We start from the raw sequence: 1,058,855 nt of genomic DNA, 5'->3' as shown, positions 1-1,058,855 counted from the left end.
TTACCTGCTTCCTAATCCCTCCCTGAAATTCTCCTCGAACGGGAACCTCGGGAACCTAGTGTCCAGTGCCAGTGCCAGTCACCAGTCGAACAACAACAACCACAACAACAACAACAACCCCATTTTGGGCGGAGACACTCCTCTAACTTCCAGTATCGCCTCGGAGAGCCACAAAACTCTGGAATTATGAGCAATAACAACCAATTTTACTTAACCTTACCCAGTGACAGTTCCATGGAGGTGTTTCCCAACAACACGTTGTGCTGTTACACGGTCAAATTACCTCAGGCCATCCAGTTAGATCACGAAGCCCATTGGGAAGTGGCTTTAGTGGAAATCATTCACCCAACACAAATCAAAAACATCACCGAAAAGCAAAACACTTTCGAGGTGGAAATCCTGAATGCCCAATTGGAGGAAGAAATCAACAAAATCGGGTTTTTAGGGGACACAAGACCAGCCAGCAATCCAGCCTTCATTATCTACACCTTGAAAATTCCTTCAGGTTATTATTTTAGTGGTGAACATTTGGTGGACACTATTGCGGACAGGTTCAACTTAGCCTTTGGCAAAGCACTGAACAGAGCCAAAAAAAGTGTGAAGATTGAGTACCATAAAGTGGCTCATCGTCTCGTGATCAAATTTCAAGATACGGACACATTGTCCCTCAGGTTCAATGGTAGTTTGTTTGAAATTTTGGGTGGACATGCAGAAATGGTCGCAAACAATATGAGCCCCAAGATCAAAAGTAACATGGATTTTTACAGAGCTTTTGGAAACCCGGTAGAACTGAACCAAGGACTTAATTTGATCTTTGTGTATTCCGATGTGGTGGAGTACAACGTGGTGGGACACACCTCTGTTCCGTTACTGCGTGTCATTCCTTTCAAAGTGGATAGTACCACAAACAATGACCAGGAAGGTGCAAACACCTATCACGTACACCGTGAATTTGTACATCCTCACTATATGCCCGTCAGTAAGTCGTATTTAGACACTGTCAACATTGCTATAAAAGGAGATCTGGGACAAAATATTCCATTCTCCAAAGGGAAAGTTACAGTGAAACTCCATTTTCGAAAACGGTTCTCTAACGAATTGTAAGTCAAGACAGCGAGGAGGGACATTTTCACCCTATAAAATCCGGCCAGATGCGTGTGGAATTTCAGTTTGCAGAAAATCTACGCGCAGATAATACGGTGAACGTCATCCTGTATGCTGAATTGGACAATACGATATAAACCAACAGTTTGAGAGAAGTCATTCTAGACTATTAGAAGTCATGGAAGACTTTTATCAATGTTTGTATAGTAGGGATTCTTTGGACATGGAATGTGAAGATCCTGAGGAAGGAGAACCCCAAGACAAAGACGAAGAAGTCATCATGATGAAGTCTAGATGGCCAGAACAAGAATCACGTTTAGTTTCCTGTTATGCTATAGTCTTGACAGAAAAAACATAAGGAATTGATCAAGAAAGATTGCTATGGATGTCATAACGATCATCCCAGTGAAATTCAACACGATAAATGCCTGATGCTGAGTCAAGAAGAAAAAATTGGACGAATATCTGGACGAAGCTTGGAGTCTCATCTCGGAAGCAGACGTGTTACAACAGTGGTGTAAAGGCTTGCGTGAACATTATTGTCCTCCATTAACAACTCAAGAGATCCATCGCATCGAAGCTCTGTTGGATCAGAGTTGGGAGACAAGGCGAAGAAACGGTTACTTGTCAGACATTTTCAAGCAAAAAAGTCAGGATCGAATTGATCACTTATCATTACCTGTGAAGAAGAAAAAAAAAAAAAAAATGGATACCTGAGAACTTTATTACCTTTTGAACCACAGTTTGTACACTGCTTCTTGGAATCCTGTCGTCTGTGCTAAAGATGAACTCCCTCATCGCAAACCTAAAGACCATCAAGCTTACGTGATCAACACGGACGACAGTCATCTCCCAGGAACCCACTGGGTAGCCGTCTACTTTCTTCAAGAAGGATGTGTGGAATATTTTGATTCCTATGGACTGCCCCCTTTGGAAGACGATATCATTGACTTTATGGGAAGAAATGCTCAGACCACACGATTCAATAATGTGAAATAACAAGGCACATATTCCTTGGTGTGTGGACAATATTGTGTGTATTTTCTGCATCATCGCAGCCAGGGTTATTCCTTAGAACATTTAGTGACTCATTTTGATCCTCGTTCTTCTTCGAGAAACGATGTGAAAGTAGATCGATGGTTTTGTGACTATTATGCTTATCTTTTGTCTCAAGCTAGGAAACGTAGTGTCCATCAATGGCCTAATGATTTCCAACAGTGGAAATCACAATTTCATTCACAACGTTGTCAGCCCTGTTTAAAGTAGAGTGTGAATTGAAAAAAATGTTTGGCATTTGAAAAAAATGTTTGATGTTATAGTGTTGGATTATTGTTAAAAAAAATGTTAGAGTTGTTTGTTAGTATGAATAAAAAAATGTTGTGTTTTGAAGAAAAAAATGCCTTTGTGGTTTGTTTGGCTATAGGAATGTTGATTCATGCTCTTTGACTTCTCTCTATCCCTCCCATAACACTATTTGAACGTTCCGGCTAGAAAACCGTGTAGTAATGTTTTCCTTCACGTCCGCGCTTTGACTTTAAGAATCGGGGGAAGTTTCCAGTCTGCCCATCCATTGTTAACTCATCCTCCTACGAAGATGTGCTCCAAACTAGCTAAGCTCAACGAAGCCTACGTGAATTTGCATAGGGTCAGACACAGTCTGATACCGAAGCCAGAAGAGATAGAAAATGTGAGAATGCTAAAAGTCACTGAAGACCTGAAGGAAGAGCTCTTCAAGGAGGAATTCAAGAAGGAGAAAGAAGAATGGATGGAGAAGTACCGACTTCATAAACAGCAGAGAGAGCAGCAACAGCAGCAGCATGAACCTGACAGAGGCTTTGTCAACAGTTGTATCGACACCAAAGAGTTCTTCTTCTCTTTTCCGAAGAAGCATACCTTATCCTGTGAGAAAGCCTGTCGTCAGAGTAGGTCGCCATCTTATAACCTAAGCGACCGCCATAGCTTCAAGTTCCAAAAAAAAAAATTCAGGGCTACCCCATACTCTCGAAAAGAAATAACATTCCATTGCCTATGATATGTTAGTCAGTTAGAAGAAAAAATACAGAAGAGTCTATCAGCACATGATTTCTTTATCTTGGTTAGAAAGTGTGACTCTAAGTCCTTCGTTTCCGTCGCTTACCAAAATTTTAAAAATAGTAATGTTCTGTAAAAAAGTGAGTGAGTGTTTCTTTTAGGTTTGTGCGGGGTTTTTTTGTTGGTGATAATATGGATAATGTAAGTTCGGGTACAACGAAATTAAAAGAATTAGGCCCAGAACTCGGTGTGGAGGGAAGAAATATACGCAACAGTAGCGGGAGCAAGAAATGCAGACCTAGCTAGTTAGCACTCCACCCACCTCGAGAACACAAATAACATCTAGTCAACATCCGACTATACCTAACAAACAACATGCCCCGGAAAGAGTGGTGGCAAAAACAAAGGGCCAATTATGTTAGACAAACGGTAAGGCAAACTCAAATGTAATTATCGGAGGCACTACGTTCTTTTCTGGGGCCCCGAGTGGCCAAGTGGTCTAAAGCGCTCTCCGTTACGGATCACTGTCATCTCACCTTTGTCTGAGTGGGTTTGAGTCTCGGATTCGGCTAACGTGGGTATGTGAGAAAGCTTGCCAGTAGCTTCTCGTGGGTCGGTGGTTCTTTCCGGGTTTTTCCCGGGTTCTTCCTCCACCATTAATACTGGCCGCCATGTATATCGCGTGCTGAAAAATGGCGTTAAACCCTACAACAACAACAACTTTCTTTTCTCACTCCGATACTACAGGCAATCTCAGCTGAAAGAACAACCACAGCAACAATAACAGCGACAGACACCATAACAGCGGATTTGAAACTATCTACCTCAACTAAAGAATTAGTATCAGAACCGGAAGAGGAATGTGCTGTTACCGTTGGAACAGCCACAGTAGTTCTTTAGATTTGTCTCCCTTTTTTAACTCTTCATAAATATCAGTTTCCTATTTTTCGTTTGTAATACGTCCAGGCAGGAATGTGAACGTGCCTTCACAGCTCTTTTCGTTGAATCTGAAGCCCACCACAGTGTGAGTAAATTTATGAATTATTGTTAATGCCTCGTATATTTAATTTCGGATATGGATGTTAATTGAAAATGACAATAAGTTACGACATAGGGATAGTTAACTATACGCAATGCCACGTGGTTTGCGAGTACATACGATACTCTTTATTTGTGTGAGATTCATCTCATAAACATTCCTTTTGTGTCATCATTTAAACCCTCTTAGTAACAATCTTTGTTAAGCTACGGTAGAAATATTAACGGAAATGTACCTTATTGAATTTCAAAGTATGGAAGCACATACTGGACATTATTTCGATTAGTAAATTTAAAAGGATGGAAAGACATAAGAAAGCTTTTACTTTCAATATATGTTGATGTAGTAATTTCATGTTTTGTAATGGTTGTGTTTCCATTTATTACAGCTTTTTACCTCACCTAATTTCAAGAGAGTTCTCGCCTACGAATAAAAACAGTATTTAAACACATTGTGTTGTCTTGTGTCTTGGATGCTGGAGAACTCGGGGTTATGCTAACTGTAATTCCTCCAGGGGAAAGGCAGTATAGTAAAAAGACTGTGATCAGCAACTTCATGGAAAATTCTTCGTAGGGATAGAGATACAGCTGCCTGGTTCATCAAGACCGCTGGATAGCTACGCCTTCTATTTACACACATGTGGAGAATTACTACAGGCACAGGACAATCGTCAACAGTCACGTGACACTGACATTTGGTCGCCGCCTATACAGTATATTCTTATGTGTTGAGAAAGCTAAATGAGCACACCTTCCTTTTAATTCAAGGATTAAAATTCACTTACACTACAGAACTAGGATCTGATCAGTACAACCGTTTACCTATGGTCACCAAGAATTTGAATTATGAGAAGAACTAATTCAAATTTGCTAGTCTATTAGTCTGTTTAATGTGAAAGAAACAGTGATTCAATCAAAGCTACATAACACGTTTACAACATATTCTACAGAACTCAACCCGTTTGGAAACAATTGTCATTTGTTTCATCAACTTCTTGTCACATAGCCTTCTGACATCTAACAGATTCCATTTTTTCCATTTAGTGAAGTTCTGTCATCTGTGCAAATGGATCCAATTGATTCAAAATCTGTGGACCTTGAAGCAATTTCATCGCAGCCTACTGAACGGCGAATCAGAACATTAACTGTCAAAGGCATGGAAATGTACGAGACGGCCCGAGGAGAGTATAATGTCAAACTAGAGAAAGCTTGGAAAAACGCTGAAGATGTTTTGTCAATATTCGCTGATCGTCCCAGTGATATAAATTCTTTACGCAAAATAGAAAATGATCTAGTCAAGTGCTATGACAAATATTGTACTCTGTCCGCAGAATACCTCGATTTTCTGACAAAAACAAGCATACAGGAGAGCCTTAAAGAGTTGGAAACACATGTTACGTCAGTGCAAGCATATAAATTAACAGTCGAAAATACCTTAAGACGACTTCACACCTTCAAACAACATGCGTTGGAATCTGGGCCACCTCATTCTAACTCCTCTATACACACAGCAAAATCTAAATCTAATGGTTCGACTGTATCCAACATCAGTTCCGTGCTTGCTAGAAAACGTGCAAAAGCTGACGCCGCACGTGCACGAGTGGAATTCGCCGAGAAAGAAGCAGGGATACGTAAACAACAAGCACTTCTTGACGAACAAGAAAAGTTGTCTAAAGCGATAGCTGTACGTAAGAAAGCAGAACTGGAGGCTGACCTGGAGCTTCTAGCACATCAGAAGGAAGCTGCAGCAGCTGAAGCTGAAGTAGAAGCTTTACAGTCGGTTGGTGAGGACCGTGGTGACTCCAATCTAAGTGAATTTGATATATCTCGTTCTCTGGACCCCATGGAACGTGTTAAACACTATGTTAATCAACAAACAGAACTGCCAGAAAATAATAATGTCGCGCCTGACTTCGATAAGGACAATACGAACATCAAGTGTGATGTTAAACAAGGCGTACACCACAGTGTCGGTTTCATACCTGCACCACTTGTGTACCCGAATTTCGTACCGACACCGCAGCCTGTGATTCAGACCTGTCGCCGTGTCAACCGTTATGATCATGGATGTGTATCTAGTGTAAGCTTAGACTTGGACCAACTACACGAATCAGGGATGCATAAGAACGCTTATTTACCTACATTTCGACCCACTATGTTGAATGCTGATGCACCTACCTACCACCCCAATATTGGACAAGTCGATTATGCTCCAGCAGCATTTCAACCACAGGAATGTAGTAGTCACTCTATCAGTATGGAACTGACTCGTTTTCTTCTGAAGAAAGATTTGCTCCTTTCACGTCTTTCAAACTACAATGATCGACCAGAATTTTATGCCGTTTGGAAAGCTTGTTTTCTCAGTGTTATGAGAGAATTACAGGTTACCACTAATGAAGAAATAGACTTATTAGTAAAATGGTTAGGTGCTGAATCCTCAAAACATGCACTTAGCATTAGAGCATCAAACGTGAACAACCCTTCTAGAGGACTACAAAGAATCTGGGAGCGTCTGGATGAGAGGTATGGTTGTCCAGAAATGGTTGAGGCGGCCTTAAAAACTAAATTAGCTAACTTTCCGAAGCTGACTAATAAGGACAATAAGAAACTCTATGAGCTATCAGATATTCTTTCTGAAATAGAGTCTGCCAAGGAAGATAAAAAATATCAGTCACTTTTGAGCTATTATGACTCGTCTTCTGGTGTACTTCCCATAGTGAACAAACTTCCTTATGGTATACAAGAAAAGTGGACTACACAAGCAGTGAATTATAAGAAACACCATGACGTTTCTTTCCCACCGTTTTCCTTCTTTGCTGAATTTATCCGTGAGATTAGCAAAGTGAAGAATGACCCTGGATTCACATATGAGGCCAACACCAACACACCTACTAAGAAGGAGACTACCCCTCTTAGGAACACCAGTAATAGACCTATTATCTTGACAAAGAAAACACAGGTATCGCGACATTCAGATGTGAATGATGTTGAACCAGACAAACGATGTCCATTACACAAAACAAACCACTCTCTGAACAAGTGCAGAGGTTTCAAAGTCAAACCTTTAGAAGAACGTAAGAAACTTCTAAAAGAGTACGGCATATGTTTTAGATGTTGTGAATCAACAAGGCATATGATACGTGCATGCAAAGAAGTAATACAGTGCACGGATTGTGGCAGTGATCGTCATCCCACAGCTTTGCATGTCACCGCTGCTGTAGCAGAGAAGCTTATATCTCAACCACCCGCAATAGGTCATGGCGGGGAGAAGAAGGATATTTCAGATTCCTCACCCTTACGAGTAACATCTAAGTGTACACAAATTTGTGGCGAAAGGTTTATTGGTAAATCTTGTGCTAAAACTGTCCTTGTGAGAGTATATTCAGATGGCCATCCATCAAAAGCCACAAAGATGTATGCTATCCTAGATGATCAAAGCAACAGGTCATTAGCCAAGTCAGACTTTTTTAATCTTTTTGACATACAAGATGAACAGGTGGAATACACGCTTTCTTCGTGCACCGGTTGTGTAGTGACTTATGGTAGAAGAGCAAGTGGATACATTGTAGAGGCACTAGATGGAAGTGCAAGGTTGGAACTTCCGACGTTAATTGAATGTAACCAGATACCAGACATTAGAGAAGAAATTCCCACTCCAGAAGTAGCGGAACACCACCCTCATCTCAATGATATTGCGAGACACATCCAACCATTAGATGGTGACTCGTCCATACTACTACTGATTGGTAGAGACTTGACTGAAGCACATCACGTTCATGAACAGCGCATCGGTCCACGGAACTCTCCATATGCCCAGAGACTTAGCCTCGGATGGGTAATAATAGGAGAAGCTTGTCTTGGTAAAGTACATAAACCCGATTTCGTTAATGTCAATAAAACTTACCTGTTAGGAAAAGGACGTACGTCTATCTTCAGACCATGCCCTAATGGTTTCAAGGTAAAGGAAAACCACACCAGGAGTGTATGCACAGACGACAATATAAAATCGTATTTTTCATCATGCGCGGATGCAGAAGGTGACCTTGGTGCCTCTGTTTTCGAGAGAACAAGAAATGATGATAAAGTTGGGATGTCAATAGAGGACAAAGAATTTCTTAGGATAATGGACGACGGGTTCTACAAAGACCCACAGGGAAACTGGGTTGCACCCCTTCCTTTCCGTACACCAAGACAAAGACTACCGAACAATAGACCGCAAGCCATTAAACGGGCTAAGACATTAGACATTAGTCTTCGTAAAGATCCGGTCAAAAAACAACATTTTGTGACCTTCATGCAAAGAATCTTTGATAGTGGACATGCGGAGTATGCCCCACCTTTAAAAGACAACGAGGAGTGCTGGTACTTACCTATCTTCGGTGTCTATCATCCGAAGAAACCGGATCAGATAAGAGGCGTATTTGACTCCTCTGCCAAATACGACGGTGTTTCATTGAACAATGTTTTACTGTCAGGGCCGGATATGACTAACAACCTTTTGGGTATTCTTCTTCGTTTTCGGAAGGAATCAATTGCTATCACAGCTGATATTCAACAGATGTTTCATTGTTTCTTAGTCAGAGAGGATCATAGAAATTTTCTAAGATTCTTTTGGTATCATAACAATAATCTGGACGAAGATCTGGTTGAGTACAGAATGTGTGTACACGTCTTTGGTAATAGTCCATCTCCTGCAGTTGCGACTTATGGACTGAGGAGAACGGCGCAAAACAGTGAAAAGGTCTTTGGAGTTGACGTTAAAGAGTTTGTTCAACGGAATTTCTATGTGGATGATGGACTTACATCACTCCCTACAGGTACACAAGCTATTGACCTAATGAAAAGAACACAGCGAGCTCTTAACGTTGAAGGCAACCTACGTTTGCACAAGATTGCTTCAAACAGTGATGAGGTGATGAATGCCTTTCCTTCCAATGATCTGGCTAAGGACCTGAAGGATCTCGACTTAAGTGAAGAAACACTACCCTTACAGCGCAGTCTAGGCCTGACCTGGGATCTTAAATCAGATTCATTCACATTTCAAGTGTCATCTGAAGAGAAACCTTATACACGGCGAGGAATTCTGTCGACTGTTAACAGCCTGTTTGATCCTATAGGCTTTGTTGCCCCTGTTACTATTCAAGGGAAGATTTTTCTCAGAAATTTTGTGTCAGGAACTACGGATTGGGATGAAGCTCTACCTGTTGAACATCAATCAGAATGGAAGGATTGGAGAGATTCGTTACAACTCCTTGAACATGTGAGAATTCCACGCACATATTTATCTATGTCTCTCGGTACTGCTGTAAAAAACGAGTTACACATATTTTCAGATGCCTCTGAAAAAGCTATCGCCGCAGTAGCTTACCTCAAGACTACAGCCGCCAATGGTAGTCAACAAATTGGTTTCGTTCTAGGCAAAGCTAAAGTCGCTCCTATGCATGGACACACTATTCCTCGTCTTGAGCTCTGTGCAGCAGTACTGGCTGTGGAAATTTCTGAGACTATATTGGATCACTTAGACATTATAATGGATCCAGTCCGGTTTTACACCGATAGCAAGGTCGTTCTAGGATACATACACAACCAAACGAGAAGATTCTACGTATATGTCAGCAATAGAGTGGAGCGCACGATCGGAATCACCCGTCGAATTCTAGACTCTATGATGACTGAAGTGGAATCCAAAAACCTTACAAATGAAGTACTAATCACCTTTATGGCTGAAGTTTGTGCTATTGTTAACGCCCGTCCTATCGTGCCTGTTTCATCCGACCCAGAGTCTCCAGTGTTACTAAGTCCTTCAGCGCTTCTTACTCAGAAAATAGACACCATTACAGAACCCTTTGGACCGTTCGAAATGAAGGATTTATACAAGGCGCAATGGAAACGTGTACAAACTCTGGCTGATATATTCTGGAACCGTTGGAGGCGTGAATATCTCCAAACATTGCAAAAAAGACGGAAGTGGCAGATCGATCGGATTAACATTAAACAAGGAGACATTGTACTCTTAAAGGACAAGACCGTTTGTAGGAATGAATGGCCTATAGGCGTGATTGTGAATACGATTCCAGGTGGAGATGACAGAGTTTGTAAAGCTGAGGTTCGTGTTATAAGAGAAGGCAAGCCGACAACCTACACGAGACCAATTACCGAGATGATTCTGTTGTTAACGGAGGAGTCTACCGTGAAATGATTTACGCCTTCCTGTTATATGTGATTTGAAATGACCTTAAGCCATCACATAGATTTGTTTCCTCTAACACTGATGTTGAGACTAAAGAGGAACTTTACACTTACAGTGCACATTTGTATATTTCTTTATAGTGATATCTGGTAGATATCAGGCGGGGAGTGTGCTGTTACCGTTGGAACAGCCACAGTAGTTCTTTAGATTTGTCTCCCTTTTTTAACTCTTCATAAATATCAGTTTCCTATTTTTCGTTTGTAATACGTCCAGGCAGGAATGTGAACGTGCCTTCACAGCTCTTTTCGTTGAATCTGAAGCCCACCACAGTGTGAGTAAATTTATGAATTATTGTTAATGCCTCGTATATTTAATTTCGGATATGGATGTTAATTGAAAATGACAATAAGTTACGACATAGGGATAGTTAACTATACGCAATGCCACGTGGTTTGCGAGTGCATACGATACTCTTTATTTGTGTGAGATTCATCTCATAAACATTCCTTTTGTGTCATCATTTAAACCCTCTTAGTAACAATCTTTGTTAAGCTACGGTAGAAATATTAACGGAAATGTACCTTATTGAATTTCAAAGTATGGAAGCACATACTGGACATTATTTCGATTAGTAAATTTAAAAGGATGGAAAGACATAAGAAAGCTTTTACTTTCAATATATGTTGATGTAGTAATTTCATGTTTTGTAATGGTTGTGTTTCCATTTATTACAGCTTTTTACCTCACCTAATTTCAAGAGAGTTCTCGCCTACGAATAAAAACAGTATTTAAACACATTGTGTTGTCTTGTGTCTTGGATGCTGGAGAACTCGGGGTTATGCTAACTGTAATTCCTCCAGGGGAAAGGCAGTATAAGGAAATTGAGGCGGTTGAGGAGGAGGAGGGGGACGCTGACCCCGGTTGAGAAGTACACCGAAATGGGACTAGATCAAGCAGGGTAGTTTATTAGAGCCATACAATACGTTGCCTACAAATCTCTAGACACATTTAAACCAAGACCTTCTCAATGGGGATTAGGGTCAGAGTTCTTCCCCAATTCTACAGACAAACCTACACTGGATACCCCCTCAGTCAACTGGTAGAAGCCGCTGCTTACATTGCCGCCCATCATGGCTACGCATTTCCTGATATCAAGACTCATGAGACTAGGAGTGCGGGAAAGAACGTGAAAGCAAAAGAGAGACGTGTTACCTTCTAACAGAAAAAAAACAGCCTTTTTTAGGGCTCCAAAAGATTGCTTTTTATTAACTAGGGAACCATGTTTGGCTTGGTATCCCTCCTTCACTAAACTATTCTCGAAACAAACTTGACCCATTGGAACACCGCAACAAACTTAACTTTTTAAACCTAACAGTGACCAAACTGGTATATGTCTCTTAGACATAATGATTTAAATAAGATAATATTAGATAGATATGTTAGGAAGTAGGAAATTTAACAGACTCGTTAGATTTGAACTAATTGCACAAGTGGTTAACACATTATTGGTACTTTTTACTGTCCATTAGCAAAAACGGGACTTGATTTGAAATAAGTACGGGCTAGCGTTTTGTTGAGTACTTAACACCCATGGCTGTCTTTTTGAGCACCTTTTTCCTCCTTTACCACGCTCGGACAGAAAAATGAGTGTGTGGTGAGACTATTCCCACTCATGTTTAAAGCCTTTCAGTCAGGTTGTTAAGGACTAGTTAGTCCTACACCTGAGTGGCTAAATTTAAAAGTAGTCTGTGAGTACATAAAAGCCTGGGGGATGAGACTCTCTTTCCTTCCCCAGGAGTAATTAAAAATCACGCGGTGCGTTATTAAACCAGTGATATATGCTCCATTCGAGCGAAAATCACTTTAATTCAAGTAAGCAAGCAAGCAAGTTCGGGTACCGTCTCTAGCACTCTTGATGACACCAACTGTCTGGGTTTTTTTCTTTCTTGCAAGCCCCTATGTTCCACTTCTGTTTGTGATAATAACTTGTGATACTTCACATTTTCTAAAGTGGAAATCTTTACAAGCCGTACAAAATACAAAACTTATATGACTTTGGCTTTTGACACTTGCACAGACTCTGCACTTTATGTGTCACGAGAAAATTGTATATCCAATTTTTACCATTTTCAAAAACACGCACACACTTGCAGCTGGACCAGAAATATGTACATCTTGTTTTGTGGATAAGTCACAGAAAAGTCCAAGTCCATAGGTGGTTATGAACGTTAGGAATATCCCCTCATTTTTTCAGAAATATCAAAGCTTGTATGTGCATTTTCCCTTTTCCACTCTATATTAGTGCTTAGATTTGTTCCAAAAAAAAAAAGAAAAAAGAAACGAAATAATTTTGAAAAAAAAAAACAACTGAATTTTGAATTCAGGTTTCTCTCTGTTTATAATATTTTTTCAAGTTGATGGTGCATGACAGAGTACATTCGCCTACCTTTCCAAAGTGAGAGCCATTTCTTCACATGTCATTGCCTTTGTTAAATTCGGTTTCATTGGTTAGTTATCGTTAATCTTTAATTTTTTCATGCATTTCTTTTTGATAGAAGATTTAAGGCTTTCTAGTGTTGTAACGGTATTTATGTTGTTAGTCTGTTGATGAAATTATCTATAGCAAAGTGCTTAAGATTTTTTCAGGTTTTTTTATTATTTCAAGCCCTACAAAAGGAGACCAAGTTTGTCTTCAAAGAGGATTGAAGCTCTAAATTACACGGGCGTGAAGGAAAACATCGTTGTGTTCATTCTAATCATGCTTGCCGTATCTCTTTGTGTTTTAGAGGTCATATTTCTTCTTAAGTAAATACACGCATCAATAGACAGACAGATTGGGTCATCATCCTTGAGTTCTTTACTTCATACAAACCCCAAATTTATTAGTTTAAAAAAAAACAAACAAACAAACAAAAAAAAAAAGATAACATGCCCCTCAGTACTGTAACACGTCTGTTCTGACTCTACCGATGTGAGTGTGAGTGTTTATGTTAAAATGTTTAAGTGAGATATAAAAAAATGGTCAGCTTGAAAACGCGAACCAATACTGTGACGCTCAGTATTTTGATGTGGTAAGAAGAAATGGTACAACACACACAAAGAGGGCTTGTAAGTTCACATTTCAGTCTGTCTGCACTGTAATGGTAACAACGCAAGAACATAGGGATTATTATGCCACAGTCCTAGAACAAAACAATGCATCACCCGTTGTAAGCCATTTCATTGGCTATACTTATTTTCTTACCGCGTTCACTTCGAATTGACTTGAGTAGCTATTCAGACAGTGACGAGAATGGCCATGCTTTACTGGGTCTATCCTATAGGCGATTTATATTAAAAAAATATTTTAAAAAATTAAACTAATGCACGAACAATTGTTCCATGGGCGATCCCATGGAAATTGTGTCCGTCTTATTACAAAATACATCAATATTTAATTTAACCGTGCAGATCGCTAGAACAAACCTCTGATCATATACATTTTGAAAAGTGTTGTGTGACACAGATCGCCATTGTCGCTTGGTGTCTGCTTTCTTCTTCGAAAAGAGATCGTTTCGTCTTGACTATAAAAATTTAATTTGACTAAGTTTTACGCACTACTTGAACTCATACATTTCACATTGTAGGTGAAAGCCGTCGTTCTCAGTTTTCTGGAAGTTCGTTTTTGCGTTTCTCAGATGTGATACTATTTTTTATGGACCGAACGAAATTTCTTTTGGCGTGAATCAGGACTCGTGGTTTTGTTGCATAAATGGAGAGCATTGATGAAAGCTCAGTTATGTCGTCTTCGAAATCGCTGACACGGATCTGAGCTAACACTTCAGGTTTTGTGTGAGGCGATACGGTACATCATTGCCTTTTACTTCCTCAATGAAATCGTTTCATCTTATTGCAAAATTACATTTGACTAGGTTTCATACGCAGCAGGTCCCTGTATATAAGGAGAGTGTCTTAGCGTCAGAGTATTCATCCCACTCTCAAACGATCAAGAAGATGGAAGAGTCAGCACAGATCGACCTGCTGGTCAAATATTTGCTAAAAGTCATACGAAAGCATAATTCACAGGCGAAAGTGGCAACAAAACTTACTCTTTTGGTCGTTGATTTGATGAGAGTCATACGAAAGTGTGTGCTAATGAAGTTTGCTATATCTGCAAAGGTAAATGGGTATTTGTCTCCAAAATACCTGCTTCGTCTAAGAAAGAGAGACAAAAGTCAAGATACCTAATATCGTTGTCAGGAGAAAGGACACTGGAATTCAGAGTGCCCTACGAGAAAAGAGAAGAAACAGAAACAAGTGGGATTTTCCAAACGAAAAACCCACAAGTTGGAGCTATAAATAGATAGTGGGATTTCATAGGAATTTCAGCTGATTATAGATACATAGGTATTTATCCACGATCGTCACAGAAGTTGATATTGTAAGTAGTTACTAATTTGATCCATTTTATAGTGTGTGTGTGTTTATGTGTGTGTGTGAGTATGTCTGCGCGCGTACGTTGTGTGTTTCTGTGTGTGTGTGTGTGTGTGTGTGTGTGAGTATGTCGGCGCGCGTACGTTGTGTGTGTGTGTGTGTGTTTGTGTGTTTGTGTGTGTATGTGTGTGTGTCTGCGCGCGTACGTTGTGTGTGTGTGTGTGTGTTTGTGTGTGTGTCTATTGGTCTCTGTTTGTCCGTATAAAACTCACTTTATCCCTATCAGATACACTCTACCTTCCTACCTACAGTAGCGCGTATTCAGGTCAGCCACTTGCAACACTGTTGCCATTTATCCCCTAGTGTTCAGTACAGTGACGTCACTGACGCTGGAAATTTTGAGACTATAAATATCGACTTGGGGATTTCCACATTTTGTAGCTATACATATATACTAGAATTCATAAACAGGAACGTCACTGAAGCTGAGGCTATAAAAAGATAGTGGGATTTTCCAAAGGAAAAACCCACAAGTTGGAGCTATAAATAGATAGTGGAATTTCATAGGAATTTCAGCTGATTATAGATACATAGGTATTTATCCACGATCGTCACAGAAGTTGATTTTGTAAGTAGTTACTAATTTTATCTATTTTATAGTGTGTGTGTGTTTATGTGTGTGTGTGTGAGTATGTCTGCGCGCGTAAGTTGTGTGTTTCTGTGTGTGTGTGTGTGTGTGTGAGTATGTCGGCGCGCGTACGTTGTGTGTGTGTGTGTGTTTGTGTGTATGTGTGTGTGTGTGTCTGCGCGCGTACGTTGTGTGCGTGTGTGTGTGTTTGTGTGTGTGTCTATTGGTCTCTGTTTGTCCGTATAAAACTCACTTTATCCCTATCAGATACACTCTACCTTCCTACCTACAGTAGCGCGTATTCAGGTCAGCCACTTGCAACACTGTTGCCATCTATCCCCTAGTGTTCAGTACAGTGACGTCACTGACGCTGGAAATTTTGAGACTATAAATATCGACTTGGGGATTTCCACATTTTGTAGCTATACATATATCCTAGAATTCATAAACAGGAACGTCACTGAAGCTGAGGCTATAAAAAGATAGTGGGATTTTCCAAAGGAAAAACCCACAAGTTGGAGCTATAAATAGATAGTGGGATTTCATAGGAATTTCAGCTGATTATAGATACATGGGTATTTATCCACGATCGTCACAGAAGTTGATTTTGTAAGTAGTTACTAATTTTATCCATTTTAGTCTAAACCATTGTAACTTAATTTTCGGGGATATGTTTATTTTCCTTTAAATTCTGGGACAATTTCGTCATTTTAACGTTACTTTTAGTCACATCCATTTTGTCGTTGAGCATTTCCTTGATTATAGCTATTTATAGCATCATTACAATTATGCAAATTTTTGAACACCCCAGCAAGATTTCAGGTCTTGGTAATGCTTTATATATAAATCCCACGCTTGTAGTAGTGTATGCATGTTTCTTTCTCTGTTGTGTTTGACCCTCTACCATCATTGTCCCTAGACAATCCCACCATGTTCAATTCCCCTTGACGCTATACAGACCCACCATGTTCAATTTCCATATGTTAAATTCTCTTGAGGCTATATCCCCCAGGGGTTTCCGTAATGTTAAATTCCCCTTGTACGTATATAGACCCACGATTTATTCCCATGTTAAATTCCCCTTGTCCATAGAGTGCCCCACGATTTATCGCCATGTTAATTCCCCTTGTCCGTAATCTGACCCACGATTTTTCGCCATGTTAAATTTCCATTGTCCGTAAACTGACCCAGGGGTGTTTTTAATGCTAATTCCCATTGTCCGTAAAGTGCCCCCCTTCACTACTCACCTGTTAGCAGCAGGGAAGTTCTACAGACCAGACCCCCAGACCAAAATAAACCTTTCTACGAGAACTTTCTCCGTAGAAGCCTTAGATTTCAAAAATAAGCCTTCCTGCGAGAATTAATTTGCGTAAATTCGTTCCCGATTGCAATTTTTGTGTGCAAAAATCATTGATTTTGGACAGCGATTTTGGGGGGGGGGGGGGTAGGAGAAATTTATTCCATCGATGAAGTTTGCAAAGTTTGGCTGCCTTTTCATGAATAAATTTGATCGAGACCGATTCGATATCTACTACGCGGATCATGAAGATTAATCGTGATAAAACCGTGCGGTGTTGCCTGGGCGCGGCTGAAGAAATTTTTAAATTTGTTTATGTCCATATCGCCGTTGCACCAAGTCTGATGAATATTTCTCAGCGTGTGAGTATCGACGCCATTGAACACCGACAAAATGTTACAATTGTCCCTAATTACCTTTGGAATTTGCGTATATCGCTGCGTCACGTAAATCACATCGGTGTTCTTGTGTCGGCCACGCGAGAATATCCTAGCCGGATTAGTTTGCTTATCCAGCATAACATCATCGAATACGACAAGATTATTAACATCGCCATCTAAATTTTCCACGGATGGGGTTTCATTGATGTCTGTGATGAATTCGATTGTGCCTTCGTCGGTATTGTCGCTAAATTCCTTTAGTACTTGATAACATCGCTGATCATCAACGGACGGTGCAACCAAATACAATTTATCCCATTTTAGCCATCGCATTATCAAATTTAGCAACAATTGAGTTTTTCCAGAACCGGACGGGCCAATAATTATCATCCTTATCGAATTCGGTAACACCGCGTTGTGTTTCGCTTGTTCGCGTTTCTTCGTGGCGGAAAAATCAATTACATTCATGTTACTAGAATATTATGGATTTATATTGTGTTAAGTGTCGCACTCGCACAGCTACGATAAATCCAACCGAAATCGTCACACGCAATAACAGAAACGCAATCAAAGGTGAATGCGCAATTTGTAAGACGAGTAAGTTTAAATTTGTAAAAAAAAAAATAGAAGAACCGGAGGAGACATTGCCACCTCCTTGAAAAATCTACCTGGGTTGCCCTGGGCGAAATATCCCGGAGAAAAACATCTGCCAGGATACAATTACTGCGGACCCGGAACAAGGCTCGATATAAGACTCAACGATAATAATCAACCAAATCCCGGCGAAGATCCAGTAAACGCCATCGATAACGCGTGTTACTATCACGATCTTGCGTATCGTAGCGGGGATTTACAACAAAGACATCTCGCTGATATTAGGCTAATTCATGCAATAGACGCGATTCCTGACAAAAGTTTCAAAGAAAAATTGGCAACTTGGTTGATAAAAGGCGCGATGAAAGGTAAATTAGTATTCGGTGCTGGTAAATAATAATGGAGCAGATATATTATTCTCCGCGAGGATTCTGGCGAGGAAAATCAGCAATAGCCAAACTTGCCAAAGCCGCTAAAGTAAAACAGTCCGTTGCTGAATCGTGGCTATCGAAACAGGCGGTCTGGCAAATTTATCTTCCTCCACCTAAGAAAATACCGTACGCGAGTTTCACCGTCAGTGTCCCTAATGAAGTCCATCAGGCTGATTTAATGTTTCTTCCTTACGATACCGTCGACGGAGTCACATATAAATATGTCTTGACAGTCGTTGATATCGCCAGCAGGTATAAAGAAGCCGAGCCGTTATCGAATAAAACAGCAACGGAGATCACTAAGGCGTTTAGCGAAATTTATTCACGATCTCCATTAACATGGCCGAAGCTTCTCCAGGTTGATCCAGGTCGAGAATTTCTTGGCGCGGTTACTTCACTGATGAAAAAGAATAATGTTAAAATCCGTCGCGGTATTGTAGGTGTTCATCACAATCAAGCTATCGTTGAGAGATTCAACAAAACTCTTGCAGAACGATTATTCGGATACCAATACGCGCGTGAATTTATTCAAGATAATCGATCTCATGATTGGGTATCGAGGTTGCCTCATGTGATTAACGCGCTAAATAACGAGACAATGAGAACAATAGCAATGAAACCCGCAATTGCAATTACAAAATCGAATATACCCCTAAAGCGAGATTCTACTATTCCACCTGTGCTAGGTAGCGTCACGGTCAGGTATTTATATAAAGAAGGCGAGGCCGAGGGAGGCAGAAAAAGAGCAACCGATCCAAATTGGAGCGTTACGACACATAAAATATCAGCCGTAACAAGATCATCAGGAAGACCAGCAATTTATTTCCTAGATTCGCTAGCGCCACAACGCGGATTTACCAAGGAGGAATTACAAATAATACCGAAAGATACTCAACTACCGCCAGCGTCATTAATGTGATTTACTCGAATTCTACCTAACTGAGATAATTTTCTTACTCTCGACACGGCTAAATATACCAAATTTGACCAGGAAATTCTATCATCGACGATCCAAACTTTACCATCCACGGTTAATCCCTGCGATGAATGTATCGTTGTTGCATATCCTAGTTTCCACGGTGATTTTTCTGCATTTATCGCGTCATTAACAAGATTAATATCAACAAGAATAATATCGTTCAAGACCAAGATCTTTTCCTCTCCGCAGGGTAAAGTAACACTGATATTTTGTTTCCTGGTATCAGCGGGCCTGTAACATAACGGCACCTGCAATGTTGGAAATTTCTCGCAATGAAGCTTGAATAACATATCCTGAATAATATCGCGAACAATTTTTCTGCTAGCAACAATCAAATGATCGGGACGCCACAAATTTAGAAAAATATCCATCGGAGTCTCGTCGATTATTCTTCTCATCACATCGCATTGAATTTTATTCGGTTGTAATCGAATTATTTTCTTAAATTCAGTCAGTAAAATATCATCGGATCTATAATCGGCGTCGATTTCCTCATAATAGTCAACGAAGTTCCTGAGCCACTCATGAGGAGATTCACCATCAATCGGATCAGGCTGGCCATGATCTCCGCACATTATCACGGCGGTATTTTTCTCCTCCAGCCAGATCAGGAACGATTTTAATACAACTAAATTTACTGTGCAAATTTCATCAAATATTATAATTCTGTTGATATATTTATTTCCCATGCGAGCCGAATCCCACAATCCACCGCTGTATTTGAAATAACTATGATATGTGCAAGAACCAACGCCGCGCTGCCTTATTTCTCGCGCTAATCTGTGAGTTGGAGTCAACACTATCATATCGGATTTCGCAAATAAATTTATCGCTCGCGTTGTTTTACCGCTACCACCAGGACCATTTAGGTAAACGAATTTGTTACGTGAAATCGGGTCAAATGCAGATGCAGCCGTCGATATTTCCTCACATTTATCTCGATGAAATTTATCGCAATCTTCGACATCGGCGTCCTCACAGTAATCTAGGATATCCTCGTTTTTTATCCTCCAAGTTCCCCAAGAACCATCGGCGATTAAATTATCCAGCCTATACTGGTATTTCTTATCGATATAAAACGAGTCCGTTGCGACCCTTACCGCGATATCAGAAAATTTATTTATCATCGACAGTAAATTTATACTCACATAAGCGAGCATCGATGATCTCAAATGCGTATACTGCGCTGATTCTCCATCGAGATAAGTGATTACGGTACCTAATTTTTCTCCGTCAATAATAATATTTTCTCTGTTGCAGAATATTCCTCGCGATACCGTATCGGCAATAATAAAGTCCATTTCGGCATCGTTGATAAACAACCTAGCGTGTCGGTGTTTATGATCAACGGATCCCCCTTGAGTAAATTTGCCAATTATTTTTCTTCCGATATCTTTCGCGTTTTCACAATCCGTCGGCAACCACACTTCAGTTTGTTTCCTGTATGATATAATCGCCTCACTCACCGTCAACGATACTAACATTGACGAATCCATCATATATCTCAACAACACCGTGGGAACCCAACGACGCTGCGATAAATGCCGACCAAACCAAATATAACAAATTTTATGTAAATTTTCAGCAAACTCGAATGAAGTAACATAAGCGAATCCGGTCATGACAAAATCAGGCAACGGCCCGTTAATTGCAACTCTCGTCATTTCGTTGGTGGGATGGCCAAATTTAGCAAAATAATCCGCACAATCACCATATCCAAGGAAACTTCCAGGATAGCACGCGTTCATATCAACGGAGATCATATCTTCGAAATAATATTTGGTATTCCACAATCCGCCATGGCCGTACTCGATACAACTAAGTTGAATATCAGCGAGGTATTCGTTCCTTGTAGGTTTCCACGAATTTCTCTCTCTGGCAGCGTGAGCAGCAACAGACGGAACAGTAAAGCAGTTCGTTAATAACTGATCGGGATTTGACGAATATTTCACCGCGATATTTTTCATAGATTCATGCAATTTTTCATCACGGTAAATATCTCCGCGCGTCAATATAAATTGATCGTATCTTTCTTCGCTCGAGAATAACCAAACCGATATCGGATCAGATGCGGCTAATATTTTGATATATCTGAACATAGCATCGGAATTGTCTTTTGCGCCTTCCACGGGATAAAATTTAACAGCGCGATCTCGCGGGAATATCATTACCGACTGCGACCACGCATGTGAATTATGATCAATAATCTCGATTGGTACTCCTCGAGATCTATACGGAGACGAATATAATATTTCTCCCGATAGCGTTTTCACGGTAATAGGAAATTTAAGTTTCTTGCTCAACACAGCAACATCGTCAATCGATGCGCCATCAACAACTGTCTTCGCCCATGAGTTAATTTTATCCAACCTCAACTGGGTCAGACCAGATCCACGACGAGCGTTTTTCATGTGCTCGATAACACGCTCAGCCACGCAATTTATCATCGGTGATTCTTTCATCGCAGGTAGATTTTTCATGTCGGGATTATTATTTAGCCGATAAATTCCATAAACAACAGCGCTAGAAGGATATGCCCTGGCATAATAAGGACCGTCAATTCCCAATAATAATCCTGGCTTCGAATTTTTATCAAGAACGACGTTTTTCTTACCGCCACGCACGGGATCTCGTTTATCGCGAATAATCCAAGTGTCGTCAGGCATTTGTGCAATAAATTTTATTCCAAAGATAAATCGTTCTTCTTTGTGTTCGTTTTTTATGTGCTCGATTATCTTCTTGGCCCGTTCCAGATTCATCGTAGCATCAACAGAGTTAGTTTTCCATGTCGACCAAGTGTGAACCGCTCCATCATCGAAAAATTCTTTTTTGGCGCGATCAACCTCAGGAATGATATATTCTGCCTCATCAAGATCAAATGCATCCATTATTATATTTTAGACAAATGTTTAAATTATATAATGCAATGCAAATGGATACCAATCGGATCAACAAAATCATGCGACAAATCCTGCAGAGGCGATTATTGTGGCGCTCACATATATGCGATTCGACGAGGCAGTAAAGGACCACAGCGGTGCTTAGTTTGTCAAGTTGGCACGCGAGGAAAAACTCGATTGTGTTTGTCCTGTGGAGGGAAAAATTATCGGGAATTACGGCGATATTATGAAAAAAGATCCTCGTCGGTGATAACATGCGAAGAAGATTATATTAATCGATTCAAGGCAAATTACGATTTAGACAAATGGAATATTGTATATGGAAATGAAATCGACGATTCCTGCAATGAAAATCACACACGAGTTCAAATCTCATCCAACCATTGAGGGTTACGAAGCATCATCTGATGGTGTTGTCAGAAATGCAAAAACAAAGAAAAATGTTGGTAAGGTTAATAATTCGGGTTATCTTAATTTCACCATCAACAAAAATAATAAAAGAAGAGGCGCAAAATACTTCAACCATCGGTTTGTATACGAGTGCTATCACGGACCAATAGAAATCGGACTTGTTATCGATCACATCGACGGAGATAAACTCAACAACAAAATATATAATCTCCGAGCAGTAACTCCGAGTGAAAATTCCAAATCTGGTAATACCGGTAAATTTCCGAAATATGCCAAGGCGGTCAAATCGATAAATAAAGAGACAAATGAAGAAATTGTATTCACGTCGATAAACGCCGCTGCAAGATACTTCGGTATTCATCCGAATTCCGTGCGACTTGTAGCAGAAAAAATAACTAGCGCAGCATTTTCCTACAAATTTGGCGAGTGGATCGAATTTTACTATATTCCGATAATATCCGAAGAAAAATAATTGAATATTAACAGAATTAATATAACATGGATGAGCAAACCATAAGCAATATCATCGAAGCCATCGATGACCTGAGAAAGAAAAAAATAAATCTTCCCTCGGAGTTGGACACAAATAAAATTCGATCCGAATTCGAGACGATTATTCAAGGGAAACTCGAATACAAATACACGCTACCATCCGAATACAAATTAATAAAGAAAATCCAGATTGCGATGTACCAATCACTTGCGACAGTCAGTGATGATCAAATTGAGGATTTTGTTAAATTATCGACGGTAGTGGAGAAAGCTAGATTGATTTTATCGGACGCATACGAGTCCAAAAAAATTACAAGCTCGCGCGTCAGGCAGTTGAAAAAGCTGGTCGATGAAAAAGCGAAAATCGCAGACTCTTGAAGATTTTATCACAAAAAAAAACAAAAATTAAAAAAATATATTAATTTTGAAAATTTCCCTGGATTTTATTTATTTTTTTTGGCTTGTTTTTCCCTGGCAGACAGACTCGAAGATTCTCACGATCTTACCAGTAAATTGATACTTATCGTTTCCCCGCGTATATCAAGCAAATTTCCTTTCTGATCCGTTAGTTTGAAATTTATCCTTGACAACAATCGATTATGACATCTTAGGTAAAACGGATTCACTGGCTCCTTTATTATCAAATAACCAGGAGAAGCGCTAGGTGAAAACGAATACAATATAAATCCCTGCTGCGCCTGATTTGACTCTGACGAATCAACATTGTAGCTGCCCTCGACAACATCCGCGTGAAGATAAATCGCGATAACTTCCGTTATGTTAACGATACCTGGCGAGATATGCCGCCCCTGCCCGGCGGGATCGTTATTGTGTTTGAGAATCGATTCTGATTGTATTTTTTTAGTCCACGCGGCATGTAACTTCGGAAATAAATCATCGATGGTATCAGTAACAGATTTTCTCATTTTATCAACATCATAATCGGGAAATTTGAAATTTGGTAGCGTTTCCTCGGTTAAACCAAATACTCTCATGAATTTTTGTTTTTCTCCTGAATTTCTGATCAACTCGAATTTGCTAATAGGAAGAACATAATCGGCAATTGATATATCGTCGACTATCGCCTGAATAAACATGTCGTGATAATATTCAACATCATTCGCGAGTTGATTTAAAATCTTCACGCGTTTGATAATTTCGCTACATGAGCCTGATTTATTTAAGATGCATTCATGAAAGGATTCCCGCAATAAATTTAAATGTAATTTATGTTCTTGATTAAATTCGTTGATGGTTCTTCTTATCGAGATGCCTTCTATGGGGAATATTTTCCTGTTAATGTGGGTAGCGTCGAAGATTTCCACGCCGGGGAGAATTTTGGGAAGAACCAACCACGAGAGAATTTTTTCGTCCCTAAAAGTAAAAGCGAACATTAACATGTTAAATTTGTGGATGTTCACGAAGCTGATGGCAGTGTGGATTAGAGACTTGTGTTTGATATCTCCGTACCATCCTTCGTCGGTGGTAAAATCTTCTATTTTTGGTTCCGGTTGCTCTGGAGGAGCTTCCTCGTGAAAACCTGGAATAAAAACATCTGGTTTTTCTGGTTTTGCCAGAGGTGCGATTTCAGGCCAACCTAATATGGTCCTAATCGATGATTGGTAAATATCTACCATGTAAGGTGATTTCACTTCTATCATCGATGACAGTGTTGGATCGTGCGCAGATATCTTTATTCCCGGAGTAGCATCGCCGGTTATATTTGATATTCTACTGGTAAATTCCTTACCTAGTTGCTCAATTTCATAACTGCCTGTTGGTATGCCAACGACGATCCAATCAGGTGTTCCATCGGGTTTGCTTTTGTTGGCAAAAACAAGTGAATTATTTGACAATAATTTTCCGAATGATGTCGATCTAACATTAGGCCAGCTGTTGTAGACACGCAATTGTGTTAACGCAATTTCTTTGACGCTGATTGGTGTTGGAAAATTGATGCTAAATTCAGGTTTGGTGGAGCTTAACGATATTAGTGTTGTTGTCGGTGGTGTCGTGTTTGTCACGATCTGAGCTAGTTCGGACATTATTAATATTCATTTGTTCAATCTCCGAGTAAATACTGATCATTGCCAAAAATTCTGGATCGGAGATAACGCCATCATTGAGACTCTCCGAAAGCAGCGATGATAATTTCGAATACGCGTCGTTGACCTGGGATAATTTATTCTTGTACAATGATAATTTCTCACTCGTGCACGAGGATATCTTTTTCGCTACGATATTGAGAACACCAGCGATTGTCGTTGTTGACGAGATTATTATTGTTGCTACGATCGGCGCTATTGTTGTTACCGCGGATAAAATTATTCCAGCGCCGGCAACTACCGCGGATACCGCGTACACGGCGACGTCAATGGCAACTAATCTACGCTGGTATTTTTTTATTTTTATCTGATACTCGTCGAGGAGTTTTTTTAGCGAATCCTGCCATGACCTCGCCTGATTGTAGCGATAATCCGATGCGGTCATTTATTAGTTAGTTTATCCAATCAATTGCGGGTATTTGGTAAACATATTCGAAAATTGTAAAATAATTGATCGGTCCCATGGTGGTTCTATCTGGTGGTTCTAACGTAAATGTTTCGTTGATATTTTTAGTTAGTAAAATATTTAAACATCCGGAAGATTCATCGAAGGTATGGTACCATTTATGTATTTTTATTGTTATCTTAAATTTTATCCTTGAGAGAATATATATTCGATATAACCCAGTAATTGGCGCAGAGAAGCCGAATAAATTTTCCTCGGGTTTCCATATGTTCATCCCCAGACCGAACACCACAAACGGTATTGAACAAATAAGATTATTTGTTCTTACCTCCGGTGGAAAAGTAATATTTTTTAATAATCCAATATGTTCCCTAACTATTGTTTCTTTTAAATCATCAATTTTTGTGGCTGCGTCGAGAAGTTTATTGTTCAAACTTCGCATCGTTGAAACATCCGCGTGTATTTCTCTCACAATTTCTCTGAGATCGTCGTGTGATGTTATATCGACCTTTTTGTCAATTTTTGTAGTTGCGATGAGAAGTTTCGCGTTAATTTCTTGAATTTTTCCGTCGTTCACTGATACATCTAACTTTTGACGCGCTAATTCACGTACCACGTTAATTTCATCGTTGATTTTTTTTCGTTTTCTCATCTATCGATTCACGTATCGCGTTAACCCCCTTGGTAAATTCGGGAACAACAACATCGCTGAGTTTATTAATTTCCTCGCTGATTTTTTTGTTGAGATCGTCGATTGTTGTTCTCTGACCCAACGAGATATTTACTTCGTTAATTTCGGCAAGAATATTAGTAATTTCCTCGTTGATTTTTTTTATTTTCTCACTGAGATTGCTGTGTGTAGTTGAGGAGGTTTCGATGAATTTTTTTATATCCTCGTCGAGTTTTTTACTGAGATTTTTTGATACATCCTCGAGTTTTTTAAGATCATTATTTAGCTTGTTAAATCTTTTTGTTATTTTTTCCTGGAAATCATCCTGTGATGCCTTATCGGACTTTAGAAGCATCGCCGCTGATAACTCGCTATTTTTTTGTTTTATATCCACGAGATCGGCCTTTGGTGGGAACTCCGCGATAATATCGGCGATATCAGCGATAGATTTTAATACCATCTCAGATTGGCGAGTAAATTGACTGATATGATCGTTATATTCTTCTCGCTTGATTATATCAGTTATTTTGACATTGCTGGTGTGTAATCTTCCCTCGGTATTTTGAAAAACAGCAACTTCACCAGGATCTTTTTCTGACAGCGATAGGAGATTATTAATATCACTCTTGGTTGCAAATTTTGATGTATCGATGTCGCCTGTTTCTGCTTTTTCCTTCCTGAAGAGGGATCTACCGTAAATGTCAACCATGATATTTATCTACGGCGTATTCAAATACAATTTTGTTATAAGGGCCGGATGATTTTGAAATTGCGTCAAGAACATTAATTGACTCTGGACCGCATATTGGTGGATCCGCTAATGTTTGTGTTGGAAGAGTCGAATACCAAACCGGAAGTCTCAGCGAAGACACGTAGTTGATAAATTCTTTCGGTGGTGCTAATCCATATGAGTCAAAATAAACGACTTCGCGAGGATTAATCGCGTAGGCAACCCAATGCGTGCCAGGGCCGGTATTTAAGTCTAGATTTATTATTCCTGTCTCGGTAGGGTTTGGTTTTTCTGGTAGTTGATCCCGCATAAATACGCCTCTGAAAAATTTTATTTTTTTTTTCTTTACTTCGCTGATCAAATCTAAATTTGAGGCTGGTAGACTCGACTTAGGCCGGATCCGTATGGGGGTCGTCTTAGATAAAGGCCGTTCCCCTTTTTTTTACCGTATCTCCCTCCGGTAACTTTTCGCATTACTGTGGAGCCTAATTCAGAACCTAAACCTCCGAGCGCGCCTAATCCGAATGCCTTTCCAATCGCCGGAAGAGCCATTTTCGCTAGCCCCAATAGAGCAGCAGGGAAAATACCGCCCGTTTTGACCATGTCTCTGATGGCGCCTATGGAGAGACTCACATGAACGCCGGAATTTGCTGATTTGGCCTTGGAAAATCGTTCACGTTGACCTCTAGTTAGCGATAGTTTGTTAGGCCCACCGTGAATCTGATCGTTTTTCAGTGTTAATTTCATACCGCATCGCTTTGATATCGCTGTTTGGAGTTTTTTCATCTGACCTGGGGTCAGAGTTACACTGACGTGTTCGTATGGCATATTAATAACCGCTTAATCTAAATTTGGAATTTGTCACATGTTCTCGACTGGAGCGTCGATGACTCTCATTCTGCCGCTGATGCCTTCCAAGATCATTGTTCTATCGCTGAGGATTACCGCAACTGCTCTATATAAATTATTTCCTGTGCGAATTCTAGCTTTGAAATGAATATCAACAACGGATTGCTTTATCAGGTCGAGATGCTCCAGGGAAAAGTAGTATATAGGATAGCGAGTATTAAAATCTAGCTGTGATATTTGCAATCCGGTATCGATATTTTGATCGCGACCCATAAAACTTAGCAATCGATAATACGCGCGAGCTGTCGAATAATTTTCAAAATTAATTGATATTTCCTCTGATGGTTCTTGTTGGCCATTTACTCTCAGTGACACGTTTGTTGCGTTGATACTATCGAATATCATATGGCTGTATAATTGATGATATCTTCGCGTGTGCAAAAAAGCGATAAAGATATGCCTAGGTGCAGAGGTACCTTGCTGCGATGCAATACGCCAAGTAAAATCACCATCAATATCGGTAGTTATGGAATCTGTTGTTGTTGTTAGCCATGACATGATAGATTTACCGCCTTGGTTCATAAATGACAATAATTTTTCTTCTTCGATTATTGATGGAGTTATCGCTGGCATCCACAAGGTAAATTTAAGTAATTTTACCTGGCCGGCATTTCCCGCATCAAGAGCATTTATCACGTTAGTAGCGTAATCGATATTACCTTCTCGCCAGATAGCATCATCGCTATTTCCTTTTCTGATAAGTGTTATGGTATGTTTCGCTCCGTAGATAATTTTTCTGAAATGCCTGCAAAATCCGAATATATGAGATAACGGAATAGCACAAGAGAATCTTCTGCGAGCTCCTTGCAGCATAGATTTTCGCGTGGCAAATCCGAGATTATAATCATTATTAGTGCCAACAGGAAGATCTTGGACATTTATAGGGGCGGCTGGAGGACCGGCGCGATCGGTGGGTTGTCTGATGTCAAGCGGCCTACTATCGGGACGGTCAGAATTATCTTTGGCAAACATCATACTAGGACCAGCTGATCTAGTAAAATCATCCGAGTATCTAGCTAGGCCTATTATCGTCGTTGCTAAGTCAACATAGTAATTGACTCAATCTCTCTTCCATCAATCATGTAAGTTGCGCTCTTGAATAACGCCATAATACCGTTGTTAACAAATCCGACTCTAAAATCTGCTGCATAGGCGGTATTATCCGCTTTAACAACTTCCCCGATAACTTCGATATATGCCTCAGATGGAAGAAAATATCTTGTTGTATCGTGAACTTGAATTTCCAAGCGATTAGATGTATTTGGTTCAACTGCATCGTACGAGAAATACTGGAAATCTCGCACGGATGTGTCTCTTCCTACGGGCTCGTCCATGTCGAACACTTCATTTGACACTTGTGCGAACATTTATTATTAAGAATATCATCTAAAACGAAGACCGCTGCCTGAAATGAAGCTTGTATTAGCAACTTCATTTGCGAGATTTGTCTTAGCAACTTCCTGCGCTAGATTTGTCTTAGCAACTTCCTTTGCGAGATCATTTATTTTTTTATTTGCCGCGTCGTTTATGACTTTGCTGATTTCGGGTGGCATTTCTCTGGTGCTAGGTAATTTGACGGGTTGTTTTTTGCGCATTAAATTTAATATTTTACTTTTGACAGTATTGAAGCCTTTACTGGCCAAATTACCGATACCAGAAATGGCAGTTTCGCCGATCTTTCCTATTGCTTTTAACCCGAACTGTTTGATCGTGGGTCCGATTTTAGGTATTACTCGCGTAACGAGACTTCCAATGATATCGCCGAATCCATTACCGTGAATATATTTGTACACGGGCAATCTAGAGTTTACTATGCGGACCTGTTTGGGTCTGCGTTGATGTTTGTGAACAATCATGTTATTTCAATTGTGTTGTTTTAATCGATGAGCTCATCGACAAGTTCCTTGTAGATGTGAGAATTAATGATGCCACCGCGGAATAACCGCTGACAAATATCTGAGGCTTCGTTGATTACTTCGCGAGAGTTATTTCCGGCTCGTTTTCCTCCGATTAATACTTCGAGGCGAGACACGTCGTTGACAACGCTGTCAGGGCAAACGGTATATCCGCTTCCTGTTTTTGGTTCTGAAAATGACGATGGCGATAACGCTTCCTCGAATACTTCTCCTGACGATGTCCCTGACGACGTTAGTGGCGAATATATTTCTGGTGGAGTATCGCGTCTACCAAGTGGCCAAGCCTCATCTTTCGGAATACTCCGTTTTCCTGGGGGGGAAAGTTCCTGTGGTTTCCAGTTTGTCGATGTTGGTTCTGGAGGTGGGGGGCGCCAGAAGGGGCGCTCTGCAGGACTCCCCCTTGGATATATTGTAGGAGAAAGGGAGGGATGGTGAAGATCAAAAGAGGGGGAAGAAGGACTATCACTCTTAGATGACGAAATTGTCTTTTTCATACTCGTAAATCTGTATTTAATAACATCTGATGAAAATTTTCCAAAATTTTCATCATCATATTTTACTGGTTTTCCTAAACCACCAAAATAAATTATCGCTAGCCAATCAATTTCTTCAATTTTATCGGCAATATCCTTATTATTCAAAAAAAATCTTTTATTTTCCGGAGAATTATCCGCAGCCATCTGAATTCTTGAACCATCGTTACTGAGTAAATGCAACAAATTCTTGTTCAAATAATTATCAGCTGATATTTTAGGATCAATTGTAAACGAACCATTATCCGCAGATGGTTTATATTCGCTTGGTTGAGTTACTTGTTCTTGATCACTCTGATCTTTTTTCTTTTTTGATTTTCTCTCCCTTTTCTGAGGTGGAATTTTTTCTTTTGGTCTAGCTCCTAATTCCTGTGGTTGAATATCTTCTTCCTGTAGTTGAATTATTGGTTCCTGTGGTATTACTTTTCTTTTTCGTGTTTTAGCTTTTTCTTCCTTCTCCTGTTGTTTTCTTTCTTTCGCTTGCTGCCTTTCTTCCTTCTCCAGTTGTTTTCTTTCTTCTGCTACTTGCTTATTATATCTTTGTGTGTCTCTTGCTGCTTCTAAAAATCTCCTGTAACGCGGATCCGTTACCATACTCACATGTGTTTTTCCCGAGTAAACTTTATATACCATGTTGTACCAATTATCACGAGTTCCGTATCTTTTTTTTCCTATTGCAGTCAAATATTCATTTCGATCGCTAAAATAATTTTCTGCAAAATCGCCAATTTGATCTATGGTATACAGTGCCGAGAGCGGTCGTGATATCATATCCCATCCCTCATCGGTGAAATTTTCTCTTAAATTCTCGATATTAAACTTCCCTTTTATCATTACAGGTTTTCCTCTTACAGGTTTTCCCTTATCTGCTCCAGAATCAATTGCAAGTTGTTGCCCCTGTTGTGCTGCTGCTATTGCTAATCGCTCGGGTAATGTTCGTGATTGTTCCTCGATACCTTTCAACATAGGAAAAATTCCCTTTTTCCTGGTATCTGGATCTTTTTCGTCGCCAAATACAACTTGCTCGATTGTTCCGGTAACTGGCTTCAACCATTTCGATGATACCTCGGAAATTCCATGTTGCACATCTTCGTAACCACGAACATTTCTCTTGAATAATTGTTTTGTCGGGATAAGCTTCTTTAGTGCCGCTAATTGCTCTCGCGCTAATCTAGCAGAATGAGGCTCTCCAACTGTACTAGCTTTCGGACTCATATTATTTTCAACTATATTGTTTTAATGCGAGGTAAAATTAGGATCAGCAGCCAAACTTTGCAAACTTCATCGACACCAGAATAAATTCCCCCCCCCCCCAAAATCTTTGTCTAGAATCATTGATTTTGTTCACAAAAAATTGCAATCGGGAGTGAATTTACGCAAATTAATTTTCGTAGGAAGGCTTATTTTTGAAATCTGAGGCTTCTACGGAGAAAGTTCTCGTAGGAAGGTTTATTTTGGTCTGGGGGTCTGGTCTGTAGAACTTCCCTGCTGCTCCTGTTAGTGATGGCACCTTCCAGGTCTTGCTCCACAAACACATCTTCTGCTCCAGTAATTATTCCAGTTGACTGTAGTAGATGGGAGTGCAGAGGCTAGATGATTAGCCTCAGCACCCCAATCTTCTGTCTCTGGGATAATATAAACATCCCTCTCTCTTCTTCTATGTCGCAGTATAGGATGTTGTGGCCTCCTTATTTCTGCTTCCCAGCTTTCATTTGCGCGAACCACAGGTAATTGTACTACTGGTGGAAGATGAACATCAAAATGATGGGTATTGTACTGAAAAGGTGAACACAACACGTAGCGCTGGAAAACGCAAAAGGTAACCTGAAGTTACTATTAAAGACCATCAAGAGGACTCTAAACTAAGGTCGAAAATAGGTGGCCAGAAAAATCCAGACAATAAAACTTTCCTACCTCCAAAGAAAAGGAAAAGATCTAGAGGTGATTGCAATGAATATGAGGCAAATGATGTTAGAATTCTTCACGTTGAGGCTCAAACAAGCATTGTTTTTGACCCACCCAGTAAAAATTGGCAAAAGGAAATGTCAAGATTTTTTGGTCTTAACGTTAAGAACTATCACAAGCCAGTTCCTACCAGACATGTGAGCATCAATGCAAGTGCAGTAAAACATGCGTAGATGACAGGTGACGGTAATTGCTTGTTCCGCACTTTTAGCTACATCATTTTTGGAGTTCAGACCTATTATGCTGAGATCAGACAGAAGGTTATAGAATACATGACAAAGAACAGCAGAACATTTGAACAATACACTAATAAAACTTTAACACAATATTTAAATCAAACACAGATGTGGGAAGACGGAAAATGGGGTACGGATGTGGAAATAAGAGCTGTTGCAAGTGTGTTAAACACGAACTTTTACGTGTATTGCACGTACAGTACAGAGCATAATTGTTCTTGGAACAAGTATACTCCAATAAATTCTACCTCAGAGAGTAGCATGTACATATTAAACCGGAATGACCATTATGAGCCAGTATTAGATGTTGAAGACTGCGAATTCCAAAACCTCTTCAGCAGACCACGTTACGTTCCTATACGCAAATATGTTGCGGAGAAATACTGGAAATATGTCTCTGCCGAAACACTCGACGCTGCTCTTTTCAACAACTATAATGATGTAAAAATACTTCAAGAAATGAGAGAATGCCCGGATACTGTCTATGTACAGAAATATAAGGATGCGCACTACAAAATTCCAGGAACCGAAGATGCCGTGAATGAATTTGACCCTAACGATTTTAATCTGCTATGTGACCATGAGAACTTTCTTGACTTACTGTTTTGATTGTCAGCTTTTCAACAGATGTGAAAGGCAGGACACCAAATGCTGAAGTTTTGTCAGAAGTGACCAATAAAATAAAACAATTGCATACAGAATCACATTTATAAATCCTGAGCAATTTGCAACTGTTCAGGCCATTGCCTTGTAATGACAATAATACTGTTTATTGAAGAAATATTACAGTTGAAGTTATCATTTAAATTTCGAACTTAACGTCCATTTAGGTGAATTTGTTCAAAACGCTTGCTTTTGAATTGAATTATTTACAGTTTATTTCTTAGTTTTCAGATTCCAACTTGTCTGCCAGTTTTAATACTACTATGGTGTTTTCTGTAAATGAAGCGTTTATCGAACATGTTATTTTTTTTTTGCCTGCTTCCTATGTTGTTTTTTTCATTTGTCACCCAGTCCAACTAACTAGCGTACACGGTGTTTTAAAGCAATATTTCTTAACATGGGGAAAAAGATGACTTTTCTATAGCTGTATTCAAGCATTTATAATATTTTTGTCAAATTATATCTCCCCCAAAGAATGGGAGACGTAGTGCTTTTGGTTTAAAATGTTCATCATACCGAGACGATTTGCAGAGCACAAGTTTCAGCCACGTAGGTTTAAGGTCAATATAATATTTTGATGTTAAATTGAATATAGTTCATGACCGGTCCATATATTCCTTACGTCTCGAGGGATTTGATATTACTTGGCACAAATTTGCACAATATTGAGATTATGCTCAGAGAGCCGATTCCAGTCTTGTCGGTTCATGCTAAATGTGATATTTTGTGATCAAAGGGCTAATAGACTATATATTTGGTTTCCGCTCCATATCACCCTTACATGTTGAGGGATTTTGAACAAATAACACATAATACTAGTTTAAATGTAGCAAAAACTTAAGAGATTTTGCTTGCTTTTTGGAAACTTGATTACTCCCAACTATTCAATTGTATTCATCGGAATTTAAAAGATTAATGGAATGTTCGCTACCCAAGCGCAATATAATTTAATTCCAAGTGAAGGAAGCCATTTTTGGAAATCTTTTAATACAGGTAAATCGTGCTAAATTAGCGATATATTACGGCCGTTTGTTTTACGTTTTTCTTGTAATAAAATTAAGAAATGCATTTGGTCTAAACGTAAACATTGTCAATTGATCTCTGCTTCTCTGTATTGTCGGCCAATAGTTACATGATAACCGTTATAAACATTGGTGTATTTATAGGGAGATAAGTTATACCCATGTATATTGATAACAGTTGAAATGATTCGCATTAAAATGCATGCCAATGTAAGCTTTTTAAAATCTTGTCTATCAAGAAAGGGTCATTAGTTCTATTCCCAATCGATATGATTTTAAAAAATATATATATATATAATGCATAATACATGCCGATGCATATCTGAGATTTTTATTTGATGTAATATCATGACAAAACAGTTAGCATTATCGATTTTAAGAGTACCGGTGTGCAATTTTAAGATCGTATCAAAATGTCTTAAATGCACGTGTATATAAACCGCAAGTGAAGGCGCGGTCACTTCAGAAACATGCACAGCATATTAGGTCTAACAAGACTTACATCGCCACGCCTTTTTTGTCGTATCGCTTGAATATTATTTTGTAATTTAAAATGCAGAATGTTTATGAAAATAAAATAATATGCATTTCCCAAAAATAATTTCAAAAATACATTATAAACTAGAAAACGTTAGAACAAATTGCTTACCAATACTTCAAAATTCTATTTGAAATAAATTAATAAAAGAGTGCCCTCACTGGGATTCGAACGCTTATACACATACTAAACATATATATCAGTATATATATATATATATAGCTGAACCGCCTAGGCAATTGATCCATCACAAACTTTAAACTGAACGTTAATTCTTTTATATATATATATATATATATATATATATATATATATATATATATATATATATATATATACATACATACATACATACATACATATATATATATATATATATATATATATATATATATATATATATATATATATATATATATATATATATATATATATATATATATATATATATCCTGCATTTTCATTTAATACAATCCTAATTTTACCCGATTTACCTACAGTAACAAATAGACAAAGTCGTTCATTAGTATGTATCTTTAAACCGTCTGTAGATGGTTTATTCATTATTCACGGGTTCTTATTTACTGTTATAATTATCCTCAGGGACGTAGCTAGTATATGATCGATGATTAGGTATGTTGGACGGCGAAGCCTCGAACTGCTAGAGGAGTGGGGTGTGTGTGGGTACGGGGCAACATTGTTACAATCTAGAGGCTCTGAGATAGCATTTCATGCATCTTGTTGAGACTTTCTGAACCTTGGTACTGTTTTAATACTGTAAAAAAAAGAAAACATCACATTCTTATGAACAGACTCAATAAAATCGAGTTTGCTACTATCTTGTTCGTCTTTTTGCTTCTAATGAATCCTCTTTTCCGTATGTATTGTATTATATAAATATAGATTTCATATCGGTGTCGTGAGTGAAACTTAAACCATTGAAAAAAATCGTCAAAATTCTGTGAAGGCAGCTGCCTTGTAGGCAGCTACGCTCCTGATCATCGCTAATATACTGTTCAGTTGTTTACCTGCCCTGTTGAACCTTGCGACTTTACCGAAGTGAAACATAGTCATTCATTTATCAGTTTGTTCAATTTGTCCAAAGCAAAGTTTAGCTATTTTGAAAATGTTCCGCATTTTTGGGACATTTAAAAAAAAAAGTATAACAGAGTGAATTACGATAGTGACAGATTAACAACATTCTATTGCACACAATTGTTTCCTTAAAAGAAAAAAAAAATTAAGAAAGACACAGCTCAGTGAGTAATAAGTTGATTTCATTTTAGAAGTGGTTCAAAAATCAACGTTGAGTTTTGATAACAGAACATTTTACCCTAAGGTCATAATTTCCCCTGAACGGGTCGTTATTTAACAGGACATTAAAAAAGGGTCAGTTTTTAACGTGAAATTTTGATCACGTTGAAAAATTACCGACCGGGTCAGAATTCAACGAGGGTCAAAATGTGATACTACATCTGGGTCGTTATTTAACAGGACATTTAAAAAAGGGTCAGATTTTAACGTGAAATTTTGATCACGGTCGTTGAAAAATGACCCGGCGGGTCAGAATTCAACGAGGGTCACAATTTGGTCAAGGGGGGGGACGTGTCCAAAATTTCAAAAGGGCCCTGGCTTTCCTCGAAAGGGCACCAAAGCAAAAGTCTGTGTCTATTTGCTCAAAGTGTGCATATTACCCAATAAACGTGCGCAAGAATAAAACTATTGTCAAATTTAAAGAGTCAAGTGACTACGTTGGTGTGCGTATGCGAATTTTTTTTTTGTATTAATTTTTTATTTTTTTTATTTTATTTTACGGTGGAGGTCCGGGTAACCCGGAAAAACTGGCCCCCACCCCTCCACCCCCGAATCTGGCCCTGAGTAGGCATTAAGTAATAACTGGATCTTGAAATGTCTGGGATTCTACTATTGGTTTTAATTTTCAGATTTTGGACAGAAGAAAGTACTTACTCACCAAATGTATTACATAGTTTTGTTCTTAACACTGACAGAAGTATTTAGGGCTTGTATATGTGTTTCTTTATCTGTGAATCTGAGACCTACTGTATTTTTTGTTGTTGTTTTTATGTTTAATCAAAAGGCATTTCAGTTTAGTTAAGATCTTTTGAATTCATGTCTTCTTATCGTAAAATGAAATCTTATTTCATTTGAATCAGTTACGAACAAAACATAAAAGGACTGAAAGGACGAAAAGAAAAATTAACATATATTTATCAACATACTTGCAAACAAGGTACATTTAGCACCGACCCAACTCATATGTCGGAGCTATTCCACATTATCGGATTTTTGCCAGATGATAGAGTGTACTTATATCTTCAAAAACTAAAGGATACGCATAAATAGAAGAATAATCATCTTAGAACAGTCGACAATTCTTGTTGTTTGATTTTTTCTTTCTAGTGTCTTCTTTGATCTGTTCCTTCTACTAGCTTCGTATATGAGAATACTCTGGCTTTGTTCATTTTTCTAAGAGATTCATGTTAAGACAGCATTTACTGAATATAGAAAGAAGCAGAAGTCACAACCATGCCGATAAACACTGCATCACGTTCTCAGAGTGCATCTGTCCAATAACTACAAAAAAAAAAAAAAAAAAAAAACACAGCCACTGTGGGTGTGTTGAGGAGAATGTGTTCCCAAAGATCGATTCGTCTTTATCTGCCAAATTTTGGTTCATTTAAGCAGGAGTTGGAAATTTTCAGTCTGCGACAAGGAGATCAACAATTGCAGATTGCTTTACTCAGCAGATGTGTTTGTTACCCTTTCAATCCTTCGTTGAAAAACTATGTAAGACAGTAACAACAACAACAGTAGCCTCACGAATGCCAGTCACAGCATCATTCTTCTGTAATCATCGGAGACAATATACCTCAGACTACGAATAATCAATTCTATTCAACATTAGCAAGTGACAATTATTTGTGCTTCAGGAAAAACAATTATGTTGTTTACCGGCAAAATTTACCTCAGTTCATACAGCCGTATCACGAAACACTTTGGGAAGTGGTTTTAGAAGAAATCATTCATCCCACTAAATTCTGGAATATTGTCGAGGATCAAACTATTTTCGTGGTAGAAATAATCAGCAAACAATTCAAAGAACAGTTGTTGGACAGAAATAATCTACGCTTTTATGAAACCAAAAGGGGAAAAATAAAGTGCGCGAACTTATCATCAACCGAATGTCTATACCGTGAGAATTCCTTCAGGATATTTTTGGAACGCTCGTCATCTCGTCTAAATGATTTCAACACTTTTCAACGATCAGTTTGGTTGTTGATATTGTTGTTATAGTGTTTAACGCCACTTTTCAACACGAGATAGGCTACACATGGCGTCCAGTATAACTGGTGGAGGAAGAACCAGGGAAAACCACAGAAAGAACCACCTACCCACGAGAAGCTACTGACCAGCTTTTTGTAACTCGAACCCATGCAGACAGAGGTGAGATGGCAGTGATCCATAACGGTGAACGCTCATAACGGTGAACGCTTTAGACCACTCGGCCACTTGGGGCCCCATATAAGTTAGGAAAAGTACTAGATAAAATTACCGGTCTACTGATCGAGCACCAGCCACCTTCTCAAATAGTTTTTTTTTTCCGACTGCAAAACGATGTTCGTCACCTTTTATCTCAAATTAACTGATGTATCATTGTACCGTGTATTAACTACACAGTGGAGACATTGTTTGGGAAATGCGAAAAATCGGCTTTTCGGAGGATCCCATCACATTAAAACCAAAAGTTACGTGAGGATTGCTGTCAACACCACTGATTCATTCTCCACGCCACAGCAAGGACATAATAGAAAGAGGCATCGAAAATCACTTAGGACCTCACAGACACAACCAGGAGAAGAATAAGAAGAGAAGAACTATCCGATTTTTTTTAACGTTTTTGAATGCTAAAAACAACGATGCAACATGCCACTGACAATAACGACGATGCAAAGATCCCAGTGTGCATAATCTAATAATTGTTTTTCTTTAATATCCTCAGCTCCTGTCGACTTTGAAAACAAAGGAAAAACCGAAGATAAGACCAAATTTAGTAACAGTTACTTGTATCTGAAAGTCAAAGTTCTCAAATTGGAAAGCAGCAATCCAGCTATTGATGCCACCATATCTCCCATCAACTATTTGATGCACTGGTTGTTCAACGAATTGGATTTGTACTTACAACAACAAACTAGTCAGCAGCAGGATGGACACTAACCTGTACCAAGTTTACCTCGAAAATCTCATAACGTACGAAAAAGAAGCAAAACATACACATCTGGATACATTGGTGGTGTAGAAACTAACACGATGGATACCTTCGATGACAGTTGCTTTTGTTTAGTCCATTTTGTGGGATTTGTCTCCGCAATATGAGCTATGTTATGTAACACCATTGTTCTCTTTTGTAAACAGTGACCATTTGGACATAGAACACAATTAATTTTACTATATGTTCTCTACATTTGTTTCGCAGTACTGACCTTTCCACTGTGTGACAATCAATACAAATCATATGTTAATCTAAACTACCTTCAAAGATGACTTCACGGTGAAGTTCGTCAAAGGTTGACCTTCTCTTTTTTGAGATGCTGGACTGTCAACATAGCAGCATGTAAACAGAACACAGATTTCACTTCCGGATCATCACCAAGGCCTTATTACTCACTGTGCACTGTCGCCGAAATACACACAGACAACAACACCCTGAGCTCATATTCTCAAGAATAAATAATTACCTTTAAATCCCTACCAAAAAAAGCATAAATAAAACTCTTCTATCACCACTAGAATGAAAGAGGTAAAAATGTTCTAAAAATAAACTAGCACTACATTCGTAGGTACTGAACTGGAAGTATTAATTGTGACCCGATTCCATTTAATCTGAACTCATAACAAATCCCAAGCCTGTAAGCCTCCCACTGGTTGTATGTAATGAAATATGGAAATGTGATGTAAAGTTAATTCAAACAGGCATTTATGGTTAATCTCGAAAAATGTTGAGGTTTTTGTGTTGGCTTGTTCAAGCGTATGAACATTTTGTTCTCTCTTCTAGACAGTTATACAATTCAACCTTAAATTGCAACGTCGATACGAGGTTGATACAGGACAGAAACTTAACTACTTTTAGAAATAAGGAGAGTTAAAATATTGGAAATATCATTTTATAAATTACTTACAGCCAATGGACGTCATACTAAATTAAATCAGTATTATATATAATTAAAAAGCCGCACATGGACTAGCAGTTCTTCGGTGTTTGATATTAAGATCATGACTTCGGTGTTTGATATTAAGATCATGACTTCTGTGTTTGATATTAAGATCATGACTTCTGTGTTTGATATTAAGATCATGACTTCTGTGTTTGATATTAAGATCATGACTTCGGTGTTTGATATTAAGATCATGACTTCTGTGTTTGATATTAAGATCATGACTTCGGTGTTTGATATTAAGATCATGACTTCGGTGTTTGATATTAAGATCATGACTTCTGTGTTTGATATTAAGATCATGACTTCGGTGTTTGATATTAAGATCATGACTTCGGTGTTTGATATTAAGATCATGACTTCTGTGTTTGATATTAAGATCATGACTTCGGTGTTTGATATTAAGATCATGACTTCGGTGTTTGATATTAAGATCATGACTTCGGTGTTTGATATTAAGATCATGACTTCGGTGTTTGATATTAAGATCATGACTTCGGTGTTTGATATTAAGATCATGACTTCGGTGTTTGATATTAAGATCATGACTTCTGTGTTTGATATTAAGATCATGACTTCGGTGTTTCCAGCATCTGTTACTTTGATCTACCTGTTTCTTCGTGAGCTAGCTTCATCACATAGCCGCATATATAAATATTCTAATCGCAGCAGATATTTAATTCAAAAGTTATTAAAGAGAAAAGTTACGCGCTTGTCTGATGGAACTATGACACACTTGAGACGGAATTAATTAAAAAACAATATGTTGTTTTATGACGCTTAAATTAAACAATCCCCCAAGCTTCTATTCTGACCCTCCTCGTATGCCGAGATAATACAAATAGTTAATTGCAGCCTTCTAATATTTCCTCTGTTTATTACAAAAAGAAAATCTTGTGCCCCTAAAGTCATTGATATGTTGTCTATGTTTTTATTTCAACCAGGATATTTCCCAGAATTAGTGGTCAATAAATAATATGTTGCGTAAGTTACACAACATGTAGGCAGGTTTTTATTTAGAAATGCTTTGAAAGTCGGCATGTTTAATTTACGAATTAATTCTGTTCTGATGATTTCTATTCTAATGGTTTTCGTAGTTGTATGTATGTGTGACACAAACGGCACCTTGCGTTAATGTTAAGCTATTGTAATGTCGTGGTTTCTGATGTATCGTTTACTTTTGCGTTCATACCCTCCATCACTGTTTCATAGTTCCACTATTTACTGAAGAACTTTAGCCTTTATTTTGCAAAAACTGTCCGAACTGCAAAATTTGGGAAGTTGTACAGTTTTATTGCTTTAAATAACATCAAATAAACTTAAAACTGAAAGTTTTATTAAATTAATCCGTTCCATGTTACCAAACTCAACGGTAATATTCATTATAGTGTAGTAAATTTAGTGAGACCATGCCATATTTTGGTCTCATAAACTAACGTATTATGTTGCATGTTTGCAATCACTCACGCTAGACGAAAACCGTCAGCTCCACTATTTGCCATAGACAGAAAGAAGGCTCTAAATCAAGGTAGACTGACATGGTGGAAGTTCCTCAAAATAGAGACCCGACATTGACTGGGCCACTCCCAACATCTGACCACCCCACCCCCCACAAAAAAAACAAAAAAGAAGATAATAAACAGCAAAATACCCCAACCCCCAAAATCAAAACAAAGCAAAAGTAAACAAAAAGCACACACACACACATACACACAAAACAAGTTCAGGCTGACAATCTAGCACAGATCTAACGTTTCCTTAAACGTTGACAGTTTTCAGCTGTAAATTACACGATATACTGTCAAAAACGTAAAAGCCATCTGTGAAGTACCGTCTATACTCGCTTGTACCCGGATCTACCATCGCATAGCAGCAGGGAGGTTCTACAGACCAGACCGTTCCAGCAAAATAAACCTTCCTATGAGAACTTTCTCCGTAGAAGCCTCAGATTACAAAAATAAAGCCTTCTACGAAAAACAATTTGCGTAAATTCAACCCCGAGTGCAATTTTTGTGTGCAAATTATATGATTCTGGACAAGGAAAAAATATAATTTTTTTGGGGGGGGTGGGAAAATGATTGGGTGTCGATGAAGTTTGGCAAAGAAAAAGCTGCAAATGCTAATTTTACTTCACAATAAAACAATATCATTGAAAATAAGATGAGTCGAAAAACTAGCACAGTTGGAGAGCCTCATTCTGCAAGATTAACACGAGAAGAATTAGTGGCAGTAAGGAAACTCATTCCGACAAAAAAATTATTTAAGAAAAAAGTTCGTGAGTATGATGATTCACAATATCATATTGGTGAGGTATCGTCAAAATGGTTGAGTCCAGTCACTGGAGTTATCGAACAAGTCGCATATGGCAAACAACAAAAGGATAAGGAACTTAAAGATCTTGGGCTTATTCCCATGACGAGAGATATTGAGCAACATACCCAAGTGGTTCCGGGTCAACTTGAGCAAATTCGACAAGCACAAGAGCAAGCACAAGCGCAAGCACAAGCACAAGCGCAAGCGCAAGTACAAGCGCAAGCACAAGCGCAAGCACAAGCACAAGCACAATTGCCGCAAAAACAACCTCAAAGTGGAAAAATAAAAATTTTGGGCTCCGATAAATTTACCGATGAGACTATCGCAAGAATAAAATCAATGAATCAGAAAGATGTTATAAAATTTATTGTGGAAAATTTTGAGAAAAACAAACGAAAAAAACTGATGAAACCGGGTCAATCCGAGAAAGTAACATTCGTAAATTGGACAAAGTGGGTATATTATATATACAAGGATGTCAAAATAGTTAAATATAAAGATCCAGAATATAATAAATTTACTCTTTTGGTAAATAATTATGAAAAGATATACAAATCTAAACCATTATCGCTATTTTTGTCTTCATCTCACGAAGTTGAAACTGAACCAGAAGAAGTTGAACTCGAATTTCCAAAAATTAGACAAAAAAGAATCATGTCATCAAGATATTTTACCAGTGATACTCTTGAAAAATTTAGTGACCAAGATGAATTAATTCGAATCGCAAGGTTTGGTTTTGCAGAACCAGAAAAATATTTGAAAACAAAATATCATTATTTAAATATTACAAAAGGACAATGGATACCTTTGGTATATTTTGCTTCTGTGAAAAAACCTATTGATATCGAAGATCCTGATTACAAAATTTTTACAAGAGAAATAAGACAATTAGATCAGGAAGAAATATCAAAACAGCCCGAAGAACTTGAAGATGAACCTGAACATGAAGATGAACCTGAAGATGAACCTGAAGATGAACCCAAAACAGGAAGTGGATATACCATCTGTCCTGACAGTGTTGTCAACGATGTATCTCGCCTCGAAGTATTAATCGGAGGAAAACGAGCCGGAAATAACTCCCGTGAGATAGTCAACGAAGCATCAGATATTTGTCAGCGATTATTCCGTGGTGGTATCATCGATTCTCACATTTATAAAGAGTTTGTCGATGAACTCATCGATTAAATCAACACAATTGAAATAATATGATTGTTCATAAACATCAACGCAGACCTAATCAGGTCCGCATAGTAAACTCTCGATTGCCAGTATACAAATATATTCACGGTAATGGATTTGGCGATATCATTGGAAGTCTTGTCACGCGAGTAATACCTAAAATTGGACCAATGGTAAAACAACTAGGATTAAAAGCAATAGGAAAGATAGGTGAGACTGCTGTTTCTGGTATCGGTAATTTGGCCAGTAAAGGCTTCAACGCTATCAAAGATAAAATATTAAGTTTAGTACGTAAAAAGCAACCCGTCAAATTACCCATTACCAGCGAAATGCCACCTGAAGTCAGTAAGGCTATAAATGATGCGGCAAATAAAAAAATAAATGATCTAGCACAGGAAGCTGCTATAACAAATCTAGCACAGGAAGTTGCTAAGACAAATCTAGCGCAGGATGTTGCTAGGACAAATCTAGCAAATACAAGTTTTGTTTCAGGCGATGGTCTTCGTTTTAGACGATATTATTAATAATAAATGTTCTCACAAGTGTCAAATGAAGTATTTGACATGGATGAACCAGTAGGTAGGGATACATCAGTGCGAGATTTCCAGTATTTCTCGTACGACACAGTTACACCAAATACTGATAATCGCCTGGAAATTCAAGTTCACGATACAACAAGATATTTTCTTCCATCTGAGGCATATATCGAAGTTACCGGTGAAATTACTAGAGACGACGGTGTTACTCTCTATGGAGCAGATTTTAGAGTCGGATTTGTTAATAACGGTATTATGGCATTATTCAAGAGCGCCACTTACATGATTGATGGAAAAGAGATTGAGTCAATTACCAATGATGTTGATTTAGCAACAACGATAATAGGTCTAGCGAGATACTCGGATGATTTTACCAGATCAGCTGGTCCGGGTATGATGTTTGCCAAAGATAATTCTGATCGTCCCGATAATAGACCGCTTGATATCGGACAACCTAGAGATCGCGCCGCCCCCCCAGCCCTTATTAATAATGTCCAAGATCTTCCCCTCGGCACTAATCCTGATTATAATCTTGGATTTGCCACGAGAAAATCCATGTTGTGGGATCTACGTAGAAAATTCTCTTGTGCTATTCCGTTATCTCATATATTTGGATTTTGCAGGCATTTTAGAAAAGTTATTTACGGAGCAAAGCATACCGTAACATTTATTAGAAAAGCAGATAGTAATGATGCTATTTGGCGAGAAGGTGATATCAATTACCAAACGAACGTGGTAGGTGCAAATGATCACACGAATCATGGAGGTAGGGTAAGATTACTAAAATTTACCTTGTGGATGCCAGCGATGACTCCATCATTAATCGTGGAAGAAAAATTATTATCATTTATGAATCAAGGTGGTAAATCTATCATGTCATGGCTAACAACAACAACAGATTCCACAACTACTGATATTGATGGTGATTTTACTTGGCGCATTGCATCGCAGCAAGGTACCTCTGCGCCACGTCATATCTTTGTCGCTTTTTTGCATACACGAAGATATCATCAATTATATAGCCACATGATATTCGATAATATTCACGCAACAAACGTGTCACTGAGAGTAAATGGCCAACAGGAGCCATCCGAGGAAATATCCATCAATTTTGAAAATTATTCGACAGCTCGCGCATATCATCGATTGTTAAGTTTCATGGGTCGCGATCAAAATATCGATACTGGATTGCAAATATCACAACTAGATTTTAATAAACTTTATCCTATTTATTACTTTTCCTTGGAACATCTCGATTTGATAAAGCAATCCGTCGTCGATATTCATTTCAAAGCTAGAATTCGAACAGGAAATAATTTATATAAGGTATTCGCAGTAATTCTCAGTGATAGAACAATGTTCCTGGAAGGCATCAGCGGTAGAATGAGAGTTATCGATGCACCCGTAGAGAACATGTAATAAATTCTAAATTTAGATTAAGTGATTATTAATATGCCATACGATCACGTCAGCGTAACTCTGACCCCCGGTCAGGTGAAAAAACTTCATGCAGCAACAACAGCGCGACGAGGTTTAAGTTTAACCTTAAAAAGTAATCAACTTCACGGTGGACCTAACAAACTATCGTTAACTAAAAATCAACACGGACATTTCACCAGAGCCAGATCAGCAAATACTGGTATTCGCTTGAATCTCTCGATAGGCGCAATCAGAGATATGATCAAAGTAGGTGGTATTTTTCCATTGGCTGCGCTTATACCCGCGTTAATAGCAGGCGCAAAGGCAGTAGGATTAGGTGCACTTGGTGGGATAGGTTCCGCAATAGCAGGAAAAGTTGTTGGAAGAGGATATCGTAAAAAAAAGGGAGGGTTTATCTCCCCCTTCTCTCTTCTAGCAAAAGTGCTGCAGACGCAACAAGGATCCGGCCTTTACCTAAGACGACCCCCGTACGGATCCGGTCTAAGTCGAGCCTACCAGCCTCAAATTTAGATTTAATAAGTGAAGCAAAAAAAAAGAAAATAAAATTTTTCAGAGGCGTATTTATGCGAGATCAACTACCGGATAAACCAAATCCTACCGAGACAGGAATAATAAATCTCGATAAAAATTCCGGCCCTGGCACTCACTGGGTTGCTTACGCGATTAATCCTCGCGAAGTTATTTACTTCGACTCATACGGATTAGCACCGCCAAATGAATTTATCAAATACGTGTCAAAACTAAAACTTCCGGTTTGGTATTCAACACTTCCAACACAAACACTAGTAGATCCACCAATATGCGGCCGGGAGACAATTAACGTCCTTGATGCAATTTCAAAATCATCTCGTCCTTTTCGCAAAATTTTATTTGAATATACCGTAGATAAATATCATGGTTGACATTTACGGTAGGTCTCTCTTTAGGAAAGAAAAAAAAGATGCAGTCGACATCGATACATCAAAGTTTGCAACCAAGAGCGATATTAACAATCTTTTATCGCTGTCAGAAGTTGATCCTGGCGAAGTTGCTGTATTTCAAAATGCAGAAGGGCGATTACAAACTAGCAACGTTAAAATAACTGATATAATCAAGCGAGACGAATACCGCGATCACATTAGTCAGTTTACTCGCCAATCGGAGATGGTATTAAAATCTATTGCTGATATCGCCGATATTATAGCAAAGTTACCCCTGAAGGCCGATAAAGCATTACACGACGATCTTCAGGATAGAATGACAAAAAGACTTAACAAACTAAATAACGATCTTAAAAAACTTGACGATATTTTAGCTAAATTTAGCAAAAAATTTGACGAGAATATAAAAACATCAACTGATACTTCCTCCGCATCAGATAAAAAAGCCGATGACGATCTCAGCGAGAAAATAAAAAAAATCAACGAGGAAATTACTAATATTCTTGCCGAAATTAACGAAGTAAATATCTCGATGAGTCAGAAAATCGATAAAACATCAATCGACGATCTCAACAAAAAAATAAAAAAAATCAACGAGGAAATTACTAATATTCTTGCCAAAATTAACGAAGTAAATATCTTGATGAGCCAGAAACCATCGATCGACGATCTCAACAAAAAAATCAACGAGGAAATTATTAAACTCGGTAATGTTGTTGTTCCTGAATTTACCAGGGGGATTAACGCGATGCAAGTACAAATAAAATCCATCAACGATGAAATTAACGTGGTACGTGAATTAGCGCGTCAAAAGTTAGATACATCAACGTACGACGAAAAAATTCGAGATTTAAACACGAAACTTCTTACTGCAATAACAAAAATTGATCAATCCTCCGATAAAACTGATCACGCCACTGACGTAAAGCAATTAGGTAAAGAAATTGACGATATCAACACAAAAATATCGTCAATGAAACTTGGAAAATTATCGCGAATTTCGATACCAACGGAGGTAGAAACAAAAAATATTGTCTGCAATGTGCCATTTGTGTTTAAGACATACAATTATAATTGGGACCCTGAAAACGGTAGTCTCGGATTTTATTTCACTGTGCCAATTACCGGCATATATCGAGTATATGTTATTTCCAAGATAAAATTCAGCGTGATAATGGAACATGGCAATAGAATTCATGAATTCCATCCTGGATTTTTTATTATTTCGCTAGAAAAAGATGTCGGTATATCATGCCGTCTGGAACCGCCAGATAGAACCACCACAAGACCGGTGGATTATTTTGTAATTTTCGAATATTTATCGGGATTGGAAACAGTTGGTATTCCAGGATAAACATGATAATCCCGTAATTGTTATCGTAGATTAATAAATGACAGCATCGGATTACCGTTACAATCAGGCGCGATCATGGCAGGATTCGTTGCGAAAACAACTTGACGATTATCAAACAAAAATAAATAAATACCAGCGCAAATTAGTTATCATTGATGTTGCAGTGTACGCGGTATCGGCCGTGGTCGCTGGTGCAGGAATAATTCTATCCGCGGTAACAATGATAGTGCCAATCGTTGCAACAATAATAATCTCGTCAACAACAGCAATCGCGGGTGTTCTTAATATCATCGCGAAAAAAATATCATCGTGCGTAAATGAAAAGTTATCTTTGTACAAAAACAAACTAACTAAGGTAAGTGACGCGTACTCGAAATTATCATTGCTACTTTCTGAGAGCCTCAACGATGGTATTATATCCGATTTAGAATTTTCTGCAATGATCAGTATTTACTCGGAGATTGAACAAATGAATATTAATAATGTCCGAGTTAGCCCAGATCGTGACAAACACGACACCGCCAACAACAACGTTAATATCGCTAAGTTCAACGAAACCCGAGTTTAGTATTAATTTCTCAACACCAATTAACGTTAACGAAATTGCATTAACACAATTGCGCGTCTACAACAGCTGGCCTAATGTTAGATCGAAATCATTCGGTAATTTGATGCCAAATAATTCACTTGTTTTTGCAAATAAAAATAAACCCGATGGAACACCCGATTGGATCGTCGTTGGTATACCAACCGGTAGTTATGAAATTGATCAGCTGAATAATGAGTTTACCACTAGAATATCAAATTTAACCGGCGATGCTACTCCGGGAATAAAGATATCTTCACATGATCCAACACTATCGTCAATGATAGAAGTGAAATCACCGTACGTGGTAGATATTTACCAATCATCGATTAGAAATATATTAGGTTGGCCCGAGGTTGCACCTCTGATAAAACCAAAGAAATCGGATGTTATTATTCCAGGTTGGTATGATGAAACTCTTCCAGAACTACCGGAACCAAAAAAGGAAGATTTTACAACCGACGAAGGATGGTATGGAGATATCAAACACAAACCTTTGATCCACAGCGCCATCAATCTCATGAATAACCACAAATTTAACCTAGTAATGTTCGCTTTCACTTTTATTAACGAAAGAATTCTCTCATGGTTGCCTCTTCCTAAAATCCCCCCAGACGTGAAAATCTTCGACGCTACCCACATTAACAGGATAATAGCCCCCATAGACGGTATCTTGGTAAGAAGAACTCTAGACGAGTTTATTCAAGAACACGAATTACAATTAAATTTATTGCGAGGATCATTTCATGAATGCATCCTAAATAAATCTGGTTCATGTAGCGAAATTATAAAGCACGTGAAAATTTTAAATCAACTTGCAAATGATATTGAATATTATCATGATATGTTTATTCGGGCGATAATCGACGATATATCAATTGCCGAATATGTTCTTCCTATCAGCAAATTCGAGTTGATCAAGAACTCGGGTGAGAAACAAAAATTCATGAGAGTATTTGAATTAACCGAGGAAACACTGCCAAATTTTAAATTTCCCAATTCTGATTTTGATGCGATGAGAAAATCCGTCACTGATACCATCGATGATTTATTTCCGAAATTACATGCCTCATGGACCAAAAAAATACATTCAGAATTGATTCTTAAACACAATAACGATCCTGACAAAGGTGGACGACATATATCGCCGGATATCGTTAATATAACGGAAGTTATCGCGATTTATCTTCACGCGGATGTTGTCGAGGGTAGCTATAATGTTGATTCGTCAGTGTCGAATCAAGCGAATCAGGGTTTTATATTGTATTCATTTTCACCTAGCGCATCTCCTGGTTATTTGATAATCAAGGAACCAATGAATCCGTTTTACCTGCGATGTCATAATCGATTATTGACAAGAATAAATTTCAAACTAACGGATCAGAAAGGAAATTTACTTGATATACGAGGAGAAACTGTAAGTATCAATTTGCTAGTGAAATCGTGAGAATCTTTGATTCTTGAATCTGTATCCGTGGGAAAAATAAGCGAAAAAAATAAATAAAATCCAGGGAAATTTTCAAAATTAATATATTTTTTTAATTTTTGTTTTTTTTTTGTTTTGTGGAATTAGGAATCGGAAGATTCTCTAATTTTGTTTTCATCGACAAGTTTTTTCAACTGTCTGACACGCGAACTTGTAATTTTTCGTGATTCATACGCGTCTGATAAAATCAATCTAGCGTTTTCTACCAACATCGATAATTTAACAAAATCCTCGATGCGATCATCGCTGACTGTAGCAAGTGATTGATACATCGCAATTTGGATTTTCTTTATTAATTTATATTCTGACGGCAGCGTGTATTTATATTCGAGTTTTCCTTGAACAATCGTCTCGAATTCTGATCTGATTTTATTCGTGTCAAGATCCGATGGAAGATTTATTTTTTTCTTCAGATCATCGATGGCTCCAATGATATCGTTTATAGTTTCCTCATTCATTATATTAATTTTGTAAATCTTCAATTATTCCTCATCGATTTCCGAATCCGGTATTATTCGGATATAAGAAAATTTGAGCCAAACACCGAGATTGTAGGAAAACGTTGCGTTGGTTTTTCCTTCTGCCACAAATTGTATCGAGTGTGAACTAATATTATAATATTTAGCAGCGGCGCTTGTCGACTCAAATACAAGTTCTTCATCTGTTGCTTGATTTATCGATTTGACAGCCCTGGCATACTTCGGATATTTACCAGAATTACCGAAAATGCAATTTTCGCTCTGAGTGATTGCGCGCAGATTGGAAGATTCATTATTAAGTTTATTACCGTCAATGTGGTCGATGACAAGTCCGATTTCTATTGGTCCATGAAAACATTCGAATACGAACCGATGAATTGTGTAATTTATTGTTTTTTTATTTTTGGTGATGGTAAATCTGAGATAACCGTATTTATTGACTTTACCAACACACCTCTTTGTTTTGATGTGTCTGACAGTACCATCCGATGATGCCTCGTATCCACTGATTGTTGGATGAGATCTATACTCGCTCGTGATTTTCATTGCAGGAATCGTTGATTTTGTTTCCATATACAATATTCCATTTGTTTAAATCGAAATTTGCCTTGAATCGATTAATATAATCTTCTTCACATTTTATCACCGAGGAAGATTTTTTTTTGTAATATCGACATAATTCACGATATTTTTTCCCTCCACAGGAGAAACATAATCGTGTCTTTCCTCGAATGCCAACTTGGCAAACTAAACATCGTTGTGGTCCTTTGTTACCTCGTCGAATTTCGTATATATGAGCGCCACAATATTCACCTCTGCAGGATTTGTCACATGTTTTTGTTGATCCGACTATTATCCACGCGCATTGCTTCATTATAATTTAAACATTTGTCTAAAATATAATAATGGATATATTTGATCTTGATGAGGCAGAATTTATCATTCCTGAAGTTGATCGTGCTAAGAAAGAATTTTTCGATGATGGAGCGATTCATACCTGGTCGACGTGGAAAACTAACTTCGTTAATGCTACGATGAATCTAGAGCGAGCGAAAAAGATAATTGAGCATATACAATCTGAACACAAGGAAGAGCGATTTATCTTTGGAATAAAATTTATTACACAAATGCCCGATGACACTTGGATTATTCGCGATAAACGAGATCCAGTACGTGGCGGTAAGAAAAATGTCGTTTTTGATAAAAATTCGAAGCCGGGATTATTATTGGGAATTGATGGTCCTTATTATGCTAGAGCTTATCCTTCTAGTGCTGTTGTTTATGGAATTTATCGGCTGAATAATAATCCTGATGTAAAAAATCTACCTGCGATGAAAGAATCACCGATGATAAACTGCGTGGCTGAGCGAGTTATCGAGCATATGAGGAATGCCCGTCGAGGATCTGGCTTGACTCAATTGAGATTGGATAAAATTAACACGTGGGCAAAGACGGTTGTTGATGGCGCATCGATTGACGATGTTGCTGCGTTAAGCAAGAAACTTAAATTTCCTATCACGGTAAAAACATTATCGGGAGAAATATTATATTCATCACCGTATAGTTCTCGAGGAACACCAATCGAAATTGTTGATCATAATTCGCACGCGTGGTCGCAGTCGGTAATGATATTTCCTCGAGATCGTGTTGTTAAGTTTTATCCCGTGGAATCTGGGAAAGACAATTCCGATGCCATGTTCAGGTATATCAAACTATTAGCCAAGTCCGATCCAATATCAGTCTGGTTATTTTCTAGCGAAGAAAGATACGATCAGTTTATTTTACCACGCGGAGATATTTACCGTGATGAACTATTACATGAATCGATGAAAAATATCGCGGAGAAATATTCGTCAAATCCAGATCAGTTGCTGACAAATTGTTTTACTGTTCCGTCTGTTGCCGCTCACGCTGCCAGAGAGAGAAATTCGTGGAAACCTACAAAGAATGAATTTCTCAATGATATTCAACTTAGTTGTATCGAATACGGCCATGGAGGATTATGGAATACCAAGTATTATTTCGAAGATATGATTTCTGTTGATATGAGCGCATGCTATCCTGGAAGTTTTCTCGGATATGGCGATTGTGCGGATTACTTTGCTAAATTCGGCCATCCCACCAACGAAATGACGAGAGTGGCAATTAACGGACCGTTACCTGATTTTGTCATGACAGGATTCGCTCATGTTACTTCATTCGAACTTGCTGAGAATTTACATAAAATTTGTTATATTTGGTTTGGTAGGCATTTATCTCAACGCAGATGGGTCCCTATAGTACTGTTGAGGTATATGCTGGATTCGTCGATGTTGATATCATTGACGGTAAGTGAAGCGATTATATCCTATAGGAAACAAACTGAAGTGTGGTTACCCACGGACTGCGAGAACGCGAAAGATATTGGAAGAAAAATCATTGGTAAATTCACTCAAGGAGGATCAGTTGATCATAAGCATAGACACGCTAGATTATTCATCAATGATACTGAGATGGATTTTATTATTGCCGATACAGTATCGCGTGGAATATTTTGCAACAGAGAAAATATTATTATTGATGGAACGAAGTTAGGTACCGTGATCACTTATCTCGATGGAGAATCCGCGCAGTATACTCATTTGAGATCATCAATGCTCGCCTATGTAAGTATCAATCTGCTATCAATGATAAATAAATTTGCCGATATCGCGGTAAGGGTTGCAACGGATTCGTTTTATATCGATAAAAAATATCAATGTAGGCTAGAAAATTTAATCACCGATGGTTCCTGGGGAACTTGGAGAATAAAAAACGAGGATATTCTAGATTATTGCGAAGACGCCGATGTCGAAGATTGCGATAAGTTTCATCGAGATAAATACGATGAAGTATCAACGGCCGCATCTGCGTTTGATCCGATTTCACGAAGTAAATTTGTCTACATGAACGGTCCTGGCGGTAGCGGTAAAACAACAAGAGCGATAAATTTATTTTCAAAATCTGATATGATCGTGTTGACTCCGACTCACAGATTAGCGCGAGAAATAAAGCAACGCGGGGTTGATTCTTGCACGTATCATAGTTATTTCAAGTACAGCGGTGGATTATGGGATTCGGCTCGCATGGGAAACAAATATATCAACAAAATCATAATATTTGATGAAATTTGTACAGTAAATTTAGTTGTGTTAAAATCATTCCTGGGTTGGTTGGAGGAAAAAAACACCGCTGTGATAATGTGCGGAGATCATGGTCAGCCAGATCCTATTGATGGCGAATCTCCACATGAATGGCTCAGGAACTTCGTTGATTATTATGAAGAAATCGATGCTGATTATAGATCCGATGATATTTTACTGACCGAGTTTAAAAAAATAATTCGGTTGCAACCTAATAAGTTTCAATGTGATGTGATGAGAAAAATAATCAACGAGACTTCGATGGATAATTTTCTAACCTTGTGGCGTCCAGATCATCTGATTGTTGCTAGTAGAAAAATTATTCGCGATGCTATTCAGGAAATGTTATTCAAGCTTCATTGTGAGAAATTTCCAACATTGCAGGTACCGTTGTGTTATAGACCCGCTGATACCAGGAAACAAAATATTAATGTTACTTTGCCATGCGGAGAAGAAAAAATATTAGTTTTGAATGATATTATTTTCGTTGATATTAATCTTGTCAATGATGCGATAAACGCGGAAAGATCACCATGGAAACTCGGATACGCAACAACGATACATTCATCGCAGGGATTGACTGTACATGGCCAAGTTTGGATCGTCGATGATAGAATTTCCTGGTCAAATTTAGTTTATCTAGCCGTGTCTCGAGTAAGAAAATTATCTCAGTTAGGTAGAATTAAATTTCACATTAACGACGATGGCGGTAATTGAGTATCCTTCGGTATTATTTGTAATTCCTCCTTGGTAAATCCTCGTTGTGGTGCTAGTGAATCTAAGAAATAAATTGCTGGTCTTCCTGACGATCTTGTTACAGCTGATATTTTATGTGTTGTAACGCTCCAGGTTGGATCAGTTGCTCTTTTTCTTCCTCCCTCGGCTTCTCCTTCCTTATATAAATATCTGACTATGACGCTACCTAGCACAGGCGGAATTGTGGAATCTCGCTTTAGGGGTATATTTGGTTTTGTAATTGCAGTTGCGGGTTTCATTGATATTGTTCGTGTTACCTCGTTATTTAGTGCGTTAATCACGTGAGGTAATCTTGTTACCCAATCGTGAGATCGTTTATCTTGGATAAATTCTCTCGCGTACTGATATCCGAATAATCTTTCTGCTAGTGTTTTGTTGAATCTCTCAACGATAGCTTGATTGTGATGAACACCTACAATACCGCGACGGATTTTAACATTATTCTTTTTCATTAACGCAGTAACCGCGCCAAGAAATTCTCGACCTGGATCAACCTGGAGAAGCTTCGGCCATGTTAATGGAGATCGTGAATAAATTTCGCTAAACGCCTTAGCTATCTCCGTTGCTGTTTTATTCGATAATGGTTCCGCTTCCTTGTATCTGCTAGCAATATCAACGACTGTCAGAACATATTTGTATGTGACGCCGTCAACGGTATCGTAAGGAAGAAACATTAAATCAGCCTGATGAACTTCATTAGGTACGTTCACAGAGAAACTCGCATATGATATTTTCTTAGGCGGAGGAAGATAAATTTGCCAAACTGCTTGTCTCGATAGCCACGATGCAGCGGTGGATTGCTTTATTTTTGCTGCCTTAGCAAGTTTGGCAATTGCTGATTTTCCTCGCCAAAATCCTCGCGGAGAATAATATATTTGCTCCATTATAATTTACCAGCACCTAGTACTAATTTACCTTTCATCGCGCCTTTTATTAACCAAGTTGCCAATTTCTCTTTGAAATTTTTATCAGGAATAGCATCTATTGCGTGAATTAATTTAATATCAGCGAGATGTCTTTGTTCTAAATCCCCGCTACGATACGCAAGATCGTGATAGTAGCATGCGTTATCGATGGCGTTTATCGGATCTTCACCCGGGTTTGGTTGATTATTATTGTTGAGTCTCATATCTAGCCTTGTACCAGGTCCGCAGTAATTATATCCTGGTAAATGTTTCTCTCCGGGATATTTCGCCCAAGGAGCTCCAGGCAGATTTGTTAAGGAGGTTGCGATGTCTCCTCCGGTTCTATTTTTTTTTTTATAAATCTAAACTTAATTGTCTTGCAAACTTCACATTCTCCCTTGATTGCATTTCTGTTGTTGCGTGTAACGACTTCGATTGGATTTATCGTAGCAGTTCGAGTGCGACACTTAACACAATATGAATCCATAATATTCTAATAACATGAATGTAATTGATTTTTCAGCCACAAAGAAACGCGAGCAAGTAAAACACACCGAGGCATTACCAAATTCGATCAGAATGATAATCATTGGACCGTCAGGATCTGGAAAAACGCAGCTGTTGCTGAATTTGATAATGAGATGGCTAAAATGGGATAAATTGTATTTGGTTGCGCCATCTGTTGATGATCAGAGATGTTATCAAGTACTGAAGGAATTTAGTGATAATACTGAAGAAGGAACAATAGAATTCATCACAGATATCAATGAAGCTCCATCAGTGGAAAGTTTAAACGGCGATGCTAATAATCTTGTTGTTTTCGATGATGTAATGCTGGATAAACAAACTAACCCAGCTAGGATATTCTCGCGTGGCCGACACAAGAACACCGATGTGATTTACGTGACGCAGCGATATACGCAAATTCCAAAGGTGATTAGAGATAATTGTAATATTTTATCAGTTTTCAATGGTGTTGATACTCACACGCTGAGGAATATTCATCAAACTTGGTGCAACGGCGACATGGACATAAATAAATTCAAAAATTTCTTCAGTCACGCTCAGGCAACACCACACGGTTTTGTCACGATTAATATTCATGATCCGCGTAGTAGGTATCGAGTCGGTCTTGATCAGATTTACTCATAAAATTACAGCTTTTTCTTTGCCAAACTTCATCGACACCCAATCATTTTCCCACCCCCCCCAAAAAAATTATATTTTTTCCTTGTCCAGAATCATATAATTTGCACACAAAAATTGCACTCGGGGTTGAATTTACGCAAATTGTTTTTCGTAGAAGGCTTTATTTTTGTAATCTGAGGCTTCTACGGAGAAAGTTCTCATAGGAAGGTTTATTTTGCTGGAACGGTCTGGTCTGTAGAACCTCCCTGCTGCTATCGCATAAAACAAAAAGAAGTTTAAATATTGGATTTGTTGTTTGTGCCAATAACAGCTAATTTCAGCCAATCTTATTTGTTAAGATAAATCAAGCAGATAAATAAGTCAATTATAATTAAAAAGACAACGATATTATTCTTGAAACAAAATCTTCAAATTTCTTCCATTTCACCTTGATACCTTCACAGCTGTTATAGTGGCCAGGTATTTTTGTCACAGTCTTATTCAAGATGTGTGCAAAATAAGGAAGCCAGAAGCAAAAACTTAATTTGAAATTATGTGGCGGTTATCCCGGTTCAGACTTAGCACATCAGCCGCGACCTTTGTAACCCCAAAGTGTTTGGCGGCCGTTAAGATACCAAAGAGAACATGTCCAATACGATGCTCAGTATTAAATTGATTGATTGAAGTGCATCGACAGAGATATATTGAGCAAAGTGTAAGAGTTTTGTTAAAGGATACATGGACGGCTATAGCATGCAATGTAGTATTTAAATTAATTTGACTCTGGAGTTTTATTGTTTATGATGATGGCATTACCTCTGTAATTTTCTTTCTAATGATCTCATTTAGGCAGAAAACAGTTGGGTCATGTTCTTTAATTAAAAGTCTTATTTGCCTTTAAAGTACGAAAATTTGTGTTATGGCGTCAGACGTATTTTATAGAACCGGTGGCAGTACGGGCCTTCCGGGATGATCTCCATTGTCAAGTGTATGAATGGGGCAAGATCCTTTGAAGCAACTGAACAACTTGATGGATCCTTAATTGAACTACATTCATTCCACTCTACCTTCAAAGGCGGTTCTCTTTATGCCAGATGTGTTTTTGTTATGCACTTGTTACTGATCATCCTGCTTGTGACTAGCTTTAATCACTCACAAGGAAGACAATATATGTCGGTAGTACGTCGGTTTTGGCATATAATGAAAAATGATAATGAAAAATAAAAAACTCTTAATGAAAAATCTTACCCTTGCATGTGTTAATCATCTTTAACATTTACAGAAAACTATAAAGTTATTAAAGATATAAATCTTTATAGGAATACATAAGTATTTTACTGAGTGTCTTACTAGTATTGTTTCACTGAGTGAGTGATATACTATTAATGTGTAACTGGCCCATTTACATCTTTAAGACGCTTGACCTTTGTCCTCGTTAATGTGTTGCTAAGTTTCCTATATATGCAGTGGCAGGCAGTTCCTGGTGTATTAAAAAGTAACGAGATCTCGTATCAGTTTCCTATTTCTTAATGTCTGCATGGATAACGGATCACCCACATTCTGTCTCCTAAACGAGAACTGTCTCAAAGGTCAGATACCTAACCAGATTCTATTAACTCAGATACTATAGTTACTGAATTTCCGGTCTTTTGGGTGTCATATTCTTATAGCCTTTATCCTTTAATTAACCAGTTTGAGTACTATCTCGTTGGATAACCTTTCTGATTAGAATAACTAACAAGGCGACTTTGTTATTAAGCGCAGCTGTTACTTAATGGATAATAACAAATCCCTTAAGGGAGTTGAAAAAGAAACGTTAAACTGAAAGAGATCGATTTGTTTAAGAATCACAATACACGTGCTGTTGAGAAACTCTGCTATGCAAGAAGAAATAAGCCAGTTATAACCGTTTCCTAAAATTTGATTCGTAACATACCTGTGCAATTGGTCAGAGGTCATTCATTCAGGATTAAAACAATACATTAGCGATAACGGAGTGTCAATTAAAGTATTTTTTTTAATAAGAGTACATGCTACAATTACTTAAAAGCATAATATCTCATGGGCCTTTTCTAACCACTATAAGAAAGTAATTTATCTAGAACGTAAAAGATAAAAGACGTTCACATGATAAATAACATTCATGATAAAACAACAGTGTAGCTACACATATATACACTACGGATCATACGGAGACAGCGGGATAATGTATGTATGTATGTATGTATGTATGTATGCGGATATAAAGATATACGATGCTCGCACATACGCACATTTCCTATCATCCACATTATTCGTTTAGCACAGATGTAAACCTAGAACACTATTCAGACTAAGTACACGTAAGCACACAAAGATTAAGAATTAAGCGAAGTATTATATCACACACACACGCACACAAACACACATGCATCATACACATATAGTCAGTTCTATTAAAAGTAATTTCTTAAATGATGTGAAACCTCAAAAGCAGGAAGCTAACCAAACGAGCAGCAAAATCAACGCAATCATTTCAGATCAGCAAACTAAATTAAAGGTAGTCAGCTGCCGCGAGCTTGCAAACAAGATGAATAGATAAAAAATCATAATCAAAATAAGCAAAGCAGACACGTTCGTGGTATTGCCTTAAATATTTTGTCAAGCACTGCATTTGCATCATTCACATCTCCAAATCTTGTGATTGTCTGTCTTAAAGCTTCTGGCATGTCTGGCTTCTCTGATAACGAATTCAACAACGTTGCCTCTGCATAGCAAAAGCTGTTATAAACATACATAGCTGGACGAACGCCTCGAGTGTTGAACATAATTTTGTATATGAACGAGTATTCAGAGAGCATTACATTTACTAATCTTTAATATGATGTGGAACTAAACCATAGACGATTTTGTACGTTTATAAAGACATCAACTCAATATACGCGAGTGTAAAAGTGATTTTTTTCAGTTTAAGAAATTAAGTATAAGAACCGTAGAATTAATTTGCATGCAAATCTTTTATCTCTCGTCAGGAGCTTTTCTAATTTATCTGTATTTATTTTACCACAGCATGTCTTAAATCGGACAGAAAATGAAGTTTGCCATAACAAATTCATGATTGTTTTTGGCTTCCTTCCTTCAAAAGTGAGGCATGTTTATGAACACATATATTTGTCTAGAGGCCATTTTACAAATATTGCTGACCAGAATGCCAAATTGTAGTAGGTAATCCATACTGACACAAAGTAGTCTAACAGATTCCTATGTTTATTGATGTGCTTCCGAATGAAAACCGGATATATGTTGTATGCCTTCTGCCCAGTCGCCATTGCCTTGAATTTGTTTGGGTTTGTATGCATTTTGTTACATAAAAACCATTTGATAATTATAAGACAGTCTTTTTTACATGGTTGATCTTAATATTTCATAGCTTTCATAGACATAGCAAAGTGTAATTAAAAAACTTCATATTTTATAATAAGTAAAATAAATCATTAATAAAAATGTTGAAAAATATCAGGCCAAAAAACCGACACTTGAGGAACCATTTTGAAAATGGTTATAAATACACTTTTTGATTCCAGTTAGAAGAACATGTTTTGTCACTTGTAAATAACCTTTAGGTTAACAGTTCCCTTCCAAGAAGCCAATATATATATATATATATATATATATATATATATATATATATATATATATATATATATATATATATATATATATATATATTAATTAAAGGTGAGAGTGCTTCCTTCCCGTGTCCCTTCTATGTTACTCATCTGTAACTCCTTTCTTGTATTCCTTTCGGTACTTCTGGTACCCTTGTCCCGTCTCCTGGCTGTCCTTGTCGGTACTTCCTGTACCCTTGTTTCCGTTCTCTCGTGCCTCCTTCCTAGCACAACTGCCTATATCTACGTGCTCTCCACGTCTTCCCCTCTCAAATCTTCGGTTGGCGTCGGATGCGGGTTCGATCCCCGGCCGAGTTATACCAAAGACTTACAAAAATGGTACTAACAGCTGCCTCGCTTGGCGCTCAGCATTAAGAGGTTAATGTTAGGACTGGTTGGCCTGCTGTCAGGATGATGTGACTGGGTGGAACATCATACTACATGTCTGCGGCATGATGCCCCAGTGCTAGACATCACTATAAACTGCCACACTGCAGATATCGTATCGATATGACCGAAAAATTGTTCAAGCTATGTTAAAATCCAAATCACACACACACACACACACACACACCAATCTCGTCCTTAGTTCCTAGAACTCTCTTTCCCGCCCTTTTAATTTTTGGAGGGTCCTATCCCCGTTTGATCTTTTCAGACCATTTGGGAAGGCCCTCCTGTCCTACTTGTGATTGTGTATATGCTATATATCATTTTAAGAATTTAAAGATGAAACGATAATCTATTCCAGACTTTTGTCATCGTACAGTAGGAACGTTTCGATAATTTTTGCATCTTTTTCTCGTTTCTGTCTCTTTAATGCTCTTCTTCGTTTTTCTATGTCTGCTTTTCTGTGGAAGTTGATGGGTTTGGTCCGGTTGTTATTGTCTCTGGTATTGTCACTGTAATTGCCGTCATGTATTCTTGGTATTATTGGTATTCTTGGTATTCGTCATATTCTTCTAGGTACTTATTTATCGGGTCGTCTGACCATTGGGCTGGTTGTGGTTGTGGATTTGGTGTTCAAGTTGTTTTTGTTTCTGTTGTAGTTTTAGATTTCTCTTTGTTTCGCTGGTTTTCTTCTTTTCGTTTTTTCCCTAATTTTTGTTTCACCTGTTTCTGTTTCAATTGTTGTGTTTCCCTTTTTTGTAATTGGCTGTATTTGTTTCTTTGTTATTCCTTCAATCCTTTGTTTCCTTTGGGGTTAGTATGCTTTCTGTGTTTCTGTTACTTGTTTCTGCAAATTCTTTTGTTGTTGTTTTTGTTTGACTTTGTTTTGTTCTAGTTTTTGTTCTCCTTGTTGATGTTTTGCGTTTTGATTTCCTTTATTTTTTTCTTGTAGTTTTTGTCGATCCATCTCATGTTTCTCTTTTTCTGGCTGGTGTTTTTGTCCAATTTGTTGCTTTTGATGTTTTTCGTTGTTTTGTTCCAGATTATGTTTACCCTCATGCTGTTGCTCTTTCTGTCTTTCTATCTTCCGATTCCTTTGTTTAACTTATTGTTGTTATTGTTGTATTTGTACTGGTAGTTGTTGTTGTTGTTCCTGTTGGGTTTTTTTGGCCTTTGTGCAGAGTGTGCCCGGTCTCTCCGCATCAGTTACATATTCTATGGTATATGCAGCCCTTGTACCATATTTTTTTCTTCTTCAGAAAACCGTGTAGATAAAAAAAACCTTTGGTTCCCCTCAGCTTTGTCTTTTCTATTTCAAGTATCCTGATTCCATTATGTATAGAAAATCCTGGGACTTGCGCCAGTTTTGAGTTTTCCACTTTGATTCCAAGTTTCTTTTCGAAACATTCGACAGTGTCCTCCAGGGGTATCTCCGTTGGGATATCATACAAGTGGAGTTCTCCTGTCTGTTACTTGATCTTTTTTAGTATTGGTATTGGCTTTCTCACTGCTACCATTTCTCCCATGATGTTTATTTCTCTATCCGGTAAGACCGGTGAGTTCTCTCGTGGTGTTACTATGTAACCCTCGTAACCCTTTTTATGTACCGAATGGATTTGTTGTACTATTTCAAGGTTCAAGACCCTCAGAGCTATTATTACCGATGAAGTACTTGGTACCCTTTATCTCGGAAAACTACTCATATCTAAGTATTGAGTTCCCTCTTGATAATTAAATTATAGGAATGATCCTTCTTCTGTGTCGATTCGCTTTGTCATTTTGTTTATTTCTCTAGATTTCGTATGGCATTATGAGCCGCCGCCGTGTTTTCTTACTTTTCCCTCGTCTCATGAGTATAGTTCACTGCTTGTGTTTTTTTAGCAATTTTGTATATTCTATTAATTTTATAGTTCAATGTTCACGATTCTGCATCCAAATTAAAGGAAAGTCTACACTTATGCGCTCTTCCTGTGGACTTTCTGGCTGTCTTTTGTTCGTACCATGGCAAGGGTCTGAGTAAAATCGTACGACTTTCCTTCTCAGTAATTAGTGTCAGAATTCCTTTTTAACGAGCACGCAACTTCGACACTCGGAACGCAAATTAGGGTAGACGAGACCTATAGCAAATAGTGAAACTATTAATTACCTATCACTCGCTGATTTGTCCGGGTTTTCGCTGTCTGCTTTCTGACAACTAGGCAGTTTCTCCTTCACAATATGTAAAAATTCCTTTCCCTTTCTATAAATTGTCAACATTTTTGACAAAATAGGACAGAGAATTTGGCAGATACCCAGAAACGTTACTGAATGTACTATTATCTTTCATTATACTTATAGGTATATTTTAAGTATTTTATTTATGCTACCTTTATCTACATACATACATATTTCTATATCTTTCTCAGTTATTGTTCTCTTATACATGTTTCTCCATATTTAGGTTAGGACGGCTTCATGTTTCTTTGTACACCACAATCTGCATTGTGTACATGTACAATTACTGACATAAGTCAAAATTTAGTAAATATATCAGTGTAAGTATACCACATAGGACAAACTGGATTTCTTTTATTAACGGATTTATGTATTTCTAATTTTAAATATACTTGAATAATGCAGTATAATGAATGGTGAATCGAAGATTATTTCCGTGAATTTTCATGGATTATGGTATTGAAACAAGAGGAGATTCTTCTTCAATTATTTTAAAAGAAGGAAGAAAAAAAAACACTATATTTAATGCATGACACTCACTTAACAAAGATTATTAATTTATTGATAGATGTTAATATAGATATATCACAATTACACAGCAATAAATATCCAAGGGAAAGAGAGACCATTCTAAATCCATTAGCAGAATATAACTCAGTTGTTACTTGGAGGGAATTTGATTTTGCTCCTCGAACATATCTATACGAAGACTTTAAACATATGAATAAAAAATGGAAAATATATTTGTAGTCTCCTCCCATTAAATAACAAAAATTGATTACTTCATTTTGGTATAGATACTTACTTTTAATGTCGAATGGGTCTTGAATTTGATAAGATACAAGAGGTTAGGTGGTTCACCTTTGTCAATTTGCAATTTAGGGCCACAAAATGTATATAGTTATGATGGTTCCAGTTTAAACTTTTGCATTGACGCTTGGTTATAAACCGTTCTTATTTTAAACAAAGAGACACGTTTCGAGTACTTTATACTGACTTTTAAGAAATACAGTGGATACTGCTAACCGTATATTGATGGGGGATAGTCATAAAACAAATACTTTCTATTTGATATTTTAAATTTGATTTCATCATTGCTAATTACGTTTTTATTCTTTAAAAAAACCCATAGATTTGTTAAAAAACAATCAGATGATATGATCAATTTATGTATTTTGCTACAGAGGTAATACATTTGTATTTGTAGAATTTTAAATTATTACTTAACGTGTCACATTTTGAGAAGGATGCAAGTTATATTTTCGATGAGAAAAATAATATGCGTATGTCTAAAACAACTAGGAAGATTTTGATGATTATGTATTTGCAGAAAAAGAGTTTTGTACTGAGCATAATGCATGTCTTTGTTCCATAAGGAAATATTTATGGAAAGATGATCTATCGATCGATCTATCAACTGAGAGAGAAATAGAGAGGAATCATGAAAATAGGTATATACGTAGGTATTTATGTATGATACAAAGACAACTATAATTTGATTATATATATATATATATATATATATATATATATATATATATATATATATATATATATATATATATATATATATATATATATATATATATATATATATATATATGTGTGTGTGTGTGTGTGTGTGTGTGTGTGTGTGTGTGTGCGTGTGTGTTTATTTATTTATTGAAAGACTGGTAGCCCAAAAGCATTTGGAATCTACTGACTATATTTTCAAGATGACAGCGCCATAAAAGGTGATTATACAAACGGAACACGAACTAATACAGAAAAGTAACTAAGAAAACCAGGAGATTAGGGAAGCTTTAACCCCACCCACCCGGCCCACATCAGAAGTTTCATCCTAAGAACTCTTTGCCTACATGCTTACGCTCCAACCATAACTAGTATACTGGATCTGTCACTGAGTCACGTGTGCATATTGTTTGCGCTCCATACATTGCTGCTTGAAATGGATTTGCAAGAATGAGGTATTCGCATCGATTAGTACATTATATTTTATGCAGTTTTTGTTTTAGTCGGAAATAGGTAGACATAATATGACTCTTGTAAGCTCGATATGTACCTAAATCGAAAACAAAAATGACACTTCTATGTGAACTTTGATCACTATACTTACAATTGTGTATCTTTGGAGCATTTTTATTTATTTTAGTAATCATGAGGACATACCCAGATAATTAATATATAATAGAAACGGGCGATTAATTTTCGGTCAGGTATAATATTGTTCTCTGAAGAATTCCCCGAGCATATTCAGATGGAAGTATACATATTCGCTCAAATTTGATCAGTTGACAAAGAATAGATTATCTGATAATACGTTTTTCTTTCGTGGATCATATTTGAAAGTGCGTATCACCTTTTTTGTTGCTGTATATCAAGGGTTCAGCTGACATAAAGAATGAGGTTACGGTCATATATATTAAAACTGCATGTTGTGAAGGATGTAGCCAATATAAGTATCCAACTTTTAAGCGTCATTCTAAATTTTTTAAGGTTAAAGTACACTCACTTAAATGATGAGTACAATGAAAATTTAAGTCATTCTAAACTTTTAATCTTGAAATAGTTTTGAAGGATGAAGGAACCAAAGCCACAATTGCCAAAGCAGGTGTGGCATTCGGGAGATTATGCGCAATGTATGGGAGCGCACAGGAATCGGTCTGCAAAGAAAACTGGAACGCAACGACACCTTCAGCCTTATTAAATCGTTCAAACCGTCTAGATACAAAAATGTATCGTCTCTGTATAAGGTTCTGATTTCACTGAATTTATTTTGGAAAGCGAGTGGATTATTAAGGATGTTTTGAGTTCGCATAGATCAAATATTATTTTAGAAGGATTTAAAGACCCCGATTGCGACTGGAGAATACAGAATTATGTAATATTTTCAACAATGATTTTTTTTGTTTCTGGGTAGGACGACTTTGTTTGCCAAAATGTTGAGTCAAATTTGGATTCCGAGTGTGCATGCTTTGGTATTGTACAATGTTATATACGAAATTGTTGGGATTAGAGGACAATGTTTTAATTTTATTGAAGAACTAAGTTCCTATAAGATAAAGTAATTGTTCATTCGTGTCAGCATAAAACATTCCGAGGGGAAAGTCAAGTCCCTGATTGTGTACAGGGTCAAGCACATGAAAGTTACAAGCCATAATTAAGTTAAGATGTTACTTAAGACCTGTGTAGTAAAACATGCAAGAATTTCGTATCTGCTTTCCAGTCTGTATTTGTCACAACTCGTATTGACATTAGTTCTTTTTTATGAAGGTTCTAATGAATGCTTAACGGCTGACAGGATTGTCAATTGTGCTTTCTTGTTTCTCAATCCAGAATGTACGTCGAATGGTAGTTTGATGGACTCAGTACCTGAGGAGTCTACTATTTTTTATCATCCCCTTCATGGTCTTGTAAATACATTATACAGCTTGTTAGTGACATGGGACGATAACTGGAAGGGCTGGTTTGGTCCTTGGCAGCTTTAGGTACAGGCATCTCTGCTAGGTCTCTCCAAGACAGCGATAAGTCCGCAGGATCCCAGATTTTATTGAAAATGTTTAACATTGTATGGAGAGATGTATCAGGTAAGCTGGATATCATTTTGCCTTTCGGAACTGCCGTGGGTTCGATCGATAGAGAGAGAAAAAGAGACAGACATACAGACAGACAGAAAGAGAGAAGAGAGAGAGAGAGAGTCTTGCAGTTCTATGAAAATAAATGGTTCATTGTAATCGTCAGCATTAGCAGATTTGAAATTTAAAGGAACTTTTTCTTTCAGGTATTTTGCAAGGTGCTTCAGGTGTTTGATACTGTGGAAGTTTTCAAAATAATTCTCTTTTGGGTAGTTTCTTGAGAATGCTTTGGTGAATGTATTTGAGACCTCTCTTACTGTCTTTAGGGACAAATACATTTGATCAGAAGTTTTGATACAGTCACTTTATTTACTGGCGGCCTTTATTCCGATTTTCAGTTGATGGATTAGCATTGAATGGTTTTAGGACATTTTTTTATGACAACCTTCCATGCATCATCAAACCATGGTTTGTTCACAAGTTTATGAATCTCCGGCGTGTTAGTAATTCAACCCCAACAATATCAGGGAGGTTCTTTATAAATAGTGGATCCACTACGTTGTCGAAACGAATAACATTCGAATTTGATTCGCAGAGGATTGAGACGTTACCAATCTGCTTTGTTCAGTTTCCGTCACTGTCCAAGGTCCTGTTCTTTGAAAGTATTGCTTCTTAAGTATATTAGAAAATCGTCACAGTCACATAGGTTGTCACAAACGTCTCAAGAAAAGTCAGAGAATAGAGATGGAATGCAGATGGTCATATCTTAGGACGAATAGAGTCATGCGGTAAGATGTAGGTAAGTATGCATGTTATTTGCTTTTGCTGCTTCTCTCTGCGTGGAGGCTAGTGCCAGTTTTGGATGTTAGTGCCAGTTTTGGTAACGTCAAAACTGTGATTTAGTTTAACCTTCTGGCCATATATTTTCTGTCTGGGTACAGGTATCATTTTTAGAAGGCTTCTTGTCTGATTTGGCTGTGTTGATGTAGATTTTACCGGCTGTGTTAAGCGGGTCTCTGGTTTTCACAAATTTATTTGCCTCAGGAAAGCTCGTGTTGTGTCTTGTTTCACGAGTTAGATCTCGTTTACGAACTTACATTTACGGCTAAAGTACGAGAAATGTACTCTCTGATTACTGCCCGTACAGCAGGATCCATCTTGGCCTATTTTACTTAGATCTCCACCTGACTGGTGTCCTCTTCCAGCCACCATTGTTGTGGTCATATTTTTTCAGGCAGTTAAGACAACGCGAAGAATTAGGGATGAAGGGGTCGACTGGAATATTCATGAAACCGGATTTAATTGATTTAGGTAATGTAGAATTGTTGTTATTGTTGTTATAGGGTTTAACGCCATTTTTCAGCACACGATAGGCTATACATGGCGGCCAGTATTAATGGTGGAGGAAGAACCGGGAAAACCCCAGAAAGAACCACCGACCCACGAGAAGCTACCGGCAAGCTTTCTCACATATCCACATTTGCCGAGCCCGAGACTCGAACCCACGCAGACAGAGGTGAGATTGCAGTGATCCGTGACGGAGAGCGCTTTAGACCACTCGGCCACTCGGGGCCCCAAGGTAGAATTGTCTTTTCGAAACTACTGTCGAGCGTGCGACAAAGTTCAAAGGTCGCTGGGAGGTGCTATGTGCGCATTTAGTGTATTTTTTTATAATTAAGCCTTCGGTAGAATAGAAAATTAGTATACAGTAAAAAGGTTAGTACATTATATGTGAAAATATTACTTCGTTTTCTCGGATGAATACTGTACCCCAACGGTCGTGCAATATTAATCAGAAGAAAAAAACTTGTTCATATTTTCCCATACCAATGCACGCCTCCGTCTATGACCCATTACTCAACGTATAATCTTAAATTCCTAATCAGAACAGGTCCACGTCTTCGTCTGTCATGCCGCTCATTTTATTATGGTGCAATAAAGCTTTATGCACATGGCGAAGGTTTCATCAGAGCTTTCACAATAGCCAATACGTCAACATCACCATCAACTGTAGAAATAATTTTGAAATTATCAGCCTTGTCCACCGATGGCATCCATGCAGATCAATTTCTTCTCGATTCCGAAGAATACAGAATTTGAATTGCAACTTCCCAAGATATGCGTCACTGAGAGAAGCTGATACACCACAGGTGATAATGACTGACACATTCCATGAACTGGTATGTATTGTCGGAGGTTCTTGGTACTTGTCTTTGTTCCTGCACGTATCCATATTTTTTTAACTAAACTTTAATTATCGCAAATTAGAATTTGTAATACACTGCGCAGCAACCTCACGCTGTGATCATTTGGTTTGCAAACGTATATATAATGCTTACAGTAACATGTCCCAGTACTTAAGAGCACGTGCTTTTGAGCAATCCCATCATTAAAACATTATAAAGAGTGGTGTAATGTATTGTGTATTGCCCAGTGGAGTTCTCTAATCATCTCCGTTCGTTTTCACAGTTTATGAATCAGCAGGACTTTTTCAACCAGTTAAGTTGTCCGGTAACGTCATAAATTCACCGATAGACAGCTCCCATAAAGTCCTTAAAGCTAGCGTTAGCCCCACAAACAAATAAATTGAATTTCTTACAAAAAATACTGTAGCACCTATATATACACCCTAATCCCAAAAAATGTCCCTTAAACCTTCTCATTTACTCTATAAACGACCTTGAATTGTATCAGTGAGATCCAAAAAAGCAACATTAGGTGGTACCCGTCAGTTCATATGTCCAACAATAATCATGTATACAACTCCGGCCCACATTTTCTACCATTGTGAAGATGAAAGGTTTTAAAAGATAAACCACTGCAATAATTTGAAATTGTAAAAAAAAATGAAGATCACAAAATAAAAAATTGAAAGTTTTATTTACTGAAAATAATCATAAGACGTAAGAAGTGCCGCACGTACATAAGACGTCTGGTAATATATTTTTTGCTTCAGTGTCCTTATTTTCTTGACAAGCTGTTTGCATAAATTGTACATCATTTGTGTTGACAATTATGTTGTCTGCGTGAGTGAAAGAAAGAAAGAGAGAGAGAGAGAGAGAGAGAGAAAGAAAGAAAATACAATTAACAGAGAGGCAAAAGGTTAGAATGTGGATTTGATTTAATACATAAAGATTATTTGAAGAACAGAAACTTCGAACGTGGACAACATTTTCAATACCATCTAAAAATGACTGCATTTTGAGGGATGGTGGTAAGGGTGATGGATTAATGTGTAGCTGGTGTAGAAGTGAAAAGAAAGAACATTTATATGATTGTTGGGCATAGTTATTTTTAGTGCCTTTTTTCACACATAGACATTTTGGTTCACACATTTTTGTAATAATGAAATGAGTAATGAGAAATTTCCAGTTCACTTTGGCAGGCGAGACAAACAAATACTTTCATGTCTGGAGTCAATGTATTTTATTTTGTTTCGCCTGCCAAAGTTAGCTACTGACACTTTTCAATGTACGTTTAATTATTACACTTTGCATGATAAGATCACAGTGCTTATTCAATACTGAAACGAAAGTAGTACTATAAGGTTAAAACATAGTCCATATTAACGCCGCGGTGCCCATCTGAAGACAAATTGTACATGATCTACATGGCATGAAGTATACGAGTATATTATAGTATTTCTGCATATCCAGTTCTCTAAATACAAGGAAATCATTACTGATAATTGAAAATACGGTTTGAAAGTAGAAAAGAACCACTTTTCGAATCGAGATGAACAAAAATCGACGAAATATAAGTATTCTTGCTCTAAATTTTGAAATTATCTCGTTTTGAAGAAAAGCAAATTGATTATAAACAAATATGGAATCATTCAAGAAGTCAAGCAAAGCTGTAAAAATCACCACACTTTCCATTTCTTGTTGTTTTGAATTTATACCTCAATTTTAAACGTTCATTTGAACAAAAAGACGACCACGACTAGATTGTTAGTATATCTTTAAAGGGAGTTAGTACTGGTTGTGACAAAATGGCATTGAAGCACCATAATTTGCCGACAATTACATATACATTATAATATGGATGGGTAAGCTTTGCTTAAGTCCTTTAGACATCATAAAGTGCAATAACTCGTGTAATTCACTCATCTAAGTCTCGTTTAGTCCCAAGGGACATTCCTTTATTTTCCCTTTAATGAGTTTCTGATCCGTCTAATATCCTAAGTAACAAAGCCACGTATTAAAAAAGAATTTACGAGCTAAGTTCAAATTAGTCGATTTCATATGAAAAGTAAACTATACCACTGCATAACAAAATTCACCAGGTAAAACCCACATAAAACCACAGAAAACAACAAGAAACAAAATAAAAACAACAATAAAAAATACAACGCCCCCCCCCCCAGAACAAAAACACAAGCTCGTGTCACATTCCCCATAATATAAACAAAACGTCAACCTGTTAAGAAATCGTACACTCGACAAACTCCTGAGTCATAGGCCGTTGATCTCTGCTAAAGTTGTTCTTTGACAGTCAAACACTCGTATTGATACACTGAATGTAGGGTAATCGAAACATATTCAAATGCGAAGAAACGAATTAATATGTATTATGATCAATAATTTGCTGTGAAATGAACTCATTTTATTCCGATAATGCGTATTTGTTCAACGGCTAGGAAAAACTCGAACAACGCCCACAATGGAAACCAAGTCATGCAGTCATGATGGGAAGGGAGTAATTTTACAGTTGAAGAGAGTAAGCCGGATACACATTTTACAGAAAGATTAGAAAGTGGCCGAATATGCGAAGTGACTCTTGATCAAAGCTGTCTTGATATTGGAGATCGAATAATAAATGCTATTTGTACGTCGCGGATGTCTCAAGTACATGACTTCTCCTTGACATTAGATTCATTTTGGTTTTGTTTAAGCAACAAATAATTTTGTGCTCTTAAAAAAAAATGGCATGATGGCTCAGAAAGTCTCGGCTTCCTCCATGTAAGTGAAAGCTATTGACAAGCAACTTCCAATTTAAAAACTATGATACTTAAAAGGTATTTCCGTTTCTTTCTGAAAAGAGTTTTAAAAAAGATGAAAGGATTTGTTGTTAATATTATTGTTATTATGCATTGAGCCAATCTTTCACCGGCGTTGAGAACCTCATCCCCACCCCACCGATTCTTGTTGTTTTTTGTTTTGCTTTTTGTTCCAAAATTGGCAGTATGGTAAAAAAAAAATCCTTGTGGAAATAAAGGAAAACTTTCAGTTTTAGATTTATTTTCCTGCAGGGGAATTAAATAATAATGAAGCTTTTTTCCAGAGAGATGTTGATACATTTTAGTTTCCCAAAAAATCATCCGCTTCGGCTTTAGTTTAAAAAAAAATTAGTTTGAGATACTGAAATGAACCTAGGATATGGCTATTTGCGTCTCCGTTTACAAGACCGTAACAACATGTTTGAAGTGATCTGAGAACTTTGTCCAGCATCACATTCACACTGAGCTTTTTGCACTACCCCATTTTCATCCAGTGGCAGGTCTGCCTTATAGGTTACTGACTTCTTATTTCAGCCCATACAATGGATAATATAAATGTCAAACCTCCCTCTGGATATGAACACACTTTGTAGCATCGCAGTACCACTCTTCATACGTGTCTCTGCACTTGTCATCAAAGTCCTTGCAATACTGAGACAAGTATTTTGTCAACCTTTCCATGGTGAATTGGGGAAAATTGCTGGTCGTTCCGACATGGCCATCCTTGTACTTATCTAGACCTGGAATATCCATCTTGAACTCTGGCTCACTAGTATCAGACACTGAATTTTTGTCATAAAACTCCAGTCTGTAAAGAAATACAATAAAGATTAATTTACAGCACTTATTATATTTTGCCTTGCAAACATAGTATATATACTTGGAGAATATGAAAAGAGAGAGAGAGAGAGAGATGTGATATGTTCTTTCCTTAAACATGGTTACTAACAAGCATAATTGGATATTGAGCTTCTGAAGCAAACATCAAAAAGTAATGCACACCTATGTACTAAAACTCTTTTGTAAGCAGTTAAATATCCAAGATTTGTGTCAATACTTCTAATTTTCTATAGTCATCTATGATCTATGCCCATCTATTGCGTACTAAACAAAACTCAGCTCGACATTTTCCAAACAATTAAAAATTTAAAAAATTATGGAACTTAGATGATTAGATACATCCAGATCAAGTACTAATACAATATATCATTTAATCTAATATTTCATACTGTAATCAAAAATAATAATAGGACTTGTGCTCGAGTAAATGCTTGCTCATATTCGACTATAACCTATTTTCGAGGTTGGCGTCTTTAAATAACTTCAACTTGGTGAAACTCCTCCGTTGATACATTCATTCATTCAGGAGATTTTAAAAGATGGCCACTGTGTGGATAAGGCAATAATGGTTGTCAGATTGGCACCATTTTCACTGACATCATCCTAAGTATTGTGGTGAAAACCCTACGTCAAGATAACTTTCTGCTGTTTAAGCCAAAGTTGTAATAACAAGACTTTTGAGATGGATATTATGGTGGTCGTATTGGATGCCGGATTATCACAGTTTTATTTACAACCAGCTAAGAAGTCTTTAGCTGAGAATTACACGTAGGATAGGTCCCATTATTCTTATGACAAACAATTATCTGAATTCTTCTAGTGAAAATACCATGATGATATGATTATTAATTTTCAACATGGCTCACATCGGCATCATTATTTAGGAACATCATAGCACATCGTTTAATATGACCATCCACGCATAAGGAGTAACAATAACAAGCGCTTCGATATGGGGGACATATTGAACGTTAGATCAAATTGAATTTGATTCAGTAGCCACTAGACATTACAAGACGTTTCTCAGTCAGAATCACTAGTCGATATCAGAATCCATTCATTTTCATAATGACCAACAAGACCATGGGATGAATGTGTGTATATAGTTTCATGGCAATGCTCCGAGTACTGTATGAGGAGTAGCCATAAGAAACATTAAAATAATAGATTAAAATAGAGACAAACAGTCATACATATAATTACATTGTTATAAAGAATATACAATATATCAATTTTAAAAAAAAATAAAATTTTATATATTGCATAGGCATTAAGGCCGTTAGGAACAAAGTATTTAATTTATGAATCCAGTAAGTTTCTTTTATGAGTCTATTCATGTCACCATGCACAATGTCTATTGGCATGAAAGAAAAATTGAGTAGAGAGTGATTATTGGTGTTAAAGTGTTTTGAAATATTAAAAGGAAAACTGAGGATCTCTATAATTTTTATATGAAAACGATGATTATTCATTCTCTTGGAAACCTGTTGAAGTGTTTGTCCAGCATATTGCATGCTACATTTTTTTTTTACGGGTTATCAAATAAATCACATCAGTTGATATGCAGTTAGTGTTATTACGTACAGAAAATACCTCTTTTGTATTAGCGCTACTGAAAGAAGTACTTTCTCTTATGTTTAAACATTGACAGCACCAGTGTATGTTATATTTAGATGACTAAAATTGTCTTTTTTATTTTCTGTCTGTTTAGTTCTAATTAGAAATCTCGCAAATTCTTGGGCCTTCTATAATCGAGAATTGTTTTATTTTTGTAAAGCGATTTTACGCTGGTTTTATTTGATAAATTAGCAGACAATAATATTTATTAATTATACGACCTATATTAGGTAAAGAAGGATTATATTGTATTGTGAAAGGAATTATATTTTTCTCTATTTTATATTCTGCTGTGTTTAAAGCTCCATGTTTCGTAAGATTAGATCTTTGTTCAGCGCATAATCAATTATATAAGTGCAGGATAATTTCTCTTTTGGAAATATGTTTGTAATTTATTCAACGAATTTTGTAATTGACAATCATCTGAAATACAGTGTAATGCGTTGGTATTTTTTGGCCTAGCTATATGGTATACCGTTTTTACATGACATGGGATGACATGAAGAATATTCCACATATTGGTGAATATTAGTTTCCTTGATATGAATATTTGTAGAGATAGGGTTATCAATATTTTTTATTACATTTACATCTAAAAATGAAACATGTGTACTAGATGCAGTATAAGTAAATTTAATCATCGGGTGAACATGATTTAGGTGATCAATACATTTTTTTCAGTTCTTCTGTTGAATGGTTCTAGATCATAAATATGGCATCTAAAAATCTGAACCAAACAGATGGATTAAACGTTTCGTTTATAAGAAAATCTTTTTCTAATTTACCCATAAAAAGGGAAGCGTATGAAGTAGCCATATGACTACCCATTGCTGTACCCATTATTTTGATGTAATTCGTATTATTAAATTGAAAATAATTATTTTCCCAGATTAATTTATTATTTTACAAATATCTTCGCTGCATAGTGTTTTTATTATTAGGACTGTTATCAAGAAAATATGTATACGCTTCAAATACCATCTGCATGCGGAATGTTGGTATATAGTGTTATCAGAAAGCTGTGGAATAGACTTCTACTTTTTAATGAAATCAGTAGTATCTTTATGTATGAAGGAAGTGATTTCATTAAAAGTTGTAAAACACTTCAAAAAATTTGGATAGGTTTTTAGTATATGAATTACAAGCTGATATAATAGGTCTTCCTAGATAATTTAAAGAAGAACTGAGGTGTACATATGTTAAGCGGGAAAGTATCAAATTCCTCATATACGGAATTATTATTTTTAGCGATCTCACTGATGCATGTTGAAATTTTTTATTTAATTTCTATTGACGGGTCTTCGTTAATATGTTTGTAGTATTTTTCATCATTTAATTGACGTTCAACTTCTTTAAGATAATCTTCTTGATTCATAATAATAATAGTGTTTGATTTATCAGCCTTTTTAATCACTATACTGTCGTCATTCATTAGATTATATCAAGACTTAATTTCATCCTTATAAATATTACTATGATATTGCTTTTGATGATTACCAGTTAATATCTCTTTTGTGCTCGCGTCAATAAGAAACATGTAATTATGGCTGGATGGATGGATGACCAATGACGGAAAAAAGACCATCCCATAAGCTCTTCTGATCTTTTTCTATTAATTTAGTAGTAAGTTTCCATACCTTACATATATTTACAGAAATTCGAAAAAAAATACATAGACAGTTACAGTAATAGAGACTTAAAACATCTTAAATTATTTAAGGAATTAAAAGTTAAAGAAAAACATTGACAGAATATGTAATAAGCAATACGTGATGGAGAATAATTGTGAATAAAATTTAAATAGTATAGAATCTAATTTACTAGGTAGTAATTAGTTTTCCAATTCGTGCATATTTCACACCTACCCATTAGTTCCACCATCATTCGAAACTTGATCGGATATGGATTCTTCAAGACCATGTCTTTCGGTTGAATTGAATACCTGCTTAAGCACATGATGCTGAATATTTTTCTTCCGCACAATTACTTTTCCGCATAATGGACAATGAGAGTGACCTGGCTTTGCATCTCTGTGTGGAATGTGACAAAACCAAAACCTCAGTATACCGGAATGTCCTCGAGGCCGAAAAATATTCTAATCTAATATTCTAATGCAAGCCCCATCACATCTGAATACCAAAACAAATTTTGATACCAAATTGAAATTTTATATTTTAAAATACCCCTGATACCGAAACTAAACATATTTAACTGGTAACACACGCTAAATATTTAGCACGAACTGTAATAGTCTAATCTGAGATACAGGCACAGGGTAAGAAAGTTGAGAAAGACCATCTTTATCTGCTGATTATCTAATTAGAATTCGTTTATATATATGTTGAATGAAGCATTGTTTATTTGGGTTTTCTTTAAATTAAATGTAAGGGCTTAAGTAACCAGGATCTTGGACTCCCTTTGGATTTTTGCCGACGGAGACAGGCAATACAGTGTTCTAAGAGTCGAAATTCATGCAAATAATGTTCAATAGAGAATATATATATATATATATATATATATATATATATATATATATATATATATATATATATATATATATATATATATATATATATATATATATAATGTCCGTTGGCATCTGTCCGTCTATGGGATACGATGGTGTAGCTTCAGAGTAAGCTTTTGTTTCTCCTTCTTTCTAGCTCTCTTTTCAGCTTGCTTTATGTTTCTGTCTACCGCGGCTATTTGAACGCCCTGTCCGACAGCTAGGCGCCAGGTGGAACGGTCGTTAGCACAGCTCTTCCAGTCGTTGTCATTGATGTTGGCCGTCTTCATGTCCTTCTTGTAAACATATTTTGCAGCGCAGACGTGGTCGTCCAATCCGTCGTGCACCTTCTGCTAACACCCCATATAACAGGTCCTTGAGAATGCGGCCTGGGTCCATTCTCTTGACATGGCCGAGCCAGCGAAGGCGCCTCTCGCTGAGAATGGAGAACATGCTGTTTATGTTGGCACATTCTAGAACCTCTGTGTTGGGTACTTTATCCTGCCACTGGATGTGCAGAATGCTCCACAGGCATCTCAGGTGGAAGCTGTTGAGTTTCTTCTCGTGTCTCGCATAGGTGGTCCATGTTTCGCTGATGTAGAGGAGTGAGCTGAGCACGCATGCCTGGTAGACACGCAGTTTGGTCTTCTCGGTGAGCTTGGATTTGTTCCAGACCATCTGGTTAAGTCTAGCCATCACTGCTGCTGCCTTGGCAATCCTGCCGTTCGCCTCAGAATCAGTGGAGAGTGAGCTGGAGATGTTGGACCCGAGATATGTGAAGTTCTCAACAACTTCCACGTTGTACCCATCGATGGTGACGGAGGGAGGGGAGTCTGCGTCCTGCGCCATGACGTTCGTTTTCTTCAAACTGATGGTCAGTCCAAATTCTTTACAGGCGTGGGAGAGGCGGCATACTAACTGCTGAAGTCCGTGTGTGATGTCAAGGCTGCATTGTCGGCGAAGAGCAATTCACGGATGAGTACCTCTGTGACTTTAGTCTTAGCACGGAGACGGGCGATGTTGAACAGAGGCAGAGGAGTATGTGTAGGGGCTGGAGCAGTGCTGATTTTCCGCTCTTGAGGACTTCAGGCGGAATGCCGTCGCTTCCATGAGCCTTCCCACAGGCAAGGCAATCGATGGCTTTTCCGAGCTCTTCCATGGTGGGCGGTGTGTCTAGCTCCTCCATGACAGGCAGGTCTGGTATAGCATCCAAGGCCGTGTCAGTGACGATGTTTTTGGTTGCATACAACTCGTGATAGTGCTCAACCAATCTCTGCAGTTGTTTCCCCTGGTCTGTGATGACTTAGCCCATCTTGGACTTGAGGGGTCGGTCTTGGAAGGGGGAGGCCTGTCGCCTTCTTGATACTCTCATACATTCCTCTTGCATCCCCGGTGTCGGCAGCTGTCTTTATACTGGTGCAAAGGTTCAGCCAGTAGGTGTTGGCACAGCGGCGGACGGCCTTCTTGGCGGTGTTCCTGGCAGTCCTGAGGGCTTGTAGTATTCTGGGGCTGTGTGCAGCTTTGTATTCCAGGAGGATTTTCCTCTTTGCCTCAGTCACGGGCTACATCTCCTCCCAGTTGATCTCATACCAGTAGACATTTTTTGCTCCCTCTTCTCGTAAGCAGCAGTAATGGCTGAATGTACACAGAGTCACGGAGGTGGGACCACTTGGAGTCGATGGTTTCATCAGGTGTCACTTTGGTGAGAGCTTCCTGCAGTTTGCTGATGAACTGCTGTGCTGTGTTTTCTCTGGGTTGCTAGCAAAGCAGGTGTTGATGCGTGGGTGACCCTTCTTCTTGGCGTGGTTCAGCTTCTTGGGTAATATTCGCACCTTGCTGGCCACGAGGGAATGGTCCGTATCGCAGTCGGCACTGTGGTAGTTGCTGGTGGGGAGGACACTGGCCAATTCCGTACGCCTGGTGATGACGAGGTCTAGCTGGTGCCAATGGCGTGAACGTGGGTGTCTGCATGACACCTGGTGGATCTCCTTGCATTTGAAGAAAGTGTTGGTCACACATAGGTTGTGGGAGCAGCACACCTCCGGCAGTCGCTTACCATTCTTGTTGATATTGCCTCTTCGGTAAAAGCCGAGACAGGTGGACCAGACCTCATGGTCAGCTCCCACTCTAGCATTGAAATCTCCTAGTAAGTAGAAGCCTTCATTGTTGGGGATACTGGATATTGCCTGATCCAGAGCCTCATAGAACTTGTCTTTCTCCTCGTGGGTGGAGCAGAGGGTTGGGGCGTATACGTTGAAAATGGTGACCGGGCCTAAGGATGTTGACAGCCGGATGGCAAGGATTCTCTCAGTACCTGATGACGGAGGTTCAATGAAGGCGACTAGCGTGTTCTTTACGGCAATGCCTACACCGTTCTGCCTAGATTCATCCGAGGGTTTCCCTTGCCAAAAGAACGTGTAAATGGTTCCCTGATGGTGCCGCTGTCAACCAGCCGGGTCTCCTGGAGGCAGGCAATGTCGATATATTCGATATATGTCAATATATTCACTTGGTTTGACACCATATTTGTTTCAAAACTTTCGAGGTAATTTTTTACATATGCAATCTGGTGACTCTTTATATATGATACTCTCTAAATGATGCAGCTTCTTTACAAAGAGATACGTTACATCGACAGAAAGCATATTTGCAAAACTAATAATCCAAACTAACCATCCACTGTCCTTCTGTATGAAACAAAATAATGACTTTGACTGCAAAATCATCTAGATATATTATAAAAATGCATGAAATAAATTTGTTATGAGAGAGTATTAGTATATTGATATCTCAGAGAAGTCAACGTAAGATATCATATTTCGAAATCGTCTTATTAATATTATCTTTTTGCAAGGAGAACTTGCTTCATAGGTTCACCTTTAGATGTATACTTATTTGTAATGAACCTCGTCTAAATGGACATTCGTTATAAAGGAATTATCATACAATGGCGGCTCTTTGAAGAACCAATGCCAAATTAGTAGTACTAAATGCTAAGCTGGCGAAAGATGTTTATTATGATAAAAACCAAAGGAAGAAAACCTACTGAGATTGCGGAAATTGTTAAATGAACCAGAGGTCGCCCCTTGGAAAATAGGTAAATCCATAAAGGTGGGAAAATGACAGGATGGGAGTCATTTATACACTTAAGTCGTAAAATGGGCTTGTTTAAATTAGGTTCATACAGTGTTTACTTGATCATAATAAATGGAAACTTGCAGTAACCGTGTTGTGATTTATGATGAGAAATATTGGAAATATACTTCACTACAAATGTGATGCTTTAGGAGTCACATTATCCTGACACCAGGTCGACCAGTCCTAACACTAACCTCTTAACGCTGAGTGCCAAGCGAGGCAGCTGTTAGTACAGTTTTGTACTTACGGTTGTGCATTCTTGGTTGGATCGTGCTAAGAAAAGTGTACGCTCACATGCTTCTTAATGAGCTCCTTTTTCAGACCAGAAACCTTGGCATTTCTCTTCTTTAACCATTCTCTTATTTCTGGAAGAGTGTATGATTCATAAGCTGAACTTCTAGACATGTTACTATTGTAACTTCGTCAATATGAACGGAGTTGATTAGCAGCGCCACCTAGTAGAAATAGCACTGTGAAAACCCCATTGCAATCTGCAACGATGCAGAATAAAAAACACAGATATAATTAACACGGAACAGAGTATGATTCAAAGCAACACATGGTGACTCCGAATATGAAATTTGTGCAGCAGGGTCAAATATAAAAATGGCAAAATTTGCCTTCAATAATGAATATGGATTTTTTTTTTTTTTTTTTTTTTTTTTTTTTTTTAAATTAAGAAACTTGGAAACTGCCGAAAAGTAAAGCATCTGTTACAGATCGTCGTCTTGATGGCTTGTTGACAACAACATAGAATGAAGTAGTTGTTGATAAAGGAAAAACCGCAGGATGTTCTTACACATTACTCCATAAATTTTTGTAAAGTAGTAGGTTTAAATGTTTCATACAAGAGGCATCTATTTAGATCTATATTAGAGGGGCCCCGAGTGGCCGAGTGGTCTAAAGCGCTCACCGTTCCGGATCACTGCCATCTCACCTCTGTCTGCGTGGGTTCGAGTCCAAGGCTCGGCTAGCGTGGGTACGTGGGAAAGCCTGCCAGTAGCTTCTCGTGGGTCGGTGGTTCTTCCCTGGGTTTTCCAGGGTTTTCCTCCACCAGTTATACTGGCCGCCATGTATAGCCTATCTTGTGCTGAAAAATGGCGTTAAACCCTACTACAACAACAACAGATCTATATTACGCTCTCGAAACGCTTGTTTGACTCGACAAATATTATCCGGATTTTTAAATAATTTTTTTTTTACTTTTACAAAGTTCAGAGAAATGAACGAGAAACCCATTATAATGGGCAATTTCGATAGTTATGTAGAAGAGTTCATTAACTATCTAATAACCCATACATAATATCCAAAATATCTTTAGTCCATCATGATTGAATGTGTACGTGCGTGAGTGTGTATTTAAGTCACATTATAAAAAGTAAAGACAAAGAGAAACATGTGTATTCTGCAGTATTTTTCTTTTTGAATCAGAATGAATATTTCAAAACTAAAATCCGCGAAGAAAGAAATTCGTACAGTACCTCATGAAGATTATTTTTACAATCTTGCGGCAGGAAAATGGCACGTTGCACATACACGGTGAAACTTTCGCTTATTTGTGGCAAATTTGTGAACATTACAAAAAAAGACATAACAACCATTGTGACTTAAACTGTTTAATTTCTCACACAGCATGGCGTCCAACATTTAAAGGAATCTTCGCGTCTTCTGGAATTAACGCTTTTAAAGGTACTTGGTAATTCAGTAATTCTTGGACAGGGTCACCGACTTTCTTCCTTGGAATTTGGCCTAACACCGAAGACCGAAGTCATAGCACGGTGAGTCTTATAATGTCTTCGCAATTGATAAATCTCTGACCATTATGGACATTTTCAAAGTAATTAATCCTCTTAAGACATTCAAATACGGATGATGATGAAGTCTACACCGTTTAGGAGCATGCCTTCTTTGCGTTTCATTTGATTCCGTGCAAAGTAGTTGTAAATGCATTCTCGCAACTCAGGAGGTATGCATCAATGTTTTTCTTCAAACTGTCCATTTACAAGATTATAAAATCTGCCTATTTGAACATTTTCAAACAATTCAGCTTTTCGATAGCATTTACATACCAAATGTTCAAAGATCTATGTCGGAGAGAATGTAGTTAATGTTAATGAAACAGGAGATTTTCAAACTTCACACATTTAAAAAAGTGTCGTTATTGGTACGAACATAGTAGCCACAAGTTCTAGCGTAGGTATAGACTTCTTAATAATAAAATAAAGCTTTTCGTCCACTTCTTTAACACGAAAACCTTTTGGTCTGATGTAGGTGTGTATGGTGTGTTGGATGGTATAGTCGGTTTGCTGGATAATATGTTTGTGCCATTTAATCTCCTTTCTTTAAACCCTACCCATTTCTTCTGATAGTAAGTTTGGGGTCTCTTCATTTATACACAAACCATTTCTGTTGATAATAGATCTGAGAGTTAAGAGAGTACACAAGGCGTTTTCGGATTGTGTGTATGTGGTGTTGGATTGTATAGGTTTGTTTGGATGTATATTTGTGATATTAGACCCTTTGTATACACACTACCCCTTTCTTCTGAGATTTAAGAGAGTACACAAGGCGTTTTCGGATTGTGTGCATGGTGTATTGGATGGCATAGGTATGATTAAATATAATATTTCTGCGTTTTCATCTTTTTACGAATTACCACTTTCTTCTGATAGTTGATGTTGGATTTCAGATACTAAACAAGGCATTTAGGATTGTCTGTATGTGGTGTTGGATGGTATATGTGTAGTTCTGGGTAGTCTGTTTCTTCGATTTCATCTCTTTTGTTTAAACCCTGCCCATTTCTGATGTGTGGGGGTATTGGATGGTATTGATGATGTGATGGCTAGTATTCTTGTGCGATTTCATCTACTTCTCTTACACACTACCCTTTTCTTCTGATAATTGGTTTGGTATTTTAGGCACTTAACAATGCGCTTTGGGGAGCGTGTACATTAGCTGGTATATGTGTATTTGGACAATATATTTGTGCGATTTCATCCCCTCATTTTATACACTACTCTTTCTTCTGATGGTGGGCGTGAGGTTTAAGAGACTGCACAAGGCGTTTTTGGATTGTGAGTACGTGGTGTTGGATGGTATAGGTATGTTTGGATAACGTATTTGTACAATTTCATCTCCTTCTTGTACACAATACAATTATCGTAATTTAGTTGGTGTGGGATTTTAGGTACTACACAGGGCATTTTGGACTGTATGGTATATGTGATGCGATGGATAGGGTTTGTGCGATTCAATCTACTTTCTTTAAACCCTACCCCTTACTTCTGAAAGCATGTGTGGGAACACTATACAAGGCGTTTTGAATAGTGTGTATAAGGCATTGGATGGTTGATAGCTATTCCCAGGTTCAATTCACGTAGACTCCTATAAGTATCTAGATGGTAATCAAAAGTTGGTGCTGTATTGTATATGTGATGTGCTGGATGAGAAATGTAGTTTTACTTTTTGTCTCCACCTTAGTTACGTTCAATATTTTTTTGCAACCACTAAAGCCTGTTTTTGTTAGGAATTTTAGTAAATCTTTTAGTTTAGGTCAGTTTTTCCAAACGTTTTTCTGAAATAGTTTAGTGTCCGTTTAAGTCCGTATTAGTTTCGGAACTTTAGAACAATCTATAGTCTGATCATAATTTTATATTTTTTCTGGATTATTTTGCAGTATCGGTTTAAGTCCGATGCAATTTCGGATTTTAGTGCTATACTTTGTCTTGGCCGTGTAAGGCCGTGTAGTCGACAACATTTAAAAATGGCTTTAAAATAATTTTTGAAAGTGGCAAATCTTAGTGTAATACAGGGTGCTTGTGAAGGCATTATTCATTTGAGTGTTAACGGCATCTATCGCCTAGTTCTAACGCACTCAGCCACGCGCTGATCCCTTAAAAAAATCCTATGGAGCCAAACTGAAACAAATGGCTCGACGGGCATGGATATGAGAACTCACTAAATATACAAAGACAGAGATTCCTCAGGTGCGGATCCAGAAATATCGTTTTTATCTAGGGGTGGGGTGGGGACCAGAGCGGCTAAAAGTAGGCAAGGAGTCTGTGAGATGCAACCCTTAAGATCCTGCAATTTAAGCGTCTCCATGGCATAATTTTAACCGTCTAAATGTTAAGAAAACTTACTGTAGGAAGTGTTTCGGCTGTTTCACTCAACCGCTAACAACTCCTCCTCCTATCCCCTGCCAGTCCGCACTAACACTCAGTTTTATCCCCCCTTCCACCTGCCTGTTCACCCGTACTTGTAGTATGTCAGCAGAATCGTAATATGTTGTCTCCGCTGGCGAGGTTCAGACCTGACTGAAGAGCAGTAGTACCACAGCGAGTATAACTGTCGCTGTCATTGGACAGAATATATTATTGGTAGATACCTTTACATTGATTGCATACATTATCGTCTTGTATTGGTTTAGTTAAATGATAACCCAACCAACAAAAGGCGTTGTAGAATTACAAAAGAATTTTTTTTAGTTATTTACTATTGGCTATCGGCTGTAAATAATAAAGGTTACATTATCTGTAAAAGTCATATCGTTTGAATATTGCTACTGATGACTATTTTAGAACTCTGAGAGTGTTCGTGAGAAATAGGCACCTTTAGACTTTGCGAAAACAGTTTCTAGAAGGGAAATTATCAATACTTATTCATAAATTTTGAAAATATTTCGTACCTATATATGAAAGAGAAAGCATTATCAATTATGGACAATGAAGTTTCAAAGTGAGAGCGATTTGTTTGCATTTTTTACGTTGGTTGGTTTATTTTTGACACATATTTCTGCTGCGATTAATTACAAAGCCGGTGTACTTCTGATGACCAACGCAACAGAGCCTTTCGACATCAGACGTGTTGGTCCAGCATTGACGATAGCCTTCGAGGTTGCGAGGCGTGACTATGGGGTTAATTTTGACGTGATGTACCATACTTATACTGGCCACTGTCCGAAGCAAGCGACAATTGGTCACATGACCGAATTGTACTATTATCAGCAAGTGAAGGCTTTCATAGGCCCTGCTTGTTCCCAGACACTGGTTAATACCGGACAATTGGCCCAGTATCTGCGCCTACCGATGATCACGGGAGTAGGAGATCTGCTTGTTCGATCCATGGAGTCAGACGACATATACGAAACAACAACCATCCTGTCATACAATCTGGCCAAGCTATCAAGTAAGAGAGAGAGAGAGAGAGAGAGAGAGAGAGAGAGAGAGAGATCATCACATAATTACACACGAAACTGTTAATGAACAATTTCAAGCAATGTAAAAAAAATATTTTACGTTAAGAGTTACACTTAGAATATGATATGAAAACGATATATGTTACAGTACCAGCAATGAATTTTTCGTGTGGAAAACAATCCATTGAAAAATTGTCGTCTGTTACTTAAAACATAAAGTATGGATTTTATGGGGCTGGTCATTAGCTTTGAAATATGATTTCAGATGAAACTGAATGAAATTATGTCTACAAGTTGACGTATTCTATCATTCAAATAGTGTTCAACATTTTCATATCTGATAGACAGGATTTTCGGATATTTCATCATTTTATGTCCAAAGGTCATGGGTTTTTGAGGTCCAGAAACTTCATGTTTAGTGAAATGAACACAGGATTAAAAAGTTGATATCACCATGATTTTGCTATATTTAATTACGTTGCCGTGTGATGTTTCTGAATTATTTGTCACAGTACATCAAATACAAAAGAATAAAATTTATTGTTCAGCTACTGCAATAATGGACCGAAATCATGAAGTTGTATTAGACTTAAGATGTGAAAGAAAATTAAGAGTCTGTTTACCGTCTGGTCTGTTGACAAGTTAATTTTGACACTAAAATAGTTTTGTTTTCAAACCACACTATATATGGATCATAACTATTCTTTACCATATTTACTCCAAAGTCTGTCTTTTCCATACTTTATTTACGTGAACTAGTTCTAAATGACGGCGAAACCTTTCTCAGGACTTGTTTCTAACATCTATAAATAAAGTCTCTACGCTAAAATAACTTTCAAATTAGGCTTATTTCCAAAGATCATTTGTAAAATTTAAAAGAACGATCATTTTGGCGTGAATTTTTGATCTTGAGCAAATTTAAATGCATCGAAACATTTCCTAAGTTTCAATTAACATCACTATTAATGTTACTGACTGTTCAAAAATACTAACTAGTCAATGGATCACTCATATTTATAATTAAAAAACGAGGGGGAAACAGATAAAATAGAAAATATTCCATTGAGCATATTCTAATTAGTGACAGCGAAAACCGGCTAAGATATATGGCCCAACATGAAAACAACAAGCATCTCCAAAGTTTGGCATGCAATCTCCAGTAGAAAAGCAAACAGTACGTGATGTATCATCAGTAAAACATTTATGTATGTTTCTTGCTGACTCAGCACATTCCTCCACCCCCAATCTGAAGCATAGTCTACAATTATACCGAACATTTAGAACATGTAACCAACATTGATTCATGTCTTAGTGTGCATATTTGGCAATGTTCCACACAAGAAAAATTATAATGATTACGTAGATTTTATTTTTCAGCACACGATACATTCCCTACAGCCTTACTAGATGATATTAAAATCGACCTGGTATAATTTAATTTTTTTTTTTAAAGCACATGATATTACGGTACAAACAGACGGACACAAAAACAATAATGGAAAAGTCATTGCAGCGAAAGCCAAATATTACCGCTTTGAATGCTAATAGAGAGTAAATATTACAGATTTAGTGAGCAGCGCAAATGGTTATGGATGCTTTTCAAAGGCAGAAGTTGCAATTTGAATCTTGTTAATGGATAAATATTTTTTAAAATAAATTTAACACCACCTTAGTGTCTAAATTAGGCCACACACAGTACAAACTGAAACGATACTCAGCGTTCGAAATATAGGTATAACATGGCTTAAAACCAGACAAACAAACGCGTGAATAAATAAAAAACTTAATCCTTAATCGTACGAGAAACGTTACACATTCTTAAGAGTACGTGAAACATAGGAAAACGATTAACAAAGATATCTTAGCATTTAAAGCAAAAGAAAATATATCGTATTGCTAACATGCAAAAATTATCCAACAAATCCAATTGTTGAGCGAAGAGAATGCCCTCTCATATGAAAATAGAGCCTATCCTGAAGTTCCGATATACCTTACCCCCGGGACAGAAGCTTTAGATACTCAGATTGGCATTTTGTCTTTAAAAAGTGTTGTTCAAAGTACGATACAGTAAAGAAATATTCTTCAAATATCCAAAGAAGTAGCAGTGAAATGTATATAGAAATATTGCTAGCTAAGTAAAAGAGAATGCAAATATCTACCACTTCCAAAGCAATTCAGTGTAATTATTGCTAGTGGTTTTGCAGAGCAAAGTCTATGACGCTTTAAAGATGTTGTTCCAACCGAAGATATTAGTATTTTAATGATACATTGTGGATCTGTACAAAGAGGGCATACAAGAAGGGTCTGAAGGAATTACAGTATATTCTGGACAGAAGCAACTCTAGAACAAACGAAAGCCATTCTATTATTAAAATTCCTATTGAAAGTTAGTTCAAATTTGGAAAAAGAAAACATCGCAGCATCCAGCACTATAGCAGATACAAAAATGTCAGCTGTAGCAACAGCCATAGCGTTGACTAAATTATTAACGACTCTATAGATAACATTTTTTTTAAAGGTGTGGCGGGTGGTGGACAGTGAACAAGTGGTGTTAGTGGTGTATCAGGATATAAAGATTCGTTCATTGATCAAATTAATGGACCGCTCCGGTGGCCTAAGTGGTTCAATCGTCCGCCTCGAATGCGGGAGGTCGTGGGTTCGAACTCTGACTGAATCATACCAAAGATTTATAAAAATGATGCCCCCGTGCTAGACATCATTATAAACTGACACACTGCAGACATCGTAGCGATATGACTAAAACTGTTAAAGCTACGTTAACAATCCAAATAAATAATGCTTAATAACGGCTTTAAAATGTTCATTATCTGTTTTGTGTTAGCTCGTGAAACATCAACATTGACTAGAGTTACAGTTATCGTGATGCGTTGTCTGTTGAAACGAGCTAAACGAATTGCTCTTTTCTTGGATATATGTATTAATTTACTATTTCATAGTTTAGGTGTGTTTGTTAAGTGTTGTTTTGGCCGGAGATGAAAACAAACCACCCAGAAGAGTTACAGATTAGTAAGCCATAAGTCTAAAAAAAAATGATTATTTATTTTGTTCTTGTAATATATTCTCTCCTTTCCATGAATAATATTTATTTTTATTTTATTACTGTGTGTATATTAACGTCAGAGAATCGGAGAGAAATGTCATACACAATAATTGATACATCGTCATCCTTCTTCTTTTCTGCATAATTTTACCCACTTTGTAATCGTTCTCTGTTTTTAAATTTATTGTTTTACGTCATGGGCTGTTTATCAACCTTGGAATACGTCTATTATCTACATTGATTTCGATTGTAGGGTTTCATCCCAGTTTAAACGAGTGACTGGATTTATGTAAACTGTTGTTGCGTCCAAACAACATCCAAACGAAACTACCTATTTTGTCACCGTATCACTCGGTAATAAAAAGAAATCGTCACTATTAAAAGCACGGTATAATTACACTTCTGAATCGGTCATTTTTTATCATGATGTTTTATCTCTGTTGTAATCTTGCCTTTCTAAGAATCAATAACTCATTTGGCTTTTTAACAGCGTCTGACACTGTTGAAGCAGACGTTGTAATATATGAATTGAACAAGTGCACCTAAACACCTATTATAATTGATCGAATGCTCTGATTTAACCTTAAAATACCTTCATCCGCTACCATCTTACACAAAGAAGTCCAACCAGTCTGTTCATATTGTCCGCCGTTAAATTTATATCATCAACTGAACATGTTCTGCAGTACTCAATAGTAACTCCTCCAAATTTAAAATGACGTTTGCAAGAATCTTTTGCGAAACCTTGGTGTATAGTTTCATGTTTTGCTAGCTCGTTAAGAATCAGATATCTTCTTGTTCCTCTGGAGTTGTCTCCAGCCATCCATTGGTGTAATCTCCAGTGTTCCATTGGTTGAATCTCCAGTCATCCATTGGTAGAATCGCCAGCCATCAATTGGTGTAATCTCCAGTGTTCCATTGGTTGAATCTCCAGTCATCCATTGGTAGAATCGCCAGCCATCAATTGGTGTAATATCCAGTGTTCCACTGGTTGAATCTCCAGCCATCCATTGGTAGAATCGCCAGCCATCAATTGGTGTAATATCCAGTGTTCCATTGGTTGAATCTCCAGTCATCCATTGGTAGAATCGCCAGCCATCAATTGGTGTAATATCCAGTGTTCCACTGGTTGAATCTCCAGCCATCCATTGGTGTAATATCCAGTGTTCCACTGGTTGAATCTCCAGTCATCCATTGGTAGAATCGCCAGCCATCAATTGGTGTAATATCCAGTGTTCCACTGGTTGAATCTCCAGCATCCATTGGTGTAATATCCAGTGTTCCATTGGTTGAATCTCCAGTCATCCATTGGTAGAATCGCCAGCCATCAATTGGTGTAATATCCAGTGTTCCACTGGTTGAATCTCCAGCCATCCATTGGTGTAATCTCCAGTGTTCCATTGGTTGAATCTCCAGCCATCCATTGGTGTAATCGCCAGCCATCAATTGGTGTAATATCCAGTGTTCCACTGGTTGAATCTCCAGCCATCCATTGGTGTAATCTCCAGTGTTCCATTGGTTGAATCTCCAGCCATCCATTGGTGTAATCTCCAGTGTTCCATTGGTTGAATCTCCAGTCATCCATTGGTAGAATCGCCAGCCATCCATTGGTGTAATCTCCAGTGTTCCACTGGTTGAATCTCCAGTCATCCTTTGGTAGAATCGCCAGCCATTCATTGGTGGAATTTTAAAATTGTGACAGACCACAGCATAGTGACTCAAGCCAATCTTATTGCAATTTTATCTGAATGCAACTTTCAATTACAATATTAAATATGGCTTTCTTTAAATTTTAGTTGGTAGATCAGATTATACTCTTGCAATTTTCATTTTTATCAGTTTATTTTAGATGCAGTTGGAATCAACTTTATATTTTTGAATGTCATCGATTTTAATTTTTTATGTTGTGTCGTTATGTATCACCATGGTAGTCACCCTAACGCGTTGTACATGTGTACCATTTTGTTATTTAATTTGCTGTTTTGTATTTTCTTATTTTTCTTCTGTTTTTTATGATAAATATAAATGAACATTACGTGCATGTTTTAGCTACTTCATTTTGTAATGCGCTGTTTTGTTTTTAGTTATAGTTTTTAGACATGTGTCACATTCTGTTGATGATATTTTCCTTTTCTGCGTAAATACCAGATATATTTCATTGTGAAGTACAACGAAACGTGACACCGTAACGAGTGGCGAAGCCACCAGTTAAAATCAGTCGCGATTATGGGGATCACGTGCCCCGGGTCCCATAGTCATGAAGAACCCCCAAGCCCGTTACCGTGTATAAAATGAAATGTGTTTAAATAAACCATATATACCATCTAATACTTAGCCTAATATAAATATGATAATTATAGACCTATAATGGGCAGTACAAGGGCTGCTTTCAGGGTGTATTTGTAGAAATGTGACAGCCCCCTATATTAAGTGCATCTGACTCACCAGAGCCTTACTTCGGCCTTTCTGAAAATATATCCTTTGTGGTACTACAACACGAAATATATCCAGTATTAGCGTATGAAAAGAAAATTTATTTTTTATTATACATCGGTACCAGAATTGTTCCAAAATCGAAGTATTATAGATTAAAATTACTCTTCTGCACATCATCTTACCCCATCCCACTCCCTCTTTCGTAGAATCACGTCACTTTAATTGGCTGATAATACAAATACCAGTGACTTAAAGAGAGCGATATGATTTGGTTGGCATAATCTGTCGCAGTAAAGTATAAATTTGACATTTTGTAAACTATTTTACCCTATCTGAAAGCAATGCAAACATGATTCATCAACTCATCACAGAGAGATTTTCGCTGTGGTAAAGGAAGTAAAGGAAATTGAATTCAGTCTAACGGCGTCGAGTCAGATTTCTTCCGCAGCAACTAATTTCCATGTTTGGAATGTAATGCAGTCTCCATTTATTTCGTCTAGCTCGCAAAATGCTGTTTTTTGTTGCTTCATGTGTAACGTATATAGGCACACACTAGCGTCGCATGGCAGACGGGAAATCTTATATTTTTATATGTGAAAAATACAATGATATATTTTTCATGTGTGAGAATATAGGAATGAAAAAAGAATATAAAAAATGATGTTGCCAATAAGTTATGAAATTCACATTTAAGTATATAATAAAAAGCGCATTATACGTCAAAATTTCAGGGTTCCATGCTTCAAATTGACATTATCATTATTTCGTTTTACCATCGTGGCCAGGGGAGAAATGTTCTTTTGCACATTTATTTTAACGCAGTAATGTTTAATAATTTTTGCTGGTTCGCAACTGTTAAACAATTCAGACTTTCCATTTCACAACGACCTATATTTTATTTATCATTCATTCCTATGGTCTTTAACATCATTTAAACTTTGTATATGTCATCTCTTTTGTCGTATAGATATGCCACATTGAGTGATGCAATGTTTATAAGGTTATGCTATATACGAAACTCCTACTTTTTCCTTTAAATATTGTAACACTCATTAATTAATGAAATATGGCAGTATCTGCTAGCATCTGTTGATTACATTGTTAAACTAGTTACATATTTTTTTTATAAAAAGGAACACGCGATTGATATTCTGTTTTATTAGATTAACTGTAGTAGCTGGCAAAAAAGTAAAACTTACATAGCTTTTGTTTTCATTGTAACATTTAAAACTGTGTCGGAAATACCCGAGACAATGAACCTGACAAAAGATACCTTTTTTAGTGGCAGAAGTAGACGGATAAATAAAGAAAGTCTGTAAATACAGGTGGTAACACGCGTGATTGTTATCAAGAAAGAGTCACAAATACCAGAGGACCTATTATTAAAGAAAGACCAATGACTTTAACATGCCATAAAAATACGCGAGATAATCAAATTTAAGACATAACAGAAATTTAGAAATGCAATAGTGAAAGCAGCACGAATGAGCACAGGTTTCGTACGCATACTATGGGTGTGGATGTTGAAAAAAGTTATTTAAATATTAGTCATGGCGAAAATAAAGAGTGTACAATTCTAAATCTAATGTTAGCTTTTTCTTAGTAAACACGCATGAGAAAATTTTGCCTTTAAATGTATTTGATCTTTGGAGTTATAATCGCCCCGGTAAAAGTAATTACCAATTACATCTTTGAGACTTTCCTTAGTATTCAGAAATAAAAATACTGATTAATACAAAGAACTTAACAAGTATAATCACGTTTCCTTACCAACCATATATATATGTGTGTGTGTGTGTGTGTGTATGTGTGTGTGTGTGTGTGTGTTGTTTGCTTTGCTATTATTGATGACACATCATCGAGTAGTTGTGAGATTAATTACGTTATTATGACGTAAACAAACAAACAACGAGCTTGTTTTTCCAGCATGCAAATAAAAGGCATAGTACGTCCCGATCGCATATTAGGTTATTACATAATGGCTTTTGTATTTCTCTCTCTCTCTCTCTCTCTCTCTCTCTCTCTCTCTCTCCATGAATTTAATTTTGTATACATTTTCTTAAATTGTCCGATACAGTGTATACATGTTATGACTATGCTATCAATAGGCCAGTTTCTGCCAGGTTGCTAGGAAATAGTTTGTCGTTTTCTGATTGGCTGTATTGAAATTTCAGAGAATGATTGCAATATTTTAATGAACAAAAATAAAAACGGTCCGAATGAATATACCTCATACAGTGTGTGTGTGTGTGTGTGTGTGTGTGTGTGGGGTGATAAAACTGTGAGCCTAAGAAACAGAAAAGTTATGTGGAATTCGTCTGCCTATCCCGCACAATGAAAACATTGAAGGTTCCTCGTGCACTATCGAAATAACATAGTTCTTTTGGTTGGATTCTCTTCTTCACTATGTTCATTCCTATCTTTTTATATGCTTTTTGCAAACATTTCGGTGCATATTAAAAAAGAAGAAAATAGGAGTAATTCCAGTGAATGCTCGAGCCGTAAACCTACTTTATAACTTCCTTTAGAAACAAAACAAAACAGCTGATGGCGTTAAGTTCGTTAAGAAAGGAACCGCAAACATCGTGAAGTTAAACTTTTTCTCATTATCCTTCTTCACTAATGATACAAACCTAATGACACAAACTTTAAATCACGAATTAAGAAACACCTTCAAACTGTGATAAGATATATGCCGCATTATCAGTTAAAATTACAGTTTAGATATATAACTAGAATCTTCCATCTGAAAGAGTGTCAACCCTAACGATTTGGCTTCCAAACTTTAATAGACGATCAATTATTTTCTGACAATTTAAGGATGTCAGCTTTTGTAAAATCCATGGTTAATACACATCTTCAATGCCATGATCGTTATGGTTTCATCGATTAGATGACATTATTGCAAAAGCGTATTGTTGCGCTATGAACTCACATGAAATAACATAAATAGCGTGTTGCGGCTTGTCTCTCGCGTAATAACGCAAAACTATGGATGCTTGTACTATTTTAATAACGCAAAACTATGGATGCTTGTACTATTTTAATAATCACAATAACAGCCATTTGAGAGAAAATGATACAGTTAAAAAAGGGCATAAATCTTTGGGAAATCTTTAGTGATTGACATTCTCTCCTAGATCGACGGCGCAGGCTTTCTGTCGTGCAGAACTATTGTAATATCAGTATCTAGTGTATACTGAAAAATGCACACATCAACGTTATATATATATATATATATATATATATATATATATATATATATATATATATATATATATATATATATATATATATATATATATATATATATGTGTGTGTGTGTGTGTGTGTGTGTGTGTGTGTGTACGTGTTTGTGGGTGGATGGGTGTGAGTGTGCGTGTGATTTGTATTTTTAACTTAGCTTTAACAAGTTTTCAGTCATCTCGCTACGATGTCTGAAGTGTGGCAGTTTACAGTGATATCCAGCACAGGGGCATCATGTCCCATCCAGTCACATTATCCTGACGACAGACTGACCAGTCCTAACACTAAGCTTTTAATACTGAGCGCTAAGCGCGGCAGCTGCTAGTGCCATTTCTTTTTATATATAAGTGGTTGGTATGTCTTGATCGGGGTTCGAACCCTCGACCTCCTGCATCCGAGGAAAGCACTCCAAAAACTTAGGCCACCGTAGCGGTACTCATCAACATGTACTTATATTTTTGTATTCAGTAACAAGTGTTTATTACTTAGCAATTTTTTTAAAACATTCTAATTGAGTGCTTATGTTATGAACAATTAGTGGTAGGTGTTTTTTCCAATAGTTTTTCGACAGAATGCATTTTACAGCAAAATGTCAAAGTGAAACCTTCCCAATGTAATTATCCAGGTACTGAGAATGCCAGTGAATCATGCAGTCATGGAGGATATGGCAGCTATTTCGACATGGAGTGTTGAAATCCACTCCCTCGTAGCTGAGCCATCTGTCTAACCTCCTGGCATCAACCTTCCACGTCATCTGTGGACCACACTGAACCGCTTTTGGACAGGATATTGTCGTTGTGCAGTCAACCTTGTCCGATGGGGGGCAAGGCACTAACTCTTCTTGTTGCTGTGGAACTCTTCAGACCATGTCACACATTGTGAACAACTGTCCACTGACAAAGTTCCCCGGTGGACTGCAGGCTCTGCACCTTGCTGTTGATGATGTTAAATGGCTGAGCACGCACTGCACACGATAATATTAATAATGCAGTCATAGTGTACCCAAGCATCCAGGAGAGCACATATAGACTATTTTTCATCCTAGAGCCCACAAGATGATATGTGCGTAAGAAACAGCACATTGCAAGAACAGAATTTGAAGATGGACAGTTTTCACAGCTGCAACTGAAATCTTGGAACGAACAAAGGATTTGCTTTCGAATCTTGATGAGTATTGTCTCTACAACCTATCATCATACCTGGCAAAAATGATATAAGCAAAAAATCGTGCCAAAAATTAGTGAAGTTAACATCGTTCACGTTGTTTTAATATGAATATTAAAAATAAACTTCATTTTCTGTTTATTTGTTAAACTGTTAGGTCAAGAAAATGAATAGAATGTTGAAGACTGAAATGATAGCAGAGCCCAATTGTGTTTTTTTTTTTCCCGATGGTTTTAGGTTGTTCTGAGTTTTCAGGGTCGAAGGCAGGATAACTCATTTGCACCAGAATGAACAAATCATATCAGTGGTGCGTTTTTCAGTGAGTGTTGTGTGATTCGTTATAGTTTTACTGTCTCTACTACTCTATGGGAAAGGGGCAAAAACTGCAGGTGAAAGATGTCACTGGAAGCCGCAGTACCAATCCTGCATGCAGGCGACTCAGGCCTTAGGCCGTCTGGTGTTGATCCGGAGACGACACCATCACCCGGCAGCAGCCTGAGTGATCAAGCAGCCTTTTCTAGGGACAGCACTGCTTGCTACGCATGGAGAGGGGCCTAGAAAAGGTGGCCTAACCAAAGCTCGTCTTCTTACCCCCCAGCTGGCCTTCCTCAGCTAACGGGCATCTTCCAACACGGTCAAAACTTAACAGAAAAAACAAGGCATGCCCCACCTGATTCACATCGTGGCAAGAGACTAAAACTGGCTTGTTGGAACATGCTAGACTCAACCGACAGCAACAGACCAGAACGACGCACTGCCTTAATCGCACACAAAATCTCTCGCCTTGCTGTTGATATTGCTGCACTTAGCGAAGTCCGCCTTTCAGAGGAGGGCAGTTTGAGAGAACTCGGAGCTGGATACACCTTGTCCTGGTCAGAAAAACCAAAAACTGAAAAACGACTTTCAGGAGTTGGTTTCATGGTCAAGGACACAATCGCCACCAAGTTAACAAACCTTCCCTCTGGTCACAACGACGGCATCGTGTCCATGCGTCTCCCGTTAGGGAACCAAAAACACGCCACACTCTTCAGTGCATATGCTCCAACATTCCAAGCAGATCCTTCTGAAAATGGTAAATTCTACGCTGCCCTGAGCAGACTTATCAAGAAGGTCCCAGAGAGCGACAAAATAATCATCCTCGGAGATTTCAATGCCATAGTGGGCCGAGACTCAGAAGCCTGGAAAGCCGTCATTGGGAAACATGGCGTGGGTGGCTGGAAAGACAATGAGCGCTTGCTTTTTGAATTTTGCGCATAATTACAGCTCACTATCACAAACACCGTATTTCAGCAGAAAGACAGCCAGAAAACTACCTGGATGCATCCTAGATCAAAACACTGGCAAATAATCGATTATATCATAGTACGCCAGAGGGACTTAAAAGATGTCCTTCATATTAGAGTGATATCCAGTGCAGAGTGCCACACAGACCATCGTCTTGTCCGATGGAAACTCGACTTCCACTTCAAGCCAAGGCCCAAACAACAACGAGGTACCCCGAAAAGGAAGCTCCAGATCAAAAACCTGTAGTCTGAAGACGTCGAGGCAGATTTTCAAGAGAGCCTGCAGTCTAGACTTGAAGAACGTAATTGTTCGGCAGATCTACCTCGGGAAGAGATGTTGAATCACATCAAGGCTGCCATTCCGCAAACCTCAGAAGAAATCCTTGGATTCACCACTAAGAAAAACAAAGACTGGTTTGACGAAAACAACCAAGAAATCCAAGAACTGCTTGCAAAAAAGAGATCAGCGTACCAAGCCCATCTCGCACAACCATCCTGTCCACAGAAGAAAGCAGTCTTCCGCCTTATCTGCAGCTCCCTCTAGTGCAGTCTCCGAGACATACAAAATGAATGGTAAACAAAGCTTGCAGAAAGTACCCAGCTGTACGCTGACACTGGTGAGTATAAGGGGTTCTATGAAGCGCTGAAATTAGTGTATGGTCCTTCCTTCCAAATACAGAGTCCCCTACGGAGTGCAGATGGCCAGCTACTCACTGACAGGGAATCTATCCTGAATCGCTGGTCAGAGCACTTCCACACCGTCTTCAGCACTAGCCGTACAGTCCAGGAGGCAGCTATTGATCGCATCCCACAACAGCCACCTAGAACTTGATGAGGCATCCGCACTGAAAGATATTGTAAAACCCATAGAACAATTGAAGACAGGAAAGGCTGCAGGAAAAGATGGTATCCCACCAGAGATATGGAAAAGAGGAGGCCTAGCATTGCACACCAAACTCCACGAGTTCTTCGTTTGCTGCTGAGAGCGAGGGAAACTTCCACAAGACCTCCGAGAAGCAGCCAAGTCTGACTGCTCAAACTACCGTGAGATAACTCTGCTCTCCATTGCAGGCAAAATCCTTGCTATAGTGTTGATAAACAGACTGGTGTCAACCATTGCAGAAGAACATGTTCCAGAGAGACAATGTGGCTTCAGAGCCAATAGGGGCACAATTGACATTGTGTTCGTCCTGAGACAGATCCAGGAAACATTCCGAGAACAAAACAAAGGACTGTACATCACATTTGTGGACCTGACGAAGGCATTTGATACGGTGAGCAGAACTAGACTGGAAAATCCTTGAAAATCTCGGCTGTCATCCTAAATTCCTTCCCATGGACATCCAACTACATGAAGACTAGCTTGGTCAGGTTAGAAACAATAACGACCTGTCACAGACCTTCCCCATTGCAAATGGCGTAAAACAGGACTGCGTTTTAGGCCCCACACTGTTCTCAATCTTTTTCAGCATGATCTCCAAAAAGCAACAGAAGAACTTGATGACGAAGATGGCATCTATATCCGATTCCGGTCTGATGGCAACCTCTTCAACTTAAGGCGACTTCATGCCCACACCAAGACCTTGGAAAAACTGATTAATGCCTTAGCGCGTAACATCCTGCTTTGCAGAAGCTTGCCAACTCTTTGGTCTTGAGGTTAACCTAAAGAAAACTGAGGTACTTCACCAACCTGCTCCCAAGGAAGAGTACAGACCACCAAGCATCTTCATTGACCAGAGCTGAACGTAGACCACCAGTTTACCTACCTGGGCTGTGTGATATCCTCTGATTCCAAGATTGACACAGAAATAGACAACAGACTGGTCAAGACAAACAGCGCCTTCGGCAGACTCTATACACGAGCCTGTCACAAGGACAGTCTCAAGAGATAAACAAAGATCAGCGTCAAAAGAGATGTCGTACTGACCACCCTGCTATTTGGCGCCGAATCCTGGGTCACCTACAGCTACCACCTCCGCCTCCTTGAACACTTCCTTCAGTGCTGCCTCCGCACCATCATCAACATCCACTGGAATGACTTCGTCACCAACACTGAAGTCCTCAAACAAGCAGAGATCACCAGCGTTGAGGCCACGCTCATGAAGATACAGCTTCGCTGGGCAGGGCACGTGAGCAGGATGGAGGATCATCGCCTGCCAAAGGTCGCACTCTGTGGTGAACTGTCAACTGGCCACCGTGATAGAGATATAAAGACACCTTGAAAAAGACCCTCACCACCTGTGGCATCGATCACCGCCAATGGACATCACAAGCTGCTGACCGTGAGCTGGCGACGTACAGTTTACCAGGCCGCTAACACTTTGGAACAAAACAGACGGGTCATCTTTGACGAAAAACGACGGCGAAGAAAAAACCGGTAATCATCGGCAGCACCCACCACAACCCAGACATTCCCCTGCAGCCTCTGTGGACGGACGTGCCTGTCACGTATAGGGCTCATCAGCCACCAGCGCGCGTGCAATAGACATGGACATACCCCTTTCTAATCTTCGCAAGCGAAGTCAAGCCGACAAACAAGAACTGTCTTATTGGGAGAAACAAAATAGCAATACAAAAAAATACCATAAGAAAATAAAGCAACACAATAAATAAAAGCTAAAGTGTATTCATTCGTGTGTGTGTGTGTGTGTGTGTGTGTGTGTGTGTGCGTTTGGATATTTGGATATTTAACGTAGCTTTAACAATTTTTAATTCATATCGCTACAATGTCTGCAGTTTGACAGTTTATAGTGATGTCTGGGACATCATGCCGCAGACATGTAGCATCATGTCCAACCCAGTCACATTATCCTGCCACCAGGCCGACCAGCTCTAACAGTAGCCTCTTATCCGAGCGTCTACCGAGGCAGCTGCTAGTAATATTTTTATAAGTCTTTGGTATGACAGGAACGGGTTTCGAACCCTCGACATCCCGCATCCGAGGCTGATGCTCTAACCACTAGGCCACCGGAGCACACTGTATTCAGTCGTGAAACTGATAAGCTTTATATGGAAACATTATAAACAGTCACACTGAACTCAGTGTGTACGTTCCATCAAACCTTAAGAACCTAACTGCATGAAAATTCCATCACCGCTGATCGAGCGTTGAAAATTGATGACGCCTGTGTCAAATGTTCTACTGATTAGGAAGGACGTTTGCTCTTTTAATTATAAATTCTAAAACGCAATCTACTTTTGAATATTGCTGGTTACAGAATTACGCATATTAATTCAAATAACGTATTGAACTAAGAAATAAAAGGTGCTTCGTTCGAAGCAGAATTAACGAAATTATTTCTTCTTCGTTCTCTCTAAACAGTTTCCATTAAAATAAAATCTATATGATAAACAGAGTCCAAATCTCTGAAAGGCTAGTATAAGTGGACATTTTTTAGACTAGTTTAATAAATTTAGTATTAAATCATTACCCATCTGAGATCCTCTGTATGTCCAAGTAATCATCATTGTTTGCCAAAATACGGCAGACACTCTTTATGCTTGTAACTCAAATCCTTGACACATCAAGGTGACCATGCAATTACACGTGTTCATTCACATTTATCACTTATATTAACACCCATAAAAATTGTGGGTAGCAATGCAAGGCTGCGGACAGCATTTGTGAGCCCTAGAAAAAATTCTTCAGTAGACCCCTATGATTACAAAAACATTTCTTCTGCGGAGGGGAGGGATTCCTGACCGTTGTAGACCCCCGGAACTTTTAGTCCTAGCTTGTGCTCGGCCCTGTTGTGATAACCTATTTTTCTTGCTAAACTGGCAAAGCTGGCGAGATATCATTCATCAGAATTTTCCAGTCTTTCCTTCTAAGCACAGACCCACAGACTTGTGTCAAATTTACAGCGTGACGAAGAGAAAACTTTCATTTTGGATTTTTGAGAAAAACGGTTAAAACTGTTTTGTTCAACATTTCACTCACGTAGTCTTTGGGATTCCTGTTAGAATTTGTTTTACGCGTGCGGATAATTATATGGAAATATAATTTTTGTTTTCATTCGGGTATTATTTGAGTTAGCATACTTCATCGTGTGACTGAGTTCACGGCTTCTTTCGTACGATTTCTTACAATTTTACTCTCAATTATTCAATCAAAATATTTCCAAAGAAGATTGTAATAGAAAGGCCTTGAAGTCTTTCAATTGTGTTCTTTCTTTGACTTTATAACGTCTCCTATACTAAACCCTACATATTTAAAAATTATATGAAAAAAAATGCAGAGCATTCTGCATATGGAATAAAGGGAACGTTTTTAGAACTTCCCACTTTCCAGAAACGAACGCTTTGTGGGTTGGATGGATCGTCTACAGGTTCAACAAGAGCAATGAATCATAATGAGATTTTGGCCGCAACATCAAATGCGCGCAATATGCAATTAGTACAAATATTCAGACAAACGCTCGAACAACGTTGGCGGATATCCTGTGTCCCTCCACTTTTAAATGTTTGTGCCATTACCTGGATTGTGTTACATGACATACTACGATTAACTTAGAGCTATTATGCATGATCTTTAGGGTAAATTTAAGACAATATTTAACGGGTTTTGATACAATTTTGATGGTTAGAATTTCCGATATTAATTGATTTTATATATTGCAAGAAACGATATTTTAGTGATTCCAAGAAAAATATACTATCTTTGTCGAAAACTGGCACCTTACTGCTTTCATATTTATGAATATATGTACCGACAAAAAAAAATCATATTTATTGTCCAGCACAAAAAAACATAAAGGTAAACGAGTTCATAGCACGACAAGACCCAATCAATCATTTTTCAATAACGTGACAAAAAATAGAAGATGAATCTTCTCTCGAGGCTTTCATCTTAGCTAGACTTTATAAAACGCCTAACGTGAATAAATTATTTCAAACTGGGATATTATACTCATTTCAGACATTTTTTTCTTAGTTTTAGACTAATGCCTTCTGGTTATACATTTTCATGATTATAATGGAAACATCAGATCGCGCAAAATATTGCATGAAAACTGTTTGAATTAGTTTTAAAGATTACAAAGCATGATCTTTAGGGTAAATTTAAGACAGTATTTAATGGGTTTTGAAACAATGCTGAGCGATAAGCGAGGCAGCTGTTAGTACCATTTTTATAAGTCTTTGATATGACTCGGCCGGGGATCGAACCCACCACCTCCCGCATCTGAGGCGGACGTTCTAACCATTAGGCCACCGGAGCGGTATGTATGTATGTATGTATGTATGTATGTATGTATGTATGTATGTATGTATAAAGTTGATCTGTTAAAAAGAATGATCATCCTTTAGTGTCATTACAAAATCGATTTAATTATGTTAACAATGAACTAAATACAGCCTTATACAAGTTTGCATAGCATGGGTTAAAGGACAAAACCTAAACGAATATTGCCATGAAGAGCCATCGCGCGGTCGGATTAAATATGAATAATAAATTTAGTTTTGTAAATTATTTGAAACTTAAATGGCTTAAAAGAATTTGATCTGATGCGTCTAAATGGAAAGTTTATTACAATGTATAGTATCAAATATTACGTTCTTTTTCTTTGTGATAGATTTTCTTAACTCACTAAAAAACAAAACGAATCACAGCCCTTTTTGGATTTAGTTCTTTTTGAAGCACATTTATAATTAACAACATCTTTCAACATGCATACAGAAGAATATTTTGAGAAACACAATTATGATTTCATCCTTATATTGCAACACCTGTTAAAGAGTGTATTACAATTCATTGTTTCTGGAAGGCATTATATTTTTGACGACCTTGGTAATGACGATGTTTCCGTAATAACTACGGATAGTTTTCAAGGGAGTTTTTCTGTTAAAATTTGGTTTCATGGTTTTTCAATGCATTCCCGCAGATATAAAGCCATAACAAAATATTTTTAGCATCAATACGACAACCATTTATAAATATAGTTGTGTATCCCAATTATGAGAAATTAAAAAGGCTGTAGAGAAGAGATGATGGGAGAAAATGAAATGTCATCTCTTTAAAGGAAATGGAATTTTGAGTTCAGCAATTTATTAAAAAAAACAGAAACGAATGGCAGCAATGATTTTAGACGTGTAAATCTAAGATGGCTGCTGCTTAAGTTGTTACAGAGAATCTCAGCTACGACTGCATTTCTCATAAGAATTATAAGAGGAGACAATGACTACAAATTTTAGGGATTTTTACATAACTTATATTTTTTTAAAAGTTAAATTTAAATTGAATAACAAGAAAGTGTAATCACACAAAATCTTTCCGTGCCTATGAAAATATTCTTTTTTGGTGGGAATTACAGACAAAACTTGGCTGATGATGCACTAATTTAATAATTTTATATGAGATATGTATGTATGTATGTATGTATGTATGTATGTATGCGAAGTGTCGAATTTTGAATTACAGAAAATTTTAAAGTTTAATTCATTGAGCAATTAAAGTCTTATCGCATTTAAGCCAGAAAAGTCTGTAAATGGGTCACTTCGACCTTTCTTCGTTCACCTCCCCCACATGTCAGTTTAAACTTCAAAGGAACAGCATTCCGGCCCAGCGAAAATGACCGGGGTATCTTAACGCGGTCCTTAGAAGGTAAACATTTGAGCTACCAGCCCTAACCGCTTGGTAGGAACCTATGTCCAATTATCATATTTTCAAAAGGAAATTGTCACGCACTGTCGTACACAGATTCTGAGCTGTCTAAATCTGATGAAAGGAATTCTTTGGGAAAGATTAAGGACCACTGCCTACGATTGGGTAGAATAAATTAGGGCGTACACTTTAGAGCAATCTGACTTTAAAGTGACAACCCTAGGCGAAATTCTTTAGTCTGAACATTTCCTAGAAGAGGGAACTTAGTCTCGACTCCGTAGAAAGCATAAAAGTGATTAGTGTTTTCCTCGTGAAACAAGGGCTCGTATTGTTTATTTCTTCCCAGTATTCTCGCTCAGTACTCTGTTGAAATTCCATTCTTCTTTCACTCGCGCCGGGCTATAATATTGAGGGAGGTCATCCTCTGGATAACGCCAGCCAAACCCTATTAACCAGCCCTCTTACTAAGAGGACGACGTTACAATGTATGTATGTATGTATGTATGTATGTATGTATGTATGTATGTATGTATGTATGTATGTATGTATTTATGTATGAACGTATGTACACCAACGTCAGCAAGTTTTCAGAGTACTATCGCTGTTAAATAATCGTACCAAGGTGCAAATAACTTCGAACACCTCAACCGATGATCGGTCGAGTTGTTTGAAGAAATTGCAAGTCACAATACCCAAACAAATTTAACTGATTAGCTATAATCTGTTGTCTTTGGTGCACAATATTAATCTGAAAGGTTTGATTAATACAGAATTTTAAGCAAAACGAACCTTCAATCGAAACGAAAATCCACCCTGCTTGATTAAATTTCCCGGAATGAACCACATCCGATTACGTAGGTTGCCGATGATGTTTTAGAAGAGATAGACCGGTGTTTTCTCAGTTCGAAAAGTTCGTTGCCTTTAATTTTAATACAGAAAAATATAGTGCTTGTATAAATCTGTAAATGGTAAAGTTAGACACCACAAGGTTATTGTACAAACAATTTAATATTATCATACTGTTCTATGTTTACTTTATATTCAGACCTCGGAATCTGCTAATGTTTGGTGCCTTAGTTTTTACATCGGCAAGAAAAGACGTTTTCTAATTGTAGACAGGCAGTCAAAAACGATGCAGTCTGATACATTTTATTTGGCAACTTCCTATCTGTCACACTGTACATATAAATTTGATACATTTTGTAAGGCAACTTCTTCCTATCTGTCACATTGTACATATAAAGTTGATACATTTTGTAAAGCGAGTTCCTGTCCGCCACATAGTAAATATAAATTTGATACATTTTTACGCATCTTCCTATCTGTCACATTGTGCATAAAGTTGATACATTTTGTAAGGCGAGTTCCTTTCCGTCACATAGTAAATACAAATTTTATACATTTTTACGCATCTTCCTATCTGTCACACATTATTCATATAAATTTGATACACTTTGTTAGGCAACTTCCTATCTGTCGCATGATTAAAAAAAAATTCATATAAAGTTCATTCATTTAGTCATGTACAATCCGGTTATCTAGTGGTTAGAGCGTCCGCCTCGTCCGCCTCAGATGTATTAGCAGCTGCCTCGCTTGGCGCTCAGCGCTAAGTTAGTGTTAGGACTGGTCAGCCTGGTGTCAGGATAATGTGACTGGGAGGGACTACATGTCTGCGGCATGATGTTCTAGTGTTAGACATTATTATAAACTGTCAAACTGCGGACATTGTAGCGATATGACTGAATTGTTTTTTAAAGCTACGACAAAAATCCAACACACACACACTTAGTCAGGTAACTTCCTATCTGTCACATTGTACGTATAACTTTGAGTCACTTTGTTAGGAATCTTCCTGTCACAATTTACAAACAAATGTGATACATTTTGTTTGGTAACTTCCTTTCTGTGACATTGTACATATAAATTTGACACACTTGTTACACAACGTACTGTCACATTTTACATACAAATATGACACATTTTGTTAGGCAACTTCCTATCTGTCACAATACACGTTAATAAGATGCCTAAAAAGTAAATGCCTAAAAAGTAAGTGCAGTTTAATCTCTTTTTGTTTGATATATATATATATATATATATATATATATATATATATATATATATATATATATATATATATATATACACACATATATACATATACATATATATACACACACACACACACACACACACGAGTGTGTGTGTGTGTGTGTGTATATGTAACGAGCATACTAATGCGTACTCAGCTATTTATTTTATAGGAAAAACAAAAATTTGCATAAATATTAATCTGCTTTCTTGCTTTCGTAAACGGCATATACAAACAATATTTTGTTTTCTTTCCTGCCCACTCTTTCTTGTTATAGATTTGTTGGTTTTTTTTCATTTAACAAATGAGGTAAATTGTCTTGAACTGTGTACGTTGTTTGTCTTTTGGGAAAGTATTTGAAATGTGGTTCCAATATTTAATGTATTACATGTATGCGTCATCAATCATTATATCAGTCAAAAGTTTTCAAAATATAATTGAACATAAATGTATACATAAATGTCTGTTTGTATGTGTAAAATTGACCAGTGAGTTAATCAGTGTATCTCTTGAAATGGAAAAGTTTACAAAGCGTTTCAGATGTTTGGGAAAAACATGCCCGTGTCAACACGGGATGATGGGTCACAGACATCAACTAAAATTAAACGTAACAAGAAACTTTAAAATATTTTAAGCATTTGTATAAATACGGCAAAGTAAACTGAATCCATTTAAATTAACTTTTCAATATTATCACTGTTGATATTCCGAAATTAGACCACTCATGGGAACCATATTTGAGTTAGCATTAAAAATTTGCAAAATATTCCAGATAATAAAAGTCATGAGTCAGATAGTTTTACCACTAAGGTTTTATTAAATAAAAAATTTTGTTAGAAAAGATATCTCATTTTCTTGTCAGATTCATTAATTCCGTTTATAGCACATGAAATCATTTTTGACCAGATAATCAGTCGCTTCGTCCTATATTAAAGACGTATTATCAATTTCTTACTAATTATTCTACTCGTATTGTTATTTATTACTAACTATTGTACTCGTATACAATATTGCCTCAACTTTCCTTATTCGTTTATAAGTTTGCACCTCAAAACTTGATTGGATCATGTTAGTTGTCACACTCGGAGAAGTGTCACTTCAGCTTTCTTTATAAGTTTGAACTGATGCATGAGGAGGTATTACGTATTTTGTATTTGTTACGGGAAAAGCTATTGCACTTGATCCTAACACTTTCACTTTTCTAATATATGTAATAAAATATGTTTAAAATCATTACGATAACAGACTTCAAAAATAACACGTGATATCTATATCATGTAAAACGTATGGACATACAATCAACTAAGAGTGGAGTACTGGCGACTAAAATTCAGCAATTGCTGTCGATAAGACTTTTATTAACCCATATGAAACTTTTACTCTGTACAACAAGTTATATGTCGTGTTTGTTGTGATTTACAGTAATCCTTCTTCACTTTCGTTCTGTAAGTGCAGTTCAGTATTCATACCATTGTAGCTTGAAAACAATATATATATATATATATATATATATATATATATATATATATATATATATATATATATATATATATATATATATATATATATATATATATATATACAATTATTAGTGACGTATGAAAATAACGATAAAAGTATTAATAATCCCCGTTTTCTAAAAGAATGGTACATAATTTCATCGCAATCCTTTCTGCTTTCCGCCCCCCTCAGTAGTAAAGTGGGGCACCCTACGTACAATGGGAATTAGCATTACAGGGACCCCTGGGACACTCTACGTACAATGGAAATTTAACATGGCAAAAAATCGTGGGACACTCTACGTACAATGGAAATTTAACATGGCGAAAAATCGTGGGTCACTCTACGTACAAGAGGAATTTAACATGGGGAATAGAGTTTGGCCTTGTTTAGAGACAAGGGGAATTGAACATGGGATTTTTTTTAAAAAATTTTTTTAAATTTAAATTTAAATTTAAAAAAGGGGTAGGCAATTGAAAGGCTATCTCTTTTCGAGAAATATGGCTGGCCCTGAAAAGGGCCTTTGGGTTTATGTTAATGTATTCATTAACATAAAGGGCACCGCATTGGTCTTCTTCTTGTCCTTAGGCTACGTCTCACTGTTGGTCCGTAAAATAGCACTCTTTTCAGGCATCCTTGTCTTTCAACCTAGATCCTACGTATCCACAAACTGGTGTTTGTCCTGTGGACAACGGTCCACTTGGATCGGACATACATGAGCATGTCTGTCCTGAACATCATGGAAGACACAAGCGTAGAAGATTGCACATCGGTCCACATCTTGAAGCGACGAGAACAGGTGAATCAATGCAGTGAACTGCGCTTATTTATAGGTACAGGTAGGATTGAAACGGATTGAGTTCATTCACCAATCCGAACACGCGTTACAAAATTCAGTCAGCTCGCAAGTAGTTAATGGGGATCTTATAGGGTCTATGGGACTTATCATTAAAAATACCCTTGGGACAATATAGGGTCTATGTAAATTTAACATGGAGAAAAATCGTGGGACAATATAGGGTCTATGGGAATTAACATGGCCAAAAACCCCTGGGACAATATAGGGTCTATGTAAATTTAACATGGTCAAAAACCCCTGGGACTGTATAGGGTCTATGTAAAATTGAAACAGGGAGGGACTCTATTTTTTTTAAAAAAAAAATAAAAAATGAAATAAAAAAGGGTAGGCAATTGAAAGGCTATCTCTTTTCGAGATATATGGCTGGCCCTGAAAAGGGCCTTTGGGTTTTCTTCTTCTTCTAATTTCTTCTTTTCCTCCACCAAGTTCTTATTTTATCTCCTACACTCTTCTTCTCTTTCTTTTTTTTCTTCTCCTCCTCTTCTTTCTTCTTCTCTTCCTCCTCTTCTTTCTTCCTCTTTTCATTTTCTTCTTCTTTTTCAATTTTTTCGTTCCATTTGCGTATTCTTATTCTTTCCTCTTCATCCTCCTTCTCCTCCTTTATCTCTTTCATTACACCACTAATCTTGTCCTTTGCTTTTCTTAAGTTATTAATTTCCATCTTTACACGATGGGGACTATAGGAATAATGGTCTTCAACCAGTCTTATTAGCATCTGTTCCATTATTCCTAAATTGTCTAAAACCTCTTGCAAGGTTTGCATCTTGTCCATTTGGTTACAAGCCATCTTCTTTGTAGAATGATTCCAACGAAGAACGTGATGGGGTCTTATACTGAAAGCGCGGACGTGAAGGAAAACATCCCCCTAAAACATAAAATTGATCTTACCTAGATCATGACCCAACAACGCGCGGACGTGAAGGAAAACATCCCCACTTTTCTCATTTCATATAATGAAACCCTAACTATACTCTTCACATATGCTAAGAAACAATAAAGTAACCCATAATCTACCATTCACACCAACTTACTTGAACAGTTACTAACACCACTAACACACAAACACCTACACTCTCACTATAAATAAAGAGTTAGTGTTTATTTTCACACTACTCTACCTACGCACATTGGCAAATCGATCGTTATTTCTTTTCTAGAGTATTGGGTAGCCCTGAAAAGGGCTGTTGGTTTTATTTCAACTCCAGATGCACCTATCTAATGGTTGCACCTTCCTGGCCTGGCACCACACACACATCTTCGACTCCAGTCTCCTTGCCAATTCACCCTTGTTGCTGTAAGCGCAGAGGCGGGTTGAGTGGCTTCACTATTCCAATCTTCTGTCTCTGGAATAGTGAAGACTTCCCTTTCTCTTCTTCTATTTCTTATTCTAGGATGAATAGGCATCATTGACTCCTGTTGTAAATGTGGTGCAGCTACAGGTTGGCGAGATGTTCTTGCCTTAGGTGTCACCTTGCACACAGGGTTCATCATAGGGTGGCACCTGATCTCTCTCTTTCTTTCCTCCTCTTCTTTCATTTTCTCTCTTCCTCCTCCTGTTTTATCCTGGCTTCTTCCACAAGAGCCTCCGCAGCCAGCTCGTTCAGGAGGCATCTGGCATATTCCAGGTGCATCTGGAGTTCAAAAAGTTTTTCAAGTCTGCTACTCATTTTTATTGTTGATCAGTTAACAAGGGTAGCTAGACTGTCCAGCGAGTTTCAATTTATAGTGAAAGCGCGGACGTGATGGAAAACATCCCCCTAAAACATAAAATTGATCTTACCTAGATCATGACCAAAAAAACAACAACAGCGCGGACCTAAAAGAAACACTCACTCACTTTTTATGCTACTCATTCCTATTCTAAAAATTTTTTATAAATCACTTCAATAGACTATTTACATACTCTAAGCAATCCAATCTAACCCCAAATATACACCTCAAACACCAAAAAATACATTATTTTAACACATACCCACACATTTTTTAAAAAAGAGTTAGTGTTTATTTTCACACTACTCTACCTACACACACACATTGGCAAATCTATCGTTATTTCTTTTCTAGAGTATTGGGTAGCCCTGAAAAGGGCTGTTTTTTTTGTTTGCTATGGCATTCTTTTTTTAGTTTCTAAGAATGCGATGTCCTCTGATTATAGACTTTCTGGCAATAGGTCTGCTTCTTCGGAAAGAGAAGAAGAACTCTTTGGTGTCGATACGGCAATCGACAAAGCCTCTGTCAGGTTCAGGTTGCTGCTGCTGCTGTTGTTGTTGTTGTTGTTGCTGTTGCTGCTGTCTCTGAAGTCTGTACTTCTCCGTCCATTCTTCTTTTTCCCTGTTCACTTCTTCTCTGAAGAGCTCTTCTATTAGGTCTTCAGTGATTTTTAACATTCTCACATTCTCTATTTCTTCTGGCTTCGGTATCAGACTGTGTCTGACCCTATGCAAATTCACGTAGGCTTCGTTGAGTTTAGCTAGTTTGGAGCACATCTTCTTAGGAGGATGAGTCGACAATGGATGGTTAGACTAGAAACAACCCCGGTTCTTAAAGTCAAAGCGCGGACGTGAAGGAAAACATCCCCCACACGGTTTTCGAGGCGCAACGTTCAGTGAGTGTCATGAGAGGGATAGTAAGAAATCAAAGAGCATCAATCCAACATTCTTATAGCTAAACAAACCACAAAGGCATTTTTTTCAAAACACAACATTTTTTATTCAAAAATCACTTAACACTTAACAACAACTCTAACATTTTTAACAATAATAACATCAAACAATTTTTTTTCAAAACACAAACATTTTTTTCTTCAAATACAAACTACTTTAAACAGGGCTGACAACGTTGTGAATGAAATTGTGATTTCCACTGTTGGAAATCATTAGGCCATTGATGGACACTACGTTTCCTAGCTTGAGACAAAAGATAAGCATAATGGTCACAAAACCATTGATCTACTTTCACATCGTTTCTAGCAGAAGGACGAGGATCCAAATGAGTCACTAAATGTTCTAAGGAATAGCCCAGGCTGCGATGATGCAGAAAATACACACAATACTTTCCGCACACCAAGGAATCTGTGCCTTGTAATTTCACATTATTGAATCGGGTGATCTGAGCATTTCTTCTCATAAAGTCGATGATATCGTCTTCCAAAGGGGGTAATCCATACGAATCGAAATATTCCACACATCCTTCTTGAGGAAAGTAGACGGCTACCCAGTGGGTTCCTGGGAGATGACTGTCGTCCGTGTTGATCACGTAAGCTTGATGGTCTTGAGGTTTGCGATGAGGGAGTTCATCTTTAGCACAGACGACAGGATTCCAAGAAGCCGTATACGAACTGTGGTTCAAAAGGTAATGAAGTTCCCAGGTATCCATGTTGTTTTCTTCTTCACAGGTAATAATAAGTCGTCAATTCGATCCTGACTTTTTGCTTGAAAATGTCTGACGAATAAACGGTTATTCGTTCTGTTTCCTCACTCTGATTCAGGAGAGCTTCGATACAGTGGATCTCTTGAGTGGTTAATGGTGGACAAGAATGTTCACGCAAGTCTTTATACCACTGGTGCAACACGTCTTTGTCCGAGATGAGACTCCAAGCTTCGTCCAGATACTCGTCCAATTTTTCTTCTTGACTCAACATCAGGCATTTATCGTGTTGAATTTGACTGGGATGATCGTTTTGACATCCATAGCAATTTTTCTTGATCAATTCCGTCATTTTTTCGACCAAGTGTTTGGCAAAACAGGAGACTAAATGGGCTTCTTGTTCTGGCCATCTTGACTTCATCATGATCACGTCTTCTTCCACAGTCTCCTTACATTCCATGTCCAAAGTTTCTCCACTAGGTAAAGAGGGATAACAGTCTTCCATGGCTTCTAATAGTCTAGAATGACTTCTCTCAAACTGTTGATTTCTATCGTATTGTCAAATTCTGCATACAGGATGACGTTCAACGTTGGATCAGCAGGGTCTCGGTTTGCAAACTGAATTTCCACACGAATCTGGCCAGATTTTATAGGGTGGAAATGTCCCTCGTCGCTGCCTTGGTCTGGAGTGAAATCGAAAGCCCACAAAGCATAGCCTCCTGCATAATCGTCGTACGTAATCCCGTGACTGGTGTTGGTCCCTAACTGTCCCGTGGCTTCGTACAGGGACAAGTACGATCTCAAGTAATTGTTCTGGGCAAAGTTAGGCTCAAAGGGTCGGGTACACAAGGTCTTGCCGTCGCGACTGACTTCGATTTTGGACACGCTAGAGTGTCGAAACTCAAAAGGAACCGTTTTCGAAAATGGAGTTTCACCGTGACTTTTCCTTTGGTGAATGGAATATTTTGTCCCAGATCTCCTTTTATAGTAATGTTGACCGTGTCCAAATACGACTTGCTGACTGGCAAATAGTGAGGATGGACAAATTCGCGGTGGACGTGGTAAGTGTTTCCACCTTTCTCGTCAGCGTTCGCGGCAGAATCCACTTTGAAAGGAATGACACGCAGTAACGGCACGGAGGTGTGTCCCACCACGTTATACTCCACCACATCGGAATACACGAACATCAAATTCAGTCCTTGGTTCAGTTCTACTGGGGTACGAAATAACTTGCTAAAAGACTCGTTGTCGTAAACGATGGGTAATTCGTTGTTCTTCAGTATGGTCATTCTCAGGTTCATGTCTCCGCCCAACATGTCAAACAATTCAGGACAAAATAAAATGGACATGATTTTAGTCCGCTCAAATTTCATCGAGAAGCGACGAGCTACTTTGTGGTACTCCATGGTGACATTTTTGTTGACATGCTCCAAAGATTTCCCAAACACGCCATTAAACTTGGCAGCTATGGTGTTAACCAAATGTTGACCACTAAAATAATAACCTGGGGGAATGAAAAAGTGGTAGGTCCACTTTTGAGTTTTCTCATTATAGGTTTTATTGTCATATATGACTTTCTTATTCAACTCCTGTTGCAACGGCTCGTCATTAACTTCCACATGAAAAAAATTTTGATTGGGAAGGACATTGAGGACTTGAGTTGGGTGAATGATTTCCACTAAAGCCACTTCCCAATGGGCTTCGTGATCTAAGGGGATGGCTTGAGGTAATTTGGCCGTGTAACAGCACAACGTGTTGTGGGGAAACACCTCCATGGAACTGTCACTGGGTAAGGTTAAGTAAAATTGGTTTTGGTGACTCATAATTCCAGAGTTCTGTGGCTCTCCGAGGGGATATTACTGGACGTCAGAGACGTGTCTCCGCCCAAAATGGGGTTCTGGTTGTGGTTGGACTGGTGACTGGCACTGGCACTGGACACGAGGTTCCCGTGGTTCCCGTTGGAAGAGAATTTCAGGGAGGGATTAGGAAGCAGGTAACCGATGCAACTGCTCAATAAAATGGTCCACAATTGTTTGTCTCCTTGTTGCAGACTCAAATTGGCAATGGCTGCCCCGATGACACAATACACCACGAAGATTTGGCAGAAAAAGACGATTTGCGTTTTAGGCACACGTTCTCCACACCACACCCACAAGGGTTGTTTTTGTAAATCTTGCACAGAAGAACTGGGTGAAGGAGGAGTGGTCGATGTAGCTGCGTCTGCTGTGTGAAAGGGCATGATGGTCACTTCTTTTTATAGTCGATGACTTGCGAAGCGTCGATCCAAGAATCGAAACTGGGTGGATATCCTTTCCAACGTACTTTGACTTCTTTGACACGTCGTTTGCCCACTTTACGGGTTCTGCGTTCGAGAATGCTTTCGATGTCGTACACGTCGTCTTCTTTTTTGGTGACACGTTGTAACTCGGGTAAATAAAACGTTCCTTTGAGTACTTCTCCGTTCATGTCTTCCAATTTATAGACGACAGGATGACGGCCATGCACTCGTCCAGTGACGCGAAACAATTCGGTCGTCCAGTTAGGTAAGTAACCTTTGTCAAAAGTGCGTTTGGTTTTGCCAATGCGCACCCAATCTCCTACGGTCAACTCTCCACTTTTCTTGGGGACAGCCCTCGTCGGGGACGTACCGAACAGGCGCTCAAACACCAGCACTTCGTTGTCGGGAGTCACGTCTTGCGGGGCACGTCCGATGCTTCGATGGTAAGATTGGTTGTACGCTTGCACCAGGTGCGGTAAGATGTCGATGTACTTCAGAGTGTGGTGATGCGTAAAATATTTCCACATGCGTTCTTTCAAAGTGCGTTGAAAACGTTCCACGATGCTGGCTTTGGCTTCGGGATTCTCGGTGGTAAAAAAATGAATGTCACGTTTCTTTAATTCTTTTTGAAAAGCTTGGTTCAGAAATTCGGTGCCTTTGTCCGTTTGCCATCGAAGAGGGTGACGACCGCTTTGTTTCAACACCCGTTGTAGGGCTCGCACTAACTCGCTGCTGGATTTGGAAGTCAAGGGCACGACCCAGGCAAATTTGGAAAAGACGTTGATGACACAAAACAAATATTTGTAGCCACGATTGTAGCTGGTCAAATGAGAGACATCGGCTAGATCGGCTTGCCATTGATGATCGATGCCTTCCACTCGGGTACGACTTCTGGCAAACTTGCGTCGAATGGGTTTGTGTAAAGTGTAGGTAGCTTGTTCTTGTAACCATCGTTGCACTTGAGGTAAACGGAGACTTTTCAGTCGAGTTTTGGCAGCACGATACAATTTTTGAACTCCTGCGTAACCTGCAGGATGGGAGGGATCGTAGTAAATGCTGGCTAAGACTTTTTCCATTTTTTTGTTGATTGGTGTCTTAATAAGGCACCCACTCTTGGAAGAGGCTACTCTTTTTCTCTTGGGGTATTTTCTTGGATTGCAATGCTTTGCGTGTGCGACCGGCAATAGGTGTTGAAGAGGAGGAGGATGTCTGAGCGGGGGATATCGGTTCTTGTTTCACTTCTGTCTTCACTTTCTTTTTCTCTTGTGATGAAGAAGGGGTGACCATCATCTTTTTAATCCATCCAATTCTGGAGGTAGGTGGTGTTGTTAACTTCTGTACTTTTTCTGGTGGAGTTTGAAACCCTTCTTCTTCTTCTTCTTTTCCTTTTTCTGTCTTGACCACTGGTACTGGTACTGGTACTGGTGATGGTGCTGGACTTTTCATCAAGGTCTTAAAATCTTTCAAAGTGGGTAGAGCTGTTTCGTCTAAAGCTTTCTGGTGAAAGAGTTGCAATCGTTGCAAGAGTTGACCGTACTTTTGCGATTTTTCTGTTTCGGACAAATCTTGGCGATCCATCAAGGACTGCAATTCGTGTTGTAACTGGGACATCTCGCTCAAATGGGGATTGGGAGGTAAATGCGGGGTGCGTTGTTCTTGCCACCGATGGTATTCCATCCATCGTTTGTAAGGCACTAAAGCTAGTTTTCGTCCTTCCATGGGGTTGTCAGGGGTCAATTCTGAGATCTTGTGACTTCAGAGGGCCTTTTTATCTTGCTCCCACCAGTCCTCCCAACATGGTTCCCAAGACTCCTTTCAGTATGGGACCTAACAAGAGAGGCAAAATGCCTCCACGTTGCACTAACATCTTCTTTTTTTGACGAATGGGAATTTTTTTTCGAACCATTTGGCGAAGAACGTGACGATGTTTGCCTAAGCATTGTTTCTGGTGTTTGGACAAAGGGATCGTGCCTTTCAAAACGTTCAAACAACATTCGCACACGGTATCGATGACCTCTTTGGAGGCCGTTTGAATGAGTTTTTTTCGTAGGGGTGGAGAAGCTTTGGACAGGACAGATAACAGGTCCCCATGTTTGGCTAAACGTGGTGGCAGTCCTTTCCTTTTCTTTCCTTGGGGTTTTCTGGAGGGTGACATCTTTGAGTCTTTAGGAGCACCAAAAGAACACTGATACCCTACTTGGTCACAGGCCTTTTTTATACTGGAACGCGTCGCCACTGATTGTCTTTACGGCGTATCAACTTCATGACAGGCATGACACGTCGTGCAGGAGTACGTAACGGACTAAATCGAGTCAGTTCTTGCTTGGACAAATCCAGTAAACTTTGTAACATGCCCGATCTTTCATGGACTTTGATTTTGGGAGAAGGTACTTTGTGAGCAGCAGCCACTGCCACTAAATTGGAGGGTCCTGCCACTGGGGAAGTTCTTTTGGGGGTCATCAACGGAGAAGTTCTTGGTGTGATCAACGTCTCCAAGTACTCTTCAGTTCCTGGTGACATCAACGGAGAAGTGGATCAACGTGAGGCTGTCGGAGACACAGTCACCGCTGTGGCAGGTCGTGGTTTGCGAGTGTAAGGCTGCGTCCTCGCCGAAGTGCCTCTCTTGCGACTAGTTTTCTTTTGTGGACTTTTCTTTTTCTGGGGACTTTTTCTCTGTTTCTTTTTCTTGGGGCTTCTTTTCTTTTTCCGGGGTGGTGTCTGGTAAGAGGAGGGTCCCGCCACTGGAGAAGTTCTTCTCTTTGGGGACCTGGTCTTTTTCTTTTTCTTCTTGGGGCTTCGTTGGACTTTTGTCTTAGGGATAACTTTGGGGGCATTAGGATCCCATCTTAAGAGTGAGCGAATGATGACCCCTCCTAGAGTACCGCTCCCTCCAGGTTTCAAAATGATTTGTTTTTTGGTTTGAGTGTCGATGCGGGGATCGGCCAGTTGGACCAAAGCGACTTTGTTTCGATCGAAAAAGCGTTTGGTTTGATGAGGAATCTGAATGATTCCTTGGAGTAATTGACGTGCCGTCACCGTGAACCATCGTAAGACTTCTTTGAGACTAGCTTCTAAGACACGAGCTCGTGTTTGTGGATCTTTTTCTCGACTGATGCCATACAAGGCACGAATCAATTTGACGGGAAGATGCGACTGAAGGGACGTCATGTTCGCACTGAAAGTGAGACAGACGAAAAAGGGTCTGAGGTTTTTATAGATTTTTTTATGGGGAGTGAAATGAAGTCGAGGACGGAGACGTGTACAGGACAGGCCCTCCGTCTTGGCACCAGTGGTGAAACAAGTGGGTACGAAATCGCAAATCCTCGGGGGTGGTAGGTTTCAAATCGACGAGTAAATAGGCGTGTGGCGTTTGAGTGGCATCGTCGTACGCCTGAGTCAGCCAAGGTGTTCCTAACTGTTTGGCTAAGACTTGCACTTGCGATTTATCTCGAGGGCTTTTAAACAAGACCACGTAATGCGCATTGAGACTGATGGTGCGATGGGCTTTACTTTGTTGAAACAAATTTTGGGTGATGTAAACGACACTGGCATTACGGTGATGCCCTTTGCGCGTGAACCACAGTTTAATTTCTTCTTCGTCTTCTCCTAACATGTCGTCGAAAATGACCAAATGGGTTAGACGGGAGTCAGAGACGATGCCGTCGTCTTCTTTAGGAATGCCTTCCACAAACACGATGGAATCGCCTTGACTTTCTCGCAAGAGGCTGTACGCCGATTGCCACTCTTTGTAACACCACACGATTCGTTGAGGGGGCCGATCGATCAAATGATGTTTATGTTCGATCAAACGTTTGACGAATTCGGTTTTGCCTGAACCGCTAGGTCCAGCAATGAGCATGTTAAAGGGATGGCGAAGATACAAAGCCTCCCAACTGGCACGATCTAAGTGTTCGTCGATGACTTTGACAGTAGAGGAAGAGGGAGCAGAGACAGCAGAGGTAGCCATGGTGTGAGAAATGTCACTTGTGACACGAAAAACAAACAAGACAAGAGTATATATACTTTTTCAGAACACGTTTATTGAATGTTTCAAACATGAATACGAAAGACAAAAATACATAAAAGCCAAAGGCTTAAGTACAAGGATAAAAGGCACATGATAACTATGAACGTGGAATAAACACAAGTGTCTGTACAACAACATGTTTTGGGTAATGTTCTAACCAGTTCTATAGTAGGGGGTAAGGTCACACAAGTGTCCTCCCGAAAGGGTCTTTCAGGCCTGTCCACGACAGTCCCGTCCTGGGTGACGGGTTCTTCTGGCACCGTCACTAACACGGGTTGAAAAGTAACTTTCTTCCTTGAACAACTCTCGTGCATACTGGGCCACTTCTTGGGTCCAAGCCTCAAAACCCCATTCTTTCCAGGCACGGACATCTGTCCAATGGGGATGTAAGTCACAAGCTACACACACATCGTCATACACGTCTCGGGTAGCTAAAAGTTGACGAATCTTTTTTTCCTGTTGAGGTCGAGAAGTATCCAGATGAAACCGCAAGGCTTTGAGCAAAAGAAGTTTTTCGTGACCATTTAAGGCCATGGAGGTGGTAAGTACTGATCGTAAAGAGTCCACAAAGAATCGGCTGGTAAACGAAATCCTAGAAAACAAGTCACTAAGACACACACCACTTGTCGTCCCAAATTGAATGGATACAGTTCTTGTAATAATCGATGGTAATGATCCACAGTTTGAATATGGTCATTGAGTTCCTTCCACGGAATCTGTTGGATGACATGTGACATAAACCGTGGCATGGCAGCCTGTTTTTATATTCTCTTTTTTTCGGATGCAATACACGTACTTTCTAGCCAGAGATCTTCGTTCTCCAGTAGCGAATCTAAATCTTGCATACTGTAACCGAAACGTCAGAGTTCGTTTAGGTGTTTCATCTTCCGCTAAGTAGATTCCACGTAACAAATATTGGTAATCCTTTAACTTGTCTTCCTCAATGCGTTGCACTAGGTGAATCTCGAAGTAACCATAATCATGAACATGTCGATCATTAGCGACCTCAAAGTATTGAACAAGGTCTGACCATTGAAACAATTTCTGACGAATCAGTTCTCTTATACCATTCAGGTACCAGTGGTTAAAGATCTGGTGACGTAACGGATGCAATTGTTCTTTACGTTTCACTTGTATTTTCACCAGCTCTCGGTAAATCCTTTCTCTCAATTCCACAGGCAAAGCACGAATGTTCTCTTGTAAAGTACTCATGAATAGGTCAGTCAGTACAATTCACAAAAGTAATCCACATAGTGAGTAATTTCTGACCACTGCCATTCAGGGTAACGTCCAAGAATGTCACTGAACTCTTTTGATGTAAACGGTCTAAAGCGATATAATAGGAGGAATGCAACCTTGACCCAAAGAAATCTAACACACTGGTTGACTTTTTTCACTTTCCTCTTATGAATTTCTCGACACAAAAGTTCTACAGTGACCCATTGAGATTTCACTCTGGCAAACCCCTGCCAAACTTCGTTGTAAATCTTCTCTTGTAGTTCTTTAGGTAATGATTCAATATCGTTTTTGAAATGAAGTTTAAATACTGGTCTCCTAGCCAATCTGGTTTCTTCTTCGTCAACGACATGGTAAGAAGTTACCTCATTGTCTCGGTCCCACTAAGGGTAAGTAATGACAATTCGGTGACCATCGAGCATGTTCTACGTAGGCCGAATCTTGCGGTTCCCAGTGGTGAAGTGACACACCGCAACTGAAGCACTTGACTTTATCTCCTTCGCCCAAGTAGAAAAATCCGGCTCTGGCTAATTCTTCGGGAGTCGGTCCTCCCAGATACTTAGGCCATTTTCCTTTGAACGATTGAAGACGATTTTCAAAGTCACAGTATTCCGACAAACGCACAGGAAACGAACATTCGTCTTTCACAGGTTCGTTTCGATGAGGGTTGGGTGACAGGAACAGGAGTTTGCTCAGGGCTGGATGACATCCGTAGGGGGGTAGACGTGAAGGTGAACATTCCCCTTTAAAACGAAACCCAGTAAAATGTCCAAGAGGACGAGCGGCATCACTTTCGCATCCCTCAGGTTTGACACGCACAGCATCCCTTTCCATGACAGGGGTAGTGAGAACAAAGTTCCCATGATGCTTTACGGCATCGCTCAGGTCACAACGTACAGCATCGTACCCATCGCAAGGCTCACAATCGCACTCGTCTGCAAACTCCGTTAAGCAATGACAATGGTAACCACATGGACAATCGCAGTTTCCTTCCGGACATTTTCCGTCGCAATGCCTGGGTCTTATCCATCCAATATTAGTCACACTAGAGGAAGATACAACTTTTTTACAATCCCCAAACTGGAACGATGTCTCTTTCAAAGTATTCATCTTGTTCGCTCGATCTTGGTAGTCACAATGAACTATCGATCTTGACCATAGCCCCCTTTTATACTAGTCGCAATGCAGTCTCCAGCTTGTACATCTTTCCTTTTTTACGTTTTTTATGTCTTGTTTCGGAAGGTACCGTCTCTAAGGTATCGTCAACATTGTACCGTAGTGTGATGGGTGGAAAGGCCATAGAAAGGTAAGGGCAGTGCGGAGACCATCGAGTATGTTCCAGAATAGCTGAATCTTTATAGATACATAGATCCATTCGTAACTTCAGTCCGCAAGCGAAACACTGTACCTCGTATCCCAATCCTGACTCAGGTCCCAAGTAGACAAATCCTGTTCTAGCTAAAACATGCGAAGAAGGTAATCCTTCCCTATCCGTAGGCCATTTCTGAAACGTGTCCAATCGATGGGCACAATCACAATAGTCAGGTAAGAAGACTGGAAAATGGTAGGGTTTGAACTTGGAGTTCTCATCGGGTTTCTCACTCGATTCTTGCTGTGGCGAAGTCATCTTTCTGGTGGGTGACTATCCTCTTACAACCAATGTTTTATACCAACGTGTCCATACGGTAAGGTGAAATGATTGGGAAGTCGCACTCGCTTCTGGTACACGATTTGATAAACTTTTTCCAAAGGTCGACTGACGATGTGGTGAGTGGGTAAACGTACAATCTTGTTCGGTTGGTAAGTGGTCACTTTAAAGTTTCCATCCTCTCCCGATTGCAAGGCTTCTTTCAATACCCCAAAGTTGACCACTCGACTGGTACGATGATTCAGAGTCAGTCCTTTCACTTTGCACGTCGTGTGCACTTCTCCTTGTTTGTCCCGGTATTCGTAGCCGTAATTTTTGGGACCGCCACTGACGAAACTTAGAATCTTGTCGTCGGGATGCTCGTCTGTCCAGGCTCCTAAACGGTCTCCTTCGATGTCAGGGTGATGTTGAATCGGGTGATGGATGTAAATGCAACTGTCCGTGTCAAAGTACAGGACGCGTTCCCCTAACAGTTCTAAAGCTTCGTACAATTTTAAGCGAGCATGGGCTGTCACGTAAGCCGCAATGATGACATTTCCAAAAGGGTCGTCTTGTACAAAGTCCAGATCTTCTTCGTAATTGACCAAGATCAAACTCTCTCGAACGACGTCCACGTGTTTCATGTATTTTTTTTTGTCGTGAATCATCTGGAAGTAGCGGGAAGGTTCTGTCAAATATTCCGTCTTGGGTAAACACGGTCGTTGTGCCATTTTACCCCACAAGCAATTTAACATCACTTTGGCAAACGATCGCCTGCCTTCGTTTTTCTCGATGTGGTCTAAAGTGATGCCTTCTTGTTCGTAGTATTTCTCTTTGAATTGTATTTGGTCTTCGGGAGTGTGACACCAGGAAGGATAGCCACTGGCTTCTTGCTTCAGTTTCAAAAAGGCATCCACGTAGTCTGCGAAAATGCCTTTCTGCGTGGGGTCACCCTTGTGGTATTGTTGTGTCTTGGGAAAGTGTCAAATTTCGTACACTTCTAACAGTTGGTATCCCATGTCCAGAGCTTTGAACAATTCTACGCTGACCCAGGTTCCCGTCAAGGCCCGTTCTTCCTGGCTGTGATGGCAAGGTTGGTCTTGGTTGTACGTTTCGGCACAAGTACGGCACAAGGGAAACATCAGTTTGCCTTGACAATGGTGAGGTAAGACGGGATGGTATAGGTTCGTGGGAGGCAAAACTTTACACTTGATCAAGCCTTCGTATTGTCGAATGTTGACCAGGTCGATGTGTTCCGTCAGCAATTGCGGGTGCCCTACAGGAAAGCGACAATATTTGCACACGTAGGGATACAGCGAACACACATCCAAGTATTTGATTTCTTCTCCTTTCTCTTCGTCGGCTTGGTACAGCAAACAGGTGGCATTGGTCCTTCCTCCGTACAAACTATCCCTCGGGTTCAGCTGGTCCATGAACTGGTAACTTTCCACGACACGTTTAAACTCGGGATCGGTTTTCATACGGTGATCGTACTCGTGTTCCCACATTTCCACCACTTGGTATCCTTGCTGTTCTAACTTTAGGCGCCGCTGACAAGTGTCCTGGTACAAGTCTTCCATGGTTCGTTGCAAAAACTGATTTTTAGTGCCACGGTCAGGGTAACAGACGGGACATCCATGAAATAAGCAACCGTTAAACTCGTACACGATCTTGGGGTTTTCTAAGTCCCAGCCATCGACCGAATACGTTCCGATGGTCTTTTCGCCCCCTCCGTTGCGGGCATGCTGAATCCATTTGTTTTCCTTGTCGCACAAGTAATGTAACCAACGTAGGGCTTTGACCGAGTATTGACGTTTGACAAAGTGGGTCGTTTGAGGACTGATGACAGCCACGGTGTTTTGAGGCATGAATCGTTGTCGATACACTAAGGAACACGCTTTGGCAATGGTGCAAGCTTCTTTCAAAGGATCGACCCCTCCGTGTTCCATGAACAGTTCTCGAAATTTTCCACAGCAACGCCGTAAAATGTCCACGTCGGAACGACAATACTTTAACATTTCTTCCTGAAAGTCGAAAGGGTCCGAGGCGTGAGCCTGGTACCAAGCGTAGAAAGCTTCTCGTTGTTCGGTACGCATGTTGTCGGGGTCGTAATAGTGAGCCTCGGGCAAATGGGGTAGAACGGCGTGTTGATTGGCTTCCGTATTGAAAAAGTGTGGAAAGTACCCTTTAGCCATTTCTGTCATTCCAAACGTTTTAGGCATTCGACTCAAAGGCATTGCCAAATAGCTCATCGAATCTTTAAACTGTACTTGTCCCACTTGCATGAAAATGATTTTGGCTCCGTTCAAAGTCACTTTACGACGTTCGGTGCCTTGTTCCGTATAGTACCTCAAAAGAAACTGTCCATCGTATCCGGAGAAATTGTGAGCCATCACCGTGGCATGACGATGACAATCTCCGTAAAGTTCGATGTCCTCTTGGCTCCACGTCTTGTCGATGGGGTCTAAGACCCATTGGGCAAAATCGGCTAACGTGTTCGGTCCCCGAAAGATTTTTTCACGCCCTCCAGGAATCTTGCTACAGTGAGGGCAATGACTGAAGATAGGTTCTTGAATGCACTTCTCGCACGCTCGATGAGCCACGCAGAAATTAGGAATGTGAATGCCAGTCTCTTGCATGCATTCAAAATCGAAAAAGATGAAATTGCCTTTCTTCTTGTGACCATCCTCTTTCTCTGGTGGGGGTTGGTATTTTTGCACGTAACATTGGTGTTCCAAGTCCACGATGTGGTGACAAATGTGACATTTTTTCTTTCCTCGACATACGTGTGCCTTGGTACTATTGGTACGTATGACTTGTTCACACGTAGGGCACAATCTCAGGAGTTGACAAGCACATTTCTTCTGTGAACCTTGCGTTTTCAGATGTTGTTGGTAACAGGTAGGGCTGACAAACGTGCGCAGACAAGTTGAACAAGGCACTGGTTGTTCGCTCAGACAGGGTGAAGAGGCCAAACATCCTGAGCATTTCGATCCACAATGCTTGTGTTGCTCTCGATTATTATAACCATGGTCACATTTCTCACAGTAATAACCGTATCCCAGGAATCCGGTGATACTGGTAATGGTATCGAAATGGTCATTGTGATGATAAACATGAATGTATTTTCCGTCCTTAAAATCTTGCCCTCGAAACAACAGAGACCCGCGCACTTCTTGAGGGTGCACTTTCAAAGTGTATCGTGGAGCTAGGGCATCTTGCAATTTTTGCATCTCAGGAATGCCACAGGGTGTGTCTTTGGACATGCCAGCTTGTCGTAACAGGAGTTCTGCTTCACTTCGTTGTTTGGCTCGGTCCGATTGTCGAATGTTCTCCCAGTCTCTTTTCCATTCTGCCGTGTCGTTCTTGTTGGCATAGGTTCGTCCCACCACGATGGCACGGGCTAAACACATCTGGTCATGAGGATTGTGAATTTGGACAAGGCTACGCTTAATGCTGCGAAGGTCGTTCACCAATAACATCTTTTTGTGTCCGGTCCCTTGAGGAGGAGAGACGTGGGTCATGTCCAATGTGGCTTTTCCATCGGTCAAACTGGTCATTAGATTGTTGCACGTGTTGAATCTTGTCCATGACTTTGGAAGCGGTCAATTCTGCAGGGGTGCTAAACTCGATCCAAACAGGGGATTTCAAACCGTCGTGTTGTATGGAAAGTCTCAAGCGATCGTCTTCTTTGGGTTGACATTGTCGCTTGAGTGAAGTGAGCAGAGAATCCCACACTCCGGTGATGAACCCTTCTGCTTTCTCTAACGGTACTTCGGACTTGAAATCTTTAAACTTCACCGTGTATTTGTAAGCCGTGGTTCTAAATTTTCTAGAGGAGCGCTTTTCCGTCTCTCGAATGGAATAGTAATTTTCAGGGTTGACTAAGGGTGGTGAAATTGGTTTAGAGGTTTCAAATTCTGGTTCACTCATGTCCTCTTCAAAATCACTGGCATGAATTTGTGCCAAGATTTCAGCCCTGGTTCGAGGCGATAGATCACGTTTCTGCCTCTTACTTTCTTCTTTCTTCTCGAATGAATTAGATCGTTTCATCTTGAAAGCAAAAAGTCAAATGACTCAAGTTCAAACACCATGAGCTTCTTTATAGTCATGGCAGACCAGCGTATATAAAAGGGTGAGTGTGTCTTGTCCTTTCACTATTCATTTCACTCTCAAGTCGAGCACAACGATGGAAGAGACTAACCAGATGGAACGTTTCGTCAGAGCTTTGCGAGGGGTCATTAGAAAATTCTCTTCAGACCAGCCTACGGACTACTCTCCTTCCTTTAGAGATAAAAGTCAAGATACTTGCTATATCTGTCAGAAGAAAGGGCATTGGTCTTCAGAGTGTCCAGACCGTCAAAAAAGAACAAAAACAGGGACTGAAAAAGACAAAAGTCAAGATACCTGTTATTATTGTAAAGAAAAAGGACATTGGTCTCCAGATTGCCCAAAAAAGAAACAAGAGGAGTCAGAAGAAAAGAGGGATTCTTCAGAAGAAGAGAGGGATTCTTCGGAAAAAGAGAGGGATTTTTTAGAGGAAGAAGAGGAAGAAAAAAGACAATTCTATTTACAAGAGGCAAAGAAACAGGAGAAGAAGAAAAGAAAAAGGGAAGAAAATGAGGAAAAGACGGTGAAGAAATTAAAAAAACAGAGAGACTAAACAAGGAGAAAGAAGAAGTCAATGAACTTTTAATTAAAGTGTTGTGTTGTGAATTGTGAATTGGATTGTAAAAAATGGATAAAAGAATAAATTAATGATATAAGGTAAGAGTCTTTTAGTTATGATTTTAAAATAAGAACCTACACTCACGCACTCATACACAGACACGTACTATGAGGTAAAATGGGTGGGTTTTTTTGAGTTATTGGCAAATTGAAATTGTATTTCTTTTCGAGAAATGTGGGTGGCCCTGAAAAGGGCCTTTTTTTCTTCATGGTGAAGGGGTGAGTTTAAGCAATCAACTTTAACTGCCTTATGCCTTTGCCACGGCCAAGGCCTACTTCTGGACTGCATAATGTTGATGATGATGATAATGATTGGGTTGAAATCACTAAGGGTGGTACGGTAGGCTTAGTCACAGGGTTGACGTGTTTAGCTCGGGAAGGTCGTATTCTCTTCGGTCGTGATAAAGAAGTCTGCTACTTCTTCTTGCTGTTGCTGCTGTTGTTTTTTTCTTACCTCTTCTTCTTGTTGCTGTTGCTGTAGGAGAAAAGCCTGTTCCGCTTCCTTTGCTGGTGCACCCCATTGGATCGTTTTCTGAGTTTCCGTCATGTTGAATCACTGTCGCATAGATTGACTGCACACAAGCGCTAGCAAATCTATATTGACTACGTGACGTCACAGACTGCTCTCTTCGGATTGGATGCGGCTGGCTGAATTTTGTAACGCGTGTTCGGATTGGTGAATGAACTCAATCCGTTTCAATCCTACCTCTGCCTATAAATAAGCGCAGTTCACTGCATTGATTCACCTGTTTCTCGGAGCCGCAAGATGTGGACGGACGTTCAATCTTCAACCCTTGTGTCAACAATGATGTTCAGGACGGACATGCTCATGTATGTCCGGTCCAAGTGGACTGTTGTTGATAGGAACAGATACAAGTCTATGGATGAGGAGAGTTTATATAGAAAGACAAGGATGTCTCAAGAGGGTACTTGTGTATGGACCGGCAGTTAGAAGGAGTTTAAGAAGAAGAAGAAGATGTGACAGATGCCATCTATGTTAATATTAATATTAACATAAACCCAAAGGCCCTTTTCAGGGCCAGCCATATATCTCGAAAAGAGATAGCCTTTCAATTGCCTACCCTTTTTTATTTCATTTTTTATTTTTTTTTTTTTAAAAATAGAGTCCCTCCCTGTTTCAATTTTACATAGACCCTATACAGTCCCAGGGGTTTTTGACCATGTTAAATTTACATAGACCCTATATTGTCCCAGGGGTTTTTGGCCATGTTAATTCCCATAGACCCTATATTGTCAGACGATTTTTCTCCATGTTAAATTTACATAGACCCTATATTGTCCCAAGGGTATTTTTAATGATAAGTCCCATAGACCCTATAAGATCCCCATTAACTACTCTCGCATCCAATCCGAAGAGAGCAGTCTGTGACGTCACGTGGTCTATATAGATTTGCTAGTGCTTGTGTACAGTCAATCTATGCGACAGTGATTCAACATGACGGAAATTCAGAAAACGATCCATTGGGGTGCACCAACAGGGGAGACTGCCCAAGGGAACCCGGACTTACTTTCAGAAGAGGTGAATTGGGATTTTGTGGATTTTCTCTCCTCGCAAGAATTTGTTCCGGAACCTGGGTTACCTTCTTCATTACCGCAAGTGGAGAATTTTAGACAGAGACAGAAAGAAGAATTGGAGAAATTTATACAACGACAAAAGGAAGCGGAACAAGCTTTTCTCCTACAGCAACAGCAGCAAGAAGAAGAGGTAAGAAAAAAACAACAGCAAAAACAGCAAGAAGAAGTAGCAGCAAAGAAACAAGAGGGTGAAAATCAAACGGTCACGGTACTGTTGGACATTTTAGCGGAGTTAAGAAGTCTGAAACAAATGTATCAGACTTCTTTATTACGACCGAAGAGAATACGTCCTTCCCGAGCTAAACACGTCAACCCTGTGACTAAGCCTACCGTACCACCCTTAGTGATTTCAACCCAATCATCAACATTACGCAGTCCAGAAGTAGGCCTTGGCCGTGGCAAAGGCTTAAGGCAGTTAAAGTTGATTGCTTAAACTCACCCCTACACCATAAAAAAGGCCCTTTTCAGGACCACCCACATTTCTCGAAAAGAAATACAATTTCAATTTGCCAATAACTCAAAAATAACCCACCCATTTTACCCTTATAGTACATGTCTGTGTATGAGTGCGTGAGTGTAGCTTCTTATTTTAAAATCAAAACTCAAAGACACTTACCTTATATCATTCATTTATTCTTTTATCCACTTTTTTACAATCCAATTCACAATTCACCACAGAACACTTTAATTAAAAGTTCATTGACTTCTTCTTTCTCCTTGTTTAGTCTCTCTGTTTTTTGAATTTCTTCACCGTTTTTTCCTCATTTTCTTCCCTTCTTCTTTTCTTCTCCTGTTTCTTTGCTTCTTTTAAATTCAATTGTCTTCTTTCTTCCTCTTCTTCCTCTGAAGAATCCCTCTCTTCTTCCGAAGAATCCCTCTCTTCTTCTGAAGAATCCTTCTTTTCTTCTGACTCCTTTGTTTCTTTTTTGGGCAATCTGGAGACCAATGTCCTTTTTCTTTACAATAATAACAGGTATCTTGACTTTTGTCTTTTTTAGCCCCTGTTTTTTTTCTTTTTTGACGGTCTGGACACTCTGAAGACCAATGCCCTTTCTTCTAACAGATATAGCAAGTATCTTGACTTTTATCTCTAAAGGAAGGAGAGTAGTCCGTCGGCTGGTCTAAAGAGAATTTTCTAATGACCCCTCGCAAAGCTCTGACGAAACGTTCCATCTGGGTAGTCTCTTCCATCGTTGTGCTCGGCTTGAGAGTGAAATGAATAGTGAAAGAACAAGACTCACACCCTTTTATATACGCTGGTTTGCCATGACTATAAATTAGTCTATGGTGTTTACACTTGAGTCATTTGACGTTTTTCACTCAAGATGAAACGATCCCATTTATTCGAGAAGAAAGAAGAAGAAGAAGAAGAAAGTAAGAGGCAGAAACGTGATCTATCGCCTCGTACCAGAGCTGAAATCTTGGCACAAATTCATGCCAGTGATTTTGAAGAGGACATGAGTGAACCAGAATTTGAAACCTCTAAACCAAGTTCGTCACCCTTAGTCAACCCTGAAAAATACTATTCCATTCTAGAGACGGAAAAGCGCTCCTCTAGAAAATTTAGAACCACGGCTTACACCTACACGGTGAAGTTTAAAGATTTCAAATCCGACGTACCCTTAGAGAAAGCAGAAGGATTTATCACCGAGATGTGGGATTCTTTGCTCACCTCACTCAAGCGACAATGTCAAGCCAAAGAAGACGATCGCTTGACACTATCCATAGATCACGACGGTTTGAAATCCCCTGTTTGGATCGAGTTTAGCAGACCCGCAGAACTAACCCCTTCCAAAGTCATGGACAAGATTCAACACGTACAACAATCTAATGACCAGTTTGACATCACCGATGGTAAAGCCACACTGAAAATGGCCCACGTCTCTCTTCCTCAAGGGACTGGACGCAAAAAGATGTTATTGGTGGACGACCTTCGCAACACCAAAACAAGTCTCGTCCGAATTAACAACCCTCATGACCAGATGTGTTTAGCTCGAGCCATCGTGGTGGGACGAACCTATGCCAACAAGAACGACACGGTAGAATGGAAAAGAACCTGGAACACTATTCAACGTTCCGATAGAGCCAAACAACGAAACGAAGCAGAACTCCTGTTACAACAAGCCGGACTGTCCAAAGACACACCCTGTGGCATTCCTGAGATGCAAATATTGCAAGATGCCCTAGCTCCACGCTACACCTTGAAAGTGCACCCTCAAGAAATGCGTGGGTCTCTGTTGTTTCGAGGCCAAGATTTTAAGGACGGAAAATACATTCATGTTTATTATCACGATGAACATTTCGATACCATTACCAGTATCACTGGATTCCTGGGATATGCTTATTATTGTGAGAAATGTGATTATGGTTATAACAATCGAGAGCAACACAAGCATTGTGGATTGAAATGCCCAGGATGTTTGGCCTCTCCACCCTGTCTGAGCGAAGAACCAGTGCCTTGTTCGACTTGTCAGCGCACGTTTGTCAGTCCTACCTGTTACCAACAACATCTGAAAACACAAGGTTCACAGAAGAAATGCGCTTGTCAACTCCTGAGATTGTGCCCTACGTGTGGACAAGGCATACTTACCAATAATGCCAAGGCACACGTATGTCGAGGAAAGAAAAAATGTCACATTTGTCACCACATCGTGGACTTGGAACACCAATGTTACGTGCAAAAATACCAACCCCCACCAGAGAAAGAGGATGGTCACAAGAAGAAAGGCAATTTCATCTTTTTCGATTTCGAATGCATGCAAGAGACCGGCATTCACATTCCTAATTTTTGCGTGGCTCATCGAGCGTGCGAGAAGTGCATTCAAGAACCTATCTTCAGTCATTGCCCTCACTGCAGCAAGATTCCTGGAGGGCGTGAAAAAATCTTTCGGGGACCGAACACGTTAGCCGATTTTGCCCAATGGGTCTTAGACCCCATCGACAAGACGTGGAGCCAAGAGGACATCGAACGTTACGGAGATTGTCATCGTCATGCCACGGTGATGGCTCACAATTTCTCCGGATACGATGGACAGTTTCTTTTGAGGTACTATACGGAACAAGGCACCGAACGTCGTAAAGTGACTTTGAACGGAGCCAAAATCATTTTCATGCAAGTGGGACAAGTACAGTTTAAAGATTCGATGAGCTATTTGGCCATGCCTTTGAGTCGAATGCCTAAAACGTTTGGAATGACAGAAATGGCTAAAGGGTACTTTCCACACTTTTTCAATACGGAAGCCAATCAACACGCCGTTCTACCCCATTTACCTGAGGCTCACTATTACGACCCCGACAACATGCGTACCGAACAACGGGAAGCTTTCTACGCTTGGTACCAGGCTCATGCCTCGGACCCTTTCGACTTTCAGGAAGAAATGTTAAAGTATTGTTGTTCCGACGTGGACATTTTACGGCATTGCTGTGGAAAATTTCGAGAACTGTTCATGGAACACGGAGGGGTCGATCCTTTGAAAGAAGCTTGCACCATTGCCAAAGCGTGTTCCTTAGTGTACCGCCAACGATTCATGCCTGAAAACACCGTGGCTGTCATCAGTCCTCAAACGACCCACTATGTCAAGCGTCAATACTCGGTCAAAGCCCTACGTTGGTTACATTACTTGTGCGACAAGGAAGACAAATGGATTCAGCATGCCCGCAACGGAGGGGGTGAAAAGACCATCGGAACGTATTCGGTCGATGGCTGGGACTTAGAAAACCCCAAGATCGTGTACGAGTTTAACGGTTGCTTATTTCATGGATGTCCCGTCTGTTACCCTGACCGTGACACTAAAAATCAGTTTTTACAACGAACCATGGAAGACTTGTACCAGGACACTTGTCAGCGGCGCCTAAAGTTGGAACAGCAAGGATACCAAGTGGTGGAAATGTGGGAACACGAGTACGATCACCGTATGAAAACCGATCCCGAGTTTAAACGTGTCGTGGAAAGTTACCAGTTCATGGACCCGCTGAACCCGAGGGATAGTTTGTACGGAGGAAGGACCAATGCCACCTGTTTGCTGTACCAAGCAAGAGAAAGGAGAAGAAATCAAATACTTGGACGTGTGTTCGCTGTATCCCTACGTGTGCAAATATTGTCGCTTTCCCGTAGGGCACCCGCAATTGTTAACGGAACGCATCGACCTGGTCAACATTCGACAATACGAAGGCTTGATCAAGTGTAAAGTTTTGCCTCCCACGAACCTATACCATCCCGTCTTACCTCACCATTGTCAAGGCAAACTGATGTTTCCCTTGTGCCGTACTTGTGCCGAAACGTGCAACCAAGACCAACCTTGTCAGCACAGCCAGGAAGAACGTGCCTTGACGGGAACCTGGGTCAGCGTAGAATTGTTCAAAGCTCTGGACATGGGATACCAACTGTTAGAAGTGTACGAAATTTGCCACTTTCCCAAGACACAACAATACCACAAGGGTGACCTACTCAGAAAGGCATTTTCGCTGACTACGTGGATGCTTTTTGAAACTGAAGCAAGAAGCCAGCGGATATCCTTCCTGGTGTCACACTCCCGAAGACCAAATAAAATTCAAAGAGAAATACTACGAACAAGAAGGCATCACTTTAGACCACATCGAGAAAAACGAAGGCAGGCGATCGTTTGCCAAAGTGATGTTAAATTGCTTGTGGGGTAAAATGGCACAACGACCGTGTTTACCCAAGACGGAATATTTGACAGAACCTTCCCGCTACTTCCAGATGATTCACGACAAAACCAAATACATGAAACACGTGGACGTCGTTCGAGAGGATTTGATCTTGGTCAATTACGAAGAAGATCTGGACTTTGTACAAGACGACCCTTTTGGAAATGTCATCATTGCGGCTTACGTGACAGCTCATGCTCGCTTAAAATTGTACGAAGCTTTAGAACTGTTAGAAGAACGCGTCCTGTACTTTGACACGGACAGTTGCATTTACATCCATCACCCGATTCAACATCACCCTGACATCGAAGGAGACCGTTTAGGGGCCTGGACAGACGAGCATCCCGACGACAAGATTCTAAGTTTCGTCAGTGGCGGTCCCAAAAATTACGGCTACGAATACCGGGACAAACAAGGAGAAGTGCACACGACGTGCAAAGTGAAAGGACTGACTCTGAATCATCGTACCAGTCGAGTGGTCAACTTTGGGGTATTGAAAGAAGCCTTGCAATCGGGAGAGGATGGAAACTTTAAAGTGACCACTTACCAACCGAACAAGATTGTACGTTTACCCACTCACCACATCGTCAGTCGACCTTTGGAAAAAGTTTATCAAATCGTGTACCAGAAGCGAGTTCGACTTCCCAATCATTTTACCTTACCGTATGGACACGTTGGTATAAAACATTGGTTGTAAGAGGATAGTCACCCACCAGAAGGATGACTTCGCCACAGCAAGAATCGAGCGAGAAACCCAATGAGAACTCCAAGTTCAAACCCTACCATTTTTCAGTCTTCTTACCTGACTATTGTGATTGTGCCCATCGATTGGACACGTTTCAGAAATGGCCTACGGATAGGGAAGGATTACCTTCTTCGCATGTTTTAGCTAGAACAGGATTTGTCTACTTGGGACCTGAGTCAGGATTGGGATACGAGGTACAGTGTTTCGCTTGCGGACTGAAGTTACGAATGGATCTATGTATCTATAAAGATTCAGCTATTCTGGAACGTACTCGATGGTCTCCGCACTGTCCTTACCTTTCTATGGCCTTTCCACCCATCACACTACGGTACAATGTTGACGGTACCTTAGAGACGGTGCCTTCCAGAACAGGACATAAAAAACGTAAAAAAGGAAAGATGTACAAGCTGGAGACTGCATTGCGACTAGTATAAAAAGGGGGCTATGGTCAAGATCGATAGTTCATTGTGACTACCAAGACCGAGCGAACAAGATGAATACTTTCAGAGAAACACAGAACAAGTTGTTTAGAAAGGCACAATTCAAGTGTGAGGCTTCGGAAGTGGAATGCGATTGTGAGCCTTGCGATGGGTACGATGCTGTACCTTGTGACCTGAGCGATGCCGTAAAGCATCATGGGAACTTTAGTGTCCCTACCCCTATCATGGAAAGTGATGCTGTGCGTGTCAAACCTGAGGGATGCGAAAGCGATGCCGCTCGTCCTCTTGGACATTTTACTGGGTTTCGTTTTAAAGGGGAATGTTCACCTTCACGTCTACCCCCCTACGGATGTCATCCAGCCCTGAGCAAACTCCTGTTCTTGTCACGCAACCCTCATCGAAACGAACCTGTGAAAGACGAATATTCGTTTCCTGTGCGTTTGTCGGAATACTGCGACTTTGAAAATCGTCTTCAATCGTTCAAAGGAAAATGGCCTAAGTATCTGGGAGGACCGACCCCCGAAGAATTAGCCAGAGCCGGATTTTTCTACTTGGGCGAAGGAGATAAAGTCAAGTGCTTCAGTTGCGGTGTGTCACTTCACCACTGGGAACCGCAAGATTCGGCCTACGTAGAACATGCTCGATGGTCACCGAATTGTCATTACTTACCCTTAGTGGGACCGAGACATTGAAGTAACTTCTTATCATAATAATCTGTTCATGGATACTTTACAAGAGAACATTCATGCTTTGCCTGTGGAGTTGAGAGAACGCATTTATCGAGAACTGGTTAAAATACAAGTGAAACGTAAAGAACAATTGCATCCGTTACGTCACCGGTGTTTGAACCACTGGTACCTGAAGGCTATACAAGGATTGATTCAATTGAAAGTGTTCCATCGGACAGACATTGATCAACGATCCTCTAGTTTTATAAAGGATTGGTTTGGTATGGACGATTCTAGATGCATCATTGTAAACGTACTGCATCGAATTCCAGAGGAAGAGTTACCGAATTACCAACATCTTGAACACAATGTCAACTTAGTGAAAGAGGAAACTTCTGAACGAATTGTAATGTGTAGATCAGTGACTCAACGATTTAAATTCGACACTGAAGTAAAACCATGTTTGTGCAAAGAGTACATTTCTTGTGTCAGACCAAAGAGGATTTAGTATGACCTATTCATGGATACTTTGCTAGAGAACATTCGTGCTTTGCCTGTGGAGTTGAGAGAACGCATTTACCGAGAACTGATCAAAATACAAGTGAAACGCAAACTCAAAGTTATTCGTCCGTTTTTAAATTATGCTATGTTCCAAAGTACAAGAAGACTGATTATGAGTGGATATTACATTAGGCACAAAGGTAAACGAGGCTATTGGCCACCACCCAACGATTCCAAAAACAGTGTATATACTTATGGATACTTTACAAGAGAACATTTTGGGCTTGCCTGAGGAGTTGCGAGAAAGGATTTACCGAGAGCTGGTGAAAATACAAGTCAAACGTAAAGAACAATTGCATCCGTTACGTCACCAGATCTTTAACCACTGGTACCTGAATGGAATAAGAGGATTGATTCGTCAGAAATTTTTTCAGTGGTCAGACCTTGTTGAACACTTTCAGTTTATGAATGAGGATGGACCAGACGTTCGTAATTTTGGTTACTTCGAGATTCACTTACTGCAACGTATTGAGGAAGACGAGTTAAAGGATTACCAATATTTGTTACATGGAATCTGCTTAGAAAAAGACGAAACCTCTAGACAAACTCTGACGTTTCAGTTACACTATGTAACATTTAAATTCCCTACTGGAGAACGAACGTGTTTGGTTAAAAATTACCTTTATTGCTTCCGAAACAAAGACACTATAAAATCAAGTTGCCATGTCACGGATTATGTCACATATCATTCAACAGATTCCGTGGAAGGAACTCAATGACCATATTCAAACCGTGGATCATTACCATCGATTATTACAAGAACTGTATCCATTCAATTTGGGACGACAAGTGGTGTGTGTCTTAGTGACTTGTTTTCTGGGATTTCGTTTACCAGCCGATTCTTTGTGGACTCTTTACGATCAGTACTTACCACCTCCATGGCCTTAAATGGTCACGAAAAACTCCTTTTGCTCAAAGCCTTGCGTTTTCATCTGGATACTTCTCGACCTCAACAGGAAGAAAAGATTCGTCAACTTTTAGCTACCCGAGACGTGTATGACGATGTGTGTGTAGCTTGTGACTTACATCCCCATTGGACAGATGTCCGTGCCTGGAAAGAATGGGGTTTTGAGGCTTGGACCCAAGAAGTGGCCCAGTATGCACGAGAGTTGTTCAAGGAAGAAAGTTACTTTTCAACCCGTGTTAGTGACGGTGCCAGAAGAACCCGTCACCCAGGACGGGACTGTCGTGGACAGGCCTGAAAGACCCTTTCGGGAGGACACTTGTGTGACCTTACCCCCTACTATAGAACTGGTTAGAACATTACCCAAAACATGTTGTTGTACAGACACTTGTGTTTATTCCACGTTCATAGTTATCATGTGCCTTTTATCCTTGTACTTAAGCCTTTGGCTTTTATGTATTTTTGTCTTTCGTATTCATGTTTGAAACATTCAATAAACGTGTTCTGAAAAAGTATATATACTCTTGTCTTGTTTGTTTTTCGTGTCACAAGTGACATTTCTCACACCATGGCTACCTCTGCTGTCTCTGCTCCCTCTTCCTCTACTGTCAAAGTCATCGACGAACACTTAGATCGTGCCAGTTGGGAGGCTTTGTATCTTCGCCATCCCTTTAACATGCTCATTGCTGGACCTAGCGGTTCAGGCAAAACCGAATTCGTCAAACGTTTGATCGAACATAAACATCATTTGATCGATCGGCCCCCTCAACGAATCGTGTGGTGTTACAAAGAGTGGCAATCGGCGTACAGCCTCTTGCGAGAAAGTCAAGGCGATTCCATCGTGTTTGTGGAAGGCATTCCTAAAGAAGACGACGGCATCGTCTCTGACTCCCGTCTAACCCATTTGGTCATTTTCGACGACATGTTAGGAGAAGACGAAGAAGAAATTAAACTGTGGTTCACGCGCAAAGGGCATCACCGTAATGCCAGTGTCGTTTACATCACCCAAAATTTGTTTCAACAAAGTAAAGCCCATCGCACCATCAGTCTCAATGCGCATTACGTGGTCTTGTTTAAAAGCCCTCGAGATAAATCGCAAGTGCAAGTCTTAGCCAAACAGTTAGGAACACCTTGGCTGACTCAGGCGTACGACGATGCCACTCAAACGCCACACGCCTATTTACTCGTCGATTTGAAACCTACCACCCCCGAGGATTTGCGATTTCGTACCCACTTGTTTCACCACTGGTGCCAAGACGGAGGGCCTGTCCTGTACACGTCTCCGTCCTCGACTTCATTTCACTCCCCATAAAAAAATCTATAAAAACCTCAGACCCTTTTTCGTCTGTCTCACTCTCAGTGCGAACATGACGTCCCTTCAGTCGCATCTTCCCGTCAAATTGATTCGTGCCTTGTATGGCATCAGTCGAGAAAAAGATCCACAAACACGAGCTCGTGTCTTAGAAGCTAGTCTCAAAGAAGTCTTACGATGGTTCACGGTGACGGCACGTCAATTACTCCAATGAATCATTCAGATTCCTCATCAAACCAAACGCTTTTTCGATCGAAACAAAGTCGCTTTGGTCCAACTGGCCGATCCCCGCATCGACACTCAAACCAAAAAACAAATCATTTTGAAACCTGGAGGGAGCGGTACTCTAGGAGGGGTCATCATTCGCTCACTCTTAAGATGGGATCCTAATGCCCCCAAAGTTATCCCTAAGACAAAAGTCCAACGAAGCCCCAAGAAGAAAAAGAAAAAGACCAGGTCCCCAAAGAGAAGAACTTCTCCAGTGGCGGGACCCTCCTCTTACAAGACACCACCCCGGAAAAAGAAAAGAAGCCCCAAGAAAAAGAAACAGAGAAAAAGTCCCCAGAAAAAGAAAAGTCCACAAAAGAAAACTAGTCGCAAGAGAGGCGCTTCGGCCAGGACGCAACCTTACACTCGCAAACCACGACCTGCCACAGCGATGACTGCGTCTCCGGCAGCCTCACCTTTATCCACTTCTCCGTTGATGTCACCAGGAACTGAAGAGTACTTGGAGACGTTGATCACACCAAGAACTTCTCCGTTGATGACCCCCAAAAGAACTTCCCCAGTGGCAGGACCTTCCAATTTAGTGGCAGTGGCTGCTGCTCACAAAGTACCTTCTCCCAAAATCAAAGTCCATGAAAGATCGGGCATGTTACAAAGTTTACTGGATTTGTCCAAGCAATAACTGGCTCGATTTAGTCCTTTACGTACCCCTGCACGACGTGTCATGCCTGTCCTCAAACTGATACGCCGTAAAGACAATCAGTGGCGACGCGTTCCAGTATAAAAAAGGCCTGTGACCGAGTAGGGTATCAGTGTTTTTTGGTGCTCCTAAAGACTCAAAGATGTCACCCTCCAGAAAACCCCAAGGAAAGAAAAGGAAAGGACTGCCACCACGTTTAGCCAAACATGGGGACCTGTTATCTGTCCTGTCCAAAGCTTCTCGACCCCTACGAAAAAAACTCATTCAAACGGCCTCCAAAGATATCATTGATACCGTGTGCGAATGTTGTTTGAACGTTTTGAAAGGCACGATCCCTTTGTCCAAACACCAGAAACAATGCTTAAGCAAGCATCGTCACGTTCTTCGCCAAATGGTTCGAAAGAAAATTCCCATTCGTCAAAAAAAGAAGATGTTAGTGCAACGTGGAGGCATTTTGCCTCTCTTGTTAGGCCCCATACTGAAAGGAGTCTTGGGAACCATGTTGGGAGGTCTGGTGGGAGCAAGATAAAAATGCCTTCGGAAGTCCCAAGATCTTAGAATCGACCCCTGACAACCCCATGGAAGGACGAAAACTAGCTTTAGTGCCTTACAAACGATGGATGGAATGCCATCGGTGGCAAGAACAACGCACCCCGCATTTACCTCCCAATCCCAATTTGAGCGAGATGTCAAGGTTACAACACGAATTGCAATCCTTGATGGATCGCCAAGATTTGTCCGAAACAGAAAAATCGCAGAAGTACGGTCAACTTTTGCAACGACTGCAACTCTTTCACCAGAAAGCTTTAGACGAAACAGCTATATCCACTTTGAAAGATTTTAAGACCTTGATGAAAAGTCCAGCACCATCACCAGTACCAGTACCAGTGGTCAAGACAGAAAAAGGAAAAGAAGAAGAAGAAGAAGGGTTTCAAACTCCACCAGAAAAAGTACGCAAGTTAACAACACCACCTACCTCCAGAATTGGATGGATTAAAAAGATGATGGCCACCGCTTCTTCATCACAAGAGAAAAAGAAAGTGAAGACAGAAGTGAAACAAGAACCGATATCCCCCGCTCAGACATCCTCCTCCTCCTCTTCAACACCTATTGCCGGTCGCACACGCAAAGCATTGCAATCCAAGAAAATACCTCAAGAGAAAAAGAGTAGCCTCTTCCAAGAGTGGGTGCCTTATTAACACACCAATCAACACAATAAATGGAAAAAGTCTTAGCCAGCATTTACTACGATCCCTCGCATCCTGCAGGTTACGCAGGAGTTCAAAAATTGTATCGTGCTGCCAAAACGCGACTGAAAAGTCTCCGTTTACCTCAAGTGCAACGATGGTTACAAGAACAAGCTACCTACACTTTACTCAAACCCATTCGACGCAAGTTTGCCAGAAGTCGCACCCGAGTGGAAGGCATCGATCATCAATGGCAAGCCGATTTAGCCGATGTCTCTCATTTGACCAGCTACAATCGTGGCTACAAATATTTGTTTTGTGTCATCGACGTCTTTTCCAAATTTGCCTGGGTGGTACGATTGACTTCGAAATAAAGCAGCGAGTTAGTGCGAGCCCTGCAACGAGTGTTGAAACAAAGCGGTCGTCACCCTCTTCGATGGCAAACGGACAAAGGCACCGAATTTCTGAACCAAGCTTTCCAAAAAGAATTAAAGAAACGTGACATTCATTTTTTTACCACCGAGAATCCCGAAACCAAAGCCAGCATCGTGGAACGTTTTCAACGCACTTTGAAAGAACGCATGTGGAAATATTTTATGCATCACCACACTCTGAAGTACATCGACATCTTACCGCACCTGGTGCAAGCGTACAACCAATCTTACCATCGAAGCATCGGACGTGCCCCGCAAGACGTGCCTCCCGAGAACGAAGTGCTGGTGTTCGAGCGTCTGTTTGGTACGTCCCCGACGAGGGCTGTCCCCAAGAAAAGTGGAGAGTTGGCCGTAGGAGATTGGGTGCGCATTGGCAAAACCAAACGCACTTTCGACAAAGGTTACTTACCTAACTGGACGACCGAATTGTTTCGCGTCACTGGACGAGTGCATGGCCGTCATCCTGTCGTCTATAAATTGGAAGACATGAACGGAGAAGTGCTCAAAGGAACGTTTTATTTACCCGAGTTACAACGTGTCACCAAAAAAGAAGACGACGTGTACGACATCGAAAGCATTCTCGAACGCAGAACCCGTAAAGTGGGCAAACGACGTGTCAAAGAAGTCAAAGTACGTTGGAAAGGATATCCACCCAGTTTTGATCCTTGGATCGACGCTTCGCAAGTCATCGACTATAAAAAGAAGTGACCATCATGCCCTTTCACACAGCAGACGCAGCTACGTCGACCACTCCTTCTTCACCTAGTTCTTCTGTGCAAGATTTACAAAAACAACCCTTGTGGGTGTGGTGTGGAGAACGTGTGCCTAAAACGCAAATCGTCTTTTTCTGCCAAATCTTCGTGGTGTATTGTGTCATCGGGGCAGCCATCGCCAATTTGAGTCTGCAACAAGGAGACAAACAATTGTGGACCATTTTATTGAGCAGTTGCATCGGTTACCTGCTTCCTAATCCCTCCCTGAAATTCTCTTCCAACGGGAACCACGGGAACCTTGTGTCCAGTGCCAGTGTCAGTCACCACTTCAACCACAATCAGAACCCCATTTTAGACGGAGACACGCCTCTGACGTCCAGTAACCCCTCGGAGAGCCACAGAACTCTGGAATTATGAGTCACCAAAACCAATTTTACTTAACCTTACCCAGTGACAGTTCCATGGAGGTGTTTCCCCACAACACGTTGTGCTGTTACACGGCCAAATTACCTCAGGCCATCCCCTTAGATCACGAAGCCCATTGGGAAGTGGCTTTAGTGGAAATGATTCACCCAACCCAAGTCCTCAATGTCCTTCCCAATCAAATTTTTTTTCATGTGGAAGTTCATGACGAGCCATTGCAACAGGAGTTGAATAAGAAAGTCATATATGACAATAAAACCTATAATGAGAAAACTCAAAAGTGGACCTACCACTTGTTCATTCCCCCAGGTTATTATTTTAGTGGTCAACATTTGGTCAACACCATAGCTGCCAAGTTTAATGGCGTGTTTGGGAAAGCTTTGGAGAATGTCAACAAAAGTGTCACCATGGAGTACCACAAAGTAGCTCGCCGCTTCTCGATGAAATTTGAGCGGAGTAAAATCATGTCCATTTTATTTTGTCCTGAATTGTTTGACATGTTGGGCGGAGACATGAACCTGAGAATGACCATACTCAAGAACAACGAATTACCCATCGTTTACGACAACGAGTCTTTTAGCAAGTTATTTCGTACCCCAGTAGAACTGAACCAAGGACTGAATTTGATGTTTGTGTACTCCGATGTGGTGGAGTATAACGTGGTGGGACACACCTCCGTACCGTTACTGCGTGTCATTCCTTTCAAAGTGGATTCTGCCGCGAACGCTGACGAGGAAGGTGGAAACACTTACCACGTCCACCGCGAATTTGTCCATCCTCACTATTTGCCAGTCAGCAAGTCGTATTTGGACACGGTCAACATTACTATAAAAGGAGATCTGGGACAAAATATTCCATTTACCAAAGGAAAAGTCACGGTGAAACTCCATTTTCGAAAACGGTTCTCTCACGATTCGTAAGTAAGTCATGTATCCAGTGTACCGAGGGGTTGCACGACAGCGAGGACAGGGTTTAGGAGACATGTTAAAATCGGCCTTTCGTTCGGTGGCCCCGGTGTTGAAACCGATGGTGACACGCGGATTGCACGCCTTGAAAGATGCGGCACTGACGCAAGGCAAAGAATTTCTCCAAAATGTCATCATCGACAAACAAAACCCTAAAGAAGCCTTCATGAGGGCAAGCAAAAATGTCTTGCTGCAAACGGGTAAAGACATTTTATGCCGACGAGACACACCTATAAATGCCCTGCACCCTACCGAGTCAGGCATTCAGCAAGGACAAGGCAGAAAGAGACGACGAAGAAAACACCCTTTCACCAGACTTCAAGCGAGAAAAGCCAAGAAAAGAAGAACCGTTCGAGACTTAGACGTTTTCGATTATTGAGACACAGAAAAAAAAATGATGCACTGAGAGCCATGTGCTTGTTCCAAGACGAAACTGGATATGTTTGCCATGCCCCCCACCATGATGACGATGCAAGAATCCCAGTGGGTGGAATTTCATCCAGTCTCCTCTTTGACGGATTCCGCTCCCATCGAGTTCGAAATCAAAGGACAACCCGAAGATTACATCGATCTGAATAGCAGTTACCTATATTTGAAAGTGAAAATGATCAAAACGGACAACAACAATCCCGGAGCCAATGATAGGGTAGCTCCTGTTAACAATTTCATGCATTCCTTGTTCAGCGAAGTGGACTTGTACTTGAATAACAAACTGGTCAGCAGCAGCATGGATACTTACCCATATCGTGCCTACTTGGAAAATCTCTTGACGTACGGAAAAGAAGCCAAGAATACTCATCTGGATGCTTGCGTGGTATGGAAACCTGACACGGCAGGTGTAGGCACGTTTAGCGACACAGCCCTGACAGAAGATGACAATCCTCACAATGTGGGGTTTAACACACGTAGAACTAAAATTCTGCAAGGGCGAAGTTTAGAACTGATGGATCGTTTTGCATTTGGACATGTGGTTACAAGAAAAGTATTTGCTGAACGGCGTGGATATCCGCCTGAGACTGAATCGTAGCACTGCCGCTTTCCATTTGATGGCCCATGCCAACGAATACAAAACTGTTATCCAAGAAGCCAGACTTTACGTACGCCGTGTGGAAGTGTTACCTAAAGTGGGAAACGACATCAGTCAGACGTTGAGCAGAACGACCGCCAAGTATCCCATACGACGTGTGGAAGTGAAAACGTTCACCATTCATGTTGGACAGCGATCCATGATCGAAGATCATCTGTTCCAAGGACAGTTACCCAAGCGTTTGATCGTTGGTATCGTCAGGAATTCAGCTTTCAATGGACTTCACAACGAAAATCCTTTTGAGTTTCGACACTCTAGCGTGTCCAAAATCGAAGTCAGTCGCGACGGCAAGACCTTGTGTACCCGACCCTTTGAGCCTAACTTTGCCCAGAACAATTACTTGAGATCGTACTTGTCCCTGTACGAAGCCACGGGACAGTTAGGGACCAACACCAGTCACGGGATTACGTACGACGATTATGCAGGAGGCTATGCTTTGTGGGCTTTCGATTTCACTCCAGACCAAGGCAGCGACGAGGGACATTTCCACCCTATAAAATCCGGCCAGATTCATGTGGAAATTCAGTTTGCAAACCGAGACCCTGCTGATCCAACGTTGAACGTCATCCTGTATGCAGAATTTGACAATACGATAGAAATCAACAGTTTGAGAGAAGTCATTCTAGACTATTAGAAGCCATGGAAGACTGTTATCCCTCTTTACCTAGTGGAGAAACTTTGGACATGGAATGTAAGGAGACTGTGGAAGAAGAAGTGATCATGATGAAGTCAAGATGGCCAGAACAAGAAGCCCATTTAGTCTCCTGTTTTGCCAAACACTTGGTCGAAAAAATGACGGAATTGTTCAAGAAAAATTGCTATGGATGTCAAAACGATCATCCCAGTCAAATTCAACACGATAAATGCCTAATGTTGAGTCAAGAAGAAAAATTGGACGAGTATCTGGACGAAGCTTGGAGTCTCATCTCGGACAAAGACGTGTTGCACCAGTGGTATAAAGACTTGCGTGAACATTCTTGTCCACCATTAACCACTCAAGAGATCCACTGTATCGAAGCTCTCCTGAATCAGAGTGAGGAAACAGAACGAATAACCGTTTATTCGTCAGACATTTTCAAGCAAAAAGTCAGGATCGAATTGACGACTTATTATTACCTGTGAAGAAAAAAACACACAAATGGATACCTGGGAACTTTATTACCTTTTGAACCACAGTTCGTATACGGCTTCTTGGAATCCTGTCGTCTGTGCTAAAGATGAACTTCCTCATCGCAAACCTAAAGACCATCAAGCTTACGTGATCAACACGGACGACAGTCATCTCCCAGGAACCCACTGGGTAGCCGTCTACTTTCCTCAAGAAGGATGTGTGGAATATTTCGATTCGTACGGATTGCCCCCTTTGGAAGACGATATCATTGACTTTATGAGAAGAAATGCTCAGACTACCCGATTCAATAATGTGAAATTACAAGGCACAGATTCCTTGGTGTGTGGACAGTACTGTGTGTATTTTCTGCATCATCGCAGCCTGGGCTATTCCTTAGAACGTTTAGTGACTCATTTTGATCCTCGTTCTTCTACTAGAAACGATGTGAAAGTAGATCGATGGTTTTGTGACCATTATGCTTATCTTTTGTCTCAAGCTAGGAAACGTAGCGTCCATCAATGGCCTAATGATTTCCAACAGTGGAAATCACAATTTCATTCACAACGTTGTCAGCCCTGTTTAAAGTAGACTGTATCTGAAGAAAAATGTTTGATGTTATAATGTTGGATTATTGTTAAAAATATGTTAGAAATGTTGTTGTTTAGTGTTAAGTGATTTTTGAATAAAAAATGTTGTGTTTTGAAAAAAATGCCTTTGTCTTTTGTTTAGCTATAAGAATGTTGGATTGATGCTCTTTGATTTCTTACTATCCCTCTCATGACACTCACTGAACGTTGCGGCTCGAAAACCGTGTGGGGGATGTTTTCCTTCACGTCCGCGCTTTGACTTTAAGAACCGGGGTTGTTTCCAGTCTAACCATCCATTGTCGACTCATCCTCCTAAGAAGATGTGCTCCAAACTAGCTAAGCTCAACGAAGCCTACGTGAATTTGCATAGGGTCAGACACAGTCTGATACCGAGGCCAGAAGAAATAGAGAATGTGAGAATGTTAGAAATCACTGAAGACCTGATAGAAGAACTCTTCAGAGAAGAAATGAACAGGGAAAAAGAAGAATGGACAGAGAAGTACAGACTTCAGAGACAGCAGCAGCAGCAACAACAACAACAGCAGCAGCAACCTGAACCTGACAGAGGCTTTGTCGATTGCCGTATCGACACCAAAGAGTTCTTCTTCTCTTTCCGAAGAAGCAGACCTATTGCCAGAAAGTCTATAATCAGAGGACATCGCATTCTTAGAAACTAAAAAAGAATGCCATAGCAAGCAAAAAAAAAAAAAACAGCCCTTTTCAGGGCTACCCAATACTCTAGAAAAGAAATAACGATCGATTTGCCAATGTGTGTAGGTAGAGTAGTGTGAAAATAAACACTAACTCTTTATTGATAGTGAGAGTGTATGTGTTTGTGTGTTTGTGTTATTAACAGTTCACGTAAGTTTAGGTCAATAGTAGATTAAAATAATGTATTTTTTGGTGTTTGAGGTGTATATTTGGGGTTAGATTGGATTGCTTTGCGTATGTAAATAGTCTATTGAAGTGATTTATAACAAATTTTTAGAATAGGAATGGGTAGCATAAAAAGTGAGTGAGTGTTTCTTTTAGGTCCGCGCGTTGTTGTTTTTTTGGTCATGATCTAGGTAAGATGAATTTTATGTTTTTAGGGGGATGTTTTCCTTCACGTCCGTGTTTTCATTATAAATTGAAACTCATTCGTCAGTCTAGCTACCCTTGTTGATTGATCAACACCACCACCAGAAGAATGAACACCAGAATTGTGAAACTGTTAGAACTCCAGATGCACCTGGAATATGCCAGGCGCATAGTAAATGAACTATCAGCGGAGGCTATCGTAGAAGAAGCAAGAATAAAGAAGGAAGTGGAGGAGAGAAGAGAGAGGGAAGAAGAGGAAAAGAAAATAGAAGAGAGGATGTCGTACAATATTCCCGAGACAGAGGACTGGGGTGCTGAAGCGAATCATCCCGCCTCTGCACTCTCAAGACAAAAAGTAAAAAGAGACTGGAGTCAAAGATGTGTGTGTGGCGCCAGGCCTGGAAGGTGCAACCATTAGATAGGTGCATCTGGAGTTGAAAAAAAACAGCCCTTTTAAGGGCTACCCAATACTCTAGAAAAGAAATAACTATTAATTTGCCAATGTGTGTAGGTAGAGTAGTGTGAATATAAACACTAACTCTTTTTAAAAAAATGTGAGGGTATGTGTTTGTGTGTTTGTGTTTGTAAGAGCTCAGGTATGTTTGTGTGAATAGTAGATTATGGGTTTCTTAGCGTATGTGAAGAGTATAGTTAGGGTTGTATTATATGAAATGAGAAAGTAGGGGGATGTTTTCCTTCACGTCCGCACGTTGTTCGGTCATGATCTAGGTAAGATCAATTTTTATGTCTTGGGGATGTTTTACTTCACGTCCGCGCTTTTTGTATAAGAACCCACAGTATTCGTCGTTCAAACCATTCTGCAAAGAATAAAAAAGAAGATGGCTTCGAACCACCTTAACAAAATGGAAAAATTGCAAAACGTCATGGACAATTTAGGAATGTTTGAGCAAATGTTGGTTAACCTAAACGAGGATCACTACTCATATAGTCCCCATCGAGTGAAGATGGAGATAAACAATTTACGAAAAATGAAGGTAATCATCAGTGATCTGTTGAAAGAAATAAAGGAGGAGAAGGAGGATGAAGAGGAAAGGATAAGGATGAGAGGATGGAATGAAAAAATTGAAAAAGAAGAAGAAAATGAAAAGAGGAAGAAAGAAGAGGAGGAAGAGAAGAAGAAAGAAGAGGAGGAGAAGAAAAAAAAGAAAGAGAAGAAGAGTGTAGGAGATAAAATAAGAACTTGGTGGAGGAAAAGAAGAAATTAGAAGAAGAAGAAAACCCAAAGGCCCTTTTCAGGGCCAGCCATATTTCTCGAAAAGAGATAGCCTTTCAATTGCCTACCCCTTTTTTAAATTTAAATTTAAATTTAAATTTAAAAAAAATTTAAAAAAAAAAAAATCCCATGTTCAATTCCCCTTGTCCCTAAACAAGCCCAAACTCTATTCCCCATGTTAAATTCCCCTTGTACGTAGAGTGACCCACGATTTTTCGCCATGTTAAATTTCCATTGTACGTAGAGTGTCCCACGATTTTTTGCCATGTTAAATTTCCATTGTACGTAGAGTGTCCCACGATTTTTTGCCATGTTAAATTTCCATTGTACGTAGAGTGTCCCAGGGGTCCCTGTAATGCTAATTCCCATTGTACGTAGGGTGCCCCACTTTACTACTCCCCTCCCCCAGCTCAGCATTCGTGCTTAATGGAAAAAATGCGCAGAAATCTGGAGTGAGAGAGAAAAAGAATTTGGGCTGGATGTAGACATTGAAACTGAACTTACTACAAAATAACCTACGAGAATATGGTTCGTTGTAATAGTATGTGAACACTTTCCTTGGGATTTATCTACAATGTTTAAATAATCAATGATTTTTGTCATTAAAACTATCTTTCATGTTTAAATCTTAAGTGTGACTTATATTGATTTAATCAAAGTGAATACAAACAAATAGAGACTAAAAAAAGAAAACAATGAACTTATCATTATGCAAAGGCGACTGTAAATAGCAACAAAAGGTATAGAACTACATTTTGTAGCGGACACACTCGGAAGGATGTGAGGAATTCATTCACACAGTTGCCTGTAGTCTATCTTGAACTCCGCTGAAAGGGCAAATATATCTATTTGTACGTGATATAAATAAAATATATGTACAGAATGTACACTGTATCAATGATATACCACGAGATGTATACATTTTTCATTAAAAAGAAACTCGGCAAGCCTCGTTCGTTTCCTTTTAATTAAAAATGTATACATCTCGTCGTATATCATAGATACAGCGTATATATATATATATATATATATATATATATATATATATATATATATATATATATATATATATATATATATATATATATATATATATATATATATATATATATATATATAATTGTTATTGGCCACAAGGTATTACTAGTAGGTATCATCGCATTGATTATATACCGTGTACAGTGTTTAAATGTATTAATTTTGCCGTAGGATAACCCTACCCACAAAGTCAATTATAGAGTCAGCGATAAATAATTTACTATTAGATATATAAATTAGAAATGTAAAATTATAAGTCATATAGTCCGTGCCAATCATATTACTTCCCAGCTCAATGTGCGCTGCCATGTGCGTTCAAGAACAACAAGTGTTTGACAGTGTCTGTGACAAGGAGTTATATCTGGGCTTTTCGGCCATAGTTCCTATAAGGGAATCATCAATAGACAGCTGTTAACGTTTAGAAACTATTGGTTAAGAGGTTCCCTTCAGAAGATTAGACTTATACAATTATTGAATAATGCCGTGTCGATGTTGCAGAGGTTCTGTTTTCTTATTTACGTGTGCTATTTTGTTTGCGATACATGCTTCTGCCGAGGTGAAATACAAGGTTGGTGTGCTTCTAATGGTTAACGCAACAGAGCCTTTCGACATCAGACGTGTTGGTCCAGCACTAACATTAGCCTTCGAGGTTGCGAAGCGAGACTATGGGGTTCATTTTGAAGCGATTTACAACGGTTACACTGACAACTGTCCGAAGCGAACCACTATTGGTCACATGGCCGAATTGTACTATTATGATCACGTGAAGGCTTTCATAGGCCCCGCTTGTTCCCAGACTCTGCTTTATGCCGGCCAGCTTGCACACTATTTGCACGTGCCGATGGTCACAGGGGCCGGAGAACTGCCTGTTCGATCCATGGAGACAGGTGACGCGTACGAAACAACAACCACACTATCGTACAACCGGGCCCAAATATCAAGTAAGAGAGAGAGAGAGAGAGAGAGTGGGGGGGGGGGTATGTTAATACACAGTGTATTCGAACGTTATTGAAAGTAATTTTGCGCTAGGAACTGGAAAAGAAAAGCTGATGTACGCTGAGATACCAACCAGTATTTCAGTATGTTAATTCTCGATTGTTTAAGGGTCGTCTATGACGTAGTCTAAAGCATCAACAGTAGACGTGAAATTTATGATTCCAATAAAATACAATTATAGTCATGAACTGCTTTTAGCATGATGTAAATTAGATTAATTTATTAGTTTGAGCAATTTTCATGTTGTGTTGGAGTGCTCCGTGATTTTACATTTAATGTGGGATGGGGTTGGGAGCGTCATATACTTTATTACTTTATTTCGAAGAAAAAATGCAGAAAATGTTTTCATTACATCACCATAATGTCTTTTTGTTACATAATGAAGATGCTGTGTGGCGTTGCCATATTTAATGAAATATAATTTAAATTATTGCTCAGTTACGACCATTATAGACCGTAGGGAAAACAAATTCATTCAGGCAATAAAAGAAAAGGACATACAAAGACGAATTGTTAAAATACATATATCTGTGGGCGACAACCAGGAATAGGAATGTGAAAGTCACAATTAAATTTACGTCTATTTCATTGCATTCCGATATTTATTTCGCGCGACCTTTATGAACCGATACATCTTTTGTACGAACGGTCATGTGTCAGCAAACTGAAACATCCAATGGGTAAGCAATAGTACTTTTTAACTTTTAAATTCTTGATATACAGTATTATCCTGGTTTGAAATCGGTTTAATTTCAGATTAAAACTGTCTTATTTCAAACTACATTATATTACACAAGGATGATAAACTTTCATTGTCACATTTACTTTAAAAATCTACCTTTTCTGTTTCTAATCTATGTAAACCAGTTTTAACGACGTTAAACCTTTCTCATTGACTTGTCCCTGATATCTAGCATGTAATTATCTGAAATATCAGCTTTAAATCCTTTTTTGAAGCATGTGATGTAATTTTTCTCTTGAAATCTTCTTCCTTTTCTATTCCAGTACGAAATATATTTTGAATCTTTGTACCTAGCTACTCTTCAGTTTGGAAAAGAGTTTAAACCTACTCTGGTACGAAATGCTAGAATTAGGCCCACTGTATTTCATAACTTTTTAGTTTCGACTTTTCCATGGAAAAGAATAGTAACTTGGTTCGTGTATTTTTTAGGCTAGTCAGTCTTCTTTTTCATGATAGACCGGCAAACACGTTTATCGGTAACACAGACCATGCAGGGATATTGTTCTGAATACATGTGAAAATAGAATCACACCCACGCATTTTATGTAAACGTATACTGCTATTTTATTGTTTGTATCAATTAGAATGTTTCGGTGATAAAATCTAATCTGGTTTCGCGCTTAATGAGTTATGCAAAGCATAGTATACATTTTTATTGTTATATAACTCCATTAACTTGACTATATTTCAGGTGGTTGGAGCGTCCGCCTCGGATGCGAGAGGTCGTGGGTTCTAACCCCGGTCGAGTCATACCAAAGACTTATAAAAATGGTACTATCAGCTGTCTTGCTTGGCGCTCAGCATTAAGAGGTTAGTGTTAGGACTGGTCGGCCTGGTGTCAGGATAATGTGACTGGGTGGGACATCATGCTACATGTCTGTGGCATGATGCCCCAGTGCTAGACATCACGATAAACTGCCACATCATAGCGATATCAATGTAAAATTGTTAAAGCTACGTTAAAAATCCAAATCACACACACACACACACACACACAATATTTCAGGCACGGGACATACATTTTCAATTTTATCCAATAGCATATTAAATATAGTCTACGTAGGTGACTATTGTTGCTTCTCAAAACATTATGTGACAGTAGCACTTTCTTTCCTCCATGAAAGACAGTACTTTTTCATTTTTATAGCATTTATCATTCTGCAAAAATATTCATAAAGAATTTAAGAAGAAATACGATGGAGTAGCGAGTTATCTTAGCAACTTTATAAATCGTCTGCTTCTAGCAGGATTCCTATAAATAGTATATAGTAATAAATAAAACATTCCATTCTGTCTTTAACATGCCTTTATTATTATTATTATTATTATTATTATACCTGTTGCTATTGCCATAGCTGTTGCTGTTACTACTAATATATCCGCAACAACAACAACAATACTAATAATAATAATAATATTGCTACTATTACTAATTCTAACCCTTGGCAGAGTCATAAAGGTTCAATTACATTAATCTGTCATATCCCGAAGTTATATTTATATAATTGTTCATCGATTTCGTGCAGCATTCATTTGCGTTACTTAAGTAAGTATAGGGACATTAAACATACATAAGTGTAAGGATATTAGCTCAACAACAACGTCCAGATTTATATAATATTTCAAATTCTTTCGAAGTTGATGTTAGGTTATCAATTCTCTCCTTTCTTTCTATTCAAAATGCCACCCTGAGGTCACAGGACACTTTTACGTTTCAGAACGATATAGTCTTGTGAAGAAAAAAAATGGTAGTAAAAGTTAAACAATTAAAAAATAAGAAAAAAAAATTTCATGAAGAAGAATTTAAATTTGTGAATATATTTGACTTAAATGTTTCGCTATATTCATCCTTTCTTGGTACTCGAAACATCAAATCAACACGATACTTACCACTTACCACGTGTGGATTGTCCATTGGGACGCGGTATGGTGTGATACTACAAATGGAATTAGTAAAAGATCTTCAAGACATGTCATACCATTGGTGATGCGCATCCTGATGATCTGCATCGACGGTACCTGTCGTTTTTTGTGGCATAGGGACATGCGTTGAAGCACGTGACAACTGAGCCATTGAGGTTCAAATTTTCATATTATTGTTACAGAAAAAGAGGACTAGCGAAAGTTAAAAACAGAAGAATAAGTACATGTGCAATGTATATCACGAAATGGCAAACAGCTATTCAGCTAATCTGAGTGCCAATGAAAGAGTGTTAGCTTCTGAGTCACTTTTTCAAATATAATTGCGTATTCATTTCTTCTCAGAATTATATTGTCGCTATTATCACGATTTGATTTTTAATTCTCTTTTCTTATCAAGTTATACCTGCTAATTTATGATCTGGATTAAGTTATATAGAGGTTCAGTACTGTTAAAGATAGTTGCTCCATGTTACTTAAGTAAGCAATATATTTTTAAAACTATATTTCATCACGATCTTGGTTTGCCCGCCATTGTTAAACGGCAGGTTTTAAAGGCTGTTATAAAAATCTGTCTTAAATTTGGTGGTATACATATATATTTTTTTGTATTTGATACAGTCTAGTTAATGAAAGGAGGTTATTTCCGCCTTTTTTTCTAATTAGAGTTAGGTGCTATTATCTTATTTTGGCCCTTTGTATTACTTTACACCTATTCTCCGCCTACTTCTTGCCAATACAGTGTGTTTTCCCCTTAGTTTTAAACCATGTTCGTTAAATAGATATTGTCTCTCATTTTTGTTTAAAACGCATCAATTTTTTTGCATATATCTGCCAAGCTCCATATATAGGAATTCAAAATCCATATTAGAATTTAATAATTAGAATCTTTTCCAGTTATTAGTTATCCTCAATTATTGCACCCATAATTTGGTATCGTAACCACTGTCATCGTAAACAGGAGATTTCAAACGTATAATTATCACACTCGTTTCAAGCATTCTGCCATTGTCACAGAAATAAAAACAACTTATGAATTTTCGCAGAAGATTTAGGTGGTAGTAATTTTATTTACCCTAAAGTTTAAAATAATATACATCAAGTAAAAACGGGTGAATTGAACCCATTAAGAGATTCCTATTACAACTTTAGCTGCCAAGGAGTTTCAATAAAATGGACGAAAAGCAAATCTAGGAAACCTATTAGATCTGTGATAATAAAAAGTGAGCTGCAGTATCAAAGCCATCGTCTAATGACATCATCCTATGAGTAACATCTCAGACACATCAATTAAAAAAACAGTAGAAAACAAAACACATAAAATGATGTCAAATGTTTTCTGGTTGCTTAGAAACCGATGCATTTATACCTTTGAGAAGAATTGTAACAACTGTTATATTTTATGGGAGAGTTTGTTTATTACATATTTATCTCTTTCCAAGAAGCATAAAGAATTATATAACAAACTAAGAAATGCTATTAAAATCTAAATCTCGTTATTAGTAACGATTACAGTTTTGAAACCACCCACATTTTATTATGTTTCGGTATATTTCTTATTTGACGGCATTTTAACACCTTTAGAGCAATTAATAATGTTCGACAAATGTTCTGAGTCAGATAACAAATAGAAACACGATAATTAAATCTAATATTCAAGACCATTATCATGCACGCCTTCAGGCTGTGGCTGGCCTGGCTTTATACGGTAGACGTCATCATATGGAATGCACATCATTAGCAACACGTCTCTGATCAACGTTTTCTTTCAAGGCTATACAGATTCGATTTATACGATTGTTGCATCATCGTTTCTTGTAATTTCTAAAGTATTCATTATAGTGTTCTCAATTTACTTCTTTCCAACTGTTATTTTTGTGCTCTTTGCTTCTTTCCACTGTTTGTACTCTCTCAGTTATGCCATTCATTTCCGCACATTTTGGACACGTTTTAACTAAATATTTGCTACTGTTCCTTTCAAGATAATTATAAGATGGATTTAAGCGCACATAAAATATGCTTGTTATAATGTATAGATCATTTAGCAAGTAGTCTTAAACTCATGTTTACACTAACAGTTTAATTATATTTAAAAACGGAACACGGAGAAATCAAAAGTGAAGAAATTTCAACGTTTGACTAATTACTAGGAAAGGTAACTTCACACAAGATCCACACGTTGGGTTGAAACTGGTAGACGACTTGGAACTTCTCATAAGAAGCAATCTTTTTAAATAACAGCACGTTTAAGGAAAAAGCTAAAGAAATAAAGAAAGAAAGGAAAATAAAAAGAAATAATTTCACAAGATGAAATATATGAAGCCAATTCGCGTAGCTCAGACAAATCGCATTGCATGCTAGGAGGTAATATTTTTTTTCTTATGTCTTTTGTTTAAGAATACAACGCTTGTTGTACTTTCAAACCTATCATATCCAATCATCTCTACACCAAGAAGTTATATTACTGTCCTACATAACAGCTAAATCTACTTCAGGTAATGATGTAGAAGTTTATAGCAATTATTGGCACAATCTTTAAAACTATATACCATGGAACGATTAACGCAGCTTTTACGCAGCCGGTTACAGCAGGATTTTAACAAATATATTTGAAATAGCAACATGGAATTCGATGAAGTCATTCAGCTAAATTCAGTTTCATATAGCTAGTTTACAACTAACTACACACGAGATTTTACCAGACAAAAACTTAAGTAATTAAATATCGACATGCAAAAAATGAATACTAGTGATTCTAACGATACCTAAAATTCATTGTTAAAAGACAAATAAAAAAACTGTTAAAATAAAACACACTGCTTATCTATAAAAAGATATGATAAAACGGTTACATAACGTACGCCCTACTTATCAATGCAAGAGAAATTTTATATTGTACCATCTTTGTATCCTACACTGATATTAATTGGAGGATGCGAAAGGTCATTTAAATCAAGAACAATCTGACTAAAGAGATTGAAATATATAAAGGTGTCGGATAGATATAAAAAGCAATTGGCACGTATTAAATTTTGAACTGGTCAGACGTTAGCACAGCTACATTTTAAGATGGCATGTGTTTTGCGACTGACTACAGTATTTATCGTCCCTCTAGGTTTTAGTGAATTTGGGGCAACTTTATTTTGGTTTTGTTGCAAGCATGTTTTTTTAATTTATTTATTTATTTATTTTTTAAATTTTTTATTATTATAAAGGTAAGGTTGATATACACAACATCTTTAAAAACACGAAGAGATAGTAAATTCTACTATACATAAATTAAACAAGTGTGACATGATAAGCAATGTCGTATGAGATAACGGGAATAATTATTGTGAGTTTAATTGACAGTGTTGGAATATTATTTATACAGGGAGATATTAAAAAAATGCAATCGGAAGAAAATACACAGAAAACCAAGATAATGAACCCAAAAAAAATTGTGTAAGAAGGGAAAAAGAGATTTTGCAGACGTTTGCTACAAACAGAATATATATGTTAAAAATGATAAATATATAAAGTGAACAACATTTACACTCGGTTCTAGACATTTCTGTTACACAAATGTCACGCTGCAATACCACGGAAGAATCATGAGAACAAAGTAGTTTACTAATCTTACAGAAAGCGTTAATTGTAAATTAAATTAGTTTACTTAAATAGTCCATTTCAGTGCAAAGTTATTAAATAAAAAGCAAACTAAATTCACGAGTTGCATAAACAGACTAACTACAATAGAATGTATTTTATGCTCACGGGATATATTCAAAAAGAGGTTTAATACCCTGTCTAGTGCGAACAACATTGCAAAATCAAAGAGAGAGCTGGAAAACTAAGAAAATTCAACAGGTATTTAAAAAACACTAAACAGATTACATACATACATACATACATACATACATACATACATACATACATGCATGCATATATATATACATATATATATATATATATATATATATATATATATATATATATATATATATATATATATATATATATATATATATATATATATATATATATATATATATATATATAGACACATACATGCATAGAAAATAGAGAGACACACAGAGGTAGAGAGAGACACAGAGTGCGACAGAGAAACAGAGAATTGCATATACACCATACAGAGTGTAACGTGTTATCCTTGGATCCCACTGGATAATACTTTATAACGGTAACATAATTTATAAATGCAAAGAAATGCTATTATCTTACAGGTTAGATAACTTTTCAGATATGGAGAAATCAATAAATCTCTGGAAGACAATGACAAAATGCAATCTCAACCTGAAAAACAGTACAGAAAGCTTATATGAACGAAATTCAATGCAACAGTTACGAAATTACAATCGTAATGAAAGATTTCAACACCAGTTTTTCTTGAATGACAAAGCAATTTCTAACACCATTATCAAAGTTACTTAAAGGATGATTTGACAGAAATAGCCAAACATGACAGTATATTTACAACTATGAAAACGATTTACAATTTACCTAGCACGGATTTAAAAAGACAAAATAAAAATGTTAGCGATCTGAAAGATTACCATCACTCAAACGTGATATCCAGGTTGAACTAGGCAATCAAAAAAAAGGTTTAAAAGAATATGTTATTTTGGTACTTATGCATAATATTACTATCTAGAATTGAAGAACTAGACGAGAAGATAAAACTTGCGAGAACATGTTTAATTGATTTGTACGGCAAGTTCACAGCGGAGACAGATGCATTAGAGACTGAAATGGATTAAATGTCTCTCCCTTTACGTGATAGCAATAATTGAATTGATATAACAAGTCTTGCATTAGGTGCTGGAATGGATGAGTTGAAACAGGAAATCGACAAATACACAAACCGCACTATAAACTGGATGTATATATATATTATATATTAACTGTATGTATATTATCAATCAAGTTAATAACATTTACATAGCATTAAATCGTTTGTTCAACAACAGAGAAAGCTTTCATTTGCAAACGAATATAGGTGCCAGATATTATTTGTGTTGCAAATGTAATTTTTTCTAGTTACTTATATATATTTGGAGCTAAAAGCATAACTGAAGGACAATACTTCACTTCGTTAAATTTCACCAAATAGTAGTTAGGAATATTTTATTTTACTCAACATACTGCTAAAATAAATGAAACAGGTATGTGCGTGATTTGTATCGATTTGTATATTGAGCTGCTTCTAGAAACAGACCACGTTGTGGTTATTCCCTTGGTGTACAAAGATAATTTAGTTCTTACAGTTTTAAGAATGACGGAATAGGACCTTAAAGTGAACAATATTTTAGTTATTGGGGTAGGATTAGATCTGAAGCCCATACTGATGAAGATAAAATCAAACCTTGAAGCATCATTAAAATGTTTGATCATCAAATAGAACAATGGCAATATCAGCAGTTATTACTGGTGGTGAAATAAGTCACAGCTACCATTCACTTAAAGTAATAATCTGCTTCAATTCTTTGATTCCAATGATGGAAATTAAACGAAAATTAAAAGTGTCAGGACAAATTGCAGAGGTAAACTGCATAGTTTAACTAGAACAGCACAAACTGCATAGTTTAACTAGAACAGCACAAACTACATAGTTTAACTAGAACAGTACAAACTGCATAGTTTAACTAGAACAGCACAAACTGCATAGTTTAACTAGAACAGCACAAAGACACTCGGCTACTTTAGTTAAATTTTGTGGGAACATGGCTTGGTTACACAGTTATTGAGTAATTTGGATGATGCTTTTGCTCTCTATTCTTCTACATATCCTGATTCTATCTTAGATAGCTCTAGACAACATAAATGTGGCCATCTTTCGTTTTTGTGACTATGAAATAATAAAGATGGTAACTTTATCAAATAGATAGATCTCACAACCAAGGGAAAGAACTCACATACACGGGAAAGCACCAAAGAATATTGAACACCTTAATCTGACACATCATTGTATTTCTGACACACTCGATAGTTAAAATATGCATATTAAACCTGAACAAAATTTAAAAGCGGCAATATGTATGTTGGGGCCTAATGCTTTGATTGAACCTGTGTCATTTTCCATATCCTGTAGATGTGAAACAGAAAGAAAATGATAACAACTCAGTGGTAAATAATTTAAGGCGAATGTTTCTTGCCGATGTGACCGCTCCGGTGGCCTAGTGGTTAGAGCGTCCGCCTCGGATGCGGGAGGTCGTGGGTTCGATCCCCGGCCGAGTCATACCAAAGACTTACAAAAATGGTACTAACAGCTGCCTCGCTTGGCGCTCAGCATTAAGAGGTTAGTGTTAGGACTGGTCGGCCCGGTGTCAGGATAATGTGACTGGGTGGGACATCATGCTACATGTCTGCGGCATGATGCCCCAGTGCTAGATATCACTATAAACTGCCATATTGCAGACATCGTAGCGATATGACTGGAAAATTGTTAAAGCTACGTTAAAAATCCAAATCACAACACATCTTGCCGATGTGATCATAAGGTACGCCAATGGTTATGTTTTTAAGCGGAATAACTGAAGCATTGTCATGACATACAAAGATGTGTGGTTACCACCGACTGTGAAAAAGAGGTACATATTTTTTAATATTTCGATACAAGTTTCAAATGTTTTAGAATGGAGATTTTTAAAAAAATCCTGTATTGTAGGACTTGATGATATGCATAGCGGTTTGTTGTGGCAGATATCTGTTTTACCAGCTCAGCTGAAGCGTCACTAGTAAACCTCAGTTTGCGACAATATACGCATCATTAAAGTCCGTACAAACTCAAATATAAGGGTCTTATTAGGCTATGGCAATTTATTCTGCAAGGTCAGACATTATGGTAAAGTTCATCACGGTCGTCCCGTGCAGTAACAATGGTTGCCATAATATGACAGATAAAATGTCCTGAAGCCAAACATACATTATTATCTAATAAATTGTGCTTTATATTTGTAACCAATCAGATATTCTTGATTCGGAAAATGTTTAGTTTTGAAAAAGTGTGAATTCCTGCTGAGAGACTAAAATTCACAATGAATCATGCAACGAACAAAATGGTTAAATTGAGTGAATTCAGTTTATTTGAATTAATATTATGAGTTTGATTATAAGTCTGAGAATATTGTAAGTAAGCATTTATATAACTTATTTCTATCTCGCAATAATTTGGAATTTGCCGACGTTAATTTTCATACGCAAACCTACTCGTGTTTTGTATGTACTGTTATTAACAGTACATACGATTTACCGTACTTTTAAGCAAATCCATTGGATTTCCGCCCCAATGTGTTTATTCATTCTTGCTGATGCGTGGTTTTCATTTATTATAAGAAACATAACTGGTAAGCCACTCGATAATTACCCCATAATTAGATCTTCAAGTTTGCTTCTGCTTACATACACATAACAAATTATATATATATATATATATGTGTGTGTGTGTGTGTGTGTGTGTGTGTGTGTGTGTGTACCGCTACTAAAAAGCAAAATTGGTAACCTGGCGGACAAAAATAACTACAGACCTATAGCTCTTACAACTATTATTTCAAAAATATTTGAATGCATCATACTGCAAAAATGTGAAGTCACAATCTCCGATAATCAGTTTGGATTTTAAAAGCAGCATTCAACAGATTTATGCCGATATGCCTTTAAGGAAACTGTCAGCTATTATGTAGGACATGGCAGCCCAGTAGTAAGGCATTTGATTGGATACTCTTCCAGCGCTTTCCATGTAACCAATAGGATGAGACGGGGTGGGGTGGGGGTATTCTTTCCCCTTTGTTATTTAATATGGGATTAAGTCTGCCACCAAATGTGTTGTTTCTTAACAGTTTTAGTTTTGCTGATGATATGTCATTGATAAGTCCTTCTATCGCAGGTTTAGGGAAATTATTAAAGCTATGTGAACAATACGCATTTGAGAATGATATCATCTGTAATACACACAAAAAAATCAGTATGCATGGTCCTTCAGCCAACATCTTTCAAATTACCATCTCCTCCCCCTTTACATATTAATGGCCATGCTCTTACATATGTCAACAGTTATACCTATCTGGGTCATATTTTGAAATCCAATCGGTCAGATAATGAAGATATGATGAGACATTACCGATTTTTGTGTACTCGAACAAACATGGTTCTACTAAAATTCAAGAATTGTTCATTGAATATCAAAATTATATTATTCAAATCTCATTGCTGCACTATGTATTGTGTGGACAAACTTTAGTGAATGTATGAAAAGAAAACTAGTTATTGCTTATAATAATAGTCTTCATTTTCTATTAGGCCTTTCAAGACGGAACAGTGCTTCCAACATGTTTGTAAATTATAATATATTCAGTTTTGATGAAGTAATGAGAAAGTATGTTTTCTCAATGATGACAAGAATATCTAGAAGTAAGAACTGTATACTGAAATCTCTTTGGAACTATGATATTCATTTAAATTCTCATATTATTAGTAGATGGAACAAATTACTCTTTAAAAGTGCCACTTAATTTCATTCGTAACAATGCAGGGCATACTTAATTATGTAGATGTATCTGTATACTTGTACGTATGATATATGTGTTCTGTCATGTTTACAGTGCTTTTACTTTATATCTGTATTTTAATTTAGATGTATGGACTATGTAGTCTGAAATAAAGAATTCTTATCTTTTCTTCTTATCTTATATATATATATATATATATATATATATATATATATATATATATATATATATATATATATATATATATATATATATATATATATATATATACGATTTTTCCTATTTTTAGTATTATATACATTTTTTAAAGGGTCAGTGAAGGCTATAATGTTATCCTACCACTGGAAACATACGGTCATTATATATGATAGCTCGTACATATTCTTTGACTACGCTGGGAAAAACCTCGTACAGGACTTTCGATTGGACGGTGAAATGGCACGACCGTACGACATTCCGTTTGACCCTAGTAAAGTGAGGGACTACTACAATTTGCTGGATGAAGCAAAGGCCAATGCTAGAGGTAATTTTCGATTTTCCTTATACTCATCTGCTGGCAAATTGTTCAAAGGCACTACCGTTCCTTTTTGGGTAGTTTTTGTTGTTGTCCTTATTGACTATATATTCTTTGTATGTGTGATGATTTTAGTTGACATATCGCCGACCAACCTGCATATTAGTCATATTCAGACAGCTATCAGACTTCATTGAGGCGTTAATTAAGATTGACATATACTATCGATTACTAGGAATAAATAATTACGCAAAGTCGACTGCACTGAGCGCTGAGGAACAGGCAGGGCCGATAATTTGACTAAATCTCTACCAATGTATACAAAATCAAATAACAGCATTCATAACAACTACATTTCTCATCAATTTTCATGAAGTGTTTTGTGCATGCCTAAAATTTACATTACTTTCTCTTATAGCTGTCGTCAAGAGATAATCATCGATGTACATGTACTTCTTTGCTAATGAGTAAGCTCAGTCTTCTCGGCTGGAGCAGTTGTTAATTGGCTGAGGGAGCGTTACGTTTTGAGTAACTCATAATTCTTTGAACGTTGAGTCACATTTCCTACTGAGACAGATAACGGTGGCTACGGAATTACATTTTTATATCGCATGGTCACATCGTTGGTTTTAACGAATGTCACGATTGTTGCCATATGCTGTGGCTACGAAGCACTGATACCTAGCGAAACAGAGTGAATTATCATGATTGTCATGAATACTATTTCAGCCAAATACGTTTCGCCTTCAAAATATAAAAAGCTAAGACATATTGGGTTATATGTCGGTAAAACGAGCGTTTTATGTTGTTTTTATTTCTGTTTAAAGTAAAACCCTAAATACAATATGGGTCAAATTGATCCTTTTCATAAATGATTTACAAAGCGCATGATATGCTGTACCCAATTTCTAAAAAGGCAACGAAAGATATTTGGGTGGAGTTTTTTTCAAAACAAGGCAAATAGTTTACTTTAAAAATGCATATTCTATATTTACAGTATTATTTTCATTTTGAAGTTAAGTGTACAGTTCTTAGTAAGGCATTCGAATCCAAATGGTCTCTGATCAGAGGTGCAAGCAGAATTTTTTATTTTTTTTGGGGGGGGGGGGCAAACATGTATTTATCAGCTAGCACATTTTACAGATGAAGGCTAAACGTATTTAGAAGTGAAATAAGGAGGGCAGAGTCAAGTGCTCACCTCCCCTTCCCCATATGTGCGGGCGTCCATGTCTCTAATTACGCCTTTATTTCTAAAACAAAATATGAACCTTGTCTGTAACGGAGCAATCTCGGTGAGTAAAATACAGGTTTGGCCTAAGTTTTAGAAATCAAATGTCATATGTTTAAACTTAAATTTTTAAGACACGATGGCTGTTGGGCCAAGTGCCTTAATCTTGTAATTATCAATGCATAGCATTCAAACTCATATTATTGTTTCTGCAGTTGCTTAGATGGTTTACTATTAAGCTATATGTCTGGGAAGCTAGCTCTGTACACTCACAGGACAGCCTGATTCGGTTACTTTTGACTTTTCATCGGCATGATATCACCAATACTGTGTTAAACAGTGTTGTTGAAACGAACAAAAACAACAACAAAAAACATTAGAATCTAGTCAGTTCATACGAATGGTTTCGACATGAATACGTCTTGCCTACATAGTATCGCAAAGTAAGAACATGTCATTATTACAAAATCCCTAATAATTGTGAAAATTGTGGCGTCTGTCACAATACAGTTTCGATGTTAGAGTATGGTTGACCTCATAAAAACGTTTATTCGATAAGTAGTATTGATTTGTGCAACCAATGTTGACTTCTCAAGGATATGTCCTTAACTGCTTTTTTATTTGTCTTCATGATATAGTTGATGAATGCGCACTCAGCCAGGAGTCACGTGTATATCAATTTAATGTAAATCATGAATAATGATTTTTTTTGTCTTTGGACAAAGTATATGGACTCTAAGGATTGTTTTCATATCTGTACAATGTATCCAGATGTGCCTAAATCTCAAATGAATTAAAAATATAGAAAAGACCCTATTACAGTGCCAAACAATTGTGATGCTGTGCTAAATATTATAAATTAAGAATTTATTAAGCACATTTAAGCATGTTTTCAGCTATCCTGATGAGTTTTATTGTATTTTCTCCTTTCTTGGTACGAAGTATTTGTGATATTTTGCAACGCTGAAGTTCTTCGAGACATTCTATGGCGGGCATACGAGACGGGCTTCACTGATGGTGACTTTGTTTTCATTACGATGGAACTTTTTCCAAGTGACTGGCTGGGACACTATAAAGACTTCTTAAGAGGTGAGAAAGTATATATATATATATATATATATATATATATATATATATATATATATATATATATATATAGATCTAGTCAGGGAGAAAGTGATGAATTAACATTCATGTATCTTGTTCGATAGTTTTGCATTACATTATTACAATCTTGGAAACGCCACGCCTAGACTAGATACTAGAAGTCTAACAAGGTGGCCCAATTTTGCTTTCCTGGTACAAATGTCCTATCATTTAAATCAAATTCTAGAAAGCTTCTTTGTATTTTCTTTTATTTTGCTTAGTAATAAAACTACACTAACCTACGGTAATGTATGATACTGCGAACTCCGCGGTATAAAACAATATGATGTACACCGTTGCGCCAAGTAATTCTTAATGAACAATAATTGCACCCTTTCAACAGAGCTAGCTTTCTTAATTCCCCATTCTTCGGCTCAGTAAATTATTACAAAAGTTACAAATTTGTGAATCCCAAAATGTTGTTTACAGAAACATCAGTGATTCTATTCTTTGAACGGGATTTAATATCTTATAACATTTATAAAAGAACAGTACCCATATAAGAAATGTTCTACCTATCACAGAAAAATTCAAAATTCTGAGGTGTTCGTCCACATTTTCTAAATATTATTTCTATTGTTTTGAGCTATTTACCGATAATTTCCATATCACAAAACAATTAGAAAATGTCAACTTCTTTTTGAACCCAATGAGCAAGTCAGAACAAATTACTGTATCATAGGCTCGATTAATAAAAGCAATTTTTTTCAAGTATATTTCTATCCCGTCAACGTAACTGATGCATAATTCATCTTCTATGTCGTTCATATTCATTGCAAATTAAAGCGGTTACAGACATTCACCTTGACATATACCTATAAACCTTGAAAATTCTTCATTAAGTACATCCTGAGACTTTACCATTCTTGAAGAGCATCTAATATTTTGCATGAAATAATTTGCACTTTCGATTATTTACAGCAACATAATCAAATGACCTTGAGTTGTCAATGAATCTACAATAACAATCTTGACCACTGTTATATGGGTAATTAAGCCATGCCAAATGAATATATTATCTCTTGTCCCAATTTGCTTCCTAAATTTTATACAGTGTGTCTATAATACTCTTCCGCCCAATTAAACCTAATATCAATTACACGTGTGAAAAGGGGCCCCGAGTGGCCGAGTGGTCTAAAGCGCTCACTTTTCCGGATCACTGCCATCTCACCTCTGTCTGCGTTGGTTCGAGTCTCAGGCCCGGCTAACGTGGGTATGTGACAAAGCCTGCCAGTAGCTTTTCGCGTAGTCGGTGGTTCTTTCCAGGGTTCTTCCTCCACCAGTTTTTTTCATCGCCGCCATGTATAGCCTATTTTGTGCTGAAAATGGCGTTCAACACAACAACAACAACAAAACGTGTGAAAAGTTTTCTGGCAAAATTTAGGAGGGTAATAGCACTTTTTTTAATCATTAATATGTTCTTTCTTGTGTAGGGAAATACTATATCCGTCTCGCTGTATTGGTGGAAAATTTACCAAATTAATTAGATTACATAAAAAGGAACCAGTGTTTCGGCACCATGAAAACAAAATTTATTAAAAATAATATATAGTAAATTGTGTATTTCTTTAATGTTTTCATCATGATTAATCCCAGTGTTTAATTCATCAAAGATGATCTGGAACTCGTCCTTTACAAATACATCATCATCCGGATTATGAAAGATATGAATGGTTATTAATCACAAGGAAAGTTTGTGGAACGAGTGGCAGTAAAATGTTTTATTCTCGGGGGTTTTAATAGTAAGACGCATTCTTTAATAACTTCGAATGTTCTATAGAATTACTGAATTTTGCTTGGCATAATTTATTGATCAATTGTTTCTATAAATAAACGGTGTATTGTTTTTACTTATATATTTTAAATGCAAACCCGGTCTATTGCAAGGATGTTTTCGCCTTCAGTAAAAAGAAGTTCCAAGATTTTACAATTATTTTAGGACAGCGACCTTTGTACAAATTTAGTTCGTATATGTAACGCTTCAAGTTTTGTATTTTGATACATTAATTACCATTTTCACACGAAAATAACGCAATTCTTATCTCCGTTAACACATTTCGTGCGCGGATTGATACAGTGAACAGTTGTTGGGATGGAAGAATTGTAGAAACGTCTAAACTTGTCCTACACAACAGACGTCAGAGCGTAAGATATTTAAACGCAAGATTTTAGTGGTTGTGAATTCACCTATGAGATCGTTGGTTCTTTATTTTGTTTATTGATGAATTCAAACGTAGATGTGTGGCTTGGTAAGCTTGCATTCTTGATCAGGTAGAGGTTATATATCGCCGATTTTTTTGTTGTTTGAGATTCGTTTTGGGCATTTGTTTCTGGCACCCTCCCATCGACTATATAAATGTATACTAGAGGGTCTACAATACTGACACATTTTAAGATCTTTTCATCCCGAAGGAGCGAGAGGGAGAAAGGATGAGCTGAAGAAAGAGAATACGAAACACATACAAGAAATATGCCTAAATATGGAAAGTGGTTCCTAGAGTGATATCTCCACACTGGCGGTAAACGTGGTATATCCACTGTGACGATATAAATTTTTCTCCCAATGATACATTATCATTATGAAATATATAGCCATTACGTTCTGATGGAATAATCGTTTTAGTCAAACGGTTGGTACAAGCCCAATTTGTACAAATTAATGTTCATGTTATCTGACGTCATTTCAAACCCACAATACGTAGTGTCTTTTTTATTTAAGTCAATTTATGGCAGTCGTGAATTAATTTATTTGTATATTCTTTTCTGCGATCTATTCAAGGTGACGGAAAAGATGCCGGGGTAACAAAGGCATACGAGTCCGTTCTTATTCTGACCCTGCGCCAACTGGATAATCCAGAATATCTTGTTTTTGCGGACGAAGTTAAGAGAATAGCTGCACAAGATTTTAATTATGTATTTGGAGATGAAGAGGTAGGCTTAATGAATTTTATGTATATGTGTATAATTCGTATATTAATGAAAGAACTATCAATCACTCTAGGGGTTAAGTGCATTTGGAACGATATATATATATATATATATATATATATATATATATATATATATATATATATATATATATATATATATATATATATATATATATATATATATATATATATTCCTTATTGAGTTTCAAATAATAAAGTATTTCTAAGATTCCTTATGTTCCGGATAATTTTTCTTCATCAGTGGTTTCTGAATGCAAACAACTGGAAGGTTTCATGCACAACTCAACATCCAAATACAAACGTTCGCTACATTTCGCGCTTGCTGGACATGTCAATACAATCCACATAGAGAATTTGTGTATCCATTGTTCAAACACTCATGTAGGTCATCCAAATGTCTTTCATTGCGTATCTTTTAAACTTCGATTCTTTTCGATCCTTTAATTAAATAGTCATGTTGTTGCGCCATCCTTTCTTTGTTCACATTCATTATTTAAGTTTAAACACATTCTCGATCGGGCTTAAAATAATAAAGTCTTTATCAGAGAGAGAGAGAGGGGGGGGGGGTGAGAGAGAGGTTTTTGCTTAAGTTATTACTTTACATTTACCTGGGGTGGGTGAGAAGAGGGTTTATGAGCCGGGAAAACTATTTAGCAGAATGTTGGATTGGAAGTTGAGATTGAAATAGGCATAGCCTCCAGCTGTGACAGCAAGTATGTTTGTTGTTTTGTGCATACAACTTACAAACTAAGAATGAGACTTAAGCTCATCTCCATGAACCACGCATCGATGTTTAGAATATTAACTGTTTTTCAAAGACGACAATACGAGATAGTTTTATATCTAAAATAGCATTTGAATTGTAATATTTTCAAAATATTAATGTGACAAACACACCCTCATAAGGATTATTTACAAGCTTGTTGGTGGCGACTCCAGTAAAACGCAGATAGTGTTTAAAAACCGTTCAGCAAACTTGATTTTGCTTTCATTAGGTCTGGGATTTTTCGCAGATGAAGCAAATTGGCCATACGAGAATTCTTTGCACAATGAAGTTGATTACTTCATTCATAAATTTAAAGAAGAAGAAAACCTGTCAAACGTGTATTGTCGTCACGAAGTGTTGCTAAAAATTATACTTTCTGACATTTATCTAAAACAGCCAAAATTTTCAAACCAAAACCTTAATATCATTTAATTATATGTTACTGTGGAAACAGACAAGTGTCATTGCCTCTTGCAATGAGAAATAATTAATCACATCTCAGTGTAACAGCGAAGTCAGCGGTAGTGATAGTCGTACAGTTAAAATCCAGCGATTACTTCAGTTCAGCGCTTGAAGTGTACGAGCGGGTAGCAAGGTGTAGTCATAGGAACTTACATTACAGACCTGTTTTTAGAGCTAAGAATATCAACGTTTCATCCGAACGACTGGAAATGGATTGAACCGACGAAACTTCAAGTACCATATTAATCTTTAAAAATACTTAATATGACATTTGGTCATCACTGACCATGTTTTAATGGCTATAGAAAATAGCATTTAAACATTCAAAGATATAGATCTAGAGCTTGCAAAATGTTAAAGCATTTCCTTTTTATGTCCTATACTTAAAAATAAGAGAATATTTATTTTTCAGTAACCCTTGTATGGGCCTGGAGTTTTCTTAAAATGAGCATACGTCTTGACAACTGCGTTTTTTATGCGGAGAGATTATATGCTATGATGTCAGTCAATAAACACTTGTGAGGGTCACGAGTGGATGCTACATCAACGCCTTCAGAAATCCTCATGATAGCCAAAATCTACTGATCAGTTCTTTTGAGGCACTGACATCTTCGCTAGGCAATGTTCCGATATGATAACCCTATCTAAACCTTGGTGGATTGAAGAGATATATTGTTGCTTTGTCCTAGCGACATCTATCGGATTTCATGAGTTGCCTCCCTTAGTATATAATGCCAACAAACCAATGGAGTGTTGCATTGTACATTGGCCGAAAATAGTGGAGGCAATTGGTCTAAAAAGGATACCTTGGAAGTTTAATATCGAAAGAATGACTATATACGAGAAGAAAGCCATTACAGGTCTATTTGAGTGAAAGGTATTTGTGCAAACACGGACCCACACTGGAAAATTGCTTATTTATCAGTCCATTCAAGTTGCATGCACGCCTTGTCTCGATCATGTAGGAATAGTGTTAAAGTTTGTACAACTCAATCTTGATTGGATTTGGTGGTTTGCCGCCGCATCCAATGAAATTCACAGACCTGAAGCACAGAAAAATCTGCTCGATAACCCAAGGCTTATATAGAGTTGTCACATCGGAACCGCCTTGGCTTGCGAAGATGGGTCAGTGACCGCAAAATGAACTATCTACATCTATCTGTCGATTAGCTAAACTATTGAAGATATATTGACTGTGACTCTGAATCGCACTGAGACCTATTATAAAAAAGGCATTGCTTCAACCGACTCAAAAATAACTACAAAACTTCTTACCGCCATACTTGAATTACTTTAATCATTTTATTCGTCTGCTGACGCCAACATTACGCATCCGATTAATTAACGAATCGGAGGTCCCATGCGCAAGAAAACTTAAAATAAATCTTTCAAGTTTGCAGCTGATAAAACTTGAGCGGCAAAATTGTAGATCTGCATTATAAAACTTTATAAAAAAATATATCAGACGCTTTTATCTAACGACTACAGTTCACACCAACAACGATTCAATGCTTATTGTCCCCTTCCCCTCCAACTAAAGATAAATGTAATGCTTATATTCAGTCAAAATTTGTTGGTACAACATTACAAATAAGCTTTTAAATCTACTCTGTAAAAATCTGTGTAAAAATCTCATTTTAAGTTGGTTTCTGAAAATATTCTTGTTCCTCTTACGTTTTTTCTTCTGACAAAAGGGGAAATATTGAAAGTTTCAAAACATTAGGTTTTTAAGTTGTATATATAAGTTTTCGATTTAAATTTTGGCGATTGTCCTCTTATTTCATTTACATCTTAAAGAAGTCTAATTCAAGTTATCTCGGTCCGAGTTCCTCTTACTTTCCCCATCCCATGGGGTCAATTACTCAACGTAACTGTCCATTTGCTGTGTGTAACACGGGATGCAAAAGGTCAGACTAAACTTAAACTAAATGCCACATAGTTAATTAAAAGTTAACACGGACTTAGCTCAGTTGTGTACAGATCAGCTTGTAAATCGTACGTACAAATGCTTGATCCGATACACAATCTGTTTTGAGGAGAATAAGACTCCGATTTATCTCAGATGAATGAGAATGGCTCTCAAGTATACCACCAAACTGTCGTCTAATTTATATAATCCCGCATAAAATGCAGTCTTTGGGTACAAATACCAAATGTTTGTTCAATCGGAAACTAAATTTCATTTTACCTTTTGGCATATGAATTCGTCCCCATCTTGAAGCTGCAACTATCAATCTTGCCTATGCCGCAAAATTCTCCATTCAGAAATTACACTCTTAGTTACTAACCCCACCCCTACCCAACCTACTGATAACAAAAATTACGTATCGATCTATGTACTGTATTGAAGTCAAATTTAAACATATACATTAAAACAATAAATAAAGAAACATATTTAATCCTTTCTTATGGCTACGATACTGACATATTTTTTTAAATTACACCTGCAAAAAAAAAATGAAATTGGTTTTGCAAAATCACGAAGGTCTACGACTCAAACGCTATAAGTATCATTTTTTTCACAGCTATTGCACTGAGTTGAAATCCAAGCATCGTGTTCAGAACCCTGCAGGCCCTTAATATTCTCAAACGTTGTTTGAGCACAGGACTCATGTAAAAACTGGAAGTCCAGCAAAGTTGACTGTACTTTGGAATTCACTGAGAATTATAGACCTTTCATAATTTTTACTTGGGTTCTCCTACTGGTCCGCCAAATTTTTTTTTTCTATGATGTTGAGTATGACGAAATTATTTTGGGGTGAATATCTGTGGGTCAGGTGTAGATTTTGTTTTTAGGCCAAAAAGTCTCGTGAATACCATTTACAACTTTGCAGAATATAAAAGCCTAATTGTATTACATACCCATTGAATCTTAAAAGCCTAATTGTATTACATACCCATTGAATCTTAAAAGCCTAATTGTATTACATACCCACTGAATCTTAAAAGCCTAACTGTATTACATACCCACTGAATCTTAAAAGCCTAATTGTATTACATACCAATTGAATCTTAAAAGCCTAACTGTATTACATACCCACTGAATCTTAAAAGCCTAATTGTATTACATACCCACTGAATCTTAAAAGCCTAATTGTATTACATACCCATTGAATCTTACGCTTGGCGTTTGATACAGATGTTCAGTCCATTTTCCGTATAGCACATACATACTTGGAAAGCTAGAGGTGTTTTGACTGACAACAGTAAGTCGGTATTAATAAAGGCAACAAATGGAAACCGTATGCCCCCGCCCCCACCGAGTGTGTGATGGATTAATTTTTAATTCGGTACAGCTAAATATTTTGTAAAGCTTTACAAGGTGGGTATGTAAGAAAGACAATGTATAATCTTGAGTTATTCTTGTTTAATATGACGTCCCGATAACCCCAGAAGAATCCATACGCTTATTAAACTCGTATCTTTTGGCCAACTATAAATAAAATATATAACTTTGTGAACTTGCGTACCAGGTCAACTACTTCATCACAGCTTTCTACGACAGTGTTATATACCTCACCATTGCCATCAACAAGACGTTGGAAGAGGGTGGTAACCTATCCGATGGGTACACGCTGGCCAGAAAGTTATGGAACAACTCTTTTCCAGGTTTTTTCTCTCTCTGTCCATTTTTCTGTCCTTAGTATTTATCTACGTCTCCGCTAGGTTAAACAATATCTTTGAAGTCAATACATTATCTTAGAAATCAACTGATTTGGATTCACAATTGTCATTTATTCGAATCATTGCAGACAATAAAATGAGATCCTATTCGTTAGAACCCCATATGAGTTTCAGCCGCTATTTCGAGGCTGTATAGTGTCTTATCCTATTCTCACTTTATATAACGGTGTTTCTAATAAAATGTACTTCTTTTAATTTTGCACGTCTTCCTCCTAGGATGTTCGCGTCAAAATATCATATGCAAACCGCTGCCTACATCCATCTCCAATGCATACACATATACAGCAATCGGACAACACTTTAAGCGGAATTAGCTTTCAACGTACTGAGATGATGTTTTTACAGTTCAGACATAAACGAAGATTTAAAAAATCTTTCGAGATCACAAAAGAAAACAAAAACGCACATTGAAAAGAGAGTGTTTCAATCTACTTTAAATAACAATCACTTTCATCTATATTTTTTTTAAGTCCAAGAGAGAGAAAGAGACACGCACGCACGCACGCACGCACGCACACACACACACACACACACACACACACACATATATATGTATAAACGAAGATTTAAAAAATCTTTCGAGATCACAAAAGAAAACAAAAACGCACATTGAAAAGAGAGTGTTTCAATCTACTTTAAATAACAATCACTTTCATCTATATTTTTTTAAGTCCAAGAGAGAGAGAGAGACACACACACACACACACACACACACACACACACACACACACACACACACACACACACATATATATATATATATATATATATATATATATATATATATATATATATATATATATATATATATATATATATATATATATATATATATATATATATATATATATATATATATATATATATATATGATTCACTAAATGTATGATAATGTACTTGGGGTCAAGTAAGCAAGATACAGAAACGACTACAGATGGAGACAATTTCATATTGTTTCTGTTTCTATCATATGAATACAGGAATCACTGGAATTGTAGCGGTTGATGCCCTTGGTAACAGAATTGCTGACTTTGATCTGATTGACATGATGTCGCCGAAAACAAGAGAATTTCAGGTAAGATTTCAAAATATTTATTTTTACTAATAATTTTTCTAATTCTTTGAATATGTTATTAATCCTATTTCGATCAAAAAAGCATCAAAGGGAAAATTTGACAATTTTATATAAAGCTTTTAATAAACCAACCATTTACACAATTCAATTCTTTCTTCGTAATAAATAAAAATAATATTTACGAATCAGAACACGAGACATTATTGTTCTTGGTAAGAAAGAGTCATATATATATATGGTCACGTGATCTCCATTTTCCGCCAGTCATTTTAGATATGACCTATGCCATTCATTAATTAATTTTTTCCTCCAGTGATAACAGAGAACACAAAGATACCGGCAATGATGTTTTTGGTGTCCACAATGGATTGCAAAATATCAAGCAGGGTTTCTTAATGTCGTCTGCTTCAAAGTATACTTCTGACCAAACTTATAATTTTTCTAAAATGTATAATGTCTCCAATTGCTACGGTCGGTAATTAATAATTGCTTTTTTCCTTTAATTAAATGACTTTTTTTCTTAAGGTAAGTGTGATTGTCCATACACGGCATTATGAACCTCTTGACATGAATGTGTCCTAAACATAGGCCGCCTCCTATAGTCGATTTTAGAAAAAGCCTTTATTACTATAAACTGCTTTTCACCCACTGTGACGTAATATTTCCCAAAAACAGCGAGTCGGAAGGTACTTGGGAGCAACTTTGACATATAAACCTCTCCCTGGGAAAGAAATCGTCTGGCCGAAAGGACTTCCAATAGACATACCTCAGTGTGGCTTCAAAGGCGAATTGTGCATATCTAATACAGGTAAGAGCGTTCTTAATGCAAGTAAATTACTTTCGCTGATTATTAATAATCAAATCCAGTATCTCTGATTTCTTAATATTATGCAAATATAATATTATAAAATATCAATGTACTAGTATAGGTATATACATATATATTCTTCTTAAAATAATCATAATGATATTAATAATTAAGAATGTTTCATTTTCATTGTTTACTAATTGCATTTTGAAAAATGTCACATATTTTTTCAATGTCTGCTATGGATATTTTGTTAAAATGTACATATCGTTGTGGCTTTCAATTTGTTAGACCCTCTGGAAAACTTAAAGATTATTGCGGGGACCAGTGTTGCCTTACTAGTACTGCTTGCGCTGGCAGGCGTCGTTGGAGCGTTTCTTTACCGGTAAGATCCCATCAAACAGGCAAGTACACTAAATTTAGAGTATTCCATAAGCTCGAAGAATCTGGACTAATTATCCGGCCCTTTCCACACACACACACACCAAAATGAGAACCGTGGCGAATACTAATAGAATTTTTCATGCCTGGCAGCACTTGAGACGTAAGGTGAGTGGTCGTGGTCTATTGGATCGGATCAGGTTAGAAATATGGGATATTTTGGTACGTCTGCATTGACAGAAAAAAAGAAAGAAAATAGTAATAGAAAGAAAACCTATCAGTATGTACACCCATGCGTATTCTGAGTGATAATTTTATCTTTAAACAAATCCGTGTACCTTTTAAAGCAAAAGAGGTCAGAATTTAAGTTTACTCAATTGAATCTCCACCCAAATATGTAAGTTTATTTTGGACTGAAGGAAATATCTATGAATTGCTCAAAACTTTCCAATAAACTAATATAAAAAATAAAAATGCGAAACGCAAGGAAAATAGCCTGAAAAATCAAAATAAACAATTTATCGAGGTTAGATGGACTGAAACGAAATGCGACAGATGAACAATGGTCATTGATGAACCAGTAACAACAAATTTACAAATTGGTTGTACTTGCACTTGTAAATCGCTCAACCGACTGAAAACTGCATAGAAATGGACTGCTGTTACACAAAGCGCCGACAGATCAAAGTCAAGATTGCTCAGTCTACTTATAATTTCAAGCGAATTACATAGACTATGGTCTGCTAAAGCATTATGAGTCGACAGATCATAGTCTACGCTGTAGAGGGCAACAGTAGTATTACAGTTTGATAACGGTTTCGAATTTTACGACACGGCAACTCATTTAAGTTTATACCTGTAGAAGCAAGTTGAGTAAAATCCATTGACCAAGGACTTACTACGGTGGCCGATACTAGATGATTTGATACAGTGATGGTGGGAATCTGCACCCGTAAGCACTGAAATACCGAGGCTGCAGTAATAGATACACAAGATAAGCTGTTTCACGGTTGTTATCCCCCTTAGCAATTTCGAGAATGGCGCTGCTGTTCAGTACACGTTAAATAGCATTTATTCTGTCGCAGAACTTAAATTGCTCATTCTCAAATATGAACAGGGTATTTCAGTGGCAAATATATGCTACTGATTTTGGCCTTACGAATTATTTCAAGCTGGTAGTCAACACAACAACAAATCAGGGTGTACAGCACCAAGCTGTAAATTTGGCTCCTGATCGTTACTTTAGATTAGAAAAAGCTTGACCGCTCCGAGGCCAAGTAGTTAGAGCGTCCGCCTCGGATGCGGGAGGTCGTGGGTTCAATCCCCAGTCGAGTCATACCAAAGACTTACAAAAATGGTACTAACAGCTGCCTCGCTTGGCGCTCAGCATTAAGAGGTTAGTGTTAGGACTGGTCGGCCTGGTGTCAGTATAATGTGTCTGGGTGGGACATTATGATAGATGTCTGCGACATGATGCCCCAGTGCTAGGCATCACTATAAACTGTCACACTGCAGACATCGTAGCGATGTGACTGAAAAATTGTTAAAGCTATGTTAAAAATCTAAATAACACACACAGAAAAAGCTTGTATATGTTGATTTATTATATTTTGATGTCGATATTTTATGTCTTTGTTATGCTTTGTTTATCTTTGTTTGGGTTTATTACATAGATAATTTTCAAGCTGAGACATCAAATAAATTTTTCGTACAAGACTCAAGTTTTAAACAAAAGCTCCTACGTATGCCGACTGTAGTGAAACAGTATATCAGAACAGTACATTTTATTTTGTTGATTATCTATTTTTTATTTATGATAGGCCGTGTAATACTAGATTTTCCGAGGGAAATAATCTTTATAACTTAATGGAGTGAAATACAGTCAATATTTTTTCACAGGCCGTCAATAGACTGATAATATTATAACCCAAAAGTTTGAAGTTATTCTCAGATGCGTGCGTTGTCAAGCACAAGTTTGATCCTTTTCCTATAAAAAGGAATCGTGGTAACATCAACAAGGTGCAAATTCTTTTTTTCTGAATAAGCTGTTTTATTTTGAATTTGGTAGGAGAATTCTGTTGCTGTTTTCGAAAGTTATCACTTGGACTACATTCGATTTAATAAATGTGTGAAAGTTAGATGATCGATAATTACCGAATAAATCACGTTTTTTGAATGAAAAATGCGATCCTCCTAAGTGGCCTATAGACTTGATAATGTTAACTATGGTTTTGGATGAAATTCTTTTCAGATATGACTAGTCTTAATGTAAATTGCCAGCTTTGATATGTGAACATTATTCATTTGAAAATGATATCATATACACACCAAAGTCGGTATGCGTGGTCTTCCAGTAAGCTTCTTTCAAATTATTGTCTCCTGTCTCTAAATTAGAATAATCAAATGTTATTGCTGAACGTTGTTCTGCACTCCTCTGTGGGCAGACTTTAGTGAATGCATTCAAAGAGCGCCAGTTGTTGGTTATAATAATAGACTTCGTTTAATATGAACAGTGCCCCTACAATGATTGTAAAATAGAATGTGTTCAGTTTGGAAGAAGGAATGAGAAAGTACGTGTTTTCAGTGATGAAAAGAATATCTAATGGTAAAAATTGTTTCTTGAAATCTTTTTGGAACTATGATAGTCATTTAAATTATCAAATAATAGATAGATGAAGCAAATTACTCTATAAATTTCTTACAAAGAGTTTATTCGTAACAAGGCCGGACACATTTTGTAGTTGTATATGTGTCTGTATATTTATATATGAGATACCTATGATCTTTTATGTTTAACATGCTTTTATGGTTATATTCTAATTTAGATGTATGGATTATGCAGTCTGAAATAAAGAATTCATATATTATCTTCTAATCCCATGGAGAAATTCTATTGAAACAAAGAACTTAAATAGCAACGACTTTACCAAGCGACAAGTTGAAGCACTTTTAGAATTACAAAGATTGCATCCCGCAAAAAGCTTTTAAACCTCAAATTATGAACTCTAGGCCTGAAACAGTAGTAACAAGAAATACTATTAAAACCACAATTAACAATATGTAAGGAAAATTGATTCTCATCTAGATCTGAGAGGGGAAAGATCCTGACTGATTTCGTATCCTGCAATCACGTTGTAAGTCAGATTACATTTACAATTCACCATTTTAGTAAGTACAATTACTGTTTATATGTGCGCTTGTTTTGGTGTGTGTGTGTGTGTGTGTATATATATATATATATATATATATATATATATATATATATATATATATATATATATATATATATATATAGAGAGAGAGAGAGAGAGAGAGAGAGAGAGAGAGAGAGAGAGAATGTATATAAGTAACGAAAACTTGCATCTGGCATATACAAGTGAAAATGCTTGATATATGTGTATTTGTTTGTTGAGAGATGGGGGGGGGGGGCGGAGATCGGGAGGGAAGGAGGGAGATAAGGTAGACTTTTATGCAGTATAGTTATATTGTATTGGATTTTTTTCCTCATAATTACTGCTTTACTACTCCCTAAATATTCTTGATAAGTGTGCTACAAATTTGCCCTGTGCTTTAATGGGGAGAATAAAACCTTTGCAGATCTTTTCAATTATAGGGTAAATTTATTGAAAACTTTTGCGTGAAAACAACAATAATATTCAACAAATTGCATTTGTGTTGATCGAGGATGTAATGTGAGGGACTGAGTACATGCTGTTTTGCAATTTTCTCCGTTTAATTATTTTGATGCAATGTAAGGCTAGCGATAGAAGTCATAAAGGTCATAGTTTGGGTCCCTTCAACAGCAAGCATGCAAGTGACAGGGCATAAACACGTGTCTTCTTTTGCTGGTAATAAGAATGGCAATACATATTTTTGCATTTATGCATCTTGAATTTCTTTAAATAGTACTTTCTTAGTTAGTTCTGCAAATTCGAATGACATGACCCATTTCATTAGTCCCAAAACACCGCGAAATTGTTCTGTAATTTCGACCATATTTCCAGCTGAAATCACATTCTATTTACTGCACTCAAAACAAAATCAATGTGATATTCCATAGCGTCTTTTTGGTAATTTCAGTGAAAAGAATTAATATGTTTCGCACATTATGATTTCAAACAATCAATGACACAACAGAAACAGAGGTGGGGCTGATTCAATGCCATTCCACTGCTCGAATCACATGTACATCGTATGGAACTTATTCAGCTTTTTTAAAAATAGTATCCTGCCCATCACAAGCAGAAAAGCAAAAGCTGATTTTGATCAACAAAAAAACAAAATCCATCCATTCTAGACCAACTGGAATAATTGTTTCAATGTCCATTCATTCACAATATGACCCTAAATTTCTTTTAATTCGACCTAAAACAAGAAATTTTCGCGCGACGAAGTTCAAAGGTTGCCGGGCGGTGTTATGTGTTCATTAATATCGTTATCGTGTATTGATGAATTTATTTTGGAATACAGTATAAATTCAATTACTTTGTTTCTTGTAATGTATTCTTTTTATTATTAAGACTTGGGTATAGAAAGAAAAAAAATGAGTATATAAAAATGGCTTGCTGTATTTATATAGGAAAATATTAACTCTTTTTTTTTCTCGGACTAATACGGCACTTCCAAGGTTGTGCAGTTTTACTCAGAAACACTCTCATATTTTCCTATACAGATACAGTAACCTATAAATATTGGACTCAGAGATTGTGTTTGATCTACGGAAGTTACAAGTTACAAAACATCTACTGGCAGAGCATAGCTGCACACCGCGTGACAAAGTATGATGCATTAAGGACCAATAACGTGGAGATTTATTTCTCAATTACACATGCTGGTAACCTTTTACCTGGAACATATCGCAGATGCAGCTCATCTTCTGCGTTATAAAACGTAACATATAGGCCCAGTGGAGAGTTACAGTCAGGACATCCCAGAAAGAGTTTCTGAAGTTCAACATATAAGGACATATAAGGACATGCATCACAAACATTTCCACATCACATTACTAAGCTGTGCTTGAGGAGCAAGCAATCCGTAATCTAGCTATACAGGTAAATACATTACTTCTCTTGTCTTGTTTTAGTCGACTGTCCTACTGAGGCAGGTCGCAAGGATTTATGTATCGTAGAGAATCTGTCTAGAGGCTATTTTTAAAACCAAAAATTTCCGACACTACAATTTCTATCCAATTTTGTTGATCTGAAATTTCGAAATGTTGCAAATAATCAGTGAAATTCTGAAACAAACCAATCTTCTTTAACGTATAACAGATTTAAATTAATCCGTATCTTGATTTGCATCCGCTCAAAATGAAGTGAATAACGCAACGTTAAACACTCTTTTGTGTATACATCGAAAGGTATCAGCCATAATCTGTTTAAAAGCATTTATTTTCTCCTATCTATTTCGGACTGCGCTGATGTCTAATCTAGCATTCCAAGGGTGGTGTCTGGTCTTGTACGCGTTTTTGAAGCCTTGTGAATGTTTAGCAAAATATCTCAGTGTTTTACCCAATGTTACTGACTGATATTGGAAATAATGGGACAGAGATTATGGGGCGATGGACACCCGACATTTGTATTATATTCTAAGATAGTTTTTTTTTATTATCCGATCTATAAAATTTTAAAGATTCAAAATTACAATAACAACTGCAAAAAATAAAGGTCACAGAAATCCTGTTTGTTTTCCCGAAAATCAGGTAAGAAAAACGGGTCCAGTCTGTATACGTATTTTCCGTAGCAACTCGATAACGTCAGAGCCAGGAGTACGCGTGACATTTAGTAGTGCATTTTGTAATTGCCCAGGGTTAACAAACTTTTATTGGCAAAATAAATCTCTCTTAATCAACACTAGCTGTATTTGTTTCTTTGAAATTTTCTTTATTATAGACTCTCATCTTCATTTCTCTTTGTGTCCATTTGACAGAGTCGGTTGTTGATTCTTTGGGGAAATTAACTAAACTATGATCATATTTCTTTTCTCAGCAAAATGAGTTTCATTAATATGTCACGAGTCTTGATGGAAGAGGGATTTATAAAAAACATTAATTACTCTTTGATTACTTTGAACATATGTGGCTATAAACCCATATAAAACAATAAATACCACGGCTATATCAAAGGATAATGTTTGTGATATATAATAAATATGTACTTTAATGTGGGACAGTAATAGTTTTCGCTTCTCTTTTAACCTTTAAACCGATTTGGGTCAATATCATCAGTATAATAATATGGTATATACGGGTAAGAAATCCGGTACCTAATTGCCGTCATTCAAGCTTATGTACAAGCAAGCTCAATTAGAAACCCGTAGACATGCGATGTCTGTTGTCATTTATGCCAATACATCGGCAGATCAGGATATACACTTTCCCTTTTTTATGATTTCAAGAAAAAGAAAACGTGGACCCTGATTGTCAGTCCATTATGGAACGATACACTGTAGTTATTTTTTCTCTTTTTTGCAGTTTAGTTTAAACCATATTTATCTAAGAAACTTTGTCAAATCCATACAAACATGATTTGGGGGATTCAGTAAAACGCATAAGTTTATTAGCACTGTTTTCCTAACAAGAAAGAAAATATAACATCAAAGATCTCGATTTCAGTACCAATGGTTTTAAATAAAATGTGCATACACTTACATACAAAGGCGTAACAAGAATAAAAACTAATTAAGTGCAATTCAAATGGTTGTGAGTTCAGTCAATTAATTCAAGCTCTTAGTTATCCTCATGTAATTTTATACAGCTAGAAATATTTGTGTGTTGTTTTCTGCAGTTAACATGGGATTGCCAAATAATATTGTTTAAATCGTAACAGCGAATGGGAGTGTGTAAAGGATTTGATCTCAAAGAACTGAAAATTTAGAACAGTCTAGAAAAAAAAGTGTTTTGCATTTTCACTTTCACCTTAGGAGCAATACTTATTATTAGATACATGATTCGTATATAAATCACAATTTAAATTTAACTGCAATTCGTTCTTAGCCTAGCATACATGATCTGAGACATTCTCATCATCACTGGCGACTCAGTCTCGAAAGACCATGCGAATAGCGCCCTTGGGGTGTTGTCTGTCTCTGTTGGCATCGTCTGCTGTGGCTGTGCGGGCCTATACATGAGTGACAGTCCCTATTGCAGTTGGTACAGACATACTGGGAAGTCTGCGTTACTGTGGTTGCTGCCGCGTTCTTCTTTATCTTACGTTTCTCTGCCACCAACTGGCCTCTCTTCACATCAGCGACTGATATGCCATTGTTTACCGTCAGTATCCAGGTGCCTCGGTCCTCGGCCAGCTCTTCCTAGCCATCGGGTGAAATGTTGCATGCCTTCATGTCCCTCTTGCACACATCTTTGAAACGGAGTGAGGGGCGTCCGACTCTTCTCATGCCAGTGGCCAGCTGTCCATATAGGATGTCCTTTGGCAGCCTTCCATCCTCCATGCGTCGGATGTGTGCCAACCATCGAAGGCGGCGTTTAATCAGCAGGGAGTACATGCTGGGGGTACTAAAATGCTACAGGATCTCGCTGTGTGGAACACGGTCTTGCCAGCTGATTTTCAGGATGCGTTTTAGGCACCGTATATGGAAGGAGTTGAGCCGGCGTTCTTGCCTCATGTAGGTACTCCAGGTCTCACTTCCATATAGAAGGGTGCTGATAACGCAGGCCTGGTAGACTCGGACCTTGGTGTGCTCTGTCAGCGCGTTGTTTTCCCACACCCTCTTCGTTAATCGAGCCATGATGGTGTTTGCCTTTCCAAGCCTTCTGTCCAGCTCCATATCAAGCGAGAGAGTATTGCTGATGGTTGACCCTAAGTAGGTAAAGTTGTTAACTGCTTCCAGGGTGACACCGTTGATTTTGATGGAAGGGGCAATGGTGGTATCTTGCACGCTGACATTCGTTTTTTCCAAGCTGATGGTGAGACCAAGCTACATGCAGGCATCAGCAAAACGGTCTCCCAGTCTCTGGAGGGCTTCCTCGGTGTGGGCCACAAGAGCTGCGTCATCTGCAAAAAGCATCTCCCTGATGAGCACAGCTCTCACTTTGGTCTTTGATCGCAGTCGTGCCAGGTTGAACAGCCTCCCGTCGGACCTGGTGTGTAGATATATGCCATCCGTGGACGTGTCGAAGGCGTAGGACAGGAGCAGGGAGAAGAAGATCCCAAAAAGTGTTGGTGCCAGCACGCAGCCCTGCTTCACGCCGCTGTTAATTGGGAAGGAGGTTGAGGAGGATCCATCATACAGGACTGTTTCCTTCATATCTGCATGGAAGGAGATTATCATGCTGAGGAGTTGGGGGGGGGGGGCAACCGATCTTACTCAGAAGTTCAAAAAGGTCCTTCCTGATGACCAAGTCAAAGGCCTTGGTGAGGTCGATGAACATTATGTAGAGTGGTTGACCTTGCTCTCTGCTCTTCTCTTGGAGTTGTCGTAGGGAGAAGATCATGTCTGTCGTCGACCTGCCTGCTCTGAAGCCGCACTGTGATTCCGGGTACACACGGTCCGTCAGCAACTGCAGCCTGTTGAGTATGATGCGGGCGTACACTTTACCAACGATACTCAAGAGCCAGATCCCTCTGTAATTATTACAGTCACTGCGGTCGCCCTTGTTTTTGTAAAGGGTCACAATTGTGGCATCGCGCATGTCTTGGGGGACTACTCCTCCTCCCAGCAGAGGCAAAGTAGCTCGTGCAGTGGTTTAATCAATGTTGGTTTTCCACGTTTGATAAACTTTGATAGCTTCGGGCGGGATGCTGTCACTACCTGGTGCTTTGTCGTTTGGAAGGGAGTCGATTGCTTTGCTGAGCTCCTCTAAGGTTGGCAGTTTGTCGAGCTCTTCCATGGTGAGCAGATTCTTTATGCTGCTGAGGGCTGCATTGGTGACTGACGTTTCTCGGGAGTATAGCTCTGAGTAGTGCTCCACCCATCTGGCCATCTGTTGCCCACGGTCTGTGATCTTCTCTCCCGTCAGAGATTTCAGGAGAGCGACCCCTTTCACTGTATGGCCTAGAGCCTTTTTGATGCCACTGTACATACTTTGGATGTGTCCGCACTCGGCACTGCGCTGGATCCCTTCACACAGTTGTTGCCAGTACTCATTCGCACACTGTCTAGCGATGCGTTGGGTGTTACTTCTGGCACTTCTGAGAGCAGCAAGCGTTCGTTCATTAGGGCATTTTTTGTAAACTATGAAGGCTTTTCGTTTCTCCTCGATTTGTGGTTCCATCCTTGATAGGTGTGCATTGAACCAGTCCTGGCTGGGTCGTTCCTTCTTGCCAAACGTTGACATAGCTATACTGTAGATGGCACCCTTCATGGCGTTCCACTTGGCTGTAGCGTCGTACTCAGGCAGGTCCTGGAGAGCCTTGTCCAGGGCGGACACATACTCCTCCACCTTGGCAGGGACTGACATCTGCGCAGTGTTTATGCGAGGACGTCCTTTTGGTTTTGAGCGGTGTAGCGTGTGTGACTGTAGTCGCACTCTGCTGCTCACGAGGGCATGGTCGGAGTCGCAGTCTGCACTGTGGTAGGTTCTGGTAGAGAGGACGCTGTTAAGGGCAGAGCGCCTGGTGATGACCAAGTCGAGTTGGTGCCAGTGATGAGATCTGGGGTGTTTCCATGACACTTTGTGTTGTGGCTTACACTTGAAGAAGGTGTTTGTGACGCACAGCCCGTGGTAGGTGCATAGCTCCAGCGGTCTCTGACCGTTTTCGTTGGTCTTTCCAGTGCCATGATATCCGCGGCAGGTAGGCCATGACTTTTGATCCGCACCTACTCTGGCATTAAAGTCGCCAAGGAGGAATAGTGATTCGTTTTTGGGGCATCCTTTGATCTGTTCGTCTAGCTGCCCATAGAACTGATCCTTCGCGTCTTCTGACGACGTGAGGTTTGGGGCGTAGACACTGATGATGTTGACAGGACCTGAAGCAGTGGTGAGGCGGATGGACAAGAGACGCTCAGTGCCCCCTGTGGGAGGTTCAACCGAGGCCAGGAGATTGTTTTTGATGGCAAAGCCCACTCCGTGCTGCGGGGCTCCTCATGTTCTCGACTCTTCCAGAAGAAGGTGTAGTTTTCCCCTCTGAGGGAGCCACTAGAGGCGAGCCTGGTTTCCTGGAGGGCAGTTATGCTGACATTTAGTCTGGTGAGTTCTCTATCGATGATGGCCGTCTTTCTGGTGTCGTCCACTTCTCTGAGGTAGTCGGAGATGCCTGTACACATGGTGCACACATTCCAGCTTGCAAATCGAAGAGCTGGAGTCTTCTTTATTGGTTATTTTATCACTATTGTATTAGTAACATGGAGTGGTTTCTTTATCGCGATTCAAGTAAGCTTTAAAATTATGTATTGAAGGGTTTTTCCCACTTGAACTAGTAATAAGTTCCCTATTCGAATTGTAGAAGGTAGAAATGAATTGTAGAACAAGGTCGTTCTTCATACTGGGGGTCGAAGATCATTCGAAGATCTTTTTTTTTTTTTTTTTTGGCAGTATTGTATGCACTTTACACGGATGATTGTAATACATAATACTGATATAATCTTTTTGACATGAATCTATAATGATTTAGATAGACTTTGCATATCTCTGTCTATGCATATATTGTATAGTATGAACACAGAAAATGAATGCAAAATGGAATGATACTATCTTTTTCAGAAAAATGAAGCTTGAGAGTGAGATATGGAAGATGTCGTGGTTATTGACACGTGACCAAATTCAGATGCGAAAGGGTCGAGCAAATGATTCCTTTTTATCCAAGTCAATGTTAACAGTACAGACCGGAGAAGAAAATGCAAGTTACACATCAAAAAAGAAAGATTAAAGAAAATAACAAAACTCTGTTTCCGCATTCTTCTTGTTACATATATGCCTTACAAAGTATGTCCTTTTTGTCAATGATTTATTATCTTATGATATGATAATGGCATAACAATCATAGCCGAAAAAATATTCGAATTTTTTTCTTCCTCAAAGGCGTGGCTTGTGATCTCTCCTGTGATGGCCAATGATGTTACAGTGTTAGGATTCTGTATTAATGGTCTGTTTTAAAGATATGTCAAATCAGTTATAGTGAGCTTACATCATTGTTTTTACTTTAATCCTTGTCATTTTTCTTTGTTGTATTATTATAGTCTGTGCAAGCATGTACAACAATGCATTATATGTATACTACACGTGAAATATAGTTATTTGCGACAAGTTATTATGTCAAAGAAATATTAAAATATAACTCGGTAAATATATTTAATACATCCAAGTTAGAGATTTAAATTGTTAAATGTGAAAAGATAAACGATCATAACATTGGAATTTTTTTGGCCTTATTTTGAATCATAAAATATTTGCAGAAACTATGAGTCATCTATTTACGATAAAGAATTTTTTCTAGGCGGTTCCTTGAAGAAATTTGAAGAGAGTCCTTCTGTTTTAAAAGAAATTCACTTAAGCTGTTAACTTTTCAAATAAATCAAAATACTTTGTTCATTGTTTCATAACAAGACGGGATATTTTCCTTTCTCAGGACAAAACTGAAAACATTTCAAACTGTGGTACAGATGGGATAAAATATCATTTTTTAAAACGATTTTCGTCTATCTATTCACACAACACAAAGCACTGACACAAAAGCGAAAAATTAAAAACTAGTTAAATAAAATAAAAACGTAAATAAAATGTAAAAAAAAATATTTTAAACTTGCATTACATGTTAATTCTGTTCATTATTCAGCTGTAAAATATAAACTTTTACTTACAAGAACAATTTACTCGTCAATGAACATCAGAGTACTTAAAAAAAGAAGGACAAGAATTAGCATATTTTAACGTAATATAAAGAATGTAAATGTAATGAACTGAAATTTTTAGTCATGTCAGGCGAGAAAATAATGTTATTTTGAAAATTCATGAGTTAATGCTATTTTTTTCCGGTTCAATGTACTACGTTTCTGCGAGAACTAGATTTTCGTATATTGGTTCCTGCTTTCTTTTCTTATTCATTGACAATATTGAACTCGTTTTCTTACTTTTAGCTGATTTTTGTCAATTAACCTTGGCGCAATGGTGCATGATGGATAATTTATATAGCAGACGTAATAATAATAATAATAATAAGAAGAAGAAGAAGAAGAAGAAGAAGTAAGGAGAAGAAGAATCTTCAAGAGGATATTTACTGTAGTACGCCTTTCGGTGAAATGAAAAAGTGTCCAAATATAGTATCTAATAAAATGCCTTGTTTTAATCTTCGAACCTAGATATTTTCAATACTTGATTACGACATAATGTAAGCTCATTAAAAGCTGATTTTTGTCGTGTTAAACTTGTTGACACCCCTTTTTGTTCCCGCGGTGAAATTGAAGCCACCATGCATTTCTTCGTGTTCTGTCTCAAGTAGAGTAGACATCGATCTAAGCTGACGAGAATATTGTGTCAGTGCCATGCCAACTATTAGCTTAGATTTACTTCTTCGGGGAAAAGGCGAAGAAAATGAAAAATTATGAATTCTTCAAAATGTGTGCAAATATTTAACCGATACTGCATTCTCTCTCTCTCTCTCTCTCTCTCTCTCCAACCATTTTTCATTATTAGTCACTGTTGCCATGTTGAAATATGTTGCAATATTTGTATTCTGTAGGGAGTGGGCTAATTTAAGTTGTTAGAACTTGTGCCCAATCCCATAATCCCATTGTATCATATTGTGACAATGAAATATGTTTAAACTGAACTAATATAATAACTAAACATAAATAATTTATTTAAAAAGTTGCATATTTGAAACAGCAATGTTCAAACTTTAATGGTAAATATGATACTGTGTTCATCATTAATAAAAATAATGTTCAGTTTGTTATGATATTAGCACAATTTTGAAGTAAAATAAATATTTTTTTAAGAATTTCAAAACTGTTGTTGGTGTTCGTTACTTACTTCCGTGCGTGGATAATGAGCAAAATACTCAGAGGTATGTCAGCCAAGTTGTGTCACGTGTCCATATGTATGTACTGTAACATTACTTACTTGATAATTGTATCATTTAGTTTCAATAAATGAATATTAAGTTTTACTAATATGCACTAGAGTCACTAAATCTTGAAATCTGTCCAGTACAGCCTAATGCATTCACAAGAAAACAAAGTTTCGTTTCTTGTCATAGAAGTAAAATACATACAAAATGAAATAACATATATTAACTATTATATTTATCAGTCATCTCTGTGTGAGCGACATGCATTTACCACGACTGCCGTCTGCAAAGGACTGACGGTCGCTGTCAGGTACTTGCACATGAAGACAATGGACCTCAACAGGGAACTCATGGTGGAGTTCACAGAGGTAAATGGCAGATTATTCTTAAAGGACAACATATAAATCAACACCACATAAATTATTATTGGCGTTATATCAGCTCTTTCAAAAGTTTTTATTAATATTTCAGAAGTAAACATAATCTTTTTGTATGGTGTCTCTCTCAGTCAGGTGCATAGCTCAACCATTTTTCGTCATACCAAATATAGAATGACGAAGACATTCTCCTAGTCGCGTAGCGAACAACTGAGAAAGCGATTGCGTATATTCAACGTAAACACTGGTCACGAAATCACAGAGTGATTTTTCTCATATCAAGGTTCATTGCAATACTAAGAAATTATTAAATTGATTGGTTTGAAATAGGGACGCCAGTAGAATTATTTTCAGGGGTGGGGCAAACATGCAGTGGTCTGCTTTGTTTTTCTTGTCAACATTTTCGTAGGCAGCTTCGTTGATCGCTAGGTATAAAAAAGTAACGTCTGCAGACAAATTATAGATCTGAATTGCAATTTTAAAACGAGACGAATTAAAATGGCAAACATTTATAAATATAGTTTGGGCTTGTTACAGCTCGTCTGTGTTACTAGTGAAATAAGAAAAGTCAACCAGGAGCCAGTTTTGTGTATCATCCGCCATTTTGATACATTTTGCAATTTTATATTTCCGTTGCAGAGAATTAGGCTGCCTGCAACTCCTATACTATAATACAATTATGACCGCCCAGCGGTTGTGAAAAAGAAATTATAATAAAATCATATATTTTTATTATTCAAATCCATCAAAAATATTTTGAAAAACTGTTATGAATCTATTGTTTAGGAATATGACATGCTTTTTAAAAGAGGTCTTTTCTTCTGTTGTCTTCATCTTGTGTACGGTATAAACGTTACATTTTACTGTGCTTCGAAGTTTATGTGTTCGATTGCTTTTACAGTAATCGAACGTATAGACTACATTCGAACCTTCTCTATTCTTTTTGTAGGAGATGGATTGGAAACACTATTTGGCTTAGTGTAGTGATTACGTCGCGAACAGTGATTAAAGGGGCAGTATAGGTCGATTATGCGAAATGATGGCTATTATTTACTTTTTAAAATTGCGTCCATGAACGGAGGATAAACATTTGTTAGTTTCTGAGGGCAATGACATGAGTTAAACTTTCATTCATTGATTCATTCATATTGTTTTTCTTTAAATACGTAATTTTCCTGGACTTCGAACACGCAGCCAATTTCTTTTTAGATGAAACATCTAATTTTCTTAAATAACTTATGATACGTTATATTCTATTTGCTCGATTTAGTATTATTTTTCAGCCATTTTCTGCTTTGCCAGTTTTATTTTACTTCTTTATAATTTTCAAGAAGATTTAATTAGAACTGATTACTTCTTTGTTCTAGTGACGGTTCAGTGGTCAGGGTATGTAATTTATAGATAAATTGATAACTAAAGGAATACGTGATTAAAACAATTGCATATTTAAATATTGTCGGTTCCCCTGTCAGCCCTCTCCCCCCCCCCCCCCCGTTTATCTTACTGTTTAAAGATCAAACTCCAATTAAATAAATGGTCGTTTAAACACAGTTCATGTACATCGTTGTAATGTAACATTAATCAGACAGTTCACTTAAATTTGAAGCAATCAAAGTAACTTTGTGGCTAACAGTCTCTTGGGAATCATTTGAACCAGGGTCGGCAACCTATTTTACATAGCGTGCCACTTTTTTCCGGATTAATTACAATATAAACGCGTGCCACCAGTAACAGAGTAACTCTTTAAAATCGAGATTTTTGGATTTCCTTTACTTGCCACGCAAAACCTCTCGTCGTGCTATCTTGTGGCACGCGTGTCGTAGGTTGCCGACCCCTGATACGAACCATTGTTTCCATCATAGTGCATGGTTAGTACCATGGACTGCCTAGGTGTCAGACCATACGCGAACTACGCAGTTATATAGTCAGTCAAGCTGAGCAAATCAGGGCTGATTATGTCATGATTCACCCGGAGGCTACATTGACGTTTGTCACTGGTGTAATGAGATTTTGAATAAATAATGATTAACAGATGAGATGTAGATGGTGCTTGGGATTCTTGAAAAGAGGAGAAAACGGACTAGGAATCGACTGTTTAAACATTTTTATTTTATTTTTATTTTCTGTAAAAGTGGATTTTATCTATATACACAAATTTTATCTTTTAATTTAAGATTTAACATTGTCTTTTATGACTGTTTCAGATGCAGAGACTGCACCACAAGAATCTGTCTATGTTTGTAGGAGTCTGTCAGGACCCAGAATTTAGGGTATTAGTCATGGAGTATTGTCCACGAGGTAGTCTGCAGGTAACACAACATTAACTCAACATTCTCTCATTGGCTTACTTGCTCTCTTATTTAGTCATTTACTTACATACTTACACACTCACTCAGTTACTTGCTTGCTTACCTACTTACACATTCACCCATTTTCTAATTACTGACCATTTGTCCTCTTTGCTTCCTTTCCTCCTTATTTAATCCTCTTTCTGAGCAATGTCCCACACAAGACACTGACGAACTCCACCAATATCATCATATTTCGTTTGTCTAAATCCCGCCTCGGCGCAAAGCTTGGGATATAATCCGCTATGCTACTTTATCATCCGTTGATGACTGTGCTAAGATTTTCTTGTTTTTCATGAGAACGCATGAATAACATTACTAAACTAGCAACACAATGTAACAATCTCATATACATCAAGGAAAGTGCTTGATCTATCGATAGACGAGAGACAACCTGGACGAGAAGCCTTGATTGAATGAATCAGAAAGCTTGACAGGTCTTACTGGGTGACAATGGCAAGAATATTTCCATGCAGAGGTTTTCGATTATTCACGAGAAAACGAAGAAATCACACGGGCAGAAACGAGGGATAAAGAAGCGTAGCGGATTATCGTCTGTGGCATGCGATGATTAGAATCCCGCGGTCTTTCTTCTTCACTTTGCCATTATAATCTATTTCACTCCCTTCTTTCAATTCATGGTGTTTGTTATTTTTTGCAGAACGTGTGCAATACTTCGCGATCTAAATTTTCTAACTGCTGCAGTATGGATAGAACATTATGTACTGCATCGTATTCCAGCACACTTCATTTCATAAAAATGTTATGTATTTCTGGCAATATTTTACCTTCCACTGCTTATTATGCAATATGTGCTCCTATGTAATCTAACCAGCATCAAAATAATTGAATAGAAATGGATTTTTTCTATTCAATTATTCCAAAAAAAACCATTGCTATAGGTTGTGATTTTTACAAGGACTTCATCTGCAAAACATTTTGCCGCATGATCCATCAGAAAGGTCATCTTACGTTGTTTTGTTTGTTCTTTTGTTTCTCAAGATGAACGTTTCTGAAGCTTTAGCGACAGGAATTCCAACAAAACAACTGGAGGCATCTTTCTTTTAGATTTCAGTGAAATGAGTCTAGATGTGAACATACAGTTTTTCAGCAGAATTCTTAAGCATTTTTAATTTCTGTTGCAGGATATTCTTGAGAATAGCAGCATAGATTTAGACTATTCATTTCGGTACTCTTTGATCTGGGACATAGTTCAGGTAAGCCTGAAAATGCAGTGTATTTGTCAAAGTATTCATAATTTAAAACAACAACAACAATAATAATAATAATAATAATAATAATAATAATAACAATAATAATAATAAAATAATAACTATAATAATATAAGCTCTGTGCAGTAACTTCGGCCACGTAAACAGTACAAAAATCATACATTAGTGGATAAGAGGGTTGGGCGATACAGATTACCTCTGAAGCCAGCGTTAGATAATGTCCAATTTTAAAGAATCGGAGTATTAAAAAACAAACAAACACAATCTAAATATAACAGACATCGGTAATCTCAAAGTGCAAGAGAAAGTACTTATTTTAGTAGCACCAATACAAAAGAAGTAACAAGAGGCATACGTGTTTTACAAACACCAATACAAATATTCAAAATGATACATACATATTTATAAAGTTTAGTTTGTTTTTCATGCATCTGTCATTAATTGAATACAAGAAATGTTGAATCACGATTTTTATTTTCTGTATGGTTTCCAGGGTATGTTGTATCTCCAAGGAAGTAGCGTTGGGTATCATGGTCGCCTGAGCAGCACCAACTGTGTAATTGACAGCCATTTTCAACTAAAACTTACTGACTATGGGCTTCACACATTGTACAGGATGGATCGAAAGGAAGAAATGAAAGGGACAAATGCGACACGCTTCAATACGTACAGTGTGTAATGATGTAACAATTTGTAAATCGAAATTCATTGTATTACCTTAAAAAGTACCGCTCCGGTGGCCTAGTGGTTAGAGCGTCCGCCTCGGATGCGGGAGGTTGTGGGTTCGATCCCCGGCCGAGTCATACCAAAGACTTACAAAAATGGTACTCGCAGCTGCCTCGCTTGGCGCTCAGCATTAAGAGGTTAGTGTTAGGACTGCTCGGCCTGGTGTCAGTGTAATGTGACTGGGTGGGACATCATGCTACATATCTGCAGCATGATGCCCCAGTGCTAGACATCACTATAAAACTGTCACAATGCAGACACCGTAGCGATATGACTAAACAATTATTAAAGCTACGTTAAAAATCCAAATCACACACACACACACACACACACACACACCTTAAAAAGTCCGAATATAATCTTACGCATTCAAATATACCCGCTCCCGCTATTACTTCATGATTCATACGTTCTCTTTGTATTGATGTAATATTATATCAAACAAAAGGGTGGTTTTTTATTTACCAAGCTCAAGGTCCTTACGATGAAAAATTCATATTAAAAACACCCAGCCTTTCACAGGAATTTCATGTCTGGCCATAAATGTTAAACGAGAATACGCGTTGCACGTTTTCCTACCGTCCTTTAGTCTACGTTTCTAACATACAACTGGTATAGTCTGAGTTCGAAATTTTAACAATCGTTGTTTGCGAACTCGTGCTATTTTTATTTTTACGAATGCGTCTTGCAAAGAACAACACCGACCCATAAAAACTAGGTTGTTGTGACATATCTTTCACACACACCGCAGCGATATTTGATAATTTCTGTGTTCAGTTCAGTTTCTTAGGACTGTTGGCAACAGAGTCATTCAACTTGTGCCTGGATGCGTATTGGTGATCATATCACTATGATCACCATTCTACCAACGTAATACTGTCTGGGACATTCGAATTATACAAACACATTTATAGTTATCCTGCGCTGAGGGGATGTTGCGATATCCTCCGTATGTTAGTTAAACTATCCGGCCGGCTGGTCGTCTATCTGTCTAGAACAATTTTTCTCTTAAACAGCTAGATGGCAATTCTCCAAACTTAGTATGTAGTTTGCCTATCTAGCGATAATTTACGATAGGTATATTTGGTACCCCTGTTGTGGGATTCCCTGGAGGGAGTTAAATGTTAAATATACACAAATTGCAATTACCCGATCATCTACAATGAGTAAATGTTTGGTACCCCTGTTGTGGGATCCCTGGAGGGATTTAAATGCCAAATATACACAAATTACGATTACAGTGAGATTAATTATTATTAACCAAACTTTGCAAATTGGTTTGTTGATGGAGGACATAAATATAATAGACAAATACTGTATTACGACCTTGGATCAGGATCAGAAAGTCAGAAGTGGGAACGGAACTGGGTAAGGTCATATCAGAAACAACGTCGGGATTTGCCATGGAAATATCTATATTATTCTGTAATGTTAGAACTTAAGAACTATATTCTGATTTTTTTCATGCAACACATTTGTGTTTTTAGTGTCATGCGTCTGTCAGGAGTCGATGTAATACATGTAGCAAATGTAAGACTTTGTGTGTGTAGTGTCATGCGTCTGTTGGTTCGGAGTGAACGTAGCAAACGTAGCAAAGGTAAGACTTTGTGTCCAGTGTCATGCTTCTGTCTGTTAGAGTGTCCTTTGTCGGTTAGGAGTTAATGTGGCAAATGCAAGACTTTGTGTATTTTGTTTCATGCGTCTGTCTGTTAGAAGTCAATGTAATAAATGTAGCAAATGCAAGACTTTGCGTATGAAGTGTCGTGCGTTTGTTGTTTCGGAGTGAACGTAGCAAATGTAGCAAAGGCAAGACTTGATGTGTATAGTGTCATGCTTCTGTCTGGTAGGAGTCAATATAGCAAATGTAGCTAAGGCAAGACTTTGTGTGTTCCTAGTGTCATGCTCTTGTCTCGTACGAGTCAATGTAGCAAATGCAAGACCTTGCGTGTGTAGTGTCATGCGTCTGTTGGTTAGGAGTGAATGTAACAAATGTAGCAAAGGAAGGACTTTATGTCTAGCGTCGTGCTTCTATCTGTTAGGAGTCAATGCAGCAAATGTAGCCAAGACGAGATTTTGTGTCTACTGTCATGCTTCTGTCTGGTAGGAATCAATAAATAAATGTAGCAAATACAAGACCTTACGTGTGTAGTGTAATGCGTCTGTTGGTTAGGAGTGAACGTAAAAAACGTAGCAAAGGCAGGACTTTATGTCTAGCGTCGTGCTTCAATCTGTTAGGAGTCAATGCAGCAAATGTAGCCAAGACAAAATTTTGTGTCTAGTGTCATGCTTCTGTCTGGAAGGAATCAATAAATAAATGTAGCAAATACAAGACCTTGTGTGTGTAGTGTAATGCGTCTGTTGGTTAGGAGTGAACGTAACAAATGTGGGAAAGGCAAGCTTGATGTCAAGCGTCATGATTCTGTCTGTTAGGAATCAATATAGCAAATGTAGCAAAGGCAAGATTTTGTGTCTAGTGTCATGCTTCTATCTGTTAGGAGTCAGTGTAGCAAATGTAGCAAAGGATGATTTTGTGTCTAGTGTCATACTTTTATCTGTTAAGAGTCAGTGTAGCAAATGTAGCAAAGGCAAGGCTTTGTGTGTATCTAGTGTTATGCTTCTGTCACTTAGGAGTCAAATGCATATTCAGGGTGGTATATTGCTTTTAAATATCGCAAATGGATTTACCCAGGGACAATAAAAAAACATCAAAGAAATCGTGAAAATCCTAAACACCACAACTCAGCCCAACCTACCTTACCAAATTCGTATCTGCGTTTTATGCTCAGCATGTAAGCCGTCGCACATAAAGCATTAAGATTTATTCACAACTGTTTGCAGAACTGTTGTGGGTAGCCCCAGAACATCTTCGTGAAAGCCACGAGCACATGAAGGGATCGAAGAAGGGGGATGTATACAGCTTTGCGATAATACTTCAGGAAATTACGCTAAGATCGCCGCCATTTGACGATTGTCCCCTGACAGTTAATGGTACGTGCTCGAAGTTCATGGAAAATACGTGCTTGAAGAAGCAAAAATGAATGAATGAATGAATACATCAACGAATACATGAATGAATACACGAATAAATGAATCCATCCATTATCGATCGGTATAACAATTGATAAGTTCACAGATTAATCGATACAAATTGATGAAACCTTTAATTAGCGATCAACTAGCATATGCACTGACAGTATAAATAACTGAAATTAGAATGTTTCTTTCTATTCTTGTTCTTGTAAAAGGTAATTGTTGCCATCTACATATTGATCTATCAAAGAAAGAGAAGATTAAATTAGTTTTGTCTGGCACTTTGCTTGTTTTCTTGGGTAGTGGTTTGCGAATTAAAACATAATATTATAATTTTTTGCAAATGTGTTTTAAGTGGGGGTAGGCGCCTCCCTCCGCTATGCTCCTCCCTAATTCCACCAAATATTATTATTATTATTAGTGGTAGTAGCAGTAGTACAAGTAGTAGTAGTACAAATAGTAGTAGTAGTAATTTGAAGTAATATTTGTAGTAGTATAGTCACTTCGCCATCACGACTATGTCAAAACTGGCATCCTGAGAGAGAGAGAGAGAGAGAGAGAGAGAGAGAGGCATTAGCAGCAGTGGAAGATACTAATATAAATATACTGGTTACTAATATTTACTCCAGAACTCATAGAGAAGTTGAAAAACCCGAATCCTGAGATATTTCGTCCGAAGATTCCCGTAGATATCTTTGACAAAGGGTTAGGGTATCTGATGAAGGAATGTTGGTGCGAAAGTCCAAACGAGCGGCTAACATTTCCAGAAATACAGGAAAAGGTTCGAACCTTACGAGTGTAAGTCATAGTAATTCTAACGTTAAATATGATTAAGTTTAGTAAAACTGACAATGATCTCGAACCACCGCTTAAGTCGAAGATTTCCACATTTTATTCTATCATAACTGAATTTCTTCCTATCAGATTAGGTGACTCTAGTCTGGCCTGGATAACCTAGAAAGAATATTATTTGTGCGGATGGAGTTTAAAATATTCCATGCAATTATCGTTAAAGTTTGTTGTTAATTTATCGTCTTGTTTTGCTTCAGGCTGCTTAGAACTCATTTAGTGTGGGCAAATCTGATTTAAACCTGTGCCTTTTCTGAGATAATCCTTTCAAAATCTAGTCTGACCCTGATCCAGTTTGAACTTGAGTACCTACAATATTAATGGATCCAAACAACGTGAAATTTTGGTTTTTTTGGTTGGGGGGGGGGGGGGCAAATGCTTGATGGTTACCTGTAGAACGTTTAGCTCAGATTTTAAAATTAGTCTGATTTCTAAATTCTGATTAAATTAAATTTTAATCTTTCACATATTTTACTTTTCAGTTGTGCTATGTTCAGACATATAGATTAGGTAGTGAAATCGACCAAGAAGCTTTAGAGGTTTAGTGTGGACGTGACAATTTAATATAAACCGATTGCAAGTGTCTTTCCTCTTTTCATAAAGTCTCATTTAATTGCAAGGAAATGCGAAACCCATGATCATTTGGTCTGGTCCAAAATTAAAGTTGGAACGACATCGAACTTGGTTCCAGTCTATGGGATTTTATGACTAAAATGCTCCGTGTAGCTTTTGAATTTGATCGAGGAATTTAAACTTTTAGCATTCATGAATGTACAATTTCTAAAGCAGTATATTTTATTAAATTGCCCGTGTAATAAACGCATTTTTCAATTTTATATGTGCAAAAACAGTCCTATCTTTATTAAATCGACCAGACAGATTTTACAAAAATTGCAAGATGATGGAATAAACATTACGAAAAAGATTACTATTTATATGATGCTTATATAGACATAAATTATTCGAAGGGGAAATATTTGATAGAGTACATTATATACTTACAGAGGACGCTCCACGAACATCATGGACAACCTTTTACAGCGCATGTCTCAATATGCAGACAACCTTGAGACGCTTGTGACGGAGAGAACTGAGGCCTACTTGGATGAAAAGAAGAGGGCAGAGGAGCTTCTTTACCGCCTTATACCACCGTTAGGACTCCTAAATCTCCACAACTTTTCCATTCCTTCAATTCTTCATATTTTATTATAACATTCATTAAATAAATAAATCACATTTACGAAGCCACCGGGGTTAAGGGAAAGGTTACAAGGCATGCAGGGTAGTGCCCATGAACATTGCTATAGTCATTGTAATAAACGGTGTAAAGTACTTTATAGCATTAAAAGGAGGTATTTAAAATTGAATCATGGGGTTATAATGCAGCATTATGATACATATTTTTTATTTACATCTAAAACGGAACAACGGAGTAAAGACTGGCCTGTGTGACTTTATTAAATTTAAAGGACACAATGGACTTGGTTCCTTTTTGATGAACAAAGCTATCATTTGAACATAATGTAAAAAGTGTGTGTGTGTGTGTGTGTGTGTGTGTGTGTGTATGACGAGCCCATCTTCCCTTTTCATGCGAAACCCTTAAACATGAAAGCAAATCAACTGGAAGGTCATCCAGTGTAAGATTTTTATTTTACAGCGAGATGGTTAAATCATGCCCAGGGTACCCTTAAAATACAAGAGTTCTGGGATTTAACCTGTGGGCCCCCACATTCCCTCATAATCTGTGAGGCGGAGAGGAAAAGTAAACAGAAGTATATTCTATTTTCAGTCACTGATGGAACGTCTAGTAATCCTTCATTTTTCATTTTGAGTATAATTTAGCAGCTGCAAGACAAGGAGTAAGTTGAACGGTTTTCATAAAAGCAGGGTAAATATATACCTTTTCTTTACGAGAAGGGTCCTTAAATTTTATTGTCCTATGTACTCATTTGAGCACTTTAAAAGAATCACTTTTATATCGGGATCATTTGCTAATTTATATCCGAACAAAAATACGCGTATTTGCGGTAAAAACAAAGCCAAGAAACTTGATTGTTTTTCTTCTTATTTTTTGGGCAGGTTCAGAAATGCAGCAGCAAACCTTAAACGCAGTAAAACTTTCATACTTAAGATCTTCTGTTTAGCAAAGTCCATATATCGATAATAAAAAAATGAACCATGATGATCACAGCAAAATGAGAGTGTAGTGTTTTGTCATTTGTATGTCAACATCGCATAGTTTGACCATATGAGATAGGGTATATGTGGTACATGTACCTTAAAACACCATCTTGTTTTGCAATCTAATGACGTCACTGACGACTGAAAAATTTGAAAGTGCTTCTGGAACCAATAAAACAACTAGAATCGCAATTAAATAATATTTCTAGCATGTGGGCAAAACTAATAGGTTCTGTCTCTTCATGTCAATATCAGGGGCCCCGAGTGGCCGAGTGGTCTAAAGCGCTCTCCGTTACAGATCACTGCCATCTCACCTCTGTCTGCGTGGGTTCGAGTCTCGGATTCAGCCTATGTGGGTATGTGAGAAAGCTTGCCAGTAGCTTCTCGTGGGTCGGTGGTTCTTTCCGGGGTTTTCCCGGGTTCTTCCTCCACCATTAATACTGGCCGCCATGTATAGCCTATCGTGTGCTGAAAAATGGCGTTAAGCCCTAAAACAACAACAAAAAAGACACAACCATACAAAAGACATCAGCTATCTAGTTTATTACCATTGCTTTATGCTAAAAAAAAGTGAGATAGAAACTGAAAGTGAAACCTGTAGATCTGATTTTAGAAAACTGTAAGTTGGAATTCATGGACATGACCATGAACCTCGGAAGGCAGAGTTTTGGTCCTGCTAACACCGCCTATCCCATATATTGATATTGTTATGTATATTTGATTTAATTTATATTTAATTTAATTTAATTGTTTGTTTGTTAGTTTTAATTTTCTTATATTCCATTACCTGCTATTGTAATTTTATTTACTGGAGTTGGCATTCTCCAGAAATTCTTTTTCCAGAAATTCAGTTCAGTTTGACCCGACTATTTTTCGTAAACACCAATAATAGAAACTTTGTATCTAATGCTGACCTAGTTCCTGACCTTGATTCAGAATAAGTAAGAGCTGAAGTAAACAACTTTTAAAAAAAATTTGCTAAATTCTTTCTCAGAATAAAATCATTGGTTTTAATCGAGGCTATACTTGGAGTACGTGACAAATAACACGTATCAATTGTTTCAAACTCTGGTTTTTCCAGTGGACTGACCCACATCCGGGCATCTGTTTTGCGCCGCAGCTAGATTTATTATTGATGTATTGAGAAAGAATAGTCATTACTTATCTTAACACTTGAGAAGTCAAAGTGTTTTATGTTGTGACCAGTTGTTGTTTTTTTTGTGATAATTATTTTGTTTTCTTCAAATTATTTGGATTTCAAGAGATTATTTTTCCCTGGAAATACTTGTGCTCTAAATTAATTCTTGGACAAGGACAATAATAAAAATTTACAAAGAATTCAAACACTGGAATATTATTTTATGTGATTCAACAAAGAACTGTTGACACATCAGTACGACCCTGACCCCAGCATATGTCATCGCCTTCCATTTTGGATTTCATCGGGATTCGAACTCAGTTACATTAGGACTTTTTATTACTAGGATTCTTGGATTATTCATTTTTACCTTGTTTTTCTAGGGAAATAAATTATTTGTTAAATTTTACAAGGCTTGTTGTCTTCACTCTTTTCTTGTTACATGTTTTAAAGATCCTAAAACGTAACAATATCTGATTAATTCTATTAGTATCACCTTTTACTGCAGGTCGGTGGCCAAGCAGCTGGAGCTGGGTAATTCCGTGGCTCCAGAGTCTTATTCTTCTGTTACCATCTACTTCAGTGACATAGTGGAGTTTACCAATCTCTCAGCAACCAGCACACCAATACAGGTATCTTACCTAGTTACCTAGTGTATTACAGAGGATGTCATATTAAGAGAGAGAGAGAGAGAGAGAGAGAGAGGAATGAGTATGCATATATTAACTCTAAATACTTCATCTCTATAATGTTTTATAAATTTTTGCATTCAAATCTTACGCTCGCCGGTAAAGAGCCTAAAACATGTGTATGTTCCAAAAATGCATTTGGTCTGCATTTCTGTTGCGTTTGTTTTTGAAGATAAAATCTCATTCGTTTTGCCTACCATCTCAGTATTTACCATTTATATTTCTTTGGCGTTTCCTTTTGAGCTATAACCTCATCGTTTATTGTTGTACTTTTAAAAATCTCAGAGCTAACTTTTCATGACTTTCTTCATGGTTCAAGTTTGAACTCCGGTCTCTTCGAGTAATCTTCTTCCGCGCATTTTTTTTATATTAATGTCAAGCGTTTTATTATCTCGATCGTCTTTAAATGCATAGAATAGAGAATTTACGAGAGAACGTGACATGTAGTTATTACTGCTATCGCTATTAAAACTAACAGACGGGTTTTTAAATTTCTAATTCTTTGCAGTTATTGTCTTCTGTATTTTGGGTGGACTGGGGAGTGTGGAAGAGAACGCATAGAAGGCTGACAGGGTTACAATTTATTTATTTATTTAAATGAGATAAAACTTATCTTGTTTAAGTTCATTGAGGCGATTTAATTTATTTTGCAAGAGATAAAGATAACAAAACACCTGGCATGTTTAGATGTCGCAAAAGACACATTAAGAATTTTTAGAGTGAAGAAAATGGTGAAAAAATGGATCGTGCAGATGAAGTCACACAAAAAGCTGCGACAATTACGTCTTCAGGGGAATGCGATCTCACCTGAATATATGTACTGATGTAACCACCATGACAAAACGTTGGTGCAAATGTTTAGCGTAAGGTTTTAATATCGTTTTTGGTGCCGTGGCTGTCGGAGTCAGAAAAATTACCCCTATTTTTCACCATGACAACGATAGTGACAAAAGCATGCGCTTTACTCTAGTGACGATGTATACAAAATTATAAAACCATTTGATTATTCGTCGAACAAACAGGATACAGAGCAAACAAGTGACGTGGGCTAGAAAACAAATTAAAACAGAAAACGTTATAAGACGTTCTTATTGCTCCGACTTTTATAGCCTCGTGTACTCGAGTCTTGTATACATTTCACCAACCCAACCCCCCCGCCCCCATTAAATTCACTATTTGTTCACGTATGTATCTATGTCACATGTGTCGGGGTGGGGGGACTGAAAGGACGCAATTTATGTATTCTTTTAATTCATAAAGGTAATCAGTTTTAGATTGTCACGTATGGAGGTATATTAATATCCTGAACTGATTTAAAGTTGTTCTCTGATGTTAAACTTTATAGGTACATCCCTAATGTATTTTATGCAGCATGATTTGCACGTTATCCCTCGTGACCACAATGGAGCAAGTTTAGCTCTATATGTACACCCCTAATGTCTTTTAGACAGCACGATTTGCATGTTATCCCTCACCACCACAAAATTCAGACATAGTTAATACATAAGTATTATCAGAATTACGTGTTTTACCTTTGTAAAGTGTCGAATTTTGAATAGTATGGAACCTTAAAGTTGAATGCAGTGAGCTTTAAAATTTGATCACATTTAAGCCAGAAACGTCTTTGTGAAGAGTCACTTCGACATTTCTTCTTCCTCACCTCCATGTCAGTGTTAAACTTGAAGGGCCAACGTCTACGACTCACCGGGGCATCGCAGCCCTGTCATGAGAAAGTAAACATTTGAGCTATCAACCATAACCGCTTGATAGGAACCCATGCCAAATAGTCATTTTCAAAGGGAAGTTGATTGCAACGTAGTTCAGAGATTCTAGGCTGTCCAATATCTGACGAAAGAAATGATTATCTTGGGAAAATTTAGGAATCGCTGCGTACGATTGGTCAGAGTAAATTAGGGCGTACACGTTGAAAATAATGTGAATTTAAAGTGACGACCTTGGTAGAAATTCTTTAGTCCGAAATTTCCTAAGACAGGAGACGTTTCGCACCGAGGAGTCCGAAATTTCATGAGAAAGGAGACGTTTAGCTCCGAGGAGTCCGAAATTTCACGAGAGAGGAGACGTTTGGCTCCGGAGAGTCCGAAATTTCATGAGAGAGGAAAAGTTTGTCTCCGTTTTTGATTCTTCTGGTTTATTACTAGTGAATTGTATTCACAAGGACCTATAAAAGATATAATATCTGCTTTCATATTTACATTGTGTAAATGTTCCATTGTTTATACTGAGTAAACTTTCAGTTTCTTTTGTGTTTTGAAAAGTTTTGGTAAATATCTATCTGAAGGTATTTTATACCTAATACTTATAACAACTCATTGTGGGCAGTTTTCAAAGCTCTACTACGACTAACTTGACCTTACCACTTTTACGGATGCTGAGAGACCACGCCCAGCTAAAGACCTCCAGTACCTTGTGGTGATTAAACCAAGACAGGTGACATCAGATGACTGTAAAATGGAGACAGAGGCCTCTACTTCCTTTTTGCGAAGGGAGAAACGCTTCTGTATGGAAATGATCAGACGATAGAGTTTAAAGGCAAAGCAATAAAGATCTATGCCCCTTTAACCCTAAACAACACTCTGGGAGAGGAAGTTGTAGAGGCGCACTTCTCTGGACTGCCCTAGATATCCCAAATAGTGAACTCACGATCAATGGGATTCATGCTAAAGTCATGGTACAAGAGATGCCAGAAGCACTGCCAATGTTACAAATGTGGAGCGATCAGCCACCTACCTAGGGAATGTAACTACCAGGTACAACCAAACATTTCTACAAACACGTCCCCGAAGACATATGCCGCAGCAGTAAACAAAGCTGTAACAGGCACAACAGTGAATACTGAGATGGAAAAGACGCTACGAACAGTGCCGGAACCGACAGAAGACAAAGTTGAGGAGACATTTACATCTTCACAGCTAGACAGTACAGAAACTCAAACGCAAAAAGTCGGATAAATGGGAGTCAGCAGACCAAACAAGCCCTGCTGAGAACAGGAAAGCAAAAGCGAGATCGAGGAAGCTTCAAAACAAAAAAGAAAAAGTGTCAAAACATGTGAGGCTGATGGAGAAAAACACAGCTCCCTTCCTCGTTATAGAAGAGCCGCAATTTGGAGAGGCCATTAAAACCCCAGATGTTATAGCCTGTGATAGCATACAAGCTAGTCCTGAAAAAGGAAAAGACGAAAACTAGCTGGAACAATCAGTTTAGAAGAACAATCCCCAATTCATCTACAAGAGAAGGGGAAAGAGGAAAACCAGGGCCAGAAAATAGACACGTCTACTCCGATAATACCATTTAAAAGAAAAAGAACGGCATTTACCCCCAGAACTCCTTCTGAATCGGACATAATATAATTTATAAGGAGCCACAAGTCACCGGAAAAGAAGGAAACAAGAGAGTCTCACCGGGAATCTAAGGAAAAGGAACACATTGGACGTACTGTCTCCTTGACAAGGGATGACAAAAGAAGGATCATCAGTTTAGATGAATATAGAGAAAAGAGAACTGCCCACTAGAAATAACCGATTATTAACTTTTCAAATGCTTGCAAATTTACACAATGTCTAATTACTTTATATTGTAAACACTTAAACAAACTTTAATACCAATACATAGCAAAGATGGACGAATTCAACCTGCAAATCTTGACTTTGAACATTAATGGTATTACAAACAATGTCGATAAATATTATAGTACACTTTAAACAGTATCACATAATTTTAATACAAAAAACACACGGAATGCCAGAGCATGTGGTAAGGAAACGAGAAGCAGGTCTTGACGCTTTAGTCTTCACCAGTAACCACCCAACAGAAAGTAAATTTGGGGTAGCTACAATTGTTCGGCGGACCGCCAAGGGCTTAAACCTCGAAGTACCGAAGCCATGATTAGTAACGTAGAAAGGAAAATACTGAGCTTTATTTGGAACAACAACTTTCACTATGTAAAGACAAAATATATATGCAGATCGAAAGAGAAAGAAAGGCTAGCCTTACCTAACTTAAGTTAAAAAGAAAAATGCAATATTTTAAATAGATTTCAACAGCTGAATAACTCTCTCAAATTACCATGGGAAGCATTTTACATTTACATCATGTAAATGTAAATTACATCTAAGGTTATCTGTGTCGTTTTAACATTGTCAATCTGCAAGAATAATAAATTAACTAAACTATTAGAACCTCCTGGATATTGTAGGAGAATCAGTGAACTAATATATAAATACAGGGATAATTTAAGAATATGGGACAGAGGGAAAAACACTTATGCTATATTAAATGATATGGCCGCCCAGGAGAAGCAAGAGATAGAATTTAGCTATCCAAATCTAAACTGGTCGGTCATATGGAAAAACTGGGAAGGTATAGGATCGGTCTCCATACAAAGTAGGCTCTTTATATACCTGCACGATAAGTGGCTGACAGGCGAGGATGTCTTTAAGAAGCACATTATAAGTGTTATACCGCATTGTAGATTATGCGGCAATCATGTGGATTCAAAGAATCACTTAATACTCAGATGTCCTAAAATATATATAGAAAGACAGGAGTTAAATAATAAAATTTTAAATAAATACGGTATGCTAGAAGATAAGCAATATCTATATACAAATAATATTAATGACAGGAAGATTTATAATGAATGAATAAATTATATTAACTCCATAATGAAGATAGTAAGGAAAGACTTTAAAATCAAATAATATCCACCTTCAAAGCAATTTAAATAATAGTATACCTTAAAGAGGTCCTTGTACTTAACTAACAAAATAATCTATAACAAACACCTCGGATAATTAACACATATAAACTGAATAGAATTACTATACTAATTTCTATTTATGACGGGCGGTATTTTTCTTTGCACATTTATGACTGTCGCATTATAAATATGCGTACACATTACCCCAGCCTTGAGGGTGCTCACGTAATCCACATATACGTCATCAATTCTGGTGGTCTTACTCATGCTGCAATGATCCTGGACATGGGTAAACTATTTACCCAACATATCTCTCCTGTGTAAAATAACTTTAAAAAATAGGTCACAGGAAAGTCTGAACATCGTTTGCAATTTATCTCTCCTGTGTAAAATAATTAAAAAAATATGACACAGGAAAGTCTGATCATCGTTTGCAATTATTGTAAGATATTTGCTCTATTTGCCGAGCTGTCTTTGGTCAGCCGTCGACAAATCGGGACCCATCTTGCACAAACCTTTCTGAACTTCAAACGATTCTTTAATATATAAAAAGCAGCTGACAGATCAAACGGGACAGTAATAATAGAACTATCTTCCACTGTGTATCAAGCATCTTCATCAACTGCTCCCTTCACATCCGCCATTTACAGTTCACCAAACGCAGAGAGCGGTCTTCCCGATCGAGAGTCATTCGCGACAATCTTTAAAACTACAAAGCCACATCAACATCAGTCGGAGAGTACACTAAAAGCGCTCGGAGTTTACATTATGCTCCTTACCAGTAGCTTCTCATAGGCCGGTGGTTCTTTCCGGGGATTTCCCGGGTTCTTCCTCCACCATTAATAATGGCCGCAATGTATAGCCTATCGTGTGCTGAGAAACCTTACAACAACAACAACAACCTGCACGTGTCCGGCATAATGCACGTGCAATTGCAGATCATTTTTATATTCTATAATACATGTTATTTTGTCTATCAATCGGCATTAAGTTTAGTCACACTTTCAAAGACAGAAAAAAAGTTATAACAAACTAATAAAAAATATTTTGATACGAAAGAAATGATCAAATTTTACTGGTGTTGTCATTAGTTGTATTTATCGTCTATGGTTGATCGTTCATCATTTATGATTTATCCTTATGGCTGACCATTTAGCGTATAGGTTCAGTTTTTAAAAATTATTTATCATGTATCGTTTAATATTCTGTCTTCATTGTTGAGGCATAGCGCTTGTTGCTCGTTTTGCACTTGTTCTGCGTTCGTTTACTGTTCATTCATCATACATAGCATTTGAAATGGAGGACATACAAGTTTCAGCGACTGTAAGACACTGTTTGGAACTAAATACTCTGATCAAAGCGTAATTCCTTTTGCCTTCATACAGGTATTTTTGTGCATTGATTAACTTGGAATAATGCCAATATTGGACAAGAATTCATCCTTGCTCTGAGAGTTGACGTCACTGCCCGGCGTTATTTGCAACTGTGCTATCTATTGTGAGGTGGTCGTTTCAGCAAAGTGTGAAAAGTTGGCAATAACTCTTATATCCAATTCCCGTTTATTGCACTCGATAAAAGCGGTCCTGGTGTCCGACTGGTCTTAGATGATCGTCTTTACAGATCACTGACTGGTCACCTCTGTACGTGTGGGTTCGAATCTCGGGCTTGACCAGCGTGGGTATGTGAGATAGCCTGCCAGTAGCTTCCCATGGGTAACTGGTTTTTCCTGGGGGTTTTCTGGGTTCTTCCTCCACCAAATTAACCGGCCGCCATGTATTATATGCTGGAAAAAAGTATTAAGCCTCAAAAACACTCGGTAAAAAAGGATACATCGGTGGAGAAATATAAAGAAAGACAGCTTTTGAATTCTCATGCGATTCGGTATTTTTGTGAAATATTAGTCACTCAGTTTACACACACACACACACACACACACACACACACACACACATCCTTTATAACCCTTAAGAGCCATTCCAGAAAAGAAGAATAACATCTTGTCTTTCAAAAGGAGTTAGATCGTATTTCTAATGAAAATGTGAAGCAAATAGTGGTATAACATCCAATTTGGTCCACTACCGCCACCACCCTGCCTGGCAAATACTTTTGGGCCCCCTTCTTGGATGTCCCTCCCCACGCCCTACACTGCAGGGAACGGTAATTCGCCAATGAATGTAAATTTTTATGTTTAAAATTATAACAAAATGTCAGTAGACTGCCTTATCATACTCTTCAAAACATTTACAAAACAAAATGAAAACAAAAATATGTTACTCAGTTGTTGTTATATCCACTCGTGTGTTGATGTTGTTGTTGTTGATGTTGTAGGGTTTAACGCCATTTTTCAGCACACGATAGGCTATACATGGCAGTCAGTATTAATGATGGGGGAAGAACCCGGGAAAACCCCGGAAAGAACCACCGACCCACGAGAAGCTACTGGCAAGCTTTCTCACATACCCACATTGGCTGAATCTGAGACTCGAACCGGCGCAGACAGAGGTGAGATGGCAGTGATCCGTAACGGAGAGCGCTTTAGACCACTTGGCCATTCGGGGCCCCCCACTCGTGAAGCAGATACTCGAATCTCCGTAGAGTACGAATTAAAATTCTCTAACTTGTATGATAGTACTATTTGTATTAAAACATTAATTCTGCCTACTGTTATCAAGTATTCTTCTATATAATCCAGGGATAGCACTTTCCGTTGTGTCTGGTGTATATTTATAATTCTCTATAATTAATTATATGCACCTTGATTTCTTTCATAGGAATCCGGAATGACTGTGTAGATACATGAAAATTAATTACTAGATCGTCATGCGAGTGTGCCTGCTACACACGAATGCATATAACACCGACTGAGTAACATCATTTTTTGGCGATGTGTTCTTAGTTGTGAGGGAATATGGGCTTGTGTGTGCAGGCAAGGCGATGGGGGCCGTTTACCCGCGGACCTGGGTTCGAATCTCCGTAGAGTGCGATTTAAAAATTATATATACATAATACGTATGCTGTGTCAACGATATACCACGCGATGTATACATTTGTCATTAAAACGGAAATGAGGCTTATATAATATATAATATATATATTATTCGTACTGTCTTCACTTAATATGAATCTAGGAATATTCCTTTACGCAAAAGATACTTCAGCTATTTGACTATTTGAATATTTTTCATGGATTTCAGTTTATATATTTTGCTGGAGTCACTGATTTTAAATCATTGCCTTCTAGTACTAGTATTTTCTTTTCCATAGGTGGTGGAATTTCTAAACCAACTCTATACAGCATTTGATACCACGATCAGTAACTTCGATGTATATAAGGTAAAAGAAATAGTTTTATCTGCAAAGTGCCTGGTACACAATTATTAAAATTAGATTTCGCTGTTAATTTTTATTTTTATTTCTCACTATTTACGATTAATTGTATTCCCTAGGTACTAGAGAACATTCCAGGTATAGTAGGGGTATATTATTTGTTTACCATCACGTTTGTTTGTACCCCCTTACCGATTTTAAAGGCCAAATGCATAAAGAATAAAACAAAATGCACAAATCGTAGTCATTTCACTCATCAATTTATGATTTCTAACCTAACCGTCGTTTTGTCTACGAGATAGATGAGTAAACGTTTACCGTTATTATTAGAAGGAATGTTTCTTTACTTGTGAAATTCACTTTTTGGTTCGTTTTTTTTCAACCATGTATAGTCTATATTTCTCATGGACAAACATTGCCATAAATCTCAACCCTAAATTTAACTATTCCTCCCCACCCCACCCCACGAAAAAAAAAAATACGTGTAACCTTTGAGTCAAAATGATGCGAACAATTCATGTCCTACTGAATCAAAATATCAAAGTGCAGGCAGGCAACCACTTATCGAGTACTCACACGTCGATAGTCCGTAACCATTTTCAGTATATTTTGTCTGAGTATTTGGTTACCGGTGTCAATTGCCTGCCTAAGCTTAGATATTACGACCGAATTATATCGATTGTTCGCACCATTTCGACAAGGGCAGTATCGGAGTAACGAGGATTAAACCGATTGTACTCGGAGAATGTTGGAGGGAGAGCGGACTAACTGATTGTAATATCTTCAGGTGGAGACGATCGGGGATGCATACATGGTAGTGTCTGGACTGCCAATACGAAATGAAGATCAACATGGCAGAGAAATAGCTAACATGTCTCTGCAAATTCGTAGTGTTGCATCTAACTTCAGGATTGCACACAGGCCTGAGGAGAAGCTGAGGATACGAATCGGCATCCATTCAGGTGGTATAATAATAATGATAATAATAATAATAATAATAATAATAACACATCTTTTATATATCTAGGTGGTTACTGTTCTCGCGGAATAAGATAAGACTACGAATATGACAACTGGAGTGAATAATTTAATGTAAATAATCACGTGGTATAGAACCACTTCGTAAATGTCCGGTATGAATTTTGGAAATGAAAAGTAATTGTTATGTTTTCTTCCACGATCCGTTAGTGATTTGAAGAACGTATCGTTCTAATTGTTTTATCGGAATTTATTGTACAAATTCATACTGTACACGCATTAGTGCATTTGTAACTTGTCAACAGGAAAGACAGGCCTATTGCATATGTATATTTAAACTATACACGTGATATGCATTCGTGTACAGTGGCCTAGTAGTTAGAGCGTCCACCTCGGTTGCGCGAGGTCGCGGGTTCGAACCCCGGCCGAGTCTTACCAAAGACTTATAAAAATGGTACTAACAGCTGTTCGCTAGGCACGCAGCATTAAGAAGTTAGTGTTAGGACTGGTCGGCCTGGTGTCAGGACAATGTGATTGGGTGGGACATGATGCTACATGTCTGCAGCATGATGCATCAGTGTTAGACATCACTATAAACTGTCACACTGTTGTCGACACGATATGACTGAAAAATTGCTAAGGCTACATTAAGAATCACAAACACACACAGACATCCACACCCACATCCACACACACACACCCACACACACACACACACATTCGCGTATATGCAACTTGTTGCCAATTTATATTCATACTGTACACGTGATATGGATTCGTGTACATCTAACTTGCAGTTATCCGGAAAGACATTCGTGTATAAGTAGCTTGGCAGTTATCCGGAAAGACATTCGTGTGTAAGTAGCTTGGCAGTTATCAGGAAAGACATTCGTGTGTAAGTAGCTTGGCAGTTATCAGGAAAGACATTCGTGTAGAAGTAGCTTGGCAGTCATCAGGAAAGACATTCGTGTAGAAGTAGCTTGGCAGTTATCAGGAAAGACATTCGTGTGTAAGTAGCTTGGCAGTTATCAGGAAAGACATTCGTGTAGAAGTAGCTTGGCAGTTATCAGGAAAGACATTCGTGTAGAAGTAGCTTGGCAGTTATCAGGAAAGACATTCGTGTATAAGTAGCTTGGCAGTTATCAGGAAAGACATTCGTGTGTAAGTAGCTTGGCAGTTATCAGGAAAGACATTCGTGTATATGTAAATTTTCAACAGGAAAGACATGCCTATTGCATATGTGTATTTACACTGTACACGTGATATGCATTCTTGCACATGTAGCTTGGAGTCAACAGGAAAGACATGCCTACTGCATATGTGTATTTAAACTGTACATGTGATATACATTCTTGCACATGTAACATGGAGTCAACAAGAAAGACATGCTTATTGTCAATACATATGTTATGTACATTATTTTTAATAAAGAAATAAACAAATGCCGCTGTGTATTTCATCTTCATTAAAATATGTATTTTTATTTCGATTTCCCGACACCAACCTTTTTCATATACTGCCAACATTAATTTAGGTCCTGTTTGTGCCGGTGTAGTTGGTGTGAAAATGCCAAGGTACTGTCTTTTTGGCGACACTGTCAATACAGCATCTAGAATGGAATCAAACTCAATGCGTAAGTACTTTGCCTTTTTCATATACTGCCAACATTAATTTAGGTCCTGTTTGTGCCGGTGTAGTTGGTGTGAAAATGCCAAGGTACTGTCTTTTTGGCTACACTGTCAATACAGCATCTAGAATGGAATCAAACTCAATGCGTAAGTACTTTGCCTTTTTCATATACTGCCAACATTAATTTAGGTCCTGTTTGTGCCGGTGTAGTTGGTGTGAAAATGCCAAGGTACTGTCTTTATGGCGACACTGTCAATACAGCATCTAGAATGGAATCAAACTCAATGCGTAAGTACTTTGCCTTTTTCATATACTGCCAACATTAATTTAGGTCCTGTTTGTGCCGGTGTAGTTGGTGTGAAAATGCCAAGGTACTGTCTTTTTGGCGACACTGTCAATACAACATCTAGAATGGAATCAAACTCAATGCGTAAGTACTTTGCCTTTTTCATATACTGCCAACATTAATTTAGGTCCTGTTTGTGCCGGTGTAGTTGGTGTGAAAATGCCAAGGTTCTGTCTTTTTGGCTACACTGTCAATACAGCATCTAGAATGGAATCAAACTCAATGCGTAAGTACTTTGCCTTTTTCATATACTGCCAACATTAATTTAGGTCCTGTTTGTGCCGGTGTAGTTGGTGTGAAAATGCCAAGGTACTGTCTTTTTGGCGACACTGTCAATACATCATCTAGAATGGAATCAAACTCAATGCGTAAGTAATTTGCCTTTTTCATATACTGCCGACATTAATTTAGGTCCTGTTTGTGCCGGTGTAGTTGGTGTGAAAATGCCAAGGTACTGTCTTTTTGGCTACACTGTCAATACAGCATCTAGAATGGAATCAAACTCAATGCGTAAGTACTTTGCCTTTCGAAAAAATAGAAATCAATCACTATGCTAAACTTCGAACTTCATAACAATTTCAGTTTCGTTATATTTTTTTTACAAACACACTGAAGCAATGATGATGATAACTATTATTATTATTAATATTTTTCAAAGTGCTTTCTAAGTATCAACCGTTTTACTATACCTTTTTCCATTCCTTTGTTATTGATATTACAAGAAACATTTCCATTTTACACAAGCATGTCACAAAGTATATATAGGGTTCATCATTGTTATATGACCCATTTTGACATGTTTTTTGACATATCTCCTAAAGTGTGCTGAGTCTAATGGAGGTTTTAAATTGTAATTCATTTTTTCAAACTGCAGCTCTGCGAATACACATGTCCTCGTCAACCAAATCCATTCTGGAGCGATTTGAAGGATATGAGTTCGAGGAAAGAGGAGAAATTGAGATAAAGGCAAGGATTACATTTACATACTGTACATATATGAAGATACATTTATGTGTACATATTTTATTCTACTCCGTCTATTTATCCACTTTTTATACTGGAGAGTGACATCCCTTGTATAGAACAAATCGCAGAGATGTGGCGGTACTGCGCCAATGGCGTGTGTCGTACATGTAGCTAACTCTTGAAATCTCCTTAGTGGTAAACCTCGACCAAAGCATACTCGGCCAGTGCACAACAACAGTAGAACGTATTCTCGTTTAGTGTGTCGACCTCCATTCTGTGAGACAGGTGTGTGGTTTTTTTTTTAATGTGAAATCAGTGAAGATACTTTATGTTGATGTAGCGTCCCTGAGAAAATCTTGGACTTTTAGAGTATATGTCATTTATATAACAAGTCTTAACCACATTTTAACGGATTTTTAATGTTGTATTTTACAAACCGTTCCAGAAATTACTGTTGTTATTTTTTGTTTATCTTACTTTTAATTAAAAACATGTAGCCATCATATACCTGCATGAAATCGATAGGAATATGATTTATTTTCTCAAAAAAATCGTGAGCATAGCATTCGTCATGTCTTTAATCCGCTGACAGAAGAGACCAAAGTACGTCGTTGCTGAAATTTGACCTGGATCTGGCCGTTTGCATTCCGAGTCACATGACTATACAACTCTCGCAACCTACATGTCATTGACATCAGAGGTCATATAGTCACGTGATATCAACAATAAACAATTTTCCAAAGTTGTTGTACATAGAACTCTGACATATTATATAGGTCACTTAATGTTTGTAAATAAATATAATGCACTCTTAATTCTCAACAACTGACAGAAACTTGTCGGTATCGCAGCAGGGCGGAGAAAACCGTTTTATAGAAGAACTGAGTACATGTCAGCGATGTTTTTGTTGGTATCACGTGACTACCACATTGACATGTGCTCTCCGCGTAGTGAATCTGGTTTTCTTCAAATTGCTGCAACATTTATAGATTTTCGGTTGTTGTTTTCACAATAAATATTTTGAGAAGTTTATGTTTTTTCATTTTTCTATATAAAAAAAATATACGTGACTTTCATTTATATGTTCGATTTGTTTTCCTACAGCAACACTAGAAATGGTTTATTGTTGACATGTTCGTAATTTCTGAGAAAATAAATCATATTCCTATCGATTTCATGCAGGTATATATCGATAAAAGGTCGTTCAAGTTTGGTGGGCCGGTGTAGTGTTAAATTGTGACCCTCGTTGAATTCTGACCCGCCGGGTCATTTTTCAACGACCGTGATCAAAATTTCACGTTAAAATCTGACCCTTTTTTAAATGTCCTGTTATATAACGACCCAGATGTAGTATCACATTTTGACCCTCGTTGAATTCTGACCCGGTCGGTAATTTTTCAACGTGATCAAAATTTCACGTTAAAAACTGACCCTTTTTTAATGTCCTGTTAAATAACGACCCATTCAGGGGAAATTATGACCTTAGGGTAAAATGTTCTGTTATCAAAACTCAACGTTGATTTTTGAACCACTTCTAAAATGAAATCAACTTACTACTCACTGAGCTGTGTCTTTCTTAATTTTTTTTTTCTTTTAAGGAAACAATTGTGTGCAATAGAATGTTGTTAATCTGTCACTATCGTAATTCACTCCGTTATACTTTTTTTTTTAATGTCCCAAAAATGCGGAACATTTTCAAAATAGCTAAACTTTGCTTTGGACAAATTGGACAAACTGATAAATGAATGACTTCGGTAAAGTCGCAAGTTTCAACAGGGCAGGTAAACAACTGAACAGTATATTAGCGATGATCAGGAGCGTAGCTGCCTACAAGGCAGCTGCCTTCACAGAATTTTGACGATTTTTTTCAATGGTTTAAGTTTCACTCACGACACCGATATGAAATCTATATTTATATAATACAATACATACAGAAAAGAGGCTTCATTAGAAGCAAAAAGACGAACAAGATAGTAGCAAACTCGATTTTATTGAGTCTGTTCATAAGAATGTGATTTTTTTTTTTTTTTTTTTTTTTTTTTTTTTACAGTATTAAAACAGTACCAAGGTTCAGAAAGTCTCAACAAGATGCATGAAATGCTATCTCAGAGCCTCTAGATTGTAACAATGTTGCCCCGTACCCACACACACCCCACTCCTCTAGCAGTTCGAGGCTTCGCCGTCCAACATACCTAATCATCGATCATATACTAGCTACGTCCCTGAGGATAATTATAACAGTAAATAAGAACCCGTGAATAATGAATAAACCATCTACAGACGGTTTAAAGATACATACTAATGAACGACTTTGTCTATTTGTTACTGTAGGTAAATCGGGTAAAATTAGGATTTTATTAAATGAAAATGCAGGTTATATATATATATATATATATATATATATATATATATATATATATATATATATATATATATATATATATATATATATATATATATATATATATATGTTTAGCATGTGTATAAGCGTTCGAATCCCAGTGAGGGCACTCTTTTATTAATTTATTTCAAATAGAATTTTGAAGTATTGGTAAGCAATTTGTTCTAACGTTTTCTAGTTTATAATGTATTTTTGAAATTATTTTTGGGAAATGCATATTATTTTATTTTCATAAACATTCTGCATTTTAAATTACAAAATAATATTCAAGCGATACGACAAAAAAGGCGTGGCGATGTAACTCTTGTTAGACCTAATATGCCGTGTATGTTTCTGAAGTGACCGCGCCTTCGCTTGCGGTTTATATATACGTGCATTTAAGACATTTTGATACGATCTTAAAATTGCACACCGGTACTCTTAAAATCGATAATGCTAACTGTTTTGTCATGATATTACATCAAATAAAAATCTCAGATATGCATCGGCATGTATTATGCATTATATATATATATATTTTTAAATCATATCGATTGGGAATAGAACCAATGACCCTTTCTTGATAGACAAGATTTTAAAAAGCTTACATTGGCATGCATTTTAATGCGAATCATTTCAACTGTTATCAATATACATGGGTATAACTTATCTCCCAATAAATACACCAATGTTTATAACGGTTATCATGTAACTATCGGCCGACAATACAGAGAAGCAGAGATCAATTGACAATGTTTACGTTTAGACCAAATGTAAATAATATATATATTTAAATTTTAAAAATACATTTCTTAATTTTATTACAAGAAAAACGTAAAACCCGCGGCCGTAAAATATCGCTAATTTAGCACGATTTACCTGATTAAAAGATTTCCAAAAATGGCTTCCTTCACTTGGAATTAAATTATATTGCGCTTGGGTAGCGAACATTCCATTAATCTTTTAAATTCTGATGAATACAATTGAATAGTTGGGAGCAATCAAGTTTCCAAAAAGCAAGCAAAATCTCTTAAGTTTTTGCTACATTTAAACTAGTATTATGTGTTATTTCTTCAAAATCCCTCAACATGTAAGGGTGATATGGAGCGGAAACCAAATATATAGTCTATTAGTCCTTTGATCACAAAATATCACATTTAGCATGAACCGACAAGACTGGAATCGGCTCTCTGAGCATAATCTCAATATTGTGCAAATTTGTGCCAAGTAATATCAAATCCCTCGAGACGTAAGGAATATATGGACCAGTCATGAACTATATTCAATTTAACATCAAAATATTATATTGACCTTAAACCTACGTGGCTGAAACTTGTGCTCTGCAAATCGTCTCGGCATGATGAACATTTTAAACCAAAAGCACTACGTCTCCCCATTCTTTGGGGGAGATATAATTTGACAAAAATATTATAAATGCTTGAATACAGCTATAGAAAAGTCATCTTTTCCCCCATGTTAAGAAATATTGCTTTAAAACACCGTGTACGCTAGTTAGTTGGACTGGGTGACAAATGAAAAAAACAACATAGGAAGCAGGCAAACAAAAAATAACATGTTCGATAAACGCTTCATTTACAGAAAACACCATAGTAGTATTAAAACTGGCAGACAAGTTGGAATCTGAAAACTAAGAAATAAACTGTAAATAATTCAATTCAAAAGCAAGCGTTTTGAACAAATCGACCTAAATGGACGTTAAGTTCGAAATTTAAATGATAACTTCAACTGTAATATTTCTTCAATAAACAGTATTATTGTCATTACAAAGAGCAAGGCAATGGCCTGAACAGTTGCAAATTGCTCAGGATTTATAAATGTGATTCTGTATGCAATTGTTTTATTTTATTGGTCACTTCTGACAAAACTTCAGCATTTGGTGTCCTGCCTTTCACATCTGTTGAAAAGCTGACAATCAAAACAGTAAGTCAAGAAAGTTCTCATGGTCACATAGCAGATTAAAAACGTTAGGGTCAAATTCATTCACGGCATCTTCGGTTCCTGGAATTTTGTAGTGCGCATCCTTATATTTCTGTACATAGACAGTATCCGGGCATTCTCTCATTTCTTGAAGTATTTTTTCATCATTATAGTTGTTGAAAAGAGCAGCTTCGAGTGTTTCGGCAGAGACATATTTCCAGTATTTCTCCGGAACATATTTGCGTATAGGAACGTAAGGTGGTCTGCTGAAGAGGTTTTGGAATTCGCAGTCTTCAACATCTAATACTGGCTCATAATGGTCATTCCGGTTTAACATGTACATGCTACTCTCTGAGGTAGAATTTATTGGAGTATACTTGTTCCAAGAACAATTATGCTCTGTACTGTACGTGCAATACACGTAAAAGTTCGTGTTTAACATACTTGCAACAGCTCTTATTTCCACATCCGTACCCCATTTTCCGTCTTCCCACATCTGTGTTTCATTTAAATATTGAGTTAAAGTTTTATTAGTGTATTGTTCAAATGTTCTGCTGTTCTTTGTCATGTATTCTATAACCTTCTGTCTGATCTCAGCATAATAGGTCTGAACTCCAAAAATGATGTAGCTAAAAGTGCGGAACAAGCAATTACCGTCACCTGTCATCTACGCATGTTTTACTGCACTTGCATTGATGCTCACATGTCTGGTAGGAACTGGCTTGTGATAGTTCTTAACGTTAAGACCAAACAATCTTGACTTTTCCTTCTGCCAATTTTTACTGGGTGGGTCAAAAACAATGCTTGTTTGAGCCTCAACGTGAAGAATTCTAACATCATTTGCCTCATATTCATTGCAATCACCTCTAGATCTTTTCCTTTTCTTTGGAGGTAGAAAAGTTTTATTGTCTGGATTTTTCTGGCCACCTATTTTCGATCTTAGTTTAGAGTCCTCTTGATGGTCTTTAATAGTAACTTCAGGTTCCCTTTTGCGTTTTCCAGCGCTACGTGTTGTGTTCACCTTTTCACTACAATACCCATCATTTTGATGTTCATCTTCCACCAGTAGTACAATTACCTGTGGTTCGCGCAAATGAAAGCTGGGAAGCAGAAATAAGGAGGCCACAACATCCTATACTGCGACATAGAAGAAGAGATAGGGAAGTTTATATTATCCCAGAGACAGAAGATTGGGGCGCTGAGGCTAATCATCTAGCCTCTGCACTCCCATCTACTACTGTCAACTGGGATAATTACTGGAGCAGAAGATGTGTTTGTGGAGCAAGACCAAGAAGGTGCCATCACTAACAGGTGTATGTGGAGTTCCAAAAAATCCCTTTTCAGGGCTAACCAAAAACTCTAGAAAAGAAACACTATTCAATTTGCCAATGTGAGAATGTGGAGTAGTGTTTATATAAACACTCCCTCCTTTTCTGGTGTAATTGTGTGTGTGTGTGTGTGTGTGTGTGTGTGTGTGTGTGTGTGTGTTTGTAAGCGCTCACGTACGCTTGTGTGGATGATAGATTATTGGGTTTTGTAAGCGCTGAAGTACGTTTGTGTAGATAATAGAGAGTATGGTTTTTAAAACCTTCACGTGTGTGGATAGTAGATTGTGGTTATGTTTTTAGCTTCTCCCGTGTGTGGATGGTAGATTTTGGCGTTTGATTTGGCATCTCTGCGTGTGTGGGTAGTAAATGGTGGGTTTGTTTCTGCTTCTTGACGTGTGTGAATGGTAAATTTTGGGTTTGATTTGCCTTCTTCTCGTATGTGGATAGTATATTGTGGTTATGTTTTGGCTTCTCAGCGTGTGTGGATAGTATATTATGGTCATGTTTCTGCTTCTCCGTGTGTGGATAGTAGATTATTGGGGTTTGTAAGCGCTCACGTAGGTTTGTGTGGATAGTAGAGTGTGTGGTTGTTTAACTTTCCTTTTGTGTTCATAGTATATTTGGGTTTTGTCTTTGCTTCCCGGTGTGTGTGAATAGTATAGTTAGGGCTTAATTTGGCTTCTCTCCGTGTGTGGATAGTATAGTTTGGGTTTGATTTGACTTCTCCGCGTGTGTGGATAGTAGATTTTGTGTTTAATTTGGCATCTCTGTGTGTGTGGATAGTAAATGGTGTGTTTGTTTCTGCTTCTTTACGTGTGCGAATGGTAAATTTTGGGTTTGATTTGGCTTCTCAGCGTGTGTGGACAGTATATTATGGTTATGTTTCTGCTTCTCAGCGTGTGTAGATAGTAGATTGTGGTTATGTTGTTAGCTTCTCCCGTGTGTGGATGGTAAATTTTGGGGTTTGATTTGGCATCTCTGCGTGTGTGGATAGTAAATGGTGGGTTTGTTTCTGCTTCTTGGCGTGTGTGGATGGTAGATTTTGGGGTTTGATTTGGCATCTCTGCGTGTGTGGATAGTATATAATGTGGATAGTTTTTTGTCTCATTACCTTTGTGTGAATAGTAGATAATATGAGAAGACAAAAGTATGAGACGTTTTCCTTCACGTCCGTGCTTTAAATGTAAAAAGGGCCCGTCATTCGCGCCATTCTACAGAATAAGCGAAAAGAAGATGGTAGCAGTATCTGACTTGTTTAACCAGTTGAAGGAGAGTTGGCATTGGATGATAGATCCGGAGTATGTAGTGGAAAGACTTTAAAGAGAATGGAAGTTCCCAGGCAGCTTGGACTTTGCAAACAATCTGAAAATAGCCAGGGAGAACATTGAAGGGATGATAGAAGAAGAGGTAAAGAAGTTGAGAGGTTTCATCTCGCCTGAATATGTAAGAGTCGGAACATTGAAGCAGTCTCTTGAAATTGTTATCAAAGTCAGGTGTTTTTTTGGATGATATCTTCAATTTGACAGAGTGGGCTTTTGTCAAAAGGGGACGGGACCAAGTCCATAAAGCAGAATAAATTATGAAAAGGGTATTGGAAGAAGAAGTCAAGAACGTTAAAGACACATGGGCAAAAGATAGGAAAGAACAAGAGAACAGAAAGAAAAAAGAAGCATTTGAGAGAATAAACAAAAACTGGATGAATGTCCAGGAGAAATGTAGAGCGATAGGTCATCCAGACTGGATTCGTGAGTCGGAACACAAAAAGAAAGGAATATTGGGAAAATTTAGGAGATGGATAAAGAAATGGAGAAAGTAGAAGAAGAAAAAGCAGAAGAACCAAATGACTTTCATGCCTAACCCTCCCAAAAAAATTATTTTTTAAGCGTGGTATCAGTGTTTATAATCCACGATATATTCCCATGTTTATTTCCCCTTGACGCTAGGCAGGCCCATGATATATTCCTATGTTAATTTTCCCTTGACGCTATACAGGCCCAGGTTGTACTTCAAAGTACTTGTCGCTATATCGTCCCAAGGGACCTTGTAAATGGTAATTCCCATTGTCGCTATAACTCTTGTCGCCATATCGTCCCAGGGTGGTTTGTAATGCTAATTCCCATTATCGCCCTATCGTCCCACTATACTACTCTAATGTCTTTCTTTAAATGTTGGTCTACATCTGAAAGTGCTCTACAGGCGTAGGCAATAATCTTTCCATTATTAGTTAATAATGTGCCTAGACCGACAGGAATTGCATGTACAGTTGCGTTTCCTTATTAGGATCGAATTACGCTATTATTGCGTTATTTTATTAAATTCTGTTTGAGTTTTTCAAACGCTTTATCGTTTTTCACTCCATTTCCATGGTTGATTTTGTTTGGTTAAGGCTCGAAGAGGGTCATTGATTGTTTGATGGAACGCAGCAGGCGAAGTAGAAACAAAATTACATTATATCCATTTCAAATATGGAAGATAACTATATTCATAATTTCATTACTACATGTACTGCATTACATTGCTTTTGTTGATTTTATACATACTAAGCATTTCCTTATTGACGAGTCATAAACCCATGTATGCATAACTTAAAACAATATCCGTTAAAAAATGACCCGGAAATCTGATCAAAATTCAACGCTGCGATCAGTTTTCAACGACTGTGAAAATCAAAATACAACGTTAAGAACTGACCCTGGGTCAACTTTCAACGTTAAAAGCAGACCCGGAGGGTCAGAATTCAACAAGGGTCAAAATTTAACACTACACCGGCTAATAAGCGGCTACCCCATGCCGACTCCAAATGGTGTCAGCGAACTCCAACTTTTCGATAGGGAATGGATTCTGACCCTACACCCCAACATAAATATCCAAATATCGAAAATGGGGTGGCAAGGGTCAGAGGAAACTCGGACTAAGGGCGACCCTATCTTTCTAAAGTCAATAATGCTGACAGAATAGCAAACTTTCAGGGGTAAGAGGAGGGGGGGCTTGAAAGTTATATTTTCATGTACTTTACAAAGAGGAAGTTACCAAATATCTTTTTCATTGACACATGCTATCTTTTTGTAGGGAAAAGGAAAGATGACAACTTACTGGTTGAATGGTCGGAGTACATAGCAAGACGGCAAGATTAACGGTGCAAAGGACCTAGAACCCATTCAAATGTCATTTATGACAATCGGACAAGTGTTCGGATACATTGACAGACTAACAGTCGGAATATGCTCGGGCGTTACTGGAACAATGACTTGGAAATACTGCAGTAGCAGTCATTGCATATTCATGTATCATGTTTACCATTTTATGAATTTAGCATCACATGCAATCATAGCGTTCCTTTATGGGGGACTCGTCGTATTTATGGTTGAAACATTCGCAGTTTTTTTTTTCTTCGAGCATGAACTAACTTTAAAACTTTCCTTTTACCGAACCTGTCTGAATAATTCTATACTGGGGATCATATGCTTTTGATAATGGTCAATTTGCCTTGCCAACTTAAACGTCAATCAGAATACCGCACGGTCTTTTCCGTCATTTCGAGAAATAACTTGGGATATATATGTTGGAATACACACGAATGTGATGGGTTTGGCGATTCGCTTCCAACGCAGTGTACCACATATGTCGCGATAGAAAAGGCAGACACTGTCTTGACTGCAGTTTTGTCTCCTTCCGTTGCCATTTTATGCAATGTGAACAATAGTAGTTCATAATATAGTTCTCAAAGGCGGCGAATTACATTCGATTTGACGGAAAAGGCTGAGGATGTACCGATTGCTTTAGCGAGTAACTGTTCTATGCCTTTTTCTCAGCGACTTCCCCCTTTTTCTACACTATATCACTCGATAAATGTATTTCGAGACATACATTCGTGGAAATACTACGAGGTGTTTTGATTGGTCATTGATGACTCACTTTCAAAATTGTAATATTTGAGTCCAAACTTAGCGGTGATAAATAAGAAAAAAGAATTATTTTTTACTTATTACAACTTTAGAATGTTAACATAATTGTGGTATGTTCTTCTTACAACAGCCACGTAACATTTAATTGCAGGTTTACTCGGGTTGTGTTAGAAGAACCATTGTCTTCTTAAACACTGCTTCGCTTACAAACCGCAATAATGCATCGTCGCTGTATGCACTCTTGAAAAACTGTAGACAGAATCTTAATTCAAATTATGGCGTAGGCTAAAGTGGGCTAGGCCAGGACCAACCGGAAACCGATACCAATTTTTCCTTTTCTGCAGGAAATGTAAAATTATTTCGTGTAAAACTTGTAAATATGCACGGAAAAACGTGAAAATATTTCTTCAGGCAGGGAAACATGAACGTGAGCACCCATGTCAATAAGATTCCCAGCAAAATGACCCATATACTCACACGTGGCATCTGTCAATCATTTATTGCACTAAAAATTGTAAGGAAATGCTGGCCAAGAAAATCCCATATGGGTATGAATCATTACATAATTGAACTTTGCCTTGCAATGTTTGAGTAGCAGGAAAAGAGCGAGTGGGTTACTTATGTTGTTTTCTCTGTGTAATGCATACATATTAGAATCTTCGACAACAATGATGCAGCGTGCAGTCAGTGATGTCATTCAATATAATTTAACCATTTAATGTTGAAACAATACATGCTAGAACTAGTCATTATTAACGTGTATGCCGTTCTTTGATCATAGATGACTGAAACGTACCCAACGACTAAATTAACTCTGAAGAATTCATTACTCTATGATCCACTGGCATCTGTCGAAGTCTCGGTGGTGTACAATAATAAGATAACACTTAAACTTCAAGATCGACAGTTGTAGTCAATGTTCTCGCAGATTAGTTCTATCCTTATAATTTTAAACAGTTCAAATATATTTTTGACTAAATAATCAATGAAATTTTGCAGAGGTGTTGTAGGCAATTTTTATATCCGCGTATTGCTTAGACGGCAACAAGTCTCAGGTCAGGGGTCGAAAACCACATAGTCCATTGACGTTAATAGAAGCACGTGGAACAGAAAGCAGCTAACCCTTGGGATTTTACTGTATGGAGGCATTCGATAATTGCAATGTATATTGTCAATGAGAGAGATGAAACGTTTTTGGACAAAGTGTAGTTAACTTATCATCACCAATTCTTCGAACGTTTAATTCACTCATCCTTATGTAGATGTTGTTTCGTACAGAAATGTGGAACGCTTGTGTTCATTCTGAGGAAGAAAGATCAGTAACAAATTTCTAACATGTTTCAAACTACGATGCTCTTACTGGAAAATCACTCGGAACTGTCTTTGGCCACACTTTATTATTGTTGACATAGTGCATATGTTTATGGAGAAAAGAAAGACTTTAGTAAAAAAAAAAATCGAGCATGTATGCCATCATTGCGACTATAGTTCCGGGGACGGATCATACAAAAACAGTATTCCTATATACAAATAGGTGGCCATTGTTTTCACGCCGATTTACTTCTCGAATAAATAATGTCTTTGATGTACAGTGAAATTTATTTTCAAAGATTGCTTTTGAGAATCCTAACAAAAGTGCTCTTTCAAGACAAATGGTCCTTAAAGACAGCTTTTGTGAACATCTAGGTTATTGACCCAGATTTAAATTTGATGGTTTCTTGCAACTGGCGATCTGTTATATGAAATGGTCTTTAGCCCACGCACTATCGCATATCTTTACCATTTTATCTCTCTGGTATAGTCCTGTAATTGCCATAGTCTTTTTTCTACTGTGTCCTTTTATCTTTCATTTGACACCTAATATTCTTTCTGTCTGTCTTCAATTTTGCTGGCGATTGTCTATTTATTTAGGTAAATGTAGTTAATTGTTATTTGTAAAATTTGATGACTGTAAGACTGACCCTACTATCATTATAAAAGTCTCTTTTTATGATACCATTTAATCCGCAATTGTCTTAAAAATTATTTGTGTGTTTGTTGTTATTCCTAATCGTTTGTTCAATTTGCATAAAAGAAAGAATTTTGTAAGAATCAGTCTCCAAATGACAGGACGTTCATCTCCTTCCTAAAACTATAACATAGAGCACGTTAAGGATTTCGTACAAAGGTACGAAGTAACATTACACTTTTTCTTAAATAAAATTTTAGAACAAAAGCAATAATAATATTTATTTGAATTATTATTTACTGTAAAATCAGAAATATCTGTAGAGGATTTAATTTCGTTGTTATCGTGGTTATCAGACATCTACAAAATTCAGTCCACCATTACAAGAGCTTCCTCTTTTTGACTGTTAAAGTTAAAAGTGCGCCCTATGAAACTGGTCCAATCGCCGGTCAGTTCACCTGTGTGCTGCCATATCTAAGAACTGAACAACACATATCAGCATTGATTGCTGTAAAGTCCTATTTAACTGCACACACCTTAGACAGCTGGCCGAATATTAGTTGAATAATATAATAACTTTTAACAACAGTATCTAAACGAAATAACTTTTAAAACCAGTATTTAAACGAAATAACCTCTAACATCAACATCTAAAAGAAGTAAGGGCCAAATTTTACGCTGTGCACCTAAATTCGTTGTCATAAACTCATATTTGAATATTTCATCAACAAATGCTAACAAATATAAAAACGAGTATAATAATGTAGGACATAAATTTCTTCTTCGAAATTATATCCTGTAATATTTCTGATTGTACAGTAGTAATTAAAAACTATGAATAAAATAATGTAAGCATTAGTTTGAAGTATACGACTGTGGAAAAACGTATCCTGATACCACATCTAAATCAATGAAAATATTATTATTGTATTAAGATATTATGCCTGAATTGGTGCATAGACAATTCATATTCTTCAAAAAGGACATGTTTTACTGCATACAATTATTATGTGTATCTCTATTAAAAGAATGAACAGAATGATGTGGATGCAACCGATCAACAGATTTAACAATCAGTTTATTGCATTTTTCATCAAGTCATTTTGTTTCCAATGGCACTCTTCAAGTTCCAGAAACTCTTTGCAAAATATTGAGAGAGCGTGAGAGTGAGGGAATGGAAGGAGATGGACAGCCGGATAAGTCAGCGCATATTTGTTTGCTTTGCACCTGGGTAGGGACCCCAAAAGACTGCTCCCCAGCTTTCGCTTCCTACAAAGGTACGTGGTCGCCCATCCTAGTCGTTGGTTACCATTGTTTTATAAGAAATCGTGCACTTGAAAGACCACAACATATGAAATCGCACACTAAAATTTTATATTGCTATGCACTTTTTCAACCAAATTTAGTGACATTGCAGTTTATGAATAATGTAATAAAATAAGAGGGACATCTTAAAATAAACGACAGGGACACAGTTCCATCAAATTCGCTGAGAACAATCTCGAGATATATAGATCTACAAAATGTCAGAATAGATCAGTTCTAACAAGTTCATGAATATTCATCCATTCTGATGATATCATTCAAAGATTATTTTAAAAGTTAAATCACCCATTATGGAAACAATTTATAATAAATTTGTTAAAATTGGAAACTAGAAACATCTGGAGTATTTATGTAGATAATTGTTGCAACATTGAAAATTTAAATTTAAAGATGAATGCCACTTTTATAGATATTTTCCTGGAAATAAAAGAAACACGTTCCAAGTAAAATATTAAAGATAAATTTCACTTCTTTAAACCATTTTTCCTCATTACTGATGTCACTAGAATAAATAATAAGTTTGTGATGGGTCACCCCCTTTGAACAAATATTTAATGTTTGAATTACTTTAAAATGACCAGAGAGATTGTGATCAAATTTTAACAATTGTTTATATTACCTGTAAGATGCCTTCTTAAGCTTTAACATATTTAGTTATAGACGTCAGTATAGCTTTAAGCCATTAAGAAATCTGAACATGACAACTGAGATTAAAGCAGACAATTACAAGATGGACTCAAGGAGAAATATTCAGTGGAACTAATGCTTTCAATCTTTCGAAAATGTCGGTTATTTATATAATGATATGTCATGTACTGAACCGATCATCAATGAAATATGTCTATTTTATTTGTTTCTTATCGTATTTGTTTTTTGTGATGTAATTTCGAATAAAAGTTTCGTAAAAATACTTTAAATCAAGGAGTAATAGATATTAGCAAATCGATAAATAATAAAGCATCATGTCTTTAAATAACGTTTGAAAGTAAGAGCAATATATATATATATATATATATATATATATATATATATATATATATATATATATATATATATATATATATATATATGCGCTTGACACAAGGTATGCGTCAGTCGGGCATGTGTCCGATACGCGATTGGCACTGTACCACTATATGTATGTATGTATATATGTATGTATATATACAGACCAATTTTTTAAAAAATTAATGGAATCCTTTTTTTACATAACTTTCGAAGACATATTTTAGGATGCAGATATAGCAGTACTTTATATAAATACTTCTTTCATTGACACATATGGCAATAGTGTCATCTCTGCAGTCTTCCGTGACATAAACGTTCGTATTCCCTGACAGATGCTGTTTGTTTATGGTCATATAATCTATTTTACGGCCAACTAAAACATTACATTTCCAAATTTGGTTTACAGTTAGACGCCTTTTAAGACAACTGGGTTATAGTCAGCCTGGATGGTTATAATTACAAATTAATGTTTTGTTTATTTGCCACAATTGCTTTACGTTGTTTTGTTTACATTGTAGATCGTGTTTTTCATGTCTTAAAATGATGAAACATAAATTTAAACAAAAACTAAAGTTGTATGAAATCTGAAAGTAACAAATAGTTTTAACGTATTATTACAAATTTATGCTTTAGACACATTTATACACGTTTCAAACTTTGCTCTCATGTTGAGACATTATTACCTAATGTATATGCGTGTGATGTGTTGTCAACATTCACTGTTGGTGCATGTTGGATAATAAACAACGGTTCCTTTTGCTTCCCATAATGCAGCAGCACCAGTAGTAGGGTTTAACGGCAATAATGTATATACGTGGCCCACTAAAAGTTAAAATCTAGAAATCAAGATATAAAGATTAGCAAAGATAAACATCAGGATCATAAAGATTTTGAAATAACATAAACATGAATACTACGCGTTATTAATTCAATGGAAAATATTCTGGTAAAGGTAAATGATATAAAAGGTGATGTAAATTTTTTAAAATCCATACAACAAGGTCAAAATTGGCTTTAAAAATCACAATCCTTCAAACGGTTCATTGACATGAGATGCACCCTTGTCGAAATTCACCATTCATGAGGTATGTATGAGACGGGTATGTGTCCGATACGCGATTGACATAATGTATGCATGAGTTAGGTATGTGTCCGGTATGCGCTTGACACAAGGTATACGTCAGTCGGGCATGTGTCCGATACGCGATTGGCACTATACCACATCAAGTCAGTACTGGGGATGTCACTCTCCAATAATGGACTAAATGTTCTAAAGTTTCTTTCTAGATTTTTAATTCCAAATTTTTGCCAAACACGAAGAACTTCCTCATTTATGCAATATTTGAAGTCAGAAACGGGTTACTGAAAGACAGATATGGCCGATTTCGCCGCCCTTTCATTTCCCCTTAATACTAATTTGACGAGGCAGATAACATTTATTTAAAAAAAAAACACTTTGTCCGGATTTTAACTGGAAATCGCGTTTCCGTAAAATTAGGGACATGATCGGGTTGTCAAACTGAAGATTTTGCAAGGCTTTTGGTGTGGAAAGGGAATCCGAAAATACTCGCCATTTATATTTGGAAAAGTTAAAAGTTAAAGGTTTTCAGCATGGTGATAATTTCACCCATAAAAATGGAGGATTTATCCAGTAACTGCTTCGAGCTGGTACCAGTGGGTGTTATAATAGTATGGGCCAGCTTTGTTTCCATCTTTTGAACCGTTTATATACAGGGACGTATAGCCACGATGCTTTGATTTCAATGAATTTACTATACCAAAGAGAGGATGTTACAGACATTTTAAATTCACAAACAACAAGTAGTCTTTGCGACGTCTTAATAACCATGGCGATGATTTGGGAATACAAAATTTGCAAGATTAACTATTGCTGATACTAGGTGAGGATGAATAAAATATGGATTTCTTTTTGTGTGCAAAGGTTGGCATTTTCCCTAAGGGACTACATTGTATGTGCTTTTAATGGATTAGAGACAAGTTTGGTAGTATACTAATTAACCAGTTTCGTTCGAAATAAAGTGATGGTTCATTTTCTCAACATAGAAACTTACTGAAGTCGAAGTTCTAACTACTCCAGATGTCCTTATGTATGTATATATGTATGTATGTATGTATGTATGTATGTATGTATGTATGTATGTATGTAGTCACGGAGTTGTACAAATCCTTTTATTTATTAAATACATGTACTCGGGTTTCGTTTCTTGTGTACAACGATACCCGAGGCTGATTTATGTATATTGTACAATATTTCGAAATAGTGAGTTCGGTTCATCCTATGCCGCACGTGCGAAGTACTTTCAATATGGAAAAACCGAATGCTTCCAGCGCACAGAAAATGTATTATGCCTTCGTCTGTATATAAATGCCTCACCGAAAGATTAAATCTTCACATTACGGAACGTCTTGTCAGTGAGCGGTCTACTGATTCTGTTTACTTGAAGACAACAAGGAATACAAATTGGATCGTGTGAAGGACAACAAAAGGTATTATCATGTCTATAAGTATTCACGCATGCAAAAAATCTAAATTACAAATAATCATCAACATAAAACATAAATTGCTGCAGATAAGGTTTTTATTCTTTGATTCATTTTTTTTTTAAAGTTCATTTAAGTGCTACCCTGCGCTTATCTGCGCCAAGCCGAAAAGGCTACTGAATATGCAAAAAAATAAATAATGGAGAAGCCTTCTTGAAACAATACTTCAAGACGGAAGAAGACGTAGAGCAAGAAGGCTATTTAAGGCCTATAGGAATCCTTGGGCCCAGGCCATCGACATGTCAGAAATCCCGGCCCAAGACAGGCCAAACACCATCACAATACTTGCCGCTCAAGTAGCAAGAGGCATAAACACAAACTTAGACACCTTCTATCACCTAGGAAGGGGAATCTATCTACTCTATCCTAAGAAAAATGAGTTTTTTACTCAAAACAGGGAATATCGTGCTTTGCGACAAGGTGGTTAGGATGACCGCCCCACTCCACCCCAATAACAAAGCTTATAGTTAAGAAATATGCGGAGATATGTCTCCAAATTCACCTGGGAAATCCCCCTGGACATTTTCCAGGAGGGTTTCCAAAATAGGACGGTGCTTAAAGTACGTAGTGTCCGCCGGGACACTTACAAAGCAATGCTGGGTTTATGCACTGTTAAAATAATCGTCAATATTGACATTAATGACGCAACAAAGGTACCAGAAATTTGCATAATCTATGGCATGCGGTGCAAACATGCTACTATAATGGCTACATGACGAGACCATGTGGCGGTTGTGGTACAATAGGCCATGAGAGATGGAAATGCAAAAACCCATCCAAAAACGAACATGAACAACATGAAATAGATTTAGACACAGAACCAGGCCCATCAACAGAATTTCAAACATATGCTCAAGCTTCTGTTGCAGCCCATCACTAACACCAACACTAACAACACAAATACCCACACGAGAATCACAAGCACCACAAACATCACAAGAATTAACACCTCCACCCATTTCGAAACTCACAACACAAAGAACAGACACACCACTACAAGAACAAACCTCACCCACTAGTGACATGGACACAGACACAACTTTGGACGCAACTCCAGAAAAAAATGGAAAAAAGTCAAAAATAAAAAAGAAAAGAAAAGCAAACTCTCCCAAACAAAATGACAATTTTAAAAAAAGGTCTACAACATAAAAAACAACAAAAACAGGCACACTAAACACAACACCAATTTAAAAAATGCTTAAAGAAATGAAAAGCAAACCCCAACTTATGTTGTTGCTGTTGTTGTGGGGTTTAATGCCATTTTTCAGCACACGATAGGCTATACATGGCGGCCAGTATTAATGGTGGAGGAAGAACCCTGGAAAACCCCCGAAAAGAACCCCCGACCCACGAGAAGCTACTGGCAGGCTTTTTCACACACCCACATTGGCCGAATCTGAGACTCGAAGCCACGCAAACAGAGGTGAGATGGCAGTTATCCGAATGAAGAAACCAGAAAAAATCTGAACTCAGAACAATCCAAAATATCCGAAAACACACTCCCCAACAACGACAAAGACACAGATATAAACACAATGTAAAAATAAACTTTACTTTAAATAGTACAAACCAGAAAAAAACAAACATAAATATTAAAAACAACCATTTTCACTTTGAAAAGGAAAAAGATGACAGAATTAAATTACTGTCAATTGATGTCAATGGACTAGATATCAAAAAGCCAAACACCTAATTAAGTTAGCTAAAACATACGATATCATTTGTATACAAGAAATACACAATATCCAACAGAAAGTAATACATTTTGTGGAAGACCAATTAAACGCGATTTTCATAACACAAAAAGATTATCAACCCTAAATCAGGAGTGGGAATTATAACTAATAACAGAACTATACAAATGGATTGGAAAAATCTTCCTACACCACCCGAATTAAAGGGATGAATGGTACACATATATACAAATAAAACACATATCATTAACTCTTATGCCCCAGCGAGAAGGAACAAAAGAATACCCTATCTTTACAGACTCAGACTACGTACAACCGTATAATCTACACAATTTAATTATAACAGGAGATTTAAATTCGTGAACTAATGAAATATATAAAAGAAATTGAATTGCCAAATGGGAAAAAGACAACGCTCTATTATTAGAAGGTTTCATAAAAATAAATTTAAAAAATAATAGATAACTTTACACAACATTACCCAACTAAAAAAGCATATACGTATAAACTAGAACACACTGCCTCAAGAACTGACCAATCCTATACCAGTAATAAACTCAAAAATAATATCATTAATAGTGCACTTTTACAGGAACAAATAGCTGACCACAAAGCCATAAATTAAGACAATATAATCAATAAGATGGGGTAAAACACACTGGAAACTTAATTTCTCAATTTTAAATCTCTCTGAATATCAAAAAGAAATAGAAGAACTTCTGATTCCATTACAAAACTCTAACATATATATTTTATCGGATCCAGTTAAAAAACGAAATAACCCGAAGAAGTCAAAAATATTCTAGAATACAAGCCAACACCAATAAACTTATAGAAAATGATGTCAATAAATAAGCAATCCCACAAATAACACAGAACGTAACAAAAAAGCACAATATACACTAGACGAAATATATGAGATAAAAAATAAATGAGAGCAAATTAAGTCAGGATTATTTCAAGATATATACAACATAGGGAAAAAATTTATAAAAGAGAAGAAATTAGAAGAGGGCTAGAAAAAAGCATAACCAAACTAAAAATCAATAACTGCATAGTAGAAGAAAAAAAGGCAATAATAGACCACATACAAGATTTTTACGAAAACTATACACCTCACAAAACATCTCCGAGGAGACTTATCTCTAATTAAACAAAAGACCTACCTTTCCTAACATTCAAGGAAACGGAAAAAAATATGTGATGAAATGGTCTCTTACAAATACCTACAGCAATCCAACAACTAACCCAAAACAAATCACCAGGCCATTACGTCTTAACAGCGGAATTTTATCAAACATTTAAAGGACCTTTAACACCTTGCTAAAATCATTATATAACAATATATTTCAAATAAAAGAAATGACGGCTAGCATAAAACTGGTTTAATTACACTAATCTATAAAAATAAAGGTGATAAAAATAAAGGTGATGTAACCGAATTAAAAAATTTCGTTACGAAACTAAGACTAAAAAAATCTGAGTAACATCCTTGCCAACAGATTAAAATTAACTTTTGGAAATATCATCAGTAAAAGCCAAACATATGGGGAAGAAGGAAGAAATATAAGAAACAACATTTTATCAATAGAGACAATAATAGAATATATGAAATCCAACAATTTACATAGTGCTTTAGTTCTATTCGATCAGGAGAAAGCTTTTGATCGAATAGAAAAAAAATTTATTTTAAACATGCTCAACAAATTTGGTCTTGGACCCAACTTTCAAAAATGGGTTAAGACACTTTATAAAAACATCCAATCAGCAGCCCAAACAAATGGAGCCAAGACCCAGCCCTCAACAGATCAGTTAGACAGGTTTATCCCCTGTCAATGCTCCTGTATGTACTGAGAATACAAACCCTAAATACAGCAATACAAAATGACCCAAACATGCATGGAATCAAAGTATCGAATTTCAAAGAAGAATGTAAAACTTTTCAGCACGCCGATGATTGTTCAAACTTTATCACAACACACCAATCTTATTATCACCTAATAAAACAATATAACTATTTCGGCCTTGCATCCGGCTCGCAAATAAACCAAGATAAAACAGAAATACTTTTGATAGGAAATTGGAGAGGCAACCACCCTGGGTTTCCCCCGCAAAAATAAAAATATAAGTCAAAGTCCTAGGAATTTCTCTAGGAGAAAACACTAGAAGCTTAAACTTCAAACAGATCAGATACAATTTAAAATCACACAGCAACGTGGAATACCAGAGACCTAAACCTATTAGAAAAAACGCAAATTGCCAAAACTTACCTTTATAATTCAATATGGTATGAATTTGACATAATTGATTTTGAACTTTATGTCATTAAGAAAATTAAATCATTAATTTTAAATGTCATTTGGAATGGAAAGTATGTAAAATATCTAAATTTACACTAAAATAAGATAAAGAACAGGGAGGAATGAATATTCCGAATCTAAAACATAAATAAACCTCTAACTATATTGATAGATTTAAAAGCTCACCCCAGAACCAGAATATTCCTGACAGAGTATCTACTTATATTGGTTTGGATTCATGATGTCAAATAAACAAGAAATTCACAAAAATAATAAACTGATCAAAATAATTAAACCACTAGTAGTAGCCTAGACAAACTGAAGCACTAAAAGAATATAGAGATAACAAAAAAATCTGAATCACCAAGAATAAAGACGAGATATATGATACAATAAGAGACCAAAAATTGCCACCTAATCAAATTGAAACTCTAAAGCCACTTCACAATTGCAAAAACATCTGGAAAAACTGGACAAAAATCAAAGGATAAAAAACAAGCCAAAATATTTGAATACCTACATGATGCATGGTGGACAGGGGAAAGAGCATACCAAAGGAAAACAATAAGAAACAATCCGTCATGTCCAATATGCAAAGAAATCATTTGACAAAAAATGGCGCATAATTCTACACTGTGAAACACTTAAGCACCAAAGGGAAGAAATTATTATTTAAAAATCATAAATAAATTAGGATATTTCGACGAGTCAAACTTATTGTACACCAACTTAATAAATGATAACTTGCACAAAGATGTCATTGAATTTATAATGATAGCAATAGAAACCAGACGTCAAAATATATGGATAGTAGACATTTAATCAACTGGGAAAGCCATCTATCGATGCGCAAGCTAGACGAGCTAAAGAAACCTCCTATCCCTTGACAGTTAATCCAGTAATCCATGTTTTCAATCACGTCTGCGTGATTAACAATCTCAATCCCCCCATGGGAAAGCCAACATGTGAGCTATCCAAAAGAAACCCATGCAGTGAGAATTATTTATTAAAATACTCATCACCCTAGCCACTCTTGTGTTAACAAAACCTTAGAGATACAGAAATAATTATTTTATATACAAAAACAGAAACCTGGCCTTCCGGATGACCAAGCCATCTAAGGATGGGCACTCTAAAGAGAGGCCATTCAGGAGAGCTTTGTGACTGGCAAATTGGAAATCTTACATCCGTTCGAATAATATAAAGATTTTGCAATACTTATCGCGTACACTCGGGTTAACACAAACACATTTCTCTTTAGTCAACGGTAATAACCATAACTCTACAAAGAACATTTGATAAAATCCTGATTGCAAAAGAAACTGAATCAGAACTCAACAAATCTCTCCCAAGTTCTCGATTGACTTGTATTGTTTAAAGGGCGTAATGGCTAGCCCAATACAACGAGGATGAAACTGAGAAAAATAGATCCAATACAAATAAACTCACTCATTATGGATCATCTTATTCACAAGTTGATAAGGGGTCTCAAATTTGACACCTGACTTTAAAAAAATATCAATCACTGATCCACGCCTACCATCAATGGAAGCATCTGTAAACTCGCAATTAAGTTATGACAAATGATAAGAAAATACATCTTGAAGAAAACAATGACAAACCTGACATAATTTTTAGCGTGTAAACTGATCTATGCATTTTTCCATCACGTCTGTGTGATGGAAAATTTCAGTCCTTCCGGAAGTGCTGAGGGACTTCAAGCTATAACTTGACATGACTACCAATTTCAATCCTCTTTCTGGCACCAAGGCGCAACAACATAATAAATGAGTACAAATGAATAATATGATATCGCATACAGTTTAGCCATCACCATGTTCTCAATAGTGGATTGAAAATCTCAATGCCCTATACTATATACTAAGATAGAATTATATATATATATATATATATATATATATATATATATATATATATATATATATATATATATATATATATATATATATATATATATATATATATATATATTTAAAAAAACCTAATCAACAAAGAATCAAATCACTAGACAATGATATTACAATACATTTTTTTAAAAAATGCTATCATGATTTCTATCACGTTCGCGTGATTATCAATTTCAATCTCTTTATTGCGCTAAGGTGTAACAAAATAACAAAGAAGATAACAAATGAACATTATGTTACAGCATCAAGAATAAATACTACCATGTTTTCAATCCTCTTACTACGCCTAGGTGCAATAATTTAAAAATTACAATTAACTGGACGACAATATGCTAAGTCATATAGAATAACCTCATCAATATTTAAACACAAAACATGCACTCACCATGCAGAACACAATGCACTTAGACACTTTATTTTCCACATCAAATGCTTTTTGGCTTAATTTCTTTTCAAATTCCTAAATTCACACTAGGTTTAGATAAGGGAAAACAACCAATATATATTTGATCTTGACAGAGCCGTCCTTTCAAAACATGGGGTTTCAATACAACAAAGCACTCACTATTAGCACAACATAAGAACAAAATGACTGGCAAAGTCACTCAACTATTTAAACAAAGAGAACCAAAGGGAAGGAACACCACCCTGGAACTTTATTAGTTCCAGGGGAGGGTAGTACTAACGTAAGTTCAAAGAGAAGATGGATAGAAACCAGGCCCACAGCCAGCCCAGGCTTAGGGAAGATAGTACATCCTTTCTAAGCTTATTTGGGTAAGACGACTATATGATTTGGTGAACAAAACAAAAAATAACCCAAACTAAATTACTTATTTATTAGTATTATTTTAAACAGCAACACTCGTAAGAATAAAAGGGTGGACAGGGAAGCTCTCATCTCATAACACATTTTGTAAACCAGGGTGTCACCTCTAAGTCCTAACCAGTTATACATGCTGGGACGGAGCTAAGAAGTGTCAGCAAATCCTTTAAGGACTTGCACGTCTTCAGCTGTAGAGGTATGTGTTATAAATTTATTGTGTATACGTTATAACTATTGTACTACCATATTTATTTTTGTACGTTTGGTATGTAGCTTTGGTTTACGTAGTCTAATGCAAATATTTCATATTCTGGTTTGTAACTTAGCAAGGGATTTATATTAGCAATATAAAGCTGCATTTTTAAGAAACGTTTAGTACCGTAGGATTCTTGTCGGGCATGGTTATGTTTACTTCTGAACATGTTTGTTGTTTTGTAAGTATTGTGCCGATAATGTAATCTGTATAACTTACCGTACATAACATCATTACGTTTTATCGTATATGCCCGTGTCACGCACAGTACACGGTGCTAGATGTATTTTCAGCTGACCCGAGTGATCACAGAATGACCAGAGTGATCGGAGTGGTCGGACTGACCCGAGCGACAAGAGTGACCCGAGTGACCGGAGTGATCCGCTGTGGAGCTGACCCGAGTGTTCACAGAATTATCGGAGTGATCACAGTCGAAGTGGTGCCAGCTGCAGAGCTAACCATAGAAGTCGGCCATAGCAGCTGTGAAGCTGACCATAGCAGCCGTAGAACTGAATAAACGGTGTTGCTGGTCAAGTAGCAGGTGATCGGGCGTTGCTGACCGAGATTGGTGGGCGCTGATTGCTTGATTGACCAACATGGAGTGCTGACGGCTTGATTGGCTAGTGTCACTGTTAACAGAGTGTGCTGGTGGCGGAGTGTAACTCCATACATGTAATCTTTTAGCCGTGGGCTAATTTTCGGGGTTTGTAAAACCCAGTGTGAGTTTGGGACTGTAAAAATAATTTGTATATCTGTCCCTTTTTGTTTACATAATTTCACTACTTGAGTGAATAGATTTTTCTATATGAGTAAAATACTACATTTCTTTACTATTTGAGTAAAACACGTCATTCGTTCGTTGTGAAATCATTGTGAAATTTTCACCCTTTGTGCTTCCACTGTGTAAAGCCAATTATTCGTATTTTCATTATTAAGTCCGTGCGTTTTATGTTGATTGTTAATTGATCCAATATTTGGATCATATACACGCACATATTCATCATAGTTAATTGCTCATTCAAGTCGTTCGTTATTAAACATTGCATTTGTATCACCATCAAAAGTGTCCTGTTATAAATCCGAAATCCCACCTGGTTGGTTAGTTATTTAGTTAGGTAGGTTATGTAGGTAGGTAAAATAAGATAAAAGTAACAGTGCATACTACTTTGAGCATGATTAAAATGTTCAAACTGCATTCCCTTAAACATTCATCAAGCAGTTCAAGAGAAAATACGCTTTTCGCATAGAGTCGAAGTAGACACACTCGACAGTCATGTGCCCCACTGGCAGTCGATACTGGCACAGTACACACTCCGGCTTAGGTTCACCTTGCAATAGGTTTATACAGCATTTACCCAAAAACAAAAGAACTTGCAGAATTTATCCTTGCATTCATGTATGTATAGCGTTTAACGTCACGTCGGCACAATTCTGGACGATTAAAAGTAAATTTCTAAACATAAACCGAAACATTGCGAAAACGTTCTGGAAGATAAACCCTTTCTTATGTTACGTGTTTAGGCTCTAATAAACAGTAACCAAAGAAAGGGTGAAAACAACAAGCTTTGAAAAATTTAACAAATAATTTATTTCGCTGGAAAAAAAACACGTAAAAGTGAGAAAATAAGAACATACGGTTTTAGAATCAAATCCAAAAATAATCCAAGAATAATCCACGAATTAAATTTTAGAAGTCCTAGTAATTAAATATTCTAATGAAATTTAAGTTTGAGTCCCGACGAAAAATCCAAAATGGAAGGCGATGACGTATACTGTAGTCAGTATTGTGCTATTGTCAACAGTTCTTTGTTGATTCACAAACAATAATATTCCGGTATTTGAATTTCCGAATAAAATTTAGAGAAATGTCTTTGTCCAAGAATTCTGTCTGAACACTCATATATTTCCTAGAAAAAGAATTAATCTTTTAGAATCCAAATAATTTGAATAAAAGCCCAACTGAGAAATATCTCTATAGACATTGGTATCAAACCTGACTAATGCGCAATTTCGGAAAACACAGAATTGCGAAATTGAGTCTGTTTACATATAAAATGACGTATGAGTATGATCTTGATAAAAACCAATAATTTTACTCCAAGAATAAAATTAAAATAAAAAGTTGTTTACTTGTCTCAATTTCTGAATCAAGTCAGAAACAGAAACAGTGTTTATGAAAAGAGTCGGGTCAAACTGAATTTTCTGGAAAATGTCAAATTCCTAGTAAACAAAATTACATGACTTTGGCATGTAATTAAAATAAAAAGATTTTAAAACTTACAAACAATTAAATTAAATCAAATATAAATTAAATCAAATATATGTAACACTTTTAATATAAAATAGTTTTGATGGTGGTGGTGGTTTTAGCTCACTTTAACAACTATTGGCTACATCATGTTGAGGAAATGGGAGCCAAGTTTCTTTCACGTCAACAGTGCTTTGAGTCATTATGAATTCGATGTAAGTGGTATAAATTTAAGTTTCCTAAATATTAAAACAATTTTATTCTGCATATTTCGGAACCTTATTTAAACATATATGTAGTTGACGTTCAATAGTTTGCATAACTTTTGCTCTGTAGCAGACGAAATGTCGTCAACATATAATGATCAGCAGGTTCCTGGAGTAAGGCATTTCATTACGCCTTTAATTTTGGCACTCACCCCAGACAATATTTTGCCACAAGGTACGCAAATCTCCATACGATTGCTTTCCGAAAGGATGTACCTACCTTGATTAGGAAATTTCTTTCAAAAAATTGGAGATAATGTAGCCTCTTAGACATTTTGTTATGCCGTACATCCTTGAGGTGTCATTGGTTTTCTCCCGAGTCGAAAACGGTGGCAACTATGTGTTCTCTCTGTATAAAATATTCTCTAATACGGTCGTTAGAACGGTCGGTATGGCCCTTTGCAGGTCTAGGTACCGATATCAAAGTTGCGTATCTCCAAGATTCTGGTTGGTCGCCAGATTCACAGAGTTTATTGAAAACGTTGGCAGCTTATCGAGAGCCATATCATGTTTTCAAAAGTTGATGGCGGACATCATCTGCTATTTGGATCAATAATTCTCTGAGGGAAAGGTTTACTATAATCATCAGCACAGAGGAACCTTTTCTTTCGTGTTTTGGACACGACTTAAGTTTTCAGAATGATTCTTCTGTGATAATTTTTTCTTTCCTTTTAGAAACTGTTTTGGTCAAAGTATTTGAGATTTCTGGCACGGATTTTTATCGTTTCGTCAGATTTCTTTTACGTTTTTGACAATGCTGCAATTTCACAACGTTTCTTTTTTTGTTTTTGCACCAGATTCCGTAACGATTGAATAGAGTAGCAAGAGTTCAGTCTAGAAATGTAGGATCTTCGTGTTTGTCTTGCTGTCTCTAATGATACGACGAGTTCAATATTTATCCAAATTTTCAGTTGCTGAACTGGTATCAAAATGTTTCAGGACATTTTTCGTTCCATCACGTTCAGGAATCACAGAAGTTTTTTTTAGTAATGTATTCCCAATAATATCATGAGGTATCTGTGTAAACAGGAGTATTGGATCCAGTAACCACAAAGATCGACACCAACATTGTCCCAAGACAAGTCAACAAAAGTAGATTTATTGCAGTTGGTAAGAACTAAGGACATGTATGATCTTGTGGCGTATCTTTATAGGCATAACACTTGTCATTAAAAATGCAAACAAAATGTGTTTGGGAAAATTATTTCGTCTCCTTTTCTCGTTCGTTGATATATTTACATCACTTACATGTTAAGTGTTTATTAAAATGGTCAATATCAAATTCATTGATAGGAATATTTGAAGGCAGATTTATTTAATTTTATGTATAGACAAACAACCGGCTATCAATAGTTGTATTTAAACATTGGGTATTCCATTTTATCATCATGTCAGACATATCTGTGAAAGTAGTAGAAGTACGGGACTTCCGGGAGCTCCCCACCCCCACCCCGTGTGGTATCAAAAGGCTCTTCAGTGTCTATTCTCTCTACACTCAGAACTTGTCTATTGTTTTCCTGTGATAAAATTATCTGAAACGACCATGTTTCTCCCGACTAAGTATTTTTGTCTGACTGCTGCAAATAACGGTGGTGATATAATGTTTATGCTGACTGACTGCGGTAAATAATGAATATATTGATATGATGATGGTGTTGATTGACTGCGGTAAATAATGAATATATTGATATGATGATGGTGTTGACTGTTGTCTTGCCCAGCATTTATGCTGTCAGCCAGAATCAATGTAATATTATCCATGCCGACATTTACGCCAGTCTGACATAATAAATCCTGGACTTTAACCATGTAGTTTGCATTAAAAAAAATTGTATGATCTACGTAACATCTATTGGTAACACGAATACAGCTTAACAGTGTGTGTGTGTGTATTATAGTCAAATATCACGTATAATACGTAATAAATAGAAAGTTATCAATTATTAACTTAAGAAACGGCCATCTAAATGTTCAGGGGAAAATCTGTTTTGCGGAAAATGAATTTTAATGAGCTAAAATAGTTAATTTGATAATGCATTTTACGCACAATAGATCACGGCATAGAGATAATATTGAACCATTGCATAGTAATTATCTTGTTGGTATTGCATTGTAATTATCTTGTTGGTATTGCATTGTAATTACCTTGTTGCATGAAGGCTAACCAAGATGTAACGAACGTTGTTGTTGTTGCAGGGCTTAACGCCATTTTTCCGCACACGATAGGCTATAAATGGCCGCCAGTATTAATGGTGGAGGAAGAACCCGGGAAAAAACCCGGAGAGAACCACCGACCCACGATAAGCTACTGGCAAGACTCGAACCCACGCAGACAGAGGTGAGATGGCAGTGCTCCGTAATGGAGAGCGCTTTAGACCACTCGGGCACTCGGGGCCCCCTTGTAACGAATGTTACATTTGTCATACATTGGGTCTTGCATATAATGCATGTGGAAAACATCACGATGTCAGCTAATGGGGGCTGCCGGTCAACCCGGTTCCTTGACTGACAGTCATATTACACGCATACCTGTAACCAGATAGCATCTAACTTCTCTTATTGAATTTGCAGTTTTGTGGTCAGTACTTGTAAAACGAAGAACGTCCGAAACATTCCTGAAATACATACTATTAAATGACTTATTTTGCTTGTTTACATTTTACGTATTTTCATCTCTTCTTTAACCGCAAATAGTTCTCTAAATATAAATCCACAAAAGTTTATATCTTCCATTATCATCATTCTTGCGTTCCTAATACCCGTCTAAACACAATGAAAAGTACTTGTCATTAGTTACTTTTATCCTAAATAAACCTGATATACATGCACTCATGGTTCTGCTAGTGAGTGAGAAGGCACTTTCCGGAAGTAAGAGTGCGATTCAAATTAACACAAATATAAATTTTAACAAAATTGCAAACTGATCAGGTAAGATATTTGAGCAGTTAAGTATTTCGAAGAAGGTAACTCTTTCATTTCCGTTGGATGTTACGATTGTCCCAAATCATGGAAATTACACTTTGTATAGCGCAACATCCTTAGGGATGATGACCTTGACATGACGAAAAGACCACATATAGGGGAATAGATAACACCTATTTGTACCGTGTTATATATATATATATATATATATATATATATATATATATATATATATATATATATATATATATATATATATATATATATATATATATATATATATATATATATATATATATCGTGATTTAGTGACATTTTTCTGTATTTGTGATAAATAGTTATTTATGTTGTTTTGTGTATGATATTTGAACATTGGGTAAATTAGTTTCTATTGTTGTATAGTGCAGTTATTTACGAAGACATGGAGTGCTTTAAAAGGCAGCTTAATGGGGTTGGTGGTTTACATAAAGGAGAAATATTAGACCAAAGTCTTAGATTTGGTACATTTTGCCTTGGAGTCATTGCCAGGATACCAAGAAAGTGGTTAGAGATTTAACTCAAGATTCATTAATTAATTAAGTTCATAAAACTAAATTACGAATTGTGTAAAAATAGAAGGATGTACAACATGTACATAAAGACTTGTGAGCAGAGAATATTAAAACATTCCAGGTTGTTCATTTTGGGGATCACCGTATTACTTTGGACTATAGTCCGAATTTCCTCTGACCCTTGCCACCCCATTTTGATATTTGGACATTTATGTTGGGGTGTAGGGCCAGAGCGCATTCCCTATCGAAAAGTTGGAATTCGCCGACACCATTTGGTGTCGGCATGGGGTAGCCGCTTACTAACCGGCCAAGCAAACTTGAACGACCTTTTCTCGAGATATACATGCATGAAATCGATAGGAATATGATTTATTTTCTCAGAAATTGCGATCATAGCATTCGTTATGTCTTTAATCCGCTGACAGACGAGACGAAAGTACATCGTTGCTAAAATTTGATCTGGATCTGGCCATTTGCATTCCTAGCCACGTAACTACACAACTATCGCAACCTACATCTCAATGACATCAGAGGTCATACAGTCACATGATGTCAACAAAAAACCATTTCTAGTGTAGCTGTAGGAAAACAAATCGAAAATATAAATAAAAGTCATGTATTTTTTATATAGAAAATTGATAAACAAACTTCTCAAAATATTTATTGTGAAAACAACAACGAAAATCTGTAAATGTTGCAGCAATTTGAAGAAAACCAGATTCACTACAAAGAGCACGTGTCAATGTGGTAGTCAGATGACACCAACAACAAAAAAACACAGCGTTGACACGTGCTCGGTACTTCTTGAAAATGATTTTCTCCACCCTTCTGCGATACCGATAGGTTTCTGTTCGTTGTTCTCAGAATAAAAATGTTGAAAATTAAGTGTGCATTATATTTTTTTACAAACATTAAGTGATTTATATATAATATGTCCAAATTCTATGTACAACAACTTGGGAAATTTGTTGATTGTCGACATCACGTGACTATATGACCTCTGATGTCATTGACATGTAGGTTCCGAGATTAGTATAGTCACGTGTCTCAGAATGCAAATGGTCAGATCAAGGTCAAATTTCAGGAACGACGTACTTTCGTCTCGTCTGTCAGCCGATTAAAGACATGACGAATGCTATGCTCACGATTTTTGAGAAAATAAATAATATTCCAATCGATTTCATGCAGGTATATATCTCATTCTCTTTTCTTTACGGGGTGGGGGTGGGGGTATCGCTCTGTACATCTTTACGTCTGTTTCCTTGTGAACTTTTCTCTACGGATTAAAACTGTCAAATCGGTCAAGGGATCAAAAATTTGGTACACGTATTGGACTAGTGACCTAAATGCGACGTTTGCCAGTCACATTTTCCACGGTATGTAATACTGGCGGAGGGGCAATATAGCTAATCCGTCTAGTTTTCTCTCTGTCACTAAACGTGTTCGTTCAAGGCATCTCTATGAAATATGTTGCACATATTATACTCGTCATTCAGAGATGCATTTTGCTATTCATATTTCTTCAATATCAATATTTCTAATATATTGTCCGTTCGTCTGTCCACCCATCCATCCATTATCTACATTTTCCTTTCCTGGATAAACCCACACCCCCACCCCACACACATTGCGTATCTGATTGCCTCTGTCAACTAAAATCCAGCTCGCGAGTGGCTAAGATTTGAAGTCCGGCGGACCACGTTTTCCACTAACAGAAGGGGTGAAGGCGGGCCACTGGCGCCTTAAAACCAGTTGCTTCGGGTAGATGGGACTCGTAAACCTTGGATGGTAGCTCATCTAGGTGAAGGAAAACTCCGATTCCAAACCGCTGCTGCCTTGCGGCTATACCCACTCATGTGAAAGGCTAAGGGAGTAAACCCCCGACAGAAAATCCGGAGACGGAGTCCCTAAGGCGGTCTGACATTGACTTCAACGTCATTCCGGCAACTCCTGCGACGCCTTTGGTGCCAAGCTGTATCGGCATTCGTCGTTCCCTTGGGCCCACCAGCTGCGTTGAGGGGGGGGGGTCTGTTGCATTGACAACAGCTGATTCTCCATACCACCCTGCCCAGGCTTCGTATCTCCACTGGAGAGAACACTCCAGCGTCGTCGTACGGCGTCGGCACAAAACGAGAAGTAGCAGTTTACCGGTTCTTAGTCAAAGCTCGATTGGCGTAGAGCTTGGAGCCAGGGGTTACTTCTGACGATGGGAGACATCACCAGGTCTCACTGGACAGCCGCCTCAAGCTGGGTAGTCCCCAGTCAGTAAGGTACTGTCCACCATGGCCTGCCTGCTTCACTGGTTGCGTGGAACTTAGAGAACCATCTCGACAATTGAGCCACAAAACTCCGCACCAGGAAGACTCAAAGAAGAAATACGAAGACTCCAGCTCTTCGTTTTGCAACCTGGAACATCAGGACCATGTGTCCTGGATTGACCTCTGACCAAAAGCAGATCCACGAAGCACGGAAGACTACCGTCATTGACAGAGAACTCTCTCGACTGAACATCAACATTGCCTGCCTCCAGGAGACCCGACTGGGAAGCCAATTACATGTTCTTTTGACAGGGAAGCCCTCGGATGAACCTAGGCAGCACGGTGTAGGCTTTGCCGTAAAGAACACGCTAGTCTCCTTCATTGAACCTCCGTCATCAGGTACTGAGAGAATCCTTGCCCTCCGGCTGTCAACATCCTTAGGCCCAGTCAACATCTTCAGCGTGTACGTCCAAACCCTCTGCTCCACCCACGAGGAGAAAGGCAAGTTTTATGAGGCTCTGGATCAGGCAATATCCAGTATCCTCAATAATGAAGGATTTTACTTACTAGGAGACTTCAATGCTAGAGTGGGAGCTGACCATGAGGCCTGGTCCACCTGTCTCGGCTTTTACGGAAGGGGAAAGATCAACGAGAACGGTCAGCGATTGCCGGATATATGCTGCTCCCACAGCCTATGTGTGACCAACACTTTCTTCAAATCCAAGGAGATCCACCAGGTGTCATGGAGACATCCATGTTCACGCAACTGGCACCAGCTAGACCTCGTCATCACCTGGTGTGCGGAACTGGCCAGTGTCCTCCTCACCCGCAGCTACCACAGTGCCAACTGCGACACGGACCATTCCCTCGTGGCCAACAAGGTGGGAATATTACCCAAGAAGCTGCACCACGCCAAGAAGAAGGGTCACCCACGCATCAACACCTGCTGTGCAAGCAACCCAGAGAAAACACAGCAGTTCATCAGCAAACTGCAGGAAGCTGTCACCAAAGTGATACAGCAGTTCATCAGCAAACTGCAGGAAGCTCTCACCAAAGTGACACCTGATGACACCATTGACTCCAAGTGGTCCCATCTCCGTGACTCTGTGTACAATTCAGTCATCATAGCTTACGGGAGAGGGAGTGAAAAAATGTCGACTGGTATGAGGCAAACTGGTAGGTGATGGAGCCCGTGACTCAGGCAAAGAGGAAAGCCCTCCTGGCATACAAGGCTGCACCTAGCCCCAGAACACTACAAGCCCTCAGAACTGCAAGGAACAACTCCCAGAAGACCGTCCGCCGCTGTGCCAATACCTACTGGCTGAACAAGATGAATGTATGAGGGTATCAAGAAGGCGACAGCCCCCCCCCCTCCAAGACCGCCCCCCTCCAAGTCCAAGATCGCGAAGTCATCACAGACCAGGGGAAACAACTTCAGCGATGGGTTCAGCACTATCTCGAGCTATATGCAACCCAAAACAACGTCACTGACACTGTCCTGGACGCCATTCCAGACCTGCCTGTCATGGAGGAGCTAGACACACAGCCCACCCTGGAAGAGCTCAGAAAAGCCATCGATTGCTTTGCCTGTGGGAAGGCTCGTGGAAGCGACGGCATTCCGCCGGAAGTCCTCAAGAGCGGGAAACCAGCACTGCTTCAGCCCCTACACATACTCCTCTGCCTCTGCTGGGAACAGAGATACATCCCACAGGACAAGCGTTACGCCAATATCGTCACTTTGTACAAGAACAAGACCGTAACTACCGGGGCATCTCCCTCCTCAGCATCGTCAGTAGTTAAGGGGGTCGGATTAGCCTCAATGGGAATTAGCATTAAAAACACCCTTGGGTAGGATTAGCCTCAATGGAAATTTAACATGGAGAAAAATCGTGGGTAGGATTAGCCTCAAGGGAAATTAACATGGAGAAAATTGTGGGTCAGATTAGCCTCAAGGGAAATTTAACATGAAGAAAAATCGTGGGTCAGATTAGCCTCAAGGGAAATTTAACATGAAGAAAAATCGTGGGTCAGATTAGCCTCAAGGGAAATTTAACATGGGAATAAATTGTGGGTTAATATACGTACAAGGGGAATTGAACATGGGATTTTTTTTTTTAAAAAAGGGGTAGGCAATTGAAAGGCTATCTCTTTTCGAGATATATGGCTGGCCCTGAAAAGGGCCTTTGGGTTTTCTTCTTCTTCTTCTAATTTCTTCTTTTCCTCCACCAAGTTCTTATTTTATCTCCTACACTCTTCTTCTCTTTCTTTTTTTTCTTCTCCTCCTCTTCTTTCTTCTTCTCTTCCTCCTCTTCTTTCTTCCTCTTTTCATTTTCTTCTTCTTTTTCAATTTTTTCATTCCATTCTCTCATCCTTATCCTTTCCTCTTCATCCTCCTTCTCCTCCTTTATTTCTTTCAACAGATCACTGATGATTACCTTCATTTTTCGTAAATTGTTTATCTCCATCTTCACTCTATGGGGACTATATGAGTAGTGATCCTCGTTTAGGTTAACCAACATTTGCTCAAACATTCCTAAATTGTCCATGACGTTTTGCAATTTTTCCATTTTGTTAAGGTGGTTTGAAGCCATCTTCTTTTTTATTCTTTGCAGAATGGTTTGAACCACGAATACTGTGGGTTCTTATACAAAAAGCGCGGACGTGATTGAAAACATCCCCCAGACATAAAAATTGATCTTACCTAGATCATGACCAAACAACGTGCGGACGTGAAGGAAAACATCCCCACTTTTCTCATTTCATATAATCAAACCCAAACTATACTCTCCACATACTCTAAGAAACACTAAAGAAACCCATGATCTACTATTGACACAAACATACCTGAGCTCTTACAAACACAAACACAAACACACAATCACACAATCACATACCCTCACATTTTTTCAAAAAGAGTTAGTGTTTATAATCACACTACTCTACCTACACACATTGGCAAATGGATTGTTATTTCTTTTCTAGAGTATTGGGTAGCCCTGAAAAGGACTGTTTATGGAACTTCAGAGGCACCTGGCTAATGGTGGCACCTTCCGGGTCTGGCACCACAGACACAACGCCTACTCCAGTCATTGGTCCAATTGACTGAAGTTGTTGGAAGAGCTGACGGGGGGTGAGTGGCTTCACTATCCCACTCCTCCGTTTGCGGAATAGTGAACACTTCTTCTTCTTCCCTTTGTCTTCTTTCTCTTCTATTCCTCATTCGAGGATGAACAATTACCTCTTGTTGTGGTTGTAACTGTGGTGCAGTCATTGCCTGTGGAGGTTCCATCACCCAGGGCTTCACCTCACATTTCTTTATCATCAACACGTGAGACCTTATCCCTCTCTTTTTTTCTTCCTCTTCTTTCAGTTTTCTTTCTTCTTCCTCTTGTTTTATCCTGGCTTCTTCCACAAGGGCCTCTGCAGCCAGCTCATTCAGGAGGCATCTGGCATACTCCAGATGCATCTGAAGTTCCATCAATTTACTCAGTCTGCTGCTCATTTTTCTAGTGTTGAACAATCAACAAGGGTAGCTAGACTGTCCAGCGAGTTTCAATTTATACTGAAAGTGCGGACGTGATGGAAAACATCCCCCCTAGAAAACATAAAATTGATCTTACCTAGATCATAAACATAAACAACAACAACGCGCGGACCTAAAAGAAATACTCACTCACTTTTTTATGCTACCCATCACTATTTTAAATTTTTTTATAAATCACTTCAATTGACTATCCACATACGCAAAGCAATTCAATCTAACCCCAAATATACACCTCAAACACCAAAAAATACATTATTTTAATCTACTATTGACCTAAACTTACGTGAACTGTTACTAACACTAACACACAAACACTTACACTCTCACTATCAATAAAGACTTAGTGTTTATTTTCACACTACTCTACCTACACACACATTGGCAAATCGATCGTTATTTCTTTTCTAGAGTATTGGGTAGCCCTGAAAAGGGCTGGGTTTTTTTGTTTGCTATGACATTCTTTTTTAGTTTCTAAGAATGCGATGTCCTCTGATTATAGACTTTCTGGCAATAGGTCTGCTTCTTCGGAAAGAGAAGAAGAACTCTTTGGTGTCGATACGGCAATCGACAAAGCCTCTGTCAGGTTCAGGTTGCTGCTGCTGTTGTTGTTGTTGTTGTTGCTGCTGTTGCTGCTGTCTCTGAAGTCTGTACTTTTCTGTCCATTCTTCTTTTTCCCTGTTCACTTCTTCTCTGAAGAGCTCTTCTATTAGGTCTTCAGTGATTTTTAACATTCTCACATTCTCTATTTCTTCTGGCTTCGGTATCAGACTGTGTCTGACCCTATGCAAATTCACGTAGGCTTCGTTGAGCTTAGCTAGTTTGGAGCATATCTTCTTAGGAGGATGAGTCGACAATGGATGGTTAGACTAGAAACAACCCCCGGTTCTTAAAGTCAAAGCGCGGACGTGAAGGAAAACATCCCCCACACGGTTTTTGAGTCGCAACGTTTAGTGAGTGTCATGAGAGGGATAGTAAGAAATCAAAGAGCATCAATCCAACATTCTTATAGCTAAACAAAAGACAAAGGCATTTTTTCAAAACACAACATTTTTTATTCAAAAATCACTTAACACTAAACAACAACTCTAACATTTTTTAACAACAATAATAATAATAACATCAAACAATTTTTTCAAATCACAAACATTTTTTTCTCAATGGACAATCTACTTTAAACAGGGCTGACAACGTTGTGAATGAAATTGTGATTTCCACTGTTGGAAATCATTAGGCCATTGATGGACACTACGTTTCCTAGCTTGAGACAAAAGATAAGCATAATGGTCACAAAACCATCGATCTACTTTCACATCGTTTCTAGCAGAAGAACGAGGATCGAAATGAGTCACTAAATGTTCTAAGGAATAGCCCAGGCTGCGATGATGCAGAAAATACACACAGTACTTTCCACAAACCAAGGAATCTGTGCCTTGTAATTTCACATTATTGAATCGGGTGATCTGAGCATTTCTTCTCATAAAGTCAATGATATCGTCTTCCAAAGGGGGTAATCCATACGAATCGAAATATTCCACACATCCTTCTTGAGGAAAGTAGACGGCTACCCAGTGGGTTCCTGGGAGATGACTGTCGTCCGTGTTGATCACGTAAGCTTGATGGTCTTTAGGTTTGCGATGAGGGAGTTCATCTTTAGCACAGACGACAGGATTCCAAGAAGCCGTATACGAACTGTGGTTCAAAAGGTAATAAAGTTCCCAGGTATCCATTGATCTGTGTGTTTTTTTCTTCTTCACAGGTAATAATAAGTTGTCAATTCGATCCTGACCTTTTGCTTGAAAATGCCTGACGAATAAACGGTTATTCGTTCTGTTTCCTCACTCTGATTCAGGAGAGCTTCGATACGATGGATCTCTTGAGTGGTTAATGGTGGACAAGAATGTTCACGCAAGTCTTTATACCACTGGTGCAACACGTCTTCGTTCGAGATGAGACTCCAAGTTTCGTCCAGATACTCGTCCAATTTTTCTTCTTGACTCAACATCATGCATTTATCGTGTTGAATTTGACTGGGATGATCGTTTTGACATCCATAGCAATTTTTCTTGATCAATTCTGTTATTTTGTCGACCAAGTGTTTGGCAAAACAGGAGACTAAATGGGCTTCTTGTTCTGGCCATCTTGACTTCATCATGATCACTTCTTCTTCTTTTTCCAGGGTCTCCTCACATTCCATCTCCAAAGTTTCTCCACTAGGTAAAGAGGGATAACAGTCTTCCATGGTTTCTAGTAATCTAGAATGACTTCTCTCAAACTGTTGATTTCTATGGTATTATCGAATTAGGCATACAGGATGACGTTCACTGTCTCTGGCACTTTATCTGCAAACTGAAGTTCCACACGAATCTGGCCCGATTTTATAGGGTGGAAATGTCCCTCGTCGCTGCCTTGGTCTGGAGTGAAATCGAAAGCCCACAAAGCATAACCTCCTGCATAATCTTCGTACGTAATACCGTGACTGGTGTTGGTCCCTAACTGACCCGTGGCTTCGTACAGGGACAAGTACGATCTCAAGTAATTCTTCTGGGCAAAGTCAGGTTCGAAAGGTCGGGTACACAAGGTTTTGCCATCGCGACTGACTTCGATTTTCTTCACCTTGAAGTGTTGAAAGTTGAAAGGATTTTTACCCAAAGCTCCGTTGAAGGCTGCATTCTCGACGATACCAATGATTAAACGCTTGGGTAGCTGTCCTTGGAACAGATGATCTTGATCATGGAATGATGTCCAACGGGAATGGTGAACGTTTTCACTTCCACGCGTCGTATGGGATACTTGGCGGTCGTTCTGCTCAATGTTTGACTGATGTCGTTACCCACTTTAGGTAACACTTCCACGCGTCGTACGTAGAGCCTGGCTACCTCGATGTCAGTTTTGCAAGTGGTACTACCTATCAAATGGAAAGCGGCACTGCTACGATTCAGTCTCAGGCGAACATTCACCCCGTTTAGCAAATATGTCTCTTGCAACCACATGTCCAAATGCAAACGATCCATCAGTTCTAAACTCTGTCCATCTTTGATTCTGTTTCTTCGTTCTATAAATCCATCATTGTTTTTTTTGGCTGTTGCATCAGTTTCGAATGTTTCAAACTCGCCTGCTTCGTCAGCTTCCCATAGCACACAGGCATTGAGATGAGTGTTCTTGGCGTCTATTCCGTACGTCAAGAGATTTTCCAGGTACACTCGATAAGGGTAAGTATCCATGCTGCTACTGACTAGTTTGTTATTCAAGTACAAGTCCACTCCACTGAACAAGGAATGCACGAAATTGTTGACGGGAGCTATTACCTCATCGCCATCTAGGGTCGTATTATCCTCATCGACAACTTTGACTTTCAGGTACAAGTAACTGCTATTCAGATCGATGTAATCTTCGGGCTGTCCCTTGATTTCAAACTCGATGGGAGCTGAGGCTATCAATGAGGAGACGGGGTGAAATTCCACCCATTGGGATTCTTGCATCGTCATCATGGTGGGGGGCATGGCAAACAGATCCAGTTCCGTCTTGGAACAAGCGCAAGACTCTCGGTGCATCATTTTTTGTTGCTGTGTCTCAATAATCGAAAACGTCTAAGTCTCGAACGGTTCTTCTTTTCTTGGCCTTTCTTGCCTGAAGTCTGGTGAAAGGGTGTTTTCGTCGTCGTCTCCTTCTGCCTTGTCCTTGCTGAATGCCTGATTCGGTAGCGTGCAGGGCATTTATAGGTGTGTCTCGTCGACCCAAAATGTCTTTGCTCGTTTGCAACAAGACATTTTTGCCAGCCCTCATGAAGGCTTCTTTAGGGTTTTGTTTGTCGATGATGACATTTTGGAGAAATTCTTTGCCTTGCGTCAGTGCCGCATCTTTCAAGGCGTGCAATCCGCGTGTCACCATCGGTTTCAAGACTGGGGCCACCGAACGAAAGGCCGATTTTAACATGTCTCCTAAACCGTGTCCTCGCTGTCGTGCAACCCCTCGGTACACTGGATACATGACTTACTTACGAGTCGTGAGAGAACCGTTTTCGAAAATGGAGTTTCACCGTGACTTTTCCTTTGGTGAATGGAATATTTTGCCCCAAATCTCCTTTTATAGTAATGTTGACCGTGTCCAAATACGACTTGCTGACAGGTAAATAGTGAGGATGGACAAATTCGCGGTGGACGTGGTAAGTGTTTCCACCTTCCTCGTCAGCGTTTGCGGCAGAATCCACTTTGAAAGGAATGACACGCAGTAACGGCACGGAGGTGTGTCCCACCACGTTATACTCCACCACATCGGAATACACAAACATCAAATTCAGTCCTTGGTTCAGTTCTACCGGGGTACGAAAATACTTGGCAAAAGTCTCGTTGTCAGAAATGACTGGTAATTCGGGTTTTTGTTCTACTTTCTTCCTCAGCTCCATGTCACCGCCCAACATGTCAAACAATTCAGGACAAAATAAGAAAGACATGATTTTGGGCCCCTCAGGAAATTTTATCAGGAAGCGACGAGCTGTTTTGTGGTACTCCAGGGTGACACTTTTTTGACACTTTCCAAAGCTTTCAGAAACACACCATTAAACCTGGTGGCTATGGTGCTGACCAAATGTTGACCACTAAAATAATAGCCTGGGGGAATGAACAAGTGATAGGTGGTCCACTTTGGATTTGGTGTACGGGTTTTCTTGTCATATTTGCTATGGATATCCATCCACTGTTGCACTTGCTCGTCATTAACTTCCACATCAAATTTATTTTGATTGGGAAGGACATTGAGGACTTGGGTCGGGTGAATCATTTCTACTAAAGCCACTTCCCAATGGGCTTCGTGATCTAAGGGGATGGCTTGAGGTAATTTGGCCGTGTAACAGCACAACGTGTTGTGGGGAAACACCTCCATGGAACTGTCACTGGGTAAGGTTAAGTAATATTGGTTTTGGTGACTCATAATTCCAGAGTTCTGTGGCTGTCCGAGGGGATATTACTGGACGTCAGAGGCGTGTCTCCCCCCAAAATGGGGTTCTGATTGTGGTTGGACTGGTGACTGACACTGGCACTGGACACAAGGTTCCCGGGGTTCCCGTTCGAGGAGAATTTCAGGGAGGGATTAGGAAGTAGGTAACCGATGCAACTGCTCAATAAAATGGTCCACAATTGTTTGTCTCCTTGTTGCAAACTCAGATTGGCAATGGCTGCCCCGATGACACAATACACCACGAAGATTTGACAGAAGAAGACGATTTGCGTTTTAGGCACACGTTCTCCACACCACACCCACAAGGGTTGTTTTTGTAAATCTTGCACAGAAGAACTGGGTGAAGAAGGAGTGGTCGACGTAGCTGCGTCTGCTGTGTGAAACGGCATGATGGTCACTTCTTTTTATAGTCGATGACTTGCGAAGCGTCGATCCAAGAATCGAAACTGGGTGGATATCCTTTCCAACGTACTTTGACTTCTTTGACACGTCGTTTGCCCACTTTACGGGCTCTGCGTTCGAGAATGCTTTCGATGTCGTACACGTCGTCTTCTTTTTTGGTGACACGTTGTAACTCGGGTAAATAAAACGTTCCTTTAAGCACTTCTCCGTTCATGTCTTCCAATTTATAGACGGCAGGATGACGGCCATGCACTCGTCCAGTGACGCGAAACAATTCGGTCGTCCAGTTAGGTAAGTAACCTTTGTCGAAAGTGCGTTTGGTTTTGCCAATGCGCACCCAATCTCCTACGGCCAACTCTCCACTTTTCTTGGGGACAGCCCTCGTCGGGGACGTACCAAACAGGCGCTCAAACACCAACACTTCGTTGTCGGGAGTCACGTCTTGCGGGGCACGTCCAATGCTTCGATGGTAAGATTGGTTGTACGCTTGCACCAGGTGCGGTAAGATGTCGATGTACTTCAGAGTGTGGTGATGCGTAAAATATTTCCACATGCGTTCTTTCAAAGTGCGTTGAAAACGTTCCACGATGCTGGCTTTGGTTTCGGGATTCTCGGTGGTAAAAAAATGAATGTCACGTTTCTTTAATTCTTTTTGAAAAGCTTGGTTCAGAAATTCGGTGCCTTTGTCCGTTTGCCATCGAAGAGGGTGACGACCGCTTTGTTTCAACACCCGTTGTAGGGCTCGCACTAACTCGCTGCTGGATTTGGAAGTCAAGGGCACGACCCAGGCAAATTTGGAAAAGACGTCGATGACACAAAACAAATATTTGTAGCCACGATTGTAGCTGGCCAAATGAGAGACATCGGCTAAATCGGCTTGCCATTGATGATCGATGCCTTCCACTCGGGTACGACTTCTGGCAAACTTGCGTCGAATGGGTTTGTGTAAAGTGTAGGTAGCTTGTTCTTGTAACCATCGTTGCACTTGAGGTAAACGGAGACTTTTCAGTCGCGTTTTGGCAGCACGATACAATTTTTGAACTCCTGCGTAACCTGCAGGATGGGAGGGATCGTAGTAAATGCTGGCTAAGACTTTTTCCATTTTTTTGTGTTGATTGGTGTCTTAATAAGGCACCCACTCTTGGAAGAGGCTACTCTTTTTCTCTTGGGGTATTTTCTTGGATTGCAATGCTTTGCGTGTGCGACCGGCAATAGGTGTTGAAGAGGAGGAGGATGTCTGAGCGGGGGATATCGGTTCTTGTTTCACTTCTGTCTTCACTTTCTTTTTCTCTTGTGATGAAGAAGGGGTGACCATCATCTTTTTAATCCATCCAATTCTGGAGGTAGGTGGTGTTGTTAACTTGCATACTTTTTCTGGTGGAGTTTGAAACCCTTCTTCTTCTTCTTTTCCTTTTTCTGTCTTGACCACTGGTACTGGTACTGGTACTGGTGATGGTGCTGGACTTTTCATCAAGGTCTTAAAATCTTTCAGAGTGGGTAGAGCTGTTTCGTCTAAAGCTTTCTGGTGAAAGAGTTGCAGTCGTTGCAAGAGTTGACCGTACTTTTGCGATTTTTCTCTTTCGGACAAATCTTGGCGATCCATCAAGGACTGCAATTCGTGTTGTAACTGGGACATTTCGCTCAAATTGGGATTGGGAGGTAAATGCGGGGTGCGTTGTTCTTGCCACCGATGGTATTCCATCCATCGTTTGTAAGGCACTAAAGCTAGTTTTCGTCCTTCCATGGGGTTGTCAGCGGTCGATTCTGAGATCTTGGGACTTCCGAGGGCCTTTTTATCTTGCTCCCACTAGTCCTCCCAACATGGTTCCCAAGACTCCTTTCAGTATGGGACCTAACAAGAGAGGCAAAATGCCTCCACGTTGCACTAACATCTTCTTTTTTTGACGAATGGGAATTTTTTTTTGAACCATTTGGCGAAGAACGTGACGATGTTTGCCTAAGCATTGTTTCTGGTGTTTGGACAAAGGGATCGTGCCTTTCAAAACGTTCAAACAACATTCGCACACGGTATCGATGACCTCTTTGGAGGCCGTTTGAATGAGTTTTTTTCGTAGGGATGGAGAAGCTTTGGACAGGACAGATAACAGGTCCCCATGTTTGGCTAGACGTGGTGGTAGTCCTTTCCTTTTCTTTCCTTGGGGTTGTCTGGAGGGTGACATCTTTGAGTCTTTAGGAGCACCAAAAAAACACTGATACCCTACTTGGTCACAGGCCTTTTTTATACTGGAACGCGTCGCCACTGATTGTCTTTACGGCGTATCAACTTCATGACAGGCATGACACGTCGTGCAAGGGTACGTAACGGACTAAATCGAGTCAGTTCTTGCTTGGACAAATCCAGTAAACTTTGTAACATGCCCGATCTTTCATGGACTTTGATTTTGGGAGAAGGTACTTTGTGAGCAGCAGCCACTGCCACTAAATTGGAGGGTCCTGCCACTGGGGAAGTTCTTTTGGGGGTCATCAACGGAGAAGTTCTTGGTGTGATCAACGTCTCCAAGTACTCTTCAGTTCCTGGTGACATCAACGGAGAAGTGGATAAACGTGAGGCTGCCGGAGACGCAGTCACCGCTGTGGCAGGTCGTGGTTTGCGAGTGTAAGGTTGCGTCCTCGCCGAAGTGCCTCTCTTGCGACTAGTTTTCTTTTGTGGACTTTTCTTTCTCTGAGGACTTTTTCTCTATTTCTTTTTCTGGGGGCTTCTTTTCTTTTTTCGGGGTGGTGTCTGGTAAGAGGAGGGTCCTGCCACTGGAGAAGTTATTCTTCTTGGGGACCTGGTCTTTTTCTTTTTCTTCTTGGGGCTTCGTTGAACTTTTGTCTTGGGGATAACTTTGGGGGCATTAGGATCCCATCTTAAGAGTGAACGAATGATGACCCCTCCTAAAGTACCGCTCCCTCCAGGTTTCAAAATGATTTGTTTTTTGGTTTGAGTGTCGATGCGGGGATCGGCCAGTTGGACCAAAGCGACTTTGTTTCGATCGAAAAAGCGTTTGGTTTGATGAGGAATCTGAATGATTCCTTGGAGTAATTGACGTGCCGTCACCGTGAACCATCGTAAGACTTCTTTGAGACTAGCTTCTAAGACACGAGCTCGTGTTTGTGGATCTTTTTCTCGACTGATGCCATACAAGGCACGAATCAATTTGACGGGAAGATGCGACTGAAGGGACGTCATGTTCGCACTGAGAGTGAGACAGACGAAAAAGGGTCTGAGGTTTTTATAGATTTTTTTATGGGGAGTGAAATGAAGTCGAGGACGGAGACGTGTACAGGACAGGCCCTCCGTCTTGGCACCAGTGGTGAAACAAGTGGGTACGAAATCGCAAATCCTCGGGAGTGGTAGGTTTCAAATCGACGAGTAAATAGGCGTGTGGCGTTTGAGTGGCATCGTCGTACGCCTGAGTCAGCCAAGGCGTTCCTAACTGTTTGGCTAAGACTTGCACTTGCGATTTATCTCGAGGGCTTTTAAACAAGACCACGTAATGTGCATTGAGACTGATGGTGCGATGGGCTTTACTTTGTTGAAACAAATTTTGGGTGATGTAAACGACACTGGCATTACGGTGATGCCCTTTGCGCGTGAACCACAATTTAATTTCTTCTTCGTCTTCTCCTAATATGTCGTCGAAAATGACCAAATGGGTTTGACGGGAGTCAGAGACGATGCCGTCGTCTTCTTTAGGAATGCCTTCCACAAACACGATGGAATCGCCTTGACTTTCTCGCAAGAGGCTGTACGCCGATTGCCACTCTTTGTAACACCACACGATCCGTTGAGGGGGCCGATCGATCAAATGATGTTTATGTTCGATCAAACGTTTGACGAATTCGGTTTTGCCTGAACCGCTAGGTCCAGCAATGAGCATGTTAAAGGGATGGCGAAGATACAAAGCCTCCCAACTGGCACGATCTAAGTGTTCGTCGATGACTTTGACAGTAGAGGAAGAGGGAGCAGATACTGCAGAGGTAGTCATGGTGTGAGAAATGTCACTTGTGACACGAAAAAAACAAACAAGACAAGAGTTTATATACTTTTTCAGAACACGTTTATTGAATGTTTCAAACATGAATACGAAAGACAAAAATACATAAAAGCCAAAGGTTTAAGTACAACAATAAAAGGCACATGATAACTATGAACGTGGAATAAACACAAGTGTCTGTACAACATGTTTTGGGTAATGTTCTAACCAGTTCTATAGTAGGGGGTAAGGTCACACAAGTGTCCTCCCGAAAGGGTCTTTCAGGTCTGTCCACGACAGTCCTGTCCTGGGTGACGGGTTCTTCTGGCACCGTCACTAACACGGGTTGAAAAGTAACTTTTTTCCTTGAACAACTCTCGTGCATACTGGGCCACTTCTTGGGTCCAAGCCTCAAAACCCCATTCTTTCCAGGCACGGACATCTGTCCAATGGGGATGTAAGTCACAAGCTACACACACATCGTCATACACGTCTCGGGTAGCTAAAAGTTGACGAATCTTTTTTTCCTGTTGAGAAGTATCGAGAAGTATCCAGATGAAACCGCAAGGCTTTGAGCAAAAGGAGTTTTTCGTGACCATTTAAGGCCATGGAGGTGGTAAGTACTGATCGTAAAGAGTCCACAAAGAATCGGCTGGTAAACGAAATCCCAGAAAACAAGTCACTAAGACACACACCACTTGTCGTCCCAAATTGAATGGATATAGTTCTTGTAATAATCGATGGTAATGATCCACAGTTTGAATATGGTCAATGAGTTCCTTCCACGGAATCTGTTGGATTACATACGACATAAGTCGTGGCATAGCAGCCTGTTTTTATAGTCTCTTTGTTTCGAAAAGAATACACGTACTTTCTAGCCAGTGATCTTCGTTCTCCAGTTGGGAATGTAAATCTTGCATACTGTAACCGAAACGTCAGAGTTCGATTAGAAGTTTCCTCTTCCGCTAAGTAGATTCCACGTAACAAATGTTGGTAATCCTTTACCTCGTCTTCCTCAAGGGGTTGCTCTAGGTGAATCTCGAAGTAACCAAAATGATCAACACGTGAATCATCGGGGGCCTGGAAGTATTGAACAAGGTCTGACCATTGAAACAATTTCTGATGAATCAGTTCTCTTATACCATTCAGGTACCAGTGGTTAAAGATCTGGTGACGTAACGGATGCAATTGTTCTTTACGTTTCACTTTATTTTCACCAGCTCTCGGTAAATCCTTTCTCTCAATTCCACAGGCAAAGCACCAATGTTCTCTTGTAAAGTACTCATGAATAGGTCAGTCTGTACAATTCACAAAAGTAATCCACATAGTGAGTAATTTCTGACCACTGCCATTCAGGGTAACGTCCAAGAATGTCACTGAACTCTTTTGATGTAAACGGTCTAAAGCGATATAATAGGATGAATGCAACCTTGACCCAAAGAAATCTAACACACTGGTTGACTTTTTTCACTTTCCTCTTATGAATTTCTCGACACAAAAGTTCTACAGTGACCCATTGAGATTTCACTCTGGCAAACCCCTGCCAAACTTCCTTGTAAATCTTCTCTTGTAGTTCTTTAGGTAATGATTCAATATCGTTTTTGAAATGAAGTTTAAATACTGGTCTCGGTGATGTCCAACATTTGACTCCTAGCCAATCTGGTTTCTTCTTCGTCAACGACATGGTAAGAAGTTACTTCAATGTCTCGGTCCCACTAAGGGTAAGTAATGACAATTCGGTGACCATCGAGCATGTTCTACGTAGGCCGAATCTTGCGGTTCCCAGTGGTGAAGTGACACACCGCAACTGAAGCACTTGACTTTATCTCCTTCGCCCAAGTAGAAAAATCCGGCTCTGGCTAATTCTTCGGGAGTCGGTCCTCCCAGATACTTAGGCCATTTTCCTTTGAACGATTGAAGACGATTTTCAAAGTCGCAGTATTCCGACAAACGCACAGGAAACGAATATTCGTCTTTCACAGGTTCGTTTCGATGAGGGTTGGGTGACAGGAACAGGAGTTTGCTCAGGGCTGGATGACATCCGTAGGGGGGTAGACGTGAAGGTGAACATTCCTCTTTAAAACGAAACCCGGTAAAATGTCTAAGAGGACGAGCGGCATCGCTTTCGCATCCCTCAGGTTTGACACGCACAGCATCCCTTTCCATGACAGGGGCAGTGAGAACAAAGTTCCCATGATGCTTTACGGCATCGCTCAGGTCACAACGTACAGCATCGTACCCATCGCAAGGCTCACAATCGCACTCGTCTGCAAACTCCGTTACGCAATTACAATGGTAAACACATGGACAATCGCAGTTTCCTTCCGGACATTTTCCGTCGCAATGCCTGGGTCTTATCCATCCAGTATTAGTCACACTAGAGGAAGATACAACTTTTTTACAATCCCCAAACTGGAACGATGTCTCTTTCAAAGTATTCATCTTGTTCGCTCGGTCTTGGTAGTCCCAATGAACTATCGATCTTGCCTAGGGTTCCTTTTTTATATGCAGACCAATACCGACGTGACCGTACGGCAACGTAAAGTGATTGGGAAGTCGCACTCGCTTCTGGTATACAATTTGATAGACTTTTTCCAAGGGTCGACTGACGATGTGGTGAGTGGGTGAACGTACAATCTTGTTCGGTTGATAGGTGGTCACTTTAAAGTTTCCATCCTCTCCCGATTGCAAGGCTTCTTTCAATACCCCAAAGTTGACCACTCGACTGGTACGATGATTCAGAGTCAGTCCTTTCACTTTGCACGTCGTGTGCACTTCTCCTTGTTTGTCCCGGTATTCGTAGCCGTAATTTTTGGGACCGCCACTGACGAAACTTAGAATCTTGTCGTCGGGAAGCTCGTCTGTCCAGGCTCCTAAACGGTCTCCTTCGATGTTAGGGTGATGTTGAATCGGGTGATGGATGTAAATGCAACTGTCCGTGTCAAAGTACAGGACGCGTTCCCCTAACAGTTCTAAAGCTTCGTACAATTTTAAGCGAGCATGAGCTGTCACGTAAGCCGCAATGATGACATTTCCAAAAGGGTCGTCTTGTACAAAGTCCAGATCTTCTTCGTAATTGACCAAGATCAAATCCTCTCGAACGACGTCCACGTGTTTCATGTATTTGGTTTTGTCGTGAATCATCTGGAAGTAGCGGGAAGGTTCTGTCAAATATTCTGTCTTGGGTAAACACGGTCGTTGTGCCATTTTACCCCACAAGCAATTTAACATCACTTTGGCAAACGATCGCCTGCCTTCGTTTTTCTCGATGTGGTCTAAAGAGATGCCTTCTTGTTCGTAGTATTTCTCTTTGAATTGTATTTGGTCTTCGGGAGTGTGACACCAGGAAGGATAGCCGCTGGCTTCTTGCTTCAGTTTCAAAAAGGCATCCACGTAGTCTGCGAAAAAGCCTTTCTGAGTAGGGTCACCCTTGTGGTATTGTTGTGTCTTGGGAAAGTGGCAAATTTCGTACACTTCTAACAGTTGGTATCCCATGTCCAGAGCTTTGAACAATTCTACGCTGACCCAGGTTCCCGTCAAGGCCCGTTCTTCCTGGCTGTGCTGACAAGCTTGGTCTTGGTTGCACGTTTCGGCACAAGTACGGCACAAAGGAAACATCAGTTTGCCTTGACAATGGTGAGGTAAGACGGGATGGTATAGGTTCGTGGGAGGCAAAACTTTGCACTTGATCAAGCCTTCGTATTGTCGAATGTTGACCAGGTCGATGTGTTCCGTCAGCAATCGCGGGTGCCCTGTAGGAAAGTGACAATATTTGCACACGTAGGGATACAGCGAACACACGTCCAAGTATTTGATTTCTTCTCCTTTCTCTTCGTCGGCTTGGTACAGCAAACAGGTGGCATTGGTCCTTCCTCCGTACAAACTATCCCTCGGGTTCAGCGGGTCCATGAACTGGTAACTTTCCACGAGGCGTTTAAACTCGGGATCGGTTTTCATACGGTGATCGTACTCGTGTTCCCACATTTCCACCACTTGGTATCCTTGCTGTTCTAACTTTAGGCGACGCTGACAAGTGTCCTGGTACAAGTCTTCCATGGTTCGTTGCAAAAACTGATTTTTAGTGCCACGGCCAGGGTAGCAGACGGGACATCCGTGAAATAAGCAACCGTTAAACTCGTACACGATCTTGGGGTTTTCTAAGTCCCAGCCATCGACCGAATACGTTCCGATGGTCTTTTCGCCTCCTCCGTTGCGGGCATGCTGAATCCACTTGTCTTCCTTGTCGCACAAGTAATGTAACCAACGTAGGGCTTTGACCGAGTATTGACGCTTGACATAGTTGGTCGTTTGAGGACTGATGACAGCCACGGTCTTTTCAGGCATGAATCGTTGTCGATACACTAAGGAACACGCTTTGGCAATGGTGCAAGCTTCTTTCAAAGGATCGACCCCTCCGTGTTCCATGAACAGTTCTCTAAATTTTCCACAGCAACGACGTAAAATGTCCACGTCGGAACGACAATACTTTAACATTTCTTCCTGAAAGTCGAAAGGGTCCGAAGCATGAGCCTGGTACCAAGCGTAGAAAGCTTCTCGTTGTTCGGTACGCATGTTGTCGGGGTCGTAATAGTGAGCCTCAGGTAAATGGGGTGGAACGGCGTGTTGATTGGCTTCCGTATTGAAAAAGTGTGGAAAGTACCCTTTAGCCATTTCTGTCATTCCAAACGTTTTAGGCATTCGACTCAAAGGCATGGCCAAGTAACTCATCGAATCTTTAAACTGTACTTGTCCCACTTGCATGAAAATGATTTTGGCTCCGTTCAAAGTCACTTTAGGACGCTCGGTGCCTTGTTCCGTATAGTACCTCAAAAGAAACTGTCCATCGTATCCGGAGAAATTGTGAGCCATCACCGTGGCATGACGATGACAATCTCCGTAACGTTCGATGTCCTCTTGGCTCCACGTCTTGTCGACGGGGTCTAAGACCCATTGGGCAAAATCGGCTAACGTGTTCGGTCCTCGAAAGATTTTTTCACGCCCTCCGGGAATCTTGCTGCAGTGAGGACAATGACTGAAGATAGGTTCTTGAATGCACTTCTCGCACGCTCGATGAGCCACGCAGAAATTAGGAATGTGAATGGCAGTCTCTTGCATGCATTCGAAATCGAAAAAGATGAAATTGCCTTTCTTCTTGTGGCCGTCCTCTTTCTCTGGTGGGGATTGGTATTTTTGCACGTAACATTGGTGTTCCAAGTCCACGATGTGGTGACAAATGTGACATTTTTTCTTTCCTGAACATACGTGTGCCTTGGTATTATTGGTACGTATGACTTGTTCACACGTAGGGCACAATCTCAGCAGTTGACAAGCGCATTTCTTCTGTGAACCTTGCGTTTTCAGATGTTGTTGGTAACAGGTAGGGCTGACAAACGTGCGCAGACAAGTTGAACAAGGCACTGGTTCTTCGCTCAGACAGGGTGAAGAGGCCAAACATCCTGAGCATTTCAATCCACAATGCTTGTGTTGCTCTCGATTGTTATAACCATGGTCACATTTCTCACAATAATAAACATATCCCAGGAATCCAGTGATACTGGTAATGGTATCAAAATGTTCATCGTGATGATAAAGGTGAATGTATTTTCCGTCCTTAAAATCTTGCCCTCGAAACAACAGAGGTCCGCGCACTTCTTGAGGGTGCACTTTCAAGGTGTATCGTGGAGCTAGGACATCTTGCAATTTTTTCATTTCAGGAATGCCACAGGGTGTGTCTTTGGACAGGCCAGCTTGTTGCAACAGAAGTTCTGCTTCGTTTCGTTGTTTGGCTCGGTCCGATTGTCGAATAGTTTTCCAGGCTCTTTTCCATTCTACCGTGTCGTTCTTGTTGGCATAGGTTCGTCCCACCACGATGGCACGGGCTAAACACATCTGGTCTTGAGGGTTGTGAATTTTGACGAGGCTCTTTTTGGTACTGCGAAGTTCGTTCACCAATAACACCTTATTGCGTTGTCCGGTCCCTTGAGGAGGAGAGACGTGGGTCATGTCCAATGTGGCTTTTCCATCGGTGATGTCAAACTGGTCATTAGATTGTTGCACGTGTTGAATCTTGTCCATGACTTTGGAAGCGGTCAATTCTGCAGGGGTGCTAAACTCGATCCAAACAGGGGATTTCAAACCGTCGTGTTGTATGGAAAGTCTCAAGCGATCGTCTTCTTTGGGTTGACATTGCTGCTTGAGTGAAGTGAGCAAAGAATCCCACACCTCAGTGATGAACCCTTCTGCTTTCTCTAACGGCACTTCAGCCTTGAAATCTTTAAACTTCACCGTGTATTTGTAAGCCGTGGTTCTAAATTTTCTAGAGGAGCGCTTTTCCGTCTCTCGAATGGAATAGTACTTTTCAGGGTTGACTAAGGGTGGTGAACTTGGTTTAGAGGGTTCTGATTCTGGTTCACTCATGTCCTCTTCAAAATCACTGGCATGAATTTGTGCCAAGATTTCAGCCCTGGTACGAGGCGATAGATCACGTTTCTGCCTCTTACTTTCTTCTTCTTTCTTCTCGAATGAATAGGATCGTTTCATCTTGAGTGAAAAAAGTCAAATGACTCAAGTTCAAACACCATGAGCTACTTTATAGTCATAGCAGACCAGCGTATATAAAAGGGTGTGTGTCTTGTCCTTTCACTATTCATTTCACTCTCAAGCCGAGCACAACGATGGAAGAGACTAACCAGATGGAACGTTTCGTCAGAGCTTTGCGAGGGGTCATTAGAAAATTCTCTTCAGACCAGCCTACGGACTATTCTCCTTCCTTTAGAGATAAAAGTCAAGATACTTGCTATATCTGTCAGAAGAAAGGGCATTGGTCTTCAGAGTGTCCAGACCGTCAAAAAAGAACAAAAACAGGGGCTAAAAAAGACAAAAGTCAAGATACCTGTTATTATTGTAAAGAAAAAGGACATTGGTCTCCAGATTGCCCAAAAAGAAACAAGAGGAATCAGAAGAAAAGAGGAATTCTTCAGAAGAAGAGAGGGATTCTTCAGAGGAAGAGAGGGATTCTTCTGAGGAAGAAAGAAGACAGGTGAAGAAAAAGAAACAGGAGAAAAAAAGAAAAAGGGAAGAAAGCGAGGAGGAAGAAGAAGAGGAAAAGAGTGTGACGGTGAAAAAATTCAAAAAACAGAGAGACTAAACAAGGAGAAAAAAGAAGTCAATGAACTTTTAATTAAAGTGTTGTGTTGTGAATTGTGAATTGGATTGTAAAAAAATGGAGAAAAGAATAAATTAATGATATAAGGTAAGTGTCTTTGAGTTTTGATTTTAAAATAAGAAGCTACACTCACGCACTCATACACAGACACGTACTATAAGGTAAAATGGGTGGGTTATTTTTTTTGGAGTTATTGGCAAATTGAAATTGTATTTCTTTTCGAGAAATGTGGGTGGCCCTGAAAAGGGCCTTTTTTGGTGTAGGGGTGAGTTTAAGCAATCAACTTTAACTGCCTTAAGCCTTTGCCACGGCCAAGGCCTACTTCTGGACTACGTAATGTTGATGATGATTGAGTTGAAATCACTAAGGGTGGTACGGTAGGCTTAGTCACAGGGTTGACGTGTTTAGCTCGGGAAGGTCGTGTTCTCTTCGGTCGTGATAAAGAAGTCTGATACATTTGTTTCAGACTTCTTAACTCCGCTAAAATGTCCAACAGTACCGTGACCGTTTGATTTTCACCCTCTTGTTTCTTTGCTGCTACTTCTTCTTGCTGTTGCTGCTGTTGTTTTTTTCTTACCTCTTCTTCTTCTTGCTGTTGCTGTAGGAGAAAAGCTTGTTCCGCTTCCTTTTGTCGTTGTATAAATTTCTCCAATTCTTCTTTCTGTCTCTGTCTAAAATTCTCCACTTGCGGTAATGAAGAAGGTAACGCAGGTTCCGGAACAAATTCTTGCGAAGAGAGAAAATCCACAAAATCCCAATTCACCTCTTCTGAAAGTAAGTCCGGGTTCCCTTGGGCGGTCTCCGCTGCTGGTGCACCCCATTGGATCGTTTTCTGAGTTTCCGTCATGTTGAATCACTGTCGCATAGATTGACTGCACACAAGCGCTAGCAAATCTATATTGACTACGTGACGTCACAGACTGCTCTCTTCGGATTGGATGCGGGCTAACTGAATTTCGTAACGCGTGTTCGGATTGGTGAATGAACTCAATCGGTTTCAATCCTACCTCTGCCTATAAATAAGCGCCGTTGACTGCATTGATTCACCTGTTCTCGTCGCTTCAAGATGTGGACCACAGTTGAGTCATCCACCCTTGTGTCTTCCATGATGTTTCGGACAGACTTGCTCATGTATGTCCGATCGAAGTGGACCGTTGTCCACAGGACAAACACTAGCCTGTGGATACGTAGGATCTACGTTGAAATACAAGGATGCCTGAAAAGAGTGCTGATTTACGGACCAACAGTGAGACGTAGCCTAAGGACAAGAAGAAGACCAATGCGGTGCCATTTATGTTAATGAATACATTAACATAAACCCAAAGGCCCTTTTCAGGGCTAGCCATATATCTCGAAAAGAGATAGCCTTTCAATTGCCTACCCCTTTTTTAAAAAAAAAATAAAAAATCCCATGTTCAATTCCCCTTGTACGTATATTAACCCACAATTTATTCCCATGTTAAATTTCCCTTGAGGCTAATCTGACCCACGATTTTTCTTCATGTTAAATTTCCCTTGAGGCTAATCTGACCCACGATTTTTCTTCATGTTAAATTTCCCTTGAGGCTAATCTGACCCACAATTTTCTCCATGTTAATTTCCCTTGAGGCTAATCCTACCCACGATTTTTCTCCATGTTAAATTTCCATTGAGGCTAATCCTACCCAAGGGTGTTTTTAATGCTAATTCCCATTGAGGCTAATCCGACCCCCTTAACTACTATCGTCGGAAAGGCTTTCGCCCGTGTTGCCTTGGCGCGCTTACAGATCCTAGCCTCCCGCGTCTACCCAGAGTCCCAGTGTGGATTTCTAGCCGGCAGGTCAATTGTAGACATGATCTTCTCACTACGCCAGCTGCAGGAGAAGTGTCGCGAGCAGCAGATGCCCCTCTACATTGCCTTGATAGACCTGACGAAGGCGTTTGACCTGGTCAGTCGGAGTGGACTCTTCAGACTCCTGTAGAAGATTGGCTGCCCCCCCCCCCCGTCTACTTGCTGTCCTCATGTCGTTCCACGAGAACATGCACAGCACAGTGACGCAACATCGGAGGCCTTCCCAGTCATCAGTGGAGTCAAACAAGGCTGTGTGCTTGCGCCGACGCTCTTCGCCATATTCTTCTCCATGCTTCTCCAGTACGCCTTCAAGGACTTCAGCGAGGGAGTGTACATCCATACCAGGGCTGACGGAAAGCTGTTCAACATCGCCCGTCTCCGTGCTAATACTAAAGTCACAGAGGTACTCATCCGTGAATTGCTCTTTGCCGACGATGCAGCCTTGACATTACACACGGAAGATGGACTTTAGCAGCTGGTATGCCACCTCTCCCACACTTGCAAGGAATTTGGACTGACCGTCAGTTTGAAGAAAACGAACGTCATGACGCAGGACGCAGACCCCCCTCCCTCTGTCACCATCGATAGGTACAACTCGGAAGTTGTCGAGAACTTCACATACCTCGGGTCCAACATCTCCAGCTCACTCTCCATCGATTCTGAGGTGACGGCAGGATTGCTAAGGCAGCTGCAGTGATGGCCAGACTTAACCAGAGGGTCTGGAACAACCCCAATCTCACCAAACTGCGTGTCTACCAAGCCAGCGTGCTCAGCTCACTCCTCTACAGCAGCGAAACATGGACCACCTATGCAAGACACGAGAGGAAACTCAACAGCTTCCACCTGAGATGTCTGTGGCGAATTCTGCACATCCAGTGGCAGGACAAAGTACCCAACACAGAGGTTCTAGAACGCACCAACATCAACAGCATGTTCTCCATTCTCAGCGATAGGCGATTTCGCTGGCTCGACCATGTCAAGAGAATGGACCCAGGCCGCATTCCCAAGCATCTGTTATATGGGCAGTTACCAGAAGGTGCACGACCGAGTCTGCGTTACACAGATGTTTGCAAGAAGGACATGAAGACGACCTACATCAATGTTAACAACTGGGAGAGCTGTGCTAACGACCGTTCCACCTGGCGTCTAGCTGTCAGGCAGGGAGTTCAAAAAGCAGAGGCAGACAGGAAAAGAAAACAAGCTGAAAAGAGAGCTAGAAAGAAGGATAAACAAAAGCTTACTCTGGAGCTACACCATCGTCTCCCGTAGACGGACGGATACCAAGATATCTCGATGAAAGGTCGTTCAGGTGCGCTGGGTCGACTAGTACCGCAAAATAAGTGTCAAATATGCCCACGTTATAATTATCAATACATTGATCAGATTCAGTATATTGCACCTGTATGTCCATGTCCACTGCCATTTAGGGATAACGTTATGTCGTTTATTATACAGAATTTCCCATTCGTTTTCTATATTGGTTGTAACGGTGTTTGTTACTCAGTTTTACTATATCATGCCGAGGAGGGAATGGGAGCCAAGTGCCTTTCCCAATGAAACAATGAGGCACCCGATCCGGGCTGGACGGGATCTAACTCGTGTTATGTATATCTATATTTTTGTAATTCCTGGTACATGATTTGTCTAACTTTTGTAATTGTTATTCATGACTGTAAATTGTAGTGATTATCTAAAGCTGAAATTATGTACGTTCATAGGGTCTGTTTTATGACGTTAAAGAGCATAAATTTGCATAGGGTCTATAAATAGATGTGTACGTACTGGTTGACAATTACAATATAATATAATATAACTATGTCTACAGTGTGACAGTTTATAGTGATGTCTAGCACTGGGGCATCATGCCGCAGACATGTAGCATTATGTCCCACCCAGTCACATTAACCTGTCACCATGCCGACCAGTCCTAACACTAACCTCTTAATGCTGAGCGTCAAGCGAGGCAGCTGTTGGTACCATTTTTGTATGTCTTTGGTATGACTCGGCCAGGGATCGAACCCACGACCTCCCGCTTCCGAGGCGGACGCTCTAACCACTAGGCCACCTGAGCGGTTTGTTCCTGTTGTAACATCAAGTGTGGAGACCTGTTTTATGTATTTATATATTATTTGAGATGGAAAACATTTGTTTGGACTGTTCAATGGAAATAGAAGGTGCTCATTTTGTTCTACATTATGCAAAAACTATCAAAAATTATTCAAAGGAGTTTTGGACCAATCATTTTGACAACGTCACGATTCTTGGCGGACCAGTACATTTCCGGTTCTGGAATTCATACCGAAGTTTTCATTTTTTTCTACTTTTATTTTGGATTCACTTCATGACACTAAGTTCCTCTCAAATTTTAATTATAACTTTGATAATTAAATTATTTAAGTTTCACAAAACTTGTTGTTTTGTTACTTAGTTTATGACCATAGAGTCTAACACTCGCAACTCGTCGATAACACTGGTCTACAGCCAAAATGCTTCCGAAATGGAATGTAGTCAAACTTTACTAATTCTGGGTCAATGAAAACGACAATGATGCTTAAAATTGTTGATTGGCTCTAGGTTTAAAGATATGATACCGGGTCAGTATATACGAGCCCTGACTTGGGAATGGCGGAGGATAAGTAAGTTATAAAGGGAAGCGATCTCAATTTAAACTATAAACGACTAAAATACATCTTTGACTGGAATTTAGGAATAAATCTATGACTGGATTTGGACAGTACTTGCTTTATAGGATAAACAATGAATGATGCAATCCGAAGCTGGTATTGCGTCATACATGATATAAATTGCATCACGTTATTCTTAGAAGTCATGGACGATGCAGTCATAACTAAGCTTACATCACTCTGCTGAACGAATTGCCCCATATCAGCTCTAGAAATCATACAGTGTCGTGCTCTCTTATTTGTCAGTGTTTGATTTTGCAAAAGGACACATTTCTGTTTAGCCAAGGTGAGCACATTCTTGTGTGAACAATGCAGAAACGTTCTGCTATGTTTGTAGTGAAGTGACTTTTGCATCACTATGGTTAAGAAATCCTGTCACCTTTATTTTGTCTGCAAAATTGGCGATCAGAACAAGAGATGGGCCCCACACATATGCTGCAACACTTATGCAACAAATCGTCGCCAGGAGGAACTGGAAAAGGAAATATATGCCTTTCGCAGTGCTAATGATTTGGAGAGAGCCAACAGATAACATCAGCAATTGTTACTTCTGCATGGTGCATCCAGTTGGGAAAGGTGTGTCAAAGAAAAAGTGGACTGTGCATTATCCAAACATTCCATCAGCTATACGCCCAGTACCCCACGAAGAAGGACTGCCGGTTTCTGATGCATCAGAATCACTCCCACGAGTCAGACAAAGAAGAGAATGGAACTTCTAGTCGTTGACCCATCAATGTCACATGACCCATATATGTCCAATTATAGAAAAATGGGGTGGCAAGGGTCAGAGGAAACTTCAGATATGCACCTATCGAAAAACTGCTAGCTCCGCTTGGTCGTTGTCAATTCCTGGGTAAATTATGAAAAAATAGCCGATAACTTTAAAATTGTATGCATTTGGTAATTCTTTCATTTCACATTCAAAAGCTGTGATCCTCTATTTTAATAGCTGCTAACGACAGTGTACTTTATATAATTCAGGCAGACTTTTAGAGCACACGAGAGCAGTCGTTTTGGTTAGCATGTGCTTAGATCATGTACACAATGTCCATAAAAAAATTAATAAATATGTGCATGTTGCAAATACAAACATTACCTTACACCTGTCACTCTCAGAATTTCATTAACAGTTTCATGCCTCCCCTATAAAAACAAAATATTCATAGAAAAAGATTAAAAGTTTTCCATTCATATTTAAATCATAAGACAGGCAACTATGACTCGAATGCGGTGTGTAATTTTGCAACAAATATGACTTCACTGAATGGGACTTTGGCATGCTGGTCGAAAATGGGGGGCGGGGGGTCTTCAAGTTGCATTTGTTTACTGTCCCGCTTTGCTATAACTGTACCAAGCTAAATCAAGTCACGTGTTCAATACCAACCATGGCTTTGAACGTGTATTGGTGAGTTTTATTTCAGTGTGTCACAAGTGCACGATCAGGGGCCATCCGTTTAGTATATACGCATGGGGGGATGTGTTATTAGGATTTTTAACGTAACTTTAACAATTTTTCAGTTATATCGCTACGATGTCTGCAGTGTGGCAGTTTATAGTGATGTCTAGCACTGAGGCATCATGCCGCAGACATGTAGCATGATGCCCCACCCAGTCACATTATCCTGACACCTGGCCGACCAGTCCTAACACTAACCTCTTCATGCTGAGCGCCTAGCGAGGCAGCTGTTAGTACCACTTTTGTAAGTCTTTAGTATGACTCGGCCGTTGTTCGAACCCACGACCTCCCGCTTCCGAGGCGGACGCTGTATCCACTAGGCCACCGGAGCGGTCATATTGGAAGGGGTAACCAAAATGCATATGCTTGCGTATGGGGGGTGTGGTGGGGGGTGGGGGGTGGGGTGGGTGGCGTCTACTGATAATGTACGTGCGCATAGAAAACGGGGTGGGGGTGAAACCTCGATAATAATTTGCCTAATACGTAACCTGTTCGACTGGGTTCCGTCAGCGTTTGAAATTTAGCGGCCACTAGACAAACATTTTAAAGTTACGCAGCTTATTTCTTTGATGCAGCCAGACATTCAATGTCGGTGGACTTATGTTTTATTAAACACGTTATTATTAATAATCCTTCAACGTTTCTGCGTGGATTAAATATAGGCCGTTCTATAGAATGGGGGGGGGGCGTCAAGCGTACGTAAGCAGGTGGGGGTGTAAAAATGTACGCATGTGTACAGGGATGGGGGAAGGGTCAAGCTTTGCCAGATTTTTGTGTACGTACTAAATGGATGGCCACAAAGCTTGTGTGTGTGTGTGTGTTTCTTTTGTATCGATAAGGTGACTGGTAGAGTGAAAATATTCTTCTCTTTTGTGAGTCTAGATGTTTAATTGAACACTGCTTGTCATCTAATGTATGCATTGTAAGCAATCCGTCCTCTAAGACATACCGTACAAAAATGGGTTAGACCAGCTATCTCTCGTGTACAGTCTTTGTCGCAGTGGGGAAAAGGGGATAATCATTTTTTTATTTCATGAAAAATAAGAACGACATTGAAAGCAATTTTATTATGTTAAGCCACGTTTGTACTCTCATTTAACAATAAACAGTACGTAAACAGCGCTATTATCCATCAGTATATCTGTCTATCATTACAATCATCAATCTATCTGTCTATCATTCCAAGCATCCATTCATACATACGTAAATTACCTTTAACCAACAAAACCGAAATTAATAACAATATTTACATCACATAGAAAACGACTAACGTGGTCAATACAGACTTTTGCACATCCCTTGATATTTCTTATAAGAATGATCCTCGTACAATGACATGATGCAACAGCCATTCAGTCAACATCCTTATGTCGAACTTTATTTCTTGCGTACATTTCAAAGGATCTGACCTCAATGCAAATTCATTCACAGTACCACTTCTCTGCCATTACCATGGGTCTAAAATGACAAGCTATCAACTATTCTTCCCTTTGAAGGAAGTGTTAATATCTACGGGGGGGGGGGAAGGCGACTGTAAAAAAAAAATTTGGGGGAGGGTAGGTCATGATTCGTATGTCCTCAGGCAAAATGGAGGTAAACATATTTTGTGCTAAACTAGAGGTAGCATAGAATATTCTATTATGCGGCTTTGGTGGAGTGTTCGTGCTCGTATAAAGTATAAGAACCATGCCTTCTGGAATTAGGTTTCTAAATTTTATTTTCTTTATATGGTACAAAAGAATGTATTTTAGCATATGCAGTACGTATTGACAGAATTATTATGGGAATTTCCTTTATAAAGGATTTTCTACTACTGTTTCCAGTAGCAAATCGGTGAAATGATATCCAAGGGAAGTAACTAGTCCTCAGTCAGATCATTTACATAAATATGAGTAGCATCCCTTGAGTATCAAATTGCCTGAAAGTCCAGTGGATGTATACTTTGTCACTAATTTTATTAAGACCATAACTTGTATTACTGTAATAAGTAATACAAACTTTGTTTGGTAAAACAAAATGGACCATATGCCATAGGAATTGAGCTTTTTAAATCCCGCCAAACCAAATAGCGAATGTAGCACAAAATCAATAACAGCCTTATACTTGGCAATATACTACAAGTCAACAAGCTATTATCGGAGTTTCCTGAATAAAATATTGGAAATAAACGTCTGCAGTACTTCAGTGATCAATAATTATGTAAAAGAGATGGGATACAGTATGATAAGAACGGGATAATAAACTTTTAATTTCATTACAAGCATCAGGAGACTCAAGGAAAGGGTCGCTTTTTTAAGTTTATATTATGATGGAGCACCTAGAGCAAAGTGGCTTTCCGAGGAGCAGATCACGATAGCAAATCCTTGCTGATCCGATGGTGAGATTCGAACCTGGACTTTTCATGTCGCGAGTCCAATGCCTTAATCACCGAGAGTTCCTTCACATTTGAAGAAAACAAAACCAATTACTGAATTGTCCACACACAAAATGAATTTTTTAAAATTTATATTCTGCATACAGAATAACTTTTAAAAATCTGGTCTTCCAACAAGTATCAGTGCAAATCTTACCATTTATTTAATACCCTCCTCTTTGATCAGAACTTTAATGTGTCCGTACGACACACATACCTTCAACAAAATGGAGCTTTCGAAGCAAGTTTCGTTAAGCTCGAATACATGAATACCTTAGTGAATTTGGCAATGCAACGAGTATCAATCTATATTTTATGATTTGACTTCTTTAAGTCGTTCCATGTAGAATAATAATGTGTCCATAGAACATGGATGCCACCGCCGATTTAGTGCTACTGAACAAGCCTAGCACAATATGCAAGAGTAATGTTCCGAGTCAAACAAGAGCCGTGAAGTTTTCATTTCTTTCTGAAAAATGGTGAAAATTGAACTTGAAGTCCTTCGAATATTACTGCAACTGAAACTAAATTTGAGACGGACGGACGCACGAGGCAAGACCATATGCCATGTTATATAGTTGGCAGTAGGCAGCGCAGGTAGAGCTAGTTACATTCATGCTCGGAAAAATGCTACATAACTAGAGATCACCCTTTCCTGTATATGTATTTCTGAATAATTGTGTAGCTATCTTATCATTACAAGAAACCCTCAGACAGCATTAAACAATTACATAGACAAAATCGAACATAGGGATTTCACATGCTGCTTTCTTATCAGAAGAAAAAAGGTGCAACGGTAACACGGTTGCTTTGCATCTCTACGGTCCTAAGTATGATTGTCTTTTCTTGGAAGTGAAATGTACATTTGTGTGGTTGCCTATGCAAGATGGTTTCCTGTCTCAAGTTTCTTCTACCTTACAGACCACTTTATATCGATATCTGAGCGTTGATAGTGCCTTGTGTAAGTTGGAGAGAAATGTTGTGCAATCGACTTAAAATGCTTCATGTTTCCAAAGAGAATACTTTCCGTCAATTGCACACTAACTGTCCATGACAGTATTTGTGACTTTTCCACGATACGTATTCATCACCTGTCTGCCAAATTTCCAGACAATATGAAGGGTGCTGCCTAAATCCCCAATGTCACAGAAGAAAAGTTACATATGCCACGTTATGGAGACCCTTGTCCTGTATAGTAAAGGTGTACGTATATTACGGTACCTTGCTATGCGGGGGGCCCCGAGTGGCCGAGTGGTCTAAAGCGCTCTTCGTTACGGATCACTGCCATCTCACCTCTGTCTGCGGCGGTTCGAGTCTAAGATTCAGCCAATGTGGGCATGTGAGAAAGCTTACCAGTAGCTTCTCGTGGGTCGGTGGTTCTTTCCGGGGTTTTCCGGGTTCTTCCTCCACCATTAATACTGGCCGCCATGTATAGCCTATCGTGCTGAAAAATGGCGTTAAACCCCACAACAACAACAACAACCTTGCTATGCATATAACATACATGTGTCCTAACTAATCAAATAGTGTAACTTTTAGAAACCAATTCATTTGATAAATCCGTATTGTCACACGTGCATCTTGCTAACCTGGTACAGTGTGAGGACGAATTATTAATAAATTTGTGTAATTTATATAAACAACTTTTCAAGTGATGACTATTTATACGAGGTCAGACCCGAGATCAGTTTGGTCGTGTTAAGCAGCTGAAATATTCATTACACATTTCAGATTCTTTTTTGTAAATTTCTTCTTAGTTACCAATATTCCAAATATATGCTTTACGTGTTGTTTAGTTTCTTGTTTCGATGTATTATCATTTACAAACTGGTTTGAACCAAAATTTTCAACTACTTGTAACGCACGCATTCTTTGTGAAACCGGATATTATTAGTTTATCATTCAGCGATGATAATCGTTAATGGTTAGAGGCAGTCCGAGTTACATTATGAACAAGAAACTGCCCAATAGGCATCTAACAAGCTTGTTCAATAGCTGTCTTTTTCAGACCATGACATATACGTCACCAATTTCACCGTCTTCCACAATCAGATTATACCTGCCATCCACGTTTGTTTTCATTATGTAATTATGACGCTATAACCAGATATCAATATTTTAGAATATCTGGGAATTCAGTTATTACTCAGTCAGGGGTACAAGATAATTATACAAAATACACATAATAACATTTTGCTGTATCATAGTTAATAAAGGCCGTACCTGTAACCAAATAAAAGACACGTGTCTGATATAACATTTCTGAAAATAGTTAAATCTGACAGAATGAACGTATAGTTTGTTCATGTCAACCAATCTGTATCCCCTATCCATGCTGATAGGTGTGTGTGTGTGTGTGTGTGTGTGTGTGTGTGTGTGTGTGAATTTTTTAAAAATTTCAGTCATATCGCTGCGATGTCTGCAGTGTGACAGTTTTATAGTGATGTCTTGCACTGGGGCATCATGCCGCAGACATGTAGCATGATGTCCCACCCAGTCACATTATCTTAACACTAACCTCATAATGCTGAGTGCCAAGCGAGGCAGCTATTAGTACCATTTTTATAAGTCTTTTTTATGACTCGGCCGTGGATCGAACCCACGACCTCCCGCATTCGAGGCGCACGCTCTAACCACTAGGCCACCGGAGCGGTCCAAGCTGACAGGAACTAATCTGAATTGATACACGTAATTCGTTTTGTCCATCTGTGTACTTACCATTTTGCTACGATGGTAACAGACAAGAGACTTAATTATACAGCGAATGGCATACACTGCATGTCCGTGACGAACGTTGGTGAAGAATCGCCCAATTATCGTTTAACAAATCGCCCAATTATCGTTATAACCCTGTCTCAAATTATCCCACAAAAAACTAAAAGGACTGCTGTTTCTATAAACCGCTTACATGCATCATTTACCATTGCATGGACTATTTTGGCACATAAGAGATTAAAAAATAAATCATTCCATTTGGCATAAGAGTTTTAAAGTCTGTAAAGAACAAAATATTAGCCATCTTTACACACCAAACTAAAGAGACAAGTAGCCCGTAAAAAGTAATATCCAACACCTGTCATATATTTTTGGAGAGAAAACAATTCCAAACTGTTGGTAGATTTCAAACTTGTAAGTGTGAGATATATGGTTTACCAGACAGCAATAACAATGACAAAAGCTAAGTAAAACATTAGATTTGCTTGAAAGCCGGAAAGTGTGTTGTGGGTCACGGTTCCTGATGCACGGGGTTGTACATGGCTTGCAAAGTGACCTTTAGGTGCTTCTTCATAGATCCAGTTTCCACACCTGGGAAAGTTAGCTGGCGGCTGGGGCATTTCGTGCACCTCGCCCACCTGAATGACCAGTGCAAGACCCATTACCATGTGGAACTCAACGTGGCAGTGGAACAGCCAAAAACCTGCAAATTGGTCATCTTTAGTTTTAAATGTTACATGATTTGGTTTATAATAAAATGCAGTAGAATATCCAGTCCTCGTTCGCATTAAAAAAAAATGGAATGGCTTGGGAAGTATACAATAGACATAAAAGTACCAGAGACGATCAGATGCACACAGACTTATCAGTTACATATACCATTTGCAAAGGAAAGTTATAATAGTACCCAGCAAAATGAACCCTCAAGATTTTTTGCACAATTTATTGCTGCCTTCCTACTGAATTGATTATTAAAGCAGATCGTTTAATATTTCAATTTATCACATAATATAATTATTCAATAAAATGAGTTATTCGCCAAAAATACAAGGGGAGCTGAAGTAGCTTAGTTGGTAGAGCGTCTAATTCGTAATTCAACGCTCATGGGTTCGATACCCAGCCAGAAGAACGCTGGTACAGGGCCGTAGAGAGCGATCACAGGCCCTGGGGTAAGAAACACCTGGGCCTCTCCTAGTTATTGTTTAAACAAAAAAATTATTTTATAAAATTAAAAAGTGTTGTTCGGCCCGGGCCCCCTTACAGGACCGAGGCCTAAAGGATATGTCCCTGGTCCCCCACCCCACCCCCTTGTCGGCCCTGCCTTGGTAATGGCACTTGGCTCCCATTTACGAGCCATGATACTGCCAATAATGTGTTAAATGTGCGTTAAAACCAATATACCGTATATGCTTGCTTAAAAATTGATTACAGCTGCAAACTGCATAGAAAATCTGCCAGAGCATAATACCCCACCAGATCTTGGTCATTGCAGTTTGTTAGGAGTAATTACTATAATAAACAACATACATCCTGCTATGTGGGTGCATTATGCGACAGCAGATTAGTGTATATGTTGTTTAGATGTGTGTTTTACTTATATGCGAGTACTATGATATTCTACTTGTTTATTACATTTAATCATAAATGATGTAAAATCCCTAATTTCCTGAAAAATACCTGGATTTTCCGCATGAAATCTAATGATCGTGTATCCCCCATCGGGCACCAGTACTGTGTCTTTCTTGATGGCCGTCTCATAATTCCTAGGAAGAAGGTCCTTGGCGTCCATCTCTTCAATGTCATGTCTTCTGATCGACGTATTCAGCTGCAACATATTAGGATAAAGGTAATCTAAGCATGAAATAGTGAATTAGTCAAACATTTCTGCAAGGATTCCTGTTAGTCTGATCTTTCCATCTCGTAGAACGCTCTCTCTCTCTCACACACACACACACACACACACACGCGCGCACGCACGCACACGGTGTTGACTGGTTGGGTGGGTGAAGAAATACAATTTTTCAAACAATTCTGGCAATATATAAAATATATTAAAACTACATACTTAGAAAGGACTGAACATTGGTCGATAGTTCTTTCCTCCACCAGTTATAATGGCCGCTATGTATAGCCTATCATGCGCTGAAAAATGACCTTAATACCCAAAACAACAACAACGGTACCTGCTTTCGATAAATCACTATAAACAGCTGCGATAGGTATTCTGTTTAACATAAATTGTCTAGAAGGCTGATATATCATACGTACATAAAAGAACACACGGGGAAGAGGATATGCTTTATTACATACACAATAACGAAATATTTGTCCAGCTTTCATTTAAAACTGTCTACCACATAATGTGAATCAGACTAGCAAATATTAAACTACGCCATTGATTTAATGAAAACATTATTTATATGATAGCTAGAATTCCAAAATTATTTTTTATTTAACATGATGTTGGGGGGGGGGGCCTAGGTAGCCGAGTGTTCTAGGGCGTTTGACCTTACAGATCACTCACACAATTCACCTCTGTCCTCGTGAGTTCGATATCGGCTCGACAAACGTGGGTGTGTGAAAAATCTTGTCAGTAGCTTCCTGTGGGGCGATGCCTCTTCTCGGGGTATTCCAGGGTTCCTCCTCCAACAAAGATACAGATAGTGACGGATGGCCTATCTTGTACTGAAAAATGGCGATAAACATGAAGAACACAAACCTTGATGAATATGACATGCCACGGGCTCCCGTCAACTTGTTTCATCATTTTCATACATGGCGATTATTGACGTAAACTCACACGAAGCCTATATATCGTCAGCATTACAAGATTTTGCTGAGTGTCCTTTCCCAAAATAGAACAGCACGTGAGAAAACATAAATAATACTGCTGGAAAATGTTCCGTTTGTTTTTAGAATAGACCCTAATGCTATTACATTTCCCAATATCTGCATTTCTAGTATCTTAAAACGTACCTTTTGCATTCCAAGGACCCAGAACTGATGCCCATGGAGATGCATCGGGTGGTTCCCCTCACCATTTATGCCTTCTCCAATCAAAATCATTTCTACCATGTCACCAACAGCTACTTTGATTCTGTGTGTACACTCGCAAAACAGTGTGTTACAGTCACGATGCACGGAACTCTCGTTGCAGAAAAGATGCTGAAATATGGTACACAGTCAAATTATTTAAACACGCACACACACGTACATACGCGCGCACACACACACATAGACGATAATCAATATCGTACAAAAATATTTCAAGCCACTCGAATTCAAACGTTTTAACTATAGCTAAGTTTTGACAACGACCGTGCGAAAGGATATTATGTACATTTCTTTAATAGTAAGAAACGCTATAATAATTAAATTTTATCATTGCGACAGGACTAAGCATTTAAGTATACTGACCTGGTAACCCACTATTGTGACCGCCTCTGCGTATGGGGCAAAATTGTTCAAAATAATTTACCACTCAGGTGACCTAGTGGTTACAGCGTACGCCTTAGATACGTGAGGTCGCGGGTTCAGGCCCTGGCCGAGTCATACCAAATACTATTAAAAATGGTATTAACAGCTGCCTCGCTTGGCACACAGCATTAAGAAGTTAGTGTTAGGACTGGTCGGTCTGCTGTCAGGATAATGTGACTTGGTGGGATATGATGCTAGATGTCTGCGGCATGATGCCCCAGTGCTAGACATCACTATAAACTGCCACGCTACAGACATCGGAGGGACATGACTGAAAAATTATTAAAGTTACGTTAAAAATCCAAATATATATATATATATATATATATAAATATATATATATATATATATATATATATATATATATATATATATATATATATATATATATATATATATATATGTGTGTGTGTGTGTGTGTTTGTGTGTGTGTGTGTGTGTGATTTGGAATTGTTATTTTCCAGTCATATCGCTACGATGTCTGCAGTGTGGCAGATTATAGTGAAGTCTAGCACTGGTGCATCATGTCGCAGACATGTAGCCTGATTTCGCACCCAGTCACATTATCCTGACACCAGGCCGACCAGTCCTAACACTAACTTCTTAATGCTGAGCGCCAAGCGAGGCAGCTGCGAGTACCATGTTTATAAGTCTTTAGTATGACTCGGCTGGGATTCGAATCCGCGACCTTCCGCATACGAGGCGGACGCTGTAACCACTTAGCCCACCGGAGTGGTAAAAAATAATAGCAAGTCGACACTCTAATTGTTTGCCAGTACAGGTGTGTGAAAATTCGTTGGTCAACTTCCAATTCAAAACTCTAGTACAAAGAGTGAACAAACGAGGTCTAATATGAAAGTTGCAGAAAATTCTATTTTTATTTCCTCTTTGTTCTAAATTGTATCTCTGTATTTAAAAGCTTATCAAAGATGTACCAATTTTCAGTTGCCCTCTTGCAGCTTCTATTTGCGAGATTCAAACAAATAAAAGACAGAAAATATACTTGCCGTACCCAGAGCAAAAGTCATCATCAAACAATCCAATGAAGTAAAGTAGGGTATGGGAGGTTTATGGTAAAACATATTTCAATGCAGAGAGAGAGAGAGAGAGAGAGAGAGAGAGAGAATGCTGGTGACATAACACGACATAAAACTATGAATTGCAGTCATTGGAAGATGTCAGCTTTCCACCCCACCCCTACGAACCTTGGTTTTAACTTCCAAATCAGCAACGAGACATACAAGATAAATATACAAGGATAGGCATATCCGACTCGCTGATGAAGACCGACTTGCCAAAAACAGAAAGAGCAATACAACACGTTTTTAAAGAGAACGCGGTAAAAAAAAAAATCGACTCTGGGCCGTGTAACTGTCACATAGATAATGATTCGAATAATCAGGCGTATTGCAAAGATTGTTTGTTGTATACTTTTGTTTGCGGACAACGTAAATCTTGTATGTCTCCTGCACTTGCAAACATGACAAGCATACCTCTTGAATGTCTTTGTATTGAGTTAGCGGTGGCGTATATGGAGCTGTATAAGTGATGTGGTTTATCTGCATGGCCATCAAGTGGTTGGCATGTTCTCCATGGTGACGGGTGATCATGTGGTTCAGCGGGTAGAAATCTTCGTGCAGGTAGTGATGATTATTCACCCTGTTAAAGTCCATTGCTAAGTAAAATTTGTGATCAGGGACTTTTCTCAGGTGATGAAATTCGGACTTTGCAGACTTCATGTCCGCCACGCTATTGTGATGATGCCCTCCATCAGGATTTTTCACCGAATTTAAAACCTCAAAGAGAGAATAAGATTTTGTATAAATAACTTTTGAGGCGAAAGAGTACAAACGTTTCTCAGCATGATAAAACGACAAACATGATATATCTCTGTAAATCTTCTATTATATAAAACCTTAAAGTTACTTTTTCTTAAATTTACGATGACAAGCATCTGAGTTGACGTAAACAAAGCGTCTAGCAGACCTCAGTTTCACTAAATATTTCAACAAATCTTCATCGAATTTGATACTTTTGGCATCTTTCTAAAAAAAATTGAAACCATGTTTAGCTCACAACATCTGGCGATTTTTATGGATTAGGCTAAGTCCCTTAATATAATTATTATCAACATGCTTGGAAAATTCATGAACTCATTTAGGAGAAGCAGAAGGCGACTTAAATTGCAACCTATATCAAAAAATAAAAGGCGTACATATGTCAAAACCAATGACGACGACCACAACTTTGGTGCTGCATAGGTTCTCTCGCATTTCAAAGACAAAACTGAAAAAATTTAAACTGCTACTATTATGAAAAGATTTTTCTCATAACCTTCTTCTCATTTCGTGATATGAGAAGGAATGACTCATCAGTTAATAAATGTCTTTGCCCATGGAGAGAGAGAGAGAGAGAGAGAGAGAGAGAGAGAGAGAGAGTTCCGGGCTCTCTTGAAAGAGGATGTCACTCATAACGGTGTAGATATGGCTACATCTCGGGAATATGGCAAGCGAAGGTACGAGATTCTGTAACGATACAAGCCCCTTTTGAGATTCTGACGAACAGACTAATTAGTCAACAAATCTTCTCGCCTTTTATAGTTTCTTAGGACGCAGCCAAATATGGTCATACGTCTAGTTATTGGGCCCCGCCAGAATCTCAAAGTGAGGTGTCATCGTTTCCTACAGACTATCGTCCGGATCTATGTACGTCATTAGACTGACAATTTTGCCACATCAGCTCATTTACCCACTTAGAGGGAATCTTTGGAATTTGTTAGTTCAGCTACCTACACAACTTATCGAGTGTAGTTTTTTGCTGACTTACGACACAAAGAAATGTATAGTGCAAGAGAGTTTTGCCTTTTTGCTCATAAGGGCGCAATCTTTATTAAATAGTATATAACTGTAATACGGAAATAAATGAATTTAATCTCAATATATTTTAGTAGAAAGATACTTTCAATATAATTTAATCAAAAATTACTTTTAATACAATTTGTAGAAAATTTCAATCTTAATACTTTTACTAAAAAATTATGTCCTAATTCTAGCGACCTTTGTTATTTAACTCCTTTATATGAAACATTATGTCTCTTTTTCTCTGCCGAATCAATACACATATTAAATTTTAAACAGATCATGTCAAGCGCAATTATATTCATTTTTGGTAGAAACATTTACTTCACGTCAATTTATTTTGGTGGATATTTTAAAAACAAGTTGATTCTTATTTGTTAAGAACTTTGTACTAAAGAAGCACTGACAAGCAGCAGCTGTAACGCGCTTGCTATGTACCAGTGCAGTCCTGGTTTAGATCTCCAGGTAAGTCGAATCGTAAACTTTTAGTCCATCCAAGGCAGGACAGTTTCTTTGGAACCAAGGTACACCAACATCAAGAATCGTGACACAGTTTCTAGAACTTGGAAAGTGGAAGTATGAAAATATTAAAATTCAAAACTCGTGTTCTAAAAGCAACTTACAAAGTCCTGGATGAACCTATACTCAGACTCGTCCTTCTTGGGCAGCTCTTCGTGGGAGGTTTCATAACTCAAGATGGCAGTCTGGCTCGTAGTTTCCAAATCTAGGTCACAGTCGCTCATCCCAACTACACGCATCCAGTAACTTCCTACAGGCTGGTTGGCGTGTACGACGATGTCGTAACGTTCCCCAGAATACATGTTAACAGCTTTCGTGAGGTAAGGTTCAGTGTCCTCGCCATCTGTGGCAATCACTGTCAACATGTGATCATCGATGGAAACTTGGAGTGGACAGTTTACCACACCGTTACTAATAAACCGGAATCTATATTTCATTCCCTGTTTTACTCTGTAATGTATGAAAAAATACTGATAGGAACAAAAGACAATCAATAATTAATAGGATACAGGGAATTAGAAAAACAAAAACAAAAATAATACAATTGTTCATTTTTCTCTCTAAATACTTTGAATTTAAGTGTGTGTGATTTGGATTTTTAACGTAGCTTTAACAATTTTTCAGTCATATCCCTACGATGTCTGCAGTGCGACTGTTTATAGTGATGTCTAGCACTGGGGTATCATGCCGCAGATATCATGTCCCATCCAGTCACATTATCCTGACACCAGGCCGACCAGTCCTAACACTAACCACATAATGCTGAGCGCCTAGCGAGGGAGCTGTGAGTACCATTTTTATAAGTCTTTGGTATGACTTGGCCGGGGTTCGAACCCACGACCTTCCGCATCCGAGGGAACGCTCTAATCACTAGGCCACCGAAGCGGTCTTGAATTTGTGAAATAGACGGTTGAAGGTGCAAAGGAAAGCCCAAAGTATAATCTTACACGTCGTCTGATATTTCCTCTACAGTTTGTATGTTTAATTCGAATGGTAACGTTATTGACATTATATGGAATGCTATGCTTTCACGCTAGTTTTCACAAATGATATTGAATAAAGAAATGAAACTTGTATATTTGTATTTTCTTAAAATCTACTCTGACAAAAAATTCTAGCTGTTGTTTGAAAATGTAAAGTGTGGTTAATATGCCTGATGCAACACTTCCACAAGCCAAGACCCATTTTTCCTTCATGACATTTAAACACAATGAAATGAAAGAAATTGCTAAGTTACCTGAATACAGCGTGCGGTATTCGCCTGACTTTGGTTGTCGATACGTTCACTAAATGGTTCGTGCTCTGACTGCTTCCCTCCTCGTGTTTGGTATGATTAAGATGCGTGATCATGTTGGGGTCTTCATGTACAGATGTTTCCATGGCAACACTTTTGGCATGCATCATATGATGTTTGTGATTCATGGCCATTATATGAGAGTCATGGACACTTGTATTATAGTCTGTGTTTGTGCTTTTGTTACCTTCAACTGAATCGCTTGTTGGAGATTTTTCACCATGATGAGAATGGTCCATAGTTCCGCCACCATAATCCTCCTGCATGTTTGTCATGTGATCATGATGTTTCGCTTGGTCGTGTCCGGTTGTCGTCCTGAAGTTTGTGTTGACGTTGGTTTTATGTTTGCTTGGAGTAGGTATATCATGATGAGAATGATCCACCTTACCGCTACCATGGTCGTCACGCTTCTTAATCCCATGATGATGGTGTGATGCCGATTCCTCAAACTTGCCTCTAGTGCCTTTACCTGGACCAGATTGCATATCGTTTTATTTACAATGTGGATAAAGAATGAGCATCAACGTATTTTAGCCTAAATTAAAATATTTAAGATTATAAAAATAGAAGACCCTACTGGAAATCTACAAGTCGAAAACCAGCAAAATTGCAAAATCCTTGCCGGATGTTCTCGAAATCTTTAAGCACGAAATGTAAACTTCATTTTGGTTGGTACTGTACGGCACAGTAATACAGGAAGGTTACTTAGTGACAAGACATTAAGAGTAAAGTGCCATGGTGTGTGTATGCTTTTTATGGATTTTTAACGTACTTTTAACAATTTGAGACATATCCCTACCATGTATGCAGTGTTGCAGTTTATAGTGATGTACAGCACCAGGGCATCATGCCGCAGACATGTAGCATCATGTTCCACCCAGTCACATGATCCTGACACCAGACAGACCAGTCCTATCACTAACCTCTAAATACTGAGCGCCTAGCGAGACAGCTGCTAATACCATTTGTATAAGTCTTTGATATGCCACGGCCGGGGATCGAACCAGCATCAGAGGAGGATGATATAATCACTTAGGCCACCGGAGCGGTTAAGTGCCTTATTAAACGTGCATGTATTAGGTGACATGGGTTAATATAACTGTAACGGATGATCAGATTCGAATAAATATGCCATTGTTCACAAGTTCGGTAGAGGTTCCCTAAAAATGACATTCTGTAACTTTACTCGGAGGTCAGATAGACACGACATTTTAGAGTCCCATCATCTGAGTTCTTCTTCTGTCTAGCCAAGTTTAATTGATACAAATGTACTCAAAAGGTCAAATATTGGTTTTCCTTGTTAAGCTCAAGTTTGGGTTTAATTACTAAAAAGTTTCGAGAATATAGGAACAAAATTTAAGGTTACACCACCAAGAGCTCTAACTTTGTTCGTTTTTAAATCCAATGCTTGTCAAAGAAAAAGTGAAAATTATATACTCCTACTTGCATGTGCATGCGCACGTGCAGGAGTCGGTGAGCAATGTCATGCACCTAATTCTGCACCGTTTAAGTCAGGCTTCAAAATTTGAGATAAGAAATGGGATGGTCCGCTAAGGTTTTGAAAATATGATCCATTCCCAGGGGTGGGGGAATCAGTGATGATGGGTTTCAGACACTTATGCATATATGTATATGGTGGAGGAGACGGTGATAATAAATGAAAGAAGCATGGAAATAGTGTTTCAGACTTCTAGTTTTTCTTTTAGCTGTACAAAACGCTGACATCTGCCGAGTAATGGAAAGTTTTAAAGGTGATCAGTTGTCATAATTTATTGGTCACAGAATGATATTGCGAAAATAAACTTCACTTGAACCAGGGATGTTGCAATGAAATTGTCAAGCAATCACCACATCTATCTGGTGACATTAATCTTTATCGATCTCAGAAAAAGTTGAGATGAAGTCAAAGGCTTCGAAATATGATTCGTTTGAATTGTGATTGTAGATATAATCTGATTTGGCAGAATATTAAGGACACATAGATGATAAGTAGCCAAATCGGCAGTGAAAGGATTCGGTTTTGTTTTGTGTTTTATGGCACAGAAACACAAGCAGGTCATTTAGTGCCAAGCAATTCAACTATTGTGCCTTCTCCAAGGGCACTCTATTGTAGCAAACCTGGGTTAATCCGATCGTAGGAATTGAACTCGCACCCTTTCAGTTACGAGCCTGACATGATAACCAATTGGACACCACATTACCTGTCCCCATTTGTCGCCTTTTGCGAAATGCATGAGAGCCCAATGGGCCTATTTTACATCCGCAAGTCAACAGGGTGTTTAATGTGGCACAACTTATTATTTTTTAATAAGTTTTATTATCGGTTTAATCTTCCTTAAAAATATCATTACATCAAACCGAGGTAATTTAAATCGATAGCACCTTCACTAAATGGTCTGAGCCATCTTCGCTAACTAAGGTTCCGATATGATAACCCGATCTACGCCTTGAAGGATCTAATAGATATGTTAGTGCTCTGTCCTATCGACATGTGCTTGACTTCATGAGTTGTCTCCCTTAGTATGTAATGCCAACTAACCAATAATGTGTAACAGTGGTGTATTGTACATACGCCGAAAATAATCGAGGCAATAGACTTCAAAAGGATACTTTGTAAATTTGACATCGAAAGTAAGATTGTGTACCTGAGGGAAGCAATTACAGGCGTATTTGCGTGCAAGGTATATGTACAAACACGGACCAGCAGTGGAAAATTGTTTATGTATCAGTCCATTCTAGTTGTATTCTCCCGCTTGTCTCGATTATGCAGGAACAGTGTTCAAATTTGAAAAACTAACTTTTGACTAGATGAGGTGGCTTACCGTCACACCCAATAAAATTCACAGACCCGAAGTACAGAAATATCTGCTCGGTACGCCTAGGTGTAAGTACGGTTATCATATCGGAACATTGTGTAGTAAGGATGGGTCTGTGCTAATATGATCAGAGTTAGTAGTGGCGCGCTATAGTCATCATATCATCAATTTTATTGATACAAAATACCAATCAGAGAAAATGTAACAATGTTAGCCTCTGAAGCGTGCAAAATTACCATTGATAAGAATAGAACGTGGGTGGTTGTCTTGCATTGCATGGTGGTGTGCAGTGAACTTGCTGGCCGCTGTTGTATCGAACCAGTCGTGAATGACCACCGTGTGCTCCAAGAGGTCGTAGTCGTACAGATGTCTCACTGCTGACGTCTTTTGGCGGATAACGAAGGCGCCAAATACGCCATCTGCTTGCTGAAGACCAGCGTGCGCATGCCAGAAATGTGTTCCAGAATTGCGAGGCTTGAAACTGGAAACCGACAATGAAGATATTATTAAGGTACTATGCGCATTTAAGAGAGAGAGTGAGAGAGAGAGAATTAAAACGTTTTGGAGAGGGAGTTTAGTTGTTTAACCCTTAGAAAATATTTTTAATCGTCATTCATCTTAAATTTGGGGATCAGGATTTGTGACCAAACAATAATTGCTTATATATTCTACATTACCGAAAGGACATTAGAAATGTATCTATTTACGATTTTTTTATGAGCACGCAAAAGGCTTAATTAATCTGTCTTAGCTTTATCATAGCAATGAAATTCAGAACCGTGACAAGAACAAAAAGTACGTAAGGATATAATCGGGTGAATTCCCGACAATTTTAGGATTAAAACAACACAGAGTAGATCCAGATAAAAGGAAATAATTTTAACAACTGGTCTCCAAGCAAACAAATCGTGCCTGATTTCCATGTATAACAAGAAATTTATTTATTTACTGGCATTCGTTGGAAGTGTCCTGAGAGGGGGAGGGGCAAATTATTATTTCAACCATTTGTAGATTTACTAAACTTGTTCTGTGGCGGAAGACTTCAGCTTTTGCACTGATTTTGGACGAAAGACGGATATCTTGTATACAAAGACGAGTTTGAGACAGTACTACTCGATGACTGAAAGATACCCAAGATCATCCTTTCGGAGTCTACTAAAATGCTCTGATTTTGTGTTATCCATAGAGTGACTGGAAGTGAAATGGTCAGCCAAATGATTATCTCAGAATTATCAACATGTTATATTCAAACCGAGTATGGAATGTAACGGAAATATCAATAGGAACCCACCCCCCACCAAACCCGAAGGTGAAGGGCAAAGTGCGTATCCCAAGACAGTCACATTTATGACTCACGAAGGTCTGCTCACAAATACTACAACACTTTATCAATAAAAAAAAAAAAAAAAAAAAAAAAACCTCGTACACAAAGAAAATTGTGGTGTCTGAAAGAATATGTATTGCGAATGCACGGACAGTGTATCAAGGCCGACCCATTTGAGGCCTAAATAGAAGGTCGTTTGCATATTTGTTTTGTACATTCGCAGACCCGGTTGAATACCTCTGGTTCCTTTACCAGAAAGTATCTTTTGGATGAAGAAAGCTGAATCTTCCAAAAGCCATACTCCCTACTACATGAGTGAAAAAATATGTAAGATAATTTTCAATGGAAAGTAGAGCAACATCAATGTCATGCTGTGTCCAGTTCCAATGTTATTTATTACCAGGAGTATAGAAATAAAAGTTCTGCGACACTTAATATCGGTTTTTTTTTCTCCATTACATACATACAAAGACTATTCTTCTTTGCAGATAACCTATTTCTTGTCACTATGTTTAGTTAAATTTATCAAATCTTGTGCCAGAAATTGTCATCGTCTGTAATATTAATAGCAATTCACTTAATCTGTTTTGCATAAATAAATTACAAATTAATAAAAATTAATTAATAAAAAACATAAAAGTTTTCAAATAAATTATCAACATCTAATAAGGCCCCTGAATGTTTTATTCCTTCAAAATTTGTAGTAAATTGGTAATGGGTAGATATTTTATAATATCACTAATTTACATATCTAACTTTCAGCTCATTGCCTTCAATCTCAGCACATATATTATTCAATTATTCAAATTCAATAAAAAAATTTATAATCGGTGGATAAACTATGCTCTGCATTTTTTCGGCTCTTGTGCTTTTTTACCTTATATTAATGTCCACTGACCCACCACTTATTGCTTCGTTAGTTGTTTCAACTTTAATTTCTTTTGTTTCCTTGACTGTTTGCTTTCTTCGACTGAGTCCAGTTGTCCCTCAGGTATTGAAAACAATTTTTATTTAGAATTTGACTTATTTCTAGAATCCCAACATTTTGTATGCTCGATCTGTTTGACATGTTGAACATTACTCTGCTCTCTGACACATCTTAAAAGCCATTCTCTTCCTAAAATTCTCAATCTGCCAACAGAATACATTAATATTTATCATAACCTAGAGACCTGCGATAAGGCTGATATACAGGGTTATAGATGTAGGACCGACAAGTAAGTGTTTTATAGTATGTATGCAATGGAATTAGCACGTGTCTGTAGAAATGTGTCTTTTCCTCTCTCATTACAAAACCCAAACATTACAATGGCGACGAGAATATAACTGAAAATGCTGAGGATAATAACGGAAGAATAAGGACAGTTGTGTCATCATACTTAGAGACTTATTACAAACCAGCTACCGTGTTTTACACTTGTAGTGAAAGTCGTAATCTGATTATGGCAGCAAGTTCGCCCATTTTCATGCCATTCTCAGTCCATAAAACGTACCTGATGCCCGATGGAAGAAGTGGGTGAAACGATTTGATAAATTTCTGATCGGGATGGACATCAGAGACACAAAACGTCGACGTGCACTCCTTTTACAGTACGCAGGAGTTGAAGTAAATGACATTTTCGAACCCTTCAAGAGACAGATGATGATTACCCAACCGCGGTAGAAAAAGTGACACATTAGTTCGCACCAAAGAAGATCCTCGAGTTTGAATCTACAAATTTCGTAAAGAGAAATAACAAAGTGACAACCAATGGATGATTTCCGCACAAAGATAATGCAGCTTTCAACAACGTGTATATTCAGTGATACCGATAACAAAATCACAGCTAATTCAAGGATATTTGTCAACACGTCTTAGCGTCGTGCACTTCGCGAAGAAATGGACCTAATCCATCTTCACACATTTGCCCGTGCAATGGAATTCTCTGACAGACAAGCAACTGAAATAGAAAAATCTGAGAAAGAATGTTAATGCCATACCAGAGGGAACGATACTGAGTGGTCGCATAAACGAGTCACGTTTCATTGAGAAATCTAAAGGCAGCAACAAACAGCAGTACAGAAATCAAGCATGCAGATATTGTGGTGCCGCATATCCACACAAGGATGGGAAGTGTCCTGCAAAAGAGGGATACTGCAATTCTGCAAGAAGAAAAACCATTTCGCAAAAGTATGCAGGTCAAGACTCAAGGCAGAAAACAGAGTTAATCAGGTAGAAAGCTATCAAGATAGAGGTAGTACATACAAGAAAGAGCTCACATGAAGAACACACCTTTGGCCTGAGAACCTCGAGATACAGTCAATACTCTTAAACAAAAATAAACACAGCCTCATACAATGGTGGAAGTAGATGGAACAAGAATAGAAGTGCTCAGTGACACAGGATCAAGCAGTAATGTCATGGACACATATTTGCAAAGCTGAAACCTAAGCCTAAACTGCAGAAAACAGACACAAATGTATTTGCCTATGGATCAGAAGCCAAATTACATACAGTTGGCAAATTTCAAGATAAGACTGAGACTAGATATTGGATCACGAAACAAGCATCCAGTTATAAATAATTCAAAGTATATGTGCTGCAGTGAAGAGCAAGTTTGAAGAACTCTGCAATAAGCTCATAAATATATTAAAAGGAATTTGAAAATTAAAAGACCTACAAATACACCTTCACACTGATGACAATGTAGTCCCTGTAAATCAACCCCACCGACGTACTCCATTTCACACTGATGATAATGTAGTCCCTGTAACTCAACCCCACCGACGTATTCCATTTCACTGAGGATACTGTAGTCCCTATACATCAACCCCACCGACGTATTCCATTTCACACTGATGACAATGTAGTCCCCGTAAATCAACCCTACCGACGTATTCCATTTCACACTGATGATACTGTAGTCCCTGTAACTCAACCCCACCGACGTATTCCATTTCACAAACGGAAGAAAGTTGAAAAAGAGTTTAAGAATCAGACATTACTGAGAAGGTAGATGGACCAACTCCCCGGGTATCTCCAATTGTGGTTGCACCCAAACCCAGTAACCCGATGACATCGGGATCTGCGTTGATACGAGTTTGCCCAATAAAGCGAGAGACATCACACCAACAATAGACTATCTTATAATAGATCTCAATGGTGCAACAATGTTCTCCAAGTCTGGTCTAAATTAGGGCTACCATTAACTGGAATTGGACGAAAAATCAAGAAATATTACAACAGCAGTGTAGCCTGAAAAGCTTGTGTGTGCCTTTCAATTTGATTCGCTTTCAAATTTCTGAAAGCTGCCTTTCCATTGGCTGACTCAAAAGGTCACCAGAATAAGACCTCTAAGCGGTCGCTGTCAGATCTTCACCCTGGACATTTCAGATCTGATTTTAATCAGATTGGAAAACCACCAGACTACCTAAAGGATTATGTAGGTGAACAATAATGCAAAACTTTTATAAGTTTTACAACATGTATTGTGTGGCTGTGATGTTTTATTTATAACCAGTGTAGTATGTTATAACTAAATTGTTGTGTAAATATATAGGTAGTTAATAACAATAACATATGTATCTCTCATCAAATGGCAATTTAGTTTGAAAAGGTGAATTTGAACTGTACCATCAATCAAAACCCGTAACATAATTAGAACTAAACCTTGAGAACTGTAAACCTACTGTATACCTGCTTTACCCAGTTCTAAGTTGACAATATCCGAAAATCAGGACGAAAAGTGACTACATTCGTGAATTTCTATTATGTGAATTTCTGTTTCTCATAAAATGTATTATTATCATTATTATTCGTTCAAAACAAACTGATTTTCAATTTAAGAACACAAATTTTACGTCTTAAAGAAAAAGGAGAGATGCAGTGTTCTAGAAGCAGTGCTATACCGCAACACACTTTCCCACTGCTGAATCAGCAACCTAGAGACAAGAGATGAGGCTGATACATAGGGGGCTAGATGTAGCTGAGATAAGAGAGTCAGTTATAGTATGTATGCTACGGAATAAATATATGTCTGTAAAAACAGTAGAAACGGGTCTTTTCCTCTCTCATTACAAATCCCAAACATTACAGTATGTAATATAGAATGTGAAAGCGTATGGTACACTGGGGTGGGGGATAGAGTTTACTTAATTTGTTTAATAACACTGATATGAAGTAGCAGCTGCTCTGAGGAAGGCGAGTAATTGCAAAACCAAAAACATGTTAGGTGTGTCAGACCTGTCATCCAAAAATGTTAGGTGTGTCAGATCTGTCATCTTCTGTACTACTAAATATATTACATGTTGCCTAATTTGAGGAATAAATTTCTGATAATCTACCCTTCTATAAAAATGGTATGTGTCATGATCTGAAATCCGTATATTAATTGGATGCCTTCCTTCTAAAACTGCACGTACACGGATTGATATAATATTACATTTTATAAATAAATTTTAAAAAATCACAAGCTGATTTTTTGAACATTTAAACCATTTGCAAGGAACTTTAGAAGAGAAACATAAAATGATACCCTGAATGTTCAAAGCTATACAATAAACCATCACGTTTCGCAGTGCCGGATTAAACCCTGTGGAGGCCCGTACGCAGTCGAAATTTTGCCACCACCACCACCACCCGCAAATTATCGCCTAATACGTTTTTAATTTTACCAACCAATAATTTTAAAAAACCAATTTTATTACACAAAACAAATATTAACAATTATTAATGTTATTAAACAAATTAAAAGTTTATGTTATTAAACAAAAATTACTAAATATTACTAAACAATATTACACGATATTATTTTGATCCGTTGTCGCGTGGGGCCCATAGACCGGTGCCTACTTTGCCTATTTGGTAATCCGGCACTGACGTTTCGTCAATATTCACCAAGTAGTTTTAAAGGAAATAAAGTTGCCAACGATGGGAAGTACTAGAAACAAGAGGAAAGGTGTCACGGCAAAAAACAGGGTGTCACGGCAAAAAAACAGGGTGTCACGGCAAAAAACAGGGTGTCACTTCTAAGTTCTAACCAGCCATATATGCTGGGACGGAGCTAAGAGGTGTCAACAAAACGGCATACCCGCTGGTAAGGCGTGGTGATAAAGACGTTATTTTGTCCATCTTCTTACCTATATCGAAAAACTGTTCCCGAAGGTATGGGGCACTGTGTCATCATGACAACACCATCCATGTACGGTGTGTCTGTGTGGATAATCCCGTGCCAGTGGATACTCGTTCCCTCGTAGTTCATTAACCCGTTGTACACGTCCACCACAACCGTGTCACCTTCACATATCTATAGTAATTACAAAACTAAATGAAAGAATATAGCAACGTGTATACAACAGTTTTTCATCACAGACATAAAAGCACACACAAACACCTATTCAAGCAAATTCAATGTAATTCAACGTAATGCATCCTAATCATTGCTTAAAATCATCACAATCAAACCGCTCCGGTGGCCTAAGTGATTAGTGCGTCAGCCACGGTTGCGGGAGGTCGCGGATTCGAATCCCGGCCGAGTTATACCAAAGACGTATAAAAATGGTACAGAAGCTACCTTGCTAGGTGCTCAGCATTGAGAGGTCAGTGTTAGTACAGGTAGGCCTAGTATCAGGATAATATCACACACACACACACACACATCAAAATATTAGCATAAAGGCTACATTACACTTCGTTGACACCTTCTGTACCAGTGGAATACAGTAGCATATATTTCGTCATTACACCACAGAACATAATAATTTCCTGTTTTGAGTCATGTGAATGAAAACTACGTGTACAATTTCACAAATTCACCTGTTGCAGACATTTTGCAGTGTAGCTGATTAAAATTCACACACGTCTTAGTTCAAATAACTTGTATTTTGTTATTATCTGAGCACGATTTGCTTAGGCAAAGAACAGGTTTCGTGCTTCTGGAACATAATTATCCTCCGAAAAGCAAACGAAATCCAGTTGGAAACGGTCAGTTCCAGTATCAGATTGATACATTTTGACGTGTTCAGTGTTAATATGAGCGGTTTATCTTTATAAACATTTTAGTATGAACGCTGCAAATTCCAAAAGCTACATACATACATGCATACATACATACATACATACATATTTGGAGAAGACGATAATCAGGGGTAGAACAAGCTATTTCTTCAATATTAATTTCTGGGGTTATAAAATTTGTTCCGATTTTACATGCATCTAAACCAGTCGGGTATTATTTTTTATTTTTACTGTTTCAGGCTACATTATATTTACATTTATAGATGGTCCGGGCATCATGCGGTTGACGACTTTGATGCCCCTGAGGACGCCGTCTGCTGCTACACAGTGTGACCGGAAACAGTCGGACTGATTATAGGGACAGTCATAACACGCCATGGACATCGTGTGGTAGGTCTCCAGTCGGAAATCATACTGGCATATCATGGGTGGGGTAGACTTTGTACATTCTCTTCGACAAGGGTGGTCTTGGTAATCTGGAGTAGAGAAATCTTTGTAAGGACGAATTATTTATCTGTTTATACGTCTATTTCTACATTACCCCGATAAATCAACCCCACAAATCTGTGTTGATACTGATGGACGATGTTGTGGGTCTGACGTCACCTGTTCATTAAAATTAGCAATTTTGCTCTATGCAAATGATTCCGGAACAAACCCGCGTACACTTTAGACACATGCCGGTAATTGGTAACAGCCATATCAAGCGCAAAATTCAAATGGCCAGAGGTCAGATGGTTGTGCTATTCCAGGTGGATTTACAAGTCACCAAACATTTGATTTGCTCAGGAAATATAAATCTACATGTCACCAAAAGAACCCTTCAGCCGACGGTAGCTGCACAGTCACGAGAAATACCGGTATGTGTATAACATGTACACCGATGTGTGCAGCCAAATTTGCATGCAGATAATTGCAGCTTTTAATGAATAGGTGATATCAGCCCCTCACCCGAAAATCAATATCATCACGGGTGAAGGGCTGATTTATCGGTCTATTTCTATATATCTAATAGTTGACAACAAATGCTTGTTTTCCAAAAACTGCGGAATTACCATTACTTTGGCACATTTAATGCGAAAATTACAGCTTTTCCCCGTCAACTTTTAAAAAGCCGTTGTAAAATTAACATAAAATTGTTGTTGCTGGTGTATATACGTTACCGTATTTCCTGTAAAAGCACTAAATGGTCGTTTATGTGTGTGTGTATGTGTGCGTGTTGATAGAAAAATATAATTAAAACAAAATAAAAGCAATAATTACGGATGGAAATTAACTGAAAGTAAAATGGAAATAGCAAAGTCTCGAAACTTCATATTCTTTCTTTCTTGAGGACTCGCTGGCCAGTTAAATCGCGACTTTGCGGATTCATCCTGGAAACAGTACGAATGTCATATATATATATATATATATATATATATATATATATATATATATATATATATATATATATATATATATATATATATATATATATATCCCTGGTCGCTATACTTGTATGTCATGTCTTTTATACTTTCGTACCTGGTTTACTTTCTACAGGCCTTGCACACAAATGACACTCATATTTCTCTTTCTACATAGTAGCCTACAGCCATTCATTATAAAAACTGAATGCATTAAGCATACAAACCAGTCTATGAAATGTTTGTTAGAAAATGAATGCCAGTCTTGGCTATATCTGAAACTACCGATGACAAACTGTTCGAAATCTCTGTCTCTTAAAAAGGGTAAAATAGATCGGATAAATCAACTATTTTTTATTAATTAAAAACGATTGATTTGTCTACAATTCGATCTCAAACCTGCACAGAAAATAGTAAAGAAACTTATAATAAACAATATATGTCATTGTAAGTTTTTAAATTTAGGATATCTGTCGAATATTTGATCATGACAGACGCCTAATTTTATATCTCTATTAAAAAACATTCTTATATTTTAAGATTTATATTTCTTTACCTTTATTTTCCATTTTTATAGCTTTAAAAGTAGCTTAAATGTTTTATCTTTTATATTCTATGTTGTAAGAGAACACGTTTCCTATTATTTGGTAGTGTTTATTATCCTCAGATTTCAACAACTGTTACTTTTACATTCATATACCTTCAAATTTAACCGGCACTTTATCTTTTAGGCTTACATATCGTTTGTAGAGTTGAGATGGCAGTGATCCGTAACGGAGAGCGCTTTAGACCACTCGGCCACTCGGAGCTTTAATGTCATTATCTTTAAAAAAAATATACTCGTTATTGTTACGGGTTTAACGCCATTGTTCAGAACACGATATATGGCGTCCAGAATAACTGGCGGAGGAAGAACCTGGAGGAAACCCAGGTAAGAACCACCTACCCACGGACTGGCAAGCTTTCTTTACACTGAGGAAGATTTTATCTTGTACGTCAGGTTCTGATTTATTTGGAAGACATTGTCTTCCTAACGTTTTTACACAATTCTTCTTTTTTAGCACTTTTAGAACTTTGTTTTTAACATCAGCCACACAGCCAGTTGTGTACTGATGTGTGTTTAATTCTAATACATACACACATATATGGGAAAAGTCACTAACAGTCAGGATTGTGCCGTTAAACCCAATACACACAAATATGGTAAAATTCACTAACAACACACACAAATATGGTAAAATTCACTAACAATACACACATATGCGACATTATTTTAGTTGTATGAATCTAAGATAAAATCCTCAAAGTAATCTTCTCTTTAATACGCAGTGATGAAAAATATCGCAGATAAATTTACCCACCCACGTCTTTGCAAGAGCGATTTTTTTTGGGGGGATGAGGGGATTACCTTTCTGTGTACACATCTAGTATGAAATGCTCTGTGAATATTACAATTGTAGATATATTTCAATCTTAAATTAATCCAATACAATTGTCAGTGACCAACAGACTAGTTTTTTGTATAATCTAGCAGCAAAATCATTCTATCGCCTGACGATTGTTCAAATACTAAAAATACTTTTGTGAAACATAGCATAGCTTTCATGTACTTCCTTGAGATAAGGTATCTCCATCTCCTTCCAGTAAAATCAAATAAAGGACTAATGTGTTGTTTTTCAACTATTTACTTTGTCATCGTCACGGCGCATTTAAAGTGTGATTCAAAGTCTAATAGATATGGGTCCATTGAATTGAAGACAAATGAAAACAATCTCAAGAGTGTGTAAAAATTCAATATTCTCCCAGCTGTTGCATTTTTTATCAGTGCTCTTCACCTCGATTAACTCGGCGATCTTCCTTACTAAGGCCTAAACAGAGAGAGAGAGAGAGAGAGAGAGAGAGAGAGAGAGTAAGGATAGAAAAGATCCTACCTTGGGATATATAATTCTAGAAACACAGAGGCATGGAACAAGACAAGTGAACAATGAATCTCTGTGTTTGTACGTGTGCATCTCTGCAAAAAATCGAGTAGATAGTGAATATAACCATGCCAAGTTTGAATAATCCGAAAGATTCATGCTAGTGATCATCTTTGAGGCAAATTTGGTCATCACCCACCACATTAACCGACTAACGAAGCGATACATGTAGATCTTACCACTGAATTTTCCTGGAGTTGTCATCGGTTCTGATGGTCTCCTTCCACTCAGAAGGAAAGTTGCTTTGCCAGAAGGAACAAATATACTTAGTATGAAAAATAATGGATCCACCGATGTCAAATGCATGGCCAGTTGAGTACGTCAAATAAATATGCCAACATCAAGCACTCGGGAAGGATGATCGTCTATCGGGTGAGAAAAACCGCAATGTACTCCACTTAAGATCTGCCCGTATCCCCCCTCCTAGATTTAAAATATCATATACATTCTAGATCGATGTAAGGCTCACGTAGGGAAAGCACTGTATGACGTCACACTGATAAATGGGCCGCTCTATCTTGCATCGATACTGATCAAATCATATTGATGACAAAAGCTGCCACATTTAGACCTGCGAGAAAAATGAATGCACTGTACGGGAGAGCTGGCGAACTCGTGGTGCAAGTCACGTAAAACTGTGCCGTCGTCAGTGCTGAATGAGGAAGAGCGCACAATCAAATAGATATTTACAAACCGTGATTGTAAATTTTGACGTACTTAACGGGGTCTTTTTAGTACAGGAAATGCATTTTGTTCTCAGTCTTAACTGTTAACTGCTCTTGTCAATCGTTTATTTATTAATTCCAGTTTTATTTAGTGTACTTAAATTCTAAAGAACACACTCGACTACGCAAGTATGTTCGTGAAGGTCCCCCCCCCCCAGTCTCTCTCTCTCTCACACACACAGAAGTACGAATGAACATATGGATAAACAAATGAAAATACAATACTACCAACGCTACAGTGTGGCGATGACGTTCAATAATTTCTATTAGTCCAAGGTGTCATCCAGCACTTAACAGGGTACAACAGCATAACTACAACAGTTTGCTAATCGTATTCATAAACATAATACAAACATGAAGCAAAAAGCGAATAGTTGAAAGTTAAAGTTCAACTAAGATGAAGTCTGAAGAAATTTTTTTAAAAAAAGATATATATATATATATATATATATATATATATATATATATATATATATATATATATATATATATATATATATATATAGTACATGATAATAAACAGCAAAATTAGAGGCAAAAGCGTACACTGAATCGACGAACGTGTGGGTTTTTGTTGGGGGAGGGGGTATTTTTTCTTTTCTTTTTCTCTTCATCTGAAGATGGCTGGGACCCTTTTTGAAGCAAATGTTTGCCCGTAATAATAAACTACACGCTTTTCCGCGAAAACGATGAAATGCACTAATGATAAATATTAATTATTTATCTCGCCTTTATTCATAAACTTCGAACAACTACTGAGACCGGCGGACGCTGCAAGCCGCTGACGATAAGCCCTAAAGTATTCCGTATGTTCGTGTTGTAGAAAGGCGAGTGTATGAACTATATAATGAAGAGATCATATCTAATGCTAGCCACAAAAGAGATAACATCTGAAATAATAAGCCCTTAAGGTATTTTCATACTAGTGTGAATTTCATTTTCTATCATTAAACGCTTTCCATTTGGCCTACAAAATGTTAAATTAGTGAACAGTACTGATATAGTGAGGATATTTGCCCCCCCCTTCCTTACTTGTGTGCTTCTATTGAAAGCAACCGGTGGTCTAGTCCTCTCAGTTTTTATACTAATTTATGATAGAACAGTATGGTATAATACTCGAGTTATATATTACTTGTCTAGCACTTTGCTTACACACTAACATTTTTTAAAAATATTGAAAGCGGAAAATTATATGCATCAAAGAACGCCCCTTCGAAACATGCCTGACGTGTAACAAGTTTGGGTGACGTGTACCAAGTTTGGGTGACGTATTTTAATCAGTTTGAGAGTTGTTTTCCGGAAACTAAACTTTACATGGACAGACAGACAAACAAACATTCTAACAATTATATCCCCCAGATTACATACCCGAAGAAGATTGTCATATACATCCCCCGCCAAACAAAAAGGTCTGCTTGGAGACGGATTGATTCGTCAAAGATTTCGTATACAAGAAGTACGTATATACAAAGTATGCAGGGAATATGTATCGTGAGTTTTGAGTGTGAATGGTAAATGAATGGGCAAACAAATGAATGAAAACATTAAAATACTGGATGTTAAAAAGTGTAAATAGTAAAGGAACACCTACACCTCAAGACTAATAGTTTGACAAGTTTCAGATATATTTCAAACGGTTCTGTAATGTTTGTCCAGGAAACAAAAGTGTGGATAACGTATGAATGTGTGGACAATCCAAAGGGGGCAAAAAACCATTACAAATATTGAACCGTTCGACTTGGTAAAAACCAAAAGGAACATTTGGTCCACTAGTCTAACAAGAATACTAAGTGTTACATGAGATATCCTGAACGGTTTTTAGAGTAGAACGGGCAAATACGTGAACATAATATTGAAGCCAAAGAACTGAATAGCAAAGGTTTCATCTGGGCTATTAACACAATGTGTGTGAAGTTTGACAGAGATTCTTTGAACGGGTTGAGAGTTACGTTATGGACCTGAAAGCGTGTTTAATGAATGCATGAATGACGGACGAAATCAACAGATTGAAACTGAAGAACGGAATATAAAAAGGCATATCTGTACCAATGGTCCAATATGTGTACCATTGAGCGGTTTGAAAGGGATGCTCGGGAAACGAAAATGTTTGCAGAGACAGAAGGACCTAGCGATAGCTATACCCACTCCACCCCACCCCACCACCCCGTAAAAATCGATAAGGATTTAGACTTTATTTCTTACTCCTATTTCATAAAAGTGGAATATATATTATACTTACATTTTACCCCTAAAGGACATTTTAAACAAATGGCTCATGTGGGCCTGAAGTGCGCACTCGGGCAACTAACATTATGTAACTTTATGAAAACGGCTTCAAACATGTATGAAAATGTGGAGTGGAAAGAAAAGTTTGTTACACTAAGTTATCACGTTGTCTGATAACCTAGAAACAAAAAGTGTGTTTGCGGTTTCATGCCAAAAATATTGGATTCATCCGTCGGTGGGAATAATATTTCTTTTTTTTAACCGCACCTCCTTATCCGTTTGCAGAAAGTAAACCAACATTTGAAAATATGGAGAAATGCAAGTTATCTGGAATATCTTGCAAATTTTGAATATCATTTCTTATAATGTCTGGAAATACCATTTATACTGATAATGAATTAAAAAAGCATGAGCAGGTAGGGAGAGGAGCTTTCCTCTCAAACTCTGAAAATGCAAACCTATACAAATAAATTTTCATTCACAAAAAATCTGCAGCATATGATCTAACTGAAGTCTGATTCGTACTGATGGCAAGTGTTCAGCTACGTCCGCTACTGATGTCTTCAGCTACGTTCGCGCTTTCTAAAGTATCATCAAAACCAATACACAATATTTTGACCAACTCTAAATTACACTCAAACTCATGTTTATGTTTTTTCCGGGGGGGGGGGGGTTAGCTATGAAAATTCAACTGCTACCCAAAATTAAGGGAATGGCAATTGAAGCAGAAGCAGCGTTGGGGAGGAGGAAACACACTTCCTCATTATGGGAGAGTGTCAAAGAAAGGAGCTTCCCTTAACAACATTGCACACACAAAATTAAAACTTTCGATATATTCAGAAGAAGAAAAAATCTTAAAGCAAACACCAAAAGTCAATATATCTCTAACAAAGGCAAGCATCCTTTCTGAACATGTTTTTATGCTGTTCTAAGATTTCTTCAGAATTGAAGCCGCAGATAATAAAAATCGAGAGTACAACATCCAACTCCCAAAAAGATGAAAGATGAACGTACCCGGACTCCAATGCACCGAACGAAACCCAACATGAAGTCAAAAGTGAACTCTATTATTTCAACGCAGACGAACGAACAACATGTGATTAATACTCGCAACAGAACACAAATGTTGACAATTATACAACAGGACAATGGTCTCTTGAACAATCAAACCTACATCTCTTCCAACGATTTGGAACCTGTCATATATCAACTCTGATTACACAAATTAGGCAGGTCGCTAAGGCGGCCAAAAACAACTACAAGATTATGTCCACGGATCAGGTTATTTTCAATCATGTCCGCGTTCAGACAATTTTCAATCCCTGTTCAACCACAAGCTCTGATATTCAGTCGTCGACTAGCACAGAACGAAGAAGGACGTAGCAGAATTATAGTCAGAGATGGAAGCGTTAATTCCTGATAGAGGCTTGAGTACAATAATCGGCCTATGGCTACATGATGCAACAGGGTGGAACTTAAGTGTTCAAGCAGAGAGAACCACTTTACTATCAATCTGGGAAGAAAATGTCAATACAAGCTGGAGAAGTAGCACCCCAAGAGGATCAGAGCCGAGAGGGAGAACATCGGTACAAAGAGGGAGCCGACATCGCAAGTACAACCGTTGTAGATGCCCCAAAAGGGATCCATCCAAGGACATCATCTCCAACTCTGAGACCTATCACGACTCCCGCAAGTCACATTATTGTAATTGGACAGCAAATCCCGCTGACTCAAAACATAATTACCAACCAGCAAGGGGTGAGACAAAGTGGGTAGGGGGCAGTGTTACGAACCTCGGAGACAGCAGAGGCAACAAAGAGACAGGAAAAAGAACAGTAGAATCTTCAAACAGTAGCAACAATAACAACAGTATCATCATTACCAACAACAGGAACAAAAGTAACTGCTACAACGACAAGAAAATAGAAAAATCATGCAAAAGCGACACGGAAACATCAGCAGCACCATCAACATCAATAACAACTACCTCAACTATTTCAACAACAACAGCATACACAAGACAACAGGAGAAGCAATCCAAGGGGTGCTACCAATCCCAACAGACAATCCATGTATACAAATCCAGACAGAAACATCATCCTACGACCCATCAAAGAGCCGACCTGGTTAACTACATCTTTGGTCAGCTTAAAGAGCGAGAAACGAGATATCTGACTTAAGGACCAAGTTTCAGCTATATGCCTTATAGAAAACTTGACAGAGTTGCCTGAGCTGACCCAAATAATGCAATGCGAAGGGAAACTGAACAAAGCTAATTATCAAAGTTTCTTGGAGGTAGCCGTTGAGGTCGAAGCACTAGGACAAAGTGTGATACCAGTAAACCCTGGCGATACTAATGATTAATGAGCTGAACAAGGTTCATAGCCTGGAGGCTAAAACTCTCCAGATGCGGACAGAATGAAGACATATTGATGGAAGATCTCGTCTATCTCAATAAGACCAAAGAAAGGACCAGAGCGATCACTTGGAGGATTTTCTGTTCCCGGGGTAGGCTTGACCTCAGCTCTTCAAGGGACTGTCCAAAATTGCCCATGTTATAAAGGGTACTCAGTTTGGCATTAATGTCCGACTCGATAAAACTATTTTAGACGAATTTGACCTTTAACACACCGTTCCAAAAGACAAATTTATCGTTATCTGACAATCTTGAACAAAATACTATTGGTCTATTATCTGTAAGTCACTCTTAAGACATGAAAAATACGCTCTGTACACGAAATTCAAAATTGTAACATGTAGGAATTTACAACTATATAGCGTGACTCTAGTTACAAAGGTGGCTAGCATCATATTGGTAAAATGGAATAGCCCCTAATTGATAACTGGGCAGAATTTGACTTACAGTACATCCTAGACGTTTCAGGGACGTCTTGCCGACGTTTGGAGCATACTGCCGAGCCCTTTCCCTGCCTTCCATGTTCGGACATGTAAAGAAAGGTGTGGTCCGATTCCCACTCGTCTAGTAACCAAATACCCCGATGAACGTTGTGAGTGAATTTTAGAAAAATGTTACTGCAATACATATACGAGTTAATTTTGTCGCGATAAGCTGGATGTGTAACAATTCACCTTGACGTATGGACTAGGCCCGCAATAAATCGCTAGGCTGCAATGGTTTAACATTCCTGATTGGAGACGTGATCGGCAGAATCTGGTTGAATAACGGTCAGACAGATATATTAACTTGGGGTTAAGTATCAGGAAACGACAAAGTAGAGACAATCCAGAGACAATTTGTGTCACTTGGAAATAACTGTCATAAAATGAGTTTTTCTAGAAATTGTTATTAATATTGGCGGAATAGAGAGAATTATTCTAACTTCGATGGGCGTGTTATTTTTATTTGGTGGTCAGGTTAAGTTAATCCTGACAAGAATTGTGATTCCCAGACGAAATTCAATGATTTAAGTAATTTCCCTCACAACATTAGTCAGTCCAAGTTTTTCGGAGGAAGGGAAAGTTTTTGATTCCGGGGGAGTAGAAAGTGTTATACTGTTATAAATTGACCAAGGGACGAGTGTCTTGAATTTGAGGGAAACAAGACTTAAAATGAAAGAGATTCTGCTTCATAGAAAGAGAGCGAGTCCCATCAGGCACAAGGCTTGTCTCGGTCGCATACAATATGTTCATTGATATAAGATGGTAATTATTTATTTGAATTTGTTTTAAATTCATACTTAAATTTTCATTGACTACGGAAGTTAATTGTTGCATTCGTTTGTCTTGAATGTTATAGGACTCAAGTATTTTCATGTCGCATAATATTTCCTTGATATGAATTTGATCGAATTTACTCGTTTGTGTGTAATAGGAATCATGTATCCCATAGATTTCATGAATTACGTTTGATACGAATTGTGAGAAGGGTCGAATTCATCTATCTTAAATGAACTTAATCAGGAAGGCTAAGAACTGACTTTTACTATGTATGGAAATGTTAATGCAATGAATTGCTAGTTAGCAAGTAATGACGTTAGGACAAAACGTAAAGTCCATTAATTAATTCGTGTAATTAAGTTGTGAATTCTTTTCAATCGAGAAATGAGCGCACGCTGACCGACACTTAACCTGCTTAGTGACTTATATCCCATATGGGCGTAGTACGGTTTATTGTGTCTAGGGTATGTCATAGTCCATTTAGGAATGCGGCTATCTGCTATGGAAGATATTAATTTTGAGGTAATAGGGTTGTGTATCAGCGGGAGGTTGCGAACTGAACCATTTTAGCCTTATTTATGTTGAATTACGATAAGACGATATCTCATCTAACAAGAGTGAGGATTATTGTTCAACCCCAGAAGAAAAAAGCCTGACAATTATTAATGTATGCAGGGAAAAACAACTCCATATGTGCACCACATAGTGTAACGGAAAGTACACAATCATGTTACGGTTGATAAGCCGGAAGAGGCAGAAGAGATAGAGAGAAGACGAAAAGGAATACAGCGACTCTGACCAGTCACCAACCTTGATTCGGAGGACTTCAAATAACCAGCTTATTCAGGCGTGTTAAAAAAAAATGAGTTCGATCGTTCACTCGATTCTATGATGAAATTTGTTTTATTGATAAAGCAGAATGGATGTCACGTGCCCCCTACGGCATTTTTACTAACATCGGCGAAGGACGGACAATTAAAAGATTAAATAGCTCAGAGCCCTCATTCAGAAAGGCCGACGGTCTAGGTGTATAAAGCATAAAGAATGATAAGGTGACAGGTATAACAATTTAATAAATTATATCATGGTATTAAACAATTACAGGACAATTTTTCAATTCCATTGCTTCCAATCAATTTAAGACCTATTTAAATTGCCACTTATTTCATCACGCGAAATTAAAGGTGACAGTGTTTCCTTCCCGTGTCCCTTCTATGTTACTCATCTGTAACTTCCGCCTTGTATCGTGTTCGGTACTTCCGGTACCATTGTTTCCGTTCTCTGGCCCTTCGCACAACTGCCTATTCTCCTTGCCCTGCGCCTTCGCACAACTGCCTATTCTCCCGGCTCTGCGCCTTCGCACATCTGCCTATTTTCCTTGCCCTCCGCCTTCGCATAACTGCCTATTTCCACATGCTCTCCATGTCTTCTCACTCACTAATCTTCGGGTGAGACAGATTCGGGCGAAGATATTCTACCTCAGAAGCCTTTGTTCTAAATCTCGTCCAAAGTTCCAAGAACTCCTTTTCCCGCCCTTTTTACGAGCGCCCAATTTGCTCTCAGAGTACGTGATGTTTCTTCAGTCAAATCCAAAACTGTACTGACTCTTCCAAAATAAATGTAAGAGGATAATGTACGGCTGTGTGAGAAATCTTAGGTCTCACTGGATACCGGTGGTCTCTTTGTAAACTGTCTGGGGTAGTAGCACTAATATGTTATAATGTCGGGTTTTCCGGTCTCTAAGTCTAAGCTGACCGGTGACACCAATGGCTGATTGCAAAATAAACAGAGCTTGTCACCACCGCGGCAAGGTTCTCTTTGAATTAACCGCGAACTTGACTGTAACGCATTGGCTAAGTCACGGACATGTAATTTCTTTGTTTCAGAATCGGCCTAAAGTATTATTATTATATAACACGTATTGACAGTACCCAAAATACTTTGAATTACAATTCTACCAGAAGACATGTATAAACATGAGGCAGGAATGGTTAGCAAATTTTCTCACACAACGTGACCATGGCCAATTGCATTTCTTATACAGTTGGTAATTGTATTTCTATGAAAAACCATCATTTAACTGTCATGTTCAATTCCATTTTTGTTTATGTAATTGATTAAATTGTTATAGTTTTCATACCGTGCTCGTGTTGTTCTATTTTATATCGCTGCTAAGATATTTGTTATTCCATCCATTAATTTCATATTTTATGTTTTTATTTACTTCATCCAAGTGATGACACCATGGTCGATTATCTCCTAGATAACGAAAACCAAACAAAAGCGCCACATAACAAGCGAACTCTTCTAACAAGCACGAAATCAAGGTGTCGTCACATGTGTCGTTTTATTCCTACCGGATGACTTACGCTGCAGTATAGTCTTAACTCTAGATGAGTGATTGATTGGATCAATATCGATAGGGGTTTACTGCCCTGGACACGACAAATGAAATAGCATACGGGAGTGTGTGGCTGTTATTTACTCCCGTGTGATAAATTGAATAGCCCACGGCGTGGGCAATAACTAGTCGTGCATGCCCGAATGGGCGAATACGACTTGAATTTCAAGATCAATCAGTCAGTCACAAGCTCTGAACTATTATTCTGAATCAATCAACTCTTGATCATTCTATGATGCATGATTTTTTTTAATCAATCACGTTTGTTTCTGAGCAACTTTCAATCATCTTTTGACAACAAGATGTGGATAAAATCCGAGATACTATACAATCTCATGATGAAAATAAGTAAAAATTGAGAGAGAGAGAGAGAGACAGAGAGAACAAGTAAACATGCACGCACTAGATAATACCACAACCAGTTCAAAAACTTATTTATAATTTCATATATTATTTAGAATATTACAAATCTTTGGAACTCTTTTTTCACCAGAAAAAAAACCAACCTTTTTGTCCAGAATGGATATAGATAGAAAAGAAAACTCACATAATTTGATCTAACTAGACAAGTCCTCTTAACACAAAAGAAGGCATACACAGACAGCAAATCAAACATATATGCATCACCCAAGGGGATAAACGAAACTGACCTAGGGCAAAGGTCACAACCCCCAAACTATTCAACTAATACATAAACGAAAAAAGGAGCAAGGAAACCAGCCCACCATGATATGTATGCCTGATTAGAGGGGAGTACAGACACAAATTAATAGAAAAAAGACATGGTTTAGAAAACTTGTATCAAAATAATAGAACAGAAATAGAGCAACCTCGACAAAATCTTTTTTTTTTTATCTTCAGATTTTAATCAATACATTATATATTCATAATAACAAAAATCCCCCCTCCCCAGAAAACAAAAGGGAGGTTAGTTAAAAGAAAAAGACAAATAAATACTCAAGACTAAACTATTTTATAAAAAAAGAGGTGATATCTCGAGTCAGCAAGATCAGTTGGTATGGGGATATGGGGCGCCAACATAAAGCAAACCATGGTTGCATGACCTAATTGTTGTATCCCTTTGTGAAAAGACATTGCCAGTATTAGTCAACAACACGATGCTATAAAGATATATATGAACTCTCTGTATAATTACTTAAATAATTTGCGTCTGATAGAGCTTCATGTAGATTTGAACCGACAACAATTAGCGAAGAACATGCAAAAGTTGCCTTCATTGAATCACGCTTTCCAGTCTCTGTCAATTATAAGCTTTAAAATATCATGAGAAACAAAAAGCGTCTATCCCGTTACCAACGAGCGAAAAGAAATGCGATCTGGTCACAGTTTTTAGAGAATCTGGAATTCTTTTGCTTGTAGGGCAGGCATCTGGAAAACTGGAGGGCATAGATATTTGGATTACTTACGATAATTAAATGCAAGAAGTGCTTCGGGAGCAATGCATAACGTATCTGGTGTTGTGTTTGTTGTTGTTGCTGCTTTTTTATATACACAAAATATACTTTTTATCACAAAATACACATAACAAATAGTTTTTCATTAATCGCATTTAACATATGAAATGCCATTAAATAATGCACAGATATAATAACAAAAAAAATCAGATATTTTAGTAGGGCAATACCATTTTGGGGTATGGAGTGGTTTGGGTTAGTTTTTGTTTCGCAGTGATAATAGTGTGTCTAGTGCGTGGTTCGTGTTAATCAAAGCAGCACTGTGATGTTTTACCCCAACCCCTTGTATTATACATGTATTTATAAGTCTGTAAGTGGAGCCAGGTAAGCTTTGTTTTTCCAAGTGCCTAAGTTGGCTAATCCTCTTACGTAACCCAGTCTTTGTTTGAGCTCTTGAGTGGAAATCTGGCGGGAATCTTTGTACATGGGAACACGTGACGTAGACAACTTCAAAGAGCCGGAAGCCGACAATGGTAGGCTGGACAGTACATGGGGACACACAGACTGACATTTTTATGATTGACAGTTCGATCAAATGACCAGAGTCCGTCGCCATCCAATCGGGATGCGTTGTAGGTGGGACTTGATTCGAGAAACTGACATAAGACTGGTACAAGCCTGAAATTCGTCAGTTGGTGTTTAAGAGTCGCAGTGACACACACTCCGTTAGCCATTCGTAAAAATTGGCGGAATTTAGGAAATTCATGAAATAGCTTCGATCAGGTAAGTTTGATGTTACGTTGATTCTGCTTGATACGACTGCTGTTAATTGAAGAGAATTTGTCGTATGTATACATTTTACTTGTATTGAAGTATGATTAGTTAATTATGACCTTAATATTTTGCATTTTTTTCATGACTTTAGCTAGTACTTTTGTTTACGATTGATTACGATGTTGATTCGTTGCATCATTATTCATAATGTTACTATGTACACCTTATTTTGTGAGGCGAAAATGTTCTCTTCTTTCGCTAGTAATATGTGTGCATATTATTTCGTGGATTATTACGTTTACGCCCTTTTGAAAGGACGATTTGTATTTGTGAAGAATTGTATTGCTCGCTAGCCGCTATAAGAATTAATATTGTAATTCTTTGCGTAGTTATATTTTGGTAGACAAGAAATTTGTTTACGTAATGATAGATTTTGCCATTGAGTAACGGATTGCCGTTTATCACCATTTGAATGTGAATACTGTGGATTTGGTACGCTTGTGTAGGAAATATATATAAATATATATAAATATATAGATAGTCATATTACTAATCGTAGTAATATTTTAGTACAATCGTATTTGAAATATTTTGTATGTATATACTGATAGGGCTCAGTATGTAGATATTTGAATCCTTTGTGTGATTGTGTTATGGCGCCATTTTTGTAAGCGGCGGAAGTGTATGGGAATTTCGATGTGTGCGCATGCGCGACCCAAATGTCCCGCCTTAAACTGATGGTTCAGTTCAGTGACGTAGTGTGAGGGAAGATTTTTATAACCCTATGCTAATGCATTATACCTTTCAACAGGAAGCTTTCGGGGGACGAAAGAATTTCAGAGAATTTCGGGGACGAGAGAATTTCAGAGAATTTCGGGTGACGGTGAGAGATACCGAGTGAATTTCGGGTGACCTCAAGGGATATCGTCAAGGGTTCCGGATACTAGAAGAGGAACCGGAAGTCAAGATAACGGCAAGGAACAAGGATTATAGAAGAGGAAGCGGAAGTGGAGATCACGAAAGGAGAGAAAGACAAGGGAACGAAGAGATTTAGATGAGTAGCACTCAAGAAGGGAAAAATCTCCTCACACTGTGAACTCAAATGATGATCAAAGGGATCATTGGGTGAAAGAGAGACATTGATTACTTTAAATTCTTTTAAATTTCATTTATTAAATTGTTATTGTTTAAATTTCATCTTTGTATTTCTTTTAATTTAACTGTCGGCATTGCTGACTGGGGGCTCGTAGCCATAAATATATTTAGTCAATAAATAATATAGTGTCCAGAATTAACCTTCTGAATAAGGACCAGGGGAACTTCTCATAATTCGTTAAAGTCTATAAGAAGAACCCCACCCCTAGACAACCACTACACCCCCACAGTGGGGGCTCGTCCGGGATATGAATTAGACATATATATTATTTTGGGACTTAAAGTTATTGGTAGAAGTATTAGTGAACAGTGTGAGATATTTTCCATTCTTTGTATTTGAAATTTTGTGATTTTCTCATCTTGTATTTTTATTGTCATATGTGCAGGCTTTGTAGGTCTTCCATTCATAGCAGTACGTGTGAAGCAGATATCGAACAAATATCTTACCTGAACGAAACTAGTTGTTGTCGACAGGTAAGTATTTAAACTGGTATTACAAATATCTGTATATTGTTTGAATTTTGAGACAAGGTATCACTTTACATTAATATAATGGCTACCGAACGACAAATGATAAAGGAATACCGCGCCATGGGGTCGGAAGATCTTGGATACGAGGGAGATCGCCTGGCAACCTTTATAGAAGAAAGGATCAAGGAATGGAAGGCCGAAAAAGCAGCGGAAAGAGAAGCCCAGAGAGAACTAGCCAAGATAGCAGCGGACCAAGAGTTAGCCAAGATAGCCGCGGACCGAGAAGCAGCGGACCGAGACGCCCAGAAAGAGCTGGAGCTAGCCAGACTCGCTCACACTCTGGAGATGGAAAAGGTCAGAGTTGAAGTTAGGACCAACGGACGGGACGACGCCAGTACAAGCTCTGGAACAACCGGCCGACCTTTCATCGACCACCGGATAGTCCAGATCAACATGTCACGCTTCAATGATAGGGAGGAGGCTATTGACGATTTTCTCGTCCAGTTTGAGAAACTCGCACGCGCTCATCAGGTCCCTGAACAGCACTGGGCCATTAATGTCTCAGCCTTTTTGCAAGGTGCAGCTCGGGAAGTCTACCACGGCTTAACTGCAGAAGAGGCTGATGACTACACTGCCCTCAAGAAGGCGCTTCTCTGCCATTATCGGCTGACCGCCGAGACTTACCGGAAACTTTTCCGGGACTCGGTGAAAAAGGTAACAGAGACCCACTCTCAATTCCACAACCGTGTTCGAGGTTTATTTGAGAAGTGGATGAAAATGGCCGAAGTCGAACGCACGTACGAAGGGCTACGCGAGGTAATACTCAAGGAACATGTCCTGGGTACTTACCGTCGCGAGTTGACAGTTTTCTTAGCAGAAAGAGAACACCGGACGCTCGAAGAGATCGCTAACATGGCGGAGCGATACGAGCAGGCGCACTCGAAGAGTGGAGGTTCCGGGGTTGCTGACCGACCCCGACCCTCTGAGTCGCGTCGTATGGGGGAGGTTGAGCCGGCTGTCCGTAACCGTCAGGGCGACGGGAAGGTCGGAGGGGCACCTACAGGTAGGGCTGCCGCCTATCGACCTGGACAGGCCTCACCCACGAAACCAGGACTTGCAAGTCGGCGAGGGCCGCCGACATGTTTTAATTGCAAGCGCCTGGGGCATTTTGCCAGGGACTGTCCCAAGGGCAGGCAGACCCAGGTGAATGTCGTAGCTAAGAAGGAAGGTGTGCCGGAAGCGAGTCGCAACCCAGCCAACCTTGCGGCCGCAACTGTCAATGGTGAAGGCGCCACCATCTTGTATGACACTGGGTGCAGCGTCCCCGCGCTTGTCGACAAGAAATATGTCAAGCCGGAGGACTATACAGGGGAGGTAATAGAAGTTCAGTACGCGAACTGCGCGCGTGACTCATTACCAGTAGCTGTCATTGACCTCGATTCACCATACGTGAAGGGGAAAATTGAAGCTGCTTGCTTGGAGGGGCTATCACATGACGTCATATTGGGTTGCCGTTATGTGTTACCCCAGCCGAACCCCGAAACCTGCACACCTATGCCAGTGAGTGCTGTTGAAACCAGGGCCATGAGTCGACAGCCGAAACAAAAGCCAATCCAAGTTACATCGACACCGGTTAGTAATGTTATTCCAGCGGAGTTAAGGAAACTGCAACAGGAGGACGCAACTCTGGCGCAGTTGCACAAACACGCAGAAGCGGGAACAGAAAGGGAAACTCCGAACGGCGCGGTGAAGTTTGTCTACAAGAAGGGAATCTTGTATCGCCACGCCAGGAAACACAACGAACACTTCAAGCAAGTCGTCGTGCCAAAGGAAAAGCGTTGCGAAGTACTGAAACTTGCACACGAGAGTCTCATGGGTGGACACATGGGAATTGCTAAGACGCGTGACCGTCTTGTAAAAGAGTTTTACTGGCCAGGTGTCCAGGGAGACGTAAAACGGTTCTGTCTCTCCTGTGACAAATGCCAGAGAATGGCACCGAAAACGGATCAGCGACCCATCCCTTTGGGGAGTACGCCCCTTATCGATGAACCATTTAGACGTGTTGCCGTGGATTTAATCGGACCGATAAAACCCGCGTCTGCGCACGGAAATCGATATATTTTAACGGTTGTCGATTATGCTACACGCTATCCGGAGGCCGTTGCGTTGCGTAACATTGACACGGAAACCGTCGCGGAAGCTCTGTTTGCGATCTGGTCAAGAGTCGGAGTGCCCGACGAGATCTTGACCGATCAAGGAACACAATTTATGAGTCGTGTGATGGCGGAGGTGAATCGTCTCATGTCGATTAAACACCTCACGACTACACCGTATCACCCCCAATGTAACGGATTGGTCGAACGGTTTAATGGGACCTTGAAAAACACGCTCAAGAAATTGTGCGAAGGCCGCCCCAAGGATTGGGACCGGTATATTCCGGCCATGCTTTTTGCATACCGGGAAGTACCGCAAGCGAGTCTGGGGTTCTCTCCCTTTGAACTCTTGTACGGGAGAACCGTACGCGGCCCAATCGCCGTACTGAGACAGCTGTGGACAGACGACCACGCTGTAGAGGAAGTACGCACTACCTACCAGTACGTCGCGGACTTGCGCAACAAACTGGAAGAGGTTTGTTCTCTCGCGCAAGAAAATCTCAAACGAGCTAAGGCGCAACAGGCGAAAAATTACAATAAGCGCGCAAAACCACGTCAGTTTGAGGTAGGGGACAAAGTGTTGTTGTTGTTGCCCCAGGAACACAACAAGTTGCAAGTTTCCTGGAGGGGTCCATACGTCGTCACCAAGAAGGTCGGAGGTCAAACCTACCGGATACAGCTACCGACGAAAGAGAAATTGTACCATGCCAATTTGCTCAAGAGGTACCGGGAAAGGGAGACCGCCAGCGATTTTGTTGTCGCAGCGATAGTCACCGAGGATATCGAAGGCGATACGGAAGGTGCTAACACTGTCCCGAGCTGTCCATTAACGAGGGCCGAGACTCCGTCGGACGTGGAGTGTGACCCCATGTTAACTGAAGGGCAGCGGAACGAGATAGAGACCTTGCTGGCCGGATATTCCGACGTGCTAACAGAAAAACCCGGGAGGACGACGCTTGTCGAGTTCGGGTTAAAGATGGTGGACGACCGACCAGTTCAGCGTAAACCCTACCCCTTGCCCCACGCGAAACGACAAGTTGTAAGGGAAGAAATCGAGCAGATGATTGCTCTAGGAGTAATCGAACCTGCCGACTCTCCGTACAGCTCACCAGTAGTCTTAGTGCAGAAGAAGGACGGCACCCATCGGTTCTGCGTCGACTACCGGAAGCTGAATCAGGTGACAGAATTTCAAGTTGAAATGCTACCTGACCCCGAACATATCTTCGCTTCGGTCTCGAAAGCGAAATATTTTTCCAAACTGGATTTGTCCAAGGGGTATTGGCAAATTCCGGTAAGGAAAGAAGACCGACCGAAGCTTGCTTTTGCTACTCCCGACGGGACATACCAATGGTTGGTGATGCCGTTCGGGGTACAAAACGCGCCCAGCGTCTTTACCAGAATGATGCGGAAGTTGTTGGAGCCCTTGCGCGATAGGGGTGTCCACAACTTCATGGATGACCTCTTGTTAGCTACAGAGACATGGGGTGAACACCTCGCTCTGTTAGCTGACGTTTTGGAGCGGCTACGTCAGGAGGGCTTGACAGCCCGCCCTTCCAAATGTCACCTTGGTTTCAGGACATTAGACTATTTAGGACATACCCTGAGCCAAGGCACGCTGTCTCCAGAGAAGTCGAAGGTGGAGCAGTTGAGAAACGCCGCACGCCCCACCACGAAAACGGAAGTGAGGTCATTCCTGGGACTGGCCGGATATTACCGGAGGTATGTCGCTAATTTCAGCGCGATTGCGGGCCCGTTGTCTGACCTAACCAAGAAACGGACCCCGAGTAAGTTCGTTTGGACAGATGCGTGTGAGCACGCATTCCAAACGCTAAAGGATAGACTTACATCCGACGCAGTTGTTCGTCTACCGGACTTGGATAAAGAATTCGTTCTGCGCACCGATGCATGCGACACGGGACTGGGAGCAGTACTGCTCCAGGAGCATGACAAGACGCTTTTTCCTGTCGCATACGGCAGCCGGAAGTTGTCTGCTGCCGAGAAGAATTACTCAGTATCGGAGAGGGAATGTCTTGGAATCGTGTTCGGCATATCACGGTTCGAGCGATACCTATATGGACGTAAGTTCATATTGGAGACCGACCACCAACCACTCGCCTATCTGGCGCAGGCAAAGTTGTCCAATGGTCGATTGATGCGATGGTCGCTGGTTTTACAGCAGTACCAGATGCAGATCAGATACGTGAAAGGATCTGAAAACGTAGGCGCAGATTTCATGAGTAGAAGCGCCGAAATGATATAGATCATTTGTTATATTTTCGTGTTCATACTCAGTTTAGCATTTAGTTCATTTTGCTGATTTTGTTCTTTATATCGTGTAACACTTTTGCTTTTTTAGTTTGAGTGAATAAAATCCTGATTTTATTCTCAAGCGTGGGGGGATGTGATGTTTTACCCCAACCCCTTGTATTATACATGTATTTATAAGTCTGTAAGTGGAGCCAGGTAAGCTTTGTTTTTCCAAGTGCCTAAGTTGGCTAATCCTCTTACGTAACCCAGTCTTTGTTTGAGCTCTTGAGTGGAAATCTGGCGGGAATCTTTGTACATGGGAACACGTGACGTAGACAACTTCAAAGAGCCGGAAGCCGACAATGGTAGGCTGGACAGTACATGGGGACACACAGACTGACATTTTTATGATTGACAGTTCGATCAAATGACCAGAGTCCGTCGCCATCCAATCGGGATGCGTTGTAGGTGGGACTTGATTCGAGAAACTGACATAAGACTGGTACAAGCCTGAAATTCGTCAGTTGGTGTTTAAGAGTCGCAGTGACACACACTCCGTTAGCCATTCGTAAAAATTGGCGGAATTTAGGAAATTCATGAAATAGCTTCGATCAGGTAAGTTTGATGTTACGTTGATTCTGCTTGATACGACTGCTGTTAATTGAAGAGAATTTGTCGTATGTATACATTTTACTTGTATTGAAGTATGATTAGTTAATTATGACCTTAATATTTTGCATTTTTTTCATGACTTTAGCTAGTACTTTTGTTTACGATTGATTACGATGTTGATTCGTTGCATCATTATTCATAATGTTACTATGTACACCTTATTTTGTGAGGCGAAAATGTTCTCTTCTTTCGCTAGTAATATGTGTGCATATTATTTCGTGGATTATTACGTTTACGCCCTTTTGAAAGGACGATTTGTATTTGTGAAGAATTGTATTGCTCGCTAGCCGCTATAAGAATTAATATTGTAATTCTTTGCGTAGTTATATTTTGGTAGACAAGAAATTTGTTTACGTAATGATAGATTTTGCCATTGAGTAACGGATTGCCGTTTATCACCATTTGAATGTGAATACTGTGGATTTGGTACGCTTGTGTAGGAAATATATATAAATATATATAAATATATAGATAGTCATATTACTAATCGTAGTAATATTTTAGTACAATCGTATTTGAAATATTTTGTATGTATATACTGATAGGGCTCAGTATGTAGATATTTGAATCCTTTGTGTGATTGTGTTATGGCGCCATTTTTGTAAGCGGCGGAAGTGTATGGGAATTTCGATGTGTGCGCATGCGCGACCCAAATGTCCCGCCTTAAACTGATGGTTCAGTTCAGTGACGTAGTGTGAGGGAAGATTTTTATAACCCTATGCTAATGCATTATACCTTTCAACAGGAAGCTTTCGGGGGACGAAAGAATTTCAGAGAATTTCGGGGACGAGAGAATTTCAGAGAATTTCGGGTGACGGTGAGAGATACCGAGTGAATTTCGGGTGACCTCAAGGGATATCGTCAAGGGTTCCGGATACTAGAAGAGGAACCGGAAGTCAAGATAACGGCAAGGAACAAGGATTATAGAAGAGGAAGCGGAAGTGGAGATCACGAAAGGAGAGAAAGACAAGGGAACGAAGAGATTTAGATGAGTAGCACTCAAGAAGGGAAAAATCTCCTCACACTGTGAACTCAAATGATGATCAAAGGGATCATTGGGTGAAAGAGAGACATTGATTACTTTAAATTCTTTTAAATTTCATTTATTAAATTGTTATTGTTTAAATTTCATCTTTGTATTTCTTTTAATTTAACTGTCGGCATTGCTGACTGGGGGCTCGTAGCCATAAATATATTTAGTCAATAAATAATATAGTGTCCAGAATTAACCTTCTGAATAAGGACCAGGGGAACTTCTCATAATTCGTTAAAGTCTATAAGAAGAACCCCACCCCTAGACAACCACTACACCCCCACAAGCACAAATATTACATGGTTCAGTTACGTAAAGCCCACTTTATCTAATTTTATCTAAAAGGCACAATACATAGAATTCAGTAAAGTGACAAAAAATACAAAGATATGCAAACAAAGGTCATGACTACAGATTTTACAGTCCAAGCATATGTCTCCAGTACTAGGTCTCAGACGTTTTCAAAAAGTCAGCTTTGCTTTGGAATCATTTAGAACACATTACGATACCGAGGCTGTGAAGCCGGGGTTAGAACTTATGACAATAAAGATAAATTCCAACCGAAGAAATTAACCAAGATTTTCAGATAACTTTGACCTTGTCCGATGGGTAGAGAGAGAGAGAGAGAAGGTAAAAGTGATTAGATATGAAAGGGAAAATGCTTCCCGATTTTACAGTCGTTGCTATAACAGCTATCCGTCTAATGAGTTAGAACTTACTACTGGAGAGAGAAACCAAAACCTCGACCATTGTTGAATTCGCCACCGGTTGTCGGAATGAATGATATGCATTGTCTTGTCTATGCTAAACCAGGAGAGATAAAAGAAATCAGACTGGAGAAATAGTGAAATCTGATAAAGCACGCGACAGCATGTCTGAGAAACTGGCCAAGCACTTTCATGATTTACGTATCACTTTTTAAGATGGACGAAGCATAAAAAAGTAAGCAAAAATATTTTGTACATACTATTCTGTTATTGTAATAATACTCAAAGAATATTGCCCTAATATATCCACCAAATAAATATTGCCCTAATATATCCACCAAATAAAGATTGCCCTAATATATCCACCAAATAAATATTGCCCTAATATATCCACCAAATAAATATTGCCCTAATATATCCACCAAATAAATACTGCCCTAATGTATCCACCAAATAAAGCAGCAAGTAGTATACTGTGACCTATTAACATTTTAGCAAAACGTACTGTGATGTTGCAGTCATGCATGACCATCCAAACGTTTGTTACATACATACATACATACATACTGTAACGTCGCCCTCTTAATAAGAGGGGTGGTTAATTGAGTTTGGCTGGCGTTATCTAGAGGATGAGCTCCCTCGATATTATAGACCGGCGGGACTGAAAGAAGAATGGAATTTCATCAGAGAACTGAGCGAGAATACTGGGAAGAAATAAAATACGAGCCCCCTTTTGACAAGAATTTTTTTTTTAATCAGAACAAATTAATAACGGCAATTCCAATTCAAGTTAGATTACATCAATAGAATTTAACAGGTGTGTCTAATTTGGATTTATTTCATCATAACGAGAGGTGAAAAGAGCGCAATGTCTACGACCGATTTGCATCGCCTTTCTGTCTGACCATATATCAACGTCTCCTAGTTCATCCTTCCTAAGCTCTATGCTTTGCTCCTTCATGGACTTCCTGGTCCTTTTATTCTGAACTCGTCCTTCTTTCCTTCCCCGGACTCCTGTCTCCAGACTGTCTCGTCTTTCTCTCAGAAAGCTGTTCCTTAGCTGTTCTCTTCCAGAACTTGTGCGTCCTAGCACTAAACATGTCTTTCTTTTTACAAGATGACCACCTGGTCCCTTTCTTGTTTCACGAGGAAAGCACTAATTTCTGTATGCCTTCCCGGAGTCGAGACTAAGTTTTCTCTTCTAGGAAATTTTCAGACTAAAGAACTTCGACTAAGGCCGTCATTTTGAAGTCTGATTGCTCTAAATTGTACGCCCTAATTTATTCTGCCCAATCGTAGGCAGCTGTCCCTAACTTTTCCCAAAGAAATAATTCCTTTCATCAGGTTTCGACAGCTCGGAATCTGTGAACGACAGTGCGTGACAATTTCCCTTTGAAAAACATGATAAGTGGACATAGGTTCCTACCAAGCGGTTAAGGTTGGTAGCTCAAATGTTTACTTTCTAAGGACCGTGTTAAGATACCCCGGTCAATTTCACTGAGTCGGAATGTTATCCCTTTGAAGTTTACGCTGACATGGGGGTGGGGGAGATGAACGAAGAAAGGTCGAAGTGACCCTTCACAAAGACTTTTCTGGCTTAAATGCGATAACATTTTAATGCTCAATGCATTCAACTTTAAGGTTCTCTGCAATTCAGAATTCGACACTTGACACACACACATATATACATACAACACTATATATATATATATATATATATATATATATATATATATATATATATATATATATATATATATATATATATATATATGAGAAACAAAGCCTGGCAAGCAAAAGTGCACACTGGTGTCAAACAGCCCACACGCTTTCGGAATCGTTTATCACTTCCTGTCATAAGGACACAGAGTTACATTAGACGACAACGCTAATTAGACAAGAACAAAACACAAAAAGGTAATTCACGTGCAGAATCTACATGATGCTTTGCTGCGTATAATTTTTTTTGTTTTAAAGACAATACATTAAAAAGATTACTAAAACGCACGGTTATACGGCGCTACTGGTTTTGATGCCAAGAAAAACGTGTCACAAATCATATATATATATATATATATATATATATATATATATATATATATATATATATATATATATATATATATATATATATATAGTATGGGAGGCAATAAAGCTCGCCTGTACACCACTGTCCCTCTGACACTCCTGTTAGCCTGTATACATTAAGTTTATTCGTATAGGCAAAGTAAGCCTAAATTTCCCTTGAGGAACACTTACACAGATGGAAGACAAACACAGATCAGTTTTCATATAGGTACACTACAAAGACCTGAATATTTTCCAGGAGGTCATCTTTTACACTACGTTAATCTTTAATCAACAAACAAAGAAATTAATAAAAAAAATTGTAGGCCACTGTGGCCTACATGAAATAGAATAATGCAAGAAACACCCTTGTGTAATTCCATGTCCAGACCATCCTTACAACTGGAATGTTGCTGGGAAGGCAAACATTTCCACAAGAGTTAGTTTTTAACAACAATGTTTTTTGTTTGAAACTGTTGGTCAGCATGACCTGTTTTCAGCATTAGTTCAGAATGATACCAAGAAACGCCCTAACTTAATTTAACGTATGCATAAGTGACTACAGACTGAGATTTCCAGGCAGGAAACCTATACACTGGAGTTAGCCTGTTGAGAACAAGGTCATTATGCTGAGAAAAGTAGGTGACTGCGATCAGCTTTTACCAGGGGTGGTTTAGAATGATACAAATGAACATTTCGTGAATAACATATGAACACAACATACCTATAGCTTGGGATTTTTGTAATAAAAAGCCTTCTGTGTAAAATAAAAGATCAATGCGACCTGATTTTTCCTTGGTTCTTGTAGAGCATTCGAAATAACTGCTTAAATTCTACGACGATACATCACCTAAAGATGGCTGCAGCGACAGTAAAACAAAACTTCGAATATGTTAGCCTAGTCCTACAGTGTAAGACATAGCACATGTTTTTGTTTTAGTGCTATGTCTTACTACCCGGATAACGGCCTTGTATAGCGTGTTCCGACGTCGGTTGACATCGGAATGAGTAGTCAGAGTTTCAGGAATATCTCACACACTTGGCTGCCTGTATCGACACTCGTCCGCTAATTTATGTGTAATTAATATACTTAATATGATGTCTTTATCCTTGCGGAATGAAAATATGACATAGGCAAATGGACGCATTTTCATATTCCGTTGACATACATTTGAATTTGTTGCAATGCGACGGTAGTCGAGGTATGCCGAAGTATGTTAATGTAGGTTAATGTGGGGGATGTTTCTTGATCGAAACGAAATGTTGCTTACAGTTCCAATAAGCATACTATATTTTTATTCGTCTCGTTAAAGAATAATATTTCAACTTAACCCGATTTCGGCATTCCAGACTTTCATCGCTTTCCAGCCAAATGAAATGTAGGCCAACGAAACTTGAAAACAGATCCATTTCTTTTGTGAGAATTTGAATTTATTAGAGAAAAGACAGGGTAAGTAAAGTCTGACGAAAACATTATAACTTTACTTTGTAGAAAAGCGTCGTTATTGGTTGTCAGTTATGTGTTATATTCCTCATAATTTGACCTCCTTACACTATTGGTCGACACCAAAACACGTTACACAGCGCCATTTGTTAGGCCGCAAGACCCATCACCCCCTCCTCCCCCCCCCCCCCAACAAAAATATCGGGTGATGTGTCTTACGTTGTAGGACTAATGTTAAGCCTGACTAAAGAAGACATAGAGAACGCCGCCCTGTTTGATAACTCTTTCTGTAAATTTAGAATGAAGCATGGAACATCTTGACAATTTCTGTGTACAGAGCATTTCTTTTAGTTGGAGACCTGAGGAATCGTTTCCGCAGAGGATAAACTGTAAACAACATTAATTAGTACATGACACTTCATTTCACTGCGGGGGGTCAAACGAAGCTGTGGGTATAGCACAAGGTCTCTTTTTATTTCATACTGGCGAGCTAATAATGTGATGATCATTTTCAGGACCCTATCTAACATTATTTATAAAAATGCAAATATTTTTTTATTTTTGTTTCACATTTACACCAAAGAAAAAACATTTTGAAACACTTATTTGTTTAATCTTTACATTTCCAGAACTTAAATTTGTAATCGGCATTAAATATCCAGAATTATGCTGACATGCCGTTAACTCCTCCCGCACATACACACACACACAAAGATAGACAGACAGACACACACACACACACACACACGCATGCATGCATGCATACATACATATATACATACATACATACATACATGTATGTTATTCCGATTCGACAATAGCTAGAGTTCTTTTATTTATTTCTAAATCGTTCGAATTAGGTCATGAAATTAATCCACTTATTAGACATTAAATTCGCTCCCAAATTGACGGGTTAGAAATAGTAAATATATGTAAAATAATAACACACGTACCTGATAAATATAGAGCCAGTACAACGGTCGCAAAGTTCATATTCAAAATGAAAAACATTAATTTCCTCATTTCATTTACACTGGACAATTATACCGCACTGCAGAAATGTTCGTCAGTCTCTGATGAGGCTCCAGAAAAGCACGGACCCACTGAATTAAACAGAAAACTGATGATCAGAGAAGGAACGCGCGTTATCATAATTTACACGGGTTCTATTTCTGTTTAGAATGAATAATACATCTCTAAATAATTTGATTATATTCGTGTAATTCTGTATAAATCTCTTTCATGTAATCATATATCCAAACAGTCATTGTTGGAGCCAAGGAAAGTGCTTTGCTCTGGTTGGTATATAAGTGTTAATTTATAATTATAATTTCGTGCGTGTATCTTGCAATTCTAAATAGAAATCCTGTGGATTTGTGCATACAGATGAGTGTTAAGTTCTGCTTGCATAGCGAGTGCGTTCTCGTGCACCTCGAGACCTTAACTTCAATTTTATTACATCCTTTTACGGGTCATGGTAGCGTGGTCGAGTTAGGTATAGCACTGGTGCATGATATCTAGGAGATCGGTATTGGTTCGCTTCCTTCTTACTGCGAATAATCAGTGTGTGTGTGTGTGTGTGTGTGTGAGAGAGAGAGAGAGAGAGAGAGGGAACGACAACAGTACCCGAGTTCACTATTGTCTTTCTAAAGGCTTTAAAATGTACAACAAAGTTGCTAAGCTAATGCCTAGACCCTTGACATTGGTGAAGCCAGGAATATACACAAGACATATAGATATGGAGGTGGGACAAAAACTTTCATTTCAAATTAGAAAATACAGTTCTGATTCCCGCTCCGGTGGCCTAGTGGTTAGAGTCCTCCTCTGATGCAGGTGGTCGCGGGTTGTAACCCCGGCCGAATCATACCAAAGACGTATAAAAATGGTACCAACAGCCGCCTGGCTAGGCGATCATCATTACAGTTTTTGTGTGTGTTTGTATGTGTGTGATTTTAGTTTTTAACGTAGCTTTAATACAGTATCAGTCATATCGCTACGATGTCTGCAATGTGGTAGTTTCTAGTGATGTATAACACTAGGACATTATGCCGCAGACATGTAGCATGATGTCCCACCCAGTCACATTATCCTGACACCAGGCCGACCAGTCCTAACACTAACTTCTTAATGCTGAGCGCCAAGCGAGGCTGCTGTTAGTACCATTCTTATAAGTCTTGGGTATGACTCAGCCGGCGTTCGAACCCGCGACCTCCCGCATCCAAGGTTAGTGTTAGGACTCTTAGACCTGGTGTCAGAATAATGTGAATGGGTGGGACATCATGCTACATGTCTGCCGCATGATGCTCCAGTGCTAGACATCACTATAAACTGCCACACTGTAGACATCGTAGCGACATGACTGCAATTGTTAAAGCTACGTTTAAAATCCAAATCACACACACACACACACACACACACACACTCGCGCGCGCCTCTGTTATGTCGTACGTGAACAAGCCTTGTACGAGACAGATCCATGATAAACACAGTGACCTATACCGGGTTCTTCTCACTGAAAGAAAGTATAAAAATTCGCATTATCTATGTTGTTGTTATTATTGTTGGGTTTATCGCCATTTTTCAGCACACAATAGGCTATGCATGGCGGCCAGTATTAATGGTGGAGGAAGAACCCGGGAAAACCCCGGGAAGAACCACCGACCCACGAGAAGCTACCGGCATGCTTTCTCACATATCCACATTTGCCGAATCCTGGACTCGAACCCACGTAGACAGAGGTCATTATCTATGTAATTAGTATAGTAGTATGTCTAACATTTATGTGTGGATGCATGCACAAACACACGGATATACACACAGATAAATAGATACACACAGTATGTAACCATCTCTTTACACTCATCATGGATCTGCCATTAGATTCAGACAGCCCTAGGGTAAGTTGGATTTCAAGCACTTATTCTAAGAATAAAAAGTTCGATACTAACCTGACAGCGCTGCAATATATTTTTCAATCAAATGGCATACATCTTCCTCTCGACAACGGTTTTGTTTTATATTCTGCTTGCTTCCTGTGTCGAAGTGTGGAACTGCGATCACCTAATTATGTTTATTCCTCCAATCAGCTGTTATACACATGTGTTTACTTGTCTCGCGTAATAACTAGGATTCATCGCCCACCAAACCTTAATCTCGCACATGTCCAGCGGCATAATCGTGCAAGCTTATTCAAGAATGGGATAAACTATTGTCGCTCAGTCAATTCTTAGTATCTGGATACCACTATTCTATGGCTGATGACTAATCTTATTTTAAACAAACACTGAAACAACTCTCTCTCTCTCTCTCTCTCTCTCTCTCTCTTCAACAGATAAACTGAGACAGGAATACTCTTGAGTCCATGTGTGTAAGCTGGTTTCTGAACGTTACTTTAACAAAGTTTCATTCATATCAATGTATGTACGCTACGCGCCTAGCGAGGCAGCTGTTAGTATAATTTTTTATAAGTTTTTGGTATGACTCGGCTGGGGTTCGATCCCGCGACGTTCCACATCCGAGACGGACGCTCTAACCACTGACTGATAAATATTATTTTAAAAAGCATTACAAACTACGATGTCTGCAATGTGGCAGTTTATAGTGATGTCTAGTACTGGGGCATCATGCCGCAGACATGTTGCATGGTGTCCCACCCAGTCACATTATCCTGACACCAGGCCGACCAGTCCTAGCACTAACCTCTTAATGCTGAGCGCCTAGTGATACAGCTGCAAGTACTAAGTCTTTAATATGACTCGGCCAGGGTTCGAACCCGCGACCTCCCGCATCTAACCACTTACGCCACCGAAGCTGTAGGAATGCTAAGAAATGCGACCAATAACAAGTAAACTTACAAGGATTTTAGGATATGGCAGTTAATTTCTTTATGACACTAACTTTATAATATTATTTTTTTAAACCAAGTTATTAATTATAATTATAAAATCAGTAATCTAATTTGAAATACTATCTTTATTTTTTGTCGTAATACACTATATTGTGTCAAGAAAACACCTTCTCTCAAAATCTCTCCACATATAAAATACTTGTGTTTAAAAAGGTACTGTATGTTTATCTTAAATCGATAAGGAACCCTGTATCTCAAATGGAACAATCCTGCGTGTCATTAGTATGTATCCTTTACTAGTTCGAATACATCAGACGTTTGTGTTGTAGGGCATACCTTGTGTGCGATGAATGTTGTTGGTGGTGGTGGTTTAATGCCATTTTCAGCACACGATAGGTCAGGTATACATGGCGGCCAGTATAACTGGTGAAGGAAGAACCAGAGAAAAACCCGGCAAGAACCGCTGACATACGGGAAGCTACTGGCAAGCTTTTGCACGTACCCACGTTGGCCGGGCGGTGATGAATGAATTAACGGTAATTAGGTAGTAAGGCTTGGTTCTTTGGCAAGATTCCAAACTTTCTGTCTCATCATCTATGTGTAATAATTACTGTAAGAACTGCAATCTAACATCTGCCATGCAAGAGTAATTTATGAAGGAAGATGTAAAGGATTGTTTAGTTAATGGATACGAAAATAGCAATCTATCAATGCAGCCACGTTTAGAATCTTCTCTTTATAAATACTAATATAGAGTCTAAGCTGATAACACTGAAAATAATAATAATAATAATAATAATAATAATAATAATAATTTCAAAATGAGATACTCTCAAAATGAATCTTTAATCTATTTGCTGTGAAAGAAGACGAAGTATAGGAACAGGGCTAAATGTCCATCTGCTAAAAAAGAAAAGAAAAAACCCAACAGTACACTAATCAAACTTGTATAACATAAAACACGTTAGAAGTAGAATAAAAATGTATTCCGTCAAAAGTAATTATTTGAACATAAAACACGTTAGAAGTAGAATAAAAATGTATTCCGTCAAAAGTAATTATTTGAACATAAAACACGTTAGAAGTAGAATAAAAATGTATTCCGTCAAAAGTAATTATTTGAACAACAATAATGCAAAGATGGAATTTCGTCGCATACGAAATGGTAAATTCGTATTCAAAATTAAATATTTTCATAATGAAATATGTTGTACCCGCCGTTAGTTGCAAAACTCGTATATGCCAAATCATCTGAATAATATTGAATCTTGAAATATGTTGGTTCTAAACATCATTGGGTTCCATTTAAACCAGATAATATCGATTTTTTTTTTAAATCACGGTATGATCTATGTAATTTCTGCCTCGAGCTAAGATACCCTGCCATTTTCCACCCGTGTACAAATTAATCCGATTTTGATCTGCTACATCGGTGGGTCAACCGATTACAGTCAAAAGCTGGCACACAAGATTTAATGATGTCACCGTTCTGAATATAAGAAGCTAACACCAGGCTATGACCGATTATCTGAGCCCAATTTCAGACTTCATTGTACATTTCAACGACCTAGCTAATCACTAATATGCACCCAAGTCTTATGTTTATCTAATGCATTCTATTTCTTTTAATATCCGCTTTTTTTAAAAAGCGGGCCTGCCTCTCTTCATTCCCTTTCGAATCTGTGTCACGTGCGAATGTCGTTGTTATTAGATTAGTCACTGACGGAATTTGTCGAATGCATCACATCACAACTTTGGAAAAAGATCGGAACTACGAGCGACTTCGTTGACTGAATAAAGGGTGGTATCTCTTAATTCTGAACAGAACGTTTGAACTTCGTTTAAACCTAACAGCTAGATCATTTCAAAGAACAGTTTATGTCAGATAGCTTTTTTTTAACAAATCATTTCCTTCCTTCCAAACATTAGTTAGTTTGGAAGAACTGCGAAATTTATTATTAACGGCGGCATTGGGCTTAAATATGCAAGAAAACGGATTATAATAAAATTGAATGATTTACAAGAACAAGGCTGAATCTTCTTTGGATATTCCACACGAAACAGTAGCATGATTATCGAAGTTGCATAACATGAAACATCATTTAGAATAAAATTACATGCCGTTAAATGTTATTATGGCGATGATGTATGGGACTGCAAAGAACTTCAGTAGTATTGTCTTGTACGGTATCGACAGCAAGATTCAGTTACCACTATCATCAGCGACAGAGGAGTTCAAGGTGACCAAGGTGAGGCAGCTGATGGTTGTGAAAGACAATGCAGAGGAGAAAGTGAGAGAAGCAGCACTGGAGGTGTGGATATGTAAAACGTGGATGGCAGCAAATGTAGTCGAAGAGGAAGAATTCTGACAGAGACACAGTGACATGGTAGGCACAGTAGAAACACTAAGGTCAGGGCTGGAAAGTCTGAAAAGACATGCGTGGTAAGCAGCAAGCACCAAATAGAAGCGTGTCGTGCTCCAGAAAGAAGTACGTCTTGCAGAAGAGGAAGACAGGTAAATCAAAGCTGTCGGCAAGCGGAAGCAGGGAGATTGGTTACGATTGGAAGGTGCGAGGTCCAGGAAACTGTCTTGGAACGACAGCTGAGAATTGATGCCCAGAAAATCAACTTCCTCTTACGGTCAGTGTTTGATATTCTCCGTACACCAACAAACCTCAAAACATGTGAACGAATTGACAACCCATCTGTAATTTTGTGTGTGTGGGGGGGGGGGGGGAGAGTGGTCTAAAGCGCTCTCCGTTACGGATCACTGCCATCTCACCTCTGTCTGCGTGGGTTCGAGTCTCGGATTCGACCAATGTGGGTATGTGAGACAGCTTTCCAGTAGCTTCTCGTTGTTCGGTGGTTCTTTCCGGGGTTTTCCAGGGTTCTTCCTCCACCACTATTACTGGCCGCCATGTATAGCCTATCGTGTGCTGAAAATGGCGTTAAACCCCACAACAACAACAACAACAACAACTTTGTGGGGGACTTGCAAATTTAGAGCCCGTTCCGTCATCCTGCAATGTAGCTCTAACAGATGATTGTTATAGTTTGCATCATGACCAAGTGCTTGCTGGGTTTGCCGCCAGAATTGATATAGCCTTAGGAAAGAAACATTAAATGAAAAACGGTCCCAATTGCATCAGCTTTGTGAGTAGCGGCCAGATACAAAGGAAAAGACTGAAGCAGAAGTCATATTGACAACATCGCAGGATTGGGAAATGTAAGCAGGTGTAAAAAGACAGCCGAAGTTCCCAAGGACATATGTAACACCAGCTTCAGTCCTTATATTATACTGTGGTCAGGAGGTACCAAGCATGCTACTTTGTCAGAACTGACAGCGCCATGGGAATCTAGGATGGAGGAGGTCCATGAGAGGAAATTGGCAAAGTAATAGCCATTCATCTGCATGTGCCACTGGATTGTTGGCCTGGAATCTACCGGTGACTTTTCAGCACACATCTTTAGGCGTGTCTCGTGAGTCATCGGGATTACTGTACCCGATAACGGGTCACTAGAGTTCATTTGGGCTGATACCGTGTTGGAAGATGTTTTATTTAAGCTTGGAAGCCATTTCCTTGACCCGGAAAGAACAAGCATATTTATTTGGAAAGGCCTAATTTACAAATTCCTATCACTGTAACGCCAAAATATGATTGGTCATTTGACGGGCTCCGTAAAATTCTAAAATATAAGCTGGATTTTATTCTCTTGATCAAGGTACCACCACATGCTTATATTGAGACAAAATGGATATTGACTTGTTTATGACATATAGATTTTAACATTAAATTTCAGCTGAATTTAATGCAACAGTACAATTTAATCAGTTTTAATGGGTTTTTTTTTCAACGGACATTAAATTGAGTAAGGTGCTAATTTTCTTGTACAAGAAAAAATAAAGTAACACCACAAAATTTAACTTTTTCTTACTATTGTTCGCTAATATTTTATGTTGCTAATATTCAAGAATTACAGATATGCTGAACTTTTATAACAAGAAAACGTTGCGATTAACATTGTTTTTTGTCCCAAACCATGGGCCGCACAATTCCCAAAGGAGGGCCGCACAATTCCTAAAGGCGGAATGCAGGACTGCCATGACACTACAAGCAAGAAGAAGAAGAAAAAAAAGTGGCTTCTATTATGCAACCTGTTTAGTGAATAACTTAGTCGTTACTAACAACACAAATTCATTTAAATGGGTCTTCTTCTTTTTTTAAAAAGAACTCAACTGGAAAAATTATAAAAAGTTAAAACCTTATTATCAAAACTTGCTTAAAAGAATTTGATCACATTTGACAGAAAACATTCTGGCATGAAGTTCTTTGAAAATTGTTTACAAACTTTGTCAATCTGCCATTAAATATGATTGCTGTTACTAAAGATAGCAAAACGTTTAATGACTTTTTCCAAAATGCTGCCTAATAGAACGAAATTTGATAAAAGGTTCTACATCTTGAAGACGTTCACAGTTATACAAAATGAAACTGATGTCCACCGTTACTAAAAGAAAGAAGAAAGAAAAACCACCCCAAAAACAAACAAACAAAAAATAACACACCATTTTTGGGACAACGACTCTTGTGTTTGGCTTCAGTTCAGACGTCAAGTGAGCAATCACGGACCAACTCTGGTCCCTTGATAGATTTCGTACTCTGTACCCAAAATTTCTACGTCTTCCATACCATAAATTATATGATAGTCTGATTTTCATCCTCTACAAATCTACAGTCGTTATATATTGTAGAGGATGAGAACCAGCCTGTTCGGAATCATGCCATGCTTCTTTAGTGCCCTGTGAGAATTGGCATATTTTACTGCTGTTTTCCACAAGTGGGTGTATCCTTTGTTTGGATTTAATAATAGTGCCAGACGCTGAAATAATTGGCTAATTTTATTTTAAAGTGATTAGATTAAGGAAGTAATTTTCTTGCTTGAAGTACTCAAACGCAAGATAAACGATTCCCATCTCGTTAGCGGCAGTTGTTTATAACTGAGTGGAGCTTTCACACGGGATTATCAAATGAAGTTCTCCGTATAGCACAGTGGTAGAATGCATTTACAACGACGTAATAGTCCTGAGCAAGCTATCCATGGTGTAGTCCTTCGGGTTTTAGCTCGTGAAGTTGTGTATAGACAAATGCATGGGCGCCCACACATAAGGACAATTACCCTACCCCCACTCCTGTTTCAACTCTAATCATGTTTTGGCTTACATCCGTAAAACTTAATAGCTGACCACTACATGTTTGCCCCATCGCCCCACCACCACCATCACCAAAGAATTCTGCTGGCACCCATGGGTAATTGTCTTCGAGGAGAATCGACTATGCAAGACTGATCCATTGTGAAAGTACGTGTCACAGTGTAAGCTATTTTCCAAAAAGACGATTTCAGATATCTAAAGACCAGCGCAGACAATGAAAGCTTGTTCACTTGAGCGTTCTTTGAGCTCGTTGTTTTCTTCATGCATTGCTCAAAAATAGCTCAATGGAAGAACCTTTTGTCGTTGTACGTACGTTTCATTCAGTGTACTTGCGTTCTGTCTGACTAGCATGTATATATGTCTCAAATTATGGACATTGTGATAGAAGCGGACTGAAGAAAGGTTTACAGTCTCTCAGGAGAGGTGGAAAGTTTGTCATTTACACTAACTTTTCTGAGACTACAAACAAATCAAGTCAGAAACCAAATTTGGAAGTGCAATCACATCATAGCAAAATTCAATATTCAAAGGAGATCTTCAGTTTGAAATTATACCAAAGTCGGCATCAGCATGATCGATGTCTTGAGCTTAAAAGCCATGCCACTGAAAAATAAAAACGTTTTCAAGATAAGACGTTTTTACATTAGGATTCTCCATTCTTCTGTTACACTATTGATAGGAGAAGCATTGACAGAACCAAAATGACATTGGAAATCTTAACGTTTGTTATACTATTGATAGGAGAAGCATTGACAGGACCAAAATGACATTGGAAATCTTAACGTTTGTTATACTATTGATAGGAGAAGCATTGACAGGACCAAAATGACATTGGAAATCTTAACGTTTGTTATACTATTGATAGGAGAAGCATTGACAGGACCAAAATGACATTGGAAATCTTAACGTTTGTTATACTATTGATAGGAGAAGCATTGACAGGACCAAAATGACATTGGAAATCTTAACGTTTGTTATACTATTGATAGGAAAAGCATTGACAGGACCAAAATGACATTGGAAATCTTAACGTTTGTTATACTATTGATAGGAGAAGCATTGACAGGACCAAAATGACATTGGAAATCTTAATGTTTGTTACAGCTTCTGGTTAAAAAAAACATTTTTGAATACCATATTCAACCCATGATTGATGTTATCCGTGATGCAAATACAATACACTTCCAAGAAATTTAGCTTCCATTAACGTCCTCTTCAGGAAATTGGGCAGACGGATGCTATTTTTTTTTCTATGATTATGCACAACTTAATAAATATATTGGGAAAAATGTAATTTTAAATAAATCTGTTTCGATTGTCCATATCTGCGCTCCGGTAGCCTAGTGGTTAGAGCGTCCACCTCGGATGCGAGTGGTCGCGGGTTCGAACCCCGGCCGAGGCATACAAAAGACGTATAAAAATGGTCGCCCTGGTGTCAGGATAATGTGACAAGGTGGGACATCATGCTATATGTCTGCATCATGATGCCCCAGTGCTAGACATCAGTATAAACTGCCACACTACAGACATCGTAGCGATATGACTGAAAAATTGTTAGAGCTACTTAAAAAATCCAAAACACACACACACACACACGCACATAGATAAAAAGGAAGAAACAAATTAACCTGATTAGAATAGTATATTTCTTATATGACTTATTGTGACGTTCTGTCGTATTGGGGTGGGGTTCTCCCAATATAATTTAATTAAATTAAATTGAAAGTTCCACCCTGGCTCGTTAGGTTAGAAAGTTAAATTAGTGATGATGTAGATTTACAGCTCTGAGCCCCCAGTCAGCAATGCCGACGGTTAAATTATAGAGAAAACGAAGATGAAATTCAATCAATAACAATTTAATAAATGTGATAATTTAAAAACGATAACTTCCAATCACTCGTCTTTCCCTCGACCAAGTGACAGCCTAATTCATCCCGTGATTTACAGTGTGAGTTCGATTTTCCCCCTGTCCTTGCATCTACTCATCTATTTCTTCCCGCTGATTCTTCCTTCTTTCCGTTCCTCTAACTCCTTCTTTGTCTCTGTTTCCTCTCTACTATCTCCTCCAGCTTCGCTCCAGACTTCAACTTCTCCTTTCCCTCTCTATTATCTCCTCCAATTCCGCTCCCAGACTTCACTCCACCTTCTTCTCCTTCCCTCCTTTCCTCCGTCTCTCTATCCGAGACAACGGGACCAAACTTTAACTGGTCTGTCCCTCAAAGCTTCCTGTGAAAAACCACAAGGCGTTAACAAATGTTTTATCGAACCTCACCTCACACTATAACGACAATTAACCATCAGATAGCTGTCACTGTTTCGGCCACGCATGCATACACATCGAAATTCCCACACACTTCTTGCAGGGTAAACAATGGCGTAATAACACAGTATCAGCGAATTGTTATACAGACATCAATACATTGCGTCACGTCAGTATATACACATATATATTTAATCTCATCGTACTACAATCTGACAAAATCAGACGCATGTCTGTACATTACAAATATTCAACAATGGCAAAATCTATAATCATATGAACATATGTGTTAGTCTACTATAAAATACCCACATAGTAAATTACAATATTAACTCTTACGACGGCTGGCAAGCTATATAATTCTTTACAAATATCAACTCATTTCTTCAAAATATGCAAACATATTAACAAAACAAAGTAATTCTTCGTACTACGATTCTAGTACTAATAAAGTATACATACGACCTACAATTAAAATGCAGTCGCATTCCACAAAGACCGAACAAATATCTACTGACCTTTTGAAGCTTTCTAAGATTTTCCCGCCAATAACGAATGACTATTCGGAGTTACGCTAACCTCTTCTCTGGGTAATTTCTCTCAGCGAACTAACTTTTGCCGGAAAACGCAGGGATATCATTCTACCCAAATCAAGGTCTCCCCCCATCTCGATTCTGATTGGGTGGCGCTGTGCCCCTGTCCAATCGTCTTAGCGGCCAGTTCAACCTGTCTGTCTGTTTGCAGGGGAAAGAAGTTAGGACACTCCCACTTCTTCAGGCAATTTCTTTTGATCTTGGAAACATTTCGACACCTAGGTGATAATTGGCTGTCTGTGACTTCGCAACTCCGATGTCCGGTTCTTCGATTCTAGCCACAACAATCTTACGTAACGGATTAGTGCTAGCCTTCGGCAATGTTCGACATCAAACAATGACCCGTCAGAATTACCTTGATTATACATGTTTCGAACTGGGCTACTCTGGGTCGGGGTAAACATGACACTTATATTGAATAGCTAGCTTTGTAAGTTTATCACTAACTTTCCAGAAATGCTGAGTCTGTCTAAATACTATACTCCAGGATTATGGCAACCCAATGAAGTTTTGGACGCATCTATACTAATTCTTGAGGACATCGTGACCGACCTATTCATTTTTATGGGTGATCTTTTTATTACAGTTCTTAAAAAATATTTCTTCTTAATTATTGATTCAGCTCCTGCAATACATATACCTTTACATAATTTAACAAAAATAATTTTGAGTATTAGGGCTAGTTATCGTTATTGGAGAGTTGTGGCCCTTTTTGGCATAGAATAAAATCTCGTTTTCTAAGCACCACAAGTTCAATAAATAGCATCAGATTCCGACTTCATTTTGTAAACAGCGTTGTTTCAATAATACCTCAGAAATGTACTATAATCAGCATCTTATTTCGATATTGGAAAGTTCAAACCCCAATTTGATTTTGAAATTTTGAATTTCCTCTTTGTAACTATTAATGTTGCAAGAATTTAGCTAAAACAATTTGTAATAGATGTAATATGATATGTAACACAACAATGGTCATATTTTCTAGGTCAGTGTGAAGGATGAGGGTTCTATCAGTACACAATAGGAGGCACACCAGTGTGTCGATTTCAATGTGTTGAGCATCACATTCAGTGATATTTCCAGGGTCAAGAGTTCTGTAGATACAGCTGTATGTAATACAGGGATGACACAATGAATACACACCAATTTATCGCTTTCAAATCCGTATGAAAATTAATTTCTTTTGGGAGACCTTTGGAATTCCCAGTCCCACACTTATATTTAGTAGCCTGTCAAATAAAGCGTTGCAAATTCATATGGAGAGGTATCGTTATGTTCCGAATGACTTTCAGAAACTGGAAAGTTGTGATCTGTTTGGTGAACAATAAGGTCAGCAGAACGCGACATCTTATTGGTGTGCATCATATTTTCATGTTCGGCTGTGGAGATCTGATTTTAATCGGATTGTGTTGAGCGTTACATTCCGAATCGCATTATCAAATCTGGGTCAAGATCGCAGTCGAATCTGCCTTGTAACTCTACAGTTATGTATCAAAGGTTTTGGTAAAAGTTCATTGCTGCACTTAAGGTTGTTAATACGTGTGGATGCAGCAAAAGGTTCAGTATATGTAGTATGCATCCCCTGGTCGGCCCTCTTGTTAGACTGTTTCCTTGCCACCCAGTCTGTCTCAGTATCAAATGGTATAGTGAGGTTACACTGTATTAATGAATAGTTGTATATGTCTATAAATACCTCTTTATGTATAGGTACATGCATGTTTGTATTTATGTCCATCGGTGTGTTGGCATGGGTATTTGCATGTAAGTACATATTTGTATATAGATACATGTCAGGGATTCAAACGGCAAGAAAATAAATGAAGCCGGAAGAAAAAATATGATGGGAAGAAAGTGGTTCAAGTTCGAGGAAGTGAATGAAGCCGACAGCAGACTGAAGCATAAGTAAATCGTTGGGGCTGTAAACAAAGGAAGAGAAGGACTTGGTTATGGGCGAATCCCAGAGATGGTATGAATCATGAATTCGCAGAAGTGAGGTTGAAGAGAGCTCAGTGATCGCAGTCCAAGTGGGTGCCCAAGCAATGTGGATAAAATGCCAAGTGCAACAGAGAAAACAACCATGGTCAGCCTTCTGGACAATACAAACCATTGCGAAGTCAGTTCCTGCTTAGTGAAAACCTCATGTTAATATGACCATCCATACAGGAGGATTAGCGATAAATAAAATAAAAAATTAGGATGAACTAGAGCGTGAGATGAGTATGTTTGTAACGTTTCATGGCAATCTTCTATGTAGTTTAGGAGGAATGGTGATAACTTGTGCTAACGGAGAGACAGGCGACAGAGGCAAAACCACCATAAGTTCTTTAAGTCTACGAAAATAATTGAAGACTTCCAAACAAAACATGGCGCGAATGATAAACGCTTCATTTTATGTACTTCAAGCACGGACGTGAAGGAAAACCTCCGTTACACTCACTTCACATATTATCAGATATCCACATAAACATATGTCAACTCATACAAACCCCAAAATATAATATCCACAGAGAGTGAAGAAGAAAAAACTATTATATACTATCCACAAACCCCAAACATACTATCCATACATGGGAAGAGGGAAAAAAATACACTATCCACAAACGTATGCCAGCTCATACAAACACAATATCTACTATCTCCACAGTAGGAAGGGGGGAAAATATACACTCTACTATGCACACAAACTTACGCTAACTCATGCAAACACACACTCTACTATCCAAACACGGGAAGGAGAGAAAAAAACCCACAAAATCTACTATCCACACAGAAGGGAGGGAAAACAAATCCAAAATATACGATCCACACACGGGAAGGAGAAAAAAAAACAATTATCCTATCATCACAGAAGGGAGGGAGGGATAACAAGACCCAATATCTACTATCACACAAACTTATTCACAATCATACAAACACAGTATCTACTATCCACACAAACTTAAGCTAACACATACAAACACACACACACACACACACACACACTCTTTCTCTCTCTCTCTCTCTCTCTCTCTCTCTCTCTCTCTCTCTCTCTCTCACACACAGACACACACACACACACACGTCACATAATTACATCTGAAAAAGTGTGTTTATAGTCACACTACTCCACACTCACAAAAATTGGCAACTTGAATAGTCTCTTTTCTAGAGTATTGGGGTAGGCTGTTGTTTTGAACTCCAGATGCAGCTACTTAATGGTGACACCTCCCAGGCCGGACACCACAGACGCATCGACGGCTCCAGTCGTTGTTTCAATTGATTTGAGTGGTTGGAAGCGCAGAAGGGGGATGAGTGGTCTCATCAACCCAGTTTTTACTTTGAGGGACAGTGAAGACTTCCCTCCATCTCCTATTCTGCACCCGTGGATGTAGTGGTGTTGGTAGTGGCTGCGGTGCTAGTACTTTTGTGGCTGTGGCTGTAGCTGACGTCGTACTGGTTGTGGAGGCGTCCACACTTCAGGCCTGACCTCACAAAGAGGCCTTAACATGAGGTGAGGCAGGATTCTTTCTTACTTCTCTTACTTCTTTTTCCTCTCCTCCTCCTCTTCTTCAATTCTTGCACTTTCCTGGATTGCCTCCACGGCCAGCTCGTCCAGGAGGCGTCTGGCATATTCCAGGTGCATCTGGAATTCAAGAAGCTAGGTGAGTCTGCTCATCTTTCAGTTCATGAATCAACAAGGGGTAGCCAGACTGACAAACGTTTCCTTTATATGTGAAGCCCGGACGTGATGGAAAACATCCCGTTACCAAAACGTACAAGACCCATATTATCACAAAAAACGCGGAACGCGCGGACCTAAGAGAAACACTCACTGACCTTTTATATACAAAAAACTAACAAAAACAAAAACACATACATGCTATTTTTGACAAGCTACAGACACGTCTATTTTTTAATTAAAACAAAGAAATTAAGTGCTTATAGAAACACTTATATTTATTACATAAAACGAAGTAATGAAGTACTTATATACACACTTCTATTGTTTAACTTACTAATTGGCAAATGAACTAATATATTTTTCTATAGTATTGGGGTGGCCCTGAAACAGCTGTTTTTGTGGACGGGGAGTTATAGAAATCTTTTATCGTCTAAGATTGCGTGCCCGCCTGGCGGCATATTTTTTCCACAGGATAGAGCCTGTTTCTTCGGAAAGAGAACGAGAACTCTTTCGTGTCCACACGACAGTCGACAAAACCTCTCTCTGGTTCCTGTTGTTGTTGCTGCTGATATTGCTGATGTTCTCTTTGCTCTCTTTGCTTCTGGGTCTGTATTTCACCGTCCACTGTTCTTGCACTTTCTTGATTTCTTCTCTAAAGACCTTTCCTATCAAGTCGCGGACGTTGTTGTTGTTGTTGTTGTTGTGGGGTTTAACGCCATTTTTCAGCACGATAGGCTATACATGGCGGTCAGTATTAATGGTGGAGGAAGAACCCGGAAAACCCCGGAAAGAACCACCGACCCACGAGAAGCTACTGGCGAGCTTTCTCACATGCCCACATTGGCTGAATCTTAGACTCGAACCGCCACAGACAGAGGTGAGATGGCAGTGATCCGTAACGAAGAGCGCTTTAGACCACTCGGCCACTCGGGGCCCCAGTCGCGGACGTAATAGAAAACATCCATACAAGGTTTAGAGTCGGAAACTATGATTGTTGATTTGAGGGTGAGGGATAGAGAGAAGAAGTCAATGATCATGTATAATGATAAAAATTGAAAACAAACGACAGAAACATTTTATTCAAAACACAACATTTTTATTCAAATAACTAACAACCAGCAATTAACAATTTTTCAATGAAACAAACATTTTTAAAACAACAAACTTTTTTTGACAAGGTTGACAACGTTTTGAAGTTAAGCTAGACTTCCACTGATGGAAGTCATTGGGCCATTGATATACACTACGTTTCCTAGCTAAAAACAAAAGATAACCATAATTGTCGCAAAACCATCGATCTACTTTGTCATCGTTTCTAGAAGAGTGACGATCAAAATAAGTCACTAGATGTTCTAAAGAATATCCGAGACTGTGTTGATGAAGAAAATACACACAGCACTGTCCACAAATCATGGAATCTGTGCCTTGTAATTTCACATTATTGAATCGTGTCGTCTGGGCATTTCTTCTCATAAAGTCGTCTTCCAATGGTGGTAACCCATACGAATCAAAATACCCCACACAACCATCACGGTGAAAGTAGACGGATACCCAATGGATTCCTGAGAGATGACTGTCGTCCGTGTTGATGACATAAGCTTGATGGTCTTGAGGTTTACTATGAGGTAGTTCATCTTTAGCACACGTAACATGATTCCAAGAAGTACTGTACGAACTGTGGTTCAAAAGGTAATTAAGTACACAAGTATCCATTTTTTTGTTGTTTTGTTTTTCCGGTTTTTTTTTCTCACAGGTAATGATAAGTCATCAAATCAATCCTAATTTTTTGCTTGAAAATCTCTGACAGGTAACCGTTTCTTCGCTTCGTCTCTGCACTCTGAGACAAGAGAGCTTCGATGTGATGAATCTATAATATCATCAGTACAAACCGAGTTTTTTTCCGGGTTTTTTTCTCACAGGTAATGATAAGTCTTCAATTCAATCCGAATTTTTTGCTTGAAAATCTCTGACAGGTAACCGTTTCTTCGCTTCGTCTCTGCACTCTGAGACAAGACAGCTTCGATGTTATGGATCTATAGTATCATCAGTACAAACCGAGCCACTTTATGGTACTCGAGGGTGACACTTTTGTTTAGCTCTGTTCAGGGCTTTGCCAGACGCGTCCTCGAACCTGAAAGCAATTGTGTCTACCAAATGTTGACCGCTAAAATAATAGCCTGCCGAAATTTTCAACGTGTAGATAGTGAATGATGGATTGTTTGTTGGATTTTTGATACCTAAAAACCAGATTTAATTCATGACTTGTTGCAATTTTTCGTTCATGATTTCGACCTTAAAAGTGTTTTGCATTTCAGTAATGTTTTGGATTTGTGTAAGGTGAATCATTTCCACCAAAGCCACTTCCCAATGGGCTTCGTGATCCAATTGAATGGCCTGAGGTAACGTGAAACAGCACACAGTATTCTTGAGAAACACCTCCATGAAACTGTTACTAGGTAACGTTAAGTAAAATTGGTTATTGATGTTCATAATTCCAGAGTTCTGCTGCTGTCCGAGGAGTAACTCGAAGTCAGAGGAGTGTCTAAAAAAGGATTGTTGTTGGAGTGCTTATTGTTGGAGTGGTGATTGATGTTGGACGCAAAGCTCCCGTTGTTCCCATTCGTGGAGTATTTCAGGGAAGGATTTAGAAGAAGGTAACCGATGCAACTGCTCAGTAAAATGGTCGACAATTGTTTGTCTCCCTGCTGCAAACTCAAATTGGCAATGGCCGCACCGATGACACAATGCAATAACAAAGAATTGACAGAAAGGGACGATTTGCTTTTTAGGCACACTTTCTCCACACCACACCCACACGGGTTGCTTCTGTAGATCTTGCAGAGAAGAACTCGGTGAAGGAGTGGTCACTGCGGTGGTAGCGATAGATGAGGCTGTATGGAAGGGCATGATGGTCACTTCATTTTATAGTCGATGACTTGCGAAGCGTCGATCCAAGAATCAAAAGTGAGAGGATATCCTTTCCAACGTACTTTGACTTCTTTGACACGTCGTTTTCCCACTTTACGGGTTCTTCGTTCGAGGATGCTTCCGATGTTGTACACTTCGTCTTCATTTTTGGTCACGCCTTGTAGCTCGGGTAAGTAAAATATGCACTCAAAAACTTCTTTGTAGGGAGTCGCTTCTTTGGGGGGGGGGGCACGTCCGATGCTTCAATGGCAAGATTGGTTGTACGCTTGAACCAAGTGCTGTAAGACGTCGATGTACTTGAGAGTGTGTTGATGCGTAAAAGAATGCGTTTCGTTTTTTTCAAGGTGCGTTGAAAAGGTTCCACGATATTGGCTTTAGGTTCGGGATTCTCGGTGGTGAAAAAATGAATGTCACGTTTCTTTAATTCTTTTTGGAAAGCTTGGTTCAGAAATTATGTGCCTTTGTCGGTTTGCCATCAAAGAGGGTGACGACCACTTTGTTTCAACACCAGTTTGAGGGAACGCACTAACTCACTGCTCGATTTGGAAGTCAATGGCATAATCCAGGCAAATTTGGAAAAGACGTCGATTACACAAAACAAATATTTGTAGCCACGATTGTAGGTGGCCAAATGAAAGACATAGGCTAAATCGGCTTGCCATTGAAAATTTTCATCGAATGGGTTTGTGTAAAGTGTTCATGGCTTGTTCTTGTAACCATAGTTGCACTTGAGGTAAACAGAGACTTTTCAGACGCGTTTTGTCAGCACGATACAATTTCTGAACTCCTCCGTAAGCTGCAGGATGGGATGGATCGTAGTAAATGTTGGCTAACACCTCCATTTTTTAATAAGTCACCGACTCTTCGCTGATGCTACTTTGGATGGGCCGAAATTTTTGTTTTGAAACGGTTTTACGTGTCCGATGTGCCACGTGAGTTGAAGTCGAGTGTGGTAATGGGACGGCTTTGGTATTCTTTTCTTTTTTCACCTCTGGTTTCCCTTCCTTCTATTTGACTTCTGTCGAAGGAGGAGTGGATATCATCTTTTTTATCCAAGCTTTGAGTTCTTCTCGTAGAGAAGTGGTGGATGGGGTCAACAAGGACGCTGTAATCTTAATTGGAATGGGAGATGCTGACGGTGTATGAAAGATTTCTCGTGCCTCTCCTTCCTCAGGCAGTCGTGGTACTGAGTCTGTCTTGACCGCTGGGGTTGATGGTGGTGGTGGTGATGGGTTTTTCATCAGGGCCTTAACATCTTTCAGAGTTGACAGAGCTGTTTTGACTAAAGCAGTCGTTGCAACACTTTTCTGTTTCGGTCAAATCGCTGTGATCCATCAACGATTGCAATTCGTGTTCTAACTGGGACGTCTCGGTCAAATGAGGATTGGGAGGTAAATCAGGGTACATTGTTCTTGCCAACGATGGAATTCCATCCATAGCTTGAAAGGCACTAAAGTCAGTTTTCGTCATTTCATCAGATTTCAATGGTTACGTCTGAGATTTTTATCTTCTTGTCCCTTTAATCTTGGAGCTATGGCGGGTAAAACACTTCCCAGGAGTCCCAACGAAGATCTTATTATTGCTTTGGTATGAAGTCCTAACAGAGAAAAAAAACCTCCGCGTTGCACAAACATTTTATCTTTTGACGAATAGGTATTTTCTTTTGTAACATTTAGCGAAGTACATGTCGAGGCTTGGCGAAGCAATATTTCTGATGTTTAGACAAAGGTATCGTACTTTTCAGGACATTCATACAACGTTCTCACACGGTATCTATGACATCTTTGGTCGGCGGTTTGAATGATTTGTTTTCGCATGGGTGGAGAGGCTTTGGACAGGACGTCCCAATGTTTGGCTAAACGAGGAGGCAGTCATTTCCTTTTCTTTCCTTTAGAGGTAGAAGAGGAATGTCTTCTGGTGAGGTGACATCTTTATTTGTTGGTTGGTTTGTTGGTTACGGGACAAACACCAAAAATACACTGATGTCGATGACTTGGCACACACAACTTTAGGACTATCGTTTCGTCAAAAGGGTGACGATGTGTTTTCCAAAATCGCCAAAAAAAAAATCCTCCCTTGATTAAGCGTTTTCTCGGACGACGAAACTGTCCTTTTAATTTTCATTTTACTTTTTGGACAGGAAAACGACAATGGTGGTAACGGTGTACCCTTCTTTGAGGGGACATCTTTGGGCGTTCAGGAGCTCAAAAACACTGATACCCATTCTTGTTCCCCGGGTCTTTTTTATACTCGAACGCGTTGCCACTGACTGTCTTTACCTCGTATGACAATCATCACACGTCGTGGAGGGGTTCGCAAAGGACTAAATCGGGACACTTCTTGCTTGGACAAATCCAGTAAACTCTGTAACTTGTCCGATCTCTCTTGGACTTTGATTTTGAGGGCAGATACTTTGTGAGCAGTGCCACTACAGCTAAAGAGGAAGAGGGTCTCAACGCTGGAGGAGACGTTCATGGTGACGCGGGTTTCCATTGTTTCATCAAATGAGGAAGAACGCTGGCTATTTGGGTGTGGCTGGCATCACCAGCAACGGAGAAGGGGAAGAACCTGAGGCTATTGGAGACGTGGTCACCGTCGCTACCGGTCGTGGTTTGCGAAAGTAAGGTTGCGTCCTGGTCGAAGTGCCTCTCTTGCGTGTAGAAGCTGCTTTCTGGGGGGGGGACCTTTCTTTTCTGGGGACTTTTCTTTTTCTTTTTCTGTGGGCTTTTCTTTTTTTTGGTGGGGAGTCTGTTACCTGGTCTTGACACCACTGCTCTTTTTCTTTTGGGTCCGTTTGACATTTTTGGGAAAGGCTTTGTTCTTGGGGAGTACTTTGGGGGCATTTGTATCCCATTTTAAGAGGGAGCTAATGATGACACCTCCTCGAGAAGCGCTACGTCCAGATTTCAAAATGATTTCCTTTGTGGTTTGAGTGTCGATGCGGATATCGACCAGTTAAGGCTACTTGGTTTCTGTCAAAAGAGCGTTTGATTTGATGAGGGATGTGGATGATGCCTTGCAGTATTTGACGTGCTGTCACCGTAAACCAGCGTAAGGCTTCTTTGAGACAAGCTTCTAAGACACGAGCACGTATTTGTGGATTTTTTTAGCGACTGATGCCGTACAAGGCACGAATCGATTTCACAGGAAGATGAGACTCAAGGGACGTCATGTTGACGCTGTATGAGACAGAACCCAAAGTGTCCGAGGTTTTCATAAATCTTTTTGTTATGTCGACGACGGGGACGTGTACAGGACAGGCCCTCCGTCTTGACAGCAGTGGTGAAACAGATGGGTACGAAATCGCAAATAATCGGGGGTGGTTGATTTTAAATCTACGAGTAAATAAGCATGGGGGGTTTGAGTGGCATCGTCGTACACATGAGTCAGCCTAGGCGTTAATAACTGTTTGGCTAAGACTTGCACTTGCGGTTTATTTCTAGGGCTTTTAAACAAGATCACGTAATGAGCACTGAGACTGATGGTGCGATGAGCTTCACTTTGTTGAAACAAATTTTGGGTGATGTAAATGACACTGGCATTACGATGATGCCCTTTGCGCGTAAACTACAGTTTAGTTTCTTCTTCCTCTTCCCCTAACATGTCGTCGAAGATGACCAGATGGGTTTGACGGGGGTCAGACACGATTCCGTCGTCTTCGCCAGGAATGACTTCCAAAAACACGATGGAATCGCCTTGACTTCTCGCAAGAGGCTGTACGCCGATTGCCACTCTTTGTAACACCACACGATCCGTTGAGGTGGACGATCGATCAAATGATGTTTATTTTTGATCAAACATTTGACAAATTCAGTTTTGCCTGGACTGCTATGTCCGGCAATTAACATGCTAATGGGATGGCGAAGAGAAAGACCTCCCAACTGGCACGATTTAAGTGTTCCCTGATGACTTTGAAAGTGGAGGAAGAGGGAGCAGAGACAATAGAGGTAGTCATAGTGTAGGAATGTCACTTTTGACACAAAGACAGATAAGGCAAGAGTTTTTATACTTTTTTCAGGGCACGTTTATATTTTTTAAAAGTGAACAACACGAAAGACAAAAATACATAAAAGCCAAAGAGATAAGTACAGCGATAAAATGCACATCAAAAACGGTCAAAGTGGAATAAAAACAAGTCACTGTACAACACGATTTTGGTAACAAGGGTGTCATGGGGACAGTGTGTGATTTTCTTAGTCTCTACTTTAGGTACAGTCACACAGGTGTCTTCCCGGAATGGTCTTTCAGGAATGTTCATGACAGTCCTGTCCTGAAGGGAATGGTTGTTCTCGGCGTCGGGTTCTTTTTCTTCTGACACTGTCACTAACACATGTTTAAAAGTTACCTTTTTTACTGGAAGTTTGAATTTAGGACCACAACTCTTGAGCATAATTTACCACTTTTTACACACACATCGTCGTACGCATCTTTAGTACCTAAACGTTCACGAAGTATTCAGTTGAGAACGCAAGGCTTTTAACAAAATGAGTCTGTCGTGGACATTTAAAGGAACCACTTTCATGTTTTAGTTGGTGGCAAGTACTGTTCGACCACAAGGAATCGGCTGGTAAACGAAATCCCAGAAAGGACGCCACTAAGACACACCACACGACGGCCCCAATTCAATGGAACACAGTTCTCGTAATAAGTGTTGGTATACCTCCACCGTTTGAATCCTCTCATTGATTTCCTTCCACGGAATCTGTTGTATCACCACTGATAAAGGTCGTGGCATGGTAGGTCGTTTTTATACTTCTTTTTGTCAAAGGCAATAAGTGTACTTTCTGCACAGAGATGATTGTACTCCAGTGGCGAATCGAAACGGTTAGTCACTAACTTGCACATCACAACACACCGTTCAGAAGTTTCCTCTTGAACTAAGTTTACGTTGTGTAAAATATTTTGGTAATCCTCTAACTCTTCTGGAATTTGTTGCAGTAAGTCTACCTTGTAATAAAAAGAATGAGTCATAAAAAAACTAATCCTTCTCGCACACGTCCAGTTTAACAATGTCTGACTACTGGAACACTTTCATCTGAATTAGTCCTCTTATAACATTCAGGTACCAGTTGTTTAAACATCGGTGACGTGACGGATGAAATTGTTCTTTTCGTTGAAGTTGTATTTTGACTAGCTCTCGGTAAATGCGTTCTCTCAACTCCACAGGCAGACCACATATGTTCTCTTGTGAAGTACCCATTCAGTGTCCTTCAAGAATCGCTAGGTCGTTTACAAAAGCCTTTCTTTATATTTGTATCTGAAGTAGTGTCCTCCTATAATCAGTCTTCATTTACTTTGCAAAAGAACATATTTTAAAAATGGGGAAATGATTCTGAGTTTGTGTTTCACTTGTATTTTGACCAGTTCTCGGTAAATGCGTTCTCTCGACTCCGCAGGCAAACCAAGAATGTCCTCTTGTATAGTATCCATCCAGAGATTACTTAGGTCGTCCCACTAAAGGTAGATAGTGACAATCCGGAGACCATCGAGCATGTCCCAGGTAAGTCGAATCTTTCTGCTCCCACTCGTGAAGTGACACACCGCAACTGAAGCACTTGACTTTATACCCTTTTCCCAAGTAAATAAATCCGGCTCTGACTGATTCTTTGGGTTAGGGGGTAGGTCCTCCCAGATGTTAAGGCCATTTCATTGGAAGGTTTGGAATCGACTTTCAAAGTTGCAGTATTCAGGCAAACGCACCGGGAACGAATATTCGTCTTTCACAGGCTCATTTCGATGCGGGTACGGTGAAATCCGCAAGAGTCTGCTCATTTTTGGATGGCATCCGTAGGGTGATAGACGCATGGTCTCGCGTGGAGGTTGACATCCACCATGAAAACCAGTAAAGAGTCCACGATAACGACATGCATTATTTTCGCATCCGTCAGGTTTGACACGCACAGCATCACTTTCCATGGTTAGGTGTAGTGGTAGTAGTAGTAGTCATAACAAAGTTTTCATGATGTGGTACTGAATCGCTAAGGTCACAGCGTACGGCATCGCTTTCATCGCAAGGCACAGCATCGCACTACACTTAAGTATCACCGAACTTGAATGATGTCTGTTTAAAAGCATTCAGCTTTCTCGCTTGGTCTTGGTAGTTAGAATGAACCATCGGTCTTGTCCTTTTTATATGCTGACCAATATCGACGTGTCCGTACGGCAATGTGAAGTGGTTGGGAAGCCGCGCTCGCTTCTGGTACACGATTTGATACACTGTTTCCCAAGATCGACTGACTATTTGGTGTGTGGGTAAACGTACAATCTTGTGCGGTTCGTAAGTGGTTACTTTAAAGTTTCCATCCTGTCCAGACTGCAAAGCTTATTTCAGTACGCCAAAGTTCACCACTCGACTGGTGCAATAATTGAGAGTCGATAATTTCACTTTACACTCAGTGTGCACTTGCCCTTGTGGGTCCCGTTACTCGTAACCGTAATTTTTAGGACCGCCACTAGCAAAACTTAGAAACTTGTCGTCGGGGTGCTCGTTCGTCCCAGCTCCTAAACGGTCTCCTTCGATGTTAGGGTGTTAGTGACACAGCCGATCGATGTAGATGCAACTGTCCGTGTCAAAGTACAGGACACGATCTCCTAACAGTTCTAAAGCTTCGTACAATTTTAAGCAAGCATGGCATGTCACGTAAGCCGCAATGATGACATTTGCAAATGCGTCAGCTTCTACAAAGTCCAGTTCTTCTTCGTAATTGACCAGGATCAAATCCTCACGAAGGATGTCCACGTGTTTCATGTATTTGGTTTTGTCGTGAATCATCTGAAAGTAACGGGAAGGATCTGACAAATACTCTGTCTTGGGTAAACACGGTCATCGTGCCATTTTCCCCCACAATCAATTCAACATCACTCTGGCAAACGATCGCCTTCCTTCGTTTTTCTCCACGTGGCCTTAAGTGATGCCTTCCTGCTCCCAGATTTTCTATCTGAATTTCTTTTGGTCTTCGGGAGTGTGGCACCAGGAAGGATAGCCGCTGGCTTCTTGTTTCAGTTTTAAAAAGGTATCCATGTAGTCTGCGAAAATGTCTTTCTGGGTCTCTTTACCCTTGTGGTACTGTTCTCCCTTGAGAAAGTGGTAAATTTCGTACACTTCTAACAGTTGATATCCTAGGATTGGAGCTTTAAACAATGTCACGCTGACCCACGTTCCCGTCAAGGCACGTTCTTCCTGGATGTGTTGACAAGGCTGATCTTGATTGCACGTTTCGGCACAAGTACGACACAAGGGAAACATCAGTTTTCCTTGGCAATGGTGAGGTAACACGGGATGGTACAAGTCCGTTGGAGGCAAGACTTTGCACTCGATCAACCCTTCGTATTGTCGAATGTTGTCCAGGTCGATGTGTTCCGTCAGCAATTTCGGGTGCCCTGCGGAAAAGCGACAATATTTGCACACGTAAGGATACAGCGAACACTCGTCCAAGTATTTGATTTCTTCTCCTTTCTCCTCGTCAGCGTGGTGCAGCAAACAGCTGACATTCGTCCGTCCTCCGTACAAATTGTTCCGCGGGATCAGAGGGTCCACCAGCTTGTAACTTTCCACGATGCGTTTAAACTCGGGGTCGGTTTTCAAACGGTGATTGTATTCGTTTCCCACATTTCCGGTCTCTTGCATGCATTCCAAATAGAAAAAGATGAAATTCCTTTCTTCTGGCCTAGTCTTCTTCTTGATGTTTGGAATAGTATTTTTGAATGTAGCATTCGTGTTTCAACTCCACGATTTGGCTACAACTGTTACATCGTTTCTTTCCTGAACATACGTAAGCCTTGGCATTATTGGTACGTATACCTTTTCCACAAGTAGGGCACAATCTCATGAGTTGGCAGGCACTTTTCTGCTGTGAACATTGCGTCTTCAGATGTTGTTGGTAACAAAAAGGGCTGACCAAAGTGCGTTCACAACCAGGGCAATGCACTCGTTCTTGTCCTTCGTCCAGACAGGGTTGATAGGCCAAACATCCATCACATTTCGATCCAAACTGCTTGTGTTGCTCTCAATTGTTATAGCCATAGTCACATTTCTCACAGTAATAACCGTATCCCAGGAATACAGCGATACTGGTGATTGCATCGAAATGTTCATCGTGATAATAGATATGAATGTGTTTTCCGTCTTTGAAATATTTGCCTCGAAACAACAGAGGTCCGCACACTTCTTGAGGGTGTACTTTTAATGTGTAGCGTATTTTGCATTTCAGGAATGCCACCGGGGTGGGTGGTGGGGGTGGTGGTGGTGGTGTCTTTGGATAGCCCCGCTTGCTGTAACAGGAGTTCTGCTTCTCTTCATTATTTGGCTCGGTCCAATCGTTGAATAGTTTTCCAGGCTCTTTTCCATTCTGCCATGTCGTTCTTGTCGGCATACGTTCGTCCTACCACAGTGGCACGGGCTAAACACATCTAATCTTGAGGGTTGTTAATTTGAACGAGGCTCTTTTTGGTGCTGCGAAGGTCGTCCACCAATAACACATTTTTGCGTCCTGTCCCTTGGGGAAGAGAAACGTGGGTCATGAACAGTGTCGCTTTTCCATCGGTGATGTGAAACTTGTCGTTGGATTGTTGCACGTGTTGAATCTTGTTGATGACTTTTGAAGGTGTCAGTTCTGCCGGGCTGCTACTCTCGATCCAAACGGGGGACTTCAAGCGGTCGTGATGAATGGAAAGTCTCAAGCGATCGTCTTCTTTGGCTTCATAACGTCGTTTCAATGTAGTTAGCAAAGAATCCCACACCCCGGTGATGAAACCCTCTGCTTTTTCCAATGGTACTTCGGACTTGAAATCTTTAAACTTCACCGTGTAAGTGTAAGCCGTAGTCCTAAATTTTCTAGAGGAGCGCTTTTCCGTCTCTCGAATGTGGTAGTAATTTCGAGGAGTTAATGGTGCACTTTGGTTGGGCGTAGACTCTCTTGGTCTGGATTCTGGCTCACTCATGTCATCTTCAAAATCGCTGGCATGAATTTGAGCCAAGACTGAGGCTACTGTGCGAGGCGATAAATCACGTTTCTGCCTCTTACTTTCTTATCCTTTCTCCACGAAATGATGCGATCGTTTCATCTTGGCTGCAAAAAGTCAAATGACTACATTTTAAACGCCATGGCTCACTATATCCATGTCAAACCAGTACATTCCCTCCCAGTATTCATTTCACTCATAAACCGAGCAGAACGATGGAAGATCCCGTACAGATCGAACTTCTGATCAGAGCTCTGCGAGGAGCAAGAGGAAGAGAAGGGATCAGAACAGAAAGGAGAGGTACCTTCCCAAAAGGAAGAACCCAGACTTGTACAGAAAGAGAAGAAGAAAAAACAGAAGAATGAAGACGAGACGAAAGTGAGGAAGAAGAGGAGGATAAACCTGTGAAAGTGAAGAATTTTTTTTTAAAAGAGTGAACATAGACACAGAAGTCTATGAACTTTTTAAAGTGTTGTGAATTGAATTGTAAAATTTGTCACCGACTAGGAACCTATACTCACACACTCACATCATGAGCAAAAAAGGGATTTTAAGTTTTAATTGATTGTTGGCATAATGAATGCTATCCCTTTTAGAGAGAGGTGAATGGCCCTGAAAAAGACCATTGGGTGTTTGTTTTTTTAAAAGGTGTTTTTGTTTTTTTTTAAAACAAACTCAGGAACGGGAAGCAATCAGCTATTACTGCCTTTAGCCTTTGGCACGGCCAAGGCCTACTTCTGGACTTGCTCCTGTCAATGATGATTTGGTAGAAATCACTGGGGCTGGTATCTCAGATGTAGCAACAGGGTTGGGCTGTTTGGCTCGAAGAGGTCTTTTTCTCTTGGGCTGTAATAAAGAAGTCAGACAAATTTCTTTCAGACTCCTTAACTCTGCCAAAATGTCTAAGAATATCGTTACCATTTGACTTTCACTTTTCTCCTAGACCTTGTTTCCTCTTCTCTGCTGCTGCTTCTTCTTCCTGTTGTTTCCTTCTTCTTCGTGCTGTTACTGTTGAAGAAGAAAAGCTTGTTCTGCTTCTTTCTGCTGCTGTAAAAATTTCTCCAATTCTTCTTTCTTTCTCTGTTTAAAATCCTCGACGTGTGGTAAAGAAGGAGAAGGTGGCGAAGTTGCTGGTACCGGAACAAATTCTTGCAAAGAGAGAAAATCCACTAAATCCCAATTAAAATTGGTCTCCTCTGGAAGTAAGACTGTGTTGACTTAGGTTGTTGTTGTGCGGTTTAACGCCATTTTTCAGCACATGATACATGGCGGCCAGTATTAATGGTTGAAGAAGAACCCGGGAAAACCCTGGAAAAAACCACCGACCCACGAGAAGCTACTGGCAAGCTTTCTCACATACCCACATTAGCCGAATCCGAGACTCGAACCCACACAGAGTTGAGATGGCAGTGATCCGTAACAGAGAGCTCTTTAGACCATTTGGCCACTCGGGGCCCCCGTTGACTTCGGTAGCCACTGATATACCATCGCTTCTCATCTCCTCTGCATTGATTCACTGCAGACGCTAGCACATCTATATAGGGACTGTGACATCAGAGAAAGCTCTCTTCACATTGGAAGAGAGACTCCGTACTGTGGCTGAATTTTGTAATGTGTATTGGGATTGGTGAAAAACACTCAATCCGTTTCGATCTGCTCTTCCACTATAAATAACAGCAGTTCACTACATTCCCTTCACCTGTTCTTGTCACAAGATGTTGACTAACGGTGAACCATCTACCCTTGTATCATCGATGCTGTTCCATATGGACTTACCCATGTATGTCAGATCAGCATGGACAATCATCCGGATCACCAATACAAGTATTTGGAAAAGAAGTATCTATGTGGAGAAAAAAGGCTGTCTGAAGAGAGTCCTCATCTACATTCCAGAAGTCAGAAGTTTGAGAAAGACAAGAAGACTTATGTGATGCCCTCTATGTTAACGGAATGATGTTAAGAAAAAAAATCCAAATACCCTTTTCAGGGCCACTCATATGCCTCAAAAAGATGTGCTTTCTTGCCTAAATTATTTTTTTGTTCAATTTTATAGTTAAGGTATGCTAGATTGATGTTCATCAATCTATGTTTGTATGTTGTATGTATTATAAATGTCTATGTCCCACCAAGCGTTCAAGGTTTTTTCCCCTGTTTGGAACAATTGAGGTCAGCCCCTTCATACACTGTTACCAATCTTCAGTACCATGATATCAATTCCAATTGTTGCTTCAGAGTCCCATACCCTTGTCACTATACTTTCCATTCTTTTTTGTTGCTCTATAGTCCCACCCATGTTAAATTCCCCTCGTCACCAAACGTTCCCAGGGGGTCCATATAAACCTTTTCGCCAAACGTTACCATGACCTTTGACTCGGATTTCCGTTGTCGCTAGAGTATCCTACTATACGATTCTTACTTTCGCCTTTTGGTGAATAAGACCCCCAAATATTAATACTCTCGTGACTATTTATGGCTGTACAACAGTGGTAGAGAAAATGAGCTAAATATAAGAACTGAATATAGCTACTGGAACATGAAATGAAGATCTGGTTATGCTGGTGAGTTGCACGCTTGAAGATGAATAGACCCAAGTTTAAAAACTGGACGAGTCTGTTCTTTCATACAAATAAGAGTGTACAGAATACGAAATTAAATTTATGCCCGTACTCTGTATGTTTAAAATATTTAGCACAACATACATGTTATTGATGTAACTGATAAGTACATATTTTTATCTCTGTTCCTTTAACTTTTCAACCCTCTTTTCAGTCTTTAATGCATAAAAAATATCCAACAAATCATAGATTGTTTTATCTGTTCATTTTAATGTCACATTTGTGTCTTAATTTTTTTTAAAAATAATTTATGTGTGCTCAATAACATTCAATTCAGGCTTAGAGTTCTTTGCAAACATTTGCCTAAATTGCCCCAACATTGGCATCATTTTATGTCTAGGTCACAAGGAAAACAAACAAAAAAGTTTCATGACATCAGCTTTGAATTGTAGGAACATGAAATTAGGTTAGTGTGATCTACTTTTGCCTGTGGTGACTAGCACCAAATGAATTGACCCATCAAGTGTCGTGACTGTACAAGCAAACTGTTTGAGAATCTGAGCTAAATCCAGATATCATGAGAAAAGTAATTTCTAGGTCTTGCCAAAGCTTTGCAAGAAGAAAAATATGAACCATGGCTCATTCTGAACAATTCCATGAGATGTCAGTGATCTGTAAAAGCTAACACCTTAGATCACTTGGCCACCCAGGATCCCCAATATGTGGACATATATGTAACAAAATAACATTTAGATTTTTATAACAGAGCTTACTGTATCTTTAACTATAAATGATGTGTGTAGAATGGTCTTTCAACTGTGTAGTGCAAAAGTGAAAACAAGCTGGACAGGACAGGATGGATGGATGGAAATACAATGTAACATTATATGCTCCCTCCACATTTGCATTAAAGGAGTTATAATGTGTACACAAAACCTATCAGATCATGCTGTAATATTCACTTTGCACATCTGTCCCAGATTTGATCCTTAGCACCATCAAGTTATGGACATGTGGTGGCACATAGTGTTAATCATCCCATCTGGAATCTCCGTTTTCCTCAACCGCAACACTGCATCACACCAGAATCCAAGCCCTAGGCTGTGCAACTGATGCAAAATTATGTTTAAACTTACAAGTTACGGAGACTGAAGAAAAATGGTTGCTACAGAGATTAATTAACTCTAAACAGCTTAATAGTTATCATCCATGGACCAAAAATAAAATGGCTAAAGAACGATGTGATTTTTTAACTTATACACCACTAAAAGAAATTTGTCAGCTACAATTGGTACTGTAATATCTTAAGACATAATTTTGGTGGCACTTGTATGCATAAAGAAAAAAAATCTATCACATAATGACCCAGGTCACTGCCATCAACACATTGTGCATTCAGAATGATTGCAGTTAGAATGATTAAACAAAAACCTGCATCTCCCAAAAGGCAAGTACAAATGATGCCATTACATAGCATTCTGTCGTCACTGTAGTAGTAAAGTGATTCCATGGCCTCACTGTATTTGCCTGTATATGACCCATATTCAAATGATGCCATGACATAGCATTCTTTTGTCACTGTAGTTGTAAAGTGATTCCATGGCCTCACTGTACTTGCCTGTATATGACCCATATTCAAATGATGCCATATCATTCTGTTGTGACTGTAGTAGTGAAGTGATTCCATTGCCTCACTGTATTTGCCTGTATATGTCCCATACTCAAATGATGCCATATCATTCTGTTGTGACTGTAGTAGTGAAGTGATTCCATTGCCTCACTGTATTTGCCTGTATATGTCCCATACTCAAATGATGCCATATCATTCTGTTGTCACTGTAGTAGTGAAGTGATTCCATTGCCTCACTGTATTTGCCTGTATATGTCCCATACTCAAATGATGCCATATCATTCTGTTGTCACTGTAGTAGTGAAGTGATTCCATCGCCTCACTGTATTTGCTTGTCTATGATGCAAACTCAAATGATGCCATATTATTCTGTTTTCACTGTAGTAGTGAAGTGATTCCGTTGCCTCACTGTATTTGCCTGTATATGTCCCATACTCAAATGATGCCATATCATTCTGTTGTCACTGTAGTAGTGAAGTGATTCCATTGCCTCACTGTATTTGCCTGTATATGTCCCATACTCAAATGATGCCATATCATTCTGTTGTCACTGTAGTAGTGAAGTGATTCCATTGCCTCACTGTATTTGCTTGTCTATGATGCAAACTCAAATGATGCCATATCATTCTGTTGTGACTGTAGTAGTGAAGTGATTCCATTGCCTCACTGTATTTGCTTGTCTATGATGCAAACTCAAATGATGCCATATCATTCTGTTGTGACTGTAGTAGTGAAGTGATTCCATTGCCTCACTGTATTTGCTTGTCTATGATGCAAACTCAAATGATGCCATATCATTCTGTTGTGACTGTAGTAGTGAAGTGATTCCATTGCCTCACTGTATTTGCTTGTCTATGATGCAAACTCAAATGATGCCATATCATTCTGTTGTCACTGTAGTAGTGAAGTGATTCCATTGCCTCACTGTATTTGCTTTTCTATGATGCAAACTCAAATGATGCCTTATCATTCTGTTGTGACTGTAGTAGTGAAGTGATTCCATTGCCTCACTGTATTTGCTTGTCTATGATGCAAACTCAAATGATGCCATATCATTCTGTTGTGACTGTAGTAGTGAAGTCATTCCATTGCCTCACTGTATTTGCTTGTCTATGATGCAAACTCAAATGATGCCATATCATTCTGTTGTCACTGTAGTAGTGAAGTGATTCCATTGCCTCACTGTATTTGCTTGTCTATGATGCAAACTCAAATGATGCCATATCATTCTGTTGTGACTGTAGTAGTGAAGTGATTCCATTGCCTCACTGTATTTGCTTGTCTATGATGCAAACTCAAATGATGCCATATCATTCTGTTGTGACTGTAGTAGTGAAGTGATTCCATTGCCTCACTGTATTTGCTTGTCTATGATGCAAACTCAAATGATGCCATATCATTCTGTTGTGACTGTAGTAGTGAAGTGATTCCATTGCCTCACTGTATTTGCCTGTATATGACCCATACTCAAATGATGCCATGACATAGCATTCTGTTGTCACTATAGTAGTGAAGTAATTCCATGGCCTCACTGTATTTGCCTGTGTATGACCCATACTCAGCTAGGAATAAAGCAGACCTGAAACTGTCATATCATAGTTCATACTGCGCAGGAGTTTTCAATGATTTTGTTTTATAAAAGTATTTATTTCATGGAAACTGAAGTTTGTATATCTTTAAGCAGAGGTAGAAGAAACAGCTAATATAAAGGTCAATATTCTTAAGGTTTAATTTGCTTTCAAACCTTGAAAATCAATTGTACACATCAGCTGCTACAGCCAAGGGATTACACTACATCTATCTGGGTACTAATGGGTGTTGTATGTCACTTCATCCCATTTCATTTATTTATTCACTATTTTTTGGAAATTAAAAAAAGTTCTACCCGTTTATATTGCCTCAATATAGTTTTCAGCAAGTCCAAGGACTTTTCAAAGATATATTCTTTTAAGATTCAAGAATTTTTTGAGGCAAAAGTGTTGTCAGGGTTGTGCATTTTCATTTATACTCATGATTTCAACATGCAGAGGAGAGCATAGATCAAGGGTCTCAAACCCAAACCACTCAGAGGGCATTTTTGATCGCCCAAGGGCCGCACCACCTTTGTTATCACGCAGGACACCTTGTGATGCCAATCATCTTGTGATGCCAATCATTTTGCAGGCCACAGAATAAGGCTGGGCAGGCCACATGTGGCCCACAGGCCATGTGTTTGAGACCCCTGGCATAGATCCTGGTCTAATGGTGGAGTTGAGAGAAAATCTGGGTTTCTACTTTGTAGTTCAGTATGCATCAAACATGGGTACTGTATGTACAAACAAGTCAAATCCAACAGCAAACAACACAGACTCCAATCTGATATCTCATAATGTGCCAGCAGATCAGGTTCTGTTATTTATTCTACTAACAAACTGCACAGACCCAGATCTGCTGGTGCATAATGCAACAGCAGATGTGAGTTCATGCAGTCTGCACCTAAACCCAACTTAAAAGTAGTAAAGTAGTAGTGTATTGTAGATAGGGCATCACATTTACCAAATCACACGGCTATGCTGTCTCACATTAAGGATTATATTACAGTAGAAAACTGGCAGCAGTAAATTTGTTGTTTTTCTCATTACACAAAAAACTGGATTCAGGACATTTATATTTCACAACTTTATTTCTTTGAATATGAATAAAAAAGCTAAAAGTTAACATCTGTATAAATTCAAATACTTCAAGGGACATAAAATCTGGACAAACTCGGCTTGCATAGTATTAGAATGTATAAACTATACACAATAATGCCCATCATAATAAAATGGGTTTTCAAAAATGTATAAAGACACAAAACCTGTTTCTCACAAAAAAATAATTGATAACATCCGAAATCAAGACTTTCCTAATAACTAATGACGTTGATAAATGTCCATTACTATTATGATCTTATCAAATGGGTAATAAAGCCCAATGATATCTGCTCAAGAAATAATTTGACTCTGTGAAATCGAGAGTATAGTTGTTGTTGTTGTGGGGTTTAATGCCATTTTTCAGCACACGATAAGCTATACATGGCAGCCAGTATTAATGGTGGAGGAAGAACCCGTGAAAACCCCGGAAACAACCACCAACTCACGAGAAGCTACTGGCAAGCTTTCTCACATACCCACACTGGCCGAATCCAAGACTCGAACCCACGCAGACTGAGGTAAGATGGTAGTGATCCGTAATGTAGAGCGCTTTAGACCACTCAGGGCCCCCGAGAGTGTGTGAACCATACAAATATCTATATAGTGATTAAAAAAATGACAGAACACTCCTCAAAAATATATCTATAAATTTTCCTGGCAGATCTACTATGGCTCAGCAGGAAATTTCTTCAGCAGAAAGGCTTTGGTTACTTAAAAAAAAAAAAAAATGGAAGAAAAATTGCATCCTATTTATAGATACACAATGTTTGGTCTTTAATATAGTCAGATTCTTTAATATTCCATTGTGCTAGCTATTCATTATACATCAAGGAAATGTCAAAATAGTTCATGTGTAAAAGATAAAATATAATTCAAGACGGTTGTACCAGATGTAATGGAACACATCTGGCTAAGGCTTGTCAATCCACAGCAAGCGTCTGGCAAATGTAGCAAGCCAAAAGAATGTTATGTAAAAGCTATAACTTGCACATAAACGAGTTTACTGCCTGTAGCAAAATAGAGTATTGACCAAAGAGAGCTCGTTACATGACTTTGTATTTAATATATCAGCTTCACTGATGTTTGCATACCTTGAACTTAAAATAAAAAAATGTTTATGGACGGTTGAAATTGGAGAAACGTGCATCTGACAAGTTTTGTTGGCTACTGAGCTACAGTTATTCAAAACTATCTCCATAGTTAAATGTAATAAACAATCTGATTGGATCAGTTTCTTTCAGCTCCAACCAATCAGATCACCAAGCTGTAGACCTTTTTGATCTACTTAAATATGCTCATGGCTGATGTGAAACAAAGTGGATCAATAACCCTTGAATAGTGAAGATGATTGGAACTGACCTAACTTTTGATCTCTCATTACAACATGGCTCCAAATACAGTACAATTATGAAGCCCCAAAACTGACTGAATTTAGATTTACCATATATACTTTCTTATAAGACTAGTCCAACTGCAAAGTGCATAACCTAGATCTGCCATAGCATGATGCACCAGCAGATCTGGGTCTGTGCAGTTTGCTAGGAATAATCAGTAGGATAAACAACATAGACCCTGATCTGCAGGTGCATTATGCTACAGCAGCTCAGGATCTTTGTTGTTTACAGTCTGACTCAACTAATAAGCAAATACATACCATATCGTTGCTACCAAAATTTATTTTACTTGGCTTTAGTTCCATGAATCTATCATACTGCATTTTTATGGCATTAAATACATAGTTCTGTTTTTCACTGTAAAATAGAGCCCATTATGACAGGGAACTTTACAGCACATTAACATCCATTTTCTGTGCCATAGTGCGACACAGATCCTTAGTTTTAGTACATCTTTGTATAAGGTACCTTCACTGGTAATAGAGTACTCTTGTATGGTTACCATGAACTGTCTTATCAATTATGATTAATGTACAGAGTTCCATACATATCATTTAATAAAAATATTTTAATTAATATCCAAAGTTAATGGGACTATTTATGTCATGAAAGTACATTAGTAACAAGTATTTTTCAATGACAATTCTGCTGGCCTGTCGTGGTTATTTGATCTGCAACAGTAAAATAATGCACATAATTGAAGTTACAAGTCAATTCAGAATCAGCTCTATAAAATCTGACCAGCTGCACAAAATATATAATAAAAATGAGCTCAGGACAAAAGGATTATCATGCTATATTATGCAACTGTTAATCTCAAGGATACACAAAAGATGAATTTATATTGGTATAAAAAGCAATATAATATTTGCACTGTAAAATGATATATGCAAGTAAAAAGCAAAATTTGCACACAAAAATGGCATCAACTTGACACAAAAAATATAATAAAGTTTTGATTTTGCTAGGTGACTGCAGACAACAAAAAAGAAAAGAATTTGGATATTTCTGATGGATTTAACTTCATCAGAGAGCTTTACATAATGAACTCTTGTTTCCATTCTGAAATGGACACTCAGTGAAATGCATCCCTACATTATATATTTCTCCTCCATGAAATTTGAACTCTGAAAATTTTTAATACTTTGTTTTGCTAAATAAAATTTTGATTACAAACTTACTTTTCTTGCTTTGTACTTCCAAAATAAATTTCAAGTACAAAACAGTACTTTTCTTGCTATTGAAATGACGAGTACAAAACTGTACTTTCTTGCTATTGAAATGACAAGTACAAACTGTACTTTTCTTGCTATTGAAATGAGTACAAACTGTACTTTTCTTGCTATTGAAATGACGAGTACAAACTGTACTTCTCTTGCTATTGAAATGACGAGTACAAACTGTACTTTTCTTGCTTTGACATATTCTCATCCTGTTAGTACAGTCACTTTCAAAAAGTCACACTCTGAATGTATGGGGTGATCTCCCTCAATAGCCCTGATGTCAAATTGAGCTTTGGCTGAACACTGATTGATAAAATAATATTTAGAGTTCAAATATGCATTTCTTATTTTATCAAAGCACTGATTAATAATTGGAAAAAATTTAGTCACACTATTTCTGATAATGATCATCAATCTCTAATGACATGCAAGTGTCTCTTTCTTTTTAAGTACGCATATTTTGCGAAGTTTTACCATCTTAAACTTCAAGAATTTCTTTGTTCAACCCCCAGTTACAACATCAATATTTCATTTTAATCTAAAACATGGAAGAAAACATTCACATAACAAAATAACTTACCAGTATTTCATTAAAATGCACTTATTTTATCCCTTCTTAATGTGAACTAACTTTCAACACAGATTTATGACTTCAATTTTTTTATTCAGGAACAAAAAGTTTTGGAAAAAGTCTGATGTAACATTCCTTATTTAATTAAGCAAAAGATAGCCCATTAATCCATTCACTTTATCTTTATAATTTGTTTGGTCCAATTGGAATTTTAATATTGGTTTTTCATCCAGATTTATTAATTCAATAAAAGAAAGAAATTATATATACAGTCCAAGTGTTTAGGTATAAAATAATATTGGTTTACATTCCTTTAATTTATCCGCATTTTATTGTTAGAATATATTTTATCAATCTGGACTGTGTGACTTTAATTGTTCATCTTTATATAGTACAGGACTCAAAGTCAATGTAGTTCAATTTCTCATTTTATTTGCTTTGATTTATGAACTATTAAACTCCAGTAAACTGATGAAACCCAGTAATATGTATGCCCCAAAAGCCACATAGCTTAACATTCCTGGGGATATGCAACATAAACAGTGATGAAACATTTATGTCATACAAAATTTACTGGACATTGCTGATACACAACACAGTCTTTGTAAACAAAAATTAACAAGACAATATACCATCCATTTACAAGAAATAATTGCATTATTGGAAATAATATGCCACTAGCTAAAAGCCAATTGTGTCCAGTTATATTAACCAACCTGCTTCATACATTTTATATCTAATGAAAACTGCGTGTAAAACGTTTTCTAATGTTTGGCACATATCTGAAGAATAAATGTTTGTGTAACAAAAACAACTGTTAGACATACATTCAGGAGATGATGAAAATTTGTGTAGACATATATAGCACAAAACTATTTTTGAAAACATCTACACAAAAAATTATATAATACAAAAAACAAAATACACATGCATCCCACAGAGTATCCAAAACCAGTATTTGCAAAATCTGAACACAATGAATGAGCAAATTTAACGAGGGTTTTATGAAAGCCATTGGCTCAACTATGCCATCCGCTATGCTGTTAACTATACTAAATAATACAAATTTTAACAAAAAACTCTACTGCTGAAAGTGATATCTCTACCTCTTTAACATATGCTTGCATAGATGAGACACTAACCCTTGGCACATACAGTTTTAGTACTACCAAATGTGATAACTACACATCATTTTCTACGCCCTCTTTTGAAACATCATAGGGTACATCAACCTTGACTGCCCCACTATCTACAATTTTGACCAAGTTGATAGGCCAATCAGAAGAGTTTGTTGGGGTTTTCTCAATCTGCCTGATGACTTTCATTCCCTCAATGACCTTCCCAAACACTGTGTGGTGTCCATCCAGCCATGGGGTTGGTACAACTGTGATGAAAAACTGAGAGCCATTGGTGTCAGGGCCTGGAATAAAGAAAAGCAAAGTGCACAAATCTATAGTTAGATTTTTTTTATTTTATAGCAGTAAAGATATTGTATACTGGCAAGTCTATGGTATGGACCTTATTGCAAGCATAAATTTCTTGTAATGGGATGGAAAGAGGGGCACTTTTAGCATGTAGGACACTTTGTTCAAGGAAGACGCACTTTTTGTAATAAAAGGTATTTTTTTAAAGGATAAAAAGATGTCAATACAGGAAAAAAAATCTGTTATAAGCTGCCTATGCTCTGAGCAACCAGCTATCATTTCCGACCATAATCATAATACATGGATTGAATTTATTATATAAACACTGTCGTGAGCAGCCACCTGCTGAACGTGACCAGCAACCATGTCTTGGCAAAATATGCGTTTTGACACTGCTATGAAGGATGGCATCACAAAAATGGGGATAAGCTCCACAGACCTTTATTCAATCCAATGACCGCTTATATCTATTTAAAAAAAAAGATTCAGTTACTGGTATCTGAAACTTTGTAGGTTATGCATCTAATGTTTTACATTTGATTGTAAACCAGACTAAAGTACTTATAGAATACATGTAGCCTGGTTCCTGGCCTTATCATAGCTACAAGTAGGACCCAGTATCCAGCTACATGTAGCCTGGTTCCTGGCTTTATCATTGCTACAGGTAGGATCCAGTATCCAGCTAAATGTAGCATGGTTCCCGGCCTTGTCATAGCTACAAATAGGACCCAGTATCCAGCTACACATAGCCTGGTTCCTGGCCTTTTCATAGCTACAAGTAGGACCCAGTATCAAGGTACACACAGCCTGGTTCCCAGCCTTTTCATAGCTACAAGTAGGACCCAGTATCCAGCTACACATAGCCTTGTTCCTGGCCTTATCATAGCTACATGTAGGACCCAGTATCCAGTTCTGTGAATGACCATATTGTGGAAAGAGAGAAACACCAATGACTTTTATGTAATCATTTTAACAACAATCGCTTGAATAGTGAAGACTGTTCTGATAAAAACCATGCATAAAAAAAGAACAAAAAAAGTAGTCTGGCTACCAGTTTATATAGAGTGACAGATGGTACAGTCCATAAAAAAGGCTAATGTACATGTCGCAAATTGCCATTGTAGTGCCAAAATTAAGGTAGTGGTTGTGTATATTGTCTTAAGAGTTAATCCATATTGATTGGGGGTGAATAAGGTTAAACCATCAAGTAAGAATTGTTGGCGGGACTCGACTGATAGTGTTAAAGACTTGTGATGTTGCTTATTGATTTCCCAATGTTACAGTGATTACATCCCAGTCGCCAAGCCATCATCTATTCAAGTTGGTATGACCGTGTTATGTACTTAGTTTTATAGAGTTAATCCCTTGTGTCTTTTTTGAATTAAGCTGTTGACTTTTGTCTCTGAGTAAATAATGCTGTTTCTGGAAGATGATAAGTTTCTTTTCATTTCATTAATTGTTAGATATTCAATGCACACATTAATTTTTCACATTTTTCCAAAGCCTAGTCAAAACCGTCTTAACAGTTGATTTTACACCTGAGCACTAATAATGTCAACACCTAGTACCTTAATAACAATGGAAGAACCTCCAACTAAAACAGAAATTTTAATGCTGGAGACAATAATGTTAAATGCTGGTAAAAACAAATTTAGTATTACAAAGAAAAAGTAAATCAGAAATGATTTCATATGCTAATATGTGCATGTGATCTTCAAATGTCAATGTTATTTCATGTTTAATTACAAAAGTATATCTTTATTCAATATAAATGCATACAACCTGTAAAACCTGTTGAGAAACCACCTATTTTGAAAGACCATTTGTTGTTGGCAGAAGGGGCAATCTCTCATAACAAGTTTTACTCAAATGAAATTTAAAATTTAATCTTTCTGGAAGTAGAAACAGATAGGCTGGTTAATTCCTCCTTTAGGATATTGGTTTGTTGATAGTGAATTTTATGCTACACCAACACTGTAAGGCTATATTATATTAACACATCAAAAAGATTATATGATAAATATTTGTGTCCAAGAGGTTTATTACCAACGAACGATAAAAGGAGCCCAAAAAAAGGTGAGATGATATGGCATGATTGTGATGATAATATATGAAGGTGTGTGTGTGTGTGAATTGGATTTTTAACATAGCTTTAATAATTTTTCAGTCATATCGCTATGATGTCTGCAGTGTGACAGTTTATAGTGATGTCTAGCACTGGGGCATCATGCCGCAGAAATGCAGCATGATGTCCCACCCAGTCACATCATCATGACACCAAGACACCTCTTAATGCTGAGCACCAAGCAAGACAGCTGTTAGTATCATTTTTATAAGTCTTTGGTATGACTTGGCTGGGGTTCGAACCAGAGATCTCCCGCTTCCGAGGCAGAAGCTCTAGCCACCGGAGTGGTCAATATATGAAGGTTCTAAATCAATGGGAAATGTAAATGGTATGTATAAAGTGAAATTAGGCAATAAAAGATAATTTAGGGTTTGGATAAAAATACTCAAAGGAAATAGGCTGGTTTTTAAATAAATGCATTTTATTTAGTTACATTTATAAACTTAAATCTTCAGATATGAAACCAGTGTTGACATTTGAGCATAGGTCAAATTATGACCCTGTGACCCCCACCATTGGCTCACTTTTGCCTGGAAAATAATTTTTTTTAAATCTGTCAACCTTTCTCTAGTGGCTATCCATCCACACCTATGTTGGCACTAGCAATGGTCAAAGTTGCTAAATGCAGGGCTAAGGAAAAAATGTAATAAGGACCAAACTCTGGGACAACTGAGTTATAAGAGTTATTCATCCATGTCCTCATTACATCACACTTCTTCACTATACTGCTTGCATTTTTACTAAACAATCATGGGACTCTGGTGCAAACTTTATATTAAAATGGGCCAAAAATCATGACAATATCATGTTCTAATACACAACTCTTTAGATAAATATATAAGTGACCAGATTTGGAATGCAAGAAATGGCAGATGCACACAAAGGCCATGATTTCTCAGAGGTATTTACTTTTACATTGAAACCCTTTAGTAATCCAGGTTTTATAATTGTCCTCTTCAATGATCTATTATCACACATCTTTATCAGATAGAATAGGAGAGAAGAGAAATGCAACTTTTTATTATCATCATCTGGTCAGACATTGCCCCCAGATCACCAGTATTTTTAAAACTGTGCAGTATTATTAATAAATTGTCAGGCCAAAGTAAAGATGCAGGTAAATATTTATCACAAGACAACTGTCAGTAACTTGCATTCTTAATAAAAAGTTTTGGTCAAATCTCAATTCTAGTGAACTACACAATGGCCGCCATAAACAGAATGCTGATTGGCCAACAGAACTGGAAATTTCTAGGCCATTAACTGAACTAGATTTTAACCAATCAGCTGGTGTCTGCTTTATAAATATATTACAACAGCATGCATTGTGTAAAATTTGCAGAACTTAAAAATTTGTCTTAACTTTCATCCCTCAACCAGACTTCCAAATTTTTATGCTATAAATGAACTCTAAGAATTGTATCTGATTTTGGGGTTGACTCCAAATTTCTTCCGGGCTGCATAAACAAAGATTGATAAAAGGAAAAATAGATAAGGGTTTAGGAAATAACTAGATTTTCAATCAAGAGAGAAAATCTTTTACATAAAATACCTTGAACTGATATTTGAAGCAACTACTTTTCTTTGAAACTGGTTCATTAGATTCATTTATGGAAACTTGTCAACAAGTTTTCTTTCTTTACCTGATATCCTAGCAGATACAGGTCTTCAGGTTGCTTTGATAATAAAAAGACACGGACTTTTGTAATTATAATAAAAAGACATGGACTTTTGTAATTATAATAAAAAGACATGGACTTTTGTAATTATAATAAAAAGACACAGACTTTTGTAATTATAATAAAAAGACATGGACTTTTGTAATTATAATAAAAAGACATGGACTTTTGTAATTATAATAAAAAGACACGGACTTTGTAATTATAATAAAAAGACACGGACTTTTGTAATTATAATAAAAAGACATGGACTTTTGTCATTATAATAAAAAGACATGGACTTTTGTAATTATAATAAAAAGACATGGACTTCTGTAATTATTTCTATTCAAAGCTGAATGATCTGATAACACCTACTTAATCCACGAAAGTAAACCTTGAAACAAGCTGATTTTTGAAAATACTCTGAAAACACTTTTTTAATCTATTCAATTATTTGTCAAACAGTATGTATGTTTGTCTCCTATAATTATCATGTAAGCAACAGATGATAAATACCGATCTTTATATTGTGCTCATAAGGATATCTAGATTGCTAATCATTAGAGATTAGTGTTGTTTATTTCCAAACACACCTGTGAAAGAAATCTTAAAAATTAAAACTATTAATAATTATCATCTTGAAATCTGTGACATTTATCAAAGCAATCTTCGAGTCTGGAAGATCGGCACAAATGCTATCAATGCTCACAAATCCCATAAACAGATATTATAAATAAAATGTTACCGACAAAAACAAATATCTATTCTCTATCTGTCAAAACTTACAAATAGTAATTATTGTTATGTATGAGAAATTGCTAGACTGACCCTGAAATTGACCAAACACAGAAATGACATTGACAGTATACCGTGTAAAATAAAGTACTAAAGTTGAAAGAAGAAACATTGGACAGTTCAGCAAGAGACCATGGTACATGTAATAAATGTTAATAAAGTTGCTGATATATGTACAGTGTGTGTAATTTGGATTTTTGACATAGCTTTAAAAAAAATCAGTCATATTGTCTGGAGTGTGGCAGTTTATAGTGATGTCTAACACTGAGGCATCATGACACAGACATGTAGCATTATGTCCCACCCAGTCACATTATCCTGATGCCAGGATACTTGACCTAAGTCCTAATACTTAACCTTTTAATGCTGAGCACCTAGTGAGGCAGCAGTTAGTACCATTTTTATAAGTCTTTTTGAAACCCCAATCTCCCGCATCTGAGGCAGATGCTCTAACCACTAGAGTATTGACATAAGTACAGTGCTGAGATCACAGTATATGGAACTTGCAGAACATAAAAACAGTGCAAACTGAACATGACCTCTTTCTCTGGCAATTTTGTTTACTCTACATCGGCAAACTTGAACTTGCCCAAGCCAAATTTGACATTGTTCCAGGCATCAGAAAAGTGGATATGTAAAGCCCTCTTGAAGCTCAAAAGATTCTGGGTCTGGTTCTACGCTGTAGTAGGATCAGCAATGTACAAGAGAAAAAATAAAACAAGTATCTGGCTGATGAAGTAATGTATCTCTTTAGGGTAGATAACATATCATGGGAAAATAAGAACAGAAAAGCAAGTTCCTTCCTGAATGCAAGAAGGGACTGCTAAAGGGAGATAATCAATATGAAAGGCTTTTAAGTTCCAGCCTCAAGATTGCAATGTATTTCTGATTGTGGTTTGTAGTGTATTTCTAAGAGTGGCTAAAAACATTACCAAAAAGTGATGTCAAGTCCTTCTGTATATTTCTGCTTAAAACAGTGATCTTCACACGCTAAGCTGGCAGTCAGAAAAAAGTAGGTGCAACGTGCATGTGTGTGTGGTAAAGAGGATGTAATAGGAAAAGAACAGGACCATATTTTGTTTTTCTTAAAATGTTCAGTTCACAACTGCAATCCCGTAATACCTGCATTGGCCATGCTAACCCATCCTGGTCCATAGTGCTTAAGTGTAAAGGTCTCGTCCTTAAAATATTCTCCATAAATGCTCTTGCTGCCACTTCCATCGCCTTTGCTAAAGTCACCACCTGTCAACATACAGATGTTTTGTACAGTGAACTCTCAGATTCAGCAACCAAGGTCTAAGTATTACAGGTGATAACACCTTTTAACAGGGGCACATTATAAGCAATTTGTTAATCCATGATGGATAAATTGCAAATTCACTTACATGATAAGATCTATGGAGCCCATTTTTTGAAACAAGAGTTGGCAACAAAAATAAACAAAAAATTACAAGATTATTTTACAAACTCCCATTAAATGGATCATCAGTATTTGCACATTTATGAGGTTAAAATATCAAATTATCTTTTGACTTTACCAATGAATCAGTGTTCAAAGAATTTTTTCAGACACAGGCCCAAAAAACATAACACTTGTCCTTAAACTCAATTTTCTTCCATCGCAATAGCCATATTTTTTTATAATTATATCAATGCAACTTATTCTTCAGCAATAATTCTCAAATTAGCTACAAACTGTGGTGGACATAGTATTAGAAGTCATATATGCAACATCTTCATTTACAACAATGTAACCGTCATTAGAAGTGTTTTGATCAAAACTCCATAATTATTGCCCATTCTGTGGGTAGTGACAAGTTTTTCATGACAGACATCATGGCAACCATACTGGATGTATGACTGGCACTATTTTCATTTAGGACCAACTAGGTATAATAAGAAGTCTATTACAGCAAACCCTATGCTGATATAGCTAGCATTTAGGAGTAGAGATAACATTATTTCCCTGATAGCACTGATATTGGCCATACTGATTTATTTTAATTTAGAACTCTGTAGACACCTTAAGAACTCGTCTGATTTTGACATATCAAAATGATTTTCCATTTAAGAGTAGTAGCTAAAACAAAATTTTCAAGATGGCCAAATGTTGGATGCCAGATCAGCACCATTTTACTTCGAGATCCACAAAAGATTGTTATAAGTCTTTCAGTGAAAACCCCATGCCACTGACTTTTCATTCAGGAGTAGTAACCAGAAGATTTTCAAGACAGCCGATATGGTAGCCATACTGCATGTCAGGTTGGTACCATTTTCATTTATGTCCAAGCATACATCATACGAAGTTTTTCAGAATAGCAATGATTTTCAATATGGACACCATGTGGTGGCCATAATGGATTTCAGATTGGCAATTTAAGACCCAACTGGACATCAAACAAATCCTCTTGGTGAAAACCGTATGCCAATGTAACTTTCTACTACAATGGAGTTTTATCAAGAAGATTTTCACAATGGCATTCATGGTGACCATTTTGGACTTCAAATTTTTACTTGGGATCAACATCCTAAGAAGTCTTTAAAGGAAAACCCCACACTGATATGACCATTAATGTAAGAGTAGCAATAACAAAATGTTCAATATGACCTTTGTAAAGAATGTTTATGTCTTTTTTACCACTCAAATCTTGATAAATTTTCCCTTAAAAGAATGGTTACCTCCAGGTCCTGATATCAACCAATTTCCATTCACATTCTGTTGCTGATGGGTTCAAAACTAAGAGGCACAGATTTATTTTTATTTTAAAAAAACCATAGAAAATAGTAGCTTTTACTGTCATAATTAGTTTGCATATTACAGCAATTACTGGATCACATTTATGAAGACACCCCCTGTTCATATCAACAGAATTTGCAGCTACTAACTCCTTGGCTTAAAACACTGTCTTGGTTGCTTTCAGAAGTCTCTAATCCCAAAGCTTGGCTTAATTCTGAAATTAGCTCATAGTTACCACTAAATAAATTTAACCAGTGATGCAAAACTCTGTAAGCATAAAACAGAAAAGTCAGGAAAAGACAGCTCAAAGTTATTCATGAAGGACAAGTCAGTGCTAATTACAGGTAATTAGTGACATACAAAGAAGCAAATAGCTGATTCCACAATCACATATTATGTGTTTCACTTTGAACAAAGTTTACAACCTTTAATACAAGATTTTGTTAATAAGCTCAAGATTTTGTCTGACAAAGATTCTGCCAGTTGCTGATGGGAAACTCACACAGAATAGGGGACAGACCTGGTCTGGAATTAATGGGGCACTTATTACCGGGCTATATGATTTTTGGAGTACTTGGCACAGAAAAGCCATTTATAACCGATCATACAGATATTTAAACAACAAATGACTGCATAGGTTTATGTCTAATGTTTAGTGCACTGACGTCACTGAGAAACTATTAACAAAAAAATCTGCAGTAACTCATACTTACTCAGCATAACAGTTGGCTTTACTCTGACGACTACTGAGGCCTTCAGTGTCCTCTGACATGATGAAACGCATGCTAATTAACAGATTATTTGTCTCCAGCCGATAAAAATACCTGAAAGATGCCGACATCAAAGTGACATCCAGGTGTATGATCAGATTCATTTATTCATAAAAACACTAATCTGTACACTGTTCTTTAAAACTTGCAGTGAGATAAAAAAATAACTAAGTTCTCATAAAACACATATTATTTTGTCTTTTCATTCATTTGCCTGGTTTCCAGTTGTAGTGTTCCAGCAACAAGCAACTGTCACATGCCATGTGCCATTGAGAAGGAAGTGTATACTGACATCTAAAATTACTATCTTGCAGAATTAAACGTGCAAAGATTGACGAGTCAGTCTCCTGAATTAATGGGTGTAATACTGACTATGAAGTCTTTATTTATTTGTGTTTGTCTCAACTGGATACACATTGGTCTAATCCTAAAATGGAGGCAACTCTAACTTAACTCATATAAATTTGTGAGTATTCCTTATCACCGTCTTCAATTAATTCTTTTTATTATTTCCCTAGATCCAATATTAAAATCCATTAGATGACAGGACAAATGAGTTTACTTCTTGTGTATCAATGATGGCTACTAACACCTCCACTCGTCTGCATTCATCCTCTCTATTGTGCACCCTCACTTATGATTAAGTTGTGTTTGCCTCTTTCAATTGACAACTGTGAGGTGTGTTTGTGTATGTGTTAACATTATGGTACAAACTGATACACGGATGTGAAAAATATACTCATTAAACATTACATGAATTATATAAAACAATTTTCATCACAATTGAACACACACTGATAAACTTGTACACATTTAACACAATTTTTCCAAGCTAACATGCTTTATGATAAAACCTCAGAAGACCCAGCAACAACTTGTGCAAAATTTCAAATTTTTATTTATGACTTATTCAATGATAAAATCACAATTGTCATTTGAAGAAAAAAGGTTTTCACAAGGCTATAGGCTTATATCTGACTATGCATTATTAAGAATAAAGATCTTGTTTCTTGTGGAAATACACACCTTGGATCATGAAGTCCTGAATCACTCTGTGGAATACACTGTCTTTGTAGCCAAAGCCATGCTCCCCAGTTGCCAGCTGGACAAAGTTTGCTACTGTTTTGGGAGCAGTCTCTCCAAATAAACCAATCCTTATTCTCCCAATCTTCTCATCTCCTATAGTGATGTCAAAGAAAGCCTCGTGTGTAACTGTGGTTTCTCCTGCCTGGAATCAAAATAAATACAGAACTCTCAAATCCAGACATTTATCATCTACTCAGATCATATACCGAAAAAGCAACTGTTATGGATGAGTCATCTTTGAAAAAGTATATAAGTATTTCCACTATTTCACCTTCTGATCCGACCGTTCCAGGGGCCTAGTGGTTAGAGCGTCCGCCTCAATGAGGGAAGGTCGAGGGTTCTTACCCTGTCCATGTCATACCAAAGATTTATAAAAATGGTACTAATAGGTGCCTCATTAGGTGCTCAGCATTAAAAGGTTAGCGTTAGGACAGGGTCGTCCTCGTGTCAGGATAATGTGACTGGGTGGGACATCATGCTACATGTCTGTGGCATGATGCCCCAGTGCTAGACATCACTATAAATTGCCATACTGCAGACATCATAGTGATATGACTGCAAAATTGTTAAAGCTACATTAAAATTCCAAAAACACACACACCTTCTGATCCAGTTAACCCCCCAGTGAAAACTGGCTCCAAGTCTTGCCCTCTTTTGTTTCCCTTTTACTTGCAAGTAATTTCTATCATTTTCAGGTTTCTAAATCACATGTTGAATGTTTTTAATTGTTGGGTGAATTGGTCCTGTGTGATATCATAAGACAGTCATAGCTGGCACCCCATGTTGTAGATAAATGTTCATAAATGGCTTTTCTGTGCCAAGTACTCCAAAAATCATATAACCCGGTAATAAGTGCCCCATTAATTCCAGACCAGGTCTGTCCCATATTCTGTGTGAGTTTCCCATCAGCAACTGGCAGAATCTTTGTCAAAATCTTGAGCTCATTAACAAAATGCATCATTTTTATCATGAATCATCTTGTATTAAAGGCTGTAAACTTTGTTCAAAGTGAAACATATCTGATTGTTGGGTGAATTGGTCCTGTGTTCTATCATGGTGGACAGTCATAGCTGGCACCCCATGTTGTAGATAAAAACCTCTCAGCTGTCAGCAGAGCCATTCAACACTATACCAATCTAGATTTTTAACATAGCTTTAATAATTTTCTTGTCATATCGCTATGATGTCTACAGTGTTGCAGTTTAGTGATGTCTAGCACTTGTGGCATCATGCTGCAGACATGTAGCATCGTGTCCCACACAATTACATTATTATCCTGACACCACAGGCTGACCAGTCCTAACACTAACCTCATAATGCTGAGCACCAAACAAGGCAGCTGCATGAAACATTTTTATAAGTATTTGGTATGACTCGATCAGGGTTTGAACACATGACATCCCACATCCGGCGGATGCTCTAACCACTTGGGCCAAAGGCGCAGTCTGTACCAATGAAACAAACAAAAACCAAAAAGCAGCTCATTTCATTCCATAATCAGCCATGCATGGGTTTTGTTTTATGTGGCAAGGTAACTTGAAAAGAATTGTTCTATGTGGCAAGGTGAGGGCTGTTAATGTGACATGGAAACTAGACAAGGGTTTTTTAATGTGGTTGTGTAAGCTGAAAAGGGTTCTTTAAAAATGTTACTAATGTAGCAAGGTAACATGACTAGGGGTATTTCTTGTGACAATGTGACTTGATGAGGTATGTTTTATGTGGCATAGTGACTTGAGAAGGCAAATCAATCAGCTAACCATAATTGTTTTATTCCAAAAGACAAAGTTACATATCAGCCAGAACTGCATTGTATGTATTCCAGGAGTGTGTATATGTAACTGCCTGAACCTAGTTTGGGAGTAAGCATTTGACTGAGTTAAGAGCAAGTTCCTAAAACAATTTAGAGTGATTTGCCACAGAGGAAAAAAATATTCATTGAAATGAGCAGGGAGTAGAATGATTACACTGGTCAACAGTGAAATCATTACTGACTTGAAAAGGCCCTAATCTGTAGTATTTTGGTGTGCCGAACACGAATATAACCGTGAAAAATTTGTATTGGCTCTCGTTTTGAAGATATTCATATACCTCATTTTCTATGTTTCACTGTGTAAATTTCTCCAGTAGGACTGCAGCAACATCCGGAATAATGATGTAACATTGCATAATACCATCATGCTCACATCATCCACAGTTGATTGCATCATTTTCTGATGCAATGCAATACTAATGCCATGCGGCTGCTGAAATAAGTTGACGTCAGCAGTGTACTATACATGTGTAGGCCTATTATACTAATGCCAGGCGGCTGCTGAAGCTGACGTAAGCAGTGTACTATATAAAGCCCAATCAGATAGGTTCAGCATTTAAAATATTTTAGACGTTGTGCGAGACAGTTCAAGCTACTGTTACATAAAACTTATTATTTTATCCATTTACGTACAATAAAGAACAGTAATGCCTCGAAAGTGTGTTAATACCGCGGACAATTTTTGCTATATTTGTGGGGAAGTGACATTTGCCAACCAGAAGAAAAGTATCAATTCTCAAGTGAAGAAGGCATATTATCTTTACTTCGGATGCAAGGTTGGTGACCAAGACAAGCCTTGGGCTCCGCATATATGCTGTGCTACATGTACAACACAGCTTTCACAGTGGTTGAATTGCAAAAGGTCATCAATGCCGTTTGCAGTCCCAATGGTGTGGAGAGAGCCAAGCAACCACCTAAATGACTGTTACTTCTGCTTGGTTCCTCCTCTTTCCGGCGGAATAACGAAGCGAAAGAAGTCGAGAATAGTCTACCCAAACATTCCGTCTGCATTGAGACCAGTTCCACATGGTGAGGGACTTCCTATTCCAGAACCTCCAGCAGAATATTCTCTTGATTCATCTGACGAAGACAAAGGTGAGTCGACCTGTTCTTCTCCTGGTCCATCAGCATGCAGTGATCCAGATTTTCACTGTGGTGCATCATCAACCCCACACAGAATAACACAGGAAGAACTAAATGACCTGATTCGTGATTTGGACTTATCAAAGAACAAGGTAGAATTGCTAGGATCAAGACTCCAACAATGGAATCTTCTAGAAGAAAATGTCACAATTACTGCATATCGAAAGCGCCACCAGCAATTGGAGCCTTTCTTCAGAAAGGAAAGTAATCTGATATTCTGTTCCGATATTGAGGGCCTCATGAATGCTTTAAAAATCACTCATGACCCACAAGAATGGAGACTATTTGTGGACTCTTTGAAACTGAGTCTCAAGGCTGTGCTTTTGCACAATGGAAACATTCTTCCATCTATTCCAGTAGCGTATGCTGTCCACATGAAAGAGACATACGATAACTTAAGGCAGCTACTGAATTCCATTGAGTATAACAAGTACAGCTGGCACCTCTGTGGTGATTTGAAGGTAGTTGCCCTTTTAATGGGACTGCAGCAAGGATATACAAAATACATGTGTTTCTTATGCGAGTGGGATAGCCGAGCAAGGGAAATGCACTACATGAGGAAGGAATGGACTCACAGGCAGAATGTAGCCATTGGAGAGAAGAATATCCAACACCCAGCTCTGGTTGAGGCTCAGAAAATCTTGCTACCACCCCTTCACATCAAACTAGGTTTGATGAAGAACTTCGTGAAAGCCATTGACCGGACTTTGCCAGCATTCCGATACCTGCATGAAAAATTCCCTCGACTCAGCGAAGCAAAGATTAAAGAGGGAGTTTTTGTGGGTCCTCAGATTCGAGAGCTTTTCAAAGATGACCGGTTCAACAACTTGCTGGAAGGTGACGCGAAACAAGCATGGAATGCTTTTCGCCTAGTTTCTACAAACTTCCTCGGAAATGTTAGGGCAGAAAACTATAAGGAACTAGTAGAAGACATGTTGATGAAGTATGAGAAACTTGGCTGCAATATGTCTCTAAAGATTCACTTCCTTCATTCCCATTTGGATTTCTTTCCTAGCAACTGTGGTATTGTTAGTGATGAACACGGCGAACGTTTTCATCAAGATATCGCAACAATGGAACAAAGATACCAGGGAAAATGGTCCACTACAATGCTGGCTGACTACTGCTGGACACTCCTCAGAGATGTTCCCGAACAGCTGTACAAGAGACAGGCGAAGAAATCTAAGATGTAGTCAATGACTTGATTTTTTATAGGTAGGCTATTACAGTTGACCTTTTACTATTGGAATGCATTTCGTTATGTAAACATTAATTTCTTGCAGATTAAAAAAAAACTAGAGCCAATTTTGCAATTTGACTGTCATATTCGTGTTCAGCACATAAAAATTGATAAGAATTGACTAATTTTATTTCAGTAACATGACTTTTGTAAAAATTTGTTGTCCAGTGTTATATTACCGTAGTAACTAAATGATTTTGTTCCAATCAGTGTTACCATTGGCAGAACAGCATTCTGTGTATATGTAACATGAAGCTAGAAAACAAAATGGGTTATGACAAAGGGGGATATATTTTACATGTTGTGGCAATGACCAAAACTATTGACAATTTGATTCATAAACTTGTTTCAGCAGGTTTGCATGATGACTGTATAAGCAGATATCAATAATCTATTTATTTCCTTCAAATGGTATGTAAATATAATGAATTGTACATTTGCAATAAGAATCTTTCTTAGACCACCACAATGTTTGCTTGACTTATGAATACTAAATCTAGAAGCTAACTGCATTTGTTTAACTCTGGATTTTGTTTTGCCTGGGGCTTAAAGCTTGAAAAGTAAAAGCTTTATGTTTCTGGATCCTGTTATCTATTGTAAATACCCACTAATTAATGCTCTGACATGTACTTGAACTAACATAGAAAGAATAATTGTTAAAGAACAATGGGTCATTTTGTAGGAAATGCAGCATAGTATATGTACTGCATATACTCTCGTATAAGCATAATAATATAAGAAAAAATAAAGGCCTGGAAGAAAGGGGGGGGGGGGGTCGGCTTATCCGTGGGCCAATGTGTAAACTTAACAGTTTTTAGGTCTTTTTTGTTGACTGTGCATATTTTCTGATTTTCCCAACACAAAGTTAAATAAAGGTAAATATAGACTTCATAATTTGTGAGCCGGTTGGGTTTACCAGGGAGACCATGCTGAACTATAATGTACAGTGAAAAGCATGCATAGCGTCACTTAAATCCTTACATATTCCCAAACATAGATGCAGATTTTGTTTTATTCATTGTTTCGACCAAATCCATTCTTCCAGATAACATTTCAGCTAGTTCTTAATAGCTGCTTCATTTACGCTGAATCACGCGCACACTAGTTACTCATTTTCAATGATATAAGCGATCCTATACATTGAGGTAATATTTTTAGAAAGGTACGCATGTTTAATTGTACAAGGCACATGATCATCCTAATTTACATGTTCACGAACAGTGGTAATAATAAAGGCTAAAATTCTCATAAAGATCAACTATGATCAACATCAATCAATTTTAGTTTTGCGTTTTAGCTGAACATAACTTTCCACACAGTGGAAAGCTTGATGTCTCTGTGGCTCCTATGTTGATAGTTGGCGAATTTGTCTTTTGTTTTGCGACAGCAGTACAGGCCAGTTAATCATTAAAACCCTAAAAATGGCTTGTAATAGGAGGGACATCTTACTGGTAACTATACCAGTTTAATGTTTAGTAGGGACGAAAAAGAGGTTAAATTTCAACTATTTTTCAGAATTTTAAAGAATGGAAACAAATTCATTTAAAATTGTCATGCCATTTTTTGTGAATATCAATATGAATATTGTCATCATAAGCCATGGAATAGAGAATTGATCTGTAGTATTTCTCCATTTAAACAAATACATAATCATAAATATTTCTTGAGAACCAACTCAGTGCCAGTTTCTTCTCTATCTCTGATACCACAATTGTCTTTACTTCATGAACAATGTAATATTGCTCAAAACAATGGTCAGAATTATTTTGAAAATATCGCAAAGTTAGCACATCCAAAATGTAATGTTGCACCATCCTAAGTTGACACTATAGAAATCCTGACTTACTGTAATGAAAACTTTGTGGAAACGCTTTTGTCATTGACTTTGTTTTATAGATATGAAAACTGACCAAATATATCTTATAACTAAATTTTAAAATAGCAATTGTTATTTACTAAATGTGATTTCAGATAAATGTATACATGTACAAGAACACTGTAATGAATATGCACTATTGGTTTTAAGAGTAACATACAATTTTATCTTGGTATGACTCATGATTATACTATTTCATGCTAAAATGTAAGGGGGCGTGTGATAAAAAGGCACATAAAGTCTTCAGAAGTACCTGGAACATAGAAAAAGTGAATTTATTCTTGAAGCTAAATGTTCACAACACATTTATATATAACCATATGTAAACAAATATGCAACTTTCAGCATGAAGTAACATGAGGTCAAGAATTTTCAACAAGTGACCAAAGACCAATATTAAAAATAGTGGACGGTACATATGCTTGAATGCTTCCTGTGAATTTATTTGAAATGCTATCATAAAGATGGGCTCATTTTTGAAATCTGCACACTAAAATTAAACACAAAAGATTCATTTTAAAAGCAGCATATAATTTCAACTTGTGTATGACTCAAAAATATATTATTTCAAGCAAAAATGTTGGACGGGGGGGATGATAAAAAGGCATAGGGGGGCTCCTGAATTACCTGGAACATATAAAATGTCAATTTATTCTTAAAGCTGAATGTTCACAAAACATTTATACGCAAATTTCAGCTTGAAATAACATGAGGTCAAGACTGTGACCAAAGACCAATATTAAAAATGGTGGACGGTATGGCTATTGGACAATTCGGCCCAACTTCGACCGAAAATAAGACAATTCGGCCCAATTTTATAATACAACTGACAACAGTTTTAACAAGTATTTATTTTTAACATATATTTTGTCAATTCTTATATAATATGTTTTTACTGTATAGTTCAAGATCCTTGCATTAGGTAACTTAATTATTCATTCTCATTTTAATTAGTTTGTAAAATAGAATAGGTTGAGGATAAAATTTGAAACATTTGGTGAACTAGATAAATGTTATCCGAAGTTATAATGGTTAGGAGCTTTCTGATATCTTTAGGAAAACCGTCCCAAATACAAATATTACTGGGGAGAAAGGATGTCTGATAAAAAGAAGTATAGTAGATTTTTGGGCCGAATTGTCTTATTTTCGGTCCAAGTTGGGCCGAATTGTCTTGGGCCGAATTGTCTATAAGTCTGAGGGTACATGTGTTTGAATGCTTCCTGTGAATTTATTTGAAACAATATCATAAAGATGTGTTCATTTTTGGAATCTGCACATTCAAATTAAGCAGAAAACATTCCATTTTAAAAGCAACATATAATTTCAACTTGTGTAAGACTCAAAAATATAGCATTTAATGCAAAAAGAAGTGGGGCGGGTGATAAAAAGGCACAGGGGGGCTTCTGAATTACCTGGAACAGAATTTTCAAAAATTGCCAAAGACTGATATTAAAAATGGTGGACGGTACATGTGTTTGAATGCTTCCTGTGAATTTATTTGAAAAGATATCATAAAGATGGGTTCATCTTTTAATTCTGCACACTCGAATTATGCAGCAGAAAACATTCCATTTTTATATATTCTATAATTATGAAAAAATCATCCCATGTTGCTAATGTAGGACTAAACCTTGCCCTAGAAAAATAAAGATTAGAGTGCAAGGATGCAAAAATGGCAATATATTTACAAATTTATCGCCAAATTCATGTAGTTTATCTAATACAAGTCTGGCAATGTAAAATACAACTTAAGTCATGTGAATTTCAAGACAGATAAATGTTTTATCAAAACTGGCAAAATCCCAACATTCCTATCGAGGCCTAGTGAAAAAAACAATGATTCGTCTCAACAAGTTAATTTAACAATTTAAAAAGATTTATTCCGCTTAACTATTGCTATAATGAGCATGCTACTTATTGTTTTAAATTTAAAAACCTGAACATCCAGCACAAAGGATAAAAGGCTGCCCAAAAACGCCAGGAAGAAACGATCCATGTCTGCAACTTTCAATTTCGCCACGTGCAAGCTTCCGGTTGAGGAGGGTTCCGTACCTCACATCCGCTATAGGAACCAAAATATCTCTGCTCTGAATCACTTAAAGGTCACTGGCCACCTATAATGTACAAACGTGTGATATTATTACAGTTATAAACAAAACGCATAAAAGTGTTTAATTAGACTAAAAACTCTGCTTTTTTTAGATGAAAAAATATTCGGTAATCTCCGTAAACAATCGGTAGTTTCCGCGTGCCTAAACCAGATATGACGTAATTTATCCCTTCTATTCAACACTAGGGGTTAAAGTATTTAATTTCCCCACGTAAATGTCCATGTGATAGAGCCTACGATGGTGCTTTTGTACAGCGAATATGGTGCACTATGTTGTATACGGATGTAACCAAAAGAGTGATGATGGAAAAAAAGGGTTCTTTCTTTTTCCGAAAGACCATGTTTACCAGAATTTGAGAAAAAAGTGGATTTAATCTGTGGGCTCGAATAGGGGAGGGATGGGAAAGTTGTATCATTTATGCCGGATTATGGTGAATATGGCCCAAAGACAATTCGGCCAAACTTAACAATAGTTTGTACTTTCTTTTTCTTCAACAAACAAGTAGATGTAATGTAAGATAGGTATTAGGAAAAAAACTAAATTTAAACAAACTATTTTGATATTCTTTGAAAGAAAATAATCATACATCGTAACGTACATATTTATGAGAGAAAACACAAACTGACATATCTTGCTTGTTCTAATTAAAATATTTATATAATTTTTTATGCTAAAAAATATATGCATCTGCACAAAGACATTCCCAGTTTAAGTCTTCCAAATTATCAATAATCATTTATAAAACAATAATACTTAACAGATAATATTCTACATAATACATATAAATTTTGCTAAAAGTAGTGTACATGAGATATTATAACAAATATACTTAATTTTAGGTTTCACGTTGTAACACACTCGATTACACATGAGGGAGAGAGTAATGTTGAGCATTTTGTCAGTATTTAGTTGCTGCAATATGAAGCTCTTACCAGCTAATTTTATTGTTTGTTTTTATTTTTCAAGTTGTCTTAGTGTGTTAAAAAAAAATATATATCCACGAACTCCGTATATGTAGCGGATGCCGGCTTGCGTATGCATCCTTAGTGTAGAAAATATCGTTTATGTCAAATAACAAAATCGCAAATGAGACGAAAATATCACCCAATTGCTTGAAGGCACCCGCCATTTACGCATTATGAGCTACTTATTGCAAACTGACCCAGATTATATTGTATCCAGGTTAACTATAAGACGGTATCTCGCAAATAAAAAATCATTATTTTAAAATACATTCAATGTGAGTGCAAATGATAATCTTTTTGCTAGCATGGGTTACATAAGTATTATTAAGGCAAATTATTGTTGGGTATACTATTTGCCCTGCAAACATCAATTATGATTACATATGGCAAACAAATAGAAGCCCGAGTGATAAACACAACTGGCAGGGAGCAATAAGCTCATTGTGTAAACTTACCGACAGGATATCAAATACATAGGTTATTTTATTACAAAGTAAACCAACCCCGGGAACTGACTTTGGTGTCTTTTTAGTGTGGTGATTTTTTCTTCTGAAGTCGGCCGACAAAAGGAAGTCAAGTTTGGTTCCTTTGGATTCTTTAAGTGTGCCGATTTCTTTCATCCTTTTCTTTTTTTAATTATTTTTTTTAAAATAAAGTCTGCCGACACAGGGAACCAAACATTGATTCTTTTTACCTGTATTAACGGGAATTTTCAAAATAAATTGAAACAATGGAACAGTCTTCAAAGCGACACAATCTAGTGCGTCGTGCACGCATACCCATATAAGGATGAACAGTAAATTAGTTTTCATTAGTTTCATCTAAATATTACCTATCCATAGTTTATAGTGTTTTATTTTTCGACAACAAGAAGCATGTACTTCGTCTTATAGGGATAAATGTACGTCATTTCCGGTTGACGTCCTCTATAGGTGGGAAATCGTAACTACGGAGATGTAACAGCGTTTTATACTTCTATTTAGAGTAATTAAATTATTTCTTCTTTAGACTTGATCATTTTTTGTTCTTTTTGTGCGAGTATAGCAATTTTTAATCATGTAATGCAAATCTGATGTAAAACGGAAATTGTTGGAGTATGGCCGGTGACCTTTAACAGATAATGTTCTACAGAATACGTATACATTTGGCTAAGGGTAGTGTACATGAGATATTATAACAAATATACTTAATTTTAGGCTTCAGGCTGTAACACTGCTGTATACAATACAGACGATTACACATGAGAGAGAGAGAGAGAGAGAGAGAGAGAGAGAGAGAATAATGTTGAGAATTTTGTCAGTGTTAAGTTGCTGCAGTATAATGCTCTTACCAGTTAATTTTTTTTCCTCAAGTTGTCTTAATGTGTGCGCGCATAAATTGAAAGCTTGTCATTGCTAGTCAATATCGTCAATCCTATTTACTCCATTATTCCGTTAAAATTAGAAAGGAAATAATTTTGCGTTGAATTTGTGCCCCCTCCCTGCTCGGTACAAAAGAAATTGAAAAAAATACACTTATTTGAAAATTAAATGAAAGAAATTAACCTTGCATTGTTATCATATATTCCTTCTTTTTCATGATGCGAGAATTATTGTAAAATATATATATATATATATGTCCACGAATTTCGTGTATGTAGCGGATGCCGGTTTGTGTATGCATCCTTAGTGTAGTGTGTATCGCTTATGTCAAATAACAAAATCGCAAATGAGACGAAATTACCCGATTGCTTGAAGGTACCTGCCATTCACACGTGATAAGTTACAGGATGCAAACTGAACCAGATTGTATTGTATCCAGGTTAAATATAAGACAGTATCTCGCAAACAAAAATCATTATTTTAAAATACATTCACTGTGAGTGCAAATGATCATCTTTTCGCTAGCATGGGTTACAAAAGTATTATTAAAGCAAGTTATTGTTGTGTATACTATTTGCCCAGCAAACATCAATTATGATTACATATGGCAAACAAATAGAAGCCCGGGTGATAAACAGAACTGGCAGGGAGCAATAAACTCATTGTTTAAACTTACCGACAGGATATCAAATACATAAGTTATTTTATCACAAAGCAAACCAACCCCGGAAAATGACTTTGGTATCTTTTAAGTGTGCAGATTTTTTTCTTATGAAGTAGGCCGACAAAAGGAAGTCAGGTTTGGTTCCTTTGGATTCTTTAAGTGTGCCGATTTCTTTTTCTTTTTTTCTCTCAATAAAGTCTGCCAACATAGGGAAGCCAGCATTGATTCCTTTTTACCAGTATTAACGGGAATTTTCAAAATAAATTGAAACAATGGGACAGTTATGAAAGCGACACAATCTAGTGCGTCGTGCACGCATACCGATATAAGGATGAAAAGTAAATTAGTTTTCATTAGTTTCATCTAAATATTCCCTATCCATAGTTTATAGTGTTTTATTTTTCGACAGCAAGAAGCATGTACTTCGTCTTGTAGGGATAAATGTACGTCATTTCCGGTTGGCGTCCTCTATAGGTGGGAAATCGTAACAAAGAGGAAGTAACAGCGTTTTATACTTCTATTTCGAGTAATTAAATTATTATTTCTTCTTTACGCTTGATAATTTTTTTTTGTTCTTTTTGTGTGATTATAACTACTTTTAATCATTTAATGCAAATCTGATGAAAAAGTATAGCCGGTGACCTTTTTTCTCCTTTTTTTCTTTCTTTTAGGCACCAGACAGATGCTTCCCCCCCCCCCATTTCCAAAAAAAAGGTGAAAAGTGTTTTATGTATAAGTGTATCCCTCAGGTATGTTGCTTGTTTTATTTTTACAAAAAGAATTTTCAATCAAAAATTTAATTATTTTGAATTTTTGATGGGGTATTTATATTTCCTAGTGTTATCTATAGTGGTGTTCATCCGAGCCAAGTTTCTTTCACCTAGCTCGAATTCGCTCCCCTAGTTCGTGTTTATGACCTTTGCTAGAGGTCTCCTTAGTCTCGTGTTTGCTATATGTGTATTGCTATGTGTGTGAATGCTATATTAGTTTCCGTGTTAAGACAGCATATCAGTCAAATTTCCCCAGTTTGCCTTAGTACTAGTTTTTTTTTTTTTTTTTTTTTTTAAATATTATTATACTTTATTAATCATTTTTGAAAGGGCAACTGAGCGGTGTACTATTTTCAATAGAAAAAAACCTAGTGTTTTATGTGCGTGCTTATATGTGTCGCTCATCGCATAATTTTGAAATGAGGCGGGCTGTGCTCGAGTGAGGGTCCATACTTTATTTATTTGTCGTATTTCACCCGACTCGAGTTTTGGCCCCCTCTTTTATTTTTGTGGCCAAAATTCCAATTTATATTAGTCAACAATACAGTACGGGAGCTGTATAGTTAAGAGAGAGCGAGAGTTAGAAATAAGTAGAGGTGTTGTGTTTGTTTTTGTGTTTTGCATGTACTAGTGTTCCTTCCATATGGGGTGTTTTTCTTAGGCTCTTTTAAAGGCCTTTCCACTTCGCGTGACGCCATGTGATATAGCCCCATTACGTCATTTACCTTTTACTTTTCCCATACAGATACCCTGTCCTTTTGTATATTTAAAGGTAAGGAGAATATTCCCTAAGGATTGTTTGATATTTATATATAAACACATGCAAACTAATAAGTGTTTAACGATATATTAGCCACCTCCAAGGAGATCAGGGTGGGAACGAGGTCGTAGCCCGCGTTTGCGTTAGCGCTCATAATGAGCGCTATACCAAGGCCCCTTTCTTACCCCTACTCCCTGTTTGGTATTTGGTATATAAACAGATGCAAATGTATTAGTGTTTAACGGCATATTACATTTATATGTTTGTTTGTTGTTGTTGTTGTTGTTGTTGTTTTTGGGGGAGGGGGGTAAATCCATTTTATGTTTAATTTTTTGAGAGATATCAAGTGATTTTTTCTGGCTTTAATTAGTCCATAATTTTTTTATTTTAAATAATTATATCGGTTATGATGGCCTATGTTAGTTATTTTGTAATTGTTATTACCTGGCCACAGGCCATCATTGTTTTTGTAATGTAATCTGTTATCTTAATTATTGTTTTTTTGTCGAAATTCCCGTCCAAATATAGAATATGTTTCCTTTGATATCTCTCTCTTTTTTTTTTTTTTTTACATATCTCCATAATCAGTTTAACCCGGTCATCCTTCCTTCTTTCACATTGTGCGATGGCATGATATTTGGTGAAGTTGGATGTTTTACACACGGGACATTTGATTATTGCGCGAATCATCCTTCTTCTCAAGGCAGTCTCGCCTGTTTGCCACGCATTATGCAAATATTTAAATATGATACTTTGTATTTTAACTGATCCGATGTTGTCCCAGTGCCCCCACACTCTATCCCATTCTATATGGATATTTTCCTCCTCTACTTTGTTTCTTTTATTTTTTGCTTCATATTCCCTAATCCAGTCATATGTCTTAGGTATGTCCTTTTCCCAGAGTTCTGTTTTGTCCCTAAACTTGCATAAAAGTTCTTTTGTTTGTCTGAAATGTCTAGATACTTCTAACTTTTTGCAGAACTTGTTATTTTTATAAATAGCTTGCCTGTTCCTTAAGGTGAAGCCGTACCAATATAGTATAGGGCTTCCCATGGGCTTTTTGGTATTGTCGATAGTCTTTTGAATCTGTTTATAATATTTGTATATTTTTTAAAAAATGGGGCATGGTAAGGTTAAGCCCCCTTTTGTTCTGGCTCTATATAATGTTGATTTTTGGACGTAATGTGTCTTGAAGTTCCATATATAGTTTATAATTTCCTTATCTATCTTATCTAAATTTTTATTTTCTAAGTCTACGGAATTTATTATATAGTTCATGTTAGAGTACACGTATGTTTTTTCTACTTGTGCACGCTCCATTATGCATAATGGCGTTAGTGCCCAGATTTCGATATTCTCTTTGATTTTTTTGTATATATTTTTGTTATTTTCTCTTTCTTCGTTTATCCCAAAGAAGATTCCTAAAGCTTTAACAGTTACCTTGATCAAGTGTCGTGGTAAACCGGGGTGGTTTCCCATCCAGTTCCCTATTTTTAGTATTTCTGTTTTATCATGATTTATTTGCAACCCTGATGCTTTTCCAAATGATTCGTATTCCTTTTGCAGGTGTTTAAAGGAATTTTGGTCTTTTATGAAGTTAGTACAGTCATCGGCATGTTGGAGCATTTTGAAATCCTCTTTCAGATTGGGGATTTTTATACCTTCGATATTTTTGTTATTCCCTATTTTGATACTTAGTATTTCAATTGCTATTACGTATAATAGCATAGATAGTGGGCAGCCTTGCCGCACCGATCTTTGAATATCAAATTTATCCGTGACAACGCCGTTTACCTGTACTCTAGCTGTTATTTTATTGTACAGGATTTTAGTCCAGTTTTGGAAGTTAATTCCAAATCCAAATTTCTCTAATACCTTTTGGGTATAATTATTTTCCAATTTGTCGAAAGCTTTCTCTTGGTCAAAAAGTACCATAGCACCTTGTTCACCTGTTTCGTTTACATAATCAATTATCGTTCTTATATTTAAGATATTATTTTGCACATTTCGTCCCTTCCCCCCACACGACTGGTTTACATGTATAATTTCATTTAGACATAATTTAACTCTATTTGCTAAAATTTTGCTTAAAATCTTGTAATCTATATTTAGGAGGGAGATGGGCCTCCAATTTTTTTAGGTTTTCCCTATCCCCTTTCCCTTTGTATATAATTGTTATTAACCCTTCTCTCATTGTTTCCGTCATCATGTCATTTTTTAAAAGAATGTTATTACATACATTTTCCAGAATCGGCGCTAACTCACTTTGGAATTTTTTTTTTTTTATAGAATTCCGCCGTGAGTCCATCTCTCCCTGGGGATTTCCCTTTCGCTAGCTGACTGATTTAATTTTTATTTCATTTTCTGATATGACCTTTAAGAATGACAGAGTACAACTCTTACATAATGCACCAATCACAGCTAGTGTTGTTGTTTATTTCTGAATACATTGTTCCCTACACCTTAAGCTCCGCCCACCAGGGGTTGTACAATTGGTACCATTATCCCAAAACAACACAAGCAATGGGGTATGAATCAAGTGCAAAAAGTTACAAAAAGTTACGAAAAGTAACAAAGTTGTGAAAAGTTACAAAAATTGAATGTAGGCCAAGACGAGAAAAGTTGCCTCTAAATGATTGTTTAAGCTTATTTATTCGCAAAAGCTATTCTATGTCTAAAAATTACATTAACTGTTGCTATATGAAAGGTTTCTTTTATTTGATAATTCTTAATAAGAAAATTAATTTTCACAACTGCTATGAAAGGATAATATCGTAACAGAAATCCAAATTTCAGCCACTAAAAGTTGCAACAAAGCATTTCCCCAACATTTTTATTAAACCAAGTAATATTAAAGGTTATTGTTATCATTTCCATCAGTAAACATATATTTTTCAAAGTTGCTGTAAAAGCTTGAATTTGGTTTCAAAAACAGGAGAAAGGATGTGTGCGAAAAGTGATTCCAAAATCTTTAATTTGTAGATTTCTTTCAAAACGGCATATATCTTTTTGCACTTTATTCACACCGCAAGCAATGTGATTGTTAAAGGACACATGGTACAAATGATAGGGAAAAATGGGAACCAGCCTGGTAACATAAAATAGAGCATATATGGGTTTGGCTGACCAGGATTGGTTAATAATGTAAGTTATGTTTTAGGAAAAAGAATCTTTAGAGCGCTTATCTTAGTTGTAAGTGAAAACAATAGAGACATCGTTTTGTTGATGGATGTTCAGTCCTTTAACAGTCTTGAGTTTGGAAAACTCATTACTAAAATTAGCACCTGACTCTTTGGTGCAGAATTGAAAGCACACATTTCAAACACATGCAGGTCCAGAAAATCATGCGGTTCATATCCTTTCCTCTACACAGAAGCTGACATCCAGGTTTCATCTGTACTGATAAATATAGGTTTGATCATGAGCACTCAAAAATTTAAAGTTATTGAATTTTTAATATAATGGTGTTTGCATAGGTTTACTATGGGAACTGAATTACATGTAGTACTGCGAGTTCTATAGACAGCCATGTATGCCTGTGCAATTAACTTTATTATAAAGGCAATCATATGGTTTATTTGTGGATAACAAGGAAAATTAATACCTTTTGTAAACCAGAGTGACTTTCAGTGGGATATTAAACACATTCAGATATATCAACTGTTGCCAATAAGGGGTTGTGTGTAGATTTGACTATGCTAGGTGGAGTGTTTTGCACTTTGGTTTATATCAAAGCAATACATATATATAATTTATACAACTTACCATTTATAGAGTAATTACAGTAAGCATTATGATATTTCCTAGTTGTGTTTTCAAACATGATGCTTCAGATATAATCACTAAGGTCTCTTCCACCATGCTTAACAGTGATGACCTCTTATGACTTTGCATCCCACTGATTTCTTTCAGTGAATGGTTTGAAAATTCATATTTTGCATTTTAATGGACTTAAGTCTACCATACTTTAGTTTTAAATTATATGTCTTCTTTGAGGAATTTTAGGCAATTTTTGTCATTTACATCTCTTTTTTCTGTAATAATACATGTACATATAGATGGTCACCTTGACCTTTACTCAATAATTACACAATATGACAAGGCTGGTAATATATTTCAGCATTAAATTGTAGAGTGATAAATGGTGGTACTAAAAAAGATGATTCTTGTTAGACAGCTTTATTTTAATATTGTTTTCTGATTCTCTTAAATAAAGCTCAAATATTTAAATGTTACCTGAAATGCACCATTGCTCTTTAGGTGAACACAAACTTGCAATCTAATGTAATATTCACAAATGTAATCTTTGACAAGTTGAACTATGCACATTGCTTACTTATGTATTGAACTACTATTCCTAGGGCTGTCAAGAAAATCAAGGGTGGATATAGGACACATGGTACTAATAATATGGAAAAATGAGAATCATCCTGGAAATGGTTAACATAAAATAGAGCATATAAGGGTTTGGCTGACCAGGATTGGTTAATAATGTAAGTTATGTTTTAGGAAAAGGATATTTTGATAGTTTATCCTAGTTGTAAGTGAAAACAATAGAGACATTGTTTTAGTGATGGAATTTCAGTCCTTTATCAGTCTTGAGTTTGGAACACTCATTATTAAAATGAGCTCCTGACTCTTTGGTGCAGAATTGAAAGCACATGTTTCAAACACATGCAGGTCCAGAAAATGATGCGGCTCATATCCTTTCCTCTGCACAGAAGCTGACATCCAGGTTTCATCTATACTGATAAATATAGGTTTGATCATGAGCACTCAGAAATTTAAAGTTATTGAATTTATAATAGCATGGTGTTTGCATAGGTTTACTATGGGAACTGAATTAGTACCGCGAGTCCTTTAGCGACTATAGAGTGACTGCAATCCCATAAGGCCAAGATAGAAGAAAACACCGGAACTTGTGAAGGTTGTTTTCACTATGGTCCAGGTATGGAATCTGAATCAGATCACAATGATTAGTTCCAGTTCAGTACCCATGAATCTAGTCCCAGTCTATTTTCAGAGCATTTTTTTCCCATCTCCTTTTGGTGGTAATACAAGAGTTAGATTTGGCATTCTTGGTATGTACTAATATTTGCAGCAATGAACAAGCCTTACAGTCTCCATATTGCCTTAAACTTTTATGATACCTAATGTACCTAATTAGTTATTTAGCCTGTAAATTACTAAATATACTTCTTGAAACCTCACATTTTGGGACATATACAATGTACCTGCCCTAAATGACCAAGACTAGTTCGTATTACCACACTGATATATAGCCTCTCAAGATATGGCTTATAAGAGAGATCAGCACCATTGCTCAATAAGGTAGAGCCGCCCATGACTGTGTTTTCCTATTACAATGTGGTTATTTGCTATAGAACGTCCCATCAAAACTTTAAATTTGAGTGCACTGTTATTTATACAAACAACTGCCTGGGTACCTGACACAATCAACATGGAACATAGCACCTGTCATTGTTTCTTTAGTGTGTACACCTATGTACATTGGAACAGGCATATTGTGATTTGCTGCAAAAATCAATGAGCTATCTTGCTTCACTATCCCTGGGAAAATTTACATTAGTTGTATAGACCCAAACTACCATTTGTTTTAAATACCATTCATTAGTCAACCTTGCTGTCTAAATTTGTCAGTTTGAATATTAAAATGTGTATGAAATTTAAGTTTTCAATAAAATTTAATTTTTTAAATTTAATTGTTTATTCAAATTGCCATTAAAATTTAATTTATTAATGTTCTTAAATTTCAAACAAATTTTCAGACAGCTCTCATCTTGTATTACAATTAAATTTTGACTGCATTGAAAAATTTCTATAATTAAGGAAGATATAGCAAATTTAGTTTTGGTTTCTCAGGGGCACTTGGGTCAAAACTTGCACCCTGTTGAACACCAGTGCTACACACTTTCTAACAGCTGTCACGTCTTGTTTGAAGTTGAAATAGGTGTGGCATACAGATATAAAGTTTGACTATAACTGGCCATAAATAAATGGGCCTGCTAGAAATCAGATCACAATTATTAGTTCAGGTTCAGTACCCACAAATGTAGTCTCAGTCTATTTTCAGAGCATGTTTTCTTGTCTCCTTTTCATGGTGATATAAGAATTAGATTTAGGCATTCTTGGTATGGATTTAAAGTAATTGTTTATTCATTAGAATGTGAGCTTATAGTGTGGTTGTATGTGTGTGTTTTGGCGCCAGTGCACAGTGAGTAATAAAGCCTTGGTGATGATCCGGAAGTAAAATCTGTGTTCCATTGCACATAGCTTTGTTTACAGTCCTGCCTCTCAAAGAAATGCCAGTGAACCTATGACAAGAACTTCAACAAGAAGTAATCTTTGAAGGTATTTTAGATTAACATATGATTTGACACAGTTGAAAGTTCAGTAAACAAATGTAGAGACTATATAGGAAAATTAATTATGATCTGAGTCTGTATACACTTCGGGCCGATATGGCAGACCTTGAACCTATAATGGGGCAAATACAACAACACAACTGATAACAGCATAATATTGTTCATTGCCAAGACATAACATGTATTTAGTGTCTTTATATGCTTGCATTTGCTCCTCATTCACACATTATGACATAATATGGGAAGCTTTCAAACTTTCTGGGTACTGAGAAAGTCCATTTTTGGAGCTATTTATGCACTCTAGGAAAATACCCAAAGTATGTAGCGTCACTTCACTCTCACTGCTTGCCAACTGTATTTATCAGAGACAAATACAAAAACAAAAATAGCTAATTGTGTACCTTTTTTCATGTAATACTGTACAATTGTTTACCTTTGCTTCACATAATAGACAATGCTGTACAATGCATTCACAAGTTGGCACAAATAAAATTATACACTGTACATAACTGTCAGAAGGATTTGAACTGAAAGCGTTCAATGGAGACAATTCGCACCCTCAATAAATTCAGCGTGTACCCTGCTACCAAATTCAATGTGGTCAAACCTCATTCTCTTTTTATCAGGCTTGTGACCATAATATCATATTTAATGTGGCAAAATTAGGCTATATTGAATGTGATGTCTACAGTACTATCACGGAATGGTTAAATCTGGACCAAATGAACCTGAGGTAATCCCAAATATAGTTAAATTTTGACCACGATCAACAATACTTTCAGATCTTTCTTTAAGGAATGTGTTACATTTGATCATATTATACCAATGTGATCTTCTCATATTCTGTTTTTTTACAAAGCCTTATACCTGCAGTCATAACAGTAAAATGAAAATTAAACATTATTTGTTACAAAGCTTTGTTGGGTATCCCTGTGTGAGAGCTCTTGTATGTATATATTAGAAGTTTAACAGTATACCAACACAGCTCTGGCTATATAGTGCTCAGAGTTTAAATAAGTTTTAAAATAATAATAACAATAATAAATATTATTATTATTATTACTGGAGCAATATGGTTTTATGACATTCCCTAACTTAATATACACAGCAAATACAGTCATCTTTTAATATGTGCAAGTTTATCATTTGTTGCTGCAAAGAAATCTTTATACATTTTAAAGTTACTAAACGTGGCTGATATCGCATAGTAAAACAGAAAAAAAAATCATAATCATCAAGACCCAGGATAATCAGAATACAAATATTGTGTACTTCTTGATTGTGTAAAGAAAATGCACCATGCATCCTAAAAATAACCAAAACAATTATTCTTAGTTTCTATTGTCGAATTTATTCCTCCAAACAATTTACGTGATTTACCAGCCAATTTAACCAAAATTTGCTTATAATACATAACATGTTACACTTTTTTCCCTACTTATTATTTTCATTCATATTTGTTTGAGGTTCTCTTTTCTTTCTTCTTTTTCTGAAGAGCGTGAGTATGTATTCACCCAATTCATTGGCTCTGAGCAAAAGAGGATATTTGCTAGGAAAAGCGTCACTCTCAGTCACACTTGTTATACAGGAAGAAAAACTTCACCAATAACACAGACCATTTAAACAGGACAACCTTACATTTATCTCATGGAAACAGTAATAAACCCTGTAGCAAATAGATAGCATGTTGACAGATATTGCCAATAAGTAAAGACCACAGTTAAAATCCAAATTATTACAGGCACGGTTATTTATCTCATCTGATTCTTTAGTAATATTATACAGAGTGTGCATTTCATTAAAAGGTGGTATACCCCATGGCTGCCAACAATGTGATCATGACTAAATGCTGTACCATGAATTGAGCTTCCTAGAATTAGTGTAATTGAAGAAATGACCTTATTTAAGATAATCAGTATATGATTTTAAAGAAGACATGGTCATCTAACATCTCAGACAGGTTCTGCATTTTGTTCTACATACTATTTTCAAGACAATACCATCACAAAATTATTAATAAAAATTTGTAGATGTAGACCATTATAATGTACCAAACTTTTGTTCTGCCTCAGTAAAAGTAAGAAACTGAATTTCTGGCACCGTTGACCTTTGACTTTTATCTGCAAATCTTTGGCCTTCACCCCAGGACACTGGTCCTTAAATTTTTACCAAAATAAACTTTGGCCACTGACTCTCTTATTGGAAAAGTTACTACTGGCTCACCTCACACTATAACCTTTTTACCTTGACCCTTAACTTTCGACCTTCACCCTCCAACCACTGGTTCTCAGCCTGGGACTCTGATCCCTTTATAAGAAGCTTTAGTTATCTCTCAATAGTTAAAATAAATGAGAAAAATCCTGGATCCCTAACACCAAATTTGTTGTTATAACACCAAAATTGTTGTTATAACACCAAAAATTGTTGTTATAACAACAAAACCCAGGGTTAATAATCTCCCAATTTTTTTAATGAGTATAACTTCAGGCTCAGTAGTCTTCATATTTTTTAATGAGTATAACTTCAGGCTCAGTAGTCTTCATATTTTTTAATGAGTATAACTTCAGGCTCAGTAGTCTTCATATTTTTTAATGAGTATAACTTCAGGCTCAGTAGTCTTCATATTTTTTAATGAGTATAACTTCAGGTTCAGTAGTCTTCATATTTTTTAATGAGAGAAATCTGGCCAAAATACTCCTTATAACAAGACCACCAACCTGCAAGAATACAGCAATGACATTGCATAAAAAGCCTGTGCCCCCATCCTGTCCTCATTTTATTGACTCCAATTAATTAATTTACCACATTCACATTTTATCTGTTAAAGATAATATAAACCTATTTAACAATAAATCTAACTAGGTATTTTTTTCAACTATTTTATATCAGGATTTGTTCTGTCTGGATTTTAATTTTATTAGATCTGCAAAGGTCTTGCAACATATTTACAGTCCTTAAAATACAAAATAAACAATAGCTAGTGTGTACCAATTCTATTCTTCTTCTTTCCCACATATTTAACAAGATAGTATTCATCATTCTATGCTCAAAACCACTGGAGAAAATACCCCCATGTAATCAACCAATGTATTCATTTTACCAGTCAGACAATAAATAACTCAATATTATATTTTATTTATTAGTAGACAAGAGTATGGGGCCCCAAGTGGCCGAGTGGTCTAAAGCGCTCTCCGTTACGGATCACTGCCATCTCACCTCTGTCTGCGTAGGTTCGAGTCCAAGGCTCGACTAACGTTGGTACGTGGGAAAGCCTGCCAGTAGCTTCTCGTGGGTCGGTGGTTCTTCCCTGGGTTTTCCAGGGTTCTTCCTCCACCAGTTATACTGGCCACCATGTATAGCCTATCTTGTGCTGAAAAAATGGCGTTAAACCCTAGAACAACAACAAGTAGACAAGAGTAAAGTTGCCTGGTGCTAAAAAATTAATACATTACCTACATATGGAGTTAACGGAAATAATTATGTACTTATAGAATACAGGAGACTAATATGGCCATACATAAATAAACTGCATATATTCATTGCACTGGGTTACTTGGCCTAGAGATCATAATATTACACTTACATACATGCTGTCTGTTGATTTAAATTCAACATTGCATAGCATACAAGCTCATGATCGGATAAATTTAGTGGTGTTTTTCGTCTATCAGTTTGACTCCTTGGAATAGATAGAGTCTCAAAGCCTTATAAAATATTCAGAACTAAAAGATTAATGATTGCACAGTGTACCTAAAAATTACACCTACAGGATAAAAAAGATTTCATATACAGGGGTTATTGTTAGTAATGCAGATGATCAGTTCCACATAGATATAGTTGATTTACAAGTATATAAAATTATACATTTTATTATTTTAGTCCCTGTGGCCATATTTTAAGATGGATCTGATCATTTATAAAAATTTTGAAAGGTCTTACTGTCAAAATGATTTATGCCAAATCTGACTACATGCTGTCCATTTTGGATTTTTTTGAAGGTTTTGTGTTTTTACTAATCCTGACCACATCTGACTTAGGAATGTTATTGTTTGTATAAATCTGAAAGATCTTCAAGCCAGGATGCTCTCTGTCAAGTTTAGTCAAAAGTGCTGCAATTTCTGTCAAGTTTAGTCAAAAGTGCTGCAATTTCTGTCAAGTTTAGTCAAAAGTGCTGATAGTTCTGTCAAGTTTAGTCAAAAGTGTTGATAGTTCTGTCAAGTTTAGTCAAAAGTGCTGCAGTTTCTGTCAAGTTTAGTCAAAAGTGCTGCAGTTTCTGTCAAGTGGTTTAAAACCACCAACTGCTGAAGGGATGCATGATGAATGCCATACCATACTATAACCCCACTGGCATTCAGTTAAGTGAGGTAATAACAAATTCTGAAATTGTAAATAATCAGAAATAAGAAAAACAATTTCCTCTTGAAGATAAGTGTAAAGTAAGCAAAATAAATAGTTAAGAAAAACAGGCACAAAGAATGAAGTTGAAACATTTGACATATGTATAACGAAACGGTTACTCAATTGAAAAACCAAAAATGACAATACTATTTTTCATTTTTTTATTAAACAAGTTGTGACAATACTATTATTCATATTTTTTATTACACCAGTGACAGCTGCACACTTACTGATACATATTCTGTGATTCATATTAAAGAACACTGGCTAGCATACAAATGTAAGTGGAAATTCAATACTTGATTCAATTGTTTATACAGCTCAACTTGATCAGACTTGTTACCATGACAACTGATTGTAATTCTCATATACAACATGCCAGTACTTGTGAAAATCCACATGTAAAATGTCAGTAAAATATTGCGACACTTTGGAAAGAACATGCAGGTCAACAGCAACGTACCACATGTCTTTGCAAAGGACAGATCCCATTATACAATTTTTTGTATCATTATTGAAATATGAATGTAACACAATTCCAGTTATGAGATATATACCTCATTGTAAAAACTTGTCTTAAAATGTCATTATAATTCCATTTTGTATCAGTGCTTAAAGATTTTTTTAAAAACCACTTCACTTAAGTTAGACAGCAACAAAATTTTCCATTTGCATTTTTCTCGAACAAGCCAGTACAGATGTATTTTGCTATCATCATGCATTGCATTTGTTAAATGGCTCTAGGATGCCTGAAATTGCCATTGTCATAAAGCTAATGTGCTCAGCTCTGATCACATTGGCAGCATTTCCCAGCAATAACAATTAACCCCAGCTTGATCTGAATGAGCACGTATGTAAATATACAATTTACAATCTTGTCTATTATGACAACTAATTGTAAATCCCACCTTTCACGTGATTGAGCACATGTAAAACAAATAAGCAACAGTCAATTTTATTAGTTTACTATGACAAATGATTGTAATTCTCATATACAACATGCCAGTACATGTGAAAATCCACATGTAAAATGTCAGTAAAAGATTGTGACGCTTTGGAAAGAACATGCAGGTCAACAGCAACATACCACATGTGCCACTGAAGGTAGACCTAAGAAAGAGAGTGGGATCAGCTGAGTTCAGAATCTTTGCAAAGGACAGATCCCATTATACAATTTTTTTTATCATTATTAAAATATCTGGCAGATAAATGCAATGTAAATATAATTCTGGTTCTTGTCTTCCATAGTGTAAAGGTCATAATTTATGATAGACAAAAGTACTTGAAACAGTTATTTTTGTGACTAATACTGACCAAATATGGCTCTCTCTTACCATACTTATTTGCTTATAAGTTGAGGTAAACTACACAACAAAGATCCTGATTTTCCATAACATAATGCACCTGCAGATCAGGGTCTATGTTGTTTATTCTACTGAATACTTCTAACATTCCACACATACTAAGATCTGCTGCCCCATAATGTGCCAGCAGATCAGGCTCTGTGTAGTTTGCAGTGGGACTCATCTTATAAGTGAGTATATATGGCACTGGTGTGAGAACTAAATTAGGAGTGAACATCTACTAAAGTATCTATGAAAACCAATCACGAAATGTGGACCTATCTCAGGCAGACATTAGGACTGAAACAAATTTCTGAAGGCTGTTAGTTCATTTACTATGAAGAGAAAAACAAATATATTTGATTATATAAATAATAATAAATTGTTCTTTAGACTGGAATTTTCATCAAGTCACCCCTACACCCACTCAACACATCCATAAAATTTTTTGTTATATGGTGTTAGTACATGATGCAGATAGCAGTCATGGACTATTATTAGCATGTTAAAATATACAGAGCTGTATACAACAATACCTTTCAAATTCAAATTTGTTTGAACATTAAAAATGTATGAATAACAAATGAAATAAATCTGATTACAGGATATGATATATAATAGTCATGCAGACTTCGGTTGATATGAAATATACCATATCACCACTAATAACATTAATAATGCTAGTAAATGCGCCAAATCTAAAACTTTGGCAGCCATTATGATTCCAGCTTTATCTTAAGTCTAATTAAGTCTTCAAGTCAATTCAAATCAAAATGACTCAATAGCCTCTTACAATGCAAATAAGAATAATGTAAAAATGGGGTTTCTAAGCCAAGGTGGAATCAACAATAAAAATGAATGACAAAATGCATAACAACTAGCCAGCATGTGCAGAAAATCAGTGATGTTGCTGACACTATACTAGGTCATTTCAAAGTTTTACAAATCTGGGACAAGTGAATTTTCTGAAATCGCTTGTCCTGGACAAGTAGGTAAAAAAAATCTGATAGCCCTGAAGAGGTTTCTAAGTGGAAAGATACATTTCATACAGACCTACCTACCCCATAGCTGCCCCACTCCCATCCGCCATCATTATTCTGTACCGGCTATTGCAGCTATAGATGTTATTTTTGAGAACGATTTGAAATAACTTTAAGTGGCAATTACTGACATTATTTTGCTCTTTGCTGATTGGTACTCCTTGTAAGACTGTTAAATAAATGCTCTGAGAATTAGGCAACAAAATCACTGTTAAAGTACAACAGAATTAGGCAACAAAATCACTGTTAAAGTACAACAGAATTAGGCAACAAAATCACTGTTAAAGTACAGCAGAATTAGGCAACAAAATCACTGTTAAAGTACAACAGAATTAGGCAACAAAATCACTGTTAAAGTACAACATTTTTTCATGAGGCTAACCAAGAAGTGCAAGTGTAAATTAGATTGAATTCTGTGTGCTATGATGTCACAAATAAAGCACCATGTATTGGAACAATTTAAATTATCCACTGCAGTGGTAATGACTAGACCTAACAATATCCTTTTCTTCACCCAATGAGTGCCAGTGTGCCACAGTGAAAGTCCATTGCAAAAAATGATTTTCAATTTGAAATTTTGTGATGATTACAACATATTACTCAAAAATTAGGAATTAACAGAGTACAGTAAGACTAATTAATGTTAAATTTTATAAAAACAATAATCTGTTTATGATCAGTAACAGCACCTACATGACAATGCTGATGGATACCTTACCTACCCGAATCACACCAACTTCACAGTTTGTATCAATTGTGGCCAAAATAAGAAAAACTTTACGACTTTATGGAAGATTTATCAAATGACTACCAAATGTCTCCACTCTTCCTTCTGGATTGAATCAGAGCTTAATAACAAGTTTGCCCTTGGCTCCAGCGGACTCAATGACATCTTTGTGTGCCAGATGTGACTCTGCCAATGAATACTGTTGACTTACATGGGGCTGTAACCATCCTGTAGCCATTCCATCCTGAATACCTTTGCTCATCTTTGCAAGTTCCTCCTATAATTGACATACATCATGCTAATTAATCAAACAGTCAAGTACAGTTCTTGCAATTTTGCAACATGAATAATTATTCAAGACTGTTGATCTCAGATTGGGGTGATCTCCTCAGATCTTTGCTATAACCATACAAAGAATGACAGTTCTGAACGTTCACCATACGAAACAGTGAGCAATAATGATTTTCTTACATCTAAGCACTCCCTGTCACTGTCCTACTCTTTGGGATGTTTCCGCCTTCTATTTTATGTCTAATAAAAAAGTCATCCAAACCTCTCCATGGATGTGATATAATGCAGATGCTGCTTTGATTGTATGAGGCATGTTTGAAATATGAGAACTGTTGTTATCTGTATTCGAGCATAACTTCAGTTATCATCCTCTGAAAAAAGAACTGGTTACTACTCTCACTATTAAAATATACCATCAGGTGGCTGATTCTAGGGTTAAATGTTTTTTCTGCCATGTGATCTACTTATGACCAATCATAAAAGATTCCAATATTTATGACTTAAACTATCAGAAGATTCTAAAATTAAGACTTCCTTTCCTATCATCACATTTTAACAAACTCAAATGAATGTCAGTGGAACCTGAATATGAACCCACTCGCTTGTTTCAGAATTTGATTCCATCAGAAAAATATAGTGTGACTAAAGGAATTAGAGTTTAATTCATGGAAAAGTGTCAATATATGCTGCCAAGTGTGTGTGATATTTCTGAAAATTTGGTCTTTACTTCCCTGTTACTTGACAGGGGAACACATTGCACAATGACATTTGGAAGTAAGATGATGACTCAAGCAACATAAATATCACATCTTCCATTGTAGGACTATTTAACTGCATAAATACAACTTTCTTGGGATTGTTTTACATCTGGGAAAGGGTGAAAATACTCATGTTCCTTAACTCTCCTATGCAGACAAGTTTAACTACTACTAGTGTGAAGAAATGCTCTACTTAGGTTTAACTGTATCTTGTGTGCAATGTCTGATATATACAGATTCTATTGAAACTTGTCTGATGAAGTGACTTATATAGGCAGGATTTAATGTAACTTGTGTTAACAAGTGTCCTATATTAACAGGTTTTAAAGTAACTTGAAAGAATTGTCCTATAAAAACAGGTTTAAATATAATTTGTGTGAAGAAGTGTCCTATACAGGCAGGTCATTATGAAACATGAGTGAAGTGTCCTCTATTGACTGGTTTTACTGTAAAGAAGTGTCCTATATAGGCAAGTCATTATGAAATAAGAGTGAAGTGTCCTCTATTGACTGGTTTTACTGTAAAGAAGTGTCCTATATAGGCAAGTCATTATGAAATAAGAGTGAAGTGTCCTCTATTGACTGGTTTTACTGTAAAGAAGTGTCCTATATAGGCAAGTCATTATGAAATAAGAGTGAAGTGTCCTCTATTGACTGGTTTTACTGTAAAGAAGTGCCCTTTATAGACAGGTCATTATGAAACATGAGTGAAGTGTCCTCTATTGACTGGTTTTACTGTAAATAAGTGTCCTATATAGGCAAGTCATTATGAAACATGAGTGAATAAGTGTCCTGTATAGACTGGTTTTACTCTACTATTACAAGTGTCCCATGCAGACAGGTTTTACTGAAACTTATGTGAAGAAGTGTCCTAAACCAACAGGTTAAAACTTATGTGAAGAAGTGTTTGTTGTACTTACCGGGGAAGCCTGCATTAAAACCAGACCTGTAACCACACATTCTTTTGCCATAATTCCTCTGGCATTTATTTCAATATTTCCACGGTTACCAACGACCTGAAAAAAATTAGATTTGTAAAAGTTGAAACTCCAAAGAATGCCTCTAACAAATACGTGATTCAAATGTTAACAGAAACTTTATAAAAGAAATAATCTTGATGAAAGAGATACTGTTCATAAAATAATTGAAATTGTTAAAATAAAATAACTGAAATTGTTAAAAAGCAAACTTCAAACATGGGCTGAAGTGGGCTTGAGATCAATCACCTGACTGATATCTACCAACAGTCAAAAGCAAAGGCAGCTCTACATGGAGTCTGGATGTCAGATTGGCACCATTTTAATTTTCCAAAGTACAATGCTTTCTGTCAAATTAGGTCAACTTCTGTTCACCAGTTGTTCAGCTGCTAATTTGAAGTTTTTAAATTTATATTTAAATAATGATTCAGCATCTGCTGTGCAAATTTTCTTTTTTAATGCCAGGATGCCTTTTGTCAAATTTGGTTAAATTGCACTGTCAGAGCATGTTTCATGAGAGGTTATCATAATAAGTTGGGGGGAGGGGTTTAATGACCAAATTTGATTGCACATCAGTATCACTTCAACATTCTTGAAAGGCCATTTTGCTAGGATCCTTTCTGTCGTATTAGGTCAAATTGTATCCAGCAGTGTCTGAGAAGTTCTAAAATGATTATTAAAATACTTTTTGTACCTGTATCCATATCTGATAGTGCATCAGCATGTTTTGAAGAAATTTAAAAGTCTTTCCATGCCAGGACACTTTACATCAAATTAATTCTAATTCTGTTCAGGTTTTGTGGAAGGACATCTTTTAAGCATTTTTTTATTTTCCAAAGAATGGCTATACCGGTATTTAGTAATGGATCAGCATCATTTGCATAAATCTGAGAAGTCTTCCAAACATTTGTCTATTTTTGGTATTGGCAACCATATTTGATTACAGAATGGTTTCCCTTCAAACTGAATTGAAATAACTTCATGCAAACTACTCTGTCAAATTTGGTAAATAATATACAGAGGATTTAGAGAAGTCAATTAATGTTCAAGTATTTTTAATATCATCAGCCATATCTGAAGGCAAATTGGCATCATTTCAAAAGGCCCTCCTGCAAGGATGCTCTCTATCAACATTGATCAAATTTTGTTGAGAGGTTTGTGAGACAAGGTCATTTAAAGGTGTTCTTCTATATTTTGCAATGGTAGGCATATTTTGGCAGATCAGCATAATTTATAAAAAATCGAAAGGTCTTCACACAAAGATGCTTTCTGTCAAATTTGGTTGAAATCAACTGGGTTTTTATATTACACAACTTGTTGGTTAGGAATGTTAACTTGAGCAACAATCCTCATCATCAGTCCCATAGTCTGGAATACTGTTGGGGCACCGCACAAGACCTAACATCCAGCTTCCTCCATTCCTTTTGATTTTCCGTCTTTCTCAGTGAGTCACTCAGTATCAAGCCTGTCCACTCTTGAATGTTATCTTCCCACCTCTTTCTTTGCCTGCCTCTCTTTCTTCTTCCTTGTACAGTGCCTTGTAGGATTGTCTTGGCAAGTCCTGATGATTGCCCATACCACTGCAGTTTCCATTTTTTTCACTATGATCAGGAGGTCATCACGAGGCCCAATGGCTTGTCTTATCCTTTGCTGTATTTTTTCATTGGTGATATGGTCTTTGTATGTGACACTGAGGATCTTTCAGAAACATCTCATCTCTGTAGCTTGTATCCTTTTCTCCAAGTCCGCTCTTATGGTCCATGATTCACAGGCATAGAGAAATATGGAGATCACCAGTGAGTGCATCAGTCTGACTTTTGAGCTGAGTGCGATATTCTTGTCCTTCCAGATGGGCTTCAGTTTTGTCAGCTCTGTTGCTGTCTGTGCAATCCTGGAGAGTATTTCAGGCTTCGATCCTTCATCTGTTACAGTTGCCCCCAAATACTTGAAGCCGTGGACTGTTTCTAGCTTTGTACCTTGGACCCTGATGTCAGTACTGATGCCCATGATGTTGTTGGTCATCATTTTAGTCTTCTCTGCACTAATTTCCATGCCATAGGCTGCAGAGTTTTGTCAAGGCTCTCTACTAAGCTAGCTAATTCTTGCTCATTTCCTGCTAGTCCATCAATGTCGTCAGCAAAACGTAAGTTGGTGATTGTTCTGCTTCCGATGCTGACTGTCCCTGTATGCTTAATATGGCGTCTGCCATGATTCTCTCCAGAAAGATGTTGAATAGTGTGGAAGAGAGCAGACAGCCTTGTCTGACTATGACTGTCATTCTGAACCAGTGCCCTATGCTGCTGTTGAAGTATACTGCACTGGTGGCCTTGTCATAGAGGTGCTCTATTAGTGATGAGGTTGACATTAATGTTGTACAGTCTCATAGTCGCCCACACTGCTGCATGCCCTACCCTGTCAAATGCCTTCTTGAAATCCATGAAGATGTGGTACAGATCTTGCTGGTGTTGGAGGTACTTCTCACAAAATATCCTGAGGTTGAAGATCTGCTCTGTTGTGCTGCACTGGGCTCTGAAACCTGCCTGCTCCTTGGCAATGATCTTTTTAGTCTGTGGTTTTAGTCTGTTCAGCAGTATCCTTAACATGACTTTGCTTGGATGGTTTATAAGACTGATTGTACGGTGGATTTGACACTGTTGCAAGTTGTCTTTCTTGAGGAAGGTGATGATAAGTGATTGAGTCCATGACGATGGCCATACTCCTGTTTGCCAGATCTTGTTGCAGATTTCTGTGAGGATGCAAACCATCGCTTCTCCCCCAGCTTGGATTAGTTCTGCCGGGATGTTGTTCACTCCTGCTGACTTAAACTTTTTCAGTTATCTCACTGCGGCTTCAACTTCTTCACGTATGATAGGGTGGTTGTTGTCATTAGTTGCTGGAGGGACGTTTTGTATCTCTGGATCTATTGTGGCTCGTTGGTTGTAAAGTTCTGCTGTTGTTCCTTTTCAAGTTTCCCTCAATGTCTTTGAACATTTCTTCTATCCAGTTCTCTTTTGCTTTTTTCAAGCTTTTCTCAACTTCCTGGTTGACTGCCTTGTACTGCTCTGCCCCTATTGTATCGTTCTGTTTCTTCTTCAGTTCTCTCCTTTGTCACACAGGTTCAGAACCTCAGCTATGCCCCAGGGTTTCTTGACTAGGCGATGTCGACTGAGGATATTGCTGGCTATTTTGGTCATTGCTGTATTGAAGGTGGTGATCAACGTGTCCATTTCGGTATTGTCAGCATCGAGGATAGTGAGCGGTGCAAATTTCCTACCAATCATTGCCTTCAATTTCTCGAGATTAAATTTTATTCTTGTGTGGCTCTCTTTCTTGACCATCTTTAGATGTAGCCTGAAGGTCATCATCACCAGATCATGGTCACTTCCCATGTCCACTCCGGGAAAGCTTCTAGTTTTGGCGATGTTTATACTTGATTGTAGGCTCCTCTTCACCATGATGTAGTCGATCTGACTGTGATGGTCTCCGCTTGGGCTGTGCCATGTCCATCTTCTGGATACTTTGTGCTGGCCGAAGGTGTTTGCCAGCGTAAGGTCGTTGTAACTAGCGAATTCCAGGAGCCTCAGTCCTCTCTCATTTGTCTGTGCATTGCAGCAGCATCCACATGTTCCTTTCCAGTTCATGCAAGTGTCCTCTCCTATCTTGGTATTCCAATCACCTTGTACAACCAGAATGTCTTTTTTCAGTATTTTATCCACAATTTCTTGTAGCTGATCAAAGAAGTCTTCCACATCCATGTCATCATAGTTTGGCCATATTTTCTGCAAATTGGGAACTGAAAGGTCATCATGCCCAGATGCTTGCTGTTATATTTGGTTTGATTATGTTAAATAGTTTTGAGACAATGTTGTTAAAATAGATTCTGCGGCAAGTGACAGTGGGCATACTTGATAGTGGAATTTGCAGCATTTGTACAAACATACCACGATGCTTAACTGGGTCAAATTCTACTGAATGGTTCTTGAAATAAAGCAATTAAAGGTAAGTGTATTTTTTTTGCATGTGCACAATCTTAATTTTTAATGAAGCTTCAAATATAATTCAGTCATATTGCTAAAACATATTGCATTAATGTATGCAGTGTGGCAGTTTATAATGATGTCCCGCACTGAAGCATCATGCCGCAGACATGTAGCATCATGTCCCGCCCAGTCACATCATCTGGACACCAGACCGACCAGTCCTAACACTAACCTTTTAATGCTGAGCACCAAGCATGGCAACTGTTAGTACCATTTTTATAAGTCTTTGGTATGACTCTGCTGGGGTTCGAGCCTGTGATCTCATGCATCCAAGATGGACACTCAAACCACTAGGACACCGGAGCGGTCTGTATTTTTTAGGATTGGCAGCCATATTTGATTGTAGGTCAAGATTATTAGGTTATTTTTCTTAGTCTTAACATCACTTTTAACACATTACTCATGCTGAGGATCTAGGAGCTATGTTCCCTTGCTAAGGACACATTAGGGTACCCAACCTGGGATGGATACTATACCCGAGACCCTTGGACTTGAGTCCAATAACCTAACAACTGCATCACTGTTGCTCCTACAAGATTATGTGTACACATTTTGATTTTTTTAACAATGGCAATCATATTTGATAGTGTTTCAGCATCATTTATACAAACGTTTATGCCAGAATGGTCTCTGCCAAACTGGATTGAAATTGGGTCAATGTACCTGAAAGTAACTGAAAATAGCAACTGCAGATGGATGCACAACAGAAGAAATATAGTGTAGGAAAGATGAATGGGAATACCATATGCTCATTTGGCTTCAGTCAGGTGAGTTAATAAAGTAGGTAAATGAATAGGTGGATAGGTACTGAAGTAGTAGTAGGTAGGTATGTAGGCATATAAGCACATCCATTTTTAAGAACGTAGGTAAATAAGCAGGTAAGTTGGTTGTTGTTGTTGTAGGGTTTAATGCCATTTTTCAGCACACGATAGGCTATACATGGCAGCCAGTATTAATGGTGGAGGAAGAACCTGGGAAAACCCCGGAAAGAACCACCAACCCACGAGAAGCTACTGGCAAGCTTTCTCAAATACCCACATTGGCTGAATCCGAGACTTGAACCCATGCAGACAGAGGTGAGAGGGCAGTGATCCGTAATGGATAGTGCAGTAAGCTGGTAAGAAATTAGGTAGACATGCATGACAGGCATGTAGATGCTTACCACAATGCTTCCATTCCTTTTAATTATGTTTATATCATTCTGCAGGTTCACATTTGCCAGCATCTCTATGATTGAGTCTGGCCCCTCTCCATTAGTGGCTTCCTGAGGAAGAAAAAAGAAAATTCAGTTCCATATTCCACATTGTAAACATTCCAAATACAAATGTTTTAATCTTCAATTGTATTATGTGTGACTCTTAATACATTTCTTTTTCTGAAGGCATCAATTTTTGTAGCTTGGCAAAAACAAATGCCATGTTCATCAGTACATAAATTCATGGTATGGAGAAGGGATCCTAATTTTTCCATAGAAGTATCTTTCAATCTTTTGTTGGGTCTAAAAATTTGTACTATTATTAACCACAAAAACCACAAAAATAGGTACCTGAAAAAAATACTGAATTTCATATATTTTTTTACTGCCTTCAGGACAAGTCAAATGTGTTCAGCTCAGACCTAATCCCAGTTTTACAAAAGCATACTTGAACAAATCAAATTATATTTTTGTTTATAAAATATGCATGCCCCTCCTTTCTCAGTCCTCCGCAGATATGCTGAACAAAAGGTCAGAGTCAAAAAATTTAAACAATTTAGGAACAAACTGGAAGATTTTTTGTAAATTGCATGAAAATCTAATTAGGTTATCTACATGCAAATATCCATACCAAATGTAATTGTCTATACTTGATGTGGGTTCTACCAATGTATTCTAAGATTGTTGTTATTTTTTAAGGGTTTAATATTATTTTTTCAGCATAAGATAGGCTATACATGGTGGCCAGTTTGAATGGTGGAGGTAGAACCTGGGAAAACCCTGGAAAGAACCACCGACCCATGAGAAGTTACAGGCAAGCTTTCCCACATACCCACACTGGTCGAACCTGAGGCTCGAACTCACACAGACAGAGGTGAGATGGCAGTGATCCCTAACGATGAGCACTTTAGACCACTCAGCTACTCAGGGCCACATATTCTAAGATAGTTTTCAACTATAACAAAAAAAAAGTTAAAAATTTACATAAATTTTAGGAAATCATAAATGGATAGAAAAAATTCCAATGAGGTCACCTATTCATGAAAACAAGTATATCTTTAACATTTCATTTGTTTACTTTGTGCTGTATTTGCTTAATTGTGCAAACAAAGCTCATATAAAAAAAGGTACAAAATATGAGAAAAGCTGACAAACTGCTCTAATGATCTGAAAATCTAATCATGTTAGCTAAATATGCACACAAATATGCTAACCAAACAACATTTGCAGAGTATGTTGAGTGATTTTATGCAATTTGGATAATAGATGAATGTACAAGAGTAATGTTGATAGATGGACAAGACTATAGCAAGACAGCCAAGCTGTAAATAGAGGGTATATAATATAAAAAACATGGTTTTTGTAAAACATATCAATATACCTTTGCTCCCCGTTTAGTCCCACACCACTAACCCCAATTTCTGGTCCTTTGGGTCAGGTCCCAGATGGGTAGGAACACACAATTCCAATTTTTATTGGAAATCTGAATTCATTTTTCATGCTGAATAAGTGTATATTTTATAGGGTGTATAACTCAATGACCTAGAGGCTCTCATCTTGGGAGTATGGATATTCCTGTGGTCAATGTCAGCTTAACACATATATATATATATATATATATATATATATATATATATATATATATATATACACACACATACATACATACATACATATATATATATATATAATGCTCAGTAAGTGTATACAGTGGTCCCCCTCTTATATGGCCAACCCTTCTGCACTGGGGAAGTGCCATATAAGACAGATGGCCTTTCCAGAGGTGGACTATACTTACGAGACATATGTGTATGTATATGTATGTGTATATAGTAAGAAATCTACATATAACTTACAACAGTTAATACCTTTATTTAAAAGTAGCATTAATTATTAAAATGTTCTTAAAACAGACTTATTTCAAGATAACATAAATTGATAGTTCTTATTCTTAGGCGTGAAATGTAATGTTGGGTATTGCTGGCAAGTGCATTGCAAAACCATTAAAAAATGTTATTTAAATCTTAGTACATACATTGTTTTGTATTCATTGTTTTGTATTTAAAATAATTGTTTCCATTTAATCCATTTTCCCACCGCTATAGGATATACTCCTAATATGTTACAATGGTGTTTATCCGAGTCTTCCCAACATAACATTTATCTGTAAGTGAACTCTCCCCATTGTCGTCAAGTCAAATAACTTTTACTTTTCCTTCTAAAGTATTATTTCTCTGTTTAGGTAATGACATGTTAAAGTTTTCTAACAATTTACTCTTATGTTGCTAATTGTACAGTACTGCGATTTAATTATGCAGATGAAACTTTTTTAGAGTAAATGAAATTCTTGTTTATCAAGGACATGACACATGTACTGTCACATGATTTTACGGTTTTTGTCTGGTACATTGTCTTGTTCAAGATTAATTTCTGTTTGTGTGTTAATGCACAAAAGCTATATTTTGTCAATGCTGATCATGTTATGATCTTGACAATTACATCCGGTCATAATAAATTTTTTTTAAAAAAACCACTGTGTGAAACTCAAAACTATCAAAACACTGTTGACCCCATTTCCTTCCAAATATCAGTGTTAATAATAATAACCTTTAGTGGTACATGTACTTTAGCCAACACTTCTTAGAGTAACAAAAACATGACATCTGAAAAAGACATCAGGAAAGATAATCAGATTACATACCTTACCATATTAATTAAATATTGGCTCTCCACATATATTAATAACAAAATATGGCCGCTTGTGAGCGGTTAAATTTTACATTTTTGCACTAATATGTTGTCTGCTGGTCACATCAGAGGGGTGGCCTTTCTTCAGGGTACTTCTGAACACAAACTCATTGGTGCCAAGGGATTCTGGCTGTAAAAAGTGGGTGGCCGCCAGTCAGAGGGGCAGTTCATGAGGGGGACCACTGTATATTGTTACTGGGTGTGGATCTCAATGACAAGGGGATAAAGTCCCATATAGTAGCTATGCATCCTGCAGTCTAAGTGCATAAATGTGTCTTTTTATGTTCAGTTAGTGTATATATGTTTATGCAGTGAGGAGTTTAATAGTTCCCAACTTATGATGCAAGAATTATGTCAATGTGGGTAGGAATGAGCCCTTGAGTTAATGTCAGCTGTATATACATGTATTTTCATGATCAGTAAGTATGTACGTATACACACACATACATACACACAACACAGATCTTGATAATTTCCAATGGGCCAAGTCACAGTGGGTTGAGGTAAGACCTGGCGTCAACGTCAACTCCATACATAAAACTTTTCAGGACCAGAAAGTATAGTTTTGGTTAATGAGTGGAGATCTCAATAGTTTTCAGCTGGTTATGAACCTGAGGCTACGTTCTTTGGAACAAGGATAAACCTAGGGGTCAATAATAGTGATGGTGTTGCATCACTATAGTACCACATACATGAACAATATATGCGCGAGTTTATGTATGCAAATCTCACATCTCTTGTACCACATTCTGAATAGTTACAGCGTATGACAGTAATGATGTGAATGCCTTTATTTAAGACTTCAAGTTTCATGTTTTTTGTTCTCTATGAGTGCAGTTTCAGGTCCATGTATTTCAGTTACAACTATTGCTGACGTAGCCCACTCAAGACAAAAATAAAATCCTCACTCAATGTTGGGAGCTTGAATACATGTGCTGATGTCAGAATACTGCTGAAATATACATGTGCATTGAGTAGAGAGGCAAAGGCCAAAATGGCATGGAACCTGCAAGTAGTGATTTGTGATGCCTGTGGTGCCTAAACTGTTACATAAAGTGGCTTTCTTGTGAATTATGTTTAAACTATTTATACAGAATAGTGCAGATAAAACCTACTTGATTGTGTCTACCTGCTAATAAAGTTGAGACAAAAACTGAATGTCTACCTGCTAATAAAGGTGAGACAAAAACCGAAAGATTGTTAAATCTAAATCCTTCCTAAAAAGGCTGACACTTACAGTGATCTGCTGCAGATATCCATCCTGTCTGTGATTGAAGACAGCAGAAGCTCCATTTTTCTTCACCAGTTCCATCCCCTCAGGTGTACCTGCTGTTCCGAGCATCTTCATCCCATGAGCTGCTCCTATCTGGATGCATGCCAATCCAACCTGCATCATTCAAAGACAGGAACTCATATATTATAATAATTTAATACAGTAGCCTTGTAACTGTAACTGTTGACTAATATGTAATAGTCTGCAAACTATCCATATGTCTGACAAACTTTAACATGTTGTCCCTAACTATGTTATACTCCCTAGGTGTGCTGTGCATAATTGCATCATAAGTCACTACAAACAAATATCATAAATATTCTCTATGTAACACGCATAACACCCAATGCATACCTGATGACCCCAAGAGAGGTATGAACATAATCTTTTTGTCAAAAACGGTGTAATCTTGGCATAATGTGTGAAAACTTTACATGACATTCCGTAACAACAAAAAAAGTATGAAAAATGTACACTTATTTTGCTATTAACTTGCATCTGCAGCTGGTTAAAATTCTTGTCACAAAATGGGTAAAATCCATGTGGATTAGAACCAAAACACAAACTTTATTGACAAATTTTATAAACAGAATATATGTATATACAATATTATTATATATACAATACACAACTAGTCAATATGTCTAGTTCCACTTAGTGATTATCAAGTCAATTCTACAAATCCTGCACTGATCATGGCAATATAATAAACCTTAGTGCTGTATTACATTTCTCAATATTTCTTTATTTTAAAAAAATTCTGCAGCATTACTGATTTCTTGTTTTTCTGATCAAACATGTTTCAAAGTTTAAAAGGTTCTCTCCTCTAAAATTTTTCAGTCATTTAAATTTGATATGTCACTTTGACAAAGCCTGCTTCTCTTAACATCTTACATCATTATTTACAGTATAGACTGGTCCTCTAACCAATTTTCTTTAATGATATAATGAATCTGTCACACATGTTTTCAGATTTGAAGAAATCTGTCCATTTTCCTGGAAATTTACCATATACAGCTGCTATAAATAGAACTTAAGGCTAGCACTGGAAAGTTGTTGTTGTTGTTGTTGTTGTAGGGCTTAACACCATTTTTCAGCACACGATGGGCTATACATGGCATCCAGTATTATTGGTGCAGGAAGAACCCGGGAAAACCCCAGAAAGAACCACCAACCCACAAGAAGCTACTGGAAAGCTTTCCCACATACAGACATTGGCCGAATCCGAGACTCGAACCCACACAGAGGTGAGATGTTGTTGTTGTTGTTGTGGGGTTTTTCGCCATTTTTCAGCACACAATAGACTATGTATGGCAGCCAGTATTAATGGTGGAGGAAGAACCCGGGAAAACCCTGGGAAGAACACCAACCCATGAGAAGCTACTGGAAAGCTTTCTCACATACCCACATTGGCCAAATCCTAGACTCGAACCCATGCAGACAGAGGTGAGATGGCAGTGATCCATAACGGAGAGCAATTTAGACCACTTGGCCACTCGGGGCCCCCAGAGGTGAGATGGCAGTGATCCATAACAGAGAGCGCTTTATACCACTTGGGGTCCCCATTTGGAAAGTACATGTAGGTCTATAATGAACACATGTAGTCTTGTTCTACTACCGTTACACTGAAGCCATCTCTTTCAGAATATTCTCAAATTTATGTGTGAGATTCAAGAGATAATAATAAATCTACAATTACAACTTTTCATTTAATGTACCAAAAAAGCCTAATTTATACACACGTGAAAATAAAGCATAATTCAGTGAAAATGTGATAATGATTTATTACGAAGCCACATTTCACAAAATTGTTCCAGTTTCTTCAAATATAATCAGTTTTGTATTAAGTAGTAAATAGAATCTTACATTCATGTTTATTTGTAATGATTTTTATGACACACTGTACAATATCAAACTTGAGCTTGTCAAGGTGGAAATTATCTGACTCATTTCATAAGTTTGGTTTTAAATAACCATTTTTGCAAGATCCTCTGTATAATATTATGACAGTCACAACTCCATCATTCATGATCCAATTTTTATAATATTTTCAATCTGATGTTTTATTTTCTTGTAAATCATGTCTATGTCAATTAAGAGTTTTATCTAAAACACAATGCCATGATAATGAGTAGGTGGAGGTTAAATGACAGTGTGCCTTGATCTCACTAAATGATGAACAGGTGGAAGTCAACTGACAGCAGGCCTTGATAACACTAAATGATGAATAGGTGGAGGTCAACTGACAGGAGGTCCTGATCTCACTAAATGATGAACAGGTGGAAGACAATTGACAGCAAGCCTTGATATCACTAAATGATGAACAGGTGGAAGTCAACTGACAGCAGGCCTTGATAACACTAAATGATGACTAGGTGGAGGTCAACTGACAGGAGGTCCTGATCTCACTAAATGATGAACAGGTGGAAGACAAATGACAGCAAGCCTTGATATCACTAAATGATGAACAGGTGGAAGTCAACTGACAGCAGGCCTTGATAACACTAAATGATGAATAGGTGGAGGTCAACTGACAGGAGGTCCTGATCTCACTAAATGATGAACAGGTGGAAGACAATTGACAGCAAGCCTTGATATCACTAAATGATGAACAGGTGGAAGTCAACTGACAGCAGGCCTTGATAACACTAAATGATGACTAGGTGGAGGTCAACTGACAGGAGGTCCTGATCTCACTAAATGATGAACAGGTGGAAGTCAATCGACAGCAGGCCTTGATATTACTAAATGATGAATAGGTGGAGGTCAACTGACAGGAGGTCCTGATCTCACTAAATGATGAACAGGTGGAAGTCAACTGACAGCAGGCCTTGATAACACTAAATGATGACTAGGTGGAGGTCAACTGACAGGAGGTCCTGATCTCACTAAATGATGAACAGGTGGAAGACAATTGACAGCAAGCCTTGATATCACTAAATGATGAACAGGTGGAAGTCAACTGACAGCAGGCCTTGATATCACTAAATGATGAATAGGTGGAGGTCAACTGACAGGAGGTCCTGATCTCACTAAATAAGGAACAGGTGGAAGACAATTGACAGCAAGCCTTGATATCACTAAATGATGAACAGGTGGAAGTCAATCGACAGCAGGCCTTGATATCACTAAATGATGAAGAGTTGAAGTCAACTGACAGGAGGTCCTGATATCACTAAATGATGAACAGGTGGAAGTCAACTGACAGCAGGCCTTGATATCACTAAATGATGAATAGGTGGAAGTCAATCGACAGCAGGCCTTGATATCACTAAATGATGAACAGGTGGAAGTCAACTGACAGCAGGCCTTGATATCACCATAGAAATACAGCTGGTGGCCAACTGACAGCAGGCCCTGTGACCACTAAAGATGAGCAAGTGCAGGTCAAATGACAATAGGAACTGCAATCATTAAAGATAACGAGGTGGAGGCCAAAAGACCGCAGGCTCCCATATAATTGAAAGATGTACAGCTGGAAGACAATGATCAGTAAGGCCCCAATATCACTAAAAAAATGCACGTTTTCTTTGAATAAATTTAAAAGTTGCAATATTTGTCTCGTGGCTTTGGTTTGCAAGATAAATGAAAACAGCAAGCGGTGTGACAGTATACATATGCAAGATATGTGAAAACAGCTAAAAGTAGGACAATACATATAAAAGATATGTGAAAACAGCTAAAAGTATGACAGCAAATATATGAAAACTGCAAAATGTATGATAGAATACATGTGCAGGATATGTGAAAACAGCAAAGAGTATGACAGAATACATATAAAAGATATGTGAAAAGAGCTTTAAGTATGATAACATACAATGCAAGATATGTGAAAACAGCAAAAAGTATGACAGAATACATATAAAAGATGTGAAAACAGCTAAAAGTATGACAGCAAATATATGAAAACTGCAAAATGTATGATAGAATACATGTGCAAGATATGTGAAAACAGCAAAGAGTATGACAGAATACATATAAAAGATATGTGAAAACAGCTAAAAGTATGATAACATACAATGCAAGATATGTGAAAACAGCAAAAAGTATGACAGAATACATATAAAAGATATGTGAAAACAGCTAAAAGTATGATAGCATACATAAAAATAGTGCAGACTGCAAAGGGTATTATATTAAACATGCAAGATAACTTAAAAGTCCAAGTTCATGGATAAAAGTTAAGAAGTTTAGTTTTCTGTGAAGAATTGTTATGCTTTTTTGTTACTCATAATTGTAAAATGATATTAATGCCTTATAAAGCAAAGTGACAAAAATTATAAGAACTTAATTGGAACTGTCCCTTTCAAGCAACCCATGCAGACAGAGGTGAGATGGCAGTGATCCGTAACAGAGAGCACTTTAGACCACTCGGCCACACAGGGCCCCTTCTTGGGGAAGACCAGACTAATTGATGCAAAGAGGTAACTTTTGTTTACCTTTCAAACTTTATTCTGAACAAATACCAAGCACCAAATACCATTTTGTTGTTGTTATTGTTGTTATTATCAACATATATTGTTCATATTGATCTATCCTGCTGACCTTAATAAAGCCTAAAAATTAAATAATCACTGGCTCTCAAAAAAATCACTGACCTTTGTTTTGATCACCATAACAAAACACTCATTTCATTACTAATTGACAGCTGACATTCAGCCAACCTGCATAATTAGGTTTTATACATAGACGGTAGCACTTAAAAGAACATCTGGATTAATTAATTACTCAACTCAAATATCAAAAGATTACTGGATATATTAACAAAACTTCCCAATCATGGCATCTGATGAAACAAGTAAACTGGTAATAACATTAAGACTGTATTTATTCAACTAACCGCTCCACTTGCTCCATGTACCAATATAGTGCTTCCAGCTTTAGCTCCACTCCTGCAATAAATACAAACATATCAGAAATTGTAACATGTTTACTGATAGGAAGAATGTCACAACTTGATGCAGTAATATCCATGACAGTCAAACAAAAACTCTGAGGCTATTGCGATGTCATGACTTTATCTGACAGTACCACAAAGAAACCAATTTTGGGGTAGAAAAATGTTTCTTCAACAATACCTGATGATAATACATTAAAAGCATTGTTATAAACAGTACCTCATAAATCCAGCCCTCCCAAGCTGCCTGTTTTTAGCAAACACTGCTAAATGTCATTTACCCACACAAGTGGAAGTCCAACAAGAGTATTCTCCACTTGGATAGATGGACTGAGGCAAATTCCATCTATATTTCAGTTATTACTGGAGTGAATATGCATGTATGGTCTGGTTTTAAAATTGTGCAAGTGTATAATTTCTGATTTTTCCAACACAAAATAAAAAAAAGCAAAAATAAAATGTTCAGTAATTCACGAGGTGCTTTGAGCTTACTGGGCAAAATGTACTACCTGTAGTGTCTAGAACAGTAATTACACAGTACAAATTGTATGTAGTGTTACTTATACCCTTGTTTATTCCCAAATATACTAGATGTGAAGTTTGCTTTATTCATTGTTTTTACCAATCTCTTTCTTCCAAATCACATTTAAACAAGACTTCCATTGCTATTTTATTTACTTTAACCCATGCGCTCAAGAGTTACCCTTTTTTCAGAGTTATAAGCGATCCAACAGTGATGTAAATCATATGAAAAGACATGCATCTTTCATTATACATGGCACATAACCAGCATACGGTATATTCACACAACTGATCATCATCGATGCATTTAGTTTTGTGTTTCAGCTTACTGTAACACAAACTCTGAACTTTCAATGCAGTATTCACCTTTGATTTTGGCCAGCTGGTTGTTTGGGTGTTTCCTTTTTATTTATAATTTGCAGATTTGTCTTTTCATTTTCTGACAGTAGGCTAAGTAATTGTTTCAACCATGAAACTGGCTTAGGATAGGAGGGATTTTTGTCTGGCAGCTGGTATCTGTTTGTTCTATAACATTAATCTGCACCAACTAACTGTTGTAAAATCTAAAAGTGGGTTGAGCAGGATGAAATGCCATGCATAATTGCAGTACTAAATTATTTGGCCCCCAAAACTGATATTGGATTAATCAACCCCATTGACTACACTGGTCAACAGTGAAATCATTACTGACTTGAAAAGGCCCTAATCTGTAGTATTTTGGTGTGCCGAACACGAATATAACCGTGAAAAATTTGTATTGGCTCTCGTTTTGAAGATATTCATATACCTCATTTTCTATGTTTCACTGTGTAAATTTCTCCAGTAGGACTGCAGCAACATCCGGAATAATGATGTAACATTGCATAATACCATTATGCTCACATCATCCACAGTTGATTGCATCATTTTCTGATGCAATGCAATACTAATGCCATGCGGCTGCTGAAGTAAGTTGACATCAGCAGTGTACTATACATGTGTAGGCCTATTATACTAATGCCAGGCGGCTGCTGAAGCTGACGTAAGCAGTGTACTATATAAAGCCCAATCAGATAGGTTCAGCATTTAAAATATTTTAGACGTTGTGCGAGACAGTTCAAGCTACTGTTACATAAAACTTATTATTTTATCCATTTACATACAATAAAGAACAGTAATGCCTCGAAAGTGTGTTAATACAGTAATGCCTCGAAAGTGTGTTAATACCGCGGACAATTTTTGCTATATTTGTGGGGAAGTGACATTTGCCAACCAGAAGAAAAGTATCAATTCTCAAGTGAAAAAGGCATATCATCTTTACTTCGGATGCAAGGTTGGTGACCAAGACAAGCCTTGGGCTCCGCATATATGCTGTGCTACATGTACAACACAGCTTTCACAGTGGTTGAATTGCAAAAGGTCATCAATGCCGTTTGCAGTCCCAATGGTGTGGAGAGAGCCAAGCAACCACCTAAATGACTGTTACTTCTGCTTGGTTCCTCCTCTTTCCGGCGGAATAACGAAGCGAAAGAAGTCGAGAATAGTCTACCCAAACATTCCGTCTGCATTGAGACCAGTTCCACATGGTGAGGGACTTCCTATTCCAGAACCTCCAGCAGAATATTCTCTTGATTCATCTGACGAAGACAAAGGTGAGTCGACCTGTTCTTCTCCTGGTCCATCAGCATGCAGTGATCCAGATTTTCACTGTGGTGCATCATCAACCCCACACAGAATAACACAGGAAGAACTAAATGACCTGATTCGTGATTTGGACTTATCAAAGAACAAGGCAGAATTGCTAGGATCAAGACTCCAACAATGGAATCTTCTAGAAGAAGATGTCACAATTACTGCATATCGAAAGCGCCACCAGCAATTGGAGCCTTTCTTCAGAAAGGAAAGTAATCTGATATTCTGTTCCGATATTGAGGGCCTCATGAATGCTTTAAAAATCACTCATGACCCACAAGAATGGAGACTATTTGTGGACTCTTCGAAACTGAGTCTCAAGGCTGTGCTTTTGCACAATGGAAACATTCTTCCATCTATTCCAGTAGCGTATGCTGTCCACATGAAAGAGACATACGATAACTTAAGGCAGCTACTGAATTCCATTGAGTATAACAAGTACAGCTGGCACCTCTGTGGTGATTTGAAGGTAGTTGCCCTTTTAATGGGACTGCAGCAAGGATATACAAAATACATGTGTTTCTTATGCGAGTGGGATAGCCGAGCAAGGGAAATGCACTACATGAGGAAGGAATGGACTCACAGGCAGAATGTAGCCATTGGAGAGAAGAATATCCAACACCCAGCTCTGGTTGAGGCTCAGAAAATCTTGCTACCACCCCTTCACATCAAACTAGGTTTGATGAAGAACTTCGTGAAAGCCATTGACCGGACTTTGCCAGCATTCCGATACCTGCATGAAAAATTCCCTCGACTTAGCGAAGCAAAGATTAAAGAGGGAGTTTTTGTGGGTCCTCAGATTCGAGAGCTTTTCAAAGATGACTGGTTCAACAACTTGCTGGAAGGTGACGCGAAACAAGCATGGAATGCTTTTTGCCTAGTTTCTACAAACTTCCTCGGAAATGTTAGGGCAGAAAACTATAAGGAACTAGTAGAAGACATGTTGATGAAGTATAAGAAACTTGGCTGCAATATGTCTCTAAAGATTCACTTCCTTCATTCCCATTTGGATTTCTTTCCTAGCAACTGTGGTATTGTTAGTGATGAACACGGCGAACGTTTTCATCAAGATATCGCAACAATGGAACAAAGATACCAGGGAAAATGGTCCACTACAATGCTGGCTGACTACTGCTGGACACTCCTCAGAGATGCTCCCGAACAGCTGTACAAGAGACAGGCGAAGAAATCTAAGATGTAGTCAATGACTTGATTTTTTATAGGTAGGCTATTACAGTTGACCTTTTACTATTGGAATGCATTTCGTTATGTAAACATTAATTTCTTGCAGATTACAAAAAAACCAGAGCCAATTTTGCAATTTGACTGTCATATTCGTGTTCAGCACATAAAAATTGATAAGAATTGACTAATTTTATTTCAGTAACATGACTTTTGTAAAAATTTGTTGTCCAGTGCTATCATTGTTAAACAATTAAGATATGAACATAATTACTGGTGCATCGATGCAATATTCTAAAGCAATAATGCTTAAACAAATAACAATAAAATGAAGACAAATGGGATAGGTTACCATTGCAAAATGGTTACAGCAACCCACTAATGTTCAACTCTTGTCATCAATCAAATTACAGTATAAATTATGCATAATTTATACATATATGAATCGGGTAGAAATAATAAAGAAACAGGAAAATTGCATATATCTGAAAGACTTTTAAAACAGATTATATAAATTTATAACATTTTCCATGTAATAATTCCTGATGATAGCCCCTTAACAACCATGGTCATTGTTTTTAAAAAATGTCGTTACAACAGAAAATACTTCAATTTGTAGAAGTGTTTAAGGTATCCCATGACTTATAGAACATGAAGGGTAAATGGGTCCAAACTTATTTCAATCAGGAAAAAAAGTCTTTAACGTCCCTTCCAGACCCTAAAAAACAGAAATTCAGGAAGCCAGTTACATAACTGTTATATCTGAAAGTGTAAGTGAACAGAAATTAAAAAAACTACATTCAGATGAGTTTCTGCAATACTAGCAGTACCAAAGACATACAGACAATCAATCAAGTTATACTTACTTGAACATAATAGCCCTGTAGGCAGTATAATATGGTACACCAATTGCAGCACCTTGTTCAAAGGTGAGACTATCGTGTAAATTTGCGACATGATCCTCACTGGCTAACGTATACTCTGCATATGTGCCGGTCAGGGATCGATAAGTAAATACTCTGTTTCCTTTCTGAAAATTAAATAGGAATAGAATATGCTTTAATCTGACTTCTGTATATATCTGCATATAAGTCATGTCCAACTGGAAACAAAGATCCTGATCTGTCATCGCAAAATGTGCGAACAGATCACAGTCTATGTTTATTCTTCTGACTACTCCTAAAAAAACTGCATGGGTACAGATCTAACAGTAAATTATTTGATAACAGCTTGTAGTTACACTTGACATATAAGCAAGCATAGATGGTAATTTATATTAACAAGCATGTTAATAACCATATTCATCCATTGATCAGGGTTCTATGCTCTTCGCTCTGCTTTGGATTTCAAGCAAATAGTATATAATTTTACTATAACTTTATGAAATGGGAACCATCATAATGCTGGCATTTCAATAGGAACCTTGCTATTTTAATAATGAGTACTCTAGTGATGTTATGATCGAATTAATTTTAATATTTTCTTCACACTAACTGTATCATCGAACTGTGACAACAAATATTTTGGAACTCTATATCTTATCAGATATTTAATAAATATCAGTTAATTTTTTGATTCTCAAAAACTTTTCAAAACATTTAAACATAGTCAATATTGCTGGCCTGATAATTGCCATAAGAAAAAGTGATATGTCTAGATCTGTCTTGCTGTCTCTGCTAGTAAAGGTGAGACAATAAACTTCTAATATCTGCACTATCTATCTTGCATGCATTAATCAAGACATATTTGAAGTTTATCTCTGATGAGATTCTTTGCTAATACTTTACTATATTGTTAACACATAGTATCTTGCTAGTAATATGCGAGATATAAGAAATTTATCTCACATGAGATGAGATTAGTTGCTAATACTTTACTGCATTGTTAACATCTAGCATCTTGCTATTAGTATGCAAGATATAAGAAATTTATCTCACATGAGATGAGATTCTTTGTTGATACTTTATTGTTAAAATTTAGTATATTCTTAATGACTAACAATTAACAAGAACTTTGTATAATGCGGCATCAATTTCATACCTCTTTTCATACCTGTATGAAATAGTGGGAAATTGTGGCTAGTGGGAGATCAAGATCTGCTTGAAATAGTAATTAATGGGTGGTGAAAACTTACAAAAAGGAATCAGTTTTACATATTCCTTTTTTCTTTTTCTAACTTGTAACGAATTTGCTTTAAAAAAGTGTGACTTATAACTGCGAATATCAATAATTTAATTAGTAATTTAAAGTGTCCACAGTCATTTGGAGTTTCAGGTACACATCAATGAGATACTCATCAACAAGATCATATTACTCAAAAAAAGTCACATTGCTGTTCGTTAATGCCCATTTTGTTTCCGCTGTGGTGGTAGGTAGTGAGGGAATATGAGTTAGCTTGGTGTCATCTACACTATCCACACCTTTTCAACTGATTCTCCACCTTTCAGTTTTCAAGATTGCAGAATCCATCAGATCATCAAAAGTTTCAGTCACTATCCCCCATCAAATATCCATCAACACTCAGTTAAACTGTACTATCCAAAACTGAAGCTAGAAATGACATTACTGATGAAACTGTTAAACTCAGTATTCTAATACCTCATTGGAATGGGGCTCGATGGAGATAACTCCAATATCTATTTAACATCCTTGCACACTGTCTGTATTGACATTAGTCCAAGCCATTTTTAAGAAATGAACAACACAACTAAGTAATGCTGATTTTTATTGTCAATGCAATCAACTACTTCAATGAAAGCAATGACTGTTTTGAATGTTTATATAAGAATCCCAGCAAATGGCTCATATTGTCAGTGGTAGAAATGAACTGTACATTTGACAGTTCCTTGAGAATGATATGGGTAGGGGAACTGTCCATCACAAGCAATATCTTTCTTATTCTGTCAGTTCATTTTTGTGTCAAGATCTTTAAGACACTCTAAGAAGATACTGATGTCACACAAAGATGGCTTGGATGACACAAGTCAACATAAAATCTGTGATTAGAGCTATAAAAACATTGTGTACTGGCCAATTTTCCAATTACAGGTGATTGTACTATTTCACAGCCATCATCACTGCGGCCAAACATAAATATTATTCTGTCCTTAGCTGTTATAATTCCGTTGGTGTAATTTCAGTTGAAAGTAAAAGCCCCAGGAAGAACTACTGACCTAAAGGAAACTACTGGCAGCTTTTTCACAGACCCACAATGGCCAAGCCTGAGACTTGAACCCACATGGACAGATATGAAATGGCCATGATCAGTAAAGGTAAGTGTTTTAGACCAATTGGCCACTGTGATGTGAGCCCCCGCCAAACAAGAACAAAGTTCAAACGCAGAGTGCTAGTAATTTCCAGTATGGCTGAACTTTCATTCAAAATCAAGGAAATGAATTTGTGCCACCCAGGTTTTAATGCAAATAGTTTCCAAGAGAATATTTTTTGTTTTTATTGCTCATAATGGAATTTTACAACTTTAGAAAATAAAGATAGTTTCCATAAATGTACAAGACACAACTCTGTTTGCAAAAAAAAATACATACTGGCAACTTCTGGAGCATATGCTACACCCAAGTTTACCTGAAAAAACCCACCTGTCTGAACACCTATGTAAGAGCAGTTGGCCATGAAATCAAGGGTTGGTAGGATGCTTTCTGTTGAAATTTCTTCCAGTGGTGTTGATTGCATGTGTTATGCAATCAATTGTTCCAAGTTTTATCAAGTTTCTCTATTTTCTTCCATCTTTGCACACCAGCAAGGTCCATATGTCAAATATTGTTTTTCGCATTTGGTCAAAGTGAAAAAGGATAATTTGTACAAGATATTCAAGCCAGGACAATTAGTCAAACTTCTGTTATGAAAGTGTTTATTAAGAAGTCATTAAATATTTTTCTACTTTTAATAACAGCAGCCTTATCTGATGACAGACTCACTTAAAATCACATTGCCCAAGAATGCTTTCTTTAAAATTTTGGTCAGATTCTTAAGAGTGTTTTTCTGTAAGTCATTAAAGAATTTTCCATTTTAATTAATGATAGCCATATTTGATAGCAAATTGGAATCATTGTAAACATTTGAAAGATCTTAATGCTGGAACGCTTTCTGTTAACTTTGGTCAAATTTTTCTGATCAGTTTCTGAAATCAGGTTACTTAAATGTTTTCTTCTACTTGTAGTAATTGTCAGCAGAATGACATTAGTAATTGTAGTAACTGATGGCAGAGTGACATTAGTAATTGTAGTAACTGACAGCAAAGTGTCATTAGTAACTATAGTAACTGATGGCAGAGTGACATTAATTGTAGTAATTGATAGCAGAGTGACATCATTTCTACAAACTTTAAAGTCTTTATGCCAAGGTGCTTCCTGTCAAATTTGGTTGAATTCTGTTGGCCATGGCAGTTTTTCAGAAAAATTCATTTCAACTTTTCTGTTTTTAGTAATGGCGGCCATATCTGATGGTAGATCAGCATCACTTTTAATAATAGAGAGGTGTACAGGCCATGATGCTTTGTGTAAATTTGTATTCAATTCTGCTCAACACTTTGGAGAAGATGCAGTTAAAAGATTTTCTAATTCTGATAAAAGCGGCCATATTTAATGGTGAAATAGCATGATCTGTATAAAATTTAAAGGCCTATAGGCCAGGATGCTCCAAAACAATTTTCGTTCAAATCAGGCTGGCAGTTTTTAGGTTTTTCTACTTGTAGTTAGCATTATTAGGAGTTAAACTAAACACAATGACCTATAATGCTGGCAATCAAACTCACCGCATACCAAATCTGGTTGAAATTAAACAATAATCAAGTGAATTAGTAAACAGGATATAAATTTTTGTGTCCAAATATCATGGGTTAAACACTGCTATAATCATGGGCTATACACTGCTATGATCATGGGCTATACACTGCTATAATCAGGGGTTATACACTGTTATATTCATGGGCTATACACTGTTATAATCAGGGCAATACATGCTATAATCAGGGGCTATACACTGCTATAATCAGGGGCTATACACTGCAAGATGTTGAACACTGACAAACTCAGTCATATTCTCACTACCATCTAGCTGGATACAAATTCAGTAAAAAATCTTTAATAATTAAGGCAGTTATTTTGGGGTGGATAGAAAAAAAATATTCAAGATTTATGGACAGATCAATTTAATGCATCTCCCACCACACACAATTTTCTATGAATATTGAGGGTCAAAAAGCAGACAATCTTACTGCTGCACTATCCAAAACCAAGTTTAACAATTTACATGATATAAACATGAGGAACAATTCTTATGTCAATATATCACTGCCCGGTGTCATCTGAAACAACTCTGACTGCAGATGCCATCAAGAGATGGGAAAATCAAACTTGACTGAAATTAAGAGACAGTTGCTAAGGATAGGTGACCATTATGGAAGGTTAACTTGTACACTGATGTGATATTCTATCAAATACCTTGAACCTGGTGACCTTTGGTCCCAAATCTTCTACCACCCCTGCACTATCCATTCCTGGAGTATATGGAAGGTTGGGCTTGGCTGCATATGTTCCACTCCGTATGTATGTATCTACTGGATTCACACCTGCTGCAATAACCTTGATTAAAACCTGGAATCAGACAAGGAAATTTTAAGTCAAGAAGACAAAGAAACTTGGATAAAGGGTATAATCTATGGGGTAAAATAATAAAACTGGACTGTAATAGCATAGACAGGGAAGATATGAAAGCAAACCTAAGCAGAATAAGATTTCAATCAGGGGTAAATTTTTTCAAGGCCTCCATTGGTCAATTATCTCCCAATTAAATGGAATCACATGAAAGGCAGGCCAATATCATTTGGATTATCTCTGATCTTATTAATCTGTTATTCTGAAATACCAAAAGCTACACACTTCTTTTTTTATCAGTATCCAGGGTACAGTTTATTTTTGCTGTCAACAATTTTTATATATTTGTTATTTTTTTCCCTTCCTTTTTATGATCAAGTTCACTCTGAACCTTACATAATCACATAATAATAGTTGCAAACAACTGCAATCATAATTAAGACAAGCACACTCTTAAGTAAATTATGTTTCTTGGAGAATGCTTATCCAATTACATTAACATTTGGAAATACTCTGCTACCTCTTAAATAAGATGAAAATTCCTTCCTCTTAACTCCCCCTCCCATGATTGGTTGCTATGATTTTTCACCAGTTTAGCTTGAGTGACACCTTGATGACGATGCTTGCATTTGTGGTGTGGGAGGATTTACATTGGTCCCCCTCTAATAAGGCTACCCCTTCTGTGGCATAAAAGTGGCCTTATAAGGTGGGTGATCCTTCTAGAAGGGAAGCACAAAGATGTGAGCAATAATTACATATACAGTATGAAATGTTTAATAGATGACTAGTTTCTAAATATCTTTTCATTGTGACAAAAAATGTAAAAATTGTAACAATGATATTTAAAGTAATTATGAATAATTATCAATCATGATGCAAAACAATCTTGTCACTAAAATCTGGGCACAAACATCGAGGCTCACTGTAACTAACCCTCAGCGCTGCCCATCAATTCAATTTTCCCACTGTATTAAAATATATATATAATATATAGTTTTGCATTGTGATCAAAGGACCTTTTCATTTAGTCAAATTAATTGTGCCTTTTGTTCTAAAACGTGTGTGTGATATCATCTTGCGCTTTTTGCAACAACTTATTCCTTCATTGACAATTTGTATTTTTATCAAGCACAATGCCAGTGACCATGATGCCAGTGTTTATAAATGATGTGAGGTTGTCACATCAGAGGTCTCACTAGGATTTTAAAACCAGGAGTGCAGGACTCCTATTCTGTCAAAAACAAGGAGTCCCACCAGAAAACGTTTCAGTCCCCTCCCAGAAGCATACTGTGCATACCTCAAATGGCTAAATGTCCAGATGAAAAGAACCAGTGCTTGCCAGTGAATTTAGTTTTCCAAATTCTTTACACCACTGACATATAGCTCTTGTTTGTCCTGAGTGAGACTGAATTTTGTCAATCCAATAAAAGCTCTTACTCCAAATGCTAAGCCAGGCATCAGTCCCTTCTTACACTTAGCTACTGTCCTATCCGAACTATCAGTTCTAGAAACTCTTCTGAATCTCATTACAATCTTCGTCAATTTGCCATTTAACCCCAAAATACTTATCCAAATTTGCAAACATCATGTTGGTGAAGTCCCGATGTGTCTTGATTTCGAGGTCACATGTACAACTTATTCAGCTATACTCAAAAAATGAACGCAATAATGAAAGCAAAGTTGTTCACTTGATGTACTTTTATAATGGCCTGCACATTTCTGGGTCTTTCTGCAAAGAATTTAGTCATTGTAAATATCAGCACATTTTCCCACCACTCAGCAGCTAGTTTAAGTGTTTGAACTTGCTGCCCAGCTATCGTATCAGGTTTTTTATAGGTTGCAAATATCAGCACAGTTAAATGATCAACTGATCAACACTTTTTCCCCACTCAGCAAGCGACTGAAGCAGGACTGGCAAGCTTTTGAATCTGCTGCCTAGCTACTGAATGAATATGGAGAACTGCGTAAGCGATTTTGTGCTTTCCAGATAAAACAATTGCATCCAAATACATGTGATCAAGCGTTTCCAAGACCTCTGCACATGATCAACTGGATTTAGTCTGGTACACTTCCAAGTACATTCTGTAATCTATGAGAGAGAAACCACAATGCCATGCATAACATTTTTACCTTACGGTGACCAGATGTCTCACTGACATGAGCTGAACAGCAGTTGGCTTTTGTCATCTTATAATTATCAGTGTTAATTACTGCTTACAGCAAGTGATTATCAAAGTGATAAAACCTAACATCTAAGGAAGACAGCACTAAAGATAATTGGATCACACTGAGTAACTCTTTTTAGGAATAAAGTTACATTATCACCATTTTGGAGCAAACGGCAATGTGTTGAATATCTAAACCAGCATATTTTCATGAGATTTCTATTGGTAAACATCATTATGTGGTTCTTGCTAGGGGTCAATGTGAAAGTTTCTGCACAAATATGCCAGCTGCTGAGTATGTTAGAGGGGTGGACTTTTGAACATGAACTAGATGGTGCCATGGGATTCTGGCCTTAAAAGCATGGGGGCCATTCAAGTGGGGGATCAATGTTATAGCAATGTGGTTAGTTAAATATTCTCAAAGAAAGAAAGAAATGAAAAAATACTTTACTTTCTCTTTGAAATACATTAATGTTTCAAATAGAGATAATAGCAGAATGCATTGCTGAGAATACAAATTCTAAAATGGTCACCCTTGAGGGACCAAAGTTTCCTCCCTCTGTGAGGATAAACCACACTCCAAATATTTGACTGGCACAACTAATGGTCATATAAGTCATGACAAAAGTACCCAGGAATGAGACAAGAAAGCATACGGCTTTTTCTTAACAAGTAAATTTGCAAAGCAAATCCAGCAAAAGTGCTGTTTTACACCAATAGCAAGACTGTGCTGATTTTAATCTGATCTCATGATGGTTTAACTCATTAACCCCTGGTGCCATGTTTATATGTCATAAGGCGGTACCATACTTTTGAGCTCTGTTGTATCAAGGTCATAGATACACCAAAGTTGGTGGTATTACAGAAAAGTAAACTGATGTAGCCCTAAAATGATACCAAATAATGTGGACTTTCTACTTCCATTACAAAATACATGGAAAAACCTTTTTTGAGACTATTTTTTCACCAAAATTGTTGGGATATAATTTTATGTCTGGATTTTAGACTTTTTGGTCTGAGATCTAAGGCAGACCTGTCTGAACTGCACACAGACAGATGAACCTTTGCAAAAAGTAGGATGAAATGGTAATTTGAAGTAAAAAGGGGCCAGGACATGAAAATGATGGATCCAATAAGCAAAAAAAAATAACCTCCAAATTTTATCCTTCTGCACATGCATGAGCGAAATAGCCAATGAAAAACAATGTTTCTAACACAATTTGGCATCTGGCTAAATGAAAATCTCTTGGAAGCAGATGTATTTGGATGTATTCAGAAGTAGCCTCCAAAATGTTTTTTTAAATTCACAATCAGGCAAAAATGATAAGACTCTCCAGGGGTGCATAAGTTAAGTTGCAGCCATAGGAACTATCGGATTTAATCTGGTCTCTGCAAAGCTAGATCACACATATAGAAGCTTGAAAAGGTAGACTCCATGCCTACCAACTGCATCTATTATGGCCTGGAACACTATGTTGTATTCATATGTGAGGTTTGCAGAAATAGCTGATTTTATGAAGTGAGATTTTCATGAAGCATACTTGATTATTGTAATTCTCTGAATGCATTGAACATATTATCCATTTTAGCCATGATGCCAGGGCTTAAATGGTTCTATCTTCTTTTCTCAGTCTGACTGGATGAAAGAGACATTGCCATATCACATGACTCTTTACCTTGTGTTTTATGTAGTGTAAAAGTGCAGAAACCAAGTCCTACATCACCGCGTTCTTAGAATGATTGAGGGACGTAAAGGGACTGATAACCACTCCTTGACTGTCTTTTGAAGGCAGCCTATTCTTTATTATAAAGCCTAGTTGCAACATCAAAACCACAGAATGATCTTAACTGAACTGTAGATAGTTTGGGTCCACTGAACTATCATACAACTGATTCACCCTGCATGCTGAAACTAGAAGCATGTATTGTAAATTCCATGCATTGAAAATTCCACTTGGGAAACAGGGTGAGCAATGTTTGGTCTGTTAAAATTTAAAATTAGGTAAAAAATCTGATAAATCCTTATGATGACCTATATCTGCACAAACATTATCCCTGAATGTGCCTGGGATCATGGAGTGGTAGCTTTCGATTGTAGCAGGGCAAACCTTCTCTTCAAATCAGTTAAACAACTGGGGGATGAAGGCACTCAAGGATCAATGCTGTTGTTGTTTCACCAGTCCCTGAAAACCTACCCCTTTCCCCAGTACACCTTCAAAGTGGAGGGCCTTCAGACTTTCCATGAAAAAAAAAGATTTCAATTACATTTTTTTTGCAACGCTCTACTGACAAAAGTCAGGGCCAAGTGTGAAGGAGGAATCTGCCTGGGCATGGATGAAACAGCTGCAATTGTGGCTGTTCGAACAGGTGGGGCTATCAAAGTCACTCTGCATTTGGTGTTTGTAGCTTTATCAATTTTTGTTTTAAATACCAGTAATAGGGGAGGCATGGTGTTGATCCAAAAGCCCTCCCAACTGAATTACAGTCAGCAGCGGCTCTCCCCGCTATCCATAGACCATGTATCTAGGACTAGCGAGAAGAGGGTGGGCAGTTTGTGATTATTACTGGGCGGCCCCAAAATGCATAAATCCTCAAAAGGAGATATGTAGAAACCACTCTGGGTGAATTAGCTGGCTCCATCTTGGCAATAAATTGACCAGAATACTGGGCCTGAACAGAATGCCAAATCTGGATCATAATACCCATCTTGGCAATGAATTGACCAGGATAGTGGGCCTGAACAGAATGCCAAATCTGGATCTTAATATTCATCTTGGCAATGAACTGACCAGGATACTGGGCCTGAACAGCATGCCAAATCTGGATCATAATATCCATCTTGGCAATGAATTGACCAGGATACTGGGCCTGAACAGAATGCCAAATCTGGATCATAATATTTATCTGTGCACACCAGCAGATAAAATCCCAAACCAGAATGCATCAAGCTGGTGATTCTCCCCACTCCCACATCAATTGTCTGACATAATGAGGACAACTTTTCAAATCACTTTGTTCTTGCAGACACAAAATGCAGTTACAATGGCCGTTACTTCTAAAATGTTGACATGGTGATATGTAACTTTATTGCCCCAACTCACCAATAACTGGAGAAAATGGGCAACAGATCAGCTTCCTAACCATACAAACCAGTGTCAGATCCTAATTTTCGGTTGGGGTTTTTCTGACATTCTGTCAATTTCAAAGTAAAATATGCTGTGTAGCAGGGACAAGGCCATGCCATCACTGAAGCATACAGTTTAGTATCTCTCCAAAGGTTAAATCCTTACAGATTTGAGTCAGCACTGGTGATGAGACAAGTGCCACAGATGGTCTTATTGGTATGGATGGAAGACTCAACAATGGGCAGGATGGCTGGCTTGGGTCTTGACTGGATAGATAGCTGGGTTGTTGGCTGGATTATTGGTTCAACAGCTGCCTCACTTATAATAAGAGTCCAACTGCAAACTGCACAGTCTGAACCTTGTCTGCCATTGAATAATGCACCAGCAGAAACTGGGTCTGTGTAGTTTGATAGGAGTAATCAGTAGAACAAACAACACAGACCTGGATCTGCAGGTACATTATGCCAAATCTTTGTTGTTTGTAGTTTGGTTTGACTTTTAAGCAAATATATATTGCATTCAAATCCTTTAATAAATGTAAAAAATGCGAAGAACTTTCAAATACTTTACAAATAAATTGATAAAATATCAAGAGAGATCTTGTGAGTTAAACATCAAATAAGAAGTCACCTGATCCTCCTTTGGGGATGGAATAGGAACATTTTCCTCCACCTTCAAAACTTCAGGTCCCCCAAATTGACTAACTCGAATTGCTCTCATGATGAGTTCTCTTGTGGCTACAGTAAAGGCTCTTTTCATTCTGAAATATAAAGCACATTTTATCATCAGAAACAGGTCTAAGCATGTCACTCTAGCAATGAGTGTTTGAATAAATGCAAATGATAAACATTTTAAAATTCAATTTGCCCAACGTTTATTAAATGCACCATGCTGTCAAAATATACTTTATATATATATATTCTTCTGTGAATATTTTTGAGGGTTTTTTTGTCCAAAGGTTTGAAAAAATATGATTTGCTGAAAACCTTCCAACACAGTCACCATCTCTTCTCATGGATGCAGTTTACTGATAAAACAACAAGAGTCCCTTGAAAGGACTGACATTCTACTGGCCAAAAAATCATTTTTGGGAATCCAAGACAAAGTAAATTTCTTCTGTCTTTTTAATATTTTTAACTGCAGAGTATTTAAATAATCTGATATTCTTGAGAAACTCCAACACAACTATACTGGGTAACAAAAATATCTTCTTCAATGACTGAGTTAACATACTCCCTAGATACCTTTTAGTGCATGCAAAAAATTCCTTGTCATGGCCTTTGAGCTAGAACTAGATATCTTTAAAAAAAGTTTTTAGACCAAACTTACATTAGAAAAGATAAAGATCAACCCACCAACACCGTTAATTTTGATTAAAATATACAATTTACATATTTTGGAATGAAAAAATGAAGTTATTTCAGCAGCACCATTCAACATATCCCCTTAATATATTTATAAACTTATCCATTAAAATCTGATTCCATTATAATGTTCTCAAGACCATACAGCTATAAAAAATAAAAAAACAAGTCCACAGCTCTGATCTATATCACAGTTTTGATTATCAACGTGTTTTTTTAAATTAAGCTACCGGTAAATAAAAAGTCTGGTCAAATTTCACTTTCATGTGTACAAGTCAATGATTCACATTTAGGGACATACAAAAATGCTTTAACTACGCCTCAAGGTTGAATACATCTGGTTTTCAAAACACCTTCACAAAAGCATTAATATATTAGTAGTCAAATTCAAAAAACTTTCATTCCAAACAAAACAAATGATGTCAGTGGCACTGAAGTGAAAACCAGATGTTGCTGTCACCATATTATACAAGAATGTTGGTAGTGATAACCAAATCTGAGATGTCTAGTATGATACAATGTAAGAGGTCCAATGAGCACCATTTTAATTCAGAACATGCTACAGGTTACTATAGTGTTTCAGTGCAAAGTCTGTATCAATATGACCATCCATTAAGAAAAAGCCAACCAAATATTTGACGACGACTGTCAAGTCAGCCATTTTGGAAATCATTTCAACATTTTTGTACCAAAGAAATAGCTATATAATGCCATAAAGAAGCATTTGTTTAGTGGGGTTTTTAATGTCAGTCTGCACATTCATACAGAAGAAGTACAGTGATGAGATTTTTAAGATTTTGGAAGGTCATATTGCAATCTTTATCATTTAGGACTAAATACAAACAGTGAGAAGTTGTTGATATAAACCCTGTATAAATACAACCATCCCTCCAGTAGATGAAGTGATAGCAAGTTTTTTTTAAAAACTGGCCACCATTGTTCACTGGCACCTATACTGAGAACCAACAAGATATCATAAAAGGTCTTTTAGTGACAAAACCCACATCTATATGACCATATTTTAGGGAAAAACCCCATATCTATATGACCATTCTTATGTCATTTGTTTAGGCTCGAATAAACAGTAACACAAGAAAGAGTGAAAACAACAAGCTTTGAAAAATACAAAAATTTATTTCCCTTGAAAAATTCTGTAAAAGTGAAAAGAATATGAACTTATGGTTTTATAGAATCAAATCCAAAAATATCCAGCAATAATCCAAGAATAAAATTTGTGAAGTCCTAAGAACAAAATGTCCTACTGATTTCAAGTTCAAATCCCGACAAAGAATCCAAGACGGAAGATGATGATCTTTGAAGGAGGTGAAACTGTTTTGTGACATACTTGTGTTGTAATTAATATTGATTGTAAAATTACCCCCGTGTATGAAAGACCATCCAAATATAGACCCTAGCAAATAACAACGTGCTGAACTGTCAAATTCACGGTTTCTATGAAAATTACTTTTCCTGTCTTGGAAATATGGCAAGTGCTACTGTGAAATTTGCTTATGGATTAATAAGTGCATTATTTGTCACTGAAGACTGTAGGTATATGTTCAATTCAACTGGGGCACAATTTCAGATGCCTAACAAAATTAGAAGAAAGCATGTTTGACATCACACATTTCTGGCTGTTACTAAGTTTTCTGTAGTTGTTGAGAGAGTTGGGATTTTTGAGGCCGGTAATGTGTATAGCCTGAGTGTCCCTCGATTAATATAATCTAAGTTGGGATTTTGACCAAGACAAGGAAATTCCAGTCAAGGGGTTATATTATTTGTCTCTCCATGAGGCGATGAAGTGTGTAGGCCTAGTTTATATGCATGGATCAGTGTTTTATGTCATAGTTCATGCCACACAGCATTGAGAAGTTTATCCTATCTGTAGCACAATCAGCCAGTCAATTTTCCAGTCAGCATCATTAAATGTAGCTAACAGTATATAATTTGTTTCACACAAAGTATTTAAATTTAGTTAGGTGGCTTTAGCTACATTTAATGATGCTAACCTGAGAATGTACTGAGTTAGGCCTGCATACAGGATAAAACTGACCATGCTGTGTGAAACTAGCAAAATACCAAATAGCTCGACATTTGTGTGTGTGCGTGTCTCTCTTGAAATGTTTTGTATGGTGTCTTCTCAAAGATGGATCAACCTTGAGTTACTATGTTTTTTGTTATATATTTGTTGTTGCTGTTTGTTTATTGAACAACTACGTCAGGCACAGCAGAAGACAACAAGGTTTTCTTTTTTTTAAAAGTAGTTCTGAATGTGTGGATATTTTGATTGAGACAACTGGTCTGATATGACCAGACTGAGATAAGAAAAGTAAGGTTAGCAAAACAGCTAGATTTCTCTGTCACATGGCTGAGAAATAATTATCCAGTCCGGAAGAGCAGTGATCTTTTCAAGTTTGTCACCACAATGACCATACTGGATGTCCAAAGGGCACTATTTCCATTTAGGATCAATTAGACCTTGGGATGAATGTGTGTGCAATGCTTCTTGTCAAGTTCAAGAGTGGTAGCAATAACAAACTTGTGCAAACTGTCCAACAATTGATATAACATGGTCAGATGACAGATAATCGACAGCAATCTAAAATACTCCTTGTGCTACCTGTGCATGCACATCAATTCTGAACTAGTTTCATCAAAAATACTGTAACCTTGCTTCAAGCACCTTGTCTATACAATGGCAGCTATGACTTTTTTCCAGAATAAAGTGCAGTTACTGGAATGATAAACATTCCATAGCCATTGATCCAAAATAATTCATTTTTTGAAGTAGGATAAATACAAGTTTCCCTGGCACTAGTCCAGGACAAGTGTTTTTATCCTATTTTAAAATGAGTGACAAGTGCTGAATTTCTTGCTTTAACCATTTCATCTGGTCTTTCATGTACTCGAAGTGTACTGAATGTTTTAATACACCTCCCTCTTTTTATTCATTCCAATCCTTTGATATATCACACCTATAAAAAGTGGTCACTGATAACAACTACATGGGGGCATTCTCTATTTACCACTTGAATGCATACTGACATAGCAACATAATTATCAGCCATTATAAACAACTCAATAAAAACAAACTCTGTATGGTTAGTTAGCTGTGTTTTAAATGACCTCCTTAAATTTTTTTAACACTGATATGAGTGGATGACCTATCAAAGTTAATACAATTAAATTAATGTGAAGATCGACATCTGAGTCTGAAATCATTGAATAACAGTAATGATTCTTTAATTTTTAACCATCTTTCATGTGTGATATTGCCTCTGAAGCAAAACAATGACATAATTTATGAAAAAACTGTTTTTATATTTAAACAACAAAATATATGTTACAATTCTGATGGCGTAAGTGGTTAGAGCATCTGTCTTCGATGCAGGAGGTCATGCATTCAAATCCCAACCAAGTCATACCAAAGACTTACAAAAATGGTACTAGCAGCTGCCACGCTTGATGCTCAGCATTAAGAGGTTAGTGTTAGGACTGGTCGGCTAGGTGTCAGAATAATGTGACTGGGTGGGACATGATGCTTGTCTGCGGCATCATGCCCCTGTGCTTGACATCACAATAAATTGCCACACTGTAGACATCATAGCAAAAATTCTAAAGCTACATTAAAAATCCAAATCACACACACGCATTACCTCGGAAGTAGTTGTCACGCTTGCTGCTCTTTACTATGTAAAAAAGAAATTTCAAGATTAGCAAAATTTACATGAAAGTGGAGGGATACGATGTTGGGCTCCCAATAAGTCCAAGGTAACTATTTTTCCAAAAAGACTTAGCCAGACTCTGCAATGGCAGAAACTGTCAAATATGATAAAACCAAAGGACAGAAATTTTCAAATTGGTAATTACCCATTGCTAGAATTCAGTGACTCTTAGGGAAACGAGTTTTGCACTTGCTGCAAACAAATCTGACAAATTCAGGATGAAACCAATCAAATCTCATGACTTCTGGAACTGACGATGTCCATGCTCTACAGTATATGTATGACACCAGCTAGCATGTGCAAAAATCTTGTAAGTTATAATTTACTATCTCCCAGAAAGGCCATTTTAAAACTCAAAACCATGAAATTCAAAATTAGTTGTTTCGCAAAGCCTACACTCTAGCCTGTTATAGAAATCCATTTTCTGTTATGGGAGAATTGTTTTCAATGTAGTGCTATCTATTAGACCTTTAAAGAAATGAATTTGCTGTATGTACATTTAATTTGTTCTTTCCATGGATTCAGGTGCACACATCTCATTTATTCTCTGAATGCATTAGTAGGACAAGTGAATTTTTTGAAACTATTTGTCCTGGACAAGTGGGTGGGTGGAAATAAAAATTTGATCAGCCCTGAGATATTTATGGTTGCTTCACTTACCTGGGTAGTCATCTTATCCTGTCAAAATTTTATTTCTACTATTGAGCCCTGATAGTCAATGTTTATAGCAGTAAAACATTTACCTGGATACAACACTGGATATAAATTTTAGATAATTTTGTGTCAAGATGACAGGTGATATAAAAGATGAATGTTACATCTAATTTTGTAGATCTGAATATCAGTAACCAGGAGCAGCGCACTCAAAATTGTTGTGTGGAAGCCTACATGCATGAAAGTACATAAATCAAATGACATATATATATAACATTAACCTTATGTATTATCACTTCCACAATAAACAAAGACTTTTCTGGAACATGTTTAAGAAGTTCAATTCATAAGGGGATATACAACTGACGCTATGATCAGCCAGCTGCTTGCATGTGTGATTTGTATTTTTAATGTAGCTTTAAAACGTTTTCAGTCATATCGCTAATAAGTCTGCAATGTGGCAGTTTATAGTGATGTGTAGCACTGGGGTAGCATGCAGCAGACGTGTAGCATCATGTCTCACCCTGACACATTATCCTGACACCAGACCGACCAGTCCCACCACTAACCTCTTACTGCTGAGTGCCTGGCATGGCAGATATTAGTACCATTTTTATAAGTCCTTGGTATGACTCAGCCAGGGTTTGAAACCACAACCTCCCCCTTCCTGCGTGGATGCTCTAACCATTTAGGCCACATGAGCAGTACCACCTGACTGCATCTAGTCCACTAGAATGACCTATCATGTGACCCGTAGATCAAGAAAATACTGCTGCCAATGTAATATCAATGGCCATTGGTTTTAGAGTACATATTGTTAATTATCAAATTTTACCCCTTACATACAGATTAACCTATTACTTTATGTGAATCTGATAGGTCCAAATAAACCCATGAAATCCTTGTGCACCATTCTGATTGGCTGCAACCATTCAAATTTTCCTTAAGTAACTTCTATAATCTTTTTTAGTATTACTATCAACAATTTGGCAGCCATCTTTACAACTGATAGCACCAAAAGTATTGGGGAAACAACATTACTTGTCCAAATATTGCCAATTTATCCCCCTGAGACTAATTTTCAAACAAAACAAATATTATTTAAGGGATAGAGGGATTGGGTGGGTGGGTTTCAAAACTATAAATAGAACAGGAGCGTATTTTACCCAAACACAACTACCAGGATAAATGTAGCTTATATCTCAACTTGCAGGAGTTATAGAATGCTGACAAATGACGGTCTCCCAACTGACAAAAAGTTATTAAATTACAGCAATCTTCCAAATGAAATAATGCAAATATCTCATCACTATATATTAAATTCTGAATTTTATACAAAGCAACACCTTCTAGTCTAGATTAAGTAAAGTTTCTGCATCCAGTAATCATCACTTTGGGGCCTTGAGTGGCCGAGTGGTCTAAAGCACTGCCCGTTATGGATCACTGCCATCTCACCATTGTCTGCATGGGTTCGAGTCTTAGATTCGGCTCGTGTGGTTATGTGAGAAAGCTTGCCAGTAGCTTCTCATGGGTTGGTGGTTCTTTCTGGGATTTTCCCGGGTTCTTCCTCCACCATTAATACTGGCCGCCATGTATCGTGTGCTGAAAATGGCGTTAAACCCCACAACAACAATCATCACTTCACATGAATATCCAACAAATGAAATGCCATTTTAGTGGAATCAACACGCTTTAGGTGGAAACATTGTAAACATTCTCTTTGAACTCAATGTAAATGGTGTTCTGAACATAAGCAAACTATGACATCACACAGGAATTTCCATTTGAGGTCCCATGTTGAAAAATGATATTGTCTGTGCCAAATTTTCTACTGATTTTGGAAATACAATTGCTTTTTTAATTACAATTTGTACAAAAATACAACCTCCAAATGTTACTGGTTATCGAATTATGCATTATAATTCAATAAAAGGTGAAAGTGCAATGGACAACCTATTACCACTGAAGCTCATTCACAGGTGAACTTTGCAAAAAAGCTTGTGCATATTGTCTATTCCAACATCATTTGTAAAACTTTTCATTGTCATATCTGATAAACAATATGTCTTCCAGAAATTACACAGCACAACTTTGTTGAGTTACTGATGATTGGACTAAAAATTTAGATAATGGGAGACCAAGTAGACATTCTTGTATAAGACTTTGACAAAGCTTTTGACACTAATTCAGTATGGAATTGCAGACTGGTTAGACTTTAGACTTTTTATGTTTCCGAGTACAATTTGTGGTGGTACCTCTGGGGTAGTACTTGGACCAGTCTTCTTTTATTTGCACATCAATGATATAATAACTGACTAAAAAATTCACATCTATGCAGATGACAGAACATGCTACTGATCCATCAAAACTGAGCAGATACTAAGATAATAAAAATGACATTAATAAACTAGGACAGTGGGTATGAAAATGGGGCATGCGATTTCAACCTAAAAAATGCCATAATACTAGCATGTCATTCATTGGATGGCATTACTGTAGAAAATACACAATCACCAGTGATCTGAAATGGAACCTTCAGATTCAAGAATTATGCACCAAAGCAAATCATACTTTAACCCTATTCAGATGTAACCTGTTATCTTTCCTACAAAATGTGAAACACTTCGCTTGCAAGGCTTTAGTCTGACCTATTTTAGAATCATCATATGCTCGTACATTTTGGGGCCCCCATTGACAGGATTTTCAAGATGACATTGAACAAATCGAAAAATGAGCAGCCAGGTTTGTTACATTTAATTATGATTATACCCCAGGAAGTATGACCTCGATATTGAATAATTTATTTTGAAGGCTATTAAAAACAATATTTACTTGAAAACAGATTAATACTTTTCTACAACTACCTGAAAAATAAAGGAAAAATTCGCTGTCAAAATGTAACAAAATGAAAATGAACCAGTAGAAATCAACCTGAATACACTTATTTGATACCATATGCACAAACTGATTCAAAGTTAGCTTTATCCCTAAAACAATCCGAGACTGGAATTCATTACCACATATATTAATCACAACTGCTGAAACCTCGGAAAAACAAATTGAAAACTTTTCAAAATTAATACAGACACATATTTTCTAAAAAAACAAATTATTGTAAAGGTTGCCACTGCATGGTGCAAAGATGTCAATAAAAGACTGCAGCAAAACAAGGTCAAGAAAAACCCATGTCTGGGATTATTTTTTCATGTGCAAGAACTGAAAGGAGGAGCATCTGAGCCAGAATTTAATAAATGCCAAAATTTGTTCTTCTCTTTGTCCATATTCTTTCAACTAAAATAAAAACTATACGATAAACAAAATCCTAAATGGGTACTGATTTAATATCTGCATTGATTCACAAGTTATATTTGCATAACTTTGCAATATATAATGTGTGTGTGAGAGAGAGAGAGAGAGAGAGAGAGAGAGAGAGAGAGAGAGAGAGAGACTCTTACCAATATTCATACAACTGAAGTTTCAAGTACAGCTAGATCTGTAAAATTAGTGTTCCAAGGACTCTTACAAGCTAAAGAGCCTATGACTTGTTGACAACGAAGTCATATTTCAGTACAGTAAACAAACCGGAGTTACCGGGTTGCAGAACATCGACCTAATTCCCGTGCTACCACAGGTTCTCGAGGAGAGCTTTATGTTGAAATAAAAGCAACAATTTGAATGGGGAAAAAATCATAACGAGTGACAAAATTACCTAAGATTACCCACATGACAAGTTCTGACACAGGACCCTGTCTATAAAAGAGATATAGTAATCTGAGGTAATTTTTTCACTCGGTATTTTTTCTTTCATATTATTGTTTCTTTTTTTTCTTCAACTTCAAGCTCGCGTCTAGCACCATTGCGTGCGACATTTGCAAACAATGTGCTTTCCGCACCGACATTTATAACTATATCACTGCAGTAAAACATTCCGAAAAGCTGTGAAAAAAGAAAACATTTTTAAATGCAAAACCGAGATATCAACAGTTAAAAAAAAAATCCCCATATTCTGATCTTTTTATTTTATTGTCGACGAGTTAAAAGGCTGGTTCTATCCGCCACTTTTATTTTTAAGAGCATGACTTAATTATGTCCGAAAATAAATGTGGCGTATGACAACTTACAGTCTACATGCGACAAATAATTCCGGTACTGCTATCGAAGTGTGTACTGATCCCGATTACAGAGATACCTTAAAACGAGGTCGTAAATCAGTACTGTACGTTCTAACTAAAAACCTGTGTAAAACTTCATTTTGTGTGTGTCTGCTTTCGAAATATACTTCCTTAGACTCGAATCACCAAGCGCCGGCATGTAACTAATATATACTTACCAGTAATTGCACCTGAGCAATCGTATTAGATGGATTAATTGATGTCGCTCACCACATTTGCAGCTGGAGAATTTCACTGTTTAGGATCATTAACGCGCGAATCACAATTTAGACACGCGGAGATAGTACTGTCTATAAATATGAATGTGTGATTAGGCTATATACGTCAAAATCATGCTCTGATTTCGATATTCAAAATATATAATTAGGCACTAATTTTCAGATAATCTACATGCTGCAGAACTTCAGGTGAGGGAACTATCTTCGACTGGCACGGAATCCTCCAATATTGACATCAATGATTTAAATTAGATCTTCGAAAAGTCTTTATACAAGCCACTACCTGTTAAGAGCCTATGCTCGTAAGATAAGTCAAGAAAAGAGTGAAGATAACAAGCTGTGTAAAATTTAACAAATAATTTATTTTCCTGGAATACAAAGTGAAAAATGAGAAAAATAAACTCACGGTATTGCGAATTAAATCCAAATTATAATACAAGAATTAAAGACACAGGTCCTAGTAATAAAAAGTCCTGAATGAAACTGAGTTCAAGTCCCGATAAGACCCAAAATTGAAGGCGATGACGTGTCTGTTATGTTCAGCGAAGTGCTAATGTGTCAACAGTCTCTTGTTGAATCGCAGAAATTTTATTCCAGGTTTGAATTCAGTATAAATTCCGATGCATGTCTTTATCCAATAATTTTGTCAGACCACTTCTGTATTTCCAGAGAAAATAATCACTTGAATTCAATAATTCAAAAACAACCATTACCTAATGGAAAATAACCTTATAGAATGGTCTAATGAGCCTTGATTACTTACAAGACAATAACCTATAAAATTCACGTGGAAATTTCCAAAACCCTGATCCTGATCATCATATTTTATACTTCTTGTTTAATTGAACAATAATTTGGTTAATAAGCTCATACACATAGAGTATAATGAAGCTATTTTTAGTTGTTTACATAAATGAAATTTAAAAAATAAATAATCAGGTGAAGCAGAAATTAACTCAGTTTTGGACAAGGTCAATTCCAGCAAACAATGTTACATTACAATAACATGTAATGAAATAAATTTTAAAAAATTAAAATTAACAGACAAAGAATTAAATTAAATATACATAACACTACTTCATGCAGCAAATTACTCATTGTGAAGTTTTGGAGTTGACGCAAGCGATAGTTTCTTGTTTTATTTAACCCACCCATTAAAAATCCATTGTGCATTACATAAATAAATCTCTTTGATTTGGCTTTGCCTCCTTGGATTATGGTTTATACCCCTAAACTCCCCCATCTTCACTATTCATGGTTCCGATAACCCTATCTACACCTTGGCATATCGAGTAGATATTTCTGACCTTCTGGTCCGTGAAATTCATTGGATGCGGCGGCAAGCTACGACACCCAATCAAACTTAAGTTGTTCAAATTTGACCACTGTTCCTACGTGATTGAGAAAGGAGAGCACACAACTTGAACGGGCTGATGAATAAGCAGTTTTCAAGTATCGGTCCGTGTTTGCACAAATGCCTTTCACTCAAATATACCTGTTAGGGCTTCTCTCTGGTACATAGTCATACTTTCGATGATAAATTTACAAAGTATCCTTTTTAGGTCAAAAGCAACCACCGTTTCCGGCGGATGTACAATGCATCACGCTATTGGTTAGTTGGCATTATATACTAAGGGAGGCAACACATGAAATCAAATTTATGTCACTAGGACAAAGCACTAATATAGCTGTTCGATCCACCAAGGTGTAGGTAGGGTTATCGGAACCTTAGCTACAAAGATGCCTACCCCCCGCCCCGAAAAATGACTGCGGACGCCCATGAAATCAACATATTAACTGAATTTAGAATGAACTTTTGATCTAGGATATGTTCTTGCTGTATAACATGTTATCGAAATGTATAATTTCTTCCTACGTCCTTGTGTAAATATGTGTTATATATCAAGTTGGAAGATACATGGTCTACATGGACGAATGAACGTGTACGCTAAAAACGTTCTATCCTTTGGACCTCATATATGTAAGTAGTGAAAGGGGTCACTTTACGGACAATGGGAATTAGCATTACAGGGACCCCTGGGTCACTTTACGGACAATGGAAATTTAACATGGCGAAAAATCGTGGGTCACTTTACGGACAAGGGGAATTTAACATGGGAATAAATCGTGGGTCACTCTACGGACAAGGGGAATTTAACATGGGGAATAGAGTTTGGGCTTGTTTAGGGACAAGGGGAATTTAACATGGGATTTTTTTTTTTAAATTTAAAAATTTAAAAAAAGGGGTAGGCAATTCAAAGGCTATCTCTTTTCGAGATATATGGGGGCCCTGAAAAGGGCCTTTGGGTTTTCTTCTTCTTCTAATTTCTTCTTTTCCTCCACCAACTTCTTATTTTATCTCCAACACTCTTTCTCTTCTTTTTTTTCTCCTTCTCTTCTTTCTTCTCTTCCTCCTCTTCTTCTTTCTTCCTTTTCTCATTTTCCTCTTCTTTTTCAATTTTTTCGTTCCATGTTCTTATTCTTATCTTTTCCTCTTCATCCTCCTTCTCCTCCTTTATTTCCTTCATCACACCACTAATCTTGTCCTTTGCTTTTCTTAAATTGTTAATTTCCATCTTTACACGATGGGGACTATAGGAATAATGGTCTTCAACGAGTCTTATTAGCATCTGTTCCATTATTCCTAAGTTGTCTAAAACGTCTTGCAAGGTTTGTATTTTGTCCATTTGGTTTGACGCCATCTTCTTTTTATTCTTTGCAGAATGGTTTGAACAACTAATACTGTGCGTTCTTATACGAAAAGCGCGGACGTGAAGGAAAACATCCCCCTAAAACATAAAATGGATCTTACCTAGATCATGACCCAACAACGCGCGAACGTGAAGGAAAACATCCCCCTACTTTCTCATTTCATATAATATAACCCTAACTATACTCTCCACATTTGCTAAGAAACCCATAATCTACTATTCACACAAACATACCTGAGCTCTTACAAACACAAACACATACCCTCACATTTTTTAATAAAGAGTTAGTGTTTATTTTCACACTACTCTACCTACACACATTGGCAAATTAATAGTTATTTCTTTTCTAGAGTATTGGGTAGCCCTGAAAAGGGCTGTTTTTTGAACTCCTGATGCACCTATCTAATGGTTGCACCTTCCTGGCCTGGCGCCGCACACGCATCTTCTTCCCCAGTCTTCTTTCACCTTTCTTTTGGGGAGCGCAGAGGGAGGATGATTCGCTTCAACACCCCAATCCTCTGTCTCGGGAATATTGAACGACATCCTCTCTTTTCTTTTCTTTTCCTCTTCTTCCCTCTCTCTTCTCTCCTCCTCCTCTTCCTTCTTTACTCTTGCTTCTTCTACTATAGCCTCTGCTGATAGTTCGTTTACTATCCGCCTGGCATATTCCAGGTGCATCTGGAGTTCTAACAGTTTCACTATTCTGCTAGTCATTCTTCTGGCTGTGTTGATCAATCAACAAGGGTAGCTAGACTGCCCAGCGAGTTTTAATTTATAGTGAAAGCGCGAACGTGAAGGAAAACATCCCCTAAAAACATAAAATTCATCTTACCTAGATCATGACCAAAAAACAACAACAACGCGCGGACCTAAAAGAAACACTCACTCACTTTTTATTCTACCCATCACTATTGTAAAATTTTTATAAATCACTTCAATAGACTATCCACATACGCAAAGCAATTCAATCTAACCCCAAATATACACCTCAAGCAGCCCAAAAAAACAAACATCATTTTAATCTACTATCCACACCAACCTACTTTATCACTTACAAACACAATCACACAAACACATACCCTCACATTTTTTAAGAAAGAGTTAGTGTTTATTTTCACACTACTCTACCTACACACATTGGCAAATTAATAGTTATTTCTTTTCTAGAGTATTGGGTAGCCCTGAAAAGGGCTGTTTTTTTTGTTTTGCTATGGCATTCTTTTTTTAGTTTCTAAGAATGCGATGTCCTCTGAGGATAGACTTTCTGGCGATAGGTCTGCTTCTTCGGAAAGAGAAGAAGAATTCTTTGGTGTCGATACGACAATCGACAAAGCCTCTGTCAGCTTCAGGTTGTTGCTGCTGTTGCTGCTGTCTCTGAAGTCTGTATTTCTCTGTCCATTCTTCTTTTTCCCTGTTCATTTCTTCTCGGAAGAGTTCTTCTATCAGGTCTTCAGTGATTTTTAACATTCTCACATTCTCTATTTCTTCTGGCTTCGGTATCAGACTATGTCTGACCCTATGCAGATTCACGTAGGCTTCGTTGAGCTTAGCTAGTTTGGAGCACATCTTCTTAGGAGGATGAGTCGACAATGGATGGCTAGACTGGGAACAACCCGGTTCTTAAAGTTAAAGCGCGGACGTGAAGGAAAACATCCCCCACACGGTTTTCGAGCTGCAACGTTCATGAGAGGGATAGTAAGAAATGAAAGAGCATCAATCCAACATTCTTATAGCTAAACAAACCACAAAGGCATTTTTTTCAAAACACAACATTTTTTATTCAAAAATCACTTAACACTAACTAACAACAACTCTAACAATAATTCAACATTATAACATCTAACAATTTTTCTCAAATGACAAACATTTTTTCTTCAATTACTAACTACTTTGAACAGGGCTGACAACGTTGTGAATGAAATTGTGATTTCCACTGTTGGAAATCATTAGGCCATTGATGGACACTACGTTTCCTAGCTTGAGACAAAAGATAAACATAATGGTCACAAAACCATCGATCTACTTTCACATCGTTTCTATCAGAAGAACGAGGATCGAAATGAGTCACTAAATGTTCTAAGGAATAGCCCAGGCTGCGATGATGCAGAAAATACACACAGTACTGTCCACACACCAAGGAATCTGTGCCTTGTAATTTCACGTTATTGAATCGGGTGGTTTGAGCATTTCTTCTCATAAAGTCGATGATATCGTCTTCCAAAGGGGGCAATCCGTACGAATCGAAATATTCCACACATCCTTCTTGAGGAAAGTAGACGGCTACCCAGTGGGTTCCTGGGAGATGACTTTCGTCCGTGTTGATCACGTAAGCTTGATGGTCTTTAGGTTTGCGATGAGGGAGTTCATCTTTAGCACAGACGACGGGATTCCAAGAAGCCGTATAAGAACTGTGGTTCAAAAGGTAATAAAGTTCCCAGGTATCCATTGATTTGTGTTTGTTTTCTTCTTCACAGGTAATAATAAGTCGTCAATTCGATCCTGACTTTTTGCTTGAAAATGTCTGACGAATAAACGGTTATTCGTTCTGTTTCCTCACTCTGATTCAGGAGAGCTTCGATACGATGGATCTCTTGAGTGGTTAATGGTGGACAAGAATGTTCACGCAAGTCTTTATACCACTGGTGCAACACGTCTTTGTTCGAGATGAGGCTCCAAGCTTCGTCCAGATACTCGTCCAATTTTTCTTCTTGACTCAACATCAGGCATTTATCGTGTTGAATTTGACTGGGATGATCGTTTTGACATCCATAGCAATTTTTCTTGATCAATTCCGTCATTTTGTCGACCAAGTGTTTGGCAAAACAGCAGACTAAATGGGCTTCTTGTTCTGGCCATCTCGACTTCATTATGATATCTTCTTCGTCTTTGTCTTGAGATTCTTCTTTTTCCATGGTCTCCTCACATTCAATCTCCAAAGTTTCTCCACTAGGTAAAGAGGGATAACAGTCTTCCATGGCTTTCTAATAATCTAGAATGACTTCTCTCAAACTGTTGATTTCTATGGTATTATCGAATTCTGCATACAGGATGACGTTCACTGTCTGTTTCAGTTGTTCTGCAAACTGAAGTTCCACACGAATCTGGCCAGATTTTATAGGGTGGAAATGTCCCTCGTCGCTGCCTTGGTCTGGAGTGAAATCGAAAGCCCACAAAGCATAGCCTCCTGCATAATCCTCATACTCAATGCCGTGACTGGTGTTGGTTCCTAACTGGCCGGTGGCTTCGTACAGGGACAAGTACGATCTCAAGTAATTCATCTTTGTGGGATCAAAGCTAGGTTCGAAAGGTCGGGTACACAAGGTCTTGCCATCGCGACTGACTTCGATTTTCTTCACGTTGAAGTGTTGAAAGTTGAAAGGATTTTCAGTGAAGGTTCCGTTGAAGGCTGCATTCGAGACCATACCAAGGATTAAACGCTTGGGTAACTGTCCTTGAAACAGATGATCTTCGGTTATGGATTGCAGTCCAGCAGAAATGGTGAACGTTTTCACTTCCACACGTCGTATGGGATACTTGGCGGTCGTTCTGCTCAACGTCTGACTGATTTCGTTTCCCACTTTAGGTAACACTTCCACGCGCCGTACGTAGAGTCTGGCCACTTCGATTTGGCTTTTAGGATTGCCACCCTTAGTAGCAGTTTCATCAGCAAACAAATGGAAAGTGGCACTGCTGCGATTCAGTCTCAGGCGCACATTGACACCGTTCAGCAAATATTTCTCTTGCAACCACATGTCCAAATGCAAACGATCCATCAGTTCTAAACTCTTTTTGCCTGTGATTCTGTCTCGTCTTGCCACAAAGCCGTCATTGTCACCTGCGTCAGCTATCTTAAACTTGCCTGCTTCGTCATCTACCCACAGCACACAGGCATTGAGATGACTTGTCTTGGCATCTGGTCCGTACGTCAAGAGATTTTCCAGGTAGGCACGGTAAGGGTAAGTATCCATGCTGCTGCTAACCAGTTTGTTGTTCAAGTACAAGTCCACTGAGCTGAACAAGGAATGCATGAAATTGTTGACGGGAGCTATAATCTCAGTGTTTTCTACTGCACCATCATCCTTATCTAGAACTTGGACTTTCAAGTACAAGTAACTGCTATTCAGATCGATGTAATCTTCGGGCTGTCCTTTGATTTCAAACTCGATGGGAGCTGAGGCTGCCAATGAGGAGACGGGATGAAATTCCACCCATTGGGATTCTTGCATCGTCATCATGGTGGGGGGCATGGCAAACAGATCCAGTTCCGTCTTGGAACAGGCGCAAGACTCTCGGTGCATCATTTTGTTTTGTGTTTCAATAATCGAAAACGTCTAAGTCTCGAACGGTTCTTCTTTTCTTGGCCTTTCTCGCTTGAAGTCTGGTGAAAGGGTGTTTTCTTCTTCGTCGTCTCTTTCTGCCTTGTCCTTGCTGAATGCTTGACTCGGTAGCGTGCAGGGCATTTATAGGTGTGTCTCGTCGGCCTAAAATGTCTTTGCCCGTTTGCAGCAAGACATTTTTGCCAGCCCTCATGAAGGCTTCTTTAGGGTTTTGTTTGTCGATGATGACATTTTGGAGAAATTCTTTGCCTTGTGTCAGTGCCGCATCTTTCAAGGCGTGCAATCCTCGTGTCACCATCGGTTTCAAGACTGGAGCCACCGAACGAAAGGCCGATTTTAACATGTCTCCTAAACCGTGGCCTCGCTGTCGAGCAACCCCTCGGTACACTGGATACATGACTTACTTACTTACGAGTCGTGAGAGAACCGTTTTCGAAAATGGAGTTTCACCGTGACTTTTCCTTTGGTGAATGGAATATCTTGTCCCAAATCTCCTTTTATAGTAATGTTGACCGTGTCCAAATACGACTTGCTGACGGGCAAATAGTGAGGATGGACAAATTCGCGGTGAACGTGGTAAGTGTTTCCACCTTCTTCGTCAGCGATTGTGGCAGAGTCCACTTTGAAAGGAATGACACGCAGTAACGGCACGGAGGTGTGTCCCACCACGTTGTATTCCACCACATCGGAATACACAAAGATCAAATTCAGTCCTTGGTTCAGTTCTACCGGGGTACGAAAATACTTGACAAAAGTATCGTTGTCGTAAATGACGGTTTTTTGTTTTAGTGTTTGTTCTATTTTCTTCCTCATCTTTACGTCACCACCCAACATGTCAAACAATTCATCACAGAAATAGAAACCCAAGATTTTTTCCTCAGGAAATTTCATCAGGAAGCGACGAGCTGTTTTGTGGTATTCCAGGGTGACAGCTTTGGACTTGAAAGTCTTAAAAGCTTCCCCAAACACGCCATTAAACTTGGAGACTATGGCGCTGACCAAATGTTGACCACTAAAATAATAGCCTGAGGGAATGAACAACTCATAGTCCATCCAATTTGGATTGACTTTGTTTTTTGTTTTATGGGGATATTTGTTATTGTCATTCATCCACTTTTGCAATGGTTCGTCATAAACTTCCACCGTAAATTTACTTTGATCGTCAATGACATTGAGGACTTGGGTCGGGTGAATCATTTCTACCAAAGCCACTTCCCAATGGGCTTCGTGATCTAAGGGGATGGCCTGAGGTAATTTGGCCGTGTAACAGCACAACGTGTTGTTGGGAAACACCTCCATGGAACTGTCACTGGGTAAGGTTAAGTAAAATTGGTTTTGGTGACTCATAATTCTAGAGTTCTGTGGCTGTCCGAGGGGTTAGTGGACGTCAGAGGCGTGTCTCCGCCCAAAATGGGGTTCTGATTGTGGATGTTGGAGTGGTGACTGGCACTGGCACTGGACACAACGTTCCCGTTCGAGGAGAATTTCAGGGAGGGATTGGGAAGCAGGTAACCGATGCAACTGCTCAATAAAATGGTCCACAATTGTTTGTCTCCTTGTTGCAAACTCAAATTGGCGATGGCTGCCCCGATGACACAATACACCACGAAGATTTGGCAGAAAAAGACGATTTGCGTTTTAGGCACACGTTCTCCACACCACACCCACAAGGGTTGTTTTTGTAAATCTTGCACAGAAGAACTAGGGGAAGAAGGAGTGGTCGACGTAGCTGCGTCTGCTGCTGTGTGAAAGGGCATGATGGTCACTTCTTCTTTTTATAGTCGATGACTTGCGAAGCGTCGATCCAAGAATCGAAACTGGGTGGATATCCTTTCCAACGTACTTTGACTTCTTTGACACGTCGTTTGCCCACTTTACGGGTTCTGCGTTCGAGAATGCTTTCGATGTCGTACACGTCGTCTTCTTTTTTGGTGACACGTTGTAACTCGGGCAAATAAAACGTTCCTTTGAGTACTTCTCCGTTCATGTCTTCCAATTTATAGACGGCAGGATGACGGCCATGTACTCGTCCAGTGACGCGAAACAATTCGGTCGTCCAGTTAGGTAAGTAACCTTTGTCGAAAGTGCGTTTGGTTTTGCCAATGCGCACCCAATCTCCTACGGTCAACTCTCCACTTTTCTTGGGGACAGCCCTCGTCGGGGACGTACCGAACAGGCGCTCAAACACCAGCACTTCGTTCTCGGGAGTCACGTCTTGCGGGGCACGTCCGATGCTTCGATGGTAAGATTGGTTGTACGCTTGCACCAGGTGCGGTAAGATGTCGATGTACTTCAGAGTGTGGTGATGCGTAAAATATTTCCACATGCGTTCTTTCAAAGTGCGTTGAAAACGTTCCACGATGCTGGCTTTGGTTTCGGGATTCTCGGTGGTAAAAAATGAATGTCACGTTTCTTTAATTCTTTTTGGAAAGCTTGGTTCAGAAATTCGGTGCCTTTGTCCGTTTGCCATCGAAGAGGGTGACGACCGCTTTGTTTCAACACCCGTTGCAGGGCTCGCACTAACTCGCTGCTCGATTTGGAAGTCAAAGGCACGACCCAGGCAAATTTGGAAAAGACGTCGATGACACAAAACAAATATTTGTAGCCACGATTGTAGCTGGCCAAATGAGAGACATCGGCTAAATCGGCTTGCCATTGATGATCGATGCCTTCCACTCGGGTGCGACTTCTGGCAAACTTGCGTCGAATGGGTTTGTGTAAAGTGTAGGTAGCTTGTTCTTGTAACCATCGTTGCACTTGAGGTAAACGGAGACTTTTCAGTCGCGTTTTGGCAGCACGATACAATTTTTGAACTCCTGCGTAACCTGCAGGATGGGAGGGATCGTAGTAAATGCTGGCTAAGACTTTTTCCATTTTTTTGTGTTGATTGGTGTCTTAATAAGGCACCCACTCTTGGAAGAGGCTACTCTTTTTTTCTTGGGGTATTTTCTTGGATTGCAAGGCTTTGCGTGTGCGGCCAGCAATAGGTGTCGAAGAGGAGGAGGAGGATGTCTGAGCAGGGGATATCGGTTCTTGTTTCACTTCTGTCTTCACTTCTGTCTTCACCTTCTTTTTCTCTTGTGAGGAAGAAGGGGTGGCCATCATCTTTTTAATCCATCCAATTCTGGAGGTAGGTGGTGTTGTTAACTTGCGTACTTTTTCTGGTGGAGTTTGAAACCCTTCTTCTTCTTCTTCTTTTCCTTTTTCTGTCTTGGTCACGGGTACTGGTGGTACTGGTACTGGTACTGGTGATGGTGCTGGACTTTTCATCAAGGTCTTAAAATCTTTCAGAGTGGGTAGAGCTGTTTCGTCTAAAGCTTTCTGGTGAAAGAGTTGCAGTCGTTGCAAGAGTTGACCGTACTTTTGCGATTTTTCTGTTTCGGACAAATCTTGGCGATCCATCAAGGATTGCAATTCGTGTTGTAACTGGGACATCTCGCTCAAATTGGGATTGGGAGGTAAATGCGGGGTGCGTTGTTCTTGCCACCGATGGTATTCCATCCATCGTTTGTAAGGCACTAAAGCTAGTTTTCGTCCTTCCATGGGGTTGTCAGGGGTGAATTCTGAGATCTTGGGACTTCCGAAGGCCTTTTTATCTTGCTCCCACCAGTCCTCCCAACATGGTTCCCAAGACTCCTTTCAGTATGGGGCCTAACAAGAGAGGTAAAATGCCTCCACGTTGGACCAACATCTTCTTTTTTTGACGAATGGGAATTTTCTTTTGAACCATTTTCCGAAGAACGTGACGATGTTTGCCTAAGCATTGTTTCTGGTGTTTGGACAAAGGGATCGTGCCTTTCAAAACGTTCAAAAAACATTCGCACACGGTATCGATGACCTCTTTGGAGGCCGTTTGAATGAGTTTTTTTCGTAGGGGTGGAGAAGCTTTGGACAGGACAGATAACAGGTCCCCATGTTTGGCTAAACGTGGTGGTAGTCCTTTCCTTTTCTTTCCTTGGGGTTTTCTGGAGGGTGACATCTTTGAGTCTTTAGGAGCACCTAAAAACACTGATACCCTACTCGGTCACAGGCCTTTTTTATACTGGAACGCGTCGCCACTGATTGTCTTTACGTTTTATCAGTTTGAGGACAGGCATGACACGTCGTGCAGGGGTACGTAACGGACTAAATCGAGCCAGTTCTTGTTTGGACAAATCCAGTAAACTTTGTAACATGCCCGATCTTTCTTGGACTTTGATTTTGGGAGAAGGTACTTTGTGAGCAGCAGCCACTGCCGCTAAATTGGAAGGTCCTGCCACTGGGGAAGTTCTTTTGGGGGTCATCAACGGAGAAGTTCTTGGTGTAATCAACGTCTCCAAGTACTCTTCAGTTCCTGGTGACATCAACGGAGAAGTGGACAAACGTGAGGCTGCCGGAGACGCTGTGGCAGGTCGTGGCTTGCGAGTGTAAGGTTGCGTCCTGGCCGAAGTGCCTCTCTTGCGACTAGTTTTCTTCTTCTGTGGACTTTTCTTTTTCTGGGGACTTTTTCTCTGTTTCTTTTTCTGGGGGCTTCTTTTCTTTTTCCGGGGTGATGGTGGTGGTGTCTGGTAAGAGGAGGGTCCTGCCACTGGAGAAGTTATTCTTCTTGGGGACCTGGTCTTTTTCTTTTTCTTCTTGGGGCTTCGTTGGACTTTTGTCTTGGGGATAACTTTGGGGGCATTAGGATCCCATCTTAAGAGTGAGCGAATGATGACCCCTCCTAGAGTACCGCTCCCTCCAGGTTTCAAAATGATTTGTTTTTTGGTTTGAGTGTCGATGCGGGGATCGGCCAGTTGGACCAAAGCGACTTTGTTTCGATCGAAAAAGCGTTTGGTTTGATGAGGAATCTGAATGATTCCTTGGAGTAATTGACGTGCCGTCACCGTGAACCATCGTAAGACTTCTTTGAGACTAGCTTCTAAGACACGAGCTCGTGTTTGTGGATCTTTTTCTCGACTGATGCCATACAAGGCACGAATCAATTTGACGGGAAGATGCGACTGAAGGGACGTCATGTTCACACTGTGTGAGACAGACGAAAAAGGGTCTGAGGTTTTTATAGATTTTTTTCATGGGGAGTGAAATGAAGTCGAGGACGGAGACGTGTACAGGACAGGCCCTCCGTCTTGGCACCAGTGGTGAAACAAGTGGGTACGAAATCGCAAATCCTCGGGAGTCGTAGGTTTCAAATCGACGAGTAAATAGGCGTGTGGCATTTGAGTGGCATCGTCGTACGCCTGAGTCAGCCAAGGCGTTCCTAACTGTTTGGCTAAGACTTGCACTTGCGATTTATCTCGAGGGCTTTTAAACAAGACCACGTAATGGGCATTGAGACTGATGGTACGATGGGCTTTACTTTGTTGAAACAAATTTTGGGTGATGTAAACGACACTGGCATTACGGTGATGCCCTTTGCGCGTCAACCACAGTTTAATTTCTTCTTCGTCTTCTCCTAACATGTCGTCGAAAATGACCAAATGGGTTTGACGGGAGTCAGAGACGATGCCGTCGTCTTATTTAGGAATGCCTTCCACAAACACGATGGAATCGCCTTGACTTTCTCGCAAGAGGCTGTACGCCGATTGCCACTCTTTGTAACACCACACGATCCGTTGAGGGGGCCGATCGATCAAATGATGTTTATGTTCGATCAAACGTTTGACGAATTCGGTTTTGCCAGAACCGCTAGGTCCAGCAATGAGCATGTTAAAGGGATGGCGAAGATACAAAGCCTCCCAACTGGCACGATCTAAGTGTTCGTCGATGACTTTGACAGTAGAGGAAGAGGGAGCAGAGACAGCAGAGGTAGCCATGGTGTGAGAAATGTCACTTGTGACACGAAAAACAAACAAGACAAGAGTTTATATACTTTTTCAGAACACGTTTATTGATTTTTTTTTTCAAACATGAATACGAAAGACAAAAATACATAAAAGCCAAAGGCTTAAGTACAAGGATAAAAGGCACATGATAACGATGAAAGTGGAATAAACACAAGTGTCTGTACAACAATCACATCTTTTGGGTAATGTTCTAACCAGTTCTATAGTAGGGGGTAAGGTCACACAAGTGTCCTCCCGAAAGGGTCTTTCAGGTCTGTCCACGACAGTCCTGTCCTGGGTGACGGGTTCTTCTTCTGGCACCGTCACTAACACGGGTTGAAAAGTAACTTTTTTCCTTGAACAACTCTCGTGCATACTGGGCCACTTCTTGGGTCCAAGCCTCAAAATCCCATTCTTTCCAGGCACGGACATCTGTCCAATGGGGATGTAAGTCACAAGCTACACACACATCGTCATACACGTCTTGGGTCGCTAAAAGTTGACGAATCTTTTTTTCCTGTTGAGGTCGAGAAGTATCCAGATGAAAACGCAAGGCTTTGAGCAAAAGGAGTTTTTCGTGACCATTTAAGGCCATGGAGGTGGTAAGTACTGATCGTAAAGAGTCCACAAAGAATCGGCTGGTAAACGAAATCCCAGAAAACAAGTCACTAAGACACACACCACTTGTCGTCCCAAATTGAATGGATACAATTCTTGTAATAATTGATGGTAATGATCCACGGTTTGAATATGGTCATTGAGTTCCTTCCACGGAATCTGTTGGATGACATACGACATAAGTCGTGGCATAACAGCCTGTTTTTATACTCTCTTTGTTTCGAAAAGAATACACGTACTTTCTAGCCAGAGATCTTCGTTTTCCAGTTGGGAATGTAAATCTTGCATACTGTAACCGAAACGTCAGAGTTCGATTAGGTGTTTCCTCTTCCGCTAAGTAGATTCCACGTAACAAATGTTGGTAATCCTTTACCTTGTCTTCCTCAATGGGTTGCTCTAGGTGAATCTCGAAGTAACCAAAATGATCAACACGTGAATCATCGGGGGCCTGGAAGTATTGAACAAGGTCTGACCACTGAAACAATTTCTGACGAATCAGTTCTCTTATACCATTCAGGTACCAGTGGTTAAAGATCTGGTGACGTAACGGATGCAATTGTTCTTTACGTTTGACTTGTATTTTCACCAGCTCTCGGTAAATGCGTTCTCTCAACTCCACAGGCAAAGCACGAATGTTCTCTAGCAAAGTATCCATGAATAGGTTATACTAAATCCTCTTTGGTCTGACACAAGAAATGTACTCTTTGCACAAACATGGTTTCACTTCAGTGTCGAATTTAAATCGTTGAGCCACTAATCTACACATTACAATTCGTTCAGAAGTTTCCTCTTTCACTAAGTTGACATTGTGTTCAAGATGTTGGTAATTCGTTAACTCTTCCTCTGGAATTCGATGCAGTACGTTTACAATGATGTAACTACAATCGTCCATACCAAACCAATCCTTTTTAAAACTAGAGGATCGTTGATCAATGTCTGTCCGATGGAACACTTTCAATTGAATCAATCCTTGTATAGCCTTCAGGTACCAGTGGTTCAAACACCGGTGACGTAACGGATGCAATTGTTCTTTACGTTTCACTTGTATTTTGACCAGCTCTCGGTAAATGCGTTCTCTCAACTCCACAGGCAAAGCACGAATGTTCTCTTGTAAAGTATCCATGAACAAATAATTATGGTAAGAAGTTACTTCAATGTCTCGGTCCCACTAAGGGTAAGTAATGACAATTCGGTGACCATCGAGCATGTTCAACGTAGGCCGAATCTTGCGGTTCCCAGTGGTGAAGTGACACACCGCAACTGAAGCACTTGACTTTATCTCCTTCGCCCAAGTAGAAAAATCCGGCTCTGGCTAATTCTTCGGGGGTCGGTCCTCCCAGATACTTAGGCCATTTTCCTTTGAACGATTGAAGACGATTTTCAAAGTCGCAGTATTCCGACAAACGCACAGGAAACGAATATTCGTTTTTCACAGGTTCGTTTCGATGAGGGTTGGGTGACAGGAACAGGAGTTTGCTCAGGGCTGGATGACATCCGTAGGGAGGTAAACGTGAAGGTGAACATTCCCCTTTAAAACGAAACCCAGTAAAATGTCCAAGAGGACGAGCGGCATCGCTTTCGCATCCCTCAGGTTTGACACGCACAGCATCACTTTCCATGACAGGGGCAGTGAGAACAAAGTTCCCATGATGCTTTACGGCATCGCTCAGGTCACAACGTACAGCATCGGTCCCATCGCAAGGCTCACAATCGCACTCGTCTGCAAACTCCGTTACGCAATTACAATGGTAACCACATGGACAATCGCAGTTTCCTTCCGGACATTTTCCGTCGCAATGCCTGGGTCTTATCCATCCAGTATTAGTCACACTAGAGAAAGATACAGCTTTTTTACAATCCCCAAACTGGAACGATGTCTCTTTCAAAGTATTCATCTTGTTCGCTCGGTCTTGGTAGTCACAATGAACTATCGATCTTGCCTAGGGTTCCTTTTTTATATACAGACCAATACCGACGTGACCGTACGGTAAGGTGAAATGATTGGGAAGTCTCACTCGCTTCTGGTACACGATTTGATAGACTTTTTCCAAGGGTCGACTGACGATGTGGTGAGTGGGTAAACGTACAATCTTGTTCGGTTGGTAAGTGGTCACTTTAAAGTTTCCATCCTCTCCCGATTGCAAGGCTTCTTTCAATACCCCAAAGTTGACCACACGACTGGTACGATAATTCAGAGTCAGTCCTTTCACTTTGCACGTCGTGTGCACTTCTCCTTGTTTGTCACGGTATTCGTAGCCGTAATTTTTGGGACCACCACTGACGAAACTTAGAATCTTGTCGTCGGGATGCTCGTCTGTCCAGGCTCCTAAACGGTCTCCTTCGATGTTAGGGTGATGTTGAATCGGGTGATGGATGTAAATGCAGCTGTCCGTGTCAAAGTACAGGACGCGTTCTTCTAACAGTTCTAAAGCTTCGTACAATTTTAAGCGAGCATGGGCTGTCACGTAAGCCGCAATGATGACATTTCCAAAAGGGTCGTCTTGTACAAAGTCCAGATCTTCTTCGTAATTGACCAAGATCAAATTCTCTCGAACGACGTCCACGTGTTTCATGTATTTGGTTTTGTCGTGAATCATCTGGAAGTAGCGGGAAGGTTCTGTCAAATATTCCGTCTTGGGTAAACACGGTCGTTGTGCCATTTTACCCCACAAGCAATTTAACATCACTTTGGCAAACGATCTCCTGCCTTCGTTTTTCTCGATGTGGTCTAAAGAGATGCCTTCTTGTTCGTAGTATTTCTCTTTGAATTGTATTTGGTCTTCGGGAGTGTGACACCAGGAAGGATAGCCGCTGGCTTCTTGTTTCAGTTTCAAAAAGGCATCCACGTAGTCTGCGAAAATGCCTTTCTGACTGGGATCACCCTTGTGGTATTGTTGTGTCTTGGGAAAGTGGCAAATTTCGTACACTTCTAACAGTTGGTATCCCATGTCCAGAGCTTTGAACAATTCTACGCTGACCCAGGTTCCCGTCAAGGCACGTTCTTCCTGGGTGTGCTGACAAGGTTGGTCTTGGTTGCACGTTTCGGCACAAGTACGGCACAATGGAAACATCAGTTTGCCTTGACAATGGTGAGGTAAGACGGGATGGTATAGGTTCGTGGGAGGCAAAACTTTACACTTGATCAAGCCTTCGTATTGTCGAATGTTTTTCAGGTCGATGTGTTCCGTTAACAATTGCGGGTGCCCTACAGGAAAGCGACAATATTTGCACACGTAGGGATACAGCGAACACACGTCCAAGTATTTGATTTCTTCTCCTTTCTCTTCGTCGGCTTGGTACAGCAAACAGGTGGCATTGGTCCTTCCTCCGTACAAACTATCCCTCGGGTTCAGCGGGTCCATGAACTGGTAACTTTCCACGAGGCGTTTAAACTCGGGATCGGTTTTCATACGGTGATCGTACTCGTGTTCCCACATTTCCACCACTTGGTATCCTTGCTGTTCTAACTTTAGGCGCCGCTGACAAGTGTCCTGGTACAAGTCTTCCATGGTTCGTTGCAAAAACTGATTTTTAGTGCCACGGTCAGGGTAACAGACGGGACATCCGTGAAATAAGCAACCGTTAAACTCGTACACGATCTTGGGGTTTTCTAAGTCCCAGCCATCGACCGAATACGTTCCGATGGTCTTTTCGCCTCCTCCGTTGCGGGCATGCTGAATCCACTTGTCTTCCTTGTCGCACAAGTAATGTAACCAACGTAGGGCTTTGACCGAGTATTGACGCTTGACAAAGTGGGTCGTTTGAGGGCTGATGACAGCCACGGTGTTTTCAGGCATGAATCGTTGTCGATACACTAGGGAACATGCTTTGGCAATGGTGCAAGCTTCTTTCAAAGGATCCACCCCTCCGTGTTCCATGAACAGTTCTCGAAATTTTCCACAGCAACGCCGTAAAATGTCCACGTCGGAACGACAATACTTTAGCATTTCTTCCTGAAAGTCGAAAGGGTCCGATTCGTGAGCCTGGTACCAAGCGTAGAAAGCTTCTCGTTGTTCGGTACGCATGTTGTCGGGGTCGTAATAGTGAGCCTCAGGCAAATGGGGTAGAACGGCGTGTTGATTGGCTTCCGTATTGAAAAAGTGTGGAAAGTACCCTTTAGCCATTTCTGTCATTCCAAACGTTTTAGGCATTCGACTCAAAGGCATGGCCAAATAGCTCATCGAATCTTTAAACTGTACTTGTCCCACTTGCATGAAAATGATTTTGGCTCCGTTCAAAGTCACTTTAGGACGCTCGGTGCCTTGTTCCGTATAGTATCTGAGAAGAAACTGTCCATCGTATCCGGAAAAATTGTGAGCCATCACTGTGGCATGGCGATGACAATCTCCGTAACGTTCGATGTCCTCTTGGCTCCACGTCTTGTCGACGGGGTCTAAGACCCATTGGGCAAAATCGGCTAACGTGTTCGGTCCCCGAAAGATTTTTTCACGTCCTCCGGGAATCTTGCTACAGTGAGGGCAATGACTGAAGATAGGTTCTTGAATGCACTTCTCGCACGCTCGATGAGCCACGCAAAAATTAGGAATGTGAATGCCGGTCTCTTGCATGCATTCGAAATCGAAAAAGATGAAATTGCCTTTCTTCTTGTGACCGTCCTCTTTCTCTGGTGGGGGTTGGTATTTTTGCACGTAACATTCGTGTTCCAAGTCCACGATGTGGTGACAAATGTGACATTTTTTCTTTCCTGAACATACGTGTGCCTTGGTATTATTGGTACGTATGCCTTGTCCACACGTAGGGCACAATCTCAGCAGTTGACAAGCGCATTTCTTCTGTGAACCTTGCGTCTTCAAATGTTGTTGGTAACAGGTAGGGCTGACAAACGTGCGCAGACAAGTGGAACAAGGCACTGGTTCTTCGCTCAGACAGGGTGGAGAGGCCAAACATCCTGAGCATTTCCATCCACAATGTTTGTGTTGCTCTCGATTATTATAACCATAGTCACATTTCTCACAATAATAAACATATCTCAGGAATCCAGTGATACTGGTAATGGTATCGAAATGGTCATCGTGATGATAAAGGTGAATGTATTTTCCGTCCTTAAAATCTTGGCCTCGAAACAACAGAGGTCCGCGCACTTCTTGAGGGTGCACTTTCAAGGTGTAGCGTGGAGCTAGGGCATCTTGCAATTTTTGCATCTCAGGAATGCCACAGGGTGTGTCTTTGGGCAGTCCGGCTTGTTGTAACAGGAGTTCTGCTTCGTTTCGTTGTTTGGCTCGGTCGGAACGTTGAATAGTGTCCCAGGTTCTTTTCCATTCTACCGTGTCGTTCTTGTTGGCATAGGTTCGTCCCACCACGATGGCACGGGCTAAACACATCTGGTCATGAGGGTTGTTAATTCGGACGAGACTCTTTTTGGTGTTGCGAAGGTCGTCCACCAATAACATCTTTTTGCGTCCTGTCCCTTGAGGAGGAGAGACGTGGGTCATGTCCAGTGTGGCTTTACCATCGGTGATGTCAAACTGATCATTAGATTGTTGTACGTGTTGAATCTTGTCCATGACTTTGGAAGCAGTCAATTCTGCAGGGGTGCTAAACTCGATCCAAACAGGGGATTTCAAACCGTCGTGTTGTATGGAAAGTCTCAAGCGATCGTCTTCTTTGGGTTGACATTGTCGCTTGAGTGCAGTGAGCAAAGAATCCCACACCTCGGTGATGAACACTTCTGCTTTCTCTAACGGCACTTCAGCCTTGAAATCTTTAAACTTCACCGTGTATTTGTAAGCCGTGGTTCTAAATTTTCTAGAGGAGCGCTTTTCCGTCTCTCGAATGGAATAGTACTTTTCAGGGTTGACTAAGGGTGGTGAACTTGGTTTAGAGGGTTGGGATTCTGGTTCACTCATGTCCTCTTCAAAATCACTAGCATGAATTTGTGCCAAGATTTCAGCCCTGGTACGAGGCGATAGATCACGTTTCTGCCTCTTACTTTCTTCTTCTTTCTTCTCGAATGAATGGGATCGTTTCATCTTGAAAGCAAAAAGTCAAATGACTCAAGTTCAAACACCATAAACTACTTTATAGTCATAGCAGACCAGCGTATATAAAAGGGTGTGTGTCTTGTCCTTTCACTATTCATTTCACTCTCAAGCCGAGCACAACGATGGAAGAGACTAACCAGATGGAACGTTTCGTCAGAGCTTTGCGAGGGGTCATTAGAAAATTCTCTTCAGACCAGCCTACGGACTACTCTCCTTCCTTTAGAGATAAAAGTCAAGATACTTGCTATATCTGTCAGAAGAAAGGGCATTGGTCTTCAGAGTGTCCAGACCGTCAAAAAAGAAAAAAAACAGGGGATAAAAAAGACAAAAGTCAAGATACCTGTTATTATTGTCAAGAAAAAGGACATTGGTCTCCAGATTGCCCAAAAAAGAAACAAGAGGAGTCAGAAGAAAAGAGGAATTCTTCAGAAGAAGAGAGGGATTCTTCAGAGGAAGAGAGGGATTCTTCTGAGGAAGAAAGAAGACAGGTGAAGAAAAAGAAACAGGAGAAAAAAAGAAGAAGGGAAGAAAGAGAGGAGGAAGAAGAAGAGGAAAAGAGTGTGACGGTGAAGAAATTCAAAAAACAGAGAGACTAAACAAGGAGAAAAGAAGAAATCAATGAACTTTTGATTAAAGTGTTGTGTTGTGAATTGTGAATTGGATTGTAAAAAATGGAGAAAAGAATAAATGAATGATATAAGGTAAGAGTCTTTGAGTTTTGATTTTAAAATAAGAAGCTACACTCACGCACTCATACACAGACACGTACTATAAGGGTAAAATGGGTGAGTTATTTTTTTGAGTTATTGGCAAATTGAAATTGTATTTCTTTTCGAGAAATGTGGGTGGCCCTGAAAAGGGCCTTTTTTTCTTTATGGTGTAGGGGTGAGTTTAAGCAATCAATTTTAACTGCCTTAAGCCTTTGCCACGGCCAAGGCCTACTTCTGGACTGCGTAATGATGATAATGATTGGGTTGAAATCACTAAGGGTGGTACGGTAGGCTTAGTCACAGGGTTGACATGTTTGGCTCGGGAAGGTCGTATTCTCTTCGGTCGTGATAAAGAAGTCTGATACATTTGTTTCAGACTTCTTAACTCCGCTAAAATGTCCAACAGTACCGTGACCGTTTGATTTTCACCCTCTTGTTTCTTTGCTGCTACTTCTTCTTGCTGTTGTTTTTTTCTTACCTCTTCTTCTTGTTGCTGTTGCTGTAGGAGAAAAGCCTGTTCCGCTTCCTTTTGTCGTTGTATAAATTTCTCCAATTCTTCTTTCTGTCTCTGTCTAAAATTCTCCACTTGCGGTAATGAAGAAGGTAACGAAGGTTCCGGAACAAATTCTTGCGAGGAGAGAAAATCCACAAAATCCCAATTCACCTCTTCTGAAAGTAAGTCCGGGTTCCCTTGGGCGGTCTCCCCTGCTGGTGCACCCCACTGGATCGTTTTCTGAGTTTCCGTCATGTTGAATCACTATCGCATAGATTGACTGCACACAAGCGCTAGCGAATCTATATTGACTACGTGACGTCACAGACTGCTCTCTTCGGATTGGATGCGGACTGACTGAATTCTGTAACGCGTGTTCGGATTGGTGAATGAACTCAATCCGTTTCAATCCTTTCTGTCCCTATAAATAAGCGCAGTTCACTGCATTGATTCACCTATTCTCGGAGCCTCAACATGTGGACCGACGTTGAATCTTCAACCCTTGTGTCAACAATGATGTTCAGGACGGACATGCTCATGTATGTCCGATCCAAGTGGACCGTTGTCTACAGGACCAACAGCAGCCTGTGGATAAGAAGAGTCTATATAGAGAGACAAGGTTGCCTCAAGAGGACTCTGATGTATGGCCCTGCTGTAAGACGAAGTTTGAGGACAAGAAGATGTCGCAAATGCCCTTTATGTTAAGGGCATATTAACATAAACCAAAGGCCCTTTTCAGGGCCCCCCATATATCTCGAAAAGAGATAGCCTTTGAATTGCCTACCCCTTTTTTTAAATTTTTAAATTTAAAAAAAAAAAAATCCCATGTTAAATTCCCCTTGTCCCTAAACAAGCCCAAACTCTATTCCCCATGTTAAATTCCCCTTGTCCGTAGAGTGACCCACGATTTATTCCCATGTTAAATTCCCCTTGTCCGTAAAGTGACCCACGATTTTTCGCCATGTTAAATTTCCATTGTCCGTAAAGTGACCCAGGGGTCCCTGTAATGCTAATTCCCATTGTCCGTAAAGTGACCCCTTTCACTACTTATGTAGTCCTTTACTTAGAAACTCCATTCCATATCGAAGTAAAAGGCTAAGTAAAGTTAGCACTGCCTTAGCCTTATGTCCATCATAACCTTAATCGGGCCATGGATGTTAGCCATTTTGAACATGATCTGGACTGGTATTATATTTTCGACATAACTCTTATTGCTGCATACAGTTTCATTATACGATGATCATATTTTATTTACAATTTACATACAGCCGAGTGGCCATCAGAATGTATGTTACAGATTTTGATTGCGGCTTATTCGATACATACAGTAAAACAAATCCATCACATACAAAAATTAAATCGATATAAAAGATATGTACTTACTCATCAAAATTCATACATGCATACACACACACATACATACATACACACATACATACATACATAGATACATACATACATACATACATACATACATACATACATACATACATACATACATACATACATACATACATACATATAAGCATGACAGAGAACGTCATACTGAAAAAGGATATGGCCAACACAGATCTGCCCTTGACTCCACTGGTGTCTGGATCACCGTCGTAAACGACATCATGGAATTGCTGCACCATTATGACGTATTTCTCTCGGCAACCACCTTTTGGCATGATCTCTCCGGAGGCACGCACTACTGACTTTATCAAAAGCTTTTTTTTTTTTAGGTCGATGAAGGCCATGTACAGGTCGGAGTTTTGTTCGTGGCTTTACTTCTGTAGTTAATGAGCTGTACACACCATGCCAATGGTTTCTAGCCCTTTCCTGAAGCCACACTGTCTCTCAGGCAGGAGCACTTGATCAATATGATGTACAAAAGCGTTTCAACTGAATTCTGATAAGAATTATTCTGGCAATTGACAGCAAGGGAATGTCCCAATGTTTTATCTGGATTGTCTGTTGCCTTTCTGCGTGTACCAGTGGACGACAGATGCATCCTTATTCCAGTAAATGTATCCGGAACATCATAGAGTTCATCGTGACATTCATGTCTGCATAGGACTAACCGTCATCTATCTTGTTGTTCATTCATCTGTATAGCACTTTCGAAGTTTGTATTGGACAGTCCTCTTGATGTGTGTGAAGCTGCTTTCTTAGATGATGAAGTGTTGTGTTTGAAATAGGCCGTTTGGAACCGAAGTTTCTCGTCCTTTTGTCTTCATAAGTCAGCATCATTCTTATCAAACAAATCCTGTTGTCTATATGGTGTTAGCGATGGCTTTTGATGCAGCCGGGTGAACATTTATCTCCGACGGATAACCATTTTTTTATCAACATTCTTGGACTTCGCAGAAATGTTATTAGTTGGCTGCCCATTTCTTCAACAATCGCCTGTTTCAATTTTGAGTCGTTGAGCTTTTTGCGGCACTTCGTTGCCTTATAGTCCTCTGCTATACGGAATTCAGATATTGAGCTTGGAAGCTATGAGCTATAGCCAGTCCAGTATTTTACACGTCAAATGGCCTTCGTCACTTCCGCATGCTTTTTCTCCTGACGACGACATAGTCAGTTTTATGACGGTACTTGGAGTGCGAAAGCGTCTACGATGTCTTGCTGAATTTTGGCAAGCGGAGGACAGCTTTGGTGATTAGGAAGTCGTGTTCAGTGCACTTCCTCAGAAGGAGGTGGCCGTTGTTATTGCATTTGTCAAAGCCATTTTGCCATTTAAGTCACGTTAGTGTCTGACGATCCGAGCCAATGTTAGTATTGAAATCATCAGCCATAACGAGCGTGTCTGCCTTCGGTACGTCGGCAATTAGGGACTACATGTTTTCATAAAATTTGTCTTTGATCTAATCTTGGTTGGTCATGGTTGGTAAACGGATTATCGTTACATGTCCTTTTCCAAACAATGGGAATCTCGTCTACATGAATACGTCATTCACACCCTTTGGGAGATTCGTGAGGTTGTTGACTAGCTTGGACTTGATGGTAAACTAAACAACATCTTCACGGCACTCTTCTTTACATCGGCCATTTCAGAAGAAGGTTTAGTCGGCTCCTTCTTCAGTGAGTTGTCTTTTTGCATGTAGTCCAGGTTCATTCAATGCCGTCCCTATCTGAATGTTGAACCTGGTCCAGTTTTCTACTAACCAGAGCCGTTCTTCTCTTGGGTCTGTCAGCTGATATACTGTCCATTAGTGTGCGCACATTCTAGGCACATGTAGCATGTGACATTAATGTTGTCTTGTATAATTTTCGACCACTAAAGGGGGATCCCAATCAACCGAAGTATGCTGACCAAAGGAAAGGTGAAACAGGCAGTGTTTAGGTCACCATTTATATCCCCTCTTAGAGCTACGAAAGAAAGCTGTATGATCCTAAATATGACCGATCAGTCGCAATGGGGGCTGCCGTGGTCCACTGTGACTTCGGTCCGATGATAAACGAACATGTATCCTGAGCTGCCCGTAGGCTATTCTGAAGTTACAGCTCCCAGTATTAGTTTGCCGGTCGCCAAACGCCACGTGACTTGCATGCATCTAGGGAGAGGAGGGGGATAATGTCGTGACTTGCCCGCGAGTTGGATTTAAGTGAGGGAATGTTGCGTAGAGTCACTCATACCTTCTAATCCAGATCTGTCTGAATCCACTGGTAACACAATATCGACATGTCTGGAGACAAGTCTTGATGGAGTGGATGGCCATCAGCTCCCACTATACCTGAGCTGATGCCCTGCGCTGTCCACACTCCGCTTGTCATCTGCCTTCTCAGCCGGGGTGGTGGGGTGTGACATCTACTTGGCTGCCAGATCCACCAGAGAGGACATTTCCGAGGAAGCTAGTTGTAGCTGTCAACAGTTGTAGGAAGTACTGTCTTCTGTACACACACACACACACACACACACACACACACAGATAATATGTGACGAAATTTTGTGTACGAAAATACATATGCGTTATTTATGACTGAAAATGTAGATGCGCTTCGTTACCGCGGACAGGGTTACACGGGCATGTATAATTTGCAGCTATAGCGATTTCGAAATACTTACAGCCCAAATTATCTCCCTATCGTCACAACACATGTTCTGGCAGGAAACTGTCCACTTAAAGTAAGCACACTTCTGCTGTATAGGTATGTGAATATAAAAATTGTATTCTTTCTTGCTATCCGTTCCATTTGGTGAAATAGTTTAATATATTTAATGTTTCGGAATTTATTCAAAGTGTCTTGAAAGTCATACCTATGTTATATAACACCATGCAATCAGATAGGACATTGCAGTGCTGTCCAACCTTTTTGACACAATGGGCCACTGAAAAACATTTTCTTGAAGCCGAGGGCCGTAGCAGAAAACTGAAAAGCAACGACTATATAGCTGCTAAAGGTCTGGCGGACCATTTAAAATCAGCCCACGGGCTGCATGCGGGTCCTGGGTTGGACAGCACTGGGACATTGTATGTTCCAAGTTGGACAATTTATGGCAGAACAGACAAACTGAATTCATTTGTATGCTATATGCATTCATTGGCGATAAGCATTTTCTTTTCTTTAATCTAATGCGATTATTTTTGTTGGAGACAGATTGATGTAAAAATGTAGCTTTTAGATTAATAATCTCGTTAGTCGTTCGTGTAAAAGAATTTAATGTGTGGCGAAGTCAACTCATTTGAGTGCATGCATGGTAGTTTTAGCTGTTACTGGGAGTCGTCGAACTAACTGGGGTTGTGATCCAGGATAATGTGGTAAGTGGTGATGTCAGTTCGAAGAAGGATACTGATTTATTCATTGTGAGGGGCCAATGGTTTTGAACCAATGAGTTGAAGGAATAGGGAGGTTCTTGAGGGATCTTAGTCCTGCAATGTAAGACATAGCACATGATCATTTTGTTTTTGTGCTGTCTTACTATCCAAATAGCGGCTTTGTATAGCGAGTTCCGATGTCGTTTACATCGGAACGAGTAGGCAAAGTTTCAGGAATATCTTACACATTTGGCAGCATATATCGACACTCTTCCACTAATTTATGTGTAATTAATATACTTACTGTGCTGTCTTTATCCTGGCGGAATGAAAATATGACACTTGCAAATGGACGCATTTTCATGTGCCGTTGACACACATTTGAATTTGTTGCAATGCGACGGTATTCGAAGTATGCCGAAGTATGTTTAAGTAGGTTTATGAGGCGGATATGTTTCTTGAACGAAATGAAACGTTGCTTTACAGTTCCAATAGGCATAATATATTTTTATTCGTTTCGTTAAAGAATAATATTTCAACTTCACCCAATTTCGGCATTCCCGGCTTTCATCGCTTTCCAGTCAACTGAAATGTAGGCCAAAGAAACTTGAACACAGGTCCATTTCTTTTGTGAGAGTTTGAATTTATTAGAGAAAAGACTTTAGAGTAAGTGAAATTTGACTAAAATATCATGACTTTACTTTGTAGAAAAGCGCCGTTATATTAGTTGCCAGTTGTGTGAGATATTCCTGAAAATTTGACTTTCGTTACCATGTTCGTCGACATCAAAACGCACTACACAGCGTTGTTTGTTAGGCTGTAAGACCCTGACGCCAAAAAAAAATAAATATCAGCGTCAATGTAGGACTAGAGGGATCCATCCTTGACAGGCTGGGAGGAGCGAACCACGCGAGATTGTTCCTTCATCATTTGTCAGAAGATGTATAGTCGGAAATATCTCGTATTTATCGCCTGGATCCCTATAAATCCATCATACTTGTCGACGAACAACACATTGACCATAAATCCATACTTTATTCATATTTGTTGATGAACAAAACATTGATCATATCTGCCGATAAATCCATACATCAGTCATATTTGTTGATATATGCATATATCAACCATATATGTTTGATACATTCCTTAAGTTAACCATATCATAAGAGATCGCTGGTGATTGTTGAAAATCCATGCTTTGATCGCATCCATTTAGAAAAGTTGTTAGTTTTGTTATATCCTTTGTTGGACTTGGTGCCCATGAGTAAAGTATCGGATTCATTTATTTCGATTGCAAGAACAAACTTAAAGACCTAATAATGTTCCCTACCTGAAATATTTACAGCATGTTTTTAATTTTTTCTAACTTCATGGTGTTTGTTTTCTGTAATATTATCATTATATATGTGTGTTTTGTGTTATAGGTGTTGTCTAATGCTGTAAAGCGCTTAATGCTTCTAAAGATTAGGCGCTATACAAAGTCCTCATTAAAATTATTAATATTATTATTATTATTATTATTATTCATTCATTCATTCATTCATTCATTCATTCATTCATTCGTCATTAAATTGCATTATTATTATACGATCTCATTCATGAATGTTTTTCGCTTTTCATCCTGTCACGAGCATACATACCGGCATGTGTATATACATGCTGTATGATAGAACATAAGCATACAACACGTGAATGTGTGACCTGTAAAATATACCAGAATATGTTTGCTCAAGCACATGCGTGTGCTTAAATATAATCTCTTTCGGGAGAAGACATAACGGGTGTCATTAATATACAAGCAGTATTTTATTTTGTTCTTGGGAGTACAATCAGAATATTGGTCATGAACTATGATAATTAGAAATGCATGTGTTAAACATTTAATTGGAGACAAGATGAAAGTAACAGCGAACGTAATAACACATTAATAATTTGTTGTGCAATGGGCTCATGTAGATTATCTCAAAGCATTACTGAGCGAGTTTATGCTCAAACATCTCTCTCTCTCTCCCTCTCTCTCGTTCTTTTTATTAAAAGAAAATATTATTGGATGTTAATGGTTTCATTCCCATGAAAATATTTAAACGTTTTGACGTTAATGACTGTCAGATGCGTACCTTCCCCATACATGTACGAAATTTCTCATTTTCATTAAAAATTGTGGGACGTGTCTTTAAACCAGTTGATTTAATTGTAAATATGGACCTATGGACGACATAATTCATATTTTCAACATGTTTTGATAAGATTATCCATGACAGTAAAAACGATCCAATAATGAGATTATTATTTTTAAAAATTTAAGTGCATATCTAATAGAGGAAAAATTACTATTGAGAATATCAGTAAAATAGCAGTCCCCAATGTAAAACTTATTAGGAATATGAGTTTATCTAAAATAAATAGTATATAAATCCACGAGATTTTTTTCCATCTTTCTCAGTTTGACAAGTATAATGCTAGTAAACTTTTCATAAGAAGAAAAGCTAATCGCACGTCAGTTCTTATAAAATAATACTTAAGTTTCCTGTCGACCGATTTTAACCACAAACCCATCTAAGATTTAAAAAATGTATTAAGTTGCCTAATAGTATTCACATTGTTATTCTTTCAAAAATATATTGCATTCCAGAGATGTACAGATAGGATGGAACATTGACATCCAAAGTTGCACAAATAGGGAGATCACGGATTATATCCCATTTTGGCTGGTTTAGAAATTCAATGAAAGTGGGTATGTTTAGTGCATTTATGTCCAAATTCATTTCTCGAGTTAAACTATTTGATACATTCCAGTCTGAATGGAATTGTGTCAATAAAGGACTCCAGACGGATTAGATTCATTGGCTGTGCCAGTTAGTTTTTTTTTGTTAAGATATGCTTTCCACCTTGTACAAACTGAATTTGATGAAAGTGTCGGACTTCAGTTGCAACTGTTTCACCTAGCCAGGGTATCTTCATGTCTTACTCTTAAAAAACTAGTTGTAAGTATGTAGCAACTCCAAAGATACCCATACAGCTGTGTCATGAATCAGTATCTTTCAGAGATGACACACAACCAGGGCCGGCGCTACCATATAGGCAAACTAGGCAGCCGCCTAGGGCGCTGATTTCAGGGGGCGCATTTTTTAATTTTTTTATTGTTTATAAATTTTGAAATTGATATTTTCCGGGGGGGGGCGCCAGAATCTAACCTTGCCTAGGGCGCCAGATAGTCTGGCCGGGTCTGGCGCCGGCCCTGCACACAACTATATGTGTAGGTCACAACGATCCACTTTTGGACTGTGAACAATTGAATTCCCATTTGCCCTCGTTTGCACGTTTGGTTGCAGCCGGTTAAAAGGTATTATAAGCTGACAACATGCACTTTCTTTAGGTTGTGTTCAGAATCCTATAAATGAGGTCAGACCGATCGAAATTTCATTTATAGGATGTTTTAATTTCATTATGCATTCTTGGATTTTAGCAAATGATAAGAGGTTACTGGAATTAGAACCAAGAAATAATTGTAACCAGAAATAGGTCAAAGTGACCCAGGTTTGGTGTATAAGGCACGTTCCTCACAATATACACAACATAAGTAAGTTAAATGTCAATAGGTATAGTGGCGTAAAACTACAGTACATGCAGGAAGGACGGACACAACATTTTAGCCATTTTGAAAAATATCTCTGAAATATAAGTTACTGTAATCCAGTCTTGATTTTAAATATGTTCATCTTAAGTTGCACACTCAGAAATTTTCTTGCAATAGGTTAGGTGTTGGATTTAAACCATAAAGACAAGTTTTAGGCAATCGTTAATAACATTCGGAAAAGCATGGTATAGTGACCTAGTTTCGTGCGCGTATGATTATCACAAGATGCACATAAAGTGCAAGTTTTAGGTCAAAATATATGCAAATATATGATTTACAGTCCAAACAGGAATGACGGGCGTATATTTTTTTTAATAGGCATTTTGTTTCATAAATGTTGGAAATTACGTGACAACAACCCAGTTTAAGTGAGCAACACACATCTGTCCTAAGACGAACCTTATTCGTACGTTTGGAGGCAATACGTGAAAAGTTAGTGGTATTAAAGCCAGGCCAGGATGTTGAAACCATTTTTTTTTCCACAATAAATCTTAAAAGCAGGTAACAATGACCCAGATTTTGTGCAAAACACATACTTATAACACGTTGATCCAAAGCGTATAACACGTTGATCCACAGCGTATGTTTGATGGTGATATGTGAAACAATAACGACGTTATAGCCTGCACAAAGAAGATGCACACATATGGACAACGTGAGTTGCATATACAGATCGCTTATTGGTATAAATAGGATATACTTGCAAGAAGGACACAGCTTTTGAATAATGGCCTTTTTCAAACGTTGTTCCCTTTTTAAAATATAAAGTCAATTGTATTAGTGGTTATTAAAACATGCAATTTTTATATGAAAACGCAGACCGCTTTGGTGGCCTAAGCGGTTAGAGCGTCCGCCTCGGATGCGGGAAGTCGCGGGTTCGAACCCCGGCTGAGTCATACCAGACACTTATAAAAATGGCACTAACAGCTGACTCGCTTGGCGCTCAGCATTAAAAGGTTAGCGTTAGGACTGGTCGGACTGGTGTCAGGGTAATGTGATTGGGTGGGACATGGTGCTAAATATCTGCGTTCGATTGTAGTTTCCGTAAACTCCTGTGCCCAAATTCGATTATTCCATATTCAGAACAGACGATTCAAATATTTATGAAAGTTACCGTTAGTTGTTTACGTTGTTCATAAAACATCACCAATAACAATTTATGTGATTCTTTTAGCCACACAACCACAGCGTTACCTGATAATTCAGTTGAGAGAGAGAGAGAGAGAGAGAGAGAGAGAGAGAGAGAGAGAGATGCTAAATGAATGGACCCAGCTCGCATTAATTATTTCTTACTTCTTTCTTTTTCCCTTTCAAATCACAAAGGTACAACCAATGCAAGATTAGCAAGTATGGAATGTTTATTAATATCCTGAGCTACTTTTATTCTCTGACGTCAAAAGTTTAACTCAGTGCGTGCATCCGTTGTGTGTTTTCAAGTTATTCTCTGACATCTGCGGTTTAATTCAATGCTTGAATCCGTAACGTGTTTTAAGGTTATTCTCTGACATCTGCGGTTTAATTCAATGCTTGAATCCGTAACGTGTTTTAAGGTTATTCTCTGACATCTACGGTTTAATTCAGTGCGTGAATCCGTAACGTGTTTTAAAGTTTTTCTCTGACGTCTACAGTTTAATTCAGTGCGTGAATCCGTAACGTGTTTTAAAGTTATTCTCTGACGTCTACAGTTTAATTCAATGCGTAAATCCGTAACGTGTTTTAAAGTTATTCTCTGACGTCTAAAGTTTAACTCAATGCATGCATCCATGGTGTTTTTTAAAGTTATTCTCTCACGTTTAACGCTTAATTTAATGTGTTTTAAAGTTATTCTCTGAGGTCTAAAATTAAACTCAATGCGTGCTTTGAAGTCTAAATTTTAATTCAGTGCGTGCATACATAGTGTGTTTTGAGGCTATTCTCTCATTTTAATTCAATGCGTGCATAAGCAATGTGTTCTAAACGCCATAATCTGCATCTTCTCCGTCATGATCACGAAACGCTGAATTGGTTATATAGAAGTACTTGTAGAATCAGATTCAGTTTCATCATATAGGCTATTTTGTATTCTTATTTAAATTGAAATGAAATCCAAAACACAAACTCCGCACTGTGGTAACGGCAGGTGATTATGAGCATCATGAACTAATCTTACTTGGAAATAGAATTTGTATGAGGTGATTTGTCTCATAAACTCTAAGTCAAGCTGTTTCCAAAACCAGAGAGAGAGAGAGAGAGAGAGAGAGAGAGAGAGAGAAAGTTCAATCCTCTTGAAAGAGGTGTCACTTGATGATGAAGATGTGGCTACATCTGGGGAATTTGGCTTGCGAGGGTACGGGACCGACTGTAAAGACAACAGAAGCCTGTTTGAGATTCTGGCGAGCAAACTTTATTGAAATACTCAACATATAAGATTACATTCCAATATCAATCTACATAAGCTTAAATTACGGATATAAGAGATACATATATAACTACGATATTCCTTCACTTACCAACGTCATACATTTGTATAATTTCTGCCTTTTAGAATATAATACAGATAATTAAATATCGAATAAATTCACGATAGCAAAAGAATCTAAAATTCAATATTTTCAAACTAATGCCGTAATTGAAATATATTTTACTGAATTTATTCTAAAATGTCAACATATTAAACTCTATTATTTAAAGAGTATTTTATTTCTAAATTAACTATTACTGAATATGAAGTTGGTAGCGAACGTTGCTTTTTACTATAATCAATAATATAATTACAAGTAAATATAAGTTCTTCAAACAATTAAACTTTCCAATACGTTATATTAAAGAATAGTAAATAAATGTTAAAATAATCTAATGTTTAAACATACTGATGTTAGATTAACATCTTAACACTAAAATTCATTTAACACTAAAAATCCTTATACTGTATGAAAAATTGTACAAAGACGATAATCTTACCTGTAAAGACAGAAGTCTGTTTGAGTTTCTGGAGAACAAGCTGACGTGCCCTAGGGTTGGGGCCTTTTTATATCAGTTCTTAGGTCAAAGCCAAATATGGACATGTGTCTAGTTCATGTGTGCGCCAGAATCTCAAGGTGAGGCTTCGTAGTCTCTTACAGATTATCGTCTGGGTCTATGTACATTATTACGTAGGTACTTCTGCAAGATCAGCACATTTGCCCTCTAGAAAAATCTTTGGAATCTGTCTAATTCGTCTATTTACGCAACCTACCGAATGTACTTTTTGCTGACTTTAACATACAGGGCAACGTATGTATAAGACGGTTCGTATCTGATCATAAGGGCGCAATCTTTATTAAATAGTATATAATTGTGATACCGAAATAAATGGGTTTAATCTCAATATATTTTAATAGAAAATTACTTTCAATATAATTTAATCAAAACTTACTTTTAATACAATTCAGAGAAAATTTCAATCTTATTACTTGTACTAAAAAATTCTCTCCTACCATAATAATGATTCAATGAAATATGCACCAGCGGCAATCACAGTACATAAAATAGAAATTCAAATAATTGTTTTACGTTTGCTATGGAGTGTGAGATGTTGCAAAATTCAATAAAATCAATCGGTATGCCAAAAGTTAGATTCAGATTGCATTTAATTTATATTAGACATTTCCTGTTCATCCTAAAATTTAATATTGTTGCATTTATAATCATTAATGTCCTATAATGAAATCAAGTTGATTACTTATTCCTTATTCAATAAGGAATATGTAACCAGTCACTTATTCCCGATTCAATAAGGAATATGTAACCAGTCACTTATTCCCGATTCAACCATTTTCACATACATTTGGATACTTATTCCTTATTCACATCCAGTGAACTATTTATTCCTTATTCCCAATTCAGTATGTAATTGGTTACCATTTAGTTATTACCGATGAAAGCTCTTCAGGGCATGCACTGGTTGTTATTCTAGTCCAGCTGGAGAAATATCCATGGAGGGTTCATGTCAAGAGTGGACGTCATTTCACACATGTATATAATCTTACGGCATATGATCTGCTCGACTTCCTTTCTTTAGTCTCGAGTTTCTCGAAATCGGCTCGACGAATTATCTTTAAACTTTTTCTGCCGTTAGAAAAGGGCATTGTTTCGAAACAGCGTAAGAGGAGTTGAAATCAAATTGCTCTAAGGTTCCCATGAGTACAAACTACTGATACAGTTTATTAACATTTGCGTGTTTTTCATACCCGGTACTTACCGTTCGCCCCTTATTTCGTTCCCATCTCTTGTCGAATTCGTCAGGACTCCCTTCGTGAATGGACTCTATCCCCTAGATATAAAACATCAAAATAAACGTCCATGTCAAAACGCTTAAGAGGGGACATAATGACCCAACAATATATGTTATTTCATCTTCTGACGGCAAGTGTTGTACTCAACTCCCCCAATCTATCCGAAAAATTCTCAAAATCGGCTTGACGAATTTTCTTCAAACTATTCCTACTGTTGGAACGGGTCCCCGTTTAAAGACCGACCAAGATACGTTGAAATCAAAATAATTTAAGTTGGAGTACTCTCAGTACAAACTAGTGATACAATCTATTAACATTTGCGGGTATTTCATACACGGAACAAACAGGGCACCCCTTTTTGCGGTGTTTCCTCTCAAAGAAATACACTAGGACTTCCGTAGTTGGTGGTCGCTATCCCCTAAAAGTAAAATATCAAAGAAGGTTCCATATCAAAACTCAGTGAAAATGTTACATAATGGCCCAAATGTAAGCGTAAGATATAAGCTTCGGCATGTGTTCTGCTCGACTTCCTTTATCTAGCCGCTAGTTTCTCGAACTTGGCTGTTCAAATTTTCTTCAAACCTTGCTTACTGTTATAATGGATCCCTAATTAGTAAATTTCTGAGAAACGTTGAAATAAAAATCCTCTAAGTTGGAGAACAATCAGTACAAACTAGTGATAAAATCTATTAATATTTTGCGTGGTTTTCATACCCGATACCCATCGGACACCCCTTATTTGGTCATTTCCTCTAGACGAAATTCGTCAGGACCTCCATCGTGGATGGATCTATCCCCAAGAGATAAAACATCAAGGAAGGGTCCATGTCAAAACTCTTTAAGATGGGACGTAATGGCCCAACTGATTAGGTATGATGTCATCTTCTGACGGCAATGGTTGTACTCGACCATTTTTCTTCAATTGCGAATTTCTCGAAATTGGCTACTAGAAGTTTCTTTACACCTTTCCTGCAGTAAGAACGGGTCCCAATTTAGATACTGTCCAAGAGACGCTGAAATCAAAATCATCTAACTTGGAGTACAATCAGCACAAACTAGTGATACAATCTATTAACATTTGCGTGTTTTTCATACCCGGTACCCATAGGGCGCCCCATATTTCGTTGTTTCCTTTCGACGAAATTCATCAGGACATCCTTTGTGGGTGGTCTCTATCCCCGAGATATAAAATATTAAAGAAATGTCTATGTCAAAACTCAATGAAAAGGTGACGTAGTGTTTCAAATGTAACGTAAGATATTACCTTACAGGCTGTGTTGTCTCCTCTAGTCGCGAATTTCTCAAATTTAGCTGGACCAATTTTTTTTTCTTCCTATATTGTCCTGCTGTTAGAACGGGTCCCTAGCTAGATAATGTCCAAGAGGCATTTAAATCAAAATCCTCTTAGTGGAGGTTCCATTAGTACAAACTATTGACACAAGTGTTTTTCACACCCGGTACCCGTCGGACACCTCTTATTTCGCTCTTACCATACGACGAAATTCGTCAGGGCTTTATTTGTGGATGCACTCTATCCCCGAGATAAAATATTAAAGAAGGGTCCATATCAAAACTCTAAGGAGGGAATTTAATGGCCCAACTGTACGACGGTATATGTTATTCTCTACCTCCTTTCTCTAGCAGCTAATTTCTCGAAATCGGCTCGACGAATTTTCTTCAAATTTTTCCTGCTGTTAGAACGGGGACCGATTTAGATACTGTACAAGAGGTGTTGAAATCAGAATCCTCTAAGTAAGGGGTCAATGTACAAACTATTGATACAATCATTTAACATTTGCGTGTTTTTCACACCCGGTACTCGTCGGACACCTCTTATTTCGCTCTTACCATACGACGAAATTCGTCAGGGCTTTATTTGTGGATGCACTCTATCCCCGAGATAAAATATTAAAGAAGGGTCCATATCAAAACTCTAAAGAGGGGACGTAATGGCCCAAATGTACAACGGTAGATATTGTACTCGACCTACTTTCTCTAGCAGCGAATTTCTCGAAATCGGCTTGGCGAATTTTCTTCAAACATATCCTGCTGTTAGAATTGGGCCCTATTTAGATACTTTATGAGAGGCGTTGAAATCAAAATCTTCTAAGTAAGGGGTCAATTAGTACAAACTATTGATACCATCTATTAACAACAGAGTATTTTTCATACCCAGTACCCATCTGGCGTCCCTTATTTCCCTGTTTCCTCTCGACGAAATTCGTCAAGACTTCTTTCGTGGATGGTCTCAATCCTCCTATAGATAAAATGTCAAAACGGGTCTATGCCAAGCTCTTTAAAGAAGAGACTATATGGCCCAAATGTATACGTACAATACAATGTTCATACTGAATGTGTTGTACCTGACTGCCTTTATGTGGCCGCGACTTTTTCGAAATCTCGACGTATTTTTTTTTTTAAATTTTACTTTTAGCACGGGAGCCTAACTAGGTACTGTCCAACAGGCGTTGAAATCAAAATCATCTAATCAGAGGTTCAGTTAGTACAAATTCTTGATTCAGTCTATTAATGTATGCGTCTTTTTCATACCCGGTACCCATCGGACGCCCCTTATATCGTGGTTTGCTATTGGCGAAATTCGTCAGGACTTCGTTCGAGAGTTGACTCTATCCCCTAGAGATAAAATATCAAAGAAGGTTCCATGTCAAAACTATATAAAGATATAATGTTCTCACGGCATGTGTCTTACTCGACCTTCATCTAGCCGTAGATTTCTCGAAATCGCATCGACGAATTTTTTTTTTTTTAAAAAAAAAAAAAAACTTTTTCTACTGTTAGAACGTGTACCTAGTTAGATAATATGCAGGAGACGTTAAAATCAAAAGCCTCTTAGCATGTGTTCAATTAGTACAAACTATCGATACAGTATATTAACATTTGCGTGTTTTTGTTTTTGTTGGGATTTTTTCGGCAGTGAGGGGTGGGGTAATACAAGGTACCCATAGGGCGTCCCTTATTACGCTGTTTCCTCTTGACGAAATTCGTCAGGACATTTTTCGTGGATGGACCTCTATCCCCTAGAGATAAAATGTCAAAGAAGGGTTTATGTTATAATCTTACGGAATGTGTCGTACGAGACCTTCGTCATTTAGCTGATTTCTCGAAATCGGCTCAACGAAATTCCTCAGGACTTCTTTTGTGACTACACTATCCTCTAGGGATAACATGTTAAGAAGGGTCTTTGTCAAATCTCTTTAAAGATGATACTTAACGACCAAACTGTATAAATAAGATATAATCTTCTTGTGGCATGTGCTTTACCCGCCCTCCACTCCCCTTTATGTAACCCAACTTTCTGGAAATCGGTTACAAGTATGCTAAGTTCCCCAGTTCCAAGGACTTCAAGACAATATTCAAGTCAACTGAAGGTTTCTTAACTGTTAAATACTCCACATAATTCTCCTCAAAGGACATGACGACCACACAAGAGAAATTTCCAATTTCACACCTGTATGTTTTTTTGTGGTTTCCCTTTTACTTGAGGTGGCAGGGTCCAGTTTCGTAAATTGGACCCTGGCAAATTTCTTAACTTAAGGCTATGGTGTGACTTTTTCATCTGTTATTGTTTACTATTTATAGATATGGATATATTTGTGAACTATATGTTTCGGGCTTGTGTTGTTTTTTAAATTGATGTCAGGCATGTACACCTTCCATAGTTGCTCTGCAGTATATTGATAGTGAAATACCAAAAGTCGGCTAGGAAGAAGAGCTAGCCTCCCGTAACAGTAGACACGTGGGTTCAAGGCAAGTAGAGTATCTCAAAAACGGCTTGGATGACAACTATTCTGAACTGCATCAAACTATTTAGTAGGCAATGTTTTTTCAAAATTTTCATCTAGGGAAAGAGCTTGCGTTTGCACTGTGAGCACCACATGCTGTCAAAAATGGCCTTTGGATGTGAAAAATGCATGTATAAAATAGGGGTTGGGGTGCATAAACTTCTTCTGCTATGAACTGCCATTGACTTCTCTGGTCAAGTGAATACTATTCTTATGCTTTATTTTAATATAGGTATCAAAAAATATGGACCTTTTTGACCTCACTTGTGTACTTGATTTTGTATGATTTTTTATACTAGGTCGCTGATTGCGGTATTAAATTTGTACATAAAAACTGGCCCCTACCCCCTGAGTCATTAGTAAGATTTTCGAACCCGAATAATAATACTTAACGCCATGCGTCACAAGACACGACCCAAATGCCTAACACAACTAATTAATCCTATATAAAATTACTAAAAACGTATTCCTATCAATATCCTAAACCATTTCTACATATAGTCCGTGATTTGTCTATATTCAGCTTTATATAGCACTCGTATTTCTCCAGTCAGGTTAGAATTACACAATGCATGCCCTAAAAAGTTTTCATCTGCATTAACTAAGTGGCAACCAATTACATACTGAATTGGAAATAATGAATTAATTTTAAAAAGACTCGGTGTGAATAAGGAATAAGTATTCAAATGTATGTGAAAACATTTGAATCGGGAATAAGTAACTGGTTACTTATTCCTTATTGAATCGGGAATAAGGAATAAGGAAGAAGTAACTAACTTGATTTTGCTATCCCTAACTAGATATTCTCCGATAGGCGTTAAAATCGATATATTCTAGTTTAAAGAAGATTAGTCTAGCCGTTTCTGAGAAACGTATGGCTGTATAACGGTTTTGGGTACACTGCATGCTGTAAATAGATTATATCTTACGTATACAGTTGGGACATTATGTTCCCTCTTTAAATAGATTTTAAATGGACCCTTCCTTAAGATTTTATCTCTGTTTGATAGAGGCGACCCACGAAGGAAGTCCTGACGAATTTCGTCGACAAGAATCAGAGAAATTAGGGGTTCATATGGTTACCGGGTATGAAAATATGGATCGATTTGTTCATTACTTTTACTATTTGAACCCCTTCTAAGAGGATTTTAATTTCAACGCTTCTTCAGCGACATCTAACTCGGTATCGATTCCAACAGGAGGAAAAGTTTAAAGAAAATTCTTCGAGCCGATTTCTAGATTTTCTCGGCTAGATAAAGTAGTTGGGTATTACACATGCCGTAAGGATACTATATCTCACGTGAACAGTTGGGATATTATGTACCCTCCTAAAGAGTTTTGACACTTACCATTCTTTGACATTTTACACCGAGCTCATAGAGGCGATCCACGAATTATTTTTAATTTCATATAAACTAATATTAGTTTCGTTAACGTTTATGTTTAATTTTAATGTTATCAGGCTTTGTAGTGCCGTCTAGCTTCTTTGTTTTTGTCACATGATTCTGCCTATATATATATATATATATATATATATATATATATATATATATATATATATATATATATATATATATGTGTGTGTGTGTGTGTGTGTGTGTGTGTGTGTGTGTGTGTGTGTGCCAATTGTTGCTGCGATGGTGATGTGTTATGAAGAGGTATTGTGTAAAGAAGTCCCCTTGCAAATGAAGCAGTATAACCATCCACCGGAGCAAGCGAATTTGCTCGCAGTTCTATAAACAGGAAAAGGCCAGGCTGGTGAATTTAAAAAGTGAAGGGACAAGGACTTTCGGCCACCATGATACAGGTACTCGTCCAAGAAACGCGAAAATCTTGCGACAATACATATTTTAACTGATGATATCTCTTGTCTCATCATTTTGCACTGTTTGTCTCTCTCTGTGTCGATCTCGTGTGTCGATCTCATGTGTCGATCTCGATCACTAACGACGCGCGACATTACCTTGGCGTCGACTCAGTGACCAAGTCAGCGAAACAGTTGAATAATCTGCGACTTACTCGGGGACCCAGTCGGCGACTCTGCGACCATGTCAGCGACATAATCGTCGACTCTGCGACCAAGTCTTTAGACCCAGTCGGCGACTCGGCGACCAAGCTGGTGAACCTGTCAGTGACTCTGCGACATAGTCATCAACACAGTCGGCGACACGACCACCCAGCGACCAAGTCGGCGACTCTGCGACACAGTCAGCAATACAGTCGACTACTCTGCGACCCAGTCGGCGACCCGGCCACAACATGACACCCACTCGACGACTCTGCGAATCACAGACGACCCAGTTGGCGAATCTGCGTCTCACTCAGCGACCCAGTCGATGACACTGCGACACAGTCAGCAATACAGTCGACGTTCTGCGACTCACTCGGAGACCCATTCAGCAACTCAGCGACCCTGTCAGTGAATAGTCGGTGACTCAGCGACCCAGTTGACGACTCCACGACCCAATCGTAGACACACTCGGCGCCCTTCGAAAACTCAGCGAACCAGTCGGCGACCTGGCGATCCAGACGACGATCTAGTCGACGATCCAGCTACTCAGTTGACGACTTAGTCGCCGACCACAGGACACCCAGTCGGCGACTCAGCGACAAAAGCCAGATATAATATGGTATCCTGCTGGGGTAGAAATCTGTCGCACTCTGGAGCACCAGTCCTCAGAGAGATTTACTCCAAATACAAAACATATCCTAAAGAACCCGAGATCGCTGAACTCGGTGAAATCAAAATCCTCTGAGTAAGGTTTCCATGAGTAAAATTATTGATACATTTTTTTTTATTAACATTTTCATATTTTTCACACCTGGTACCCTCTAAGGCGCTCTTTAATTTACAGTTTACACCACAACTTCACAACTGCAATGTTTCTCCTTATTCCATTTCCGTAACGTATCGGTAGTATTTCACGCCTTGAAAATATCCAACTCAAACACCCTATACAGGGAAATATTTTACCTGCGGTACATCAGGACAGTCAAATCATGCTTTTAAGCCTCATCTTGCCTATAAGCTTGCATCACATCTGCCATTATAACAACAACACAAGACGTCTCCAGACAACGGAACCGTTCCTTCTGAATTACTCTGTTGTACAATTTACCAGTCACCGATCACTAATACTGCACATACACTCCTATAATCGTTACACACAGTTAGGTTTTATTAGGGACTACTCATTTATGAGACTCTGAACTGAACTCACTATAAAATTAAACCATGCCATCCTGGAATCTCAACAATACTACAATCTGTTACGTTTTCCCCTAGCAATGGGCTAATTAGTCGGGCTGAGGAAACCGACTTCCCAAAATCAACCAAGTGATCACTTAAATCTATGAAATCCGTATATACAAATGGCTGATACTCCAAATTTATTGCAATATCAAAGGTGGGTCTATGTAAAAACTGTATAAAGAGGGGACGTATTAGCTCAAATGTAAACGTAATATAAAGTCTTACATCATGTGTTGTGCTCGGCTAACTTTATCTAGCCGAGAATTTCTCGCTATTGGCTCGACCTGTTTTCTTCTACGTGTTCTTTCTGTTATTTACAGAGGCGTTGTAATCAAAATCCTCATTGTAGAGGTTCAGTTAGTGCAAAAGTTTGATACAATCTATCAACATGTTATTTTTTTTCATACCCGGTACCCATAGTTATTTCCTATCGACGATATTCGTCAGGACTTCCTTCGTGGATGGACTCTGTCGCACAGAGATAAAATATCAAAAAAGGTCCATTGTCAGAACTCTCTAAAGAGGAGACGTAGAGACCCAACTATATACGTAAGGAATAATATTCTGAGCTGCGTGTTGTGCTCTACTTCTTTCATCTAACCGCGAATTCGTCGAAATCGTCTCGACTAATTTTCTTCTAATGTTTCCTAATGTTGAGATTGGTTACTCTTTATCGACTGTCAAACGGGATGAAATAAAAATTCTCCGTGTAAGGGTTCAAGTATCGCAAAGTTTGGCTGCAATCTGTTCATAGATTATAACGGTTTTAATAACTGCTGGTATCCGTAAAGACCCTCTTAGTTTTCCGCTTGCGTTAGACAAACGCCGTCAAATATGCTTTGGGGAGTCAAATATGTCTCTGTTTAGAAGATATCGTACAATAATAACTGCCAAGATCATTTTAGTGGTGAACTGTAGGAACCAGATATGGACTGAAGAGGTAATCTGCCAATGGACTTCGTCACAACTATCATATATTAATCTCCGGATTCCAAGAAATCGGATCGACGAATTTTCTTTACACTTTTCCTACAGTTGGAAGAGATCCCTAACTACATATTGTCCGAGAGGCGTTGAAATCGATATATTTCAGTTAGGGGTTCAATAATTACACTCTATTCAATAGATCCAACTTGTGCGTCCTTTTCATACCCGGTGCCCATAGGTTGCCCCTTTCTTTGCCGAATCCTCTCGATGAGATGCATCAGAACTTCTTTCGTGGCATGACACTATCCCTTAGAGATAAAATGTCAGTGAAAAGTCCATGTCAAAACTCTTTAAAGAGGAGATGTATTGGCCCACCTCTATAAGTAAATATTATCTTCTTGCCGCATATGCGGTACCCCCCCCCCCTTATGTAGCCCCAATTTCTGGAAATCGTTAAGCAAATTCTTTTAATGACTTTGGCTTATGTTGGAACAGATTTCTGAATAGAAACTGTCCATCAGAAGTTGCAATCGAAATCGTTTAGGTACGGGTTTAATTCGCACTAAGTATTATTAGATTTGACTCGCACTGAGCGTGTTTCATATAACTACAAACATGCTTGTTTACCCAGTTCCACGGACTTCAAGACAACAGTCGATGTCAACTGAAGCCTTCCAAACCCATATATACTTGAAATAATTATTCTCTAAGCACATTATGACCACATAAGAGTAATCTCCAATTTCACACTTGTATGTTTTTTTGTGGTTTCACGTTTACTTGAGTCATTAGTAAGCATTTCGAATACAAATACTAATATTTCGCGCCATGCACAACAGGACACGACCCCAACATCTAACACAACTAATTAATCCTATTTCAAATTAGTAAGTATGTATACCCACCAATATCCTAACCTCTTCCTCCACATAGTCCGTAATTTGTCTCTAGTCAGCTTTATATAGCCGGCACCATAGAACACTTATTTCCCTAACTGGGTTAGATGAACACCAATGCATGCCCTGAAGGGCTTTTAATCTTCAGTAAGTAAGTAATAACCAATTACTTATGGAACTGTGAATAAAGAATGAATACCCAACTGGATGTGAATAAGGAATAAGTAACCAAATATATGTCGAAATAGTTCAATCGGGAATAAGTTATTGGTTACTTATTCCTAATTCAATCGGTAACTGGTTACTTATTTCGTATTCAATCGGAAATAAAGAATAAGGAATAAGTAACCAACTTAATGTCAATTGAAAAATACCTTATGGCGTGGTTTGAACCTTCCATCAAGGAAGTTTAACAAATGCGTGTGTTAAAATATGGGACACATAGAAAACCCAAAATGTCTGATTCCCTGCGTAGTTCATGTTCTGATTACGATTTCGTTCGGCAAATACAGGATAATGATAGTGATGATGACAAGAATATTTAAAGTTATGAAAGTGTTAATGGAGATACCAGTGAGTGATTTTGGGCCCGAAAAAAGTGTTAAATACGAACCGTATGTACATTCTGGAGGGACAAAAATAGATGGTATGACAGTCAATCTCCCTTTAAGCGATATTTCGAAATTAAATGTAGAAAGGGCAGAATACTGAGCATAATTAAAATACAGACAATTTAAAGGTAGAATGCAATTTTTATTTTTTATCAATCAATTGAGCCCTGCGAATCCTATGCAATACAACCACATATCCAAATCAGGGTTAAGATAAACTGAATGAAAAAGGATGAAGAAAAAAATTAAATTAAGAAGTAAAGATATTTGTTTGAATACTTCTGTCTGGACTAGGAAAGTCGGCATTTTAGAACAAATAGCGAATCTGGCATAGTAGTCAGTAAACTACTGATTTTCAAGAAAGTAAGTTTATGTTAGTGAAAAATCCTATTTTGGAGCAGATATACCGTGTTTTTATTATATGGATGAATATACACAAACGTTTTGTTTAAATGGATTTTGTTGCATCAGATGCTTGTGTAAATGTACAGGTGGCTGGTATATAGAGGTTACCATTATACCATGAACAACTGTATCGTTCATGTTCAGAAACCTATCGACTGAACACGCTACAATTATTTTGTTGATCAACCATCTTGTTTCAAGGTTTTATAAAAGTTTTAAGCTCTTTTTTAAATTGGTACTTAGCATGATCATTAATCAAGTTCATAATAAATAATAATGATGACTCTTGACCTTCGACTTTTTTACTCCAAAATCTACACGCTTCTTTTATTACTCCAAGTGCAAGCTTTCTACAAAGTTTGTCCCACGAATCTCACATGTAAACTAATGTTTTTGTATGGAAACTATTTTTATTCTTAGAGCAACAGTGGCTAGATCTTAAATCTTTTGACAAAAAAACAGGGTTTTCCTTATCCCAAATGCAAGCCATCCACAAAGTTTGGTACCAATAAAGTAAATGTAGGTGGTGGAGAACTCAAGTTGTTGCTTAGAAACCTTTTGTCTTCTTTCAGTCCGTGACGTTTTGAACTTGAAATGACCGTTAATCGGGTCCTTCCATGTCCTTGGTGCAAGCCATCTACAGTTATTCAATGATGATGGTAAAAAAAATCTAGTCATTTGATGAAACCGTTTTTCTTCTTTCAATCACAGGTTCCTTGATCTTTAACCTTTTCGCCACAGTTGGGTTCTTCTTGGGTCCATGTACAATATGTAAAACAAAATGTTATTGTGAAGAAATTATTGTTATTCTTTTAGTCACAGTGACACTGATCTTTGACCTTTTGACTCCAAAATCAATGGGGACGTTCCTTACCCTATGTGCAAGCCATCACAATGTCTGGTAACAGCAGATGGCAGACAACTCACGCTACTGTGCAGACAACATCATAACATAATATGCTCTGTCCTTATGGCAGGTTTATAAAATGGGCAATAATAATAAAAAACATTTAACCTGAAAAGATAACACTTTTAAATGGCACATATACATGTAATTGGCAATCTGCCTACCAAATGGCCTCCAATTACTTTAAGTGTTGCATAAGCATGCTAGTTACAAGAGACATCCCATGTTAATATATGATGTTAACTATTTTGGGTCATAAGTCTATCTAAAATGCAGTTGATTAGTCAAAGCTCGCAAAGGGCACATCATGGGCTATTAGACAATATGTGCATTAAGCTGCATCAGAATTTGCTCAATGGTTCATGAACTATACTGGTTACAAGGATCTGCAGTCACAGATATGTAATAGTGATGGTAAAAGGTTTGACATGGTTTGAACAGCAAAAAAACATGGGATATGTTACTTAGTGTGAAAGCAAATAGTATAAAATGCCTTAACAGAACTAAACACAATGGTAGTTTATCTGGGTTGATCTGATGGTAGGCCAACAAATCAGCCCCACACCAGTCTGGATATTGACTGCTGATTTAGGGGCTGATAATGCCTATTAATTCAAACTTGCAAAAATCTGCAGAAAAATCTTGTCTGCAGACATCGGTTACATTTGATTTCCTTACCGGTATTTCTTTCAGCTGAGGAGCTAACACCAGCTGAAGGGTTCTTTTGGCAATGTGTACATTATATTTCTGGGGCAAACTTGCAAATCCACATGGAATATCACAATCTTCTGTCCTGTGGCCATTTTGAATTTTGCGCTAGATATTACTGTTATCAAATACTAGTGTCTAAAGTGTATGCAGGTGTGTTAGAAAAAGATTTGTATGCAGCAATATTGCATATTTTAATGAACAGGTGGCATCAGATCCACAGATTGTCCATCAGTATCAGCACAGATTTCGGGGGGGGGGGGTTTAATTTTTTGGACTATCTGATGGTAGAACCTGTACCAGTCTATAGTTCATTCAGCACAGCATCATAAATGATATCTGCATCTGTAGCTCAGTAAATTTTCAGGTTATCATCATTATATGTAGTTAAAAGAAAATAATTTGTTTCAGGAGCAGAGTATGTCAACACCATTCAAAATGGACATAGATCATAACACATCTAATTAAATACATGCTAAAATAGGGTGGACAGTTTACATGAAATTTCTGAAGCAACCATGACCAGAAGAGTCTATTTGTTGATTAAAGAGTGGGCAGCTTTCCTATTCAGCCATAACGTTATTGCCTCCCTTTGATTTTTTGGCTGTATCAAATATGGATTCTTATGGCACTCAGGACAATCATGGTGGAATGCATGTACACAAAGCAGTCTTTTTTCAGCATGTATGAATGAATGGTGTTGCGCTGTATGTCAATATGAATTAAGTTTAAGGAAAAAGGTAACAATTCCATCAGGGGCCCCGAGTGGCCGAGTGGTCTAAAGCGCTTTCCGTTACGGATCACTGCCATCTCACCTCTGTCTGCGTGGGTTCGAGTCTCGGATTCGGCTAATGTGGGTATGTGAGAAAGCTTGCCGGTAGCTTCTCGTGGGTCGGTGGTTCTTTCCGGGGTTTTCCCGGGTTCTTCCTCCACCATTAATACTGGCCGCCATGTATAGCCTATCGTGTGCTGAAAAATGGCGTTAAACCCTACAACAACAACTACAACAACAACAACAATTCCATCAAAATTGGACCAAAAAAGGCAAATCAACATTCATCAGGCAAATCACCTACCATATGACATCCAATTATTTGCCGGGGATGCAGAGCCATTGCTGGTTACAAGGACAAATAGCTGGACAGGTAAAAAAGATGATTACCACAGGGCAGGGCATCTCATTGCCCGGTCTTACATTTTAAGTATTGTCATAGAGAATGTACAAGTTGTCAGAACACAGCAAACATAGGGTAGTGTTAGGGATATCTATACTGTCTACTTAATATTTGTCCATTAGTATAAATTGCAAGGGTAATTTTTAAACAAAATATTACATACCTAACTTTTGTCTATGAGTGTAGACTAAACCTTATGATAAAATATTTGTAAACGTTTACTTGGCTCTGAGTTCAGGACATAGGTTCTCCCCCTGGAAATTCCTGGTCTACCAGATATTTGTTATGTTCTTTACTAACATATAAGAAATATATCCGACCTTGTTTACAACTTGGAATGTTCTGGAAACTTCTGGCCCTCTTCCTGTTCCTCTAATTGTGTCGTAGATTTTTAAATTAAACTTACATGAAAATTATTCATTCCTGTCTCAAAACCTAAAGTGGAATCAGTCTTTTAGTTGTGTTCAGAGGATTTATTTACTGAAATTATTCAATTGAATTACAAAGTGCTCATTGGCTTTTCAGACTAAATAACTATTTTGGGATTATTGTGAATTCATCTAAAGACATTCTGGATTATATCATAGTGATACAGCAAGATTGGTAGCACATTAGCACATTTAAGACTACTGGCACATCTTCACATTCAAGATTAGAATTCATTCAGAACACTATACTGTTGGACTTGTGACAGAACTTTGAAGACTATTTGGATTTAATTTAAAATACTGAAAGTTCCTTTTAAATTTTCATTTTATATTCAAAGAATATAAATAAACTGTTGAATGTTGCTAAACTTGTTGGTTCTTGCTCTTTTCTGTTACTTTGCTTAAGACCATAGTCATTAACCCTTGTTGTCAGAGTACAGCAACGTTTGCCTGGGTAGATATTATCAGAAAACTGTTGACCTATGACTTATTGTTTTTATGTGAAAAGAATAACACAAACGGCAGAATTATCTGATGGGAAAGAAATAAAGTTTGCAAAACTGAACTAAACAGAAAACTTGGTACGAATTCATGAAGCATGTAAGAGAAGTCACAGTCACCAGATAGGTCTAGTACTCACAATACATATATGAATCAAGTTATGTTACTGCATGCTAGTGTTTTGAGAAACTGTTAAACACAACTTTATCTGTTAAGTCATAAATACAGGTCAGACTAATTTTGTTTGGTGCAGTGCTCATTCTGACACACTTAAAGATCAAGTTACATAGCAATGCAGAAAAATAACTGGGAAGCTAACTAAATGCATACCCAAACACATCTGCTGATACCAGACGTATGTATATATATATAGACATTATCAATCTACAGGCCAGAGTTGCTTCGCAATCTGTTGAAGATGGTCAATTGTGTATTCTGTACCAGACTATAAAACGCAGAATGATGTGTGAATTGCAACAGTACATGGAAAAATTGAAGATATATAGATTTAAATGCAAAAACTATGACTATAACATCGCTATGAAGATCTCAAGAACACAGCCTGTTACAGAATGTTTTGAGAATTTACACAAAAAATGTTACATCATAAAATTCTTTATTCATCATAGATAACTTCAGTGCAAATAAATATCAACAAAGACAAAAATAAATTCATTTATAATGTCAATCATAATCAATGGATGGACAGAGATTCATTCTTCACCATGCAAAACATAAATTAAATCATTTAAAAGTCTATGATAAACAAATGTTCCTCCACTAGCAAATATTTCTACAAATTCAAAATACTTTATAACTGCTGAATGCTGAAACAATCTATGACATTTGTTTTAGCAATATCAACTTTCAAACTAGCCTTATTGAATCTAAGCAGGGTTCCCCACTTTTTGAGGAAAAAAATTCTACGGTTTTTTCCTGGATGAAATTGGATTTTTCAAGGTTAAAATTAACAGCTGTTTCTATACGACTTTTCCATATCATATGAGTCAAACACATGACCCTGTACTAAACTACATGATATATCAACAAGTGTAACTATTGACAAGTCATACAAATTTGCATGTAACTCATTTAAATTTCAGAATACAAATGTTAACTTCACTGCTGAACTGCCCATGTTGGTATAAATATGAAGAAATATTTTAATTTACAAAAAGATAATCATACATTTTGATAAAATGCATTCTTAATTATATCTATATATAAAAAGAAATATTTTTTTCTTGAAATTCACTTGCATTTGGCTTGTGCCGTTGCATCTCCTTTCAATGTAGTCTCTGGACTGAATATTTAATGTTAAGTATATCTAGAGCATGGTATTCTGTATTGAAAATTGCTGCAGCAGCCTGTAGGTGCAAAGGCAAGCTGGAGTGAGTGGTGAAGTTACTACTGATGACAATAATTATCACCATGTTCCCAGTGTGAACTTCCAAATAATAAGCAAAGATTTATCACATGTGCATGTAACTATACACATCATAATGGCAACTAAAAAAGATAAGCTTTTTTATTTTTCTCTTAAACTTTTTGAGATCACACATCACTGACAACATGCTGGCTCTGTGTGATGCTAGATAGGTCTTCACACATTTTTTGCAAGAAAAGATCCCAATATATGTTTATTATGGGGTAACCAGTCTATACAACCAATCTGCCTACCTGAAAGCTTGGACTTACTATACAACAATGTTATGGAGAAACACTTAAATGAGTCATACAGCAACTGTACCTCAACTGACTGAAAAGTTCAGTAATCTCTAGATTCTAGTAAGGATTCAATAATTTAACTCATCATCAGTTCAATTATTATTCAATTATGCATTTTTACTGTGACAAGTGGCAGTTGAAATTTCTCACTTTTTTTCTGTCTTGTACCAATATATACAAAATTAAAGGGCTTTTCTCAGTCAGAAATAAAACTCTTCATTTTCCCTACTGTTTCCTGATATTGTGGTAGTGTGGGAACCCTGTGCAAGATCGGCACCATTTTCATTTAGGCCAAACTAGATATTACAAGTCTTTTGATGAAAACCTAAGGTGAGTATGATTTACAATTCAGGATGAGTAGTGATAAAAGGATTTTCATGAAAGGCTGACATGACTGATATATTAGAGATCAGGCTGGCACCATTTTCATTTTGGACCAAACATACATGATAAAAGGTATTTTGATGAAAACATCACATCAATATGACCATACATCTAAGTGGAGTACACATAACAATATTTGTTCAAAATGGCCAATATGGCAGCCATATTCAAGGTCAGAACAGCACCTTTCTAATTTAGAACCAACTGGACATCATAAGAAGTGTTCTGGTGAGATGCCATGTCAATATGTCTTATTGTAGAGGAGGACCAATTTCAAGATTTTGAAGATAGCAGCCACGGAAACCATAGCGAATGTCAGGTCAACATCATTTTCATTTAGGACCAAGCGGACATGATAAGAAACCTTATAGTGAAAACCCCATGTTGATACGACTATCCATTCAGGTGGTGTAGCAATAACAAGATTTTCTGTATGTTTGAGAAGCATTGTTTTCATTTAGGACCAACTAGGCCTTGGGATCAATGTGTATGTAAAGTTTCATGGCAATCATCAAAGTAGTTAGGTGGAGTGGTGAAAACTTTTGCTCTCTGATGGACTGACATAAGACAAGAGACAATATACCATCTCATGAGCTCTTTCGATCAATGACCAGTAGAGCTATAAAAAAAAAGTAACATTGTTTCCATGCATTACTGATACAAACACAGATGCTTGAAAGAAAAATAATATATAAACAGAACAAAATACATCCACAAAGTAAACTCCTGATCCTGAAACACCATCCAACAATGTAGAGAGCTGTCAGTAAGGGATTACACTGTCTTGGCGGAAATGTACACCATCCAACAATGTAGAGAGATGTCAGTAAGGGATTACACTGTCTTGGCGGAAATGTACACCAGGGTAAGTTTCAGCTTAATCTTTAATACTTTGGTGCCGACTTACCTGATCTGGTTTGGCAGACAAGTTAATCATTTTTGTGGAACATTTGTTTTATGAGTAAGCAGAGGAGTTCTTGCTGAGTTTCTGCATCTTACATACTGTTTAAAACTTTACACTAGCTGTCATTTTCCAACAATAATCAATTAGACTTGGCCAAATTCTGCTCTGAATATTTTATCACAGCAAAAACTGCAAAAAGAAACCAACCGAAGTTCTTCATTGGTTGAATAATTCTGCTACTTCCTCATAACTGACAAGTCCTTCAGCTACCACTACATTTTGTTCAGCAGATCCATCACTTTCATTTACACTTTCCTCAACCGTAGTGGGCGTGACAAAGGTCCTGGGTAGATTCATGGATTGAACCATTTCAAGATGATGTGCCCTTTTTATGTGAGTTTTCAGATTGCCCTTCTGAGTGAAGGCCATATCACAGTAGGAACATCTGTGGTCCTTTTCTCCACTGTGTTTTTTAAGATGGATCTGTAAAGCATTTTTCTGGTTAAATGCCTTCTGACAAATATCACACACAAATGGTCTCTCTCCTGAAAAAGATTAATCCATTATAATGAAAATTTCTTAGTATTTTAAAGACCCTTCTCAACATCTTAAATGCCTGAAAAATAGTACAAAATAAATACAGCTTTCCATTGTTATGACTTTATTACAATGTGATTTTGGATATGACATGTTGCCGCTATGGAACCTGTGACCAAGATTAGAATTTAAAACCTAAAAGAACCCACTCCCAGAAAACAATCAGCACAACACATGAGACCACTCACCTGGAAGACATCTGCCTAAAAGTCAAATGTTGAACAAGAATTTGGGTCACTAGAATGTTATGATTTTCTTCCAGTGCTGTTGACTGTACATGTTATGAAAACAATTGTTTAAGGTTTCTCAAATATTTCTATCTTCATCCATATATGATGGCAGCTCAGCATCACTTCTCCATAAGGAAGATCCGTAACTAGAACATTTAGCGTCAAAGTTAGTCAAATTCTGTTCATTATTGTTTTGAGATAAAGTTGTGCAAATACTTCTCTTACAGTGGTGGAATAGCATTATATGTACAAATATGAAAGGCCTCTATGCTAGGATGCTTTCTATTAAATTAGGTCAATTTCAGTTAAGCATTTTCTAAAGATGCTTAAATGATTTTTGATTTTTAGTAATGGTGGACAAATTTATGATAAATCGTTATCATTTGTAAACTTAAAGGTCTTCATAACAGGATGCCTTCTATTAAGATTGGTCAGACCAATCTGGTGGCTTAATTGGTTAGAGTATTTTCCTCAGATGTGGGAGGTTGTGGGTTCGAATGCAGGCCGAGTTATTCCAAAGACTTGAAAAAAATGGTACTAGCAGCTGCCTTGCTTGGTGCTCATCAAGAGGTTAGTGCTAGGGCTGGTTAGCCTGTTGTCAGGATAATGTGACTGGGTGGGACACGATGCTAAACAGTACTAGACATCACAATAAACTGCCATACTGCAGACATTGTAATGATATGACTAAAATTGTTAAAGATATGTTAAAATTTAACAAAAACAAAACAAATTAAGATTCACACAGACAAATTCTATGCATTGTTTTCAGTTAAAGAAGACATTACAAGATTTTTTTCACTTTTTAGTAATGTCAGCATAATGTATGCTGAATCATCTGTGCTGACTTGAAAGGTCTGCACGCTAGGTTGCTTCAATCAAGCTTGGTCAAATTCCAATGGACAGTTCTGGACAAGTCATTTCATGTTTTTTTCTAGTGCATTCTGTGAAGACAGAAATAGTTATAAGCTGTTTGGTTTACTTCTGAATTAAAAGTAACCATGCAGATTTGCCAGTAAATTATATCAAGACAGACAAAGTCTATGCTCTCTGCATATGAGTGCACATTATGCATGGGGAAACAGAGCAGTAATAATGAAAACGTGAGTAACATATAACAGATGGCTTCAATAATAAATAAGAGAGAGGAAGGATTTGCAGGACACCAGTAATGTATCATATTTTGTTACGTATAATGCACACCATGATTATCACCCCAAATTGAAGTGAAAAACTTAGTTCAGATATATATATATTATTCAAAACTTTGATGACTTCACCCCATTTCATTGTGAAACATTCTGTCCATCATTCTGGACTGTGTCACTTGTTATATAACATTTGATTGGTTTACCATAAAATAGTACTTGACTATCTGCTGGTGCTTTTTTGCCATAAATTATACATGGCATCTTAAAGCTTTAATTGGCATGGATTACCTTGGTAAACATGACATCAAGTCAATAAAGCACTGATCAGTGCATAGTAACAAACCTTAAAGCTTTAATTGGCATGGATTACCTTGGTGAACATGGCATCAAGTCAGTGAAGCACTGATCAGTGTATAGTAACAAACCTTAAAGCTTTAACTGGCATGGATTACCTTAGTAAACATGGCATCAAGTAAATGAAGCGCTGATCAGTGCATAGTAACAAACAAGTATGAAATACTGTGATTTAAGATGAGAATTAAAATAAAGAACCATGCTCTTTCCAATTCAATGAATTACTGACCACTATATTGTCAGGGGTAACAAACAATGTCATTTAAGATGAGAAATAAAATATAGCACCAAGCTTTATTTTACATATCTGTCAATAGATGGCAAATTTTCATAGACAACACACTGTAATTATGTTTAGCATATCAAAGCTTTAGTCAGTGTTAATTACCAAGTAAAAGACCACATAGAGTCCATGAAGGATTGACCTATGTCTAGTCATAAGTATCAAACACTGTCATTTATGATGAAAAATATATTTTAAAAAATGTATTTCGCAAAAAAAGAAATAAATTGCAAATCTTATATATTAACTATCATTTTTTCCTAGTATGTACTAATCTTACCATAAAATATAATCCAAGGTCACAAATGAGATGTCATCTAAATAAACATGAGACAAGAACAAAAACAACGATTACATTCTAAAAGTAAATTTCAGTTTGATCATGAACAAAAATAATAAAATAAATGAAAATAAAATACATTGGACTGAAAGTTACTGAACAGTGAATAGTTGCAGGTAGTGTAATCAGTTTTTAAAAAATTATATATGCATATAAAGATACCTGTGCAATATGGTATTTGCACTGCATGGACATAACCATGAACAAGTTACAAATCTCTTGTGTGTATCTCCAGCTGAGTCACAGAAAAATCTACACAATGATGCACCATGAAATTAGCTCTTTTTTATTTCTACAATCAAAGAACAAAACTATTGTGGTTTGTAAGCATTATTTCTTTCTTAAATATGGCCAGTAAATGATAGTTATATTGTGACACAGATTTAATATTTACCAAGGAGTAAATGTGACATGTATAGCAAGCTTTAGCAGATATGCTGCCAGGATTTTATCTAAGGGGGGGGGGGGGAACCCCCCCCCCCCCATGGCAGGAGTAGAACAAAAAGGAGGTGAAGGAAATGGCCATAATTCAATATTTACCTAAACATACAAAAACATATCTCTTTTATCATGCTCCACTCTGACAGAACCCTATTACAATCAAAATCGTCAAAAGATGCTGCCTATAGTTGTATAAGCATTAATATGTTGCTTGTTTCTGAGCTTAATCTGCTCCTTACCCAAGTATGAACATTGTTCTGTGCTGAAAACCCACTTTCACAGTCTGCTGTCTTAAGGGACATATACATAGCTAGCTTACCAATGTATGAACATTGTTCTGTGCCAAAAACCCCCTTTCACAGTCTGCTGTCTTAAGGGGCATATACATAGCTGGCTTACCAAAGTATGAACATTGTTCTGTGCTGAAAACCCCCTTTCACAGTCTGCTGTCTTAAGGGGCATATACATAGCTAGCTTACCAATGTATGAACATTGTTCTGTGCCAAAAACCCCCTTTCACAGTCTGCTGTCTTAAGGGGCATATACATAGCTGGCTTACCAAAGTATGAACATTGTTCTGTGCTGAAAACCCCCTTTCACAGTCTGCTGTCTTAAGGGGCATATACATAGCTAGCTTACCAAAGTATGAACATTTTTCTGTGCTGAAAACCCCCTTTCACAGTCTGCTGTCTTAAGGGGCATATATACAGCTAGCTTACCAAAGTATGAACATTGTTCTGTGCTGAAAACCCCATTTCACAGTCTGCTGTCTTAAGGGGCATAACTAGCTTAACCTGCTGGAACAAGTTTGAAAACTTCTTTATGGCTGTTATGTATAATTTTCCACAGGTTATTTATTGCTCTAAAATAAAACATTTCACTAAGATGATAAGCTTTGCCAAAGTTTAACTTTCCTGAATTAATATTTTACTAACTACTATGCCAAATTTAATTTACTGTTCCAAAATGCTGTATGTCCATTAATGCCATAGTCTACTTGTTCAGAGATAATTTGATTAAATAAATACATTTACTTCTTAATTCCATTTTTAGGTTTTTCTTTATTAAATTCATATTAAACCTTATGCTAGGGAAATATTGTTTTGTAGCACACAATCCCAAAGGGATAAATTGTCATGAGAAAAGAAAGAAAATTGCATATTACTTTTAAATTGTCCCTATTTTATTTGGGCTTGTGAATCTGCCTTTTCTACATTTAATTTCAAAATACAGCTGAGATGAGGGGCTGACTGGCATGCTGTCTGTTTTCGTCCATCCAGCATGTATACTGGGCTCATACTTAACACCAGTTTCAAGTTCAAAATTACTTACTGATATCTCCATTAGCACTTTCCCAGCTCCAGCAATGTGATATACTTCCTAACTTTAAAAGTAAATTGCCTTCATCATTAGCCAGCATTATCAATAATTATGACATGTATACTAACCAGTATGAATCCTAATGTGTCGCTCAAGCTGACTGGGTTTCTGGAAGGCCTTCTCACACTGAGGACATTGATGAGGTGTCGGCTTGTTTTTCTTGGGAGTCTCATTGGTGTGGGTTTGCAGATGGTCCTTCAGATGGGATGCTCTTTTGAAGGACTTGTGACAGAGCTGAAATCCACAAGCATTTCCTTTGACAACTGTGACACTTTTGGTCTGAGTTAAAATTATTGGTTTATCCTTCCAATGCCATTTTCTCACCTCACTTGTTAAATTTTCTCACCACCTTATTTTCTCACTTGTAAGTTGAGTCCAACTGCAAACAATATAGATCCTGATCTCCTGTCACTTAGTACACTTACAGAAGAGGGTTTATGTTGCTTGTTCACTCTTAACAAACTCCACAGATCCAGAACTGGCAGTGCATTATGAATGGCAGAACTGGGTCTGTGCTAGTTGCAGTTGGACTTGACTTCAAAGCATGTTTGTACAGTATTAAATTCATGTATGTACAGTATTAAATTCATGTATGTAAAGTATTAAATTCATGTTTGTACAGTATTAAATTCAAGTATGTACAGTATTAAATTCATGTATGTACAGTATCAAATTTTGTTATGCTCCTACTATGGTAATGTCTCTACTTTCATTAAACCCTCTTTCTGTCTCAAACACCCCATTTATTTAAGAAATGAGAGAAGTAGATGTGAGCTTGCACATAAGCGGAGTCCCTTACAAAAACGTACCATTCATTATAATGTGGAAAACAAATCATAAAAGTTGAGTTGTTAATGTGCATAGCTTGCATGATAACCTTGCTTCGGTGACAAGACTATCCAGGACATAGATCACTGATGTATAGGACATAATCCCAAGATTTACCTATAATGCACATTTATTGGGAAATGGATAAAAAGTGTTGAAATTAAAGCACAGATATTCTCTTAAAGGAATGTTAAAAAAACACTGAAAAGATGTCAGTGTTACACAATATGATGTTTTAAATGCTTCATTTTAAGATGCACTCTCAGCACAAGTTTTACAGATATAGATGAAAAGGTACTGGAATTTAAGCCTGGAATAAATGTAAGCAAATATTATTAAAAAATCGTTAGAAGTGGATCACAGTAGCTCAATTGTTTGTGCACAACAAAAGCTCATTCCAAAATTCAACCGAAGTGTAAATATGATGTCAATAGGTGTAAAAGTTCATTAGTTGCATCAAGGACAAGACTTTGTGTCCTCATTTTCTTTGCAATATTTAGAGACTGGCTGTTCTGACTTAAGTACGAGTATGAAGAAAGTGATGTAACTTATGCAACTGTTTACATTTATCATGATGTAAGAGATGGAACTGTTTACATTTATTATGATATAACAGATGGAACTGTTTACATTTATTATGATATAACAGATGGAACTGTTTACATTTATCATGATGTAAGAGATGGAACTATTTACATTATTGTTTACATTTATTATGATATAACAGATGGAACTATTTACACTTATCATGATGTAAGAGATGGAACTGTTTACATTTATCACGATGTAAGAGATGGAACTGTTAATAGTTATCATGATGTAAGAGATGGAACTGTTTACATTTATCACGATGTAAGAGATGGAACTGTTTACATTTAGCATGAAGTAAGAGATGGAACTGTTTACATTTAGCATGAAGTAAGAGAAGAACTATTTACATTTATCATGATGTAAGAGATGGAACTGTTTACATTTATCACGATGTAAGAGATGGAACTGTTAATAGTTATCATGATGTAAGAGATGGAACTGTTTACATTTAGCATGATATAACAGACGGAACTGTTTACATTTAGCATGAAGTAAGAGATAGAACTGTTTACATTTATCATGATGTAAGAGATGGAACTGTTTACATTTATCATGATGTAAGAGATGGAACTGTTTACATTTAGCATGAAGTAAGAGAAGAACTATTTACATGTATCATGATATAACAGATAGAACTGTTTACATTTATCATGATATAAGAGATGGCACTGTTTACATTTAGCATGAAGTAAGAGATAGAACTGTTTACATTTATCATGATGTAAGAGATGGAACTGTTTACATTTAGCATGATATAACAGATGGAACTGTTTACATTTATAATGAAGTAAGAGAAGAGCTATTTACATTTATTATGACAACAGATGGAACTGTTTACATTTATCATGATGTAAGAGATGGAATTGTTTACATTTATCACGATGTAAGAGATGGAACTGTTAATAGTTATCATGATGTAAGAGATGGAACTGTTTACATTTATCATGATGTAAGAGATGGAACTGTTTACATTTAGCATGAAGTAAGAGATGGAACTGTTTACATTTAGCATGAAGTAAGAGAAGAACTATTTACATTTATCATGATGTAAGAGATGGAACTGTTTACATTTATCATGATGTAAGAGATGGAACTGTTAATAGTTATGATGATGTAGGAGATGGAACTGTTTACATTTAGCACGATGTAACAGATGGAACTGTTTACATTTATCACAATGGAAGAGATGGAACTGTTAATAGTTATCATGATGTAAGAGAAGAACTATTTACATTGATCATGATGTAAGAGATGGAACTGTTTACATATATCACGATGTAAGAGATGGAACTGTTTACATTTATCATGATGTAAATGATCCAAGTGTTTACATTTATGTTCCATGCATAGTGTCAATGCACCATACTTACAGGACAAATATGTCGTCTCTCTTCAGTTGCATTCAATGCGATATTCCCTGAGTCGTCATGAGTAAGAGTCTCATCTTCTTGAGGCATGTCATCTCCTACAGACTCATGGACCAAAGTGTTATCGTCATCCAAACCATCCTCCTCTTCCTCCTCTTCATTCTCATCTGAATCCTCATTAGAATGTAAACCAGATGCTTGCTGTACCATTTCCTGATCTTCGTGATGCTGGGTCAAGCTGTCTGTGTCCATCTGAAATATCAACAATAAAGATGCGTTATCAGTTCTAAAGTTTAAAACAGGGTTCAAAATAGATGCTTGAATGCTACTATTTTGCCAGTTACAATTGGTACACTGCTAGCTAAAAGAAAATGAAGACTTTTGTTGGTGACAATGTATTTAAATTTAAATTTTATTCAATACACTAGTGGACATCGTATAAAGCCTGATTTTTAATAGTTAAAACTTTTAACCATCAAAACCATTAATTCAAACCCTGTTAATTAAATGTAATATTCTTATACCTGCCAATGTGGAATTGCATTTGTCAAGTTTAAAAACAAATTATCTGATCACATAATGCAAACAGAGTTGGGTATCATTTTGGAGGTTGGGAGCAGATGACACTCTACTATACTGTATATGTTTGCTTACAAGTCCAACCCAACTGTAAACAATATAGACCTTGAGGTTTTGTCATATAATGTGCTAACGGATCAGGGTCTATGTTATTTATTCTTCTGAATAGTCCAAACAAACTGCATAAACTCAAATCTGGTCGTGATGAGATGGCAGATGTGGGTCTTTGTTGTTTGTTGTAGGATCTGACTTATAAGCAAGTATTCACAGTACATTGAGATGACTTAAAAGCAGGTATACATGGTACTTTGAGATGACTTAAAGCAGGTATATAATGTAATGTAAGATGACTTATAAGCAGGTATACACATTACTTTGAGATGGTACTAGGAGCAAGTGTTCTACTGGAAATTACTTATAAGCAGGTACCAGACCTGCCAAACATGACAAGTCCATCTCAGTAAGGCAGCTGATTTTCTTCCCCGTAAGATTGGCCAGTTTTCAGTAAGGTGTAACAAAATATCAATAAATGCTATTGTAAAGCTGGAAAACGTAATAAAGTTTGATGCATCGACGATAAACATCATGTTCAACTTCAAAGATTGTAAAGTACACGTAGACTTTATTTACCACTAGTACAGTTGCACAAACTCTAGTTCCAAACCCTATGCAGCTTAATGGCTTGTTGCTATCTCTCAACTTGACATAATTCTTGGAAATTCTTTTCCATTTCACATGATGACGGAAATCATATCTCCCACCACGAGACGTACTCAAATTGGCACGTTATGTCCAATAAACGTAATTGTGTCCTTTCCAGCTTTTATTCACAAGAATCTGAATACTCCTTTTTATTCTTCTGTGTTGATTAGTAACACTTTTCTAGAAGCTTATTTTCCCTTTCATCTTAAACAATCATCACTTTCTGGACACCATTTTAAAAAATTCTATAATCAACAGTTTTGAACATGTAGATGCTTTGCATGAACAAATAGGTGCAGTTTAAAGTGTCTGGGGTGCTGCTGTAAAGTTAGTCTGGTTCCCTGACTAATTTCACTAATTCTAAGATGAAACCCGGATCCAAATAAAACATGGATGAACCAATCATCCAGATTTTTTGGCAGCGATAATTTTTCTGTAGTTTTTGCTAGTATGCCATTAGTTTGTATTTTAAGGACAATTTTCGTAAGACCTATGGAAAAATCGTAAGAGTTGGCAGATCTGAGGTACACACAGTACTTTGAGATGGTACTAGGAGCAAGTATTCCATTGGATATGATTTATAAGCAGGTACACACAGTACTCCGAGACAGTACTATGAGCAAGTATTCCACTGAATATTACTTGTAAGCAGTTATACATGGTACTTTGAGATGCTACTAGAAGCAAGTATTCCACTGGATATGACTTATAAGCAGGTATACATGGTACTATGAGATGGTACTAGGAGCAAGTATTCCATTGGAAATGACTTATAAGCAAGTATACACATTACTTTGAGATGGTACTAGGAGCAAGTGTTCTACTGGACATGACTTGTAAGCAGGTATAGATGGTATCTTGAGATGGTACTATGAGAAAGTTTTGTTGTTGTTGTTGTTGTTGTAGAGTTTAATGCCATTTTTCAGCACACGATGGGCTATACATGGCGGCCAGTATTAATGGTGGAGGAAGAACCCGGGAAAACACCGGAAAGAATCAACGACCAACGAGAAGCTACTGGCAAGCTTTACCGCATACCCACATTGGCCAAATCCGAGATGAGCAAGTGTCCTATTGTTGAATTCTTCAGTTTTAACAAATGGAGATTTTCATCAAAGTCATTATCGTAAACACTGGTTGACTTTGTCCATTTGCACAAAACTATGCTAACATAAAATTTCAGTGATTTTCTTCATATATTTCTTACACAGGTATGTAGAATTCCATGAAGGATTATCCATGGTAAAATATTAAAATATTTAATTTTCTGCGAAAAGGATGTATCTGAAGTAGGCACACAAAAAAAAATGTTTCCTATTGCACAGCTTTTAAAATTAGGGTAGGTAGGTACAAATATAAATAGACAGAGCTGTTCTTAGTCCTAATCAAGAAATTATTCCTGTCCTTTATAATGTGTCAAATGACTTAGCAGCCAGATTCATTAAGGATGCAATGGATTAAATGAGGCTACCTGAGTAAAATGTTCTTACTGACATCAAGTACTATATAATTTCATGTGTATGAAATATCCAGAACTTGTTCTACACTATAGCTTAGATCAAGGAAAAAATGTTTTTCCTATTACACTGGTTTCAAAATCATGGTAGGCAGGTTTATTTTTTTTGTGTTAAACATACATACTTAATGCGATTTTTTTTTACCACAGGGGGAAAAGTACTTGGGTCAGCACTGAGAAATGGATGGTCGGCCAACTGGAACACCCATTTTTGGTTTGGCCTTACAGATATTGAATTGTACCATAATAAAACATGGACTGTGCATAAGTCTATAGCAATGTGCTGACAGCTTTGACTCAATACTTAAAATTAAACTGCTTTGCATAATTTTAATTTATTATAAAATTCAATTTGTTTGCATAAAATATACAAAGACAATACACAGCTTTTCTAAAGATCTGTATATAATATTTATCATGATATTTTAGTATTGTTAAATTTTACTACATGTAACTGGTAAATGACAAATAATCACAAGGGAAAATTTAGAATAATTAGACTTGTGTGATTAATGTAATGTATTATGATGCAATGAATCACAATCTTTAACCTGAATGTTTTGCAAATTCATTATCTTTACTAAATATGCAACAATTTTCTACTTTGTAAATTTGCAAGATGTACAATAAATAGAAGAAGAACTTTACTATACCTGCTGCACCACTCCAAATGTACCATTTGCAGGGACAACAAATGAGTTGGGGGCAGCCCCCTCCTGACCTGGTGACCCCTGAGATTGCTGGTCCCCACCTTCCTCCATGTTTAGTCCTTGTACAGACTGTTGTATAATGATGCTGTTTGGATTGACTGTTTCGGTCAGTGAGATTGGCTGGATATGAATATTCTGCAGCAAAGTCTGATCGGCAGTGTGAATATTGGATGAAATCAAGCTGGGATTTATCGTGATATTTATATTTCCTTGTTGCTGTAACTGTTGCAAGAGATTGGAATCAATCTGTACTGTTTGCGTAAGCAGACTTGGATCTAAGCCAGTAATATGAATTCCCTGGCCTAAGTTTCCTGTAAGATGGAGTTGCAATCCTTCTAATCCTTGTAAGACTTGAGCTGCCAAAGCACTTTCTGTAAGGTTAGCAAAACTATCAACTGTCACAGAAATTGGCAATACATTATGTGCTGCTTGCTGAAGAAGAGCTTGGTCCACGTTAATGACCTGACTTGTGATGCCATCTGCAGTTTCACCACCAGCATGGGCCATGGTGTTTTGGACATCTGCATTACTGAGCAAATTAATTTCAACTTGAGAGATACTAGACTGCTGAGCCTGACTGGTCTTTCTCTTACGTCCTGCAACTTCAGGTTTAAGATGAGAAAGGATGTGACTCTTTCGGTGTCCTGAGGTTCGGAATCGCTGATCACAGTGTGGACATTTAAAAGGTTTAGCGCCTGTGTGGAGCCGCATGTGTACTTTAAGACTTCCTTTAGTTGAGAACATGGAGGCACAGATGTGACATCTGAACTTCTTTTCACCTGAGAAAGCAGTGAAAATGATTCAAACAAAAACCAAATTATGAATTTTTGAGAATTTCTTTTGGTACAAATATTGAGACTGTCGAGGTTACAGCTTGAGGGCTGATGTAGCAACGAATAAATTAATAGTACAGAAATCCTGATACAAAGAAAAGGCAAACAAATCATTACAGTGAAAAGTCTATTCAAAGGTTTTGAAGTTTCCATCCTTGCCATTTCATTTTAATGAAACAACATTGCTTATCTGTCTGCTTTCATAAAGTGAATAATACACTAATCTGCCTTCAGATTAAAGTTTTTACTATAATCAATTCATAGAGGGAATAATACACAAATCCGCCTTCAGATTAAAGTTTTTACTATAATCAATTCATAGAGTGAATAATACACAAATCCGCCTTCAGATTAAAGTTTTTACTATAATCAATTCATAGAGTGAATAATACACAGATCCGTCTTCAGATTAAAGTTTTTACTATAATCAATTCATAGAGTGAATAATACACAGATCCGTCTTCAGATTAAAGATTTTACTATAATCAATTCATAGAGTTAATAATACACAGATCTGTCTTCAGATTAAAGATTTTACTATAATCAATTCATATCCTCATTCATGGACTTGCATCTGTAACAAGGCTACCATATATTTTGCATTGTTATATCATGGAATGATTAACAGTGGCAAATTATTCTGCCATCTTGAGTGCTTATAAATTAGAGAAAAAGGAGCTGGATACATATAACTGACTTGTATATGATATTGAGTACAATATGTTTTTCTATTGTGGTACCTATATTTGTGTATTAGAGATATGTTGGCTAAAATGCTCTCATCAAACATATCCCCCAAACAGCATCTGCATGCAATGTGCATAAAAAAATGAATGGTAAGACTAATAAAACTTGAATTATCTTTTGCAACATTTGTCTAAAGGATGTGTACATTTCCATCAGATTTGGTTGGTTAGCCCTGACACCTATTTTATTTTAAGCACTGCTGTCAAAATCTTCAGAGAATCAGTCCAGAAAAGAAAATGTATCTAATGCTTGACCATTTTCTTCACAGAAATGCCATTCATACAATTTGTACATTAATAATGTCAGAATGTTGATACCATGTATACAGAAGAATATGCAAATGTTCAAGATGTCAGTGATGAAAGTAATTTTGTTTATGTATCATTCAGAGAAAAGCTAATACTTCAAATGGGAAACGATGAATAATGACGCTAAGTATATTGCATTTTAAACATATTCAATGCTGATTGTAAGTGTATTATTCATGTTATTATTTCATATTCTCATCATGTTTGTCAGAGCTCAATATCATGAATTCAATCTCCATTAGTAAAATAATACTATAAGCTTTTATGCTGTTGCTGTGGGTTGATTTCCATCGTGTATTTCTTCTATATTTAGCTACCCTCATCCCAATTTTCAGATTTGTACTAGAAAAAAGATCAATCAGAAGAAAAATAGACAAAAGTATAAAAATGATAGCCAACATCTGAATGTCAGGGGTATTTTTAAGAAAAGAGGAAAGATAACATCTTTTGTGTGATACTATGTAGTTGATGTTTTACTCCCACATTGCGACAGACATCAGGGGTCAGTGAAAAACAGTTTCTCTTCATTTTTCTTTTCATTAAAGAGGAACACAAACAAGAACATGTATGAAATTTTCATGTGTTAAATGGTTTTTAAAAATGTGTCTTTTGTCAAAAATTAAAACTCGTTCTCACATGCTATGGTATTTTTTTTCGGGGTGTGTGTCTTTGAAGATACAGAAATATGGCAAAACTGGAGGTTTCTGACGAATGTACACATTCGGGAAAATAATTAAATGTTAATTTGACAGTGTTTCAAAATATCACATGTATATGTGTAACAGTGTACATAAGTTCATTGTGGTGTAACCATAACAAATGCTATTACAATCACTTGTAATGTTTGCTAATCTGTGGCCCAAAATCAGCACCAACTGAACTTTGTCATTTGATGACATAATTGAAAATAATGTAGCAAATGTCGTGTCTGTTTTATGTGAAAATTATTTTATCTGCCATTGCAGCAGAACTTTCAGCATGTATGTAGTTAATACTTGACATCATTATGGAGATGCAAGGTATCAATGAATGCTAATGGACTGTTCTTATTTTTCACAAGGTCCACAACCAAAATGATATTCTACACAGATATCTATATAGTCTCTACAAATATGAAACTGGTTGTTGTATGAAGACCGCCTTAATTTTGTAAAAGTATCTCCAATTATTGCATAAAATGGCTCTTTTTGTAACCAAATGTGATGTCATGAATACATGCATATGATGACAGATGAAAATAATTTTTTAAAGACCAAATCAAATTTAAACTTTTTCAAATGTTAAACAATTTTTCTGCTATGATATTCCAAAATCACCTACTTTTTCAAAGTTTGTAAATTTTTGGGCCAACAAGCGCCCTTATAGTACCTACCCCCTTACACTGTTTTAAAAACAATTTAGATCCAAAAGTGTGCTCATTCCTATTGTTTTTTTTGGTATTCATTTATCAAAGTATTACTTTCTCAGATGATCCCTTAACTTATCGAATATGGCACCAAAGAATCTCAAAAGAGAGATTAATGATATACATTTCCTGCTTTTCAGTTTTTCAACCATAGGCTTGCAAGAAGACTGAAATTACACATCTTCCCTTAAAATGGATGTCCAATTTTGAATTTTTTGATCAGTTTAACCAATGATATTCAAAATTACTTTTTTTTTTAAAGCCAGAGACATACAGAAAGATATATTACCTGAGCCGTGCGTTTTCATATGACTGTCCAAAGTGGATTTAACAGTAAAAGTTCGGCCACAGACCTCACAGGCAAAAGGTTTCTCCCCAGTGTGTATACGAAGATGTCTGACCAGGTCACTTGGTTTCTTGAAGCTCTTTTGGCAATGGTCACACATGTGCTGATGCTTCTGCTGAATGTATTCATAATCTGTCTTTTGCTGCAGGATAAAAATAACTTTTAGTCCTTACAACCTGTCAATAAGGCAAAGGTTAAATTCTTCCAATCAAAATGAAAATCATATGATGATTGCTGTTGTTTTCACTTAAGACCATTTTTCAGCACACAATTGGCTATACATGGCAGCCAGTACAGCTAGTGGAGGAAGAACCACTGATTCGCAAGAAGCTAGTCAAGCTTTTCATATACCCGCATTGGCTGAGCCTGAGACTCAAACCCACATGGACAGGTGAGATGGCAGTGATTACTGATGGTGAAAACTTTTCTCTAAATCTTATAAATAACATAGATTTTAAGACAAGAACCGAATAGCTTTAGGATATATTTCAGAGCACTCCGCTTAATAAATATTACAAGCTAATAGCACTCAAATACAGAACTGCAATGAAATTCTCCACAATTCATATATTTGGGTTAATGTGTAATGCCCTTTGCAACAGCAAGAAATGTGAATTTTATTCTGTTCTTTGCATTTAGCAGAATCCTCTAAGGCAGACTTCAATGCACATGCGTGAATTCCTTGAACAAAGGAGATTTCAATAAACACCTTCACTAAAATCTGGCTTTAATTTGTCACAAGTACGTTCTAGATACTCAGACAATAAGGAAAATTAGTGCCCCTTTTTCAACAGGACACAAGATTATCCTAAGTTGACAGTAATAGCATGAATCCCATCCAATCTAAAACTATTATCTTAATTCAAACATACAAAGTCAACAATTGGCAGGCAAAACGGAAGTAAATAAAAAGAGAATATATTGGAATTCCTCTGTATTCTACAACATGGCATCAGTGAAAAACATGACAACAAAATTTTCCAAAATTTGTGGTCAAAATCTATTAGTAGCATATTGCAAAAGTAAAAAATGTTAATATTCTTTACTGAAAAATTAGAATTCCTCGCAGATCTGTCTGTCCAGCATACAAGTTAATACATAAAAGTAACATCAAGTCAGTGCCCAAAGGACCATCAGGTTTCATTCAACATACTAAAAGAACCATGAATAACTTGCAAGATCTAAATTGAAAATAAGGGTGAAAAGGCTGGGGAAAAAGCCAGTATCAGAATGAGTCTTTTTAACTTCGGATGTCTCTGAGAATATAATTTGGAGGAAAATTCACACTTCTTCAGTGATATAATTCATTAATCTAAAATTTGTCTCTAGCACTTTATTTGGTATGCATGCAAGGGATATGTGACTAATATTTGTTTATCTAAAAATTGTCTCTAGCACTTTATTTGGTATGCATGCAAGGGATATGTGACTAATATTTGTTTTTTGTTTTGGGACATCATTAAAACATTTTGTACTCATCGAGCAGTGTCTGCATGCTTGTTGCACAATGTATAAACCATGTAAATGTCAACAGAAATAACACCAAAAAAACAACAACAAAAATAGTAGAACTTACAAATCATAGAGAAACTTGCAAATAATGTAATTATAAAATTGATTGTAGTTTTTTATTAAATTTTAATCGTTTATGAAACTGGTGGGTAATGTACAAATTTAGTGCAAATCTAGTGATTCAACTTTGTGCATTTACATAATCTGTACTCTATCCACTCAGTTCATACACATTTTGTGTGAAAATAGGCAATCAATTTTTATTGTAGATTTACATAATCTGTACTCTATCCACTAAGTTCATACACACTTTGTATGAACATAGTGAATCAATTTTATTGTGGACTTACACAATCTGTACTCTATCCACTTGTTTCATACAAATTTAGTGTGAATACAATGAATATGCATTGTGGATTTACACAATCTGTACTCTATTATCCACCAGTTTCATACACATTTTGTACGAACATAGTGAATAAATTTTATTGTGGACTTGAACAATCTGTACTCTACCCACCTGTTTCATACAAATAAAGTGTGAATACAATGAATATACATTGTGGATTTACACCATCTGTAACTTTACCTACCAGTTTCATACAAATTTAGTGTGAATACAATGAATATACATTGTGGATTTACACCATCTGTACTCTACCCACCTGTTTCATACAAATAAAGTGTGAATACAATGAATATACATTGTGGACTTACACAATCTGTACTCTATCCAACTGTTTCATACACATTTTTTATAAACATAGTGAATCAATTTTATTGTGGACTTGAACAATCTGTAATCTATCCACCTGTTTCATACAAATTTAGTGTGAATACAATGAATATACACTGTGAATTTACACAATCTGTACTTTACCTACCAGTTTCATGCAAATTTAGCGCGAATACAATAAATATGCAATGTGAATTTACACAATCTGTACTTTACCTACCAGTTTCATACAAATTTAGTGTGAATACAATGAATATGCAATGTGAATTTACACAATCTGTACTTCACCTACCAGTTTCATACAAATTTAGTGTGAATACAATGAATATGCAATGTGAATTTACACCATCTGTACTATACCCACCTGTTTCATACAAATTTAGTGTGAATACAATAAATATGCAATGTGAATTTACACAATCTGTACTTTACCTACCAGTTTCATACAAATGTATTGTGAATACAGTGAATATGCACTGTGGATATACAGCATCTGTACTTTACGTTCCAGTTTCATACACCAATGAAAATAAGAAAATCAACAATCAATTCCTAATGATAAACAGGTTCACAGAAAGGGTTGTAACACGTTATCTAATGAATTAAATCTAAATTCAAGCAAACATAATCATTTATTGGAAGCTTATTATAAATTGCAGCTATGTGATCTTGATACACTACCTTAATTTCACTAATCCTTTCTTTTTCATTTGCAGATTCCAAGAGAATTTTCTCAGAAATGGTGAGATCCTCAGTTGGTAAGGTCTTGGAAAGCTCCTGTGCTTGTTCTTCACTTATCTGAATTAGTGTGGAGGCTTTCTTACGCAAACTTGGACCCCCACTGTCATCTTCTGTAATTCAAACAAAATGGGATATTATCTTTCACAAGAAAACTCTAAAACTTGCACTAGTTAAACAGTAAACTCAGAATCTATCCATTTATATATTTAAGGCTTCCATGCAAAATGAGAATCACTTCTATTTCAGAATAATCATGCACAAAATGAGAATCACTTCTATTTCAGAATAATCATGCACAAAATGAGAATTCTACAACTGTCCTGCAATTTAGGAATCATCCAATGTGTTTGTAGAATTATTCAAGGGATTTTGCCACTGAAGTGTCATCTTGTGAATTTTACATCCATGCAATTTGAGAATGACTCCTTGTTTGAGAGTTATTTCCCTTTTGGGTCTAGTATTTTCTTTCCTAATTAGATACTGTATTTACCGCATATGTTGGGACACGATAAAATAATTATTTTTTTCCTGTCCCAGAACTTATGGTGAAACATTTTTTCACTTTGGTCATATGTCCCAAGATTTAAGAAACGAATTAAATTTGTATTGCATTTGTGCTCTCCTCCCCTCCACTGCACATTGCAATAAAAAAAAAAAATAAAACGCTTAATTGATAATAAAAAGAAAGAAACTAACCTTGTGTTGTTATCATTTATTCCTTTTTTCAACATGAGCATTAAAGAATAAAATATTTCCACGAAATCCGTATAAGTAGAGTAGGCTTCCATACTGTAGCGTGTATCAATTATGTCCGATACCACACACCATGCTGTTCATTGACATGAACACTGAGAAACAATTGTGTGTGGTTGTGCTCAAAGGTTTGAACATGTTATCCGACTGAAAACTGGAGCCAACAAAATCGCATACAAGAGGGAAATAGTCAACTGATATCTTGAAGACACCATTCACGCATGACACGGTGTTGGGTGCAAATTAACCAAGACTGAATTATATCCAGGTCTACTGTATGACAATAACTCGCAAAAAAAAATCATCATTTGAAAAACATTCACTTGAGTGCAAGTAACAGTCTTTTCACTAACTAGGGTTACATAATTATCCTTACTGTACCAAGCACATAGAAGCCCTGGTGGTGAATAAACATGACTGGCAGCAAGCAGTTAACTCCTTCTTTGAACCTACCGACAGGACATCAAAGACAAAAGGTTATTTTTATTACAAAGCAGGCAATCTCAGAAGCCGACCTCGGTTACTTTATTTTGTAAAGGATATCAATACAAAGGTTATTTTATTGCAAAGCAAGCCGACATCGGAAGTTGACTATGGATTCTGTGAAGTGAGCCAATTTTTTTTCTTTCTTGAATATACAAAGACGGCCGAGATATGGAAGCATACTTATGTTCCTTTTCAACTGTATTCATGGGAATTTAAAAAAAAAATTGAAACAATGAAACAAATTTTAAAGTGACACAATATAGTGCTTTGTGCACAGATGTCGATGACCCAGCATACCCAGAATATTTGGAGAAAATAAAATCATGTGATGAATTCGTTAAGGCCAGAAGAGAACTATACTGTATGCCAGTATCTCGCAAATAAAAATCATTATTTGAGAACACATTCCCTTGAGTGCAAGTGACAATCTTTTTGCCAGCACAGGTTACATAAGTATCATTATTATTTACCCACAGACATCAGTGCACCTTTGTATTAATTATTACTAAAGATGCCAAGCACATATAAGCCCTGGTGGTATATAAACACAACTGGCAGCCAGCAGTAAACTTCTTCTTTGAACTTACTGACAGGACATCAAAAACAAAGGTTATTTTTATTACAAAGCAAGCTGACGTTGGAAGCCGACTTTGGACTCGGAGGCCGAATTTTTTTTAAAGGATATCAATACAAAGGTTATTTTATTGTAAAGCAAGCTGACCTTAGATGCCGACTACTGAATTCTTTTAAGTGTGCTGATTTCTTTTTTTAGGTTTGAATATACAAAGACGGCCAAGATATGGAAGCTAACTTTGGTTCCTTTTCAACAGTATTCACAAAAAGTTTGACAATAAAGTGAAACAATGGAACAGTTTTTAAAGTTGCATAATATAGTGCTTCGTGCGTGAACATCGATGGCCCAGCATCATCCAGAAGATTTGGAGAAAATAAAATCACATGATGAATTCGTGAAGGCCAGAAGAGAAACAGATCATTTCGCCGACAATATGATCATTAACATGGATGAAACTCTAGTGTACTTTGATCGCATTCCTGGATGGACTGACGATAAGATGGACACCAAAAGTGTGAGAATTAGTAAGACTAGTGCAGATTTGAAAAAAATCTTCCTTTTGTTCTTGCAGTTTCCACTTCAGGTGGTGTGTTGCCTCTAACAATTTTTCACGGTATGAGAAAGTTAAAAAAGTATTCATGTACCAAAATAATAGACCATACGTGTGCAGGAGAAGGGTTGTGTTGATGAGATGCTGCTGCAGTGGATTAAAGAGTTTTATCTGAAGTACAGTTTTATATTTAAAAAATAAAATTTCAGTTGGAGTGCAATTTCTGACATGTAATTTTCGAATGATTTAAAAGGTGTCCCATAACTTACGACTCGAAAAAAGATGTGTCCCAGAACATACAGTGTACAAAAAATTACTTTTAAAATTAATTTATGGTGTCCCAACAAATACGGTGTCCCAACATATGCAGTAAATACGGTACTTCCAAGAAAAAGGAATCAAACTGAAAATTAAATTTGAATTACACGAATGTCATGATAATACTGTTAAATAATTTTATGTTCCTAGTTTTTGGAAAGCAATGGTTGGCGCTTTTCAAAACTAATGATGCACATCATAAAATGTAAAATAAGACATCAATGCAATTTCCGTAATTTTAGTTGTGTCTTAACCATTTCCTTATTAAAAATTATTCATTCATTCTGTATATCACCAATTCGTTTTCTTGTTTCATGCTCTTTCTTTTACTTTTATGTGCATGAATTTGCTAATTACAATGAACAAGCTCATAACTAACATATCATGTGACCCATTTCATTTCATTTACATGAATAACTATATATCAATCTAGTATGTATCCATCTAGTTTTAATATTTCCCAATTACCCCAATTCTCATATTGCAAATGGACAATACTGCAGTTATTCTCACACACACACACACACACACAGAGGTAGATACATTCATGTTTATTAATTATCTTTTATCAAAAACTATTTGTCTAAAGGAACTCGCACAAACATACTCTTCCAGATGGAATATGTGCACTATGGACAGTCTGGTGCTCTGCTTCAGAATTATTTTTTTTATGAACAAAGCTTCTGAAATAAAGAAACAGTCCACAAACTCTAGAGTACACTCATACAATCCAGTGACAGAAAGGAGTGGTGGGCTAGTTCCACTGTTATGACACCTGTTGGTTTTATTTAAGTAATATTTACAAAAATAATGTACATGTTCTTATCTCCACTCAGGCATCAGGCCAATTTTTCATAAAGTAAGAATCACACGAATTTCTTCCTATAACCTACCTATTTCATGAAGCTTCATATGTCTGTTCAAAATAGAAAGAGTCCTGAAGGTCTCTGGGCAGTAAGGACAATTGTATGGCTTGACACTGACATGAATGTTAATGTGGCGTGTAAGGGATCCATTAGTAGTGAAAGAAGCACTACATATGTGACACTTGTACTCCTTGATCCCAGTATGTGTGCGCAGGTGAGATCGTAACACTCCTGTTGATACAAATGTCCTGTCACACTGATTACATTTGTAGGGCTTCTCACCTAAAATTATAAAAATTGAGAAAGGAACTCACAGAACATATCACTGATAGAGAAAGTGAAGTCATTACTGTACAGAAAATAAACAGTTGCAATTTTTTCTTAACTTTTTGTACATCAATTTAGATAAAGCAGTGGAAAATGTATTTTTGTTTCCATCTCATGATTCTCTACAAGGTCCAAATATTAAAACAACAACTGATGGTTACTTATGTATTCTGTTTTCAAATACATTCTTTATTAAACAAAATCAAATCAATTAAGGAAAAAAATACCCAAGACATTTGCAAAAGCTGAATGTACAGTTCTATAAAATAAAAAAAAACAGTCCTTTGAAAGGACGATTGCTCTCTGGTGTGAAAAGAACTCAAAGGCATTCCAGATAACACCATTTCATACTCATAACTGTTGAGTGTTAAAATGTTAAAACTATCTCTTCATATTCTTCAGCTTTAACAAGATTTTCAAATTAGCTGCTGTGGTGAACATATTGGATATCAGCCTGGCAATATTTTCATTTCAGACATTACAGACATCATTAGAAGTCTTTTGGTGAAAACCCATGTCATAATGATCATTCATTCTGGGTTAGCAGAGATAAAAATACAATATAGCACTGCTCATGTCTGCTGGGAAGGTGTGACACTTGCATACACTCTTTTGTGAGGAGTCAAGGTTCAATCTTTCAATGGCACTGATGGCTTCAGACTAAGAGTCAGCAATCATCAGCCTTTTGGTTAGTTCTAAACCACAGAGAAAACTAGTTGTTTCTGCCGTACAGGGGTAGTGCGCATCTCGAAACCAGAGAGGGATCCAGACCCCTCCTGTGAATGGGGGTGATCTTGTGAAGATAAGGAAGAAACAGGGAACTTCTTCCATGCACGCCCAAGCAGTGCATGATAGGCAAGTAATTTATGTATCCCATGGCCTTCTAGTGCCTGCACTTACCCACAACCTCTATTAATCTCTGTTCACACATGTACCAATTTTTTTTCTTAAACTTTTACAGGCAGGACACTAAACTAACCCTTTTACACATATAAATGGTGCATTCACAAATAGAGTACCTGTATGAGATCTAATATGTTGTTTGAGGTGACTGGACTTTTTGAAGGTTTTCTGGCAGTAGTTACAAGAGAAGGTCCGGCGATCATCACCTCTAATCAAGGAGGACTGCTGGTTTGATTCTTCCTGAACTTGGTCTGTATCTCTGAGAACAAATGAAAATACAATAAATTCATATGCTAATTCAAACATGTTGATGGCAACTTTTATATATCAACAGTATGGGGACTCAGTTGTGAAACAGTTAAAGCTGAGTTATCCATCGTCAGTTTTTGCTGACTGATCAAATAATTCCATGTTCCACCTCGAGTATAGGACAATGGGTTTTACAATTATTATTTATTCCATATACCTCAAATCTGACTCCCTGTGTGTTCCCTGTATGCACCTTTTCATCACAGACAAATATTTAAAAAAGGCCTTCTATTTTTCCTGAATGGACATCTGTTTAAATCCATGTTGGCTTTAATAACAGACAAAGTTGTCAAGACCAATATAAGGATAAGTTAATTTCCATTTTAAAACAACATTTTTATCAATTATAACATTGAGCATTTGCAATATTCTGCTAAGTTGCAAGGCAAAATTACTAACCACCACCAGTGTAACAAATGTTAGAGGTTGAACTACATAAATAGTCTTGTAGGGTGAAAAACTTGCAAAAATACATAATTTAGCATTTAATATCAATGAATGATCAGCTCAAAAAGAAAAATAATTCAGATTTAAAAAAAATTAAAATAATAAATGATATTAGATAATCAAATCTGGAGAAGAAAATTCCATGTTGCAGCTCACTTTATGTGAACGAGATATTCAATCATCATAAAAGGAAAATGTTTTTTTATTGGTTACTTGAGGAGCTGAAAAAATGTCCACTGGACAAGGAAAATATCATAGTGCAAAAATCAAGGTGGCAAAACTGTCAAAGCAAACAGATTATTAGTTTTTTTTTAACCACTATTATTGCATTAAGTATAACTCGGTACATAATAGTTTTCTTTGTTCCTCTGAAGTTGTGCATGTCCCTTGGATAAGGGTGACAGGGGGAGATTAGTTGCAAACATGATGATTAATTATAAAATGATTAATATGACTGCATGAAGTCTTACAAAAACCAGAATTATTTTTGAATTGGCTAGAGTGTAATATAACACGTATGACACAAAAATAGATTTCTAACCAAAATCTGCAGTGGGATACCTGCTTTAAGCCAAGTGAGGTCGTCCATTTGCTGAGCTGAAACTGTGTGTAATCTGACACTTCAATGGTTTGGCCTAGAGGGCCAAGTTTCAGCATCTACAGGGATAAAGTGATCATCTGCAGAGGTAAAAGCCCACAAAGCAATCCACAGCTGCATTGTGAATACACCAGAGATGACAAAATCCAGACTGAAATTTGACTTTCAGAATAAATGGTAGACACTAGCAAGACAATTTTTCAAGTTCTTGAGGAAGGCACATTTGGTTGAATGAAATACAGGGAGTAAAATGAGATCAGATTTGTCCCTGTTGATACGACATCCAAGGGAAAGCAAGGGCAAACTCATCTGCCCCCAACCTCCCACAATGTGCTGATGTGGGGGTGGGGGAACCACAGGCTACTGAGGGGACAGTTTATTCAAACTGATACTAGTTGTGGGTTCTGGGTAAACAATACTTTCTCTTCTCCCTCTCAAGTGCATTAATGTAGATATCCTGAGCTGTAATGGGGTTTTCTTTCTAGAGTTAATAAACCGATCAAATGTCATACAACCCGTTTTGATCAATTCAACCAAAAAAATGTTCTGATTCATGCTAATTGGAACTTTGGATCATACTTATGTTTTCTACCTGGGAAATCAACATCACTATCATCTCCATGTTGTCTGCCATGTACATCTGCTTCAACATTAGTACCTTGCCTTTTCATTTAAAGTTCAATGGGAATATTTCCAGCCAGTGCATTATCACTAGGTACCTACATTAATGGAAGGACATAGATCAGCTTAATTTAAAGAGTTGTAACAACTGACAATTACAACAACTACCAGTATGTCCCAGTCATGTTGCAATTTCAATACCCCTCTATGCACAATTACGAACCCATGAACAAGGGCTAATTTCCAGTTCAATAATAATGGTCACCTACTATTATATCAAACATGCATGAATTTTATTTCTTTTGCATGACCTCTCCCCCCTTAAACTTGCATTCTTATGGGAGATGCATACAGAATCTCATGATAGCAACTTAAGAATGTTGTCCAAGTAGTATGATGTTATGAATGTGGAGACCGTTCTAAACACAACTCTGCCCATGATTCTCATGAATTACTCAGGACTGATTTCTGACTGAAAAAAAGAGCGAATTTACACTGTCACAAATCTCCACCATCCCAGTGGTGATAAGAGAGTTTATTTCTTGCTGCAGAACACTGGCTATCTCTTGAGACATCTGCAGCAAAGAGAAATCATGACAACAGGGAAAGGTCACTGAATATTATATGGAGGAACTCAAAAATCATTCAGAAGACACATGGGTCATCAGGACAAAGTTTCTCATACACAGTGGCAAAATGTTGAAGTCTTCCACCCACTGGGATGTTGAACAAGGGTGGCTTGGCCATGGCATCATTTCCTGCATGGAGGCTGGCTTGGCCATGGCATCATTTCCTGCATGGAGGCTGGCTTGGCCATGGCATCATTTCCTGCATGGAGGCTGGCTTGGCCATGGCATCATTTCCTGCATGGAGGCTGATATGGTCAAGAAGCTGGCTGTGAAAATGGTCCTTTCCAAGGAATAATTTGATTAAATATGGGCAGTTCCCCAAGGAAAACGGCATGGGGATGACTTCCCAATTTGTTGTGCCTTAGATTGGACCTTCCCGCTTCTCCGACCTTTGTTAAAGAAATGAAGGCTGTATATCTGAGTCACCTGGCTTGTGAATGGTTTTTGCTGTGACGTCCTGATTCCTGTCTTTCTGTGCCAGGGAATAGGTTGTTGGAGGACAGTGATTGTAACTGTGGATGTGGATAGAAATTTGTGTCTGGGTCACCTTGTCTGCATAGCAGAATCTGTCTCGGCATCTTTATCAGGGATTACCTCTGAAATACCCTTTCTCTTTTTATCGACTAACCTGATGGATAGGTGGGTCTTTGATCAAGAGAAATATATTCCTTGTGCCTGATAGTACATAATACATACATTACTTATGTATTACCATCTGACAGCATACACTTTCAATTTCCAAGAATCTGAGTGATGCAGTACAAAAGCTGTAGTCAGATATAGGGTCTTGATAAAGACAGGTCAAGCGATGAACGTGTCTGGTTCCAGTCCACTACATTTTCATTTTATGGCACTGGATTGCATACAAGAATCATTCAATGCAAACAGCATAAAAGTCATATATGCCTTCACACAATGCACAACAGATCACAATCTATGAAGTTCATTCTAAAATTTATCACAAAAATGAAGACCCTAATCTGTGGTAACATAACCTGCCACAAAATACGAGTCAATGCTATCTGCAGTTAAGTGCATATTCTACCTAACTAAATATGGTGCAGAGTGTTAAATTTACATAACTATGTGAATTAAGTCAGATCCAACTCACCTGGTCTGTAATATATTTTGCATTGAAGTGCTTGGCATGGTGGAACTGCTGGTCAATGTAGAGGCTGTCTGACTAAATGTACTGGCTAGAGAACCCAAATCCAAACCACCATTCTGCTCCTGCTGATTCTGTGCAGAAGATAAATTTATTTGTTGATTAGCAACGATTTTTTAAAAGCTGAACATGACATGATTTGGATGGCTCTTTTGTTGAGCATCTTTGCTAGTCACGGTTCCGATATGTTAACCTATCTACATCTTGGCAGAATGATCAGATAATTCAGTTCTTTGGGTCTGTGAATTTCATTGGATGCAGCGGCAAGCCACTGCATTAAATCAAAATCAAGTTGTTCAAGTTTTAACACTGTACCTACGTGATCGAGATAAAGGGAGCATATAACTGGAATGGAATTATAAATAAGCAATTTTCCACTAACAGACAGTGTTTGTATAAATATGTTCTTTATCCTAGGATTTAATTCATGATACTGTAAGTCCTTTTTAAACACTTTTTTTATATCTAGATAAATAAATTATTTGTTGATTTTACAAAACAAGTTGCTTTTCACTCTTTTCTTGACTTAGTTTAAGACCATAGAATCATAACACATAAAAAGACTTTCTCAGAAAGGCAGTATATATTTGAGTTAGACCAATCTTCAGCACGTTGCATCAAAACATCATGTACAACTACTGTTTAAATTTCACTTTACAAAGAATTTTACACCATCACAAGTTTGCAGTTGTAAACTGAAAGTAAATAAGTAAATATAATAGCCTGAACATTTCCATTCATTGCAGTAAATAATATTTTCTCCACGTGGGTGTTGTTTGCAACTGTATAATAAAGGTTTATCAAATCATTTACCATATCTGAACAGTGTTCAATGAACATATCAACCAAAACAAAAACAAGAAAAAAACTTTTTTATTATTTTTCAGTGAACTCATCCTATCTGAAAAATAGATGTCAAAACATGCACCTGCCTCTATATTTTAGTTCCTGTATGCAATTCCAGGATGAGACATACCATATCAAATATAAATATCATGATACAACAAGACCAGCAATATCCAGATCAATTGGCAAAAATTATTCTAAAACATCCCCCTTCCTGTAGGGTTTATAAGGTTACATCTTTCGCAATTGTAAAATGGATTTATGAGAAAGGTGGCTTCCTACTAGATGGGGAATTCTGAGAAAGGTGGCTTCCTACTAGATGTGGAATTCTATGAGAAAGGTGGCTTCCTACTAGGAGGGGAATTCTATGAGAAAGGTGGCTTCCTACTATTTGGGGAATTCTATGAGAAAGGTGACTTCCTACTAGATGGGGAATTCTATGAGAAAGGTGGCTTCCTACTAGATGGGGAATTCTATGAGAAAGGTGGCTTCCTACCAGGAGGGGAATTCTATGAGAAAGGTGACTTCCTACTAGGAGGGGAATTCTATGAGAAAACTGGCTTCCTACTATTTGGGGAATTCTATTAGAAAGGTGACTTCCTACTAGGAGGGGAATTCTATGAGAAAACTGGCTTCCTACTATTTGGGGAATTCTATGAGAAAGGTGGCTTCCTACCAGGAGGGGAATTCTATGAGAAAGGTGGCTTCCTACCAGGAGGGGAATTATGTGAGAAAGGTGGCTTCCTACTAGATGGGGGATTCTATGAGAAAGGTGGCTTCCTACTAGATGTGGAATTCTATAAGGTGGCTTCCTACTAGATGGGGAATTCTATGAGAAAGGTAACTTCCTACTAGATGGGGAATTATATGAGAAAGGTGGCTTCCTACCAGGAGGGGAATTCTATGAGAAAGGTGGCTTCCTACTAGATGGGGAATTATATGAGAAAGGTGGCTTCCTACCAGGAGGGGAATTCTATGAGAAAGGTAGCTTCCTACTAGGAGGAGAATTCTATGAGAAAGGTGGCTTCCTACTAGATGGGGAATTATATGAGAAAGGTGGCTTCCTACCAGGAGGGGAATTCTATGAGAAAGGTGGCTTCCTACTAGATGGGGAATTATATGAGAAAGATGGCTTCCTACCAGGAGGAGAATTCTATGAGAAAGGTAGCTTCCTACTAGGAGGAGAATTCTATGAGAAAGGTGGCTTCCTACTATTTGGGGAATTCTATGAGAAAGGTGGCTTCCTACCAGAAGGGGAAAGCTGATAATGATATGCCACTTTCAAGCAGAACATGCTGACATATAGTCAAGGGATGCAATACTTTCAGTGGCTACTTCAAATAAAAAGGACCAAGGTATCATGATACAGTAAATAGGACATAATTGACAAACATATAAAATAATTGCAACAATCTGCTATTCTTACCTGCATAGTGGTGTACTGATTCTGATAGCTAAGCTGACTGTTAAGAGCTGTAAAGTTCTGTTGCCCTGAACCCAGGAGACTCTGAGTAAAGGTCTGTTGTTGACCAAACATCTGAAGAATAAAAAACACACACAAGAATATAAAACAAACGAGATTTGTGCTTGTGAAACATGTATGCCCTCACTGCATTCCGAAAAATTCAAACATATTTAAAAATTGATATAAATATCATGAAAAATCTAACCAGGTCATCTAGGAAAAATGTGTACAAACATGCATACCACAGTTCTTATGTCAACCTCAAGTGGTTTTGCTCAGACTTGCTTATAAGGTTTTTGTCACATAAAAATCTAAGATCAGAATTTCCACAAAATTGCCTTTATGGCCTAAATATCTAATCAGGTAATCTAAATATGAATAGAAATGTGTTAGCCACATTTCATTCGTCTAATCTGGGTGGTTTCTGTGCAATCTTGCCAAAAAGCTTCTCAGGACAAACATATATATGCACATACATAAAGATGGAGAGACAAATAGGACAAACTCAAGATGCCTCTACTGCAAGCAGTGGGGACATCAAAACAAGAGAGAAAATTTAATCTGGTGTAAAAGCTCCTACTCGGAACTTGACCAAGTCAAATCAACTGGAACTTTATCAATACACTGGTTCTATGCACCACCATATCTCACTTGATAATGGGTTATGTATAACGTAAGCAAGGACAGCTGCCTGGTAAGATAAATGCCCCATGTAGAAGCTACACTCCAAACAAAAACCATCACTGAAATGAGTTCTGTTTCCACTTTGTTTGAGCATTTCTATGACAGTTTATCATCTGTTAGTGGGACACTTCGAACAGCCTAATTTAGCCTATTAATGCAGATGCACTGGTCCTATTTTAGATCAGGTATATATACATGTCTCTTTGACTTGGCCAACAAATCATGCATTACAAACTCCAAAACTTTACCATGCCTACCTAAATTGTATCTATAAGATAAAGCTCACTTCAAATTTTATTAATGTTCATATGAGCATAACAGATATTGGCTCTGAATGAAAGAGAGTTGCTTCAAGCATTAATGAATGAAAATGAAGGAAAACTTGTAGCAAACACTTGAATATTCAGGGTATTCCTGTATAAAACTGATTTTTCAAGGTTCACTTATGACCCTTAATGAATGGAATTATAAAACATTATGGTTTAGAAAGCAAACATTTTTCGAATCAAAGATCAGTTTCTGTTTTGAGACTCTTCCCTAATATCCAAATCAGACACATAACCACGTACTAAACTATAGAAGCATCATCTGAAACAAGAATAAGAATTCAAAGTCAAATAAATTTTCATGCAACTCCCTGAAATTTACAGATAAAAATATTAATTTTACTCTGCATAACTGCAATGATGACAAGAAGAAAGTTTTTTTGAAAAGGGTTGTTTTCAATTTGTACAAAAACCCTGCAAAGTTATGAACATTTTTTAAAATGAAAGGATACTTGTTTGGTTAATCCACTTATGTTTGGCTGGTGGCCTAACATCTACTTTGAATGTAATCCTACAAAGGAATGTATATTTAATGCTCTCATTGTCAAGAACACATAGCCTGGGATTCCGCTCTGAAAATCATCTGAACAGTCAGTAGATTTGTACATAACAATGTCAGATATTAAAATTTAATGCAAAGGCAATTTGGGTGTGGGGGTATGGGTGGGGGCCAAAGGTTACTACTGACTATAATGCTCAATACCACTCCCACAGTAAATTACCAAATAATAAGCAAAGAATTATCACAGCACATTTATGTTAACTACCAATTTTATATCATAGAAAATAAGTTGGTGCAGTGTAATTGCTTGGCTGGTCTTCATTCCTTCTGCTTAAGAAAAGATACCAATATGTAGCTAATTGTGAGGTAACCAGTCTACCTTACCAATCCAATCACCTGAGCAACTGATCTGACTATACCAGCATGTCCATCCAATTCATACAGCAATTGTACCTCAACTGACTGAAACGTTTTGCAACCTGGAAAGTTCTGGTAAGAACTCAACAAATTGAACTCAAGATCAATTCAATTATATAATACTTTTGTGCTCAAGTGGCGGCTTAAAATTCACCATTTTCCTGAACTGTATCAAGATTTGCAAAATTTCAAGGCTTTTCATCAGAGTTGGACACAAACTTATTCTTTCACCAAACTTTTTCTCGTATTTCCTAACAGAGTGGGAATCCTGGTATTTATGCATAAATGAAACAAAACACCAATAAACTACAAGTGCTACAATATCAGCAGCACATAATCTGGGTGGTGCAATTAAATACCTCCTCTGTATTTCTTCATTCAGTGCCAGGGTTATGTTCATGAAATTACTGGTAAGAGATTCAAAACCATCACAACTCTACTTTCACTAAAGACATCATTTTTAATAATGCATTCAATGAACAAGTGCATGTGGAAACCATGGTTTGGTGCTGAGACTTCAAAGTGACTGATAATAAGGCAATTACCATTTTTACTTCAAGCCAAACAAATTTAATGTCAATTTACAGTAATGTATATACTGATAACTTAGAAAATAATAAAGTTCTTTTTTTTGTTGAATAGTGGTCAAAATAAGGGTTTCTGTACAGTATCTTAGGATTGTTCCATTTAAATATACATTTAAACCCAGGGAAGGCAGTTCATAGTAAAATGATAAGAAATTACTAAACTTTATCTATGGGTGAGAACCCCACTTTAAAAGTGCCTTCCCTGGGTCCCATATATGTTATAATGGAACAGCCCTTCAATCTTTGAAAAGTAGTTGTGTGCTTTACATACTGACATGAAAAACTGAGTGCATTTCTGCTGTTCCTGATGTCATGGTATTGCAACTGATCATCATGATTGCTTGTACTCTAAATACAAAGAAATGTTATTTTCACACAAGTGCTTTTACTAACTTACACACTGAAAGTGTTATGGATACCTGTATCACATATATAATTTTTATATTACAGTTTTCATTTGAGTCATCTGAGTTAATGACTATTCCTATAATTGGTATTCTAACACTATAAAATGCACATCACATGACAGTGCAATGAATAAATTCAAATGATTTTCAAGGTCATCAACAAGATGTGGTCCATATAGGTCATTAACATTGAATGGACATAAAGTTAACATCATGTGATCCTATAAGAACATCTGTACTTTAGACATACCATGATTGCTGCCGAATCACTCAGTTATTCAAAATGTCAAATGTTGACTGTTAAAATATTTCATAATATGAAATAATTTAGATACCTGGAATTATTTCTAGTGAATCAGATCTCTTTATTTGCTGCATATATAGCAATTGTATAAAGGAATTAGACATGCAGTGTTCTCATTCTTTAGCGTTATCAGTCTTATGAGTAATGACGGGGAATTAGATTTATTAATTCACTGTTAAATGAAAATGCAGAGTTGAAGCATTCATTCTAAACAGACAGTACCTTGCTGAATTATTGTGAAATTGTTCAAGGACTTGGACATTCTTCGTTCACTGGAATTACCTTGAAGTAAAAACCTTTGGATAACAGAACAGTGTTTCTCTGTGGTGCTAGCACATAAACACATTAGGCCCCTCGTTCAGAATACCTTTGAGCCATTTCCGGATTACTGTGGAATTGGTATTTTACACGTAAGAAATAATGGGATTCATACTATATTGTAAGCTGTTTTTATACTTCCATTTAAACATACATGGTACCTAGGGAAGGCAGTTTTTACCCAAAACTATATGCCAGGGTACTTTAATTGCATAGAGTTCGTATTAAAATGATCAGGAAATTCTAAATTGCATCTATGGGTGAGTACCCCACTTTAAAAGTGCCATCCCTGGGTCCGAGGTATGTTTTACTGAACAGCACTTAGTTTGTATTTTAGTGAAATACATTTATTTTTTTGATTTTAGAATGATTGCTGGGTTTTAACTTTTCTTGTTATGTAGTTTAAACCCCTAGGATGTAATAAAGAAAACACAATTCATGTAATGCCTGTGATAAAAAAATACAATTTCTAATTAAAACTGCATATGTCTCATCTGTTCTAAGAAATCTTCATTTCGATGATATGCAAATCTGATGTAGAATGCAATTTTTTAAAATAAAATCCAGGTGGAAATAATGCTTTAAAATGAATATTTTTCATCATTTTATTTCACAAGGCAGTTCAAACCACATACTTATTTCTGGGCCGAGTGAATCATATGCCTGATGTAGTCAAACAGGTGCACAAGGTTTATGAACATAGAATACAACTCTTTAGCTAGTCCTGCCTAAAACGCTCATCCCTAATTAATTGATATCAATGTACCATGTCCTTGTCTTGTAGCAGCCACTGTCTGAAAGCAAAATCATCACAACCAGATGTCAACTGTCCAACTTGTATACTTAAAATGAATTTAAAAAAAAAAAAAGTGCAGTGCTCAGATATACTATATATAATGTAGTATGAGAAAAATAGTTGGGTGATTCTGATAATAAATAGGTAAGTAAATAAATAAATAAATGAGTAATTAATGAATATAACAATTCAACTGGTAAGCCACAATTTATGGATTTCACTGTGAGTTATCATGACATGTAATTTTCAAGAGTAGATTTTGATTCATGCACCCTCTCTCTCTCTCTCTCACCGGATCCAATCCAATAAAGAATTTGCTGTATGCTCATACAAACATTACAAAACTTTGGGTATTTTGACATTAAAAATATGGTTAAGTTCTGGAGTTTGTAACACCTGACTGGTTTTGAGGTGAAAGTCGAACCTATACTGATAGACTGATTCTTGCTGTTAAAGTGTCATGTAGGCTGGGAACAACATACTTGGTAAATGCAAAAGCTAAGTGGAAAGTTGAAACCATGTTCATTTTAACTGTGGTTTACTAAAGGATTCTTTGATATTTACCAAAAATAAATTAGTGCTCTAAGCTCTATAAAAGAAATTTCTGGAATGGTGTGAACCTGCCCACCTGCTGATTGAGTGTTTGTTGAAGCTGCTGATCAAGGTGAGCACTGTTCAGAGCATCTTGTAGGTTGGTCTGTCCCAGAAGTGATGTCTGCTGGCCCAGGTCAGTGCCATTGGTAATCTCCTGCCCCTGGCCCAAGTCCTGTGCATGCAGATTGTTCAAATCATGAGCTGCTCCACCCTGATGGGACTGAGCTAGAGTGGAGTCCTGGGTGCTCATGGGATCATCGGCTATACACACCTGGATCTGGGGAAATCAAAAGATAATAAATAGAAGATTTTACACAAGTATTTACCAAATACAAAATTTAGGAAACACGCTAACTACTTCTACAAACCAGAACTGGCAGGAAGTGGTATTTTATATTTCTGCGAATTCTCCATTTTTCAGTGGTACCAATGTTCGTGCATTCATATGTTGCTACAAACCACAAATTTCAAGATGAAAAAAAACAATTAATAAGACCTTATCCCAAATCCATTTAAGTACTAAAGGAAACATAATTCTTCACATAAATGAAAATCAACTTCATTTAAAAAATAAAAATTTCTAAGAATTTCATAAAATTCTGTACCTGATGAATACATACTCAAGATTCTATTGATCAACCATTAATTCAAAAGACTTTGAACAAGTCAGCAATATTGCATGCTATTCCACAGTATGAAATATGATTTTTTACATGAAGTTAATTACTGTCCTACATGTTTATGTAATGGATTCTTTCAGATCACTCAAGGTCGTGTATCACTGTACCACAATTATATAATCATATTCTTATATTCAAATACTTGTCACTAATTACCTGAAGTTTTAAACTGAGTCAACTGTAGTATATGCTTTTTGTTACATTTCTTCTAGGTTATCAGGATTTTCCTTCCTAAGATGAAATTACACATACATTTTTAAGACCTACAACTGGGTTTCTGATCACCTACGTTGCTTCAGATCACCTACATTGGGAATACTATTTCTGTCTTTGTCCATCAATATGAAACTTCAGAAGAATTAATACAAAATTAAAAAACTTAATTTCAAAGGTACCAACATTTTCAAAACTTTCTTATCATTTAGAAATATTGCTTCATCTACTTTGGCTGAAATCTATGCAGAACACTTTGTTCAAAATATGCAACATTTCTGCTGCTGACACTAAGTGCTCTACAGTCAAAGAAAATTGCAGGTGAAAAAATCTGCATGCTTCTCAGAGGTAAATCAATAATCTTTTGGTCAGCAAGATCAGAAAATCAATCGGATGTGCAATGTGCTACAACCAATTCTCATCAACTTTTCCCTAGTAATGCCAAATGTGAATGTCATCCATAAGAAAATAACTAACACAAAGATCTTACTAAACAATCGTCTTAAGCAGTGATGTGAAAATGTATCATTTAATTGGAACTGGGATGGTTTCTGTGTCACTGAGAGCCACCTACACATTTATTTAAATGGTTACCAATTATGTAAATATTTACAGACTGTGACCAAAACTCAACCAATCACATCTATAAATGAAGTACTGAGCACATCCTATATGTAGCCATCATCTGGATTCCCCAGAATCAGATGAAAATTTGCAGTAGTATAGCTTTTCATATAATCTCCATCTGGTTAATCTCTGACCAAAAAAACTGCAACACAATTTGCACATTTTCTCATACCAGCTCAGGAATATATGAATAGATTATATTTACAAATTTTTCCCTCTTGCAGTAGAAGCAAATTTCCCCAAATTGTCTATTTTCTTTCTGTGACTTCATCCAATATATTGACAACACTAACCCATATTCCAACTTTGATCAAAATCGGATCAGAAATATGGCCTCCAGAATGGTAAAAAAGCTCAACCAATCAGATGCAAGATCACCTCATTAAGATAAATATAATTGTCACTTTTCACTGAGATGCCAACTCCACTGATGTGCAATAGGAATGTCAACCAATCAGATGCAAGATCACCTCATTAAGATAAATATAATCATCACTTTCACTGAGATGCCAACTCCACTGATGTGCAATAGAAATGTCAACCAATCAGATGCAAGATCACCTCATTAAGATATATATCAATGTCACTTTTCACTGACATGCCACCTCCCCTGATGTGCAACAGGAATGTCAGCTTTAAAAAAGTGGAGTCTTAACAGAGAAAAAAAATATCAAATAATTATACAGCAATTTATTTCAAGCATTGCACATCAATGATTCAATGTGCTTTCTCGTAGAACTGTGCTTCCTACAAACATACATGGGTTTGCATACATAAATTTTAATCTGACCAAAATATCAGAATCTGGTAAATCATACTGGCACAATGGCACAACTTAAAGTTAAAATAGGAATGATTCTGCCCAACTTGGAATAGCTGGCATCTCAGTTATTGTCCTCATCCTAGATACTGGTGATATGTCTGCATATTCCAAGTGCGATCAAACCGACTCAAAAATAAGACTTCCAGAATGGTCACAACTCAACCAATGTGATAATGCACTTGTCTGAGGTATTGATGATAAAATCTGACATGCCCAACAAAGAAATTATTGACAAATGCACAACTGATATGTGGTGCATCATGAGGCAAGCCAGACCATATTAACTTGGCTTTATAAATCTTTCAGCCCATTTAATTTCAGAAAAGTTCTAGAATTAACATGCTTAGCAGGCATGAGAAAAGTTGAAATACTAGCTGTGGTATGAATCTACCATATTTCATGTAAATTTTCGTACACAAAAAAATAATTATTAATTTCACTGTACGAAAAATAAACAATTATCATTTTGTGGTACAGTGTACAAATAATAAAGGGATCATACCCAAACAAGTTATATGAAACACAACAACCCAACGGTAAAAAAATGTACAAAATAAACATATTATTTCTGTCTCATTCTGTTCTCACCTCACGAATCCTATCACAATAAAATGAAGTACTCAAAAAGATTTTTGTTATGTTTTTAGAGAGAGAGAGAGAGAGAGAGAGCATAATGTTTCAGCATGCAAGCTCATCTGCATTTAGAACATACATTTTTGTAGCTGTTATGTTGTGTAATGTTGGCAAAATGATTAAGATGGCCTGAACATGTACAGGTAAACTGTATGCAACGATTAGACCAACAAGCAGGTCCACACAATGATCCGAGTCCATGTTGTTAAGAAACTAAGTGCAGTTTGTATTCTTACAGCAACAATCTCATTTTCAAATTACAATAAAACATATAAAGAATTAAAAAACATGTTTTAGTTAATGCACGCGAGCATGTGCATGTGTGCGAGAGAAAGATATTTTGTCAGTGTACAAGACCGTATTTATTCAGGGCAGTTTTTAATTATAGCTTTTGCAAAGAGAAAAAAGACTATTTCTAGTTACCTGACAATTGTGATAATCCTCATCTATTAGGACAACTTTATTTCATAATCAATAAACAAAATAAATCAACAATTCATTCTTGTTTTAATTATGTACATTGTTACAATAACAACATGGCTATGCAGTGTTATTTATATGCTGATTAAATATGCTCAGAGCTTTGGTTATTCTAGATGAAACCAGATAGAGGGCAAGATTTGACAGATGAAGGTCAAATCAGGGAGGCTACCAGTAGGGAAATGAGGCTCTCTTTAGGGAAATGAAAATCTGTCAATGTGATATCGAGGCCATTGTCAATACAGAAGATGTTGCAAAAGGCCAGCGATCATACATATTACTTGTTATTGGAACTCGCCAATGAAGATAACAATAGAGGGGTATACATTAGAATAGATTTGTAACAAAATGTTAATTATCCAAATCAAAACAGTACAAGCACTTAAAAGACTGAATATGCACGAACTGATTTAACGGAGTCCATGACTTTCAAACTGACGATAGAAAATGGCAAGGTTTTCATAATTTATTTGTACATGACTATAATAAAACAATAAAACTAGTTCATCATTGGTCTGTGGTCTTCATTTTATCATGTACTCAGATTTAATTTTTGTTGGATAATAAAACATCACAGGGCTTTGGAACTATTTTAAAATGTAATTGGTGTTTCGTTACAGTGACAGACTTAATAAGAAGAACTAATTAACGATAATTAAGGATGATGTTCTGTGAAGGCCTTTGTCCAGTTGTTAATAACACCGTAGGTATTGTAATGACAGTATGAGAGCTTATGCATCAATCATTGTATTTTCTCAAACAAAATGGCTATATGGCATCTTCAATATTTTTTGCAAACGTAAATCTTCTTAGTAGAAATGTTATGATAATTTAAAGGATTTTTCGAAAAATACAAGGTGATATGTACAAATAAATATGATACATTTAAATAATTATTAGTTTGATAACTGGATTGTGTGCAAAAATTAAAGGGTACGAAAAAATAGATGAAATATGGTACTACTATTAGATAACCTAATGGAAGTGAATACAAAAATGAGAAATGTGCATTCAGAAGATAGCAAATCTTGTTTGTATGCAAGTAACTGTTTTAACATGAAAGTAGGTCATAGTGACTTAGTAGTACAATACTCTTTACCCACACACATGCAAAAATATGTATATTTAAAAATATTTTTATCATAGCTTTAACAATTTCACTCATATCACTACAGTGTCTGCATCATGGAAATTTACAGTGATGTCTAGCACTGGAGCATCATGCTGCATATATCTAGCATCATGTCCAACCCCATCACAATATCCTGACATAGGGCCAACCAGTCACAATACTAACCTCTTAAAGCTGAGTACCAAGCCAGGCAGCTGCTAGTATCAGTTTTATAAATCTTTGGTATGACCTGGTCATGGTTCAAACCCATGACCGCCTGACTCCAAGGTGGACGATCTTATGACCAGAGCGGTCCAACTTTTATAATAACATGGAAGACATGGAACTCAGTGCTAAATTGAAAATGAAGTTTCAAAAGAGCATAAAATGTCAGTCAAAATGACCTAGTTTTAGAACCACAGCATAGTGTCCTTCTGACAAACATGTATATAAGAATTCATGAAGGCCAGGAAATGGTTTGGGTGGCATGGACCTAAATACAAACTTTGTTGACCCAGACAATAATATCAAGACCAATAACAACACATACTCTCTCTCTCATGGTTGCAAGGTTACAATCAGTTACCTGTTCCACATGATGGTTGGGCTGCATAGATAATGACTGGCTGTGTTCCTGATTCTGGTGCTGCATTGCTTGCATGGCTAACTCATGCCTGCAAATATATACCAGATTTATTATCGGTGTATTGGTTTTCTGCATCACAAAGACTTGTTTTTGTTTGACGGAAAAAACAAAGTTGATGGACAACCCTATTCAGACAGAATGAGATACTTTACAATGAAATGTAAACATGCAATTTTGCTTGCATTCTATAAAAGCCAATTTGCATACACAAGAGTACATGGCATCAATCACAGTATCTTTTTTGGGTTTGTGGCATGTGATGTCATGTCCAAATGCTGCAAACTCATCGAAGAGGAAAAACGTTCATTTTCATGTCCATCTTATGACTTTATGTTATGTTTTAATAAAATATCTTATAATTTTCCACTTGAACCATCGTTTGCTTTGATACTGAACAATATACAGCAAAGTATGACTTATTTTGTGAGAACAATATCCAAACATGTTCTATTGAGCAAACACCACAGCACTTAAATTAACTGTAGCAGCAAATTTACATCGCATGTTAACAATGACAACTAGGTAAATTAAAAACAGACTGCTCTAATGTAGCATTACCACTGAAATTGGTGTACCCCCAAAAACTGGTCAATCATCCAAACCTTAAGCAAAAGTCACTTCTGCAAACTAAAATGTGATCTGTAGCCATTACACTAAACAAGAGGCTCATGTGAGGATGAGATCACTCAGCTGCCATGTACCAAAAAGCCAGTTCCAGAGAAGTCAAGAAATCTGATCAGTATGGCAATTAAAGGTTTTACTATTTTCAAGTAATGGTAGCCGTATTATTGGCAAGATATGTAAACAGATAAAGTATAAAATACAGCCTGAGCTTATAAATCCAACCGATCATCAGAGTGGCATAACAGGTTCCACACCATTTGTTTTAAATTCTAGACAGAGAAAACAATGCAGATCCGTATCTTCTGCATATTATGTGACAGCATTGTGGGTACATCTTATATGAGAATATGCAGTATGATGTCCTACATTGGGTAAAATATCTCTAAAATCAATTGTAATGCCAAATCCAGTAATCTGTCAGATCTGTATGGTATTAATTTGGGGAGGTCAAGTTTGTGTTGGATTATATTGAACTTATTCAGCACAAGTAACTCAAGCAAACTTCCCTTTTATGTCAAAAGTCTATCCTTTGCCACTACAAGGAACTCACCTATGTGTCTTCATGTGCTTCTTGCAGTTGACAGCAGTTTTAAAAGTTTTCTGGCAGTATGGACACATGAATGGTCGCACCTCACTGTGTGTTGACATGTGCCGCTTCAGGCTGCCATTTGTTGTAAAGGTGTTATCACAAAGCAAACATTTATAGGCTTTCGTTCCTGTGTGAATCCTGATGTGAGCCTTCAGCACACCATTAGAAACGAAGGATCTCGAACACTGCAGGCACTTGTAAGGCTTCTCTCCTGAACATAAACAAATTTTTCTGCACTGAATGAACAGAAAACAAGACAGCTGGAAGTAACATTTTAACACTGATTATCATGATAGGAATGTCCAGCTCATGGGGAGATGATTTATTTCAGGCACAAGGCTAGCAAAGCCACTTAAATATTTATTACCAAGGGTTTGGTTTTTATGTATTCTGATGCATGTATAAAAAAAACATGCGGTTCCTATAATCTACACTGACACCTGATGACCTACATTGATACACCTGATGACCTACACTGATACATCTCATGACCTACATTAATACATAATGACCTACATTGATACACCTGATGACCTACATTGATACATCTCATGACCTACAATGATACCGGATGACCTACATTGATACACCTGCTGACCAACACTGGTACACCTGATGACCTACATTGATACATCTCATGACCTACATTGATACACCTGATGACCTACACTGATACATCTCATGACCTACACTGATACCTGATGACCTATACTGATACATCTTATGACCTACATTGATACCTGATGACCTATACTGATACACCTGATGACCTACATTGATACACCTGATGACCTACATTGATACCTGATGACCTATACTGATACACCTAATGACCTGTATTGATACATCTCATGACCTACATTGATACCTGATGACCTACACTGATACATATCATGACCTACATTGATACATCTCATGACCTACATTGATACCTGATGACCTATACTGATACACCTGATGACCTGATATTGGCCTCATCTTACCTATGACCTTAATGATTCTGTTTATACTTATTGGCTGAGAATTCATCACTGCTGAAATTAGTAAACATTTTAATCAAATTTATTCATGAATGTGACCAAAATTTGCTTCTCCTGCAAAAGATCTTTACCTACGAAGGTACAACAATTGGTAGGAATTAACTGGTTTTATGCATAACACTGCTTAAGTGTTAACACATGCAAGATTTTGTTCAAGTGACCTAGTTTCATAGTTAGAATTATGTTGCAGTATTTTTTAAATAATTTAAGATTTTAATCTTACATTTTGTTGACTTTTTGGTGATCTATGAAATGATATTGTAATTCATGTGAATCGCAGTATATCTGAAAATTTAATGATGCTGGCTGATGCAAAGATTGATATCTATATTAATAAAACAAATTACTGAGCAAAACAAAAGCCCATGCCATGATATAAAAATATCCCCACACAAGCATGTTTGTGGAACTGAAATCAATCTGTGGAACCAATACACTGTATTACCAGAGCACATGACCTGTTTGGCCAATAAGAATCCTGAATAATTTATATGAAAGTAACAATGTAACAAAGTTTTAGGATGTAGTTAATATAATAAACAATTACATTTACTCTTGAGTCATCTTATTTTATTGTTGGGTTTCTCTATAGGTTATTTTATTATCTGTTTTTAGCGAAGTGAGATGCTAGCAACGAGGCTCACACGGCAATGTGGTTGAGAGGGTTTTTAAGTAATGTGAATGGGTAAGTATTCTTAGAGAAACAAAATTTACTTAAAAATTTGCTTTCTCCTTCAAATATGTCCCCAATCATATTACATTAGGAGAATAAGTAATAGGGGGAGGGGATGCTGAGCATCTGACCTCCACCTTGGGTATCCTTCTGGGGAAGAATATCTTGATTCCCCATGTGAACAATAACCTGTTCTCCTAACTGCATAAGCAACACAGCCTGGTGTCCCTTAACCTGTGACTCTTGTCTATGGTTAGGAAGATGATGTTGAAATCTTCTTACCTATAACATTTCACTGGTGAGTCCAGTGAAACTAATAGGCTTTGTTGACCTATTTAGTAGGATCTGGTGGATGTCTGTGCAACTGCCACTGGCACAACCGGATAACGGTTTACCTCTGTAATGCTAAATCTCTGAGATAGAAACTCAAGAAGGTTTGACTCTGCATGCCAGCCAACAGATCCACTTTGATTTAGATTTTACGTTCAAACACGAGGGTGGAGAGCATTCCAAAATGGCAAACAACTGCAAGATTTCCTCGATGGCAGCTCAAAAGCTGAATTCAGTCTGTTCCATAGTCAGATCTGAATAAGATGGGTTTGCCAGTGTCTCATTGCACTCACTGTGCACATGGTCCTCATCTGGGTTTGACTTGTAGCTCTGCACAAATCAGGCCAGGTGGCATCAATGACTCTGGCTTGTCATATTTGGCAATGTCACTAGCTCTCCCTTAAGGGTAGGCAGTGAATAATCGAAAGTCCAATATAGCCTGCATTGCTGGTTGGCAGATTATAAGACAATCTGTCAATCACTAGTATCAGCTGCTCCAAAGACCTGGATGAACAGACAGATTTCTCATTGAAATCTCCAGTATAGTATTGCAGCTAGACAGATGAAATCTGTCACTAAGATCCCCGTATGAACTATTTGGCTGGACTATTTCATCAAACAGATCCCCATGCTGAGGTGGCTGGACTACCAGTGTCAACTGGATGGATGATGAAGGCTGGATGGCTGTTAATGGTGCAGTAGTATTAACAGTTGGATCCAACCGATCCAGTATGAACTCCATGCATCCTGACTTACAGGCCTGAAGACCATGTTCAGACATGCAGTGGGACTTTACACCCACAAGGCTGCCTAAAATTGGGGAAAACTCCCCAGTTCATAGGTATTGCCAACAACAAAGCATAGGTTGTCTTCCTTGATTTATTTGGTCTTTTCTTCTCTTCAGTGCCGAAGGGACTGTTTCTCTGAGCATGAATTTCAAGTGTTGAGCAAACATTTCCCTTGAAACGACACAAAAAGAGAAAACAAAGCATAGATTAGCAAATTAGCATGTGACTAACTAGCTAATAGCATAGATTAGCAAACCAGTACACAACTAATTAGCGATGAGGACTTCCTCTGATCATTTATTACAGATGTTGCATATCATAGATGGTGTATACTTAGTACAAACAAAACAAGAGTTATGGTAGACTTCCATGCTATTAAGTGGCATATATAGCATTTAAATTTAAAATTAAAGCAGAAACTAGAAATGTATTTGAAATTGCTAAGACATTAAAACAATGTCATCACTAACATAGAAGTGAAAGTGTTGTATTAGAAACCAATGCTTAGTTAATAATTAAACCACTATCCTATCAAAACAGCATGAAATATGAATAAACTAAGCATAAATATCAAGCATCACTTTAGAATTTTGCTAATAAGAGCCCTGTACTGGACAGAGGAAGCAAGTGAACAAAGCCAAAGGCATGCTAACTCATAATGACCTTGTATAATGTCAACAATATAGTGGTGGGGCATGGGTCTTAAAAGATGAAGTCCTGAAAGGTGACAAAATCATTCAAAACTGGCAGGAATTGTAAAATAATGGATACAACCTGCAGTACTGCATTAGATTGATAAATCTCCACAATAAATTCAAAATTAATGTTGGATGGGCCTATAGGAACACAAAAATGGTTGGATTGTCAGAGGATATGTGCTGTGTACTAAAGAGAAGGTAAAAAAATTGGCAGCACCTTGCCACACCAAGGTGAGTTAATGGGCAAGAGTTACTGCCCTTTGTCTATTTGAAAGAGGATAATACTTTTTTTGTAGGGCTGGATTCAACAAGGTAGCAGGCTAATATTCCTAATGTAACATAATTGACTGGGGAACGTATACAAAGAAGAAAGTGTTCTCACAAAAATATTTATTTCAAATGTACACAGAAAATCAAGAACTTGTCCTGATTCCATAGTTAACACCAATCAAGTGCACTATCATTAAACATGATGTTAACACCAATCAAGTGCACCATCATTAAACATGGACTGTGGTTACAGCAGGAGCAATATCATGAGAACTATGAACTAAATTCCTAACATTATTTTTGCTTGATAATCTGAATGACAATATCTGAAATGAGAATATTTGTTCTTCATTTTGAATCAATCTGTTTACATACATGCAAAAAAATATGCAAATATGCAATCCTTCATATGCATTCTACAAAAAAATGGAAATCCCATACTGTGAATCAGAATTTTCAGTAAAAAAATTCATACAAGTTAGGTGTTAACTGCCAAAAAATTCTGATCCTCATGTGGGATTTCTCTATTACACACCAATACATATGACTGAATTTCTAAACCCTAGTTATAACAGAGACTGTGCTGTCCAGCTCGTGTTCATTACAGGATCTTACCTGTGTGAGATCTGATGTGTTGCTTAAGATGACTGGACTTTTTGAAGGCTCGTTGACAGAAGTTACATTTGTATGGTCTGTCTACACTATGTGAGTCCCCCAAATAATGGTTTATTAGACTATTCCGAGGAGGCTGCTGGATCAAACCTGCAAAGAAAAACCAAAATAATTATTAGTAAAGAAAAAATTACATCATTAAAATACTTAAAAGAATTTATTCAATTAAAACTCATTTCTAATAAATTCATTATTCATTTGGACTATACAAATTCCTAAAAGCAATCCCGTGAAAAAATACAATTTATATATATTTTTTTCATAAGAAAGTTCAGAATTATCACTTTAGGTAGCATGTCCTATGAGAATAGGCACTGCTTTTTGCCCACATTAGGCATCAGTGCTCTCTAACCAGGGCATTTTACTGTAGCAGTTCATATATGCTATCACTTCAGCCAATGATGCTTTATTACCCATCCATAAGCAATGTGTCAGTGCTGATGTACTTTAAAGAGTCATTATAACCTTTCAAACTTAATACAATAAATAAATGTCTGGTCAAATTTAAAGTCCTATTCCTCAAATGAAACCTGTTTTTATCTCTCCTTGATTATGTAATTAAGATAATCCAGCATAATTGCTCACTGGCATGGCTGTTATCTTTTGTTCCCAACTGGCCCAACTATAGTACTAATATTAGTACCCTTACTCGTGGACAGGGTACTAACATGAGCATATACGTGTTAATGGAGCAAGCAGGGTGTGATTGACACCCGGTGCTCTTTTAGCCTAATAATAACACTTTAAACATATTCCTTGCATATAATCCAATAAATTGAGTAGTCCTCTTATTTAATACCGGAAGTATCAAAAATCATTGTAGAAATAGTTGTAAAATCTCATTTACCTTTTTTAGCCGATATTTTTGTTTAGATCATCCGCCATATTATTTCAAATAATGATTACTTCTGTTCTCAGCCTCGTTTGTTTGTGTGCCATATAAGGACATTTATGCCTTATTTGGAAATGTAAACAAATCGTAGTAAAAATTTGGCGCCGTTTGGGTCAGAAATTCTGTGCATTCAAAGTAAATACGGTTTATCGGCAACTTTGAAATTCCACCAAGAAGCGATTATTCGCACTTGATTGATAATAATATAGCGTAGAATATCCAAAATATGGTCTGGCAAGCCTTACGTAAAAAAGGGGTCACGGTGAGAGTCTCGCGTTATCTGTCATGGCGGACAGGATAAGGTTAGAGTAATCATGCCAATTTAATTTATCGTGTAAGGGCTTAATAAATTCAAAGTAAGCCAAACTTCTTTCACAACATGATTATACTTATGTAGTTGATTTCTACACTGTTTGTTTTTCTGACTTTAGTGATGATTTTTTTTCCTCCATTACATGAGATGGGATCAGTTCGTAGCCTCAACCACAACAAATCCAGTTGAGGCTACGACATCGTAGCTAGCCCAACTACTGGTGCACAACCTTTTATTCTGGTTTAGTCTGCACTCATATAGTAATGTGATTGACTAGAGATGGTAGCATATGTGATATGTATTTCTATAATTTGCACTACCAGCTCAAAATGTGTGAACATATTACCTTTCAAGTTAAGCAAATTCTTAATGATCATGTGAAAAATGAACTAATTATTAAGTGCCCCATGTTTGAAGATCAGAGATTGTGATTCCAATTCTGGATTTTCCCAAAGAAAAATTATAAGAAGCAAGAAGACAGGTTTCAACAGTGAATGGAAAATTTCATATACCAGGGTGGATATTGGTGGACAAGATGGTAAATCATCCAATTTTCCAAATTTTAATTGAGATCTACTTTCTAATGGGTCAAATAAAGCTGAGGGGGTAATAATGTTCATATCTGAGGGCAGTATTACAATTTATTATTTTTAGGATAGTAGTAGTAGTAGTAGTAGTAGTTGTTGTTTTAATTTTTTTTTATTTTTCCAGAACATGTGATAGGAAAAATTTCCTGAATTAACACTGCATTTTACCCATGAGCTGCTCCTACATTTACAAGGTACAGGCAATGAAAGGAGACAACAACATCAATTAACCTCAATTTAAGCAGGTACTGCCCAATGAATTTCTCTTTTTTTTGGTGAATCCAAGTAAGAAATGGATAAAAAAAATTATCTTAAAATTTTACCTATTTTGAAAATGTGTAAAAAAAACATAAAAGTGTTGGAATATTCCTTCATTTATATCTGAAATATTTTTCCAACATAAAACTAGTTTACAACTGGAATGTATTACAACACAAATTAACTGATATTTAGTCACTACATTGCTGTATTAATATGCATCATCTTTTCAATTGTCAGAATTACAGATAAAAGCATACACAGCTGTTTCTACAATCTTCATTACAGCCACAGATCAACTAGAAACCACACTGAGCCTTTTGACAATGGGAATAAATATAACTAGAATTGTTTCATGTTTTACTTAAATTCACACACCAATGAGCTCTGGCATGAAATGATGTCATAACTTTGGGAATCAAAGTATCTATAGTATTTATTTTATGCTAGGCTGTAGATTACTTGATTTTTCAAGAGAATTTTCAGTGGAATACCAGAAATAGACCAATAAAATTATGACTAAGAAATCTGAGCTAATTTTATACTCTTGTTTGGTCTAGTTGTTAGTATGAATGAATTCCACTATGTGGATATAATAGTATCACTTTTTTTTGTGTAATGTGTTGTTTTACCATGAATTAGGAAAAAAATGATATTCCTATTGATATTTTCTGTGTGAATGTAAACCAAGGACATTATTACTTTTAACACAGTAGGAAATCTGCTTCTTCAGTCTAATACATATTGCTAGCCAATATGTTTGGACATAAATAAAGTGTTTTCAAACATGAGCATTACAATGTGGGTGAAAAACTAGACTATTTTCACTTGTGGAAATACCGAGTTTTTAATCCACTTGATGAAATACATCTGCTATTTGCTTGTTTGAAGCTACATGTACTTCTTTTATATTTCACTGATATTAATCTTTCACTTGTATAATTGTAATACATGTGCTTGAAAACATATTTATGATGCTCTTGGATTCTTATCCTGATGCTAATGGAAAAATGTAGGCTAAACTGGACAGGTGTCTTTTAGTTAAAGGACTAAGATACAAATAGTGTCATAGGAATTCCTGAAAATGTCTGTCAATTTACTATACCTGTGTCTGTGATAAGAATAGGTTCCTGGAGTGGTATATTTGACACAGGGATCTCTGATTTGGGTGTCCGTCGTATACTTCGGTATGATCTACGCTCATCCCCCTCCCTGAAATGAGATGCCACGTGGCTCTTCCTGTGTGCTGATGTACGGAATTTCTTTTCACAGTGAGGGCAATCAAATGGCTTCGCACCTGTGAAAAAAGATCATACAAGAGTTAAGTATCATGTTCTCATCCTTGGTTTGTGAGAGGTTTATAAGAATTATAATTCAAATGTTTTTAAATTACATCTGCCAAGTCTGTCAATAGATTATGAGAAATAACCTTCACTTGCAGTAGGAAAAGCCTGTAATTTTATGCAGATTTTAGCATAGAAAAAAGATCTGAATGTTTCCGACTACTGTACCTGTATGTAATCGCACATGAACTTTCAAACTACCATGAGTAGAGAAGAGCTTATCACAGGAGCCACATTTGAAATGCTTAATCCCTGAGTGTGTTCGTATATGTGCTGTTAAAGTACTTTTCACTGCAAATGCTCTGAAACACTGCGTGCACTTGTATGGTTTCTCATGTGTGTGAATCCTGATGTGTCGTACTAGATCACTTGGCTTCTTGAACTCTTTCGAGCAGTATGTGCACTGATGCCATCGCACTCCATTCACCTGAAAGAAACATTTTTCAAGTGAGGCAAAAATAGGTATGTTTCCTATTGCACTGGTTTTAAAATTAGGGTTGGTAGGTATATATTTTGATTAGTACATATAATGCAGAGATGCTTTTGGATTTCATCACGACGGGAGAGATTTCCCCCTTGTCTAAAAATAATGGGAAAGGAGAACAAAAATGAGGGGGAGGAGGAAACGGCCAAACTTCAATATTTACATAACACTTTAACATCCATCTCACATTCTCCCTACTCCACTTGCCTCTCATGAAATCTGTTCCCTATATTTGTTGTGTACAATTTCACACAGATCACAAGTACTGTCTTTTGGATACTTCTGCCCCAAATAAAAAATTTCACCAACGTAAGCTGCCAAAGTTGAACTTTCTTGAATAAGCAATCTACTGACTTCTATGCCAGATTTTTGTTTCCATAATGCTGTATTAGGATTTTAAGTCTACTAATACCATAGTCTATTTATTCAAACATAGGCATTTTGATCCAAAAATTATCTTTACTTCCTATTTTCATTCCTGGATTCTTATTTATTAGATTCATCATAACCTTTATGCTAGGCTATATGGTTTTGTAGCAGATGTTCCCACAGGGATAAATTGTGACGAGAAAAAAAAAATGAAAAGTGCATTCTACTTTTAAATTGTCTGTATTTTAATTTGGCAGGCAGAATTTTACAAGTTTTGAAATACCTCTGAAATGAGGGTTAACCATCATTCCATCTGTTTTTATCCATCCAGCATGTACATCAGACTCGTATTTAATGCCATTTTCAGGTTCAAAATCATTCACTGTTCTCTCCATTAACACTTTCAAAGCTCCTATAATTTGATATACTTCCTAACTTTAAAAATAAAATGCCTTCATCACTATGATCAAACAGTATTTGCCAAATGAATTCATCATTAAAAGATGAAACATGTTGGGACTCAGCCATTTTGGGTCTTCTGGATAACCAGTATTATAAAAGTGCATATGTAAAACGTCCTTGATGCCAGGTTCAAACTATGACAGAATGCTTGTTACAGGGCCCAATGTGCTAATCAAATTTAGTTTAACAACCATTTATGTCAAGCTGAAGAAACCAGATGTGTAAACAGTTACCAAAAAATACATGTCATGACAAGTGCTACAATATTTCTACCAGCTTGTGTCCTGACAAGCACCCTAAGGGTGAATGGCTGAATAAAATGATATACTGCTCAGAGTACATTTTCATATGACTTGAAACTAATTTGCAGGAGTTCTTGTGAATCACCACTTTCCATGTGTGCAAATTCATAAAAATTGTGAGCTAATCACGTAATTGCGCACCATGGGAGTATCTCTGTATACCGTATTTACTGTATGTTTTCGGACTGCAACAAATAATTACTTTTTTTGTCGTCCGAATACATATCAAATTCTTTAGTTAGGTGTCCAAAAACATACATTTGAAGATAGATTTATCCCCCTCCCCCGATGTCTGTAACGAAGTTACCGTTAGCTCACATGATGACGTGCTGCCATAAAGTAAAACAAGTATTTTGTCAAGCACCACGGAAAGGATAATGAATGAAAATCAGGCATTACTTGCCTATTTTGTCTATGTGATACATGTCCATCCACCAGAAAACACAGCCATACATGTATTAGAGCCACGATTGTGTGCGTATTTTCCAAAAGAACTGCCATATTACTATATAATCTTGCAATCCACAGTTTAACCCTCTGCTAATCGGTGATCATTAAAATCTACATTACCAATGCGCGCAAGCTTAATTTCTGTGTAATTAAGATATTAATGCAAACTAAATAAAAAGATTTTAGAATTATAATTTTTAAGATATTTATGACAGAAACATTAGTATCGAGAGTAGAAATACCAGTACATGTATGATGGCTAATCTTAGAGCATCAAAGGTGAGAGGCTCCATAGGGGGTGAGTGTTGTATGCACGCATAGGAAGGGTAAAAATAACAAGCAAGTTGCAATATACGAGTTGGCGTGTTTAATATGTTGGTATTTTTAAAAAAAAATAAAGGTGGTCTATTTGTTGTGGTTCTCTCTTTTTTTCTCCCCACCTAGCCGAGGGTAGCTTCAAAATGAGTAAAGCTTGCTGACTCGAAACAATCGACTGCTCAAAGATTGTTTTGATGTACCGGTATGTCAGAGATTTCAAGGTGTCTAGGTGATAATTGTTAATAATAAAACTTGTGGGATTTCTTTGACATGTGTGTTCGGAAATAAAATGCAGCCATCTGGATTTCATTAAAAGAGCACACGATGTACCGAACATTTAGCACCCACAATCAATATTTATCATCTACAAAGAGGTTTACTACCAATAGAACAATAACTATGTTTAAACCTTGATATATAATGCCTCAGGGATGAGGGGTTTGTTTTGTTGCACAATGCCAATGAATTTAACTAATCCATACTGATTCTCCGATGTATTGTTTAATGATATAAAGCAGGGGTCATGGTTTCTAATCAAAGCCATAACTGTCACACCTGTTTGATGTGGTTTCATGTGTAACAATGTCTACACCAACAACCAATTATATTTTTTTAGCCGAATCAAGCTATTAAAATATAAAGTATAAATAAAATACCCACCACTATCAAAAGTTTATATACTGGATAGCTGTTGTTGTGAAACATAATATTGTTAGTACTGTAATAATTTTGATGGATAAGTTTATCATACGTCATGCAACAAGCGAGGAGGCACTACCTAGTTCATGGAGGGACTCTCCCTTGCCGAAATCATCTCCAAAGAGACCAGTAGGATGTCCACAGAAGCAACTTCGAATTAATGATTCTGAGGATGCATCACAAAAAGAACCGCCTACGAAGAATGCTGCTCTAGATGACGAGTCTGATTATCTTGAACCCGAAAGTGCTCCACCCGGTTCTGTACGTGGTCACTATAAACATTATACATTAAAGCAAAAGCAGGATATCGTTAACAATGCAAAATGTCTGGGAATTAGACCTACAGCAGAAAAATTCAAGATTCCAAAATCCATGGAGAGTACCTGGATGAAAATTGACTTTTCTGCCGATCTGAACTTGAATGGACATTTGCCTAAGTGTGGACGACCCATTTCATATGGACAAGCTATGGATGATAAGATAGCTCAATGGGTGCTCACTCAACGTGACTTACAAATTCCAGTCAGTGTTGAGGGAATATGTATATATGCCAAGGAGCTTGTCTCAACAGAATTTCCGGCGAGCAAATTCCATGCCAGTCGTTCATGGGGAGAGAGTTTCATGAAAAGACAGAACTTTGTGCTCAGAAGCAGGACCTCTCTTGCCCAACGTTTACCAAAGGATTTGGAAGAAAAGATTGCTTCGTTCCACAAGTTTGTGATGGATACACATGAGGAGGACGAGTTTGACAATAAGTTTATTATTAACATGGACGAGACACCGATGTACTTTGATCTTGTGCCAGGGAAAACGGTGGACAAAGAAGGAACGAAAAGCGTTCTGATTCGTACAACTGGCACGGAGAAGAGACACATTACTGTCGTTCTAGCCGTTGCAGGTTCTGGCGACGTATTACCGCCAATGATTATTTTCAAGGGAAAGAGACAGCTAGATCTGAAGGCTCCAAAAGGGTGGATTATCACAGTTCAAGAGAAAGCATGGATGGACAAAACGCTAATGCTACGATGGATTGAAGAAATTTATTTGCCATTCACCAGAAGAGAGCGATCACCATTAGTTATGGACTCGTTCCGGGCTCACATCACTGATGACGTGAAGAAACAGTTGCGGCACGGAAACATTGTGCCAGCAATAATACCTGGAGGCTGCACATCCATACTGCAACCTCTTGATGTGAGCATCAATAAACCTGTTAAGAGCTACCTCTGCCACAGCTGGATGGAATACATCAGGGATGCTACGAATGCATTAATATCATCTAATGAAAGCAGCAACGGATGGTTCAAGACAGCCAGCAAACAGACTGTATTGGACTGGGTTGTAAATGCCATGGACACATTGAAGGAAAAGTGCACAATGATAATTAAATCTTTCAAGGTGTGTGGCATCAGTGTCAATCTGAGCGGAAGTGAAAACAAGCTGATCAGAAATGACAAACAATTAAACAATATGGATGATGATAGTGATACATAATTTGAGGGCTTTTCGCCCGAGGACCTACAAAAGGCTATGGACAAGCTACTTGATACTGAATAATATATTTAAATATATTACAGCATTAAATCATATTTCTTTTCATTCTTTGATATTGCTACTTATTGTGTATGGCTTAATATAACAATGTTTATCTATCTGTCTGCTTACATACATACATAAATATATACATACGATTAAAAAATTTAAATTATATTAGTTCATGGAAGTTCATGATCACAATAAATAATTATCTACCAAATGAAGCGAATTTTGTATCAGTTAAATTAACGGTAAATACGCAGTGAATTTTACAACAAAGCGAGGCCGCAGATCTTCCTAGATTGTGTCCGAAAACATAAATTGTAGAAAAAATTATAGCAGAGCAATGTTCGAAAACTTACAAGGCATTTAAATATTATATGTTCAAAAAAAAAAATGGTGTCCGGAAACAAACAGTGTCCGAAAACATACAGTAAATACGGTAATGTACTAAATGTTTCAAATAGTGGGCAAAACTGGCTCAATTTGATGCACAAACCAATTTCAGGAGAAAAAAAATTTAAATAAAAAAAAATAGTTAACCTGGTAGGGTGGGAGTATTTGGGTCAGCAACGACAAACTGAGATGGATGGCTGACCAGAAAGACAATTTTTTTTCTAGCCTGATAGTTTAGACGTTCGAAATTACTTTCACTTGAATCACTACACACCAACTTTGTGGCTACATGGCCAATTGGGAGAGATCTACTGTATTTCATAAAAATGACTCAAAATGTTAGTTTATTTGGGCTGCAATCTGTATTAAATTTATAACTCAAGTACTCAAAGTAGCAACTCCATCCCCAAATACTTCAAATTGCTGTTGCTTACTCCCCTAGAACATGTCTGAAAATTAAAATGCAAAACTGCAGTATGTTTTCCATCAACAAGAGAGGCAAATTTTCCTCATGCATTTAATATAAGAACACTAAAGTCTGCAGATAAATTAGAAATAATCACCAAAAAAAGATAGCAACTGTGCATCATTTTCAGTTTCCCAATCAGAATGCAGCATTCTTTTCAGTGCTCTGTTTCTTCATGACAAGATAGTACAATCATGGTTTGGTTAAAAACATAACAATGGGCTGGCGTTATTCAATTGTATACGAGTAAGAAGATTGCCCTTTAGACAAGGGAAGTCAAATATCAAAGATGAACTCAGTACCACTATGATTAGTTTATGTATCCTATAGCCTGCAGAATAAGTCTGATCAAATAGCAGATCATGTCAAAGAATTCCCCATGCTGTTTCTGTTAGTATTACATATAGATATGCATACACAAGACATACAGAAAGATCAAGAGACTCAATGGCTGCCATGAGTAAGAACAAAATCAAAGCAACACATTTTCTTAACTGTCAGTAGGAGTTGTCTCCTCTACTTCTTCAGAACTCAAGTTCTAAATTTGGACTAATGATCAATGCTAAAGAAAACTGAAGAAACAACGATCATTTACTCGATATAGCTCACAGAAATGTTTAAGATGGCACTAATTATATGTTGGAACATGCAACAGAAATGAAAATTGTTCTTCTGCAATGAGGACAGAGCAAAATTTATTAAGAAAACAGATGGGTATATCACTGATAGATGAGAAAACTCCAAATGACCATTCAAACTGGTGAAAGGACACTAAATGCAAGGCATCTGCAAGGCCTCTTGTTAAAGCATGCTGACCATATGCAACTAGAAGTTGTAACTGTTCAATACTGGGATTTCCCAATTCCTCTATCAAAGGAGAGTTCAACAAAGCCTGACCTACATTTCGGCAGGCAGAAGACATTTAAGCATTTATTTGCTAAAACAAACCAAACAATGAACTCATTGTCATTTTGAGCTTGGTAGGCTTGATCTGCAAGGTAGCAGATGTTCTCAAAATGTATTACAATCAAGTAATTTATTTTGAAGAAGAAACTATGTTATGAATACAAAAAACATTGCTACAACAATATTCATTGCAACATAGATGTGTCCAACATAAAGGTAATGAAAACCAACTTTAACTATGATAATTAGAATGGAATATTTAGTTCCTGGCTCTGACACCAATATTTCAGGAACAAACATTTACATCTTGTGTACATGTTTTTATTTAGAAATGAATATTTATATTTAAACATTTTGTTCATCAAACATATTCTGAACATGTGAAAATATGCATTCAATTTACTTATAAACAATAAAGATAACATTAAATATAAAATCTGAAATACAGATTTTATTCTGACTTGTTCTTCTCATATAAACTGGTTGTAAATCCTTTAAATTACAGGCATCCTCTTTAAAACAGAATCAGCACCAAAACTTAATTGGCTGCAAACCAAGTTGGTATTATAATGTACACTGAACTTATCTGCATGCTGCATGTAAGATGAGTATTTTTTACAACGATGTTATCTGAACCCATTTGACACATAATATTCATTCATTATGAAGAATTTTATATGTGAATTTTCATAGGAAATACCAACAAATGTCCTGTATGGGCAGGTGTACTATATATGGGTGTCTTTTTAGAAAGGTTTAAATGCTATAGAACCTTTCTTCAAATGACTGAAATCAAATCGCTCTCTAACTGAGATCACATTTTGGCAATTCTATGGTTTTTATTTGGGGGATGGATCTGCATATTAGGCACAGCAATACGTCAAAGGTGATACTGTAACAAAGCAAGGTAGTTGATCCAGGTTGATCAAGTGGTGAAAATTATACCTGCACCATTCTGGTCACAAGACCGAGCTCTTTTTCTGTTAAACAGCAGTCAAATTTCCTTAAAACAAACAAAATCCCCATGCTGACCCATTTTTTTCCAGTAAGTTCCAATTTTGATCTTTAACCCATTTTATCCTGAATACGACTACGGTCGTAATACCTCATTCTATCCTGAATAAGCCTGTCATCATAGTATCCCATTTTATCCTGAATACGACTACGGTCACACTCTACTACATATGTGTGTAGTGTCTCTAGAAACATGTGTTATACATCACAAATATTTGGGTACTTCTTCACCAACACTGGAAATGGTTTAAGCATGCATGCGAAGTGAAATAATTTAAAAAAAACATGGTTGGAAAGAAACTGTTGGCTTGAAAATTGATCAATAAAATGATGGACAACTCAGATGTAAACATGGATGTGGATAGAGAGGGTAGCGACACTGAAGTTGATGATTTGGGTGATTCTGATGATAATATTGACTTAAATGATGGGTTAGAATTTAATCAAGCTGATAAAAGAGATGATGCATGGCTTAATGCACTTTTCGACAGTGATTCGGAGAATGAAGCCGACTTTCAAGGCTTTCAGGAGGAATGAATCTGGGATGATTTTTCACCTCGGTTGCAGCCACGATTTAAATTGATAGAAGGGGCCAACTGTTCAACACTCAGAAGAAGCCAATGCACAACATTACTTTGAGTTACTCTGGGATGATTTAATCTGGAAAAACTTGCTGATGAAACAAACCGTTACGCTGAACAGGAGCATATAAAAAATTCAATGCTGCTGTATGATGCTCCATTTTACCACAATGTATTTAGAATTGCTCCTCAGGAATCAGGCACTGCAGTTGAAATTGGCAAACAGGATAAAATGGGTTAATATGAGGTTTTAACAAACGAATGCACACACATGCACAGTAAAACATAGTCGACACTTTCATGTAAAGGAAACCTACTCATACAGGACAATCTATATTGGTCCATTACAGAATAATTTTGATGGATATCTCCCAGGTCTAACCTTTCTGATGAGGTGTCGCTTGATTGCACCTGTAGCAGCATCTCTGATTGTCATAACTGTGGTCAGTGAGGGGAGGGACTGTCCAGTTGCAGCAATGCTGGTTACTGAAGCATTGCGAGCCTCTGACCCTGTAAGACCACTGTTCTCCAAAGCCTGTTGCAAAATGTCTGAGCCATCACCTCCAGATCCCTGCAGATATATAGACCAATAAATACAGAAATAAGACATCTTATTATATAACAGAAGACTGTGAACCATTCTTTGTAAATTTAGTTGTGTATCAGAGATACACCATATTCCATAGATATACTACATTCCATATTTCACAAGTAACTGTTAACAGCATAGATCCAGATTTGTTGTTCCATTAGATCAATCTATGAAATTGACTTGAAACAACAAGATCCATTTACAGATATCTCTCAAGACTCCACTTTGTAAAGAATTTCTTCTATGGTTCAGCACTTCAATTTATATACTACCTACACTAGTACCCTGTGGTCCAGCACCCTCAATTTATATATACTTCTGTTAGTTCCCTGTGGTCCAACACTCTCAATTTATATATACTAATGATGCTAGTACCCTGCCGTAATGCACTCTCAATTTATAAATACTACTGATGCTAGTACCCTGTGGTCCAGCAATCTCAATTTATATATATATACTACTTATGCTAGTAACCTGTGATCCAGAACTCTTAATTTATATACTACTTATGCAATACTTTGTTTCCATGGTAACGTTAAAAAAAAATACTGAATGCAGAAAATGAATGCAGAAAATTAAAGGTATCATAAAGCACCCCGATATAACTTTCCCAAAATGGGGACCAAGTTTGGTTGAAATAATGTAATAGTTTGAGTTATGCTCCATAAACAAATATTTCCGAACCGTTAGAAAGACCTAGAGATAACTAAAATTCCCAACCCCCACCCCCATTCTAGTATTTGTAGTGCTGCATTTTAGACAAAATGCAAGATGCCTTTATGTCTAATTGATTCCAAATTCTACATCACCACTTACTGTTTTCAAATGCAGTCATAAATGATTTATCAAAGTCATTCAAGATTGGCTGAAATATTTCATAGCAACCATCTGCATCAAAGAAACACATAATATGGCTGTCACCTTTCTTGGCAACAATTTGCATTAAGGAAATGGAACTTTATTGTAAACAGCATTATTTTTTTAAAATATAAAGTTGTCTTTGCATCTGAAACAAAACATTTTCCCTGACCCCACGGTCATAAAACTTGATTCAGCTTGGTATCTTGCTTTCATGTATTCTGGCTAATCAAAAGGCCAGTTAGAATTCCACTGGGAAAATGCTGACAATTTTTTTCCCTTTCATTTAAGAGTGACTTGGACATAAATTACTTGGCTGAAAAAGATTCCTATACAACATTTGAAACTTAACTTATATCGTTCTTATTATATTACCAATTTATTTCCAAAAGAACAATAAATCTGCATCAGTGTGGCATGTTTCTCTTTGTCTGCATCATTTATCCACACCATCCCAACACCATGGCCCTTTGGAAAGGATTCAAAATTGTAAGATTGTTTAAAACCATGTCGCAAGATCAAATATAGTGCTGTTAGATTTGTATGGCATTATGAATTTTTTTAAGATAAAAGTATCAATGTACTGATGAGCAAGTTCCAACAATTTCTTTGATAAACAAGGAAGATAGCTTAAACAAACATTATGCGATATGACATGCCGAAGCTGCTGGAATCCAAACAAATATGTTTGCAAAAAGTGAAAAATGATGCAGCTACACTCCAAGAAGTAGAACAAATGATCATAATTTTTTAAAACTTATGAACACATGGACTGAAAGCTATTCCAACATTAAGAATTACATTAGCCAGCAGAGGGAGGGTGGGATGGAGCAAGACACTTTTCAGTCTCCACAAACCATCAAATTTTAATTAGCAAAGTCTAAATCACTCCCACTTGTCAGTAAATAAATAAAAATGCCTTCAACCCTTACTCCAACCATTTCAATTCTGAACAGGCCCAAGCTGAAATCATTATGAAGATTTTCAAATTCTTGACTTTGCTTCTAAGGCAACTGAATGTTAGTGTGTGTACATAGCAGAAGGCAGTGATAGCTGATACTAAGGTCCAAGTTCAAGAGCCTTTCCTTAAGGGCTACACCCTAATAACTGGTAAATGATATGACACAAACTTTTTGTTGTTGATTGGTCAGATTACTTCAACCATACCTCAGAGTTAGATGGAGGGTGAGAGGGCATATTAATAAACTAGTGAAATTCTTAGTGACTCTTCAGTTCTTATTTGACAGTCATACCTAGAAGGTTTGGGACTTAAGGCCATACAGAAAAATCAAAATCTAAACCAATGCTATTGCAAAAATGAGAGATGCGTACTTTCCCCAAAGACTTGATGGCATTTTAAAAAAATACACTAAAACACTCTGTTATAAAGACAGCTCGTACAATTCTCTAAAATTGACCAACCTAATAGACTGAAGAATGATGGCATAACTCACTAAAGTTCTATAATTTGGAACAAGTTCTTTGAAAATTCTATGATCATTATTCTGAAGAATACATGTCACACAACTAATATGGAATCAGCATCCTCAAAAGAAGGTCATCTAAATAAATGAATGCAATGGACTTCAAAATGTGATGCTTACAACAGAGAATCATTTGAATAATAATAATATTTGCAGAAGTGCAGAACTATTATTCACCTGCTGTTCTTGTTGGTCTGCTTGTTGAGTGCAAGGATGGATATGTCGGTCTATTGACCCATGCTCAGACAACTCTAACAACTGCTGAATAACATCATTCCCGTCAACCTTCTCAGCACCATCTCCAATTCGCTTTATTTCCACCTGAGTTGGCAAGTCCTTACAAGAAAAATGTAATGATTTATATCAAACAACAAGCACATAATAAAATCCAGATAATGAGTCTGTGTGCTTACTTTTTAAGTATTGGGGCCATATCAAAATTCAAGTTACCATATAATACAAATTATGTAACTTTAAAAGTACAATGTCTGTATTTTTGTCCTTATAACTCTTGCTGATATTCACTTAGAATTAAAAGAAAAAGAAGCTTTCAAAAATTTTCAGTGATAACCATAAATGTTTTATTGATATTGAGGGAGATTACTGCAAAAGATGCAGGGACAAGTATATTTTGTTTGTATATTTGGTTCACTTTACTCACTGACGCTACTATCTTTCCTATTGTCTTTGGACAATAACAAATAAGATTATTTTTTTTGTCCTAGAACAAACCAACCAAACACAAAGCACAAGCAATTGAATCCACACATATAACAAGATATCCCTTAAAGGAGACTAGAAATCAAAATTTTCCTTTTACGTATGTATTTCTCTACAGATTTTAATTCGACTGCAATGTTTATAAATTAAATATCGTAAGCGGGTAGTGATTATATTGCATGGAAGATACCACGATTCCGTAAATTGCAGAGTTTTTCCGAGTTTTGATGAGACGACAGATCATGTGGTACCGTGACGCTATACTAGCCAGTCCTCGAATACAAACATAAACATTGGTGAGTGAGGCAGACAGGAGACCACATTTGGGTTGCACTTTCAAAAGTTGAATCTGCAGTCTGATATAAATAGTTTATGTACTGTACCGGTAAGTGCTAAAGAAATTTGTTAGGCACAGGCCCCGGGCTGGTGATTTAAATAAACTAAAGTCCTGAATGAAATTCAACAAGCCCGGACAGTTCATACCTGTCAACTCTCAAGCCAGGAGAAAAACCTCCCGATTTTGGGGGTATTTCCTCATCTACATCCCGATCTCGTAATATCTCTCAATTTTGCGCAGCAAAGTCCCGATTATTACATTATGTCTGTCAATTTTCATTTGTCAGAAGAAAAAAAACCAACCACAAACCATTTTTAAATATAACGTATGCAATCCAGAGTCTAAACTGCCACAATGCAGACATCGTAGTGATATGACTGAAAAATTGTTAAAGCTACGTTAAAAATTCAAATCACACGCACACACGTCTAAACCCGGCACTGGACGAAATAATTAATATCATACAACAGTTTTTTTCTTCTTTTTTTCTTCTTCAGTAAATAGAACGTGAAGATTAAACATTATTCAAGTAAATTTTAGATTTTTTAAACAACTACAACAGTACTATAGTAAAAAAAAAAATTAAAATTGTAACCAATTAGCTTAAATGAATGATCACGTTGAAATTTTCTCTGCAAACAAATTCACATCTCCACTTCCGCCAAAGAAACTCGGCCAGTTAACATCTGACATTCTTCTACCATATATGAAAAGTTTAATTACCACGATTAAATTACTACAAGGAATAAAACAAAATATACCATACAGTATATGTGGCCCTAAAGAACTAATTCTGAATAAATATTTTATTCAGCAAACAGTGTTAAATGCATTAAGACTTAAACCTAAGGAAATAAGATGGGGCATAAAATGTGAGAAAAACAGTTGCCACATGTACGGTAACTTGTGACTGCAGATTTGAACGGTTAAAATGAAGTCCATGGCATCGTAAGTAACAACAAAATAGGCAACGTTTATTTGGTAATCAATTGCTGGTGCCTACACATACACACACTGTCGAACATGGTTTCTTTGAAGTATGTCTGAAGGGCAGTCCTTTTCACAAGATCAATGCAAGGATAAGGATTATGTTCATTAGTCACACCGGCTTTATTGTTTGCATACTTAAATAAAAACTTTAGCTATTTTGCAATTTAGCCAGAACTGACCAGAATATGCAAAAGGGGCTTGTCATGGGGGAATAAAAAGGCATATGACAGCGAGAAAAGGCACGTCAAATGGGCAGTCGAACATTGGGGCAAGGGGGGGGGGGTCAATAATTCCCCCCCCCCGTTCTATTGTCAGACAGTTAATGTGAAACTTTGACCTCTTATTTTTTTAATCACTGCTTTTTTAAACTGCCCAAGGAATAGTTTGATATCAGTTCCAATTATTACAGATTACCGTTTATGCATACTACATGTATACAATGCATTTTTTAAATTTTTAAATTTTTTTTATAAGATTACTGAAAATTGTGTTTTCTCGAAACATGACAGGTTTAGAATCATATTTTTAGCAAAGCTTCCATTTGATTAAAATCAAATCTAAATTTCACCTAGGACAGTGGTGATTTGATTTAGATTGTGCCGTGTTAAGGTATGTATGTCAATATCTTGAAAATACATTTACTCATTTCACCAGCGCAATCAAAGTTTCCTCAGGCAAACAATTTTTGTTTCGACAAGCCTGATGGGCACCTCATTTTGAATACAGGAAGGGCCGGAACTAAAACCAGATGGGGCCCAGGGTGTCGGGCTATCAGATTTGTTTTTGGCACTGCTGTTTTAGATAAAAGATATGTGGATTGATTGTTGCATTTTGTGGTCACTTACTCGTCCTTCTGCCTATTTTCGTACCTCACACGTTTAACACTTTTCCAAGGATTTAAAATGTCCAAAGGTATGTCTGGAACAGCGCCAACATTTAGTCTAGGCCTAGCATTTGCGTATCTTTGAGCTGCTATTTTTTCATGATCCCTCTCGTAACATTCCTTTGAGAAATGTAACGAGCACATAGTGCTGTATGGTGTTGCTTTGAAATCGACTCGTTTGTAATAATGTACCCATTCTTTCATTATGCCTTTATCTTTTGGAAAAGAAAAAAAAATATGTCCACATGCTTTTCTTAATGTTCTATTACACCCGTAAGCAACACAAAACGGTATTGTCTTTTACTCTGGCAACTCCCACTTCGGCTGCTGGAGTCACTACTATGACGTCACATCCCGAACGTAACTGGATAGGCGCGGAAATTTTGCATACGAGGTCACGGAAATTCAGCTCCTAGAAGATAGGCCAATATTTAAATATTGGCATTACGGTCGCAGATGATACTTCAGAATAAGGTTTTCTGCTATAGTACTTTTATTATTATTCTATATTTCCATTGGTTTCTGGTCTCCTTTAACTGACATATTTTATGTTCAGTAATGAACAAAAACTGATATTATTTGCCTATTTTCATCAAACTTACATCAGTCAAAAAGAAAATGTGAACATATTAGAAAATACAACTTCAGGTGTGCCGCATAAAATCTGCATCTGATAACCCCGGTTTGTACAGTTATATATAAATATGTTGCATAACCAAATCCAGACTAATTGCATATTTAATCACATTTCAATAGTTACTAAGTTATTTTCTGTGAAACTAATTCCTACATAGGCAACCGTTATGTGACTAGGTGCTGATTCTGGTATTAAAATATATGGGACAAGTTACAGACAAACCATTCCCTTTACTGATTTTCCATCATTAAACTTGGTATCTTTACAATTGCGATTTCACCTCTACTAGTCAATAACATAATTTAAATAATTACAGTCTTGTAAGCAATATAATACAAAGAAGCATGGTTCTCCCAATTTGAACTATTTGTTTCTAATCTGTCAAAGCCATTTCTGATGAAAAGCAAGCCATTCTTCCACTTTCTGAAAACCATATTAAACTGTCTCTCTTTCATCACTAAAAAACTACAATTGTGAATGAAACATAAATACATATATAAAATTATTTAATAATGAAATCTATTAATCACTTGGTATACAGAATATTTTTTGCCAAGGTATATGAAAACATAAGGTATATGAAAGTAAACAGATATAAAAATAACAAAGTGCATTCAGCTGAATTGCATATTTAACGAAACTGTATTTACATTTTGTTCAGAATGAAATCTGCTGATGTGAGCATTTAGGCTTCCAAGCTTCCGAAACACACAGGTACAATCCTCACACTTATAAGTGGGTGCCTCTGGATCATCCGCTACTGTATGAACTCTCTGAAGACAAACAGAAAATGAAGTATTTATGAGAAAATGATTTTTGAGGTCAAATATATTTCTTTATTAAATACTTACCCTATCATAATATGCCAGGCATTTTTTCATTACCTCACAAATCATGGTCTCCAAAGAAAAAGAAAAGACATTAACATCCTTTTGGTTTGTTTACCAATAAAAGTACTAAAACACCATCTGGTTAAAAAAACTAAAGTAGGATGATGATATCTCCTCTTTGACAGACAACTTGAAAATACCAAATCGTTCCAATTTCTGCAGAAATCCATGTTTTGACAGGCAATCATTTTTTCATAATGAAGGTTCAACATATGGAATTTCAGCAAAAAGAAACAAATGACTGGGGTAATACAAACAAAGCAGTCTGGAGATTTACTTTATTATTACTTACTATGATCAAGAGACTTCTACATACCACACAGGACAATGATCCCAAACAAAAAAGTTTGAGAAAAGATCAGTAAAGCATACAGTATAAGTCACAGTGATCTATGCTGGGAACAATGTTATCATATATACCACAGAGAATCTACACAAATGTACATATTTCTACCTGTAAGACTACTCAAGAATCTCAGCTAGAAGTGTAGCTCATAGTTATTGATGCACAAAATATAGATCACTACAAACTCCTTTTTGTTTGGTGGAAAAATCAATATGTAGATACACAAATCCACATATCTGTACACTAAAATTTGTATAATACAATGACAATATACCCAGTGTAAAAAGTCACTAAAGTATGAAATGCTGTGTCATGGTGACCTACTTTTGGCATGACAGGTGGATCCATACACCAAACCATAAGACCCTAAAATTGAGAGTGCTCAACAACTTACTTAAGTAATGCAATACCATAGTACGATGAAGAGAAGGACAGACAGATGAAACAAACACTAAATGTTCCCTTTAAATTTAATGCTGTTCACACAAAAATGATTCATATCCTCCGACACAAAATCAAAATGTTGGCCTCCAGATAAAATGAAAAATTATTTTAACTTTAGCCTAATAAAGCAGACATAAAACATAACTTTAATCTCATACCTTTCAATACAAATTTAAATAAAACTAAATAAACTAACCAAAAAAGGTCAGAAAATGCTAATATATGTAAGTGATTTTAAAATGCAATGTTCATGCATAGGTTCTTTCCTGCGCTTCATACAGGCATGGTACATATTAAAACAGTATAACAGACATGGGTAACACTATGTGTTGGTCCTTAGTGTATACTGTGGGAGTGAAAGGATCTTATTACAACTTTCAAAATAAAAAAATAAAACGTACATTTTTATTATTATTTTTGTTGCAGCTGTTCTCTTTTTTTTTACTTCCTTATGATAACAAAAGTGATCTTGGACCTCAAAACTCTTAAAAAATCTAAAATTAAACATTTAGACACAAAGTGTTAATTTATCTTCCAAATGAGCTTGTAGATTTCCTTAAAGAAATTGATAAAAAATATTCAAAACTTCAATACAAATGATTTGATAGTCAGTGATGATTTAATGTACATGATGCATTAAAGCCAAGATACAGTAATACTTTGTTAAACTTTTTATTTTAGCATTATATTTTTTTTTGCTAAAGAGCAATGCTAAATATCTTGATATCATACTACTACTGCTAATATTAATACATGCAAAATAATCATAATGCTAATACTACTAATAAAAATGCTATTGCTATTTGGTGCACAGTACATATATTTGTCATGAACCAAGTTTAAGAGCCTTCGGATCTCACCTGTCTTTGACCTTTTCCCATGAATGGCTGCTGCAGACTGACTTGATTGGATATAAATACAACAATGAACCAATTTAAGGTAAGAGTTACTTAACCTGATACTACAAGAAAAAACACATGAAGTCCCTCTTCACCAACAATCTATTAAAACCCCTCAAAATCAACGAAAATGGTCAAAGATAAACACAAAAAGAAAAACAAAGGCTTGGGCAGTCCAAGAGACAAGTCAAAGGAAAAGAAGAAAGATAGTTTGGACTGTCAGAAGTTGAGTAAGGTATCATCACATAAGGATCATGATTTTTATACTAGACCATTAATCACAAACTTGAGAATAGAGTAATGACCTTGGAATGGAGACTTGTGCAATAAAAGCTACAGTAATGCAGTAATAGCTGGTGTGTATTACTGATATTAAAATACAACCAACAGCAGATACATTATTGATACACACTACTGAACCAAATTTCTTGATGGATGGGTTGAATCATGATGATATTCAAGGATTTTGGGTGGCCTTGCAGGACTATACAGATAGTACTGTGAAAGCTTAAACTGGTTGACAACCAGTGTCACCTTGTGGTGGTAAGGAGAGGAAATGGATAAGAGTTTCTTCCCTTTCTCTCTATATTGTATATACTTGTAGCAGACTAATTTTTGTGTCCTTTCAGGTTGGATGAAATGGGGAGGTAGCAGAGTGCCTAGAAATAATGTGATCAGGGAATGTATTCAAAGAAAATATGGTATGACTGGTGTAAGGACTTAGCTTAGTCTGAACTTTAATATAAATTTACCTGGATATGAGCACGGAGATTTCCCTTTTGAGCAAACATGGCAGAGCAGAATTCACAGATGTGGGGTTTAAGTCCTGTGTGTTTGCTCATATGGATCTGTAGAGCTCCCTTCTGGTTAAAGGCCTTGCCACACTGACTACACTTGTATGGACGCTCTCCTGATATGAAAGACCAAAAATGTAATTTCATCATGCCACAAGCCCAATTCATTTTTCATTGACTAGCTAAATGGTTCACATGATTTTTCTCATTAAAAACTCATGCTGAAAATTGCAATCACAAAATCCATGCAATGAAGTTTTATTGTCCATATAGGTCATACAGTAGTTTTATCATATTTTTAGCAAAATATCATGAAATAAGCAAACAAGTTTCAATCTACTATGGAATCAGCCATAACCAAAGCATTAATGATGTGGAATGATCATTGAATCTATGTTAATTGTTCTACTCATTATTCGTAACAAATTGCTGAGATAATGCAATAGCAGATCTGGGTCTAAGAAGTTGGACTCAATATGTAATCAAGTATATACAGTAGCTATGTAAATAAAATATGTTAAGAGTTTGCCTCCTAATGCAGGGCAAAGCCTGTGTACCATTCCTGCTGTGTTTAGTTAAAATGACTCTGAGAAGCTGACAATATGTTCCGATGTGATAACTTAAGGGCCACAGCTCATAATCGCAGTCTTGAGTTGTACTTAATGCCTGTATGTGTCTGGTGCTCTGATCAGTAAAGGGCTTTGAGAGTCCTGCTCTCTTTGAAACATGCTATACTCTAAACGCAATGCAAGGGTGGACTGGGTTTGTAGATTTCATGTTTGACAAGGACAACAAATGCTACATTCAACAAAAATCTATAGTACCTATTCCCATTATTTGATTTCTCTGCCAAAAGGCAGCATCTTGCTCATGGTTTTAGAGTTTTAATAATTTAAGTTGCTATAAGGTAGTGTTGAAAATCAAATAAAATATCAGGACTGACTCTTCAGTTTCTGCTAACTGATTGATGACTGATTAACCATAAATTAACTGGCTTACAAATTTCTTTCCAAAACCTGGAATATTGTTTTTAATTAGCATTGAGCCTGGAACACATAAGAAAAGCAAGCTAATTAGATTTCCATGTCATCACCAAGTTTAGGAAAGGAGCCAGGATGTATTACTTACCTGTATGGATCCTAATATGTCTCTTTAGCTGACTAGGTTTCTGAAACGTCTTGGTACAGTGTGAACACTTGTGGAAAAATCCTGACCTGTCAATATTCCTCTTGTAAGAGCGATGATGGAGTGAGTGTCTATAGGAAGAAACAAAATATTACAATTTATTTATCTTACACTGATTATACATCTATCAACAACTCACCAAATATTCTTGAAAGCACAGATGTTTGAAGAGTGTGGTTTCTGTTATGAAGAAAACCTTAGGACCCAAAAGAAGAAAAAAAATGACCTTGGATGTGAACCACCTAAGTTTTCACGTCTGAACCTGGGAATGAATACTTAACTGCAGAGGTGGAAAGTAAGGGTGCTACTGCACAAACTAGGCACAAGAAAATCCAGTAAGGAAAAGGAGGTCACTTAGTAAAATTTACAATCATTATACAGAATATTATGTTGTTCAATGACCTTTAGAGCAACTACTTCACAAAGGTTAAAATAAATAGTTCAAGATAAGAATGTAATAAAACTTATTTTTGGAAATAATTACATTTTTGGAAATTCAAAGTGCATTTTGTGAACACCACATGACACAAACTTATCATACATAAGTATCCAAATGTTAGTCATGCCTATGACAATGCATCAAATGGTTTAGTGTCCAAGACAAATTCAGGGTGCATTTAATTTTACAGCTCTATTGGAGTCAGTTTTCTCAAAGTGATCAAGAATGTTTATTATCTTTTTAAAATCTGGATAGAACATTCAGAATTTGTCCTGAAAGCCATGTTTGAATTGAATGGATGTGCCATCATGAAACACCGTCTATGCTTACAGCTGGAGGAATAAACTTGCAACTATTAACAAAATGTCTGAAATTAAATTGTTTTGAGCACTCTGAATGCATTAAAAAAATTTCATTATGTATTTACAGTCAATCTTTTAGCATAAAATATACAAATACACTGATTTCTGCCTGTTTTCTTGTCATATTAGCTTAATAACACACAATTATTGTAATGACTTGGTTTTGATACAACTTGTTACAAATAAAATATAAAATAAAAATCAAATATCTCTATTTTTGAATAATTAAAAAAGACATCAGTTTCCTATGAAGACAAACAACAATTTCCTTTTCCTATGAAGATAAACATCAATTTCCTATCATTGCATTGCTTTTTTAAAGCAAATATTTATATATTATTTTGAAGAGCATGTTAATAGTAATTTCTTTTATATCCAGATGACATATGAAAAGTGACCTAATTAGATCCTCATGTCATCATTAAGTTTAAGAATGGACCAATATCTAACTAACCTGAATTAAACTGTAAATGTTAAATACTCCAACATTCTTATGTTGTTGATTTTTGTTTCATTCCCTAAGCTCTGTAAGAACAAAGGTCTCTTTTCTGGAGGTTTATGGAATTTGAGTTTTGATTAAGGCATGAAAAACATACTACCTAAGTGTGGATTTGAACCCACAACTTCCGGCTTCAGAGGCAATCTCTAAAGTTCTCTGAGTTATGAGTGCGCATTCTTTCTGGAGTGCAAATATTTGGTACTTTTAATGAAGAGGCAATTGTTGCATAGCACATACATTTTATATTTGTTTGTCAATATTACTTTTAACTTTTATGAGACACTTCAAGCTAAATAATATTCAGATGATAAGCATCAACAATGTCTAATACCAGAGACAGTCAGTAATGCACTACAAAATGACAAATTGAGAAAACCTGGGGGAGGATCATCAGTTATGCACAAGTGGGATCTAGACTGCAGATTTAAAGTTCAGCTGCCCAACTAAAGTGGACATCTCTCTTAAATGTATCCAGTTTAAAAATTCATTTGTCATTTTTCTTGTACTGTCTTAGAAAGGATTTGCAAAAGGTAAAGATTTAATACCAATATCTGTTATGAATAATGTTCAATCTGTATGCACACGTGTTGAAGTAACATCTATTCCTGTACATGTTTTCTTAAGTGTACTCAATCAGATATGACTATACTTCACGAGAAATAAGGGTACCAACTCTTCATATCTAGTAAGATTTTAGGACAGTCTTGAAAGTGATGCTAGTTACAGCTTCTGATATGCCAGTAAAATGCAAGCTGAAAAAATTAAATAGCTGTTTTTGCTAATTATATTTTGAGTGAAATAAAAATTCAAATTATTATAGTGTACAATGACAATAGTCTGATTTCTGTGACCTGAAAATATTACAAGAAGTAGTATAACTAGTACAGAAGAAAAAAATCCAGTTCATTTCAAGCTCAACAAAAGAAGCATAATGAACATGTAAGAATCAATCATATTCTTAGATGTTCAAAATCTGAAATGTACAAAGAGAGATTTCCATTTTAGCTGTACAATCAAATGTTTTGTCTGTTACCTAGGTCACATCTGCACATAGCAAACTGGTCCCATTCCAGTTTTCTCAACATAGCATTGAGAAGTACAAAGACAGATTCATGGCAGTGCTAAGCAAAATGTGTGATTTTGAAATACGTTGCTTTTGGTATGAAACATATCCGTAACCAATAGCAACTGTATTGTTATTACTATGGTTTTCTAAACATTACAGCAACAAAGTCTGCATATGTAAAAGAGAATCAAAGCAAGCCAGGTTTTATGCTGGGACTTTAAATACTTACTTATAATCAACCTAATGTGTGGATAATTCAGTATCATGATAAATGAGAACTTACTTTATTTTGTAATGTTGTTTCATATGTTCCCTGAGTAAGGCAGGTTTATGGAACTCCATAGTACACTGACGACAGGGATACGTTCTAGAACCATCTTTTTCTTGTCTATGTTCATGCATGTGTTTATCAAGCTGACTCTGAAAAAGTGGACAAATGTTGCACTTTTGTTGAGCCTTATGGAAACATTTAATGCATTTCTGACCACCCTCCCCCCACCTTGATGATCAGGAAATAAAAATTTGTTAAATTTAACGGACATTGGTAAATCTGTGGTGGGAGAATATCCATTTCTCACTGAAGGTGCAACACTAGGTGGGTATATATCAACACTTTCTTTGATAATAAAAACATTAGGACAATAAAATAAATGCATCTTCAAATTCTGAATAAAGCACAAGCTATTAGCAATATGTGCAAACAACCATTGTTTCTTTAGGGCATTCAACAAATGTGTGTGTGTGTGTTTTGGAGTGTTAACATAGCGTTAACAATTTTTCAATCATATCGCTTTGATGTCAGCAGTGTGACAGTTTATAGTGATGTCTAGCACTGGGGCATCATGCTGCAGATGTGTAGCATCACATCCAACCCAGTCACATTATCCTGATACCAGGCTGACAAGTCCTAACACTAATCTCTTAATGCTGAATGCCAAGCAAGGCAGCTGTAAGTACCATTTTTATAAGTCTTTGATACAACTTGGCTGGGGTTCAAACCTGCGACCTCCTGCATCCGATGCAGACACTCTAACCACTAGGCCACTGGAGTGGTCTTCAACAAATAAACTTGAAAACAAGGTCATGAGAAGATGGTCATTCAATGACTCATCAATACAAGCAGCAATCCTTGAATTGAAACAAAGTCAATCAACAAAGGCCATATATCTGCCCTAACAGAGTAGATGAGAAAAGAAAGGAGCATATATCTGTCCTAATGGAGTAGATGAGAAGAAAAAAAAAAACATTATACATCTAGGCCATGAAAAGCCAAGAAAAGCAATGTTCACATCACAGAATATGTTGAACTATGCCAATTACAAGTAACATCCCATGTAAAGAGATGAATCTGATCAACAAGGACCATACATCTGTGTTGATGAGACAAAACCCATAAAGGCACACCAAGGTCTAAGAGACAATAAATATTCTTACCAATTACATCAGAATATACTGAATGATTTCTAAACTCAGCTTTTTGCAAGCAACATTCCCAGCTTCCATGTGCAGACAAGAAATTGTTTGACAAGGGGCATAGCTCTATCCAAAACGAAGTACACAAGACTAAACCCATAAAGGGCATCACTTTCTTGATCTTTGCCAGTTATAAGTGACGTACCATATGAAGATATTAAGTTAATTGCCATGGGCCATTTAAAAAAATGAATTAGTGAGAGACAAAACCCACAAATGGCAAATCTATCAATGGTATTACCATATTGCATTGGAATACTGTATATATTCGCTTTAAAGTTGAATCCAACTGCAAACTGCACATACCCTGATCTGCTGTCACATAATGTACCAGCAGATTTGGGTCTGTGTAGTTCGTTAGTATTATCAGTAATGAAACCAGCATAGAGCCTGATCTGCAGGCACATTATGCTATGGCAGATCAGGATCTTTGTTGTTGCAGTTTGACTCAACTTATAAACAAATACATACGGTATATTAAATTGTTCTTGATCTATGCTGTTACAAGTAATGTCCTATGACTAGATATGAAATATATTGTTAAGGATCACAACTCTATCCAAAATTGAGCTCTTAAGACAAAACCCATAAAATGCACATCTGGTACTATGTGGCAATGTTCATACCAAATTGCATCAGAATAAGTGAATAATTCTTGAATTATGCCAGTTACAGGCAACATCCCATGAACTGTCAATAACATTAACTGTACCCAAAACTTGAGTTGACAAGACAAAACCCATAAAAAGCACATCAAGGTTTACAAGACCATGTACACAACAAATTGCATCAGAAAATTATTACAGTTATCACAGATATGTTAATCTTCATACATATAAATGTGAATGGTTTATGATCAGAGTATATCTTTATTGATATGCAAAATTATTTTCTAATTTAGTCAGTTTAGCCTAGTATTTGAAGAAATTAGTATATATAATATAATGAAAAAAGAAAAAAAAACTACCATATATACTTGCGTATAAGCCGAATAATTTAGGAAAAAATAAAGGCCTGGAAGAAGGGGAGGGGTCGGCTTATTCGCAGGCCAATTTCTAAACTTGACAGTTTTTAGGTCTTCTTGTTGACTACTGCAGTGGCTGTAAAATCTTGGGACACAAAAAAATAATTTTTTCATGTCCTAAGACAGGGATGTAAAAAAAATAACTTTCAGTGACCAGACATTTATTAGACTGTTACAAAGTACTATGATTAATTTTATTATTATTTTGCATGTGCATATTTTCTGATTTCTCCAACACAAAATTAAATAAAGGTAAATACAGACTTCATAATTCATGGGCTGGCTGAATTTACCACGGAGACCAGGCTGAACTATAGTGTACAGTACCTACACAGTACAAATCGCACATAGTGTCACTTAAATCCTAATTTATTCCCAAACATATTAGATGCAGATTTTGCTTTATTCATTGTTTTAACCAAATTGCATTCTTCCAGATAACATTTCAGCTAGTCCTTAATAGCTTTTTCATTTACGCTGAATCATGCGCTCATGAGTTACTCATTTTCAGTGATATAAGCGATCCTACAACTTGATATTTTTAAAAAAGGTACGCACGTTTAAGGCACATAACCAGCATAATTTACATGTTCATGAAAAGTGGTAATAATAAAGACTAAAATTCTCATCTAGATCAACTAAGATCAACATCAATCAATTTTAGTTGTGTTTTGACTGAAAAAAGATAACTTTCCAGACATAGAAAAGCTTGATGTTTCGACATCTCCTATGTTGATAGTCGGTGAATTCGTCTTTTGTTTTGCGATAGCAATACAGGCCAGTTCATCATTAAAATCCTAAAACTGGCTTGTGTTAAGAGGGAATTTTGACTGGCAACTATACCAGTACATTGATGTGTAATTGCCTTTTATTCCATAATATTAGCATGATTACTGCAGTTTTGTAAAACAGGGTGTAAGGCATACCTATGAACTTAAAGCCAAGTAGGAAGACTGAATAAAAAATAGAGATTGGGACCTAAAATCTGGAGGTTTTTTGAGGCATTTTTAAAGCCTTGTTTTCACTAAATATTGATTGATCTTCCTAGTCCAATATGCGTGAAATTCGCAAAAAGACTTGCCATTTCTCCCTGTGATGCACCCTATTTTCCGTCACGATGTGCCCTATTTTCATATTCTGGTCAGCTGAGGTCAAATTGCACAATAGCTAAATATTAGTCTTAAATAAACAAGCAAGAAAGCCAGCTCGACTAATAAAAAGTTAATCCTTATTGATGCAACTATTTTGTGAAATCGACTGGCCCTCTGTTGTAATTCAAAGAAACCACATTCTACACAATTGTGTGTTATGCAAGCACCAGCAATTGATTGGCAAATAAAGGATTCCCAATTTTGTTGAACTAAAGGCACATAAATATGCGGCCACATGATACCGTACATGTGGCATCTATTTTTCCATCATTGTATATCAGACCTTATTCCCTTATTGTCAACTCGTAAAGCATTTAGTATTGTTTACTATAAAACATGTATTCTGAATTAGTTTCTTCAGGACACATTTGCTGCATGGTATGTATTTTCATGCCTTCTGTTAATTTAACGATGGTAATTAACATTGGTATATACGGTATAAAAATGCCAGGTGTTCACTCGTGCAAGTTGCTTTCGTGGGAATGGCGTTATAGCATATGGAGTTACAGCATTCGTAGTGATCATTCTTGGGATTGAAATTAATTGTGGACGATTTTATTATTGTGGTGTATTTTTTGTTCTGGTTTATTTTTTATATATTTTTGCATTGTTGTTTAAACTGAACATTCTATCTAGTGAAGAAACAAATTCTCTCTAGTAAAGTAATTATTTGATGACAACAATAATTCTTGTTTAGAAGAAATGAAAATCGAAGCATAATGTAATAATCAGGAGTTCACTGCAAAATTCGGAAGATATTATGAAATTGGGAGGTAGGGGTAGGGCGACCCCAAAAATCGGGAGTTTTTTTCCCTCCTGGCGAGAAAGTTTACAGGTATGTTGAAGGTCGCTTACATCGAAGCAAACTACAACACAGCTTTTACAGTATTAGCATAATTTCTGAAGCATTATTTCTGAAACTTCATTATTGTATTTTGGAGATATCATTAAAGTTTAGTACAATGGTGCCCATGATTCTATTGCAAGGGATGTACCTAATTCAGTGCATAATCAAACCTACAATGTACATGCGGTGGCACCATTATGTAAATACATTCATTAGCTTAATTGCAAGCGTTGAATCGAACCGTATTGTTGTTCGTTGTGCTGTCATACTGGGATTACATTTTAATGAGTTAGGTATTTACAATTTCAACGCAAAGTAAAAACGTAATTACCTGTGTACTGATATAAAATGTCCAATGCAATAATGCATAAACAAACAATAATCAATTCAAAAGGAAGAGTTAGTGTCACAGTTAGTGTCACAGCAACTCGCGATTGCTAAATTATACACAAATCTAAATTAGGCAGAAACAATAAGAACACAGAAAATTAAATAAATTACTTTTCAAACAAGTTAATACCATTTCTTTTTAATAATCATGCATGCCAACCTTGCAATAAGTATACATGCAATTTTTGTTAATATAAGTTTGCCTAAATAAATAAATGCATATATGCAAATGGGCTTATACACAAATATATATGGTACCTGCCTACCCTAATTTAAAAACCAGTGCAATAGGAAACACGAAGTTTTTTTTCCTAAACAAGCCAAAAAGAATGAAGTCCTAAATTTACACATCCTTTGTGCTAAAATGTTGCGTGTACTATTTAATTTATATAGTAGTTAAGGATAATGAAGGTCCTGATTAGTATTACTATCAACAGATTTAGTCCTCAACTCAAATCCAGCACGAACACAAAACTCCATCTCTATGTTATTTAATTACCTGTAAGCTGAACTCATCCCCACATTCTGTGCACATCAGGTATTCCTCTTTTTCATGTAACATTAAGTGTGCCTTCAAGCTTGCAATTCGTGAAAACTTTTTCCCACACTCTGGGCAAATTGGGTCACCTCCATTTACATGAGTAGCCATATGCAGCCTCAGGTTGTCAGAAATGTTGAACGAGACTGAACATTGATTACATTTGAAGGGCTTGTCTTCTTCATGAATTCTCAAATGCCTCTGGTACTGGTTCCACTTATTGAGAACTTTGCTGCACTGTTCACATTTGAATGGGCCCTGCAAATTTAGACAAATAAATCTAAAGTTTTAGTGATTTTGATTTCCATTTAATATATTAAACATGATCAGATCTTAACAGGATTCAGTTAAAGATTGATGCCCATTTGTACACAGAGTTAAAAATATTAACAACATGATGTTGCAGAATCAAGCTGGAGGCAAGTTTCTAATTTTTACACATAAATACATGTTCTTTTTGTCACATAAAGAGAGAGAGAGAGAGAGATCTAATAAAGCAAACCTTTCTAACAGGAGGCTTAATATCATTTTTGAGCAGGGTCTTGTTTTCCTCAGGTTGGGCTGCCTCATTGACCCGGGGAAGATGCTCAAACACGTAGTGCTGGATCATCTGGGGGTCTAAGTTTTCCTGCTCCACAAGGGCAATCTGACCTGTCACTGTTATTCCATCTGGAAACTGAACCACCTGAGTACATCTACATTCAAGATGGAAATACAAACAGGTTAATAGCATTTATGCTTGACAGCAGGAAAGTGCAATTGATCAAGAAATTAAGAAAAGAACTGCATCTAGAAATGTATCATAGAGGAGGAGCAAGATTGTAGGGATTGTATCAACAAAGGGTTTTGTTGAAAATAGGAATGTTGTATCTTTGTCAAAAAATGCCATACTTTCATATTTTCTATTGTGTTTTTAAAACTTACAGAACACCTTAAGTGGAAATGTAGGATGAAATCAAACAAATACTGTTTACTGTTAGGAGCAAATTATATGATTTAATATATCTTTTACTATGATGTATGTAAAGTCAAAATGGAAAACTTGAAGGGACAATGACAAGGTGGCTCAGGGCAAAAAAGGGGGACAACTCTGGAGCACTATCTGGAGAACGTCTAAGTATATCAGATCCTCAGAAATAGTCATATATGTCAGCCATGTCCAACTGGACTGATCCTTGACTGTAAAATGGCCATGTGTACATTGGAAATTTTCTGAGAAGAAATTTGGATTTGGACTTGATCAAAGCAAAATTGTTTTAACTCAACTCATACACATACATATTGACCTCTTAAGCACACTGCAAAAATAGGCATGAAACTGCATTAGAACATCTGATTATGGTAAACATGTTGCGAGAAGAGGATATAAGAACAGAAACATATCTAAAAGATTTGAAATCAGCTTTCATTATGTATTCACACCCATCAAATTTATTTGGTACATGTATAACTGTCCTGTATAAATGAAAAAACATTTACTTTTTCTAATTCACAATCATTTTTACTATTTTATTATCAGTTAATAATTTAATTATGTTTAGCAAATGCAATGTTGTCTGGGGGAATGAAAAATGTAAAAACGAATTCTGGACTTGTAATAATCATTGACAAACACAATGTCGTTAGGCTGTGATATTTTCCATAAAATTTGGTTTTGTCATTAGATGAATTCCCAAATGAAAATAGCAATATATAAAACAACTATATAAAACTTTTATTTTCCCGATTATTATTTCAATGCAGGGCCTATAATACCATATATACTTGCATATAAGCTGAATAATTTAGGAAAAGTAAAAGGCTGGAAGAAGATAGGTTAGCTTGTCTGTGGGACATGGTCTAAACTTGAAAATTTTTAAGTTTTCTTGTTGGTTACTGATACATATTGTTACTGTAGATCACCAAGATGAGATCACATGACTTGCATGAACCACCCTAGGACTGTACTGAAACCCAATGTATATAGGACCATCCATTCCAGCTGGACTAGCAATAACAAGATTTTTAATATGACTGGACTTATGGGTTAGCTTATAATAAAATGTGTTTACTGCATACAAAAAATATAGAGAGAGATTATGCCCCATAACTTACCATTACCTGTAGCTTTTATTGCTAATGTGGAAAAAGGTATTGATAATTAAAGAGTATTCATTTTTTAAATGTGCAATATTTATTTTCATTTGGGAATTCATCTAATGACAAAATTAAGAAATAAAATTTGATTCCGCTCTTTTTTCAAAATAAGTAAACAGGTAAATTGCTGCATAAGAATTCATTTTGCACTGAACAAGAACTTGAATAATGAACTGGGTTATGAACCTGCTTCTAGCTTGATTTTCTTATTTTTCTTTTTTTCTATTATCGAATCTGGTCATAATTATCAGGTATGAACTTAATCCTTTTTATTGCTTAATATTTATTGCACAGTAAATATCCATTTTACAACAAAGTTTGCATAACAGTAGGCATTCACATCAATGTCTCAAAAAGGATAATTCAGTCAAAATAAATTCATAACTAAAAAGATAAACAATATTTGCTTGACAATCTGGTACAGTTTGCAGAATTTAACACATGGACTAAAAGATAGTACTGTACCAAATAAAGCGGATCTGAATTTAGGGAAAATAATGTAAGTTTATCTCCTACTGAGAATATTTCATTGATTACACATTTTCATCACTTTCACCCATCCATTTGGTAATATTACAGGTGAAATCTTAAGATGACCAAACCAGCAATTCCAGCACTTGTTAAGCTGTTTGTATGATGTTTTGTAGAGTCTGTGTAAAAACGGTAGTTCTACCAGGAAAGTAAAGACATGTCCAGTTCTGAGAAAATGATAGCATGGACATGTATTTTGGGTCATAAGTAATAAACAGGCTGGACTAGTACGACTTGTATATTGGATCTTCTTGTCTGACAATGAGTGACTATTTTTTGTCACCCTGATTAGAATAGAGAAAATGAGTAGCAAAAAAAGGATCAATGTACTCAATAATGTTTGAATGATCCACACCAGGAGTAAAGGTGACCTCGGCAAAAGCATGACCAATATACGTGTCAGCTAAAGGAGTAATCTCCTGATCAACATCATTCCCAAGAGCTTTCAGTGCCATATCTCTAGTAACTGCACATGCTGGGTATAAATCAGGGATTTCATTTTCAATAGGATCAACATTCTGATCCAAACAAGGCTTGTCAGTTACAAGTGAATTAACCACAATCTTATATCCACTGCTAGATTATTGCTTAATAATAAATAAATACCCTCAATGGTTAAATACATCAATGTTCCGTGTCTCATCCTAAGACTAAGTCTAATAACAAATTTACACAATGGAGAGGAATAATAACACAAAAAAAACCCACTTTCATCAGAAGCATTTACAGAAAAAGGTAAAATACCTGATAATAAAAGACTCCAAGAAACTATTGTGTCCCTTATCATTTTAACAAGAAATGACTTTGCAGAGTCAACAATTGGTGATATAAAGCATTTCAATCAATGGTCCATAATTCTCCATAATAAAGTCAAATTGGGGTTTGTTTGACCCAACTTATGTATTGCTTTCAATATATGACCGTGACCATGACCTCTTAGAAATAAAAGCATCTGGAATAGCTCTGTCCTGATACTACTGCTTATTTTTCAATCTGTAACAGTCATAATTAATGGGCTGTTTCCTCTTCCAGTAGGTACACATAGGAAGAGATATCGATTTCTGATCAGTCTTATTAGAAAACTGATTCCTAAAATTTTTGCCAGATTGACATTTAGAAGTACTTGCATGAAACTGAGATGATCCTTTACCAAAGAACTGCTGAGAGGAACACTTACTGACAAAAGTAACTTGGTGAGTCAAGGAATAATTGACAGCTGCATAAGCTCAAGTTTGACCTTTTGTTCATCAAAGTAGGTCTCACTATAGACACAGTTCTTGAACCAGTCAACTGATATGAGATGTATGAGGCTAGTCTTGATCAACCTTCTTAGCTGAGGACCTCCTATCAAACAATTGTTCCTTTTCTCATGGAATAAAGTCAATTACAAAATACAGATATACATAACATATAATCATTTTTAAAAAGCCAACAAACGATGCAAATTAAATATACATAATACATCCTAAGCCTTACTTATTATCACTGAGACAGACCATGCTACCTCTCCTAAAAAGCAATTAAGAAACTTATCTATTGGTTCAGCTGTTCTTCAGAAGAAGTTGAAATTAGTTTTTCTTGATGTTTATAAGAAAGCTACACCACTGCTAAGGAAGCCACACCCCCCCCTTATTTTAATAAAGCATGTCCCACCAAACATTAATACAATTTTTGTTTGAAACTGACTCAGTTGTTCTAGAGAAAAGTGGAAAATAGTCTTTCCATACAGCTGCTAAGATAGCCACATTCTTGCTTCAGAAGCCATCCATGACACAATTCATAATTTATATCCTAAATAAATTCTTACCAAGCCTGATCAAAATTGGCTAAGCTCTTCTGGAGAAGATGAAAATAGGTTTTCCATACAGTTGCTATGGAACTATACCCCCATGGACTCGTCATGCTACAGGAACATTACTATCAAGTTTAGGTTTTCAAAATGGTTCACTAGGAAGCCACCCTGGGAAATTCTGGATAAAGCATGTCCAAATAACTATTCCTACAAAGTTTGATATAATTTGACTCAGCTGTAAAATGAAGTTGAAAATATGTTTACCATAATGTTACTTAGGAAAATATCATTATTAAACTAAAAGCAGACAAAGCATGTGCTAAAAAATATTCTCACCAGGGATGTAACTGTATATGGATACACTGGTACACTAGGCATATTGCAATTTGTATTGGTTCAAATCCCCCCCCCCCATATATATATATATATTGAATGTGTGTATATTAACATGCACATGCACACTTATACACACAAACAATATATCAATGCATAGTGCTCACGTTTCTATTTTGATCTTTGGATCACTCTATTGCAATCTATAGGGACAATGGATAGAGTGCTAAGAACAAAATTGATGCACATTACCTGACAGTCACTAACAAACATGAAAAACAGGCTATTCCTCTACATCCCTAAGGCCAATAATAGACCAAATGTTGACTATTAAACATAATTAAAATCAAGGGTAGAAGTTGCATATGATGGAAAAGTATCAATAAACTATTGCCTGGACCAATATTACATACATAATTGGCATTTAGAGCCAATTACAATAAGGATAGACCAGATAAACTGATGTGTTCACAAGTATGACAATTCTTGCTTTTCTGTAAGCCTTAGATAACATTGTTAATAAAACATTCATTATTGGTTACATAGGTAACAGATTATACTAGACAATCATGTGTCCCCCAGCTTATGGATAATAGTTTTATCTGTTCTGTCATATGACACCTACCCATCTGCTTGCCCAGCTTGTGCCATGGCATGCGCAATCTGGACAGCATCTGCCCCCTGTATGAAGGGAATCCCATCTGCCAGTTGGGTTCCTGGGGGCAAGTCTGTGATGTACACACCATGGGCAAGGCCATCTGCTGCTTGAAGGATGGGGGCTAAGGCTGCCTCAGATACCTGAAATGTAACAGAATATTCATGTTTATGAATAAATATCATTTCAAGAATTTCATTTCTTATCTAGTATCCATTTCAAGACAAATATTAATTTCTTGCTAATACATTCACAGTAACTTATGAAACAATGTTGTTTTTTTTAAAACATGTCCAAAGGGTATAATTTTTGACCAACAATACAATGCACAAATCAGACATTGGGAGTTTGTCAAAAGCAGCTTGTGTTTAGGCTTGAAAATACTGACATTCATCCAGGAATTTAATATTTGGCCTGGTCAGCTGCCTTGATATATCTTTGGGAAAGGCAATTAGCTCCTATTTCTTCTGTATGATATAGCCAATAATGTGTTGAAAGTGCCATTAAAATCAACAAATCATTTCAATCATACCAGAGGTCAAGGGTATTGACCTAATATATACATTCAACAGGTGTGTATAACATATTCAACCAAATTTGGGCATAAACCTTTCAATTTCTTAGGTAAAGTGATTACTTAGGTACAGTCATGTTATGTGGCAATATCCAAAACTACTCCTGAAAAATCAAACAATAAACTTGTTTAAATGGTGTGCATGATGGCTGACTGAGCAGGCACTTATGGTCAATCCCCCCCACCCGACCTAAATAGGTTGTTGTTGTAGGGTTTAATGCCATTTTTCAGCACAAGATAGGCTACACATGGCGGCCAGCATAAATGGTGGAGGAAAAACCTTGGGAAACCCCAAAAAGAACCACTGACCCACGAGAAGCTACTGGCAAGCTTTCTCATATACCCACATGGCCATAAATAGGTAGGTATGTGATCCGATTTATAATTCAAGTGAAGAACATTTTAGGCCTCTGCACTGTTTGGTGCTTGGCAGTGTATGCCAGATGATTAAGCAAAACTCTTTGTACTGAAGACAAACACAAAGAAAACTTAATATTGATGGTTCAATAATAGATTAACAATTATCAGCTTTTTAAGGATCTAATGCCTTTAAAAAAATGAGCAAAGAGCAGTGGCAAGTTATTTTTTGTAAATACAACACATCTTGTCAAGTTATCAAATCGAACTCTTTGTTTTCACACCAAAGCAATTTGGTGAAATTTGTTAAATTCTAGGAGTTATGTCAAAAACATGCTATCTCTGAATTTGTGTATTAAAAAAGCATGTTTTAGCAAGGTTTCACTCTACCAATGTATTCTGGTGGTTATTCTATACATTTTTTTACATTTAATTGACTCTGTGAACATATCCCAAATTAAACTAAATTTAAGATTGTAACTTACTTTTGCAATACTTGCATTTACATCAGTATTGTACAAAATAGATACAAACCTTATAAAAGTGTTTTTGAATATATATTTTTTTATTAACTTTCTAAGAAAACAACAAGACAGTCTGTTTTCAAGCTATCAAGTCAACACAAAAAATGATTTATCTGATGTCACTGTATCAAAACCAATCTGTTATGGACATTATTTTTTTAAAAAGTCTTATGGAATGAATCAAACTAAAAGTATTTCAACTGCAAATGGATTGAATTTTTTAAACACACAATTTGTTCCTTAATTATTTAATGTATTTTGCCTCACATTATCTTCATATTTCACGTTACTGGTATGATATATTATTTCATTAATTAATTTATTCACAGCAAATGTAGCATGAAAATGTGTACATGTCATCTTCTGATATATCTTCACTATCTAATGTGATTGCTCCCCACCCTGGCTCATTCCTAATGTACTTTGGTGGACATTGTCATCAAATTTAGAAATGATAATTTACTTATATTTTACTTAATATGCATCATATAGTTGATACTTTCCTGGTCATGGATCATCAAATAAAATTGATTTCCTCCACACACTTATACAAGAGAGACAGACAGATAGATCTGCAGAAACAAAGATTATCATTTTTACAGCATGCATTGATTATACAGGCATACAGATACATCTATATTTTTATGGTACGTGTTAATTATACAAATTACTGACATCATCAATCCTTAAAAAACAGACTTCTTTGATTGTATGCTGGACCAAACAAATGTAAAAATTCTGACCCTTAAGACGACCTCCCATTCATTCAGATGATATAAATGTCTGACCCTGAGGAAGATTTCCTATTCATTCAGATCAAATAAATGTCTGACCCTGAGGAATATTTCCCATTCATTCTGATGATATAAATGTCTGACCCTGAGGAAGATTTCCTATTCATTCAGATGATACAAATGTCTGACACTGAGGAAGATTTCCCACTCATTCAGATGATATAAATGTCTGACCCTGTGGAAGATTTTCCATTCATTCAGATCAAATAAATGTCTGACCCTGAGGAAGATTTCCCATTCATTCAGATGATATAAATGTCTGACCCTGAGGAAGATTTCCCTTTCATTCTGATGATACAAATGTCTGACCCTGAGGAAGATTTCCCATTCATTCAGATGATATAAATGTCTGACCCTGAGGAAGATTTTCCATTCATTCAGATGATATAAATGTCTGACCCTGAGGAAGATTTCCCATTCATTCAGATGATATAAATGTCTGACCCTGAGGAAGATTTCCTATTCATTCAGATGATACAAATGTCTGACCCTGAGGAAGATTTCCTATTCATTCAGATCAAATAAATGTCTGACCATGAGGAAGACTTCCCATTCATTCAGATCAAATAAATGCCTGACCCTAATGAAGATTTCCCATTCATTCAGATCAGATAAATGTCTGACCCTGAGGAAGATTTCCCATTCATTCAGATGATATAAAAGTCTGACCCTGTGGAAGATCTCCCATTCATTCAGATGATATCAATGTCTGACCCTGATGCTCTAACTGGTGAAAAGAATTTCCAGGAATTCAAAATGAGACCATTTCATCCTTTTAACTACTTAGTGGTTAAACCATCTCGGATATTCTTCAGATCAGCACCATTATCCTGGGTTCATACAAGATTTTTACTATTAAACGGCACTGGCTACCATGTCATAATCTGTAATAAATCTCTACTGCTCTTGAATGGAGAGTCATAACAACAATTCACCAAAAGACTTCTTCTGATATCTAGTTTTTTTTAAATGAGCATGTTGCTCATCCGACATCCAATATGGCAATGACCATCACCATTTTCAACTTGACATCGTCATATACAAATCTTTTAGTTGATATAACCATCCATTCTAAAGAAGTAACAAGATTTTCAATATGGTTGCAGTGACGGGCATAAGTCGTCACATTAGCAACATTTTTATTTAGGACCAAGCAGACATCACAAGACAACTTTTCGTGAAACCCACATGTGATATGAACATCCATTCAGGTGGAGCAGTGATAACAAGATTTTCAAAATAGACATTTAGGTGGCATTTTAGATGTGTATGCAGCACAATTTTTATCAAGGATAAACTGGCTTAGGAGGACTAGCTATAACAAACTCGTGCTAACAGATGGATGAACGGCAGAGACACGACATACCATCCAATAAGCTCTTCTGGTCAATGACCAGTAGAACTAAAAACATAATCATGGTGCTGTTGGCAGGTGTGACTTTGTGTTCAACAAAACCCTTGCTGTTATTATTTTCAAACAGATATTATTAAGAACTGAGTCACACTATCTGAACCTGTGACAATCACATCACAATCAGAAACTCTCCATCTATGAATCAAACACGATCTCCAATTCTCGTACATCTTTTAATTAATTCATTAATAATATTATTACTGGAACTTTGTATAGTTTTTGGTACATTACCGTTATAATAGACCCTTGTGTAACAGCCTCTGTTGCCTGAAGAAGTGGTGCAATCGCCTCTGACACATGAACGATGGAGCCATGTCCTAAATTGGCATGTGCTATCAGCTGTGCATAGTCTGAAATAAAACAATTGTATAGTAAGTACATTATTTGCTTATGCACAAGAGACCCCATTATATTCAGCCACATATTTATATGTATAAAGCAAAGAAAATTAACAAATTAACAAATTAAAAACACACATTAATAAAAAAAAACTGTATCACTGACCTTAATTTAGAAAGCTGACATGTGGACTGATGAATGTATGAACAGAGAAGCACACTGATGCCAAAATGATAGCTGTATCTAGTTTCACTACTTGAAAATAATATACACCCAAGTGAAACCAGCTTGTTTAAAGATATACCCTTGTATTAACTTTCCATAAACCTGCAAGAATACATACAGTTAAACCTACCAACAGCCATGGGAAAACCCCAAAGTGTCCTATGCACAGGTGACCTCTATGAAGGTTCACCTTCCAAACCTGGTTTTTGAACAAATAACATGCAGTGAATAATGGTATCATTATTATTATTATATTCAGCACTGCTATTATCATCAACAGATTTAATGTTATTCATTATTCCACAAGTTATTAAAACACATATATGTTGCAGGGCCTAAAAATTTTATTTACAATTTGCTGGTTGAAAACCAGTAGAATCCTACATTGCCCAGGTCCACATAAGCCAAGAACTAGTCCAGCAACCTAGTCTGATGCACAAATATTGACTACAGTAGATTAGAGTTGGGTATGAAGAAAAATTTTGTACCATGGTATACCAAAAGTATATTAGGAACCAACAATTTTTATGTTTTGGGGCAGGGGCCTGACACCCTTTCTTACAACAAATTCTATCAAACACTGGAGAGAAAAAACATTTTCCTTTCATTGATAGCAAAATAACACCATATTATATCCAGTATGTAAGAAAAAGGTACAGAGATAAAAGAAAACAAAATATCTTGGCTCATAAGAAAATATCAGCCCCCACCCAACACAAAACAAAATGGTCAATGAGACATTCATTTGTAATATGCAAAAGAAAACGGCAGCCAATGAATTAGTATAGGGGTAATATCAGTCTACATGTACCGTACTGTACCTCCTGATTCGCGACTGGTTCTGGAACCTAACCTCATGAATGTTCGAGGTATTACTGTATAAAATATGTAATAGGCAGAGCGGGATAAAAACACACAGGCAAGATATCTATTGGAGAGGGCCAGTAAACAAAAACACACTTATTGAACAAACAAGGAAATATTTAGTGGGCTTGAGAAATTATGTGTTTGTGTAGGTGTGTGTGTGTGCAATTTGGATTTTTAATGTAGCTTTATAAAAAAATGTCAGTGAAAGATATTATGCAAAGTTCTAAAACAGAAAACATCAGCTCTCCTGAAAATCTTAAAATGATTCTCAGTGGTGCAATGCAATAAATGTATTTAATACATTAACTTATGCAAGACCTTCTTTCCTCTAGTCAGAAATTTTTTATTTGACCTGAATATCTTTCACAAAATCCCATTTGGCCAACACGTTGGCATATATGACACATTTCAAAAATGTGATTAAAGGATCATAAATACAACTATATTTGTAATATTCAAAATTAACTTGTTAGAAATACAACCGTTTTATAAATGTTTTTGAATTATTTCGTAAATTAAAAGTATAAACTTGCTGTTAATATCAATAAATTTGTAACAAGATTACTCAGATATCCATACATTCCTTGCTGATGGAAACTACCAAAGTTTCATTACAGTAAAAACTTATTGTGACATATATCACTGGGGAAAAAAATGCAGCAGTGATATAATGGTAGTATGGTTTATTTCTACTGTGCATAGAACATAAACACATGAAAACTTAACAAAATTAATAGAAACTAAAATTTAAAAACATCCACTTACTTTCTGCTCACTATAGAATAAACTATTCAATATTTTTATTTATTTATTTAGTAGCAACAAATATAATATTATATATTTACACTTACCATGATTAATGATTTTCAAAAACCTGTTGAGCATTTAAGTTTTTCTTTCATATTTTATAACAAAAATCTGAACCTTGTTTTGCAAAATGTTTTACTCTGGGTAGTCTTTCATTTGCAATATCCAGCAATTTAGTAGGAAACAATTGTCAGCACCCTTTAAACCTCTCTTCACACCAAGAAACAGATACACTGTTCTAACTTTATTTTTGTCATCATTTGTGTCCTTTTCAGACCTGGAATATGTGCCATCCTTCAATGCAAACAGTACTGCACTTGTTCTTTGAGATGAATTCTTGTGCTTGATTTTGGCCAGCTGATAAATCAATAGTTAAACAAACTGATTTAGAACATCTGGTAAGCCCACCGAGTAGACATTTGTTTATGCCAAGGTTGAGAAAAGACAAATGTCTGACTGACTAAGATCAAGCTTAGACTGGTGCTTTGTTTACTGCTTCATAAATGTGTTGGTTTCCAGTAATATTATAACATTGTCCATTTCTTCTGTGCAGTTGTATTTTCAGACTTTTTAAGATTAAACAGCATAATGTATTCAATTTATAAAAACAATAAAGAAATATTAAAGGTCCAACAGGCTAATTTAGGTAACGTATGGCACATTCATTGCTAAAAGAGAACAGTCTAATAATATAGGTAACGTATGGCACATTCATGGCTAAAAGAGATCAGTCTAATAATATAGGTAACATATGGCACATTCATGGCTAAAAGAGATCAGTCTAATAATATAGGTAACGTATGGCACATTCATGGCTAAAAGAGATCAGTCTAATAATATAGGTAACGTATGGCACATTCATGGCTAAAAGAGATCAGTCTAATAATACAGGTAACATATGGCTCATTCATTGCTAAGAGAGATCAGTCTAACAGCACCACCAGCAATGCAGTAATTTATTTAAAACATTCGTGTAAAATGTGAATTTTCTAGAACCGTGGGTAAACATTGGATATAATACTGAACAAGTACATGAAGTGTTGTAAGTAAACTGTTCTTTTCTACACCCATCAGTCAAACATTCCATGAAAGCCGGGAGCTATCTCATCCAGAATTTTCATATTGCTAGTAATGAATACAAGACTGGACTTCGGGAACATAAACTAGCGAGTACACATGCTAAGGCTTCAGCTGAGATTTTGAGCAACTTTGCTTTATCTCCAAAATATGAATCGTTTAAAACTTTGCATACATGTGGACTGGTACATGTTCATCCTAAAATTCCTTAGACGCTTCTATTATGACTTGTCTAAATGTTTGCTGAACCTTCCATTTTAAAATATATAGGTCAATTTCCCAGTGTGAACATGCATAATTCATGCCGGTACATTCCACATTTTAGTATGGATTATAAATTAAGCTCAGGAGTGGACACTGTCTTACTGTGGGTCAGAACAGACAGTTTTAGGTGAAGACACAACTAAATAATACCCTCTGTTCTCAGGATTGGCAAGATACCCCCTGCTTCCCATCTTCTGATTCCAGGCACAATTGAGTACCAGCAAAAGAGAATTTTGCCATGGCTACATACAGAAAAAGGCAAAGCATTGATGACTTTGAAATATGAACTGGAAATGTTTCTGAATGTATCACCCAGTTGTGAAGCTAAAAAGTGAACAAACACCTGCAGGATCAGTGAGAATGACATACTGGTACATGATACTGAAAATTGCAAAAATGTTCCTTGCATGGTACAAGTGAGTGAGGTGTAAAGTTCAGTTGAACATTACAGCAAAGACTAGTGCACAGGAAAATTTACAGAAATATATGCTTTTGAATACCTTTTATATTATATAACCAGCCATAATTTTTATAAAGTATTTTTTTATTATAAAAGAAACTTCAGTGAAAACATGATTTTCAAGATGACTGCCATGTGGTCATATGCAATGAATGATCAAAAGCAAGTTTTATTTAGGACTAATGGGATGCAAAAAATAATCTTCTGATGAAAAATGTTGATATGACTTCCCATTTAGGAGTAACAATGACAAGGTTTTCAAGATTGCTGCCATGGTACCTATATTGGATGTCAGAGAGTAAAACTTATTTTTGGTCAAACCAGTCATCATAAATGGTCGTTTGGAAAAAAAACGTATCAATATGACCATCCACCCAGAAGGAATAGTGATAACAAGATTTTGAATATGGCCACCATGGTATGGCCACATTGCATGCCACATCAACTAACTAGAAATCTTATTAAGTATTCTGCTTCAAATCCAATATTGATATGAATTTCCATTCAGGAGAACAAGTGATAACAAGAATTTCAAGCTGGTTGCTGTAGCAGCCATATTGGAAGTCAGACAGACACCATTTCCATTTAAGACCAAATATCTGCAACTTTGAGGTCAAGCCTACTGTACTTATCATACCTCAAATGTACGCCCATCGCTGTCATTAGCTGTCCCTCAGACCAGCAAGGTTATTTATGAAACAAGAATTGAACAAAAAAGTTGCACAAGCATCAAACTATGTTTTCCTTTGCAACTTCCCAGTCAATCCTAATGTTAATCAAATCATTGAAATATCCAAGGTAGTCCAAAATAAATTCTATTTTTTTTTTAATAGGAGAAATCGCCAGTGAATAAAATGAATTATCTTTCTGTAAATTACTATGCCGATGTACATCAAAGACATATGGTCCAAATGAGGTCAAACTAGACAACATACAAAATCTTTAGTGAAAACACCATGCTATTCTGGAGTAATGATTTTCAAGATGGCCATTGTGGTGGCCATACTGAATGTATATGCAGCACCATCTTCATTTAAGACCAAACAGACTTTGAGATCAATGTGTGGGCATAAAGTTAATGAGAATCCTCCAAGTAATTTCAGAAGAGTAGCAAAAACAAACATGTGCAAAGACACAAAAAATGGAAAAGTCTATGACCAGTAGAACTTATGAGTCCCTCGAAGGGAGTGATACTTTACTGTCCAAAAGGAACTTCCAGGAATTGAAGATGAGACCATTTTTACTTTAGCTTTGAGTGTTGAAACCCTCTCTAGTGGAGGACAAGATTTCCAAATTAGCCAAGGTGGTGGTCACATTGAATTCAAGATCAGCATAATTTTCATTTAAGACAATCAAGACACCATAAGAAGACACCACACCATTACGACCTTCCATTCAGCATATTTTGCAACAAAAAGATGTTCAATATGTTCACTGGCAACAGTGATGGATGTCAGCTGAGCACAAATTTAATTTTGGACCGACTAATAACAAGTATGCTGGTGAAAACTGCATGTTGATATGACCGTTAAGGCCATACTGGGTTTCAAACTGGCATCATCTTCATTCAGGACAAACAAGACACCATAAAATGTTTTCTGGTGCAAATCACATCTTGATCTGAGTTTCCAATTAGGAGAAACACGATTTTCAAGAAGGGTGCCACAGTAGCCATATTTGAGGTCAGATCATTACTGTTTTCATAAAGGACCAAGCAGAAATTATGATAATTCTAGTGACCATGTCAACATGACTTTCCATCAAGAGTAACAACAAATGGCTGCCATAGTAACATACTGGGTGTCACAGCAGCAATATTTTCATTCAGAAACTTGACCATCCCTGGAAACAGAACAGACCTCAGGAGATGGAAGGGAATACCCTCACATTCCTTCAGGCAGTACCTTCTACCATTTTCATTTAGGACCAAATAGACATCAAAATAAGTCTTCTACTGAAAACCTAATGCTGACACAACTGTCCATTTAGGTGGAGTAGAGTTCTAAAGATTTTTAAAATGTCAGTTCAGCACCATTTTCCTGTAGGAACTAGACATCGTAAAAAGTCTTTTGATGAAAACCCCAAGTTAATAATGACTATTCATTCAAGAGTGGTGATCACAAGATTTGCAAGACGGCTCCCTTGGTTCCCATAATGGATTTCAGATTGGCATTTCATTTAGGACCAACGAAACATCATACAAAATCTTCTCATGGAGATCACATGTTGATATGACAATCCATTCCAAAGGAGTCGTGATATGATTTTCAAGATGGCTGTTGTGGTGGCTGTATAGGATATCAAAGCAGCACTGCTTCATTCACAACAAACTAGACCTTGGGACAAAACTGTGTGTAAAGTTTCATGGTAATCCTACAAGTTCAGCTGGAGTTGCAATAAGATAATAAGATTCTTGTGGTATTGGATTAATGGTTGCAGGACAATGCACAGCAAGTGATCCCATAAGCTCTTTGATCTATGAGTAGCTAAAACAGACATGTAGCATCATGTCCCACCCAGTCACATTATGCTGACACCAGGCCGACCAGTCCTAAAAATCATGCCGCAGACATGTAGCATGATGTCCCACCCAGTCACATTATCCTGACACCAGGCCAACCATTCCTAGCACTAACCTCTTAATGCTGAGTGCCAAGCAAGGTAGTAGCTAGTACCATTTTTTAAAGTCTTGTGTGTGACTCGGCAGGGGATTGAACCTGCAACCTTCTGCATCCAAGGTGGGCATTCTAACCACTTAGGCTACTGAAGCAGTCTATTCTACAATATTACTTTTCTCAAGAAGAAAAAAAAGTGCCAAATATTCACATTTAAAGAATTTTTTCCAAGACAACAAAAGACATGCATGTTAAATTCCATTCATTATTAAATTAATGAAACTGATACAGTACATGGATCACAGAGTTTGGCATACCCAATTAGTACCACTGATGTGGTCACATTTGGAAAGTGAAGTGTCCACCATGTCTGAAAGATGTCCACACAATCCAGTGGAATGCCAGGACACATTTTACTGCAGCCATTGTGAATTTTATGATATTTGCCTTGCAAGTTAATGCTAAACAAACAGCGAGGAGACCATGAAACTGTAAACCTGATTAATGGCTGATATCAATTTCATTCCTTAACCTGTGCAAACTACAGTAATAACTTGTTGTATTATCCATGACCTACCTAGGCATATACGTAGACTAATATGTGTTAGCATAGCAATAAAGACCATGATTTTAACATTCTGATTATTCCTCCCACCTATGTCCCATGACAGAGCTTATATGAGAAAAATCTCCTACACTGTACATCACTATTTATCGACTACTTGTATCTGCAAGCATAGACATGCAGATATTTACATTGTATTCAGCATCAGGTTATGGTACCTTCAAAGTTCTTTCTCAGTAAATGATACTGCATAAAAGTGCTTGCTGCATGGGTTCTACTTGTCATTACTTTCCCTCATTTTTTGTCCATACTATTTTCAATACCAAATAAAGCAGTGAAAGGATTATACAAATGAAAAATGAAAAGCCCCATCTCACAAAGGCTAAAAACATTTGTGTAAAATAGTAGTCATTTACTGAATTCATCTTTTTTGACAAGATTTGAAGTGAGTATCAAGTACACAGTAAATTTAAAGTAAACAAATATCAGCCCTTTCTAAGACATATGCAAGAATAATAATTTCAAATGAAGGTAACTTAACTCATTTGGCCCCAATCCCGCCTGTAGGCGTGATGAGGCTGTACCCTATTTCTGAGCTCTGCAGCATCAAGGTCATTTAAGATATACCAAAGTGGGTGGTATTACAAAAAAGCAGACAGATATAGCTCTACAATGATACCAAATAATCTGGAAGTTCTAGTTGCACTACAAAATACAGAGGGAAAAACCTCATTTTTGGACCTGATTTTTTTTCACCCAAAATTCGCTTATGGTCGGAATGCGATTTTGTGTCCGGATTTTAGACATTTTGGACTCAGATCTAAGGCAGACCAGTCTAAACTGCACACAGACTGGTGAACCTTTGCAAAAACTAGGATAAGGTGGGCATTTGGAATAAAGAGTGGTCTCCATACAAAAAGGATGGGTCCATTAAGCCAAAAAAAAAAAAAAGAAAGAAAAAAAAGAGAGAACTCCAACTTTTACCCTTCTGCTCATGTGCAAGCAAAATAATCAAAGAAAAACGATGTTTTTAATACAACTAGGCATTAGTCTCATGGAAAATCTGTTGAAAGCCGATGTATTATGATGCATTCAGAAATAGCCCCCAAAATGTCTTTCCTACTCGCATTTCACGCGAAAACGACAAAAACCTCCGAGGCCGAATGAGTTAAAGCCCCAATGCTGCCACTGTGCAAAAAGTTGTATTATCTAAATAATATTGAATCTTGAAAGATAATGGTTCTAAAATTGCTGGTTCCATTAAAACCAGATATTGACATTTTATCACATTATGAGCATTATAATTTCTCCCCCAACTAAAAAACTCAGCCATTTTCACCAGTGTACAAATTAATGCAATGTTGATCGGAGATGTCCATGGATCAACTGATATCAGTCTAAAGCTGTAACACAAGATTTGATCAAGTCACCATTGTAAAGATAAGAGGCCAACAACACACTATGTCAGATTGTCTCGAGTCCAAGTTCACCCTTCAAAATATTTCAGCACCCCAGATGATGACCAGTATCCACCAGTCTTAATTTGATGCAATGCATGCTTTTTCTTCTCAGAGCTGCTTAAAAAACATAGGCCTACCTCTCTTTGTTCCCTCTCAAATCAATTTGTGTGCTGCATGCAAATATTGTTGTTATTAGATTTGTCACCAACAGTATTTGTTGAATGTATCACATCACTGCTTTTGGAGCATTCCCAAAAAAGAATGGAATTACAAGCAAATTCATTTAATGAATTAAGTAATAGCACTTGTTAATTTTAAACTGAATATCTGAACGTTGTTTAAACCTAACATTATTTTTTTAGTTAGATGAGAAGAATGGTGAAATTTAAGATTACAATGCCAAACTATACTACATATCTTTTGTCACTTTTTTTATGAATCAACCATCAAGGACTAGTATCTCTGTCTTTTAATCCCAGTTATTAAAATCACTGTACTATTGAACTTTTTATATTTTATGAAGCACTTAAATGTTCTCATCTGATTCATTTGCTGTGTCTTCCAAGGGAGGCAATAAAACGTTATTTCTTTCTCTATGACCCATGATGTGGACATATATGATGACCACTATATTCGATCTGTGATAGACAACAGCATCAACATATTTCCACTATGGACACACAGCTTTTAGATAACCGTGTGCATGTCTTTATCCCACTCATGCGTAACCATTAAGTTCCTGTTTTGTCTGAATAACCACACATTAAGCACATGTATATCCCTTCTCTAACTTGAATTATTGTAAATTTAAATAATTTTGATTTGCACAAACTGTTTGACAATGTGGCACATTAATTCCATTTATATTCTGAATAATATGAATGATGTCAGAATCTGGTTTATTACCTTGCAGTCTAAATAACTACATGAATAATACTGTTGTAGATTTATGATGTGTTAATATTTTATGAATAAATTATTTTTAAATATAAAAATACATTATAAAGTTTAGTAATTTACCTGCAATAGTTGTATAAAATATCATTTCATTCTAACTTTTCTGCATACAATATAAAGCATATATAGTTTGTACAGTTCTTGAACATACATTTGTTAATTTCAGTTTTTGACATTTCACGTTAAAGTTCTGATGTACATTATGCATTGTCGTACAGAAACGCTGGATTCACGAACATTTTAACAGTTTATTGCAGAAACCAAATAAGCAAAAAACTAAAATAATGCTTATAATCTCTGTATAACAAGTGCGTACTGGTAAACAGGAATCGTGAATGAAAAATGGAAACTCGTCTTTCATGAAACTTTGTTAGTCGTATTTATTCTTATAATGGAAACTAAAACGATGAAGACCTATGTCTTGGGACGGATTAGTTTAGTGTTCTAAGTTAGGACTGGAGTATGAATACCAACATGTTCCCAAACAACAAAGTTTTGCGAATGAATAGGGCATATCATTGCGCCCACAACTCCAACGATGTGACGTCAACCGAACTACATCAAAATTAGCTCGCCATGTCCAAAATCTACCATACTTGTTTATATTTTTCAATAAAACTTGATTTAATAACTTCTATTCACGTTAAATTCAAATCACCTGTGATGTGTTCAACTTGTATTTGCGCATTTTGATCACCTTCTAAGGACATTTTTCTTCCAAATTTGTCGCCAAGATGGCGGTGAAGTAAAATGCGCAATTTGATAACGAGGCTCTCGTGTTGTGTAGCCCGGATGCAATTGTGCCCAATAGCAGACGATGAGTGTCTTCCCGCTATTTCGAGTTGGGATTATCAAACCTTTTAAGTGCTTATTAAAAAAAAAAAAGAAGTAAGGAAACAAGGGTGACTTACATGCTATAATCTGGTATCGAATGTGTAAATTGCAGGTAACTAATAGGAAAAATTCACTTTATTAACACATGGCAAATTTGTCAGTATTCCTTTATATTTGCTTTCCTGGATTTCGTACGGGGACAAGATAACCTCTATACTGACTGGCCTATTCGATGACAGTTCTCGCAGCGTACCAATTGTAACCATAGGGTCTAGCATTTTATATGTTGCGAACGGACGCAAAGTTCTGCTTGATGTGACTACCTTTAAAGATTTTTTATACATATTATTTGCTTATTTAGCAGCATGACTGCTTTTTTAAATTATAAAAATGGAATGTTTTCTGGATAATTTTAGTAAAATTTAATATAAAAACGTCTTTTCAAATATTTTTGCAGAAAACGCTGAAATACATGCACAATCAGAACTTTTTATATCGATCTTTTTTGTTGACCTTTTAAAATTGTTTAAATTTCATGGTGAAATTCGCGAATTAAACAGTTAAATAAAAAGAAAAGAATGGTGAATATTCATGTTTAAGAAAAAAATCGACTTTTTCTGTGTACTGGATGCTTTTGAAGCCTTTCTGTGCATTTTTACAAAGCACTCAAAGTATTTTTAACTAAATCTGACAATCTTGAGTTGTACATAGTTCACAATTACATGTTACTGATAAATAGCTAGTATATATTAATTACAATGTTCTTATACATTGATCTAAATTTAGTAATTAAATCTGGCAGTTTCAAAACTTGGTTATGGTCGATTAATTTTGGTCCATTTTCATCACTTTAAAATAAACTCTGTGACCAAACAAACAAACAAAACCAACCCAGAATAACGTTTTTCCTGTTTCCACACTGACACCTCTCATTCAGCTCATCATTATGCACAGGGTTTCCACTAATTTTTTATTTGATGGAAATTGGGAATTCAGTGGTTTAACTTTTAGAAGTTGAAACAGGAAATTATGGAAGTCCCTTTGCTGTATTTGTTCATAATTCCAACCATTATTTTAAGCTACAATATACAGTTAATGAATGAGCAGGTAGAGGCAAAAATTAAAATGTGAAATTGGAGAAGAATCTGTCATAGGCTTGGTTGTCAAAATACATTTATTTTTTTAAATAGAAGAAAATTAGACCAGATTGTTTTTCTGCTTATATTCATATGATCTCAGTTGGTTTTCTTCAAAATTCTGTATTATGGTTTCACTTTTATCTGGAGGTTGCTGATTTAATTATGAAATATATCATTCATTTATGGGTTTCTTATAATATGCATACTTTAAAAAAAAAACACCTAAAAAAATAGCAATGACAGCTCTACATAAAACTTTGTAATTCAGGAGTATAATTATAGACAGTAATACTGATGCAGTTGCCCACTGTGAGTTATGTTGTATTTTTCCATGGTACTTTTTCATTGTGCCGTTAGTTTCCATCACTAAGGAAATTGCCAAAGAAACTTTTTGCTTTTTTAATTTTTCATGCCAAAATAATTTGAAAATTATTTATATAAAATAGCTTATTTATGACAAATTAGTTTTGAATATCACAAATATAATTATGATGCCTAAATCGCATGTTTGACATGTGTCATGTATTTCAACATGGTGGCCAATATGAAATACGGAAACCGATATTCAGATCAAATATAACTTGTGGAGAATTTTGGATTTTAAAATGAGTCATGTTTTAATTCCCCTCCAGTCCATACTGTTCTACAAGTATGTTAATTTGTCATCTTCGCTAGCCAAGGTTCTGATATGATAACCCTATCTACACCTTGGCAGATCAAACAGATATACTGGTGCTTTATCCCGGAGACAGTATTGGATTTCATGAGTTGCCTCCCTTAGTATGTAAAGCCATCAAACCAGTAGCGTGGTGCACTGTACATAGGCCAAAAATGGTGGGGACAATTGACTTAAAAAGTATTATTATGGCCAAACAACTATGGTCACAGGTGTTGCAGCATTGTCCAGACCATCTCATTCACAGCTCTTGTCAAGAAAAGAGTAAGAATTCAGACTTTGATTGTGGAGAGAATCATGAGGGCAAGGTCATCCGCTCTGAAGGCTTTTGAGGGAAAGTGGCATGTTTTCAGGGATTGGTGTTGAGTCAATAATATTGTCCCTTGGAGTGCATCAGTACCTCAACTAGCCAACTTTTTTCTCTGACTCTGAGGAGAAAATGTGGGAACCAATTACCATGAAAAGTTTCCACTCCATGATATGTGACACATGCAGGCATAATGGCAGAAGTTATGTCAATCATGATAAGAGTTCAAACCTACTAGCCAGTTTTGATTGGATGAAAATCCTTTACTGTTTTCAAAATGGAATTTGTCCTGGGTCTCAATATGGCATAAAATGTGATCTAAGACATCATTGAAGCTGTTGGCTGCCATGTGGAGTCAATCTTCTTGAGTCTTTATTGCATGGATTTAGCTTCACAATCTGTTTAGTCCAGTCTAGATGACTACCTGACCCAGTTAAACCAACACAGCCTCATAGCTCACCAGTGAATTTTGACAGGAAGATTTCAATAATCATCTTTACTTGAGCAGTCACTGTTCATGTGACAATATGCTATCTTGCTTTAAAAATAGGAGATTGGGTTATTGTTCCCATTTATCAAAAATTGCCAGGATACAGATTTTCAAAGTAAATAGACCATGAAGTTCTTGCTTCTTAGTTTCAAATAAAATATCATAGATAATCTTAATATTTCACCAATAAATCTACCACTTATAAGATCTTTTTGCTCCATAACCTTGTCTATTGGATATACAAAGCAACTCCATTTTATATATAATACTCAAAAGAGAGACAAGTCTCCTATTTTGCAACTTAAACTTATTTTCAGCTGGTTTAGGCATGCAGCATCTTTGCTTGCCAAGGTTCCGATATTATAACCTTATCTACACCTTGGCAGATCGAACAGGCAATTTAGTTCTTTCTCCTTGCAACAGCTATTGGATTTCATGAGTTGCCTCCCTTAGTATGTAATGCCAACTAACCAAAAACTTGTAACAGTGGTGCATCAGCCAAAATGGTGGAGGCAATTGACCAAAAAAGGATACTTGGAAGTTTAACATCGAAAGTATGACTACTTACCAGGGGGAAGCCATTACGGGTATCTTTGAGCAAAAGGTATTTGAACAAACATGGACTGGCAGTGGAAAATTGCTTATTTATCAGTCCATTCAAGTTGTGAGCTCCCCTTGTCTTGATCATGTAGGAACTGTTCAAATTTGAAAAACTTAATTTTGACTGGATGCGGTGGAACCAAATGAAATTCACAGACCCAAAGCACAGAAATATCTGCTCGTTACACCTATGTGTAGACAGGGTTATCACATTAATATCTTGGCTAGCAAAGATGGTTAATGTGTTAACTACATGCATTCTTTTGTAAGAATGTGAATCATTCTAAATTTTGAGGAGAACAATTGTTTTCTGTTTGAATTTTACATTATTTCTGAAGTCCTCTAAATATTTTCTCATTTATTGATTGTGTTTGTTTTGTGGATGCTCAAAGGCATTAATTGTCATTGATAATATCTTGCAAATTGGTTGGCATCCCACTCAACATTTAACCTTCTTTTATATCAGTAGTGTAGATGGTAAATTGCAGGTTTCATTGTCAATACTTCCTTTTGTTATCAACATGCTATATAGTTTCAGCACAGTATCATCCCCATTTAAGTTAGTTTTTACATTATAATTTATACAACAGCTAACATACACATAACTATGTCATCTTCTATAAGGTTCAGAGCATTTAATTTTTGTGTGGGGTCTTTGTGATGTTTGCTTGAGTTGAGATATTGTATTCTCTTTTATCTCAAGATAATTCTTTTTTTAATAATGTGATGGTTATCATATAGTATTAATTTCCTACTAATTGGAGCACTGTGACATTGCACGCATTGGGGTGGGGTTCTTCCAATATATATTACTTAAATTATGATGAAAGTTCCACCCTGGCTTGTGAGGTTAGAAAGTTAAATCAGTGATGAAGCAGATTTACAGCTCTGAGCCCCCAGTCAGCAATGCCGACGGCTAAATTATAGAGAACACGAAGATGAAATTCAATTAATAACAATTTAATAAATTCGATAATTTAAAACGATAAACTCTCAATCACCCGTCTTTCCCTCAACCAAGTGACAGCCTAATTCATCCCGTGATTTACAGTGTGAGTTCGATTTTCGCCCTGTCCTTGTGTCTACTCATCTCTTTCTTTCCTGCTAATTCCTTCCTTCCTTCCGTTCCTCCAACACCTCCTTCAACTCTATTTCCCTCTCGAATATCTCCTCCTCCAATTTAGCTTCCAATTTCCTCTTCCTCCCTTCTGTCCCCTATTCCTCCTAGACTTCAACTTCTTCTGACTTCTCTCCTTTCTTCTCCTTTCCTCCGTCTCTCTATCTGAGACTACAGGACCAAACTGTAACTGGTCTGTCCCTCAAAGCTTCCTTATTTTAAGCTGTCTGTACTTAGAATTTCCTGTTCTAAGATATTCCCGCCAATAACGAATGTCTATTCGGAGTTACGCTAACCTCCTCTGGTAATCTCTCTTAACGAACTAATTCTTGCCGGAAGACGTGGAGATATCATTCTACCCAAATCAAGGTCTCTCCCCTATCTCGATTCTGATTGGGTGGCGCTGTGACCCTGTCCAATCGTCTTAGCGGCCAGTTCAACCTGGCTGTCTGTCTGCAGGGAAAAAAGTTGAGACACTCCCACTTTTTCGGGCAACTTCTTTTGATCTGGACAAACGTTTCCACATCTAGGTGATAATTGGCTATCTGGCGGCCTCGCAGCTCCTATGTCTGGCTCTCCACTTCTAGCCACGGCAATCTTGTGTAATGGATTAGTGGTAGCCTGCGGCAAAGTTTAACATCAAACAATGGCTTGTCAGAATTACCTTGATTATACATGTTTCAAACTGAGGCTACTCTGGGTCGGGTAAACGTGACAAGCACGATACTTTTCCATCTATTGACAAGGCAGGAATTTTAACAAAAGTGATTATTATCCACTTGTGGAATACTGAGGAACTGCAATTTCAGTAATATTGTCAGCATTGTTAGTATAGATGTGATCAATTAGTATTTCAGATGCCTCTGTTATCCTAGTGGATATGCAGACTAGCTGTTGACAGTTCAGGTAATTCAGTTTTAATCCAGCTTTGATAGGTGTCATGAAGCAAATTGTAATTGAAGTCATCTACTAAATATAAATCTGTTTTGTTTATAAAAGTTTCAGGTTTATTTTGAAATATAGTATACCAAGCATTGTCAGTGTTCAGTGGTCTATATACACAGCCTAACACAAATGGTTTTTGGACATTATGTCTGATTTCTAGCCAAACTATTTCCATACCAATTCCTCAAGATCATATTGTTATTTGAAAGGAATGCCTTTTAATGTAAGAATTCCATTGATAGCTTCATTCCAGAATTTAATAATTTTTTTATTATGTGATGTAATCAAAAGTTACAAATTAATTGAAGTTCATTATCTCTGATTATTATTAAGTGAAGAACACTTTTTATTATTTTTTTATGTAAGCTATGATGAATTTTTCAGCATTTGTAGGTGAGTTGCACTTTAGATGGGTTTAAGACATTGTAACCATTCTGTACTCTGATTTGAATCCATCTTTTTGTGAACCAGTATTCAGTCCAATGTTGTCTCAGTGAACAAAATTTAAGGATTTCTGACCATCATTATTTTATTTACTGTGTGGTGCTAAATTTACACACATTTTAGCAAAGAATATCAGCTTAAAAATAAGAACCTCCACCCCCTCCTGTCCATACTGTTCTACAAATATATTACAGTCCTAGAAAACATGTTCTAAACACAGTTTCATAATGCCAACTCTAAGCCAATAATAGTGCATTGAGCCAGTCAATAAAAGAGAACAGCATGTAGAACTTGAAGGCTTCATAAGGAAGTAAATGTGTGCAAGAACATCCTCCTGTTTCTTGAATTTTCCAAGGGGATGCAATTACATCAAAGTAGGCACTGCAGCACTAAGACAATTATTTTATGACATGCTCACTTGCTACTATTATCTTGTGGTTAAGGTTCCAGTTGTATAAAATTTGCAGTAAAGTTTTGGTTGAAGTTTTTTCATTTGCTAATATTTTCTAAACCCCATGAGATAGATTCTCATTCTTGACATTAATTGTTCTGAAGCTAAGACAGTTCATTTTACAGCACACTTACTCAGCCATATTACTTTTGGCGGAAGGCCAGAGTAATAGAAAATTTACATTATGGTTTTTGGTTAGTTTTTTTATTTTGCTTTATATCTTCTAAACCACTTGATGGATTTTCTTCATATTTGGGATGAATCCTCATGAAGTTAAGGCAGTTCAGTTGGGACATATACATGCGCAGATTTTGGTTCAACTTTCTTCATTTGCTTATATTTCCAATCCCCTTGATGGATTTTTCTTTGTGGGATAAATCATTTTGAAGCCTAGATAGTTCTTTCTGCATCAACACTCACCCATTTATCTTGAGAGACATGGTTATAAAAAATTTACATTAAGATTTGGGTTTAAAAAAATATTTTTCCTTGTATTACTTTAATGCTCATATATTGGTTGAATCATCATGAAGCTAAGACAATTGATTCTGCTATATGTGCTTTTTCCCCATTGTACCTTTTGCACCAGTGCTCTGATTATGTGTTCAACATGCAGGCCAATGGGCATTCTTGTTTTTATTTCACACAAAGTTTAGCAGATGAGCTGAGTAGGTATTCTGGAGTTACATGTACCATGTTGATCTTTCTATGTTACACATTGGTATACTAAATATCTCCTGAACCCATGGAGATATCTTCATGAAACTTGGTATGTTTTTGCATCATCACATACATTTGTGTAAAAAAAAAAAAAGTGAGTCATTAAGACAGTGTTTTAGGAACTATCTCAGTTTTATTAAAAAAATTTGTGCACATATCACACTCTTGTCTTGTTAATATCTCCATAACTGCTGAGAAATTTTTCATTACACTTGGAATGCATTTGTATCATGACAAGAATTTGTGTCCCAAATAAGATATGGCTTAGTCATATCAGTACTTTTAGAGCTATCTACCAATTTTTATTTTTAATTGCACTTTGTATCTTCAGGGTGGGCTGGGGTATTCAAAAACTATTTGCTTACTGATCAGGGTTCCCATGCTTCTGGAAAATCAGGAAAAGTTGTGAGAAATGATAATTATTTTTCCCAGCCATGAAAAGTCCTTGAACTTTGCAAGTATTTTGAAAGTCGGGGAAAAACCCGAGAATTTTCCACTACCACTTGACTCCTGAAACAATCGTGTAATTGAGTCATAACTAAAATTAAGTTAAATTTATTGAGTGCAAACCAGAATATTTAGAGGGTGCAGTATGGATCATTTGGGTGCTTGCAATAAACATATATGCTGTGTCAATCCAAACACTCATTGGATTAGATTTGTCTAGTCGACTTTTATTTTCAAACTCAGCTTGATATACGTATCTTTTGTTACATAGAAGGTATGAAAACCAGTCTAGCATCACAAGAGGCCATCATGGTCGTTGCAAAGCGTAGCTGCTTATCAGATGGCTGAGCAAACTTAAAGGTTGTTAGATCGAGTGTTACATGCATGATATCGATATGAAAATTACTTATTTTCTCAGAAATTGTGAGTGTTAAAATCATTACCGTATATACTCATGTATAAGCCCGTTCGTGTATAAGCCGACCCCCCCCCCCAACTGAATTGGTAAAACTGTTATAAAGTGCATGACCTGCGTATAAGCCGACCCATACTTTCTAGACTACCGATACATCACAAGATGCACAAAGTGAGTTCTGAATACGTTTATTTAGGCAAATCACATTATTAAATAAAATGAAAGTAAGAAAGCTAATTTATATGTTGAAATAAAAACAATTCTAAAGTGTTAAGTCTTAATGGAAATTTAACTAATTCTCATTCTAAAATCATGAATTATAAAAGTTCTATCACTTTTAGAATCCTTCAAAATCTGGCTCTGTATCAGACTCGCCAAACAGTTCACGAAACTCGGCTTCTGTTACGGGCGTGCTTTCATCATATACGTCGTCATTGTCATCATGGTCATCCGATAGTGTGTCATTCTCCTTCTCGCTGTCCTCGTCATTGTCGGATTGAAATATAGCGTCATCCTCTGTTCCATCCATGGCATTGCTGATACAGCACTTCCTGAATGATTTTGCAATCATTTCCGATGGAATTGAGTCCCACGCTTCTTTTACCCACTTGGCGACCAAATCGATGTCCAGCCTCATTAAATTCCCGCCTTTTGTCATTTTCACAGCCCCTTATAGTGGTAGTATACTATTTATATACCTTATCCTGTAATTACTTCCATGTGTGGTTGGTTATCAATTTGTATTTGATAATTATTTATCATTGTTGTTTATTTGTGTGGGTTATTTTTTAAACTACCGGTAGTGTGATTCAATTGATCAAAATATGATTGGTTTCAGCATGGAAATTAATCAAGTATTGTGAGTTTATAACTTTGAGCAGAAACCATGTCCACTACCATATCTCATTAAACAATATATCTGAGAGTCGGCATGTATTAGTAAAGTCATTGGCATTGTGCAACAAAACAAACCTATTATCCCCGAGGCATTTACCACAGATTAAGCATATGGTAGCTATTGTACAACATTCTATCACTAACAAACCACTTTGCTTTACAAACAACTAAACAACAGTAGTATATAAACTGTGGCTGTCGATTGCTTCTAAAACACCTGTCAAAGAAATCTCACAAATTATATTGTTTTACAATTATTCACGCTGACTCGTATATTGCCGTTATTTACGATTCCTAAGCGTGTGCGCAACAAACCCCTATGGAGCCTCTCGCTATTGTTCCTTTAAGACTATCATACATGTATTTCTACTCTCGATCAAAATGTTTGTTGTATATACCTTCAGTATCATAATTCTTTCATTTTTTTACATAGATTCTTTTCATATTTACACTGAAATAAGCTAGTGTGCATTTGTACGATACCGTAGAGTTTAATGATTACTGATTAGCTGAGGGTTAAATACTTGACTGGAGATCACTAATATGGTGGTTCTTTTGGAAAATACATGTACCACTGTGGCTGAAATAACACGTATGGCTGCATTTTCTGGTGGATGGACATCTGTCAAATAGATGTCAAGTACGTTAAAACATGTTTTTCATTCATTATCCTACCACTTAAGCTAGAAAAAAAAATATTTGTTTTACTTCACAACAGCACAAATCTTATGAGCCATGTGGCATCATTAGGCATGTGATCTCATCTTCGGTGATCGACAGAAACAATAAATACTGGAAATTGAGGGAAAAAAGCGTTAAAAAATTTCAGACTTGGACCTTGGCCCGCAGATAAGCCGACCCCGCTTCTTCCAGGCCTTATTTTTTCCAAAATTTTTTGGCTTATACGCGAGTATATACGGTATGTCTTTACTCTGTTAAAAGACAAGATAAAACTATGGTGTCGATGAAATGTTTTCTGGTACTCGCGATTTGCATTGCTAGTCGCATGAGTACACAAATCTAACAAGCCACATTATCAAATGTTGTAGAGAATTTTTTTAAAAATGAAAGTCATATGCTGGTTGTAATAAAAATACAAAAACAAAAGAACACAAAATTCTCCATATTTATATATTCCGAGAACAACTTCTGGAGTTTTGTTGCATTATGTGACTACCACATTGACATGTGCTATCTGCCTAACAAATCAGACTGGCCAGATTGCTGCTTTTTACAAGAAGTAACTGATTTTCATTTAATATAATTGAGTTTCTGTACAACAACATTAAAATGGAGTTTGTTGTTGATATCACGTGACTATTGGACTTCCGATGTCATCATTTGAGATTTATGAAGTGGTGTGACTAGTAATGCAAATGGCGAGTACAGGGTCAGGTTTCACTTTTGCCATAGTTTCGTCTAGTCTGTCAGCGGACTAAAGACATAACGTTTATAATACTTGCCATTTCTGAGAAAATAAATCATTTTCCTATCGATTTCGTGCAGGTATGAGTCGATATAATGTAAGCTTAAATTTGCTAGGCCCACTGGTAAGCGACTACCATATGTTGCTATGCATGGTGGCGGCAAATTCCAAAGTTTCCATCTGCAATTGCAATGACCCCACACCCCAACCTAAATGTCCAAATATGAAAAATGGGGCAGGAATATTTGGAGGAAACCCAAATTAGAGAATGGACTGCTGTTTGTTTTAAGCCAATTTGGTCGTCCAAATTGTTGAATCTCCAAGCTGAAATGAGAAAGTGTCATCCCTTGTATTAATACTAAAAATTGATACGAGCCCCTGTATCAATACAGGCTTGGGGACTGGTTTAATGAATTACAAGAAGACAAGTTGATTTTACAGAAAACTCAGTCCTTGTTTACTCAACAGTATATAATTTTGAAGGTCATTTGTCAAAATTTAAATCAGCCTGTTTCAGATGTTTTTTAAATGATGGATTTTTAACCAGATTGTCTTGAGGAGATTAGGTTGTTTGAAAAATCTTGTTTGGGATTTTATTGGCACGGATAAATTTAGGGTTAAACTATTTTTGTTACAAGACAAGATTTTAATTATTTATGTTTATTGGGTTTTTTAAATACTGTAATAGTAAATGTTTACTTTCTATAAGATATATATATTGCTATAGAATTCTGTAGAATTAAATGTTTGAAAGGAAGCAAAACTTATGTTCATTATGTTGTTCCCACTTGGCAACAAAATGCAGATCAGCAAAATAATGTTAGAATTTTTATTCTGTACATTGAAATGTCTTTGCATGCCAATTTAAAGGAATATAATCAAACTTGTTTTGTGTGATACATTTTGTGGTTTTGTACATGATCTTCTTTTCTGACTCGCATGTTTTGGAGAGTCTTGAAAGAGAAACATCTTTAAATTTAGAAAATGCTTGTTTTACAATCTAAAATGTTTTTTAATTCCATTCATTAATGATCACATGTGAACCTTGACAAAACTAATTTCACCTTGGTAAAAACCTGGAAATGACCTGGAAATTTATCTTTAGAAAAGTGTGGAAACCATGACTGATAGATTTAGTTGTGTTTCTCCTTAATCAGACTGTTTATAATAAACAAATACTCATAACTTTGAAGAGCATAGATTTGGATTTCTTATAAGAGAAACAAATAGCATGAACTTGTCTGCCAGGGCAAAATATGAGACCACAGATCTAGATTAATGATTTAACTGAACAAGTAGTTACACTGCTTTGCACAGGATTCATTAGATTTAGTAAAGATTTTAATGGAATTTGGTTTATGGCGTTTGCAATATTCTGCTAAATAAGGTAGCAGTAGCTATAAAGCACTCATTTAGAAGAACAAAACTAAGTTTTATGGTGTTTTGATGGTATGGTTTTCTTTTCTTTTCACATTTATGTTTTTAATATATAGTTGAATTACATGATTTATGTTTCAGGTGTGGGACTTGAAAATGATACCCCAATGGAAGATAAAGCAACTGGAAGTTAATAATACCTCTGTGAATTCACATTATATGGAGAGAAACAGAAGAAGCAGTTTGATTGGAATGAGAAATGTCTAGCTCCACAATGAGTGGAAATCCAAGAAAATGAATAATCACTCTGGATCATTAAAATATTAAGTCTTCGAGATGTCAAAATTTATGCTTCAAGAACTTAGTACCAGTTACCAGTCACCAAATTCAAGGCTGTCAACCAATGACAAGAATGATAGGCAACTATATTCAATGAGAGGAAGTTCAGAGAGTAGAATTAAAAATGTTAATAATACCTCATTCAGTCAAAATTTGTATGGAATGCCTAATATAATTTACCCAACTCTAAGAACTATGTTGCAACCAAGGACATCCATGCATGGTGATGGAACAGCCTTGTCAAAGAGAGTCTTCAACCTTATCCCTATGGATGCAAATGGATCTCTGTCCGGTAGAGCACCAGCTGTGGCAATCATACCTGTTCATTCTGAATTTAGAATTCCAGTAGAACAAATTCCTCAGGTAGTGCTACAGAGATCTTTCCAAATGGGTAACTTTTCAGAAAAGGATTCAGATCTTCCTAGATCAGATGTTACATCTGTCACCAATAATCCTTCCTGCCATATTCATTCAGACATTATAGGAAGTAACAGTCTTTCAGAAATACAGTTGAAAGGAGAATTGTTAGATGGCTCTTCAGGAGCAAGATCAAATTTATCATTAGTCAATTACCGTATCCCCTTCTCAGTACATGCAGACAATAAAGGGAGTAGTGATCTTCCAGCACAGTTAAAAAGTGAATTGTTATATAGTCTAACAGAACGTAAAGATAAAGTGAGAGTTTTGACTGATAGTACCAACTTTAATCAAGAAAGTATAATTCCTACCTTGTTAAAGCATAATCATGGTATAGGTATTGGTTGTAAAACAGCATCTCCTCAGACTGTATTTAAAACTGAAGAAGATAACATTGTCAAAGTTGACAGTGACCTATTGAATAGCGACAGTCTAAAACAAGTCAGTCCAACAGACTGCAATGCATTTATGAGTTTAAATGGCACAAAGCACAAAGGAAAGTCAGATAATGTAGATGAATCAAACAAGAAAAAACCTAGATACTCTGACATCAATCAAGATTATTGCAAGAGCAAATCATATTGTGACCAAAATGAACTAACGGCTATTGTTGTGAAAGGTGAAACATACAATAGGTTCCAGTATTTAAGGGAGGGACATGCTTTCAAGATGTCTGTGGAAGAGTTCTTTAATCATCTGTTATCTTTGGAAGAATCTCAGCAGTACAAAGAAAAATGTGGAAGTAAGTTTTTGTCATCTGTAGGGGATATAAAGTAAGATACTGTCACATATATAGTATATGAAGGAAGTTATTGTCATAAAATTTTGTCATATAATGCGTATATGAAATTAATTATTGTCATATAATGAATATATGAAGGAAGTTTTTGTCATATAATGAGTATGTGAAGCAAGTTATTGTCATATAATGAGTATATGAAGTGAGTCATATATGGAGTATGCAAAGTAAATTATTGTCATGTATGGAATGCATGCTTTGTGTATTGCCCAAGAGATGTGATCTTTGGTAAGATGTAAATTATTACTGCCAATATGTGTGACAAGATTACAGGGATCACTCTGTTACTTGGCACTGAGCAAGTATCAGACTCTTGGCTCAATCAAAGGGTTGTCATGTGGAGGGAAAAAGCTAAGGGATTAAGGTCAAACATTCACTAGAAGATAGAGCTCTACTTGAAACTGAACAAGTACATATATTAAAGTTGCAGCTCAATCAAAAGGATTGTCAACTTGAAAACAAAGTGAATGCTGCCTTTACAAGTCAAGGGCTTAGGCCACGTGCACTGGCAAAAAACTTGGAAAATACTGTATTATTTCAGAATTAAATCTAACTTATAGAAAAGGAAAATCCAACTTTCATTGCATCAAACACTGGTTATACAGCAAAACACAAATAATGCAAATACAGGTTGTTGGGACTAGCACAAAAAATGGAAGCAACATACTTGCTAGTAAACACCCATGGTAAACAGAATTGACAGACACTTCACTTTGTGGTGAGTAGTATTTAAAATTATTATTAAAATCCAAATAACTGTATTGTGTAATGAATACCGTCGCAAAACAGATAAACAGCACATACCATATGCACATTTCTGAATGGGAATAGAGGCATGAAAACGTAAAAATATTTTAATTGACAGTAGTTTTGTGGACTGCAGACGTCTAAAGTTTCCAACATTACCCTTAGATTTATAAAAAAAAATAATTTTAATGTTGCACTTTAAGTTGAATGCTAATATGAATGAAAGAAATTTTCAGTAAAAAAATTTGACTTGCAAACAAAGTTTTACTGTACTTGTAACCAGCTTCATTCAGAAACAGTCAACGTATGATACAGCTTAGTGCATACATTGTCTCAGAGCTAGATGTGCCTTTTATGGGTTTTGTTTTGTCAACTTTTTTTAAATGGTTATGACCCTTGATTCTTAATATAAATCTTCACAAGGATTTTTTCTTGTAACCAGCATTATTCAACAATCATTACGTGCAATTGAATGCTTTCTGGTAAGTGAATTGCTAATTGCATGTAGATGTGCATATTAAAGGTTTTATCGTTTAAGGTCCAAGATTGATAGTGATATTTCCTTTTTCCATCCATATTAAATTTCTGCAACATATCCTCATGTAATTATCATAGCTCAGTTGCCATTGAACAGATTCTGATGTAATTTGATGCATAAATTGTCTCATGCCAAGATGTGCCATTATTGATTTTGTCTTTCGAACTTGCATGCTATGGGCCTTGACAGTTAATATATTCACATATGTTGCTTGTAACCAACATAACTCATAAACCATTCATTATACAGTATTGTGATGCAGTGTAGTAAGAATATAGTCTCATAGGCCTGTATGAGACTTTTCTTGGTTTATTGTCATTTAAAAGAGTTTTGGCCACTGATTGTTTGTCCTCCTGGCTTTGGTTTCCATAAAATAACTTACAAAAATTTTGGATTTCTGCCATTAGCATGTGGCTTCAGATTAGTAATACCTTGGGTGAGCTTAATTTCCAATATTCCATGACATTACTGAAGTTAATGGTACTTGATTGCCCATCCTTCTGACTGGTTTCTGCAGCATAGCATTACTGGCATTGATATATTTCAACCATGATTAAAAGAGATCCACTAAATGCCAATCTTCTCCAGACTTTTCCAAATAAGTTTTTCAGTTTAAGGCCCTGCTGAGTAGTTTGTAGAGAGCAAGCCCTTTAGCATTTTGGTTGAGAAATTTTGGTGTTGAATTTTAAACAGTACCTTTTATCTTACAGTTGATAAAGAATCTGACCAGAATCTGAGGAAATGCATGCAGTCAGTTCATCAAAAAAACTCACTGATTAATAATCATTCATTAAAAGGATTTGAATCTCAATCAGCAGCAGCTCCTAGATGTTTTGGGATGAATGAGGTCGAGTGTAATGAAGCAGCTTTGACCACTTCACATAGGCTTGCCACTGCATCAGGCAATGAACTCATGGATATTCAACAGTCTCAGGAATCCAAAACGAAGGGCAGGACCCTGTCAGATCACTCCAAGAGACAGATCATGTGGTCAATTGGTGTTTTCAAAAGTAATCACATTAAAAGACAGAGGATCTTAAATGAATGCTCTTTTCATATGAAAATGTTTTAAATGATTAGAATGATTTCTATTTTTTGTAAGGTTTGGCATGTCTTTGCTTCTAAGGAATATAGTGAGCACATATCTAAAATTGTATGAATAATTTAAAGGGGGGGGGTAAAATTAGGCATGTCCATCCATTCTTTGGACGTTGTGTTTGTCTGTCCCACTTTTGTTTACACTCAACTCTTTAATTATTATTGGATTTGAACCACATGGTATACATCTAAATAGAAACAAGACCATGGCTGATTTTAATAATCAATATTTTTTGTTGAATTATAATCCTTATAGTACGTTTGGTTTGGTATGGTGTTTTACTGCATAGCATAATAAGTACTTTATTTAGTGCCAAGGCAGTTGGAGTAAAAAGGCTTGCCCAAGTACACCATGTAAGCTGACCAGTTTTATTCAGAAGCCAAGAAATCAGAATTTGAACAGATTCTTGAAACATTTGTGTCTCATTGGACTTGTATATTGATTTGTCTTCCGGCTCCTAAATTGCTAAGCTAGGCAACCCTTCTGCAATAATAACAACACTGATAACATTAAAAAAAAACAACAACAGCTTTTAATTTCTTTTTCAGAAATTCAGATTCCTTCATTCCCATCGAAATGTTTGATAGAATTATGGTCCTCTGTTTGCCCTTCAACTTTTTAAGGACTGCAGTGAATGGATTCAGATTTTTATGGCGTTATTCTCCCCCCTCCCCCCCATTTTGACTTAAACCTTTGCTCCTTCAGTTGCTTCATATTTGTGGGGGCCTCATATGCACACGTTTCTTGTTAAATGTTTGCATTATGTTTATATTTTGAGATCATCATATATATCCTAAAGGAGGCAGTAAAGGAAAGGATGATGATAATGTATACAGCTTGTTATCTTTTTTCAGATTGGATGCAGGAAAAAGGATTTGATCCATATTTTGAGCACCAATCGAAAGAACATATCAACAAGATGATGGAAAGATTTTATATGGAGGTCAGGGCAAAAGATGGAAGCAAATATTCAATCAGTAGTCTTTATCAGTTTAAACACCATTTGAACCGGTACCTAAGCAGCTCACCTTTTAACAGAAATATCAACATAACTATAGACGAAGAGTTTAAGCAATCAAACATGATTCTAATGAAAGTACTACAGGAGCTACAAGACAAGCCTGACACACCCCAAATCATTCCCAACACAGACCTTCAGAAACTATACACAACAGGTTGTCTTTCAACCAAAAGTCCTGTGAACCTTTCATGGAAAGTCTGGTTTGAAATCACATACTTCCTCTGCAGCGCCAATCCTAAACTGGGCCAAGAGTTTCAGAGGAATTGTAAGAAACATGATCTTGTACTTTATGAGGATGAAAATGGAAAGTACTTTACATTCAGTGATGAAACGCTTAGAAAGCACTTTAGTTCAAGTTCTGAACCCAGAATGACTGCTTTGAGCCATGACCCAGGTAGATGTCCAGTAAGATCCACCATAATGTACCTAGAGAAGTTAAGTCCACGCAATGAATTCCTATTTCAATATCCACGTTCAGGCACTGGAATTACACATTCTACATGGTACAGTGCTGTACCTATAGCAAGTGATAGACTTAACTGTATGATGAAGAGTATATCAAAGGCTGCAGGGCTCAGTAAATTGTACCTCTTGAGAAGTGTAGTCCAGACAGCTGAGAAAAATAATTTCAAACTTTTCATATGAAGTCTGTGATCGAACAATGGCTACAACATTCATTATAATGCACTTCATTATTCAGTGATTCTGCATTTAACTTGGTACCACTATGGACCCCTTAACTAAAATTAAACTATTTGAATTAATTTTTTCAAATATTTTACAATATAGGTTGAAAGAAAACAACATGAAGCTTTGTATTGTTTTTTTACTCGTTTTTCAACAAAATATTTTACATAATTTGATCATTTCCACTATACAGCAGTTCAGTACAAACATGGTTTTCACTATCCTGCAGTTCATTATATAACACTAGAATCATTATATCAGTTCATTTCATAACAGTCAGTGGTTATAGACCCCAGCTACTGTTTTATAACTAGGGAGAGCTGCATGTTTGAAGGTAGCATGAACATTTTAAGACATTAATGGACATTATGATTCTAATGTGCATCAAATAATTTCAAATTGGAGACTACTACTTTGGTCAGAAATGGCACAAGTCCCAGTGACTATCCAGTTTCCTTTAAACTTCTGGATGTGTATCCTCATATCTCATTCTTGGCATCCACAGAAAATACCTGGAGGTATTTCAGTTTTGGGCCTTTCTCTTTGCATCAGGGTGGGCATGGGTGAGTGGTTATTAGCAGCTCAATTAAGGACTTCAGGGATCCGCATTCTCCAGTATTGGTTCATGCACAACACCCTCAGAGATAATCTTCTGAAAGACTTGTCCCTCTGTTGGTTGATGGTGACTCATCTAGGTCTGATCCCTAGGCTAGAGAAGTTCGATCTTGTCTCTTCTCTGGACATTGTGTATGTGGCAGTGAATTTCTTCACTAGTCAAGGGACAGTTTGTATTACCCAGACAGGATCTCCCTGAATGTGACCATCATAGCAGGTCTTTTTTCAAATAGTGTCTGCATGCCTTTACCTCTCTTTTCAGTGAATTAGATCCTCTTGGGAGACTTCATTCACAACCTCTCCATTTCCAGCTTCTTGCAAACTGGAGTCTGCACAAAGACCTGTTGTTGGCACAAATATCCCTGGGATCCAGTTTTTGACACCATCTCTCACAGAGCAACCCACATATTCTCCATCATCATGCTTGACTCATCTTAAACAATATACCCACCGAGAAAAGTTTTCTAGCAAAGTTGCCAAATGAATAGTTCAGGCCAGGAGATACTCCATGTCAGGATGAATGATGCCAAGTGGAGAATCTTTTGCAACTGGTGCAGTAGGAAATACATTAATCCTAGCTGGCCCTCTGTGAAAACAGTAGCTGATTTTCTTATATTTTTTTCAAAAGATAATACTCAGTTTCTACTATTAAGGGTTAGAGAGCAGCCTTATCCAACATTCAATTTTTCAAAAGGTTCTGATTCACATGCTGCTGACCTTATCAGGTATTTTAAATTGCAGAGACTGGTGTCACTTTGTAATGCCTGTATGGAATCTCTCGTGTATCATGTGGTCTTTAACAAACCCCCCTTATGAACCCCTGGGTTAAGCTTCTTATGAGAACCTTATCCTCATGACTCTTCTCTTGCTCTCATTAGTATCTGTAGGATGAAGTAGCAAACTCCATGCCTTATCGATAGAACAGGTCCACAGTTCAGTCATAATCATGAGTCAGTCAGTGTCTCTTCTTTAACAAGGTTTCTTAAAAAAATAAATGTTTCCAGAGTGCACGAATTGCACACAATTTTTACAAATTCATGCATGTGGAGAGCAGTGATGCATGACAACTCCCACAAATTAGTTAAATGTATTAAAAAAAATACTTCTCACAATGTATAATTTTTATTTAACTTAAGTGTTTCTCATGCTACTGGTAGAGGTCTCATAGCACTTGTTTGATAAATGTCATTCAGATAGGCAACTGTTTACACAACTGGGTACTTTGGCTTGACATAAATGATTGTTAACCTTAATTTGATTAACACATTGGACCCTGGAACAAGCATTCTGTCATAGTTTAACTTAGAATTCATCTAGGAAGTTTTTCAAATGCGTGTTTAAAATGAATGCAACCTTGAAAACCCCAATCCGCTGAATCTGAATATGATTCATCTTTAGATGATGATTTCATTTGGCAAATAATGGTAACATGGTAGCGATGGTGACAACGATTTTCCTACTCTCCATTATTTTGGTTTTATGGGGAGCTCCACCCTTTTTGGATAAAATCCTAGTAGCATCTCTGAGTAAACATTTCCATGAGTAGCTCCACTCCCTGTAGAAATCCTTAGTCCTTACAACTTAGTAAGGCTTTATGATTATATTTGGCTGCTTCTAAAGTGAGATGTAAGGGTAGGAAGTGTATTTTCTTTCCTTTAAAGGACTCTACTGATATTTTGGCATTTTGGTAAGCCACATTCTACCTTCTCTTCCGTAAGCCACATTCTACCTTCTCTTCCTTCTACCTTTGTTCTTCAGTGCACCAGGCAAAGGCATAAATTCTTTAAGGCTTAAAGCTGCAACACAAAAAGTGGCCCAAGTGTTTATATCAGTTTTTTTTAAGCCATCACTTACCTCCAAACTTGCAAAATACTGCTGATATTAAAATGGTGGAGGTAAACTAATTTTAATAATGTAATATTACCTATTACTATTACCATATTCCTTCTTGCCCTAATCTAATGTCCCACGGGTAGCCTTGTCCTAAAAAGATAATCTCTACTGCACATGAATGAGTTGCATGGTGAACATTCTTGGTATTTCATAGTCTAAAGCCTTCCAGAATACTCTTGAATGGTCCACCTGTGAGAGGACATTTTTATCAAGCAGATCGGGATAATTCAATCCTGGAAAAGAAAAGTTAGGCAGTAAACAACAACAGATAGGTATTACATCAATAGAATTCATTGCAAATCCACACCACACCCACACACTATGTCCAGTTAGGGCCTCAAGGTTTTATTTGACTTCCTTCAAAAGGAGAATAGTGGGTCATAATTGTCTCTTTCTCCCACTCAAAGGTTCCTCATATTTCAACAGACACCTTTTCCAGGTGGATGGGCCTCACTGTTAAGATAACTCCTCAATCATTCACCAGGACGGATCTTTCATGAAAATTAAACCCCATGAGATTAGGGCTATTGCTGCATTCTATGCCTACATTAATCTCTCCGCTTTGGACGATGTCATGAGAGCCACCTTTTGTGTCTTAACTCAACCTTTTCATCCTTTTTCCAATGATCTTTGGCACATCAGAGCACAGGCATTTTTTTCATCGGGTCCCATCATGGCAACACAGTGTGATCTGCCAGTTTACAATTGGGAACACTCCTACAATAAGGTTAAATGCATTTTTCTTGCACAGTTTTTGTTTCTTAGGTCATCAGTCTCCTTCCCAACTAGTAAATTCAGCAAATCAGTAGTATTAGTGACACATTATTTATATTTAAATATTTAGTGGAGGTGGAGGGGCCAATATTAATTGAGCATTAATTACCTGCCACTACTGCAGACATTTACTTCTCCCATGCATCTCTGATTTCCTGTAGTCTAAGCCCGAGTCAAAAGAGGAAAATATTCTGTACGTTGACTATGATTATGGAATCAAGACTCGGGGGTCAGATCATTTCTTTTCTGGCACTCTATTTACTAATTGCAGAATAGAGAAAGGAATATTAGCATGCCAGCAAATGGTAGCACTGCCATTGTAGCTGGTAAATATTACATAATTAAAATTAAATTTACCCCCCCCCCCCAAAAAAAAATAAATAACATGCTCCAATAATTTATCCGTTTCTGTTATTGTTTTATTAACTTGAGTGTATTAATGACTTAATACTGCATGCCAGCTTGTTTAAATTTATGAGGACAGTTTGCATCTAATGATATATGGTCATATACAATAAATTTTTCTAGAGTTGTGTTTTCCGTGTAGATGTTAATTTATTTGTGAAAAATCCTTGCTTATATGCATCTCTAATAAAAATATATTGCACTTTGTTTTTGTTTCCAATATTTCTTAGAAATTGGGATAGTAAATTGAGTAACCATCCATCCATACCACTTACCTCTACATGATAAATCTCTTAATTATAAATGGGTTTCAACTAAATTTGGTAACTATTATTTGATTCCAACCAGTTTATATACAGCTTCATATTGACAAGATCAGTTCTGTCATTGTTTGGATGCGCCACAGCCCCTACGTGGCAGCCCAATGAAGTTGGTGTGGGATATAGATATGGTTCCTTTCTGTCAGCCAGTCAATCCATTTATGGCACTTTATATTTCAGAGCATAACGTGGTCTTGATATCACCAAGAAATTTGGCAGACTCACAATCCTGATGAGCATTTTGATATTTAGAAATCATTTCTGTGATTTTATGCTTTTGTCCATGTGTCTGTTCATCCATCATCCATTATCCACACTTTGTTTCATGGCAAAACTCCAGTTATTTCAGAATGAAACTCAAGAATTAGACTAGTAGTTTAAACCTTCTTTTGGTATTCACAATTCTTTAGCTCAAATATAGAAAAAAAACTTATGTTTTTCTCCATTTGCCTGTTCAACCATCCATGAGTCATTTACCCTTTCATTTCTGTAGCATAACTCCAGAACCATTCAGTACATCTCTGTAAAAAATTTGGTATTCTTAAAGGCTCGCACAACTGTGTGAAATGGAGCAAAATTGGCCTACTTTGCCCTGTTTTATTATTGCCTTGGGCAAAGATAAACTTTCGTCAAACATTTTGAAGGGATCGAAATTTTGCTTGTACTCACTACATGATGATGCATGGCAGAGTCCACAGCCCGTTTTGGAGTTCATCATGGTTGACACAGATATGTGACTTTATTTCCCAAGATAATTGCTTTACATTAGGTCTACATAGATGACTTGCATAGGAATTTAGAATTAGAATGAAATAGCTTGTGAAACATGAACAATCAAAATCAGAATGTCCACTTTCAAAAACATTACTGTGGTGTCATGTGATTGGTTAGTACATTTGGCTAATTTCAACTTTTTTATTGTAGCTTCCCATGGGTAGGTGGTTCTTACCAGGGTTTTCTCTGGTTCTTTCTTAACTAGTTATACTGGCTACCATATATAACCTATCATGTGCTGAAAAATGGTGTTATACCCACAACAACCTTTTGCATTTTTAATAGCATAAGGGATTTTAGAAACTTAAAAAAAAAAAATGGTCATGTAACCAAACCAGTTGGTTAGATATTAGAGAACCAAAGTCAGCCATGATGCTTCTTGAAAATAAAGTAAATGTACCTGTATAAATTCATTTTTACTTTCAAATGTGATCATTAATATATGTATGTACATGTTGCTTAAATATTCAAAATGTTATTAAATACGGAGACAGGTTTTATATTCCTTCGTAATACAGTCAGTATCACAGACTGATTGTACTAGCTTCACACCACAAAAAAATCAAAACACCATGCATGCATTGTTTGTAATTTTGAATTTGTTTTTATGATTGCATGGCACACTTAGAGTGAGTTAGTTGAAATGTTTGTTTAGTGCTTTTGTTGAAGAGATATATCTTTACAATAAAAACTTGGTGAATAAATTAATAAAATATTATATTCTATTTTTTGTTTCCATTTTTACATGAATTTTCCAGGGAAACAAATAATTTGTTATATTTTTCAAAGCTTGTTGTTTTCACTCTTTCTTGTGTTACTGTTTATTCAAGCCTAAATACATAAGCCCTTTGATGCATTTGCATCATACTTGGGGCGAATGTTGTGGAGCTTTGATGATTTAGTCTACAATATGCTGGCTGGCCCATTTTACCTTGACATGAAAGTCTGTTATAGAAATGTTTTGATCCAAGATTTTTCAGTTGCCCATATTTTCTAAGAACTTTGATAGACTGACATCATAGTTCGCAAAAATCATTATGAAGCTAAGGCTGGAGCATTTACCTTGTGGTCAAGATCACAATCATAGAAAATGTGCAGTAAGGTTTTAGTTCAATATTTTTTCATTTTCATACATTTCTGAAACCCTATGATCTTCTATTCAGTTTGAATCAATACAAACCTAAGGCTTACCATTCTGAGACACTCTCCAACCCCATTACACTTGGGTTCATGATCAAAATAAATCTGCATTGGGTTTTGGTTAAAGTTGTTTCATTTGCTTATATTCCTAAACCCTTCATGGATTTTCTTCATAAAGTGTACTTTGGATAAATCCTTATGAATCTATAACAATTCTGTGACATGCTTGTGCAGCTTTTGATGTTTGGGTGAAGGTCACATTTTTTATCAGTGCTTTTATCATGGCTTTGATATGCAGTTCCTGTTGAGTTTACTTGCTTAACCAGCCTGCCAACAAAGACATGCATACATATCTGGATGGCATGCATACATACAAACATATATACACAAATGCAGTTAAAATACTAGAGGACTGGTGAGCAATTGGATCGCATACATATACCCCAGCCTCTCCTGCACCACACCCATCCCCCCTTAATGGAGAGGAGTGTGTAGTAAATGAACAGGTATAATCTTTGCGAACATAGTGTAATTACAATCCTATATCAATTGCATATCCGAAGATGATGACCATAACGTTTTAATGCAATCCACTAAAATGTACAAGAGTACTGGGAGTTATATTGACTAAATTCTGTCTTATAACTAGTAAAGCAAGCAAGTGTGCACCGATATTTATCAATATGCACATATTTTAAATGATGACCTTGATATATATCAAGTTTCACAATAATCCATTAAAAAAAAAAAAAATTTAAACTGGAAGACACATTGGAATCACAAAATTCTGTCAGAGACTGCATTCAGAAGCAGGAAAAACATGCAATAATTCAAATGAATGAAAATTGCGATTTGACAAAATGTGCATCTTCAGGTGATGCCATATTTGCAGAGTGTCATGGTAATCCACTGAAAACTGGAGGCTTGCTGTACTAACAAGATTGTGTTGTACACTGCATTAAGCTACAAGACAAAAATGTCTAACAAAAATTGAGGGAGCAAAGTGATTTGTTAATACGTTCATCTTTAGGACATGGTTATAACATTTACCAAGTTTCATCATGGCAGTCCATAAAAAGCTGCAGGAAATGTTGTTCTAACAAGATTGTCATAGATTACATGAAGATACAACACAAAAGAGCAAAAACTCAAAAAAGTGATCAGTTGATAAGCACATCTCATGATAACCATAATGTTTAAAAACTTTCATGGCATAATGAAGTACAATTGGAAAATTATTTGCAATCCTAAGCCATGTCTCCTTTTTGGTCTTTACTGGTAGAACTGTATGTTTATGACACCACAGCACAAAAGTGGCTATCTAGTGCAAACAAAAAGGTTATGTTCGAAAAAGTTATACCTGAATTGCACAACTAATTTAGGAAGATAAAGCCAGTGCTAAGTGAATTCTCACTACAATTCTAAACTGGCTTGAACTCCATACACAGGCCAGTGGCCAAGAAGTGCCTTTTACAGAGTTCTGACACTTTCAGGAAATCAGGAGAAAATGTAGGAAGAAATAATTGGGGAAAAGCAACTGAATTTTGCAAATTTAGATCATTGTCAGAAAATCCAGGAGTTGATCACCCAAAAATTATGTAATTCAGTCCTAACTAAATTATAGAGTTCTGTCTAGAATTTCTATAGGTTGGAGACCTCCTCTGTCAGTTGAGATACAATTGCTGTTTTGATCATTTGGGTGCTTGTCCTAAAGTGGCAGGTGAAAGTTTTGTAAATTGGATCCTGTAAAATTTTTTACCTTAAGGCTACGGTGTGACTTTTTTCAAATATAATTGTTTATTTATTAAAGAGATGGATATATATGTGAATTAGGTGTTTTGGGATGGTTTTGTTCTGAAAATTGAAGTGAGACATGTACGCCTTCCATAGTTACTTTGCAGTATGAAGAAAGTGAAATACCAATAGTCAGCGAGGAAGAAAATCTAGCCACCCATATCAGGAGACACGTGGGTTCATTCAAGTAGAATATCTCAAAAACTAACTGAATGGCATCTATTTTTAATTGCCATCAGGCTTTTTAGTACAGTGTTTCTCAGAATTAACACCAAAAAAACGTGCTTGTGTTTGCAGTGTGAGTATCACTAAGTGTTAACAATGACCTTTGGACATGAAAAATGCAGATATTAATTTGGGGTTAGGGTACTCAAACTTAATTTGCTATGAACTGCCATTGACTTGTCATATCAAGTAAACAATATTTTGCTTTATTTTAACAAGGCAATCCAAAATGATGGACCTTTTTGACCTCAATTGTGTATTGTTATGACTTTTTTATACTAGGCAGGTAGATGCAGCAATAAAATTTGTGCAATAAAACTGCCCCCTGCACCCTTAAGATAAACTTTTATTGATGCAGTCAGCCACATCTGTTATGTATGTATATAGGTTGGTAGGTATATATGTACGCACACATGCATACATGCATTTATGTATGCAATTTTTATGCATTAGCCTCATACTACATTCCTTTTTCAACATATCACTCACTGCCGTATGAAAGACTCATTTGAGGGGGAGGGAACTGTTTTGCACCGCTATGTTGGATGATGACAGAGTAGCATGTTTGGTGGTGGTGGTGTTGTTGGGTTTAACGCCATTTTTCAGCATACGATAGGCTATACATAGTGGCCAGTATTAATGATGGAAGAAGAACCCAGGAAAACCCAGAAAAGAACCACTGACCCACGAGAAGCTACTGGCAAGCTTTCTCACATACCCACATTGGCTGAATCTGACACTCGAACCCACACAGAGGTGAGATGGCAGTGATCCGTAATGATGTTTTGGTGTTAACTTACTAGATATGGAAAATTATTGGGAATTAAAATTGATTTTCTTGTTTTTTTATAGGGGTCAAGCTTGCACTCCTATCTGAACAACTATTATGTGCAAATACATGTACACCAAAAAAACTACATAACCAGTTATTGTGCATTTTTCAAGGTATTTAACTCCACAGGAGCAGATATACTTTAAGAGAAATTATAAATAAATATACTATTATGAACTGTGTCTTGCAAAGAGTGATGCATATGGCATTTTGTGGGCTATAATTTTTGGGACGTTTTGAAAGTTTTAGAGCATTGACTTAGTTTCTACTTTCATGACCACACAGAAGTTGACATCAAAGATTCATGTCTCACACGTGATAGCAAGAATGTCTCAATGTTATAAATATATCTTGAAAATTCTAGGGTAAGTTATCAGAGGGGATAAATCTTAAAAATAAGTGGCAGTTGTAGTTGTTGTAGGGTTTAACGCCATATTTCAGCACACGATAGGCTATACATGGCAGCCAGTATTAATGGTGGAGGAAGAACCTGGGAAAACCCTGGAAAGAACCAATGACCCACGAATAGTTACTGGAAGCTTTCTCACATACCCACATTGGCTGAATCCAAGACTCGAACCCACGCAGACAGAGGTGAGACGGCAGTGATCCGTAACAGAGAGTGCATTAGACCACTTGGCCACTTGGGGCCCCAGAAATAAGTGACAGAATATTTTGGACATAATGGCTGATCTAAAGGTATCATACGAGGTAAATATTCTATTGGGTTTATGCCATATGTAAGTTCATTGCTTGTTCATGGTTCAGCAATTCTCTAAGATGAAGTAGCATATCATTTCCTGTAACTAGGCTTCTTTTGACTGGTATGCCAGTTTTTCTTTGCACCAGAAACTTTACTTCCTCAGAGGGGGACCCCAAGTGGCCGAGTGGTCTAAAGCGCAAGTGGGTGGCAAGTTCAACGGCTCTGACTGGCAGCCAGGTGGGAAAATGTACTGATATTTACAGTGATTGAATTCAGAGGCAGAAAAACCCAGAGATGTACATGTAGTCATTTATAAGAGTACATCAAATTAAACTTTAGCTTTGATTATTGTGTTCATTTCTGAATATAGTGGAATAAGCAGTGCATGTAACATCAGAATCAAGACATTTTGTGACTTGAGACAAAATGCCATTCGCAAATTTGGACAAGTATTTTGGGGTTAAACGGCAAACTTACAAAGATTGTAACGAGACTCAGAAGAGTGCTTAAACTGCTAGAATTGATAGTTCAGATGGGACAGTAGCTAAGTGTAAGAAAGTGTGATGTCTATCTTAGTGTTTGGAACAAGTCCTTATTTGGATTGACAAAATTCAGTCTCACTCTGATGGACAAACAAGAGCTATGTCTGTGTTATAAAGAATGTAGAAATTAAACTCAATGGCAACCAATAGTTCTTCTAATTTTCTAAGTTTGATTGGGAGGGTTAGGGGTCACGCTACCAGGCAAAGTGGGCGACTAAATCGCCTAAAAAATGTAAATTTTGCCTTTTTCTGTTAAGAAAGCGAAAACAACTTTGCCCTGTGATTTTTTAAGAGGTACATTGACTGACCATAGATGCCCCCTCTCGCCATAGCCCGTTTAGTTCTAGTGTTATAGCGAAATGTATTCATCAAGACATCAGTAGCTAAGATCAGAATTGGTTATCTGGATATATTTTAACTGCCTCTTGAACACTATTGCATCATAAAATTAACTTAAAACTATAAGTGAACCAGTAGGCCTAACAGGAGATAATGGCAGACATCACTAAGTCTGGGTTGTACCAGTTTATTAGATTGTCTGTTTTTGTAAACCATTGGGCAAATATATTCAGAAGAAAAAAAAAACAATTCATTGAAAGCAAAGCCTAGGTATTATTTTATTAAAGATTTAACTTTAAAATGCAAATCATGTAGGTCAGAAACATATGGGACAATGCTATGTTGTGGAATTCGCGAGATGCGTTGTAAGGTCTAATTTGTTTTCTGACTTGACATGTATTTGTGAAAATACAGAAAAAAGCAGCAAAGCAGATACTATTTAACCATTGCCTAAAATTACTAAAAGTATGTAGACAAATAAATAAACCATAAATTTGCAATCTTGTAAATGGACTGTTGTAACAAAGCTATATTAGAGTGATTACATTACGAAATCTCTCCTTTTAAAAACAGATGCACTCGTGTCTGTGTTGATTCGGTTGGAAAGAACGGTTTAGTTCATATACTGACTATAAAGGAGACATGTATGTAATTTTGTGCATTTTAGTGTGTTATGTATGAATAGTTATGATAATGTTTTATCTGCAACAAAGAAATGAGGACGAACAGTATGATCTGAAGACGTGTGCATTTGCCCTCATGTACATCATACAGGGGTTGTTCATAACACATTCAGAAATCCCTGAAAGTGCCATTATTGTGAACTTTTAGAAAGTATAAATAAATAAAAGAATTTTTTAAAAATTGATTAAGGGTAGCTGATTAGGCATTTTTACTGACTAGAAATTACAGTAATATAATCTGGTAACTCAGTTAAAATTTGTTACAATGTAGTTTCTGTTATTCTCTCTCAGAGTTATATGACCAAAATAACTAAGAAAATTGTTAACTTGAAAATAAAGTATTGCTTAAATCCAAAATTAAATGCAAATTTGAATACTGGGAAAGAAAGGGCTTAATTCAAACAAGAGAATATGAATACATATATATATATATATATATATATATATATATATATATATATATATATATATATATATATATATATATATATAATTTCTTTCTTTCTTTGTGTCCACTTCTCCCTGTTGAGCTCTCACTTCTCCCTGTTCTGTCCAAAAGGAGAAGTCAAATCTTCCCAAAATTCAAGTTTAGCTTGACCCCTGGAGGGGACTTCAACTTTTGCTGGTGGGACTCCTATTTTTGCCAAAATGGGAGTCCTGGACTCCTTGTTTTAAAATCCAAGCGAGACCTCTGTAGTGAATATGAGTGTGAGAAAAAATTTCTGTTAAACTGTATAGAGTATTCATATATGTATGGTCAATTTCAGTAACCATTTATCAATGGATTTATTTAATACATTTATTATTACCCATCCACACGAGAAGTTAAATTACCAATAATGAGCTTGACCAAAATTAAAGAACTGCACATTCATAAAGCCAATCACTTATCTGTATACACTGTAAATATGAATGTAATTCAATGTATGATGCCTTCAACAAATGCTTGTTTCTTAACATACATTTTGGTAAATCGGGAGATGTAGATGACCCCATCTTCTTGCTTTATTTGAATTTCACACAAATTTGATATCGAGCCTGATGCTGAAGAGTTTTTTAATTAATGGCATTTTTAGTTGTCGTTTAGTGGAGTTATATCCCCTGATGGTGAGATCCATCCACTTTCATTTCAGCAATTACTTCCTACTATTATTATTGGATCTCAACCAAATTTTACAGGTATCATGATGATGAGACCTCAGCCAAGTTTGATCACCTGCATTCTGCATGCTCTTTTAGCAGTGTTTAGTCCCTGTTTGGAAGACCCCACCCACTTTCATTTCCACACAATTCATTATCTATCACTGAATTTCGAAGCTGACAGTCGGCTGTCTTAGGAGTACCATTTTCATTTAGGACCAAGTAAATATGATAAAAAATCTTTTAGTGAAAACCCCATGTTGGTATGCCATCCATTCAGGTAGAGAAGGGATAACATGTTCAAGATGGCCACTATGGTGGCCATATTGGATGTCAGAACAGCACCTGTGTCATTTAGCACCAACTAAACATCATAATACAATTCTTTTGAAAATCTCATGTCAGTATGGCTTTCCATTCAGAATAAGTAGCGATAACAAGATTTTCAAGTTGGCTACCATGGTGGCTAAAAATGACACCAATTTCATTCAGGACCATAGATTGTAAGAACTCTTTTAGTGAAAACCACATGTTAATAAGACCATCCACTGAGGAGTAGTGACAGCAAGATTTACAAGATGGCTGTTGTGGTGGCCATATTGTATGTCTGAATGGCACTAATTTTCACTCAGGATCAACTAAACTTTGAGATGAATGTATGTGTAAAGTTTCATGCCAATTCTTCAAATAGTTTAGCAGTAGCAATAACAAACTTCTTCCAGCAGATCGATGGACAACAGAACATCCCATAAGCTCTTCTGGTCTGTGACCATTAAAGCTCAAAACTGATAAAGTTTCAGGTCATTTCAACTCATCTGACCTGACCACTATCAACATTTGCTGTCTGAGGTGTCACTTTTTGAATGTCAAGTTAAAAAACTTCTAACAGTGCAATCTTACAAACAGTTAACACTTTTGATTACCATAATATGACCTGTTAAGCTGATACATCAACCAGGCAGAAGTGAACCAGAGAAATTTATGATCAAACATCACATTGAATAAGCATTGGCTAAATCCTAATGCTGCATGTGTCAACGATTATCTTGGCCAATTACCTTATTATGTTGTATAAAACCCAATATGTTTAATAAGCATGCCTTAAAACTGAAGATCTATTGCCCTGATTTCTGCTGAAAATATTGATGCACCATTAGGCAAATGAGGTTTTGTATAGTGATTTCCACTAACGAATGCTGCAGTTGGTTTTCACCATCCTTTGAGTCAACCGTATACATTTGAGAAAGTAATTACCATACATACTTGCCTCTAAGTCAAGTCAAACTGCAAACAACACATACCCTGATCTGTTGTTGCATTAATGTGCCAGCAGATAAGGGTCTATGTTGTTCTACTGATTGTTTCTAACAACCTGCAAAGACTTGGCTCTGCTGGCACATTATGTAATGGCAGTTCTGAGTCTGATCAGTTCACAGCTGAACCTGTCTAAAAAGCAAGTCTATACATATGATGAAAACTATTTTGATAAGAATATTTCACTCAATAAAAGAAAAGGTAATGTAATACTGAAATAATTATCTGCACTTTTATTCAGTTTTTATTTTTACATTTAGATTTACATCATACATGCCATATGCTAATATTGAACAAGACATGATGAGGCTGGATGATGGTAAAATAGAAACTGATGTGAATTTCATATAAGCTTTGACAATAAGTAGGATAAAGGATTTTTAAAATATTCAAATATATATCCCATTGTGGAAAGCTTTCACTCACTGATCTGGTATGTTCACCCCCAGATTTCCAAATTTCACACTCAGTCTCCAAAAACCAAGGGTATTTCACACCACTGGTTCTAAAATCTTAGGATGAATGCTCATCATAATCACCAGCTAGCATTCAGGGCAGGGGAGACAACTTCAGAGAACTGAATTTAGGATCTGAGAATGAAACATGTCAGTACAAAATAAGTTTAAGCCACATCAGGTTTAGGGATTTCCTCTGTATTTGGCTTAGGTCCATTTCCTGAAACTTCTGTAAATCTGTCTACAGAAGTCAGCACTTGTGAGAGCAGCTTCAGGTTTTCTACACCACTCAACAGCTGTCTGAAATGCAAGAAATGAAGTTTCCACAGAAATGATATAACAATAATAAATTATTTGTATTTAATCTACCCATCCATCAATGCAAATGTATGTTAGCATAGTGCGTATTCCTATAAAGGTAAATATTTCAACAAAACTATTTTGCAAGGCTTATCAGATGACAGCAATAGCTAATGCGTACACCTATGCTAACTAGTAGCATTTGACCAAAACCAAATTATTCCAATTCTTAAGTTGTTGGGCAATACATCTTTCTGATATTACAGATTTGGCATCATAAAGCCTGGCTGACAGCATAGCTTGTTTTATGGGGCACTGTTAACAAGGCATTTCCTATTGAATTTCCCGCACATACCAGATGTAGGTGAATGGAGTAATAAAACCAAAACCCTCTCAAATTGGGAATGAATACAATTACTACTCACTATACTCAAGGAACATATATCTATACATGTACCTGAAGAGTTAATAGTGCACAGGACACTGCACCCAAAGAACAGCTTCAAGCAAATATAGAGCATGGAATAAAGATCAAAATGACCTACTTTTGGAATTAGGGTGTCATGCCCACCATAGAGTATCTATAAAAAGGTATGAAATATTACCAAGTAACACTGCTTGAGAAACTGACCTAAATGTTATGCTCCAAGTTGTTGTTTTTGTTGCAGGGTTTAACGCCATTTTTCAGCATGCGATAGACTATATATGGCGGCCAGTATTAATGGTGGAGGAAGAACCTGGGAAATCCCCGGAAAGAACCACCTACCCTTGAGAACTCTGCTCCAAGTCAATGATGTTTGAAATGTAGGTCAACTGACCAACTTATGATGTGGTCAGGTATAACTCAGTATAATGGATCCATAAAGCCACATGGCTGTAGGCTCAATGATCAAGTGCTCACAATAAAATAATTCAAGCTTGAAACACAGGCCATTGTGACCTAATTTTGTCAAGACACTGTAGTTATCTCCGTGTTGGATCCACACATTAAACTACAAAGGTGTGAGTGCCAGAAAAATATGGACTGAAAATAATGTAAAACTGAACTAAGGTATGATGGATAGAAGGACATATAGAAAGATAAACAAAAGTGCAGCCAGATGAGGTTTAAAGTATATGCCCCCTTCATATTTTTTTGGATCATACAAAATGGCTAGTGTTCTTCAAAATAAATTCAAAAAGATGGCATGAAGAAAGCATAAGAGGTTTCAAAATTCTGACCGGATATGGTAAACATAAAAAAAAAAACATATATATGATACTCTTCACCATTAAGTGTAACAAATCTGTCAGAAGACAGCATAACTCACCTTAACACAAATGCCAGCTGAAATATTTAGCTTAATATTGTTCAAATTTTTAAGGAAAATTCTAGCTTGCTGGGCAATAGTCTTTAATTTTTACCATCATAAAACCCTGTTGACAGTACAGTTTGCTTTTCCAGGCATTTGTAAAGGAATTTCAGGAAATACTAAGCAGTTAAATGTGTGAATATAAATAAAGCAATCTCTAATTACGTTTTATGTTACCACTATTCATAATTAAAAAACCACTTACATACACAGGTCACAGTGGCCTACTTTTGGAATTATAATGTCATACATACCATAGAGAATTCATAAGACTGCTTAAGAAACTGACCTAGTAATTGGTATATGAAATGCAGATCATAGTGGCATACTTTTGATGTGATGATAACATGGAACATAATGAGACTATAGATGAAACCACATGATAGACTGAAAATTAAAAGCCATCTGATATAGTGATACAGGCAAAAGTAGTGACTAAAGCATGAAATGTAAGAAATAATGACCTAATTTTGGCCTGACAGTTAAAGGGGTGCTCTACAGATATCAACTTCTGAGAGAGTAGCAGGTGTAAGGCAAAGTTCTTTACATTTGCAACATGCACAATAAAGAGAATGCTGGCATAATGCTATGTTACTTTCATGTACTGTGGCTGAAATTTCTTTGGATATACTTGTGAAAATTGTACATGATCTAAGCAAACAGCTAACTGCTCCCTTGTGCTAAAAAAATCAGCCTGAATTAATCTATAGTACACTATCATACAGTTATTAAAATACAGAAAATGAATTTTGCCAGACTAGACAATACAAGCTTCTGAAAGTGCAATGAATGAATTACCAAATATAAAAGATGTTTAAAAAACATTATTGACTCTTTTTTTGACAATTAACCTCTGCAGTCCAGGAAATGAAAATGACCAATGAGAGCTAGCAGTTTTTTGAGAGGTGCACATCTGGAGTAAGGCCAAGCTGTATACTCTATAACTCATAATACACCCATCAATCATACACCAAAATAAAGGGAATTAAAGGTTCTTTGAACAATAACTAAAATATACAAGGTCTTTTTATAAATAGCCAGTATAACCAGTGAGTAAACCCAGGAAAATTCTTTTTCTTTTGCATTCTAACCCTATGCAAAATATGAAACTGTAGAACACCAGCTAAGATCTCTCCACACAGGATCCAAACACTAAATTACAAGACTATACATTTAAATGAAAATGCCAAAAAAAACACGGCCAAGAGAAATACAAAACTGAACCAAGGTATGATGGAAAGATGGGCAGACAAATGGGGTTAACTATCAAACTCCTTTCCATAATAATAGTGGATCATACAACAAACTTAAACCCAATAAAAAATATGTCATAATTTTCACTATAAATTAGATAATAAGACTGATGAAAACAAACAAAAGACATGACAGATAATACTTATAAATACACAGAATTAAAACCAAACTTTAAACACCATACATATATAACCAAAACCTTAAACACCATATATAAAACCAAAACCTTAAACACCATAAATATATAACCAAACCTTAAACACCATACATATATAATGAAATCTTAAACAGCATATATATATATATATATATATATATATATATATATATATATATATATATATATTTGACCAAAACCTTAAACAGCATACATATATAACCAAACCCTTAAACAGCATACATATATAACCAAACCCTTAAACAGCATACATATATAACCCATACCTTACAAGGCACATTCTGTGTGACAAAGTTGAATTTAAATGTATAGTTTTTCCAACAAGCAATAAACAAACCTAAAACACAAACTTTAACCTGTTGTTGACATGCAGCCTTAAATGTCAATTTTATCCTCAAACTTTTTCACATGAATTGCAAACCAGCCAGTAAAACTAGATAAAGAGAGAAATGAATAAGGTCCATCATATACTACTGACACAATGGAGTGAAATTTTAATTAACAGATCCTTCATGCAAGTGGGAGCCTTAGGTGACTGAGTGGTCTAAGGCGCTCGCCTTTACAGATCACTCACATCTTACATCTGTCCACGTGGGTTGGAGGCTTGGATCGTCCAATGTGAACATGTCAGAAACCTTGACAGTAGTTTCCCATAGGATGGGGGGTTCTTCCTGAGGTCTTCTTGGGTTCTTCCTCCACCAAATGTACTGGCTGCCATGTATAACCTCTTGTGTGCTGAAAAATGACATTAAACCCAGAAATCCACGAATTTCATATCAGCCATAATTAAAACCTCAAATGCAACTTGGACCTTATGTCAGACACTCATGAACACCAAATGTGTCAAATCAGCTGACTGTGTGTCACCACCAAAAAGGAATAAGTACAGCAAAATGAACAGGATCGGTTCTTTCAGTAAGGAAGCTTTCAATTTCATCTTAAAATTTTAAAGATTTTTCTTTTTTTTGGTGCAACAATAGTAATCATTTATTTTTGGTATGACAGGTTGTAGAGATTCCTATGTGGCTGTTGAATTCCTCACCTTTTGGGTTTGAGATTTAAAAAAAACTCAGGATTCACTGAATGTTTATCTCTGAAAGATACTGTATAGTTTAATGCTTTTTTATATTTGTTACTTTTATATTTTATTTTAAATACATTTACAGAATTCTTTACCTTTATTTTATACATTTTATAGAATTTCCACATATTTACCTAATTTTATTTTATATACATTTGACAAAATTTGACATCTTTACATGCTATATTTTATTTTATATACATTTTACAGAATTTTAACATATTTACCTAATTTTATTTTTTATACATTTGACAAAATTTTGACATCTTTACCTGCTATACTTTATTTAGTAGTACAATATGTTTACATTTATCTGGAAGTTTTTATCTTCCTAACGTTTATGTTCAGTTCTTTATTTTTGCATTTTCAGAATATCTCTTTGATTGGAACCATATAGCTACTATTGTATTAAGGTGCTAGTAAATACAAATACATCATACGAACACATGATACCTGAAAAAGCATGTATAATCCCAATATTGGTTACATCCCTTTACACAGACATTGATTATCATCATATCAAAAACAACAATAATAATAATAATAATCAAAAACAGCATCATTATCATTCTAAAAGTGTTCATATTTTAATTAGGATATTTTGAAATATAATACATGACATAACTGTATCTTGTCCTGTGCTTCTAATGTGAACAATCTGACCACTAAGGATTGTACATTCCCTTCATAAATGATTCAAATCAAGCATGTTTTCTGGGTTAAAGCAAACAGATCATGGTAAATGATACATGACTTGTATGGAGCAGAGAACTGTGTGATCTCCAAATCACCAATTAATTATTTCTGGATGTGCCTTAAAAGCATGTGTATTATTGGTTTTGTATTTTGTCACCTAAAGCCACCAATTTAGTACTGTCTGTACTTGCTTAAAAGTCTAGTCCAACTGCAAATTGCAGAGGCTCAGGTAAGTTGTTGCATTATGTGCCAGCTGATCTGTGTATATGCATTTTGACAGGAGTATCCAATAGAACAGAACACAGACCCTGATCTGCAGGTGCATTATACAACATTAGATCATGGTCTGTATTTTTGCATTTGGATTTGACTTATAAGCAAGTATATAATGTATGCATTATGTCTTGATAGTGTAGTGGAAAAATATGAACATTATAAAGTGTTTGAATTGATTCGGATTTTTTGGAAAAAAAAGTTTAACGTAGCTTTAACAATTTTTCAGTCATATCGCTACGATGTCTGCAGTGTCAGTTTGTAGTGATGTCTAGCACTGGGGTATCATGCCGCAGACATGTAGCATGATGTCCCACCCAGTCACATTATTCTGACACCAGGCCAACCAGTCCTAACACTAACCTCTTAATGCTGAGCGCCAAGCGAGGCAGCTGTTAGTACCATTTTTGTAAGTCTTTGGTATGACTCGGCTGGAAATCAAACCCTCGACCTCCCACATCCGAGGTGGTTGCTCTAACCACTAGGCCACCGGAGCGATATGTTTGAATTGATCTTGTACCTGAGTGAAGTGTTTGAATTTATATGTACCTCAGTGAAGTGTTTGAATTGATCTGTACCTTAGTGAAGTGATTGAATTGATCCATACCTGAGTGAAGTGTTTGAGTTGATCCATACCCGAGTAATGTGTTTAAGTTGATCTGTACCTGAGTGAAGTGCCTGAATTGATCTGTACCTGAGTGAAGTGTTTGAACTGATCTGCACCTGATAGATGTGCTTGAACTGATCTGTACCTGAATGAAGTGTTTGAGTTGATCCATACATGAGTGATGTGTTTGAGTTGATCTGAACCTGAGTGAAGTCCTTGAACTCATCTGTACCTGAGTGAAGTGTTTGAACTGATCTGTACCTGAGTGAAGTGCTTGAATTGATATGTACCTGAGTGAAGTGTTTGAATTGATCTGTACCTGAGTGTAATGTTTGAACTGATCCATACCTGAGGGAAGTGTTTGAATTAAGCTGTACCCGAGTAAAGTGTCTGAACTGATCTGCACCTGAGTGAAGTGTGTGAGTTGATTTGTACCTGAGTGAAGTGTTTGAGCTGATTTGTACTTGAGTGAAGTGTTTGAGTTGATCTGTACTTAAGGGAAGTGTTTTAGCTGATTTGTACCTGAGTGAAGTTTCAGCAGTTGCAGCTGCTGAGGAAAGCTGTTCAGATACATATTTGGTTCTTTCCTTGATGTCTGTTAGTCCCCTATCTCCAGACTGCAATACTGTGTTCTCTTGTAAACTTGACACGTGAGCCTTTGAAGAAGACACAGTTGTTACTTCATTTAATTTCATTTAAATATATATGTGTATTACATTTTTTGTACAAATTTTTGTTTTAAGTTAGTTATGAAGTTCTTTTTAGTTAAGCTACTGGAAATTCTCCTGATAAAACTGATTAGATTAGAAATAGGTAAAAGGATAGAGACTCTACAATTTGCTTGACTTCCAAGGAGCATCTGTTGTCTACTGATCATTTCAAGACAGCAAGCTTCTTACTGATTGGTTTCCTGATAAGCGTTTCAATGCCAAGTATCTGAAGGCACATCATTACCATCTTAGTCTTATTTTTACATATTTAACACTTACTATACATACTTGCATATAAGTCTAGTCCAACTGCAAACTCCATATACCTATATCTGCCTCTGAGTCAAGACAGTTAGGAGTAATCAGCAGAACAAACAACAAAGACCCTAATCTGCTGGCACATTAGGTGATTGCAGATCAGGGTGTATGTTAGGATTTTCGCAGCTGGACTTGTCTTATCAGTGAGTATATAAGGTATGCAATAAATACAACATTCCCTCATTATAAGGCCATTCATTATAACATGGTTCTATTTATAATAGTGGATATGGTTATGAATCCCCTTTCAGTATATATAAATAAAATTATACACATGTCCTTCAAAGGCAGTTTCAATGTAAGGCAGTATATGTCTTTCTTTCTAGGCGGAATAGCAACATGATTTTCATGATCGAACCATACTGGATATCAGATAGATACAATTTTTACTCAAGACTAACAAGACATACTGGATATCAGATAGATACAATTTTTACTCAAGACTAACAAGACATACTGGATATCAGATAGATACAATTTTTACTCAAGACTAAAAAGACATACTGGATATGAGATAGATACAATTTTTACTCAAGACTAAAAAGACATACTGGATATGAGATAGATACAATTTTTACTCAAGACTAACAAGACATATTGGATATCAGATAGATACAATTTTTACTCAAGACTAACAAGATATTATAAATGGCTGCTGTTATGGCCATACTGGATGTCAGATCAACACCATGTTCATTTTAAGATCAACTAAATATCAAAAGTCTTTTTGTGGACATCTCATGCTGAAATAACCATCCTTTCAGGTGAGGTAGAGATTAAAAGATTTTCAAGATACCCACAGTGGTAGCCATAATGGACATTAAATTGACACCATTTTCATTTTGGACCAACAAGATATCATGAAAGACTTTAAGTGAAAGCCAAATGTTGATATGACCATCCATTCTAAAGGAGCAGTGTTAGAAAGTTTTCAAGCTGGCTGCTGTGGTGGCCTGAGGAGTACCATTTTCATTTAGAACCAACTGGACCTTGGTACCAACATGTTTGTAAAGTTTCATGGCAATCCATATTGTTTTGTTGTTGTTGTTGTTGTTGTAGGGTTTAATGCCATTTTCAGCACAAGATAGGCTATACATGGCAGCCAGTATAAATGGTGGAGGAAGAACCCAGGAAAACCCCAGAAAGAACCACCAACCAAGGAGAAGCTACTGGCAAGCTTTCTCACATACCAACACTGGCTGAACCTGAGGCTCAAACCCATGCAGACAGAGGTAAGATGGCAATGATCCGTAATGGTGAGTGCTTTAGACCACTCAGCCACTTGGGCCCCCTTACAGTTTTGCAGGAGTAGCAATAACAAAATTGTACCAACAGGTGGATGGATGCCGGAAGACAGATGACAGATGGACAACAGAGTCATCCCATAAGCTCTTCTGGTCTAAGACTAGTATAACTAAAAGTGTCATTTTTAAAAAGCAAAACCAGGTAAATTAATACTCATTAAAATAAATGAAACCAAACAGTAATGCAGTTGTCATATCAATAAATGTAAGACTTACTGTTAGCCATTAAGCACATGCTACATGAAATGGCAGTTTTATACCACATTAAGGAGGATTAATATTTAACAAAATTACAGAAATCGAAGCATATTTCGTTTATTCACAAGATGGTAAACAGATATCAAGAATTAAATATGACACTTACCAGGTAAAATATTTTCAATCAAAACTGGATGTAGTTTTCTCATGTGATTTATAAAAATTCCATTAAAATTTTGATGATATCATAATTATTATGAAAGTGATATAAAAAATATAAAACTGTAGGAGACCAACTTTCTTATTAAGACAAATAAAATTTTGGCCATTTTTTTTATTTTTACACATTTCATTTAAAGATAAGAAAATAATTAAATTTTAATAATTCAGAATATAATTTTTGTGCTGAAATCTTTTTTCAACTCATGCTTGTTGGGTGAGTGATTATTTTTATTTTTTTTAAACAGGTTTTCCTGGCAAAATTTAAAATTTTAATAAAGTACAAGAAATCAACTTGTGATGGCAGTGTCATTTAGAAAGTAGTTTGTGGATAAAGAGTGAGGAACCAGCATGCCATTGTAAGATCTATTCTAGGATGCACATCTCAAAAAATTGTTCTTAAACATCAACCAAATGTGTCAACTCATGCATGATATTTTCTAGCCCTCCATTATGTTTTCCTTAAATCAACATTCCAATATTCTCCATTTAAAAAAAAAATGGAAGGATGTTTTAGAATAGATCCTGCCATTGTATAATATTATTTACTTAAAGATCTGAATATATGTGACTCTTCTCTGTGAAGACAGACCTAGATGAATTACCTGTAAAGTCTTGACTTCCTGTTTCAGTTTGGCCACATTCAACTCAGCTGACACAGCCCTTTTCTGAAGAAAAAAAAATGACTGGATAATAAAAAGAAACATAACAGTTTCATTTGACTGAATAACAAACAAAAAAAATGCTTCATAAGCACAAGTACTTCAATTAATTAACCACTATTCAGCCAATATCGATAATATAGAGTGATCAACAGAGAATTAATAATAATAATAATAATAATAATAATAATGATAATAATAATAATAATAATAAGAAGAAGAAGAATGGTTTATTTTCTGAGGGTACAACTCATTCAGTCAAAATCTCACATTAGGCACTCCGGGGCATGTAAGATTCTATATACAATAATTATAAAAGAAAGAAATGAACATATTAACTTTAGGTCAATGTCACACAAATATTTGACTTAATACTTGCTATGTGTATACAGGTACATTATTGTAACATGTTTGTTGCTCATTTATGCATACACAAAACAGATAAGAAACAGCATGAATGTTTAGTGACATGTTTTGGAGGTTGAAATGTCCTGATTTGAACACAGCAAAATACCCAGGCTGTTTTAGTTCATATGGTAGCTGTATCCATTCAGAAGATCTGTATAGGTAAGTGTCTTTTTCAATGCATTAGTTCTTGGTTCTGATCTTTTTAAGCACAAGTTTGATGCTTAATGAGTACACAGAGACAGTATGGCTGGCTTTGACAGTAATATCATTCAGGCAATGAGGTGTCAAACTATGAAGGACACCTATAGGATTCTTGTGTCAAAAGGAAGCCAGCTTAAAGACTTAAACAGGTCAGCTGATGGCATCATTGGATAAACATCTAGAACAACTATAGTTACACACTCCTGGAAACTGTTTTTGTCAAATTCACATTTCCCCACACTAGCTCAGTTCTGACCTGCTTAGTATACCATCCACCAAATGCCCAAGCTTCATGGATAGATGTTTGATGTTCAAATAATCATGGCTACACCTGGAAACCTGGACTTGTTCTTATCTATTAGGGAAGCTGCAGTGGCTCAGTGGTTAGCATGATGGACTCAAATTGAAAGGGTGCAGGTTCAAATCCTACCATCGTACCAGCCTGGATCAGCTACCATGGTGTGTCCCTTTTTGCAAGGCACTCAATTCAAGTTGCCGTGGCACTAAATAACCTCCTTGTGTTGCTATACCATAAAGCACAAAACCAAACAAAACCAAATCTTCTCTTATCATTAAATATAAATTTTCACTAGTCTTACATATTCTTGCAAGTGTGTTAAATATGACACAGCCATATAATCTTAGCCAGGTTGTTACAAAAAAAGCAGACAAATTGTACCTCATCTATGGACCATGTATATTCCACTCATCTCAAAACTCATAAAATGAATAGTACTATTACTCACACAAAGTGACCACTGTCCAGTGTGTCTTACTCATAAGATTGTGCCAAAAATGTTTCCTATTGCATTGGTTTTAAAATAAGGATTGGTAGGAAGGTTTTATTTAAAAAACATTAGTATATATAATGTACTAAGCACTCCAAGTACTGGGGTAAACTGGCTCAGTTAGATGCACAAATCAATTTCGTGAATTTTTTTACCCTGTGGGGTAAGAAGTGCTAGGGTCAGCAATGAAAAACAGGAATGGTCAGCTGACCAGAAGCACAGATATTTTTGGGCAGATCTTGGGATACATACAACAAAGAAGAGAAGGATTTAGAAAAGTTATAAAACAAATTATGAAAATAATTCCCTACTAGAATCTGCTTATGCATCATTCAAAAATTTCATAAGTTTATTCTCACCACAGCAGTGATAGTTACCATCAAACAGTGACTGTACAATATCATCGTTGTTCCTCAGAAATCCTGAGGTTCTTTCCTTACTGAGGTGAATAACATCGTTCGAATGTACACACTAACTATAACATACCCATTTCGTTCACAAAAACATCATTGCTCCTCCAGGATAAAATTCAGGGTCTGTTCTATAGGTAATTGCCAGGTACCTTATTTGTGTCACAAATGACTGATAAAATATACCCAGTTAAGTCATGAATGTCATTCAGACTATCCAACATAGTATGTCAACAGTAGCCAAGCCAATTTTCTGTTGGTCAAGTAATTTTCATAATTTCAATAGCAAGATTGCTAGTTAATCTTGATATGTATATGACTACTGTTTTGTGGGAAGGAAAACAGCATTCATCTACACCACCACCAACACCACCCGCCAGTTTGTAACCTCCTTGCAAGTTTAAAAATGAACAGCATCATGGATATAAATAAAACCTCAAAACTCTGGAGATTATTGACAAAAGGGTTGCAGTGATTTTGACCTTTGGTCAAGGTATGTAGTCTTGATCTAAACTTTATTACTTATTAGACTTATCATGGCTGTGACCTTTCTATTACCCCAAGTGCAATCCATCTACAAAATTTGGTAAAGGACCTTACTTTAGAACAGAATTTATTGTACAAAACCCAATTTTCTTTAGCCACAATAACTCGGATCTTCAACCTCTTGACCCCAAAACCTCTTCCTTGTTTTAAGAGTAAACCCTTCACAAACATTGGTCAAGGTATATAAAACTAAAGTCTGTCCTTTTGATCTGCTGACATCTATCCTACTCCAGCCAAAAAGTTGGGTGAAGGTAGAACTAACATTATTGTCTGTAAATCATTCTTCTTTCAGTCACAATGTTCCTGATTTCTGACCTTTTGACCCCAAAATTGATAAGACTTCTTCCATACAAATAAAATGCAAGCCATTTACAATTTATGGTAACAGTAGTTGGCAAAGAACTGGAGCTAATTTGTGGAAATGAAATAGGGAACAGATAGATGGGCAGACAGACTACATTAAAACATGATATGCTCCATCTTATGTTGGAATTAAACACCATTTTTATATTAAGCCAATTAAGAACAAAATGTCTGAAGCATAACTACACACCGTGGTTGTTGTCAGGTTCTCCTCCACTTGTTGTATCACTTTTTCCATGGTAGCTGTCTCCTCAACTTCCTTCCTCTTCAGGGCCTCCACCTCACACACAAGCTCGGCAACCCTGATATGGTTTACATAATAGGTGTTCTTACGTGAATGCCATATATATATATATATATATATATATATATATATATATATATATATATATATATATATATATATATATATATAATTTATTAACCATGGAGAATAATTTTCCTCTTTTGCAAACATTAAAAGGAAAAAAATGTGAAACCATTCAAATCTTTAACAAACTGAAATGAACTGGGCACAATGTATGTTTCTAGCTTTCATTTGACAAAATAGGTGAACATTTTGTTGAACAAAATTTTAAAAAATTAGTTTTATTTAATAAGTGAAACTGTATTCAGACACCCCTGACATTACACTTGTAATTTGAGTGATTCTGACATATCATGTCTATTGTCAACATGAAATGGATAAATGAAATCTAAAAACAAGCCCATTTGCTAGAATGTCTATGCATGGTAAGATAGAAGTCATGTAGCATGATATACAATTAATTTTTAAAAATAATTCATAGCAAAATTATGTGTGTATTTATGATTTGAGAATAATGTGTATGAATTAAGATTCCTCTACTAAAGACAGATTAAGGAATGAGGTACTTTTGTCAACAGAAAATACCAATGATCTGCAGTGGAGCTGGTCCAAATAGGTGGATGGTAATGGTCTCATGGGATTTAATCTGTTGCTACTTTATTTGCTTCAATATATGCAACATTAGTTACCTATGCAAGCTGACCAACAAAACACTGCTGTACAGAATTCATCATCTCAAATCCCCATAAAATACAAACAAGTAACATGATGACTTTAAATCTCACATTGCTGACTCAAATCCCCATAAAACCCAAACAGGTAATATGAAGGTTTTAAATCTCACATTGCTGACTCAAATCCCCATAAAACCCAAACATGTAATATGATGACTTTAAATCTCACATTGCTGACTTAAATCCCCATAAATCCCAAACAGGTAATACGAAGACTTTAAATCTCACCTTGCTGACTCAGCAGTTAATTTTTGCTGACTCTCCTGAAGTTGCTGTCTTAAATTGCTATTCTCTTCTCTAAGCTGGTGAAAAGTAAATTAGAAATTATGAATAAATCTGAATAGCATAATTCAACCTTTGCAAACTAATTTATAAATCAAACAATGAAAATTTATTTGTAACAACCAAGTGTAAAAAGTGTGCATTCCATATTATCAAAACTTCTTTACTTGCGATCAAAGTGGTATGACCTAAACTTGTAGTTTTTAAGGAATTCAAAAGTTTTAATTCAAAACAAAAATAAAATGCTGAACATATTTGAAATTCTGACTCTGAGATAGCAAAGTTAGTAGTATCTGTTCATTTCCTCATACACCTGGATGATATAAATTAAACAATCTTTTAACCATACAGTCAGGCACTTGAAATGTTATATGGGTAATCAAACAGCTTTTGCATTTACAATTTTATATAAGGTTACTGATGAAGATACTATGGGGTAACAATGCATTCTGGTCCACAACAGTTGCTGAAATTTAAAGTCCTATTTCTGATAATTTTAAGATTTTTTTAAACAGTATACTAATATATCACAGGATTCATAAACATATGAAAGCAAATTTTTAAGTAAATTATCTTTCTCGGAGAATACAGTTGGGGTGCCCACCTGTTGCTGGACTTCACTACTGTCAGTGGCAAATGAGAGCCAAGGGAGAAGACTCTGCACATCAACATTCTAGAAATGAAGGCTGTAATCAACATCTTTCACTTTTGGAAGATTGACTCTCAGGAAAAACAGTTATTATATCCAACACCTCTGTGATGGTGACCTGTATCCTCAACCAGGGGTCACCAAATCACCTGAAATGTGTGTTCTGGTTTGGCAGTTTCTACATTAGTGTAACAATCTCCATATCAATATACAATTCAGACACTTTCCTGGCAGACTCAATGTCTTGGCAGACACTCTACTGAGGAGAGGTCAAGTCCTTCAAATGGAATGATCTCTCCATCATTCGGTCTTCACTTGGATCTGCAAGCTTTGGGCATGTATAATGACTGACTTTTTTGCGATGAGCAGAATCACAAGTTACCCACAATCATCTCTCCAGTCCCAGTCCCTGACCCAGAAGCTTGAGCCATGTATACACTGTTAATCAGGTGGGACAGGTTGTGGGCATTTGCCAACACTACCATGGTCCTGATACCAAAAATCATCCAAAAGTTATGGGGTCATAAATACCAGATGATTCTGATAGCCCCTCTCAGATGGGACAAGTCGTGGATCACTGATCTACTCAATCTAGTGATGGATCTGTCCAGGAAGATCGCAGGCAACTTGAATCTTCTTAAGCAGCCACGGTCACGGATGTTCCAACCCTGCCTGGGCCATCTTCTTCTGCACTACTGACTGTTATCAGGACAGCCATGCTAGACAAACAATTCAACCTTCAATTGTGGAGAGAATCCCAAGAGCAAGAAGGCCCTCTACTCTGAAGGCGTATGAGGGAAAGTGGCATGTTTTCAGGGAATGTTGCCAGACCAATAAAAAAGTCCCTCTGAGTCACTCAATCCCTCATCTGGTCAAATTTTTTCACTGGCACTTTGAGGAGAAACATGTGGTCCCAATCACTATCAAAGGCTAACTGCTCTATGATATTGGACACATTCTGGCATCACGGCAAATATGATATTTGGCATGATAATCACCTTTTGGATCTTTTAGCCAATTTTGATCTTAATTGACCAAAATCCATCACTCTGTTTCCAAAATGGAACATGTCCTGGGTTCTAACATGGCTCAATTCCTCTATCCAACACTTTGTTTAAGTTACTACAAGACATTTTTCCTGATAGGTTTAGCTTCCGCATGCAGGGTAAGTGAGCTACATGACCTTTCCATCACTGACCAGAACAATCTTCAGTTCAGTTCAGTTCAGACTGCTGGGCAGTCCTCTTGATATAACCAGGCTTTGTATTCAAAAACAGGTTACTGTCCACTGGCAAACCAAAGAGTCATCATTCACTCCCTCTCTTCCACAGACAGGTCGAGAGCAGCAGCCATGCAAAATCCTACTTGCATTTTCAAGCACTACCTGAAATGCACAAAGTTGTGGCCACACAAGCACCTCTTCCTCCTGCTGAAAGCCAGGAAACAGAATGTCAACTCTCATGCTCTTGCTTCATGACTGAAGTGGGTTATATGCTTGGTGTACACTTAAGTCTCACAAAATCAGATTTGCCTCATGAAGATTACCGCTCTTGAGATTAGAACCATCTGTGCCAGCTTCCCATTCAAACATAACATTTTGATGTGAGATATAACAGAAGCTGTTGGCTGGCATGCAGAGTCAACTTTCTCAAGTTTTTATCTCAGATATTTAGCATCGCAGAGGCAAACCTTGCATATGGTATGTCCAGTGACGGCAGCACAGATGGCCACCAGACCCAACTAAATCAGTCAACACAGCCTGTTAGCTTTTTGGTAGGCAAGAAGATTTCCATCTTTCTCTTCATAACCATATATAAGGGCCACAGGTCAAGTGACCCTAGACAGTGTTGCTTATGTAATTAGGTGAACAGGTTATCAATCACATGGGGGAATCCAGCTATTCTTCCCTAGGATACCCAAGGTAAAGGTCAGATGTTCAGTATCCCCTCCTCCTATTACTTATTCTCCTAACGTAATGTGATTGGTGAACATATTCACAGAAGAAAACAAATTTTTAATTAAGTTTCTCCAAGAATACTTACCCATCACATTACTTAAAATCCTCCCAACCACCCTCCATCTGAGCATCCCCATAGCTAACTCGCTCAGCTAAAAGCTAGTGACATCTGGCAGTGCTGAGGGAAGGTAATGGGCAAGAGTTATTGCCCTTTGTCTATTTTAGATAGATAGGGAAATTGTTTTTCGTCTTTTAGAAGGGCTGGATTCACAAGGTAGCAGGCTAATATTCCTAACGTAATGTGATTGGGGAACGTATTCAAAGAAGAAAGGTTTATTCAATTGAAATAAAAAGCAGATAGATTTAATGATACCTAGGGAATCAAAGATGCAATCTAAATCTGAGTGATAGTACAAACTTTTACTTTATTCAGACATAATTATCTTTTTATCTCAGTTAAAAGTAAAATTTCATGCTTTAGAAAAGTATGTGCAAAAGAAAGTTTTTGAGGGACTGCAAAGTATTAAATCTGTATCTTCAGCATGGAAAACAGAAAAAATTTCATAATTGCCAGGAATTCATTTTTATGACATCACAGAAATAATTTAACTATTTTTCCCTTTAAATTTTACATAAAATAATTTGCCACGTAGCATTTATTTACTTACTCAAAAAGCTTTTCAACTTTCCAAGGCTGCTGACACCAGTTTGAACCTATGATTATGTCCATTTGCACTGACTGTTCTAAGTCAAATGTTGTTTTCTTGTCATTTTTGAAGAGCAATTAAATATTCTTGCTCGTAAACCTTACAGACTAAAACTTACTATTTCTATACATTTTTGCATTTTCTATATAAATACAAAAATGTTGAAGATTATTGATTTAAAGATGTAGCACAATGACATGTAGCCATAAGCACTGGTTGCACCATGGCTATAATTGTGTGCAATTAGTAACCTACATGTATGTTGCTCCATCTGATTCAGTTGTAAAACTGGGGGTAAAACTGCAATCGACCATTGCTCAACTCAGTAGAATCCATAAACTCTCTGTAGCTCGACCATATGTAAACTGAGATAAACAAACGTTTTCTGTTGACCCACTAGAAGGCTCTAACGTTTAGAGATTATATATCTTTCCAAATTGTATAACCTACCTGTTTCAACTCAGCTAACTCCTTTGCAGAGATATTTTCCCTGGTTTGTCCAGATAAATCAACCTGTTCGCTCTGGATAATTTTTGCACTATCATCAATTTGCTGTTGTGAAAGAGGGTCAGGACTGTTATCTACACCAGTCCCTATTGCACCATCGGAGAGAAAGTCTGGTAAAACACCTACAACAAACTGTGTCCTACTAGTCCTTTCTTCTTCAGAATCACTTTCAAACAAATCTCCATCTACACCAGGCTCCCTTACTTGTCTATTGGAGATATGCCTTAGGTTATTTACTGCCCTATTTTTGAATGGAGACAATGCACCAATATCATTAACAGAACCATTTTCTATCACAGCACTAACATCAGGTATGTTATTGGATACAGGGAGTGTGAAATCTGGCAGGTCCAAATCTCTAGAGTGCCTGTCATCTTGGGTTGGATCATTCAAATGATCTTGTACAAAGTCTGGAAGGTCACTGGCTAAGTCTGGTGCACCTTTGGATAAACTAGAACTACTAGACTTGCTACTGATACTAGATTCACTCCCTTGAGCAGATGAACCCTTGTCACCAGACAGAAACTTCCTGAAGGAAAATGGATTCACATTCGGAGACTTCTTCTTCACTTTAGGTTTTGAGCTTGTGTCTGAAAATATAAAAGGAAAAATCCAAATAATGCACAGCTTAATATTGTTGGAGTGAAATAAAATTTACAGAAAAAGACACAAAGTAATAATAAGTGTGGAAAAAAATCCACAATGACTAACTGTTAAGTAAAAAGCTGCTAGTTAAATATAAACTAAAGATGTGTCTACATGTCACACATGCCCCTGCCAATATGATACAAATGAATGGAAAACAGGGGCTATAACTCTTTACAATTTTGACTGAAAATGGCACAAGTCCAACTTGATCTAGATCTTAATATAAATGCAACAAACTAATGTTACAGAGTAAAGAAACAATATTTGATTGACAGGACAAGTCCTTATGGAAAGACATGGGTAACATATATATATATATATATATATATATATATATATATATATATATATATATATATATATATATATGGGTAACTCTGCTGTTTGTTGTTTGCAGTTTTACTTGACTTATAAGCAAGTACTGATGGCAGTACATGTACATGTACTAATGTTATTATACAGAAACCATTTTTATTATTCCAGTTACTGTGACCTCAACCTTTACTCTCCTGACTGCAAAATCAGTAGGCTTCTTTATTCCTACTCGTACATATATATCCACAAATTTTGGTCTATGTATAAGATGTAGAACTAATGTTATTGTGCAGAAACTATTTTTATTCCTCCAAAAACAGAGACCACAATAAAAGCAATTCAAAAAAATATATTCCACTTTAAAACCAAAACAACTAAACTTTCAGTGATTGCAGAAAGTCATTTTATAACCAAGTTTTCATAATGGCAGGTACTTTAGTTCAATTTAAAAAGATTATAATGACAATCATCATCATCATCATTTAATATCTGCAACCATTTTAATTTAATGCCACCTGACATGCTAGGCAGTGTAGGAGTGGTCTAAAGTGCTCTCCGTTACGGATCACTGCCATCTCACCTCTGTCTGCGTGGGTTTGAGTCTCGGATTCAGCCAATGTGGGTATGTGAGAAAGCTTGCCAGTAGCTTCTCGTGGGTCGGTGGTTCTTTCCGGGGTTTTCCCGGGTTCTTCCTCCATCATTAATACTGGCTGCCATATATAGCCTATCATGTCCTGAAAAATGGCGTTAAACCCTACAATAACAACAACAAGGCAGTGTGACATCCTTTTATTTTCTATTTTGTTGCCACAAATGTTTCAACTCTTCATCATATAAAAAGTTACTAGTGAAAAAGATAATTGGGTCATAATGCAATAAGTTTGTGAAACACTAGCAACTGATAATAAAACAATATTTGCCTGACAGCTGGAAACTGTTAAATGGACAGGAAAAACATGTATCTGCATCAACTGAAAATACATATATTAACCTAACTTCTATCACAAATAATTAAACAATTAAACTTTGTACTCACTTTCACCTCTAAATTTAGTAACATTAAAATTGTTAGCTACCAAAAGAGAACTTTTGGAGCTGTCAACAAAGGAAAATACAGAAGCATTCACTTAGTTGAGTCTTGGTATATACAGCAGGTCTATGGTAAATCTCAACACCAGTCCAGTACACTGACTCCTCAGTTCTTGGGAAAATTTGTACATCTGACATGTATTTCATTGTGTGGGAACATATTAAGCAAATGACAGTAAAGTGGCAGACAGAGTAAAATAAAAAAGGTCATGTTTTTCAAATTCTTTGTTTTATTAACTGGATATTCCATGGCAAGCGATTATATTCCTGACTGTTTCAATGCCTTCTTGTAACAATGTGTTAATACTTGTACCTTTTTACATTCAAATGCAGAGTCTCCACTCTCTCTTATCTACTAGTTAAAATCATGTTCTAATAAGCTTTTTAATATCTTGTGCAGCTCCTAAATACTAAAAATCATTGTATACAGCTTATAATACAAATCATTTTGTACTGTCTCCTGCAGATGAGTCACAAGTACAAAGGTAAATTCCACACAATGTAGTGGACATTCACTCTTACTAAGATCATATAGCTGTGATTTTTTGATGGGGGCAATAAAACTTTATCCATCTACTATGACCTATGATGTGGACATCAAGATGACCACTATGCTAGGTTCATGGACAACAGCATGAATGAATTAATTTCCACTGTAGAAATTTTCTTTTCTAAATATACAATGCATGTACTGTACAATATTTTTATCTATATTTTAATGACACTGATTTTTATGTTTACGTATTTCACAAAAAAAATCTATTTTTTTAAACATTAAGATATTCATTTTTGATTAATCTATTTGTATTTTTATACTAATCAACCCTGATTTCCGATTAGATCTTGATTTAGTAAGGGGCAATTATTTACTTAGTTACATTCTGTACATTAATAAAGCCCTTTTAATTTACTTAATCTGACCATTTTGTAAATGTTAGGATAATGTCAGAATAATTTTAAATGTCAAAACAGATTTCAATCTTGATCTGTAAATGGGAAATATAAATAGATATTTCTTCATGTGTGTGTGTATGTGTGTGTGTGTAGTGTTTTACAGCACTTCTGCACAACAGAGGGTACTAACTAAAGGTAAAGTTGGACAAATAAAAAAAATAATTTGCACAAAAAACTTTTGAAAGATAAACTATTCCAAACCAATTTAAATATGAAGTACTAAAAATACATTATTAAGGTGTTAAAATAATAAAATACTATAAAATGTATATAAAGAAAAGATAAAAGTAAAACCCTTGAAGCATGATGTCAACATTTTTTTTTTAAATAAGCAGTATTCCCCCCAAAATTCTCTCTGGCGGTACATGAATATCATCATACAGTACCTTCATTCAGTTTACAACAAATTACTTCTGTCTCACAGTTTGGAAAGTGACACACTTCACAAGAATGTGTTTTACTGTCAGTGGACACTGCCATGGTAAGCACCTGCAGCAAGGTTCAGTCTTCAGAATGTATGCATGAGACATGTACCATCTATATTAGCTTATACGATGAGTCAAACTGCAAACTGTACATACCCAAATTTGCTGTCGTATCATGCACCAGCAGATTGGGGTTTGTGCAGTCTGTCAAGAGTAATTAGTAGAATAAACAACAATGACCCTGATCTGCAGGTTAATTGTGCTACAGCAAATCAGGATCAGCTTTACTTGACTTATAAGAGAGTACACATGGTATGTGTGTCAATCAGTGCAGTGAAACCTTTGTTCAGAAATTGTTTTATTCAGAGATACCACTCTCCAACAGTTTGCCTTATGTTAATAAGATTCTTTGTGGAATTTTCATTCCACATATTTTGCCACGTATCATGAACATGCTACCATGATTACAGATTTTACCCTGGCAAAGAGTTGGTGTTAGGTGTCAGTTAGGGTTTCTGCCAGACATCTACGCATTTGATTGTCAACATGTAGACAGCCATGAAAACTCAAATGAAATGATTATAAACATATCTTAGAAGCCTTGCCATCTTGGAGAATTACAATTACCATGACAGAAGACAACGATGTTAATTACACCTGTTGGTGTGAAATAGGAATGTCAGCTTTAGTAAATCAGAATCTCTGTATAAAAAAATTTGTAATACTTCAAATTTGTATCCAATCATTTATTTTAAGAATTCAGCCTCAATATGGTGAAACATGCCTTATACAATCACCTTTACCAAGACTGCAAATGCCTGGCATTTATTCAAACTTATGTTTTGCACATCCGTTTTGGAATTTCTGAAGTGCATATGGTGTTTTGTCAAGGCAGAATCATCATCAATCATTCACTGTTACGGCTTTTTCAAACCTTCTCTGGTAAATCAGTGTGCCAAACTGACATGATTTCTGATTGGTTAATATTCAATTGTTTTTATGATATTTAGAACTTTCTCTCTCCTATGTATATTAACTATTCTAATCCAGATTTACCTGTATTAGGGTATTTGGTGATCGAATTTAGATAATTTAGAAATATGAGAAAAGACAGTATTGTGTAAAATTAGAATTACAGAAAAAAGGATAGCACATTTTCTTAAACTGAATTTGTTACCTAATTAAAATAAACTGTCAAGATTTAATCCAAAAATATAAGAGGTTTATATAAATTAATTAGATAGCAAATTATAATGAAGGGTCAGACATTTATGTACGGAGACAACTTAGGAAGGAAATTATGAAACTAGTACAATACTGTAACAGTTAGAGTTTTCTAGTCTTTACGGTAACTGATGACAGTTTGTGAAACATTATAATCAACGACATATAAGATCACCAGAAGTACTACACTACACAACTGGATTTTGTTTTTCAGCAAGTGTATTTTTCAAAATGGAAGGAAATTAGTTACAGTTAAAATATAATGGTTGCCAGAACTGTCAGCTGATTATGGTATACACATCAAAAATGTATACATGACATAACTGGGCTATCCAATGTGTCTGTATAGGCTGCCAAGGTAAACTCTATTATATAGAAAAGAGGTTGGGGTGTGTGGGTGTAATTTTGAATTTCTCATATGAATACACTGTAATACATAAATGAACTGGTTGTGCATCAAAATGGTACTTTATGGTGTGTGTGTAATATGGATTTTTAACATAACTTTAACAATTTTTCAGTCATATCACTACGATGTCTGCAGTGTGGCAGTTTATAGTGATGTCTAGCACTGGGAGATCATGCTGCATGATGTCACACCCAGTCACATTATCCTGACACCAGGCTGACCAGTCCTAGCACTAACACTTCATGGGAATTACACATTAAATTCCATCAATAATAACACTAAGTACACTTTTGTAAAAGAATTATAATCTGACATTACCAGTATAACAGTGAAATAGATATACCTGTGTTCAAATTGTGGTTCTCTTACATACAATTTTGTTTCTGACCGCAAAATTATAATGTAATGGATGTGGCTGTAATGGTGTGATCTGTGGTAAAACAAATACAAATTATTCTGACAAAAAAATATGAATGTTGTTTTACCTTTTTAAAATCGGTAAGGGGGTACAAACAAATGGGAGTGTGTGTGAATACTATAATTTCTTTCGGAAGTTACAACCACAGACGCTTGACTGGGTGGGGGTTAATGTGTACACTCACCATTAAATGCTGAGTGTACACATTAGTTTCCACCCGAATCACGTGCCTGTGCTTACAATTTCTGAAAACACATTGTATAATCATTGTTGATAAACTTTAAACATTGAAGCCTGCTGTCCCTGCTGACAGGATTAAAATAAATATATTTTAGCATCGCTTACTAATGTCCACCAAGAAAAGATACAAATGTCAATAAATGTTTGGTTTGGAATATTAAATGATACAAATTCATCTTCAGATATACCAGTGATTCTACGTTACTGAACGATAGAGAAAGACAATAATAAATAAAGTACAGTTACGATCTAATGCAAACTATGGCCACATATCCTACTATTAAAGGGTTCACTTGCATAGTGTACTACAAATGCTAACGATACATAACACGGCGATAAACAGGTACTGAACCAACCATCTTCTACAAGAAGCACGGGTCGTGTTTTCTCCTTTTTCTTCTGCGATGAGGATTCAGGAAGATTGAAAATGTCAAACTCGTCTGAATCTTTGTAATTACTTTCTTGTTTACGTTCATTCTTTTTGTCTTTCTTCTGTACAAAATGTTTGAAGGAAAACGGGTTGTCCTTCTCGTTTTCGTTACCCCCCTCCGCCATACTTCCGCATTAAGGGGATCCCTTATTTAACTATCACAGCTGCAACAAATATTTTCTTTTCTTGTATTCTTAAAAGCTTGACACCTTTCCAAAGTTAGATGCTTTATTAACTACTAATATAAATATGACATTCACAAATGTTAACGACTTTAAGTAAATTATTCCCGCATTTCTTTCGGTGAGATGATTGTTATCAACTTACTCCCTCAAATGTATCAGGTAATTCGCTGATTTGTTTGAGGTGCCGTAGCGGACAAACGCTGGTCCAGTGAGGACATTGCAGTCGGTATGACCAAAAATGCAAAAAGTGCGAAAAGTTACGAAAAGTAACGAAAAGTTACGAAAAGTTCATTTAAAATTATAGCAAAATGTCAAATTTAACATTGAATTCAATATGGTATTATATGTAATTATTTTTATAATCTTGTTGCCCTCATAACAATTAAAATTAATAAAACGATAACGTAACAAAACTGGTGGTTATATCTGTTGAAACATGAAATATATTTTATGATTAATTCTTTGAAGCACAGTGTTCGTGTGTGTGTGTGTGTGCGTGTGTATATATATATATATATATATATATATATATATATATATATATATATATATATATATATATATATATATATATATATATATAAATATTGTTGTGTGCTAAGGCTCGAATAAAAAGTAACACAAGATATAGTGAAAAACAACAAGCTTTGAAAAATTAAAAAAATTATTTATTTCCCTGATAAAATGCTATCAAAATGAAAAATTACAAACTTACGGTTTTAAGAATCAAATCCAAAAATAATCTAAGAATAATCCAGGAATAAAATTTTATAAGTCCTAATATTTAAATGTTCTAATGAATTCAAGTTTGAGCCCCTACGAAGAATCCAAGATGGAATGGCAATGATGTATGCTGTATCCTGTACTGTGTTGAAGTCTACAGTTCTTTGTAGAAACTTGAGAAATAATCCAGTGACTGAATTAATGAAATTTCTTTGTTCAATAACTCTGCATGAGCACTCAAAATATTTCCAAAGAAACGAATTAATCTTTAAGAATCGAAATCGAATAAACATTAAAATGTAATTCCCAAAATGACACAAAAAAAGAAACACCTTTACATCCAAGTGTTTAGAAGCCCAACTGAGATTATTTCTCTAAAATGATGGTTTAAAACTTTAATTTTACACAAAACAGATGCCCAGATAATGGTCACGTGATTATGTTTACGTAAAAGAAAATCAAGTAGCCCCTGCATGTCCATCATAAGAAACAATCATTTTACTCTGAGAATAAAATAAAAAGGTTGTTTACTTCACTAAAATCTATTTACAAGTCGATGGTCACGTATCCAACATAGCCACAATCTCAACCTTATTATTCCCACAATAAAAATAAATTAAAAAATCTTGTTCAAGTAACGGTTACTAATTCTGAATTAAGGTCAGGAACTAGGTCAGATTTAAGTGTTTACAAAAATTAACAGTCGAGGACAAACTATTTTCTGGAAAAAGTAATGAGTTCCTAGTAAACAGAACTACATTATTTTGACATATCAAGAAATTAAAAAAAAAATAATTTTTTTAAAACTTACAAACAATTAAATCAGATATAAATTAAATCAAATATGCATAACAATATATATATATATATATATATATATATATATATATATATATATATATATATATATATATATATATATATATATATATATATATATATACACACACACACATACATGCATACATATACACACACACACAACCCTATTGTCCAGCAACCACAACTTTTATTACTATCAAAGCACAGAGTCCTACTTTCTCTCTCTCTGGGGGTCACCAGGGGGTGATTTGGAGTCCTAACACTAAATTCTTAATGCTGAGCACCTAGCGGGGCAACTGTTAGTACCATTTTTATAAGTCTTTGGAGCCTCACTTCCTTACAAAAAGGTAGAGGAGTTTGTACAAGTACTTTTTCTCTCTGTCTCCTTACATACACACAGACATTCTATCATACACAGGGTAGGAAGTGCTTATAGACACATTACTATACACTCTCGCACATAGTATCACAAAAAAGAGAAGGAAAGGAGTGTTAAGTTTTAGTTTTATTGTGGGGAACGATAAAGTTATTAGCAAACATAGAAAATAGACACACACACACAAGTACACATTTTAGGCAAATAGGATTAAGTTTTCCCCTTTTCAAGAGATCTTGTTGGCCCTGAAAATGGCCGTTTTTTAATTACTTTGTTACCACTCTCTTTAGTGGTTGCATCTCCTGGGTTGGGCTCCCTAGGCTGCACAGGTTCATAGGGCTCCTCTTTCTCCTCTTAGAATACTCAATCTTCAGAATTTCCCTTGGATTTTCACCCAGTTCTTATTTAGCCTGTCATATTCGCATTTTCTTCTCTTTTGCTTCTCCTCCCTCTCCTTCTTCAGTTTGTTCTTTTCCTCTCTCGTGCACATGCTGCCTTAATCTTAGATTTCTATCCCTCATTAATTCCCTGACGAGTCCCTTTGCAGACTTTAACAAACTCGTCTCCCTCTTCTGATGGTGTATGTGAAAGACATCCAAGTTCATGTACCCAACCCAAGAGGTGCTCCACTTTCTTCAATAAACTGACTACTTCTCACAACTTGCCTATCTTGCAGTGTTATGCGACATTTCTTTCTAGTCTAGTCGATGATATACAGCAAAACTGACTGACCGATCTTGGATTATAGTTGTGTTCAACCAATTGGCCATGAACGACTGGTTAACATACACACCACATACTTCTTAATTAATAGTCATGGGGGCAGGGGCCAGTTTTTATGTACCAATGTAATGCTGCAATCAGCGACCTAGTATAAAAAAATCATAAAAAATCAAATACACAAGTGAGGTCCAAAAGGTCCATATTTTTGGATACCTATATTAAAACAAAGCATACGAATATTATCCACTTGACCAAAGAAGTCAATAGCAGTTTATATCTGGAGTTTATGCACACCAACCCAAAATTTCTACCTGCAATTGTCATGTCCAAAGGTCATTTTTGACACCATGTGATGCTTGCAGTGTGAACACAAGCCCTTTTCCTAGATGACAATTTGGCAAAACAGTGTGTACTAAACAGGCTGATGCAACTGAAGATAGTTGTCATCCAAGCCATTTTTGAGATATTCTACTTGCCCCAAACCCATGTGTTTAATGCTATGGGAGGATACAGCTCTTCTTCCATGCCGACTATTGGTATTTCACTATCAACACACTGCAGATTAACTATGGAAGGTGTACATGTCTAACATAAATTTTGAGAACAACACAAGCCCGAAACACCCAGTTCACAATTATATCCATATCTTCAAAAAGTAAACAATAATAGCTGAAAAAGTCACACCATAGCCTTAAGTTAAGAAATTTGCCAGGGGCCAATATACAAAACTGGACCTTACCACCCAAAGTGGCGCTGGGTACCCACTGGTAGTCTGGTTCATTGCTTCATCTGCTCCCTGCATTGCACTCCGCTAATACAAAGTCAGGTGAATGCCGATGCCATATTGTCACATGATCAAAACAAATGGGCTCATACGCAGAGATATAACTAATCTAACAGTGGCATATTTATTCCTTTATTATTCTGATTGTTGGTGACACAATGTGAACTTTACTAATACTTACAATTTGAACTATAGCAGCTGTTATCTCGTGTTCAAGCTTAACCACCAACTAGGTCACATTACAAATATTTTTACTAGTAGGTGATGATGAAGGAAAAGGATACTGTTATGTATATTTGACATAATTTATATCTGATTTAATTTGTTTGTTTGTTAGTTTTAATTGTTTTAATTCCATTTCATGTTATTGTAATGTTAATTTATTTACTGGATTTGACATTGTCTAGAAATTCAGTTCAGTTTTGTTTGATCTGGTTTTTGTTGTTGTTTGTAAACAACTAATAATAGGAACTTTGTATCTAATGCTGACCTAGTTCCTAACCTTGATTCAGACCCAGTAAGAGTTGAAGTAAACATTTGTAAAAAAATTCTTCCTCAGAGTAAGATTTATAAAGGGGAATCGAGGCCATACTTGGAGTACATGACAAATAACATGTATCACTTAGGTTTTTCCAGAGGATTGACCCACATCCGTGCATCTGTTTTGTGTTGTAGCTAGATTTATTGTTGATGTTTTGAGAAATAATGTGTGTGTGACTTGGATTTTTAACATAGTTTTAACAATTTTTCAGTCTTATTGCTACTGGCAAGCTTTCTCACATACCCACATTGGTCGAACCCAAGTCTTGAATCCAAGCAGACAGAGGTGAGATGGCAGTAATCCATAACGGTGAGTGCTTTAGATAATAATAATAATATTAATAATAAAGTCTTTATTTTATGAGGGTGACAAAATTAGTACAGGGGCCTCAAGTGGCCTAGTGGTGTAAAGTGCTCACCATTTATTTGAGAAGCTTTATAGCAATCGATTTTGCAGTAGTCCAGATGAGGTGTGTGTGTGTGTGTGTGATTTGGACTTTTAATGTAGCTTTAACAATTTTTCAGTCATATTGCTACGATGTCTGCAATGTGACAGTTTATAGTGATGTCTACATGACACCTCAGAGTTTGCCAGATATTTGGATCGAAATAGCAATGTTAGATCTCACCAAATAGCATTGCCAGGAATTTGGCTACTTTTTCCAATTTATTTTTTGTGTTATTTAGGTATAGTGATTTTTGTTTTGGTGAGAATAATACCCATACAGTTTTCCCAGGAGTTAGTCTAAAGCCCCATTTATTGGACTGTTGGCCAATCCTATTCAGTCCTGCCTCCATTTCGCCTACCACAGTATCACTGGATGTGTTTCAACCTTTCCAGATTCCACTGTTGTCTGCAAAATGCAACAGATCTAATGGTCTGCCAATTCTTCTAGGTAATTAATCAAGATATTTAGTGAAGTGGGACTCAGTACACTTCCCTGAGGAGTTCCTTTTTACAGTTCGAATGTATCTGGGATTTCGTCTCCCACCCTTGCTCTGATTTTACGACCTAACTGAAAATGTTATATCCACTTGTGAATGCGGTCTATTAATCCACACTGGTTCAACCATACAATAAGGCATTTGGTCCATATCATCTCACAGGCTTTTTCAAGATAAAGGAAAACCGTGATTAGGTTATGGTCAATTTTCCTCTTTGCATTGAATGCCAGTTATATGCTCGATTCTGACCTGATAAGTTGATCCAGAGTAGACATTTTATTATGGAATCTGAGTTGGATTTGGGGATAATGATTTATTACTTTTCAAATGGAATTTTAGTATATTTTTTATCATTGACTTCATGATTGTGCACATATTGTTGGTAAGAGACTTGGGTCTGTATGAATTTAGACTCTCAGAATCTTTTCCGGATTTCTGGACAGGAATGACTTTATAGCCAGTTGGAAAGCCTCTTTCCAGTTGGATGGAATTCTACCATTCTCTAGATCACATATAGCAGTTTCAAAATCACCAGTTCTGTACTTTTTGAGAGATTTTTGTAGATTTCATATCCTAACTTATCCTCCCCAAGCTAGGCAGCTAAGTATCTTTCTCGATTCATCAATGGTGAAATCTACATTTAGTGGGCTATATTTTGAAATCTATCTGTGAACAAATGGGAGAATTGAGTTCTACCTCATTCCGATGAGCTTGGAATTTGGTAGTGTGGTTAGACTCACTGCTCATTCCATCAAAATGTACTGCTAATTAATGTGCTTAATCTTTGTTGTTATTGTTCCTGGGATTTTATTAGTACTACTTTAATTTTAGCCCAAACGTGATTGGCATTTGATTTTCAATTCAGCATTGAGCAGAATTCCTTCCACGTTTCTTGTTTTGGTGGTGAAAATTACATTTCTAGCTTTTCTTTGTACATTTGACACTTTTGTTGTTGTTTAGTGTGTTTAAATGTGTTAAGTGCTTGCTTTTTGTCCATAATTGCTTGTTTGCAATTGTCATTCCACCACTGTATTTTTCCCCTTGTTTGGGTATGCTTTGTTCAGCCACCGAGGACAGTGTTTCAACACTATTTTGATTGAATTTTTCTATATTGTTGTCTTGTAGCTGGTCTCCAGCAATATCCTTACAGATGGATTGAAATGCTTCCAAATCTGCTTTGTCATATCTATATCCTGGAATACTAGATGATTTGTGTCAAGTTGTGGGTGATGATCAACAGTAATTTTTGATTTTTCGGGAGTAGTTATTGTTAGCTCAGTAGCTGAGAGGGCTGTTTTCTGGATTTAATCTCGTACAGACAGCAGTGTACTACTAAGTTTTAATGATGACCAATATTTAGATGTTTCTTCGTCTCTTATCCAAATTATTTCCTCCCTATTGTTGTCTATGTGCATTAAAATCTCCACAGATAATTGTATAATATTTCATTGTTCCAATAGTATTATACGCATCTGATCTTATGTCTAGGTCTAATACATTTACTACTGCACTGTCTTTATTTCCTGTGTTTATTTTAATTTATTGGTGTTCAGGTATTTCATTGTTGGTATGTGTGAGGTGATTTGTTCCTTCAACCACACTCTGGAGGGTGTCATTGCCAAATGTTGCCAGACTTTCTCCCACTTTTCTCTGGAATCTATGTTTGAAATAACTCATGTATCCTGATATTTTCTGGAAATCTTTCGAGTTGTTGTTTAATCAAGTTTCCTTTTCTAGTTTAAGTGGTTTTCTATGAAGATTGAAGTGCACACCACTTTATATGCTTTAAGTACGGACATGAAGGAAACATTCCTCACACAGAATACAACCACAACCGAAATTGCTTAGACCAAAAAGACTTTTTTATATACTTTGTTTATACAAGGGCAAGAGTGTTTATAGATACATTCTCTACATTTACAAACAATATATCCAACAAACACAAATTTTGTAAGGAAGGTGTGTCCAGTTTTAGGATATTTGGAATGAAAATATACAGAAAACACACAAAAATGCAAAACGTTAAACACAAAAGAATATTTCTTTTCAACATATGTCACTAGTGGTCCTGGTTTTCATGTCCATCAGGACGACCACATTTCACCATCAGTCTAACAACGGCATGTGTCCACTGTCTACAATCTGCATCCAAATTCTTCATCTCATGCTGTCTCTCCTTTCACCCTTGTGATTTCTTCATGCAAAATATCTTGCATTATGCCCTGTTCCATTTTTAAGAAGATGGACATCTTCCTGTCAGTGCTCTTCTGGATCAGGTGCTGCCTTACTCTGCTGACGTGCACAGGGCTTCACTCAGTCTGGCAATCTTTGAAGACATTTTGTTTTATTGACAAGTCAACATGAGTGGCAAGACTGGTGATGATGAGGATGATCTTTTATTATAGACGAGTGTGACTTTTTGGCCAAGCACATCTCATTTGACAATGTCCAGACAAAGCAATGTCGGTGAGGGAGCTGAGAGGAACACGTTTCGATGTTATTGGATGGCTCTTTTTGATCCAGGGTTGAATTTTTTCTCCAAAATTAAACAGTGCCATCTTACACTTGCATGATTTAAATTTTTGAAGAATAAAAAAAATGAACTCTGTACTTGTGGCTGATTGGTTAGTGGCTTATTAGAAAGTGTTATCTTGTGTATCAAATCATGCCCAAATGTTCCCAAATTAAACAACTGCACCTTTATGTTGGGTTTATTTTGAATTCGTTCAAATTCAGTGCCACCCTGTGTGGCTGGGCCTAGGTTATTGACCACCTTGTACTATCTAATTCATATGGAATGAGTTTTGTCTTGTGAATCTGGTGGTGCCAATGCTTACTTTTGTGCTTTATGAATTTTTCACAGTTAATGCATTGTGCAGTAGGCCATGATGATCTGGACCTTGTACTCTCATTTATATTGAGGTCAGATTAGAAGCCTATATGGCTAAGTTACAATTAGTGAATGAAGCATTGCCACCTTGTGAGGTGGGGCCAGATGGTCTGGTCTTAGTACCACCTTATATTGTTGCTAGATATGTTTATTGTAACCTGGAATTTCAATGATACCATCATCCTGTTCAGAAAGACTGAAAGAAAATAGTGAGTCATTGATAATAATAGATGCAATAAAGTAGAATGACATCCCTTGCTATACTAATGGAAAAAAATGGCTCAGTTTTCTTACAGAAATTGACATATAAAACCAGACTCCATCGCAACTTTCCACCTGTTTTTGAAATTGTATAAAGTGAGGTTCTTATTAGGGCAGTGCCTGATGCGCATATTGAAAAGAACAGAATCAAAGAGAAGTGTATCTCAAATAATGGTAAACAATTGGCAACCTTTTATCATACTATGACAATACTGTAACTAATAATACATCTTCATCTGTACCCTGTAACAATTACATATTTTTATTTAAAGGCACCAATGGCAGGTTACAAATTAGGCAAATGTGACTCCATGTGTAATGATATCATGCATGGGCAGTGCAAAGGAGTTTGTTGCAAAGAAAATCAGGAGTAGATATCAATGGATATAAGGCTGGACAGTGTCCAGCCTTTAACAAAGTATTATATTGTTACAGGTTGGACTACCCCCAGTCCCCTATTTTAAGTAAACTCCTAATTTTCTTTGTAACCAGCCCCTGTGCTGGCACCATTTGTCATGGATGGCAGTGCCACCATGTGTATGTTTGGGTTTAACCTTTTGCAAAATGATTTGCAGTTTGACCTTAAATTGTAGTGCTGTACCTAGTGAGACTTCGTTAAACCGTTTACTGTCAATACACTTTGTGCTGCTTTACATTCGGCATATAACAGTAAAAAACTTATTTGATACTGGATTTATTTAAATTATGTTCATTTCTCTGATGACATTAATTCTTTTTATGGCATGTAATTTTACTATATTTCACATGATGTTTAACTTATACAACTTTGATTATCATTCTGTCATTTAATTTTTAATATTTTCAATTCATTTCATTCTATTGTTTTGGCTATCTGGTCTTAAACTAAGTAACAGAAAAAGAAAAACCAACAAGTTTCGTAAAATTAAATAAGTTAATATTTAAATTATAAAATGAAGCTTTAAGAGGAATTTGCAACATAGTAAACTAAATCGCAAAGACCCCCCCATTCCTCCAGTTTTCTCATGTGATATACCCATGTGGACCTACTTTCCAGTGCTATTTCTGTGGCCACACTGCTGTCCCATTGAAAGTCGCTTACAGTCCTATTGGAATGACAGGAATCACCCAAATAGCTGGCAGAACAAGTTTTGAAGTTCCAGATAATGGACTGATGTAGCAGTGAGCCCACCTGCATTTTTTTCTGAGCCATTTGGGACCTTCAAGTGACTTCTAGTAGCACCGCTTCAGAGAAAAGCCAGAAAGCACTATAAAAAAAGGCAGTTGCCCTATGTACCCATGACTAACAGCTCCTCTAGCCACTCTGCCTGGTATTTTGCATTTTCTGCAGAAATATTTCCCAGAACTGTTGGCACTGCTGATCTGCAAGTAAAGATGGGCTGGAATAGCAATATATATGGAGGCAGGCAGCTTCCATGGCTTTCCAGAACCAAGAAGACCTTTCCCCCAAAACTCGTGGGGATTTTCCATATATTCTGCCACTGTGGCATTCCATTTGCTCTGGTGAAAGCTTGGTACTGTTCAGGAATCTGGTTCCAATAATTCCATGCCAACCTACATACTGCAATAGCACACTTTCCAACATGTGGTATCAGCTTGGCCTGATTTTCCAGGGAACTAGAGATAGGCCAAGGAAAGAATACCAATATGCATCCTACATGTGACCTACAACCTGATCAAACAGATGAAATACAAAGCCTCCTGGGAAAGCTTTCTGCAGCAGAAGTATGGAAAACATTTGGAACTGGATCCAACCTTCTCAGGAAACCATGAAGACAGGCACCAGCAAAAGTTCTTTCCAAAAATGACTAAGAGCTTGTGCTGGCTCTGTTTGGATTTTCAGATAATTTGGAGCAAATCCCACAATTCACAACCCTTTCTACCTCCAGCTTGGTATCTGGAAGCACAGATATTGTCGAATACCCAAATGCTGGGCCTTGGCATCTGGAAGCACACATATTGCTGAATACCCAAATGCTGGGCCTTGGCATCTGGAAGCACACATATTGCTGGATACCCAAATGCTGGGCCTTGGCATCTGGAAGCACATATATTGCTGAATACCCAAATGCTGGGCCTTGGCATATCGAAACACAGAAATTGCTGAATACCCAAATGCTTGGCCATGGCATCTGGAAACAGTTATTGCTGAATACCCAAATGCTGGGCCTTGGCATCTGGAAACACAGATATTGCTGAATACCAAAATGCTGGGCCATGGCATCTGGAAACACAGTTATTGCTGAATACCCAAACGCTGGGCCTTGGCATCTGGAAGCACAGATCTTGCTGGATACCAAAATGCTGGGCCTTGGCATCTGGAAGCACAGATATTGCTGAATACCCAAATGCTGGGCCTTGGCATCTGGAAGCACAGACATTGCTGAATACCCAAATGCTGGGCATTGGGGTACAAACTCTAGAGCATATAGAGCTGTCCCAAGTGGAGGAAATTCATAGCATGGCCTAGCAACCTCAAATTGTGGAACATTTGCCATAAAACATGGTGGGAGACAGTAGCAACAACATGATGGGACACTGGCTGAGCAAAAATAGATTCTAACCACTGGAACAGCATGCGCTGCCAGAACTGAAGGAAAAGAAACCGATGCCCATCATCCCAAAAGAATGGTTGTCAGAAACATTGGTTGTCTCTCACCCACTGTGTGTGTGTATATGTGTGCATGCCTCTGAGTTTTAGTAAATTAGTGTTGTAAACATTATGTATCCACACACCATGCTAGATGGACAACTGTACTTGAGAAACTTACCACAGACCAAGCAAGATAAACCTGTGGCCAGCTGTACTTGAGAAACTGACACATACCAAGCAAGATGACCATATGGCAAATTTTACCTGGAAAACTGACCACATAAAAAGCTTCATCACATGGCCAAAGTGATCACAGTTTCAAGTTCCACTAAGTTGGGTAAAACAAATATACTCCAGTTATTCTGGTTTACAAAACTATCAAAGTTATAAATATTCAATTTGTAAATATGATATTATTTCTGTAGTAGTCCAGAAGTCAATGATCTAAATGGATGATCTGATTGAGAGGTACACATAGCAAGTTTGGCCAAGTACTGTATATATTCATAATTTTAATTTCACAGTTAACTGGAGTGCAAAAATCTACATAATGACCCTTGACGTTTAATTAGCTGTCATGGAAGGCTTGAAACGAATATACTCTGAAAGAATTAAAGTCTACTGCAGCAAATGCACAGTCTAGTGTCAATAACCTGATTTCTATTAATACCCATATTATGTTAGTAAAACAACAGGAATGAGTTGATTTTTGAAACGGTGTTTCCTTCTATGAAATTAATCATTTAAAGGAAGACCCTTTCCTGGGAATATATTTTTTTCCTTTAAATGAGACACTTGAAATTTGTATTAAAAAAATACCAATGCCCACTTCCAAAACACCACAATTATGTCAATATGTGTAAAATTAATGAAAACATACTGTGCTGTGCAATATTTTATACATCTCACACCAAAACATGCTTTAACAGCAATGATGGTTCATAAGTCACTGTTAAGAATGATGGTGATATAATACAGATTATTAAGGTCAAGGTCATTGTCTGAGTACACCATTCCCTCGATAACTCGTGCACAACAGGGTCCACAAAAATAGACCGCACTATAAGCGAGGCGTGAGTTACCGAGGGACCTAAAAAAATGGAAAAAAATCGCTGTGACATCGAGCAAACCGTGGGGGGAGGGGCATTAGGGAACTGGGCTGTTTGTTGACTGAATCCTCATTTTACAATCATGTCGATAATAATTTTTAATAATGCGCTTTTTCTAATGAAGTTGCTCGTTATTCTTTTTAAATAAAATTTATTTTCAAAATGTCCAACATATGAAAGATCGTTCCAACTGGTTTCAACAACCATCACGTGTACGTGTAAAAATCTGTGTATAATGTCACTGCTTTTTGTTTTCTTTATGAGTCTGGTTCCTGTAATGGTGTCTATAGAATCCTGCCAAATCAGGAGTCCATAGAGCAGGGAACTAGACTAACTGTTGATACACCACCAAACAATTTCTTTTTTCAAAACATGCTACATTTATTTCGTGAGACAATCGTATATGTTGAAGCTCAATTTTTGTATTGCTTAGTTAGTACAATATTGATGTCGTGAATTAATTAATTGGAATTAATAATGAAATTTCTTATCATCCTTGAGGATATCTCTAAGTGCCGTTTCAAGAATTCTCTGAAACTCACTTGCCCACAATGGTCCGTATCTGTGAAATCAAACTCTTTATTTTACCAAGTATTCATTTTGCTTGGCTGCCTTGTTATCTTTGATCACAGTTATGAAAGAGTCGGTTAATTTAAGGTAGTTTATGTTACACACAATAACATTTATTAGTGTTTGATTGATCAAATGAAGTGAGTTCACCCGACATACGACCGGGGCCACTAGATTTTAAGTTTGTAGGATTTTCATGCCTTTTAACTTTTCTTTTATTCCACCTCCTTTATTTGATTCAAAAGACATAATTAACATGATAATACAAAGGAGGCCAGCTTTTAATTCAGTGCAACAATACAACAAATACTTCTGGAAGACAGTTATCAAAACATGGTCGGTACTTAATTAGGTTCTCAGAGAAACTGTCGCGGATACAGCTGTTATGGTAGATTGACACATTATACGTTTAATTACAAGAGGACACATTGCATTTATGATAATTACACTTAAAGGGAACTAAAACATGGAACCAGAACACAGATTTCAATTGTTAAAAAAATTATCTAATTTGTACTTATTTATTAAAGTACTGCCTCCACTCGGCATGAGTGACATTTTCATTGATCAAAATTTCCTTACATATCAATAATTGTGTACTAGGAATGTCGCTTGGAAAGAACATGTAAAAAATTGTATGACCTATGTTTAAATTTGAAATTTCATAGTGTTGGTTACAATTTCCGGGTCCTATCTACTGTTTTCGAAGATAAACCAAGTGATGCATAAAAGTTTCCGTTACCAATTTTGATCACGATTTTCCTCAAGTTCAACAAATAGGGATCAATTTATGGGGTATTTTCTGGTTTAAAAAATGGGATCCATGCCTGACCCCGCGTTATAAGTGGGTTTGTGAGTTATCAGGGTGCGAGTTATCAAGGGAGTGGTGTATTGCTGTAAACTTTGACACCATGAATCCCTATGGTCAAGTTAAATTTGAATTGTTTTTGGCTCATAATTTGACACTGAAAATATGAACATAATCAATGATTTGGGTTATAGGAAATAAGGCAACTTAAAAAAACTGCTGATGACACTGTGTCAACAATGCCATCCTTCGAAAAAGTGACTGCCATGTCTCAATTTTTCCCTTAATTAGTATGGTTAGTTGGTTTGTTGATTGTTTGTTTTCTTGTAATGGCATTTTGGGCACATTGTTGACTTTATCATGCCAAGGAAATGGGAACCAAATACTTTTTCCAAGCACACAGAGAGGCAGGAGTCCCTTACCCCCAAAATAAGTGTGAACTACTTGTATGCCATTGAAAAAAGGTCTTATCTTCAAACTTTAAATTTATTTTGAAAAGCAATATAGATGTATTCAGAACTTTTTTCTTTTTTAAAAAGTGTTACATAATTCAAAAGTACAAGTGATACATTAATGCTGCCTCTGAAAAACTCTTTTTCTCTAAAATTATGACAAGGACAAATTTTTAGAATATTGCAAGGGGATATTTTAGAATAGTCATCACCCAGTGAAATGAATCAGCTGTGAATGGTTTAGATTCAGATCTGCATGCACATTACATGCTCAGATCAGTGTCTCACACTGTCTGTCTGTCTGTATGATATCAAAAGCAGAACAGCTGCCATCTGCTGGCAACTTATGCAATAACATTTAAGGTTCTGTATGGATGATACCAAAAGCAGCATAGCTGCCATATGCTGGCATCTTATGCAGTGACAGCTAGAGCTGTCTAAATATCAAAAGTAGAACAGATGCTATCTGCTGGTAACTTATGCAATAACAACTAAGTACAGTATAGTTGCTTGAAGTATGATGCGACATTCTACACTGATAATAATACCAATGGATTGTTAAGGTGACTATTGTCATAGGTCTATTTCAAGAGTGGAGATTTTGCATCATTTACAGCCAAGATTAAAAATACTTCACAATATTAAAACATGAAAGTGTTTGCACATGGTTCAGTATGCTTTGTAAAAATTTAAATTGCACAAAAAAAACATTTTCATAAATAATTTACATATCTGCATATCTATAAAATGCCACTTATAACTGGTAAGACTTATGTGCCACTTATGACTGATATGACCTGTGTGCCACTTATGACTGGTAAGACCTGTGTGCCACTTATGACTGGTAAGACATGTGTACCACTTATGACTGGTAAGACCTGTGTGCCACTTATGACTGGTATGACTTGTGTGCCACTTATGTCTGGTAAGACTTGTGCCTCTTATGACTAGTAAGACTTGTGTGCCACTTATGACTGGTAAGACCTGTGTGCCACTTATGACTGTAAGACGTGTGCCATTTATGACTGTAAGACCTGTGTACCACTTATGACTGGTAAGACCTGTGTGCCACTTATGACTGATACGACCTGTGTGCCACTTATGACTGGTAAGACCTGTGTGCCACTTATGACTGGTATGACTTGTGTGCCACTTATGTCTGGTAAGACTTGTGCCTCTTATGACTAGTAAGACTTGTGTGCCACTTATGACTGGTAAGACCTGTGTGCCACTTATGACTGTAAGACGTGTGCCATTTATGACTGTAAGACCTGTGTACCACTTATGACTGGTAAGACCTGTGTGCCACTTATGACTGATACGACCTGTGTGCCACTTATGACTGGTAAGACCTGTGTGCCACTTATGACTGGTAAGACATGTGTACCACTTATGACTGGTAAGACCTGTGTGCCACTTATGACTGGTATGACTTGTGTGCCACTTTTGACTGGTAAGACTTGTATGCCACCTTTGACTGGTAAGACTTGTGTGCCACTTATGACTGGTAAGACTTGTGTGCCACTTATGACTGGTAAGACCTGTGTGCCACTTATGACTGGTAAAACTTGTGTGCCACTTATGACTGGTAAGACCTTAGTACCACTTATGACTGTAAGACCTGTGTACCACTTATGACTGGTAAGACTTGTGTGCCACTTATGACTGGTAAGACTTGTGTGCCACTTATGACTGGTAAGACTTGTGTGCCACTGATGACTGGTAAGACTTGTGTGAACATAACAGTCCGAATTGCTGAAACTTCAATCTGCTTATATAGTTGAGAAAAGTTGGCTATATAGCAACAATATCCCCTATTTGATCCTTCTTAGAATTTAATATGAATTCTATTTTCTTAAAATTCCATAAATATGAGAAATGGGCTAAAATTTAATTTCAACATGAGAGAAAAGGCTCATGGGTTATCATCAGAGAAACACCATAATGTATTAAAGAGTTCTTAGGTAGGGATAAGGAGATTCAAAATATGAGTAATAGGTGAGGAGGCTGACTAACAAGCTTAAATTAGCCACTTTTTTTTGGTCGATGTCATGGTTACTTTAAAGACCCACTGAACAATGATCCTCCTATGGAAAACAGAACCTGATCCATAATACTCCTATGGAAAACACAGAACCTGATCCATAATACTCCTATGGAAAACACAGAACCTGATCCAAAATACTCCTGTGGAAAATAAATAACCTGATCCATAATACTCCTATGGAAAACACAGAACCTGATCCAAAATACTCCTATGGAAAACACAGAACCTGATCCATAATACTCCTATGGAAAACACAGAACCTGATCCAAAAATACTCCTATGGAAAACACAGAACCTGATCCAAAATACTCCTGTGGAAAATAAATAACCTGATCCATAATGCTCCTATGGAAAACACAGAAACTGATCCATAATACTCCTGTGGAAAACACAGAAACTGATCCATAATACTCCTGTGGAAAACACAGAACCTGATCCATAATCTTTCATTGGAAAATATCCTGATACCTTATCATGCAAAACACAGAACTGATCCCAAATCCCCCTGTGGAAAACATACAGCCTGATCCCAAATCCCCCTGTGGAAAACATACAGCCTGATCCCAAATCCCCTTGTGGAAAACATACAGCCTGATCCCAAATCCCCGTGGAAAACATACAGCCTGATCCCAAATCCCCCTGTGGACAACATACAGCCTGATCCCAAATCCCCCTGTGGAAAACATACAGCCTGATCCCAAATCCCCTGTGGAAAACATACAGCCTGATCCCAAATCCCTCTGTGGAAAACATACAGCCTGATCCCAAATCCTCCTGTGGAAAACATACAGCCTGATCCCAAATCCCCCTGTGGAAAACATACAGCCTGATCCCAAATCCCCCTGTGGAAAACATACAGCCTGATCACCAATCTTCCTTTGGAAAACAGAACCTAATCTCCAATCCATTCATTTAAGTACCAATAAAGATGCCATTTATACAAAACCATAAAATCTGATACCCACAAAATGAATTCACAGTATTGGCTGAACCACCACTTTCCTTAACAAATCAATACTCTGAAATAAACATAAAGGTTATATCATAAAAGACTTTGGTGAAAATGTTTGGAAGCCATAGTGGAGAACATTATGTACTGTGAACAATATTTTCAAGGCAAGTAAAATCACATAATTAGGTCACAGGTTTTCCATCTCTTATTTTTAACCACCCCCCAATTACTATTGTGAATCTGTGCATAAGGTAATTAAGACATAGTCGGTGGCAACTCAGTAATTTCATTGACCATTTAAAACAAAAGATCATTCTGTGAGTTGCTTTTGTGAGAGAGCTGGAGCAGGTCTTGCATGGTTCTTGAAATGCAGGCTCATCTTAAAGGAATCAGAGGAAGGAATTTCAAGGCTGTTGTGTCTGAAAAATGCAAGACTATTTAGAATTACAAACTGAATTAAAGACATTTCAGCCTAACTGGATGATGTCAAGTGGAAGAATTAAGGATGGCAGCAGTAAATACATTACAATGCAGATTATATGTCTACGACTTCTCCAGACTTTAGCATTCACTATATGGCCCTCTATATTATAACATGGGTCCTGTTATAATGACTTCATTATAACATGCTTTCTGTTATAATGTCCTTCATTGTAACATGGTTCCTGTTATAGGGCCATTCAATATAACATGGTTCCTGTTATAGGGCAATTCATTGTAACATGGTTCCTGTTATGAGGCCATTTATTATAACATGGTTCCTGTTATGAGGCCATTCATTATAACATGGGTCCTGTTATAATGACTTCATTATAACATGCTTTCTGTTATAATGTCCTTCAATATAACATGGTTCCTGTTATAGGGCCATTCAATATAACATGGTTCCTGTTATAGGGCAATTCATTGTAACATGGTTCCTGTTATAGGGTCATTCATTGTAACATGGTTCCTGTTATGAGGCCATTCATTATAACATGGTCCTGTTATATATTCGTTTATAAACTGAGTCAAACTGCAATTGCAAAGACCCTGATCTGCTGTCACATAATGTTTAAGCAAATCTGTGTCTATGCATTGGTAGAACTCAGTGTGTGTGTGTGATTTGGATTTTTAACGTAGCTTTAACAAATTTTCAGTCATATCGCTACGATGCCTGCAGTGTGACAGTTTATAGTGATATCTAGCACTGGGGCAACATGCCACAGACATGTAGCATGATGTCCCACCCAGTCACATTATCCTGACACTAGGCCGACCAGTCCTAACACTAACCTCTTAATGCTGAGTGCCAAGCGAGGCAGCTGTTAGTATCATTTTTGTAAGTCTTTGATATGACTCGGCTGGGGATCGAACCCATGACCTCCCGCATCTCAGGCAGATGCTCTAACCACTAGGCCACTGGAGCAGTTGGATTTGAAAGGTAATGGATGTACTCATAGCGTGCTATGACAATGTAAGAATTATCTAGAAAAATCTAGTTTATTCCAAAAATTGGTTTTTAGTAGCATCATTAGATAAGGGAATAACCTGCAGCTTTCATAAGGATTTGATTAGGAAGAACTTCCCAGATTTCATGGTTGCTGGTATACAGCTCAGTGATTTGCATGCCAGACTTGACTGAAAGGGTACTGCAGAAATATGAAAATAAATAAATTCACAGTAATTATAACACGAATATTATGTATTATTTACATGATCTGGCCTCTGTTCACAGGTAGAATGGGCAACCTTCATCTCTTTCATTTCTATGTATTCCACTCATGCATTTAAACACTGATAATCCAGATTCATTGGAAGATGAGATATTGTCCAGATAGCTGATAAATTGATACAGATTAATTTGTATATCTGGGGGACAGTATTGGTATATACAGTGCTGTATAATCAAAAAGTCTGAAGACATATAGCATATATGCTCACACATATGTCAAGTCCAACTGCAAATAACAGACCCTGATCTGCCATTGCATAATGAGCCATCAGATCAGAGTTATTTTTTTGTGTTCTACCGATGACTGCTCTGGTGGCCTAGTGGTTAGAGAGTCCGCCTTGGATGCGGGAGGTCGTGGGTCAATCCCTGGCCAAGTCATATGTTAAAAATCCAAGTCACACACACACCTTTCAAATCCAGCCCCCTCCTCGTTAAGAAAGACATTTACTATGACTTGAAGCTGGTTCTAGCACAAAAAATGTCATAAAAGTGTTCTATGTGCTGAGATGGAAAGTCAGACAAAAGTGGTCTCCTCTTTGATAGAAGGATTGGCACCAAAACCTGTCTTGCTACTGAAGCAGGCATGCAATTGAGGGCTTAGGAGGGTGTGCCTGTATTAAAAACTAATACCATATATATTTGCTGATCAGCATGTTCAGTTATAAGTTGACTACTCCACTGACTATACATGGCAACAATTTAACTATGACCTGCTTACAAGTTGAGGTGAAAAATTGCCATTTGAAAGATCCACTATGTCATCATTTGGAAAAAGTTTATCTTTTATATATGTTATAAGTCAGGGTATACATCAAATCCATCAGTAAGGGGTAAATTGTTATCAGTGAATCAGAGTTGCTCTTTTGAAAAAAAAATAAACTGAACTGGCTCTGTGAAATCTCATTAAAGGGTTGCTGCAACTGAATAAATGTCAACTTTGCTGCATGATCACAAGGCATTAAAATAAGCATCCACAGTTAACTGAATACAGGACTCTATTTGCTAATGAACAAGTATCGAATTCACAGCTTGACAAAAGGACTATCAGCTAGAAAATTGGACTGGGTGCTGCCTTCATAAGCAATACAATTAAGGTTAAATGTTCAAAAGAGATGTGTTAATTGAACAGAAGAAGCACACCGTTTTAACTGAACATAGGATCATACCTGATCAATGAACATTTATCAAATCTGTATCACTGTGAAAAAAGCTGTCAACTGGGAAACAAAGTGGGTGCTGCCTTAATGAGCTAAGGGATTATCAGCCAATATGCTCTGGCAGATAACTAAGGAAATATCACCTGGAAACTAGATCTGGTTTAGGAGAATCAGATCAAAACTTGTATTTCATCAACCCAGTGTTTATACAGCAAACATGACATATAATACAATTACAGGTTGTTATGACTTGCACAAAAATGGAAATAGTATACATATTAGTAAACATCAATGGTAAACAACACTGCTGGATACTTTACTTTGCAGTGAGCAATATTTAATTTTAATATTTTCCAATTATTAAAATCCATTTAACTGTAGATACAAGTACTGTGTAATAAATACCACAATGAAATAGATAAACACTGTGCATGTCATTAAAGTTTTCAATATTACTGCTGGATCAATCAAATGTTTTGTATGTTGCATTATCAAAGAAACATTTACTCAAAAAATTGGATTCTTTTTCAAATATACTAGGCGATCGTACAATAGGAGAGTACTTAAGAAACAGATGGCCCTGTCTATAATCTCCTAAAATAAGTGCAACAGGTTCAAGTCAAGAAATCTGATGAAAGACAAGATGATTTTTCAAGGCACATTCTTGAGGGGGACAAACTCCGTTCAAGGAGGTTTTGAAACACCTGCCCAGCTGAATGGGAATGCTGCGATGGAATGTGGCTCGATTTGTCTTTGTTGTCAAGGATAAAGCAAAAGTAAAACTAGGAATTTCAGGTCTTGGTACCGAAGACTGCTCACCAGGCAGTTTGATGTCATGGATGTGGAAGTCATTCTAAAGATGGACACAACTCTGTCCATGACTCTCACGAAGACCCAAAAACCGACATTATGACTGAAAACAAGTAACTGAACAGGTACATAGTGTTCCTAAATGTTAAACATGGTAATTTCCAAGAAGATCTGTAAACAGAAATATGTGTCTATGCAGCTTGTAGGTCTAAGCCAATTGAAAACCTAGTTCCTGAGTAGTGCTGAGAACCAATCTAGGCATCTTCATTTTGAAGCTGGGGGCACAAATGTATTGGCTGATAGAGCTCAGATATACATGTACAACCACTTAAGAAAAATCCCAGTGGGTTTGTGTGTGAATAATCTCTACCACCATTTCCATAAGGAGAGTGTTTATTTCCTGTTGCAGAACACTGACTTTGTATGGGTCTCTGGGAATGTCTGTAAGTAGGGGTGAACTTAAAAATGCAGCAGGTTCATTGAATGTACTGAATGTATCTTGGGACATGATAAAATAAATAATTTTTTCCTGTCCCAGAACATGTGGTGAAACTTTTTTACATAAGTTATTTGTCCTAAGATTTAAGAAACAAAATAAATTTGTGTTGAATTTAGTATAAAATAACCATCTATGAGAGAAACTTAGTGAGATTTAGAAGAAAACAGATGAGGTACACTTCTTTGTGAAAGAAAACTCTGAAGGATTGCTCAAACCAGTGAATTGGTACAAAGCAAAAATGTTTTTGCAAGGATTTTTGTCAGAGCATGCTGACCAGTCAAGAGTATAAGTAGCAGATGACAAGTGATGGGATTTGGCACCAATCAATCCCTCTGTCCAAAGGGCAACCACTCTCGTATGACTTCTATTTTGGTAAGCAGATGACATTTTAGCACTTCTGTTGCTGCAACAAGCTAAATGAAGTAAAGACTTTGTTAACTTTACAGGCAGTGGACATACTTCTATAGTATTATAATCAGGCAATGCATTGGAGGAAATGTTTTTATTGCCTAATAAATGGTTTGAAACAGACAGGTTTTGCACAAGGAAAGTAATTCTGAAATTGTCTATTATAATGTAAACAGTAACTACACAGACATTAGCAACTAAATATTTTCATATCTTATGTACCAAGTGAATGTATAATACTTTCCTATCTCCAAAGAAAATAAAATGAAGCTTCCAGTTTTTTTGCCATCTGTACTAGATACTAATCAAGAGGTTGTAATTCTTTAAACAAGAGGCTTATGAGGACTTTATTATATCACTCACATGGTTTACTTTACCTTTAGAACCAAATGCACAAGAAACTGGCCAAGTAAACAAAATAAAAGGTGCCAGGATACCGCCTGTCAATGTTACATCAAACTTTGTTCAGTAGTTTTTGAGAAGTCATTTAAAGCTTTTCTACTTTTGGTAGGAGTAGCCATATTGGATGACAGTGTGGCTTTTTTTGTACCAAGTTACAAGACCTAAATGCCAAGACACTTTCTACAAATTTGGTCAGTACTTGTCCCTTTCAGAACCTGGATGCATATCAGTACCTGAGGCTCAATTTGCTTTAAATCCAGCATGGTGGATACAGGGTCATGTAAGTCTCATATGGCCTTACAGCCAGCATTGTGGATACAGTCCCATACAACATTCTCATTTGGTTATTACAGCCAGCATGGTAGATTCAGGGCCATATATTAATCTCATTTAGCCTTACACCAAGCATGATTGATACAAGACCATACAACAGTCTCATCTGGCCTTACAGCCAGCATGGTGGATACTGGGTAATACCATAGGCTCATTTTGTCTTACAGCCTTCATGGTTGATATAGGGCCATACTATAGGCTCATTTGGCCTTACAGCCAGCATGGTTGATACAGGACCAGGCTATAGTTTTTATCTGACCTTACAGCCAGCATGGTTGATACAGGACCAGACAATAGTTTTATCTGACCTTACAGCCAGTGCTGATGGATATCACCAACATATCACAATCTCATTTAGCTTTACAGCCAACACCAATGGATACAGGACCATACATTAGTTTCATCTGGCCTTAAAATCAACATGGTGGATACAGTCCCACACAACAGGCTCGTATGGCATTACAGTCAACATGGTGGAAACAGTCCCACACAACAGGCTCATCTGGCCTTACAGCCAGTATGGTGGATACATTCACATACAATAAGCTCATTTTGGTCTTAAGGCCACGTGAACTATAATGGAAAGGACAAACAAAATCTGACAAGATGGTTCTATGGATAAGTACCTTTTCAGGATTGGCTCTTGAAATATTGCTTTTCACATCAGCACCAACAGCTTCAGATACACTATTGTATCCATCCTGTCTAAAAAAAAGAAAAGAAAGCTCTTTCAACTAAATACAGACTATTGCAAAATCTATGTGCAATAGAAGAATTCATAAATAAGCTGTTTAAAGACTCATCTATACAGCTCATGTTTGTTATAACTGTCTAGTTGGAGTGCATTATAACTCTGTTTTTGGAGTCCGTTATAACTTTGTAGTTGGAGTCCACAACTGCAACCATGTTATGCACTGATCAAATATTCAATAAATAAATGGGCTGACATATGTTGGGGAAAGGGGGAAGGGGGCAGGGTTGACTTCTCCAAAACTTTGTCAGGGCCATTTTAAAAAAAATTTGAGGACCACAATATTTTGCATTGTGAAATTGCTAATCAACTGTAATTGTGTCATGTTCAGCTCTCTTTGAAATTAACAGTTATCAATTCTGTGAACTCCACTGTCAGAAATTCTGTGACCTTTCCAAAACTTTGCATGGTTCTGAGAAGTTCAAGGACTATTGAAGGTCCCTGAAATTTATTTTTAAATTCCAAAGCTCTTCTAGGATTCCAGGACCTGTGGGAACCCTGGGGGGGGGGGGTAGATAACAAAATCTTAAGTGATAATGCTTTATAAAGCAAACAAAGATACTAAACTTTATTTTGGTTTCTTATCTACCTATATTGTTGTACAGTTGATAAGCCAAGTCAAGTACCATCATTTTATTTCTGTCACAGGGTGTGTTGTGATGCTGCATTCTGCAAATGCATTATAATGAGATCTGTGTTGTGAATCCATATAAACTGATGGTCCTCTTGATGACTGGCTGATATCTTCCTACTGTGAATTTATGCATTATTATGGATAACTATTTTCATAGTATATTTTAAAGACGTTTTATTTTGACAGGTATTTAAATTTGTAAAACTGCAAAGAGGATCCTGTTGTCCATATAAATATTCAATTATCTTTTGTGTCTTTAAATTAGCAGCAATCACAAAATCTGTGAAAACTGACACTCACTAAATGAATAGTGAATTCAGAGTATTTAGTTTCAGTTAAATACATATTTCATTGTTTATATAAATCATTTTAACTGAAATAGATAACATGCATATTTAATAATTTATTGCAGTGTTTTACACCTGATTCCATATAATTACCAAGGATATATGTTATTACAGAATTTAACTAAGTCATTGCCAGTGTACAAGGAGTTGAATTGCAACACAGTAACAATTGACCACACCTCTGAGAGAGTACGATCATCCCATTGTTATTTTCTTGATAACCAAAACTTCTGGTAAGTTTGAAAAGAATGAAACTGGTTAGACAATGGACTATATGACAAACAATTACCAATATGGAACAGAGAGGTCATTTGCATCACAATGAAAGAGTTTAATGTATATACTCGCTTATAAGTCGAGTCAAACTGTAAACGACAAAGAGCAAGATCTGCCAAATGTGACTGCAGATCAGGGTCCATTTAATTTGTAGTACTGATTACTCCTAACAGAATGCACTGACTCAGAACTGCCAGCTTTATGTGGTGGCAGATCTGGGTCTATGCAGTTTGCAGCTGGACTTGTCTTATGAGCGTGTATATATGGTACTTTGATATATAACAGGTCTTTTTTACAATCTACAGTCTAGTGTAGAAGATAGTTTGACTTCAAGATGCAAAACTTGAAGGTGCTGGCGCATGTATTATTTCTGATAGTGTGTGTGTGAGCAGTAATGTCATGGTGGCACTTGCAGCTCCCGTATATCAACAGTTTGCTACAGGCATTTACAGCATTTCAAATCAACTAGAGGTACAGTGCTTCAGAATCTGGATTTCATTGTATGAGTATAGCATATAAACACAGACTGTATAATCTTTACAAGAAATATGCCATGTATTTTGTACCTAGTTAGTGAAAACTGCTGTGAATGCCTGTGTAGTCATTGCCATTAATGATAATGTTAGGGCTAATATATTTTTCACCAAGCCACAATACAAAGCTAGATTTTTAAAATTCAACATTAACACATCATTGACTATATCAAGCATGGGAGACAGGATCTAAATGCCTTTCCCAAGGACACACTTTGACAGAGAACAGTTTGGCGTTAGCAGGTATTGAACCTTGTGACTCTGGATTATGAGTCCCAATATCCTATCAACTGAGGGATCAATTAATGATTAAATCTGCAGAAATGATGAAATTAAAAATGCTTGCAGTGATTTCCAGTGTTGTGCAATGACAGAATGCAGAGAAGAAAAAAAAACAAGAAGTCACAAGAGGGCTAAACAAATGCACGTTTTGTGAAAGAAGTGCCTAAAATGCAAGCTGATCTGTAGTAATATTAGTTTAAGACAATGCCATGACATTTGTCTTTCCATCCATCATAAGTTTTGCATTTCAAAGCCACTCCCACCCGCCTAGTGATTAGTGTCATACATTCCAGCTGTCACCAATCTGTCTTTTCAGTATTTAATGAAAGTATGGCATCATTTGCAAATAAATCACATTTTCTACTTAGAAGTGGAAGTCAGAACAGTTCTGATGCTGCAAAATTCAAAGTGTCGTTGGAAAGGGTTCTCAAGTGATGCATGTAATCAATGATGTTAGAAAAGCAGGATGAGATAGATAGGAAATCATATGAAAGACGAGTTCAAAAGGCTTGATGAAAAGGTGTATCAAAGGTTAACCAGGGTCATGTTACCAGGTGAAGTGGGTGGCTAAGTTGGCTGAAAAATGTAAACTTCACCTTTGTCTGTTAGGAAAGCAAAAAAGGCTTTGGGCTCTGATTTTTCAGATGTAAAATGACAGGCAGTAGTATGACTTTTGAGATGCTCCCTTGCTGTAGCCAGGAAGTTCTGGCAGTGTGGTAATCCAAGGTGAAATGTATTTATGCAGTGCTGATACCAATTAGCCTACATCAACAAACAAACTCTTGCACATTCACAGGTGTGCTTTAATAGCTAACTGATCATCAACCTTTTCAGGAGCAAGATATCACTTTTCGACTTCCTTAAGTTGGGCCTACTGTACCCTGATGAAAATATACCAAATTCTGTTTCAAAATATAACCTTCAATATGTAAATAGTACTTTGTTTATTAAAAATATAATCAGTGAAGAGCATTTTCTAATTTATTTCTTTTTTAAAAATTGAGATTTTAACTGCCATGTTTGCGTTATTTTTTTTATAAAATCAGTTTGAAACCGTAAGTGAACCTGTAATGGCTGACATTGCTGCGCCTGTGAAATACCACTTCATTAGAATGTATTCGTAAATAACTGGGCAAACTGATTAAGGAAAATATATAATTCAATGAAAACAGTTGAAATATTATGTGATAGAAGATTTAGCCTAAATATTAATCATGTAGGCCAGAAACTTGGGACAAGACTTATGTCGTGGAATTTGAAAAAATACTCAAAGGTCAAGCTTGTTTTTTGACATCATTCATTTTCGTGAAAATATGAAACATTCTGCCAGTCTTGGGGGCTTGCTATTATTAGATGGAGGGGACGATCTTTCAACACAAGCATACTGTACTGCCTCACAGGTAAATAATAAAAAAATTGTAAATTTCTTAAGTGTAGCATTCTGGTATCAGGCAAAATGAAAAGGAAATTATTTTACTCCATTCATCTGTACTACCATTCTTGATTTTAAGTTTTCTGACATCATTCATTTTTGTGAAAATACGATACATTCTGCCCGTCTTGGGGGCCTGGTTTTATTTGATGAAAGGGATGGTAATGTGACCTCCATAAATATGAAGTTATAGTGGAACTTAATGTTGAGGAAATTTGTAGGAAAATGGAAAATATATTTAGTAACTGGCAAAAAAGAAAACTTTGTCTGGTCAAAATAACAGTAATAAATTTGTTGGTCCCTAAATATTTTTTCATTTATTTCTTCTTTGACCTTTTTTCTGAATGGTGGACCCGACAGAATAAAACATGCATGATGGGAAAATATAAGAGCAGGATATTACACATGGTTGATTTCAAGGATTTTTAAAAAAAAAATGAAACTTACTTGAATGTGACAAGTGACTAAAAAAAGCAGAAATGGATCAATCCATCGTACACATTTGAATGTTTAAAAAATATTTTCTTCAGGTCCAAAATACATTTCATGGGTTAACCCCTTCAATAAATAATATCCATTCTGGGAAGATGTTTTACAAGGTTGGTTACCTTTTACAGATTAGGTTAAAATTGATTCCATAAGTCAGATTTTATTTTGTCCACTATGGCTACAATCAAAGTAAGTATTAAGAATAGTTTTTAAAAAAAAATATTAGTCTGATTTATATATAAGTACAGCTACTGCTGGCAAGCAAAGGAATCTATAACTCTTCTATCTATGTGTGTAACAGGATGAAAAATTTAATGGACTGAGCTCTGGATCAATCTTAACTTACAAATTGAATTCGATTTAAAGAATACTATCCAAGAAGCAGTGAGTACTTTTATTATTAATTGCCTGATAATTATTGCAAAATATTTTATTTATAAAAAAATTTGTAATCAAAGATTAAAATTCGAATCCTTTCTCTTGATTTTAAGAAAAGTATCTGAAACTGAATATCATATGACTGAAATAAAGGGACAATGGAATATTTTCTTCAAAAATGGTTGACTCTTTATAATTATTTTCATAATAATGATTTGGCATTCCAAGCCTCATATTCAAGTAATATTCAGATCAGTCCCAAAGTTCTGCTCACATTGCCTCTCTGTACATCTTAGGTGATACCATCTATGTATGTCTTAAGTCACATTCATAATGGAAGACTTGGAGAGTGGCTGACAGTGATCTGTATTTCATACTGCTAAACTTATTCACTGTACCACTATCTTACATATATCTATAAAGCAATGATCCCAAGGATCTCTAACTCTGGCAATGCTGTCTTGTCTGTGATCTATACCTATATATCAATTACTTTTCAAAATATATCTACTAATTAAAACAATGGTTCCCAAACTTAAATTGTCCATCAACAGGTCTTCTCAACTCTCAGGCATATGATACGATTCCTTCTCATGATCCTTCTGAGGTCCATCCACCCCACCCCCACCCCCGATTTGCGTTGAGCCCCAAGGTTGGGAAATGCTGATATAATAGGACAAAAAAAATCATTATAATTTTTTTAAAGATATTTTATGATTTGGATAAGCCATCAACAAGGTGGCTTATGAGGGACCAACCATCAGTAGAATGGATTTGAATGATTTTTAATATTTAATTACATGGTATCAGGAATTAGTTGATGGATGCCTCCTTAATCTCAAAATAAAACATCTTACCAAAAGCCATATTTATTTCAAAACACTGTATGCTGTTGTTTTCATTTTTCAAGTACCTAACAATATATTCAATTAAATTCTCTTTTGGTTTTATGGTGAAAACTGTCACTATCTTGCTTAGTATATCAGAAAATTAGGATGAAAAAAAAAATTACTAAGCATGACTGTCCCAAAACTTTAGAGTGTCTGAAAAATTTAGGGTATCCACAAACTTAGGGGCAAAGATGGTATCAAACCAACGGGCATGATGGCCTGAGACTCTACTCATTATCTTTTTAGCTAATATCTTCTTTTATAGATGCAGAAAAAACAGTCACAGTCTCAAAAACAGCATTAGGTAACATCACCATCAAGTCCCAAACTTCCCCTTTAACATAGCTTTGAAAAAAAACCACTAATAGATTGTTGCTGCAGAAAAGTATACATACCTTAAAAGCTGTTCTAGTTCCCTCTTGATTCTTTTGATGACAGGTGGCCCTTCATATATAAGTACAGTATACAACTGTATTAGAGAGGCCCCTGCCCTTATTTTCTTGTACGCATCTTCCCCTGAACTGATGCCACCCACCCCTATTATGGGTATGCTGCCTGAAAATAGAAAATTCAGAATATTCAATTTTGATAAAATTAAGGGTGAAAGTTTAACATCTAAAGTATCTGCTTTAGCTTGAGCTTTATATAGAATGTACATGCCAGTCTCCTATTATGAGACATCTGTTTGAAAAAAGGACAATGTGAATAGTATCAGGGAGGAAAAAGTTAACATTGATACTTATTTGTAAGTCGAAAACTGTTTGGAACCAAATCTGCTGTTGCATAATGTGCTGGCAAATCTGGGTTTGTATAGTTTGTTTGGGAGTAATTAGTTTGGCGTGACTGGTGTTTTATGGCACATCAGCACCAGAAGGGTACTTAGAGCCCAAATACATGCCATGGCATCTGACTCAGGCCGTTTTAATGACAAGATTTGAACCCACAAGCTTCTGGGTGTGAGTCTGGCAGTCTAAAAAGTGCGTTACCATGGCTCCAGACTAATTAGTAGAACAAACAAATAGACCTTGATCTACTGGCACATTATATGATGGCAGATCTTGGTCTATGTTGTGTGTACTTTGACTCAACTTATAAGTGAGTAAATATGGTACTCTTTAACTTCAGAATAGTTTGGATGTTTTTACTTCAGATTTAACTCAATACTCTCTTCTCAATTAAACAATATGATTTTGTGTCAATGACAATGTATGCATCATACTTGTTGGAGAGGGATTTAAAATTTGTTGTTGTTGTTGTAGGGTTTAACGCTATTTTTCAGCACAAGATAGGCTATACATGGTGGCCAGTATTAATGGTGGAGGAAGAACCCGGGAAAACCCCGGAAAGAACCACTGACCCACGAGAAGCTACTGACAAGCTTTCTCACATACCAACATAGGCCAAACCCGCGACTCAAACCCATGCAGACAGAGGTGAGATGGCAGTGATCTGTAACGGTGAGTGCTTTAGACCACTCGGCCACTTGGGGCCCCTTTAAAATTTGTGTAAATATATTCACATAAGGGAAACTGTTTTTTGTCTAGGTGAATACTTTCCCAATCATAATACCTTAGGAAAAATATTACTACCTCACAAATAACTCTCTTAGCTAAAAAGAGATAAAATTTATCTGCCCACATGGGTGGCAGTCAGGCAGAGTGACCTCCCCTAATTATAAAGATTGGTGGCAAAATCCATGAACATATCAGTTACTAATGGAGTGTAAGGTATGCTATCTAAATGGGTGAAATTGTGGGGAGGCTGGGAGGTGTATTATGATTGGGTATGTAATCGTGAAAAAAAAATATTTTACTAGCAAAAAAAAGTATCTTCTTTAAATATGTTATCCAATCATAATACCTGAGGAGATTAGGTAAGTGAGTGTGTGTGATGTTGTTGTTGAGTTTAATTATAGTAGCGTTCGCACAACTGTGCATGTGCCACTTTCTTCTGACTGCACTGCAGCCTGCTAGTTGTTCCTGGGGAAGGGGATGGTGCCACCTCCCCCAGGCTTTTATGGATTCAAGGAACCCTGATAGTTTGGCCTCAATCTGTGGGTCCATAAAGGTCCCTACAGTTGAATGGTTGCCTGTCATTAGTGGGAAGGAGAGCTCAGGAATGGTCCTGCTTGCTTTACATCGCTGGTTTCTTGTTGCATTTGCCTGGTTTTTTTGGGGGTTTTTTTTGTGTGTGATGTGATTTTGATTTCTAACATAGCTTTAACATATTTTCAGTCATATCACTATGATGTCTGCAATGTGGTAGTTTATAGAGATGTCTAGCACTGGGGCATCATGCCGCAGACATGTAGCATGATGTCCCACCCAGTCACGTTATCCTGACACGAGGCCGACCAGTCCTAACACTAACCTCTTAATGCTGAATGCCAAGCGAGGCAGCTGTTAGTACCATCTTTGTAAGTCTCTGGTATGACCCGGCTGGGGATCAAACCCCCGACCTCCTGCATCCGAGGTGGATGCTCTAACCACTAGGCCACCGGAGCGGTTAGGTTAGGTAAGAGGTGGAGGGAGGTATATCCCATTACCCTGGAGATGCCATCTCCAGTCCCCTATGGTATATGAGACAGCTTCTAGATAATCCGACTGGAGAAGACTCCATCGGTCAGGGAGTGGCTTACAAATGGGAAAATCTTTCCTCCTGTAAATCCAGTCAAAGTCATGAAGCAGAGTGTCATGAAGCTGTCAAACGACCTGTTCCATCACAGATATAGTTTCCCCCAAATCAGATAGATCCCTTTAAGATCTCAGAGGTAAAAACTGGAGAATGTGGACTCTATTCCATGGCATGGATAATATCAGTTAGAGAACATTTCCGGTCAAAGGTGATACTTTTGGCAACTGCTCTAACCTCATTAGATGAAATGCATAACAAATTCTTCTGAGCTGGAGTTATTTCTTGATATGCAGAGTGAGTAACTCACTTAATCCAGGATGAAAGGGTCTGTGCTTGATGCAACAGCTCTGTCCTTTTTAGATACCACTTCAAAGCTCATACTGGGTCTTGTAGGTGGATTTGAGTAGAAGAGTCCAGAATAGACAGTGATTTCATTACAAAGGTCTGGTTACCTATGGACAGGAGTCTGTTTTTGGCAATGCATGAGGGAACTGGCATAAGTGAAACTGATCCATTTTGTCAGAACTGCATGTAATTTGGGTCCTCTCATCGGGCAGGTATTTAGCTGATTCTGCCTGCCATCGCTAATGTGATAAGGAAGAAGGTCTTGTATGAAAAGTGAGTCAATGATGCCCTGAAAAGTGATTCAACTGATGTTTTGTTCAACCAGGTTAGTACCCATGACAGGTTCCACTTTGGGCACAGAGCCATGTACATCAAAGTTGGAGAAAAGGTCTGATATCCTCTCTTCCATAATGACAGCGATCATGGAATGATAATCTTTGATTGTGCTTGGTGCTAACTTTTTCTTATCGAAGAGCCAAAGGAGGAAGTTAGCTATTTCATGTATAGATGCCTGTAGAAGTACCACATTTTCCACTGTGTAAAAGTTTCTATTTGCCTTCGTATGCTTTCAGAGTGGAGGGCCTTCTTGCTTGAGTGATTCTTTCTATGACTGGTTGTGAGATGTTTATTTCTAAAGGCCTCTTTAATATGATCCATGCATGTAGGTTTAGTAGTTCTGGATTGTGGTGAAACAACTGTCACTGTGGTTATTTTAGTAGAAGAAGAAATTCTCTTTTTTCTGGGTAATTTCTGTTGTGAGATTCATGAAGTAATTGATCCATGACTTCTCCCATATGAGTGGTGCAATAAGGATGAGATGACACTCTCGATTCTCTTGCTTATGTATCACCTTTGGAATCAGAGGTATTTGAGGGAATGTGTATGCATCCAGGCAGTTCCAATCTATGGATAGCGTGTTAACTGCCCAGGCTTTGGGATCTAGTGAGACAAAGGTTGGTAGCTAGGTATTCTGTCTTGTCACAAACAGGTCCACCAATGGCCAGTCCCACTGGTACTTAACTGAGTGAAAATGTGGGATGGAGGGACCATTCCATCTGTATATGTTAATTGTTCTGGGACAAAGATTCTATTATGTTTAGACATCCAGGAATGTGATGAACTTGGATGTGTATTTGTTGCTGATGACCCCACTTTAGAAAGTCCCATACCTGTATGGAAAGGTCTGGGGACTTGGTTCCACCTTGCTGTTTGAGATAAGTCACTACCGTAGAGTTGTCATATTGAATAAGGACTCCTTTTCCAGTTTAAAATTTCTGCCACTGGTGAAAGGCTTTCATCTTGAGGATATTGATATGTAGATGCAGGTCCTGGGGAGTGGCTTCCTGAAAAGATGGCAGTAGATGTGCCCCCCAGCCATCTGTACTTGCATCTGTACAGACTGTGATCTGTGGTAGTTGTACTTGCATAGGTATACTTGCTGTGAGCCAAGATAGGTTGCTCCAAGCCTGCAGATGCAACCTCAAAGTTGTGCAAATGGAGAGGTTGATCCAGTGGGCAAACGTTTGGCCTCCATTGGGATAAAAGAATCATTTGTAACAGGCCCATGTAAAGGTGACCCAGGATGATGAGGTCCGCTGTTTTGTCAGTGGCAGACCTTAGCACTCTTTGCCAACTCCTACAGAATTTCGCTATTAAGAGCTCTGTAATGGATGGAGTAAGCGAAAAAGTAAAATGTATGCTAATCGTAATGACCTTGTGTAAGGTCAATGATAGCATGGTGGGGCTGTGGTCCTACAAGATGAAGTCCTGACAAGTGACAAATCTCTAAAAATAATTTGGCAGAAATAGTAAAATACAGCATACAAAAATCTGCACCATAAATGCAAAATGAACGTTGGATTGGTCCAAAGGAACATAAAATGGTCTGGATAGTCGGAGGCTATTGCATTATGTGTGTCTCAGCATATAGCGAAGCTAAACACTGGCAACACCTGGTGGTATCAAGGGGAGGTAATGAGCAAGAATTACTGCCCTATGTCTATCTAAAAAAGACAGGATAAAATGTTTTTCTTCTTTAGTAGGGCTAGATTCACGAGGTACCAGGCTAATATTCCTAACATAATGTGATTGGTGAACATATTCGAAGGAGAAATACTATTATGGATAGGCTGAAGTTTTTAGAATTGTTCAAGCTTAGTTGAAACTTAATAATTGCCCAATAAAACAATCTAATCCACAATTTTCATTTTGATACTAGATGGAATCAACATGAATTTCTTTCATAATTATCCAAAAATGTATGTGTTGCTATTGATGATGTGGATCTTGATTAAACTTGCTCGTTGTTACTGCCACATCATATCAGTTGATCAAAGCATTTTTCCCTAGTCTCAGTGCAATGAAAGAAAAGAATTTATTCTGATTAAAAAATGTTCTATACCTAAGGTCAGAATAAACACAAAAGTCAACAATTTTGCTTATACATGCATTATACATAAAGATTAAGAATAATTAAATGGTCGCTGCATGAACCCCTAACCCCCTCCCCCCTCCTGCTGTGTATTTATAGAAGTGCTACTTTTTACAGGGTATAAATATTTTAACTCACCTTTGGTAAGTACATACATATCTTGAACAGTTTTGGTGGAGAGTTCTTTCAGGGGCTGACCACTCAAGCCTCCTGTTTCAACTTTCTGTGGGCTATTTAATGATGCTGGTCGACTAACTGTTGTATTACTGACAATTAACCCATCAATATAGCCCTGGAATAATAAGATGGGATATTTTATTCATACTCTGAATTAACATAATCACAAGAATTCTGACAAGATTAATCTGCAGCATTTGTAAAAAAGTTGTGACATTTGAAGCATTTTGTAACAAAGTTGTTACATTTAAAGCATTTTGCAATAAAGTTGTGACATTTGAAGCATTTTGTAACAAAGTTGTTACATTTAAAGCATTTTGCAATAAAGTTGTGACATTTGAAGCATTTTGTAACAAAGTTGTGACATTTGAAGCATTTTGTAACAAAGTTGGGACATTTAAAGCATTTTGTAACAAAGTTGGGACATTTAAAGCATTTTGCAATGAAGTTGGGGCATTTAAAGCATTTATAATAAAACTGGGACATCTAAAGCACTTTGTAATAAAGCTGGACTCTTAAAGCATTATGTAATAAAGTTGGGACATTTAAAACATTTGTAATAAAGTTGGGCATTTAAAGCACTTTGTAATTAAGTTAGGACATTTAAGAATGTTCATTTTCAACATTTTTATGCTTTCTGGACATTTTTAGACCGTGAGTAGTCTAATGGCTTGCTTGGACACGTGTAGGACAGCAAGAGTTTGTTCCTGGGCAAAAAAGACTAACACCCTGCAATTTTCACAATGTATATATGACTGGAAGATGCCTGTGATGAAAGTAAACTCAGACCAAAAAATTTCTATGGACTATCAGATGTAGTTACTTGTGAGAGAACTCCTTCTGCAAACAACATAGACAGATTGATCAGGGTCCATTTGGTTTATTTTACTGATTATTTCTAACAAATTGCACACACAGAGATATTAACCAATAACATATTTGAGTCTATTCAGCCTGCAATTCAACTCAGCTTATAAGTCAGTATGTAGAGTATTTGACTAATTTAAAATTGCATTAGACCGTTACAACTTAGCATGTTAAAAACCGCTCTTTTATCTGAGCAATTTCAAAGTTTTATGAATAATTTTAAGTCCACAAAGAATTCAGTAGTTGCTTCTTCTTCATCATGATCATGTCAGGCAATAACAGCATACACTCATGATCATGTCAGGCAATAACAACATACACTCATGATCATGTTAGGTAATAACAGCGTACACTTATGATCATGTCAGGCAATAACAGCATACACTCAAGATCATATCAGGTAATAACAGCATACACTCATGATCATGTCAGGCAATAGCAGCATACACTCATGATCATGTCAGGCAATAACAGCATACACTAATGATCATGTCAGGCAATAACAGCATACACTAATGATCATGTTAGGTAATAACAGCATACACTCATGATCATGTCAGGCAATAACAGCATACACTCATATCATGACAGGCAATAACAGTATACACTTATGATCATGTCAGGCAATAACAGCATACACTCATGATGATGTCAGGCAATAACAGCATACACTCATGATTATGTTAGGTAATAACATCATGCAATCATGATCATGTCAGGCAATAACAGCATACACTCATGATCATGTCAGGCAATAACAGCATACACTCATGATCATGTCAGGCAATAACAGCATACACTCATTATCATGTTAGGTAATAACAGCATACACTCATGATCATGTCAGGCAATAACAGCATACACTCATATCATGCCAGGCAATAACAGTATACACTTATGATCATGTCAGGCAATAACAGCATACACTCATGATCATGCCAGGCAATAACAGCATACACCCATGATCATGTCAGGCAATAACAGCATACACCCATATCATGACAGGCAATAACAGCATACACTTATATCAGTAGCTGTGACTATTTTACATAGTTCTTATAGTGAAATTTTGACAAGTAAACCAAAAAGAACTACATTATATATTTAAAATGATAAGTATAGCAAACTCCAGACAAAACAATGAAGCCACAGTAATTTTATTGGTAAAGCATTACATTTGTAATTCAAGAGTTGTGGATTTAATATCTGCCCAGGCCAGCCAGGGTTGGCTCCCTTGACGTGTTCTTCACAATGGCACCTAGCTTCCAATTCCTTAGCGTGGTATAGGTGGTGCTCACCAGATAATATGTACTTTTGAGAGAGTGACGTATGTAAGGTGAAGTAGTTCGCATTTAAAACATGCACAGTGGAGAGAATGTTTGCATACCTCTATGCTACATTAATGTAATGTGGATGATATTTCTTTGGGATATTGTACTTTTGGAAATTTTACATGATTTAAGCACACTGCTAACTAAAATGACTGCTCCCTGGTGAAAAAAAATCAGTCTGAATTAGACTAATGTACACTATACATAGCAGCTATTAAAATAGGGAAAATGAATTTTGCCAGACTAGACAATACCAGCTTCTGAAAGTGCAATGAATGAATTACCAAATATATAAAATGTAAAAAAAGTTATCGACTCTTTTTTATACAATTTACCTCTGAAGTTCAAGAAGTGAAAATGACCAAGTAGAGCTAGAACTTTTTTGAAAGGTGCACATTTGAAGTAAGGCCAAGCTGTATACTCTATAACCCATAGTACACCCATCAATCATACACCAAAATAAAGGGAATTAAAGGTTCTTTGCATTATATCTAAGATATACAAGGTCTTTTTTAAATAGCCAGTATAACCAGTGAGGAAAGCCGGGGACATTCTTTTTCTTTAAAATCCTAAAATCCTATGCAAAATGCGAAACTGTATAGCGCCACCTTAAACAAAATAAAAAAATGTTTGCAATTATTTTTTTTATTTTCATATAATTATGTATGATGTTCTGAATAAAATGGTACATTCATATTGATGTTAAGCATGAAAATAAGCTAATTATGATAATTTTTCTCTTGCTTACATAGTTTGCCATGAGGTATGTTTGTGTGAGTAGTGACCTTAATTATGGGGAAATTAGAAGACTTAGAATATAGGAAAAGAGTCAACTTAAATTTAAAACTGTTGCAATAAGTGACAGAAATATATGGTGAAAATGTTTCTTTTCATTTATTTGCAATGAAATAAAAAAAATAAATAAAGAGAAAGTGAATTCGCTTCTTCCATATTAAACAATAGGCAAATATTTTACACTTTGACCTTTGACCTTTATGAAGCTGATGAGTTACCTCCCTTTTCTAATTGTAAAATTCATTGTTGATATCTAGAAATAATTCTGGCTAGTTTCATGTTCCTGTCATTCAGCATAACATTGGTTGCTATGTTTACAAAATGTAATGTGCATTCTTAAAATAGCTCACTTCTAACATGGGGGGGGGGAGGCTGGACTTGTTAGAGACTCTGACACTCATAAATACTGTTCTGTGGGGAAAAAGGCAGGAGAATTATTCATAAGGATTGTTTTGATGCTTGCGACTTAAATGTTTCAGCCATATAAACATAATTAAATCATACAAAAATAATACCTACATCTTCTTTATGGTGGCGCTCACCAGATAATATGTACTTTTGAGAGAGTGACGTATGTAAGGTGAAGTAGTTCGCATTTAAAACATGCACAGTGGAGAGAATGTTTGCATACCTCTATGCTACATTAATGTAATGTGGATGATATTTCTTTTGGATATTGTACTTTTGGAAATTTTACATGATTGAAGCACACTGCTAACTAAAATGACTGCTCCCTTGTGTTAAAAAATCAGTCTGAATTAGTCTAAAGTACACTATACATAGCAGCTATTAAAATAGGGAAAATGAATTTTGCCAGACTAGACAATACCAGCTTCTGAAAGTGCAATGAATGAATTACCAAATATATAAAATGTAAAAAAAGTTATCGGCTCTTTTTTATACAATTTACCTCTGAAGTTCAGGAAGTGAAAATGACCAAGTAGAGCTAGAACTTTTTTGAAAGGTGCACATTTGAAGTAAGGCCAAGCTGTATACTCTATAACCCATAGTACACCCATCAATCATACACCAAAATAAAGGGAATTAAAGGTTCTTTGCATTATATCTAAGATATACAAGGTCTTTTTTAAATAGCCAGTATAACCAGTGAGGAAAGCCGGGGACATTCTTTTTCTTTAAAATCCTAACCCTATGCAAAATGCGAAACTGTATAGCGCCACCATAGAGAATACAGTATTGAAAATGCCATTCAAAACCAACCAATCAACCATCCATTTACAAAGCCCAAACAACCTCCACAATCATATTGTTATATCCATTATAAACAAGATAAAATATTCTTTGATATTTCATTATGATTGTGTTACAAATGGAGTTTACTGTATTCATTTTGCTTTCTGTGAAATATTTCATGACATTCTAAGCTCTTTTTTATAAGAGGTTAACACACTTTTGGGAAAAAGAGTATTTGTCTTCTCAGATTCAATTTTGGACTTGAATTAAATAAACTGGACAAGTATGATATTTGGTCAAATCATACCAACAAAAAAAACTACGACTGATTCCTACCTCCTTCTTTGTGATAACAGATGCAATATCTTGCTTATCTTCATCTGTGAGATCAGGGGCTATCTTTACTAGCAATGGGGGTTTCTTCTCTGTCCGAAGAAGATCCCTTGCTTGGGACACCTGGATATGCAAAATATATAGTCAAACTTGGGTTAAGTAAGTAACATAACCCTTAAACAATGTTAACATGGAAGATATCTGTGTTCTAATGAATGCAAAAACAGTTGGCTAAGAAGCCATGGATAGTACAATGCTTCATGTAGAAATTTCTTCCAATGCTGTTGATTGCATATATTATGAAAATAATTGTTTCAAGGTTTTTCTATACTGTGTATCTTCAACAATTTTTCATAGCACTTCAGAATTATTTGTTCAAGGGCCAGCGTGTTCTAAAATGATCACTTTTACTGATCATTGCCATCACACCTCTGTCCATGTGGGTTTGAGTCTTGGGCTTGGCCAATGTGGGTATATATCAAAGCTTGGCAGTAGCTTCCTATGGGTTGGTAGCTCTAATTGGGATTTTACCGGGGTTTTCCTTCACCAGTTATGCTAGCAGCCATGTATAGCCTATTGTGTTCTGAAAAATGGCATTACAACAAAACAAAACAACAACATCATTTGTTCAGTACTGAAAGGCCTATCTGCCATGATGCTTTCTGTCAATGATGGTCAAATTCTACTGATTAGTTTTTGAGAGAAAGAACTTAAATGTTTTTTCTATTCCTAGCAATTTGGCCATATTTGATAGACGATCATAGTAATTTGTACATTTTTAGAAATTTGGCCATATTTGATAGACGATCGTAGTAATTTGTACAATTTATTTATAGAAATTTGGCCATATTTGATAGATGACGGTAGTAATTTGTACAATTTATTTATAGAAATTTGGCCATATTTGATAGATGATCATAGTAATTTGTACAATTTATTTATAGAAATTTAGCCATATTTGATAGAAGATCGTAGTAATTTTTACAATTTATTTATAGAAATTTGGCCATATTTGATAGAAGATTGTACTAATTTGTACAAATTGCAAATCTGAATACAAATTGCAAATCTGAATGCCTTCATACTGACCATTAAATTCTGTACAGCAAGTTTTTAGAATAAATTAATAAAAGGCTTTTCTTTATTTAGAAATGTCAGACATATCTGATGATAAATGGTGCCATTTTGTACAAATTTAAAAGCTCTTCATGCCAGGTTGTCTTCTGTCAACTTCGTCAAATTTTGTGGAGTGGCTATTTAGAAAAATTATTTAAAGTTTTTTATATTTATAGTAACAGCAACCAAATAAGATTACAGATAAACATCATTTGCAAAATCTTTGAAGCCATTGAGGCCAGAGGAGTGCTTCCTATCAAATTTGGCTGAAGTTTGTTCAGCAGTTTCTTTAGATGTTTAATAGCTTGTCTACTTTTAGTAACAGTGGCCATATTGGATGGCATATAAGCATCATTAGTATAATATTAAAAGCTATTCATGCCAAGATGTTTTCTGTTAACTTTGTCAAATTCAGTTAATTATGTTTTGAAAAGAAATTTTTCATCAGTGCGTTTATAATTTAATAATAATGGCAATATTTGATTATAATTTAGTAATAATGATAATATTTGATTATAGACTGGTATCAATAGCACTAATTTGAAAGCCCTTCATGACAGGATGCTTTCTGTCAAATTTGGTTAAATTCTCTTCAGTGGTTTTTGAGAAGAAGTCTTTGAAAAGGTTATCTTTTTTTTCTGTAATGGCAGGCATATTTGATGATGGATTGGAATAATTTGTACAATTCTGTTAAGTGGTTTCTCAGAAGTCATTTAAGGTTTTTCTTATTTTTCGAAATAACTTCGAGGCCAGGTAAGCTAAAAACTTGATATAATTCATGTAGTTAAAGCTTAATCAAAAATGCTGTAATACAATATGTGTAAAATATTAGGAAATATTCTTCATTGGTAAACTCGTGCTTTACATGAATATGGTGTTCCTAAGAAACCTTGCATGTGTCGAATTTGCATGAGCCAAACCCATGCATCAATGAGGAGTCAAGTCTTCATCCTGGTAAAACACATACAAATTGTTATTCCTACTTGGCAACCCATGCTGCACATTCGAGTATATATATATATATATATATATATATATATATATATATATATATATATATATATATATGACTTGCATCTTGGTATGTAATTTTCTGATTCCTTGTTAATATTAATTCACATAAATGTGAGATGCAGGTAAGCTGCATATGTATGAATCACAAGTTTACTGATTATAACTAATGCTTACAATTTACCTAATTTCTATTTAACAACTTATCATTTGATGTTATTAGGGTGATCTTTACTGAGAACAATGCATTAGATCTGTACACGTGATAACATAATAAACACACACCTTGATCTTGCAGACAGTATGTGTGTAATGTAGTGCCTCACTATTAAGACCATCAGTATATGATTGTCCTTAAAATGCAGGTACAGTATTGGATCCTATTTGATTGGTTAGATTTTGTTTTATCAGTGTTATTATACTGATTTCACTTTCTTTAGTTTTTGGCTCATGGGAGTCAAAATATAATGTGATCCCCGATATTAAATACTATTTCTGTATTTGAATCCACTTTCACAACATAAGCTTATCGGAACATCTCTCAGTATAAAGTTCCCTCACTTCAAACATGTCATTTTTAAGTCAACCATGAACAAAACTACAAAGAAGGAGCACTGCACTGTGGGGATTATGGTCCTGTTCAAGCAGAATTGCCAATAAATAAAGACTTTGCAATAAAGAACCAATCCAGAAATCCCACAGTACACACGCACATTTCTGAGAAAGAAAAGAGTAAGGGGTGAGTTTCACTGCAAACTGCATGTCCATTACATCAAAGAAAACCTTTAAGGGTTGCAAAATGTTCCTTGACCACTTTCTAATACATTTAGTTTTACATGGGGACTCACTGTAACATGATTGTATCAGTTTTTGATGTGGAAATAAAGGCTAAAAATCAATCTGCTGGAACATATAGATACAGTAGGCAAGATAATAAACATAAATAAAAATATAAATGCTGAACAATTTACCAGACACATATTATGACCTGGATCTAGATGTTTTCTGTAAGATCAAATACCTTACCTTATCCAATAAATTGTCCAGATTTTCCTTGCCTTGCATATCTCGCAGACCAGGTGTGTTCGGACTGGAAATATTTATTACCAAATAATCAGCTACTTTGCCAAACTTCCTAACTCCCTTGACATAATCCCCTACTGCATTTTCTGAAGTTTTATTCTTCCCAAGGTTAACACCAACAATTCCTTTAACTGAAAATAAAATTAAATTGAAAATAAACAACAATTCAATGGCATAGAGTTGTGGTTGCAAAGACTCATTTAGAGTATTTTAATCTGGTCATTTTAAAATCAAATAAATGACTGGTGCAAACATTTTACCTATTTCTTTTTTAAACCATGGATTTTAGTCAGAAGTGTCAGCATGCATAAGAATCAAGATAAAATTAAATATCACACAACACAATACAGAGAATACTGAAAGCTTGGAGTGCTGAAGACACATACCGCTCTTAAAGAACTAATATTTTTCAATATTGGTTTCATTATATGTTTCTACAGAATTTATATTACCATCTGAATGCAAATTTTTTAAGTAAATTATGTTTAAGTAAATTATGTTTCTCCGAGAATATTTACCCAACCACATTACATTAAGATAAGCCTGCTACATCATGAATCCAGCCCAACTATAAAAACAGAAAATTATCTTTTTGTATTTCAACAGATATAAGGGCAATAACTCTGGTAAAATGTAAATGCATTTGCCACAATCAAAGCAATGAAAGTACCCTGAAATTCTTCTGGTGTTTTTTTATATCCTCAAACCTACACTAACAGTCTTCCTGACTTTAGTTAGCATTACAGAGAGGCTTGTTATAGTGGTTACCTCTATATAGAAACCACCTACATTATTACAGTCCAGTATAATAAGTCCCATATACTTGGTGTAGATTTCCCTGGATACAAAGGTCACTTTCTGCTAGTCCTATGGACATGATTGCACATGCACATAGAACACAACATTAATGTAACAATGTTTCTATTGGTCTCGTTTATCTTATCATGCAAACATAAAGGCATGGACCCAGCAAATTATCAAAGCACTGCTGTAAACGTGTGTGACCATGACACACCAAGGTAAAAAGACTGAGCATGTAAATTGTTAAAGAATTGGCATTATAATATTCAGACAAAAATCCATTAAACATTAACCAAAACATTAAGCAAATCTTCTGTGACTGTATTCTTTACACTATGAGGTTAATGAACGTGTCATAGATTGAACTGCTTAGCTCAATAATGATTCATGCCAAGTATGATGGGACATTATGAATCGGTTTAGGAAATATATGCCAATTAAATTTTTTTTTAAACAAAATGGTAAACTATATATTTGTTTGTAACAGCAGATCAAAAAATGCACCTAATGTTTATGAACAAAATAAAATGTGGGAAATTACAAGGCTGCAAGCTGAATAGCTATTTTGCTTTCTTGCTAAACAGATGAATAATGGACACATGTAGATGGACAGCAACCAAACAATATTTCCCCTTCTGTTATTGCTACGGGGCCATAGCAAATTTCTGAATCTTATTTGCCAGCCATACTGGAATGGCAGATTGTAGGAACTTCATCTTGCCTCATCGTGGTCATATATCATGAACAGTCTGGTCTCATTGATCCAACACAAACTAAAAGTAGATGTGTATGATCTGCAGTCCAATAATGAGTCCCATTCTCTTTTTGCAGTGGGTGCATTAAAACCTTTCTGTCCTTATCTACCAGCCACACTGCAATGGCAGATTGTAAGAATTTCATTTGCTTCATGACCATATGTTATGAACAGTCTCAAACAAAGAGACCAGATTTAAGATTATAATGAAATACTGGACAGACAGACATGTATCACTGGTTAAAATGAGAAACAATGCAGCTGTTGGTTTACTAATGACATTTAGGCCTCTTCAATATAAAGAAAATCACTGTCATAAAAAAGCCTGTTCAACCCAAATGTAAACTGTATTATAATCGATCTATATCAAGTTATTTTGCATTCAGATAAACTGATCAAGATTATTGTGTTATAGAATGTGACTAGTCACTAAATTCAACCCTAAAATATACAGGATTATCCAGTGTACAAGAAAATGTCTGCACAATAGAATGGCCCTTATTCCTTTTTTTATTATTGTATTAATTAGTTTTGTCTAAAAATTCCTTTGACTGCTCCGGTGGTCTAAAAATGGTGAGAGCATCTTCCTCATGAGGTTGCCGGTTTGAACCCCAACCAAGTCATACCAAAAGCTTATAACTATGGAACTCAGCATTAAGAGGTTAGTGTTAGGACTGTTCAGTCTGGTGTCAGGATAATGTGACTGGGTGGGATATGATCTACATTTCTGCGGCATGATGCCCCAGTGCTAGACATCATTATAAACTGTCACCCTGCAGACATCATAGCAATATGATTGAAAAATTGTTAAAGCTATGTTAATAATCCAAATCTTTCTCTCTCACACACACACACAAAGTCATCTAAAAGACTTTTTTTTTAAAACTTCATGACAAATGTCTATAGACAATCATCAAATATATTTTTTTAATTTAAATGAATATCATTTGAAATTTTTTATTGCTGTTGGTGATCGTTAGTGCCAACATAGACCAAATTACTTGCGCATGAAATTCAGATAGGCTCAAAACAATGAAAATCACAAAATGTTGCTTTTTGTGGGAGAAAAATGAATTTTAATTACATAATAACTATCTGCTATTATTGCATTTTCCAGGCTTTAGTCCACAATCCAAAGACACCATTCCCTCTTCAAATTAGTAACTTTAGGTCTAGAATAAAAAAAGAAACTATTCCAAGTCTGGTACCTTAGTCCACTTCCATCAATTGGAAGACCTTCCTTCTTTGACTTAGACTGAAAGACATTAGACTGGAGAAAGAGGATTAGATTGGGGAGGGAGGATGGAACTGTACAATAATAGCAGGAAAGTATTACATAATTAAAATCAGTTTTACCTCCCAAAACACAACATCTTAATAAAAGTAATAAATTATCTGCCATTAGTGAAAAGCTCAGTTTGCCAACCAGATGGAAGGCTGATAACCTAAGATAAGCTGTCAAGTGAATTTCCCATTGTAATTAGTAGGCTGTTTGATGGTCAACTGAAGGATGGGTTGACAACTTGATGGGCTGATACAAATGGACCCAAAGCATAAATACACTCACTCTGGTGCACCACTGAACAAAGGTAAAATGACAAGAAAGTGGAGTGAGAATGCCAGAATGGCTTCTGGTACCAAGTAACTGGTAATAGTCTGTCTATAACTGTTGTTAGACCAATATCCTGGAGACCTGAGCCTGGTGCCTGGGGTCAGATCTTCAATGACCATCATCTGAAACACTACCTAGTGTCCAGGTAATGACCAGTCATATGCAGACCTTATTCAGAGAACTCTATTCTGTCTGTACTTCCCTTCCATCATGAATGTAACACTCACTGTTTGGGGCTGGTAACTTCCCTATATTAGAAGTTTGGAAGATCCTTCCATTGGAGGGTTCCTTTTAGTGAAAGTGGGTGACTTAGTGACTTTGGAAACTCCCTCTCAATGAATCAGGTGACTTCCAAATGCCCAGAAGTGACTTGATTGAAGCAGGCAACTTCAGTAAACTGCAAAGTGCAATATCTGCAGGCAACTTCTGTACAATGGAATATACCATGGCCACTACTCTCATTGAATCAGGTAACTCCTGTACAATGGAATATACCACGGTCACTACTCTCATTGAATCAGGTAACTCCTGCACAATGGAATATACCATGGCCACTACTCTCACTGAATCAGGTAACTCCTGTACAATGGAATATACCATGGCCACTACTCTCATTGAATCAGGTAACTCCTGTACAATGGAATATACCACGACCACTACTCTCATTGAATCAGGTAACTCCTGTACAATGGAATATACCACGGCCACTACTCTCATTGAATCAGGTAACTTCTGTACAATGGAATATACCACAGCCACTACACTCATTGAATCAGGTGACTTCTGTACAATGGAATATACCATGGCCACTACTCTCATTGAATCAGGTAATTCCTGTACAATGGAATATACCATGGCCACTACTCTCATTGAATCAGGTAACTCCTGTACAATGGAATATACCACGGCCACTACTCTCATTGAATCAGGTAACTTCTGTACAATGGAATATACCATGGCCACTACTCTCATTGAATCAGGTAACTCCTGTACAATGGAATATACCACAGCCACTACACTCATTGAATCAGGTGACTTCTGTACAATGGAATATACCATGGCCACTACTCTCATTGAATCAGGTGACTTCTGTACAATGGAATATACCACGGCCACTACTCTCATTGAAGCAGGCAACTTCAGTAAACTGAAAAATGCTATATCTGCAGACAACTCCTGTACAATGGAATATACCATGGCCACTACTCTCATTGAATCAGGTGACTTCTGTACAATGGAATATACCACGGCCACTACTCTCATTGAAGCAGGCAACTTCAGTAAACTGAAAAGTGCTATATCTGCAGACAACTCCTGTACAATGGAATATACCACGGCCACTACTCTCATTGAATCAGGTAACTTCTGTACAATGGAATATACCATGGCCACTACTCTCATTGAATCAGGTAACTTCTGTACACATATAAGTGCTGCCATTGAAGTAGGAAACGTCCATACACTGGGAAGTGGCATAGCTACAGGCAGCTTTCATACACCGATAAGTGCCAAATCCCCATCTTGAGAAGATGAAGAAGAGGCATGACTCTTCTTCCTGGTCCTGTAGACCCATCTACTTTCCATCAAGTCACAAAACCTGTTAGGCCACAAACACATGCTGTGCACACAAGACAGGTGATGTGAGTGTCCCATATTGCCTTTCTATGCCCATGTTTGCTATGACTTTCAGGCATTACTGAAAGCTGAAAGGAAATATATTAATACAAACAAGGAACCAGAACAACAAATGGTAAGAATTACTTACCCTGAAACTGGTTCTTATTTGAAGAACAAAAGCTAAGAAGCACTGTTTAATTACTGAAGTAATCATAACCTTCAAAATCAATGAAATTGGACACAGATACATCAAAATAAAGCAAAGATTGGGATGAAATAAACAAATATAACACAATAAAAGATATGACTGATGTAGAAATGCCTATGATGCCTAAACTGACAAAGTGCTGAGACTGGTCATGTTATTTATTATAGACCTTTAATTACTAATTGGAGGAGGTAATAAGGAAATGGTGTTCTTGGACTGGGGACTTGTTGTAGGGCTTAACGCCATTTTTCAGCACACGATAGGCTATACATGGCGGCCAGTATTAATGGTGGAGAAAGAACCTGGGAAAACACCGGAAAGAACCACTGAATCATGAGAAGCTACTGGCAAGCTTTTTCACATACCCACATTGGCTGAATCCAAGACTCGAACCCATGCAGACAGAGTTGAGATGGCAATGATCCGTAACGGAGAGCACTTTAGACCACTTGGCCACTCAGGGCGGACTGGGGACTAATGGTAGGAAACAATTATGACAATGCAGTAACAGCAGGTACTGTATTACTGCTATTAGAAGAGCACGTCATATATCTGGATGTGGAGCGGTAGCTAGAACTCATACCCGAAACCTTTAAAGAAAATCAAACTTGGTTTACAATAAAAGCAAATCTTAAAGCCTGATTTACAATCAAAGCAAATCTTAAAGCCTTATTTACAATCAAAGCAAATTTTAAAGCCTGATTTACAATCAAAGTAAATCCTAAAGCATGATTTACAGTCAAAGCAAATCATAAAGCCTGATTTACAATCAAAGCAAATCTTAAAAAAGCAACAGCGTTATAGGTACAAGTACCTTTCTTTATTCTTACATCGCTGTAATCACAGGTTGTCTCAGTCCAAAGATTTATATTTAACATATTTCTTGCCTCTCCCATTTGTGGGAAGGAAATCATTTCTACAACAGAAGAAAAGAATGAAAAGTTGTGCCATCTTTCTCTTATATCACTAGATACAGAAAATTATTGATTTTAGTAATCACACCCACCTCTACCCTATGAACCTTCTTGAGAAAAAAAACCCAGAAGGTCCTTGTGGGGGTGATATTACTCATCTGACATACCTTGGCCTAAAAGGCAAATATAGTATAAATATGTCTTGGATTGAAATACACATATGTCAAAATTTCAGCCATTTTGTATAAATCATTACTCTCAGATAGCCTGGGTACAAATTTTGATAAAGCGTGTCCCAAGAAACATTCCTATCACACATGATCAATACTAAGCCATTCTGGGTAAGTCAAAAAAGTTTTCCACATGGATGCAAAGGAATCTATTCAACTGCAATTTGAGCCACTCCATGCATCATTCATGTGCAAAGAAACATTCCTGTCAAGTTTGACCCAAGCTGGTCCATGTCATGACACTAGTCTGCAAGCAGCAAATCATGCCATTTCACTAGTCTGCAAGCAGCGAATCATGTCATTACACTAGTCTGCAAGCAGCGAATCATGTCATTACACTAGTCTGCAAGCAGCAAATCATGTCATTATTCTAGTCTGCAAGCAGCAAATCATATCATTACACTAGTCTGCAAGCAGCATATCATATCATTACACTAGTCTGCAAGCAGCATATCATGTCATTTCACTAGTTTGCAAGCAGCAAATCATGTCATTACACTAGCTGTCAAGCAGCAAATCATGTCATTACACTTGTCTACAATCAGCATATCATACCATTACACTAGTCTGCAAGCAGCAAATCATGTCATTACACTTGTCTACAATCAGCATATCATATCATTATACTTGTCTACAAGCAGTATCACCATGTCATTACACTAGTTCGCTAAATTTCATAGAAAATTCATGTAACATTATTATACATATGTTCATGAAACTACAGTTTAAGCTGTGTCTTAGTTATTTACCAGCAACTGAAGTTTCTGCCTCCCTGACTTTTAACCTTTCATATACTGCATCATGACCTTCACTATTGAAACCATATCTAGAAAAAGAGAAAATACTGTACACATTGCAACAACCATTTACAAAGAAGCAGCAAAGAACAAATCAATCTTGTAACATCATGACCTTCGCTATTGAAACCATATCTAGAAAATGAGAAAACACTGAAGACATTGCATCATCCATTTATAAAGAAGGAACAAAGAATAAATAAATCTTGTAATAATTAACAGCAATTCTGGACTATATATATATATATATATATATATATATATATATATATATATATATATATATATATATATATATATATATACATGTGTGTATGTGTGTGCATGTGAAACCCCTCAAAATCGTCCCAACAGCATACCAGACGAATTCCCCTCAAAATTGAAATGGGGTGGGGGAGTCCCCAATAATTCCTTCTTATTATCTTATTATGATAATTTTTCCCCCTGTAAAAAAGATTCCATCTCTGAAAACCAGAGCAAATTTTGATCCCAAATTTTCAATGTTATAAAAACAATTCTTTTTATAGTAAAATAAGTTTCTTTGAGAAACTTTCCCAATCATAATACCTTGCAATTCCAGCCCTTCCAGATAACACTTTTGCTAGAAAAAATTGGTTTCTTCTTTAAATATGTTACCCAATCATAACACCTTAGGAGAATAGGTAAAAGATGGAGGGAGTTACATCCCTTTACAACAGATATGCCATCTCTGGTCCCCTAAGGTACATGAAATAGCTTCTAGATAACCTGACTGGAGAAGACTCCATCTGTCGGGGAGCAGTGTCAAAAATGGAACATTTTTCCTCCCACAAATTCAGCAAAGTTGTGAAGCTGTCTTATGAAGCTGTCATATGATCTGGAAGAGTGGCCTGTTACACCACAGCTATAGGTTCTCCCAGACTGAATTGAGCCCTTTGGGATGAAAGTGCTCTGAGATTAAAAAAATGGAGACTGTCAACTCTGATCTCTATCCCATGGCCTGGAAAAAGACAGTTTGAAAGCAGTTCCAGTCAAATGCTATGATAGTGGCTACTGCTATAACCTGGTGAGCTGAAATGAATAAAAACTCATTTGAGCTTGGGTTATTTCTTGATGTGCAGTGTGAATGACCCACTCAGTCCAGGATGTGTGCTGATATATCTTCCTGGTCCTGTCTGAAAGGGACAAATAAGTGTGATCTCCCTCGATGCAATGGCTCTGTCATTTTCAAAGCTCATACTGGATCTTGTAGGTGGTCTTGAGCTGACAGTGATTTCATTATAAGAGTTTAGTTACCCATGGATGGGAGCAGGCTCTTGGCAATAAAAGAGGGTATCACCATCAGTGAAACTGACCCATCTTGTTGGAACTGCATGTAATTTGGGTCCACTTATAAGGTCTATATTTCACTGATTCTGCATGAAGAAGCAGGTCTTGTATGAAAGGTGAATCAGTGATTGATGCCCTTGCAAGTGGGGGTGGCTTCATGAGTGCTATTGATCCATCATGTTGCAACTGTAAATAGATGGGTCCACCAAGCTGATTTTGCCTCCTAACTGCCAAAGTGGTGAGGAGGCAGGACTTGTATGACAGGTGAACTAATTAAGCTCTTAAGAGCAGTTCAGTTGGTGTCTGGTGTCTTATTCAGCAAGGTCAAACCAAGGTGAAACGTCCACTTGTGCAAGGGTCCAATGTCATTGCCCAGTTGAAATCCAAATAAGCAGAGAGCAGATGGGTCTTTGATTAGTGCAATATCCTTGCTTTTATGATAGCACAGTGGGCTAGAGATCATGGAATGGGAAGTTAAACTGTGATGGGTTCCAACTGTTTCTCATCAAATAGCCTAGAATTTAGTTATCATGGTATAGATGTCTCCATTGGAATAAAGTGCTCTGGTGTGAACCACTGAGATTATATTCCATTGCTTACCTAGACTGACCCAGTGGGTCCTGTATTCCCTAGTTTAGCAGAGCAATCAATAGGAAGAAACACTCAGAAACTTTTAGTTCCTGTATCAAGTTCAGAATACAAGATGTTTAGATGTGTATATATTCAACCATTCCAATGTATAGGAAACAGCAGTTAGCCAGGCCATTTGGGTCTATGATTGGTGTGACAAAGGCTTGGACTGTTGGCATTCCACCTTGTCACTGGGGTTGACCATAAGTTGATCCCACTGAGCTTGTATCCTATGAAACTGAGGGATGATAAGGTCATTTTGTTTGTACAAGTTCCTGCTTGCAGAAAAACAAGTCTGCCAATATATTATCCAGCCTAGGATATGTCAAACTGAAACTTGGATTGTCATTGAGGACACCACATTTAGAAAATCCCTAACAAAAATACAAAGGTTCAAGTATGTATTCCACTTTGCTGTTTGAGATCAGTCGTCACAGCAAAGCATTTGCAAGAATGAGAATTTTTTCCTGTGTAGGTTCACCAGTCACCAATGACAGGCTTTCCCAAACAGTGTCCATTTTGATGATGTGGACAAATAAAAATGATCCAAAGACGGCCACACTCCTATGTCAGTCTAAAAAGGCTTGCTCCCCTCCCAAGTCTCTGTGTCGCATCTGTGTTGATCGTGATTGCAGAAGGATGTGTTTGCAGAGGTATCACCAAGCAAGTCCAAAGTGCCATCATGATGCAACCTTGAATAGTTACATAGAGAGAGAGATTGTACAATTTTCAAGATTCAGTCTCCACTTGAACCACATAATCATTGAAAAAACTTGGCTGCCAAATTAATATTTTAGCAGGTGGATTGCTCCAAAAAGGCAAAGAACTTACCATTGCATGAATTCAAATTTCATTCCAGCAGAACACATGCTAAGAGTGCACACCGAATCTCGAAAAGGTATGAGGTCTATAATGTTCTTGTTTTCAAGAGATTAAGGATGAAAGGGGACTAACACATAAAATCATGTCTTGCTCCATGAAAATTACCAGGCTGTTCTTTGAAGCCTGTTGAAGGTGAACACCACAGAACGTGTGGAAGCCATTTGAGTTTGGGCATGAAATTACATCTCTTGCAAGTCCACACTGATTGCATAGTCTTCACAAAGGACCTGTGATAAGGGTGTGATGGTGAGGGGCATTGTATATATGTCTTTGAGATAGGGATGGTCACGTGTAATGTTGGTGAAAACAATCAACTTCCATCTGACTCTTCCACTTAGTTATAAGATTGTTTCCCAGAGGCATGCATTCTAGGGACATCCCTGTGACCTTGTTGGTTGCCTTGCAAATCCCTCTGCTGCTGCTGAGACACAGGGGGATGGTGGTATGCTGTGAATTATGTGTACCTGTGTATTAAAGAGGAAAATAGCTGATGAAGGTTGTGAGCATATCTTGGGGCATGATTGGAAGATAAGGTAGAGGTAGACAGTACTGCATTTTTTCCCACCTGTTTTAAGTTCATACCCATTAAACGGGTTATATGATGTTATGTCTCAATTATAAAGTGGACCAACCTGTTAATATGCCCCTGGTTATTCCACAGACTAAGCTCATGGGACATTTTGAACTGAGATTGTGACTTATCATGTATATATTTTGATCATGGACCAAATGATGCCTTGTATATGTCCAGGTGAAACGGAAGTACCGGTAGATCATCTGTTTGAGGAGAATGTCTTCTCATACATTATGTTGGGACAGGTTATGGGATGTCTGATTTACATAACTAGAGTATAGGAAAGCTCGGGGATTTGAAGCTCGTGTGAGCTCGAGCTCGATAATTTTTTCGAGCTTTCGAGCTTGAGTAGTACGAAAATAATTTTCTTTATAATTGATTTAAACATCATTCTTGTTAATATAATAGTATTTCAAAAAGACAAGAGCATGCAGAGATTTATCCGATAACTTTGATCGCAATTTTGTACAGGAATTAGTAGCAACTGAAAATGCTCTTTCTGAATCAATTAAAGTCGGTTTGATTGTACTGATGGCATCTGATAATCGCCTCAAATTTTCAGTCAGTTCACCATTACTTTTTGACAAGGAAAATTCTTGGCGTAATTTCTTAAATCGATCGGTTTGAAGAGATCTCTGAGTGCTAGAAGCTTCCAATCGAAATCTAAGTTCATCTTCAAATGAGAGCTCATTATGGTTAATTGTTATTTTCTCATCATGTACTTCTTCATTTGCAGTATTTGCCGATGGAAATAGCCGCTTCATCAAATTTGCCGCTAATTCAATAGAAGTTTTGGATGGAACATTATCCAAATGGTGCAGAGAAATGATAAGATCCATAAGTTGTTGATTAACTCTACCATCGATGTAATGATCAATATTTTCTAAAACAGTATGACTGATCTCTGTTCCTTGTGCAGACAATTTTTCCCTCATGAAGCTAATAGCAACATAAGTGGTTCTCAGAGAAGCTTTTTTTTCGCTCATAGCATTAAGAGTAACCTCAACCGGTTTCAACGCCAAAACTATGGATTTCAATAATTCTGTGTTCAAATTTAGTTAAGAGACGCTCGGATCCGATTTCACTCAGCACTTCATTGGTGACATCGTATAATTTAATAAAGATTTCTAGCATTTTTAGCATGGAATTCCATCTAGTTTTGCAGTCGAGGGACATTTGTTGTTCTTTGTTAAATTTTTCTGAGCTTATAGCTTTAAACGCATCCGATCGTATGGCTGAGCCTTTGAAAAATTTAACGATTTCTCTCAGTGTTTATATTTTCCTTCCATGATTTGCTTTGTATCTCAACTTCTTCAGCACTCAATTCATCGTCACTTTCATCGAAATCATCAGTCTGTCCAGTTTCTTCACATGAAAAAACTGAAATTCCTTCACCTGGGCAATTTTCTCTGTAAAAAGTTTTTGTAACACCCAAATGCAATCCGTGATCAAGGCAGGCTTGATACAGAGCGGGCGATTTTTCTCCGAACTTGATCATGACTCTTGCTCCATCACTGGTAGAGGCAACAATATCCTGTTTGAATGAGACACCAAAAGAATTAAGATGTTCCTCAACGAGCTCGTTCATTCTTTCAGCATTACAACTTCCGTAAATTCTGACAAGACCAAGATTGATACATTTTGATGAGACCGTATGAAGGTTGATGTTGAGAAATCAACGATTTCTGAAACTTGTCCATTCTTCCAATGATATTGAAAATCTCTTTGATTCCGAGAGTTCTTTCTTAATGTCCTGTATGACTTATTGCTTTACTTTTTCTTCAAAATCACGAATAAGGGCCATCACCGATCTTTCATCAGCAGGTAGCTTCATTCCTCTTAATGACAGCGATTGACAAATAAACTAAATGAGTGATTTTTCGAATCGAGAATCCATCGAGTTTCGAGACTATTTCTTCCGGTGAAGTTTTGACAACAAAGTTATCTATTATTCTCATTTTCTTTGGCTCTATTTCAGACTCATCCTTGTTGACGTCAATATGATGAATGCTAAGCAGATGTCAACGCATTGTTGAAGTGTTTCCTTGTGGACATGAAATTGTCTGCTTACATTCATTGCAAGCTGCGAAATTATCCTTTTCGCGCTTGTTAAAATAAGTCCAAACAGCTGATTTCTTATTTTTTGACATCGCTACTGCTTTAGAAATAAAATATAAAATTAACAAACAAAGAGCGGTCTGAGCAGATACAATATGAAAAATCGCTGATAACACATTTATGGTGTTTGAACTGTTCAAAAATCAGTTAAGATACTTGGCTGTTTGCTTAGCTTTTTAATTTGCTGTACAGCAACATAAATAGAGTTGAACCCTAAGGTGGTAAGGTCTATTAGGAATCGGCAACAATGATGAGTCCATTGGTAGTGACCTATGAAGATTCTGACTGTGGAAGCAATTGAAAGTATAATCTTCTATAGATGACTTTCACCTGATGTCCGCACTGTAGACCCCGCAGGTGATGTAGAGAAACAAGAACAGAAGTCAGATGGGATAGGACAGGAAACTTTGGTTCAATCACTCATCGACGTAAGATCTGATAATGGCGATGGATGCCAGTTTTGTTAATTATAGGTTAACGTAGTAACACATCTCTGCACTACCTATGGGGTAGGTGGAGAAGAGTCATTGATGGTAGCCCACTACACCTGCAGCAGTTATACATACAGGAAGGTATCCATGCAAACTAAATCGTCCACAGGAAGTGCCTAGAAGCAAGAGCGTGCCTGGATAGACTGGGCATCATCTGAAGGATGCAGGACATGTCATCTCATGAAGACCTTGGCAGCACTAAACGATTTGTGGAACTGGACATGTTCTTTTGGCTGATGCTGTAAGATCAAATTGTGGTAGTGGCCCATTACGATCAGAGATGTATGGCCAAGTCCAGTCATGGAGAAACATGGCCAACCTGGGTGGCATGATGCTGTCCAATTTGTGAGGCTTGGATGGGTTACAGGAAGTTTGATCCACTTATCTGGTCCATAATTCTGACAAGAGAGACTAACTTATGCTGCTCTCCATTTTGCTGCCTCTTTAATTACCTATAAAGGGTGCATGTGACCTGTACAGGTAGATTAGAGCATATCTAGGAATATTTAAAATTTGAACTCTCAATAATCAATTATAGCCATAATAACCCATAGGCATGTGAATCTGACTGCCTGTACCGGAAGAATCACTGGAGTGTCACTTATAGTACTTAAATGTATGAACAGGAAGTATGAAATATGAATTATATTCACAGTTTACCATAGGAAAGCCAATTGATTGCCTAAACAGATAAACATCACTCAAGTGTCAATTACAGTAACATGCATGAGTAGGACACTATTGAGTATACCATATATAGAAAACTTATACGTACTTGTCCAACCAGAGCGGAAGCTATACACTTATACAAACAAGTTTCTATATAACACACAAAAGCTGCACATAAAAAGGGAACTGAAACACCATTATTTAGATACTTACAAAGTAGGTGCAACAATATCCATTATGAGATGATTTTACATGTATGAAAAGGCCCAATGATGTTCGATACAGGTAAAATCAATAAAGTATCAAGTATTTGACTATGAGCTACTAGCAAACAACCTAATGAGGGCAATAAAGGATCGATATATCATACAAATTCACAATACTACCTGTAGGAAGGTGCAATGATGGTCTGTATGGGTGAATTCAGTGTACCTGTCTGTTTGAACACTGGGTGGGTGCAGAGCTATACCATATGTTTTTCCTGTAAATTAGTGATAGCAGACGATATAATAAAATCAATGAAGTGTCCAGGTATGATATAATTTACAATACCACCTGTAGGAAGGTTCAAGGATGGCCTGTACAGGTAAAAACATTGAAGCTTGGCAAAGAATGCCTTGGTATAGAAAACGCACCTCTATGTAACCTGTCACAATGGAATTATACGTATATAAAGAGTTTTCTATCAGCATAGAGACATGCATACATAGAAAAAATAATTAAAGCCTGAACTTATGGAGAAGTTGCATAGGCTACTGGTGCATGTGATATTAAATGTGAGAAGATGACAAAGTGTTATAAATTTGTAGAAAGAGAGACAAGTTGGAAATACAGATGGAGCATACTTTCCTTATAAGTGAAAAGACTCCTTCAACTTGTAATGGTATATCTTTCAAAATATGACTGTGGATTTTGCAGTGAAAGCATGCCTCTTAGCACAAGTGGAAGTAGTGACTGAGATATTCATGAGATCTGGTGCCAATCCCTGTAACAAGGGGAGATCACTCTGCCTGACCACCACCTAGGTGGGCAGAAACCTTGTAGCTTTTCTTATATATAGCTAAACGTGTATTCTGGGAATGCTTGATTTGTGAGGTAGAACTCACTTCAAATGTGGAAATGTATTTTTGCTCCTAAATTTCTGACACATGCTGAACCAGATTATTTACAGTTAGTAAATACTGTAGTAGGGTTATTAAGTGAGAAAATGTCCCATGGGTATGTAAGGTTACAATAATACTTGACATGAGCTCCAACAAACATTAATGCTGACAATAAGCTGATCTGATGTCATTACAGCATAAAAAGATCCATTTTCTAAGATAAATTATTCATAACTGAATGTGTATAGGTGAACCAATTAAGAAAGATTATGTTTATCTGCTATCAATTGTGATTGATGATTAAATAATTGTGACTGAAGCTATTCAGTTGCATAAATGATCCATACAAATTTTTTTGTTTGTTTTTAATTTAATACTCAGGATTTATTAACCAGTCGGTGGTTTTGCTTATGATGCTTTGCCAACACAGACCAATAACAATGAACCAATAAAGCAGCATTCTAAAGGTCTGATTCATTCAACTGATTTTCAAAGGAAAGAAATCATTACATATATACATTTACATAGCCATGAATGTCATTTGTCTTTACTCATATGTCAGTATGTCAGAATGACCAGGTAAATGTTGCAGAATTGAAGTATCCTTAAAATTAATCTAATGAAAGAGCACAAATCTGTGTTAATGTTAAACAGAAGACTTTGGCACAGGAATGTTATGAATTATATGGAGTATTTAAACATTGTGGATTATTATTCATAATTCAAATCAACTTAAAATCAAACTATAAAAGTATCTCTCATTCCTTAATTGGTTTTTGAGACAAGGACTACATTTCTATTGAAGAACTGTACTTATTCATGTAAACAGATGAGATTTTCAGAAGGAACATGTGCTGTACAGCTAATTTCTTTTATTAAATGTTTAAAAAACCCAAAATAGCTTTCTTACTTTGTGTATTCTCAGACCTGCCAACCCTGATGAGTCCGTCTCAGTAAGGCAATTGATTTTTTTCCGTAAGATTGACCAGTTTTTAGTAAGGTGTATCAAAATATCAATAATCGCTATTGTAAAGCTGGAAAATGTAATTAAGTTCGACGCATCGAAGATAAACATTATGTGCAACTGAAAAGTTCGTAAAGTATGAGTGGACTTTATTTACCACTAGTACAGTTGCACAAACTCTAGTTCCAAACCCTATGCAGCTCAATGGCTTGTTGCTATCTTTCACCTTAACTTAATTCTTGGAAATTGTTATCCATTTCACATGATGACGGCAATCATATCTCCCGTCACAAGACAGACTCAATCTGACATGTGATGTCCAATTTTCATAACTGTTTCCTTTCCAGCCTTTATTTACAAAAATCTGAGTACTCCTTTTTATTCTTCTATGTTGATTAGTAACACTTTTCTAGAAGCTTATTTTCCCCTTAAACAAGCATCTCTTTCTGGATGCCATTTTTAAAAATTCTATAATCAACAGTTTGAGCATGCAGACGCTTTGCATGAACAAATAGGTGCAGTTAAAAGCATCTGGGCTGCTTTTGTGAAAAGTTTGGTTCCCTGACTAATTTTACTAATTCTAAGATGAAACCCAGATCAAATAAAACATGGATGAACCAATTATCCGGACTTTTCGGCAATGATAATTTTTCTGTAGTTTTTGCTAGTACAATGTAAATCTGTATTTTAAGGGTAATTTTTGTAAAACTTATGGCAAAATCGTAAGAGTTGGCAGGTCTGTATTCTTATACATTTATGTTTTCTCATAATTACATTTTCTCTCTCTTGTCACTAAAGTTCTTATGAAATGAGAAAAACCTCTAAAAACTGAAAATTAAATTTGATCCCAAGGCTTTTCGGTTTTGAGGGGTATATATTACATTTACTCTGATGCAAATCTCATACATTTTTAATCAAGATTTACAAACATAATAAAAAAACTTGATTAGTTAAGTCCAATGGAAGGTGTGTAACCAACTGATCAAATTAGATTGTCTTTGAAAACATTTAGTTAACCTTATGTGATAATGTATGATTTCCTATATACAAATGAAATGTATTTTAATGACTAAAATAATATCGTATGCAAATGTTAAATGGTTCTACATGTTATACTGATGTCCTTACATGAACGAAAACTTTTCACTGGGAATTCTGAAAGTGTCCCTTATAGACAAATTTCCATTAAACACAGATATCGTATTCTTTACACTAGCTTGCATGGATCTTGTAAAAAATTATATTTCATCTTCCATTAAATTAAAAGCTAACAGTGTCCTGTGTGCAATATACATGTATACACCTGTTTATGACACCTTTATCCTCTCGTAGTCTGAAAACTCTTGGTTTTGGATTCCCAGGTTGTGCGAGAGGGGTGACACTGCCAACCTCCACAAAACCAAAACCCATCCGTAGTAAACCATCAACAGCCTCACCATCTTTATCAAAACCAGCTGCCAAACCAACAGGATTGGAAAATGTTCTTCCCCATACTTTTGTATGCTGGAATGGGATAAGACAAATTAATGCTAAATTAACAGTAAGAATGCTTATTGGTCATTTAACCCTTTAATGAAAAAGTGTAAATGTGTAAAAGGATGACCAGTGTGTAAATAGATGTCACATTAAAAATTATAATGGACTTTTATATCTTTTCCAGATACCAACATCTGGTAATTAAATTGTCCCACTGGATATCTTTTGCATGGTACCCAAATTATCTCTATATAACTCCTTAGCTGAGTGATTTCTATTAGTAAGACACCATACCTATCCATATGTTGGGTGATTTCTATCTGTAACAAGCCATATTAATCCAACTATTGAGTGATTTCTATCAGTAAGACACCATACCTGTCCATATGTTGGGTGATTTCTATCCGTAAAAAGCCATATTAATCCAAATGTTGAGTGATTTCTATCAGTAAAAAGCCATACGAGTCCACATGTTTGGTGATTTCTATCCATAAAAAGCCATATTAATCCAAATGTTGACTGATTTCTATCATTAAGACACCATACCAATCCAAATGTTGAGTGATTTATACCAGTAAGACACCATACCAATCCAAATGTTGGGTGATTTCTATCAGTAAGAAGCCATACCAGTCCACATGCTGGGTGATTTCTATCAGTAAGACACCATACCAGTCCAAATGTTGGGTGATTTCTATCAGTAAGACACCATACCAGTCCACGTGCTGGGTGATTTCTATAAGTAAGACACCATACCAATCCACACATTGAGTACTTTCTATTAGTAAGAAGCCATACAAATCCAAATGTTGGGTGATTTCTATCAGTAAGAAGCCTTTGATCAAGATGCAAATTTGATACTTGTTCAGTGCCAAGTAACAGAGGGTGGTTATTTGAAATCCATGTGATCTTGCCAAACAACTGATACCTGTTCAGCTGCATCATTTAATAGATTTTACAGACTGTATGATCAAAGTCACTTATAGAGTTAAAACTCAGTCTCCATATAAGTGCATGCATATGATAGTAAAGACAAGGCATTATTAGAGTCAGACAACATTTACGATGACCTGATGATGATGGAGGATTTCATAACTATATTTGATCATTCAGATGATGAGGATGAATTCTTGGGGTTTGTACCAAATGACATTAGACACTGACATTTATAAGATACTATAAATCTCAAATGCATGGATTTGACTTTCATTGTTATGTGTGTAATTAACGTAATACAGGATATTGTGAACTGGATAATTCTGGGAAACTATTTTTATACCCGTATGTGACTATAATAGAATTAACAGATTTATCATATAAATACATCTAAACTGTCAAGCGCTATGGATTTTTATAGATTTTATAACACCAAGAGTCAAAAATGTAAATTGTCGATTTACTGGAGACATGAACTGTTAAGTATGCAGCTAGTGTCTTAGAAGTCCATTAAAAACTGCACTGACAAGATTTCTCTAAGTGAAGAAGAGCACTGCCCACCCTGTATTTAAAAATCCATTTATTAGTCATCTATGTAGGTTTTAGTAGGACAAGGTTGACTCTGGAGATTATTAACCAAAAGGTCTAAATGACCTTAAATTTTGATTGAAGTATGCAGTCTTGAACTAAACTTAATGTGTAACATTCCATGTAGAAAACTTTATTTTCTTATTAGACTTGCCGTCACTTTCACCCCTGACCATAATCCCACAAAATCTATAGGTTTCTTTATTACCCTAATTATAAGTCATTCACAATGTTTTGTCAAGGAACTTGCTCCAGAACAAACGTTATTAAGCAAACTCAATGCTTTGCTTCAGTCACAGTTGTATAAGCCATCCATAAACTTTGGTGAGGTACATGGTTGAGAATTTGCATTTTTCAGCCAAACCTTTTTCCTTTAAATCAGTAACATGCCATGTTTCACAGCGATCCATCCAAAAACTTTAAGACTAGTTGTGTTTACAAGATTGTGTGATGCAATTACACATGAAATCCTATATACATGTACATCTCTATCTCTACAACACAGGGGTATAACAACCTTAGCACTGTGCCCCTGCCACTGTCACTGGCATGCGATACCTATGTCTTGCAATCTTTTCACATGGATAATAATACTAGAAGCCATCATATGAACTGGTATTGGATGGGGAAATCTAACCGAAGGGTCAGAATTCTGAGGTATAAATAAGGCTTTGCTAAGTTTCTGCCTAAAAATTCTGACTCTGGGGAGAGGATTTTGTTGTCCCACACCCATATACAGAACTGAATGTTTTTTATTATTCGTTATCAATTCATAATGGTGGGTAGGCTACAAAATGCAGCTAATAAGAAAAGGCATTTTTGAAAACAAAGGCATGACGTCAAATGTGGGTTATCCAGTGCATTCATCTGGAACAGAAGTACTCAACATGGTTTTCTCTGATCGGCAAACTATATCACTCATGCTTAACAACTTAACTTACCAATATTTCTGGATCTGGTTCCTTTGATTTTACAATCAATTTATATTTGGCAGCTTTGACTGCTAGTTTGTGGGCTGTCTCAGCATCAAGCATATGTACAGCAGGCATTACAAACTGTCTATAGAATTTTTCATTCATTTCATATATTGAGTAGCTGACAAAACAAAGTGTGCCTGCACTCACAATAATCACTGTATCCTTCAACTTTTTCTGTAACAAAAAATATTTTATAATTATATGAAAAAATGGAAAAAATTACAATGAAATTACATTATACAACATAAAAGAAACATGTATTTTCATAAAAAATTATAACCGTAGTAATTTCTTTGACTCAAAATAGCAAATCTTTATGCTTTTTATTAAACAATATCAAATATAAAACAGTAACCTTATAGACTCTGTACACCCCAACCTAACAGTTTTCAGTCATTTTCAAGCAACATGTGATTTGTATCCAATGTATTTTTTGATCAGCCTGACATATTGCTGCAAATATTCTATTTATTATGCTTCAATAAATTAAAACCATTCGTTCTTCCTATCCAATCATTGTGTACAGAAGTTATTGTATCTGATCCATATTCCTAACCATTGTATACTGAAGTCATTTGATCTGATCCAGATTCCTAACCACTGTGTAATGAAGTCATTGCATCCGACTCAGGTTCTGAACATGGTACAACCAATTGTTTTATATTTTTTGATAAATTAGATAAATTAACTTCCTACTCTCCAACTGGTTGGGACCAACATTCATCGATAACTAGAAATTAGTTCATTATTTTCTTTCTATCTTTAATCCTAGTAAACCATTAAGTATTTATTTTTATGCTAAAATCAAATGGGAACTTTTAATGTAAAACTGTAGCTCTAAACAAGTAGCAAGAAGCTGCATGGTGCAATCCTTAAGGGGTGAATGCCATCAAAAAGACTTAGTCTTGAGGCATATGTTTTGCATTGCACTGAGTTCACAAAATAGCCTATTTTTAATTAAAAAAAGCCAATCTGTTCCAAGCTTGGGATTAAAATACGAAGTTTATTAAATTCTTATCTAGAACACTAAATACTGTGATGAAATAAAAAGTACTGTCACTGGTACAGTCATTGTCTTAAGAATAATAGCACTGTTGATCAATATACACATCTGCAATGTCAAAAGGACACATTCCATTTTTTTGCAGTTTGGAAGGTACCTTGAATCTTCTGGTCTGTCGAACGCAACCGAATGCTTATAAAGACCCATCGGTTCATGTGTCATAATTATATACTTTAGTGCACATGTACAGTACAGTCGCTCTCTATAAATTTGCCAGAGTAATTTTCCAGTTTTTTGTATCATTGCTATGCATGGTGTATATCAAGCAAGGAACATTCCTGAACGTGAGAAGATCGTATTCCTCTTTTTCTACCGACTAAAGTAACGTAACAATATTGTGATTAATGATTTTTAAATTTTTCTCTCCTTAGGCAAAGGACGAAAGAGCATCTGCCTTTGATGAACATTTTCCAATCAAGTCAGACTGAACGATATTACTGTACAGTGGTCAACATTTGTCTTTATATATCATTGCAAACTTAGTAGTATTTGTATGATTTTACAATTAGACCGGCGTATTTTGATGTTGCACTCATTCTGTTTTTTCTTCAACAGGCAGAAACGTTTACATAATTTTTTCCCACAGGTGCCCCCGATGACCTTCACCGTATATGAAACAAAATCGCCTTTAGATTCGTAAACAAAATACGATATGAATAGGTTAGTCTTTTGATAAAACGAACTCAAAAATATGAGAAAATAATAAAAGTAACCATTTATATTACGGGTTGAAAGTAGAAGATCAACAAATAAAACTTAATACATCCGAAAGTGAAACTACTAATCTACGGCTGTTGTCAACAATCCTTTTCAGTCATTTTGGGGTGGGTATAAAGTGCGAAAAGGGCTCTTTCTCGTGAAAGGTCCGGTCCTTTTTGCGAAAAGCACTTATCGTCGGCTAAAAGGACTCATAACGCTTTTTGTGAACAGTATCAGTGAATTATTTCTGTTTCACAAATGAAATTATTTTGTGTAGATACTCATTTTACACTGTGTGTGTGTGTGTGTGTGTGTGTGTGTGTATATATATATACACACACACACACACACACACGTCTTTTGCTACATCCATTGTAAAAATGAAGAAGAAATGCAAATTTCAAATCTCAGAATTTGCTGTGCTTGAATTCCAATGTTTTCATGTCCAGGAGCTGGCAGTAATTTGAATATGGAAGATCCAAACTCATTTATTCTTACACGCTACCAAGCATAATCCAAATACAACCTAGCATTACAGCTCACAGGTCAGTTGTTTTTTTTTTTACCTGTTTTAGAGTTTGTCCATATTCTTTTCTGAGACAGACAGCTCAGAGAAAAATCAATCACTTTGTTAACAGATTGACAAAGGATGATAAAATAGATAAAAAAAATCTAGTTCACAAAAATATTTGCAGGTGTGACATCACCCTGAATGACTGTTTTCACACTTGAGAGTTTACAGGGGATTGTTCTTTTCTGTATACCCCCCCCCCCAAAAAAAAACTCCAAACAAACAAACAAACAACAGCAGCTTATTATTTCATATCCCATACTACATCTTATAGTGATGATGATGATGATCTTATTATCATTTTTGTATATGATACAAAAGCTTAGAATCATATCAAGATATTATTATCATCATTATTATTATCATTTGCTAATATTGATATGTGTTTGTCATGGCCCATGTCGTTAACATTATCCTAATTTCTCATCTTTGATTGTTTTCGTCTTATGTTCATGATATTTAAATTTTTTTTTTATATTAAATACATGTTTATATTCTTCTTACAAATTCACCCACCACAACCCACTCATACATTGTGAAACAACGAAAATATATTCTCAGTTTGTGCGTCTGTCCATTTGTTTACCTGTCCCAAGAAACGGAGTACCAGCGTAATCTGCGACAATGACTGCATTCGAAGGTTTAAATACATTTTGCGTTCTATATTATGCACACCATTGACACTATCACAATTTCGTTGACATTTCCTCTGCTTCAAAAACTCAATTAAACAGTGTTATATCTGTCTTCGATGAGAAAATTTAGCTTCGAGCATGACAGTTCTATCGGGTTATGATTATTCAAGATGGCGGCGCCCATAAGCACATTTCGCCAAATGATCCCCCCCCCCATACTTACATTGATTCATTGGAATTGGGTGGGTATTCATTCTTGTACAAGGGGTATAAGGGAGAGGACAGTGTGTCACCAACCGTCTAAATTTGGGACACAAAACATAGATGGACAAAGAAAAATCCTACATACTGTACCGAAAAATTGGGATGGATGCGAGTCTTATTTGTTTTGACAGTTTTGCCAAGTTAGCTTTGTGGTACGCACATTACTATCATATTTTCCTTGGGCACTTACATGATTGAAATAAAAATCTAATAATGTGCTCAGCAGCGTTTAAAAACTATAACATTTTAATATCTGGTTAACCAATAGACCTAGTAAAACGTATCACGTTATTTATGTTTTGGTGCTACGTCTTACTGCCTAAATAACAAAGTTGTGTAACATGTTCCAATGCTAGCTGACATCAGAACAAGATACCAAATTTTCAAGAATATCACACACTTTGCAGCACATATTTTAGTCCTACAGGTAAGACCTTGATGCTGATATTTATGTTTTAGGCGTCAGGCGTAAACAAAACCAGCTAGTCTTACATGTAAGACCTGATGCTGATATTTATGTTTTGGGTGTCAGGGTCTTACAGCCTAACTAAAGGTGCTGTGTATCATGTTTTGATGTCGACTAACATCATTATGAAAGTCAAATTTTCAGGAATATTTCACACAACTGACAAGTAAAATAATGATGCTTTTCTACAAAGTAAAGTCATAATGTTTTAGTCAGACTTTGCTTACTCTGATGTCTTTTCTGTAATAAATTCAAATTCTCAAAAAAAAAAATGGACCCGTTTTCAAGTTTCGTTGGCCTACATTTCACTTGGCTGGAAAGCGATGAAAGCCAGGAATGCTGAAATCGGGGTAAGCTGAAATATTGTTCTGTAACGAAATGAATAAAAAATATATTATGCCTATTGGAACTGTAAGCAACGGTTCGTTTTGTTCAAGAAACAGATCCCCAACATGAACCTACTTGAACTTGCTTCAGCATACCTCGACTACCAGTGCATTGCAACAAATTCAAATGTATGTCAACAGAACGTGAAAATACGTCCATTTGCTAGTGTCATATTCTCATTCCGCCAGGATAAAGACGGCACAGTAAGTATATTAATTACACATAAATTAGTGGAAGAGTGTCGATATAGGCTGCCAAGTGTGTGAGATGTTCCTGAAACTTTGATTACTCATTCCAGTGTCAACGACATCGGAACATGTTATACAAGGCCGTTATTTGGATAGTAAGACATAGCACCCAATTAAAATGAACATGTGCTATGTCTTACATGGAGGACTAAAAACAAACATTTGCTATGTATTACATTGTAGGACTACACATATTTATGCTTTTTCACAAATTAAAGTCAAGATGATTTAGTGGACCTTACTTAATCTGATGTCTTTTTTCGAGTAAATTCAAATTCTCTCACAAGCAAGTAGACATGTTTTCAAGTTCTGGTAACCCACATTTCAGTTGTTTGGAATGCGAAGGAAGCCAGGAATACTGAAATTGGTTGAAAGGATGATAAATATCTTAAACAAAATGAATCCATATAAACACTTTCTTCAATATTAGTACATTTTTATTCATTTCATTAAAGAAACATTCTTCAAACTAATCTGATTTTGGCATTCCCAGCTTCCATTGCGTTCCAACCTGCTGAATGGAACATGTCCATCGGCTACTGTCAAATGTAGATTCCATCAGGATAAAGACAGCAAACAGTGCTCAAAGAAGACGTTTTTTAGACACAGGCCCAGGGCTGGTGACTTAAATAAACTCACAAGCCCTGACTAAAATTCCACAATCCTGGACTCCAGTTTCCACTTGCCCAATTTTTCCGCATGGCTATTGTAATATTGTCACACAACGTTGCAGTAGTTAAGTTTAAATATAAATTATATACAATTCAAAGGGTTTTGATGGCAATGTAAGTGTCATTAGTGCTCATCACTACACTCACTAGGGTCAGGATAGTCCTGGTGTTCCAACTTCTTTGCTGGATTCTCTGAGTGAATCCTGGTCAGAACTGAGTTGACGTTATGTCGATGTGTTGTTTGCAGTTTGTGTAAAGAATTAATATCCTACCCTCCTTTTTTTTTTTTTTTCTGGTGTGCTTCACAAAGAAAAACTCCATCAACCAAGCCTTCTGAAATTTATTTTTGTTGGCTTTTGCTGAAAGCGTCCTATTTGCTTCCTGAATCTGCTTCAGTAATTAATTACACTTTCACACTATTCTGACAACAGAAATGATCATGGTTTGCATTCTATGTATGCAGTAAAATCTCACTTCAAAGAAACGTTGCTGCTGTTCACAAACTGGTCAAAAATATAATATATATGGCTTAATCATTCTCATTCAAGGCAGTGGTATATAATAACTTTTGTTCTTGCACACACATCTAGCATCTCTTTGATTTACTTATAATGAGTTGTTCCACTACCTGATCCTACCTATGCAAATTAGCATAATGGACTCACCCACTGCATCCTTCAAGCACATATCACTAGCTGTTGTGAACCATTTATGTAATATATGAAATTTTGGTTTATGAATACAGGATGGGCCTGATCTAGAATTAGAGGGGCCACAGGCATTGGGCTAATTTCTTAGTACTGGCAAATTAGATATAATCAATTAGATTTAAATTTGTTGAAGAGTGTCAGTATGGGTTGCCAAGTGTGTGACATATTTCTGAAAATGTTAAAATATTCAGATCACTGATTCTCTTCTTAAAACACAAATTGCTACTTGCATATTATTGTTGAAGTTTTGAAATACAAGTTTCTGTATTTTATCATTAAAGGATAACTTTAGGAAATCAGGCAGTGATTGTTGCCTGATTACTCATGAAAGGGTCAATCAGCTATCAAAACCAAATACTTGTGAGTGTGCAAGAGTTTGATTATTGGTCAATGCTAGCTATTTTGATGGCTTGATGTGAACATTTTGCCTTGAGCCACTACACTAGCACTGACCAGGCTAAGGAGAGAGGGCATCTCAAACAAGACTATCACTCAATGTATCTCTAAAAAATCACAGGGCGAAGTCTTTTTCACTTCTCCAATCAGAAGAAGGTGAAGTTTACATTGTTTAGGTGACTTAGTTCCCTGGTAGCATGACCCTTGAGCCTAATTGTTGTTAGAGTGCTGACTTATAATCCATGGTTGCAGGTTTGATACCTGTCCAGGCAAGCATGGGTTGGTTGTCTCTTTGTGTCCTTGGCAGGCACATAGCTCCAGTTTCCTTGGCATGATCAGGGGTCATACTACCAGGCAAAGTGGGCTACCAAGTCACCTAAAAATGTTACCTTTGCCTTGTTCTACTAAAACAACTAAATAAAACAGAACAAACTACTAACCTGTTGTTACATTGTTTCAACTCTGTTTGCATATCCTTGCATCTTACATACAACACATCATAATAAACAATGGGAAATACATGTTCAGATTTTACACATAATGGATATTTACAGTATCACTGAAGGGATGCGTGTGTGTGATTTGGATTTTTAACGTAGCTTTAACAATGTTTCAGTCATATTGCTACAACATCTGCAGTGTGGCAGTTTATAGTGGTGTCTATCACTGGGGCATCATGCCACAGATATGTAGCATGATGTCCCACCCAGTCACATTTTCCTGACACCAGACCGACCAGTCCTAACACTAACCTCTCAAGGCTGAGAGCCAAGTGAGGCAGATGTTAGTACCATTTTTTTTATAAGTCTTTGGTATGACTTGGCTGGGGATCGAACCCACAACCTCCCGCATCCAAGGCAGACTCTCTAAGCATTAGGCCACTGGAATGGTACTGAAGGGGTGAGAAACAGGTAAACAAGGTAAACAACAGTTCAGTCTAACTTTGTTTGGTTTTAGATGCAAACAAAGAAGTAAATTTTATGTTGTTTGAATAACAACTGGTTCATTTTTGATGTCATACTGTATATATTTGATTATAATTGAGTCCAACTGCAAACTACATAGACCCAGATTTGCAGTTGCATAATTTGCTGAAAGATCGGAGTCAATGCAGTTTGTTAGGATTAATCAGTAGAACAAACAACATATACCATGGTCTGCTGGTTCATTAATCTGTGGCAGATCTGAATCTTTGTTGTTTGCAGTTTGAATAGACTTATGAATGAGTACAAACAGTTCTGCAAGGAAGTACACATGACATATATTGATATTGCACACAGCAGTCATCGATAGTTTCAAGACAAACTTTCCTTAGAAAACACAGTTTACACCTCTCTTCTTTCAGACAGGTAAGAGTGCATGCTGTTGCTGATTAGATGGTATGAGAATGTCCCTGGAAGAACCATTTTACCTTACAGTTTACTACTTTCTTCCATGAAAGTTTGCCATTTCGATCTCTGTTTAGTGTCAGTATAAACTTGTCATGTTGTTTATTGGGCACTGCTTACCTGATACTTGCTTGTAATTCAGGTAAGCATTAACCTAACAACAATTGATGATGAACCAAATAATGTTCCTGGTGCATTGTATCCTCAAGGGGTGAAAGACAGAGTAAAAAATCCCCTTGGTGTTAGAATTGGGGGTCAGACTGAGCCAAAAAAAACCAAACCTTAGCATCAAAACTGGGGGTCAAAATAAAATTTGGGGGGTTCCTGAAGCACAAATGAGGGTAAAAGGAAACCCTGTGGCATAAATTGGTACTTCAGATGCTTATTGTATTAATGGATAGAATTAGCTAGGTTACATTAAACTTTTCTATGCACACATGTTGTTCACAGATTACATTCTGATCATTGTTTTGTCACTATTGCTGAAAACAACCATCACAATCATGCCAATGTTGTTGTTGTTTTGGGATTAAAGCCATTTTAACTGGTGGAGGAAGAACCCGGGAAACCCCTGGGAAGAACCACCAACCCACAAGAAGTTACTGGCAAACTTCTCACATACCCACATTGATGAGCCAGAGACTCAAACCCATGCAGATGAGTTGAGATGGCAGTGATCAATAAAAAAGTCAAGCGCTTTAGATCACTTGGCTCCTTGGATCCACGTTTCATTCTGTGACCGATGAGTGAGATTCACTTGTATTAATCAGGTGATCTTGCATATCATTGGCAGAGCATGTTGCCACTCTACAGTCCATATTTCTGATCTCGTTTTGATTAAACTTGAAATATGGTTGGTTGGTTTGTTTTAATGGTACATTTAACACTTTCTTGGCTATATTATGCTATGGAAAAGGGAACTAAGGACCTTTTCCAAGACAGTATGATGCAGGTGACCCAGACTGGCCTTGGCAAGCTTATAATCCTCAACTAGCAGATTTAGAGTCCAGTATTCCACCTACTGAAGCTCCTTGTATTATGAAGGTTTTGAACAAGTTCAGTAATGAGTGAGTGTTAATAAAAGTGGTCTTTCATCTGCTTCTCTGAGATTATTTCCACTCTAGACACTGTTTTTCTGATTCACTTATGATTTTTAAGATAGTAAACTGACTTAGCTCATTAGGATGTCAGATGATTGCAATTATGAGCAGATACACAAATAATAATAAAGTAATCTTGCATCTGATTGATCTGTCCCCACTTGTCAATCATGCTAATCGGATAACAGTGAGTTAGACTCTTCCAGGAATTGCTTACATCTGCTGTTTTTCCTCAGACAAGTTGATTGTTGCAGTAATGAATTTGTTATCATACGTATTTACTAAGTTTGTAATTAATGCTTATTGTGAAAATCTGGTTAAGAGGAATTGTGAGCAATTTCTACATGGTTAAATATATGCATCTGAGATCCAAATTTGGGCATATTTACCAGACATGACCAGCAAATGAGCTTAAATGACCATTGCCAAACTCAACATGTCAGACATTGGACATAAATTAATACATGTAATCCTATTTTTTCTCAATTGTTAAAATACCCACCAGTCAAAAAGCACAAGTAAAAAGAGGTGTGAACGCTTATCTGCTGGATTCGTCAAAACCCAAAATTGAATGAATGCCACATGGTCTTTACTTCTATACATTTTATCACACAGACATCACCCACTCCATGGCATGTGTTGTTTAACAAGGTGGTGATGAGTCCACACAGATCAGACCTTTACAACAAGGTGGTGGTGAGCCCACACAGATCAGACCTTTACAACAAGGTGGTGTAACCTAGGTCCTATATAGAAAGAATACAATGAATATTTATTTTCATATTCCATTTCATGTATGAAGACCAAATGAAAAAAAACTTTACTGTCAGATTTGACTGGAAATGCAGTCAGTTAGGTGTTGCATGTTTCTTATGTAGTAGATCTTTTTGTTAGAGCTTCTTGATTGATTTCACATTTTAAAAAATGTGTCTTTTTGGATTTAAGTCAATACACTTGAAAAGAAATTGTCCCATTATTAGTGGACACTTGTAAAGTATGCACTCATGTCAAGATTCACGGGTGGTTGCATTTTGATAAGACTTGTTTTTTGTCTTTATCCGGATATTGGAGGAGTTTGATTATAAGCAAGATCACGCCTATTTTTTAAGGTATCTTGACTGGCTGTGATTGGTACCATTTTGGAGACTGAATTTTAATTGGATTTTGCTTCATGCTGGTAAAGACGTTTATATCATCATTGTCTTAGACAGGCACAATAATAAGTGAGATCTACACATAATGAGATGATCTTGAATCTGATTAGATGAATATGTTTTATCTAAAACTAGTGTTTATTTTCACATCAGTTTCATTAAAGCTTGGTATATAGGTTTATATCATCAATGCCTTAGATTAGTGTGATTATGAGCAAGAAATGATGCACACTGGTTATACCTTGCATGTTAGGAAATAATTTTGTGCAGACTATAATAAAAACGGTGAAATCAACATGATATAAAGCCTGGGAGATAGTTTACTTAGTGTTGTGTTCTTACAGTATGACACAGGTCTTTATGAAATGATAAAGTTATGTAAATTGATGAGTGGGAAAATGTTCACTTGAACCTCTTCTTTTATCATCCTGATTTTTCCAGTGGTCAGTTATGTAAGAGTTTGAACTTTGTTTCAGCACATTTGTTATTGAAAACTATATTCCTGTTCGATTCCTTCTTAGATTGATGGTTTGGGTAACTTTTTGTGGAAGGTGACTTTTTACTTGCAGAGAATATATATTAATTAAATTGAATCTTTTTTATTTCAGAAATGGCTGTGATGCCTGAAATTGCTCAGGCTGTGGAGGAGATGGATTGGAAGTAAGTGTATATGTTTGATTAGTGTGTCTATACAATTAGCAATCATGCTGGCCTAAAAGGTAAACCTACCTTTTAAAAAATATACAAAATTGTGTATAAAATAAGCCAGTCTTGAAAATATGCCAACCAAATTATTTCTTTATGTCTTGTGAAGACAATATTCATGTGAGGACAGGAATAAAGATATGTTGATGAAATGATAGACTGTGACGTACATATAGGTAGAAGAGACAACTAGCTGTCATTCAGATTATGTACATTAACTTTTTGTTACAAAATTGCAATAACTAATTTAGGAAATGTTCATGAGTGCTAAATTGAAAGATGCAAATGTTGAATATTCATTAGACATGTTTAGCAGGTGTTGTGCTTAGAGGTGATTGAGAAACCCGCCATAACTGACACCTTGTCCAGCTTATTTTGACATTTAATTACCTGGAAGATAAAGTTATTACCTACTAAATCCATGTACCACAGATTCCATGTTGTTTCACCTGTGTGGAGTTTTGGTGTGTTTGAGCTTTATTACAGGCCATGAACAGTCTGAGCTTTTATGGAGTTATTGCTACTACTTTGCCTTTAACTTTGCATGTTAGTTTCTGCTCCTAACTTTTTAAGGATCTCATGGATTGAAACTATATTTGGTATGAGGCTTTATATTAAGAAGCTTTAGGGTTCGTTTGATTTTTACTGTTTTTCCAGAATATTTTATGGGTTACAGCCCTTGCTTGACTTACACCAATACATTTTAATTGGATCATATTGGTGGGACATTTATTGCATATGGATACATTTTTTCAGGGTTATTTTTGTTTGATTTTTCTTATAGCTTGCCAACTGATGTCCAGGCAGAGGCGATTCCCATGATTCTTGGAGGTGGAGATGTGTTGATGGTAAGTTTCTGCAAGGTTTAGATTACCTGAGTAAGGGCAAGTGACCATTTGGTGTGGACATTGTCCATTATTGGTCATCTGTTGTGTGGATGTCAACAATTGCTTTTTTTGGCTTCTTTAAAAAATGGACCAGTTTCAACCAAACATTGCAGAAAATCCTAGTGTAGAGGCTTTTTAAGTTTGTTCAGATTATACTGATATGTCGAGTCTCAGACTCGGCCAACGTGGGTATGTGAGAAAGCCTGCCAGTAGCTTCTCGTGGGTCGGTGGTTCTGCCTGGGGTTTTCCAGGGTTCTTCACCAGTTATACTGGCCGCCATGTATAGCCTATCTTGTGCTGAAAAATGGCGTTAAACACTACAACAGCTACAACTACAACAACTAATATGTCATCAGATATGACTTCATTTGTTTAAGATTGAAAACCCTCAAACAATTTCATCTCAAAAACTGCTGAACAGAATTTGACTAAAATTGACTGCATCCAGGCATGAAGGTTGTTTATGTTTTTGTGAATGATGCCAATTTGGAATTGAGCATGGCCATAAAATTATAGAAAATTTTGAAGTGACCAAATTTAACAGAAATCATCCTCGCATGAAGTTCTTCAGAGTTTGTACAAATTATTTCCAATTTCAGCCAAAACTTGGTACAGGGCATCTTGGCATAAATCCATTTGAAGTTGGTACAAATGATAGTGAATCACCATCAGATATGGTCATCATTACTAAAAATAGAAAAACTGTTAAATGGCTTCTTTTCCCAAGCCAACGAGCAGAATTTCATCAGATTTAACAGAAAGCATCCAGGCATGAAGATCTTCCAAGTTTTAAAAAATATTTTCCCCCAGTTAAATATGGCCACCATTGCTAAACATACAAAAACTTTTAAATGATGTCTTCTCCAAAATGCTGAATAAAATTAGACCCAACTTGACAATGTATCCTGGCATGAAGACGTTTCCAGTTTGTACAATTGATGCTGATCTTTTCAAAAAGTACCAAACAGAATTTGATCAAATTTGATAGCATCCTGGCCTGAAGATCTATAAAAATATGTAAAATTGTATCATCTGCCATTAAATATTATTACTGTTAATAATAATAAAAACAGCATTTAAATTGACTTTCCAAAAATGGAACACAATTTAACCATACTTGACAGAAAGTGTCTTGGAATGAAGACTTTTCAAGTTGTACAAATGATTCTGATCCACCATAAAAATACGGCCAATATAAAACCAGAAAAACCTTTAATGATTTTTCCAAAACTACTGAATAGAATTTGACCTTGACCTTGACAGAAAGCATTTCAGGGTCAAGATTTTTCCAGACTACAAATGATACGTATCTGCCACTATTATAAAAATAGAAAAAATTATTCCTAACATTTTCTCAAAAACCACTGAATAGAATTTTACCAATTAATGAGTTCTAGTATGAAGAACTAATGTTAGTACAGATGATGCATAAAGACTTTTCATATTTATACAAACTTCCAGTAGCTTCTTCTAAATAACTGCTCAACAGAACTTATGACCAGATTTCACAGAAAGTGTCCTAGCTTGAAAGCCTTTCAGATTTTGTACAAAAGTAACCATTCTGCCATCAAATATGAGTGGCATTACTTAACGTAGAAAAAGATTGAACATGTTTACCGGTATGTAAAAATCTATGTTTCACAGAATTTGACCAACTTTGACACAAACACCATTGCATGAGGACCTTTCAGTATTGGACAGATAATACAGATGTTGATACAACTTTGACACAAACACCCAAACATTAGGACCTTTATGTATTAGATGATACCGATGTTGATCCAGTTGATATTATTATTGATACAACTTTGACACAGACACCCTAGCGTTAGGCCCTTTATGTATTAGATGATACCAATGTTGATCCAGTTGATATCAATATTGATACAACTTTGACACAAACACCCTAGCATTAGGACCTTTATGTATTAGATGATACCAATGTTGATCTAGTTGATATCAATATTGATACAACTTTGACACAAACACCCTAGCATTTGGACCTTTATATATTAGATGATACAGATGTGGATACAACTTTGACACGAGTACCATAGCATTAGGGCCCTTTAGTATTGGAAAGAAGATACAGATGTGGATACAACTTCGACACAAGTACCCTAGCATTGTATAAACACAAAAAGGACCTGTGTTGTTCGAAATTCCTGAAATTCAGATAGGTAAAATATTGAAATATTTCTCAGAACTTGACCTGTTGAAAGCAAAGGGACTCATTCAGATTTAACTAAGAGGTTTGAAAGCAACATTTCTTGTGGTTGCATAAAGAATTGCATACCTTATCAACTGAGTATAAAATCGGGCCAGTTCCCCAACATATGAAAGTAGCTAAAATCACCCCTGTTGACAAAACTAATGTTAACAATTTTAGATCAGTTTCAGATGTTAAAATCCTTTCCAAATTAATGAATTTCTGTGTAAGCAAGAACCTGTTTTATTAAATCCATCAGGAGTGAGGTGTAGTCACTAGTGTAATGGTTTTGGTAGATAAATGGTTGAAGCCTTGATGAAGGAACTCTTGTAGGTACAGTCTTTATGACCATCAGAGGAACTACAGATTTATATTTTCAGACAGATGGCTTTAATATTATTTCACACAAAGGTACCAGTCAATGACAGTAATGGAGTAATGACAAGCGGTCATTTTGTACACTATGGTGTTCTGCAGGGTCTAGTACTAGACCGCCTCCTGTTTCTAATCTTCATTAACAATTTGCCTTTTTACAAGTACATATCTATATGCTAATGATATACAACAACTTCTAATTTAATTTCCTGAAAACTAATTTTCAGGGTGCTATAGATGATTAAGAAACTTTGGTGTAAACAGAATGGAATTACCCAAAATATATTAAAGACTAAAAGTCTTCCGATTAGAACAGCCCAGGGAAGGTACAGATTTTAGGCCGCAATAATGCATCTTTCGTACAGCATGATAAGTTTATTGTCTGTGTACACATTGATAACTACCTAACATGAAATGATGCAATGATAAAGGTCTCATCTACACTCATTATCAAAGATGAAACATTCTGATAAAGTTAGGCTTAAGAGAAATCTAAACTTGTGTTGTTGTTGATGTTGTAGGGTTTAACGCCATTTCTCAGCACAAGATAGGCTATACATGGCGGCCAGTATAACTGGTGGAGGAAGAATCCTGGAAAACCCAGGGAAAAACCACCAACCCACCTAAACTTGTGTACAAAATTTCAGATCTAGAAGGTATTCATTATGAACAATGGTCAAATAACAGAAAGAAAATATCCAACATTTCTATGGTCTTTGTTAAATAATTAATACAAAATCCCAAAGCTCCAAAACAGTTAAGAACAGTTGTACGAATTTGGGCTTTGATTTGGAATAGTTTACCTTAATATGTGAAAGAAGCACCATCTTTAAAATGCTTTTCATAAAAGCATACAAGAATGGGTACATATTAGATCAGTATAGTTAATAATTACATTTGTTCATTCCTATGCAATTTTTTATCTTTTCTTTTTTTCCTCACTAAAATTTATTATCTTTTATTTTTCCCTCTTCTTCAATTTCTATTTTTTAAAAATTTAAATTCTGAACCTTTACATGAGAATATTTTGTTTGATAGAGGGCCTAGGGAGCTTATTTTTTAAACTGAGTGAGTTAACCCTCTAAAAATCAATACTACATGATGATGATGATGATGATTATTATTGTCATTATTATTATTAGCATTGGAAATTTAAACAATAATAAAAATATAAATTAATTAAAAAGTGTGATTAAATTCATTGATTCTGTGAATGGTAAATCATTTTCATTTTTTCTTTATAGGCTGCAGAAACGGGAAGTGGTAAAACTGGGGTATGTTTTCCAGTCATTCTAAGTATTATCATTCTTATTGGATGGATAATGAATTTTTACTCCTGCATCAGCAGATGATAAGACATAGGTATTACAGTAATAATTAATAGATGATAAGACATAGGTATTACAGTAAAAATTAATAGGAGTCAAGTAATGAAACTAGAACAGTTGTTTATCTTGTATTTCACTGCAAACATTTTTGTTGTTGATAACATCTTAGTAGCATTTATAGTTTTCTTCACAAGATCGTTGTCTGTTGAGCACTGATGACATTCACTGTGATTATTAAACTTCACATTTAACATGTTCTCAATAGTTCTCTTGTCCATATTTCCATCTGAATTGCTTCGTATTTTGCAAAGAATGGAGACTCTCCTCTCTGTATCGGCATTAGAATGTTTGTAATGGCAGGACAACTATGCTCAGCTTGCAAGGAAGTTCTGACTTCAGTTTTCCTGTTGCTGGGTTTGTAAGGTTGCTGACTGCTGTCCAATAATCATCCAAGTTATGTTCACCTCATGGAGGAAGTTCCTTACTTGAATTTAAGTTGTATTTCTGAGTCTCATCTTCAGTACATTCTCTTTTTGGCACAGATCCAAAAATCTGTTGGCAGGTTTCCCCACTGTAAAAAAATAGAGATTGATTTTAACTTGAAATAAACATTGGAAAAATTCATAATGAATTTATTCTTTTATGAATAATTTATCCTAACCTGAAAATTAATTATCTTGCAATATATGATTACCAGATATATTTTATCTAGGGATCTAACTTAATTTGTGTGCATGAAAACTTCAAATGGTTTTAAAGATGCATACCTATAAAATGCACAACGCAAACTCAGGACCTTTGCTACTCAGGACCTCCCTTTGAAATATTTTTCATTGTACCATGAAAGTTGCCCAATTTAAAAATTTGGAGCCACTTTTCATCCATATGGGCCATTTTATGTCATGATGCAGGGACTTAAATATGTGCACAATATTATATTGGTCCTATTTTTATTCTATATAAACATGACAATAGAACAGTTTTTATATATTTTTATTACATTTCAAAGCACAAGAATAATTATTAATAAATATAACAATACTATTATATACACATGAAGTTCAATGTATAGCATATGAAAAGCAAGAATGAATCAGAATGTTTCTTTATAACTGATAATACAAAATACCGCTTAGTCTTTATGAACATTGTCACTGACACTTCAAAAATATCTGCCTCATTTTTTCCCCAGACCATTTCTTAAATGTCTTCCTGAAATCAAATTTTTTGTCACTGGGCCCATCAAGAGAAATTCTCATTAAATTTTGCATAGTAGATATACCCATAGAATTTTGTAAGTTTGTTTTAATCAGCTAATGGTGACTGAACCCCCTCTCACAGTCTGCAGTAGAAATATGGGCAACAAGTAACCTGGTAGCTGCCTCAGATGCAACTGGACATAAATCTTTGTTTTTCAGAGTTAGATTAGCCATATTCTTTATGCCTTGAGACAGACTTGTTTTTTAATTTTTCTTTGATATTAAGCAACTGGGATCCTTCACATTCGACAACTGGCATCCTTGTAGCAGCTGTTACTCAGCTAAGTTCATACCACAAAAATGTGTTATCTAAGTAAATAATCCCTAAAACACTAAACAGTCCCAAGTGCATCTCACACAGTTTGCTGTAAACATAAATTATCAATATGTGCAAATGACACCAAATCTTTTTGCTGACCTGTTCAACAATAGAGTATATCCCTCTGTCATTCCTTATTTCCTACTAATCACATTTAATTACTTCTCAAAACCGACTGACATCTTGCAGTTAGCTGCAATCATCTTCGAATAACATCTTATTCGTCATCTACCGACATGATCCACTGACTGCCGCAGATAGTGAAAACAGGTATTAAGATGCCTGAGTCTCTTATATCAATGAAAAATTAAAAATTTCCTTTATAAGAATTTGTTGCCAGCATTTTTCTACAGTAAGTAAAAAATACGACCACTTTCAATTTTTTTTTGCATTTGGCAACAAATGTGAAGCCTAACAGAAGCCCTGTCTACTTGTCTGCACAGTTAAACTGATATCCGTTCATTGTTGAATTTTGAATCACTTCAGAGCCAGTGGTTTTTTAGCATTGGGAGAAGGTACATGTTTTGGTACTTTGCCATGTATTAAACAAAATATATATGATCTCTTCTTAAATATTTCTCTTAAAATATCTTGAACAATAAAACAGTTAAACTTGACAAAAAATCAAAATACTTACTCTTGTGTGTCTACCAAAATAATTTGTGATGGTCAGTCTCTTCATCTTATCACCTCCAATTTTCATCATCAAAGGGTCGTAACTCCCTTTTGTTTCTTGATTACTTATAACACCTCAAAAACATCCCACATTAGGACAAACACTCCAAATTCCAACAATACATTAATCAATTAACAGATTGGTATGTACATATGTCAACTGTTCATCAACAATTCTAATCTTATTGCATGGCCATATATGGTCACACTGATGTTTCTGGTCTCCACTAGGCTGGTTCTGGCTGGTTTCTTTAATGTGTTGATAGAAGACATAAAAATACAGATGGTGTGGGTTTTTTTAATTTAATTTTGTAAAACAATATTCTTTTAATTTTGAAAAGCTGTATAGGTGGTACTGTAGATTTCAGCTCTATATATCTGCAGTAGGCAGCCTTTAAAGTGGTATTTTTGGCAGAATAACATGCATTTCTTTGATGAATATTTTGTTTTCTTTAAAATACTACCAGTTATGTTTATAATTAGCACTGAAATGCGTGTTAAAATCATGCCAGAATCACACCAAAAATGACAATTTATGTTTTTCTTTTTAAATTTTTTTCGCAGAAAAGATGTGCAGACTTGTTCTATAATAGCAATTGCTCGATGCCAAATAAAGAATGAATCGTCTTTATGTCAGTGATACATTTGGACAATAAAAATATTATTTGAGAAGTCTTTGTATTTTCAATACACATGTGTTTAGGTGTCGTTTATATTACATAAAGCTGTCTGACTTGGAAAATAGTGGTATATTTCAGCAGCAATATGATAATTGGATGATTGACAAATGATAATTTCAGATCACCATTTTGGAAAGGTGTAATTTGTATAAAACTTAATTAAATTTATTGTGAAAATGAATAAAATGTGGGAAAATTGTAAAGACTAATGTCTCTGTCTCTTGTTCAGAGGTTTGAATGGTCCCAAGGACCTAAAATTATCAGAGATTTTGGGAAGGAGGGCCAAAATGTCAGCCTGACTCTGCCTTGAATTTATGTGTTGCTGTAGTCATCTGTCTTCAACGTTTCTCTATACATGTCTCTTTTGTTTCTGTCTCCACCAAATGACTGGAGATTAAGTTAATTATATTGTCTAGTTTTTATATTCTGTTTTTGTGATGTTGAGACTGAACACAACATCTTGTTTAGCCCCCTACTTTATTCTTTCTTTTGCTAATTATTCCTTCCTTCTCCCTGTTATTATTGGGGCTTAATGATACATATTTTACAGTTCAAGGTTAATTTAATATAATAACTTTGAACCTGTCAGTATTAACAACCTTCTATATCTCTCTCTCTGTTGTGACTTGAACTTTATTTCTTCGCCAACAATGGGACTTTAATATTGTTGCACCTGCTTTAGTCAGAAATGCTTGTGAAGAGAACAATGTTATAACAAGACATACTTAGGAAGAAAAACATATTTGACTTTGAGTATTTGATCACACATTTGTTGACATATAAACTAGTGACTTCCCCATTGAATATATGATATTGATTATATATTTTTGGGGGTTGTGGGGAAATTGCATATATTGTGATTTACACGTCATCAGCAGTCATGAGCATATTCTTATTTGGTGATTTACATTTTACAGTTGATGTTTGAAGAACAATCCAAAAGTATAGGCGCTCATCGTAATTCTTTCAAGTTTCACATTGATTGACAAATTTTCAAATATTTTGTCTTTCTTTATGATAATTAGATACTGCAGTCATTGCTAGTTTTCAGTTTTGAATATCTAAAACGTAAGACTTCATGAAAATTACCGATTGAAGGAACATAACAAGAAAGGAAACAAAACCATCTTAAAATGAAGTTAATTTCAATCCCATAGTCATGGAAACTACTGAAGTTGTACATGGCTTTAGGAAAATATTCACAACATATACGTTCATGACATGTAAATTTAAACGAAACGACTCGATAACCAGTGTCATCCTTTCAGTAGAGCAGACATCATAATCCTACAGGGTGATGTGTATGTAGGTTGATGCTTATGTATTTCCTCTTCCTTAACTATTCTCTTAATGTGATTGGATAATAGATGGAGACAGGATATGTTTCTTCAAGAATAATTACCCGATCACATTAGTGTCAATCCTTCCTACCCTTCCCAGCAAATGCAATCATCTTGGTATAGGTTTTAATGAAGCTTAGCTAGTAAACATTTGGCATATGTGTGGGCAACTTGCTGGGGCAAGGGCAGGTTTTCTATAAGAGCTACTTTGCTTGTTTACATGATATATAGCCAGAAATTACAGCTTTCAGGAAGGGTTGGATTCCAAAGTAGCAGAGGTTATTTCCTAATGTTAATGTGATTGGGTAACTATTGTTGGATAAACATAAAAAATTATCCTTCATAAATTATTGATCCAAGACATAAAAGAAGCTGTGATGTTAAGTCAGTTTTCTCAAGTCTCTATCTCAGATATGTAGCATCATAGAGACAACAACTGAATCTGTTGGGTCCAATGATGGTGGCCCAGGTAATCAATAGACCTTTTTAGGTCAGTGCAGCTTCCTCACATCTGTGAGTTTAATATTTTTGCTGGGTTTCTTTATGTTTTTGTTGCTCAGTAAGAAAAAGTAATTCTTTATGTGTCATTATAATGGGTTACATGACCATAATTTGTGCAGCCTTCTAATTAGAGTGGTTTGTCAATGTTATAGGGAATTCAGACATTCTTCCCTTGAAGCAGGCTAATGATAGGGGCTGGATGCATTCTCTCCTCTTACCTATTCTCCTAACATTAATGTGATTGGAGAGTTTATTCGAAGGAGAAGGCAGACTTTTTTGTAAATTATGTTTCTCCAATAATTACGTTACTAGTATACCACCCACACTTTCCCACAAATGCATGCATCCTTATTGATATTTCAATCAGCTTAAGATGAGGTCCAAGCCATTTGTCCTGCAGGATAAGTGACAGGTCCAAGCCATTTATTCTTTAGGACAAGTGAAAGGTCCAAGCTATTTGACCAGCAGGACATGAAGCCAACTGAATACCTTTTGTGCCCTGGTTCTGATCCTTCAAATTTATTATCTGTCCTTCCCATAATCTGTCTCACTACAATATTGAATTTTGATTCTTCAGCATAAATATTGACACTTTTGACATAATTCTATGATAAGAAATTTTACTTATGTTAAGCGCATTGCACATTGGTTCTCCATTAGTTAAAAAAAACATATTTTGTTAATATCCAGATTTTACAGGATACTATTGCTGTGTATTTTTTTGTCAGGCTTTCTGTCTGCCCATCCTTCAAATCGTCTATGAGACCGTAAGAGATCAAATGGAGGGCAAGGGAGGCAAATCAACTAAGCCAGTGAAAGGTTAGTGAGAGTATTAAATAAATTTTGTGTAGTGCATCTGGCTATTAAGTCAAATGAGTGCATGTTACATTATGGCCCTGTGTCCTGATTGTGTTGTCTGTTGTGTATCATCTGTTGTTTGTTCTATGTAATTGATAATCAATCAGCATTTATTATTGTAAGCATAAAACAAATATATTTCCTGAACGATGGAATGAGGCTAAAGTGTGATCTTTTCATAAATCTGGTCCTGCTGATGACAAAAATAATTTTAGACTGGCTTATCAAAAATTCTTGATCAACATTCTAAAGATTATTATTGATAAGCAGTCTGTTGTTTAATAGGCAATCCAACTTTTGCCCAAATCATTCCTGTGAAACTGCTCTTGCTAGTATCATTGTAAAATGGCTCAAAGCATTAGATAATGGAGTTGGAGTTGTACTGGTTGATTTTAGGAAAGCTTTTTATCTAGTTGATCATTATATTTTACTTGAAAGTTTTAAACTTTACAAGCTGAACAACAACTTTTTAAATTGGTTTAAGTTGAAAGGAAGAAAACAAAAAGCTGACATAAACAGTGTCATGCCAGACAAAACAAAAAACTTGTGGCATGGAGTACCTCAGGGATCTATTTTAGAACCACTACTCTTAATATTTTTTTATAAAAAATCTGCATTTGTATACAGTAAATATTGAAACTAATCTTTATGTTGACTACACCACCTTATATATTAGCTTGTCTAAAACTACTATCAAAAGAAACTTTCAAAATGCTTTTCTTTGCCTTCAGAATGGTGTAAACATAATGGAATGGTCATTAATTTAGACAAAACCAAAATGATGATGGTAATCTCTTTTCAGAGACATAAGAGAATTAAAGTTAATATTCTCCATGTCTATTTTAATGACATGGAACTGAAAAGTGTTATGCAAGATAAACTTGTATTAGGTCAAGTTGATAACAGTATGTTATGGTCACAGCATATCAGTAATGTCATCAAACAGATGGCTAAGAATACAGGATATTATTTTACAAAAGTTCTATTCAACCTCATCTGGACTACTCCAAAATCATATGGGATAAAGCTTCTCAAATAAATTTGTTAAAAGTGGAAAGACTTCAGAATTGCCATCAGAATTATCCATGACAACAGAGTTGATAATGTTTATGAATGTGTGAAGTGTTTGAAGATAATAACTATAGATAAAAGAATCTGTTTAAGACAAGCTAAATTTATGAATAAAGTTTCCATTGGTTCAGTGCCCAATTACATAAATGATATGTTCAGTTAAAGGACAAATAATATAAATACATCTTCTAGTCTATCAATGCTACACTTTGTATCATATAATAACTTTCTTCTTCCTAAACCCAAAACTGAATTGTATAAAATAGTTTGCCTTTTTTGGGGTCCAGTCTTTTGGAACTGTCTACCTAAAGATATTAAAGAAACGTCATCAGTGCCTTCCTTTCATTGCAGATGTTTGAAGTGGATACAATACAGATAATGTCAATAAAATAATCAGTTATGGCCAACATTGTGGTATATTTGTGTGTGTGTGTATATATAATGTGTGTGTGTGTGCATGTTCAAATGATGAAGTTTTCAATCTGCATGTTTGTGTACACAATGCTCTGTGTGCTGAATCCATACTTAGCTGTTCTTCTGTTCATGAATCCATAATTTGTATGTTTGTTTCCCAGCTGTATTTTATATATTTGCCAGTACACAAGTAGATAATTGATTGCCACAAGGGAGATTAGTTTTTGTACTAATTGTGTCACCCTCATAAAATAAAGACTTTAGTATTATTATTGTTATTATTATTATTATTATTATCATTATTATTAACTAAAGCACTCACCATGATGGATTACTGCCATCTCACCTCTGTCTGCTTGGGTTCGAGTCTCGGGTTCGACCAATGTGGGTATGAGAGAAAGCTTGCCAGTAGCTTCTCATTGGTCGGTGGTTATTTCTGGGGTTTTCCCAGGTTCTTCCTCCACCATTAATACTGACTGCCATGTATAGCCTATCTTGTGCTGAAAAATGGCGTTAAACCCTACAACAACAACAACAACAGTTATTATTACTCCTCCTGAATGGTAGGTCATATTGCCATGAGGTTTTCACTTGGAGACTTCTTTGGTGTATAATTGTACCTGAATGAAAATGATCCTGATTTTGCCTTTCAATATGGCCACCATGAAAATGTTGTCATTGCCACTCCTCCAGAATTTATGGTTATATCGCTATAGGGTTTTCACCCAAAGACTTTTTATTACATCTAATTGGTCCTAAATGATGATGGTGCCCCATCGACATCAAATATGAACATGCTCAAAATCTTATAACTTTTTCTGTTGATTATTGGTGCGAGGTTTATACCAAATTCTTCTAATGGTGTGTCGTTTTGTGTAAAATAAAAATGATGCCAATGTTATTTCAACTACTGCTGCTGCAGCTAATTTGAAAATATTATGGCATGACAGTAAAAAATAAATTGTCTTCTGTTTTTATTTTTGTCCTAGACAAATGTCAAACCTGTCCTAAGTTTTGCAAAGCTAAAATCGTCTGCATTAAGCCTGATCAAACTGTTTTGGTTTTTTGAGAACAAGACTAAAATGTGAACTTTAAAAGTCATTGATTTTCTACATCACAATCTAAACTGAATTCCATTTTATTCACCTCTCTAGATTTTATACTTTTATCAGTTACCATTGTCACATAATGACATTTTATTCACCTCTCTAGATTTTATACTTTTATCAATTACCAATGTCACATAATGACATTTTATTGTTCTGCAGGAAGTTAAGAACTATATTTTTTCTTGCAAGAATGAACCCTTCTGGTTTCTTCTATGGTTCCCTCGATGGATGTGAAATGTTTGTATTCCTATACCCAATTTTACAGGTAAAGTCAGCAAAATACATGGCACTTAGTTAAAATATAAGTTTGAGTGTTTAAATTTTTATCTGAAGTCCTATGTATCTTAATATTTAACAATGGGTTTTTTTTCAGGTCAAGGAGGTACAAGTGCTAAATGGAAGATGAATGTTTATGATCGCGGGGATGCCATGGGTATGACAATTTTTCAGCTGTACTTCATTTACTTTTGTATAAGAAACAACCACCTGCGAATAACAAGAAAAACCTAGAACACAAACTAATTTGTTTCAGTTTGTCCTTCTGTTCTTACCTTTCGATCACACTATTTCCATAACTATTTGCCTTAATTATCAAGTGCAGCTTGAGTGACATAAACAGCAAACACATGAAGATATTGGACATATTCAAGCTTAGAAATCTCTGTTTATAGTTTTCTGTTTCAGCTTTCTTATGAGTACTTTGCAGAAATTGCAAAATTCACAAAGATGAAATCAGAGAAGGCATGGAAGACTATTTCTTATCTCTACTAGTCATAGACCAAAATATGGCCACAGTGGTAGCCATCCTGAACTTTTGTTACTGCAACACCACCAGTATGGATGGTCATATCAACATGGGGTTTGCACTGAAAGACCAGTTATGATGTCTAGCTATTCCTGGCACCAAAAAAAATCATGCCAATCTGACATCCAATATAGCCATCATGGGAGCCTTTTTGAAAACCCTGTCATAACAACTCTACTTGAACAGAAAGGCAAATTCCTGTGGGGTTTTCATTAGAAGATTTATGATATCCATTTGACCCTACACAAAGATGGTGCTGATCTTATGTCCAATGTTGCTATCACACCAGTCATCTAAAATCTTGTTCTTACTCATACACCTGAATGGAAAGTCATATTTTGTAAATATTGTTCTCTCAACTCCTCTCCAAAATGATGACTGTATCAGCATGGGTTTTCAGCTATAGACCTCTTATGATATCTAGTTTTTTCTATTTTCAGCCGTAGATGTCTTATAATACATAGTTGGTCCTAAATGAAAATAATACGAGTTGTACATCCAATATGGCTGCCATTATGGCTTGAATGGATAACCATTATGACATGGGGTTTTCATCAAAAGACTTCAGTGTTGTCTCCTTTGTCCTAAATGAAAATGGTGCCAAGCTGGCATCCAGTATGTGTACACATCAGCTAATTTGAAAATCGTGTTGTTGCTGGATAAGATCAGAGTTGGTTTTACCACTTTAGAGTTAAAAGGAAGAAATGGTCTTATCTTGAATTCCTGAAAATTCTTTTTACTCAGAGAATCTCTCTCATTAAGGAACTCTTTTATGGTTTATATAGATATAGAGGACGAGAGTTCAGTCTTGGATCATAGGATTTTCCTACATTATTGTTCATTTCAGCAATAAATTGAGTTTTTATGGACAAATCAGTTTTCAAACTTCAACTATTAATTGTAATATTTCACCTTTCCAAAGCATAATCGGATATAATCAGTAATCCAATTATCAAACATGTGCTGTTCATTAATGCTGGGCTCTTAAATTTAAGCTTAATGTATTATAAATGAGATCTAAATACACATGTATTGAATAAACAAGATTCCATTTTGAAATCATATCAGTATGATCTCATTTTGGCACTCTAGTGACTTGTTCATTTTCAGCTATTTACATGCATTTCTTAAATATAAAACATCTTTGACCCTTTTACACCTACATTCATGAAAATCATGGACTCCGAACTCAGCTATACCAGAAGTAGGTCAATGTCACCTAATCTTCATGCTTGAGTGGCTCACATATTTTCAACTATTCATGTTACACCCTTAATATTTTGATCTTCATCTTTCCCACTCACAAAAATTGATATTTAAATGAGTAACTCGGCTTGACAAAATATAGGTCAGTGTGACTTAATTTTCCTGCCTGAGTGACATTTTTGATTTTTTAAAATACATATTATCTTTTTTTAACCTAATTACATATACTCAAACTTTATTTTCACTCTTCACTGATGAAGCTTTGTTGTTTTAATAATTATTATATTGCTGTAATAAGTCATTAGGTCAGACTTAAAGCAAAGTGAATAAGTATGAAATGTGTCCAAACCGGTTGAATCAGCAGCTATGGCATCTCTGTTTGCAAGGCTTTTCACACTTCATGGCTTCTTCAGTCCACCATACCATCCTGTTGTAGAGCTGATTTTGTTTTTAAGTAAACACTTTTATTTTTTACACCAATATATTCTTGGTGCTTGTTTACTCTGAAGTAGTAAATTGTTTGCAAATTATGTAATAACATGTAGACTACTCTCACTTGGTGACTCTTTATTTCAGCCATTGATCCAGAAGGCCATTTATGTCAAAGTCGAGACCCACAAAACTGGCATGGAACACGCTCCAACAAGTCAGTCTCAGGAGATGGTGAGAAACACATATTAGTTGAAATATTAAATTCATATTAGTATTCTTGCACCAGTTTGCAATATCTGGCAAAATTATATGTGAAATTAAAGAAATTCTCAATTTTGATTTGCTTATAATAAGGTGGAGTGTATTATGTTTTGAAGTCATCCATTTGTCAACCCATCTGTTACTAATTTTGTTTTTGCAGATTAGCTTAAGTAGCCCACAATCTACAGTTACCAAGTTTTAATGGCTGGCTTGCATATCGATTTTGGATAAGGTCAGAGGTCAAGGGTACAGTGACTGTATGAAGAAACATGGTTTCTGTATAAAAACTCAAGATTTCCACAGTTACCAAGCTTGATGGTTGGTTTGCATTGGAGGTAGGATCTTATCCTAATTAGCTTTGGGATCAAAATTTTAAAGGCAAGGTCACTGACTAAAAGTAGAAAAAGTAGTTTCTAAACAATAATTTGAGTTCTCCACCATCTACTAACTCTAAACTTTGTAGATGGCTTGCATTTCGAATAAGAAACAAATTTAATAAATTTTGGAGTCTAAAGGTCAAAGGTCAAGGTCATTGTGACAGAAAAACAATGGTTTCTGTACAGTACATTTCTAAATCACACATCTAATCCAAATATTATGGATGGTTTGCACTTGGAGTAAGGAAAAGGTGCAAGAGCAAGGCAACTGGATGAAGAAATTTTTTTTCACACAATAACATTAGTTCTACATCATGGATCTGGCATTGTATATCTTGAGCTGAGCTCCATGTCTTGTGTTTTAAAACAAAAAAGTAGCAGATGTTGATATTGAAAAAAACTTTCTCATAACTAGAAAAAATATAAATTTACCAATAAAAAACCCATAACAAGTGAGGACATTGAACTTCAAAGACTTTTTTAAAAAGTGAGGATTCCAGGTGCTTTGCATGATTTATTAAGAGGAACTAAAGCTGTGGAAAGCTTCAACTAAGGTGATTTAGAGATCAACTGCAGAGGAGCCAAAATAACAGCTTTTATGAGGAAAAAAATATGAAATCATAAACATGCTGTTATTGACATTTGTGGCATAGTAATTTAATTTGTCATAGGACTTCTTCATCTCAGCTGATAATTTCCATGGTTTGAAAAACAAAGTAAATATGGAAGCAATGTAAATCAGACTAAACTCAGATTTATTTTCATTGCATAGAATTGACTATGCTCTCAGTATCTCAACATGTGAACAGAATTTCATTTTTACTTACGATATTTGCTGGCCTATAAGTCGACATGGCGTTTAAGTAGAATAAGCAAATTTGGCAAATTTTCTATCCTTCATCCATATGAAGGATGCTAAGTTGATGATGAGGATAAGACAAGCCCAGATTGACTTTTTTATTTCATTCCACACAGCATCATGAATTTTATCCTATCTGCAACTCGGTAACCTTTCCAGTCAGGATCATTAAATGTAACTAAAAGTACCTAATTTGTTTCACACGAAGTATTTTAAATGTATTATGTATTTTTCTAGCTAAAAAATTTATTGAGTTACAGATAGGATAAAACTTGTGATGCTGTGTGGTATTAAAGTATAAATTTTTCCGGTTTCATTAATATAAAAAGTATCATTGTATATTATTCATGATTGCCATCAATAGGGAAATTGCATCATTAAATCTAAAATGATTTTTCCACAGCCTTTTGTGGGGGAAGATAGTTACAGAGGGATGCATATGTATTACATCAGATTTTTCTCTTTGCACCTTGTGATCAAAATAAACTATAGTCAGATATATGAGAGAGAGCGAGATTTCAGTTCATGTTTTTTGTTGTTGTTTTGTTTATTAAACTTATTGTCCCCGTTTAGCTGACGCTTTTGTAAAAGAGAGAAAACATTAATAAATGAAACAGTAAATGTAAACTTTGAAAATACATACTATATTCCTTCAGGGTTTAAATATTCACAATAGTTATATCCATAGAGACTTCATTTAGGTTAAATCCCAAGAACGACCATTTCGTATGCATTTTTTTTTTGCAAGTATGATGACGTCTCCATTCCCAACAAATAAGAATTTATCTAAAGTGCATGTGTACTTAGGTGGCATTCGTTTTTGATCTTTGCCCATGCTAAATGTTACTTCAAAATGCTATCAGTTCCTTTTGCAAGTTCAAAAGATGTCACTGGCTGAGAAATTTACACCAGTAACCACCTGGCATTCATTATATGGTATGGTATTCATAATTCCCATGGGTAGCCTCATTTCCCTATTGGTAGCCTCGCTAATCAGATCTGGTCTGCAGAATCATGACCTCAAACAGGTGTTAGCTTGGAATGACTGAATACAGCTGTAGCATATTTAATTAGGTGTAAATACCACTTCAAAACCATTTGATTCTTGGATAATGGAAGTGGGAACAAAAAGGAATTGCTTACCTTGTGGTGTTAAGTAATAATGGAATATGTTACTGCTCTTGTACATGAGTAAGATCAGACATTAGATAAGTGAACAATACGGATTTACAATCATGAAGACATCTCTCTTTCTCTCTCTCTCTCTGTGGGGCATAAGTTTTATTTTGATCATTAGGTGCAAGAAAATTGTGATGGAATATGTTTTTGTGATGGTTATTCATCTTCTAACTTCTAATTTGTCAATTTTAACACACATATATGTAATCAAATGTAAATAACGTATGTTACAAACAACGTACATTACTGGTGCATACAGCTTTAGTGCAGTTACATTTGATGTATGTTACTTTTTAATACTGATGATTATGTAATTGTTTAAAATACTCAAAGTGGGATCCTACATTTATAGGTTACTGCTTTTTTATGGGAAAATATGAATAAGTTTTTCAGATGGAAATACTGCATGACCTTGGGAGTGCAGTATATCCATCCGAAAAAACGTGTTCATATTTTCCCATACAAATGCAGTAAGCTTTTTATTATATGCTCATTTTCTTATTCTACCTAAGGCTTAATTATATAAACAAAAGTATACTACTAGAAACAAAGTAACTGAATGTATGCAGTATTCCGAACTAAATACACAAACACAGATTCATCATTACACAACAGCAACATTATTAATGCTCACATAACTCCACCCAGATAAATTTGAACTTAGTCATACCCTAGAAATAACTTTTGCATAAAAATGGTGTTTTGGTCTGCTTGAAATTGAAATTTGGAGTTATATTGTGAATGAATGTGCATTGCAACAACTTTTCCATTTGATCTGGAACGAATAGATTTTTGTATTTTTGTTGATTCTACAAAATTTCCTAATTATGGACTGGATTTTTCTGTGCCAGTTCTACATGAAGTACATCAATTTCAGCAGTGTGAGAGCAGTGTGTGACATCAGCAAGTGTGTTTCTGTTCTGTCATTGAATGTTTGAAATCATAATGTGGGGAAAATATGAAGTCTTTCAATTGCAATTATCAAAAAGACACTATGGAATATAATGTTTATTTCATTTTTAGTGCAGTAAGGAGGATGTAATTGCACTTGGAATATAGTTGAAATTACAGTACAATTTTGAGTTGTTTAATCAAGCTTGAGAACCCATGCCATGGCTCATGTAATTCAGATTTGCAGAACTAAGAAAGTACATTTTGAGGAAATTCAGGATGTAAAACTAAGTATATTTTTTGCCATTCTTATTACCAGCTAAAGAAGACAGTTTGTGCCTTGTCACTTGCTGATTATTTGTAGGGACCGGCAATTGTATGAAATCTGGCGTCTATCGCTAGCCTAAATCCGAAACATTGTATTAAGATAATGCATAATGTGGCAAAGCAGCTGGTATGTGGCAGTCCACAAAACATCTGCTTTAGTTCATTCAGAAACAAATGTAATCAATCAAAACGTAAAGTTCCTACTACGTGAGTGTACATGATTTGTTTACAAAGTAGTTCCTAATACACTATTGGGCTCACGTGAGTACAGTATGAAGTGTTTGTGAGTGCAGTATCATAAAATACTGAACGATTCTGACAATGTAAAGTTAACGGAGAAAAAAATGAAAATATAATAATTTTTCATACATTATCTCTTGCCCAAGATGAAATATTTTTCACACATTATTGTTTGTACTTTTGGAGAATAATTGTTTCATATGAAAAATATGATAAAGTGATCTGGATGACATGAAACATATATAAGTTGATTCGTAGTATAAGACAAAGCTAAAATTTTCTGGTGAAAAGTATCATGTTTTATGCCGGCAAATATGGTATTAAAACCAAGTTCAGCTGAAGTTTTCATAAATATTTTAGAATTCCATCTTTATTCTACTGAAGCATAATTACACATCCACCTTTATATCGATAATGAACAAAATATGAAAAAGAAGAGGAATGTATCAAAACAGTTTCAGTCAGGTACTTTTGTTTAGTGATCTGGAATAAAAAGGCAGAGGGAAGGGGCTTGGTTGGGAGAAAATTGGGGCTGTGAAGAGTGTTAGTTCATTATCTTCATTCATGGAGAGCCTTGTAAAGTACAAGTTTCATACTAAAGTTCACATTCAGCATTGTATTTTCTCACTATCCCTGTGATGCCATATATTAATGGCTTACCAGAAGGAAGAAAGGGGGTTGGGGTGGCATTGAAAATACAGTATTTAGAAGTTAAACATGGGCATAAAGAAATTTTGGCAGTTTTAAGTGCGCTGAAAGCATGAAACTTGCACGGGCATACATCATATAATGGATATGTTATACACCAAAACTGAGTTGCTATTGCCTTCTATCTTGGTTTTTATTCCAAGTAGGTTACAAATTGTGTCATGACATATGCATTCGTTTGTCTATTTATTTACTTATGTGTATGATGCTTGAACATTTCAGGGAAATATTACTTTGAGGCCACAGTGACAGATGAAGGACTGTGTCGTGTTGGATGGTCAACAGATAAGGCCTCGCTGGACCTTGGGACTGATAAAGCTGGCTTTGGATATGGTGGCACTGGGAAAAAATCATTTGGGAAACAGTTTGATTCTTATGGAGAGGTATGTTTTTCTGTTTAAAATCAACCCCTTAGATCCAAAATGTAATTTAAGAGTTTGTATATACTTTCACAAGTTCTTTCATGGTTGACATTCAGGATTTTGTTGCCTGGGTCCACTTAACAGTTCATACCTGTAAAATATGTTTTTATTTTTTTCCATTTTTTCTGGGTCCACTGGAACATGTAAATTTGAAATTGGTGGATGGGTGTGGTTAGCTTCGAAGGATGCAAGTCACATCACACAGCATCTGAAAAAGATGTCCTGGTTCTACTGTGATAGATACATTGGGTATGCTGTCCCCATTTTTGAAAGATTAAGAGAATTTTTTACCTTTCCTGGGATTCATCATCTTCATTTCTCTTGAGATGCACAATGTATCTCATTCTCAACGTCAGCTGATGACGCTTCAGAAGGATCAGTATGATTGCATTTGTCATTGGGGACTGGTTTTCATTTCCTTTCCAGAGCAGACATGCATTGCAGCATGAACCAGTCTGATAATGGTAAAAAACCAAGTTCAGGCAGTGTCCATTTCAAAAACTTAATGATAGAATAGAATTTTGAATGGGATAAAGACCAGTGTGCCATAAGTAAATATATATAAAGAATACAAATCATATGGCGAACAACAATCCTTTCAAGTGCATTGGATCTAGAAAGGAGCAAGGGATCATGTTTGTCAGGGATTAATTAAGATAAATGCAATAAACTGACCTAGAAATTGATGAGCCAAAATGACATCTGTTATTTTATGTAAATTTATGTAAGTGCAAATTATATCCCAGATATTTCATTGTAATAGTAGTCATTATAGGCTATTAAGCAAATTTAGAGAATTATTTAAAAGAAAATGTGTTGGCAGCAAAAGATAATTTTATTTGTGCATGGTTGTCTTTTTCTAGTCTTCTTGGTTTAAACAACTTGGTTTCAATGTTCTAAGGCAGCGTATCCATTAAGATTCCCTTTCTTTCCTTGTTTGGGGACTCCAGTTGGGGTTGTGAGCAATTGCAATAAGTGTTATATCACTGAAAGTGTGGCCAGAGGAGGAGAAAAGTTCTGCAACCGGGCTTCCGTACAGCTTCTTTGTCGTCCAGTCAGATCTATGAAGGTTGATCCTTTTATGTAGCTATTCAGTTTCTCCATCATAATGAAGGCTACAGATCTTACATGTGATGAGATAAATTACATTCTCTGTTTTGTTTGGACCATGTATGTTTAATATTTCTCTAGTCACTGTGCTAGAAAATGTCCTGGTCTCTATCATATGTTGACAGGTTTTACACAGCTGTCATCCAAAACACTGCATAAGGAACATCCCATATAGCCAGGCACTGAGGATACACAGAATTCACTCCGACAATGAAATATTCCTAAAAAGGTCTGATGAGCTATCAAAACATTTAATTTACCGAGGCTACAACAAAGACCTGATTACAGAGGCAACCCAAAGGGCTAAACAAACAAACCACAATGACCTAATAAATCTTGGAAAGAAAGAAAAGGCTTATAGGATACCATTTTATCCTGACCTACCATCCAGACAACCCCAAAGTAGGTAAAATCATTGGGAAACACTGGCCCATCGTGAAATTGTCGGAAGCACTAAAGTTAATCCTCCTTAACAAACCAGAAGTCGCCTTCCGGATACCAAAAAACCTTAAGGACATCCTAGCCATGCGAACGTAATGCCAATCACTAATCAAGACCACCCTAGTCAATCTGGCCCTTGTGGCAATAATAGGTGCAAAACCTGTTAACATATGATAAAGACCAGGACATTTTCTAGCACAGATCTAGGACTGTACAATTTGTTAGGATTATTCAGTAGAACAAACAAGATAGACTCTGATCCTAGAGCATTATGCTGTGGCAGATCAGTATATTTTTTTGTTTACAGTGCACTATGCCCATTGAGGATTTCAGAGAATTCATGTTTCTATGCACGAAATGAACCCATCTATGAATCATCACAGACTGAATATTGTGGTCATCATGGATGTCCACATTGTGGCTTATAGGGAATAAATTAAGTTTATTGATTCCATTGGAATGTTGCAGCAATATAATTGTGGAGTAGTGGATGTCCACTACATAATGTAAAAAGTTTGAATACTCTTTTTAAGTTGTACATAATGCCATGTAATATTCAAAGACTTGCCCACTAAAAGGCATTGACAAATGTGAGTTGAGTGATAATAGATACAAGTATGAGGTAAGAATTCATAAGAATATAATGAGAGAGAGAGAGAGAGTGATTACAATCTTCTGTGCTCATGCTTCTGTGTTCTTTTGCCATAAAAATAGTCGTCACATGACAAAAACTACAGAACTGTTCCAGAATGTCAAGTGAATATTGTTATATTATCACTTAAGTTGCAATCTTGTTATATTTTAACCTGCTGATCCTTTTTAAGCACTTAGTGTTAGCATAAATAAAACATTTTCTTGCAAAAGAACATGTACAGAATGCATATTTAACTGGGTTTAGCAGTGAATTAAGGACATTATGTCTTATAATCACCTAAATTGCATGGAATCGTTGGGAACAAAAAGACGGTTTCAAATCACTTTAACAAAATATGGACATGCATCATGTCATTCATTATTATTTCAAATCAAACTGAAATGCCTACTGTATGCAGAGTTAGATATGAAAATAAAAAAATAAATTCTAGTTTTTCTATATAGTTTTAGTTTAAAGCCCTAATGCCACCATTATGTACAAAAAGTTCTACATGCTAAAATATCTGAATAATACTGAATCTTGATATTGGTCTAAACATGTCAACTAGCATGGTAATTTATGGCAATTTATGGCAACTAGAATGCTTAGATAAGGCAATCTGCAGTTAAGGCAATCTGCATGGCAAGATAACTGAAGAAGGGAAATTGGCACATATTTGGTTATCACATCATTTTTATGTTACATTAAAATCAGAATTTCAGTGTTTCTTCACACTGAATCATGTAATTCCTCCCACAAACTGAGAAACTCTGCCATTTTCCACATGTGTATGAATTAATCTGATGTTAGTTGTTGACATTTGTGGGTCAACCAATTTCATTCGAAAGCTGGAGCACAAGGTCTGATGACCTCACCATTGTAAACATAAGAAGCCAACACCACGCTGTATTGAATTGTCTACAGCCCAAGTTTGCCTTCCAGAGTTTTATTTCTATCTAATGCATGCTTTCTCCTCAGATACACTTGATATCATATCAGTTTTACAGTGTTTGGATTGGTGAGAAACAAAAACCATTTTCATCCAGCAGTTAATGTTATTTTGAAACATCAGAACTAAAACTAACATCAGAACTTGGCGTCTTTCAGTGTCTGTTAGGAACTGTGAGTACATGATTGTTCTTCCTGATTTACCATAGTTAAATGAGAGGCCCCGAGTTGCCAATGGTCTAAAGCGCTCTCTGTTATAGTTCACTGCCATCTCACCTCTGTCTGCGTGGATTCAAGTCTCAGATTTGGCCAATAATGGGTATGTGAGAAAGCTTTCCAGTAGCTTCTTGCGGGTCATTGCTTCTTTCCGTGGGTTTTCCCAGGTTCTTCCTCCACCATTAATAATGGCTGCCATGTATAGTCTATCGTGTGCTGAAAAATGGCGTCAAACCATGCAACCTCAACCATAGATAAGTTAAAAGGTAGACAGCGAACATGCATTACAGCTGATTTCATTGAGTGGACACCCACCATTGATAGTGGACATCCACCACCAGATGTGAACACTTATTTACTTGCTTATTGTGTTGATGGGATTGCATGGGCAATCTAAAATTTGTGATGCGTGTACTGTAGATCTGATGGGGACCAGTTCAGGATCATGCTCTATTGACCTTTGATTCACCAATCAAATTACAGCATTTATATTTTTGAAAGTAAAAACCTTTATTCACTAACAATAACTGTCCCAAACATGAAATGTAAAACTTTATATGATATTCTGGTAAATGTAAGTGGAACAGGAATTCCAAAGGTCTCCAGAACGTGGAGTTCTATCAATACCTATCAAATCTCTGATATGCGGGAAATATGGATTTTAAATAAATTGAAATTATTTCTCAAAAACTGTTGAACAAAACATTAGCAGATTTCACAGAATGCATCTTCACATGGGTCCTTTCAAGTTTGGTTGAAAAACAAATCTTTTCTGCCATCCATTAATGCTGTCATAATTGTAATAAAACAAGCTGTTAAATGTCAGAAAGCATCATTATTGGCCTACTACCCTGGCATTTGGGTTTCAAGAAGTTTTCAACAAGGTGAGCAATCACAGGCCCACTTGATCCTCATTTTCAACGGTGAAACTGAGAAGTACATACAATTTTTCATGTGACTTTTATCATTATTGAAATGTTTTATGTTTGCTTGGTGATTATGTATAACTGCAGAATTGTGTCTACATTGTTGAATAAACAGAGGTTATTGCTATGAAATTTGACTATCAGATTGCTTGATACAACTTATTTTTTTGAATGTTTCATACATTTTTAATGAATTTTGTCTGCTGTACATAGTCCTTAATACAACCTTATTCTTCTTTATTGCAGTCATATGGAATGAATGACACCATTGGCTGCTTTTTAGATCTTCAGAAAGGTGAAATCAAGTGGTCCAAAAATGGTAATGACTTGTGCTTTAAAAGGTTTCATATTTGAGTTTTATGTTGGACCAGCTTAAAAGGAATATTCTGTTAATCATGCCCTGTCCCAAACAGCCATGTTCTCAATGTCCACTGAACAGATTGCAGAAAGAACAAATAGGTATACTTTTTGGCGATGAGACAAGTATTGGCATTTGCAGTAAAGTTAATATTCTATGCTAATAATTTTGAAAATCATATAAACTCTACATTAGTTGCTGTACTTAACTGAAACTTAATGTGACCTTTACAAGAATGTTATAACCTGATATAATAGGACTCCTGTTCTGCCTGCAGTAGCAGAAATCTATGTCAGAATACAGTCAAACACCTGAACCCTTGTCAAAAGAGTCCAAACAGGCACATTCTTGAGGTGACTGTTAAAACAGAGTTGATGTACAGAGATAATGGCAAATGTTGTGCGTTCAGAATAGGAATTGCATCTTTGACTAAAACATGTGAGCTGTAGTTGCCAAGTTATTTAGGTGTTGGACTCCGAAGGGTGCAGGTTCAAGTCACACCATTGGATCAGCTTGGATCAACTATCATTATGTGTCATTTGGCATGGGCAGATGGCTTGCTGTGGCATGGTATAACATTGATAACAGTGATAACATTCCTGTGGTGACAGCACAATCATCAGTGATAACATTCCTGTGGTGGCAGTGTTATCATCAGACTAACATTCTGTTAGTTTCTTGTGTGCCCATTTTATGACATTGTTTGTCCATGTGTTAACATTTGAATGTGTGGTCCATAACTTTGTAACTGTTGGTGAGAATTTCATGGAACTGTGCATATACGTATAATGACTAGCTCTTCTGCCGCATGCCATAGGCATGACCCAGACTCGATGTCAGAGTCAAGGTCATGACAGGAAAATGGAAGTCGTTGATTTATATCTTTGTCCAAGTGTAACTTTTGAACCACTTACTGAATGAACTTATGTTATGTATTATTGACCATATGTCACATACCACAGACATTCTTCCATCTCAAGGTGAAGGTCATTATTAGGGAAAATGTAACTCTAACTTGTATCCTTGTTCAGAGTAAATTTTTGAATCATTTAAGATATTTTAATGAAATTTTATCTTGTTATATATCATGATTAGACAATGTCAAATATAGTCATATCTCTTTCACGGCAAGAAAATATATAAATCATTGGCCTCTATTGATATATGGGTATAACGTTAGAACCAAAAGAAAATGTTTTAATGAAACATTAGCCTGTTATATAATTTCATTTGATTGTGTCTCATGAGTTCATAGTCATATTTCATGCCTCAGTGTCAAGGTCAGAACAGAACATTTCTTGTCCAGGGTGTTAGGTTTTAATCCCTCACATATTTCTGTGAAACTTGACCCAGGTCCAGACATTGTCATACAGTAGTCAGGTCCCTTGCTCAGATGTCACGGTCATTAGTAGGGAACAGGTTCACAATTTGAATGTATCCAGTTGGACAGCATGGTGGGAGATCATAGCATGGTTTGTTGATGGAACACTACCAGGTTCCATGGAACACTTATATAAAATTTTTAATGGTTTTAAAGCAGGATCTTGCTTGGATTCTGTGGAGTCTGATATGTTTTGCTAAATGAGATATGTTTTACTAAATGAGACGTGTTTTGCTAAATGAGGCATGCTTTGCTAAATGAGACATGTTTTGCAAAACAAGACAGTCATAATTAAATAGTTGTCCTTCAGCTTTTACTTATGTTGTAACCAGTGCAGCTGTATGCATTGATCTCACAAGTATGTGGGGTAAATTGTGAGCTTTCTCTTTTTATAATGCAGTGCCATAAAAGTGTTGTGTACTAGGTTGCTTTTGACTGGAACTTTGTCAGCAATGTACAGTAATGGGGATGTAGCATTATTATTATAGGGCATGTCTTACATTAAAGACATTTATAAATGGTGACTTTTTAATTTGCCAAGAATTACAACAGTGTAAGTTAACTTAATCAGCTATTTCGAAAGTAAAATTTGTACAATAGAATGGGAACCGTGTCATACCAGAAATCTGCCATGGTTATTGTTATATTTGGGGGGGGCTTTATTATGAGGGAACACAGCAGTTCTAAAAGGTTTCTGATGCCTCATAATATGGTATATTCTTTTAGTGCAGATCTAGAGAGGATAAGGTTATCAATTTATGTTGGTTTTATTTTTGCAATCTTAACCTTGAGACGGCTGAGCCGCTCAATCACTTAATCTACACCACCACAAAAAATACCTGTTATATAATGATATTTGTATCATGGCATTTATTAGTATTCATCCATTTCAATGAAAAAAATTTGATCAATATTTGAACAAAATGTTATCCTATTTCATGAGTATCAGTTTTATTTAATTGTTTGAATAGCATAATGCAGTTATATGCAATATAAGTCATATTATTATTGTAATGTTATGAGCAATGAAAATTTCACATGTGTCTGAAGGAAATCCCATGATCCTTTGATTTCAGGTGTTGAGCTGGGAAAAGCCTATGATATTCCTGGACATTTGAGGACTGAGAAGTTCTTTGCTGCTTTGGTCCTCAAGGTAATCCAAGATACATAATTCTTTATAGTTGGTAAAGTTTATTAAAAGTCTGTTTACCATATATATATGACAACAAGTCCATTCTTGATGATACATCCCCCACCCTGTTCTTGTTGGCAAATTTGTAAGACTGGCACCCTAGTCATGTCACAGGAGAAATACTGTATACACATGCTGAATTTTGCTCATTTATTTTGGGTCCCTGTGCAAGTGCTATAACAAGATGCAATACATCACTTGTTTTAATGAAGTGTTCTTTATAAAGGAGTAATCCTTGTGTAAAATGTCATTTGGGATCCGAAGGGACTTTACTGTATTTCACTGTCAAAAACATTCCCTGATCACATAATGGTAGGGAAATAAACTTTACTACCTTCTGAATCTAGTAATCCTTAAAAGATGAAAATTCAGTCTTTTCAATCTTTATAACATGTAGCTGAAGGGGGAAAAAATGTATTCATTGCCACTTTTGCCACCACTAGGTGGCTACCCGTCAGTCAGATGTTTACCAGTTTAAGCTTTGCTTAATCCAGATCTTACCGCTTTCCCTCCTGTAATGAAGGATTATCTGTATGGGTTTTCAACCAATTCTTTACAGAATTTGTTTAGTATTATGTAAAACGGTATTTGTTACATGTTGCAATAATTAACTTCATGAAAGTTTTGCATTTGTGGCATTTGTATTCTGTCCTTGTGCTCCAAGATGGTAAAATTGGTGCTTGCAGTTGGTTGTTACTTACAGACTTTGCTTCTCTTTTTCACAGTAACAAGTGTTGATTATTTGTACAGGTCAGTATTTTTGAGTTTTTATTGTTTGAGAATTTATTTTTCTTCAGTGTTGAACAATGAAAACAAAGTGCATGAAGTGCTAGAGGCTTAAGATGTGCAAAGTTATGCACAAGACATGTCTGGCATGTACTAAGTTCACATCTGCATTGACAGTGGTTGTACCTTGTGTTCAAAGGGACTCCATTGCTGTGAGGAAAGATCTAAAGAGCAAGGAGAGATGTGGGCAGCACTCAACAGAGTGTGATGTACTGAACCTACATCCTCAAGATGTCATCACTTGCAGATGGAGTGGAGATTGCTATGATGGTCCCCCAATCCCATCAAAGATAATGTTTAGGGGAGATTCTCTGATGGTCCCCCAGTCCCATCAACGATAATATGTAGTGGAGATTGCTATGATGGTCCCCCCAATCCCATAAAAAATTATGTGTAGTGGAGATTTTATGATGGTCCCCCAATCCCATCAAAGATTATGTATAGTGGAGATTTTATGTTGGTCCCCCAATCCCATCAAAGATGATGTGTAGCGGAGATTCTGTGATGGTCCCCCAATCCCATCAAAGATTATGTGGATGAGGCCAGTGGCAAACATAACATTGAAATAGTTAGAAATAGAGGATCAAGGGGTAGCACAAATCCCAACCTCGTTTTTTTCCTTAGATATTTCTAGAAGCACACATACATTTAATGGTTCACAAAGTGACAATGCAGTTGCTGGCCTCAGATAATTTTATTTGTCTCGTCCTTTGTCGCATGACTCCAGTGATTGTTTGTAGCTAACATGTCCTTTTTTAGACAGCCCAGTGGGCATAAAATCCCCACAACATGTTTTGAGCAAAGTCTTTGGGCCTGTAAATCCAGGTGCATCAATTGTATGTTTAATTTCAATGATCGATATGATCATCGGTACACTGCTGCTCTGGCTTTTGACCAGCCCATCCAGCTGGACCTGCCAGTTGAAGTGAGTGATTACTGACCAGGTGGCCATTACTTTGGCAAGCCATGGCAAATACTTATCGTATGTTCCATAGTATGATGAGTTATATGGGGATCCAGTTTAGCCATTCTATCCATTTCACTGCATGTTCTACTCATGCGGTGTCTGAGCAGACCTTCCAGCCATCCTCAGTGCCAACCATCTATCACACTTCCTGGCTGGCAATGGAGGGATGATCGGAAGCAAGAAGATAATAGGTTGAATACAACAATAGCAGTTTTCAGTTTTGATCTCAGTTTAATTTCATGCAGCAACATACCCCTCAGTTCAGAAGGCAGTTTAATAAAGTGGATAGGAAGCAGGGTTTCTTGTTCCCTAAGCCTCTCAACAACCACCAACGACTTTTCATCCTGACTGTCTGCTTGACAGTGGGAGCTCAAACCCTTAATTTCTGGCAGTCTTAGATTGATGTATTTCCTCATAATGAAGGAGTGCTGCAAGTTGTTTTGGACATGGTTTGGATTTTATTTATCAAGCTCCCACCAGTTTTATCTTCCCTTTCCATAATGGATATGCCATCTGATCTGGGAGAGGGGGGAATTTTGCCGAAGGAGATCTGGTCATTACAAAACAATTAGTGGAGTGAGTGTGCAGACCAAACACCCAGGATTTCTTTACAATGTTTGTAGTTTTGCAAAGCCAGTGTGAAGTTCAGTCCAGTTATAGACTTCAGCTGGGGCAACAAATATGTAGCTGCTCCAAGGTTATGAATGGAGATGGCACATTCATTCAGGATTTCCATAAAATGGGAGGAATTTTCGGGCAGTTTAGACTTCACCAACACATATATGCAGCCAGCATTGTCCAAGTTACTTCGGTTTCAGGTTCCAAGAATAATTAATCAATTGCACATATGCACACTCCAATTTGGTCACAGCATCCATCCATGGATGGTCGTGAGGTCATCAGCTGTGTCTACTTGACATCATCAACTGCATCTTGGAAGTATTTTCTATGACATCATCTAAAAACCTTTGGTTAGTGCATCATTGGAGCAAGGCAGGAACAATCTTTCCATTCGAGATAGTTAGGCTTATTGTGAATTGGAACTAGTCATTCCATCTCAGAATTTTGTCCACCTAGGCCAGTCTTGACCATTTTTTCCACCTTAATGTATGTATTGTGCAGATTATTGAGCTTGCATAATCAGTTTTCTGATAGTTGATTCAAGAAAGAAGTTTCTGTGATTCCTTATTCTGTTTGATGGTGCAGTGGATTTTTTTCTTCTCAACTGCCTTTTCATGCATCCATTGTAGATGGCCCTGTGACACCCCTTTTTCAGTTGATTTAATCAATGAATTATGATCTTGACCAGAATCATATCATGTATGCATCAGTGGCACAACACACAGTAGTTCACAGAAGGAATTCCTCAGGAATGTTCCCACCTGGAAGTTATGATTTGCACAGTATGAAAGCCAATTTGTTACCAATCTTCACCATGGACAGTGGAAAGGAGGGATGCAGAAAAGTGACTTTTTCACATAAACTTTCAAGAAATGAAAGCTGTGGTAAAAGCATTTCATTTTTGGAAGAATTGACTTCATGGAAAGACAGTTCTCATATTGGACAGTTCAGTGATGGTAGCTCATCTCTTCAAGTGTAATGGGGTGGGTGAGATGGGGAACAAATCACATGACCTGTGTGTTCTGGCCTGGAACTTTATTCACTGGTGCACCCAACTGAAGATATCAGTCAGGCACATTCCCAGCAGGCGCTATGTCCATGCTGACACACTATTGAGAAGAGGCCAAATCCTTTACACCGAGTGGTCTGTACATCCTTCAGTCTTTCATTGGATTCATATGCTCTGGTCCAATGATAAACCTCTTCACCAGGAGGTGGAATTGGAAACACTTTGTCTCCCAGGTCCCGGGCCCAGAAGTTTGGGTTGTGGATGCATTTCAGCCAGTTAGTTTTGTGGGGTGGGGGGCAAGCCTACACTTATCCCCCAAGGTTCCAGTACCGAAGATAATACAGAAAAGAAGATCAAAACTTCGAGTTGCATGCTCGTTCAGTGGACCTGAATTGTCACCAATTCATATTGGATGATTCCATGGTACTCATCATGCAACCAGGCTTTATAGCTAAGAATTGGATGCCATCAGAGAAAGTTCTGGGGCCTGGCAAAGTCTTTTCTACCAGTGATGGTCAATCAAGATGATATAACTTCTCAAGCCCTAGCATCACATCTTAAGTGGTTATTCACTCTGCTTACTTAAACAATGAGATAACACATCATGAGGTTCCCGACTTGTGAGATCAGATCAGTAACCGCAGACCTTGTGTTTGAAAGTACCATTTTGATCTGAAACATAAAAGAAACCTTTTTGACTGGCCTGCACAGTTGAGTCTCGCAAGTATTTATCTATGTGATCTAGTTTTGCAGAGACATGAATTGAATCTGATGGGTCCAGTTCCTGTAGTCCAGGGAACTATTAGAACAGTTTGATGTCAGCACAATGTCCTGACAGGTGTGAGTTCAGCCTTTCTGCATGACTATCAATTTGATGTTAGCACTGTGTCCTGATGATCATGAGTTAAGCACTTCTCCATGACTGTCACTTTGATGTCATCACAATATCCTGATGATCATGAGTTAAGCACTTCTCCATGACTGTCACTTTGATGTCAGCACAATGTCCTGATGATCATGAGTTAAGCACTTCTCCATGACTGTCACTTTGATGTCATCACAATATCCTGATGATCATGAGATAAGCACTTCTCCATGACTGACACTTTGATGTCAGCACAATGTCCTGATAATCATGAGTTAAGCACTTATCCATGACTGTCACTTTGATGTCAGCACAATGTCCTGACAGGTGTGAGTCCTGATGATCATGAGTTAAGCACTTCTCCATGACTGTCAGTTTGATGTCATTACAACATTCTGATGATCATGAGTTAAGCACTTCTCCATGACTGTCAGTTTGATGTCAGCACAACGTGCTAATGATCATGAGTTAAGCACTTCTCCATGACTCACTTTGATGTCAGCACAGTGTCCTGGCAGGTGTGAGTCCTGAGGATCATGAGTTAAGCACTTCTCCATGACTGTCACTTTGATGTCAGCACAATGTCCTGACAGGTGTGAGTCCTGATGATCATGAGTTAAGCACTTCTCCATGACTGTCACTTTGATGCCAACACAACATCGTGATGAGCATGAGTTCAGTACTTCTGCATGTTTGTCAGTTGTGCTGCCCTCATTGCAGAAGAACAGTTTACCTTTACATAGGGATCACAGCCATTCTACCCTTGAATGGTTGCTGCTTCCTTTTGTTACCTATTCTCATGCCACCAATGTGACTGGGGAGTTTAAATGACATAGAAAGTAAATTGTTTGGTAAAATTTTATACTTATGTGATCACTGACTGTCACCAATTTAAAAGAACTATATATGACATTAAAACGTGTGTATGACATTCACTTATTTAAAACATAAGTGTATATTACATTCACTAATTTGAACGTAAGTGTATATGATTTTCACTTATTTAAAGCATAAGTAAATGACAGTCACTAATTCAAAACAAGTGTACATAACATTCACTGGTTTAAAAGAATTGTATGATTTTCAGTAATTTAAAGCATAACTGTGTGATATTCACAAAATTTAAAACAGAAGTATATTTAATATTCAATAATTTAAAACACAATTACATGACCCTCACTAATTCAAAACACAAGTACATGACCCTCACTAATTTAAAGCACAAGTACATGACCCTTACTAATTTAAAACACAAGTACATGACCCTCACTAATTTAAAACACAAGTACATGACCCTCACTAATTTAAAACACAATTACATGACCCTCACTAATTTAAAACACAATTACATGACCCTCACTAATTTAAAACACAATTACATGACCCTCACTAATTTAAAACACAAGTACATGACCCTCACTAATTTAAAACACAAGTACATGACCCTCACTAATTTAAAACACAAGTACATGACCCTCACTAATTCAAAACACAAGTACATGACCCTCACTAACTTAAAACGTAAGTACTTAGGACGTTTGTTTATTTAAAACATAAGTGTTCATGCTTATGATCCAGATCTGTTTACAGAATTGATCAATTTCATGTCCAATCTGAATTTTTACTCACCATCGAATCAAGCTAGTGACATACATTTTTCATTGATTCAGTCTGAGTATAAGCTGTATAATTACATTAAAGCTTTATCCTTGTTTTTTTAATTTCTTTAACAGAATGCAGAAATGGATTTCAATTTTGGTGATACGTCTTTCAAGTACCCACCAAAGGTGAGCAAAAGTTTTTCTCTTCTTGTTCTTTAATTATTATTGAATATACTGAATTATAAGATGAATATAATTGAACCCCCACTTTTGGGTATAGCAGCACGCTAATATTTTCCTCTTTGATCCTTCTATAAGTTGGGGTGTACTTAGGAACATCAAATCAGATAAGTTGTTAAAAGATGACTTATTGTCAGTGAGTCAGAGTTGTACAGAGAATTATTAGAATAGCTCAGATTAAATACCTAGAGTTAACTGAATATTGGACTTTACATTAGTATCATATTCATAGCTCTTTAAAAGAAATGTAAAAACAATGTAGTGCTGCCTTTACAAGCAAAAAGCATATTATCTCACCTGCTCTGGCAGGTAACTTGGGAATTGTAATTTGGAAATTAGATCTGGCCAAGACAAACACAAACAGAATAGAAACTTCCACTGTAAACAACATTGATGGATACTTTAACTTTGCCATTGTAATATTCAGTTTAATATTTTCATATTATTAAAATACAAATATCGATACAAGCGTTGTGTAATGTATACAGTAATGAAACAGATAGATACAGTGCATACCATCTCTGCTTTCTTAATGGAAATAATGGCATTTAAATGTAAAAATATTTGAAATGACAGTATTTTGTATGTACTATACAAATCGAGAGTTTCTAATAATGCCCTAGATTTAATAGATAATCGCACCTGTAAGACAACTCCTAATCTGCACGATTCAGATTTTCAGTAAAACAAGTTGACTTATAAGTCAGTTAATCAGAAGGATGTATTGAAAGCATGTGCAAGCATGCACTCAATATTACACAGTGAAACATGGACAGATGTTGAATATCTGAGTAGTGAAATTAACAAAAAAGATCTATACGAGTAGGTGTCCATTATAAGCAAGTTTCTGCTAATGAAGGTTTCACCAGATTTGGCAGATGAATCTGATTTAAAAACACTAAAGGGTGCATTGAATTAATTATGGGAACACATTTTCATCACAAGTTTTAAGGATTTTTAGGATTAATGCAGAATTCACATACCATATATATTTGCTTGTAAGTCCTATCCAAATGGACCACTCCAGTGGCCTAAGTGGTTAGAGCATCTGCCTTGGATGTGGGAGGTTGCGGGTTTGAATCCTGGTCGAGTCTTACCAAAGACTAAAAATGGTATTAATACTGCCTCGCTAGACACTCAGCATTAAGAGGTTAGTGTTAGGATTGGTTGGTCTGGTGTCAAAATAATGTGACTGGATGGGACATGATGCTACATGTCTGCAGCATGATTCCCTAGTGCAAGACATCACTATCGACTGCCACACTGCAGACATCATAGCGGTATGACTAAAATTGTTATGGCTACATGAAAATTCCAAATCACACACATGCATACCTATCCAAATGAAAATTCCACAGAACCAGATCTGCCATTGTATAATGTGCTGGTAGATCTGGGTCTATGCAGTTTGTTAGAAGTAATCTGTAGAATAAACAACATAGACCCTGATCTGGCACATTATGTTGTTTGCAGTTGGACTCCACTAGTAAAGCATATATATATATATAAAACAGCAAATACTGTAAATTCACAAAAGTCATTCTTTTTCATCTAGTGGCAGATCGGGACTGTGTTGATTTACTGTTGGATCTGACCCATGTAAAAAATAATCAAGTTTTACAAAACAACAAAATTGATACCAATGACACATTTTACTGTTTGTCAACCAGAAACAAACTTAGGAATATCTAACCCACCATTGACACTGCAATGATCAGTTGGTATTGTACCGATCTCACATGTACCAGACTTGTACCTCAGCCAGTGTACATACCTTACCATAACCGACTGACAGCGGAATACATCCTTGTCTTGTGTTTTGACTTGTACCCTGTGAGACAGAAGCATGTGATGTGAAAGCAGTGAAGAAACTTTATGTTGATGTCCACCACAGAAAATGTTGGACTTTTTGATGGAGTATGGTTTATAGACCAAATGTTTTACAGATATTTGCATGTTTTACGTTTATTATTTATTTTATATACCTTTTACAGAATTTTAACATCTTGACCTTTTATATTTTTTATTATTGTACTTATGCTTAAATTTATTTGGAAGGGTTTATGTTCCTAAAATTTGGTGCAATTTGTCTTTCTTTGTTTTGATTTACCTGTTCAGTCTTTATTTTCAAAAATTGGCACCCAGTGACCATTATTGTGCTGAGGGGGCATTAATGCTAATGCACACAATACACATTTAGTTTAAGTACTCAGTAAAAATCATTTTTGAAAGACAGGTACTGAAGGAGAACATTGCACATGTATGCAGGATATGCAGGTGCCTAATTATGTTTGTGCTTTGTATGTGGGAGCATCAAGTACTGTCATTTGAGACTTGTCTTGTGAAACAGAAATATGTTTGAAAACTTTGAGAAGACATTTTTTATTGCAGATGTTTACTTCTCTTGCAGGGAGGTTTCATTGGTTTAAGCCAAGCACCAAAGAACTGTGTGCAGGACTCTAAAATTGTGGGTAAGTTGCATACTTGTTTGCATTTTTTTATTTTTGTCCACACCTTAAATCATGTGGTGTAATGAGATCCTATCTGTCTTTCTATTGAATTCTATCTCCTTAAATGCTGCATAGAGAAATTCACCAAACTTAGTATATGGGTTGCCTTTGTGGTAACTATCTGAGAGAGGGGCTGACCTGTGGAGTGGATCAAAAGTCAGATATTCAAAAATTACACTGTGTTGTGAGATTGAAATATTTTTTACCAGATTTATACATTTATTAATAGAAGGAGAACATATATATGCACTTATAAGTTGAGACCACCTGCAAACAACATAGACCCTGATCTGCTGTCACATAATGTGCAGGCAGATCAGGGTCTGTGTTTTGCAGATTACATCTAACACACTACATGGACCCAGATCTGCCATCACATTGTGGTATTGTATCTAGATCAATGCAGTTTGCAGTTGACTTATAAGCAAGTATTAATAATGTGATGGATTTTGGATTAGGATTCCTTGGTTATGGTCTAGCAAAGAGGAAGGTTGAGTTTGGGAATATGTAATAAAGAGTGTGAGACCTCTCAATAGCTCAACAGTGTGATTTGCTTCAGGAAAGGCTAGACATTCTTCAAATGAGGACATTTGAAATGGGGTTGGGTAGATATCTAATGATTACATTTTAAATGGGTTGGTGATAAGTTTTTTTTATATGCAAAGTTGTTGTACTCAACAGCATTGTTGCTGTATAGATAAAGACTCAGATGTGGACAGGCAAGTCTTAATATTGTAGTTTTCTTTGCCAACACTGAGGAAAGACACAGTATAGAATGTGTTTTTTAGTTCACTCTCCTGGGTTGTTATATTTGGGGATGCATTGTAGCTGTTTGGGTAGATTGGAGGTGGCAAAATGTGAATCTATTGCAGATCCACCAATGTTCCCAAAGTATTGTCTTGTATTGAAAGATTTTCGTGACATTTTAAGTTTTGTTTATGCTTTTGTAATAGATGTTAAGGAGTAGTAATTGGAAGTACCTATCCTTGGCATGAATGGCACGTGATGGTGGTGGCATCAGAACCTAGATGGTGACATAAAGCATGATGTCATTATTGACATTTGTGTAAAGAAGAAAAAAAAAGTCAGTGACAAGAAACAGTGATCTAAGAAAAAGTATGTGATCAAAATCACATATTCATCAATTACTTGTAGTACATCATGATTGGAAGAAAGTAAAAGACTGATATTCCTATTTATAAGGAACTTAATGATCAGATTGGCACAGTTGAAGTGAACTTATGCTTATTTTTATTATTCTTATTATTGCACTAATTCAGTATCATTTATAAAGTTGTTACTATACTTGGTCTTTTCTATATGATTATGTTCCCTGATCACATTAACATTAAGACATAAGCTTGCTACCTCCTGAATCAAAAGTCTGTCTTTTAAATTTATATGAGATTGACAAAGTGCAATAACTCTTGCACATAACCTACACTTGCTGCCATAAGGAGTCACTTGTTTGTAAGCTTTGCTGTTATACAGTCAACTTCTAATGAGAAACCTCTCACAAATCTATGCCAATATTGACATGAAATTTATCCTCCAATCAGGAATATGATATATATATTGTGCATTAATTATCCATCTACAGAAATTGTTTGAATATTTAGACCACTGCTTTGTTAATTTATAAAAATTTTGTATTATTGTGTCATTTCAATTAAACATGTTGACAAAGTGAAATAAATGCAAGAAGTTCAAGGCTATGGAAAACATGCATGACTTGCGCCTGGCATATATCTTGCAGCGTGTGCGCATTTGGTTTTGTGGAAGTCAGTCAAAGGCAAGGGACAGAGGAAAATTTTACAGGACAATATAGATGTATTAAGTATTTATTCAAAGATGGTATCTTTTGCGTACCCACACACACGCACAAGGTGCAGCATGTATAACCATCAACTAATATCATTGCTTTTGAAATGGGGGAACAAAATGATGAGATTTTGCTGCTATAACTATGTCATCCCTTGAATTACTGATGTGTAAACTCAGTTCCGGATTCAACCCTGTGGAGGTCCTTAGGCAGTCAAAATGTTGGGGCCCCCTTGCAAATTATCTCCTAATATGTTTTATCAATGTTATTTTGGTCCCTAGTCATGGGGCCCCTAGGCTGGTGCCTACTCTGCCTGTTTGGTAATCTGGCACTGTGTTGACTAGTTCAGGAGATGATGATGCAGTTAATAAATTCTGGGCAAGGTTTGCTCTAGTATCACTCTCATAGTTCCACAGATAATTCTGACACATTGGGGGAGTGTCCTCCCTGCCCAATTTTTTAGGCAGCCAAGTGGTTGCAAGTCTCCCTGCTTGTCTAAGCATGGTCTTTGGACATGTGAGTCAGGGTGGATGGGTTTTTGAAGAGGTTGATTGATCTGTCCGTCCAGCCTGCCTATGGCACAGCAGGTACTGTTGTTGACTGGACTGCCTCCAGCAGCTATTCTGACCATGCTACCAGTGAACCAGCCATTCATACCAGTACATCAGATTTGTCCAGTGGAGTCAGCATACCATATGCTCATGGCTTAATCACAGAGAATTACTGCAGCTGTATAGAGATGATGTAATTGTATCATCCATGCCACAAACAATGGTTCATTCAGATGTTGAGGTAGAACCTAAGCAGGATACTACACATATTGAATATGAAGACACACCTGAACAACAGATTTACTCGGACCAATCATGGAGTGAACTAAATTCAGCTTTAAGGCTCCAATTGAAGAGATATACCAGGTGTGGTTGGTTCAGAATGCCCTTCACCGTCATCTGCCACACATGACTATAAAGCTGGTAGATGTCAGTGATGAATAAGAGACTATCCTTCCTGCTTCTTCCTCAGTCATTGAAGAACAGAGAGATTATTGACAGTCTGGAAGAATACTTTGGTGAAAGCTTTACTGTGTTGTAATATTATTATTCATATTTGACAATGTTCTTAACTTTTCAATCACATACACAAACAATATATAGAAATATAGAGAAAGCTAACCTGAAGTTTTCATCCTCATGCTAAGGACTTCACCAGCAGACATATTTAATCTTACCATTGCTCGATGAAATGGTGAGCAATGTTAACAGATTGACCCAGATATGCATCAGGTTGTAACGGTCCCTATCCCAGTTCAGCATTTTTTGTGTGCTTGGATGTAGATTGATTCCTACCCCCCTCCCCCCGCTGCTCATAGAAGACCAAGTTCAAGCTCATCTGAAGTATCACGGCACATCCACAATGTTTGCCATGGCCATACTGTAACTTGGAACTCAGTAAAAATCGAGAACAAGCCTGATTTCTATCTTCCGTTCAGATTGGCTGTTTTGGTGGTCCTTATGATTCAAAACCAGGCTTGTGGCCAAAATAGGTTGCCACCACTTGGGAATCAATTGTCATACGCCCTCTGTCTTTGGTAGACATGTCGAGAGCAGCAGCCCTGCAAGACATGGTCCATGCCCTCAAGTACTACTTGAAGTACACAGAGATGAAGCAGGAAATCACCCTTAAACACTGTCTTCATGGCTGTAGTGTGTTATATGCTCAGCATGCTTTGAAATCTTAAAAGATCAGAGTCAACGCATGAGGATTTCATCAGATGAAATTTGATTTCTTTCACATCATTCACATAGGGAATCAAACCTTCCTTTCCTGGATGGATGCTCAGCTTTTCCTCCTCCTATTACTTATTCTCTTGATGCTAATATGATTTGGGAACATATTCAAAAGAGAAACATTTTTTTTCCAGTATATCATGTTTCTCCAAGAATGCTTACCCTATCATTTTACTTAAAAACCCTCCCAGCCAACACACAATGTGAGCATCCTTATTGGATTTTGCTCAGCTTAAATACTATTGATGCTTGTAGCAGCTGGGGGAGGTAATGTGTGAGAATTATTGTCTTTTGTTTATATGGCACATAGATAACAAATATATTTTCATCATTTTAGTTTGGCTTGATTCTTGTGGTAGCAAACATATATCCTAGTCTCGATGCAAACATATATCCTAGTCTTGATGTGATCAGGTATGTATTCATAGAGAAACATTGTTTACTTGATAAATTTGCTTTCGTTTACACAAAATAGCTTTTGCTGTTTTTAGTACTTTCTTGGTTTTTCTATTACCAGAGCTATTACTCATTTCAATTACCTTTTTAGAGAACAATGGATTATTTTTCATGTCAGTACATGTTGCCATGATAAATTGTTCTTTATTATATCATATATGTACCTCTTAATAATGAATGCCATCTGATCAGCAATAGATGTATTTAAAGTTATATTATGGTGTATTTTTCAGGACAAAGTTCAGCAAATGCCAAGCCGGCTCCAAATGCACCACAGGCCATAATCATTGAGGTATTTTATAATACAGTAGTTTCGTACTTTCATCTCATGACAGTCAGATTGGTTATATGTTGTTGATGTTGCTGTTGCCTGGTTTTAATGCTGTTTTTCAGCAAAAGATAGGCTATACATGGTGGCTAGTATATTTGGTAGAGGTAGAACCTGGGAAAACTATGGGAAGAAGCACATACCAAAGGAATGCTACTGTCAAGCTTTCTCACATGTGTTGTCTGAGTCAGGACTCAAACCCATGTGGACAGAGGTGAAATGTGAGTGATCTGTAAAGGTGAGCTCCTTAGATCATTTGTCTAAATGGGACCTTTAAATTGGTTGAAACAAAAGTATTCCAATGTTTGTTAGTTGTATCCAGTTTTGTTATAAAAATCAAAGGACACAAAGTGGTAGCACAAAGTAAATTGACTTCAACTAGTGTTGTAAATTGACCAACCCAATGCTGTAAATTTTGACCTAACCTAATGCTGTATATTGATACAACCCAATGCTATACATTGACCTAATCCAATGCTGTAAATTGACACAATGTTGTAAATTGATACAACTCCATGCTGTACATTAACCTAACCCAATACTGTACATTGATACAACCCAGTGCTGTAAATTGACACCACCCAGTGCTATAATTTAACCTAACCCAATGCTGTAAATTGATCTAACCGAATGCTGTACATTGACCTAACCCAATGCTGTAAATTGATACAACCCAGTGCTGTAAATTGACCTAACCCAATGTTGTAAATTGATCTAACCCAATGCTGTACATTGACACAACCCATTGCTATAAATTGACCTAACCTAATGCTGTAAATTGACCTAAACCAATATTGTACATACAACAAAAAAAGGTAATGCCCGCTGTATAATATATAGACAAAGGGAAGTAACTCTTACAGATCACTTCCTCTTGTTCCCATTAGGTCTTCTGGGTAATGGGAATTTGCCTATTTGAACAATTTTTATATTTGTTATATGCACTTGTTTGTTATTTTCTTCTCTCTATCATTACAGAGATCTTGATAAAGAGCAAGAAGTATAGATGCTTTAAAGTTATTAAGGGCAACTATATAATGTGCCTTGCCTGCACAATATGTACTTCCTCACACATTTGTAGCTTGGCAATTGGTATGCTGTATTGCCAAGATAGTCAATATGGCTACTCCCCACATGATGGAAAATGCCCAAATAGCTTTTTGATAGGAAGAGATGCACTTCTGTGATCTTCTTTTGAACCCTACTATGCAGCAACTTGCACTCTGTTCCCTTCATCCCCCCCATCTGTTTCTGGGTCAAAATGAGGCAAAAAAGCAGGAAGCACAGTTTTTTTACATGGTTTAATTCATTTGAAGGGATAGAAAGACTAAACGAAAATGTTCATTTTCCGACAGTCTATCGTTTAGTTCATATTTGATTCAAATTTGTCCAGTATTGATTGTTCGCGTCCATGTCATGATCTTATTTTGCTCCACCTTATACTTGTGCTATCATACTATCATTATCATAGACAGGTTCTGATTGTTCACGATAAGAATATTTTTCAAAGTGATGGGAAGAGAGGGACTTTAGACACAAGGGGCACTTTTGTTGGAGGGAAGGGTGATATTTATAACAAAGAAAGTTTTTCTTTTGCCTTTAAAAGGATGTCAGTATTGACATTTAGAATTTAATCGTTTAGAAGTAGAAACAGACAAAAGCACATTCAAAAGTTTATCTTAAATTAAATAAACAGAACATTTTATGGAATAAATACAAATTAACAGAGACTTAAGATGGTGTTTTTGTGATCTGGGGATAGGCAGATAGAAGACTAGATCCGTGAAGGAAGAGGGGAGAGCACTGAAATGAGGGTATGGGATGCCTCTCTATGTATTTCTAGCTGGATCACTGGGTTATATAATAAGTGAAGATCAGTATGTGTTAATGAGATACCATGCATCTGATTGGCTGAATTTGTTGCCTCTCAGTATCTAGAGACCATATTTCTCATCATTCTCAATAAACTTGGGTTTATATCACCATGATCATAAATGACTTTGATTGTGATCAGGATACTGTATCTTTACAAAGGATAAAGTTAAATGGGTCAAATCAGCATGATATAAAATTGGAAGATGGTTTACATTGGATGTTTTCATACAGTGTTACAAAAGTCTGTTTAGTAAAATGGTCAAATGTTTATTTAGGTAAGACAGGTGAGCAATGTAAGGCCCACTTGGGTTTCTTGTTGCATTCATATTCAGAAGTTTTGAAAGGTGCCATTCCTGTTTCATATCAGTAGGAATTGGCATTTCTGCACGAGTGGTCTGTCAAGTTTTGAATATTTTTTTAAAAAATAGATTAGAGCAGTATCTCCTGTCTATATCAGTGGTCTGTCAAGTTATTTAAATTTATTTTTTAGCAGTATCTCTTATGTTCATCATCAGGCCTTGCACGCAATTTTTCAGAAGGCACAGAGAATCTCCCAAAAACTGAAAGCTAGAAAGTTAAAAAATCAGGAGGGCCTAAATAGCCAAATGTTTTCTGGGATTGTTGGTGCATAACGGTTTTGGATGTGGTCTTAGTCCATAAATGAATTTTCATTTGTACAGTTATCTTCCTTAATTTCTTTGCAATTCTTTGCTTGTCGTCCATATCTATTTTGTGATGAGATGCTGTAAAACACTACTAAATATATATTTCTAATTTTTTTCAGCCATCAAGGGAACTGGCAGAACAGGTAAAAACCTTTTTACTTCCAAGTGTGATTACAGAACTTAGGTTATTTATTGAATAACATACCAAAATTTTAACTCACTTATGAGTCCAACTGTATACTGTACAGACCCAGTTCTGTAATTGCATAATGTGCCAGCAGATCTGAGTCTATGCAGTTTGTTAGGAATAATCAGCAGGATGAAATAACGTAGTCCCTGATCTGCTGGCGCATTATGTGATGGCATATCATGGTCTCTGTTGTTTGCAGTTGGACTTGACTTATAATCAGGTGTAAATGGCATGCAAGCAACTGTTCAAGCTGTAAAGGAAAATCATATCATGACTAGAATATCACAAAGTATTATTCTTTAAAAACTTTTGTAAAACCTAACTCAAATTTTCAAATTTTGCTATGTTAACTATTTCTGCTGAGAGTAATTATTGATATTCTGTAATACCTTTGGTTTTCTGTATTTGTTTAGACTAATAAATTCCTCATCAGTATCTTTAACTAAGAATAAGAGCCATGTGACTAGACTGTATGAAAGTTTCAGTATTTAGTACCCACTCATATTTTGGAAACTGGAAGCTTCAGACATAATAATCACTTGTTATCCTCAAGGTTTTGGAACACAGTACTAATTCTTATCAAAAGTGCATTTTTAAATTACTGAATATTTGTAATTCTTAGTTTTGCAGGTAACTATTTGTACATTTGAAATAAATGATGATAAGAGTTTCAAACGTTGCACACATTATATTATATAGTTCTCTTTTTTATCATTGGGTCAGGTGTTTGTATTTTTTAAAGGTATTTTGAAGATTTTACAATATTGTGCAATTTTCAATGTGATATTCTTAAGGCTCACAGAGGAATCAACATATTTATAAATGGTATATTAAAATATTACAATTGCTTCAACCTGAGGGAAGTACAATTTTTTACTTACAGTGAGTTAATTTTTAAAAATCTTTAATGACTGATTTTGTTTTCTTCCCACATCTTCTAAGACCTTGAACCAGTTAGAGAAGTTCAAAGTTCATCTTTCAAGTCCACTTGTCAGGTAGGTATGGAGGGAATGATCAAATAGTCACAGTATGAAAACAAAATACACATAATGGTCATGTTCATAGCTCAAGGTCAAGCTCAAGGTCATATTAATGTCAACTGTACATTTACTTGTGGGGCCCCGAGTGGCTGAGTGGTCTAAAGTGCTTTCCGTTACGGATCACTGCCATCTCACCTCTGTCTGCGTGGGTTCGAGTCTTGGATTCGGCCAATGTGGGTATGTGAGAAAGCTTGCCAGTAGCTTCTCAAGGGTCGGTGGTTCTTTCCGAGGATTTCCTGGGTTCTTCCCCCACCATTAATACTAGCCGCCATGTATAGCCTATTATGTGCTGAAAAATGGCGTTAAACCCAACAACAACAACAATAATAACAACAACATTTACCTGTAACTTTGTCTCGGCTGTAACTTTTGAACATCTGGAAATATTTTCATGCACTTTTATTTGGGTATACATAGTGAGTAGATGGTATGTCTTGTACCAGTCAGTATATCTACTGCTAGGTCAAGGTCAAGGCTGCAACTTTTGGATGACTGAAGATAATAATTCTAAAACTATATTTGTATATACATTATAATTATACAATGTTTAGCCTGCCACACTTGCATCGTCTACCTCAAGATCAAGGTCATGACTAGAGACCAAAGAAATGTGACTATCTGACCTATTTTGCTGTCAGGGTTGTAACTTTTACACCACTAAAAATAATTGTGTTCAAATTTAGATAAATCATGACAGTTTGTATAAAACATTCACACTCCTGCCTCAGAGGCATGGTCATAGCAGAGGAAAATATAATTCATTGTTCTTTTTTTTCTTTTTCAGATTACAGCTTTTTTGAAATTATTGAAGATATTTTAAAGATACTGTGAATTCATAAGTTGTTAAGTTAAAGTTCAAGACTAGAGCAGTGAGACTGTTTGACCCAATTCCTTGTCTAAGCTATAACTTTTGAATTAGTGAAAATATTTTCATTCAGCTGTACACAGATATACATCACAACTGTGTATCTTTTCATATAATTAATTCATACTCCTACCTCAGACTCAGGTTATAGTAAAGTAAAATATGTTTTGACCATTTTTCTTTTCATGATTACAGATCTTGAACTTTTTTGGGGGCACCAATTTATCATGGATTTCATGGTTACTAAAGACTCTCTGAACAATCAATGATCTTTCGGTGGAAGATTACTGTGTATCTTCCCGAAACCGTAAATTTACATACCATTGAAAATGTATTTATATGCAAATCGCATAAACTGATACCCATGAAAATGAATGAATTCACAATACCTTTTATTAGCCATGTCAACAGTTTGTATGTATAAGTGTTGGCTTAAAGTTTTTTCAAGAGCTTTAATTTCCTATACTCCTTGGTCACAGCCATGTAAAATTTGTTGTTATTGTTGTTGTAGGGTTTTAACGCCATTTTTCAGCACAAGATAGGCTATACATGGCAGCCAGTATAATTGGTGGAGGAAGAACCCTGGAAAACCCCGGGAAGAACCACCGACCCACAAGAAGCTACTGGCAGGCTTTCTCATGTACCCACTTTAGCTGAGCATGAGACTCGAACTCACGCAGACAGAGGTGAGATGGCAGTGATGTAAAATTTGCATTTTTGCTTAAAGTTTTTCAACTTGGTCATAGTCAAGAAGAGTCTATCACTTGTTTCTAAACTGCTTGGAGTATTGCCATAAAACATGACTTGTCTGTCATTTGTTTCTAAACTGCTTGGAGTATTGCCATAAAACATGACTTGTCTGTCATTTGTTTCTAAACTGCTTGGAGTATTGCCATAAAACATGACTTGTCTGTCATTTGTTTCTAAACTGCTTGGAGTATTGCCATAAAACATTATACACATTCATTCCAAGGTCTAGTTTGGTTTGAAATGAAAATGGTGCTGCTGAGACATCCATTATGACCACCACAGCAGCCATCATGAATATCTTGTTATCATAATTCTTCATGAATATGTTAATATTAACATGGAGTTTTCAGTACAAGGACTTCTTATATCACGTTGATCATAAATGAGAATGGTGCCAGACTACTGTCCAAAACGGCACCATGAGTCATTTGAAAATCTTGTTACAGTTCTTCCTCCTGAGCATAGTGTCATATTAGCATGGGTTTGCACCAGAAGACTTCTTGTGATGTTTACTCACCTCTAAATGAAAATGGTGCTGTTCTGCATCTAATATGGTTACCAGAGTGGCCATCTTGAACATCTTGTTATTGTTTCACCTTCCAATGGAATGTCATATTGACATGGGGTTTTCATCAGAAGACTTCCTATGATGTCTGGTTGGTTGTAAGTGAAAATGATTTCACCAAATATCCTTCTGGATGTATAGTTATACAAACATAGATTTTTCACTAAAAGACTTTTTATGATGTTGTTGGACCATAAACCAATGGTGCCATTCTGACATCTGATATGGCCACCACTATACCCATTTTTACAATTTCATCTCGACTCCTCGTGAATGGAAAGTCATATTGACATGAGGTTTTCACAAGAATTATAGGTTACTGCATTTGTATGGAAAAATATGAACGAGTTTTTTGGATGGAATACTGCATGACCTTGGGAGTGCAGTATATCCATCCGACAAAATGAGTTCATATTTTCCCATACAAATGCAGTAACCTGTCTATTATATACTCATTTTTCTTTTTCTACCTAAGGCTTAATTATATAAACAAAATACACCTCAAGAAACAAAGTAACTGAATGTATGTCATATTCCAAACTAAATACACAAGTGCAGATTCATCATTACACAACAACAACATTATTAATGCACACATAATGCCCAGATAAATTTGAACTTAGTCGCATGCCAGACATAACTTTTAAAAGAAAATGGCATTTTGGTCCACTTAAAATTGAAATTTAGATTCATATTGTGAATGAATGCGCATTGCAACAACTTTTCCATTTGATCTGGAATGAACAGAATTTTGTATTTTTGTTGATTCTATGAAATTTCGTGGTGATGGACTGGCTTCATATGTGGCAGTCCACAAAACATCTGTTTTAGTTCCTTCAGAAACAAATGTAATCAACCAAAATGTAAACCGCCTACTATGTGAGTGTACACGATTTGTTTACAAAAAGTGCTGGCCATCTGTGTTCATTGTTTATTTACAATAGAAAGTTGTTCCTTTATGAGTGCTATATGAGGTTGCACACGAGTTTAGTATCGTAAAATACTGAATGATTCTGACAATGCAAAGTCAGTGGAGAAAACAATGAGCATATAATAAGACTTCTTATGATTAGTTGGTCCTTGATGAAAATGGTCCTGATCTAACATGGTACCACAGTAGCCATCTTCAGTGGTCCTGATCTAATATGGCACCACAGTAGCCATCTTCAAAATCTTGTTTTTGGTTCTCCTTCGGAATGGAAAAGTCACTGACATGGTATTTTCACAAGATGACTTTGTATGATGTATACTTTGTCTAATACTTTTCATTTATTTATTTTTTTATACTGTAATGGGAAATGTTTACTTTGTATAAAATGCATATAGATTCCTATCTTGATTTACAACTGATTATTCTGATTTCTTTATAATTAAAAGTTTAAATGAAACAAAACTAATTTATGTTTATCATTTCATCATACCAGCATAATGCAGGGCAGCAAAGTCAAGTTAGAAGTTTTATTCTGTCAATTGAAATGACTACAATTTTTATGAATACTGTATACCATAGTCAAACTTGTTTCTTGTGATACATTTTGTGGTTTAGTGCATGATCTTATATCTGACTCAGATGCTTTGGGAGAGATTTGAAATGGAAATATCTTTTGACTTTAAAAAAATTCATGTTTTTTAAACTAAAATGTTTTTTGATGACATTCAGTAATATTCAAATGTGAACCTTGAAAAAGTGTGGGAATCGTGTCTGATATCGCCAGCACAGTGGCCATCTTGAAAATCTTATCACTACCCTTCACCAGAACACTTTAGATGTCTAGTTGGTACAAAAAGAAATTGGTGTCTCTCTGACATTCATTAAGGCCACCATGGCAGTCATTTTAAAAATCTTATTATTTCTACTCCCCCTAAATGGAAATTCATATTGAAGCAGCTTTTTCATTATAATTTCGACTGCAAGAACAAACTTAAAGACCTAGTAATGTTTCCTACCTTAAATATTCTCAGCATGTTTTTTTTATGTTTTCTAATTTCTTGTTTGTTTTTGTAATCATATCATTATATCTTTTTTATCTTATATGTGTTGTCTAATGTTGTAAAGCGCTTAGAGCTTCTAAAGATTAGGCACTATACAAAGTCTTCATTATTATTATTATTATTGTTAGAATACTAGTTATATTGAATTGGTCTTGAATGAAAATGATGTCCATGTGACATGAAATATGGCTTCAACAATGAACGAATTTAACATTTGTCACTAATTCTCCTGAACATATCAACGTGGGAATTTTCTCCAAATTTTTTCCAATGGTGTCTGGTTTGCCCGAAATGAAAAAGGTGCCCAACTTGTAGCAAATATGGCTCCTACAGTGGTTAATTTGAGATCTTTTATCTCAAGAATATCAGAGATGATATCAATATGCAGCAGTTATAAAAATAAATGATTTTGTCTTGAGATCCTGGAAATAATATTTGCACATTACATCATCATTCCTTTCAAGTGACTCTTGCTTGTTTGTTTTTATTTATTAACACTTGATTGATTTGTTTGTGCTTGGAATGAATCATTGTGAAGCTAAGTTGATTCTTTCTGTGACACGCTTGACTTCTTTGACCATGGGTATATGGTTACAGTCATAGGACATTGTACGTTACCATTTTGGTTCAAGCTTTTCATTGGCTTATATTTCCTACATACTTGGATGGCATTTGTTCAAACATTGCATGAATCACTATGAAGCAAAGACAAATCATTGTGACATGCTGTAGCTATTGACTTGGGGGTCAAAGTCACACATTTTACAGCAATACTTCGATTGTGGCCTTGAGATACAAGTTTTTACTTTAAGTATTGGAATTTATTTTACTTTGATCGTTTGTTTGCAGTGGGGGCATATATGTTTTACAAGCATAAACCTTATCTTCTATAAAGCTGTTTCAGTATACTGTTTTTGGTCATAAACATAATTTGATATTTGTTGAAATAAAATTCATCTCGAACCAGTCTGAAATTCAGTGCATTCTGAATTTTTTTCTTTTCTAAGGCATGTCAAACAAAAGATTAACATGACGGTTCAATAGCAATACACATGATTTTATGAACAAGCTTACATGTAGATGAAGAAGCCAAAGATCAAAGAGGACATCTAAGGCAGGAGGTTTTAATCTACATGAGTTCATAAAAATCAGTGATTAGCATACTTACCATATATACCCACTTAAAAGTCCAAATGCAAACAATCAAACCCTGATCTACCATTGCATACTGCATCAGTGGATCAGGGTCTGTTTCGTTTGTTCTACTGATTAATCCTAACAAATGGGATAGAGCCAGATCTGTGTCTTTGCAGTTTGCAGTTGGACCCAACTTATAAGAATATATATATATGGTGCATTGTATCTGTTTGGTTCTAGGTTAAGCCCCTAGCTGGTGACCCATCATAATAAGGTTTTACCTGAGATTTATTATTTCTTTGTCTCTGAGACTATTTGATGCCACCACAGGGAGTATTGAGAATAAAAAAATAAACAGAATTAGGTGTGCATGTTTGTGAAGAGAACTAAAATTTTAATTTTATTTCCAATATGCGTTCATATTGCAGGAGTTTGTTGGTGATTGGTGGTGCAAACGTGAAGGACCAAGTGGATGCATTAGAGAGTGGGGTAGGTGGATTCATTGCACAATGGTTATAGATATCACTGTCATAATATAATGTTTTACATACATGATTAATTCACTTGCATGCTAGAACTGTCACTTTGTACTGGATGCTAGTTGTTTTCATTAGGGATATTTTACAGGAAAAATAGTCTTGTTAATTAAATCTAAAACTAATTTATAATAATAAGTACTTTCGCTGTTAGTTTGTTATGTTTACCAAAAATTGCAGGCATGTATACAACCATAGGTGGCGTTCAGCATTAAGAGGTTAGTGTTAGGACTGGTTGGCAAAGTGTCAGGATAATGTAACTGGGTGGGACATGATGCTACATGTCTGCAGCATGATGCCCCAGTGCTAGACATCACTAAAAAACTGCCACATTGCAGACATCGTAGCTATTTGACTGAAAAATTGTTAAAGCTACATTAAAAATCCAAATCACATCATATCACATTAGAACCATGGGAACATGAAGCAATTCTGTTTAGACATGATTAATTTACATGCATTCCAGACCTGGCAACTTGTGGTAGATACAACCTGTTTTAAATAAGGATGTTGATAGGAAAAGTAAATTCTTGTTAACTAAATCCTATTAAAAAAAATTCTATGATAAATCAGATTACATGTTAACACTATTTGCCTCTTTACCAATCTTCCATTGGAATTTTGGCCAAACAGAGAATAATACTTTGTGATTTTGCCATTGATCGTGTGCTGTCCTAAAAACTCTTTTTCTATGATAAATCAGATTACTTGTTAACACTATTTACCTGTTTACTAATCTTCCATTGAATGATACTTCGTGGTTTTGCCATTGATGATGTGCTCACTTTTGAGAGACTTGTGTCTATGTTTCAGGAAGTTGGCTATTGCACCAGTGCTACCCTCATTGTAGGAAATCACTGTAGATCACATGTTATATTTAGCTTTCTGTTTGCTTCTGGCATCAGAAGTTGTGGAATGCTTATTTGGATTAATTTTGAATACAAAGCTACATCATGTGCTTCATTTAGTTTTCAAACAGAAGGCTGGATTGGTAAATGTTTGCAGGGTTAACAGGAAATGATCTCATTTACATGTGAAAACATGGCAGTCTTACCTTGCAGATTGATTTCATTAATGCAAAGAGGATGGAGTTATGTAAATAATCGAAAGAGTTGTGTTAATAATCAAATCTCAACTTATCCACAGGAGACATAACAATTATTCAGCTTGTCATTTAATGTTGTTATGTAATGCAATATTCCACTTGCTGCAGTCAGCATATGGCGTAAGAGATTATTCAACTTGTAAGTTTTAAACTTGGCCAACACTCAGGTAAATTCATGTATAGCTTTCAGGTTGTTTATTAAGTAGAATGTTTATTAACTCTATTTTTATGAATCTCAGTACTGTTTGCCCTGTATTTTTAGACCAAAATCTTCATGAAAAAGTATGACAGGTAGTCATGGATTTACCTTTCTGATTTTGTCAAAATGTTTTGATCGCTATGCATTGTTGTTATAGGTGGACATAGTAGTGGGGACACCAGGAAGACTGGAAGACTTAATTTCTACTGGGAAATTACTTCTCCATCAAATTCGTTTCTTTGTCCTTGATGAAGCTGTAAGTATTAAACACAGGAGAACATTGATTGTTTATACCTCATTTATTAGCTTTCATTCTGAAGAACCAATGGAATGTTCTCCACACATACGTGTTCTTCATATTATTATCTTATATCAGCAGTATAACACCAGAGACATGGACTAGGAATTGAGTCACATGATCTCTGCTAGCATCCATCAACATTTGCATATTACCATGCTGGAGTCCATATTTATAATTCAATTTTGATAATACCATGGGTTTATATCATCAAGATCTCAGATGAGTTGGATAATGAGTGAAATCAATGCACTCTGTACACTGTTGTCAAAGCATACCCAGATTTGGTGGACATGGAGAACAAATTGCAGGAAACCCATATACCCAGAGGCACACCAAGTCAAGATTTGGTGGACATAGGGAAATAAGTTGTAACAAACCCATGATCATGTGCTCAAGATCCAACACAAATGTTTGTCAGATAATTTTTTTATCTGATTGTAAGAGTTTGTTGCCTCTTTGGAGACCTAATTTTAATTGAATTTTGCTCTAAATTGGTAAATAAGTCTATGAGATCATCCTTTTAGTCAGGTTCTACAAGGCATGAAATCTGCAGATATTGTTGAAATAATCTTGCAGCTGATTGGCTGAGCTTGTTACCTGTCTAGAGACTATATTTCTCATCCAGATTAAATAGGTACATATCATAAAAGTCGTGGATGAGTTCCATTATAAGCAAGTGAATAGGTAGATTGGTAGGTAGGTAGATATGTGTTAGCTACATAGAACCATGTAAGCGATTTCGGCATCCAAAAAAGGCAATTAAAACAAAGATAAAGGCATAAAGTGTAAAATCCTTAAAATAAAATACAAATTTAAATTCACAATGCAAATTACACTTCTCCCTTGATAACTTGAGTACAGCATGGTCCAAAAACACAAGACTGTAGTATAAGTGAGGGTGCGAGTTGACTAGGGACATCTGAAAATTTAAGAAGATGATGATGTTTTGGCTAGACATTGACAATGAGAAGATGAGGTGGGTGGAGGTGTCTGTTAAATGGTATATAATACTCATTTTATATTTATGTTTAGAAGGATCGTAAATAAAATGCTTCTTCTACTGAAGTTGTTGCTTTTTAGTATAAATTACCTTTGTTTTCAAGAAAAACAAAGTTTTTCATGCATGGCTACCACTGGGCTTGCTTACCTTGCAATCACATTTGGAAATTAGTTGGATAGGCAGATGACTAATGTTAGAGACTTTAATTATGTTACCAATATAATAATACCTATAACAGTGTTCAGTTGAAATGAGTTGACCTGACATACTGTCATGACTGCTAGATCATGTACAGGTAGGATTTTGCATACCTTTTAACCCATTCTTATTATTCCAGAAGGCTTTTACTTGATTGTAAATCAGAGATCAAAATGCACGAGCTGACAGACTTTGGCTAGTCTGAAGGTTTTGCACATTAATCGAGTGACAGCTTGTAAGGTAAATTGGTGATAACTAAATGCATGTAAATAAGCCAAGTAAGCAAGGTTATGTTTATCTGCTTATTATATAATCATAGTTATTGTTATCCCATTCTATCAATGATCAGTGTAACTTCTTTGAAACATTAAATGTCTTGACTTTAATAATTAGGCCTGTGGTCTTGCTTTTGATACTTTACTGAGGGATGCAGAGAAAATAGTACTTGGAAGGGACATACATTATTCTGCTAATTTTTCATCAAATGTAAGAAAAACAAAGAGTTTTTTTAATTGTTAGACATGGACATGTTCTCTCATAATTACATCTTCTCTCTAGCCGGAATTCTCATGCTCTCTCTCTCTCTCTCTCTCTCTCTCTCATCATGTGATAAAACATTATCATTTTTGTTTCAAGCATTTACTATTCTTTTTGTTGTCTTAAACTTTAAGGCCGCTGTTGATGATGATGTGCTTACGTACTTACATAGACATAACAAGACACTTTTCACATCAGTGATGTTCTCATTAGACTGAAAAACTCTCAAAACTGAAAATTAAATGTGGTCCTGAGGATTTTTGATTTTTAAAAGTATCACTGTAGCATGTATGTATGTACTTGGTTTTGGAGTGCTTGGCACAATCCTGGTTATATAGTGGAAAGTTAGTTTTGGTTCCACCCACCCCACCCTTGCTAAGTCATACAAAATAGTGATGAAGTATTTGCACATTTTATGCACAAAAACACATTACATATTTGTATGCATTACTGCATTAAAATTATAGAAATAATTTAATTTTAAGCATTAATTCTGACTTGCCATAAACACAGTCCATGTTTTATTATAGTGCATTACAATAGAAACTATTTTATTGAGACAAGTTATGGTTGCTATATGCATGTTTGAAATAAAAGTAGATAATAAATATCTTCAGCATTTGCATAAATGTGCATTAAGCTATGAACAACAGAGACATAGATCTCACATTGAATGATGTAGTGGCAGATCTGGGTCTTTGTTCTTTTTATATCATTAGTTGAATGAACAATGAAGATTATAATCTGCAGGTACAGCAAGTGGTTGCAATTTTGGATCTACTTAGTTTGCATTGAATGGGTAATTACTTTATTTATTAATCATAATATTGTTACTGCAGGATGGCCTGCTTTCTCAAGGCTATGGTGATCTGATCAATCGCCTACATCAGCAGATCCCTAAGGTTACAAATGATGGAAAGAGACTCCAGATGATTGTCTGCTCTGCCACTCTGCACTCTTTTGATGTCAAGAAAATGGCTGTAAGTGTCCCTTACATGTCTAATTATATTAATCAAGTCTTATTAATCTGTGGAGATATATCCTCACAAGAGCGAAATAGTGGCTTCAGAGATGCAGCTAAAATAAATCCTTTGTATGAGGGCCTCAAGGTAGATTAGTACTTAGCTAATTGTTTTACCATCTTTAAATAAAGTCATTACTATTATTATTATTATTAAATAAACCAGAACAGGTTGAGCTCATCTTTCATGTGAGCAGGGAATATGTTGATTATAAAGAAAGTACTTAAATAACCAGATAATTACTACATCCTTGCAGTAGAATAGCAAGTGGAATGCATATGTGGGGTTTCTTGCATCTTACATTTGCAGATAGCTAGAACTTCTTTCTTGTTTGTTGCTTAGAAACAAAATAGTACAACCTGCTCCAGACTTGTCAACTCTTACGATTTTGCTGTAAGTCTTCTGAAATTACCCTTGAAATATGGACTTACGGCATACTAGCAAAAAGTATGGTAAAATTATTGTTGCTGAAAAGTCTGGGTAATTGGTTCATCCGTGTTTTATTTGGATCCGAGTTTCATCTTAGAATTAGTAAAATTAGTCAGGGAACCAGACTAACTTTACAAAAGCACCCCAGACACTTTAAACAGCCCCTGTTTGTATGTGTGAAATGTCTGCATGATCAAACTGTTGATTATAGAAGTTTTAAAAATGGTGTCCAGAAAGTGATGCATGTTTGAGGGGAGAATAAGCTTCTAGAAAAGTGTTACTAATCAACACAGAAAAATAAAAAGGAGTACTCAGATTTTTGTGAATTAAAGCTGGAAAGGAAACAATTACAAAAATTTCATTCATAGGCAACAGTATCATACATCATGCTCAGTGAGATGTTCACTGTTTCTTCCAATATTTGTTTAGTGCCTGTTGGATGTAGACTAAAAAGCATGATTCAGTAATGACTTCATTTATGTGCTGTGCAATAATTGTGGTCAGTCCAGATTTACAGCAAATCATATCAAATGCAATTTATTTAGATAATTATACAGAGAAAATCTGTCTAATATTTTATACTGTACTGTTGATTTTTAATGATGCATTTTCTCAAAGGAATAAATTAGGTCTTAGAGCCCATGGTTTCACTTTAAGTAAATAGAATTAAAAAAATGAGTGGAAAGGAAATCATATTCCTAATGCCTAATCCAGTTCTTTTTATAATGAAACCAGACCCTTTTTTTGATTTAAGGATTAATAGACTATTTAACACCCGAGTGCTCCAAATTTTTCCTGCCATTCTATAATTTCAATACAGGTACATATGTGCTTTCACAGGCTAATACATGTAACTTATCTCGTTGAATGGTATCAGGCCCACTTGGGCTTCTTGTTCACTAAGAGACTTCTTATGATGCTTGGTTGGTCCAAATGGTGCCCCAGGGACATCCAAAATTGGCACAACATGGCCATCGGGAAAATCATATTATCACTATTCTTCCTAAATGGATTGACATGGAGATTCACAAAAAGACTTTCATGCTGCATGGATGGTCCTAAATGAAAATTGTCCTGTTCTTGCACCCAATATTGGTTCACTAGTGACCATTTTGAAATCTTGTTACAGCCTTTCCTCCTGAACAGCATGTCATGTCAACACTGAGTTATCTTTAAAGAATTCCGATGATGTCTTTTTGCATTTATAGGAAAATGGTACCAATTGAACATCCAGTATGGTCACCAATGTGGCATTCATAAAAGTCTTTTATCACTATTCCTCCTGGATGGATATTCATATGGATATGGAGATTTCGCCAAAGGCTTCTTATAGTGTCTAGTTGGTCTGAAATGAAGATGGTACTAATTAGACCTCCATTTTCATGGTCATGGTGGACATCTTGAAAAATTGTATTATAGCTACTTAGCAATTGATAGTTTGAATGAAATGGAGTTTAAGTACAATACTCCTTATGATGTGGCTGCTCTCAGAATGGTCCCAGTAGATATCCAATATGGCCACCTTGGTAGACATCATGAAAATTATGTTATAGCTGCTTCTCTAAAACGATTGGTCACATAAATATGGGGTTTCTTTCACTAGAAGACTTTGCATGATATGTTTCTGGGTCCTAAACAAAAGTGGCACAAATGAATGGCAGCCATCTTGAAAATCCTGTTATTACTGCTTCTCATGAAGAGATTGTTGTATTGATGGGGTTTTCACTTGAAGGCTTCTTCAAAGTGTAGTCAGTCCTATATGAAAATGATGCCAGAGTTATTTATCACAATTTGAAAATCATGCAAGATTTGATTCTCCTGAATTAATGGACATATCAACATTTAAATCACAAAAAATACATTACTTGCAATTTGTTGGTGTTCCAGTAATAAAAAGGTTGCTGATCTAACCTTCAAAATGGCTGTCCTGACAGCCATATTGGAAATCATTGTTCAGTTACTTTTCCTGAACTAATAGTTGTATAGACATGGGTTTAAATTAACATATTATACCATTATGTAGCTTGTTGTGAATTAATATGGTGCTTGTTTGACCTCCATCATTGCACTGTGGTGGCTGTGGAGGAAATCATGTCATCACTACTCTTCCAGCATGAATGGTGGCATTTGTAAGGTGTTTTCACTCAACACTTGTAATATTTAATTTGTTCTGACTGAAAATGGGACCTATCCAGTGGCCTCTAGGTTAGAGTGTCCACCTCAGATGCAGGAGGTTGCAGGTTCGATCCCTAGCCAAGTAAAACAAAAGACTTTAAAAAAATGGTACTAGCAGCTGTCTCACTTGGAGCTCAGCATTAAGAGGTTAGTGTTCAGACTAGTGGACCTGGTATCAGGCTAATGTGACTGGGTGGGACTAGATGCTACATGTCTTTGGCATGCAGTCCCTGTGCTAGACATCACTGTAAACTGTTACACTGCATACGTCATTGTGATATGACTGAAAAATAGTTAAAGCTACATTAAAAATTTCCAAAACATACAAACACACTGACTGAAAATGTTGTAGATCTGACTACCAGTATATCCACACTTTTTTAGGGAGTTTATGTACAAATGCAATTTTTACTAGACTTTGTATTTAGTTGCATTCCAATGAACAAGTTGATAGCCATCACTCTGAACCTGATTTTAGGGTCAAAGGTTTGTAACTGTACTGGATGATGGGCATGGCAACACAAACAAATTTTTATCCAACACATTTTATAGATATATTTCAAAGAATGCTTTTAATGAAGCCACTTAAAAGCTATTTCAAAGCAAATTCATTACAGATTTGATCAAACTTAGTACATGTGTATATATTCAGATTGGCAAGGTTGGATGATTTTATATCCATGGTATCAGGTTCAAGGTCGAAGGCAATGACAGAGAATTTTGTACTGCATTTTAAAGCTTGTTGTAAATATATAACTTAGATGTGTATTAGTTTGAAAGATTCCTTTGTGCCAGTTAACATATGCTTTAAAGTAACACTTATAAAATAATATTCCGCAGATGGAATGTGTGTGGGTGTTATGCACATATGCACGCGTATCAAACCTTACTGTTACTCTTGTGTCAAAAACATTTGTTTTATTGTTGGACCTTGTATGTTAATATCATTACTTTATCACATGATTAACAGATTAGATGAGTTTATTTGCATCCTTATTGTTTTTAATATTTTTATTCACAAAGGAATTTTGTTTATTTTACAGGAGAAACTGATGTACTTCCCAACCTGGATAGATCTAAAGGGACAGGATTCAGTGCCTGAAACAGTTCACCATTGTGTAAGTATTTTTCATTTTGGGTTTATATCCTCAATGGCTTCTCATTTTGCTGAATTTCAGTTGGTGAAATATCCAAAACCTGTATTTACTAAAACATTATACTACCCTCAATATTGCACATAATGATGAAATGACACACAGACTCATTTAATGGCTTCATCCCCATCTGGGAATGCAGAGGCTAGGATGCAAGTTTATACTGGCTAACACTTGTTTACCTAATTTGTCCTGAACACTTTGAGACATCTTCATGAAACTTGGCATGCTTTTGTATAAAAAATAGACATTGTGTCATGTAAAATATGGAGTCTTTCAGACTAGCATTTTTTATAACAAATGGTGTCCACTAGTCTTTTCCATTAATATCTCCAGAACCGAGTGATGCTTCATATGCTTTTCTATCGGGACAAGAGTTTGTGTGCCATGCAAGGTTCAGCTTTCCCTTTTTAGTTCTTTAGAGTTATCTCCCCATTTTTTGTAACAAATTTATTCTTCACATCTTGAGGGTGATGTTCTGTAAGCTCTCACTTACTGACAGCTCTAGTTTGCATAACAGTTACATCTCACTACCAACATTGTTAAGTAAAGTGCCCAGATGTATTTGTCATGTATTGGCTTTGGGTGGCGGAGTGAGTCTGAAGTGATCACTTTTACACATCACTAACATCACTTCTGTTCATATTGGTTTGAGTCTCACCTTGGCTAACATGGGTATGTGAGAAAGATTGCCAGTAGTGTCCTGTGGGTCAGTAGTTCTCTTGGGGGTTTTCCTGGGTTATTCCTTCACCAGATATAATGACCACCATGTATTTCATGTGCTGAAAATGAATATTATATAAATGATAAAGATGTAACTCAACCTAATGAAAAGATGACTAAATTATATGACCTGGCTACATATGCATTATACTTCACTTATTAATGGAGTGCTTATCTTTTACTGTTTGTCTGTTCACACATGCATCTTGAACCATCTTAACTTCTTATTAGAGTCAAGTTTTGTCCCCAAAAATGTCTTGAAATGAAATTTCCAAATGTAGGGGCCCAGGCCTAGCAGAATCTTCTATACACTGACTCCAAGTTGTGACCACATACATTGTGTAAATAAAATTTCAAGCACACAGCTGCTTCAGTAGGAACAGATTGGTGTTTCCCTTGAAGTTTGCATTTGGAGGAATAAAAATAAAAAGAGACACCTTTTATAGATGTACAACATACAGGCGACAGTACAAAATTCTCATTATTATTTTCTATTATTGAATTTTCCTTGTTATATTATAACTCACATAAGGTGTCTCGCTACAAACGATTTTGATTTAAAAAAAATAAAACTAAGAAATGCTCAAGACTTGAAACTAAGACCATAAATTATTAATTTTATGCACACACAGATTTTACAACATATAAAATAAATAAAAGATCAAATGAAAATTTGAGCAATGAAAAGCCAGTCCATACAAACATACAAGGGAATAGTGGAAAACAACACATTTTAGCAAATACACTTGTAATACAGACTGGGCTATAGAAAGATCCTTGGCAAAGATCACTGACAAGGAATAAAGTGGGAAGGAAACTAGACAAAGGTATACTTGCCTGAGGAAGGGAGTACAACCCATTTATAATTCACTCTTTAGACCAAGGCAAGGAAAGTTAAGGGACCTGAGAAAAGGAGCATAGACGAGTGCAACCCTATCAAAAAGTTAGGAAAATAGAGAAACCCTGGTCAAAAATGTATCTAAATACATTACTGATCCAAATTCTGTTTGATTTTTTTGAAAGTTGACAAAAATAGACCTCTAAGGGCAATAGAAACATAAAAACCACCATCATAAATTTTCAAACCAAGGGGAATGCTTCAAAGGCTAGTAGCTAATTTAGCTAAAAGCATGAGAGGGGTCCACAAATAAATCAACTTCTTTTTAGATTAATGTTTTGTCACCAAAAGTTATCAGGGCCTGGGCAGAAGAATAAAAATGGTTCTTTTTCCCCATTGTTTTTGCATTTCTTGAGTTCGTTTGTTTTTTAATTTTCTAATATGAATCCAATATTGCAGTTCATATAGACGTCTTGTTTCATGTATTACCAAAAAACTGTATTTTTAAAACTTTGTGCAATGTATTTTGGTATACAGTTAAAACTTCCTCAAGTACATTGTATTGTATAAATATTGAAATGGAATAACAGTGTTGGAAACTTATCATATGCTCATGACTTGAGTCTAACTTGAAGCTGCATATACCCAGACATGATGTTGCATAATGCACCCATAGATCTGGGTCTATGCAAAAATATTTTAGGAGTAATCAGGAGAAAAAAATAACATTGACCCTGATTTGCTGGCACATTATGCAGTGACATATTAAGGGTTGTGTTTCTTGCAGTTGGACTTGACTTGTGTGAAAGTGTTTATTGTAGTTAATTTTAATGACATTTGATACAAGTATTTACAACCATGATGAAAAGTCACTAATTGTATAACAGTATTTACCATTGGCTGGTTAAAATGTGATGAGCAAGAGTTTTTTGGCCTATGCACAAATCAGGGCTAGAAGACTTACAAGCCCCACTCTCTCTCTAATTTGTTCTATTTAAACCACCACAAGGAAACCACAAAAGTATTGTTTTAATTTTTGAAAGTTTTACAACATGCATCATGCTACTACTTATTTGTTAATCTTGGTGCTTCACTGAAGCCTTGATTCACTTGCATTTGTGGGAAACTTGTTTATAAAGGATTTTGTTGTCATTTAAATGTGAAGAAAGGTTTAAATGTTATTAAGTTTGTGTTTACAGGTGTGTATTGTGGATCCAACTAAAGACACCTGCTGGAAGACCCTGCAGCATCATATAGAGACAGATGGTGTTCACCAGGGTGATAAGACTGGGCCAAACATCTCCACTCCAGGTAGGTTGGTCTCTCCTGAGTGCATTTGTTTGTGCTTCTTCAAACTGAAAATCATTGCTAGTAATTATAGATTGTTGTCTGTACTCTCTCATACCTCAAGTGGATTAGTTGTTTGCCATGTCAAAAGCATGTCTACCCAAGATATCAGGAAACTTATCACATACTCATGCATGTTTATTATATAGCAGTAAACTAATTAGTTTCTAGAGTTTTTAAAACAAATATTTTTTTCCCTTTACTCATTTATAACTTCATTGTTGACACATATAAATATCAGGCAAGTTGTATGATATATTGATGTAACATGTTCTGTGGCATCATATTTTCATCCATGCAACAGAGAAATCTTGCATTTTGCTAACCTTACTTTTCTTATCTCAGCCCCTGGTCATTACAGTCAGGTCCACTCTCTATGAACTACTTTAGGGAGTTAACCCAGACCTGCCAACCCTACTGAAAAAAGAATACTGATTTTTGGGCCTATCTCCTGATTCCTCGATTTTTAAGAAGAAAAATCAAGATTTTTCAACTCCTTGAGAAAACAGAATCCATATATTTTTTAATATTCAAAAACATCATTTTCCATTTCTGTGTTCCTGTATCAGGTTTTTCTGTGTCTGGTATATTTCTTTGTACTTTACCATATCTGGCTTGATTTCCGGTTTTCATCCACCAATACAAAGAGATTGTTTCACAGTGTGGTTCTCTTTATCCGACCCCATCATCAAATCACAGCAACGTAATAAATAAGTTTCTCAGCAAGAAGCAAAAATAAGTAGAAAAGGAAGTAATTGATGAATTTTCACCAGCCAAGAAAAAGAAATGGGATCAAAATATAGGAGTGATTGGGAGAAGCAGTTTGCTTTCATTCGTCCATTGACTTGTGGGGCCTATCATGCACTCTGCCAATGCTGCTCACAGCATCTCTCAATACGATGTGATGGTCTAGATAACATTAATAAACACAGTGCAAGCATTGCAGATGTGTCTGAACAATCTGTAATATCGTTTAATGACCTGGCCGTTTTTTCCAGCCAAATGTAAGGCATCAACACTGATGATCTGCATAGAGTTTCATCTTTATCAAATCTACAATTTAGATGCGGAATTGAATGTGGAAAGATCAGATCATCAATGGGTTGCTCTCAGAGAAAAAAATGGCTGGTTCTGGCCAACTGTTGTTTCTATCCCTTGGGAGAGTAATGCTATCAGTACTTTCAATACCGCTCAGCAACAGCAATGCTGAGAGCATTCCTAATGGTCAGAAAAAACAGAACTAGCCAAAGAGCCAGCCTGTCAGCATCAACCCTGGAAGCTATTCTTGTTAGCAAATTTGGCACCCTTGGACAAATGAATCATGAACTTCTGCAGAAAGTCAAATCAGCAACATACAATGGACTGAAATAACAAAAGTAGACATATTTATCATGATAAATACACCTTATTTTTTAACATCCTGACTTTTTACCCTGCCTCCTGATTTTTAATGGTGATTTTCCTGATTTTGATTTTTTCATTGCTGGCAGGTCTGGCAGCCATTGTTTTCTGCTTGGCTCGATGGATTTGTTTCCTTGTAATAAATATTAATTATTATTGTTAATTTTATATAACATACATCTATTAAATGTGATAATACCTGATTATAATAAAACATTTTATGTAGTTATTTTCTAACACATAAAAATTGTGTTCTTGGGATGGACAGGTCATGCCACAGCCTGCATTAACATATCTGTATTAATGCACCGTATGTAAACAATATTCCCACATGGCTTTAGACCCCATCATGCAATACTTATAGTACTTTACATTTATAACTGTTAAATTATAGCTGTTTGTGGGTGAGGGTGTATAAATATAGTTTAATCTATTGAGATGATTATTCTGATTTTCATAAAACATTTTAAGAACAAATGACCTACAGATAAATGTGAAGAAATAATAGTGAGCGATGCATACTGTATATGTTGAATGTGTTAAACTATATTGCAAAAAATATTCTTTTAACTTAAAGGAAAATACAGTGTGAGAAAAATATTCTGCGTTGGGGTTTGCACTGAGACAAGAAAATCCCAGTCATGGAGTTACATTATTTGTCTCCCCACTCTGCAAAGCCTCATGGAGATACAAATAATGTGACTGCTTGACTGGTATTTCCTTCTCACTGTGCAAACCCCACCATAGATCCTATTAATTATATGATGCATGACCTTATCAACAATGTGTTCCATTTAACTCCTACGTAATGTCATTGGGATGAAATCAGAGTATGTAATAATCACCTTTGTTCTCTGTGCTTGCACATAGTTCAAAATATGAAAATAATTAGATCTTTAATAAAAGTCTTTCTAATTTGAGTTTTGCAAATGCTTTGATTTTGACATGGTTTTCACATTGGTGTTCTTCACATCAATAGCAACTTTGCTTGCTGTTCTCGATTGTTGTTCTTGAGGGTAACCCTCATGTAGCAATTTCAGTCCGACAATTTGTTTCTTAGCTTCCACTTTCAAGGTTTATGGGTCCTTCACCAGTCTCAACTGTCTTTATGAACAAGAATATTTCTATTGACACAAAGATATTATGTCATCAAGTTATGCCCTTCTATATGAGGTTTCAGTTCAGTAAGGGGAAAAACAATAATTATGTACAATGGCTTATATATAGAAATGTTAAGAAAAACAATAAAAAGAACCAAGTATCAGTATACTCAAGATTGTCTTACTGGAAAGATCTTCAATTACAGACTGGAATAATAGCAAAATATTATGAAAGTATGATTGTTGTGGTTGAATTGTCAACTGTGTAGTTTGGGTTTTGGTCAAGATCCAGGTTTTTTTTTAATTAGAGAAGTAGAGTTGGCCAGGGAAACAGAAGAGTATTATTGAATCTGTCCATGTTTTTTATTCATACTACCTGCATGGTCAAGCATTTGATCCTTGCATTATCTGGAAATGGTATCCAACAAATGAAAATATATTAATGACAGAAGGGACAATCATTTCTTAGAAAAGTTAAAACAATCAGCAGTATCACAAGGAATATGATATTATTGAAGGGGTTGCAAAAAAAAAGAACTGTTACACTCTTGGACATCATTTTGTGTCATTTTGAGTACAGCTGTTGGCGGGTGCAATTATTGCCACTGCCAAAAGAAATTTTAGAAAATACGAGGACACATGTCAGGTTGTGAGATCTGTCAAGAAACCATAGACCTAGACAGAGTTTAGAACAGCTGTCCCTGAAATTGAACTGAAGAAATTTATGATCTAAGCGTACTTCATGAAATTTATAGCTGAACATGATGTTGCCTTCACTGTATCAGATCACGCTTCTGAACTTTTGAAATGCATGTTTACATTATGACAGTAGCGGTAAAATGAAAATTTGTCTATTGTATACAATAGTCCCCCTTCATTAATGCCCCCCCCCCTCTGCGGCCACCCACTTTCTAGGGTCAGAATCTCTTGGCACCGATGAGTTTGTGTTCAAAAGTACCCCTCAAGGAAGGCCACTCCGCTAGTGTGACCAGCAGACAACATATTAGTGCAGAAATGTAACATTAACCCCTCACAAGCAGCCACATTTTAATATTAATATATGTCCAGTCCAGAACCAGTATTTAATTCATATGGTAAGGTAAGTAATCCAATTAACTTTCCCGATTTGACTTTCTGGATGTCAGGTTTTCTTTACTTAAAGAAATTTTGGCTAAAGTACATGTACCACTAAGGTTGGTATTATTAATGCCGATGTTTAGAGGAAATGGGGCCAGCAATGTTTTGATAGAATTTTGGGTTTCATGCAGCTGTTTTTTTCTTCTTTTTTGTTTGTTTTCTTCTTACGACCGGATGTAATTGTCAAGATCATAACATGGTCAGCATATAGGTTTTGTGGATTAACACACACAGAGAAATTAACCTTGAACAAAACAGGGTACCAGACAAAGTAAAATCACATGTCAGTACATGTATCGTGTCCTTTATAAACAAAGAATTTCGTTAACTCTACAAAAGTTTCATCTGCATAATTAAACTGCAGTACTGTACAGTTAGCAAAATAGGAGTAAATTGTTAGAAACCTTTACCATGTCATCACCTAAACAGAGAAATAATAATCTGGAAGGAAAAATAAAAGTTGTTCAACTTGATGACAATGGGGGAGAGCTTACTTGCTGATAAAATTTAACTTGGGAAGACTCAGATAAACAACATTATAACAGATAAGGAGAATATCCTGTAGCGGTGGGAAAATGGATTAAATGGAAACATAATTATTTTAAATACAAAACATGTATGTACCAAGATTTAAATAATGGTTTTGAATGGTTTTGCAATGCGCATGCCAGAGTACCCAACTCACATATCACGCCTAAGAATAAGAACTGTTAATTTATGTTACTTGAAATAACTCTGTTTTTAAGACAATAAGAATATTTTAATAATTAATGCTACTTTTAAATAAAGGTATTAACTGCTTTAAGTTATTTGTAGATTTCTTACTATCAACACATATAAATAAATATATATATAAATATAGTTTAGCTCTGGAAAGGCCACCTGTCTTTTTAGACAGCTTGCATTTCAACCGTTATTTGGAAGTAAAATTAGTTTCATGTAATACTATTTAATATTAAATAGTACCATTAGGAGCTTGTCATATATTTTAGTGCATTATAAGGTTCAATAGACATAGACTGGAAAGCATCTCATGGCTTGCTGTGCATTAGTGTTTGAAGCAAAATGCTATCACTCAGAAGCAAATATCTAATTAGACATGCAGCTGAAAAAGATTGCCATATTTTTCAGTGTACAGTCTTGAAGTCTGGGCCTTGTCTTACACTCCAGATCAACTTATGTATTGCTTATGTCTTTGGAATTGCTTTGATGGTAAATAATTTGATTTTGAGATTTAATATAAAGTCAGCAGTAAATTATCTGAACCTGGTTTGTCTGTTTAGGAAAACATCAGAGATTAGAGAACAGTCAAACTGAATTACCAATTCCATTTTCTTTCAATATAAAACCAAAGCAATTTTGGCTTAGGAGAGGAGGCTTGTAATTTGGTTTGGTTTCTTTGTTTTAATCCTGACCTATAGAATGTTGTAACTGCAGTGTAGCAGACTCTAATGATTTATTTCTTATTTGAATTGTTAACAAGGTTGCAGCTGTGCTGTAATGATATAGACTTGCGTTCTGGAACACTTATCCTGTTCTCACTGATTTTATTTTATTTTTATAAACTAAACATTAAATCACCATTTGATCCTGAACAATTTTCAATTTAAAATAAATACATGTGACCCACCACCATTTCTTATTTTTCTAGACCATATAGTACTCTCTACCATTTTTATTTTCAAAAACCCTGAGCTATTAACACTTGAAATTATATGAAATATTTTAGGCCACTGAAAATTTTAAGAAAAATTATAATCTAATATTCAGACTGTAAACTAAAATGAAAACCAAGGGAAACTGCTAGCCTTGTTTAGGTTAATATTAAGTTTTTAAAGAGTGAATAAATCACTGTTGAATAACTTGGACTTCATATACAGTACCTTTACCAACTTGGCAATAACTGAAAATTTACACCCAAGTTTAATATTTTTTAGTTTTTTAACTTGAACCCTTTACTGCACAATGACACCTTTTGATGCCTTTCATGATCCTGTCCAGAAGGACCAAATTTATGTCTGTTTATGCATAAAGACCACTCATATGGTTGAGAAAATGAGTCTAGAATATAATTGACACAAATCATTATTTGCAGGATTAAAACAATTGATCTGTTAAATCAACACTCAACAACTGTTGTATGTAACAGTGTGTCTGCCTGTTATAAACATTTGCTCTGCATCGTGCAGTTGTAACATGCAGTCATTTGAAATTTTGAATAGCACAGATCAAAGCTTTTTGATAATATACATGGGAATAGGCCATTCTTTGAACTCGTCCAGTTTATTGTTATCAAAGTTTCACCAAAAGAGAAGAATATTAAAGCAAACTTCAAACTTTGGAACAAGGCTATATATTAAGAATGAATTACTGCTATGTGTTCACTTCATTTCCAGAAAAAGGTATGGCCGAGAAGTACCAATGTTGAAAAATATGGATAATTTAAAGTTAAAAATCATTTATTTCCTAGTTTGCAATACTAATTGGAACGAAAAAATATAGAACTGAAGTCCTGGAATATTTGTCTATTTTTTAGAAACAAGGAATCAAACATTAGTTACAAGGTAACCATTTAAATAGTTTGAGGCAAAGAAAATAATTTATTCACTCATTATTTGGCTTCCCTTTAGAAAGTTATTGTTGGTGATTCATTTCAGGATACAGGTATCATTATTATATCCTATTTATTCAAGCTTTAATTCACAGAATTTCCAGTAATTGTTACCTATGTGAGCATGTCATCTGTGAAACAATTTTTGTGGTAAAATATTTCAGATTTAATTAAATTCTTGTTTAAAGGCATCCAGCTTTTTGTTATTCCTTTCAATGATAAATTTTGTCATTCTTTTCATTAATATGACAATTTAACAAAAGTAATTACAAACTGAATGTATTTCATATGGCTAATTTATTAGTAAAATATGTTCCACACATTTGAAAATTATTTACTGATGTTTATTCTATTTAGTAATGATGATACTTTCATAATAAAATGTTCATTGATTCCCAAAAACCAAAGCCTCCCATACACCAAATTAATCACACCATAACTTTACATGTTAATTTCTTTTTTTGAGGGATGGGAAATCATGCTACTTGTCTGCGGCATGACACCCCAGTGCTAGACATCACTATAAACTGCCACACTGCAGATATCATTACGATATGACTGAAGATTTGTTAAATCCATGTAAAAAAATCCAAAGAGCACACACACACACACCTTAATTCACAAAATGACAGTGAAATGAAAGATGAATTTACCATCTTTCTTCCTTTCATTCATTCTGAATAGTGTGATTCAGACGTTGAGTTTTGAGACTATTTCTTGGTTTATGGAGATATTTTCAAAACTTTATTTTGTATGGAGCAATTCATATTTTTTAACAATCCTTAAAGACTTGACACCTTTGGTACTCAGTACTCAAACAAGATATAAAGAAAGGGATGCTTGTACCATATTTGTCCCTCTGACCTTTCTAGCATCCATTACCCCATTGTCCAAACATGTACCACTTTTATACAAGGCCTCTCATGCATACCCCTCTGATTTCATACAATTTTATTTTTTATATATCTGAGCGTTCATTTTTGAATAAACCAGCTTTAAGGTTCTTTATTCATTGCTCATGTAATGATATATATATATATATATATATATATATATATATATATATATATATATATATATATATATATATATATATTGAATTGAAACTATTATCCAGTCTTGAAACGTAGATATTTATTTAGCAACTGCTGCAAATCTTTTTTTTCTTTTCATATGTCTATTTTGGGGGTGGGTGGGTTTGTTTTTAAATTCCAAGGTTAAAAGAGTAATTATTTTCAGATTATGTTTTCCAACACATATTAAACCCATATGCTTCAAAACAAACTCCAGAAAGAGATTTCCTATGATATTCTTTACACCTGCTAGGATATTATTAATAATTGTTGCCAAAAAGGACCTTATTTTTATGAAGTTATTTTATATGCAAAACATTTTTTTATTTTGATCATTTAATTCACATTACTTTAAATCAGCCAATTTATACACCTCTGTGGTCTGTTAATCAATAATATTGATGATAGGGTTTTGAAACGTAATAGATCATACAGCTTTCTGATGTACACATGCATTTACATGGTTTATGCATATAAGAAAATTTCTCACAAGATGGCAGGCTTGTCAAGTACTGCATAATACTGAAAGATCTAATGGAATGGCATACTTAAAATGTGTTGGGTTAATAGGTAAATTTCATTTGTGGAGTTAAAAGAAGATCATGATTGGATTTTGAGAATTGTTCACAAAATATTAATTCACTTTTTTGTATTTAAACTTAATGCATTCTCCATAAATACTGATAGCTTCCATGATGCAATACAATAAATCCAAGATTATATTCAATAATTTCTACCTATTTAAAGTTTGCATCAAGAGGAAAATCTTGTAACCCATTTGAAAGCTGATCTGAGTTTTTCTTGCTAAAATTGTAATCTTAGGATACAAGAACTTGGTTCATTATCAGTAGTCATTGTGGTATATACTGCAGTACTCAATAATGCAGTACTCAATACTATATGCATAAGACTGATTATACTGCTTGCCTCAATCACAATAATGCAGTACTCAATAAAATATGCATAAGACTGATTATACTGCTATTATCTTCATGCAGTACTCAATAAAATATGCATAAGACTGATTATACTGCTATTATCTTCATGCAGTACTCAATAAAATATGCATAAGACTGATTATACTGCTATTATCTTCATGCAGTACTCAATAAAATATGCATAAGACTGATTATACTGCTATTATCTTCATGCAGTACTCAATAAAATATGCATAAGACATTATACTGCTATTATCTTCATGCTTTCTACAGTTATTCTTCAGATTCTTTTCAGGTCTTTTTTATCTTGGAAACAAACATTCATATTTTGGAGATATGGTATAAATGCAACTATTGCCATTTTTGTTTCAACCACTTATATATAATTGTTTAAAACTAAATGTATGCTATTAATTTAGAGCTATCTAGACTTCTTCATATTTCCCAGATATTTAAGTTGATCTCTCCATAGTAAATTTTGTATCTTTAATAGTTTATTTCATGGTGACTACAGCAATTTGGGGTAACATTTTTGCAAAATTAAACATTTCAGGGAACACTTTTCAAAGCATCCCAAAATGCTGTCAGAGCAAAGAATTTTTCTTGGCCTGATTTTGTTGCTGAAATTAAGGCCATTTCCAATGCCAAAACCTGTCTCTTTTTCCCAATTTGAGTGTGAACAAAATCCCAATCTGAATTTATAAACATTTGATGCAATTTTCTTAACAAATATGCTTTGTATAACATTTAGACAGATCCATCTGAATATCAGACTGATAATCCAAGGGTTGTGGGATCACTACATTCTACAACTGGTTTGTCTTCCTCAGTGTCTCCTTGGAAAAAGGTACTTAGCTCCCATTTCTGTCAGCATGATATAATCAGTCACATGTTAAAAGTGCAATTAAAATTGACCAATGAACACACCATCTCAAGATGCATGCTTCCAATTAAATTGTTTTATTGTTTACATTGTATATTTTGTGTGCTTAGCCTAACAAATCCTTGGAATATATTAATAGTAAGGGCATATAGTATTTTTTATGTGCAGCTTTTTAGGAAACAGCAAATTGGCATTGTTTCTAGAAAAAAAAATAAATTATACAGAGAAAATCTACCTTTCTAAATTTAAATAACAGTTCCACTAGTTACTCTTCCCTCCTTCCACCCTCATTTCAATTGAAGAATGTTTTTTTTTTACTAATTACACACCGCTCTGGTGGCCTAGTGGTTAGAGCGTCTGCCTTGGATGCAGGAGGTCGTGGGTTTGATCCCCGGCTGAGTCATACCAAAGACTTATAAAAATGGTACTAACACCTGCCTCGCTTGGTGCTCAGCATTAAGAGGTTAGTGTTAGGACTGGTCAGCCTGGTGTCAGGATAATGTGACTGGGTGGGACATCATGCTACATGTCTGTGGCATGATGCCCCAGTGCTAGACATCACTATAAACTGTCACACTGCAGACATTGTAGCGATATGACTGAAAAATTGTTAATGCTACATTAAAAATCCAAATCACACTCACACTAATTGCACACAAAATTTTAAATTCTACAAAAATTGTTTACTTTTGAATAAATGTAATCTACCCTCAGAATCTGATCTGTAATCAGTCATTACCTTTTGATTCGTTTGCTAGTGTACATTTCCTCTTGGAAGCCTGCTGAGTTTACATTGTGGGACAGTTGCTAATGTACATTTCCTCTAGGAAACCTGTTAAGTTTACTTGATTTCCATTTGGAAGCCTGCTGAGTTTACTCTGGGACCTTACTGGTGTACATTTCCGCTTGGAAGCCTGAACTATGTAAAACTGCAAAGTAATTGCTTGTGACCTTGCCATTGATCAATGGAAACAGGAAAGGAGGCACCAAGTTAGGTCGATTGACATATTGGAATTTTATTTGCAGGTCAACAATAAATACAGAAGCTTCTTGAAATTCTTGTCGTGGTCTTAATCTGGTATCCATATTGTCTCCTAGACTCCACTGTGCTCTTGGCACTGGAGTAATTACTTTCCAGTTTCAGTTGTCAAGATTTGGAATAAATGTCTTATTAGCTTATGCAATAAATCATTCCTTTTGTCCTAATTGGAGAATAAACATGCTTTGTTATATCCTTCATTAGGGTCTATTCCGGAAGGGAGAATTCATAAGTGAAATTCTCTTTTCATTTTGAAAAGGGAAAAGTTTTCAAAACAAAGGAGGGGTTTAAAGTAAATATGATGTTAAATTTTAGTATATTCAGATGATTCCAGTGTTTGAGAAATTAGCATGCAGTTGCACATAGAACAGGCATCGATAAACTTTTTCAGTTGCTATGCTAGGTCTGAACAATTGAAGAGTGCTGTATGCCAGATAATATTTGTCCCTTTAATTTAATTATTGTTTTCAGTAAATACAATAGAGGAGTACAACTTGTACCACTTGTCTTTCCAAAAAGTCTGGCATGCCACAATTGGCACATGTGCCACAGGTTGCCAACATCTCTCCTATAAGGCAAAACAATAAATGTCTTTCTGGTTGGCTGACAGTCCCTGTTTTTCATTGCTGACCCTAGCACTTTTTCTTCCAGGGTAAATAAAAAGTTGTTTAAAATATTAATAAAAATGCCAAAATTGACTTGTGTATCTAATTTGAGCTGCATTTTGCCCAGTACTTTACATATATATATAATATGTAAAATAAAACAACTATAAACCCTACCTACCCTAATTTTAAAACCAGTGCCATAGGAGACATATTATACCCTACCTGTCTGGTAATCGCAAAATTTTCACCTAAAATATTTTGCAAATTTAGAGTGACAGCAAAGTGTGCATAATTCACAAAGATTCTGACTGGCATAATAAAGACAGAATGTTTGTTGACACCAAGTAATGAAAAATTTCATAATGCTGCAGACTTTAAACAACTTGCTGAAATTTATTGATGCAAAAATATTATGATTTGCATCATGTTGGTATATTGTCAATTCAGCTGAGTAATGGCAGCAAATCTGAGGAATAATGATGACAACTTCATTTATTTAGTGTATGACTCATTTATTTAGAAAAATTAACCTATCAAGAGTTTTCAAACTTGTTTAAGAAGTAAAGTGGTTTATTGTTGATTCTTACAGAAATATAATTTAGATCCAAAACACCCACTTATGTCACACAGTATTTTTTAGAGGAAAAAATTGCCTAAAGATTTTGGACTTGTTTGGCTGATCTAAGGATAGGGTGAAAAGAGAATGATCAAGAATTTTGTCTCTGAGAATATATACCTGCATACACGTCAGATCCAACTGAAAATTCCATAGATTCAGATCTGTCATTGCAGAATGCTCGAGAAGATCTGAGTCTATGCAGTTTGTAAGAGTAATCAGTAAAACAAGCAACATACACCCTGATCTGCCAGGACCTGACATACAGGCAAGTGTATATGGTAATTCAATAATCCACAACATTAATTCTATTAAAGGGGGAAATTCTGTTAGTGAGGTTGACTTATACTGGGAATGTCACCTTATAAATGGAGTGTGTTTTACTGAGGGGTGTTCTAATTATCTACTTTACAGTGAGGGGATAACTGTACTTAGTGTTGAAAAATCTGACAATTTTGTATACCATATATACTTGCTAAAAGTTGAGGCAGACTGCAAGCAACAAAGATCCTGATGTGCTGTGGCATAATGTGCCAGCAGATCAGGGTTTGCATTGTTTGTTCTACTGATTACCTCTTACAAACTGCACAGACCCAGATCTGCCGAAATATTATGCAATGGCAGATCTGGATCTGTGCAGTTTGTTGTTGGACTCAACTTACAAGTGTGTATATATGGTAATTGATCATCCTTTACAGATTGACAATTAACTAGTTAAACAGTTAAATTAGAGATTAATATGTCACATGATGTTGTTGCAAATCAGGTTTTTTTATATATAAAAACAGCTCAACATTTTGAACGAACAGAAATGGTGCAAAACTGAATTTATACCCGAATCATTGCAGAAATCATAATTGACTAATTGGTCATTTGACTGAAAGTGACAAGTGCTTGATCAGACTGATTAATCAGAACAGCTCTGTGATTGCCTGGACAAGTTATTCAGACCCGAAGAAGGCATATTTTGCTTCTTTATCTGGATGATTGATGTTTATTTCAGTCATACAATATGCCATATATACTGGCTTACAAGTCAGGTCCAACTGCGAACAGCATAGACCCTGATCTGATATTGCATGATGTGGCAGTTGATCAGGGTCTGTTTTGCTTGTCCTACTGATTACTCGTAACAAACTGCATAGACCCAGATCTGCTAGTTCATTATGAGATGGCAGATATGGGTCACTGAAGTTTGCTGTTGGACCCGACTTGTACCAAAGAAGAATGGTAGGTCATCCAGTAAAAAAAATGCAATTTCCTTAGTTACACAGATTTGATCTTGTTCATAATTGCTTAGATAGGTATGCAGGCATTTATAGGGAAGAAAAAAACTGAAAAGGGAAAAAAATAATTATCATGACTGATTCAGTGGTCTGTAGATGCTAGCAAATTGCAAAATTGTGAGGGGCAGTGGGGAAAAAAGTTGGTCAGTATAGTTAGCATATGTCACTGGTGAATGTTTGTGTAACTGGTATTTTGAAGGTCGACCATTATTACAAATGGGCCTTCATTTTTGAAGTAAAAGCTGGAAGAAATGTGTAACTTAGTGTTACATCAATGACTTATATGACTTAGTTAGAAAAGAGAAATAAATCAGAGACAGAGGGTGTTATTAAATAAAAGGCCAGTGGATTATTATTGGAGGCTAAAGTTAAACGGCTTTAAAATCTTTACAGTTAGCAGAGAATTTTTTATATTGTTTTTTTTTTCTTTTGGTAAATCAAACAAACCATTTAAATTATTATTTTTTCTCTCACCAATTTATTTACTCCTTTTACAAACGGTTCATTGAATATTCATCATTCTTCATGAAATTGACATTATCTAGCTGTCAAGGGGACTTGACATATTGGGTCCCAGAGAACAAAATTAGCATGGTTAGACTGCTTGGAAATGACACAACACAGTCACATCCAGTTATATGTGGACAGATATAGAGGGACCCCCCCCCCATTGGTTGAGTGGCCCACACTGTTCGACTTGACAGATCACTCACATCTCACGACTGTCTTCATGACTCAGCCAATGCTGCTATGTAAAAATGTTTCCAAATAAACTTCATGTGGGTTGGTTCTTCCTGGGTTTGTCCTCCTCCAAAAATACTTGCCATCAAGTATAGCCCATCATGTGCAATAAAATAGTGTTAAACCTGCAAAATCAAACCAAACTAAATATATGAAATTTTACAAAATCTACGTTGCAGTTTTAGAGTTTTGTTTTAACCATGTACTGTTTATTTTAACCAGAAAACTTTGTCATGATTATAACACAAATCAGAGAGAAAAGAATTTTTTGACAAAACTAAATTTAACACAGAGCATATGTAACTTCTTACTTCCCTTATCTTCAGAGGCTTTCTTCCATTCATTATTCTTTTACTTGGTTACCTAGCTGAGTCCTTGGGAGAAGCACTTGGCTTCCATTACCTTGGCATGATATAACAAGCATTGTTTTAAATGTACTGTTAAAAGCAACAAACAAAAACCAATATTGAATGAAGAGGCTTAGAAATGTAATGTCAGCATTTTCCCTAAAGGATTGTAATGTAATGTCAGCATTTTCCCTAAAGGATTGTAAATGCATTTTCCTGTAATTTTCATGCAGTGAAGAGGCATTCCATTTTACTGACATGTCAATAAGAACATAACAACTATTCTTAAAATTGAAAAATTTAGTGACTGACTTAAATGTATTGTTCTCATTCCCCTTTGTTTTGTCTAGGGGCCCTGGGTGGCTGAGTGGTCTAAGGCATATGTCCTTACAGATCACTGACATCTAACCTCAGTCTACATGGGTTTGAGCCTCAGGTTGGCCAGCTTGGGTATGCGAGAAAGCTTGCCAGTAGCTTCCTGTGGGTTGGTCGTTCTTACCAGGGTTTGAGTTGAATTCATGCAGACAGAGGTGAGATGTCATTGATCACCCAGAGCCCCCTGGCTGACATGTATAGCTATCATGTGTTTAAAAATAGCAATAAACACATACAAACCAACCAACCATTTTGTCTATAGTGTGACTGTTTTATGTTGTCCTTTTTGTTATGACTCTATGGTCATAAATTAGGCATCAGAAAGGAGTAAAACTAACAAGTTATGTAAAATGTAGCAAACAGTTATCAGTGTTAGGAAATGAAATTTTAAGAGGAACTTACAATATAATAATAATAATAATAATAATAATAATAATAATAATAATAATAATGCTTTATTTATAGAGGGTGACTCCTTAGTCAAGGACTATTCTCCCTTGAGGCCCTCTTAATGAGAGTATAACAATGCACATTATATGAAGATAGCAATAATTACTGTTTATTTTAATATGTTTAATATTAAAATACTAAATTCCATTATCTATTAGAAGTACATACATGCTCATGATAGCTCTTCTTAAATACTCTAATATTTTCAGCAGATTTTACATGTAGTGGAAGCTTGTTCCACAGAACTGTACCAGAGTAATGGAAGTTCTTTTTAAATTGCTCTGTTGTTGGTTTTGGTGCTAGAAGGTTTCCATGTGATATTGATCTCAACTGGTGTTGAAAAAGGCATAAATAAGTCCTGAAGATACTCAGGTGCATTTCCTTGTAGACATTTATGTAAAAGAACTGCCTATTGAAAATCTATCCTGTCATATGTTGTGAACCATTTGAGTTCTGTAAACAATGCTTTTGAGGGATGATCAATAGATGCATCTAACATTATGCGTGCTGCTCATTTCTGAAGTTTATAAATCCTGTCAAGCTCAGATTTAGCACAGTTTCCCCATACATTTGAACAATAATTCATTGTTGGAAGAATATATGACTTGTAGTATAGATTGCGTGTTTCCATAGGTAAATATTTCTTGATTCTGCTGAGTAGGGCAATTTTGGATGACTGTTTTACTCAGTTTATCAATATGGTCATGCCATAATAAATTATTATATACGGACACACCTACAAGCTTTTCATGTTTGACATTTTCTAAAGGATGATTATTTACTGCAAGAGATAGTTCTGGGTTCCCTGACTTGTGTAGCTTTTGTGATGACCCCAAAATCATACCTTTTGTCTTACCTTCATTAATTACCATCCTATTTTGTTGTGCCCAGTTTTGAACTCTAATAAGGTCTGAGTTTAATCTCATTTGGATAACTTTACTTTCAGAACTAGATGTATACAAGGTTGCATCATCTGCAAACAAATCTGTATTTGTGGATTCATTATTTAATGGTAGATCATTGATATAGATAAGGAAGAGTAGAGGGCCTAAAACTGAGCCTTGAGGGACCCCTGAAGGAATAGTGTGAGTTTGAGAGCTAATATTGCCAATGCTTACTTGTTGAGACCTTTGGTTTAGGTACGATCTAAACCAGTTTAAAGATGGATTGTCGAACCTGTAACAGTTCAACTTTTGCAGCAGAATTTCATGATCAACAAGGCTTTCTTGAAGTCAAGGAAAACAATCCCAGTCATATGTCCATAATCCATTTCCTTCAGCCAAAGATCTATTAATTTGGTAAGTTCTATTTGGCACGAGTGGTGCTTTCTAAATCCTGATTGCGCTTTATGAAATATAGAGTATGTTTCAGAAAAATTATAGACCAGAATGGCTACATGATTTTCAAATAATTATGACAATACAGGTGGAATTGATATTGGTCTTTAATTTCCTGGATCCTCTTTTTCTCCATTCTTAAAGATAGGTGTAACCTTTGCACATTTCAGTGTGTCTGGAAAAGTACCACTCATTATACAGTATTTAAGTTTATGATATGCGTTAATGACTTTGTTATTACTGGTGCAGCAATTTTAAGAATTCATGGACCAATACCATCCCATCCAGAGGATTTATTAATATTCACGTAAATTAGCATATCAAAAACATCAGCTTCACTAACATTAGCTATTGAAAAATAAGTATCATCAGGAATTTTAGCTCTTATAAATGATTGAAGAGCATCAGGTTCAGTTGGGATGTTACTCTGGTTTTGAATACTGTTACTGGAGATGCTTATGAAGAAGTTGTTTAACATTTCCACAATGTCTTGTACAGATGTTGCGATGTTGCTATATCCTCATTTTGCTTAAGACTAGGGGGGGGAAACAACTGTTTTTGGGTGGGTTCACCTCCTTTAGATGCTTCCACAATGTCATGGTACTCTTACTTTCATCAATAGCCTGTTTATAGTAGTTCTCTTTTGCCCTATCTATCAGGTGCTTAGTTTTATTCCTCCACTTTCTATAGCTTTTCATGTCTTTTTTCTTGTGGAAATTATCTCTTAGGTGCCTAGCCTTATTGATCTCAGGGTAATCCACTTGGGTTTAATTTGGTGTTTAACCCTTTTTGTTTTAATTGGGGCATGCTTGTCTAAGGCAGCATGGAACATCTGATACCATTTGTCTAAGGCAGTGTTGACATCAGCTATATTGCAAACTGATTGGAAGGGTTTGCAAACTAAATCATTTAAGAACATTTCATCATCAAACTGTTTAAAGTCCCTGTAATGTATTTCAATGTGTTGACCATTTTTAGATGATTTCAGAACATGTCTAATTATACAGACTGGGTAGTGGTCATTCAGTACGTACACTGGCACATTAATTTCACTTATGTTTTCAGGTTTATTAGTATAGATATGATCAATGATAGTAGCACTTTTATCTGTTGCTCTAGTTGGTGTGTTATTAATTGAGTAAAGTTGTAAGTTTCAGAGTTACTTATCCATGTTAATGGTGGAGTTTTCATGCAGTCAATGTTGAAATCACCTAATATGATATAAAAGTTTCTTAATCTTCCTTTAGTTGTTGTTGTTTTGGGGTTTAACACCATTTTTCAGCACACGATAGGCTATGCATGGCGGCCAGTATTAATGGTGGAGGAAGAACCCGGGAAAACCTCTGGAAGAACCACCAACCCACGAGAAGCTACTGGCAAGCTTTCTCACATACCCACATTGGCTGAATCCAAGATTCGAACCCATGCAGACAGAGGTGAGATGGCAGTGATCCGTAACTGAGAGCGCTTTAGACCACTCGGCCACACGGGGTCCCTCTTCCTTTAGTAATGCTTTTTGAATTTGCACCTCAAATCTATCAGTCCAATCAGCTGAGGAACTAGGTGGTCTGTAAACCGAACATAAGAGTATTGGCTTTGATTGGGCAAGGGTTACTTCAATCCAGACACTCTCTACCCCAATAGTCTCTAGATCAATACATCTGTTATAACTAATTGAACTGACTACATAGAGAAGAATACCCCCCCACTCATAGATTCCCTATCTTTTCTTTCAAAGTTGAACCCCTATATTTGGAGAGGCAAATCATCAGTATCATCAGAAAGAAAGGTTTCACATAGACTTAGAATATTTACTGATCTCAGACTTAAAATATTTACTGATCTCGTTTGCTGAATTATTAACTTAATCTCATTCAGTTTAGGGAGGATGTGTTGAATATTTGAGGTTGATTACTTGCAGACCTCTTTTGAGGAGGCCAAAGACATGACAATTTTGAACAGAGGATTGATTTTATGACAGGGTAGTATGCAATGTATTGTCATCAGACTTGACAGATTTCTTTACATTGCCTTGATTATTTTACATAAATATATGAAGAAGATACCAGACAAGATCCGTCTGTTGCACCATGACTACATGTAGTGGATACATGAGAATGTTCAATATGAGACTGATTTATATACATACAAGAAGACATTGACATATTAGACACTTGAGGAGCCTCAGAGGGAGAAGTAACATGAACAGTATCACATAGTTGTTTACATGTTAACAAGTTGCATTTTGTACACAAATCAAATGGTGGCTGAAACCTGTTTATACAATTATAATTATTACATTGAAAAGTATACACATATTCTAATGCATTTTGTTGCTGGATATGTGTTTCATAAACCAGTACATCATTGCCTTCTACCTATTAGTATTTGCACAACGTTTGCTTATGTCTTAATTCGTTACAAACATGGCAACAAATCTCTTTTCCATGCAGACACTGCTGTTATATGACCGTGCTTTCCACAATACAAGCAATTTTCTGACTCATGCCTAACCCCTTTTATAAGTCTTAAATAATCCTAAAAGGTCTATTAAAGTCGTCTGCCAACAGTCTTGACTTGTCAAAATGGCATTGTCCAGAACTTCTTTTCATAATTCACATTGGTCCCAGAATAATATTATAGTCCAATTTCTGTTTCCACTGAATAATAGAAACATTTTCCTCTCAAATAATGTCTAAATACAACATAAAGTATGTCTGTTATAACAAGTACGCAAGGAATAAGAACTAGAAAATTGCCCATTTCAGGCTACTTATATACAGGCAAAAGGGCTAAAACTCACAACTACAGTGTGACAAATCACAAATTTTCAACATGTTCAGAGAACTCAGATGATTCAACCCATCTTAGATGGGAATTAACTTAATTCTTTTAAGACACCACCTAACCAACCTGTCCAATGGGAAAAAGCCTGAAACTTGTAAACATATGTACAAAGAATTTTATTTTTAGTAACTGTCAGCATGTAGGTAAGTATATATTTATAGATCTTATGCAATTTTACATTCTTTAATATCTCAGAATAGCTAAAGATAATCACTACACTTTATAATCAAGAATAATATAGATACACATAATTTTATTTTCCTTATTTTATTGGTGAAAATGTCACAATTCTGTTTCTCTGAAAATCATAAACAATAAAAAAAATTGTCTTAGATTTTTCTGTTTGAGTACAAAACTTTTGTGCATGATTTGCCGCATCTTAGTACCATCATCTTCTGGTTTGTGATTTCAAAAGACCAAGTGGTTGAAAGTGTGTTTATACAATGTACTGTATATACTTGCTTATAAGTTGGATCCAACTGCAAACAAGACAGACCCTGATCTGCCATAACAAAACACACCACTAGATCAGGGTCTGTGTTGTTCTTTCTACTGGTTAATCCAAACAAACTGCATAGACCCAGGTCTGTTGGTGCATTATGCAGAGGTAGTTCTGGGTCAGTGCAGTTTGCATTTGGATCTGATCTGTATGAAGAGCGCTGATTTTAATATCAGTAATACCATATCTGTTGCTACTGCATCTAAGCTAGTACTGTTCCAGGTGGAAAATACCCAACTGAATGATGAAAATTCTGTCCTTCCATTAGGGTAAACCTAAATTAAGCTTTGTTGAGAGGTTTTTAGACCATTGCGTATGTCTTGGCAATTTATTTTCCCCTTCTATGGGCATTATGTTTTCATTTTAGTAGTTTTATTTATTTTCAGATGATAGTTTTTAAGCAGCTAAGGTTTAATAATTTATGTTAATTTCCCTATCCTTTCCTTTTGCAGTCTACCAACATTCTTGCCAATCATTTTATTCACCTTACCTATATGACGAATTGTAACATTTTAATACATGGTAAGCTGGTTGCACACCACTTCACTTCATCTATTAAGGAGGTAGAGGAGGAGGAATCCTGGTTATTTGATAAAGCAGTGAATGAGGTTTACTGCCTCTTGCCTAACAGTCTGTGTCTCAAACCTTCATGCTTGAGTTATTCCAGAAATCTCTCCACTTTGGAGAAACTTATTGGATCAAATTCTTGTTCTTTCCTCACTCAGTTACAACTGGTGAGCTTTCTCAAAGGTTTAGCAAGGGCCAAACTTTTGCTGGAAACATAAGGGTGGTTTGTCCCTCCCTCTGCGCTATGACATTTGGTAGCTGCTTCTGGCTTCAGGCTTCGTTCTTCTTCCTGGTAAATTAAAACTCTGACTTCAAATGCTAAAGCAGCTCAGGCAGGTATTTCTAGGGGACCTAGTCTTGCCTTCCAGTGAACACTGGAATCCTTGGAACAAAAGGTAAGGTCATTAGTGACCACATCTTTCACATGCTTTCCTCTTTTCAGCAGCCTCAGTGAACCTGGTGAAGGAGAAATCTCTGTCACCAATATCTCGTCATTGTTTGTTGGACAGAGTGGCAAAAACTTCTAGCCATGCATTGTCCTTGTCCACAGCTATGTCATCAGAACTTCTCCACCTTCTCAGTAATTTGGCACTGGACACTTACCAAGTCTTACAGGAGCAGAGTAAGAATCTTCTGAGTGCTGCCCGCCTTTGAGGCAGAGACTCCCTTCAGAGAGCTCATCCCCAGTGATGCTACTTTGGATTTGAGAGACCATCAAACCTGGTCCATTGTTCTTTGCAACCAGCCAGGAAATGGAATTGGCATCTCTCAATGCCCACTGGTTAAATTCTTTAAAGTAATATAACCATAGTTGAAGCAAAAGCCCCATTTCAGAGCTCCCCTTTGGCAGGTGGGCTCTAGAAGAGCTCGCTGCAAAGGCCCAGGGAAGAAGTTTGCAGGGCTTTCACTGTTTCATAAGGACAAGGGTGGACAACCCTTAGGGCTAAAGCCTCTCCTGCAGACCATACCTCTTCCTTTGAGTTCCACTGGCACCAGACTAAACCTCTTTTTGCAGGCTTGCAAGGCATAATGGTTGACAGCTGGATCCTTTCCATCATGAGAGATGGTTACTGGCTTCAGTTCAGGGATCCCCCTCCTTTAGTAAGGTTCCCCATTTGCTTCTGCTAGTTAAATCTGGCCCAGTTGAAGGAAGTGATCCATTCCCTTCTTTGGATGGGTGCAGTGGAGAGGGTGTTAAAAGACATATATCCGGCCTTCTATTCAGAGATTTTCCTGGTTCTCAAGAAAGGGTATTGTTGTTGTTGTTGTAGGGTTTAATGCCATTTTTTGGCACATGATAGGTTATACATGGCGGCCAGTATAAATGGTGGAGGAAGAACCCGGGAAAACCCCAGAAAGAACCACCGACTCACAAGAAGCTACTGGCAATCTTTCTCACATACCCACATTGGCTGAATCTGAGACTCGAACCCAAGCAGACAGAGGTGAGATGTGATCCATAATGGAGAACACTTTAGACCACTCGGCCACTCAGGGTCCCCAAGAAAGGATAAAAGTCTCATCTAATTTTCTACCTTTCCTCCCTAATCAAATTTTTGCTGGAGGATCCATGTAAGATGGAGACCACAAACCTGATGATTGGGCAGTCTCCATCAATCTTCAGGATGCATACCTTCACATACCTATCTTTCTTCCACACAGGGAGTACCTCATATTTTGTTTGGTTGGGGAGGTCTTCCAGGTCTGAGATCTGCCATTCAGCCAGACATTTTACCAGGGTTATGGGAGTAGATGCAGCCCATTTAGTGTCATTTGGCATCCCAATCCTCAAGTATTTTAACAATGGGCTGATCCACAATTGTAGTCTTGAGTCTCTCAGACTAGACTTGTCTTGCTGTTGGTCCATATTGACAAGACTTGGTATTCTACAAAACTTAGAGAAGTGTTGTCTGCATGAGGATGAATTTTCTGACAGGCAGAGGGTTGGTCCAGGTTCTTCTAGGCAGAACAGACAAGATCCTGCCCCTGTTGGAGATGCTTAGAGTAAAGGCTGTGTTGTCAGCTCATATTTTTCTCTTTCTGCTTGTGACCTCGAATGCTGCAGCAGACCTGATTCCCATATGCAGACTTCACTTGTGTCTGCTCCAGATTCTACTTTTGGTGGCTTGGAAACCACACAGGGATCAGTTTCTGGTCAGAATCCTAAGCACCCCAAAAATCCAGCTCGTGCCTGTTTGCAGATGCATCAAATTCAGGGTGGGGTGCTCATGTAGAGCCTGATGGACTGATACTTCAGAGTTCATGGTCCCAGGAAGAACCTACCCAACACATCAACAATTTAGAAATAAGGGCAGTGATTTTAGGTCTTCAAGCTTGCTTTCTGTTGGCAGAATACCATCAGGCACTTGAAAGGGACCACAAGGCATTCTTTAGTCATATTTTGTTGTTCAAAACACTTGAATATTGCTATCTAAGCAAATAAATGAGGCCAAAATACAGAAAGATGAGTAGATATATAATTTATTTTCAATCAGAATATTTTCAGAGAGATAAACAAGTATTTTCTGTCAGTATCTATGATGGTTGTAGTATCGAAAATTACTCTTTTCAGAAAAAGATTTTACTACTCTGCTAAAAATAAGAGACCCTTCTCAGACTCGGACCCTCTGTATAATATAGGGATGAATCTGGTGGAGGTAGAACCCACCAGAAGCTACTGGCAAGCTTTCTCACATATCCATATTGAACAAGCCAAAATTCAAACTTGGAGCGTGTAAGGTGCATGAGTGATCTGTAAAGGCAACCAATTATAACAGATGATGGCATTGGAAATGTTACGAGTCTTTGTTCTTAAAATAAGTAACAGCAAAGAGTGAGGTATATGACAGCCATGTGAATAGACTGACCAGCTTAAGTACATGACAGCCATGCAAAGTCTTTTTCAGCTGTGGTATATGAAAGCCAAGTGAATAGACTTTACCAGTTTAGGTACCTGACAGCCATATGAACAGTCTTTCCCAGCTGAGGTATATGACAGCCATGTGAAGTCTTTTCCAGCTGAGGTATATGACAGCCACGTGAAGATACTTGACCAGCTTAGGTACCTGACAGCCATGTGAACAGTCTTTCCCAGCTGAGGTATATGACAGCCATGCGAAGTCTTTTTCAGCTGAGGTATATGAAGGCCAAGTGAATAGACTTTACCAGCTTAGGTACCTGACAGCCATATGAACAGTCTTTCCCAGCTGAGGTATATGACAGCCATGCAAAGGCTTTTTCAGCTGAGGTATATCACAGCCATGTGAAGAGACTTGACCAGCTTAGGTACCTGACAGCCATGTGAACAGTCTTTCCCAGCTGAGGTATATTACAGCCAAGTGAATAGACTTTACCAGCTTAAAATACACGACATCCATGTGAAGTCATTCTCAGCTGTGGTATATGAAAGCCAAGTGAATAGTCTCTCCCAGCTGAGGTATATGACAGCCAAGTGAATAGACTTGACCAGCAACAGTTTCTCAGCATGTATATCTTTACCCACATTTGATGCAGAGTCTTGCCACCATGGTGGACATTTTGAAAATATTATCTCCACTGATCCCAAAATGACTGTAATATCACATAAAATTTTCACCAACAGACTTCTTGATACCAAGTTGGTCCTAAATGTAAATGTATATCCAATATATCTGCAACAATGGCTGTTCTGAAATCTTGCTGCCTCTACTCTCCTGCATGGATGGTGATATTGACAAAGGTTTTTCAACAAAAGACTATTTTTGATGTTGTTTTGGTCCTAGATAAAAACAGTGCCAAATCTGACACTCAGTATGTCCACCACATCAACTTGTTTTAAAATGTTGTTATTGCTTAAGAATATCAGATGGTTTCAGCACTCAGCCATGTATTGCCTATTAAAGGAAAGTCTTAGCTTGTAGTGTGTCAGTCACTTCAATTGATGCTTGTTAAAACTATGTTTGAGAAAATATTAATATTTACCTTAGAAAGTAATGTAACACCATGTTGTCTTCTGTCTTGACACTGCATATCTTTTTTCAGAAAGTATTGCTCAGATTGTTTGGCTCTTAAGCAACCTTGGAGAAACTGGCTTCTGTCCTGTCATGTCAATGGACAACTGGACAGTGGCTTTCGTCTCCTTAAAATGTTTGCTAATTCTTTCTTTTAGGTCAAAAACTTCATTAGATATTGATGGTTCTGTATTTTGATACTGTTCTGTAAGTTGACCTAAGTAATCTTGTTACTCTAACATGAAAATGCCAGATTCTGACATTTTGAATAGAGCAAGTTTGATGAATATCACCAGCCTTGACCTTGCATACAACTGCAACATATTTATGTAGTTTGTAAGCAAACAGCTTTTCAGAAAGAGATATTTTGAGAAACAATATTTTATATGACAGTCTAAAGTCAGACTCGTTTTGTTGTGGAATTGTTAGTCTGTTAATACTTGCCTGTAAGTCTCGTAACTTTGTAACAGTTATAGTGATGTTCATTAAACTTTAACAAAATATTTGTCATGACTATTTGGTGTCTTCACTAACCAGAAGTTGGCCCCTGGCCTCAAGATGATTGTTCAAGAAGGGAAAATGTAATTCAGTGACGTTATCAATAATCATTGTACAAATTTTGAACCACTTAATAATAAAACTGTACTCAAGTATACATGGTGACTATACATTGTGTTGTCTGCTATAGTGATGTCCCTTTCTTCAAGGTCATGGTAAAAAATGTGTAGATATATATATATATATATATATATATATATACACACACACAGACACAGACACACACACACACACAAACATGACTGAACATGTTAACTGTGAACCCTGCCTGAAGTTCAAGATCACAGCAAGGTCAGATATTAATCGGCATATGGGAATAAATTCTGAACCAACAACAATGATACTTTTACCTGTTATATGTCTTGACTTGTCTCACATTTTTAGTTGTATGCCTTGGCCTCAAAGGTATGGTCACAGCAAGGGATAATACAAGTCGGTAACCCGATTGCTTATTTGGATGAAACAGTAATAGGAAAGCAATAGTTAATAAATCAAGGTCATCAGGAGGGGAAAGTTCACATAGTATGATGTGCCATTTGTTGTTCTTTTTTATTCAGTGCTATAAGGATTTATTTCATCATTTCTTGTATGTTTGTTAATCACTGCAGTAACAATTGGTTTATTTATTTCTTGTACTTTTGTTATTCAGTGCAATAATGATTTACTTCATCATTTCTTGTACTCTTGAAAATATGTGCAGTAACAATTGATTTATTTCATTTCTTGTACTTTTGTTAATCAGTGCTGTAACTGTTTATTTTATTTCTTGGTTTACTTTTTTTTAGTTCAGTAATAATTGATTTATTTCATTTCTTATTGTACTTTTGTTGTTCACTGCAGTAACAATTGATTTTTTTAATTTCTTGTTAATTTCTTGTTAATTGTTCACTGACATCCTTTGAAATTATGACTAGTTAATTTGTGCCCACTTGTATCACCATTACATCCTCCATTCTTCCCAGTCATACTGGTAGTAATAAACACCTTGCAACAACAAACACTTAATTTGACCCAGATTTATTCATTGACATGAGGGGCTGCAGTAAAGATCAGCCTTCAACAATTAAAAAATGGACATCTGTCACAAATAAATGAATATCTGGTACTCCAAGCTTAATTCATTAATCACAAATAAATGAATATCTGGTAGTCCAAGCTTAATTCAGTAGTCACAAATAAATGAATATCTAGTAGTCCAAGCTTAATTCAATAGTCACAAATAAATGAATATCTAGTAGTCCAAGCTTAATTCAATAGTCACAAATAAATGAATATCTAGTAGTCCAAGCTTAATTCAATAGTCACAAATAAATGAATATCTAGTAGTCCAAGCTTAATTCAGTAGTCACAAATAAATGAATATCTGGTAGTCCAAGCTTAATTCAGTAGTCACAAATAAATGAATATCTGGTAGTCCAAGCTTAATTCAGTAGTCTATAGAGAAATCTCTTGGATATAATTTTTTTTATAGCTTTAATAATTTTCTTTTATCCATGTTACAAGTCAACAGCAGTAAATTTCCTAGGTGAAAAAGTATACCAAATTATGGTTTCATAAAGAGGCTTGCTTGGCTGCCTGAATTAAAATTAAACCCAACAGTTTGGTAGCTCAAGGGCTCAGGGCACAAGGTTTGGCAGACCATGTACATGGTGACATACGGTCATGGACCAATCCCACCCCGGATTGCCACTTACAAATGTTTAAGTCCTCAAGTTTGAGCTGTTTTGGCTCAATTCATTTACTTTTGTCCTTAATTAAGTAAATTGTTCAGCCAATGCCACTTGCAAGCCGATGTACTAGATGTGCTGACAATACGATTCTATTCGTATCATTACAAGGATAAATGGAGTAGAATTATTAAGATAGGTTTGACAAAAAGTGCTCATGAAAGTGGAAATACGTGTCATACATCAAGCCTGCTCTGATATTTAATTTGCAGGAGCTTTTGTTGTGATCGTAAAATAATCATGAAATTAATGTGCTTGATTTGCATGCACTGTCTGGTTGATATGAATAAGGATTTACTTCTTTCCAAACTGTCATGGTGTGTTGATAAATTATTTCTTTCATCTTGATAAACAGTCTTCCTGGTTTTTAATGTTTTCCATGTTTATGGTAAAGATTTTAAAAAATTAAAAACTCGTATAAAAAATAATTTGAAAAAAATAATTCTATTTTTCCAGCATTAGTTAAAACAACTGCTCCTTCTTAAGATCAGTGAAAATCTGTTACATAGAAATTTAATTTTGCAGACGTAATGAAGAAACATCAATGTTAAGGCCACAGATCCAGATCTGCCATTGCATAAAGTGCTGGCAACTGCTCTGGTGGCCTAGTGGTTAGAGCATCCACCTCATATGCGGGAGGTCACAGATTCAAACCCTGGCCAAGTCATACCAAAGTCTTATAAAAATGGTACTAACAGCAGCCTTGCTAGGCGTGCAGCATTAAGTGGTTAGTGTTGGGACTGGTTGGCCTGGTGTCAGGATAATGTGACTGGGTGGGACATCATGCTACATGTCTGTGGCATGATATCCCAGGTGGTGCCAGACATCACTTTAAACTGCTAAACTGCAGACATTGTAGCGATATGACTAAAAAAATGTTAAAGTTACATTAAAAAACACACACACATGCATAAAGTGCAGGCAGATCTGGGTCTGTGCAGTTTGTTAAGAGTAATCAGTGGAACAAACAGCATTGTGAGTATATGTGGTACCTTTAAAGGCAGGTAATTGAGACCTGTTGGTCAGTAATCTTCAGCAGCCATGCCGAACTTATGCCTACATAGACTATTAAACACTTTGGGGGGTGTACAACAGAATGTATCCATGGTACTCTTGTTGGATGATGGTTATTGATCGTCATTTGTGAGTACACAGCTTGATCTTGTTTTTGATATGTGTCTCAGAAGATTGCTAGCTCTGCATGGCTAATTTCAGTTTCTGAACTTCAGACAGGTAAATTTTAAATCAATGGACTGATAACCAGTTGTTAATTTTGTGTAATATTTTATGCAAGTGCAGTTTCAGAAAATAGAAATGGCAGAACTCTGAATTTTTTTCCCCCTGTATTTCAAAGCCAAGGAAAGTTGATGTCCATAGTGATCAGAACTAAATGTCAATCAAAGTAGATGAAAGACATGTAAGTGTATGGTATCTCTACATTGTGAGAGTTATTGAGCAAACAACTTTGTCCTAATTGTGTTCACTCTTGCAGCAGTGCAGAAAAACTCAGGTTTTAACTTCATCTCAAACATTTGATATACATTTTTGCTATTTAGAACCTGACTAACAGTCCATCTAAACACAAAGTATGGTAGTTGATTGTTTTGGTTTTATATTTTTGACACGTTTTTCAAACATTTAATAGGCAATACATGGCAGCCAGTATATTTGATAAAGGAAGAATCTGGGAAGAAATACCATACCATGGAAAGGTACTGGCAAGCTTTCTCACATACCCACATTGGCAGAGTAGAGACTCAAACCCCCATGAGCAGAAGTGAGATGCATATGGTCTGTAAAGGCAATAAGCATTCCAGGATTCTACTTTAAATAAAACATTATGCTATTATTAAAATACTTCAATTCACTTTTTGGTAGAAATTCATCTGTCTGCAAAATATGAAACTGTGGATTGGAACCTAAATGATTGGTCATAATAATACGGGGTTTTCACTTAAAGACTGTTTTAAAGTCTATCTGAGCATAATTGAAAATGCTGCCCTTTGGATATCCAATATGGCTGCCATGGTGGCCATCTTGAAAATCTCACTACTCCTCTCGAATGGATGGTAATATCTACATGAGTTTTCAGTAAACTATTTATGATGAATGATAATGGTGCCAGTCTGACATTTAACATTGCTGCCAAATCTTGTTATCCCTATTTACAGGATTTTGTATCATTTAACTCAATTTGTGGATATATCTTAGGAATACATTAAAGAATATCACTTCAGTAACTTCATTCTTTTTCTAAACATATATTGCCTATAGATTTAACTAAACTTTGCACATGGCTATATCTCGACATTGTCTGAGACATGTTCATTGATCTATCCATTATATAAGCTTGAGGTCAAAGGTTATGGCAAAGAAATTTTTACTGCATTTACAGGTATTTTACGAACATGTTAACTGGTACATTTGAAAACTTTTTCTTGCTAAATGTGTATACTTTAAAAAATATCTCAGGAATTTTGTAGATGGTTTCAGCAGTTGAAAAGAAGAAGCAGACTTGTCTTGGATTCCTGTAAATATTTTTAACCAGTTGAATATCAGTCCTTTCAGTGGTCTCATAAACAACAAGAACAGTAACAACAACAAAACAACTTTTTTTTAACATTCTGGGAAAATAGTTTCTCATCCTCACTGTTCTTTAGTTTACCAGTTTGCCATCATGTTTTCATCTTGATTCTGAGAAATGCTTTCCAGTTTTCCAGCTGTAGGTTGCAGCTTGATATTGTTTTCCCTTAGGCAATAAAGAAAGCCACTAATGAAAGTATTGACTGCCTTGTGCTTATAATCAGTACTCTATGATAAGAATTCAGCTGACTGAAAACAGCATACACCCAGGTCTGCCAACACTTAATGCACTGGTACCTTGAAACCATAGAGACAGCATACCATGTTGACTCTGATCTGATGGTATATTATGGGATGGGAGAGCCAACTCTATCCAGATTTCATTTCAGTGAGTCTGTACCAGTGAATATATGGTACTTGTTGGGGAACGATCAAAGAGGCATGTTAATATTTGTTATTTGTTTTTATATGGTATTGACATTCTAAAGTATGGCAAATGAACTACTGTACTTGGCCTCAAATGTGAATTGAAGGAAAATAATGAAATACTTTATGTTTGGGAAAAAAACATCTGTAGTTCATGTACTGTACATACTTATAAGTCATATCCAACTGCAAACTGCACAGACTGAAATCTGATATCACATAATACATAATGGTCATTCAATAGCATTCTTTCCATTACAAAAAATTATTGAATAAATTATGGTAGTAAGTTCCATCTAGAACAAGAGTATTATGTTTATGAGTCCAGTAGCTCACAAATGTTGGCAGATGAGACCTTGAATGACTTGGTTTTCCAGTGTTCCATGACATCATTTACCGGTGTTATTTTTCCTGGTTGCCAGACTTTGAGTTTTGCAGCATATCTTTATCTAGGTTTGTTGGATTGGAATTTTCTTTATAATGATGAGACATCATGAGCACAGTTAATTTTCAGCATCCTTCAGCATCATTTACAGGAGTTGCACCCACTTTGTCTCTCTTATGGACCTCTATTTCTTCAGCATTATTTACAAGAGTTATTCTGTCTACCCCCCAGACCTCTGTTTTTTCAGCATTATTTGCAGGAGTTACTTTCTGTCTCATCCCAGAAAACTCTATCTTCAGATTTATTTTCAGGATTTAATTTCTGTCTACCCTACTGACCTCTGTTTCATCAAGATTACTTACAGGATTTTCTGTCTAACTTACAGACCTCTGTTGCTTCAGCTTTATTTATAGGACTTAGTTCTGTCTTACCTTACAGACCTCTGTTTATTCAGCGTTATTTACAGAAGTTTACTTTCTGTCTACCTTACTGACCTCTGTTTCATCAACATTACATTACCAAGATTCAGTTACCATGTCCTTTTGCAAGAACTTACTCTAATTACCTCTGTACTAAATAACCTAATCGTGTTGCTGTGCAAAAGCATTACTGAGGATTGTTGGATTTCAATCAAATTACTAATGCAGGTTTATACTGATGAGACCATGAGTGAGTTTGATTTCCGTGTTCCACACCGTCATTAAGAGGAGTCATGGCCTCAGTTTTGTGATCCTCCAAATCTTGGCCTCTGCAGTGATGCTTTAGCAATGACTGTTGGAAGTACAGTTGGAATGCAGCTTGCTATTATGCTTAGAATGATTGTAATTTCCTTTATTGCATATTATCATTTACAAGAGTTGTGTCCTCTGATTGCCAGTCTTCATGATATGTGGTTGGTTGCCAGTCTTCATGATATGTGGTTGATTGCCAGACTTCATATATGGTTGATTGCCAGTCTTCATGATATGTGGTTGATTACCAGTCTTCATGATATGTGGTGTGTCCCGCTCTTCATTCCTTTATATGCCATACTCACCATCCTTTCAGATGTTTGGTCAAGCATAATGGACAATGGATGAGTCTTAATCATAAATAGCTTCAGTTCCAGAAAATTCCTTTTCTAGGAAGGACCCCGTCTGGTTCCACTGCTATAGTCTGATGAGATCAAAGGAATAGATACACTTATGCAGAGGAGTGCAGCAAGAGGATGTTCTGTGACCAAGTGGGACACAAAAAAGGTGTTTCAATTAATTATCAATGTTTTCACCTTGAACAAGGTTTTTCAGGAGGAACCTTTCAAGATGGAGACTTGGTCTGACATTTGGTCTAGCCTTCACATGCAGAACTTTTATGAGTGTTGAAGGAGTAGTTACTGTCCACTTAAGGACACAGTTGATCAATATCCTCCAATATTTTCATAAATGATTGCTCCACAATGGCCAGCTAGGATCCCTTAGACAAGACCTATCTTGCTGTTTGTCCACAATGACAGGGCTGGGCCTTTTACTTGACCAAGATAAATCAGAGCTGATTCCATTTCATTTTCATTTATCAGGGGATGAGTTTCTTCATTGACAGAGGATTAGTCTCGGTCCCTCATGACAGAGTAGACAGAATCCTGGTCCACATTTTCAGCTCATGTATGTCTATCTTTTTTATTTTGATAGTTCATCGGTAACTTGAAAAGTCTTCTGAATCTGCTGTTAGACTGAGCCATGACTTTCTTCCTGAGGAAGGACCTTTTAAAGTACATTGGATGTCCCCTGCACAACAGCACACAGATTCTCCATATTTATGCCTGACTAATCTCAGACAATCTGACAGAATTTTTTGAACAAAGTTGCTGCTAAGTGCGTCATTCAAACCAGGAGACCCTCCACACCCATGGTGTATCAGGCATTTCAAGCTGCAGAGACTGGTGTCTTGCTCTCAAATACCTAGATGGAATCACTTGTCTTGTGGTCTTTAACTAAAAAAGCCATTAAGCCTTGGGCAAAGCTTATTTTGAGAACCTTACCCTCTTGATGTTTTTCTTGCTGTCTTTGGTGTCAGTGAGATGAAAGAGTGATCTTTATTCCCTGTCTTGAACAGAGCTGTATATAGTTGATTGGCAAGTATGAGCCAGTGTCTCTCCTTTGCCAGCCAGGTTTCTTAGCAAAAACAATGGCTTCCCAAGTAGCTCCACTTCCTGTAATGATCTGCAGTCTCAGCTGTATCTGTGCTGTGAATGATCAAGATCAACTTACACTCCAAGTTATGGCATTATGTTTCAGTATGGCTGCCTCTGAAGGGACCAACACAGAGACAGCATCCTATAATAGTAGACAGTTCAGGAGTAAAGGTCAGGATTTTGTTTTTCTTTGACCAGTTTTGGAGTCATCAGTCTCTCATCAGACTGGCAAATTCAGCTGCACAACAGTAACAGGTAACAAACTGCTGATATTTATATACAGTGGGGTGGGGGTAAAACTAGTTTTAATGATGTAATACTTGTTGCCACTGCTACATTCCGTCCACCCACCCAGCACTGATATCCCACTAGTAACCTATGTCTTGGAAGAAAGAAGTTGAGGACTGTTGCACATGGGTCAGTGGTGCACAGTTGACTTCAGCTCTTTCGGGAATTCACCCAGTGGTAGGATGAAGTCATATCTCATACAATCAAGGCTAATTTATGTCCCAGAAAGAGCAAGCTATGTAATATTATATTTAAATATTTTACCCCTACCCCTACACCCCTCTTATATCTCGTTGGTTCTAAATGACATCTCATATTGATACTATTATAACCACCATGAAAATCTTTGCATTGCTTCTTATCCTGGACAAGTGGTGTCATTCATAATGGATTCTTTATTGTATATTGTAACCACCATGAAAATCTTTTTATTGCTACTTATCCTTGACAAAAGTGGTGTCATTCATAATGGATTTTTATCTAAGGACTTCACATGATATATAGTTGACCCTAAATGAAATCAATGCAATTTAAAAAATACAACCAAACTTGGCATGTGGGTATATCTTAATCTTGTATGAGACTTCTAGCTAAATTATCTTCCAGTCATGATATCCTGTTCAGGGATAAATGGTGTTACCAAATTTGGTATATTCAAGTTTCTCAAGAATATCAGAGAAGGTTTCAATTCTCAAAAGTTAAAAAGAATCAAAGGGCAGAAGAATGGACTTGAATTACCAGGAATTCTTTTATGGCAGTAGAACATTTGTCCCTTTGAGGGACTCTTGTCTGGAGTCTTGCAGAAGAAACGTTTGGAAGGTGATGCTATTAAATTAAGATTGTTTGGATTAAATAGCATGGCCAGAGAAAATATTTGATCATATTCTTCTAAAATTTATAAAAAATTCATCTTCGTTATGGGGGTTATCTCCTTACAAAGCATCAACCCTCATCTGTACAGAAAATTCTCTTTTCAATCTTCTTTTTTTCATACAGTTGATAGGACAAAAATATCTTCTGCTTATTGAATGCCAAATTTAATTACTCTGGATGTGTACTTAACACCTAGTGGTAAGAAATTATTCAAGATTTCCATTTCCTAAAGATGTCAATTCTAAGATTTATTTGTCTAGACATCTTGGCTAAAGTACAATGATACAGTCTAATCCAGTTTATTGTTTTGCATTCAGAATAACACCAAGCCATAGTCATTTTAGTCGAAAAAAGAAATGTTTCCCGCCAGTAGGAACATTTTACTTTTTTGTCCATTTTGATCAGTTGTAATATTGGCTGTGTATAACTGCTACTGTAGTTACCAAAATAGATGCTGGACATGTCTGATGCTGGTGATATTTTGACCTATTGCCAGATACTCCATTTGGATATTCATTGTTGTGATTTGTTTTTTTGTTGGTTTCAATGACATTTTTAGAGGAAATGTGAGCTAAGTGCTATTCCAAAGGAAACACTGAAACAGCCAACTTGGGCTGGACTGGATTGTTAACCCACAACTCTTTGATTATGAATTTTATTCTTTTCCAACTGAGTTACCATAGCTCTTTTATAGAAGTGTATGTAAATAATCTTTTTTTTTCTTTATAATTTTAACTTCACAAATGTAAAACCCACCAAGAAAACAGATTAAAGAATACACTGCCGCATCCTAGGGAGCCCATCTACACTGGTGTGCATACTGTACAGCATCAAACAGAATTAGCTGAACTGGAACTTGGACATGTACACTTGTGCATGTGTGTGCATTAGCACACTTGTGCATGTGTGTGTACAGCATCAAACAGAATTAGCTGAACTGGAACTTGGACATGTACACTAGTGCATGTGTGTGTATTAGCACACTTGTGCATACATGTGTACAGCATCAAACAGAATTAGCTGAACTGGAACATGGACATGTACACTTGTGCATGTGTGTGTATTATCTGTCACACATTATTCAGGGCAGTGGGTTGCTTTGTGGAGAGGAGCTCGTATGGCAGTGAGACATTATTTAGGTTTTTATACTGCAGGCTGTATGAGTTGAGGGCCTAAAGGATTCTTGATGTAAATTTGTTAATATCCATCCTTTTGTCTCTCACACAATCTTTGTGTGACTATGCTATTCACACACACTCCCATTTGTTTGTACCTCCCTACCAATTTCAAAATACAAAAGCATAAAGGATATAATAAAATAAAATAAACGTAAGTCATTTCATTAATCAGTTTATAGTTTCTAACCTGACTGTTACCAGGGGTTCAAGACACTGTCAGATTGTTGGCATTTCGAATCAAACAGGAGTTTTCTTCAGCAAGATGGTCACCATATTTGCATGGGCAAGTCTGTTTTCAAGCAACATATATGATGTAATTCGTGGTCTTTGAAAATCTCAATATTTCCATAATTTTGGAGTTACATCTCTAAGAGTTCATGCTTTTTATTTGCCCAATTTGTTTTAGAAATATTAAAACCAGAAATTGCAAATAGTGGATGCAGATGACAGAGTTTTTACTGAAATAAACTGTACTAGAAACCAGAAAAGGACGGCGAGCAGTCTTTCTGCTTGTTTATATCTAGAGCTTCCTTTTGGTCTGAAATACCAATATGTTGATAGTGTTAGCCATACCCTGCAATTGTCAGGTTAGAAACAATAAATTGTTGAATAAAATGACTTAGTTTTATGCATTTTGTAAAATATCCTTGATACTTTTTGTTTTTAAAATCAGTAGGTGGTACAAACAAATGGGAGACTGTACATATACTAGTCATTGTCTGAACACATTGACACATTGACAAATCACAAGGTTTGTGTTGGAGTATTTGCCTCATTTTGGCACACAACTTGGTGCAGTGTTATTGACAGCTTTGTTAGCGAATCTGGTTTTACAGTCGTGGATGTATTGTAGTGAACCTATGCACATTATGACTGTCGTACATAGATGTGCATTTTGACATGTCACTATGTCATGGTACTTTTGTTTAGAGTTATAGCCATTTTGACATGTCACTATGTCATGGTACTTTTGTTTACAGTTATAGCCATTTTGACATGTCACTCTGTCATGGTACTTTTGTTTAGAGTTATAGCCATTTTGACATGTCACTATGTCATGGTACTTTTGTTTAGAGTTATAGCCATTTTGACATGTCACTATGTCATGGTACTTTTGTTTACAGTTATAGCCATTTTGACATGTCACTATGTCATGGTACTTTTGTTCAGAGTTATAGCCATTTTGACATGTCACTATGTCATGGTACTTTTGTTTAGAGTTATAGCCATTTTGACATGTCACTATGTCATGGTACTTTTGTTTAGAGTTATAGCCGTTTTGACATGTCACTATGTGTTCATCTGGATTTAACATGCACTGATGTGTTGGCATAAGGTAAATGGCAGACCTGCTTGTGTGCCATGTTTGTCTGGATTTAACATGCACTGACATGTTGGCTTAAGATAGATGGCAGACCTGCTTGTGTACCATGTTTATCTGGATTTAACATGCACTGACATGTTGGCTTAAGATATATTACAGACCTGCTTGTGTGCCATGTTTGTCTGGATTTAATATGCACTGACATGTTGGCTTAAGATAGATGGCAGACCTGCTTCTTTAGCCATTTTCATCTAGGTTTAACATGCACCTATTTCTGAATGGCACAGATCTAAGTCTATACTATTCTTTCTATTTTGAATTCAAGCAAACAATTTGGACCATGATTTGCTGGCACATCATGCATTGACAATTCTGGGTTTCTGTTTTCTGCTGTTGAGACTTGGTGTTGTTTGCAGGTAAAGTATAGAATTGAATGACTAGTACCATAGATACTCATTCATAAGATGGATCCAACTGCAAGCAGCATAGTCCCTGATATTCTATTGCATAATGCACTGGCAGATCAGGGTCTGTGTTGTTTCTTTTATAGATTACTCCTCACAAACTGCATTGACTCATACATTATATGATGGTAGATCTGAGTTTATGAAGTTTGCAGTAGGATTCGACTTGTATGTGAGTATATACGATACTGAAGGTAATTCTTGTGATAGATACCATGCAGTTTTATGTCCTCACTATGTGTGTGGGGTGGGGTGGGGTGGGGGGTGGAAATGAGCATGTAGTATTACTCTGCCTAACCTGTCCCAACATGTCCTGTCCACCATGAATTGTATTTTCACTGAATAGCTTCTATAGGACTTGATGGATTGAAACTGAATTTGGTTCGAGTCTTTACATCAAGAAGTCTATGGTCCACTTGATTTTTACCATTTTCTGAAGAATTTTTTTTAATGGAGTCATGTCCCTTGCCTGACATTTGAACTTTGCCCTTCAGTTGCATCATATTGGATAGGGGCATCTGTGTTATCTGGACACATTTTCAAGGCTATAAAAAATATTACATGAAAATTCACTCACTGCTTTTACTTCAAGCTTTTCATTGTTTAACTGTATTCCAAAATTTAGCAGATAAAATTTTGAGTTTGGTTTTACAAATCTGTCGCTTTGATTTTGTGCTTTGTTTTTTTTTTAATAAAAAGGAAAACAGATGGAAGTCAATTTAATGATTCTCTGTAGTGAACAAATATAATCAAAACTATGGAGTTAGCCGATGACCAGTGAAAAGGCAGATGACCTATTTTGAAGGATAACATCCTAAATATGTACTGTGTACCTTGGATAAATCAGAATTTGCTTCTCTGACTGCAACTTGATTAATCTGTCTGGTTATATCTTGTACTTCATTTTATGGGTGGAGGACAAATCTTGTCAGGTGTAAAGCTGTTAAAGATTCTATTTCAGACCCAGTTTCAGGGCATATAGCTCTGAAAAATTGGGAACTGGCATTTTAAATGAACATTATCAAGGTTGGCAGCTTCAACATACAGTCAGGTCAGCTTAGGTCACATGCATCATGTGTCCCTCCCTGGGCATTTAGTTCCATTTCCTCAGACTGCTGTAAACAATAATACAATAAAAACCAATAAAATGAGTTCAGTACCTCATAGTCTTTTTCCCCATGATATTTTTTTTTTGGGGGGAAACGGCCTAATAAATTTGGTAAAAGTAGGGTATGGGCCTATTATCAGAGACATCAATAGAAGAGTTTTTGGTAAACTTGTGATCAGATATAGTAAATATGGTATATTGGAAGGTGTCTTTAATTACTTCTAAATGTCTTGTATCTATTTAGCTTTTAATAGCACCTCAGCTATATTATTACCTCCTTGACTAAGATAGTCAGACTTAAATCCTGCAACCATAATGCCATTTTTAAGGAAGTACCTTCATCTGTTTTAACTTTTAGCATCCTCATTTCTCTTGATGTCGTTTTTCTTACCCCATGAACACTGTTAACTGCGTGTGATAAACCACTGCACTTTAATCAGCTTTAATAACTGTCATTGCGAATTCTTTTAAATTGTGTTGTTTATTAATTTTATGTTGTGCTGTCTTGTATTTACTGTTTTACTGTCTTTTTTCTACTGTTGTATTGTCTTATATGTACTGTTGTATTGTCTTATATCTACTCTTGCACTCTTATATCTAGTGTTGTACTGTCTTATATCTACTGTTGTACTGTCTTATATCTATTGTTGTACTGTCTTATCTACTGTTGCACTGTCTTATCTACTGTTGTACTGTCTTATATCTACTGTTGTACTATCTTATATCTGCTGCTATACTGTCTTATCTACTGTTGTATTGTCTTACATCTGCTGCTGTACTGTCTTATCTACTGTTGTATTGACTTATCTACTGTTGTATTGTTGTATATGTACTGTTGCACTCTTATATCTACTGTTGTACTGTCTTATCTACTGCTGTATTGTCATATCTTCTGTTGTACTGTCTTATTTACTATTGTACTGTCTTATCTACTGTTGTACTGTTTTTTTATCTACTGTTGTATTTTCTTATATCTACTGTTGTACTCTTATGTCTACTGTTGTACTGTTTTTTAACTACTGTTGTATTGTCTTATATCTACTGTTGCACTCTTATATTTACTGTTGTACTCTTAGATCTATTGTTGTACTGTCTTATAACTACTGTTGTACTGTCTTATACCTGATGCTGCACTGTCTTATCTACTGTTATACTGCCTTATCTGTTGTACTGTTTTTTATCTACTGTTGTACTTGTGTCTTTTATCTACAGTTGTAGTCTTTTCATCAACTGCTGTAATGTCTTATCAACTGTTGTACTGTCTTTTTTCTGTTGTTGTATTGTCCTTTAGCAACTGTTGTGCTGTCTTATCAACTGTTGTACTGTCTTATCTGCTGTTGTACTGTCTTATCCACTGTTGTACTGTCTTATTTACTGTTGTACTGTCTTATCTACTGTTGTACTGTTTTATCTACTGTTGTGCTGTCTTATCTACTGTTGTGCTGTCTTTTTTCTGTTGTTGTATTGTCCTTTATCAACTGTTGTGCTGTCTTATCAACTGTTGTACTGTCTTATCTACTGTTGTACTATCTTATGTACTGTTGTATTGTCTTATCTACTGCTGTACTGTCTTCTATCTACTTTTGTACTGTCTTTTATCTACTGTTATATTGTCTTTTATCTACTGTTGTACTTTCTTTTAATATAAACATATTTTGTTGTCACAGTAGGATAGAGTGGGATTTGACACAAGTTCCAACAACTTAAATTGTGTTTTAATCTGCTTTTGTACTGTATTATTTTCTATCTAATGTTGCATTATCTTTTAATTTGCTGCTACCATTAGTACTGTAATGTGTAAGGTTATTCTGTAAATATATACTATCTGTGTACCAGTCTGTTGAATTATGAAAGACTATTTTTTTGCGTGTAGAATAGCTCCTACAGAACTGTTTTATGTATTTTACTGAGACCACTTATGTTAAATATTTCTTGTATCACTGCTCTGGTTGCCTTGTGGTTACAGCATCTGCCTTGGATGCAGGAGGTCGTGGGTTCGATCTCCAGCTGAGTCATACCAAAGACTTACAAAAATGTTACTAACAGCTGCCTCACTTGGCACTCGGCATTAAGTGGTTAGTGTTAGGACTGGTCAGTCTGGTGTCAGGATAATGTGACTAGGTGGGTCGTCATGCTACGTGTCTGCGGCATGATGCCCTAGTGCTAGACATCACTATAAACTGCCACACTGCAGACATTGTTGTGATATGACTGAAATTTTTTTAAAGTTACATTAAAAATCCAAATCACACACACACACACACACACACACACACACACACATATTTATCTGGATGAGTTCAGTTGCAGCCAGGATGAATACCTTGGGGCCACATGTGATATCCTTTTTCATTAACTATTCCTTACCTTAATCAGGCTTCCATCTATTAGACTGGGGGTTTCATATTAAGCTCTTTACTCCAGGGGAATTCTGCTTGATATGTAGTGTTTTTTGTAAGCCACGATGCAATTATCAATCTGCCAGTTTAGTTTTTGTAAACCATGATGCAGTTATCAATGTCCTAAAGCTCATTCTTTCTGTCCTTATTAAAATAAATTCATGGCAGACATTCTCTCTGTAGTTTGATTGGGTGGATGTCAGTACATTTGGTTTTTATTCGTACTTTTAAGACAGTATTGACTATATCATGATTGGGAAATGGGAGTTAAATGCTTCTCAAAAAAAACCCACTATGTCTGGCCAGGGAGGGTTTGGAACCAGCAGTGTGGAGGATTTCATTCCTAAACTTAAATAGCTTGTTTTACTAAACAATGTTACATAAAATTTTTATTGAATTTGAAAAAATAGGTTACTGCTGGAAATGCCCATATATCCAATACACATTAATATCCAATAGTCATTAATATCCAATACACATTAATTAATAACATTTAATGCAGAAGACTACCGATATAACATGCATTTGAAAATATATTTAATACTAAAATATGGGGATCACAGATAGCTTTTTCACAATATCGTTTTATTATAATCCTGAGGATATTTTACGTTGGAATCAAATGTATTTCTTCATGTGCATCTACATTTAAAAAAAAGAAGCTTTGCAGAGGTATTAAATAAAAAAGCATCTTAAAAGCGAAGAAGTAAAAAATTATATAGATTACCATTAGAGTTGTGAAAATTTTTGTAAACGTTCTATTGGATACCCTTCAATCTTAATGATTGGTTACCCGGGAACCTGATCAAAGGGAAATTTTATTAAATGTGTACAGACCTAAACAGCTTTGTTTTAGATTGACACTGGCATGAACTGCATGAAAACATTTATTTTTAAGTGGTTGAAGTGGAAATAAAAGAACTCATTTGGTATTTATTTGAATCAAAATATCAAGTAAATAAAATGAACAAACAGTTGACGAAACTGTCGTCTTACAAATTGTTATGATGTAGTCATTGCAAGTATTGGGGCCTTGAGTGGCCGAGTGGTCTAAAGTGCTCTCCGTTACGGATCACTGCCATCTCACCTCTGTCTGCATGGGTTTGAGTCTCGGATTCGGCCAATGTAGGTATGTGAGAAAGCTTGCCAGTAGCTTCTCGTGGGTCGGTGGTTCTTTCCGGGGTTTTCCCGGGTTCTTCCACCATTAATAATGGCTGCCATGTATAGCCTATCTTGTGCTGAAAAGTGGTGTTAAACCCTCACAACAAAAATCATTGCAAGTATCATCTAACTCCCTTTACTTGGCCTCACTGTCATATGCTGTGTTTATGTAGAGACTGAGCTTGGGTTTTGTTCATGCAGTTTGTGAAGTCTATTCAAGGTGGCAACTAAACATGTGTCATTTGGCAAGATCAGTTAACCACTCTCATTGACTTGCTACGGAGCAGTAGCACTTGGGGTTGTCACGTGTGGAAAAAAAAGCTAAGAGATTAAGTCAGACATTTACTGGACAAGTTCATGTCTTATATTCATCAACCAAGAAGCAAAGCAAGTGCTGCTTTTTCACAAGCCATGGGTTGATGGGGCTACATGAACTGGTAAAATATTTGTACATTATGTGGTAAATGGGTACCGGATGGCTCATTTAATTACCCCATTTATTATCAGTGGGTGTGTACTCGGGTAATCACCTTGTTAATAATAAACCACAACTAGCATTTAATTCAGTGTGAATATAACTATTTTCTTGTTACAAACATTAAGACATATGTTTAAGAATATTTCGAAGCAGAATGGTTTTAATATTAAATTTGGAAAGTTGTTCTCTAATAATATATGTATTAATAATAGTAATGATAATAATAATAATAATCATTGTCATCATAATAACTGTATTATCTTGGATTTCTGGGGGAAAAATTGACTAGTAAAGTATCAGTCCTGCCAAAGTGACTTATGAGATTTTTTGCGATTGTGGTCTAGAGATTGATTTGCAGTTTTTAGTGGATTGTTGTGAAACATTGTGGTCATCATCCGAAAATATGCATGTTAGCCATCCATTATGTTGACCAGTCATTGTAGTAGTACCATTTTCACAAGAGTTCTGTTTGGTTTTTAACTACAGACACAGTTCATTCTGTGTTAGGGCTGGAGCGCAGAGTTGGGAGTATATTTGTGTGAGCAAATTGCAAGTTTTTGTGAAAATTTTAAAATTATAGTTGAGTTCCCATTACTTGTAATTGGAGAAATACAATTATTACATGAATTTTCAAAGCTTTAATTATTTTGTTCATGTGGCTATAAAGCCATGTGATTTGTGGTATAACCCAGCACCCAGCATGTGCCATCATTTGTAAGTTGTCTGCCATGTGTCAGCCATCAATATTCCTGTTTTCAACTTCCAAACAAAAACCTCTTGGCCAGTATGTATGTGTTTCAGGTTGGATTCCCAAGCAATGGCATGAATTCAACCAACAAAAATCTACAATATATTTTTTTAGTTCTCCAAAATAGCTGGCCAATTTTGATCAAATATCATATAGCACATGCTCATTCAAAATTATTTTGAACTAGCTTCCCTAACAGTGGTGCATCTTCCTTAACAATCAGTTCAAAAATCTGTTTTTGACATCTCTGGATTAGCTGACTCAAATTTGAATAAAGAAAATCTTTGTAGGAGTGTTTCTTAGGACATGCTTCATCAAACTTTTTTTGACTGGGGTAGCTTCCCTGGCAATATTGTGGATTCCACACGGTAAACCTATTTGTAACTTCTGTGCAAGAATTGCCTGGCCAATTTCAAACATAGAAATTGGTAGTAATGTTTTTTAAGACATATTTCTGTAAGATATTTCCAATATGGATTCCTGTTAGTGGCATGGTCACTTGGCAAACTGGTCAGTCAGATTTGGTTGGAGTGTCTTAGAACATGCCTTTTAAAATGTTAAATTTTAAAATGTTGTTAGCATGGCTCAAGCAGCACAATTTTATTTTTTATAGCAACCATGTGGAAAACCTTTTTTCTACTTTTTCTCCAGAACATCTAAGCCACATTTTGATCAGACTTGCTAGGAATGTTTGTTAGGATAGTCTTTATGCAAATTTTGCATAAGGTAGTTGCCATGGAACATGAATCTCACTTCATTTGTCCAATTACACCTGTAACATTTCACATGAAGCTGGCCACAACCTTCACATAGAGCCTATCCAAGTTATATTCCAGATTCAAAGAGGGTGGGGTAAAATGGTAGTGAAATGAAAGTAAACAAATTATAATATTCAGCTTAATCTAAAGTGTGGGCATATGATGTATTGGTGGACACTCACAAATATCAATGTCAAAATCATTAGGTCAAACTTCAGCCAAACTCTATCCACATGGGTTCCAGTCTTGGGTTTGGCCAGTGTAGGTATGTGAGAAAGCTTATCAGTATCTTCCTGTCGGATGTGGTTCTTGCCAGGGTTTTCCCAGGTTCTTCCTCTACCGGTCCTGTGCCATTTACAGTCTATCTTGAGCTGTGAAATGGCGTTAAACCCAAAACAACAAAAACCAACCAATATTTTAATTTTTTAAACATCAGATTAGCAAAGCTGTTTGTGACCCATACTCTTACCTTGCACTCCCATGACCAGTGCCACCACATTTTTTGGGCCACAAGCTACAGTCAATGTACTTTGTCGGTTTTAGGCTTATAGCAAAGACATATATGTGATAGAACCCAGACATCTAGTAATTCGATTTTAGAACTGTGATCAGTAGATTAACTTCCAAACCAGTAGATTTTTTATTGACATAAATTTTGTATATCTTTAGGTGTTTTAAAACAAAACCAGAGCAATTTTTTGCCTGTTGTGAATTCTCTATCATGAAGCTAAATTTCTGACTCCTATAATGTTTTGTGTTTTTCTGTCCCAGCTGGGGACTAGGACATGAGGGACAATGTGTGTTGTCAGAAATGGAAACGTAACTTTACCCAATTTAGTAAAATGATCTGCTGTGATGAATAGCAAATTATGCTCCATAACAAAACAAGCATCTGAAAGTGCCACCTTATTCACTTTTTGATCCAGTCTAAATCAAGGTCTTCCAAGTGCATGTGTTTGATCCAGTCTAAATCAAGGTTTTCCAAGTGCATGTGTTTGATCCAGTCTAAATCAAGGTTTTCCAAGTGCATGTGTTTGATCCAGTCTAAATCAAGGTTTTCCAAGTGCATGTGTTTGTTACAGAAGAATCAAGATACTTAAGTGATTTTGCTGTAATCATTTTTTGGGTCAGTATCATCGTTATGTCTCATTTTAGCCAATAGTCAGCTGATTAGTAATCAGGGACTTAAAAACCATCATGGACCACCTTTTATCCCTTTATTGCTTTAAACACCTTAAAAAAAATCCCACCTTTGGTTCTAAACTTGTCAAATTGCAACAGTACGGTTATCAGTTTAGAGCTTTTTGTGTACACATGTCAGCTAGCTTGACTAACAGTTCTTTAATCCCAGCATGCATCATTCCACCACTTGCACTGGTGGAACAGTTCTTTAATCCAGCTTCTCAGCATGCATCATTCCATTCTGCGGATTTGCAAGACAAATTGTCTTTCCATTGGCTTATGAAAACATTGGAGTTGGCCTGTTTGTGATTTATCATCTTTTCAGAATCATGCATATCTTGCACTGTTCTCTATCAAACATTGCGTCCTCAGACTACCATTGAAAAAAGCAACACTGAGAAAGCTTTCAGATTTATTCATTTTGTTTACTGTATTTTGTCTATGATAAGTTCAGGGACCTGTTTGATAAATTTGTTTTACAATAGAAGTGAGCTTAACATTGGATACAGCTTTCTAATTTTAAAATAGTTGCCACAATTTGTTAAAAGCAGGGAATGACTTATTGTTGGAGATTTATGATAGTATGCAGTATCATGGACAGAGGATATTAAATTGTGGCAATTGATTCCATTTGTTTTAACTAATTACTCATGTTGATTTTTTAAAATTATTTTCAGTCTTGACTGAAGGTTCTTTTTGTTGGTTTAAAGTTTATGCTCAGTAATTGTGATATTTGACAGTATTGACACATATTATCTCAGCTGCACTCTGTGCTGTTTTAATGATTTTTATGCCATTGCCATGTTGAAATAAATTGTCTCATTTTTCAGTCTACATTTAACCCTTTCCTAATTGCCAAATTAATTTGCCCCCAAAATTTCACAAGGGTTTTGGTCTGTTTTATTGCATGAAAACAAGTTTCATTAATCTATTAAAGCATGATGCAGGGGGAAAATCAATGTGGTTCTGTTCCGTAATTGAGAGCTAAATTAGCAGTGTTCTTGTTGTTTGAGGGCATTACCAGTTCAGACCAACAATTAATTATGTATAAGCATTAATTCTGACATCATCAGAGTTGAAGACCACAAGATCTTCCTCACAATGCATCTTCCATGAAACTTGTGCCCATCTCTTTTTATGCCCTGCCATGTCAGTAGAGATGCATATTGTGCTAGTGGTGTTTGTCCATCCCATCCCATCATCTCCACAGCAGATTTTGTTTGTGCTTAGTAACTTTGAAGGACCTAATCAATTGAAATCAAATGTGATGAGACATTAGATTGAGATGATATTGGTCAGATTCAATTTTCACCATTTTCAGGCAGAGGTTTATGGAGTTATGCCCCTTCTTAGACTTTGAACTTATTCATGAATTTAAATCAAATTTTGTAATGTGAAAACCTGTAACAGAGTCATTTTCATCATTTTCCAGAAATGTATGGATAGTTATGGTCACTGTTTGATTTAAGTTCTTGCCATTCAATTTGGTACTTTGCCATAAAATAACTTAATGGATTGAAGCCATATTTGACCTGAGGCTGACTGTACATTAAAGGGGGCCATGAGTAGCCAAGTGATCTAAAGCGCTCTCTGATATGGATCATTGCCATCTCACCTCTGTCTGCATGGGTTCGAGTCTCGGATTTGGCCAATGTGGGTATGTGAGAAAGCTTGCCAGTAGCTTCTCGTGGGTCGGTGGTTTTTTCCGGAGGTTTTCCCGGGTTCTTCCTCCACCATTTATACTGGCTGCTATGTATAGCCTACTGTGTGCTCAACAATGGCGTTAAACCCCACAACAACAACAACGACTGCATTAAAGAGAATCAAGTCTTAATTTGATTTTCAGCAGTTGCTAGCAATATTATTCAGAGTTATTTTTCTTGTTCGAGTTACAACTTTGCTATTCTGTTTCTTCTCAGTAAATGTGAAAGCACTACACGGATTGAAAAAGTGTACCATATATGCTAGCTTACAAGTTGAGTCTTACTGCAAACTGAACAGACCCTGATCTGATGTTGCATAATTCACCAGCAGATCTGGGTCTGTGCAGTTTGTTTGGAGAAATCAGTGGAACAAACAATATAGACCCTGATTGACAGGTACATTAAGCTACAGCAGATCAGAATCTTTGTTGTTTACAGTTCAATTCAACTTGTAAGTGAATATATATATATATAGAGAGAGAGAGACAGACAGACAGACAGACAAACGAGTTTTGATCAGACTTGGAAGATCAGTACATGTATATCTCAACAATATTTTAGATATAGATATCTACCAACCATACGATATTAAGATTGAAAGTAGTGAAAAGAATTTTTTTGCAATGCATATAGCTTGTAAGTATAACAACTGAAACAAGTATTGATGTATGTTAAGTAAATTTGGTACCATCTGTACTAATAAGTCAATGCAAACTGCCAACAGAGATTCTGATATGCCATAGCATAATGCACCTCCACATCAGAATATGTCATTTGTTCTACTGATCACTCCTAACAAACTGCACCAACCCAGATCTGCCACTGCATAATGCATTGGACAGATCTGGGTATGTGGAGTTTATAATCAATTTTATATGGTTCATGCATGTAGTAGTAAATCTCAACCACATTTGGATCAGTTCAGTAAGCAGAACTTTATTACCTTGGGTTGGTAATTAGCCATGACTTTACAGTTTAATTACAAAGGTTTATGAGCAAAATAACATAATGATGTTTTGTTGAGGACATAAAATGCATTGGTTCATGTTTCTGTAATGGTAAGCCATGGAAATAACTCTTGAAATCCATGATATTGGGAGTAGTGTTTGGACCTTTAGACAGAAACTGTCAGATTAAGTTCTCAACTTACAAACAATAAACACTTTACAATTTTAATTGTTGAGGACTTCATATTGATTTTGCTGGGTAACTTAGAATTTAGAATTTGTCAAAGGAGAGAATTTTGTGTTTGAAGTCCCTAGGGACATTTTCGTATTAGAGAGTCATGGATAGACAACACTGATTTGTTCTAATGTCGCATGAGAGTACATTTTTTTTATTGAGCTCACCGGGCTCTAAGGGCAAATTATTTGTCCCATATTCATTATGCTTCCATTGGCAAATGCTTGTGACCATTTTGAATGCCATATTTCATCTCTTAGTTTGATCAGATTTTGAAACCGCTCTGGTAGCCTTGTGGTTAGAGTGTCAGCCCTGGATGCGGGAGGTCATGGGTTCAAACCCCAGCCGAGTTATACCAAAGATTTATAAAATTGGTATTTGCAGCTGCCTTGCTTGGCGCTCAGTATTAAGAGGTTAGTGGTAATACTTGTTGACTTGTTGTGTAATACTTGTTGACTTGTTGTGTAATGATAATGTGACTTGGCGTTCAGCATTAAGAGGTTAGTGTTAGGACTGGTCGGCCTGGTGTCAGGATAATGTGACTGGATGGGACATCATGCTATATGTCTGCCACATGGTGCCCAAGTGCTAGACATGACTATAAACTGTCACACTGCAGACATCGTAGTGATATGCTTAAAAATACTGTTAAAGCTACATTAAAAATCCCAAACACACACTTCATCAGATTTTGAATGTGGTTTCATATCATCAAGATTTTGAATGAGTTCAGTAATGAACAAGGTCGGTATACAGTATATTCATTTTACAGCTGATTGTTTGAGCTTGTTAACACTTAAAGCAATATCTCTTTTTTGGTTTTGATTAAATTTGAACTTCTATAATTAAGCTATTTGATGATATCAGTACAAAGTAAGCTCAAGCAATAATAGTGAGGTTATTATATGAGGCATGATACCACTTTAAAGACTATTTCTGATAATACTTTTTATGAAACCTGGTTTATTGACCTACGTCATCGTCTTGAGGTCTTCTCAGAGATTACAATTATGAGAGAGATTCACACATTTTAATAAGGTGATCTTGAATATTATTGTTCATGAACACTCTAGCAGCTATATTTTGTGATCAGATTTCTATCTATCTTAGTAAAATTTTCTGGTACCATTCACATATTGGACAAGTCTGATTATGAACAACAGTCAAGCATATTTGAAATTTATGACATAATCTTGTATCTCACTGGACAAGTTCCATTATGAGCAAGACCAAAACGCATATTTATGAGATGATCTTGTATCTAACTGGCTGACCGCTTTGAAGACCAGAGTATGCCTCACTTCTGCTAAATAAACTTATTTGTTTTTGCATCAGATTGGCTGAGTTTGTTACCTCATTAAAGTAAGGGACTATTTTGACTGTTTTGTTGACTTTAGTGGTTAGAGCATCTGCCTCAAATGCAGGAGGTCATGGGTTCAAACCAGAGCCGAGTCATATTAAGGACTTACAAAAATGATACTAGCAGCTGCCTCTCCTGGCACTCAACATTAAGAGGTTAGTGTTAGGAATTGTCAGCCTAAGGTGTTATGATAATGTGACTAGGTGGGACATGATGCTTGATGTCTGTGGTGTAGCCCCAGCGTTAGACTTCACTATAAACTGCCACTCTGCAGACATCGTAGCGATATGACTGAAAATGTTTTAAAGCTATGTTAAAAATCGAAATCTCTCACACACACACACACATACAGACACACACAGACACACTTAACACACACACACACACACACATGCGCACTTATACACACACACACACACTGTTTCTCATTCAGTTCTATTAAGATCTTGGATGAGTTCATTTTTAAGCAAGAGACTGCTTATTAGTTACATGTTTATCTTCAGAAATAACTTATATCAGAGTATAATAAACTACGTAAAATTGACACGATATAAAGAATGGGGAGGTGCTTTGTATATGGTTGTGGTCTTACAATACTATCAAGGCCCACTATATGTAATGGTTAAGTTTTACTCAGCAAGTTATGTGAGCCAGCAATGTCACTCCCACTTGGGTCTCTTGTTCTTTCTAATTATCTCCAGTTTGATTAACCTAGCTGTTAGATTCCTTCTGCAAAGATTTATAATGCAGAATGAAGGTTCAGACATATTAAACCTTTCCATAGTTTCCTTCTTTCTTTATATAGTGAAGTAGTTAACATATAGATAATCCACTCATACTTTCACATTGTCTGTCTATTTTAAACATTTTCCAATACATTGTGATCATGGGTTTTGCAGTCATGATGAAGATTCAAGTTTGATTTTTTTTTAACCTTATGAAATATAACAAAGACCAAAATATGAACATTTTGTGGATGACTGAACCTTTTATCATCTGTGATTGAAGAAAACTTACACTTGTCTGTAATAAATTGAATTCACTACGGTCATTGGAACAGTAACTATGTCCAGGGAAATATGCATTTACTTAAGGAAGTCTGGTCCAAACTCAATAACATCGGACAAATTAAGTTTTTTTCCTAGAATCAATACTAGGGTTCTTTGGAACTATATTGTTTTTATTCAGTTAGTGCTATGGTGTATAGTTGAAATGAATAAGCAAACATTCAAAGCAGTACAGGTCTAGCCCATTAAATGTACCTTGTTATAATGCAATTCAGAATATTATTTGGTACTACAATGGATTCCATGACCTAATTCATACCAATGTATAACAATAAGGGTTTAAAGAGAACAAGGAGAAACTTAGTCTTTATATCTTCATTTCATTTTTAAAAACACAATTATTTAACAAAAGTTTGATAGTATTTGATACAGTACAGCTCTATATATCAGGTTATTCTCAATATAAAGCAGTTTCATATATATCACAGCTCTCACTACAGTGCTGTTTGTTACATAATTTGGTCAGCAGTAATGTGCCCCCGACTACCACATAAGCAAGGGAGTGCCATACTTTTTAGGAATTTTCATATAGAAAATTGGCATTCAAATATTTGTTTGTTTCCCAAGCAAGTTGCAACACATAAAATCAGACTTGACAGTTGACCATGCTGACCACATGTATCCCTTTCTGTCAGTAAAGTAAGGGAAAACTATTGATAATACCCACTTAACTTCTCCTAATGAATACATATTTACTAACAAGTTTAGAATCTGACCTCTCACAGCTTTGCTAATTATCTTACACTGTGAATTCAGCCACCCTAATTTGTATCAGTGTAAATGATATATTCCAAACTTTTCTGTATGTACAATTTCAGTACTTTACTGTTCAAAATTTAATTTGAAAATTAAATGATACTTACTAGGTTGAAGTTTGATGATAATTTCATTGAAATTATCGTACCCTTTGGGATCATACTAGATGCTGCATAGGTCACATGACTGGTCAGTCTTTAATGAGGTCACAGGATACAAGATGAGAGACAGAGCTGATAGGTGGGTATGTGATCCCTGTGGGTACTATAGGTTCATGGAATTTAATTATCATCAAGAATTCGGTATGCTGAAAGGGGGGATAACATATGGTAAAGGGACATTACTTTAAGATACAGAAAAGGCATCAATGTCTGGTTTGTATGAAATATATCTTTGCAGTTTACAGTTTGGTCTTAGGCAACAAAAGGTCAATATCACATTTACAAAATTATTTTCCATTTCATGGAAATTTCAACATTTTACATGTATTCACAATCGTGGTTTAATTTGCATGATAGAAAATCAGCTTCCATGTTCAATATGATTGTCAGATGACCAGCACTGAGTCAAATATCTATTGCCCTACACTGTTCCCAAAGTCATATTAGAGACTTCCTCAACCCAGTCACCCATTTTCTTAAAGGGGAACAGTATTGTTCATAAGTAGTCTTACTTGTTGACTGTTAATTCCTGGGCAGAAGCATGGTGAAATGGAGATCTGCTTTTAGTTAAAGGAAATTGATGTGCCACAGTCTTTCTCCTGATGATCAATAATCTGCTGTTGATAAGCTAAATCATATTAAATCTTCACCACCTCATATTATGTTAATATTACATGAGGCAGGGGTACAGAGGCAGCGTGAACAGTGAAGTGCCAATTTGAATTGTGAAAAAGTTTGTGAACTTTGTCAAAACCATTGGACTGTCAGTTTGCCCGTATACAATTTCAGATTGTTGTCCTTCTCTGTGTCAAGGGCTCATTGTACAGGGGTGTGTATAGAGTATGGCACTCCAGGTTCACTGGCAACCATAATTCCAATCAACCTAGCCAAATCTCAAATGGGAAAGGCAAGTTGCCACAGGAGCTGCTGAGAGATACCAAGCTATCACATATATATGACTAGTGACCGAGTTGGCGGTGGCTGATCATTGATTGCTGACTGGCCACTTGTCAGCTTGTCTGTATAAGTGATCATTGTCTTGTCTCTGGTCATTTCTTTCCAGTGACTGGTCAGTGGCCACCTGTCATTCCATAACGGATGCCAACAATTCACTGGTCAACATTCCGAGGCTTCGTGGTATGGAGATAAAGATGTGAATCACCCACCTCCCCACTCGTCACATTTTATGCAGGATTGAGTCTTTCGACCAGGTTCAGACTAGGGAAGGGGATTAGATTGGGTGGTATTCCTATTGCTGATGCCTCCTCCCACTAGGCTCTGATGACCTAGTGTAATCATTGCCTATGACAAAGATGACTGATCTGCACAATGGCATGTGAGATGCACAAGTGGACCATGTCTTGTTGAAAATTATCCACTCAGAGGATGGATGCATTCACATTGAATAGATGAGGTTTTTGGACACAAAAAGTATAAGCTATACATAAGTGATGGGTAAGTATTGCAAAATTAAATCTAAATATACCCCCCCCCCCCAATTTTAAACACACCCATAAAACTGTATTTTATATGAGATTTGGTCAATACTTTGTGGATGCTTTGCACTTAACTCATTCAGCCCCAATCCTACCTGTAGGGGTGATGAGGCTGTACCCTATTTCCAAGCTCTGTAGCATCAAGGTCATTTAAGATACACCAAAGTGGGTGGTATTACAATAAAGCAGACAGATGTAGCTCTACCAGATAATGTGGACTTTCTGCTTGCATTACAAAATGAAGAGGGGAAAACATATCTTTTGAAACCCGATTTATTTTAACAATTTTTTTTTGCCTGTTATCGGAATTGGATTTTCTGTCCGGATTTTAGACTTTTTGGCCTATGATCCAAGGCAAACTAGACTGAACTGCACACAGACAGGTTAACCTTTGCAAAAAGTAGGATAAATTGGGAATTGGGTGTAAGAAGTGGTCAGGAGTTTAAAATGATGTGTCCAATAAGTAAAAGAAAAACCCACTCCAACTTTTACCCTTCTATACATGCATGAGCCAAATAGCCAATGAAAAACATTTCTAGCACAACTCGGCATCAGTCTAAGCTAAAAACTCTTGGAAGCAGATGTATTTGAATGTATTCAGAAATAACCTCCAAAATGCATTTCCTACCCACATTTCAGGCAAAAATGACAAAAGTCTTTGGGGCCGAATGAGTTAAAGTAAGGAAGTAAACTACTGACTTCATGCTCAAAAGGACAAATGTCATGATCACTAGGACTGAAAGAAGAAAAGTTACTTCTACACAAACATTTCAGTTATTTACACAGAAGACTGATAAATATGGAATAAGCATGTAATGTGCAGTTCATGATTATCTTGTTTTCAGACAGTAATACAATTTGGTTACAAGTATATAGTGGGGTAATTCCAGTTTAATATATTGCATCACCTCAACGATGAACTAGCATTGTAAGATGAACCATTTTCACACATTTGGAATTTGTCGTTACGGCCCCCTTCTGTGATATTGAATATTACACTGATTTGCACACCATTTGTTCTATTGCCATTGCATATCTTGGATTTTAGGCATTCACTAAAAATTTTGGATGCTGTTACCGGCTTTGACGGTTTTATTGGATACTTTTATAGGTACTGTCGTGTCACAGAGGTATGGTACCTTGTGAGTTTCTGCTTACTGATAATGCTTTGTTTTGAGGCCCCGAGTAGTCTAAAGCGCTCTCCTTTATGGATCACTGACATCTCACCTCTGTCTATGTGGGTTCGAGTCTTGGATTCGGCTAATGTGGGTATGTGAGAAAGCTTGTCAGTAGCTTCTCGTGGGTCGGTAGTACTTTCCGGGGTTTACCCAGGTTCTTCCTCCACCATTAATACTGGCCACCATGTATAGCCTATCGTGTGCTGAAAAATGGCGTTAAACCCTACAACAACAACAACAACAACAACATAATGCTTTGTTTTCAGGAAGTATATATCATGATTGAAACAGAATCACAGTATCAGACAACTTGTACGAGATTCAGTAATAGGGAAAGAAAGTCAACTCAGACCAGGCAAGCCTCTCACTTTCTTCATGAGCTGGAGAGTTTTTCATGGATTTTAGATCAGCTCATGTTTGCCTTGCATAGCAGTGAACATTTGTACTGGAGTTTTGTCAAGCTTGTCTTGGTGGAAGCTCAACATTGGGATGCCTGTATGCATGTCTACGTATGGTACATCCTTCTACACATTTGATTAAGGTTAATATTAAAGCTTTTTACTTTAAGCTTGCAATTGTTCACTGTCTGGATAAAGAAAATGCCAGCTTGGTAAAATTGGGATATCTTCTTGCTTGAAATTAATAATATCATGAGTAGGAATTATTGATTCACAACATTTCCTAATCGGTAATAGCAAGAACAACCTGATATGAGATTCAGATTTTATTATCATGGATGGTTACAGCTGATGAATGAGAGTGTAGTCACAGAAAGATTGAAAGAAAAAAACTTTTAAAGAACATGGCAAATTCAATAGAACAGTTTTAGGCAGAAATTTCAATTTAATTATGAAAAAGTATGTCATCATCAAACAGTTTCAAAGCAGACATTTTGCTAAATAGTCTGTAGTCGTTCTGAACCCAGTTGCATTTTTAGAGGTGGAATGGAAATTGTATTTACAAGAGTGTGCCAATATTCAGCACATTATGATGAATTATCCTGTTCTTGTTGAGATGCTCACAGGAAATTTAGTCCACATCAAGTTGAGATGTTCACATTTTTAATCTAGTCCACATCATGTTAAGATGCTCACAGTTAATACAGTCCACATCATGTTGAGATGTTCACATTTAATCTAGTCCACATGATGTTAAAATGTTCACATTTTTAATCTAGTCCACATGATGTTATGCTCACAGTTAATATAGTCCACATCAAGTTGAGATGTTCACATTTAATCTAGTCCACATGATGTTAAGATGTTCACATTTTTAATCTAGTCCACATGATGTTATGCTCACAGTTAATATAGTCCACATCATGTTGAGATGTTCACATTTAATATAGTCCACATCAAGTTGAGATGTTCACATTTAATCTAGTCCACATCATGTTGAGATGTTCACATTTAATATAGTCCACATCAAGTTGAGATGTTCACATTTAATCTAGTTCACATCATGTTAAGATGTTCACATTTTTAATCTAGTTCACATGATGTTATGCTCACAGTTAATATAGTCCACATCATGTTGAGATGTTCACATTTAATATAGTCCACATCATGTTAAGATGTTCACATTTAATTTAGTCCACATCAAGTTGAGATGTTCATTTTTAATCTAATGCACATCATGATATGTTCACATTTTTTATCTAGTCCACATCATGTTGTGTTCACATTTAATGTAGTCCACATCAGGTTGTGGTGTTCACATTGAATCTAGTCCACATCAGGTTGTGGTGTTCACATTGAATCAAGTCCACATCAGGTTGTGGTGTTCACATTGAATCTAGTCCACATCAGGTTGTGGTGTTCACATTGAATCAAGTCCACATCAGGTTTTGGTGTTCATATTGAATTTAGTCTACGTCAGGTTGTGGTGTTCACATTGAATCTAGTCCACATCATGTTGTGGTGTTCACATTGAATCTAGTCCACATCATTTTGTGATGTTCACATTTAATCCAGCCATATCATGTTAGAGATGTTCACATTTAATCAGTAGATGTTGAGATGTCCACATCATGTTGAGAGGCTCAAGTTTAATCTAGTCTGCATCATGTTGAAATGTCCATATTTAATATAGTCAAAAAAATTTTGAGATTTTCACATTTAATCCAGTCATATCATGTTGTGATGTGAACATTTAATCCAGTCATATCATGTTGCGATGTGAACATTTAATCCAGTCATATCATGTTGCGATGTTTAACATTTAATCTAGTCCAGTAGATGTTGAGATGTCCACATCATGTTGAGATGTTCAAGTTTAGTCTACACCATGTTGAAATGTCCATATTTAATATAGTCTACACCATGTTGAAATGTCCATATTTAATATAGTCTACACCATGTTGAAATGTCCATATTTAATATAGTCTACACCATGTTGAAATGTCCATATTTAATATAGTCTACATAATTTTGAGATGTTCACATTTAATCTATTCTGTAGCTTGTAATTTTGAAGTGTAAGAAGTATTGATACATTTATTTATGCATGGAGTTTGAATTGTATTTTAATTCTTACAATTCTAAGTTGGTTTAGAAGAGATGCAATATTTTAAAAGCACATAGCCATACATGGACATTTATAATGGTACGACCGGTGTGTGAAATTATTCTTAGTTGAGAAATCTCCAAACTTTGTAAGTATGTTGGAATATTTATGTTGCCTCAGAGTAGTGCTCTTTGTTATAGTGGAGTAGTTTCTGAGTTGTGCTCGTATTCTAGCTGAGTAGAGCTACCATTGGAATTGACTTGCATCTCATAAATTTGGGTAAATCTTCTAAAGCAAGATCCTTCTTGCCAGCATGATAGTGTGAAACCACGTAGTTCCGATCTAAACTTACTGGAAAAGGAAACCAGTATGTAGAAGCCTAACACAGGGTTTAGAGACACAAGAAAAGTACACACAATTTTAGCTGTTTGAAATTTTTGTATAAAGTCAGCATGGTTCAACCATGACACTGGCAAGGTGAACTCAATAATGTGGATAATAGTAGCAGGGGTGACAAACAGCACAAATAGGGCGGCAAGAACGAGGACCGACAATGTGAAATCCACTGGCAACTGAAGTTGTGCTGAGGATCTCTTACAGGGATTTTTTATGAATAATCCACAGATATTGAGCATTATCAGTACAATTAGGATCAGAATTGGAATGAATGAGTAAAAACTGACAGCAACCCATGGCCAGATCAGGGCATGAAGGTCATTTGGTGTGTGAAGAATGTAACATCCATTAGGCAGCAATTCAAAGGTCCACATGGAATGAACGCTTACCACAATTAGTCCGACAAAAATCATCACTGTTGCAAACTTTGCCATAAAAACATTGCACATTACCCCAACTTTGAATGGATGCCATATATAAATGTACTGGTCAATCATCATAGCAACTACTAGCCATATACCAGAATATGTTATTACACGTAGAATAAACTGCCACAGCTTGCAGCCCCAGTCAGTTATATCACTTACATACTTTATGTTCGCCACGGAACTTACCCAAGCTAGACCAGTGGCAAGGAACAAAACAAAGATATTCCCAACAGCATAGACAGTCACGTAGTAGCATATAGACCAGTTGCACATGTTTTTTCGGTGCAGTGTAAAAATTGTTAAGGTGTTTCCAACTGCACCAATGATAATTAAAATTGGTGTGAAGTAGGTGTGAAAAACTAGGGCTATATGCATCTGGTTTTCAGAGCTGCTGATTTCCTCAGAAGGAAGGTAGTAATTGTATATTTCTGAGTTATTCCAGTAAATGTATGGATAGATGTAAGAGTTAGTAACATGGGTATCGTTTGTGTTTACAGGATCCACTTCCAGTCTTATAGCTGTTTCACCATCAGCCATATTGTCGATTTTGTTTGTGAAAGAAGACATCTAGATACTACCTTAGAATAATTCCGTAAACAGTGAAAATGATTGTCAGAAGGGTTACAGTTTTCAAGTGGTTCTATTTAAATATTTTTGTCATGCATAAAATGTAGTCCTCAGAAATATCTTACTTATCCATGGACATGCATTTCAATTAATTGTGGTCTTTGTTTCTTATTCCCTTTTTCTGAACTTGCTTCCAGACTTCATAAATCGTCATTGTTCATTTATATATAAAGCTAACCAGTTTTTACTGATGCATGAAGATAGGTTTTGAGTGATTGCATTTCGTGTTTGTCAGCAGCTATTTTCTTTGGACAGGTTATAATTCATTTCATTGTTGACGGTTGAATCCAGTTCACATAATGTCCTTCTATTACATCAGTCGTTGCTGTTCATGTCACTTGATTCCTTCAGTGATTAATTTCTATAACTCTCTGATCCTGGATTTGAAAATTACAGTTGAAAGTCTTTTGTGTTTTACCAGCTGTGCTTTTCTTTCTTCAGTTGTTATCTGTAAATAGATGCATGAAACAGATAATATGGATCTATATATTAGGTCCATATTAAAAGTATAATTCTGATCCATTGCTACAGTTGCTTTCAAATCACATTGCAAATGAAATTCAGTGCTGCGTCTAAAAATGTATTAATGTGAAAAGCCTGACAAATGAATAAGGAGTGTTTCTTTTATGTGAGTTTTATTTATTTCATACCTGTTTTATTAATTTCATACCTGTTTTATTTATGTAATATCTGTCTTTTCTTGGTTAACCTGAACAGTATTTATGTCATTCACCCTCGGAGCCCTCAGTGGGCATTTTTGGCACCCAAAAAGAATGGCCAGATGATGGTATTACCCTGTAGTGGTGGTTACTCTTAAACAACCACATCCAGGACCTACTGTTGTCAGCATTGTTATTGGCAATTGTAATTTTTTCCATGAAATAATAAAATAATTATTCAAAATTCTTCATGAAAAAGAGAACTTGTCATGATTCCAGATGTTTAATATAATTGCCTGAAAGGTGAATGACCAGAAATGGCTGAAAAATTGGAGTCTGTGTACCCCTGCAAAAGGAAAACCATGGGACAGCAGTTTTAACATTATGAATACCTTTATCACGAGAAGATGAATTGATTGCACACTTTTGGCATGTTTGTAGAAAAGAATGGTAATGAATTATTAAATCACACATAAGAGAAATTTTCTTTATTTTTCAGGTTGCTTGCATTAATACATTTCTTAAGTGTGGCGCCAGATACAATTCACAATAGCAATTGAGACCAGCGCTAATGCAGCATTTTTGTAATTTCTTGAATATTAAAATTTAGAGCAGTAAAAACACAATAAAGTGATACCATTATGGCAGCATGTCACCAAGGCACTTACTGTATATATTCATGTACCAGTCAGAACCAAAAGCAGAATGCATAGATCCAGATCTACCATTGCATAATGTGTTGGCAGATCTGTGTCATTGTGGCTTGTTAGGAGTAATTAGTTGAATAAACAACATATACCCTGATCTGCCAGTGCTTTATGTAATGGCAGATCAGGGCCTGTCTTCTTTGAGTTGGACTCAGCGTATATGGTACTAGCCAAGATTTTGTAAAATGAACTAGAATCATAATATCAGTTGTTCTTTTTTTAAAATCTTTTTAGGATAATACTGCTAGTTTTATTGTCCTAATAAACTCATCTGGTTGAGCCCGATTAGCAAAGCAAAACCACTATTAACATCCTTCTTTTTGGAAACTAAAAGCATGATAATGGAATATTGATAACGTGTTTTTGTTCTTGTATGAAATAATGAAATTTGGAAACAACCATGTATATGAGATTTACTTTTGTGTCAGTGCTTGATTTAATGACCCATGCTGTTCTGGACCATAATGAAAATAATTACTTACTGACTGATCTCCTCAGTCCATACTCTCAAATCTCATGTTCAATAATTCCCTTTACTCACTGACTGATCTCCTCAGTCCATACTCTCAAATCTCATGTTCAATAATTCCCTTTACTCACTGACTGATTCCCTCAGTCCATACTCTCAAATCTCGTGTTCAATAATTCCTTTTACTCACTGACTGATTTCCTCAGTCCATACTCTCAAATCTCATGTTCAATAATTCCCTTTACTCACTGACTGATTTCCTCAGTCCATACTCTCAAATCTCGTGTTCAATAATTCCCTTTACTCACTGACTGATTTCCTCAGTCTGTACTCTCAAATCTCATGTTCAATAATTCCCTTTACTCACTGACTGATTTCCTCAGTCCATACTCTCAAATCTCGTGTTCAATAATTCCCTTTACTCACTGACTGATTTCCTCAGTCCATACTCTCAAGTCTCATGTTCAGTAATTCCCTTTACTCAATGACTGATTTCCTCAGTCCATACTCTCAAATCCCATGTTCAATAATTCCTTTACTCACTGACTGATTTCCTCAGTCCATACTCTCAAATCCCATGTTCAATAATTCTCTTTACTCACTGACTGATTTCCTCAGTCCATACTCTCAAATCTCATGTTCAATAATTCTCTTTACTCACTAACTGATTTCCTCAGTCCATACTCTCAAATCTCATGTTCAATAATTCCCTTTACTCACTGACTGATCTCCTTAGTCCATACTCTCAAATCTCATGTTCAGTAATTCCCTTTACTCACTGACTGATTTCCATACTCTCAAAGCTCATGTTCAGTAATTCCCTTTACTCACCAACTGAATTCCTCAGTCTGTACTCTCAAAACTCATGTTCAATAATTCCCTTTACTCACTGACTGATCTCCTCAGTCCATACTCTCAGATCTCATGTTCAATAATTCCCTTTACTCACTGACTGATTTCCTCAGTCCGTACTCTCAAAGATCATGTTCAGTAATTCCTTTTACTCACTGACAGATTTCCTCAGTCTGTACTCTCAAAGCTCATGTTCAATAATTCCCTTTACTCGGTCTTTGAAGGTATGTGAGAAATCTTGCCATTAGCTTCCTTTGTATCATTGGTTCTTCCTGGGAATTTTCCAGGTTCTTCACCAGTTGTCATTTATAACCTATCCTTACTGAAAAATATTGCTAAGCTCACAACAACAATAGCTAAGTGTTTCTTTGTGTTTGCTAGACATTTCAGCATTGTGTGGCAGATCCCATCAGACTTATTACCAAACCAAAAAGTACACAAAGCAGAAAAAAACAATTTGTTTGAAGTCTGGCAAATTAGAGATGGGTATTAACAAAGAAACAAAGTTATTACACTTCATTCCTTGGAGTGAGAATGTTTAAGCAATCATGATTACAGATTCTTGGATAGACTATGATCTGCAGCAACATTTCTTTTAGGTCGGGTTTTATTCCATTTTGAAATTTCAAAATATGATTATTTTTTAACAATAAACTTGGGTGGTGTGGAAGTGTGATTTATTCTTAAAAGCATGCAACTGTAAATCAGGGAAAGATGAACCCTCTGGAAAATTCCAGCAAAACTAAATTTCAGAACTCCTGTGAAGCCCAGCAGCAATGGAGATCATTGTTTGCAAACTCCAAACTCCACATTACTCATTTTGGGATACACAGCATCTGTTGACATAGTAACACCACCCAGCATTGAGGCAGATACAGAAATCAATTTCAGTGATAAGAATAATTCAACAAGGTCTTCATGGGAACTTTAGCAACAGTACCTCCCAGTCTCTAAGGAGTGCAAATATGAACACCAATTAAAGTTGTATCATCTTGAAACCCACCCACCCAGAACTTATGGAGAGCAGCTGCAAACTAATACTCTATTCCATTGTTTAATGGATGCCACAAGCAGAAACTATATATATATATATATATATATATATATATATATATATATATATATATATATATATATATATATATATATATATATCTCTCTCTCTCTCTCTCTCTCTCTCTCTCTGTGTTACAACCCAAAGTCTCAGCCAGCATATAGCCATTTTATTTTATAGTCTTACACGTGTTAATACATGTACCTCAGTGCTCAGTTGTACATCATAGCCTATTAGGGTCACATCCACTGACCCTCAATTGTGACCACAAAACAGATTTTATGGGTCTAAAAAAGCCAATAACAGCCTGGAAGGTTGGCAGGAATGCTGTTGTACTTGGGGACATTGAATTATGGATACATCCATTCACCCAGTTAGTTACTTTTGCATCCATTTAATAACTGTTCTTTTACCTTGTGGAAGATATTCTTCTGTTTCATTTAAATGTTAACCAAGTAATATTCCATTTACAGGGAAATCAACACAAATATCTGCAATTCAGTATATGTTGGTGCCATAATCTAGGTCTGTTTTAAAATTAAATATGGAGGGGGTATTCACCTCTTCATTTTAAAAAGCATGAGAACTTTCTGAATATGGTATCTATACGTAGGGGGATTTAATGAAGAATGGCTTTAGAATATGATACATTACGTTGATTTTTTTCGCATAATTTTTTTAAAATCAGCACATATTTTATTATCATGAAACTTTGAATAGGGCCTATATCAATAGGGCCTATATCATAGAAGCTTGCTTCATTTTGAATGCTACTTTAAACTACCATATATGTTAACTTATAAATTGATCCCAACTGCAGACAACATAGAGCCTGATCTGCTAGCACATTATCTGGATCAGTGCAGTTGGACTTGCATGTTAACATTATGGTAGTAATATATCTTGTATAAAAATCAGTATGCTATGATAATAAATCCTCCCTATCAATACATAACAATAGATCGCTATAGACTAACTGTCTGTTGCCTGTATGATGGGATCTCTGATTTAATTGATAACCATTATCTTCATTCACAAATGGTTCTATAATAAAAGGATCATCATCTGGCATTTGTCTCTACAAAGGTCAGTATGGATTAAAAAGTGGATTTAATTAGGGGAAAAAGAATAAATCTGTCTTTACTGGTAAACATTTAATGATTTGAGAGAGATTTATGAGGTTTCCTGTGCTTGTTCTGAGTGAATACTGGATATGTTACATACCATGGACAAAAATGTCCTGTTCTGCCCCCCCCCATATATCTCTTATTGACTTTATACAACGATATAACCACATAATATCATGAATTTTGCCGAAGTTAGGTGAAAAAAAAGTTAAAGTATGGAGTTACATTGATAATAATATCACCATGACCAATATTGCTGCAGGTATTATTCATGAGGAAAAACTGTTAATTGGAAATAAAAAGTGCTGATTATTTGGACTGTATTGTGTTCCTGATGTAAGTCTGCAGACGTGTTTTATGTTGTACTTATATATTTTTCGAGAGTAAAAACATTTGTTTGGACTATCCAGTGGAAACAGTGTTCATTATTTGGACTTTAATATTATTCTGGAACTGTTATAAATTATTTTAAGGAATTCTGGACAACGCCAGTTTGGCAATGTTACAGTTTTTGGAGGACCAGTACATTTCTGGTTTTGAAATTTATAAGGAACTTTTCATTCATTTAGGACTTTCATGGACCTTGATAAGGACTAGTTAGAATTCACTTCATAATAGTGTAAGTTCCTCTCACATTTTCATTCATAACTTGGATAATTAAATTGTTTTCTAAGTTTTACAAAACTTGATGGTTTTGCTTTTGTTTCTGTTACTTAGTTTGTGACCATAGAGTCATAATAACAAGACCAATGAGTATGGTAAAGTGTCAAGGGTCATTTAGAGATAGCAGTGAATATTGTCTTGTATGGGAATTTCTGAGATGATACTGTCTCTCAGTAGGCCCATTGCAGTTTGCAATGTGAGCACTTTAATAATCATTATCTATTGTTGATGTTTAAGAATGGACTTTTGGACAGTTTGGGTCAGTTATCCACGTTGATGAAAAAAAAACAATCAGTGGCCATTGTCAGTGTTAACTACGGTAAGGACATTGGGACAGTCTGTTGCCAATGTCAGTATTGAGAGTGGACATTTGGAAAATCAGTGTCTTTTGACCATGTTGTGGGCACTCAGACATTGGGCCAGTCCATTGTCCATGACAGAGGGGTTATCGTAATGAGATGTTCCCATGCAAAGTTAGATTTCTAACAGACCAGTTTTAGTGTCATTGATGGACTGGTGCCATGACCTGGAAAAGTCATCAGATTTTATTGTCACTGATGGACTGGTGCCATGATGTGGAAAAGTCATCAGATTTTATTTTACTAATAAATATTGAAGAATAACATATTTTCCTTAAATTTGCTTTATATATTTGATCGATATATTCAGTGCATTTTTTTTTTTAATGGAAGATTCAAGCCATTCCTGAACATCTGGGCTGCATTGTTTTATTTTTTTAACTAAAAACTCCATGCTTTTAATGTTTGCACACAATGTGTGGTTTATAGATGAACATTGTAATACTAAAAAGAATTAGATTGCAGAGGTTTCGATGAAATAAGAATTGATCTCATGTTAGTCAGCAAATCTGCTTATTGTGACTGATTAATTACTTTTTACAAAGATGCTGCTTGAAAATGTGATAAATATTGATCCTCGCTCATTTTAAAGAATTTCATTTGCTCCCTGATAAATTGCTGCTTTGAGAGCAGTACTGTGTTTTATTAAACCCTCTGGTCCTCATTCCTCATTTACAGCAAGATTGTGCATTATTGGTGATGAAATGAATACCAAATTTTCCATCTGAAATGTTGTTATTGAAACCCCCAGTTCCATTCAAGCCAAGTTTTAAAAAAAGAAACACTGAGAGCTAAGTAATATGAAATCATTTCAGTGAAATTGCATTTGTCTTTGATAAATCTTCTGAGGATTAGAATGAAAGATCCAATGAATGAGATGTTATTAACCTTGTTTAACTTCAAAATCAATCCATTAGCATAAATGTTACTTTAGTGCTGAAGATAAGTAGTAAAGGACAGAAACTCAATTACCTATTTAGTTTAATTCAGGAATTGTCATAAATATTGCTCAGGGAAGTGATTTTGTGCACAATCAGAATCCCATGGACAATATAATTGAATTTAATTATCTGACCAACAATAAAATGTCTAACTCAGACATTGGGATTTTCTGCTATAACATAAGAGACTCATGAAGACTTGGTATATATTTGTTTTAAATGAGAACCATACATGAGTAATAAAATCATCTTGTAAATATGATTAAATTGCAATACATGTTAAATGACCTCGAGGATTATATAACTAGTATAGTGTAACCTCTGCCAAGGTTTTCTGCCTCAGCCAAGTTTGGGAGTAGACCATTTGACTTTGGGAGTAAAAATTGATTCTCAACAAACAGTTAAATGATCTTCAAAACAGCATAGGAAAGAAAAAGTGCAATAATCCCTTAACAAATTGAAATAATTCCTGATAACTATAGCTTTGTATTAAGTTTTATTATAAAATCACAGTCTTGATTTGTACATCCTCAATGACCGTCTTCCAAAGTCATGTAAACTTGCCAATGTACATGGTGGTCAATATATGACGCTTGCATCTGCATATCTGACTTTTAAGAAATAAAAGAGAGAATCATGTCAGATATTTAAGCAGATTGGTAATTCCATATTTGTGTAGGACTTCAAAATTTGAATACAAGACCAAACGCAGAATTATATTGGTGTTAACATTCCAAGGCAAGATGATCTGGGTGCAGAGTGGAGACAGTATGCAGGATTGACCACAGCTGCTTTGGACAATGAATGTATGAGTACTGTTCTGAACTCTGGTTGATTAATACAAAAGATTTAGTTGACTTTGATATGACTCTTGCATTGTACCATGTTCTTCATCAACTTGTCATAGTACACCATATCATTTTAGGAGTAGAATGAATAGAAATGATGATGTTGAAAGCAATGTGACCATTCAGGAGTAGAATGAATAGAAATGATCATGTTGAAAGCAATGTGACCATTCAGAATCTTAATATTATGATTTTATGAGTCTGAATTTCAGTTGATTTAGCAGGTTTTAAGTTGTTCCCTTGAAAACCAGTTAATTTAACGTTGCATGGTTTACATTTTGCCTTGTTTGGGTCTGTAACAAAACTTTGTCAAACTTGCTGGGTAAAAAAGACGAATATTCAAATACTAATTTTCTATTCCTATTTTTACTGAATAAATTATTCTAATTCAGATATTTGGATATTTGTTTCAGCTCTAATTACTATAACCTCTTGTCCTCATTAATCATTTACAGCAATATCTTTCATTATTATAGTCCTCACTTGTAGCAATTCTTTTGCATTATTATGCCCTATATGGTCCTCATTTGTGCAGCAGTTCTGTAATAATAAGATTAGACTCTCTCTCTCTCTGTCTCTCTCTCTGTCTCTCCCTCTCTCTCTCTCTCTCTCTCTCTCTCTCTCTCTCTCTCTCTCTCTCTATCTCTCTCTATATATATATATTCCTGAACCTTTGTTTCAAGTAATGATCAGGGAGTATTGGTCATTATCTTCAGAGGTGTAGAAATTGACAACAAACATCACCGATGCTTGTAGTCTCAAACTTGTCAGCTCACTTGCAGAATCACACAGTTTTGGGAATAATGTCCTATGCACACATGGATAAGGAAAAACAGGGGACTAATTGAGACAGAAGATGTGGTGGCACAGTGGTTAGCATGCCGAAACTTGCTTCCAAAAGAAGACCAGTTAGAATCGTAACATTTGATCAGCCTGCATTGGCTACTGTAGTGTATCCTTGGGTAAGGCACTTTACTCTGATTGTCTATGAACTTAGTAAGCTTCTTGGGTTGATGTGCTATAAAATACCAAACAAAAAATATTATAGACAATGTTGAATCCATTCACTTAATTTATAAATGAGTAGAAACCATATTGGCCCAATTACAAAACTATCATATTTTCTGTACTGTGTCAATTTACATAACTATAATAATATTAACTTCTTTTGGTCCAGTTATGAAACTGTCATATTTAATGTAATATGCCAATTATAAAACAATCATAATAACTGTATTGTACAATCATCTTAACCATATTGTAGAATTATCATATTGACCATAATGTTACAAAACTCATATTAGACTTCAAAAGTTAGGTAATTGCTAGAAAGTTGAATTAGGTTTTATGTGAAGATGAGCAAAAATGTTTCTATGAATGTACATGTATTTACCACTAAGAAGCTACTGTGTACCTAACCAAGGTAAAGCACAAAAACCAGAAATGGTGTGGGAAGTAAATTCTCAAGGTCATGCATATATATATATATATATATATATATATATATATATATATACACACACACACACACTCATAAAATAACAAATGCAACACATATAAAATCTTCAAACATGATTAACATTTGTTGTATAACCCACAGTCCCTTCAAAAGTCCATGACTTTCTCAGGTGGCATACAGTTCATGCTGAAATAGTTGTGTCTCACAAGGTGGAAATTGACACACTTGACAAGAATGTGCTCCACTGTCAGTGGACACTGGTAGAGTACACATTCCAGTCAAGGTTCACCCTTCAGAAGGTGTACCTGTCCATTATGCAGTTGATATAGGATTTTTCACAGATGACTTCTAGTCAGTCTCAAATGAAAACGGTGCTAATCTTAATTCCAGTATGACCATTATGACAGCCATCTTGAAATCTCAATATTGCTACTCCTGAATGGAAAGTCATATATTGGGGTTTACCTATAATACTTATTACAGTGTATGGTTGGTTTTAAGTGAAAAATTTGCTGACATTACTATCAGTATGGCAGTCACAATGGCATGCAAAAAAAATTTGTTGCAGCTACTTTTCTCAGATAGAAATTCATATTAACATTGGCTTTCATCAGAAGATTTCTTATGCAGTCTAGTTGGTCCTTAATAAAATGGTATTTAACACCCAATATGGCCATGATGGAGCCATCTTGAAATCATGCAACTCCTCCGAAATAGACTCGTTTCAGTATGGGGTTTTCACCAGAGCTCAGACCAAGTGTGAAATTTATAATTGGACCCAAATAAAAATAGTTCTGTCTGACCACAAATATGGAGATCATGGCAGCCATCAATAAGTTTTTGTTGTTACTGTTCCTCATGGACATTAAGTCATATTGACATCAGGTGAAGACAAAATCTGACCAAAAGCCATAGTCTAGAAAGGTCCACAGCAAATGCTTTTTAAGAGGTCCCTTGAGGATCATTTATAAGCTAAGGTCAACCATGGCACCAGAGAGAGTCAGCATGTAGAACTAGAAGGCTTCATATTGAATTAAATGTATAAAAGAAAAACGCTCTCACTTGTCTAATTCCCCTAGCAGAACACAATTACACCACTGTAGCACATTAGTCTGTGTAATGGTGATCACATCTGCACAGTAATTTGAAGATTACAAGCCATTTGTTGTATTTTCATTCAGCAATACATAAAAAATATTTCTTTTTCAGCAATTGCATCTGTCATTTATTGAGAAAGAATATCTCTCAATTTGTTAATCTGGCCATGTTTCCCCGGTATGAAGGATGTTTCCAACCTAATTACTGGATTATTTTGCACACTACCAATAAAGCTGAACTTGACAATTCAGTTTAAAGATTTGATGCAAGGTGCATTGTAACTCATGCTACAAAGCATGCATAACAGTCCGGATTTCAGTGTTAATAGACATGCTTTACAATCCAGATATCAGGGCCCCGCGTGACCGAGTGGCCTAAAGCACTCTCCGTTATGGATCACTACCATCTGACCTCTGTCTGCGTGGGTTCAAGTTTCAGATTTGGCCGTTGTGGGTATGTGAGAAAGCTTGCCAGTAGCTTCTCGTGGTCGGTGGTTCTTTCCTAGGGTTTTCCTCAGTTCTTCTTCCACCATTAATACTGGCTGCCATGTAAAGCCTATCGTGTGCTGAAAAATGGCATTAAACCCTACAACAACTACAACTACAACAACTACAATCCAGATATCAGTGTTATTTGATTGGTTTTACAATCTGGATTTTAATGTAAATAGTCATGCTTTACAAACTGGATGTCCACATTAATAGCCATGATTTAAAATCTGGATATCAATGCTAATGGACATGCTTTACAATCTGGATATCAATGTTAATATACATGTTTTACAATCAGGATATCAATGTTAATATACATGTTTTACAATCAGGATATCAATGTTAATATACATGTTTTACAATCTGAATATCAATGCTAATATACATGTTTTACAATCTGAATATCAGTGCTAATATACATGTTTTACAATCTGGATATCAGTGCAAATATACATGTTTTACAATCTGGATATCAGTGCTAATATACATGTTTTACAATCTGGATATCAGTGCTAATATACATGTTTTACAATCTGAATATCAGTGCTAATATACATGTTTTACAATCTGGATATCAGTGCTAATATACATGTTTTACAATCTGAATATCAGTGCTAATATACATGTTTTACAATCTGGATATCAGTGCTAATATACATGTTTTACAATCTGGATATCAGTGCAAATATACATGTTTTACAATCTGGATATCAGTGCTAATATATATGTTTTACAATCTGGAGATCAATGCTAATATATATGTTTTGCAACCTGGATATCAGTGCAAATATACATGTTTTACAGTCTGGATATCAGTGCAAATATACATGTTTTACAATCTGGATATCCATCTTAATATACATGTTTTGCAATCTGGATATCATGGCCTCGGGTGGCCAAGTGGTCTTAAAGGTACTTGCCTTTTTAGTTCACTGATAGCTCACACCTCTGTCTTTGTCTCAGCTTGGTGATTCTTCTAATTTTTTTTCAGACCAAATATTCCAGCTGCCATGTATAAACCTATCATGTGATGAAAAATAACATTAAACCCACACATACAGATGAACAAACATACAAACAATATGGATATCAGCGCTAATAGACATACATGTGTACTTACAATCAAATATCAATCATACAGGCAGGCATTACAATCAGAATAATTATAGCATGTATAAAATGAAAGAATTTTCTCCTTCTGATATTTTGGTACCAAAATATAGTATATAATTATGTGCACAAGAAAAAATTGACTGAAAATTTGTTCCATTTTAAGTGATGAACAGAAGTAAATAAGTCAAACCTGTCTACAGCAACCACCCTAGGAAAAGACAGAAATGGCCTTTGTAGACAGGTTTAGCTCTCAGCTTAGTTCATGACAAAATTGTACTGTATGTACAATGAACCTAATAGCATTTGCATTATTATTAGTAGTATTGTCATTATTATTATTTTATCTGTATTATTAGCAGTCATAGTATGCTACCAAGATATATGTATTTAATTTAGCTAGTTAGCAAACAAGAAAAATAACAAAATTCAATAAAGTTTCACATTCACACAAGGATATTGTATATTCATTTTGATTTTTTTAACTTTCCAATGACAAGAGGTGTTATCTTCTCTCCAGTAGAGGAATAACTGCATTTATCAGTAACTGACTTTGCCTTTCGTTGAATGTCTCATAAAACCATTCTGATAATTTAAATCCACCCCAATCAAATCAAGAAAACTACAGTTATGTACATGTACTTGTTTATACATCTGTCTCTCTCTCTCTTTCTCTCACAGACACAGATATACACACACACACACACACACACACAAACACAAAAACACACACACATATCTCATTAACAGTAGAAATGGCTCCTAAATAAACTTACTAATTGACAGCTTAACTATAATTGTGAAACAGCTTTTTGCTAGGTCAGTTGAGATAATTTAAACAATTGATGGATTAAGCAGTTGCTTAAACTCACCAAAATAATAATAATAATAATAATAATAATAATAATAAAGACTTTATTTAGTGAAGGTAACTCAATTAGTTACAGAACTAATCTACCTTGAGGCCTTCTGTCTGTTATGTACAATATATACAGTATATACAACATGTGAAGAATCTGGCTTGACACTAAATAATTAAGTAATTTTAGAATTCAAAGTATCAAGCCTGGAATACATGCATAGGCATCTGTGAAAACATAAACATATATAAAACATAAAATATCATCCTGCAGTGAAAAATCAACTATGAAAATGATGCAAAATTACAGAAAAGCAGGCGGTATACCAGCAACTTGGAGAAAGATTCATCAGTAATAGAGCATGTGTCAACAATGGTTTTGTTGTATCACATGACTGTTGGTTGACCTGCTGTCAGCTTGATCAATCTGGCTTTGTCAGAAACCTTTGAGTTTAACTGGATTACATTAAGTACAATCAAAATATGAAACATTTAAAAATCAGTTCATATAATATACATTTATATATACAATGTCTTGTCCATCAAAAGAAGTTTCATTTGCATACTTTGAGCATCACTGCTGATATGCTCTAGTGACTGCAGAAGGCAGGGTGAAACCATTGCTTGGTTAAGAAACACACCTGGATGTAGAAGACAAGTGACACCTGATTACACAGCATATATATATATATATATATGAAATTTGCTGAGGGGAAATAAATAAAATCGCTTTTTGTGACCAAGTGACTGATAAACTCAGGTCACCATTAGGACAGGTTTGACTGTATCTACAGCATTTCCTTATTATAATGTTGTACTTGGAGACCATTACTGCCAGCTGTTGAGGCTGCAACAGTTGCTAAAATGTATACATTTTCACTTGGTATACAGTTAGAGAAATGATGCCATTTAATTGAAATGATTAGAAACCCAACCTTTCCCAAATCAACTGTAGGCTATTTGTAACCTGTTGACAGTGTGCATGCCAAACCTTGTTTCACTGCTGTGTATCTTTTACCTCTTGTTATGACATGATTCCCCACTCAAAGACACACACACCACACATATCCCTCAACTGCTGCCTCTAACCCACTGCCCCCCCCCCCATAATATACTTGTATATAGTCAGTCCATCTGCAAACAACATAGATCCCGATCAGATTTGCCAGTGTACAATGCTCTGGCAGATAAGGTGCTATGTTATTTGTGTTATTTATTGCTTCTAACAAACCATGTTGACCAGTGTGTGCCAGTGCATTATGGTACAGTTATTGGCTGGGCCATTATAGTTCTGTGGATATATTTCTAGTTTCAACATTTATCTTGAGAAAATAATGAGTTTTAAACCTCACACAACATAGATGATAGTTCATGATGTTTTTATTACTGTCTTTATATCTCACAAAACATAGATGATAGTTTATGACGTTTTTGTTAATATTGTTAATCCTCATGCAATAACACTGATCACTGCCATCTCACCTCAGTCTGCATGGGTTTGAGTCTTGGATTCGGCCAATGTTGGTATGTGAGAAAGCTTGCCAGTAGCTTCTTGTGGGTCGGTGGTTCTTTCCAGGGTTTTCCCAGGTTCTTCCTCCACCATTAATACTGGCCGCCATGTATAGCCTATCGTGTGCTGAAAAATTGCATTAAACCCCACAACAACAACAACATGCACACAACATAGATGATTGTTCATATTGTTTTAATTAATATCAATAAACCTCGCATAACACTGATGATAGTTCGTACTATATATATATATATATATATATATATATATATATATATATATATATATATATATATATATATATATATATATATATATATATATATATATATAATACTATCAAACAGGTTAGAGAATTTTTAATTCATACTTTAAGGAGATTCGAACCCAGGTCCGCGAGTAAATGGCACCCATCGCCTTGCCTGCACACATGTGCCCATATTTCCTCACGACTAAGCACACATGACCAAAAAATGATGCTACTCAGTTGGTGTTATATGCACTTGTGTATAGCAGACATACTTGCATGTCGACCTAATAATTAATTCTCATCTAACTACACAGTTATTCCGGATTCCTATGGGCTTGTGTGTGCAGGCAAGTACTATAAGTAATGATAAGCATACAGCATGCACACAGTACTGTATGTAAGTAATGGACAACATATTGCAGTTAGGACTGTGTGTAAATAATGGTTAGAATACCATATGAGTCAGTACTCTGTAGAAGCCCCTAAATGAAGTAACTGCACTATGGGCAATTAGTCACAAGCAAGAGGGGTTTTCTTTTTCTTCATTTAATGGAATTCTGATACCTCTAGTTCTTCATGCTGACCCCCTGCACTATGTTTGACCTGGCTTACAGGCACTCCTACCAGACTTCAGAGAGAGCATTCCCTGAAGATCTTTTCTATAACTAAATTTCATTTCTAATTGTGTTAGGTGCAGACCCTTTATCTAACTCTGATATACATATCAAAATGCATAGAATCTAAATTATGTAATCTAGAATAAAGCCATATATGTACTCCATACACTCTTTCCCCACTGATACTGTATGTTAGAATTTCCAAATTTTAAATATTATATTGAGTAGGAAATTACTTGTAAACTTTATCCTTGTGAGCAAATTAATTCAAAATTAAACTATAACTACTCACCTTTACTTTAAGCACTAAAAGAAATTCAAATTTCCCTTCAACTGGTCACTAACTTTAATGTTCAAGTATTAAGCCCTTAAGTATTACGGCAAACTTACTATAATTGATTTTGATCAGCTTTACAAACACATACTCCAACTGCCATACTGCCTTCTTTGTTTCAATTTCTCAGCAGTTTTTTGTTTGCTTAACAGATCCTTAATTTTTGTATCGAGACCACCCTTTATTCCAAATGCCCATCTTATCCTACTTTTTGCAAAGGTTCATCTGTCTGTTTGCAGTTCATACCATTCTGCCTTAGATTTGAGACCAAAAAGTCTAAAATCCGGACACAAAATCAGATTCCGACCACAGGTGAATTTTGGGTAGAAAAAAATCAGGTCCAAAAAATGAGGTTTTTCCCTCTGTAGTGCAACTAAAAATTCCAGGTATTTTGCTATCATTGTAGAGCTACATCTGTCTACCTTTCTATAATACCACCCACTTTAGTGTATCTTACATGACATTGATGCTGCAGAGCTCGGCAGTAGGCTACTACCTCCTGCCACGTAAACTTTTCCATTTTAATTTGATTGTCAGTTTCATACAAGTTAGAAATATTCTTCCAAAATTGTGGTATTGCATTTCAAATCGACATACAAACTTGAATTGAAACTTCATTCGGTTAGAAAATGATGTGATTTTATTAGATGGATACCTATCTAAATAATTTGAAGGTGACAGAGGAAAACAAAGTAACATTAAAATGTTGTTAAGAACTAATATATTAATAAAGCAGCTTAGTAAAATTACCCTAATGTTGTACTTGGGAAATTGCTGATGGAAACAAAATATGTACCTAAAATTGTTTCAGCAAAGTGTAGTGTATTACGTTAATTCATTGCAACAGTGACAAAGACAATTTCAGGAAGTAATTATAACTTGGTGATAATAATAAGGCAGATGGCAAGAGAACCACTGGCAAAAACAGTATAATGGATGTGAATTCATGACAGATGGAAACCCTTGCCTTATTAAATGTGTCAGTTTGTAAAGATGACCTTGGATATGGAGGGAATCAAAATGATTCAAATTGGCAGAATCATCAGAGTACTGCTCAATCATTTTCAGTACTTCTTGTCACATTAATTTAATTCTATATTTAATGTCCACACATTATTGTATTGACCTTTGTACCTATCTGACACATTTTTGTATAAACCACTGTACCTTTCAGACACATTTTTGTATCAGTGCTTGTACCATTCAGATACATTTTTGTATTAATCCTTGTACTTATCAGAGACACTTTGTATCAACCCTTGTACCTATTAGATGCATTGTTATATCATCATTTGTACCTATCAGATACATTTTTGTATCAACCAAATAAACATCAATTTAACAAGAATATTGCAGCGTGTGGGAAAATATCTAAAGCATATAAAAACATGCAATATATACTTGCTTATAAATCGGGTCCAACTGCAAACTAACATAGACCCAGATCTGTCACAGTGTTCCAGCAGATCTGGGTCTATGCAGTTTGTTAGGCGTAATAATTACAACAAGCAATATAAACCCCGATCTTCTTGTGCATTACAAGAAGGCTGGTCGGGGTCTATGTTGTCTGCAGTTAAACCCAACCTATAAAGGAGTATATATAGTATTTTATTATGGGATAGATTATAATGACCTGTAGGACAAAGTGTATGTTTGGGGTTAAATTTATCTGCATGTGGATACCATATGTACTGACTTATAAGGTCAAACACAAATTGCACAGACCCAGATCTGCCATCGAATAATGTGCTGGCAGATCTAGGTCTGTGCAGTTTGTTAGGAGTAATCAGTCGAACAAACATCACAAATCCTGATCTGCAGGTGCATTATGCAACAGGAGATCAAGATCTTTGTTGTTTGCAGTTTGACTCTACTTATAAGTGAGTACATAAGGTAATGGTTGATTTGTATATTATTTTTCCCATGTAGGCTTTAGAAACTTTGTGTGCATGTTTGATGTATTATTGGTAGCCTGTATATACTTGCTTATAAGACGAGTCCAACTGCAAACTGCACAGACCCAGATCTTCTGTCATATAATGTTCTGGTAGATCTGGGTCTGTGCAGTTTATTAGGAGTTATCAGTCAAACAAAGAACATAAACTCAGGTTGGCAGTTGCATTATGCCACGGCAGATAAGGAGCTATGTTGTGCAGTTTTACTCGACTTATAAGTGAGTATATAATAGTATATTTCTACAGGACATTAAAAATATGTTTGAAAAGGTACACTTTGTTTTTTTTTTTAAATACACCTCTTTTATTTTTCAGGTACAAAAACAATTTTTACAGCATCAAGTTAAAGATTGGTAAAGTACTTCAAATATAGTTTTTACAGTCATTAGTAACCTTGACTTATGACAGGAACAGATCCAGGATTTTTAAATGAAGGTTTAAATTTGAGATCAGTGTTGTTTTGCTGAAATGGTCTGCTTTCTGTTCTCTCACTGAAAAGATAGTGCTATTTTAATTTGTGGGGTGGAAGAGTCAAGCATGTTTTATTCTCTTATTTATTTGCAGGAAAAAAGTAATTATAAGCAACAGAATCCAAGTCTGATAAAACTCAGAAAACGACAATTGCTGTGAGCTCAAATATTTCTGTTGGATTTTTTCAGTTGATTGGGGTTTTTGAGGCAGCAAACAGTGCAACATAGGGACAAAAGATGGGGACATATACAGGATTTTTTTAACAGGGAGTTTGATTTTTGGGAAGGAAGGAATTTTTTTTCTTTGTTCGCAGTAGCATTCTTTCTGTGTTTTATTTGAAAATTTAATTCTGAGAAACATACTATTTTGACTAGCAAAAATGATTATAAAAATCTGCCAGTTGACCAAATAGTTGAGTGATGGCTAATGTTCAAATGATTGATGTTAGAATTCTTGAAGATTTACCTGAAAAATGGAAACATTTCTTATTTTTGCTAACCAGTAAATTTCATACTTAAATGTCTGTTGAGCAAATGAGATTTTGTACTCATCCCAACTTCATTTCTTGAACTTGAATTTTCTTCGAGATACTTCAGTCAGCAGACAATTATATTAGTATATTCTGTTGCTCTTGACAGCAAGACTTGTTGAACTGAGTTACAATTATATTAGTATATTCTGTTGCTCTTGACAGCAAGACTTGTTGAACTGCGTTACAATTATATTAGTATATTCTGTTGCTCTTGACAGCAAGACTTGTTGAACTGAGTTACAGTTATATTAGTATATTCTGTTGCTCTTGACAGCAAGACTTGTTGAACTGAGTTACAATTATATTAGTATATTCTGTTGCTTGACAGCAAGACCTTGTTGAACTGAGTTGCTGAAGCTGTTTTATTTATTGAACAAGAACAGAATCCTTATTAGTGCATGCCAAAGCTTGTAGTTCATAGAGATGCTTCCATATCTAGGTGACAACTTAACTGCTGAAAGCAACAAACTAAATGCTAACCATAATGATAATATATTTTACTGTCAAGGCTACAATAAACTATTACCGGTATGCAGGGACAGAGACAGCAGGGGGAGGTCATGTTGTATACATTAAGGAAAATGTAAATGTAGAAAGGCGACTTTACTTGGAGTCACATGAAATTGAAAGTATCTGGGTGGAAATTTCTCAAAATAATGCAAAATCATCACATGTTGGTTTCATTTATAGGCCACCTTCCACCAAAGCAATTTGGAATGATAACGTTTTGAAACAAATGGAAAATGTTCTTGCACAGGAGAAAGAAACATATATACTCCACGATATAAACAAGGACCTTCTCAGTACTCAAATAAGGAACAACAGGATGGAATTTATTGAATCATTTATAGGCCTAGACCAGCTGGTAAATGAACCTACAAGGGTAACAGAAAAATCAATTCCTCTTATTGATCACATTTATACCAATCTACCAGACAATGTGGCTTGTGTTAATGTACTGAATGTTGGACTTAGTGACCACTATCCTACATTTTTGACAAGAACGTTAACTGCAAGAGAAGTGAGAAAAATAAGCACAAAATTATTGCTTACAGATCTTCAAATATTTTAATGAAGAACAATTTCTCAGTGACCTATATAAAGTTCCATGGAATAGGATCCAAAATTTGGATGACATAGTTGAAGCTCTGAGGGTGTGGACTGACTTATTTATGGATGTAGTCTCTAAGCATGTACCACTGAAAGTACATCCAGTAAAGAATGAAATCCAGCCTAATTGGCTTCCTACTAAAATCCTAGATGCTATAAAAAACCGAGACCAATTCAAGGCTATGGGAAACAATGCACATTACAAAGTATGGAGAAATAAAATAAGTATGATTAAAAAAGCTAAAAAACGTATTATCAATCATTGCTTGAAAACAAAAAGAACAACACAAACTCCATTTGGAAATTCTTCATTGAACTCATTGGAGGAACACAATAATCAGACAAATAAAATTCACTCAACTTATGGTAAATGACACCATTGTCACTGATGACACTGACATTGCAAATGTTTTCAAATGATTTTTCCACCAACATTATCACAAAGTTAAAAGAACCAGTGATAGAAAACAACTTTAATGAACTGAAAAAGTTCTGCAGCCGCAAAATCTCTAAGGAGGTATGTTTCTCTTTCCCACCAGTATCAAAAAACTTTGTTAAAAAAGGTCTTAGTGAATTTAATACCAAAAAAGCTACAGATCTTGATCAGACTGGTCCACGACTTAAATCTTCTGCCTCTGCTATTTTAGATAGCGTAACATTTATAATCAATTTAAGTATTGCAACCTCATCTGTCTCCAAAATATGGAAAACTGCAAAAGTAACTCCTATTCACAAATTTGGTTCTAAGGATGATTCTGATAACTACCAGCCAATACTACCAAACTTGTCAAAATTGATTGAAAAACATGCCCATGACTCATTCATGTCATATTTAATCAAACACTTGCTGTTACACCCTAATCAATCAGGCTTTAGACAGAAACATTCATGTGAGACTGCCTTGATCTCCCTAACTGATAAATGGCTTTAAGCACTTGACCAAGTTTTGTAGATTTCAGGAAAGCTTTTGACGTGGTGGATCATGAAATCCTTTTGAAGAAACTGAAAATCTACAAATGTGATGAAAGCAGTCAGATGGTTTACTTAATACTTCAGTGAGAGAACACAACATGTTTATATAAATAATGTTCTGTCTGAATCTGGAACAGTTAGATATGGAGTACCACAAGGCTCATTTCTAGGTCCATTACTATTTATTTTATTTATTAATGACCCACCACTTTTACTAATGGACTCAATTATAATCTACAGATCTCAGTGCAGATGACACAACATTGTCAGACATCCAAAACACAAAGCATGAACTTGAAATTTCTTTACAGAATGCCCTAAACAAACTGGACAACTGGTGCATCTGCAATGGCATGGTGGTAAATACGGTAAAACTAAAATAGTACTTATCTCAACACGGCATAAAAGGACAAATCTTGATAGTGACGAACTATGTCTGACATGAATGGATACAAATTTGCAAATGGTCTGTCTTGATAGAATACTTGGTATTTTGGTAGATAACCTTTCATGGACTGAATGTATTAAACAGATCAGTAGAAAAGTCCACTCAAGTTTATGGCTTCTCAATAGGATAAGACCTTTTCTCCCTGAAAGGCATAGAAAACTATTTTATAACATTTACATACAACCCTATTTAGACTACAGTAATACAGTATGGGGTAGTTCAGATGATAAAAACTTAGCAAAGCTGGCACAGCTTCAAAAAAGAGCATTTAAGCTAATATCAATCCAGAAAGAAAACAAGGAAGATTTAGCTGGTAAGTTAAAAATTTTACATATTAAAGACCGAATCTGTTTGAGAAAAGCCAAATTAATGTACAGGATATCTAATAATAGTGCTCCAGAATATTTACAATCACTATTCCAGTATAGGCTACCTGGCAATACTCTCCATCTGCAATCCATGTCCACCAAACAGTATAAAATTCCCAAACCAGATAAGGAATTATTTTTAAAAAAGTTTCCAATACCTTGGAACTTTGCTCTGGAATAGTATTCCAGTTGAGATTAGAAATGCCCACTCTATTTCCTTCTTCCAAACCCAATATATCCAGTGGCTTCAGAGATGCAACTAAAATAAATAAATTCCTTTGTATGGTGACCTCAAGGCAGATTAGTTCTTAGCTAGTTGTGTTAAGCTCTTTAAATAAAGTCATTATAACATGTTCATTATGGAGAATGAGCTTCCAACTGCAAGCAGTGTCTTCCCAGTTTGGTTTTTGCATCATAAACTGACAGATCAGGCATGATGCTGTTTTTTCTGCCTTTTTGATGTTCAGGGAACTGTACCAACCCTGATCTGCCAGCACAGTGTCAGAACCATGTTTATGCCGTTCATAGTTGCATGTGCATTGTACTTGTGTAAATATGGTTTCTATACTGACCTGAGTAATATTAAATTTCCTCATATACCTACAGTAAAAGAGCCAGAGTCATTTCCCAGAAGTTGGAAAACTATACCTATGTTTTCTGATTCTGTAGGACCATATTCTTGAATGACACTGGGGCTTTACACAGTGATTCATAAAACCATGATATTCTTGAATGACACTGGGGCTTTACACATTGATTCATAAAACCATGATATTCTTGAATGGCACTGGGGCTTTACACATTGATTCATAAAGCCATGATATTCTTGAATGACACTGGGGCTTTACACATTGATTCATAAAGCCATGATATTCTTGAATGACACTGGGGCTTTACACATTGATTCATAAAGCCATGATATTCTTGAATGACACTGGGGCTTTACACATTGATTCATAAAACCATGATATTCTTGAATGACACTGAGGCTTTACACATTGATTCATAAAACCATGATATTCTTGAATGACACTGGGGCTTTACACATTGATTCATAAAACCATGATATTCTTGAATGGCACTGGGGCTTTACACATTGATTCATAAAACCAAGATATTCTTGAATGGCACTGGGGCTTTACACATTGATTCATAAAACCATGATATTCTTGAATGGCACTGGGGCTTTATACATTGATTCATAAAACCATGATATTCTTGAATGACACTGGGGCTTTACACAGTGATTCATAAAACCATGACATTCTTGAATGGCACTGGGGCTTTACACAGTGATTCATAAAACCATGACATTCTTGAATGGCACTGGGGCTTTACACATTGATTCATAAAACCATGATATTCTTGAATGACACTGGGGCTTTACACATTGATTCATAAAACCATGATATTCTTGCATGTATCAGCTGATCCAGTGAAATTTGATTTTTAATTTGGTTTATAATTTAAGATGAAATTTGTATTGCGAAGATTGAAATGTTAAGCAGTTTCTATTGTTTCTCCACTACATATATAGGGATTTTATTATCAGAAAATTGATAGGTATATAACAAAAAAGTAATTATCATAGTAATTTGATCTTGATGCTAGACAACATCTTGTTGTAAGCATCAGAAAATCAATGTTCTAGCAATAAAGATAGAATTACTATAACAATATGTACTAGCTAGGTTATATGAATAGTAAAAGAGTTTATCTTGGTGCTGCCTTAGCAACAGAGGATAACAAAGTTTGTTTCAGTTAATTGAAGTTTCATGAGAAAAGGAAAAATAAAATCATGTTAGCAGCTTTGAAAACTTCATGATATAGTCATAGAATGTTCAGTCCTATAATTTTCATGAGATTAAATATTTTCTCATGTATGAGAAATTACTTAAATTTGTTAAAAGAATAAAAAGGCATCAGTATGTTAAATTTTAAAACTTAAATGCAACTTTGAATTATTTCCATTATCTCTCCCTCAGACAAAAATTATTGATACACATATTGTCCAAAGCAGTAGTTATCAGACTTATTACATCCACAGCCCTTTTAGAGTAGAATTTTTTGTATGGCAAACCTGCACCCCTCGAGTGGACCGTGTGTAATAGTTTGAGACCCTATGGTCTGATGTATTTTAAGCAAGAAAATGTAGGTTCATAATTTAAGGAGAAAAGTTGAGAATTGTAGTAAAAACGGACAGAATTCTAATTCCTTATTCACAGCTGATGCTTCTCATCCCCACGATAAGCCACCAGTGTTGTACTTCACATAAATGTTTTAAGATCATGCTATTCCTACACTTTATTGTTGGATGTATTTTGATCCTTCCCCCCCCCCATCTATCTAACCATATATCTGTGACTCATAGCTGGATGGAATTAGACTAAACTTAATACAAAACTTTGTCCACATGGTAACATGTGCAAAAGTCAGTATCATTTGTGGTTCCCTCCCCTGAAGTCCTTTGCAGAGATCAAAGATGAAATTTATACCGGTACCCTGTATATAAAAAAATATAAAACAGGCTTTCATGTTGTAAAAAATAGGCCCCCCCCTCCTTAATGATCAAGCATTAAATATGCAGGTATGGCTGGACGACAATATGTGTAATACATTTGATTTGGCAATGTTCTCAGCATAAGGTGGGTGATAAAATGTAATAAAACAATTGGATTTGAGATGTGGAACCATAGAAGTACTGTAGCTCTAATTTGCATTTTGAAAGGAAATATTCATTTTTTTGTGAGGCAGGGAGAGGGTCATTAGATCAAGTGGCTTTTTCGCAGACCGTGTGCAGTGTAGATACATTGCAAAGTCATTAGTAGAACAGTACTTTTTATGCACAGAATCATCCGTAGGAGAGCTCATCACACAAACCTTTGATCAGTTGCTAGTATTTTATCTTTTCTAATTGATTTCCCCCAGGCACAGACCTTTTTTTAAGGGTTGGTATTGTTGAACTTGCTGTTATATCTATTGATTCAGAAGGAAAGCTGTTTCATTTGTCAGTGTGCTAGGATATCAGAGATAGCTTTTCTGAATTGATTGAAGTTTGGAGAGATAACAAAATCTGAAAAAGGCCAGAATTATATCAGGGAAAGAAAAGCCAAGATAGAAAAGCTTCATGTCATCATCTTTAGTGTTTTCTTTAAAAATATTTGTTCAGTTTTGTTTAAGACCTAAATGGCAAATTGAAGGCAGATGGAATATGTTGCAAGCATTGGCAGGCATGATTTGCTCAGGATTCCAGTGTTATCAACATCAGCATGAAGCTCATGCTACAGACACATTTAAAAAAAATTGCATCATGGTTTGCACAGCACAAAAAAACTGGAATACTCTTTTAAAGACTATCTGCAGCATGTACTGTTTTATTGTTGAACTCTACTGCTTTAAAAAAAATTGAAAGATTTATTATTCTTTATTCTGAGAAACTGTTGTTACATGTTCTATCCACACATTACAGAAACAGTCACAAGAAGTCACAAGGACTGGAACTGTTCCAACAGTGCAACAACCAGTACAGTGATGCATGCTGAGTGATTGCTAATCCAATTAGGAATTGTTACACAAAGTTGGCTTGTGTACACAACAAGCTGTAAATTGATTACTTTACTGTTGTAATTTGGAGAGTTTAAGGCCAGTTTATTGAAGTGTTATAATTAATAAAGGCATCAAAGGAGGTCCATCATGGCTTGTCACCTTAATAAAAAATTGTCAGCCTTGATGAGATAGAAAGGAAAGGTCAACCAAAACATGATTTTGGCAGAAACACTTGCCAAAGCATGTTCATTTTTTGGGGCTTGTTTAATTATATTTGTGCTGTATTTCTCATTTTTAGAGGAATATTTTAGGGCAGTTCATATTTTATTCTGGTCAGTTGATATCAAAGTGCTGAAATGTGTGTTTTCTCCCCCTTGCTAACAACCATTGGCTTACAATATTAAAGCAGGGTAAAAATTGCGTGCAAATCAGAGTAACGCAGGTGAATGGCAAACGTCCAGAGTTTGCATTGGCGTTTTGTGCAAAGTGGATTTTAAAATAGTACATGACAGAAGAAATGATATCACCAGAAATCTGAAGACTATTCACAGAGGGGGAAATCTTGACCAAATAACTGTTGAGAACATGTTATAGTCTGAATACACCTCCCTGTTTGTTTGTACCCCCCAACTGATTTAAAAAAACAAAAAGCACAAATGAAATACAAGATGCACAGAACGTAGTTCATTTTTTGATTTATAATTTCAAACCTGATTATAACCATAATTCATTCCAAATGAAGTTTTCAGTGTAAAAGATGACCCTGCTCACCAGTCATTTCCAGTTTCTGGACAAGTCCATTTTCAATGAAGGGTGTAAACATAACTACACATGTATGCACACAGAAGGAAAATACTATGTCTGCTTCTGATATTTATGTCGAATCCAGGTAAAGAATGACAACTACAAATTTGCCTTTCATGTGGATTTAACAAGCAGTGTAATTTCATGTCTGCAAAGGGGTATAACTCTAAACTCTCAGCATTTTACTAATTTATGGAATTACCATGCAGTTACTGAATAGAATGAAGTACATCACTCTGTTGTCTGAGGAAAATAGACTCACCCACATACACAATATGGCACCATGTTAGTATGGAAAGTCTGTTAAGCATGAAATGCACAGAGAATTCCAATGTTAGGGACACCCTGCCTGGTCATAATCAGGTTAGGAAAACTATAATTTAATCGCAGCAATTACTTATCCTGTCGCAGTTGCTTAGCCAATCTATTTTCATGCCAAAAATATACTGTCCATGTCATGTTAATACATCCCGCCAGGGTGGAGAAAAAGTCAGTATGACCCTTTGACCTTTTGCACACAACTCTGTTGCATGGTCATTTTCAGAAGGTAGATGTACCTATATATCATTCTTTTCATGGACACCATGCTGTACAGACATCTGAAGCTGTTGTGACCGAGAAATTATGCCTGTGGAAAACTAATATACCACAGTTAGCGGTCTCTCTTTCTCTACAGTGTTTAATAATTCTCAGTGTTACTACTCTCCATTTGTTTCTAAAAGTCATATTGTAGCTTTTTGTTTTCTCCCTTGGAACTTCATTCTTTGCGGAAATTCAGAAACTACCTCATGTTCTACTCACTTTTCTTTAACTGAATGGTATGGGTAAGTCCCTAGGAACAATAACAGATCCCACTCAAATGCTGAGGACATCGTTTCCTCCATTTTTTGACATTCATGCACATGTACTTGCATGTTATCTCAATAAACAAATGATCAGAACTGGAATATCTTGTTTCTTTCCATAAATAAGGACATAGTTCAACAATAATTTCCATCATTTGTTTATTCATGTGTGGTTGAGCTTTGCAACAACAAGAGATCACACACACAAACACATACACAAATCATGTCAGCAAAACAGAATGTGGGTCATTGTGGCCACAATAAGGCCTCGTAAGATACACACACAGACTGCATCAAGTGCTCCAGGTGCACTCAGAAAAACCGTTGCACCATTTGTGATTTGTTGTCTTCCACAACAGGTAAGTATTGCTTAATTAAAATTAGTTTTACCCATCAAAAAACTTCATTTTAATAGTAGCAGTTACTTACAAAAAGCTACATATCAATGAATGATTTGAGTACATTCTGTGCACTTTTCATCACATTAAAGATTTTTATTATTGAAATCGGTAGTAGTGGGGTACAAACAAACAGGAGATTTATGTAAAAACTATTGGTACATGGCAGTAAACTTGTGAAGGATGCTAAAATGCTTGTGGATTTTTTTTAAATAAAAATATTTGAAGTGAACTACAAGATATTCAGCTCTTCCTTATTCATATAAATATCCCTGATTTGTTTATAGAGGATCTCAAATGGGTAACTATTTAATATTGAATTTATGAAACGAGTTGAATAATGTCCAGCTTTTGCATTTCATAAATTTAATATTAAATCATTACCCATTTGAGATTCTTTTTATCACATAGTTTTATTTCAGTAGAAATTATTTAGATAGAAGAATGAATAATTTTGTTCATTCTGAGAGACATTTACCTTTCATTTGTTGTGCATAAAAAATATTTCCAAACAATGTTGAAATATTAAAAGTATATTATACATTTTTGATAACTATAAATCAAAGAATAAGCGTACAGCCAAATAGAACATTTTACAAAAGACAAAACATTTGTCAGCATAAATGCATGTGATGTCAAATTGTTTGATACGGTGAACAGTATCCATTTGAGTTGGCCTACACAACACAGTGACAGTGCTTATGTTTAAATTCCACATCACAACAAAACAGTACATTGTTGCAATATTTTTGTGAAAAGAAGATTACTGGATGCAGAAATACACATATTTACTGTAATGTATTTGTGACTGGATATTTGTAATATTTGATTTGGAACATTAGATTGTATAGAAGACGTAAACAAATCTCTTTTACTGCATAATGGTTGGATAATGTTCTGTCAGTTGGGGAGACCGGTTTATGTCTACATTCTTATATGAACAAAGGTGAGTTTATTTACTTCAGTAAGTTCACATTTAAATCAAGCTTGTATATAGGGGTTGATTCCATGCTGCAGATGTACTGCCCATCCATCTTCACCCCCACCCTTGTTATCATCTAAGCAATACTGGTAGTTTTGTTTGTTGTTATTGTTCTTGTCTTAGGGGTTTTGCCATTTTTCATGTTACAATATGTTACACATGACATAACAAACCCCTTTGAGGGTAAATTGACAATATTGAAACAGACAAGACCATTTTTTCCCAATTCCCTTTTGCAAGTCAAATCAAAAAATAGCAGCCAAAATTGTTCAATGAAAACAAAATATTCTTGAAGGCGGGGTTAAAAAAAAATTTCTCATGATTGCAGCCAATCACTAAAGAGAATACTGCACAAAAATTTCATGGGCTTATATGGACCAATCATTATTATTGCAACATCACCATCAGATTCTGATTACTGTTCAAATTTGCTGGGTTTTTTCATAATATGAAGAGTATACATATTATGACAAAAAATGCAGTTGTCTTGTTTTCAGTCACCTACATATTTGTGATATTTGAGTTGATAAGAAATCCTAATGATTTAGAATGCCAATCTTCTGAGCTGACAGTTTTGTTCTTTCACAGGTATTCAGTTCCTATAATTCAGAATTCATCCAAAAACTGTTCTTAAGTAAAAAATTTATTTATTATGAAACAGAAATCATTCAAACTGTTTGTATTGTACATATATAGTAATTCAGTTTGCTAGTATTGTACATGTGTATTAATTCAGTTTGCTACTATTGTACATGTTTATTAATTCAGTTTGCTAGTATTGTACATGTGTATTAATTCCAGTTGCTAATATTATACATGTGTAGTAATTCCAATTGCTAGTTTTGTTCATAGTATTTGCTACTGTGGTTCATCTTTGGCAAATTCTGATGTTTATAATAGAAACTTCTTAACAAAAAGTAGTGGAATTCAGTTTATATGGCTCTCTGATGATGACAAAACAGTTTTTGAATAAGTTTCTTCAAGAATATATATATAGGGTTCAACAGCAAATCAGCACAATCATGGCTATTCAATGCAGAACAGGTATTACATATCCCCGAAATGACAACTAAAAATTTAAATGGATCCAAAAATAGATTCATTCCTTTATATACAAAGTCCAGTATTTAGTTGTATTGCTCATAGACCAGCAGATTTGAAAATCTCATTAGTTCACAGAAATATCACAGAATGGTTTTAACATTTAGCATTTGAAAAGAAGAAACAGTGACCTATTGGATTCCTGAAATCCTTTTTGGCCAGTAAAGTCTTATTCACTTCAAAGGGATTATAAATGCACTGTATTAAAATGGCCAGGCCTTTAACTGGAAAATCATCAGTGAAAAGGTCTCCAGCAAAGGTTTTGCCCCATTGGTCACTGCTTATGACATGCAAGAGATTGCTTTGGTCTGTTCAACATCCATTTCCATATGAGGGAAAAGGTTTCTTTTAAAATGGTGCATGCTTATCAGTTTAAAAATTATGTGTTTGTCCAGGGAATGTACTCTGAAAGGATTTTAAAAATTTCAAATTAGAATCCTTGGTATTTGTAATAATTTAAACAATCAGATGAATAATCACTTCTGTCTGCTGAAATTTTGCTGGTTTTTCCATGATTGCACCTTTGACAAAATAGAACATCATTTATCTGTTTGTTGATCATAAATTTTGTCCTTTATTCCCCAATACATGGCATCTTTGCATTACCAGATGAAAAAATTTCTTGTTTGATTTTACTAGACTTTTCTGGCTCACTGCATCCTTTGTTACTTGTTCCATAAATAATAGGGAAGAACTGGTTTATTGTTTGTTTTGAGGGAAGATTAATGACTTTGCAAAAGCGTCAGTGGTATAATGTTCAGACACAGAAGAAAAATATTATTACACACTATACCCATATATTCAGATTGGTCCTTTGCAGACTACATGTAAAAATTGTGTTTTATTAGGCATTATATAAGAATGGATTGGTTCTTTGGGCAGATTAATAAGTGTTAAATTTATCACACAAATGTACGGCAAACAACACTGACCCTAATCTACAACTGCATAATGTACTGGCAGATCAGAGTCTTTATTTATTCTATTGATGACTCCTAACCAAGTGCATAAACCCATATCTACTCGCACATTATTCAACATCAGATCTGGGTCTGTGCAGTTGGACTCAACTTATAAGTAAGGATATATGGTATGTATTCTTTATTCTTATTTAAAGGCCTTGGGTGCCTGAGCAGTTGAAGGCATTCACCTTTATGGATCTCTGACATCTCCAATGTGTCCACGTGGGTTCAAATCTTCAATCAGCCAAAGTTGGTATATGAGAAAGCTTGCCAGAAGCTTATCATGTTTTGTTTTTTTCCCCATGCATGTCCTGGGGTTTTCCTCCACCAATTATGTTGGCACCATATATATAGTCTAACATGTACTGAACACCAGAATTAAACTCACAAATCAAACTATTCTTTCTTTTTTTCTCGTATTCTGTGGAGGGAAAATACTGCGTTCTCTTTACCTATCACATCTCATCCCATACAGTTCCATTACATAATATTTGTCATGAATTCATGTCCACTAGATATCATTTTAAAGACTTGATCGATTGAAATTAAATTTGGTGTGGAGCTTTACATTAAAAAGACATAAGTAAAGTTTGATTTCACTGTTTTTAAGTCAGATTTAATGGCATCATGGACCCAGTGTGACTGGAAATTTCAGTTGAGTAACTTTTGAAAGATACATTGGATTAAAATGAAACTTTGATCTGACTATCTAGTATTTATCATTGCTACTTGAATTATTTCCCTTTAGCTTTGGTTTTTGATTGTAAGAGTTAGTTGTAATTTATTTCACATGCTAAATAACCAACCGCTGCAGTGGCCTAGTGGTTAGAACATTCCCTGTGGATGCGGGATGTCACGGGTTCAAACCTTGGCTGAGTCATACCAAAGAATTAGAATTATGATAATAACAGCTGTCTTGCTAGGTGCTTGCCATTAAGAGGTTAGTGTTAGGACTGGTTGGCCTGGTGTCAGGATAATGTGACTGGGTGAGACATGATGCCCCAATGCTAGACAACACTGTAAACTGCCACACTGCACAGACATATTAGCGATATGAAAATCCAAATCACATGCACACACAGTGACTAAGTAACCAATTTTGGTGCTGTGTGCACTATTGTTATATACACATTCACATGAATAGCATTATAAATAGGGAGCACTCACTTAAAAGGAGACAGCTTGAATAAGTATCTTTGGACCATTCTGTATATTAAGCTTGTGACTGCACAAGGATAGGGCCTTCTTTCTCTAGAGTATCAGGGAACCAATGTGTTTATTAAGCTTGTGACTGCACAAGGATAGGGCCTTCTTTCTCTAGAGTATCAGGGAACCAATGTGTTTATTAAGCTTGTGACTGCACAAGGATAGGGCATTCTTTCTCTAGAGTATCAGGGGACCAATGTGTTATTAAGCTTGTGACTGCACAAGGATAGGGCCTTCTTTCTGTAGAGTATCAGGGGACCAATGTGTTTATTAAGTTTGTGACTGCACAAGGATAGGGCCTTCTTTCTCTAGAGTATCAGGGGACCAATGTGTTTATTAAGCTTGTGACTGCACAAGGATAGGGCCTTCTTTCTCTAGAGTATCAGGGGACCAATGTGTTTATTAAGCTTGTGACTGCACAAGGATAGGGCCTTCTTTCTCTAGAGTATCAGGGAACCAATGTGTTTATTAAGCTTGTGACTGCACAAGGATAGGGCCTTCTTTCTCTAGAGTATCAGGGAACCAATGTGTTTATTAAGCTTGTGACTGCACAAGGATAGGGCCTTCTTTCTCTAGAGTATCAGGGAACCAATGTGTTTATTAAGCTTGTGACTGCACAAGGATAGGGCCTTCTTTCTCTAGAGTATCAGGGGACCAATGTGTTTATTAAGCTTGTGACTGCACAAGGATAGGGCCTTCTTTCTGTAGAGTATCAGGGGACCAATGTGTTTATTAAGCTTGTGACTGCACAAGGATAAGGCCTTCTTTCTCTAGAGTATCAGGGGACCAGTGAATATATTTTGTTATGTAAATGGTTTGTGTTGTGTACCTTACTTTTTATGATTGCAAGTGGAGTTTTTTGCATATGTGGCTTTTGTCATGACTTTAAGTGGAGTTTTTACATACCTGACTTTTGTTATAAGTGTTAGTGGAGCTTTTGCAAACCTGATGTTTTTCATGATTGTAAATGATAACGAAGATGTTTATTAGAATTTGAGGTCATGACCAAACCTTGTTTACAGGTTGTTGAGATTTTCCATTAGAATGATTATTGTATTGTAGGTAAAGATATATATATATATATATATATATATATATATATATATATATATATATATATATATATATATATATATATATATATATATGTATAGTGGTTTAGTAAACAAATTATTAATTCCTGTGTAATATCAGTATTTGGGAATCTGTGATCAGAGTTTATAGTTGTGATAAGATATAATTTGAGAGGAAATATTTATCTGAATTATCAATTGGAATTACAAAGTGTTCATTGACTCTTTGGACTCGTACAGTAGTTTGGGATTATACAAAGTGTTCATTGACTCTTTGGACTCGTACAGTAGTTTGGGATTATACAAAGTGTTCATTGACTCTTTCAACTCGTACAGTAGTTTGGGATTATTGAGAACTAATTCAAATACATTCATGACTATCATTGTGACATTCTTGAAGATTGGAATTCATTCACAAAATTCTATACTTTTAGAATTGTGATAGGACATTTAAGATTTTTTTTTGGATTTAGTTCACATGCTGTAGTGTCTCTTAACTTTTCACTTTGTAACTTAGAGAAATAAATTATCTGTTGATTTTATTCAACTTGTTGGGTTCTCATTTTGTTCTGTTCCATAGTTTAAAACCATAGGGTCATAACGATTAGCTTGTAACTTCAAGGATAGGGCCTTCCTTTTTTAGAGTATCAAGGAACCAATGTGTTTATTAAGCTTGTAACTGCACAAGGATAGGGCCTTCCTTCTTTAGAGTATCAAGGAACCAATGCATTTATTAGCTTGTAACTTCAAGGATAGGGCCTTCCTTCTTTAGAGAATCAAGGAACCAATGTGTTTATTAAGCTTGTAACTGCACAAGAATAGGGCCTTCCTTCTTTAGATAATCAAGGAACCAATGTGTTTATTAAGCTTGTAACTTCAAGGCTAGGGCCTGCCTTCTTCAGAGAATCAAGGAACCAATGTGTTTATTAAGCTTGTAACTTCAAGGCTAGGGCCTGCCTTCTTTAGAGAATGAAGGAACCAATGTGTTTATTAAGCTTGTAACTTCACCATAGGTCCTCCATTCTCGAGTATCAAAGTACCAATGTGCATTTTAACCATGTAACGTCACAAGGATAGGGGTTTACTTTCTCTGAGTATCAAGGAACCAGTGTATATAACTTCACAAAGATAGGGCCTCCATTCTCTAGAGTATAACAGTATAACAGTCTTTATAAATAATCTGTACTCCAGTGTTTGCTATCTTGAGTTTGAGATCAGCTAATACTGCCATTTTTCCACAAAAATTCTGTTCATATCATAATGTTTGAATAAAACACTAGACATGTATGCATCAAACAAGTTACCATTTTCTATTCATGAAGTAAAACCTTAGAGACATTATGTTTGGTGCTTCTGTAATACTGTTGTTAGTCACTGTTAGGTTTTACTATGACATCTTTTTACTGTCATTCTTTGTAGACTGGTTCTATACATATTGTTGGGCTTAACTGAGGTTTTAACTTCATTATGATCATTGATATAAATTTCTTAGGCATTGTAAAATACTGTCTTGACTATTCCCAAATTTGTTTTCCTTTCTTATTTGAAAAATGCATTAGTGTAAATCTGTTACATGTTTATTCTTACATATTTAAGTGAACTGTTATGGAAACAATTTCTGTGTATAGATGTATTTTTTCAAAATCTATAAAAGTTCAGTAAATTTGTCCCATTCAGAAATGAATATTTGCAGATCCATGCAAGATTGTGTCAAAAGGAAGTTTACACGGGTACTTGTTTTTCATTGTCTTGTGAAACAATGGTTCATACTTCACACTATTGATAGCATACAAAAATCAATGTTCAGAGTTATCTCCATTAGCTTATTTTATTGTGTTAACCTCAATATAAAAACCTCTATATAAAGGAAACCTGCCCATAAAGGACATGTGTTATGGCCCATTGAATGTCCTTGATAAACAGGTTGACTGTAATGTAGCAAATATTTGCATGACTTTTTCATTGGTGTTAGTCCTCTTATTTGTAACACCAGCTAGCTACATGGATGAATATATTAAATCATTGGTGTTAGTCCTCTTATTTGTAACACCAGCTAGCTACATGGATGAATATATTAAATCATTGGTGTTAGTCCTCTTATTTGTAACACCAGCTAGCTACATGGATGAATATATTAAATCATTGGTGTTAGTCCTCTTATTTGTAACACCAGCTAGCTACATGGATGAATATATTAAATCATTGGTGTTAGTCCTCTTATTTGTAACACCAGCTAGCTACATGGATGAATATATTAAATCATTGGTGTTAGTCCTCTTATTTGTAACACCAGCTAGCTACATGGATGAATGTATTAAATCATTGGTGTTAGTCCTTTTATTTGTAACACCAGCTAGCTACATGGATGAATGTATTAAATCATTGGTGTTAGTCCTCTTATTTGTAACACCAGCTAGCTACATGGATGAATATATTAAATCATTGGTGTTAGTCCTCTTATTTGTAACACCAGCTAGCTACATGGATGAATGTATTAAATCATTGGTGTTAGTCCTCTTATTTGTAACACCAGCTAGCTACATGGATGAATGTATTAAATCATTGGTGTTAGTCCTCTTATTTGTAACACCAGCTAGCTACATGGATGAATGTATTAAATCATTGGTGTTAGTCCTCTTATTTGTAACACCAGCTACCTACATGGATGAATGTATTAAATCATTGGTGTTAGTCCTCTTATTTGTAACACCAGCTAGCTACATGGATGAATATATTAAATCATTGGTGTTAGTCCTCTTATTTGTAACACCAGCTAGCTACATGGATGAATGTATTAAATCATTGGTGTTAGTCCTCTTATTTGTAACACCAGCTAGCTACATGGATGAATGTATTAAATCATTGGTGTTAGTCCTCTTATTTGTAACACCAGCTAGCTACATGGATGAATGTATTAAATCATTGGTGTTAGTCCTCTTATTTGTAACACCAGCTAGCTACATGGATGAATGTATTAAATCATTGGTGTTAGTCCTCTTATTTGTAACACCAGCTAGCTACATGGATGAATGTATTAAATCATTGGTGTTAGTCCTCTTATTTGTAACACCAGCTAGCTACATGGATGAATATATTAAATCATTGGTGTTAGTCCTCTTATTTGTAACACCAGCTAGCTACATGGATGAATGTATTAAATCATTGGTGTTAGTCCTCTTATTTGTAACACCAGCTAGCTACATGGATGAATATATTAAATCATTGGTGTTAGTCCTCTTATTTGTAACACCAGCTACCTACATGGATGAATGTATTAAATCATTGGTGTTAGTCCTCTTATTTGTAACACCAGCTAGCTACATGGATGAATATATTAAATCATTGGTGTTAGTCCTCTTATTTGTAACACCAGCTAGCTACATGGATGAATATATTAAATCATTGGTGTTAGTCCTCTTATTTGTAACACCAGCTAGCTACATGGATGAATGTATTAAATCATTGGTGTTAGTCCTCTTATTTGTAACACCAGCTAGCTACATGGATGAATGTATTAAATCATTGGTGTTAGTCCTCTTATTTGTAACACCAGCTAGCTACATGGATGAATATATTAAATCATTGGTGTTAGTCCTCTTATTTGTAACACCAGCTAGCTACATGGATGAATGTATTAAATCATTGGTGTTAGTCCTCTTATTTGTAACACCAGCTAGCTACATGGATGAATGTATTAAATCATTGGTGTTAGTCCTCTTATTTGTAACACCAGCTACCTACATGGATGAATGTATTAAATCATTGGTGTTAGTCCTCTTATTTGTAACACCAGCTACCTACATGGATGAATGTATTAAATCATTGGTGTTAGTCCTCTTATTTGTAACACCAGCTAGCTACATGGATGAATGTATTAAATCATTGGTGTTAGTCCTCTTATTTGTAACACCAGCTAGCTACATGGATGAATATATTAAATCATTGGTGTTAGTCCTCTTATTTGTAACACCAGCTAGCTACATGGATGAATATATTAAATCATTGGTGTTAGTCCTCTTATTTGTAACACCAGCTAGCTACATGGATGAATATATTAAATCATTGGTGTTAGTCCTCTTATTTGTAACACCAGCTAGCTACATGGATGAATATATTAAATCATTGGTGTTAGTCCTCTTATTTGTAACACCAGCTAGCTACATGGATGAATGTATTAAATCATTGGTGTTAGTCCTCTTATTTGTAACACCAGCTAGCTACATGGATGAATGTATTAAATCATTGGTGTTAGTCCTCTTATTTGTAACACAAGCTAGCTACATGGATGAATATATTAAATCATTTTTACTCTATAGTGCTTGTGGTGTACTTGTGACTGTTTGAAAGAAACTTTGTTTGTCCAGCATTAGTAATTAGAAAATTAACCAAAAATCAAATAGCTATCTCCTTTTTCAGTGGGAATATAGAATACGTTTTTATTTTGTGAATCTTGATGCAGTATCAGTATGAATTTGCCATTGTTATCAAAGTATAAAAAAAAACACCCATCTACAAAGAGCATATGCCACTGATCTGCCATGCTTAATGCATTACCAGATCAGGGTCTGTGCTCATATATACAGGTACAGTAGAATAAAAATTGATGACACGGATTTGTAGATGTATAATGAAAAGGCAGAGCTGAGTTTTGTAGCATGTATACACCAGCAAATTTGCAAAGGTATAGCTTTTTTAAGATACAGTAGAACTTCGATTATCTATCAAGTTGCTGGACCGAGACCATGATGGATATGAGAATAGACAGGTAACAGAATATGTACATTAAAAGTATTATACAATAGACAGGTTCATCCAAAAATCATAATATCTACATATGTACATGTACCTGTTTTTAATATTTTGGAGTACAGTGCCCTGATGGTTAACAGAGACTGACGGTTAATAGGGTGATGGATAACTGAAGTTCTGATGTAGATATTTTCATCAGTTACCCTAGCTAGACTATGTAATTGTATATACAATTATAAATGTAATGTCTGTTTCTGTTATTAATTTCATTTCATGGGTTACAAAAATACATGGAAATAACTTTAAAAGGAGATTGCAAGAAGGAGGTTTTTGGTGTTTAAAGAGAAGAATATTTGTTTCATTTATAGACACAGAGTAAATAAACAACAAGAATAGATAAGTTTTTGAAAATACTACCTTTGGTGACTCCGTGCTTCATGCTGAAACTCCCATTCGCAAAAGCTGGTCAGTCCTCTTTAGGTCAAGTGTTATCCATTGAAAATGTTAAAATGTTTTTTGTTTTTTTAAAATGAATACATTGAATGTAGAAATGTTTAAAACCTGAATCATCTCACTACTGTTTTGCTTGTTGTTAAAATTAATTTGTTTCTCAGGAAATGGAAAAAGAAATGAAAATAATATCCAAAAGTTAGTGTAGCATGTGACGAACAGACACAGTGCTGTTTGCTGCTACTCTTATTTATAGTAGCAGATTTCCTCTCTAATCCATGCTGCTGATAAGTAAACTGGCATCAGACTGGTTCTCATCAGTTATGTGATTGAGGAAGATGCTATTGCACAGCAATACGGTGTGTGTGAAACAATAATTTTCATTGAGCTGTTTCAAGGGATGCTGTTGTAGTTTAGTTGGTGTGGCATCAGACTGGTAATCAGTAGCTAATGGCTTTAATATAGCTAATCATTTGCTAAAAGTGTCATTAAAGCCTACCAACCAAATACTGTTTCAGACAACAGGAAGCTTATAGGGGGAGTTCCTTTGAAGCAAGTTGACAGTTTAAGGCAATACATTAGTGGGGATTGGGTGAAGAAAAGAAAGCACTTTTGAGGTTTGGTGAAAATTCTTTTAGCAATAGCAAGATGACTTTGGATTCATGAATTTTAAATCAAGTAAAATTACAAAGTAATACAGAAAAATCTGGTTTGAAAGGCCTATTTCATTTTGAATCAAGTAAAATTACAAAGTAATACAGTAAAATTCTGATTTGAAAGGCCACTGTTTCTGGAGACTAGCAGTCACTTATGACCAGATTCTTACACACTAATAAATTTTGTCGTATAATGATGTGTATTAAGAGAACACCTGTCTTGAGATACCTTTTTGGCAGCACAGTCGTTCTTGAGATTGATACTGGACTTAAAAGCTGCATTAAAAGGCAGCAAAAAAGCAGTCTTAGTTCACAAGGTTCTTTCATATTTCTGCCAGGTCAAAAATATGCTTGCTCTTTGGTATTGACCACTTCGGTGACCTAGCGGTTAGAGTGTCCGCCTCGGATGTTTGAGGTCATGGGTTTGAAGCCTGGCCGAGTTATACCAAAGACATAAAATTGCTACTAATAGCTGCCTTTCTAGGTGCTCAGCATTAAGAGGTTAGTTGGTGCCAGGATAATGTGACTGAGTGGGACATCATGCTACATGTCTGTGGCATGATGCCCCAGTGCTAGACATCACAGGAGGAGGATCTGTTGCAGCACAAGGGCTCTTCTGATACAACAACCCACTTTCACACATAACTCATCTCAGGCAATCTGTACCCCAAAGAAAGTTTTGGGGCCAGGTTGCCAGTCACATCATTCAAGCCAGGAGAGCTTCAACATCTGAGGTCTATGATGCCAGGTGATGAATCTTCTGTGATTGATGCAAAATTACCGATGTTCAGTATCAGCTTCACTGCTCCCTTTCCAGTTTGTGATCAAAGATACCATAGGGCAACCCAGCAAAAGGATTACCCAGAGAATTCAAAGCTTTGTTTGATAGATAGGGTTCATTATGGAGAAGCTAGTTCCAAAATTTGTAGTGAACTTAAATTCCTGAATTGGCACTCATTGATTTGCTAAGTAATGAGAAGTTTCATTATTACTTTCAATGAAATCCTGATATCGTATTTCACTAGTAAAAACAATTTTAAAAATTTGTGTTTTAATGTTGATAGTTTTTTTTATTTTTTACACAAGAAATGTCTCAGCTTTCCTCACAATCGCAGTCCTGTCCAGATGCGTAAATAGCTGTTTAGAGCTTTTTCAGAGGTCCCTCAGTAACTTGTACATCCTTGTTTGTAGTGGATTCTTGCTTGCCCTTGCTTATGGTATAGTCTGCTGTTTTTTTTTTACTCAGTTATAGAGGGAGAGATGTATCAAGGTTTACAGAGCTGTACTTTCCAAAATACTTAAATTCTTTTGGGATTCAGCGTGTAGAATGGATTCACACATTGCTGATCTCATTAACTATTTTAAGCTGTTGAGACGTGTCTCTTGCTCTATTATCCCCAGATGAAATCTATCTTGTGTTTTATGGTCCTTAACCAAAAACCTCCTGTGAACCATTGAGCTAGGCTTTTTTTCAGGACCTCGTACTCAAAAACTGTTTTAATTTGCTTTGGTTTTTTCTGCATGAAAGGTAGACAGTGTCTTATGGATAATTGTACCCTCTGTGGGAGGATGCATTCGTATAGAATGGACAGGATAGTTTTTTACATGAAGAAGTAAAAGCTGTATAATAGCGATGGGTAAGTATTGCAAAATTAAAATTAGTTTGATAGTTTGACCCCCCCCAAAAAAAAAACCTACATATTGGGTAAGAATATTTGGACAGAGTTGGTCAGACAAAATGCAAAGGAGGTCTTAAGATTATTATTACAAAGAAAAGAAATTTTCTAGAATTTGTAGTGATTGGTTTTAACTTTAAGCTATTAAACACATTTGGTACATGGATGGATGGATGGATGGATCTCCTTGGCATCAGAACTTGGGGATCATATTAAACATTTGTGTTTCTATGACACACACATGAGGGTGAAACAATTCAAGGAGTCAGATTTTACCACACTACAACATGACCGCTCCAGTGACCCATTGATTAGAGGGTCCACCTCAGATGCGGAAGTTCATGGGTTCAAACCCCGGCCAAGTCATATCAAAGACTTATAAAAATGGTACTAACAGCTGCCTTGCTTGGCACTCAGCATTAAGAGATTAGTTTAACTGATTTGGCCCCAATCCTGTCTGTAGGTGTGATGAGGCTGTACCCTACTTCCAAACTCCGAAGCATCAAGGTCATTTAAGATACACCAACGTGTGTGGTATTAATAGAAAGCAGACAGATATAGCTCTAAAATGATATCAAATAATCTGGAAGTTTTAGTTGCACTACAAAATACAGAGAGAAAAACCTCATTTTTTGGACCCGTTTTTTTTTTCACCCAAAATTCGCTCGAGATCAGAATGCGATTTTGTGTCCAGATTTTAAACCTTTTGGCCTCAGATCTAAGGCATACCAGTCTTAACTGCACACAGACAGGTGAACCTTTGCAAGATCTAGGATAAGGTGGGCATTTGGAATAAATTGCGGTCTCCATATGAAAATGATGGGTCCATTAAGCAAAAAAAAAAGAAAAGAACTCCAACTTTTACCCTTCTGCTCATGCGCAAGCAAAATAACCAATGGAAAATGATGTTTCTAATACAACTAGGCATTAGTCTCATGGAAAATCTGTTGAAAGCTGATGTATTATGATGCATTCAGAAATAGCCCCCCAAATGTCTTTCCTACGCACATTTCAGGCAAAAACGACAAAAACCTCTGGGGCCGAATGAGTTAATGGGAGAATTTTGGTGACATCACCAAATCTGAATATTACTTATTTATTTCATGATTTATGCATCAGTATTGCACATAAGTTACAAAAAGAGTCATTCTTTGACAATTTCTAAGAAATTTCCATAAACTTGATTAAGGACTAGTTGGCCTGGTGTCAGGATAATGTGACTGGGTGGGTCCTGATGCTACATGTACATGTCTGAGGCATGATGCCCCAGTGCTAGACATCACTATAAACTGCCACACTGCAGACATTGTAGTGATATGACTGCAGAATTGTTGAAGCTACATTAAAAAGTCTAAGGACATTGGATCTCAAAAGACCCATAAAGTTGACTACGATTTATTGATTGTTATCCTGATGACATGTTTAATACAGATGCTAAGCAATTATTTCATCATAAAGATATAAGTGTTCACGTTGTTGTTCTGTTACTTGGATTTTATTGATTTACTCCTTTCATATAAAGGTTCTATCATCCTTGACAGGAATTCGTTAGTTACAGATAGGCTTTAGGTAAAGTAGCCTTTATCAAGAGTTGATTACTGCAGAATATTTACACTCTGGTATGGATTGAACAGTTGTCAAATTACAGATCAAGCATTCAAAATTAAATGGGTTCTCAAGAAAATAAAATATTTTAAATATAAAGTTTATAAATATTGAAACTAGAAGTAAATGCATTATTAAACAAACATGACTGTTTTGGTTGCATTTGTAGGATACAAGTGCATGTGGAAATACATTTGTGTGAGACAGGTTTATGTGGAAATTAATGTGTGAGATTTGTAACTGGAAACTAATACATGTATGTGTGAGACAAATTTGTGTGCAAATTATTGTCATGATGTGTAAGATGAATTCGTGTGAATATTAATGTCTTAATGTGTGAGTTGAATTGATGTGGAAATTAATGTCGTGTGAGATGAATTCATGTGAAAATTAATGAATGAATGACAAGCATCTGTTTAATTGTTTTGTCCCACTGTTCTGAAGGATTAAGTGGGAAGAGTTTTTTTCATAGTACAAAATACCCCCCATCTAATGTTTTACTTTGCATCTGGCTGATTATGAGACTTAAATTTTCATAGTACAGAATACCCCAGTCTGATATGTTTTACTTTGCATTTGGCAGATTGTGAGACTTAAATTTTCATAGTACAGAATACCCCAGTCTAATATGTTTTATTTTGGCTTTGGCAGTTTATTTGCCTTCATTTTATTAAAACTTATCATCACACTTTAGAAGTTATCAGCTTTATGCCAGGCATCCAGAATACTCAACACATATGTTAAAAATGAGTATGAAAATGGAGCAGTCGGTCTATCAATTTAAGAGTGTCACTTGCAAATAGAATTATGTTTTTCTGATCTAAGTACTAATTCACTAAAAGTCCATTTGGTTAATCGGCTGCCCAGATTCATCTTAGTATCTATGAAGTGTATCTTCTCTCTACAAGTTATGTGTATTATGCCTTTTAGAGTTTTAAAAAGGTGACAGTATCAAAATTTAAGGTTGAAAGTTTACTGAATCTAGATGCCTACTAATTAGTATGCATGAAAGCATGTACTCAGATTTTCAGGTGCACAAAGGTCAGCAATGAGAAAGAGCAGTGGCATTGGCTTTGTGGGTTTTAATGTCATTTTTCAGCTCATGATAGGCTCTACAAGGCAGCCAATATATTTGGTGGAGGAAGAACCCAGGAAGAACCATCAACCCACAAGAACTGCTGGCAAACTTTCTCGCTTGCCAATGTTGGTCCAGCCAAGACTCGAACATATGCAGACAGATGAGGTGTGTGAATGATCTGTAGAGGTGAACGTCTTAGACCATCGGCCACCTTTGGTCCACGGGTATTGACAGTTATTGTAGTACTGTATTTCCTTTTATGATTGTGTTTGGTTTGGTGTCTTAGGGCACAGCAGCACAAGTAGGTTATTAAGTGTTGTGGCAATAATAGTAAAGTGCCTTGCTCATGGGCACAATACGATAGCCTACCAAGGCTGATCAGTTTGTAGGATTTAAGCATGCAAACCACCAAACCACTGTGACTCATGCTTTTCATTAGTTGCCTGTTACAACATGCTGGAGGTCACAGTCATGTTTTTCATCCCAATCATAGTGGGGGATAATGATTGCTTTTTGCAAGGTATCAGTTTTCATTGACTTTGTGGTTGCTACAAATCACAAATTTAAATACCCATCATTCAGGGAAAGCATAATGAATATGATCATGCTTAAAAACCTGGGGGTAGGGGCAGTTTTGTTAATGTTTGCGTAAAGTGCTGTATTGGCTTTTACTAATGTGCCAGCAGATCTGGGTCTTCGCATTTTGTTAGGAATAATCACTAGAACAAACAGGATAGACCTGAGCTGCAGGCACTTTATGCTAGAGCAAATTAGGCTCGTTGTTGTTTGCAGCTTGACTTGACTTATAAGCAAGTATATAGGTAAGGTTGGTGATCGGTTTATTGACCATGGGCAAGTCTGCTAAATGACATTTTGTGAGTTATTCTAGGTGCAGCTCTGACTGGAGACCTTCAAGATTGTGAAAGATGTCACAATGTCTTAATGGACTACCTAAGTCAATGGATTTACTGTTAAATGGAAAATACAGTTATTTATAGAACCATGATGGGCAAAGTACACATGACACAACAAGAGTATATTTTGTGTCCTGTAGAGTGTCAAAAAAAGGCAGTAGAAGCTATTGCATTGATGTTAATTACATTCACCCAGTTGCAAGCAGTACAGGCCCTGGCCTCTCCATTGTGAAACTTTACTAGGGTCCAGATCTTACTCGAATCATTCTGACCAATCAGAATGTTGGTTTTGTCAATTTCAAGGTAGCTCAAGAAACCATAATATCAAGGTTAATGCTGTTCATTTCACTAGTGAATGTAAGTGACCAGCTTAGTCACAGATCTGTCAGCATTTTATTTGATTCAGAGCTATAAGTCTTTGCTATGCACAGTCAGGTTATACCCGGTTTACAACTTATATTAATATTGTATCTTTCCTTTGTCAGCAAACCAATCCAACCTAGCCATGGGATGACCACTCCGGTGGGCTAGTGGTTAGAGCATCTACCTCAGATGCAGGAGGTTGTGGATTCAAATCCTGGCTGAGTCATACCAAAGACTTATAAAAATGGTACTTAAGCTGTCTCGCTAGGCACTCATCATTCAGAGGTTAGTATTAGGACTGTTTTGAATGGTGTAAGGATAATGTGACTGATTGGGACATCTTGCTACATGTCTGTGGGATGAAGATCAGTGCTAGATATCACTATAAACTGCCACACTGCAGACATTATTGTGATATGACTACCAGGAATTTTTATGACTGAAAAATTGTTAGAACTATGTTAAAAATCCAAATCACACACACGCCTAGCCATGGGACCCAGGATGTAGAAAAAGGCCTGGTTTTCCCTCCTGCATGTCGTGCAAGCCATGTGGGGATGCATTCTTTGATGGTGTTCCAGCTCAGAAGGTGTTCGATGCTTTAAAAGGGTGTGGCCTGTATCCAAAATGTGTTTGTATTTTAAAGATTTTACCATGTTTGCTTTTTGGGGTTTGTGTACCTAAACTTCCTTTACACTGTATAGCCTGGATTGGGCTGATGTGCCATTAAACCCTATCTATACATACATATTCCTTAACATATTGTCAATTGTCTATAACTGCTAATTAGATCTAATTGTTTTCATCAGAAGTGGCACAAGTATCCCTTGGATTTTAAAATTAGAGTGATTTAGGGCATATTTTAACAGTAAGGTGGATCTGGGCATATTTTACTATGAGGGTGTATCTGGGCATAATTTACTGTTATGCTGAATCTATGCATACTTTATCATTAGTTTAATTTGTACTTTAACATCAAGAAGAGTCTAGGCATGATTTAACATTAGGCTAAATCTGGGTATACGGTAGTCTTAGGTTGAATCTGGGCATACTGTAACATTGTGCTGAATCTGGGCATACTGTAACATTGTGCTGAATCTGGGCAAACTTTAACACTGTGTTGAATCTGGCCAAAAAGAAATACCACAATGGCTGAATTTTTCTCAAAATTACAGGGGTCATGCTTCCAGGCAAAGTGGGCAACTAAGTTGCAGAAAAGATGCAAACTTTGCCATCTTCTGTTAGGAAAGCAAAAACAACTTTGCCCTGTGATTTTTTTAGAGGTAGATTGATTGACCATACTTTTTTAGCTGCCCCCTCGCCTTAGCCAGGTTATTTCTAGTATTGTGTTGCAGCGAAATTTATTCATCAAGCCATTAGTAGCTAGGCCTAGTTTTGATATCAATTATGCCGACAAACTCTTGCACATTCACAGGCACATGCTTTGATAGCTGATTGACCATTTACCCTGTCCCATGTAAGTTAATTGCAGTATCACTGCCCAATTTCCGCATATTATCCCACGATGATAAAACGTACAAACTTGACTTTCGAAGCTTTAACAATAGTATGTAAATAGCAGTTTGTGTTTTAAGATCAGAATCTATGATCTGGATATTTTAACTGCCTCTTGTACACTACTTCGTCATAAACTGTAAGTGAACTAGTAATAATGGCGGACATCGCTATGTCTGGGAAGTACCAGTTAAATTGTCTGTTTTCGTAAATCATCAGGCAGATATATTCAGAAAAATATACAGTTCATAAAAAGCAAAGTCTAGGTATTGTGTTATTTAAGCTTTAACTTTAAAATGCAATTATGTAGGTCAAAAACGTATGGGACAATGCTCTGTTGTGGAATTCACGAGAATGGAGAAGTGTTGTAAGGTCAAAGTTGTTTTCTGAATTCACTCGTATTTGTGAAAATACAGAAAAAAGCAGCAAAGCAGATACTATTTAACCAGTGCCAAAAATTACAACAAGCATGGAGACAAATAAATAAACCATAAATTTGCAATCCTATCAATGGACCGTTGTAATCAAGCAAAGTGAGTGATTACACAGGACGGAAGCCCCATCTTCTAAAAATAGATGTACTCCACTATAAAGGAGCTATGTATGTAATTTTATGCATTTTAGTGTGTTATGTATGAATAGTTACGGTAACATTTTATCTGCAACAAAGAAATGAGGAAGAACAGTATGATTTGAAGACACATGTGCATTAGCCCTCATGTACTGGTACAGATATTGTTTAAAACATGCTTAGAAATCTTCAAAAGTGACATTATTGAGAAAATATTTTAAAAAGTAAAGAAACTTTTTAAAAACTTGACTACGGGTAGTTGATTAAGCATTTTTACTGACTTGCATCTACAATAATATAATCTCGTTACTCAGTTAAAATTTGTTACAGTGTAGTTTCTATTCTCATTAAGAGTCATATGACCAAAATAACTCAAATAATTTTCGACTTTAAAAAAAAGTATTGCCTAAATCCAATGTTAAATGCAAATATGCATACTGGGAAATAGAGGGCATGATTCAAATAAGAGAACACACATTTTATATATATATATATATATATATATATATATATATATATATATATATATATATATATATATATATATATTATGTGTGTGTGTGTGTGTGTTTATTGCTTCTAGGGGCCCCGAGTAGCCGAGTGGTCTAAAGCGCTCTCCGTTATGGATCACTGTCATCTCACCTCTGTCTGCGTGGGTTCGAGTCTTGGATTCAGCCAATGTGGGTATGTGAGAAAGCTTGCTAGTAGCTTCTTGTGGGTCGGTGGTTCTTTCCGGGGTTTTCCCGGGTTCTTCCTCCACCATTAATACTGACTGCCATTTATAGCCTATCATGTGCTGAAAAATGGCGTTAAACCCTACAACAACAACAATATTGCTTCTAATCCACTTTCCCTGTTGAGCTCACACTTCTTCTTCTTCTGTCCAAAAAGAGAAGTCACTTTTCCCTAAAATTCAAGTCTAGCTTTACCCCTGAATTAGAATAAAAATTATGATTCTTTTGCAGACAACATTATCCAAGCAAAGTTGGGCTTTATTTCCAATCATGAAAAGATGTTCAGAGGCTCTAAGCTAGAATTTCTAATCTCTTGTTGAAGACTGTGCATGAAAATATTTTCCTGCTATTGAATCATTGTAAAACTGTACTTCTATCAATTATTCCCTATATATTCACTTATAAGTTTAGTTCAGTTGCAAATAAAATAGACACTGATCTGCCATTGCATATTGCACCAGTACATTAGAGTCTTCGGTGTTTTTTTCTACTGATGGATCCTAACAAACTGCATAGACTCAGATCTGCTTATGCCTTATCTGACAGCTGATCTGGGTTCCTGCATTTTGCATTTGGACTTGGCTTATAAGCAAGTATAGATAGCCATTTTATTCCAGTTTTTTATATTTGCATGGTTATGAACTATAATAACCTACCATATTACTCACTTCTAAGTTGCAAAGAATATAGACCTTGATCTGCCATTGCATAATGCGCTGACAGATTAGGAATTATGTTGTTTGTTCTACTGATTACTCCTAACAAACTGCATTATGTGACAGCAGATATAGGTCTATACAGTTTGGCTGGTCTTGTATGCTAGCATATGAGGTACTACTAATATTGATCCTTGGACTAATTGTACATGCCCTCAGTAATTAGAACCTTAAAAACTTCAGTTAAAAAGTGCCTGAAGTCCTTCAGTTTAAAAAAATAAAAAGAGGCAAGATTTGCAGTTTTCTGAAAGATTGAAGTCATGTTGATCTGCATTGAATTAATCAAAAATGGTACTTATTTGAAGTTTAATGTATTTTACTTAAGAGTAGCAAGTTCAAGAGAATTAGGTATGTAATTACACATTAAAAATTCCTAATAAATATATGGAAACAAAAATTAAGAAGATTGATAGTCTGCTGTGAATTAGGCCCCTGAGAATTATGTGCCTATGTTCTTGAATTTCATCCTTTAAAACTTTATAAACCTAGGCAGTACCTTTCTCAGTCTTACCAGCAGCCATTTTTTCCCTACTCTTCTTTTCTGTTACCAAATTTTTTTATAAGCTCCATATTTTTTCAACCGTTTTTTTGAAAAATTCTTCCTTCGCATGTTTTACCGTGTGATGGTATGGTCATGTGTTTTGCCATTTTCATCTTCTCAGAAACCTTTGGACCAATTTCAGCCAAAATTGGGAGTAATCATTGTGGCATGAAGTATTATTTCTGATCTTATATACATAGATTCTGCCATATACTTTTTTGTATGATATGTTCCCATGTTTTATTACTTTAACCAAACTTTGTATATAAAAAAATCCAGCCCAACCTATTTTTGGTTTGTTTTTACTTTGTCTGCACATTTAAAGAAAATTCATCCTTACTTTACTTGAACTTTTTCACACTTGGGTACTGGAAAGACTCCATTCTAAGCAGGGAAACTATATCGTTCAGACTTTAAACTTTGGCCAAAATATTTATAAAAAGTGAAGAAATCTAGAAGACTCTGGAGGCTAATAGGAATTTATGTAAGTAACATACATATATATATATTTTTTTAAAACTTCATTTAAAAAAATGCCTGATGCTTGCTAGTCTGTGAGCGTGACAGTACTCCTGAATATTCAAAACAATGTCATTGATATGATACAGTGGCTAAAATTTAGTGTTTAAAAGTTCAGGTCATTTGTTAATAAAGTTCTTGGAAAAGCTAAGATGTTCATATGAAGTGGTGCACAAGGTGGTGGAAACCAGAATACCTTAGCAATGTTGAAACTTGTGATCAAAATGTCATGTAAATTACCAGGTCACTTGGACCCAGACTCTTGCAGAGCTACTTAAGCTCCACGATATTTTATTTTGGATAAATCGCCATTAATTCTGATATTATACAGGATGTCTGAAGCAAAATGTGGTTTAAGATTGGCATTTTATAGCAAAGTCCAAAATATAACTGTTTTACTGGCCAATAAACTTTGACCTGAAATCTAATCAAATGTCCGAAGCTAGGACTTGGAGTTCAGTAACTCTAAATATGGTCTAACATGTACATTTTATTAGTTGAAAATATAATTTCTGACTGGCTGGATATCTGCAAACCTGCTTGTAATGCAGAGGCAGGCACAAATCCCACTTTTTTTTCTAGAAAATGCCAGAAGAATTGATCCTTATTTGTTGAACATAAAGAAAACTGCTCTCAAAATTGGTAGACAAAACCTGATACATTACATGTTTTATCTTCAAAAGTGGTGGTTAGTGTCCAACTGTTTGAACCAACATCATGAAATTCTCAGCTTATAATGAGCAGTCCTATAAGTTGTTGTATTTGCTTTTTTTTTAAATTCTCTTTACATTGTAATAACAGTCTTTGTTAAAATTTCAGTGAGTGAAAATGTCACTAATGCCTACAGGTTTAAATGCTTTAAGAAATAAAAAGCAATGAAATACATTTTGTCAAGTGAAATTTGTGTTTTAATGATCATAAATGTGGTATGCCATCTTGTATTCAGTGTGTTTAGTCTGCCATCACATCTGTGTCCATGGGCATTTCTGTGAAAACCTAATTAACAGCTGATTGTTTTGATCTGTGATTTGTGGACACATTTGTTGTATTGTTACACTCTCTTAACACATTAACCCCTGGAGGATTTTTGTCCTTTTTGTCTGAAATTCAAGTAGGAAACACATTTTGAAAACTATTTCTGAAAGCATTCTAAAACACCAACTTCCAGGTGATCTTCCAATAAAATGCCTAGATGTTTTAGAGACATCACTTTTCACTGGCTATTTGGCTTGCACATGAGCAGAAGGGTAAAAGTTGAAGTTCTTTTATCTTTTTTTTTTTTTCTTAACAGACCCATTATTTTCATATCAAGACCACTCTTTATTCTACTTTTTGCGAAGGTTCATCCGTATGTTTGCAGTTCATACTGGTCTGCCTTAGATCTGAGACCAAAAGGTCTAAAATCCTGATAACAAATTCAGATTCTGACCATGGGCAAATTTTGTGTGGAAAAAAATCGGGTCCAAAAAATGAGGTTTTTCCCTCTATTTGTAGTGCAACTAGAACTTTGAGATTATTTGGTATCATTCTAGAGCTACATCTGTCTACCTGTCTATAATACCACCACTTTAGTGTATCGTACATTACCTTGACCCTACAGAGCTCGGCAGTAGGCTACTACCTCCTGCTACGTAAACTCGTCACCGGGGGTTAATGTGTTAAAAGCAGATCATCTTGTTAATTATGTCTTTTGTATCATATTCAATAAACAGAATAGAATCAATAAAAAAAACGGTATAAAGGCATGCAAATCCTACTTGTGCAAGAACTAGTGGTCATAGTCATGTGTCAAGTCAATTAATTTCAGTTGACCACTCAAAGACCATTGTAAATATTGTTGTGTAAGTAACAACTAAACTACTTTAAATTATCCTAGTCATTCACAAATGTGATAGCAAGGCAACTAAGGGAAAGGAGTATATGGTGTATTCAAAGCTTTATTTGATAGAAAAACGTCATTATGGAAAAATGAGTTCCAAAGCTTGTAGTGAACTTAAAATTTCTGAATTGGCACTCAGAAATGTGCTCAAAATGAGCAGAACATTTATTGTTACTTGCAATAAAATCATGGCATCAGTACTTTACTGATAACTCAGTTTTCAAAAATCTAGTTTCACTGTTGACAGATTTTGCACAAACTGATGGCTCAACTTTTTGAACAAAAGGAATTATGTTTTGTTGTGCAAAAAGCAGTAATGTATTTCGTAATGTTTTGCAGGTACACAATGAAGCACACATATACAAGATGCAATGAAAATCTCTGAGTTGTTTTTCACACTTTTTCATTTCTATAATAAAGGTAATTTGTGTAGAAAATCTAACAATTTCATTGGACAAGATGTTTATTGACAAATATATAAAAAAAGACTATTTAGTAATTAAACAATGCCACTACCCCCCTTTCCTCAGTCTTTGCAGTGTGTAGCACAGATGACAACCCCTTCATTTTTCTCTAGTGGTCTTTAGGTAACTCATTCCCTCACTTATAGTGCAGTCTATTGTTTTGGACCCCATTGTGCACAAGTTGTCAAGGAAGAGGTGTACGTATGACCAAATGCCATAGAATAAAAAATCACTGCATTAATGTGGATGAATGGATGATACTTGGTTTACTTGTGTGTCTATATATTTACTGGATGATACTTGGTTTACTTGTGTGTCTATATATTTACTGGATGAAACTTGGTTTACTTGTGTGTCTATATATTTACTGGATGAAACTTGGTTTACTTGTGTGTCTATATATTGTTTGCAAACTGCTCCTTTTTATTGAAGGAGAATTCCTCATCATTTGTAGTACACATATTTATCTTGGTCAACGATGTTCAAGGCTGTCTTGAAGGTAAAACAATGAACAATGACCTCAACCTTGAATGTGCAACCTTGACTGTGGTGTATAATGCATTATGTAGATACAAGATGCAAGTTTATAGCACATAACATGCAGTTGATACAAACAGATGATTCTCACATGTGAAAATAGTAATATATTATTTTCAGTGTTCTCACTCCGATAACTTTTATTTCAAAGAACAATGTCAGGAGAGTCTGTGGGAAAGTGTGACCACAAGAAGATCATTTGGGACATTCTCTGTTATTGCCTCTTATGTTTAAAGTACACATGTAAGAATCATTGTACTTATGTACATTATGGATAATTATATCTGTAAAGTAATGAATCCAAACCAACATATAGAGGGCGGAAGAAACATCAATCCCCTCATTGTCTGTATTTTGGGGTTATTCTTTTATTCAAAGCCCCAAGAAGAAACCCAATCTAAGAAGACTAGATCTTCAGCTCGTAAGAAAACTCAGGTACCAGGATTTTATGGAACAGTCTCTTTAAAGACAGTTAAGGCCCCTTCTGTAGGAGGGAAGGAACATTAAAGGAGTACGCTGCTTCTGCCCAAAAAGGGAGAAGTAGAACAACAGCATGATGTTGTCTTCTGCAAGGAAGGAAGTGCACTACTCATCTCAAGGATGCATGTTACACCCTCCCAAGAGTGACGATCTGCACCATAGGAAACACTTCATAGAAGGGGCAACCATTATGAGTGATGAGGATGAACTAGGCTCTAACATATCTATGTTATCTGACCTGTGACTGGTCTGATCCGGTAAGTGGTCACTGTAGTGACTGGTCACCAGGTACCAGTCAGATCATACCGGTCACCAGCCACTGGCCATCTTTTACTGGTCACCAACTTTACACCGATCATGATTCAGCAACCTCATGGTACAGATAGGGATCAGAGCGAGAACTCCCCATCTGCCTGCTCTACCATCATAGAATGTCACTTACTCCACCAACTTTATACCAGTCAGGATTCAGCGGCCTTCTGGTATATATTTCACAATGTTTGGCAACACTTTGGAGGCATAAAATGTCCAGTGACGCTGACAGTCTGGCAAGGTGCCTGGACAACTGGACCTTTGGAGGCATAAAAATGTCCAGTGACACTGACAGTCTGGCAAGGTGCCTGAACAACTGGACCTTTGGAGGCATAAAAACGTCCAGTGACGCTGACAGTCTGGCAAGGTGCCTGGACAACTGGACCTTCTGTATAAAGAAGTAATGTGTATAAAACTGATGAGAGTCCAACTTTGTTGAGCAATTTGTAGTGTTCGGTTATTTCCTCTGATCCAGGTTTCATTGTTTTTAATTGGGCTGCATTAAACAATAAATCCATGTTTCATCACCTTTGATAATCTGGAACATCTCTGGTCACTCTTTGCACACTTGACAAATAGCCATTTGGCCATTTCAACCCTGTGTCTGTTATTTGATCAGCCATTTAAGGCAATGAGAACTTTACTATGGTCATGCCTGCCACTCCATCTTGCTCTGCCACAAAGCCCCCTCTCCTACTCTTGACACCACCTAAATTCAAATATCTGAAAGAATATAAAAATTGTGATCATGTGTGTTTAAGTTCAAATTGTTCATGTACATGCACAAATGGTATACTATTTTCTTTAAAGAGTTCATACTTAATGGTAATGACAGGACAGTGTCATTACTCATTTAGGTAAGGACATGAAAGTGTCATTACTCATTTAGGTAAGGACAGGACAGTGTCATTACTCATTTAGGTAAAGACAGGACAGTGTCATTACTCATTTAGGTAAAGACAGGACAGTGTCATTACTCATTTAGGTAAGGACAGGACAGTGTCATTACTCATTTAGGTAAAGACAGGACAGTGTCATTACTCATTTAGGGAACCAATAATGAATAATATATACAAAAGTAGTTATGAAGCCTAAAGAAGTCTCTCAATCTAATTTTAGCTTCATTTTTGTCAAGTTGTCAAAAATAACAGCAATACAGAGGATTGACCATATTAATACTCATGTTTTATCGATAATTAAGCTGAACTAACTAATCCCCTGTCACTTATTTCTAGGGGCTCGTTTTTGTTTATTTCTTCCCATCACACCACAGACATTATTTATCATCTTTTTAAGTATAACAGCTTATATAAAAGGGTAATGACTATGTTTTTGGCTTAGAAACACTCACAGCTGTACCAAATATTCTCCATGTGTAGTAGTGCACAACCATCTGTGAAGTGTAGACCTGGATATGCATAATGGCTCTGCATATCTTGATCTTTGTTCAACTGAAGATTCAAATCAACAGCTGAAAAAGTGATCTGTTGATTTAGCATTGTGCCATGTCAGATCTGGGTCTATATGCCATGTCAGATATGGTTCTATATGCCATGTCAGATCTGGGTCTATATGCCATGTCAAATATGGGTCTATATGCCATGTCAGATCACTGTCTGTATGCCATGTTAGATATGGGTCTATATGCCATGTCAGATCTGGGTCTATATGCCATGTCAAATATGGGTCTATTTGCCATATCAAATATGGGTTTATATGCCATATCAGATCTGGGTCTATATGCCATGTCAGATCAGGGTCTATATGCCATGTCAGATCACTGTGTATATGCCATGTTAGATATGAGTTTATATGCCATATCATATAAGGGTCTATATTGCCCTGTCAAATATGGGTCTATATGCCATGTCAAATATAGGTCTATATGCCATGTCAAATATGGGTCTATATGCCATATCATATATGGGTCTATATTGCCCTGTCAAATATGGGTCTATATGCCATGTCAAATATAGGTCTATATGCCATGTCAAATATGGGTCCATATGCCATGTCAGATCTGGGTCTATATGCCATATCAGCTTGGGGTCTATATGCCATGTCAGATCTGGGTCTGTATGCCATATCAGCTTGGGGTCTATATGCCATGTCAGATCTGGGTCCTGGCTGTAGAGCTACATGTGTATTGTGTATATTTAATACATGAGAAGATAAATTATCAAGTTCTGATTTACTGACTACAATTTTCGAACAGAACACATTTCTGCTTGATACAGGGATACTAATCCTGCAATCTGCAGTCAATACATCTTTTGCATTGGGCACTATTGCCACAAGCCAATGTTAGATGATGTCAGCAAGAAAGCGTCATATAATGTCATACTAAATTTATTGCTTTTCCGTATGAAAAGATTCTCCTACGGTGTTGTCTTGTCCAACAGTGGCCACCTCTTCCCCACCCCATCAGATGACAGCATTGGATAGTAGTTTCCACTGGAAAAAGCGAAAAAGAATAATGTGGTGCACAAGTTGAAAATACTGTTCATTGAGATCTGATGCAGTTGCTCAAAACAGATTGTTTATGACAAAAAGCTTTCAAGGTGGTTTAGTTTATACTCTTGAAAGATAAATACAGTATCTTGAACCTAGAATGAATTGAGCATTGAGGATTCCTGCATCTGCAAAAACAAAGTATCCTATACGCAATTTCAGCACCAAGAATTCCTTGCTTTGCACTATTGAGGTGGAAGAATACATGTGTATCACCATGGGGGGAGATTATATGTATTGTTATATATGTGACAGCACAGTTGACAGTTTTCAAAGGCAAATCATTAATGAATAGGAGCGGCAGTGGACCCAGAATGCAGTGATGTGGTACTGTTATTGACTCCTCATCAGAATAGTTCCCCTTTACTGTGACACATTGTAATCTCTTTGTAAGGTAGGAAGTAAACCATTTTGCTGATTCAGCATCATATTTATATATATCTCCATTTTATTGACCAGAATATTCTGATCTATAAGCCTACCATATATATTCACTTTTAAGACGAATCCAACTTCAAACATCATGGATCCTGATCTGCCATCACATAATGTACTGGCAGATCAGAGTCTGTATTGTTTGTTCAACTGATTGCTCCTAACCGACTGCACAGACCCAGATCTGCCAGCATATTATGTGACAGTATATCTAGGCTTGTGCAGTTTGCATTTGTACCCAACTTATAAGCAGGTGTTGATGGTATATACAAGGCTTGTTACAGCTCATGGCAAAAGTCCAAATCTGACAACTAATTGACCTATAACCAGAGTGACCAGTCTACATATTATCATAGAACATATAAAATCATGTTTTTTATGTTCGCACTCAGCTCGTGTGAAATTACTATTGATTTATGTTTGGTACATGCTAAAAATTTAGGAGAAATTATTGAAACTTTTTTTCAAGATACAATGATTTGAATTTGTAGGTGATATATAGTGGCATTCAAATAGTTGAATTGACAGATGTTAGACTTTTAGATCACACTATTTGAGAACCAGACTTTTTTTGTTGTCCCACCCTACCCTAGTAAAAAATGAAATTGCTAGCCTTTTGGTTACTTTTGGGATTAACCTCTGCATTCATACATTGTCCCAATGCTGGGCAGAGTTACTATGCCATTCGATAATATATGCTACAGAATGACTACTGTAATACAGTGTTTGCAGCATGTGCAAAGAGTTAATTGCTCTATCATGCTTCTTTGCTTCAGAAAGTAAAACTCCATAGACCATGGGTTCTAAAATTTGGTTTTCCTAGGCTTTGCTCACTTCACAGAAACACACCTGTATGTTGAAATTTGCCTTAAAAAATGAATCACACTTCCACACTATTCCAAGTACCAAAATAATCATTTTAATATCATTAATTCCATGCCTATTGCTATTGCATAGCTGTTTCTTTTTCCAAGTGGAAAATACCCCAATTGTATGCAAGTAATTTTGAAATGGTGGCCAATTGTGTGTGACCTGATGATCTTACCTTTTAAATTGCCTCTATGATAATCCATCATATAAACTGCTCCAAAGATAGTTTTACATGGGCTCTAAGCAGGACTGTTTACTGTTTATACAAACTACATGCTTGGGACATACAGTGGTGGTATAAAAAAAGTATTTCAGTTTATTTTATATTTTTCTCAGGTAACTGAAAATTGTGGTTTGTTTTAAAAACACAACCATGTTGAGCGGTATTGGGAGTAAAACATGCTTTTCACGTGACACATGTTATGGCAGGTATGATTTGTTGTCCATTGTATGAAGTCCTCTTTTAGTGCAAGTTTGTTATCACTACTACTGCTAAGCTGTTTTGAGGATTTCCATGAAACTTTACAAACATATTCATCCCAGAATGGTCCTAAATGAAAATGGTGCTGCTCAGACAACCAGTGTAGTGGCAATCTTGAAAATGTTCTTGTTGCTGCTAATTGATTAATGGTAATATGATCATGGGGCTTGCCCCAATAGACATCTTGTGATATCTAGTTGGATCTAAATGAAAATGTTGTTATTGCTACTAATTGATTAATGGTAGTATGATCATGGGGCTTGCCCCCAATAGACATCTTGTGATATCTAGTTGGATCTAAATGAAAATGTTGTTATTGCTACTAATTGATTAATGGTAATATGATCATGTTGTTACTGCTGCTAATTGATTAATGGTAATATGATCTTGGGGCTTGCCCCCAATAGACATCTTGTGATATCTAGTTGGATATAAATGAAAATGTTCTTATTGCTGCTAATTGATTAATGGTAATATGATCATGGGGCTTGCCCCAATAGACATCTTGTGATATCTAGTTGGATATAAATGAAAATGTTCTTATTGCTACTAATTGATTAATGGTAGTATGATCATGGGGCTTGCCCCTATAGACATCTTGTGATATCTAGTTGGATCTAAATGAAAATGTTCTTATTGCTACTAATTGATTAATGGTAGTATGATCATGGGGCTTGCCCCCAATAGACATCTTGTGATATCTAGTTGGATATAAATGAAAATGTTGTTATTGCTACTAATTGATTAATGGTAGTATGATCATGGGGCTTGCCCCAGTAGACATCTTGTGATATCTAGTTGGATATAAATAAAAATGTTGTTATTGCTGCTAATTGATTAATGGTAGTATGATCATGGGGCTTGCCCCCAATAGACATCTTGTGATATCTAGTTGGATCTAAATGAAAATGTTGTTATTGCCACTGATTGATTAATGGTAGTATGATCATGTTGTTATTGCTGCTAATTGATTAATGGTAATATGATCATGGGGCTTGCCCCAATAGACATCTTGTGATATCTAGTTGGATATAAATGAAAATGTTGTTATTGCTACTAATTGATTAATGGTAGTATGATCATGGGGCTTGCCCCCAGTAGACATCTTGTGATATCTAGTTGGATATAAATGAAAATGTTGTTATTGCTACTAATTGATTAATGGTAGTATGATCATGTTGTTACTGCTGCTAATTGATTAATGGTAATATGATCTTGGGGCTTGCCCCAATAGACATCTTGTGATATCTAGTTGGATCTAAATGAAAATGTTGACAGTCTGATACCTTGTATGGCTGTCATGCTTGCTGTCTTGAAAACTTTGTTGTTGCTACTCATCCTCAACACATAGTCATATCAAATAAAGTCTTCACCAAGGATGATCAGATCAACATCGGCTTTTCACTTAAGTTTGCCCTAATGAAAATGGTATTGATACGACAATCAATATAGCCACCATGACAAACATTTACAAAATCTTGCTATCACTACACCCCTGGTCAGATTAACATGAAGTTTTCACCAAATGACTTCTTGTAACTTCTGGTTTGTCCCAAATGAAGATGGTGATGATCATACATCTGAATTGGCTGATAGCTTCTAATTTCAAACTCATTGCCCAAAAATATCAGAGATGGTTTTCACACTTAGTACTTGAAATGAACAATGGTCTTATCTTGCTGGAAATTCTTTCCAGCCTTTGAGCATCAGTCCCATTGAGAGACCCTATGTTTTTTTCTCACTATCATCAGGGATATGAGTACCAGTAGTATTGCATAGCGAGAGTTATCTGCTCATTGTTGAGAGTGAGAAACTAAAACCTGAGCAACCCCAAAAAGAATTTGTGTACAAAAAAAATATCCTGAAATATTTGAATCAGTGATATTAGCCTTGCCTCATTAGACAGATCACAAAAGTAAAATTGAATCAATAATTTCCAATTATGCAGCTGAAAATACCAGGCATCTTTGAATTGAATCAGATTTTTCAGATATGTCATTGGTATTTTGAATTTTAAATTTGACACCTCCACAGTTTTGCAAATACCTAAGTGAATTTCGTGCTAGATACAAATTAAGATGAGAATTAGTACATTTTTGCCTAAAATTAGACTTGCAAATGACAAGGTTAATGCCAGCATGCTGGATTGAATATGATATGAATATGGAAGAGAAAAACTACACAAGCTGTTTTTTATCAACAGTTTGTCCTATAAACTCGTTACTCGGATTCCACAAATTCAGCAGTGTTATAGTCGATGAAATTGCTTCGCCAAATATGGGAAGTATTTTTCGTTACCTTCAGAACGTCTAATTGTTAATTTACAGTGTAGAAGATTATTTGATATCTGGAAGCCTTAGCTGGAAGAAATGTGAAATAATTATATACAAGATGATTAATTTTTGTCTTCTTATATTTTGCTCAACACCTAGGGACATTGTAAAACCATGAAAAATATTTGAATTTGATGAGTTGACTAGCAAATACCGGTACCTTCAGTTTAAAAAAGTTAATTTTATCCTTGAAAACTACTTGAATTTATCTGAAGAGAATACAGAAAGTTTTAACTCCTGAAATATATCAATACTTATTGTTAGAATGTATTTACATAAATAATTAAATAATAAATAATTAAAGTAAAATGCTATAAAATTCATTGCATCAAAACATACAAGTTACAGTCACTTTGCTGTAGTGGCATAATTACCGGTACATATTTTCCATCTGCATTTGTATGCATTTATACAGTGAAAAGCAAACTAACATATGGAAGAAGTTGATTTTTTGTAAATTTGTAGAAGTCCTTGAAAACACCATGAAATGTAAAACATTTGTGGAATACATAATTTTACATTTTTAAAACTTTACTTTTAATTGGCACCATATAGCCATTATTGTGCTGACATGCGGTTAACACTAAAACATAATTGTTGATTTAATCCTTGAAAAAATAAAATTCAGTGCTGTGTAAACCAAGAGGGAAATCTGGAAACTGATATCAGTTCTGTTCAACTGGTGTGTGATTTTAGTTGTGGTTGTTTTTTAGCACATGATAGGCTGTACATGAGGGCCAGTATAACTGGTGGAGGAGGAGCCCAGGAAAAATCCTGGTAAGAACCTCCTACCCACAGGAAGCTATTGGCAAGATTTCTCACATACCCACATTGGCTAAGTCCAAGACATGAACCCACACAGACAGAGGTGAGATGGCTGTGATCAGTAAAGCCAAGAACTTTTGACCACACAGCCACCCAGTGCCCCTATGGTTTGAGTAAAGAAACAATTATGAAATGTACAATGTGTGTGTTTACTGTACAAGAGTTTTACATTTTGAAATGTTTTCACTGAAAACATGGTAAAATGGTCTGGAGTGTTCACCTCTAAATCCTGCAACAATGGGATAAGATCCACAGGCTAGCAGCGCTTTTTTTTCTTACGTCATATTGAAAAATGTTATATCAGTATCATTGTAAGTCAAGTCAGAATGCAAACAACAATGATCCAGATCTGCCGTAGCATAATGCACCTGCCGATCTGGCTGTATGTTGTTTATTGTACTAATTAGTCCTAACAGACTGCACGGACCCAGATCTGCCAGCATATTCCAAGATGGCATATCTGAGTCTGTACAGTTCATAGTATATATCAGCGGCCAAGTTGGTCTTGACAGGATTCAAACCCACAACTCACTGGTTGCATGCTAATCAGTGAGCCAATGCATCTTCAAGGTTTAAATCTGTACATTTGTGCACGTGAAAGTTTCTTAGGACATGGTTGTGTCCCCGGTTACTTCCTAGCAACAGTATGTAAAATATGAAAATGATAATTATCTGCCGCTATTTTTGCTATATATCGTAACAACTATCATAGTTAAATTATGTTCTTTCCCTAACTGCTTTACCATATCAGCCAAAATGTGTCAGGTGGAGTTTTTGGATGAGAAACTTTCATATTCTTCTTCAGTGCATTATCTAGTCAGGCTGAAGTTACCAAACATACTGGGGCCCCGAGTGGTCTAAAGCGCTCTCTGTTACGGATCACTGCCATCTCACCTCTGCGTGAGTTCGAGTCTCGGATTCAGCTAATGTGGGTATGTGAGAAAGCTTGCCAGTAGCTTCTCGTGGGTCGGTGGTTCTTTCCGGGGTTTTCCGGGTTCTTCCTCCACCATTAATACTGGCCGCCATGTATAGCCTATTGTGCTGAAAAATGGCGTTAAACCCCACAACAACAACAGCCAATCATACTCGTTTATAAGTTGGGTCAACTGCAAACAAATAAAATCCTGATCTGCTGTAGCATAATGCACCTGCAGATCAAAGTCTGTTGCTTGTTCTACTGATTACTCCTAACAAACTGCACAGACCCAGATCTGCCTGCACATTATGTGATAACAGATCTGGATCTGTGCAGTTTGCATTTGGACTTACAAGCAAGTATATACAGTACAACCCATTTCACACAAAGTCCTGGAAACTATCTGACAAAAATATTGGTCAACCCAAGGCACCTACTTTATTGCAGCATTTTCCTGTTTTAGATCAATATTTATGTACTTATTTATACTAGGGGTGTTATATCAGGCCCATTGGGGCCACTGTGTGTTCACAGCTTAAGTAGACTTCTCTTAATCTGAACAGTTTGTACTTTTCCTCATTGTAGGTTTGTGATGAGGAAAATGATAACCAGTTAATTTTTTTGAAGCTTTCTTTACTAATGAAATATACCATTGCAAGCTCCACAGTCATTGAGTGGTAATAATTTGTTGGCAGTATGACTAGCTTGTTTAAAGAAAGAAAATTTTTAGTGTATTACAATCACAGAAAAGGAAGAATATTTGTATTTAGCATTCTTGAAAAGACTGCTACACCAAGATATAGCAGTGATGGTTAAGTCTATATATTCTACATTTTTGTCTCAAAGCAGAACCATCATCTTTTGATTTCGCCCATTTTCCTGAAGGTTAATTGGGTCAAGACTTGATTGGCCAATCTGGGTTAACAAAATATTTATCACCAGTTTCTTTCTTGTTGTCCATCTCTTTACTTTATTCCCAGCTTCTTTAAAAGAATAAGAGGAGTCCCTTAGATCATATTGTGTTACAGTTAAATTTGTTAATGGCCATAAACTACACTATATACACACTTGCAAGTCAGGTCCAACTGCAGTCTGCATGGACCCAGGTCTGCCATCGTATAATGCACTGGCAGTTCTAGGTATATGCAGTGTTCTAGGAATAATCAGTAGAACAAGCAGCAAAGACTCTGATCTCCTGGCACATTATGCGATGGCAGATCAGGATATATGCTGTTTGCAGTGGGATCCAACTTCTGAGTGATTGTATATGGTACTTCCCCACTTCCAGTATGGTGCTACTGATGTAATAAAATTCAGTTACTGAAATTTGTTAAGTAGAGGAGCGCAGTATTGCTGTTACACTGGATAACAGCAGTATTTTCTGGTAGTATGTACCATGGTACTTTTTCACTGTATCGGTAATTCAGTAGTGTCACTCAGCAAGGAATGTACAAATATTCCCAAGTAATCTTGTTGCAGATTGAATGATATTATGAGCAGGGTTTCATTTTTCATGACAAAACAATTCTACACAATTATTTTTTTTTTACAAAAGAGTTATATTTGTCACAAATTAATTTTAAATATTACAGATATTTAAAATCCTGTATCACATATTTGACACATGTCATGTATGCCAACATGTTGGCCAAATAGGATGTTAAAAGAAATTTAGAACAAATCTTTTTGAAAAGTTTTGAGTTTTAAAAGAAAAAGTAATTTTATAGTTTTTTTAACTAGCACATGTTAATGTGTTCAGTGCTCAGAAATCAGATAGACCAGTGCCTCTCTTATTTCAGATAGGACACATCCTGTATTCTGAATGAGATGCCCATAGGGCTTGTCATAATAAAATCTAATTTGCCTGAGAAAACTTCGGCCATTCTGATGAAATGTGAAAATTTCTAGAAATTATTACTATTTATCACCATGTATGCCCTGTACCCTTTTGAAGATTGTATGCTTATCATACTTCTGTTGAAAGTTTAAACTCATTAGCCGGGGGTCCTGAGTGGCCGAGTGGTCTAAAGCGCTCTCCGTTACGGATCATTGCCATCTCACCTGTCTACGTGAGTTCGAGTCTCGGATTCAACCAATGTGGGGGTGTGAGAAAGCTTGCCAGTAGCTTCTGGTGGGTCGGTGGTTCTTTCTGGGGTTTTCCCAGGTTCTTCCTCCACCATTAATACTGGCCGCCATGTATAGCCTATTGTGTGCTGAAAAATGGCGTTAAACCTTACAACAACAACAACTCATTAGCCCCTGGAGGTTTTTGTCGTTTTTGCCTGAAATGCAAGTAGGAAACACATTTTGGGGGCTATTTTTGAATACATCCTAATACATCGACTTCCCAAGAGATTTTGAGTTAACCTAATGCCTAGTTCTGTTAGAAACATAGTTTTTCATTGGCTATTTGGCTCATGCATAAGCAGAGGGGTAAGAGTTGGAGTTCTTTTTTTTTTGGCTTAACAGACCCATCATTTTCATATTGATTCCACTCTTTATTCCAAATTTCCAACTTATCCTACTTTTTACAAAGGTTCATCTGTCTGTTTTGCAGTTCAGACTGGTCTGCCTTAGATCTGAGGCCAAAAAGTCTAAAATCCAGACACAAAATCGTATTATGACCACGGGCAGATTTTTGGTGGAAAAAAATTGGGTTAAAAAATTTGGTTTTTCCCTCTGTATTTTGTAGTGCAACTAGAACATCCAGATTATTTGGTATCATTGTAGAGCTACATCTGTCTACCTTTCTATAATACACCAATATTAGTGTATCATACATGACCTTGATGCTACAGAGCTATGAAGTAGGTTACTACCTCCTGAAACGAAAACGATGTGCCAAGGGTTAATGAGTTAAGCTTTGCATACAAAGTGATGCATGTGATCTGTGAATGGGGAACAGGTTGCCTAGGTTACTCTAAATAGTGCTGACATGGCTTTAAAATACATGAGATTCTAGCATTCTGTTTTAGATATACATGTGCAGTACAGAAACCAAACACAAGCAGTCCAGAAGATACCTGAACTGTTCAAGCAATGATTGCAACAAGTGCAATGATGCATGACTACAGAATGGATTAATGCTAGGGTGTATACTTTATTGTTGTAGTTTGAAGAGTTTAGACCAAATGCAGGTGTGTGATTTTTTTTATAGATATTACAAGTAATAAGGGATGAAATTTGGTCATATTAACTTTTCCGCATTTGATTAAAAATTAGCTGTCCTTTAGCAATATTGGGATAAAATGTAAAGACTGACAAAAATTATTCTGGCAAAAACATTTGAATGAATATTTTTTTTTTAATCATCTTATTTAATTGCTATTGCATTGTTGAAGATGTTTTTAAGTTTAATGAATAAATCAAGACATGCTTTAGATGCTAATGGACATAAACACTATTGATCCACTGAGTAAGAAGGATTTTGTTAGAGCAGTTAAGAAAATGGCTGGCCTGAGGAACTGGAAGAAAACATGGCTTTACATCAAATTCTTTGAACTCCAAATAAGTATATTAGTCATTTTAATGATTTTTTTTTTTTTTTTTTTTTTTTTTTTTTTTTTATATTTGAAGTGTAACAATCATAACATTGTGTGACAAATAAAAAAGGGTCAATTTTTGGGCACATGGAAATTGAAGTCACAGCTTGTGGAATTTGAATCAGGGCATGTGAGTTTTTTAAAAGGTTCCAGCCTTGGGCCAATGTTTAAATAAAAGTCGTTGTGAAGACTAAGGCTTTCAGAAGACCAGTTGTTTCAGATTTGAATTTTACATAATTTCTTAATTCCATAAAATATTTTCACATTTTTTGAGAAAATGATTTTTTGGCTGTCTCTGATCAGCATCTTGTGCAGGTGTTGGCAATCACTCTTTTTCCATGCTTAGTGTAGTTTGACAATTTTAGGCACTAGGTGCTGTTATCAACAAGTTCACTAATGTCTGCACAATGTCTTTCGCAGTGTGTCAGCCATAAGGTAAGCTTAATTGTCCCACTTTAGTTACAGTTTTTATATTACAGTGTATAAAACAATCAACATACACAGAGTAAATTCATAAATTATTAAGTACTGGCCATTTAATTTTGGGGTGAGGGGGTGGACTGCATTTTATTTTTGTAGCTCAAGATAATTCAAACTTATGAAATTTTGTAATGGATATAATATGTGTTGTTTTGCTCTAAATATTTAAATCAGAGCGAGAGACTTTCTTCCAGCTAATGACAGATGGATATTTTAGAAAAAGGTTTGTGGGTCTCTACTGCAGTACACAATTTTTGGTGCTACCCAGCTCCGTTCTAAGATACATTATGTTGATGTCAAATGAAAATGCACATGTTTTGGGTTGTTTTATACAGAAATAAACTTTTCTGGAATACAGGTTTGTTTTGGATGTTAATTTTGCTGGAAAATAGGAGTTTGTCTTGGTTATTTAAAAAGGGAGCTTTTGGTAAATGAAAAGAAAAATTGAAGCCAAAATACTGTACATGTACAAATATTGCAATAATCACCAGTATGTGTTGGTTGTGAAAAAGAAGCTTGGACTTAATGGACCAAAACTTAGAAGCATTATTCCTGTAGGTGTTCAATAGACATTGAAATCATAGATAATGCAGACTTGTCATTATTCATGAAGAGCAAATTGCTGAAAAGATAAAACGGTCATGAACTGGAAAGAAAATGAGCATTGATATTATGACCATCATTCAGTACATAGATTTAATTCTCCTATTATCACGTTCCAGGTTTACTGTCCTATGCTAATGGAATTCAATCATGAAATCATCCAGTCTGACATTGATTTGGCTTTTATCTTTTCGTTTCATGCTTTGATTATTTTAGTCATGTATTGATCATATTATCATGGTAATGTTTTTTGGAGGAAAAAGAAGTCAAATTGCTCAAAACATGGATTTCTTTTCGTGCCAGACCAAAAATAGTCTTCCATAAAGAAGAATGTAATTGACCAAATTTTCCAGCAGTCTTCCACATTAAATTTACAAGTTCTGTGCAATTTAAGAAACCCTTAAAAGATTTATAAAAACTTTAAATCTATGTTCTGTAGAACAACAAAAATGCAGAACATTATGAAAAGATAGGTATAATTCAAGTCACCTTCCATGAAAACTGCTTTTTGTTGCAAATTAGATACAAATTGGATGTAATGTCATCAGATGATTCTCTACTAATTTTATATTCAGTGTCGTGTAATAACTGCAACCCTTGCCAATAAATGTCAGTTACATGTATGGCAGACCCTTATACCGTATATTTTTGCTTATAAGTCAGATCAGCTGTGTGCTGCACAGACCCAGATCTGCCATCACATAATGCAATGACAGATCTGGTTCTGTGCCGTTTTTTTAGAAGTAATTAGTAGAACATACCTTAATGAGCAGATGTATTATGATACGGCAGATCAGGATCATTGTTGTCAATTTGACTCTACTTGCAAGCAAGTATATACGGTACCTACTTTTTCACTATCATAAATTTTACATTCGTATTTGAAGTCTGATTTATTTATTGATAATTTTTAAATTGAAGTTTAATCAAATGATATCAGTTAATTTGAACCAATTTAATGATTCACTGATCTTACCCAACTATAAGACATGCAGCATTATATCAAGGGGTTTTATGGTGAGGGTCATTACATATGTTCATTTGCAGATATAGATTGACATATGTTTACAAAACAACCTGCCATAAAGGCCACTACAAAAGCAAAACCTGGCATGTCCAGCCAGGATACAATGTTCCTTTTTCTTAACTTTGTCTTCTTGGATAGATTGTTGACATGATGAAAGCATGTTTTGTCAGTTTGACTATAATAATTTTGCCAGACATTAACATTCAGGGTAATGGGAACTAAATGGGAACACCTTTGCCCTTTAGCTACAGACACACCCAGTGGAACAGAAACCAGATAAATTGTGCATAATCCCTTTTGCATCATTTTTATCAGTCAGTATGAATCTGTTGTAAATTTGGGCGAATAATGTATACTTAACAATTCTTGAATTATAAAAGTGAAACTAGATTATTGCAGTTATTAAAGGTTAGAGAAGAAAATACACCAATTTTGTCCTTGAATTTGTCAAAAATACTGCATTTGTTAAAGAAAATACATGTAATGTGTTTGTCAAAATTTTTTAATTTTCCCACCAGGTACATCAATCGGGATGAAATGAGGTTGTATGATCATTGTCAGTTAAGTTTGGTATCATGCTTCTGTAAGTTAGCAATTGATTTATGACTGTATCAACAAATTTTCCACCTTCATCCATATCCTAAAATGTTTTAGTGATTTTTTCATGTCTGGATCTCTCCACCCTGGGTACAGTGTTTGCTTGTCTGTTTTGGGGGGTTTAATGCAATTTCAGAACATAGTAGGCTATACATGGAAGCCAGTGTATTTAAAGGAGGAAGACATCAGGAAGTACTACAGACCCACAGGAAGTTGCTAGCATACTCAGTCACACTTCCATATTGGTTGTGCCAAGACTCGAGCTCACATGGGTAGAGGTGAAATGTGTGAATGATCTATAAAGGTCAGCACCATATACCACTCATCTCCACAAGTGTTTTAGGAAACATCTTAATTTAATAATTGATAAACTGTTTAACTTGGGACTTCATTAATGCAAAAATAGATTGCTTGGTCTCTAAAAGAAAGTGAAAATTGAAGTCTGTGAAAAGAGAAATGGGTTCAAAGATTTACTTCCCTTTTATAGGCCATTCAAAGTATACAAGCTACTTTCATGTAAACATTGGCTTGACATGCCCCTATAGTGGAAGAAAGGCAAGTGTTTCTGATTTTTTGCCACCACATTTAATGACATTGAGTAAATATTTCATAAACAAACAAATCTTTAATATTGTATATGGACTTGGAGCCTATGTAATTATCCTGAATTACCTCCCTTTGTCAGATTCCTGCAATATATGTTGAAATTCTTTTAGCTTAGTATGTATAATGCACATGTATGTTGGAACCAGAATATTTATTTTTGCATATATCAAGAAGTTTCTGAGGGAAACTCGTATTCTTTTGTGCAAAATGTTATCAATTAATCATTACAGCAGTTTCCCAAATCAAAATAAATTCAACATTTTCAAATTGGTAACTGCAAAAAGATGGTTGTACGAGAAGCATCAAGCAAGACAGCTGTCAGCTATGAATAACTGTTATGAAAGTAAACTTTTATTTCATGCTACAGTCAGCTAATTACATTATGAGCTACAGAACCATCCTATTTGTATTAGTATACAAAATACCATATTTCAACAAATGAAAGTCGCAGTTGGCTGAATTATTCAGAAGAAGTATGAAGTATATGTACTGTATAGATAAATTTGATGTAAAAGTAGGCTTAAACCTTTAACTTTAAATTTATTATTCCCATCACACAAGTGCTACAGGATTTCATAAGCTTGAATATACCTTTAATGGGCACCTAAAAAGGAATTCTTCTCAGAAATGAGGCATGCAGCATATAATCTTCATTGTAAAGGATGCATTTGAAAGATTGTTTGTAGGATATTTTGCCAGTCTCACCAAAAAAGTACAATATTTACCTGATTATACATTAACTGCAAACTGCACAGACATAGGTTGCACCAGCCAATCTCGATCTGTTTTGTTAATCTGTTATAGTAACGCTCCTGTGGCCTAGTGGTTAGAGCATCCGCCTCGGATGCTGGAGGTCACGGGTTCATGCCCCAGCCGAGTCATACTAAAGACTTATAAAAATGGTACTAACAGCTGCCTTGCTTGGTGCTCAGCATTAAGAGGTTAGTGTTAGGACTGGTCGGCCTGGTGTCAGGATAATGTCTGCGGCATGATGCCCCAGTGCTAGACATCACTATAAACTGTCACACTGCAGACATCGTAGCGATATGACTGAAAAATTGTTAAAGCTACATTAAAAATATAAATCACACACACACACACACACACTCAGTTTGTTAATCAGTACATCAGTACAACAAACAACATATACCCTGGTTTGCAGGTGCATTATGCGACGACAAATCAGGTTCTTTGTTGTTTGTAGTTTGACTTTACTTATAAGTGAGTATAAATGGTAATTTGGCTAAATATTAGCATAATGGTCTGTATGAACTAGATTTTTTTGTCTGTGCCCATCAGCATTGTTCATTTTTATTCAGTGTACAAGGTCCTCTTTCAAGCTCAAACCTACAAGGGGATTCTCTTCTGTAATCTCAGACCAAAACTTGCAAAGTTACAAAATAAAATGGTAACAAGAAATTGTGCAGAATCCATAGAACTCCATTTAGCATATCATTATATTTAAATCTTGCCCTATCCTGTATTAATAGATAGGGGCAAGACATATCATCCATTTTAATTTTCTTTTAAATTTAATTTTAACTAAGAAGTTTTTACTCTGCTTTATAGCATCATGCATACTGAGCTTCAATTCTAATAATGTTGTGTCTTTAAATTTCATTATGAAGGCAAACATTAAGCCCAAAGTCTTGGATGTTTTTTTTAATGGAGTTGCAACACCGGAAATGGGCTCTGGATTTAAATTTAATTTTATAAAGATGTTTTCACTCTGCTTTATATCATCATGCAAACTGAGCTTCATTTCAGATAAAGTTGTGTCTTTAAACTGCATTATTTGGGCAAACATTAAGTCCTAAATCCTGGATGGGTTTTTTTTGATGGAGTTGCAACGCCGGATATGGGCTCTAGAGATTTAGTAGTATAGACAGTTCCACCACGCAGATCAACTTTACTGGCACTTCCAAACCTAATTGTGCATGTCGATCTGCCACGAATGATTGTACTATATTACATAACATTATGTTAGGGTAGGGAAAACAAACTTGCCTTATCAGTAACATCTATGCCTAATGTTTGCACAGATAATAAAATTTATAGAAACATTAACTTTGCCCTTCACTTGTTTCTGTTTAAGGCTGGGTAAAAATTTTACATATGTTTCTGTGTGATCAGAATATAATTCTCAATAACACACTTGCCTATTATTATGTACACTGTTGTCTTTTTATTATTATACCCAATACTTAATTGTATATGTATTGGGATTAACACTCTTGTAATTTGCTTCGTTAGAGTGAGTCTCTCTCCCTTTGGTTTTTTTAGAAGACCATTGGGTCCAGTACAGTATTCGGGGCATCAAGTGGCTGAGTGGTCTAAGGTATTTGCCTTTACAGATTGCTTACACATCTCACCTCCATCCATGTGAGTTTGAGTCTCAGTTTGACTAACATGGGTATGTGAGAAAGCCTGCCAGTAGTTTTCAGTTGCTCAGTTGTTCTTCCCATTGTCTTATTGGGTTCATCTACACCAAATATTCTCTCTGCCATGTATAGCCGCTCATGTGTGGGAAAATAGTATTAAACCCCACAAAACTAAAAAGAAGCAAACCCAATATTATATATTATTTCCCCTATAAGTGCCTTGGGATCCCATGAGATGGAATTGGTCACGTGATGAGTCAGTGAATGGTCCAGCATCAAGAAGTCAGTACTTTGTGTTTTTCTCATATTTTAAAATTTCATGATTCCAATAATTTACAACTGAACTTTTCATGCAGATTTGAAATTAGTGTGGGACAGAAACTTCCACTACTGTTTTAAATGCCTTTTACAGTCATAACTCTACCATACTTCATTGTTTCATTGTTTTTGAATGTCTTCTCTTGCACAGCTTTATTAAACCCCACAGTTAATTAGCGTTGGGCAGAAACTTCCTCTACCATTTTAAAGGCCTTATACAGTCATAACTGTACCACACTTCATTGTTTCATAATTTTTGAGTGTCTTCTCTTGCACAGTTTTGCACAATGGCAGAATTGGAACATAGCCAAAGGTATCCTGTCAATATGGGGCATGGACTGTTGCAAGAAATATTGCAAAATAGAGCCAAGCAGCATTTAGCTGATAAGGCCAAAGATTTCTCCATCATGGTTGCTGCAAAACACAATGATTCTCAAGGGGAAACAACTATGCAAAATGATAGCCCTGTAGTGGCATCAAAATCAAGAAGAAATCCTGCATCTACAGATAAGGGGACTATGCTATTACCAACAACGAGTTTGTCACATGATTGAAATCTCGAGAGAGTCAGTGATAGAAAATGTGACATCTGCAACACAAAGGTGGCACCCAGATGACAGTCTTACTGAATGACAAGCAGCACACAATCATGATGTGGGACCGTCAACTTGAATTATTGATAACTTTGTCAGCTACAGTATAACATCTTTTGAAGTCCCAAGTTGGCAGTCTTAGCAAAAAACCCATGGCTGATATGCTAGGATTTGATGGACCAGCACGGAAACGTGTACAGACATTAACAGTTCAGCATATTGAGGGAAGTGATCTAACACTGGAGGAAGACATCAATGACATCGAGCATGGTCTTCAAAACTTAGTTACATCACCACCAAATTTACCCTCAGAAACTGAAGGAAATGACATCTTGAAAGAACTCTCTGAATTTTATGAAATGCATGAACGTTGTAGGTCGCCCATTCAGGAGAGCTTGGCCAAAGTTGTAAATGCAGGATTCAGGGCCCAAATAGCACAAGATAAATTTAAGGACTTGAGCAAAAAACATTTAAGGCCACAAAATTGCCAAAATTTAAGTGTGCCTAAAGTAAATCCCGAAATTTGGGCAAAAATGAACAAAGCTACAAAACAAATGGATGCCAAGCTCCAAATGTTTCAAGGAACTGTTGCTGAAGCTAGCATTTCCCTTCTCAGGCTTATGGATGAATTACTGCATGATAAGTTAGACAGTACACATGCAAATGTAAAAAACTGCTTGCAGATGCTGGTGATGTATTGCAGATGCTTTCTTCTGCATTTTGTGACATCTCTCGTAAGAGGAAAGAACTGATCAAGCCGGATCTCCATTACAGTTATCAATCTCTCTGTGCACCCCAAAATAAGGTAACTGATCTCCTGTTTGGAGATGATCTGTTTACAAAAGTTAAAAATATTGCAGATGGTCAGCAGATGGGGAACAAAGTGTCTGGGAAGTTCTTGGCTTCAAACACTGGAAGATACTCAAATTATAAAGGTGCTCAAGCAGGACCCAAGTCTTTTTTATTCAAGATGGGGGCCAGGTCCCAGCCCTATCAATGGCAGCCATACCAACGTGGACCACAGAACCTCAAAAAGAGGAGACCTTACAACCCCCATCAAGATTTGTGAACAGAGGCAGTGTTGCATCTTCCACAAAAGCTATGTAGCAGTTTTCCCATTCATGAGAGCATTTTTTTCCCAGTCTTATATAATACGCCAGAAAATTTTGTTGCTGGTAAAGTTAGTTGGTGTGCTAAAAAATGGCAGAAGATAACCTCTGATGCATGGATTTTATCTAATCTGAAAGGTTATAGACTTGAACGCGACAGCAGCCCAGTCCAAACTTGAATTCCATAACAGAGAAAATTCTCTGACAAAGAATCACTGTAATTACAACTGAAATTGATAAACTGTTGAAAAAGGGAGTATTGGAGTGAATAAACTTTGCCTGTGTAAAGTAAAATTTTCACTAGAGAAAAGCATTGGGGTTATACTTAACCTGCATGCTTTCAAAATGGAGACATTAAAAACAGCACTGAGCATGGTTCGCAAAGATTCATATTTTGCTTCTATGGACCTGAAAGATGCATATTACTCTCTTCCAGCTGACATTGCTTTTCGCAAATATTTATGCTTTCACTGGAAAGGACAATTTTATCAGTATGTACACCTGTTTACCAAATGGACTGGCATCTGCACCACGAGTATACACCAAAATAATGAAGCCTGTTTTTTCTTCCTTGCATAAGATGGGTCATCTTAATTTTGCCTATTTGTATGATAGTCTTCTTCTAGGTTCAACATACTTAGAGTGTCAAAACAATGTGTGCCATACTGCTGCATTATTGGATGATTAAGGATTTACAATACACCCAACTAAATCCATTTTGCAACCTACACAAACTATCAGCTTTGTGGGATTTCTCATTAATTCAGTAAATATGATGGTTAGATTGACTAAGGGAAAGGCACAGGCATTTACTGAGTTTTGTGAAATAGTGTTGAAGCGGAAGCATTTGACTATTCATAAATTAGCACAATTAATAGGCACAATGGTTGCTAGTGAGCCAGGCTTAGAATGTGCCCCTCTCTACTTCAAACCTTTGGAAAGGGAGAAAAGACAGATTACTGAAAATGCATAAAGGCAATTATGATGCATCAATTTCTCTTTCCAGCATGCTAAAGATACAATTAAATGGTGGATCCAAAATGTTAAAATCAATTTTAAGTCTATTTGTAGAGGTAACCCAGACATTATTATCAAGAATGACAGTTCTCTTATATGATAGGGAGGGGTAAATGAGACATATGATGTTAAAACTGGTGGTTGCTGGAGTAGTACTGAGAAAATGAGCCACATCAATGTTTAGAATTACAGGCCTGCTTCCTGACATTAAAGTCTCTTTGTGGATACAGATGTAACTTACACATTAGGATCTTCATGGATAATACTGTAGCTGTTGCCTACATTAACAAAATGGGGCCTGTGATATTTGGTTTTGGTATATAGAAAGACAGATTTGGTTGAGTGTTTGCCATCTTCCTGGGAAGAATAATGTAGAAGCAGATCACCTATCTAGGAATTTCAATGATGATGCAGAGTGGATGTTAAACGAAGCAATCTTTAATCAAATTCATGTAATATTTGGACAGTTTGATCTTGATATGTTTGCCTCTAGATTGAATCATCAAATTCACAAATACGTGTCATATAGACCAAACCCGCATGCATGGGCCATTGATAATTTCTCTATGACGTGGTCAGACATAATTTTATATATGTTCCCACCTTTCAGCCTGGTGGGGCATGTTCTTCAGAAGATAGTAGACGACTGTGCAGAAGTGGTTCTTGTAGCACCATTGTGGACAACACAGCCCTTGTTTCCTTGCCTTTTGCGACAGATTGTTCAGCAATGGTACATTCTTCCACAGATTTGCTTCCTGTTGAGCTTGCCTCAGGATCCACTCAAGGAACATCAACTGTGGAAAACCCAGCTAGCTGTGTTTCGCTTATCAGGAAAGCCTTGTTCCATAAAGGCATATTAGGACAAGCTGCCAGTGTCATACTTGACTCAGGGAGAGAATCTACAAGGAAACAATATTGGACACATCTCCAGAAATGGTTGCACTTTTCAGTTGGGAAACATATTGATCCCCTTGATTCATCTGTAAATTTGGTCCTGGCTTTCCTGACAGAGCTGTTTGACTCTGGTTTAGGTTACAGCTCCATCTAGTTAAATTGAGTATTAATGTTGACCTAGGTAATAATGTGCTCATAAAAAGATGTTTGAGAGGAGATTTTCTATGTAGGCCATGATTGCCAAGATATGTCATTAGCTGGGATGTGAGAACTGCTTCAGCATCTGGAAAAATTGTTTCCCTTGGGGAACATTTCTTTGAAACAAGTGACTCAGAAACTGGTGATCCTGTTGGCTTTACTTGGTGGCCAGAGATGCCAAACTTTGCATGTCATAAATATTGATGATATTGCTGTTTGTTCTGATAGAGTTGTTGTCAGAATTAGGGACCTTTTGAAGCAAAGTAAACCTAGTCAATAACTGTCACAAATGACTTTTTCTGCATATCGTGATAAAAGACTATAGTTGAAACCTTTAAGTAATACATCAGTAGAACCTCTTCTCTTCGGGGAAATGAGAAAAAATGATTGATAACCACACAACCTCCTTTTAGAGCTTGCAAAAAGCACCATGGCTGGATGGATCAAGACTAGTATGAAGGAGGCAGGGATTGATACATCCATTTTTTGGGCCCACAGCACTAGAGCTGCATCAAGCACAGCTGCAGCTAAAATGAAACTGTCTTTGCATACTATTAAGACTGTAGGATGGAGTAATGATTGCACTTTCCACAAGTTCTATCATAAACCTGTATCAGATAGCTTAGATTTCAACAGTGCTGTGCTTGGAAAGTCCCAGTTATAAAAAAAAATTTGGTTCAATCTCAGATGCTTATATATTGTTCTTTATATTTTTATCTAGTGTCACAAATATACATTTTTATTTTTTCTTCATTGTTGTGTTGATGCATGGGATCCCGAGACACTTACAGGGAAAATAAAATTTCACAATTAAACAAGACTTACCAAAGTCGTAGATTGATTGGGATTTTATGAACCTGTAAGTGCCTGAGGGATCACATGCCCACCCATATGCAAAATAATTAACTTCATGCGTATCACACCCTACTGTTGTTCTCTGAGGCATCCAAGCTGATCATGCTCTAAAGACTGACTCCATCTCTTGTGATCCCTCATGTACGACAAAAACACTATATGAAATTTCAGGAGCCACATCACCCCCATTATAACAGAATTCATGTTATAATGGAGCATGCTGTAGTGGGGTCACACTGTATGTTATAATTTCTCAAGAATATCAGATGGTTTCACAACTAGCAGTTAGAAAGAATAAACTGTCTTATCTTTAGTTATTGAACCAAATCATCACCAATAGAGCATCAGTCCCTGTTTTTGTTATTTTACACATGTATATGTTTAAAGGTATATTATGAGCTGACGTGCTGCATTACATGCCATGTGGGATGGTGTAACATTATTACTGTAAAGAACTGAGAGCAGTGAGTCAGTTAGAAGGTTTGAGGAAGTTTAGAGAATTGAGGATTGACTTGACACACTGCCATGTGCATGTTTTGTCTTTAGATTGTTTAAATTCATCATCATCATCATCAATCTCTTGACACAAGATGTCGTTGGGGCACCACAGTTGACTTTACAACCAGTTCTCTTAATTTTTCCTTGTTCTCTACTGCTCTTTGGGAATCTCCAAATCCCATACCTGTCCACTCCTTAATGTTGTCTTCCCACCTCTTTTTCTATCTGCCTCTTCTTCTGCACCCTCACACTGTGCCTTGCAAGATTGTTTTTGCCAGTCGAGATGATCTTGAGACATGACTGTACCACTTCAGTTTGTGCTTTTTTCACAGTGGTCAAGAGGTCTTCATAGGATCTGATGGCTCATTGGATCATGTTGTAGACTTCTTTGTTGGTTACATGATCAGTGTATGAAATACCCAAGATCTTGCTGTAGCATCTCATTTTGAAGGTTTGAATCCTTCTTTGTAGATCTGATGTAAGCATCCATGTTTCACAATTTTAAATTATTGTTGAATAACAAGGTGTTTTCTTGCAAAAACATCCCCATGTCAACAGGAGGATATTTGGAGAAGCCAGCAGTAAGCAGACTGATATGACAGTTTCATGCCAATCTGATGGATATTGCACAAAAATATGCCATAACAGCAAACTACAGCTTGTCTGGAAGGGATTAGAACTAATTGCCTCTGGGCTGTTAGTTGAAGCTAACAGCCAAGCCACCATGTGTAGGAGTGAAATATTACTGTTAGTTGAAGCCAATAGCCAAGTCACCATGTGTAGGAGTGAAATATTACTGTTAGTTGAAGCTAATAGCCAAGTCACCATGTGTAGGAGTGAAATATTACTGTTAGTTGAAGCTAACAGCCAAGTCACCATGTGTAAGAGTGAAATATTACTGTTAGTTGAAGCCAATAGCCAAGCCATCATGTGTAGGAGTGAAATATTACTGTTAGTTGAAGCCAATAGCCAAGTCACCATGTGTAGGAGTGAAATATTACTGTTAGTTGAAGCTAACAGCCAAGCCACCATGTCTAGGAGTGAAATATTACTGTTAGTTGAAGCCAATAGCCAAGCCATCATGTGTAGGAGTGAAATATTACTGTTAGTTGAAGCCAATAGCCAAGTCACCATGTGTAGGAGTGAAATATTACTGTTAGTTGAAGCCAATAGCCAAGCCATCATGTGTAGGAGTGAAATATTACTGTTAGTTGAAGCCAATAGCCAAGCCATCATGTGTAGGAGTGAAATATTACTGTTAGTTGAAGCTAATAGCCAAGCCATCATGTGTAGGAGTGAAATATTACTGTTAGTTGAAGCCAATAGCCAAGTCACCATGTGTAGGAGTGAAATATTACTGTTAGTTGAAGCCAATAGCCAAGCCATCATGTGTAGGAGTGAAATATTACTGTTAGTTGAAGCCAATAGCCAAGTCACCATGTGTAGGAGTGAAATATTACTGTTAGTTGAAGCCAATAGCCAAGTCACCATGTGTAGGAGTGAAATATTACTGTTAGTTGAAGCTAACAGCCAATCCACCATGTGTAGGAGTGAAATATTACTGTTAGTTGAAGCCAATGGCCAAACCACAATTTGTAGGAGTGAAATATTACTGTTAGTTGAAGCCAGTAGCCAAGCCATCATGTGTAGGAGTGAAATATTACTGTTAGTTGAAGCCAATAGCCAAGCCACCATGTGTAGGAGTGAAATATTACTGTTAGTTGAAGCTAATAGCCAAGCCACCATGTGTAGGAGTGAAATATTACTGTTAGTTGAAGCTAATAGCCCAGCCACCATGTGTAGGAGTGAAATATTACTGTTAGTTGAAGCCAATAGCCAAGCCACCATGTGTAGGAGTGAAATATTACTGTTAGTTGAAGCCAATAGCCAAGTCACCATGTGTAGGAGTGAAATATTACTGTTAGTTGAAGCTAATAGCCCAGCCACCATGTGTAGGAGTGAAATATTACTGTTAGTTGAAGCTAATAGCCAAGCCATCATGTGTAGGAGTGAAATATTACTGTTAGTTGAAGCTAATAGCCAAGCCACCATGTGTAGGAGTGAAATATTACTGTTAGTTGAAGCTAATAGCCAAGCCACCATGTGTAGGAGTGAAATATTACTGTTAGTTGAAGCCAATGGCCAAACCACAATTTGTAGGAGTGAAATATTACTGTTAGTTGAAGCCAATAGCCAAGCCACCATGTGTAGGAGTGAAATATTACTGTTAGTTGAAGCCAATAGCCAAGCCACCATGTGTAGGAGTGAAATATTACTGTTAGTTGAAGCCAATAGCCAAGTCACCATGTGTAGGAGTGAAATATTACTGTTAGTTGAAGCTAACAGCCAATCCACCATGTGTAGGAGTGAAATATTACTGTTAGTTGAAGCCAATGGCCAAACCACAATTTGTAGGAGTGAAATATTACTGTTAGTTGAAGCCAGTAGCCAAGCCATCATGTGTAGGAGTGAAATATTACTGTTAGTTGAAGCCAATAGCCAAGCCACCATGTGTAGGAGTGAAATATTACTGTTAGTTGAAGCTAATAGCCAAGCCACCATGTGTAGGAGTGAAATATTACTGTTAGTTGAAGCTAATAGCCAAGCCATCATGTGTAGGAGTGAAATATTACTGTTAGTTGAAGCTAATAGCCAAGCCACCATGTGTAGGAGTGAAATATTACTGTTAGTTGAAGCTAATAGCCAAGCCACCATGTGTAGGAGTGAAATATTACTGTTAGTTGAAGCCAATAGCCAAGTCACCATGTGTAGGAGTGAAATATTACTGTTAGTTGAAGCTAATAGCCAAGTCACCATGTGTAGGAGTGAAATATTACTGTTAGTTGAAGCCAATGGCCAAACCACAATTTGTAGGAGTGAAATATTACTGTTAGTTGAAGCTAATAGCCAAGTCACCATGTGTAGGAGTGAAATATTACTGTTAGTTGAAGCCAATAGCCAAGTCACCATGTGTAGGAGTGAAATATTACTGTTAGTTGAAGCTAATAGCCAAGCCACCATGTGTAGGAGTGAAATATTACTGTTAGTTGAAGCTAATAGCCAAGTCACCATGTGTAGGAGTGAAATATTACTGTTAGTTGAAGCCAATAGCCAAGTCACCATGTGTAGGAGTGAAATATTACTGTTAGTTGAAGCTAATAGCCAAGTCACCATGTGTAGGAGTGAAATATTACTGTTAGTTGAAGCCAATGGCCAAACCACAATTTGTAGGAGTGAAATATTACTGTTAGTTGAAGCCAATAGCCAAGCCACCATGTGTAGGAGTGAAATATTACTGTTAGTTGAAGCTAATAGCCAAGCCATCATGTGTAGGAGTGAAATATTACTGTTAGTTGAAGCCAATGGCCAAACCACAATTTGTAGGAGTGAAATATTACTGTTAGTTGAAGCCAATAGCCAAGCCACCATGTGTAGGAGTGAAATATTACTGTTAGTTGAAGCTAATAGCCAAGCCACCATGTGTAGGAGTGAAATATTGCTGTTAGTTGAAGCCAATAGCCAAACCACAATTTGTAGGAGTGAAATATTACTGTTAGTTGAAGCCAATAGCCAAGCCACCATGTGTAGGAGTGAAATATTACTGTTAGTTGAAGCTAATAGCCAAGTCACCATGTGTAGGAGTGAAATATTACTGTTAGTTGAAGCCAATAGCCAAGCCACCATGTCTAGGAGTGAAATATTACTGTTAGTTGAAGCCAATAGCCAAGCCACCATGTGTAGGAGTGAAATATTACTGTTAGTTGAAGCTAATAGCCAAGCCATCATGTGTAGGAGTGAAATATTACTGTTAGTTGAAGCCAATGGCCAAACCACAATTTGTAGGAGTGAAATATTACTGTTAGTTGAAGCCAATAGCCAAGCCATCATGTGTAGGAGTGAAATATTACTGTTAGTTGAAGCCAATAGCCAAGTCACCATGTGTAGGAGTGAAATATTACTGTTAGTTGAAGCCAATAGCCAAGCCATCATGTGTAGGAGTGAAATATTACTGTTAGTTGAAGCCAATAGCCAAGCCACCATGTGTAGGAGTGAAATATTACTGTTAGTTGAAGCCAATAGCCAAGCCACCATGTGTAGGAGTGAAATATTACTGTTAGTTGAAGCCAATAGCCAAGTCACCATGTGTAGGAGTGAAATATTACTGTTAGTTGAAGCCAATAGCCAAGCCATCATGTGTAGGAGTGAAATATTACTGTTAGTTGAAGCCAATAGCCAAGCCATCATGTGTAGGAGTGAAATATTACTGTTAGTTGAAGCTAATAGCCAAGCCATCATGTGTAGGAGTGAAATATTACTGTTAGTTGAAGCCAATAGCCAAGTCACCATGTGTAGGAGTGAAATATTACTGTTAGTTGAAGCCAATAGCCAAGCCATCATGTGTAGGAGTGAAATATTACTGTTAGTTGAAGCCAATAGCCAAGCCATCATGTGTAGGAGTGAAATATTACTGTTAGTTGAAGCCAATAGCCAAGTCACCATGTGTAGGAGTGAAATATTACTGTTAGTTGAAGCTAACAGTCAAGCCATCATGTGTAGGAGTGAAATATTACTGTTAGTTGAAGCTAACAGTCAAGCCATCATGTGTAGGAGTGAAATATTACTGTTAGTTGAAGCTAACAGTCAAGCCATCATGTGTAGGAGTGAAATATTACTGTTAGTTGAAGCTAACAGTCAAGCCATCATGTGTAGGAGTGAAATATTACTGTTAGTTGAAGCTAACAGTCAAGCCATCATGTGTAGGAGTGAAATATTACTGTTAGTTGAAGCCAATAGCCAAGTCACCATGTGTAGGAGTGAAATATTACTGTTAGTTGAAGCTAATAGCCAAGCCACCATGTGTAGGAGTGAAATATTACTGTTAGTTGAAGCTAACAGTCAAGCCACCATGTGTAGGAGTGAAATATTACTGTTAGTTGAAGCTAACAGTCAAGCCATCATGTGTAGGAGTGAAATATTACTGTTAGTTGAAGCTAACAGTCAAGCCATCATGTGTAGGAGTGAAATATTACTGTTAGTTGAAGCCAATAGCCAAGTCACCATGTGTAGGAGTGAAATATTACTGTTAGTTGAAGCTAACAGTCAAGCCATCATGTGTAGGAGTGAAATATTACTGTTAGTTGAAGCCAATAGCCAAGTCACCATGTGTAGGAGTGAAATATTACTGTTAGTTGAAGCTAATAGCCAAGCCACCATGTGTAGGAGTGAAATATTACTGTTAGTTGAAGCCAATAGCCAAGTCACCATGTGTAGGAGTGAAATATTACTGTTAGTTGAAGCTAATAGCCAAGCCACCATGTGTAGGAGTGAAATATTACTAAATAAACTACTCATTAGGATGCATCTACAAAACAGATTTCATCAAAACAAATTTTTTTTTTGTTTAGACATTAAATGGTTAAAAAAAATATAGATCTGTAATAGACACATGGCTCATTAAAAATGAAAATTGGGTCACAACTCAGTTTTGATGAGGCAGAGTTCCTCACCAGGACATGCATTCAGATATAAATTTTCAAGAGTGTAGGTGAAATAGAGTCCAGGGTACAGTGGGTGCAACAAGCAAAAAGCTCAAAATTCAAAATCCCTAAAGCATTCAAATCAGGTAATAGTAACCTACTTTTTTGTGACTGAATAACTCTCCTTTAGATGCAGCAACATTAAAACTTTTATGAGTTGGAGGAAAAAGGATCCAAGATGTTGGCTTAACAAATGATAGAACACATGAACACCTAATTTAATGAAAAATCAATTGGGTAAAGCCTATATTTCCTCTCAACTTTAAATCGCAATGGGATAATAAAGAAATTTACATAGGCATTTAATCTTACATGCTTGATCTGGCATTTGATAATCTTTTCAAATCAAATTTGAGTATCACATATCTAGATTCAAACTAGTTGGGTGCCTTCTTTGACATCTCTCATGAGGGAATGCTATAATTGTGTAGACTCCTAAATGACATTTTAGACATATGCTGATAAATGAACCTGCATGATTGTAACCAGAAGTAATATTAGCTCATTTCTGTGGCAGTTTCTCCAATCCTGACTTATCTGTTGTGGATTTGGTATTCAGTTTGTCAACCATTGGACTTCAGATTATATACAGTAACTGATAAATTTGTCTGCATTTTTAGCTGATAGTCCTAACTCACTTGATTATGAGCCATTTGTTCTTAGATGTTCATTTGAGTGCCACCATTTATGTCCAAGTGTCACATTTTCTTTTGCAACAGATGCACAAGAATTCAGATGAAGGAGCACAGTCACTTGACACACCTGTGTTTGATGCAGATTGTAACTGTGCGGCTTTTCTATCTGCTGACTCAAGTTTTCTCCTCTAGTTTGCCACTGATGGGCTTATTTGGACTGTTGTTGACCCACTGGAATCATTTGGTTATGTTACAGTAGTGATGGACAAACCTTTGTCCTTATCAGCTTAGCTCAGTTATGCAATATTTCTAGCTACAATCTAGTTCCCTTAAGTGCATTCCTAGTCCAGATTCCTTTAATTGCATTCCCTAGTCCTGATTCCCTTAATGGCATTCCCTTGTCCAGATTCCCTCAGTCACATTCCCTAGTCCAGAATCCCTTAATGGCATTTCCTTGTCCAGATTTCCTTAACACATTAACCCCTAGCGACAACTTTATGGGGCAGGAGGTAGTAGCCTACTGCTGAGCTCTGTAGCGTTAAGGTCATGCATGATACACTGAAGTGGGTGGTATTATAGAAAGTTAGATGTAGCTCTACAATGATACCAAATAATCTGGAATATCTAGTTGCACTACAAAATACAGATAGAAAAACCTCATTTTTTGGACCCGACTTTTTTTTACGCAAAATTTGCCCGTGGTCGGAATCCCATTTTGTGTCCGGATTTTAAACTTTTTGGTCTTAGATCTAAGGCAAACCGGTATGAACTGCAAACAGACAGATGAGCCTTTGCAAAAAGTAGGATAAGATGGGCATTTGGAATAAAGAGTGGTCTCCATACAAAAATAATGGCTCCATTTAGCAAAAAAATCTGCTCATGCACAAGTCAAATAGCCAACGAAAAATGATGTTTCTAACACAACTAGGCAGTATGTTATTGAAAGATCACCGGGGATTTGGTGTTTTCGAGTCTATTCAGAAATAGCTTTCAAAATGTGTTTCCTACTCGATTTTCAGGCAAAAATGGCAAAAAGCTCTAGGGGTTAATGTGTTAATGACATTCCCTAGGCCAGATTCCCTTATGGCATTCCATAGTCCAGATTCCCTTAATGGCATTCTTTTTTCCAGATTCCCTTAATGACATTCCCTAGTTCCAATTCCCTTAATGGCTTTCCCTTGTCCTGATTCCCTTGACATCCCCATGTCCAGATTTCCTTAATGGCATTCCCTAGTCCAGATTCCTTAAATTGCATTCCCTTGTCCAGATTACCCTTATGGCATTCCCTAGCCCAGATTCCCTTAAGGTCATTGTCTTGTACAGAGTCCTTTAATGGCATTTCCTTGTTCTGATTCCCTTAATGGCATTACCAAGTCCAGATTCCTTTAATTGCATTCCTTTGTTCAGATCACCTTAATGGCATTCCCTTGTCCTGATTCCCATCATAGCATTCCCTAGTCCAGATTCCTTTAATGTCATTCCTTTGTTCAGATTACCTTAATGGCATTCCCTTGTTCTGATTCCCTTAATGGCATTACCAAGTCCAGATTCCTTTAATTGCATTCCTTTGTTCAGATTACCTTAATGGCATTCCCTTGTCCTGATTTCCATCATAGCATTCCCTAGTCCAGATTCCTTTAATTGCATTCCCTAGTCCAGATTCCCTTAATTGCATTTCCTTGGTCAGATTCCTTCAATGGCATTTCCTAGTCCAGATTTCCTTAAGGTCATTCCCTTGTACAGATTCCCTTAATCGCAATCCCTTGTCCAGATTCCCTTAATCACATGCCCTAGTCCAGATTCCCATTAATGGCATTCCCTAGTCCAGATTCCCTTAATGGCAGTCCCTTGTCCAGATTCCCCTAATAACATTCCCCAGTTCAGATTCCCTTAATGGCATTCCCTAGTCCATATTACTTTAATTGCATTCCTTTGTCATGATTCCCTTAATGACATTCCCTAGTCCAGATTCCCTTAATGGCATTCCCTTATTCAGATTCCCTTAATCACAATCCCTTGTCCAGATTCTCTTAATCTCATTCCCTAGTCAATTCCTTTAATGGCATTCTGTTGTCAAGATTCCCTTAATGGCAGTCCCCTGTCCAGATTCCCCTAATGACATTTCCCAGTTCAGATTCCCTTAATGGCATTCCCTAGTCCATATTCCTTTAATTGCATTCCTTTGTCATGATTCCCTTAATGATATTCCCTAGTCCAGATACCCTAATGGCTTTTCCTAGTCCAGATTCCCTTAATGTCATTCCCTAGCCCAGATTCCCTTAATGTCATTCCCTTGTCCAGGTTCACCTAATGACATTCCCTTGTCCAGATTCATTATTCTGAACAATCTAAGCTGTATTATGAGACATTATTATCAGCTGCTGCAGTAGGTTTTCATAAATCTGTAGGATTATGACATCTGAGAAAAGCAACAACAAAAAAATGATGCTTCTTTTGAACAAATGTTTGACATCACAGGATCTAGTCTAAAGGTCACATGGCTCATTATGGTTTTATTAATTTTACTTCAGCTTTGATGGGTTTAATATTAGTAGTTCGATTTAATTTTGCTTTTTTCCTACTAGATATTGATTTGAAAGTCCTAGATTTTTTATTGTTTTAATCCGCTTTGTATTGTGATAAAACACTCCATCCTAAATGGATGACTTTTATTTCTCAGGATTAAGACTTTGATCGTGATCATCCTAGGTTACCATTTTTCTACAATTTAAGTTTACTTTTATTTTAATGAAAGATGCACATGAACATTTTACTTGCTTCATGGTTGCAGTCTCTCACACAGATTATAGGAAGAAATCTTAATAATTGATTCTTAGGTGCCGTATATAGTCATTTGTAAGTGGAGACCAACTGAAAACAACATAGACCCTGATCTACTGTTGCATACTGCAGCAGCATATTGGGGTCTATCTTGTTTGTTCTGCTGATTACTCCAAACAAACTGGACAGACCCAGATCCGCTAGTACATTATGCAACAGCAGATCTGTGTCTTTGCAGTTGGCCTCAACTTATAATTGAGTGTATACGGTAATAGAGAGCAAAGCATTGTTATGCATTATCTACAAAAGGTTATTTTCTAAGATCTTCATTTTAAGGAGCACCTGCTTCTGAAGATTTTAGCAATAACTTTAAATGAGATGTTTATTATCCAATGCACATTTTGGAATGAAGGCAAGGATTATTTTTTACGTCCCGGCTGTGGTTGCACCTGTCCAATAGTAGTTTTCCAACAGTACACTCCTGAAGATACAAACTTTAAATTTTAGGATATGATTGGAGGCAGAATTTAGACAGGTACAACAATTTTTAAACATACTGATTACTTGGGAAGTGGGATATATTTTTATTTTTAAGTCTCAGACAAGTTCTAAAATATTGTAGATTTTGAAGTTATCACACATCATTAAGGCTTGGATTATGTCATGGATTACACTATCATATCTTAACCCAAGAGCTGGGAAATGTTGCCCCTTGTTCATAAGTTGGACACTTTCATGATCCCCACCCAGTAACCGTATATAGATCTGAAAGGCATGAGGAGACTAAATGAGACATATTCACTATAGACCTTGGGTCATGACTTTTGGTTAAGGGACTTACCTCTGTTTCATAACTTAGAAACCTTCGAGATCCCCACCCTGTAACTATATATAGGTTTTAAGGACATGAGACAAAAAAATATATATATCCAATACAGATCATGCAGTATGGAACTAGCCCCTAAGGTGATAATTTAGAAAAGATTCCCACCCAATAACTTTGTGTATACATTTAATGAACATGAGGTGATAAATGCACTGCAACAGGTCCCATGTCTTGCTTCTGGAATTGGGGACCCCACCTTTGGCTCAGGACTATCTAGATCCCCACCTTATAACCACATATACACTAACTGAAGAAGCAAATACAATGTTGCAACATTGGTCTCCAGTGCTAGGTCCTATACCTGAGTGGCATAATTTAGGAGCACAAGGATTTATACTTGCATGCCAGTAACTTAATTCTGTTTGTCTTTTGAGGCAGTACTTTATAATTTCTTTGGAGATTGTCTTGTTGGTAATATTTATATACAGCATAAGTTGAAGTAGTCCATCAACTTCCCACTAGGGCTTCACTTTTCCCCCCTAAATTATTGATCATTTGTTCATTAGCGTCAGTTAATATCATTGGAAGAGCACTTAATCATGAAGATGAACAGTATTTTTGACTGATTTCCTATGGTGGCTCTATCAGTCTTTGATGAAATTGTATTTGCAGTGAAATTATTGCAATCTAAATTGTCTAGTAAACAGTACCACATGATCACTAAATACTAATTTAAACAAATTCTTTACATCAAATAGAAAGTCTAGACTCAGTCCTTTATGGTTTGTTTAATTAACACCAATTAGCAACTGCAATAAAAATAAAAAGGTTACAATGCTCTGGAAATACACACATGCTAATATACATCTACTTGTTATTACTACTCCTAATACACTACTTGGAGGATTGCCATGAAATTTTACACACAGTCTTAATGAAATTGGTGCTGCCCAGCTAGAGATGGGTACTGCAATAATTTTGTATTGCAGTATTTCTCATCATGCCAGTTATATTTGGGACCAACAATTCAATGTTCTGGGGCAGGGCCCAACACTCTTTTGGTTAATTCCTACTGTTAATAACTGGAATATTGTGTTCTGTTTTATAGCAAAATAACACCATATTATATCCATTATTTTATTAGGAAATAATATTAATTATTTTGAGGTAAAAGAAAAGGAAAACATTTCAGCTCAAAAGACACCCCCCCACACACACACACACATGGTAATTAATGGCCAGTACCTTACAGGTGAAATTGCTTTGTGTATATTAGTTGTTGTACAAGTTGCAATAAAAAGGTTGACTAAGTGGGATGATTAAGCTTACACAGTAACAACCAATATCACCACAACAGTGGCCATCTTGAAAATCTTGTTATTGTTTTGCACCTGGGTGGATGATCATGTCATGATGGTGTTTTCACAACAAAAAAAACTTGTATCAAGTTAACCTTCAATGAAATTAGTACCCCTTGAACATCACAACAGCAATGAAATGATCTTGAAAACCTTGTCACTTATCTCATATCCAATATGGCCACCACATTGGTCTCTGTAAAAATATTATTGCTACCCCTAGATGTCTGGTTGGTACTGTCATGCCATTCTGATATCCAATATGGCCACCATGGCAGCCATCTTGAAAATCTTGTAATTGCTACTCCTCCTAAACAGAAAGTGATATTGAAATAGGGTTTTCACCAGAAGACTAATTATTGTATATAGTTTGTTCTGAATGAAAATTGTAACAGTCTGACCATAAATATGACTGACACAGTGATGGATGGTCATTATGAGATATGGCTTGCAACAAAATACGTCTTATGTTCTTATGGTGGTCTTAAATGAAGATCATGTTAATCTGACATCTGATATGGCCAATGTGGCAGCTGTCTTTAAAATCTTGTTGGTATTTCTCCTGAATGAATGGTCATATTCACATTAGGTTTTCATCTAAGGACTAACATATTGATGTCTGGTACTAAATGAAAATGGGGCTGACCTTACATCCAATATGGCTACCACATAGGGTAAGTATAAATTCTTGTTATTGCTCACAAATATGAGATGGCTTCAGTACTCATCAGTTAAAAAATAGAAATTTTATTACCTTAAGTTCTTGGAAATTCTTTTTGGCCAATAAACTTTGGGTCCCTTTGAGGGACTCTTTCTTACTAAGTGGAATAAAATCAACAGCCTTAAATTCAACAGGTTTGCAAAGAACAAAATGTTGGTGGCATAATGAAAATGCTGACTGTTCTGTAGACTTAATGATGCTAAGACATACAGTTGCCATATGTTAATATTGACTACTGCATTTGTTTGTTTTGAAAGAAACTCAGAAACTAATAACATTGCATCTTCCCTGGAAATCAATTTGATACAAACAAGGTTGCTGATACTGAATGATTGGACATTAATTTGGAATTAGTGTTCTCCAGAAAACATAAACAGGTGTGCCATATAAATTAGTTTATAAAATGGATCTAACTGGAAATTTTATAGACTCTGATTATCCTTTGCATAACACACCAACACATAGTATTTCCAAACTTGTTTATATATAAAACATTCAAACTTGAGCAGTGTAGACCCTGATTTAACATTACTGAGTCTATGCTGTATATCTGAAATAAAAATAGAACAATGAATGTAGACAGCAATATGGTGTTACTTTATGGTATTCTATATCTGGATCCATACTAGATATAAGCAAAATGTTCTAAATGAAATGCTGGTTATAGGTAGGTCACTTTTATGTACATTTGACCATCAATTAATAAATGGCCCACTCTCCAAAAGTAAGGTCCCTTATCAACATGACCCTTAGGCTTGCAGTGAGTAGTTCTGGTACAGAGCATGCATGTTAAATTCTGTCACTAACAATGAGTAGTTCTGGTACAAAGGAATAATGTTAAATTCTGTCACTAACAAGGAGTAGTTCTGGTACAAAACATGCATGTTAAATTCTGTCACTAACAAAAAGTAGTTCTGATACAAAGGAATCATGTTAAATTCTGTCACTAACAATGAGTAGTTCTGGTACAAAGGAATCATGTTAAATTCTGTCACTAACAATAAGTAGTTCTGATACAAAGGAATCATGTTAAATTCTGTCACTAACAATGAGTAGTTCTGGTACAAAGGAATCATGTTAAATTCTGTCACTAACAATAAGTAGTTCTGATACAAAGGAAACATGTTAAATTCTGTCACTAGCAATGAGTAGTTCTGGTACAAAGGAATAATGTTAAATTCTGTCACTAACAATGAGTAGTTCTGGTACAGAGGAATCATGTTAAATTCTGTCACTAGCAATGAGTAGTTCTGGTACAAAGGAATAATGTTAAATTCTGTCACTAACAATGAGTAGTTCTGGTACAAAGGAATCATGTTAAATTCTGTCACTAACAATAAGTAGTTCTGATACAAAGGAATCATGTTAAATTCTGTCACTAACAATGAGTAGTTCTGGTACAAAGGAATCATGTTAAATTCTGTCACTAACAATAAGTAGTTCTGATACAAAGGAAACATGTTAAATTCTGTCACTAACAATGAGTAGTTCTGGTACAAAGGAATCATGTTAAATTCTGTCACTAACAATAAGTAGTTCTGATACAAAGGAAACATGTTAAATTCTGTCACTAACAATGAGTAGTTCTGGTACAAAGGAATAATGTTAAATTCTGTCACTAACAATGAGTAGTTCTGGTACAGAGGAATCATGTTAAATTCTGTCACTAGCAATGAGTAGTTCTGGTACAAAGGAATAATGTTAAATTCTGTCACTAACAATGAGTAGTTCTGGTACAAAGGAATCATTTTAAATTCTGTCACTAACAATGAGTAGTTCTGGTACAAAGGAATCATGTTAAATTCTGTCACTAACAATAAGTAGTTCTGATACAAAGGAAACATGTTAAATTCTGTCACTAACAATGAGTAGTTCTGGTACAAAGGAATAATGTTAAATTCTGTCACTAACAATGAGTAGTTCTGGTACAGAGGAATCATGTTAAATTCTGTCACTAGCAATGAGTAGTTCTGGTACAAAGGAATAATGTTAAATTCTGTCACTAACAATGAGTAGTTCTGGTACAAAGGAATCATGTTAAATTCTGTCACTAACAGTGAGAAGTTCTGGTACAGAGGAATCATGTTAAATTCTGTCACTAACAATAAGTAGTTCTGATACAAAGGAAACATGTTAAATTCTGTCACTAACAATGAGTAGTTCTGGTACAAAGGAATCATGTTAAATTCTGTCACTAACAATAAGTAGTTCTGATACAAAGGAAACATGTTAAATTCTGTCACTAACAATGAGTAGTTCTGGTACAAAGGAATAATGTTAAATTCTGTCACTAACAATGAGTAGTTCTGGTACAAAGGAATCATGTTAAATTCTGTCACTAACAATAAGTAGTTCTGATACAAAGGAATCATGTTAAATTCTGTCACTAACAATGAGTAGTTCTGGTACAAAGGAATCATGTTAAATTCTGTCACTAACAATAAGTAGTTCTGATACAAAGGAAACATGTTAAATTCTGTCACTAGCAATGAGTAGTTCTGGTACAAAGGAATAATGTTAAATTCTGTCACTAACAATGAGTAGTTCTGGTACAGAGGAATCATGTTAAATTCTGTCACTAGCAATGAGTAGTTCTGGTACAAAGGAATAATGTTAAATTCTGTCACTAACAATGAGTAGTTCTGGTACAAAGGAATCATGTTAAATTCTGTCACTAACAATGAGTAGTTCTGATACAAAGGAATCATGTTAAATTCTGTCACTAACAATGAGTAGTTCTGGTACAAAGGAATCATGTTAAATTCTGTCACTAACAATAAGTAGTTCTGATACAAAGGAAACATGTTAAATTCTGTCACTAACAATGAGTAGTTCTGGTACAAAGGAATCATGTTAAATTCTGTCACTAACAATAAGTAGTTCTGATACAAAGGAAACATGTTAAATTCTGTCACTAACAATGAGTAGTTCTGGTACAAAGGAATAATGTTAAATTCTGTCACTAACAATGAGTAGTTCTGGTACAGAGGAATCATGTTAAATTCTGTCACTAGCAATGAGTAGTTCTGGTACAAAGGAATAATGTTAAATTCTGTCACTAACAATGAGTAGTTCTGGTACAAAGGAATCATTTTAAATTCTGTCACTAACAATGAGTAGTTCTGGTACAAAGGAATCATGTTAAATTCTGTCACTAACAATAAGTAGTTCTGATACAAAGGAAACATGTTAAATTCTGTCACTAACAATGAGTAGTTCTGGTACAAAGGAATAATGTTAAATTCTGTCACTAACAATGAGTAGTTCTGGTACAGAGGAATCATGTTAAATTCTGTCACTAGCAATGAGTAGTTCTGGTACAAAGGAATAATGTTAAATTCTGTCACTAACAATGAGTAGTTCTGGTACAAAGGAATCATGTTAAATTCTGTCACTAACAGTGAGAAGTTCTGGTACAGAGGAATCATGTTAAATTCTGTCACTAACAATGAGTAGTTCTGGTACAGAGGAATCATGTTAAATTCTGTCACTAACAATGAGTAGTTCTGGTACAGAGGAATCATGTTAAATTCTGTCACTAGCAATGAGTAGTTCTGGTACAAAGGAATCATGTTAAATTCTGTCACTAACAAGGAGTAGTTCTGATACAAAGGAATCATGTTAAAAATTCTGTCACTAACAAGGAGTAGTTCTGGTACAAAACATGCATGTTAAATTCTGTCACTAGCAATGAGTAGTTCTGGTACAGAGGAATCTTGTTAAATTCTGTCACTAACAATGAGTAGTTCTGGTACAGAGGAATCATGTTAAATTCTGTCACTAGCAATGAGTAGTTCTGGTACAGAGGAATCATGTTAAATTCTGTCACTAACAATGAGTAGTTCTGGTACAGAGCATGCATGTTAAATTCTGTCACTAACAATGAGTAGTTCTGGTACAGAGGAATCATGTTAAATTCTGTCACTAGCAATGAGTAGTTCTGGTACAGAGGAATCATGTTAAATTCTGTCACTAACAAGGAGTAGTTCTGATACAAAGGAATCATGTTAAAAATTCTGTCACTAACAAGGAGTAGTTCTGGTACAAAACATGCATGTTAAATTCTGTCACTAGCAATGAGTAGTTCTGGTACAGAGGAATCATGTTAAATTCTGTCACTAACAATGAGTAGTTCTGGTACAGAGGAATCATGTTAAATTCTGTCACTAACAATGAGTAGTTCTGGTACAGAGCATGAATGTTAAAGTTTGTCACTAGCAATGGGTAGTTCTGGAGTAGAGCATGAATGTTAAAGTTTGTCACTAGCAATGGGTAGTTCTGGTACACAGCAGTCATGTTAAATTGCCTCACTAGTGGTAGGTAGTTTTACTACAGAGTGTACATGTTGAAGAATATACAAACAAGCAAGAAAATATGGGAGGTTTGGTTGCTGAGTGGAGTCTCAGAGAAATGTATTTTTCATATAACATTGGAAAAGTCAAGGAAAGAAGATTACATTTGTAGAACTCAGTTAAAATTACACAACATTCTGTGTTGAATAAGGACTGAACCACTGGTGCAGGTATCATTATGTATTTCTGTAAGAACTGTTATTGGCATTGTTCAGCAAGTTTACCATTATGGCATCTGACAATCTACACTTCACTTACTGCATACTTGTAAAGACTTGTATGATAGCATCTGTCATACCACAGATGTGGAGTTAACACTGACAATGGTTATATTCAAATGACTTGTACAGAATTACGTACTGGTACATAACAGTATGTATGTTGGTTTATTTTACCAGACATTTCCAATATTGTAGGGATGGAAGGCTGTTCATTCTGAAACGACATTAATATAGTGATTTACTCAAATAAACATAGTATTTCTTCAGGGATAAGAACACAGCATCACATATTTGTCAAAAAGTACAAGGCAGGCTTATTGTCAGACATAAATGTCCTTTGTAAATATTTTGCTTAAATGTGGGATGGGCTTGTCATAAAACCTGAGTTTACCATTGAATAAATATATGATATTAAACTCCAAGTCCTGTTTTCTAGATATGTGATAGATGTATGCCAAACTTGATCAGCCAGTAAATTAATAACAGCTATATTTTTGACTTGATTCAGAAAATGCTGATTTTAGACTACTTTGAGATCTTGTAATCTGTTTACTAAATTCTGGGCATTTGTTTAGATCCATGTTATAGTTTATAGCCAGTATATAAGAAATACATGTACAAGGTATATTATTAAAATGTACAATTTGCATTTAAGTAATACAGGATATATTATAAAAATGTAGAATTGCATTTAAGTAATACAGGGTAAATTATAAAGATATGCAATAAGATATCAGTAATACAGTACAGGGTATACTATAAAAAAATGTGATTGCAAGATTCTTGTTCATTTCCAATACATCACAGAAAAAACAACAGAATTAGCAAAAGATGCGCATCATTTTTGCATACCCTTTATTCATTCTCCTCAATACCCCCCCATGTGCAGATTTTAAACATTTTTCGTGAGATGACTTTCATGTCTCGAGAGTTATATTTGATCCCATGTTATCAGTAATAACAATATTATTAACAAAGCCTTTATTTTCAAAGGATGACGCAGCTACTTCCAATTGAGAACTAATCTACCATGAGATTCTCTATTATATACTTATATAATACAAGCTAATAATATGATGAAACACACACATAAACATGTAATGCACACACACATACAAACACAGTGAAGCAAATACAGTATACAAACAACTATTTACATAAATGCTACATTACTGCAGAAATGAAAATGAAAAACAGGAGATGGGTGGTGTAACTTTTACTATTATAAGGACACCATAATCTTTTTATTCATTTATGATTTGATCCATCTAATTGGAGCTGAGTTAGCATCATGTGGAATGTTATTCCAAACAAGGGCACCTGAAAATTGAACTCTATTTTTTAATAGCTCCATCTTTTGGCTTGGGTACTTTGTAATTATAACCTTTTATTAATCTTAGATTTTGGGTAGATTCTCTTTTCTGGAAAATGGTGTTCAGGTAATGAACCTAAATAAAACCTGGGATAAAAAACAACACAAATGCTGAAAATTCTGTTCAACTAGTTTTGCATTTAATTTATGCTTCTTCAGGAATGAAATGTTTTGCAAGTAATAAGCCAGAGATGAGAGTTAAATTCTTTTAAATAGAATTTTTTTGATGAGACATTTACTAGTTATTGTCTACAATTATTGCAAGAATTTTATCAAAAGAAGTCATTTTCCGATAAATGCTATCAAAACATGCAGCATATCAGTTTGCAATGATTGACATGTCTTTTATATCATAATAATCATATTCCAGATTTAGTTTATTATTTTAAAAAAAAAGGACAAAAACATTTCTTAGCAAATATGGGTCTTAGATATTACAGCAAGGTTCTGGATCTACAGTATATACTTGCTTATAAGATGAATCCAGCTGCAAACTGCACAGACCAAGATCTACTATTGCTTAATGCATTGGCAGATCTGGGTCTGTGCAGTTTGTTAGGACTAGTCATTGGCACAAACAGCATAAACCGTGATCTGCAGGTACATTACACTATGGCAGATCAAGATCTTTGTTGTTTGCAGTTTGCCTTGGCTTATAAGCAAATATATCTGACAGATGTCCTGGTAATAAATGCTTGGTTTCATTTTTTGTTTTCCATCTGTGGTATGATCACATGTTCCTTCACATGCATGGTTTAGTGATCACTCATCCAAGGTTGGAGGTTTCCACCCTGTAGACTACCTCGCATAAACATTTTAGCTTTCAAAATATTCCATGTACATTTCAATAACTTGGTGAACCAATGACATGAAATGTTTGAAATTGTAATTATAATCAGCATATCATTTCATCATCCTCTACTGGGACAGATCCAGATTATTTCTAAGAGGGTTTGATTTTGACTCCTTTTAAATAAGTTTGTCATATTCTTATGTGTTTAGGCTCAAATAAAGATTTGAAAAATTATAACATACTTGGGATTTTTAAAAGATTTAATAAAACTAGGGAAATTTAAATTTCAGACAACAAGGTTTCCTGAAATATTTACCAAGCCAAAATTAAAATATCCTGAGGACAAGCAACTCACTTATGTTACATATTTAAGCTCTAATAAATAGTAACTAAGAAAGAGTGAAAATAACAAGCTTTGAAAAGTTTTACAAATAATTTATTTCCCTGGAAAAACACTGTAAAAATGAAATAAATAATAACTTACAGTTTTAAGAAATCAGATCCAGAAATAATCTAAGAATAATCCACAGATTAAATTTTAGAAGTCCTAGTAATGAAATGTTCTAATGAATTCAAGTTCGAGTCCCAAAATTTCCAAAATGGAAGGTGATGACATATACTGTAGCTAGTATTGTGCTGTTGTGTCTACAGTTCTTTGTTGTTTCACAAACAATATTCCGGTGTTTGAATTACCAAATAAAATTTCAAGAAATATCTTTGTCCGAGAATTCTATATGAGCACTCAAATATTTCCAGGAAAAAGAATTAATCTTTTTGAATTTCAGTAATTTGAATAAAAATTAAAATGCAACTCCACACTGGTCACAAACAAACTATTTCCAGTGTAAAAGTCAGACTAACTAATTTCTCCATAAACAAAGGTTATACTGTCAAATAATGCACAAAACAGATACCCGTATGAGGGTCACGTGATCACATTCCAGAATAGTTTAGAATCTATTTACATGTCTAAGGTCACATATTCCAGTACAGCCTCAATCTCACTTTATGTATCCCACAATAAAAATAAATTTTAGAAAAAGAAGTTGTTTACTTGACTTTCACTCAAGGCCAAGAACTAGGTCAGCAAAAAGATACCAAGTTCTATTTTTATGTGTTTTCAACTAACATTCAGGTCAAACTAATTGTTTGAAAATATCAATTCCAAGTAAACAAGATTACATGACTTTGACATGTAAGGAAATTAAAAATAACAAGATTTTAAAACATACAAACAATTAAATTAAATCAAATATGCATACCAATATCTACCATGAAACGTTTGACACATACACATTCATCTCAAGGTCTACTTGGTCCTAAAAGAAAGTGGTGCTACTTGGACATTCTATACTGCTGTAACCATCTTGAAAGACTTGTTATGATTACTCCTCTTGAATGGATTGTCATATCTACATGGAGTTTTTCGCTACAAGAGGTCCTCAAGGAAAATAGTATCAATCTGACGTACGATATTGCTGTCATGGCTATCATCTTGAAAATCAGAAACTGTATCAGCATGGGGTTTCCACAAGAAGACTTACAATGTCCTAAATGAAAATAGTTCTGCTTGAACAGCAAAAGTAGCAATCTTGAAAATCTTTTTATTGTTACTCCTGTGTCATTGGATATCGTACAGTCCAGAATGACTGATGTTAGTAAGGAGTTTACAGTGTGTGAAAAAATGTATTGCTTCCCCTTGCTGCTTTCCTTTACAAAGTCACACTCCATCCAAGAGTTCTGAAACTTAGTTTTGTAGGGCTGACTTTGTAAATGGCTCATCAATTCCTGAATCACCAATGCATTTCAGCTTTTGGCTTTAAGAAAGTAATCATACTTGTACACTATTTTGACTACCATAATAATCATGTTTTGCATCTTATATATAGAAAGAAACATTGGTTCTGATCACGTACTTGCCAATAGGTTTTAATAAAGATGGCTTAAACATTCTCATTAAGGGCATTGATGTGTAATAGTTTCTACAAGTCCAAATGAATTGGGTTGTTACACTTTACCTATGCAAATTATCCTAACAGGCTTTCCCACAGCAGTCTTCTTTTAACACAGCTTCACCCTAGCATTTCTCAAACAGTTAACTAATCTGTGAAACATTGGTTGTTTGTGTCTGACCACATTATCTTTTAATTGCCTCTATGATAATCTATTATATAAACTGCCCCAAAGATAGTTTTACTTGGGCTCTAAGTGGAACTGTTTATTGTTTATAAAGTCTACATGCTTGGGACATATATAGTGGTGGTCAAAAATTCTCTATCACTGTTTATTCTTTTTATCATTTTTTTTCTACAATTACTGAAAATCATATTTTTCTAAACATGACAGTGTTGAGGGTTTTGGAGTTAAATGTCATGTTTATCGCATGACACATCACGTTTTGGCAGGTATGAAAGTTTTCTAATTGTGTCTAGTTTTTTCTCAGTGAAGTTGGTGCTAATCTTACACCGAATATGGATGCCACATCACCTAATTTGAAAGTCTTATCACTCAAGAATATTAGAGATGAGTTCAACACTCTGCAGTTAAAAAGAGAACAGTGGTCTTATTTTGAATTCCTGGAAGTTATTTTTAGGCAGTAGAGCATAAGGGAATCTCGTTTCATTAATCTTCCAAGCTGTAATGCTAACACTGTTAAATTGCAGCTATTCAAGGATTAAACAATTAAAAAATATTTTCATGAGTATTTTATCAGTAGGAGATTTAGACTCAACAAGATACAAGATTCTATTAAATCGAGCCACTCAAAGTATCTTCTCGTGGAAGTAAAAACAAACTTTGCTTTGACAGTATACATTCTCTGTAAGCGAGAGAGGTTTTGTTTCACACTAGTCATTAATATAAAGCTCTTTTAAACAGGTTTCAGTGACAATTGTTGTGAAGCTTGCCTCGATAGACTTAATTAAAAAATCAATAAAACTAACAATTCCATTCCAACTAATATTTACTAATGGCTTTTAGCAGAAATAACAACTGCAGATTAAAATCTCAAATGGCAGATTCTCTGTTTGCTAGTTTGAACCTTGCAATATGTTGGATCTTGTTCATGGATTGACATATACAGTATAACTTATTTGAATAAAACTTGAATAAAACTACATGACTTCAAATGTGTTTAAATTTAAATTTGCATTTTCCGTCTGCAACAAAAGAGTGGTAGTTTAAAATACATGTCTGCATCATACTGGTGAGAAAGGGGAGGTTTTTTTTATGAGCCTAGTAAAGAAAACTCTTACACTTGAAAATCAGTGTTTAATAAATATTGAATTCTCCCTTTTTTACTTTGTGGTGGTGGGTGGTTGTGATGAATTCAATTACGAGTTGTCAATAAGAATATAATTACTTTATCTGGGTATGCATGCAAACTCTCAATCAGTTATACTCGATGGATGCATAAAGTAATTCGTTAGTATTTTTCACAAAGTACCATCAATCAATTCAGTGTGTAAAATTAGATTCTTCATCTGGTAAAATAATCCCCTCAATGTATCTGCTTTATTGACTAGATTTAGCTAAAGAAAATGAACTAATGTATTAACTCACTTAAAAGTCAGCTAAACCTGCAAAAAACAAAGATCCTGATCTCCCACAGTATGATGTGCCTGCAGGTCAGGGTCTATGCTGTTTGTTCTTCTGATTGCTTGTATCAAACTGCACAGACCTAGATCTGCTGGCATGTTGTGTATTTGCCTAAATAGACACTTAGTTTGCATTTGGACTTATAAGTGAGTACATATGGTAGATACATATGGTAGATTAACTATGGGCTCTAATTTTGAGATAAGAAAGCAGTGATTATTCTTAACACGAAATAAAACAATCATAGAGATATACAGATGCAAATATGACTGTTTTTTTAGTAATGTTCAAGACTGGGTATGAATAGTTTGAATTTGGGTGTGTGATGAAGACAAATATAGTACTCCAACATAGATGTGATCCTGCTATAACTTGGAGGTTGGGGTCCATAGATCCCAACCATTGCTAGTGACTGAACCATGTTACAACCAACCAAGTCAGTTAGGTGAAGAAAATGATGCATCTACCTGAAATTTGGTGGGTGGGGAGGGGTAATAAAAGTGGGTGCAAATATACATGCTTTTGATTAAATGAAGACAAACTAGTATGAAAAATACTTGTATTTTGATGACCTACATTTGTGAAGTACAATCTATTTTCTGTAAAGTACTGTCCATGAATATACTAAATTCATGAATTAGAGTGTAGATCACATGTTATAAACTTCATGTATGGATCACATTCCATTAGAAAACACAAATAACATATAAAAAATTGGTAGGCCTTGTTAGATCTTTATCCGAGTATTTCTTTGAAGTTTCTGCAAAACTATTTTTCTGGGTTACATTTTAAAAATAAAAGGAATTTGCCATTGTTTGGGTGATTGTAGCAATTAATGTTCCCAAAGCAAAATCACAAGCTTATTTTTAAGGTTGCATCAAGCTTAGATTTGAAACCGAGGCAAGCTTCCCTATTACTAGCTTGTGCAAGCTAGTAATAGGGAAGCTTGCTATTGGCAAGTTTGCGTGAACTTGTCATGCAAAGTTACTAATTATAAGCTTGCAAACAAAGCTGACCTAGCTAGCTGCATCAGAAGAACTGATATGGCATCAATTAAATTATTCTATACATGGTTACATTCCTCCATTTTTCTAGCCCTTGTTGTGCTAAAAGTATGTAATATTAAATATTAAAATGAAAATGTTAATATATGGTGAACATTAATTGGCACGAGATCTTAATATCACAATGAAAGATAAGAATGAAGTCATCAAATTATTTAATATTTAATCACATAAAAATATAAGAGCATATGAATCTGTGATAGGAAACTCTTTATACTTTTGTTCTGTATGGCTTTAGAAATGTTCTACTAATTTACTTCATGAAGAAATCCATTTGGGGGAGGCTGGTGTCAAATGGTTAGAATCCCTCTCTCATCTGTCAAAATGATAAACTATTAGGTGAAAACAAGAATGTTTACCATTTGAATTACTCTGAACACACTCTTCTAAAGAAAACCCCAGAATAAAATTCTTCATCCTCCTCTGATTCTGGTGATTCAGGTGTCATCCACTGAAATGGATTACAGCAACATGTACTATGGAACCAGAAGAAACAAAAACGGATTTTAACTTTTTGGGAAAAGCATTTCATTTTTTGTTCCAAAATCACTTATTAAGTTCAAAAAATATCAGTAAATGTTATTCAAGATCATCCTTTAATGAGCTCCTAAATTTTAGTTTTACCATCCATTTTGAAAGGCACATGTCAGACGAATGGCACTTCAGAGCTTTAACAACAACAAAAATAATCCGATGAAACTGATTAGGTACCTTAAGACATTTTGAAATAAAATAACTGCCATCTTCTTTGAGAATGAAAAGAATTAAATGTAACAACCTCTGAACAATTGTTGAATTTGATGTGCGAGAGGAAAGAAAGACCCTAAGAATAACGGAAATGAGATTCACAAGCGTGCATTTAATTTTATAATCTCGTTAACCATATTGTTGATAACTGACAGCACTGCATCGATTACTGCAGTTTGGCAAGTGCAGCAATAAATAACAATGATCTTTAGAGTTGTCATCTCAATCATTACAAAGTCATTTTTCTGACGTATTTAAATTGTAAAAGTTTAACAGAATGCTACTGCCAATCTACAGTCCCAAAAACGGGCAAAATATAACACACTCTTGAGTTTACTCACCAGCATGATAACTCCATGACTTAAAATTATGTCTCGGGTTATAGAATCGGTTACTGCACATATATTGCTTCTGCGGACAATGAAATTTACAGAATTAACGTGCTAAATTGTGATGATTCCACTTTGAAAATTGCACCTAATTTTTTAAGGCAAGGCTACAATGGTTGTTTTGTGTTCTTTCAACTCAAATATGTTGTGTGTATATTTAGAGTTTGTAAACCAGTCTGCTCACTGTAAACAGTAGTAACTGCCTTTATTGACTCGATACCGAATTAAGTCTGTCGTGGAAAACTGCATTTCATCTTCCATGGTTTGATTTGATTTCTTTTTAAACAAGCAAACTTCACAAAGCTCAATTCTTTAAAGAATGTTGGCAGAATAGGATGCATATCTCTCTCTCTCTCAAAGAAAAACAAATATTGTATATATTGTTAAATTTTTATTTAGTAAGTAAATAACTGACAATTATTTTTTCTTCTGGCAGCAGATTGTCATTGAAACAAATGTATGACAATTCTTTCAAAAACTTAATGCAAGAAGTTAATATTACAAGAGTTACAGAGACTATATTTGATGGCGCAGTCGGTAGATAGCATTTACAAGTACTTGACATCAAATATCTTGCTGTATTAAGTTAGTCTGTAAATAACTTTGCATCAGCAATTACTGTCTATTTTACAGGATTGTACTTAATGGAATTCTATATTCAGTCTTCCATATATGTTCAACGTTAAAGTTTATCCACTGTGCTGCTGCTTGATGAATGACTGCAGACGCACTCCTTCATTCTTTGCAATTGTAAATAAATTCACAAAAGATGAAAAATGTGCATTTTTGTAGATGAAACCACATTGGTCCATGCATGTTTGATTCACATTTATACTGGGAAATTGTCGGATCAGTTTGTAGCCATACCTCTTGAAAACGTTGTTGTCTGGGTTTATTTATTAATTTTTTAAAAGATAAGAGCTGTATCATACTAGGACCTAATACTGCGGAAAGTGATTGAATTAGTTCTATAGTAAACATTGTATGGGATAACTTTGATAATATGCTGGTTATGTGTATTTGTAACGACAAGTTTTGGTATAGTTTAAAACTGTTTTACCTGTAGATTGAAATATTTGTATTTTTAGAAACAAAAACAGATTAAAGATAACCAATAGTTATTTTATGATTATAATCCATGTCACTCACTGACAAAATAGCCAATTCAGTATACAATCACTTAAAGAATTTCTTTTCTATGCAAAAAGCTTAATTGCTTATCTAACATGGCTGTTATTTTAAACAAGATATATCATTAAATTGGAAAAAAGATATTTGTAGAAATAAATTACATTATATATTAAACAAGGACAAGAAATCTGTTTAATTTGAAATGTTTTAATAATGTTCCTATTTAAGTTCAGGCAGAGAAATGTTGGAATAATACATTTTATGTATGTAGCAGCTAAGTAAAACTGTTTAGCATTTCTGCAAGAATTGAAAATGTATATACATATATTTAACTAGAGTGCATTATCAGATGCTATGAATTAAAAACAAAACAACATTTAAATTTTACTTGTTTCTTACTGCACATGATATATAGTCAAAATGTATATTCAACATTTCAACAGGTACTGCATGATCTCATGCAGGAGCTATAGCTAGCTGCCAACTTTCAATTTTCATGACTGATTAAATTATACTTCAAGCTTGGATGCAGGCTTAATATGTAGAATTTTAGATTTTGCAATCTTGCAGACTTAGTGAGAAAAATTTCTTTTGCAAGCTTGAATTTTAGATCTTCAAAGCTTGCCAACTTGGAAAATTTCCTTCTGCAAGCTTGAATTTTAGATTTTGCAAGCTTGCAGACCTGAAATATTTCTTTTGCAAGCTTGAACATCAGATTTTGCAAGGTTGCAGACTTGAAAAATTTCCTTTTGCAAGCTTGAACTTTAGATTTTGCAGCTTGCAGACTTGGAGAAATTCCTTTTGCAAGCTTGCACAAGCTTGACTTTAGATTTTGCGAACTTGCTGCAAGCTTGCAGACTTGGAAAAATTCCTTTTGTAAGTTTGTGTGAGCACTCTTACTAGCTTGTGCAACTTCAACTAGCTTGTCGCAAGCTTGCTGCAAGCTTGTGGTAAGCATGCATTTTGGTGGGATATTCCTTCCTTCAAAGGTTGGTCAGTTGTTGCTAGTCTCAATAGCATGATAATACCAATAAGTGGAGGTTTCTTTTTTTTCACATTCTGGTAGCAGAGTGATGCTGCCTTCCAGGCATGCATCAGAAATGGTTTTAAAAAAGGCCAACAGATGTTGACTACACAGGTGTTCTGTTCTGACAGTGATTAATACTGAAAATTTGAGCATTCTGGCGGATTTAATTTTCAGAGTGAAAAGAAGAGGAATTTTACTTACCATCCACATACAGGGTCAGTCTGAATAAATATATTAATTACTAGTGAGTGGCCAAAAGTCCAACACTATTTCATCCAAAAGATCCATTATAAGATAGTACCTCATGTGGCTGATCTCTGCTATTAGAAATGTTTATAAAAAAATTGCAGAGAGAGATTACACAGCATATAGTACTCAGGTCGGATGATAAGTAGATTGTGATACAGTAATGCACTATTAAGACGGTTTGTCAATATGAACTAACAATTTGTTTATGTAATAGTAGATAAATTCCAGTGCATTTTATATCAAGTTTGTGGCTTCTTTTTATGGTGTCTCTGAATTTCTTCACTCCAAACCCAAGATTGTTCATTCAAGTTCAAACAGCCAACAGTGTCGCATACGAAATTGCCAGATGGTATATTTTGTCACCAATAAGGAAAATAAATCGCAATTTGCGCCATAAGCGAAACTCAACATGATCAATGAAGAAACTTTTAACATGTAATTTTTTGTACTTTTAAGAATTCTTCAAGAAAAATACATGTATGTGAAATTGCAGAAGCCAAATTTGATCATCTTGTATTATAATTCATATACAATCTCTTCCTCAAAATGATTTGGATTTTTGAAAAAAAGTAACTTCAACAATTTTTAAGTCATATCGCTACGATGTCTGCAGTGTGGTAGTTTATAGTGATGCCTAGTGCTGGGGCATCACGTCGCAGACATGTAGCATAATGTCCCACCTTGTCACATTATCCTGACACCAGGCCGACCAGCCCTAACACTAACCTTTTAATGCTGAGTGCCAAGCAAGGCAGCTGCTAGTACCATTTTTGTAAGTCTTTGGTATGACTTGGTTGGGGATCGAACCCACAACCTCCTGCATCCAAGGCGGATGCTCTAACCATTAGACCACTGGAGCGGTTTCCCCAAAATGATAATAAACTTTTTACATGTTAGTTTTCATACTTTTAATAAAGAAAAAATTTGTGTGTGAGAAAAATACATATATAGGAAATTTCATGAGCCATGCTGTGATCATGTTATATCCAAATTCATATTATAATGGAGAGTAGTATAGCAGGGTCGCACTGTAGATATGATATCAGACTGGAACAGATCTGGAGATTTTTTTCAAAATTAGGTCAGGAATTTTAACCTCAAAGAGGAAGGATTTTCATCAACCCAATTTTTAGATTGCACTTTGGTAAAACTCGCTACTATTGAATAAATTTTGCATTCTTTAAAAAAGAATTTATACTGGTGGCAGTTCTCATAATTGTTGATCTTAACACTTTAAAGGTCATATACTGTCACTCAATCTAGGTTTCCTCTTGAGTCAGCCTTAATTTTCCTGAGAATGGAAAATGCCCTTTCAGTGTCAGCATTTGAATGTGGCAATATCAATAAAACTCTGTTGAGTGTACCAAGAAGTTCCTGCCTGTGGGAGGAGTTGCCAGACCTGCTCTAGATTGGTACTGTCAGGTCTGGGTCAGAATGTAGTCCAGAATTTCATCTTCCACTGTGCAGTTCTGTCATTCTGGGTTAATGTCATGAGCCTCTCAGACAGCTTATAATACAAAATGACAAACATTAGATATTTGAAATTTACTTGCCATGGAAATAAAGTATTATATCTCTGTTTATTTCCTGTAAACTTTGTATTTTACGCTGAGCTAAGCTATCAAGAAAGATTACATTTCCTTGCATTTTTATTGTTAGAAGAACTTGTTTCCAGTTTTTACATTAATAAATGGTAAGACTCCTGATAAACCACTATTTTTGTTATCCAATCATTACATTGCAGTTGTCATAACTATTTTTGTTATCCAATCATTATATTGCAGTTGTCATAACTATTTTTGTTATCCAATCATTACATTGCAGTTGTTATAACTATTTTTGTTATCCAATCATTACATTGCAGTTGTCATAACTATTTTTGTTATCCAATCATTACATTGCAGTTGTCATAACTATTTTTGTTATCCAAGCATTATATTGCAGTTGTCATAATTATTTTTGTTATCCAATTATTACATTGCAGTTGTCACTCATATATCCAATGCAATTGTCCCAAGGAAGATTTATGTCTCTGAAATATTACAGAATATGTTGTGGTGGTTTCATAAGGTTTAAATCCATAAATTACACTTCTATCAAAATAATTTATTTGGGATTTATTGAAACAGAAACAAAACAATCACTGAAGCAATATTTTCACTGCTTTTAATTTCCAGTCAGTCATGCATATTGATAATACTGTTTCATTGCTGATAATTATCAATATTGATCATAGGAGATACTACAGCCTACCTTATGGGAATAGGAGTATTTATTGCACTCCCAAGTATCTAATGTCCTTGAACAATAACAACAGAATCTGGAAAACAGTTATCAGTTGTATTATATATGAAGACAAAGACTGAATCCATGGAGGTCACGGGTTTGAATCCCAGCTGAGTCATACCAAAGACTTATAAAAATGGTACTAGCAGCTGCCTTGCTAGGCACTAAAGATTAATTTCAAGTTCGAGGTCTGCAGCAATTTTTTTTTTTTCAAAGACAGTTTCATTGCAGAACACTATCTGCCATTTGCAGCTGAACTTACAAATCATTTTTTAGGCCTGCCAGTATGACACTCCCTCATAATGATGTGGATGCAGAAAGATCTATGCTGAGAATAATTTAACAAGGTCTTCCCTAAAGCTTGACCAAACATCCAGTCCCTAAAGGAGCAAATGTTTAATGGCTGTGGGATGGGACCAGGGACGTTCTTTCTAGCCAGGATATTTTTGTTTTATTACCTGACAATAAAAAAAAATTTACAAGTAGATATAATAGGGTCTTTTGGGCTATAAATCAGAGAAAGAATATTTTTTCCAAATTATTTAACAGCAAGAATTATTTTGGCAAAACAATCCACCCACCCAGCCAAGAAAAGAAATGGTCCATAATGAATTAAAAGATTACCGTAAATGACACTTGCATGGTTTTCAAAACCACTTCTGAATTATTGGGAGCAACAAAGACTGCATCTGCTTCACAATATGATTGTATTATGTCCACTAGAAATGTTTTTTATTTTTTAAATATCTGTGTGGTTGTGATATGTGACTGTTCATATATATATAAGTGTATATGTGTGGTGATAATATTTGACAGTGCCAAGTCTACCAGCTGTTTTTTGTTTGTTTGTTTGAGAAGAACACAAATGTCTTTTGTTCTTTAAATTTGAGTTTATAACCTTTTGGACCCTGCTTATTGATAGCATTGTTGTTGTTCAGAAATTAACATTTTCTTTATGTTGATAAAACCAAAGAGCACAAAATGTACAGTACATTTGTATTCTTGCCTGTTTGTGTCACTCTGTTTAATTATATATCACAAAATTATTGCCTTAATTACATTTGACAGATTGAAAGACTTAGACTTGCTTTTAGCAGTATTATTCATACTAATGGAAATGATACTGGTTTTAATTGCTGGACAGAAGTTTTAGTAACTTGTTTATGAGCAGTTTTGTGTGGAAATGAGTACTTGTCATTGCTTTAGAGTACCATATATGCTGCAAGCTGCACAGATCCAGATCTTTTGTTGCATAATGAGCCAGCAGATCTTGGTCTTTGCAATTTGTTTGGGGTAATCATTAGAATAAACAACACGGACTGATCTGCAGGTGCATTATGCTATGGCAGAGCAAGATCTTTGCTGTTTTGAAGTTTAACTCGACTTATAAGTGATGTCCCAGCTCATTATGCAACATTAGATCAGGATAATCATTGTTTGGAGTTGAACTTGTGTTATATATATACTGTATAATCATTTTTATTCATGTATCATGCCCATCCAACTGCATATGATGGCAGATCTGGGCCTATGCCATTTCTCCAATTATTTTGACACTGCATTGTGTGTGTGTGTGTTCTTTATTGTAACAAATTCTGTGGGTGATTATAATAATAATAATAATAATGAGGACTCTGTATAGCGCCTAATCTTTAGAAACTCTAAGCGCTTTACATTAGACAACACTATAAGATAAAAAACATATAATAATATTATTACAAAAACAAACACCATGAAATTAGAAAAACATTAAAAAATAAAAAAACACACTGAGAATATTTCAGGTAGGAAATATTATTAGGTCTTTAAGTTTGTTCTTGCAGTCGAAATAAGTGAGTTTTGAGAGCCCTCATGAATGTGATCACTGTGTCTTTGTGTCTAAGTTCATTGGGCAATTCATTCCACATTATGGCTTGTTACAAGTTTCATTTATTTCCCCATTTTCTTTCTGATTAAAAAAATTGGGTCAGCATCCTGGAAAAGTTAATGCCAGGGGCTTACATATCAAGAATGTATTAACAATGCATGTATTTTCACTCTTAGTAATGCATAGGGTTTTATTTTACTTTTCTATCATGGTATGGTGGGCATGATCTTGGATAGATGTGATATCTTCCTTACTCCTTATGGTATTTATTTTATTGTTATCTAGGAGATTATCAACCACAGTGTTATTGCCTGGATCAAGTAATTAATAAAATAAATATCAAATAGAGGTAGAGAATAGCAGAGAACTGAGCAGAGATATAAAATAGAATAACACGAGCCCCCTTATATACAGCAATTTTATCAATTACATAAACAAAATTTCATGTGAATGATTCATGTTCTTTCAGAAATAGAGTTACAAAATTATATAAAGTTCATTTAGCTGTTCTGTTACTGATAGGTCAAATTTTATCATATAATCGAGTGACAGATTAAGTAAAAATTTAAAATGACTAAATTCAACAATAGTTACAAACCTACATCAAGGTTATGTATTGCATGCAATTGAGACTAACCTTTTGCTTTATCCGAGCTCTAGCTTACTTAACATCAGAGAATTCCTTCTGTCAGTCTCTTCCAAGTCCCATGTTCCTTTAATGATTTATAACTGGAGAACACTTTCTGCTCCCCCTGGAGTCAAGACTTCTTCTTTGGCAGAAAAATTTGGACTGCCTAATTCTATGAGGGAAATATTCTAAAACCTCCTAATTCTGTCTGGGAACACACCCAATTGTTTCGCTTAGCCAATCAGGATTACTTCTTTACCTGCCTGAATTCTTATCAGTTCCATAGGAGTCAGAAAATTCTTTGTAGACTGTCTTTATTAATAACTGTTCTGAAAAACTTATGAAGTCTGTTTCTAATGGACCACAACTTCTAAAAAATCTGTGGTTTTTATTAATCCTGTCACCTACTGCTACATGACCTCACGTTAACACTGAATTTTATAATCGACTTGGTTTCCCTTTAGACCATGTAAGTTCTGTTTGCTTTATTTCATAGAAAAAATTCTGGTGTGATTCAGGTTTGTTGTCTTTCTTTATCAAGCACATTTTGAAAGGCGCATGCTTGTTTACCATTTCCATGAAAAGATTCAGCCATGTGCCTAAAACATCTCAATGTATTCAAAGACTTGGACTGTATTCCGTGAAATTTAAAGTTTTTAAAAGACCCATACATAATAGATTTATGTTTATTGTTTCACTCTAATTTGCTATTGACTTTACGTGTTAGAAAAATTGCAAGGTATTGACTTAAAGCAATCTTAGAAAACCATTACTTCCAGGACATTTTCTTTTTGGTCTAGAAGTGTTTTGTAGTTAGATGTTATTCTAGTGCAGTGGTTCCCATTTTTCTTGGCCATGACCAGAAAAAAATTATTTGTTCTGAGCCTCACAACCTCATCCCACATTTTGATAAGTTTTGCCACTCTAAAGAAATAATCCCCACAACCATATTTGGATTGTGACCCAGGGCTTGAGAACCATTGTTAACATTGGTTCATTTACCAGTTGCTCTATAACAGAAGAAACAATTAAATCCATTATTACGTGTTTAGGCTTTTAGAAAAGTAACAAGAAAAAGTGAAGACAACAAGCTTTGTAAAATTTAACAAATAATTTATTTCCATTGAAAAACATGGTAAAAATGAGAAAAAGAACTTATAGTTTTATGAATCAAATCCAAAATTAATCCAAGAATTAAGAAATAGAAGTCCTAGTAATAAAAAGGCCTAGTAATACTGAGTTCGACACCCGATGAAATCCAGTATGGAAGGCGATGACCTATGTTGTGGTCAGTGTTGTACTGATGTGTCAGCAGTTCTTTGTTGAGTACAAAATAATATTCCATTTTTTTTTTTAAATTCTGTATAAATTTTGATAAATGTCTTTGTCCAAGAATTAATTTAGAGCACTAGTATTTCCAGGGAAAACAAACTTGAAATCCAAATAAATTGAAGAAAACAAAATAATTAATCCAGAACTGGTCACAAATTAAAACGCTTTAACTTCTCAAGTGATAAGGCAAGAATAATTATTATTTCTCAAAACATCAGTAATAAATCTAACTACAACGCAAAACCGTTGCCTGTATGTGAGTCAGTCTTCTGGAATAACCAGAGTTTGTAACAATTGCTACATATTATTTGTCATGTACTCCAAGTATGGCCTCATTTTCACTTGAATCTTACTGTGAGAAAGAATTTTTTTAAAAAGTTGTTTACAACAACTCTTACTGGTTCTGAATCAAGGTCAGGAACTAGGTCAGCATTAGGCACAAAGTTTCTATTATTAGTTGTTCGAAAAATAAAAAAAATCAGTCTGATCTGAATTCTATTCCAGTAAATAAAGTTACATTACAATAGCATATAATGGAACAAAAAAAATTATTAAAACTAACAAACAAACAATTTAATTAAATCAAATAGAAATTAAATCAAATGTACATAACACCATCCAATTTATTTTTGTTTGATGATTAAAATGGTCTCTGTTTATGTCATCTGGAATGTCAAATTCATTTACTTCACTTGAATTTCTATCTATTTGAAAGTTGAAGGTATTCGTTCCAAAGTCTAGGATGATGGGAGTAGCCAAATTGATTCCATTTCTTGTGTTTCTAGATCTTCCCTTCTTTTAGCAATAGTTCAATTTTTAACATAAACAAGAAGCATACCTCATGCTTTCCTATCCCTTTCTATAAGGGTTGTCATAGCAACTGATATGCAAGAAATTTTTCATTTTCTATGTTTCTAGGTCTTCTCTTCTTTTAGCAGCAGTACAGTTTTTAACATAAACAAGAAGCCTATCTCATGCTTTCCTATCCCTTTCTAAGACGGTTGTCATAGCAACTGATATGCAAGAATTTTTCACCCTTATTTTCTGTTAGATTGTCTCTGAGAGTCCAAATAAATGTACAATCTGATTAAAATTAAATCAACATTGTTATACATGAAGATCTGACAGAAACCTCTTAGAGGTCATGTTCTGGCAACATATGTTCTTACCATAATCGCTAATTTTATCAGCGGGGCATGGAGTGGCCAATTGATCTAAAGCGCTCTCCATTACAGATCACTGCCATCTCACCTCTGTCTGCGTGGGTTTGAGTCTCAGATTTGGCCAATGTGGGTATGTGAGAAAGCTTGCCAGTAGCTTCTCGTGGGTCTGTGGTTCTTTCCGGGGTTTTCCCGGGTTCTTCCTCCACCATTAATACTGGCCACCATGTATAGCCTATCATGTGCTGAAAAATGGCGTTAAACCCTTCAACAATAACAGCAACAACAATAATTTTATCAGCCAATCAGATGAAGTTTTGTATCTTGTTTGGAGACTGAGCAGTGTTGATGAAGATTATGAATGTGTATTGAACAATTTAATTCAGTTTAGATCTTTGAAAGCTGCATTTCCATTGGCTGATTCATAGGTCATCAGAACATGACCCCTAAGCATGAATAAAAATATAAAAGTTGAAGAGGTTAGCAATAACTTTACTTGATACATCTTTCCATAAAACCTTGACTATTTAAATGACTTTTCTGTAACCCCTACCAGATATTGCAAAAATTCATGAGATTTATATCATTCTTATTATTAGAGGTACTGAAGGGGACATTAAGGGTATTAAAACAATTTTCACAATGATCAGTCTTTGGATGACCTCATAGATATCATTCATGCCCCCATTTTACCCTTATAACTTCGTACAGCACTAGTGTTGACATTCATGTATTTGCATGTTACCTCCCTAAACATAATCAGAACTGGAATATCTTGTTTCTTTCAATAAATAAGGAAATACTTAACGATAATTTGCATCTTTTGGTTATTTGTGGTAAGTCAAGTTTCCTAACAACAAGGGCCACACCACTATATAAAAAGAATGTCAGCAAAACAGTCTGTGGGGCAGTGTGGCCACAAGAAGGCCTCATGGGATACACACACAGGCTGTATCAACTGCTCTAGATGCACTTAGAAAAAACATTGCACATTTATTAATTTGTGGTCTTCCAGCACCTGGAATCTACTAGATTCCAGGCATATCTATCAAAGACGGAAGAACTCTCCAGCTTCTTCATCTGAATTTTCAGGTTTTTCTTCCAGATCTTGCATCTTCAATGGTTGTTGAAGCCCCTCCAGAAAGAGGGTCTCGACGTTCGAGAAGCCTTTCAAGTTCCTCTGGTAGGGAGATGATGGAAAGTTCTCACGTCCCAAACAGCATCGCAATCACAAGTTGCACCCTCCTATTGGGGTGGACGAGCACTGTGAAAGCGGGTTGCGACCTTCCTGTAAAAAGGTAGACCACCGTAGCCGTGGGTTGTACCCTTCCATTAGGGAGGTTTAGCACCATGTTAGCAGGTTGCTCCCTCCCATCAGGGAAGTTGAGCAGCGCAATACATATTGTGACTCTCTGGCAGCATGTTGGCCCCTTCTGTTAGGGAGATAACACATCGTGCCTATGATGCACAGAGTGAAGATGATATCATCTCCATCTATCACTGATCAGGCTCACAGTATGGGGTAAGGGCCAGGACCAAGCACCCCCCTCTCTCCCCTCCACCATCCCATCCTGCGCAGGATTTACAATCAATACACAGGATTGAGGCTAGAGATAGGGACTGTTTTAGTGTCCCCCCCCCAACTCATTTATATCTATGAACCCAAACACCTCAGGGACCTTGGTCCATTATGCTCCCGTGGACTACTGGACCTTGCCATACCAATCGAAGTGATGCTGCAGCTTTTGTCCCACCATCACCTCACCAAGTGGTTTCTTTTCGGAAGGCTACAGGTGTGAAATCATTGAGGGTAGATAGATGTTTTCTTCTCCCTTCTGCACCTCCTGATTAACCATGGACTGCAACACATAGTACTCCTATGCCCCCTCCATCAAGGGACATAGTGATGTCCAGCCACTCTTCAACTCCAAGTGTCCTTGACTATGAGGATGATGATGCTCTGTCCATCCTCATTGACTCCAAGTTTGTGACAGAAGATGTGGCAATGACACCTTCTTTCAGGCCCACTCCCTCATTCCAGGTGGATGAGGAAGAAGAAGGTCCTTTTATATGGTGGCAAATGAGGTTTACCATTTGTTACCCCCTGACTAGTGCCCCAAACGATCAGCACACAGGCCAAAAAGATACTTGACAGTTTTTAGAAAAGATCTCCAGGGTACCACCTTAACCAGACCTCTTACTTCTCCCACATTCATCTATGATTGAAGAAGTATCAGTGAGGTTTTCTCAAGGGCAAAATATTGCTCAACAATGTAGAGGATGATGTGTTCCTCCCTCTACGTTGAGACCCCATATCTCTTCATGAAGCTACTGAGTACATTCCCCGAAGTAGCCTATTAAACCTCCTCCTTTGGATGCTGATGTGGCCAAAGTGGGTATTTTTCAGGATCCTGGGCACACATTCCCATCAAGACAATTGATGCCATGGAACAGAAAACCCGGTTACTTGTAGCTATAGCCTCGCATACTGACCTTTCTCAGCTACTTCCTTTAGTATGCTGAGAGTGGCCTCCCTGAATCCAGCCGCATTGCAACATGTGCTGGAGGCTGAGGCTAAAACATCCTGGTATGCACTATCTGTTGCCTTGGCATTATTAGTGGAATATCTGCACATCTGCCGTGATGCAGCATTGGACTCATCGAAGGTCTTGCTTAACCACAGTAGAGATCTTCTAAGGACTTCTCCTCTAGAAGCCGAGACCCTCTTTGGGGGCCTCATTCCTACCATGGCTTCTCAAGACTTACTCGATCATTTACCTTCACTCCTGGTCCATTGCAATCGACAAGGAAACGAGGTAAGGCCAATTGTCCTCAGGGACCATCTGCCAAATTTTTCAAGCAGGCCCATTCCCAGTCCAATCCACAAAATCTTGCTAGACCACCTCCTCCCCCATCAGTTCCACAGTGCCCAGGTCGCTGCAGATACAATAGAAAGTTTTCTAACCCACCTTCCTTTCCTACTAGGGCAGGGAGGGGGGAGGTGCAGCCCTAGCAGATTACCCCATCTCCTGCCATGCATCCCCTTCCCAAACATTCCAGTAGGTGCTCACCTAGGCCTTTGATCATAGGCTTGGTCAAGCATCATGGACGATGGTTGGGTCCTCTCCATTGAAAACGAGGGTTATCGACTCCAGTTTTGGGAACAATCCCCACTATCAAGGAACTCCCATTTTCTTTCTTCAGTCCAATCTGGTGGAATTAAGGGAAGAAGTGCACACTCTTTTGCAGAAAGGGGCAGTCAAGAGGGTTTTAAAGAACAGTCCTGTCTTTTACTCCTGACTCTTCCTGGTCATCCATCCATTTGGGAAGTCTCCATTGACCTTCAGGATGCCTATTTAAACGTCCCATTTTTCCTCCATACCGCAGATATCTTCGTTTTTTCTTAGACCAGGAAGTTTTTCAATTTTGGGTTCTGCCTTTTGGAATCTCTTCCACACCCAGAGTCTTCACCCAGGTTATGGAGTAGTAGTGGCCCACCTTCGAATACCGGGAACATCAATTCTCCAGTATTTTGATGACTGGATGATTCACCATGTCCATGTTTAGTCCCTTTATCAGGATCTGTCCTGCTCTTGGTCCACCATTAGTCCGTTGGGTCTCATACCCAACCTCAAGAAGTCGGAACTTGTTCCATCACAGGACTTTGTTTAAGTGGGAATGAACTTCCTAATGAACCAAAACTTTATCCAGGTTCCCCTGGATCGGGTAGATTGAATCCTGGCTCTTCTCAAGATGCTATGAACAAAAACCTTCTTTATTTGCTTGCCTTTATCTGTCCCTACTTGGAAGCTTTAACACCTCTGCTGAATTGGTTCTTTCGGACATCTTCACATGCATCCTCTACAGTTTCTCCTTCTGGCAAGTTGGAAACCACACAGAGATTCTCTGTCAACCCTGATCCCTCTAGGACCAGTTTTTCACCACCATTTGCTTTGGTGGATGAAATGAGACAGATTCCTGATGGGGGTTTCCATGCATGCACTCTATCCCCATTCCTATCTGTTCACAGATGCGTCTGATTCAGGCTGGGGAGCCCATATAGAGCCAGAGGGCATAATTCTCTGTGGTTCCTGGACTTGGGTTGAAATGTCTCTCCACTTCAACAACCTAGAAATAATAAAAAAATGCCCACTCTATGTCCTTCTTCCAGACCCAATATATCCAGTGGCTTCAGAGATGCAGCTAAAATAAATAAATTCCTTTGTATGAGGGCCTCAAGGTAGATTAGTTCTTAGCTAATTGTGTTACCCTCTTTAAATAAGGTCATTATTATTTTATTATTATTATTAGAAATGAAAGCAGTATTTCTAGCATTGCAAGCATTCATCGACCTCATAAGGGGCCAATATGTCATGGTCTCCTTAGACAACATGTCTGTCATAGCCTACCTACAAAATTACTAGAGGGGAGAGGGGAATGGAAAAAAAGGATTCCAATGAAATTGTGTACGATTTTAATTTCATTTAGAAAACAGGGACTGTTAATACTTTTTATTGTTATTTTCATATGTCATTTATGATTAATGAATGAGTAGAAATTCATTATTAATCTATAATCCTGCCATTGAAAGAACATTTATATATTCATATTTTGCGCCATGGGTGGATCACAATTTGATATACCAATAGTATTGATATGTCAATTTGCTTTATGCCAACACTCTAAATGCCATGTCATTTTTAATGTTATATATATATATATATATATATATATATATATATATATATATATATATATATATATATATATATATATATATATATATATATATGCTGTATCAATGATATGCCACGAGATGTATAAATTTTTCATTAAAAGGAAACTAGGCTTGCCTGAGTTTCCCTTTAATGAAAAATTTATGAGTGGTATTTCATTGATACAGTGTACATAGTATACATATATTTTATTTATATCACATACAAATACACATATTTGCACTTTGAATGGAGTTACAATATGCTCCTGTTAATTGTGTATTGACCGAGTGAATGAACTTCTCACATCCCTGGGAGTGTGTCCGCTACAAAATATAGTTCTGCGATTTTTCTTGTTCACAATCACATATGCAAATTGATAAGTTGATTGTTTTCTTTTTCAGTTTCTATTTTTATTCACATTTATTCAATCAGTATAAGATACACTCATGATTTAAACATGAAAAGTTTTTATAAAGAAAGTAGTGCACTACAAACACTGTTACCCTCTTGTACACTGAACCTGTACTGTTGGGCATTCATGTACTGGCATATGGAAATTAGCATGGAATAGAAACTAAGTGAAATGATGAACCAACAAGAGGTAATTAAAATATTTTAATATACTGACAGTTCATCTAAGTCATTATTCTGCTTTAATTAACATTTCTAAAAACTATAAAACTCTCTCTCTCTCCCCTCCCAATTGGACGGCTTGACTAACATTACCATCTTTCATAATAGGTCCAGAAACATCGTCATATTCCACAAGCAAAAATCCCCAATGCTCGTATTTTCAAGGATTTTCACCCGTATCTAGCTACGATAATCCAAAGGGGGGGGGTTGGGGGTGACCATTTGGACATTTGTATATTTAATAGTTAATAATCGATTTTTAGAACATTATAATTGGTTTAAGAAACAACAATGAAGGATTAAAACACAATACAGTATATGTGCATTGTAACTGATAAGTTTAACATATAGCCCTAGTGTCACTAGCTATTGCAACTATGTATCATTGATATTATGAACACTGTAGACGGATCCCAAGGAAGGCGTAAACATACCATTACGATGAACCAGGTTACTGTAAGTTACTTGGTACAAGTTCAGTTTTAATGTTTTCATCCAGCGCAATGTTCTCCTCTCTCACTCCACATTTGTGCTTATTTTGTCATTTATGCACTAGAGCGAATGGAAAAAAGAAAGGATTCCGATGAAATTGTGTACCATTTTAATATCATTTAGAAAACAGGGACTATTAATACTTTTTATCGTTACTTTCATGTGTCATTTATGATTAATGAATGAGTAGAAATTCATCATTGATCTATAGGCCTGCGGTTGAAAGAATGTTTACATATTTGTATTATTGTGCCATGGGCAGATCACAATTTGATATACCAGTAATATTGATATATCAATTTGCTTTATGCCAACACTTTAAATGCCATGTGATTTTTAATGTATGTGGTATAAATATATATATATATATATATATATATATATATATATATATATATATATATATATATATATATATATATATATATATACACACATACAACCATGTTATTGGGGGCACCATACACAGTTTGTTAAATAATGGGATTGTGAAGAAAACAAAATGATGACAAGACTTAGTTTCACCATATTTTCTTTGAACCATTATTGTTATACATTGGTATGATTTTGGCCATGCATCCATCATAGTAGCTCTGCATTGTATCCAGTATCATTTTATAATGGTGAAGAGCTGTAATAAAAAGGTGGAAATAAGTGAAAGATTGTCAATCAACATTTTAGTCCTTTTATACTCAGACAATCTAGCTACCATGGCAGGGAAGAAATAAATGAACTTCAAGCTGCACAGCCATGAGAATCACTTGTTCTTACTAATGTATCTGATGATTGTATTAAAAGGTGATGGTGGAAAGCTCTTGATTGTGAGTTACCAAGTCAGGAGGTCTACAGACATCCATTATGGCTGTCACAGTGAACATATTGAAAACCTTGACACAAGTTCTCCAGAATGAATGGTCATGTTAGGATGGGGGGTTTCACCAAAAGTCGTCTCTTGGTGTCTAGATTTTCCTTAATGGAAATGATGGCAATCTTACTCTCAATATGGCCACCACAGTGACTGATCTTAAAATCATATTGCTCAAGAATATCAGAGATGGATTCAACACTGCATTTAAAAAAGCGAAATGATCTTGAGTTTCTAGAAATTCTTTGCAATAAGTAGCATACCATATCTGTCAAAATATGCCATGCAAAAACCACAAAACAGTCATGTTCTCACAAAACAGTCATGTTTTTAAATCACAATTTTCAGTATTCTTTATAATAAAAAAAAATGAAAGATTAATTTTTGGACCACCACTGTATATGCCCCAAGCATGTAGTCTGTATAAACAGTAGACAGTCCTGCTTGGAGCCCATGTAAAACTATCTTTGGAGCAGTTTATACATAAGATTATCATAGAGGCAATAAAAAGGCAAGGTGGTCACACATGAGCAACCACCATTTAACAGATTACTTAATTGGCTGAGAATAGCTATTGTGAAGCAGTGTCCTGCTTGCTCCATACTTTCAAAATTTCCTCAGATTTATGTTGATTTTTATTGATTATGATTCTGCTGTTTTGGTATATAAAGCTGTAAATGGAACTGCTACACACAAAATGTATCTACAAAGACACATTTAGCTAGATACCATCAGTAGTATTCTCACCCCCACCCCCCGTTTGTACCCAATACTGATTTTAAAAATAGAGGGCATCAAAGATATAAAAAATGCACAGAACTTAACAATTTCATTCATTGATGTTTAAATTTTAACCTGATTCAGTTGACAGTTTTTACTAAAATAGATGTTTCTAGAAACCAGAAATGGACAGCAAGCAGTCTTGTCTGCTTATTTACATTAGGAGCTTCCTTTTGCATTGAAATGCCAACAAGCTGACAGTATTATGGACCCAATTGTGACATGCAGCTTAGAAATTATAAATCATTTGTGCATTTGTTATATCCTTGGTGCTTGTTGTTGTTATAATCGTAAGGGGATACAAACGAAGGTTGTACGAATACTATAGTTGTGCACTGTGCTCAGTAGAAGCTGAAAATCTCTTTCTGAAATCTAAAATAAGGAATTAAAGAAAGCTTTAGATTTTCAGGGTTCTTGTCTTGAATAGCATACATTTTAATACAAAACAATAAAATTCCCTCAGTACTTTGAAAAGTAAATGCTTTAACTACATCTTCAGTAATAATAAATAAGTATTCTTTTCAGCTTGTGTTAAATAATCTATGTTATACATACCAGTAAGTAAATTATAGAGAAGGCATTAAGGGAGAATGGTTTTGTACTAATTGAGTGATCCTCTGTAAATAAAAAATTATAACTTGTTATTGTTATTATTAATAGTAGTACAATATTAGTGTTATTATTATTATTATTATTATTATTATTATTAACATTTTGGCTTATTCCTCGGGATCAGTACATTGATCCATCATCCAATATGTATTGTCCATAGTGTGTAGTACATTATGCATTTTTAGTAAGCCATAAACACTTTTCCAAAACTGAAACAATGTTCAGCTAAATTGCACAGATAGCATCCTGAAACGCATCTCCCTCACATTGATGCCAATGATGCGCATTATGCCATTAAATATAACCACAAGCAATCACTAAAACTAAAAAAGAAAAACTTAAAGTAATTTATTCTCAAAACCTGCACAGCATAATTTTATCAGCTTTGACAGAAAGTGTTTTTATATGAAGGTCTTTCAACATTTTTTTTACAAATGTTGTCATCAAATTGGCTTTTTGTTATCAAAATAGATACATGTACCTGTAAATAACTTTTAAGTAGTTTTTCAACAGGATATGGCCCTGTTTGACAGAAAGCATCCTGGAATGAAAGGCCTTCATTATTTTTACAGAAAATAATGTAAACCCACTATCAGATGTGGCTGCTGTTACTAAAAAGAGAACTCCTTAACAAACTTATTCTCAAAAGTCACTAAAAAGAATTTGACTAAATCCAACAGAAAGTATCCTTGCATGAAGGGCTTTCAGATATATACAAGTGATGCTGCTCTGCCATTAGATATGGCCACCTTCATGAAAAATGTGTAAAAGAAAAATAGTTACCAGCAAATGACTTCTAAAAAGTCACTTAATAGAATTTGACCAAATTTGACAGAAAGCATCTTGGCATGAAGTTTGTTTTAAAAAAAATATTTGTACAAATGATGTTGATCTGGCAGCTGTTGCTAAAAATATAACAAACCATTGAAGGATTCAAAAATCTTTTTATAGAATTTGACCACATTTAACAAAAAGCATCCTGGCATAAGTGTCCAAATTTTGCAAAAATACTATAAAAAAAATACTAAACTGCAGCAAATATTGTTGCTGTTACAGAAAATAGATATAACATTTAAATGACTTGTCAAAAACTGTCCAACAGATTATGACCAGATTTGCCAGAAAGCATACTTGCATAAAAGCCTTTCAAATATATACAAATGATCCTGATCTGCCATCAAATATGGCTATGGTTACTAAGCAGAGACAGACCTTTCAACAGTTTCTTCTCCATAACCACTGAACAAAATGCATCCTGTTATGGAAGGCCTTTCAAGTTCATACAGACAATTCTGATCCAATATAAAAAATCGCTGCTGCTAATAGAAAAGACTTAAAATTTTGACTTCTTAAAAGCTAGTGAATGGAACTTGATTAAATTTAAAAGAGCATTCTGCCAGGAAGGTCTTTGTCAATCATCCATCAAGAATGGAAAGTATTGTGAAATAGAAAAACCAAAAGACCACTGTGCAGATTCCACAACAGAATATGATCAAATTTTGGCTGGAACATTTTTGTATAAATGCCTTTAAAATGTGTAGATCTGCTGTCAGTTATGGCTGTTGTTTCTAGCAATAGAAATGTCTAATGACTCTTTCTCAAAATCCTTTTATCATATTTTTAATAAAATTAAAGATATTCTGGTTTGATGGCCTTTTAATTTTACACTAGTGTTTCTGATTTGTGTTTAGATATGGTTCAGTTTTCTGTGAAAACTCTTTTGTGCCAACCAGGTAATAAGAAAAATATTGCAAAACTTTAATCTGAGGAAATTGTTTTTACAAATCTGGCCTTGTCATGAGATAAAATTTTGTTGCAATTAGAATTTGCTAAATTTTTCCAAAGGTTAAAAATAGAGCATATCGTACAGTAGGAGGTTTTTTGGTTCTAATCTTGCACTGTCTAATTGACATATCTGAAGCCATAGACATCCTGCAATCCATAAATTCCTAATGAGCTTGTTTGATTCAGCATTGACTGCAAGCACTTTAGATTCATCAGTGCAGTCATATCAGTCTTGCCCAAGTCAGTTTTTGGAATTTTGCACATTGTTGAATATTATGTTCTGGTGATGTTTAAGGTTTCGTTAAAATGGTTGATGAAAGCAGGCAAGCACTGTAAATGTTAAAAATCGAAATGGGTTTAATTAACAAGGGCACAATTTATCATGTAAGCAGGGCAAACTAGTGTAGGGATGAAATAGTCTGTGGTGTTATTTTGCCTTGACTCCAGGGGCACAATTTGTCATGTAAGCAGGGCAAACTGGTGTAGGGATGAAATAGTCTGTGGTGTTATTTTGCCTTGACTCCAAGGGTACAATTTATTATGTAAGCAGGGCAAACTAGTGTAGGGATGAAATAGTCTGTGGTGTTATTTTGCCTTGACTCCAAGAAAAGTTGCAGATTAAAAGGTGTTAAGGAATCAGACTAGATGTTCACTTATTTCCCTGCAAATCGAGATAATAGATTATACTGCTTTTTGGTATTTTGATAATGTTGGATCAAAGGCATTTATATTGTCAAGAGTGAAACATTTTCAGTGTTTTAAAAATTAACACTGCTAAATCTTTTCATTCTTGTTTTTTTTTTTAGTTCAGGAATTTCTCAGACTTTAGGAAATCCTCAAGATTTCTTTAAAAATTAAACAAGGTGAATTTCATGTAATATCAAGGTAGCACAGCTGTATTTTAATTCTGGATGCCTTCTAATTTTTCAGTGTTATCTCATCTGTGCCAACCAGGGAGTAAGCAAGATACTGTAAAACCTTTAAATCAGAAAATGTTTGATGTTATTGAAACTTCAGCCAGGTGTTCTTACAACTCAGAGCATGCAATCCCATACATGTGTTACTTTCAGAGCATCAAGCTGAAAGATGTTAAAAATATTCTGAAACTTCAATAAATTCTGTAAAATCTGATATTTTTTCCCCTAGGATTATCAGTGTTCATTGATGCAAAATAAAATAACTATCATTTGGGTTTTCTTTTAAATAATACATTATTTGTGCTCTGAAAGGACAAGGGGCTTCTTACAACATTCCTCCTGTAATAAGACCAGGCATCTATTATAGCATTTCTCTTGTAATAAGACCAAGAGCTTGTTACCGTATTTATCCTGTAATAAGACCAGGCATCTAGTATAGCATTTCTCTTGTGATAAGACCAAGAGCTTGTTACAGTATTTATCCTGTAATAAGACCAGGCATCTATTATAGCATTTCTCTTGTGATAAGACCAAGAGCTTGTTACAGTATTTATCCTGTAATAAGACCAGGCATCTAGTATAGCATTTCTCTTGTGATAAGACCAGGAGCTTGTTACAGTATTTATCCTGTAATAAGACCAGGCATCTAGTTTAGCATTTCTCTTGTGATAAGACCAGGAGCTTGTTACAGTATTTATCCTGTAATAAGACCAGGCATCTAGTATAGCATTTCTCTTGTGATAAGACCAGGAGCTTGTTACAATATTTATTCTGTAATAAGACCAGGCATCTATTATAGCATTTCTCTTGTGATAAGACCAGGAGCTTGTTAAAGTATTTATCCTACAAAAAGACCAGATCCCTATTGTAATATTTCTTCTAATATTTCTCCTGTAGTAAGACCAGGAACCTATAGACCATTCTTAATGAGATCCTCTTGAATAATAATGTATCGCAAAAACGAGGCTAAGATAGGCAGATTGAGAAATAAATATGGCGTCCTACTGTACGTCAAGTAACGATCTGAGCTGTTTGCCAGATATTTCTTTTACATTCGTTGAGAATTTCATCATGGGTGTCTCTTCCAAAATGTTGTTATCCACCTTCTCTGCAATCGGTTGTCTCACTGCAGGTGGTTTTCTTGCTTTCCCTTCAGTTGTCCAAGTAAAAATTGATGGAATAGCATCTTGTTTTAAGCAACATCTGTTGGGTGTCCATCTATAGTCCTGTTGCTTAAAGTGTCTAGAACAGACAACTGTATTTGTAACAATCTAACAAAAGAAAAAATAAACCACGAGTTAATTGCAATAATTAGTTGTAAAAATAACCCAGTTATTTCAGCACAGGCCGTTGAAATTATATCACTAGTAAATAAAAATGCCAGAATATGAAGACAAAATGGAGGGAGACACACCCACCCACCCACATTATATATATATATATATATATATATATATATATATATATATATATATATATATATATATATATATATATATATATATACACACACACACACACACACACACACACACACATATATACATATATGTGTGTGTGTGTGATTTTTTCCCTCCCTTTTGTCTTCATATTCTGGCATTTTTATTTACTAGTGATATAATTTCAACGGCCTGTGCTGAAATAACTGGGTTGTTTTTACAACTAATTATTGCAATTAACTCATGGTTTATTTTTTCTTTTGTTAGATTGTTAGATTTAAGCTCACAAACATTTTATTTATTCATGTAATAAAGACTCTAGATCTTTTGTTAACTGCTTAATTTTGTTTTTGGAGGGGGTTTCTCTGACATTAACTTACTACAATGATAGAATTTCAATGGCCTGTGATTTAAGTGTGTGTTTTCCCTTACATTGACACACATCAATATGTTCTATCAACAGTTTCATTAATTCTTATCCACTCTCTCTCTCTCTCTCTCATAATTTCATTCAACTTGTACTCTCATCATTTTCACTGTACTGGTGCTATTTCTCTTCTCTATCGTGGTCATTTACATTCTACTTTCTTTTTTTTTCTTAACGAGGTAATAAAGTTCACTTTTTCTGTACTTACTCCTCCTACGTAAATTCATAATTTCTTATATAAATGCGCTGCATGGAGGTACACCCAGTTTTCGATGACCCCGTTATGTGGAATGGGACTAGGGGTAACATTTTTAGAAACCTGTCATTATAAAACACACATACATACAATCATTTGCTTCATCGACAGAATCTATTTTGCATTTGGATTTCTCTTTCTTACATCATTCAGTTGCAAGAAAATATAAACACACCAACAATCATCCAGTTTCTTACCTTAAAATTCGGCCCCTCATCACGACATATTGCAACAATCCATTTTCTACGAAGCTCCATCTTCTTCACTGATGGAATATGGTGGTAGCTTAAATCTATGTGAATTCTAGCATTCCCATTGCACAACAGAACACAACAATAATTGTCATGATTTTTTCCGTTGCCAGTATCAACTGTAGCAGCCATGGTTGCGAGGTGCGAGGTAAACTGAAGCTGGTGCCTATCTTAGCCTCGTTTTGGATTCGTTGACCCAGGGTTACATGAATACATTCTGAGAATGGTCTGTTGCAGTATATCCCCTATGATGAGACAAGGGGGTCTATTAACACTATTTTTCCTATGATAAGACCAAGGGGTCTGTTGCAGCATTTCTGCTATGATAAGACCAAGGGGTCCATGACAGTAATTCTCACATGATTAGACTTGAGGGTCAGCCAAATTAATTTGTCAAAAAGTAGGGAGTGGTCTTGGTTTAGATTGTGTTATTTGCCCAAAAACAACTTTTAAAATAAAGGGTGGGCATATCACATGTTTAGGCATATATATGTATTTTTGTGAATTCTGTACGTTCTCAGTGTAGTGCAGATTTTTCCTGTTGAAGTTACAGAATACCAGCATTTTCAGACTTCTAAATTAAATTTGAAATATGTGCTCAAAAAGTTTCACTAAGAGAGAATAAGTTTTAAGTCTGTAATAGTAACCTAATTTGTTTCCTGTTGCAAGGCAAAACACACATAAACCCCCCAAAATATATGCATTTTCTGGGATTTTAAACTTGGTGCTTAACTAAACGAAACAGGTGACAAAATGTCAGGTCAGAATTTTGGATGTTAATGTTATTGATGCCTGTTGAGTGCATGAAGAAATATTGTTCAATTTTCACTCCATTGCAGTATCTATTTTCACTCCATTGCAGTATCTATTTTCACTCCATTGCAGTATCAAAATTATTTCAGTTGGGAAATCCACTAATTCACTGGTTAGACATAAAAAATATGTTTTCCCTATGTGTACTTACATTCTTCTAATGGTTCTCTTTTACCAATTAAAAGATTCCCTCCCAAAAGAAAGAATTTTTAATTTTAGAAATTAAAATTGTTTTAATAGGTCCAATTTTAACTAGAATAATGGAATTTAATCTGTTTCCAGTTGCTAGATGAAATCATTCTAAGTATTTTATATCAAATTTGTGATCAATAAAATCTAATTTGCAGCAACATGCTTTTGTCTTTTCAGAGAACTATTCTGAAGCAGTGAAAATTCTCAAAGGGGAGTATGTGATCCAGGCCATCACAGAGCATAAAATGGAGAAGGCTCTTATCTTCTGCCGCACCAAGATTGATTGTGACAACCTAGAGAAGTATCTACAGCAGAGAGGGGGAGGTAGTTAAATCATTTGGTTTGAATTTATTTTATACATCAAGGCAAAACAATATCTGATAAAGAGCCAAGACAGTTTCCTTTTTTTCTCTCACAGGAAGAATATAGATATGAATTTTGTCGCAAGTACTACAGTAAGTTTTTATCAAATTAGGCAAAGGTCATGTTATATTGCTGCGTGCATTGACAACTGTGCATCTGTCAGCATTTACCAAATTTTATCATCTAAAATACTGCTCAGCTTTCATCAAACTTTATTTCTTACAGCATGTTCCACCAAATTATTTTTTTTACTTCCCTAGCAACCATTTGGTTTCCATAGCAACCAAAAGTAAAACTTTAAAAATCCAAATTTAAAAAAATATATATATATATATATATATATATATATATATATATATATATATATATATATATATATATATATATAAATCAGGATTGTTCATTTTGACATGCTCTTCAAGAGATGTGAGTTTGGTGGCCTCCAAACTATGTTTGGTTTCCCTTGGAAAATGTGTTTTTGACATATCCAAAAACCTACTAAGTCAGTTTGACTGGACTTGGTAGGAATTTTTCCTTTGACATGTTCTATAAAAATTACACTTGTGGTGGCAAACCTAGTAACCTTTTGGTTCCCATGGTAACCAAAATTAAACGTTTTTCACTGAAACACTGGGCAAAAAATGTGGAGTGCTTATGTGATGGCTCCAGACATGAGGTAATAAAGATTGTTTTGAAGGTTTTGATTATGGTTTATATAAAATAATTTTGCATTTAAATTCATCTGCTCTATGACATTGACCCAGCTTAGATTTTAAATCATGAATGTATATGTTAAATAACTAAGGTGAAAGAACACCTCCTAGCCTCACTCATATGTTACATGAAAAGAACTGGATAAGTCACTTCAGTTGACCTGGTACAACCTTTGCACTACAAGTTAACAAGAGTATGAACTGTGTCAATGGGTATTTGATTGTCAAGTGACTTTTTAAAACGTGTCCAAGAATTGACCCAATCAGGTGCCTTAACAGTGTCACAAAAAAACACGTTTTTGCTGAGTATACCACATTATGCTCATCTGAAAACAATACATCTTGTTCTAAATAACAGCTGGTAGTTTCTTTCTTAGGGACACAAGTCTTTCAAGAATTGTTTGTTAAAACAAAAGTAATTATCAGTAGTTGTGACTCATTGTAGTACATAACATTCAAATATTTTCAAAATAATTGTTGTATATGCAAAAGGCCTATAATTACCTGTGTCTGCCGTTATCTGAAAAGGTAAAATGCTCTACCTATGCAAATTCTGACCATGGATAATTCAATATCAGACAGTGAAATAAAACTTGATGGAGACTTTCATGCAATAAAATAAACATGCCTTTGTGTGGATACTTTGTGGTATGTATAATGCAGGGTTCCCACGCTACCAGGAAATCGGGAAAAAGTCAGGAGAAATGATAATTTTTTTCCCAACCATGAAAGTCCTCGAATTTCACAAATATTGATGAAAGTCGGGAAAAACCTGGGAATTTTCCTCCACAACTTGACGCCTGAAACAATTACATAACTGAGTCGTAACTGAACTGATCATGAGTTAAATTTATCGAGTTATTAGGAAGTTGCTGCATGGATCATTTGGGTGCTTGCCATAAATAAGTTTGTTGTGACAATCCAAACGCTCAGTGGATTAGATTCGTCTGGTAGACTTTTTGTTTCACGGACAGTTCGATATCCGTATATTTTTTATATGGAAGGTATGAAAACCAGTCAGGCATCACAAGAGGCCAACATGATGGCATTAAAGCATATCAGCTTTGCGGATGGGCTAGCAAACTTAAACGTTAAATCGAGTTATACCTGCATGAAATCGATATGAAAATTATTTATTTTCTCAGAAATTGCGATTATTAAAATCGTTATGTCTGTTATCTGCTGATAGACGATAAAACTAGTGCGTTGATGAACTTTGAGCTGGTACTAGCGATTTCGATTGCTAGGCACATGAGCACACAGAATCTCACAACCGTCATTTTCAAATGTTGTAGAATTTTTTTTAAATGAAAGTTGTATACTGGTTGTAATATAAAAACAAAAACGAAAGAGCACAAAATTCTCTATATTTATTCCAAGACCAACTTCCATTGTTTCGTTTTACCACGTTGACATGTGCTCTCTCACACAGGGAGTATATGAAGCAGGGAACCAGACTTGTCTGCTTGATGAATCAGACTGGCCAAGTTTCTTATAGTTGTTCTCGAAATAAATATGTTGAGAATTATATATTCTTTCTGGTTTTTACAAAAGGTATCAGACTTAACATTTAATATAATTTAAATTTTGTACAATAACATTAAAAAGGAGTTTGTTGTTATCACATGACTATTAGACTTCCGATGTCGTTGTTTGAGAGTTTTCAAGTCATGTGACTATTTACATAAATGTCGAGTACCGGGTCAGGTTTCATCTATGCCAAGTTTCGTCTAGTTTGTCAGCAGATTAAAGACATAATGATTTTAATACTTGCCATTTTCGAGAAAATAAACAGTTTTCCTATTGATTTCATGCAGGTATAATTCGATGTAACATAGTTTAAATTAGCTAAGCCTGCTGGTAAGCTAACTTGCCGTGGCGGCAGATTCCCAATTTTGTTATATGTAATTGCTCTGAACCCACACTCCATCCTGAATGTCCAAATGTGAAAAATGGGGTTGGACTATTCGGAGGAAAACCGGATTAGAAATTTTTTTAATCTCTCAGCTGAACTTTGGTGTGAAACTATTTTACACAGTGACATGTAGCTTGATGCAGTGGTTTTAGATCTTAAGTAGAACACAGGTGAAATGGGAAAGTGTTGTCCCTTTTATTATATATTAAGAAACTATAAGAGCCCATGTATCAGTGCAGGTTTTGGGACTGGTTTATTGAACTACAAGAAGACAAGTTGATTTCACAGAAAATTCAGTCCTTGTTTTTACAACATTATATAATTTTGAAGGTCTTTTGTCAAAATTTAAATCAGTCCTTTTGTAAATGTCTTTAAATGATGGAACTTTAAACCAAATCGTCTTAAGGAGTTTAGGTTGGTTGAAAAATCTTGTTTGAGATTTTATTGGCACATATAAATTCAGGGTTAAACTTTGTTCGCTACAAGATAAGATTCTGATACTTTGCATTTTTTTCTTCATACTGTGATAGGAAATGTTTACCTTGTATAATATGCAGATGTATTGCTCTAGAATTCTTTGGAATTAAAAGTTTGAAAGGAAACAAAATAATTTATGCTCATTATGTTCTTTCCACGTAGAAACATAATGCACGTCAGCAAAGTAATGTTAGGATTTGTATTCTGTACATTGAAATGACTTTAAATGCCAATTTATAGGAATATATTCAGATTTGTTCCATGTGACTCATTTTGTGGTTTTGAACTTGATTATCTTTCCTGAGATATATGTTTTGGAGAGTCTTGAAAGAGAAATGTCTTCAGATTTGGAAAATGCATGTTTTATAATCCAGTAATTCAGTAATGGTCATATGTTAACCTTGAAAAAATTAATTTCATCCTGGAAAAGACCTGAAATTTATATTTAGAAAACGTGGAAACCATGATAATGCCATCATTCCAAAAGTTAGTCACTGTGACCTGTATTTCATTTTTTGTGCTTCGTTTATTTCTTTCAGAGTTGTCAAAGTGGAGGGTTGTGTTGTAAACTCTTGATTTTTAAGGTGCATCTATATGTCTGTTTATTGATCATGGTGAATAGAAATCAGGTAAATCTCATGTTAGAGAGTACTTCTGAAGTTTGTATTACTCCAGTCATTGGCTGAAATTTAAATACCAAATACCTAGCTAATTGTGCCTCAAATGGCAAGCTGTTGTATGTTGTGTAAGTGGGATATATGATACTAAAGTTATATTACAAGAAAAAGTGAAAATGTATATTGATTGACCTAGAGGATTATCAGTTGGTCTGCCCCATATCCAGTGTATTGGTTGACATGGAGCAGAGGTCTCAAACACAAAGCCCGCCAAACATATCCTGTGGCACACAGAATGATTGGCATCACAGGGTGTAATGAGAGATAACACAGGTGGTGTGGCCCTTGGGCCACTGGAAATGCCCTCATGCAGTTTGAGTTTGAGACCCATCCTAGAGGATGACCAGTTAACCTGCCTCATATTTGTATAATTTATTGACCTAGAGGATTACCAATTAGCCTACCCCATATCCAGCATATTGGTTAACCAGAGGATTACCAATTAGCCTGCACCATATCCAGTATATTGGTTGACAGAGAGGATTACCAGTTAGCTTGCACCATGTCCAGTATGTTGGTTGCCCTAGAGGATTACCAGTTAGCCTGCTGGATATCCAGTATATTGGTTGACCTAAAGAATTGCCAATTAGCCTGCCCAGTTTCATTATATTATTGACCTAGAGGATTCCAAATTAGCCTGCCCTATGTCTATATTGGTTGAGCTTGAGGATCACCAGTTAGCCTGCTGGATATCCATTATATTGGTTGGTCAAGAGGATTACCAGTTAGCGTGCTGTCTATCCAGTATATTGGTTGACCAAGAGGATCACCAGTTAGCCTGCTGGATATCCAGTATATTGGTTGACCAAGAGGATTACCAGTTAGCCTGCTGGATATCCAGTATATTGGTTGACCAAGAGGATTACCAGTTAGCCTGCTGGATATCCAGTATATTGGTTGACCAAGAGGATCACCAGTTAGCCTGCTGGATATCCAGTATATTGGTTGACCAAGAGGATTACCAGTTAGCCTGCAAGATATCCATTATATTGGTTGACAGAGAGGATGACCAAATAGCCTGCCCCATATCATGGTTTTATTTGTATTCTGAATATCCTGTATGTTGGTTGACCTAGGGGATGACCAATTAGCCCATAACTAATGAGGAAAGAGACACCAGGCATCCCAGTGCTGCAGGGTGAGAAGAAAAATGAAATTTGAGGCTTGATGTGATGGTCATGATAAAAGACAGGGGAAGGAGATGCCCAGTGTTTAAAAACATATATGAAGCCATCCCTGTCATTCTTATATTGAGGTATTGATTCTTCTGAAAAACAAAATTAAGCAGTTAACAAAAGATCTAGAGTCTTTATTACATGAATAAATAAAATGTTTGTGAGCTTAAATCATCAGTGTAAACACAGCAAGGTGAAAAAAGTCTCTGCATGAAACTCTTCTCAGCCCTGTTAGACTTTCTTGTGACTAGCACACTGGTTGTTGTTGTTGCTGCTGTAGGATTTAACACCATTTTTCAGCACAAGATAGGCTATACATGGCGTCCAGTATAAGTGGTGGAGGAAGAACCCTGGAAACCCCCAGGAAGAACCACCAACCCACCTAGCACACTGGTAATTTTCCTGCAAATTAAGTATGTGTCCAATAACATGTTCTAAGTTGTATTTGCTGTAGCTTTCTGCCAACTATTTGGCTGCAGTAGCAACCAAGTGGAATTTGCAACTGAAAGGTTCCTTCCTTGGTCTGGATAATTCAAGATCATTAGTAATTTCCCATACTCAGAGCATAAATGTGCGATGGGATATTGCCGAAAATTTCGAACTCTTAACATATTTATGCTCTGAGTACGGGAAATTACTAATGATCAAGTAGAATTTGGTCTGTTCTTCCATATTCTTTGCAGTGGTGCATATATTGTTACCATGTCCTCCACTGTATTCCCTCGTGTTGTCATGTCACCTAAACTTGGCAGACAGTGGGGGTGGGGGCAATATGAATTCCTTTTAAATTTTTACCGACAATGCTGATCCATAATCAAATATAGCCACCATTAGTAAAATGGTTTTTTTTGGTGATTGTGATCTTGCAGCTCTTGTTCCACTTAAGTTAATATTTTGGCGGCGGTACCTTTGAGGATCCATCACAGTTCTTTTGTTAACAGTGTGATCGCATAATATAATTGCTCAATAGAAAGAAGGTTCTACCTCATATCATTTGCAATCATAGAAAATATCTACCTGGAGAATATTTAAGTATCTAATGATTGTGCATTTTTTGGGCTTGGCATCATGTTCCCTTGCACCATTGATTGATGTCTGTAATGATCATTCTCAACTTTGCCCTAGAACTGTCACACAGACAAGCATGTCCTTGTTGAATAACAGTCTAAATATTTCTCTTCATAGTCAAGTTAGTATTCAGTAGGAAGTATAATCAGCATGGTTTTGTCGGTGAATTCCACTTCATTATAGAAACAATCCATCGGTATATTCATGCCTGACAGTTTAGATTACTGACTGTCTGTTTTCATGTTCCATTGCAATGATTTCAAGCTGGCCTCAAGTTGGTATTGGAAGACCAGGGTGTTCCAAATGCTGGATTTATATTTGACTCTTGGTAAGATTATATTTGAGTGCATACGAGGGTCTGTTAATCTTATACTTACACATATATTGGTTGAGAAGCAACACAAATTTCCTATCATTGATGTCATTTAATGTCCACTGCCTCATCTGTAAATTCCTCAGCTTTGTTCAGAATCCATCATATGTATGTAATGATAAATCTTAAACACCAAAGACATTTAAATACCCTTCTGGACAGACATTGAGTCCTTCTAAATTTCATCTCCAGCGGCTAATGATTTTGATCCTTTATATGTTTTATACAGTAGTGTCCCGTTAGATGCATTAACATTCAGCTCCACCAGCCTTTAATTCTAGTCAGTCTGGATTCACATAAGATGTGACATTTATACCTATCATAGTCATTTTCAGGAAGATGAACACATCAGCCATTTGTTAAACTTTAGAGGTCAGTTTTTTTTCCTCTGTTTCACTGGTTAGTAATCCTTGAACCTGGATCCATGAAGTTACTGTGTGCATTGGTGAGGGTGGTTCAGATAGAATACTTAGGCAGCCTTTGCATACTGGTAGTTTTAGATAAAAGCAACAGACTTACCAGCATCATTCTCTTCGATTTCTGATAGGAATTTTTCTGATAGTCACTCAGGGGTTCAAAACAATATCATTTACGTCCTTGTTGGATGTTTTCAGTTTTCCAGTTTGATCTCAGAAAATCATAAGCTTGCCTGGGTCAATGTCAACAACAACACAGCTGGAAAACTCAGTCAAATCAGCTTTGGTAGCAAACCTGATCAAACGATTGATGTCTTGTCAGGTCACCATGTTCGAATGGCCGTAAATATTAACAGTGATTATGTTTCAAGTGTAGATTCTGAGTGACAGTACAAAATCAATAAGTGTTTGTGAGGTCAGGCTTCCCGCAAGCGCATGCAGTACTTCACCAAAAAGATGTCCATATAGTAGACCATCCTTCTGAGTTTGTAATGGTATCATCGAATGTAAACGGTGGTAGATGACTCTGTCATTGAGTGGCATAGTTGCCATATAAATAATCAACATGCATGTCAAAATACAAAAGCTGTCAAGGTGTTACCACATATGCAACTAATGTGTTCCATGTCCATCCTAGAGCCATCTTAGATATAATTATGATGGCTATTGCAGCTGTAGGAGCTGCAGACACAAACAACAGTGGAATTGTTACAAGAATGGAAAGAACTCTTCCCACTTTTGTTTTTATGTCACCTCTGACTTCTTTAACTTTAATATCACTGAGGTGTTCTTTTGTTTAGCCACCTTGAGATGATCAAGTTGTGTTGGAGTTCGCCACAAGGGGACATTTTGTTTCAGACCATGTACAGTAGTAGCTTGGGATATGCAGTTGTGGCGTGATTGTTTGTGAAGTTTGATGATGACAGTTTCCCACATGCAGGGAATCATCAACACAGGTTCATCCTGCTTAATGATACCTTGGAAATGATTGATTTGTGACTCAATCACAAAGCCACAACTGAGTACCATTTCTAGATGTCCGGGGTATTTTAAGACATTTGCCTGGGGATATTTTGGGAGTTGTCCTGAGTAGTCCATGACCTTTTCCTTTCTTTATTCGTCTATGAAACACTATACAGTTTTGAGAAAAAAATCAAAAAGTTTTTCACCAACCACCTTTTTTTAGAGCCATCCTAGATATGATTATGATGGCTATTGCAACTGTAGGAGTTGCAGACACAAAAAACAATGGAATTGTTACAAGAACGGAAAGAATTCTTCCTACTTCTGCTTTTGTGTCACATCTGACTTCTTTAACTTTAATATCACTCTTTGACCACCTGGAGATGATAAAGTTGTGTTTGAGTTGGCCACAAGTGGCCATGTCACTGTTTTGTTTCAGACCATGTGTGACAGTAGCTTGGGATACGCAGATGCAATGTGATTGTTTGTGAAGTCAAGCAAAATTTTCTCGTAAAATTCCTTATGACTGTTTAACAGCAAGAAACTTTAAGACAGATCTAACCAGTCTAATATTGTTTTATTAATGGTATATTCTCTGTTCTCCTATTCTCAAATTTGAAATGCCACAGACGTGTTTTTGTGCACTGTCGCCTTGTTGGGTAATTATTTGCCATGATATCTGCTGAACAGTGCCTTATCTATGGTAAGCGTGAGAAATGATAGCGGTGATGTGCCTCAAGACCCCATAAATGACAACATACATGTTTTTGCAACCATGAAAGGGGTTATCACAAGCATCCAAAGTGTCAATTTTGAGAACACAACTTTACCATCAACAGCACCATCAGTGTACTAAATTCTTTCTTTACTGATTCCCTTTTCAGTATAACACACTTGGCTCCAGTAAAAAGCCTTGGATGCATCTCTGCAAAACCCAGATATATGACTGAAAGGAATCACGCACAAAAATGAATGAGTTTCTGTTTGAAATTTAAGTTTTCAATACTGGTAGTATTTTGAGCAGTCTTTCACATTGCCGTTTTTGCCTGCCTATAAGATAATACTTTTTTACTAGAAAATTATAGCTTCGTCTTATACTCTGAATCGACTTATATATGGACTATGTCATCCAAATCGTTTTATCATAACTTTTGCATGAAAAATAATTCTCCAAGAGTACGAAAAATAATGTGTAAAAAATATTTCATTTTGGGGGAAAAATCGTGTATGAAATAATATAGGATCCCACATTGAGCATTTTAAACAATTACATGATGGTCAATATTAAAAATTAAAATATGTAGCTAATACATTTAAAATACTTTGTGTGAAACAAATTAGGTACTTTTAGTTACATTTAATGATCCTGACTGGAAAGGTTACTGAGTTACAGATAGGATCAAATTTGCGATGCTGTGTGGAACGAAGGGAAAAACCCATTCTGAGTTATTTATCTGGCCTCATCTTATACTCAGCATCGACTTGTATATGGATGAAGGATGGATGTAATGGGGGGAGAATTGTCCCTGGTGGGTGTCCCGCCAAATTTGGTTTTCGTTAGCTAGGGGTTGACCGCCCTTGATGTTATTGCCCGGTTCGAGTAAATATAAATGTAAGTGGTGAAACTTATATGTGAAATAGATAGAGATCTGAGCAGGTATATAGAACAAACCAACACGAGCCCCTGTAAATGTAAAGAAACAGTTTAATCAATTACATAAAAACACTATGAAAATTCATTACATCAGGAATATACTCTGCTTTTAGAAATTTAAACTTTCACTGAAATACAAAGAAAACACAAATAGATTTAAATAAAATAGCCGATCTGTTTACTGATAGATTTAGTTCATCATAGGATCGAGTGAACAATCGAAGTCAAGGTCTTGTACGATTTCATAACCTGCTCGTCCCCAGTCTGTTCTGTTTCCACTGTAGCTGTTCAGACCCTTGGATCTCAGGGTGATACTTTCCACCATCCGTCTCAGGGTACTCTCAGAATAGGTTTCAGAAATTAATACATCACAGGATTATACGTCTCAGGATTATACGTCTCAGAATAATACGTCTCAGGACTATACATCTATACGTCTCAGGATTATACGTCTCAGGAGCTATTTTCTCCCTTTTAAATAAATATAAATAGAGACAACCTAAATTTCCCGTTATTTCTGAAACAGTTAATTCTTCATTATTCTCCCTCGTTATCAGATTTCACTATCAGTGCTAAACAGATGCTAAGGCTATCAATCGACCACATGTCCTATATGACCCTAGTTAGTCAAATGGCTAATTCGTTACGCCTTGACCTTACGCATTAACACATGTGCGAGGCCTGGGATTCTGAGCCAGCCTCAATTTACACAGCAAATAAATAGGATACATCACATCAATCAATTACTAGATCATTTCAGTCAATACACACTTATTCTTAATCATATGTGAAATCTTCTAAATTCGGCGAATTCACACGGATTCTCGTAATCAAATTAACTAATGTATTAAATTCTTAGAACATAATTCTTATGTAAACAAGACGACAAATTCAAACAATTCGTCAAACTTATCTAAAGAAGATTAATGTACGACTTCCTATGCATAAACTCAACACAGTTATACTTCATAAAGCAAATTATTACACGAATGTAGATAAAAGATTCATGCAACTACGAGTAAATAACTTCAGCAAAGCATTATATATGACATCAACAAATTACATGGAATTGTCACACTACCTTTGCTTTCAACGTTCCTCCCTCTAATCGGCAAATTAGTTTGTCGGTTCCTTTCAACAAAAGTCCCTTTTGGACAACAGTTCTTTTTACGAGGAATTTCTTGCAAATCCCAAGGAGTCCTACTTTGGTTTCTCACATACAAAAGCTTAGACTGATTAGAATTTCCGATGTGGCAATTTTAAAACCTAGAAAATTTTATGTGGGAAACACGCCCCTTATTTAACGTAACCAATCAGAATCAAATATCTCTGCCGCCTTTTTCCAGAGGCGCCAAAGTCAGGGTCAGCTTTACCTGGTAGTTTGAGTAACAGAGTTTTTGCGATCTCTCAATTGTGACAGCTTTGCCATGAAAAATGAAGTTTTCCATGTCCCTAATAGTCCGTCTGGCTGCTGTATAAACAAATGTTTAATTAGGAACAAAATTCTCCCTCTAAAGGTCATTACCCTACACGGTAGTATGGCGATATGATACGCGCTTGTCTCCATAAATCTAATTAATGGTTCTCTGGTCTCAACTAATGTATTCTTGTTAGATCACCAGAAATTTGCTACTTCACAATGGAAAATTTGATAAATGTGCTGATTCGACTAATGTTCCACATCAACTTATAGGCCAGCAAATACGGTATTTAAAATGTACAAGATTTGCTTTGTTGGATCCATCGTTGTGAAACATCATAGATGGGCAAGCAGATCTTGCATATTGTAATCATTGCCAATAGTCAACATTACTCAAACATGCTTCAGTTTCCTTTCCATTGCTGAGATAATGTACACTGCAGGACAGTGCCATGAGGTCATTGTTGACAAATCCAACTTTACTGGGTATGAATAATACTGGAAATCTCTTTTGCTTCAGTATGTCATAACAGGCACATCCATGTCAAATGTGATCTCGAGTACTTATCTGAATTTTGCAATAGTTTTCACTTGTATTTTATCATTTTTGTTTAATACCTTTGCAGCATGTCCTCAGCCATAATCCACTTCCCTTTGCTCTACAAAATTTGACCAGTTTTAACAGAAAACATGCTAGCAAAAAAGCCTTTCACATTACATGTATTCAAATGAAGCCAATCCACCATCATACATGGCCACCACTACTAAAATAAAAGAAAATCATTTCAGTGGCTTCTTTTGTAGACAAACCACCAGACAAAATTTAACCAGATTGTTATGAAAGCATCCATTCATGAGGGTCTTCTAAGTTTGCAGTCAGCTATGGCCTACTTTTACATGTACTAACCTCAAGATCATCCTCATAAAATGCTCAGCAGAATTTGACTTTTACAGTATCCTAGCTGACCACTCAGATGGCCTAGTGGTTTGAGCATCTACCTTGGATGCGGGAGGTCATGGGTTCAAACCCTAGCTGTGTCGTATCAAAGACTTGTAAAAATGGTACTAGCAGCTGTCTCGCTTGGCACTCAGCATTAAGAGGTTAGTGTTAGGACTGGTCAGCCTGGTGTCAGGATAATGTGACTGGGTGGGACATGATGCTACTTGCTTGTCTGCAGCATGATTCCCCAGTGCTAGACATAACTATAAACTGTCATACTGCAGACGTTGTAGCAATATGAATGAAAAAGTGTTAAAGCTGTGTTAAAAATCCAAAACACACACACACCTAGCTTAGAGGTCTGACATATTTGTACAAATAGGCTGCCATCAGATAGAGCCACCATTACTAGAAATAGGACAACATTTAAACTGAAAAGGTCACTAAATTGAATGTTGCCAAATTGATAAAAAGATTCCTTGTGTACAGACCTTTCAATCTGAGACAAAGGATGCCAAAGCGCCATCAAATATGGATGAAGATATATATAAAAAAAAGCACAAAAACCCCCAGAGAAACCTGGAAAGTTATGCTTGTTTTTTAACGTGTGATCAATAGCATTGATCAAAATAAATATAAAGAAAGCATCCTGCTGACCCAGATTTCTTGACAAGCTGCCCATGCAAATGACTGTTAGGCAAATGTTGGCCAGATGAGGATTCTAAGGCTTACTTGGGCGTCTTGTTGGTAGATATTACCAACTTGAGATTTTGATCTTTTATGTTTTTATTTATAGAAAAAATAGTCTCAATTACACAAATACAACTTTTTCAGTTTTCATTGTTACCTAAATCAATGAGCGGGTAATAACATTTTCAGGAGTAAGTGTTCTCAGAAAAGTGGATTAAAAATAAATTTGCTTAGACTTACTTTCAGTGTTAGACCAATGATGCTGATTTGCCATCAAATATGGATGAAGACTGAAACATTTTAGAAACCTTGAAACAATTGTTTGCATAACATATGCAGTGAACACAAAATAATCCTAATGACTGATTTCTTTCCCAACTGCCCATGCATCTGGCTACTAAATCAATGTCAGCTCAGTGAACAATCACAGTTCCATATAAACTTCTCAAACTGCATAGTGTATTCATCCATATATGTCAGCTTGGAAAAGCAAGGGTAGTTAGGATTTCACTTGGTCCATTCATCTACCTTTCCATAGTCTATCTATAATCCATAATATATTTGTTTTATTATGCTTATTAGAAACACGGACATGTTTGGTGGATATATCTTAATTAGTACAAAGATTTGCTTCACTCCAAAACTGCAATTAGCATATCTCTATTTATTCAAAATTGCTTTAAAAAATCGTGTCTCCATTTCCTATATATGTTTCAGCTGTTGCTACCAAAGTTAAAGTACAAGTGCTTGTATCAAATGACTGTGTATTATACATTATACATGCCCATAAAACTGAGATGCAGTGACATGCTTTTCATGATGTATTACATCTTACTATAATGAATGGAAGTCTTGTGACAAAACAAAATGTTCTTAGTCTGCCACGACTTGCATGGATGTAAAAATAAATATAACCATTTTCAGTGTCCAACACTTAAAGATGCAGATACATGTATTTAGAGATGTACATGCAGTGCTCAAGACCTGCATGTTACACAACTGTAACCAGCTTTTTGTCAGCTACAATGTTAATAATCTGTAATACACTAATATGATTGCTTAAGACCCACATGTGTTACATGCCTGTAACCAACTCATTATCAGCTAGTGTTAATACACATAATCTGAAATACACTAATATGATGCTTAAGACCCACATGTTACATGGCTGTAACCAACTCTTTGTCAGCTACAATGTTAATACACATAATCTGAAATACACCAGTATGATTGCTTAAGACCCACATGTTACATGGCTGTAACCAACTCTTTGTCAGCTACAGTGTTAGTAGTCTGAAATAAACTAATATGATTGCTTAAGACCCACATGTTACATGGCTGTAACCAACTCTTTGTCAACTACAGTGTTAATAGTCTGTTATACACTGATATAATTGCTTTAATCTTATTATTTTTATGTGTTTATTGCCTTATTTCTCTTGCTTGACATAAAAGCAGTGAAGATTTCATAGTTCACAAGCTACTTTGTCACATGAAGGATAAAATAAATCTGTTGTTTTATAATACTTAATCAGTGCATATCGTGATTAGTGTCATTTTTATTCCTATTTATTCCTTTAAACATCATGAGCAGAATTTGTTTTATTCATTTTTTTACCATATCACTAAGTCTTCCAGATGACAATTTATCCATATGTTAATTTCTACTTTATTTACTTTGCTTTGTATGCACAAAAGTTATTTTTTTTCATTGATGTCAGTGATCCTGGAAAGGGTTCTAATCCATATAAGAAGACACAATGAATATGTATAAATATATTAAGCTTATAACTGTAAATATATCTACATGACTGTTGTATAATCATTAAAGAATTACCATACTGCAGCCTACAATACTAAATGAAGATCTGGATAGTTCATCAATTGACACAAGTCAGAATTTATACACCATTCATTCAATTGGTGCATGTGTGTGTGTGTGTGTGTGTGTGTGTGCACATGTGTGTGTGTGTGATTTGGATTTTTAACGTAGCTTTAACAATTTTTCAGTCTTATCGCTACGATGTCTGCAGTGTTGCAGCTTATAGTGATGTCTAGCACTGGGGCATCATGCCGCAGACATGTAGCATGATGTCCCACCCAGTCACATTATCCTGACACCAGGCCAACCAGTCCTAACACTAACCTCTTAATGCTGAGCGCCTAGCGAGGCAGCTGTTAGTAACATTTTTGTAAGTCTTTGATATGACTCTGCCAGGGATCGAACCCATGACTTCCACATCCAAGGTGGACACTCTAACCACTAGGCCACCAGAGCGGTGGATTTGTCAGGTGGTAATGTCTTTTGTTTTCTGACAGCAATCCAAACCAGTTAACTGTTTGAAACAATGAAAATGATTTGGCAGAAGACTAGGTAGTATCGCATTTGCTCTACAACAATAATCCAGACTAATCGGCTGTTTTAAAATTTGAAGTTCGCACCCACCCACCCTTCTCTCTCTCCCTCTCAAAATTCTAGCCTTCTTTCTCAGTATGTCTCTGTGTATAACTCTCATAACCATACATGAGAGGAAAGACAGATCAAATCAGGATGGATCAAAAGATTTATAAAATTTGGTCCGGAGGAGGATTTTAATTGACCCAATTTTTAGCATGCAAATGGACAAATATTGCAACTATTGAACAAATTTACATTTTATAATTATTAAAATATGCACATCATCTCATAAAATCAGTCTTTTCAATGTAACTTGTTGTTATTCATAATCTTTTATCTACCACAATCATTTTCAGCATTTTCTGGGAGGTCATTGCATAGATTATATTGGTGGCAGGCCTCATCGTTTTTCATCATTTAGAAGATGATATACTGTCATAGGGATCCAGGTTTCTTCTGGAATCAGCCTGAATTTTCCTCAGAATGGAAAATGTTTTTTGATTGTCTGGATTTGAATGTGGCACTGTCAGTACAACTCTGCCAAGTCCACCAAGAAGTTTAAATTATTCCTGCTTATGGGTAGATTCAGATTGCTAACTGACTGCCAGAACTAATCAGGATTGGTAATGCCTGTTTATAATGTTGAGTCTCCCCATACAGCATACATTCATACATGATACCATGAGTCCCGTTATAACTTTATTGACCTGATTTGTATACAGCTATATTGTTATCAGTGTCATCACTTTTTAACAATGTCAATCAAATCTGGAAAACGAAAATCACTTGCTAGTATTATAGAAAAATGCCTCATTCATCCCAGACATTATGGAGTACAGTGGCAGCTAGTGACATACTTTAGGCTAGTTTGCTTTCATGCTTACAAAAGACTAAATCAAGGTCAGTGGTGTCTATATCAGTTTTTATAATGTGGTCTTTCTAAGTACTGTTGAATACATAATTTGCTGTGATGGGCTGTGGTCATGTTTAGGTGGTCGCTTACAACACTGAGTTTATATATTACATTATTATTATTATTATTACTATTATTTCTTCAGAACAATAAAATAGTCACTGTGTGAGTGGTTTATGACCATTGTGTGAGTTGTTTATGTCCATTTGCATGGGAACTTTTGTGCAGTTTCTGATTTTGGAACATAATTTTGACTACATTTGAAACATGATGCACTGGGAGATTATGTTCAGCTGTAAAGTTGGCAAATAGTTAAATAGTTTCTTCGCAGCCGTAACCTTATCCACATCTGATGAATATTCTGTAAAGATGGATTTCATATTTGTTATGGTGGTTTAATATGCTTTTATGAGATGGTGTTTCTGTATGATGCACAGTATCAGTCTTTACACCTTAACAGATTTTAAAATCAACTTTACAGGAAGAGCAGAATACATATTCATGTCCCTTTGAACTTTACCCCAACCACTGAATTTCCTGTTTTTCCATTCATCATTGAATTTCAAGTATGCCTTGCAGGGAGAAGGAAACTATGTTTATTGTTTACTGTTTTATGATGATTGAGCTCTTTAGTCACACAGCCATAATAAATTAACATTTTAAATCCTTTCAGAATTACTTCTGCTCACTCATAATATAACCCATCTCAACAAACTTCAAACACTTAAGCCAGCCAAACCTGCTGACATGATCAGGGTGAAATTAGGAACTATATTGTCTTGTCATGATTAAGCCTGTTCAGTCATGAGTACAGTCAGTATTATCATATATATATATATATATATATATATATATATATATATATATATATATATATATATATATATATATATATATATATATATATATATATATAGTCATCACTGATGCTCCATACTGATTGGATGTATATTCTGTACCACTAGCATGATTACCATGGCAATGTCAACTAGTATATACTTTTTGTTCCTTATATCATAACAAAGTCACTGTCTTATTATTGAAAATATTGACCTGTATTATTATTTACAGGTATTAAGCTTGGTTTAGTGCTGCCTATGATTTGAAAAGACTTCATTTAAAGTTTTCAAAAATCATGCATTGTCACTCAATGTGAGCATGTTGTATTACTGGAACACATTTTAATGAATTAGGTATTTAAATTTTCAAGGCAGAAAATGTAATCACTGGTGACTATCAACAATTTCAATGCAGTAATGCAGTAATGCATGAAGTGGCAACAATAGTAGTTAGCTTAAATGGGATATCTCAGCCAATAATTCGTTGGGATTTTCAACAAAAAAAATCAGTACTTGTACATTTTGCAACAGATGCTCTGAGGATGGTCTCATAAATTTTAGATCATCTGTGAGCATCTGATTGCACAGTGGCGGCTCTTGAAGATTTTTTTTACACAGCCACCTGGTGAGATATTTTTAGAATTTCAGCTTTTGCTATTATTTAGCTTTCTTCGTCATGATGAAAAAAAAGTACAGATGAACCATACCACTAATGAGAGAGCCAGATTCTAGCATTTTGATTAAATTTCCATGTGAGACTATGGATTTATCGAAATAACACTTTCTTAATTCATCATCTACCGTGATCTTTGCAGGGTTCTTACAGTCTTTGAAGGTCTTTGAAAGTTTGGGAAAAATTACCCTGAGGTCTTTAAAAGTCTTTGAAAATTGAAATAAACCCAAACATTTTTATTTCTTTCCATAATCACAAATAAAATTGTCCAAGGTTGTTAGAGTCGAATGTAGTCAAGTTTTCCTGGTTTCTTTCTTTTGATTAATTAGTTTGAATTTCATCATTATACAAAATGTTAGCGAAAATAGTTTTGGGAAATCTATGTTTGTGGTCTTTGAAAGTTTGGGAAAAGTCTTTGAATTTATCATTCAGAATTCTGTATGAACCCTGCAAGTTTGTGTATTTATTCTGAGATAGTAAAGATTATCAGCAGAAAGTTAGTCTGTGACCCAGATAAGCTTACGAAAATAATCTGAATTTTCTATGCAAATCAGAGACAGCTTTATCTTATTTCTGTTTTTGAAATACACGCTTTATTTTTCATTGTCAAGCATAATCATCATATGCTTACCTCAGAAAAGAATTCTTTTCATCTTTAATGTGGTATCTTCCACTGTATTCCATTATTTTTTATATTTAACACAGACACAGACTTACTGATTTTTATTTTTTTGTATTTCGCAACTCTATTTGGTATCATATCATCGAGCAATCGTCTTTGACTCACAGTTTCTATATCAGATCTAACAGTATAAACTTCTCACCACACTGATAACCTCGAAGTTGATTAAGAATTTTATTATAAGTCGCTATTGCTATTTTACAAGACATATTTTAGTTCTTGTATTTTGGCCTGATCCTTTTATTTACCGCTAATAAAACAATACCTATCCCCGGCACTATCAGCAATAATGGATTTGTGGTTCCTAATATCATAGGAATATAATTCAGCACGCTTATTATTTTGCTATAAAATTGTCTAGCTTGTCTGACACAGTAAAGTTTTTTTTATGGTAATATTTATAGTATTTGACGAGCATATCCCAATCATTGTCTGACAGACCAGATGAAATATAATTGAAGTCTATTATTTCTATTTTTGTCATTATGAAACTGTTTCTGTAATTATTTCAATCGCCATAGTAAAAATATTTTCAGCTGAAGTTTTATCAATCAGAGCACTAAATTTTTTATTGACAGGATCAGCAAGAAACTCTACTTATCATACACTTCAGATGAGATATCATATCTGATATCTGTTAAAACTGAGGATCAAAATGGGGGTGGTCAAAATGTGTTGGTATTTCAGTAATATCGTTGACTCAACCACAATAAATATCTTTTGTTTCGTCGATATAACTAACAACATAACTGTCCCAGCTTAAAATTTTTAAGTACTAGATGTTGCCTGAAACGTGCTGTTGAAGACCATGAATGTCCGCTCGCTGTATATCTATGGCGGGTAGATTTAGGTATCCAACAATCAGCTGTTTGATATTTTTGTATTTTGCTTCTGTCAGTAACTTTCCAGCTTCTTTTTTTTTATAGTTTTTCAATGCAGTGTTTTTAGAACTATTATGTATTTCATAATCTTTATCAATAATGGGTTCTGACAAACATAAAATAATTGTCTTCGATGACATTCCACTGAGCAATGCTGAGGTGAATAAGATAAAATCTTTTTTTTCCCTATCGCGCAACATAAAATGTAATGCAGTCGACCTAGCACAAGGATTTTATAACGTGGATTGATTTATCAGGAGAAATACAGGCTGTTTCATAATAGACAATATCAACGTACAAAATATAACCCGAGTACAGCGCTGGGGTGTATTTAAAGACAAATTTGCTGAACTTTATCATAAAGCTGCTGGTTATGGCAGACACAGTTTCTTTTTTTTGTATAAACTAGCAAGAGATCAAAATGATATGTTCATACGTGGAATAGACAGGTTTTTAGACTGTGAAAATAAATCTGTCAGTAAACATCTGAAAATTAGGTCTTACAGTCAAAATCTATAAATAAAATGAAAAAAATGGACACAAAATGAATAGAGGTTCTAAAGAAATTAGTTCCAACCAGAGGAATGTTGAGCAGGAACGTCAGGGTCTACAGCAAACTGCAGAACAAACTGCTAGACTTTTTAGACCAGTAACCAATGCCATATTTGGCAAGCAGCCAGATATTTCTGCGGTATCACCAGAAGATCTTTTAAAAATTATCAGAGAAAGGACTACGAGGTGTTATTGAAAAGGAGCAAAACAAAGTTGCTGAACAAATTTTTTAGCGAATAAGAGATGCAGCTGCAGTATTTAAAAAAATTTAAGAGCCGGGTAAGGGTAATGAAGAATATGTGGCCATGATGCGTGAAACAATTAATAATTTAACAAGGGAAGCTAAATATCAAATAGATATGACTGACAAAAGATTTTGAGGAGAAATGTTTGGCAAGACAGTTGATGATTTAAAAAATGGGTTATATTGAGATAGATAATTACATTGAACAACTAAGAATTGTGAGAAAAATAATAAAGTTGCTCTTGATAAGCTCAAAGAATCTACTAATTACTTTGACACAATTTTTTTTTAGTATGTGTTGAAAAGGTATTATTGCTGATCTTTACGATATTATATTACCAGACTTAAGAAAAAATGAAAAAGGTTTTAATTACAGAACAGCATTATTAAAAAACTTTGCTAAATAATTTGACGAACTTAGAATAAGAGAGAAAATAGCCTATGATATTAAGATTTTTAATTTGATTGCAGAAATATCTGACTGATTGATGTTATTAATAGCATCAAGGGAAGCCGGAAATATCGCACATAAATCGACAATGAAATTGTGGAAATTTTAGATAATCTGAGATCTAAGTTATCTAACATCTGATGAATATTTTAAATTGCACAACAATCGTATCGTCATGATCAGATTCGCTAATCACAAAGCACAAACTGATGGCAGTTCAGTTTTATCTATCAAACAAAATAGAAATGTTATCAAATACATTACTGCTTGACTCATCACAGACTATGGCGGACAGTACAAATGTTTCTTTTATTTATAATCCACCAATTGAGCTGGACTCAGGGATGCAAATGTCCCCAATGAAGTATGAAATAGGGCTAGTATCAGGTACTGCTTGGTACTCAATGGCAAATATCAGAACTAATTTGAATGCAGATTTCACATTTCAATCGATGCAGCCAGCTGGCTGGGCTTGGATTTCTGCTAAGATACCATAAGGCGCTTATAACATTAGTGATCTAAATAAAGCAATAAAGTTATTAATTACAACTAAAGTTGACCGCTCCGGTGGTTAGAGCGTCCGCCTCAGAAGCAGGAGGTCGTGGGTTCGAACCCCGGTCGAGTCATACCCAAGACTTACAAAAATGGTACTAACAGCTGCCTCGTTAAGCGCTCAGCATTAAGAGGTTAGTGTTAGGACTGATCGGCCTGGTGTCAGGATAATGTGACTGTGTGGGACATCATGCTACATGTCCGCGGCATGATGCCCCAGTGTTAGACATCACTATAAACTGCCACACTGCAGACATCTAAGCGATATGACTGAAGAAATGTTAAAGCTTCATTAAAAATCCTAATCACACACACACACAACTAACATTGAATCTGCATCAGATAATTTTGAGCTCATTCCAAACTATAACACACTGTGTGCCAGAATCACTTTGAAAAACAGTTTTATTGTTGATTTTAGTGCCACAGATAGCTTCCGACCATTGTTAGGCTTTGCTTGAAAACATTATGGTTCTGAATTGCAAAGTGCTTCAATTTCATTCGTTGGCGAGTCACCCGTGAACATAACAGATTTTAATAAACTGCTCTTTGTCAGTGGATCGTATACTGCACATGGCAGCAAAGGTTAAACTATTTATTCTTTTTCTCTTGACATACCACCTGGATTGCTAATGCAAGTAAATCTGAGATAAATAATCTACTATCCTGTTAGTGTTGAAAATCAAATATCTTCTATCAATCCGGCCAGCAGCTAACAAAATTGTACTATATTATCTGCACCCGAGGTCGGTCAGCTCTTCTTACCACAGTTAACTGATCTCACAGTGAGCTAGCTCACCACAGCTATGCTGACCACAGTGAGTTTTATGAGACAGTTTTGTATAACAAAATGAAACAATGAAAATTTATCACAGAAATATCGTAGGAGGTTACTTCGGAAATATATTCTCTAAAGTAATTGAAAATGTCGCAACAAATATGCTGTGGTTAAAAGATACCGAAACTGGAAATGTTATTTCAAAAGAATTTAATTATCTTAATGCAATTGCAGCTGATGCTGATCTAGCTTTAGTGAGAACTATTTTTGTCACAAACGCTTTATCTCTTGGAATTACTGCACCAGCTGTAGATGTAGGTACAGCAATGACTTATCTAATATCAGTTTGTAATTTTCTTGGAATTACTGCACCAGCTGCTGATGCTACTGGAACCAAAATGTTAGCCATAGTAAACAGGATAATAAATATAATACATATTAGAAATGGAACGTACAACAAAGGTTATGCTGAACGAAGAGCATTCACAGATAAATCACATAAAAATAACAATGATGCTTCCACTTTGCACAATATTCGGATTTTGCAGAGACTACAATAAGGTATTTCTTGGAATAAAACAAACATTTATACTTAACTGAGCTGATCAAAAGGATTGTCTGATGAGAACTGCTGCTGATGATTTTCAGTTTGTGATTTCATGATTGGCATTGTGGATGCCACGTGTAGTTCCGTCGATTGATAAATCAATAGAGCTTGCGACAATGCTTGCAGTATTCACAAAAAAAGATACATTTTATGCAAAATAAAGTTTATCAGACCACATTATAAAGTAAAAATACCCACCACTATCAAAAGTTTATATACTGTATAGCTGCTGTTATGAAACATAATATTTTTAGTACTGTAATAATTTTGATGGATAAGTTTATCTTACATTATACAACAAGCGAGGAGGCACTGCCTAGTTCGTGGAGGGACTTGCTGAAATCATCTCCAAAGAGGCCAGCAGGCCGTCCACAGAAGCGAGCTCGAATGAATGATTCTGAGGTTGCATCACAAAAAGAACCGCCTATAAAGAAAGCTGCTCTAGATGACAAATCTGATTATCTTGAACCCGAGAGTGCTCCACCCGGTTCTGTATGTGGTCACTATAAACATTATAAATAAAAGCAAAAGCAGGATATCATTAACAATGCAAAACATCTGGGAATTAGACCTACAGCGGAAAAATTCAAGATTCTGAAATCCACAGTGAGTACCTGGATGAAAATTGACTTTTCTGCAGATCTGAACTTGAACGGACATTTGCCTAAGTGTGGACGACCCATTTCATATGGACAAGCTATGGATGATAAGATAGCTCAATGGGTGCTCACTCAGCGTGACTTACAAATTCCAGTCAGTGTTGAGGGAATATGTATATATGCCAAGGAGCTTGTCTCAACAGAATTTCGGGATAGCAAATTCCATGCCAGTCATCCTTAGAGAGAGAGTTTCATGAAAAGACATGGGTTTGTACTGAAAAGCAGAACCTATCTTGCCCAACGTTTACCCAAGGATTTGGAAGAAAAGATTGCTTCGTTCCACAAGTTTGTGATGGATAGACGTGAGGAGAACAAGTTTGACAATAAGTTTATTATTAACATGGAATATTAACACCGATGTACTTTGATCTTGTGCCAGAGAAACCGGTGGACAAAGAAGGAATGAAAAGCATTCTGATTCATACAACTGGAGCAGAGAAGAGACACATTACTGTTGTTTTAGCCACTGCAGGTTCTGTTGATGTATTACCTGCAATGATTATTTTCAAGGGAAAGAGACATGTAGTTATAAAACCATCAAAAGGGTGGATTATCGCAGTTCAAGAGAAAGCATGGATGGATGAAAAGCTAATGCTGCTATGGATTGAAGAAATTTATTTGCCATTCACCAGAAGAGAGCGATCACTATTAGTTATGGACTTGTCCTGGGCTCACAACACTGATGACGTGAAGAAACAGTTGCGGCACAGAAATGTTCTGCCGGAAATATTACCAGTAGGCTGCACATCCAAGTTGCAACCTCTTGATGTGAGCATCAATAAACCTGTCAAGAGCTACCTCCGCTGCAGCTGGACAGAATACATCTGGGATGCTACAAATGCATTAAAATCATCTGATGAAAGCAGCAATGGACGGATCAAGACAGCCAGCAAACAGACTGTATTGGACTGGGTTGTAAATGCCATGGACACGTTGAAGGAAAAGCACACAATGATAATGAAATCTTTCAAGGTGTGCAGCATCAATGTCAATCTAAGTGGAAGTGAAAACATGCTGATCAGAAATGACAAACAATTAAACAATATGGATGATGATAGTGATACAGAATTTGAGGGCTGTTTGCATGAGGACCTAAAAAACCCTATGGACAAGCTACTTGATATTGCATAATATATTTAAATATATTACAGCATTAAATCATATTTCTTTTCATTGTTTGATATTGTTATTATTGTGTATGGCTTAATATAATAATGTTTATCTATCTATCTATCTGCATACATACATACATACATACATACATACATACATACATACATATGATTAAAAATTTTAATTTATATTAGTTCATGGAAGTTCATGATCACATTAAATAATTGGCGACCAAATGAAGCGAACTTTGTATCAGTTAAATTAATGGTAAACACGCTGTGAATTTTACAATAAAATGACGCAGCAGATCTTCCTAGATTGTGTCCAAAAACATAAATCATACAAAATATTATAGAGAAGCAATGTCCAAAAACTTACAAGGCATTTAAATGTTATATTTCCCCCCCAAAAAACGGTGTCCGAAAACATACGGTAAATACGGTAGTTATTTCATAGAAGTTGATCTTCACTATCCTGTTGAGCTACACGATAAGCATAATGACTATCCATTCTGTCCAGAGTCGATGCTGATTGATTACAGTTTATTATCTGATGAGCAGAGAAACTTATTTGTCTAGTTCTAGCACTAGTGGTAAATATGTTGTTAAAAAATTAGTTTCTAATCTGCTTGACAAATGAAGATACATTTGTCATTATAAAATTTGAAAACAAGCAGTTTTAAAATTAAGAAAAGTTTATCATGTGCTAAAATGTAATCAATCACTGTGGATGAAGAGTTATATAGACTGAAACACAGCACGATGAGCAGATACCAAAAAAGAATTTTAAAAAAACTTTTTCAAGCTCATGAATGACAGCGTCTTTGGAAAGACCATAGAAAATATAAGAAAGCGAGTCAGTACTGAGATCATCAATAATGTGGAATGTCGTAATAAACTTGTAGCATCCAATGATTTTGTCAGTATGAAAATATTTAATGAAAATTTAGTAGCCATTCAACGAAGAAAGATAAATCTGAAATTGAACAAGCCAGTTTATGTAGGTATGGCAGTACTTGAGATATCAAAATGGCTAATGTACCATGAGACAATTTTGGTTCCTATCATAGAGTTTATTGAATTGCGTAGTAAAATGTACTGTCTAAAAGTAGCTGATAATAAAGTTAAGAAATGAGCTAAGGGAATTAAAAAAATGTGGTCTGTAAGGTGATAGGATTTGTTAATTACAAAGCTGCGCTAGACGGGTTTTCTAGTTATGTAGAGATGATGGCAATAACATCAAATTGTCATAAGATTGAGACTGATGTCATAAAATCTGGTCTTTGTAATTTTGATAATAAAAGATACTGCTCTGATGGGATAAATACATTTGTGTTAGGATATAAAAGTCTGATAGTGTTGATTTTAGTAAGGTGGGCTTTTTAGATTGGTTATTACAATTCATTGCTAGTGATTCATGTCAATTTTGCATGAATATCAGAAATATTTCAGCTGTGTATATGTAATTATCAATTTTTTTGTAAAATTCCAGCAAGTTAATAATAGCGTATTAATAACAGACAGACATGTGACTGCAAATCCCAGCAAAGTTATTAATAGCAGATAGGAATTTTGTGTGAATGTTAGGAATAGTAATTTTGTGTGAATGTTAGGTGTAGTAATTTTGTGTTAAATAAATATAAATCACTAATGATTTCAAGTATAAAAAAACAGTAGTTAGCTAAAATGGACGTATCTAAGCCAACCTTATTTTGTATTGACAATGATAAATGATTCAGTGATAGGTCCTTGTCAGGTAATCAGTAATGAAATTGATGCTGTTGCCTCAACAAAGTTGTTTGCTTATTTTGGTTAGACTAACGGGGCCTTGGAGGTGGGGTAATCATGCTGTCGTCCCAATACAAAATAGGGTTTTGGCTGAGATACCCTATTTAAGCTAACTACTACAATTTCAATGCAGTAATGCATGAAGTGACAATTTCCGCCTTGGATGCATGAGGTCATGGGTTCGAACCCTTTCCGATTCATACCAAAGACTTATAAAAATGGTACTAACAGCTGCCTCGCTAGGCGCTCAGCATTAAGAGGTTTATTAGGACTGGTTGGCCTGGTGTCAGGATAATGTGACTGGGCGGGACATCATGCTACCTGTTTGCGGCATGATGCCCAGGTACTAGACATCACTATAAACTGCCACACTGCAGATATCATAGCGATATGACTGAAAAATTGTTAAAGCTACATTAAAAATCCAAATCATACACACATACAGTGACACTTTCAATGCAGTAATGCATGAAGTGACAACAATTTCAATGCATAATGCATAAGTGACACAAAATTTAATGCATGCAGCAATGCAAGAAGTGACAACAATTTCAATGCAGCAATGCAAGAAGTGACAACAATTTCAATGCATAATGCATGAAGTGACAACAATTTCAATGCAGCAATGCAAGAAGTGACAACAATTTCAATGCATAATGCATGAAGTGACAACACTTTTAATGCATAATGCAAGAAGTGACAACAATTTTAATGCATAATGCATGAAGTGACAACAATTTTAATGCATAATGCATGAAGTAACAACAATTTCAATGCAGTAATGCATGAAGCGACAATTTCAGTGCATAATGTATAAGTGACAGTGGTCAAATAGGTTTAGTGCAGAAAGGGAGAGAGTATTGTTAATACAGGTAGAGCATTATTGTAATGCTGAATACATGTACTTGTCATTATCATTGCATATGATGCATATTTCAAATAGAAGTAGAGCATTATTGTAATGCTGAATACATGTACTTGATATTATCATTGCATATGATGCATATTTCAAATAGAAATATTGAAGAAAACAGATTAAGATTAAATATATTTCTTGATTTCTGAAAAAGTTTATATAAACCCAATTTACAAATTTCACTAACAAAAGTAGTCCCTTAACACATTAACCCCTGGAGGTTTTTGACATTTTTGCCTGAAAATCGTGTAGGAAACACATTTTGAAAGCTATTTCTGAATAGATCCGAAAACACCAAATCCCCGGTGATCTTTCAATAACATACTGCTTAGTTGTGTTAGAAACATCGTTTATCATTGGCTATTTGACTTGGCATGAGCAGAAGGGTAAAAGTTTTTTATATTTCTAAACGGAGCCATTTTTTGGTATCGAGACCACTCTTATTCCAAATGCCCATCTTATCATACTTTTTGCAAAGGCTCATCTGTCTGTTTGCAGTTCATACCGGTTTGCCTTAGATCTGGGACTGAAAAGTCTAAAATCCAGACACAAAAACGGATTCCGACCACGGGCAAATTTTGGTAGAAAAAGTCGGTCCAAAAAATGAGTTTTTTTTATCTGTATTTTGTAGTGCAATTAGATATTCCAGATTATTTGGTATCATTGTAGAGCTACATCTGTCTACCTTTATATAATACCACCCACTTTAGTGTATCATGCATGACCATGACGCTACAGAGCTCAGCAGTAGGCTACTACCTCCTGCCCCATTAAGTCGTTGCTAGAGGTTAATGTGTTAACAGGGAATTTTTTTTTTTACAAATCATCAAGGAATTGCTAAATTTGTAATTTATGTGCAGTGTTGATGCACAAGTGATTAAATATTCAAGGAATATTCAAATTCGGTGACATCATCAAAATGCACTGTTTAACAAGCACAAATTCCATTTCTGTCCCTTTTTTTGAAGATACAATATTTTGAATGACTGGTTGGATAAAAGTTCTCAATGTGAGCCAACACTTATAGTGCTTGGAAAACTGCTGTAATTTCATGCCCCAACTTAAAAATCATGAAAAAATGATTTTTAAAAAAATAATTACCAGTATGGGTTCATTAATTATATTCATAACGGTAGTCTAACAGTCCTGATTTGTGCAACATAAGTGCAGTTATCTAGTGAGCTCCTACCCTGCACTAACAGATCAAGTTTATAATGGAGTATTATAAACTCTTTGGTCTGATTTGTCTTCACTTGAAATGGTATACATCTGGTGTGCAAATATAAATTCAGCATTTCATTTGTTGCTTTGTTTTCTACCAATCATTCAGTTTTTTTCTTTTTCAGGAAAATTATCTTGTGTGTGTCTCCATGGTGACAGGAAACCACAGGAGAGAAAGGGAAACCTTCAAAAATTCAAGGTAAAAACCAGCTGTATCCAGAAACAGTATAATTTTTCAAAACTTTATAAAGTGAAATCTGAAACCTGGCTGTCACACAATGATTGAAGTCCACAGGCAGCAATCATGCTGTGTACTATATCACGTTATATGCGGATGATAACTGCATCAATAAAGTCTGTAACTTTACCCTACCCATGCCATCTTGTATAGTTTTTATGCACATGTTAAAGCATTAACCCCTGGAGCTTTTTGTCATTTTCGCCTGAAAATCGAGTAGGAAACACATTTTGAAAGCTATTTCTGAACAGATCCAAAAACACCAAATCCTCGATGATCTTTCAATAACATACTGCCTAGTTGTGTTAGAAACATCATTTTTCATGGGCTGTTTGACTTGTGCATGAGCAGAAGGGTAAAAGTTGGACTTCTTTTTTTCTTTCTTTTTTTTTACTAAACGGAGCCATTATTTTTGTATCAAGACCATTCTTTATTCCAAATGCCCATGCCCATCTTATCCTACTTTTTGCAAAGGCTCATCTGTCTGTTTGCAGTTCATACCGGTTTGCCTTAGATCTGAGACCAAAAAGTCTAAAATCCAGACACAAAATCAGATTCTGACCACAGGTAAATTTTGGTCAGAAAAAAGTCGGGTCCAAAAAATGAGTTTTTTTATCTGTATTTTGTCATGCAACTAGATATTCCAGATTATTTGGTATCATATTAGAGCTACATCTATCTACCTTTCTATAATACCACCCACTTTAGTGTATCCTGCATGACCATGACGCTACAGAGTTCAGCAGTAGGCTACTACCTCCTACCCCGTTAAGTCATCGCTAGGGGTTAATGTGTTACTAGTATTCAGGATGATAGATGCACAAGTTACCAGTTTCTTGTGTGCATTTCTAGTTGAGTCACAGCACAGTACTACACAGTGTTGTGAAATGAAAGAAGTTTATAAGAAGTCATGACTGTTGAGGCTAAATAAAGCTGTTACAGTGTCGTTACAATACCGTTACATTGCTGTTACAATGCAAGAAATGTAATATTTCACAAGGAGTTAATGTGACATCTGTTGGCAGTTGTTGTTGTTGTAGGGTTTAACGCCATTTTTCAGCACATGATAGGCTATGCATGGCGGCCAGTATTAATGGTGGAGGAGAACCCGGGAAAACCCCAGGAAGAACCACCGACCCACGAGAAGCTACTAGCAAGCTTTCTCACATACCCACATTGGCCAAATCCTAGACTTGAACCCACGCAGACAGGTGAGATGGCAGTGATCCGTAACGGAGGGTGCATTAGACCACTCGGCCACTCGGGGCCCGCATCTGTTGGCAGGTTTAGTGCCATGATCCTATCATTTGATATAGCTGGGAAAGTCTTTTCCTTTTTGTTCTTCTGGAAGAAACACACTCCCTCCTGAAAATAATCAAATAAGTTTAAAAAGTATGTGCCAAAATATGGCAGTAGAAAAGCATCTTGTGACATTGTTTGCATGGGCATGTTTAAACGGGTTACTTACTTTTGGCATTGAGCTCTGTAGTTGTGTATTGTCTGTATGTTATTCTGCTGCTACGTTTCACAAAATCAAACTCCATTAACCAATAGTTTTGAAATTTAGCTTTGCTCACATTGCAGATAGCTCTTACTTCCCAAGATCAACATTTTGCTTTCAAAAGACTTCTACACTGCTCATAACTTTATCTTTCCAACTATTGTAATAAAAAAATGTTGGCATTTTATGAATGAAGTGAAATCAAACTTTCAGAGAAACATTGCCTCTGATCAGAAGCTACCCAGTAATCTTTAATAAAGATGACTTAAACAGCAACAGATTGTAAAAAAACAACTTACCGTATGTATTCACTTATAAGTCAATTCAGATTAAAAGCAAAAGAGATCCAGAATTGCTGTAGCATTAATGCTACTGTAGATTACAGTCTATGTTGTTTGTTATACTAATTACTCTAAACACACTGTACAGACCCAGATCTGCTGATGCATTATGTGACAGATCTGGGTCTGTGCAATTTGCAGTTGGACTCATCTCATAAGCAAGAATTTATGTTGTTTCTTCAACACAACACTCAGATTTACGTAACGGTAAATGAGTTTTTTGTTTCTCCCCTTTGTGTACATTATGTATGCTCATTACTGATAATTTCTCTGTCAGAAAATTTCCTAATGGACTTGACAGACAAAAAAAAATTACCGTTCTTATTATTGTAAGTATTCTGTGGAATGGCATACCAGCAGATCTTACAGATGAGTGGGAAGGGGTGTTGTACAGTTGAAAATAAGTTATCTACTTATATGTGATGACATTTCAATTAAAGAAAATAAAGTATTTTTTTAAGCAATTAATACACTTCCAAACAATACACAGCAGGCAGACTTTGCACAGTCATATATCATCAACAAACACACACACACACAAGCTCACAGACATTAACTGAAAATTACATAAAGTTTCTGCGTTTAAAATTCATTGGATACAGTATTAACTTGTAGTTGTTGACTTGCTGTAGTCTGTCATTCCACATCTGATATCCGTCCATCCATCAGCGCATGTTTATTATTGCAACGCCCCTTAACTTTACACGACATTCATTCCAAGGGCTATTCTAAATGAAAATGGTTGCTGCACAATGTGGCCACCACAGTGAATGTATGGTCATATCAACAATGGTTTTTCACTAAAGAAAACTTTGTGGGACGACTAGTTGGTCCTAAATGAAGATGGTGCTGATGTGACCTTTAATATGTCCACCACGGCAGCAGTCTTAAAAATCTTGTTATTGCTGCTCCTGAGCAGAAGGTCATTTATGTTGATGTGGAAGTTAATGAAATGATTTCTGGTTGGTTCTAAATTAAAATTGTTCCACTACATATCTAATATGTATCTTAAAAGTCATGTTATTGCTATTTATGACTGGACCAACATGGGCTTTTCATCATATCTGGTTGGTCTTAAATGAAGATGGTTCTGCTCTGACAACCAAAATGGCTGGCCACATGAAAATTTTATTATGGCTTCTCCACCTGAATGAATGGTCATATCAGCATGAGATTTTCACTGAAAGACTTCTAATGATGTCAAGTTGCTTCTAAATGAAACTAGTGTTAATCTGACATAAAGTATGGACACCTTAGAAGCCATCATGAAAATAATGTTATTGCTATATCTTCTGAATGGAGACTTTTATCAGCTTGGATTTTTCACTGGAAGGATTAAATTGGTGTCGAGTTGTTTCTAAATAAATCTTGTGCTGATCTGATAAACAATATGGACCCTACACTGGCCATCCTGAAAATCTTATCAGTGCTTCTCCTAGCTGGAGAGCTATATAGACACTGGATTTTTACCAAAAGACTTCTTTGATGTCTAGTTGGTCTTGAATGAAAACAGTGCTGATCTGACCTCATACATGTATATAACCATCATGGCAGCCATCTTGAATATTGTATTATAGCTATTTCTCCCAAGTGGAAATTCATAGTGTCACATGAGGCTTTCACCAAAAGTCTTTTTATGGCATCAAGATGAGCCCAAAACAATATGAATCTGATGTTCACTTGACAACCAATATGGACACATGGTGACTATTAAGAAGATCTTTTTTTCACAAAGTCTGTAGCATTGACATGGAGTTTTCACCAAAAGACTTATTATGATATCTAGTAATAAAAATGGTTCCTGCAGATATATGGTATGGCTGCCACAATGAGCATATTGAAAATCACAAATTCTCCTGAATGAATGATTATATTGGCATGGCTTGCACTGAAAGTATTCTAATGGTGTCACGTTTTCCCTAAATAAAAATGGTGCTGATCTTAAATCCATTATGTCTGCCAAGCTGCTAATTAAAAAGTCTTGTTGCTCAAGAATATCAGAGATGGTTTCACCACTCACCAGTTAAAACTAAGAAATCATCTTATCTTTAATTCCTAGAAATTCCTTTCAGACAGCAGAGTGTAAGTACCCTCAAGAGACCATTGTTTTTTATAAAGAAGATAGAAATGGCATTTTTAAAAACATGACTGTGTCCATGACTTTGAAAGTCAGCAGTCATGTTGTTCATATGACACAGCATGATCTGAAAGGTATAGAATGGTTCTTGTTTATCTCTGAGCACCTGTAGCTTGTAATAATCTCTTTGACAATTACCTGTATAAACTGCACAGTGATGACAGTTTTCCATATGCATTAAGTGTGAAGCTGTGGAAAATATGACAGTTTTCTTTATTTAAACAAACTGCAGGTTAGGTGAAAAATCTCTCATATTTTTCTTCACAAAATTTATCTTAAATCTTGTTTTTACAAACTCAGGCATGGGGGTGGGCTTCGTGTAACACTATATCATCCACTGATTTAAGTAAGAGGTTTGCTTTCAGTTCACCAAAATGAAACATGAGATTTCATATCTGGCTTTAATCTCCATAAATTACAGCCAGGAGAGCTTTGTGTTCATTGTGTTTTGCTTATCATGCATCATGCATCTATCAACAATTGCAATATCCCAGCATGCATTTGAATTAAGCTGGTTGTGATCATCAGGTAAGTATTTAGATGGAGCAAAGCCATCCATCTTGAGTGGAAACCAATATGGTAATATTTGCACAAGACAAATGAGTTTTTTTGTGTAAAAATCAAAATATTTGAAAGTATTTAATAATTTTATGCAAATTGTAGCAATATTGTGCTTTTGTTTAGTCAGATGTTATAAAAGCTGAATTGCATTACTAAGAAAATTATGATCATCTACATTTCCAAAAGTTTATATATTTTTTCTTCTTTATAAAGTTCAGTTGTAGTGTTATGTGTACACTTGTGTTAATCCTTTATGAAAATCCACAAATGCCATGGATAAAGGCAAAATAAATTTTAATATAAAAATATATGGTCAATTTTTTTTTCTTTCAATGTATTAAATTTAGCAGTGAGGTGCTTTTCTGACCAGTGTCACCCTAAAGATAGCATTAAATGTCATTTTCATGGATTCATCTTTAAAGGCTGTCTTTTTACCTTTCTAATTTCATTAATTGCCTTGAATCATAATAAGGATAATGACACAATTAGAATTTCAAAACCTACAAATGGTTGACTTCTTCAGATTCATATGACAGTGAAAATGGTGGGTAGCATACAGTATTGAATTAGCTATGTTCCACTAATAATATTTTCTTGATATTTTATGCATCATTCACATAGTTCATATCTTACTTGAAACATGAAAAATGATTTGTTCGGCAGTTAACATGTAACTTTTTATTTAAAAAATAAATGCAGGATACTTTTACATAGTTAATGGCCCAAGCAATCAAAGATCACTTAAAACTTTATAGGTTGGTGTGTATTCTTGTGTTTGTTGTTGTTGTTGTTCTAGGGTTTAACGCCATTTTTCAGCACAAGATAGGCTATACATGGCAGCCAGTATAATTGGTGGAGGAAGAACCCTGGAAAACCCAGGGAAGAACCACCGACCCATGAGAAGCTACTGGCAGGCTTTCCCACGTACCCACGCTAGCCGAACCTATTCTTGTGTTTTTGTTACTCTTAGCTGTTCACAATTTAATGTACTGGTAGGTTTGTGTTAATGGATAGATATGGTTATTCATACCTTTCATCTTCTGTTCCAGGATGGAAAGGTTCGCTTCCTCATCTGCACTGACGTTGCTGCTCGTGGAATTGATGTATCCGGACTTCCCTATGGTGAGTCACGAGGATATAAATACGAGATTTTACCGTAGTTTCTGTCTAAAATAAGTTATAGAAATAAACATTTTCTGAATGAATAAAAAAATTCCATCTTCTTTTGTTAGGTTTGGGCACTTTTTCAAAAGCAGAAAACGATCATTGGTAGTGTCTTTTCCATGCTAAACACTTTTTCATTCATGTATTTATATATTATGCTTGTATGCATAGGATTTAACAGCATATCAGCACATTCCTGGTTATATAATACCAATTTAGTTTAGGTATCCTAAAAAGACATAAAAAACAAAGATAAAGGCAAAAAAGGTAAAAGCCTTAAAATAGTCCAGATTTTTTATCCAAACTGAACACAGTTAAAAAAGTTCAAGACAGTCTTAACTGGAAGATCATCATAGATGCATCTCAAGGCAGAAAGGTTGCTTCCCATTATTTTGCCTTTTGTGATATACAGGAGGTCTCATCGGGTCAATTTTACATACCCAGCCCTCAGGATGGATGACTTTTGCAGGTTCACACAAGTATGACATAATTCCTTACACAACAGAATATACACAGTACAGTGGTCCACCTAATGAATGCACCACAGACACACCCAACTAGCAGCCACCCACTTTTTATGGCCAGAATCCTTTGGCACCAACAAGTTTATTATCAAAAGTACCCCAAAAGAAAGGCCAGCCATCTGACATGATCAGCAGCCAGAACATTAGTGCAAAAATGATAAATTTACCCCCACAAGTGGAGACATTTTATTTTAATACATATCTAGAACCAGTATTTAATTCATGTGGTATGGTAAGTAATCAGATTATCATTACTGAAAGAAGTGTTGGCTAAAGTACATATACCACTGAGGTTAATCTTATGTCAATAACAACGACGTTTACTGGGGTCAACAGTGTTGTGATAGAGTTTTGGGCTTCACACAGCAGATTATGACCAGATGTAATTGTCAAGATCAGCATAAGTTGAATATAGATTTTGTGGATGGATTAACACACAGAGTGAAATTAACAAAACCGAGTACCAGACAACAACCAGAAAAAGTCATGTGACAGTACATTTATCGATGCCTTTATCAACAAGGCAGAAGTTTTGTCTGCATAATTAAGTTACAGTACAATAATTAGCAACATAGGAATAAATCGTTACAGCACTTTACCATTTCATCGCATTAACAGAGAATTAATAATTTAGAAGAAAAAGTATAAGTTATTTAATTTGACAGTATTGGGATTTTGAGAGTTCTTGCAGAAACAATTTATGTTGGGAAGACTCAAATATACAACATTGTAAAAGATAAGAAGGATAGACTGCAGCAGTGGGAAAATGGAATTTATGGAAAGATAATTATTTTAAATACCAAGCAATTATGTACCAAGATTTAAACAACATCTTTTAATGATTTTGCCATGTGCATGTTAACATTACCCTATTCACATTTCAGTGAATAAGAGCTATTAATATATGTTAACTTGAAAAAAGCCAGTTCTTAAGACAAGAAGAACCTTTTAATAATTAGTGCTACTTTTAACTGAAGATATTAAATGCTTTCAAGTTAGTTGTAAATTACCTGTTTATGTCGACATCCTCGGGCCCGAGGAAATATTGTCGACATAGGCAGCTGTCGAGACAAGTGTTGGGGGGGGGTCGGAAAAAAAGATACAAGTTAAATTCGTCAGTAAGGGGTGACCTGTCATCAGTGAGTAGCATTTACACTTTGAGAAAACAAACAATGGAAATTTTGAGCACATGAAGACAAAACCAGTGTGAAATACACTTGTATATTGACAAATTACATTTTGGGTACCTTTGTGTAACAAAATCCACAATAAAATATTGCATCGGTCACATCCTAATATGAAAAACATTGACTACGATATTCAATGTTGGCATTAGCACATGGTTGTTGTTGTTGAGTTTAGTGGCGTGCGCACAATTGTGCATGTGCCACATTTTTCTGACTGCACCGCAGCCTGCTAGTTGTTCCTGGGGAAGGGGATGGTGCCACCTCCCCCAGGCTTTTAAGGATTCAAGGAACCCTGATAGTTTGGCCTCAATCTGTGGGTCCATAAAGGTCCCTACACTTGAATGGTTGGCTGTCATTAGTGGGAAGGAGAGCTTGGGAATGGTCCTGCTTGCTTTACATCGCTGGTTTCTTGTTGCATTTGCCTGGTGTTTCTTGCGATATTTTTTTTGATTTTTTTTTCCGATTTTTTTTTTCTTCTTCAGAATGTTATTTACATGCTTCAAGTATATGTACTTAAGTTGTCCTAGATTTTGGTCAGTCTGTTCCCATCTTATTGAGGCTACCAAGGGGATGGGGCTATTCACAAGGAAATGAAAACCTGTCAACAAGTTGGTTTAAACAGTACATGTATTTAGTGACAGAATTCATCATGCAAAGTACATAAAAGTGAACAAGAGATATGCGACTGATATGATTAATGAGGGCATAATACATTGACACATGCTAATGAGCTAATAAAAGAAAATGATTCTTACAATAAGGTATTGTAATAATGTCAGCTCAAGTGCTATAGATTTAAAATACGTCCCGGTGATAACAAGTTATGAATTCTCTCAAGATACAAATACATGTACTAGTAAAAGATTTTAATGACATATATATACATGTAATTGAGATTATTATCTATAGCATAATCAATGCATAAAATTACAATAAAATTTAATTTAATTTAAATTTAAATTAATTAAAATTAAATGCTGTTAGCACAACAAGTGGGTATGGGAGATAATGAGAGTACATGCATTTCTGAACTTCATGCAAGCTTCTTCTGTTTGAGCCTTGATAGTTGTTCTCTCAGGAGAAGACACTGCAACATTTCCAAGTGACCATGTGCTTCTTCCGATATTACCATTGAGTTTGATTGCACAAAAAATCTTGTCAAACCATTGCACATTGAAAAGGTCTCTCTGCATGAAACACATGGCAGATGTAGTGTTTCCGATTCATCATTAGCATCAGTATCAGTTATGTTGTCTTACATGCTGTCTTCTGAAACGTAATCCATTTTTACGGCAGCAATAATGTCATCATTTTTTAGAGCTGCTCAGCATTGTTCATTGTCATATGTTTCAATAGCCATCCGAACAAATTCATCCATCGGAATTCCATTACCTTCATATAAGCCATCTTCTTCAGGACTGTGTGGGATATCTGATGGGGAGAATCCATGAAATTCCTTCCAACAACAAAGGAATTTATTTATTTTAGTTGCAGCTCTGAAACCGCTGGATATATTGGGTTTGGAAGAAGGAAACAGAATGGGCATTTCTAATCTCAACTGGAATACTATTCCAGAGCAAAGTTCCAGAGTATTGGAAACTTTTTAAAAATAATTCCTTATTTAGTTTGGGAATTTTATACTGTTTGGTAAACATGGATCACAGGTGGGGAGTATTGCAAGTTAGTCTATACTGGAATAGTGATTGTAAATATTCAGCAGCACTATTATTGGATATCCTGTGCATTAATTTGGCTTTTCTCAAATGGATTCGGTCATTAATAGGCAATATTTTTAACTTACCATCTAAATGTTCCTTGCTTTCTTTCTGGATTGATATTAGCCCAAATGCTCTCTTTTGAAGATGTGCCAGCTTTGCTATGTTTGTATCATTTGAATTACCCCATACTGTATTACAGTAGTCTAAATAGGGTTGTATGTAACTGTAATAAAATAGTTTTCTGTGCCTTTTAGGGAGAAAATGTCTTATCCTACTAAGAAGCCATAAACTTGAATTGACTTTTTTTTACTGATATGTTTGATATGTTCTGTTCAGGATAGGTTATTATCTACCAAAACACCAAGTAGTCTGTCTTAACAGACCATTTACAAATTTGTATCCTTCCATGTCAGATATAGTTCATCACTATCAAGATTTGTCCTTTTTTGTCATGTTGAGATAAGTAATATTTTAGTTTTACCAGTATTTACCACCATGCCATTGCATGTGCACCAGTTGTCCAGTTTGTTTAGGGCATTCTGTAAAGAAATTTCAAGTTAATGCTTTGTGTTTTGGATGTCTGACAATGTTGTGTCATCTGCATAGAGATCTGTAGATAATATTGAGTCCCTTAGTAAAAGTGGTAAGTCATTAATAAATAAAATAAATAGTAATGGATCTAGAATTGAGTCTTGTGGCATTCCATATCTAATTGTTCCAGGTTCAGACAGAACATTATTTCTATAAACTTGTTGTGTTCTCTCACTTAAGTATGAAGTAAACCATCTAACTGTGCTTTCATTACGCTGGTAGATTTTCAGTTTCTTCAAAAGGATTTCATGATCACCATGTCAAAAGCTTTCCTGAAATCTACAAAATTTATACAGATCCTGTTATTCTACCTTGGTCAAGTGCTTGAAGCCATTTATCAATTAGGGAGATCAAGGCTGTCTCACATGAATGTTTCTGTCTAAAGCCCAATTGATTAGAGTGTAACAGCAAGTGTTTGGTTAAATGCGACATGAATGAGTCATGGACATGTTTTTCAATCAATTTTGACAAGTGTGGTAGTATTTAGATTGGCCAGTAGTTATCAGCATCATCCTTAGAACCAGATTTGTGAATATGAGTTACTTTTGCAGTTTTCCATATTTTGGGGACAGATGAGGTTGCAATACTTATATTGATTATGAATGTTATGCTATCTGCAATAGCAGAGGCAGAAGATTTAATGAGTCATGGACCAATCTGATCAAGTCCTGTAGCTTTCTTGGTATCAAGTTCACTGAGACATTTTTTAACAAAGTTTTTTAACACTGGTGGGATAGAGAAACATACATCCTTAGAGATTTTGCTGCTGCAGAACTTTTTCAGTTCATTAAAGTTGTTTTCTATCACTGGTTCTTTTAACTTTGTGTCTGTATCAGTGACTGGTGTCATTTACCAGAAGTGAGTGAATTTTATTTGTCTGATCTTTGTGTTCCTCCAGTTAGTTCATTGAAAACTTGCTCTTTTTGTTTTCAAACAATGATTGATAATAATCTTTTTTAGTTTTTTTTAAATCATACTTGTTCTTTTATTTCTCCATACATGTACTTGATATTGTGCATGGTTTCCCATACCCTTGAATTGGTCTCATATTTTCATAGCATCTAGGATTTCAGTAGTAAGCCAGTTAGGTTGATTTCATTCTTTACTCGAGTGGCTTTCAGTGGTACATGCTTAGAGACTACATCCATAAATAATCCAGTCCACACCCTCATTGCTTCGCCCATGTCATCCAAATTTTGGATCATATTCCATGGAACTTTATATAGGTCATTGAGAAATTGTTCTTCATTAAAAATTTTGAACGATCTGTTAGTGATAGTTTTGTGTGTATTTTTCTTATTTTTCTTGCATTTAGCCTTTCTTATCAAAAAAGTAGAATATTGGTCACTAAGACCAACATTCGATACAATAATACAAGCCATATTGTCTGGTTGGTTGGTATAAATGTGATCAATAAGAGTGCTTGATATTAATGTAACCATTGGCTCATTTACCATCTGGACTAGGCCTAATGATTCAATAAATTCCATCCAGTTGTTCCTTATATGAGTACTGAGAAGGTCCTTATGTCACCAAGTATATATGTTTCTTTGTCCTGTGCAAGAACATTTTCCATTTGTTTCAAAAAGTTAGCATTCCAAATTGCTTTGGAGGAAGATGGCCTATAAATGAAACCAACTAGGAATGATTTTGCATTATTTTGAAAAATTTCCACCCAGATGCTCTAGATTTCATGTGACTCAAAAAAGTCACCTTTCTTCATTTACATCTTTCTTAATGTATACAACAAGACCTCCCCCTGCGGTCTCTCTCCCTTGGTAATGGTTTATTGTAGCCTTGACAGTGAAAAAGATTATTGTGGTTAGCATTTAAGTTGGTTTCAATGAGTCCTAAAACATATATACTATTTTCCTTGGAAGACAACATTAACTTAATCTGGTCTATCTTACCCACTATACCTTGTACATTTAAGTGACCTATGTTAAAACCTTTTGTATTTAGTTTCATATCAATTATATGTTTGTCATCATGCAATGGGGTACTCACTGAGATTGTATCCATACTACTTTTATCATTCTGACATCCTATTTCCATATTTAAATATATTAGCATCATTAAAGTCACATACAGACCCTGAAAATCCATTAACTTTTGCATTTACGGTAGTGTCCATTTAATAGTTAGAGTCAAGCATTTCACTAGGTACATTTAGATTTGTTATAAATGAAGCACTGGCATTCTCCTCTCAACATTTGTATGGTTGTATTGATCCTTAATGAGTTTTGATCCAGCATTTTGAAATGTTAATTGCCTTATTACCGACTTTCACACTTTAGTAACACTGCTGTCTTTAATCCTAGAAGACCATTATAGCTATAATGCTTCACACGAGATTCAGGTCCATTAAAATCATTGGCATTCTCATATTATTTGGACGTAGTTGATTTAAATGTATTACAGTCAGCATTTCCTTTTGTCATTTACCTGTGTTTTGTCATTTACCTGTGTTTGCATGTACCACCAGATCATTAAATAAAATGTGGAGCTAATTTCCAAGATTGACTGCCGTTTATCAAAAGTTTGAGTCTTCATTAAGTCCAGATTAACAGGAAAGATTGCATTTGATCTTTAATTAAATCCAGGTGTATTGACATTTGACCTTTAATTATTTCCAGGTGTATTGACATTTTACCTTTAATTAAATCCAGGTGTATTGATTGTTTATACAGTATAGTATAATAGACACCAAAAAGTGAACAGTGTTGACCCTGATCTGCCTTCTCTTGATGGACTCAAAGATCAGGGTCTATCAAAATTGATTGAAATCATGCATGTAGAATTAACAGTATAGGCTATGATCTGTTTTCTCATGATGAATTTCAAAATCGGGGTCAGTGCTGTTTGATTGATTATTGTTTGGTTGAAATTATGTGTAGGATGAACAGAATAGACCCTGGTCTGTCATGTGATAATATAGTGAAAGATTGGGGTTGATAATGTTTGGTTGAAATCATGTGTAGAATGAACAGTATAGACCCTGGTCTGTCATGTGATAATATAGTGAAAGATTGGGGTTGATAATGTTTGGTTGAAATCATGTGTAAAATAAACAGTATAGACCCCAGTCTGTCATGTGATAATGTACTGAAAGATTGGGGTTGATAATGTTTGGTTGAAATCATGTGTAACATGAACAGTATAGACCCATATCTGTGTTTTGATAATATACTGAAAGATTGGGGTTGATAATGTTTGGTTGAAATCATGTGTAACATGAACAGTATAGACCCTGGTCTGTCATTTAATAATATACTGAAAGATTGGGGTTGATAATGTTTGGCTGAAATCATGTGTAACATGAACAGTATAGACTCTTTTATGATTAAGATCACATGAAGTCAAGGTAAGCTCTTTTACTACCCATGTCATTGGTGTCCGTACAGATGAAAGCATGTACATACACACACCCACATCAAATGTCAACCATTCTTCCTTCCTTGTTCCTAGGCAACAGTTTGGGTTGAGTTTCATTTGCACCTACCCCCAGGGGAAGTTGTTCAAAGGGCTTACTTTTGTTCTTTATGCATATACAGTATGTACATTAGTTGTGCGTTCATAGTTAATTTTTTTGTAATTAGCTCAGATGTTTTGCACATTGTGTAAATACTGTTATACTCAACTGGAATCATGATACTTGTTGAGGGGATGCAACTTGAGGAGTACTACACTCTCATCACAAAATTAGGTCACTTATACCTATATTCCACTCATAGTTAAATATATATCACCAAATAATTGCCTCTACCTAGAAAAGTGTGAGAGAAAAAAGATATGAAGAATTGCTCAAACAATAAAAAAAACTCAGTGATTATTTATTAAAGTTTCAAATAAACAAAGAAAACCACATGTTGCTGAGTGATTTTTTTTCTTCTCCAAATGTTAAGATCACATCAGTTTTCTGCAACAGAACACCTCCATTACCGATGTACCACAGGTTGCAAAGCACTAAAGATTTGATTTAATTTATCATATTCTTTCACATGACTATTATTGCCATTAATAAAATTCTATAAGAATTGTTCTTGTTATCATTGAATAAGAGGTGGAAGTTTCAGTCACATCATTTTCCGTCCATTCTCGCTGTGATTTACCATAATGGCCAGGCCATAAACTTGAGTAACGTGAAACATAATGTAATGATGATATCATTTCAAGCTGCACAGTCAGTTTTGATCTTGTTCATACTTGTATGCATTTGTGTATGCTCAATGACACTAAATTCATACTTGTATGCATTTGTGTATGCTCAATGACACTAAATTCATACTTGTATGCATTTGTGTATGCTCAATGACACTAAATTCATACTTGTATGCATTTGTGTATGCTCAATGACACTAAATTCATACTTGTATGCATTTGTGTATGCTCAGTGACACTAAATTCATACTTGTTTGCATTTGTGTATGCTCAGTGACACTAAATTCATACTTGTATGCATTTGTGTATGCTCAATGACACTAAATTCATACTTTTATGCATTTGTGTATGCTCAATGACACTAAATTCATACTTGTTTGCATTTGTGTATGCTCAATGACACTAAATTCATACTTGTATGCATTTGTGTATGCTCAGTGACACAAAATTAATACTTATATGCATTTGTGTATGCTCAGTGATACTAAATTCATACTTGTATGCATTTGTGTATGCTCAATGACACTATATTCATACTTGTTTGCATTTGTATATGCTCAATGACACTAAATTCATCTCTTAAATAGCCAAGATTTTGCAGACGTGCTGTTAAACCCTACATACAAAATTGTTGTTGTTCATCCATCAAGTCGACAAAGACCACTGTAGTAATCCGAAGGTTGGAGGGACAGGTTCTCTTATGTGCATGCACAGGTGGCTGATGAGGCCAATCCTTGCATGGAATGCTCGTTTGCATAAGGGACAAGGGATGAGTGGGACATCTCCAGGAGGGTTGATGGCATGCGTTTTTCTGGCTTGCCTGCTCAGTTCTGCAGCTGCTGTCCTGCTAGATTTGCACAACTTGGAGCCTTTGTTCACAGAGGAACGCAAAGTGACTTGATCGCATCCTGTTTTCTCCCAGGAATCAGGGTTTATGTTGAATGCTTTCAATGCAGCTTTCAGATTGTCTTTGAAGCATTTCTTTTGACCTCCGTGGAATCGCTGTCCTTTCTTTAGCTCACCTCTGAAGAGTCTCTTAGGCAGCCAGTGGTTTGCCATGCGTACAACATCTCCCACCCAGCATCGCTGTGACTGCATCAGGATGGTGTGGATGCTGGTTAGACCTGCTTGGGCAAGTACCTTAGTGTCTGGAACCTTGTCCAGCCATTTGATGTTGAGGATTTTGTTTAGACTTGTGGTCTGAAAGTGGTTCAGCCTCCTGGTGTGGCACTGGCACACCATCCATCTATGTTTTGCATGTGTAAAGTAGTGTGGGAGCACAACTGCACTGTAGACCTTTATTTTGGTCTGGATGCTGATGCCTCTTCTATTCCAGACGTTGGCATACAGTCTGCCAAAAGTTGAGCTGACTCTGTCAATGCGGAGGTTCACTTTGTCTTCAGTAGTGACACTCTGTGACTGTGCTGCCAAAAAAGGTGAAGTGGGTCACTGCGTTGAGTTTTTAGCTATTGATGGTGATGTTGGTCTCAACATAGGGCTTTCCAGGGGCCGGCTGACTTCAGCTGGGATGGAGTTTGAACTAGGGTCTTTGCCACTGGAGAGCAGACGTATCGTTTTCTTTGTCTGGAGCTAGGTTGGGGGGTCATCTTCATTGATGGGTAATTGGGGGAGACGACTGATGGCTTCATCATTGATGGATGAAGGGCAATTCAGGATGCTGTCAAAGTGTTCAGCCCATCGTTGAAGAATCTTCTCTTTGTCAGTAATTATTTTGTTCCTGTCTGCGCTGAGAAGTGGGGATGATCCAGAGGATGTAGGTCCATGTACTTCTTTCAGGGCATTGTAGAAGTTCTTCATGTCATGCCTGTCTGCGTAGCATTGGAACTCATCAGCTTTGCTGCTCAGCCATGTGTCTAGATCTGATAACATTTTTGCTGTACAGTTCTGATATATTGTTGTACAGTTCTGATATATTGTTGTATGCATCTTTCCTGGAGGTGGACTTGGGCTTGTTGAGGTAGGTTTGGTGGAGGCGGTGTTTCTCATCCAGCAACTGCTTGATCTTGTCGCAGTTCTCATTAAACCAGTCTTGGTGCTTTCTGGTTGAGGGTCCTAGGATTTCCGAAGCTCTGCTGTAGACCAGCTCTCTGAATGACACCCAGTCAGTCTCCACAATCTGATTGTCCAGAGGGGTGGATTTCAGGCATTCTTCCAGGGCATCCATGAGAGACTGTTTGGTACTGGTACATGTCAGCTTGGTGATATTTATACATACAATAGAACCCTGCTATAATGCTAGCAGATGGGGACCATAACTGCAGGCTGTGCTATGTACTAAGCCTTACACATACATGGGAACTATGCTATACTGCAAGCAGCAGGTGGGGACCACAACTGTAGACAGTGTTGTATACTAAACTCAACACAAACAGGAAACCATGCTATAGTGCAAGCAGATGGGGACCATAACTTGAGACTGTGTTATGTACTAAACCCTACACAGACAGGAAACCGTGTTATATTGCAAGCAGATGGGGACCATAACTTCAGACTGTGTTATTTACTAAACCCTACACAGACAGGAAACCGTGTTATATTGCAAGCAGATGGGGACCATAACTTCAGACTGTGTTATATACTAAACTCAACACATACAGGGAAACTGTTCTACAGTGCAGCAATTAGGGACCACAACTGCAGACTGACATTATCATCCTTGAGGGCTTTGACTGTATTGTTTGTAAACAAAATTATGAGCTTTGACTGTATTCTTTGTAAATTTTGATATCAGCTTTGACTGTATTGTTTGTAATTTTTTATATTGGCTTTGACTGTATTCTTTGTAATTTTTTATATGGGCTTTGACTGTATTTGTAATTTTTTATATGGGCTTTGGCTGTATTCTTTGTAATTTTTCATACTCATTTTATTACGTACTTATTGGAGGTAAGTTTTCAAATAATTACAGATAAAGAATTATAATTTTCTAAAGTGCAATTAAATTTAAGAAATGACATCTCATTATAAATGACCATGGATTGATGCTATATGAAAAATAGATTTTACAAAAAATATTCCAGTAGATGTCTGCATCGATATTACAGCTGATAATTCTTTCCAATTTTGTAGGAGCTATAAGCTGCTTGGAAATCTTTACATTTTTGGATATATAACACAGTTTAAAATACTTAACTGTTAGGATGGCATCCGAACTGAAAGAGTTCTTGTTTCCTTTTTCCATTATAGTTGTTTGTGACTTGATAATAACAAGACTCTTTTTATGTTTAAATTTCCATCATTTTTCAGTGATCAATGTGACCCTACCAGATGAGAAACAAAACTACATCCACAGGATTGGTCGTGTTGGCAGAGCTGAGAAGTAAGACTTTAAATTTTTTATTTTAGTATTTGAATTTGGTAAAGATTTTATTATTGATCATATTTTCTTTTCTTTACCTATGTGATTAATTACCTATATTCAGTAATTTACAAATTTTCTAAAAGTCAGCTTGCCCATGCTTTTAAGCTTTGGTTTTCACAGCATGTCTTTTTTATTGACTGGTCATTTAAAATAAATTTTGGAGTGCTCCTTTATATTGATTAGACTTTTAATTAGTGTTATTTCCAGCTTTCTTTGTTGGCAGTGTAGTTATGGCCCCTGATAGCCTCCTAAATTATGGAATTATGTTAAGGAGTTTTGGAATTAAATTAAATTATGGCATGCACTTTGATGTGATATTGAAAGAATTTAATTTTATGACATGACATTGTGTCCTCCTTCAAGTGGTTTGCCAGCATAACTTTACCATTGACTATTGTTGCAGTTAAACCCTGTATGCTTGAGCAGATTATGCAAAATGTCACCAATGAGAACAATTTTTTTATAGTCATTATTTTGACAGTACACAAGTGTTTTCCTACACTGTTGGCTGCATTAATGTGTTAATATTGCATTGTTACATCTCACTGAACAATACTGTACGTGACATGTGCTTCCAGTAGAAGATATCTGTTGTGCAGATAAGTATCTCCATATGTTGTATGGATTCATGTTAGAATACATGTTTTAATAAGTAAGAAGAACGTTAAGGTACCTTTTGCATGGCATTACAAGATAAATAACATTGGTTTTCAGTTTTGTGAAACATGCATTGCTAGCAGGGGTGTGGATAAAAAAAATTGAATGTTTTAAGTTTAATGAACTCCATAGCAAAAGCTCTCTCATGCACATATACAAATACATGCACATACACAAATACATTCACATCAGCAAGCAACAGTTATACAGTAATTATCTTAAACTTTTGAAGATAATACATTTGGGAATTTCCAGCTCACAGAAATGTAAGGGTTACAAAATATGTACTAACTAACTCCAGTTTAAAATTGTTAAACAATTTATGAAAGAAAATAAAAGGATATTTTGAAAGTTAATGAATTTTTCAGCCAAAAAATCCTTAAATAATTACCTTCCAGCTGTGATGTCTGCATCTTTTACATAGATTTCATTGTTCTTTTTTAGGATGGGACTTGCCATTTCATTGGTAGCTAGTGTTAAAGAAAAGGTAAGTTATACATTTATACATGTTCATTATTGAGTACATTTAGTTCTTACATGTTCAGTACTGAGTACATTCAATTCTTACATGTCCAGTATTTAGTACATTTAATTATTAATTGTTCAGTATTGAGTACATTTAGTTCTTACATGTTCAGTACTGAGTACATTCAATTCTTACATGTTCACTGTTGAGTACATTTAATTCTTACATGTTCAGTATCGAGTACATTTAGTTCTTACACATTCAGTAATGAGTACATCTTACAGGTTCAGTATTGAGTGCATTTATTTCCTACATGTTCAGTATTGAGTACATTTAATTCTTACCTGTTCCATATTGTGTACATTATTTCCTACATGTTCATTATTGAGTACATTAGTTCTTACACATTGAGTATTGAGTACATTTAATTCTTACCTGTTCAGTATTGAGTACATTTAATTCTTACTTGTTCAGTTTTGAGTACATTTAATTCTTACATGTTCAGTATTGAGTACATTTATTTCCTATATGTTCAGTACAGAGTACATTTAGTTCTTACATGTTCATTATTGAGTACATTAATTTTTACACATTCAGTATTGAGTAAGTTCCAGCTATATTCATCATGGACATAATGTCTTTATTGCAAAGTGGCTGGATGCTAGACATTTACCATGCATACTTGACTTGCATGTAAGTCAGATCAACTGCAGACTGCATATACCTAGATCGGCTATTGCATAATGAACCAGCAGATCTGGATCTGTGTAGCCTGTTAGGAGTTATCATTAGGACAAATAGCACAGACTTTGATCTGCCTGCGCATTATGTGATGATAGACCAGTGTCAGTGTTGACTGTTGGGGGAGAGTGGTCTAAAGTGCTCACCTTTAGTGATCACTGCCATCTCACCCATCAGAACCTTGGCTAACAAAGATGTTGTTATTCATCTATCATGCATCCTTTAACATTTGCCATTTTCAACTTCTCGCAAACCAGTAGACCAGTTCCAACCAAAATTTGGCAGGGAGTATTCTGGCATGAAGGTCTTTGGCATTTTGGTAGATGCCATCCAGGGCAATGTTATCAATGCCAGTTAGACCTCTTGTTAAAAATTATGGTAGCAGATTTAAGAAGAAATGCTAGATGAGAGGTCTGATACTTGCAGACTGAAAACTGTACATCTTTTGTGACAGAAACAGAGTTTGATAGTGGTCTGTTGAATTTTTGGGTAATTCTTAGAATTTCTCCATGTTTGCTTTCAGATTAATGATAAAAATGAAAACTCCATATAAAACCACTGTGCTTCCATATCTTCAAGTAGATAGCTTAAGTTGTCTTATTGTTACATCATTATTTACATGCCTGATGTGACAGCAATTAAGTTATCCATCTATCTTTTACGCTAGCAAGACATTACAGACAGATAATTATTCCAAATAGAAATAATTTACTGCTTTTATGAACTAAATCTGAGATTAGGAGTTGGAATAAGTGCCAAATTGTTCCAGCTACAGAATTAAAAACACGCGAGACAAATCCAATTTTCTTGTCAACTAGGATTTGCTTTGTGAAGATGCTTCCATTATCGTCTGCCAGTCAGTGGACAGTATTAAAATCATCCAGTGATAAATGGTCTTTAGTATTTGCCAGAATAGTACACAAGAATTATATTTAGTATTTGCCAGAATAGTACATACGAATGGTCTTTAGTATTTGCCAGAATAGTACATATGAATACTCTTTAGTATTTGACAGAATAGTACATATGAATGGTCTTTAGTATTTGCCAGAATAGTACATATGAATACTCTTTAGTATTTGCCAGAATAGTACACAAGAATTATATTTAGTATTTGCCAGAATAGTACATACGAATGGTCTTCAGTATTTGCCAGAATAGTACACAAGAATTATCTTTAGTATTTGCCAGAATAGTACATAAGAATGGTATTTAGCATTTGCCAGAATAGTACATAAGAATGGTCTTTAGTATTTGATGGAATAGTACATCTGAATGGTCTTTAGTATTTGCCAGAATAGTACATATGAATGGTCTTTAGTATTCAGCAGAATAGTACATATGAATGGTCTTCAGTATTTGTCAGAATAGTACATACGAATGGTCTTTAGTATATGACATAATAGTACATAACAGTGGTTTTTAATATTTGTTGGAATAGTACATATGAATGGTCTTTAGTAATTGCCAGAATAGTACATATGAATGGTCTTTAGTATTTGTTGGAATAGTACATAAGAATCTTCTCTAGTATTTGACAGAATAGTACATAAGAAAAGTCTTTAGTACTATGTACTTTAGTATTTGTTGGAATAGTACATATGAATGGTCTTTAGTAATTGCCAGAATAGTACATATGAATGGTCTTTAGTATTCAACAGAATAGTACATATGAATGGTCTTTAGTATTTGCCAGAGTAGTACATATGAATGGTCTTTAGTATTTGCCAGAATAGTACATATGAATGGTCTTTAGTATTTGCCAGAATAGTACATAAGATTTAGTATTCAGCAGAATAGTACATACGAGTGGTACATGTATTTAGTATTCGACAGAATAGTGCATGAGAATCTTACAAATGCATCATCAGTGAGAACATCAGAATAAATCAGCATTTCAGTATAAAATTAAAGAGGACATTCAAAAATGCCACTAAGTGTTATATGATTTATGCTTGAAACTTGCTATTTGTGCCACATCAGAGATTACTCTTTATTTACTTGTGTATATGCTTGTTATGTTGTTTGCAGTTGGCCTCGTTGACAATTTCAGTATCGAGTGGATGTCCATGCATACTAAAGCATTGTCCATGCATCCGATTTGTTAAACTTGTTACCACTCTGAAAGCCATAATTCTTATCCAATATGAGCACATAGCTCTAAACTTTAGAAAGAGTTAATAATCAGCAAGGTCCATGAATATTAATGAGGCGCATCTGATCAAACTTATAATGTGCAGGCTCCACGTATTCATGTGGTGATTGGTTGAACTTGTTACAACTCTTGGTGAATAATCTTAAATCATTAAGGTCTTCAATTAGCAAGAGCCATGCATATTAATGAGGTGATTTTGCATCTGATAAGTTGAGCTTGTCAACATTTAAGCCACTCTTTTTTGGATAATATTTTTATACAACTTGCTAAATAGCATTATATTAAGATGTGTTGGCATATGGTAGACGTATATGCAGTTCAGAAGGTTTATTTTTGACTTGATTTTAATCCCACTTGACGAACAGGTCAATATCATTAAGATCTTGATTTATTTTTTATTATGTACAACGCGTGTGTACATTCAGGAGTTGATCTTGATTGATTTTTATTACATACAATGCCTGTGTACATTCAGGAGGGGATCTTGATTGATTTTTATTACATACAATGCCTGTGTACATTCAGGAGGGGATCTTGATTTATTTTTATTACATACAATGCCTGTGTACATTCAGGAGGGGATCTTGATTGATTTTTATTACATACAATGCCTGTGTACATTCAGGAGGGGATCTCGATCCTGTGTACATTCAGGAGGGGATCTTGATTGATTTTTTTTACATACAATGTCTGTGTACATTCAGGAGGGGATCTTGATTGATTTTTATTACATACAATGCCTGTGTACATTCAGGAGGGGATCTTGATTGATTTTTATTACATACAATGCCTGTGTACATTCAGGAGGGGATCTTGATTGATTTTTATTACATACAATGCCTGTGTACATTCAGGAGGGGATCTTGTATCCTGTTGGCTGTGGTTTTTACTACCATTTTACAGACTATATTTTGATTGAATTTTTATCAAAATTGATAAACAGATTAAAGGCAATAGATGTAATTTTTCTTTACTGATTATCTGCCAGAAACAATGATAGAGGTGTATTGAATAGCCATGGGTATAAAAGTAGAACTCGGTTAACATATATGGAAACCTTCTGCCTCTCATATTTTCGCTAGTGAATAAGAATAGTGCAGTATGGGAAGGGAAAATCGCTGTTAGGTGTCAATGGAAAAATTATAGCAATTTTCAGAAGCTGTGCTCATGTGATTATATATTCATAATGTAAGATCATATATTGCTTTGTTTGCCGCATATCGTGCATGTGTGCACAAACACACACACACACACAGTTTTTGATAGATGCTATGAAAGATTATAAATGATACGGTTTCTATGTTCAATTGGCTGCTGACTGGTGAATGATGCAGACAAGTACTACACCACTAATCTTGTAGATTTGTTGAAATTTGGAGAACTAGCATGCATGCTACATATCATAGCTGAGATTCAGAAGGTACATGGCATGCACCAAAACACGCTGAAATGCCAGCTGTGATACTCATTCATTTAATTAGAGTTTCAAAATAATACAATGAAAAATTAACCTACCCTACCAATCCCGATTAGTCAGTAACAAAGCAAAGCTCTAATTTTTCTTAACGACTCCAGTGTGATAGCAGAAAAGGGGCATATTTATAACTGTCCATCAAAACATCCATCCTGAATACATTTTAACAAATGGTAGCACAAAAACACCATAAAACTGTATATGTTTATCACGGTCATAATTATTACATTAGGTTTTTAGACCATTAGAGACATTTGTTAAGTTTTTGTACTTTAGATTTTTTTAATACAAAATGCACTAGTTAAAAAAAAGCACTATTTGAGGTAGACGCATTAAATAGTATGCATGTGTGTGTGTGTGTGTGTGTATGTGTATGTCTGTGCATGTGTGTGTGTGTGTGTCCTGATCAGATTTTCACACCATAACAGCATTTTTTTAAAAAAAAATATGTTGTAGTTTCTTATGTTTGAGGACTTGCATTTTTGGGTCTGCAGTATTAACAACAACAACAACGACAACAATAATAATAATAATGACATTATTTAAAGAGGGTAACACAGTTAGCTGAAGAACTAATCTACCTTGAGGCCCTCATGCAAAGGAAATTTATTTATTTTAACTGCATCTCTGAAGCCACTGGATATATTAGGTTTGGAAGAAGGAAATAGAGTGGGCTTTTCTAATCTCAACTGAACACTATTCCAGAGCAAAGTTCTAGAGTATTGAAAACCTTTTTTGAATAATTCCTTTTTTTGGGACTTTTATACTGTTTGGTAGACATTGGTCATAGGTGGGGAGTATTACCAGGTAGCCTGTAATGGAATAGTGATTGTGAATATTCAGAAACACTATTATTGGATATCCTGTACATTAATTTGGCTTTTCTCAACTGGATTCAATCTTTAATAGGTAATATTTTTAACTTACCAGCTAAACTTTTCCTTGTTTTCTCTCTGGATTGATATTAGCCCAAATGCTCTTTTTTGAAGATGTGCCAGTTTTGCTATGTTTGTATCATTTGAATTACCCCATACTGTATTACAGTAGTCTAAATAGGGTAGTATGTAACTGTTATAAAATAGTTTTCTGAGCCATGAACTTGAATTAACTATTTTACTGATATGTTTGATAACAATTGGGGACATGTATGTTTTACAGTCACAAATGTTGTTAATTTAGGCCTCAGTGTTTCAAACTCATTATAAGACAGAGTATTCTGTCTTAGTGGATTTAAAGGAAATTACCTGATTTTATCAGTAATAATTTGTAGGGTCAGACATAATTTCCCCCATAGCTGATATGTTAGAGAACAAATCATACATCTTCAAATGATTCATGATACCAGTAAAACTCTAATTAGATTTAATTCTTAGCTTTACTCCCATCCTAGATGAGTATAAGCAAACAACAAAGTAATGGAAGTATTTACATAGATCCTATTTTCAAATGATGATCAGATCTTAGCTCACACCTTGACCTAAATAATCCTGTAATGATCAAATCTTAGTTCACACCTTGACCTAAATAATCCTGTAATTACTGTATTTGCTATTTTGTAACTTTAATCCAGCTGCAAGCTCTACTTTTAGAAAGTGTGCCAAAATCTCCAGATCTGTACTGTTCAGATTGTAATTTTCAACTGAATCTGTACCATTTCTTAAAGGTATTACCTGCATAGAATACACAATTCTACATTTGTTCCAAGGCAGTGGAAAGAACAAGTTTGATAGGTGTAGGTAGACTTTGATGCCATTTGGCTGACATATATTCTTTTGACATATCCAAGTTCTATACTTCCTCGACTTGGATCAAAACACAAATGTGGTTTTGTGTTTATAACTTACCCCCTCAATTTTACTTTCTGAATAATTTTAGCATTATATTGTAAATGAAATTCAAAATGAAAATTGGATTTATACAAGTTTGATTAGCATATCTGAGAATACTGGCACACAGAAGTCAATAAAAACACCTAAACAGTTCCATTGTCTGGTATGGAAATACCAGTTGAACATCTGTATTGGACACCATATCAACTACAGATATGGAATATTAAATGAGTGCCATATGTACTTGTTTATGATTCCAACTGCAAATTGCACAGACCCAGATCTGGTGGCACATAATGCACCAGAAGATCTGGGTCTCTGCAGTTTGTTAAGAGTAATCAGCAGATCAGAGAACATAGACCCTGATGTGCAGGAGCATTATGCTATGGTAGATCAGGATCTTTGCTGATAGCAGTTTGACTCGACTTATAAGCAAGTATATATGGCAAAGAATAAAGCAGTAAATAATACAGGCCTTGATCTGAAACAAATTGTAAAGATACATCATTTTAAGGAATTAGGAAAGGGTACCAAAAATGCTGATTAAAGTCATATTTCCAATATTTGGGACATCAGAAAAGAATTAATTTTCTGTCTAAATAATTTGTGTACAAATGAAAGTTCTCATGTTTCCCATTACATGTATTGTGTACCAATGCACCCACCATGTTTAATGTTGGTTGGAAGTGAGCATGGTTGCATTACATGCTTGCATAATTGCAAATAAAGAACACTCACATTTTTTGGTGATTAGGATTTTAATGTAGCTTTAACAATTTTTCAGTCATTTGCTACAATGTCTGCAGTGTGACAGTTTATAGTGATTTCTAGTACTGGGGCATCATGCCGCAGACATGTAGCATGATGTCCCACCCAGTCACATTATCCTGACACCAGGCTGACCAGTCATTACACTAACAACCTCTTAATGCTGAGCTCTAGTGAAGCAGCTGTTAGTACCATTTTTGTAAATCTTCAGTATGACTCGGCCTGCGTTTGAACCCATGATGACCTCCCGCTTACTAGGCAGACACTGTAACCACTAGGCCACCGGAGCGGTATTAATATGATTTTGTGAACACCACAGAGAACTTGTAATGAGAAGACTGACCTCAATTATTACTTGATTGCTACATTAGTGTTGAGCATGTCATTATGTCCAACGATTTTGCAAAAGGTCAAATATGGCTGCTTCCAAGACATTAATGTCTTGCAATTTATTTCATCATATTTTGGAACTTTTATGACCAAGTCCATTTCTAAATTACTGGTACAAAAAAGGCTATTTATACAATTTAGCAGAGTTTTGATTAAATTTTTTACCAACTTGAGCAGAAAGTAACTTCGTATGGAGGTTTTTCAAGTTTGTACAAATGATGCCAATTCATAAATTAACTTTGGTCACTGTTACTAAAATTAGGATAAAAAAATGTAAGCAACTGTTTCTCATAAACCTTTCAAGATAATTTGACCAAATGTAACAATAATTATTCAGATATGAGAGGCCATTCAGTGTAACAGATATTGATATGCCATTATTTATGGTCATAGTTACAAAAAAATTGAAATTTTTTTAAACAACTTTGCCAATAAATAAAATAATCCTACAGAATTTGACAAAGATTAACAAAACGGATCTTGATATAAACAATTTCATTACTGGACAAGCTGTGCCAATATGCTTTCAGATGTGGATGAACATTTTAAAATTAGAGAAAGCTTGAAACTGTTTCATAACATATGCAATTCACAGCATTGATTGAAATCAGAAGGTATGCTAGTGACCTAGATTTCTTAGCCGTCCACTCTTGCATTGGCTGTTAGATAATATCCAAGTGAGCAATCTCAGGTCCACTTGGGCTTCTTGCTGTTTCATACATGAGTGGAAAGTGAGATATAATTATATCCTTTCTTCTGGTGATGTTTCAGATAAACAGTTTATATAACTTTTAACAAAAATAAAACCAGCAAGAAGCATCTCTGTTGCCTATCCTTAAACAAATTTATGTTTTAAATTATGCTATAACACAGTTTATAAAATGTGATCTTTGCTCACAGATGGTCTTTTGACAATGCAGTCATCAAAGTCAGTCAAGGTTTTCCAGTACATTTTATGTTACTTTATGAAAAGATATTTATAATGACTCTTGAGGTGCGTTGACTTAGTGCATGGTTGGCATGCCAGTCTTGCAGTCAGTGTGATGTTCTTTTATATCCTACCAAGACCAGTTGAGTCTGTTTCCATAGTGTGTTTCAGCACTAAGCACTTTATTCCAAATGCCATATTGGGGTCCTGGATGGCCAAGTGGACTTAACTGCCCACCTTTGCAGATCACTGCCATCTTATTGCAGTCTACGTCAGGTCGTTTCAGGTTCTACCAACATGGGAAAGCTTACCAGTAGATTCCTGTAGGTCATTAGTTATTACCAAGATTTTTCCTGGGTTCTTCTTCCATGTTATATTACAAACTAGTGAGTGCTAAGAAATGACATTAAACCCCAAAACAGCCATCAGCCAAATGCCTTAGTACAATGTAACTTTCATGTGCAGATGTACTATAAACACTATAGTAAAAAGTATGATGTGGCTTTAGATTTGGTATGATAGGAAATGTCAGATAAAAAATTATTTTCTTGTATTGATCCATAATAAAAAGAAAGACAATAAATTATTGAAATGAGAGTTTGCAAATAGTTGTAAGTTAATCAACTTTCACTCAATTTTTAGACTTTGCAGGAGATTGTTATTAGTTAAGTAGGATAGAAATTGAAATTTGACAAAACCATCATTAGATCACCTTTAGCTATTAAGGGTCTTTTCCTGGTTTTATGTATAAATTTCATATCAGTTTGAGGGAATTGTTCTGTTTTTGTGTACAAATGTATCAGTTTAAAGGACTTTTCCTGGTTTTATGTATAAATTTCATATCAGTTTTAGGGAATTGTCCTGGTTTTATGTACAAATGTCATCAGTTTAAAGGACTTTTCCTGGTTTCATGTATAAATTTCATATCAGTTTGAGGGAATTGTCCTGGTTTTGTGTACAAATGTCATCAGTTTAAAGGACTTTTCCTGGTTTTGTGTATCAATTTCATATCAATTTGAGGGAATTGTCCTGGTTTTGTGTACAAATGCCATCAGTTTAAAGGACTTTTCCTGGTTTCATGTATAAATTTCATATCAGTTTGAGGAAATTGTCCTGGTTTTGTGTACAGATGTCATCAGTTTAAAGGACTTTTCCTGGTTTTATGTATAAATTTCATATCAGTTTGAGGGAATTGTCCTGGTTTTATGTACAAATGTCATCAGTTTAAAGGACTTTTCCTGGTTTCATGTATAAATTTCATATCAGTTTGAGGGAATTGTCCTGGTTTTGTGTACAAATGTCATCAGTTTAAAGGACTTTTCCTAGTTTTGTGTATCAATTTCATATCAGTTTGAGGGAATTGTCCTGGTTTTGTGTACAAATGTCATCAGTTTAAAGGACTTTTCCTGGTTTTATGTAAAAATTTAATATTAGTTTGAGGGAATTGTCCAGGTTTTGTGTGTAGACATGTAATGAGTTTAAGGGACTTTTCCTGGTGTTATGTACAAAATTCAAATCATTTTAAAGGACTTTTTCCTAGTGTGCAAATTTCATGTCAGTTTGTTATTATTATGGATTTTTTAGTATGCCTGTAAGCTTCAAGTATAAATAAGACAGTGTCTATTCTATGTAATCTATGATCTTCACCATTAATTCTGGATGTGATGCAGGTCCTATCCAACAAATTAAGTTATTATGTAATTTCTGTCTAATGTCAGACGGGATATTAAAAATAAACATGAAGATGTTATTGAAGTCGTGCACAATGCAGTATCTAAAATTCAAAGCTGTAGGGTCAATGTCTTTCAACAAATCATGGGTTTAGTCAATGACATATGTGCCTCAGTGTATAAAATTGCTTAAAAAGCCAACAATAATCCTGCATGTGCCAAGGTTGTTCCAAATCTGTATTTCCTTCTTCCACCTTTTTCATGTAAAGTAACTAGCATTTTGTAGTTCTGATCATCAATCCATTTTTCTGTTCTTTCAAGTCTTGAACTTCACAGCGCATTTCATACCAAATTGGGGTTCCAGTCAGTGAGGTCCAAGTCAGCAAGTTTTCCATCACTCTGTCTTCCCATTTACCTTTCCAGCAATTCAAAATCAAGGGATGAAACAGATTGTAGTGTTAACTTAATGTGTGTGTGTGATTTGGATTTTTAAAGTAACTTTAACAATTTTTTAGTCATATCGCTATGATGTCTGCAATGTGGCAGTTTATAGTGATGTCTAGCACTGGGGCATCATGCCGCAGACATGCAGCATGATGTCCCACCCAGTCACATTATCCTGACACCAGGCTGACCAGTCCTAACACTAACCTCTTAATGCTGAGCGCCAAGCAAGGCAGCTGTTAGTACCATTATTGGAAGTCTTTAGTATGACTCGATCAGGGATCGAACCCATAACCTCCTGCATCCGAGGCAGATGCTTTTACCACTAGGCCACCAGAGTGGTCAGGATAATTTAATATTAACTCCTTTGAAAATTCCAAGAAAATTTAAATACAATTTTCCCAGAACTATGATATTTTTACCTTGTATACCTACATCCAGTTCTTGAAATTGCATCCAAGATTTGGTCTTCAGTCTTCAGTATCTGATATAGTATGTTTTATGACAGCATCCAAAAGTGTTAAGTTCGAAAAATGTCAAAATTGAATTGTACAAAAAATTAGGAAGCTAAATCCTTCCAGATAAAAATTTAATGAAGTATGACAATATAAAGATACAAAAACATGTAGATGTAAAATTTCTGTAATATATATATATATATATATATATATATATATATATATATATATATATATATATATATATATATAAATGCAATAAATAAATGCAACACATGTAAAATCCTCAAAATATGATTATAATTTCTTGTATAAACCACATTTCATTATGCTGAATTTTCTCAGGTGGTCAACGTTCACCGTTAGGGAGGTATGCACGAGTTGAGTACGTGTTTGATGTGTGATTAACACGATACTGCCTCATTTCCGATTTGTTACCTTTCACCTATTAATGGTCTGACGTTCGTAAGTTTGTTTGTGGAGTTTTTCATTCCACGTTTTTTGCCAAGTATGATGAACATTGTGATTTATTGCTCTATCTGCCCTTTCATGACCCTTTATGCCAATTTGACTAGACAGTATAACGATACTTTTCCAGACTGGATGAGAACATCATGTTTATCTAATATTTGGAATATTAATTGCTTGTCAGATTAAAAATTCTGCAATGTATTCAATGTGGAAAGGGAATCCAGCTATACATTATTTGTTTTTTCAATGGTTTCACTATACCGGTAGTTCAGAGTTATTTATGGCTGTAATTTCTGCAGTAAACAAATTGAGGCTTTATCCAATAATCAGTTATAGATCGTTCCATGAGGTGATGCAGCGGCAACTCCAAATTTGTGGTCATCTTTCAAACCATCTCTATACGGGAATGTTTGGCTATGATAGGAAGCTATGATATGATTGAATTTACTCTGAAAAGGAGAGGATTTGTCTAAGAATTTTTTATTTTGCAAAGGTCAAATATTATTTTGGCAGGTTTTGATAACCTTTTGGGAATGCAGAATTTTGCAGTAAGTCTAACATTATAGAACTGTTTCTAAGTGAGGATGAATTCATTTGACAAAAGTGGAGTAAATTTTAGTTTTACAAACTAAAGACAGAAAGATAAGCTACTTTTTGAAGACATTATGCTACCAGATTTCAAATAGGTAGCAATGTGTTTTTACTTGTGTTGGTTCTCTTAATTCAACACTGACATCATCTTCAAACATTGGAACAGCCTTACGTTAATACTTGACAAATAATTCACTTTCAGAAAAAAATTATATATCTGTTACTTTAATTCTAATTTTAACCTCCATCCATTGTATTGTACAAATGGGAAACACCCAATTCTACTTGCATGTCTTTGTTATAAATGTAGTGTTTGAAATCATTTATATATTTTCTGCAAACTTAAATATCTTCCTTGGGTTTTTTTGTGGGTCTCCCATTGCATCATCATGATGGGTTCCAGGACGTATATTCTGTAAATTCTCTAGTTCTTCTACACTTTAATTAGACGTTTTATGTTGGCTATACAATTTCCAGGAGAAAAAAAATGTATCATTGACAATTTAGAGATTTGTAAAAAGTACTTTCCCTCATTAATTTGCAAGTGACAGGGTCCATATATATTTACCACTACCTGATAAAGAGTACGAGACAGCAAGAGACTAAAATATTTTTTGTTTCCAGTAGCTGCAGCTGAGGTTCCGAGGATTATTCATATACAGTGGAGCCTCATTAATCCGGACTCCATTTATCTGGAAACCTTGCTATCCGGGCATAATTCAACGGGAATGGAATTCCTAAACGTTAATTTGCTCTGTTAATCAAGAAATCCGCGTTCCGGATCCAGAAATCAAAATCGGGGAACAAAGTGTAAAATTACTTTAAAACTTGTATCGACAATCCGGAAATAATCTGTCCAAAAATAAGAAAAATAGAAAAATCGTATATGAAAATACAGTCAGTCGGATAATACAGATTCACCTACGCAAATTTGGAGGTGTGCCAATGTATCAATCTCTGATTGTTAAAATTCTAGTGGTATGTTAAAGTTATCCATTAATCACGTGATCATGTGTGTGGAAAAACTAGGTAGCGTGACCATGTTGTAACCAGTGATTGTATAAACAATGTCTGTTTTAGCTAGTCGCCGACGGGGGTGTTAATAATTAAATAATCACACTGGGATCAAATTGTCCACGCTTTTTGACATAACATATGGTAAATAAATCAAGTGTGTTATTAAGCCTTTTTGTTGTTTACCAATTGCTGATAATTGACGTCCACATTTTATTCTGATATGAAGCCCTATACTGTCCACAGCTTAAATCAATTAACTGTATTTGTACAGCCATCAATTCATTAGCAACAATAACAGCTGTAAAATACGACTAATACAAATGACTGCATTTCATTAGTTTACTGTAACGTGAGATATCAGTTTGTATTCGTTGTACATTTTATATATATTATGGCAACACCATCAAGCAAGTGTAGACGAGTAGAGATACCGCCAGCATAAAAAAGATTTGCCAGCACAAAGATCACCCAAAAGCTACCGTTCAAGATATACACCACCATATTTTGGCTTATTCATCCTTAGTCATTGGCATGTCGACAGTTGCGGACATCATAAAAAAAACACGGGCAAATGATTTTCCATACAGACCTAACTCGCGCTCGCCACGCCAAATATCAACAAGTCGATGATGCCCGTCTTCTTGTGGTTCTCAGACATGTGGACCCACCACGCCGCCATCACCAATGAAACGCTAATTGCCAAGGCAAAGATACTCGGAGACCAACTCGGCATCACTGACTTTGCCTATTCTCGTGGTTGGCTACAAAATTCCAAGAATCAGCGGGGCATCAAAGGCAAATTGTATGAGGGAGAAGCAGAGAGTGTCAACATGAACAAAGTGTTCATTGTCTAAACTTATATTTACTGTACATGTATGTACAATCGCATGTTATAATAATATGAAATAAACACACGTCAGTAGAAGTATTCATTAATTTATTTCAACCATTATTGAATATACAGTACAATTACAGCTAGCATATACATGTACATGTATACGGTGTGATGACATCGTAAAATAAAAATGTGCATGATTCAATTATCCGGAAAGCTCGTTAATCCGTACATATTCACTGGGAATGAATGTGTCCGGATTAACGAGGCTCCACTGTATATGGATATTACTTTCTGGGCGTCTTAATGGCCACCTGCATGATGAATGGGGGAGGGGTACATGGCTAGCAGACATCCACCCACCCACCCTGCTGATCCAAAGTGTTTGCTTTCATTAGCCAGCAATTACAAGATATGTTAAAGTTTACTCTCCCATTTTAAAGTGTGGATAATCCTGTTTTAATACCAGTATAAACAAATGCCATTTAAAATTTCTGCTGTCTGTTTAATTCTGCAAATGTAGCCAAATAGTTGGGGAAAAAAACATAATCTGCCTTAATCTGTACAAAAATGTGTAAACACTCTGCAAAAGCACACCAAGGAAATGAACTTATATTAATGAGAATGTATTAGTCTGGACAAAAGTACAGGCAGAAAATTATATACTTTTAGAATAATATGCAGAACAATTTATTTCCTCGGCTTGAAAGCATATCCATTTGTTTTTATAGTGACTAGAAAAGTTTGTTTTCAAAATTTGGCTACATATAGTGACTGGTGCAGTGGAAACCAATAGAGAAACATTCAGAACCAGCCATCCACTCATTGAAAGGGATCAAATTTAATGGAAGACTTAATATATTTAATTTTCCTTTTGTATGTTTCTGAAAAATTTGTCCAACCTGAAGATTAAAAATGTATGACTTTGTATAGCTTGTTCCCTTTGATTTTTTTTATGGTTGTTTTTTCTAGAATGTAATTCAATACTTTCACATCTTAGTATCTTACCAGCTATAAAATAGCACCATAAATGAAACATACCTTGATGAAATTTCATGCATAGAGATTTTAGTGTCAAGTTTTTTCCATGAGTTTGCTACGATGTTGAATATTTACTAATAATGAAAATGTGAATTTAGAATTTGTACACCTTTTTTTTGGTATCTTACTCTAACATCCATACAAATTTGTCTAACATCTAAATTGTTTATATTCTTATATGCAACGACTTGTTCCCATACTAAATGCCTAAAGTTTATACCCTTTTATGCAAGGACTCCTATTCCCATACCAAATGCCTAAAGTTTATGCCCTTTTATACAAGGACTCCTGTTCCCATACCAAATGCCTAAAGTTTATGCCCTTTTATACAAGGACTCCTGTTCCCATACCAAATGCCTAAAGTTTATGCCCTTTTATACAAGGACTCCTGTTCCCATACCAAATGCCTAAAGTTTATACCCTTTTATACAAGGATTCCTGTTCCCATACCAAATGCTTAAAGTTTATACACAGAATTGCAAGGACTGATGTTTCCCTGTGCTATTATAAAGCTAAGTCAATATTTCTCTTTTTGTTTCATGAATTGGAGAGGAATCATTTTATCTTAGGGATGGTGTTCATTTATTGCAAGAGGCATGATCACAAATGACATCACCAAATGTGCTTAATGGAATCAAAGTAGGATCATACTAGGTCAGGCTAAATCAGGCCAATGATTTACAATGGATTACAACCCCATGATTGAATTTTAAGGTCATACTAGGCTCTGCTAAATCAGGCCAATGATTTACAACGGATTACAACCCCATGATTGAATTTTCTGAAAATTACCTTATTTAAAGATGAAGGGGCGTAATGTAATTATAGTGGATACAAATTGTATTTTGATATTCTTACCGTTTTCTACTTATTAATCAATGAAGATCATTTCTGCTCAGTACTTAGTTTGCATATAAATTGCTTCATCATAAAATATGGTTGTTTTAACATCTTGCAAAAAAAGTCAATCTGTTTGGAAAGCAATTTCATTGTATACCATATTTGACCAGAGGAACAACCAGGGCATTTAAGAATTAATATTTTGAGAAATGATTGTTTTATTTTCATTCATACATGACTGTTCTTCGCTGGAAAATCTACTGTACGTACTCGAGACCAACTGCAAACAGCATAGACTGATCTGCCATTGAACAATGTATCAATGGATCAGGGTCTTTTGTTGTTTGTTCTGCTGATTACTATTAACAAACTGCACAGACCCAAATCTGCAGTACATTATGCAGTGGCAGATCTGGGTTGATGCAGTTTTGAAATTGGACTCATAAGCATATATATATATATATATATATATATATATATATATATATATATATATATATATATATATATATATATATATATATATATATATATATATATATATTGTATCTCAAGTTTCTTTATTTTCACTATAATGATGGAATGATGCAAATAGCTTTTTTGAATTCTTGTGCTAATTGACTGATTTTTTTCCTTAAAGGATGTAAGAGCTCTTAAAGGCATAGGATCAGTAATTGGATTAAATATAATAATCCTAGTTGACCTTTTTGCCCTCAGCATATCATTAAAGTTAATCCAGTTCTAGTCTGTTTGAGACAAAATAAATGATCAATCTTCTGACGGTTTGCAGTTGAAGGAATTTGTGAATGATTGGGAAAATATTAATAGCCATATGTACTCGCTTATAAGGTGAAACCAACTGCACACTGCATAGACCCAGATCTGCCATTATATAATGCACTGGCAGATCTGGGTCTGTGCAGTTTGACAGGAATAATCAGTCAAACATACAACATAGGCCCTGATCTGCAGGTACATTATGCTATGGCAGATCAGGATTTTTGTTGTTGCAGTTTGACTTGACTTACAAGCGTGTATATATGGTGCATGAGCATCAAATAAATTCCCAAACTGTCCATTTTATACATGAAACAGCTGTATCCAAATGGACAATTATAGTTCAGTAAAATTTTAAAAGACTGGTTCAACTCATTCAGCCCCTATCCTGCCTGTAGGCGTGATGGGGTTGTACCCTACTTCTGAGCGCTGTAGTGTCAAGGTCGTTTAAGATACATTAAAATGGGTGGGCATGTATTACAGAAAAGCAGACAGATGTAGTTCAAGAATGAATGACTCCAGCTAATCTGGACTTTCTACTTGCATTACAAAAAATGCAGAAGGAGAAACCTAACTTTTGAGACTCAATTTGTGTACACCAAAAATTTGCCCATTGTCAGAATTGGATTTTGTGTCCAGATTTTAGACTTTTTGGCCTGTCATCTAAGGCAGACTAGTCTGAACTGCACACAGGTGAACCTTTGCAAAAAGTACATAAGTTGGGGATTGGGAATAAGAAATGGCCAGGAGATGAAAATGATGGGTCCAATAATCAGAAAAAAGAAAAAAAAGAACTCCAACTTTTACCCTTCTGCATATGCGCAAGCCAAATAGTCAGTGAAAAACAATGTTTATAGCATAAGAAGGCTCCAGGCCAAACAAAAATCTTTTGGAAACATGTTTTGGATGTATTCTGAATTAACCTCCAAAATGTGTTTCCTTCCCCATTTCAGGTACAAATGACAAAAATCTCTGCAGCAAACTGAGATAATTGTGCATCTGGTTTTACTTAGTGTCAGACTGTGATCAGGATTATTTTTAATTTTTCTTTCAGAACTGATTATAAAGTGAACAGGCTAACATTTAATTTCTTTCATTTCTTTTGTGTGATGAGTATAAATGAAGTGTAAGACAAATTTTTGGTGCAGTACTTTCAGTAGGGAGAATTTTGACAGGTACATAGTGGCAGCAGTATTTCTTCACACTGGCAATGATAAAAGTGATGGAAGCAGGAGCTGTGGGATACGTTCATTATTGATTTCTCCAATTTATTCATTCATATAAAGACAAAAATATTGGGATTAATCACGCTAATTGTTTCTGTTTTGGCCTGTACTTTTCAATGGTAATGCATTCATTAATGTCAAACTGTAAAACCAATAACAGTTTGACATACACAGTATCATTAGTCGCCATGAATGAATGTATGATTCATAATAATCCTAGAGAAGGTGTGTTGTTTTATGGCTATTATTTAATTCCATTGAGTTTACTGACTCTGAAAATAGCTTCTCAAGCAGATTTAAAGAATAATTTTGTGATGAAAATAGAAGAAAAACAATTATTTTTAGTTGTTTTCTTTAATCAATTGATTATTCTAATAGTTACTCTGTTTTTATATAGAAAATAAAAATCTTTTTTTATTGTTTTATTTCTGGCATGACCTGTCACATTGGCCAATATTTCTTGGATCAAGATCACTTTTAGTTTGAAAATGATAATATTGATCGCTGCTGGAGACCACTAACAGCTTTGCGGAGACAAAGTCCATTGGGGTTGATCACATTCTGGTTACCATATATACTCCCTTATGAGCGGAGTAAAACAACAAAGATCAAGATATTCTGAAGCATAATGTGCCTGCAGATCAGGGTCTGTTTATTTGTTTTACTGATTACTCCTAACAAACTTACACAGACACAGTTGTTGGTCTGTACAGTTTGCAGTTGGTCTCATCTCGTAATGAGTATATATAGCATGATGTCTTTATGTTTTTGGTATTGGATGGCACAACATTTTAATTAGTTCATTATTCAGCTATAAAGGTTTTTGACACAGTTTGAACATGATGTCATATTAGTCATGAAATTACGATGTTCTCTAGAGGTACTACCTCAAGCAAATGTGGTTATCAAATGTACATCTGAAAGCAAGGAGAGGCTAAAAATTCACTCGTAAAAATTCATTTTATGATTCAGCTGTATATTATTTCTTAAAGGTATTAAAATTCTCTGTTATCACTAAGAAATTATACACAACTAACGAAAATGAATTTTATGTGATGTTTTTTAAACGTCACTTTAAGAAACAATATTGATCTTTTTAATAATTTATTGAATGAATGACATGTTTCAAGCTGCTAGGACAAGATATGTAAATTTAAAAATAAGATTGATTTAGACTTAAAAAAACTATGAAAAAATACATGATGTATTTCATCTTTATTAATGATTTCTCCCAAATTAATAATTAGTTATATGGTAATACATGTTTAACTGATATATTTTATCTACAACTTGAACATGACTATGTGCATGAAAATGTAAGGCCTTCAAAGTTGGTTCATTTGCGTACAGACGAATCATTGCTCATATGTGATCATGTCTGCACTTGCCTGGTGATATCATTTCTTGCTCCATATATGATCTTAGAATCTAATGTGCTTGAAACACACAATGCTAACTCAGGACCTTTGGTACATACCTGCACAAATTTCAACTCAAATGTCCCACAAAAAACTATATCTGCCCTTGAATATTCATCTTCAAACATCTTATTTCAGTAACAATTAAACAAAACAGAACATCAAAATACATACTCAAGTGTGATATGTATATTTAATTTGTATTGTGTGATTGATCTTTGTCCATAATTGAGGGTAGGAGTTTAGGCTTACCTGACTAATGTCATTCTTTTAAAATATGTTTACTTGGATTTGTGTTCATGATATTAGTTTCTCGTTTGGAAATTCTATGGTTGACTTGATTTTTGTCAGGTTTGTTTGCTAAAATTTAAGTGAACAGACCTGACCTTGCTTAAAAATTAGATGGAAAAATGATCCACATCCAGGTAATCTTATTGTGTCTTTGTTTTTTATACAAGGTTCTGAAACAAATTTTAATATCAGTTTTTTGTGGAATCACTTGTATACGTAGTTGTGTTTAGATATAATTGAGAGGAATTACTGCTTTCACTTATTCATTAGAATTACAAAGAGCTCATTGCCATTTTGAACTAGAAATTTATTTTGAAATTATTGTGAATTCATTCAAAGACATTCTGGATTATATCATTGTGATGCATCAAGGCTTAGCACATCACCACATTCAAGGTTATTGGTACATCAGCACATTCAAGATTGGAATTCATTTGGAACAGTTTATACCTTTATGATGGAACGTTTAGGATCATTTGGGATTTAATTTACTGTAAGTTCATCTTAAATTTAAATTTTGTAACTTGGAGAATTAAATTATTTGTTGAACTTTTTACAAAACTTCTTAGTTTTCCTTTTTCTGTTTCTTAGTTTAAGACCATAGAGTTATAACAAAGTTTTACTGCTGAAATCATCTTCTTAATGGTCAGTCTCTTCGTTTTATCTCCCCATCACCAAAGGTCAGCCAATTTTCATCAAAGATTCATAAGCCATCATGGATCACTTCTGTTCTTTATCACTTATAAAACATCAAAAAACATCTTGTATTTGTCCTCAAACTCACCAGATTAAAACAAAAGGTTTAATCAACAGCTTGCTATGTACACATTAGCTGCTCTTTAGCAATTTGAATCCAGTTACTCAGTCATGCATCATTGCACTGGTTTTTGCTCTTGTGGAACATTTCTGGTCCGTAGTAAACTGGTTTTGGCTGGTTTCTCAAATGTATTGATAGAATGCATAAAAATGCTCCATTTGGTTTTTTTAATTCAATTTTTACATTTTTTTTAAAAAAATTCATTTTAACTATAAAATGGTTTGTGCATCAGACATCCTGTAAAACAGTATATTTTTCCTACTGCTGGTAGAACCACATATATGATTGTGGAATAAAATCTCTAGTATGCATGTGGCATTATCACATTTCTTTAGAACATTAAAAACTGTTCAGAATGTACTTGTATTGTCTGTAATTTTGTTTACTTTTTATTTTCAAGTGTACATACCAATAAGTTGCCAGTGGGTAAAAATAATAATTTTTCAAGTCTTAGATACCTCAAATTTGCCATAAAAAGAATTATGTACAATTTTAAAAATTTTCATGACAGGAAATATTATTTGTATTGTTAATTTGTATACAAATTAAAGAGTTCTATAGTAACCATTACAGTAACCAATATTTTAATATGGCCTCCACATTTATATATCATATTCTACAGGGTCTGTTCTACGATACATTCTTACAGGGGATTCGGCCAATGTGGGTTTGTGAGAAAGCTTGCCAGTAGCTTCTCAAGGGCCAGTGGTTCTTCCTGGGGTTTTCCCGGGTTCTTCTTCCACCATTAATACTGACCGCCATGCATAGCCTATCGTGTGCTGAAAAATGGCGTTAAACCCCACAACAACAACAACATTTTTACAGGCTTTGCACTTATCTAGATAAAATTGCACTGAAAATTCAACTGAATGCATGAATATTGTGCCTTATATTTTCAAGCCATTATTTCTTCATTAAATCCCTTCTGTAGAGTCATAAAATTCCATCCTTTTTTGTAAATAAAATTGCGGAATTCTTTTAGAAATCTAACAAATTTTATTTGTACCTATTTTAATACTTACTGGCAAAGAAAATTATAAACTTGTGACATTTGCAGATCAATCAGATTTTACATCCTGTAAAACAGATATTATTGATCAAAGAAGGAAAAATAGCAAGAATTACAAGGAAGTAACAGAACTAACTACTATAAAAAGATAGGTAATTAAGGTAATTAATTCATGACTATAAAAAGATCAAGTAGTTGTGTAATAAATGACTAATATAGAAAGATCAAGTAGTTAATGTAATTACTTATGACTATAAAAAGATAAAGTAGTCATGTAATTACTTCATGACCATTATAAAAAAATCAAGTAGTCATGTAATTACTACATAACTATAAAAAGATCAAGTAGTCATGTAATTACTTCATGACTATTAAAAAAAGATCAAGTAGTTAATGTAATTAATTCATGACTATAAAAAGATCAAGTAGTCATGTAATTACTTCATAACTATTATAAAAAGATCAAGTAGTGTAATTACGTCATGACCATAAAAAGATCTAGTAGTCATGTAATTACTTCATGACTACTTTAAAACGATCAAGTAGTTATATAATTGCTTCATGACTAAAAAGACAAAAGCCTGTTGTCAGCCGTAATTGGTGTTGGCACATGTGCCAAGTATTGTTTTTACCTCTTGTGCTCTTGGGGCATTTTGGGGTCCTTGTCTGACAGATTAGACCATTAAAGTACCTGTTAACAGTTATTAATCTGTTCCAGCGTGTGTCAATAATTTAGTAGTTAAAACATACTTCCAAGTTTCAACTGTGATTCAGTTTTCTAGAGTATTTTTAAGCATAAAAATGAATTTTGGGATCAAAATTTGTTTCTGTATTCAGAGTTGAGGGATTTTGGTTTTCTGGGAAGAAAAATGATGATATTAAAGAAAGAACAATTCAGGACTAGAAAAGAAATTTGGTCATGATACGATTCTAGTATCCTGAGGTTTTGGTTTTGAGGAGTTTCACTATATTAGCAGGAACATGTTTCACATGTGGGCATTGGTTGAGCAATTTTTTTAGACTTCGTTACTTATGTTAAAGAGACAGTATCATTTAGCCGAAATGTAACTGGACCTTAACATTGTTTGTGAAGATGCGGTATAGATCAACAAGAATGACCATAACATTTCATTCATACAAATTAAGGCATGGTCCACTTGACAAAAAGGTAGAGTGGCATGCAGAATCCTTTAAAATTCCTCCAAACCATGCAAGCAGTATGCATGTTTACCAGTTACTATGAGTAGACAATGCCTTCATGCGTTGAAATGTCAAACAGGTAGTTCACTCTTGTTCAATTTTAAATGTTCCTGGAAACAAGGTTACATATTGTGCACCTAAGAAATTTTTCAATTAAATTTATTTTCTGCTCTTTCTGACTGTGTATTCTTTATATATACATGTATTAAATTTGCACTGTTTGTTTGTTTGGGGTCTTTTTTATTTTTTCTATTTCAAGATATGCTATTTTAATGCAACATTGTATGTTGGACTTAACCTTGTCCAAAATCAAGTTTATTTTCTACTTGAACTGAATTATTTTATGGATCTTTTTTGTATTCTGTAAACAGCTAATACATAGCTAAAAAATATTCTCTGTGTGTGAGAGTTTAATGTCAGGATCATTATTAATAGAAGTAAACATGTTTATTTGGGTATGGGTATAGAATTTTGGTATTCCCCTTGTTTACCTGACATAGTTCAGGTTCTTTATTATCATTTTAATAACAGATTTCTAAAATTATAACTAAGATTTTTTGCTGTAAACATTATGATCCTTCTAGAAGGTTATTTTTGGTTGTTTTTTTTTTTTTACAAAATGCTAATTGTGACTTGCAGTAAAGTAGAAGACTATATAATCTTGTTGCTGGAAAAATATTTGTTTGTGCTTTAAGATCTAGCAGAATCAGTTTTGTTGTTACTACAGTAGAACCTGTCAGTCTTGAAAGACCACCCCTTCAGCCATAAAGTTGTTATTGTAGGGTTTAACGCCATTTTTCAGCACACAATAGGCTATACATGGCAGCCAGTATTAATGGTGGAGGAATAACCAGAGAAAACCCTGGAAAGAACCACCGACCCATGAGAACAGCCAAAATGTAATGGTCTCTCAAGACAGGTGGTCTCTCATGATAGACATGCACTGATGAAGTAATATATAGGCATTCACTGATGAAATAACTTATAGGCATACACTGATGAAGTAATATATAGGCATACACTGATCAAGTAATAATGTCTATTTATGTGTATAATGCTTGAAGAGTTCATTTCCTTCATGCATGTTGAAGACTCTCCACTGAGGAGGTTCATTCTCTCAGTATATTCACCCTGAGTAAAGCACATGCAAGACCATTTTGTGACACTGTTGTAAAGTTAAGTAGAAACGATACACAACACACACATTGTGACAAGTTGAAAGAAAATATCACTGTTCAAGGTTTTAGTAGCTTTTTCACTCCAACAAGGCTTATTTGGATCAAGAAATAGGTTTCATGCTGGATATTTTTGTGATTTTTTTTCTTTAACAATTCTAAAATTTGTTGTTACTGGTATGCCTCCCAGCTTTTCTTTAGTGGCTGACCATCCAAAATCTATGTTAGTGCTAGCAATGGCCAATCTTGCTAAAGGTGATAAAATCAGTAAGATGGTATTCAATATCCATTTTAAAACAATTTATCTGGCAATGAAAACATTCAAATTTTGTGGTAGAAAGCTGCAGTTGCAATATAAATTTGTTGACTGTCACTAGTTTAGCATATTGTAAAGGTAAAAGTCGCACCTACAGCAACCAGCACCAAGGGACCTGGCTGATGCAACACCAGTCTGACAGTCTTAAGGTTGATTAGAACATCCATGGTCTCTTTTGCAATACTGTTGACAATATTTTGTTTGTTACAGGTGTGGTATCACTCCAACTGCTCTAGTAAGGGTCATGGCTGTTACAACACCAATTTGACCGACCATGGAGGCTGTTGTATCTGGTACAATGAACCACAGGTTTGTATAAGCAGCATAAAAATAGTACAACCAGCCAGTACATGACTTTGTCATAATACATGTATATCTGAGTGTAGGCAAGGCAGTTGACATCTATGTTCACCAGTCATTCAAGTGGTGAAGTTCAAATGTGGTACTTGCCTAACACAGTGTATAATCCACTGGAATCATAGCCTGTTCTCTTCCAGTGTAGTGATATTATGCCAGCATCAGGCATTGATGTTGACTTAGTTTTGCAATTTCTGCAAAAAATACTTGTTAAATTGCATGACTTCTGTGCAGTACTCTCACAGTCAGTAGCATTTTTATACATTCACAGGTAAAAAGTATTTCCATAAAATTTATGCTGCGTGTTTTGTCACAAGTTGAAGCAACTTACTTAGGACTATTTTATTAATTTGAAGAAAAAAAGTATTATTTTCCTAAATTCTATCAAACCTTTTTATGAAGCCATTAGCTAAGATTACATTCCTAATTCATGTAAGTAGAGATATGATGCATCCATTAACACCGAGTACATTCTTAATTCATGTAAGTAGAGATATGATGCATCCATTAACTTGGAGTACATTCTTAATTCATGTAGGTAGAGATATGATGCATCCATTAACTTGGAGTACATTCCTAATTCATGTAAGTAGAGATATGATGCATCCATTAACACAGAGTACATTCCTAATTCATGTAAGTAGAGATATGATGCATCCATTAACTTGGAGTACATTCCTAATTCATGTAGGTAGATATATGATGCATCCATTAACTCAGAGTACATTCCTAATTCATGTAGGTAGAGATATGATGCATCCATTAACTTGGAGTACATTCCTAATTGATGTAGGTAGAGATATGATGCATCCATTAACTTGGAGTACATTCTTAATTCATGTAAGTAGAGATATGATGCATCCATTAACTTGGAGTACATTCATAATCCGTGTAAGTAGAGATATGATCCATCAATTAACTCAGAGTACATTCCTAATTTGTGTAAGTAGAGATATGATGCATCCATTAACACAGAGTACATTCATAATCCGTGTAAGTAGAGATATGATCCATCAATTAACTCAGAGTACATTCCTAATTGATGTAGGTAGAGATATGATGCATCCATTAACTTGGAGTACATTCTTAATTCATGTAAGTAGAGATATGATGCATCCATTAACTCAGAGTACATTCCTAATTCATGTTAGTAGAGATATGATGCATCCATTAACACAGAGTACATTCCTAATTCATGTAAGTAGAGATATGATGCATCCATTAACTCAGAGTACATTCCTAATTCATGTAAGTAGATATATGATGCATCCATTAACTCAGAGTACATTCCTAATCCGTGTAAGTAGAGATATGATGCATCCATTACCTCAGAGTACATTCCTAATTGATGTAGGTGGAGATATGATGCATCCATTAACTCAGAGTACATTCCTAAGCCATGTAAGTAGAGATATGATGCATCCATTACCTCAGAGTACATTCCTAATTCATGTAAGTAGATATATGATGCATCCATTAACTCAGAGTACATTCCTAATTCATGTAAGTAGAGATATGATGCATCCATTACCTCAGAGTACATTCCTAATTGATGTAGGTAGAGATATGATGCATCCATTAACTCAGAGTACATTCCTAAGCCATGTAAGTAGAGATATGATGCATCCATTACCTCAGAGTACATTCCTAATTGATGTAGGTAGAGATATGATGCATCCATTAACTCAGAGTACATTCTTAATTCATGTAAGTAGAGATATGATGCATCCATTAACTCAGAGTACATTCCTAATTCATGTAGGTAGAGATATGATGCATCCATTAACTTGGAGTACATTCTTAATTCATGTAAGTAGAGATATGATGCTTCCATTAACTCAGAGTACATTCCTAATTCATGTACGTAGACATATGATGCATCCATTAACTTGGAGTACATTCTTAATTCATGTAGGTAGAGATATGATGCATCCATTACCTCAGAGTACATTCCTAATTCATGTAAGTAGAGATATTATGCATCCATTAACTCAGAGTACATTCCTAATTCATGTAAGTAGAGATATTATGCATCCATTAACTTGGAGTACATTCTTAATTCATGTAGGTAGATATATGATGCATCCATTACCTCAGAGTATATTCCTAATTCATGTAGGTAGATATATGATGCATCCATTAACTTGGAGTACATTCCTAATCTGTGTAGGTAGAGATATGATGCATCCATTAACTTGGAGCACATTCCTAATTCACGTAGGTATAGATATGATGCATCCATTAGCTCAGAGTAACATTCCTAATTCATGTAAGTAGAGATATTATGCATCCATTAACACAGAGTACATTCGTAATTCATATAAGTATAGATATGATGCATCCATTAACTTGGAGTACATTCTTAATTCATGTAGGTAGAGATATGATGTATCCATTAGCTCAGAGTACATTCCTAATTCATGTAAGTAGATATGTGATGCATCCATTAACTCAGAGTACATTCCTAATTCATGTAGATAGAGATATGATGCATCCATTAACTTGGAGTACATTCCTAATTCATGTAAGTAGAGATATGATGCATCCATTAACTTGGAGTACATTCCTAATCTGTGTAGGTAGAGATATGATGCATCCATTAACTTGGAGTACATTCCTAATTCATGTAAGTAGAGATATTATGCATCCATTAGCTCAGAGTACATTCCTAATTCATGTAAGTAGATTTATGATGCATCCATTAGCTCAGAGTACATTCCTAATTCATGTAAGTAGAGATATTATGCATCCATTAGCTCAGAGTACATTCCTAATTCATGTAAGTAGATTTATGATGCATCCATTAACTCAAAGTACATTCCTAATTCATGTAAGTAGAGATATGATGCATCCATTAACTTGGATTACATTCCTAATTCATGTAAGTAGAGATATGATGCATCCATTAACTTGGAGTACATTCCTAATCTGTGTAGGTAGAGATATGATGCATCCATTAACTTGGATTACATTCCTAATTCATGTAAGTAGAGATATGATGCATCCATTAACTTGGATTACATTCCTAATTCATGTAAGTAGAGATATGATGCATCCATTAACTTGGATTACATTCCTAATTCATGTAAGTAGAGATATGATGCATCCATTAACTTGGAGTACATTCCTAATCTGTGTAGGTAGAGATATGATGCATCCATTAACTTGGAGTACATTCCTAATTCATGTAAGTAGAGATATGATGCACCCATTAACTTGGATTACATTCCTAATTCATGTAAGTAGAAATATGATGCATCCATTAACTTGGATTACATTCCTAATTCATGTAAGTAGAGATATGATGCATCCATTAACTTGGAGTACATTCCTAATCTGTGTAGGTAGAGATATGATGCATCCATTAACTTGGAGTACATTCCTAATTCATGTAAGTAGAGATATGATGCATCCATTAACTTGGATTACATTCCTAATTCATGTAAGTAGAAATATGATGCATCCATTAACTTGGAGTACATTCTTAATTCATGTAAGTAGAGATATGATGCATCCATTAACTTGGAGTACATTCCTAATCTGTGTAGGTAGAGATATGATGCATCCATTAACTTGGAGTACATTCCTAATTCATGTAAGTAGAGATATGATGCATCCATTAACTTGGATTACATTCCTAATTCATGTAAGTAGAAATATGATGCATCCATTAACTTGGAGTACATTCCTAATTCATGTAAGTAGAGATATGATGCATCCATTAACTTGGAGTACATTCCTAATTCATGTAAGTAGAGATATGATGCATCCATTAACTTGGATTACATTCCTAATTCATGTAAGTAGAGATATGATGCATCCATTAACTTGGAGTACATTCCTAATTCATGTAAGTAGAGATATGATGCATCCATTAACTTGGAGTACATTCTTAATTCATGTAGGTAGATATATGATGCATCCATTACCTCAGAGTACATTCTTAATTCATGTAGGTAGATATATGATGCATCCATTAACTTGGAGTGCATTCCTAATCTGTGTAGGTAGAGATATGATGCATCCATTAACTTGGAGCACATTCCTAATTCATGTAGGTAGAGATATGATGCATCCATTAACTTCGAGCACATTCCTAATTCATGTAGGTAGAGATATGATGCATCCATTAACTTGGAGCACATTCCTAATTCATGTAAGTAGAGATATGATGCATCCATTAACTCAGAGGACATTCCTATTTCATGTAGGTAGAGATATGATGCATCCATTAACTTGGAGTACATTCCTAATCTGTGTAGGTAGAGATATGATGCATCCATTAACTCAGAGTACATTCCTGTTTCATGTAGGTAGAGATATGATGCATCCATTAAATCTTTTTATTGGTAAGGGTTGTATTATCATTCTAAAATATCCACAAGCCAAGCAGAAAATAAGTGGCATCAGCTGGCCACTAGTTTTCTGAAAGAACAGTTACATATTTTTACGGGGCCCCAAGTGGACAAGTGGTCTAAAGCCCTCTCCATTACGGATCACTGCCATCTCACTTCTGTCTGCATGGGTTCGAGTCTCGGATTCGGCCAATGTGGGTATGTGAGAAAGCTTGCCAGTGGCTTCTCATGGGCTGGTGGTTCTTTCTGGGGTTTTACCGGGTTCTTCCTCCACCATTAATACTGGCTGCCATGTATAGCCTATCATGTGCTGAAAAATGGCGTTAAACCCCACAACAACATATTTTTACAGGAACAAAGGTACCCACCCCATTGTAATGATTCAATGCCAAAACATGATACTTGCCTAAACATGGGGGTTTGGTTCAGTGTGTTCCCCAAGGCATCTTGGGGCTCATTTCTTATCATCCTGATGCAGAATTCATACCCTTCTCTGTGACATCAAATTAGGATGAAAATTTAAAACTTAACAAACCTTGAAGCAGTTGTTTTAATAACATATGCAATCAACTCAATAATTTGTAAGACATTTCAACAGAAAGCTTCCTGCTGACACATATCTTGGCCAACTTTTCTTAGCTGTTAGGAAGATGTCAGTCAATTGAGCAATCAGGCCCACTTGGACCTCATGTAAACAAATATGCCATTCTACCATCAGATATGGCCACTCTTACCAAAATATAGATAAAAACTTGTACACAGCTTCTCAGGCACTGCTTAGCAGAAATTGATCAAATTTGAAAGAAAGCATTCTGGGAATAAGGCATTCATATTCATAAAAATGATGCTAATTTGTCATTAAAGATGGCCACCATTACTAAAAACTCAAAATCTGTTCAATTATGTCTCAAAAGCAGCTGAACAGAATTTGACCAAATTTAGCAGCAAATATTATGGCAAAACTGGTTTCTAAGTTTATACAAATTATGCCAGTCTACCATAAAAACTGCAGCTATTATTAAAAAAGAAAGAAAATCATTAAATAAATTACAAAATCACTTCACAGACTTTGGTCATATTTGAGGGAAAGTGTCCTGTATTGGGATAACCATATTTAAAAGATCAAATCATAATGTCTACAACGTTCCAACCCAGTCCACCAAGATCTGTTTTCTATACAAGTACTCTTTCTCCCCAGGCCATTGTAATTGATGGCAGAACAGTTGCATGAATCCAAAGAACTCCTTTGGACTGAGTCAAAACTTGGTAGACGTTATGATTAGCTATTTAAAGATGGTTATCTTTTTAAATACAGACCTAAGGATCCATAGAACAGCAGATTTATTTCTAGCATATCTTGTATTATTGTTATTATTATTATCATTATTATTAGTATTATTATTATTATTATTATTATTATTATTGTCAGTTTTATTATTATTATTATTATTATTATTATTGTTGTTGTTGTTGTTGTTGTTGTTATTAATATTATTATTATTATTATTATTATTATTATTATTATTATTATTATTATTATTATCAGTATTATTATTATCAGTATTATTATTATTCTTGACAGCTCCTTGCTGACATAGAGGATCATCTGGATATCACCATTGATCAGATTCAAGCTGACATGAAGGTCCCTATCAATGAGTTTGATGGAAAAGTTACCTATGGCCAAAAGAAGAGAGATACAGGTTTGTTAAACTACCACTTCAGGTTTACATTTCACCTGTAGTCATCATCATCATCATTAATACGAGTTTCCCATCACCCTTCCCACTCCATTTTAAATACTTTGACATTTATGTTGGGCTGTGGTGTCAGAGCGCATGGGCAACTGAAAAGTTTGAATTTACTTAGACTGCACAGTTTTGGCTTTGGGTAGCTGCTTATTACAAGGTCTGGCAATCTTCAGACCTTACATCGACCCGTACCTGCATAAAATCAATAGGATTATTTTCCCAGTATTTGTCAGTAGTAATCATGATACCAGTGAAAACCTCATTGATATGTGCTTTATGGTTGATGAATCTGCCTTTCTCTTGTGACAGATTTCTGGTCATTATTCTCAGAATAAATATGTTGATAGTTAGTGTCATTTATACAAACACTGCATGACTTTCATTTAATATTTTAAAAATTTTGTACAGCAACATTGCAAATGGGATTTGTTGGTTGGTGTCACATCCCTATTGAACCCCAGTTGTCATGGAGATGTAGGCCATGAGAGAGTTGAGTATTCATGTGACTAGCAATGCAAATGGCAAGTACCAGGTCAAGTTTCAACAACACTGTAGTTTTATCTCATCTGTCAGCAGATTTGAGACATAATGAGTATTATACTCACAATGAGACATAATGAATATTATACTCACAATAAGACATAATGAGTGTTATACTCACAATAAGACATAATGAGTAATTATACTCAATAAGACATAATGAGTAGTATGCTCACAATAAGACATAATGAGTATTATACTCACAATAAGACAATGAATATTATACTCACAATAATACATAATGAGTATTATACTCACATTAAGATGTAATGAGTATTATACTCACAATAAGACTTAATGAGTATTATACTCACAATAAGACTTAATGAGTGTTATACTCACAATAAGACTTAATGAGTGTTATACTCACAATAAGATGTAATGAGTGTTGTACTCACAATAAGACATGAGTATTATACTCACAATAAGACATAATGAGTAATATACTCACAATAAGACATAATGAGTGTTATACTCACAATAAGATGTAATGAGTATTATACTCACATTAAGATGTAATGAGTGTTATACTGACAATAAGACATAATGAATATTATACTCACAATAAGATGTAATGAGTGTTATACTCACATTAAGACATAATGAGTATTATACTCACAATAAGACATGATTATGCTCACAATAAGACATAATGAGTATTATGCTCACAATAAGACAATGAATATTAGACTCACAATAATACATAATGAGTATTATACTCACATTAAGATGTAATGAGTATTATACTCACAATAAGACTTAATGAGTATTATGCTCACAATAAGACATAATGAGTATTATACAATAAGACAATGAATATTATACTCACAATAAGACATAATATTATATTCACAATTTCTGAGAAAATAAATAAGTTTCATTAAGGTATAGCTCAATGTAAAGTCATTAAAGTTTGTTAAAACTGGTCTTAATTGGCTATCTTCTGTGCAAATTTGTTTGATGCAAAATTGTTTGAACTTTACAAATTTGTTTAAACTGTGCAAAATTGTTTGAAGTATCAGAAGAAAAATTTAATACTCATTTCAGGGTAATATTCCAGCTTGGAAACTTGTCTCTAACAACAAAGCTCGAATTTTAACTTCTGTCTGAAATTCAGTTTAATTAAATTTTAAGTTTGATATTTGACCAGTTAGAAAAGGCAAACAAAGCCCAAATTTTATAAGTCTTGCAATCTTTTACAAGTATTTAGCTAACATTTTTTACTGTTAGTTGTCGTTGGTAGTCTTACTTACAAAATAAATCACTAAAGCCAATTATGTAGCAAATATAATTACAGATAGAGTGAATCTTAGCATGATGTGTAGACCTTTAATCAATTAAATGATGAAAGATAAGTAAAGTCATAATGATGAATAACAAACAGGAGATTGAAATCACAATGCCACAATAATGCCCTAATATCAGTGACATTTTTATGCCACAAAAATTACCTTTGAGTAATAGGCTGTGCATGAGCTGATATCATGATCTAGGCTGTACATGAGCTGATGTAATGATCTAGGCTGTACATGAGCTGATATCATGATCTAGACTGTACATTAACTGATATCATGATCTAGGCTGTGTGTGAGCTGTTGTCATGATATAGGCTGTACACAAGCTGATATCATGATATAGACTATACATGAGCTAATATCATGATCCAGGCTGTACATGAGTTGTTATCATGATATAGGCTGTACATGAGCTGATATGATCTAGGCTTTACATGAGCTGATATCATGATCTAGGCTGTACACGAGCTGATATCATAATCTAGGCTATACATGAGCTGATAACATGATCATATCTGCATGGAGTTTTCACTGAAAAGTTTATCATGTCTTTCTTGGGATGTCTTACTAAATGAAATTTATGCTGATCAGTTTATCGTTACTTACCCTAAATCATTGGTTCTGAACCTCCATGTTGCAAGGATGACTGCGTTTTGTTTCTTGTTGGGTTTTGGGGGTGGAGGAGGCAAAAGACAAATCGACTGTTGATGTAACCAAACTTAACACATTGGTATATCTTGATGTTGTTTGAGACTAATTGAATGTTTTATTATCCATAATATCAGCCTGAAGGTCAAAGGCCATGGCATGGAATTGTGTCCTGAACTTAAGAGTTATCTTCTGAACATGTTAACTCCAACATATAAAATAATATTTTTGTTGGAGTTTCTAAAATAGATCAGAAATGGTTTTAGTATAATGATAATTACTTAATTTTAGTTTATATACAACTTGATGATTTTAATTACTTGTAATGCCCAGGTTTAAAATATTAGGTCAGTGTGCAAAACCAGCTTCCAGTGTTTGCGGATATTTCTGGCCATGTCATAAGTTGTTGCTGGGCCTGTTTCTTTATATGTGCTTACAAGGGATGTTCTGATGTATTTTGTCAAAAACTACAGTGCATACATTCGAGGAATCAAAAGGAATAACAATTCAGATCTAAAACCCAGATTACCTTCTACTTTAAGGATGGTATGGCAGACATGTAACATGTTACACTGGGGAGTATTTGTCACCAGTTGTGGATATATCTAGTGGCATTTATTGGATTCTTCTGATGTGGCAAATTCACTGTTCGATGTTTTACAAAGCATTTTTCTTTCGATTGATTAAACGACAAATTTAGCAGACTAATCTATGTTCACACTTAACTTGCCATTTTCAAAGGCAGACCCATTTTGTGCAGGGATCAGCATTTCATTTTTTTTAAAACTCTTGTGTCCTGTGTTATGTATGGAGCAGTATTTGATTCATTCAGTGGCAGCAGAGTGCTTTAACAGAGTGCTTTAACAGGAGGTTATTTTGCATGAGATGGTTTCTGTGGGTTGCCCTTTCTGTAGGGATCTTTTTCTGACATACCACTTAAAGCTCTTATTGATGTGTCTTGGTTATGACAAAAATAATTATTTGGGTTATTCTTTTTGTATAGAAGCAACCACTACTGTGGCTACAGTTGGTGTAGAAGACCAGTTGATCCAAACCTTAAGATGCTGTCATCTTTGTGTTATATGTGCTATATCAGATTTGACCCTAACAGAATATATTCTGCTTAAGGGCAGTTGTGTACAGAAGTTAAGTGTTGTGTACTTCTTTGCACACGGTGCTTCCTTTGAACTTTCATGACATCGTTTGCATCTGGAGCATTTGCATGTGGTGAATGTACAACTTTTCTCTTAGAGTTAGGTGTAGATGTTTGCCAACTTATCCTGTCATCGCTTCCCAAGTTGTGCATCCTTATTTCATACAACTATTACATTTCTGATTGTCTACTGGCATCCTCTTGGGGGCTTTTATCTGAAGTTTTATTTTAAAGATAAAACTATCCGATTTTTTTTTGGCCTTCTTCCCCAATCAGCTGCTAATAATCTGCAATAAAAGTATGTTATACCTGTTTTTCATACTGCTTTATCTTGGAGATCATCTCCCACTTTTCTGGGATCAGCCTAGACCATACATGTCCTGTAGATTTGGATCAACCCAAGAGATTAGATCAGTTAAGATACATGTAACTGGAAATCAGAATACATTCTTCATGTGGGATCAGCCTAGCATTATTGACTTGATCTGGGATCAATCCAGAATATTCTTTTATGCAGGGATCAGCCTACCACATATCTACATAATCTGGGATCACTCAGAATACACTCAAATGCTGGGATCAGCCCATCCCAGATTCTGCTTAATCTGGGATCAACCCATAATACATCATTGTGCTATGATTAGCCTAGCAAGGATTTGGAATCATCAGTCATCAACAGTGTTTCATTAGATTCGAGCTCATGAGCAACCCCGTAGAGAGAGCCAAATGTATATGTTTATGCAGTCCAGTTATTGTTTATTTATTCTTTTATTTATTTTCTGCTTTGTTTAACACATCTTACATGGTGGAACAGTTGTAATGATTAAAAATGGTAATTTATATAAATTGAGAGAGAGAGAGAGATACTATTGTTGTTGTTGTTGTTGTGAGGTTTAATGCCATTTTTCAGCACACGATAGGCTATACATGGTGGCCAGTATTACTGGTGGAGGAAGAACCCGGGAAAACCCCAGGAAGAACCACCAACCACAAGAAGCTACTGGCAAGCTTTCTCACGTACCCACCTTGGCCAAATCCTGAGATACTATTGTACGTTTTTGTTTATCACCTTACAGAGCATGTATCAAACAAATTCTTCTTGCAAGTCTCTATTTTCTTGTGTATAAAACAGCAGTTAAAGGTAAAAAAAGTATTATCAAGGTACTATTGTAAATAGGGGCCTGTTACTGTGTAATTGGAGAAAATTATACATAATTGAACTAACTTAGGAATTTTCAAGTGAAAGAGAAATGGGATTATTTGAGGCCTACCAATACTTTGATTTAGTTTAATTATACCCCTTTGTCTCATTGCATGGTAGAATAAAGACCTTGGATATAAAAAATGGCATTTACTACTGTCCTCTAGCCTCTGGTGATTATTGCTTCATAATAATCTTATGAATAACACAATAATTATTGATGCGTCTTCAACATTAGTGATGTAAACAGTAGTTTGAGGCTATGATTTCTGTAAATGAGAACTTGATGGTGTTATCATGTTCATCTCTCCTTCCCCAGTTTTATTTCCAAGTTGTTCACCATCTAGAGTTACCAAACTTTGGATGGTTTGCACATGGAGTAAGGAAGGTCCCTATAATAATTCAGGGTTAAAAGCTCAAAGGTCAGGGTTGTTATGACTGAAAAAAAAGTGGTTTCTGCACAACAAATTTATTTTTCCATCATCCATCCAAATTTTGTGGATGGCTTGCACTTCAGCAAGGAGGAACCCTGTTGGTTTTGGAGTCAGAGGTGAAGGTCAATGTGACTAAAAGAATAAAATGGTTTCTGCACAATATCATCAGTGCTACATCACATACAAGATGTGGTAGCCCAGTAGGGTGTGTTATCCAAGAGTTGCTGATTTGAAAGCTGCCCAGATCAATGTAGGTATGCTGCTTCAGTGCATAATAGGAAAGGCACCAATTTCTCGGCATGATATTGCCAACAATGACTTTACAACCAAGAAACATCCCATAACTGGAGCAAATTTTGTGGATGGCTCACACTTGGGATATGAAGAAACCTTTTGACTTTGAGATTAAAAGGTAAAAATAAAAAGCTATGGTCAATGTCTGAAAGAAAACATGTTTTATGCACCATAATGTAAGTTCTAAATCACAGACATGGACCACTGTTTGTGGATGGCTTACACTTGTGGTAAGGAAGAAGCATATTGATTTTGTCATCAAAAGGTAATTGGTCAATGTCACTGTCCCTGAAAGAAGGAAATTGGTTTTTACACACAATTTTCAATTATCTACATAAAGGTTTAATGCAAATAAGGAGGACATATAATATGCCATTTTTGGTACTCTTGTCTGTTTATTAAAATGTTTACTGTGTGAATGGCACAAACTGAAATCTGCCCTTGCAAAGCATTCCAGCACAAACAGATTTACCATTGCATAGTGTACCAGTAGATCTGGGATTTAACTGTTTGAAGGGGGCCTCGAGTGGTCTAAAGTGCTCTCCATTACAGATCACTGCCATCTCACCTCTGTCTACATGGGTTTGAGTCTCAGATTTAGCCAATGTGGGTATGTGAGAAAGCTTGCCAGTAGCTTCTCATGGGTCGGTGGTTCTTTCCGGGGTTTTACCGGGTTCTTCCTCCACCATTAATACTGGCCGCCATGTATAGCCTATCATGTGCTGAAAAATGGCATTGTACTGTGCAAAAACAACAACATCACTGTTTGAACAGCACGAACTGAGATATGCCATCAATTAATGTACTAAAAGAGTAGAGTCTTTACTGTTTGAACAGCTCAAACTGCATATGCCACTGCATAGCATTGAAACAGATCGTGCTCTTCACTGAGATCTGCAATCAATTCATGCACTAACAGATCAGGGTCTGTACAGTTTGAATAGCACAAAACTGCTGAGATATGCTATTGCATAGTGTGCCAGTAGATCAGGGTTTTTACTGTGTGAACAGCATGAACTACTGAGATCTGCCATCACATCACATTGTACACCATCAGATCAGGGTCTTTACTGTTTGTACAGCACCAGCTACTGAGATTTGTCATTGTATAGCATAGCAGTAGATCAGGGTAATTACTGTGTAGACTACACACACTGAGACTTGTCATTGTATAGCATAGCAGTAGATCAGGGTAATTACTGTGTAGACTACACACACTGAGATTTGTCATTGTATAGCATAGCAGTAGATCAGGGTAATTACTGTGTAGACTACACACACTGAGATTTGTCATTGTATAGCATAGCAGTAGATCAGGGTAATTACTGTGTAGACTACACGCACTGAGATTTGTCATTGTATAGCATAGCAGTAGATCAGGGTAATTACTGTGTAGACTACACGCACTGAGAGCTGCCATTGCATAGTATGCCAGTAGATCAGGGGACTTTACTGTTTAAACTGCACACACTGAGATCTGCCATTGCATAGGGCACCAGCAGACTGGGGGTTCTAATGTTTGAAACAGCACAAACTACTGAGATCTGCTATCACATAGTACAACAGCAGATCCAGGTTTGTATTGTTTGAATGACACAAGCTGCATCAATCATTGCATAGTGCACCAGCAGATCAGGGTCTTTGTTGTTTGTAGTTGAATTAGCAAACACAAAATTTTCAACAGACAAAACAAGATATGATAGGACTGGATGGACAAACATGGGAACATTATACTGAAGCTTTAAATAGAATAGGGGCATACAAAAGTTGTACAGTAATTGTTCTTGGTGAGATCAGATGATTTGAAAATAGTGATAACTTCCTTAATAGAAACTGGGCTAATTAAGATTATACAAAATTACATACAAAGCTTCAGAAATAGATTGACTAGGGTAACCAAGGCTGCTTATGAATGTAGTCCATGAGTAACCCATAACATTTTATTCCATATTATTTTCAAAAGTAGATTTTATCAGAATTTTTGAGAGAGCATTACAAAAATATTCTCCCTCATAGACCTGGTTCAACTCAGAAGCCTGAAGCTTAATTGGTCATTGATTTGATGTTAGCTAACCAGATGCAGGGTCAGATAGCCAATCAGATTCCAGAATTTAGAATTTAGTCATGAGTTAGATAGCCAATCAGATGCCAGAATTTAGAATTTAGTCTTGAGTCAGATAGCCAATCAGATGCCAGAATTTAGAATTTAGTCTTGAGTCAGATAGCCAATCAGTTGCCAGAATTTAGAATTTAGTCTTGAGTCAGATAGCCAATCAGATGCCAGAATTTAGAATTTAGTCTTGAGTCAGATAGCCAATCAGATGCCAGAATTTAGAATTTAGTCTTGAGTCAGATAGCCAATCAGATGCCAGCATTTAGAATTTAGTCTTGAGTCAGATAGCCAATCAAATGCCAGAATTTAGAATTTAGTATTGAGTCAGATAGCCAATCAGTTGCCAGAATTTAGAATTTAGTATTGAGTCAGATAGCCAATCAGATGCCAGAATTTAGAATTTAGTCTTGAGTCAGATAGCCAATCAGATGCCAGAATTTAGAATTTAGTCTTGAGTCAGATAGCCAATCAGATGCCAGAATTTAGAATTTAGTATTGAGTCAGATAGCCAATCAGTTGCCAGAATTTAGAATTTAGTATTGAGTCAGATAGCCAATCAGATGCCAGAATTTAGAATTTAGTCTTGAGTCAGATAGCCAATCAGATGCCAGAATTTAGAATTTAGTCTTGAGTCAGATAGCCAATCAGATGCCAGAATTTAGAATTTAGTCTTGAGTCAGATAGCCAATCAGATGCCAGAATTTAGAATTTAGTCTTGAGTCAGATAGCCAATCAGATGCCAGAATTTAGAATTTAGTCTTGAGTCAGATAGCCAATCAGATGCCAGAATTTAGAATTTAGTCTTGAGTCAGATAGCCAATCAGATGCCAGAATTTAGAATTTAGTATTGAGTCAGATAGCCAATCAGTTGCCAGAATTTAGAATTTAGTATTGAGTCAGATAGCCAATCAGATGCCAGAATTTAGAATTTAGTCTTGAGTCAGATAGCCAATCAGATGCCAGAATTTAGAATTTAGTCTTGAGTCAGATAGCCAATCAGATGCCAGAATTTAGAATTTAGTCTTGAGTCAGATAGCCAATCAGATGCCAGAATTTAGAATTTAATCTTGAGTTTGAATGTAATTACTCTTTTTCAGGCTCCATGTACAAGGGACATGTGGACACTTTAGCTCCAGCTGTGGCAGAACTGGTCAAGCTAGAAAAGATGGCTCAGTCTTCCTTCATTGATCTGAAGTACAGGAAGAAGTTTTCAGTTCGTTAAGCTATCACTTAAACTGGGCTGCTGTACAGGAAGATCTTCAAAAAAGCCTTTAAAATGCCATGCTTTGATTTAGTATGCAGTTAGCATGTGACAGCAAAATTGTGCTTATAGTCATTATCATCCATGTGTTAACATGAGCATTTTAATTGAAATAATATTCCGTAGTAACTTTAGACCTACAGCAGCAAAACTGTCTTAATTATCACCTACTACTTAAACTTATTGAACATAAATAGAATGAACCATTGTAATGAGAACCAGCAGACTACACTAAGGATAATACAGAAATTGATCTGATAATAAAATCTAGATTTGCCATTGTTCTAAAGCAAGTATCAGGGAAAAATCACTGGTAACTAGAATATCTGTAATTTACATGAGGTCAAGGACATGGGCTGTGGTTGAGTTTACAGATGAAAAACTGCCTTGTTTTGTTGTATATACCTGTTTTTGAGTTTACATGTTGAAAAATTCTTTGAAACTTGAGAAGACAGTGTGACAATATTTTGTGCCATCTTCGTAAGTACAATGGTACCTCACAATAATACTATTCAGGGTAGCCATACAATTTTACCATATATACTCATGTACAAGTCAGATCCATGCACAAACAACATAGACCAAGATCTGCCATCACATAATGTACAGGCAGCTCAGGGTTGTTGTTGTTTGTTCTATTGATTACTCCTAAGAAATTGTAGAGGCCAATAAATGCCAGTACATTGTGCAATGGCAGATCTGGGTATGTGCAGACTGCAGTTGGACTCAACTTATAAACAAGTATATACAGCACCTTGGTTTTAGGATACATTTATACCATATATATTCGCTTCTAAGTTGGGCCAAAATGGACAGACCCAGATTTTTCATCGCATAATGTGGTCTGGGTCGGTGCAGTTTGTTAGGAGTAATCAGTAGTACAAACAACATATACCCTGGTCTGCAGGCACATTATGCTATGGCAAATTGGCACTTTTGTCGTTTGCAGTTTGACTCGACTTGTGAGCAAATATATGCAGTCTGTGAAAACATAATGCAACCAATCTATTGGGCTCCATGACGAGACCTAAGTTAATTTAGGGATGATGTTATAATGGGAATAATTATTGTAATAGAACACTGTTCTGAATTTATAAAAAGTAGATAACTGTGGCTGTATTGGTATTTTGATAATACCAACCACATTAGGACACTGCGTTTTCAGTCTAATACCCAAATCATATTTTTAAGGGTTATTACATACCAATACTAGGATTTCATCCATCCATCTTTTACCAGTTTGATTCATGCACAAAAACTTAAGTTATCTACAGTCTGCAGTCTTCAAACTTTTTATATGGCATTCACTTGGGATGAGGAAGAACCCTATTGATTTCAGGAAAAATTATTAATGAGTCAAGGTAACCATGACTGGGGAAAGCAAATTGGTTTATAGGTTTAATAATTTGATATTTTATGTACAATACTTTGAGTTCATCATTTACAGTTACCAAACTTTGTGGATTGTTTGCACTTGGTGTCAGAGATATACCTGTTGATTTAGTCAAAAAGTCAAAGATCAAAATCACTGACTGAAAAAAGACAATTTCCACACAATAAAAGTATTACCATGTAACATACCTCTGCCAAACTCTGTGGATGGCTTGCATTTGGGTTGTGAAGGTCACTGACTGAAACAAAAAAAATGGATATTGAACAAATAACATTAGTTTTGCATCACAGACACCTGGCCCTGACTTTGTGGATTTCTTGAACTTAGGGTAGGAATGATGACCATTATAGTCTAAAGATCAAAGGTTAAGGTCATTCTCATGTTTTCTTCATGGAGGACTATTAAACAAAGGGCAAACATATTATGGCACTCTTGTTAAAGCAACAGTTTGATACAAATTTAATTCACAACTTTTACATTTTGTTGTATTTAAATGGGCTGTGTATGTTTAAATGGGCTTTTAATCATTAGCCTGTACAATAAAGGGTGATTTACTGTGAACAAGCAATGCCTGTCTTAGTCATAACATTTCAAAACTCATAGTTGTTTTCATGGCTTATACACAGTGTTAGGATTCTACAGAGGTTTGACTATATACCATCTACATTGTTAGGCTTCTACAGAGGTTTGACTATATACCATCTGAATACAGTGTTAGGCTTCTACAGAGGTTTGACTATACCATCTAAACACATTGTTAGGCTTCAACAGAGGTTTGACTGTATACCATCTAAACACATTGTTAGGCTTCTACAGAGGTTTGACTATATACCATCTAAACACATTGTTAGGCTTCTACAGAGGTTTGACTATATACCATCTAAACACAGTGTTAGGCTTTTACAGAGGTTTGACTATATACCATCTAAACACATTGTTAGGCTTCTACAGAGGTTTGACTATATACCATCTAAACACATTGTTAGGCTTCTACAGAGGTTTGACTGTATACCATCTAAACACAGTGTTAGGCTTTTACAGAGGTTTGACTATATACCATCTAAACACATTGTTAGGCTTCTACAGAGGTTTGACTATATACCATCTAAACACATTGTTAGGCTTCTACAGAGGTTTGACTATATACCATCTAAACACATTGTTAGGCTTCTACAGAGGTTTGACTATATACCATCTAAACACAGTGTTAGGCTTTTACAGAGGTTTGACTATATACCATCTAAACACATTGTTAGGCTTCTACAGAGGTTTGACTATATACCATCTAAACACATTGTTAGGCTTCTACAGAGGTTTGACTGTATACCATCTAAACACAGTGTTAGGCTTTTACAGAGGTTTGACTATATACCATCTAAACACATTGTTAGGCTTCTACAGAGGTTTGACTATATACCATCTAAACACATTGTTAGGCTTCTACAGAGGTTTGACTATATACCATCTAAACACATTGTTAGGCTTCTACAGAGGTTTGACTATATACCATCTAAACACATTGTTAGGCTTCTACAGAGGTTTGACAATATACCATCTAAACACATTGTTAGGCTTCTACAGAGGTTTGACTATATACCATCTAAACACTGTTAGGCTTCTACAGACAATTTGACTATATACCATCTAAACACAGTGTTAGGCTTCTACAGAGGTTTGACTATATACCATCTAAACACATTGTTAGGCTTCTACAGAGGTTTGACTATATACCATCTAAACACATTGTTAGGCTTCTACAGAGGTTTGACTATATACCATCTAAACACATTGTTAGGCTTCTACAGAGGTTTGACTATATACCATCTAAACACATTGTTAGGCTTCTACAGAGGTTTGACTGTATACTATATAAACACAATGTTAGGCTTCTACAGAGGCTTGACTATATACTATATAAACACAGTGAGTGTTAGGCTTCTACAGAGGTTTGACTATATACCATCTAAACACAGTGTTAGGCTTCTACAGAAGTTTGACTATATACCATCTAAACACAGTGTTAGGCTTGTTGAGAGTTTTAACTATATAACATCTGAACACAGTGTTAGGCTTCTACAGATTTTGAAGTATATAACATCTGAACACAGTGTTAGGCTTCTACAGATTTTGAAGTATATACCATCTGAACACAGTGTTAGGCTGCTACAGACTTTGAAGTATATACCATCTGAATACAGTGTTAGGCTTCTACAGATTTTGAAGTATATACCATCTGATTAAACTTGACACAACTTTAGGAAATGTATTTAAAAGAAATCATTATCTCAAACAATGTTAAGATTTTATTTTCCCTACTGACATATAAAGAAAAGAAAATTTATAATATAACGATTATTGAGAACATTCCACTTATGATAGGAGAGAGAACCAGGAACATTAATATCTCTGAAATTATGTTCTGCCATCAAATATTATGTAAATTGGCATTACTTTGAGTGCATGAAAATGCACACCAGTCAATTAACTGTTAAATGATTTTGGCTTTGGACCCTTAACTACGCAATAATATATTTTTTCAAGAAGTTAAATACTCCAACATTTGACACAAACATTAACCTATGAATAACAGAGACTCAGCTGCAAACAGCATAGACCTAAGTCAACCATTGTAAAAGGCACAGATCATGGTCTACCCCATTAAAATTATGTGTAGAGCAAACAACTTAAACATCCTTCTGCATCACAAAATGTGGTCGCAGATGTTGGGGTCTATTCTAGATTGCAGTGGGGAAATTACCCACTCGATTTGGAGTAAAGGGGAAGGAATTTTCAAATTTTTTCATAAAATTTAATGAATAAGCAAGATGGGGTTTTAGAAAAATTGGGTACACTGACCACAAGGTCAGCATTAATTCTGCTTTAGAAGCTCCAAAGTTCATTGTGCCATTATTGAGGTACACTTTTCCCATGCATTCTGCCCTTGTCACTGACTGTATCCGCAATCAAGAAAGGATATTATGTAAATTTCTTCTGTGTAAAATATTTAATGTACTGTAAAATATTATTTCATTCAGCAGAAGGTATCTTGTATAGTGAGCTATAATTTTACATTTTCCTTCCGTCAAACTCCATGTAATAAAATAATTGTTTATAATCTTGGACTAGCTTTCAATAAACAAAGGCATCATTAACATCATTGTTTTCTTTCAGTCTTATTTTAAATACTTAATTATTCTGTATCTGATGTTAAAATACTTAAATTCCTATTTATTTCAGACAAAATTATACCGGAGTTTGATAAGAAAAATTTGTCCTGAGCACAATGTAAGCTTGAACTACCATTATATTACAAAAATCTTGATTTTATTCAATAAACATGAATTTGAATAGTTATTGTTGTTGTTGTTGTTGTTGTTGTAGGGTTTAATGCCATTTTTCAGTACACGATAGGCTATACATGGCAGCCAGTATTAATGGTGTAGGAAGAACCCAGGAAATCCACAGAAAGAACCACTGACTCTCGAGAAGCTACTGGCATGCTTGCTCACCTACCTACATTGGCCGAATCCAAGACTCGAACCATTTGATTAGTTAAAAATTGTGCTTCTTTCCAATATGTGAGTTGTTGTTTTACTGCGTGTACTTACTTCGAACTTGGATCCAACTGCAAACTGCACAAGTACAGATCTGCCATCACATAATGCATCAATAGATGTGGACTAATCTGTAAAACAAACTACATAGACCGTGATCTGCCAGCCCATTACACAACAACAGATCAGAATCTAATTTGTTTGCCTTAGGACCTAGCTTATAAAAAATATTATACAGTAGGATTGGTTGTAAGAATTTACATTAGTAAGATTCTAGGTTTCATAGATTACTAGTACTATATTTTTGCAACTGGCTTTCATGAAAAATGATTTTTAAATTATGTTCAAGTGACCTAATTTTTCCAATTTTTCATAGCATTCTTTACTAGTAGATATGACTCGATAGTTGTGAAAATAAAACATTTAAATTTATAAAGTGTCTGATGCATTATGATGCTTTTGTCTTACCATCCTTTATTTTTCTCTTCATCTATTATTTACCTAATTTAAATGGCTGGAAATATTTGGAAATACATGCCTTTATCTAATGATCAGTTATGGAGAAATAATCTTCAAAAATGTAAATGAATGACCTTTATGTGCAGATTCAAAACTCTGTTTCTCTAGTAAATTTTACATCTCAAATGCCAAAATTTATGGTTAAAATAATGACAAGTTTGAATGTCCAAAGTTAGCAACTGCATTACCTCCCTTGACTAAGACTTGGTTTGCTGTTACATGTGACATCATTCTATAACAAGTCACCCAACCACTAGTGCAGATGTGTATTGACTGCATGGTAGTTTCATGTAAATAAATCAGATTTTGGGCCATATACAGTGACAGTTAATGATTGACAACAGGAAGTGACTATTGTTTAAAAATTTCTAAATGAAGACGGACATAAAATAAGGACAGACATACTGTATATACTCACTTTCAAGTTAGGTCTGACTATAGACCCTGCTCTTCCATTACAAAATGTGCTGGCAGATCAAGATCTGTGTTTGTATTGATTACTCCCAACAAACTGCATAGACCCAGATATACTGGCAGATTATACAATGTTTGCTGTTGGACTCCACTTATGAGTATAAACAGTACCAGTTATAGTGTTGGTCCAAAAAGTATTATGAAGAGTGCTAGAGTATGTCACATGATAAATTCTCAAGTTCTGATTGGCTAACTACATGGATTTAGAACAGACAGTACACCTGCTTATGATTTTTAAACAAGCATAGTACAAATATGACCTTAAATTCTTGTCAACACTGAAAAAAGGATTTTAAGACATTTTTGTGGTAATCATTGGGGGCAAATGAGTGAATGAGCAAGAGAGAAGAAAATATTGAAAATTAAGTTTTCTTCTTTTAGTGTACAGAAATTTGAACTGCAAACATATCTTCATTAAACCTTTGCTTTGTAGATTTATCAACATGAAAATTAAGAGTAACATACATGAAGCAAACCATGGTGAAATATTATTTAAAGGAGATGAGGCAAAAGACTTAAATGGGTGAGGTCCCCTGTTTACCATTTTAGAGAAATGCAGTTTCTTTTCAAAAGAGTTATTGTCGTCAGGGGCAGGTTGTGGCGTGATGGGGTGTTATGCTGTCACTGTGGTAGGTGTGGGGTGGGGTGTTTCTAATGTTGATTTAAGTTATTATAGAAGTCCCACCCAGGCTCGATTTTGGTTGGAAGTTAAATTAGTGAAAGATAGATGTAAAGCTCCGAGCCCCCAGTCAGCCAGTCAGCAATGCCAATGGTTAAATGATTGAATAAACGAAAAGTGAAATGCAACTAATAACAATTTAATGACAATTCAATAATCAAAAGATTAAAATTTCCCAAGTACTCTCCATCCACTCAACCCTGTGATAGCCTATTGCATTATTTGATTTGTAGTGTGAGATAGTTTTCCACCTGTCCTTGTATTTTACTCATCCGTGTATTCTTCTCTCCTATCCCTCCAATTCCTTCTCCTCTTCCTCCAGACTTTCACCAAATTCCTTCTCTCCCCTGACTCCTTGATACTACTCCTCCTCGACTCCTTTTCCTCCTCCTCCTCGACTCTATACTGACTAGACTTGTTGACTCTGATTGCTCAGCTAGTCTCACTTCTGTCTCCCCTCTTAGAGACTCGAGACCTAACTGAACTGGAAGTTCTGTCCCCAAAAAAGCTTTCTGTGAAAACACGAGGACAGTACAATATTTTCCTTAACCCTCTCATCTCACACCGCACCCAGCCTATCATCAGATAATGGCTATTAAATTTCTTCGGTCATGCATTCATTCACATCAAAATAATCGTATGTTCTTGTATGTAAAACGTCGTAATAAAAGCACCTTATCAATTGAGTCATATAAGTACAAATTCCTAATCCCATTATACTAAACAATATCACAGCAATCAGACATTTCTCTACATTACAACTCGTACAAAGTACACAAATATTCAAATATCCATACATCCATATCAACTAATCTTACACACTTCAACCATTTTCCAAATTCACAATTCAAGCACATGTAAAATGAAACATATCACATGAATAAATGCACTAGTTTACTATGAAGTGACCTAATAGCAGATTACAAATTTCTGACCACAAGCTAACAATCAATATAATTCTCTACATAATATTCAAACTCATTTCTCAAATACGCATGTAAATTAAACACTACAAAGGTAATTCTATTCACTAAATGATCCTAGTAATTCAGTATACATACTTCACATAATTACAATGCCGTAATATTCTGCAAAAATCAAGCAAATAACTTACTGATCTTTAAGAAGCTTTGTCTTTCTTTAGAATCTCCTAAGTTTTATCGCCAAATTACGCGTGGCTCTCTCGAAGTAACCCAACATTGCTCATCAATCTTCCTAGGCGAGACTAAATTTTTGCTTGTTAGTTAGAAGTTCTAATTTGGATCAAAATTGTTATCACACCCTCTGTCTCAATTCCGATTGGATGTCGTTTTTTACCTGATCCAATCAAACTTAGCAGACAATGTCCTTCTCACTGGCTGTCCACATGGGGATGGAAACACGCCTCGTTCCTTGTAGGTTCCTCTGATCTTTGGACAAAGCTGTAACACGTAGGTGGGAAGTCACTTGATCTAACGCCTATAACGATTCAAGATGCCGGCTTGTCTCTCTGGTCATGGTAACCATGCATAAGAGATTAACTCTAGCCTGCGGCATGTTCAGACATCAAACATGGCTTGTAATAATAATACCTTAGTTTATAAACAACTTACGAACTGGGCTGAGCAAACGTGACACGGGTAATACCTTGCCAAGAAGTGTTTATTTATAAAAGATTTTAAACAGAAACCTCCACATTTGACCTGGAATTTTTTAAATAAACCTTTTAAAAAAATTTTAAAAAATGAATATTTTAAAAGAAAAAAAAATCTGAACAGGTACTTTAAAAAATTCTGCAATAATCTGATTTTCATTTAATTTTTTCTTGATTATTATCTCAATACATGTGAATTTTCTCTAGATTATTGTCGTCTCAATACATTTGAATATTTTTGTAAAAATACTATACATTGTTCCAAAGAAACTAGCATAAATCTAGTGTTTGATTGGTTTGGGATTTTGTTTTGTCTAACACCATTTTTCAGCACATGATGGGCTATAATTGGCAGCCAGTATAAATAGTGGAGGAAGAACCTGGAAAGAACCACTGACAGAAAGGTGCTGGCAAGCATTCTCACATACCTATAGTAGACAATTCAAGACTCAAATTTGCATGGACAGAAGTGAGAGGTCAGTAATGGCAAGCACTTTTGACCACTAACCATCCTCATGTTTCAGGAGCCAAATATTGATAAAACAAAAACAAAATTACCTACTGTATTGTGTGTCAGCTGTATCCATCAGCGGATAGCATCAACCGGTCCTCTATGAATCTGCAGTAGCTCATTTGTGATTACTGAAGGCATATAATAAGGCAAAAAAAAAAACATGCCCATGTTTCCATTTTCTGATATTATGGAACATGGAAAATCAAAATATTACAACATTATTGTACAGTAGTCCCCCTCTTAAAAGGCCCCCCTGACCAAGGGCCACCCGCTTCTTACGGCCAGAATCCCTTGGCACCAAACAAGTTTGTGCTCAAAAGTACCCCTCAATAATGGCCACCCCTCTAACACAGCCAGCAGCCAGCATATTAGTACAAAAATAAATAATGTTCCCCTCACAAGCGGCCACTTTTTTTCTTCAAATGTATCCAGAGCCAATTATTCGTATCGTGATGTAAGGTAAGTAAAAATCAGATTATCTCTACCGTCTATACACATCTCCCGATGTCAGGTTTCTGTTACTGAAAGAAATGTTGACTAAAGTACATGTAACACTAAGATTAATATCATATTATTGTCTAACATAGCCGATGTTTACAGAAAATTGGTTCAACAATGTTATGATAGAGTTTTGGGCTTCACACATCTGTCGAGTTGTTCTCTTTGATGATTACAACTGCATGTAATTGTCAAGATCACAACATGGTCAGCATAGGCTAAAAATAAATTTTGTGGATTAACACAGAGAAATTTACCTTCAACAAAACAGGGCACCAAACAAAGACTGAAAAATCAAATGACAATACATTTATTGCTTCCTTTACAAAGAAGGCATTTCGTCCACTCAACAAAAGTTTTGTCTGCATATTTAAATCGCATACAGTTAGCAACAACAGAATAAATCATTACCAAACAAACACATTATCACGTAAATGGAGACATTTTAGAAGAAAGTCGGTTAGTCTACTAGACGACATCGGGTGGGGTGGGGTTGGGGGACTTGCCGAACAATTTTATGTAGAAAAGACTTGAATAAAATAATTTTATGTTGAAAAGACTCGAATAAACAATATTGTAACCAATAGGATTATTCAGCAGCAGTGGGAAAATGGAGCAATGGAAAGAGAATTATGTATGTACGAAGATTTAAATGACGTTTTTGAATGGTTTTGCAATGTGCATGACAACAATACCTGCTCGCATTTCATGCTTACGTCAAGAATAAGAACTATTATTGTATATTCATTTGAAATAAGTATATTCTTAAGAATAACCTTTTAATAATTAATGTTACTTTTAAACGAAGATATTAAATGTTCTGAAGTATGTAGCTTTCTTACTATATACATTACATATACTTCTCGGCGCCCAGAGTGGCCGAGTGGTCTAAAGTGCTCACTGTTCCGGATCACTGCCATCTCACCTCTGTCTGCATGGGCTCGGCTAGCGTGGGAAAGCCTGCCAGTAGCTTCTCGTGGGTTGGTGGTTCTTCCCTGGGTTTTCCAGGGTTCTTCCTCCACCAGTTATACTGGCTGCCATGTATAGCCTATCTTGTGCTGAAAAATGGCGTTAAACCCTAGAACAACAACAACATATACCTCTCACAAAAAATTTTGTCCCCCCTCTGGAAAGGCCACCCATCTTATAAGGCCACTTTCCCAGGGCAGAAGGGGTGGCCGTATAAGAGGGGGACCACTGTACATGCTTAAAATAAAAATTCACTATAAATGCATAATACTGGACCTTTACATTAGCTCTCCACCCAGTAAAGAAAACCTGACAATCATTCAACTGTCAATTTAGAAGGTTATGAGGAATCATTTGTGGAGTAAAGTTGAAACCTCAACAGTTATTTGTTTCATCTAATCTTCCTGCATTATGCTATTCTTGTTAACCAACAAATGTCTAAAACTTCATAACATTCATGCAAGACAGAAATATGCACATGTCAATTCTCTGTACATCATGTGAAAGAAAGATGAAAAATTGTCAATTCTCCTTACAAAGGCAGTCTTCACAACAAATAATTGCATTCCAGCAGAAAACTAACTTGAACGCATTATGCAATGGCAGATCTGGATCTGTGCAGTTTGTAGTTAGACTAAACTAGTAAGCGAGTACATATGCTATATGGAATATTCAGCATCTGATTCTGACAGCATTTTCCCTATAATAAACATACACACCGCATGTACTCAGCTATAAGTCATCTTATTCTGACAGCATTTTCCCTATAATAAACATACACACCGCATGTACTTGGCTATAAGTCATCTGATTCTGACAGCATTTTCCCTATAATAAACATGCACACCACATGTACTCGGCTATAAGTCATCTTATTCTGACAGCATTTTCCCTATAATAAACATACACACCGCATGTACTCAGCTATAAGTCATGTGATTCTGACAGCATTTTCCCTATAATAAACATACACACCGCATGTATTCGGCTATAAGTCATCTGATTCTGACAGCATTTTCCCTATAATAAACATACACACCGCATGTACTCGGCTATAAGTCATCTTATTCTGACAGCATTTTCCCTATAATAAACATACACACCGCATGTACTCAGCTATAAGTCATCTGATTCTGACAGCATTTTCCCTATAATAAACATACACACCGCATGTACTCAGCTATAAGTCATCTTATTCTGACAGCATTTTCCCTATAATAAACATACACACCGCATGTACTTGGCTATAAGTCATCTGATTCTGACAGCATTTTCCCTATAATAAACATACACACCACATGTACTCGGCTATAAGTCATCTTATTCTGACAGCATTTTCCCTATAATAAACATACACACCGCATGTACTCAGCTATAAGTCATGTGATTCTGACAGCATTTTCCCTATAATAAACATACACACCGCATGTATTCGGCTATAAGTCATCTGATTCTGACAGCATTTTCCCTATAATAAACATACACACCGCATGTACTCGGCTATAAGTCATCTTATTCTGACAGCATTTTCCCTATAATAAACATACACACCGCATGTACTCAGCTATAAGTCATCTGATTCTGACAGCATTTTCCCTATAATAAACATACACACCGCATGTACTCGGCTATAAGTCATCTGATTCTGACAGCATTTTCCCTATAATAAACATACACACCGCATGTACTCGGCTATAAGTCATCTGATTCTGACAGCATTTTCCCTATAATAAACATACACACCGCCTGTACTCGGCTATAAGTCATCTTATTCTGACAACATTTTCCCTATAATAAACATGCTTACTTATATATATATATATATAAGATTTATTACAATGAAAAAATGACCAGAAGCCAGCTTACTAGTAATGAAAGTTAACTGTAGAGCCTAAAGCTTTATCAATCAAACATTTTAAGTTGAGATTTAAAAGTTAAGAACATTTTGGTGCAAAAGAACCTAAGTCATGAGCATTACATTAAAAAAATACAACACTGAATTGGAAAAATGTACATTTTATTACAAATATAACTAAGCACACCAGTTACAGTATATCTGTGTATAAAAGGCAAAGAAATGCAAAATAGGTTTGAAAAAAATGAAGAGACTCTATAATATACTCAATACAACTTGCCAAGAAAAATTTAAGCTAAACAGAATATTTAAAATATAGACCTATCTTATCACAACATATTTCTTAACAATAGTCTTAAATTTAAAAGAAAATCACAAGTGGCAAATGTGTCGCAAACATAAAATATGAGAACGAAGTTACTTTGATGGCAGGCCATGGCCAATTCCCATTTTTTTAATTACACTCCCCTCCCCACCCCATGACTCGGGGTATTGTGTCCTCCAGCTATGACTGCATATGTGAAATCTAGCCAGACAATATTTAAAAATATCACCACAACTGCATGATAAATTACCCCTTCCAGGAACTTTTTATTATAAAAAAAAAAGGGGGGGGGGGCAAAAATTGTACCTCTCTTATATGGTTACTGTGCATACAAACAATGTACAATTTTGGGGAATTTCCACCCAAGAATTTAGGATAAAATAGAGACAGACATACATATAGACAGAAATGAAGTCTCGTATCTCCTATACAAAAAGTGCATGTGGGGACAATCTGCATTTACAAGAGAATCAAACAAATCCTCAATGTGTAGAGAAAGTGAAGCATCACCTAATATGCCATTACATCATAAAGATGTTTGAATTTTTTAACAAGGCTTGGATGACACATGGCTATTCAGACCCTAATAAGAAACATAGACAAGGAATAATACAGATAAATTATAAGCATGTTAGACTTTATATTGCAAGAAAAAATGAGAAATGTGGGCAGATATAAAAGGTTGATGTTTGTAGGCTTGAGAATTGCTTGTTGCCTTTTCTTGTTAACATCAGAAGGGAAAGATGACATTTAAAATGAACGGTATTCTAATTAATGCATCTGATGGCATCTTAAATTTTTATGGATTAGAAACAAAGTCCCTAATTACTTTGAATACATAACTGTACCTTTCAATGGGTGTTTACATTCAAGATACGAAGGAAACACAAAATCTAACAAAACCATACATCACAAAAAGTGAACTTCCAGTAACCAACACTATTACATGCCAACTTGGAGCATTTGAATATTACTCTTTTAAAGATGAATTAATTCAACTAAAATATATCAAGAAAAATAAATGCAAAGTTACAACAATGGTTGTGTTATGGAACTAAAAGGTTAGAGCATCCATCTCGGATGTGGGAGGTCACTGGTTTGAACTGTGGCCGAGTCATACCAAAGACGTATATAAAAATGGTACTAGCAGTTGCCTCGCTCGGTACTAGCTGTAAGAGGTTAGTGTTAGGACTGGTTGGCCTGGTGTCATGATAATGTGACTGGGTGGAACATGATGCTACATGTCTGTGGCATGACGCCCCAGTGCTAGACATCAGTATAAACTGCTACACTTAAGACATCATAGCAATATGACTGAAAAATTGTTAAAGCTACATTACAAATCCAAATCACACACATACACACACACACACACAGAACTAAACTATTACACTACCCATTTACAACCTCTAACTTGACTAAATTGTGCAAAATGTACAAAAGTAATTTTACTCCTAAAGGTCAGCAGAAGGATAGAAGTAAAGAACTGAAACAAAGACAGAAAATTGTGTACAAGAGAGTTTGATGATTTCTACACAGGATGTTGTAGCATAGCAAGGTAAAAAGTTTAGATGTAAAAAAAATTCTATCAAAGTTTCAGTCAATGATATATGACTTTTGAAAGCTAAAAAACATGACATCATACAGTTTTTCATGAGGATGACACTCACGCTAGAAAAATGAGACCTATCCCCATTCACAGGTAAGACCTCTCCCCCATTCACAGGTAAGACCTATCACCATTCACAGGTAAGACCAATCCCCATTCACACAGATAAGACCTAACCGAATTCACAGGTAAGACCAATCCCCATTCTCAAGTAAGACCTATCCCCATTCATAGACAAGAAGTTACAAAAGAAACTGTTTTTCTCATGATATGCCCATGCTAGCTGATAAGGCAATTCTAAACTTTCAATTTTTTTTTTAACAATCTTTATCTAAATAAAATGATAATCCCACCTGTCAATTAACATCACATTTACAAGGTAGGCTCTCTGAGCTTCTCATGTGAGAAAAATCTTATGGTCCCATAAAATCACACAATTTATTAAAACTTGTCATAAATGTATAGGAAACTTTTATCAATAATAGTTTAAACAAGTCTAAGACAAATATTACTTTTAATATTGTATATAAAAATTTCATCTGATTAAAACAGATCTACTTAAAAGTAAGCAGTTCTGATTTGCACCAATACAAGGTTTTATTCTCTTTTCCTTTTGCTTCATAAATTAAAATGACTTCTTTCATATTTCTGAAAGTGAGAGATATCATTTGGAACACGTCATTGAAACTATATCATGACTAACAACAATTCTCCCAAAGTTATAACTCTCCCTAATGTGAAGAATTCAGCAGACCATGAAAAATAAGTGGACTGGGAATTAAAAAGGTTACTAAACACTAATTTTTATTGAAAAAATAAGTGGACTAGTTTTTATTGGTGCCTGTCAGATCTCCATTATCTGGGAAATCTTGGTTTTAATCAGACCAAGAAAAATAAAGCAGAAGAAGGAATGTCAAACATAAACATTCAAAACAACGAAGAAAACAATGTGCTACACAACTGTAAAAGCTAAAAGTCTATCAATGCAAAACTTAAATATTTACAATAATTACTATCTCCAACCATTATCAACTGAGATGATCATCTAAAATGTGTGATGACAACTAACTTTTACAAGTGATATTTGTGCAACAAAGTGTAAATGACAAATTTGGACAGATATTTTGTTAGAACAGCATCAATGAGCAAAGGCAAGGTATCAGACAAAATTAATTGGACCTTAGTTGCTGATTGACAGTGTTTAAGTACATCAATGAGTCAAGATGGCAAAATAGAAATAAACAGAAAACAATACTAGCCAAAATTCATACCGTAACCAAACTGAAAGCACCATAATCTGAATGCAAAATAATTCTATTTGTAAAAACTTACAAGTTAATAAACAGACAAAACTAAACTTTCACCGTTTATACTCACTTAGAAGTCCAGTGTGATGCAAACAGGATAGACCCTGAACTGCTGTCAAATCGCCAGCAAATCAGAATCTATATTGTTTTATTCTGCTGCTTACTCCTAACAATCTGTAGGGACACAGATCTACCAGCACAATATGCAACAATAGATCTGGGTATGTGTAGTTTGCACTTGGACTTGACTATAAAGCAAGAACAGTAGGTTTTAAAACGAAAGCATTAAGACCTTATTTTGAATCATCTCAATCTAAAATATGTACTCGCATGTTAATATGGTAAAATACACTGCTATCATTTCATTATAACAAATTTACATCTTGCTCACACACCTCAAAGATACAATGCTGAATAATTATTAAATACAAATGTACGAAACTTTCTCAATAATTTATTTCAAAATCTGTAGCAAGTTGCATATCATATATTTTTCCAGAGGGTGCTTGTATAAAGCAGCATATCACATATTTACCAGAGACTGCCTGTAGCAAGTGGCATGTTATTTGTGAGAGACTGCCTGTAGCAAGTGGCATGTTATTTGTGAGAGACTGCCTGTAGCAAGTGGCATATTATATGCCAGAGACTGCCTGTAGCAAGTGGCATGTTATTTGTGAGAGACTGCCTGTAGCATGTGGCATGTTATTTGTGAGACTGCCTGTAGCAAGTGGCATATTATATGCTAGAGACTGCCTGTAGCAAGCGGCATGTTATTTGTGAGAGACTGCCTGTAGCAAGTGGCATGTTATTTGCCAGAGACTGCCTGTAGCAAGAGGCATGTTTTTTCTTCTGTAAATAAATTCAGGACACAATGGGGCTCATCTTGTAAATTTCTTTACAAGTAGAGTATGGGTGTATAATTGGTAAATGTTTTCTTGCATGATCAGTCAATGATGCTGCCACATGTCAAAAGAGTGACATACAACATCCACAATGATATGTACAGGGAAAGTGGAGGGGTGAGAGGCACACTGCATATTTGTTACAAATGATACAAGCTGCTTATAAATTTTACAAGAAATTTTCAATCTGTGTGACTGAATTTTCAAAAACGAAGCTTTAATTGCTATGTCCAGACATTAATGCCCACATCTATTTATTGGTTTTGACAAATCAGAGTAATTTGTATTCAACAATGAATCCAATTTTTCTGCACATATCATATATATATCCAATCTCGGATGCACTTCTCAATTACTTCTACTTCTAAACTTCCAAAACAAATAAAGTTTTCTCTAGTATTGGTGAATTAATAGTCTATTCCTGTACCAGACAGAGGAATAGATTTTGGGGGAACTGATTAAAGTGTTCTGAAAACTGACACAAGTTCAGTTTGGTAAAACTGGGCTGACAATGATATGTACTGCCTTGAGACAAGTGAAATCTTAAGCAAATAAACTGACTTGGCATGAATGTGATTTCTATCTGCTGCCTGTTAGAATGAATTATTGGTAAAATGCCAAGATTATAAAGCAAAAGTGAAAGAGTTTGTATCAGTTTGCATCAGCTAATTATTTGTCTAATTTGTAATTATGCTTTGATAATTACTACTCACACAAAGGCCAAACAATGGTTTTTAGCATTTGTAGATAACAGAACGGTTGTTTATTAGTATTTCCATGCTTATGATTGTATTGCAAAAGTTCATGAACCATTCTATCTTTCGAGCAGACAACCCAACTTGCTGCCTGATGACACTGCAAGCAACATCACTGCCTGTTGCGACTATTTGACCTGGGGTCAGCCACATTTTGAGTTGTTATTTCAGAAATAATAACAGTGCTAAATCTCTTAGCTCAAGTCTTACAATTTCTATATTTTCTGTTATTCTTTAAAAATTCACTGAAAAACAAAATCAAGCATTTCTGCAAAAACAATGCCAAGCTCAGCTTGTGGTGGCAGTAACATGTCAAGGGAAGTGAGAGCCCCATTTTCAAAGCAGTTAAACAGGTCACAGTCATTCTCTTCCCTTGAGAAAAAAGATGACCAATAATGGTTTTAATCATTGATTTTCTTAGTTTTCATTTAATTAAAGTTATCAAAAAACAGTCATGTTTGCTTAACTAGTCTTGGCTTTTTTGGAACTGGAATCATGTTTCTGATTCTCATTTGCAACTTGTCTTTGACTTGCATCTTTTTTTTTATTTGCACTCTGTTTTTGATTAGCACCCTGTTTCTGATTAGTTGTGTCTTGTTTCTCTTCGTCTGGATATTTATCACCATACAATGTTTTGTCCAATTCACACAGCTGTTTTAGGAAACCATCATTTGGATAAACCTCTCTTTTCGACCTCACAGTCATCAGTGCATTCATTAGATCCATGTTTCTTTGCAACATCAGAGAAGCCAAGGCGATAGTAGCAGAACGACTTACTCCACTCTGGCAATGAACATACACTTTACCTGGAAAGAAGAAAAAAAATAATTAAAAAAATAAAACCATTCAAACATTTCAGTTTAACTGTCCTAAAATGCTTGCATGATTTGCCACAACCATTTTAGGACAGAGAATGAATCTCCAGAGTGGATAGTTCCCAGAGGTAAAGGGAACTAACTAGTATGTAATACTATGAGGACAGACTGTGTCCACTTTTTATGATAACCTTTAATTCTGTAAAATTCATAATTTTCAAGAACACAGTGTGGTATTACGTCAAATTATCAGACTCCATAAAATGAACTTTCAACTTTACTAAAAACAAATAATATAAAAACAAAACTTTAACTTAAATATGTATTTTCACTGCTAAATTCCTGACACACACAGGAACAGATTAATTATAGTTAACAATTACTGTAGCAGGCTTTTCAGTGAAACAAAGATCCAAATGATTCCCCAAGAGCATGTGAGGTTAATATATGTACTTGATACACAGATTAGGGCTGACATTAGGCTACCAGTAAGCATAGTGTTTGCACCATATATAACAGCCAGCAATCAGGTCATGCTCCTTGCACAGAATAGTCATCTTTTTCATAGATGAGATTCCACCTGGACATCAGAATGTGACGGAAGAAGGCATTCAGCTACATCAACGAGTAAGTATTACACACTTAAAATTATTTTGAAGCCCCCAAAAAGCGCCATTTTAATAGCACCAATAGCCTTCCCATGCTGGCATCTCCCTGTGTCACATTTTTTTGCCGCAATGATACATCAGAAAAAATGACTGCGATTTGCTGTGCTAAAGAGTGGAGGAAAAAGGAGGAGTAGGTTTTATGGAAATGCCAAAATACCACTTTTAAATGATTAAGGTAGGCCTATGAAGTAGCAATGGTCTGAGCCTCATGGGCTTATAGTTTCTCAAAGGACAGGTCTCAGTTAGTAAGGGAATAATACACTCCTGACTGTGGTGACAATCCATCATAAGATAAAGGCAGCGAAAATGTCTATGGAGCCCTTACAAGGAAGAAAAGACATATAGGATCTATGTTGGGTTTGGACTGAGACAAGGAAATCCCAGTCAAGGGGTTACATTATATGTCTCCCACCGAGGCTTGCCGAATGGGAAGGCATATAATGTAACCCTGTGACTGGGATTTCCTTGTCTCGGTCCAAACCCAAACATAGATTATTTTTCTCACCAAATATTTTCCTTTAAAGTAAAAGAACTCTTCACTAGTGTATTATAGTTTACGTCCAAATGTTTACATGGGGCTCATTAATACAAATATGTTAATGAAGGCTGTGGTGTGACTGTTTCATCCAAAGTACACAGATTATATGCGTGAGCAAAGAAAAACAACAACATAAAACGCTGCTTGGTAATGAGGCATTATCACATTTATTATATGGATATTATATGAAATTAACAATAAATCATTAATATTTATTACAAAAAACTGTTTCATTTTCATCAGTTCCAATTTTGAAAAGTTATATTGTAAATAATGAAACGATACTGGCTACTCAGCTCTACTGTAGTTATACTATGTACAAGTGTAACGAAGAGTAACATCTTGCTTTAGATTATTCATGGGTAATTAGAGATCTGTGTCACTATCGTATGCAACTCCTTTTCTTTGGAGGAGGTGAAACTGTCTGAGACATACTTGTGTTGTCATTAATATTGATTGTAAAACTACCCCCGTGTATAAAAGGCCCTCCAAATATGGACCCTAGCGGATAACCATGTGGTAAACTTTCAAGTTCACTGATTCTTTGAAAATTTATTTTTCTGTCTTGGAATTATGGCAAGCGCTACAGTGAAATTTGCTTATGGATTAATGTTTTCACGGATAAATGATTCCTTCTGGCTGGTAAGTGCATTATTTGTCATTAAATATTGCAGGTATATTTCTTATTCGACTGGGGCACAATGGAGATGCTTAACAAAATTAGAATAAAGCATGTTCTGGCTGTTACTAAGTTTTCCATAGTTGTTAAGAGAGTTGGGAGGCTATGAAATGTATAGGTCTAAGTCTATGCGCATGGATCAGTGTTTTCTGTCTAGTTCATTTCACACAGCATTTAGAATTTTATCCTATCTGTAGCAGTCAATTTTCAGGTCAGCGTCATTAAATGTAGCTAACATTATATAATTTGTTTCACATGCAGTATTTAAAACTAGTTAGGTAGCTTTAGCTACATTTAATGACGCCGACCTGAAAATGTACTGAGCTAGGCCTGCATATAGGATAAAACTGACCGTGCTGTGTGGAACAAACTAGCATAATACCAAAAAGCTTGACACAGTGTGCGTCTGCGTCTTTCTCTCTCTCAAAATGTTTTTGTATGGTGTGTTCTCAAAGTTGGATTGACCTTAATTTGCCATGTTTTTGTTATGCATTTATTGTTGTTGTTTGATTATAGAACAACTACGTCAGGCACAGCAGATGACAACAAGGGTTTCTTTTTTTCAAGTAGTTCTGAGCGCATGGACACCTTGACTGAGACAACAAACTGAGATAAGAAAAGTAAGGTTAGCAAAACAGCTAGATTTGGGTGAGAAATTTTCTACCCTTTATTTTTCCTTATGAGGCCTTAAGATAGAAATTGAGTGCCATCACTCTGTTTTGATCATCCCCAGCACAGATGTGACAGCGCTTGGGGATCTCTACAGGTAGTGGAGCTACCAAAGATAATTGATTATTAGCTAAAAATCCTGGATGACTAAGTAGAGAAATGGAATTGTAAATCCCATTCAACCAGAGACTGCCTGTGTCAATAGAAAAGGCATAAATCTCACTGCATCTACTTGCCAAATAAAAACATATTCTCGAGTGAGGTCCTGAAAGGATATCTCACTCAATGGTTCATAGGGGTTTGGGTTAAAAACTATAAAACACAAGAAAGTTTCCATCTTGGAGTATGAGTGGGCAACAGGTCTCAGCAGGTCAAAATACTGTCCCTGAGAGAATTTAAGTGTTAGAAATGACAGATCTCTATCCCTTGATAGTGGAAACTAAACCTCTTTTGTTCTCAAATAAGAAAAAAAGGAAATCAGCAACAGAAATTACAGAGCGACAGTTAGAATCAATGGGTTTCCTATTGCACCAATCACAGAATATGGCATCATGGACCTGGGATGAACAAACTCTCCTGACCTTTATGATACAACTGGCAACCCAGCCTGTAAACTTGTTCTGGTAGAGAGATCACCAGAGATGAGCCAAGAATGAAGGGGAAGAATCTGTTTGCTTTTGTGGAGGAGAGGTCCCCAGTGTTATGACTGTCCTGACATTATTTTGAAAAACATAATTTTGACAATGTGTTTTAATGTCCCACATAAACTCAGTGTTGCAAGAAGTGTGTTCTATGTACACCCTTGGATATGCATGAGGTAAACATAAGTGTGTACTAAGTACACCCCTGTGTATGCATGAGATAAACAGAAGTGTGTACTAAGTATACCCCTGTGTATGCATGAGATAAACAGAAGTGTGTACTAAGTATACCCCTGTGTATGCATGAGATAAACAGAAGTGTGTACTATGTGCCCCCTTGTGTTTGCATGCGATAAACAGCTGATTTATCTTGAAATAAGTTAAGATTTGTCTCACTGTTGTAGCCTTTCACTGAGGAAAAAAGTCAGACACACATGCAAGAGCAGTGAAACATGAGAACACAGACATCAATAATATACTTGTTGAAGGAAACAACAAGAAAAATCAACCATCTTTTTATGTCAATCTATATTTTGCCTCATTAGTAAACAAGGGTGGGATAAATGAGGTAACTTTGTACATCACTTAAAGAACTGAATTCAAAAAGGGAGAAAAGGTTACCAGGTCAAATATCAACTATCCAAGAGAAGTAACTGCCTATCGCATTATTCAATGCCCAATCAATAGGACCACCAGAAAAGTGCATAGAAATAGTTTATTTTATCAAAGATCAGAATATCAACATCTTTTTCCTGACAGAAACATGGCTAAAAACATCAGGTGATGAGTCCAAGTGCACGGATCTAACACCCACCGGTTACTCCATCAAGTCATTCCCTGCCACTCTCACGGAGGTGGAATTGCTGTCATCACAAAGAACTCCATGATCAAATGTCTTAGCCACACCACAACTTTCAATTTCTACCACACATCGTTTGAACTAGTCCAAACCACACTCACAATGGAACAAAGGTCAGTCCATTTTTTTCTGCCTCTACTGCCCTCCTCCTAGTACAAAAAACAAGCTGACTGAATCTCTCTTTTAGGAGCAGTTTCTGAATCTCCTGGAGTAAGGAAATTTGATAGGTGGCAACCAGATTATTCTTGGAGATTTCAACTTTCACTTCGACTGTCCTGGAAATCAATACACATAAAAACTCCTAGATTCTATTAATATTTTCAGCTTCAAACAGTCAGTTAACCAACCCACCCATAAACATGGTCACATTTTAGATTGGATTCTTCACAGACCTGATGATAATATTCTACAGTCCTCCCTGGTATCCCACGAACTTGCATCAGACCACCTCTACATTATATGCCATCTTGACGTATCAGTCCCTAACCCTCCACCTTTATCTGCTACTAAGAGAAACCTCCATATGATAAATAGAACCAAACTAATGCATAACATCCAAGCAGACCTAGCGACTTGGTTACCTCCTACAGCAGAACTCGATAACTGCCTGCGTTCATTGCTTGACAAACATGCCCCAGCAACCAAGTGCAGTGTATCAATTCAAAATTGTTCTCCATGGTATAGCAGTGTTAGGGGCCAGCTTTGCAGTGCTAGACGAGACCACAGTATTGGACTATTGTAACTCAATTCTGTCTGGTTCATCTCAATATCTACTCCATAACTTCAAAAGTTCAAAACACAGCTGCTCGGATCATCCTTTGAGTACCATGACCAGAGCACACCTCCCTCTGCTCTGTAACCTAAATTGGCTATCCATTCAATCCAGAATCAAACACAAAATTTGTTCTCTGTGCTATGTTTCATTGATGAACTCCAGTCCAACATATCTATCTGACCTCACCCATGTGTACACACCAGCAAGATACTTACACTCCTCTTCTGATAATCGTATGCTCATTATTCCCACTATGAAAATGAAGTCATACGGACAACATTCTTTTGCGTACCTGGGCCCAGCAACATGGAAGGAATTACCCACTGAACATAGACACAAAGATCTCATTCAAGAGTACTCTTCAAACTCACCTATTTCGACTGCAAGAACAAACTTAAAGACCTAATAATGTTTCCTACCTTTAATATTTTCATTATGTTTTATGTTTTCTAATTTCATGGTGTTTGTTTTTTGTAATCATATCATTATTTGTTTTTTATGTTTTAGGTGTTGTCTAATGTTGTAAAGTGCTTAGAACTTCTAAAGATTAGGTGCTATACAAAGTCCTCATTATTATTATTATAAAAATTAGATCATGCAATGTATAGTGTAACAATGAGATTCAAATTAAATGAAGAAGGGAGACCACTAATGTGGTAAATACTTGCTACAAGCACATTCCTCTCATGATGATTTAGACATGGTCTCCTTAAAAAAGATGATCATTCTGCTTATGTACCACGTGAGGTAGATGAGCAGATTGCATGATAACAGACAGTTCTCCACTCTCTGGGAGGATATATTCACATCAAACAGACTGTGGGTTTTTTGGTACAAAAAAGTAAAGCTGCGCAGTAGTAACAGGTAAGTTGTTGCTGCTATTAAAAAGACATTCTTTTACAGCTACAAAACCTTCAATAAACTGAAAACCAATCAAAACCAAATTTTTGGGGATCCAAAGGATTTTTAGTTGGGTTTCACTACATCAATTCTCTTCAATGCACCTACCTCCACTTTTCAGGGCCTTGTCAATATACTCTGCACAAGGTTTGAAGTGTGGCATCATATTATAGGTTGGACTATCTTGTGCTTTTATGCCCATGAACTGGATTCCAGCCATACTGTAATAGTCTGCATTGGTGTTGACTTGGTTAAACTTTGCACCCATAGCACAGTTGAGTATGTGTGTGATTCCAATGGCTTGGAGCTGAGGCTTGTTGCGAGCTAACTGACTGCAAGAAAAATTACAAGCTGATTGATGAATATGTTAATGGTTCAATATCAAAAATTAGAAAAATGCTGAACAATTTTTTTTCCTCACCTATCAACAACATTTAGTGATACTGTCCCAAAACATTTGGTGAGTGATATTTTAACAATTTCAGATCTATGTAGGTTGTAATATACAAATCTATGCATATGAGGTCACATTATACTGGGATTCAATACTCCCTTATCACAATGCTGTTGAAGAAAGCCATACAAATGTATTGTGTTATATGTTAGGTTTTCTTATAATGGGATATAGTACATCATTGCCACAATTTTTTTCAAGTACGCCATAAAAATGTATAGTGTTATATATAAGGTCGCTTTATACTGGGATATAGTACACCTTTGCCATAATGCTGTTCAAGCAAGCCATAAAAATGTACTGTGTTATATGTGAGGTTGCTTTATACTGGGATATAGTACACCCTCGCCATAATGCTGTTCAAGTAAGCCATAAAAATGTACTGTGTTATATGTGAGGTTGCTTTATACTGGGATATAGTACACCTTTGCCATAATGCTGTTCAAGCAAGCCATAAAAATGTACTGTGTTATATGTGAGGTTGCTTTATACTGGGATATAGTACACCTTTGCCATAATGCTGTTCAAGCAAGCCATAAAAATGTACTGTGTTATATATAAGGTGCTTTATACTGGGATATAGCACACCATCGCCATAATGCTGTTCAAGCAAGCCATAAAAATGTACTGTGCTATATGTAAGGTCACCTTATAGTGAGGTACATTATACTGGGGTATATTACACATACTATTATTATTATTACATGATGAAATGGGCTCCATGATCATGCTCATCTTATAAAGAAACTGTGTTATTCTGATGAATTAATGTATTATCAACATTGATGGAGTGATGAAGTATTCTGCACACAAAAATAGCATACCATATATTTAATGATATGAAAAGAATAAATCATAATTGGTTTTCATCATTCACAAACTAATCCTGAGTGAATTAAAGTGGAATAGAAAGGATACAGTTCATTTGAACGTATGATCCTACTTGTGATGTTTGAAGGGGCTTGCCATACTCGGGGACTTTACATAGTAGGGGTCAACGATATCAATGCAATGTAAATTCCAGGTCGTTTCCCCATCAATTTCCTATACCCTCACTTCTAATTTCATCTTTTTCTCTAGAAAATTCGACACGAGTTTGTCCAGCTTCTTTTCTGCAGTTTCTGGCTAACTCATAATCCCTTAAAATGCATTCCTTAACCACATCATTGTTACCACTTTGGTGAACTGACAGCGAATTTTAAATATCACTGGCCTTACAAGTGAGTACACATTGTAATAATTGAATCCAATGCTCCCTTGGCCATTTCAATTTTAAGCAACTTTTTCCAAACGACTAAAATATTTGTCTATTTCTTTTTCTCTGAAAAGGGCACTAATCTAATATTCTTTGCAAGATCAAAACTTAAATTTAGATTTGAAGTATTAATGTTCTCAGTTGCCAGTTCAATTTCTTTCATTCTACATTGATATTGCCTCTCTTGCTTCTCTTTCTCTAACTATAAATGTGTTTGCTCTTTCTGTAACTGTATTTGCTCTTTTTGTAACTGCATTTGTCCTTTTTCTCTCTTTCTTCCTTATCTAACTGCATTTGCATCTGTTTTTCTTGTAACTGCATTTGTCTTTCTTTCTCTTTTTCTTCTGCTTGTAAATGCATTTGTCTTTCTTTCTTCCTTCTGAAGTTCCAGCTTCCTCAACTCCAATTCCATCTTGTATTTTAATTTTAATTCCTTTATTTTTATGTCAGAGTCTGATACAGACATACTGATCGAAACCAAAGCACTTTTATCCAAAACATTCTTTTCTACCAAATACTGAACCAAAATATTTATTATTTCCTGTTTCGTTAAGGAAGCCTTTACCTCATCAGAAAGATCATATTTTCTGGCAAGTTGAATCAATTCATTTTTTAAAAAAAGATCTAATTGTTCGTGGGTATGATTTGAAAGAAAAATTTCCACTTTTGATGACATTTTTGAAAAAGCTTGTCAATTTCACTAAGATTTCAAAAAACAAAGTTTTCTTAAATATTCTAGCCAAAATTCAAAATAATCCCGAGGATGAGCACCCAATTCTTACGTTACGTGTTTAGGCTCAAATAAGTAGAAACACAAGAAAGAGTGAAAACAAGAAGCTTTGAAAAATGTAACAAATTATTTATCTCCCTGAAAAAAATGTAATTCCCAAAATGACACAACAAAAGACACACCTTTACATCCCAGTGTTTAGAAGCCCAAATGAGATCTCTCTCTCTAAGCAATAGTTTAAAACTTGAACATTGCACAAAACAGATGCCCGGATAAGGGTCACGTGATCATGTTTACATCACGTACTCTCAGCATGGCCCTGAGAAGAACCAATCATTTACTCAAAGAATAAAATTTTTAAAAAGTTGTTTACTGCAGTAAAACTATTTACAAGCCTAGGGTCATGTAAATTTTAAGAAAAACTTGTTCACATAACTGTTACTAATTATGAATTAAGGTCAGGAACCAGGTCAGCCATATGTGTTTACAAAATGAAGTCAAGGTCAAACTATTTTCTGGAAAAGTATAGAGTTCCTAGTAAACAGACCTACGTTATTTTAACATATAATGAAATTAAAAAATAAAAAGATTTTAAAACTTACAAACAATTAAATCAGATATAAATTAAATCAAATATACGTAACACATTGCATCAGCCCTTTAGGAAAATCCCGCCCATCTTGGGCGTGCATGAGAGTCCCTCATCATTATTTTGAGGAAGCAGTGATAAGGGAAGAAGGAATCCGGCAATATCAACAGGTAAGTATTACATTATTAAAATTAGCTTTACCCTCACCCACCCCTCCAATTACATTTTAATATCTGTAATTCTCTACCTGTTGCTATTATTGCATGGCTGAATTTATCAGTTCAGCGAGAGGTCTGATGATATAAATGGCAAATAAAAATCAAAGACAAAGAATACTCACCCTCACAGAAGAGCTGGAAACTACTGCAGGATGGAATCAGTATGGGTTATTTTTTGAGCAACAACGAATGGGCCCCATGAGAAAATGCCTTCACTTTGGTAGGCTAATGAGCAATGGTAAAAGGAGGAGAAACTTGTGTGAGAGTGCCAAAAATTACAGCTTTCATCACATTTTTCCAAAGATGAATGGGTTAGACAGACCCATGAGGAAACAATGGAACTAGCCTCATGGTACTAAAAATGGCACTAGCCTCATGGCACTAACAATGACACTAGCCTCATGGCACTAACCTCATGGGCTTTAATTTTCAAGATGGGTCCCTATTAATAAGGGACGGAAAACTTTCTTGATAGTTAATGTAAATCACCAAGACAAAGTTGTTATTTTTAGGGTTTAATGTCATTTTTCAGTGCATGACAGGGTATACATGGCAGCCAGTATAACTCAAGGAGGAAGAACCCCAGAAAACCTCAGTAGGACCTGCTGAACCATAGGAAGGAAGCTACTGACAAGCTTTCTCACGTACTCAAAATGGGTGAGCCTGAGACTCTAACCTGTGGGCAGAGGTGAGATGGCAGTGATCAGGAAAGGTATTTTTAGACCACTCAACAGAGAAAAGGTGGAAGCTGAAATATCAGCTGAACCTTTGACGGGAAGGAAAAAATGCTTCCTACCTTTCCTTCCTTTTTTTTCGAGGCTGCCAAGTAAAAACATAGACGCCTAACTGGATATAAAAATCTATCTTAGTCATCTTCAATACAGATACAGCAAAGACTGGAGATCTCACTCAGGAGTGAGGCAACTGAAGGTAACTGTTTGCTAATAAAAATCTAGATGGCAAAGGAAAGAAACTGACTTCCTAATTCCCACTGAACCTCATATAATCCTACCCTATGAACAGGGCATGAAGCTTGTTCCTTTCTCTAGCAGGAACAAAGGCAAGCAAGAAAAACATTTTGTAGATTAGGTTATCAAAGCAAGCTTCAACGTTCATGGTGGGGTTATTTACAGACTGCAAGAGACAAGAGATTCCATTTCTGCTAACTAAGTAAGAATCTGTCCAGATGGCAGGGCCTTGCGTGTGTTGGAAAGGGCTGCTCAATAGCCCTTAATAGCATAAACTGACCATTGCTTCTCTATGTAAAGGTAGAGAAAAAAATCTGCCTTTGTGCTCACAGGGGGACAGCTAGGACGACATGTTTTATACTACACCAATCACAAAAGATTATCCATTTGACATGATACACCTTAGAGCTCAATCTTCTCCTGAAGTGAAGGATGCACTTGGCAACTGGGCTCTAAAACTTTTCTCTGTGTAGAGATCAGTTGAAATGAGAGCATTCGTGAAGATGGAGAATCTGTGAGCTGTTGTGGAGAAGAGAGCCCCTGTGCCATAACAGAAGCTCCATCCTCTGAGGAAAGATTGAGCTGTTGTGGAGAAGACAGCCCCTGTGCCATAACAGAAGCTCCATCCTCTGAGGAAAGATTGAGCTGTTGTGGAGAAGAGAGCCCCTGTGCCATAACAGAAGCTCCAACCTCTGAGGAAAGATAGAGATCATTTAACCAAGATCACAGGGGCCACAGAGGGACAATCAAAATTAGATGAATACTGGAGTGTCTGCCTTTGTGTAGGACCTATAGGATCATTCTAAATGATGGGAAGGCATAAGTGTACAGATGATCACACTTCAGGATCCACTGCCCAAAGCCTCTGGTCAATGACTGGGGGAAACATAAAAGGGAAGCTTTTTCTTCAGCCTTCTGGCAAACAAGTCCCCCAAGAGAGATCCCAAAAGCTGAAACTGGGAGTCTGCTTTGAATTGGAAGAATCACCATTCTGTAAGAAATATCTTCCCTTTCCTTGAAAGATTGTCTGCCAAAATGTTCTTCCTACCAGGTAAATGGTGAACTGAAAAGAAATACTCCTTCTGAAGCTGTCCAGCAGATTCCAAACCTTCTAAGAGAGAGAGACTGTGTATTTTGTGCCCCTTGTCTCCTGATGTAAGCTATCACTGATGTGTTGTCTTCAGAAACCATCAAGCAGCAACCTCTTATTTGAAAGCCTAAGAACAATGTCTTCATTTACAAATGTTGATGTGGAGGACAGATTCTTCTGGAGACCAAGACCCTTACAGGAAACGTCATTAATTAGACAAGACTTTTCCCCCTTTCTTGGGAACCAGGAAAATCCATGAATAGAAGACTGGAGATTTTCTACTGCATCGTTCAAAAGAAAAAAATGAACCTCTTCTTTTAACTGGACCACAAACTGACTGGTGGAAGCAAATAGGAGACCTTACTAGAGAGGGAGAGATCTTAAACCTAGACACTTATGATCGAAAGAACCCATCCATCAACTGTAATGCCTTACCAAACCTGCAAAGAGAGGTTTATTTGGTGCCAATGGGAACCAAAGAAAAATTAGAGGTTTGCTGGAGATGGACAGTGTCACTAGGACTGTCCACCCTTGTCCGTGGGAAAGGTGATGACCCTGAACTTCTTCTCTGGACCCACCTGCAGAGGAGAAGCTCTGAGATGTGGTTGTTGCTTTGACTCAGGCTGCATGACTTTAAACAAATGTAACAGGTGGGTCCTGATCTCAGGATGTAGTTGTAGCTGTTGTAGGGTTTAACACCATTTTTAACCACATGATAGGCTATACATGGCAGCCAGTATTAATGGTGGAGGAAGAACCCAGGAAAACCCATGGAAAGAACCACCGACCCACAAGAAGCTACTGGCAAGTTTTCTCACATACCCACACTGGTCGCATCTGAGACTCGAACCCATGCAGACAGAGGTGAGATGGCATTGATCCGTAATGGACAGCGCTTTAGACCACTCGGCCACTTGGGGCCCCTCAGTCAGGATGATTCTGCTCCTTGGCTGGTTTTGAAAAGCCAGAAGTCAATGCATGGGAACAGTGCTGATGGTATCTCAAATCATGTTTAACATCATGACAGAGGTAGAGAAGCCCTACTGACTAGGACATATGCAGAAATTTTTGCCACTGCTTGAAAAAAAACAATGGAGATCCATTGGTGACAGATGTGGAAGAATTGTTTAAAGCATCTCAGAAGAGCTAAATTAATCAGCGATAAAAACAGTCAGGGTGTAATCGTAATGTTTACAAAGCACACAAGATGAATAATAATTTACTGGATGACCCATGAGGCAATGGCTAATATTCTATTTCTAAACAATGGTTACTGAAAAATACTATGATAGAAGCCTTCACACATGCCCAAGATGTGGAAGATTCTTCAACAGGGCTGATCTAGCGTTCTGGAAGCTTCTGGTTCATCTTAACAAAAAAACAAAATTTTCGTCATGGTGTCAGGTATTTTCATCCCAAAAAAGTTCTAGCTATGCAAATAGCAACAGGTTGAGTATTACTGATATTAAAATGTAATTTAATGTGACTGTAAGATTTTTATACTTTCTTTTTATTCCTTGCTATGATTTATTATTCTCTTCTGAATGAATGATAATATAACGTAGTAACCCAATCTACCTGAACTCAGACTATGGTAGTCCGGCTCTGGGCACAAAATCTGCCATAACAAGTCTTACTTACATACCTAAATCTATCTACATGTACTGGCAAGGAAATATTTTGTTTCAGGATTCTGCTCTTCCTTTTGAATTTTTAACTTACTGGTCCCCTAATACTATCCCAGGAAATACTTCATCAAAGTTATTTTTGGGCTGTGTTGGGTACGTATACATCCAAAATGTTGGCTGTGCTCC

The 1,058,855-nt window shown here is 36.6% G+C and overlaps 11 protein-coding genes across 20 annotated transcripts in view; 3 read left to right on the top strand and 8 right to left on the bottom strand.

Annotated features, from left to right (window-relative positions):
* The first annotated feature begins 84,089 nt into the window (after positions 1 to 84,089).
* On the top strand, positions 84,090 to 208,303 carry LOC149780288 (atrial natriuretic peptide receptor 1-like). Its single transcript, XM_089936190.1, has 24 exons — positions 84,090 to 84,168; positions 94,684 to 95,295; positions 96,440 to 96,602; positions 145,859 to 146,301; positions 157,836 to 158,048; positions 160,210 to 160,356; positions 163,193 to 163,344; positions 168,066 to 168,201; positions 169,257 to 169,351; positions 170,027 to 170,159; positions 175,213 to 175,318; positions 181,201 to 181,315; positions 183,748 to 183,873; positions 186,087 to 186,191; positions 187,376 to 187,447; positions 187,956 to 188,133; positions 191,027 to 191,176; positions 191,848 to 192,016; positions 193,072 to 193,218; positions 195,895 to 196,018; positions 204,057 to 204,125; positions 204,907 to 205,081; positions 206,632 to 206,730; positions 207,947 to 208,303. The coding sequence occupies exons 1-24, from the start codon at positions 84,105 to 84,107 to the stop codon at positions 208,138 to 208,140; spliced, it is 3,987 nt and encodes a 1,328-aa protein (XP_089792316.1). The 5' UTR covers positions 84,090 to 84,104; the 3' UTR covers positions 208,141 to 208,303.
* Positions 208,304 to 266,739: 58,436 nt separating this feature from the next.
* On the bottom strand, positions 266,740 to 318,844 carry LOC149780287 (multicopper oxidase 3-like). Of its 2 annotated transcripts, XM_089937096.1 has the most exons (12): positions 318,604 to 318,844; positions 316,609 to 316,758; positions 289,358 to 289,578; positions 288,226 to 288,392; positions 282,020 to 282,264; positions 278,911 to 279,436; positions 277,778 to 278,123; positions 275,790 to 276,092; positions 273,796 to 273,984; positions 272,497 to 272,644; positions 269,588 to 271,522; positions 266,740 to 269,325 (listed from the first exon to the last, which is right to left on the bottom strand). In XM_089937096.1, exons 2-11 carry the CDS (start codon positions 316,676 to 316,678, stop codon positions 271,254 to 271,256), a joined length of 2,484 nt encoding a protein of 827 aa, XP_089793222.1. In that variant the 5' UTR covers positions 316,679 to 316,758; positions 318,604 to 318,844; the 3' UTR covers positions 266,740 to 269,325; positions 269,588 to 271,253. The 2 variants fall into 2 exon arrangements, with proteins under 2 accessions (XP_089793222.1, XP_089793221.1); XM_089937095.1 differs by lacking the exons at positions 316,609 to 316,758; positions 318,604 to 318,844 and adding an exon at positions 292,667 to 293,107.
* Positions 318,845 to 349,945: 31,101 nt separating this feature from the next.
* Positions 349,946 to 371,920, bottom strand: LOC149780286 (peptidyl-prolyl cis-trans isomerase B-like). The gene is made up of 4 exons (XM_089937094.1): positions 371,766 to 371,920; positions 363,701 to 363,902; positions 360,290 to 360,409; positions 349,946 to 354,582 (listed from the first exon to the last, which is right to left on the bottom strand). The coding sequence occupies exons 1-4, from the start codon at positions 371,823 to 371,825 to the stop codon at positions 354,344 to 354,346; spliced, it is 621 nt and encodes a 206-aa protein (XP_089793220.1). The 5' UTR covers positions 371,826 to 371,920; the 3' UTR covers positions 349,946 to 354,343.
* Positions 371,921 to 387,391: 15,471 nt separating this feature from the next.
* Positions 387,392 to 456,800, bottom strand: LOC149780285 (zeta-crystallin-like). 5 transcript variants are annotated; one of them, XM_089937092.1, is made up of 9 exons: positions 456,664 to 456,800; positions 421,440 to 421,569; positions 415,367 to 415,519; positions 410,774 to 410,937; positions 406,476 to 406,527; positions 401,600 to 401,749; positions 397,582 to 397,683; positions 392,323 to 392,418; positions 387,392 to 390,631 (listed from the first exon to the last, which is right to left on the bottom strand). In XM_089937092.1, exons 2-9 carry the CDS (start codon positions 421,566 to 421,568, stop codon positions 390,470 to 390,472), a joined length of 1,008 nt encoding a protein of 335 aa, XP_089793218.1. In that variant the 5' UTR covers position 421,569; positions 456,664 to 456,800; the 3' UTR covers positions 387,392 to 390,469. The 5 variants fall into 5 exon arrangements, with proteins under 5 accessions (XP_089793218.1, XP_089793216.1, XP_089793214.1 ...); XM_089937090.1 differs by lacking the exon at positions 456,664 to 456,800 and adding an exon at positions 432,438 to 432,545; XM_089937088.1 differs by lacking the exon at positions 456,664 to 456,800 and adding an exon at positions 430,883 to 431,039.
* Positions 456,801 to 478,462: 21,662 nt separating this feature from the next.
* LOC149780284 (zinc finger protein 236-like) lies at positions 478,463 to 574,970 on the bottom strand. Of its 2 annotated transcripts, XM_089937086.1 has the most exons (28): positions 574,894 to 574,970; positions 564,831 to 564,949; positions 560,907 to 561,079; positions 555,992 to 556,184; positions 555,451 to 555,747; positions 550,350 to 550,486; positions 547,644 to 547,771; positions 546,474 to 546,631; positions 543,793 to 543,915; positions 539,753 to 539,911; positions 538,467 to 538,559; positions 537,024 to 537,212; positions 528,827 to 529,085; positions 528,421 to 528,612; positions 525,209 to 525,355; positions 520,756 to 521,005; positions 519,522 to 519,609; positions 514,403 to 514,645; positions 509,395 to 509,505; positions 507,069 to 507,196; positions 503,470 to 503,612; positions 502,151 to 502,405; positions 498,517 to 498,686; positions 495,531 to 495,729; positions 491,892 to 492,727; positions 488,445 to 488,693; positions 485,724 to 485,889; positions 478,463 to 481,424 (listed from the first exon to the last, which is right to left on the bottom strand). In XM_089937086.1, exons 1-28 carry the CDS (start codon positions 574,943 to 574,945, stop codon positions 481,096 to 481,098), a joined length of 5,586 nt encoding a protein of 1,861 aa, XP_089793212.1. In that variant the 5' UTR covers positions 574,946 to 574,970; the 3' UTR covers positions 478,463 to 481,095. The 2 variants fall into 2 exon arrangements, with proteins under 2 accessions (XP_089793212.1, XP_089793213.1); XM_089937087.1 differs by lacking the exon at positions 538,467 to 538,559.
* An 88-nt stretch (positions 574,971 to 575,058) lies between these two features.
* On the top strand, positions 575,059 to 597,580 carry LOC149780283 (uncharacterized). The gene is made up of 4 exons (XM_089937085.1): positions 575,059 to 575,181; positions 586,662 to 588,018; positions 590,071 to 590,370; positions 591,314 to 597,580. Exons 2-4 carry the CDS (start codon positions 586,857 to 586,859, stop codon positions 592,123 to 592,125), a joined length of 2,274 nt encoding a protein of 757 aa, XP_089793211.1. The 5' UTR covers positions 575,059 to 575,181; positions 586,662 to 586,856; the 3' UTR covers positions 592,126 to 597,580.
* Positions 597,581 to 605,878: 8,298 nt separating this feature from the next.
* On the bottom strand, positions 605,879 to 629,436 carry LOC149780282 (uncharacterized). 2 transcript variants are annotated; one of them, XM_089937083.1, is made up of 7 exons: positions 629,205 to 629,435; positions 623,070 to 623,716; positions 619,253 to 619,326; positions 618,174 to 618,285; positions 615,211 to 615,273; positions 612,379 to 612,512; positions 605,879 to 606,415 (listed from the first exon to the last, which is right to left on the bottom strand). In XM_089937083.1, the coding sequence occupies exons 1-7, from the start codon at positions 629,401 to 629,403 to the stop codon at positions 606,283 to 606,285; spliced, it is 1,362 nt and encodes a 453-aa protein (XP_089793209.1). In that variant the 5' UTR covers positions 629,404 to 629,435; the 3' UTR covers positions 605,879 to 606,282. The 2 variants fall into 2 exon arrangements, with proteins under 2 accessions (XP_089793209.1, XP_089793210.1); XM_089937084.1 differs by lacking the exon at positions 612,379 to 612,512 and having other exon boundaries at positions 629,205 to 629,436.
* A 12,626-nt stretch (positions 629,437 to 642,062) lies between these two features.
* On the bottom strand, positions 642,063 to 692,019 carry LOC149780281 (dihydroorotate dehydrogenase (quinone), mitochondrial-like). 3 transcript variants are annotated; one of them, XM_089937079.1, is made up of 11 exons: positions 691,926 to 692,019; positions 690,324 to 690,533; positions 687,686 to 687,885; positions 677,596 to 677,672; positions 676,517 to 676,618; positions 670,654 to 670,841; positions 667,504 to 667,623; positions 662,942 to 663,095; positions 657,789 to 657,948; positions 652,008 to 652,086; positions 642,063 to 646,477 (listed from the first exon to the last, which is right to left on the bottom strand). In XM_089937079.1, the coding sequence occupies exons 1-11, from the start codon at positions 691,956 to 691,958 to the stop codon at positions 646,463 to 646,465; spliced, it is 1,338 nt and encodes a 445-aa protein (XP_089793205.1). In that variant the 5' UTR covers positions 691,959 to 692,019; the 3' UTR covers positions 642,063 to 646,462. The 3 variants fall into 3 exon arrangements, with proteins under 3 accessions (XP_089793205.1, XP_089793207.1, XP_089793206.1); XM_089937081.1 differs by lacking the exon at positions 691,926 to 692,019 and adding an exon at positions 691,520 to 691,889; XM_089937080.1 differs by lacking the exon at positions 676,517 to 676,618.
* Positions 692,020 to 693,261: 1,242 nt separating this feature from the next.
* LOC149780279 (ATP-dependent RNA helicase DDX1-like) lies at positions 693,262 to 1,032,757 on the top strand. The gene is made up of 29 exons (XM_089937077.1): positions 693,262 to 693,332; positions 700,720 to 700,771; positions 701,601 to 701,664; positions 705,532 to 705,561; positions 711,118 to 711,208; positions 714,215 to 714,274; positions 716,429 to 716,515; positions 721,349 to 721,509; positions 726,070 to 726,142; positions 728,639 to 728,715; positions 734,736 to 734,789; positions 737,254 to 737,314; positions 741,652 to 741,710; positions 744,406 to 744,429; positions 745,419 to 745,471; positions 751,254 to 751,314; positions 752,823 to 752,921; positions 755,541 to 755,681; positions 759,371 to 759,445; positions 762,242 to 762,353; positions 942,364 to 942,510; positions 970,422 to 970,495; positions 976,124 to 976,196; positions 987,687 to 987,759; positions 988,903 to 988,945; positions 1,013,016 to 1,013,114; positions 1,019,100 to 1,019,220; positions 1,028,044 to 1,030,244; positions 1,030,419 to 1,032,757. The coding sequence occupies exons 1-28, from the start codon at positions 693,317 to 693,319 to the stop codon at positions 1,028,166 to 1,028,168; spliced, it is 2,205 nt and encodes a 734-aa protein (XP_089793203.1). The 5' UTR covers positions 693,262 to 693,316; the 3' UTR covers positions 1,028,169 to 1,030,244; positions 1,030,419 to 1,032,757.
* Positions 815,658 to 819,343, bottom strand: LOC149780280 (uncharacterized). Its single transcript, XM_089937078.1, has one exon. The coding sequence runs from the start codon at positions 818,840 to 818,842 to the stop codon at positions 817,646 to 817,648; it is 1,197 nt and encodes a 398-aa protein (XP_089793204.1). The 5' UTR covers positions 818,843 to 819,343; the 3' UTR covers positions 815,658 to 817,645.
* Positions 1,032,758 to 1,040,440: 7,683 nt separating the features above from the next.
* LOC149780278 (dual specificity protein phosphatase 3-like) overlaps positions 1,040,441 to 1,058,855 on the bottom strand; it is an 18,511-nt gene continuing 96 nt past the window's right edge. The window contains exons 1-3 of the mRNA XM_089937076.1: positions 1,058,764 to 1,058,855; positions 1,051,846 to 1,052,069; positions 1,040,441 to 1,045,999 (exon numbers count right to left, since the gene is read on the bottom strand). The exon at positions 1,058,764 to 1,058,855 is cut by the window's right edge and continues 96 nt beyond it. Of these exons, the coding sequence (XP_089793202.1) occupies positions 1,045,656 to 1,045,999; positions 1,051,846 to 1,052,069; positions 1,058,764 to 1,058,855 (660 nt within the window). The 3' untranslated portion in view covers positions 1,040,441 to 1,045,655. The remainder of the gene's footprint in view (positions 1,046,000 to 1,051,845; positions 1,052,070 to 1,058,763) is intronic.

The sequence above is a fragment of the Sinohyriopsis cumingii genome, chromosome 16, assembly GCF_028554795.1.
Source record: "Sinohyriopsis cumingii isolate HCF-2022 chromosome 16, ASM2855479v2, whole genome shotgun sequence".
Lineage (NCBI taxonomy): Eukaryota > Metazoa > Mollusca > Bivalvia > Unionida > Unionidae > Sinohyriopsis > Sinohyriopsis cumingii.
This window is presented reverse-complemented; position numbering and strand designations above follow the sequence as displayed.

Excerpts from the sequence above, each read along its gene's own strand:
- LOC149780284 (XM_089937086.1), bottom strand. The coding sequence starts at position 574,945 with ATGTCCTTAGAAGGTGATCAAAATGCGCAAATACAAGTTGAACACATC. Across the intron at positions 521,006-525,208 it reads ACACATCAGATCTCACACAG|GAGAGAAGCCTTACAAGTGC; the intron begins GTAAGATCCTGT and ends GTTTATGTTCAG. Across the intron at positions 502,406-503,469 it reads ACATATTAGATCTCATACAG|GTGAGAAGCCCTACAAATGT; the intron begins GTACTCTATTTG and ends TTATAATTTTAG.
- LOC149780279 (XM_089937077.1), top strand. Across the intron at positions 705,562-711,117 it reads CGGGAAGTGGTAAAACTGGG|GCTTTCTGTCTGCCCATCCT; the intron begins GTATGTTTTCCA and ends TTTTTTTGTCAG. Across the intron at positions 1,013,115-1,019,099 it reads TCTGGTACAATGAACCACAG|CTCCTTGCTGACATAGAGGA; the intron begins GTTTGTATAAGC and ends TATTCTTGACAG.
- LOC149780287 (XM_089937095.1), bottom strand. The coding sequence starts at position 292,793 with ATGCATTTGACATCGGTGGATCCATTATTTTTCATACTAAGTATATTT. Across the intron at positions 279,437-282,019 it reads ACGTTCTATTCTTATCAATG|GTAAAGGCACTAGAGGCAAG; the intron begins GTAATTTTGCAC and ends AATCTGGTCCAG. Across the intron at positions 276,093-277,777 it reads ATAGGTTCATCCAGGACTTT|GTTTTAAATTCGGTGAAAAA; the intron begins GTAAGTTGCTTT and ends TCTCTCTTTGAG.
- LOC149780281 (XM_089937079.1), bottom strand. The coding sequence starts at position 691,958 with ATGAGTGCAACATCAAAATACGCCGGTCTAATT. Across the intron at positions 690,534-691,925 it reads CAAAATACGCCGGTCTAATT|AAAAAGTTGAAGGATACAGT; the intron begins GTAAAATCATAC and ends TTTTTGTTACAG. Across the intron at positions 676,619-677,595 it reads GGCAGAAACTTCAGTTGCTG|AAATGATTTCCTTCCCACAA; the intron begins GTAAATAACTAA and ends CTTCTGTTGTAG.
- LOC149780288 (XM_089936190.1), top strand. The coding sequence starts at position 84,105 with ATGGAGTCAGACGACATATACGAAACAACAACCATCCTGTCATACAAT. Across the intron at positions 181,316-183,747 it reads TATCCAAGTCAATGTTAACA|TCATCTCTGTGTGAGCGACA; the intron begins GTACAGACCGGA and ends TATATTTATCAG. Across the intron at positions 188,134-191,026 it reads GACACGCTTCAATACGTACA|AACTGTTGTGGGTAGCCCCA; the intron begins GTGTGTAATGAT and ends AACTGTTTGCAG.
- LOC149780286 (XM_089937094.1), bottom strand. The coding sequence starts at position 371,825 with ATGGATCGTTTCTTCCTGGCGTTTTTGGGCAGCCTTTTATCCTTTGTG. Across the intron at positions 360,410-363,700 it reads TCAGGACTTCATGATCCAAG|GTGGTGACTTTAGCAAAGGC; the intron begins GTGTGTATTTCC and ends GTATGTTGACAG. Across the intron at positions 354,583-360,289 it reads GGTTAGCATGGCCAATGCAG|GCCCTGACACCAATGGCTCT; the intron begins GTATTACGGGAT and ends TCTTTATTCCAG.
- LOC149780283 (XM_089937085.1), top strand. The coding sequence starts at position 586,857 with ATGTCAAAATTTATGCTTCAAGAACTTAGTACCAGTTACCAGTCACCA. Across the intron at positions 588,019-590,070 it reads GTACAAAGAAAAATGTGGAA|TTGATAAAGAATCTGACCAG; the intron begins GTAAGTTTTTGT and ends TTTATCTTACAG. Across the intron at positions 590,371-591,313 it reads GTCAATTGGTGTTTTCAAAA|ATTGGATGCAGGAAAAAGGA; the intron begins GTAATCACATTA and ends ATCTTTTTTCAG.
- LOC149780282 (XM_089937083.1), bottom strand. The coding sequence starts at position 629,403 with ATGGCGGAGGGGGGTAACGAAAACGAGAAGGACAACCCGTTTTCCTTC. Across the intron at positions 615,274-618,173 it reads AGAACCTGACAACAACCACG|AAAAGGGCTGTGTCAGCTGA; the intron begins GTGTGTAGTTAT and ends TTTTTTCTTCAG. Across the intron at positions 606,416-612,378 it reads ACTGCTGAAACTTCACTCAG|ACAGCTGTTGAGTGGTGTAG; the intron begins GTACAAATCAGC and ends CTTGCATTTCAG.
- LOC149780285 (XM_089937092.1), bottom strand. The coding sequence starts at position 421,568 with ATGAAAAGAGCCTTTACTGTAGCCACAAGAGAACTCATCATGAGAGCA. Across the intron at positions 415,520-421,439 it reads CATCCCCAAAGGAGGATCAG|GTTTTAATCAAGGTTATTGC; the intron begins GTGACTTCTTAT and ends GTCTGATTCCAG. Across the intron at positions 401,750-406,475 it reads TACATGGAGCAAGTGGAGCG|GTTGGATTGGCATGCATCCA; the intron begins GTTAGTTGAATA and ends TGAATGATGCAG.
- LOC149780280 (XM_089937078.1), bottom strand. The coding sequence starts at position 818,842 with ATGTCTTCTTTCACAAACAAAATCGACAATATGGCTGATGGTGAAACA.